At 34.2% G+C, this 1,153,433-nt stretch overlaps 29 protein-coding genes, 3 long non-coding RNA genes and 1 other non-coding gene across 40 annotated transcripts in view; 19 read left to right on the top strand and 14 right to left on the bottom strand.

Moving 5' to 3' along the window:
• Nucleotides 1-1,271, top strand: part of LOC145330231 (uncharacterized) — a 4,623-nt gene extending 3,352 nt beyond the window's left edge. Inside the window, exon 2 of the mRNA XM_080174841.1 lies at nucleotides 1-1,271. This exon is cut by the window's left edge and continues 758 nt beyond it. Within this exon, the coding sequence (XP_080030967.1) occupies nucleotides 1-608 (608 nt within the window). The 3' untranslated portion in view covers nucleotides 609-1,271.
• On the top strand, nucleotides 1,263-3,140 carry LOC145330232 (uncharacterized). Its single transcript, XM_080174842.1, has 2 exons — nucleotides 1,263-1,336; nucleotides 1,777-3,140. The coding sequence occupies exon 2, from the start codon at nucleotides 1,802-1,804 to the stop codon at nucleotides 3,077-3,079; it is 1,278 nt and encodes a 425-aa protein (XP_080030968.1). The 5' UTR covers nucleotides 1,263-1,336; nucleotides 1,777-1,801; the 3' UTR covers nucleotides 3,080-3,140.
• A 10,409-nt stretch (nucleotides 3,141-13,549) lies between these two features.
• Nucleotides 13,550-124,536, top strand: Invadolysin (leishmanolysin-like peptidase, invadolysin). The gene is made up of 22 exons (XM_080174840.1): nucleotides 13,550-13,789; nucleotides 79,331-79,449; nucleotides 79,776-79,806; nucleotides 84,831-84,913; nucleotides 85,312-85,369; nucleotides 86,179-86,246; nucleotides 86,716-86,781; nucleotides 88,809-88,916; nucleotides 92,123-92,177; nucleotides 92,572-92,717; nucleotides 103,777-103,890; nucleotides 105,384-105,444; nucleotides 106,490-106,584; nucleotides 112,214-112,385; nucleotides 115,048-115,149; nucleotides 115,571-115,660; nucleotides 116,989-117,058; nucleotides 118,256-118,350; nucleotides 119,509-119,580; nucleotides 120,965-121,012; nucleotides 122,126-122,229; nucleotides 123,516-124,536. The coding sequence occupies exons 1-22, from the start codon at nucleotides 13,673-13,675 to the stop codon at nucleotides 123,637-123,639; spliced, it is 1,998 nt and encodes a 665-aa protein (XP_080030966.1). The 5' UTR covers nucleotides 13,550-13,672; the 3' UTR covers nucleotides 123,640-124,536.
• A 5,261-nt stretch (nucleotides 124,537-129,797) lies between these two features.
• LOC145330229 (uncharacterized) lies at nucleotides 129,798-287,993 on the bottom strand. Its single transcript, XM_080174839.1, has 28 exons — nucleotides 287,860-287,993; nucleotides 257,309-257,388; nucleotides 231,834-231,926; nucleotides 222,356-222,530; nucleotides 208,435-208,492; nucleotides 200,715-200,824; nucleotides 199,594-199,661; nucleotides 198,265-198,380; nucleotides 197,555-197,627; nucleotides 196,997-197,053; nucleotides 188,274-188,377; nucleotides 186,092-186,178; nucleotides 185,246-185,306; nucleotides 177,802-178,058; nucleotides 177,550-177,606; nucleotides 176,731-176,890; nucleotides 170,121-170,175; nucleotides 165,465-165,537; nucleotides 151,163-151,287; nucleotides 150,496-150,563; nucleotides 148,503-148,597; nucleotides 147,660-147,741; nucleotides 145,503-145,646; nucleotides 141,137-141,196; nucleotides 137,648-137,748; nucleotides 133,095-133,155; nucleotides 131,550-131,618; nucleotides 129,798-130,745 (listed from the first exon to the last, which is right to left on the bottom strand). The coding sequence occupies exons 1-28, from the start codon at nucleotides 287,912-287,914 to the stop codon at nucleotides 130,671-130,673; spliced, it is 2,619 nt and encodes an 872-aa protein (XP_080030965.1). The 5' UTR covers nucleotides 287,915-287,993; the 3' UTR covers nucleotides 129,798-130,670.
• A 49,661-nt stretch (nucleotides 287,994-337,654) lies between these two features.
• Nucleotides 337,655-846,698, top strand: MED1 (Mediator complex subunit 1). Its single transcript, XM_080174835.1, has 28 exons — nucleotides 337,655-337,688; nucleotides 814,439-814,574; nucleotides 815,248-815,349; nucleotides 815,568-815,655; nucleotides 816,105-816,164; nucleotides 816,522-816,607; nucleotides 816,887-816,941; nucleotides 817,439-817,521; nucleotides 817,791-817,944; nucleotides 818,936-819,013; nucleotides 819,497-819,604; nucleotides 820,825-820,932; nucleotides 823,890-823,983; nucleotides 824,310-824,460; nucleotides 826,428-826,504; nucleotides 828,140-828,247; nucleotides 828,723-828,775; nucleotides 829,453-829,608; nucleotides 829,926-830,039; nucleotides 830,471-830,622; nucleotides 833,706-833,817; nucleotides 836,186-836,283; nucleotides 836,766-836,819; nucleotides 837,315-837,405; nucleotides 837,800-837,856; nucleotides 839,308-839,581; nucleotides 842,799-842,952; nucleotides 845,900-846,698. The coding sequence occupies exons 2-27, from the start codon at nucleotides 814,449-814,451 to the stop codon at nucleotides 842,929-842,931; spliced, it is 2,772 nt and encodes a 923-aa protein (XP_080030961.1). The 5' UTR covers nucleotides 337,655-337,688; nucleotides 814,439-814,448; the 3' UTR covers nucleotides 842,932-842,952; nucleotides 845,900-846,698.
• On the top strand, nucleotides 337,656-863,808 carry LOC145330225 (ankyrin repeat domain-containing protein 13C). The gene is made up of 19 exons (XM_080174836.1): nucleotides 337,656-337,689; nucleotides 846,692-846,824; nucleotides 847,165-847,203; nucleotides 847,791-847,875; nucleotides 848,214-848,318; nucleotides 849,641-849,726; nucleotides 849,853-849,912; nucleotides 850,099-850,207; nucleotides 850,688-850,816; nucleotides 851,318-851,442; nucleotides 851,951-852,049; nucleotides 852,783-852,865; nucleotides 853,276-853,335; nucleotides 853,754-853,807; nucleotides 855,303-855,379; nucleotides 855,823-855,930; nucleotides 856,342-856,463; nucleotides 859,969-860,061; nucleotides 860,381-863,808. The coding sequence occupies exons 2-18, from the start codon at nucleotides 846,754-846,756 to the stop codon at nucleotides 859,982-859,984; spliced, it is 1,428 nt and encodes a 475-aa protein (XP_080030962.1). The 5' UTR covers nucleotides 337,656-337,689; nucleotides 846,692-846,753; the 3' UTR covers nucleotides 859,985-860,061; nucleotides 860,381-863,808.
• TRNAT-UGU (transfer RNA threonine (anticodon UGU)) lies at nucleotides 377,528-377,599 on the bottom strand. Its single transcript has one exon. It is a non-coding gene; the product is annotated as a tRNA-Thr (tRNA).
• LOC145330218 (glycine receptor subunit alpha-3-like) lies at nucleotides 406,609-481,559 on the bottom strand. Of its 2 annotated transcripts, none has more exons than XM_080174828.1 (15): nucleotides 481,488-481,559; nucleotides 477,203-477,263; nucleotides 472,019-472,073; nucleotides 463,397-463,467; nucleotides 449,849-449,962; nucleotides 443,890-444,008; nucleotides 441,517-441,602; nucleotides 440,328-440,459; nucleotides 433,869-433,993; nucleotides 429,885-429,958; nucleotides 425,027-425,152; nucleotides 422,480-422,570; nucleotides 414,921-414,995; nucleotides 412,135-412,218; nucleotides 406,609-407,825 (listed from the first exon to the last, which is right to left on the bottom strand). In XM_080174828.1, the coding sequence occupies exons 1-15, from the start codon at nucleotides 481,556-481,558 to the stop codon at nucleotides 407,688-407,690; spliced, it is 1,422 nt and encodes a 473-aa protein (XP_080030954.1). In that variant the 5' UTR covers nucleotide 481,559; the 3' UTR covers nucleotides 406,609-407,687. The 2 variants fall into 2 exon arrangements, with proteins under 2 accessions (XP_080030954.1, XP_080030953.1); XM_080174827.1 differs by having other exon boundaries at nucleotides 406,836-407,825; nucleotides 412,135-412,221.
• On the top strand, nucleotides 523,368-539,371 carry LOC145330217 (uncharacterized). The gene is made up of 4 exons (XM_080174826.1): nucleotides 523,368-523,405; nucleotides 526,369-526,425; nucleotides 529,030-529,130; nucleotides 538,458-539,371. The coding sequence occupies exons 2-4, from the start codon at nucleotides 526,384-526,386 to the stop codon at nucleotides 539,227-539,229; spliced, it is 915 nt and encodes a 304-aa protein (XP_080030952.1). The 5' UTR covers nucleotides 523,368-523,405; nucleotides 526,369-526,383; the 3' UTR covers nucleotides 539,230-539,371.
• LOC145330216 (uncharacterized) lies at nucleotides 562,172-564,552 on the bottom strand. Its single transcript, XM_080174825.1, has 2 exons — nucleotides 564,366-564,552; nucleotides 562,172-562,855 (listed from the first exon to the last, which is right to left on the bottom strand). The coding sequence occupies exons 1-2, from the start codon at nucleotides 564,375-564,377 to the stop codon at nucleotides 562,364-562,366; spliced, it is 504 nt and encodes a 167-aa protein (XP_080030951.1). The 5' UTR covers nucleotides 564,378-564,552; the 3' UTR covers nucleotides 562,172-562,363.
• On the bottom strand, nucleotides 599,700-603,760 carry LOC145330849 (uncharacterized). Its single transcript, XM_080175512.1, has 3 exons — nucleotides 602,277-603,760; nucleotides 601,620-601,884; nucleotides 599,700-601,058 (listed from the first exon to the last, which is right to left on the bottom strand). Exons 1-3 carry the CDS (start codon nucleotides 603,758-603,760, stop codon nucleotides 599,700-599,702), a joined length of 3,108 nt encoding a protein of 1,035 aa, XP_080031638.1.
• Nucleotides 609,742-611,448, bottom strand: LOC145330848 (uncharacterized). The gene is made up of 2 exons (XM_080175511.1): nucleotides 610,461-611,448; nucleotides 609,742-610,364 (listed from the first exon to the last, which is right to left on the bottom strand). The coding sequence occupies exons 1-2, from the start codon at nucleotides 610,921-610,923 to the stop codon at nucleotides 609,742-609,744; spliced, it is 1,086 nt and encodes a 361-aa protein (XP_080031637.1). The 5' UTR covers nucleotides 610,924-611,448.
• Nucleotides 610,997-612,334, bottom strand: LOC145330847 (uncharacterized). The gene is made up of 4 exons (XM_080175510.1): nucleotides 611,842-612,334; nucleotides 611,576-611,715; nucleotides 611,287-611,459; nucleotides 610,997-611,012 (listed from the first exon to the last, which is right to left on the bottom strand). Exons 1-4 carry the CDS (start codon nucleotides 612,140-612,142, stop codon nucleotides 610,997-610,999), a joined length of 630 nt encoding a protein of 209 aa, XP_080031636.1. The 5' UTR covers nucleotides 612,143-612,334.
• On the bottom strand, nucleotides 688,953-722,219 carry LOC145330227 (intraflagellar transport protein 22 homolog). Its single transcript, XM_080174838.1, has 7 exons — nucleotides 722,179-722,219; nucleotides 719,037-719,091; nucleotides 717,390-717,487; nucleotides 716,513-716,638; nucleotides 701,053-701,162; nucleotides 693,001-693,061; nucleotides 688,953-689,350 (listed from the first exon to the last, which is right to left on the bottom strand). Exons 1-7 carry the CDS (start codon nucleotides 722,215-722,217, stop codon nucleotides 689,309-689,311), a joined length of 531 nt encoding a protein of 176 aa, XP_080030964.1. The 5' UTR covers nucleotides 722,218-722,219; the 3' UTR covers nucleotides 688,953-689,308.
• LOC145330846 (uncharacterized) lies at nucleotides 740,650-772,531 on the top strand. Its single transcript, XM_080175509.1, has 14 exons — nucleotides 740,650-740,703; nucleotides 744,297-744,346; nucleotides 745,259-745,286; nucleotides 747,239-747,296; nucleotides 756,084-756,156; nucleotides 759,560-759,828; nucleotides 760,119-760,316; nucleotides 760,803-760,874; nucleotides 761,190-761,958; nucleotides 762,146-763,709; nucleotides 763,982-765,447; nucleotides 765,934-766,017; nucleotides 771,201-771,278; nucleotides 772,066-772,531. Exons 1-14 carry the CDS (start codon nucleotides 740,650-740,652, stop codon nucleotides 772,118-772,120), a joined length of 4,818 nt encoding a protein of 1,605 aa, XP_080031635.1. The 3' UTR covers nucleotides 772,121-772,531.
• LOC145330215 (uncharacterized) lies at nucleotides 774,886-787,465 on the bottom strand. 2 transcript variants are annotated; one of them, XM_080174823.1, is made up of 5 exons: nucleotides 787,267-787,465; nucleotides 784,502-784,555; nucleotides 783,866-784,031; nucleotides 776,046-776,221; nucleotides 774,886-775,649 (listed from the first exon to the last, which is right to left on the bottom strand). In XM_080174823.1, the coding sequence occupies exons 1-5, from the start codon at nucleotides 787,296-787,298 to the stop codon at nucleotides 775,019-775,021; spliced, it is 1,059 nt and encodes a 352-aa protein (XP_080030949.1). In that variant the 5' UTR covers nucleotides 787,299-787,465; the 3' UTR covers nucleotides 774,886-775,018. The 2 variants fall into 2 exon arrangements, with proteins under 2 accessions (XP_080030949.1, XP_080030950.1); XM_080174824.1 differs by having other exon boundaries at nucleotides 787,303-787,462.
• Nucleotides 863,809-863,825: 17 nt separating the features above from the next.
• Lamtor2 (Late endosomal/lysosomal adaptor, MAPK and MTOR activator 2) lies at nucleotides 863,826-866,373 on the top strand. Its single transcript, XM_080175508.1, has 4 exons — nucleotides 863,826-863,864; nucleotides 864,609-864,749; nucleotides 865,838-865,956; nucleotides 866,325-866,373. Exons 1-4 carry the CDS (start codon nucleotides 863,826-863,828, stop codon nucleotides 866,371-866,373), a joined length of 348 nt encoding a protein of 115 aa, XP_080031634.1.
• Nucleotides 866,374-868,111: 1,738 nt separating this feature from the next.
• Nucleotides 868,112-868,582, bottom strand: LOC145330228 (uncharacterized). The gene is made up of 2 exons (XR_013883332.1): nucleotides 868,416-868,582; nucleotides 868,112-868,343 (listed from the first exon to the last, which is right to left on the bottom strand). It is a non-coding gene; the product is annotated as an uncharacterized LOC145330228 (long non-coding RNA).
• On the top strand, nucleotides 868,576-889,902 carry LOC145330226 (bridging integrator 3-like). Of its 2 annotated transcripts, XR_013883330.1 has the most exons (11): nucleotides 868,576-868,639; nucleotides 870,021-870,076; nucleotides 870,409-870,531; nucleotides 870,847-870,911; nucleotides 872,329-872,410; nucleotides 872,881-872,973; nucleotides 885,892-885,962; nucleotides 886,743-886,827; nucleotides 887,520-887,572; nucleotides 889,015-889,210; nucleotides 889,631-889,902. XR_013883330.1 is itself a non-coding variant. In XM_080174837.1 (10 exons), exons 1-10 carry the CDS (start codon nucleotides 868,582-868,584, stop codon nucleotides 889,085-889,087), a joined length of 759 nt encoding a protein of 252 aa, XP_080030963.1. In that variant the 5' UTR covers nucleotides 868,576-868,581; the 3' UTR covers nucleotides 889,088-889,898. The 2 variants fall into 2 exon arrangements, 1 of the variants encoding a protein (XP_080030963.1); XM_080174837.1 differs by having other exon boundaries at nucleotides 889,015-889,898.
• A 3,524-nt stretch (nucleotides 889,903-893,426) lies between these two features.
• On the top strand, nucleotides 893,427-972,307 carry LOC145330223 (uncharacterized). Its single transcript, XM_080174834.1, has 15 exons — nucleotides 893,427-893,855; nucleotides 913,581-913,685; nucleotides 914,321-914,423; nucleotides 916,889-917,018; nucleotides 917,816-917,883; nucleotides 928,635-928,728; nucleotides 929,202-929,352; nucleotides 937,331-937,369; nucleotides 937,546-937,594; nucleotides 956,182-956,255; nucleotides 956,734-956,793; nucleotides 957,567-957,648; nucleotides 957,967-958,055; nucleotides 963,561-963,611; nucleotides 971,646-972,307. The coding sequence occupies exons 1-15, from the start codon at nucleotides 893,851-893,853 to the stop codon at nucleotides 971,698-971,700; spliced, it is 1,155 nt and encodes a 384-aa protein (XP_080030960.1). The 5' UTR covers nucleotides 893,427-893,850; the 3' UTR covers nucleotides 971,701-972,307.
• A 3,024-nt stretch (nucleotides 972,308-975,331) lies between these two features.
• Nucleotides 975,332-988,090, top strand: LOC145330220 (uncharacterized). Of its 2 annotated transcripts, none has more exons than XM_080174830.1 (8): nucleotides 975,332-975,459; nucleotides 984,739-984,829; nucleotides 985,007-985,036; nucleotides 985,265-985,336; nucleotides 985,905-985,969; nucleotides 986,647-986,775; nucleotides 987,210-987,295; nucleotides 987,884-988,090. In XM_080174830.1, exons 1-8 carry the CDS (start codon nucleotides 975,421-975,423, stop codon nucleotides 987,966-987,968), a joined length of 597 nt encoding a protein of 198 aa, XP_080030956.1. In that variant the 5' UTR covers nucleotides 975,332-975,420; the 3' UTR covers nucleotides 987,969-988,090. The 2 variants fall into 2 exon arrangements, with proteins under 2 accessions (XP_080030956.1, XP_080030957.1); XM_080174831.1 differs by lacking the exon at nucleotides 984,739-984,829 and adding an exon at nucleotides 984,607-984,697 and having other exon boundaries at nucleotides 975,375-975,459.
• On the top strand, nucleotides 977,672-981,185 carry LOC145330222 (putative Rho GTPase-activating protein CG5521). The gene is made up of 4 exons (XM_080174833.1): nucleotides 977,672-977,786; nucleotides 978,419-978,526; nucleotides 979,071-979,188; nucleotides 980,809-981,185. The coding sequence occupies exons 1-4, from the start codon at nucleotides 977,710-977,712 to the stop codon at nucleotides 980,848-980,850; spliced, it is 345 nt and encodes a 114-aa protein (XP_080030959.1). The 5' UTR covers nucleotides 977,672-977,709; the 3' UTR covers nucleotides 980,851-981,185.
• LOC145330221 (uncharacterized) lies at nucleotides 981,568-984,074 on the top strand. The gene is made up of 4 exons (XM_080174832.1): nucleotides 981,568-982,093; nucleotides 982,471-982,581; nucleotides 983,143-983,257; nucleotides 983,834-984,074. The coding sequence occupies exons 1-3, from the start codon at nucleotides 981,879-981,881 to the stop codon at nucleotides 983,198-983,200; spliced, it is 384 nt and encodes a 127-aa protein (XP_080030958.1). The 5' UTR covers nucleotides 981,568-981,878; the 3' UTR covers nucleotides 983,201-983,257; nucleotides 983,834-984,074.
• Nucleotides 988,091-988,100: 10 nt separating the features above from the next.
• On the bottom strand, nucleotides 988,101-999,311 carry LOC145330219 (dipeptidase 1-like). The gene is made up of 9 exons (XM_080174829.1): nucleotides 999,245-999,311; nucleotides 991,924-992,058; nucleotides 991,308-991,418; nucleotides 990,480-990,593; nucleotides 989,915-989,978; nucleotides 989,575-989,719; nucleotides 988,934-989,062; nucleotides 988,383-988,853; nucleotides 988,101-988,262 (listed from the first exon to the last, which is right to left on the bottom strand). The coding sequence occupies exons 2-9, from the start codon at nucleotides 992,056-992,058 to the stop codon at nucleotides 988,169-988,171; spliced, it is 1,263 nt and encodes a 420-aa protein (XP_080030955.1). The 5' UTR covers nucleotides 999,245-999,311; the 3' UTR covers nucleotides 988,101-988,168.
• A 6,171-nt stretch (nucleotides 999,312-1,005,482) lies between these two features.
• Nucleotides 1,005,483-1,040,994, top strand: LOC145330214 (uncharacterized). The gene is made up of 19 exons (XM_080174822.1): nucleotides 1,005,483-1,005,939; nucleotides 1,007,028-1,007,113; nucleotides 1,019,682-1,019,728; nucleotides 1,022,447-1,022,528; nucleotides 1,025,914-1,025,964; nucleotides 1,027,039-1,027,099; nucleotides 1,027,542-1,027,583; nucleotides 1,028,401-1,028,480; nucleotides 1,029,019-1,029,060; nucleotides 1,029,938-1,029,979; nucleotides 1,030,341-1,030,408; nucleotides 1,031,244-1,031,279; nucleotides 1,031,599-1,031,665; nucleotides 1,032,783-1,032,838; nucleotides 1,033,149-1,033,195; nucleotides 1,034,023-1,034,095; nucleotides 1,034,509-1,034,551; nucleotides 1,039,288-1,039,380; nucleotides 1,040,079-1,040,994. The coding sequence occupies exons 1-19, from the start codon at nucleotides 1,005,903-1,005,905 to the stop codon at nucleotides 1,040,448-1,040,450; spliced, it is 1,425 nt and encodes a 474-aa protein (XP_080030948.1). The 5' UTR covers nucleotides 1,005,483-1,005,902; the 3' UTR covers nucleotides 1,040,451-1,040,994.
• LOC145330213 (uncharacterized) lies at nucleotides 1,009,284-1,011,897 on the bottom strand. 2 transcript variants are annotated; one of them, XR_013883326.1, is made up of 6 exons: nucleotides 1,011,615-1,011,897; nucleotides 1,011,319-1,011,375; nucleotides 1,010,841-1,010,881; nucleotides 1,010,372-1,010,507; nucleotides 1,009,908-1,009,991; nucleotides 1,009,284-1,009,514 (listed from the first exon to the last, which is right to left on the bottom strand). XR_013883326.1 is itself a non-coding variant. In XM_080174821.1 (5 exons), the coding sequence occupies exons 1-5, from the start codon at nucleotides 1,011,802-1,011,804 to the stop codon at nucleotides 1,009,969-1,009,971; spliced, it is 447 nt and encodes a 148-aa protein (XP_080030947.1). In that variant the 5' UTR covers nucleotides 1,011,805-1,011,897; the 3' UTR covers nucleotides 1,009,733-1,009,968. The 2 variants fall into 2 exon arrangements, 1 of the variants encoding a protein (XP_080030947.1); XM_080174821.1 differs by lacking the exon at nucleotides 1,009,284-1,009,514 and having other exon boundaries at nucleotides 1,009,733-1,009,991.
• Nucleotides 1,040,995-1,055,355: 14,361 nt separating the features above from the next.
• Nucleotides 1,055,356-1,057,261, top strand: LOC145330212 (uncharacterized). Its single transcript, XM_080174818.1, has 2 exons — nucleotides 1,055,356-1,055,435; nucleotides 1,055,781-1,057,261. The coding sequence occupies exons 1-2, from the start codon at nucleotides 1,055,373-1,055,375 to the stop codon at nucleotides 1,057,014-1,057,016; spliced, it is 1,299 nt and encodes a 432-aa protein (XP_080030944.1). The 5' UTR covers nucleotides 1,055,356-1,055,372; the 3' UTR covers nucleotides 1,057,017-1,057,261.
• Nucleotides 1,057,262-1,059,995: 2,734 nt separating this feature from the next.
• On the top strand, nucleotides 1,059,996-1,115,354 carry LOC145330211 (uncharacterized). Its single transcript, XM_080174817.1, has 29 exons — nucleotides 1,059,996-1,060,073; nucleotides 1,060,795-1,060,901; nucleotides 1,061,621-1,061,713; nucleotides 1,062,956-1,063,009; nucleotides 1,063,555-1,063,648; nucleotides 1,063,987-1,064,042; nucleotides 1,064,300-1,064,343; nucleotides 1,065,263-1,065,300; nucleotides 1,065,733-1,065,835; nucleotides 1,066,219-1,066,268; nucleotides 1,066,665-1,066,711; nucleotides 1,066,838-1,066,918; nucleotides 1,087,776-1,087,885; nucleotides 1,088,149-1,088,234; nucleotides 1,088,531-1,088,571; nucleotides 1,088,891-1,088,933; nucleotides 1,090,510-1,090,574; nucleotides 1,090,882-1,090,964; nucleotides 1,092,320-1,092,367; nucleotides 1,094,423-1,094,457; nucleotides 1,095,376-1,095,424; nucleotides 1,097,443-1,097,532; nucleotides 1,100,518-1,100,563; nucleotides 1,102,858-1,102,917; nucleotides 1,111,891-1,111,961; nucleotides 1,112,773-1,112,832; nucleotides 1,113,133-1,113,208; nucleotides 1,114,448-1,114,522; nucleotides 1,115,192-1,115,354. Exons 1-29 carry the CDS (start codon nucleotides 1,060,061-1,060,063, stop codon nucleotides 1,115,231-1,115,233), a joined length of 1,860 nt encoding a protein of 619 aa, XP_080030943.1. The 5' UTR covers nucleotides 1,059,996-1,060,060; the 3' UTR covers nucleotides 1,115,234-1,115,354.
• On the top strand, nucleotides 1,070,804-1,073,396 carry LOC145330361 (uncharacterized). Its single transcript, XM_080174997.1, has 4 exons — nucleotides 1,070,804-1,071,831; nucleotides 1,072,197-1,072,397; nucleotides 1,072,674-1,072,835; nucleotides 1,073,100-1,073,396. Exons 1-4 carry the CDS (start codon nucleotides 1,071,121-1,071,123, stop codon nucleotides 1,073,394-1,073,396), a joined length of 1,371 nt encoding a protein of 456 aa, XP_080031123.1. The 5' UTR covers nucleotides 1,070,804-1,071,120.
• A 2,435-nt stretch (nucleotides 1,115,355-1,117,789) lies between the features above and the next one.
• On the top strand, nucleotides 1,117,790-1,119,058 carry LOC145330131 (uncharacterized). Its single transcript, XR_013883268.1, has 3 exons — nucleotides 1,117,790-1,117,872; nucleotides 1,118,415-1,118,484; nucleotides 1,118,997-1,119,058. It is a non-coding gene; the product is annotated as an uncharacterized LOC145330131 (long non-coding RNA).
• Nucleotides 1,119,059-1,120,791: 1,733 nt separating this feature from the next.
• Nucleotides 1,120,792-1,131,721, top strand: LOC145330844 (uncharacterized). Its single transcript, XM_080175506.1, has 11 exons — nucleotides 1,120,792-1,120,873; nucleotides 1,124,997-1,125,097; nucleotides 1,125,523-1,125,646; nucleotides 1,126,174-1,126,222; nucleotides 1,127,054-1,127,136; nucleotides 1,127,946-1,128,014; nucleotides 1,128,491-1,128,529; nucleotides 1,129,466-1,129,562; nucleotides 1,129,679-1,129,753; nucleotides 1,130,099-1,130,264; nucleotides 1,131,699-1,131,721. Exons 1-11 carry the CDS (start codon nucleotides 1,120,851-1,120,853, stop codon nucleotides 1,131,719-1,131,721), a joined length of 849 nt encoding a protein of 282 aa, XP_080031632.1. The 5' UTR covers nucleotides 1,120,792-1,120,850.
• On the bottom strand, nucleotides 1,123,568-1,124,077 carry LOC145329275 (uncharacterized). The gene is made up of 2 exons (XR_013882837.1): nucleotides 1,123,949-1,124,077; nucleotides 1,123,568-1,123,619 (listed from the first exon to the last, which is right to left on the bottom strand). It is a non-coding gene; the product is annotated as an uncharacterized LOC145329275 (long non-coding RNA).
• A 3,342-nt stretch (nucleotides 1,131,722-1,135,063) lies between the features above and the next one.
• Nucleotides 1,135,064-1,152,880, bottom strand: LOC145330209 (uncharacterized). 3 transcript variants are annotated; one of them, XM_080174814.1, is made up of 11 exons: nucleotides 1,152,765-1,152,880; nucleotides 1,151,553-1,151,632; nucleotides 1,150,716-1,150,784; nucleotides 1,149,529-1,149,573; nucleotides 1,149,144-1,149,194; nucleotides 1,148,748-1,148,826; nucleotides 1,148,006-1,148,083; nucleotides 1,146,508-1,146,584; nucleotides 1,145,959-1,146,058; nucleotides 1,136,578-1,136,667; nucleotides 1,135,064-1,135,682 (listed from the first exon to the last, which is right to left on the bottom strand). In XM_080174814.1, the coding sequence occupies exons 1-11, from the start codon at nucleotides 1,152,817-1,152,819 to the stop codon at nucleotides 1,135,531-1,135,533; spliced, it is 876 nt and encodes a 291-aa protein (XP_080030940.1). In that variant the 5' UTR covers nucleotides 1,152,820-1,152,880; the 3' UTR covers nucleotides 1,135,064-1,135,530. The 3 variants fall into 3 exon arrangements, with proteins under 3 accessions (XP_080030940.1, XP_080030942.1, XP_080030941.1); XM_080174816.1 differs by lacking the exon at nucleotides 1,149,144-1,149,194; XM_080174815.1 differs by lacking the exon at nucleotides 1,149,529-1,149,573.
• Nucleotides 1,152,881-1,153,433: the final 553 nt, after the last annotated feature.

Genomic DNA, 1,153,433 nt, shown 5'->3' with positions numbered 1-1,153,433 from the left:
ATGCTAGATCAACCCTGTCACATCATAAAAAATCAGTTGGACATCTCAAGAAGTTAGAATCTACTGAAAATACATTATCACCTTCTGCTTCTACCAGTTTTGGTGATTGCGGCGAAGCTGATTTAAAACTGGAAATAAAAGAAGAAACAACACTTAATGAGGATCCTCTCTTTATCAACAAGGAGGCTGAGAATGTTGAAGAAACTATGATTGCCGATAAGAAGATTCATGCAAAAGAGATGTCAAATTTTTCACAGCAAAGTCATTTTAATGACCATAAGATGATCCATACAGAAGAAAGGCCGAACTCTTGTAAATTATGCCAGAAATCTTTTTATGATAAATCAAACCTGTCAAAGCATTATAAATCAGCAGGACATCTCCATAAGTTAAAAACTACTAAAATTATAAATCCACCTTCTGCTTCTACCAGTTTTGTTGATTTTGTTGAAGCTGATATAAAACTTGAGATAAAAGAGGAAAAAGTTCTTGATGAGGATCCTATATCTATAAAGTTGGAGGCTAAGAGTGTGGAAGTAATTATAAAAGAGGAAGAAGGAATTAAGAGTGAAGAATTTGTTGAAGTAGATAGAAATAAAAAAGTTTGATAAATGAGTTAACCTAAATTGCAAACTTTTTGTAAACGACATTTAACAAGTGCTTTATTAAATATATATGTTTGTATTTAAGATTTGAAAATATGTAAATAATATTACTTCTCCAAGATCAATTTGAAAGAATAAATCGTAATTGTTTGAAAAAAATGTTTTTTTTGTACATATACATTTTAAAAATGTGAAAATAGGTAGTATTGTACATATTTTGTTTGCTTGATGAATATCTATTTATAATTAAGCACTAAAATGGTTGTCATGTTGTTTTTGTGGGAATAATACAGGCATCTATGTTGCAGATATAAAAAAATATGAATCGTGATATTTAAAAAACTACTTGGTAGAAAATTGAAATTCATTTTTTAATCAAAAACATAAACCTGTGTTGTTCTAACCCTACAGGGCTACCTTGTACATATCCATTTTATCGTAATCTAAGTTTAATTGATTTAAAATTGTAAAAATGAATTTTATTTCAATGTAGATACTGTTATATATTTTTTTCTGTCCTTCTCTTGAAAACCAAAATGTGTATACCCTCTTTAATTTTTGTTAGGTAATCAATATATTTTTCTCATTTTCTCACATTTTTTTTGTTTTCAAAATTGAAATAGTGTTATCTGTAAAATTATTATTATATTTATTTTCAGACTGAAAAGAAAATGAATTGAGAATCAAAATAATAAAACTGTATTCAATAGGTAGAAACATAAAAAATATAGGTATTGTTTTTTTTTTAACAAATGAAAGTAAGTTAGTGTCTGTCTGGCCACATAAAGAGACTCTGCTTACCACTGAAATGATTCAGAAAAATATATCTTAAAGTCTAGGAATATTGTTTTTGTACTTTTGGTTTGAGTGTTGTACAAAACTATAGTCGGAAAATGCTCTTGGAACGATTCTATTTCCTTTTGTTAGAATAAGGAACATTTCTTCAAAGCGTCACACAAACAATCTCCCTCCACCCCCCTAAATCATAAAAATAAGAAATATTCGCTGGTTAAAAATCCCCTCCCCAGGGTAACTGCCATTTATAAAAATCCAGCAAATTTACAGTATATATATATTTACCCCCACCTACCCACTTTATTTACAGCTAGTAGTAAAAAAATAATTATTTTATTTTCTCCTCAGTAATTTTGTTATATACTTTTTATTGCAGGTGCCAGAACAATTCACAATCTATCATGTTGTCGTGTGATGTTTGCCAAAAGAAATTCTCCCTTAAAACTGAATTAACAAAGCATATGAGAGTTCATACAGGAGAAAAGCCATTTAAATGTGGTACATGTGAAAAATCTTTCTGTTTAAGTGGTGATTTGACAAGACATAATAGGATCCATACAGGAGAGAAGCCATACTCTTGTGATAGATGTGAAAAAACTTTTTCACGAAAAGATGATTTAGCACGTCATAAAAGGATTCACACAATTGAGAAGCCATTTAAATGTGATATATGTGAAAAGGTATTTTCAGACAAGAGTAATTTGACAGTACATAAAAGAATACATACAGTTAAAAAGCCATACTCTTGTGATACATGTGAAAAAGCTTTCCGTACAAATCAACAGCTAGTAGCTCATAAGAGGATTCACAAGTTATACTCTTGTGATACATGTGATAAGGCTTTCTCACAGCAAATTGCTTTAACTGTCCATAAGAGGACTCATACATTAGAGAAACCATACTCTTGTGATTCATGTGAAAAGGCTTTCTTACTCCAAGGTCATTTGACAAGACATGTGAGAATTCATACTGGTGAGAAGCCATACTCCTGTGCTACATGTAAAAAGGCATTTTCACGAAAGGAAACATTAAATCGTCATAATATGATCCATTTAGGTGAAAAGACTTTCTCAATGCAAAGTCATTTATCCGACCATAAAAGGATCCATACAGGTGAGAAGCCATTCAAAAGTGATTTATGTGAAAAAGCCTTCCGTTTGAATGGTGACTTAACTGTACATAAAAGGATCCATATAAAAGAGCCAACAGAAGATAAAGATAAAGCAGATAATAAGCCATACTCATGTGATTTATGTGAAAAGTCATTCCATCAGCTTAACCATTTGACTGCACACAAAATGTTTCACATAGGAGAGAAACAATTTCAGTGTAAATTGTGCCAAAAATCATTTTGCTTTAATTCTGACTTATTATTGCACAACAGAACAGCTTCACATCTTGATATGTTACATGCATCTATGAATACAGTAAAACCTTCTACCTCTACAAGTTTTGTTGATTGTGTTGAATCTGATGTAAAACTAGAGATAAAAGAAGAAACTCTTGATGAAGATCCTCTATCTATCAACATGCAGGCTGAGAATGTTGAAGAAACTATGGCGTATAAACAGGAAATAGAAGAAGAAATTATTTATGAAGATTCTCTTTCTTGTGAACAGAATTCTGATGAGGATATAGTCAACAATATTGATATTGTTGAACACAAGATTAAAATGTAATAAACTAAATGCTAATATGTAAAAGTTTATTCATAGTAGATTTAATGTTACTCACAAATATTATAAAATAATGATATCAAATACATATTTGACTCACTATGTATAAAATTTGTATTTTTTTTACATTTCATTACCTATCCAATGTATATTATTTTCTTTAAGTAATTTTTGTATTTGTTTTGCTCTGGTACAGTTTCTGTAAAATCTAACTTTGTATAATATGTATTATTTTAATTCTTCACCTATTGCATGAGGAACATTGTATTGTTCTTTTATTAAGTTATTAAGATAAATTAGTTAAAATTTATTTGTTGAAAATTTCTTAAATTTCTATTATTGCAATAATGGTGTTAGACTTGTATGCCCTAATCAATCCTTCCTATTATCATTCTTTCCTCTCCAATATGATTTTATCTATTGCTTATTATCTTTTTTTCTATTTTTTTGTCTTTTGGCCTGTATGAAAACAATGTGTGAATACACATTACTGCATACTTCCTACTTTTTAGGAAACAGCCATTTTGGAAAAAACAAAAAAATATAACTTAACCATATCAATAAAATTTGACTGTATATAATACTCATTTAATTCATTTATTATTGTTTTTTTTCTAGTATTTACACCCAAGAATAATAAATCTAATCTATTATATCTTACATTATTCTTATTTTGATTCAGAAAAAAAAAGAATGAAATGCTAAAACCCGTTTTTGTGGAAACCTATACCTAAAAAATAAGGTGAATATGAATTATTTGTATACATATTTATTTCATGTATTTGTAAACATATTTTTTTGACAATTATTTGTCCCTAAAAATGCTTCCTAATTAAATTTTGCCCACTAGTAGCTGAGTATCCATGCATATTTCCCTATGGTAGTTGAATATCCACACTTTTCCCCTATTGTAGTTGAATATCCACGGTAGTTTCCTATTGGTATTTTCAAAAGCAAATCTTCTCTACATCGCTTGTCCATTATGGATATGAAATTAAAGTATGTTGTTAGAATTGTCATCTTAATTTCAAAATTTCTATGAGAATTTTGTCACAATATTGTTATTAGTTGAATATCCACATATTTTCCCAAAAGTAGTTGAACATCCAAAAATGACCCCAATAGTAGCTGAATATATACACGTGGATACTCAGCTACTATTGAGCCCAAAATTTAAACTTAACATATTATTTATCTAAATTTTACAGATATCATCATGCCAAGTTTGAAATCAATAGAACTTATATACCTTACTTAGATAATTAACTATAAGACGTTTGGACAGACCCTAATTATAGAAAAGTTTAGCTTTTAAAATGTTTGATAGAATCCTAATATAAAAGAGGTAGGATGTCTCTCTACAGAAAAAAAATTCACTAAACATGAAATAGATTCTGTTCTAAAAGAAATCTTAAAGTCTGGGTAGTATTTTTAGTATCGTAGCTACTCTGTAATTCGAAGTTAACTGTCCATCTGTCTTTTAGCTCTGAGAAAGGTAAACATTAACTCACTTAATTAACTATTATTTTCAGGTAAAGTTTGACTATGAAATTTTTCAATTGATTTAAATTCTTTTTCATTGCAACTAACATAAAAATCAGTAAATCATGTAAATCTCTGATAGATTTACATGAATTTAAAAATATTATTTAAGAAAATTTGGCTCATATTTATTTTTTTTATGTTATTTTCAATTAATAATAGATATTTTTAACCCTTTATTGTCTTATCTAATTGTGTTTTAGGTGAAATTGATATGGATACTCTACATACAAAAGAAAAACCATTCAAATGTGAATTATGTCACATGACATTTTCACAGACTGATAGTTTTAACCGACACAAGACAATTCATGGTTTAAGACCATTCAAATGTGATATATGTAAAAAATCTTTCCGTACAAATGGCGAGTTATTAGTTCATAAGAGGATCCATACAGGAGAAAGGTTCCATACAGGTGGAGAAAAGAGATACTCTTGTAATACATGTGAGATGGCTTTCTGTTCTAATCATAATTTAACTCGCCATAAGAGGATCCACACTGGTGAGAAGCCATACTCTTGTAATACATGTGAACAGTGAGATAGCTTTCTTTTCTAATCATAATTTAACTCGCCATAAGAGGACCCACACTGGTGAGAAATCATACTCTTGTGAATTATGCAAGAAATCTTTTAACGTTAGTTCAAACCTCTCACAACATAAAAATCGGCTGGACATCTGAAGAAGTTACAAACTACTAAAAAAATAGTTCCACCTTCTGCTTCTACCATTTTTGTTGATTGTGGCGAAGCTAATATTAAACTTGAAATGAAAGAAGAAGAAACTCTTGATGAAGATCCTCTCTCTATATGATTGTATGACCTTCATGGTTTGATGTTAATTACAAAAACTTTTAACTACAGATATCATTATGTAAACTGTTTTTTTTGTGTGTGTTTTTTACTTTTCATTATTCAGTTAATATTCTAATTTAATTATATGAGTTCTTGTATTTAGTTTTGTTCTAAGTGGACTATGCAGGAAACAGAGCAAGTAATTTTATAAATTGGTGTTTTTTAGTTCCACGAATATAAAAAATCATCATAAAATCACAAGTAAATGCTTTTAAAGGTAACACTTTACAAAAAGAACATATGACATAGAACACAAAAGTTTGTCTAAGTTTTTGTTGATGTATACTTTTTGTCAACTCTTTAACACATTTACATAAAAAAAAATTCACAAGATTGCGGTAAAACAATTTCTTTTTCATTTAAACTATGTTGAATAAAAATCTAATTTTGAGTTTTACTATTTTGATTTCTCACACAATAATAATTATTAATTATCAGATCAAGCTTTACAATGAAATGTTTGTATTGATTTAAATTCTTTTCCGCCTCTTCATTGCAACTAATATAATAAACAGGTAATTAGAATTTTTTCAAAATAATAAAAAATTTCAAAAAATTATCATTTTTTAAAAGTGAAGCTTTTCTATAATTATGGTCAGTCAGTACGTCCGACATCTTAAACTTGTCCCCTCGATTTCAAACTATGCATGGTGATTTATGTATTAGTAAGGTACAATTTAAAAAGCGTAGCAACTCTATAATCGTTACCAAAATTTCCGTACATACGTATAAAACATGTGGATTTTTAACAGCAAATTTTAATATGATATGATTATCTGATTTTTTTATTACTGATTCATAGGACAACAAAGAACAATGTTATAAGCGAAAGATCTCTATAATCAAATTAAAAAAGTTTAAGTATGCCCTTAATTATTATCCTGTATTAAAGCAGTTTTTCAACAAATTTATTTGTATTGAATTCTAATTATTCAGTTCTGAAACTCTACAAGTGTTAATGTTCGCTTGTCCTTCCGTTTCAGAGCTTTGCATTTATGGATGTTGTCATCCTTGTTTTATCTAAATCTTATAGGGCTTTATACTAATTTTAGAATTTAACTCTTAATCACTGATTTGTGTTATTTTAACAAGAATAATTAATTTGAAGATATTTTTCTGTATCTAATTGTATACTGTTTTAGGTGCAACTGATAAATATGGACACCCTATTTACTAAAGAAAAACAATTAAAATGTGAATTATGTTATATGACATTCTCACAGATCGATACTTTTTACAGACACAATACAGTTCATGGTTTAAAACCATTCAAATGTGATACATGTGAAAAGACATTTACAGAAAGGAGTGCCTTGAAAAAACACACAAGAATGCATATAGGAGAAAAACCATACTCTTGTGATTTCTGTGAAAAGACTTTCTCACAACGCAGTTCCTTAATTCATCACAAGACAATCTATACAGGAGAGAAGCCATTCAAGTGTGATTTATGTGAAAAAGCTTTCCAACATCAAAATTCATTAATTGTCCATAAGAGGTTTCATACAGAAGATAAGCCATATTCTTGTGATAAATATGAAAAGGCATTCGCACAAGAAAGTTATTTGACAAGACGCAAGAGGATCCTTACAGGAGAGAAGCTATACTCTTGAGTGTTATGCCAGAAATCTGTTTACTCTATTTCTAATTGTCAAAACATAATAAAAGAGTTAATAATTTTTAAGTTTTTTTTAGTTAATCAAGGCATGCACAAATTGTCCTATCGAATTTTAACTTTGCTTTTTGATTTCCGTAAAACAAAATTAATTAAAAGATTTTTTACAAGAAGTTAATAAATGATTTGTTAATTAAGATCTACAGCCAGAACTTAATTTTAGGCCAAAGCATTTCCCCTAGTTTAACTATTCTTTTGTATGACGTGTTGAATTGAACCAGTCACCTAACAGCAAGTAGACATGTATTGACAAACATACAAACAAGGAATATAGGAAAGGGACAATGGATCTAAAATTCATTTCCTTGTCTGTCATGGACTTTGGGTACTGGAACTAATGCAACTTTTCTAATTTTGGAACGCAATTAATGCCGCTGAATTTGTTTCTATGGTAGCAGACCAAATTCAACAAAATTTAAACAGAATTATTTAAATTGGTTCTGATTACTATTTTTTATTTACAAAAACATCTAATTTAACGGATGGAAACTCTAATGTGATACTTATGTAAAAAATAATCTATGAAACCTTTATATTTCAAAATCCAACTCTTGTTTCTGGAGACGATTTATTAGATAGAAATAAGGGTAATTAAGATCCAAGGGCAATTTTTCTAGTGATTAATTACAGAATGTATGTTTCATTGTGATATATGGTAACCTAATATTAAAATAAATAATTTGATTCTTAGATTTGATTTTTTAGTTTTTAGAACCTTTCATCAAGAACTCTAAAATTGAATTGATTGACCAATGTCCCATCCCTGAATCTCTGCATACAATACAAACTAACCTTCTGCAGTGAGAGTTGGCTGTGAGCTCTATGGAAACGTTTGGCTAGACAAAGTAAATTACGAATACACTTATAGAGTTGCTACGCTACCAATTAACAACAAAAGGTATTTGCAGAAATATGTCTTTATTTTTGAAAAGCACAGACAATACTAAAGAATTATTACAATAACAGATAAACTACAGGTTATGAGTAGCTCCACTCCCCATGCTCCCCTTAACCCACCCCATCTCTGGATAAGGAGGGATTAACACCTTGCAGTTTATATTTAAGCAAGGAATCTTATTAAAAGCGAAGCTTTTCTATTATTAGGGTCGGTACGTTCGTCCGTCCGTAACGGATAGCTTTTTTCGTTAAGTTAGGCATGTCAGAATTGTCCTATCGATTTCAAATTTTGCATGGTTATTCCTTTAGTAGTTAGGTACGATTTAGAAAGCGTAGCAACTCTATATTCATTACCAAAATGTGCGTACGTCCATTTTAAACATGTTGATTTTTTACTTTTTTAACAACAAATTTTTATGTGATCTAATCATCGGATTGATCTGATTTTTGGTATATTGATTCCTGGGACCACAAAGTATAATGTAATAAACGAAGCAACTCTATAATCAAGTCCTAAAAATGTAATTATGTCCATAAACATTATCCTGTATCAAGCAGTTTTTAACAAATTTACTTACAATTTTGCTTTGACTCTTATACATTTATATTAGGATTATTCAGTTATGACACTCTACAAGTGTTAAGGTCCGTTTGTCCTACCATTTCAGTGCTTCGCTTTTATGGATGTTGTCATCCTTGTTACACAAATAATTAATTTCATAACTTTTACAACATATTTAATTAACAAGAATAAATCATTTACAAAGCAGCACGACTAGCCTAAATACTGCCGGTCCAGTATACTTATTTATAGACTAGTATTAAAAAAGAGAGGGGTAGGTTTCTGGTAGAATCCGTAAAGGTGTGTGTTTTAAGGCTTAAAAATAGTAGGTAGTAGAACGATAATATTCACTAAATATGTGTATTTCTTATTGAAAAGAACTATAGACAAATTTAAAAAAAAAAAAGTTAACATAAATTTTTATCGTTCTACTACTGTTTTTAACTTATAACACATAACCTTTATGGATTTTACCAGAAACCTACCCCTCTCTTTATCAGTTATTTATTTTAGTATTTTAAACATTACAAATAACTTTTTTTAAATTACAAAAAAATACATCACAATAAACATTAAATAGGAGTATTTGTCTGACAAATGTTCTAATGACCTTTAATTTGATCTACGATTCTTATTCCCAGTATTTATTTAATAGCCACAAAAGGTCAAATTTCAATCATTTACAACTAGAAAGATTGAATTTTTGAACGTTGGCGAACACAGGGTTTTGAAAGGAAATTCATTACGTTTTTTTTTGGGGGGGGGGGGGTGGGGCTTTAGGATGATGTAAAAACAGGTATAAAGGGGTGTTTTTTAAAAATTAGTGTTGCAGTACATCCCATTAGATGTCCACCCACTTACATAAGTTCAACAAGGATGACACCATCAATACAATCGAAGGTCTGAAACAGTAGGACAAACGGACATTAACACTTGTTTATTGCCAGAGCTGAAAAATCAGAATATAAATGAATAAGAGTCAAAGTAAAATTGCGAGTAAATTTGTTGAAAAACTTCTTGATACAGGATAATGTTTATGGACATACTTACATTTTTAGGACTTGATTTAGAGTTAAATGATTATAAGAATGTACTTTGTTGACCTAGGAATCAGTAAACCAAAAATCAGAACAATCGGATAATTGGATCACATACAAATTAGTTGTTCAAAATGTAAAAAATCAACATGTTAAAAATGGACGTACGGACATTTTGGTAATGATTATAGAGTTGCTACGCTTGCTAAATCGTACCTAACTACTACAGGAACCACCATGCAAAGTTTGAAATCGATAGGAAAATTCTAACATGCCTAAATTAATGAAAAAAAGCTATCCATCTCAGACGTACGACGGACCGACCCTAATTATAGAAAAGCTTCCTTCAACTGATAATTTGAGACACATAGCTTAATATCTCCTTAACTTTGTTAGGGGAGTAGATACATGGGGCCATAAAAGGTTTGTGTTGAATTTACCTGCTATCTAAGCGAAGGGTGGACTGGCTAATATTTTTGTGAATATTACTCACTTTATTTGTCCGTCCGTTCGTAATTTGAGTTTGCTATGTCTGTCTGTAAGTTTGTCTTTAATGACAAAACATGAGAGATTGCTTGACATGAAAGTTGTGATGATTGGTTTACTAGTAACCAATCTTGATTTTAATTGTCTAAACTGGTGTTAATTTACAACTGAATTTGGCAAATATTTTGTCGAGATTACCTACTCCATTTAAAAGCCATTTTCTCTATGACTAACTTTGTTTCTCCGTCTGTCCGTTTGTTACTTGATACAGATACTGTCATGTTGGCAACATTGTGTCCAAGAAGATTTAAATGTTCCCCAACTACAGTTTTATTCAATTTTTCATTTTGAGATCTGACACAATCTGAATGTTGTTTGAATCTTTCTTTAAGCTATTTTCCCGTTTCTCCTGCATACTGTGTATTTGCATTTTGACAATTTGAACACGAATTTCGGGCTCTAAATAACTAAATCCCCTATTTGCGTGACCTGCCCCAATGTGCAATGGTAGAAAATAGAATTTCAAACAAAAATTAAAATTTTACACATAGAATTTAAAAATCACGCAACCTTTTCAATTTCAACTTTGCAACCTATTCTATCAGTTCAAGAGAGGGGTTACGGTTTCAAAGGCTCCCACATTAATAAATATTAGGGGGGGGGGGGGGGGATAAAATAAAGTAATACCAAGGGAAATTTCTCTTGGGAGGGTAAACTACCATTCACAAAAAAACTTCTCTAACGTGTTTTAATATCAAGAAATTATTTTTTAATTTTATATTTCATTAATTTATCCTGTAGGCCTGTTGGTCCGCAATGCATTTCTATAAATATTTAAAAACATAATAATGGATTTAGTATTACGTGGATTTTACACCAGATTATCATGTTCTCTTAGTAAAATGTAGATGGCTAAAATAACGATCTCCCCCTTCTAACCCCATAAATAAACGAACTGTCCAATAAGTGATGTCCAAAGTAGCAATCTAAATTGATGATAAATGTTACCTTGTCATAATATCTACGTATATTCTACATTTATCTATAATAAAAAGTAGAATGATGTCTGTCCGTCCTTCTCTTAAGATATCGGTAACCACTGAACCGATCGGATTCTACTCTTCCGGGAATATACCTACTGGTCCTGTGGTGGTTTTAGGCTATTTTCTTGGGGGGTTGGACACCCCCAACCCCCCAAAAAAACAAATAAAATCCTTCTAAATTTTTTTTCTTTCGAAAAGTTCGAAAATAGTGGGTGCACCTTAAATTTTTTTTTTTTTTTAATTTTTATTTAATTACCTCATGGGGCAAAGCCTCTAGAGGCTCGGGGCGAAGCCGCTAGTGAAGCTTTAACGTAGAACATATTCTAAACAGAGAATTGTAAAGGCTTAGCTTTGTAATTAATCAGGGACTTAAATGTTTAAGACTATGGTCGCTAAATTGATGTACATTACCAATGATCCTACACAAAATAACCCCTTCTGCAGATTACTATTAGTAGTTGAAACTTGTGAACACTTAACTTAAAGAACAAAACATTTAAAATTCAAGTCCCCAATGTTGTTAATCCATCAAATAATAAAGATTACTATAAAACATTGGGGACTAGTATAATGTCCCTTTCTCCCTGGTAAAAAATAAAGAAACTGTTTACATGCAGATTTAATAAAAACATTTCTCATATTCATTCGAATCCGGTGGATAGGAACCGGTTCTCATCCATAAGAAAAAAATATGTCTAGAACCGAATTATATCCAGCTTTCTACGAATATAAAAATGTACAATCATAAGATTAAAACCAGTTTTTTTTAGCCTGTGGCTTTGGCACCTTGGGGCTGAAAAAACTAGTTTTAATCTTATATTTGTACATTCTATATACGCGAAAAGCCGTTTATAATACGATGCGAGAAATAACAATTCCTTAGTCCAAAGCAGCAATTAGAGAGAAATAATCAAAAATAGTCAATTAACATTAAAAATCCCAAGATTTCAACTAAATTAGCCTAAAACCATCCTGAAAATGATTTGAAAAATAAGAAGTCAGTCGGTTCAGTGGTTAGCTGATTAGAGTAAAACACTAGAGGGAGAAAGGGTTAAATAACTGTATATCCCCATCGCAACCGCCTTGTGCAACCTTTCTATTGGATTATTGAAAATCAACCAATAGTGTCGCTTATATTAACACAGTCAAGTAGCAGAAAATAATTTAGAAGAAGACGAAAGAGGTCTTTGAAAAAAGAAGGGAGGTAGTTGTCTGTATATACATCTATACTATAGATCTGTTGTTAGCTGGACCTAGTTTAAACAAGGATGACAACATCCGTAAAAGCAAAGCTCTGAAAGGGTAGGAAAAATGAACATTAACTCTTTTAGAGTGTCAGAACTCATTAATCAGTATATAAAAGTATAGAAGTCGAAAAAATTGTAGGTAAATTTGTTAAAATCTGCTGAAATGCAGGATAATGTTTAAGGACATACTTACATTTTTAGGACTATAGAGATGCTTCGCTTAAAACATTGTACTTTGTTGTCCTATGAATCAGTATTCCAAAAAATCAGATCAGTCGGACAATAACATCACATACAAATTTGTTTTTTTTTTAAGTTAAAATTCGACATGTTTAAATTGGACGTACGGACATTCTGGTATTGATTATAGAGTTGCTATGCTTTCTAAATTGTACTACCAAAGTAATCACCATGCAAAGTTTGAAATCTATATGACAACTCTAACATGCCTAAATTAACAAAAAGAGCTATTTGTTCTGGACGGACGGACCTACCCTAATTATAGAAAAGCTTCGCTTTTGATTATTTCCATCTTGAAGAAGACATTTGAAATGAACATCAACTAACCATTAGAATTGATTTAGCTTTTAAACTCTATTTTTAAATGAATATTTATGATTTAATTTTCAATAAAATAATTATTTCAACCATGGATCAAGATGTTGTCAAAAGTATAAGTGGCTCAGGTCAAAATTCGCTCGTTGTAAAAACAGACGACGAGCGTATGCGGAAAGAACGCTAAAAACCAAGTGGTTCTCAACGGGGTGGTTCCAACATTTTAGTTTTGTAGATTTTTTTTTACCTTTTATTTTTCTCTTAATTTGTGAAAAATTAGTAAATCTACATCCTTTCTTTTCATAAAAATATATCTACAAAATACAATTTTTCTTAAGACCCCAGAAATCCATGAAAGGGAAAGGAGAAAGGAGGTGAATTATCGGATACCATGGAAAGGGGGAAAGGCTTGGGTGGGAGATAGGGGAAGGGGTAATATAGAACAAACAGACAGACACTGGGGGAAACTCTGTCAGCTAAAGTGGCAGAGAAATAGAGAGAGAGGATCTAGAGAGAAAAAAAAGAGAGACAAAATAATAAAATGTATGCATTATCCAGCTGATTTAGTTTTAGTTCCTAGCTTTAACTCAATGGAAGAGCATATATATGTGTACAGGAATTATAATGCTTAAATGTGATAAATAAGAAATAAGTTACTAAGTAAATCCGCGGCCGTCTGCAACCTGCAGCCGCGAAAATGCGGGGATACAGACAGCTGCCGTTTCTGTGTCTTGTTGGGGCATTAATTATAAACAATTCTAAACAACATTCTCATAGCAGACAGTGTAACCATATACATCCTAAAGATGATCAGGTAATTATTAAAAAAATGATATAATAATTAAATAATTATATTAATTAAATTAATAATTGAAAAGTAATCATGGCTAAAAATACAAACTAATTCAACACAAAAATGTTAAAACACTAAAATCAATCCATCAAAGATTTTTAAAAAAAACTAAACTATTTAAAATTTCCAATAACCCAGGAAGGGAAATTACATTGGACTGTAGTTACACTGGTACCCAAAGTTTTATAAGCATGTTTTCTCATTCGTAGGCTTAAAAAATTGGGACTTTTATTTAATATTATTAGTTCATACTAGCATTTGTAAAAACCTTTCAACCAACTATAGAAGGGGTAATTTTGTCTATCATCCTTTTCATAGACGGCTAAGGGGGGGGGGTAATGGGGCGATTACCCCCCCCCCCCTATGATCCTTTTGGATGTACTTCAGTTTAATGTCCATTGTTATATATCTGCTAAATAGGTAGCGTAAGTTACAAGGAAGCTATTTAAATGTTTTTGGGGTGGTTTTAGGCTATAATCCTAACCTCTCACGCTCTTTTACTGAAGCTAGGGTCGAAGCAACTAGTTTATAAATTTAATAAAGTGAAACCCCTCCATCCACACCATTTACTGGATGAACGAACTGACCAATAAGTGATGCACATATTAGCAACCTAAATTGACGAAAATTACCCCTCTCATAATATCCACGTTTTTCTTTACATTACAACATACATATTTATGGGACAATGAGAGAGAGAATGAGCTGTTTGTTACACTAGTCCCCAAAGTTTTATATTAATGTTTTCTTATTTGTTGACTTTGGGGACTTTCGTTAATTTTGATTGGTTGATTCATTAAGTTGAGTGTTCAAACGATCTAACAATTTTTTTTATTTTTGTGTATCATCATTGGGGATGTACATCAATATATCGGCCATTGTCTTATCCCTTTAGATCCCTGCAATTGATCTCATCTCCTAATTTTATTGACACACTAAATAACATTATAAATAAAAGAAAAACAATAAAAATTCCTAAATTGAAAAGAAAGGAAGTTAAAGAATAGTTCCTAGCTGTGAAACAATGGATATATGATACACATGGATATTATGACAGGGAAAAAATTGTCATCAGTTTAGGTTGCTAACATGGACATTGTTATTGGACAGTTCGTTTATCCAGTAATAAGGGAGGGGATTGTGCAAAGGGATTATTTTAGCCCGTTGTGAGTTTCACTTTATTAGAGAATAGAAATATCTGGTGTAACATCCAAGTAATAATATATCCATTGCTATGAGAGATTCTGACAGGGATAAAGGTATAGGGCAATAGACGACAAATTAATTTCACCCCTGATACACGGCTTGATGAAAGTAATGGAGAATTTTAAATAAGATATTTTGATTTGCATCAGGCGGAAAAATTATATTTGAAGAGTTGCTCAAAAGAGATCTTTATCTTACCCAAAAAAATTTTGCCAATAAAGAAACTGTTCTAAAATAAACCATTAAATAAATGATTATTATCAGCTAAAAAAAAAGAGGCAGAATAAGTTTTCAACCGTTGCCTTATTCCTGCTAAGTAAGTACTGGGAGGGAGGGGGCATTGGGCTGTTTATTACTCTAGTTTTATAATAACGTTTTCTTATTCGTTGGCTTAACAACTTTGGAAACTTTTATCGAATTTTTAATAGTGGGTTCATAAAGATAAGTGTCCAAACGTGATGATCATTAATTTTAATCAACAAAAAGGGTAATTTTGTGTATCGTCAATTTATCGGCCATTGCCTTATCCCTGCTAAGTTGGTTGGTATGTGAAGATTCTATTGTTTATCAACAAAGCTTTTATCTCAATCAGGAAGAGTGGGGACAATGTAGGTTTAATTAATTTTTCAACAATCCTTTCACCCCCTTAAGCTACAACAGACAGGATTCCAAAAAACAAGACTTTGGTCAGAATATTAATAATCATCTATTATCATATCCCTGAATTTCAAATTACTTCAAAATACAAATAGGATAGAAAATTCAATTTCAAATTTTTTCAACTTTTCTCAAAATGTTTCTCCTTATGTAAAGATTTAAGTAGAGGCCTCTATAGAGGGGGGGTTATACCCCACTTTCAAGAAAAAGTGAAGTTAATTTTTTTTCTAGGGGCGATTTTCTTGGGAGGATGGTGGTACCATTCCCCAAAGTAGTTATAAATCTTTCTAGGACCACTGTAAAGGAAAATCATATCGGTTCAGCGGTTTGTGAGATCCTTAGTACACACAGACAGACATCCTGTTTTTTCATAAGTATTTGTAAATTTTATTTACCTCAACATAAACCAATTTTATTCACGATATTTTTAAAAGCGAAGCTTTTCTATAATTAGGGTCGGTCCGTCCGTACGTCCGTCCGTCCGTACGTCCGAGATAGATAGCTTTTATTCGTTAATTTAGGCATGTTAGAATTGTCCTATCGATTTCAAACTTTGCATGATGATTCCTGTAGTAGTTAGGTACGATTTAGAAAGCGTAGCAACTCTATAATCATTACCAGAATGTCCGTACGTCCATTTTAAACATGTTGATTTTTCTAATTTTTTAACATCAAATTTTTATGTGATCTAATTATCCGTTTGATCTGATTTTTGGTTTACTGATTCTCGGGACAACAAAGAACAATATTTTAAGCGAAGCAACTCTATAATCAAATCCTAAAAATGTAATTTACTTACAATTTTGCTTCGACTCTTATACTTTTATATTCTGATAATTCAGTTTAGACACTCTACAAGTGTTAATGTCCGTTTGTCCTACTGTTTCAGTGCTTCGCTTTTATGGATGTTGTCATCCTTGTTTAGTGAACATTTGACAGACGGGCGTATCGTCACTAATAAGTAGCTGGATTAATAGATGGATAATTTTATATTGGAAAGCAAAGTGAATAAGATAATTTGTCTATAACTCAGGTAGGGAGGGGACATTGGAATGTAAACTAAACTGGTACCCAAAGTTATAAACCTCTCGTACTCCACCTAAAATTTGATAGGATAATGTTCTAAACTAGTAGTGTTCAAACTTTTCAACCAACTATTTAACCTCCATTGTCTTATCCCTTAAAATTCCGTCGTTATAACTTGTGAATTGTATAATTTTAGGAATGACAACAATAGGGGAGTGCTCCCAGGGATCTAAAGGGATAAGACAATGGCCGATAAATTTATGTACATTCTCAATGATCGTGCACAAATTTACCCCTTCGGTAGATGGCAAATATTCGTTTGGACATTTAACTTAATGAACCAACCAATCAGAATTCAATAAAAGTCCCCAAAGTTAATGTTCAGCCAACATATGAGAAATGTTATCATAAAAAAAATTTGGGACAAATGTAACAAACAGCCCAAAGTTCCCTTCCCTCCCTGGAGTACTACTCTACTTTCTACACAATTTTTATAAGCAAGGTTCTAAAGATCTTAAATTACAATAATAACAATAATCTAAAGTTGCTTAATTTTTTTGTACATAGCATGAAAAAATATTTCTGAATAAATTTATAGTATTTAAGTATAAAAGTTTATTAAATAAACATTTTAGATTTAAAAAAATGGATACTTTTAGGTACTTAATTCAAGTATTTACACCTAAATATTTTAAAGATATGTATAATAAACATAATTTCTGTAGTTAATGCTTAGTTAATTTTGATTTACTATTTTTGACATTCATAAGGGGTGTATCAGCCTTTCTTTTTTGCCAGGGGGTGGGTACCCCGAACTCCCCCCCCCCCATACTGCACGATTCTGAAATTTTTAAGTTGAAGTGAAATTCTAGAGCTGAGAGTGCGATTCTGACTAGCCAATAATAAGTAAATGCTATGAAAACATGTCTCTTTTTAAAACGCCATGCTCTTCTACATTTAAGGTGTGTCCTTCCGTCCGTTATCTATAATACAAAGTAGAATGATGTCTGTCCGTCCGTCTGTCTGTCTGTCCATCTGTCTTTCTCTTAAGATCTCGGTAACCGATTGACATTAAACAACCTACATAAATAGTCATGGATCTAAAGGGATAAGACAATGGCCAATACATCCTTAATTATATACACAAAATAAGCCCCTTCTCTATATTACAATTAGTAGTTGAAACTTTTGGACACTAAACTGGATGAACCAACGATTCAATTGTCAATAAAAGTCCCCAAAGTTGTTGAGTCAACGAATAAGAAAACGTTATTATAAAACTTTAGGTACTAATGTAGAAACAGCCCAATGTTCGCTCTCTCCCTGCCTTTGTTTAGCTTTGCTATTATTGATGTTGGCATCCTTGGTAAATAAGTCAATAGTTCTGTGTAGTGTTTTCTTTAATTTATAAAACTTTAGGTAGGTAAGCTAGAATAGAGATATATATATATTCATTAAAACACCTGTGGGGAGCCTAGACCTAGGGATAGCCTAACAATTACATGGGCTATCCATATTAATTTTTAGTTTTTTTTCTTCATTTAAAAATCTATTTTTCGGTGGTGATATTTTAGGGATGATTTCTCTGTGGAGGTTGGTGGTACCCTCCCCCAAAATAGTTATAAACCTTTTCAGGACCTACAATAAGAATCTATATATAAAGGAGAACTATATCGGTTTAGCTGTGAGTGAGTGAGTTTAGTGGTAAAAACAGACATTCTGTTACTCTTCTATAAGAAATTATATAGGTTTGTGAAATTTTGTCCCTATAGGTGAAGGAGAGGTAACCTTTTACAAAAAAAATTGACATTTCTTTGTTTGCCCGAGTAAAAATTTCCCATGCTCTGCTCAACTTTATTTTGGTGTGCATCCATTTACGCGCATTTTTTTGGCAATGTCAAAACAGCCATTTCACGTTTGTTTCACCATCATTATTAAACATTCTTATTATCTTATTTGTTTGCTATTTTGTTTTTGTTAATAGAGATCTAAAGTGATAAGACAATGGCCGATAAATCCTTGATAATGATACATAAAATTGCTTTTTCTGTAGATTACAATTAGTGGTTGAAACGTTTGGACACTCAACTTATTAAACTAACCAATCTAGATTCAATAAAAGTTCCCAAAGTTGCCAGGCCAACGAATAAGAAAATATTGTTATAAAACTTTGGTGACTAGTGTAATATACAGCCAAATTTTTCGAATGTGGTACTATAAATATGCTGAAGTGAATGTGCAGGGCCATTTAAGGGATTTTAAGGGGCAGAAAGTCATTTATTATAGATTTTATTAAAAACAGAACTAAAACATTCTCAAAATGTTAGAATTTTGTTTATTTCTTAAACAATTTGAAAAATATTATTTTCTTATTGCGAAACAATTTGAAATATTTGATTAATATTTTGAAACTTTGTTGTTATCAAGTTAATGAGTTGTTGATAAAATACGAGGATTTAAGGGATAGGTCAGTAGCAGAATAGTTATTTATGGCAACTTATTATAGACAGCTTTTGTTAGCCCCGAGGGATCAAAGACCTGGGGTAACAAAACTGGTATTATTAGTGTTTAAACGTGTCAACCCCCAAATTGTAATAAAAGGAGTAATTTTTTTGTATCATCATTGGAGATATACATCAAAATATCGGCCATTGTCTTATCCCTTTAGAACCCTGAATTCCTGTACTAAGAATGAAGTTTGTTTATTATTTTAAGCTGTGAAATTTAGTTTTATAAGTTGTGATGTTTTTCAGGGAAAAGGGGGGTTGGGGTATTACAAATTACAACTCCTTTTTCCACCAAGATCTTTGTATCCAGCTTATACCAACAACGAAATTGAATCGAGAAAAAAAATCACGAAACCTATATTTGATTTTCATCTGTCGTTGTGGGGGGGACACCTAGTAGAATTGACAACCTTTACATCTACCCTCTAAATATTATTTAAGATTTATTTTGCTTGTTGGTTATACCTTTTCCTGCCTTGTATGTTTGTAAACATTATAAATACAAGAATATCCTATTTCCCTACCCACACTAAACAATTAGGCAAATAAAAACAAATCCCCTCTCTTAATAAATGAATATCTCATTTTACCTAATTTTCAGTTATCTAAAGGGATAAGACAATGACCGATAAATTGATGTGTATCTCCAATGATGATGCACAAAAATACATCTTCTGTAGATTGCATTTAGTGGTTGAAACGTTTCGACACTCAACTAAATTAACCAACCAACCAAATTTAATTATAAGTCTACCAAGTTGTTAAGTCAAACTTTGGGGACTAGTGTGATGAACAGACCATTGTTCCCTTCTTTCCTGATTAATTTGAGTTCAAGTTCACACGGCGTTATACTAGAGACATTAAAAGTGATAACACTTGCATTGTATGAGTAGGGGAGAATTCCTTGGACCAAAATCAGGTGCAACCCTCCCAGTAAGGACTTCCTGAGAAAATTCATGCAATCAAAGAGAAATGTTTTCTCCACAGTTTTCTTCTTTTTAAAAGCATTGCATTCTTGCCTGTAATAAGTAAATGGATTTATTAGTTCTTGGACCTTACGCCAGATTATCTTGTACTCTATTAAAGTGAAACTTTTAGCGGGCTAAAATGACGATTCTCTCCCCACCACCACCCTTTACCACATCCCATCCCCGCCTACTGAATGATCTGACCAATAAATGACAGGGGAAATAGCAACCTAATTTGGTGAGAGTTTTTCCACTGGCATAATCTCCACGTATATTCTACATCCATTAATAAATGCATCAACAAACTTAATTCTAGAAGGAAGAAGGTAGTAACTTTACAATTTATTTATGAGAAGGATTATTTAGCTGCCCTACTACTTGAAAAGTTGACAATTTGTTGATAACATAGTTAGGTTAGTATAGAGCAAAGACATTTTAAAAAGTTATGCGATATGCTAAACGTACATACGTATGCATCAAATTTTAGAAAGCAATCGCTGTCATCAAGGATTGATACAGGGATCTAAAGGGATATGACAATTGCCGATAAATTCATGTACATCCCCAACGATGATATATAAGATTACTCCTTCTGTTGAATTACATTTAGTGATTGAAAGCCGACTCAGTAAACCAACCAATCAAAATTAAATGAAAGCCCCTAAAGTTATTAAGGCAACGAATAAGAAAACGTTATCATAAAACTTTGGGGACTAGTGGAATAAACTGCCCATTGTCTCATCCCTCTCATGAAGGAAATATACGAATCTAAAATTGCACGCACTGTTGTTTATGGAGAGATAAAACATCTTGCGACAAATTGAATTTTTAGTAGCGCAGCTACTCTATAACTAGGATTTGTCAGGCAATATATCTGTACAGTGTAAGGCTAGTCGTGTTTATGCATTTTTGTATATCAGAGAAAAGTATAAACTATATTTATGAGAAAGTTGGTACGTCCTTTTTAACATGATGCCTTCTATGATTCTATCTATATTGGCAATTAGCAACTACGCCCTTAGAAGCCTCTAGGAACACTTGAGATAAAGGGGGGGGGGACAATATCACTCCCTAGTTTTAAGAGAAAGAAAAAAAAGAAAAAAAATGTGATAGGGATTATTTTTTTAATAGCGATTTCTCTTGGAATGGTGGTACCGTTCCTAAAAATAGTTTTTAAACTTTTGAAGCTACATTTTAAAGGAGAACCGAATCGGTTCATACAGACAGAAAAACATCCAGTTACTTGTATTTAAGGATAAATAGTGAAGGATGATTCTTTTGGCTTTAACAAAATTCTAAGGTTTCCTAGGACAATAAGGCCAAGAATTGCTACTTTATGACCAAATTAAAAATGTATTATTTATCTTTTTAAGTATTTTGAATATGAATAATTTTAAATTAAAAGAAGATCCTTATGTAGAATATTATGTTTTCTTTTTATCTATGTTTTGCTTTTATGGATATTGGTGTTTTTGTACCCGACAGTTTATGAGACTGCAAACAAATTTTAATCTTCTCTCTCTCTCTCTCTTTCTCTCTCTCTCTCTTTCTCTCTTTCTTTCTCTATCTCTTTTATTTTATGCTCGCGTTAGCTTTGTACTTTTAGATTCGTTGCATCTCTATTCTATTTACCCTGAAAACTTAAAACCCCTCTACCCAGTGTTGCGGATCCGGAAGTCGCCATATTTTTACTGGAGCCGGAGCCGTAATTTTCGTTAAAAAAACGGCTCCGGCTCCGGACTAGATAAATAAAGAGATTTTTAATAAATTATAATTTGGTAACTCTGTTTTGTCATGTGCAAATGCCCCTTTTAGGTTTTTCAAGTCCATTTTTATTAAAAATTGAACTTTTAAAACCTTCAAAAGTAAAAAATAGACGTGGGAAAAAAATATGTCGAGTTTTTTCGTGATTTTAGGTCGGAGCCGGAGCCGCACCACAATCAAACGGCTCCGCAACGCTGCCTCTACCCCTTATTTTTAATTTTTAAAGGAAAAAATACATTTAAGCACCTGTTAGGGGCCCTAACCCTAAGTACCGGAAACTACTCCGCTTTTAAGGGTCGCTTTTAACGTTTGCCCTAACCTAACCCAAACTAAGCACCCAAAATACATTTTTATACTTTGTCTTTATATTTTTACTAAGATAAAGGAAGGAGATGACAATTGCATACAATTCAATAGTATTACTCGTTGACACAATCTTGTAATGCATGTTTTCATCCTTGTTTTCTGAGATTTCAAGAAAGAAAAGTTCAAATTTATTTCACAGTAAATCATTTTTAAAATGAATAGAAGAAAGTTATAAATAGATTTGAGACAAATTTAAAAGTATTTGCTTAATATCTATAATACAAAGTAGCTTGATGTCTGTCCGTCTGTCTGTCCGTCCGTCCCATAAGATCTCGGTAACCACTGAACCGATCGGATTCTACTCTTCAGGGTATCTACCTATTGGTCCTGTGGTGGTTTTAAGCTATTTTCTTGGGGGGTTGGACACCCTCAACCCCCCCAAAAACAAAAAAAATTCCCCCCCCCTTTTTTTTTAAGAAATATCCTTGGTACTTTGTAGAAGATTCCTTTGTGGAATATTTCCTTTGTGGAAGATTTCCTTGGTCCTTCTTATTATTTTTTTTTTACAAATTTCACCTTACACTTTTTTTACCATCTCTTGGGGCAAAGCCCCTAGAGGCTAGGAGCGAAGCCGCTAGTAGAAAGATATAGTGTTTTTATATTTGTATCTGTTTTTTCAAACTATCAAAAAGTAATGCTAGGTTAGGTTGAATTAGATTATATGGGCAAAGCAACCAGCACATTAATAAATATATCATATTTTGTTTGAGTGTTTTTTTTTCTTCTTTAAATATTAAATTTAGATAAAAGCAGATTTATTAGAATTCTTGAGTTTTTGCATTTTTCAACAATTGATAATGAAATTACAAGGTCAATGATTACTTATCAAATAAAAGCCTATCAAATTTTAAAAAAAGATTTTTTTAAATTGTAGGCATATAAGATATTTCATATAACAATGCCCATTGTGAAATCTTATTATACAAATTTGAAGACAAAAATTTAAGGTAATTACCAATTAGAGCTTTTAATTTTAAGTTAAATCCTATTATATAAAGTAGTAAGGTTTTTTATCTGAATATTAATATTTTGATAACTACAAAACTCTGATTGATTTCTCCTTTCAATGGAAGCTTCATGTAGGACCTGGAATGGCTTTATGCTATTTTAATTTTAGATTTAAGCCTTAGGAGGATAGCTTTAGGATATATTTTGCCCCCACCCCCCTTCTTTAAATGCATAGCCTTAAGATTTTCTTTAAGAAATTTTTTTTTCTAGTGTCGCTTTGAAAACCGTTAATTCCTGCTGTATTAGAACCAGTGATCAGCTATACTGAAAAATCGCGTATAGGATTCTGTTACAGAAAACTTTTTATTAAAATTAAAATGAGAAATAATAAAGTTTTGTTAGTCTGGGCCTTCGGGCCCTCAGGTCTAACAAAACTGGTTTTAATCATATAATTTTTCCTTTTATTATCCGCGGAAAGCTGTATGTTTTTATCGATGCTATTAAATTGCAGAATAACTGTACCAATTCTGTATTTCCTAATTTGGATAAAGAAAGTGAGCTTCTTATTTGGCCTACATTACAGGGAGGGAGGATACATTGGGCTGTTTATTACACTAGTCCCCAAAGTTTTGTATTAAGGTTTTCTTAATCGTTGACTAAAAAACTATGGGAACTTTTTCTACTGTAAGTGTCCAAACATTTCAACCACGACTTGTATTCTACGGAAGGGGTAATTTTGTATATTATCATTGGGGATGTACATTAATTTATCGGCCATTGTCTTATCCTTTTAGATTTCTGCCTACATTATCCAGTTCACAGGACAGCAGGGAGAGATGTATCCAGGGATTAAAGGGATAAGACAATGGCCGATAAATTGTTGTACATTCACAATGATGATACACAAAATTACTCCTTTTGTAGATTACAATTAGTGGTTTAAACGTCAGAATACTCAACTTAATGAATCAACCAATCAAAATTTACTAAGGTCCCCAAAGTTGTTAAACAAACGAATGAGAAAACGTTATTATAAAGCTTTGGGGAATAGTGTTAATAACAGTCCATTGTCCCCTCAGCTCCTTCTATCAAATGAATTGATAATATTTTTTGTCTGTAGCTTAAGATTTTAATAACTTTTGAACCGATTGAGTTTTCTATTTCGGGAAATACATAGGTCCTGGGACGGTTTAAAGCTATTTTTTTTTTTAATTTGGGTCTTGTGACGGTTAAAGTAATATGATGCTCATTATTTTTTCAGAAAACTTATCTGAATTCCCTGCAAAAGTATTTCCTATTTAATTTCAAAGAAAGTGAGGCATTGTTCCTTTAACTGCATGATGGTACCCATCAACCCCCCACCCCCACCAAACAAGTTTTTTAAATAGTATATGTATTTGCAGGGATCTAAGGGATAAGACAATGCTCGAGAAATTGATGTACATCCTCAATGATGATACACGAAATTACCCCTTTTGTAGATTATAATTTGTTGTTGTAACGGTTGAACCCTCAAGTTAATGAACCAACCAATCAAAATTAAATAAAAGTCCCCGAAGTTGTTTGAGCCAAATAGGAAAACCTTATTATAAAACTTTAATGACTAGTGTCATAAACATAAATTTGATAGAAAAAATGATGCAAGGGAGAGAGTAGACAATGGGCTGTTTATTACACTAGTCTCCAAAGTTTTAAATAAGATTTCTAACTCGTTGGCATAACAACTTTGGGTACTGAACTTTGAATGGTTAGTTTATTAAGTTTGGTGTTTAAACGTTTTATACAACTTGATTTTAATCTACAGATGGGGTATGTTTGTGTATCATCATTGTGGATGTACATCAATTTATCGGCCATTGTTTTGTCCATTGAGATCCTTGGGGGGGGGGGGGTCACTTGGAGCTTAAAGGGTACAACATCCACAATGAGCACGGGGTAGGTTAATTGCCTCTATTCACATTTCATTATCCTTCCCATTCATATATTTATGCACAGAAGCCACCAATGCAGTGCTAATTATCAGGGATCTAAAGGGATCAGACAATGGCCAATAAATTGATGTACATGCCCAATGATGATACACAAAATTACCCCTTCTGTAAGTTAAAATTAATGGTTGAAACATTTGAATAATAAACTTAATGAGACAACCAATCAAAATTCACTAAATTCCCCAAAGTTATTAAGCCAACGAATAAGAAAACGTCATTATAAACTTTGGGGACTAGTGTAATAAACAGCCCATTGTCCTCTCTCTCTCTCTCTCTCTGGCAAATTATATAGTGTCTTTCATGCGAAAGTGCAGACACACTGCAAACTAACTAAGCCAAAAAGGCCTGCAAATATGTGTGCAAAAAATGTCTGATCAAAAGGCGTGTGCCCGTGCTATTTGAGTTTGCAAAAAAAACATAACAAATATTTTACCTACTGAACAATTAAAACACACCTTATAATTTAATCCTGATTTATATAACAAATACCCTGAGCCCTAATTTTAATTGAAAATAAGATAATGAATATTTATAATACAATTAAGTAGACAATTTTACGCGGATACGAATATGAAATAATTTTTGGTTGGCTCAATATTAAGATCTAAGAATTTCATATACATTTTGGCAGATAATTTCTATAAAACCGTACCGGTTATTTTGATTTTTAAAAATCATAATTGCGCCCCCCCCCCCCCCCCCCAATAAAAAAGCTTTAGACATACAGACGGACTGACAGATATCGTTCTACTTTGTAGTATAAATACCCCCATGGGATTAGTTTACTGCAGTGTGGTTAGATCCCAACAGGGGTTAATAAAAGAATGAGATTATTGACATTGTTCAATTCTTGTAATTTTATGGACCTCCAAGGTAGGGGGGTGGAGGGGACATCCCCCCCCCCCCTCAAAATTAAAAAATAATACATTAGATTATCCCCCTCAAATCTTTGATACCCATCATTTTACCCCCTTGAAAATAAAAAAACTTGGACGTCCTGTGTACTTTATTTGCAAAAGTATTTTTATATTTCTTTTTGATTGGTCTACATTATATCAAGGCTAAGCTTATAGAAGAAGTTTGAATTATTCTAAAACTCAGCTAGTTTTGTCATATACCTATGTATAATTGTGGTAAGCCGAACGTTTCAGCTCACAGGGTTGCGAGTTCGAGTCCAACGAGCCTTAGCCTTGAATTATTCTACCAAAACAAACTAGCAGGATTTAGTCATACAGAAATCATATATTTAACTGAATAATATTTACAATGAATGTTTACTATATATATACAACAGATTATAACAATGGTTAGGTTTGAAGGGGGTGTGGGACACAAGGGCTTAGCCCACGGCGGTAGACAGGCTGCGGGGGCAGCTGTGGTAAAAGGGGAGGCAGCGCCTCCCGGTTGTATAATTGCGTGAGGGGCGCGTGATAGCTGCGTGTTTGTGCCCCTCCCCATATTTAGGCAGGCCAGTTTGACCGCTGGATAGCGGGGTCACCGTCGGTCATGAGATAAATGGTGATATAATGGGATTAGTGCAGAGGGCTTGTTATGATAAGTCACAGCGTAGCAATTCTGTAAACTGCCCGTCCGTCTGGTTGTCGTATTACCACAACCTCCCCTTCAAGGGTTGCGGGGCTCTCGAGCCACCAGGCCTTGAACCTGGGGATACAACAACCTATGTCTGCGCAGGACAGGCTCTTCCTGGGGCACAGCTCGGTGGAGGACAGCTCTGGCTATACAGGCTCCGCGGGACACTCGCTGCTCTGTCTGGCTGTGGTTGGATATCAGCATTGTCAACTCCCGGTTGGCTTCCAGCCGTGGGTTAGCGACGGCCAAGCCCCGTCGTTGGAAATTTTGCCTCGTCTGCAGAACTAACTCTGTCTCGGCGGGTAACTGGACACGGAGGCCTAGGCTAACTCTGGAGGCTCCCAAGGGGGGAATAACGATGGAGGAAGGCGCATAAAATTCCATGGGGGCGCCTGCTTGGTCCAGGTTACTGGGCCTCCTAGCTCCTACTCTGATGGGGATGGCTGTCATCAACAGGGGGCACATTGCTTCAGCTTCGTCCTCTGGGGCCGCCTCTTCCATCGCAGTGGCCGCCTCTCCTCCTACAGGCTCACTGCTGGCCGGCAGGTTCTCCATGTCAGTATCAGGGTTCCAGATGGCATCTCTGGGTGGCTCTGGAGCTGGCGGCGGCGGCGGTGGTTCGTTGGGTTGATGCTGCAGGTTCTCTTCTACCGGGTCACGATCCTGGCCGCTAGGCTGTGGGGCGGCTGCGGCTGGCTGGTACACTGGGAACTGTCCTGGGTCACTAGCTGGCGGCGCCGCAGCTCCGGCAGGCAGCTCAGTGGCATCCTCGTCGCCGTCCAGGTCGCCTTGAATGTCTGTTGGAATCTGATGGGCAGTTACATCTCCAGTGTATTTGCGCAGTCGGCCTACATGCGCGGTGACTTCCAAGATCCTGGCTGTTGGAGAGGCAGGTTTGATGACATAATGGACGTCTGTAGCTTGCCGCACTATCTTCCAGGGGCCAGTCCATCTCTTGGTAATCTTGGCTGTCTTCCCTGGCACCAGGCGGGGGGCCAGGTACCAGACCAAGTCTCCAACCTCGTACTTGGCCGTGCCTTCGTAGGCGGCTGCGCTCCTCCGGATGGTTCCCTCCTCTCGCTGCTGGATGGCGTCATACACGGCATGGTAGCGTTGCAGGAGAGCTTGGACGTTGGCTGGAACCGAGGCATACTCTGTGTCTGGCAGCCGGAGCACCATGTCCACCGGAAGTTTGGCCTCTCTCCCAAAGTAGGCCAGGAACGGGGTCACGCCCGTGGATCTGCAGGCCTTGGTGTTATAGGCGAAGGCAATGGCAGGCAAGTGTGGCTCCCAGTTGTTGTCGTCTCTGTCTAGGAACAGACGCATGCCTGTGTTGAGCGTCCGATGGAACCTCTCCACTCGGTTGGACTGCGGGTTGTAGGGCGGTGGATGTGTCAGGCCAATCTCAAGCCTGGAGGCCAGCTCCTTGAATACCTGGCCGGTAAACTCCATCCCGTTGTCAGAGTGGATCTTCAGGGGGCATCCGAACGTGCCAGGTGGCGGTGCAGCAGGGCTTCAGCCACCGTGAGGGTGCGCTTGTTGGGGATGGCGTAGAGGCTGACAAACCGGCTGAACCCATCCTGACAGGTGAGGATATAGCGGTTTCCAGCTGGGGTCTCTGGCAGCGGCCCCACCAGGTCAATAAACAGGACTTGCTGTGGATACCCCTGGCGGGAGGGCACATGTATTCCTAACTTCAACCTCTCCTTGGTAACCTTCTGGACACACTCAGGGCAAGTCTGAACCATCAGGCGGACGTCACGGGACAGGTTGGGCCACCAGAAATGCATGGCGACGCGGGCAATAGTAGCGTCCATTCCAAAGTACCTGGCCATGGGGGTCCCATGGGCTATAAAGAACGCGTCCTGCTGGAGGGCCGAAGGCAGCAGGTATCTTGTTCTTTCTCCTGTCAGGGTCTGGTCAGTGGTGGTGAGGCAGCCATGCTCGTCAAGTCCCAGGGCTGCGAAGCGGCTGGCGTACTGCTGCTCGTCTCGTTCCTTGCTGCGCAGCTCAGCCTTAGTTGGGGCTTTGCCATCGGCCACCCACTGGCGGACACGGAGCAGGAGAGGGTCCTGTGTCTGTGCTTCTAACACTCTAGCCGGGTCCAGTCGTGCGGCAGGGGGCCGGCCAGCTGCGGACTCTCCTAGCTGGCAGAGGGTGTGGATGTACTCAGCTTGCTCTGCTAATTCTTCGGCGGTAGCTGTCGGCATGTTGTCGTCCTCCCGGCGGCTGAGGGCGTCGGCGTTGGTGTTCTGGGTGCCAGGACGGTGGCAGACAGTGAAATCTAGGGCCGCTAGCTCCTCCTGCCAGCGAGCCACCATCCCTGTGGATGTGTTCAGCGACTTCATCTGTAGCAAGGCTGAGGAATCAGTGTTGATCTGGAAGCTGCGGTAGGACAAGATGCCGTGAAATTTCCGAATTCCATACATAATGGCGGCCATCTCTCCCTTCCAGGACGGGTAGCGAGTCTCGGGGTCGGTTGTCTTGCGCCCCACGGCGGCAATCAGCCTCTCCTTGCCGTCCTGGCATTGACTCAGGATGGCAGAGATGGCGCGGCTGCTGAAGTCTGTGGTGAGCTGGAACACCGCCGGCAAGTCAAACCTGGGCGGCGCTCGGATGGGGGCTTGGCGGAACTTGTCCTTGAGCTGTAGCAGCTGGGCTTCCATCTTAGGCGTCCAGGCCAGGGTCTTGGCCGTTTTCTGCCGATTCATCTCGTAGGTGAGGTCGGCATACTCTGGGATGAACAGGCGGTAGTATCCAAAGAACCCCAGGAGCGCCAGCAAATCCTTGGGGGCCGGCCAGTCCAGGATACGGTCAATATAATCCTCTTGCATGGCTATCCCCTCACGGCTGAGGGTGTGGCCCAGATAATCCACCTTGGCTCGAAACAGCTTGGTCTTGGCTGGCTTGAGGCGGATTCCTCCCCTGCGGTGGGCTTCCAAGACTTCCCGGAGCCTAGCCAGGTGGGCCCAGGTATCCTGGTGAAAGGTCAGGACGTCGTCAAGATATGACTGGAGGTTGGCCGTCCCTAATGGGTTTAGGACCCCTGCAATAAATCTGGAGTAGACAGACGGTGCCGTAGCAAGGCCAAAGGGCATCCTTTTCCATTGGTACAAGCCCCTGGGGGTGGTGAAGGCGGTGCAGGGCCGGCTGTCCTCGGACACACGGATGGTGTAGTACGCGGCCACCGCGTCTAAGGCACTATAGACGCGGTGTCCTCCCGCTCGTTCTACCAACTGCTGGATCCTGGGCAAAGGGTAGCTATCCAGTTCCAGGCACTTGTTGAGGGCTCTGTAGTCGACGGCCCAGCGGGTGCTCCCGTCCTTCTTCTTGATGGGCACCAGGGGGCTACTCCAGGCGGAGTCTGAAGGCTCTATGACTCCCTCTTGTAGCCAGGTGTCCAGTTGCTTCTCCAGCTCAGCCTCCTGCCGCGGGTTCAGATCCCTAAATCTCTGGCGGATCGGCTGGGTCCCTGGTTTGAGGCGCAGCTGCAGCAATACTACGTCAGTGCAGCCGGGAGTTGGAGAAGACGTCCCTGTACTCTGATAACATGGTCCAGACCTCCTTCTTGAGCAGGGGGTCCTTGCGCAGGAACTTGTTCTCCTCCATCTCAAGGGCCTCCCACAGCTCCTGCATATCTGGGGGCTCAACAGGCTCTTGGAACGAGTGGATATGAGGGGGAGGCTTATCAGAAACCTCTAAAATGTCAGGCTTGACCAGCTCCCCAGCCACGGGGAGGCCAGCGTCCAGCAGGAGGGGCGTCTCCCCTTCATTTACCACCAGCACTCGAAACACGCTGGCGGAGCCAGGCCTGTGGGCATACAGGCCTTCTGGGATGACAAGATCCTCCCCAAACCTCTGTTCTGGGGCAGCTAGTTGGATGGCATCCTTAGTACGGTGCCCCACTAATTCAACAGGGACAGCCATGACGCCACGGCCAGGCAAGACCACCCTCTTGGCCGTGCGGAGTTGGGGTGGTTGGCCATCAGTTGGAGTGACAGCGCTTAGCCTATACGTGGCTGGCGCGGGGTCAGCTTCGGCTCCGGGACCCACCGGCCGCGACTTGACGGGCTCGGCCTCGGGAGGGGCTAGCGTGTCGGAGCCAGGTGTGGCTCCGAGGGCGTCCGGCCACGATTTGACGGGCTCGGCGCTGGGAGAGGCCGGGGCGCTGGGACCAGCCTGGGCTCCGTGGGCGTCCGGCCGCGACTTGACGGGCTCGGCGCTAGGAGAGGCTGAGGCAGTGGAGCCATGCGTGGCTCCGGAGGCAGCCGGCCACGACTTGACGGGCACGGCGCCGGGAGAGGCTGATTCCTGGGAGTTGAGTGTGGCTCCGGGTGCATCAGACCGCGACTTGACGGGTCTGGACTCGGACTCGGCTGGCTGAATGGCTGGGGGTCCCAGGTAGAGGGGGCCAGGTGGACACGGCTGGCCGTTGATGAAGGTGTCGGCGGAGAAGATCGGTTCTGGAGGGCTGGCAATCTCAGGAAACGTCGTTGGCAGGTTCTCCCGCGGCACCTTGGGCACTGGGGGCAACCCCATGGCTAGCAGGTTGGTCCCCCTATGGGCGTTTAGTGCAGTATCCACCCAGTGCGTGCCTTTCTCGACCACACGCGGCTGCTCTGGCAGTGGGCCTGGCAGAGGCCCCTTGTAACTCAACTCTCTCTCGGCTGTCTCCCGGTCGATGGGGACGCCACGGAGTGGGATGAACTCCCCACGCACCCACAAGCAGGGGGGTTGCATGTCGAAACAAAGCCTAGTTCCGAACTCCTTGAGAAAATACCCTCCTAGGTTCAGAGGGTGTGAGAGATTCCGTACCACAGTCACGTGGTACAGATGGAGTATAAGGGTGTGTGAAACTGCCATATATAATTCTTTCAATTTTCCTATTACCTGGAGGGGCTGGCCTTCCTCGTTAGCAGTCAGGATTTGGGTGTTGTCTGGAATCAACATGCGTTGCACGCCCATTGCGTGCATGAGGTGTTCAGAAATTACAGCAGATCCTGGTACACGGTTGCCAGAATCGACCATGGCATCAACCTGTACGTGCTGGGCAGGGTCAGGAGTGGGAAACCTCACCCTGATATGGCAGGGGAAGTGGAGGTCCTGCCCTTGAGACAAGGGGGCCTCCCGTTCGGCTGGGGTTGGCAGAAACTTCGGTGGTGGCCGAACCGCAGCTATGGTAGTATCGCTTACCATGGTGGCTTAGACTGTAGCTTCGAATCACTAGAGCTTATCAATTATCACTGGGTCAACAATTTTATATTTCTTTTTATCACTTGGTTGACATTTATACACACTTATGTGTTGTTATCACTAGGAGCTCTAGGTGTGATTCTGGAAGCACTGGCAGCAGGGAATGTCCGTCCTGCAAGGTTCAGAGGGGTGACGGCGGCAGGGAATGTCCTGTCCTGCAGCGCTGCTGGTTCGAATCCCGAAAGATGGCGGCAGGGAATGGCCCGTCCTACAGCGCCTCGGGTTTGAATCCTGGAAGGCAGCGGCAGGGAATGTCCCGTCCTGCCGTGCCTGTGGCTTAAATTCTGCTATCTGTCGCAGTGGTAGGCCTTACTTGTGTGCTGAAGCTTCGCAGCCACACATTGCCTTCTCAGGGAGACCAGCACCTAGCTGTCTGTCTCGTAGGTTTGGCCTGGGTGTCCTGGGGCTTGTCCCAGCTACACTTGCCAATTTAGACTCAGTTCTGTAGCCGTTTGAGCTAAATTATCCGATTACCGTGGCTGCGCACCTAGCGCTACTCCTACACGGTACGGAAAAAGCGTCGTAACTGGCGCTTTTAGCAGGCTAAATCTGCTTGCCGTAGGCCAAAGGCCCACACATTGCGTTCAAAATGATGGAAATTCGACCTAAAAAGGCCGTCTCACGGGTCAGTTGGCTTCTCAGTTGGCGGCTGATTGTCCCCTTACTTGCCAAAGGGTCCAATCAGAGGAAGAATAGGCTAATTTCTGTAAGGCTCGATTGAAACACGCTGACACCAAGATGTGGTAAGCCGAACGTTTCAGCTCACAGGGTTGCGAGTTCGAGTCCAACGAGCCTTAGCCTTGAATTATTCTACCAAAACAAACTAGCAGGATTTAGTCATACAGAAATCATATATTTAACTGAATAATATTTACAATGAATGTTTACTATATATATACAACAGATTATAACAATGGTTAGGTTTGAAGGGGGTGTGGGACACAAGGGCTTAGCCCACGGCGGTAGACAGGCTGCGGGGGCAGCTGTGGTAAAAGGGGAGGCAGCGCCTCCCGGTTGTATAATTGCGTGAGGGGCGCGTGATAGCTGCGTGTTTGTGCCCCTCCCCATATTTAGGCAGGCCAGTTTGACCGCTGGATAGCGGGGTCACCGTCGGTCATGAGATAAATGGTGATATAATGGGATTAGTGCAGAGGGCTTGTTATGATAAGTCACAGCGTAGCAATTCTGTAAACTGCCCGTCCGTCTGGTTGTCGTATTACCACATAATAACATATTTCAAAAAATACAATTTTTAAGAAATAAAAAATATACTCTAAAAAGTTCTTTATATAAATGTTCTGCTTATAAAGTTTGACACCCTACAAGAGCTATTGTTCGTTTGTCCTTCCTTCTGAATTTAGAGCTTCGCTTTCATGGATGTTGTCATCCTTGTTTTTATTAGAACTTCTATGGTTACAAATGACGAAGCTAGATAAAAGTGCTAGGATGACCTGTTAATAGGTGTGCAAAAGTGCTACCAGTCTTAAGTATTAGATATAAAGGTTTGTTTCTAAATAAAAATAAAATTTGTCCGTTGAAAACTCTCCCCCGCTCCATTTTTGAGAAAAGTTTTGAATAAAAGGGGGGGGGGGAGGTTAATAATTTACTTGTAAGGTTAGGTTAGGTTATATTGGCTCTGAAGATAGAGGCATAGTAAAAAAAAACTATCATCCTCGTATTTTCAATTATTTTAGGGCCTTATTAGTTAAATTACCTTTTTTTCTCAATTTACTAGCCACCAATGACAGAATTTACGGGGTGCTTCAAGCACCCCCCTGGCAAAACCCTGTGCACACCACTGCTTTGAAATATTAAATATAAAGGTTCCAGGACAAACGCAGGAGTGTTAAAATATTAATTTTATTAAGTATTTCTATACAGATTAGGTTAGGTTAAGATATGAATGAACAAATAAGCCCCCCGCAGTGGTTAGACATTTAAAAAACCTACAAGATGGGCTAAAAAAGGTTAGGTTAGGTTAAGTTTCCACCCCGACGTTTGTCCTCTCCGTCGTTTGGGACTCCCACGTTTGTCGTAGGACCATTAAAAATTTTCCTCTATGACTAGTAACTTGTTTGTGTTCACTAATGCTTAGAAACCATGACACTTTGCTCAATGAATTTCTAGTTTAGCACACGAGTCACACACATACACACACACTCTCACACACACACATACATACACCCAAGTAATCTAATTTCACGGTTGACATTATCAGATTTTACAAGTTTGTCCCTTTTTAATCTTGATGTGAATGTCAAAGGGTGCTAAAACCATATCAAGGCATTGAAACTTGTCTTTTAATCAGGAAGAGAGGTGACATTGAACTGTTACAAAGCGTTTAATGAAAAAAAAACCTCCCCCCCAAAAAAACAGAGATCTATGGGAATGATACAATGGACTATAGATTGATGTGCACCCGAAATGATTAATTATAAAATCATCCCTGCTTTAGATTTAAATTAACAGTTTTAAACTTTTGACACTTCCAATCTAAAGCAACTAATCACTGTTTAAATAGAAGGTAGAAGTACCCAAAATTTTTTGTTTAGGAAAAATTTGCAAGGATGGGTTTTAGTTTAATATGCGATTCAATATTCCATTCCTCCCTAATTCTTTACTCTATAACTAAACCTAACCTAATTCTTCTAATTTATAGACTTTTATTATTTAAAGGGATGGAATGGGCAATTATTAGGTATAAGGTATAACCAACAAGCGAAATAAATCTAAAATAACATTTGGAGGGCAGATGTAGAGGTCGTCAATTCTACGTTGTGTTGACCCTCAACGTCAGCTGAAATTACGTGTAGTCCCTTTCTAAAAAAAACAGGGTACAATTGTAGTAATACAAAAAAGTAAAGTACAATGTGTTGTCGCCAATTTGAACGTTGACTCTACTTTCATCCCAATCATTCTAATTTTCTGTAAAACAAAAGAATTGGTGAAAATAAAAAAATCTAGTTAAAGGGTATCAAACAAGGATGACAACACCCTTAAAAACAGCAATCTAAAGGGATAAGACAGTGGCCGATAAATTGATGTATATCCCAAATAATGAAACACAAAATTACAAGATTAGATTACAATTAGAAGTTAAAACGTTTAGACACTTAACTAAATGAACCAACCAATCAAAATTCAAATAAATTAAAGTAACTTAATATATAGGGTGTACTGTAGAATAGAAATGCTACGATTATAATTTCTTATTCCTAATTGCACTAGAAATCACTATTTGAAACATCATGTTAGCATTAAAATTACATCATATAATACTACTAGAGTTGGCTCGATATAATTATCTCCCTATTGGCTAGTTTTCTATATGCATATCTATTTCTCAATAAATCTATTTTCCTCACCCGGCATTACTATCTAAAAGAAAGTAAATATTTAATAATTTAAATGATTTTTAAAAGATTTTTTTAAATTATATCTTTTTTTTTACATTACCATCACCAAAGGGTTAATGATGATGATTACAATTTTAGTTTAATATTTGAACACACAAAATGTCGCCACAATCGAATTCTTTTAAAACATAGTTTTCTTAAATTTATCATATTATAAATTTAAATTTTCTTTTTTATGATTAGAAATTAAATACATCAATATAAGGTAAATAGCTACATGAAATGAAAAAAATGAATTTAATTTAATAAAGTAAAATAATGGGTCTTATCGTTCTGGGCAATGAGAGTTTATTATGGATTATTGGAGCACTATGAGTTTTAATCATATATTCTTTGGAAAACTTGAGCTCGTTTATAGACATTTATTTCCTATATAGATCTGACATGGATCTTGAAGCAATTAAGCAGGCCGTTTTGTACATGTTTAAAATTGGAAGATTTCATTAAATAAAAGTAATCGCAAATATACTTAGTAAATAACTCCAAAAAGACATGTTTTATATTGAAACGCAAGAGTACATTTAGATTATTATTAAATAGTTATATTGTTTTAAATTTATACCTCTTTATTTCCTACTAGCGGCTTCGGGGGGGGGGGGTTAGTCCTACCCACTATTTTAATTTCAGTTTTAAAAAGATTTTTTGGGGGGGTGGTTATTTTTCATTTTTTAGGGGGGGGGGGTGGGACCCCCCCCAAAAAAAATAGTTATAAACCTTCCCGGGACCTTACCCTGTTAAGGAGAACCCGATCGGTTCAGCGGTTAGCGAGATCCTTCGGTACAGACACACAGACAAACATCCTGTTACTTTAGTATAAGGATTGAAAATTTATAGGACGATTTTAACGTGCTTTGATTTCCAATAATAGCTATGGATGGACTCTCAGATGTTCCCTAAATGTAGATTGGTTTCACTTTAAAAAGATTAAGTAATATCTTCAATTTTTTTTATAGCCTGTTTCAAAACAGAAGTTTTACCGTTTAATTGGGTTGATATAGTATTAGTTAAAAAAATTACATGGATGCTGTTCTGTTTGTCTGTCACTCTGTCAGTATGTTTATATGTCCTTAAAAATCTTTTTAAAATTGCTCTTTGCCAGGGATCTAAAGGGATAAGACAATGGCCGATAAATTGATGTCCATCCCCAATGATGTTTCATACATAATATTCCCTTCTGTAGATTAAGATTAAGAAACTTGACTTAATGAACCAACCAATCAAAATTCAATAATAGTCCCCAAAATTGTTAACCAAACGAATAAGAAATCTTTATTATAATACTTTGGGGACTAGTGTTATAAACAGCCCATATTCCCCTCCCTCCCTGCTCTTTGCGAATATTAGCTGTACTCTATTGAAGAAATTTGTTGTTGTTTTATGGTTGGCTTGTCATTTTGTAAGGGTCTGTAAAAATTTAGCAATGGAAATAAAATATACGTGGATATATTGGCAGGGGAAAATTTGTTGTCAATTTTGGTTGCTAATATGTTACATCTCATTTATTGGTCAGTTTGTTCGGAGGGGATGGGGTAAAGGCTGTATATTGGGAATATCACTATTTTACCCAGCTACGAGCATTATTTTACTAGATAATATGAAAATGTGGTGCAACATCCAAGTAATAATACATCGATTAAACTAGCAAGGCCAAAAAAGGAGATGAGATCAGTGAGGATTAAATTTAAAGTACAAATTCATTCTCCATCAAAGGCCCCCCCCCCCCCTCCCCACCTCATAATTTTGAAATAATTTAAAATAAGATCATTAAGATAAATTAAGATCATGGAAAGAAAACGAAGAAGCGGGTTGCCTCGTATTTTCACAGTAGCTTTTCTCCTATTTCTAGCTCATGCTGGGATTATTTCCTATCCTTGCGGGGCAATCTTTAACATTTACCTAACCTAATATAATCTATCAAAAGCTACTATTAATATACGCTACTTCGTTTTCTTTCCATGACCAGAATAAATTTTTTTTTTTATTTTACAGAAATTTTCATTTTGCAATCAACTATATTTTTTTTTACTTTTTCAGGTATGTCAATTTTAAGAAAGGGATTCAAAGGATCTACTGCAGTTCACGGTAAAATATTGCTGGTAAGCAATATTTCCAAAAATCTATGAATTTTAAAGGCTGCTAGCTGCCAAACGGATCATACCCGCAAACCATTTTAAGCGGCATAAGAAGGCCTACTAATAATCTGGAATAGCCATAAATCAATGATGCATAATTATCTCGCAGTGCAGAAAAATGCGCGAAAAAGACCTATTTTACGCGTTTTTTCTTCAGTGAAGCTTTCCCTGTGCATCATTGGATCTTGGATATTCCAGATTATTTGTAGGCCTTCTTATGCCGCTTTAAATGGTGTGCGGGTATGATCTGTACGTTCAGCCGTTTGGCAGCTAGCAGCCTTTAAAATTAATAGATTTTTGGCAATATTCGTTACCAACAATATTTTACCGTGAACTGCAGTAGATCCGAAATTTTTTTTTTAGGTGTGGACATTTTAGGGCCATTTCTCTATTAGGAGGGTACTGGTATATTACCCAAAATAGTTACAAACCTTCCAGGACCTATGTAAAGCTATATTGTAAAGGAGAACCATATCGATTTCGCTATTTATGAATGATGTCATCCATGTTAAAGTAAATTTTCCAGTGTCCTATCATTGAAAATTTATATTTCAATGTCATCTTGGCAATCAAGATAAACAAACAAACTTTTTTATTATGAATTAGAAAAAAAAATATTTTTTTTAATATAAAAAATATACAACAATTGTTACTGTATAAATTTCAATTGCATTTAGTATTTTTTAATACTTTTTAAATTGCATTTAATAAGGAAGAACAATCGAAAAAGCTTTTTTTATCAAACACACACACATCACACACTCACACACATACACACACACTCACACACACATATACACACACACACACAAATAGTCACAATCAAACAGATAAACACTAAATATAATGGTCATACACAGACTTTATTAATTTGTACAAAACTTATTAGTAGCGTAGCTACTACATAATTCGAAATGGCCGTCAGTTCTTTAAAAATGGAATAGAGAAAACGTGATATTATCGGCTACTATTTTTTTTATATTTTAAAACACCAACGGTCCAACATAAACTCTAAAAGTTTATTGGCTGAAAGTACTCTATTAAAGAGTTAGTTTTGACAATTTTAATTTAAATGGTACCTATGGTTAAAAAGATGATTGTTTAAACTGGCTTCAAAGCAAACATTCCTTATATTAAAGTAATAGGATGTCTGTCTATGTGTATCAAAAGATACCTCTGAACCAATGTATCTCCTCATATGTCCTGGGATGGATTATGACTATTTTGGGAGAGTGTACCCTAACCATCCTAAGAGAAAGAAATGAAATCAAAATTGAATATGGGGAAGGGGGGGGGTCCTCTATGGACGTAGTAGCTAGTAATACAAATAGCAATTTTATTAAAATATATTTTATTTCTTAATTTTTCGTTAAATTTAAAGCTAAGGTACCCCCCCCCGCCCCCCCCCTTGTACTTGAATGTCTTGAAAACTATATAAATACATTTGTCCAATTGGAAAATAGAAAAAAATTGTAAAAGTTACATTAATTTCAGCGCACAATTTAAACATGATTAACATTCTAGTAAATTGTTTGTGTGATAATAATACATTATAATTTTTCCAACATCAGTTGTTGGTGATGAGAATTCTTGATGATAGACAGGGGTACAGGGACAGAACAATATAACTTTTTCTTATTTTCTTAACAACTTTGGGGACTTTTATTAAATTCTGATTGGTTTATTAAGTTGAGTGTCTAAACTTTTCACCAAATAATTGTTATCTACAGAAGGGGTAATTTTGTGTATCTTCAATGGGGATGTACATCAATTTATCTGCCATTGTCTTATCCCTTTACATTCATTTTCAGCACCATTATCCCCTCCCTCAATGATGATATTATTGTAACAACCAAGGACAGAAACAGATATTCTGATTTTTCAATCTATACTATTTACAAGTGGATAAGCACCTAGAGGCCTTTAGTGGGACTTACAAAGTTTGTTTTTTATTTCAAACTAGCGTCTGCGCACCTAGCATCTAGGAGCTCTATACTTAAAGGGATATGAAAAAGCAGAAAAATAGCAAAAAACCATACCAAACTTAATCTTAAAAAATAAAATAGCCTAAAACCATCTCAAGATATATAAGAAGCCTCACAGTAAAGGAGAACCATATCGGTTCAGCGGTTAGAGAAACCCTTCGCTACAGACAAAAAAAAAGCTTACTACTTTATATAATAGGATATATAACTTGAGAAATAATTTCTATGTTGCGTTCAAGTCTTTTCGCAAATTTTTTTAAAAACGTTATAAACCTTCCCAGGACCTATAAGAAGCTACCCTGTTAAGGAGAACCCGATCGGTTGAGCGGTTAGCGAGATCCTTAGGTCCAAACATACAAACACAAAGACAAATAGACATCCTGTTACTTTATTATAAGGATTTAATCAAATGTTTGTACTACATTAAAGAGATTAAAGTCAGCCTTTCATTAACGTACTACAATTAATTAAAATCTCCAACTAGAAAAACCTTTCCATTTTTAAATTACTTGATCATTAAAAATCTGTAAAAGTATGTTTTACCAATCATAATATTATTTTCCAGAGATCTATAGATAAGACAATGGCAGATAAATTGATGTACATCCCCAATGATAATACACTATATTTCTCATCTGTAGATCACAATTAGTGGCTGAAACGTTTGAACATTTAACTTGATAAACCAACCAATCAAAATTCAATTAAAGACCCCAAAATTGTTAAAAAGAAAACGGTATTATAATACTTTGGAAACTATTGTAATAAACAGCCCAATGTCCCCTCCCTCCCTTGTCACACACGGATAGCTTTTTTTTCGTTAATTTAGGCATGTTAGAGTTGTCCTATCGATTTCAAACTTTGCATGGTGATTCCTTTAGTAGTTAGGTACGATTTAGAAAGCGTAACAACGCTATAATCATTACAAGAATATCCGTACGTCCATTTTCAACATGTTGATTTTTTTTACTTTTTTAACAATAAATTCTTATGTGATCTAATCATCTGATTGATCTGACTTTTTATATGTTGATTCCTGGGACAACAAAGTATAATGTTATAAGCGAAGCAACTCTATAATCAAGTCCTAAAAATGTAAGTATGTCCATAAAGATTATCCTGTATCAAGCTGTTTTTCAACAAATTTACTCACAATTTTGCTTCAACTCTTATACATTTATATTCTGATTATTCAGTTCTGATACTATATAAGTGTTAATGTCCGTTTGTCCTACCGTTTCAGTGCTTCGCTTCTATGGATGTTGTCATCCTTGTTTCATTTACAGACAACACATATTAACACGAATGAAATGGAATAAAATATCAGGATATATGTCCATGAAACTCTGATTATAGTATTAGATATTAGTAGTACAGCTTAGCAGGGAGGGAGGGGACATTAGGCTGTTTATTACACTAGTCCACAACGTTTTATAATAACGCTTTCTTATTCGTTGGCTCAACAACTTTGGAGAGTTTTGGAATTAAATTTTGATTGGTTTGTCCATAAAGTTTAGTGTCCAAACGTTTCAACCACTAATTGTAATCTACAGAAGTTGTAATTTGGTGTATCATCATTGGGAATGTACATCAATTTATCTACCATTGTCTTATCCCTTTACATTCATTTTAAGCACCATTATCCCCTCCCTCCATGATGATATTATTTGAACAACCAAGGACAGAAACAGATATTTATTCGGCCATTGTCTTATCCCTTTAGATCCCTGGATTATAGTATTAGATATTAGTAGTAGTACAACAGCTTAGCCTCATTTCAAGGACATTTATATCAAATCTTTTACAAACGCACACAACAAGCGCGCGCGCGCCTTTTGTGTGCGTTTAATATGTGCAATTAAAAGAGATGTAGGCTGGTGTATAATCTTTTATGAGCTACTTAAATTTTAATCTAATGCACAATGAAAGAAAAGTTCTATTTTATTGGTCAAAACTATGTCTTTTATAAAAGTAATAGAATCTAAGGCTGTCTGTACTGAAGGATCTCGCTAACCGCTATGGTTCTCCTTTACAGTTTAGCGTCTTAAAGATCCGGGGAAAGTTAATAGCTATTTTGGGGGACGTTACAACCACCCTTCAAGATAAATTGGGAAAAAATATATTTTTACGGGGGGGGGGGGGGTCGAATTCCACCCACCTCCACCACCTTACGAGCTCCTAGATGCCTCTAGGGGCGTAGCCGCTGGTATTACTATATGATAAAAAAAATTTTTGAGGGGAACATTTTTTTGTGTGGGTATATTCCTTTTAAGAATGGCTAAAATCTTCCCTAGACTAACAAGATTGATTTTTCGTCCATTGTCCTGTCAGTAACTCCCTGGCCTTTCCTTTATAATGTCTTATTTTTAAAAAGGGAAGCTTTTCTATAATTAGGGTCTGTGCGTCCGTTCGTACGTAACGGATAGCTCTTTTCGTTAATTTAGTCATGTTATAGTTGTCCTATCGATTTCAAATTTTGCATGGTGAATCCTTTAGTAGTTAGGTACGAGTTAGAAAGCAAAACAACTCTATAATCGTTACCAGAAAGTCCGTAGGTCCATGTCGATTTTTTTACTTTTTTTAACAACAAATTTTCATGTGATTGAATCATCCGATTGATCTGATTTTTGGTATTTTAATTCCTGGGACAACAAAGTATAATGTTATAAGCGAAGCAACTCTATAATCAAGTCCTAAAAATGTATGTATGTTCATAAATATTATCCTGTATCCAGCAGTTTTTCAACAAATTTACTTACAATTTTGCTTTGACTCTTATACATTTATATTTTGATTATTCAGTTCTGACACTATACAAATGTTGTTTTACCGTTTCAGTGCTTCGCTTTTATGGATGTTGTCATCCTTTTTTCAATAGTGTTTTATGAATTATTTTTACAGTTTTTTTCAGTTCTACTCAAACACATAAGTATACATTTGAATGAAAGATTCCATTTTTGTTGTAAGACTTTGTACATAATCTTCCATGTTAAAGATTAAACCTGCAAATATCAGTAGAATTGCATCCCTTCCTATTCCATATATGGACTAGAGTATATCAGGGATATAAAGAGATAAGACAATGGCTGATAAACAACCTCAATGTTGATAATGCAAATTACCCCTTTTGTAGATAACAGTTAGTTGATGAAACGTTCGGACACTCAACATAATGAACCAACGAATCAAAATGAATAGAAGTCCCCAAAGTTTTTTTTATGTCAACGAATAAGAAAATGGGTTACTATAACCTTGGGAACTAGTGTAATAAACAGAACATTGTCCCCTCCCTCCCTGCTTGTAGAGTATATGCATTTATATCCGTTTGGACAATTACGAAATTACAGATACAATAGAGTGGCTAATGCACAATTATATTAACGGTTGTTGTTGGAATTAAGACTCTAAATATCTTTAGAATTTTATCTATACTCCAATTTTAGATCTTTATTTATTATCAGTTGGGGCAATTACATTTCTAGTATATAAAAGATAGGACATAGTACTGTAAGTCATATTAGTCCCCAAGTTTTTTTTTAGTTTTTTTTAGTGAGAAAGGGGGTGTAATATCCCCCCGCCTTAATTTTTTTTTAGTTTTAAAAAATAGAGAAGACATTTTTTTTTTGGGGGGGGGGGGGGTGGTTGGTGTTAACCTCCTACAAAATAGCTAAAAATCTATCCAGGACCTCAGCGGTTAACGAGATCCTTCACTACCTACAAAAAAAACACCTTACTACTTTATATTATAGGATTTACAAATCAGTCATTGCCCTCACTATAAATGCATATTTCAAAGATTTGGTCACAAAAATTATACATATATCCTCAATATTCCTACAATTTTAACCCATAATGAAAAAATATCTTTCTTCGAACAAATCTAGCGCCTTTTCTTAGGAGGGAGGCGAATATACAAATATTAAACTCAAAGTTTTTAACCTTACGAATGAGAATTAAAAGATAAATATTCTTTTTTGTACAACAAAACAAGGATGACAACATCCATAAAAGCGAAGCTCTGAAACGGTAGGACAAACGGACATTAACACTTGTATAATGTCAGAACTGAATAATCAGAATGCGAATGTATAAGAGTCAAAGCAAAATTGTAAGTAAATTTGTTGAAAAACTGCTTGATACAGGATAATGTTTATGGACATACTTACATTTTTAGGACTTGATTATAGAGTTGCTTCGCTTATAATATTGTACTTTGTTGTCCCAGGAATCAGTATACCAAAAATCAGACAAATCGGATAATTATGTCACATACAAATTTGTTGTTAAAAATGTAAAAAAAATCAACATGTTTAAAATGGACGTACGGACATTCTGGTAATGATTATAGAGTTGCTACACTTTCCAACTCGTACCTAACTATTATAGGAATCACCATGCAAAATTTGAAATCGAAAGGACAATTCTAACATGCCTAAATTAACGGAAAAAAGCTATTTAAAAAAGTAAAAAAATCAACATGTTTAAAATGGACCTACGGACATTTTGGTAATGATTATAGAGTTGCTACGCTTTCTAAATCGTACCTAACTACTAAAGGAATCACCATGCAAAATTTGAAATCGATAGGACAATTCTAACATGTCTAAATTAACGAAAAAAGCTATCCGTTACGGACGGACGGACGGACCGACCCTAATTATAGAAAAGCTTCGCTTTTAAAAATTTGTAATTTAAAGTCTAAATTTTTCATCACATATTTCCTATTTTAATGCTTTGTTATTTCTCAGAATTTTTAGCTTTTGAATGCAGAAAATATAAAGAAATAATTATTACCTATTCTAATTTGTAATGAAATTTTGTTAAAAAAACATTTCATGATTCAAACAAATTAAAATTGTTGAATTACTGAACCCTCTAAATTTATGTATTCGTATTCGTTGGTCTATAGCAAAGAATTTGAATAAATGATTAAATTAAGTAAAGAAATTATCATAATTCAGTTATTCATGGTAGGTTTTTAAAATTATGTCTTAAAAAATTTTTTTTTAGAACAAAACTTCCCCAAATCAATTTACTAAATATTGATTAGAAATAGCCTAAAGTCTTATCATCATATACATCACTATCTTAAATTATTAATCGTGTCTGAACTAAGTATCAAAATAGCTAGAGTAAAAGATTGTGGCTTATTGTTACAGGAATCTATGTATAAAAACGATTGGACAATTCTAACATCTTGAATTTACGGGCTTGCTTTTAAAAGAATAAAATTTTAAAAACTGTCGTGGTTTAATTTTTCAGTGGGTTGGGTTTTTGGGCTTGTAGAAACTTTTCTCACAAAGAAATGAATCCATAACTGTCAAGAACCAGAGAGAAAGAGAGGGGACAATGGGCTGTTTATTACACTAGTCCCCAAAGTTTTATATTAATGTTTTTTATTCGTTGGTTTAACAACTTTGTGGACTTAATGAATTTCGATAGGTTGGTTTTTCAAGTTGAGTGTTTAAATGTTTCAACCACAAATTTTAATCTATAGAAGGGGTTAATTTTGTATGACATCATTGGGGATTTACATCAATTTATCGGTTAGTGAATCACTCATAACCCTCTCCAGATGCTATTTATATACATACATTCCAAATGATGATACACAAAATTACCCCTTCTTTAAGTTACGTTTAAACACTTAACTAAATAAACCAAACAATTAAGATTCAATAAAAGTCCCCAAAGTTGTTAAGCCAACGAATATGATAACATTATAATAAAACTTTGGGGACTAGTGTAATAAATAGACCAATGTCCCCTTCCTCTGGGTGCAAACCTTTGCAAAATGAATTTGTAGAAAAACAAATATTTGTTTAGATTGATAACTCCTAGCAAACCATGATTTGTTGAAAAATGTGCAAAACTTGCTAGGAAAACACTTAGTGGAAGGTTTGTGTAAGAAAAAGACAAATAAACCCAAATATTTGCTTTAAACAGTTAGGAGGTTGAAATCATTTTTATGAAAGCAGAAATATAATCAACAGATCTGTAATATAGATGTATATACAGACAACTCCCTTCCTTTTTAAAAGACCTCTGTCGTCTGCTTCTAAATTATTTTCTGCTGCACCATTGGTTGATTTTCAATGTCCCAATAGAAAGGTTGCACAAGGTGGTTGCGATGGGGAGATACAGTTATTTAACCCTTATTTACCCCTCACTTGGTAATGATATCATCATGGCTGATTTTTGTAATGCAACATTCCACTTTTTTTTTTTTTGGGGGGGGGGTCATGACTTCAACCCTGGTTTGAAGCGTTATTTTAAATTGTTGCCCGATTTAATCATTTTCAAAATTATTTGCATACTACTTTTGCATACTGTCTTCTCTTTAAAAATCGCCTAAACTTGCTCCAAAGCAATAGGAGACTTCAAAAAGTACTAGAATCCAAACTAAATGTCCATCATTATCAATTCTACAGATTATTACTTTGCTTTTTTATCAGGAAATTCACATTATTGCCATTGTTTTAAAATGCCTAAATAAACCCTAGAAAATTAATGTAGCCCCCCACACAGAGAAAACTATTTTTCTATGTGTATTACAAACTATAACCAATACAGGGATCCAAAGGGATAAGACAATGACCGATATATTGATGTAATCCACCAATGATGATACACTAAATTACCCCTTCTTAAACGTTTGGACACTCATTTTAATGAACCAACCAATCAAAATTCGTTAATAGTCCCCAAAGTTGTCAAGACAACGAAAAAGAAAAAGTTATTATAAAACTTTGGGGACAAGTGTAATAAACAGCCCAATGTCCCCCCACTCCCTGTAACCAATATAAGCAGCCAGTCAGTCCCTATATGGGTAAAATGAGCCTTAATTAATAATCAGTCCTGCAGGGGGGGGGGGGGAGAGGGATTGGTAGGGAGTTTTTGAATTAGGACATGAAAATATCGAGGAAACAAGGATGACAACATCCATAAAAGCGAAGCACTGAAACGGTAGGACAAACGGACATTAATACTTGTATAGTGTCTGAACTGAATAATCAGAATATAAAAGTATAAGATTCGAAGCAAAATTGTAAGTAAATTTGTTAAAAAACTGCTTGATACAGGATAATGTTTATGGACATACTTACATCTTTAGGGCTTGATTATAGAGTTGCTTTGCTTAAAATATTGTTCTTTGTTGTCCCAGGAATCAATATACCAAATATCAGATCAAACGGATAATTAGATCATATAAAAATTTGTTGTTAAAAAAGTAGAAAAATCAACATGTTTAAAATGGACGTACGGACATTCTGGTAATGATTATAGAGTTGCTACGCTTTCTAAATTGTACCTAACTGTTACAGGAATTACCATGCAAAATTTGAAATCAATAGGACAATTCTAACATGCTTAAATTAACGAATAAAAGCTATTTAAAAAAGTAAAAAAATCAACATGTTTAAAATGGACGTACGGACATTTGGGTAATGATTATAGAGTTGCTACGCTTTCTAAATCGTACCTAACTACTACAGAAATCACCATGCAAAGTTTGAAATCGATAGGACAATTCTAACATGCTTAAATTAACGAATAAAAGCTAACTATCTCGGACGGACGGACGGACGGACGGACGTACGGACGGACGGACGGACCGACCCTAATTATAGAAAAGCTTCGCTTTTAAAAAGGAAATATGAAGGATTTAATACTTAAAAGTGAAAAAGATCTAAAAATAAAAAATTGTATAATAAAAAATGTTTAAGTAATATCTGTCAAAATATATAAATATCAAAATTTAAACTTCGATGTTACACCAGATTATTATACTCTCTAACTCGCAGCGGGCTAAAATAAGAATGCCCTTTAACCCATCCCGTCCTTAATACTTGATGAACGAACTGACCAATAAATAATTTCCATATTAGCAACCTAAATTGGCGACACTATTTCCCCTGTCATAATATCCATGTATAATACACATAGATTGTACAAATCACTATATTATGAAAATAACAGCATAAATTAAAAAAATGGAGCACTTTTTTTGCAACCTTTTAAATATGAACCATGAAAACATATTGTAAAATGATTGAAAAGAGGGCGAAAAAGAAAAGTTTGTGATGTATTGTCTTTAATAGGATTCAATTTTTAAAAGCGAAGCTTTTTTATAATGAGGGTTGGTCCGTCCGTACGTAATGTATAGCACTTATCGGTAATCTTGGCATAATAAAGTTAAAATTGATTCATCTGATTTTTGGAATAATCATTCCTAGGACAACAAGGTACAATTTTATTAGTTAAGCATCTGTATATGTCCTTAAACAGTGTCATGTATTTTGAGGGCCAGGGGTATAATATTACTTTAAACTAAAACTAGTGGCTACGCCACTAGAGGATGCTGTGAGTATTGGTGCAGAAAATATTACGTAAAAAAAAAAATTAGCCAATGAGAGGCCGTTATTGACTAATGGTAAAATTTATAGTGGCCTCTCATTGGCTAATTTTTTTTGTTACGTCATATTTTTTGCACCAATACTCACAGCATCCCACTAGAGGACACGTAAAATTGTTTCTTTTCAATCTATCTTAAAATATGTTATTTACCAAAAATATTTTTTTCGCTGCTAGATTGTGTTATGTATGTTTTAAGCTAATTGCAAAAATATCCGCAGAGCGGCTTTTTTTTTATCATTTTTAAAATTTTGTCGATTTCTCTAGAGAGGGTGGTGGTACCCCAAATAGTTATAAACCTTCCCGGGACCTATGAAAAGCTACCCTGTTAAGGAGAACCCGATCGGTTCAGCAGTTAGCAAGATCCTTCGTGACAAACAAACAAGCAAACAAACAGACAGACAGACATCGTTCTTCTTTGTATTATAGATTGCACGGTATAAATGTTTTAAATGCTTAAAATCTGTATCTTTCTATGTAAGTCATATTTCTTACATGTCATTAGGTGATTAGTTACTAATTTATTCTTTGACTTAATATAAAACTTGTTTTACATTTGATTTTTAAAAATGCTCATAAGTAAATTTTTTTACAGGTAAGTTTTAAACTGGACACCTTACTCTATATAGAAGCTTTAACCAAGAGGTTGAAAATTGTAATCTTATTCATCAGGGAGGGAGGGGACACTGGTCTGTTTATTGCACTAGTCCCCAAAGTTTTATAATTAAGTTTTCTTATTCGTTGACTTAACAATTTTGGAGACTTGAATAATGATTGTTTGGTTCCTAAGTTTAGTGTCGAAACGTTTCAACCACTAATTGTAATCTACAGAGGGGGTAGTTTGGTGTGTCATCATTAGGTATACACATCAATTTATCAGCCATTGTCTTAACCCTGCCTTATTCATCCAGCTGTTATAAAATTTTAATTACCATACACTAGGAGGTCTACTTGAAGAGGTAAGAAAGGCAGAAAAATAGCCTAAAGCCATCCCTAGATTTAAATCTAAAAATTTAATAGCATTGAACCATCTCGGAACCTATGTAAAGCTTTGTTTAAATGAAGAAGTCAATCGGTTCAGTTGTCACTGAAGCTACAGACAAAAATAGTTATTTCTCGTATAATATTATAAACAGCTTTCCGCGGATATAGACTGTACAATTTTTTAGCCCCGAGGTGTCGAAGGCACTGGCTAAAAAAACTGGTTTTCATCTTATGATTGTACATTTTTATATTCGTAGAAAGCTGGATATAATACGAAGCAAGACATAGCTTTTTCATATGGGTGAGAACCGGTTCCTATCCACCGGATTCGAATGAATACGAGAGAAAACTTTATCCTTATAATAAAGTAACAGGATCTATGTGTACCAAGGGATCTTGCTAACCATTGAACCGATATGGTTCTCCTTTACATGGTAGCTTCTCATAGGTCCTGGTAACTATTTTGGAGGAGGGTACCAACACCATCCCAAGAGAAACAACCCCTAGAAAATGATGACCCCTGTAAAACATTTTTTTTAAAACTTATTCTTTGAAAAAACTTTAAAGGGACTGTGAACGTAAATTTTTCTCATCTTAATATCAAATCTTAACATCATCTCATTCAAAATATCTCACAGATTGAGCAAAACGCGCTTTTGTTTGCTTAAAAAACGGCTTTTTCCGACGATTTTTATAAGGTACAGGGAAAGGAAGAAATTTTCCGTATTATATAAAATGTGCATTAAATTGCTTTTTTCTCCCATTATAGCTAAAATTAAACTTTTTCACATAGTTCTAGATTTTTCCTAACGGTTAAGCTGACTTTTAACATAATCCTTGCTTTAAAACAATGTATAGTTACTTAGAAATTGATAAAATAAGCAATATTTTTTATTGAAAACCAAATACAATAACAAAGCCAGAAACAGGTTTTTTATTATTATACAATTAACGTTAGATGGCCCATCTCTCGCCCACCTTTAATTACAAATTTGTAAAAAATAAAGACGCAATATTTCTTTATGAACAGTCTGATAAAAGTGTAAACTAATTCTCCAAAGTGGGTTATTTATTGTCCAACACAATAAAAAAGGATATTACGTTATAAAAAAAACTAATTGGCAATTTTATAGCATAAAATAAATCCTTAACAGTAAGTAAATTGTTTCAACTATATATGACACGTTAAATATCCCTACAAACATTATAAGAAATAAAAATGTTCAGATTTTCCCTGTTTTTTCCTTTTTCCATCCCAAAATACCATAAATTCAAGGCATTATTCCTGGATATTTTTGTTAATAGGACGTTTTTGGTTGATCAGTGTAGTGAAATGTGTTTAGAAAATGTTAAGATTTGATAATCAGATGAGAAATTTTTACGTTCACACTCCCTTTAATTGAATAAGGGGGGGGGGGGTCGACTTTCCCCCTAACTAAAGGGACCCTAGATGCCTCTAGGGGCGTTAGGTTACAATAGTTTTGTTTCTATGGTGCATGTTATATTTAATTATCCACGAGTTCTATCTTTAATCCTTTCAATAGTCTCGACTCTATACTTTTTATCAGTTAGGTACGTAAATGATTTTCTGTGTTTTGGTAAAGATTTTTTATTTTAATTTATATTAGACTAGCGGCTACGCCCCTAAAGGCCTCTAGCGGCACTTTAATTTTTTCTTTTCATTTCGTGTTTATGTTGCGCTCAAGTCTCTTGAATATTTAAAAAAATAGATTTTTTGTGATATCTCTTGGGAGGATGGTGGTACTCTCTCCCAAAATAGTTATAAACCTTCCCGGGACCTATGAGAAGCTACCATGTTAAAGAGAACCCGATCGGTTTAGCGGTTAGCGAGATCATTCGGTACAAAAAAAAAACAGACAGACATACAAACACACATCCTGTTACTTTATTATAAGGATATTCAATTCACTTTGTAAAAGAACGAAGTGAACAGAAAAAAAGCCTAAAACCATCCTAAGGCTTGAATCTAAAAATAAAAAGCCTAAACCTATCCTAGGATCTATGTCAAGCTTCCCTAAGAAGGAGAACTCAATCAGTTCAGCAGTTATTGAAATCTTAATCTTCTGACGAAAAACTTATTATGTATTAATTAGTAGGATTTCCTTTTGACACTTATGTAACATAAATCTTAGCTATTTATCATCTGAATTTTAAATTTTTATGAAAACTACCATTTAGTACACTTTTTAGTTGTTCTATGGGTTTTTATAAATTGAAATGTTAATAGTACATTTTGACAGCTAATACAGTATGAACCATTAATTTATCTGACTTTGTATTGTTTCATTTCTAAAACAGTATGAACCATTAATGTACCTGACTGTGTATTGTTTCATTTCTAAAACAGTATGAGTCATTGATGTACCTGACTGTGTATTGTTTCATTTCTAAAACAGAACGAGCCATTGATGTATCTGACTGTGTATTGTTTCATTTCTAAAACAGTATGAGCTATTGATGTATCTGACTGTGCATTTTTTCATTTTTTAAACAGTATGAGCCATTGGTGCATCTGACTGTGTATTGTTTCATTTCTAAAACAGTATGAACCATTAATGTATCTGACTGTGTATTGTTTCATTTCTAAAACAGTATGAGCTATTGATGTATCTGACTGTGTATTTTTTCATTTTTTAAACAATATGAGCCATTGATGTATCTGACTGTGTATTGTTTCATTTCTAAAACAGTATGAGCAATTAATGTACCTGACTGTGTATTGTTTCATTTCTAAAACAGTATGAACCATTAATGTACCTGACTGTGTATTTTTCATTTCAAAAACAGTATGAGCCATTTATGTATTTTACTGTGTATTGTTTCGTTTCTAAAACAGTGTAAACTATTGATGAACCTTACTGTGTATTGTTTCATTTATTGGCAATACACTCACCATGCTTTTATTACATTTCTTAGACATTCACGGTGCAAGGATCTGTTAAACGGCTGCGAAGTGTTAGGTTCATTGTTTTAGCTGCAGCCGACTTTCTCAGGATTTATGAAAAGAGCATTGTAAAAAAGTACGATTTCGGTTCAGTGGTTAGCAAGATCCTTCGGTACAGACAGACACAGATCCTCTTACTTTTATATAAGGATTTACATCTAACAAAGGGGGAGGTTGGTTATGCTAAAATTGCGTAAAGGTTTGAGTTTTAAAACATTAGTAGAACGATAAAATATATGTTAACTTAAAAAAAAATTTCTATAGTTCTTTTCAATAAGAAATATACATATTTAGTGAATATTATCGTTCTACTACTGTTTTTCAGCTTTAAAAGGTGTAAGACCTTTACGGATTTTTAGCACAACCTACCTCCACATTTATCCTTTAGTGTCTATTTCTTAAACCCTGAAAGGACTAGAATTGTCCTTGAATCTGTCTGGCTGTATGTTTGCATACATGTTTCTGTCTACATGTATACTAAACAAGGATGACAACATCCATAAGTAGCGAAGCTCAAAAATTATGAATGGATATCGGGAAAAAAATTTACTATATAGGAGAGTCATACAATAAACATTAAACTTGATAAAATAGGGAAATAACGGAACCTTTTAAATCAAGAAAAATTAAAAATGTAGAAATCCAGCACCACAATTAATAAACAAATCCTAATAAAACTTAGTGAACATATGCAGAATGTAAAATCATTTAATCCCTGAAAATTTTAGCCCTCTATCTTGAAAAGGAATCGAGAAAATCACAAAAACTTAAAAATCTAGGGATCAATCTAGCACCCGAAATAACAGACAGATGGACAAAACAATGTATAGATTAGATGGGCATATGTCATAGGAATCTTCCATAAAAATTTTAGGTGTCTATCTTGAATAGGGGCCGAGAAAATCACGTTTCCCCCAATTCATTAATTACGAACAGACGGACGGGCGGACATTCGGAATTATAGAGTAGCTTCGCTACTAAAAAATATAACCAGTCCAAATATGTATAATGTATATGCGTCTATAACCTGAATTACCCCTTTACACATATGTAAATACCAGTCTTTTTTTTAAGCGAAGCTTTTCTTATGTGTCCGTCCGTATGTCCGTCTAATTACTATAGTTGTCTCTTTTTGATTACACAGCTTTTGTCTGGACGTTCTAACTGTGTATAGTAATTTTCTCTTCTCCAAGGAGGGAGGGGACATTGGACTGTAAATCAAACTTGTCTCCAACGTTCTCTCATTTGTTAGCTTATACATTTTGAGGGCAAGCAGAGTCTGTCTAAGCTTTTCAACCATTAATTTTAATCCAATGAAGGGCTATTTTTGTTTAACATAATTTGGTGAGTTTATCATTGGCCTATTTCTTAAATATACATGTTTCTTAATATCTGATTTGTTAAGCTCCGCCTTTATGAATGTTGTCATCCTTGTTATCCGCATGCAATGCCAGGTTTTTGTCCTATAGTCGACAGGGAGGGAGGGGACATTAGGCTGTTTATTACACTAGTCCTCAAAGTTGGATTAAAACGTTTTCTTATTCGTTGGCTTAATAAACTTGGGGACTTTAGATAAAGTTTGATTGGTTGATTGTAACGAAAAATTGATATCTACAGAAGGGGTAATTTTGTATATAATTGGGAATGTAAATCAATTTATCGGCTATTGTCTTATCCCTTTAGATCCCTGTATAGTAGAAACCAGACAACACCATAGTTTATAATACAAAATGCTAGTGGCTTCGCCCTAAGCCTCTTGGGCTATCCTTTTAGGATTTTTTTTTATAAAAGAAATAGCTTAAAACCTTCAAGGGCCAGTATAAAGCTTTTTTGGTAAAGCACAACCCAAAAGAAAAATCTATTTATGTACTTGATATATAGATTTAGGGATCTTAAGGGACAAGAGAATGTCATATAAATTAATGTTTACTCCCTTGATTGAATTAAGGTTCATATTAAATACAACGAAAAAAAGAACCTGATTTATAAAACTTTGGGGACCAGTTTATATCAGAGTCAAATCCTGCTACTCTCTTTTATGATGTCTAATAAACGTACAGACATTACCTAGGTATATAGAAGCTTCGCTTCTAAAATCCAATAATTTCTTCCTTAAACCTTTAGTTTTTTAAACCAATAGGCTTTGTGTGTGTGTGTGAGTGTATGTGTGTGCGCGTGTGTTTGTGTGTGTGTGAGTGTATGTGTGTGTGTGTGTGTGTGTGTGTGTGTATGTGTGGGTGTATGTGTGTGTGTTTGTGTATGTGTGTGTGTGTGTATCCCCAATTTACATATTAAAGTTGCAAAAATGAGGGTCTAATGCCTATATAAGGAGAAAATTTTGATATATTTATGCAGTTTCAAGGTTCAATAGTTGGGGATATGAAACAGGATTTGCATTTTTGTAGGACGAGTGTTAATATTATTTTAAAACATTTTATTTAAAATATCAGGGATAAGGGATGGGAAACGTAAGAAAATATTATTCCAGGCCTATTTTCCAACTAGGCCTAAAAAACTAGTTTCGGGATGACGCAGTAGTTAGATTTGAAAACTATGAACAATGATGAAATAGCTATTATAGAATAGAATTCAGGTAGTTGATTTCACCTATCATAAAATATAATAAAAACTTTTCAAAGAACCAATATGTTTGTGGCTTTAAGTAGAATCCCGTTATTACTTCGCCAACCCCCCCCCCTCATTTAAAAAAAAGTTTTTTTTGAGATGGTTAAATCTGATTTATTTTCAAACATTTTAAGGGGGGATCTACTTCACCCCAAAATTTGTATATAGAAATAAACACCGCTTTAGCTCCCCAGCTTTAATAAATAAATTAAGTAGAATTGAATAAGTACATGGGTAACATTCTATCAACTAATTGTTCCATAGCAAACATATAAATTAAGAATTTTAAAAAAAAATTTATTTTACGTTAAACTGTTTTTAACCTATTTTTGAATGGGGGGTCAAAAATATACTAGGACACCTATAGAATCAGACTGCAGAGCCCAAATTTGAATTAAGTCCCCAGTAAACTTTTTTTGGGGGATTTAAAAATTAATTTTTAGTGATGCTGTAATCATTTTGACCGAAGCAAAAGCTTTTTGTTTACTTTGGGTAATATTGTGGCTTACAGAACATTTTTATAAAATTCACTTTATATTGATACAATAAAAAAACATTACTCTGTTCATTGGAAATAATTTTTTTTCCAAAAACAATTAATTTCATTGAAAAATCTAACATTTACAATAAAACAAATAATTCTGAAATCTAACCAATAAGAAGCCTTGTTTTATATAATTCTTTACAATTCAAAAAAAGAGTGTTTTCACAAAGTGACTTATTTCCAATGTAGTTAAATATTTTTTATTTAAATAAAATGAAAAGAATGAAAACCGTACACATAAAAGATACATACTTTTTAAAATTATTTTAAAAGATAAGTTTGAATAATCTTATTTAATAACACATTTGTATATGTGACAAAAATAAATTTGTTGTATTGCATAAACATTTGTTGTCATTTAACCCTTTACAGCCATTTTTTATGTTTTTAAAATAAGTGAGAGAACACAAACATGTTAATGTTAATTCGTTGATATATTATAAAGAATTAACTTTTTAGTGAATTTTTATAGTAAAATCATAAGGCCTAATTTTACTCTATACCAGAATACAATATTTATGAAGCAAAACACTCTAAAAGCTACGAATTTTACCCAAATAAAAAAAATACCTTTTGCTAGGATCAAAATGATCACGGCAACAGTAAAAATTAATATTTAAATCCCCCCAAAAAAGTTTATTGGGGACTTAATTCAAATTTAGGCTCTGCAGTCTGATTCTACTGGTGTTATAGCATATTTTTTATATACGTTTTAAAAATAGGTTAAAAACAGTTTAAATATTAACAGAAAAGTTCAATTAAGTGTGCAATAATTTTTACCAAAATTAGTTAAATTTTTTTTTTAACAAAACACAGTACACTTTTATTTACATATTGAACTAGTTTTGTATTTGTGATCATTTAGATGGGTTATCAATTCCACATGAAATGTAACTTTTAAATTGTCTAAAGACATGAGTTTTTCACATTGTTCTAAAGTATAAAATGTTGAATCCTACTCAGTCTTCAAAAAACGATCTCTCAATTTATGTTTTGCTTTATGAACATTTATTAATGTGTAGATTTAATAATAAGTTGATGTGATTGAACGTCATATATATTGTTGTCATTCTAATAGCAGAAAGTTTCCATCGTTGTTTTTCTAATAGCAGAAATTTATGTTTGGTTGAACTAATTTAGCCAATAATGAACTGGGGGACGCGTTTGTTATTAATTAATTGAGGTAGTCATTTAATCCCGGAGGTAGTCTTTTTTAGAAGATTTTAAATGTTTTTTGGAAGATTTTTGAATTTTTATTAATTATTAAAAGAAACTTGATATCAGGGATATAAATGATCATAGCAGGGAAATAAATGAAAATTAAAAACCAAAATTAAACCACATTTTAGCATAAAAAATGAGTTTTTTGTTTAAATGAGAATGATATTCCTGTCCAGTTTTTTGTTTAGGAATGAATATTTTACCCGAGGGAATAAATGATGGACCGATAGGTCATCATTTATTCAAAAACTGGACAGGAATACCCCACCCAGGTTGCTGACATAGACATCATTATTGATCAATTGGTTTATTTAGTAGGTTTGGAGGGGATGGGGTGAATGGGGCGATTGTTAGTTTAACTAGTTTCACTTTAATATAGTACATGATAATCCTGTAATAATAAATCCATTCAAGAAAATAGTTTTATAATATGTATAACTAGCCGCTGTGCTCCTGGCATCTAGCAGCTACGCATTGGAAGGGGTAAGGAAAGTAGAAAAATATAATAAAACAATCCTAAGAATAAGAATTGAATAGCCTAAAACCATCCAGAAACCTATAAGAAGCTTCCATAAAATGGAGAACTCAATAAGTTTGGTAGTTAGCGGGATCCTTAGCTACAAATAGAAAACAAAGCTTACTACTTTATATATTAGGATGATAGTCTTATCAATTTTTATTCGGCCTATAATAACCAACTGCAGTTCATTTACCTATCTGGTGAATATAACAATAGTTGGATCTACTGCAGTTCACGGTAAAATATTGCTGGTAACGATTATTGCCAAAAATCTATGAATTTTAAAGGCTGCTAGTTGCCAAACGGCTGAACGTAAAGATCATGCCCGCACATTGTTTTAATCAGCATAAGAAGGCCTACAAATAATCTGGGATTAGCCATAAATCAATAATGCATAATCATCTCGCAGTTAAGAGAAATGCGCGAAAAAGGCCTATTTTACGCGTTTTTCTTCACTAAAGCTTTCCCTGTGCATCATTGGATCTTGGCTATTCCAGATTATTTGTAGGCCTTCGTATACCGCTTAAAATGGTGTGCGGGAATGATCTGTACGTTCAGCCGTTTTACAGCTAGCAGCCTTTAAAATTCATAAATTGTTGGCAATATTCGTTACCAGCAATATTTTACCGTGAACTGCAGTAGATCCCAATAGTTAGATAGTTGTTTTAGATGCACAAACTTGCAGGGAGGGAGGGGACACTCACCTGTTTATTACACCAGTCCCCAAAGTCTTATAATGATGTTTTCTTATTCGTTGGCTAACATCTTTAGGGACTTTGGTAAATTTTAGGTATTTTACAGGTATTATTGGTAAACTTTGATTGGTTCGTACATTAAGTTGGGTGTTCAAATGATTCAACCACTAATTGTAACTGTACAAAAGGGGTTGTTTTGTGTATCATCATTGGGGATGTACATCAATAAATCGGCCATTGTCCTATCCCTTTAGATTCCTGACAAACTTGGCTATTAGGCACAATTTGAAAATAGTTCCTTATCTTTTAAAAAAGAAGCTTTTGTATATTTTGTCCTTACGACCGTCCTTCCAGGACATGTTTGAATTTTCAGAAAAATAATTCAAGTATTTTTTAAAGTTCGTCAGCTCTATAATCATTGATTTTTAGACATTTTGACACAAAATTTTGACATTATTCTATTAACTTAATATGATGCTGATTACTAAAACGACAAGACACAACGTTATTAGATTTTTTATAATCACGAAGCAAGTACTTAATACAAGCACTTTTTTCTATTAACTGAGCTGGATCTTTAAATCATTTTAGTGGTAAGCCAGATCGGGGTGAGCTAACTTTCCACCAATGAGAGCACAGCATTTTATGAAATGCCGCGCTGTAATTAGCTGAAATTCGGCTCACCCCGATCTGGCTCACCACTAAAATAATTTAAAGATCCAGCTCTGATGTGTTGAACTATACTTTTATGGATGTTATCATCCGTGTTTAATATCATAAAATTGCATAGAAATGATGGTAAACCTCAATTTTTATGGTAAAACAAGGATGACAACATCCATAAAAGCGAAGCATTGAAACGGTAGGACAAACGGACATTAACACTTGTATAGTGTCTAAACTGAATAATCAGAATATAAAAGTATACGAGTCGAAGCAAAATTGTAAGTAAATTTGTTGAAAAACTGCTTGATACAGGATAATGTTTATGGACATACTTACATTTTTAGGACTTGATTATAGAGTTGCTTCGCTTATAATGTTGTTCTTTGTTGACCCAGGAATCAATATACCAAAAATCAGATCAAAAGGATAATTACATCACATAAAAATTTGTTGTTAAAAAAGTAGAAAAATCAACATGTTTAAAATGGACATACGGACATTCTGGTAATGATTATAGAGTTGCTACGCTTTCTAAATCGTACCTAACTACTACAGGAATCATCGTGCAAAGTTTGAAATCGATAGGACAATTCTAACATGCATAAATAAATGAATAAAAGCTATCTATCTCGGACGGACGGACGTACGGACCGACCCTAATTATAGAAAAGCTTCACTTTCAAAAATCCTTTTAATCCCTTTAAATGTTAAATTAACCCATAATTCGTTTTAATGGTATTAATTGTTGCTGTTGCAAAGATACTCTACAACCAAGAATTAATAAATTGTTTTCCCGAAAATATATTTTGTCACTACTGATCAAAGCCATAAATATTTTATTAAGTTGGTAAAAGTATTGGATCATTACTTGGATCTTACACTAGATTATCATGAAATGATGTAATCTAATAATTTAAACTTGTAACTGGCTAAAATAACGATACTCCCAATTTCTACTTTACCCCATCCTCACCCCTTCTTACTGGATGAACAAACTGACCAGTAAACGACAGGAGAAATAGAACTCTAAATTGACGACAATTTTTTACCTGTCATAAATTCCATGTATATTCTTTATCCATTATACTAAATCTAAAATTACTTAATCTGCAGATTTTTTTTAGATTTGTCATTTTACTATGGCTGCGCTTATATGGACTTTATTGACCTTGCTTTAAATGTATTTTGGATGCATCAAAAAATAAATTTTCAATTTAACTGATTTATCATTTGATTTATAATACCATAATATTTGTTTTAAATTGGTTGCTATCCCATCGATATATCATTTCCTGGATGTTGCACCAAATTAACATAATATCTAATTAAGTGATACTCGCAGCTGGCAAAAATAACGATAACCTTATCCACCCGCTTTACCCCATCCCCTCCTGGAATAAAGAACTGGCCATCAAATGAGATCCATGTTAGCAACCTAAATTGACGACAAAGTTTCCCTTGTCAATATATCCACGTAGATTTTATATCCATTTTCTATCCACACATGGTAAAATTTATGAGCGTTGTTTCCAAAACAAAATTGTAAACTATCTAACAATGACTTTTGAAAATAGAAATACAGGGGAACCAATATAAATTGGCAATATAGTTTACAACAAGGATGACAACATCCATAAGTAGCGAAGCTAAAAAATTATGGATAGCTATCCGTAAAAAATGAACGTTAGAGCAGATTTATAATTAAAGTAATCAATCACTGAAAATTTCAGCTGTCTATCTTGAATAGGAGTTGAGAAAATCATAAAAATTATAAAATGTAGGAATCGATCTAGAACCCCAATTAATTGACGAATCTTAATGAAACTTAACATATTTAATCCCTGCAAATTTCAGCTTGCTATCTTTTATATAAGCCGAGAAAATCACGTTTCCCCCTTCTGTCTGACAGACGGACGGACATTTCGAATTATAGAGTAGCTTCGCTACTAAAAAAGAAATTTTTACATCTACTAAATTGTACTCTATAAAGCTGTAAGGTTGATTTGTTTCAAGGATGTCCAAGCTTTCTATTTTGAGGTGGGTAAAATGAAGGATTGAAACCCTTTACCCTCACCCTAGGACGTCTATGATTTCTTTGTACATTAAGATATAAATAACCACTGTCAGAGCAATTAATTTCAAGAAAGCTTCACATAGGTCTCAGGATGATTTTAGGCTATAGTCCTAATATAGTCTAAGGTTTTTTTTTTCTATACTCTACACAACCTTTTTGCAATGCAAACTAGGGACTCAGTCGCTAGTTATTTGAAGTTAATAAAGACTATACAAATTTCTATTTCTTTGTTGATTCAAAAAATTGACAATTCAATGAAAACACCCTGTATATATTAAAATTGTGTAGAATTGAATTTAAATTCAAGGTTTAACTTTTAATCAATTTATCTTGTTTGTTGAAAAAGGGAATCCGAAATGATAAAAACATATTGTACCATTAGTATTTATGTCCATATATAAAGCGCAGAAATGACGAAAAAATGAAGAAAATAATATTTTTGCAAGTATTGACAACAAATCTATGAATTTAACAATTAGAATCACGTTGAAATCTATTAGTTTGAAACCCAACCACCTAACTTTTTTCGACGAACCCCAATCTGTCCTACTTTTAAAAAGACGATTCCAGTGACGTCATATACGTTTAGGGAAGGGGGGAAGAAAATCTCTTCCCTTTTCTCCCATCTCTTTTGAAGAGATTTTCTTCCCCCCTTCCCTTTTTCTTTCACGAAACGTATATGACGTCACTGGAATCGTCTTTCTCAAAGTAGGACAGATTGGGGTTCGTCACTTTTTTCCTATGCTTAACCTATTTTAAAAGCCCAAACCCTGCGGGACAACCCTTGACTTAAGATAAAAAAAACAAACATAAACCCACCCCCTTTTTTTAAATATAAGGTGGTGGGATAATTTGTGCTCAACAAGGCTCTTAGAGAAAAAACTCTAACAAGGATGACAATATTCATAAAAGCGAAGCACTGAAACGGTAGGACAAACGGACATTGACACTTGTATAGTGACTGAACTGAATAATCAGAATATAAATGTATAAGAATCAAAGCAATAGTGTAAGTAAATTTGTTGAAAAACTTTTTGCTTCGCTTATAATATTGTACTTTATTGTCCCAGGAATCAATATACCAAAAATCAGATCAATCGGATAATTATATCACATAAAATTTTGTTAACAAAGGAAAAAAATCAACATGTTCAAAATGGACGTAAGGACATTCTGGTAATGATTATAGAGTTGCTACTCTTTCTAAATCGTACCTAACTACTACAGGAATCACCATGCAAAGTTTAAAATCGACGGAAGGACGGACGGAAGACAAGCTTCGCTTTTAAAAAGGAAAATGATAAAATCTGAAAAGTAAACAATGATATGGTAGATATTAGACTGTTGAAAGCTAGCTCAGTTGGGGCAACAAAACCAACTTTGTGTTAGTAATAAGAAAGAAAAATGTAAATCTATTAAATCATACTTGTTATTGAAGCTTTGTTATAAAAAGATTTCATGGGAATATTTTCATAGAGGGATGTTTACTAAACTATTACCCAAAGTTTTATAATAATGTTTTCTATTTCATTGGGGATTTTAATAAATCTTTATTGGTTGGTCCCTAAAGTTGAGTGTTCAATCGTTTCAACCACTTATTGTAATCTATAGAAGGGGTAATTTTGTGTATCATCATTAGGGATTTCATCAATTTATCGGCCATTGTCTCTTTAAATTCCTGGAATATTTTAGCTGAAGAAAAACTAATTTGCCTATTACTTTCCCATAATAAACAGTCTATGATGCTATTTTAAATTTCCTCAAGAAGTTAGATTATGTTTCTACTACAATAAAGTAGGTTTAGTGGTCGCGTTTCTGAAGAAGGGCGTTTCTTATTTTACCCCCCCCCCCCCCATTGATTTGATAGTATATAATTAAAATATTTATGCTCTTAATGAATTTTTAATAGATTCTTGACCAAAATTCTTAAAAGTAGAGTTGGGCCGGCTACTTTTTTGGCCGGATACCGGATATCCGGCGGATTTCTATTGCTGGATATCCGTTTCCGGACGAATATCTTGCCAACGTTCGATATCTGGCAAATTACGGGATATCCGGTCGGATAACCGGATACCCGGAATTAAAAATCAGCCGGATATCCGGTATATTCGGATAGTTTCAATATCCGGTATCCGGCCGGATAGTGAAAATGGCCGGATATCGTTTCTATAAAAATTTCGATAAATTAAAATAAAAACAAGGGGGGGGGGGGTTAGTTTATCCTTTGTATATGTAAGTATTTCTTTACATCAGGTTAGGTAAGGTTAGTTTATATTTGGTTACTGGTAGACCCGCAGGGTTAGGGCACGCAGTTTTAAGACCCTTGCAGGGGTTAGGCCTAGGAAAAAAAGCCCCCCTCCTTTGTTTCAAATTTTGTCATAAATAAGTGTGTGTGTGTGTGGTGGGGGGGGGGGGGTGTTAAGGATATTAAGAAATATCTAAAGTTATTTCTTTATGAGAGTAAAAATTTTTCAATCTTTTTATGATAAGATGCAAATTATAATATTTTTCTGGGATAAAAATGGATTTATTTTGGATGTAAAATTTGCATTAAACAAGGTCAACTTTGACCATAAATATTGTTAAATATTTAACATTTGCAATTTTTGCCAAAAAAGCATTGATTTTGATAACTTTTCTTATGTTTTAAGTAGTTTATGAATTTATAGTTTACTTTCTTTTAAAAAGTGAATTTGAAGTCATTTTTTAGGTTTTTTTTCTTGGCCTTCCAGGTGATGGGCAAAGCAACTAGCAACTTATTATAAAGGTGCAACAATGACTACTATTCAATGCCATAGGATGGTCGACATAAACCTGACATGATACTTAAAGGTCTGATGTACCAATGATGATACACAAAATTAATCCTACTGTAGATTAAAAATATTGGTAGAAACGTTTGTACAGTAACACTCAACTTAAGAAACCAACCAATCAAAATTCAACAAGTCCGGAAAGTTGTTCAGCAAACCAATATGAAAATGTTATTATACGACTTTGGGGACTAGTGTAATAAACAGCCCATTGTCCCAGCTCTCTCTGACATATCTATAATACAAAGTAGAATGATGTCTGTCCGTCCGTCCGTCCGTCTATCTGTCCGTCTGTCCGTCTGTCTGTCTGCGTCTGTCCGTCTGTCTGTCTGTCTGTCTGATCGTCTGTCCGTCCCTTAAGATTTCGGTAACCACTGAACCAAATGGATTCTACTCTTCAGGGAATATACGTACTGGTCCTGTGGTGGTTTTAGGCTATTTTCTTGGGGGTGGGACACCCCCAACCCCTTAAAAATGAAAAAAATTCCCCACTTTTTTTTAGCGAAGCCGCTAGTAAGTTATGAAGTAGCTGCACTCCCCTCTGCATCCCTAATGCCCTAATATTCTAAACCTTTTTTTTTTCTTGACCGACATCATTTTTATCAAGGCCGTTCCTGTCAGGGATCTAAAGGGATAAGACATTAGCTGATTAATTGAAGTACATCCCCAATAATGATACTCAAAATTATCCCCTTTGTGGATTACATTTAGTGGTTGAAACGTTTGGATGCTTGTCTTAATAAACAAACCAATCAAAATAAGTACCCGAAGTTATTAATTCAAGAAAACGTTATAATAAAACTTTGGGGACTGGTGTAATTAAAAGTCCAATGTCCCCTCCCTCCTTGAGATCCTGTGCTCTCACAGAACCAGGGAGGAAAAGGATATTGGGATGTTTATTACACTAGTCCCCAAAGTTCTATTATAACGTTTTTTATCGTTGGTTCAACAACTTTGGGGACTTTTATTAAACCCTGATTGGTTGGTTCAAGTTGAGTGTCCAAATGTTTCAACCTCTAATTGTAATCTAGATAAAGGGTAATTTTGTGTATCATCATTAGGGATATACATAAATTTATCGGCCATTGTCTTATCCCTTAAGATCCCTGCACACAACAACATTTATTCACACATTTTTTTCAGGGACACGGGGGAAGAAAGGGTCGTAGATTAAATTTTTTCCATTGATATAAAATATTGACCTACCAATATAAACTCTTTAATGTTAAAGGTTTAGGAATGAGCAAGGATTTTAATGGATAAGAGAATGAACGATGAATTTAAAATGGACCCTCAACGATTAGGAACAAAATTGTTGGTTGAAAAGTTCGTACACTAATAGTATAATAAAAGTTTCCAAAGAACATATAAGATAACAGGGTTTTAAAACTTTGGCTGCCAGTCCAATATCCCCTTCCTGAAGCTGGTAAAATTGTTTCCCAAAATTGACGTCAATATTAGAAGGTAATATGACGTCAATGAGGATACTTCGGCCAAAAGTTTTTAATAATACTCCTCCCTGGCCCCCTGGTTAGTTCGTCACGCATCAGACATGGTTTCTTTATTATTCCCGGGGGGGGGGGGGGTCATGAGGGAATTTTCTTTACCTCTAGACAATATCAGGGTTGGAAGGATAGATAAATTGGAAGAAAATAAATGATTTTTATAAAAAGAAATACATCAATTGATTTTTATATTTTATATGCCAAAGAATTATTATCAAATAAGTTGAAAATTGATTATTTGAACCAGAGAGCGAGGGGACAATAGACTTTTTATTACACTGGCCCCCAAAGTTTTGAAATAACGTTTTCTTATTCATTAGCTTAATATGTAACTTTCGGGACTTTTACTGAATTTTGATTGGTTGGTTTATTAAGTTGAATGTTCAAACGTTTCAACCACTAATTTTAATCTACGAAAGGGGTAACTTTAAATCTAATTACAAGTCATTAAAAAAATAATTAACACATTTAAAATTTGGAGAATATTAATTTTCCGTCCATTGACATATCCCTAATTCCAATGATACTCTGGACGAAATTCCTAGAATAATTTTGTTGTATGTATGTCAATTAGAGTGTTACAATAATCATACATTTTTAAATATCAAGCTTTATGTAGACATTTTGTACAATAGTTCTATAAATCCTAATAATAAAAACTAATTTGATTAGATTTTAATTAGGTATAGCATGAAAAAAAAAAGTTTAAACTGTTATGATGAAAGTAAAAAATCTTGTTTGTTTTTGCCTATCATTTTGGCTCAGAGGTACTTTTTTTGTATTTAGTTTATTTATTATATTATATTATAATAACATTTTGTGGTCATATTTTTCTGACTGATATTTAAGATAATTTTGAATCCCTCTAATGTAAATACATTTGAGATGATTTATTAATCTATTGTAATAAACAAACAATGTTAGCGAAGCAATTTCAAAGGTCGATTTTTTTGTAGCTAAGATGCTCTTAAAGCATTATTTGTTGGTACGTCTGCTTTTAATAATTCATTTATTTAGAAAAGGTTTTGGTTGCTCAATAACTTTCAGCGATCTAATGCTTCAAAATATATTATCTGTTTAGAGAGGAAGGGAACATTGGGCTGTTTTTAACACTAGTTCCCAAAGTTTTCCAATTACTTTTTCTTATTCGCTAGTTTAACAACCTTGGGGACTTTTATTGATTTTTTATCGGTTGTTTCAAAAAGTTGAGTTTACAAACGTTGCAACCACTAATTGTAATCTGCAGAAGGATAATTGTATGCATCATTATTGGGGATGCACATCAATTTTGAAGGCCATTGTCTTATCCCTTTAGATCCCTGACTTCTTTAATGTACCCCCACTTTGAAACAAGTTGTAATAAAATTTGTTTTATTTCTTGTTATATTTATTTAAAATATTTTTTTTCAGGTAAGTTGAATTTTGACAAAACTTCACTGGAAATTACAACCCGTCGTGTCGAGCCTTTCCAGTGATCATAAGAAACATGCACGAATGTGAAATAGTTATCTATTGCATCGTATTATATTATTAAAGCTTTCCCTGGATATAAAAAAGTACAATTAAAGGATAAAAACCAGTTTTTTAGCCCCGAGATGCCGAAGGCATGGTCTAAACAACTGGTTTTAATCTTTTGATTGTATATTTTATATTCGTATAAAACTGGATGTAATTCGATACTATAAAGGCTGAGAACCGGTTCTAATCCACCGGATGTTAACCGGTTTCGAGGCTATACTGGAATAATAATTTAGATTTATTTAACTTTGTGGTTCCACTAATTAGATTTCAATTAATCTTTATGGAACTATTATCTTAATGCTGCATATATTTTCAATCTGTACTTTTTAAGCAGTATCTCATAAATTGTCAATTTTCCATGTTCCCCCAACCACTATATACTCCTTTCTTCTATTTTTAAATGGAAAACTCGTTTTTCTGATATTTCTTTTTGGAGTAGGTTAGGTTAGATAATGTACATATAAGCCCTACAGGTTTATATATCATCACATTATAACAATTAGAATATTATTGGGAGGGGGGAGGGTTTATATACGATTCACTGAATAATTAAAGGGATTATTCCATAAATTCTGTATGGGTAAAAATAAATAGGTTTTCTCTCTGAACAAAATAGTTCCTAGAAATGTTATTCCATTTTCAGCATTTAGTCTTATAAGCAAAAGTCACATAATAGATAAATAAGTGTCCTGTTAAACCAATGATGATGCACAAAATTACCCTGTCTGTAGATTGAAATTAGTGGTTGCAACGCTTGAACACTCAACCTAATGAAGCCCCAAAGTTGTTAAGCCAACGAATAAGAAAACGTTATTATAAAACTTTGGGGACTAGCGTAATAAACTGCCCATTGTCCCCTCTTTCTATGATAAGAGAAAAAAATTGAGAATCAAACTTATCTAAAAAACCTAAGGCATTTGATTTATGACTTGTGCTATTGTATGCAAGAGTTAAAGAGATTAAAGATTAATTTATTTTCATCAAAAGGTCGTGTTTGTATGTATGTATGTTTGGTTGTATGTACATTAATATACTGGGTGTACCAAAAAAAGAGCTAAAAATTAAAGATGAGTTCCTTTGCACTCGCCTCTTGAAGAGATTTTCCCATATTTATTTTTGTTTTTTGATAGATAAATTTGAGAAAATTTTTCTTTTGTGTTCTTGGGGGTGGGGGTAGAATACCCTAACAAATAGCCAAATCCTTAGGTACTTATTTAACTTTTCTGAAATTTGTGGAACAGTCTTCCAGCCTTTTTAGAGATCTTTTAGGAAATACACAATCAACATATAATCCTTGAAAACAAGTCCTGGGTTTATTTGGTACATTCTGTACAATTACATATTAATATACCTATTTATGCATATAATATATATATATTAATTTAGAAAAAAAAAATTTCTAAGGATCACAAAAAAGTTAGACTTTAAAAGTTCTGATCTAAATTAAAAAAAAAAAAGGATGAAATCACCCATCGCCCATGATCCTATACAGGAACGTCCAAGCTTTTTATTTTGAATCGGTAAAATGTGGAGTTTCAATGTTCAAGGGGGGAAGGGGGATAAACACCAACCATTGGACGTCTATGATCCTATAAGTTAGGACACGTTCTTTTGGAACCCAGTAATAGTGTCGGACTGATTATGACGTAAAAAAAATTAGCCAATGAGAGGCCATTATTGACCAATGCAATGGTAAAATTTATAGTGGCCTCTCATTGGCTAATTATTTTTTTTACGTCATAATCAGTCCGACACTTTTACTGGGTTCGTTCCTTTGAAATAATACTCAGAGACGTATAGCAAGTGTATCACAATAACATGTAAGCAATAAGCTTTTTCCCTCAAAATGCTTTTTCGACTATAGAAACTTACCCTTCCTCTTATTTTGAAATAGATTGAAAATAAGGAAGGATGAAGTTTTTGTGTTCTGGTTTAACTTTAGGTTGGGTAATATAGGATACAGGATTGCCCCAGAGGGTTTGGGCACACCGCATGGTTTATGCATCATAAAGAAAAGAAAAAACTATCCCCACCCACTATTTCAAGGCCTATGAGGCTTCAAATTATGGTTTCTTTCAAAAAAATTATTAATGATTTAGAATTAGATGTAATTTAGGGGAAAAAGCAGAGTATTTAAATTTATGCACAATTAAAGATATTCAATGAACTTCATGAAAAAGTGTATATAAGTATTCACTTCTTTTAACACTAGCGGCTATGCCCCTAGAAGCCTCTATTGGCACTTTAAATGTTTTTTTTTTTAAATAATACGATGTGATTTCTCTTGGGAGGGTGGTGGTATTCTCCCCCAAAATAGTTAGAGACCTTCCCGGGACCTATGAGAAGCTACCCTGTTAAGGAGAACCCGACCAGTTCAGCGGTTACCGAGATACTTCGGTACAAACAAACATACACACATCCAGTTTTTTTTATATAAAGATACACATAATTTACTCTTACGAAATTTACATGACACAAGTGTTCATGATTAAACTGTATTTAGAATTTAAATTACTGATTGTCCCCTCTTATCCCAATGTGAATTATGTTGATAAAATTTAATTAATAAATACCCTTGACGGGTTGCATTGTCTAACAACAATGGTAAAATCCTTTAAATTACCAGTCAATCACTCCTATGGACATATTTGCAGAATTTATGTTTTTGTCATTCTTTTAGGTTACGTAAAATTCGGACAATTAAAGCTCCGTGGAATAAGTTTAAGTGCAAAATTCTTTGGAAGAAAGTGCTGTAAATTGATTTAAAGAAAGCCAGCAAGCAATACACCGCTTTAACTGCCACAAGTAGACCCAATACACCAACTTTGAAGCCTTTAGCTTCAATAACAACAAACGTATAGGCATTTCAAAATCATTTTAAGCACAAAATTAGAATGCCAGTAACTGATTACATTTGTACAATTAAAGCACCCAATTTTATTGTAAAAATCTCTCAAAAAAATTCGGTTTCTTTTAACCAAGTTCAAAATTGAGGTTGAGGAAAGACAATAGTAGAGCTTCGCCGTTATACCCAGAAAAGGCAGGAATTTAAGACAGGGATAAGACAATGAATGATAATTGTTAAATTGATGACAATTTTCCCCCTGTCATAATATCCACGTATATCCTACATCCATTGAGGGGAAGGGTGTTTCGGATGTATTTGTACACTTATAAAATATAGGATTCTACCATTCTAACAATAAATGTCATCTAATCAAAATAATAATTATTGTTTCTTATCAAATGTAAAGGGATAGTTATTCTTACATTTTCAGGGAGATTTTTAACCCCCTTAAAACAATTTACTACCAAGCAGGATCAGTGTTTAATCATTTATGCTAAATAGCATATCGCTTCTTTTGAAAAAATCCTTTTAAGAAAAATGATTTAGAGTTGTTATATAGTGAAGTTTCTAGGGCCATTTAAGATGGGGTGGGCAAGTCGACCCCACCCCATTCATTTTCAATTTTAGGATTTTAGGAGGGGGAGTAATCTTAGGAGTGTGGAGATACCCTCCCCCAAAATAGCTATAATCTATTCCCGGACCTATAAGAAGCCTTACTGTGAAGGAGAACCATATCGGTTGAGTGGTTCGCGAGATTTTAGCGGTTTTGTTTGTACACCCGCCAACGACAACAAACAGCCATACATACAACAACAATTTAGTTGTGGGAATAACACAACAACCTCATTGGTTTTATTAGAGTGTGGTTGATAGAAGGATTTTATTTAAATTATTTAGGAGATTTTTATAGAAACAAGGATGTCTACATCCTTAAAAGCAAAGCTCTAAATCTGACGGCAGGATAAAAGAACATTAGAACATTGTCAGAACTTGATAAGCAGAATATTAACTTAAGCATATGTATAAAAACTAAATTGTTTACAAATTTATTGCAGAATTGCATAAATACAGAATACTGTTTGGGGACATACTTACATTTTTAGGACTTGATTATTGAGATGCTTCGCTAAAATCATTGTACCTTGTTTGTCATAGAAATCTTTGTTTCGAAAGTACCAAACTGTTACAGGAATCATCTTACAAAGTTTGAAATTGATAGAATTGTTATAACCTGCCTAAATTAGCGATAAGATCTATCCGTTACAGATGGTAACGGATTTAATTGATAATTTTAAAAGTACGTGGATTTGAAGTGCCTGTATGTCCTTTAAGATCTTCTTAATGCCTAGGCCGACTGGTTTACAATTTTCTTGGAAGCTTAGTATTTGTCTTGATTAGGTTATACAACACCCCCCCCCCCTCCACCACCTTTGGTAGCAGAGCCCCTAGTATCTAGGGACTAAACTAGTATTTATATATGCTTGTTTGGAAAGCTATATATATGACTTAAGCCAATTCTTCTTTAGATACAAAGTCCTTAGAAGCTAGTTATAAAATAAGATAAATTATTTAGTTTTGCTTGACTAGCCCCACTGTTAAATATTCAGGGAGTGAGGAGACATTGGGCTGTTTATTACACTAGTCCCAAAAGTTTTATAATAACGTTTTCTTATTTGTTGGCCTAACAATTTTGGAAAATTTTATTAAATTTTGATTGGTTGATTCATTAAGTTGAGTGTTCGAACGTTTCAACCGCTAATTTTAATCTACAGAAAGGGTAAATTTGTGTATCATTATTGGGGATGTTTATCAATTTATCAGTCATTGTCTTATCCCTTTAAATCCCTGTTAATATGATAAATGTAAACACTAAACAGTGAATGGCTGTCTTATCATCAAGGACTAGATTTATCAAACATGCAAACACTTAAACATTTTAATATTTCACAGCTCAAAGAAGAAATCCCTATGGATCTAATAGGATAAGACAATGGCCGATAAATTGTTGCATAACCCCAAATATGATACACAAAATTACCACATTTGTAGGTTAAGATAATTGGTTGAAACGTGTGGACACTGAACTTAATGAATCAACCAATAAAAATTTAAAAGTCCCCAAAGTTGTTAAGCCAACGAATTATAAAACCCTGGAGACTAGTATAATAAACATTCCAATCTCCCCTACCTCAATGTGGGAAATCCCAAGCATACAATGTTAGAATAACACTATCGATTTCAAACTTATGAATCCTGTAACAATTAGAAAGTATCTAGAAAGATTATCAACTCTTTAATTTAATAATATGTTTTTCAGTTAAGCTTTACATATATCACGGGGTTGTTTAAGCATTAGATTAAACACTAGAGGAGAAATGGGTAAAATAAGTGTATGTCCCCATCCAAGGACCTTGTGCCGACTCTAAATTGGTTCTTTGAAAATCAACCAAAGGTGTCACTTATATTAACACAGCCAAGTAGCAGAAATTAATTTAGAAGCTGACGAAAGGGGTCTTTGAAAAAGAAATGGAGGTAGTTGTCTGTATATTCATACATCTATACTATAGATCTGTTTCTTCCATATTAGATTTGGAAAAATGTTAAAATTTTCCCATAATCATAAAGAAATGATAATTTTAATCATGCATATGTGTTTAATGGATATGACATACGTGGATATTATGACATGGGAAATTTTGTCGTCAATTTAGGTTGCTAATATAGTACTCATCTATTAGTTAGTTTGTTCCTCTAGTAGTAGAGGAGGGGAGCGGGTATCGTTATATTAGCCAGCTGAAAGTACCAATAATCTTGTGCAATATCCAAGTATTTATTTATCTATTATGTGTATTTATTTCAAATTTGTAGCCTTGATTATTTAAAACCTTGAAAAGTTTTTAATAGCGAAGCTACATCTATCATTAGGAATGATCTAAATGTCTCAACGTAAGAAACAATGTCTAATTTTAATGAAACAAATTACTAGGTCCAATTAAGTTATAGGTTATGGCTTCGGAACCGATTAATATCCGCTGAATTAGAACCGGTTCTCTGCTATACTGAAAAGTCATGCATAACATCGTATTAAAGAAAATTTTCTACGAATATTAAAATAAAAATCATAGAATTTATGCCAGTTTTTTTTAGCGCTGACCTTCTAGTTTTATTTTTTTCTCATTTTAATATCCGCGGAAAGCTGTCTATATTACGTTGCGATAAATAACTATTATTGCAATATTTAGAGTTAGATACTCTATAATAACATCACCTATTGCTTAATAAAATAATCTAATCAAAAATAATTTAGTCTTGGTTAAGAATAGAGGAATGGGACGGACATACAATAGTTATAGAGTTGCTACGCTTCTTAAACATATTTATATTGTTAGTGTCATATTATATCAAGACATAATAAGACAAGTATTCAAGGAGTTAGTTGTAGGGTCAAATAGTTTGGTCATGATTAAGAACAGAGAAATTAGAGTTGCTACGCGTCTTAAACGTATTAATATTATCAGTGTCAAATTATATCAAGTTATAATATGACATAATAAAGTAATCAAGGAGTTAATTGCAGGGTCAAATAGTTTGGTCTTCAAACATTTTAGTACATTCGGCTTAAAATTGAAGAATTTAGTTCGTATTATGATATTAAATGAATGAATCATATGTTACAAAATAAAAACTAAAATCTAAATCTAAATGTGCTATAAATTTCTTTCTAAATTGGACGGATATTTATGTCTGATTGACTTTCTATGATAATAAATCTATTGTAGATGCTAAAGAACGTCATATGTATGCAGGGAGGGAGGGGACATTGGGATGTTTATCCCTAGTCCCCAAAGTATTATTATATTGTTTTCTTCTTTACAACCTTGGGGACTTTTATTGAATTTTGATTGGTTGGTTCATTTAGTTGAGTGTTCGAACGTTTCAACCACTAATTTTTATCTACAGAAAGTGTAAATTTGTGTATCATCATTAGGGATATACATAAATTTATCAGCCATTGTCTTATCCCTTTAGATCCCTGTTAATATTATGAATGTGAACAGTGAATTGGGGACTTTTATTGAATTTTTATTGGTTGTTTCATTAAGTCGAGTGTCTAAACGTTTCAACAACTCATTTTATACTACAGATGGGTAATTTTGTAATAGCATTATGTATGTACATCAACTTATCGGGCATTCTCTTATCCCTTTAGATCCTTGATATGTACTGTACATGATTTATATGTCTATGGTTATAATGGATATAAGATATACGTGGATATATTGACAGGGGAAAATTTGTCGTCAATATGGCCTAATTTATTGGTCAGTTTGTTCATCCAGAAGGAGGGGATGGGGTAAAGATGGGGGGGGGGTATCGTTATTAAAGTATGACTTTATCAGATTACATAAAAATCTGGTGCAACATCTAATTATTATTATATCCAATATGGTTATCAATAATGTATTCAAAATTGTCATTACGCTGGCTACTACAAAATTTAATGCTTTGACCTTCCGCTCGACAACACACACACACACACACACACACACATATACACATACACACACACTTACACACACACATACACACACACACTCACACAAACACACACAGACACACACACACATACACACACACATACACACACACAGACACACACACTCACACAGACACACACACATAGAAAATTGACACATATGTCATCTTAGTGTAGAAATATTGATGGTCAAATTTTTATTGACGGCTTAGCTACTCGCAACATTATTTTCTTTAACCCTACTACGCCCCCCTAGCCTCCAGGGGCTATAAAAAAGTGTAAACCTATCCCAATACTTAAATCTGAAAATATGATTGTCTAAAGCCATCACAAGACCTGTGTGAAGCTTATCTAAATTAGAGAACCCAATCGGTTGGTTTAGTAGTTATTGAGATCTTAAGCTGCAGACAAAAAAAACCTTACTACTTTGTATAATAGAATTAAAGGATTTGACAATGCAGATAAATTAATCTTGGCGTTATCCTCTTAGAAATTTTTTTTTCAATTTTGAAAATTTGAGTACCCCCCCCCCCCCCTAGGGAGCCGAGCGCTACGGCCAGAGTTCATAGTTCGCTGTCGGGGGGGGGGGGGGGGGGGGACTCAAATTTTCAAAATTGAAAAAAAAATTCCAAAGAGGATAATACCTTAATCTTCCATTAAATAATAATAAACGAAATTCCTTCTTTAGTAAACTAAAATTATTTGTCTATTTACATTTTTTCCTCCATATAAGTTTCTAAAGGCATCTCTATAAAGTTACTTTTTAGGTAATTTTTATTGTAACTGGAGAAAATGCAGGGAGAAAGGGGACATTGGGCTGTTTTTTGCACTAGTCCCCAAAGTTTTATAACAACGTATTCTTATTCGTTTGCTTATCAACTTCAGGGACTTTTATTGAATTTTGATTGATTAGCTTAATAAGTGTCCGAACGTTACTAACACTAATTGTAAGTTTAATTTTGGGGGTGTATGTGTATCATTAATCGGCCATTGTCTTATCCCTTTAGATCCCTGCAGAAAATAGCAGATATCTCTTCTATAAAAATAAGCTTCCAAAGGCATATAAGAACCAGAGGAAAGATATATTGTTCCTACATTGTCATACCCCTGTACGTTTTTTTTCTACATTTTTTCTCCCTGTCACTTTATAATTGTTTTTGATATTGAAGGATTTTTAATGCCAGAAGATACAATATGTAGGTGTAATGGATTCATTATTACTTGGAGGTTAAACCACATTTTTATGTTCTCTAACAAAGTGAAAATTGCAGCGGGATAAAATAACAAAATCCCTCATCACCCCTCCTCCTATTAAATGAATGAACTGACCAATACATGAATTCCATAATAGCAAACTCAATTTACTAAATTTTTCCCCTGTCATAATATCCACGTATATTCTACATCCATTGTAGGTGTATAATCAGGGATTGGGGGATAGGGCATTGATTAATAATATTTTTTCCCCTAAAGTATGTTTTATGAAGTCTTCCTTTTGTAGTCTGTAGTTTTGGGGGACAAGTAGGGTTTTTAATTTAATATACTGCCATTCCCTTCTCCCTTACTAAGTAGTAATAATACTAGTCTAAGAAATTTAAAACAATTTTTTTTAATTTTCCCCCTTCCCCCTCTATTATATATATTTTAAGATTTGATTAAACACACACACACAATCTAAGGTCGTGGCTATCTTTTTTAATATTTGTGAAAAATTGTCTGTAATACGATTCTATACACTTTTTCAGTATGACTAAGAACCGGCTGTAATCGGTTTCTAAGCCAAACTGGAATAACGTTTATGTTAATATTAACAAAACAAAATTTTTAAGTGGAGGGGTCCAAATAAAGTCCCCGATGAAAATAGTTAATTTACTATAATTCAGATAAATGTAACATATGGGAAATTATTGCCCCCAGCCTAATCTGTTGTGCGTGTGTGTGTGTGTGTGTTTGTGTATGTGTGTGTGTGTGTGTGTGTGTGTGTGTGTGTGTGTTTGTGTTTGTGTGTGTGTGTGTATGTGTGTGTGTGTGTTTGTATGTGTGTGTGTCTTTGTGTGATTTAGCAGAGCTTCTACTCTATAAATTTGGCATGGCCCTAGTTTTGTTTAAATGGATATTGAATTTACATGAATATTATGACAGGTGAAAAATTGTCGTAAATTTAGGTTGCTAGCATGGATATTATTTATTGGTCAGTTTGTTCATCCAGTAGGAAGGGAGGGGATGGGGTGTATCATTATTTTAGCCAGCTACGAGTTTCACTTTATAAGAGTACATGATAATATTTTGCATTTTTTTCTACCACATTACATGGATGTATAAATGTCAGTGTTGAATGTATATATGACAGTCACTTTAGGTATGACTTTATTTTTTGGAAGTGGTTTTTACAAAAAGCTGGATGTATTAATGCTGGCTTTCAAAATGGCAGCTACCCCTTCTTCCCCCTTAAATCTTTAGTTATCAAGTTTAAGGAATATTCATGTTTTTAATATTTGCATTTTTCATATGTCACAGGTTGCTGTTTTTTTTTAATAAACTAGAATAAAGCTGATATAGCTGCACTTATAGTACACATGAACCAAATTGTCCTTGTTTTTACGTGTTTCTATGTGTGTTTTATAGTTTGATCAAGACCAGGGAGGGAGAGGACAATGGGCTGTTTATTACACTAGTCCCCAAATTTTTATGATAACGTTTTCTTATTTGTTGGCTTAACAACTTTGGGGACTTTTAATTTTGATTGGTTGGTTCATGGTGAGAGTCCAATGGTTTCAACCACTAATTGCATTACACAGAAGGGGTAATTTTGTGTATCATCCAAGGGGAGATGTATTAATTTATCGGCCATTGTCTTATCCCTTTAGATTCCTGGATTAAGACACAATATGTTGTGGTGTTGGTCATATCTACACCAGTTTTTTTATCCTTAGTTTTTTTCTGTTTTTCATGGTTACTAAGGATATGTGTGTGTGTGTGTGTGTGTGTGTGTATGTGTTGCTTAGATTTCTTTCCTTGCTCATTTTTTCTCCATGGAGCAAAGCTTCTCAAAATTTTAATGCAATGCAATGTTAAACTTTTTATTGTCTCTTCTTTTCTCTCTATCTGTCTGTATATTTCAATTATTAGACAGTAATTTTAATGGTCCTCAAAGTTCTTTCATTCGATGGCTTTACATATTTTGGGTACTTTGGGTAATTTTTTTGTTTCATCATTAGGAATTGCATCAATTAATCGTACATATTGTCTTATTTTCTTAATAATTTTAATAGTTTGTGTCTATAGATTTTCTGTTGTTTGTCTGTCTGTCTAACTGCTGAACCAATAAAATGATTCTGCTTTACAATGAAGCATTTTATAGGTCCAGGTAGGTTTATAACTCTTTTATTTTTTAGGGGCGGATATCACTATTAGGTGCTTCACCCTCTAAAGCGATTTCGTCCCTCCAAAAAAAAAAAAAAATCCTCTCAAAATCAAATTTTTAAGTGGAGGGACACCCCCCTCCCTTTTCCCCAACCTTCTTGGCTCAAGTGCCCCTAAAAGATTGCTATAGACAAAAATACTACCCCTTTTATAATAACAATAATGTAAAAATTATTTAGGAAGCAAACTTTATTTAAATAGTAGCTTTATCTACTTTAGTTGTATAATATTCAGAATGGGTGAGAAAAAATCGAGCATTGTGAATTTTAGTAAAAGTTAATCCTTGCTTAAAAATAAACCAACTAACCCAATATTTTGAAAACATTTTTGTTAGTTTAAAATATAGCTCTGCAACCCTGATTAATATGCAGTGGTTAAAATCGTAACCGCATCCATTCGCTCTTGCCCCCCCCCCCCCATTTTTTTTGTCTATGACCTTTGAGTGTCATTGCCATAAATGGTTTAAAGACCATGCATTTTTTACAGAGTGGCGTGATACAAAAATACCTGTATTTTTTACCTCAAAAAATTAAGATAATTGAAATGAAATAAAGTTGGTAATAGTTATTTACCGCATCTTAATATAGGTAGACATATTTCTTTCATTTTATGATTTTTTAAATGTTCGTGGAAAATCGCTTGAAAAATGCCTTTACATGATTTTTCATTAATTTTATAATATTATTAGATAATAGCTTTTATTTTAGGAACTATTTTATTTGTATGTATTTATAGAAATCATTAATAAGTTGGCTAAGAAATGATAAATCTATCAAAATATTTAATTTCTGTATGGCGATTTTTAGGGGGTGGGGTTAGGTTTAAGTAGATTTTGTATCCCCACCCTGCCTATTTTTTAAATGTATTTCTCGTGACTTTGTCTAGCTTATGTTTGGATTACTGAAATCACCAATTTCAAGGAATCTAAAGAGATAAGACAATGGCAGATATATTGATGTACATCCCGAATGATGACACATAAAATTAACCCTTCTGTAGATTAAAATTAGTGGCCGAAACGTTTGAACAATCAACTTTATAAACCAACTACTCAAAATATAATAAAAGTCCCCAAAGTTTTTATTTCAACGAATAAGAAAACGTTATTGTTTCTTATTCATCGGAAAAACAACTTTTGGAACTTTTAATAGGTTTATTAAGTTGAGTGTGTCCACGTTTCAATCTACAGAATGGGGAATTTTGTGCATTAGGAATTGCGATTTAGATCTTTATATGTATATTGGCCATTGTCTTATCCCTTTAGATCCCTGTCTTTAAAACCCCTGTAAAATAGTGATTTTTCATCGTATTATAAACAGCTTAAAAATATAAGATTCAAACCAGTTTTGTTAGTCCCGAGAGGCCGAAGACAAGTGCTAACATGAGCGGTTATAATCTTATGAGTTCTATTTTAGTTTAATTTTTTAATTGTCTGTAATACGATGCTATACAAGATTTTCCTTATAGCTAAGAACTGGTTCTATTCATTCGGATATTAACAGGTTTTGAAGCCATTCTGGAAATAAAATTACATTTTTATTGCATTCGACTGCATCAATTTATCGGCCATTGTCTTATCCCTTTAGATTCCTGCCTAATTACAGAGTAGCTGTGATCTCTATAACTAATGTTGTTTACAGACAATCTGTTGATCTGTAATGCATTAGCTAATGAGATTCTATTTACAAAGATTGATGGACTGTACCTTTTAAAGTTAAAAAAAAAGTTGAAAGGAGAAATTCAATTGTGTAGATAATGCTTACCACTTTTAGTTTTAACAAGGATAACAACACCCATAAAAGTGAAAAGGTTGGATAAACGTATATTAACACTTTTAGAGTGTCAATCAGAACTGAATAAGCAGAATATAAATTTGTATATGTCTGAACAAAATTGTAAGTTAATTTGTTGCAAAACTGTTTAATTACAGGATATTGTTTAAGGACATACTTACACTTTTAGAAGTTTGAAATCGATAGGACAACTCTAACATGCATAAATAAAAAAATAATCTCTTCGTTTCGGACGGACGTAAAGGGCGGACAAACCCTGATTATAGAAAAGCTTCGCTTTTAAAAACAATTCTTTTGAGAGGTTTCGGTGATTGAAATCAACGTGATTGAAATAAAATTTATTTGTTCTTTTTTCTTTTTACTGCTGCCTTTGCACTCTAAGGCGATTGAAGAATGGCAATTCATTGCATTGCATTGTTTTATAGACAACATTTTACAACATTGTCAATAACTATTGTGGATGTACTGTACATCAATTTATCGGCCATTGTCTTATCCTTTTAGATTTCTGATTCTATATCCATTTTGTAAATTTTTTTTTCAGGTATTACCATCCGTGTTTCTGGAGGATGATTTGGAGCAACATAATATCCATAGGAGGGATCTACAACAAGAAAATCAGAATCTCAGAATCATATTTTTTTATGACAATAGTGTATATAGGTAATATATTTTTTTCAGTATGGCTTAAAAGCCGATTCATATCCGCTGGATTAGATCCGGTTCTTAGCCATACTAAAATATCATGAGTAGCATCGTATTACAGACAATTTTCCAAGAATATTAAAATAAAAATCACAAAATTTAAGGCATTTTTTAATCAGAGCCTTCGGTCCCTCGGGGCTAACAAATCTGTTTTAAATTTTATAATTTTCACTTTAATATCTACGGAAAGCTGTCTAAAAGTAAAATACAATGCGCGAATAACTATTATATTATTTTGATGCTTTCAAATAAAAACATAATTTAATCAAATTTTTCTATTTCAGATTAAATAAAGAACAGTACAACCTAATTCATGTAAGTATTTTAAGTATCCCTTTAATCCTAGATAGCTCCGTTAATCGATATATTATTGCTTGGATGTTGCACCAAATATTCATATACTCTGATAAATTGATACTCGCAGCTGGCTAAAATAGTGATACTCTCATACTTCCCCTTTACCCTATACCCTCCCCACTTACTGGACGAACGAACTGACTCATAAATGAGGTCCATGTTAGCAGCCAAAATTTCCCTGTCAATATATCCACATATATATTATATCCATTGCTCGTTGAGTGGAGATTTTTCATTGTCGTTAGTAATTACACGAACACAGTCAGGGAGGGAGGGGACATTGGACTGTAAATTATAATGGTTCCCAAATGAGTAATCTTTATAAAACAAGATATTTCTTTCGTTTTAAAAACTAGCAGTGTTTAAAGATATCCACTAATTAATCTGCACAATGGGTAATTTTGTTTACAGTAATGGTGAGTTTATAGACAATTGTCTTATCCCTTAAGATCCCTGCACACAGGATAATATAAACAACTCAACTTGAAAAAATAGGGGTAAGCATTAGCGCAGCTACTCTTTGATTGAAGTATGTTAATGTCCTATCAAATATAGTGGATCAAGTCAAGCTGAATGTGCCAATGGCAACAAGTAAAACAGAGCGTGCCAATATTCTCCCTAGTCAAGTAGAGTATGCCAATATTCCCCCAAGTCAAGTAGCGTGTGCCAATATTTCATCAAGTAAAGCATAGTATGCCAATAATTTATCAAAAGTATAAAAGTTACGAAAATTAGCCTAAAACCATTAAAATTTCAAAATAAAAGATCTCACTAATCGATGGACTGTTATGATTCTTCTTTCAATGAAGCTTCTTATTGGTCCTTTAAAATACCATGATTTTGTTACATAGTTTTTCTTTTTAAAACTTAAATGTAAAGGAGATTTTTAGCTCTCTCCTTCCCTCAAATGCCCCTAGAGACATCGAGAGTGGGGCGGGGGTGAAGCCGCTAGTATATATATATAAATTATTTCAAAATTCTAAGAAAAGCATATCTTGATAAGTAAAGCAGAGTATGCCAATATTCCCCCTAGTAAAGCAGAGTATGCCAATATTCCCCCTAGTCAAGTAGAGTATGCCAATATTCCCCCAAGTCAAGTACCGTGTGCCAAAACAGGCTATTGGCATACTCAGCTTGACTCGATCCAATATAGTTTCTATATTGGCTATATCTGCATGTACAATTCTTGAACACAGAGAGGAGACAATGGACTGTTTATTACACTAGTCCCCAACGTTTTACAATAACTTTTTCTTATTTGTTGGCTTAACAACTTTGTGTACTTTTATTGAATTAAATTAAATGGTTCATTAAGTTGAGATGCCAAACGTTACAGCCATAAATTGTAATCTACAGAAGAGTTAACTTTGTGAATCATCATTGGGATGTACACAAATTTATCTGCCATTGTCTTATCCATTTAGATCCATGCCTCTCTATGCACATTATTGTCCCCGTTATAAGTGTGGGTGGGTTCTGATTTATGTGTGTGTGTGTGGTTTTACTTTGATTTTATGTGTGGGTATGTGTGTGTGTGTGTATGTGGGGTATGTATGTGTGTGTGTGTGAGTGTGTGTGTGGTTTTACTTTAGAAATTATTAAGCTTTTCCTTTTTGAAAGAATAATTAAAATTCACCTTAATTTAAAATTTCAGCGGTTAGCGAGATCCTTCGGTACAGACACACAGACAAACATCCTGTTACTTTAATATAAGGATTATACTATGTTGTCCTAGTAATCAGCATTATAAAAAGTACATCAATTGGATAATTATAACACATAAAAATTTCTTGTTAAAAAAAGTTTAAATCAACATGTTTAAAAAGCGTGTATGAACATTCTTATATAGTTGCTACGCTTTCTACATCGTACCATACCATAGAGGAATCATTATGGAAAGTTTGAAATCGATAGGATAATTCTAACATGTCTAAATTAATATAAAGACCTAACCGTACCGGGCGTTCGGACGGACGTACACTAAATATAGAAAAGCTTCACTTTTAAAATAATATTGTACAAATTGTAAATGACCTTATGAATTGTATGTAAAAATGCAAGCTGTAATCATAACAAAACTAAGAAACCTTGATAAAAAACATAAACACGCGTACATTTTAATATTTAGAATTTAAGCCAAGCAAGATTAGGCCAGGGATCTAAAGGGATAAGACAATGGCCGATAAGTTTATGCACTTCCCCATTAATGATACATAAAATTATCCCCTCTGTAGATTACAATTACGGGTTGAAACGTTTGGACATTTAACTTAATATATCAAACAATCAAAATTGAATAAAGTTCCCAAAGTTGTTAATCCAACGAATAAGAAAACGTTATTATAAAACTTTGGGGACAAGTATAATAAACAGTCAAATTTCCCCTTAAAATAACCTAAAACCTTTTCTAGAGCAAAGTGAAAATTTCTTGAAAGCTTAATAGGAACGATCAAACCTATAAAGACGAGTTTAAACTTTAATGATTTTTAATGTCGTGTGAGGGGGAAAAGGATGTAGATGAAAAAAACTAACAATACTACAAACATTATAAGATTAAAATTTGGGAAATTAAGTGCCTATCCTTTGGGACTAAGCGCGTCTGTATAAAATATTATTGTTGGCTTTAAAATGGACCCCCAGACATAGGCTTATGACGAAAAGTTTAATTTTTAAAAAAAATTTCCTTGTTTTTTAAAAGCTATTTGGTTCTAGAATGACAAACAAGGATGACACCATCCATAAGTAGCGAACATAATAACATAATAAATCGAATGTACGGTTTTCTGATTCGTTGGCCAAACAATATTGGGGACTTTTATTGAATTTGAGTGGTTGTTTCACTAAGTTGAGTGCCAAATGTTTCAACCACTAATTGTAATCTCGAGAATTTTTTGTAATATCTTTGTGTAGGTAGATCAATTTATCGGCCATTGTCTTATCCCTTTAGATCCCTGAAATGAACCCTATCTTAGCTAGTTCGATAATAGGCTTGTTAGGTCCCTATTTATTCTTCCTTCCTCTCTATACCAAAGTATGTTACCAAAAATAATCAAGTCTAAATAAAAAAGCTTAAAACCTCCTAAATATTTTTTCTAAATATAAAAAATCTAATAACGCACACTTTTATATAGATTAGACAATAGACTATAAAAGTTGGAAAGATTTTTAATCAATATAATAGATTTGAAATCTGCATAAAATTTTAAGGATTTTTTATAAAATTAGTTTTTTATACAATTCTTTATTTAAAGGCGCAAATACAAATTAAGTTAAATAATTTTGAGATCTGTGATTGGTGGATTGAAAACTATCTGCGCTCTGATTGGAGAAGCTTAAGTGACGTACATCATTCAACCAATTAGAGCGTAGGTAGTTTCCAATCCAGCTATCCTATATATTGGTCAAAATTTATTAACTTAAATCGTATTTGCGCCTTTAAATAAAGAATTATATAAAAAACGAATTTTATAAAAAAAATCCTTAAAATTTTATGCAGATTTCAAATCTATTATATTAATTAAAAATCTTTAAAACTTTTATAGTCTATTAGACAAACAACCTATCTTAATTATATTATAGAAATTTTCGTACTTTTAAAACATTGCAAATTTTATATACGCGACTTTTTGGCAAGTTCTTTGGTATGAAATGAACATCCCCCATAGCATCACAGGCTATAATATGTGGGTTCATTTTAACTAAATGCATTCAGCTTTAGATAAAACGTATTCCAGTATAGCTTAGATCCAATGGATTAGAACCAGTTCTCAGTCATACTGAAAAATCTTGTAAAGCATTGTTTTAAAGATAATTTTCCACGAATATTAAAATAAAAATCATAAAGTTTTGTTAGCCTTTGATTCCTTGTGGCTAAAAAACTGATTTTATTTTTGTTATTTTAATATTCGTGGTAAGCTGTCTATTATAGACAGCTTACCACGAATATTAAAATCATAAAATTATAACCAGTTGTGTTATCCCCGAAGGGCCGAAGGCCCGAGCTAACAAAAATATTGAAAAAATGTTTTTGAGGATGTACTTTACTTTTTACGGATGTTGTCATCCTTATTTTAATACTTGTAGAAAAAATAAATTTGCTTTACTAAACCCAAACCTTTAAAGGCCTTACTTCCTACTAAAAATAGCACAAATACGCGTATTGTGTGTACAAAAATACACACATACACACACACACCCTCACACACACATACACACACACACACACACACACAAACACACACACAAACTGGCTTAACATACAAAAACACATAAAAGAAGTTTCAGAAAAAAATTTGAACATATATCTTACATACCAAATACAATTTTACTGGTTCGAATCAGGGATTTAAAGGGATAAGACAATGACCGATGAATTGATGCATATCCCCAATGATGATACATAAAATTATACCTGTTGTAGATTAAAATTAGTGGTTAAAACGTTTGGACATCCAACTTAAGGAACCAATTATTTAAAATTCAATTAAAGTCCCCAAAGTTGTTAATGCAACGAATAGGAAAACGTTATTATAAAACTTTGGGGACTAGTATAATAAATAGCCCAATATACACCATCCCTCCCTGGTTTTGAATATAAATAAACAAATATACGTACAAAACCAAAGTATTAATTTCTAAAAGAATAACAAACAATATAAAGCTTCATTGCAAATCAAAGAGGGAGAAAGAGGAAATGTAAGATATTTAATATTCCTGAAAGAAAGACATACATAAGGACGGACAAAATAGGTTATTTGCAGAATAGCTTCGTTACCCAGGGAGGGAGATTGGGATGTTTATTACACTAGTCTCCAAAGTTTTATACTAACGCTTTCTTATTCGTTGGCTTAACAATTTTGAGAACTATAGTAAATTGTAATCTACAGAAGGGGTAATTTTGTATATTATCATTGGGGATGTACAGCAATTTATCGGCCATCGTCTTATCCCTTTAGATCCCTGCTAACAATTTCTTTTTTTAGCAAACAGTATTACCTACAGCCCTGGAGTATTGGGGTCAAGCCCTGCGGGTCAAACGCTCCCAGAATGTCATCAGATTAAATAGGTAAATTTGGAAATTCCTTTGTTTGTTTCTAAAAATAGTTCTTAAATAAAAAGCCAGGGAGGGAGGGGACATTGGCCTGTTTATTACACTAGTCCCCAAAGTTTTATAATAACGATTTCTTATTTGTTGACTCGACAACTTTGTGGACTTATTAAATTTTGATTAGTTGGCTCATTAAGTTGAGTATTCAAACGTTTCAACAACAGAAGGGGTAATTTTTTGTATTATCATTGGGGAAGTACATCAATTTATACTTTAAAAATTTAGTGGCGTGCCCAGCAATTTCCAAGGGGGTTGTAAAACTATTAGGGAGGTGATGACACCCGTCTACACCCCCCTACCGAACGCGACTGTATAAAAAAAAATCTTATAAAATAATTTTATTTTTTCTATTTAAGGAAATGTAAAGATAATCAAGTTTTTTACAAGCCACAGTCTAAACATCCTTTTTGTAAGGTAAAATTATAATATTAACTTAAAGATAAAGCTATTTTAGGTTAAAGGAGAATAGTAATTCATAATACAGTAATGAATTACTGACAACCTTATATAAAAGTAACAGGATGATTGTGAGTCTATTTCTCTTTATGTCTGTTTATACCAAAGGATCTCGCTAACCGCTGAATCAAAATGATATTAAAAACATGACATTATTCTTTTAGATTCTATTATGAAAAATTGTATAACCCGGGGACCGGAGGGAGGGGACATTGGGCTATTTATTATACTAGTCTCCAAAGTTTTACAATAACGTTTTCTATTCGTTGGCTTACAACTTTGGGGTCCAAACGTTCACTAATTGTAATCTATAGAAGGGGTAATTTTATGTATCATCATTGGAGATGAACATCAATTTATTGGCTATTGTCTTATCCCTTTAGCTCACTAGTATAACCCAGGCAGAAACGATGTGTTAATTTTGATAATTTTGATTGTTTGATTCATTAAGTTCAGTGTTCAAACGTTTCAACCATTAATTATAATCTTTAGAAGTGATAGTTTTGTGTATCATCATTGGAGATGTACATCAATTTATCGGCCATTGTCTTATCCTTTTAGATCCATGTAATATTTAGGTATTCTGTGAGGCAGCCACTATGTGTTAATTTTGATAATTTTAATTGATTGATTCATTAAGTTGAGTGTTCAAACGTTTCAACCATTAATTGTAATCTTTAGAAGTGATAGTTTTGTTTATCATTATTGGAGATGTACATCAATTAATCGGCCAGAGTCTTATCCCCTTAGATCCCTGCAATATTTAGGTATCCTGTGAGGCAGCCACTATGTGTGGGGAGGTTAGGGTGCCGGAGGAACATCTGGAGCCCTGCAGGTACAGTTTTGTTGCAATATTAAAGTAAACCACTAGAGGGAGAAAGTGTTAATAATCTCCCCAACCTTGTGCAACCTTTATATTGGGTCATTGAAAATCAATCAATGGTGTCGTTTATATTAACACAGCCAATTAGCAGAAAATAGTTTATATGGAGAGGAAAAGGTCTTTGAAAAAGGAAGGGAGGTAGTTGTATGTGTATACATATCTATACTATATATGTGTTTTTGTAATCAAAGCTACTCTATAACTAAGGGTATGCGCATACGTCCGTTTATAACACTAGCTAGAAAGAAACCTCTAGGGGCACTTGGGGGAAGAGGTAAAGGTAAGAATGTAGCTCCAGATTTGGATTTTCTCTGACAAAGTGAATCTCGGAGCTGGCCAAAATATTGATACCCCATAAAATTTTCTGCCAATATATCCACGTATTTCATATATCCATTATTGTACATATATTTTTGTGTAGGATATGCAACGCGTACGGACAGAATTGTGGAGTTGTGGGGGAAAAAACTTCCGGCCCAGGGGTCAGGTAAGCAATACAGGGAGGGGACATTGGGCTAGTCCCCAAAGTTTTATAATAACGTTTTCTTATTCGTTGGCTCAACAACTTTGGAATTTTACTGAATTTTCATTGGTTGGTTCGTTAAGCTGTCCAAACGTTTCAACCACTTTTTATTTTACAGAAGGGGTTATTTTGTGTATCATCATCGGGGATGTATATCAATTTATTGGCCATTGTCTTATCCCTTTAGATCCCTATAAACAATTACAAGTCGAGGCGTGTACAGCGTTTTAACATTGGGGTTTAAATCTTAAAATAGTGGAAAAACTGAATGAAAACCTTTCCCATTTCAAATTAGTGGAGGGGGGGGGGGGCACCACTACCTAACACCCCCCTTCCACAATCAAATGGCATCTTTTGTAAAAAGGATTAAGTTTTTATGTATGTCTATTAAGATATTGCTAACCACCGAACTGATTGAGTTCTCGAGTTAAGTGGGAGATTTAATTACGTTTATGGATTGACGGACTGACTTACAGATATAACAAATTTATAGAGTAGCTTTGTTACTAATAAGTAACTTTGCCTAAAAATGCAAAATGTGTTATTAAAACCTTCTTTTCCGCTATAAAATTATACTTCATGTGGTTTTAATTTTTAAACAATCATTAAACAAAATTATCATTCTTAATAGCGCAGCTACTATTAAACTAAGCTAATTCCTTACGTTTGATCGAGTTATTAATGTAAATTGACTGTAATTGTGGATTCTAAAAATACGGTACTTTGAATCTATGTGCCTAGCGAGAACTAAGACTGAAGTTTAATATTGATCAGATGATATTTTCATTCTTAAAAGCCCTGACATACAGACGTATAAACAACAATTTGAGAAAGCCTTTGCTTTAAAATCAGATGGAAGGACAAACGGAAATATTAATACTTTTAGAGTAAAAACTTATTAAGCAGAATATTAATTTCCAAGTTTAAACAAAATTGTAAGTAAATTTGTTGTCAAATTGTTTAAATACAGGATACTGTATAAGGACATACTTACTTGGATACGAGGATGCTTTGCTTATGTTATTGTACTTTGTTGTCCAATGAAATATTATTTCAAAAAGTTTAAAATCAACATAGACGGACGGAAGTGCGGAATGACGGACAGGCCGACTCTTCTGATAGTAAAGCTTCGCTTAAAAAAAAATAATTTTAAAACATTTATTTGCTGCATTTTTATATTATTTATAACAATAATTTTTTTAAATTTTAAAATAAATATTTTGAATTTTTTATTTGTTTATAAAATTAATGATATTGTTGATATGATTAATGCAAAAACTATAAATAAATCATCAAATATATTCATTTACAATAATCGATTTATAATAACTTGGATGTTGCACCAGATTTTCATGTACTCTGATAAAATGATGCTCACAGCTGGATAAAATAACCCCACATCCACTTCTTTTACCCCATCCCCATCTCCCACTGGTTCAAATTTCATTAGAGGGGGGGCTTGATCATTTTAAAAACCGGTCATTTTTTGTAACGTATACTGTAAAGGCCTGCCGCGCCTCCCTGTCTATAATACAAAGTAGAACGATGTTTGTCTGTCTGTTTGATTGTCTGTTAGTTTGTCTTTTTGTTTGTTTGTTTGTAGCGAAGGATCTCGCTAATCGCTGAACTGATCGGGTTCTCCTTTACAGTGTAGCTTCTCATAGGTCCCGGGAAGGTTTATAACTATTTTCTAGAGGCTATGGGCGAAGCCACTAGTATAAGATTAAAACACTAGAGAGGGAAAGGGTTAAATAACTTTATCACCCCATCACACTGTCCTTGTGCCCACTTTCAATTAGGTCATTGAAAATCAACCAAATGGTGTGGTGTGTTTAAACACAGCCAAGTAGCAGGAAATAATTTGGTAGCAGACGAATAAGATCATTGAAAAAGTTCTACAGATCTGTTCTTTCCTTATCTGGTTCATAAAAAAAATTTTTTTTCAAATTTTGGACAGTTTAGCTGCATATTTATATTTTATATTTTTTCAGGGATGCCGACTTTTTGTTCTACATTTCTGCCATGGAGACCCAGCGATGCCAGAAAGGCATGACAGTCGCGTATGCTGCGCATTGTCAACAGGAGTCTGTACTAGATAGGTAGGCCTAGATAGATAGGGAGGCCTAGGTAGAAAGATAGATATATAGGAAGGCATAGATAGATAGATAGGTAGGCTTAGATAGATAGATAGGTAGGCCTAGATAAATTGATAGGTATGCCTTTATTGACAGATAGGTAAACCTCGATAGATTTATATGTAGGCCAAAATTGATAGATAGGTAGGCCTAGAAATATTGATAGGTAGGCTCTTTTGTATTCTTTTGTGCTATTGTCATCATCACACTTCTATATTCATACTTTCTTAAAGTGTGGCTTCAATTAAACACATGATAATAAAAACATTTAAAAACCATAAAAGATAGATATATAATATATATTTAAATTGAAAAAAAGGTCAATATTTAAGTAACAGCTAACCGCTGAACATATTTGGTTCTCAATTATAGGAAAGCTTCTTAGGGGTCAATCAAGGCGACAACTACCCTCTCAAGAAAATTTTTTTTCAAATATTCTTGCTATTTTTGTGCCACACCCTAATCCTTAAATATTATCAAAGTGCTGAAAGGTCAAATCTTTCAACAACCAAAATTTCTCTTTCACATAAAAGAAAAGGATTTTTTGGTTTAATCCCTCGAACTAACAGGTGAAACACAATCCCCCCCCCCCACCATTTTTTGTTTCTATTTTATATTTGAAGCTCTAACCCTGCATGTTCCTTCCCTGCGGTTCACAATTAAACCCTTACTCAACCTAACCAGTTACATTTGGTGATCCACTTTTCGGGTGTTGTAAAAGTCAGGGCTTTGCAGCCGCCTGTAAGCCTCATCAAAAGCGTCATATTATAACTTTAAAATTCAGCTGGATGTCTAAACCTGATCCTAAACAGACAATCAATCTTTTTTTTGTACATAATCGGGTTTAAATTAGGTGTTAGCAAGGCTGAGGCGCAGCTGCCGAGCCCTGGCAAAATGGAGGGATTTTTTTGCTGAGACATTAAGATTTACAACATAATAGATAATTTTAATCAATTCTTATCATTAATAGCTCTAAATATTTGCTGAATATACAAATATTAATTTAGATAGTTAATCTAAAGAACTATTGTATTGGTCCTGGGCAGGTTTCAGGCTATTTTGGAATTGGAGTGAAATAACTCCTCACCATAAAAGCCTTAAACTTTTCCAGAACTAGCCGTTTACGAGATCATAAAAGAATTAACTTCATAGTACACACAAACACACACAATACACACACACACACACACACACACTCACACACACAATCTATTACTTATTTATTATGCATATAGGTTCCCAGCCGAAGTTTATAACCGCGTTAACCACAAACACAGTTTTTTTTTCAAGCTGCATTATTCTAAAGGGATAAGACAATGATCGATAAATTGATGAAATCCCCAATGATGATATAAAAAATTGTCCTTTCTGTAGATTATACTTACCTAGTGGTTGAAACTTTCGGAGACTCAACTTTATAAACCAACCAATCAAAATTCAAAGTTGCTGGACCAACGAATTAGAAAAGTTTAATATGAAACTTTGGGGACTAGTGTAATAAACAGCCCTTTGCCTCCTCCCTCCCTGGCAATAACCACTACAGACAGACACACAGACAAACCAAAAACAGATCGTTTACGCCGCCGAGAATATGCGGTGACGCAATTTTTTGCGTACAGATTCCTGACGCAAAAATACAGTTAATAGGATTCGCATGACGCACTTCGCTAATTTCCTAATTAGAATTAAAAGCCAGAAATTAAGGAATACATATTCCAGTAATACATATTCCGCTGGATTAGAACCGGTTCTCAGTCATGCTAAAAGACCATGTATAGCATTGTATTACAGGCAATTTTCCATGAATATTAAAATAAGAATTATAAGTTCGGCCCCTCAGAGATAACAAAACTTGTAATATCCTTTTATTCTGTGTAAATTTACTGTTTATGGTGAGGCTACATGTCGACATTTTTTTTTTTATAAATTTAGCATTCCCCTTGATTCCTGTAATAAATTAAGTAATGAATCCAAAGAAACTAACAATCCGTTAGAAAACTTTGGTAATGGCGCGGGTGCAATGGATGTAGATTATACGTGGATATTATGTCTGGGGAAAATTATCGTCAATTTAGTTTGCTAACATGAAACTCATTTATTGATCATTTCGTTCATCCAGTAGGGGAGGAGGGGATGGGGTAAATGTAGTGGAAGGGGGGGGAGGGGTCGTTATTTTAGCACGCTGAGTGTTTCACTTTATTACAGAACATGAAAATATGGTGTATGATCCATTAATGGCGTTGTAGTGTCAATTTTTATCATTCTGTGCACAGGGATTACGACAAATATTCAATAATATAGTCAAATTTTAAGTAACAGGATGTGTTTGTATATGTGTTGCGAATGATCTCGCTAACCGCTGAACCGATATGGTTCATCTACGCATTAAAATTCTTCTAGGTCCAGGAAAGGTTTATAAGTATTTTAGAAAAAATTAACCTCATTGGAGATGTTTTCTTTTAAAACTAAAATTGAAAAGGGGTCGACCTTCCTTCCCCCCATTCCCTCAGGTGTTTGATGGTGAGATACCTTTCCCCAAAATATTATAAACCTTCCATGGACCTATTAGAAGCTTTACTCTAAAGGAAAACCATATAGGTCCAGCGGTTAGGGAGATCTTAAGCTACCTATAAACAGTCATCTTGCTTCTTTTGAAGACGAAGAAAGTTTCTCAATGACGTCATAAAAATGAGGGATGAGGAGAGGAGGAGTGGAAAAGAAAACCCCTAAAAAAGAGTTAGATGATCCCTCGTTTTTATGACGTAACATGCTGATTATTATTGTAATCGATTTAAATTGTGTAATATCTGCACTGTCACTGTTTCTGTATAGTGCCGGGTAATTGTATTACTTAATTTTAATAACGTAGCCAAAAATTGATACATCAACAAAAAAATTATTGCATTATCCAATAAAAATGTACTTTTTTACAATCTTAGATTTAAGGATGTGTGTGTGTTTTTCTGTCAGTACCGAAGGATCTCGCTAACCGCTGAAACGATATGGTCCTCCTTTACAAATATTATATTCAAATGTTCTAAAGAATTTGGGTTAGATCCATTCATTGAGACCCCCATTACTTTAAAACAAAAAAAAATACTATTTTTGTAAGTTTCATTAGCATAGAACGGTTCTATCAAATAGATTAACTATTGTATATTATGTTTCAGGCCAATCGCAGGACATGCAAACCTTTGTCCAAGTTCAATATCTTTAAAACCTCAGGTAAAAATTTTTATAAATAAATTCAATAAAGAGTAGTATGTCTGTCTGTCTGTCTGTTTCTTATTTAAGATCTCTTAAACGACTAAGTTGATATTTTTTTTATATAATTAGATTTAGAGATAAACAAATGTTCATTTATAAAGTAGACATTGGGCTGTTTAGTACTCTAAAAGTTTTATAATAACGTGTTCTTATTCGTTAGCTTATCAACTTTAGAGGCTTTCATTGAATTTTGATTTGATTGTTCATTAAGTTGAGTGTCTAAACGTTTCATCCACTAATTTTAGGGGTTTACATTAATTTAACGGCCATTGTCTTATCCCCCTAGATGCCTAGTAGTACAGACACTATATTGTTATAGAGAAGCTCCGATACTAAAACTATAAAATTTCAGGAGCTAGAGATCCTATTATCCACTGTTAAACACGAGATGCTGCACGCCCTTGGCTTTTCTGTGAGTCTGTTTGCTTTCTACAGAGATGCCATGGGGGAGCCTCTCACCCCCCGAGGTGAAAATGGAAAACCCAAGCTCAATGAAGAGTAAGTGAATTTTAGGGTTTCGGGACAAACGCAAGAGTGACAAACGTCGGAGTGAACAAACCCAGGAGGGTACCACTAGCAAAAATATAGCCACTGTGTTTTTGACAAAAAGTGGGGATGTTTTTGTTAATTTCGTTTTTAGTTGTATTTTTGGCAATATTTTTTTATCCACTGACAAAATTACCCCCTTTCTACTGTTTTACTGTCATTTTTACACCCATGAAGTGTCTAAAAGATTAAGTTAATTAAGTATTTCTAGGTTAGGTTAAGATATGAATATATATGCATTTAAAAAACCTATAAGATGGTTTGAAATAGGTTAGGTTAGGAGGGAGGAGACATTGGGATGTTTATTATACTGGTGTCCAAAGTTTTATAGTAACGTTTTCTTATTTATTCGCTTAACAACTTTGGGGACTCTCAATAATTTTGATTGGTTGTTAAATAAAGTTGAGTGTCCAAACGTAACAACCACTAATTGTAATACTCAGTGCAGAAGGGGTAATTTTGCTTAGCATCATTTGGGATGTACATTAATGTATCGGTCATTGTCTTATTCTTTTAGATCCCTGGATAAACTTCTTAGAGATCTTAACATACAAACAAACAAAAATATTACTATATTATGGAACTAGCGGCTATGCCCCTAGAAGCCTCTAGGGGAACCTAAGGTTGGAGGGGGAAAAGTCGACATAATCCCATTTTAAATTTGAGTTTTAAAGAGTAAAAAAAAATTTTTTGGGTGTAAGGGGGGTGAAGACACCCTCCCCAAAAATAGTTTAAAACCTTCCCATGACCTATAAGAAGCTTCACTGTAAAGGAGAACAATATCAGTACAGCGGTTAGCGAGATCCTTCGGGACAGACAAAAACGTTACCTACTTTATATAATAGGATAGAAATGGTGTCATTTATTTCAACTATACTTTAAGAAAGATAGCTTTCTTATATTCAACAAATTATAACTTCTTGAAAATTATGAAATTCCTATTCTAGACAAAACTAGAATAACCTTATTTACTAAGTATATTTGCGATAACTTTTATTGTATTTTTAACATTTACAAAACAGTCTGCTTTATTGCTTCAAGATCCATGTCAGATCTATATAGGAAATAAATGTCTATAAATGAGCTCAAGTCTTCCAAGGAATAAATGTTTAAAACTCATAGTGCTCCAATAATCCTCATTAAACTCTCATTGACCAAAGCGATAAGAACTTTATTCTATTTGTTTATGGAATGAATAAAGTTTTTCAATCCATGTTGATATTTGAATTACATTGAAGTATTTAATCTTGATTTAATAAACAAAAAATATACGTTCATAATATAGAAAATCTAAGAAAACTCTGTTTTAAAAGAATTCGATTGTGGCGACACTTTCATAGTGCTCAAATATTAAAACTAAAATTTTAATCATTTTAACCCTTTGATGATGGTAATGTAAATAAAAAATAAATTGAATAAATCTTTTTAAAATCATTTAAAATATTAAATATTAACTTCTTTCTTTTAGATGGTAATGGCGAGGGAGGAAAATTGAAATAGATAAATAGATATGTACTTATAGAAAACTAGCCAATAGTGAGATAGTTATATCGAGCCAACTCTAGTAAAATAATATGCAATAGGTATAAGGGTGTATATTAACATCCGCACATGAACTCTAATAAATTTATCAGAACTGCACATTATTTAAACAGTACAAATTATCTTATTTTATCTTTTTTACTAGTAACAAGGATGACAACAACCATAAGAGCAAAGCGCTAAAACCAGACTTTAGGAGAAACAAACATTAACACTTGCAGATGATTAAGTTTTAAGTTTTAAACAAAATTGTATGTTTTGATGCAATTTTGCTTTTAAAACAAGGATGACAACATCCATAAAAGTAAAGCTCAGAAACGGCATGACAAACTTGTATAGTGTCAGAACTGAATAATCAGAATATAAATGTATTAGAGTCGAAGCCAAATTGTAAGTAAATTTGTTGAAAAACTGCTTGATACAGAATAATGTTTATGGACATACTTACATTTTTAGGACTTGATTATAGAGTTGCTTTGCTTATACAATTGTACTTTTTTGTCGAATCAGTATACCAAAAATCCGATCAATCGGATAATTAGATCACATACAAATTTGTTGTTGATAAAGTAAAAAAATCAATATGTTTAAAATAAACATACGTACATTATGGTAATGCCTATATAGTTGCTACGCTTTCTAGATCGTACCTAACTACTACAGGAATCACCATGTAAAGTTAAAATCGATAGGGCAATTCTAACATGCCCAAATTAACAAAAAGAGCTAACTGTTACGGAAAAAGTTATGTGCAGTATGTGTAATTGATTAAACAATAATAGTTAAAACAGTGCGAAGTTAAGAAATTTGATTTATGAATTACACAAGAAGTTGGTGAAACCAGGGAAAGTGGATTCATATTCAATAATTTTCAGAGAGGGAGGGAGTGGACATTGGACTGTAAATCATACGGGTACCCAAAGTTTTATAACCACTTTATCTAATATTTTTGGGTATTTTATTGGATTTTGATTGTTTGATTCTAAATAAGAATGATTTTAATCTATTGAAAGGGTAATTTTGTTTATCTATCATTGGGGATGTATATAAATTTATTGTCGATTGTCCATCTACCAAAAGGTTTTATACCTTCCCTTGAACTATGAGAAGCTTTACTGTAAAGGAGAACCATATCGGTTCAGCGGTTATAAGATTAAAATTACTGAATATTTGTCTGCAACACTTTAAAATTCTAATTTTCTAAGACCACAAAAATTCGCATAACTAAACCATAAGACGATTAGATAATATAGAGAGAAAATAACCAAGTAACATATTTTTTTGCAACTTAAAATTCCAAAAAATTTTAAAATATTTGCGAAGGAATAATAATATACTTTTTTAAAAGTCAATATAACAGAATTTACAGTGTCCAAATTTTTTCACCAATAAGGGGGGGGGGGGCGTAATGACATTTATTCGTAATCCGTGAGCAAAATGGTCTAAAAATTTAGCTAGACCCTTCAAACTTGATATATAAGTCTAGTCCTATAGGTATTACATCTAAATGGCAAAAAAATCCAAAAAAATTTATTTTAAGGTTAGGTTAGGTAAGAAAAACCCTGCGGAAATGGGGTTTTTAGGCTTTTTTTGGTCTATTTTGATGTGGAAACTTACCTTAAATTGTTTTTTCTTAGGGTTTTAACTTAAATACACTGTATCTATTCATATGGACATTATTTAAGATGATTCAGCAAGTCGGGGACCGACCCCAGGGGGCTAGGTGGGTGGCCCGCAGGGGTTAAGTGCCTTTTTCCTAATAGATATGTTGTGATACATATAATTATAGGTTTTTTAGGTCAAGGAACTCAAATTTAGAGCTAAAACAAGCATTAGACTAATCTGAAGCTAGCCCCAGCGGGCTAGGTTGGTGGCCCGCAGGGGTTAAGTGCCTTTTTTTTAAATATATATCTTGTTATATATCAAAATATAGGTTTTCTGGGTTAAGAAACTCAAATTCTGAGTGAAAATTAGCATTAGACTAGTTTGAAGCTAACCCCATCGGGCTAGGTTGGTTTTCTGCAGGGCTTAAGAGCATTTACCTAACCGAACCTAGAAACTTACTTATATTTTTACATGTTTTTTCTTGAATATACTTTGTCTATTAATGAGGACTTTATTAAAGATAATCCAGCAAGTCGGGAACCGACCCCAGCGGGCTAGGGTGGTGGCCCGCAGGGGTTAAGTGCATTTTTTCCAATATATATCTTGTTATATATCAAAATATAGGTTTTTTAGGTCAAGAAACTCAAATTCTGAGCTAAAATTAGCATTAGACTAACCTGAAGCTAACCCCCCCGGGCTATGTTGGTTTTCTGCAGGGCTTAAGAGCATTTACCTAACCTAACCTAGAAACTTACTTATATTATTATAGGTTTTTTTCTTGAATAAACTGTGTCTATTAATGAGGACTTTATTTAAAATGATCCAGCAAGTCGGGGACTGACTAATCCAAAGCTAGCCCCAGCGGGCTAGGTTGGTGGCCTGCAGGGGTTAAGTGCATTATTTTCCAAAATACATCTTGTGATATATCAAAATAAAGGTTTTTAAGGTCAAGAACTCAAATTCAGAGCTAAAATAAGCATTAGAATAATCTGAAGCTAACCCCAGCGGGCTGGTTGGGTTGCCCACAGGGCTTAAGTGCATTTTACCTAACCTAACCTAGAAACTTACATTTAATATTTTTTTTTTAGGTTTTTTTTCTCAAATAATGTCCATTCATGAGGACCTTATTTCAGATGATCCAGCAAGTCGAAGACCGACCCCAGCGGGCTAGGTGGGTGGCCTGCAAGGGTTAAGTGCATTTTCCCAATATATATGTTGTGATACATCCAATTATAGGTTTTTTTAGGTCAAAGAACTCAAATTCAGAGCTGAAATAAGCATTAGACTAATCTGAAGCTAACCCCAGCGGGCTAGGTGGGTTGCCCCACAGGGCTTAAGTGCATTTTACCTAACCTAACCTAGAAACTTACATTTAATATTTTTTTTTAGGTTTTGTTTCTCAAATAAACTGTCCATTCATGAGGATGTTATTTCAGATGATCCAGCAAGTCGAAGACCGACCCCAGCGGGCTAGAGGGTTGGCCCACAGGGGTTAAATGCATTTTTTAGAAAAAGTATGTGTTATCATACATCAAATTATAGGTTTTTTAGGTCAAGAAACTCAAATTTACAGCTAATAAAAGTATCAGACTAATCTGAAGCTAGCCCCAGCGGGCTAGGTGGGTTGCCTGCAAGTCTTAAGTGCATTTTACCTAACCTAACCTGGAACCTTACTTGTTTTTAGGTTTTTTTTCTGGAATAACCTGTGTCTATTTATGAGAATATTATTTAAGATGATCAAGCAAGTCGGGGACCGACCCCAGCAGGCTAGGTGAGTGGCCCGCAGGGGTTAAGTGCATTTTTAAAAAGTATGTGCTTTCATTCATAAAATTATAGGTTTTTTAGGTCCAGAAATTCAAATTTAGAGCTAATAATAAGGGTTAAGTGCATTTTCCCAATATATATGTTGTGATACATCCAATTATAGGTTTTTTTAGGTCAAAGAACTCAAATTCAGAGCTGAAATAAGCATTAGACTAATCTGAAGCTAGCCCCTGCGGGCTAGGTAGGTTGCCTGCAAGGCTTAAATGCATTTTACCAAACCTAACCTAGAATCTTACTTTTTTGAAGGTTTTTTAATTGAATAAACTGTTCATGAGAACATAATTTAAGATGATCCAGCAAGTCGGAGACTGACCCAGGCGGGCTAGGATTTACTGAGATACACAGTGTTTAGTCAAAAAGCCATCATTTAAAAGATTCTTCATACAGGAGGCTGACCCAAGGAGGTCCTCAACTTGCTGGATCATCTAAAATAATGTCCTCATTCATAGACACAGTTCATTCAAGGAAAAACCCAAAAAATAAGTAAGTTTCTAGGTTAGGTTAGGTAAAATGCACTTAAGCCCTGCAGAAGACCTACCTAGCCCGCGGGGGTAAGTCTTATGCTAATTTTAGCTCTAAATTTGAGTTTCTTGACCTTAAAAACCTATATTTTGATATATAACAAGATGTATAATGGAAAATAATGCATTTAACCCCTGCGGGCCACCGACCTAGCCCGCTGGGGCTAGCTTCAGATTAGTCTTATGCTAATTCTAGCTCTGAATTTGAGTTAACTGACCTAAAAACTTAAAATTAGATGTATCACTACATATATATTGGGAAAAATGCACTTAACCCCTGCGGGCCACCAACCTAGCCCGCTGGGGTCGGTTCCCGACTTGCTGGATTATCTTTAATAAAGTCCTCATTAATAAACAAAGTTTATTCAAGAAAAAACATGTAAAAATATAAGTAAGTTTCTAGGTTAGGTTAGGTAAATGCTCTTAAGCCCTGCAGAAAACCAACATAGCCCGGGGGGGTTAGCTTCAGGTTAGTCTAATGATAATTTTCGCTCAGAATTTGAGTTTCTTGACCTAAAAAACCTATATTTTGATATATAACAAGATATATATTGGAAAAAATGCACTTAACCCCTGCGGGCCACCATCCTAGCCCGCTGGGGCTATCTTCAGATTAGTCTAATGCTTGTTTTAGCTCTGAATTTGAGTTCCTTGACCTAAAGAACCTATAATTAGGTGTATCACAACATATGTATTGGTTAAAATGCACTTAACCCCTGCGGGCCACCCACCTAGCCCCCTGGGGTCGGTCCCCGACTTGCTGAATCATCTTAAATAATGTCCATATGAATAGATACAGTGTATTTAAGTTAAAACCCTAAGAAAAAACAATTTAAGGTAAGTTTCCACATCAAAATAGACCAAAAAAAGCCTAAAAACCCCATTTCCGCAGGGTTTTTTTTTATCTAACCTAACCTTAAAATAAAAATTTTTGGATTTTTTTGCAATTTAGATGTAATACCTATAGAACTAGGCTTATATACCAAGTTTGAAGGGTCTAGCTAAATATTTAGACCATTTTGCTCACGGATTACAAATAAATGTCATTGCGCCCCCCCCCCCCTTATAAAATAGGTCATTTGTTTCAATTACATGAAGATGGACATTTACAATGTACAACAATTTATCGCCCGTTGTCTTATTCCTCATGATACTTTTACCCTAGTCATTCGGTAAACGTACAGACAATATCCTAGTCATATAGTAGCTTCGCTCCTAAAAAAGAAACGTTATAAAATAACAAAGGGAGATATCACAGGTATCTAAAGGGATAAGACAATGGCCGATGAATCGATGTACACCCCAATAATAATACCCCTTCTTTAGATTATACTTAGCGGTTGAAATGTTTGGTCAATCAACTTAATGATTCAACCAATCGAAATTCAATAAAAGTCCCTAAAGTTGTTAAGCCAAGGAATAAGAAATCGTTATCTAAAAACTTTAGGAACTAGTGTAATAAACAGCCATTGTCCACTCCCTCCCTGTAAAGATCTCCTTGTAAACCTTTTATTATTCAAAATTTTCGCAATTTATTTGCCGTTTTTTCAGTGAACAGAGACAGAGAACATTATTCAGCGGTTTTAATCATTTAAATTATATACATGTACATATTATATAATTTTTCAAATTTTGTATATTAAATCATATTTCCTCCTACTTCTTTATTATGGTTATAATTCATAGAGGGAGGGGACAATGGGCTGTTTATTACACTAATTCCTAAAATTTTACAATAACGTTTTCTTATTCGTTGATTTAACAACTTTGGGGACTCTTATTGATTGGTTGATCCATTAAAGTGAGTGTTCAAACGTTTCAACTTTCATTTTAATCTATAGAAGGGGTAATTTTGTGGATCATCTTTGCGGAGTTACAACAATTTATCGGCCATTGTCTTATCCCTTTAGATCCCTGACTCACAGGTCATACTATTGTTTATTGTCTTAAGAACACAGGGGGTAGCAAAAAAGATGTCATGATACGATTTTTAGTAGCAAAGCTACTTTATATTTCAAACTAGCGGTTCGCCCCTAGCCTCTAGGGGCTTTGCCCCAAGAGGTACTTAATAAAAAAAAATTAAATATCTGGTGAGAAGAAGAAATTGGGGGAGATTTTTTCATTTTTAGGGGGGTTTGGGGTGTCCCACCCCAAAGAAAATAGCTTAAAACCACCACAGGACCAATAGGTATATACCCTGAAGAGTAGAATCCGATCGATTCAGTGGTTATCGAGATCTTAAGGGACAGACGGACAGACAAACAGACAGACAGACATCATTCTACTTAACTTTGTATTATAGATTAAATGTCCGTCTGTCCATATATAAGAAACGTGGATTTTTTGTGTAGATTCCATTTATCAATGAGCATACAGAATAGAATTCACCTTGTTCTGTCGCTCATACTACCATACCAATTTTATGTTGAAAAGGTTTCGTGAATTTTAGCCTTTCCATGAATAATTTTATTTTATTATTACCACTGAAAACTCAATTTTTTTTGTTTATTCATCCATATTTTTGTGTTTCGCTTCTTATTTTTGTTGTCATCCTTGTTTTTTACTTTGTTTGTTTGATTTTTTAGGTTATTGTAAAACCAAAGTATAAAATTAAAGGAGGTGTAAGAAAATAACAAATCCCTTTAATGATTTTACATTTTATATCTGTGTAAATAAATTGGAAATAGTTTGGTTATATTTAAATATAAATTTCGGCTGGGGCAGCGTTACAAGGCAGCTGCCAACCGCAGCAGTCGGCGGTCGGTGGAAAAACGGTAATGGATGTTTATCAAATTTTAATATGTCATGTAAAAATGTTTTAAAAAGTTCCTTGGTTATAATATACATGAAAAAAAAAGGAGGAGGAGGGGCGTCTAACGCCCCCTCCTCCTCCGACCGTTTTAGGGTTAAGGCTTACGATAAAATATACCCCTCTCATTTCCTCTATTATATTTCACCATTTCAGTTTAATCAAAGGGAGGCGGGTTTCAAAGTATTCTTGTGCTCTTCGCACCCCCTGTCAAAATCCTGTGGACGCCACTGTAAAACATGTCTATTTGTGTATGAATAGCGGGATCTAAAGAGATAAAACAATTGTCGATAAATGGATGTATATCCCCAATGATGTTGATGACACACAACATTACCCCTTCTGTAGATTACAAAAACGGTTCAACACCAACCTAAATGAGCCAACCAATAAAATTCAAGTTGTTCAGCCAACGATTATGAAAACTTTATCATAAAACTTTGGGGACTAGTGTAATAAACAGCCCATTGTCCCCTCACTCCCTGGTATGAATAAATAAACAGACAGTAATTGTTTTTTTTTGTTTTCTTATCCTATTTATCCATTTAGCCGCCAGCTAAGAATATATTATTATCTACAAAACTCATGTATCAACATTATCAGTAGTGAAGCTGCACTATAATTCAATTTGTCCGTACGTCCGTCAGTCAGTCTGTCAATCCGGAATGCAATTAGAAAAAATGGGACTTTTTTGTAATACACTTTGTCCGTCAATCATGCTATAGAATATGAACATTGAAAATAGAAAAATACATGAGATAAGTTTCGTGATTTTTTTTCTTCAATATATTTATTATTGATTTTAATGAATGCTCTTTAACTCTCCACGTATTCTAATCCATGATTTTTATATGCATCGCTACTATGAGAAGCTACAAAACGAAAAAAGGATATTGCTAAATAGAATTCGAGAAATTTGCTCTAAAACAACAGAAAGATACTAAACCTTATAGAGTATCTTTGCTAAAAAAAGAATTAAATTTCAAAACAGAGAGTTTGATAATGCTGAAAAAAAGATATAATTTTGACAAATAGGCGAAGGATGGTTATTTATTTTTATTATCCTATCCATAAGTCTTTGAATAAAAAGTACAAAATTGTACAATGAATTGATGTAAAAGAAACAATGAATCCAATTTTACCAAAAATATACATTATTAGCTGTTAAGCTTCTCTGAGACAATAAATTTTACCAATAAGAGGCCAGTATGCACTGTAATTGACCAAGGGTAAAATTTATACTGGCCTCTCATTGGTTATTTTTATCGTATGACGACATTTTACGCTGTCTCCTGAAATTATATTGCTACCCTACCACAAAATAGTTATAAAACTTCCCAGGACCTATGAGAAGCTACACTATAAAGGAGAACTGTATCGGTTCAGCGATTAGCGCGAGATCCTTCGGTACAGACAGACACACAATGATCCTATTACTTTTATATAAGGATACATTGCTGATCATTGCTATCATAACTGTTTGGCAACTTCGAAACCGATTATTATCCGCTGGATTAGAAAATCTTATAACGTATGCCAGACAATTTTCCACAAATATTAAAACAAAAATCATAAGATAAATACCAGTTTTGGCCCCCTTGGGGTGAAATAAACTTCTTTAAATGTTATGATTTTTTATTTTAATATTCCAATAACACGATGCGATAGAAAGCTATCCATAACACGATGCGATTTATAACTATTTTTTATTCGTACTTACTGTTCTTTCTTCAAAAATAATGTTATCTTTTAATTGCTGCGCTACTTTAGACATTGTTGACCTTGTAAATGTTTAAATCCTAAATTAAGTATTTCCTGTATTTGAAACAATACAGACTGACAGACAGACAGACAGACAGACAGACAGACGGACAGACAGACGGACAGACAGACAGAAAAATGTTTTATTGATTTCAATTGTCTATTTCTATTTGCCCTGAAACTAAATGTTTAACATTGAACTCAAATTATTCACAGAAAAAAAAGGTTAAACATGAACTAGGATATAAAGTATGCATGCTAGAATTGTCCTAATTGGTTTCAAACTTGTCATGGTGATTCCTACAACAATTAGGTACAATAATCATCAAAAGAAAATAAATAAACCTTCGTTAAACATGATAAATATTTTAGCTTTTATATTACACTTTATTTTAATGTGTAATTACTTGATTTTTTAGAAGTGATTCATAGGACAAGTAGGCATAATGTTACAAGCAAATAATCACTATAGTGTATGTCAATGAAAATAATTAAGTAATTTTGGGATATGTGTATTGAATTTTTAATACTTTATTTAAATTAAAAAGTATATCATAATTTTGTAACTATGTTAGCTCGTATACTTTGTACTTTATTAAATACTAGCGGCTTCGCCCCTAGCCTCTAGAGGCTTTGCCCCAAGAGGTGATAAAAAAAATTGGCGAAATACGTAAAATCTTCTACAAAAAAAATAAAAATAATGGGGAGGGGATTTTTTGTTTTATGGGGGGTTGGGGGTGTCCCACCAAGAAAATAGCCTAAAACCACCACAGGACCAGTAGGTGTATTCCCTGAAGAGTAGAATCCGATCGGTTCAGTGGTTACCGATATCTTAAGGGAAGGACGTACGGACGGACAGACAGACAGACAGACAGACGGACAAACAGACAGACATCGTTCTACTTTGTATTATAGATTGATGTTACAATTTTTCAATGATTTATTTTAGGTTACAAACTCGGCAGTGGAGCGACATAACAATCCGGAAAGAAGTTCGGACCAAGTTTGTTCGGGGAGGTATTGTCAATAAAACTGTGGATGTGGTTGTCACCCCCAGGGTTAGGTAAGTCCCAAAATTATACTGGTCCCCAAAGTTTGTCAGGTGGGGGGGGGGGGGGGGGGGTTGTCAATAAAACTGTGGATGTAGTTGTCACCCCCAGGGTTAGGTAAGTCCCCAAATTGTACTGGTCCCCAAATTTTTGCAGTTGGGGGGGGGGGTTGTCAATAAAACTGTGGATGTGGTTGTTACCCCCAGGGTTAGGTAAGTCCCAAAGTTATACTGGTCCCCAAAGTTTGTCAGAGGGTGGGGTGGGGGGGCCCGTTCGGGGGGGGGGGGCTGTCAATAAAACCGTGGGTTGCCACCCCCAGGGTTAGGTAAGTCAAAGCCAGATGCTTTTCTTTATGTTTGGACGGAGGGGACATTGGACTGTAAATTATACTGGTCTCCAAAGCAAGGACGTCCAAGCTTTTTTTTAAAAAAGGGTTAGAATGAGGGGTTTCAGATGTTTAAGTGGGGATCATCTATTGTATTTTTCAAATTTCTATGGGGTGATATAATGAGGAGTTTTAAGGTTTATGGGGGTTAAACAGTAAACACCCCTTTAGGTAAAAGCCAGATATTGAAGCTCTTTACAGTGCCTATAAAAAAATTACTTCATACAATACATATGATCAATAATAGGCCATTACAAAGACTAAATTACCAATGGCAGGACACTATACATTTTAATTGACCAATGGTAGGCCAGTATGACGTCTTTTTATAGGCATTTTAAAAAGATTTCTAGATATTATGTAAGGTGACATTGGACTGTAAATAGTAATGGTCCCCAAAATTCTCTTGTTCATTGACTTCGAGTACTTGGCAATTTATTGTCCATCGCCCATGTGTTTATATCATTAACTTATACGGATCTACTGCAGTTCACGGTAAAATATTGCTGGTAACGAATATTGCCGAAAATCTATGAATTTTAAAGGCTGCTAGCTGCCATCGGCTGAACGTACAGATCATGCCCGCACACTGTTTTAAGCAGCATAAGAAGGCCTACAAATAATTTGGAATAGCCATAAATCAATAATGCATAATTATCTCGCAGTGCAGAGAAATGCGCGAAAAAGGCCTATTTTAAGAGTTTTTTCTTCAGTGAAGCTTTCCCTGTGCATCATTGGATCGTGGCTATTCCAGATTGTTTGTAGGCCTTCTTATACCGCTTAAAATAGTATGCGGGTATGATCTGCACGTTCAGCCGTTTGGCAGCTAGCAGCCTTTAAAATTCATAGATTGTTGGCAATATTCGTTACCAGCAATATTTTACCGTGATCTACAATAGATCCACTTATACTAGCGGATAGGCACCTAGCATCTAGGGGATGTTTATTCAAAGTGACTTTTATTGAGTCATTGGCTCATTAAGTTGGGTGACCTAACGTTTCAACCACTTTCAATTGCAATCTAGAGAAAGCGTAATTTCATATATCATCATAGAGTTTGTGAGTCAATGTATCGGCCATGTCTTATCCCTTTAGATCCCTGAATTATATAATAATTTATAGGGAAGAGGTGCGGAGACATTTTGGTTGTGATGAAATGTCGGGTGCTGAGCTAGAAGACCAGGTAACAGTTTTTTTCCACAATAAAAATTCATGTATGCCATCGTAATATAGATATTTTTCCACAAATATTTTTATAAAAAATCATAAAATTAATACTAGTTTTATTAGTATTACGAGCTATTAGTCCCTAGGACCTGACAAAACTGGTTTTATCTGTTAATTTTTTATTTGAATATCCGCGAAAAGATGTCTATAAAACAATGTGTAAAATAACTATTCTCAAAAACCTGGACGGATAATAAAAGTGGACACGGTTAAATATTGTTAAACAAGGATGACAACATCCATAAAAGCGAAGCACTGAAACGGTAGGACAAACGGAGATGAATACTTATATAGTGTAAGAACTGAATAATCAGAATATAAATGTATAAGAGTCTAAGCAAAATTGTAAGTAAATTTGTTGAAAAACTGCTTGATACAGGATAATGTTTATGGACATACTTACATATTTAGGACTTGATTATAGAGTTGCTTCGCTTATAACATTATACTTTGTTGTCCCAGGAATCAATATACCAAAAATCAGATCAATCGGATGATTAGATCACATAAAAATTTGTTGTTAAAAAAGTAAAAAAAATCAACATGTTTAAAATGGACGTACGAAAAATTATAGAGTTGCTACGCTTTCTAAATCGTACCTAACTACTAAAGGAATCACCATGCAAAATTTGAAATCGATAAAACAATTCTAACATGCCTAAAATAACGAAAATAGCTATCCGTTACGGACGGACCGACCCTAATTATAGAAAAGCTTCGCTTTTAAAAATTACTATCTATGGTATTTAATCAAACAAGGATGACAACATCCATAAGTAGAGAAGTATCGTTGGAATGGGGACAAGAAGATTTAAAGAGTATTTGATGATTTTTTAAAATCAAGAATTGAAATAATAACGCAACATTTCTCTTGTATTTTTATCTTTTGAATAATGATTTGTAGCATGACTGACAGACCGACGGACAAAGTAAATTACATAATTGATGCTTTTTGTTATAGAGCATTTTAGTATTTTTTTCTTCAAATAGAAATATTGTAGGGTGAAGAAGGAACTGCCCTAACCCACTGGGAGAAACGACTGTTTGAGAATGAAGCTATGACAGGAACCCACACACAGAACCCTATTTATAGCAGGTATGACAGGAACCCACACACAGAACCCTATTTATAGCAGGTATGACAGGAACACACACACAGAACCCTATTTATAGCAGCTATGACAGGAACACACACACAGAACCCTATTTATAGCAGCTATGACAGGAACACACACACAGAACCTTATTTATAGCAGGTATGACAGGAACCCACACACAGAACCCTATTTATAGCAGCTATGACAGGAACTCCCACACAGAACCCTATTTATAGCAGGTATGACAGGAACACACACACAGAACCCTATTTATAGCAGGTATGACAGGAACCCACACACAGAACCCTATTTATAGCAGGTATGACAGGAACACACACACAGAACCCTATTTATAGCAGCTATGACAGGAACTCCCACACAGAACCCTATTTATAGCAGGTATGACAGGAACACACACACAGAACCCTATTTATAGCAGGTATGACAGGAACACACACACAGAACCCTATTTATAGCAGGTATGACAGGAACACACACACAGAACCCTATTTATAGCAGCTATGACAGGAACTCCCACACAGAACCCTATTTATAGCAGGTATGACAGGAACCCACACACAGAACCCTATTTATAGCAGGTATGACAGGAACACACACACAGAACCCTATTTATAGCAGGTATGACAGGAACCCACACACAGAACCCTATTTATAGCAGGTATGACAGGAACACACACACAGAACCCTATTTATAGCAGGTATGACAGGAACCCACACACAGAACCCTATTTATAGCAGGTATGACAGGAACCCACACACAGAACCCTATTTATAGCAGGTATGACAGGAACACACACACAGAACACTATTTATAGCAGGTATGACAGGAACTCACACACAGAACCCTATTTATAGCAGGTATGACAGGAACACACACACAGAACCCTATTTATAGCAGGTATGACAGGAACCCACACACAGAACCCTATTTATAGCAGGTATGACAGGAACACACACACAGAACCCTATTTATAGCAGGTATGACAGGAACCCACACACAGAACCCTATTTATAGCAGGTATGACAGGAACCCACACACAGAACCCTATTTATAGCAGGTATGACAGGAACACACACACAGAACCCTATTTATAGCAGGTATGACAGGAACACACACACAGAACCCTATTTATAGCAGGTATGACAGGAACCCACACACAGAACCCTATTTATAGCAGCTATGACAGGAACTCCCACACAGAACCCTATTTATAGCAGCTATGACAGGAACACACACACACAGAACCCTATTTATAGCAGGTATGACAGGAACCCACACACAGAACCCTATTTATAGCAGCTATGACAGGAACACACACACAGAACCCTATTTATAGCAGCTATGACAGGAACACACACACAGAACCCTATTTATAGCAGGTATGACAGGAACACACACACAGAACCCTATTTATAGCAGGTATGACAGGAACACACACACAGAACCCTATTTATAGCAGCTATGACAGGAACACACACACAGAACCCTATTTATAGCAGGTATGACAGGAACACACACACAGAACCCTATTTATAGCAGGTATGACAGGAACACACACACAGAACCCTATTTATAGCAGCTATGACAGGAACACACACACAGAACCCTATTTATAGCAGGTATGACAGGAACACACACACAGAACCCTATTTATAGCAGGTATGACAGGAACACACACACAGAACCCTATTTATAGCAGCTATGACAGGAACTCCCACACAGAACCCTATTTATAGCAGGTATGACAGGAACACACACACAGAACCCTATTTATAGCAGGTAAGACAGGAACACACACACAGAACCCTATTTATAGCAGCTATGACAGGAACACACACACAGAACCCTATTTATAGCAGCTATGACAGGAACTCACACACAGAACCCTATTTATAGCAGGTATGACAGGAACACACACACAGAACCCTATTTATAGCAGGTATGACAGGAACACACACACAGAACCCTATTTATAGCAGCTATGACAGGAACACACACACAGAACCCTATTTATAGCAGGTATGACAGGAACACACACACAGAACCCTATTTATAGCAGCTATGACAGGAACACACACACAGAACCCTATTTATAGCAGGTATGACAGGAACCCACACACAGAACCCTATTTATAGCAGGTATGACAGGAACCCACACACAGAACCTTATTTATAGCAGCTATGACAGGAACACACACACAGAACCCTATTTATAGCAGCTATGACAGGAACACACACACAGAACCCTATTTATAGCAGGTATGACAGGAACACACACACAGAACCCTATTTATAGCAGGTATGACAGGAACACACACACAGAACCCTATTTATAGCAGCTATGACAGGAACTCCCACACAGAACCCTATTTATAGCAGCTATGACAGGAACACACACACAGAACCCTATTTATAGCAGGTATGACAGGAACACACACACAGAACCCTATTTATAGCAGGTATGACAGGAACACACACACAGAACCCTATTTATAGCAGGTATGACAGGAACACACACACAGAACCCTATTTATAGCAGGTATGACAGGAACACACACACAGAACCCTATTTATAGCAGGTATGACAGGAACACACACACAGAACCCTATTTATAGCAGCTATGACAGGAACTCCCACACAGAACCCTATTTATAGCAGGTATGACAGGAACACACACACAGAACCCTATTTATAGCAGGTAAGACAGGAACACACACACAGAACCCTATTTATAGCAGCTATGACAGGAACACACACACAGAACCCTATTTATAGCAGCTATGACAGGAACTCACACACAGAACCCTATTTATAGCAGGTATGACAGGAACACACACACAGAACCCTATTTATAGCAGGTATGACAGGAACACACACACAGAACCCTATTTATAGCAGCTATGACAGGAACACACACACAGAACCCTATTTATAGCAGGTATGACAGGAACACACACACAGAACCCTATTTATAGCAGCTATGACAGGAACACACACACAGAACCCTATTTATAGCAGGTATGACAGGAACCCACACACAGAACCCTATTTATAGCAGGTATGACAGGAACCCACACACAGAACCTTATTTATAGCAGCTATGACAGGAACACACACACAGAACCCTATTTATAGCAGCTATGACAGGAACACACACACAGAACCCTATTTATAGCAGGTATGACAGGAACACACACACAGAACCCTATTTATAGCAGGTATGACAGGAACACACACACAGAACCCTATTTATAGCAGCTATGACAGGAACTCCCACACAGAACCCTATTTATAGCAGGTATGACAGGAACACACACACAGAACCCTATTTATAGCAGGTAAGACAGGAACACACACACAGAACCCTATTTATAGCAGCTATGACAGGAACACACACACAGAACCCTATTTATAGCAGCTATGACAGGAACTCACACACAGAACCCTATTTATAGCAGGTATGACAGGAACACACACACAGAACCCTATTTATAGCAGGTATGACAGGAACACACACACAGAACCCTATTTATAGCAGCTATGACAGGAACACACACACAGAACCCTATTTATAGCAGGTATGACAGGAACACACACACAGAACCCTATTTATAGCAGCTATGACAGGAACACACACACAGAACCCTATTTATAGCAGGTATGACAGGAACCCACACACAGAACCCTATTTATAGCAGGTATGACAGGAACCCACACACAGAACCTTATTTATAGCAGCTATGACAGGAACACACACACAGAACCCTATTTATAGCAGCTATGACAGGAACACACACACAGAACCCTATTTATAGCAGGTATGACAGGAACCCACACACAGAACCCTATTTATAGCAGCTATGACAGGAACCCACACACAGAACCCTATTTATAGCAGGTATGACAGGAACCCACACACAGAACCCTATTTATAGCAGGTATGACAGGAACTCACACACAGAACCCTATTTATAGCAGGTATGACAGGAACACACACACAGAACCCTATTTATAGCAGGTATGACAGGAACCCACACACAGAACCCTATTTATAGCAGGTATGACAGGAACACACACACAGAACCCTATTTATAGCAGGTATGACAGGAACACACACACAGAACCTTATTTATAGCAGGTATGACAGGAACACACACACAGAACCCTATTTATAGCAGGTATGACAGGAACCCACACACAGAACCCTATTTATAGCAGGTATGACAGGAACCCACACACAGAACCTTATTTATAGCAGGTATGACAGGAACCCACACACAGAACCCTATTTATAGCAGGTATGACAGGAACACACACACAGAACCCTATTTATAGCAGGTATGACAGGAACCCACACACAGAACCCTATTTATAGCAGGTATGACAGGAACACACACACAGAACCCTATTTATAGCAGGTATGACAGGAACACACACACAGAACCTTATTTATAGCAGGTATGACAGGAACACACACACAGAACCCTATTTATAGCAGGTATGCTGAGTACAAAACTAGTTTCTAACCCTGCGGGACTACTTTGGATCAAACTTATCCTATTGTATATAGTAGTAAGCTTTTCTGTCTGTGGCGAAGGATCTCGCTATTCGCTAAACTGATATTGTTCTTCTATGAAGTGAAGCTTCTTATTTGTCCTTAGATGGTTTTAGGATATTTCAATGTTATAAATAAGTCTGGGTATGGTTTTAGGCTATTTTTTACTCTTATTCCTTCCAACATAGATCCCCTAGTTGCCAAGAGCGTAGCTGCTAGTCCAACTATAAACAAGGAAAATCCATAAAAAAAATTCTACGGCTAGCATTAGGGCTAAAATTTCACAAGCCTAAAGTAAATTAAAAATTTACTAAACTTTATGGCATTTGGCCTTACATTTTCCAGTATGGCTTTGCAAACCGGTTAATATCAGCTACAATATAAATCCGGTTCTGAGCTATACTGAAAATAATGCATTGTATCCTATTTAAGACAATTTTCCACGAAGAATGAAATTAAAATCGTAGTAATCAATACCAGTGTAGCTGACCTAAGTCTTCGGCACCTTGGTTTCAACAAAATTTAAATTAATAATGATTTTTTTATTTTTCTAACCTCGGATAACTGTCTATAATACGATCCGACTCTATTATCTAGCCGCAACGTTTTTAATCTTTTTTTTTAAAGCATGATTCAAATAATCCAATAACAAAAAAGCTATAAAAAAAACTACGTCATACTGGCCTACCATTGGTCAAATAAAATGTAAACTAGCCTGCAATTGGTAATATAGCCTGTGTATTGGCCTATTATTGGTAATTTGTATTGTATGATGCGGTTTTTAAAGGTACTATAAAGAACAGATCTTTAGTATAGATGTAGGTACAGATAACTACCTCCCTTCCTTTTTCAATGAACTTTTTCATCTGCTTCTAAATTATTTTCTACTACTTGACTGTGTTAACATAAGCGACACCATTGGTTGATTTTCATTGACCCAATAGAAAGGATGCACAAAGCTGATGCGATGGGGAGATACAGTTATTTAACCCTTTCTCCCTCTAGAGTTTTACTCTAAACTAAAAAAGCTTCAATAAGAAATGATTTCAGGATAACTATGGCACTGATGGAGGACACTGGTTGGTACCTACCCAACTACGACATGGCAGAGCCATTGAAGTGGGGGGCGGGCCTGGGCTGCGACTTTGCCCTCAAAAGCTGCAAGGAGTGGATGGATGATAGAACTAGGAAGCGTATGAGTATACATCCATATTGTAATAAGGTAGGAAGGGTTCTTAACACTCATTTGGCTACAGACAACGTACCCACCTCAAATAAAAATTGAGAGGGTTGGTTGGGGGGAGGGAGAGGGTGTTAGAGATTAATGGGGCTGTATATTATGTTATATTATCGTCTTGGGGGTGTCAACACCCTCCTAAACCAATATATTACAAAAGATTTCTAACCCCCACTATTTAATAGCTGTGCACGCCACTTTTCTCAATGTTTTTCAATTAAATTCGTTGTCAAGACTTTTACTGGATTGGTTTGTACAAACTAGCAGTGTCTAAAGGTTTTCTACAATGATTTGAAGATCAATTTTGTTTTTGATGACTTGGCGGGGGCGTTAATTTATCGTCCATTGTCTTATACCCTTTAGAATCATGCTTGATAGAGTCAACAACGAATTTGGTTGATCTGTTTGTTGCCAAATTACTATAAAATAAATAAAAAGCAAATGTTAATAATATCTTTATAGAACTTGTCCACGAAATAATATTATGCTATTTTTTTGTAGTTGGGTAAAACACTTTTTCCAATATGGCTTTGAAACTAATTACTACCCATTTGTTTAAAACCAGTCTAAGCCCCACTGGAAAATCATGTATCGTATCCCTACGAATAAGAATAATATAAAAATGATACTATAAATACCAGTTTTGTTAGCCCGGGACTTCGGCCCCTCGGTGACAACAAAACTGAAAATAATCTTGCAATTTTACTATCCGCTAAAAGCTGTCTATAATACTATGCGAGAAATAACTTTTATAAAACTCCTTGACAAATTTATATAAACATCTTCTTTTATGTTAAATAAAATGGAAAAAATTTTCTTCAAATTACTTCAAATAGCAAGATATTCAGGGATCTAAGGGATAAGACAATGGCCATTAAATTAATGTACATCCCCAATGATGATATACAAAACTAACCTTTCTATAGATTTCAATTAGTTGTTAAAACGTTTGGACACTCAACTGACAATACAAAACAATAAAAATCAATAAAAGTCCCCAAAGTAGTTATGACAACGATAAGAAAACGTTATTATAAAACTTTGGGGACTAGTGCAATAAATAGCCCATTATCCCCTTACTCCTTGGGTAAGAATCAAATTTTGTTCAAATAACTTCAAATAACAAAATACTTGTATAGTTGAAGACCCATAGATTTGATCTTCTTTGATTATAGAAACCTGACAAAGATGATTCAAAAATAATAATAGTCCAAAATTTAAATTCTAAAAAATTAGAAATATGCCCTCAAAAAATATCTTGAAGTTATCGATTTAAGTTTTAATTAATGCTTAGAATATAGATTGGGCATACATATTTGCATTATAAATCATTAACGGCTACGCTCCTAGAGGCCTCTAGGGGAATGTAAAATATTTTCTTTTAAATCTATGTTAAGATCAGTTGTAAAAATTTTTTTTATGCCGCTAGATGGGGTTAGTTTTTTTTTTTGCAATTTCTCTTAGGAGTGTTGTGGTATCTTCCCCCAAAAGAACTATAAACCTTCCACGGACTTATTTTAAGGATAACCTATTGATAGGTACTTGTATTCCGACATGACCCAATTCTTTGGGACATTAATGAATACATGAATACCTTATTTACTTGAAAAAGAAGAGGAAATTGTATTTTCTACTACTTCAAACATAAAGTTATTTATACTTTAAAAGTATTGTATTTACTCTATAACTTTAAACAATATGCTTAGTTCATGAAACATTTAAATAAAGATATGCATAATTTTTTTGGTAATATATTTTATAGAAATAGAGTTACTCTTTGTAATGTTATCAACCATTAAGGGAGTGTGGCTCTTTGTAATATTATTAATTATGTTTAGGTAAAGAGAGATCCTTTAGAGACAGAGTCAACTTAAGATAGAAGTAGTGTGGCTCTTTTAATATTATTATCAATGTTTAAGTAAAGAGAGATCCTCTAGAGACAGAGTGTACTGAAGATAGAAGTAGTGTGACTCTTTGTAATATTATTAATTATATTTAGGTAAAGAGAGATCCTCTAGAGACAGAGTGTACTGAAGATAGAAGTAGTGTGACTCTTTGTAATATTATTAATTATGTCAATAGGTAAAGAGAGATCCTTTAGAGACAGAGTCAACTTAAGATGAAGTAGTGTGGCTCTTTTAATATTATTAATTATGTTTAGGTAAAGAAAGATCCTTTAGAGACAGAGTGTACTGAAGATAGAAGTAGTGTGGCTCTTTGTAATATTATTAACTATGTTTAGGTAAAGAGAGATCCTCTAGAGACTTAGTGTACTGAAAATAGAAGTTGTGTGGCTCTTTGTAATATTATTAATTATGTTTAGGTAAAGAGAGATCCTTTAGAGACAGAGTCAACTTAAGATAGAAGTAGTGTGGCTCTTTGTAATATTATTAATTATGTTTAAGTAAAGAGAGATCCTCGAGAGACAGAGTGTACTGAAGATAGAAGTAGTGTGACTCTTTGTAATATTATAAATTATGATTAGGTAGAGAGAGATACTCTAGAGACAGAGTTTACTGAAGATAGAAGTAGTGTGACTCTTTGTAATATTATTAATTATGTTTAGATAAAGAGATATCCTCTAGGGCCAGGGTGTACTGAAGATAGAAGTAGTGTGGCTCTTTGTAATATTATTAATTATATTTAGGTAAAGAGAGATCCTTTAGAGACAGAGTGTACTGAAGACAGAAGTAGTGTGGCTCTTTGTAATCTTGTCAACCATGGAAATATTTTACCTCCCCACCTACAGGCATAGCTGTCAGAAAGCAAAAATTAAAATAAAATTTCAAAAAATTAAAAATAAATAAAGTCACATACAAAATTGATAGATAAGTTTTCGTAATCAGTACATTTTACCATTAGAGTAAAATACCAGAGGGGGGATGGGTTAAATAAATGTATTTCCCTATCCAAATGACCTTGTGCCGACTCTCAATTGGGTCTTTGAAAATCAACCAATGATGTCGGTAAATTTAACACAGCCAAGTTGCAGAAAACAATTTGCTAGCAGACGAAAAAGGTCATAGATCTATTATTTTACCAGCAATATTTAAAAGAAATAGAATTTTATCCTGCCTTATCCCCCTTTATGGTAAATACTTATTCTTAAGACAGATAGACACCCTGTTACTTTCCATTAAAGATAGCTTTCGGACAACTTATCACTTCAGAATTTTGACACCATCCCACACATAAATTCGAGTGAGGTTGGATTTTACGGAGGTTCTGTAGCTTTGGCGGATTACTGTCCCTATATTCAGGTAAAATCAGAATAATACGTTAACAAAGATGACAACATCCATAGATTGAGGGATAGAAAAACAAATTTCGGTATATAATATCCAGCTGTGTTTATATTGGAAAGAAACCGAAAAGTTTGCGTTTTCTCCGATTTTTTACAGACAGACAACAAGGTTGGGGGTTTAGGGGCTTTAAGAACCCTCCTCAAACTTTGAAAACCCTCATTTTATTACCCTCCCTAACCTTTTACCCCCCCCCCCCCTCAAAAAAATCGTGGACGTTCCTATGACGAAGAAAAAAAAAATTAAATTGGCTAATGTAGCATGGTTGGGGTCTTTACAGTAATGGATAAAGAATACGTGGATATTGTGATAAAATGAAGTACAACGCCCCTTAAGACTATAGTTCATAGACTTGTAGAGTAGCTTCGCCATTAGAATGATTAATAAATCACTCTGTAAGTGCTGGAATATTATTATTATTTATTTAGTACAATTAAACAATTGAGTTATAAGAATAGATAAGAGTAGTAAAGACTAACCTATCTTTCTGGTCAGAGCTCCTATGTCCGATTGATATTGCTAACAATATCAATGACAAAACAGAACTGATTAAAGATAGGGCATCTAGCTATATGTATAGATGTAGACATTCATTCTTAAATAACTTTCTAGCTTTCTAAGCATGAACCGTCTACATGTCAAACATACCTATGATGCAACAACAAATAATCAACAACATTTAATAAAGATTAAAGGTGTGCATAGACTATCACAAAAATGTTTTTTTTTTCAGCTGTATAATTTAATGATACTACAAGCCTTACCCCGCCTCCACAATATACACGTATTCTAAATCCATTTATGATTAGATTATAATTGTATTTAACTTTTTAAGGTATTTAATAGACTATAAAAGTTTTAAAGATTTTTAATCAATATAATAGATTTGAAATCTGCATAAAATTTTAAGGATTTTTTATAAAATTCGTTTTTTATATAATTCTTTATTTAAAGGCGCAAATACGATTTAAGTTAATAAATTTTGACCAATAGGATAGCTGGATTGGAAACTACCTACGCTCTAATTGGTTGAATGATGTACGTCACTTAAACTTCTCCAATCAGAGTGCAGATAGTTTTCAATCCACCAATCACAGATCTCAAAATTATTTAACTTAATTTGTATTTGCGCCTTTAAATAAAGAATTATATAAAAAACTAATTTTATAAAAAATCCTTAAAATTTTATGCAGATTTCAAATCTATTATATTGATTAAAAATCTTTAAAACTTTTATAGTCTAGTATTTAACTTGACTTTAGTCATAAAAGATTTTTTTGTTTAAGGAATTTACTTGGCGAAGCAACAATGTTGTTATTAGAGGCAGTCATTGTATGTATTCTGAAAATCAACCAAGTAAGTCACTTTGTTTTTCACTTTTTAAGTCACTTTTTCAAAAACAATAATAATAATGCCGCGTGTATTTTAATACTTGTAAAATTGGAGTAAAACACTGTAAATAAATAACTGTATCTAACCATCGCAACAACCTTCTGCAACATTTCTATTGGGTCATTGAAAATCAACCAATGGTGTCGCTTATATTAACACAGCCAAGTAGCAGAAAATATTTTAGAAGCAGACGAAGAAGGTCTTTGAAAAAGAAAGGGAGGTAGTTGTCTGTATATACATCTATACTATAGATCTGTTTTGTAAACAACTAAAAATCGAAATAAGTACATTGTTACATGTTTTATAATATACTTTTAATCCTTCTAGCTTTGTTTTTCTAATATATCTTACGAGTAAAATTACGCTACATTATTTCTTTTGAAAACCCATTCCATAGCTGTTTTTTTTAGCCATAAAAGGTCGTCTGTATTTAAATCAATCAATTAAAATTTCGAGAACGTAGTTTCAAAAACCAATCTCAGTGTTAAGCTGCATTCTCAGCCACTTACTTCCACAACTTAAAATGCAGTCATTATTGCACTAAGTAACAGGATGTATGTTTATCTATGTGTACCAAATGATATCACTGACTGCTGGTCGACTGATATGATTCTCCCATACAGTGAAGTTTCTCATCTTGAAAATGTTTAGTATTTAGCAAAAATCACCCTTCCCCCCCCCCCCCCATCCAATTCTTTTTACATTTTTTTCAAATGAAGAAAAGGAAATTTAAAGAATCTCTTAATTACATAATTACATACCTTACCTTATATAAAACAAGCCTAAATAAAGGTTAAAAAACATGCAACTTTTTAATTATATATATTCTAGCGGCTTCGCTCCTAGCCTCTAGGGGCTTTGCCCCAAGAGATTTAATCAAATCAATTTTTCGTATTTTAGATTTAAAAGAAAAATTGAAAAAACAAATTTTTTGTGGGGGTGATATTTTTCATTTTTTTGGGATGTTGGGGGTGTCCCACCCCACAAGAAAATAGTTATAAACCTTCCCGGGACCTATGAGAAGCTACCCTGTAAAGGAGAACCCGATCGGTTCAGTGGTTAGCGAGATCCTTCGCTACAAACATACAGACAAACAAATAGACAAACAAACATCGTTCTACTTTGTATCATAGATAAAATTTTACTATGTCTGTTATTTAGATGAAGATAGAAACTTTGCACTGGAAGAGTATGGACGTGGCTCCAAATGTTTTGAACATGGTGAAAGTATGTGGGAGGAACGGTCATGTGGTCAGGTAAGTTAACTTAACCCTTAACGGTCGGAGGTTTTTTTTTTCTATCTCATTTTCTGTGTTTGAAAGATAAAGAGCCCAAACTGCGTGACTTTTTAAGTATGGGTATGACACATATCTGAGAGTTCGAATTTTTGAATATCTCCATCCTGGCGGGCACAGGATGCCAGCAAACCTGGCAGGGTCATCCAGGTAAAGAGCAAAAATATTTTTTTTTTGACTAAAACAAAGCATTTTATCATACCAAAATACTAAAATATCCTCTAGTAGTACATTCTTATATAAAATACAGGTGTTCAAGTCACTTTCAGGTTCCAGGTATGATCCTGCAGTTCCTGATCCTCCAGGTCTCCAGAAATCTTTAAAAGGCTCATGTGGCCGCAATTTTTGACTTAGAGACTTCAAATTTTAAACTTAAGCTTTTCTTACATATCTACATAACGTATTAAAATTTCATGAAGATCCGCCGCCGTTTTCCCGCTGACCGCCGACTGCGGCGGCTGGCAGCTACCAAGTACAGCTGCAGCCGCTGAAATTTATATTTTGATATTTCTAATGTAAAATTTACATTAAGATGAACATTTTCTGGAAAAAAGTTGTTCTTCTAGCTTCAAAAATAAGAGAATTACAGCCGTTTGAAATTTTTAAGTAAAAAAATACCTAAAAACAAAGGTTGTTAAATAAAAGGGTGAAGGAAGCGATAATTGACTTAGACTTATTAAAGGTCGGAAATTCATTATCAAACAGGGGACTTGCACAAAAAATTTAGCCCTCTAGCTATAATAGGAACTGAGATAATAGGGGGGGGGGCGTTGAACACCCCCCCCCCCTTCCCGACCGATTAAGGTGCGGCAAGGGGCCCGACTGTAAAGGGTTAAATGAGATAAAAACTTAGAAGCTCTTTAAAGTGCCTATAAAATTAAGGGGATAAATTTAAAAGCTATTGGCCGAAAAATCTCTAATCCCGTCCCATTAGAATAATGGACTATTCTAATAAACGTCATTCAGGATACATTGGTCAAAAGTTTTGAAATTTAACCCCCTTTTTTATAGGCACTATAATGACCTTCTAAAACTATATACATTACAAAATTTGACCAGGAGTAGCTAACACTTAAAGAAAAAAAAAATTATTAATTAGACTATAATTTTAATTTTTAGGTTCGTCAATGGCAACATTGGGGGTCAGGTTGTTACATGTATCATTGTGCAGAGGGAAGGTTACATATCCAGGTATAGATATTATTATTTATATTATTGGAGGTGTGGCTACTACATGTATCATTGTGCAGAGGAGAGGTTACATATCCAGGTATAGATATTATTATTTATATTATTGGGGGTGTGGCTACTACATGTATCATTGTGCAGAGGTTACATATCCAGGTATAGATATTATTATTTATATTATTGGGGGTGTGGCTACTACATGTATCATTGTGCAGAGGGAAGGTTACATATCCAGGTATAGATATTATTATTTATATTATTGGGGGTGTGGCTACTACATGTATCATTGTGCAGAGGGGAGGTTACATATCCAGGTATAGATATTATTATTTATATTATTGGGGGTGTGGCTACTACATGTATCATTGTGCAGAGGTTACATATCCAGGTATAGATATTATTATTTATATTATTGGGGGTGTGGCTACTACATGTATCATTGTGCAGAGGGAAGGTTACATATCCAGGTATAGATATTATTATTTATATTATTGGGGGTGTGGCTACTACATGTATCATTGTGCAGTGGGGAGGTTACATATCCAGGTATAGATATTATTATTTATATTATTGGGGGTGTGGCTACTACATGTATCATTGTGCAGAGGTTACATATCCAGGTATAGATATTATTATTTATATTATTGGGGGTGTGGTTACTACATGTATCATTGTGCAGAGGTTACATATCCAGGTATAGATATTATTATTTATATTATTGGGGGTGTGGCTACTACATGTATCATTGTGCAGAGGTTACATATCCAGGTATAGATATTATTATTTATATTATTGGGGGTGTGGCTACTACATGTATCATTGTGCAGAGGGGAGGGTACACATCCAGGTACAGTTATTATTATTTATATTATTGGGGGTGTGGCTACTACATGTATCATTGTGCAGAGGGGAGGTTACATATCCAGGTATAGATATTATTATTTATATTTATTATTGGGGGTGTGGCTACTTCATGTATCATTGTGCAGAGGAAAGGTTACATAGCCAGGTATAGATATTATTATTTATATTATTGGGGGTGTGGCTACTACATGTATCATTGTGCAGAGGGAAGGTTACATAGCCAGGTATAGATATTATTATTCAAAGTATAGTCAAGTATAGTCTTAAGACAATGTATTTAGAATATACGTGGATATTATGACATTGGGAAAATTATCTTCAATAATTTCAACATGAAACTCGTTCATTTGTAGTAAGGGGGTAAAAGGGGAACTTCCCTGAAAATTGTGGAACGATCTGTCCGTTTGTTAGATCTTTTGGGACAGACACATCACAATAATAACATATGTTATAACATTTAATGTAAATTTACGAATACCCACGAAAAATATTTGAATGAAAATAATATTTGTTTCATTTTCAGATTTTAAACCACACCTTCACCTGCTTCTATAGTCTACAAGAAATTAAGGTATTTAAAATTATTATTTTAAGAGTTTTTTCCATAAAGAGAATTTCGTAAAAAAAAACTTTACGTTGGTACCAATATAATTTACAGTCAAATGTCCAATGTCCTCTGCCTTCAATCTAATGAATACAAAAAAATCCAGAGATCTAAATAAATAGATGTACATCCCCATTGATGATACACAAAATTTAACCATTCTGCATGTAGATTACAATTTGTAGTTGAAGCGTTTGGCCACTCAACTTAATAAACCAACCAAATAGAATTCATAAAAGTCCTATAGTTTTTAAGCCAACGAATTAGAAAACGTTATAATAAAACTAACCATTCAAGAATGAAAGTTTATATAGTTTTTATGCTAACGAATGAGAAAATGTCCTCTACTTTCATGCTAATAAATACAAAAAAATCCAGAGATCTAAAGGGTTAGGACTAGGGTTGGGCCGGATATCCGGTGTGGCCGGATATCCGGCCATTTTCAATATCCGGCCGGATACCGGATATTGAAACTATCCGGCCGGATATCCGGCTCTATAATTTTTTATACTTTACACCAAAAATCTCTGCTTTTTAAAATTTTAAATGGCTATAATTTTCTTATTATTGAAGCTAGGAGAACACTTTTTCTGAATAAGTTCAACTTTATGTAAATTTATATAAGATTTCTGAAGAAATTTTTTTTTACTACTTTAATGTCTGGTAATTTGGCCGGTTATCCGGCCGGATATCCGGTAATTTGGCCGGATAACCGGATATTTGTCGGATATCCGGCGTTGGCCGGATATCCGGCCGGTTACCGGATATCCGGCTTTTGAAATCAGCCGGATATCCGGTATCCGGACAAAAAAGTATCCGGCCCAACCCTAGTCACTAACTTAGGACAATGGCTGATAAATTGATGTACATCCCCATTGATGATACGCAAAATTACTCATACCTGTAGGTTACAATTAGTGGTTGAAATGTTGGGACACTCAACATAAATAAAAAATCCTAAAGTTGTTAAGCCAACGAAATAGAAAACGTTATAATAAAACTTTGGGGACTGGTGTAATAAAAAACCCGTTGTTCTTCCCCCCCCCCCTCCCTGAAATAAATCACCTATTTTTTGTTTAGATAAACCTGATCTGGGACTCTTGGCTGCATACTGGCAGCATACTTTGTCCCCCTTGCCAGCAAATTTGTCAGCCACAGTTTGAACAGTATGGAGAAACTTGCAGGTTAGGACTTTTTTTTTACAACAGGCTAGGTTTTTCCACAGGGAATAGGATAATGATAGGAAAATGTGTCCTTAAATTTAGCAATCAAAATAAAGTTGATCATAGAAAGAAAGCGAAGTAGCGGATTTCGTCGTATTTTCACAGTAGCTTTTCCTTTCTTTCTAGCCCCTGCGGGGCAATCAGTAACATTTACCCAACCTAACCTATCAAAAGCTAGTGTGAAACTACGACGAAACCCCAAAATGCCCAAACAAAGAAAGCGCAAGGTCGACTTTCCAAGTTGTTTTTAAATGTTAGGGACTAAGAGTAAGCCACATGTAGATTTTATAAAATCGAAAGTTCGAGGTATGTTATAAGAACAAAAGACTTTTAAAATTCCATTAAACCTGGTTATTTGTTATTTTAATAAAGGGATAACAGTCTAGCTAATAAATATGAAGTATTATTGTATCTTTGACTTAAGAAAAGCGTTTGATATTATTTTTCCCCATCGCTTTATCTATATTAAAATTGTATTAGGACATTTTAAAAATTCCCCTTTCGCTTTTATATTTTGTGAAAATCTGCTGTTGGTAGCTTAAAAATAAATTAGATTTATTTAACGTTAATTGTCTTATTACATCCTATTCTATCTAATCATCCTAAGACTTAATTTTATAAATAACAAGGATGACAACATCCATAAAATCAAAGTACTGAAACGGTAGGACAAACGGACATTAACACTTGTATACTTTCAGAACTGAATAATCAGAATATAAATGTATAAGAATCGAAGCAAAATTGTAAGAAAATTTGTTGAAAAACTGCTTGATACAGGATAATGTTTATGGACATACTTACATTTTTAGGACTTGATTATAGAGTTGCTTCGCTTATAACATTATACTTTGTTGTCCCAGGAATCGATATACTAAAAATCAGATCGATCGGATGACTAGATCACATAAAAATTTATTGTTAAAAAAGCAAAAAAAATCGAGATGTTTAAAATGGACGTACGGACATTCTGGTAATTATTATAGAGTTGCTACGCTTTCTAACAACTAAAGGAATCACCATGCAAAGTTTGATATCGATAGGACAATTTTAACATGCCTAAATTAACGAAAAAAGCTATCCGTTACGGACGTACGGACGGACCGACCCTAATTATAGAAAAGCTTCGCTTTTAAAAAGTCTAAAACCATCCTGAGATCTATTAATAAATCGGTTCAGTAGTTATAGAATACTTAATCTACAGACAAAAAAACATACTACTTTAAATGATAAATCTTTTATTTCAGGCCTGACAGTACTGTACCAGCCGACCATATATACCCCGAGGATAAGTTGACATGCGGGGCTACAAGTATCAACATAACATACTCATTACTCCTAACTATTCTTGCCATCTTTGCGATACATTAGCAAATATACTAGTTTTATTTATATCACTAATGGGATAGTTTCATGAGGTATATTGTATATTGTTTTTATTTTAACCTAAATTCTCGTTCTTTATAGGAGAATGCCGCTATCTGCGCTTTGTTGAGTTCCCAATTTAAATCAAAATAACAACAATGAATTAAAATATTACTTGCAAGATTTAAAAGTAAAACAAAGCTTATAGGATTAAAAAGTAGATTATATTTTATTTTAGTTGGCAACTTAATGAAAGGCGCATTTAGCGGCATTCAACTATTTTATTAAGGTTTTGATTGATTGATTTAAAAGCAGACGATGTTTTTGTCTTAAAACCTCATTTCAGTAAAATCATCGTAATGATCACAATCATGAGATAATAGCCTCTCCAGAATGGCTTGAAACCCGATTAATATCCACTGGATAATAACCGGCTATGAGCCATACTGAAAACTCATTTATTGCATTAAATTACAGACAATTTTCCAGGAATATCAAAATATAAATCATAGGATTAATACCAATTTTGTTGGCCCGGGCCTTCGGGGATAACAAAACTTGTTATAATCTTAAAAATTTTCATTTTAATATCCGCAGAAGGCTGCTTATAATATGCAATATGTAACTATTAAACATTTAAAATACTCTTCATGGAACTATCCTTTCACTGAGTCATTCCATCAAACATTCTGCATATTTTACTAAACTTTAAGTTTATATAAAAAAAATAACAGCATTATGCATTCATTTTAACAAGTTTATTTTCCGTTAAGTGTTTAGATATTAGACTCGGTAGCCGAATTGATTTACATATTAAACAGAGGCGGATTCTTAAAAAAAAATAGGCTCACTTAATTAGGCAAAATTGTTTTTTTTTTAAATCCTCCAAAATCACATAAAAATCTTTTATGATTTTAATTAATTTTTGTAGATTTTGAAGGATTTTTTGCCTCACTTAGTTAAATACTTTTTTTTAAAAATCCACCTCAGTTCCGAATGTTAATTTAAGAGAAAAATGTTCAAAAGCGATTATTTTAGGCAAACACCGGCTGCTGAGCCTTGTAAAAATAAAATAAATCCGTCCCCTTGTAATAGAAAAATAAAATACAAAGTAAAGAATGTTTTAAAGAAGCTTTTTTTGGTTCCTATAAAAAATGACGTCATACTGGCCTTCCATTGGTCAATTAAAATGTATACTTGCTTGCAATTGGTAAATTAGATTGTGCATTATCCTATCATTGGCCATTTGTATTGTATGACTTTTTTATAGGCACTACAAAGAGCTTCGTTTTTTAATTTTCCAAATCTGCTCAAAAGATTTAAAAAATATTCCACAGAAAAAAAACATTCCACGGTTTTGAAAAAATGTTTTTTTTAGCATGCATTTAAAGATACATACAGTTGAAAAACCACGCTTGATCATTAAAAAGCTTAAAGACATTATTAACATTTTTATATATGAGCTTAACTTTACAAAAAAGTTATTTTTTTTCAGAAATAGTTTTGATATTTTAAAAGAAAACTAAGCAATAAAAATCTCTAACATCACATATCTAGCAGAAAGGGGGGGGGGGTCAGAAGTGTTAAGGTCTCGTAAATCAAGGTACAAAGGTCTACTTTATAGCTCTCTTAAGAGATAATCGCTCATCCCTCCCTTTATCAACATGCTATCTAAGTCCAATAGATTGAAAATTAGTCGCTATAATTATAACTTAACAATTGTAAATAAATGCTAAAAATATATAAAAATTCATACTGAAAGATGTGTATTAAAAAAGTTTTATATATTTTAAATTTTGTCGAACCCTTATGTATGTTATTAAAAAGTATAGTTTATGTATTTTTAAAACTCATTAATGTTGTGAAAATTATTATATTTTTTCTTAATTTAGAAAAAAAATTTAATCGAAATAGAACATTTTTTCCAGTGTTGCTTAGATAACGATTATGTATAGCATTGTATAACAGACAATTTTCCACGATTATCTAAATAAAAACATTATTGATACCAGTTTTGTTATTAAGGGTCAAACTTTTATTTTTATTTCAATATCCGCGGAAAGCTGTCTATAATACTATGCGATAAATAACTATTATAGTTTAATTAAAACACCTTTACCAATATAGTTTTGATTTTATAATCTAGTCAACTTTAATTACCATTATATTTTTAATGACAACTAGAGAAAAAATTATTTAAAAAACAAATTTTATTGTTTTTATCAATTAATAAAAATCTTTAAGAACCCACAAAGAGGGGCTAGGACAATGATCAACAATATTTTTATAATCCTACCAAATATAAAAAAAAACTTCCTTAAATTAATCGAAGGTAGTTTTTAAATGTTGATATTACAATAAAATACCCAAAAGTATAAAATTAACACCCATTGTCCTATCCCTTCTAAATTCCAGGTTTAAGCAAAAAAGTATTTTTAGCAGTATGGCAGTAACTAATTATCCTAATTATTATTTGCTTGCTTTAAACCATAAATGGCAATTTAACTAAACTTCAAGCAGAGGTGAATTCTTAAAAAAAACTTTTTGTCTCATTGCCTCACTAAAATAAATGAGGCACGCTAAAAAATTTTGTGAAAAATTCTCAAAAATCGCATAAAAAATCTACAAAAATTAAATGAAATAATAAAACGGTTATTGATATAAGATTTTGTTTATTTTTTGTAGATTTTTAATGCGTTTTTGGAGGATTTTTCACAAACATATTTAGCGAGCCTCACAAATTTTAGTGAGGCAGTGATTTAAAAAGTTTTTTTTTAAGAAACCACCTCAGGTTATACTATGTTTTTATTATATATTCGAAACTTTCCAAAATTGATCCTGCTTTTATTATTCTAATTTAACGTGAATATGTACCAATTTTATTCTAATTGTGATATTTATTAAACCAATGTAACCATTTTTTTGTGTTTGTAAAAACCAATTGAAATCTCAAATTTAAAAAAAATCAATGAAAATCGACCATCGATTTTTATATTTTTTGTTAGCTGAAATCACAAAAAAAGGCTATACCTAATATTTTTAGAAATACCTAACCTTTTTGTGTTTTTATTCTCATTTTTTCTATATATGTATTGTAACATGATGTATTATACTATATTGTATTTTTTAGTCTCAATTATGTATTCCCTCTGTTTTAGTGAAGAAAAAAAAAACATAAAATAAAGTGCCATTCCAAGAATGATCTGGTTTATTTTTTCATCATTTGATTATTTGGATCTACTGCAGTTCACGGTAAAATATTGCTGGTAAGCAATATTGCCAAAAATCTATGAATTTTAAAGGCTGCTAGCTGCCAAACGGCTGAACGTTTAGATCCTACACACTGTTTTAAGCGGCATAAGAAGAGGCCTACAAATAATCTGGAATAGCCATAAATCAATAATGCATAATTATCTCGCAGTGCAGAGAAATGCGCGAAAAAGACCTATTTTACGCGTTTTTTCTTCAGTGAAGCTTTCCCTGTGCATAATTGGATCTTGGCCATTTCAGATTATTTGTAGGCCTTCTTATCCCGCTTAAAATGGTGTGCGGGTATGATCTGTACATTCAGCCGTTTGTAAGCTAGCAGCCTTTTAAATTCATAGATTTTTGGAAATATTGCTTACCAGCAATATTTTACCGTGAACTGCAGTAGATCCGATTATTTATAGAGCAGCTGCGCTATTACCTAGGTTCTAAAGGGCTAAGACAATTGCCGATAAATTGATGTACATCTCCAATGTTACTAAAACCCCCAAAATTACCCCCCTTTAGAAGATTATAATTAGTGGTTGAAACCGTTAGACTCAACTTAATGAATCAACCAATCAAAATTTAATAAGTCCCAAAGTTTTTAATCTAACGAATAATAAAACATTATTATAAAACTTTGGGGACTAGTGCAATAAACAGCTAAGTTTTTTATATGTTCAATCATATTACAATTATTTGGCCATAACTCTTTCAAAAAAAAGTCATATGTCTTTGAAAACTGAGAATGGTGAAAATGAATTTTTTCGTTAGGCAGTTTTTGGTTTGAGATATCCGAGAAAACTTTTGAGACATGAAAACTGCATTGGATAGCTTTCCAGAAAATCACTAGCGGTTCTTTCCCCACATAAGCGGATAAAGCAGCGGTGTGGAGCCGTTTGATTTTGTTGCAGCTAAGGCTCTGCGGAACAGCTTCTAAAAATAACAGCTCCAACTCCTACATAAAATTAACTAAAACAATATTTTTTCTATTTTTGACTTTTGAAGGTTTTATAAGTTCAATTTTTGAGAAAAGTTTTATCAAGGTATAAAAATCTTTTTTTTCTCCATATATTTATTTGCTACCCTCGTTGCCGCTCTGAAAATAACAGATCCTGCAAAATATGGCGGCTCCACAACGCTGGGATAAAGGAAGTAAAAAGGTTGAACGTTTTCTTTCAAGCCTCCGTATATCAGCCCTGGATGGTAAGAAAAATCCGAAGGTGCCGTTATTGCCAAGGCTAACTTCCATTTGAAGTTGCTGGAGGCTTTAAAATGCTCGTAAATTTGATCTATCCCAATTTTAGCCATTTCTTGACTTGTTATTTTTTTATGCAGAGCAGGTTTCATGAAAGTAAGAGTGCCACAAGTATTAGTGCAGCTGGAGGCTGTCGGCCAAACCGTTTTACCTCTATCAACCGCCAAAGGTGTCAAAAATTGGCAAAAATAAAACATTACCATATTTTCAAGATATGAGTGAGCTTTAAAATTTATGAATTATTGTGAGATTTTCCTGGAAATACATAAAATATGACGACATTCACAGAAACCCTTCATAATACAAGAAAAAGAATAAAATAGCAGAGAGAGAGAGAGAGAGAGAGAGAGAGAGAGGGGAAAATAGACTGCTTATTACACTAGTCCTCAAGTTTTATGATGAAGTTTTCTTATTTTTTGTCTTAACAATTTACTGACTTTTACTGAATTTTGATTGGTTGGTTTATTAATCTTTATGAATCATGTAAAAAGTTTTTCTATAATAGATATCCATATATTAGGAAGCTCTTTTAGTGCCTATATAAAAATGACGTCATACAATACAAATGACCAATGACAGGCCAATACACAGACTATATTACCAATTGCAGTCCAGTATACATTTAAATTGATCATTTTGATAGGCACTATTATAACCTTATTTTATATCAGCAGTATGCGAGATTTTTCGGTACATACACAAATTCACGAATCCATTTTCCAGTATGGCTTTGAAACCAATAAATATCCTGAGGATTAAAACCGGTTCTTAGCTATACTGAAAATTCATGTTTAGCATCGTTTTAAAGACAAATTTCCACGAATATTAAAACGAAAATAATAAAAAGTAATACATTTGGCCCCTTGGGGGTTACAAAACTGGTTTTAATCTTGTAATTGTTCATTTAAATATCCGCGGAAAACTGTCTATAATACGTTGAAATAACTATTAAAAACAAAACTTGAAATAAAGAAAATAAACAGAATATGTAAAGCTTTATTATCAAATGTTATATAATATAAAATACAATATCTCATAAATTGAAATAAAACACTTTTTACACATAGTAAAAAATATATTTTGATTATATACATGATTTCAATATTTCATAAAAAAACTCACATTTTTGGCCTTTGTAAACAATAATTATTTACAGACTGCAATTATATTCTTAAAAATATTTAAGAACTCTTTTTAGTAGGTTAATAAATGAGTATATAATAATCAACTTTCAAAGTTAGCTATCATTTCAAAATATTTTGATTTTAAAATTTTCTTATATTATTTATAAAATTGCATAGTTTAATACTTATATGTAAGAAAATAATGGTAAAGTATGTTTGCATTTTACACATTTTAAAATTTAATAATTTGAGAATTTATATTTTGGAAGGAAGGGAACAATGTGTATTACACAAGTCCCCAAAGTTTTCTTATTCGTTGGCTTTGCAACTTTTGGGACTTTTATTGTATTTTGATTGGTTGATTGTCCAAACGTTTCAAACAATAATTGTAATCTACAGAAGGGGTAATTTTGTGTATCATCATTGGGTATATACATAAATTTATTTGCCATTGTCTTATCCCTTTAGATCCCTGAAAATATCATCTCAATGGAAATTCGACACAATAAAAAAGGGATTTGAATAATAAATTATATTTTTAGTTTGAAAATCGTAAAAAGATATCAACAATAAATGCATAGTGATATATCATTTTCTTTCGATAAATACTAACGGTTACGCCCCTAGAGGCCTCTAGGGGCACTTGAGGAGGGGAGAGTCGAATTTGATAACCCAATTTATTATTTTAGATTTTTTGAAGTAAAAGTAAAAAAAAATTGGGGGGAGGGGAAATTTTTTTCTAGGGGCAATTTCTCTTGGGAGGGTGGTGGTACCCTCCCTTAAAATAGTTATAAACCTTCCCGGGACCTATGAGAAGCTATCCTGTTAAGCGGTTAGCGAGATCATTCGGTAATAACGAACAGACAGACAGACATACAAACAAACATCCTGTTACTTTATTATAAGGATGATAAGAGGAATCACATAATATTAGGTATACATATCTTCTTAGATTGATTATAATACTTTTATAGTTGGAAATACTTACTTGGAGTTACATGTTTTTTTCAGTATTGCCGTTGAAACCAATTAATATCCGCTGGATAAGAACCTGTTCTCAACCTTACTGAAAAATCATGTTTAGCATCGTATTACAGACAAATTTTAATATCCGCGGAAAGCTGTCTATAATACGATGCGATAAATAACTATTAACTATAACTTTTAGTTATTGTTACTATATATTACACATGATCTATATTATAAAGAATAAGTAGCACAGCTACTTCATAATTGGATAAACTTTTAATCATTTGGCTCAATAGTATTTGAATATCCACGAATTTCCCAATGGTAGTTGAGTATCCACACACTTTTCCCTATGGTAGTTGAATATCCACAATGTTTTTCTATTGTTTTTTTTTCAAATCTTCTCTATATCTCTTTTCAATGGATATTAACTATTTTTATCTGATAGTATCTATTTCGGCGCTAGCCCCATCTGGGGGCTGTCGGCTGAATTTGGCTCGGATTGACCCAACCTAAATAAAATTAAAGTGATTAAAAGTTTTTTTTACAAATTTTCTTAGCGGGACAAAGCCATGTGACGTAAAAATAATAAGTGAGTAACCATCTCTTTTTTTGGTTTTTTTTACCACTTCTCCTCTCATCTACCTCATTTTTATGACGTCACATGGCTAAATTTTGAGATGGATAATCACTCATTTTTGTGACGTCACATGTCTTTTTTTGAGAGACTTTCTCCATGTACTAAATGTATGTAAGTAAAATCACGAAATCTTTTGACATAAAATATGTACATGTCTTTCTTTTGTAGTATGACTGATAGACCGACGGACCAAGTGTGTTCGGGATGCTCATTCATAAGGAGAATATACACAAAAAATTAAGCCGTCTATATTGAACAGCAGCCGAGAAGTTCACGTTTTTCCCTGTCGTTTTTTTTCAGCCATTCAGATTCTTCGAATTATAGAGTAGCTTCGCTTCTAAAAAAAAACATTATTAAGGTAATCATAAGTATTTAGATGCCTATATAGTGCCTTAGCAAAATGGGGATAGATGGCACTGATTTTGGCCTACCTATTCTTCTATTGACGTCAGGAAATGCTCTGTACTCCATCTCTTTTATAGGGGGTTTCTTTTCCCCTTCTCTTTTCCTCAACTATGACGTCAATAGAATAAGTAGGTCAAAAGCTGTGACTTCTATCCCTATTTTTCTAGGGCACCGAACACAGCTACGATTTGTAAACTTCAAATTATAGAGTAGTTCCGCTACTAAAAAAAATATTATTAAGGTAATCTTCATGATTTAAAACAAAACTTACCCTGCCGGGCCTGAAAACATCACCCTCGTTGATTGTACCCAGCCTAAAGGAATGGGATCGAACAACTCCCTGAAAAAAAGTATTTTTAATTATAGGCAGAAAGGGGGGTGTCGAGAGGTGTCAACACCCCCTAAAATAAGTAAAACTTTACAGCTCCAGAATCTCCCTTTTCCATGAAGAATGAAGTCCGATGATATACATGATTTTAAAGTAGCGGGACAAAGTATCTCAAAAATCAGCCATGTGACGTCATATAAATTATAAAGATGAATGGAGAAGTGGAAAAGAAAAAAAACGCCTAAAAGAGATGGATAATTATTCAATTTTATGACGTCGCAACATTTTAAATCTTGTTAAATAAGTTACAAATACAATTTAATAACAATTACAGGGGGGGAGGGGGGAGCTCTTTCAATGAAAACAAATTTTTTTTTCAGTTTGATTAGAAGCAAGGTTTATGCTGTTGTGGGGTTACCATTATAGAGTAAAAACAAGGGCTGCTGTTCAGCCAATTATTTCCAATTGAAGTTGCTGAAAATTTAATATTTTGTTGGAGTAAAGTTGGAGTAAAACTTGAAACTTGTCCTTAGGGTTACTGAAAAGGGAAGTGGGTACGAAGGGGGAAAAAAAGTATATATTAACACAGCCTAGTAGCAGAAAATAATTTAGAAGCAGACAAAAAGGGTCATTGAAAAAGGAACGGAGAAAGTTGTCTGTATATACAACATTTATACTATAGATCTGTGGGGTTACCTATTGAACAGACGAATTTACCATATATGTAGGAAAGTTTCTATATGGATTTTGGACAAAAATATGCCATTTATCCCGGTCATACGCCGTCATGCGTCATGTTGGAAGGGTGACGCAAATGTCAGATCTTAGATTTCGAGATTTGAGAAAAATTTATCTTTATATTATAGCGAATTAAATAATCTTGCAAGCATCGCTTTTATCTTCGAACATGACGCATGAAGGCGTATGACCGGGAGAAATGGCATTATTTTGTCCACTATCTCTATTTGAAAAGAAAGATAAATTGAAGTTCAATAATGCAATACAATTTCAAATTCTATTTTGCACAATTTTAAATGTTTTTACATTCCGTAATAGAAAAGTAAATTTTAGCAATTTATAAAGGACAAAAGAATTAAATATAAAAAATCTAAGTATTTTTACTCTTAAAATGCACTTTATAGTGCCTATTAAAAAAGGAAAAATTTAAAAGCTTTGAACGAGAAATCCCGAAGATTTTTTTTATCTCTTTATGGACGTTTTTATCCCTGTTAATCTAAAAATACATTTTTTGAAAACTTTTTTGAAACCAATTTGAGCATAAGAAAAATGCGCTAAAACCTATTTTAGCTGTTGACACCTAAGTTTTGAATTTTTGATTTAACTGTACTTTTAAAATAAAAACTGAAATTTTTTTGGTTGTTCTATCAATGGTCTTAAAAAGCAAAAAAAAGATAAGCCATTAATCATTAAATTCTGGGTAAATCGCTTTCAAAAAAGTTAATAAAAAAACACACTGTAAAGGCTGACCTGAATACTTTTTATATCTTCGTCTTCATCACTTTCTGATTCACTCGTGATCACCCAGGGCCTGCAGAAAATTATAGATGAAATGTTTGGGAAGTTTATCTTTTACTAGGGGCCATTTCTCTTTGAATATGATCGTTGTTTACAAGACTTTTATAAATGAGCATTTCTAATAACTATTTTTTTATTTTTTTTTTTTATTTATCTATAGGTACTAAATACACTTTATAGTGATAATTTCTAAAAAAAACAAGGAATACAACATTCTTGGGTATAAAAGCACATAAATCAATTCTTAGCTTTATAGGTCAGACAAACGGAGGAACTGTTTTATAGGTGTTTCTTTCTCCCTTCCCTTTCTCTTTCCCTCTACTATGACGTCAATAGAATAGGTAGGTCAAAAGCAGTGGCATCTATTTCCATTTTCCTTGGGCACTAAACACGACTTAAAATTCAGATGTCTGACCGACAATTTTTCCATCAAAGAAATATTATCTCCTCTAGAGCATTACCGACAGACCGACGGCAAAAAAAGTTAATGCCTTGTTAAAAAGAACCCAATCAAATACAATGTTGTACTATAAAAAGTCTCCCTATATGCTTGTTAGTAAGAGGAATCTTTAAAGAAATTTCAGCCGTACATTTGTATTGACAGCCGTAAAAATAACGTTTTCTCCATAACCGTAATAACGATCATTCAGATAAATAAAGTAAGTTAGTTAAAGAGTAGCTTTGTTAATATAAATAATACGTAATTAAACATAAAAAGAACAATTTTTTTATCATAGCTGTAGTTCTATGTACGTTATGTATAATTCTGTAAAAAACAAGGATGACAACATCCATAAAAGCGAAGCACTTTTTTAGGACTTGATGAAAGTAAAGCTTCGCTTAAAAAGGTGTACTATATTGTCCTAGGAAGAAGTATTCCAAAAATCAGAGCTGGATCTTTAAATCATTTTAGTTGTGAGTCAGATCGGGGTGAGCCAACTTTCCACCAATGAGAGCACAGCATTTTATGAAATGCCACGCTGTGATTGGCTGAAATTCGGCTCATCCCGATCTGGCTCACCACTAAAATGATTTAAAGATCCAGCTCAGATGAATAGGATAATTATATGACAAACAATCAGCATGTCTAAAATGGACTTTCTGGTATCGATAATAGATTTGCTATGCTTTCTAAATTCTACCTAACTGTTATAGGAATCCAGCATGTCTAAATTAATGAAAAGAGCTAACCGTTATGGACGTACGGACCCTAATTATAGAAAAGCGTCTCTTTTAAAAATTGCATTGAACAATTTCATGGAAGGGGAAACAAACTTTCAAGAGTTAAATACACGAATTCATAACTGTGTTTTAGGAGTGATGAAACTTTCAAGAGTTAGATACACGAATACATAACTGTGTTTTAGGAGTGGTAATGTGCTAGCATCTTTCAAGAGTTTGATACACGTATTCATACTGTGTTTTGGGAGTGATAATGTGCTAGCATCGTTCAAGAGTTAGATACGCGTATTTATAACTGTGTTTTAGGAGTGATAAAACTTTTCAGAGTTAGATACACGAATTCATATTGTGTTTTGTGAGTGGTAATGTGCTAGCATGTTTCAAGAGTTTGATACACGAATTCATAACTTTGTTTTAGGAGTGGTAATGTGCTAGCATGTTTCAAGAGTTTGATACACGAATTCATAACTGTGTTTTGGGAGTGGTAATGTGCTAGCATCCTTCAAGAGTTAGATACACGAATTCATAACTGTGTTTTAGGAGTGATAATGTGCTAGCATCTTTCAATAGTTTGATACACGAAATAATACTGTGTTTTGGGAGTGAGTGGTAATGTGCTAGCATCTTTCTAAAGTTAGATACACGAATTCATAACTGTGTTTTAGGAGTGATACTAAACTATCTAGAGTTAGATACACGAATTCATAACTGTGTTTTGGTAGTGGTAATGTGCTATCATCTTTCAAGAGTTAGATACACGAATTATTAACTGTGTTTTATGAGTGATAAAACTTTTCTGAGTTAGATACTCGAATTCATACTGTGTTTTGGGAGTGGTAATGTGCTAGCATGTTTCAAGAGTTAGATACACGAATTCATACTGTGTTTTTGGGAGTGCTAATTTATTTTTGAAAAAATAAATTGAAATATAAATGTCAACCCATATAAGATATAATGCACTGGGAGGATTTTATCTAATCTTTCACATTTAATATTTTTTTAAACGAAGCTTTCTAAAATTATGGTCTTTGTGCCCGTCCGTTCTTAACGGTTAGCTCTTTCCCAAAATTTAGGCATATTAGAATTGTCCTATTGAATCAAAACTTTGGATATTGATTTCTGTATCAATTAAGTACGATTTAGAAAGTAAAGAAACTTTACATTCATTATCATAGTACAACAAGGTACAATATTTTAAGCAAAGCAACAAGTTTATATACAATTTTGGAAAATTAATATTTTGCTTATTTGATTTCAGCACTTCTAAGGATATTGTCATCCTAGTTTCCTAAGGAAGCATAAAAAACTTTCCAAATATTAGCACACTTAATACTCAGTAATCTATTCATGTATCTGGTTGTTCAAACTTTTCAGAAAATTTTTCATTTCCAGGAAAAGAAATTAAATGAACAGTACAATTTTGATCAAATTTCTATTCAAAAAAAATATTGGCAATTTGTTGTAAATAATTAAAAATAACATTTTTCAATAAAGATTTAAAATTAAGCTACTCTGCATGTTGTATATATGTCAGTCTGTCCTTCATGACTACAACAAAATATTGGTTTTATTGTTTGCCTCATCTTTAGCCTTCCCTTTTCTGGATTATCTCGCCTCCCCCTTTCCTTATTAGACCCTTCCCTATTACTATCCTTGTCTATGTTTATCCTTCCCTTCCCCCCTATCCTACTATTATCGTCAAGGGTGGGGGATTACGGATTTTGAAGTAAAAAATGTGACACCCCAAATGTGTGTAAATAGTTGTTGAAAGTTATGCATAAGGATAAAACACAGAGAGTTTTAAAAGCGAAGCTTTTCCATAATTAGGGTCGGTCCGTCCGTACGTCCGAGACGGATTGCTTTTTCACTAATTTAAACATGTTAGAATTGTCCTATCGATTTCAAACTTTTCATGGTAATTATTGTAGTAGTTAGGTACGATTTAGAAAGCGTAGCAACTCTATAATCATTACCAGAATGTCCGTACGTCCATTTTAAACATGTTAATTTTTAACGTTTTTTAACAAGAAATGTTATGTGATATAATTATCCGATTGTTCTGATTTTTAGTATACAAATTCCTAGGACAACAAAGTACAATATGAAAAGCAAAGCAACTCTATAATCAAGTCCTAAAACGTAAGTATGTCCATAAACATTATCCTGTATCAAGAAGTTTTTCAACAAATTTACTCACAATTTTGTTTTGACTCTTATTCATTTATATTCTGAATATTCAGTTCTGACACTATACAAGTGTTAATAATCGGTTTGTATTACAGTTTCAGAGCTTTTATGGATGTTTTCATCCTTGTTAATCTATTCTTTTTCTCTTCTTTTATCTTGAATTTAAACATTATATGAGGTTTTCTTCAAATAAAATTTTTATTTTAATAATTGTTTCTTTTCTTTTTTTTCAATGAAATAGAATTAATTTGTTTTAGTTTTCTTTTCTATCTTTTATAAATGCATTTGCTCTCAGGAAGGGAGGGGAAATTGGGCTGTTAATAATAGTCCCCAAAGTTTTATAATAGAGTTTTTTTTTTATTTGTTGACTTAAAAACTTTGGGGACTTTTATTGAAATTTAATTGGTTAGATCATCAAGTTAAGTGTACAAACATTTCAGCCAATAATTGAGGTAATTTTGTGTATCATCACTGGGGATGTACATTAATTTAACGGTCATTGTCTTATCCCTTTAGATCCCTGGTAGATTGTACTTTTGGTAAAAAATGTACTTTCCTCCATCCTCCCCCCTCCCCCCGAATACCAGTACAAAACTTCCCAACAGCAGTAAAATGTTCCCTGAAAGGAACTTCTACTATATCAGGCCTGTTGGGGTAATGTCCAGGGATCTGAAGGGATAAGACAAGGGCCGAACATCCCCAATGATGATACATATAATTACACCTTCTGTTGAAAGACTGCCCAATACCAAAAATTTGAAGCCTCCAAATTGAAAGATTTTTAACTTCTTAAAATGTCTAAAACTTTTTTGGTACTGAAGCTAGATTTGTGTCTATTTGTGACAGTCTTCCAGCAGTTAAAGCGCTGTATTTCCTGCAGGCTTTATTTTAATATTTCTGCAGCTGTGTTCAGTGCCCTAGGAAAATGGGGATAGATGTCCCCGCTTTTTAGCCTACCTATTTTATTGACGTCATAGTAGAGAGAAGAAGAATGGGAAGGAGGAAAAAAAACCTTGGAAAAGAGATGGTGTATAGGATATTTCCTGACGTCAATAGAATAGTTAGGCCAAAAGCCGAGCCATTCTTCCCCAATTTGATTGGGAACTATAGACAGCTACAAGATTTATTGACAATACCTGGCTGTAAATATTCCACCCCTGTTTCTTGTTGTGGCATAAGATCCCTCTCTGAGGAAGGTGAGTCCACGTGACCTCAACTCATGGCCCAGTATTGCAGCCTAGACAACATCTCATATTAATGGATATAGAATATACATGGATGTATTGACATGGATATAGGATATACGTGGATATATTGACAAGGATATAGGATATACGTGGATGTATTGACATGGATAAAGGATATACGTGGATATATTGTCATGGATATAGGATATACGTGGGTATATTGACATGAGACAATTTTCGCCAATGAAGCTTGCTAATTTATTGGTCAGTTTGTTCACCAAGTAGGAGGGGAGTGAATGGGGAACAGGGGGTGGATGGTTGGTAACGTTATTTTAGCCAGCTGCGAGCATCACTTTATAAGAGCACATGCAAATCTGGTGCAATATCCAAGTTATAATATATCGATTCTCATATACAAGGAACCAGGATTCTGGCAAACAATTTAAGTCCTTCAACCACTTCTAATATATACCCACTTCCCTTTCATTTCATATCAAAAGTAGTTTTCTTACATTTTCAGGCTTTGATTTTAGAAATGCTTTGCTTCTAAGATTGTACCTTGTTGTCTTAGAAATCATTATTCTAGAAATCAAGTAAATAGGATAAATATATATTACAAAAAGTTGTCAAAAAACGGACTTTTAGGAAACGATTATGGATTTTCTATGCTTCCTAAATCGTACCTAACTGTTAAAGGGATCATCATGCAAAGTTTGAAATCGATATAACCATTATAACATGTTTGAATAAACTAAAATTGCTAAACGTTACGGACGGTTGGACGTACATACCTACCATGATTAGAGAAAAGCATCTATTTCAAAAATATTTTTTACAAAGTGATAGAAGTCAACGAGAGAGGGGACAATGGAATGTATATTACACTAGTCCCTAGGTCCAATAATATCGTTTTCTTACTGGTTTGCTTAAATAATTTTTAGAATTCTACTAAATGGTTGGTTGGTTTATTAAGATAAGTGTCCAAACGTTTCAACCACTAATTTTAATCTACAGAATTGGTAATTTTGTGTATCATCATTGGGGATGTACATCAACTTATTGGCCATTGTCTTATCCATTCAGATCTCTGGATAAAGTACGGATGGACATGCGCTACTTACCAGGGATCTAAAGGGATAAGACAATATCCAATATATTGATATACAATATACTTCCCCTATGATGAAACACAAAATTACCCCTTCTGTACATTAAAATTAGTGGTTGAAACGTTTGGACACTCAGCATAATGAATCAATCAAACAAAATTCACTAAAGTCTGCAAAGTTGTAATTATAAAATTTTGGGGACTAGTGTAATAAACAGCCTATGGTCCCCCCTCTCTCTCTCTCTCTGCAATAATTGGAATGCAGTTATCAAATTGAGCGATCTAATGTTGAAAGAGAAGAAATCTTAAAACTTAATTTATTACAACAAAAGTAAGATTATTGTACTTAGGGATTCGGACATATGTTCCAGGGATCTAAAGGGATAAGACAATGGTCCATAAATTGATGTACATCCTCAATGGCGATTCACAAAATTATCCCTTTAATTACAATAATCGGTTGAAACATTAGGACACTCAACTTAAGAACCAAGCAATCAAAATTCAATATGAAGCCCCCAAAGTTGTTAAGGCAATGCATAAGAAATCGATATCATAAAACTTTGGGGACTAATGTAATAAACAGTCCATTGTCCCCTATCTCTCTCTCTCTCTCTCTCTCTCTCTCTCTCTCTGACAAGTAACACTCTAAAAAAATGAAATAATTCAAATTGCCTAAAATTTGATAATCAGTCCCCATCCTACTTGTACTTATACTTCCTCACTTTTATTTAATCAAGTAATATCAACCTTTTTTTATTATCAGAGAAGCTTTCTATACTTCCAGGGAGGGAGGGGACATTGGGCTGTTTATTGCACTAGTTGTCAACTAACTTTGGGGACTTTTATTGAATTTTGGTTGGTTGTCTCATTGAGTTGAGTGTCCATACGTTTCAACCACTAGTTGTACTAAATCTACAGAAGAGGTAATTTTGTGTATCATAATTAGGGAAGTACATAAATTTATCGTTAATTGTCCCTGCTTATTTTTGATCTTTCATATATACTTTCTTTTAATCAAGTAATATCAACCTTTTTTTATCATCAGCAAAGCTACTCTATAATTCGCTTTGTTCGAATTATAGAAATGTCTGCTATTTCATCTGGGAGGGAGGGGACATTGGGATGTTTATTGCACTAGTCCCCAAAGTTTTTTAATAGCAATTTTTTTATTTGTTGACAACTTTGGGGACTTTCATTGAATTTTGATTGGTTGGTTTGAGTGTCCAAACGTTTCGATCTATAATTGTAATCTAAAGAAAGGTTAATTTTTTGTATCGTCATTGGGGATGTACATCAATTAACCGGCCATTGTCTTATTCCTTTAGATCCCTTGTCTGTCTGCCTATACTCTTAAGACCTTTTATATACATGATGTGTAAAGGTTTTGTGATTTTCTATCATGTATCTTCTGAAGATACGTAAAGTGTCATGTGTGACATCTTAAAAAATACGTCTAGATCCATCTCTTTTATATGGGGGTTCTTTTCATCCCCACTTTTCCAATCCTTCTTTTTTAGACGTATTTTTATGACGTCACACATGGCACTATCCGTATCTTATCCTCTTTTTCCTTTTTTATGACCAATGGAAATCTTATTTATAACTCCGTTTGTTCATACATGATTTGTTGTGCTTTACTATTTGTGGATTATGTCATCCTTGTTTCATTATGATCTAAATAACTACAAAAAAACAAACAAAGGATTTGGTCTTTAAGATGAAGGAGGTCCTTTGGACAATGTTCGAGGTATGTCATTAACAACTGTTAAAAGCTGCTAGCGATCAATCTGCTAAAAGTACGACAACAAATGGTGTCAAAAATGATCCATGTGACTTCATAAAAATGAGGGATATGAGAGGAGAAGTGAGAAAGAAAACTTCTCCAAAAATATTGGATAATTCATCATTTTTATTATGTCACATTGATCATTTTTGACATAATTTTGGCTTTGTCAAATCACATCCAACAAACCCGGATCGCTATTAACGACAAAAAAGGTCAATCAGGAACGTCCAGAAAGGGGAAGTATTTAGGATTTACGCAGTGACGTTCAAGCTTTTAATACTAGCTGTCTTAAGAATGATCCAATGATGCAAAAGGAAAGCTTGACTAAAGAAAACACGATTAAAGTAAGTCTTTTTCGCGCACTTTTATGGGCGCTGCAAGATAACTGTGCGTTACTGGGTAATGGCTATAGTTGTAGGCTTTCTCATGTTGGTTTACTGTTGCACCAACATAATATATGGGTTCAGCCGTTTGGCCGCTAGCAGCCTTTAGCATTGTTTTATTAAAGTTGTACTGAACTATATTTAATTAAAATAATCACCTGTACATTAGCTATGTCAGTGTCTTTGGCATCGGGAATATCTTCTTCAACTTTACAGGCCTAAAAATAATGTATAATGTAATTATGTAAAAGTAACTTGATGTCTTTGTGTTTGTCTATGTGTGTGTGTGTGTGTGTGTGTGTGTGTGTGTGTGTATTAGCATTGTGCCGGATACTTTTTTGCCGGATATCTAAAAGTCATAATTAAAAATAAGGGCGGGTTCTTCTGAAAGGGTGTTGTTATCCTATACACACTAGGGTTGGGCCGGATATCCGGCTATTTTCAATATCCTACCGGATATCGGATATTGAAATTATCTTTTGACCGGATATCGGGCAAACGCCGGATATCCGACAAATTAATGGATATCCGGCATTACAAATGATCCGGATATCCGGATCATTTCAATGTCCGGTATCCGGCCGGATATCTGGCCAAACCGGATATCCGGCCCAACCCTAGTGTGTATAGGATACCAACACCCTTTCAGAAGAATCCGCCCATGGTTTTAATTATTACTTTTAGAAATTTTGGTTCATTAGGTTGAGTGTCCAAACGCTTCAACCCTTTATTGTAATCTACAGAGGGGGTAATTTTGTTTATTAACATTAGGGATTTAGATTAATTTATGAGCTATTTTCTTATCCCTTTAGACCACTGGTTAATTTTATTCTTCAATTCTCGCAGTTTTCTTTATTGAATACTAGAGTTGGGCTCGATATAATTAACTCGCTATTGGCTATGTTTATTTAATGTTTTATTTACTTTCCTTTGGTTATCTGAATTCTGACTATTAACCCTATTCTTCCATTATCTTCTCCCTGACGATTTCTTTCTTTAAACTATTTTAGGATCTTAATATTTTTTATTTCAAATTATGGTCCTGAAAGGGTTAAAATGTGTAGTTAACTGTTAAATTTTAGTTCAATATCTGACCACGTTACTTACGTATCGCTAGTATCAAATTATTTTAATACTAAGTTTTCTTTTATTTACTATATTATAAATTTAAATTTTCTGTTTTATGGATAGAAATTTAATACTTCAATATAATTCAAATAGCAACATGAAATAAAAATAATGAATTTATTCTTCATACAGTAAAATAATGGGTCTTATCGTTCTGGTCAATGAGAGGTTATTACGGATTTTTGGAGCACTATGAGTTTTAAACAATTATCGCTTGGAAAACTTGAGCTCATGTATAGACATTTATTTCCTATATAGATCTGTCATGGATCTTGATGCAATAAAGTAGGCTGTTTTGTAAATGTTAAAAATTGGAAAATTTCATTAAACAAAAGTTCCCGCAAATATAAGTATTAAATAAAACTTTTAGTACAACTAATGAGTTACACAAATAATATAAAAAAAACCTTTAAAAGATTTTAGAATTGATCGCAGGATCTTTGTAATTAGGATCTGTCCGTCTGTTGTTTGATGCTAATTGTTGTTTTTTAAGTAGAAGTATTTTTCATATTTCTTCAAATAATTGCGCTTTCAGGAATACATTTTCTTAATATGCTTCATTACAATTTTTAATCTTGTTTTAGCTTCGCTCTTTTTTGGAAAAAATGATAATCAAACAGTTTTTTAATAAGGAATGCACTTTCTTAATTATTTTTCTTTATGAAAAGTATATCTTTGATACGGTGTATTAAATTCTTAAGCTTTAGAAGAAAAAAAAACTTCACAACAGGATATAATATATCGTTGAAAAGGTGTACAGTTTATAAAAATTAAAATATTGAATGTGCTTATTAGAAGCGAAGCTTTTCTATAATTAGGGTCAGTCCGTCCTTAACAGATAGCTCTTTTCATTCATTTTGACATGTTAGAATTGCCCTATCAATTTCAAAATTTACACGATGATTCCTGTAACAATTGGGTAAGATTTAATAAGCGAAGCAACTTTATGATTGTTTCCAGAATGTCCGTACGTCCAGTTGAATCTCGTTTTTTTTTATATAAGTTGACACCTTTTTTATGTGATATACTTATCCTTTATATCTAAATTATATATTTATATCAAAATACTGATTCCTATAACAACAAAGTACAGTAGTAAGCGAAGCGTCTCTAGAACCAATTCCTAAATATTTAAGTATGTCCTTTAAACAATATCCTGTATTTAAAAGTTTTGCAAAAATTAACGCACAATTTGTTTAAACTTTTACATTTTATTCTGCTCATTCAGTTCTGATACTATACAAGTGTTAATGCCCTTTTGTCCTACCGTTTCAGTGCCTCGCTTTTATGGATGTTGTCATCCTTGATAATTTTTCATGTTATGCAAAGAAAATAAAAAAAAGAGTTGGTTCATCTGTCCGTCTTTAGCCATCCTTATAATAAAGTAACAGGATGTCTGTTTGTCTGTTTTGTGTGTATGTTTGTACCGAAGGATCTCGCTAACCATGGAACCGATCGGGTTCTCCTTTACAGGGTCCCAGGAAGGTTTATAACTATTTTCTTGGGGGGTGGGTCACCTTCAACCCCCCTAAAAAATAAAAAATAACCCCCCCCCAAAAAAAAAAAAAATTCTCCCCCCAAAGAAATTTTTTTTTTACATTCTTATTTTAAATCTAATTAAATTCGCTTCTAATTAATCCTTGTTAATCCTCTACTAGCGGCTACGCCCCTAGAGCCTCTAGAGCAGGGAGGGAGTTGAATCCCAAAACCCCTTTTTAAAATTCAGATTAAAAAAAGTTTAAAATTTTTTTTTTGGGGGGGGGGGGGGCAAACAGACAAATAGACAAACAAACATCCTGTTACTTTATTAGAAGGATAATCACGTAGCTGCGCTGTTGATTGACTAATCCTTTTTTTCATATGAACTTATTCTCTATATTTCTTTTTTTGTTTGAAGGTAAGTTGAATAAATGTAAATACACAGGATTAACCCAGGAAGAAGGGAGGGGACATTGGGCTATTTATTACACTAGTCCCCAAAGTTTTATGATAACGCTTTCTTTATTGTTAACCCAACTAATTGTAATCTACAAAACGGGTAAAATTGTGTGTCATCATTAGGGATGTATTACATAAATTTATCGGCCATTGTCTTATCCCTTTATATCCTTTGGATTAAATAAACTTTTTTTTCTCCAGGGATTTGCAAGACATTGCAAAAAAATACGAAAAAATTTATATTTTTTGAAAAAAAATTGAGCTAATCTTTTTTGAGCTAAAGTGGCAATCTCTCCGCCAGACTTACGGAAACACCAGGGATCTAAAGGGATAAGACAATGACCAATAAATTAATGTACTTCACCAATGATGATACTGATCTTAATGAACCAACCAATCAAGATTCAATAAAAGTCCCAATCGTTGTTGATCCAACGAATAAGAAAACGTTATTATAAAACTTTGGTGACTTGTGTAATAAACAGCTCAGTTTCCCTTCCAACTCTAATTTTTAAGAAGAAGGCTTCTTAAAAATCTTATTTATAGATTCAATATCTTATATATACTTGACTTTTTTATGGTTTTAAGTTTTTGTTGCAAGTTTGAAGTTTGTTTATTTCTGCTTTGGATGAAATATTTTGTTTGTCTTAATCATTTGCATTTTCATATTGATGAAAGTTGACTTGTTAAACATGTTAACATTCATTTTTTAAAAAAAAGCAACGGATAGCTTTTTTCGTCAATTTAGGCATGTTAGAATTGTCCTATTGATTTTAAACTTTGCACGGTGATTCCTGTAGTAGATAAGTACGATTTAGAAAGCGTAGCAACTCTTTAATTATTACCAGAATGTCCGTACGTCCATTTTAAACATGTTGATTTTTTTTACTTTTTAAACAACTAATTTTTATGTGATCTAATAATCCGATTGATCTGATTTTTGGTATACTGATTCCTGGGACAACAACGTACAATTTTATAAGCGAAGCAACTCTATAATCAAGTCCTAAAGTTGTAAGTATGTCCATAAACATTATTCTGTATCAAGCAGTTTTTCAACAATTTTATTTACAATTTTGCTTCGAATCTTACATTCAGTTCTGACTTATACAAGTGTTAATGTCCGTTTGTCCTACCGTTTCAGTGCTTCGATTTTATGGATGTTGTCATCCTTGTTTCCAGTATTATGCCCGAGGCTAACGTATGGATTATTTAAACCCCCCACCCCCCCCCCCACCCCATTCTACACATTTAAGTAATGAGTCAGAATAACCCCCTAAGTTGGAGGTACTATTAAAATAATTTTCCAGGGGGGAAAGATCACTAACCTCTCCTCTACCCCTAAATCTCAAAAACTACTAAAAAAATATCAGGGGTATAGTTTCCCATAATTTATTTACTTTTTTTGTAGAAAAAAAAAACATTAAAGAAATAATAAATTTAGATTAACATACTAACCTTACTGCTAGTTTTGGCCGGTTGTTCTGCTCTTGTTGAATCTGTAGTCGTGGGTTCGAGTCCCATTGCAGTCTCCTCCGGGAAAGAAATGGGAGGGAGGCTAGAGTAGGAACTCTCCCCTTCCTCGGCACGTTTTTCCTCCAACTTGAAAAAGAACAAATTATTGACTAAGCCTAAAAGATCGGGACTGGGGGGGGGGGGGTTGCGAACAACACCCATCACTTATATTCTTTTTTTTGGTAAAGGAGAAAAGGCTACAAATGAATGACTTTTTAAGTGTGGATATAAGAAAACAAAGGTTTTTTTTTCATATCACCATCCTGGCAGGAACAGGTTGACAGCAAACCTTATTTATATGACTTTTTTTGGGGACGCTAACAAAATATTAAACATACATTATATACATTTTGCGCCATTTATTTTGAGGGTATGTTATAATATTCAAGAGCATTATCGTTAGATAGAGGAATTTTAGAATTCTTTGAACTCCGTCATATGCTCTACTACTTCATAACTCTCAAAATTTTATAAAGAAATATAACTTCTTTGTAATTGATGAAATTATTTTATAAAATAGTTTAATTGGACATATTACTTGCACAAGTAAATTTCAGGGAGGAACATTATTATTACACTAGTCCACAAAGTTCTATAATAACGTTTCCTTATTTGTTGACTTACCAACTTTGGCGACTTTTATTGAATTTTAATTGGTTGGTTCATCAAGTTGAGTGTCATAACGTTTTGACTATAAATTGTAATCTACACAAGGGAATTGGGGATATACATCAATTTATCGGCCATTGCCTTATCCCTTCAGATCCCATATTTTACATATTTGTCTTTGTTGTGTTTGAATGAGACTGATTGTATTGAGTCAAATGCTCTGCATAAGTCAAGGTGCAGTTAATTAAATCAAATATAGATTTAATTGATTTAATCAATTGTAAAGTGCTTGTGTAATTAAACTTCTACTGATTTTTGTACTATTGAAACAGTTATCTTCATCTAAGTAGCGCAGTAATAACAAAAAAATAGTAAGTAATCACAGTAAAAAAAAACAAGGATGACAACATCCATAAGTAGCGAAGCACAAAAAATTATGGTTAAGAATACGGGCAAGGAGATTTAAAGAAAGTGTCATGTGTGACGTCATAAAAATACACCTCAAAAGGAAAGATGATAGGTGATATGGGAAAAGAAACCCCTAAAAATAGATGGATAATAGACGTATTTTTATGACGTCATATATTACACTTCACTGACCCCAAATTTTGGGGTCAGATGGACCATCTAGATGTATTATGTCTATTGCTACTCTATAGTTAAGGGCAAAGTTACTCTATAGTTAAGAGGAAAGTTACTCTATAGTTAAGAGCAAAGTTACTCTATAGTTGAGAGCAAAGCTACTCTATAGTTAAGGGCAAAGTTACTCTATAGTTAAGAGCAAAGTTACCCTATAGTTGAGAGCAAAGTTACTCTAAAGTTAAGAGCAAAGTTACTCTATAGTTAAGAGCAAAGCTAATCTATAGTTAAGAGCAAAGTTACTCTATAGTTAAGAGCAAAGTTACTCTATAGTTGAGAGCAAAGTTACTCTAAAGTTAAGAGCAAAGTTACTCTAAAGTTAAGAGCAAAGTTACTTCATAGTTAAGAGCAAAGTTACTCTATAGTTAAGAGCAAAGTTACTCCATAGTTAAGAGCAAAGTTACTCTATAGTTAAGAGCAAAGCTACCGTATAGTTGAGAGCAAAGTTACTTTAAAGTTAAGAGCAAAGTTACTCTATAGTTAAGAGCAAAGCTAATCTATAGTTAAGAGCAAAGTTACTCTATAGTTAAGAGCAAAGTTACTCTATAGTTGAGAGCAAAGTTACTCTAAAGTTAAGAGCAAAGTTACTCTATAGTTAAGAGCAAAGTTACTCTATAGTTAAGAGCAAAGTTACTTTATAGATAAGAGCAAAGTTACTCTATAGTTAAGAGCAAAGTTACTCTATAGTTAAGAGCAAAGTTACTCTATAGTTAAGAGCAAAGTTACTCTATAGTTAAGAGCAAAGTTACTCTATAGTTAAGAGCAAAGTTACTCTATAGTTAAGAGCAAAGTTACTCTATTATTAAGAGCAAAGCTACTCTATAGTTGAGAGAAAAGCTACTCTATAGTTACCTCTTGATAGAAGTGTTTCCATGTGCGCTGAATTCTACGGGCTGCCAACTTTTGGCGGAAGTTATCAACCTTTCTTGTCGTCCTAAAATAAAAAAGTTATATATTTAGAATACTAGCGAATGAGCCCCCAAGAAGCCTCTAGGGGCACTTAAGTTGGAAGGGAAAAAGTCGATCCCCCATGTTCAAATTAAGTTTAAAAAGAAAATGGAATAAAAAAATTGGGATTGGGGGGGTGGGGGCATTTTTTATTGGTAGGGTGGAGAAACCCTCTTTTAAAACATACAAAGCTTCAATGTAAAGGAGAACCTTATCGACTCAGTGGTTAGTGAGATCCTTCGCCACAGGCACAAAAAAGCTTACTACTTTAAAAAATAGACGTTTCTAGTACGTTCAAGCTGAGGTGGGTAAAATGAGGGGTTTCAAAGGTTTGAGGGGGGTAAATAAATTGTAAAACTTTTGTCCAAATGACGTCATATTAGAATAATCCATTACTCTATGAGGTAATTCGGGATACTTTGGCCAAAAGTTTTTTTAATTTATCCTTTTTTATCTATAATACAAAATAGCTTGATGTCCGTCCGCCTGCCTGTCCGTCCGTCTGCCTGTCCGTCCGTCTGAAGCTTAAGATCTCGGTAACCACTGAACCGATTGGATTCTACTCTTTAAAGAATATACCTACTGGTACCTGCTATTTCATTGGGGGGTACTTAAAATTATATTTTAAACACAGATAAAAATTGTCGCCCCCCCCCCCCCCCAACGACAGCTTAAAACCAAGTTTAGGTTTCGTGATTCTTACCGAATTGATTTAGTTGTTGATAAAAGCAGGCTTTAAAGACTAACCTTGGGGTGTCGGGTTCTATTAAAGTTTCCTTTTGTAGATTTAATTCTGCTTGTTTATACTTTTCACAAGCCCTCTCCACTGTTTCACTTACAATCTAAATAAAGTTTACAATTGATAGGACAATTCTAACAAGTCTAATTTAACTCTGCTTGTTTATACTTTTCACATGCTCTCTCCACTGTTTCACTTACAATATAAATAAAGTTTGAAATTGATAGGACAATTCTAACAAGCCTAATTTAACTTTGCCTGTTTATACTGTTCACAGGCTCTCTCCACTGTTTCACTTACAATCTAAATAAAGTTTACAATTGATAGGACAATTCTAACAAGTCTAATTTACTGCTTGTTTATACTTTCACATGCCCTCTCCACTGTTTCACTTATAATCTAAACAAAGTTTGAAATTGATAGGACAATTCTAACAAGTCTAATTTAACTCTGCCTGTTTATACTTTTCACATGCTCTTTCCACAGTTTCACTTACAATCTAAATAAAGTTTGAAATTGATAGGACAATTCTAACAAGTCTAATTTGACTCTGCTTGTTTATACTTTTCACAGGCCCTCTCCACTGTTTCACTCACAATCTAAATAAAGTTTAAAATCGATAGGACAATTCTAACAAGCCTAATTTAACTCTGCCTGTTTATACTTTTCACATGACCTCTCCACTGTTTCACTTACAATCTAAATAAAGTTTGAAATTGATAGGACAATTCTATCAAGTCTAATTTAACTCTGCCTGTTTATACATGTAGTTTTAACAATACTGGCAAAACATCCAACAGCGCGAAGCTCTAGAACGGTGTAACAAACGAATATTTACTCTTGTAAAGTGTCAGAACTGAATACGCAGAATAAATGTATGAGTCTAACCAAAATCGTAAGTAAATTTTTGCAAAGCTACCATACTATAGGATATTTTTTAAGAAGATAATTACATTTTTAGAGATGTTTCGCTTATAACATTATGTCTTTATGTAATAGGAATCATTATTCCAAAAATCAGACGAATAGGATAATAATAACACATAAAAAAATTGTTGTTGAAAAGGTTGAAATAAAATGAAATGGACGATTGGATTTTCTTGTAACGATTATAGAGTTGCTACGCTTCCTAAATCGTACCTAATTGTTATAAGAATCATCATAAATGACAAAAAAATAAGCATAGAATAGCCTAACTTCTAAAAACTAACTAATTTAAATACTAAATAGTTAAGCTATTGATGTAATTTAATGTTACAGGTCAATTATACTTAATCAAATTAAAACAGATGAAAGTAATTGAAATCAATTTTAAAAGTTAAAAGTAAACATCAATCAAAAAATACTTCAAATAAAAATAAATTTGACTTCCAATGTTTTGTAATTATATTTTAATTCTGTATTTCAATTATTATTATTTAAGGAAAATCAAAATTCATAATAAAAACATACTATAACCCTTACACTAGTGTATATAGAATATACATATGTACGTGGAAATAATGACTGGGAATTTAGGTTGTTAACATGAAACTCATGTTTTGGTCAGTTTGCTCATCCAGTAGGAAGGTAGGGGATGGGGTAAAGGGGTTGGAGGTTTTTTTGTTAATTTAGCAAGCTATGAGTTTAATTTTATTAGAGAACATTAAAATCTGGTGTCACAAACAAGTAAAAACATATCCATTCCCTTCTATAATACAAAGTAGAATGATGTCTTTCCGTCCGTCCGTCTGTCCACTGAACCGAATGGATTCTACTCTTCAGGAAATATACTTACTGGTCCTGTGGTGGTTTTAGGCTATTTTCTTAGGGGGTAGTACACCTACAACCCCCCCCCCCCAAAAAAAAAAAGATAGTTATTTTAAAATAAATGGCAGCACTAGAATTATTAATTTTTTTTTAAATTACCTCTTGAGGCAAAGCCCCCAGAGGCTAGGGGCGAAGCAGCTAGTACACTTATAAAGTTACCCCTTCCCCGACATCAAAAAAATATTTCTTTACCTTAAATTGTGCTTCAAAACTGAGCTTGGCTAAATCCTCGGGGGGTGGAGGCGCAGGAAACTCTTCTTCTAAAAACAAAAAACGAATAATTTTTAAAATTAAAATTAATGCAATTTTGAACTGAAAAAAAAGACCAACGTCCTTTCGATTAAAAACATACAAACCTAGAAATTAGAATTGATTAAGATTGGTTAAATGCAGGGGCTGCTATTCAGCCAATTTATTCCAATTGAAAATTTATTATTTTTGTTTCTTAACGTAACTGAAGGGGAGTGGGCAAGCTGGGGGAGAAAAAAAAAGAAAGGGGTTGAAGGGAAATTTTCTTTTATAATTGTTTGTCAGAATCACAATCCCTTTTCCCTTGTTTAAATGATTCTAGAACTGTAAGAACAATTGTTACAGTCCATAACTATTAACAAACTTACTTTGACGGACGGACATAAAAACAGACGGACAGCGAATGTCCATAATGTCTACGGAAAGTCTACGAATAAAAAATATACAATTATAAGGTTAAACCCAGTTTTGTTAGCTTCAAGATGCCGAAGGCTAAATTATAATATTTTGATTGTACCTTTTTTTCCGATGACTTTCAGGATGGCTTAGAACCGGTTCTAATCCAGCGAATATTAATCGGTTTCGAAGCCATACTGAAAAAAAAACTAACCTGCATCTTCAGTTTCTGAAATATGAAGTTCAATTCCATCCTGTTGGTCTTTGCTGGCATCCAGATAAAGTTCTGGAGCCGGGAGGGCGGGGGGCTCGGAGCATACCTCCATCTTTTCATACGACCTTAAAAACAAAATTCTAAAACTAATCATACTTTCATTAGAGTAAAAGACTAGAGGGAGAAAGGGTTAAATACCAAATAACTATCTCCCCGTCGCAACCGCCTTGTGCAACCTTTCTATTGGGTCATTGAAAATCAACCAATAGTGTCGCTTCTAATAACAGAGCCAAGTAGCAGAAACTAATTTAGAAGCAGAAGAAGAAGGTCGTCGAAAAAGAAAGGGAGGTAGTTGTCTGTATATACATATATACCATAGATTGGTTACCCAAACAAAAATTATAAATTTGATTGTACTTTCAGAAGATGTACATAACCTAAAACTGTTGTTAAAAGCTTTTCTATAATTATAATATGTGCGACCATGTTAGATTTAACTCTATAATCTTTACCAGAATGTCCGTACGTCTATTTAAGACAAATTGTTTGTTACTTTTTTGAAAACCCTTTTTTTTGTATGATTTTAGTGTCCTATTTACCGGATTTGTTGATTCCTATAATAATAAGGTACAATATTTTCAGAAAACAATTTCTATATTCAAGTCATAAAATTATAAGTATGTCCTTAAACAGAATCTTGTATTTAAGCAGTTTTGCAATAAGTTTACTTTGTTTTTAACTTAAAATTAATAATTTGCTGATTAAATTTTAATACTAATGTGGTAGGCGGCATCATACAAGCCTTTTCCAGAGTATGCGATGCTCCGTGTTTACCAAATAACACCCCGACGCTAATCCCAGCTTATCACAATTCTGCCCAGCCCCTTTCTGGCCATTGTCTACACATCAGAGACGGCGGTCAACTTGGACACCGCTGATAATGGGAGGGGCGCTGCCCCTCTCCCCTTCATGCCCCCAGCAACCTACCCTTTTCCGGGAGACGTCTACCTTACCCCCTACGGGAGCCTACCACTCTACTGCTCACCTGGATGGGGCTTCTCCCCATCTCCCCCACACCCTTTTTCTACCTAACACATTTATAATCTATTTTGTATATAAACTAGTAACTTTGTTGTATATGCATTCAGTTCAAATATATCTTTTAAACAGTAACTACTTGTAGTACTTTATTGATAGAATCCTTAAGGCTAGGGGCTCTTTTGAATCGAACTCGCGTTGTAGGGTTGAAACGCTTCACCCCTACCACACTAACTCCTGTTCATTTGTTAAATTCAGAGCTTCTTGGTTTTATGCATGTTGTTATCCTTGTTTTTTTTAGCAAGTCTGGAAATAATGAAATAATCTTTATATTTATTAAAGACTAAAATTATTCTTATAAAATTTTTCTCATATTTATTCAAATCCGGTGGATAGGAACCGGTTCTCATCCATACGAAAAAACTATGTCTAGCATCGTATTATATCCAGCTTTCTACGAATATAAAAATGTACAATCATAAGAATAAAACCAGTTTTTTTGGCCGATGCCTTCGGCACCTCGGGGCTAAAAAAAACTGGTTTTAATCTTATGATTGTACATTCTATATCCGCGGAAAGCTGTTTATAATACGATGCGAGAAATAACTATTCCAGACTTTAATGTTTAGTCTTTCTTTTAAAAGCTTATATAAAATACAGGAATAGGGGATAAATATGTGCTTTCGAGTTTTTTTTTTTGTCTGAAGCTTTATATCTCAATAACTACTATTTTCTATTTTAGGTAAGCTTCACATGGTTCCTGTCATGGTTTTAAGGCTATTTTATCTTCAGAATTAAATCTTGGGATGGTTTCAAGCTATTTTTGTAACTCTTTCTGCCTCTTCGAATACAGAGACCCTAGATGCTAATTTTGAAAAAATCCTAAATTTTATTTTAAATCAATTAATATAGAAATTTTGAATTTATCCTTATTTCAATTTGTTGAAAAAATACTTTATATTCTGGATGCGGCTAGGCCTCTTGAGGCATCCAGTAACTCATGAAGTTGGGGGGAAGTCACCCACATTCCACTTTATATTAAAGTTTTAAAAAGAAAAAGTTTCAGCACCCTTGTATGAAAAAAATGCTATAATCCCGGGACCTTTGAGAATCTACACTGTAAAGGAGAACCATATCAGTTCAGCGGTTAGCAAGATTCTTCGGGACAGACACATAGAGATCCTATTACTTCATTATAAGAGGTAATTAAAAAAAATGGAGGTGCCCTCACACCATTACAGGACCAGTAGGTATATTGTCTGAAGAGTAGAATCCGATCAGCTCAGTGGTTACCGAGATCTTAAGGGACAGACGGACGGACGGACAGACAAGCAGAGATCCTGTTACTTTATAATAAGGATTGCTCTATCCTTGTATTCCTAATTTACTTTCTGTCTGGCACAATCCGTTAGCAAACAAAAATTATTTTAAAAACATAAATTTTTTATTTTGTTTTGACTTTATCTTCATAACAATGATAATCATTTTCATGCGTAGCGCAGCAATAACATAATAACAATTTAATAGAATCCTTATTAGTGTTCTTTTGTCATTAGAATGAAACAATAGAAGGGGAATGGGTTGAATAATTGAATGTCCCCAACCCGTGGACCCTGTGCTGACTTCCAATTGTGTATTTGAATATTAGGGTTGGGCCGGATAGTTTTTTGGCCGGATACCGGATACCGGATATCCGGCTGATTTATAATGCCGGATATCAGGTTCCGGCCGGATATCTGGCCAACGTTTGATATCCGGCAATTTACCGGATATCCGGCCGGATATCCGGCGTAAAAAATTAGCCGGATATCATGTAACCGAATAGTTTTCATATCCAATATCCGGCCGGATATTGAAAATGACCGGATATCCGGCCCAACCCTATTTAATATTAACACAGCCAAGGCGCTACAAAAGAGCAGAAATCATAAAATCAATATAAGTTATTTTTAGCCCGTGACTTCATCATTTTTAATGTTGATATCCGAGCAAAACTGTCTATAATACGATGCGATAAATAACTATTATTGCTTATCTTTTTTATATTTTTATCAGAATAATGTTTATGGACATACTTACATTTTTAGGACTTGATTATAGAGTTGCTTCGCTTATAATATTGTACTTTGTTGTCCTAGGAATCAGTATACCAAAAATCAGATCAATCGGATAATGAGATCACATAAAAATTTGTTGTTAAAAAAGTAAAAAAAATCAACAGGTTTAAATGGACGTACGGACATTCTGGTAACGATTATAGAGTTGCTAAGCTTTCTAAATCGTACCTAACTGTTATAGGAATCATCATTCAAAGTTTTAAATCGATAAGACAATTCTAACCTGCTTAAATAAAACGAAATTAGCTAACAGTTCCAGACGGACGTAAGGACCGACCCTAATTGTAGAAAAGCTTCGCTTTTTAAAAAGAGTAAAGTAAATACGTACTTGTAGCACAGAGTCAAGAATGGAATTCACAAGATTAGCAGAGTAAACAAAATTAAATATTTAAACAGGACGCGGCTGCCGCCGCCACTGTAAAAAAGGCAGGGATCTAAAGGGATAAGACAATGGCCGATAAATTGATGAACTTCCCCAATGATAATATACAAAATTATCACTTTTGTAGGTTATAATTGATGGTTGAAACTTTTGAACAATCAACTTAATAGACCAACTATTCAAAATTCCATAAAAGTCTCCAAACTTAAAAATTAAAAACTATGTTGTAATTGTTAAAAATATGAAAGATGGAGGCCTGAATTAAAACAGTTGCTTTTTAGTTTTCTTTTATTTTGCTATGACATTAACAAAAAAAAAATCAATATTGTTTTGGACATTAGCGTAAAAAAAAATTGAGGGGGAATTGGCTAAATAACTGTATGTCCCCACCGGCCGTGGACCCTACAACAACTTTTTCATGGGTCTTTGAATATCAGCCAATAGTGTCGTAAATACTAACGCAGCAAGTCGCTACACAATAATAGTTTTTTTAATCGTATGGATGAGAACCTGTTCCTATCCTCCGGATTCGAATGAATACGAGAAAACAGTTTGCTAGCAGACGAAAAAGGTCCCTAGGGCGGGGGCAGAATTTACAGCTCCTGTAATCAATTCTGACAAATGTACATCCAAATTAATTCCAAATTCTTTGGTTAATTCTAACTAAAATAAATAATAATGAACAAAATACGGCAAATTAATATGGCTGCGACTGCCGAGACCTGGGTTTAAAACATTGGATTTAAAAAAATAGTTTCTGAGAATTCTTGTGCTGCAAAACTTTGAACAAGACCAGGGGCTGGTTAAAACATTCAAAATTTTTGTAATCATGAAATGTTTTATGTGAAATTAATCAAACCTGAAACGTTAAAATGTTAGAGGGATAAGACAATGATGTAAATTGATGTAAATCCCCAACAATGTTACACAAAATTCACTCTTCTGTAATTGGTGAAACGTTTGGACACTCAACTTAATGAATCAACCTGTCAAAATTCATTAAAAGTCCCAAAAGTTATTAAGCCAACGAATAAGAAAGCGTTATAATTAAACTTTGGGAACAAGTGTAATAAACAGCTCTTTGTCCCCTCCCTCTCTGTTAAAAATGTCAACTAAATGCTTTTTATGGTATTAGTGTATTTGTCCCTAGCCTCTAGGGGTTAGCCCCAAGATCGGGTGGGGTCCAACCCTAACATTAATAATGATTTCTTATTCGTGCGCTTAAATTTTTTTTTGGGGATTTTTAAATGGTTTTTGATTGATTGGCTCATTAAGTTGAGTGTCTAAACGTTCCAACCACTAATTCTTATCTAATTTTGTGTATCAGCATAAGGGATGTACATCAATTTGTTGGCTATTGTCGTATCCCTTTAGATCCCTGCCCTCTGCATGAAGAACATAGCCCGTAGACACACAAAACTTTTATACTTTATTAACAATGTTAACTTTTTCAGGGATCTAAAGGGATAAGACAATGGCCGATTGATTGATGATACTCATAATCACCCTTTCTGTAGATTACAATTAATGGTGGAAGCGTTTGGACATTCAATCTAATGAACCAACCAATCCAAATTCTCTAAAGTGTCCCCAAAGTGGTTAATCAAACGAATAAGAAAACGTTATTATAAAACTTTGGGGACTAGTGTAATAAAGAGCCCATTGTCCCCTTTCTCCTCTGTAACTTTAAACAGTAAGTTTTATACTGTCTTAAACTTTATACGCATTTTTATAATTTAATTACAATTCTTTTTAGTAGCGAAGCTACTCTATAATTCATTTCGCCTGTAAGTCAGTCCGTCCTCAACTCTATGGGGGGAATACTATTTTCTCGGAATGTAATGAAGATAGACGGCTGAAATTTTTGGTGAAGATTCCCTGTATTAATGAGCATCAACTTACTTTGTCTGTCAGTCTGTCGTTATGCATAATACACATTGAAAATATCTTTTATAAATTTTTCAGAAAGGTTTCGTGATTCTTTATAGAATTACTAGCGGCTTCGCCCCTAGCCTCTAGGGGCTTTGCCCCAGGAGGTGATAAATTTTTTTTTTGCGAAATATGTAAAAGGACCAAGGAAATCTTATACAAAAAAAAAAATAGGGGGGGGATTTTTTGTTTTTTTGGGGGTTGGGGATGTCCCACCCCCCTAGAAAATAGCCTAAAACCACCACAGGACCAGTAGGTATATTCCCAGAAGAGTAGAATTTGATCGGTTCAGTGGTTACCGAGATCTTAAGGGACGGACGGACAGACAGACAGACGGACGGACGGACAGACAGACAGACAGAAATCATTCTACTTTGTATTATTGATTGCACATTTATCAACTAAACATCTTCTCTAAAATTAATTGTGATTGTTTTTCCTTACATGAATTTCTAGTGCAATGTTTTCATGCTTGTTCCCTATATCTAGCAATCCTGATACTAAAGTAACAGGATGTTTGTCTTTCTGTTTGTCTGTACCGAAGGATCTCGCTAACCGCTGAACCGATCGGGTTCTTCTTTACAGGGTATATTATCATAGGTCCCGGGAAGGTTTTTAACTATTTTGGGGGAGGGTACCACCACCCTGCCAAGATAAATCACAAAAAATCGAATTTTTTTTACGTTTCTTGATTTTAGAAAGAGAGTTCAACGCAAACATAAACGTCAAACGCACTATAGACATATTAAAAAAAAAACAAAAAAAAACAAAAAAAAACATTTAAAGTGCCACTAGAGGCCTCTAGGGACGTAGCCGCTAGTTTATACATAAGTTAAAATTAAATATAATAAGATTAATTTTGTATCTAAGAAGCATAAAAATAATAAAGTTACTTAACAAACGAAAAATGGCTTTTGGTTTTTATACTAATAAATTTATAATTGTAAATGTATAATCGAGACAACTAACTACCCAAAATAACAGAGACCCTTTTTGTCTGCTAGCAAATTGATTTTTGTTCTTGTGTAGGGATTTGGCTGCGTTTATATTTCTGACTCTACTAGCTTTTTCAAAGACCCACTACTAAATTTGGACAGGGTCGTTGCCCTGAGGGTAGAGTTACATATAGCTTATATAGAAGGGGTAATTTTGTGTGTCATCATTAGGGATCATAAGTTTATTGGCCATTGTCTCATCCCATTAGATTCTTGATATTTTAAATTTTCCAAAAACTCAGATTTACGTTGCCCACGAATTTGTGTGGTATAAAATAATAGTTATTTATCGCATCGTATCAAAAACAGGTTTCCGCGGATATAAAATGTAAAATTATGAGATTAAACCCAGTTTTGCTAGCTCCGAGATGCCGAAGGTACGGCCTAACAAATCTGGTTTTAATATTATGATTGCACTTTTTTATAAGCGTAGAAAACTGGATATAATACGATACTCTACATGATTTTTCAGTATGGCTGAGAACCGGTTCTAATCCAGCGGATATTAATCGGTTTCGAAACCATACTAGGAAAAAATGATAAAAAATGATGCAATTTGAAGAAAATGTCATGGGAAGAAGATATATTACCTCTTAATAAAACAACAAGGACAAACTTTTTGTAAGAACTCGCGACCGTGGCTCAACACGTAGCGCATCCACTCATTGTTAGGGGGGTTATTGGTTCGAATCTCGGCTTAACACTGTGTTATAACTAAAGACGTCAAAAATGGATCCAACTGTTGCTATGTGGGGATTTTAAGAAGCGCAGCAATAACAGACAAAAAATTCTATAATAAACTATCTTCTTATACTATACTTTAATGACAAAATTGAAGAAATAGTTATAATCTGTACTGGCCTGTAAGGTTGTTGGTGTATACTTGTGTGTGTGTGTGTGTGTGTGTGTGTGTGTGTGTGTGTGTGTGTGTGTGTGTGTGTGTGTGTGTGTGTGTATGTGTGTGTGTGTATGTGTGTGTGTATGTGTGTGTGTGTGTGTGTGTGTCCGTGTGTGTGTGTGTGTGTTAATGTATTTAAACCAGGATGAGGGAAGACAATTGGCTGTTTATTACACTAGTCCACAAAGTTTTTTAATAACGTTGTCTTTAACAACTTTGGGGACTTTTATTGGGTTTTGATTGGTTGATTCATAAAGTAGCGTGTCAAAACGTTTGAACCACTAACCACAATCTAAAGAAGGGATAATCAATCTTATTGTATCATCATTGGGGGGGAAGTACATAAATTTATCGGTGATTGTCTTATCCCTTTAGATCCCTGATTTTAAATAAAGGTAATTAAACAAGTGACGGTATGGGACATACGGTCAGACAAACAGACACAATATAGATAGGGTAGCTGCGCTGCTAAACAGAAAATGAGAATATTGTGGGTGTGACATATTTTAAAACAAGAATAAAGTCCATAAAAAATATAAATAAAAATTAATTTTTCTATTAATTTTACTGCTACAAATTTATACAACATGCTAAATTAATATACTTACCAAAATTTGGTCGAAAATTTTGGGCACTGGTAATTTGAATATCCCCTGCCTTCCTGGTATTATTAGAGTTTAAATAAAACTCTCCCTCTAAATCTTTTCTTGTAATTGAATCTAAGGCCTATAGAATAAATTTTGCGAGAAAAAAATATGAAAATAGGTATAAACTACATTTGTAAATACAACAATTTAATTTTAAATGAAATTAATTATTGTCCTAGATATGTTATTTAGTTTAGTAGAGGTATTCGGTTAATAACGTCCAAGCTTTTTTAAGGAGGGGGGGGGATTAAAAGGTTTGTAGAGGTTAATTTTTAAAAATTCAGGGGGTAAAATGAGGGGTTTAAAAAATTGATGAAAGAAAACAATAGTGATGTAAAGGGATAAGACAATAGCAGATAAATTGATGTACATCCCCAATGATGATGTACAAAATTACCCATTCTGTAGATTACAATTAAAGGTTGAAACGTTTAAAACTAAACTTAATGAACCAACTAATCAAAATTCAAATAAAGCCCCTGAAGTTGTTAAGCCAACGAATAAGAAAATGTTATTATAAAAATTGGGGACTGGTGTAATACCCCAATGTCTCCTCCCTCTAATTCTACTGTAAAAGTATAAAAATGTGTAAAATTTTAATTTGAATCTGTTTTATTCAGGTATGTATGTTTTTAGCATTAGATTAAAATCCTAAAATTCTTAGCCTAATTTTTTTATACATTTAAGAAAAATAAAATTTTAACATAAAAATGGCCATAAAACTTATACAAAATGAGGTATGTAAATCCTTATACTAAAGTAACAGGATGTTTGTCTGTCTGTGTATCTGTGTGTCTGTACCAAAGGATCTCTCTAACTCGCTAACCGATCGGGTTCTTCTTAACAGGGTAGATTCTCATAGGTCCTGGGAAAGTTTATAACTATTTTGGGGGAGGGAACCACTACCCTCCCAAGAGAAATCACAATAAAATCGAAGTGGCGCTGCGTAGAGACATTAATTTAACAGCTAATTGACCATAGACAAATTATTTCTCATATTAGATATTTAAAATAAAAAAAAAATTAAATGCGAAGCCGCTAGTGTAAATATTAGGTTAAAACAATAGAGAGGAGGGGTTAAATAAATGTATGTCCCCACCCCGTGGACTCTATGTCGGCTTTTGATTGGGTCTTTGAATATTAGCCAATAGCATCGGAAATATTAACACAGCTGAATTGAGTGCAGCAAGCAATCAATTTGATAGCAGACGAAAAAGGGCCTTACCACTGGATCCAGGTAGTTGTCTGGATATTTATTTTTCTTAGAGTAATTTAACCAATGAAACTAATTTTACACTTGTACTCAAATTATTCATTTCTTTAATATGTCAAAAAAATGTAAATTTGAAAAGGAGTAGAATTATACATCTTATTATTCAAAAAATGATTCAAGTTAAATGTAGAGAAAAAAGTGCAAAATTGAGCAGCGCACAGAGAAAAAAAAACAGGGAAAAAATGCATTAAACTATATTTTATACAACAAGGTACATAATGTAAAAAGGCAGCAGAGCTTTTTTTTTTGAAAAAAAAACGTTGGAAAATGGTTATTAGTTGGTTTATTTGCTCAAATAAATTACCAATATTTTAAATCCTATCTAAATATATAAAGTAGAAAGCTTAATTTTTGTCTGAAGCTTAAGATTTCAATAACTTTTGAATTGATTGAGTTCACTATTTTAGGCATAGGTCCCGGAAAGGTTTCAGGCTATTCATTTGAGTCTTGATGGCTCTTCGCTATATTTCTTCCTCCCCCCTACCCCTTAGAATACAGAGCCCTTAGATGCTAGGGGCGCAATCGCTACTAATCTATAATACAAAGTAGCTTGATGTCTGTCTGTCCGTCCGTCCGTCTACTGGGGCAACTGCCATTTTTTTTCCCGAAAATTTTGAAATTGATACTGGGGCAGCTCCAATTTTTTATATTTTTTATTTTATTTACCTCTTGGGGCAAAGCCCCTAGAGGCTAGGGGCGAAGCCGCTAGTATGTATAAAGAAGTAAGGCTTATTTAGCCAATATTACGTTAAGTTATTGCATTACAATTCAGTTCTTCAGTTTTGAAAGCTTCATACAGCTCCCATGAAGGTTTTTGGCTAATTTTAGGGAGAACAACATGTTAAGAATAGAACTAAAGAAAAATGAAAAACACATGGGGTGTTTATAAAGTAGCTTGGCTAATAAAAATAAGGAAATATGTTTGTTGAAGATGTTAAAAGTCCCTCCACAGATTATGACGTCATACGTTAGAATAACCAATGAGTGGTCAGCAAAATTTTACCATTGGACAATTGCAGTGTGGAATACTGGCCTCTCATTGGCTATTCTATCGTATGACGTCATAATCTGTGGAGGGACTTTAACCATCTTCATGTTTGTTTATCTTTACAACAGGGAAAAAGTACCATTACTTGGGTTCACAAAGATTATACAATAGATATATTAGAATAGATGTATAATAAGAGAGTTGCCACGTTCTCTCATATGACCTCTCAGGATTTAAATTTCATAATTTTTCATTTTTATATCCGTGAAAAGCTGTCTATAAAACGATGTGATAGTTAACTATTAACTAATTTTTATGTACAGTTCTAACCTGGGCTTAGCATTTGGAGCCGCGTAGCTGCCGGGCCTTGATTTTAACTATAAAATGCATCAAATTCAGCTCTAATTTTTACACTAGTCCCCAAAGTTTATATTGATATTTTCTTATTCGTTGGCTCTAAAACTTTGGGGACTTGAATTTTGATTGGTTGGTTTATTTTAAGTTGAGTGTCGTGTCTAAACGTTTCAACCACTAATTGTTATCTACAGAAGGGTTAATCTTGTGTATCATCATTGAGGATGGGCATTAATTAATTGTCTTATCCCTTTAGATCCCTGATGTTATCATAGTCCTCTATTCTGAATCTGTTTAAAGTGCACATATTTCAAATGTATTGTGTTCAATTTATATTTTATTGTAGCCTCAGTTTTTTCTTGTTTTTCGGATACCTCATTTGTTTTTAAATTCAAGGGCAGTAAAAATTTAATTTATTTTAAAAAGTAAAAATTGACATATTAATAATATAATTATAATATATTAGTTACTGTGATATATTATAAAATGCTCTAGATATTAAAGAGGATTATACCCATAAAGGCCAAAATCTTATTTGATATTTTCTTTTCTGATAGCACTAAGTGTCAGAAATGTCTTTAAGACTGTAAAGTAGACATTAAGATATATAAGTTGGAAATTTGAAATCTTCATCAAATTTTAAAGATTTTTTTTATAAAATTCGTTTTTTGTATAATTCTTTATCTAAAAGCGGAAATACAATTTAAGTTAATTAATTTTGACCAATAGGATAGGCGGATTGAATTATACAAAAATTTGTTTTTATAAAAAATCCTTTAATTTTAATGCAGATTTTAAATCTCCCTCTAACATTAAAATTCTTTCCAACTTATATATCTTAGTAGACATATTTTTTCATTTCCTAACAACGCATTTCCTTAAGTTTCAAGGCATTTTCTTCGACTATTTCTTCCCCCAAGAAGTCTTTTGCATCATTAGTTTGTCTCTCTCTATATATACTAGCGGCTACGCCCCTATATTTTTTCTAGGGGTGGTAGCGAAACCCTATTCCAAAATAGCTACAACTTTCCCAGGACCTACATAGTAAAGGATAACCATATTGGTTCGGCGGTTAGCGGAATTCTTTGGTTGAAACAGTCAGACAGATAGACATCCAGTTACTTTTATATAAGTATAAATTTATATGCCCATGTGCAGCAAATTTGTAAAATGTATAATACTGGACCCACTGAACTTATTATGTTTAATTACAAAAACCTGATCACATATTAACAAAGATCACAACATTCCAGCGGTAGAACAAACAAACATTTTCAAACCTATTTATAGAAAGGTTTTTTTTTATAAAAAAGGGCCTAACATATAACATATAAAACATATCTGGTAATATCAGTAACTTGAATTAGAAAAGGGTTTCATTTAATGTACTTCTGATTGTTTTTGTACTCTAATATACCAAAATCCATGGCTCTCTTAGTGTAAAGTATGAACAGGAAAGGAAGAAAAATGAAGCTGAAATTTTCAATGCATAAATAATGTTATTCCAGTTTAAACAACAGCTTCAAATTTTCAAATATGTATACATGCATCATTTTATAATATCAAAAAAATCTATTCAACTGTTGTTTACAGTTAAATATAAGTAGTAAATTTATGACTATTTTAGTCAGAAGCAGCTTATAGTGCCTATAAAAATAACATCATACCGGCCTACCATTGGTCAATTAAAATATATACTGGCCTGACATGGTTATTTTAGCCTGTGCATTGGCTGTCTATAATAACTATTCTATCTTTAACATGATAGAAATGAAGTTTTTGTCCAACAGAAAATTTCAATGCAATGATGAAGTTTTAACAAAGTTTTGTGTTCTTCACGTTTTAGTTTTGCCACGGAGGGAGGGATTGAAGAATGAAGGTTAGATTACCCCCCCCCCCCCCCATCCGATATTAACAAGCTTCAAGGCAGGATCTCCAATATGTGTTAGTTATCATACTATAGACAGCTTTCCGCGTAAAAAAAATGAAAACTATTAGATTAAATCCAGTTTTGGTAACCCCGGGGAAAATTGTCTAAAATAAGATGCTACATATGGTATTTCAGTATGACAGAGAACCGGTTCTAATCCAGAGGATATTAATCGGTTTGGAAGCCATACAGGAAAGATTGTAAATTATAGATCTATAGTATAGATGTATATACAGACAACTAACTCCCTTCCTTTTTCAAAGACCTCTTTCGTCTGCATCTAAATTATTTTCTTCTTCTTGGCTGTGTTATTATAAGCGACACCATTGGTTGATTTTCAATGACCCAATAGAAAGGTTGCACAATACGGTTGCAATGGGGATATACAGTTATTTAACCCTTACTCCCTCTAGTGTTTTACTCTAATGTTCTTTTCCTTTTTTAAAAAAAAGTTTGTTTGTAAGGTAATGTTATACGTGACAATTTTCTTTGTCCAGAAATGGAATGCCATAATCGTAAAATTTAACCCTATTTAACATTAAAGTTGTTATCTTATAACATTATCTTTAGATTTAATGTTATTGTTAATGTTAGATACAGTTTTGACCTCGTTAGGGCGGGATTTAAGTGATCATCTAGAGAATCCAGAGCACCATTCGCTCATAATGGGATGCGATACTCTAATACCCAAGGATACTTGCATGACTTTTGTCTAGAAGTCTTTACTAAGCAATGCAATGAACACCGTAAAAGTGTCTGAATATGACGTCAGAAAAAATTAACAATTAACCAATGAGAGGCCGCTATATATTTTACCATTGTGAATACTGGCTACTCATTGGTTAATTGTTAATTTTTTCTGACGTCATAGTCAGACACTTTTACGGTGTTCAATGCAATAATTTGCTTGTAAAATGAATATTTACTTTGCCCACAAGTTTACTAATCTAATTAACCAAACCATTAATAACTCTTGTAGAGTGTCAGAACTTAATAAGCAGAAATTTGTTGCAAAGTTGCTGAAATAAAGGATTCCTTGAAAGGACATACTTTCATTTTTAGGATTTGATAAAAGAGATGCTTAACTTACAATTTTTTATTTACTTATCCTAGGAACAATTATTCCAAAAAATCAGATGAATAAAATAATTTTATCATACAAAAAGTTTTTGTCAAAAAAGTTAAAATCAGCCTTTTTTATTTTTATTATAGAGTTGCTAAGTTTGAAATCGATAGGACATTTCTTACATGTGTAAATTGACGAAAAGATCTCTCATTTAAGGACAGACGTTCAGACCTTAATTATATAAAAGCTTTGCTTTTAAAAAGATATTGACTAGAAATGTAACGTCTTAATATCTAAGAAGGTATTAAATGCTTTGCCAAATACAGGATTACATTAAATATACGGCACATTGAGACTAATTTTCAATTTTTTATTGTCTAAATAAATTTATAATAATAATATGTTAACTAATTATAATCAAAGAATCGCATTAATATAAGTGATTTATAGCATCGTATTATAGACAGCTTTCCGTGGATAATAAAATGAAAATTTAGAAGCTTATAACCTTTTTTGTTAGCGCCGAGGTGCTGAAGGCTCAAGCTAACAAAACTAGTATTGTTTTCATGATTTTTATTTAAATTTAAATGGAAAATTGTCTGATTTTTTTCAGAATAGCTTAGAACAAGGTCTAATTCAGCGGATATTAATCGGTTTGGAAGTTATACTGTAAATAGCATTATACCTGTCCTCGTCCGAGTTTGAATTGCTCATCATCCGCTCATCTGAATCTCGTTCCATTGAGCTGCGGGCTGAAACTAGGAGAATAGTTAATTATTGCATCGTGTTATAGACAGCTTTCCGCGGATATAAAATTGCTCATTCGCTCATCAGAATCGCGTTCCACTGAGCTGCGGGATGAACCTAGGAGAAACAAGGATGACAACATCCATAAAAGCGAAGCACTGAAACGGTAGTACAAACGGACATGAACACTTGTATAGTGTCTAAACTGAATAATCAGAATATATAAGTATAAGAGTCGAAGCAAAATTGTAAGTAAATTTGTTGAAAAACTTCTTGATACAGGATAATGTTTATTGAGTTTATGGACATACTTACATTTTTAGGATTTGATTATAAAGTTGCTACGCTTAAAATATTGTTCTTTGTTGTCCCAAGAATCAATATACCAAAAATCAGATCAAACGGATAATTAGATCACATAAAAATTTGCTGTTGAAAAATTAGAAAAATCATTATGTTTAAAATGGACGTACGGACATTCTGGTAATGATTATAGAGTTGCTACGCTTTCTAAATCGTACCTAACTACTACAGGAATCACCATGCAAAGTTTGAAATCGATAGGACAATTCTAACATGCCTAAAATAACGAATAAAAGCTATCTATCTCGGACGGACGGACGTACGGACGGACGGACCGACCCTAATTATAGAAAAGCTACGCTTTTAAAAATCATAATATTAGTTTTGTTACCCAGGACCTTCGTAGATTTAAATCTAGTTTTTTTTTACAAATATAAAAATGTACAATCATAATATAAATACCAGTTTTTCTAGACCGTGCCTTGGGCATCCCGGGAATAACAAAACTGATTTTAATTATTTAATTTTTATATCCGCTGAAATAGAGTACGATTCGATAAATAACTATTCATATAATAATGAAAATGGATTTGGTAAAACGTGAAAATAAAACAAGTTTTATATAAGCGAAAGTGATATAATACCAAAGATGTCCAAGGTGGGGGGGGGGTAAAGTGGGAATTACCCCCCCCCCCCTAAACGAATTTGGGAGTGCCGTAGGCTTCGCGCGCATTTTTAATACTAAATGTTTAATAAAATTTAAATTACCCCCACCAAAAATTAAATTTTTTCTCCGGGGGTAAATTTTTTTGGGAGGGGGGGGGGTAATTTACACCCCCCCAAGCAAATTTTAACCCCGGGGTAAAAATTTTGGGGGTGGGGGGGGGGCAAAAAAAAATTGCGGCGCGATTCGCGTGTCATTTTACCCCAACCAAAAACAGAATTACCCCTTCCCCCCCAAAAAAAATACTAGGACGCCCCTGTATAATACCCCTTGAATTTAGAAACAATCCATGTTTAAATTAAACAAAATATACACAGGGATAAGACAATAAATAAAAAAATAATCTTCTACTCAATTCTTAACTGTGAATTTTTTTACACTCTACAAAGTGTCCTTAGGACGTCAATAGATCCATCACTTTTTAAGGTGTTTCCTTTCCCACTTCTCCTTTCATCTCTCCCATTTATGACGTCACACGGCTCATTTTTGGACACTTAATTTTCATTTTTTTCCTTAGATTAGTTTACATATATTGTTTAAAGAATTATCCCCTCCCTTTCCCTGAAACATAATTATTCTCATTTAGCTGTAGTATTTACTTAATCACACAGCTTTAAATCAGAGAGAAAGAGGACAATGTGCTGTTTATTACACTAGTCCCCAAAAGTTTTATAACGTTTCCTGATTTGTTGTCTTAACAACTTAAGGGTAAATTTTGATTTGTTGTTTTATTAAAATGAGTGTTCAAACGTTTCAACAACTTATTTTAATCACTAGAAGAGGTAAATTTTGTTGGATTATCATTGGGGATGTACATAAATTTATCGGCAATTGTCTTATCCCTTTAGATCCCTGGCTTTCAATTATGTACGGGACAGGTACGCTATTTCAGAGATATTATTCACTCTCAATTACAAGGATGACAACATCCATAAAAGCAAAGCACTAAAAATGTAGGACAAACGGACATTAACACTTGTATAGTGTCAGAACTGAATAATCAGAACCAAAAAGTATAAGAGTCGAAGCTAAATAAGAGTCGATACCAAATAATGTTTATGGACATACTTACATTTTTAGCTATCCGTTTCGGACGGACCGACCCTAATTATAGAAAAGCTTCGCTTTTAAAAATTGCAGGGTAAAATGAGGGGTTTCAAAGTATGAGGGGGGTAAACACCCTTATACCCCCCTTGGACGTCTATGGTCAATTACGTAATGCGGTGCTTATGCATGAATGCGAGCAGAAGGAGGGTGTAGGTGGGTTGCACCCCCTGGCAAAAAACTTTTTCACCCCTTCCCCCATCTCTTCACCCTTCTAAATAAGGGTCTACATCCCTCTGATACAGCCAAGGGGCAGAACAGAGGAAAAAAGTGAAACCCCCCTATTTAAAAAAAAAATTGCGCAATTCTTCTTTAACTTTGTTGATTATGTAGGGGTTGGGTACCAAGGGGGTGTATCTGCTCCTCTTGTTACAACCCCCTAACGTTAACACCCCCCTCGATTTTGTTTAAGGGGTTGTCAACAATCAAAAGGGGATGTCAAAATTTTCGCATGTGCTTTGCCCAACCTCCAAAACAAAACCTTGTGAACGCTACTGCAAAAATTCAATTAAGATTATTTTTAGTTGAAAATATGCAAACTACAAATGTCAATTTTATGATATGATTCAAAATTAATAATAAAAATTTTCAAATATTTAATCCTTTCCTTAAATACGTGAACAATTATAAATTTTGAAGCTTACATAACTATTTTTAGTTAAATCTAAAAGCAATCGTAAAAAGACAAATTTTAAATAGATTTTTTTCAAAATTTTTAAATCTACCTACATCTCGTTTCCGTTTTTGTTAAATAATCATTATTTTCACTTCTTGTTTTAGAATAGTTAAGGTGCTTTCATTCACCAAATTAATTTCATTTCAAATTGCTGAAAATTTAAATATTTTTGTTGCATAAAACATGTTTTGGGGTAATTTTCACTTTGAATTATTTGTCGTAATCCTAGTCCCTTGTCCCTGGAATAAATCAAACTAAATTTAATTTAAATATATCATTTTATTAATGTAAAAAGAATAAATTTTGTTAAAATACAATGTACTTTTTAAATCTAAAGTAGTTTTGAATTATGAAAATATGAAATAATGTAATTCAAAAACTACTTCAGATTTAAAAAAATAAAAAGTACATTTTTTTTTCAAAACAGTGTACTTTTAAAATCTGAAGTAGTTTTTAAATTACATTATGATATACTAGCGGCTTCGTTCCTAGCCTCTAGTATTTCTGGTGCTGCCATTTATTGTGAAGTAACTGCCTAAAAATATTTTTTTTTGAGGGGAATTTTCATTTTTTGAGTGGTTTGGGGTGTCCCACCCTCTAAGCAAATAGCTTAAAACCACCACAGGACCAATACCAGTTATATACCCTAAAGAGTAGAATCCGATCAGTTCAGTGGTTACCGAGATCTTAAGGGACGGACGGACATACATCATTCTACTTTGTATTATAGATTTGATTACCAAGTTTATTCAACATAAATATGGATAAATTTAAATTCTCATAAATCTTATGTATTTTATTTATAGCTTTTTTAAAGAGGTGGGTCAAATAAACATGAATGCATTTTAGATAATTAAAAAAAATATATGAATATCCAGGGTTTTTAAGGGTAAACAAACCATTCAAAACCGATAAAAGTAACCAAAGATTTTAAGCCAATGTATAAAAAAACATTGTTTGAAACTTTGGGTACCAGTGTAATTTACGGTCCAATGTCCCCTCCAACCCAGATGTCCATATTTCGGGATCTAAAGGGATAAGCCAATAGTCGATAATAGACAAAATTACCACTTCTGTAAATTACAATAAGTGGTTGAAATGTTTAGACACTCAACTTAATGATCCAACCAATCAAAATTCAATTAAAAGTCCCCAAAGTTGATAAGCCAACAAATAAGAAAATGTTAAAGTGTAATTGACAGCCCAATGTGCCCTCCAACCCTGCAGAATATCTGTCCATATTGCAGATTATATTTCTGTAATGAAATTACATAACACCACTTCAAAGAGAACTTTCTTTGAAATGCAACACTTCAAATCTACTCTCACTTATTTACTCATGTTTATTTATTCATCGCTTCGTACTATAGATAGATTTTCGCGGATAATAAAATAAAAATATAAGATTAAAACCATTTTTATTTTAATAGTCCTAGAAAATTGTCTGTGATACATTGCAATATATGATTTTTTTAGTATGTCTGAGAACCAGTTCTAATCCACCGGATATTAAACGGTTTAAAGGACATACTGGAATAGTTATTTCTCGCATCGTATTATAAACGGCTTTCCGCGGTTATATAATGTACAATTATAAGATTAAAACTAGTTTTTTAGCCCCGAGGTGCCGAAGGCATCGTCTTAAAAAACTGGTTTTAATCTTTTGATTGTACATTTTTATATTCGTAGAAAGCTGGATATAATACGATGCTAGACATAGTTTTTTCGTATGGATTAGAACCGGTTCCTATCCACCGGATTCGAATGAGCACGAGAAACATTTTTACCTGTATTTGAATTGGAGTTTGCTTGTGAGGAACACTTTTGGCTGCTAGGACTCATCTGAAAAAATATATTGAAAATTATCCTGGCTTCAAACTAATGTTGGGCCGGATACTTTTTTGACCGGATACCGGATATCCGGCTGATTTCTAATGCCGGATATCCGGTTCCGGCCGGATATCTGGCCAACGTTCGATATCTGGCCGGATAACCGGATATCCGGCGTCAAAAATCAGCCGGATATCATGTAACTGGATAGTTTTAATATCCGGTAACCGGCCGGATATTGAAAATGAAAATAATATAGTGTTATAAATACACGTATTTCATATAAATAATTTACCAATTACAACCACTTTATATCCTTTCTTCCTCCTTCTCCCTTGGGAGTTTTTAAAGAGCTCTCAGGGATCTAAAGGGATAAGACAATGGCCGATTAATTGATATACATTCCAATGATGATGACATGTCTTTCCGTAGATTATAATTAGTGGTTTAAATGTTTGTACACTCAACTTAATGAAACAACAAATTAAATTTTATAAAACTTGTTGAGCCATAAGACAATGTTATTATAAAACTTTGGGGACTAGCCCAAAACCCCTTAAAGAGCTCTTCTCTAAAAAAATGGAATTGAGATTAATTTACACAAATGTACAATTTAGCACTAGAAAGATTAGCATTAACATTATTGGATGTTTTTTGAACAACATGAAATAATTCGAAGATTTTTTTTCTTTTTTTGTTCAAAGATTTTTTTGTAAAATATTTGAGGCTAAAGACTTGGAGAGATGGATATGAACCTCTACCCCTCTACACCCTCTTTGACATGGGTTTCTAGGCCCCCATGAAACAGCTTCTACCACTGCTAAAGGGGGTGTCAAAAAACACTGTGAACGTCACTGTTAAAGAACATTTAAAGCCATTAAAATTGAAACATATATTAAACATTTTTAAAAAATAATATATTTGTAAATTGTGTGTGTGTTGTTTGTAGTTAATATCTTAGTGATAATGGAAAACACATTTAAAAGAAAAGAACGCGTAGAAAGAAACTATTGTTTCCAAATAATTACATCAACTAATACCAGGGATCTAGGGAATGACAAAGGCCAAATTACTGCAAAATTGTGTAAAAAGTCATCCATGTGACGTCATAAAAATGAGGGACTATCCATCTCTTTCCCACTACTCCTCTTCATTTCTATGACGTTACATGGATAATTTTTGACACAATTTTGACACAATTTGAGCTTTGTCTGGGATACACCACGGGATCTTACTCTAATAACCAACCCTTTGATTACACGACAGTTGTCTTAAAAGTCCTAACTGTGCATTGTAATGAGTTGCGCCTGTTTTGGGCCCCGACGACGAGAGGATGCACTAAATGTTGAGGTCGAAGGCAGGGACCTAGGGATAGTATCAGCAAGTTAAAACTAACGTTTTAAACTTAAATTTTAGATTAAATTTTACTTTTAAAAATTTTGAGGTTGTTTTGGCAAAATTTCTATTACCCCAAAAAATTTGTTTATTAGGCCAATGGATATATTATAACTTGGATATTACACCAGATTTTCATGTTTTCTTATAACGTAATACTTGCAGCGGGCTAACATACCAATTCACGCCCTTTACCCTATCTCTTTACCCTCCTACTGGATGAACAAACTGACCAATAATCGAATTCTATGAGAGCGAGCTAAATTGACGACACTTTTACCCTGTCTTAATATCCATGTATATTCTACATCCATTACTATGCCTCTCAAACTAGACCTGAGGTGGATTCTTAAAAATAATTAGGGTCGCTTAGTGAGGCAAACTTATTTTTAAAATCCTCCAAAATCACATAAAAATCTACAAAAATTAAACAAAATCTTAAATTAATAACCCTTCTATGATTTCATTTAATTTTTGTAGATTTTTTATGCGCGATTTTGGAGGATTTTTCACAAAAAAATTTAGCGAGCCTCACTAATTTATGTGAGCCAAAAATTTGTTTAAGAATTCCCCTCTATTTAGTTGAAATAATTGGCCATTATGATATCCACGTATTCCTGATTAATAGAGAAATCAATTACATTTATTACTGTTAAGAGTTCCTAATAGTCTTTTATTTTCTTGCAAAGGGCATTGCAGTTAAATTTTATATCCTTTTTTAAAGCAACATTTATTTTACAGAATAGGCAGGTTTTCTTTGCATCTAACTTTTTCATATGTTTGGCATTGCAATTTACAATAACATGGCTTCAAAAACCGAGTAATATCCGCTTGATTAGAACCGGTTCTGATCCATATTAAAAAATCATGTGTATCATCATATTACAGGCAATTTTCCTCGAAAACTAAATTAAAATAAAATATAAAATTTTGTTAGCTTGGGCCTATTGCCCCCCCAGGGCTAACAAATCTAGTTTTAATCTTCTATTTTTTTCATTAAAGTATCTGCAAAAAGTTGTCTATAATACGATGCAAAAAAAAAACTATTATTCCTTCACTTTTCCTTATTTATATGACATTTTAACCATTGTTAAAAATACATTAAATGGTTGTTCTTTAAGAATTGTATAGAGTTTGATGATTTTTTAAATGTAAAAACTAGGGCTAAAATCATTAGGTCTAATTGTTTAAAACTTCGATTGCTTTTCCAAAGTCAGTATTAAATAATTTTTCCACAACTATAGAGATTATCTAGAGACACACTATTTAAATCAGCCAATAGGAGTACAGTGGAGGAACAACGCAGTCATACTATTGTTATAAAGTAAACAGTAAGATATATAAGTTGGAAAGAATTTTAATGTTAGAGGGAGATTTGAAATCTGCATCAAATTTTAAGGATTTTTATAAAATTAGTTTTTTTTTGTATAATTTTTTATCTAAAAGCGGAAATACAATTTAAGTTAATTAGTTTTGACCAATAGAAGAGGTGGATTGGAAACTACCTGCGTTTTAATTTGTTGAATGATGTACGACATGTATCAGAGCGCAGATAGTTTTAAATCCACCAATCACAGATATCAAAATTAATTAACTTAAATTGTATTTCCGCTTTTAGATAAAGAATTATACAAAAAACGAATTTTATAAAAAATCCTTAAAATTTGATGCAGATTTCAAATCTCCCTCTAACATTAAAATTCCTTCCAACTTACATATTCTAGTATACAGTGTTTAGTTAAAAGGAATGGACGAATTTTGGGGTCAGATGGACCATCTAGATGTACTATGTACATATATTTCCACATTATTCTAGTATTATTAACTGGTAAGTCTTAACTTCCAAAAGGTTTCGAATATAAATATCATCGTGTTCTTTAAACTCTACTGTGATATACGATAAATGGAATATAATATTCTATTCAGTGGCAAATGTCAAAACTTTCTAGAATGGATTTGTAAATTGAATTATTAATTCAAGGGGTTGTGATATTTTACTTGATACCGCCCTTGGTTGTATTTGAGGGGGGGGGGTGCATTAGGGTGGTGTAGACACCTGTCAGGGGGTTGAAGAGTTGGACCCCCCACTAAGGGTATGTATCTAGCCTCTTAACTTTGTCAGGGGGGTGGGGGTGCATTTGGGTGGTGTAGAGTGGTGCAGGGGTTTGGATCCCCAACTAAGGGTATGTATCCAGCCTCTTAACTTTGTCAGGGGGTGGATACACCCCCCTTTTGCACGCCTCTGATTCTATTCATGAAAATAAACAAGGATGATAACATACTTAAGTAACAAATCACAAAACTTTCTATTGATATATCAAAATCTCTTACCGAAATCATCAGACTTTTGAAGCAGTTGAAAAAACAACTATTTGCGCGTTATCGATGGATAGACTGACATTTAGAATTAACAGAATATTACTTTGTAAGTCTAATTAAAATCTAACATAAATTTGTTGCAAAATCGTGTAAATACTGTAAAAGGACATACTTTAATTTTTAGGATTTGATGATAAAGATGCTTCGTTTATAATAGGTGACTTTTTGATAACGAGTTGTTTTGCTTTCCAAATTGTATCTATTTGTTATAGGAATCATCATGCAAAGTTTAAAATGAATAGGACAATTCTAACATGTCTAAATTAACGACCGTACGTATAGACGGACGTACCGTCCCTAATTTTAGAATTATAAAAAGCTTCGCTTTTAAAATGTAATGTGTTTTTGTTTCCTACTGAGAATTTCAACGCAAAACTTTTTAAGACAGCCATAAATCATGAGTTTTCTTATTTTTAAAAGAAAAACATTTCAAACAACAAGTTTTAAAATTGATAAATTTTTGCTCTTTTCCTTTTTTGTTGAAGCTGTTTATAGTCCTATAAAAAAATTACGTCAAACAATACTTACTACAAATGACAAGTTAATGATAGGTTGCTAACATGGAACTAATTTATTGGTCAGATCGTTCATACAATAGGCGGGGAGGTGGATGGGGTGAATTGGGTGGTTGGAGGGTATCGTTATTTTAGCCTAATGTGAGTTTTACTTTATTAGAGAACATGAAAATTTGGTATAAGATTCAAGTAATAGTATATTCATTATATTATGCATATCAAATGCTGTTTTTAAGTCTAGCTGTCGTAATTTGAAAATAAATAACAAACAGCTTATTGCCTATAAATAAATGACGTCATACAAAACAAATTACCAATGATAGGCCAGTGTACATCTTACCAGAGCTGGATCTTTAAATCATTTCAATGGTGCGCCAAATCGGGGTGAGCCAACTTTCCACCAATGAGAGCACAGCATTTTACGAAATGCCGCGCTGTGATTGGCTGAAATTATGCGCACCCCGATTTGGCGCACCATTGAAATGATTTAAAGATCCAGCTCAGTGGTCAATAACAATGTATACTGGCCTATCATTGGTCAAATGTATTATATGACGTCATTTTTTATAGGCACCATAAGCTGCTCGTGCTCATAAAAAATAAAAAGTTTTAGTCTGCTTTTTTATTTTATTTAATTGTTGTAACTTTTTATTAATAAAATTAATTCAAAACATTTTTATCTTTCCATTAAAAAGTATCAAAATTATTTAGACAAAGAGCGAAAAATACACAAAAAAAATTTTGCAATTGTTTTGAGCCCGCATTTAAAATAAAATAACGAAGACAAGGACAATTAAATCCAAAAGTAGCAAGGTTATCTGGAGAAATGGGTTGATGATGATAAACAAAATTATCCCTTTCTGTTGTTAAAATTAGTTGTGAAATCTTTTGGACAATCAACTTAATATAAAAACTAAACAAAATTCAGTAGAAGTCCCCCAAAGTTGTTAAGCCAACTAATAAGAAAACATTATTATTAAACTTTGGGGACTAGTGGAATAAAAAGCCTAATGTCCCCTCCCTCACTGGGTTGGAAGAAGAAGGAAACACTTTCAAGGGAGACGGGACGGAAAATCAAACTGGTCCTCGAATTTTCATGAACATGATATACAATTCGTTGGCCGGAAAACTTTATAGAAAATTTTAAATTAATGATTCTAAAATACAAAAGTGATAATTTTGTTATTAGTTATCGTTAGTGTAATAAAAATTGTGTCTTTACGATAGAATAATCAACATGGGTTGGGCAGTAGCTGTGCTTCTTCATTTAATTGCAAGATTGTTATTCAGGGAGGGAGGTGACATTTGGCTGTTTATTACACTAGTCCTCAAAGTTTTATAATATCGTTTTCTTATTCGTTAGATTAACAACTTTGGGGACTTTTACTGATTTTTGATTTGGCAGTTGAGTGCCTAAATATTTCAACCACTAATTTTGATCTATAGAAAGGGTCATATTGTGTATCATCATTAGGGATGTACATCAACTTATCGGCCATTGTCTTATACTTTTAGATCCCTGGTTGTTATTAATTTAATTAATAAAAGGTGAACATTCAAACTATGAGATTTCTTTTTGTGTTTCCAAGCACTGACAATTAAATTAAACATTTGAAAATTTAAGAAATTGTAATATAAACTTTATTCTACAAAAAAGGATTATGGATAACTTGTAATATATAATCATAGCATCGTATTATACAGCTTTCCAAGGATATGAAAATGAAAAATAATAAGATCAAAACCATGTTTGTTGGCCCCGAGGGGCTAAAGGTCCAGGCAAACAAATCTAGTATAGATTTTGTGATTTTTATTACTTTAATATTCGTGGGAAATACTATGCTATAAATAATTTTCCAGTATGGCTTAGAACCGTTTCTAATCCAGCGGATTTTAATCGGTTTCAAAGCTATACTAGTATTAGATTCCTTTAACAATTAGGTAATATGAAAACAAGGATGAAAACATCCAAAGTAGAAAAGCACCAAAAAAAATCATATAATGGACAAACAGACAAAGTGAGTTATAGAGCAGTTGTTTAGTTCTCAAACTAAAGAAAAAGGAGAAAGAATATAGAAAAAACATCCAAGAATATCACAAAACCCTAAAAAAATAACGTTTACATTACAATGTATAGATTTTTATGTTATATGAATCTTCATTAAAAATATCAGCTTTCTATCTTTAATATCATCCGAGAAAATCACTAACTGACGGACTGATGGACGTACGGATTAAGTGATTATAGAGAAGCTTCGCTACTAAAAACTACTTTTACCTTGGCTAATTTACTTTTGCTTGGGGTCGGAATCTTGCTAGGACTAGAACTTGCTTTGTATGTTGGTAACTTGGAGACTAGATTATCTGTGGACTGTTTGTAGCTGGGTGGGTCACCAGTTTCTGCTGCACGTGGAGAACACTCACCACTGCGGGGAGAACTAAAAACAATAATATGATTTTAATCATTTATGTTGATAATTCAAGGATTATGTTAAAGTTGTTAGCAGATCAGGGTAAAACACTAGAGGGAGAAAGGGTTAAATAACCGTATCTCCCCATCGCAACCGCCTTGTGCAACCCTTCTATTGGGTTATTGAAAATCAACCAATGGTGTCGCTTATATTAGCACAGCCAAGTAGCAGAAAATAATTTAGAAGCAGACGAAAAAGGTCTTTGAAAAAGTAAGGGAGGTAGTTGTATGTATATAAATCCATCCTATAGATCTGTTGTTAGCTTTGAAAAACCGATTATGAAAGATCATAATAATAATAAAAGCAGTTCTGTTTAAATTAAACTAGCGGCTACGCCCCCTAGAAGCCTCTAGGGGCACTTAAGGTTGGAGGGTGAAAAGTCGACATCTTCCCATTTTTAATTTGAGCTTCAAAAGAATAAAAAAATATTTTTTTGGGGGGGAGAGGGGTGAAGACATCCTCCCTAAAATAGTTTAAAACCTTTCCAGGACCTATAAGAAGCTTCACTATATAGGAGAACAATATCAGTTTAGCGGTTAGCGAGATCCTTCGGGACAGACAGATAGACAGACAAACATCCTTCTACTTTCTATTATAGATAGTTAAAAAGTTTGGTGAAAATTTACCTCGCAGAATTTGATTCAGATTTTCTTCTATTACCAGATTTTATAACAGTTGCTTGCCTGAAACAAATAAGCATATTTTTAAAATATAAGAATAGGAATAGATATTTATCGCATCGTATTATAGACAGCTTTCCGCGGATATTATATTGAAAAAATTATACGATTTAAAACAGTTAGATTAGAGGAGACAAAGGCCCAGGCTAACCAAACTGGTATTAATCTTATAATTTTTTAATATTTTGATATAAATACCTTGTCACTGGTTTAACAATTTTAGCTCCCCCAGTAGCCCCCACTCCCCCTTGCCTTGGCGAAGACAAACTTTTGCTCGGGCTTGACTTTGCTTTTGCAGGGGAGCCAATACCGCTGCTGCCGAAACTGCCGCGTCTCGTCTGGCTTCCTGTGTTGCTGCCAGGTGATTTGGTGCCGTTCTTGAGGGGTGAATTGGTTGGCGAGTTGGAAGCAGTTTTTGGCGGAGAACTGTTAGGACTACTCATACTCCGAGAATACTGAAAATACATGAAATAAAAAATTTTAAAAGGGCAATCGAAAGACAAAGCTTATTTAGTATTTATTTTAGAATCTTTCTTTCTTTTGTCATTTGTAGATGCTTTACGGAGCAGAGTATTCTGGTAAGCCGAGCGTTCTCGGCCCACAGGGTAACGAGTTCGGATTCAACGAGCCCTAGCCTTTAATTATTCTACCAAACAAACAAGCAGGATTCAATCATACAGAAATTATATATTTAAACTGAATAATATTTACAGGCAATGTTTACTATATATATACAACAGATTATAACAATGGTTAGGTTTTGAAGGGGGTGTGGGACGCTAGGGCTTAGCTCCCGGTGGTAGACAGGCTGTGGGGGTAGCGGTGGTAAAAGGGGAGGCAGCGCCTCCCGGTTATATAAGCGCGTGAGGGACGCGTGATAGTTGCATGTTTGAGTCCCCTCCCCACATTTAGGCAGGTCAGTTTGACCGCTGGGTGCGGGGTCAACAGCGGTCATGAGATAGATGGTGATATAATAAGATTAGTGCAGGGGGTTTGTTATCATAAGTCACAGCGAAGCAACTCTGTAAACGGCCTGTCCGTCTGGGTGTCGTATTACCACAACCTCCCCTTCAAGGGTTGCGTGGCTCCTGAGCCACCAGGCCTTGAACCTGGGGATACGACAGCCTATGCCGACGCAGGACAGGCTCTCCTTGGGGCACAGTTCGATGGAGGACAGCTCGGGCTACACAGGCTCCCCGGGACACTCGTTGCTCGGTCTGACTGTGGTTGGATATCAGCATTGTCAGCTCCTGGTTGGCCTCTAGGCGTGGGTTGGCGACGGCCAAGCCCCGCCGCTGGAAATTTTGCCTCGTCTGCAGGATTAGCTCGGCCTCAGCTGGTAACTGGACACGGAGGCCTAGGCTGACTCTGGTGGTTCCTAAGGGGGGAATGACGATGGCAGAGGGCGCATAGAACTCCATGGGGGCGCCTGCTTGGTTCAGGTTGCTTGGTCTCCTAGCTCCTACCCGGATGGGGATGGCTGTCATCAGCAGGTGGCACATGGCTTCAGCTTCGTCTTCTGGGGCGGCCTCTTCCATCGCAGTGGCTGGTTCTTCTCCTACAGGCTCGCTGCTGGCTGGCAGGTTCTCCATGTCCGCGTCAGGATTCCAGATGGCATCTCTGGGTGGCTCTGGAGCAGGCGGCGGCGGCGGTGGTTCGTTGGGCGGCTCCTGCAGGTTCTCTTCTACTGGGTCACGATCCTGGCCGCTAGGCTGTGGGGCGGCTGCGGCTGGCTGGTGTACTGGGAACTGTCCTGGGTCGCTAGCTGCGGGCGCCGCCGCTCCAACTGGCAGCTCGGTGGCATCCTCGTCGCCGTCCATATCAACTTGGATGTCTGCTGGGATCTGGTGGGCAGTCACATCTCCAGTGTATTTGCGCAGTCGGCCTACATGCGCGGTAACTTCTGAGATCCTGGCTACTGGGGAGGCAGGTTTGATGACATAATGTACCTCTGTAGCTTGCCTCACTACTTTCCAGGGGCCAGTCCATCTCTTGGTAATCTTGGCTGCCTTCCCTGGCACCAGGCGGGGGGCCAGGTACCAGACCAAGTCTCCAACCTCATACTTGGCCGTGCCTTCGTAAGCTGCCGCGCTCCTCCGGATGGCTCCCTCCTCCTTCTGCTGGATGGCATCATACACTGCATAGTAGCGCTGCAGGATAGCTTGGACGTTGGCTGGAACTGACGCATATTCGGTCTCTGGCAGCCGTAGTACCATGTCCACTGGAAGTTTGGCCTCTCTCCCAAAGAAGGCCAGGAACGGGGTCACGCCAGTGGATCTGCAGGCCTTGGTGTTGTAGGCGAAGGCGATGGCAGGCAGATGGGGCTCCCAGTTGTTATCGTCTCTGTCTAGGAACAGGCGCATGCCTGTGTTGAGCGTCCTATGAAACCTCTCCACTCGGTTGGACTGAGGTTGTAGGGTGGTGGATGTGTCAGGCCAATCTCAAGCCTGGAGGCCAGTTCCTGGAATACCTGGCCGGTAAATTCCATTCCATTGTCGGAATGGATCTTCAGGGGGCATCCGAACGTGGCCAGGTGACGGTGCAGCAGGGCCTCAGCCACTGTGAGAGTGCGCTTGTTGGGGATGGCGTAGAGGCTGACAAACCGGCTGAACCCATCTTGGCAGGTGAGGATATAGCGGTTCCCAGCTGGGGTCTCTGGCAGTGGCCCCACCAGGTCGATAAATAGGACTTGCTGTGGATACCCCTGGCGGGAGGGCACGTGGATCCCTTGCTTCAGTCTCTCCTTGGTAACCTTCTGGACACACTCAGGGCAAGTCTGAACCATCAGACGGATGTCACGGGCCAGGTTGGGCCACCAGAAGTGCATGGCAACGCGGGCGATAGTCGCGTCCATCCCAAAATGCCCAGCCATGGGGGTCCCATGGGCTAGAAAGAACGCGTCCTGCTGGAGGGCCGAAGGCAGCAGGTATCTTGTCCTCTCCCCTGTCAGGGTCTGGTCAGTGGTGGTGAGGCAGCCATGCTCGTCAAGCCCCAAGGCTGGGAAGCGGCTGGCGTACTGCTGCTCGTCTCGTTCCTTGCCACGCAGCTCAGCCTTAGTTGGGGCTTTGCCATCAGCCACCCATTGGCGGACACGGAGCAGGAGGGGGTCCTGTGTCTGGGCCTCCAATACTCTAGCTGGATCCAGTCGGGCGGCAGGGGGCCGGCTAGCTGCGGGCTCCCCTAGCTGGCAAAGGTTGTGGATATACTCAGCCTGCTCTGCTAATTCTTCGGCGCTAGCCGTTGGCATGTTGGCGTCTTCCCGGCGGCTGAGGGCGTCGGCGTTGGTATTCTGGGTGCCAGGCCGGTGGCAGACGGTAAAATCTAAGGCTGCTAGCTCCTCCTGCCAGCGGGCCACCATCCCTGTGGATGTGCTCAGTGATTTCATTTGTAGCAAGGCTGAGGAATCAGTGTTGATCTGGAAACTGCGGTAGGACAAGATGCCGTGGAATTTTCGGATCCCATACATAATGGCGGCCATCTCTCCCTTCCAGGACGGGTAGCGCGTCTCAGGGTTGGTTGTCTTGCGCCCCACGGCGGCAATCAGCCTCTCCTTGCCATCCTGGCATTGACTCAGTATGGCAGAGATGGCGCGGCTGCTGAAGTCTGTGGTGAGCTGGAATACCGCTGGCAAATCAAACCTGGGCGGCGCTCGGATGGGGGCCTTGCGGAACTTGTCCTTGAGTTGCAGCAGCTGGGCTTCCATCTCAGGCGTCCAGGTTAGGGTCTTGGCCGTCTTCTGCCGATTCATCTCGTAGGTGAGGTCTGCATACTCTGGGATGAACAGGCGGTAGTATCCAAAGAACCCCAGCAGCGCCAGCAAGTCCTTGGGGGTGATGGGGGCCGGCCAGTCCAGGATACGGTCAATATAGTCCTCTTGCATGGCTATCCCCTCACGGCTGAGGGTGTGGCCCAGATAATCCACCTTGGACCGAAACAGCTTGGTCTTGGCTGGCTTGAGGCGGATTCCTCCCCTGCGGTGGGCCTCCAAGACCTCTCGGAGCCTGGCCAGGTGGGCCCAGGTATCCTGGTGGAAGGTCAGGACGTCGTCAAGGTATGACTGGAGGTTGGCTGTGCCTAGTGGGTTTAGGACCCCTGCAATAAACCTGGAATAGACAGACGGTGCCGTAGCCAGGCCAAAGGGCATCCTTTTCCATTGATACAAGCCTCTGGGGGTGGTGAAGGCGGTGCAGGGCCGGCTGTCCTCGGACACACGGATGGTGTAGTATGCGGCCACCGCGTCTAAGGCACTGTAGACACGGTGCCCTCCAGCTCGTTCTACCAACTGCTGGATCCTAGGCAGGGGGTAGCTGTCCAGTTCCAGGCACTTGTTGAGGGCTCTGTAGTCGACGGCCCAGCGGGTGCTCCCGTCCTTCTTCTTGATGGGCACCAGGGGGCTGCTCCAGGCGGAGTCTGACGGCTCTATAACTCCCTCCTGTAGCCAGGTGTCCAGTTGTTTCTCCAGTTCAGCCTCTTGCCGCGGGTTCAGATCCCTAAATCTCTGGCGGATCGGCTGGGTCCCTGGCTTGAGGCGCAGCTGCAGCTCGACCACATCTGTGCAGCCGGGGGTAGAATTGGAGAAGACATCTCTGTATTCTGACAACATAGTCCAGACCTCCTTCTTGAGCAAGGGGTCTTTGCGCAGGAACTCGTTGTCTTCCATCTCCAGGGCCTCCCACAACTCTTGCATGTCTGGGGGCTCAGCAGGCTCTTGGAACGAGTGGAGACTCGGAGGAGGCTTATCAGAAACCTCTAAAATGTCAGGCTTGACCAGCTCCCCTGCCACTGGGAGGCCAGCGTCCAGCAGAAGGGGCGTCTCCCCTTCATTCACCACCAGCACTCAAATACAGTGGCGGATCCAGGCCTGTGGGCATACAGGCCTTCTGGGATGACAAGATCCTCCCCAAACCTCTGCTCTGGGGCAGCTAGTTGGATGGCATCCTTGGTGCGGTGGCCAACTAGCTCGACAGGGACCGCCATGACACCGCGGCCAGGCAAGACCACCCTCTTGGCCGTGCGCAGTTGGGGTGGCTGGCCGTCAGTTGGAGTGACAGCGCTTAGCCTGTATGTGGCTGGTGTGGGGCCAGCTTCGGCTCCGGGACCCACCGGCCGCGACTTGACGGGCTCGGCCTCGGGAGGGGCTGACGTGTCGGAGCCAGGTGTGGCTCCGGGGGCGTCCGGCCACGATTTGACGGGCTCGGCGCTGGGAGAGGCCAAAGTGCTGGGTCCAGCCTTGGCTCCGTGGGCGTCCGGCCGCGACTTGACGGGCACGGCGCCAGGAGAGGCTGAGGCCTGGGAGTTGATTGTGGCTCCGGGTACATCAGACCGCGACTTGACGGGTCTGGACTCGGGCTTGGCTGGTGGACTGGCTGGAGGTCCCAGGTAGAGGGGGCCAGGTGGACACGGCTGGCCGTTGATAAAGGTGTCGGCGGAGAAGATTGGTTCTGGAGGGCTGGCAATCTCAGGGAACGTTGTTGGCAGGCTCTCCCTCGGCACCTTGGGCACTGGGGGCAACCCCATGGCTAGCAGGTTGGCCCCCTTGTGTGCGTTGAGTTCGGCGTCCACCCAGTGTGTGCCTTTCTCAACCACACGCGGCTGCTCTGGCAGGGGGCCTGGCAGAGGCCCCTCATAACTTAGCTCTCTCTCGGCTGTCTCCCGGTCAATGGGGACGCCACGGAGTGGGATAAACTCCCCACGCGCCCACAAGCAAGGTGGTTGCATGTCGAAACAGAGCCTAGTTCCGAACTCCTTGAGAAAATACCCTCCTAGGTTCAGAGGGTGTGAGAGGTTCCGGACCACAGTTACGTGGTAAAGATGGAGGATAAGAGTGTGTGAGACTGCCATATATAATTCTTTCAATTTTCCTATTACCTGGAGGGGCTGGCCTTCCTCGTTAGCAGTCAGGATTTGGGTGTTGTCCGGAATCAACATGCGTTGCACGCCCATTGCGTGCATGAGGTGTTCAGAAATTACAGCAGACCCTGGTACGCGGTTGCCAGAATCGATCATGGCATCAACCTGTACATGCTGGGCAGGGTCAGGAGTAGGAAACCTCACCCTGATATGGCAGGGGAAGTGGAGGTCCTGCCCTTGAGACAAGGGGGCCTCCCGTTCGGCTGGGGTTGGCAGAAACTTCGGTGGTGGCCGAACCGCAGCTATGGTGGTATCGCTTACCATGGTGGCTTAGACTGTAGCTTCGAATCACTAGAGCTTATTAATTATCACTAGGTCAACAATTTTATATTTATTTTTATCACTTGGTTGACATTTATACACACTGATGTGTTGTTATCACTAGGAGCTCTAGGTGTGATTCTGGAAGCACTGGCAGCAGGGAATGTCCGTCCTGCAAGGTTCAGAGGGGTGACGGCGGTAGGGAATGACCCGTCCTACAGCGCCGCTGGTTCGAATCCCGAAAATGGCGGCAGGGAATGGCCCGTCCTACAGCGCCTCGGGTTCGAATCCTGGAAGGCAGCGGCAGGGAATGTCCCGTCCTGCCGTGCCTGTGGCTCAAAATCTGCTATCCGTCGCAGTGGTAGGGCTTACTTGTGTGCTGAAGCTTCGCAGCTACACATTGCCTTCTCAAGGAGACCAGCACCCAGCTGTCTGTCCCGTAGGTTTGGCCTGGGTGTCCTGGGGCTTGTCCCAGCTACACTTGCCAATTTAGACTCAGTTCTGTAACCGTCTGAGCTAAATTATCCGATTACCGTGGCTGCGCACCTAGCGCTACTCCTACACGGCACGGAAAAAGCGTCTTAACTGGCGCTTTTAGCAGGCTAAATCTGCTTGCCGTAGGCCAGAGGCCCACATATTGCGTTCAAAATGATGGAAATTCGACCTAAAAAGGCCGTCTCGCGGGTCAGTTGGCTTCTCAGTTGGCGGCTGATTGTCCCCTTACTTGCCAAAGGGTCCAATCAGAGGTAGAATAGGCTAGTTCTGTAAGGCTCGATTGAAACACGCTGACACCAAGTTCTGGTAAGCCGAGCCTTCTCGGCCCACAGGGTAACGAGTTCGGATTCAACGAGCCCTAGCCTTTAATTATTCTACCAAACAAACAAGCAGGATTCAATCATACAGAAATTATATATTTAAACTGAATAATATTTACAGGCAATGTTTACTATATATATACAACAGATTATAACAATGGTTAGGTTTTGAAGGGGGTGTGGGACGCTAGGGCTTAGCTCCCGGTGGTAGACAGGCTGTGGGGGTAGCGGTGGTAAAAGGGGAGGCAGCGCCTCCCGGTTATATAAGCGCGTGAGGGACGCGTGATAGTTGCATGTTTGAGTCCCCTCCCCACATTTAGGCAGGTCAGTTTGACCGCTGGGTGCGGGGTCAACAGCGGTCATGAGATAGATGGTGATATAATAAGATTAGTGCAGGGGGTTTGTTATCATAAGTCACAGCGAAGCAACTCTGTAAACGGCCTGTCCGTCTGGGTGTCGTATTACCACAGTATGTCTTCATTTTGCATTTTTATACTTATGATTCATCTTTTTTCTGATGGTCCAAAGAATTGAATTCTTTTCAATTCTAATCCTCCCTGTTCTATGGTCGAAGTTAAATACATTTTAAAGAAAAAGAAAAGTAAATCATTGAACAGTAAAAATGAAGTATTCATACTCCTGCAAAAATGTCTAACCTTTCCTTTGGTACTTGCATCAGTACCTCGCTGGTGTCTTGAAATTGACTGAGAATTTGACCTTAACAATGATTTAATGTATCAATTTTATTTACAAAATTTTATTTTTCAGCCTTTAAGTGTTTTTGCGCAAATCAGTATAAAAGGCAAGGCTGTAAAGCGGGGTAGAGTAAAGAGGTAACCCCCAACCCCCTCAAAAAATATTATTGGATTACACAGTCATTTAACCAACTCTACAATTAAAAATAATTCCCCCCCACCCCCAATAGAGATTTTTACCTTCTTTCATCCCTGAAATATAATAAAGCTTAGACGTCATTTAAACCAATATGTGCCTCTAAAATAAACAAGAAAAGGCAACGTTTATTGAGTGACGGACGGTCAGACACGTACAGCAAACCGTAATCATAGAGTAGTTGCATTCAGAGAGGGAGGGGACATTGGGCTGTTTATTACACTAGTCCCCAAAATTTTATATTAAAGTTTTCTTATTCGTTGGATTAACAACTTTTGTGACTTTTAAATTGGATTGGTCACTACATTGAGTGTCCAAGTGTTTCAATCACTAATTGTAATCTACATAAGGGGTATTTTTGTGTATCAGCATTAGGGATGTACATCAATTTATCGGTCATTGTCTTATCCCTTTAGATCCCTGTGAATGAATACTAGTGTTGGGCCGGATATCCGGCCATTTTCCATATCCGGACGGATACCGAAAATTGAAACTATCCGGATACCGGATATATGGCTGATTTCTAATCCGGTAATTTGCCGGATATTCGGAGTTTGTCAAATGTACCGGTATCCGGCCAAAAAAGTATCCGGCCCAACCCGAATGAATACCTTGAAAGTGAGGGAGGTGAGTTGTTTCTTGTGGAGGCCGGAGATACTGTTGAACCAGACCGACGGGGACGACAAAATGTTCGTCGGCTAAAAAAAACATTAATTAGAATCCAATTAAGAAAATGTATAACTTTTCCTAGTTTGCTTTCGGAATCGATTAATATCCGATGGATTTGAACCTGTTTACACCAATACTAAAAATCTTGCAATGCATCATATTACAGAGAATTTTCCACAAATATTATCATAATAAGGATGACAACATCCATAAAAGCGAAGCACTGAAACGGTAGGACAAACGGACATTAACACTTGTATAGTGTTAGAACTTAATTATCATAATATAAATTTATAAGAGTCAAAGCAAAATTATAAGTGAATTTGTTGTAAAACTGCCTGATACAGGATAATTTTTATTGACATACTTACATTTTTAGGGCTTGATTATAGAGTTGCTTCGCTTATTACATTATACTTTGTTGTCCCAGGAATTAATATACCAAAAATCAGATCAATCCGATGATTTGATCACATAAAAATTTGTTGTTAAAAAAGTAAAAAAATCAACATGTTTAAAATGGACGTACGGGCATTTTGGTAATGATTATAGAGTTGCTACGCTTTCTAAATCGTACCTAACTACTAAAGGAATCACCATGCAAAATTTGAAATCGATAGGACAATTCTAACATGCCTAAATTAACGGAAAAAGCTATCCGTTACGGACGTACGGACGTACGGACGGACGGACGGACCGACCGACCCTAATTATAGAAAAGCTTCGCTTTTAAAAATCATCTAAAACGACCAAGCTAATATTGCTTGATTTACTTCTACAAGAGATGCGATTGATAATGAAGATTTTTTTCTTTGAAATATATTTCGTTATGAAGCAGCAGTAGTTACTAATTTATAAATGTTATGGTTGAGATAGATTTATAACTGTTAAAAGTGTCATAAGATTAATACCAGTTAAATATTCGCAGAAAGCTGTCTTTAATATGAAGCAATACATAACTATTATATGTCCCTAGCATCTACTCGAGAGGGAAGTGACAGAAAAATAGATTAAATCAAACCCTAGACTTAAATTTAAAATAAAGTAGCCTTAAACCATTCCTGAACCTATGTGGCACCCTTAAAAGAACTTATTTAGTTCACTGGTTGGCGAGATCTTAACGAACAAAAAAAACCTTACTACTTTAATAATAGGATTATTGATAACTATCAAAATAAAAGTTGAACTTTTATAAGGAGTGCCCAAAAATCTTTATACCCAGGGAGGGAGGGGACACTGGGCTGTATATTAAAATAGTACCCAATGTTTTATAAAAATGTTTTCTTATTGGTTGGCTTTATAACTTTCATTGAACTTTGATTAGTTGGTTAATTAAGTTGAGTGCCCAAACGTTCATCTACTAATTGTAATCTACAGAAAGGGTAATTTTGTGTATATAATTGGGGATTTAAATCAATTTAACGGCCATTGTCTTATCCCAAAGGTATGCAAACACCTATTCTAATTCGTTGGCTTAGAAAATTTGGGTAATTTTACGGAACATTGTTTGGTTAGTTCAAAACTAGTAGTGCACTAACGTTTCAACCAATGATTTTAAGAAGTGGTAGCTATTTTATTATCATTGGGTAATTATTTCTATTAATCCGTCTATTGTCTTATCCCTTTAGATCCCTGGTGCCCAAAATTTTAAAATCTCTTTTTTATACATTACCTCATCAATTTTCGGTACTTAAAACCAATAATATTCAACTACAGAAGGGGTATCCTTGTTTCATAATCATTGGGGAGGTATGTCAATTTATCCGTCCATTGTCTTATCCCTTGAGATCCCTGGTTTATTACACTGAGATGGCTTTTTTGAAAGATAAATGCCGCGTTTTTTAATTTTTTAGACATTGATTGATTGAACGATGACGATAGGATTTCAACAGAGTATACAACTTAAGAATTCAAAATTTTAAAATTATTATTTTAGCCATTTGTATAATGTCTAATATGCATTAATTAATATGCAGCAAAAATGGATTAAAGATAATTTGAAGGCCGTACAACAAAAGCGAAATAATTAAATAAATAGTTGTACACTCTGTTTAAATTTCGCGAATTCAAAAAACGCGACATTCATCTTTCAAAAACCCATCTCTGGTACCCAAAGTTTTCTACCTGACGTCGCCAAGATTTGCTCTTTGTAGCTGGGGGCTGGTCTGTATACTCATGTCTCGTCGACATCTTGGGTCCACTTGCTGAGTCTCCAGTTCATCTTGTAACTGAAAATGAAAATTATAAAAGTAGCTTAAAACCTGTCTAAAAGTAGTCCGGCCGACAAGGGTGTTTCATACATAATTATGCTCAATATTGATGGGAATGTTGACAAGAAGTTTCAGCCGTCTATCTTTAAATAGGAGCTTAGAAAATAATGTTTCCTTCCAAACGTTTCAGACAGACCGACATACGGACTGACAATTTTAGAGTAGCTTCGCTATTAAAAAATTAATTGCCTTCTGATCATTTGTAAGGAATTGACTTATATTTCCGACGCCGTTAGCTGTTTTCAAAGACCCAATACAAAATCGGGATAGGGTCCCTACCCAGTTGGCAGAGTTACATATAGCTGATGCCCCCTCTATTTTTTTACTTTAATTAACTAAATATCATAGAATCATAATAGAAAAAGTATACGACAATTAATAAAAGGTTTATGATGAATAAGTCCTGAATAGATTTGCAGGTCTGATATGTAATCAAAAGGGAGTACATTATATTTTGTAATTAAAATATATATATAACAGTAATAAGAATTCACACAGCCATAGAATATGCTCTAAAAGTATTCCATTGCATAGCCCAGTTTTTTTTTATTATTTCGGCTTAAGATGTACTTTTGTTACAAAACATTGCATTGTTACTCAGGGAAGAAGTGAAGAATGCTAATTATAAATCATTATATTGTTACTTGGTTGTTGCACCAGATTTTCATGTATTTTGAGAAAGTGATGCTCGCAACTGGCTAAAATAACGTTACCCAACATCTAACCCTTTACCCATTCTCCACCCCTCCTACTGGAGAACGAAGTGACCAATAAATGAGAATCATATTAGCAAACAAATTTTTCCCCTATCAATATATCCTATATCCATTATTTAAAATAATTTACGACACTTTTTCTTAAAAACCTGGCATTAAAAAAATATGACCTTTACATTTACTGGGGATAAGGGTGGTGGTTGTATTTTTTCTTTAATTGTCATATCTCTGGTTCCCTTATTAATGCTGATAATGTATCATGTAAACTATTTACATAACTACCACACCTGCCTTCAACTGAAAGTGGACAAAATAAAGTTTTTTTTAAAATCAAATCATTTGTTACAGCTGTTATTTATACAAGTTTATCTAAAACTAATGATATTGCCCTTAGAATTAGGAACAGATTCAAAAATATATTTACGATACATTTATTGCTTTGAATTTTATTTTTAAAATACTATATACTATACATTGCAATTGTTTCACAACCTATAGGCAAAAATGTACTAGTTTTGTAAATCATGAAAACCTAATTTTTGTAAAAGCATTGTGTGAACCATAGACATGTCAGTATTTAGACTATAATCTTAGTCTGATGAATATTATTAGAAAACCTAATTTTTGTTGAAGCATAGTGTGAACCATACACATGTCAATATTTTGACTAAAATCTCAGTCTTATTATTATTGTTAGAAAACCTAATTTTTGTTGAAGCATAGTGTGTAAGCTAGAAAGGTCAGTGTTCAGCCCATACTCTCAGTCTGATGATTATTCTGGGAAAACCTAATTTTTGTTAAAGCATAGTGTGTAAGCTAGAAATGTCAGTATTTAGCCCCTAGCTACCAATAACAATTGATTTGTTGAATTGTGGAAAACTTAATTTTTGTTGAAGCGCAGTGTGTAACAATGAAAGGTCAGTATTCAGCCCATATTCTCAGTCTGATGAATATTCTTGGAAAACCTAATTTTGGTTGAAGCATAGTGTGAACCATAAAAAGGTCAGTATTCAGCCCATATTCTCAGTCTGATGATTATTCTTGGAAAACCTAATTTTTGTTGAAGCATAGTGTGAACCATAGACATGTCAGTATTTAGACTATAATCTCAGTCTGATGAATATTCTTGGAAAACCTAATTTTGGTTGAAGCGCAGTGTGTAACAATGAAAGGTAAGTATTTAGCCCATACTCTCAGTCTGATGAATATTCTTGGAAAACCTAATTTTGGTTGAAGCATAGTGTGTAACATAGAAAGGTAAGTATTTAGCCCATACTCTCAGTCTGATTATTATTCTAAGAAAACCTAATTTTTGTTGAAGCATAGTGTGTAGCATAGAAAGGTCAGTATTTAGCCCCTAGCTACCAATAACAATTAATTTGTTAAATCCTGGAAAACCTAATTTTTGTTGAAGCATAGTGTGAACCATAGAAAGGTCAGTATTTAGCCCATACTCTTAGTCTGATGATTATTCCCTAGAAAACCTAATTTTTGTTAAAGCATAGTGTGAACCATACACAACACATGTCAGTATTTTGACTAAAATCTCAGTCTTATAATTATTGTTAGAAAACCTAATTTTTGTTGAAGCATAGTGTGTAAGATAGACAGGTCAGTATTTAGCCCTTAGCTAACAATACTACCAGTATGATGATTATTCTTGGAAAACCTAATTTTTGTTGAAGCATAGTGTGTAAGCTAGAAAGGATAGTATTTAGCCCCTAGCTACTAATACTATCTGTCTGATGAATCTTCTTGGAAAACCTAATTTTGGTTGAAGCATAGTGTGAACCATAGACATGTCAGTATTTAGACTATAATCTCAGTCTGAAGATTATTATTAGAAAGCCTAATTTTTGTTGAAGCATAGTGTGTAAAAAAGAATGGTCAGTATTTAGCCCCTAGCTACCAATAACAATTAATTTGTTAAATCCTGGAAAACCTAACTTTTGTTGAAGCGCAGTGTGTTACAATGAAAGGTCAGTATTTAGCCCATACTTTTAGTCTGATGAATATTCTTGGAAAACCTAATTTTGGTTGAAGCATAGTGTGTAACATAGAAAGGTGAGTATTTAGCCCATACTTTTAGTCTGATGATTATTCTTAACCTAATTTTGTTGAAGCATTGTGTGAACCATAGACATGTCAGTATTTAGACTATAATCTCAGTCTTATAATTATTGTTAGAAAACCTAATTTTTGTTGAAGCATAGTGTGAACCATACACATGTCAGTATTTTGACTAAAATCTCAGTCTTATAATTATTGTTAGAAAACCTAATTTTTGTTGAAGCATGGTGTGAACCATAGAGAGGTCAGTATTTAGCCCTTAGCTAACAATACTATCAGTCTGAAAGTGCATAATGTTTATCTAAACACTTATAGGAATCAAGGAGGGAGGGGATAAGACAATGGCCGATAAATTGATGTACATCCTCAATACCGATACGCAAAATTACCCCTTCTGTAGATCACAATTAGTGTTTGAAACGTTTGGACAGTTAACTTACTGAACAACCTATCAAAATTTAATTTAGGTCCCAAAAAGTTGTTAAGCCAAAGAATAAGAAAAAGTTACTATAAAACTTAAGGGACTAGTGTAATAAACAGCCCAATGTCCCCTCCCTCTCTGAGGAACAATACACTTATCTAGAGTAGATTACCAGCCAAACTTTATTGTCTTTTTTTAATGTATTTCTTTACCTCTAATCACCTGCACCTTAAACTTTAGTTTTAAGGGGTGATTTATATCAATAAATTCAAATGCATAAATATATGTCAAATCTCGTCAATTTAGGTTGCTAATATAGAGCTCATTTATTGGCCAGTTCGTGCATCCAGTAGGAGGGGAGGGGAATATATTACAGGGAATGGAAGGTCGTTGTTCATTATTTTAGCCCGCACCGTGTTTCACTTTATTAAAGAACATAAAAATCTGATGTAAGATCCAAGTAATAATATATCCATTAGTGCATAAGAAATTTTCATACTTTATAATTCTACTAGCGGCTTCGCCCCTAGCCTCTAGGGGCGTCGCCCTATTTAGTTATGGGAAGTCAACCCTCCTTAATAGAAATATTAAAAAAAAAATATTCTTTGTTTAATTACTCTGTGGTTAAAGTAAACCCAGGTTGTGCGCTTTATGCACAAAAATTTTAATTTGTACAAATTAAACCCAGGTTGTTTGCCGTATACACAAAAATTTCAATTCGTAAAAATTAAACCTAGTTTGTTCGCATACACAATAATTAAAATTTAAAAAAAGAATTTAAATTTTTTTTTTTTTGGGGGGGGGGGATTGATGGGGGCTTCGCCCCATGTTGCAGTGGGGTTCCCTCACCCCAATTACTGGTTTTTGTTTACAAAAATTTTAAAAAATTTAATTTTTGGAAGTGGGGATTTTTTTTTTATTTTTGGGGGGGTTGGGGTGTCCCACCCCCCAAGAAAATAGCTTAAAACCACCAGAGGACCAGTAGGTATATTCCTAGAAGGGTAGAGCCCAATTTGATCAGCAGTAACTGAGATTTTTAAAAAAATGTAAAAAAAAAATTATAAAGAAGGTGTATCAACTTTTTTTTTTATAGCTAGCCGGTTCTTTTAGTAAGTAGTAGATGTAAAGTTTTTCATAGAATTCAGATATGCAATCGGTTTTTTTGTAGACCTCTTATTTTTTAAGTAATTTAAGTTTTTTAAAAAAATAATTAAGTTGGTTTTAAGGTACTAAAACACAACAAAATAAAAGAAGAAAATGGCCAGTAAGAACAAAAATAGTAAGATCTTTAATTTGACAACTTACTTTTAAAATTCTGTTGAGTAATTATTGAAAAATCTATTTTTTTAACCTCGGTTTAATAAAAACTTTAGACCTAAATATTTTCTCAAACAGACATAAAAAACATGGGTTCATATATACCTTTAGAATCAGAAAAATATTACGAATCCATTGTAAGCAAAATTGAAAAAAAGTAAAAAAATAAAAAATTAAACAAATGGCCAATTGTATTTTTTGTTCAGGCAACACTATCGTCTTCCCTTTTTTACCCCCTCTTTACCCCCTTCCCATTTTTATACTCAATTCAAGAATTAAGACGTTGCCTGTACAATATAATATGATATTTTCATATAATTCCTTTTATTGTAGTTTATATACTATATTGTAAACTTTTTTTTCAATTTTGCTTACAATGAATTCATAATATTTTTCTGATTCTAAAGGTATATATGAACCCATATTTTTTTACCTGTGAAATAATAAAATTAAATTCAAAGTTTTTATTCTCATGGGTTTAAAAAAATCGATTTTTTCAATAATTACCTGACAGAATTGAAAAAGAAAGGTGTCAAATTAAAGATCTTATTATTTTTGTTCATAATGGCCATTTTCTTTCTTTTTTTTGTTGCATTTTAGTACCTTAAAATCGACTTAATTTTTTTTTTTAAACTTAAATTACTTAAAAAATAAGAGGTCTACAAAAAAAAACCGATTGCATATCTGAATTCTATGAAAAATTTTACATCTACTACTTACTAAAAGAACCGGCTAGCTATAAAAAAAAGTTGATACACCTTCTTTCCTAAAAATTTGTGTTGCTCTATCTACTGTTATTAAGTCTATTTTCTACAATGTGTAAATATATCTATTACATAAATAAAGCATTTCTTGCAACCTACAATTAGTTTCAAAGACGTGCACAATGATTTTGGTTGAGGGAGGTGTAACTAACGTAAAAGATTATTTTAATTTGAAATTAAAAACACCATAACTGTAAGTTTTATAGTGTTCATTTCATAATAAAGTTTTCTAGTGGTTTTCCTAGTAAAGCCCAGAAACTCCTCCTTATTTTCCTAGGCTAGGTTAGTTATATAAGGTAAATTTATAGTTTAAAGGCCCCACTCCATATTAAAAACCCTATTCCCCCTATGGAATTTTTTTTTTTTTTAAATATAGGGGTTCATGGACGTCCAATCTTTTAATTTTGAGGGGGGTTTTCTATGTCCCTTTTAAACATTTAACATCCCACCTACTAATTTTTTTATCGTACAACATAAATTTAATTTAATTCAGTATTTTATAAATTTTTTCATTCATTTTTGTAATCTAATGCAACATTATTGTTATTTTTTAATATTTTTTTGGATCTACTGCAGTTCATGGTAAAATATTGCTGGTAACGAATGCTTCCTGTTTCCTGGCAATGTTAGAAAATTCCTGGATCTAGCATAACAAGAAATATTTCTGGAGCTACCAATGTTTAACTTTCCTGGTTGCCAGCAATTTATGCATATTCCTGGCCACTGCCATGTTTGAAATATTCCTGTTAAAAAGCAATATTTCCCTTTTTAATTCCCATTTCCCTTTTATTACACTTACCCCACAATTAGAGGTTGATAAGATTTACACAACTCAAAAGTTGCTATTTTGGCATGTTTTTCTGATGTGGTGGGGGGTGGGAGGGTAATGGTGTTTCTCTGTATTAATTCATTCAAATTTTGGCGCGAAAGTATTAAACTTTCCCGTAAAGTTTATACAGCCTCAAAAGAGGAGGGGATGGCGTTAATTGAATTTAAAAACTCGCGCTACAAAATTCTGACACGAATTTAATCATATGTGTGTAAAGGTTTATTGATTTTAATTTGAAATTCTAAAAAAGGGAGGGAATGAAATAATTTGAAATAAAAATTTCCCGCCATAATCTAGTTACTTACATGGTTTCATGGTCTGTATGTCACAGTTACGCCACTCTTTTTGTTGATTTAGGCTAGAATTGTTGGCATTATCCTCATAGATTTTTTTTTCAATTTTGATCCCCCCTTCCTGGACGCGGCACTTTTTTATAATTAGGTTAGTTTAGGTTATAGAGGCTAGTATTAAGTTTTGGCATTCTATAGGCGTTCAAGTTCGTTGGTTTTACTGTTTAATTTCAAAGCCTCACTTAGAAAATAATTAATTTATTAATAAGAAGAAAATTACGAATTTATCTCCCCCACTTTTCAATATATTATAAAAATAAAAAGGCGCGCCCAAATTTTGGAGCGAAATTGGATATAAAGATAGAAACAGTTAAATTTATAGGTAAAGATCCAACTCTCCTATATCATTCCCCCACCTTTTTTAATAAAATAATTGAAGCAACTGTCCCTTATTAATCATTGCTGTTTACCCCCTAAGAAAATGTGATAAAGGGTATGGGGTAAAAACTCCTTTAAGCCAGTAATCTTCTCTCATTGCTGGTAACCTGGAAAATTTGCAGATTGCCAACTAACAGGAACCTAGGATTTAGGGGAATATGCGTGCTGCTGGATCCAGGAATCTTGTAATATTGCCAGGAACCAGGAAGCATTCGTTACCAGCAATATTTTACCATGAACTGCAGTAGATCCATTTTTTTTAATGTAAGTCCTCAAGTCGATGTTTTTTGTTACCAAAAATATCTTTTTCACTTATCTCTTAAGTGTGTAAAAAGTAAGATCCTTTTCTGAGTACCTTTACAGGAATCTAAAAGGATATGACAATGGTCGATTAATTAATGCACATCCACAATGATGACACAAAAAATAACCCTTTGTGGACACTTAACCTTATAAACCAACCAATCAAAAAGTTCACAAATGTTTTATGTTGACCATTAAGAACACGTTATTATAAAAATTTGGGGACTAGTGTAATAAACAGCTCATTGTCCCCTCCCTCCATGGTAAAAAGTAAGATCCTTTTTTGAGTACCAAATTTAAGAGCTTTAAATACAACAGGGGTAAACGGAATATTGCTCAGGAGAAAAATATTTCCCAAATATAATTATAAAATGTATTATAAGTCGCTATTTCACAAAGAAAATTATATTATATAATCTCAGAGAGAAATTGGGCTGTCTATTAACCTAGTCCCCAAAGTTTTTTAATAGGGTTTTCTTATTGGCTTAACAACTTTGGGGACTTTTACTAAAATTTGATTGTTTGGTTTATTAAGCTGGGTGTCTAAACGTTTTAACCACTAATTGTAATTTACAAGAGGTAATTTAGTGTATCAATTGGGGATTTGCATAAATTTATCGGCCATTGTCTTATCCCTTTAGATCCCTGCTAAAATTAAATATTTTAGAATGAAAGAAACTTTTTTTGCAGATATCCTTTTATATCCCTGAAAGTTTTAGTTGTTGAAAATATCTAACATTTCTATTTTTTAAATGTAATGTGCATTTCAAACGTTATAGTACGTTTTTTAAAAGTTTTTACATAAATAAAGAAATTTTTTATACAGTTTTACAAGTTTTAATGGACACACTAGTGACTATTTTATACCCATTAGACTTTGAGAGGAAAAAGCTTTTTAAAACCATCATAATTTTGATAATATGATTATCAATATATCGCATATTATTATTGACAGTTTTCCGCCGATATTTTTATAAAAATTAAAAGATTAAAACAAGTTTTGTAAGATTTCAGGGGCCAAAGGTCCGGCTTAACAAAACTGTTATTAATTTTAATTAAGATTTTTTGTTCAATATTCGTGGAAAATTGTCTGTAATACGATGATAAAAATTTTCATCCCACCCATAACATTTTAGGGAGAAAATGAATTGTTTCTTTTTTGTGGAGATAACATTTTTGCGAAATAATAGTTATTTATCCCAAAAATTATACACTGCTTTTCCACGGATATTTAAATTAAAAGATAAAAACTACTTTGTAAATCAACCTTTTACAATTAAAAAACAAACAGCCGGAAAACTAAACCTTTTTTTTAAAATTCAGTGCAGTCAAACAGGTTTAAATTTAAGGATTAGTCGTGTCTGAAGCGCAGCTGCCGAGCCCTACTATTTGCGCGGCTGCGGCGCAGATGCCGAGCCCTGCTAATTACCTGGCTGCAGTGTTGACGTAGTTCTCCGATTAAATCACTCATCTTTTCAATCTCTTCCTAAAATTATAAATTTCCAAAATATTAAAACATTCGTGAAATTTTTTCCAGTATGGCTTCAGAACCAATTAATATCCGCTGGATTAGAACTAGTTCTCAGCCATACTGAAAAATTCTATATGGCATGGTATAAGAGACAATTTTCCACGACTAAGAAAATTAAGATCTCAAGATTAATACCAGTCATGTTATTCCGGTCTTTGGCCACTTTAAGCTAACAAAACTGGCATCAATCCTCTATTTTTTTCATTTAACTATCCGCGCGGAAAGTTTTCTTTAATACGATTAATACCTCTTTAACTAAGGGCAGCCAAGTAAATCATACAGTAATTATTTCTTTATGGGGTAATTTCTCTATAGATGGTGGTGGTACCCTCCCCAAAACACTTATACACCGTCCCAGGATATATAGAACGAGAAATAGGTTCAGCATTTAGCGAGATCCTTCAGTACAGACAGGCATATAGATATCCTGTTACTTTTATATAAGGATTATTTTACCTTTAGAGTGTCTTGTTCTTTTCTTTTCTCCTCGACCATTTCTTTGTAATTATTTCGTTCCTCTTTTAGTCTCCTGTATGTATAATGGATATTAGATATACGTGGATATATTGACATGAGAAAATTTGTCGTCACTTTGGGTTGCTAATATGGACCTCATTTATCGGTCAGTTCGTCCAACAGTAGAAGGGAAGGAGATAGGGTAAAGGGGGTACATTGGGACTATCGTTTTTTTAGCCAGCCGAGAGTATCACATTCTTAAAGTGCATGAAAATCTGGTGCAACATCCAAATTAAAATATATCTATTCTTGTAATACATATTTTATTTATTTTATGTAAATCTTATATATTTGTTAATTGTTTTTTTATAATCGAAATGTTATCACTTGCATATAACACCATATTTTCATGTATCTAATAAAGTGTTGCTCGCAGCTGGCTGACTAACGATACCCCCTTCTAAGATTTTCAGTCATATATGAAAATAAATTTGCCATTTTTTAAAAGGGCATAAACTTATACAAAGATGTATATTCATGTTTTTGAGATTTACTTTTATCGTAATTATTATTATTTGAAAATTCTTAATTTTACAAAAATATTATTTTTATAAATGTAATAGTTAAAATCAGGAATGAGGTATAACCAACAAGTGAAATTAATCTAATATAACTTTGGGAAGCAAAAAAAATAACTGAAATCACAATACCTGGCGAGACTTTTGTATTTATCCTTCTCTGCTTTGTCGACAGTTTTGTCCTTGTCTTTGCCAGCTTCAGCCTTCTGAAGTTGACCCTCCAATTCGCTGATTTTCTCCTCCATGGCCTGAAATTAGCAACAGTTATTTTAATAAGCTTCAAGTCTCTAAAACTGATTTATAATGAGGGATCTTAAGGGATAAGACTGTGTATGAAAAATTAATATAATACACCCCCAATTTTGATTTTTAAAAATTTAGTATAAAATTGTTGGTTGAAAAGTTTAAACACAAGGTTCTGCTTTTACAAGCGGATGCACAACTAGCATCTAGAGACTCTGTATATAAAGGAAGGGGGGAAATAAAAAGCTTAAGGGCTTGGATAAGAAATCAAATAAAAGCAATCCTGTGACTAATACTAGTAACTACTAACTAATTTATGATGAGAGTTCGAGTTTTAGTCTCCATGTTGCAACTCGAATTTCTCAATTGAATAAATTCACGCAACTTCCCCTGGTTGTGTAAGAAGGGGATTATTGAGTAAGTTTGGATACTTAATAGTCACGTACATTACATCTGTACATCCCTTATCCCAAGCTCCTCTGCAGAGAGCGTCATTCATTACGGTGACTTAATTTGGGACACCTGCCATACTCGGCGAGGGTGAGGTAATAATGAGTAGCTCTCACGAGATAGCGGGTCAAGTCATAATGTGCTTGAACGTGGAGCTTGATAGCCCTAGTGGCTATACAAAGGTGTCTTTGCCTACTCCATGACGACTTAGGTCCAAACCCTAAGAGACTATGGCTAATCAATCAACCAACTAATTTATATAATGCTCATATATTCGCAACTAGACTCTAGAGATTTACTTCAGTAGGAAGGAAGCCTAAAAATAGCATAAAACATATATAATCTATGAATTAATGTAAAGCTTTTCTGAAAATGATAACACATTTGGACTAGCTAATTACGATTTCTTATAATTCAAAGAAAAAAATATTATAGACTTGCGGCTACGCCCCTGAAGCATTTAAGGGGAGAGGAGATGGGACAATTAACCCCTCAAATTTGAATTTGAAGTAAATACCTTTCCTGGACCATTAAGAGCTTCTCAGTAGAGGAGGACCACATCGGTTCACTGGTTTGTGATAACATTAACTATATACACAAAGACAGACAGATAGACATCATATTACTTTTATATTATTTTAAGACTTTTGAATCTAAATGAATCCAGATTTCATTAAATTTCCATTAACACAGTATTCCAATAACACTATCTGCATATAAGACCCAACTCAACCTATCCTAACCCCAATTACAGCCAACAAAACTTACCTTGAGCTGGTTATGGTAAGAATGTACGATATCGTCCATATTCTGATCCTCCATAGTCTCGTCTCCATCTGCAATAGGCGCAATATCAATCAAATATACAAAGTAGAACGATGTCTGTCTGTTTGTTTGTATGTTTGTTTGTCTGTCTGTTTTTTTTTTGTAGCGAAAGATCTCGCTAACCGCTGAACCGATCGGGTTCTCCTTTACAGGGTAGCTTCTCATGGGTCCCGGGAAGGTTTATGACTATTTTCTTGGGGGGTGGGACACCCCCAACCCCCAAAAAAAATGAAAAATACCCCCCCCCAAAAAAAAAAAAAAAATTTTTTTAATACTCAAATTAAAATAGGGTCGAAGCCGCTAGTATCAATAAAAGGCAGGGAGGAAGGGGACATTGGGCTGTTTATTAAACTAGTCCCCAGAGTTTTATAATAACGAGTTCTTATTAGTTTGCTTATCAACTTTGGGGTTTTTTAATATACAGATAACTTTTAAATAAGCCAATCAATAAGGATCATGTCCAATACCTCCTCTCTTTTTGGCAGTCGTGGTAGAACGTGAATGTTTTACTTGATTTTTATATGCGAATTATCTATAATACAAAGTAGAATGATGTCTGTCCGTCCGTCTGTCTGTCTGTCCGTCCCTTAGGATCTCGGTAACCACTAAACCGATCGGATTCTACTCTTCAGGAAATATACCTACTGGTCCTGTGGTTGTTTTAGGCTATTTTCTTGGGGGGTGGGACACCCCCAACCCCCCAAAAAACAAAGATATCCCCTCCCATTTTTTTTGCTGAAGATTTCCTTGGTCCTTTTTTTTCTGAAGATTTTCTTGGTCCTTTTACGAATTTCGCCAAAAAAATTTTTTTATCACCTCTTGGGGCAAAGCACCTAGAGGCTAGGGGCGAAGCAGCTAGTTCATTTTATAAAATGTCATTTTTAAACGCGATCGTTCTGATGTACGTTTAGATATATTCTTACAGAGAATTTTCCATGTATACTTAAATAAAAAAAACCTAATATTAATACCTCTGGGCTAACAAAACTAGTTCTAAATCTAATAATTTAAATATCCGCGGTAAGCTGTCTATAATACGATGCTATAACTAACTATTCTCTTACCCTTATTTCTGTTGGCAATGAGGTTGTCATTCTCCTGACGGAGTGCCACGTTCTCCGTACTCAACATTTTAATTGTCTCCGTCATACTTCGCAGTTTTGATACCAGCTCCCTGCAAAAAAAAATATAAATTTATATAGAATTAGTGGTTGAGACGTTTGAACACTCAACTTAATAAAAAAAAAGTAAATTCCCCAAAGTTGTTAAGTCAACGAATAAGAAAAAGTTATTTTTAAGCTTTGGGGACTAAAACAGCCCAATGTCCCCTCATACTCCGCAGTTTAGATACCAGCTCCCTGAAAAAATATGTACTAGTTTGCAGGGATATAAAAGGATAAGACAATGGCCTATAAATTGATGTACATCCCCAATAATTATCCTTCTGCATACTACACTTAGTTTGAAAAAATCCCCAAAGTTGTTTATTCAAAGAAGAAACGTTATTATAAAACTGTGGGGACTGTGAGGTTATGCCTCTAGAGGCCTTTACATTCAATTTTGATTTTAAAAAGAAAAGTAAACTTTTGTATTTTTCTTTAGGTAGGTCACCCCCCAAAAAAACAAATATTAATATAACTTTCCTACGCATATTTAAGACTTCCCTGTAAAGTAAAAGTTTTTCGGTTAGCAAGATTCTTTGCTACAGACAGGTCTGTTACTGTTATATATGGAATACTAGCGGCTACGCCTTTAGAGGCCTCTAGTGGCACTTTAAATGTTTTTTTTTTTATATTTAAAATATGTCTATGTTGCGTTTGACGTTTATGTTTGCGTTGAACTCTCTTTCTAAAATCGAGAACGTAAAAAAAATTCTATTTTTTGTGATTTCTCTTGGGAGGGTGGTGGTACCCTCCCCCAAAATAGTTATAAACCTTCCCGGGACCTATGAGAAGCTACCCTGTTAAGGAGAACCCGATCGGTTCAGCGGTTAGCGAGATCCTTCGGTACAAACACACAGACACACAAACACACATCCTGTTACTTTAGTATAAGGATATAACACAACTTTCTTTGGGTTAAGCGCTCCCACAGACAAATTGGGTTGTACGGTAAATATTTTTTCCTTAGAATTATAGATTAACTTACTGACGGACAGACAGACAAACCGTAATGAAGTATCCTAGAGTAGCTTTGCTTCTAGAAAAATCCCAAGAAAAAAAAATACTGGAAAGTGTCGTTTATGACGTCATAAATATACATCAAAATACATCTGTTTTTTAGTGGTTTCCTTTCCCACGTCTCCTCTCATCCCTCCTTTTTAGACGTATTTTATGACGTCACACATGACACTTTCCATATGATTAATGAAATCCTTTGAGATGTAGTGACATATTTACAAAAACCACAATTAAATAAAAAAAATATAATAGATTTTTCATTAAAGATTATTAATATCCTTATACTAAAGTAACATGATGTCTGTTTGTCTGTGTGTTTGTACCGAAGGATCTCGCTAACCGCTGAACCAATCGGGTTCTCCTTAACAGGATAGCTTCTCATATGTCCCGAGAAGGTTTATAACTATTTTTTGGGAGGGTACCACCACCCTCCCAGGAGAAATCGCCCCTAGAAGAAAGAAAAAATCCCCCCCCTCCAAATTTTTTTTCACTTTTTCTTTCAATAATAATAAATTGGGTTATACAATTTTGTCTCCTCTCCTCAAGTGCTCCTAGAGGCCTCTAGTGGCATAGCAGCTAGTGGACGATAACGTACAGTAATATAGGGATCTAAAGGGATAAGACAATTACCAATAAATTGATTTGATCCCTAATGGTTACACACAAAATTACCCCTTCTGTAGATTACAATTGGTGGTTAAAACGTTTGGACACTCAACTCAATTAACCAATCAATCAAAATTCAAAACAATTCTTCAAAGTTGTTAATTAACTTTGGAAAATTGCCTTTGAAAATTTATAAATAAAATTTTGGGGACATTAGGCCACAAAGAGGAACTTGTTATCTATAATATCAATGTTTATTGTCAAAGTTTTAAAAAAATGGATATGTAATTACTTGGATCTTACACTAGATTTTTATATTCTTTAAAAAGTGAACCTTAAAGCGGGCTAAAATAACACCACCACCTCTCCTCTCCTATTAATAAATGAACGACGTGACCAATAAATGACAGGGTAAATAGCAATCTAAATTGAGGACAATTTTCCCCCTGTCATAATATCCACGTATATATTACATCCACTAAAAAAAATGTGCGAAACCACATGAAGTTTCTTCTAGGATGCATGCCAACTTTTCCAGAGCGCAGCACTTTGGTCAAGCATTTGGTCATTTCCATACATTCTTATATAAAAGTAACAGAATATCTGTGTGTGTCTGTGACCTACTATCTCACAAACCACTGGACCAACATGGTTCACATTTCCAGTGAAATAAAAATTAGAAATACATTTAGATGGATTGGTTGTATGTCTAATTAGTGTCATGATTAAACTTAATACAATATTAGGAGCCGAGAAAATCATGTTTCCACCAAGTTTTTCAGACATACTGACGTATATTTCGAATTTTAGAGTAGCTTCAATATTAAACTTATTGAAGAAATGAAAACTGTTTGACTTTTTCCCCAAAAGACATAAAAAGATGATGTTTTACTAAAAATCATTATCAAATAAGCAGCTATGAAAATATTATTCCTTGTAAACTATTGAACGAGTGCCATGTGACACTATTTAATATGACATACAAATTCTCAGGCATCTAAAGGGATAAGACAATGGCAGATATATTAAAATGTACATCCCCAATGCTGATACACAAAATTATCCTTTCTCTAATTTACAATTAGTGGTTGCAACGTTTGGACAGTCAACTAAATGATTCAACAAATCAAAATTCTATAAAAGTCCCCAAGGTTGTTGTCAACTAAGAAGAACGTCTTTTCAGACTTTGGGGACTAGTGTAATAAACAGCCCAATGTCCTCTTCCTCTCTGCAAATTCCCCAACCCCACCACCTTAATTTCAACCCTTTGTTTTCAAAGCGCAGCTACTATTTGTTTAGGCTTTGTCCCCACTGACAATCCTATTTTGATAAAATTAGACAAAATGTTTTCCCATAATGACTTTTAAAAAAATGTAGGCGTTAAATTACGGAAAAAAATCCAGATTTTCATGGCTTAGATTAAGATTTTTATCTTATTAATGATTATATATATCTATCTTTACATAAAAGTAACAGGATCAGTGTCTGTCTGTTTGCACCAAAGGATCTTTGTAACCGCTGATCCTGTATGGTTCTCCTTTACGGTGTAGCTTCGCATAGATCCTGGGAAGTTTTATAACTATTTTATGGATATTTATCTGATATGCGCTACCCTACTTATGAAAAGAATCATACTAGCTTACTAACTTTTCCCAGCTTTTTTTTTACAAAGTTTTGGAATGCATCTACAATTCTACATTAATATGGGACATTTTACACAGGGATCTAAAGGGATAAGACAATGGCCGATAAATTGATGTACATCTCCAATGATTATAAACAAATTATGAAATGTAGATTACAGTTAATAGTTGAATCAACTAAAAAAATCAATAAAAGTTTAGCACCTCGGGGCTAAAAAAACTGGTTTTAATCTTTTAATTGTAAATTCTATATCCGCGGAAAGCTGTTTATAATACGATGCGAGAAATAACTATAGGTCAATGAAAGAAAAAGGGATTTTCGTCTGAATTAAAAATTGCTAAATTTAGTAATTTAACCCCAATCGAAAGATTGGGGGCGAAGCCGCTAGTCATTTATAAGAAAGATACTGCTGTTAAATGCAAATTTATATACATTATTACTTGGATGTTGCACCAGATTTGCATGCACTCTGATAAAGTGATGCTCGCAGCTGGCTAAAATAATGATACCCCCCATTAATCATCTCTAAACCCAACCCCTCCTACTGGATGAACGAATTGATCCATAAATGAGGTCCATATTAGCAAGCTAAATTTACAACAATTTTTCCCAAGTCAATATATCCACGTATATTATATATCCAATCAAATACATTGGGCATTATGAATCAATACGTCAAACGATCAATTTCACGTCAATATTTTGCATTGGACTTATCAAATAAAAATGCAATTGAAATTATAAGGTAATCTGTTAGATGTCACATAAAATGTAAAAAAAAAATTCTAAGGTATTTTTAAAAGTGAAACTACACTGTAATTTTAGCAAGAAGGAACGTGCGTCGGAAGAATTGCCCCTTCTGTAGATTAAAATTAGTAGTTAAAACATGTTAACACAATCAACCAAAATTTAGTAAAAGTCCCCAAAGTTGTTGAGCCAGCGAATAAGAAGACGTTATAATAAAACTTTGGGGACTATTTTAATAAACAGACAATTGTCCCCTCTCTCTCTGCTGTATTACACTTTATTTTTGATTTTTTTTGCTTGAGATGCAGAAATTTTTGTAAGGAAAAAAAAGAGACCATCACCTAAAACTGTTGGAAAGTCTATTGGGCGTAAAATTGTATTTCACAATGAAATAATAAATCTAAATCCGTTTCTTTCAATGAAGCTAGAAAAACTTCTTCCAATTTATTGAAAATTTTATTAGTATTTCAATTTTGATATTTGTGTTTTTTAGCAGCAAATCTGCTCTATACCAGTTAGTGTATGTCTGTATGACGCGTATATTCGGGGTATTATCCGATGCAATATGTATAAATAACAAGGATGACAACATCCATAAAAGCAAAGCTCTGAAACAGTAGGACAAACGAACACAAACATTTGTAGAGTGTCATAACTGAATCAGTTAATAATCAGAATATAAATGTAAAAAATTCGAAATAAAATAGTAAGTAAATTTCTTGAAAAACTGCGTATATGCAGGTTAATGTTTAAGGACATACTTTCATTTTATGACTTGATTATAGAGATGATTTGCTCATATTATTGTACATTGTTGGCCTAGAAATCGGTATTCCATAAATGAGATAATTATAATGTATATAATGCATAAAATTTGTCGTTAAAAAGTTAAAAATCAATATGTTTAAAAATGGACGTACGAACATTTTGGTAACGATTACAGAGCTGCTACGCTTTCTAAATCGTACCTAACTACTGCAGGAATCACTTTGCAAAGTTTGAAGTCGATTAGGTCAATTCTAACATGCCCAAATTAACGTACAGACGGACCGACCCTGATTATAGAAAAGCTTCGCTTTAAAAAAAAAGAAAATAATGTCGGAAACCCTGTCAGAGCTCAATGTGATTAAATCAGCAAATAGTGTCGGAAATATAAACACAGCCGAGTCCCTACAAAAGAACAGAAAGCAATTTTCTAGCAGACAAAAGGAACGCCACCTCTTAGGCTGGTTAGATGTCTGGATTATACATCTATTTACATTTATTAATTAAGTTATTTTTTAAAAATTATTGGTAGCTGTGCTGCCAAAAACTTATTTCAAATAAGCTTTGAAACAGATTAATATTCGTTGGATTATAACCGTTTCTCAGGTATTCTGACAAAATCATGTATAGCAAAAAATCATAAAATTATTAATGGTTTTAATCTTTTACTTTTTCATTTCAATATCCGCGGAAAGCTAACTTTAATACTATGTGATAAATAACTATTATTCCTCATTGTAAAAACTTCCCATTTGACTTGAGACAAATGAAATCATTTCCAAGAAATTGTCGCATACATTTTTGTCATTTAACCTCCTTCGTACCTTTACAGCTAACAAGGATGACAACATTCATAAAAACAAAGCTCTTTAATCAGAAGGAAGGACAAACGAACAACGACTTTCAGGTAACAGTTATAGAGTTGCTAAGCTTCTTAAATCGTACCTAGCTATAGGAACCATCATGCAACGTTCGAAATTGATAACAATATTCTATCATGTCTAAATGAACTAAAAGAGCAAACCGTTACGGACGTACGGACTGAACCTAATTATAGAAAAGCTTCGCTTTTAAAAATCAAAGCTTTTCTACAATTCCATGTCGTGTCTGTCCCTACAGTTTAACGGTAAAATTGTCCTATTGATCTTAAACCTTGCAAGAAAATTTCTATTACAATTGCAATAAGCAATTGTGTCAGAATTTGTAGGACTTATATTTTTTAAAGCTTTTTTAAACATTTTTTTTTGTATTTTGTCCTCGATTTTTAAAAAACTTGTTTATTAAATTTTATAAAACTTTATATTCACTTAATTTTATAAAAATCAAATTTTCTAAAAGCTACGCTTTTTTGTATTATCTTTCTCTCTTTATCTAATTTACTTTGATCTTATTAAATGTGTAAATCAATTTTGTTCTTATTACAGGATTTACTTTTAAGTGTTTAATCAGAACGGATTCGCCCCTTGCCTTCCATAAACTTTGTGCTGGCGGGAAATATATCAAATATTTGGTTATTCTTGGTTTGTTTTGTCTAGGGAATACGTTATAATTAGTGTCAGCTGAATTCGAGTTTCCGATTGTGTACTCATCCTATTTACTACCAGCTAAAATAGCTTCAAACCTCCAAAAAATCTAAATTTCAAAAATTAAAATTTTGAATGTATAAAGTATAAATCGTTTATACATTACTAGCGGCTACGCCCCTAGAGGCCTCTAGGGGCACTTGAAAAGGAGAGAGTCGAATTTAATAACCCAATTTCTTATTTTAGATTTGAAAAGAAAAAGTAAAAAAAAAAATTTTGGGGGACAAAAAAAATTTTAATTTTAGTTTAAAAAATTTAAATTTTTTGGGGGGGGATTTTTCATTTTTTTGGGGGGTTGGGGGTGTCCCACCCCCCGAGAAAATAGTTACAAACCTTCCCGGTACCTATGAGAAGCTACCCTGTTAAGGAGAACCCGATCGGTTCAGCGGTTAACGAGATCCTTCGGTACAGACACTCTCCCCTCTTTTTATCTAAATTTAATTTGAATAAGGGGGAGGGAGATTTTGTCGTCGCTAGGAAAACTACCAAACTCTTAGTTTTCTAAAGTATTACAAAAAAGGTAATATAATCAACTAGTATGTAAATAATTAATTCGGGGTTTTATTTCGATATAAAGTTATTTAGAGAACCCAGAGCATCATACGCTTGTAATTTAATGTTATATTCAAACGCCCACTATAGTATATTAGGTTAAGTAACATTCCATAGGCAACTAACCCTTTGATTTCACGACCTTTGTCTGCAAGATCTAACTGTGCATGGTAATGAGTTGAGTAATTATTGAAAAAATCTATTTTGTTGAACCCTGGAGAATCAAATATTAGGAGCTCGTCACGAATGGGTGAGTTAAATAAAAAACCCAAAAGTTAGGACACGTTCTTTAAAAGAATATATAGCTGCTTACAGGGGCGTCCAAGCTTTTTTTTAGGGGGGGGGGGGGTAAAACGGCAAATTTCCCCAAAAAAAATTTTACCCCAAGGGTAAATCTGTTGGCATGGGTAAACATTTTTTTTCCACACCCAATATTGACCCCCGGGTTCAAATTTTTGGGAGGGGTAATTTAAATTTTCTTAAATATTTACTATTAAAAATACGCGCGAAGCGCGCAAAATTTTTTTTTGTTAGGTATTTTTTTTTGATAATTGTAAATTGTAAATACCCCCTCCTAAATGGTTGGGGGTAAATTTTAAATGGGGGGGGGCGGTAGGGTAGAATGAAAAAAAAATCGTTTGGGGGGGGGGGGTAATCCCCACTCCCCCCTTGGACGTCTTTGGCTGCTTACTAAAACTGTACAATACCTGTTTAAACTTGGCTTTGATGCCAGTCCGTTCATACTGCCAGATCTACTTCCCATTCCTGAAAAAAAGATTATATATTAATGCACAACCCCAATGATGATACACAAAATTACCCCTTATGTAGATTACAATTAGTGGTTGAAAGGTTTGGACATTTAACTTTACAACCCCCAATTATTAGCCCCCAATGTTGTTAATCAAACGAATATTGAATTGTTTTTATAAAACTTTGGGCACTAGTGTAATACACAGCTCAATGTCCCCTCCCTTCCTTCTGCTCACTATTCCTTAAAAAGATTATATTATAAGAAAGTGTAGAGGACAGACCTATAATAAAGAATAACTGCGCTCCTACTAATATTTATTCTCTTGTAAACAACGTAGCTGAACAAAGTGTTTCAAAAGTCAGCCATGTGACGTCATACAAATAAGAGTGATGAAATGAGAAGTGGAAAGAAGAAGAACTCCTTTAAATCCTGATGGAATACTCTAAAGTTGTTAAGCGAATAAGAAAACGTTATTATAAAACTTTGGGCACTAGTTCAATGCCCCCCCCCCCCGATGTCCAAACTTTTCAACCACTAATTGTAATTACAGAAGGGTTATTTATGTATTTCAATCATTGGGAATGTATATAAATTAATCGACCATTGTCTTACCACTTTAGATCTCTTTATAGCTATACCAAATTAGGTCAAAATTATTCTTGTTTTCTACAATCTTTGAGGAATTATGTTTTGCCATGAAACGCTTTAGATCTAATAAGATTTAGACACCTATAAACAAAAGAAATCCAAAGGGTTTTGCCATTAACCCCCCCCCCCCCCTCCCTTAAAAACTTAACATCTTATAATTAATTTATGTATCAAATTAAATATTCAAAAAAATAATCATAGGTCGATAATTAGATAATTATAACATAAATATGAAATGATAGTTGTTTATTACAATAGTCCCCAAAGTTTTATGATAACGCTTTCTTATTCATTGGCTTAATAACATTAGGGACTTTTATTGAATTTTGATTAGTTGGCCATAAAGTTGAGTGTTCAAACGTTTTAAACCACTTATTGTAATCTATAGAAGGTGTAATTTTGAGTATCATCATTGGGAATATACAATTCAATTTATCAGCCATCGTCTTATCCCTTTAGATCCCTGCTAGAAAGCCGGGGGGGGGGGGGGGAGGTACATATTTGGCCATTTTAACAAAAAAGGATATTATCTTAACTTCTTATTCTGTTCATAAAGTTTACTTGTAAAAAAAACAAAAATATTGGAGACGATTTTGATAAAATTAATCTACAACACTTTTCCTCAAAAAATTAATTGGCTACCAGAGACTGAATTTAGCACATGCAAATTGGAAAATATGATTTTATTGTCCATTATCCCATCCCTGAAAAATATACAAATATAAAAACTATTCACAAATGGATGTAGTTGCCAATAAATAAGTTAGGAGGGGTATTTTGAAATCACCTCGTTTTTCTTGGTTTTCAAATTTTGTTGAGCTATACCGGCAAACGGAAGTAAGCAAAACTACCTGCTCCAGGGGGAAATGAAAACCAGGGTAGTAGAGGGGGAATTCATACTGAGAATGATGCAATTAAGAAACTGGGAACCGGTTTTTTGGGGAATTTTTTGTAACCGGGCGATAAAAGCCAGTTCATCACTAATGGGTTAATCACATCGTATTAAGAACAGGTTTCCGCAGATATTAAAATGAAAAATTATTATAGTAAAATTAATTTTATAATTTTTATCTAATTATTCATGTAAATTTCTGTTATACATAGCTATTCATAATTTTTAAGTAGGGCTCAGATTTGTTTTTAATCTAGCGAATATTAATTGGTTTCGAATCCATACTGGAAATAAAAATTAACCTACTTCTAAAATTTGTATGTCAGCTTTTCAAATGTATGTAAACCTAAAAGTTTTAAGCGATTCCGTGTAAATTTAAAATTATTTTTTTATTTATTCATGTATTTTATTAAATGTGACAAATATTTAAAATTTGTCAGTACAACCAATGATCTAAAGGGAAAAGACAATAACTGATAAATTGATGCACATCCCCAATAATTATACGCAAGATTACCCCTCCCAGCCAGAAAGTCGAGTTACTATCGAGCTACAATCGCTTGCGATGTCGTAGAGTAATCTCGCGCGAGTTCTTACAATATCGCTAAATAATTGCCCTATTCACACTGACGATATCATACGATAAATGGTCGAAAAGGTCCTTACAGCTGCGCGATACACCCACGAAATCTTAAGCGATATCGTGCCAAAATCGTGAATAAAAAGTACATTTAAAAAATATTTAACATCATGTGGTTTTTTTGTAAATCTTTTATGTAAGTAAGAGGTTGCATAGAGAATCCATTTCATACTGTGCATGCAGAGAGAGAAAGAGAGAGTGAGAGACAGAGAGAGACATGGTTTAAAGAGAAACCACTCTCTGTGACCTTCTGCTTAATGTATACTCTCAAAAGTTTTCAATGAACTTTGATAAAGTATTTCTATATTTATCATGCTGAATGGCAATGATTTAAGGAATATTAAGACACACATTTAAAAATGTTGCCATTTAGAAAAAAAACTTTTTAAAAATACTTTTATTTGTAATATTAAACATAAACACATTATGACAATTTTAGTTATCAGTTTTAAATTTATTTTGTTGGACAACAGAAAAAATGCAATATTTTTTTAAAAATAATGTGAAATTCTAGCGACCAATTTATAAACTATATTTCTCACAGAATGATGTTAATTATATGTTGGTTGTGTGTCTGTTTGTAATTGTGTGTTGACACACATAAAATGCTATTGTTTACGATTTCTTAGGGAAATCGTGGTTGCCGCGATTTTTACTACAAAATCGAATTAATCCCTAGCGATTTTTTTCGATTTTTGCTATAAAATCTTAAATTTGATTTTGGCGATAAAATACTGCATATCGGATGCGAGTTTCCTTACGACGTTTCTAGCTGGGCCTTGTGTAGACTACAATTATTGGCTGAAACGTTTGGACACAAAACTTAATGAATCAACCTATCAAAATTTGATATGAGTACCCAAAGTTGTAACGCTAAGGAATAAGAAAACGTTGTTATAACACTTTGGGGACAAGTGTAATAAATAGCCTATTGTCCCCTACCTCCATGCTGTACATCGTATTTAGACAAAATTAGGATTGAAACAGTTTTTTTTAAAAAGGAGAAAAGTATATACTTATGTTTATATGTATGAACTAAACGAGGTTGAAGGTAGGGATAAGGAACAGGAAGATAAATTTATATTTTAAAAATCCAGGAAAGAAGGGGACTTTTAGTGAATTATGATTGGTTATTTCAAACGTTTCAACTAATAATTGTAATCTACAGATGCAGTAATTTTGTTTTTCATCATTGGAGATGTACATCAATTTATCGGCCATTGTCTTATCCCTTTAGATTCCTAGTCGGAGAAACTTTGAAAGGCAAACAAGATTATCCAAAATAATTTCACAAATATCCATCAAACTACTTTTCCTTTAAGAATTTAGATTTTTGTTGAATATGCAAAAAATTTAGATATTTTTTGTTTACTATTTCATTTATAGACTATAAAAGCCCCTAGAGGCCTCTAGGGGCGAAGCCGCTAGTCCTACATAACTCAATAAAATATTACTAGATATGGCGAGAAATAGATTTTCGTGTTTTTTTTAGTACTGTAAGTTTATTTTATTAAGGAAAACTGGTGCTTTCCCACAAAGTCCCTGTCGAGCTGGGGGGACCCATTATTTTCTTTAAAAAATTGAAAATAATGTTATGTTTTTTTTCTGTACCTAACCCCTGCGGGGCCTATAACTTCGTTGTACTAACCTTGCAGGGCTTCCCAGTACCAAGTATAACCTAACTTAATCCGTACTATAAAGAGTAATGAACAAAAAGACAACTTCCCCCCTCCCTCTACTTTTAAATAAGGGGGTAGCAGTGTTTGCGTTCAACAAGTCACTTTGAGGTAAATCCCCTGGAAAAGGCTTTCAAATCAATTACAATATTGAGAATGACAATAATAAACATGTTGATCTGTTGCAATATTTTCCAGAGATATTAAGGGTAAGACAATGGACGATAAATTGATGTAAATATATAATGATGATAATAGTTGTTTCTTGCATCGTATTATAAACGGCTTTCCGCGGATATAGAATGTACAATTATAAGATTAAAACCAGTTTTTTTTAGCCCCGAGGTGCCGAAGGCACTGGCTAAAAAACTGGTTTTAATCTTATGATTGTACATTTTATATTCGTAGAAAGCTGGATAAAATAGGATGCTAGGCATAGTTTTTTTCGTATGGATGAGAACCGGTTCCTATCCACCGGATTCGAATGAATACGAGAAACATAATTCCTATTCTGTAGAATACAATTATTGGTTTAAACGTTCGGATACTACTTGTTTGGAACAAACCAATTACAATTTAATAAAAGTACCCAAAGTTTTACAGCCAACAAATAAGAAAAGTTGTTAATTACGATGGGGACTATTGTAATTTACAGTCCAATGTCCCCTCCCTCCCTCCCTGACTATTTCAACACAATACTTGTTCTAGAAACTTTAGATCTACCACTCTGAAAAAAATATTATTTGCAGGCAAGTATATAAATTTTTAGTAGTGGAGCTACTCTATGACTTTATTCTCAACATTCGTCTGAATGGCAGCATAAGACTGTGGTTATTAAGGCTTATCTAACACTATCTAATATTTTCTTGCACTTTATGTTTTGTATGATCCTACCTTTAGAAACATATTCTTGTGTTAAGTATCTATTTATCCACCCAATTTACCCCATCCCTTCCCTTCCGAGTAGAAGAAAAAACTGACCAATAAATGGGGTCCATATTAGCAAGCCAAATTGACGATAAATTTTCCCCTGAGATGGGTTTTTGAAAGATGAATGCCGCGTTTTTTCGACATTTTTTAGACATTGATTGATTGAACAAAGACGATATATTTCAACAGAGTACACAACTTAAAAATTTAAAATTTTAAAATTATTATTTTAGCCATTTGTACAGTAGACTATAAAAGTTTTTTTAATTTTTAATCAATATAATAGATTTGAAATCTGCATAAAATTCTAAGGATTTTTATAAAATTAGTTTTTTATATAATTCTTTATTTAAAGGCGCAAATACAAATTAAATTAAATAATTTTGAGATCTGTGATTGGTGGATTGAAAACTATCTGCGCTCTGATTGGAGAAGCTTAAGTGACGTACATCATTCAACCAATTAGAGCGTAGGTAGTTTCCAATCCAGCTATCCTATTGGTCAAAATTTATTAACTTAAATCGTATTTGCGCCTTTAAATAAAGAATTATATAAAAAACGAATTTTATAAAAAATCCTTAAAATTTTATGCATATTTCAAATCTATTATATTGATTAAAAATCTTTCCAACTTTTATAGTCTATTGTACAGCTCTAAAAAGATGCATTAATTAATATGCAGCAAAATGGATTAAAGATAATTTGTTTTTCTTCTGTGAAGGCCGTACTAACAAAAGCGAAATAATTAAATAAATAGTTGTATACTCTGTTTAAATTTCGCGAATCGAAAAAATGCGGCATTTTTTTATGAGAACCCATCTCTGTCATAATATCCACGTATAGTTCATATCCATTATTACATTTCTTTGGTTGACGAAAGAATGATCACTGAATCCTTGTTTGGGCATTTACAAAATTGTGCATTATATAAATAATAGTGCAATGCAAATACATAAAAATAATACAGTTCGGTTTATACTTTATTTGCAGCATGATACATGTTATCTGTATATTAGAAGCTACGGCCCTAGAGACCTCTAGTGAAACTTAAGGTGAGGGGAGGGGGGGTCGAAACCCTTATTTTTTTAGTTTCAAAATTAAAGTACGATTTTTTTGTGGGGGTTAAATGTAAAGAGATCCTGTTACTTTTATATAGGTGTATTCTATGTATATTAATGTTTTTACAGCTAGTCACTTTTATATTAAAGTAACATGATCTTAGTCTGTATGACAGCCTGTATGTCTTGAACGATCTAGCTAACGGTGAACCAGTATGATTCTTCTTAACAGTTTAGCTCTTCATAGGTCCTGGGAAGGATTATAAATATTTTAGAGAAAGGTACAATAACCACCTCCCAAGAGAATGAGCGGATTTTGACTCCACCACACTTCAAGTGCCTCTAGAGGCCTCTAGGGGGCATAGCCGCTAGTATAGATACAGTATAAAGATGTTTCATGATTCATCGTCATTGTTTAAGAACCTAAAAGTGCAATATACTAGGAAAGAAAAAGAATGTTGTATTTGTCTTAATGAAGATCATTGGAAAATGTCCCAGCTATTACCAATGGAGCAAAACCCCCCCCCCCTTTTGTTTTTTTGTTTAGGTTAGGTTAAGTAAGGTGCATGTGGTGCATAAGGCCATTGTAAAGACAGAAAGCATTTTTTAAATTGTAAATTTGCAAAGGGGGATATCTGGGTCCTTTTGGGGATTTTACCAAACATTGCAAAATCATGCAGTTCTAAGCAAGAATACTTAATTTTAACCAGGTACAAAAGAAAGGTAAATAAATGTATAAGTATGGATAAATAATCCAGATAACTAGCTGGATCCAGTGTTGGGGACCTTTATCGTTTGCTGGCAAATTGCTTTCTGCTTTTTTCTAGCGACTTTGCTTAATATTTACAACGCTATTGGTTGATATTTTTTTTTGGAAAAAAGGTCCAACGACTATAAAATCTGAATGGGAATGCAGGCCTTAAGTTTTCAAGATTCAATTTCAAGTTTAAGGAAAGTGTTTAAACCCCTTTTGCACGCTAATAGATGTTATTCATATCTAAAAGCATTAAATTTATCAAATTTTTTAACCAAAAAAAAAGAGCGTCATGTAATTTAAAAATATTTTTAAAAATTTGTATTTGGGATTGATATATTTAACTATCCCATTCTGCTTTATTTATAGCCAAACACATGCACTAGTTAAAAAAAGTTTCATGGAATTGCGTGTCCAAACGTTTTAACAATAATCTACAGAAGGGGTAATTTTGTGTATCATCATTGTAAATATACATAAATTTATCGGCCTATGTATTATCCCTTTATATCCGTGAATAAATAAATACTAAACAAGTTCAGATATATAAAAAGTAGCGAATGATTATTCGTTAGAATTCTTCAATTAATCAAAACTAGCCTACAGCTCACGTTGTTCACTGGTCTGTAATGTTCTTGAGAATATTAAATATCCGTACTGGAAAGGTAGAAGGCTGATGCAAATATTAAGGTATAAAATCCGATGTAGAGGGCCCGATCTTTCAGGGTTAAGACAGAAGGCTTATTTTATGTTGGCTGACCAATGCATGTATACTCTAAGAATAATATTGTCCGTCGGTCTATCGGTAATGCTCTTAAATAATTTTCCCAGCTTTTATCGAAGATATTTTTTGTGTAAAGATTCAAATACCACTAAGTATCATTACTCAGTATGTCTGTCTTTTGTGCACCCTTTTTGCTTTCATTTGCTTTGCCTTTTTTTTAATTCAAGAGCTTCTATAGTTATGGATTTTGTCATCCTTATTTATCTGTTAAATGTTAGTAGCGAAGTCAATAAATTTAAAAAGTTTTACTTTCTGTCTTTAGTGCTCTGAAATAAATAAATTACTATAGGAGAAATGTTTATTTTCCCTTCTGCTATTTAATATAGAAGGTTTAATTTTTTGGAAAGCAATGCACTTCTGTCCAACTATAGCTAAAATATTTGTTTTGGATTACATTTTTTATCAAGATTATAATGGAACATTTGCAAATTTCATTTTCCGCTGTTATTTAGTAGCGAATCTCATTTATAATTCAAAATGTCTGTCCGTTCGTCTGTTGGCTAGGATTAGGGGAAAATGAGATTTTCTCATTTACTAATCAATGTCCATCCGAATATCCCTAACAGATAGTTCTGATTGTTAATTTAGGCATATTAGAATTGTCCTATTGAATTCAAACTCGACAATAAATTTTTTGAACCTGTTATGTCCTTCAATGAAGTCAAAGTCAAAATCTTTATTTTTTTCCATTGCTTTACATAGCTGCTCTATCACGTTAGTATGTTCAAATAAAATATCTTGTATTTAATTAAGCTATTTAATGATATATTTACTCAAATTTTATTTTTCTCGCTCTCTATCCCCCCATTCTCTCTGACTCTCTCTCTCTCTCTCTCTCTCTCTCACTCTCTATCCCCTAATTCTCTCTCGTTCTCTCTCTCTCTCTCTCTCTTTTTCTCTCTCTCTCTCTTACTCTCTCTCTCTCTCTCTCTCTCTCTCTCTCTCTCTCTCTCTCTCTCTCTCTCTCTCTCTCTCTCTCTCTCTCTCTCTCTCTCTCTCTCTCTCTCTCTCTCTCTCTCTCTCACTCTCTCTATCCCCTAATTCTCTCTCGGTGTCTCTCTTTTTTCTCTTTCTCTCTCTCTCTCTCTTTTTTTCTCTCTTTATCCCCCGTTCTCTCTCTCTCTCCCCTGATTCTCTCTCGTTCTCTCTCTCTCTCTCTTTTTTTTTTCTCTATCCCCTCGTTCTCCCTCTCTCTCTATCGACCCGTTCTCTCTCTTTCTTTTAAAAATATTAAGTTGCACATAAAGATTACGACTTTAATGTCTTATTTTATAATATCTGTTTAACTGATTTATTCAGTAATTTTTTGTTTTATCTATATTTAATGTAACAATACACGATAACGTTTTGCTTCATTTTTTTTAACATTTTTAAAAAAGAATATACACCTTATATTTTTCATTTCAAATTTTCGTCCTGAAAGGGTTAAAATGTTTAATATCAGACCACATTACGGGAGTGTCGCACGAATCAATTTATATTAAAACTAAGTTTTCTTAGATTTACTATATTATAAAATTAAATTTTCTGTGTTATGAATAGAAATCAAATACTTAAATGTTATTCAAATAGCAACATGAATTAAAAAAATTAATTTATGATGCTAAAAGTAGAATAATGGGTCTTATTGTTCTGGTCAATGAGAATTTAATAGGGATTATTGGAGCACTATGAGTTTTTAACATTCTTTAGTTGGAGAATTCGAGCTTGATTATAGACGTTTATTTCCTATATAGATCTGTCATGGATCTTGATGCAATACAGCAGGCCGTTTTGTACATGTTAAAAATTAGAAGATTTCATTAAATAAAAGTAATCGCAAATATACTTAGTAAATGATTTTTAGAAATAAAATTAGCCAATTAATCTTAAAGGATAAGACAATCGATAAACTGACCAATAAATAAGATCCATGTTAGCAACCTAAATTTTTACCCTGTCATAATATCCACGTATATTCTACATCCATTGCTTTCTTAAAGTTTAGTTGTTGTCCATTTTCCATTAAACTAAACTTGGCAAATAATATTTGCAAATATACTTGCAGACAAAAAAAACCTGAAAACCAATTTTTAAATAATTTCCTTGAGGGAAAATTATAAAACCAAATTTGCTGAAAGGCCCAAAAATTCTGAGTATTTAAATATCAGATTTGAATTCTGAGAATCTAAAACTATGTACAAAATTTGCATTCTATTATGAGTGAAATTTTATTTAAGGTATATCCGTATAAATAAGTAACAGGATGTATGTCTGTCTTCTGTTTCTGTGTGTGTAGCAAAAGATCTTGCTAAGCGCTGAACCGATGTAGTTCTTCTTTTTAGTGAAGCTTCTCTTAAATCCAGGAAAGGTTCATAACTTTTTTTTTGGAGGAGAGTACCTCTCAAGTGAAAAAATCATCCAACCCCCCAAAAATTTAGTTTTTACATATTCTTTTAAAATACTAACATGAAAGTGGAGCTTGGGATAGCCCACCATCCCTTAAGTGCCCCTAGTGTCCAATTTGACGCAAAAATATATCTATAGATGTATAACAAAACAATAACACAGTAATAGTGTCTGACTGATTATGACGTAGCAAAAAAAATTAGCCAATGAGAGGCCACTATAAATTTTACCATTGGTCAATAACGGCCTCTCATTGGCTATTTTTTTTTGTTACGTCATTATCAGTCAGACACTATTACTGTGTTCACAAAATAACTACCTGGATCCCCCTGTTGAGGACCTTTCTCGTGGGCTAGCAAATTGATTTCTGCTTTTTCTTAGCGACTGTGTTGATATTCCCGACGCTATTAGTTGGTTTTCAAAGACCCACTTGTAAGTCGGCACAGTGTCCTCGGGAAGGGGAAATACAATTATTAAACCCTTTCTCCTTCTATTCAAATGACACAAATAATACATGATCCATTATTAAAATCGCAAAATATCTGTACAAATGATAGTTTGAATGATATTAATGTAAATAAAAATATACAATTAATGGTCAATGATAGGCCAGTATACATTTTACCATTAGTCAGTTAAAAAGTATATTGGCCTATCATTGGTCATTTGTAATGTATGATGTCATTTTTTACTAGGCATTATAAGCAGCTTTGTACAAATTAGGAAAGTTTTAATAAGATTCTTGCAAATATCAATCCGGGCAAATCTTACGGGTGCTCTATCATTACCACGAAAACTAGTTTTTTTTAATAATTAAAATATAGATAAGGTAATAATTTGATATTATCCTATTGAATAAAGTAGTAAGCTTTTTTTGTCTGTAGCGATACGGTCCTCCTTTACAATTAGGTTTTTTTTCAGTTGGTGATATGGTTTTAGGCTATTTTATTTGTAAAAATATATCTGGGTATGGTTTTAGGTTTTTTTTACCCTTCCATATACCTTCGAATATATAGCTCAAAGATGCAATATTTTTTACTTCTAATAATTTATTTGCTATTGTTTTTCTGCAAATTTAATTACTTTGATATTTGCAGAAGCATTCATTTGCAGTAAATGATAGTTTAGCGGACATGATGGCCCAATATCTTGGAGGGCAGATTGCCAATTCCATAAAATAACAATTTAGACGGGATTAACAACATTCAACACTTTCATTCACCCAGGGACATTAGGATAGGTTTAATTTGATAACAATAATAATACTTTAAAATCATGTATACCAACAGATCTAATTAAACTCTGTTTTTACTCATTCAGGAAATCTTCATAAAGGTCCCAGGCGGTTTTTTTATCTAGTTTTGAGAAATGTTGGTTAAACTTCCAAATGGTCTAATAAAAAATTTTATTTTTGTTGTTAATCATTTAAATCCAAAATATTCGACATAAACTATAAATGTATTTTAATTGTATATAATTAACAAACATAGGAGATGAATAAAATAAGATGTTAGGAGCAAATTTGCTATCAATGTATAATACAAAGTAGAATGATATCTGTCTTCTTTTAATTTTATTTTTAATTAAGAAAGCTTGAGATAAAGAAAAAGGAAAGAAAAGTCCCTAGATGTCGTGAGCGAAACTGCTGGTATAAGATAAAGCATTGATGTCGGTAGAAAAATCATATTCCTTAATTCCTGTTTCTAGCTATTATCTAAAGTGTAATCACTGCCAAATTAATCAAATAAAAGTATCTTTTTAAAAAAAATGAAAGCCATTTTAATTTCCCTTTTTGTTTAATTTTTTTTTGTATTTGCATTGTAAACAAGGATGACTTCATCCATTAGAGATACTTCGTTACGGACGGACGAATGGATATTCACTAAATGTAGAGAGGCTTCATTTCAAAAAATCATAATAGTTATTCATCGCATCGTGTTAAAGACTACTTTCCGCGGATATTAAAATTTAAATTGTTAGATAAAAATTAGTCTTGCTAGCTACGAGGGGCCTAAGGCCCGGACTAACAAAACTCGTATTAGATTTATGATATTTATTTAAATAATTTTGGAAAACTGTCTGTTATACACTAATTGATATAGAATATATTCATATATTATGACAGGGGGAAAATTGTCGTTAATTTAGGTTGCTAATATGGAACTCATTTATTGATCAGTTTGTTTATCCAGTAGGAGAGGAGGGGATGAAGGTAAAAAAGTTATTTTTAGCCCGCTTTGAGTTTCACTTTATCAGAGAACATGAAAATCTGGTGTAACATCCAAGTAATAATATATACATCCATTATTACAATACATGCAAACAATACTATTTTTTTCTATGAAATGCTTTTCTACTTCGTTTCAATTTTATCTACTTTCTTACAATTACAGAGTTTTCTCATTCGATTAAATATATGTTACACAATTTGGGGTAAACACGTCTAAGAAATTAAATCTTTAATCTAAATTGTTAAGTAAGTGTTAAGTACAAATTGAAAAGTATAACTTGGAATCAAGAAGTAAGATGCTTTGCAATTTAAATAAAATTTTCACTTTTTCTAATTATTAAGACAATTATAAGGAATAGCTGTTTATCGCATTGTATTATAGACAGCTTTCCGCGGATATTAAAGTAAAAAAAAAATTAAAACCAGTTTTGTAAGCCCTAGTGGCCGAAAAATGTAAAAAGAAAATCACGTTACCCCCAAAACGTTTCAGACGAACATACATACAGACGGACATTTCAAAGTATAGAGTAGCTTCGCTTCTAAAAATACAGCTCAACACCCCTGCACAAAGTGTCAAAGTGCAAAAAAAACACTAGAGTCAAATTTTAAAGGAAATGAACATCGTCACCGTAATTACCAAAGAGTCAGAGAGAGGGAGGGAACATTGGGCTGTTTATTACACTAGTCCCCCAAAGTTTTAAATTAACGTTTTCTTATTCGTTGACTTAACAACTTTGGGGTTGTTTAATTAAGTTAAGTGTCCAAACGTTTCAATGACTTATTGTATCCTACAAAAGGGGTAATTTTGTGTATCATCATTGGGGACACACATCAATTTCTCGGCCATTGACCTATCCCTGACTCGCAAAGACATGTCAATTATCGAGTGTAAAGATAATGGAAGTAGAATATAAGCGGATATTATGACAGGGAAAAAATTGTCTTCAATTTATGATGCTATTTCCCCTGTCATTTATTAGTAAGTTCATTCATCCAGTAAGAGGGGAGGATATATGGTAAAAGGAGTAGAGGTGGGGGATCATAATTTTTGCCCGCTACAAGTATCACTTCATTAGGGTGCATGATAATCTGGTGTAAGATCCAAGTAATAATAAATCCATTGTAAAGGGTTTAGAGCTCAAAAGTCGGGGCAGGCACGCAACAAAATTTGCAGTGTGTAATAAAAATCAACAGTAAATCAAAACAAGTAAATTATGTGTCCATTTGAAGCGCAGCAATAACAAACTAAATTGATTTTATAAAAACAGTAGGCCAAGCTTTTTGAACGAATAATGGATCATCATTTTATTTATGTATTCTATTTTTTAACGTAGTAAAGTTTTTTTTGTTTATAGCTTAAGATTTCGAAAACTACTGGATCTGATTGAATTCTTTTTACTCTAGAATCTTCACATGGAATGTTTAAGGCTATATTTCTGGTTTTCCTATCCCTTTTAATACAGCGATCTTAAATGCTAGGGGCGCAGATAATAGTTAATCATAAAGCAGATCTATTTAAAAAGTAGTGACATATGTACATAAGTTTTAGAGAAGCCTCGCTACTAAAAATCAACAGTTAATCAAAAATAAGCTTTCAGCTTTCTGCGGATATTAAAATAAAAAATGTAAAATTCAAACCAGTTTTGCAAGCCCCGATGGAGCAAAGGCCATGGCTATAAAAACTGGTATTGTTTTTATGATTTTTATTTTAATATCTTTGGAAAATTTTATGTAATACGATGCTAGACACGATTTTTCAGTAAGGCTAAGGAGAGAGAGAGAAAATGAGAGTTAAAGAGAGAGAGAGAGAAAGATTGAGAGGGAGAGAGAGAGAGAGGCACCTCTTATGGGAAACCGCCAAGAAGAAACCTAACCTGAATTAATACCAGTAAGACTACCAGTTCTTGAGATGCTGTCTCGGCTGATCAAATTATCTCGGCTGCAGCTGTCCCTGATCAAATTATCTCGGCTGCTGTCTCGCAGCACATTTTCCCTGCTGGTTGCTGTTGAGGCGCGGGTATAGTTGTTAGTGCTGTTGCCACATCCCTCCTGCAAAATAATAGAATGAGCACATAATCCAAAGAGATCTAAAGGGATAAGACTATAGCCGATTAATTGATGTAAATACATTCCTAATGATGATAATCAAATTTACCATTGATGTATATTACAATTATTGGTTGACATATTAGACACTCAACTTAATGAACCAACCAACAAAAATCAAATAAAAGTCCCCAAAGTTTAAAAGCCAACGAATAAGAAAAAGTTATAATAAAACCCCTCCTGCAAAATAAATGGATATAGTCTATAGAATATACGTGGCTATTATGACATGGGAAAAATTGTCGTCAATTTAAATACTAATATTGACATCAATTATAGGTCAATTCGTTCATCCAGTACAAGGGGAAAGGATAGCTTAAAGGTGGTTGATGAGGGGAACTATTATTTTAGCCAGCTTAAAGGTAACTTTATTATAGTACATGATAATCTGGTGTAAGATCCAAGTAATAATAAATCCATTGCAAACTATAACTTTATATGTCAGCTGAATTTGAGTTTCCGATTGTGTACATAGCACCCTCATCCTATCTCAATATTTACTACTAGCAAAAAAAGCTTCAAACTTCCCCCCCAAAAAAATCTAAATTTGAAAAATTAAATTTTTAAATGTATAAATAATCGTTCATACATTATATCGCTTTTCCCTTTGACCGGAGTAGCTGAAAATAGCTTTTGCAATTGTTATCTGTTATACAACTTTAGAAATTAGGGAAGAAATGGGCAACTAATTTTCAGTTGATCACTGTAACATGGTTATATTCCTCTAGGTTCCAGTGTAATTTACAAATACAATCCAATGTCTCCTCCATCCCTCAAATTTTCAATTCGACAGACACAAACTAGAGAAGAGAATCTTTCTATAATTCTATAGATTTATAAAGGTTTTGTTGTGTTAAAAGTTTGATAATTTAGTTCATATAAGCGAACCAGGGAGGAAGAGGACAGTGGGCTAAATATTAAACTAGTCCCCAAAGTTTTATAATAACGTTTTTTTATTCGTTGGATCAACAACTTTGGAGACTTTTTTTTATAAAATTTTTATTATTAAGTCATGCCTTCAAATATTTCAACCACTAACTGTAAGGGGTAATTTTGTGTAGCATTATTAGGAATGTACATCAATTTATCAGCTATTGTCTTATCCCATTAGAACCCTGTAAGCGAACACATATGGAATAAAGTTTCTTAGAAGTAATATGCAACTATTTCAGAGGATAGGGTTCATTTAATATCAAAGCTTTTAAAATCAAGTTCTTAAGTTTCGAGAAGTAAAGCTAGTCATCAATTAGTTTACGTTGGTCATGAGACTAACAGTAAGTAGGGGATGCACAGAATTTATAAAAAGTATGGGATCCATCTTAAGTTTGAAATCAATAGAATAATTCTAACATGACTTAATTAACTGTTCAGCATGGTTTAAAACCGATTAATATCCGCTTGATTAGAACCGGTTCTCAGCCATACTAAAAAATCATGTATAGCATTGTGTTACAGACAATTATCCACGAATATTAAATATAAATCATAAAGAAGGCCCGGTTTTAATCTTTTATTTTTCATTTTTAAATCCTCGGAAGCTGTCTATAATACAATGCGATAAATAACTATTCTACTTAACTTAACCTAAAAAGGATACTTTGAAGATACTAAACCAGTATCCTGTTAAAAATCTTGGAAACATAAAGACTTTTTCTGGAAAGTCAAGTTTGTAAAAATAGATGTATTATACACTCGATGGTCTGTCAGACTAAAAAATCCGTCAAACTTAAAAGAACTAATAGGTGTATTATACACTAGATGGTCTGTATTACGTCAAACTTAAGGGGAATTTCTAGAAGACGAAATTTTGTGTTTAAATTTAGTCACAATTTTATAGTACGAACGACGAAATTTTGAGCGATATCATTTTACAAAAGCAAGCTTTATCCTTTTCAACTATTTAAAGCTGACCTATTTTGTAACTGGACAAAGTGTCTCAAAAATCAGACATCATAGAAATGAGGAAGAAGAGAGAAGAAGTGAGAAAAACCCCCTAAAATAGAGATAGATAATCCCTCATTTTTATGACATCAAATGGCTTATTTTTGAGACACTTTGTTCCGTTAACTTATTCTTTATTGTTGTAATTGAAAAAAGGGGTATTCTTATCCAGTTTTTTGTTTAAGAATGAATATTTTTTGCCCATGGGAATAAATGATGGATTAATATTCATTCCTAAACAAAAAACGGGATAGGAATATCATTCTCATTTAAACAAAAACTCATTTTTATGCTAAAATGTGGTTTAATTTTGGTTTTTAATTTTCATTTATTTCTCCGAAGTAGTCATTTTTTCCCCGAGGTAATTATGCTTTCTTTTAGTAATTAATAAAAATTGTAAAATCTTCCAAAAAAATTAAAATCTTCAAAAAATAATTCAAAAACCTTTTAAAAATATTTTCTAAAATTTTTATATAAATATGACTGTATAGACATGGGAACTTTAGTCGTGCGAGGCTTGTGGTGCAGAACTGAGATTCTGTTCACTGGTTGCCATGCTCGGGGATAAAAATGAAACCAGGGAAAAAATGATACCTCAGGGAAAATAATGACTACCTCGAGGAAATAAATGACTACCTCAAGGAGAAAAAAAGAATATTTACATCTACTATTTAAGGGGTCGTTTATGTGAGAATGCTCATTTATAACAAAATATGTACATTTTCTAGCCAATAATATTACCGGATTGTTTGTATTATGTGTTCTTATTGTCCAAATTTACAGATTAGGTATCTAGTTATTCTATATTTATTGTTTACTCAAATTCGAGCAACTTTATGTAATTTTCGCCTGAAAATGAAAAAGAGGGTAAGGTCCATGCATAGACGTCCACGGAGGGGGGGGGGGTAAAGGGGTGATTACCCCCCCCCCCAATGAATTTAGGGGTGCCGTAGGCACCCCAAAAATTTTTGATTTTCAATTTTACCCCCCCCCCAAATAAAAAAATGCCTCTATGAAATAAAGATTACCCCCCCCCCCTTAAATAAAAAAGCTTGGACGCCCCTTGGTCCATGGAAGATTAAATAATTATCCCTCCTATTGCAACCTAAAAAACTATTTTGTTGAAATATAATAGTTTGTTTGATAAAATAATTTTGAGCAATTTATGTTGGACATCTATTCTATACTAGTTATTTATAGCTTACAAAACTGGTATTAATACAATGATATTTAATTTATTATTATAGGAAAATAGTTTATAATACGATGCTATAAATTATTTAGGTTTAGCTGAGAACTGGTTCTAATCCTGTGGATATTAAACGGTTTCTAAGCCACACTGGAAAATCTTTTAAGTCCTTTTGATAGCTTTAGAGTATCTGTACATATAAAAATACATTATTAATTATTGTTTTAAGATATTTTCCTGGGAGGTAAAATCAAAATATGAAAATCTTAGCAATTAATAAATGGAAAAGAGGTGTAAAAAATATTTCTAACAATAAATGATAAATGTTTTCCACTTTTTAGTATGTATGAAAAACAATTTGTTATGGTTACATAAACAATCGATGTATTATTACTTGGATGTTGCACCAGATTTTCATCTTTTATAAAGTGATACTCGCAGCTGGCTAAATAACGATACCTCCCATCCACTCATCCACTCATTTACCCTACTGGTTGAACGAACTGGCCAATAGATTAGGTCCATATTAGCAAGCTAAATTGACGACAAATTTTCCCTGTCAATATATCCACGTATATCATATATCCATTACTACAACAGACAAGACGAATGTAGTATATACTTGGATGTGCTTGTGTATTATGACAAATTGATTTATAGTTCATCTGGGTATTGAAATGCCCAGTTAGGACTTTTTTGGGAAAAGCCCAAACCTGCAGGGCCTATACCTGCGGTGCCCGAACCCTGCCGGGCTACCCTGTACATAATATAACCTAACCTAACCTAGCCAAAACTAACACCCGCATTCAATTCTAATTTATGCAGACTTAAGGGGGGGGGGGTTCGGTGCTCGAATAGGCACTTTGAGCGAAATCGCCTTTTATCAAATTCATGGAAGCAAACCAGGTAGGGAGGGGACATAGGGCTGTTTATTACACTAGTCCCCAAAGTTTTAAAATAACGTTTTCTTAATCATTAGCTCAACAACTTTTGGGACTTTGATTTTTAAATTTTGATTGGTTGATTCGTTAAGTCGAGTGTCCGAACGATTTAACCAATAATTGTTATCTTTAGAATGGGTGATTTGTGTATCATCATTGGGGAAGTACATCAAGTTATTGGCCATTGTCTTATCCCTTAAGATCCCCTGAATGAAAGGTGTTGTATATTTAACATAAAAGCTGATCCATCTTCTTGTAGCCAACATAACACCATCAAAACACAGGGTTCACAAGGGATAAGACAATGAAGTTGAACATCCCATTCCCCAACGATGATATACAATATTAACCCTTCTGTAGATTACAATAAGAGTTTGAAACGGTTGGACATTCATTCAATCAAAATTTAATACAGGCCCCAAAGTTGTTAAGCCAACAAATAAAAAAAAAGTTTTTTTTTTATAAAACTTTGGGGACTAGTGAAATAAACAGCCCAATGTCCCCTCCCTCCCGACCCTGACAGACACAAAATATCCACAAAAAGAATGGTATCGTTCATAAAAGCAAAGCTCAACAAATCAGAGGATAGAAAAAGAATGACAACATCCATAAGTAGCGAAGCACAAAAAAATCATGGAATGGACAAACGGACAAAGTGAGTTAGAGAAATGTTCAGAGGTGGATTCTTAAAAAAAATTGCCCCACTAATCGCTTAGTGGGGCAAAATTGTTTTAGTGAAAAATCCTCCAAAATCACATTTTTTTAAAGACTCCACTCTGTTCTCATAACAAAGAAAAATAAGAGAGCATATAAAAAAAATCAAAAAAACCACGAAACCTTACAAAAATAACGCTAATGTCATTAAAGCATAATTGACACAACATTGTAGATTAAATGCGCATTTTTCAGAGAATCTACACGAAAAAAATCAGCCTTAATAGCAGCTGAGAACATTACATTCCTCACATAGTGTTACGGACTGACTGACGGACGGACATAGTGAATTTTAATATGAATAAGGGGATGTGGTAAAGGGGGTGGAAAATGGAAATGGTTATTTTAGCCCTTTGCCTGTTTCACTTTATTAGAGAACATGACAATCGGATGTAAGATCCAAGTAATAATATATCTGTTTATGCAACGCGATATAAAACATGAAAGGCAAGATAGGGCTGTTTATTACACCAGTGCCCAAAGTTTTATAATAACGTTTTCTTAATCGTAAGCTCCACAACTTTGGGGACTTTTAATGAATTTGATTAGTCAATTCGGTAAGTCGAGTGTCCAAATGTTTTAATCACTAATTGAAATCTTTAGAATGGGAATTTTGTGTATCATCATTATGGAAGTACATAAAGTTATTGGCCATTGTCTTATCCCTTTTGATGAAAAGAATCTATTCTGTTATAAAACCTATAGAAAATGGAAAAAGGTTAAGAGTAAATTATTGTGTAACACTTTAGGACAGGAATATACATTCCCATATAAACAACCCCTTAAATAGTGGATGTAAATATTCATTTATTTCCCTGGTATCTCATTTATATCCCTGGTATGATTTTAGAAGATTTTAAATTTTTTTTGGAAGATTTTAGAATTTTTATCAATTACTAAAGGAAAGAAAATAATCTCCTTTTTTCATATTTATAATATTTTTTTGAAAAGAACACTTATTTTCAATATATATAATTTAGCATAAAAATGAGTTTTTGTTTAAATGAGAATGATATTCCTGTCCAGTTTTTTGTTTAGGAATGAATATTTCTTACCCTCGTGAATAAATGATGACCTATCGGTCCATCATTTATTCCCTCGGGTAAGAAATATTCATTCCTAAACAAAAAACTGGACAGGAATACCCCATTTTAAATATCTTAATATTCTTTTGTTGAATTGAATTTTTTTTTTTTGGGGGGGGGGAATCAGAACTTTTGGCTGCAGCACCAGTTTGTTGGTAAATGACTGCCAGGCTTAACCCTTGTAACCTATACTTAACCTTACCTAAACTATTAAAAAGAATAAATAAAAAATAAGTAAATAAGTTTGTGGTCTGACCAATTAGTGAGGGAGGGGACATTGGGCTGTTTATTACACTAGCCTTACAACTTTGGGGTCTACAATAAACTCTGATTAGTTATTTCATTAAGTTGAATGTTTATAAATGCTTCAACCCCTAATTGTAATCTACAAAAGGGACAATTTTATGTATCATCATTTGGGATTTACATAAATTTATTGAACATTGTCTTATCCCTTTAGTTCCCTGCCAAACATTACATAATTCATGTTCACTTTCTCGGGAATATTACTTTTGAAAATAAATCTGTCTTTTTCCAGTCAAAAAATGGTTTTTCATTCACTTTAAAAAGATAAGGGGGGGATTTTCTCAGAACCATTTATCATTGAAAACTTGATTCTGCAGCTTTTTAAAAGCGAAGCTTTTGTACTTTTAGGATGTGTGTGTATGTGTGTACATTTAGGATGTGTGTGTGTGTGTGTGTGTGTGTGTGTGTATATTTAGGATGTGTGTGTGTGTGTACATTTAGGATGTGTGTACATTTAGGATGTGTGTGTACATTTAGGATGTGTGTGTGTGTGTGTACATTTAGGATGTGTGTTTGTGTGTACATTTAGGATGTGTGTGTGTGTGTGTGTGTGCATTTAGGATGTGTGTGTGTGTGTGTACATTTAGGATGTGTGTGTGTACATTAAGGATTTGTGTGTGTGTGTACATTAAGAATGTGTGTGTGTGTAAATTTAGGATGTGTGTGTGTGTGTGTACAATTAGGATGTGTGTGTGTGTACATTTAGGATGTGTGTGTGTGTGTGTGTGTGTACATTTAGGATGTGTGTGTGTGTACATTTAGGATGTGTGTGTATGTGTGTACATTTAGGATGTGTGTGTACATTTAGGATGTGTGTGTGTATGTGTGTACATTTATGATGTGTGTTTGTGTGTTCATTTAGGATGTGTGTGTGTGTGTGTGTACATTTAGGATGTGTGTGTGTGTGTGTACATTTAAGATGTGTGTGTGTACATTAAGGATGTGTGTGTGTGTGTGTACATTAAGAATGTGTGTGTGTGTAAATTTAGGATGTGTGTGTGTGTACATTTAGGATGTGTGTGTGTGTATTTAGGATGTGTGTGTGTGTACATTTAGGATGTGTGTGTGTACATTTAGGATGTGTGTGTGTGTGTGTGAACATTAAGGATGTGTGTGTGTGTACATTTAGGATGTGTGTGTGTGTACATTTAGGATGTGTGTGTGTGTACATTTAGGATGTGTGTGTGTGTACATTGAGGATGTGTGTGTGTGTACATTTAGGATGTGTGTGTGTGTACATTTAGGATGTGTGTGTGTGTACATTTAGGATGTGTGTGTGTGTACATTTAGGATGTGTGTGTGTGTACATTTAGGATGTGTGTGTGTGTACATTTAAGATGTATGTGTGTACATTAAGGATGTGTGTGTGTGTGTGTACATTAAGAATGTGTGTGTGTGTAAATTTAGGATGTGTGTGTGTGTACATTTAGGATGTGTGTGTGTGTATTTAGGATGTGTGTGTGTGTACATTTAGGATGTGTGTGTGTACATTTAGGATGTGTGTGTGTGTGTGTGTGTACATTAAGGATGTGTGTGTGTGTACATTTAGGATGTGTGTGTGTGTACATTTAGGATGTGTGTGTGTGTACATTTAGGATGTGTGTGTGTGTACATTTAGGATGTGTGTGTGTGTACATTTAGGATGTGTGTGTGTGTACATTTAGGATGTGTGTGTGTGTGTACATTTAGGATGTGTGTGTGTGTGTACATTTAGGATGTGTGTGTGTGTACATTTAGGATGTGTGTGTGTGTACATTTAGGATGTGTGTGTGTGTGTACATTTAGGATGTGTGTGTGTGTATATTTAGGATGTGTGTGTGTGTACATTTAGGATGTGTGTGTGTGTGTGTACAATTAGGATGTGTGTGTGTGTACATTTAGGATGTGTGTGTGTGTACATTTAGGATGTGTGTGTGTGTGTACATTTAGGAAGTGTGTGTGTGTACATTTAGGATGTGTGTGTGTGTACATTTAGGATGTGTGTGTGTGTACATTTAGGATGTGTGTGTGTGTGTACATTTAGGATGTGTGTGTGTGTACATTTAGAATGTGTATGTGTGTACATTTAGGATGTGTGTGTGTGTGTACAATTAGGATGTGTGTGTGTGTACATTTAGGATGTGTGTGTGTGTGTACATTTAGGATGTGTGTGTGTGTGTACATTTAGGATGTGTGTGTGTGTATATTAAGGATGTGTGTGTGTGTGTGCGTACGTAGCGTTTAGCATTAATTTGAAATCTAGGCATCATGGAAAGATACTTATAATTACGATGTACTATAAACAACCAACCCTTTGATAGCACGACCTTTGTCTGGAAGTCCTAACAATGCATGGTAATGAGTTGCAGCTGTTTAAGGACCAAGGTTTCCCTCTAGTCTAACTATTGATGTCGCCCTTCTGACATATCAGCAGTAAGTACAGTAGAGAAATGTTTTCATTTATATTTTCAATTTAGGAATATATAACTTTTCAATTATTTTATGTTTAGAATGGTAATTTCTATACCGATAAGACATGATATCATAGATATTGGAAACACTATAAAACTAATTTTTAATGGGTTTAATATTAAGTTACTCGTTAAATACAAAGTTATTTTTTTTTTATTTTTTTTATCCTTGTTTTTATTTCATAATTTAGTTCATACGTATATATGCTAAGGGGTGAGATTCAAATTGTTTCATAAGTAAAATATTTTAGATATTAGTTTGGTACCATTTATTTATAATAATTATCAGAATGCCCTTTACGTCCATTTCAAACATGTTGATTCTTAAAAAAATGTATGTGATAAAATTATCCAATCGATATTGTTTTTGGAATACTGATTCCTAGGACATCAAAGTACAATGTTATAAGCGAAGCCTCTCTATAAGCAAGTCCTAAAAATATAAGTATGTCCTTAAACATTATTCGTATTTCAGAAATTTTTCAACAAATTTACTTACAATTTTACAATATTCAGATTTTTTGGTTCCGACAGTATACAAGTGTTGGTGTAAGTTTGTCCTACCGTCTTAGAGATTCGCCTTTATGGATGATGTCATCCTTGTTTTATCTATTCCTTACCTCATCACTGCTAGTTCTATTAACCTCCCTAGATCTTGCCAGTTCTTGTCGCGTTCTGTTCAAAGCTTTCTTTAACTCACTGATCTCTCTCACCTGAAAAATGAGAAGTTTAATATTTTAAATCTAGGAAAATAGACTAAAACCATCCCTAGGCATTTATAAAGCTTCCCTGAAAAGTGCAACCTATTTGAACCAGCAATTTCCGAGATATTGATCATCGGACAAAAATAGTCTTACTACTTTTTATTATAAGGTGATTACCAACAAAGTGCGTATCGAGCACCATCCCTCCAAACACTGAAACCCCCTAATTAAAAATTTTTAAAAATGCAACAAAAAGTAACTAAAATTGCATACAATTATATAACTAAAGTATTTAAACTTGAAATTGAAATAATTTTCTCGTATTCATTAGAATCCGGTGGATAGGAACCGGTTCTCATCCATACGAAAAAACTATGTCTAGCATCGTATTATATCCAGCTTTCTACGAATATAAAAATATACAATCATAGAATTAAAACTAGTTTCTTAGCCCGTGCCTTTGGCACCTCGGGGCTAAAAAAAACTGGTTATAATCTTATAATTGTACATTCTATATCCGCGGAAAGCTGTTTATAATACGATGCGAGAAATATCTATTAAATCTTCTGAAATTATGATCCTAATTTGTTTACTTTCAACCAGGGAGGGAGGGGACATCGGACTGTAAACTACACTGGTGTCCAAAGTTTTATAAAGCCATTCTCTCATTCATTGGTTAAAAAACTTTGGGGATTTTTCTCAAATATTTGTCAGTACAAACTAGATTGCAGGTATCATTTTCGTGAGAGTTTCTTCGTAGAGAACATAAATTTGGAAAAATCGTAGAGAAAGTTCGTATTCATAATCCCAAAAAAGTGGGGTTATTTCAAGGGCGTCCAAGTTTTTTCATTTTGGGGGGTTAAAATTCCAAATTTTGTGGGGGGGCCTATGGCAACCCGAATTTATTTTTTTTTTTGGGGGGGGGGGGTAATCTTTACATTATATAGGCAAGGACGTCCAAGCTTTTTATCTTTTAGGGGGGTAAACATTTAAACTTCAAAATTTTGGTTTTTATTTATTCTCCTTATAATATCGTATTGGTATAACCTTTTTTATTATACCTCATACAATAATACTTCTTTTTGAGGTTAACAAACTTTAAAATTTTTTGGAGTTTAAAAGTTAAAGTTGGTCTTCTCCTGAATTTTAAAAAAGGTGGGGTCTGTTCCCTTTATCCCCCCTATGTAAACGCCCGTTTGGAGAGAAAGGAAGTAGTAGACAACAGGTGCAGATCATGGCGTTCATACATTTACCGTTAAATTAAAAAGAAAAATAATAATAAATTATTAATTAGCAATGTTTTTTCTACATATTTTCATTTATTATTCAAATAAATCTTGTGAAAATTATAATTATAATTTTTTGGACAAAACCAGTCTCCTCTAAACTGAGAGTCCAGTTATTTTTTCTTAGCTGTAATGTATAAACACCTAATGTCACACTATGTCGTTATGATATTAAGTCCTTCACACATTTCTGCAAATTAACAATATAGCAAATGTTTATGTATCCTAATATTGAAAACATAATATAAAAAGAAATGTATCTATTATATTCACATATTGAACAATTGACAATATGTAATGAATATTTTCTGCTAAAGTTTATTGCATTTCATCTTCTTTTGTTGTCTTCTTTTATATTTAATGGAGTCTAGTTTTCATAAACTAAATTATTTTTTGAGTTTTTGTATAGCACATTTATTTTGTTATAAGAATGAAACACCATAATAATAAATATGAGTGACCCTATCAACCCTTAAAATAGATTAGTAGATGTCAGTCTTATTGAATCAGATAATAATAATATAACATTAATTTAATTTGCTAAAATATATAAACACTAATATATAGATACAGGAAGGATGTAGAAACATAAGTTTATTACCCTATTTTCAAGAAGATTTAATCAAGGATACCAATGTAAAAGTTAACAAAATATATAATTTTTTACAAAAACACACACACACACACACACACACTTACATAATATTGTCTTAGGTTAGGCAAATTTAGAGTTATAGGAGTTTCACAGAGATAGTCCGTCCCCAAATTAGAATTAATGGTAAATGATGGGATATGTAGGTATGAGTTAAAGCACACAAACTTTTGGGTTTTTTTTATCTTTTCATTTAATCCAATTAAGTTGCACTTTAAAAAAGGTGTTGTATTAAATATTGTACCTGATAGTATTAATCCTTAAAAAATTTTATTATATGCAGCTGTTTGTAATTCTACCATACTCACAGAGTTCAGGGATAAGTAAATGTAAAAAAATATTTCTTAAAAATTAATTTCAAGCTTTTAACATAGAAATTTGTATAGTAAAGAAAATGTTGATTATGTTATTATTTGTTGTGATTATGTTAACATTTGTTGGCATATACTTGTTTAATGTACTCTGAGATACTTTTATCTATTTTAAGACTTTTGAAAATATATATATATAGATCTAACTTTAAAAAAACTTAAAATTACCTTTAAATAATATAGTTTAATTATTTATTTGGTTTTATAATTTTTTAAAGACAACATATACATTTAAAACAGGATGTATACAATTATAACAGTTACAAAAAAAAATACAATATTAATGTCAAAGTATGACATACAAATAGCGCCTGAAAAAAAAACAGAAACAAATATCAATTATAACCAGAAATAACATGATGATAATATTAAGGAATTACAAATATTATAACAAGAAAAAGAAAAATTTACAACCATAAAAAAACGAAAATTGTAATCTCTGTCGGAATTGTATTTAAGGACTTAACTTCCATAAAGTGAAATAACACATTAAAGAATGAAATATTAGTAAAGAAGGTGTCCTTCCTTTAAAATAATGTCGGATACAAAGAAGGTGTCTTAACTTCTTTGGAAATAAATAAACAATTCCAATATTAGATTAAAAAATATTGTGCAGAATAAATCATATCTTCTTTAGCCGTGTGTTGAATAATTGCTTTGTGGTCTATCTTCAGGAATAATCTTCTAGAGCTTGCGAATTTTAGTAGGGCGACACTACAAGGTTTTCCAAATATATAAAAATTGTATACCAAGAATAGCAATATAGGAAAACCATGTAATGTCCCCCCAAAATTATTTTAATCACAATGATAACAAACAATTACTAAACATAAAAAATTAACGTAAAAGAAGATCACAATTAAACATAGAATTGCCAAAAATAAGCCATATTTTTTGGAGGCCAGAACGACCTTATATTTAAATTTCATTTTGAAGTTGAAAAAAGTATGAAAAATTTTAATGCCCATAACAGACAACGACTTCATCTTATTTATTTTCATTTCCGTCGATTATAATAGAACGAAGACAATAGTAAAATATAGAGATACCTTTCAAAATAAGTTAATCCTAATATATTGTTAATATCAAACGTATTAGGTATTTACTTATCTTTTAAACATTCTACTATCTTAGCGAGAATATAGTCATTTACGGCCGGATAGTAATACTCATAGTAATCATTAAAAGTGGACTGTACATGAAAGAGCGGCACTTACACCAAGACTATTAAAGAGTTATTATTTAATTGTTTACTTAAGATAACAACTACGACGTGAAATTTAATTAATGCCTAAAACTTTTTTCCGCTGGATTAGAAACAGTTGCCATAAATGGTGAAAAAATCATACATCATATAGTATTACAGACAACTTTCCATGAATTATAGTTTAAAATCACAGAATCAACACCACATCAAACTAAACTATAAATAATCACATAATTCCTCACCATACCATCTACGGAAATAATACTATGCGATAATCAACCTTCATAGCATTTAAATGACAACGTTTGTCTATAATGAATATTAATAAAACTTAGTTAACTGCTTCTGGTAAGGTATAACACAAAGTCAACGTACTTGCTTCGACAGTATATATTCCAAAAAAAAACACAAATCCAACACATACTAACTTTAACTCTTCACACTTTCATAGCAAGAAAAGGTCGAGAAACATTTAATGATCATGTTCTGTAATAAAACAAGAAATAACACTTTTAGGTAACTAATTTCAATTCATGAACAGTCTTATTAATGAAAAGTCTAGTTAAATTGGTTATACGTGTGTATATTTATACCAAAAATATTGTTGTATATATCAACGTAAACTGTTTTTATTAAACTAGCGGCTGCGTACCTAATAACTAGTTATATTCGAAAGGATATGAAAGGGGAGAAAAATAGCTTAAAACATCCCAGGACCTATAAGAAGCTTCAATCTAAATTAGAACCATAGCGGTTCAGCGGTTAGTAAAATCCTTTGCTACAAACAAAAAAAAACTATTATTTTATATAATAGGATAGAAGATGTAGTACTACAAAAAAATAATATCTTTACGCCTCTACCAGAATCTTGGGATTTAAGGAATAAATCAAAATAAGACATGATACATAAGAAGCACGAAAATATTCTTTTTCTTCAGCTAAAATAGCAAACCACGTGGATATCAAAAGCTCAGTAAAATGCCGCAAATTTAGTAACCAATACCGTAGAAATGCAAATGAAAACTTTCATCAAATTCAAATTCATCTAATTAAAAAAACAAGATTGACTACATTTGTCAGATTTGTAGCACCACCCACGTGGAAAACACATTTTCAATTTACACAAAACTAAAGAAAACAGCTAAATCACTAGCACACTTTTTTAACGACTGCAATAAAAAATAGACATTCATTTTATATTTCAAATAAAAAAATAGGTTATCGAAGTTTACGTGGTAATAGATTTATTCTTTAATTAAAATTTAAATTTACTGTAGTAATTAATTTCAATATTTTTGATCAATTTGCGTATCATATTATTTGAACTATCATGAATAGATCACGACGAAAAAACTTTCGTACGAAATTTCTATACGTTCGAAAATCCCAGTGATCACCACAAACTAGTATTGTCCTTAGCTGGATCTTTAAATCGTTTAGTGGTGCGCTGAATCAGGGCGATCTAGTTCGGCGCACCTAGATATTATTAGATTTTAATCTTTAAATCAAAATGGAATGGGCGAATCAGCTCGCTCAGTGGCGCAGTACTGGCGCAGCAATGGCACATTGTTGAGTGCCATTGTCGCGCCAAACCAGGGTGAACTGGATCGCCCCGGTTTAGCGAGCCACTAAACGATTTAAAGATCCAGCTCTAATAATTTTATCTAAAAATGGGGTAATACCATGATCATGGTGTACATAGATTTATCCGCCATTATCTTATCCCCTCAGATCACTGCTTTCAATCCATCTTCAAATATGGAGGGTTCTATCAGATGCGTAAGTGAATAATTTCACAATGTTAATACACAAAATAACCCATAATTTAGGTTACAAATAGTGGTTGAATCGTTTGTACACTAAACATGATGACCAACTAATCAAAATTCAAAAACAGCCCCCAAAGTTGTTGTACCAACAAATAAACAAAACATTATTATAAAACTTTGGGGACTAGTGTAATAAACAACCCAATGTCCAAAAGGAGGGAGGAGACATTGCACTGTAAATCATACTGCCCCTTAAAGTTTATAAACCACAATCTTTCATTTGTTCGCTTAAAATCTTTGGGAACATTACTTAAATTGGGTTGCACAAACCATAAATGTCCAAACATATCCACCAATGATTTGAATTTAAAGAGGGGGTTAGAAAGAAATCTTATTTTGAAGGCGTAAAACAATTCATTTTCTTTTGGCTTATCCCTTAAGAGTCCTATGTTCTAGTTTTTATTATGCTTAAAAGAAATTTTAGATTCATGTTATATAATTATTAACAAACAAAAATAATATACAAATTATTTATTGAGTAAAAAAATTTGTTTAGAATAATTATTATAAATTATAAAGCAATTTAACATTTTTTTTTAGATTTTACTTTCCATAGTTGATTAATTTGGGGGGAAAAATAGGGTGAGGTTATTTTAATGTCTTATCCCTATATTCCATCATATTTTTATTAGATTCAAAAATGATGTACTTTTGAATAACCTTCAATAATCAAACCCTTTCCTCTAATGAGTTCTCCCTCCAATAATTTTCTCCCATCCCCCATTTTCCATTTATTTAAACCTTCCCTATTCTCTTAATATAGCAGCTACTCTTTAGTTTACTATTTCATCCATCTTTTTACATAGTTTATTGACTGGTTGATTTGGTAACTGTTTATTTGTGTTTTGAATAAGAGATCATGAATTACAAATATTTTATTATTCTATTGAATGCTAGTTATAAACTAGGCTTTATTTTTTAAAAATGTAGTGGGCATTTTATGAAAAAGGCGTTTTTTTTGAGATAGGCGTTTTTTGAGATGGGCGTTTTTTTGAAATAGGCGTTTTCTGAGATAGGCGTATTTTTAAGATAACCCCTATGGCTTTTATCCATCTATTAATTTTGCCAAATATAGCTGCTTTTTATAGTGCCTATGAAAAATAACGTCATACTGGCCTACCATTGGTCAATTAAAATGTATACTGGCCTGCCATTGGCATACATCATAAGTCATTTGCATCGAATGACGTCATTTTTATAGGAACTATAAACAGCTATCAAATATACGTTTCTGCGGAAGCGATAGAGCACCATATATTTATTCTAATTCATGTGGTTTGGTTCAAAAGAAGATATATCAAAATATGGTTTTAAAACTTGTGTAAAACAAATTTAAGTTTAAAAGCTGAAGATTTTAAATAGTGCAGCCACTCTTAAACTAATTTGTTAATCCGTTAAAAAAAAAGATTCCAATATGGCTTAGAAAACGATTAATATCCACTGGATTAGAACCGTTCTGATCCGTATATAAAATGCATGTATCGTATTGTATAATAGAATTAGACAGTTAATACCATTACTATTATTTTTTCTTTTAACGATTTGAATACACCATAAAATTAAGTTATAATTTTTGTGTTTTTTCAATGATTAGATTTTTATCATCTATTGAAACAGCAAAATCGAGAATAGTTATTTATTGCATCGTATTATAGACAGCTTTTCGTGTATAGTAAATTAAAAGACTACCAAGGTGGTATCAATATTATGACTTGTATCATATTATTCGTAGAACATTGTCTGTAATGCAATGCTATACATGATTTTTCAATAGCTTAGAACCAATTCTATAATCAATAAGTATTATTACTGCGCTACTATTGCAAGTAAAGAAATATCGTCCTTGTTTTTTTTGTTGTTAAACTATTTGTTTTAAAAGTGAGAAAGGTGAGTTTTGGCCCCTTGTACTTAACCCCAATCGATATATTATTACGTGGGATGTTGCGTCAGATTTTAACGTACTCTGATAAAGTGATGCTCGCAGCTGGCTAAACTAACGATAACCCCGATCCATCCTTTTTACCCCATCCCCTCCCCTTCTACTTGATGAACTAACTGACCAATATAAATAAGGTCTATATTAGCAAGCTAAATTGTCGACAAATTTTCCCCTGTCAATATTTCCACGAATATCTTATATCCATTTTAACCCCATACTTATGATAAATGCTTACATTTAATACCTATATTTGTGACAACTTTTGTTTTATAAATTCTTCCAATTTTTAACAACTACAAAAACCCCGCCCCTCTCGGAGAGCCTCGAACCCGCATCATACGGATAAGGTAACCGACATTCTATAAATGAGCTATGACGGAGACCAATTATCAGTGGTGAAAAAAGACAAGATAGACAAAAACATAACTCTTATAGTATAATTTAAAATTTTACTCTCTTTCATGTCTGTCATTGTAGCTCAGGGGTAGAGATGAGGTTCCAGTTCAGGTCAGATGGTTCAAATCTACCCTTAACACTAATTATCATTTTCACTCTCTGAGATAATAATTAATATTTAGTAAAAGTAAAAAAATATTTTTAAACATTTACCTTATACCAACAGTCACTTAAAATATCAAAAAGCTATTACATGCCAAAGTATATAAGATTAAAAAAATATTGTTTCAGTGGTGAGTCTTGAACCACCCACCTTGAAACTTTACATCTCAAACCTGACGCCTTAACCAAAAGAGCTAATTCAGCATGAGACAATTATTATTATTTTGTAGCCTTAGTTTACATGCCAAAGTAAAAAAGATTGAAAAAAATAATGTTTCAGTGGTGAGTCTTGAACCACCCACCTTGAAACTTGACATCTCAAACCTGACGTCTTAACCAAAAGAGCTAAATCAGCATAAGACAATTACTATAGTTTTACAGCCTTAGTAAACATTCCAAAGTAAATAAGATTGAAAGAAAAATAATGTTTCAGCTGTGAGTCTGGAACCATCCACCTTGAAACTTGACATCTCAAACCTGACGCCTTTACCAAAAGAGCTAAATCAGCATGAGACAATTACTATAGTTTTACAGCCTTAGTAAACATTCCAAAGTATATAAGATTGAAAGAAAAATAATGTTTCAGTGGTGAGTCTGGAACCATCCACCTTGAAACTTGACATCTCAAACCTGACGTCTTAACCAAAAGAGCTAAATCAGCATGAGACAATTACTATAGTTTTACAGCCTTAGTAAACATTCCAAAGAATATAAGATTGAAAGAAAAATAATGTTTCAGTGGTGAGTCTGGAACCATCCACCTTGAAACTTGACATCTCAAACCTGACGCCTTTACTAAAAGAGCTGAATTATCATGAGATAATTACTATTGTTTTACAGCCTTAGTTTACATGCAAAAGTAAATAAGATTGAAAAAAATAATGTTTCAGTGGTGAGTCTTGAACCACCCACCTTGAAACTTGACATCTTCAATCTGACACCTTAATCAAAAGAGCTAAATCAGTATGAGACAATTTTTATAGTTTTACAGTCTTAATTTACATGCCAAAGTAAATAAGATTGAAAAAAATAATGTTTCAGTGGTGAGTCTTGAACCACCCACCTTGAAACTTGACATCTTCAATCTGACACCTTGATCAAAAGAGCTGATTCAGCAAGAGACAATCACTATTGTTTTACAGCCTTAGTTTATGTACCAAAATAAATAAGATTTAAAAAAAATAATGTTTCAGTGGTGAGTCTTGAACCACCCACCTTGAAACTTGACATCTCAAACCTGACGTCTTAACCAAAAGAGCTAAATCCCATGAGACAATTACTAATGTTTTACAGCCTTATTTTACATGCCAAAGTATATAAAATTGAAAGAAAAATAATGTTTCAGAGGCGAGTCTTGAACCACCCACCTTGAAACTTGACATCTCAAACCTGACGCCTTAACCAAATGAGCCACATCAGCATTGAATAAAGATTGCAATTTTACAGTCTTACTTTACATGCTAAAGTATATAAAATTGAAAAATATTGTTTCAGAAAATATTGTTGACAGAGAGAGAGAGAGAGAGAAAGAGACAGAGAGGGGGAGAGAAAGAGAGACAGAGAAAAGTACATAGATTTCATGACAAAGGAAAGATAAAAAAAAATAACGCATCATTCTTTTTATAAAAACCCACCCCTGTGTATGTTACAACATGTTGTGATGAACACAACATGTTTTCAAAAACATATTCAATGTCGTCTTTTTCAAAAAAATCTAATGAGAGTGATTTGTGAAATAAAATGTATGAATTAAAATGTCAGTTTGTAAAGGTTATTAGATTAATTTTGAATTGGTTATTAAACTATGCCAATACAAGGTGGGTTTTTAGTAAAAGAATGCCACGAAAGGATTTTATAGAAATATAGAGTGTATTTTATATTGTAAATCCAAAAAAAGTAAATAAATCATTGAATAAACCTAGCCAATAGCGAGATAGTTATATCGAGCCAACTCTAGTATGTACATATATGTGAGTAGTAGAACCCGTTTTCAGCCATACTGAAAAATAATATATGGCATCGTATTACAGACAAATTTCTACTAATATAAAGATAGCAAAAATAATGAAATTAGTACCAAATTTGTTAGCTTGGGCCTTCATTTTAATTTTCTTCGGAAAGATGTATATAATACGATGCGATAAATAACTATTTCAAATCTAATGTTCAAAATCATAATTAGAAAATTAGAAAAAAATACATATTTTTTTTGTTAATATTTTTATCCTTTAATTTCTGATTATTTATCATAAGGTAATTTAGATAAATCTACAACATATCTACCAGGGAGGGAGGGGACATTGGGCTGTTAATTACTAGTTCCCAAAGTTTTGTAATAAAGTTTTCTTATTCGTTGGCAAAACAACTTTGGGGACTTTTAATGAATTTTATTTTTTGGTTCATTAAGCTGGGTGTCCAAATGTTTCAACCACTAATTGTAATTTAAGGAAAGGGTAATTTTGTGTATGAACATCATTTTATCGGCCATTGTCTTCTACCTTTAGATCCCATTTAGGTTGCTCCAGTCCTTATTTGTTGGTCAGTATTTTCCCCCAGAAGGAGGGGAGGGGATTGGGTAAAACGGATATCTTTATATATTAGCCAGCCTGAAGGACCATTTTATTAGAGTAGGTGAAAAATATGGAGCAACATCCAAGTAATTATATATCAATTTATTGCGTCAGATGGTATCTAAAAAAAATGGGGTGAAATTTTTTTTGTTTTCTATAGCATTACTTAAATCCCTGAATGTTAAGCAAGAAAACTATTTAAATGACCTCTCAATGATAAGCAATATTAACTTGAACAAGGAAGACAACATCCATAAAAGCGAAGCACTGAAACGGTAGAAAAACCTGACATTAACACTTGTATAGTGTCAGTAATATGGATAATCAGAATATAATGAAAATGTATAAGAGTCGAAGCAAAATTGTAAGTAAGTTTGTTGAACTGCTTGATACAGGATAATGTTTATGGACATACTTACATTTTTAGGACTTGATTATAGAGTTGCTTCGCTTATCATATTCTACTTTGTTGTGCAAGGAATCAATATACCAAAAATCAGATTAATCGTTTAATAAGAACACATAAAAGTTTGTTGTTAAAAAGGTTAAAAAATCAACATGTTTAAAATGGACGTACGGACATTCTAGTAATGATTATAGAGTTGCTACACTATCTAAATCGTACGTAACTACTACAGGAATCACCATGCAAAGTCCGGACGTACGGAAGGACGGACCGAACCTAATTATAGAAAAGCTTCGCTTTAAAAATCAATAATTCTGGACAATATGAATTATTAAATCAATAGATTCAAAAATAAATGTAATTCTTAAACTAAAACATAATAAATATGAAATATAAAATAAAGTGCGTTTTTCCTTCTAACTTTATGAACTTTACAATAAAACTTTTAAATTCGAAGCTTTTCTATATTATTAGAGTCTTCACATTCGAACGTTGGGTTACAGTACAGAAAATTATAAGTTACGTAAGTATTGGTTTGTTAAATAACATGCATATTAGGGGGTTTAAAAATCCATCAACTTTTTAATTACTGAAATTATCTTAAAAAATTTAGCGAGGAAGGAGACATTGAACTGTAAATTACACTGGTACCCAAAGTTTTTTTTAAAATGCCCTTTTGTTCGGTTCAAATTTGTAGTATCCAAACTTGTCAGCTAATAAGATGAAGTTAAATTGTTTGTCATCATTGGGAATTGACATTAAATTATACATTTTAATTTGGTTTAGTCTGTAAGGTTTTAATATGCAATTTCATTAAAAGCTGCCATAAAATGGAGAACTCAATCAGCTCAGTAGCTACAGACAGAAAACCTTACTACTTTATATTATAGGTTATTCCAATATTTTAAGGTTATGTGAAACCCTCTACTGGCCATGCGCATTCTAATGCGGCAAAATAGGTTCATTTACTAAAACATTTCAGTTAGGTCTATCAAAAAATTTTCCTTTCCTAAACAGACAATCAATAGTTACTTTTTTCTACCTTTTTAGCCCTTTTGTAATCTTTATTTGTAGACATACCATATTTATTTAACAAGGGTGACAACATCCATAATAGCAATGCTCTAAAATCAGAAGGAAGAACAGACGAATAATATCTTTAATAGAGTGTCAGAACTTAAAAAGCAGAACAAACAGTAAGTTTCAAAATTGCATAAATACAGTATACAGTAAAAACACATACTTTCATGTTTAGGATTTGATTATAGAGATGCTTCGCTTATAACATTGTACTTTGTTGTCCTAAGAGTCATTATTCCAAATGTCAGATGAATAGGAAAATCATATCATACAAAAATTGACGTACGAACTTTTGGTAACAATTTTAGAGTTGCTATGCTTTCTAAATGGTGCCTAATTTTTACTAAAAAATCAATCATACAAATTTTGAAATCAATGGGACAATTCTAACATTCTTGTATTACCAGGAAAAGAAATATATTCTCCCTCCCAACTCTTTTGATATTATATCAATATCAATATAAACAAATTATTTCTATGTATTTATTGGGTATTAAACATTTTCCTTATAATAAGGTAACAGGATGTCTATCTGTCTGTCTGTTTGTACCGAAGGATCTCGCTAACCGCTGAACCGATATTGTTCTATTTTACAATTTAGTATCTCAGAGGTCCTGGAAAGGTTTATAAAAAAAATAAAAATCACTGATTTCCGGATATTTTTGGTAAACAGCTAAAACCCCCCGAAAAAACATAGCGGCGAAAATTTTTTTTACATAGATTTTAACATAAATTGGAACGAAAACATTTTATGTGCCTTCTAGAGGCCTCTAGGGGCGTAGCCGCTGGGATTAATTACATAGTAAAAAACCAGGCAGCTAATTCTACATAAACACTTTATTCTTCTCTAAAAATCTTACATTAAAAGTTAGACAACTTCAATTAATTGTTCATTGTTGTATTCCTATATACATAAACTAGCGGCTACGCCCCTAGAGGCCTCTAGTGGCACTTAAATGATTTTGTTTGTTAAAGTCTCTAAGATAATTCTTTACGTATGATACCTCTTTATGTTACGTTTAAGTCTCCAGTATATTAAAAATTTTTCGATTTTTTTGTCATTTCTCTTGGGAGGGTGGTGGTACCCTCCCCGAAAATAGTTATAAACCTTCCCGGAACCCATGAGAATCTACCCTTTTAAGGAGAACCCGATCGGTTCAGCGGTTAGCGAGATCCTTCGGTACAGACACACAGACAAACAAACATCCTGTTACTTTAGTATAAGGATATAATTGTTTTCTTAATTAATATGCCCGGCTTAGATTTAGACCTTGATTTGTCCTAACTAGGAAAAGGGAGAAAGATACATGAAATAGAAACTTGATGAATTTTCGGGTATAGTCCCTAAGAGGGCGTTTGGTCGTATTTTCACAGTAGTTTTTTATAGGTTATTGTAGACTAGGTTAGGTTAAGTTAGGTGATTGCCCCCCATGATTAAATTATTGGCCCCGCAGAGTTAGAGCCCCCGTTGGTGCTAGAAATAGGAGAAAAGCTACAGTGAAAATACGACGAAACGCCCCTTAAGAGGCTATATCACGAAATGGACTATACCCGAATTTTTCACACGGAAATAGTTATTTATCGCATAGTATTATAGACAGCTTTCCGGGGAAAATAAAATAAAAATTTATTAAGATTAACAATAATTTTTTAAGCCCCCAGGAGCCCAAGCCCCGTCTAACAAAACGGGTAATATTTTCTGATTTTTATTCTAATATTGTCTGTAATACGATGCAATTCATGATTTTTAAGTATTCGACTGTAGACCGGTTCTAATACAGCGGATAAGTAATACTGGAAAAGACTTTTCTTTTTTTTTGTTTGTTTTTCATAATATTTGTTCATTAAGTCGTCGTGACTAAAATGATGAGATACTATGACGTGTAATTAACTCTGACAATATATAGGTCTTGAGTGTAGTTTCTGGGATATTATACATCATACTATCACAATTAGGTGTTAGATAACATAAGTTTGTGATTATGATGTTCTATTAGTGTGTTTAAATGATATCAGGAACTGCTGTTTTACTAATATATTTGTTTCATGGGATATAAATAACTTAATTTTCTTTTAATAATCTTTTAGATCACTGCGCTAGTAGCTTCGACCCTTTACTTTAGGGTACTTAAACACCCCCCCCCCTTTCTTTGAAATCTCTGAAGTAGTTTATAATTCACTAGCGGATACGCCCATAGAGGCCTCTAGTGGCACTTTAAACTTTTTTTTAAATTTATAATTTGAGAAATAATTTTTCTATGTTGCGTTCAAGTCTCCACGCAAAAGCAAGAATATTTTTAACCTTTTTTATATTTAGTGATTTCTCTTGTGAGGGTGATGGTACCCTCCCACAAAAGAGTTATAAACCTTCCCAGAACCTATGAGAAGCTACCATGCAAAGGAGAACCCGATCGGTTCAGCGGTTAGAGAGATCCTTCGGTACAAACAGACAGACAGACAAATAAACAGACAAATAGACAGATAGACATCCTGTTACTTTATTCTGCGTACTAAGTTTTTACAATCTACAAGTATTTAATGTTCGTTTGTTTTACTGTAGGATTTCAGAGCTTCGCTTTTAAGGATGTTGTCATTCTTGTTTACCAAAGAAATCTCATAACGTAAACGATGGAACACTGGCCTTGAACTCTTTATGGGTATAATCATTACAATCAAACTTTTAATATTTCTATCTAATTAAAATAAGGATGACAACATCCATAAAAGCGAAGCTCTAAAATGGTAGGACAAACGAAAATTAACATTTATAGAATATAGATAAGCTTTGCTTATAACATTATACTATGTTGTCCTAGGAATCAGTATTCAAGAAATAAGATGAATAGTATAGTTATATCACATGAGAAATTTTTGTCAACCACTGCTTGTAAACAAATTTTGCTGCTTATAATAAAGGATTGAAATATATGAGACTATATTTGTAGAAATAAAGTCACCGTCTACTTGAAATTCTGTTCTCTAGTTGTTTAGATTATTGGATTATTGGGTCTGTTTAACAGATCTTCTATGGGCGTAGGGACATTCTGGTAACGATTATAGAGTTGCCACGCATCACCAATTGTACCTACTGTTATAGGAATCATCATAAAAAGTATTGGTTTTCTTACAGACAACCCAAAATAAAAGAGTACAGTGTAGCTTCGCTACAAAACTTTATCCTTTTCTGTATATAACTGTCAGGGATCTAAAGGGATAAGACAATGGCCGTTAGATTGATGTACATCCCCTCTTTGTATATTACAATTAGGGGTTCAAACGTTTGTACACACAACTAAATGAACCAGCCAATCGAAATTCAATAATGTTTAGCTAACGAATAAGAAAACGTTATTGTAAAACTTTGGGGACTAGTGAAATAAACAGCCCATTGTCCCCTCCCTCCCTGGCTATATTTATATAATTTGTAGAGAAGGAAATAAAAGAAAATTTAACATTTCCTCTTACTCAACAATGGATATACAATATACGTGGATATTATGACAGGGGAAATATTGTCGTCAACTCAGGTTGTTAACATGGAACTCGTTTATTGGTCAGTCCATTCATCCAGCAGGTGGGGAGGGGATTGGGTAAAGGGTTAGATGTTTGGTATCTTTATAATAGCCAGCAGCCAGTTTTACTTTTTTAGAGAACATGAAAATCTGGTGTAACATCCAAGTAATAATAAATCCATTTAATGAACTATTTATTAACATGTTACATTTAGTTTATTAAAAGCAAAGCTTTTTGAAGATTAATGTGTCAGTGCGCCAAAAAAAATTTCTGTATATCCTATAATCCTTAAAATAAAGTAACAGGATGTCTGTTTGTACAGGAGGATCTCGCTAACCGCTGAACCGATCGTGTTCTCCTTAACAGGGTAATTTCTCATAGGTCCTAGGAAGGTTTATAATTATTTTAAGGGAGGGTACCACTACCCTCCCAAGAGAAAACATCCATAGAACAAAATTACCCCCCCCCCCATACCAAAAATAAAAAAAAATTTAAAAACTAAAGTAAGAATTGCGATCTCCTCCACAATTTGTTCTTACTTTTTAAAAATCTAAATTAAAAAAAAGTTTTGCGATTCAACTACCCCTCCTTAAGTGCCTCTAGATGTCTCTAGGGGCGTTGCCGCTAGTATTTTATCCTATTATATAAAGTAGTAAGCTTTTTTTGTCTGTAACAAAGGATCTCGCTAACCGCTGAACCGATATGGTTCTCCTTTACAGTGAAGCTTCTTATTGGTCCTTGGGTGGTTTTAGGCTATTTTATTTTTTTATAAGTAAGCCTGGGTATGGTTTTAGGCTATTTTTATGCCCTTCCATATCCCTTTGAATATAGAGCCCCTAAATGCCAGGGGCGCAGCCGCTAGTCCCTTATAATAAAGTAACAGGATGTTTGTGTGTTTGTATGTTTGTACCGAAGGATCTCGCTAACTGCTGAACCGATAGGGTTCTCCTTTACAGGGTAGCTTCTCATAGGTCCCGGGAAGGTTTATAACTATTTTCTTGGGGGGTGGGACACCCCCAACCCCCCCGAAAAATAAAAAATCCCCCCCCCCCAATTTTTTTTTTTTTTTAATTTGTTTAACTAAAAATTAAATGAGGGAGGGGGCACCCCCCCCCCCAAAAAAAAAAAAAATTTCTTTTAAAATCTAAAATAAGAAATTGAATTATTAAATTCGACTCTCTCCTCCTCAAGTGCCCCTAGAGGCCTCTAGGGGCGTAGCTGCTAGTATTATATAAAGTAGTAAGGTTATTTTGTCTGTAGCTTAAGATTTCGATAACTGCGGAACCGACTGAGCTCCCTATATTATAAAAGCTTTACATAGATCTTAAGATGGTTTAAGGCTTTTATATCTTGAAAATAATTCTTGTGGATTGTTTTATGCTATAAATTAATTAACATTTTTACATTTATAGCTCGATATATTAATTACATATTTAGTGATATATTTACAGTAACCACCATGATTACGAAATACCAATAAATTTCAAAAAAATATGTTGTGCTAAGCTTTTATGAATGTTGTCATCCTTATTTAGTATGATTTAGTTCTGTAATCATCTAGGAGACACTACATCCTATACAGATAATACTTATTATAAAGTAACAGGATGTTTGTTTGTTTGTGTTTCTATCTGTCTGTTTGTACCAAAGGATCTCGCTAACCACTATACTGATATGGTTCTCCATTACAAGTTAGCTTCTTAAAGGTCCATGTATAAGGTTTATAACTATTTTGGATGAGTTTGCTGCCACCCTCCCTGCCCACCTCTCAAATCTCAAAATCATATAAGTTATTTTTCTCGTCTGTAATTTCTTAAAAAAGATTATCTATTGATGTGAAAATAGCTAACTTTATAGCCCATAATCATTTTGATATCCCCCCATGTGCCCAAAGTTGTATAAACATAACCTTGGGTACTTTTATTGAATTTTCATTAAAAATAACACCAACCAAACATATCAACTAACAATTTCAATCTACATAGGGGATAATTTTGTTTGTTATGATTGGAAAAAATCGTTTTTGTTTGTACTTCTTGTCAAGTGTCTCCTACACAGGAAAATAAACATCAAATTACATGAATCTCTTACTATTATGTAACAGGGATCTAAAGGGATAAGACAATAGCCGATAAATTAATGTACATCCCCAATGATGATACAGAAAGTTACACCTTCTGTAGATTACAATTAGTGGTTTAAACTTTTGAACTCTCAACTTATAGAACCAACTAATTATAATTCAATAAAAGTCCCCAAAGTTGTTAATCCAACAAAGAAAAATTAGAGATATTATAAAACTTTGGGGACTAGTGTAATAAACAGCCCAGTGTCCCCTCCCTCCCTGATTATGTAAACTTAAACTACAAAATTAAGCTTATTATGAAACATGTAAAATTTGGAAATTCATAATTTTATCCAAGAAAGAAATAGCATTGAACTGTAATCAAATTGATTAACATTGTTTTTAAAGAATACGTTCTATTATTCATAGGGTTATATAATCAGAGGCGTGCACAACAATACACTAAGGGGAGGGGGGGGGGGAATTAAACCATCTTGGAGTAAAATAAGGGGAAGGCAGACCTTCCCAATTTCAATTTTAAAGGAGGGTTGACACCCATCCCACATCCCTCTACCGCATGCCACTGAATTAATGTCAAAACTTATAATTTTTATATTTAGAAAAGGGTAATTTTGTTAATAATATTTATGTCTAAGGTGGCATTCCTTAAATTCTACAAAAGGTTTTTTAAAAAAAAAAAGTTAATCAGTCCAGATTAGACAGACTAACAAAAGATAGACAGATAAAAAGACAGTTATGCAAAATATAAATGTTTTTTAAAATTAAATTTAAATTTTCTTTTGAACTTTTAACGTACAAACAAGTAAGATTCCGTGCAAAAGTGGCACGTTTAGGAATACATGTATAGTAACAATTAGTTATCTATCGCATCGTATTATAGACAGCTTCCCGCGGGCATTAAAATGGAAATGTTGAAGATTAAAACTCGCCGTGAGGGGGTTATCAATTCTATTTAATATGTGTGGAAAATTTATTGTAATACGATGCTGTACATGATTTTTCAGTATAGCTGAAAACCAGTTCTAATCCAGCGGATATTAATCGGTTTCGAAGCCATACTGGAGAAGATATTACAGCTATCGTGGCCAAAAGAGCAGCTTGACTCATATGAAATCTAAAGTGATATTGTTATGCTCTTTTATGATCGTTTAGCATTTTTGTTAAATTAAAATTCAAAGAAAAAGTAAATAATTAATTCTTTCTGAGTGTTAAAATGTTTTGAGTGTTAGCTTTTAAATAGTTATCCTTTGTTAAGTATGTAAGACTTTTTTTAAAATGCAAAGCTTTTCTATAATTAGTCGGTCCGTCCGTCCATACGTCCGGAACGGTTAGCTCTTTTCGTTGACTTAGACATGTTAGAATTGTCCTAATGATTGATATTTAACGATTTTAACAATTTTTTGTTTAGACTTATATAATGATATTCTGTTTTTTTTTCAGTCCTGACACTCTACAAGGGCTGATGTTCGTTAGTACTATTTACTGTTTTAGGGCTTCACTTTTATGGACGTTGCACACTTCTTTAAAATGTTTTATTGTACATCCATATAACAAAACCTTTTAAATAAAAACAAGGATGACAACATCCATACGTAGCGAAGCTTAAAATTATGAATGAATATCGGGGAAAATTTTACTATAGAGCAGTGTCATACAATAATCATTAAAATAGGGTAAAATAGGGTAATAACGAAACCTTTAAAATCCCGAAAAATTAAAAATCTAAGGAATCGATCTAGCACCGCAATTAATGGACAAATCTTAATGAAACTTGATGGAAATATCAAAATATGGGTATATTCACTCCTTGATAATTTAAGCCATCAATCCTGAATAGGAATTGAGAAAATCTTGAAAACCTAAAAATCTAAGAATCGATCTAGCACCCCAACCAACAAGGGTATCATAATAAAACTTGATGGAAATATGTAGAGTTTAAACTTATTCAATCCCTGAAAATTTCAGCAATTCATCTTGAACAAGAATTGAGAAAATTACAAAAACGTAAAAATCCAGGAATCAATCCAGCACCCCAATTAATAGACAGAAGGACAAAACAATGTATAGATTAGATGCGCATATGTTACAGTAATCTTCACTAAAAATTTCAGCTGTCTATCTCTAATAGGAGCCGAGAAAATCACGTTAACCCCATAGCTTTACTGACTGACTGAAGTACGGACTTCGCTACTAAAATGCAGTGATATAAATGGGTAAGACAATCGAAGATAAATTGATATACATCTCCTTTGATGATGAACATAATTTCCCTTTCAATAAATTAAAATTGTTGACGAGAAAGTTTAAAAACTACTAGTCTAAGACTAACTAAATAAAATTAAATAAAACTACCCAAAGTTTTTAAGCCAACGAATAAGATAAATTGATTTAAAAACTTTGGATACCAGTGTATTATATGGTGTTTTTTGTAATAAAGCTTACAATGTTTTATAAAATTTTGTTCCTAATTTCCAATTAAACCAAATCAATTAGATATGTACTTTTAAAGATATGAAGTAATCTTTGCCATTTTATTACAAATTTTATTTATTTATATCTGTTGAACAAAGGGCCTGGCATTGTAAAAGGACCTAAATATCCTTGTGCGTTATGTCTTTAAGCAAGAAAATGTGTTTTTGTATGTTTGTTTGTGTGTGTTTATAGTATCATGAACATGGACAGCTATTATCATATAATATAGAGTAGTAAGGTTTTTTTTTGTCTGAAGAGAAGGATCTAGCTAACCGCTGAACCAATATTAATTCTTAATTATTTTTAAGAGGGTAATGGGCAAAATATTTTGTTTTACTTCAAAAAAAACTTTAATTTCAATAAGGAGGGGTTGACTTTCAATCTTAAGTGCTACTAGAGGCTAAGGACGCATCCGGTTTAGGCGTTTAAACGGATTTCCCGAGGGCTGTAAGACTTTAAGGGTTGACAACCCTTGCATAAGAACGACCACCCTTCTAACAAATGAAATAGTTCGAAGCTAGTAAACAATAATGGATATAGGATATATTGATACTTTGTGGTAAATTTAGCTTGCTAACATAAAACTCATTTATTGGTTAGTTCGTTCATTCAGTAGGAGGGGAGGGTAAAGGTCGTAAAAGGGGAATATCGGTATTTTAAACAGCTGCGAACATCACTTTATCAGAGTACATGAAAATCTAGTGCAACATCCAAGTAGTAATGAGAGAGAGAGAGAGAAGGGGGGAAATGGGCTGTTTATTACACTAGTCTCCAAAGTATTATAATACTATTTTCTTATTCGTTGGCCTAACAACTTTAGGGACTTTAGTGAATTTTGATTAGTTGTTACATAAAGTTGCGTGTTTAACTGTTTCAACCACTAATTTTGATCACTAGAAGGCGTGGCGTATCATCATTGGGGATGTACATCAATTTATATAGATTTAAGTAATTTTAGATTAATATCACACGAACTTCACATGATTTAAAAAGATTAAAATGACTTAAAACATGTCTCCCCCACCGTAAAATTGTACATGTATGTGTAACAACTAAAAGAATAGATAAAATTATGGTTAGGGGCGAAATTGCGATATATGTAATATCCCCCGCCCGCTTGGCCCTACAAAAAAAAAACAAGGATAAATAACATTAAAAGTTGCGCAACAATGAATATTTTGCTAGCCACATTATCAACAAAGAGCTTTGATAGATAAATAACGTTATACAATACAAATGACCAATGAAAGGCCAATTCACAGACTAAATTACCAATGGCAGGCCAGTATATATTTTAATTGATCAATGGTAGGCCAGTATGACGTCATCTTTTATAGATACATATTAAAAAGCTTTCTTTGAGTGTACTAGACCCCGTTGAGAATTTTTAAATACGTTTGGCAGTCATTGCCAGTAAACCACTTAATTTGACATTTTTATGTTTGTATTAATTTAAAATTCTGATTTATTACGTCAGACAATAAAAAAGAAAAATATAGGTATTTTATTTTTCATGTTTGACTATTGACAGACGTACAATTATAATCTATATAGAAAGTAGCTTCGCTACTAAAAAATGATTTTACGACGCGCGTTCATTTCAAATGTTTCTGCACTCGAAATTTTTTGAAAATTTTATTCTGGATTTTTTAATATAATATATAAGAATATTTATAACCATTGTAGTTGAGCAATACCAAAAATTCTCTAATTATGTAAGAACAGTTTAGTGTAATACAGTAAAATTTAAAAGCGATATAGTGTTAAACAGTTAGGGAGTTGAATCCAGTTTTATAGAAGCAGAAATATAATCTATGATTATGGTTTTGACCCTCTAAAACTGTAATCTACCTTTCCACTTTCCCCTCTCTTGGTGAAGATATCTTCAACGCCGATACGATTTTTGAAATGTAAGATTCTACTTTCCCTTCTCTTGGTGAAGATATCTTCAACGCCGATACGATTTTTGAAATGTAAGATTCCACTTTCCCCTCTCTTGGTGAAGATATCTTCAACGCCGATACGATATTTGAAATTTAAGATTCCACGTTTGCCTCTCTTGGTGAAGATATCTTCAACAAGAGAGACAAAAGTGGAATCTTATATTTCAAAAATCGTATCGGCGTTGAAGATATCTTCACCAAGAGAGGGGAAAGTGGAAGGGTAGATTACAGTTTTAGAGGGTCCAAACCATAATCATAGATTATATTTCTGCTTCTATAAAAATGGATTCAACTCCCTAACTGTTAAAGATGCCTAATATAAGTATTGGAACAATTTTTTGTCAGTGATTATCTAAAAAGCCTAATTTAAAAAAAAATATTAAATGGTGTTTCCAGAGGTCATACTGGCCTACCATTGGTCAATTAAAATTTACACTGGCCAGACATTTTTAATTTAGTCTGTGTATTGTCCTATCATTGTTCATTTGTAATGTATGACGTGATTTTTTTATAGGCACTATTAAGAGCTTTGCGTTTTCACCCATATTGACACGATTTATCTATGATTTCAAAATCCTGGAATCAAAAACAAAAATTCTCGTGTGGGAAATTTTTGAAGTTTGTTATATAATTCTAGAAACCAGGGGAGATGGCGGTTTCCAGCATTTTTAAATTATCTATATTTACAGTACAGTCAGTAGAATAGATAGGGTAAGAATTCAATTGTGATTATATTATATTTAACGTCTCGGAACCAGTCTTAATTGGTTTTCATAGATTACTGTGCAAGGTTAAGGTCCTACTTTTCCCATTGTGGACATTTTCTCAGGGATCTAAAGGGATAAGACAATGGCCGACAAATTTATGTACATCCCCATTGATGATACACAAAATTACCCCTTCTGAAGATTATAACTAGGGGTTGAAACTTATGGACACACGACTAAAAGAACCAATCAATTAAAAATTAATTAAAGTCCCCAAAGTTATTCAACTAACGAATAAGAAACTTTACTATAAAACGTTGGGGACTAGTGTAATAAACAGCTAAATGTCCCCTTCCTCCCTGACAAATTCTACTTCCCTTTATTTCTCTGCACGCACCCCCACCGCTTTTCGTCTATAATTTGTGAAAAACAATGACTAATAAGAAAGGATATAGAAAATACGTGGATATTATGACAGAGGGGAAAAATTGTCGTCAATTTAGGTTGCTAACATGGAACTCATCTATTGGCCAGTTCGTTACTCCAGTAGGAGGGGAGGGAATGGAGTAATCTTTATTTTAGCTAGCTGCGAGTTTCATTTTATTAGAGAGCATGAAAATCTGGTGTAATATCCAAGTAATAATATATCCATTCTAATAAGAGTTTTGCATATAGGTGTCTGTTCTTACAAATTTTATTTTATACATTATGTAAATTTTTGAAACTATCCTATTTTATAAAGTACTATTTTTTTTGTTGTCTAAAGTTTAAGATTTTAATAACTACTAAACCAATTAGGTTCTACATTTTAGAGAGGCTTCACATTGGTCTTAGGGTGGTTTTAGGCTATTTTCACCCCTTTCTCTACCCCTAGAATGCAAAGACCCTAGATGCTAAGGGCGAAGCTGCTAGTTTTCGCTTTAATAAAAATACTTTATCTTGTTATAAACATTATATAAAAAGTGTAATTAAATAATCATTAAGCATATAACATAATACTCAATTTATAAACACAATATGTTGTCTTTAATTTCAGGGAGGGAGGGGACATTGGGCTGTTTGTTAAACTAGTCCCCAAAGGTCTTATTATAACGTTTTCTTGTTAGTTGGATTAAAAACTTTGGGGACTTTCATTGAATTTTAATTGGTTCGATCATTTAGTTAAGTGTCCAAACGTCCAAACGTGGTAAATTTGTGCATAATCATTGAGAACGAACAACAATTTATCGGCTATTGTCTTATCCCTTTAGATCCCTTTTATATTAGCGTATTCTTATTCGTTAGCTCAATAAATTTGGAGACTTTTCATTGGTATTAATGTGTAAACGTTTCAACCTTTAATAGTAATCTATGTGGTAAATTTGTGTATCATCATTGGGGATGTACATTGTACATTAATTTATCGGCCATTGTCATATGCCTTTAGATTCCAGCTTTAAATTGCGAATTATAATTAAATCTAGGTGCGTGCACAGAAATTGGCAAGATGGGGTCGAAAAAGTCCCCAGTAGTTTTATAATAGCGTATTCTTATTCGTTAGCACAAAAAACTTTTGGGACTTTTAATTAGTTGGTCCATTAAGTTAATATGTAAACGTTTTAACCACTTAAACTGTTTTTAACCTATTTTTAAAACGTATATAAAAAATATACTATGACACCAGTAGAATGATACTGGAGAGCCTAAATTTGAATTAAGTCCCCAATAAACTTTTTTTGGGGGATTTAAATATTAATTTTTACTGTTGCCGTGATCATTTTGACTGAAGCAAAAGGTCTTTTTTTTATTTGGGTAAAATTCGTAGCTTTTAGAGTGTTTTGCTTCATAAATATTGTATTCTGGTATAGAGTAAAATTAGGCCTTATGATTTTACTATAAAAATTCACTAAAAAGTTAATTCTTTATAATATATCAACGAATTAACATTAACATGTTTGTGTTCTCTCACTTATTTTAAAAACATAAAAAATGGTTGTAAAGGGTTAAATGACAACAAATGTTTATGCAATACAACAAATTTGTTTTTGTCACATATACAAATGTGTTATAAAATAAGATTATTCAAACTTATCTTTTAAAATAATTTTAAAAAGTATGTATCTTTTATGTGTATGGTTTTCATTATTTTCATTTTTATTAAATAAAAAATATTTAACTACATTGGAAATATGTCCCTTTGTGAAAACACTCTTTTTTTGAATTGTAAAGAATTATATAAAACAAGACTTTTTATTGGTTAGATTTCAGAATTATTTGTTTTATTGTAAATGTTAGATTTTTCAATGAAATTAATTGTTTTGGAAAAAAAAATTATTTCCAATGAACAGAGTAATGTTTTTTTTATTGTATCAATATAAAGTGAATTATATAAAAATGTTCTGTAAGCCACAATATTACCCGAAGTAAAAAAGAGCTTTTGCTTCGGTCAAAATGATTACAGCAACACTAAAAATTAATTTTTAAATCCCCCAAAAAAAGTTTATTGGGGACTTAATTCAAATTTGAGCTCTGCAGTCTGATTCTATAGGTGTCCTAGTATATTTTTGACACCCCATTCAAAAATAGGTTAAAAACAGTTTAAAGTAATCTACAGAAGTGGTAAGAAAGCAGAAAATAACCTAAAATGAAACCAAAATTTGTATAATATATGTATATATTATATGTAGAACTCATTCAGTTCGGTTCAGCGGACAGCAAGATCGTAGCGAAAAAAAAAAAAAATAATAAGATCTCATTAATTTCAACAAAGACAAGCCACTGAATAATTACTACCTGTTCTTCTCTCTCAACCCTTGGTCTGGGGAGTCCTGACCTTAATCCACGTTCTGATCTCTCCACCTGGCGACCCATTCCTGAAAAAATTCAAATATGAAAGTTGTTTTTAGGGATCTAAAGGGATAAAACAATAGCTAGTAAATCTATGTTCATCCCAAATGATGATAAACAAAAATTACCTTTTCTGAAGAAAACAATTAGTGGTTGAAACATTGATTGGTTGATTGGACACTTCATGAACCAACCAATCAAAATTTGAAATAGTCCCCAAAGTTGTTAAGCCAATGAATAAGAATAAGTTATTATAACACTTTCCCTACCTGATATACTATTATTGTACTAATTCCTGAAATAATTCATTGATTCAATACTACTATAGTACTAATTGCTAAATAGATTATTCAGGGAGGGATGGGACATTGTGCTATTTATTACACTAGTCACCAAAGTATTTTCATTACGTTTTCTTATTCGTTGGGGACTTTTTTAAAATTTTGATTGTTTGGTTCATCAAATTCATCCACGAATTATAATCTACAGAATGGGTATCTTGTGTATCTTCAATGGGAATGTACATCAATTTATCGGCCATTGTCTTATCCCTTTAGATCCCTGGTTGTTTTTATAAAGTACAAAAAAAACAAGGAAGAATAAATATTAAGTTTGTACACTATTAATAACAAACCAGGGAACCAGAAATAGGCAAATGTAAGAAAATTTAGTTGACCAAAGTGTTTGTTGTCTGACAGGGGCGTCCAACCTTTTTTTTTGGGGGGGGGGGTAAAATTTTTAAAATAAAAATTTTGGGGGTGCCATAGGCTCATTTTTTTTTTTTTTTTGGGGGGGGGGTAATCTTTATTTCATAGAGGCATTTTTTTTTTATTTGGGGGGGGGTAAAAATTGAAAATCCAAAATTCATTTTGAGGGGTAATCACCCCTTTACCCCCCCCCCCCATCTTTGGACGTCTATGTTAAGGGCTTAGACAAAGAACTTTATCTGTCATAACTGTTGTAGCGCGGGACAAAGTGTCTGAAAAATAAGCCATGTGACGTCTTAAAAATGAGAGGAGAAATAGGAAAGAAACCCCCCCCCCCCAAAAAAAAGATGGATAATCCCTCATTTTTATGACGTCACATGGCTGATTTTTGAGACACTTTGTCCCGCTACTAACTGTTTATTTGAATGATTTGCGCCTTTAAATGGACTAAGGCTTCCTAAAAGCTTTCTTTTATACACCTTACAAAGCAGCAGTAGAAACCGTTTTTAGGCATATTTGAGCCCATATTCAAACATCCTACTTATGAACGGACACGTTTACGCTTTTTTGCTACAGTCGTGAGTTATATATTCCAAATTAGTTATTTATCGCATCGTATTACAGACAGCTTTCCGCGGATATTAAAAAGGAAAAATTATAATATAAAAACCAGGTTTGTGTTCCCCGTGGGGCCGAAAACTGGTAAAAAATCGTGGAAAATTGTCTGCAATACGATGCAATACATGCTTTTTCAGTATGGCTGCGTACCGGTCCCAATCCAACGAATATTAATCGGTTTCGAAGCCATACTGGAAAATAAATACCTTGTATGGGTAATTTTTCCTTATTAAGCCTTGATTTAGATATAAGATAATTATTTAGGGTTGACGTTTATTAAACAAATTATATCATCTTTTATGCAATTTATTCTTCATATAAACAAGAATGACAACATACATTAGTATAGCAAAGCGCAAATATAAATTAGTTATTTAGCCCATCGTATTATAGACAGCTTTCCACGGATATTAAAATGAAAAATTATTATTACAATTTTGAATTTAATTTTAATAGTAGAAAATGTTCTGCAATACGATGCTATACATTATTTTTTCAGTATGGCTGATAACCGGTTCCAATCTAGAAGGAATTTATCTTTTTCGAAGCCCTATTGGAAAAGAAGTTATAGTTTGATTTTGAAATCTCCTTAAAAATTACAAACCCTTTCTTTAATGGAAGGATGCCTGCAACTGCTGAACAGATATGATTTTGCGTTACAATGTAGCTTCTCATAGGTCCTGGGAAAGGGGCGTAACCGCTAGTATATACATACACTAGCGGCTGTGTTTTTAGCATCTAGGGGCTCTATATTCGAAGGGCAGAAAAATAGCCTAAAACCATACCCAGACTTATTTAAAAATAATGAAATAGCCTAAAACCATCTCAGAGCCTATAAGAGGCTTCACTGTAATGAAGAACCATATCGGTTCAGCGGTTAGCGAGATCCTTCGCTACAGACAAAAAAGCTTATTTCTTAATATCATAGGATACAAATCTAAGCAACTATTGGACGCCATTGTCCTTAATTAACAAGTTCTTGCAATAATTGGATTGGGGACTTGGGTGCTAAAACTATCAGTATCCAAACTTTTTGATTTTGTTTGAAAACAGTAAAAGTGTCGAACTATGACGTCAGAAAAAATTAACAATTAACCAATAAGAAGCCAGTATTCACTGTTGTAAAATATATAGCGGCCTCTCATTGGTTAATTGTTATTTTTTTTTCTGACGTCATAGTTCGACACTTTTACTGTATTCATTTTGTTTCTCATAATTTGGTTGGTGAATAAATTTCTTGTCTTATCCATGAAAATCCCTGTATATGTTGTGTAATTTAAAAGTAGGTAAATGATAAAATATGCTTAAAAGTAAATAATAGTTATTTTTCGCATCGTATTATAGACAGCTTTCCGCGGATATTAAAATGAAAAAATTTAAGATTAAAACTAGTTTTGATAGGCCCGATGGTCCAAAGGCCCGGGCTAACAAAACTGGTATTAATTTTATGATTTTAATTTTAATATTCGTGGAAAATTACCTGTAATACGATGTTATACATGATTTTTCAATATAACTGAGAACCGGTTCTAGTCATGCGGATATTAATCGGTTTCGAAGCCATACTGGAAAAGAATAAACATATAGTGTGTGACAATAATAAAAACTGTAATAGTCAGGCCCGCATTTTGGCTCCATTGCCTATTAAAACAAGGATGACAACATCCATAAAAGCGAAGCACTGAAACGGTAGGACAAACGGACAATAACACTTATATAGTGTCAGAACTGAATAATCAGAATATAAACGTATAAGAGTCGAAGCAAAATTGTGAGTAAATTTGTTGAAAAACTTCTTTATACAGGATATTGTTTAAGGACATACTTAACCTTTGGCATCTCAGGGCTAAAAAAACTGGTTTTAATTATATAATTGTACATTCTATGTCCGCGGAAAGCCGTTTATAATACGATGCGAGAATTAACTATTAACTAATCAAAATTAATAGTAGTACGTTTTTTTCTTCAGTTTAGATGTTAACCAATTAACCGATTGAATTCTAGGGGAATTCACATGAGCCTTGGGAAGATTAAAGATTCAAGAATGTTCTTTTATTTTTTGATTTAAATCTTGGGATGGTTTTAGACTTCTTTTCTGCCCTTGTATACTCATACACATTAATGCAGAGCCTTAAATGCTAGCTAGGGGCGCATCCAGTTTTAACTATTTGTTTTAGATTAGGCAAAAAAATTGTACTTCATAATAAATATTAAAGAAACACAGAAAAAAATGGTAATACAAAAGTTTTTAAATTTAAACTTGAGACGCAACTCAGGAATGTACAATGTATTGACAAAGAGGGCGGGGACATTAAGCTGGTCCCCAAATTCTATAATTATGTTTTGTTATTTGCTGGCTCAACAACTTTGGGTACTTTTGTGGAATTTGATTGGTTTTGTCATTAAGTTGAGTGTCTCAACGTTTCAACCACATATTGTAAACTACAGGAGGAGTAATTTTGTGTATCATCATTGGAGTTGTACATCAATTTATCGGTCATTGTCTTATCCCTTTAGATACCTTTAGATCCCTGATGTATTCCTGTCATTAGTCCCAAAACTTCCATTAAAAGTCGCTGTTATAAAAGTGTAGAATAATATTTAATGTGCAGCGAGAGATATTTAGGATTAGGGTTAATCCAAACATCAATATCTCATGGTTGCGGGCCTGCAGGGATATACGGATATCCAGGGAGGGAGGGGACATGTGGATGTTTGTTACACTAGTCCCCAAAGTTGTATAACAACGTTTTCTTTATCGATGGCTTTACAGCTTTAGGGACTTTCATTGAACTGTGATTTAGTTGAGTGTCCACATGGTTCAACCACTAATTGTAATCTACAATCAGGGTAATTTTATTAGGTATTTACATCAATTTATCAGCCATTGTCTTATCCATATAGATTACTGGGGATATGGCAATGGTGGATAGATTATTTTCTACACTATAAATATATGGATTTATTATTACTTGGATCTTACACCAGATTATAATGTATAGTACTCAAGTAAAAACTTGTAGCTGGCTAAAATACTGGATGAACGAACTTACGATAATTTTCCTCTGACACAATATCCACATATATTGTATATCCAATCCATTACACTACTAAAACCATCTGGGGACCTATGTGAAGCTTCTATTATCCATAGAATAAAGAACTCAATCGGAAGTTATCTAAATTTTAAGATACAGGCTAAAAAACCTTACTACTTTTGTATAATTGGATTCAGTTCTTCTTTTACCATTTTCCTATATAAAAATATGTAAAGCTTGAAATTAATATGGATGGCAATATTATTTTATCTTCAACTCACCTATCCCTATCATTATGATGGCAGAGTTATTTATTATCATACATAGAAAAAGTCAGGATGAAAAATAGCATAAATATGCAGGGATGAGACAATTGGGAAATATGATAAACGAAATAGCCACTTCTATAGATTAAAAAAGAATTTTTTGTACTGCTTGTATTTAAATATTAGTATCAAAATTTAATAAAAATTCACAGATTTTTAAGCCAACAAATGAGAGAATGTGTTTATAAAACTTAAGCAGTGGTGAATACTTAAAAAAGATTAGGCTCACTGCTCGCCAAGTTATTTTTGTAAAAACAAGGATGACAACATCCATAAAAGCGAAGCACTGAAACGGTAGGACAAACAGACATTAAAACTTGTATAGTGTCAGAACTGAATAATCATAATATAAACGTATAAGAATCAAAGCAAAATTGTAAGTAAATTTGTTGAAAAACTGCTTGATTCAGGATAATGTTTATGGACATACTTACATTTTTAGGACTTGATTATAGAGTTGCTTCGCTTATTACATTATACTTTGTTGTCCCAGGAATCAATATACCAAAAATCAAATCAATCGGATGATTAGATCACATAAAAATTTGTTGTTAAAAAAGTAAAAAAATCAACTTCTTTAAAATGGACGTACGGACATTTTGGTGATGATTATAGAGTTGCTACGCTTTTTAAATCGTACCTAACTATTAAGAGAATCACCATGCAAAATTTGAAATCGATAGGACAATTCTAACATGCCTAAATTAACGAAAAAAGCTATCCGTTACGGACGTACGGACGGACGGACGGACGTACGGACGGACCGACCCTAATTATAGAAAAGCTTCGCTTTTAAAAACCTCCAATATCACATTAAAATCTACAAAAATTAAACAAAATCTTATGTTAATAACCCTTTTATGATTTTATTTAATTTTTGTAGATTTTTTATGCGATTTTAGAGGATTTTTCACAAAAATAATTTTGCGAGTAGCGAGCCTAATTTTTTTAAAGAATCCACATCAGTTTAATTTACAGTTTAATGTCCCCTCCCTCCCTGGGTGATATGTAAATATAGGTTAATAAAAAGCATTTCTTTGTTAAACACTGGCAAAACTTTTTCTAGTAAGACGATTAATATCCGCTGGATAAGAAACGTTTTTCAGCCATACTGAAAAATCTTCCACAATTTTCCACGAACATTCGTCACCTCAGATGCAATTATTATCTAAAGGGATAAGACAATGGCCGATAAATTGATGTACATCCCTAATGGTTATACACAAAAATTAACTCCCTCTGTTGATTACAATTAGTGTTTGAAACTTGGACCCAAATCAATCAAAATTCAATAAAAGTCCCCCAAAACTGTTGAGACAATGAATATGAAAGACTTTGGGTACTAGTGTAATAAACAGCCCAATACCCCCTCTTTCCCTGTAAAATACCTATGATTGTTTCTATATGATAATTTTTCTCTGTTATGTGATGTTTATAAAGAATTATGTATCTCTATAGTCTTAAATTTTCTTTTCCTAGGTTATTTACTTCGTAGAATAATCATTATTATACTGTACTGTAAGTTTGGTGCGATTTAGAAAGCGTAGCAACACTATAATCGTTACCAGAAAGTCTGTAAGTCCGTAGCGGGCCAAAGTGTCTCAAAAATCAGCCATGTGACGTCATAAAAATGAGTGATTATCCATCTCTTTTTAGGGGCTTTCTTTCCCACTTACCATCTCATCTCCCTCATTTTTATGACGTCACATGGCTGATTTTTGAGACACTTTGTCCCGCTACGTAAGTCCATTTAAAACAAGCTGATTTTGTAAGTATGTTCTTAAACAGTATCCTGTGTTTAAGTTATTCTTTATCACTTTTTTATATAATTTTTTTTTTAAATTGATATTCTACTTTTATGGACACTCTACAAGTCATTAAATGTTCGTTTGTCATATTGCCCCCCCCCCCCTTAAACATATAATTAAAATTTGACGGATACAGACTGCTTTTTCGTATAACTATAACTAGTAAGAAGCTTCTAAGAAAAGCACAACAGAAAACTTTGTGAACCAGAGTAATAAACAACTCAATGTCCCCTCTTTTAAAAACAAAAAAAAACGATGGAATTAATTATAAAACGTAAAGGTTTGGAATATAAACAAAAACAAATTATTTATTAAAATTTTCTATTAATACTTAATTCTATTTTTCTTTGCAATTTAAACAAAAAATTCTGCCAAAACAAAGAGTTGACTTTTTTTGCAGAGTTAAATATTCAAAATAAATTGCAATTTTTATGAAATGTTATAAATGTTGGTTAAGAACCTGGAAATATTTATAAAAACAAGGATGACAACATCCATGAGTAGCGAAGCACAAATTAATCATGGTATAGACAAACGGGCAAAGTGAGTTAAAAAATAAGGTTTGTCATTTAAAGTACGTCCTACTGACAGACGAACATAACAATGCATAAATTAGATGCGCATATGTCATAGGAATCTTTCTTTAATAGCAGCTGGGAAAACCATATGTTTCCCATAGCGTTATGGACTGACTGACGGACGGACAGACAAAGTGAGTTAAATATTTGGATTCCTTTAGAATTTAATCCATATCTATGTATTAAAGGACCAATATAAGTAAACTTATTGCTAACTCAATGAATTTATAACAAATATTCACTGATAGGTACTTAAATTCAGTTATTTAACTCATAAGAATCATATAATGCTAAAAGTAATAAGTACCTTTTTGAATAAAAAGAGATTTTTGATAACTGTAAGTCGACACTCTACATTTCTCTACATACACACAGACAGAAAGATATCCTGTTACTGTTATACAAAAATACTCATACAAAAGAAACAGTCTGTAGCTTACTATCTCGATAACCTCTGAACCTATTTGGCTCTCCTTTAAAGTGAAGCTTCTCATAGCTTCAAGAATTTAAAACTATTTTGGAGGAGGTTACCACCACCCTTACAAAAAAATGAAACTTGAAAAACACCTCCCTCCTAATTTTTCTACACTTTTTCTTCTTACAACTAAAATTAAAAATGTAGACTCTTTCTTTATTCAATTGTCCCTAGAGGCCTCTACCAATTTTTCTGATTAAATATCTATACATTATACAAATATTGAGCTAAACTATTTTTCCAAACAAGTTTTCAATTAAGAATTTTGTATAGAATTCCATTTTCTGCATGGCTAGGTTTCTATCAGTTTTATATAAGGATATCAAATGATATTTCTATTGGTATTGCTAATCTATAAATGAGAAATGTCCAAACGTCTGTCTGTCAAAAAAGATAGCTACAAAGTATACTTTTTATCAAATTTATGGCTACACCCATGGAGGAAGTGGACAATAGGCTGTTTATTACACTAGTCACCATAATTTTATAATAATGTTTTCTTACTTATTGGGGACTTAAGGGCCTATTATAGAATTTGTATTGGTTTTTTCATTAAGTTGAGTGTTCATGAGTGTTCAAAAAATTCAACCACTAATTGAAATCGGCAAAAGGGATTTTTTTGTGTATTATCATTGGGGATGTACATCAATTAAACGCCCGTTGTCTTATCCCTTTAGATCTAAGAGAATTAACCCAGTCTTCTGATTTAGGTTGTTAACATAGGCATAACTTAATGGTCAGTTCGTTCATCCAGTTAAAAGGGAGATATTTTGGTAAAGGTGCTAGATGGGGGAAATCGTTATTTTAGCCAGATGCAAGTTTTGCTTTATAAGAGTACATGATAATCTGGTGTAAGATCCAAGAAATAATAAATCCATTGAAAAGACAGTGTGGAAAGTACATACACAACACAACATACTTATTTATCGCAACAGCTTTCCGGGGATATAAAAATAAAAAAAAATAAAGATTAAGAATAGTTTGGTTAGCCCAGAATGACCAAAAACCAACACTGATATTAATTTAAAAAAATTTATTTTAATATTCGTAGAAAATTGTCTGTATGCTAGGCATACATGATATTTAATTAATATCTGATTAAATTCATTTGAATTTAACAAACCCAGACTGACAGATGTATGAATGCAATACCTCTAGTATAAGAGTAGCTCCGCTGCAAACAAAACAGATCGTTTTTATACTCCTAAGGGAAAAAATGAATGCATGATATAGCATTTTGTTTATTTTCAATTTTGTTAGGAAACCCGTACCATAGTGACATCAGCGATGATTTTTTATGTCACGTGGTTTAATTCAACGTTTTCGTATGTCAAGAGAAATGGTCTGAAGGAGAAATAAGGTAGCTCCCCAAAAAATGTTTAACCTTTATTCCTATAACTTAGAAATACTATTGTATTATTTAGAATCAAATATAGTAAGTGCAAAGTTAAAGAAAATTAACCCCTTTTCTGTTGTCTATATTGTTTTTATAACTATTTACAAGGATGACAACATCCATAAAAGCGAAGCTTATCAAATCAATGATCCTTACATACTGAAATACAGGATGCTAATATGTACAATCGTAATATTATTACTTGGAAGTTGCACAAGATTTTCATTTACTCCCCTCCTATTGGAAAAAACGAACTGACCAATAAATGATGTCCATATTAGCAACATAAATTTTCTCTTGTCAATATGTCCAAGTATTTCATATCCATATAATGGACATACTAACATTTTAAGACTTAATTAAAGAGATGCTTCACTTATCACATTATGCCTAATAATCCTAGGAATCCTTATACCAAAAGTCAATGAAATGATGGGATGACTATATCATATAAGATACTAGCGGCTTCGCCCCTAGCCTGTAGGGGCTTTGCCCCAAGAGATTTTATCAAACTAATTTTTCGTGTTTTTTTTGGGGGGGGAGTATTTTTTATTTTTTTGGGGGGTTAGGGGTGTCCCACCGCCCAAGAAAATAGTTATAAACCTTCCTGGGACCTATGAGAAGCTACCCTCTTAAGGAGAACCCGTTCAATTCAGCGGTTAGCGAGATCCTTCGCTACAAACAAACAGACAGACAAACAAACAAACATCGTTATACTTTGTATTATAGATTGCTTTTGATAAACCTTAAAAACAATATTATTTAAAACAAACAAACGGACATTCTGGAAATTGTGACGGGAATAATCATTAATTTTAAAAGTAATATGACTATTCTAACATGATTAAATAAAAGATCAAGCTATCCGTTATGGACGGACTGACTCTAATTATAAGAGAGCGTTACTTCTAATAATGGTTTAATAACGATAGGATTGCTGATAAATAAGAATAATAATTATAGTTAACTCAGAGAGGGAGGGGACATTGGGTTGTTTATCACGTTAGTCCCCAAAGTTTTATAATTATTCTTTAGATTAACAACTTTGGGGAGTTTTTTTGAATTCTGGTTAGTTTGCTATTTAAGTTGAGTGTACAAAATTCAACCACTAATTGTAGTCTACAAAAGGGTTATTTTTTAATAGTTATTGGAGATGTACATCAACTTATTGGTTATTGTCTAATCCCTTTAGATCCCTTGTGGAAATGTTTACACTGATGACTGAAAATATAAGATAACGAGAAAATCAATGGCTATAAGTAGCAGAGCAATATAATTTTGTCTTATTCTTGAACGAAAATAACAGGATGTCTTTCTGTCTGTGGGTTTAGCGAAAGATTACTGCTTAACCGATATGGTTCGCCTTTAAACTAAAGCTTCTTATGGGCCCAAGGAAGGTTTAAAACTATTTGAAGGAAAGGTACATACACCCTCCTTATAAAAATCGTACATAGAAAAAAAAATACAAAAATTATTATTTCACTTTTAATTTAAAACTAAAATGGAGGGTCAACTTTATTAATTTTTTTTTAAAAGTACCTCAGCTTTTTTTTCTGTTTAAAAATAAGATTTAGAAGCTTATGTGTGTGCTTATATTTTTGTGAATGCGAATTATAGGAAAGATATTGGTATTGTTTTTGAATGAAGTATTCTATAATGACAGAAAAGTTGACGGAAAAAAAATACTTTTGGCATCATTTAAGAACAGAATATAAAGTAAAAAAAAAAGTTTTTTTTATATTTTAGTTTTATTTTATATTGATTTTTTACCCTGAGAGGTTGAAATCTAAACTATTTTCTAAAACGAATTCGTTGAATGGATATTAAAGCTTAAGATTGCGATTGTATATCAATTTCAGATCTATTGCTATTTATTGATAATGTTTTTTAAAACCAGGGATCTAAAGGGATAAGAAAATGGACGATAAATTGATGTAAATCTCTAATACTGATACACAAAACTACCCTTTCTGTAGATTATAATTAGTGGTTGAAACATTTGGACTCTATGTTCAATGTCCCAAAAGTTCTTAAGTCAACGAATAAGAAAACAATACTATAAAACTTTGGGGACTTGTGTAATGACCAGCCCAATGTCCCCTCCCTCCCTGGGTGATTAAAACTCAGTTATGTCCTTAAAAATTTGAATGGCTATTAACACTAGTCTCCAAAGTTTTGTAATCACGTTTTCTTATTCGTTGGCTCAACAACTTTCAGGACTTTTATTGTTGGTTCATTTAGTTCAGCGTCTAGCGTTTCAACCACTAATAATAAACTAGAATAAGGGTAATTTTATGAATCATCATTGGGGATGAATCCCATTTTATCGGCCAGTGTCTTATCCCTTTAGATCCCTGCTGATGTATCCTTATTGTTTACACAAAGACAATGTAACCAAACACATATGTTGCTCCTATACACAGATTAAGAGGTCGATAAGTTGAGGGGAAAAAACGTCGTTGTATAGACAGCTTTCCGCGGATATTAAAATAAAGAAACTAAATATTAGAACCAGTTTTTTAGTCCCGAATTGGCATTAATATTATGATTTTCATTTCAGTATTCGTGGAAAATTGTCTGTAATACGATGCTTTACATGATTATTCAGTATGGCTGAAAACCACTTCTTTTCCAAAGGTTTCGATGACAAATATTTGATTAAAAGGTTGTTTTAAATCCATAAATAAAGAAATAGTCTACTGGTATTGCATTATGGCAAATTAGGACAGACATACATATGGACTAACCCTAGTTTAGATTAAAATTTTATTAAAATACCTAAAATTAGAATTTTAAATTTTTACAAATTTATCCATCCCCAAATTTCTGAAACTTTTCTCATGTTTGACTATGAAGGTTGAAAACAAGAAAAAACAGGGAAAAACTCTAAAGGGATAAGACAATGGTCTAAAATTTGATGTAGATCCCCAATGATGAGACACAAAATTACCCCTTCTGTAAATTACAATTTGTGGTTGAAACGTTTGCACACTCAATTCGATGAACCAACCAATTAAAATTCAATAAAAGTTCCAAATAAAATGGGTTGATAAAAAGCAAGCCTTCCCAATTTTAATTTCATATAAATAGGAGGGTTGACAACCCCGTACGATTATGTAACCAACCTTTTTATTGCAACAACCTTCTCTTGAAGTCCTTATTTACAATACATGGTCATGAGTCGCGTTTATTTTGAAATTAAACCAATGACACCATCTGACATAGCAGCAGAAGGTGCAATTTTTAACGAGCGACTTTACACTACAATTACCTGTTATTAAGGGAGTTGAAAGGGTTGTAGATAAATTCAACTTTTCCTCCCTGATATAAAACAGTAAGGTGCCAATTTCCCAACAAAATCAAGAAAAAAAACTTAATTTTTGTACTTTAACAATGAAATGCACACTGGTCTGAAAACGCAGTTTTGGGTCAACAATTGCAATGGATATAGAAGACGTGGATATATTGACATTGGAAAAATGTCATCAATTTGGGTTGTTAATATAGACCTCATTTATTGGTTAGTTCGTTTATCCAGTAGGCGAAGAGGGAATGGGGTAAAGGGGGTAGATAGGGCGATTGTTATTTTAGCCCGCTTCGTGTTTCACTTTTTTGGAAAATATGAGTAAATCTGGTGTAAGATTCATGTTAATATTTCAATTAATCTGATGGTATAATGGGTAAACATTATGAAGACACACCTAACGTATAATTAAAAATTTAATTAAGAGTAAAAGCGAGGATTTATTACAAGTAACTATCTGTCTGTCTATATGTTTGTCTGTCTGTATATCTGTATGTCTGTCTGTTTGTCTGTTTGTCTGGTTGTCTGGTTGTCTGTTTGTCTGTTTGTCTGTCTGTCTGTCTGTCTGTCTGTCTGTTTGTCTGTCTGTCTGTCTGTCTGTCTGTCTTTCTGTCTGTCTGTCTGTCTGTCAGTATGTCAGTATGCCAGTCAATCTGTATGTCTGTCTGTTCTTCTGCAGTATCTTCCTATATTTCAACCGTATTCTTTCTTTAATGAGCACGTAACACAACTAATGGATGTTGCCATCCTTGTTATAACATTTACATTCACTCACAGGAATCAAAAGGAATAAGACAATGGCCAATAAATTGATGTACATCCCCAATAATGATACACAAAATTCCCCTTTGGCAGATTACAGTAAGTGGTTGAAACATTTGGACATTCAACTTTATGAACCAAATTTAATAATATTCACTAAAGTTGTTGAACCAACGAATAAGAAAATGTTATAATAAAACTTTGGGGACTAGTGTAATAAACAGCCCAATGTCCCCCCCCCCCTCCTGGTTGTTAACAAAGATGCAAATGGTTGAACATCTTTATTGTGTACGAACAGATGTTTCGCGCTAAATTTAATGATGAAGACTTTAAAAATTATGGTTGCACAGATATTTCAATAATTTGTACACCATTTTAGAATTTTAAAATTTCACAAATTCTTATCTTCTAAAATACAAAGTAGCTTGATCTCTGTCCGTTTGAAGCTTAAGATCTCAGTAACCGCTAAACCGATTGGGCTCTACTCTTCAGGGAATATACCTACTGGTCCTGTGATGGTTTTAAGCTATTTTCCTGGGGATGGGTCACCCCCAACCCTCCAAAAACTAAAAAAAAACACCACTCCTAAAATTTTTTATTTTTATTTTTGTAAACAAAAACCAGTAATTGGGGTGGGGGAACCCCACTGCAACATGGGGCGAAGCCCCCATTAATTAATTAATTAATTAAAGGGTTTTAGACCATTCTTTATCTTCTCTATTTTTAGTCCTTCATGTAAATGACCCCTAGATGCTAGTGGCACAGCCGCTAGTAATAATACAAGGTACACATAACGTAGCAAGCTTTGGTGGTGACGGGTTCGAATCCAAGCTGAAAAGAAACATAGTTTCTATCCTGCCACTATGTCAGGCATTTGACATTAGATTAATATTAAGCAGAATGCCTTGGCCAAAAACTAAGTTCATTATTTCGATAAGAAATTTCTAACAATTTATGAGAACCAAAAAATGATTTTGGTTTTATAATTTTCATGACAAAATATGGTAAATCCTTTACAAAGGGGCAATACATATAGACAAATGTAGACTGATATTATATAAAATTACATGAAAGATGAGATAGAGAGGACATTGGGCTGTTTATTATACCAGTCCCCAAAGTTTTATATTAACGAATTCTTATTTCTTGGTTTAACAACACTAGGGACTTTTGTTGAATTTTGATTGGTTGGTTCATTAAATTGAGTGTCCAAATGTTTTAACCTCTAAATTGTAGTCTACACAAGAGGTATTTTTGTGTATATCATTCATCGACCTTATTCCTGGCAGAGTTAACATCATTATTTTTTAGTAAAGTGTTATCGTAGCAACTAAAAATCTGAGTCTAAATATAGACAACACCTAATAACTATAAATCCATCAAAACATCCATAAGAAAAAAGAAGATCACAGAAAAACTTTTTAACAATGATGACACCAAAGCAACACAGATATTCAGTGGTCTTATAAAGAGGGAGAGGAAAAAAGGTAAAGAAACTGTTTTCCAGTATAGCTTCGAAACCGAATAATATCCGCTGGATTAGAAGCGGTTCTCAGCCAAACTGAAAATCATGCATACCATGTTTTTATACTTGAGTATGGCCTCGAAACCGATTAATATACGATGGTTTTGAAGTTGTTCTAACCCACAATGAAAAATCATGTATAGTATCGAACAGACAATTTTCCACAAATATTAAAATAAAAAGCATGTATTTATTGATAGCCCGTCGGGATTAACAAGACTGGTTTTAATCTTATGATTTTGCATTTTAATATCCGCGGAAAGCTGCCTATGTTACGATATGACATTATTGAGACAGAATGTCTTTATAACCCGCCCTAAAATGGTGCGAAATTTATATCTGAGGAATGGATGTGTAGAATATACATGGATATTATGACATGGAAAAAATTGTGGTCAATTTAGGTTGCTAATATGTTTATTTGTTAGTGTGAATGGGAGGGGTTGGGGTAAAGAAGGTGGAAGGTTGATCGTTATTTTAGCCAGCTGCGGGCATCACTTTATTAGAGTACATGACAATCTGGTGCAACATCCAAGTAATAATATATCCATTATAGGAGGTAAAAGTTAATAGCTTAACAATATCAGAGTACACCCTATTTTATGTTTTCATATTAACCACCAGGGATAAGACAATGGCCGTATAATTGATGTACCTCCCCAATGATGATTGACAAAATTACCTCTTCTATAGATTATAATTAGTGGTTGAAACGTTTGAACACTCAACTTAATGAACTAACAAATCAAAATTCAATATATGTCCCCAAAGTTGTTTAAAAAATGCTATTATCAAGCTTTGGTGACTAGTGTAATAAACAGCCCAATGTCCCCCCCCCCCTCTTTGCTTTCTCCCAGTCTTTACAAGCAACCAAAGGCAGAATTTTAACAATAATATGGATACAAAATATTTTTGTTTATTTTTTGGCATTAACCAAGGGAGGGAGGGGACAATGAGCTGTTTAATATACTAGTCTCCAAAGTTTTATTATATTGTTTTCTTATTCCTTTGCTAATAATTTTGATTGGTTCATTAGTTAAGTTCAGTGTTCAAACGTTTAAACCACTAAAATTGTAATTGTGAATAAGGATTATTTTGTGTATCATCATTAGGAATATACTTCAATTAATCGGCCATTGTCTTATCCCTTTAGATCCCCCCACTGAACTTCAATAAATAATCTTTAAATTAAAGTCTTTTGTTTTATTTTCGCATAAAAAGTTTGCAATTTGGATTTTTGAATTTCTTTTTGGAGTAATCATATTAAATTACTTTTGCAATGTATAATAAATAGAAAACAAGCATAAGCCTATTCATAGTTAGTTCAAATATAAGTTTAAAAATCATATTTAAAATATTATTTTAGAAACATAGTCATAACTTTCAACTGCTTCGATACTAAATAAGTAAAAAAACAGTGTTTAAATTATGTTTAAATACAAGTTGGGCAGTTAAAATATATAATCTCGCTATTTAAAATAATCTAAGCTTCCTATTTTTTACTTAATCAATAAGTAATTATAAATCAATTAATTAATTAACTTTAAGAAATTGCGGACTTTAATTAAATATTGATTATAAACCAACAGTGTCCTTACTTTTCAACCAATAATTTTAATCTACAGAGGAGATTATTTTATTTATCATTAATGGTATGCAATGTACTTAAATGTAATATAATTTATCGTCCATTGTCCATTGATTATTACTTAAAGAAGAGCTAAAAAATCAACTTATAAATTGATTTCGATAGTTGCTCTATCCATAAAAGCGAAGCACTGAAACGGTAGGACAAACGGACACTAACACTTGTATAGTGTCAGAACTGAATAATCATAATATAAATTTATAAGAATTAAAGCAAAATTGGAAGTAAATTTGTTGAAAAACTGCTTGATTCAGGATATTGTTTATGGACATATTTACATTTTTAGGACTTGATTATAGAGTTGCTTCGCTTATTACATTATACTTTGTTGTCCCAGGAATCAATATACCAAAAATCAGATCAAACGGATATTTAGATCACATAAAAATTTGTTGTTAAAAAAGTAAAAAATCAACATGTTTAAAATGGACGTACGGACATTTGGTGATGATTATAGAGTTGCTATGCTTTCTAAATCGTACCTAACTACTAAAGGAATCACCATGCAAAATTTAAAATCGATAGGACAATTCTATCATGCCTAAATTAACGAAAAAAGCTATCCGTTACGGACGGACGGACCGACCCTAATTAAAGAAAAGCGTCGCTTTTAAAAACTGTAGAATAAAGCGTCAAAAAACAACATACTGATATTATTTTCTAAGTTACGGACTCTCATTTGAAGCAAAGAGAGAGAAGACATTGGTTAAATTATTTCACTTGTCCCAAAAGTTTTATAATAAAGTTTTCGTATTCGCAAGCAAAACAACTTTGGGGACTTATATTAAAACGTCTCTAAACGTTTCAACTTATAGTTGAAGTCTACAGTAGGTGTAATTTTGTGTATTAGCATTAGAGATGTATATCAATTAATCGGGCATTGTCTTATACCTTTAGATCCCTGCATTTGAAAAAAGGTAAACTGTTTTCACCCTCCATACTAAAAATAAGGATGATAACATCAATAAAAACGAAGCTCTAAAATTGGAAGGAAGGACAAACGAACAATAACTCTTGTATAGTGTCAGAACATTAACATTCAACAAAATTGTATATAAATTTGTAGCAAAATTAAGTAAATACAGGATACAGTTAAATACTTTCAATTTAAGGATTTGGTTATAGGATGCCTTACTTATACCATTGTATACGGACGAACGGACCTATCCTAATTATAGAAAAGCGTTACTTTTAAAAATTAAGGTAATGTAATCCAAATTGTAATGCATACATAAACAATTCATGAATGGCACTTCTTTTTTTAGATTTTCTATGGGATGCAGGGATGATACATTGAAAGAAAAATAATATTCAATTTGACAAAAAAAACTACTTTTCCAGCTAAATGAAATACTTTTTTTATAACTAGCGGCTACGCTCCTAGAGGCCTCTAGGGGCACTTGAGGAGGAGAGAGTCGAATTTAATAATTAAATTTCTTATTTTAGATTTTTAAAAGAAAAAGTAAAAAAAATTTTTTTTTTTGGGGGGGGGGCCCCACCTCATTTTTAATTTTAGTTAAAAAAATATTTTTTTTGGGGGGGGGTTTCATTTTTTGGGGGTTGGGGGTGTCCCACCCCCCAAGAAAATAGTTATAAACCTTCCCGGGACCTATGAGAAGCTACCCTGTTAGAGAACCCGATCGGTTCAGCGGTTAGCGAGATCCTTTGGTACAGACACACAGACAAACATCCTGTTACTTTAGTATAAGGATATACTTTCGATTTATTTTCTTTGGTAAATTAATCTCCATGTGTTTTAACACTGAATTTATAAGATAAAACTGCCAACAATATTATATTGTTTAACATGTAATATTTATTAATCGCATCGTATTATGGACAGTTTTTCGTGAATAATACAATGAGAAATTAAAATATTAAAACCAGTTTTGTGAGGTCCGGGCTAACAAAATCGTATTTTTTTACATTTTTAGTTTGTTATTCGTGGAAAATTGTTTGTTATTCGATGCTATACATGAATTTTCAGTAGGGCAGAGAACCGGTTCTAATATACAAACGGTTTCAAAGCCATACTGTAACTTATATATTAAAATGTACCAACTATTTAGCTGTATCCAAAATTTTCAACCAATAATTGTAAACTACAATTTGAATATAAGTATATCTAAGGTGGTTGAGTGGGGAGGGGGGGGCAAATTTTATCTACCATAGTCCTTTCCCTGTATCCCTGAATATCTTAACTTTTTTATTATGGAATACAAACAAAATTATGGAGCGAAGCCCAAAATGTATGATTAAAATCCAAAATAGTCAGTCCGTCTATAGCATCCCTTTTTTAATTTGCATTATTGATGAATATACAAATATTTTAATAGTTTATACAATTTGTAAAAGTAAAAAATAAAGTTATAATACAATTACTATAAATTAATATACATCACCAATTATGATAAGCATAATTATCTGTTGAAAAGTTAAGACACTACTGCAGTGGATATTAAAAAACTTTTGGGCTCACTGCCCCACTAAAATTAGTGAGACTGGCTAAATTTTTTTGTTAAATATACTCCAAAATCGCATTAAAAATCTACAACAAATTTTTTTTTAAATCTTATATTAATAACCCTGTTTATATGATTGTATTTAATTTTTTATGCGATTTTTGAGGATTTTTCACAAAATTTTTTGGCGAGCATCAATAATTTTTTAAGAATCCAACTTTGATTTGTAATGCCCAATTAAGATTTAATAATAGATATTTCTCGCATCGTATTATTAACGGCTTTCCGCGGATATAGAATGATTGTACATTTTTATATTCGTAGAAAGCTGGATATAATACGATGCTAGACATAGTTTTTTCGTATGGATGAGAACCGGTTCCTATCCACCTGATTTGAATGAATACGAGAAAAGGTTTTAAGCCAACGTATGAGAGAATATGTTCACAAAACTTTGGATACCAGTATTTACATTCTAACTCCAATGTACCCTCCCTCCCTAAGTTCTACAAATATCATAGCTCTTTTATTATCAATTCAATGCGTGTCAGCCGCCTGTAAGCCTCATAGAAAACAACCTTTAACAATTTTAAAAATCAGTTGTAAGTCTAAACCTTAACTAACAAGGATGACAACATCCATAAAAGCGAATCACTGAAACGATAGGACAAACGGACATTAACACTTATATATTGTCAGAACTAAATAAACAGAATATAAATATATAAGAGTCGAAGCAAAATTCTAAGTAAATTTGGTTAAAAAAATGCTTTATACAGGATAATGTTTATGGACATACCTACATTTTTAGGACTTGATTATAGAGTTGCTTCGCTTATAACATTATACTTTGTTCTCCCAGGAATTAATATACCAAAAATCAGATCAATCGGATGATTTGATCACATAGAAATTTGTTGTTAAAAAAGTTAAAAAATCAACATGTTTAAAACGGACGTACGGACATTTTGGTAATGATTATAGAGTTGCTACGCTTTCTAAATCGTACCTAACTATTAAAGGAATCACCATGCAAAATTTGAAATCGATAGGACAATCCTAACATGCCTAAATTAACGAAAAAAGCTATCCGTTACGGACGTACGGACGGACCGACCCTAATTATAGAAAAGCTTCGCTTTTAAAAATGGCAGTGTGTTAGAAAAAAAATTCCAAGCATAAAAAATAAGTTTAATTTTGAGTTTTTTTTTTAACAGCAAGGCCTTTATTTTTTTAAATATAGCTGACTAATAGGTACAATTTATTGTGTATTAAGTAAGAGCATTCTTTAAGTCTGCATAATACAATTATAATTAAATCCTTTTTATGTTTAGGAGTATAAAATATAATAATCAATGAGTAGCTTCGCTTAAGAATATTACTCTTTTGTTCAACCTATCTGGAAAATAAAAGATGTTAATGGTAAAACTCAAGAGTGAGAAAGACACAGAGAGAGAGAGAGAGAGAACTAAGAAAAATGGATTTACCCCAATTTAAATGATCAGGTATTGGTGTGGTAATACGACAACCAGACGGACAGGCAGTTTACAGAATTGCTACGCTGTGACTTATCATAACAAACCCTCTGCACTAATCTTATTATATCACCATTTATCTCATGACCGATGTTGACCCCGCTATCCAGCGGTCAAACTGGCCTGCCTAAATGTGGGGAGGGGCTCAAACACGCAGCTATCACGCGCCCCTCACGCGATTATACAACCGGGAGGCGCTGCCTCCCCTTTTACCACAGCTGCCCCCACAGCCTGTCTACCGCCGGGAGCTAAGCCCTTGCGTCCCACACCCCCTTCAAACCTAACCATTGTTATAATCTGTTGTATATATATAGTAAACATTCATTGTAAATATTATTCAGTTAAATATATAATTTCTGTATGACTAAATCCTGCTAGTTTGTTTTGGTAGAATAATTCAAGGCTAAGGCTCGTTGGACTCGAACTCGCAACCCTGTGAGCTGAAACGTTTGGCTTACCACATCTTGGTGTCAGCGTGTTTCAATCGAGCCTTACAGAAATTAGCCTATTCTACCTTTGATTGGACCCTTTGGCAAGTAAGGGGACAATCAGCCGCCAACTGAGAAGCCAACTGACCCATGAGACGGCCTTTTTAGGTCGAATTTCCATCATTTTGAACGCAATATGTGGGCCTTTGGCCTACGGCAAGCAGATTTAGCCTGCTAAAAGCGCCAGTTAAGACGCTTTTTCCGTACTGTGTAGGAGTAGCGCTAGGTGCGCAGCCACGGTAATCGGATAATTTAGCTCAAACGGCTACAGAACTGAGTCTAAATTGGCAAGTGTAGCTGGGACAAGCCCCAGGACACCCAGGCCAAACCTACGAGACAGACAGCTAGGTGCTGGTCTCCCTGAGAAGGCAATGTGTGGCTGCGAAGCTTCAGCACACAAGTAAGGCCTACCACTGCGACGGATAGCAGAATTTGAGCCACAGGCACGGCAGGACGGGACATTCCCTGCCGCTGCCTTCCAGGATTCGAACCCGAGGCGCTGTAGGACGGGCCATTCCCTGCCGCCATCTTTCGGGATTCGAACCAGCGGCGCTGCAGGACGGAACATTCCCTGCCGCCGTCACCCCTCTGAACCTTGCAGGACGGACATTCCCTGCTGCCAGTGCTTCCAGAATCACACCTAGAGCTCCTAGTGATAACAACACATAAGTGTGTATAAATGTCAACCAAGTGATAAAAAGAAATATAAAATTGTTGACCCAGTGATAATTGATAAGCTCTAGTGATTCGAAGCTACAGTCTAAGCCACCATGGTAAGCGATACCACCATAGCTGCGGTTCGGCCACCACCGAAGTTTCTGCCAACCCCAGCTGAACGGGAGGCCCCCTTGTCTCAAGGGCAGGACCTCCACTTCCCCTGCCATATCAGGGTGAGGTTTCCCACTCCTGACCCTGCCCAGCACGTACAGGTTGACGCCATGGTCGATTCTGGCAACCGTGTACCAGGGTCTGCTGTAATTTCTGAACACCTCATGCACGCAATGGGCGTGCAACGCATGTTGATTCCAGACAACACCCAAATCCTGACTGCTAACGAGGAAGGCCAGCCCCTCCAGGTAATAGGAAAATTGAAAGAATTATATATGGCAGTCTCACACACCCTTATACTCCATCTGTACCACGTGACTGTGGTACGGAATCTCTCACACCCTCTGAACCTAGGAGGGTATTTTCTCAAGGAGTTCGGAACTAGGCTCTGTTTCGACATGCAACCCCCCTGCTTGTGGGTGCGTGGGGAGTTCATCCCACTCCGTGGCGTCCCCATCGACCGGGAGACAGCCGAGAGAGAGTTGAGTTACGAGGGGCCTCTGCCAGGCCCACTGCCAGAGCAGCCGCGTGTGGTCGAGAAAGGCATGCACTGGGTGGACACTGCACTCAACGCCCATAGGGGGACCAACCTGCTAGCCATGGGGTTGCCCCCAGTGCCCAAGGTGCCGCTGGAGAACCTGCCAACGACGTTTCCTGAGATTGCCAGCCCTCCAGAACCGATCTTCTCCGCCGACACCTTCATCAACGGCCAGCCGTGTCCACCTGGCCCCCTCTACCTGGGGCCCCCAGTCATTCAGCCAGCCGAGTCCGAGTCCAGACCCGTCAAGTCGCGGTCTGATGCACCCGGAGCCACACTCAACTCCCAGGAATCAGCCTCTCCTGGCGCCGTGCCCGTCAAGTCGTGGCCGGCCGCCCCCGGAGCCACGCATGGCTCCGCTGCCTCAGCCTCTCCTAGCGCCGAGCCCGTCAAGTCGCGGCCGGACGCCCACGGAACCCAGGCTGGTCCCAGGGCCCCAGCCTCTCCCAGCGCCGAGCCCGTCAAATCGTGGCCGGACGCCCTCGGAGCCACACCTGGCTCCGACACGCTAGCCCCTCCCGAGGCCGAGCCCGTCAAGTCGCGGCCGGTGGGTCCCGGAGCCGAAGCTGACCCCGCGCCAGCCACGTATAGGCTGAGCGCTGTCACTCCCACTGATGGCCAACCACCCCAACTCCGCACGGCCAAGCGGGTGGTCTTGCCTGGCCGCGGCATCATGGCTGTCCCTGTTGAATTAGTGGGGCACCGTACTAAGGATGCCATCCAACTAGCTGCCCCAGAACAGAGGTTTGGGGAGGATCTTGTCATCCCAGAAGGCCTGTATGCCCACAGGCCTGGCTCCGGCAGCGTGTTCCGAGTGCTGGTGGTCAATGAAGGGGAGACGCCCCTCCTGCTGGACGCTGGCCTCCCCGTGGCTGGGGAGCTGGTCAAGCCTGACATTTTAGAGGTTTCTGATAAGCCTCCCCCTCGTATCCACTCGTTTCAAGAGCCTGTTGAGCCCCCAGACATGCAGGAGCTGTGGGAGGCCCTTGAGATGGAGGAGAACGAGTTCCTGCGAAAGGACCCCCTGCTCAAGAAGGAGGTCTGGACCATGTTATCAGAGTACAGGGACGTCTTCTCCAACTCTACCCCCGGCTGCACTGACGTAGTAGAGCTGCGCCTCAAGCCAGGGACCCAGCCGATCCGCCAGAGATTTAGGGATCTGAACCCGCGGCAGGAGGCTGAGCTGGAGAAGCAACTGGACACCTGGCTACAAGAGGGAGTCATAGAGCCTTCAGACTCCGCCTGGAGTAGCCCCCTGGTGCCCATCAAGAAGAAGGACGGGAGCACCCGCTGGGCCGTCGACTACAGAGCCCTCAACAAGTGCCTGGAACTGGACAGCTACCCCTTGCCCAGGATCCAGCAGCTGGTAGAACGAGCGAGCGGACACCGCATCTATAGTGCCTTAGACGCGGTGGCAGCGTACTACACCATCCGTGTGTCCGAGGACAGCCGGCCCTGCACCGCCTTCACCACCCCCAGAGGCTTGTACCAATGGAAAAGGATGCCCTTTGGCCTTGCTACAGCACCGTCTGTCTACTCCAGATTTATTGCAGGGGTCCTAAACCCATTAGGTACGGCCAACCTCCAGTCATATCTTGACGACGTCCTGACCTTTCACCAGGATACCTGGGCCCACCTGGCGAGGCTCTGGGAAGTCTTGGAAGCCCACCGCAGGGGAGGAATCCGCCTCAAGCCAGCCAAGACCAAGCTGTTTCGAGCCAAGGTGGATTATCTGGGCCACACCCTCAGCCGTGAGGGGATAGCCATGCAAGAGGATTATGTTGACCGTATCCTGGACTGGCCGGCCCCCAGCACCCCCAAGGAATTGCTGGCGCTCCTGGGGTTCTTTGGATACTACCACGTGTTCATCCCAGAGTATGCCGACCTCACCTACGAGATGAATCGGCAGAAAACGGCCAAGACCCTGGCCTGGACGCCTGAGATGGAAGCCCAGCTGCTACAGCTCAAGGACAAGTTCCGCCAAGCCCCCATCCGAGCGCCGCCTAGGTTTGACTTGCCAGCGGTGTTCCAGCTCACCACAGATTTCAGCAGCCCCGCCATCTCTGCCATCTTGAGTCAATGCCAGGACGGCAAGGAGAGGCTGATTGCCGCCGTGGGGCGCAAGACAACCGACCCCGAGACTCGCTACCCGTCCTGGAAGGGAGAGATGGCCGCCATTATGTATTGAATTCGGAAATTTCACGGCATCTTGTCCTACCGCAGCTTCCAGATCAACACTGATTCCTCAGCCTTGCTACAGATGAAGTCGCTGAACACATCCACAGGGATGGTGGCTCGCTGGCAGGAGGAGCTAGCGGCCCTAGATTTCACTGTCTGCCACCGTCCTGGCACCCAGAACACCAACGCCGACGCCCTCAGCCGCCGGGAGGACGACAACATGCCGACAGCTACCGCTGAAGAATTAGCAGAGCAAGCTGAGTACATCCACACCCTCTGCCAGCTAGGGGAGTCCGCAGCTGGCCGGCCCCCTGCCGCACGACTGGACCCGGCTAGAGTGTTAGAAGCCCAGACACAGGACCCCCTCCTGCTCCGTGTCCGCCAGTGGGTGGCTGATGGCAGAGCCCCAACTAAGGCTGAGCTGCGCGGCAAGGAACGAGACAAGCAGCAGTACGCCAGCCGCTTCACAGCCCTGGGACTTGACGAGCATGGCTGCCTCACCACCACTGACCAGACCCTGACAGGGGAAAGAACAAGATACCTGCTGCCTTCGGCCCTCCAGCAGGACGCGTTCTTTTTAGCCCATGGGACCCCCATGGCCGGGCACTTTGGAATGGACGCTACTATTGCCCGCGTCGCCATGCATTTCTGGTGGCCCAACCTGTCCCGTGACGTCCGCCTGATGGTTCAGACTTGTCCTGAGTGTGTCCAGAAGGTTATCAAGGAAAGGTTGAAGCTAGGAATACATGTGCCCTCCCGCCAGGGGTATCCACAGCAAGTCCTGTTTATTGACCTGGTGGGGCCGCTGCCAGAGACCCCAGCTGGAAACCGCTATATCCTCACCTGTCAAGATGGGTTCAGCCGGTTTGTCAGCCTCTACGCCATCCCCAACAAGCGCACCCTCACGGTGGCTGAAGCCCTGCTGCACCGCCACCTGGCCACGTTCGGATGCCCCCTGAAGATCCACTTCGACAACGGGATGGAGTTCACCGGCCAGGTATTCAAGGAGCTGGCCTCCAAGCTTGAGATTGGCCTGACACATCCACCGCCCTACAACCCGCAGTCCAACCGAGTGGAGAGGTTCCATCGGACGCTCAACACAGGCATGCGTCTGTTCCTAGACAGAGACGACAACAACTTGGAGCCACACTTGCCTGCCATTGCCTTCGCCTACAACACCAAGGCCTGCAGATCCACCGGCGTGACCCCGTTCCTGGCCTACTTTGGGAGAGAGGCCAAACTTCCGGTGGACATGGTGCTCCGGCTGCCAGACACAGAGTATGCCTCGGTTCCAGCCAACGTCCAAGCTCTCCTGCAACGCTACCATGCAGTGTACGACGCCATCCAGCAGCGAGAGGAGGGAGCCATCCGGAGGAGCGCGGCAGCCTACGAAGGCACGGCCAAGTACGAGGTTGGAGACTTGGTCTGGTACCTGGCCCCCCGCCTGGTGCCAGGGAAGGCAGCCAAGATTACCAAGAGATGGACTGGCCCCTGGAAGGTAGTGCGGCAAGCTACAGACGTCCATTATGTCATCAAACCTGCCTCTGGCGACCTGGACGGCGACGAGGATGCCACCGAGCTGCCGGTCGGAGCTGCGGCGCCGCCAGCTAGTGACCCAGGACAGTTCCCAGTGTACCAGCCAGCCGCAGCCGCCCCACAGCCTAGCGGCCAGGATCGTGACCCGATAGAAGAGAACCTGCAGCATCAACCCAACGAACCACCGCCGCCGCCGCCAGCTCCAGAGCCACCCAGAGATGCCATCTGGAACCCTGATACTGACATGGAGAACCTGCTGGCCAGCAGCGAGCCTGCAGGAGGAGAAGCGGCCACTGCGATGGAAGAGGCGGCCCCAGAGGACGAAGCTGAAGCAATGTGCCCCCTGCTGATGACAGCCATCCCCATCCGAGTAGGAGCTAGGAGGCCCAGCAACCTGGACCAAGCAGGCGCCCCCATGGAATTTTATGCGCCTTCCTCCATCGTTATTCCCCCCTTGGGAGCCTCCAGAGTTAGCCTAGGCCTCCGTGTCCAGTTACCCGCCGAGACAGAGTTAGTTCTGCAGACGAGGCAAAACTTCCAACGACGGGGCTTGGCCGTCGCTAACCCACGGCTGGAAGCCAACCGGGAGTTGACAATGCTGATATCCAACCACAGCCAGACAGAGCAGCGAGTGTCCCGCGGAGCCTGTATAGCCAGAGCTGTCCTCCACCGAGCTGTGCCCCAGGAAGAGCCTGTCCTGCGCAGACATAGGACTCGAACTCCCAATCTGTGAGCTGAAACGTTCGGCTTACCACATTGGTACGAAATTACAATAACAAAAATTAGAAATTGATTGTTTTGCCTTTTTGGTAGCAAAACTCAGTTGTTTTTAGAAATAAAGGAAAATTTATAGAACATTAAAAAATTAAATTAGTATATTTGTAAAAAAAACTAGATTCAAGAAAAATTTACCCAAATGTGAGGCGAAGGCCCTAGAGGCTAGAGGGAAAATGAAAAGTTTAAGAAAAATGTAGCATTATTATGATTTCAGATGCTACAAAGTCAAGAATTAGCAAAAAAAATATTTTGATCTTCAATCAATAAAAAAATGCATTTTAGGTGAAACATTGTAACAGTATACTTTATTTTCTTGGTTAAAGCTACGAGAGGGAGAGTACAATAGAAGATAAATAATTCTTCATAAAATTCCTGAAAAGTGTCAAAATTTTTAGATTGCTGAGGGGAGGGGATGGTTATCGGTGCAGGGGTTAGCGCTAACCCTCACAAAAGACACACACACATCCTGTTACTTCTATAATAAGAATCATGTGAGGCTGGTTAAAATGATGAAATCTACACAAATTATACATAATCTTTTTGAACTAAAACCAGTGATGTCTGCAGTGAGGGATAGGACAATGGCCGTTAAATTGATGTAGATCCCCAATGTCAATAAATTAAATTACTCCTTCTGTAGATTACAATTAGTGGTTAAAACGTTTAGACACTCAACTTTAAAAAAACATCAAACGTCCCCAAAGTTGTTAAAGTTGGGGACTAGTGTAATGGAATGCATGTCCCCCTCCTTGGGTATTATACACCTCTCAAATTACATTTTCTTCTTTTTCGAGATGTAAATCGGTGGATATCATAGAAATCTACTTTTTTATGATAAAATTGAAATCAAGTCTGATTGCAAAAGGTAAAAATAATCTTGCCATGGATCTTAAGGGAAAAGACAATTTACGATAATTTGATTACACCCCAAATTAAGTAATATATCCCTTCTGTAGATTAAAATTTTTGGTTAGAAAGCTTTGATACTACTATAGTTTGTTTCAATCAAATACAATCACAGTCCCCAAAGTTAATATGAGAACTTTGGATGCCAGCACGTCCGCCTGGAGGTCAGTCATATAAAAAATCATACAGAAATCATTTTTGACAGTACCGGTAAAAATTTATATTTTTATTGTAAAATACTTCATTTTTCTCTTTTGATTACTATTAATTATAACTGTTCTTGTAATTTTAGTACAGTATAATTTTTGAAATAAAAAAGTAAAGTTCTTGTTTTTCTATCCATAAAAATCGTAATGGAACTTTTTGTTTACCTTACATATATTTATACTCAAAGGTTTAGTTTATAGTGAGGGCAATAACAGAGTTTTGTTTACCTCACATATATTTATACTCAAAGGTTTAGTTTATAGTGAGGGCAATGACAGGGTTATGTTTAACTCACAAATATTTATACTTAAAGGTTTAGTTCATAGTAGGGGCAATAACAGAGTTTTGCTTATTTTACATATGTCTATACTCAAAGGTTTAGTTTATAGTGATGGCAATGACAGAGTTTTGCTTATTTAACATATGTTTATACTCAAAGGTTTAATTTTTATAGTGAGGGCAATAACAGAGTTTTGTTTACCTCACATATATTTATAATCAAAGGTTTAGTTTATAGTGAGGGCAATAACAGAGTTTTGTTTATTCCACATATATTTTACTCAAAGATTAGTTTATAGTGAGGGCAATAACAGGGTTTTGTTTACCACACATATATATTCATACTGAAAGGTTTGGTTTATAGTGAGAGCAATAACATATTTTAGTTTACCCCACTTATGTTTATACTCAAATGTTTAGTTCATAGTGAGGGCAATAACAGAGTTTTGGTTACCCCATATATATTTACACTAAAAGGTTTAGTTTATAGTGAGGGCAATAACATAATCTTGTTTACTTCACATATATATATACTCAACGGTTTAGTTTATAGCGAGGGCAATAACAGAGTTTTGTACACCTCAGATACATTTATACTCAACGGTTTACTTTATAGCGAGGGCAATTACATAATTTTGGTTACCACATATTTATTTATAATCAAAGGTTTAGTTTATAGTAAGGGCAAAGGCAGACTTTTGCTTATTTTACATATGTCTATACTCAAAGTTTTAGTTTATAGTGAGGGCAATTATAGAGTTTTGTTTACTCCACATAAATTTATACTCAAAGGTTTAGTTCATAGTGAGGGTAATGACAGAGTTTTGCTTATATTACATATGTTTATACTCAAAGTTTTAGTTTATAGTGAGGGCAATTATAGAGTTTTGTTTACTCCACATAAATTTATACTCAAAGGTTTGTTTATAGTGAGGGCAATAGCAAAGTTTTGCTTATCTCAGTTATATATTATTTATACTCAAAGGTTTAGTTTATAGTGAGGGCAATGACAAAGTTTTGTTTACCTCAGATATATTTATACTCAAAGGTTTATTTTATAGTGAGGGCAATAACAGCATCTTGTTCACTCAACATATATTTATACTTAAAGATTTAGTTCATAGTGAGGGCAATAGCAGCGTTTTGTTTTTCTCATTTATATATTATCTATACTCAAAGGTTTAGTTTATAGTGAGGGCAATATTAGAGTTTTGTTTACCTCAGATATATTTATACTCAAAGGTCTAGTTCATAGTGAGGGCAATATCAGAGTTATGGTTTTCGCTCACATCATAATATATAAATATACATAGTTATTTTGTTGCCCCAACTCTTTCAGGCAAGGAAAATAAATTTAGTTTCATGTTTCAGTGAGCTTTTTTCTCAATTAAGCCATTTTGGGTTTGAAATAAATTATCTTTAGGTGTTCAATAGTTTTTAAAAGCGAAGCTTTTCTATAATTAGGGTCAGTCTGTCCGTACGTCCATCCGAGATAGATTTTAATCGTTAATTAAGGCATGTTAAAATTTTCCAATCAATTTCAATCTTTGCATGATGATTCCTCTAGTAGTTAGGTACGATTTAGAAAGCGTAGCAACTCTATAATCATTACGTCCATTTGAAACATGTTGATTTTTCTAATTTTTTAACAACAAATTTTTATGTGATCTAAATATCCATTTGGTCTGATTTTTGGTATATTGCTTTCTGGAACAATATTATAAGCAAAGCAACTCTATAATCAAGAATGTAAGTATGTCCATAAACATTATTCTATATCAAGCAGTTTTTCAACAAATTTACTTATACTTTTGATTTGACTATTATACTTTTATATTCTGATTATTCAGTTCAGACACTATAAAAGTGTTAATGTCCGTTTGTCCTACCATTTCAGTGATTCGCTTTTATGGATGTTGTCATCCTTGTTATTATATAATTAATGCAAATGAGATGTCAACATGTCTGTTTTTCTTCATTACATTAAGCTAGATTTTTGTAAATTAGAAAAAATTGCTAATTTGATTGATTGATTGATAGGGACAGTGTTTCAAAATGGATTCATACCCTCTTGCCCTTGTCCAAAATCAAGAGGGAAGAAGAAGGGTTGTTTTGAGAGTTTATTTTTAATTAAGGTCAGGTTAGGTAAGGTTAAAGTGGATGCAGGGTAGCAAGGATATGTCACCGTAGGTATAGGACCCACAGAGTTTTGCGGAAACAAAAAAATATATATTCTCTTATATTTGATTTTTTTCTCGAATATAAAAATGTACACTTATAAGATAAAAACCAGAGGTGGGTTCTTTAAAAAAATTTGCCCCACTAATCGCTTAGTGGAGCAAAATCACATTACAAAACTGCAAATATTAAACAAAATCATAGAAGGGTTATGAACAAAAGATGTTATTTAATTTTTGTAGATTTTTTATGTGATTTTTTGTGATAAACAGTTTTTTTTTAAGAATCCACCTCAGTAGAAAACTGAGGTGGTATAATACAATGCTATACATAATTTTTCAGTATAGCCACCTGGTTCCAATCCACTGGATATTAAGCGATATTGAAGCAACATATTTACCTAACGAATTGATAGTAGTACCAGAGTTGCCAACTAACAGAGCAACACTTGACATTATTTATCAACTGACATTGTTTTTATTTTTCTCACAGTTGTCACCTCTGTTTTACATTTTTTTGTGGATCTACCAATCTGAAATAAAAATTATTAAAAGGTTAATAAGATATTTCTCATATTCATTCGAATCCGGCGGATAGGAACCGGTTCTCAACCATACCAAAAACTATGTCTAGCATCGTATTATATCCAGCTTTCTACGAGTATAAAAATTTACAATCATAAGATTAAAACCAGCTTTTTTAGCCCGTGTCTTCGGCACCTCGGAATAAAAAAAACTGGTTTCAATCTTATAATTGTACATTCTATATCCACGGAAAGCTGTTTATAATACGATGCGAGAAATAACTATTATATCATGGATAAAAGATAAGCCGATAATGTACATTCCAATGATAAAAAAAAACAAATTTACTCCTTTTATAGTTTACAATTAGTAGCTGAAACGTTTAGACACTCAACCGAAGACGAACAAAGTCTCTCAATGACGTCATAAAAATGAGGGATGAGGAGAGGAGGAGTGGGAAGGAAAACCACTAAAAAAGAGATGGTTAATCCCTCGTTTTTATTTCGTAACATGCTGATTTTTTTGAGATACTTTCTTCGTCTTCCACTCAACCTAATGAACCAACCAATCAAAATTCAATAAAAGTCCCCAAAGTTAAGTTTAAGTTTAAACAAACGAATAAGAAAACGTTGTTATATAACTTTGGGGACTCTAGGGGCAACCCAAACTGATTTGAATGTTCTTTTTTTCAAGGAAAGCTGTCTATAATACGATGCTATAAATAACTATTAATGTATACAGGAATTACCAATATCTTTAGTTGTAGAGCATCTTTGCTTCTGATGATAGGAACAAGTTATTTCCATGTTCCACGATAAATATGTAAAATGTAAGTATATAAGATAAAATGCGTAAATATATACTGCATAAATGGGATCAACGAATATGTATATTTCGTTAAAATTATTATTTAAATTTTTTGTAACTAATTCGACCACTAAGTTTATAATTGGGAAGAATAAACAGAATATAAAATCGAAACAAAATTGTTTATTTGTTGCAAAACTGCTTAAATACAGTATATGTACAGTTTAAGGATTACATTTTTAGGACTTGATTATAGAGATGCTTCGCTTAGAACATTGCACCTTGCTGTAATAGATATCAGTACTTTAAAAATCAGATAAATAGTCTAATTATATTATATAAAAAATTGTTGTCAAAAGGTTAAAAAATCAACATGTTTTAAATGGACGTACGGACATTCTGGTAACAATTACATATACGCTTCCTGAATTATACCTAACTATTACAGGAATCATCATGCAAAGTTTGAAATGTATAGGACATTTCTAACATATCTAAACTAACGAAAAGAGTTCCGGAAGGACTAACCCAATTTTTAGAAAATTTCGCTTTTAATAATCTTCTGGGTGTCCTATCACTAAAGCCATAAGAGTTCAGCAGTTAGTGAGATCTTTCAGTACAGACAAATCAAATATATTTTCCCTATTATTTGAGAGTCATTACTTATTCCTTAAACCTAAATCGCCTAAAATGCGAGGCATAGTTGTTATACAGTTTTCGTGTCCTAATAAGCCATCTTAATAGTTCCATGTTGAAAATTTAAGGATTTGTACTTTCTGTACTCACAAAAAGTGCTTATTGAATGATAATAGAATACGTGAATTTATTGATAATTTAAGTTGCTAATATAGATCTCATTTGTTGGTCAGTTTGTTCCTCCAGTAGTTGGTAAGGGGATGGGATATTGTTATTTTAGCCAGCTAGAGGAAACACTTTATAAGAGTACATCTAACATTCAAGTAATTATACAGTGTGTTTTTTTTTATGAGAACTTTTTTGAAAGCAATTTTACCCCACTTATAGTTATCAGAATTTAATGATTAATGGCTTATTTTCTTCGTTTTTTAAGGGAAATTAAGAAACAACAAAAAAAATTACAGTTTTTGTTGAAAAAGTACAGTAAAGTTGAAAATTAAAAACTTAGGTGTCAACATATAAAAATGGTTTTAGCGCATTTTTCTTAAAAAAATGGATTTTCTGTAGTCGACTTTGGGGGGCCAGTACTCCCTCCCTGGTTGAGATATGACCTTCAAACTTTGATATGTTCTAGTACATGTCCCTAATAGTATCTGTATACATTTAGCTCTATATCTCAACTTTGAAGTGTTGAGCAGCCATTCTTGCAAAAGGTTGATTATTTGAGCATAAGAAAAATGCGCTAAAACTATTTTTATATGTTGACACCTAAGTTTTTAATTTTCAACTTTACTGTACTTTTTCAACAAAAACTAATTTTTTTGTTGTTTCATAATTTCCCTTAAAAAACGAAGAAAATAAGCCAATGATCATTAAATTCTGATAACTATAAGTGGGGTAAAATTGCTTTCAAAAAAGTTCTCATAAAAAAAACACACTGTATATCGATTTTTGCGTCATTTTTAACCGGGGTCGATAAAACAGGGATTAATTATTTGATATTTTTATAATGAGTATTTTACCCTTTTTATAATTGAGTGTTAGCGATATTACAAAAAATACAAATCCCTATCATTTTCACATAAAATGATAAATTAATGCAATCCCCAATGATGATACACAAAACTTCCCTTTCTGTTGATTACAATCAGTGGTTGTAAAATATGGACACTCAACTTAATGAAGCAACTGATCAAATCGAAAAAAGGCCCCAAAATTGTTCAGCTTACGAATAAGAAAACGTTGGGAACTAGTGTAATTCCCTGATTTTCAAAATTTGTTTTGTAAAGTGTTGCTTTAGTACAAAAAAATACAAATCCCTAAAATTTTTACATTCCTACAGCCATCTGAATATTTATAATGGTAAACTCGTGACCTAGGGGTTATCAGGATAAAAGATAGGTAATTCTAAACAAAAAAAATTCTAGGCTCTAACTTTTCAACCATTCAAATTGTTATATTTATCGCAATAATTGTTCTTTTAAATTAAAATGTTAAATGCACACAAGATTTAATTTATTTAATGTGTCGATAATCACTTTTAGTATTACTTTTAGATGATTAAAAAAAGGTGATATAGCTATTGTCGAATTCATACTAATAGCCGCTAGATTTAATCGATTGAGTGATACATTTTAGGGAAGCTTCTTAGGATATTTTTGGAAGGGTTTTGGCTATTTTTCTTCTTATCCCCCCCTCTTGGGATACCCTAGAAAATAGGGGCGAAGCTTAAAGTCAACACTTAAAGAGTCAAAATATAACGCTAGTCTAATAAACACATAATAACATGTCAAGATAATAACAAAAGCTTAATATAAAAATAACATGTTTTAATCACTTTTTTTGTAATGCAAATCCCTTCAATTTTAGATATAAAATGCGTTCTAAAGATTTGTCTAAAATGTCAAGTTTAAATGCTCTATAAAATCAAAGAAACGCCATGGAATAATCAACAGCATCTAATTTCTACAGCGAAGCTTTTCTATTAGGGTCGATGATTAATATGCAAAATTTTATAAGTAAAGCATCAAGTCAAGATATAAGTCTGTCATGAAAATTCATCCTGAGCTGGATCTTTAAATCATTTAATGCGCTGAATCGGGGCGATCCAGTTCGGCGCACCTAGATATTATTAGATTTCAATCTTTAAATCAAAATGTAATGGGCGAATCAGCGCGCCCAGTGGCGCGGTACTGGCGCGGCAATGGCACTCAACAAGTGACATTGCCGCGCCAAACCGGGGTGAACTGGATCGCCCCGATTCAGCGCACCACAGTGCTGAAAATAGCTGAAAATATTTTATTGTGCTTCTCTTTTTGGATGTCGCCATCCTTGTAAAAAAGAGAACTAGGGAACATTCTTATAATAAAGTAACAAGATGTCTATTTGTCTGTGTGTTTGTACCGAAGGATCTCGCTAACCGCTGAACTGATCGGGTTCTCCATAACAGGTTAGCTTCTCATAGGGAAGGTTTATAACTATTTTGGAGGAGGGTACCACCACCCTTCCAAAAGAAATAAAAAAAATACGTGGAGAGACTTGAACGCAACATAGATAGGTAACGTATTATTTTTTTAAACCAAACATTTAAGTGCCACTAGAGGCCTCTAGAGGCGCGCGTACCCGTTATTTATTAAAGCATTACTTACCATTATTTCATATACCTTTCTTTAAACAACTATTGCAGAAACTCAACCATTTTATTGCATGATATTTGTCTAGAAGTCCTATTTGTGCATTATAGATAATGGATAGCGCCTATTTTAAGGAAAGTCATAAGCAAAGTATATATAGTCGTTTTAAGTCAACCAACATATCAACCCCCCTTCCCCACCCCTCAAAAATCCAAATATTGAAAAAGATTTTATTTTTTATTAAAATAAGAAAATTCTGCTTTCTAGAATGTTTTTTTTTATATGTTGCAGCTCTTGACTGTAAAGGTTAATATTTCATACATTTTTAATGAATTTTAATTTTGCTGATATTTAAATGTAGCATGATTAATTGCAAACAGGCTGGCTGGCAGCTCAGTAATTTCCAGCAGTGCAGCTACTCTATAACTAAACTTTAGTCGTACGTCCATTCTTAACCTTAACCGATTGGCCTTTCTACCTTAAACGAACGCTCCTAACTTTATGTTTGTTGGCTTATTTTAAAGAGAAAAAAATTAAATGTACTTTATTTATTTACTAGCGACTACGCCCTCTAGAAGCCTCTAGGGGCACTTAAGGTAGGAGATGGAAAAGTCGACTCCATCCCATTTTATATTTGATTTTCAAAAGAGTAAAAAAATATTTTTTTGGGGTGAAGGGAGGTCAAGACACCCTCCCAAAAATTAGTTTAAAACCTTCCCAGGACCTATAAGAAGCTTCACTGTACAGGAGAACAATATCGGTTCAGCGGTTAGCGAGACCCTTCGGGACAGACAAAAATCGCTTACTAATTTATATAATAGGATTAAATAATGTATTTTTTGGACGAAGAACAATCTGTACCACATCAGCACCACTTTTGATTCATGTGACGTAATATAAATGAGGGATTTTCCATCTCTTTTTTATGGGTTTTCTTTCCCACTTCTCCTCGATCTCATCTCCCTCATTTTATGACGTAACAGAAATCAAAAGTGGTGTAAAGGTGGTATACATTTTAGGCTTCGTTTATTGATACAATTTTTCTCAAATATTATAATTTCAAATTAATTCTTATTATACTGTATTTTACTTATGTCGTCAAAAAAGTAATTTGTTTGTTAATGTTGTGTTGCTAATGGATAATATTGAACTTGTTGTTTCTTTCTTTAATGCAAAATATTCAAATCCAAATTTTGGTATTATTACACAATTCTTTAAAGACTTTAATTTAAAACAAAGTTTTCTAGTATGGCTTCGAAACCGATTAGTATCTGCTGAATTAGAACCGGTTGTTAGCCATAAGGAAAAATCATGTATAGCATCGTTTAACAGACAATTATCCACAGATTAAAATCATATAATTAATACCAGTTTTGTTAGACTGGGACTTCAGACCCTCAGGGCTAACAAAACTGATTTTAATCTTATAATTTTTAAAAGCGAAGCTTTTCTATAATTAGGGTCGGTCCGTACGTCCGTCCGTACGTCCGTCCGTCCGTCCGAGATAGATAGCTTTTATTCGTTAATTTAGGCATGTTGGAATTGTCCTATCGATTTCAAACTTTGCATGGTGATTCCTGTAGTAGTTAGGTACGATTTAGAAAGCGTAGCAACTCTATAATCATTACCAGAATGTCCGTACGTCCATTTTAAACATGTTGATTTTTCTAATTTTTTAACAACAAATTTTTATGTGATCAAATCATCCGTTTGATCTGATTTTTGGTATATTGATTCCTGGGACAACAAACAACAATTTTATAAGCGAAGCAACTGTAAAATCAAGTCCTAATAATGTATGTAGGTCCATAAACATTATCCTGTATAAAGCAGTTTTGCAAAAAAATTTACTTACACTTTTGCTTCGACTCTTATACTTTTATATTCAGACACTATACAAGTGTTAATGTCCGTTTGTCCTTCCGTTTCAGTGCTTCGCTTTTATGGATGTTGTCATCCTTGTTAATTTTAATATCAACGGAAAGCTGTCTATGATACGATGCGATATACAACTATTATATACTTGTTTTTTTAATTGTCTTTTTAATTATCTTTCTCGCAATTATATATAATTTTTCTTAATTTACCAGATTACTTCATATGTTCTCATATATTATTTCGCAGCCGGCTGTAAAAAACACTTTCAAAGCCGAAAAAAGATAAAAATATATGTTGACAGCTCTAGACCCCTTTTTACTAAAAATAAACTCCCAAAACCCTTTTTTCTTTCAAAATTAACCCCAACCTAAAAAAACTCAGAATATATGTAATTTGGCTTCAAGTTATTTATCAATTTAATACTTGAGATAAATATTTTAATACGGAAAAAAATCACTAAACTTTCCAAATCGAAAATCAACTTAGATAGATAGATAGATAGATAGATAGATAGATAGATAGATAGATAGATAGATAGATAGATAGATAGATAGATAGATAGATAGATAGATAGATAGATAGATAGATAGATAGATAGATAGATAGATAGATAGATAGATAGATAGATAGATAGATAGATAGATAGATAGATAGATAGATAGATAGATAGATAGATAGATAGATAGATAGATAGATATATAGATAGATAGATAGATAGATAGATAGATAGATAGATAGATAGATAGATAGATAGATAGATAGATAGATAGATAGATAGATAGATAGATAGATAGATAGATAGATAGATAGATAGATAGATAGATAGATAGATAGATAGATAGATAGATAGATAGATAGATAGATAGATAGATAGATAGATAGATAGATAGATAGATAGATAGATAGATAGATAGATAGATAGATAGATAGATAGATAGATAGATAGATAGATAGATAGATAGATAGATAGATAGATAGATAGATAGATAGATAGATAGATAGATAGATAGATAGATAGATAGATAGATAGATAGATAGATAGATAGATAGATAGATAGATAGATAGATAGATAGATAGATAGATAGATAGATAGATAGATAGATAGATAGATAGATAGATAGATAGATAGATAGATAGATAGATAGATAGATAGATAGATAGATAGATAGATAGATAGATAGATAGATAGATAGATAGATAGATAGATAGATAGATAGATAGATAGATAGATAGATAGATAGATAGATAGATAGATAGATAGATAGATAGATAGATAGATAGATAGATAGATAGATAGATAGATAGATAGATAGGTAGATAGAAAGATAGATAGATAGATAGGTAGATAGATAGATAGATAGATAGATAGATAGATAGATAGATATAGATTTAGATAACACAAAGTTTGCTAGATTAATGCAATTGAATAACGTATATAGATTTAGTTTGTATGGCTACTATTTAAATAAAACCCAACACAGTAGAGTTGGTGTGCTAAATTTCCTAAAATGGGTTTTTGAATATTTTTACTGATGAGTAGATATTTCAGGGATGGAAAGGACATTGGAATGTAAACTTTGCTGGTACTTAAAGCTTTCAAACTACTTTATCTTATTTGTAAAAAACTAAAAAACTTTGGGCACTTTTATTGAATTTTTATTTGTTGGTTTCAAACTTTTCAACAAATGATGTAGAGATGGGGTAATTTAATTTACCGTTATTGAGCATGATGTTTATCAATTCATCCTCCAATATCTCATCCCTTAAGGTCCAAGAAATGTTAAAAACTTATTTATAACCCTCCGTCCCCTTTCAACTTTTAAGTACTGTGTGTGCGAATTGGGCGTTTGTCCATATGTATGTATGGAGACCGCTCTTCTATGAGTACTACTAAAACCTAATTTTAATGCAATACACATAGACATTCTCATCGTCGGTTCGCTTAATTAGAATGCTTAACCCTCTATTCCCACAAGTATAATACGAATTTGGTTGAGCTGGTGGAAGCTCAACAAAAGACCCACGCGAAGTATTATGTTGCTTTAACCTAAGAATAAATGGTTGGTTTTGATATTCGATTAGAATCATATAAGTATATTAAGTATTAAGGAAGGAAAATGTTTTTATAAAGTGTATTTATATCACAAGTGCATAAGTTAAGTATGGAAATATTTACAGGATAAGTGTTAAAATTATAAGTAGAGTAGGACAGAAATGTGCCCTAAGTCCCAAGCAGTGAATTGTGCTAAGTGTTAGAGTTCTAACATAAGGCCTGAGCTCAATTCATGCTAAGTACTAAGGGGCCTAAATTTAAACTACAATGCATGCCAAACAACTAAGTCATTACCTTTTTAAAGCCAGAAAGAGAAGTTGATGGTAGGAGAGTTAGTAAATAACTGAATAAATTCAAGAGGTACATGCTATAACATTAGCTCTGGACCAGGATTTTAGTGTTTGTCTGTGCAATTAAATATCTGTGTGTTAATATGTGACGTAAATCAGGCATAGTTGTAGGCATACATATATGTACTGGTTGTTTATATGATTACATTAACTATAAACATAATATCTTTAATAAACATATACTATTAGCAAATCACATACAGATTACCATGAATAGGCTTTCGTTACCCATATATGGTGTCATATAGGTAGAAGCAGGCCTATGAATGCATAAATTGATACAAATAATGCCTTGGGCCTAGCTAAAGTAATTGTGTCTTGCCCCTGAGTGCTACTAGTTAATTGCAGGGCACGTGTCAATCAAAGGTTCATAATATGATCTATATAGTGTTGATTTTATATCAAGCATAGATAGATAGTTGTGGATGCGAAGCATTTCTGTAAAAGTCTCATATGTACGTTCAAAGAATTTGAAAATTGAGGATCGCATCTCCAATGGGGGTAAGTTGTTAAAAAAGAAAAAAGAGAAAAAGAAAAAATTTAGTAGTCCCAGTATATAGGCATATATAATAAACTATAAATGTATTCCAAGCTAAGTTAAATACGCTTTCCATTAAGAAAGTATGATTTGCGTATCTTCATAGCTGGGTATACAAGATGATAAACCTCCCAAATAGAATACATTCTTTTCTTGAGGGGTTTAGTTTTATCTAACTTTGTCACATCAATAAATGTTTTTGTGTTGGTAGTTCTGGATAGTTCAGCTTCTTCTGATGATGAACTAGGTGGTGAAGTGCTCTCGTTCGAAGTGTAGGTTGAGGTTGGGGGTGAGGTAGATATGTAGCCAAGGGCGTCCACTTGTGCTACCTCGTTTCCATTCTCGTCCAAGGTGATTGAGTGATTTTCCAGGTCATAGTAGAGTTGGTTGAGGTCATCGGTAGAGAGGGACAGTGTGCTGCTGGAGCTGGTGTTACTATCGGTCTCCACTCTACTATCTTCTCTGGTAGTCAGGGCTGTATTTAACAAGAAATTCCTGATGGTGATGGACAGGTTCTCTGAGAATCCATCGTACTCAGGTGTGGTGATGATGTTGTTGTTCTCGTCTATTGTGTCAAGGTGTTGACAGGAACACAACCGCAATCCGTCCAAGGTAGGGTGGTGGTAGGGCTCCAATACTCCATGATCATCTAGGTTATCTCCAGGCTGGTCCATGGTAGATCCTAAAAAGAGTTAGTGCGCGTGCTCCAACCGGTTCCTTGGGGTATCCTGGCTATGGTAATCTAAACAAAAGAAGTTTTAATAATCTTTTATTAATCCTTTTATCCCTGGGATATTCTAGAAATTCTTTCGTTACAGATAGACCTATAATGGATTGGTTAGTTATCTCTATTTCTGTTAAATATAACTGTTTCCTGAATATAAACAATATTATATATAAAAATGTATAAGTACAATTAGTATTTACATATCGTATTATTTTCTTCGGTTACATTACTCGTATATATGTAAAAATATAAGATTTTACTAACAAAAGTTGGTAACCCTTTGTTTGTATATTTTGTATATGTACATATGGTTTATACCATTGTTGGTATTAGCTGTATTTATGTTATTTTTAACATGAATAAATTTTAATCATTTTAAAGACTAATATCTTACATTACGTCGCTATCAAGTGTACCTTTTAAACTTAATATCTATAAAATATATCGTTCGACGTCCGTAATTAAATTTTACGTAACAATAAGTTGTCAACCCTTTGTTTATGTTTGGGCTGTCAAAAGTGATAGGGGTTGGCTTTGAGCGAGGTTATAAAAAGCTGGCGGCCCAGTAATTATGCTCATTTATATAATAATTGTCCTTGCGAGCGGAGCTTGCGTTCGAGTGTTTAATTTTACCGCTAAATTCCAAGAGAATTTATATAAAAGTGATAAAATATAGTAACCCGTTTGTTTTATATGAATGTTTTTATGTTATAGATTGTTGATGTGCCCATTATTGCATTCGTTAGCCATTATTTAAGACCTAAGAATCTTATTTTTCTTCGTCGATAAGACCTTTATCACTGTATTTTAAACGAAAGTGGGTTTGAAGCAGTATGGGTACATCTTCAATATATGACAATTTTGTTCTATATAATATTTGTAGTTTTGATAGGACATATCTGAGTCAGCAAGTAAATTGACGTACCTTGTTTTGTTTACGTTTTCCGTCTGCAAAAGTTAAATTCGTTCATCGTAAACAAAACTTATAATGACACAGATATATTCCATCATTCTACTCGTTTTAACTTTTGATTATAGGGTTCCCTTTGTATAATCAAACTTATTTGAGTCCTGATTCAAATCTTCTAAAACAATTTTACTATAGGTTTAAAAATAAGATTTTCTTTTTACGTAATTCAATTATAATGACGTTAATTGATAGATTATTTACGTTAGGAATAACTCAACCATATTATATAAAAAATGGTCGCTTACAAAAATTATATTTAGCTAGCTTTATCTAAAGTGTTTTAAAACATCATTGAAGATATTCAGATTTAGCTAGTACATAAGTTTTAACTGCTTGATACATCATAATGAATATGTTTTTGATAGCTCAGCGATAGCTATTTTTAAGCGTTGAATCATGTAAAACTAATTACATATTCTTTAACTTAATTGAGTCTAATAAAACAAAGTTTTAATGTTTAAATAGCTTAACGATAGCTATTTTTAAGCGTTGAATCATGTAAGATTAATTACATATTCTTTAACTTAATTGAATCTAATAAAATAAAGTTTTTAATGTTTGAATAGCTTAACGATAGCTATTTTCAAGCATTGAATCATGTAAAATTAATTACATATTCTTTAATTTAAAGAATTTTACTTTTAGATGATAAATCAAAGTTTTAATGGTTAGGAGGTTCAACCATAGTTGCTTAAAATACAAAAGAATTATTCGTGTGTACAGTCTTTTTCATAAAATTAACTTTGCTATATTGCCTTTCAGAATCACTAGTCCTCTTATTTTAAATTTACATTCGCTCATAATGTATGTGCCTGACAGCCTGGACGCGCATCAGAATATTAAGGAAAGATTCGAGGAATCAATGAGGGCGGCTGCGGCCACTCTCGCCAATTCCTCGTTTCTTGAAAATTCCTTAGACGACTCGAGTTCAGTGTACAGCGACCAGTCTGGGATGCCAAGCCTTGCTGATGTCGATGACTATGGGGGCACAAGTACTGTAGAGTCCGAAAGGGCTCAAGGGGAGATGTTCGGCAACGAGCATCTCTCACTGATGCTTAGTAGAACGATACAAATCATCTGGTCTCTCCTCAATTCGGTGATGCAGAACTCCTGCGGTGACATTGGTGACGATGTTGCCGGAGGTGATTCTGGGTCTGCCGAGTTGGGGAGAGACCAGAAGACGAGTCTGGACACCTTCAACATGGATGGCTTAATTAACATGTTGTTGGGGTTTGGCTTGTTTTCATGTGCTCTTATAGTGGTCTTCTTCGGCGCTGTAGGGCTTGAGACTCTCACACGTGTTGACAACACCTCAGACAGGTCGCTGGCTCGCTGGATAAGAGATGTATGTACGCGCCTCCGAAACATAGGCGTCAGGACCATTGAGCTTCTCCACTGCAGTAACAGGACTAACAGGACTAGAGCTGGGGCTATGTCGCCAACTGCGGAGCCGTCGGGCACCATGTATGAAGCCGCGTCCTCTGAGATTGATGATATTCTGTCGGATACACAGGTGAGTTTTCTTCTGTTGTATATTTCTTTTTTTGTTTTGTATAATTTTTTTTTTTTTTTTTCTAGCCACCCGGTTTGTATAATTAAGCATCATGTTGGTGTATGGTTGTTCTGTCCTATTCTCACTTCCTCAACGTTGACTTTCGGCTCTTCCATATATATCGCTCACCGTTTGTCATCGTTTTATGTCGCCAGAGAAATCTGCTCGGTTACCGCAATTAAGTTGAGATACCAGTTAACATTTACTAAAATCTTAAGTAGCAACCTAATATTATTTCCCTCTGGGAAAGTTAAGAGTTTGCTCGTGCCGTACGTTTCTCATTGGGGTTTAAATGTTAGATCAAGACTTTAATGTTTTCCTTTTGTTTTAGGCTCCCTCTGCTAGTCCATCGACTCCAGCAGAAGTGAGGTCCAGAATTGGCCTGTTTGCCGTACACTGTTTGTCTGCCCCTGAGGATCGGATTACTGGAAGAAGTGTGCCTGTGGGCTTGGAAACCTCGACGGGAAGTCCTGGCTTCCGTCCGTTGATTGTGGATCAAACAGAGCGTTTACATGTAAGTGTCCATGCTTTAGTTTTCTATTAATTTTCAGAAAGAGGCTGTATATTTGTACACGTATCTAGAGGTATTTGCAACTAAAATTCTTTTATTGGTAGAATATTAATCTTAAAATGTATGGTTGCATAAGCATTTTTGAAACGATCTAAGATTTTAATTCTAGTATAAAGTGGGTTGACTTGCTACCTAATCATATAGCTTTACAGGATTTTAGGCATTCTCATTTCCTGATTTTCCTAGACTCATTGTTGGTATTGCGATTAAACTAATAAGATCTATTATATTTTAGGCGACCAACTCCATCCCCCTGGCACAATTTTACACCAATATGGGGAGGTGTAATCGAGTCAGCTCTGAGAGGACAGCTGAGGTATCCAGCGACAGCTCTTCCTTGAGCTCTATTATGTGCTTAAGTCGCATTGAATCTCCTTCTGCAGCTGATTTGTCTGTGGTAAGTTTGATAAGCTCTTATAATATTTCTTCGTTGCAAAAATTACGTAACTTAGACTAGGCTATTTAGCTCAGCTAGCTATGCTTTTAGACAATAACTTTACTTTAACTATGGTGTAATTTCTTCCTAATAGTTAATAGCAATATTTTAGATAAAGTATTAGTAAAATTGACTCATAATCAGATATGGATTAACGTTGATAAATTTTCTTGTGAACATTTTATTAATATGGTTGTCTAATAACGTCCCTTTTCTTAATTTTAGGATGCGGCCAGTTTAGTTCCACTGGTTGACGATATCGAGGACCCCGATCTTCCGCCGATTCGATTTAATGCGGTGACTGATGAAATCGAGTATCCCACTCCACTGCGGGTCCTCAGTTTAGAACGTTTGCGCCGCTCCATGCGTACTCCAACGCCTGCTATCTTGGAAGAGATAACATCAGCGGAGAGTAGCTTCAACTCAGCTACGCATTCCTCAGATAACAACAGGACAGAAGATTCCGGCGTCGAGGGAGTCCCTCGACGTCGGGGTCCCATGTTCCCTAACGCACGCCGTGAAGTGGCGCTGTTAGCTTGGTTGAAACTATGACATACAAATTTTAAGACAATGACCAGTTTTAGACAACATGTGACTAAATTTACAGATTTTCTATTCTTATGTAACTAGTCAAAATAGTAATCACTATGAATTAAAGACTTTTGTTATTAGACATTATGACTCTTTATACTGTACAAAACCAAACATTAATTTACACTTCTGCCATTATATTATGTACATATATGTTTAGTCTGTAAGGATATTTAGTATGTAAGGAAATGATTATAAGGTTGTATTTTCTTTATGCCCATAATTTTTAAAACTTCATTCAATTCTTAATTACTGTCTTCGTAAATGAACTAATCCTTTTTCTTTCTCAATAGTATATTAACAACTGTAATTGCAGCCTTATATCGCAGTATATTCATTCTTGTTAGCTTGTAAGGGTCATGTATATATAGATATTTAATCGAACTCGCAACTCAGTACCTTTTCTCTAAATTTCATTTATATCCATCCCTGTGCATTAATCGTGAATTTTAATTGTGCTGTGATATAGAGAGGACTTGTAAATAGCATATATATATTTTTTTTTTTGTAAAACAATATCTAAGTAGACCGAAAGACTGACGTTTAGACAAAATCATTTACATACGCTTATTCAAGTATTTTTAAGAAAACTCATGTAAAGGCTGTTTGTAACTCAAGTAATTAAAGTAATATCATTGATTGGATGGTCTCATTAAGGAAGTTTTATTTAATTAGTAAGGCTTAGAATAAAAGGTTTTCCCCTTTTTAAATTTCAATACAATAGTCATAAAGTTTAAAGTCTCAAGGTAAAATGTTCTTATGTCCCTTTGGATTTAAAACTAAGTCTTAATTCCAACAAGTAGAGCTAAAAAAATTTTTTTTTTTTTTGTGCTCACGTTGGCTTGTTGTTAGGCTATGCACTTTTTATATGAACAAATTCAACATTTAGCGTTTGATTAATCGTATTAGCAATCTCGAAGTTTTATTATGTGTCAATGTACAGCTTATGTCCAAATTATATTAACTAAGATGTTAAATTGTCAGAAAACTTCTTACTATCATAATGTTTTCCCAATACTGTAAAAATAAAAATTTATGTTCTGTTTTCAAAATTGATTTAAATTTTAGTTTTCACCAAAGAAAAATATTTGTCAAAATTTTTATACCATTCTAAAGATTATTTACTTTTGTTTAAATAAATATAGCAATTTTAAGTAGCGTATACACTGTTATTTACTGATTTAGTATTTATTGTGTACAACTCCCGTTTACGTAGCTACTCTATAAGTATTATTGTCTGTTCCTTAATTTAGTTAGACACATAATTAAAGTTTATTTTTGCAAGGTGCTTAATTTAGCTTACATTCACTTGGTTTATGATAACTTGTATAAATAACAACATTTCTTGTTATGTTCTTTTTGATATCTCTACTATGATTTATGCGATTAATTTCCTATCGTTTTCAATAATTACATAGAGATATATGAGAATATAAATATTTTACATCAATACACATATGTACAAGAGGTTTTATCATATGCAAAACTTTTATATCGTTAGGATACGTCCGTACGTCTTTGTTTAGAACTCAGATTATAAGAATCAGTTGTAATCTAGTTTACTCTTCGTGGATAGTGGGGAGAGTACAATGACCAGAAATAAGAAGGACTGTGTCTCTCAGATTCTCTATTTGGCGTGCTACTGCCCGTAATTCGTCTGTTATAGTCTGTCGGTTTCTATACTCTTGCTGTCTATACCGTATAACCAAACGGTTGTATGCGTCTCTATAAGTGTTTCTAAGTATACGACAGTGCAAGTATCGTACAATACGACTAGGTTGGCTGATTCCACAACTAATTTTAAACGCTAACATTTCTTTAATCATCGTAAGCAAGTTATAACAATATTCTACTAGGTTTGCGAAGGTCTCATGTAGAACCCGTTGTGATCTAGGCATAGGCTTTCGGAATCTAGTTTGCATTTTATAACTTTTGTAAACTATTCTGTTAAGACTTACGTGTTATGTGATAACTGTAGTACTTCACAAGGTTGGTGATTTCCTCACTTGTGGATATGTTATAGTAAACTGACTCAATTTCAGGGTAAAATTTAAGTTATCGTTATTGTTTACTACTACTAAAATTCTGAGTGGGCGTTTCCTGTCCGAAGTTATAATTAAAGTTTTTGACATATTTTTTTTGTATGTAGAGTGGTTATAGTTTCTAATAACTAATCAACTCATCATAATTCAAGGCGTATATATATAGGTTGCCTATTAGTACTGCTATGTTTGTACACTTTGTACAATTTGTATTAAATGTTTTAAATAGTTTTTGTGTATATTTTAGGGTGCGTATTTAACATTTGTAATATTCGCATTTATGTACAATCTGTATCAATTGTTTGACTCTGTTTGCCTATACAGATTCAAAACTCTCTATATGCAAAAATTTGTTTTATGTAAGTGTTTTTGAAGGGATCGACTCTTTAGTCGACGTATATTGCATATAGTTGGTCTCCCCGTTGAAGAGAAAAGATGTATATTTTACCACTGAATATATAACCTTGAGTGGGAAAATTTACATGAATATGATAACTTAGTTATCAGATTAAAATAACATATTATCATATTGTTCACAAGTTTACAGGGTAAATGGAAATGTAAATTATGGTTGTGAACTTGTGCCATTCCGAAATCTGACATGTCTATCATTTATTTTCCTAAGTCGTCGACCTCCGGTAATAAATACGGAATCGAGTGTCATGTCCTCGTCGTCACTTGAGTCCTCTATGTCCGAATCAGAATCTAATGGTTTCTTATTTTGTGACGCTTCTTTTCGTGTTTCTAAGGGTGAGTGTGCGCGTATTCCTGGTTGTGGATCTTTTGAATTAACCGGAAATATAAGCGGAAGTGTGTCATTTTTAACTAATGTGGCTATCTCTTGATTTGTGAGTTTATTATAAGGCTTTGTGATAATATCCCTTATTTCCTCTGGGAGAGTGTCAAAATGTTCGTCAATTGGTTTGAACTTTTTGATTTCGTTGAAAGAGTATTTAAATATTTCAGTCTTCTTGTCAGAAATTCTTTCAAGCGTGCAACTGTTAGGGCTTACATCTAAAACTCTATAGGGTGAAATATGATAGATAGGTCTAAGATTGGGGTTAACACCAGGTGTAATAGTGTTATTTCTAACCAAGACAAGATCTCCTATATCAAATTGTTTGTGTATGCGGGTTTTGTTAATATACTTTAGTCTTGCCTCCCTTCCCTTTTCAATAGCTTTTGCTGAAATGTCCAAGTTTTCTTGTATACCGTCTGAGAGGTCTTGCACATAAGCTTCTGTGCGTGCTATTTCAGGGTGATATTCATCCGGTTTTATTGCTCCAAAGAACAATTTAGACAGGGAGCTACGTGTCCCGAATAATAATTCCATGGGTGAGAATCCAGTTTTTGGTATTTTAGTGCAATTATATTGTCGGACTATTAACGGTAGTAGATATACCCATGAGGTTTTTGAGTCTTGCGCCAAGATTTTAATGATTGGCCATTTTATTACTTTGTTGCTAGCTTCCACCAATCCTTTAGAGGGTGAAAAGTACGCAGTAGAATACAAAACTCGGATGCCAATAGAAGCAAAGAATATTAAATTTTGCTTATCTAAGAATGATTTTGCATTGTCGCACAATATTTGTCTGGGGGAGAAATTAGGATAGAAATAAAACATGAATTTGTTTATAAATTCACGGGATGTGAGTGATTTCATGGGATATGCAAGAATCATTCCTGTTAGTTGGCAGACTATAGTGAGGATATGGTTATAACTACGATATGGTGGCAAGGATTGTATATAGTCAATACTTACACATTCAAAAGGTCTTGAAATTGTACTATAAGTTCCTACTTGTTCTAGTTTTGTAGATGAATTTTGAAGTTGACAATTTAAACAAGATCTAGTGTAATTTCTAACATATTTCTTAAGGTTAGGGTGGAAGAAATTTTGCATATTCAAAAGCATTTTAATTTCTCCACTATGTACTAACAAAAGATGAGTATAGCATACTAATACTGGTAATAGTTTGGTTGGGAGATAAACCTTTAAATCTCCTTTTACTTTTGTGAACAAAATCGTGTCCTTAAGTTCGTAGTTCTGTCTTTTATAAGTGTAGGTATTTGATTTAGAGGTTAGACAACGTGTGTAAATATCAGAGTATTCCTCTTTTTGGTTTGCAATTATATTTTCTATACTAATCTTTTCTTTTAGGATTTCCAAAGGTCTTAGTACTTTGCCTATAACTCTATGTTCTGCGGCAAGTGAATTTATGGTGATTTTGGGTTTTTGTTGCTTTGGCTGTGGGGGTTGTTCATCATAACCCAAATAGTCGGGGTTATCCATAATGAACTGTGTCCATTCCTCAATAGTCCAAACTTTATATTGGGGTAAGTTATCTTCAAACCCAGATTTAACAAACTTAGGTAGGGCTACCTTTTTAATGCTTGGTAAAGTAGCCTTATATGCCCTTGTTAAGAAATCTGCCAAATTGTCTTCTCCTCTTAAGAAAGACATTGTTAGCTTCGGTATTAGAGTCAACAGAGTGGTATTCCATCTCTTCAATTTATTAACGGCTGTTAATGCTTTAGGATTAAAGAGATAATAAGCACACTTTGCGTCTGTTAACAAAGTACATTCACAGCTTGGACCTATTAGAGTTCTAAACGAGTTTGCTGCATAAATAATTCCTAGGATTTCAATGTCTATGATATGTAATCTTGACTCAGCAACGGTAATTTTCTTTGAGGTGTATGCGATAATTTCGAACATAGACGCTAAAGATTTTAAATTAAAGCTATTGGTTGATGAAACCATTGCGGGTCTTACTATGTGTTGCTCTTTGTGTCCATATAGTAAAAATACAAAAGGGGGTTTTGTTTTGTCTGAACAGTGTTGAGTGACAGGTTTGACACCCTCTATATTTGTGATAACTATCACAGGACGGTACATAGCTACACTAAGAGCTTCAAATATGAGTTGTTGCGGATCTAGATATACATATCCATGCTCTAGTTTGCGAATAAATTCTAAAAATTTATCCCTATCATTATTAAATACAAATTGAATATACTTTTGTCTCAACATCGTAGAACGTATAATTTTTGATGCTCTTTGCAGGATAGTGGTCAAAGGTGTTTGAACTTTATTTAGTTCTAGAAGCAATTGTAAAGATATCCCGAGACTATTGTGTACAGTGTCTTCAGGATAGCCCAAAGTTTTACTAGCCAAATATTCAAACTCAGGTGGTCCATCTTCGGACATACGCTTCGCATAATCCTTAATGCTTTCACCTTCATTCTGCAAAGGTAGGGGTAAAATTGGTAACCTATTATCATAAATAACATGGTGTACAGGGTCATCGAAATTTAGCCCAGGGGGTAGGGTTTTAGCCTGTAATTCTGGTGTCACTATTTGCGCTAAGACTGCCGAATATGAGCCAGTTGAGGTGCCGGCTGCGTCTGATAAGATAATCTTAGGTGCAGATAAGTTAACTAATTTGCTAAAAATTGGTCCTGAAGCTAAAGCTTTCTTAATGTCTTCGAATGCTTGTCTTTGTTCTGGAGTTGGGACAAAAGTTTTACCTATTCTAGTAGAAGTAAGTGAAGTTAGAATATGTGTAGGAGCCATAATATCAAATCTTAAATGTTTATGCATACTTTGTAGTACTCCCATAAAAGATCTCATTATAGTAATATCAGTAGGCATGGGAATATTTAGAAGTTTTTGTACTCGCCGTTGATCTACACAGCAATAATTATGTGAAATGAAGAACCCAAAGAAATTTACCCTACTTTTAAAAAGTTGTGATTTCTTTAAACTAATCTTTCCTTTATGCGTGTGTATTCTCCCCATAACTTTCTTCAAAATCTTAAAATGTATATTCAATGATTCTGATCTAGTTTTAGCTAGTTCAGTTGAGACAATGAAATCATCGTAAATGTGTTGGACTTCTGGGATAGGTGAGTATACCATCTTGGCTAAATCACCTTCCATTACAACATTACCACTATCATCATAAACCAATTCCCAGTGTAATATCTTTTCCATAAAGCGTGATAGACTTTCAGGTGAAGTCTTAATGCCGGTTGGTAAGGATGCATGTCTAAAAGCTCCTAAGGGGGTTGCAAACAATGTTAGGTCTCTGCAAGAAGGTTCTAGCGTTATACTATGAAAGGCGTTAGCCATGTCACTACTACTGTGCACAAATTTGTCCCTTAGAGACTGAATCAAATTTTCTGCTGTGGGTAGCAGTGCAGGTTCAGATTGCAGACATGGATTCAATTGTTGAAAATTTACAATTAAACGAGGACAGCTCCCCTGATCCGACTTTGGAATCAGATATGCTGGGCTTGCATAGTTGTTATAGGAATCCCCATCCAAATTAGCTCTTTCAATGGTGCCGTTCTTTAACAAAAACTCTAAGATAGATTGCATTTGCATTTTCTCTACGGGTGATAAATAATATAATTTCTTATGCTGGGGTAAAGTTTGACCAGGTTTTAGTCTAATTGTATAATTGCCTAGATATTTACTCATGTTACCTCTGTCAGTAGAATGTGTAGATATGATATCAGGGTAAGATTTTAGGAATATGTCTTCTATATAATGTCTTACCTCTGGTGGATAGTCTGACAGCACCACAAGATCCTCTGGTTTAACAAACTGATCCTTAGGCACACTGTAGCCAGTAGGTTCTGTTACATAGTCCATGAGGTTATCAGATTCAGCTATATGTTTTAAGCCAAGTTCAATAACGTCATCACTATTCTCAAAGAGTTTATTCTTTTCAGGATCTGGTGTAGTTAGAATTTCATCAATATTAGAACGGTAGTCAGATAAGGCTACTCCTGGTACTGGAGTGTCATTGTTTATAGCTGTAGGATTCGGTATATATCCATCAGCTAAAGGAAAAGATCGTTCTACCAGATTGATGGCGCTGTATTTTGGTAGCTATAAGAGTTGAACTGAATGGTTTCTGGTGTCTAGTGAGATCTGATTGATGGCTGGAGCCGTATCTTTTTCTGCGTGTCGCTCCAGGGCTTGTACAATCTCATCTAGCTCAGTTGTCACAGATACATTGTGTAGGAATGATTGCGTAAAATCAAAGTCTGTGGTGATCTCCTTGACTACAAATTGGTTGCTTGGTTCCAAGTATCCGGTGATAACAGTGTTAGTGATTGCATGTTCAGTGACATTTGTTATCATTGCTCTTCCACTAAGTTGTCCTCGGTTGTTGACAGTCAGTTGCGTTTGTCCAGGTTGAATTTTAATTCCTCCATTTCTATCATTTGCAATGTGGTCATCGCTGAGAATGACTTTTGTTCCAGGAGCTAAGTTGAAGAAATGGTTGATGTTCATTTCTATAGTCTGAGTTTCATTAGGGTCAATTTTGTCTATTGTCCCTGTGCAGAGTTGTAACTCATAATCAGAACAGAACAGGCTATCTAGTACTCTCCCAGGATGGAACATAGAGTATAGATATGGTGCCGGCGGGTGGTTATCCGCAACGAAAGTCAACCCTAATTGGAGATCTCTAATGCCGTTCATTCCAATGATCATAGGTGTGACATTCTTGTGTTCCTCAGGTACAATCATAAATGGTACTGGTCTATAGATGCCTGAGAATTGTGTGAGACGAATCATGAGAGTTATCTCTCCAGCTACTGGGATTTTGTGTCCAGAATAGCTGACAAGAACCATGTCACTCTTTTCCAGATGGTTCTTAACCTCATTTTGTTGTACTCCAAATAACATACCAAAATAGCTGGTTGACATGATATTTCTGTCTGCTGCTGAGTCAAACAAAGCTGTCATGTATACATCGTAGTTTCCATTTGACATACAGCCAGAACAGTTCAGGTACATTTTCCTATTTTCATCCATGATAGCTGCAGAACTATCGACCGCTAAAATCTTGGGGTCGTTTGGATCCATTCGAACGGTGATAGCGTTAACTCTACCTGTTCTGCCACGCTCCTTGGATTGTCCATTGGCTTTGGCCTCAACCCATTCTTCATATGCCTGTCTAAACACACCACCAGGTCTTACTTTACCACTATGGTACAGTTCCATCATTGCTGGTCGTCCAGGGCATAGGTGTTGCGCGTGGTATAGGTCTTTGCCATACTTCTTGTGACAGCTTGGGCAGTATCCGGATGTTAGTGCTGTTTGATATTGTCGTCCTTGGTCATCACACAGTAGTCTGCATCCATCGGATATTTTGTGGGAGTTTTGACCACATGCACCGCAGTAGCGCTTATTGGATGTACCATAGGAGATATGATAATCTTGTTTGGTGTTCTTTTGTGGTTGCCTATCTCTATTATCCCTGTTTTCTCTGTTGTAGGTTTTAGGATAGGCTGGTTTAGCAGTTACTTCTCTAACTGTTGGCCTTTTATAATAGCTTGACGTAGCTGCAACTTTAGCAGGTTGTTTGTCTCTGTTCATTCTTGTATCCCTGTCATGTGAATAGTTGGTGTTGTTCGTCTTTTTATGAAGCGATAAGTCTCCATTGTAACTGGCTGATACACCATTCTGCTGTAGGTCCAGATCTAGGTCTTCAGTTCTAGGATACATGGAAGCGGTCAACTCATGATATGTAGGGGATCTTCCAAGATCATGTGTGAGATTGTGATAGTTTTCGGATGCTATATTGCGGCTATTTGTTGGTAAGCTACGTTTAAGTGCCTCCACTGCAGTTATGTTGAATACATTCTGTCTTTCCTTCTTGTCTGTATAATGAACAGCGGCTCTGCTGGCAAGATTCTGAATTGTACTGACAAGCTTAGGGAATGACATGGCTTTTGTTCCCTTAAAGGCTATCAGCTTAGCTTGAGCTTCCTGTGGGCTGATGAGTATATCATACTGTAGCAGTAAGCTATTGTAGACACTTTCAATGGATAGTCCAAGATTGAAACTCTGCTGGATAGTAGTATATGCTTCGCCAGTTGTGGTTCTAAGCATAAAGGTTTCAAATTCTGATCTTGAGAGGTTACATAACTCCTGAGCAGTGTTCATCTCTGATAGGTAATCAGTAATGTAGGGTGGTTTACCATCTCCTTTGAAGCAATGCTTGAGAGGGAAGGTTCCATTGGCTAACTTAAGCTTTTGATCGTTGCTTAGGGTGCTCTTACTTGCATAGCTGCTTGGTGGTTTAATTCCAGTTTGGTTGGTGAAGTTACTGAAGTGTCGTTGAGTGCGTTTGTCATTCTCCACTTGTACAATACGCTGGGCTTCTAACTCAACTTCACGTCTTTGTTCCTCTTTGTATTCCCTCATACTCTGTGTGTAGTTGGTACAGAAGTTCCTCATCATTTCTGAGTCCACACGTAGGTTGGGGTTACAAAGTCTTATTGTATCCAGGAATTGTGGGAACAGGAAATTTCCCAGAGGATCTGCTAGTGTTGCTCTAACATATCGGTCTCTGATCAGTGCGTCTGGTGAGTCCTCTCGCATGGGTATGGATCTTACAGATTCCCTGTCTGGTTCTGGCGTCTGGGTTCTCTCACCATTCTGTTCTGGTTCCTCCTGGTTGGGCATTGGTTCCTCTCTTCGTGTATCATCTCCTGCAGAAGCTGCATCAGCTGACGGAGTTCTTCTTCCAGGCGTCGTCGAGCGTCCTCGACGTGGAGTATTCGCCTTTTCAGCGTTGTCATCTTTCTTACTTTTATTAAATAATGGCATTACAGCTAGCTTAAAGCTTTTAAACTTTCTATGAGTTCTTTAAAGAAGCTTATGAGATGTTGTACTATTTTAGGATTTAAATAGCAGAGGTACAAGAAGAAAACGACTAATGCGCTTAACGTTAAAACAATCAGGAATTGTTTACAATAACAAATTTTTCTTTTAAAATTGTTAAATATAGATGAGTATGTATTGTCTACTTCACCTACAGTTGTTTCTACGTCGTGAATGCTTGCGTGTGAGCTTGGAATCTTATTCTGGAGTGTGCGCTAATGCACTCTTATCCTTAATTAAGCTCAACTGTAGAAACACTTTTACTTAGATTTATTCTATATTTGCTTACAAAGCTAATGTGGGTTAGTTAGCTATACAAATTAGCTATAAGGTTAGATAGAATGTTAAAGTTTGCAGCGAAGTTAATTTGGGTATGCTAATATACTATCACAAATTAACTGTTATTTGCTTAGGCGTCGACTTTTCCTAGCAAATGTTATTGTTGAGAAAAACAGCAATTTATAATCCTTGTTGAATTCTTACTTCACTCTAAGGATATGTAGCTTACAATCTGCTTATTCCTGTAAGGCTTTATGAATATAACTTACTAAGGTTCACTCCCAAAGGATCGTCTATATTCTAATAGTATTGCAACTGTTTTGCCTGAATATCAAAGATCTCGCACCGAATACTTATAGTTGTATTAGGGTATGCCTACCAATCCTACTAAGTATTATTCGCGAATTATTACGGGGCTTCACTTGTGATTTCAATCCTTATAATTATATTATTGAGACTCAATTTAGATTATCCTATATATATGAATATAATCAGTCTGTTTTCAAGGTTATTATAGACCGGATGTGCTCTACTTAATTAGTGAGAACACAATATTCTATGTGTCTTACTGAAGTGTGATATCCTACGCAAGGTGATCAATCTATACGCTGGAAGTTGTCAATCAAACTCTTTAAAGTAGACTACAAGGTTGGTGTTATTGCTTGGTCAAATATTATTGAAAATCAAATTAGCTGAATTAGTGCACTTTTTTTTCTAAAAAGGTAACAATTTTAGATTATAAAGACTATGAACTATATGTACACACTTTATTTTACTTGGTTATAGATTTTATACTAATAATCCTAAGTAAAATTAAATTTTCTCAATGGTATAAAAGAAAATATTCTTTCTTTGTTTTAATCCGGATGTTTTATAAAGACAGTAGAGTACTTCCAATATTACTTGCTACTTCTTTTAGAGACGTCCCAAGACTCCCAAGATAGGCTGCTGCAACCTTTTGCTGCGTTTGGTTACTAGAACTTTGTCTCTTATAAGTGTGCTTTTAAATTACATATAGGGCTTAGGTTGTTGACTATACTTTTAAATCACTAATATTCACTATCACTAATGATTGATGGTTTATAACTCTACTCAAGTTGTCTGTTGAATTCTGGCGGCACATGAAATAGAAATTTTAGCATTAGCAAAGCAAGTAAAAATTTAGTTTTCATGTCCTACTTATTGTTGAGTGAACTGTTTATTGTATCTATGTATGTGTTTGTAAGGAACATACAAACAAAAGATTTTCTAAGTTAAGATTGAATTAAAAACTTTCTAAGTCAAAATAAAATAGAATCACTCTAAGTCCAAAGTTGGAAAATTTTGACTAAGTCCAAAAAGTTTCTAATGAAAATATTCTAAGTACAAAATCAATAAATTTTGGCCCAGGAAAAAAATCAAAAATTATCTTAAGTACAAAAAGTTAGCAAATTTTGACTAAGTCAAAAAGATTTTTTTTTGAAATTATACCAAGTACAAAACTAGTGAATTTTGACTAAGTCCAAAAATCTTTCAATGAAATTATGCTAAGTACAAAAATAGTGAAATTTTCTTGAGACAAAAGAAATAGAATTACTCTAAGTCCAGACGTGGAATATTTTGTCCGAGATGAAATTTCCTAACAGTTCATTCACAAAGCTACTTTAGAGATTGCCTATAAGTCAAAAGAAATAGAATCACTCTAAGTCCACTATTGGAATATTTTGACTAAATGCAAATCTCGCTAAGTTAAGGATTTTAAAATTATAAAGTATTAGAGTGTTAGAATTATCCTTCACCAAAAGAAGTAGAATCTCTCTAAGTCCATAATCGGAATATTTTGGCTAAGACAAAAATACTCTAAGACAAAATTTTCTTTTAAGTGTGGAAAATGAAATTTGTTAATCTAGTTGGAAAAAATCGTAATTATTACAAGTCCGAACTTTGGTAAATTTCCAACCAAGTTCCCAATTTCATAAAAATTGCTATAAGTCCAGAAATTCGAGATTCTCTCTGTAACAAAAGAAATAGAAACGGTGCTAAGTCCAAAAGTGGAATATTTTGCTCAGAGTCTCAGGAAGTCTCTGATTGCATACAGCAATTTGTCTACACTTATATCATTCCAACCGATCGATGTTGAGAATATCTTTGAGACTTTGAAATATTTTGTTTAACTCAAAATTTTAGAGGCAATAGTTTTATTTTGATACATCCGCGTATAAATCAGAATTGCATTAAGAAGTATAAGTCCTAGGCATGTATAAGTAAGTGCAAATCTCAGAAAATCGGTTCTAACGGCACCAAAGTATTAGTACAGTTTAACTTGTGTATAAATGCTACAAGTTTGTAATAATCTTTTGGCCCTTTACTACGACTCAAGAGTACTAACTGCTTTCGGCATATTGTTTCAGAAACATGGCTCCAAAGACAATATGTATCCCAACTAACAGCGTTTCCCGTGTTCTATAGGATTTGCTCCTAAGTTTTCATTTAATAAGGCAGTTCAAAATGGTCCTTTACAAATAGTATTTTGATAGCTTATAAATGAAAAGTTACTCCATGCTTGATTCTTAATAAGTTCTGGTTTAAGTATCAAAGATTCAAGTATTTCAACACTTAGAGAATTTTCGAATAAGTAAAAATCATACTAAGTCCGAAGATTTATATATATACTCCGCCACCTAGCACAACTCCTAAATTTCAAAATTCTGACTAAGTCCAGAAATCAAAATTTTGCACATAGCTCAATCATAGATTATTCCAACCCAAGCGTTTTACTAAAGAGAGGCGGACATGGAGGTGCCGGTGTGCTGGTATTCTCTAGGGCCTCTAGAGTGTCAACCAGTGCGAGTGTCCTTATAGGGCGGCGACCAATGGCCACAAATATGCTAGCATTCTCTAGGGCCTCTAGAGTGTCGGCTAGTGCAACTGCTCGTACACGAGGCTCTCAATTGCATTTGTGTCGTGCCTTTCAGTCCCTATCTCTTCAAACGCCTCATAGTCCTAACCTTGCTCTCAAATAGTATCACAGGTTTTGGTAAATCCGATTTTGCCATAGCTACAATTATTCGATTTTGGTAAAAATACCTGCCTTAGGCGGTTTGGGTACGGTAAGGAAAAAAAGAAGAAAAAAAAATTTATGAAGTAAAATTTTTCTAAGATACAACCGGTAAGTTGCACCATTGTGTGTGCGAATTGGGCGTTTGTCCATATGTATGTATGGAGACCGCTCTTCTATGAGTACTACTAAAACCTAATTTTAATGCAATACACATAGACATTCTCATCGTCGGTTCGCTTAATTAGAATGCTTAACCCTCTATTCCCACAAGTATAATACGAATTTGGTTGAGCTGGTGGAAGCTCAACAAAAGACCCACGCGAAGTATTATGTTGCTTTAACCTAAGAATAAATGGTTGGTTTTGATATTCGATTAGAATCATATAAGTATATTAAGTATTAAGGAAGGAAAATGTTTTTATAAAGTGTATTTATATCACAAGTGCATAAGTTAAGTATGGAAATATTTACAGGATAAGTGTTAAAATTATAAGTAGAGTAGGACAGAAATGTGCCCTAAGTCCCAAGCAGTGAATTGTGCTAAGTGTTAGAGTTCTAACATAAGGCCTGAGCTCAATTCATGCTAAGTACTAAGGGGCCTAAATTTAAACTACAATGCATGCCAAACAACTAAGTCATTACCTTTTTAAAGCCAGAAAGAGAAGTTGATGGTAGGAGAGTTAGTAAATAACTGAATAAATTCAAGAGGTACATGCTATAACATTAGCTCTGGACCAGGATTTTAGTGTTTGTCTGTGCAATTAAATATCTGTGTGTTAATATGTGACGTAAATCAGGCATAGTTGTAGGCATACATATATGTACTGGTTGTTTATATGATTACATTAACTATAAACATAATATCTTTAATAAACATATACTATTAGCAAATCACATACAGATTACCATGAATAGGCTTTCGTTACCCATATATGGTGTCATATAGGTAGAAGCAGGCCTATGAATGCATAAATTGATACAAATAATGCCTTGGGCCTAGCTAAAGTAATTGTGTCTTGCCCCTGAGTGCTACTAGTTAATTGCAGGGCACGTGTCAATCAAAGGTTCATAATATGATCTATATAGTGTTGATTTTATATCAAGCATAGATAGATAGTTGTGGATGCGAAGCATTTCTGTAAAAGTCTCATATGTACGTTCAAAGAATTTGAAAATTGAGGATCGCATCTCCAGTACTCCCTTTTTAAAAGCGAAGCTTTTCTATAGTTAGGGTTTTTCCATCCATACGTCCGACCGTTTATTTAGGCATGTTAGAATTGTCCTATCGATTTCAAACTATCATGGTGATTACTGTAGTAGTTCGGTACGATTTAGAAAGCGTAGCAATTCTATAATTGTTACCAGAATGTCCGTACGTTCATTTTAAACATGTTGATTTTTAACTTTTTTAAGAACAAATTTTTATCAGATAATATTATCCGATTTATCTGATTTTTTGGAATATTGATTACTAGGACAACAAAAAACAATGTTATAAGCGAAGCAACTCTAAAAACGTAAGTATGTCCTTAAACATTATCCTATTTTTAAGCAGTTTTCAACAAATTTACTTACAATTTTGATTCGACACTTATGTTCGTTTGCCTTACTGTTTCAGAGCTTCGCTTTTATGGATATTGTCATCCTTGTTACAATTGATTTTTAACAAAAAAGCGAAGCCTTACTATAATAAGGGTCAGTCCGTCCGTCGTCCGAACTCCGTCTGTAACGGATAGCTTTTTTTTTTGCTAATTTAGGCATTGTCTTATCGATTTATAAAGCATAGCTTCTCTATAATCGTTACCAGAATATCTGATTTTTAACTTTTTGAACAATTAATTGAACAAAGTAATTTTATGTGTCCGACATGTATGTATGTCCTTAAACATTATCCTGTATTTCAGCAGTATTTTAACAAATTTACTTACAATTTTGATTTGTCTTTTATACATCTATGATCTGATTATTCAGTTTGACACTCTACAAATTTCAATGTTCGTTTGTCCAACCGTTTCAGAGCTTCACTTTTATGGATATTGTCATCCTTGTTTTTACAGAAAAAGAACTTTCAATTTTAGCCAAGTAGGTGGGAGATATCTGACACCTTTTTTCCAACAAATGTTCCCTTGTTAGATTAAGTTATTAATTATATTATTTTTACCACATATTTTCATTTTTCTGGAAAATTTTTAAATCTGAAATGGCTAGATTTAAAAAAAAAGTGTTAAAAGATAAACATACAGATAGATAGAAAGATGGATAGACTTTTGTGATGGGAGGGGGGAATGTCTTGACCTCATAAACCTCTGAATAAGTTTCTGTGACCTATATAAAGTCACTCTGAAAAATAAAGGAATATTATTCATAAAAAGATATATTGGGTTGGAGGTAGGAAGGGAGTGGATTGGGTCATGGGGGTGGAAAGGGGGTAAATGTTATTCTAGCTCGCTGCAAGTTTTATTTTATTAGAGAACATGAAAATCTGATGTAAAAACCAAGTAATAATATGTCCATAGTAAGGTCGGCACTGGGCAGTTTCAATTTCAAATGTTTCAAAATTTTAAAGCAGTATGTTAATATGAAGTATATACAAAAAAAATGCTTTTTTTATTGAACTTAAAAGAATCATATACGGTCATTACTGCATGCACAAGAATTAGTTTTATTAGTAGTTTTACTTAACCTAATACCAAATCATATGGGTCCTAACCATTATCAAAAATAAATTTCTTGAGATGAAATGACAATACGTTAAATTAAATTTTAGCAAGCCCATATATATCTTTAAATAACTTTATCTTCTATCGATTGCGTCCCCAGCACCTATATGCTCTGCATTGAAAAGGGTACAAAAATGGCCAAAAACTATCCAAATACTTAAAATAAAGTTCTGGGACCAATGTGAAGCTTCCCTGAAATAAAGAACTCACTCGGTTCAGTAGTTACCATAATTTTGAGCTACACAACCAAAAACCTGCTACTAATAGGATGTAAACATTACTTTTTAAAAGCAAAGCTTTTCTATAATTAGGGTCGGTCCGTCCGTACGTCCGTAACAGAGAGTTGGCTCTTTTCGTTAATTTAAACAGGTTAGAATTGTCCTATCGATTCAAAACTTTGCATGATGATTCCTGTAGTAGTTAGGTACAATTTAGAAAGCGTAGCAACTCTATAATCAATACCAGAATGTCCGTACTTCCATTTGAAACATGTCGATTTTTAACTTTTTTGACAACAAATTTTTGTATGTTAAAATTATCCGATTCTTCTGATTTTTTAAAAACTGATTCCTATTACAACAAGGTACAATGATATATAAGCAAAGCATCTCTATAAACAAGTCCCAAAAATGTAAGTATGTCCTTAAACAGTATTATCTATTAATGCAGTTTTGCAACAAATTTACTAACAATATTGTTTGTACTGATGCATTATTATTCTGCTAATTCAGTTCTGACAATCTACAAGTGTGAATGTTCGTTTGTCCTTCCATTTCAGAGCTTTGCTTTTATGGATGTTGTCATCCTTGTTTTATTCAATAATATTAAAATTATTATTTGTTCCTCTCTTTAATAATTTAATTGGGGAAAAACAAAATGAAATTAATGATTTATCATAGCTATTATTAGTATTCTATTATTTTTATTAGATGAAAATGTTGTTTATATATAATTTATTTCGAGTTAAACATGAAACAAACTATGAATTTATGTATTTTTAAATTTTTATAATAGATAAATTACGAATTAAGGAATATAAACCATGTACATTTAAAGTATGAGATATTAATTTTTTGTTTTCATAGAAACTCAAGAAAATCATTTAGGAAATCGGAATTTAGACCCATCACAGCTAGTTTAAGCCAGGTACAGGTTTACCTGAGCATACCAAAGAAACTAACTAGCAGGGGTGTTCTAGGAAGGTTTTGTGAGTTTATAACCACTCTTACTTAAATCGTAGCTGTAGCTACCCTACTATGATTTTTTTCAAAATACATTTTTTTTGGCTGCTGGGTTTCAATTTTTCTTTCTACAAGAATTATGAAATGAATTGTTTGTTTCAGCAAGCTAGTTAACACAGTTTAAAGAGCAAATCTAACTGTTAACTGGATATTTCAATCATATAATCCAATCCATCAATGAAAAACAATAAAAAAATCATATTCTTTTACTAATTATAAAATTTTAAAGTAGATACTTTCAAAGTTATATAATCTATATTTTGGCTAATAAACCGACTGCGGCGGCTGGCATCTGCCAAGTACAGTTGCAGCCGCTGAAATTTATATTTTGATATTTCTAATATAAAATTTACATAAAGATAAACATTTTCTGCAAAAATATTTTTCTTCTAGCTTCGAAAATAAGAAAATTACAGCCGTTTTAAATTTTTAAGTAAAAAAGGACCTAAAAACAAAAATTCATTAACAGGGGACTTCTGCTGAAAAATTTTAGCCCTCTAGCTCTAATAGGAACTGAGATAATAGGGAACTGAGAACGCCCCCCTCCCCCACGACCGATTAAGGTGGGGCAAGGGGCCCGACTGTTAAGGGTTAATAAACAAAATATAACATTTTAAGCATAAACACAATTGTGTTTAAATTCATTGTAAGATTGTCTAAATACACGATATACTTATATTATTAGGACTTGATGCTTTGCTTCTAAAATAATTACTTATTTGTTACAGATTTAAATCATCATGCCAAGCTTTAAATAGACAGAAAAATCCCAATTATAAATTAATGATAAGAGCCATCCGTTATTGACATTCATATGTTTGGACGAATGGACGAACAGTCCCTAATTATAGAAAAGATTTACTTTTAACCATTCTAAAACTTTTTTTTAACGGTATACAGGAGGGGGGGGGGGAGTTAATAAACAGAATATAACATTTAATATATATGCTCTTTACCAGAAAGGAGGCAAAAAAAATTGCATTTATCCTAACCTATAATATAGGATAAGATAGGGGTATTAAGAGATATAAGTTTTCCGGAATTTTAATGTAGGGAGTAGATTTGAAATCTGCATCAAATTTTAAGGATTTTTTATAAAATTCGTTTTTTGTAAAATTCTTTATCTAAAAGCGAAAATACATTTTAAGTTAATTAATTTTGACCAATAGGATAGGTGGATTTTAAACTACCTGCGCTCTAATTGGTTGAATGATGTACGACATCCAATCAGAGCGCAGATTTTTTAAATCCACCAATCACAGATGCCAAAATTAATTAACTTAATTTGTATTTCCGCTTTTAGATAAAGAATTATACAAAAAACGAATTTTATAAAAAATCCTTAAAATTTGATGCAGGTTTCAAATCTACTCCCTACATTACAATTCCAGAAAACTTATATCTCTTAAGGGGTATAAGTTTATGGTACAAGGATAGTATTGCTTAGTACACCTCTTTCAGTACATGTCAGTACTTGTAGAGGTTTTACTATATATTTTAATTAGGGTTGGGCGGGATAGTTTTTTGGCCGGATACCGGATATCCGGCCGATTTCAAATGCCGGATATCCGGTATCCGGCCGACGCCGGATAACCGGCCAAATTACTGGTGTCTTATTATATAAAACTGGCGGTTACGCCCTTAGTGGCCTCTAGGGGCGCTTGAGGGCGGAGGGGAGTTGAATTTTGGGGGGGCTGACTTATTTTTATATTTAGTTGAAAAATTAAATAAAAATATTTTTTTTTTGGGGGGGGGTATTTTTTTTTAGGGGCAATTTCTCTTGGGAGAGTGGTGGTACCCTCACCCAAAATAGTTATAAACCTTCCCAGGGCCTATGAGAAGTTACCCTGTAAAGGAGAACCCGATCGGTTCAGCGGTTAGCGAGATCCTTCAGTACAGACAGACAGACAAACTTATAGACATCCTATTACTTTATTATAAGGATTCAGGTTAAAACTTAAGATTTATGTAACTATTAAATGATCTTTCTTCTAAGCAATTAATCTAATAAACTATTACTACCCTCAATCTGTAATATTAACCCCTGTTGGAGGATGGGCGGGGAGGTGTCATTGAACGCATGCCCCCCCCCTGTGCATTTTCTCTGTATAAAAGGTAGAGGGCTATAACTAAATAACTTTCGAAATATGGATATGACACATAACTGAGAGTTGGATTTTTTTGAATACCTCCTTTCTGGCGGGCACAGGATGCCAGCAAACCTGGCAAGGTCATTCAGGTAAAAAGTAAAAACATTTTTTTTTACTTAAACAAAGCATTTCATGTTATCAAATACTTAAATATTCTAAAGTCGTACATCCTCATAAGAAATATAGGTGTTGAAGTTGATTTCAGGTTCCAGGTATAGTCCTGCAAGTCCTGAAACTACAGGTCTCCAGAAATCTTTAAACGGTTCCTGTGACAGCAATTTTTGACTTAGACACTACAAATTTTAAATTTAGGCTTTTTATATGTCTTCATGACATGTTACAATTTCATAAAATCCGTTGCTGTTTACCTGCCGACCACCAGTTTGAGGCTGGCAGCTGCCAAGAACTGCTGCCCGCGTTAAAATTTATGTTTTGAGATTTCTAATATAAAATTTACATAAAGATAAACATATTCAAAAAAAATTGTTCTTATAGCTTCAATAGCAAGAAAATTACAGCCATTTATAAGAAAAAAAGCAGAAATATTTGTTGTAAAATATAAAATATTATATTGCCGGATATCCGGCCGGATAGTTTCAATATCCGGTATCCGGCCGGATATTGAAAATGGGTTTATATGAAAACAAATGATATTTTATCATTGGCAGCAAATACTACCTTTAATTTTTTTATTCAACAAGGATGACAACATTCATAAAAGCGAAAATCTGATTCGAAAGAGTGAGTCAAACGAACATTAACACATGTCAGAACACGTGTCAGAACTAATTAATCAGAATATAAAAGTACAAAAGTCCAGAAAAAAATTAAGTAAATTTGTTAAAAACTGTTTAAATACAGAGAAATGTTTAATGGCTTACTTACATTTTTAGGACTTAATTATAGATATGCATCGCTTATAACATTGTACGTTGTTGTCCTAGGAATCAGTATTACAAAAATCAGATCAATTGGATAATAATATCACATACAAACTTGTTGTTAAAAAAGTTAAAAATCAACATGTTAAAAATGGACGTACGGACATTCTGGTATTGATTATAGAGTTGATGTGCTTTCTACATTTTACCTAACTACTACAGGAATTACCATGCAAAGTGTGAAATCTTTAGATGCAGCTGTTTAACAGCTGAAAACATCTAAAATTACAAAATATCTAGTTATGGAAACTGAATAGAAATTACCCTAATAAATAGCCATTATATTGCTGTACAGTTTCTATAACATAATATTCTATAATAATTTAAACATCAATGTCCCATTACAGGTTTTCAAATATATAAATCATTATATATAATTGTTTTTTTTCTATGCATATTTAAGTTTTTGACCATGGAAAGAAAACAAAGTCATTCCTTAATTAGGACAGAAGTAACCTTCCTATAATGGACATAAGTAGCCTTCCTAGAGTGAGAATTTGTTAGATTAAGGGCATAACTTGCCTACCTTAACAAAGATATTTTAAGATGGAGGACATAAGTAGCCTCCCTACTATTCACAAAACCTAGCTTTTCTGTCCTTTACTTTGCAAAATCTAACAAATTTATCTTTTCTGTCTTTCACATTGCAAAATCTTGCAAACATTAGTTTTTCTGTCCTTCACATAGCAAAATCTCACAAATCATAGCTTGTTGGTTCATCACATAGCAAAATCTCACTAAACATAGCTTTTCTGTCCTTTACATAGCAAATTCTTCCAAAACTTAGCTTTTCTGTCCTTCACAAAGCAAAATCTTATAAAATATAGCTTTTTAGTCCTTCACATAGCAAATTCTTGCATATTCAAGTTTTTGGATCATGGAAAGAAAATAAAGTCATTCCTTAATTAGGACAGAAGTAACCTTCCTATGAAGGACATAAGTAACCTTCCTAGAGTGAGAATTTGTCAGATGAAGGGCATAACTTGCCTACCTTAACAAAGATATTTTAAGATGGAGGACATTCAACTCACAAAACCTAGCTTTTCTGTCCTTTACTTTGCAAAATCTAACAAAATATAGCTTTTCTGTCTTTCACATTGCAAAATCTTACAAACATTAGCTTTTCTGTCCTTCACATAGCAAAATCTCACAAATCATAGCTTTTTGGTCCTTCACATAGCAAAATCTCACAAAACATAGCTTTTCTGTCCTTCAAATAGCAAATTCCTCCAAAACCTAGCTATTCTGTCCGTAATATGGATCTTGGACAAAGTAGCTTCAGACAAAGTAGCTTCAGACAAAGTAGCTTCGGACAAAGTAGCTTCGGACAAAATAGATTCAGGAAAAAGTAGCTTCAGGACAAAGTAGCCTCCTAAGGAAAGTAGCCTCCACTGTTAATTAAGGTCATGTAAAAACAATATTAAAAATTGTAAAAATCTATAAACCACTTTTTGCAAAATCCTCGAAATTCTAAACCACCTATGTATTATCAGTTAATGATATTTTTCTTAAACAAATGTTCTGAGGCTAACATAGGTTAGGTTAGGTTAGGATATAGGCTAGGGAGCCGAGCGCCCACGGCTAGGCAGGCCAGGGGGCCGAGCACTGCGGCCATATTGGAGACTATTTTTCTTAGGAAGCTACTTTTCTTAAGTAAATGTCCTGAAGCTACTTTGTCCTGAAGCTACTTTGTCTGAAGCTACTTTGTCTGAAGCTACTTTGTCCAAGATACCATAATATAGCAAATTCTTGCAAAAGATAGCTTTTCTGTCCTTAAAACCTTGCAAAACATGGCTTTTTAGTCCTTCACATAGCAAATTCTTGCAAAACTAAGCTTTTCTGTCCTTAATATTGCATATTTCTTGCAAAACTTAGCTTTTCTGTCCTTTTTATAGCAAAAACTCACAAAACATTGCTTTTTGGTCCTTCACATAGCAAATTCTTGCAAAACAAAGCTTTTCTGTCCTTCACATAGCAAAATATCACAAAATGTAGCTTTTCTGTGTTTCACATAGCAAATTCTTGCAAAACTTAGCTTTTCTGTCCTTAATACAGCAAAATCTTGCAAAACTCAGCTTTTTTGTCCTTAAAATAGCAAAATCTCACAAAACATAGCTTTTTGGTCCTTCACATAGCAAATTCTTACAAAACATAGCTTTTTGGTCCTTCACATAGCAAATTATTACAAAACATAGCTTTTCTTTCATTCACAAAAGCTTTGCTTTGCAAGAATTTGCTATGTGAAAGGCCAAAAAGCTATGTTTTGTGAGGTTTTGCTATGTGAAGGACAGAAAAGCTAAGTTTTGCAAGAATTTGCTATATTAAGGAAAGAAAAGCTAAGTTACGCAAGAATTTCCTATATTAGGTTTTGCAATAATTTGCTATATTAAGGATAGAAAAGCTAAGTTTTGTAAGATTTTGCTAGATTAAGGACAGAAAAGCTATTTTTTGTGAGATTTTATTATATTAAGGACAGAATAGCTTTGGTTTGCAAGAATTTGCTATGTGAAGGACAACAAAGCTATGTTTTGAAAAAATTTGCTATGTGAATGACCAAAAAGCTATGTTTTGTGAGATTTTGCTATTTTAAGGACAGAAAAGCTATGTTTTGCACGAATTTGCAAGGAATAAATGCTTTAACTGCTTAAAGACTGCCACAAGTAGACCCAATATTCCAAATTCTAAGCCTTCAGCTTCAATAACAAAAAAGTTCTAGGCATTTCAAAATTACATTTGCTTAACCCTTACAGCTCGGGCCCCAATTCCCACCTTAATAGATTTGGGGGGGGCTCCAAGAGCCCCCCCCCTCTATCTCGGCTCCTGTTACAGATAAAGACGTAAAATTTTTTTCTGGTGGTTCATGTGTATTTTTAGAGAAAATTACTTTTTCTAGTCATAGCAGCCAGGCCGCTCCTTAGCCGCTTTTTTGCGGCCAGCCGCTAAATTTTAAAACAGCTGTAGAGCGGCCAATTTTGCAGCTAGGATGACCAAATTTTAGGACGAACTTTTATTTTTCATAACAAAAAAATTACTTTTTCTGATCATCGCCAAAAAACGGCAAAAAACGGAAACCGCCATTTTCGGCGGTTACGGCGGTAAAACGGCGGTTGGCGGCGCCGATTAATATTTTTATCTGTTTGATGTTGCTCAAGGATTTACCAAAAAAATTTATAGGACTCTAGCTGTAATAGAAGCCATGATATTCATGATATATGTCTGTAGTAAAAGCCGGACAAAAATCGGTCATAAAGTCGGTCAGGGAGCGGTCAAACGGTCATAACACATTTTTTCTCAGAAGGTCATTGATATCTAAGTATTCACCAAAAAAATTTTAGGTTTCTCCTTATACACAAAAGTCATAATGTAGAAATTAAGATTTTTTTAGAATTTTTTTTTTAATTTTGGTGCTACCCAACCGACTTTGACCGGACACCACGACCGACACAGACCAGATATCCTAATAAAATCAACTCTTGCCGACGTATAATTACTAAACTTAAAAAGTCATGAAGTCACAGCACTCCATCTTACCTACAAAAAAAATGAGATTGAAAAAACTAGAGGGGGGGGCTCTTGGAGCCCCCCCCCCCCCCCCCGATCTGTAAGGGTTAAATAGAAATTACAGTATTAAAATATATTGCCTAGACACAAAATTATAACCTTATCTTTATCAGCAACTTAGAATGCCAGTAACTGATTTTTTTTACAATAAAAACATAGCGGAAACAAATAAAACTAAATACAAGCTCACCTGTGATTGGTTGTTGAGCTGATTCAGCCTTCTGATTGGCTGGAAATACTACAGTACTTACGGTACAATGTAAATTAAACTTGATTTATTTTAATGATTTTTACTATAAATATGGGTATTTTTATTGTAAAAATATAATTCGTTACTGGCAACCTAAATTTATGATGAAAATATGCTTATAATTTTGTTTCTTGGCTACGTAGTTTAATTTTATTAATAAATTACTGGCATTCTAAGTTGCTGATAAAGATAAGGCTATAATTTTGTGTCTAGGCAATATATTTTAATACTGTAATTTCTATTTAAGCAAATGTCATTTTTAAATACCTAAAACTTTTTGTTATTAAAGCTGAAGGCTTTGGGGTATTGGATCTTCTTGTGGCAGTCTTTCAGCAGTTAGATCGGTATATTTCTTGCAGGGTTCCTTTAAGTTAGATTTTGTTAGATGAAGGACAAAAGTAGTCTTTCTTAGACCAATTTCCAGTGACTTCTGTCCTATTAGGAATGACTTTGTTTTCTTTTCATGATTCAAGTTTTTTTAAAAAATCATTTCTTTTGAATGACCTTGTTTTTTTTGCTTTATCTCGCTAAATTACACAAATTTGAGACAAGCTTATTATTTTCTAATAAAGTTGCTCTAGACACTTGTGATTTTTTGGATTTTAATATCAAGAACATGTCCCAAGTGCCAGGAGAAAATATTGAAGAAATTTTTAGAAAAAAGTTTTTTATGATTTGATGAGGAATCGCGAATAAAATATTCGGCAGTTCGACTGCGTTTTTTTCCTCATATATCCGTGTAATCCTTATACTAAAGTAACAGGATGTTTGTCTGTCTGTGTGTCTGTCTGTGTGTCTGTACCGAAGGATCTCGCTAACCGCTGACCCGATCGGGTTCTCCTTAACAGGGTAGATTCTCATATGTCCTGGGAAGGTTTTTAACTATTTTGGGGAGGGTACTACCACCCTCCCAAACCCAAAAGAAATGACAAAAAAAATGAAAATTTTCTTAAAATCTGGGAGACTTCAACGTAACATTAAGAGGACGGACGGACGTACGGACGGACCGACCCTAATTATAGAAAAGCTTCGCTTTTAACAATTTTACTTTGTTGGTAACTATTCTTAAATTAGATTAGAGTAACATTGTGACTGTGCGTATGAGTTTGTCTTTCTGCCTGTGTGTACCAAGAATCTCGCTAACCATTGGACCATTAGTTCTCTTTCACATTGTTGCTTTTATAGGTCTTTTCTGAATGGAACCACAACCCTCCAAAGAGAATGGGGGGGGGGGGGGGTAAAGGAGTGTTTACGCTCAAAATTATCCATAATTTCAAAACTTCTATTTTTATAGTTTGTTTAATTGTAGCATATCTAGGCTATAACTCACTTGAAGTTAGATCTTAATCTTTTAAAAATATATTTAGTCTTAGATAATTAGATAATAAACAAAGGTATGTGGAAATAGTTGTATCTGCAGCAAAAGTTTTTAGTAGCTGCGCTTCTTTAATAAGAAACTAAATCTCTAGATGTAGGGAAGACTGTACTGAGTATGTATGGCCACTATTTGAATAAAGCTGAAATAAAGTAGAGTTGCTGCGCTACTTTTCCTCAAAAAAAAGTATCCTATTTTTGGATGATAAGAAAAATGTTTAAGTTAACCCATTAGTGCCGAACCGGGCATCAAAACCCGGTTCCGAAAAATGGAAAAAAAACCGGTTTCCGGCTTCATAATTGCATCATTCTCAGAATGAATCCCCCCTCTACTGCCCTGACTTTCATTTCCCCCTGGAGCAGGCAGTTTAGCTTACTTCCGTTTGCTGGTATAGCTATCCAAAATTTGAAAATCATGAAAATTCAAAATACCTCTCTAACTTTTTTGTTTTTATAGTAAAGTCGCTGATTTTTTTTGTGAAATCTAATGTTTATTGACAAGTACATCTATTTGTGAATTCGTTTTATTCAAATTATAATTTTTTATATGATTTTTTTATCGTTTTTTTACGCCCTATTATGACCCGGTTCGGCTTGGCCATAAATACCCGAAAATTTTAAAACCCGGCTCGGTTTCGGTTTTTATTACCCGGTTTTAACTTTTCAACCAATAAAAATAACAGTTTACGTCATTAGTAAGGGTTTGAGCCACCCTAATAACCCTAGTAATCTCTATAGGTGTCACCCAATAGTTTTATGCTCGTTTTCTGATATGTAACACCCAAATTTTATATGTTCTTTTTTTGTAGTGTGTGTCTTTTAAAACTTCAAGCAACGGGTTTTTTTACCCGAAAACGGCGGCACCTATAGCCGAAACACTAAATTTGAAATAAATCGCTTCGTATTATACTTGTAGCTCTTTAGATTACATGAGGTTGTGTAGTTTTCAATTACGGATCGTATCAAAGTTCTAAAAAGTGTTCATCTCACTTTTGGCGTTCAAAAATTACATTTTTCGATTTTTGGTCAAAATAACCGGGTTTATACAGGTCAACCGGGTTTTAAAACTGGGGGAAAGCACCAAAAACGGGTGTTAATGCCTGGTTGGTATTTATGGCCAAGCCGAACCGGGTTTTTTTGCAACTTTCCTGTGCACGCCACTAGAGCAAAACAAAAAAATACGAATTCCGTTTTGACCATTATAAAGCTTCCCTGAAACTTACAGCTCGATCGGCCCATAAAAGTGGCGCTCGGCACTAATGGGTTAAGCTCAAATAGAAATAAAAATTTAACAAATATAGAACAATTTTAGCTGGAAAATAAAGATAAATAAATGATTTTAAAATTAGATGTTTTATAAATACAAATTATACAGTAATACAACTTTATATTATAATAATTAAATGTGATTTTTTTGTATGTATACTATAACATGCAATGGTTTAATGCTTTTTTTAAACACAATCTCTCAAAAGTACAGGTTCTATTGATTCTATTGGTTCTATGACCCATTAGATAAGTTTTTTTGTTTGAAGCAAAATATCTTGGAAATGGGATATCAAACTTTATAATCCATTTTTCTAACGTAACACAAATTTTATAGCTAAAACATACAGATACTATATTACTTTTTACTTTATTTTTAGAATATAGTTTTTGGAAATGTCCTTTGGCCCCATGTATTGATATTTCAGGGATGATGTGGACGATAGGCTACATTTTCACTGGTACCCAAAGCTTTCTAACTACGTTATTTGTTTATTGATTCAAAACTTTGGGTATTTTTATTGATTTTTTATATGATTGTATCAAACTTTTTAACAATTTATTTTAATGTGCAGAAGGGGTAATTTAGTTTATCATTATTGGATATGTTGTTTGTCAATGTTGAGTATTATTTTATTCTCCCTATCCCTTTTTTCACACGTTTCATTTTTTGTTTTAGTTTCAAATAATTCAGTAAAAAAGGAAAAAAATACAAGAGAAAGATTTTGGTATTTTTATGAAGAAAGGTATAAATTATATTTTATTTCATAAATCTTTAATTTAGACCAGAACAGGTTTAAGACTATTTTACCCAGAAATATAGATACATACTTCTTCTTTTCAAATGTTAATTTTTAAAAATTTAACTAATTGTAATAAAAATGTTGTTACTAAGTATTGGATATTTATTCCTGGTCACTTTACTGTTAACTTCATCCATGAATATATTTTAGCCCCACGGGGAGTGTGTGAAATGTTTGTATGACCTTTTATCCCACGTAAATTAATTAAAGCATAATACTCATTTTTTTGTATTTATTTAAATTTTGATTTTTATTTATTTTGAAAAGTTTTTCATATATGAAAAATAGTTAAAGATATGTTTTTAGAAGTGATAGGGAAACATTTACTTTAGTATAATACATTTACTTTCTTAAGCATATAATTGTTGAATTAAAAATACATTTGTATCATTGCCATGCATAGTTAAGCCTTTCAGACAAAGGTCTAATGGAGTAGGAAGGCAGTAATCAAAACCACCCAATGACATCATTAAGATTCCTTGAAAATAATATTTGATAGAAATATTTATAGATATTTCTATCATTATAAGAAACACTTTTGTGTAAGAATATTTTTTATTGGGTAACAGGAAACATTGGACGATTAAACTTGACACTTGTTGTGTGTATTTAAAACTTTAAAACAGTGTGGTTGACAAAACAGCACAAACGTACACAACTTTTTGCTTCACTCCTATTATTTCACATACCCACTTTAGCAATTATTTCTTTATGTGTTAGCACTTAGCCTTTCCATGTTCTGTCTATAACACAAGAAACCAAAATATTTTTTTTTTTTTAATGTACCCTTTTTATTACTTTACAACAGCAAGAAGTTTTGTAGTTATGAAGGGACACTTGACACAAAATATTTGAGTTTAACACAACAATTTGTTTAATATCTTACTTTCAATTTCTTATTAACTTATTAAACTTATATTGGTTCAGCAGTTATCAAGATCTTATGCTACACACTAACAGACATATGTTACTTTCTTAAAAAGATTTAGCATTTTACAATTATCCCGGGGGCTGTGAGAGATAGAAAAATAGAAATATAGATACATAGAAAGACAGATAGATAGTCCGTTTGATGGATAAATAGATAGTTAGTAAGCTAGCTAGATAGATAGATAGATAGATAGTCCGTTAGATAGATAGATAGATAGTCTGTTAGATAAATAGATAGATAGTCCGTTAGATAGATAGATAGATAGTCCGTTAGATAGATAGATAGTTCGTTAGATAGATAGATAGTCCGTTAGATAGATAGATAGTTCGTTAGATAGATAGATAGTCCGTTAGGTAGATAGATAGTCCGTTAGATAGATAGATAGATATATAGATAGTCCGTTAGATAGATAGATATATAGATAGAAAATTTTGGTGAAATCAGTCCATAAACAAGGAATTTGAGTTTAGTGGTTCAGAGAGTCATTCTAGGTAAACTACGACATCAGATTTGTAATCTCCAATTAATATCCAGGTGAAAGGAAAAAAATTGGTTGAAATTGGTAAATTAACAAGAAAGTTGGATTTAATGGTTTAAATAGTCATTTAAGGTAAAGTACGATATAAAATTTTGAATCTCCAATGAAATTGAATATCCAGGTGAAAGAAAAAAAATTGGTTGAAATTGGTCAATAAACAAGAAAGTTAGGTTTAATGGTTCAAAGATTCATTTTAGGTAAACTCCAACTAAACTAGAAGCGATCATGACAAGTTTAGTGATTTTTTAACTTAATAATTTAAAAAATTTATTTTTATTGATTTTCCCTTATTTAAAAAAAATTTCATTTTCTCGAAATCCGAGAATGGTAATTAATCAAAGGAATTTATTGAAAAAATATATGTGAAAAAATCACTAAAATTTCAAAAAATCTTGAAGCCGGCTGCAATTTTATATATGGAGTTTTACTATATAAATACTAAGAAATTTTACTTAATAGCATATATTCTCTCTTTTTCGAAGCCACTTTTTTTCACAGCCGGCTTCAAAGTAATATATGTTTTAATGTACAATATAAGTTAAGGCATTTTTCGGATCTACTGCAGTTCATGGTAAAATATTGCTGGTAACGAATATTGCCAAAAATCTATGAATTTTAAAGGCTGCTAGCTGCCAAACGGCTGAACGTACAGATCATGCCCGCACACTGTTTTAAGCAGCATAAGAAGGCCTACAAATAATCTGGAATAGCCATAAATCAATAAAGCATAATTATCTCCCTGTGCATCATTAGATCTTGGATATTCCAGATTATTTGTAGGCCTTCTTAAACCGCTTACAATGGTGTGCGGGTATGATCTGTACGTTCAGCCGTTTGGCATCTAGCAGCCTTTAAAAATTTTGGCAATTTTCGTTACCAGCAATATTTTACCGTAAACTGCAGTAAATTTCATTTTTCTATTATGCTAAAGAAGTGTTTGATCTAAGGGAAACTTTATTATAAATACGGGGGAATAAAAAAACACCTAATCGAGGTTACTCCATTAAAGTCGAGCATAGAACCCCCCCCCCCCCTCCCCCATTGACAATTTAGAAATAAATTGAGATAGGGGGAGGGATTATTTTTTTCCGTGTGCGATATTCACCCTAAAAATATTTAAAAATTAGAATCTTAAATGCAATTATATAAAAAAACATTTTGAAGAAACTTTCGAGTTATGCAAAAAATCATTCAAAGGTTAGAAAATCTTATCCTTCTAATCTTTTAAACCAAGGCTCGGCAGCTCAAGCAGCTTTAATGATAAACAAATTATTTTTAAAGTAGCACAGTTGATTTTTATTTCACTGTTTACACCGGTGTCCTGGATAGGAAACAGGTTTTTTTTGACATACGTCTCACAAGACCTATGTAGTCATGACCGGGAGACAATGACGGTTCAGTACATGACTTTCGTTAAATCACAGCTGATCATTTTTGTGGTTTTTTTGAAAATTACTTTTATACCCAAATTTTCATAGTTTTTCCTTCAAAAATCACAATTTTCTCACATTTGCAGCTTAGTTAACTTAAATTTACACAAGAAAAGTATAATAAATACAGCTGAACTAAGGACTGTGTTATCATTAATAACAAAATCTTTAAGAATCTTGAATAATCTAAGATTTGTAGTCTAGAAATGAAATAAGAGTTATTTGAAGTAAATATTTGAATTGATGTCTAAACAACTCTTGTAATTAACTTTTAAAAAAATATTTCATGTCCCTATTGCATGCCTCATGACATATTATATTTTTAAAACAAGTTTCCTTGAAATATTAACAAGTTATCCTGCTCAATATTGGTTCCTGGCTGATTTGATGTCTCAACATCAAAACAATATCTGCTTGGAGTATAACATATATATCCACAACCACAGTTGCCATGTTTAAAGTCCTATATTACCATATATACCAGGCTGCAATTGAATATACAACCAGTCCTTGGTTCAAAAAAGCTTAGTAGCAGGTTAATATTTTTAACAAGTGGGGTTATCACTTGTAAGTGTTTGACATGAACTTGGAATCCGTGGAAAGACCAGTCTATAGCTGGTCTTGATTGAGTCTCTGCCTTTTGTACACACTGCTTGTCTTTACTACTGATTAAATGTCATAGTGAGAACCATGGAAGGTTTTACATAGGTGAACCTACAGAATGATTATAGATACATATTGGATTCTAAGCTGGATGAATAATTTGCAAGATAGTGTATTCAAGATAGTGTAAGAGCAGCTAACTGACAGGAAAGCACTTGGCTCATAGCTTGAAGAAAATAATAGTAGCTTATTACTAGAGTGAATGTGAATGCTGGTTACATGATCATAACTGGATTTTATTCAAGTGTGATTTCCAATTGCGACTTTAAAATCCAATTTGAAAACAAACACAGGCAAGTTTTTTGTCCTAAGCAGATCAATACTTCCCTTCCTAAAAGCTACCAGTAGTAAAGGGACCTAGGAAGGTGTTGAACAGGAAGACCAAAATGTAGGATTAGCAAAGCAAAAATAAAGGGCAGTTTGTCTATCAAGTGGTGTTAAATTTGGAATCATAGACCCACCTGACTTTCAATCAGCAGAGTAGGCGGAAACCATGGTGTATTTCTGAGTAATAGAGAATGAGAGGATATGAGCTCCTAGCTAGATGCATGGCAGTCTTGGCTTTCATTCATGGAAAGATCTCTCATGACAGTAGTTGGTTCATAGGAAACCAAAGGAAGTAAAAAGTAAGAATACTTGAAAGTTTATTCTGAATCTTGAGGTTATCCCTTTACATGGCAAAAGTCAAGCCACAAGTTCAATAGCAAACAAGTGCCATAAAGAAAGAGTCAAAAGTGTGTGAAATTGTTCATTAACAAACAAGGTCAGAATTCTAAACTGACTTCCATCAAGATTTATAGGCTGGGTGAAACATGTCAGCCGGCTAGAATAGAGGTCTGGCTATACCAGGGTGGAGAGAGGTACCCTGTTTAGTGGAAAGTATTATGAGGCATACTTGTTAAAGTTGAAGGACAGGGACGGTAACTTTAACATCTTTAAACAAGAAGTTTAACATGTGGATTGATAGGAGATAATGTTTTAGTGAAAGAAATTTGAGGGCAATAACTTTATGTTGTGGAGTCAAAGGCAAAGTCAGATAGATTTAATCATGTTAAAGCAGTTCTGACGTGCAAAATTATTGTTGAACATTAATTCAAAATAATTAACTCTTACTCAATTTCTAGACTACAAATCTTATTCCATTTATTCTGAAAGATCTTGTTATAGATGATAGCACAATCTTCAGTACAGCTGTTACTTATTATACTTTTCTTGCGTAAATTTAGGCTAACTAAGCAGCAAATGTGAGAAAATTGAGATTTTTTTTGGAAAAACTATGAAATTTTGGATAAAAAAGTAATTTTCAAAAAAACCCACAAAAATGATCAGCTGTGATTTAACGAAAGTCATGTACTGAACTGTCATTGTCTCCCGGTCATGACTACATAGGTCTTGTGAGACGTATGTCAAAAGAAACCTGTTTTCTATCCAGGACACCGGTGTTTATCTGTCCGTGTGGTGGAAAATGGATTTTTAAATCTAAGTTTGTCTGTATAAGTAAGGGGTAACCTAGTTTTTTAATCAGTTGCTAGACTGTAGAACATATAGTAATATTATTTTAAAATGTAAAATCTATTTCATATTACTTTCGAGCAAATTTAGAGCGATCTCAGAGATTTACAAGACAAATGAAAGCTTCGTTTATATAAAATGGGGAATAGTTATTTCTCGCATCGTATTATAAACAGCTTTCCGCGGATATAGAATGTACAAGTATAAGATTAAAACCAGTTTTTTTATCCCCGAGGTGCCGAAGGCACGGGCTTAAAAACTGGTTTAAATCTTATGATTGTACATTTTTATATTTGTAGAAAGCTGGATATAATACGATGCTAGACATAGTTTTTTCATATGGATGAGAACCGGTTCCTATCCACCCGATTCGAATGAATACGAGAAAAATCCTTCCCAATATATCAATTTTAGGATTTTGTATAAATTTAGTATAATATCAATAAAGTTTGATGAAAAATGCAAAAAAAAGAAAAAATAGGTATGGAGAAATTGAGGGAACAGTTAGGTACACGAATGAATTATTGTTAATTAGGGGAGTAAGTGTACTAATATTTAGATTTAAATCTTAAAGAAAAAATACATAAACATATTTAAATAGACTTCTTTTAAACTACAAATCTCTATCAGCAAATGTTAATGATATTAATTCCTGCCACTGAAAAAAAACGAATACTACATATATTAATAGTAAAGGTGCGAATTAATTTAAATCATTGAATTGTTTGGTTGTTCTATAAAAGTTTATTGTTTAAATATTTTTTTTGTTTGTTTGTGCTAGTACAGTAATATATCGTCAACGGTTAAGACAAAAATTTAAAAGTAAGATTTGTCAATGGATATTTTTCAGTTTATTTATGGTTAGGTTTAGGTCAAACCCGTATGAATTATCTCTACCCCCCAACAAAACACAACATTATTTAGATACAGTACCTATCCTAATACACTAACGTTGGTTCGCGTATCTTACTGGTGAACATTGAACAATACACTCAACATTCCACAAATTTTGATTAAAACTCACAAGGATGAAAACTTCCATAACATAAACAAGGACGATAATATCCAATACTTGCGGGTTTCTTTGACAAAATTAAGATTCTCAATAAAGACTTTTTAATTTCTTTTGACTTTTGGCAATATAACATGCAAAACATTTTTTTTATAACATACACAGATCTTTAAAAACTGTTTATTTTATTAGTGAAAAATTTATGCTGTAGTAATAATGAACGGTTGTGATGGTTTGATAATACACAAAATTACCCCTTCTTTAATTTACAACTAGTGGTTTAAACGTTTAGGCACTCAACTTAATGAACTAACGAATCAAAATTAAATTACAAGTTATTGAGGAAATGAATAAAAAAATGTAATAATAAAACTTTGGGGACAAGTGTAATAAACAGCCCAATGTCCCCGTTCTCTCTGTTTATGCTGTTGTAATAGTCAGCGGTTGTGATATTGTGAAATACTCATGTATCCTATTATATAAAGTAGTAAGCGTTTTTTGTCTGTCCCGAAGGATCTCGCTAACAGCTGAACCGATATTGTTCTCCTGTACAGTGAAGCTTCTTATAGGTCCTGGGAAGGTTTTAAACTATTTTTGGAGAGGGTGTCTTCACCCCCCTCCCCCAAAAAAATATTTTTAAATTCCTTTGAAACTTAAATTTAAAATTGGATGAGGTCGACTTTTCCCCCTCCTACAAGTGCCCCTATAGGCTTCTAGGGGGCGTAGCCGCTAGTGTATACATAACATACTTGAAGGGTGGTATTGTGAACAATATAATAACCCAGGGACTGAAGGGAAATTGGGCTGTTTATTACACTAGTCCCCAAAGTTTTATAATGACATTTTCTTGTTAGTTAGCTTAACAATGTTGGGATTTTTTGTATTTCAACCACTAATTGTAATCTACAAAAGGAAATTTTGTTTATCATCATTGGGGATGTACTTCAATTTATCGGCCATTGGTTTATCCCTTTAGATGCCTGAAAACAACCCTTGCTCCTTATGGCACTGTAAATTTTTTTTAATTAAAAAATACATTCAGCATGTATAGATATGCAATACACGTACGTATTCCTAGTAGCCTAGCTTCACTATAACTAGTTTATGTCAGTAGTAACTTAACCGTCATAGAGAGAGGTGAAACGAGATTGTAGCTCCGTGAGGGCGCGATGCCGAATTTTTTCCGGCTAGCATGGCATTATTAGCTCAATAGATAATTCACATGAGCTAAATAAAGTGCTACCCTTGTTCTAAATTGAATGCAGATATTGTCATCAGATCATCAGATTTTAGAAGTAACCTCTCATATCATGAGAAGGCAGTGAAAAAATTCGTGCTTTACTTTAGAATATAAGAAAAGTATACATATGTGTATGTTTTTTTTATTGTCTACACCTGTTCCAGTTTTACCCAGCAACCCTCCTCCCCCTCCCCCCTACTCTCGACCAAGTCACTATGCCCACACTCATCCACCAACCATCCACTATCCATCTACCCCCAAAATTCTCCAACCCTCAACAACCCAATGTAAATTGACCGCTGTGCGAAATATGACCTGACCTTTAGCTTTCAGACAATTAATTTCATCAGCTGAACAAGATCTGGGGCAAAGGGGAAGAAAATGGAAATACTCTTCCCCTTACATTTACTACTCCAATGGTGTTTTCCAAGCCTACCCCTTTGGCTAATTATAATATGAAGAAAGGGGGAGGGGATAATTTATTTTATCCTTTGAGCCATGGTGTCACTGGCTACTCTTGCTTCTTTCTACTCTGAACTGGGCGTTGTAATAAAGCAGCAGATATTTGTTGACACTGTATAAAATGTAAATTTTCCCAGCCATAGCAAGTATTTGGACATCTGTGGATTTGTCTGCAAAGTTATTCTGAGAAAGTACTTCATACTACAGAAAAAGAATTCTGATTTGTGTGCTGAAGCTACATTATTATAATTTAAGCATATTTTCCCATAGAGTAGTACTATGGATGCCTATAGAGTAGTACTATAGATGCCTATGGAGTAGTACCATGGATGATGTCTGGTCAATGGAGCAGTACCATAGCTGGATGAAACAATTTTACAACAACCTGATGCTTCCTGTGGAGTAGTACCAAGAAGGAAGACAATATTATGTTGTTTATGGAGTAGTACCATAAATTCTTCTTATTAGATGAATCATAAATAGGTTAAACATGATAATAATAACATTAATTTTATCAAAATGTAGCTATTAGAACAAAAACATTATTTTATTTTGTATTGTGCATGTACAATTTTAGATATTTATGTATGGTATTTTCCTCAAGATGAAATATATCATTTAAAACACAACTAGTTTATGTCTGTATGTCCGTTCATTTCCACAATAAAGTAAGTTAGGTATTACTACTGTATATTCCTTTTTAATTATTGGTTTTAAATATTGAAAAGAAAAATTGAACAAAATTAAATTACTAGCTATTAGAAATAAAACCTCGTCAAAATCTACTAAGCTAATATTGCTTGATTCACTTCTACAAGAGACAAAATAAATTGATAATGATTGCTAAAATTAAAATATATGTCTTAGAATGGTATTTTTTAAATAGATTTACAAACATACTAACTTTAAAATATAAATTAAATGTCATAATCAGTGATTGATTGACAAAACTTGACTGAAGCTGAAATTTTTAATAATACTTTGTTGTATTTAAAATACTAGCGGTTGCACACTTAGCATATAGGGCAAATAAATAACATAAAACCATCTGAAGATTTTGATGACAAAAACAACATATCAATGACCTTTATAAAGCTTCTCTATAATGTAAGACTCAATCAGTTCATTAATTACCGGAATCTTAAGCTACAGACAAAAAAATCTTACTACTTTAAATAATAGGATATATATTGTTAACTAGTTATTGCTGCGAAACTTAAGGACATAGTCGTTCTTGTTGCATTAAAGTTAAATTTTAAGTACCCATTTTTAAAGCAGTTTTTACTGGATTCAATTATTGATTTTTTGTTAAAAAGTTCACTTTATTTCATTATTTACAATATCACATTACAAATTTGTTTTTAAAAAAGTGTGTATGTAAAAATGAGCGTATTTTCACTGCGTCAGACCGCGCGTATGAACGCTCGCATGTATGTATACGCGAGTTAAGCACTAAGCCACGACTGATCGTAAATTTTGTATGAATTTCTCCACCCCACCCCCCTCCATCCCCCTCTTAGTCCCATCTTTTTTCAGCCACCCCCTGTCGTCCTTTTAAAAACATGATTTACACACTATGTAGTATCTAAAACCACCCTCCCCTACCCCCATCTTTATCTATTTAACCCCTGCAAATCGGGGGTGGGGGGAACCAAGGGTTGGCTTATAAGGGTATTAAAATGTATGTATATGTGTATGTAAGTTTTAGCCCCCCCCATGACACATACAAGATATCTATATTATCAAACATATAACAAGCTACATGCATATCATTTAAAGCGCAGCTTCTCTATAAATTGTCATTACGTCACAATCTAAACGAAACTTAATAGGGAATTAAATAAACTCTCAACCAAAAAGTGGTTCAATGTTTTGTAAATTTTACATTTTATATTCTGCAAAAATATCATATTTTTAAGTGGTATAACCTATTAACATAATCAACCTTGTAAAATGTAAATGTTATATTTATATATTTTATGTTTTATAAGATGTTAGAGCTAAGAAAATTTACGTAAAACTTAGTTAAGTTGTCTTTGCAGTAGAAGAAAAAATACGTTAGTCTGTCAATAGGCAATTCAGTTGTAAAAGGAAATAAGTTTAGGCTACAAATATAATAAAAAAAAAAAAAAAAAAAATATGCATTTATATTATTTAGGTAATTATATTTAAAAAATCTATATAAATTGTATAAATAAAAGTATGTTTTAATTCGTTTAAAATTCATTTTTTTATTTAGATACTTTTGTAGGCACATTTGCCCTACTTATAATTCCTTGTTGTTAACCACACTTATTCGGCTAAATATTGTATTATCAAAAGTTGACGGAATTGAAAGCACACCATGAAGGGATGAATGGATATATTATTATTTGGATCTTACAACAGATTTTCATATTATCTAATAAAGTGAAACTTGCAGCAGGCTAAAATAACAATCCTTCTTTTTCCCCATCCTCTCCCCTCCTACTGTATGAACGAACTGACCAATAAACGATTATTTCCATGTCATAATATCCACGTATATTGTACATCCATTGAGGGAGGATACTTTCTGTAGTTATGGACAAGCAAAATAAGCGCAAGGGTGTTATATTTGACTTCAAGAGAAACTCGTTTTTCATTTTTTAATATGGTTTACTTAATAGATATTTAACCTAGCTATTCTATACTGGGATTAGGGGGGGGGGGGCGCATTGGGCTGTTTATTACACTAGTCTTCAAAGTTTTACAATAACATTTTCTTATGCGTCGTCGGCTTAACAACTTGGTGGACTTATATCTAATTAGTGTTCAAATGTTTCATCCACTAAATGTTATCTACAAAAGGGGTACTTTTGTGTATCTTAAGGATCTGTAATATTAATTAATTATCACAAAAATTTAAATAGAAAGTTTCCCTTCAAATAGACAGTACCATAAATTACAAAATTTACAATTGTCTTTTGAATCATCTACAAACAAAATACACACATATATTATTTTTGTTGGATTAGCAGGTAATGTTCTTAAATCACCCCCTTTACTGACTTCAAATCAAATAACAAGGGCAAGTAAGTATCAAAAGCGAAGCAATAACATACTAAAAATAAAATATGGTAATAGTTATTTATTAAACCGTATTATAGACAGCTTTCCGCGAATATTAAAATGAAAAATTAAAAGATGAAAACAAGTTTTGTTAGTCTCGTGGGGCCGAAGGTCTGGACTAACAAAACTGATATTAATTTTTAGATTTTTATTTTAATATTCGTGGAAAATTATCTGTAATACGATGCTATATACATGATTTTTAGTATGGCTGAGAATTTAGTTCTTAGTCCCCGTAAGCTAATCGGTTTTAAATCCATACTAGAATTGTGTATTGTCTTTGGTAATGCAGGTTTTACTAGGAATCTAAAGGGATAAGACAATGGCTGATAAATAGATGTACAATTAGTGGTTGAAACGTTTTGACAATCAACTAAATGAAATGTCCCTTCCCTCCTTTTACTATTTTTACTATATTTATAAGGTAGCTGTGCTATTGACACTTATCAAGCATTTGTCAAACTTGCATTGTGTTTTAAAAAAAATATTTCGTGCTTATTAACGTAATTGTCCTTGTTTCACAAATTGTAATCTACAGAAGGGGTAATTTTGTATATCATTGGTGATGTACATCAACTTATCGGTCATTGTCTTATCGCTTTATAAGTTGTGTGTCCAAACGTTTCACATAAATTGTAATCTACAGAAGGGGTAATTTTGTGTATTATCATTGGGGATGTACATCAATTTATCGGCCATTGTCTTATCCTTTTAGATCCCTGGATACAAGTACACTAAAAGGTTTTGCAACTTATTGCCTTTGGAGTTTATTTTAAAAAACACGCCACTAATTTCAAACTTCCTGTATTTTTTTAAAGAGACAGAGACTGAAATTCGGGAGGGAGGTGTCCACACCACCTCGATCGACTCTCCCCCCCCCCCTTAGGGATCTAAAGATTTATGACAATGGACAATAAAATGATGTCCATCCCAAAGGGTAATAAACAAAATTACCCCTTCAAGAGATTTCTTTAAAAGTTTGGACACTTCGAGTTTGGAACCAACCAATCAAAATTCAACAATGGAACCCAACTAATAAGATAACGCAGTTTAAAAACTTTGGGTACCAAAGTAATTTATTGTCAATTGTCCCCTCCCTTCGTGTATTTTAACATTAATTAAGGTGAAAATAAATTAAAGCTTTCCCAAAAACTCACATCCATTATATACATATTTAAAAATTTTAATATACGTTCCTATTCCTTAAAAAAACCTTTTTATATTTTTTTCCCAATTGATATTCAGTAATTACGCAATCCTATTCAATCATAAATGAATCAACAAACAGAAATGAATTGATAAAGAATAAAGGGATCTGAAGGAATAAGACAATGGCCAATAAATTGATATAAATCCTCAAAGTTGATAAAAAAAATTACTTCTGTTGTAGATTAAAATTAGTGGTTGAAACGTTTGGACAATCAACCTAATAAAGCAACCAATTACATTAACTAAAGTCTCCAAAGTTGTTAAGCCAACGAATAAGAAAACGTTATCATAAAACTTTGTGTCCTCTCCCTCTGCAAAGAATATCTTTGCTAATTATAGTTTTATAAATTATATTTAAAATTAGAATTCAACTGTAGAATTAAGTCAGATAAATTCGCAGTTTTTCTAATAATTTAATATTTATTTATCGCATCCTATTAAAGACAGCGGATATAAAATAAAAATTGTCTTAATAACGATGCTATACATGATTTTTCTATGCATGTTACTACAGATTAGCTCCGCTACAATGAATGATATTAATTAGTTTTTGGGGTAGATTATTCTTGTTTAAAACTTTATTTTTATGTTTATTTTTAGTTGGTGGGTAAAAGTTTTAATCTTGAGCTAGGAGCAGGGGCGTCCAAGCTTTTTTTTTTGGGGGGGGTAAAAAATTTTAGGGGGGGGGGTAATTCGTGTTTGGGGGGGGTAAAATGGCGCGCGAAGCGCGCCGAAATTTTTTTTTACCCCCCCCAAAATTCTTACCCCGGGGGTAAAATTTGATTGGGGGGGGTAATTACCCCCCCTAAAGTCTGTTGGGGGGGGTAAATACTCCCCCCAAATCTGTTGGGGGGGGGTAATTACCCCCCCCAAACTAATTTACCCCGGGGGTAAAATTTTTGGGGGGGGTAATTAAATTATGTAAAAAAAGCACCTACCTAATCTATTAATTTAATAAGTACTATCTTATAACATAAAGTAGTAAGTAAGGTTTATTTGACTATAGCTTCAGATTTCATTACTTTTAATACTGAGTTCTCCTTTTTAGGAAAGCTTCACATAGATCCCATGATGGTTCCACACTATTATAGGTCAATCCTTTGAGTGGTTTTAGGCTATTTTTCTCCTCCCTTTTTACCCATTAGAAAACACGAGTTCTTAGATGCTAAGGGCGCCACTACTATTCAAATATATAGTAGTATCTCATTCTTTAGAACATAAAAATACAATAATTAACTCACTAACCAATGAACCAATATGATTATACTTTAAAGTGAAGCGTCTTATAGGTCCTGGTAAGTTTTATAACTAGTTTTGAGACACCCTGACATCCTCCCAAAAGAAATCGCCTATAGAAATTCTTTTTCATTATTTAATGAAATATTTAATTTAGTTAGGTATCTATTTTATGGAATCTTCAGTGCTTTACAATTACATCATAGATCCCCGGGATGGTTTTAGCCCTTATAAAGGCCCAAGCAAATAAAACATGATCAAACTATTAAATTTTTTGTTATCATGGTTAAGAACTGTTTTAACTGGTTGGACAGTAAAATTTTTTTTTTAAGAACATTCAATTTGGGTGGGGTAAATACCCCCCCCAAAATCGTTGGGGGTGCCTACGGCACCCCCAAGGTAGGGGTAATTTTTTTTTGGGGGGGGTATTGTTCACAAAATTTTGGGGGTGCCTACGGCACCCCCAAAATCGTTTGGGGGTGCCAAATGGCCCATTACCCCCCCCCTTGGACGCCTATGGCTAGGAGTGGTCGCCTTGATAAGGGTTTTACAAAATCATCAAAACTTTTCCAGTATGGCTTTAAAACCGACTAATATCCGCTGGATTATAACCGGTTCTAAGTAATACTAGAAATCATTTATGGTATTGTAGACAATTTTCCAAGAATAACAAAATAAAAATCATAATATTAATACCAGTTTTGTAAGCCTAGGCCTTCGGCCCCTCTTGACTAACAAAACGTGAATTAAACTTATCCGCGGAAAGCTGTTTATTATGCGTTACAAAAAATATTTTTTACTACTTTTTACGCAGCTTATCTATAGGTCATTTGATTTTCTGCCCAGGGTTCTAAAGGGATATGACGATGGCCAATAAATTGATATACATTTCCAATGATTACATAAAATTACCCATTCTGTAGATTACAATTAGTGGTTGAAACGTTTGGACACCCAACTAAGAAAATCAACCAATTGAGATTCAATAAAAGTCAACAAGGTTTTTAAGTCAACGAATAAGAAAACGTTATTATAATACTTTGGGGACTATTTTAATAGTCAGCCAAATGGATAGTGGACAAAATAATGCAACGTCTCGCGGTCGTAGCGGTCATGCGTCATATAGAAGGGTTACGCAAATTTCAGATCTCAGTTTTCACCGTTTGATTTACTATTTTTCTTCATAAGATAAAAGCGATGCTTGCAAGATTATTTATTTCGCTATAATATAAAGATAATTTTTATTCAAATCGCGAAATCTGGGATCTGAAATTTGCGTCACCCTTCTAAACTGAAAGTGGGGAAGAGAATAAGGGATGGGGTAGAACCGGTTATCATAATGTTTTATTTTCTCGACTTTAAACTAAACTCTATCAGCCAAATGTCCACGATCTCATGGGTTTTACAGAAAAACCATGCACTACTCGTATTCTATACCAAACCGGCTCTTGTGAAAGAGAAATATATCCTAGAAATATCACTCCCCCTTTTAAAAAAAATTAATTATTCTTTAAAGTAAAACACAAAAATATGAAAGAAAATATAATTTCGTTTTCCCTTTCATACGATTTCCATTTGACCCTGTATGTGATAAAACTGTACATATATTAAGCTTTAATAGATATGTTCTTGAGTCGTTCATTTATAGTAGAATTGCTGTAGAAACTTACAAGGACTACAGATTTTACAAAAGTACCTTGTCGAGCCCTTGTTTTCAATTTTATTGAAAATAACCCTCTTGGTTTTGAATATTAGTTTGTTTGATTATTACTTTAGATAGGTCAGGTTAGGTAATATTGAGTTCTGTGAAGCCCAACAGGATTAGAGCATAACCCAAGGGTTAGTGCAACAAACAACCCCCTCCCCCTTATTTTTTTTTTTTTTTCAAAATTATTGTAGGTACATAAAAGGTAAGGAAAGAAAATGGGCGAAAAGGAGCTGGTAAAATTAATTGGGAAATATTCATATTCAATCAAATTATCGTTACAGACCGAACAGATCTATAGTATAGATGTATATACAGACAACTACCTCCCTTCCTTTATCAAAGACCTCTTTCGTCTGGTTCTAAATTACTTTATGCTACTTGGCTGTGTTAAGCGACACCATTAGTTAATTTTCAATGACCCAATAGAAAGGTTGCACAATGCAGTTGCGATGGGGAGATACAATTATTTAACTCTAATACAGACAATCAATCAATCAATGCGTTGTTACACTACCTTACTAGACCTTAGGAACGGCTTAATGTCCAGAGAGGGAGGGGACATTGGGCTGTTTATTATACTAGTCTCCAAAATCTTATAATACCCCTTTTCTATTTGTTGCCTTAACAACTTGGGGACATTTTTTGAATTTTGATTGGTTGGTTCATTCATTTAATTGTCCAAATTGTTTCAACCACTTATTGTAATCTACAGAAGAGGTAATTCATTGGGGATGAACATGAATTTATCTACCATTGTCTTATCCCTCTGTCTCCCTGGCTAATGTCTGTGAATGGTATACCCTGCGGGCTTGAGGCTTGTAATAATACAATGTGAAATATTTCGAAACTATATTATAACATTTTTTCCGTCTTTTACGCGATTTTTGGGAAAATGGGAAAAGTATAAAGATTATCTACAATCCAAAGTAGAACGTTGTCTGTCTGTCTGTCTGTATGTTTGTTTTTACCGAAGGATCTCGCTAACCGCTGAACCGATCAGGATCTCCTTAACAGGGTAGCTTCTCATAGGTCATGGGAAAGTTTATAACTTTTTATGAGGAAGGGTACCACCACCCTTCCAAGAGAAATCGCCCCTAGAAAAATATCCCGCCCCCCCCCTCAAAAAAAAGGTTTTTTGTCTGTAGCTTAAGATTTCTATAACTACTGAATTGATTGAGTAATAAGTTTGATGAAAGCTTCTTATAGGTTCTTCGATGGTTTTAGACAATATAATTTTTATATCAAAGTTTGGTTTTAGGCTATTTTCCTTACTCTTTCCAATACAGAGCTCCTAGATGGTAGAAGCGCAGCCGCCAGTACTTGATTATTTTACAAGCAAAGCTTTTTTATAACTAAAGGGTATTCGTAAATCTTCATGTCTCATATACTGTTCTATTTAATAGCAATACAGTTAATTCTACTTTTTTTCAATCAAAAATATTCTTCCTATAGAATTAGGGACGTCCAAGCTATTTATTTCGATGGGGATAAAACGAGGGATTTCAAGGGTTTGAGGGGGATTAAACACCCCTTTATCCCCACAGTTAAACTTTATCTCAGACCATTTTAAATTTTCTTTTATTTCTGGTACGTGGCTCAATTTGCCCCAGGATATAGTCAGTTTTACAAGCGTAGCAACTCTATACATTATGAACTTATTGTTTCTATATACTCAGGGATCAAAAGAGATAAGACAATGGCCGATAAATAATGTAAATCCCCTTCTGTACAATTAGTGGTTGAAACGTTTGGCCACTCAAACAATCAAAATTCAAAGAAAGTCCCTAAAGTTGGCAAGCTAACAAACAAGAATACGTTATTATAAAACGTTGGGGACTAGAGTAGTACAAAGCCAAATGTACCCTACCTCCCAGGTATAAGCTTATGATGCGTAACTTAAAATTTCTTTCACACCCTTTTTAAAAAATAACAGGATTTTTTTCTCTATTTATGTCTGTCTCTCTATACCTTAATATTGCTAACAGCTGAACTGATATGGTTCTTCTTTGCAATGTAGTTTCTCATATATCCTGAGAAGATTCATAACTAGAAGTAGTAAGAGTTTTTATCTAAAGATTAAGATTTCAATAACTACTGAACTGAATAAGTTCCTTCGTTTGGACTTTGGAGATGCTCCAGATAGTTATTGGTTTTAAGCTAGTTTATTGTAAGATTTAAGCCTTGGGATGGTTAGGCTATAATTATATTACTTGCCCCTTTAAATTCAGAACCCTTAGATGTTAGAGGCGTATGAAAAACCGCCTAAAAATGTGCTTAAACCCCTGCGGGAACTTGTCCTAAAAAGTTTATTTTAAGCCTTGCTCATTCTATCCTAACCTGAAATAGGATCCAAGATCCTAGTAATAGTGTCTAACTTTTTATCTTTGTGACGTAACAAAAATCGAAGGATGAGAGGGGAGGTGGGAAAGGAAACCCCTAAAAAAGAGATGGATTTTTGTTACGTCACAAAGATTAAAAGTTAGACACTATTACTAGGTTCGGATCCAATTTTCAAAAAAATACAAAATATCTATGTTTATTGACCCTTTTAAATTATACTAGTAGCTGCTCTCCTAGCCTCTAGAGGATCTTCATTCATATGGAAAAAAGCCTAAAAAATTCATAAATCCCAGAACTTAAATGAAGCTTTCCTAAAAAGGAGATTTGAATCTGTTCAGTGATATTAAATCTTAAGTAATAAACTAAAAAAAAATAACTTTACAAAGTGTCTTAAAATCAGCCATGTGACGTCATAAGATTGAGGAAGATGAGAGGAGAAGTGGGAAAGAAACCCCCTAAGAAAGAGAAGGATAATCATTTTTATGACTTAATATAGTTGAGAAACTTTGTAAATTTACAAAAAATCCTTATTACTTTATAGTATTTTCAGTTGTTGCGCTACGTAGGGACATAAATATCCTTGTTACAAATTTGACGATTGTCACTTGGTTAATCGCACGGATCTAAAGGGATAAGACAATGGCCGATAACAATTGATGTACATCCCCAATGAAGATATACAAAATTACCCATTTTGTTGTTACAATTAGTGGTTGAAATGTTTGGCCACTAAACTTAATAAATCAAAATTAAATTAGAGTCAACAAAGTTGTTAAGCCAACGAATAATAAAACATTATTATAAAACTTTGAGAACCAGTGTAATAAACAACCCAATGTCCCCTCCCTCCCTGTGGATAATCGCAAGGAACAGGGCACCAAGGTTTTCTTTTATATAAAATTTATGATTTATCGTCATTTTTAAAAGCGAAGCTTTTCTATAATTAGGGTCGGTCCGTACGTCCGTCACACACGGATAGCTTTTTTCGGTAATTTAGGCATGGTAGAATTGTCCTATCGATTTCAAACTTTGCATGGTGATTCCTTTAGTAGTTAGGTACGATTTAGAAAGCGTAACAACTCTATAATCATTACAAGAATGTCCGTACGTCCATTTTAAATATGTTGATTTTTTTTACTTTTTTAACAACAAATTTTTATATGATCTAATCATCCGATTGATCTGATTTTTGGTATGTTGATTCCTGGGACAACAAAGTATAATGTTATAAGCCAAGCAACTCTATAATTAAATCCTAAAAATTTAAGTATGTCCATAAACATTATCCTGTATCAAGCAGTTTTTCAACAAATAAACTTACAATTTTGCTTCGACTCTTATACATTTATATTCTGATACTATATAAGTGTTAATGTCCGTTTGTCTTACCGTTTCAGTGCTTCGCTTTTATACATGTTGTCATCCTTGTTGTGTTTGAACTTAATTTAGTGAATCGCATATTTTTTCCTAGTTAATGGGTTAAACTTCATTTATATAGCATATATTTGAAATAAATTCGATTTTCTACCACGTAGTTTTTAAAATATCAAGGCTTGAAAATTGTCTTTTTGTGATATATGCAATTTAAAAAGACAATTTTCAAGTCTAGATATTTTAAAAACTACGTGGTAGAAAATTGATATTCTTTCAAATATATGCCATATGAATGTAGTTTAACCATTTAACCAGGATAAAATATGCGGTAAACTAAATTAAGTTCAAATGCATTTCGTGAAACTACCCCTTTAGTTATTGTAATAACAAGCTTAAATCATTTTTATCGCTAAATATCATCCTATATACAAAGTAGCAAGTTTTTTTTTGTCTGTAGTTTAAGATTTCGATAACTACTGAACCGATTAAGTTTTTTACTTCTATGGCTTTAGGCTATCTTATTAATAGATCTTGGTCTTCATGTGGTTTTAGGCTATTTTTTAAAAACTTTCACAAACCTCCGACTATAGAGATCATAGATGATGGAAATAAATCAACAAATAGACTAATTTTACGAGGATCTTTTAAGGGAAGCATTGTTCTGGTTTTAGTCCAAGGATGTATATTAAAACTTTCCATAAAATGTGAATAAATTTGGTTCTTTAGACATACTAATATTTTAAATTTTATCAAACTATTACAGGAATCCTTATGTTTGAAATCGATAGAACAATTCTAACATGTCTAAATTAACGCTCAGAGCTATCCGTTACAGACTGACCTACCCCAATTATGTATATAAATCGTTGCATTAAGTAACTGAATTAGGATGACAACATCCATAAAAGCGAAGCTCGGAAATGGAGATACAAACGAACATTAACACTTGTAGAGTGTCAGAACTAAATAAGCAGAATATTAATGCATAAGTCTTAAGAAAATTGTGAGTAAATTTGTTGAAAAAAATGCATAAATACAGAATAATGCTTAAGGAAAAACTTTTATTTTTAGTACTTGATTATAGTCGCTGATAATATTGTATCTTGTTGTAATAGGACTCAGTTTTCCAAAAATCAGATGAATCAATTAATTTTAACATATAAAATGTATTTATCTAAAAGTAAAAAAATCTGCATGTTTTAAATGGACGTACGGACATTCTGGTTTATATTATAAAGTTGCTGCGCTTTCTAAGTCGTACCTAACTCTTATAGGAATCAGCTTGCAAAGTTTAAAATCGATAGGACAATTCTAACCTGTTTAAATTTACGAAAAGAGCTAACCGTTACAGACGGACGGACGTACGGAAGTATAGAAAAGCTTCGCCTTTAAAAATATTGTAGTAAATTTACCGTTGTATATGTTGTATGTTCTAAAAGCAATGCTTTCCTATACTAAGAGACATTACGGCACTTTATTAGATGAAGCTAAAAATTATAAAGAAGGTGTCTTAACTTTTTTTTATTATTTAGAATAGCTAATCGGTGTTTTTAGTAAGTAATAGGTGTAAAATGGTCCATAGAATTTAAATATGCAATCGTTTTTTTTTGTAGACCTCTTATTTTTGAAGTAATGTAAGTTTTAAAAAAAGTTAGGTCAATTTTAAGGTACTAAAACGCAACAAAAAAAGAAGAAAATTGCCATAATGAACAAAGATAGTAAGATCTTTAATTTGACACCTTACTTTTTGCATTCTGTTGAGTAATTATTGAAGAAATATATTTTGTTAAACCCCGGTGAATCAAATCATGATATGTACAATGGATGTAGAATATACGTGGATACTATGACAGGGGAAAAATTATCGTAAATTTAGCTTGCTAACATGGAATTTGTTTATTGGTCAGTTCGTTCATCCAATACGAGGGGAGGGGTTAAAGGGGGGTGGAAGGGGGGAATCGTTATTTTAGCCCAATAATAAGTTTCACTTAATAATAATTTATCCATATTGTAACCCGTAAGCCGTTATAACGTAAACAGATCTATAGTATAGATGTATATACAGACAACTACCTCCCTTCCTTTTGCAAAGACCTTTTTCGTATGCTTCTAAATTATTTTCTGTTACTTGGCTTTGTTAAGATAAGCGACACCATTGGTTGATTTATAATGACCCAATAGAAAGGTTGCACAAGGCGGTTGGGATGGCGAGATGCAGTTATTTAATTCTTTCTCCCTCTAGTGTTTTACTCTAATATAACGTCAGTATGTCCTTTAAAATCCTGTACTTCTCCTTTAATAAGCTGCGCTTTGGATGGATGTTGTCAATGGTCATTCTTGTTAAAATATTCATGAATATTTGTTTAATGTTTGACAAAGTTTTTGAATTAATTAGCTAATCAATAATTTCAAATACGCGGACTGTCTAACGCATAGGATCTCGGAAACGGCTAATTACTTTTTTATACAGATTATAAAAAAAAACAGACCTTATTAACAACGAATAACTAAACAAAAATCTAAACACTTTTCAACATAATAATCTTATGTCCTTAATATTTTTATAAATATCTTATTTGTTATTTATGGTATCGTATTATAGACAGCTTTTTGCGGATATTAAAATAAAACATTAAAATTAAAACCTTCGGCCCCGTCGGGGTAACAAAACTGGCATTTATTTTAAAATTTGTGGAAAATTGCCAATATGATGCTATACATGATTTTTTAGTATGACTAAGAGCCGGTTTTAATCCAGCGGATATTAATCGGTTTCGGAGCCATAACTTAACCAATTTTATAATAAAACATTGAACTAATTACGTTGTCATCTCACTAAAACAACATTAAATGATAAAATAATCACTAATTACACTAAAAATCACTATATAATTATGAAATTTTGCTTAAATTTGCTATACAGAGAGGTAGTAACTATATGACTATATGAATTAAAACCAAATACCTCTCGACTCCGACGACGGCTAATATAAGGAAATATCGATTTTTAGAAAGCTCGCACACGAACTACAAAATATTTCATTCTCGTATTTCTTACTATTATATACCCGGGGATCTAAAGGGATAGGACAATGGCCGATAAACTGACGTACTTCCCCAATGATGATACGCAAAATTACACCTACTGTATATTACAATTAGTGGTTGAAACATTTAGACACTCGTATTTCTTACTATTATATACCCGGGGATCTAAAGGGATAAGACAATGGCCGATAAATTGACGTACTTCCCCAATGATGATACGCACAATTACACCTACTGTATATTACAATTAGTGGTTGAAACATTTGGACACTCAACTTAATGAACCAACCAATCAAAATTTAATAAAAGTCCTCATTTGTGGAGCAAACGTTATTATAAAACTTTGGGGACTAGTACAATAAACAGCCCAATGTCCACTCCCTCCCTCCTGCTATATACTATAAACAACATACAGACGAGCATACGAGGGACATTTAAGAGGGAATTTATTTTAAGGAGCGTAGCTGCTCTATAACTAGGGTTCGTACGTACGTCCATATTTTAATAATATACTCCATTATTCTCTTGTTTCTTTACTGATTTTGATATCTACACATATCAATTAAAATTAAATAATATAACAAAAAAAACAGAAATATTGATAATACCTACAAAAATTAATACACTTTAAAATATTAATAATATTCGAATAAATTTCATATTTCAACTTCAAAAATCTTCCTATAATAAATGAAAATGCATATTTTTCTATAGTTATAAACAATTTAATTGTACAAAATTCTTATTTAACTATTTTAATGTTTTAAAACCATGTATTACATAGAGTAAAAAAAAATAAAATCAATAAAAAGTTAGACATGAAGTCCGAAAACTTGAACATAACTATCCTTGTTAATATAATCATATGGTTGTAGCAATGGATATAGAATAGGTGGATATATTGACAGGGGAAATTTGTCGACAATTTAGGTTGCTAATATGGGCCTTATTAAATGGTCAGTTCGTTCATACAGTAGAAGAGAGGGAAAATAAAGGTTATCATTATTTTAGCCAACTGCAAGTATAACTTTATTAAAGAACATGAAAATCTGATGCAACATCCAAGTAATAATATATCGATTATTATATCTATAATTTTATTTGTATTACATAATTATATTTATTTGCAGTAAGGGAAAGAGCAACTGCGATAGAATTAATCTTCATCCTACATTAAAACCAAAACCGTAATTTTACACATACATAGAAAGATTAATTTATCGAAGTATTTAGAGATTTTGTACTAGTCTGTTTATTATGCTGGTACCCAAAAGCCAAAAGCTTGGGTACTCATATTTTGTTTGTATAGTGTTGTATAAATCAATACAAATTTTGGGTCCCTATCGTGGCAACGCCCCATAAGGGAGGATTTGTCGTATTTTTAAATGGCTTTTAATAAGTTAGATTAGGTTAGGTTAGGTTAGAGCCCCCCGCAGGAGCTAGAAATAGGAGAAAAGCTAATGTGAAAATACAAAGAATCGCCTCTTAAGGGGCTTTGCCTCTAAAGGGGCTATACCCCAAATTTTAATATACATATATTTATATATCTCCAGTGTCTTATCCCTAGAATCCCCTGGGTTTACATAAAAGAAAGGGACATTTTTGACACATTTATTTATCTATAATACAAAGTAGCTTGATGTCTGTCCGTCCGTCCGTCTGAAGCTTAAGATCTAGGTAACCACTGAACCGATCGGATTCTACTCTTGAGGGTATATAACTATTGGTCCTGTGGTGGTTTTAAGCTATTTTCGGGGGGGGGGGGGTGGAACACCCCTAACCCCACCAAAAACAAAAAAAATCCTCCCCTTATTTTTTATTTTGCTCTGATACAGGCTGCCAAAAATATTTTTTATTCCAGCATTTATTTTGAATGAAAGAATAGCAACATTCTCTCACTAAAAACAATAAATATTAATTTTTTTATCACCTCTTGGGGCAAAGCCCCTAGATGCTAGGGGCGAAGCCGCTAGTCTATAATACAAAGTAAAATGATGTCTGTCCGTCTGAAGCTTAACCCTTAACGGTCGGGGGGGGGGGGGCGTTGAACGCCCCCCCATCCGGTTTTTTCTATCTCATTTTCTGTGTGTGAAAGATAAAGATCCCAAACTGCTTGACTTTTTAAGTATGGGTATGACACACAACTGAGAGTTGGAATTTTTTGAATATCTCCATCCTGGCGGGCACAGGATGCCAGCAAACCTGGCAGGGTCATCCAGGTAAAGAGCAAAAATATTTTTTTGACTAAAACAAAGCATTTTATCATACCAAAAAAACTAAAAAATCCTCTAGTAGTACATCCTTATATGAAATACAGGTGTTCAAGTCACTTTCAGGTTCCAGGTATGATCCTGCAGGTCCTGATCCTCCAGGTCTCCAGAAATCTTTAAAAGGCTCCTGTTGCCGCAATTTTTGACTTAGAGACTTCAAATTTTAAACTTAAGCTTTTCTTACATGTCTAAATAACGTATTAAAATTTCATGAAAATCCGCCGCCGTTTTCCCGCCGACCGCCGACTGCGGCGGCTGGCAGCTGCCAAGTACAGCTGCGGCCGCTGAAATTTATATTTTGATATTTCTAATGTAAAATTTACATAAAAATAAACATTTTCTAGGAAAATTTTTTTTTTCTAGCTTCAAAATTAAGAAAATTACAGCCGTTTGAAATTTTTAAATAAAAAAAGACCTAAAAACAAAGGTTGTTAAATAAAAGGGTGAAGGAAGCGAAAATTGACTTAGACTTATAAAAGGTCGGAAATTCATTATCAAACAGGGGACTTGCACAAAAAATTTAGCCCTCTAGCTCTAATAGGAACTGAGATAATTAGGGGGGGCGTTGAACGCCCCCCCCCCCCGACCGATTAAGGTGCGGCAAGGGGCCCGACTGTAAAGGGTTAAGATCTCGGTAACCACTAAACCGATTGGATTCTACTCTTCAGGGTATATACCTACTGGTCCTGTGGTGGTTTTAAGCTATTTTCTTGGGGGAGTGGGACACCCCCAACCCCCCCAAAAACAAAACCCCCACCCCCATTTTTTTCTTTTTTGTTGTTGAAGATTTCCTTTGTCCTTTTATGAATTTCGCCTTCATTTTTTTTATCATCTCTCAAGGCAAAGCCCCTAGAGGCTAGGGGCAAAGCCGCTAGTTAGATTTTATAACAGTAACAGGATTTGTGTCTGTCTGTCTGTGTGGTTGTGCACTGAAGGATCATGCTAACAGATGAACTAATATGGTTCTCCTTTACAGTGTAGCTTCGCATATGTCTTGGGGAGGCTTATAGTTATTTTTGACAAGAGTACCACCTATCTACCAAGTAAAATTTTTTTCCTCTAAAACTAAAAGTGGTAGCAAAGCAATTCAAATTCAATAAAATTTAAATCCTTATTTAAATAGTACATTTAGTACCTAAATTAATTGAATAAATATATATTTTATTATATTAAGTAGTAAGTTTTTTTTTGTCTGAAGATTAATGTTTTGATAATTACATAACTGATTTTGTTCTCTCTTTTAAGTAAGCTTCACATAGGGTCCAGGATAGTTTTAGGCTATTATATTTTTAAATTTAAGCCCTAGGTTTTAAAATTTAAGCTCTAGGTTGGTTTTAGAATACTTTTAGTTTTTGACCCCTTCTTACACTTTTAAAGAGAGATTCCCTAGATGCTAGGGGTGCAGCCGCTAGTAAATTGGGCGTTTTAAACCATACAATAAAATTTATTTCAGCAGCTATACTAAGACAAATAGACAGACAGACAACGTATAAGAAAATAATGATTAAATCTAAGTTGTTTTTCTCAGGGAACTAAAGGATAAGACAATGGTCGATAAATTGATGTATATCCCTAATGATGATACACAAAATTACCCCTTCTGTATAATATGATTACTGGTTGAAACATTTGAACACTCAACTTTAAAATCCAACCAATAAAAATCAAGTAAAGTCCCAAAAGTTGTTGGGCCAACGAATAATAAAACTTTGGGGACTAGTGTAATAAACAGCCCAATGTCTCCTCCCTCCCTGTATATTTATATTATTTATTTGTGAAGATAAAAAAAAGTATTCCCAAGTTCCAACTACAAGTGAAATTAACATATAAATAGGACTGTCCTACCTTTATATGACCTCCCATCGTTTCCGCTGATATAAAAATTTTTGTTGTTTGTTGAAATTATTTATTCGTTTTACATAAAAAAATCATACAGAATATAATAAGTAAAATACGAAATAAAAAAAAGTGATGAATTAGATATGTGTTAGTAGGTTATGGGTTAGCAGTTATAGATATAAAATATTAAAAGACAATGGACGATAAATTTATGTTCATCCCCAAAATTCTACTTTTGTCTACCGGTTAAAGTGTTAGTGGTTGAAACGTTTGAACACTCAACTTAATAAATCAACCAATGAAAAACAATGCTGGGTAAATTCCTCCTACAACTCTTTTTTTCACTTTTGAAAATTTGAGTACCCCCCCCCCCCCCCCGACAACAAAATAATATTTTCCATAAAATATTATGATGTGTGACAGGAAAGAGAGGAGGGGAGGGAAGCCGCTGTGGCAACCAGTTAGCTAACACTCAGGTTAGTACTACAAGCCTCACGCGACTAATAGTTACACTGTCTTTACAGTCTATTTATATAAAAAAAATCTGCAAAGCTTTCAAAATACTCGTGTGTGATTGGTCAAAAATGAAACACTCTGATTGGTTGGAAGTGGAACTCTTTGATTTGGACTTTCTTCAATTCTGTTGGGAGATGGAGCGCGAGAGAAGGAGGAGCCGCAAGCAAGAGAAGGGGGCGCGAGAGAGTTAAAAGCACATATAAATATTCGTACATGTAGCAAAATTAGGTCAGTTTACTACGAAATTAGAATCAGGACAAGACGCCATGGGGATTGGGTTGGGGGGGAGCGCGAGAGAGTACAAAGCCAGAGAGCCAGAGAGCAATTTAAATATTAAATTTTCACATTTAAAAACTTAGTGTCTTATAACATTTGCGCCGAAATGTTTACCAAGATTAGCGCCGGGAATCCCAACCATGATGCAAACAGTATTAAATTTAAATGAATATCTCAATTGTTTACCAACACTTCCGCCGTCAAGTTTACCAAGAAGAGCGCCGGCAAGCCCAACCATGATGCCATCCTGTTTAGGACAAAAACATTATCAAGTTTGAGATCTTATGTAATCTTTTTAAACTTAGTACTATAACCTAACCTAACCTAACCTAAAATAGTTTTTTGAAATTTATAAAATTAGAGTACCCTTGACAACTAACATCTGTGGCCGCAGCGCTCGGCTCCCTAGCCTATAACCTAACCTAACCTAACCTAAAATAGTTTTTTGAAATTTATAAAATTAGAGTACCCTTGACAACTAACATCTGTGGCCGCAGCGCTAGGCTCCCTAGCCTATAGCCTAACCTAACCTAACCTAAAATAGTTTTTTGAAATTTATAAAATTAGATTACCCTCACCAACGAACATCTGTGGCCGCAGCGCTCGGCTCCCTAGACTATAAGCTAACCTAACCTAAAATATTTTTTGGAAATTTTGAAAATTAGATTACCCCTCTCATCAAAAGTGCGCAAAAATTTAAACATTTCCCCCCCCCCCCCCTTATTTTAGAATAATATTTTAGAATAATAATCTCATTGATGGTTATTGGGGCTCTAAACAGAGCCATTAGTAATTGTTAAAACAATATCATTAAATTATAAAAAAGGCGCATCGTGGGTACTGGTTCCCACTCATAGCTGCCATCTTCATTTTCTTGGCAAGCCTCTTTCTTTCTTTGTATCTTCTTTTCTGCCCTCTCATATCTCCCTTGCCCTTAGCTCCTCCTCCAACACCCTTGTCTCCATGTTGACCACCCTGAACGCCATTACTTCCGCTACATGTCGCCATTTTGCCCACTGACAAAATACTAATGAATAATATGCTATCAACCTAAATATTTATACTGTTTCAATTTTCTGCCTCCCCCTTTACACGCAAACCCCCCTACCTATGCCTAGATGAATATGCTCTATCTAAATGCGATTTGATTGAGGCAAAGGAGGAAAAACTTAAATTGACTTGCGGAACTTTTCCTCCGTCGTTCTATCCAGACCGTTGTCGGGGGGGGGGGGGGGGGGTGGGGGTACTCAAATTTACAAAATTGAAAAAAAAATTCTAAGAGGATAATGCCCAATGCTGTAAAATCTTTTAAAAATCCATGTTTTATTGGCAGCACTGACAGTGGCGACAGCTACGGCTACGACTACAGCCACAGCTACACATTTAAAGATCCAGATCAGGATTTCTATTTTGATGGGGGTAAAATCTGCATTTTTGAAGATCTGAGGGTGTTAATTAATCTAATGTATTTTTTTTCAATTTTGAGGGAGGTAAATGTGGGCTTTTAAAGTTTGTGGGGGATAATCGCCCCTTTTACCCCAACCCTTGGACGTCTATGGAACCCAATTTCTTTGTCAAATATTAAGATTAGATTTTTATCTTTTTGCATATATTTATTGTTTTTGGCATATTCTTTAATTCATGGTTATTATGCTTTTTACGGAAGTAATAGAACACACCGTTTGCAATAGATTTATTACCAAGGATTGTCAATCACATACAATTATCTGTCCAACTAAACATTACTTCAAGCAGATTTTTGAATTTTGAATTATTATTCTCATAAGTATATGAGTCATTCAATACGACGAATCAAAATAATTTCTTCAAGCTAATCTTTATCCAAAGAAATTAAGAGTTACCTTATTATATACTAGCGGCTACGCCCCTAGAGGCCTCTAGGGGTACTTGAGGAGGAGAGAGTCAAATTTAATAATTCAATTTCTTATATTAGATTTTAAAAGAAAAAGTTTAAAAAAATTTAGGGGGGGGGGGTGTTTTTTTTGTGGGGGGTGCGTGCCCCCCCCTGATTTTTAATTTTAGTTAAAAAAAATGTTTATTTTTTTTTTGGGGGGGGGATTTTCATTTTTGGGGGGGTTGGGGTTGTCCCACCCTCCAAGAAAATAGTTAAAACCTTCCCGGGACTTATGAAAAGCTACCCTGTTAAGGAGAACCCGATCGGTTCAGCGGTTTGCGAGATCCTTCGGTACAAACATACAAACACACAGACAAACACACAAACATCCTGTTACTTTATTATAAGGATATATAAATAAAATAAAATAAATACTGCCCTTGCGTACCAAAATGTGTACACGATTTAATCGATAAAGTGGTCAGATTGTTCCTTCACTGTGTTAATGTTCCTATTTCTGGATTTGGGATCTAGACTTTACATATTCATTCCTTTTATTTATTAAGTATATTTGCGATTACTTTTATTTAATGAAATCTTCCAATTTTTAACATTTACAAAACGGCCTGCTTTATTGCATCAAGATCAATGACAGATCTATATAGGAAATAAACGTCTATAAATGAGCTAGAGTCTTTCAATGGTAAAGTGTTTAAAACTCATAGTGCTCCAATAATCCTCATTAAACTCTCATTGACCAAAGCGATAAGACCTTTATTCTATTTGTTTATGGAATGAATTAAGTTTTTCACTTCATGTAGATATTTGAATTACATTGAAGTATTTAATCCTTTTTTCATAAATAAAAAATATACGTTCATAATAGAGTAAATATAAGAAAACTGTATTTTAAAAGAATTCGATTGTGGCGACACTTTCTTTGTGTTAAAATATTAAAACTAAAATTTTAATCATATTAACCCTTTGGTGATGGTAATGTGAAAAAAATATAATTGTAAAAATCTTTTTAAAATCATTTAAATTAATAAATATTTACTTTTTTCTTTTAGATAGTAATAGCGCGGAGGAAAATTGATTTATTGAGAAATAGATAAATAGATATGTACTTATGGAAAACTAGCCAATAGCGATAAAGTTATATTGAGCCAACTCTAGTATATCATACACTCAACTTAATAAAGTAAGTTCTTTGTTGTTAGGTTGTTAATTAAGCTAACAAATAAAAAAACGTTCTTATAAATATGAAACTTTGGGGACTAGTGTAATAAACAGCTCAACGTACCCTTACCCCCTGCATACACTACAAAAGAGAGTGAGAGAAACATGTTTGATAAATTTTAACCATGTTATGTTTGTGTCAAATTGATCTGTAGAATAAAGATAAACAAGGATGACAACATCCATAAAAGCGAAGCACTGAAACGGTAGGACAAACGGACGTTAACACTTGTATAGTTTCAGAACTGAAATATCCTTATATAAATGTATGAGAGTCAATGCAAAATTGTGAGTAAATTTGTTGAAAAACTGCTTGATACAGGATAATGTTTATGGACATACTTAAATTTTTAGGACTTGATTATAGAGTTGCTTCGTTTATTACATTATACTTTGTTGTCCCAGGAATCAATATACCAAAGATCAGATCAATCGGATAATTAGATCACATAAAAATTTGATGTTAAAAAAGTAAAAAAAATCATCATGTTTAAAATGGACGTACGGACATTTTGGTAATGATTATAGAGTTGCTACGCTTTCTAAATCGTACCTAACTGCTAAATTTGAAATCGATAGGACAATTCTAACATGCCTAAATTAACGAAAAAAGCTATCCGTTACGGACGGACGGACTAAGAGCCCCCCCCCCTCTAGTTTTTTCAATCTCATTTTTTTTGTGGGTAAGATGGAGAGCTGAAACTTAGTTTAGTAATTATACGTCGCCAAGAGTTGATTTCATTAAAATATCTGGTCTGTGTCGGTCGTGGTGTCCGGTCAAAGTCGGTTGGGTAGCAAAAAAAATTAGAAAAAATTCTAAATAAATCTTAATTTCTACATTATGACTTTTGTGTATAAGGTAGTAACCTAAAATTTTTTTGGTGAATACTTAGATATCAATGACCTTCTGAGAAAAGTGGAGTTATGACCGTTTGACCGCTCCCTGACCGACTTTATGACCGATTTTTGTCCGGCTTTTACTACAGACATATATCATGAATATCGTGGCGATGATCAGAAAAAGTAATTTTTTTGTTATGAAAAATAAAAATTCGTCCTAAAATTTGGTCATCCTAGCTGCAAAATTGGCCGCTCTACAGCTATTTTAAAATTTAGCGGCTGGCCGCTAAAAAGCGGCTAAGGAGCGGTCTGATCGCTATGACTAGAAAAAGTAATTTTCTCTAAAAATACACACGAACCACCAGAAAAAAATTTTACGTCTTTATCTAATTAGGGTCGGTCCGTTCGTACGTCCGTCCGTTTGTCCGGAACGGATAGCTTTAGGCAATGTTTTAGGCTTTGCATTGTGATTCCTGTAGTAGTTAGGTACGATTTAGAAAGTATGTCCATAAACATTATCCTGTATCTAGCAGTTTTTCAACAAATTTACTTACAATTTTGCTTCGACTCGACTCTTATATACTATATTCTGATTATCCAGTTCGGATACTATACAAGTGTTAATGTCCGTTTGTCCTACCGTTACAGTGCTTCGCTTTTATAGATGTTGTCATCTTTGTTTCATTTTAATAATATGAATAATCTGTAATATTTGATAATAGATCCCAAAATCTTATTATCCTTTTTATTAGCAAGTAGCCTTGACACTTTTATAACAAGGGAGACAACATCCATAAAAGCCAAGCTTTAAAATCAGAAGAAAGGCAAAACGAAAAATACTCTTGTACTGTGTCATAACTTGAATTTGCATGTCTAAACTAAATTTTCTATAAATTTGTTGCAAAATTCCTTAAATAAAGGATACTGTATAAGAACATATTTTAATTTTTAGGATATAATAATAGAAAGGCTTCGCTTATAATATGATGCAAAAGTTGTAAAAAAAATCTAAATCAGCATGTTATAGATGGACGTACGAACTTTCTATTTACGATTACAGAATTGCTACGCTTCCTAAATAACACATAACTGTTACAAAAATAATCAAGCAAAGTTTGAAATTGATAGGTCAATTCTAACACATCTAAATTAACGAAAAATGCAGATATTTTTCGTGATATAATTAAAGAGATGTCACGCATCTAAAAGTCCGTATTAACCTTTTACTCTCATCCCATGAAATTATTATTTTAATATAGGACAGGGAGGGTTATTCAGCGATTTTAATCAATTGAAATCATGTAAATTAGATGTCAGCTGGAAAGGAAGACTATGTATAAATTATTATTCTCCAATCTTTTCCTCTAATAGTTTGAATTTAAAAATGGATATAGAATATACGTGGATTTTCATGACATGGGAAAAAGTGTCGTTGCTAACACTTATTGGTCAGTTCGTTCATCCAGTAGTAGGAATGAAGGGGATAGGGTAAAGCGGATGGATTACTTTAGCCAGCTACAAGTTTCACTTTGTTAAAGAACATGATAATTCGGTGTAAGATCCAAGTAATAATAAATCCATCTTTATAGACGTTATTAGATTTATAATAAATTAAGAGTAAGAGGGCATTTTAAAAAGTGAAGCTTTTTATAATTAGGGTCGGTCCTTCTGTCAGTCCGTCCGTCCGTCCGTAATGGTTAGCTCTTTTTGTTAATTTAGGCATGTTAGAATTGTCCTATCGATTTCAAACTTTGCATGATGATTCCTGTGGTAGTTAGGTATGATTTAGAAAGCGAAACAACTCTTTAATCGTTACCAGAATGTCCGTACGTCCATTTTAAACATGTTGATCTTTTACTTTTTTTACAGCAAAATTTTGTATGATATTGTGGTAAGACGGCAGTATACGGACAAGCCTTTCATAGAGTTGCTATGCAGCGGCTTATCAAATTACAACCCAGCGCTAATCCTATTATCACCATTTCACCCTGCCCCTCCGGGGCCTTGCCAAGACCTCACAAGCAGCGGTCAGATTGGACATCTCTGATAGTGGGAGGGGCGCGGCCCCTCTACAACCCCAAGCCCCAGTCAACTGTCTTACCGGGAGATGTCTGCCTTCCCCCTTACTGAAGCTTACTCCACAAATATCTACCGCAACAGGGCTCCACCCTCATCTCCCCACACCCCCTTCTACCTAACCTATGTTATCATCTAATTTTGTATATATAGTAATAATCCTATTGTAAATGTATTCAGTTTAAAATATATCTTTGTAGTAGTAACTACTGCTAGTTCTTTATTGATAGAATCTTTAAGGCTAGGGGCTCGTTTGACTCGAACTCGCGACTGTAAGTTGAAACGCTTCAACTTACCACAATATAATTATCCGATTGATCTGATTTTTGAAAAAAAAGTTACATGATTTTAGTTGATTGAAATTATTGAATATTTGTCCCCGGTGGTTCCTCATTTTAATATCCACCAAAATTACTCTTTTACCATAACTTTTCAGACGAAAGGTATAATCCCTTATTTTGTAAATATGACTCCCCCCACCCCAATATCATCTCTTTATTTCCTATTTTTTTGGGGTGCTAACAAATATATCTACTTCACAAGAAGGTATGGGACATTGTTTATTACATTAGTCCCCAATATAATAACGTTTTATTTAAGATTTGTGAACTTATTTTTTTATGAGTTGTGCCTGTTTACTGGTCATGACACCGCATGCACCTAATCTTAACACTAATTGTTTCGGTACAACGGCATTTGGCTGGCCGTTTACCAGATCTTTATGTACAAACGTACGAAACCTGCTACTTCCCACAAGAATCAAAACCAGCATAATTACTAATACAATTTATTGTATGAAAACGGTCATGCTGAAATAGAAAATAACAAAATTAATAATCAAATATTAAAATGTTAAATACATTATAAAATAAATCTTGTAAAAGAAAATAAATCTTTTTCTTATTTGGAACAATCGTCTATTCCTTATAAAAGGTTGCGTGACTTTGAAATTATATTTCAAAATGTATAAAGAAGGCTAGGGTTATTTTTTGCTTAAAATTAATCAAAATTGAATGCGAGTTTGAAATTCATAAATAAAATCATCATAGACTACTATTAAAATATTCTGGTACAAAAATAAATTAATTACTTGGTCTAATTTTAGTTAAAATGAAAAGATTAATTTGCCGTCTTAAAAAAAATCACTCCACTCTATTATAAATGCTTAAAGAAAGAATTCTTACCGAGTTCATTGATCTTGTCAAGCCAGGAAGCACTCAAAGGTATTTTTCAGTACGGATAACACCACAATTTTGACTATACATGGTTTTTTTATCCCACAGATATTCCGCACATTTTGAAAGAAAGATTAAAGATGGCCACGCTAGCTTTGTTTTGGTTTAAGCGCAAGCGTTGTTTTGATTGCCGCGTTCAATTATGAACTTTATTTAAACTTGGGCGCTTTCCAAACTGCCATTAATGATACACAGGTCTCCTTAACAAAACCTTAGATTAAAAAAAATCTCAAAAGAAACGGACAACAGGGCCTTCAAATAGGGTACAGTGGTGGTCAGAATCCGTTGGAGATTAAATCATAGCTGCTCCTTCTTGCTAGATATTGCAATTTGAAGTTTAGTGGTAAAAATTACAAGAATTCCAAGGATATATTCATAAGTAAACACCTTAATTCATCAAATAAAAAGGGTGAGTTTAACATTTGAGGAGTTTATATGTCTCTGCATATGTAAGCTACACAGTCCCTCCCCATTTAAAAAATTTTAATACTTTAAAGAAATTATTTAATGAAAAAGGTACATTGTCAAGTTTACAACTTTAAGCTAGAGGCTGTTACCCTGTAAGCAGTAGAGAATACCCCAGTTCAAGTTTACATATAGCTAAAATTAATTTTTAAAATACTCTCCCCCCCCCCCTCCTTCAACCCCCCCTTGCTACCAATAAATTTTATAGGGAAGGGGTTGGGCAAAGTATACTTATTTCTCGCATCATATTGTAAACAGCTTTTGGCAGATATAGAATGTACAATTATAAGATTGAAACCATTTGTTTAGCCCCTAAGTGCCGAAGGCACAGGCTAAAGAAACTAGTTTTAATCTTATGATTGTACATTTTTATATTCGTAGAAAGCTGGATATAATACTAGACATAGTTTTTTTGATGAGAATCGGTTTCTATCCACTGGATTTGAATGAATACAAGAAATAGTATTATGTTTTACTCAAAACAATTTGAAGTATTGTGAGAAAAAATTATATGTAAGATTCTTAGGCCCAAAGCTTCTGGAAATATTGTTGACTAACCCCCCCCCCCCCCCCTCCTAATGAAATCTAATTGGAAGGGGGTTAAGATCCAGAAGAGTTATTTAGCTTTAGTACTTTAACTTTAGTAGGCATCAAAATCTCTTACAAATATTGCTGCAACCAACCCCTCCCCCCTTCTTAGACCACAAATTATTAGGAGGGGGGCAGTGGATGTGGAAAAAAAACCTTGTGTTACTTTGAAATCACTGAATTATATTAAGCAAACTTTGGATTTAAGCTTTTTTAGGATATTAGTTACTTTTACAAATATTGCTGAATTCCCCCCCCCCCCTCTATCTGTTGGAAATAGTGGCAAGTGGCATAGGTAAATAATATTTCATATTATTCAGAAACCTGTGGAGATATTCAGGGTTAATATTTTATCTCATGTAGGCCCATATTTACTTTTATAAATATCTAGTATTACAACTACAACCCCTCAATCTAGTACAATTATTTTGCTGTATAATCTCCTCTAATCTATTGGACTAATAAAAGAAATATTGTCAACCCATTGCTCCATCCCCAAACATTGAATAGGTAATTCATATTAAGGCTAAGCAATTTGGAAATCTAAAAGCTTTATTCCAAAGTTTGCTCCTTATTCCTATAGTGGTTCCTGAGTAAAACACAGGTGGTGAGGTTGTATGGAGGGTAGCTTGAGAGGGAGGGGGAGGGCAAGCAATATCTTAATACTTTTTTATGGGGGTGGAGGAAATTGAGCAGCAAGCAATATAATTTTTCTGGATGGGGTTGGTTGAGGTTGGGGAAAGGTCAGCAATATTTGTTCAAGTATGAAGTAATTATGGACCTACTAAAGTTTAAATCTAAAAGCCCTCTATATCTTGAGTAATCTCAAAGTAAATCACAAGGGTATTGCTATACTCCCTTCTATTACCTAATTTGAGGGAGGAGGGGGGGGGGGAGATTGTAAAGAAATAGGGAGGGAAAGGGGGCTTGGAGGGAGGTTTCAGCAAAATTTATAAAAGTTACTTTTGACCTACCAAAGCATATCTAAAAGGTTTGCTTTGCTGCTATTGTTCTAGTGGTTTCTTAGTAGCACACCATAGTAGTACCCTTTCAACTGCAATGCCCCCCCCTTCCCTCTTTCTCTCTTCACAAAATGTTATGTTTTTGATTTATGAGGGGAGGGGAATAGGTCAGCAATATATGTAAAAGTGCTTTGAGCCCAAAACAATACAAATCCAAAAGCTTATATATCTTTAATAGTTTCTTAAAACACATTGGAATGATCTTCTACCACCACCCCCCCCCCTTATTATGTCAGGACAAGGGGAAGAGAAGAAGGTCAACAAAATTTCTACAAAATTTTGCCTAAAAACCTTATAGAAAAATTTTTCCTACTATACTTCCATTATTTTTTTAGAAACACATAATAGTATTACTATGCTCCCTCCACCCTAAAGTTTGTAGGTTGTGAGAGTATTGGGGGGAGGGGGGCAGAATTACTAAAAGTAACTTGGGCCATATGTAAACTTGAACTGATGTTTTTTCTACTGGTTCCAGGCCCAGGGTAACAGCCTTTAGGATTATGTTGTAAATTGTGCAAACCTCTTATAGTACCTTATTTATTACACATTGAAGTTAAAAACATCACTTATAGTAGTAAAAATTGTTCTAAATGTGGATATAGTGTTTAGTTTACATATGAAGGGATATATAAACTCCTCAAATGTTAAACTCACCCTTTTTATTTGATGAATTAAGGTGTTCACTTATGCATATATCCTTGGAATTCTTGTAATTTTAGGCATTTTTACCACAAAACTTCAAATTGCAATATCTGGCAAGAAGGAGCAGCTAAGATTTAATCTCCAACGGATTCTGACCACCACTGTACCCTATTTGAAGGCCCTGTTGTCCGTTTCTTTGGAGATTTTTTAAATCTAAGGTTTTGCTAAGGAGACCTGTGGATAAGGAAAAACAAAAAGGATAAAGGTTCGAGTTCACAAACGCATCACACTATTATACTTCCAATACACTAATAGACAAGGTATCTGTTTCTATTTTTTCAAAAGACTTAAAATATGTTCGATTGTGTTATTAATGAGAGTAACTATGTACAGTCATTATGGTCCTATAGGACTTTCTATAGACTAATTAAAGAGCAGTCACTAAGAAATCACATGGTACGTAAAGGAGGGGTTATTTACATTCCTTCAATCGCAGTATTTTAGGTTTTGTCGACGGGGGTAAAACTTATTTGATAATCACTTTATGTGCAAATAATTTCCTTTTTATATAAAAATGATTTTCACAAATTTCTGCTCATCGGGGTAATGATGTGCCACTTTTTGGGAGGGGGGATTTTTTTATCCCTTAGAACCAAGGGGATGCGGAATGATCGTTTTAGCCGTTTACGAGATGTTAGCTAGCATACAGACAGACAAACATCCTGTTACTTTATTAGTATACTAGCGGCTGCGCCCCTAGCATATAGGGGAACTTTATTTGAAAAGATATGAAAGGCAGAAAAATAGCCTAAAACCAAACCCAGACTTATTTGTAAAAATAAAATAGGCTGAAACCATCTCAGGATCTATAAGAAGCTACCCTGCAAAGGAAAACCCGATTGGTTCAGCGGTTAGCGAGATTCTTCGGTACTGACAAACAGACACACAGACACTAACAAACAAACAGACATCCAGTTACTTTATTAGTATATAGGATAAGTTATGTTTATGATATAAATTTGATTTGAAGGGAAATTATGCTTTTCACTAACTATTTTAAACTTTTTAAAAGGTTTCAACATTATTTGAAAATGTTAGATGCTGAAAGGAAAGTTGATATAGTGAAATGTTCAGAGAGAGACAGAGGACACTGGGCTGTTTATTACGCTGGTCCCCAAAGTTTCAGAATAGCGTTTTCTTATTTGTTGGCTTAACAACTTTTGGGTTTTGATTGGTTTATCAACAAGATGTTCTTACGTTTAAACCACTTATTTAATTCAACAGAAGGGGTAACTTTGTGTATCATATTTGGGGATATACATCAATTTTTTGGCCATTGTCTTATCTCTATTGTTCCCTGAAAGTTCCTACAGAAAAATATTGAGGGAAAGTTCACTCAATGCAAAATAAAACAAGGACGGCAACATCAAAGAAAGCGAAGCTCTAAAATAATTCTGAAGGAATAATAAACGAACAATAACTATTGTAGAGTGTCAGAACTTAAAAATTAATTAATTAATTTATTAATTAATTAGTGCCAAATTGCGTAAATATCAAATACAGTAAAAAAGACATACTTTATTTTTAAGGATTTCATTATACAGATGCCTCGTTTATAATATTATACCTTTTTGTCCTAAGAATCTGTCAGATAAATAGGATAATTATATCACATAAAAAGATGTTGCCAAAAAAATTTAAATTCAGCTTTTCTTAAAAGACTGACTTTCTGGAACGATTAAAGAGTTGTAAATGGTACTTAACTAAAGTTTTAAATCAGTAGGACCATTCTATCAAATTAACAAAAAGAGCTACCCGTTACGAACGGACATACCCTAATTGTATAACAGCTTCGCTTTAAACGAGGACAATTTTGCCTATAAGAAGCGCAGCACCAGCAGTATATAATAAAAGAAACTGAATGACAGCAAATAGAGAAAATATATTCAGTAGATGAAATGGTAATAATTTATTATCATAGATATACAAATTTACTTGAATATTTAGGTTTTAAAAACCATTCATTTTCGTTTCATTTGATTCAGAAATGAAGCTCCAAATATCCCCTTTGACTATAATAAGCTTATTTAGAGTTATTTTGTCAAAATTATCAGGGTTCGGAAGCCGCGCTATCAGCCGCGCGGCTGCGGCTGCGGCTGAATCCTAATTTGCGGCTGCGGCTGACGTGGCTGAGGCTTATAGTTATGGAAGTGGCTGAGGCTGAGAGTGGCTGAGGCTTAGTGCGGCTGAGAGTGGCTGCGGCTGAATGCGGCTGAGGCTTAATAAGAATTGGGGTGGCTGAGGCTTACAGTGGCTGAATTGGAATTTTGTGGCTGAGGCTTCGAGCGGCTGAGGCTTACAGTGGCTGAGGGTGGCTGAGGCTTACAGTGGCTGAAGGATTTGTGGCTGAGGCTGCGGCTTACTGAAAGCCGCGCGGCTCATAGCGGCTGGGGCTTACAGTGGCTGATTGGAAAATTAAGCCGCGCGGCTAAGTGAGGCTGAGGCTGAGAGTGGCTGATAACATAATTAAGCCTCGCGGCTGATTCTGAGGCTGCGGCTTACTGAAAGCCGTGCGGCTGAGGCTGTGGCTGAATTAAATTCAGCCGCGCAGCTGAATGCGGCTGCGGCTGAATACAATATTAAGCCTTGCGGCTGATCTTATGGCTGATTATAAAATTGCAGCTGAGGCTTCGGCTAAATTAAATTTTTTAAATGCATTCTAGGACATTTTTTGGAGAGTTGAGGGTGGTTAGGGGTTGTGAGAATAGGAGTGGAGGGAAGAGGGGGGAGGACAGCAGGATTTTTTCAAATGTTTGATTCAGAATTAGTACCCAAATTTTATACTGGTACCCAAAGTTTTATACTGGTACCCAAATTTTAATCTGGTACCCAAAGTTTTATTCTAGTACCCAAAGTTTTATACTGGTACCCAAAATTATATACTAGTACTCAAATTTTATTCTGGTACCCAAAGTTTTATTCTAGTAACCAAAGTTTTATACTGGTACTCAAAGTTTTATACTGGTACCCAAAGTTTCAGTCTGGTACCCAAAGTTTTATAATGGTACCCAAAGTTTTAGACTAGTACTCAAATTTTATTCTGGTACCCAAAGTTTTATACTGGTACCAAATGTTTTATACTAGAACCCAAAGTTTTATACTGGTACCCAAATTTTACTGATAACCAAAGTTTTATACTGGTACACAAAGTTTTATACTGGTACCCAAAGTTTTATACTGGTACCCAAAATTTTATACTGGTACCCAAAGTTTTATTCTGGTACCCAAAGTTTTATACTGGTACCCAAAGTTTTATACTGGTACCCAAAATTTTATACTGTTACCCAAAGTTTTATTCTGGTACCCAAAGTTTTATACTGGTACCCAAAGTTTTATACTGGTACCCAAAATTATATACTAGTACTCAAATTTTATTCTGGTATCCAAAGTTTTATTCTAGTACCCAAAGTTTTATACTAGTACTCAAAGTTTTATACTGGTACCCAAAGTTTTAGTCTGGTACCCAAAGTTTTTATACAGGTACCCAAAGTTTTAGACTAGTACTCAAATTTTATTCTGGTACCCAAAGTTTTATTCTGATACCAAAAGTTTTATACTAGAACCCAAAGTTTTATACTGGTACCCAAAGTTTTATACTGGTACCCAAAGTTTTATACTGGTACTAAAAATTTATACTGGTACCCAAAGTTTTTTATTGGTACCCAAAGTTTTATACTAGAACCCAAAGTTTAATACTGGTACCCAAAGTTTTATACTGGTACCCAAAGTTTTAAACTGGTACCCAAAGTTTTATACTGGTACTAAAAATTTATACTGGTACCCAAAGTTTTTTACTGGTACCCAAAGTTTTATACAGGTACCCAAATTTTATACTGGTACCCAAAGTTTTATACTGGTACCCAAAGTCTTATACAGGTACCCAAATTTTTATACTGGTACCCAAATTTTATACTGGTACCCAAAGTTTTATACTGGTACCCAAAGTTTTATACTGGTACCCAAAGTTTTATACTGGTACCCAAAATTTTATTTTAATACCTAAAATTTTGTTCTGGTACCCAAAGTTTTATACTGGTACCCAAAATTTTATACTAATAGCCAAAAATTTATTCTGGTACCCAAAGTTTTATACTGGTACCCAAAGTTTCATACTGGTACCCAAAGTTTTATACTAATAGACAAAAATTTATTTTGATACCCAAAGTTTTATACTGGTACCCAAAGTTTTCAACATCTTTAGTTATGATGCAGTACAAAGCCTATCAACTCCCAGACGACGAGCCGATGCGCTACATGTTGAGCCACGGTCGAGGGTTTCTATGACATTAACTCAAGGTCCAACAACCCTGGATAACTAAGGGGAATTATATCTTTCCTTTGCGCCTGTTTATGAGCCGAGGAACTTTTCATGTTGCACACCTAGCACCTAGGAACCATTTAATGTCTTCAGTTATAACGCAGTGTCTGGGCGAGATTCGAACCTATTACATCCCTGATAACAAGCAGATGCGCTACTTGTTGAACCTTGGGGAACCAATTCTTTCCTTTTCTGTATTAGTTTAAGTGACATCTATCCAACAACCAACTTTTTTTTTATTGAACTACCTGCCTGAAAGTTTTATGGTAATGAGTTACGCCTGTTTATGAGCCAAGGAAATCCTCCTACTCCAACTTTACATGTTGCACACCTGCCATAGCAGCAGTAGGAATCATTTAATGTCTTCAGTTATAACGCAGTGTCTGGCCGAGATTCGAACCTATTACCTCCCTGATGACAAGCAGATGCGCTTCTTGTTGAACCTTGGATAATTAAGGGGAACCAATTTTTTCCAATTTAAGTGACATCTATCCAGCAACCAACTACCTGCCAGAAAGTCCTATGGTAATGAGTTACGCCTGTTTACGAGCCAAGGAAATCCTCATACTCTAACTTAACATGTTGCATACCTGGCATAGCTGCAGTAGGAACAATTTAACGTCTTCAGTTTTCACGCAGTGTCTGGCCAAGATTCGAACCTATTACCTCCATGATGACAATCAGATGCGCTACATGTTGAGCCATGGTACGCAGGTTACATTTGTCTTAAAAATAATCGTCTTTAAAATGCTTATCATATGTACACTTGCAATAAATGTATTTTTCATAAAAACTTACCTCTTATGAAAAATGTTTTTTTTACAAAAGTGCTTTTTATTACAATTATTCATACAATAGGTACTGGAAAAAGAAGAACTGAATTAAAATAATTTTGGGGGGGTAGGGTGATTTTTATTGGGTGGGGAGGGCCGGGGCGAGTAAATCCCATTTTTAATTTTGGGGTGGAGTTTAATTTTTTTCTAAGGCAATTTTTTTCTGGTAGTGTGATGGTACCCTCCCCCAAAATAGTTGTAAACCTTCCCAGTACCTATAAGAAACTACCCTAAATAGGAGCACCATATCGGTTTAGTAGTTAGCGAGATCCTGTAGTACAAACAGATAGACAGACAAACAAACAGACAGACAAACAAACAGACAGACAAACAAACAGACATCATAATACTTAATGATCTAAAAATAAGACAAATTTTCAATTTGAAATATTGGAGCTCTGATAGCTTTTTGGTATGGTAACAGCTTTGAACCATCTATCATCCGAGTTCGAATCCCAGAAGAAAAAAAAATTTGGGGGGATGAAGGGTGACTTTTATTAATTTTTTATGGGAAAATAGGGGGGAGTTTGGTTGAGCACCCACCAGTTTTAATTTTAGTTTTTTAAAAAATTCAAAAACTTGGAAAAGGCAATTTAAAAAGTTTTCATTAGTTCAGTAGTTATCGAATTCTTAATCTACAGACAAAATAACTCTCCATACTTTATACAAGGTTTTAGAAATAATCATATGTAATTCTTGGTGGAATTGAACACAAAACCTTTCTTACACATGATGGTGCACTAACCCCTAGAAAATAGGTGTAAAGCAATTTTATATTAAAATTTAGTTAATAATATTACAAATAAAGTAAGTTTACCTAGAACAAATCTCCTCTAATCTTTTTTTACACATTATATCCACCCTCCTTTTATAATTTTTTTTTAACTTGAGAGGAAAATAACCAAATATAAATGAGAGGAAACAAAAATTATTGTCCATTGTCCATAGCAGAATAAAAACTTTAATCACATTCAATTCTTGGTGGAATTGAACCAAGAACCTTTCCAACACACGACTGCCACACTAACCCCTAGACCAAAGGTGACAGAAATTTTGAAGAAAAATTTAGGTCTAAATATCACAATTATAATAAATTATTGGGTGCTAAATTTCATAGGTATAACTCTTATGTACATACTTTTAAAACCTGTTTTAATATTTAATGAGTTAATGGTTAAAGGATACTAGTGGCTGCGCCCCTAAAACCTCTAGGAATACTTAAGGGAAGCAAAAATAATTTATTTTGAGGGTCATCTTTTTTTGGGAGGGAAAAGATACATTTCCCAAAAAAAATTATAAACCTTCCCTGGATCAATAAGAAGCTTCATATTACCACTTTATATAATAGAATATGTGGATATATTAAAAAAAGAAAATTTGTTAATAAAATTATGGACCTCATTTATTGGCCAGTTCATTTATATATCCCATAAGAGGGGAGAGATGGATTAAAGGGGGTGTATGAAGGTTATTGTTATTTTAGCCAGCTGAGATTATTTCTTTATCAGAGTACATGAAAATATGGACAACATCAATGTAATAATATATCGATTCATGTATTGCTTATAAATTCAGAAATTGTATAACATAAGATAAAGAAACATTTTTTTTTTATAATAATTGTGTGGTAATACGGCAGCAGACGGACGGGTATTTTACAGAGTTGCTACGCAGTGGCTTATCAAGTCAAGCCTTCTGCACTAATCCTATTATATCACCATTCACCTCATGACCGCAGATGACCCCGTCGGCAGCAGTCAGATTGGACTGGCTAAATAGGGGAGGGGCACGGACACTTAGCAACCCCGCGCCCCTCAGGCAACTATTCAACCGGGAGATGGTGCCTTCCCTTTTACTACAGCTTACCCCACAGATGTCTACCGCCGCGGGCTACGCCCTTGTCTCCCACACCCCCTTCAAACCTAACTTATTGTTATAATCTATTTTGTATATATATAGTAACCACCCATTGTAAATGTATTCAGTTTAAATATAATTTCTGTATGAGTAAATCCTGCTAGTTTGTTTTGGTAGAATACTTCAAGGCTAGGGGCTCGTTGGATTCGAACTCGCAACTGGTGAGCTGAAACGCTTCGGCTTACCACAATTGCAGTTTCAAAAATAAAATCAATTTTAGTAAGCATCTTTGTAAAATAAACAAAATCGGATGATATATGATAATCATTTAACTATTTCAATCTATCAAGTACATAAAGATTATGTAGATTTTTTTGCATATTATAAAGGACAATTTATTGCATTTTACAGACCTTTTTTTAACCAACTTTAAAAAGTAAAATACATCGCTGTTTAAATTTTTTTTGTTAGAAAACATATTAGGATAATTTGTGTTCAAAATAAACACACACACACACCCTCCCCCCTCCCCAAATCTTAAATACATTTAAAATTGAAGAAATATCTAAGTAGGAGAAGCTTAATTATATAGAACAAGTATTGCGTACCTAAACGGAAAAATAATAGAGAAGCTACTCACAAGGACTCTGGCAGGAAATTGACAACTTATTCATACGTACTGTACTAAATCAATCTTTACGTGGACTAATTTAACCAAATTAGGGTTTTTTTAGGTTTTTTATAATTCATACAACCCCCTTAAGTTATTCATTACAATAGAATACAATTTTAAAATTTATTTACTGTGTAAATATGCATAAATATGACGTTTTTACTGACAATTAGGTTGATTTTTACTCAAAGCATTTTTCTTGTAGACAATAAAATGATTATAACTTTCGTTCTATTTAAGATAAATTGATGAAATAAAAAGTATTTTCAATTTTATTATGCTGAGAAGTCACTTATTGGTTTTAAGAAATAATAAACCCCTTTGAGTTGGGGAGGGGGGGGGGGCGTTGAGTATCGAAATAATGAAACTAATGTAAATTTCTTTTTATGGTGGGTTTTAATGATTCATATAGCAGCCAAACTGTTTTTAGGCAATACCCCTTTTTCTGTCTGTCCCTCTGTCTGTCTGTTTTTTTGTTTGTCTGTCACTCCACTTGTCAGTCTATCTGTCTAACTGCCTCTTTTTCGGATTTCAATGAATCATCTAGCATAGCCTAATTCTAATTTGTTAATGCCTCAAAAACTGTCTGTCTGTCCGTCTGTCTGTCTATCCCTCCATCTGTCTGATCATTCACAGGTTCTCTATTGGATTTTATTTAATGAATTGTCTATTATGGTCAAACTGTAATTTGATCATTCTTCTTGCCTGTCTGTCTGTCTCGTCTATCTGCTGAGTTTCTACCATTGGTCTAACAGACTGATTTACTTAATTAACCCCTTACGGTCGGGCCCCTTACCGCACCTTAATCAGTCGGGGGGGGGGGGGCGTCCCCCCCCCCCCTATTATCTCAGTTCCTATTAGAGCTAGTAAGCTAAAAATTTAAGGTTAACCCCCCCCCCTCCGGTTTTTTCTATCTCATTTTCTGTGTGTAAAAGATAAAGAGCCCAAACTGCGTGGCTTTTTAAGTATGGATATGACACATATTTGAGAGTTAGAATTTTTTGAATATCTCCATCTTGGCGAGCACAGAATGACAGCAAACCTGGCAGGGTCATCCAGGTAAAGAGCAAAAATATTTTTTGACTAAACCAATGCATTTTATCTTACCAAAATACTAAAATATCCTATAGTAGTACATCCTCATATAAAATGTGTTCAAGTCAATTTCAGGTTCCAGATATGAACCTGCAGATCCTGATCCTCCAGGTCTCCAGAAATCTTTAAAAGGCTCCTCTGGCCGCAATTTTTGACTTAGAGACATAAAAGGGGGACATAACTGAAGCTTTTTTGATGCTGGGGGGGGGGGGGGGGTTTCTCTGGAACCACTTGATGAACCGCTCAAATTTTTTGGACTTAAGCTTTTAGGGGTATGAACATATTATTGTTTCAAAGTCAACCCCCCTACCCCCACCCCAAGCCCCCCGGGGCTCAAAACCCACCTAAAAATGAACCTAACCTTAATTTTCTCAGAAACCATTTGACCAATAGGGATGATTTTTTAAACTTAAGCTTTTATGCTTATAAACTAACTTCTAGTTTAAAAGTCACCCCCCTGCAACCAACCCCTAGCCCTCCGGGGCTTTAAAAAATCCTATAAATGAACCTAACCTTATTTTTCTCAGACACCATTTGACCAATAGGGATGATTTCTTAAACTTAAGCTTTTATGATTATAAACTAACTCCTAGATTATAAGTCACCCCCTTGAAAATAAAGGTTAGGTTCATTTTTATGGGTTTTTTTTGATCCCCGGAGGACTAGGGGTTAGCAGCAGGGGGGTGACTTCTATACCAAAAGCTAGTTTATAACGATAAAGGCTTAAGTTTAAGAATTCATCTCTATTGGTCAAATGGTTTCTGAGAAAATTAAGGTTAGGTTCAATTTTAGGGTTTTTTTGAGCCCCGGAGGGCTAGGAGTAGGCGGCAGGGGGGTGACTTCTAAACTAGAAGTTAGTTTATAACCATAAAAGCTTAAGTTTAAGAAATCATCCCTATTGGTCAAATGGTTTCTGAGAAAATTAAGGTTATGTTCATTTTTAGGGGGGTTTTGAGCCCCAGGGTGCTAGGGGATGGGGGTAGGGGGTTGACTTTGAAACCATAAGATGTTCATACCCCTAAAAGCTTAAGTCCAAAAAAATTGCATGGTTCATCAAGTGGTTCCGGAGAACCCCCCCCCCCCCCCCAGCATCAAAAAAGCTTCAGTTACGTCCCCCTTTTAAACGTAAGCTTTTCTTATATGTCAACATAACATATCTAAATTTCATAGAGATCCGCAGCCGTTTTCCCTGCTGACCGCCTGCTGCGGCCGCTGAAATTTATATTTGATATTTCTAATATAAAATTTACTTAAAGATAAACATTTTCTGTAAAAAAAATTGTTCTTCTAGCTTCAAAAATAAGAAAATTACAGCCGTTTAAAATTTTTAAGTAAAAAAGGTTGGTAAATAAAAAGGTGAACTAAGCAAAAATTGACTTTGACTTATAAAAGGTCGGAAATTTATTATCAAACAGGGGACTTGCACAAAAAAGATTTAGCTCTCTAGGTCTAATAGGAACTGAGATAATAGGGGGGGAGCGTTGAACGCCCACCCCATCACCAACCGATTAAGGTGCGGCAAGGGGCCCGACTGTTAAGGGTTAATAATACATATTTAATAATTCATATTAAAATGGATAATACTGTAAAAATGGTTGAATGCTTGTTTCAATAGAAAATTAGATTTAACTAATAATAATGTTGAATCTTGAACCTGGAGATAAACAAATAACCTTGTGTTGCAATAAAAAATAAAAAAAATTATCCAATTTACTTATGAAAAAAAGTGTAATACTGTATCTATAATCTTTTTGTACATAAATGATAATAATATCAGGTTATATTCCATTAATTTATAACCACCTAAATTTTTTGACTTTTACAACTTTTAACAGCTCCCTTTAACCAAAATCAAGGATAGTTTATTTAAGTATGTCACCAAAACTTCATTACATAAGTAATACATTTTTACAAACTTTAAAAAGAGGATTGGGAAATATCTCCCTCCCCAACATTAACTTTAATCACTATTGTAAACAATATTAAAAGTTATAAATATATATCAATCAAGATCTTTAGAGGTATTAACTGTGGTTTAATTACATATGTATGAGAGCTCCTTCTTGTGTCAATCACTTTTATTTACTGATTAAAATTTGTACAGTACAGTTGTACAGAATATTGCAAGATTTTTTTTAGTTAAGTCTGGAAATTAATGATTAATTTATCTAAAAATAGATAGCATAGAATTATCTTAATCAGTGGCTTAATTTTATACACCCGCCTTAAACACCTCCCCCCCCCCCCCCCACTCTTTATTTTAAGGGGTGTAAATTTATTTCCTTTACACCCCCTTGGAATTTATAGAGGGGTGTATCTGAGGGTGTAGGCTCTTGTCAAGAGGGTGGACATGGGTGGACACCTAGGGAGATGTATCCATCCACCTTAATTTTACAAGGGTGGTGTAAACAACCCCTACACCAACCTTTTGCACGCCTTTGATCTTAACTATACTTTTAGTGTACATAAAGTTGTAAATTCAGTAACTATTCTACAAAAATTACCTTCCTAAATTGATATATGATTTTCAGGGTAATCTCCGGTGGACTAAACATTAAAATTTTATGGAAAAAAAGATATCTTTGGAACATGCATGACTTGAAATTATCCCCCCTTTGTACTCAATACGCATTTTTTATTCTAAGTGCGTCAATTTTGCGTTTAAAGATACCCTTAGTTTAAGCATTAATTTCTCCAAAAAATGATGAAAAAAGATAAATTTTTTTTTGATAAAATGATAAAAGTATATGTAAAATGAAATAACCAGCAAAAAAAATTACAAAATTACGTTAAATAGAACGAAAATTAGAGCGTTTTGTATGCCTTATAAAATGCGTATTTCTCATGAAAATTGTAATGATTTAGTGTGTTGAGTAAAATATTTACAAACTTCCCGCTTTTATAAGAAGCTAGAGTCCTTGTGTACTATATAACTTGAGTATCACAAAAATTGATTGCCCCCTGTGAGGTTTGAACTCACGGTCCCTAGTTTACAAGACGAGTGCTCTACCATTGAGCTAAATAGGCCACTTGTACAAGAAACAAGGATGACAACATCCATAAGTAGCGAAGCACAAACAATTAAATAAGAATTTAGATATTAGTTGTCAAAAGCATGTATATTAGGAAAAACTCACGAAACCTTTTCAACATTTGTTTTTAATTTGACTAACAGACTAACGGTCAAAGTAAATTACATACTGGATGCTCAAAATAACGGGAAATTTAATTTTGATATTTTTAACTACAAAATTTTTTTAAAAAACGGACCATAAACACCAAAGATATGAGGAAAAATGTGAAAAATATAAAAATAGCCAAAAACCTGCAAAAAGGCAGTCTGACCGCCATTGATGTTTTCTTGAAACAACAGGAAATTTAATTTTGATTTCTATAACTGAAAAACTTTGGAAATCGGGCCGTAAATACCAAAGTTATGGAGAAAAATGTGAAAAATACAAAAATAGTCTAAAACCTGCTTAAAGGCAGTCTGACCGTCATAATTGTTTTCTTGAAACGACAGGAAATTTTATTTTGATACTATAACTGAAAAATTTTTGGAAATCGGACCATAAACACAAAAGATATGGAGAAAAATGTGAAAAATAAAAAAATAGCCTAAAACCTGCTAACTAAACTGCTATTGATGTTTTATAGTTAATTGTGCTCTTTAATAATGGGAATGTTGACAAAAAATTTCAGCCTTTTATCTTTTATAGGAGCCGAGAAAATCATGTTTCCCCCAAACTAAGACGGACATACGAACATACGGACAGACGGACAGACGGACATTTCAAATTATAGAGTAGCCTCGCTACTAAAAAAATTTAAGATAATACAAATTCATAGTGAATATTAAGTAAATTCTGAAAAATTTGTATCTTTTAAAAACAATAAAATTAGGCAAACGTCAGTAGGGCAGTTACCCTATAAATAGTATTCAATAATATTCATAAGTATCAACGTTCAAAAACGTATTGCTCCTGGTGAAATTCCAAATTATAACCCAGGCATAACAGTGTAGAAGAACCGTGCGCTAACTGATTGCGCCACTGGAGCTCTTACATTACAGGTTCAAACTTTTTGTAGTTGTTCGAGATGGTAGTTTCTATGTTGTAATTTAAAAAAAAACTTAAGATAAAATTTTTATAAAAGAATATAAAAAAATTTAAAAGTATAACATTTAAAAAAAATACATTTAAAAAAATTATTTTTGGGCGATGGAAATGTCTGACCCCCACCCCAAAATTAGCTCAAAACCATCCAATGACGTTATATATATTTTCTGAGAAGGACAACATTGTCAGTTCAGTGGTTGCTGAGATCTTAAGCTTCAGACAGACAAAATTAAATGAAAATTAAGCCCCGCGGCTGAATTGACGGCTGAGGCTTGTACTAATTTAGCACCTGCGGCTGCGGCAGGGGCTTACAATATCTCAGCCGCGCGGCTGTGTCAAAGCTGCGGCTGAATTTAAAAAATTAAGCTGCGGCTGAGGCTGCGGCTTACAAATATCAAGCCGCGCGGCTGCGGCTGCGGCATAATCATAACTTTGCAGCTGCGGCTGAGGCTTTCTTGAAGCCGCGCGGCTGAGTGTGGCTGCGGCTTCAAATCATTAACAGCCGCGCGGCTGAGTGTGGCTGAGGCTTCCCCAACTATAAGCCGCGCGGCTGATTGCGGCTGAGGCTTAGAGGGGCGTTGGCTGAATGAGGCTTAGTGCGGCTGAGGCTTAATGTGGCTGAATTGGAGTTTTGTGGCTGAGGCTTACAGTGGCTGAGGCTCACAGTGGCTGAATGCGGCTGAGGCTTACAGTGGCTTATGTTTTCTTTAAGCCGCGCGACTGCGACTAAGGCTGAGGCTTATTGGGTGGCTGAGGAAGCAGCGCGGCTGATTTTGAGGCTTCTCGTAAGCCGCGCGGCTGATGGTGGCTGAGGCTGAGGCTGCGGCTGCAGCTTCCGAACCCTGAAAATTATTTACTGCATAATTTGTCTTTCTTTATAAAAAATTTTATTATATAAAATTCCCCAGGCCAATGAAGGTAAATTCCTGTTAAGGTTAAGTGGGTTAATTCTTTCACAAAAAAATTGTATGGTACTCTCTGTAAAGATACATATTTAAAATTCGCATTTTATCTGTTTTTCAGAAAATATTTTAAATAAACTTTATTAAACAGTGCATTTTTCATCCTTGTTTTTGGCTCATCTTCTTGCAACCAATCATAATCTCTGATCCTCTCTCGCCCTTTCAAAATCCTTGTAAAGCGGGTTCTAAAGATGTAGAATTTTAATAATATAACAGTATAATTTTTGTCCAAACTATACTATGACAGCAATTTTAATAGAAGAGGAACAGTGTTTCTTTTAAACAAGGGTTAAACAACCGTTTAGACAATGATCCTGCAAGTTTGGGTTTTTTTTGTCTATTTTTTTATAGGGGTTTTCAGTTTTCAGTTGGGCTTTTGCTCTATGACTAGGATATACAGGGATCTAAAGGGATAAGACAATGGCCAATAAACTAATGTACATCCCCAATGATAATACATAAAACTACCTTTTCTGTAGATTACAATTTGTTGTCAAAATGCTTGAACACTAAACTTAATGAAACAACCAAACAAAAATCACTATGAGTCTCCAAAGTGGTAAAGACAAGGAATAAGAAAACGTTATTATAAACGTTAGGGACTAGTGTAATAAACAGCCCATTGTACCCTCCCTCCCGGGAAGTTCTGCGGTGGCCGAACCTTTTGATAATGATTCTTCTTGATAATCTCTGTAAGGATTATGTGTATGAAAGAATATTGGTTTAAAAGTTTGGACACTCAACTTAATGAATCAATCAAATTTCACTAAAAGTTCCCAAAGTTGATAAGCAACGAATTATAAAACTTAGGGGACTAGTGTGATAAACAGCCCGTTGTCCCCTCCGTCCCGTGGAGTTCTGCGGTGGCCGAACCTTTTGATAATGATTCTTCTTGATAATCTGTGTAGGGATTATGTGTATGAAAAGGGATATTTGAAAATGTTCAAACTTAAAGCTGCTGTAATCAGGGAGTAAGGGAGGGGACAATGGATCGAATATTCAATTTTTAAGGAGTCTCAGACTTTGGGGACTGGCTTAAAGGGAACGTGCACAAATACAGCGGATTCTTACTGATTTTGGGGACTTGCGCATCAATGCCCCGCTAACTAGCTGAGCTAGTTTTGAATATGCAGACAGAAAAGTTTGTTATTTATCGCTGGTTTTAACAAATATTTTTTCCCAAGAAAATGTCTTTTCATGTATAGAAACTCTACTGTGATATTTATGTATTAAATAATCTAAGAACCGCTTGAGTTTAGGGGTCAGTTATAAATATATCAGAAGGGTTGAGGTAGTTCTAAACAAGATTTTTCCAGTGATTAATTACAGAATGTTTACTACATTGTGATGTGTTGATAATTTAGTTTTCAAGAAAATGATTTTTTTCTTAGAACTAATTTTGTTCTAAATTAGGTTACCATGATCCCTTTACAATTTTGGTAAAATTTTCTTGATAAATCTGGTTTTCATTGCTTTTTAGCGAACCCTCTTAAATTGAATTAATTGCCCATTGTCCCCTCCCTTACTCCCTGGCTGTAATACAGGATTAGGTTATAGATGCAGGAAGGGAGGGGACATTGGGCTGTTATGACACTATAGTCCCCAAAGTTTTCTGATAAATTGGGTCAATTTTGATCGGTTGCTTCATTTAGTTAAGTATCCAAACGTTTCAACCATTAATTGTAATCTATAGAAGGAGTAGTTCTGTGTATCATCGTTGGGGATGCACATCAATTTAGTGGCTATTGTCTTATCCCTTTAGATCCCTGGGATTGGGGTAAGAATGGGGGGGATAAAGGGGGGTAATAAATCTAACAATTTTATATATGAGTTTGTTATTTTATAAATCAGGAATGTCCGTATGTCTGTCTTTCAATTCTAGTTCAGTTTAACTTAGTGAACAACACATACACACAATTGTGAGATACCATTTCAAGTCAGAGAGAGAAGGAGCAATGGGCTGTTTATTACACTAGTCCCTAAAGTCCTATAATAACGTTTTCTGAACAACTTTAGAATCTTTTAGTGAATTTTGATTGTTTAGTTCATAAAGTTAAGTGTTCAAATTTAATCCACAGAGGGTAATTATGTGTATCATCATTGTTGATGTACTGTACATTGAACATCAATTTATCGGCCATTATGCCTTTTAATCCCTGAATTCAATGGATATAATGTTGACTTTAATATATTGAATAATTAGCTCTGTCTTCTATAAATTAGCAATATTCTCTAAATTATAAATAAATGGATATAGAATATGAATATACTAGCGGCTGCGCCCCTAGCATCTAGGGGAATTAAATACAAAAAGGGATATAGAAGGGCAGAAAATAGCCTAAAAACCATCACAGGACTTATAAGAAGCTTCACTGTAAAGGAGAACCATATCGGTTCAGCAATTAGTGATATCCTTCGTTACAGACAAAAAATGCTTTATACTTTATATAATAGGATATTGACAAGAAAAATTTGTGGTCAGTTTAGGTTGCCAATATGAGCCTCACTTATTGATCAGTCTGTTCATAAGTAAAAGGAAAGGGGATAGGGTAAATGGGGTAAACAGGGAGTATTATTATTTTAGCCAGCTTTGAGTATCACTATGTTAGAGTACATGAAAATCTGATGCAAAATCCAAGTAATTATATTTCAAAAAGTTTTTGATTCATATTTGACTCTTTGGAAAAATATAGTTTTTTTTTATCCCCACTAAAATTAATTTTCTAACTACGCCTTGAACATAACTCATAATACATGATATATTTATTTAGGTAGGTATATACTATATATTATATCATACATTCACATTTATAGTATTTACAAGGATGACAACATTCATAAAAGTGTAGGAAAAACGAACATTAACTCTTGAAGAGTGTTAGAAGGACATTCTTTATTTTAAGGATTTGATTATAACATACAAAATTTGTTGTCAAAAAAGTTTAAATTTTGAATGTTTAAATTGGACGTAAGGACTTTCTGGTAACGATTATAGAGTGGCTACGCTTCCTAAATCGTACATAACTGTTATAAAATCACCATGCAAAGTTTGAAATCGATAAAGGAATTCTAACATATCTAAATTAACAAATTGAGCTAATTATAAATAAGCTTTGCCTTTTAAAATATCAGAGTTTAAAATAAATGTAACATCTATATAGCACTTCATTTTAGAATTTAAAGTTTTTTTTTACAAATTCTGTTAGATTAATTTTAGAATTGTTTTAGAATTAATAATTTTCTTAATACTTTTACACATTTATACAAAGAATCAAGATATGTAGAGGTGGCTAAACTTTTTCAAGGAAAAGACGACATTTGTTATTTTCTTAATCTCTACTATGAACACAAACTAAAGTTTAAATCAGATTAAGGAAAATATTTCAGTTTCACAATAAAAGTCAAAACTTTTAACAGAAATATGTTATGGTTCTGTGATTTTCTATTAATTTTATTAAAGACTAGAGGACCCTAAGGTCACTAAAGGTGGGGGGGGGTCAAAGTAAAAATTAATTGTTGGTGGGAATTTTATTAGGGGCGATTTCTTTTGGGAGTGTGAAGCTACCCTTCCCCAAAATAGTTATAAACCATCCCTGGACCAAAAGAAGCTTCACTGCAAAGTAGAACCATATAGGTTAACTGGTTAGTCAGATGCTAAAACCAAAAAACTTTATATGATAGGTTATCTATAATAATATACCCCAAACGCTCTCAAAAACAAAAAAATCCTGCCCCATTTTTTTAGGAAGTTAATTATTTAAAAGAAGTGGTTGTAGATCCAGAGGTAACTAATTTAAAAATTTGTTTTTAATTATCTCTTGGTGCAAAGCCTCCAGAGGCTAGGGGCGAAGCCGCTAGTATAATATAAAGGAAAAGCAACAAATAATGTTAAATACTTAATTATCGACTGGGGGCAAGAATAATATAAGTTGTTTAATGCAATAGTACTTGTATACAAGTCTGGAATATTCAATAGACAAAAAACAAAGGGACAAGCTATAATCATATTTTTGTAATTTACCTGGAGTCTAACTAAACCTCTATTTTTTGGAGGGGTAAAATATCTTTTTTTTGGGGGGTGGGGAGGAACTTGGTACAAACCAACTACATATTTGTTTTGCGGTAAACCCTCCCCGAACCTTTTACCTATGGTACCACAGAAATTTAAAAATTTATGTCGACTTTATGGCATATAATAAAAGTTATAATGACTGACATAAATTCTACAAATAGAAATAGAAGAGTAGAAGAATATTCTGAACCCTTTTTTCGTCAAATCTAAGAGAGAACATTCCTAGCAGACAAAAGTATTGTTTACTTTCGACTCAAGCTGATGTGGATTCTTAAAAAATGATAGACTCGCTATTCGATAGTGAGGCAAAATTATTTTTGTGAAAAATCATCCAAAAGCACATTAAAAATCTACAAAAATTAAACAAAATCATATGTTAATAACCCTCTTAAGATTTTATTTCATTTTTGTAAATTTTTTTATTCGATTTTGGAGGATTTTTCACAAAAATAATTTTGCCTCACCAGCGAGTTGCCAGCCTAACTTTTTTTTTAAGAATCCAACTTTGTTTCAAGCTTTCAAATTGTAAACGAAATTTTTGGGCAATTAATTCTGATTCCGCAAAGCTTTCTACTAAGAAAATATACTGTTAACAGCTGACTTTTATGTATGTATGAAATGAAAAAAAACATGCCTTCGTAGGAAAATGTGTACATAATTTCAACCAATGAGATCCAATGTAAATTCCGATGCGATTCTCCTATTGGCTCAATCAGACATTCCCTCTCTTTCTTAGTACCTTTATTATTCTACATAATCTAATAAAATTATGACTTATACACATAGTAAAAATAACACAGTTTTTGGATGGTTAAATCAAATAAATCCTTCCATATGTTTTAACTCTAATGGTTTAGTAGCTGCCTTACCCATATGATATATTAGTTGTTCACAGGGATGTAAAGGGATAAGACAATGGCCAATACATCTCCAATGTTGATATACAAAATTACCTTATCTGTAGATTATATACTATGAATTATTGGTAGAAACGATGGAAACTCAACTTAAGAAACCAAACAAATAAAATTCAACCAATGTTCCCAAATTAACTAAGCCAACGATTAAGAAAACGTTATTATAAAACTTTTTGGTACTAGTGAAATAAACACCGTAATGGTCCCTGCCACCCTGGGCGGTTCATATGGGTCTAGGTATACATTTTTCAGGTATAACCCCCGCCCAATTTTGATAAAATCCGCAGCCTTTTTTTTACCACATCAGATGTTTAGGTTTTAGATATCATCAACCCACGGCATTAGCGTAAATAATAGCATGCCTGCTTGCTGTCGGGGAGGTGTCGTGTTCGAGTTTATTCCACACTGCGTCATACTAGAGACGTTAAAACGGTACCTACTGCTGTTATGTCTTGTACATAACACTATTAGTGAAAGTTTGGGTAATGCCTCGGCCCATAAACAGGTGCAAGGTCGTGAAATTAAAGAGTTGGTTATCTGCATTAACATCTTATATTGGGCGTTAGAGTATGACATCCCATTACAACCCTTTAAAATTTGCCTCATTGCATGTTAATTGCATTTCAAAAGTGGTACTGCTACGCACTTATAGACATTATTGTCCTTGTTTAAAATTTTACCTAGACATTACTTTTTTCACTTCAGACTTTGTATCTAATAATATTTACTTTATTAAAAACTTTTAATTCTTTAATCTATTTCTTTATGTAAGAACTTTTCTTTTCAACAGCGAAAATCATCATACAGTTTTGAAACAATTAGACGATTCTAACATGGCTGTATTAAAAATAAATATATCAAACGAGCTGTCTAAAAGGGGATATTTAGAAAATCTTTGCCTTTTACATTTGGTATGGAATAATAGTTATTTCTCGCATCGTATTATAAACAGCTTTCCGCGGATATAGAATGTACAATTATAAGATTAAAACCAGTTTTTTAGCCCCGAGGTGCCAAAGGCTAAAAAACTGGTTTTAATCTTATGATTGTACTTTTTTATATTCGTAGAAAGCTGGATATAATACGATGCTAGACATAGTTTTTTCGTATGGATGAGAACCGGTTCCTATCCACCGGATTCGAATGAATACGAGAAAACAATTTATAATTTATTATTACATCGCCCAACCTCTCTAAAAAAAAAAAAAATGTCTAACATACTGATTACTATTAGAGAAAATAATAGCAAGGACAGAAACATATATGTATATATGCAGTTTTCTAAAAGCCATTTTTTTGTATTATTGATATTAACTCACAAAAGTATTTAGATTTTCAGTTTATTTTGCATTACAATTAGGATATGCTAAATATGCTGTTTAATATATAAGTTTAAATATAATGTTTCGTTTATAATATCTAAGGTAGAAAGGCCTCCCTTTTCCTTTTTTAATCCCCTTCATCTATTACACTAGTCCCCAAAATTTTATATTAACGTTTTCCTATCTGTTGGCTCAACAACTTTGGGGACTTTTATTGATCTTTAGTTGGTTGATTAATTTAGTTGAGTGTCCAACTGTTTCATTCACTAATTGTAATCTACAGAAGGGGTAATTTTGTGTATCATCATTGGGAATATACATCAATCTATAGGCCATTGTCTTATCCCTTTAGGTCTGTGTAGAAACCTGTACATTGAGTGTAGAAAGGATAATAAATAACCAACGAAAACAGGGATCTAAAGGGATAAGCCAATGGCCGATAAATTAAAGAACATTCCCAATGATGATACACAAAATTACTCCTTTTGTAGATTACAAATAGTGGTTGAAACGTTTTAGACACTCAATTTAATAAACCAATCAATAAAAATCCATTAAAAGTCCCCAAAGTTGTTAAGCAAATGCACAAGAAGAGGTTATTATAAAACTTTGGGGACTAAAGTGTAATAAAACGGCCTATTATTCTTATGGTAAAAGGATAGAACAATGGGCAAAAAATCTGGCTGCAAAAGCCACTAACAGTCGCCAAACAATTGCTTTGCTAATGTCAAGAAATCATAATTTCATTTAGAATAAATCAATACTTTCTAAGTTTGTATTATAGACAGCTGTCCGCGGATAGTAACATTGAATGAAATGTATCAGAACTGGTTCTAATCCAGCGGATATCAGCTAGTTTCGAAGCCGCACTTGAAGAAATATTTATTATTATGATAATATCTGCCCCCTAGGGTCTACAAGCTTGAAGTAGGAAAGTTTTTTAGTAAGGAAAGAAAACGAAGTAGCAGATTTTGTCGTATTTTCACAATAGCATTTGATTATTTTATTAGTTTTTTTTAGGTTAGGTAAGGCAAAAGTTAAAAACTGCCATGAAGGGTTAGGGGCTAGAAATATGAGAAAAGCTGCTGTGAAAACACGACAAAACCCATAAAACCTACTTCGTTTTCTTTCCATAATCAAAAAGTTTTAATGTAAAGCTATATGATTTTCAACCAAATATTAGGCTTTTCTTGAGATTGTTAATCATATTTATTATACTAGCAGCTTCGCCCCTTACATCTAAGGGATCTCTATACGAAGAAGAAAAAGAGCTCAAAACCACCACAATACCTAAAAATAGCCTAAAACCAGCAGTCTTTTATGAATAATGTAGAAATTCTGTATGTTTGTATGTTTTTCTGTCTGATTGTACCAGTGATCTTAAGGGATAAGACAATTAACGATAAATTGATATGCAATAAAAATCCCAAATTTAGCAGTGTAATTTACAATTCAATGTCCCCTCCATTAGAAAAATATACTATTCCCTAAATCCAATATAGAAAAGTAAAATGAAAAATATATATACAATAATAATAAAGTATACTATTACTTATAACTATTGCAATTTTTATATTTGTTACTTTTTCACGGTTAGACAAAACTAAAGGCCAAATCTCTTAGGTTAAAATCTCTTTTAACCCTTACAGATCGGGGGAGGGTCATTTTGACCCCCCCCCCCTCTAGTTTTTTCAATGTCATTTTTTTGTAGGTAAGATAGAGAGTTGTGACTTCATGACTTTTTAATTTTAGTAATTATACGTCGGCAAGAGTTGATCTTAAAAGGATATCTGGTCTGTGTCGGTCGTGGCGTCCGGTCAAAGTCGGTTAGGTGGCACCAAACTTAGAAAAAATTCTAAATAAATCTTAATTTCTTCCTTATGACTTTTGTGTCTAAGATAGAGACATAATTTTTTTTTGTGAATACTGGGATATCAATGCACACCTGAGAATAGTGGTGTTATGACATTTTGACCGTTTAACCGCTTCCTGGCCGATTTTATGACCGATTTTATGTCCTACTCTTAATATGGACTTATATCATATCGTGGCTTCTCTTACAGCTAGAGACCTAAAAAATTTTGTGGTACATCCTTGAGCAATAATAAACTTCCGTGAGTAGAAAGGTCATGATCATTTGACCACTCCTTGACCGATTTTTGACCGATTTTTTTATTTCCTACCTGTAATTTTGCCGTTTATAAGCTGCCAGCCGCCGAATATCAAAACAGATATAGACCAACCAAATTTTTTATGTAGTCTTTTATTGTGATCAGAAACAGAAAAAATATTAATTGGCGCCGCCAACCGCTGTTTTACCGCCGTTACCGCCGAAAATGGCGGTTTCCGTTATTTGCCGTTTTTCGGCGATGGTCAGAACAGGTAATTTTTTTGTTATAAAAAAATAAAAGTTCCGCCTAAAATTTGGTGATTCTAGCTTTAAAATTGGCCGCTCTACAGCTGTTTTAATATTTAGCGGCTGGCTGCTAAAAAGCTGCTAAGGAGCGGTCTGACCGCTATGACTAGAAAAAGTAATTTTCTCTAATTATGCACATGAACCACCAGAAAAAAATGTTATGTCTCTAACTGTAACAGGAGCCGAGATATTAAGGTGGGAATTGTGGCCCGATCTGTGAGGGTTAAAGTTATAAACCAATATAAAGAGAAAGGACATTGGGCTGTTTATTACACTAGTCCCTAAAGTTTTATAATACTGTTTTCCTATTCGTTGGCTTAACTACTTTGGGGACTTGGTTTGTTTAATAATTGAGTGTTCAAACTTTTTAACAATTTTGTGTATCATCATTGGAAATGTGCACCAATTTATCGACCATTGTCTTATCCCTTTAGATCCCTATGTCTATTGTCTATGTCTAGCGTAACTTGTTTCTTTGAAGTAATTTTATTGGCTTTAAAAAAGTTTTTTCAAGCGTGATAATGACCTAAAAGCAAATATAAATTTCTGAGACTTCAAAAAAGCAAATGATCTTGAGAGATAAGACAATGAATCATAAAAATAATTAATTTCTTTAATATATTTAATTAAAATTACCCCTTCTGCAGATTATAATTAATGGTAGATAAGTTTGAAAACTGCTTATTTGTACCAACCAATCTCCTAAGTTTTTAAGCCAATAATTGAGAGAATGTTTTTTTTAAAAATCTTTTTATAGTCCAGAGTTCCCTACCTCCCTGAGAATAGTAGACTATTTTTATAGTCCAGATTTCCTTACCTCCCTGAGAATAGTAGACTATTTTTATAGTCCAGAGTTCCCTACCTCCCTGAGAATAGTAGACTATTTTTATAGTCCAGAGTTCCCTACCTCCCTGAGAATAGTAGACTATTTTTAAAAGCGAAGCTTTTCTATAATTAGGGTAGGTCCGTCCGTCCGTACGTAACGGATAGCTATTTTCGTTAATGTAGGCATGTTAGAATTGTCCTATCGATTTCAACCTTTGCATGGTGATTCCTTTAGAAGTTAGGTACGATTAGGAAAGCTTAGCAACTCTATAATCATTACCAGAATGTCCGTACGTTTATTTTAAATATGTTGATTTTTTTACTTTTTTAACAACAAATTTTTATTTGATCTAATCATCCGATTGATCTGATTTTTGGTATATTGATTCCTGGGACAACAAAGTATAATGTTATAAGCGAAGTCCTAAAAATGTAAGTATGTACATAAAAATTATCCTATATCAAGCAGTTTTTCAAAAAAAATACTTATAATTTTGCTTCGTCTCTTATACATTTATATTCTGACTATTCAGTTCTGACACAGTACAAGTGTAAATGTCCGTTTTTCCTACCGTTTCAGTGCTTCGCTTTTATGGATGTTGTCATCCTTGTTTAAGATACAGACATGATGTGTCAGAAAATTAATCTTATCCGATATCTATGTACATATAATAGTTAAATTGATATATTATTACTTAGATGTCGCACTCTGATAAAGTTATGCTTGCAGTTGGCTAAAATAACGATACCTCACTTTACCCCATCCCCTCCCCCTCCTAATGGATATCAAATTCACCAATAAATGAGGTCTACACTAGCAAGCTAAATTGTCAATATATCCATACATATCTTTTATCTATTACTAGTTTCGAATAACATCAGAGATGGGTTTTTGAAAGATGAATGATTTTTGATTCACGAAATTTAAACAGAGTATACAATTATTTATTAATTATTTCGCTTTTGTTGGTACGGCCTTCGTAGAAGAAAAACAAATTATCTTCAATCCATTTTTGCTGCATATTAATTAATGCATCCTTTTAGAGCTGTATTAGACATTATACAAATGGCTAAAATAATAATCTTAAAATTTTGAATTCTTAAGTTGTATACAAAGTTGAAATTCTATCGTATTCGTTCAATCAATCAATGTCGAAAAAACGCGGCATTTATCTTTCAAAAACCCATCTCTGAGCTCAAAAGCATCAATACTTACTGGCAATAAATATAAGTAAAACCAGGTTTCTATATGGATAAGATACTGGCCGACATATATCTCAGGGACCTAAAGGGATAAGCCGATAGATTAATGTACAACCCCAATGACGATACACAATATTACCACTTCTGTAAATTACAATCAGGGGTTGAAACTTTTGGACACTCAACTTAATAAACCAACCAATTAAAAGTCCCAACGATAGTTATGCAAACAAATAAGAAAAAGGCTTTTGGGGCTAGTGTAATAAACATCCCAATGTCCCCATCCTACCTGTTTTTTTACATTGAGATACTATATCTTTTTAAAAGCGAAGCTTTTCTATAATTAGGGTCGGTCTGTCCGTAACGGCTAGCTTTTTTTCTCTCGCTAATTCAGGCATGTTAGAATTGTCCTATCGATTTCAAACTTTGCATGGTGATTCCTTTAGAAGTTAGGTACGATTTAGAAAGCGTAGCAACTCTAAAATCATTACCAGAATGTCCGTACGTCCATTTTAAACATGTCGTTTTTTTTTTACTTTTTAAACAATAAATTTTTATTTGATCTAATCATCCGATTGATCTGATTTTTAGTATATCGATTCCTGGGACAACAAAGTATTATGTTATAAGCAAAGCAACTCTATAATCAAGTCTTAAAAATATAAGTATGTCCATAAACATTATCCTGTATCAAGGAGTTTTTCAAGAAATTTACTTACAATTTTGCTTCGATTCTTCTACATTTGTATTCTGATTATTCAGTTCTGAAAGTATACAAGTGTTAATGTCCGTTTGTCCTACCGTTTCAGTGCTTCGCTTTTATGGATGTTGTCATCCTGGTTTATCCATAGAAGTTGCCTTCATAAAACAAGAATGGCAACGTAACGTGGCAACAAGCTTAATATCAGAGACGAAACATTACAGACATCACCAATTGCACGTTTGAAATCTACAGGACTATTCTCCTTGTCTAAATTAATAACAAGAGCTCACCAGTACAGATATACTGACAGACCGGCCCTGATTGTAAAAAGCTTTTGCTGTTAAAAAAAATGTTTTATTGATATTCTTATTGCGTGCACTTTTTTTTGATTAATATAATTATTCTTTTTTTATTTTTCCTTGTTTTCATTGAAAAAGTAATCCTTATGATTATTTTATTTCCTACTGAATGTTTTAACTAGCGGCTACGCCCCCAGAGGCCTCTAGGGGCTCTTGAGGAGGGTGGTTTACAACTTTTTTTTTTGGGGGGGGGAGTACTTTTTTTCTGTGGGCGATTTTGGGAGGATGGTGGAACCCTCTTCAAAAATAGTTAAAAAATGTTCCAGGAGAACGCGAATGGTTCAGCGGTGAACGAGATCCTTCGGTACAGACAGACACACAGACAAATAAACAAACATCCTTTTACTTTATTATAAGGATTACTATTTTTTGCCATGAATATATCATAAAGAACAGACCAACAGACCAAGTAAGATATATATTAGAATCAGGGAGGAAGGGAGGGGACATTGGGCTGTTTATTACACTAGTCACCAAAGTTTTATGATTGCGTTTTCTTATTTATTGGATAACAACTTTGGGGGCTTTTAATGAATTTTGATTGGTTGATTCATTTAGTCCAAATATTTCAACCACTAATTGTAATCAGCAGAAGGGGTAATTTTGTATATCAATTTATGTTGCTAATATAGTCCCCAGATATTAGTGAATACGTTTCTCTATGGTCAGGGTAAGGGATTGGGTAAAGTCATATAGGAAGGATAGGGTAAAAAGTTATATCAACCAGCTGCGAGAAATATTCTCAGCTATCCTTTACGGACAGACAGAACCTAATTATAGAAAAGTTTCGCTTTTAAAAAAGATTAAGAAAATATAAGACTATCCAACATAAAAATGCTTTGAAAAGTCCTATTCTTAAAGGAATCTAAACTATACAGAAATTTATCTTTTATACTTTCCGAGATATTTATACTTTTTTATTAAATGACTCATTTATATTGGATGTAATGCTTTAATGGATATAAAAACCGTGAATATTGTGACGGAGTAATTTTGTCGTCAATTTAGGTTGCTAATGTAGTCCCCATATATTGGTCAATACGTTCCTCCATGGTCAGGGCAAGGGATGGGGTAAAGTCATAAAGGAAGGATGGGGTATAAAGTTATATCAACCAGCTGCGAGAAATATTTTATCAGGGTATGTGAAAATCTCTTACAATATCCACGTGTTCTTTATCCATTAATTCTTATTTTGAATCATTCAAGGACAAAGGGGCCATAAAACTGTAAATTACACTGGTACCCAAAAATTTCATAATCACAAAGTTCCAAACTGTGGTGTTCAAACATTTCACAAAAGGGGGTAATTTCCTTTCCTCAATTTTAGGATGTATACCATTTGTTTTATCCCCGAAGATCCCTGAAATCATACCAAGATCATTATTTTTGTAATAAATTATATTTGAAAAGGAATTCCTTCTAAAGTGACGTCACTTTTACATTTTTATCATTTACATATTTTCTTTTATATGTTTTTAGACAAACAAGAACAATTTTGTTTTTAAATAGCGCAGTAATTATAAAAAAAATAATCATTGAAAGTTAAACTCTCGTTGAAACAATATTCATAAGTAGTAAAGCTCAAAAAAATCATAGATGCTGATACGGTCAAGGAGATTTAAAGAGCGTTTGTTAAAATCAAGAATATAAAAATCACACAAACCTTTCTCACATATTTCCATGTTTTTTAATATTTAAATTTTGTAGCATGTCTGACAGACTGATGGACAAATTACATTCTGGTTGCTTATTGGTTTATGGAATCTTCTACAAAAACTTCAGCTTTTTATCTTAAATAGCAGATAAGAAAATAACATATCTCCATAAGCGTTGCGAAATAACTAACTAACGGACGTACACATTATAGCAAAAACATGCTTCATACGAACAAATTAAAGAAAAGCTTTGCTTTATACCAAGGATGACAACATCCATAAAGCAAGGCTCTGAAACGCCATGACACACAAACATTACTTCTTGTAGAGTGTCAAAACCTAATAAACAAAATATAAATATACAAGTTTTGACTAAATTATACGTAAATTTGTTGCAAAACTTCTTAAATGCAGAACACTGTTGAAGGACATACTGACATTTGAGGACTTGATTATTTAGATGCTTCGCTCATAATATTGTACCTTATTGTAATAGGAATCTGTACTCCAAAAATCAGATAACATAAAAAACTGTTGTTAAAGAAGTTAAAAAGCAACTTGTTTAAAATGGATGCACGGATATTCTGGTAATGCTTGTAGAGTTGCTACGCTTTCAAACTACTATAGGAATCATCATGAAAAGTTTGACATCGATAAGACAATTCTAACATGCCTAAATAAACGAAAAAAGCTATCCGTTACGTACGGACATACGGACCGACCTTAATCATAGAAAAGTTTTGCTTTATAAAAAGTATCAAGAATACCCTATGAAATATAATCTTTTTTGCCCTTGAAACGTTTAATATGTTTAAAATTAATATTTATGAATAGTTGTACTCTTTAGAAGCTGTTCAGATCAGGGATCTAAAGGGATAAGACAATGGCCAATAAATTGATACACAAAATTACCCCTTCTATAGATTAAATTTATTGGTTGAAACGTTTGAACACTCAACTTCCCAAAAGTTGTTAGGTCAACGAATAAGAAAACGTTATTATAAAACTTTGGGGACTAGTGTAATAAAAAGCCCATTGTCCTCTCTCTCTGTGTGTTTAGTTATGTATTTTTTATCGCAGATATTGGCTTCGCCTCTATCTACAGCATGACCCTCGAAAAAGTATTTTTAAGCATCTGCAGCCCTTATTTCTCAATGAATTATTATAAAATGCATATGTCCTTGTTCTCTATAGTATTCCACGTAAGTAGATAAAAAAAATTTTTTTTTACCTCCATTAACACCGGAGATTTTTAGTGCTAAAGTTTTGAAAAAGTGACTGAGGAAAAAGTAACTTTTAACATGATACGACTTTTATAGCAAAATTAAGCTAGAAATCCTTTTATTTTTGTTACTAGCAGAAACTTTATACAAAATTGAAATAAAAAATTTAGTTTTTGAGTAAAAAGCATTTTTTTACACATATTTTTTGAGTCTTTTTAGTTTAATGATATTTTGAAAAACTTACTTATTAGGCAAAATTGTTTAAGATTAAAAAACCAAATAAATCTCTATGAATATAGCAGGAAAATTGTTTTTGTTTCACAATCCTAACTTTAATAACAAAAAAGTTATAAAGAAAATAAAAATAAAACATAATGATTTTTTAGTCTAAAAAGCTTAATTTACCCCTTATTAAATAATTGAGATGTCAGAAAAGTAGGCGGAGCAACTGTCATAATTAATCCTTTTCTATAAATAAGGGTTAATAAATAACCTAAAATTTGCAAATAATCAATTTATTCAGTAGTATTTTTTGCCATTAAAAATTTATATTTTTTGGTGGAATAAAAAAGAAATATTTAGTTAACTTGTTTTTCTTTGTGTCTCATTATTCAATTGCCAGAAAAACATAATATAACCATCCAAAAAATAAGAGAAACAAAAAAAAATTCTTTTTCTCAGTCACTTTTTCAAAACTTTAGCTCTAAAAATCTCCGGTGTTAATGGAGGTAAAAAAAAAAATTTTATATTTGCTTACGTGGAATACTATGGAGAACAAGGACATATGCATTTTTTAATAATTCATTGAGAAATAAGGGCTGCAGATGCTTAAAAATACTTTTTCGAGGGTCATGCTGTACTACTTGCAATAAATTATAAAATATTGCATCGTATTACAGATTGTTAGCCCGAGGGCCGGCCGAAGGCCCGTCCTGACAAAACTGGTATTAATTTTATGATTTTATTTTAATATTCGTGGAATATTGTCTGTCAATCGATGATAAACGAGCACCGCTTCTATTCTACCGGATATCAATTATTTTCACGCCACACTGGAAATTTTCAAAAGCAAAGCTTTTCTATAATTAGGGTCGGTCCGTCCGGCCGTACGTCCGTCGGTAACGAAGTGTCCTATCGATTTCAAATTTTGCATGGTGATTCCTTTAGTAGTTAGGTACAATTTAGAAAGCATAGCAACTCTATAATCATTACCAAAATGTCCGTAGGTCAATTTTAAACATGTTTATTTTTTTATTTTTTTAACAACAAATTTTTATGTTAATAATCATCCGATTGGTCTGATTTTTTTATATTGATTCCTGGGACAATAAGGTATAATGCTATAAGCGAAGCAACTCTATAATCAATCCCTAAAATGTAAGTATGCCCATAAACATTGTCCTGTATACAGCAGCTTTTCAACAAATTTACTTACAATTTTGCTTCGACTCTTATATATTTATATTCTGATTATTCAGATTATATGTTAAGTGTTAATGTACGTTTGTCCTACCGTTTCAGTGCTTCGTTTTTATGGATGTTGTCATCCTTGTTTATAAATATTTAGAAATTATTAAAACAAGCATATTCAAATGAATATTCTAATAATTAAAAACGGATGAATCGCAGAATCTAAATGATTTTCGGCTATTTATTAATATCTAGCGGCAAACAATGACTGTGTCTACCAATTCCTGCTCTAGCATTGACCCTTTTTTTTCTTCATATCCCGTGAAAAATGATAATTTTGACCTTCATAGAAAAAAATTATTCTTAAACTGCATAATAAATGTTTTTTCATCTCTAGTAAGGATTTTGCATTGATTTTAATAGGATAGATCTAATTTTTAGAATTATAATAAAAACAAGGATGACAACATCCATATAAGCGAAGCACTGAAACGGTAGGACAAACGGACATTAACACTTGTATAGTGTCAGAACTGAATAATCATAATATAAATGTATAAGGGTCAAAGCAAAATTGTAAGTAAATTTGTTGAAAAACTGCTTGATTCAGGATAATGTTTATGGGCATACTTACATTTTAGGACTTGATTATAGAGTTGCTTTGCTTATTACATTGTACTTTGTTGTCCCAGGAATCAATATACCAAAAATCAGATCAATCGGATGATTAGATCACATAAAAATTTGTTGTTAAAAAAGTAAAAAATCAACATGTTTAAAATGGATGTACGGACATTTTAGTGATAATTATAAAGTTGCTACGCTTTCTAAATCGTACCTAACTATTAAAGGAATCACCATGCAAAATTTGAAATCGAAAGGACAATTCTAACATGCCTAAGTTAACAAAAAAGCTATCCGTTACGGACGGACGTACGGACGGACGTACGAACGGACCGACCCTAATTATAGAAAAGCTTCGCTTTTAAAAAGCGAATGGGGGATGGTAGCAACGTAGTAACTAACAATAAGAAAGTCCGTACGTCCGTTTAAAACTTGCTAATTGTTAGCTTTTTTATCCTATTCATATGATGCAGTATTTCTTTAAACAGAATTATTCATTTTGCAAAAAGTTTGTTAACAATTTTTTACTACGAATTGCCATCTGAAATTAGATATATAGCCTCTTAGAGGCTAAGGGCGAAGCCATTGGTACTGGTATAGTAAGTAGATTTTTTTCCATGTCTGCATTTAAAATTGCACTAAATTAATAGAGTTCTCTATATTAGGGAAGTTTATCATAGGGCCCGAGACGGTTTTAGGCTATTTCATTTTTAATTTAAGTCTTTGGGTGGTGTAAGCATATTTTGATCATGGAAAGTAGTAGTTTTCGTCGTTTCTTTTTCACATTAGTTTTTCTCCTAATTCTAGCTCCTGCGAGAGGCTTTAACCCTGCGGTTACCTAACCTAACAATCGTTTTCTTTTATGGTCCGAATATTTTTTGACATTTTTCGACAATCTAGAATCTAGGGTCGCAGCTGCTAGTATGTATGCCCAGGCATCTAAGGGATCTAAAGGGATTAGAAAATGGGCGATGAATTTATGTACATTCCCCATGGAGGTACACTAAATTATCCTTTTTGTAGATAATAATTAGTGGTTGAAACGTTTTGACACTCAAATGAATAAACCAACCAATGCAAATACAATAAAATCCCCCAAAGTTGTAAAGCCAACAAATAGGAAAACGTTAATATAAAACTTTGGGGACTATTGTGATAAACATATCAATGTACTATCCCTTCTTAATGTATGCCACTCTATCGTATACAGTACTCAATTGATATCCTTCTTTACTATTTAATATTTATGATAATATTTTTACATGATATTCAATATTTTTGTACTTTTTCTCATTGCACGGTTTTTGATAAATTAAATCTTTCATAGCATTCTTGGACTTTGTTACAGAGAGAGGGGACAATGGGCTGTTTATTACACTTGTACTCAAAGTTTTATGATAGCTTTTTCTTATTCGTTAGCTTAACAAATTTTGGGACTTTATCTTTCTAGCCATTATAATACTTATACTAAAGTAATAGGATGTTTGTCTGTTTGTTTGTCTGTGTGTCTGTAGCGACATAGGTCCCGTGAAGGTTTATAACTATTTTCTTGGGGGGTTGGACACCCCAACTCCCCCCCCCAAAAAAAAAAATGATGTGGGGGGGAAAAAATTTTCCACCCCCCAAAATATTTTTTTACTTTTTCTTTTAAAATCTAAAATAAGAAATTGGGTTATCAAATTTGACTCCCCCCTCCTCAAGTGCCCCTAGTGGCCTCTAGGGGCGTAGCCGCTAGTTATAATAAAACAAAATTCAAATAAGCTGACAAAGATGCCAACATAAAGATTAAACTTTAAATCGGACAGTCTGACAAACGAACATAAAGACATAAAATAGGGATCTAAAGTGATAAGACAAAGAACGCTAAATTAATGTACAACCCTATTGATGATACACAAAAGTACCCCTTTTGTAGATTAAAATTGGTGGTTGAATTGTTTGAACACTTATCTTAATGACTAGACTAATCAAAATTCACTACAGTCCCAAAAGTTGTCAACCAAAAAAATAATTGATTGTTATTTATACGTAAGAAGATAATTTTATGAATGAAGCTTAATAACTCCAGGTAAATTTTTGTTTACAATTATATTTACATAACGTTATTTTTAAGATTAATATTACAGCACAAAAAAGGCTAATTTATGCTGTAAATTTTCTGTCACACTAAAGTATAGATATATTATAAGAAACAGCTGGGGGTCTATTGGGAATTAATGCAATTTATTACAATAATCAACACCTTAGTAAGAAACCAGGAAGGGAAGGGATATCAGGCTATTACACTAGTCCCCAAAGTTTTAAATTAGCGTTTTCTTGTTCGTTGGCTTAACAACTTTGAGGACTTTTATTGAATTTTGAATAGTTGGTTTATTAGCCACTAATTTTAATTTACACAAGATGTAATTTTGTGTATCATCATCAGATATATACATCAATTTATCAGCCATTGTCTTATCCTTTTAGATCTCTAATAAGAAACAGTCTAAAATAAACACAACTGCAACGCACTGAAAAAGTAAAACAAAAAGTAGCGCAACAATAAAAAGAATATTAACAATTAGAATTTTAAAGGTTTAGTAAGATGAGACTATTATGTTGATTAAAATTATTTATGGAAAAGTTTGGTCTCTATTAATATTTAAAACTAGAGTTGGCTCAATATAACTATATCGCTATTGGCTAGTTTTCTATAAGTACATATCTATTTATCTATTTCTCAATAAATCAATTTTCCTCCCCCGCCATTACTATCTAAAAGAAAGACGTAAATATTTATTAATTTAAATGATTTTAAAAAGATTTTTTCAATTATATTTTTTTTCACATTACCATCACCAAAGGGTTAATATGATTAAAATTTTAGTTTTAATATTTTAACACAAAGGATGTGTTGCCACAATCAAATTCTTTTAAAATACAGTTTTCTTAATTTACTCTATTATGAACGTATATTTTTTATTTATGAAATAAGGATTAAATACTTCAATGTAATTCAAATATCTACATGAAGTGAAAAACTTAATTCATTCCATAAACAAATAGGATAAAGGTCTTATTGCTTTGGTCAATGAGAGTTTAATGATGATTATTGGAGCACTATGAGTTTTAAACACTTTACCATTGGAAGACTCGAGCTCATTTATAGACGTTTATTTCCTATATAGATCTGTCATGGATCTTGATGCAATAAAGCAGGCTGTTTTGTAAATGTTAAAAATTGGAAGATTTCATTAAATAAAAGTAATCGCAAATATACTTTGTAAATAAACCCCTCATGTCTTTTAGGCTGATAAAAATTTTCAGAATTAATTAATTGCTAAATTTTTAAAAACGAAGCTTTCTTATGACTATGGTCTGTACGTCTGTTTATCATGTATATTAAAATTGTCATATTGATTTCAAACTTTGGATGATGATTCCTGTAATAATTAGGTATATTTTAGAAAACGCAGAAACTCTATTATCATTACCAGAAAGTCCGTACGTCCATTGAAAACATGCTGATTCTTGACAACATGTTTTGTATGACATAGTTATCCTATTTATCTGATTTTTGTGACAAAAATTCCTAGGACAACAAGAAACAAAGCATCTCTATAAACAAGTCATAAATGTAAGCATTTTCTTAAACAGAACTATTTATACTTTTAAATTAATATTATGATAATGATTCTCCAGTTTTTTAAGTGTTTATGTTCGTTTGTTCTACCTTTTGATTTTAGATCATCGCTTTTATGGATGTTGTCATCCTTGTTTAATCATGATTAATTCTTACTTTAAAAAATTTAAACTTAAATTTTGTTGTACGTGTATCCAATGGATTTATGAATTAGAAGGTACAAGTGAAGCTGGCTAAAATAATGATCCCTCCCCCCTTTACTCCATCCCCTCCCTTGTATTTAAGGAAAGTATTTTCTCGATTAATATCCGGTGGATTAGAACCGGTTCTCATCCATACGAAAAAACTGTCTAGCATCGTATTATAACGAGTTTTTTTTCGGCATCTCGGGACTAAAAGAACTTTTATTCTGATAATTGTATGTTTTATATCCACGGAAAGCTGTTTATAATACGATGCGAGAAATAGCTATTATTGATATTTTTAAGAGTGTTGCACTTGTCCTTATGTAAAATTGTATTACTGTTAATTAAATATACCACAAGAAATATTGGGAATAGTCCCTTTCGTGGCAACGCTCCTTAAGGGGCGATTCTTCGTATTTTCACAGGAGTTTTTTACCTATCTCTAGCCCCTGCGGGGGCTCTAAATCTGCAGGGCCAATTACCTAACCCTGCGGGACAATCACCTAACCCAAAATACGTTAACAGAACATAAAATAACCTATTAAAAGCCATTTTAAAAATACGACGAATCGCCCCTTAATGGGCGTTGCCACGAAAGGGATTATTCCCGAAATATTATTAAATATGTGTACATACATTTATGTCTAGCCGAGAAATAATGAATATAGTATATACTTAGATATACTGACAGTGTAAAATTTAGCTTGCTATTATGGACCCTATTTATTGATCAGTTTGTTCATGTACTTGGAAGGGATGGGGTAATAATTATAAGGTTTGCTTGGGGGTATTGATATTTTGAGAGATTGATGATAAATTGATATTTTCCCCCAAATATGAATTAACAAGGATGACAATATCCATAAAAGCGAAGCACTGAAACGGTAGGACAAACGGACATGAACACTGCTTTATACAGGATAACGTTTATGGACATACGCTTTCTAAATCGTATCTAACTACTACTAATCACCATGCCAAATTTGAAATCGATAGGACAATTCTAACATGCCTAAATTAACGAAAAAAGCTATCCGTTACGGACGGACGGACCGACCCTAATTATAGAAAAGCTTCGCTTTTAAAAACGAATAAGAAAAAGTGTTTTAAAAACTTTGAAGATCAGTATAATTTACATTTTAATGTCCCCTTCTTCCTGCCAAAACTTTTGTTTTTTTTCCGACCAAACTTTTGATGAAAATAACATCATGTTCATTGATTTTATTTAGCTACGGCCATTTTGTGTCTTATGTCATTTAGAGGAAAGCCAGAATGTTAATAGTTGGTAAACATTGTATCAGCCTTTTACTTATCCGCGACTGTGGCTTAACACGTAGCGCACTCGCTTGTCGTCGGGTAGGGGATAGGTTCAAATCCTGGCTTAACACGGCGTCATAACCAAAGACGTTTAAAATGGTTCCTACTGCTGCTATGTCAGGTGTGCGACATAATATTAAGAGTAGGCGCAACTCACTACTCCATGCACAGTTAGGCCTTCTCAGACAGAGGTCGTGCATCAAAGGGTTGGTTGTCTGATGGGCGAATGGACGCTTTACACAACAATCATAAGCGAAGTATGTTTCAAGGTGCATAAAGAAGTCTATAAACCGAAGCGCCACCAAGCCCACTAGAGTCATACTCAGCCTTTTACCTAACCCTATTAAAAAGGTTTGACCTTAGAATGGATAATAACCACAGAGATGGGTTTTTGAAAGATGAATGCCGCGTTTCTTGATTGATTGATTGACTAGACAGAGTATACAACTATTTATTTAATTATTTCGCTTTTGTTGGTACGGCCTTCATAGAAGAAAAACAAATTATCTTCAATCCATTTTTGCTGCATATTAATATGCAGCAAAAATGGATTGATAGACCTGACGTTAAAGTGTCATTGATAACAGACTCGCCTATAATAATGTAGTTGTGGATAGCAGAATAGTTATTTATCGCATTATATTATTAACAAATTGTCGCGGACATTAAAATAAAAAAGATATAAGATTAAAACTGACATTAATTTTATTATTTTTCATTTTGATATTTGAAGAAATTAACTGTGATTTGAATTTTTAGTAAGACTGAGAACTGGTTCTAATCCAGTGGCTATTAATCGGTTTCAAAGCCCTACTGAAAATATTGTTCATTTAAGTGCAGAAATATTCATGAAAAGCGCATTGTTATTTACAATAATGAAAGTTTGAAATTAATTTTCATGTTTTTTATTAGTCCCCAGGGCCTACTTCAGGATAAGTGTACTAGGGATCCAAAGGGATAAGACAATGGCCGATAAATTGATATACATCCCCAATGATACTACATAAAATTAATCCTCCTATAGAATATAATTAGTGGTTGCAACGTTGAACACTTAACTTAATGAACCAACCAATCAAATTCAGTAAAAGTCCCCTAAGTTGTAAGGTGAACAAATAAGAAAAGTTATTATTTAACTTTGGGGACTAGTGTAATAAACAGCCCAATGTCCCCTCCCTCCCTGGATAAGTGTATACTTGATAAATATATTTATGAAGAAAAATTCCTCTATAAGCTAATCTACTTAAAAAAATGTTTTTCTCGTTTTAGAGATAGTCTGTACGTCCTTATGTATCTTTGTTCTATTTCATTGGCGATTTGGAGTAGAATTATACAGGATAAAATAAAAGTAATGTACTAAGTACTTATACAAGCACTTTCAATAAGGAAGAAAATTAAATCTTTAAAGAAAATTACGTTTTTACAAATTGAAAAAAAAACACTTTTTTAATGTGTACCTATTGACTTTTTTTCATAATCTATTGAGCTTTGCTTTAATTTTGCTGAAATGGATGTTGTCATTCTTATTTTTTATATAAAATGGAGTGTGGTTAAGAAAATACCTCAAAAACTATTTATTGGTTATTTTAAATACTTTTTTAATATACTTGCTTTTTGCTGCAGCTATTTTTTTTATACAGCAAAGAAATAGAAATAGAAGAGTAGAAGAATATTCTGAACCCTTTTTTCGTCAAATCTAAGAGGGAACATTCCTAGCAGACAAAAGTATTGTTTACTTTCGACTCAAGCTGATGTGGATTCTTAAAAAATTATAGACTCGCTATTCGATAGTGAGGCAAAATTATTTTTGTGAAAAATCATCCAAAAGCACATTAAAAATCTACAAAAATTAAACAAAATCATATGTTAATAACCCTCTTAAGATTTTATTTCATTTTTGTAAATTTTTTTATTCGATTTTGGAGGATTTTTCACAAAAATAATTTTGCCTCACCAGCGAGTTGCCAGCCTAACTTTTTTTTTAAGAATCCAACTTTGTTTCAAGCTTTCAAATTGTAAACGAAATTTTTGGGCAATTAATTCTGATTCCGCAAAGCTTTCTACTAAGAAAATATACTGTTAACAGTTGACTTTTATGTATGTATGAAATGAAAAAAAACATGCCTTCGTAGGAAAATGTGTACATAATTTCAACCAATGAGATCCAATGTAAATTCCGATGCGATTCTCCTATTGGCTCAATCAGACATTCCCTCTCTTTCTTAGTACCTTTATTAGCAAAGATTAACTTTAAACGTTAATATATAATTCATTGGATGTATATTGTATATTGTATAATCCTTATACTAAAGTAACAGGATGTCTGTGTGTTTGTGTGTCTGTACCGAAGGATCTCGCTAACCGCTGAACCGATCGGGTTCTCCTTAACAGGGTAGCTTCTCGTAGGTCCTAGGAAGGTTTATAACTATTCTGGGGGAGGGTACCACCACCCTCCCAAGAGAAATCACAATAAAATCGAAAAAAAATGAAATAGTGTCGCTAGCGTATAGTCGCCTTGCGTAGAAACATGAATTTAACAGCTGATAACATAGACACATTATTTCTCAAATTAGATGTTTAAAATAAAAAAAAAACATTTAAATGTCACTAGAGGTCTCTAGGGGCGTATCCGCTAGTAAGTAGATATTGTGACAGGGAAAATTTGTCGTCAATTTGGGTTGCTAACAATAGGTTCCTCCGTTAGTAGTTGTTTTGGGACAAGGCATTCCCCCCACTCTAACTATTTATGTCGCCCATCTGACATAGTAGCAGTAGGAACCACTTTAAACGTCTTTAGTTATGACGCAGTGTGGAACCGAGATTTGAACCTATCACCTTCCCGACGACGAGCGGATGCGCTACGTGTTAAGCCACGGTCGCGGGTTTATCGATTAGGATAGTATTGCTTCTAATAAAACACGAAAAACATCAAAAATGAGGTAAAATTTATTTATAAAATTTCTTTCGTTAATTTACATTTCTTAATTAAAACAATTTAATTTACATTACAATTACAGAATTAGATATTATTAAAATACTGACGGGGTTATACTTATATATTTTTTTTGAAAAAAACGTTATCTAATATTTATTCTGACAAAAGTTGAAATACAATTTAATTACTTTGATTGTATTGTCAGGGAGGGAGGGGACATTAGACTGTTTATTACACTAGTCCCATTAAGTGTTATAATAACGTTTTCTATTCGTTAGCTTTACAACGTTGGGGACTTTTATTTATTTTGATTTCATTTAGACAGTATATAAGACCAAAAAAATATTTACTTAGAACTGTAATGAAAGTCAGGAATCGATAGAGATAATACAATGTACATCCCCAATGATTTTACACAAAACTAACCCTTTTGAGATTACAATTAGTGGTAGAAAATTTGGCCCTAAGCCAACAAATAAGAAAACGTTATTATAAAACTTTGGGGACTAGTGTAATAAACAGTCCAATGTCCCCTCTCTCCCTGAAATAAAGTATTCATCAACAGAATTAAATAATTCCAGTGTCAAAACATATTAATCAAACAAGGATGACAACATCCATAAGTAGCGAAGCTCAAAATTTATTGATAGACAAAAAATCAGGAAAAAATAATCTTTTGAGTATGCTAAAAAGATATAAATGAAATAAATCACGAAACCTTTTAAAAATATTTTTTGAAGAATTAAGCTAAGAAGAAAAAATGTAAAATCTAGAAATCGATCTTGCACCCCAACCAATAGCAAGTCTTAATTAAACTTGGGGAAAATATGTATAATGTTGAATTAATTAATCCCTAAAAATTACAGCTGTTTATCTTGAATAGGAGTCGAAAAAATCATGAAAAAATTTAAAAACTAGGAATCGATCTAGCACCCCAACCAATTATCATGTCCTAAAAAAACCTAATAGAAATGTGTAGAATGTTGACTTAATTAATCCCTAAAAATTCCAGCCATTTATCTTGAACAGGAGTTGAGATAATCATAAAACTTGAAAAACTAGGAATCGATCTAGCACCCCAATCAATATACAAATCTTAATGAAACTTAAGTAAAAATATGTAGGATGCATATTTACTTAATCCCTGAAAATTTCAGTCGTCTGTCTTGAAAAGAAGTCGAGAAAATTACAAAAATAAAAAAAATCTAGGAATCGATCTAGCACCCCAATTAACAAACAGATGGACAAAACAATGTATAGATTAGAAGCGCATATGTCATGGGAATCTGCACTAAAAATTTCAGCTGTCTATCTTTAATAGGAGCCGAGAAAATCACGTTTCCCCCACTTTGTCTCAGACGGACGGACAGACGGACAGACGGACGGACGGACAGACGGACAGACGGACAGACGGACGGACAGACGGACGGACATTTCGAATTATAGAGTAGCTTCGCTACTAAAAATTACAGATCACAAAATCACTTTACAACTTGTAAAGTGATTTTAATTACAACATTAAAAGGTTAAATAAAATAAAATTCACTAAACATTTTATTTATTTTGAATAAAGGTAGAAAAATATTTTTTTCCTTTAACCCAAAGGGGGGATTTTATTTTCTTAATAAACTTTTTTTCCAGAATGGCTTTGAAACAGATTAATATCCGCTGGATTAGAACCGGTTCTTTTTCATACTAAAAAATCATGTATAGCATCGTATTACAGACAATTTTCTACGAATATCAAAATTAAGGTTCATTAGTCCTCGCCTCAGCTCTGTCCCCTATAGGTAACAAAACTGACTTTAATTTTATTAATAATATCCGCGGAAAGCTGAATAACTGAATAACTATTCTGAGCTTTTTTGTTGTTTACAAACAAAATGAACCCTTTTACATTTAATCACATTGTTGAGGTCAGCTTGGTATTTTATGCCAATTGAAAGTAGCGCAGCAACTCTATCATTAAGTGATGGTTACTACGTCATCGCTTCCTTTAAAAAGACTAGTGGCTGCGTCTCTTGCATCTATAGCTCTGTGTTCGAAGAGGAGATGCATAAAAATAGGGTAAAAATAAGTAGCCCCTAACCATCTCGTATATGCATTTGCATATAACTGTCTTTTTTCTCTTAAGGGTAGAAATTAGCTTTTGGAATGCTTAATTATGATTTTTTTATAACTTAAAACTAAAATTCCTTTTTACATTAAGTCTTTTTCAAGTTGTACTCTAATATATTGTTTTACTATAAAGGCAGAACAGATAAAACAAAAAAGTAAAATTTTTACTATAGTTAATAATTTTACTTGAAAATAAAACACGGTTACAATATTTATGTACTTTATATATATGTATGAATATGGAATGAAATATGTACATTTATGATTTTGTTACTTGTTTTATTATACATTATTTTCAAAAAAAGGTAATATGACTCATTTTTAATGATAATGATAAAGTAAAAAAAGTACCTTATTTAAAAGGAATAAAGTATAAAAAATGTTTCTTGCTTTAAAAAAGGCGCATGGCTTTAGAAAATGCGCAAAAAATAAAATAGCACTTTTACACACATGTTATTAAAGTAAATCAAAATAAAAAAAAAGTTAAATATCGCATCGCATCATAGACAGCTTTTCGCGGATAAAAAATGTACAATTATCACATTAAATCCAGTTTTGTTAACTCTAAGGGGAACAAACCCCAGAGAAACAAAACTGGTATTAATCTTATGTTTTTTTTTATTTTGATATTCGTAGAAAACTGGATATAATACAATGCTATACATAACTTTTCAGAATGGCTGAGAAACTGTTCTTATCCACCGGATATTAATCTTTTTCGAAGCCATACTGGATAAGAAAATGTGAAAAAAATTTAATTAAATAAAATGAAGCGTAATACATTTGGTAACTATTTTAATTTAATGCATAGTGTTAATATTTATTTTAGATGAAATGCATGGAATAGGGAAAGGACAATGGCACATAATTTAATCCACATATCTTTTTTCTCTAATATTTTCAGGGAGGGAGGGGACATTGGGCTGTTTATTTCAATAGTCCCCAATTTTTTTTATAAAAAGGCTTATCAATTAATTGAAATTTAAAGAAGGGGGTAATTATGTGCATCATCATTGGGGATGTACATTAGTTTATTGCCTTATCCCTGTAGATCTCTGTACATATTTTAGAATATAAGATTAATTTATCCCCCATTGTTATTTCCCTGGCGGAGAAATGTACGTGGGGCTTAATGGGCTTCGTCCTTCTCATACAACATGACGGTTAGGTAGAGGGTCCAGTACACGCCATTGAACAGCAGGAACAGCAGGGGGAATAGCACGAAGGCCCCGCGGTCCAGGGTGTTCTTAAATTTTGTCAATTTCTCCTGAAACAAGGATGACATCATCAATAAAAGCTCTAAAATAAGAAGTCCAAACAAGACAAAAACCAAATTGCTGCAAAATTGTGTCAAAAATGATCCATGTGACGTCGTAAAAATGAGGAAGATGAGAGGAGAAGTGGGAAAGAAAACCCCTAAAAGAGAGATTATTAATCCCTTATTTTATGACGTCACAGGGATGATTTTAACACAATTTTGCATCAATTTGTTCTTTGTTGAACTTTATTGCAAAGTTGTGTAAATATAGGAATCTGTTTAAGGGCGTACGGACTCCATGGTTTTAATAATACCGTTCCTAGGCTTTATAAATCGTACTTTACTGTTATAGGAATCATTGTGCATAGTTTGAAATCTAATTCTAACGTGCTAAAATAGGGGAAAAGAGCCATCCGTTCCGGACGTACGGAAGTATGGACCAAAACTAATTATAGATAATCTTCGCTTTTAGAAATATGTTTATTTAAACCTAAATAGTTGAATAAATGACAAAAGGATGACAACATCCCATACAAGCAAGGCTCTGAAAACTTAAGGTAGAGTGTCAAAGCTTAATAAGCAGAATTTTAAGATAAAGATTTACACCAAATTTTATATAAACTCTTTGCAAAATTAATTTCTTAATAAAATCATAAAAGCTAGAGGCAGAGACCAGGGACTAAAGGGATAAGACAATGACCGATAATTGATGTTAATCCCCAATGATGATAAACAAAATTTCCTTTTCTGAAGATTGCAATTAGTGGTTTAAACGTTTGGACACTCAACTTATTTAAACAACCAATCAAAATTCAATAAAAAGTCCCCAAAGTTTTTAAGCAAATGTCACGCCCAATGTTCTTTCCCTCCCTGGTAAAATAGCGTTTTCTTCTGACATAAGTAAACCCCTAAAAGCTAGGGACAAAGACGCTATTACAAAAGTACGCATTATTAAAACTCTATTCATCCTTAATTAAATTACATTGCATTTATATTCTACCAATTCTAAAAATGAAATTGTATAAGTTGTAAAAATGTCACTCGCTATGCCATCAAAAATTAGATAATCTAGATAAATACTCTCTAAATTAGCCAATGGGATAACAGTGGAGGTACATTCTTGACATGTTATTGGTTTAAATTGTGTACGAAGCTTTACAAAGTATCTAAAGAAACAGCCTTGTGACGTCATAATTATCTATCTCTTTTAGGGGTTTACTTTCCCATTTCTCCTCGCATCCCTTATTTTTATGACGTCACACGGCTGACTTTTTAGACACGTTGTAAAGCTTAATTTTTTTTACAGTTTTTAGTAAGAGAAAGGTCAGTTATTTTTTTCATTTCATTTGTATAATGAGTTAGCTATAAATAGTCGCATTACTTAGGATAAAGTATATTACAAAACATGTATGTTAGCTATGAACAGTTGAATTTTTTTTAGGATAGAGCTAGCTTTCGGGAAATTATATCCTTGACAAATTTTGAATAAATCGTGTATAAGAAACACAAATAAAGGTATTTGTTTGTTAGATTTTTAATAAAAGTTTGACGGATTTTTGAGGTCAGATGGGCAATCATGATATATTATGTCTAGTGTCATCAATTAGAATTGAAAAATTGTCAAAACCAAATCTAGATTTTCATTTTTAATACTCTTTTAACCAATTACAACAAAAAATGAAAAATTATTATTCGCTTTGAAAATTTGCGCTTTCAAACAGGAAGTAATATCATAAAGTATATTAAAAGTGAAGATTTTCTATTATTAGGGTCCGTTCGTCCGTAATGGTTAGGTAACAGTTAGCTCTTTTCATTAGTTTAGACATGTTAGAATTGTCCTATCAAGGTGATTACTATAACAGTTAGGTATGATTTAGAATGTGTAGCAACTCTATAGTCGTTACCAGAATGTTCGTACGTTCATTTAAATCATGTTGATTTTTAACTTTTTTGGCAACAATATTTTATGTGATATAATTGTTCAATACATCTTTTTTTTCGGAATAGTGATTACAACAAATTCCAATATTTATAAGAGAATCATCTCTGTAATAAAGTCCTAAAAATGTAAGTATATCCTTTAACAATATTCTGTATTTATCATTTACGTACAAATTTGTCAAAACATATAACATTTATGTTTTGTTTAAACAGTTTTTAAATTCTACAAGAGTAAATGTATTACCATTTCAGACCTTCGCTTTTATGGATGTTGTCATCCTTGTTTTAAAAAATTGAAATTGTTAGATATGCATTTGTTTTTTTTCTTTGGGTCAGGATAGGTTACAGTCCTTGGTAGCCCTGTAGGGTTAGGACACCAAAGTCATATGCCCCACAGGGTTATGGTCTAACGGCTGAGTTAAACAGAGAAAAAATATAAACCCCATCTTATTTTCCTTTTATTTAAAAAATAAGGACAATAAATTCCATTAATGTCCTAGAAATCAGTATTCCAAAAATCAGATCAATCGAAAGGACAATTCCAACGTGCCTAAATTAACGAAAAAAGCTAACCGTTCCGGACGGACGGACAGATCATAATAATATAATTCTTCGTGTTTAAAAGTATAAGGGGCAGGGCATAGACGTCCAAGGGGGGGGGGGGGTTAAAGTGGGGATTACCCCCCCCCCCCCATTTTTTTTTTCATTTTACCCCCCTCCCTCCCTATTTTAAATTTACCCCCCCAAAAAACGAATTACCCCTCTTAAACAAATTTTACCCCCCCCAAAAAAAAAGCTTGGACGCCCCTGGGGCAGGGTAAATTTTACTTTCATTGGCCCATCCTTATGGAATATGTGAATAAATCAAATAAATTGGAAAACAATTTTCAACTTTGATCTGAAAATTGCCCGGGTAATTGAATAATTTAAATACAGTGTGTTCAAAATTTTAGAATCTTGATAACAAATTTGACAAAGCCCAAATTTTGTCAAAATTGTGTCAAAAATTATACATGTGACGTCATAAAAATGAGGGATTATCCATATCCTTTTTGGGGGTTTTCTTTCCCACTTCTCCTCTCATCTCCCTTATTTTTATTGCGTCACATTTATCATTTCAGACACAATTTGGGCTTTGTCACAAAAATAAATTTTTCTCTTTTTTTGCTACTAAGCATTAAAAAGCAATTGTCGAATTTGAAAACTTTTCTTGTTGTTACCTAAATAATATGTGACGCAGAGAGAAAAGGTACAATGGGCTTTTTAATACACTAGTCCTCAAAGCTATCTTTTAACGTTTTCTTATTCGTTGGCTCAACATTTTTGGGGACTTTGAATGTGTCCGAACATTTAAACCACTAATTTTAATCTAAATTAGTGGTAATACTTTATTGAGGAAGGTCATATATTTACCGGCTATTGTCTCATTCCTTTTAGATCCCTTGGTGTGACGAGTCTTTATATATGCTAAACATATTGAAAAGAGGAATTCATTATGCATGTGATATCAAACACTTTCCCAAAGTCAAAATGACTTAAACTACACCGTCATTTGAAAATGTAAGATAATGACGAATTTTATCTTTAAATGATTCCTGTAATTTAACGGTAGAAACACAATTTTAACGTTATAGTTTATTGGAGCACGAATTCAGAATTAACTTATTTAATTACACTTTTAGTATCGAAGCTACTCTGTATTTAACTTTGTCCAGCCGTCCATTAGTATATTCGTACGTCTGTCCGTCAGTCTGTAACTCAATGAAAAAATGTAAATCTAGATGGCTATATTGATATTGGTTCATCAGTCTATCTCTTATTTTATACCACTGAATGCCTGACCTATAACTAACTTTGTCCATCCATAATGTTTTGTGCTTCTCTTCTTATGAATGTTGCAAATTGTCATCTTTGGTATATTAAAGAATAAATATATAATCCAGACAACCACCTGGCCTAAGTGGTGGGGACCTTTTTCGTCTGCTAACAAATTGCTTTTTGTTTCTTCTGAATTTATATCTTCGACACTATTGATTTATATTCAAAGACCCAATTGAAAGTTGGCACCCATGGGTAGAGTTATATATAACTCGTGCCCCCTCTATTATTTAACTTTGATATTTAACGAACATCTGTAGCAAGTTACCGTAGCCCTTCGGGCCTAAAGGCAGGAGTTTTATATAGTACCAAAAATTTTCTCAAACTGGCCTACCATTGGTCATAAAAGATATAAACTTGCCTGCCATTAGATATTTAGTCTGTGTATTGGCCTATCATTGATCATTTGTATTGTATAACGTTATTTATAATATGTAAAGCGCTTTCTAGAGGCCCTTTTCTTGACGAACCCTGTGCAAAGAAATAAAAATGTAAATACCTCATCTGAATGTGAAATTTTCCTCAGCTTCAAAGAATTTGTTCTTCTCCATTTTCTTTTTCTCTCTGGACGTTTTCTCTCCACCTGCTCAAATTCATTTTTTATTATTATTATATTTTTTATAATATTTCTTGGCTCCTATAAAAGATAAAAGGCTGAAACTTTTTGTCAACATTCTCATCAATATGGAGCATAATTAAGTTTAAAACATCCATAACGGTCGTACTACTTTTAGACAGGTTTTTAGCTACTTTCATAATTTTTTTAATTTGTTACCTAACCTAACTATAGAGATGCTTCGATTAAAAAAAACATTCCTGAGACTTCAATTTTTAGGTTTAGCGATTAGTCAGACAAATATGTTCCATTTACAAAAATAAGAGTTTTTAAATTTCTTTTTCATTTCAAAGCCAAAAAGTACTACTATACTATGTTTTATTTCTTCATTGCCCTATCACTGTATTATATCTGAATCTTTCTCATATCACTAATCACACTATCTCTCTTCAGGGGAGGGAGGGGACATTGGGCTGTGTATTACACCAGTCCCCAAAGTTTTCTATTAATTTTTCGTATTCGTTGACTTACAACTTTGGGGACATTAAATTTTAATTCATTAAGTTGAAGTGTCAAAACGTTTCACCTACTTATTGCAATCTAATGCAGGGGTTATTTTGTATATCATCATTGGGAATGTACATCAATTTATCGGCCATTGTCTTATCTCTTTAGATCCCTGCATACTGACAATAGCGTATTGTTTTTACCACACAAATATGACATATCAAATAATAAGAAGGTGCTTTCCTAAGAATTCATCAGTGGACCTAAAAAAAGCCTCCGTAAAATTTTAGTCATATCCTTAATTTTAATGATATGGTATTATATTTTGTATTATAAGAAAAGTAGTCATGATTGACATATTCACGACATGGTAGTTTTAATGACATTATTAATATCTAATATTTGGAATTAAATGAAAATAAAAGTAGGCTGCCACATTATCGACTAAATACTTATGTTGATATGATAATAGCATAAAATTTTTGTCAAGGAATTACCTCCTCCCCCCCCCCCCCTTCGTTTTTTATATAAATTAGCAGCTAGAGGCCTCTAGTGGTGATACCCTTTCCCAAAATAGTCTTGTAAACTTCCCAGGACCTATGATAAGCTACCATATCGGTTCAGCAGTTAGCAAGATCCTTCTGTACAGACAAACACACAGACAGACAAACACATCCTGTTACTGTTATAGAAGGGGGTTTGATAATGACCTAATCGAAACAAATATGGAATTATACCAATAAGAATTATTTCTGTACAGTATTATTTCCTTTTTTTTTGATTGGATTTTCTCATTGACCAAGGATATGCAATATAAATTAAAGTTTCATTGATTAGCGGCCTCGTCCCTAGCAGACTCTAGTTATACTTTAGTTAGATGGGTGGGAGGGGGGGGGGGGGTGGTGAATGTCTATCCATAACATTATATTTAAGATTTAAATGAAAAAATAAAATAAAAACTTCAGGGGTTAATTTTTCTTGAAGAGAGGGTGGAGGTATCTTTTAAAAAACCTTTCCGAAAGCTTTGCGGTAAATGAGATCCTCAAAGATCATACTTTTTTGAGATTTTTTGCTTCACACTTTTATAACGATATATCGACGATAAATTATTGGCGTTGCAATATAATTAACATCGGATAAATATATTTATTAAAGTGCCATTGTCATGTTTTTAGAAACTCATACAACATTTAAAAGGAACTCTTTGACTAGATGAAACGTTGGTGGCTAAACGTTGCTTTTCGAAAGACCTATCTCTCTCTCTCAAGATAAACGTTTATGTACAGTTGCATGTTATCATTGTTAGAAAAGATAGTTTTTATACAAGGTTTCGTTTAGGAAACGTCCAACGAGGTAATATTCTAAGGAATCCAATTAATATCCGCTAGATTTGAACCGGTTCTCAGCCATACTGAAAATTCATTTATAGCAGTTTTGTTTGCCCCGAGAGGCTGAATGCCCAGTCTTTTTTATTCTGAAAATTTTTCATTCTAATATCCGCAAAAAACTGTAATATTCTGGGAAATTCGATTAATATCCGCTAGATTAGAACCGGTTCCCAGCCATACTGAAAAATCATGTATAGCATTGTATTACAAACATTTTCCACAAATATAGAAATGAAAATCAGAGAATTAAAACCAGTTTTGTTAGCTCTTATAATTTTTCATTCTTATATCCGCGGAAAGCTGTCTATTATACGATGCGATAAGTAACTATTAAGACTCACCAGACAATCAGTAAGAGGTTCGTGCATGAGACAATGTTCTGCTTCAAGTGCCTTTAGGGGCGTAGCTGCTAATATGATAGAAAACTTATTAAGACTCACCAGACAATCAGTAAGAGGTTCGTGCATGAGACAATGCTCTGCTTCAGATGCCTCTAGGGGCATAGCTGCTAACATGATAGAAACTTATTAAGACTCACCAGACAATCAGTAAGAGGTTCATGCATGAGACAATGTTCAGCTTCAGATGCCTCTAGGGGCATATCTGCTAACATGATAGAAAACTTATTAAGACTCACCACACAATCAGTAAGAGGTTCATGCATGAGACAATGTTCAGCTTTAGGTGCCTCTAGGGGCGTAGCTGCTAACATTATAGAAACTTATTAAGACTCACCAGACAATCAGTAAGAGGTTCATGCATTAGACAATGTTCAGCTTCAGATGCCTCTAGGGGCATAGCTGCTAACATGATAGAAAACTTATTAAGACTCACCAGACAATCAGTCAGAGGTTCGTGCATGAGACAATGTTCAGCTTCAGGGGCTGGATACAGCTTCACTGGAGAATTCTAAAAATAATGGATTTATTATTCCTTGGATCCTACACCAGATTTTCATGTTCTTTATTTAAGTGAACTATGTAGCAGGCTAAAATAACGATCTCCTCAATCCCCTCCCCTCCTACTGGATAATCGGCACGTCCAATAAATACGAGGGAAAACTGCAGCATAAATTGACGACAATTTTTCCCTGTCATAATATCCACTTACATATATTCTACATCCATTCTGAAAATAAATGATTTTTAAAAGCGAAGCTCGTCTACACTTTGTTAGGTTTTTCGTCCGTCGGTTATGGGTTGTCCTCTCTTTTTCAAACTTAACATAATGATTTATGTAACATTGCACCACAAAGTCAGTATATTCATTTTAAACATGATGACTGTCATATGATATCATTGTCAAAAATAATATATTGATTCCTTTTCTAGTTAGATGCATCAACAACAACTCTATAATCTTATAAGAAAGTAAGTACATCCATTGAAAACATGCTGATTTTTAACTTTATAAACAACAATATTTCATATGATTATCCTATTTATTTGATTTTTGCAACAATGATTCCTAGGACAATAAGTTACACTATTTTAAACAAATCATCTCTATATAATCAAGACCTAAAATTGTAAGAATGTCCTTAAAAATCCTTGCAAAAATTATACCTTTACAATTTTATATTTAAAGATTAGTTATTAAGTTTCGACACTCAAAAAATATTTATGTTCGTTTGTCCTACTTTTAAATTTAACGCTTCACTGTAATGGATGTTGTCATCCTTGTTTTTATATAAATGAATTCTCTACATTCACACCTATTTCAATAAACTTAAAATAAAGTGGCTAGATAATTTATTTTCTTTCTTTCTTGCACTCAGGAATATATTCTTCAAAGATAAGGTTTTATCCAGAAAATTGATCAATTAAAAACTATAATTCAATTTGCAAAAGAACAAGGATGACAACATCCATAAAAGCGAAACACTGAAACGGACATTAACACTTGAATAGTGTCTGAACTGAATAATCATATTAATATAAATGTATAAGAGTCAAAGCAAAATTGTAAGTAAATTTGTTGAAAAACTGCATGATACAGGATAATGTATATGGACATACTTACATTTTTAGGACTTGATTATAGAGTTTCTTCGCTTATTACATTATACTTTGTTGTCTCAGGAATCAATATACCAAAAATCAGATCAATCGGATGATTACATCACATAAAAATGTGTTATTAAAAAAGTAAAAAAATCAACATGTTTAAAATGGACGTACGGACATTTTGGTGATGATTATAGAGTTGCTATGCTTTCTAAATCGTACCTAACTACTAAAGGAATCACCATGCAAAATTTGAAATTGATAGGACAATTTTAACATGCCTAAATTAACGAATAAAAGCTATCTGTCTCAGACGGACGTACGGACCGACCCTAATTATAGAAAAGCTTCGCTTTTAATAAAATGTGACGATATCCTGTAACCATACCGTTCACCTAATTCCTTTCCCTCTAATTGGATGAGTGAATTGACCAATAAATGAGTTCCATGTTAGCAAACTTAATTGATAAAAAAAAACATTTCTTCCTTCAAAATATCCACTATGTTTATTTTATCCATTCCTTCAAATGCATGGCCTAACGAATATGAAGCACATGACATAACATTTTAGTCGTTCGTATTAATTGAACAAATCCTATATTTAAGTATAAATAAACAAACTTTTAACTTATTTCAAACTATGGCTTAGTGTGGAAAGTAAAGTAACACAAGGAGGGGACATTGGGCTGTTTTTATTACACTAGTCCCAAATTTTGTATACCTAAAAAAGTTGGCTCAACAACTTTAGAGACTTTTAGTTAATTTTGATTGGTTGGTTTATCAAGTTGAGTGTTCATACGTTATAACAGCTAATCTTAATCTACAGAAGTGTGTATCATTATTGAGGATATACATCAATTATCGGCCATTGTCTTATCCCTTTAGATCCCGGGGAGAGTAAAGTAACATCATAATCATGAATGAGAGAGAGAGTCTGATTAATTGTAATCAAAAGGGGTAATTTTGTTTATAATCATTAGAGATGTACATCAATTTATCGGCCATTGTCTTATCCCTTTAGATCCCTGGGAGAGTAAAGTAACATCATAATCATGAATGAGAGAGAGAGTCTGATTAATTGTAATCAGAAGGGGTAATTTTGTTTATAATCATTAGAGATGTACATCAATTTATCGGCCATTGTCTTATCCCTTTAGATCCCTGGGAGAGTAAAGTAACATCATAATCATGAATGAGAGAGAGAATCTGATTAATTGTAATCAGAAGGGGTAATTTTGTTTATAATCATTAGAGATATACATCAATTTATCGGCCATTGTCTTATCCCTTTAGATCCCTGGGAGAGTAAAGTAACATCATAATCATGAATGAGAGAGAGAGTCTGATTAATTGTAATCAGAAGGGGTAATTTTGTTTATAATCATTAGAGATATACATCAATTTATCGGCCATTGTCTTATCCCTTTAGATCCCTGGGAGAGTAAAGTAACATCATAATCATGAATGAGAGAGAGAGAGTCTGATTAATTGATAAAGGAAAAGTCAACCAAGGACAGAGTCAGAGATCAGAAAGAATAGTTATTTTTCTTATAAAATCCTATTATATAAAGTAGCAAGTTTTGAAGCTTAAAATTTTGATATATACTGAAATAATTGAGTTCAGCATTTAAGGAAAGTTTCACACAGGTCCTGGTGGTTTTAGGCTATTTAAGTTTTAGATTTAAGTCGTAGGATTGTTTAAGGATATTTTTCTGCCTTTCTTTAAAATTCAAATACAGAACCGCTAGATGCAAGGGGCGCAATCGCTAGTAAGGATAATAATGTAACAACCAATAGAATTGATGTATCAACTACCTGGCTCCTGTTTCTAAAGACCTTTGTTTTGTCTGCTAGCAAATTGCTTTCTGTCCTTTTGGAGCAACTTGTCCGTGTTAATATTTATAATGCTATATTTAGAGTCCCCACTGGGTCCTTGGGGTGGGGATATAGTTGTTATTATTGTTATCACACGCCTGACCTAGAAGATTTAGGTACTAATGCCGCTAGTAAATGTACATAGATCCAAAGAGATAGGTCAATAGCCAATAAATTAATCTACATCCCCAAAGATTATACAGAAAATTATCCCTTCTTTAGATTAATATTAGTAGTTGAAACGTTTGAACACTCAATTTAAAAAAAAACCAACAAATCAAAAATTAATTAAAGTCCCCAAAGTTGTTGAGGGGACCAGTGTAATAAAAAGTTCACTTTCCCCTCTCTCTCAAGTAAACGTAATTGGTTGATATGATTTTTTTTTGACAAATACTGTGCCTTTTTTTAAGATAGGCGTTTTTTGAGATGGGCAGTTTTTTTCAGTGTAGCCGTGAAAAGAACGGAAGTTTATTTACTCTAACTGTAACATGTTATTAATTATGGAAATAAAATGCAAATACTCTTAGGGTTGGGTATTTCATTTAGAAAAACCATTTTCTTCTAATAAAAAGTAATAATTTTTACTAACTAAATAACTAAAATAATACTTTTTCCAGTATGGCTTCGAAGCCGATTGATATCCGCTGAATTGGAACCAGTTCTCAGCCATACCAAAATCACGTGTAGCTTTGTATTATAGACAATTTTCAAAAAAAGGTTTCAATCTTTATTTCAATATCCAATAAAAGCTGCATATAATACGATGCAATAAATTATACAACTTTCACACTGCGCAAAATTGGAAACAGATTAGATTTTCAACAGACGAAAAATGACCTCCTTTACATCATCAGGACTTCTATTAGATTTTTTTCATTTTTTGAGGGAAAAAACAAGTGCACAAAATAATTTAATGTCATATTTTATTCAATTTTCAACTATTTAAAACTATTAAAATCGTTGAATAAATGTTCCTGTCCTTAATGAAGTTTTTGCTTTTAAGATAATTAATGTAAGTTTTATCAAGTGATAAAGTTTTTTTGGCAAAATTAATTTCATGAAAAGCCTAAGAAATATTTGTATCTACAGAAGATTCATACTATTATATAAAGTAGAAAGGTTGTTTTGTCTGTTGCTCAGGATCTCAACAACTTCTGGTTTTAGGCTACTTTCCTTACTCCTTCAAATGCAGAGCTTCTAGATGCTAAAAGCGAATCCACAAGTTCTAGTTACATACGCATGAGTCCCAAAAGTCTGAGTGGACAAACGCAGGAGTTTTAAAATATCAATTTAATTAAGTATTCCTAAACAGGTTAGGTTAGGTTAAGATATGAATATAAAAATAAGCCACCAGCAGGGTTAGGCATTTTAAAAACATATAAGATGGTCTAAAATAGGTTAGGTTAGGTTAAGTGTCCACTCCGACGTTTGTCCACTCCGACGTTTGAGACTCCTGCGTTTGTCGTAGGACCCTTTTAAGAACGATAGTGGCTGTGCCCTAGTCTTTGTGATTTCGCCAAAATTCAACTTAAATAAACAAGAATGACAACATCCATAAAAGCGAAGCACTGAAACGGTAGGACAAACGGACATTGTATAGTGTCAGAACTGAATAATCAGAATATAAATATATAAATGTATAAGAGTCGAAGCAAAATTATAAGTAAATTTGTTGAAAAACTGCTAGATACAGGATAATGTTTATGGACATACTTACATTTTTATGACTTGATTATAGAGATGCTTTGCTTATAATATTGTACTTTGTTGTCCCAGGAATCAGTATACCAAAGATCCGATCAATAGGATAATTAGATCACATAACAATTTGTTGTTAAACAAGTAGAAAAATCAACATGTTTAAAATAGATGTACGGACATTCTAGTAACGATTTTAGAGTTGCTACGCTTTCTAAATCGTACCTAACTATGACAGGAATCACCATGCAAAGTTTGAAATCGATAGGACAATTCTAACATGCCTAAATTAACGCAGAAAGCTATCTGTTACAGACGGACGTACGGACGGACAGACCGACCCTAATTAAACGGTTTCTTATTCGTTGAATTTCGGGACTTTTAATAAATTTTGAATAGTTGGTTTATTAAGTTGAGTGTCCAAACGTTTCAACCACTAATTGTAATTTACTAAAGCGGTTGTTTTGTGTATTAGCATAGGGGATGTACAGTACATCAATTTATCGGCCATTGTTTTACCCCTATAGATCCGTAAGAAAGTTTATAAGCAATTAATTTGCACGGATGAAACTTTAATACTTAATAACTAATTTATTATGCTTCAATTCAGAGCTGGATCTTTAAATCATTTCAATGGTGCGCGAAATCGGGGTGCGCCAACTTTCCACTAATAAGAGCACAGCATTTTATGAAATGCCGCGCTGTGATTGGCTGAAATTCGGCTCACTCCGATCTGGCTCACTAATAAAATGATTTAAAGATCCAGCTCAATTCATTTTCAGGTGCAAGGGAGATATACAAGTAGGAAGTCAAGAAACTTAAGTCCTTGAAATTACTGACTTTGAAACCAAACTTCAAGATCTTAAATGGAGGTATTTGTTGATTGGAGGGGGGGGGGGGGTTGGAGGATGTTGGCGAAGTTTTAATCTGTGTAATGGAAAAGGTACGACTTTTTTTATTAAGAGCAGGAATCAAAAATGTGTTCTTAAGGAAAGCCTTACATCAGTCCTTAATAATTTTTTTACTTTTTTAGATCCTAATTATTCCCGCTTTATTAGAATTTTGCAAACGTCTTGGGGGTGTCTCACTACTGTTCTAAGAAATATAAGATTGTAGAAATTTGTTCATTTCCTAACATCCTTGAATCCAGAGTTGTTCAATTCCCATATATTAATTTGGTGATATTATGAATATTTATAAGAAAAAAAATAAAATAATTTATGCAATATATTTTTGATTACAGTACAATCATGTGAGAAATATTGGACAATAAATGCCCTCTAAGTTTTATAAAAAAAAACATTTATCATTTGTTGTCTTTAATGCTTTATATAAAATCCTAGTACAAACTGTGTCCAAACTTTTCCATTTTAATTTCCAGAAGATATAACTATGAGTATTATAATTTAAGGGGAACATCAATTTATTTCTCATTATCCAATCTCTTAAAATCCCTGAACGACGTACATACCTTCTTACTGTGTGGATGATAGCTACATGTAGTATAGCTAGCTGCGCTACTCCCATTAGAAAATAATAACCCTGTAGGACGTACTTACCTTCTTACTGTGAGCATGATAGCTAATTGTGGTATAGCTAGCTGCGCTACTCCCATTTGAAAATAAGATTCCTGGAGGACGTACATAACTTCTTACTGTGTGGATGATAGCTAATTGTGGTATAGCTAGCTGCGCTACTCCCATTTGAAAATAAGATTCCTGAAGGACGTACATACCTTCTTACTGTGTGGATGATAGCTAATTATTGTATAGCTAGCTGCGCTACTCCCATTAGAAAATAAGATTCCTGAAGGACGTACATACCTTCTTACTGTGTGGATGATAGCTAATTGTGGTATAGCTAGCTGCGCTACTCCCATTAGAAAATAAGATCCCCCTAGGACGTACTTACCTTCTTACTGTGTGGATGATAGCTAATTGTAGTACAGCTAGCTGCGCTACTCCCATTAGAAAATAAGATCCCCCTAGGACGTACTTACCTTCTTACTGTGTGGATGATAGCTAATTGTAGTACAGCTAGCTGCGCTACTCCCATTAGAAAATAATATCTCTGTAGGACGTACTTACCTTCTTACTGTGTGGATGATAGCTAATTGTGGTATAGCTAGCTGCGCTACTCCCATTAGAAAATAATATCTCTGTAGGACGTACTTACCTTCTTACTGTGTGGATGATAGCTAATTGTGGTATAGCTAGCTGCGCTACTCCCTTTAGAAAATAAGATTCCTGGAGGACGTACATACCTTTTTACTGTGTGGATGATAGCTAATTGTGGTATAGCTAGCTGCGCTACTCCCATTACTGGAGGACGTACTTACCTTCTTACTATGTGGATGATAGCTAATTGTGGTATAGCTAGCTGCGCTACTCCCATTAGAAAATAATAACCCTGGAGGACGTACATACCTTCTTACTGTGTGAATGATAGCTAATTGTAGTATAGCTAGCTGCGCTACTCCCATAACTGGAGGACGTACTTACCTTCTTACTGTGTGGATGATAGCTACATGTAGTATAGCTAGCTGCGCTACTCCCATAACTGGAGGACGTACATACCTTCTTACTGTGAGGATGATAGCTACATATAGTATTGCTAGCTGCGCTACTCCCATAACTGTAGGACGTACATACCTTCTTACTGTGTGGATGATAGCTAATTGTAGTATAGCTAGCTGCGCTACTCCCATTAGAAAATAAGATTTCTGGAGGACGTACTTACCTTCTTACTGTGTGGATGATAGCTAATTGTGGTATAGCTTGCTGCGATAATTTCATTACTGGACGACGTACTTACCTTCTTACTGTGTGGATGATAGCTAATTGTTGTATAGCTAGCTGCGCTACTCCCATTTGAATATGATTTCTCTCCATATTTTTCTCTCTTTCTAAAAAGAAATATTTTGTTATTTTAATTGAAGATTGAATTTTATGTTTATTTTCATTTTATTGTTCATGGAAAATTGTCTGTAATACTTACTGTTACGGTAAGCCATACTGCAAAATATCTTTAACCCTATTCTGGGGGGGGGGAGCGTTTACCCCCTTCCCTCTCCCTAAAGTTACAAGAAAAGAGATAAAAGGGAGGGAGTAATGGGGGATTCATTGCCTCTCCCCCCCCAAAAAAAATTGTAATTATTTGGACGACCCATAGGTTAAATCTTCTGCCGAATAATATATAGCTTTTTTGAAAATCAAAAAGCTTTTAGATAGCCATTTTAGAGATTCAAAGATACAGAAAAATGCTTTATTGTTTGATACATTTAAATACAAATAATAGCAAATTTAAAAACTGTATTTATTTACCGGCGGCGGCGTAAGAGTTTCAAATAAATAGTTTTTCCCGTTCCAAATTAATTTAATTTAAAGTTTATAAATACATATGAAACAATGGAATTTCAAAGGACAATCCAGCAATTTTAAATCATTTTAATTTATTTTGATGTATTAATTTGTATTTAATGTAAAAATAGGGAGGGGAGGGGGGGGGCATATGTTATCTTATTTGTTGGCTCGAAAACTTTTGTATTTTAGGACATTTATAATGTTAGGTCTTTTGTAACATTAGACCTTTGTGTGGGATTAGGTCTTTTATAGATCTTTTGCAATTTAGGTCTTCTGTAAATTAGATCTTTTGTAGCACTTCCCTTTCATTGACTGTTGATTGGTGGTTCCAAACTCTTTATTTATCATCAATTGTCTTATTCCTTAAGATTCCTCAGTAAATGTAATAAAAGCTGCGAATATTATTTCCTTGTAATTATTATGGGGTTGGTGTTATAGGTTGCTTGCAGGTATTTAGGATAGGTTAATTGGTTTGAATTGTGGTAGTTTGGTAGGGCGATAAAGTACTATTCTTAAGAAGGGGCTTGTTTTTTTATTGAAGGACTTCTAAGTGATTTCAAATATTTTTTTTTATTTGCGGCTTTCTTGTCACACTTCGTATACTAGAGTAATATAATCTTGTGGAGGGTCTGATAGGTTAGGTAAGACATTTATAAAGCTTTTCTATTCGGACCAGCAATTTCAGACATCTTGAGCTTCAGACAAAAAAAAACCCTACTACTTTTTATTAATTAAACTCACAGAAAGGCCTTTTAAATTCCAGACTGTGTGTGTGTGTGTGTTAGTGTGTATATGTGTGTGTGTGTTTATAAGTTGAAAACTTATTGTACTGTATGTATTATCTGTGTATTTCAACATAAATAATTTTATTTCTTTACAACTTATAAATCAGGAACTGAACGAAAGTTGGAGTCTAAAAAAACTATTCTGATTAGATTTTTTCTACCTATTAAAAGAATGAGTAAAAGAGAGAGTAAAAGAATGTAAAGAAAATAGCCTAAAACCTCCTTAATTAGGACATTTATAAAGCTTCCATGAAAATTAAATCCCATAATACTTTATATGTTAGCATAATAACCATTCTTAATTTGTCGAAACGGTACAGGGTTAGTTTTTCTTTCATTGCAATGTCCCTTCCTCTGCCTTTATCCAGGGAGGTAGGGGACATTGGGCTGTTTATTACACTAGTCCCCAAAGTTTTATAATTAAGCTTTCTTATTGGTTGGCTCAATAACTTTGGGGACTTTTATTAAATTTGACAAAAAAATCCACACCCATTTTTTTATTTTTTTATTTTTTTGTAGGAGATATCCTTATTTTAGATATTCTTATGTTATTTTTTACGAATTTCACCTTAACTTTTTTTATCATCTCGTGGGGCAAAGCCTCTAGAGGCTAGGGGCGAAGCCGCTAGTTAATTTTATAATTTGTATATGAAGTATGCTTTATTGTTAAAAGCATTATGCTAATAAGAAAAAATTTACTAGGGAACAATGTCCCAAATAAGAATTAAATTGGATTAGATTGTTTATAGGCATGTTTTATAGCTTGTTATAGAATTAAGTATGCACGTATGCTCCTAGAGGCCTATAAGGACACTTGAATGGGGGGGGGGGGGGGGGGTAGAAATTTTGTCTTAAAAATAACAAAAATAAAATTAAGTTTATTTTTGTTGGTGGAACATACAAGTAATAAAATATTAATTAGATCTAGGTTACCTTTCCTATAGGAGTATATGTCAGTATAAGTATGATGGCATTCCCGAAGCTGGCTAAAATAACCCACCAACTCTACCCAATCCCTTCGCCAGGGAGGAGTGGTCATTGGGCTGTTTATTACACTAGTCCCCAAAGTTTTAAAATAACGTTGAGTTGAGTGTCCAAACATTTCAACCACTAATTGTAATCTACAAAATGGGCAATTTCGTGTAACATCAATGGGGATGTACATCAATTTATCGACCATTGTCTTATTCCTTTAGATCCCTGGTCTATATTACCTTTTATACAGCACTATATGTCTGAGTATGATGGCATACTCCAGGAGGGACAGAAAGACGAGCAGCATACAGGCCAACAGCCATACTTCTAGAGCAGTCACCGTGTTCGATACTGGGATTCGGGTCCTGAAATAAAAGGTAATTTTATTTCAAGTATGGCTTTGAAGCCGATTAATATCCGCTGGATTACAACTGGTTATCAGTCATAATACAGGCAATTTTACACGAATATTAAAAGAAAAATCATAAAATTAATACTAGTTTTCTTATCCCAGGCTTTCAGCTCCTCGGGGCTATCAAAACTGGTTTAAATTTTATAATTTTTCATTTTAATATACACGGAATGCTGTCTATAATACGATGCGATATACATCTTTTATGAACATTGTGTTTAAGTTGCGAAGCAATGACATTATTTTATATAACTAATTATCCAGGAGTACAAAAAGTATGTAAGAAAAAAAAAACAATTTCAATGCCAGAATGACAAACAGACATATATGTCTAATTACAGAATAGAGGAACATTCTTAACTTGTCTAGAATTTCAACAAATTTATTCCCAATTCCAATGTTATTCCAGACTTTACACTTATATAAAGATTTTAAGAGATATTCTTTGAAATTGCCAGTTAAGCACCCCTTCCCCCTTCCTTCTTTTTTTCAATTTTCTTCTCTGAAGTGGAGCCTGAACTCTGTGGGTTAAAACCTTCCTAGGCCTTTTACTTAACCTAACATAACTTTAAGATACATCATGAAGACTATTTTCTGCTCAAAAATTTTAAAAATGGCGAGAGGGTATTTGATGATTTATTGGCAATTGAAGGGTTAAAAAAAATGTTCTCCTTAAATTGGATGTTTTTTTCACCTTTGCTGAAGTGTATTCAGGGAGGGAGGGGACATTGGGCTGTTTATTACACTAGTCCCCAAAGTTTTATAATAACTTTTCTTATTAGTTGGCTTAAAAACTTTGGTGACTTTAGTGAAATTTGATTGTTTGGTTCATTAAGTTAAGTGTCCAAATGTTTCAACCAATAATAGTAACCTTGTAAAAAGGAGTAATTTTGTGCATCAACATGAATGGATGATCAATTTATCGGCCATTGCCTTATCCCTTTAGATCCCTGTAGTGTATTTAATTAAAGACTGGAAAAAAAATTCAAAGTTGTGGGAGTTTTTCCATTGTTGTAAACATTAAAAAAAACTAACAAATCATCTTTTTAATGAATCACATCTTTTAATAACCCAAAGCATTTCTACTAACAAACAAATTTTTTAACATCTTTATTATCAAACGGAGATATAAACCATTAACCTTCCCGATAAAATATTCGCGTGTATAAGTAGTTATTTTTGTAGAGGGGGGGGGGGGGGAGATTTGACTTTGAGCTGTTTATTATACCAATCGCTTAAGTTTTATAATAACGTTTTCTTATTCGTTTGGTGAACAACTTTTATTGAATTTTGATTGGTTGGTTTATTAAGTTGAGCGTCCTAACGTTTTAACAACTAATTGTAATAAATTTTGTGTATTATAATTGGGGATGTACAATTATTTATCGGCCATTGTCTTATCCTTTTAGATCCCTAAGTTTATGGGATAAATAATCCTATTTCCCTTCCCAAAGAAATTTTTTTGTAGTTTTCCATTTGTTCCAAAGTTTAAATTCTTTAACCCAAGTCTATCTTGTTGATTGAATTTCAAAATAGTTTTTTAATTAGAATTTAATTATATGACGTAACTCATTTTAATGAATATTGTTGTTTGTTAATTTTTCTTTTCTTTTACTATGGTTTAAATAAGGTCACGTGGCTTATAATTTGCACGAGAAGCAGCTAATAGTGTCTTCAAAAAACTAGAAGAATGTTACAACGATTGGCCGAACTATCCCGATTGACGTCATATTATATTAGTAGGGAATATGGCGTCGTATACTATTAATATTTCAACTGTATAACTAAAACCAGCATCATTTTTACCATTTTTAGGACGAGAGTTGGTTTAGTGTTCCTTGTTTTTATAATCGCTGAAATTCTGCAAATGTACTTACATAATGTGATTTCAAAAGCATAAAATTGTAAGCTTTGCAAATTGAATGTTGTACGTATTTTATTTAATATATTTCATTGTAGAAGTTGATTTATACTTTAATCAAGACTTAAGTATAATCAAATAACCAAAACTTGACCTAAAGTTAAGCTTTTATATGTCAACATAATGACTCTAATTTCCGCAAAAAAAATCTAGCGCTTATATATATCTATGCAGTGAGGTAACGAGCGACAACCCTTTTCTGATCTGGTAGTTTGGAAATTTTAGATTTGATGGCAATTATGTAGCTAAAATGTTCTCTAAATAATTAAGCAACTGCAAAAAAACCCTTTTTTTCCAAATTTTATCTTTAAAAAACAAACCTAATTATTATTAATTGATAACAATCATTTTTTCATTCAGTATTCAAAAATTTTTAAATACAGTGTAATCTTATTTCTCAAATGCTTTGTTGAAGTCAAAGTAACAATAATTATATTTACTTTAAATACCATCCATTCCAGTTAATGTACACCAAATTATATTGATACCCATACTTTTACAAACACTTTATCTCATTCGTTGGCTTTGGGGACTTTAATTAAATGTTGGTTGGATGGTTAAAACTAGCAATGTCCAAACTTTTCAACAATTGCATTGGGATTAAGGGGTAATTTTTTTTATCTTCAATGTGGATGGACATCAATTTATTGCATTTTATTGATTGAAATTTATATACACAAATTAACTATCTTACCCTGCAAATAATAAAATATTTATTGGCTCAATGTGTATCATTAAACTTTATTAGCAAGACTCTTATTTCAAGATCTAACATAAACGCAATAAAAACCATATTAATCCTTATATAAAAGTAACAGAATCTGTGTCTATCTATCTGTGTGTACCGAAGTATCTCTCTAACTGTTGAACCGATATGGTTCTTCTTTACAGCGAAGCTTCTGGAAATTTTCAAAATTATATCAGGGAGTGTACCGTCCCCCTCACAAGAGAAATCGCTTATTTAAAAAATGACCCCACCCAAAAAAAAAAAAAAAAATAAACTAAAATTGCGAGAGTGTTCAATCCCCCGTCCCCCTCCTACCTCAAATTCCCATTGAGGCCTCTAGGGGCGTAATGCTACTGTATTAATATACTAACCTACACCAAAGATATTAAATTATTTTGAGCGGGGCTATAACTTGTTCTTAACAACCTAAATTTGAACTTGTTACACATAGTTACAAGTTTGGTTTGTAGTTAAGTATGTATAAGATGGACAAATAATCCTTATAATAAAGTTACAGGATGTCTGTTTGTCTGTCTGTTTGTGTGTACCGAAGGATTTTACCGAAGGATTTTGATAGCTTCTTATTGGTGCTGGGAAGTTTGATAATTATTTTAAGGGAGGGTAACTTTTTCTTTTTCAAACTAAAATTGTAGGGGGTGTCGACTTCCCCTTTTCCCATCTCAAATGTTCCTAAATACCTCTAGAGGCGTAGTCGATAAGGTGTTAATCTACACAAAATATATTAAATGTTTAAGAACGGATCTAATAATTGTTCTTAACAACCTAAATTTGAACTTGGTTACACATAGTTACAAGTTTGGTTTGTAGTTAAGTATGTGTAAGAAGGACAAATAATCCTTATAATAAAGTAATAGGATGACTGTTTGTCTGTCTGTTTGTGTGTACTAGAGGATCTTGATAACTGCTGAACCGTTATGGTTCTCCTTTACATCTTCTTATTGATGCTGGGAAGTTTGATAATTATTTTAAGGGAGGGTAACTTTTTCTTTTTAAAACTAAAATTGTAGAGGGTGTCGACTTCCACCTTTTCCCATCTAAAATGCCCCTAAATGTCTCTAGAGGTGTAGTCGATAGGGTGTTAATATACTAAATATATCAAATGTTTAAGAACGGGTCTAATAATTGTTCTTAACAACCTAAATTTGAACTTGTTACACAGAGTTATAAGTTTGGTTTGTAGTTAAGAATGTGTAAGAAGGACGAACTATTCATGGATAAAGAAAGAGGTATAATTTAGAAAATATTCAAAATCTTTCGTTTGAAATTATTTGTAGTTCATGAGTAAAAGTTTTTGAAATTTTTTCCAGTTTGGCTTCGAAACCGAATAATATCCGCTAGATTAGAACCGGTTGTCAGCCATGATGAAAAATCATGTATAACATCTTATTATAAACAGCTTTCCACGAATAACAAAATAAAAAAAAAACATAAAGATAATACCAGTTGTGTTAGCCCGGGCCTTCAACCAAACTGGTTTTCTTATATTTTTTTAATGTCCGAGGAAAGCTGTCTATAATACGATGCTATGAATATCTATTAACAACAATAAAAAAATCTAGTGGTATTATTTTTTTGTGTTTTTTTTTCATTTCCATCTAAAATTTTCCGCAAAGAATTTTTACTTATTCCCCTATCCATGCTAAACTGTGTGTAGATAATTGTCGGACAAACTTATTCTCAATTTTCCTGGTACAACTTGCTAATACTTGGGTATTGACAATAGAAGAAAAAAAACTGTCTGATATTGTTCCTAATTTGTTCCCAGGGAAGGAGGAGACATTACACATATAACTTTTTGCATCATCATTGTGAATGTACATCAATGTATCGGCTATTTTCTTATTCCTTAAGATTCCTGATTTGTTTCCTAATGAATAACAATGTGTTCTATAAAGATTTGGTTTAGTTATCCTCTATGTAATATATTATAAGTTTTTATTGTGTAAATATATATTTGTTTACAAAATTAATTCCTCTGATAAAAGCTTTGCTGCTAAAATGAATATTAAAACTTACGTTGTTGAGTTGAACATATTGATAAGAACTAGACACAGGGTGACCAACAAAACAATTCTGGCAGGGACTATATCCTGAAATATATTATTACTAGACACAGGGTGACCAACAAGACAATTCTGGCAGGGACTATATCCTGAAATATATTATTACTAGACACAGGGTGACCAATAAAACAATTCTGGCAGGGACTATATCCTGAAATATATTATTACTAGACACAGGGTGACCAACAAGACAATTCTGGCAGGGACTATATCCTGAAATATATTATTACTAGACAAGGGGTGACCAACAAAACAATTCTGGCAGGAACTATATCCTGAAATATATTATTATTAGACACAGGGTGACCAACAAAATAACTATGACAGGGACTATATCCTAAAATATATTATTACTAGACACAGGGTGACCAACAAGAAAATTCTGGCAGGGACTATATCCTGAAATATATTATTACTAGACACAGGGTGACCAACAAAATAACTATGACAGGGACTATATCCTAAAATATATTATTACTAGACACAGGGTGACCAACAAGAAAATTCTGGCAGGGACTATATCCTGAAATATATTATTACTAGATACAGGGTGACCAATAAAACAAAGGATACCCAAAAGAGCATAATAAACATGGTAGATGAAAGGTAGACAGACATACAGACAGACATATTTGATTCCTGTACTTACTGGAGGTATGAAGAAAGATACCCAAGAGATCATAACAAACATGGCGGATGGAAGGTAGACAGCCAGACAGACAGACAGACAGACGGATAGACATATAGACAGATAGACAGATAGACAGATAGACAGATAGACAGATAGACAGATAGACAGATAGACAGATAGACAGATAGACAGATAGACAGATAGACAGATAGACAGATAGACAGATAGACAGATAGACAGATAGACAGATAGACAAATAGACAGATAGACAAATAGACAGATAGACAGATAGACATCCTTGATTGCTATACTTACTAGAGGAATAAAGAAAGATACAGACAGACAGACAAATAGACAGACAGACAGACATCCTTAATTCCCTATACTTACTGGAGAAATGAAGAAAGATACCTGCGAGATCATAACAAACATGGCGGATAGAAGGTCGACAGACAGACAGACAGATAGACAGACAGATAGACAGACAGATAGAGAGACAGATAGACAGATAGATAGACAGACAGATAGACAGACAGATAAACAGACAGATAGACAGACAGACAGACAGACAGATAGACAGATAGACAGATAGACAGATAGACAGATAGACAGATAGACAGATAGACAGATAGACAGATAGACAGATAGACAGATAGACAGATAGACAGATAGACAGATAGACAGATAGACAGATAGACAGATAGACAGATAGACAGATAGACAGATAGACAGATAGACAGATAGACATCCTTAATTCTTGATACTTACTGGAGGAATGAAGAAATATACCCAAGAGATCATAACAAACATGGCGGATGGAAGGTGGACAGACAGACAGACAGACAGACGGACAGACAGACAATAGACTTCCTTAACCCTTAACAGTCGGGCCCCTTGCCGCACCTTAATCGGTCGGGGGGGGGGGGCGTTCAACGCCCCCCCTCATTATCTCAATTCCCAATAGAGCTAGAGGGCTAAATTTTTTTGTGCAAGTCCCTTGTTTGATAGTGAATTTCCGTCCTTTTATAAGTCTAAGTTATTTTTTGCTTCCTTCAACCTTTTATTTTACAACCTTTGTTTTTAGGTCTTCTTTTACTAAAAAATTTCAAACGGCTGTAATTTTCTTATTTTTGAAGCTAGAAGATAAATTTTTTTCCAGAAAATGTTTATCTTTATGTAAATTTTACATTAGAATTATCAAAATATAAATTTCAGCGGCCGAAGCTGTACTTGACAGCTGCCAGCCGCCGCAGTCGGCGGTCGGCGGGAAAACGGCGGCGAATTTTTATGAAATTTTAATACGTTATGTAGACATATAAGAAAAGCTTAAGTTTAAAATTTGAAGTCTTTAAGTCAAAAATTGCGGCCACAGGAGCCTTTTAAAGATTTCTGGAGACCTGGAGGATCTGGACCTGCAGGATCATACCTGGAACCTGAAAGTGACTTGAACTCCTGTATTTCATATAAGGATGTACTACTAGAGGATATTTTAGTATTTTGGTATGATAAAATGCTTTGTTTTAGTCAAAAAAATATTTTTGCTCTTTACCTGGATGACCCTGCCATGTTTGCTGGCATCCTGTGCCCGCCAGGATGGAGATATTCGAAAAATTCCAACTCTCAGTTATGTGTTTTACCCATACTTAAAAAGTCACGCAGTTTGGGCTCTTTATCTTTCACACACAGAAAATGAGATAGAAAAAACCGGATGGGGGGGGCGGATATAAGGTAGACAGACAGACAGACAGACAGACAGACAAACAGACGGACAGACAGACAGACAGACAGACAGACAGACAGACAGACAAATAGACAGACAGACATCCTTAATTCCCTTACTAGAGGATAGACAGATAGACAGATAGACAGACAGACATCCTTGATTGCTATACTTACTGGAGGAATGAAGAAGGATACCCACGAGATCATAACAAACATGGCGGGTGGAAGGTAGAAAGACAGACAGACAGAAAGACGGACAGACGTGATTGCCATACTTACTGGAGGAATGAAGAAGGATACCCAAGAGATCATAACAAATATGGCGGATGGATAGTAGACAGACAGACAGACAAACAAACAGACAGACATACAGAGAGTCAGACAGACTGATAGACAGACAAACATACTTGATTGCTATACTTACTGGAGGTATGAAGAAGGACACCCAAGAGATCATAACAAACATGGCGGATAGAAGTTAGACAGACAGGCAGACAGACGGACAGACAGACGGACAGACAGACAGACAGACATACAGACATACATACAGACAGACATACAGACAGACATACAGAGAGTCAGACAGAATGATAGACAGACAGACATCCTTGATTGCTATACTTACTGGAGGTATGAAGAAGGATACCCAGAAGATCATAACAAACATGGCGGGTGGAAAGTAGACAAACATACAGACACACAGACAGACAGACAGACAGACATACTTGATTGGTATACTTACTGGAGGTATGAAGAAGGATACCCAGGAGATCATAACAAACATGGCGGATGGATGGTAGACAGACAGACAGACAGACAGACAGACAGACATATAGACAGACGGACAGACAGACAGACAGACATCCTTGATTGCAATACTTACTGGCGGTATGAAGAAAGATACCCAAGAGATCATGAAAAACATGGCGGATGGAAAATAGACAGACAGAAGGACAGACAGACAGACATACTTGATTGGTATACTTACTGGAGGTATGAAGAAGGATACCCAGGAGATCATAACAAACATGGCGGATGGAAGGTAGACAGACAGACAGACAGACAGACAGACAAACAAACAGACAGACATACAGAGAGTCAGACAGAATGATAGACAGACAGACATACTTGATTGGTATACTTACTGGAGGTATGAAGAAGGATACCCAGGAGATCATAACAAACATGGCGGATTGAAGGTAGACAGACAGACAGACAGACAGACAAACAAACAGACAGACAGACAGACAGACAGACGGACAGACAAACAGACAGACAGACAGACAGACATACTTGATTGGTATACTTACTGGAGGAATGAAGAAGGATACCCACGAGATCATAACAAACATGGCGGATGGAAGGTAGACAGACACACAGACAGACAGACAGACAGACAGACAAACAGACATCCTTGATTGGTATACTTACTGGAGGAATGAAGAAGGATACCCACGAAATCATAACAAACATGGCGGGTGGAAGGTGGACAGTCAGACGGACAGAAAGACAGACAGACAGATAGACAAATAGACAGACAGAAAGACAGACAGACAGACAGACATACTTGATTGCTATACTTACTGGAGGTATGAAGAAGGATACCCAAGAGATCATAACAAACATGGCGGATGGTAGGTATACAGACAGGATGAAAGGTCCCAAAGATCTGGACAGGTTGATTTCAAATCCGTATACTGAGTAGTTACCTGAATGAAAAAAAATTATTAAAATTTTTTTAGCCCCTAGGTGCCGTAGGCACGGGCTAAAAAAACTGGTTTTAATCTTGTGATTATACATTTTCATATTCATAGAAAGCCGTTTATAATAAGATGCTAGACATAGTTTTTTCGTATGGATGAGAACCGGTTCCTATCCGCCGGATTAGAATGAATACGAGAAAAGTTTCGTTATATTTTTTCTCCAATAAATTTTGTCTGATATTAACAAATGCTCCTTTTTATCCATATCCCAACTTAAATTTTTGGTGCTTCGCTTATAAAGGCTGTTTTCATCCTTGTTTTACTTTAACCCTTACAGATCGGGCCCCAATTCCCACCTTAATAGATCGGGGGGGGGGGCTCAAAGAGCCCCCCCCTCTATCTTGGCTCCTGGTACAGATAAAGACGTAAATTTTTTTTCTGGTGGTTCATGTGTATTTTTAGAGAAAATTACTTTTTCTATTCATAGCAGTCAGACTGCTCCTTAGCCGCTTTTTAGCGGCCAGCCGCTAAATTTTAAAACAGCTGTAGAGCGGCCAATTTTGCAGCTAGGATGACCAAATTTTAGGACGAACTTTTATTTTTCATAACAAAAAAAATACTTTTTCTGGTCATCGCCAAAAAACGGCAAATAACGGAAACCGCCATTTTCGGCGGTTACGGCGGTAAAACGGCGGTTGGCGGCGCAAATTAATATTTCTATCTGTTTATTATTGCTCAAGGATTTACCAAAAAAAATTATAGGTCTCTAGCTGTAATAGAAGCCACGATATTCATGATATATTTATGTAGTAAAAGCTGGACAAAAATCGGTCATAAAGTCGGTCAGGGAGCGGTCAAACGGTCATAACACCACTTTTCTCAGAAGGTCATTGATATCTAAGTATTCACCAAAAATTTTTAGGTTTCTACCTTATACACAAAAGTCAGAATGTAGAAATTAAGATTTATTTAGAATTTTTTCAAATTTTTTTTGCTACCCAACCGACTTTGACCGGACACCACGACCGACACAGACCAGATATTTTAATAAAATCAACTCTTGCCGACGTATAATCACTAAACTTAAAAAGTCATGAAGTTACAGCTCTTCATCTTACCTACAAAAAAAATGAGATTGAAAAAACTAGAGGGGGGGGGCTCTTTGAGCCCCCCCCCCCGATCTGTAAGGGTTAATTACAGAGTAACTTCACTATAATAAAAACAACAATCTTTTTTCTTCTAATCTACATTATAAATTTGTTTTCTTTGTTATATGTTCCATATCTGGTACTCATTCTCAAGTGCAGAGGTAATGGAATTCTATTATAATGGTAAAGTGCACGATTTATATACATTTTGATTTACTGATTTGTACATCAAACAAAGAAATATTGAATATAAATAGCGCAGCAATTACAATCTTCATAATAAAACTATTTGAAGTTTAAATTGGGTTGGCATCGGCTAATTTATTAAAGTTAGTTTTAATTCAGGGAAGAAGGGGACATTTGGCTGTTTATTACACTACTCCCCAATATTTTACAAAATATTTTCTAATTAGTTGGCTTAACAATTTTGGAGACTTTTGCTGAATTTTGATTGGTAGGTTCAGTAAGTGGAGCGTCCAAACGTTTCAATCACTAATTGTAATCTACAGAAAGGGTAATTTTATATATCATCATTGTGGATGCACGTCAATTTAGAGGCTATTGTCTTATCCCTTTAGATCCCAGGTTTCAATTTCCTCCCCGAAGAGATAAAACCAACTAAGTGCAAACTAAGCCCTTAGCTCCTGCGAAGAGATATCCAAAATCAACTCAACTTAACCTAACCTAACCTATCAGATGGCTATTTTTGTGAAACGGGTGCAATTTAAAAATTCTGAGGGTCAAAATGAAAGGTTTGCGGTGGTTGAAAACCCCTTTAACCTACCTACAAACCCATTAGACGTCTATGGCCTGTAGAGTATACAAAACTAAACTGTATGTGAGACTATCAAAAAAAAGGGGGGGGGGGGAGAGGGGTAAAGTGTTTTGCTGCGTTTGTTATTGAGTCTCTGACACTTAAACTTATGTTCATCCATTATCTGTAATTTATAATATATATTCAGGGATCTAAAGGGATAAGACTATTGCCAGAATATTGACACACAACTTTATGAACCAACTAATTAAAATTTTAAAAATTTCCCCGAAGTTGTTGAGCCAACGAGTAAAAACACGTTACTATAAACTTTGGGGGCTAGTGTAATAAACAGCCCAATGTCCCCTTTCTCCCTGATCTACATTGAACGATGAAGATATCTATAATATATATGCTGTTGAGAACATTTGATTATTATAAATTGTACTTTTTTGGTATTACTCTTTTTTAAATCTACTACTGTTAAATATGCAAAAACGCTAAACTCTTTTGCATGCATGCATGCTAATTGTATTGTAAATTAAAACAAGGATGACAACATCCATAGAAGCGTAGCTCAACAGCTATGGATGAACATCGGGAAAAAAATTAACCATAAACAATAAACGATCTAGCACCACAATTAATAAACACACCTTAATTAAACTTTGTGAAAATATGTAGAATGTAAATTTATATCATCCCTAAAAATTTCAGTCATCTATCTTGAATAAGAGTCGAGAAAATCACGAAAACTTGAAAATCTAGGAATCGATCTAGAACCCTAACAAATAAGCATTTCTCAATAAAATTTGATGAAAATATGTAGCATATGAACTTATTCAATCCCTAAATCTGTAATACAAAGTAGAACGATGTCTGTCTGTCCGTCTGTCCGTCTGTCTGTCCGTCTGAAGCTTAAGATCTCGGTAACCACTGAACCAAATGGGCTCTACTCTTCAGGGAATATACCTAATGGTCCTGTGGTGGTTTTAAGATATTTTCTTGAGGGGTGGGACACCCCTAACCCCCCCAAAAACAAAAAAATCCCCCCTTAGGGGAGACTTCAACGTCAAATAAGGTGGTATCGTACATAAAAAATTAAATTTAACAAACAAAAACATTTAAAGTGCCACTAGAGGCCTCTAGGGGCGTAGCCGCTAGTTGAATTATAAAGTAGCTTCGCTATGAACAATGAAGATATCAAAAATATCTGTTATCATGAGCATTTCATTAATATAAGTTGTACTTTTTGGTATTATTCTTGTATTCTAAAGTATTAGGATATCTTTCTATCTATCTGTGTGTGTGTGTCTGTACATAAAGACCTCGCCAACCGCTAAACCGATATTGCTCTCCATAACAGCAAATTTTTTTAAATTTTTTTTTTTTTTGGGGGGGGGAGTACAATAAAGATGCTAAAATCAAGTGCTCAAATATTATCATATAACATATAAGTATAATTATTTTATATATTGAATATCATATTATTTAGATTTAACAATACTGTTATGGGTTAGTACACCATCGTTAGAATTAGCTGAAAGTAGAACTTTAAGATTAACCAGTTTTACATAAAAACGTTTGACATTTTAATTTTTCATTTTAATATCTTAGTCATTTTTAATCAATGTTTTTCAGGAATGATCATAGAACATTAACATTTTATTTAATACTATCGGCTATGCCCCTAGAGGCCTCTAGTGGCACATGAAGGGTTGTGGGTTGATTTATCCCTCATTTTATATTTTAGTTATACCCTCCCCCAAAACAGTTATAATCCTTACCAGGACCTATGAGAAGCTACATTGTAAAGAAGAACCATATCGATTAAGCGTTCAGCGAGATCCTTAGGTACAAACAAACTAACAGTCATCCTGCTACTTTTATATAAGAATAAAATATAAATCATCTCTATTTTCCTGAGAAAAAAACAATCATATAATCAATTATAAATATTGGATGTTAAAGAAGTAACTTTCCTAATTTGTATATAAAATGTACTTTAGAAACCCAAAATATTTTCATGACTTCGATTTATATCTGCTGGATTAGAACCGATTATCAAGTATGCTAAAAAAGCATGTATTATTCCTATTTTCTAAGAACAATAAAATCATAATATTAATAAAATTTTAATATCCGCGAAAAGTTGGCTAAAATACGATGCGCGAAATAACTATTATGAGATCAAAATTTTTGGTACATTTAAAGTAAAAGGGTAAGTATGCTATTTTGAAGCTTATAATAAGCTACTTTGTAGAATTTAGATTTTTTCGTCAAGTTAGGTTGCTGATATAGTCCTCAGATATTAGTCAATGCCTCCACGGTTCATCTATAGACAGGAGGAAGGATGGTATAAAGTCATAATGGGGCAGATTGGGATGGGAGGGGGGGGGGATATCGTAGTGAAATATTAGCCATCTGGGAGAAACATTCTATAAGAGTTTGCGATAATTTTCACAATATCCGCGTAATTTATATCCATAAATATAGCATACATTTTTTATTTTCTTTTAACACATTTAAAAAAAAATTTATACTGTTCATATTAGTAAAATCTGATTGTACCCACGAAACCTTGCATTGTTAGAAATATCTATAACAAATAACCCAAAACATTTATCAGTGAGGCTATTAACTTGGTTAGAGTGTACTTAAGTAACTAATATTAGGGATCTAAAGGGATAAGACAAACGCTGATAAATTGATGTACATCCCCAAAGATTATGTATAAAACTTGTAGATAACAATTAGTGGTTAAAATGTGCAAACACTCAACATAATGAACCAGCAAGTCAAAATTGAATACATGTCCCCAAAGTTGTTAAGCCAACGAATAAGAAAACTTTAGGGCATAGTGTAATATACAGCACATTGTCCCCTCACTCCCTGAACTAATATACTATTGATTTCTCTTGCTTTTTATAAATATAAACCCAAAGTTTTTATTAAAAAGGATGACAACATCCATAAAGAAAAAAAAAAAAAAACATTATCAATTAGTGATTCATATTGTTAACAGTATGTTTTATTATATATAACATTAATCCATGTAGGAACGGGACATTGGACTGTTTATTTCTAGTCTCCATCCAAAGTTTTATAATAAAATTTATCAACAGATCTATAGTATAGATGTATATATACAGACAACTACCTCCCTTCCTTTTTCAAAGACATCTTCTAAATTATTTTCTGCTACTTGTCTGTGTTTATACAAGCGACACTATTGGTTGATTTTCATTACTCTATAGAAAGGTTGCACAAGGATGTTGCGATGGGGGAGATACAGTTATTTAACCCTTAGTCCCTCTAGTGTTTTACTCTAGTGTCTTATCCCTTTAGACCCCTGCATTAAACCCGCTTCATATAACTACAGACAACTGAAGGCTCTCACTGTTTATATGAAAACAATTATTCATGTGTTGCGCTTGTTATTGACTTTTTTTTACAATAAACATTTTTTTCTGAATGTTTGGTTTTTACCTTTTTTGTATTTTTGATGTTCAAAAGTTTTCATAGTGCAAATAATTAAAAATTTGTGATAATATTTAAATTAAAATCAGTAAAATTTCAGTATGAATAATACAATTAGTACCTATATTATATAGGCAGAATTAAATAATTAGAATAATTTTTTAGTCTATAGACAGTTGGGGGGGGGGGGGGGGGGGGGTTAGGACAAAAGACTCCAAATTATACTGGTCTCCAAAGTTTTATAGACATGTTTTTGATTATACGTAGTTTTAAAAACTTTGGGGGGCATTATGAGATCTCAATTACTTTATACACAACAGCAGAGTTTGATCCCTTGTTAATATGTAATTGAAATACCATTAAAGTAACAGAATGTGCACGTTGGGGACCATGTGCCAACTTTCAATTGGTTCATTAAACATCAGCCAATAGTTTTGGGAATATTAACACAGCCAAGTTGGTAAAAAAGAGCATAAATCAGTTTACTAGCAGACGAAAAAGATCCCCAGCACTGGAACCAGGAAGTGTCTGGGTTATATATCTATACTTATACATTTATTGTAATAAACTTTTTTTTCTATAACATGAAAATAAACACAGGGATATAAAGAGATAAGACAATTGCTAATAAATTGATATACATCCCAAACGATGATACAAAAAATAACCTTTACTGTAGATTACAATTAGTTGTTGAAATGTTTGAACACCCAACTCAATGAACCAACCAATCAAAATACAATAAAAGTCCCCAAGGTTGTTAAACAAACGAATAAATGTTAATTTAAACTTTGGCGACTAGTGTATTAAACAGCTCAATGTCCCCTACCTCCCTGAAATAAACATGATTGTGTTGATACTGTATTGTAAGTCTCATTCACATGCAAACTGACGTACAGACAACCTATATATATATATATATTATATACAGAGTAGCTGCGCTCCTATAGGTCCTTACTTGATGCGCCGACAAAGACGGTCTTGCTCTTCGGTAGTTTGTCAATTTTGACATTGAATGACAGGGTCCGCTGGTTCTCCTTCATGTACTCGAACTTGCCATCCAGCACCATCCGCGTTATGTCGTACCCAACTAAAATATAATCATATTTCATTTTAATATTCACGGAAAGCTGCCTTTAATACGATGCGATAAATGACTATTTCAGTATTTCTTCGAAGCTGATTAATGCCTGCTTAATTAGAACCGGTTCTAAGTCATACTTAAAAATCATTTAAAGCATCGTATTACAGATAATTTTCCATGAAAAATAAAAAAAATATAAAATTAATAATCTTATTATTTTACATTTTCAGCTAAAGTGTAGCATTGATTGCTGTTTAAGAAAGGGTATCCAAAAAGACCGTCCAAATAAGAATCATACTTACAGCATTTATGAATTTCATAGAAAAATTGAATAAAAAAAAGACTGTCTAATTCAAATATAATACTTACAGCTTGTGAGAAGAAAATAAAAAAATAACAAAAAAAAGACTGTCCAATTAAAGTAAAATACTTACAGCTTGTAAGAGAAAAGTAGCATTTATGACTGTCCATAGGAAATTTTGCCAAAAAAAAGACTGTTCAATTAAAATAAAATACTTACAGCTTGTGAGAAGAAAGTAGCATTTATGACTGCAAAAAAGGAAATTTTGCCAAAAAAAAGACTGTCCAATTGAAATAATAAACTTACAGCTTGTAAGAAGAAAGTAGCATTTATGACTGCCCAAATGAAGTTTTGATAAAAAGACTGTCCAATTAAAACATAATACTTACAGCTTGTGAGAAGAAAGTAGCATTTATGACTGTCCAAAGTCGATTTTGCCAAAAAAGACTGTACACACGAAATTTTGATAAAAAAGACTGTCTAATTTCAAAAAAGTACTTACAGCTTGTGAGAAGAAAATAGCATTTATGACTGCCAAAAAGAAATTTTTCCAAAAAAAGACTGTCCGATTAAAATAATATACTTACAGCTTGTGAGAAGAAAGTAGCATTTATGACTGTCCAAAGAAAATCTTGCCAAAAAAGACTGTCCAAATAAAATATAATACTTTTAGCTGGTGAGTAGAAAGTAGTATTTATAAATGTCCAAAGGAAATCTTGACAAAGAGGACTGTCCAATATTAAATTTCAATAAAATACTTACAGCTTGTGAGAAGAAAGTAGCATTTATGACTGTCCAAAGGAAACTTTCCAAACTGCATTGCTCTGCACACTATTGTTATATCAGATCTAAAATGATAAAAGATATTTAATGAAGGACAGAAATTTCTGAAACATAAACTTAATTGCCTTAGTGTAGAAACAATGAAAAGACATAGAATTATACAAGTTATAGCTCCTCAACAGGTAGGCTAAAAAATTTCCAGGTTTTTGAAATTACCATGAAAGCGGTTCGCACAGCCAAAAAATCTTAAGTCTTTGCTTACTAGAAAAAGTAAAAATTAAATTTTTGTTGAGAAAATCAGCAAACAAATTTGCCTCCATATTTGTCTATAAAACTCTTTATTTTAAAACAGATATTGCTCAGTCCCTAGTTATCCCAGATAATTGTTAGACATATCCACAGAAAGCTTATCTCTTCTAGTTTTCAAAATGATAACTTCGCTTTAAATAAAATAAATATAAAAAAAGCAGGAAGCGTAACTAAATTATAATCAGTACTGCCATAGTAAATAACAATAAATAACCCTTAACGTGATAGACAATAGTTATTTTTCGCAACGTTTTAAATTCCGCGGATATTAAAATGAAAAATTATAAGAATGATATATATGATTATAATATTCATGAAAAATTGTCTGTAATACGATGCTATACGATTTTTCAGTTTGGCTGTAAACCGGTTCTAATCTTGCAGATATTAATCAGTTTTGAAGCCATGCTGGAAAATAGTACCTAGATATTTTACTGCATTGTGCATTTCAGATCCAAGTTTTTCCATTTTGCTTCAGGCCAATTAGGTTTGTTAGCAGGGAGAAAGGGGACATTGGGCTGTTTATTACACTAGTCCCCAAAGTTTATAATACCGTTTTCTTATTCGCTGACTTTGGATACTTATTGTTTCATCTAATTGAGTGTCCATACGGTTCAACCACTAATTTTGGGAATCATCATGGGTTGGATGTACATCAATTTATCAGCCATTGTGTTATCCCTTTTGATCCCTGTTTGTTAAAAACTTTTATAGCAAAGCAACTCTAAATGCCTTCTGTTTTGGTTTTCAATAATCCTATATTATAAAGTAATAAGCTTTTTGTCTGTAGCGAAGGATCTCGCTAACCGCTGAACCGATATTGTTCTCCTTTAAAGTGATACTTCATATAGGTCATAAGGTGGATTTAGGCTGTTTTATTTTTATAAAAAAAAGATTTTGGGCTATTTTTATGCACTTTCATATTCCTTCTAATATCCCTAGATACTAGGGACGCAGCCGCTAGTGATTAGTATAATACAGGAATATGGTATAATCAACAAGCAACATAAATCTAAAATAATATTTAGGGCGGCAAATGGAGAGGTCGTCAATTTTACAATGTATTGCCAACAACGAAAGCTGAAAAGCATGTATAGGTTTCGTGATTTTTTCCCGAATTATTTTCGTTATTGGTATAAGCTGGGTATATTATCCACAAAAGTATGTATAATGTAATATAATGTTATATCTGCAACAAAACTGGTTTTAATCTTTTAATGTTTCATTTTAATATCCGCGGAAAGCTGTCTATAATACTGTTTTATCATAAAACGTATGAAGGTAAATAATATTATAATTAAGATATTTAAGGCACAGGAAAACTAACTAAGAAAGTAAAAAATTTAAGTCATCTTTTAATTAAATTAATTTTAGTTAAGGTACAGGAAAAAAAAGTTTTTTTTTTTAACTGAAAATCATCTTAAAATTGATATAAGTACGTAACATATGAAGTTAAATTGAAAAAGACAAAAAGTTAATTAAGATAATGCTTAATTAGTTAGATTTTTTCATTTTTTTACATTTTTATTATTCATTCACTTACATATAAACAAGGATGAACACATCCATACGAAACAAAATCACAAAACTTTCTCACACATTTTATATATTTTTCAATATTTATATTTTGTGTAATGACTAATAATGACTTTGCTATTTAAAGGGGAACTTTAACCCTCCAATTCGTAATTAATTTTGAAGAAAACTAGTCATTTGGGTCTCTCAAAACCATTAAGTGACCCTAAAACTTACCCTAAAATAAGAATCAACTATACATTTTCATCAAAATAAGATTGCAGTCTACTTTCAATTAATGGAGATATTGATCCGAAACCGATTAATATCTACTGGATTAAAACCGGTTCTCAGCCATACTGAAAACTCATTTATAGCATCATATTACAGGCTTTTTTCTACAAATATTTAAATAAAAAAGCCTGGCCTTCATCCTTTTGGAGCTAAGAATACCAGATTTAATCTCTCATTTTAAATCAGCGGAAAACTGTCTGTAATACGATGCGATAAATAACTATTATTCCTCACCTGATTTTATAGTAAACTCGTTTGTCCTTAAAGATCTCTAGAGCCGCGACCTCTGTTAGAATTTCTGGCTTGGAGAAGCTGACAAGATCGTGGATTATCACGTCGGGGATCCACATTACCTAAACACAGGAAGTTTAAGGGAAAGTCTAAAATGGCATGTGTGACGTCATAAAAATACGTTGAAAAAGGAAGGATGAGAGGAGAAGTGGAATAGAAACCCCCAAAAAAGAGATGGATTTTTATGACGTCACATGTGCCATTTTAAGAAGGAAGGGGCCATTGGGCTGTTTATTACACTAGTCCCCAAAGTTTTTTTATAACGTTTTCTTATTCGTTGGCTTAATAACTGTGCGAATTCTGATTGTTTGGTGCATAAAGTTAAGTGTCCAAACGTTTCAACCACTAAATATAATCTACAGAAGGGGTAATTTTGTGTATCACATTGTGGATGAACATTCCTGGGGATTTTAAGGGATAAGACAATTGACTGCCTCAGTGACTATAAACAAAATTACCCCTTCAGTAGATTAAAATTGTTGGTTTAAACTTTTGTTTGGAACCAAGTAAAAGTGTCTGACTCTGATAATGACGTAAAAAAATAGCTAAAAGAGAGACCACTATAAATTTTACCATTGGTCAATTACAGTGTAAACTGGCCTCTCATTGGCTAATTTTTTTTACGTCATAAACTAGGTTCGTTTGTTTGGACACTTCTTCTTTGAACCATCTAATCAAGATTAATTAAAAGTACCCTACGTTTTTAAGACTGATTGGAGGAAGCTTGATAATAAAACTTTGGAAACCAAAGTAATTTCATACCTATGTCCCCTCCCTCCCTTAAAAATAAAAACAAGAGTAAGATTAGGTCCAACTAAAACTATTTAGTGCTTTTCCTAAAAGTGCTTATCCAGCACTTAAACCCAAATTCAAATTTTTGAATATATCAAGGCGAGGTGCTCAAACCATGAGGGACTATCTAGTACGACACAATACAATCTTTCCCGATTTTGTATTAATTTTGCAGAACATGATTCCAGTTACGTCATATTTTTCTTTCCCGAAAAAGGGAAGGGGGGAAGAAAATCTCTTCAAAAGAGATGGGGAAAACCCTCTTTTCTCCCATCTTTTTTCTTCTCCCCTTCCCTTTTTCGGGAAAGAAAAATATGACGTAACTGGAATCATGTTCCGCAAAATTAATACAAAATCGGGAAAGATTGTATTGTGTCATCTAGTACCAAATATAACATAACTTAACCTACAGTATTAAAAATACTCTATAAGTGTTTTTTTCAGTCTTTCATTTTATCTATTTTTAACTTCAGGAAATTTTAAAGGAATAAGACAATGGTCAATAAATTGATTTATATCCCCAATGATGATACTCAAAATTACCCCTTCTGTAGATTACAATATGTGTTTGAAACGTTTTGACACTCAACAAAATGAACCAACCAATCAAAATTCATTAAAAGTCCCCAAAGTTGTTAAGCTAAACAATAAGAAAACAATATTACGAACGTTTGGGGACTAGTGTGATAAATAGCCCATTGTCCCCTCCCTCCCAGCAGAATATAATAAATCATTGCAACAAGTTGGCTTTATTCCGAGCAGACGTAGTGGCATTACTCAGTTCGAATATTTTTTTATGACCTAAATAGCAGCTTGAGTTGAAATCATGAATATAAGGATATATAAATTGTAAAAAAATTAGGTATATTTATAAGATTTAGCTGTAATTAAACGTAAATTTGACTCGCCTTGTAAAATTTGAATAAAGATTTCTATAACAAAAATTAACGCTCGATCATTTAATACCTTGGGATTTAAATAGGGTCAAGCGGGGCATTAACCGGTAAGGGGCATTACCGGTAATTTTTTACCCACCTTCAGAAAATGACATTTTTCTCCATGTTCTAGTCGACTGAATTGTGAGATGAATTTTAAGGGTACTTTTTGGGTCTCAAAGTCGGACGAAAAATTTTTTTCTTCAAAATTTTTTTCACCTAGGTGTATAAAGATCGACCTACACAAAAATTGGTAAGACCTAGAACTGATCCGTAAAAACCTTTTGAACTAAGAATTGCCCGCTCTTTCCAAATCCGTTGAGAGCTTAAATGTAGAGTTAATATTTTTTTCAAAAATGACCAAAGTTCGCGCGGGGTATTTTTTGGTAACGTCAAAAAAAAAATTCAAATTCGATTTTTAAGATCAATTTTCAGGTTTTCTTTTGTAAAATCTAAAATTCAATATGGGCTTTTTAAGAATTAGGCCAAAAAGTGAATAGAACAGGTTTTTTTATATAAAAAAATTTAAATTTTATTTTTTAAGAAAATTTTTGTGAGAAAAAAATCGAAATTTCTCGTCTTTTAAAAAAAATGATTTTTGACATAGAAGGAATAGTCCTATCTTTATGAAAATTTTTGTGGATAATCCCTATAACCTATACTAATTATGATTATTTATGTTTGACTGGCCGTTTGGCCGTTTTTCATCGATTTTTTTTAGGTTGAAAAGACGTTACCCACAATGCCCCACCGTGGGGCATTTATCGGTAATTTCTTTGAGTCCAATTATGACAAACTTCTAAAAGTCCTAGGATAACGTCCTATTAGGACCTGATAGTCCTTTCCGTAAGCTTTCTAATGGTCTTGGTCCCATTTAAAAATATTAACATTTACCCCATTTTTTTTCAAAAAACCAAAAAAATTACCGGTAATGCCCCGCCTCACCCTATCCATTTATGCTAAATTTTGTTTGCTTAAATAACATTCTATTGCAACAAAAAGGTGATGTTAGCAAATAATTTCTTGAATAAAATCATAAAACGTTTTTTTTATTTAATTTTCATTTTTTCACTGTTGTGTTTTTATTTGACATTAAAAATAAAAGTCATAAAAAATCTTCCAAATCAAAGAAAAAAAATCTTTGAATTATTGGTCAATTTAAGTTCAAAGATTTTTTTATTGTAAAAAGTTAATTTTTTAAAAATATTTTAGAAAAAAAATCTTTTAACAAAAAAAAATTATCATAATCCAAGATGGCGTCAATACATGTAAAATAATATTTTCAAAACAAAAAATTAAAACTTGAATATCTTTTTTCACAGATTGAATTTCAAAAATCGGTCTGACAGTTTTTCCAAAGTCAGTATGATCTATCGAATGAAAAAGGTTTGAAACTGATAGAACATTTCTTTATACTAAAACATATTTTTTCTCCTGTTTTTTCCCACACTTCCAAAAAATGAAATTTAATGAAAATTAAATGGTTCTCACATTAAAAAAATTTTCTCACAGGTCCAAAAAATGAATTTAAATAAAAATCATATGTACCATTTAAATCAAAATAAATGGTTACCACATTCTAAAAATTTTCCCACGCTTGACATTCTTGAAAAATGCTAAATAAATGTACATTTAAACAAATCAAAGATCGCGTTTTTTGCAATGGAATGATAATTTAAAAGATACTTTACAACTTTATAACGTTATTTACTTTAAATAAAAAAAGGGTTTGGTGCCACTTTGAGGCTAACTGATAAATAAGGGGACATTTTTTCACCTATTTACTTAAAATGTGTGTTTCTGTTAAGTCAAATGCACTCATCAAGTCACACTGTTCTTAATTTTGACCAAATGTATGTATATGAAATGGTTATAATTAAGAACAGACTTGAATAAACGGTAACACACAACTTTATGGGAAATACGCGAAAAAATGTCCCTCTTAATCTAGGAAGAATTTACTATTCATTGTCCTAACCCTTTACCCCTGATTAAGTAGTTTAAACTCTCCCTATTCAACTTGAGATAATTAATCATTCACTTTTAAATTTAAACATGGTTCCCGAGGTCTTTAATAACAGACCTGTTACACATATTAACAGAGAGAGAAAGAGGGGACAATAGGCTGTGTATTACACTAGTCCTCAAAGTTTTACAAAAAAGTTTTCTTATTCGTTGGCTTAACAACTTTGGGGACTTTTACTGAATTTTGATTGGTTGGTTTATTAAGTTGAGTGTTCAAACGTTTCAATTTAAATCTACAGAAGGGGCAATTTTGTGTGTCATCATTAGGTATGAATAGAAATTTATCGGCCATTTTCTTATCCCTTTAGATACCTGCATATTAAAGACATTAATAATAGCAACTACAACTGCTATGTTAAGCTATGTTAAAAAGCCTATAAAAAGATATATTTTAAAATACTTTAGGCCAAAGTATCCCAAATGAAGTCATTTTAAAATAGTCCATTACTCTAATATGACGTCTGTTGGGATTTTCGGCCAGAAGTTTTTTGAATTTATTCTCTTTTTTATAGGCACTAAAAAGAGCTCCTATCGAGATATACATCAATTCTCATTAACATGTAAAATGTATGTAAAATTTAATTACATAATATCTACCATTATACAATGGAATAAAATAACTAAAGAAACCGCAGAGAATATATAAATTATCTATATATTTCTAGCATATATATTATAACTAGTCTCTCTCAAGAAATATTCCAATTTAAAGTTTAAGTATTTAATCTCATTATATTGTAAAGTTTTTAATCCTAATGAGTGTTTATCATCTCATTATGTCGAGAAAGTATTATAATTAATGACATAGAAAGGGGATGACTGTATATTAGGCTGTAAGTTACAATAGTCCCCAATGTAATACGGGTTATTATTCCCTGGCTTTATAACTATGGAGACTTTTATTGAATTTTTATTAGTTTAGTGTCAAAATGTTTCAACCACTAAATGTAATCTACACAAGGGTTAATGGTACTCATCATTGGGGATGCACATCAATTTATCGGCCATTGTCTTACCAAATGCGACCTGACCAATAAATGCCACTGGAAATAGGAACCTAAATTGACAATAAATGGTCCCTGTCATATAATATCAACGTATATTCTACATCCATTCGTTAATCCTAACAGTAACAGGATGTTTGTCTTTTTGTCTGTGTGTCTCTACCTAAGGATCTCGCTAACCGCTGAACCGATCGGGTTCTCCTTAACAGGGTAGCTTCTCATAGGTACCGGGAAGGTTTATAATTATTTTGGGGAAGGGTACCACCACCCTCCCAATAGAAATCAAAATAAAATCGAAAAAAAATTGAAATATTTCCGCCGCATAGTGTCGCTAGCGTAGTGGCGCTGCGTAGAGACATGAATTGAACAGCTGATAACACAGACAAATTAGATATTTAAAATAAAAAAAAACATTTAAGGGCCACTAGAGGCCTTTAGGGTCGTAGCCGCTAGTCATAAATATTATATCAAACGTGATTATAAAGTCAAACTGCAGTTAAACTGTTAAAAATATACATACCAATAACGCAGTGATCTAAAGGGTTAAGATAATGGCCGATAAATTGATGTACATTGTACATACCAAATTATACTACACAAAGATAACCCATCTGTGATTAACATTAGTACATGAATTGGTTGGACACTTAACTTAATGAATCAATCAATCAAAATTTAATAAAAGTCTCCAAAGTTGTTAAGCCAACGAATAAGAAATAGTTATTATAAAACTTTGGGGACTAGTATATTAAAAACTAGCGGCTTCGCCCCTAGCCTCTAGGGGCTGTGCCCCAAGAGGTTTGATCAAACTAATTTTTCGTGTTTTAGATTTTAAAGAAAATTTAAAAAAAAAATTTTTGGGAGGGAAGTTTTTTTTTGAGGCTGGGGGTTAGTCGACCCCACTATTTTGATTTTATTTTTAAAAAGAAAATTTTTTGGGTTTTTTTTTTTCTTCTAAAATAGTTATAAACCTTCCCGGGACCTATGAGAAGCTACCCTGTTAAGGAGAACCCGATCGGTTCAGCGGTTAGCGAGATCCTTCGGTACAAACACACAGCTACACAAACACACAGACACAGACATTCTGTCACTTTAGTATAAGGATGGCTGATGTTTGAGACACTTTGTCTAGCTACAATCTTTTACCTGGATGTTCTCCGGGCTGATATTGATTTCCCTTTTGCTCCAGTCACAAGAATAATTAATGAACATTCTGTGCTCCGGCCATCTCAACTTGTAGCTCAAACGGATGGTTAAAATCTAAACATAATTTTTTAATAACAAGGATGACAACATCCATAAAAGCGAAGCATTGAAACGGTAGGAGAAACGGACATTAACGCTTGTATAGTGCAAAACTGAAAAATCATAATATAAATGAATAAGAGTCAAAGCAAAATTGTGAGTAAATTTGTTGAAAAAATTCTTGATACGGGATAATGTTTATGGACATATATACATTTTTAGGACTTGATAGTGTTGCTTCGCTTATTACATTATACTTTGTTGTCCCAGGAATCAATATACCAAAAATCAGATAAATCTGATGATTAGATCACATAAAAATTTGTTGTTATAAAGTAAAAAAATCAACATGTTTAAATGGACGTACGGACATTCTAGTAATGATTATAGAGTTGCTACGCTTTCTAAATCGTACCTAACTACTACAAGAATCAACATGCAAAGTTTGGAATTGATAGGACCATTCTAACCTGTTAAAATTAACAAAAAAAGCTAACTGTGACGGACGGACGGACCGACCCTAATTATAGAAAAGCTTTGCTTTAAAAAAAACCTGAGAAATGTACTATACTATCATATTTCTCATTTTTCAAAGAAGCTTTTAGTTTGTTGTATTGACAATAGATGGAATTTTTTTTCATTTTTAAAGCGAAGTAATTCTTCTTCGACCCAGAGATAAGACAATGCAATGGTAGAAAAACTGATGCAAATCCCCAATGATGATACACAAAATACCCCTTTGAAGATAAGTGGTTGATACGTTGTACACTCAACTTACTGAACCAACAAACCAAAATTTTATAAAAGTCCTTGAAGTTGTTAAGCCAACGAACAAGAAAGTTATTATAAAACTTTGGAAACTATTGTAATAAACAGCCCAATGACCCCTCTCTCTTTGTGTTTGACCTGTCTATACGATGATCTATAATGCTCTAAAAACTTTATTTTTTATTTGATATTTCTCTTGATAGCTTTGTGTCGCAATTTTTTGGGGGAAGGATATTTTTTCTAGGGAGCATTTCTCTTGGAGGTTGGTGGTGGTATCCTCCCTCAAATTTGTTATTAAACCTTCCAAGGACCTACAAGAAGCTTCACTTCAAAGGGAGAACCATATCATCGAGATCCTACGCTACTCATCCATACAGACCGACATATGCTTTATATTTTTAAGCTAACCCTAACTCTCAAGTAAATAAAAGAAAGAAAAAAATGAAACCTGGAATGAACAATTCTCTTTAACTTAAATTGTCCATCTTTCTCAAACTATGATTCGAATCGGAAACTGTTTTGAAGATTTTTCTGTGCATCATTTCTACAACTTAACTCTCGTTGATTTTCCATCAATTTGACTGTTCGTAAAATGTTTGGTCATTTAAAAAATATGATTTGCATTGTTATGAAAGTTGCCATTCTTGTTTCATTTTCAATTTCATTCAGAAAATAACTCATAATTTTTCCAGCACTTTCAAGCGAACACTTACTGTTGGAAATGATATTTTTCCAGTATGGCTTCGAAACCGATTCTTATTCGCTGGATTAGAACCTGTTCTCATCCATTCTGAAAACCCATGCAACATATTACAGGCATTTTTCCATGCATAATAAATTGAAAATCATGAGACTAATATTAGTTTGGAGAGCCCTGGCCTTCGGCCACTCGGGACTAACAAAACTGGCATTAATCTTATTATTTTCAATTTAAAATCCACGGAAAGCTGTCTATAATACGATAAATAAATATTATAAAATGGGTTCACAAATAAATACTAATATACTAAATTGTATAACTATAATAAAAGAATTTTTTATATGTATACTTTTTTTGTTGATAAAGAATAGGAAAAAAGGAATTATATTTATCCATTTTTTGGCATTTAAATTTTCAATGCCTTCAAAAATTTTACTACTACAATAGTAATTTATCGTATCGTATAAAATACAGCTTTAAAATGAAGTTTTGGTAAGTACGAGGAGTTAAGACCGGGCTAATTCAAAAATTTTTATATTGTAATATTTGTGAAAAGTTGTCTGTGCCATATTTAATTTTTCAGTGTGCCTTAGAACCGTTTCTAATCCAGTAGATATTAATCGGTTTCGAAGCCATACCGAAGAGTATTGTTTCGCTCCTTGCGGTCAATTCACCTTCTTCCTTTGGATATTGGCTGCGCCTCTAGATTTACTGCAGGAGGAGGGAGAGGTTAAATCAACAATCTATACCTCGGATAGTCTTGAAGACGCGTACACCATGAACCAAACCTTGCTTAATGCTTTGCGTGAGTATATGGTCATAACTTCTTCATACAACCAACGCTTTGATTGCACGACCTTTGTTTTAAAAGTTATAACTGGTAATGAGTTCCGCCTGTTTAGGGCCAAGGCATTTCCCCGTACTCTAACTATTTTAGCGCGTACCTGACATACCAGAGCGGTAGGAAATATTTTTTAATGTATTAGTTTTGAGAATTTAGGCCGTCTTTTCTTCTTAAAGGACGGTTAAAAAAGGAATAATACGAAAGGATAGCCTTTCCAAAATATGTTGATACTGAAATACATATAAAATTTCTGTTCATTATTTAATACTAGCATCTAGGCCATCAGAAGCTACCCTGTAAAGGAGAACCCAATCGGTTCAGCGGTTAGCGAGATCCTTCGGTACAGACACACAGATACACAGACAAACAAACAGACAAACATCCTGTTACTTTAATATAAAAATTATTCTTCCTATCCTTTCACCCATATTATACTAATCTAGATCCCTTTGTTCTCAGTATAACCTATTTTATTTCCATTATTTTCAAAAATGGAAGCTTTTCTGTAATTTTGTCTGTAGGTTATTAAATCGTTTTTTTATATTTAACATTAATGGTTGCGGCCGTAGCAACTAGGGGCTTTGTGTGCATAGGAAAAACGATGGAAAGAAAAATAGCATAAAACCTTTACAAAAATAAAATCTAAATAAAGCTCAACCATCCTAAGACCTCTGTAAAGCTTCAGTGGTTATTGAAATCTTCAGCTTCAAAAAAATCTTACTGCTTTGTGTAATAGGATTAAATAATCTAATAGTTGCAACATGTTACATCAATTTGAATAAAGACGACAACAGTTATCAAACAAATATTGAGTTATATAAAGTTATTAAATATGCAATAATATCTAAAAGGGTACTAAAACATTTCGTGTTAAATTATCCCAAAGTTTTATAGAGTTTCCCCACGGATAACATAGTGCCTAATCGTTTAAGAATTCATTATTCCATAAATATAATAATTGGGGTAATTATATCATAAAAAGCATAAGTGTTTTTTACTATTAATTCAAGATGCCGAATATTTTTATCCTTGTTTTTATACTGATTTATAAAACATCAGTAGTTTAAAATTATATAACTACTAGAGGATAAGCCACTAGAGCCCTCTAGTGGCCCTTGGAGGAGGGGTGGGGGGGAGTAATTGATCAACTTTATTTCAAATTTTCGTTTGTAAAAAATCTTTTAAAAAATTGAGGGGGGAGATTTTTTTCTCTATGGGTTAATTCTCCTGGTGTGGTTGTGCTACCCGCCCCCAAAATAGTTATATACTTTCCTAGAATCTATGAGAAGCTAGCTAAAGGAGAACCATATAATTTCAACGATTAGAGACATAATTCGGTAAACCCACACAGACATTTACTTTATTATAACTATTAGTAAGATTTAATCATCATCCACTTTTCTACCCCTGTATTATGCCTTAATCTGAAGGGATAAGACAATGGCCGATAAACTGATATGCTATACAAAATAACCTCTTTTGTAGATTGCAATTAGTGGTTAAAATGTTTGGACACACAACTAAATGAACCAGACAATCAAAATTTAATAAAATTTTCCAAAAGCCAAAAAATAAGAAAACTTTGGGGACTATTGTAATAAACAGCCCAATGTCCTCTCCCTCCCTGCTTAATTGAATATAGAACATTGATAATTAAATATATACTTCATAGTTATATGGCCACTCGATATCATATCAGGGAGGAGGGGACATTGGGCTGTTTGTAACACTAGTCCCCAAAGTTTTATGACAACGTTTTCTTATGTGTTGGATTAACAACTTTGTTCATTAGTTTGAGTGTCCAAACGTTTCAACCACTTATTGTAAACTACAAAAGGGGGAATTTTGTGCATCATTATTGGGGATGTATATCAATCTATCGGCCATTGTCTTATCCCTTTAGATCCCTGATATCATATACAAAGGTATGGAGAAAATTGTTTATAAATAACCGATATAAACAATAAATGTATGTAATATTCTGGCTTTGATGGTCACTTTGAACCTTTTCTTTTTGCAAATACACACATATTAGATTTTTATAGTAACTAGGATGACAACATCCATAAAAGCAAAGCTTTGAAATGGTAGGACATTAACACTTGTAGAGTGTCAGTACTGAATTTAAACATCTTGCAAAGTTTTAAATAGCTAGGATAGTTGTAACATGTCTAAATTAATTTTAAAAGCTAACCGTTCCGGAAGTATGGAACAACCCTTATAAAAGAAAAGCTTCACTTTTAAAAAGGTATCTAAAAGTATTTAGAATAACCCAAAACATTTAATTATTAGTTTTCAAAAATCCTTAGTCAATTATGAAAAGAGTATTCGCACATGGCTTCTAGGCACTTGAACACAAAAAGGCAAAGAGGGCCATTTTTGAACTGTAAATCATAATTGTCACCATAGTTTTACAGATTTCAAAATTAAGATTTGATTGGGTGATACAACTATAGCAGTATCGAAACTTTTCTGTTATTAATCTTAATCTATTTACGCTATAAGTTTGTTTAAAATAATTTAAAGCAGTGTTGCGGAGCCGGAGCCGGGAGCCGTGGAGCCGCCATATTTTGCTGGAGCCGGAGCCGTATTTTCGTTAAAAAACGGCTCCGGCTCCATTTTTATCAAAAATTGAACTTTTAAAACCTTCAAAAGTCAAAAATAAACGGTGGGGAAAAAATATGTCGAGTTTTTCTTGATTTTAGGTCGGAGCCGGAGCCAGAGCCGGAGCCGCACCAAAATCAAACGGCTCCACAACGCTGAATTAACGTGTAGATGATCTTTTATTGTCCTGTCATTCTCTATTCTTTCCAGGAGGTTGCACTACCATGACTGAAGTTGACAAAAAAAACTACAAAATGATAACATAAACAATGATTTCCTGAAAAGTGGAAACTGACTTTACCAGGATCTTTAGGTACAAAAAATAGACACACAAACAAACATTCAGATACTTTGGTTTATAGAACGACAAAATTGTTTCAAAACCCTTTTTTTATCTATTTTATATCGATGAAGCAAATCTGAAGCAAATTTTTCAGGAATTTAAAGGGATAATAACAGTGGCGTACACAGTAAGATATGTAAGTTGGAAGGCATTTTAATGTTAGAGGGAGATTTAAAATCTGCATAAAATTTTAAGGATTTTTAAAAAAAAATTTTTTTTGTATAATTCTTTATCTAAAAGCGGAAATACAATTTAAGTTAAATAATTTTAACCAATAGGATAGGTGGATTGGAAACTACCTGCGCTCTAATTGGTTGAATCAGAGCGCAGATAGTTTTCCATCCACCAAACACAGATGTCAAAATTAATTAACTTAAATTGTATTTCCGCGTTTAGATAAAGAATTATACAAAAAAAACAAATTTTATAAAAAATCCTTAAAATTTGATGCAGATTTTAAATCTCCCTCTAACATTTAAATTCTTTCCAACTTATATATCTTAGTACACAGGGTTTCCCAGGGAAGTGCGTGAATTGCACTCGAAATTTTATGTATTAAATTCTGTTCTCGTAATTGCAGGGATCTATAGGAATAAGGCAATGGTGTTACCCCCCAGTTACAATTAACAAAATGACACCTTCTTTAGATTGAAAATTTTTTACTCTGAAGAATTAGTCACCTCAATTAAGATTTAAATAAACGTCCCCAAAGAGTGTATTCAAAATCAGAGAGGGAAAGGACATTGGGCTGATTATTACACTAGTCCCTAAGTTTTATAATAACGTTTTCTTATTCCTTGGCTTTCCAACTTTGGGGACTTACTATGGTCGGTTATCAAGATAAGTGTACAAATGTTCCAACCACTAATTGTAATCTATAGAAGGGGTAAATTTTTGTATCATCATTTGGGATGTACATCAATTTATCGGCCATTGTCTTATCTTTTTAGATCCCAGATTAAAAAGGGGTAGAACATTAATAAATCCCCAATATCCTATCACTATATCCCTGTGTTACATATAGAAATGATATTTGAGATTAAAGGGTATCCACTAGCCAGATCATAGCTAAATTCTTTCAAATATTTATACTAAAATAATGGTTTAACCACCAGGGTTCTAAAGAGATAAGACAATGGCCGATAAATTAATGTTCATCCTTAATGATTATACACAAAGTTACCCCTTATGTAGATTGAAATTAGTGGATGAAACGTTTAAACACTCGACTTAATGAAACAACCAGTCAAATTCTTTAAAGTCACCAGAGTTATTAAGCCAACGAATAAGAAAACATTAATATAAAACTTTTGGAACTAGTGTAATAAAAAGCCCATTGTCCCCTCTCTCTCTGATAATAATGGTTCAACCACACACACACACAAACACGCACACACACACACAAACGCGCACACATACAAATGCTGAAAAAGATGTTGTAGACAAAGCACAACTTTCAGAAAAAGATTGTAGAATCAAAGGGTTGATTCTCAATAGATTTGTATTTGGAAATTCACAAAAAAAAATTTCACAAAAAGAACCCTGTTAAGCAATGATTACCTCTCCCCCTATTTTGAAGTAAATTAAAAAAAAAGTTGGGGGGGGGGGGGGGTTATTTGTTTATTATTTTGGGTCAGGTGAGATAATATTGTTTTGGGATATTGGAATGATTAAATTATAAATTAATTGTAGCTTCTAGGGTTAAACTATGGGATATATTGACATGGCTATTCGTGGATATAGAATTTAGATATAAATATGTAAAATAATTAAAGTTTGGTACCTATACTTATTTTAGCTTATATCATACTAGCGGCTACGCCCCTAGAGGCCTCTAGTGGAACTTTAAATGTCTATTTAAAAAAAAATAACACAATACCTTGCAATGTTACGTAGGAGTCTCGTTTCGAGAAATTTTTTTTGATTTATTGTCATTTCTCTTGGGAGGGTGGTGGTACCCTCCCACACAATATTTATAAACCTTCCCGGGACCTATGAGAAGCTACCCTGTTAAGGAGAACCTGATCGGTTCAGCGGTTAGCGAGATCCTTCGGTACAAACACACAGACATCCTGTTACTTTAGTATAAGGACTTTATATATCCTTATACTGAAGTAACAGGATGTTTGCTATCTGTGTGTCTGTCTGTGTGTACCGAAGGATCTCGCTAACCGCTGAACCGATTGGGTTCTCCTTAACAGGGTAGGTTCTCATATGTCCTGGGAAGGTTTTTAACTATTTTGGGGGAGGGTACTACCACCCTCCCAAAAGAAATGACAAAAAAATTGTAAATTTTCTTAAAATCTTATAGACTTCAACTTAACATTAAGAGGCATCCGTAACATATAGAATTATCGTAGACTTTAACAAACAAAAACATTTAAAGTGCCACTAGAGGCCTCTAGGGGCGTAGCCGCTAGTATCATATAATGAAATATTTTCAATATATTATTTATGCACTTCGATATTGGCGATTCATATCTAGACCAACATGAAACAAAATAACAAATAAAGAAAAAAAATTTTCAGTATGGCTTCCAAACCGATTAAAATCCGCTGGATTAGAACCGATGCTTAGCTATACATAAAATAAATACCAGTTTGTTACTGTTTTGATACTATTTTTAAAATCATCTGTATACAAAACTAGCGGCTTCACCCCTAGCCTCTAGGGGCTTTTTTTCCCCCAAGAGGTTTGATCAACCTAATTCTTCGAATTTTAGATTTAAAAAAAGTAAAACAATATTTTTACAGACAGACGGACAGACAGACATAGTTCTACCTTGTATTACATAATAGTGGCTGCGTCTCTAGCATCTAGGGGCTCTATAATAAAAGGGATATAGAAAGGCAAAAAATATCCTAAAACCACCATAGGACCTTTATCAAGCTTCACTGTAAAGGAGAACCATATCCGTTCATTGGTTACCGAGATCCTTCGCTGCAGACAAAAAAACAAAATTTTTCGTTGTACTACATTTTTTTTGGGGGGGGGGAGGGGGGAGTGGTTTGAGACATAAAATTTGTGTCTCTTACGTACCTTTATGACAAATGTACCTTTATGACAAACGTACCTTTATGACAAATGTTTTTATGACAATGGTATTCATGACAAAAATTACTGAGCCTCCATAAAGACTTATTCTTGTGATGATCCAATAATCATTTTTTTATCCTTTCATATTGTCCAAAGAATTTAAGGAATGGTAACACTGTTTAGAAAAATAATGAACTGAGATCTTTCGATACAGACAAAAAACCTTACTATTTTATATTATGGCATTTATTTATTTCCATTTTGAATTAATCAATAAACAACATACGGGATTTAAGTCTTGCGGGTTCCTAACTATTGCAAAGGTTTATCCATAACCTAACCATACCAACAAAGCCTTACAAACAAAGTCTAACCTAACCCTGCTCATTGTTTTGTTTAAGAATAACTCTTTTCCAGAATGACTTTGAAACCAAAATCTACTTGAATAGAAACGAATCCCAGCTATACTAAAAATCATGTAAAAACGTCGTTTTACAGACAGTTTTCCACGAATGTTGATAAAAATCATATAATTAATACCAGTTAATTAGCCCAGACGTTTTAATCTTATAATTTTTCTAATATCCGCGGACATCTGTTTATAATACGACGTGATAAATAAAATTGCATTTATCATGGTCGGTTAGTACATCAGCTTATCTGTTATGCTCTTAAAATTTGATTTGTTTAAGTGTTTTCCAGTATGGCTTTAAAACCGATTAATATCCACTGGATTTGAACTAGTTCTCAGCCATACTGAAATATCATGCATGGCATTGTATTACAGGGAATTTTCCACGAACATTGAAATAAAAATCATAAAATTACCACCACTTTTGTTAGCCCGGGCATTAATCTCCTCGGGGCTAACAAAACTTGTTTTTAATCTTATAATTTTCCATTTTAATATCCGAGGCAAGCTGTCTATAATGCGATGTGATAAATAACTATTTTAGTTTTATTTACTGTTAACTTTATTCTTTGGCATTTTCCTTGTAAATGTGAACAATAAGTGGATAATCTTACATTTTTCTGGCTAGATGGAAACATCGGCGCTTTCACTCAAAGTCATTTGTGGATCACTAATACCCCCCCCCCCCTTAAATATTTAAATATGAGGGGGGGGGGGGGGCTCGTATATTTGCTTACAGGGAGTGAGGGGACGTTGGGCTGTTTATGACACTAGTCCTAGAAGTTTTCTTATTTGTTTGATCAACAAATTTTGGAACTATTACTGAATTTTGTTCTAAGGTGTTCAAAGGTTTAAACCACTAATTGTAATCTACGGTAATTTTGTGTATCATCATTGAGGGTGTATATCAATGACGTTAGGTTGACTTATATTGTGTACTTGGTAGCCCCGTAGGCACCTTAAGTACAGGTCCCGCAGGGTTAGATCCTCCCACATGAGTTAATCTTAAGAAAGAATCAATACCCAATTATTTTCAATTAATTTCAAAATAATTTGGTGGGGGGTGGGGGGGGATTCAGTGCTTAACAGGCAAAAATTATTTGAAAGCTCCAAATCGTCTTCTTTTATATATATAGACATTAAACATACAACCATGCAGTTTAAAGCAGTGATTTAAAGGGACAAAACAATGGCCGATCCGATAAATTGATGTACAATGTACATTCCCAATGATGATACACAAAGTTACCACTTATGTAGATTAGAATTAGTGGTTGAAACGTTTGAATACTAAACTTTATGAACCAACCAATAAAAACTAAATATAAGGTCCCAAAGTCTAAAAGTATACTTTTTCTATAATCTAATATCTATCCGAAATAGAAGTTGAGAAAATACCATAATACTTAGACAGACCAAGGACAAGTGTACGATTGACTTGATGAAAGATGTGCAAAAAAAATGCGGACATTTTTAAAATTGAAATTGCGCGGCTTGTGTTAATAGTAGAAAAATGTTACGCATACTGTTAGAACCGCTATGAAATGTATTTTTTTTTGGAAATATAAGAACGGTTCCTGTGCTACAAATAATCTAGGAGCCAGATAGTAAAATGTCCCAAAATTTACTCGCAAGTCAAGTTTTAAGTCATTTGGGACATTTTAACACGTAGCTCCTAAACTATGCGTAGCACAGAAATCGTTTTTATTTCCCAAAAATAGACTTCTTAGAGGTTCTTAACCATATGTGTAGTATTTTTCTACTATTAACACAAGCCGCGCAATTTCAATTTTAAAAATGTCCGCATTTTTTTTGCACACCCTTTATTTAATATTAAGGAGAATCTTCACAACATAAATCAGCCGTATATCGCTTCAAACAACATAAGAGTAAAACAATTAAGGGGAAAGGGGTTAAATAACTGTATGTCCCCACCCCGTGCACCATGTGCCGACTTTCAATATATCCGCCAATAGCGTCGGGAATATTAACACAGCCAAGTCACTAAAAAAGAGCAAAAAATTTGATAGCAGACGAAAAAGGTTTCCCAACACTGGATCCAAGAAGTTATCTGAGATGGATCTTTAAATCATTTTAGTGGTGAGCCAGATCGGGGTGAGCCAACTTTCCATCAATGAGAGCACAGCATTTTATTAAATGCTGCGCTGTGATTGGCTGAAATTCGGCTCACCCCGATCTGGCTCACCACTATAATGATTTAAAGATCCAGCTCTGAATTATATATCTATACTTATACATTTATTTAAACAACCGAGCAAATCATAAACAATGCCAAATAATAATAAATAATAAAATAAACAGGACTATTATGTAAGGAAACTACAACCAAGTAAAATATAAACATTACCAATAAATCACTAAATCACCTTCCAAACTTTGCTAAACTACCAGACGGACGTACGGACAGACTTTAGTTATTGCATTTATGATCAACAAAAAATATCAACGCGCATAAGTTTCTAAAAACTAATTTAACAGATGAAATAAATTCGCTAAATAGAATTTAAATTAAAACCCAATTAAAGTTTTATGTGAGCATTCTTTTGTTTTAACTTTTTATTGTTTTTAAAAGCGAAGCTTTTCTATAATTAGGATAGGTCCGTCCGTCCGAGATAGTTAGCTTTTATTCATTAATTTAGGCATGTTAGAAATGTCCTATCGATTTCAAACTTTTCATGGTGATTCCTGTAGTAGTTAGGTACGATTTAGAAAGCGTAGGAACTCTATAATCGTTACCAGAATGTCCGTACGTCCATTTTAAACATGTTGATTTTTTTACTTTTTTAATAACAATTTTTTGTGTGATAAAATCATCCGATCGATCTGATTTTTTTATTACTGATTTCTATTACAATAAGGTACAATATTATGAGCAAAGCATCTCTATAATCAAGTATTAAAATGTCAGTATGTCTAAAACAGAATTCTGTATTTAAGAAGTTTTGCAACTAATTTACGTATAATTTTGTCAAACCTTATATTTTCATATTTTGTATATTCAGTTCTGACACTCAACAAAAGTTAATGTTCGTTTGTCATCCTTATTTTTACCATAGGTCCTATATAACTTGAAAATATCTGTTAGTCCATTTAAACATGGCAATATAATTACTTGTTTAAAATAAAGTTTGATTCAAATGCAATAGAAAATTTCGTATAAACAAGGATGACAACATTCATAAAAGCGAAGCACTTAAACGGTAGGACAAACAGACATTAACACTTGTAGTGTCAGAACTGAATAATCAAAAAATAAATGTATAAGAGTCGAAGCAAAACTGAAAGTAAATTTGTTTAAAAACTGCTTGATACAGGATTATGTTTATGGACATACTTACATTTTTAAGACTCGATTGTAGAGTTGCTTCGCGTAAAAAATTGTACTTTGTTATCCCAGGAATTAGTTTAACCAAAATCAGACCAATCGGATAATTAGATTACATAAAAATTTGTTGTTAAAAAAGTAAAAAACAACATGTTTAAAATGAACTTACCGACTCTGATTAAGAGTTGCTACGCTTTCTAAATCGTACCTAACTAAATCCTAACTACTACAGGAATCACCATGCAAAGTTTGAAATCGATAGGACAATTCTAACGTGCCTAAATTAACGAAAAAAGCCAATCGTATCGGACTGACAGGCGTACGTTTCGACCCTAATTATAAAAAAGCTTCGTTTTAAATTTTTTTGTTGATATATTATTTGTACATAGTCTTAATATCATTAGAACATTAGTATGTCCATAATATTATTTTTAATTATTTAGTCGACATAAAGTTTCGAAAAATAGAATGTCGAAATTATGTCAACCACTATCACTTTATAATAAAGCCACGTAGACAAATGGATATAGGATATAGCCAGCTGCAAGCACCACTTTATCAAAGTACATGAAAATTTTGTGCAACATTCAAGTAATAATATATCGATTAATAAATGACATAATCCATTTTAATTAAACAAAAAATTATAACAATTTTTGTGATATTCTTTTAATCTGTTTAAATATGTTTGTAGCCAGTTGCGACTTTTCAATTTGTTGGCATATTATTTTACTTGTTTAGTTTTGCATACATTTTATAATTGGATGGTATTTGTATTCAGCAATGTTTTTAGAAGCGAAGCAACACAATTGTTTATTCTTCATTCTGCAAATTTTTAAATTCGCAATCTCTCTCTTTCTTTATGTACTCTGATGTACTCTAATAAAGTGATGCTCACAGCTGGCTAAAATAACGATACCCCCCATCTACCCCCTTTTCACTTTTCCGCTCCACTCCCACTGGATGAACGAACTGACCAATATTAGAAACCTAATTTGACCGCTAATATATCCACGCATTCTATATCCATTCTGTGGACAAATCTAGACACACTTGTTTTACTAATCTAGACAAATCTAGACTTATTTTTGGACAAATCTAGACTTAATTGTTGACAAATCTAGACTTACCTGTGTATAAATCTAGACTAAACTTTGGAAAAATCTAGATTTACATGTAGAAAAATCTAGACTAACCTATGGACAAATCTAGACTAACCTATGGACAAATCTAGACTAACCTATGGACAAATCTAGACTAACCTATGGACAAATCTAGAATAACCTATGGACAAATCTAGAATAACCTATGGACAAATCTAGACTTGTCTATTGACAAATCTAGACATAACCTAAGGACAAATCTAGACTTATCCATGAACAAATCTAAACTTACCGATTTATGATCATCAATTTCACTGATTTCAGAGACGGGTAGCTTGAAAAACACCTGTAAAGGCTGGTTGTCTGAAAAATAAAAAAAACATGAAATTTCTGGCCGTTTTATAGATTTTATCTTTAAAAACAAGATAAATAGAATAGCATATGCCAAATTCCCTCAAAATTCCTAAGGGGGGGGGGGGTAATTTGAACATTTTGCCCCCATAGGGGGTCGGATTTTGATTAAGTGCAATACTAACCTACGGACCAAAATTCATTACCATTCAAATTGCATTTTTAAAACATTATTATGTGTATATGTACATGTGCAGTAACCAGAGAGGTAGGGGATATTGGAATGGGCACGGGTTGGCTAAAAAAATCCAGGTTTTTAAAAATACCCATTTCAGCAGTTTGCACAGTCTTAAAAGTCACATGTCTTGGTATACTGGAAAAAAGTAAAAATCAAATTTTATAGTGGGCGCTTTTTGAGAAAATCCGCGAATTTTTATTTTTCATTTTCGCCTAAAATCCTCTAAAAATAAGGTAAAAAATGTTGGGGTAGGCTTTTTAAAATTATACTGGCGTCGCACTTTTTAATAAAGCTTGATTAATTGCCTAAAACTATCCAAACATATTAACCAATGATTTAATCTACAGTAGAAAAGTTGTCTTTTCATTATCGAAGAATTAGGGTAAAACGCTAGGGGGAGAAAAGTTTAAATAAATGTATCTCCCCATCGCAACCACCTTGTGCAATTTTTCTATTGGGTCATTGAAAATCAACTAATGATGTCGCTTATATTAACACAGCCAAGTAGCAGAAAATAATTTAGGAGCATACGAAAGAGGTCGTTGAAAAAGGAAGGGAGGTAGTTGTCTGTATATACATCTATACTATAGATCTGTATATGTTTATAAAGAATTGCGTTTCGAAATTGCCTTGTTATAATATTGTAATATTCAAAAACTAACAATTACGCCCCTAGAAGCCATTTTTTTGGTGGGTGATTTTTCTTGGGATGGTGGTGGTACCAACCCAAAAAATAATTATAAACCTTCCCAGGACCTATGAGAAGCTATCCTGTTAGGGAGAACCCGATCAGTTCAGCGGTTAGCAAACATACAAACACACAGACAAACATGCTATTACTTTATTATAAGGATTATAGTTGTGTGTGTTTATGAAGAATTTCGTTTCAAAATTGCCTTGTTATTATATTGTAATATTAAAAAAATAGCGGATACGGGAGATTTGTCTTGGGTTAGTGATAGTACCCTCCCCCAAAATAGCTATAAACCTTACCAGGACCTATGCCATTAGCTTATAAACACACAGACAGAAAGACATCCTGTTGCTTTTATATAAGTTAGTTTAATATTAGTTCTGTATTATAATTCATTATTTTATAATTTACATGGCTGCTTTTCTAAAAATAAATATGTAAATCCTATTATATAAAGTAGCAAGTTTTTTTTGTCTGTAGCGAAGGATCTCGCTAACCGCTGAACCGATATGGTTCTACTTTACAGTGAAGCTTCCCATAGGTCCTAGGCGGTTTTAGGCAATTTTTTTTATAAATAAGTCTGGGTATGGTTTTAGAATATTTTTATACCCTTCCATTTCTCTTCGAATACAGAGCCCCTAGTATTCTACAAAATGCCAACATATTAATTATGAAAAATGGCTAGAATATGAAATAAGACGCACAATTAAAACCTGTGAATATGAAGTCCTGATCCAAGATTTATTAATGTGTGCGTGAATGATGTATTAATGGATATGTTATTACTTGAATATTACACCAGATTTTTATGTTCTATTATAAAATAAAACTTGCAGCGAGCTAAAATAGTGATTATCCCCTTCCTTTACCCTTCACTCTTATTGTATAAACGAACGAACAAATATACGAGTTCCATGTTAGCAACCTAAATTGACGACCATTTTCCTTTTTTCATAATATCCACGTATATATTAATCCATTGGTGTAATGGAATATATATAATGGTAAAAAGTCGGATGTTTGATAGTTGGTAGAAGATTTCGTACTTTTTACTACTAACTGCTAATGATGTAATTTGTTTGTTTAAAGTTAAATTTTCTGACGTTTTACTAGTACACAGTTCTTATAGAACTTAAGAAATATCATAGATAGGCCCTAGATTGTGTTGACTTATTTAAAAAGCATACCAAGACGTTTCTATAGACACCTTAACATCAAATCTTAGGAAGGTAATGTCCGTCATTTTTTAGATAAACTTCTTTTTCTTTAAATGACCCAAATGTTCTAAATGTTAGTTCCCCTTTTTCGATTATTGTAATATTCCAAAAAACATCCATTACAGTGCTGCAATGCAGACGTTAACAGGTCAACATTATGAACATAATGGATACAGTATATGTGGATATATTCATATTAAATCTGGCGTCAATTTACATGGACCTTGTGTATTGGGCATTTCGTTCATTCAGTAGGTTAAGAGAGGATAGGGTAAATGGAGTTGATAGGGGTAACGGCATTTTATCTAGCTGTGAGACTCACATGATTAGAGTACTTAAAAATCTGGTGCAACATCCAAGTAATAATATATCGATTATGTTCATATAAAGATTTTTTAGTAACGCAGCTACTCAATAAATCAACCTGTACATCAGTATGTTATGTAAGTCTGCTTTGACAAACATCATGGACTTATCTATTAATTTTATAATACAGAACCTTCTCTATAACTTTTTCTTTACGTCGATCCATAACACTAACCGTCTATTTTAGAACCTAGTTTAAGCATTGAAGTAGAACTTGTTTTAATGTTACGCTTATCTTTTAAATTATACTGGTACCCAAAGTTGTATAACCAAATTTATTATTATTTGTTGGCTCAAAAACTTGGGGTACTTTCATTTGTTTAGTACTCTATAATTTGTACCGAAAGGGGTAATTTTGTATATTCCTTGAGGATGTACATCACTTTATCTTTTGTCCATTAGGATTCATGTTTGAATAGGCAGTCCAAGCAGTAAATATCAATCGTTGGCTTGACAACTTTGGTGAGTTTTAAAAAACTTTTATTTGTTGATTAAGTTGAGTGTCCAATCGTGTCAACCACTTATTGTAATCTAGAGAAGGGTTAACTTTGGGAATCATCATTGGGAATGTAAATTAATTTAACCATATAAAACACAATTTATATACGAAGTTAGACTTTTATTAATTTTTGAATAATACACAAATATAAAGATGTTTTGGTAATGGGCATTTGTTTAAAGAATAGCTTCACTGCGAGACTTCTGGCTTTTTTTGGACTAATTCTTTATTTACCTCTTTACTATTTCTTACATACTTATGTATAAGTATATATTCCTTTAATACTATACAATAGCATGGCTCAAAATAAATTATTTTTTCTCAGAAATCTATCCATTCTGTATATCAGACTTAATAGTTGAACTATTAAACCGTGATCTTAGTGAACCAACCAATCAAAATTAAATAAAAGTTGTTCAGCCAATAAGTAAGAAAATATTATCATAAAACTTTGGGTTAGTGTAATAAACAGCCTAATGTCCCCTCCCTCCATATTTTTTTTATACTTTGACTAGCAAGACTTTAATTAATTTGCATGTTATATATTTAAGATAGTCATGAAAATTTTCATAAAGTAATGTTTTACAAACAAATCCTTCAAATTTAATGTGGTACTTGATGTGTCAATTGAAACAATTTAAGGTAAATAGTATTTTTTTTGTTTATCTGTATTTTTAGCCAGGCCACTGGCTTATAGCCATCAATTATAAGTATGCACAGCATAATTACAAACATAGACATATATTCAACAATTTCAACCTAAAAAATTACTATTTTTTCTTAAAAATTCTAAAATGGAAAACATAATTAAACCCATTTATTAGTGCTAGGCAGCCACAACTTATCATCCAATAAAAACCCGTTTGCATAATTTGAAATTTTTTATAAAAATGGTGATGCCAAATGTGGATCAGGTTTAGACTTCAAGCTGAAAATCATCTCCGGCAATTGGGGCAGATAGTTATAAGGATTTATTCAAATTACTGAATCTATGTATATCCCAATCTGTGAGTATGCGTATAATAATAGTTAGGATATATAATACCACCAAGCAAACACAAATACATTACATAAGAAACAACACAAGAAAAATAGTTATTCATCAGATCGTATTATAGACAGCTTTCCGCGGATATTGAAATGAAAATTATAAGATTTAAAACTGGTATTAATATTTTTTTTTATTTTAATATTCGTAGAAAGTTGTCTGTAATACGATGCTATACATGATGTACTAGTATGGCTGACAACCGGTTCTAATCCAGCGGATACTCATTGGTTTCGGAGCTATACTAGAAAATCAATTATTAGCGCGCTAACAAATTATTAAAAATGATTTTTTTCCAATATGGCTTGGAAATCGATTAAATCCCGTGAATTAGAACCGGTTCTCAGCTATACTGAAAAACCATGTATTGCTGCGTATTACAGTCAGTTTTCCACAAATATCAAAATAAAAATTTAAATGTCCCCTCCATCGCTGGTAAATTGCGAAAACACAATTATGAGTTTATTTTCTTTTAAAGTTAAATAAAAGATGAAGTGAAAAGCAAGCTTAATTCAATTTCATTTGTTTAATTTATTCTTTCATGGCTCGGCAGCCATAATCAGGGACACTTGGTATTTTTACTGCTAAATTGTTGGCAAATGATAAGTGTTTTAGTCGGAGATCTTATAGGATAAGACAATGGACGATAAATTGATATAATAGATAATCTGTGTGGCTTGTTATTATAACCTAACCTAACCTGTAGGAAAAACAAATAAAAAATTCCCTCTCCCTAATTTTTAATTTATTTCAAAATGTGTGACAGGAGGGGGGGGGGGGGGTAGGCCCGAGGGGTACGATTCTCTACATTTTTTTCGAGTAAACCATAACTCATATAATTTAATTTTTACATTTCATTTCTTTACAACTTGAATAGAAATTTATATAAGTTTGCAATTTATATTTCCTAGTAATGTAATCTTTTATCGCGCAAAATTTTCTTCAAAGCTTAGCATCCCAAGAGAAAGGGGACAATGAGCGGTTTATTACACTAGTCCTCAAAGTTTTATAATAACGTTTTCTTATTAGTTGGCTTTACAATTTTAGGGACTTTTACTAAAATTTGATTGGTTGGTTTAGTAAGTTAAGTGTTCAAACGTTTAAACCAAAAATATTAATCTAGAGAAAGGGTAATTTTTGTGTCATCAATATCTATGTCTATCTGTATGCGTATATTTAATTTTATTTTTTTACTAGAAAATTACTAAAATTCTTAAAAATCCAATGTTTTTGCTGCTTTAAAAGAAACAGATTTTGAATTTACATTTATTAATCATTTCATGTACAATAATTTGCAAACTATAAAATACATTGAATATTACAATAAATTAGGATATTAAATAAAATATTTTTTTTTAATAGTAATTGTAATTATAGGTATTAAAGAGTTTATTAGAATATTAGAATATTTATATGTCGCTTTCATAATATGTACTCAGTGTATGAACAGCTTTATTTGAAGAATTATAATCCTTTTTCAAACCAGACATTTTTTGGGGTGCTTTCTTGCTTTATTTTTGAAAACAATTAAAAATAATAAGGGGATGGAGGAAGGGAGTTTGCATGTGCCTCTCCCATGAATAGGGCTCTAATCCAGTGAAGCCTATACCAGCAGTGCCATAACCCTGCGGGGTACCAATTAAGCCTTACCTAAAGAAGTAAAGAAACAAACGACTCTATTCCCCCCACACCTTTAATTTATTTGAAAATAAGGGGGTAGGAGTTTCTATTGCTCTACAAGGTAGTTTGAGTGAAAGCGCCGATTCTTCTATGAAACTTGCTATTTAGAGCCTTCCATAGCACCTTTGTTTGATGAATTTATGGAATTTATGAAATACAAGGATGACAACATCCATACGTAGCGAAGCACAAAAAATGTTTATAAGAATTTAAAGATTAGTTGTCAAAAACATGTATATTAGGAAAAAAAATCACAAAACCTTTTCTTTAACATTTGTTTTTAATTTCTTAATATTTATATTTCAGTACTATGACTAACAGACTGACGGTCAAAGTAAATTATAACTGGATGCTTAAAACAACAGGAAATTTAAATTGATATTTTTAACTATAAAAATTTAAAAAATCGGACCATAAACACCAAAGTTATGGTGAAGAATGTGAAAAATACAAAAATAGCCTACAACCTGTTTAAAGGCAGTCTGACCATCATAGATGTTTTCTTGAAACAATAAGAAATTTAATTTTGATACTATAACTAAGAAAATTTTGGAAATCGGACCATAAACACCAAAGATATGGAGAAAAATGTGAAAAATACAAAAAATAGCCTAAAACCTGCTAAAAAGGGGTCCTATCGCCATTGATGTTTTTTAGTTAATTGTGCTCCTTTTAATGGGAATGTTGTGAAAGAATTTCAGCCTTTTATCTTTTATAGGAGCCGAGAAAATCACGTTTCCCCCAAACTAAGACATACGGACAGACGGACATTTTAAATTATAGAGTAGCTTCGCTACTAATAAGTTGCTTGAGACAAATTGATCTATCTGACTAAAATGATATATTTATTTAGTTATTATACTTGATATTGATTACTAGTTTCATTCAAGGAGAGAGGGGACATTCGGCTGTTTATTATAATAGTCCCCAAAGTTTTATGATAAAGTTTTCTTTTTCAATTGCTTAATAACTTTGGGGACTCTTATTAATTCAAAACGTTTCAACCACTAATTGTGATATACAGAATGATTAATTTGTGTATTTATCTTGTCTTAATTGCAGGGAGTAAAGGAGGGGACAATGGATCGAATATTCAATTTTCAAGAGTCTCAGACTTTGGGTACTGGCTTAAAGGGAATGTGCAAGAATTCAGCAGGTTCTGACTGACTTTGGGTACTAGCGCATCAATGCCCTGCTAACTAGCTGAGTTAGTTTTGAATAAAGCAGACAGAAAAAATTGTTATTAATGGCTGGTTTTAACAAATATTTTTTTCCCAAGAAAATGTCATTTCATGTATAGAAACTCTACTGTCATATTTATGTATTTAACAATCTAAGAACCCCTTGAATTTAGGTGGCAGTTTAAAATATATGAGAAGGGTTGACAAAGTTCTAAACAAGATTTTTCTAGTGATTAATTACAGAATGTTTACTACATTGTGATGTATTGGTAATTTAATTCTCAAGTAAATGATTTTTTCTTAGAACTAATTTTCTTTTAAATTATATTACCATGATCCCTTTACAATTTTGGTCAAATTTTCTTGATAAATCTGGTTTTCATTGCTTTTCAGAGAAAACTCTTAAATTGAATTAATTGCCCATTGTCCCCTCCCTTACTCCCTGCTTAATTGTCTTATCCCTTTAGATTCCTAAATTTTATTATACTTTTCTCCTTTAAAAAATATGTTGTTATTACTGCGTTGCTTTTAGAACATAATTATCTTTGTTATCAAAGGGTTTCGTGTAATAATCAATTGTAAAAGTGGTTTTCAATATAACACTTGGCATATAATTGGATAAAATATGGTAATTTACTAAATTTTCATTTTTATTTATAATATTTTTACAAACATAGCTTTAGTACTAAACTTCAGAAATCTAAAGGGATAAGACAATGCCGATAAATTGATGTACATTCCCAATGGTGATACAACAAATTACCCCTTCTGTAGATACAAATATTAGTTGAAACGTTAGGACACTCAACTTAATGAACCAACAAATCAAGCTTCAATAAAAGTCCCCAAATGTGTTTAAAACGTTATTATAAAACTTTGGGGACTAGTGTAATAAACATCACATTGCACCCTCCCTCCCTGACTAAACAAGGGTGACAACTTCCAAATACAAAAAAATCATTGTTAGACAAACGGACAAAGAAAGTTATAAAGCAGATGTCAATCGTTCAAAATTTAAGGTGTAAATAGAACATATTAAGTACATATATAATACTAGTAATAGTACATCTAGGGGCTTTGCCCCAAGAGGTTGGATCAAACCGTTTTTTCGTTTTTTAGATTTAAAAGAAAAATTAAAAAATTAAAAAGAAAAATTTTATTTTGGGGGGGGGGGTATTTTGTTTTATTTTTTTGGGAGGTTGGGGGTGTCCCACCCCCCAAGAAAATAGTTATAAACCTTCCCGGGACCTATGAGAAACTACTCTGTAAAGGAGAACCCGATCGGTTCAGCGGTTAGCGAGATCCTTTGCTGCAAACATACAGGCAGACAAACAAACAGACAGACAACGTTCTACTTTGTATTATAGATATACATTTAATTTATGTCTATTGTAGCATATCCAGATTAAGTAAATTGCGGGATTTTCACAAACATTTTCAGCGATCTATCTTTAGTAAAAGGTTAAAAAATCAAGTTTTCCCAAAAATGATTCTGACAGACATTTAAGCAATATACATTGAATTTTTGTTCTGATTGCAAAATAGCCTGCCTTTTATGTACAGAGCGCGTGCAGTCGTTCTATGCTTTACCTTAATGGATGTTGTCAACCTTGTTTTAGAATTATTTTTAAAATTCCTACCATGTTTATTTTGTGGTGGAACATCTTTCCTGTAATCTGGGGGCAAACAGAATACCTGAACATTTTAATAGTTATGTATCGCATCGTATTATTAACAGCTTTCTGTGGATATTAAAATGTACAATTATATGTATGATTCAATCCAGTTTTGTTAGCCCTGAGGTGTCAAAGATAAGTAAACTTTTTTATATTTGTAGATAACTGGATATAAAAAGTTACGATACATGATTATTCATTGTGGCTTAGAACCGGTTCTAATTTAGCGGAAATAAATCAGTTTCTAAGCTATTCTGGAAAATAATAAAATATGTGGTCAAATTGTAACCTAGAATAAATTTATGAGATGACCATTAGAGTAAAACAATAATTGGGGAAGAGGTTAAACAAGTGTAAAAGTTTTTACAATTTGTGTCTTGTCGTATAATGATAAGGGTAATTAGTAATGCTTTAACCACAAGAGTTTAGTTTGGTTTTAAAAGATAACAAAGTTGAAGCGCCGGAAAGGGCCATGTGAATGGCGAAGAAAGTCTCTCAAAAAAAATTCTGACATTATAAAAATAAGGGACTATAGGAGAGGAGGTGTGGGAAAGAAAACCCCTCAAAAAGAAATGAATAATCCCTCATTTTTATGAAGTAACATGCTGATTTTTTAAGAGACTTTCTTCATCTTTGGTGTGACGTAATAAAAATACGTCTAAATCCATCTTTTTTTAAGGTTTCTTTCCCACTTCTCCTCTCATTCCTCTTTTTTAGACGTATTTTTATGACATAACACTGTCCGACGCTTCAGCAAAGTTTATATTTAGAATTTTTGCCTTTTATGCTAATTATTAAAAAACTTTTAATTCTTTTTAGCAATCATCTAAAACATTACTTTTATACCACATTATACTTGTTAATTTTTCACATTACAGTACAAAAAGAGATTATTTAATTACTTAATTGAAACAAAATACACATTTTTCATTTCCAACTAATTTGCTTTTTTATATTAAAATAAAAAATACTATTACTTGATATTCTTGATGTGTTTTAGTTAAAGCAAAGCTTTTCGTCAATAAAGTTTCGTCCATCCTTCCGTTTGGAACAATCTGATAACATCGGAGAGCAAATTTTCCCTAATTATAGAATGGATATGCTGCTTACAATGAAAAGTGAAAATGGATCATAGAATGTTTTTTGTTTGTTTGTAACTAAAGATCCCAATAATTACTGGACCGATTGAATTCTACACTTTAGAGATCCTGAACATATGTCCCAAGATTGTTTTAGGCTATTTTAGTTGAAAATATAAGAATAAAGGTTTTAGGCTATACTTGAGCCCCCTCTTTACTACTTCTAATACAGATCCCTTATGTGCTAGGGGCGTAATCGCTAGTAAAACATTAAGTTATTAAAGTTAAAGTTATATAATTATTTTGATAACACTAATGTCTGTTCTAACCATAGACGTCTAAGAGGGGGGGGTAAAGGAGTGATTACCCCCCCCCCCCCCCCCCAAATGAATTGCCGTAGGCACCCCAAAAATTTTAAATTTTCAATTTTTACCCACCCCCCCCCCCCAAAAAAAAGCCTCTATGAAATAAAGATTACCCCCCCCCCAAAAATGAGCTTGGGGGTGCCGTTTATTTTCAAAATTTTACCCCCCCCCCCCTCCAAATAAAAAAGCTTGGACGCCCCTGGTTCTAACTACAAAGAGATGATTAGTTATTTCTCGTATCGTATTATAAACGGCACCACGGGGCTAAAAAAACTAGTTTTAATCTTATAATTGTACATTTCTATATTCGTAGAAAACTGGATATAATACGATGCTAGACATAGTTTTTTCGTATTCATGAGAACCGGTTCCTATCCACCGGATTCAAATGAATACGAGAAAGTAAATTAAACTTTTTTCTTCAGAATGTTTAATATCATAATTCATATACAACGGGTGTTCCTAGGCTTCCGCGAGTTGAAAAAACTGGATTGGTAAAAATGGTCGTTTAGCAGCAGCTAAACATCTGTCGAATAAAATGATGTACATCCCCAATAAGGATACAAAATACTACCACTCATGCATATTACAATTAGTGGTTGAACCGTTTGAACTCCAATTAAATTCAATATAAGTCCCAAGGGTTGTTAAACCATCGAATAAAAACCGGTATTACAAATCTTTGGGGACAAGTGTGATAAAAACCCCAATGTCTCCTCCCTCCCTGGTATGAATCGGCCATGATTTTCAAATCTGTGCCACGAAAATTTTTACATTTTTAAAAAAAAAATATAGCTAAATGACCAGGCAGGGAAAAAAAACCTTGTGCTGTTTATTACGCTAGTCCCCAAAGTTTTTAATAAATTTGTCTTATTCGTTGGCTTAACAACTTTGAGGACTTTTATCTAGTTATGATTGTTTGGTTCATTGAGATGAGTGTTCAAATGTTTCAACCACAAATTATAATCTACAGAAGGGGTAAATATGTGAATCATCATTTGAATGTAATCAATTTATCGTCCAATGTCTTATCCCTTTAGATCCCCGATTAATGGCGATTGCAATGTTGATAACTAAAATTAAATATTTGCTATAAAACACGTTTTTCTGCGGGTGTTATGGGACACCTTACAAACGTCACGGAGTAATCTACAAATTGAACTCTTTAGATTAAATGTGTTACAAAAATCATGTCTTTTTTTTCTAAGGCTCCACTTTAGATATAATCCTTAAAATATAATTATGTAAGGGTTATCATATAACGATGAGTTAGTTTGTTATTTTGACTAATTTTTTTAGCTTTTTAGATGTTATAAACGTTTTATCTAGGCTGAAAAATATTTCTAAAAGATATTTAACGAAAATGCATTGAAATAAACCGACTGACAAACCAAAACAAACAAAGAAAAACTATGCTAAAAAAAGGGAAAAGAATAAATTTGACACATGATAAGTCAAAAATTGTGAATGCATTTAGCTAAATAAAAAGTATTTTTTCACTGGATAGCTTTTTAGCTAATTGTATTACTATCGTATTACCTTGTTAAACTTGGAAGTATTGGATTGAAAAAAACATTTATGTCGACTAATTAACAATTTACTAGAGGGAATGCATTGGCATTAAACAAGTGCAACTAATACCATGCACAGTTAGGACTTTTAGGAAAAGTTTGTACAATCAAAGAGTTGGATATCTATTGGATGTTTCTTAACCTAATTTTTGGGTGTTTGGACAGAAAGGGATAGATTAACTCCCCATAGTCATTCTTGAATGCCCAGAGGTGGATTCTTTAAAAAAAATTTGCCCCAATAATCGCTTAGTGGGGCAAAATTGTTTTCACGAAAAATCCACCAACATCACATTAAAAATCTACAAAAATTAAACAAAATCATAGAAGGGTTATGAACATAAGATTTTATTTAATTTTTGTAGATTTTTTTAGTGATTTTGAAGGATTTTTCACGAAAACAATTTTGCCCCACTAAGCGATTAGTGGAGCTAATTTTTTTTAAAGAATTCACCTCAGATGTCAAAGTGTCGCTTGTACGAGGGTATCGAAGAGGTTATGACAAGATTTAATTTTCAGGGTGGGAGGGGATATAAGGGTTGTTTATTACACTAGTCTCCATAGTGTTATAATAAATTTTTCCTATTCGTTGGCTTAACAACTTTAAAGACTTTTATTAAATTTGGATTGGTTGGTTGGGTGTCAAAAGGTTTCAACCACTAGGATAAATTGATGTATATCATTATTAGGGATATACATCAATTTATCGACCATTGACTTATCCCTTTAGATCCCTGTTTAATCGTATGTTGATATATATTTCGATATATTAATAGCACAAAAGTTTTACATAGTCCAGGAAAACTGCATTGGATAAAAATAGATAATCTTTCTTTGATTAAAAATATATATCAAATTAGATTGAGTATATTTTTCACTCTCATAAAATTTGCCATAATCATGAAACTTTAATTTCCAAGCCAGTTTATGATTAAGGATTTAAATAAGTTGTAGCACTTTAAAATAATAAAAGACTGTTAGGTCAGAATTCTTTTTTTGATGGAATCGTCTGATAATTCTAAAACTAGCCATAATTGTTTATTTGATATTACTAACAATTAATGTGATAAAAAAATGGACAATAATGTAATGTCAAACAGTTTTTTTGCATTATGAAAATCTAAAAGCTAATAATGAAGGTTATACTTTTAGATACTAGAACAAAGCTTCTTTAAGATTTATTAATAATTAGGTTTTGTTTAAAAGTACATGTTTTGGATGCGTAGCTACTCTAAAACATGAGTATGCTTGTACATTCCTTTATCTAGGGTCTAAATAATCTTAGACTTTCTATATATAACTTATCACGAGAAGCAATTTAAACTGAAATAAGAATAAATCTAACACAACAAAGCGCAACGACCAACATTGTTTATGGAAATACTCGTTGTTGTTAATTAATCCAAATATAAAGTTACACTTGATTGGTATAAATAAGCAATTATAGGTAATTCATTTTACATTCTTTTTGTTTTGCAAATTGCACGTTAATACTCAAATGGACAAAATGCACGTTGCTTATGCTTTTTTAGTAACAATGCTACTATACAATTTACTTTCTCTGTTCGTAAGCCCGTAATCTATAGGGGAAATGTGATTTTCTCGGCTGTTATTAAAGATAGATATCTGACATTTTCAGTAAAGATTTCTAAACTATATGTGCATCTAGTATATACATATTTTTGTCCATGTGTCTAATGGTCATGATTCAAAACCTCATTCTTTAAAGGATTTGTAATTTACTTTGAGTTTTGCATATTATCTCTCTTTCTTTACTTTGTAATAAACATTGAACATATGCTTTATAATTCACTAAGTGCGTTTGTCCATTCCATGCTTTTTGGTGCTTCGCTACCAAAGGGTGTTGTCATTTTTGATTCCCCCGTATTTCAAAGAATCTCATTGTATTTATGCATAGTCGCAAAACTAACAAATATTTTATTTTTTAATAGTTTTATTTCGCATCGAATCAAGGACAGTTTTCCGCGGATATTAAAACTAAAAATCATAAGATTACACCATTTTGTTAGGGACCCTTTTTTCATAGAAAGTTGCCTTTAATACGATGTTATATAACTTTTTTCATCTGGCTGAGAAACGGTTCTAATCCATCGGATAATTGGAAAAAAACTTTACCTGAGAAACTACGTGACCTCCGTTGGCCTGGCAGTTCTTATACCCAGCGTTCTCGTCATAACTAAAATAATTGTTATAGGAATCATCATGCAAAGTTTGAAATCGATACGACTATTCTAACCTCTTCAAATAAGCGAAAGTGCTGACTGTCCCGGCCAGACAGACGGACCGACCCTAATTTTAGAAAAGCTTCGCATTTAACAACATTTTAGGTGGCAGAGTTTTCAGGGAGGGTGGGGAAATTTGGCTGTTTATTAAACTAGTTCCCCAAGTTTTATAGTAACGTAGTCTTATTCGTTGGCTCAGCAAGTTTCGATTGGTTTGTTGAGTGTCCAAAAAGTTTCAATAACTAGTTGTAATCTACAGAAGGGGTAATTTTGTATATATTATCATCGGGGATGTAAGTTATTTTATTGGCCATTGTCTTATCCCTTTAGTTCCCTGTACAGCTCAGTTTACAAGTAAATTATATACCACAATGGGCTTCGCCCCCATAGGGTTCATGGGGGGGGGGGGGAGTGGTCGGAAGTCGAACCTCTACATTTAATTTTAATTTAATAAAGAAACTAGGGGCGTTATGAAATTTACTTTTGCATATATTACAAAATATGAATTTACTTGATAAAATTTGAATGACATTTTAAATTTATTGCATTCATACCAAGAGTAAAGATATTGAGAAATAAAACAAAAATATCTTAAACACTTTTTTCTGCATACCCCAAACTATCCTAATGGAGGGGGGGGGGGGGGGGGGTGAGGGTATGATTTATTGTCAATCGTTATTTCCAGGAAGGAAATTATTGATTCGTTGGATTAACAACTTTGGGGACATTTATTGAATATTGACTAGTTGGTTCACTAAGTTGAGATTCCATTCAACCACTAATTGTAAAATAGAAAAGGGATATTTCGTAAATCATCATTGAGAATGAACATCAATTTATCGGCCATTGTCTTATTCCTTTATATCCCTGGTAATTTCCCTATAAATCTACATTTATACAATTTTTATGATTATTAAATGTTACGCTAATGTCAAGCTGCATGAAATTCATTATTATCAATCATATCAATAAATATTGAATTTGGAACCTTATAAGTACAACTTTTTTGCTATGTTTTCAGTAAAACTGAACACTATTTAATTTTAAAAGCGAAGCTTTTCTATAATTAGGGTCGGTCCGTACACTGTCCTATCGTACGTCCGTACGTAACTGATAGCTTTTTTTCGTCAATTTAAGCAATTTAGATTTGTCCTCTCGATTTCAAACTTTGCATGATGATTCCTGTAGTTAGGTACGATTTAGAAGGCCTAGCAACTCTATAATTATTACCAAAATGCCATACGTCCATTTTAAACATGTTGATTTTTAACTTTTTTAACAACAATTTTTTATGTGACATAATCATCCGATTAAACTGATTTTTGGAGTACTGATTCCTATTACAATAAGGTACAATATTGATAGCGAAGCATATTTATAATCAAGTCCTAAAAATATTTTAAAGTTTTTAGATATGAGCCAAAAAGTAAAAATATCTTACTATTGAGGACATTTTTAATGCATTCGTTGTGTAATTAAAAAAACACATATTTAGGATGAATGGTATTCATACAAATAAATGTAGCTATACCCTTAATTACATACCAGCAGCTACGTTTCTAAGCGATGTTTAACCCCTGAAACTTTATAAACCCTTATGTTAACCCCCTCAAAATTAAAAAAAAAAAGTACATTAGATCACCCCTCTCAAACCTTTGAAACTCCCAATTTTATCCCCCTCAAAATAAAAAAAAACAACAACATTATTTTCCCTGTATTGAAAAAAGTACAGTTCGTCAAGAAAAAAATGTGCAACGTGTAATTCTAATATTTTCTGTACTTTATTAATATCAGGGTTTATAGAATTGTTATAAAAGCAAAAAAAAAATCTTCCAATAAATATTGTACATATATGAAAATGATTAACGTTGCTCTATTTTAATGAAATAACTCTTTTGTTGTGAAAGCATTGACTTTTGATGTTACTTTACTTAATTTTTGGAATAACCTTTAGCAATAATTATTAAAAGAATGTATTCATCAACCTTCTGATTTGAATATAATATGCAGGGCTCGGAAGCCGCATTTCAGCCGCCTGTAAGTCTTAGAGAAATCAACCTTTTACAATTTTAAAAATCAGCTGGAAGTCTAAACCAGACCCAAATATGTCAATCCCTCTTTTCAAATATTTGTCAGTATTCTCAATTTTAGGAAAGACACCAAAACTAACTAAACTATGTATTTCTATATTTCTGTTTAAAAAATGAAGAAAACAATTCGTTCAGAGATTGTCTTGACAGATTTTCGTCATACCCACACAATTATTAAGAAAACAAGGATAACAACATCTATACAAGCGAAGCTCTGATACGGTAGGACAAAGGAACATTAACACTTGTAGAGTGTCAGATTATAAATTTAAAGGTCTAAACAAAATTGTAAATAAATTTGATAAAAGTCTTATTTTGTGAATTTTTCATCAATATCTCATATGTTTTTTTTAAAATTCTAGTCTACTACATTAAAACTATACACGGTTTTGCAGTATTTTGTAAATTAACTCGTGGGAATAAATGTGTAAAAATTAATTAATGTGTTTGTATTTCTAACTTTAATAACCTATTTTCAGTAGCATCAGTTACTCTATAGCTAAGTTTCTACCGTTTGTCATTTTATATCTAAACCTGACCGTCAATTCTTTCCTAGGTGTGGAGGTGGAAGGGGCAGGGGCGTCCAAGCTTTTTTATTTGGGGGGGAGGGGGTATAATTTTGAAAATAAAATTTTTGAGGGGGGTAATCTATATTTTTTTTATTTAGGGGGGGGGGAATTGAAAATCCAAAATTTTGGGGTGGGGGAATAATCACCCCTTTACCCCCCCCCCCCCTCTTGGACGTCTATGGGAAGGGGGATATCTTATTCTAGGGGCGATATACCATATAGGTTCAGCCGTTAGCAAGATTCTTTAATTCTAAATATATTCAGTTTTACAACAACTTTTAAACGATTAGAATTAAGATAAAGCAAATTACACTTTCTTCTGGAGAAGCCAGTTATTTTTTTAGTGTAGTCTAACTATATGTCGTTGCTTTTTAGACATAATTTGTTTTGCAGTTTAATTTAATATTTTTATGCTATTTATGAATACTTTTTTTTTTATTTTCGTGCATTTAATTGATTAATTTTGAATTTTCAACAACATAAACAGTTCTCTTTTTCATTTGTATGTAGCAATTAACATTTTATTCACCTTTTTAGCAGGGAGGGAGGGGACATTGGGCTGTTTATTACACTAGTCCCCAAACAACATTTATGTCAACATTTTTTTTATTCGTTGACTTGACAACTTTTTGGAACTTTATTAAATTTTGATTGGTTGGATAATTTAGTTGGGTGTTTAAACGTTTAAACAACTGTATTTAATCTACAGAATAGGTGAATATTAGGGAGGTATATCAATTTTTGAGCCATTGTCTTAGCCCAAGAAATCCCTGCCTTTTTAGCCCATTAGAGGCATAGTTGTAATTATCAACTATTGTTAAAATAGAAAAAGTTAAAAAATACAATTTGAAATATCAAATCAAACTCAACTTTGATAGAAAAAAAGTTTTAACGTGTGTTTACAAACACAAATTTAATTTACATTTTTCTTTTTCAAGCATTTCAATTTTTCTTGAGAAAATTTAGAATTTCAATAGTGCCCCATCAACAATTTGAACTTTTTTATCACATTTTTTTTATGAAATACATATATTTGTTATAAGGAAAACGGAACATGGAAAGAAAACGAAGCTGTGGGTTTCACAGTAGCTTTTGAAAGGTTATTTTAGGTTAGGTTAGGTTACGTAAATGTTAATGATTGCCCCGCAAGGTTAGAAAATATGCCCTGCAGTGCTAGAGCCCCTCCCCACAGGGGCTAGAAAAAGGATAAAAGCTACTGTGAAAATACGACGAAACCCTTTTTTTCATAAAACTATTAAAGAAAACTGCAGAAAACTGAATTGTTATTTAAACAAGAACAATTATGCTCATAGATATTACTTTATAAACATTAAATAAACAGCATTTGTCAAAGAGTGCTGGCTACACACAAAAAACACAGAAAACCAAAAGTATAAAAAAATATACTTTCTTTTTTATGCATCCTATTATATAAAGTAGTAAGCGTTTTTTGTATGTCCCGAAGGATCTAGCCAACCGCTGAACCAATATTGTTCTCCTTTACCCTCCTAAAAATTACCTGGATATTCTGCTATCTGAAGAAGTAACCGTACAAAATAATCCAGTTACAAGTAATATTGTTATTAACATTCCTTCTGAAATTAAATACATTAAAATAAAGTAACAGGATGTTTGTGTGTGTGTTTGTAAGTTTATACCTAAGGATCTCACTTACCGCTAAACTGATCAGGTTCTCCTTAACAGTGTAGCTTCTCATAGGTCCTGGGAAGGTTAATAACCATTTTGGGGAAGGATACCACCACCCTTTCAAGATAAATCGACAAAAATAAAAAAACGCCGCCCTGCAGACATTTTTGTAATTAGCTACAACACCATCTATCGGCGAAAAAATATTTTTAGTAAATAGCGTATTTTAAAATAGAATGAAATGAAACAATTTTACGTGTCCCTAGAGGCCTCTAGGGGCGTGTCCGCTAGTACATTATAGAACATTTTTAATTATGGATATAGAATATACGAGAAAATTGTGACAAGGTAAAAATTCATGTTAATTTAGATTGCTAACATGCACCTAGTTTATTGGTTGGTTATTTCATCCAGTAGGAGGGGAGGGGATGTGGTAAAGTGGGTGTAAGGGAGGTATCGCCTGCTGCCTTTTTCACTTTATTAGAAAGCATAAAAATCTGGTGTAAGATCTATGAAATAATATATCCATTTTTCAACTAGCGTAGATTCAGGTTCTACTTTATAATTTTTTGTTGTTCTTTTTTTAATTGTTGCTACGTTTTTAGAAAAAATGATTCTTGTTTTAAAGATATTCATTTGAGATAATACGTCTAATTTCTCTTTAAAAAGAAAGATTTATGTTGAAAAGTTAAAAAGAAAATAGATTAAGACAATGAGAGAAAAACATGGAAAGTAATTACAGTTAGAGTAGGTGTTAGGTAACATACTTTTGTTCGAATTTAGACTACCCCCCCCCCCTCTCCCCATACATCCCTAGCCAAATATCTTTTTAATCCTTATACTAAAGTAACAGGATGTCTGTGTGTCTGTGTGTCTGTCTGTGTGTACCGAAGGATCTCGCTAACCGCTGAACCGATCGGGTTCTCCTTAACAGGGTAGCTTCTCATAAGTCCCGGGAAGGTTTTTAACTATTTTGGGGGAGGGTACCACCACCCTCCCAAGAGAAATGACAAAAAAATCGAAATTTTAAAACACGTTTAGGAGACTTCAACGTCAAATAAAGAGGTATCGTACAAAAAAATTAAAGTAGAGACTTTATCAAACAAAAACATTTAAAGTGCCACTAGAGGCCTCTAGGGGCGTAGCCGCTAGTTCTTATAATAAAGTAACAGGATGTTTGTGTGTTTGTCTGTGTGTTTGTATGTTTGTACCGAAGGATCTCGCTAACCGCTGAACCGATCGGGTTCTCCTTGACAGGGTAGATTCTCTTATGTCCCGGGAAGGTTTACAACTATTTTGGGGGAGGGTACCACCACACTCCCTAGAGAAATTAAATTGTTTTTTAAATTTCTCGATTATAGAAAGAGAGTTCAACGAAAAATAAACGTCAAACGGAAAATAGCCATATTTTAAATATAAAAAAAACATTTTAAGTGCCACTAGAGGCCTCTAGGGGGCGTAGCCGCTAGTCTTTAAATAAAAAAGTGATTTATTATATTGACAATGATTAAATTGTTTAAAAATGATGAAAAAAATATTTTAAATTTATCTAAACTTATTTTATTAAATATTATTAGATTACCTAATTATAAAAGTAAAAGAATAGTGGGGGGCATGAGCTGTTTGTAACTCTACCCACGATGTGGGGACCCTGTCCCGACTTTTAATTGGGTCTTTGAATATCAGCCAAAAGCGTTGGAAATATAAACAAAGTCAAGTCGCTACAAGAGCGAAGCAACCAATTTGCCAGCAGAAGAAAAAGGTCCCCACAATTTAGGCCAGGTTAAACAATAAACATCTATTCTTATACATTTATTACCTACATTTCATTAACCTAGGAACTTGAGTTAGAGGTGGGGGGTCCCTTGTAGTTTTTAGAGATATTAAAAACACTCTTATTACAAGAAAAGTTATCTTCTAATTAAGAAAAGTAAATGTTTTAATTAGATATTTAATTATCATTAATTCATCTATATTTAATTACCTGAACATATAAATGCACTCACACAGAATTGCGCCTATTCAATTCTTATATAAAAGTCTTAAGATATATCTGTAAGATCCAAGTACTAAGATATCCATTTCAACAAAAAAAACATGCATATCGACAATGACATTATACCATCAATTTTGACGTGTATTTGTAATATTGAAATTTTTTTTTTACAGTTTTACGTTGATAAAATAACAGCATCTCAGTATAACAGGTTATATTCTGTGAGGCTGTTGACTTTATTTTTAATCAATCATATGTGTCTATATATGAATACAGGGAGGCAGGGGACATTGGGCTGTATATTACACTAGTCCCCAAAGTTTTATAATAACGTTTCTTATTCGTTTAAAACCTTGGCGACTTTTATGGAATTTGATTAGTTGCTTAATTAAATTGAGTGTTCAAAAGTTTCAACCACTTATTGTTATCTTTGAAAGGAATTTTTTTGTGCATCATTATTGGGGATGTACAACAATTCATCGGCCATTTTCTTATCCCTTTAGATCCCTTCTATGAACATAAGGCTTACCTCCAAATTACTAACAGCAAAGATTTTCTAAAATAAGGGTTTAATCAAACCTTCAATAGATCAACGTTTTGGATTTCAATAATAGTTTTATTAATACTTGGATTTTACAAAAGATTATCATGTACTTTAATAAAGTGAAACTTGTTGCTGGTTAAAATAATGACCCCCTTCCATCCACCTCCCTACCCCCCCCCCCTCTTTTAAAATTATGAGAGGGTGGTGTTTCCCTACCCCAAAATAGTTATAAACCTTCCCAGAACCTATGAGAAGCTACAATGTAATTTTTTTGCAAGAAAAAATAATTTCTCGTATTCATTCGAATCCGGTGGATAGGAACCGGTTCTCATCCATACGAAAAAAAACTATGTCTAGCATCGTATTATATCCAGCTTTCTACGAATATAAAAAAGCTGTTTATAATACGATGCGAGAAATAACTATTCTTGGATTACAAAAAAAAAATAAACTTACAAAAGATATTTTATGTGCATTAGGTGTTTATATTTGTTGTTTTTATATGGAGCTTAAAATTTATCCATTTCCTTTTGGGGTTTAGTTTATGTGTCTTTAACAGTTGGAAACTAAAATAAATTCATGTTTTTCTATTTCTTTTTCGTTGCTCTATGCCTAATAAATTTCCCGTAAAATTAAAAACTTTATTATAAAACTTTGGGGACTAGTGAAATAAAGAGCCCAATGTCCCCTCCCTCCCTGTTTTTTCATCATAATCTTATGATTATAGCAATGCATCTCTGAGCTTTAGATGAGATTAGTTTGTGCGTGTGTGTGCGTGTGTGTGGTTGTGTTTGAGTATGTATGTGTTTGTGTGTGTATGTGTGTATGTATGTTGTGTATGTGTGTGTGTGTGTATTTGTGGTTTTAGTTGTGTGTGTCAGTTTTATATAAGTTTTGATGGGACGTCCAAGCTATTTAATTTGAGATGGGATTTAAAAGGTTTGAGGGGGGATAATCTAATGTGTTTTTTTATAAGGGGGAGGTATGTTGTGACAAAATTCGTAAAAGTGTGAGTTTTAAGGCTTAAAAACAGTAGTTTAACGATAAAATTTATGTTAACTTTAAAACAAAAATTGTCTGTAGTTATTTTCAATAAGGAAAACATATATTTAATAAATATTATCGTTCCACTACTGTTTTTAAGCCTTAAAACTCGCACTTTTATGGAATTTCAGCACAACCTACCTCCCCCTTATATGGGGGTAAAATGAGGGGTTTTAACTAACCTTGGACATATTCTATGACGATGGTAGCCGCTTTTTTTTTGTAGACTATTGACTGTGTATCCAATTGTGGCGTTAGTAGATAACTGATTGATAACAGGACCTTTGTGAAGGCATTCCCCTAGAATCCTAATATGCACTTTATTGTAATTGAAAATTCTTAATTATAAGATAACTTTTGATAGTAATATAATTCCGTAATCTAATTGGCTTTTTCAAGTTGTTAAAACAAATAACCTTTACAATTTTTCAGAGCTTTGCTACTTATGGATGCTATCATCCTTGTTTCTTTTATTTGTTACTTTCATATACACTAGCGGCTACGCCCCCTAGAAGCCTCTAGGGGCACTTAAGGTAAGAGGGGGAAACCTCGTCCCATTTTAAATTTGAGTTTCAAAAGAGTAAAAAAAAAATTTTTTGGGGTGTGGGAGGGGGTGGGTGGGGGGTGAAAAAACCCTCCCAAAAAATAGTTATAAACCTTCCCAGGACCTATGAGAAGCTACCCTAATAAGGAGAACCCGATCAGTTCAGCGGTTAGCGAGATCCTTTGTACAGACACACAGATACACAAACAGACACACATCCTGTTACTTTAGTATAAGAATATGTGCTTCATGAATTAGGTATGTTACACCATTATACTCAACATTTACTCAACGTTATCAGAGATCTAAAGGGATAAGACAATGGCTGATAATGTACATCCCCAGTGATGATACACAAAATTACCCATTTTTTGAGATTAAACATTTGGTTAAAACGTTTGAACACTCAACTCAATGATTCAAAATTCACGTTTGTCCCCAAAGTTGTTAAGGAAACCAATAAGAAAATATTATTATAAAACTTTGGGGACAAGTGTAATAAACAGCGCATTGTCCCTTGTATCTCAGCTCTGCAACGTTATTTAAGTACATGGGTTTGTGTCTGTTGTATGTGTTTGTAAAATAGTAATGAAAGTCTCATTTCTGGGGATAAAATGGATGTTTAATCCCACGAGACCAGCGTTTCATTCACATGGACATATTTTCAGCAATTTTTTAAAAATATTCTAAAGGGATAAGACAATGGCCGATAAATTGATGTACATTCATAGTGGTGATACACAAAATATCCCCCTCTGTAGATTACAATTAGTGATTGAAACGTTTCGAAACTAAACTTAATGAACCAACTAAACAAAATTTAGTAAAAGCCCCCAAAGTTGTTAAGCCAACGAATAAGAAAATGTTTTTTATAAGACTTTGGAGACTAGTGCAATAAACAGACCATTGTTCCCTCTCTCTTTAGATTATAATAGTATAATTCTAATGTAACATTATATGTGTAATTTAAAAAAGCGAAGCTTTTCTATAATTTGGGTCGGTCCGTCCGTACGTCCGTCACGGATAGCTTTTTTCGTTAATTTAGGCATGTTAGAATTGTCCTATCGATTTCAAACTTTGCATGGTGATTCCTGTAGAAGTTAGGTACGAGTTAGAAAGCGTAGCAACTCTATAATCATTACCAGAATGTCCGTATGTTCATTTTAAACATGTTGATTTTTTTTTACATTTTTAACAACAAATTTGTATGTGTCCTAATTATCCGATTGGTCTGATTTTTGGTATACTGATTCCTGGAACAACAAAGTACAATATTATAAACAAAGCAACTCTATAATCAAGTCCTAAAAATGTAAGTATGTCCATAAACATTATCCTGTATCAAGCAGTTTTTCAACAAATTTACTTACCATTTTGCTTTGACTCTTATACATTTACATTCTAATTATTCAGTTCTGACATTATACAAGTTTGTCCTACCGTTTCAGAGCTTCGCTTTTATGGATGTTGTCATCCTTATTATTGTAACATTATATTAAGAGCACCGACAATCAGAAAAAGTGATCATCAAAAGAGAGGGAGTGGACATTGGGCTGTTTATTACACTAGTCTCCAAATTTTTATATTAATGTTTCCTTATTCATTGGCTTAACAACTTGGAAACTTTTTCGAATTATGATTGGTTGGTTCATAAAGTTGTGTGTTTAAACGTTTCAACCACTAATTATAATCTACAGAAGGGTTAATTTTGTTATCATCATTAGGGATAAATATCAATTTATCGGCCAATGGCTTATCACTTTAGATCCAAGGTTTTCAATGCCTGCAAATGTGTAGTTATAAATGGAATCGAAAAAAATTACTTCTAAAATATTTTTCTTAAAATCTGAATAACAGAAAATTTTTATTTATACTTTCCTTTTAAGATGAATAAAATCTTACATAACTAACCAAGACATGTATGCAGTAAATATAAATATATTTAAGAGGATAGGAATCTAGACATTTGTATCCAATTAGGTTATTTTATTGCTTCTTCTTGATTATTTAATTATGATTTCATTTCTAAATTTTGAAATTTTTCGTTTTTCCTTGACAAAATACCTGGGGATCGAAACGGATAAGAAAATTACCGGAAAATTAATGTACATCCCCAACGATAATAAAGAAAATAAACCTTTCTGTAGATTAAGATTAGTGGTTGAAAGGTTTAAACACTTACCTTAATCAACCAACCAATCAAAAGTTGTTAAGCCAATGATTCAAAAAACAATTTTATAGGACTTTGAGGACTAGCGTAATAAACAGCCCATTTCCCCTTTCTCTCTCTTTCTGCAAAAATTCCAGAGTATTAAAGAAAAATTCACTCACCCAACCCTTAAATAATGTAAAAGTACACACAAATTTAAGGCTTAAAAATATGCAATTTTGTCAATTTTATCAATCTAAAATTTAAATTACATTTATTAAACAGAAAAAAATTCATTATTATATTTTGCATTTTTAAAAGCGAAGCTTTTCTATAATTCGGGTCGGTCCGTCTGTCCGTCCGTGACGGATGGCTTTTTACTTTAATTTAGGCATGTTAGAATTGTCCTATCGATTTTCACACTTTGCATGGTGATTCCTGCACTATTTAGAAAGCGTACCTAAATATCATTATTATTATTATTTGATTCTTTATTTGTCTTAACTATATACATAAAACATAAAAAGTTAACATATGAATTATAAGAGTTATTATAACAATATTAAATAAGGACTAATCCAAGATATTCTCTTATAAAAAGTGTAAGTTCATTGTAAAGCAGAAGTAAGCAATACAAAGAAAGAAATTTTGCCGTTAAACATAAAAAGTGTACATTTAAAAAAGGTCAATACTAATTCAACATAATATCTTCTCAAAATATGTCTAATTTATACAAAAAAAGTTCCAGAAAGAAAAATAATCGTCATCGAGAAGTAAAATATAATATTCATGATAAAAATATTAGGTCAATAGGTACTAATCCTTAATATAAAAATGTGTATAATGGATGCACAGCTGAACTTAAAATTGTTAAGGAGGGATAAATAAGTGTGGCCTGTTAAATGAATACTGCAGAATGCTTTAATGGGCAGATCACCAAAAGCTCCACCTCAAGATTATTGTCAAGGTTGTATACTGACCCTCTATTGGATGAGGTAATTTTTCTTGAAGGTCTAAACGTCACCATATGAAAAACAGGCTTAAATTCATATGGTTAAAGTTAAGAATCACAAGAAATAATTATCCTCGGGATCATTCTTTTTTTACTACACTTTATTTGTCAATACCCACCTGTAGATTTTGCAAGTGAGATGAAGTTGAGGTGAAATACTTAAGTGTGTCTAAAGATTTGGTGTGTTTGTTGTAAGTGTAGAGTATAGTATATATATATTACATACGAATTTAAATAAACAAACACTTTTTAAAAATGCCCTAAATATCCGTATGTCCATTTTAAACATACTGATTTTTACTTTATTGACATCAAATGTTTGTATGTTAGAATTATTCGATTTATCTGATTTTTGGAAAACTGATTTCTATTACAATAAGGTACAATATTAAAAGCGAAGCATCAATATAATTAAGTCTTAAAAATGTAAGTATGTCCTTAAATAATATTATGTATTTATGCAGTTTTTGACCAAATTTACAAACAATTTTGTTTCTACTTTTGTTCATTTACATTCTGATTTTTTAAAGTTATGACACTCTACAAGAGTTAATATTCATTTGTCCTACTTTTTTAGATCTTCGATTTTATGGATGTTGTCATTCTTGTTCTATTTACAAGTACCCATACCTCCAAAGTGAAAATAAAAATAATTTTTAATTACTTGTTTTTCTAACATTTTTCCTTCTTAAAAAAGCAAAAGAGAAAAATTTTGTGTAAATAATATTAATTTCTTGTCATTTATGACCTGAAAACAAAATATGAGAATTATGTTTTTCCATATGCATTACTAATGCAAGGTGTCCTAACTGGGAGTTGATATACACTATACAGGATTCTTTGTTTAAAAAAGGACCTTCTGTTAAATATTGCCTAATAATAAAGAAGTAAGAAGCAAAAAAATCTGGTTAACTCAGTTATAGTCGCAACTTCTATATGACAACATAAAACTGCATAAATCTTTTTAGCGCTCTAGCTCAAAAAGAAAGTTGTTTAAATGGGGGTCTGCAAAGGTGGGCGCCCCCCTCCCCCCCAAACTAACTTTGAGGGTTGATAATGACAATTAAGGAAAAATAAATTTTCTTATGTCTTTATCCATGAAGATGAATAAAGCCTAAATTATGGGTAAAATGCGGTAGATAATTGACCAATATCTCTAATGCAGCTTAGTTGTACAGGGAAAAAAGGGATAGGACAATTCATAGCTCAAAATTATTCTCTGTTTTGGGTATTTTAAGAGAAGTAAGGCGCTAAGCTTCTCTATAATTAGTATTCTATGATCAGTCTGTACACATTTCTTTCTCTCTATCTTGTAAGATTTTGTTATGAAAAATAATGTAACTTCTTTAACTTTTGACAGATTTAATTTTTGTAGTAAATGTCATTTGCAGTGATTAATTGGCATTAATTTCACTGTTTTATAAATTAACAAGGGTGATAACTACTATCAAAGCACAAAAAATACGGACAAGAAGATTTAAAAAGCATTTGTTGAAATCAAAAAAAAGATTTATTGGAGAAACAAGGATGACAACATATATGAAAATGAAGCTCTGAAATGGTAGGACAAACAAACATTAACACTTCTAGAGTGTCAGAACTGAATACATGACTGGCTAATGGACTGACTGACTGACTGACGGAAGAACAATGAAATTGAATATAGAGAATCTTTGCTTCTCAAACATAAGTGTATCTACGCTCATTATGTACCTAATTATTTCTGAACGCTTAAATCAAATTAATTGTGCGTTGTCATATCCTTCAATGCGTGAAATTTACCACAACACACATCCTTTTATCAGGGATCTAAAGGGATAAGACATGTACATCCTCATTGATAATATTCAAAATTACTCTTTCTGTAGATTACACTTAGTTGTTTAAACGTTTGGACACTTAAATACATAAACCAACCAAGGTAGTTAAACCAACAAAAACATATTTATGGGACTTTAGAGACTAGTGTAATAAACAGCCCAATGTCCCCTTCCTCCCTGCCTCAACACACATCCTATTGGGTCAACTGAATTTGAGTTGCCGATTGTGTACATAGTTTCCTCGGTGTTTCCTCATCCTATCATAATATTTACTACTAGCTAAAAAAAGCTTCAAACTTCCAAAAATAAAATCAAAATTTGAAGTTTGAAGCTTTTTGGCTAGTAGTAAATATTGAGTTAGGAAGAAGAAACACCGAGGAATCTGTGTACACAATCGGCTGCTCAAATTCAGCTGACCTCCTATTGTGCATTATTGGATATTTGGGAATGCTCTCAATGTTTGGGAAAAAATGGAAATTTAGAGAGATCAACAAAAGGTTTACGTCATATGTCATCCACACTAAGATATATAAGTTTTCCGGAATTTTAAAGTTAGGGGGAGATTTGAAATCTGCATCAAATTTTGAGGATTTTTTATAAAATTCGTTTTTTCTATAATTCTTTATCTAAAAGCGGAAATGCAATTTAAGTTAATTAATTTTGGCATCTGTGATTGGTGGATTTAAAAAATCTGCGCTCTGATTTGATGGCGTACAACATTCAACCAATTAGAGCGCAGGTAGTTTAAAATCCACTTATCCTATTGGTCAAAATTAATTAACTTAAAATGCATTTCCAATTAACCCACCTTTGTCTTATCCCTTTAGATCCCTGGATTTATGAAACTATTAGGGGATGAAAAAAAGGACTTTTTAACATATGATTTTTAAAAAAAGTTAAAGTTATAAAAAGGGTTATTTTTTGGTTTATTTACCATAATGTGCGTTAGTATTATATTATTTATATATTTAATGTTGAAAATTAAGAAAAATTTGACTTAACAAGCGCATTTGACTATAAGTATAAGTACTAAGGTTATTTTATAATTGTACCTTTAAATATAGATTAGATCTAAACTGATCAAGTTCTCAATTTTAAGAAAGCTTCACATATGTCTCAATTTTTTTAGGGTATATAATTTTGAAAATAAGTCTGGGTATGGGTTGAGGCCATTTTCCTTTCAGCTACTTCAATTGAATACAGAGTACCTAGGTTCTTGAGACACAACCGCTAGTTGTTTAAAAGCGAAGCTTTTCTATAATTAGGGTCGGTCCGTCCGTACGTCCGTCCGTCCGTCCGTCCGTCCGTAACGGATAGCTTTTTTTCGTTAATTCAGGCATGTTAGAATTGTCATATCGATTTCAAATTTTGCGTGGTGATTCCTTTAGTAGTTAGGTACGATTCAGAAAGCGTAGCAACTTTATAATCATTACCAAAATGTCCGTACGTCCATTTTAAACATGTTGATTTTTTTACATTTTTAACAACAAATTTTTATGTGATCTAATCATCCGATTGATCTGATTTTTGGTATATTGATTCCTGGGACAACAAAGTATAATGTTATAAGCGAAGCAACTCTATAATCAAGTCCTAAATATGTAAGTATGTCCATGAACATTATCCTGTATAAAGCAATTTTTCAACAAATTACATTTATATTCTGATTATTCAGTTCTGACACTATATAAGTGTTCATGTCCGTTTGTCCTACCGTTTCAGTGCTTCGCTTTTATGGATGTTGTCATCCTTGTTAAATAAGGCATTTAAAAATTGTAAAGGAGCTGTTTTTATAAATATAAACAAAATATTTTAACTATATCTCAAAGTACTATGAAAATAAAAACAAAAAAAGCTGCAGAATTTATACTTTGCAGAAAATGTTTATCTTTCACGAAGATTTTTTTTTATTTCTTTTTATCATTTTTAGTAGCGCAGCTACTCTATAACTAAATTAGATTAAGTTATCGATGCATATCACTGTTCTTTACAAATAAAAAACAATTCATAAAATTACAAATGTCATATGTTACCGGGAGGGAAAAACCATTGGAATGTAATATATGATGTTTTATTAACATGTTCCCACATTTGTTGGCTTAAAAACTTTGGGGACTTTCAAAATAAATCTTAATTGGTTTTCAACTTTTTTTCTAAATATAATTCTAATCTACAAAAAGGGTTCTGTTTAATAAATATAATTGGGGACGTCAATTTCTCGACCATTGAATTAACATACTAAGATTGTATTGTTTAACCCTTTTTTGCAGCACAATCTTTGGATATGATAAAAATTACATCATACTGGCCTATCATTAGTCAATTAATGTAAACTGGTCAGTCATTGGTAATTTAATCTGTCTATTGGCCTATCATTGGTCAATTGTATTGTTCTTTTTTAAAGGCATTATAAAGACCTTTTTTTTTGGATACACCTATCCTAGTTTGGTTGCATTTGTTGCTGTCAAGAAAAAGGAAAGGAAATTATCTTCATATCTCTGTCAGAAAAAGAAATATACATGTCACAGGAAGAAAAAGTTGTCCCACCTCTCCAATCAACCAGATAATTAGTAAGAAAGTGTCAAGAAAGTATTGGTTGGAAAACAAGAATGAGAACAATAACAGCCAACCCAGCAGCAGAAGAAAATAATTATATTCACTCATCTAAGAGATCTAACGGGATAAGACAATAGCAAATCAATTGATGTACTGTACATCCCCCATGATGATACACAAAACTACCCTTTCCATAAATTTCAGTTAATGGTTTGGACACTCAAGGTAATGAACCAACCAATCAAAATGTAATAAATATCCCCAAAGCATTATTATGAAACTTTGGGGATTAGTGTAATAAACAGCTCAATGTCCTCTCCCACCTTATTTACGTATAGCCTTTCGTACAGACCAGCAAAGTAAATTATAGATAGATGTTTAATTCAATGGTCTAAAAGTTAACAATCGAGTATATCTAATTATCAACCCACGACCGTGGCTCAACACGTAGCGCATCCGCTCGTGGTCGGGAAGGTGATAGGTTCGAATCTCGGTCCGTCATCGCGTCATAACTGAAGACGTTAAAAATGGTTCCTACTGCTGCTATGTCAGATGCGCGACATAAATAGTTAGAGTAGGGGGAATGCCTTGGCCCAAAACAGGCGCAACTAATTACCATGCACAGTTAGAACTTTTCAGACAAAGGTCGTGCAATCAAAGGGTTGGTTGTCTAATGGGTGTTGATACCCTAGGCGATTGAGCGCGTTACTCTGCTCTTTAAAACGCAGATTATTTTCAAAGTGACGTGGAGAGGACTTATACCCGAAGCTTCACCACGCCCCACGAGTCAATAGTCAATATCTAATTATCAAGATATTGGAATAGACGGACAGAAGACCACAAAGTAAGTTACATAGTAGATGATAATTGGTTTAACAGATTGACAATGTAAATTGTGAAATTAATTTCGAAAAATCCTAAAAGCAAAGAAGAGCTTCCCACATAGCGTTATATATGGACAGATTGAGTACAAAGCAACTTTTTGAGAGAAAACAAGAAATCAAAAAATGTTTGAGCACTTTAATAAGTCTTCTTACTCAGTCTATTATACTATTAGTATTAACAAGGGAAAGTTTACTATAATGAGGACAAGGTAGGCAGCATAACGTGCCTCTAGTGGCTCTACAATTAAAAAAGAAAATAGCTCAATACCATCTTATATGAGGCTTATTTTAAAAAAGCTCATTTCTGATTAAAACAAAAAAACTTACACCTTTATAATATAGACTAGCAGCTACGCTCCTAGAATTTTGGAGATTTTAAAGTAGCTTAAAACCATCCACGATTTCAAATACAAATTAGCCTGAATCTACCATAGGATCTATGAGGAGCTTGATTCAAAAATGTAAAAACCAATTGGTTCAGTTGTAATTGAGATCTTAAGCTTTACACAGAGCAGCATAATAACTCATTCAGTAGAATATAGATAACAGCTACAATTTCAGTCTCAATAAAAAATAATTCCATGTCATGTATTTTCTGATCCTTGTTTTAATTAAAAAAATTTTGACTTTAACAACGCATTTACCAACAATAGAAACCTTGTTCCTCTTTTGTTACATATTTTTTTTTAAAGTAAGGCGGAATTAACTTTTAGCAACTCTATCATTTTTAGAGGAAATGTGCAAAATAGTTTTGAGGATGTTAACAAGGAAAACAATGTGCAAAATTTAAAACTTATCCTTACAATAAAGTAAAAGGATCTCTGTGTGTACTTAAGGATCTCTCTAATTGCTGAACCAATACGGTTCTCCTTTACATTATAGCTTCTTATTGGCCCTGGGAGAGTTTATGACTATTCTTAAAACTAAAATAAAAAATGGGTGGTCGAATTCAACCCCCTTCACCTAAAGTACCGACAATTTAATATACATCTACGATTATGATCTACAAAACCACCCCTTTTGTAAAGAGGTGCTGCTATGTTTGTTGAAGGGGCAGAAAGGGTTAAAAGGTTGTTGGTAGATATTTTTTGTTGCATATCAGATGCAAACTCTAGTAAAGACTATAAAAGTTTTGTCATATAACAGAGGGGATTTTTAAGAAATTTTTTATTTGTTTTAAGTTAATATTTATAAGGGCCCTATGACAAAAGTAGGAGTCCCAAACGTCGGAGTGGAAACTTAACCTAACCTAACTTATTTTAGACCATCTTATAGGTTTTTTAAATGCCTAACCCCTGCGGGGGGCTTATTTGTTCATTCATATCTTAACCTAACCGAATCTGTATAAAAATACTGAATAAAATTAATATTTTAACACTCCTGCGTTTGTCCACTCCGACGTTTGAGACTCCTGCGTTTGTCCTGGAACCTTTCTAAGTATTAAAGTAAGGAGATATTCAGAAGTCTGTACAGTAGGATCTCAGAAAGTATTGCAATAGCCCAATGCAGTCTTTTAATTAATTGCCGGAGGGTCCATAAATCCCATATTCCCCAAAAAATATTTATTCCAGTCTCAACAACTTCCGTTAAAAAAATGTTTGGTTGTAATGCTCCCCCCCCCCCCCCAGTCCTAAAATTTAAAGGGATGGTGTTGATAGATTTATAGCTCCACCCTCTTAAGTTAAATCCCAAAAATTACTATTGATTTAAAGTTAAAATAGATAGTCGACTCCCCACTCCTTTAAAAACAATTAATAGAAAAGCCACTGTGGAAATACGACGAAACTTCCCTTAAGAGGTGATGTCATGAAACCGACAATACCCGTATTTTCTCCTTACAATATTAACCCAAAGTTGGTAAGCCTCACTAGAGTGCACTGCACATAGCTATATCAATATTTTCTCCTTGCAATATTAATCCAAAGTTGGTAAGCCTCACTAGAGTGCACTGCACATAGCTATATCAATATTTTCTCTTTGCAATATTAACCCAAAGTTGGTAAGCCTCACTAGAGTGTACTGCACATGGCTATATCATTATTTTCTCCTTGCAATATTAACCCAAAGTTGGTAAGCCTCACTAGAGTGCACTGCACATAGCTATATCAATATTTTCTCCTTGCAATATTAACCCAAAGTTGGTAAGCCTCACTAGAGTGTACTGCACATAGCTTTATCAATATGTTCTCCTTGCAATATTACCCCAAAGTTGGTAAGCCTCACTAGAGTGTACTGCACATAGCTATATCAATATTTTCTCCTTGCAATATTACCCCAAAGTTGGTAAGCCTCACTAGAGTGTACTGCACATGGCTATATCAATATTTTCTCCTTGCAATATTAACCCAAAGTTGGTAAGCCTCACTAGAGTGCACTGCACATAGCTATATCAATATTTTCTCCTTGCAATATTAACCCAAAGTTGGTAAGCCTCACTAGAGTACACTACACATAGCTATATCAATATTTTCTCCTTGCAATATTAGCCCAAAGTTGGTCAGCCTCACTATAGTGCACTGCACATAGCTATATCAATGATGTCAGAGATGTTATACTTAAATATAAAAATCTCAATACCTCTTAGATGTAGCGCAACTACTCTAAAACTGGGAAATTTCCAATCGACCTTTAAACTGTACTATTGTTTTTTGTAATAATATAATGTCATGAAAAAAGTAAATAAATGAGTATGATACAATTCCTAGCAAAGCAAAAAAATTGTGGAAGGACAAACGGACAAAGTGAGTCATATAACAGGTATTTATTAAAAAATAAATATGAGAAATCAAGATTTTTTTGAATAAAAATGAATTATATAGTGGATGCTCATTGGTATATGAAATATTTCCAAGAAATCTAGTTTGAATAGCAACCGATTTCCCGTTTTCCTTTAAAAATTTCTTATAGCCGGAGAGACGAACGGTCGCAAAGACTGACAGGACTGAAGACCAGACAGACATACATTTTAATTTGAAATAAAGAGTAGATTCGCTTCTAAAATCATAAAATACATAAAAATAGAAAAACAATCAACTAATAATTTTTTAATTTTGAAAGTAGCCTCAGTATTATAAAACTTTGGGTACTATAGTAAATCAATTCTTGAGCTGCTTTGCAAAAAAGATTATATTTGCAGAAAGTATTATGTTTGCTGCTAGAATTGTTCAATAGAAAGTGAAAACTGTGTAATTCACAGTTGAAAGATACAGGAAAATTAAAATATCTATTTGAAAAAGATGTTTTCTAAAAATAATCGTAGACAATTTTTGTTTTATCTTTCAGTTACTCTGAGTTTGGTCGCTGAATAAAATATCGCAACGTGGCTACATATAATTGATTTATTATCTGGTGTTTTTAGATATAAAATTCTAAAAAGATGAAAAATGCCTTGAAACACCTACCGCCACCCCAAAAATAAGATTGAATGTGGCTTTCAAGCTATTTTTTTTGTAATATATGAAAAATAAATTTTTTCTTCATATGACCTATCTCTGATATTTGAATATCAAGTGTGCAAACTGCAATGGATAGAAACTTTCAAAATTCCCTCCAACATTTAAATCACATAAAGATTACATTATAATTTCAGGGTAGTTTATCTTAAAAGTGTGATGTGATTCTTAGCTCAGAATAGATTTTTGGAACTATTAGTATTGGATTGAAGAATAGTCTGAAAATGTAAAACTCTGCATGGTATGTAATGTCAAATTTTCCTTTATTTTATCTTCTAAGTTTTTCCTTACATGCGAAGCTTTACTTTATATAAAACTCCATAAAAAAAATTTATAAACCTTCCCAGGACCTATGAGAAGCTAAATTGTAAATGAAAGCCAAATCGGTTCAGCGGAGATCCTTACAGACAGGCACTTAGAATTCCTGTTATGATTAACATAAAACCACCAAACCTTCAATATACAAAATTGTTTTTAAATGAAAAATAATCTTGTTATTTTTGCCAACTATATTATTACATTATCAGAGTACATGCAAATCTGGTGCAGCATACAAGTAATAATAAATCGATTATTACAGCTTTAAATAGCATTAGTTAATATAAAAAAGTTACTCTGTATATTATATGTTTTATGGTCCAGTATTTACCGAGATCTTTATGTACAAACAATCAATAGAAAATGAAAACATTGTTTCTTGTCGTCCTTGTATAAAATTACATCTTGTTAACAGTGTCCATTTTTATTGACCATTGACCAACAGGGATAAGAATTTCCAAGAAAAATTATTCAATAATTTTACCTACAAAAAATATTGCTTTTGATAAAAAAAAGGAAGTCATACTTTTACAGTATAAAGTGCAGAATCGTATTACAGACACCTTTCAAATTTGTCTATTTTATGATTCTATTTCAATATTTGTGGTAAATTGTCTGTAATACGATGTTATACATGATATTTCAGTTTGGCAGAGAACCAGTTATAATCCAGTTTGTTCAATCGCTTTCGAAGCCAAAATTTATTACAACTCTAGTATTTTACCTACAAAATGTTTTTGGTTGCTAAGCACATAAGCCCCTACATTATCTAAAAATTGTAAATAAATGTAGATGTTGTAGTTTTTCGTCCGCTTTTTTTTATTTTAAGTTATACTGGGTAAAGGTTTGCCCCACAGGATTAGGTCATCGCAGATATAGGCCCCTCATGGTTATGGTTCCACGAAGGAATTATAAATTAAGATTTAACTATTAGGGAAAGCCCCATTTATCCTGGTATTTTAGTCCTCCAACCCAGTGTGGCCAACCTATACTTAAAATTTCCAGGTGAAGTTTGTTTTGTCCGTTTTATTTCAGACAAATTAGACAATTTAATTAGTAGCCAATTTAATTGTTTAAGCTTAGATTGATTAGCTTTTAAATAACTGAACACAAAGCAATGGTCTTTGTCAGGGATAATACAATGTGCGATAAATATATTACATCCCAAATGAAGACACACAAAACTACACCTAAAGGTTTAAACACTCAACGTAATAAACAAACTAATTAAAATTCAACAAAGTTCCCTAAAGTTGTTAAACAAACGAATAAGAAAACGTTATTTAATAATTTTGGGGACTAGTGAAATAAACAGCTTAATGTCCCCTCCCTCCTGGATTGATTAGCTTCTAAATAACTAAACACGATGCACTGGCCATTGTAAATTTAAAATTTAAAACAAAAAAGAAAATATTACTGTATATAGACTTATTTTTTGTTATAAAATGTAAAGTAAAATATTAACAGCTTAAAATATGAAGAAACAAAATTTAGTTGCTTTTTAAAACAGTTTTACAGGCTGCTAGCTGCTAAATATAAAACTGCCTCAAACCAGAGAGAGAGGGGACAATGGGCTGTTTATTACATTAGTCCCTAAAGTCATATACTAACGTTTTCTTATTCGTTGGGGACTTATTAAATTTTAATTGTTTTTTTTTAATTTAAATTAGTGTTTAAACGTTTCAACCACTAATTTTAACCTACAAAAGGGGTGATTTTGTGTGTCATTGGGAATGTACATCAATTTATCAGCCATTGTCTTTTCCCTTTAGATCCCTGGCCTCAAATATAAGAAAGCCTAAATACACCAGGATATCGCAGTGAACATAAATCCGCGAAACAGTCATATATTTTTTGCATTTCTGACATGATCTAAATATTTTGTTGTAAAAATCAATAGACATTTTATATCTAGATAGTCCATCTGACCCCAAAATTCGTCAAACTACAAAAAGGATTCCTTATCAGACAAACACTTTTTTTGCACTTAATTCATATAAGACAAAATTTCTAGAAAACCTACTTTACCTGGGGAATTAATCCAATCATTTCTAACTTATTTTGTGCTTAAAACTATATTAGGAAATATTTTTTTACACGATATATTGCCCAAGAAAAGCATTAGCTTAAGACTATTTATGACAAAAAAATGCCCTTTCCTATTAAATTTTAACCAATTACAGGTCTGCAATTAGCTGATTAAGAGAGTATGTCTCTAAATCATCTCAAAAATTTGACGCACAAAAGTTTATTCGCAACTTCATCCTATATTGAATGTGGATTGGCTCAACAATTTTGTGCCAGCTTGTGCAAAAATTACATGTATCTAAAACAAGAAACAATAAGATCATAACACATCCGATTCTCAAAAATAAAAAGCAAGGATCTAATAGGATAAGACAATGGCCAATAAATTGATATACATCCCCAATGACCCCTTCTTTAGATTGCAATTAGTGGTTGAAACGTATAGACACTCAACTTAGCCCCTAGACTTTTATGTTCAACACCCCTCCCCCTCTAAATTTTAAATTTTAGGGAAGTGTGAAACATTATCCAATTCATATAAAAGTTAAGAAATCTAAGATTTTTAGAACATACTTATTTTAAAAGCAAAGCTTTCCTACAATTAGGGTCGGTCCGTCCGTCCGTGCACAGTTAGGCAACGGTTAGCTTTTTTCGTTAATTTAGACATTTTGATTTTAAACATTGCTTAACCCTTTACAGTCGGGCCCCTTGCCGCACCTTAATCGGTCGGGGGGGGGGGGGGCGTTCAACGCCCCCCCTTATTATCTCAGTTCCTATTAGAGCTAGAGGGCTAAATTTTTTTGTGCAAGTCCCCTGTTTGATAATGAATTTCCGACCTTTTATAAGTCTAAGTCAATTTTCGCTTCCTTCACCCTTTTATTTAACAACCTTTGTTTTTAGGTCTTTTTTTACTTAAAAATTTCAAACGGCTGTAATTTTCTTATTTTTGAAGCTAGAAGAAAATTTTTTTTCCAGAAAATGTTTATCTTTATGTAAATTTTACATTAGAAATATCAAAATATAAATTTCAGCGGTCGCAGCTGTACTTGGCAGCTGCCAGCCGCCGCAGTCGGCGGTCGGCGGGAAAACGGCGGCGGATCTTTATGAAATTTTAATACGTTATGTAGACATTTAAGAAAAGCTTAAGTTTAAAATTTGAAGTCTCTAAGTCAAAAATTGCGGCCACAGGAGCCTTTTAAAGATTTCTGGAGACCTGGAGGATCAGGACCTGCAGGATCATACCTGGAACCTGAAAGTTACTTGAACACCTGTATTTCATATAAGAATGTACTACTAGAGGAGTTTTTAGTATTTTGGTATGATAAAATGCTTTGTTTTAGTCAAAAAAATATTTTTGCTCTTTACCTGGATGACCCTGCCAGGTTTGCTGGCATCCTGTGCCCGCCAGGATGGAGATATTCAAAAAATTCCAACTCTCAGTTATGTGTCATACCCATACTTAAAAAGTCAAGCAGTTTGGGCTCTTTACCTTTCACACACAGAAAATGAGATAGAATAAACCGGATGGGGGGGCGTTCAACGCCCCCCCCCCCGACCGTTAAGGGTTAATGATTCCTTTAACAGGAATTATTTGGAAATCGTAGCAACTCTATAATCGTTAATACGTTATATTTTGCTTATTCAGTTCTGACACTCTTCAAGAGTTAATGTTCGTTTGTCTTACCGTTTCAGAGTTTCGCTTTTATGGATTTTGTTATCCTTTTTTTTATAAAAATTCTTGGAACACTCTTACTCCTAATAAAAATAAAATCATAGAAAACACTATTGTTTTGGAATTTTTGCGCTGAATACTAATTCATTTAGGTCTTTCAAAATTCTTTGCATTGGTATAATAAGCTCTTATTTTGTCTTAAATCAAATACCATTTTTTTTGTATACATAGGTTTAGGTTTGGTATCTTTATACGTAATGGATAGGTATAATCATTGACTTTAGATAGAATCTTCCCATCTTTTTTAAACTTTGCCTAATCGATTAAGTCTTAAAACCAAAGTACGTCCATTTTAAGTATCCTTTATCTATGCAATTCAACAAAATATTTATATCAAATTGTAAAGTCCTCGACCAAATCGGTTCAGCGGTTAGCGAGATCCATCAGTATAGACAGACACACAAACATCATGTTACATTACATAAGGATTAAGTTCTGTCACTCTAAATTTGTTTATGTTTGTTTGTACAATACAAATGACGAATGATAGGCCAACACACACTACACAAACTAGATTACTAATTACAGGGCAGTTATGAATTTTAATTTACCAATGGTAGGCCAGTATGTCATCATTTTTATAAGAACTATGAAGAGCTAAAAATTTGGTTGATTATAACCTTGAAATGATCATTTAAACTCATTTACACATTTCCATCCATTTGTAAACATTGAAAAGCGAAATTTAAACTTTAGTTATGACAAATTTACTTTAACCTAAATTAAATATTTGACAAAATCGAATATATTGCAATTGGTGCAACAAATCAAAGTTCAGTAAGGTATTCAATTTCTAGCTAAATTTCTAAATCCGCCGAAAAACAAGGACCATACAATCATCTTTATACAGGTTCAAACAACTTATCCCAAACAAAAAAAAGAAATTAGATAGCTTTTATAGTGCTTATAAAGAATAACTAGCCTACCTACTAGCCTACCATTCGTCAATTGAGATGTAAACTGGCCTGCCATTGGTAATTTAGTCTGTTTATTGGCCTATCATTGGTCATTTGTATTGTATGAGGTCATTTTTTATAGGTAATATAAACAGCTTTGAAATTAAATGATTTTTTTTTATAAAAAAGAGGGAATATGGAAGCTACACTTGCGTGTAAGGAATTTTACCTATTTGTTAACATTTAGCTAAGGCTAAAAAACTTAAAATAAACACTTGACTCTTGAAATTAGATGGGCTCGGCAGTCGTCCATTTATACGGCATATATATATATATGTTCCTGTGGCTTTCGACTGCAGAAAGGTTAAAAAATAATGCATATTTACAGTATCCACTGCATTAGAACAGCCATACTGAAAAATCATGTATAGTATTCCAGACAACTTTTTCAAGAATATTACTATAAAAATAATAAAATTAATACCATTTTTGTTTGCTTTGTTCTTATAATTTGTTCTTTTGCAATATCCGCGAAAAACTGTTTTTAATACGATGCGATAAATAACTATTAGGTGTGATTGAAAAAAAATAACCTGTTAATAAAAAAAATTCCCTTTAGAGCCTTTTCAATTAGTGTAAAATTTAATTAAAAATTGTTAACTGCGAAGTAATTTTGTAAAAAAAAAGCTACAATATATTTAACTTTTACAATTTAAAGTAATTTTTAACCTTCAGAAAAAAAACGTGAAAATGTTTATGAATCTTAAATATCATTTGATAGAATCACCTTTCCATTCTTTAAGAAAAATAAGGACTCACAAGTTAAATTTTTTTCATCTAAGGACAACGTCTAATAATGCTTTTTAGACACTTTGATCCTTGATTTTTGTCGCTTTTGTTACTAATATAAACACTTCAAAGTCAAACATTTACAAACATTTATATCGATCTTAATTTTAATTAGAATAGAAAAAAAATTTAAATTAATGTTTAATACACAAAAATATAGTTTTTAATACTAATAAGCAATATAATTGTATGAATATAATAAAGAAAATAACAATAAATTTTACTAAAATGTACATATACACGCTTGCACCCGCATCATTTCAAGCAAACTAAAAACCCTTCGCTGGGTTACAAAAATTCTCCTGAAAAAAAAAATTAAGCAAAGAGGCCAACCCACCCCCCAACCCCAATCTTTCTTTATCCATAATTACGTCAAATCACAATACCCCCCCCCCCCCCCCCCACCCTTAAACATTTATTGCTCTCTCTCTCTCAGACCTCGGCTCGCAATAAGAGGTTATTTCTAACGGAGACTTATAGGCCTTACAGAGATTGGTTTCCGAGAGCCGAAAGGCCTATCATCCTCGTAATTTTCTCATGTTTTTACCGGGGCCTAACGGAGGGCCCTCTATTTTACGCAAATCTCCTCCAATTTATGTATTTACTTTTGTAACAGTTGATTTGAAACGGAAATTAAGAATGATTTTTAAAATTGAAGCTTTTCCATAACTATATAGGGTCGGGCCATTCGCATATTAGAATTGTCCCATCAATTAAAAACTTGGCATGGCGATTCCAATACTAATTTGGCACGATTAAGAAAGCATAGCAACTCTATAATCGTTACCAAAATATCCGTATGTCCATTTAAAGCATGTTGATTGTTGATTTTTAACCTTTTGACAAATTTTGAAATTTGCAACTCTGCTATTATCCATTTACATAGACAACATTTCACGACCTCAACAAAGACTTAACAAAACAAGGATGACAACATCCATAAAAGTGAAGCAGTGAAACGGTAGGACAAACGGACATTAACACTTGTATAGTGTCAGAACTGAATAAACATAATATAAATGTATAAGAGTAAAAGCAAAATTGTAAGTAAATTTGTTGAAAAACTGCTTGATTCAGGATAATGTTTATGGACATATTTACATTTTTAGGACTTGATTATAGAGTTGCTTCGCTTATTACATTATACTTTGTTGTCCAAGGAATCAATATACCAAAAATCAGATCAATCGGATGACTAGATCACATAAAAATTAGTTGTTAAAAAAGTTAAAAAAAGGAACATGTTTAAAATGTACGTACGGACATTCTGGTAATGCTTATAGAGTTGCTACGCTTTCTAAATCGTACCTAACTACTAAAGGATCACCATGCAAAGTTTAAAATCGATAGGACAATTCTAACATGCCTAAATTAACGAAAATAGCTATCTCTCTGTGACGGACGGACGGACGTACGGACGGACCGACCCTAATTATAGAAAAGCTTCGCTTTTAAAAATATGTTAACAGGAATAAACTGTATTAAAATAAACTAGTGGCTTCACCCCCAGATTCTTATGATGTCGGGGGAGGTCAGAAAAATAGCTCAAAACCATCACGAGCTATTTTAGAGCTTTTCTGAAGTATACAACCAATCAGGTCCAGCTATTACTGAGAGCTTTAGCTTCAGACGAAAATCAACTTTCTACTTTCCATACAAGATATCCAAATTTTTTTCTGAAAAAAAATTAATGCTGATACTTTGCCTATTGGGCGTCCAAGCTTTTTTATTTGGGGAAGGTAACAAATTTTTTAGGGGGGGGGGGGGAAATGGCGCGCGAAGTTCGCCGCAAATTTTTTTACAACCCCCTCCCCCACAACAACTTAAAAAACACAATTTAACCCGGGGATAAAATTAGCTTGGGGGGGGGGTGTAATTATCCCCCTCTAAACATAATTACCCCCAAGGTAAATTTTTTTTTTTTTTGGGGGGGGGGGTTATCTATTAACGTAAAAAGTACCACAAATTCGTTTTGGGGGGAAGGGTAATCCCCCCCCCCTTCTTTGGACGTCCTTGGTTTGCCTATAAGGATCTTTGACATAAATGATTTAAATGTATATTCTAAAATCTACTGTGCTTAGATTTGAAACTATGAATAGGTGAGAGATATGAGTATGATAAGTACGGGGATAATGTTATGCATTTTGTCAGGAGCAGTCATTGCAAGAAATTACACACCTTTCCATGGAGCATGAGATTGAAAACAATGAAAATACCTGCGTTTGAAAATTTTGTTTTGTTACAAGAATTAAGGCGCACACTTTTCCTCAACAGTTTAGCGGATTTAAGACCAACACGCAACAAGCAGTCAATGGATCCTATAAATAGACATATTTGCAAAATCAAAACTGGTTTTAGCTAAATTGTATCTGCTCCTTCTTCCGGATTATAGAATTTTTAAGAATTTGACTAAAAATAAGTGATAATTTGACTTTAAAATAGCCTTTGATGTAAAATGTATATTACCTCTAACACATGAAAGCAGTAGTTGTTTTAAAAACTTTTTTTTGTAGATTAATTATAACTCATGAAATTGTCGACAACGGTACCTTCTGGTTTTAATTAATGCTTTTTTTCTTCAAATTACCTTGAAATCTTGAAAAAGCGATGCACTAAAACGGTAGGACAAAGGGACATTAACACTTATATAGTGTCAGAACTGAATAATCAGAATAAAAATGTATAAGAGTCGAAGCAAAATTGTAAGTAAATTTGTTGAAAACTGCTTGATTCAGGATAATGTTTATGGACATACTTACATTTTTATAACTTGATTATAGAGTTGCTTCGCTTATAACATTATACTTTGTTGTCCCAGGAATTAGCATACCAAAAATCAGATCAATCGGATGATTAGATAACATAAAAATTTGTTGTTAAAAAGTAAAAAATCAATATGTTTAAAATGGATGTACGGACATTCTTGTAATGATTATAGACTTGCTATGCTTTCTAAATCGTACCTAATTACTAAAGGAATCACCATGCAAAGTTTGAAATCGATATGACATCTCTAACATGCCTAAATTAACGAAAAAAGCTATCCGTTTGTGAAGGACATACCGACCCTAATTATAGAAAAGCTTCGCTTTTAAAAATACTGACAGAATTGATTTACAACATATTTACTGTCATTAAAAGCGAAGCTTTTCTATAATTAGGGTCGGTCCGTCCGTACGTCCGTCAGTAAAAGTTAGATTTGAAGGTGGAAATGTTAGCTTTTTTAGTGGAACGGTTAGCTTTTTTCCGTTAATTTAGAATTTTCCTATCGATTTCAAACTTTGCAAGGTTATTCCTTTAGTATTTAGGTACGACTTAGAAAGTGTAGCTACTCTAAAATCGTTACCAGAATTTCCGAACGCCCAATTGAAACTGTTGATTTTTAAAAATTTTAAAACAACATATTTTTATGTGATAAAATTATCCGTATCCTTTTTCCTTATGATTATTCGATTGAACTGAATTTTGGGATACTGATTCCTAAGTACAATGTCACGGATAGCTTTTTTCGTTAATTTAGACATGTTAGAATTGTCCTATCGCTTTCAAATTTTGCATGGTGATTCCTTTAATAGTTAGGTAGGATTTAGAAAGCGTAGCAACTCTATAATCATTACCAAAATGTCCGTACGTCCATTTTAAACTTGTTGATTTTTTTACTTTTTTAAATAGCTTTTTTCGTTAATTTAGGCATGTTAGAATTGTCCTATCGATTTCAAATTTTGCATGGTAGTTCCTGTAATAGTTAGGTACGATTTAGAAAGCGTAGCAACTCTATAATCATCACCAAAGTGTCCGTACGTCCATTTTAAACATGTTGATTTTTACATTTTTAACAACAAATTTGTATGTGACCTAATTATACGATTGGTCTGATTTTTGGTATACTGATTCCTGGGACAACAAAGTACAATATTATAAGCGAAGCAACTCTATAATCAAGTCCTAAAAATGTAAGTATGTCCATAATCATTATCCTGTATCAAGCAGTTTTTCAACAAATTTACTTACAATTTTGCTTTGACTCTTATACATTCGCATTCTGATTATTCAGTTCTGACATTATACAAGTGATAATGTCCGTTTGTCCAACCGTTTCAGAGCTTCGCTTTTATGGATGTTGTCATCCTTGTTATATTACTTTTTATATCACTAATAATGCATAAAATAACCACTGTTATACATCCTAAATATGCAGTATTGAATTGTCTATAAAAATATTGTTTTAAAGCCTCAACAAATATGACAAAATTATATTTATAAGCTTTTAACTACAAGATGATTTTTGATTAAAGGTTATTTTAAAGTCAAATAATCACATATTTTTATTAAAAATCTTTGAAATACTACAGACACGAAGAAGGAGCAGATACAATTTAGGTAAAACCAGTTTTGATTCAGCAAATGTATATTTATAGGATCCATTGACCGCTTGATGCGTGTTGGTTTTAAATCCGCTAAACTGTTGAGGAAAAGCGTGGGCGGAAAATCACTATTCAAAGAAAATTCGAAACATAGGGCATTCAGAGACATTTTATCTCCCAAACTTTGGATTCATTTTGAAAATTCCTGGTTTATTACAAAAATTGTAAGGTTAATAAGATGGTGATATCCTGCTTTTAAAAAAATATAAATCTTAATCTGTAACCTTCATAATACATTGATTATTTACTAACCGTATCGGAGATACATCTAACCTGACATCATTCTATTATATAAAGTAGTAAGCTTTTTTGTCTGTAGCCATTGAACCGATAAGGTTCTCCTTTACAGTACGGCTTTTTATAGGTCCTCAGATGGTTTTGGGCTATTATATTTGGTGCTTGCCAACATGTGAATGCTGGAATTTGTATACATAAGTTTAAGGATGATTTTAGGGTATTTTTCTGCCCTTCCATATCCCTTCGAATATAATAGAGCCCCTAGATGCTAGTAACGTAAAAATAAAACAAAAAGAAATTTAAAATATTGTGTAAGTTGGCTAAAATTGTATCACAAAGTTTGGGAGAGAATTGTATTTTTTACTTTTTCAGTTTTTTTTAAGGTGGGAAGGGTAGGGGATAACTATTACGTCCTATATCTCTATCGGTTACTTCAATGCTAAGATCAGGATTCAGAAACCTTCTTTTATTCTTTAGTTCAATAGGACAAAGGTTGCAACTCGATCAATCTTAACCCTTACAGATCGGGGGGGGGGGCTCCAAGAGCCCCCCCCTCTAGTTTTTTCAATCTCATTTTTTTGTAGGTAAGATGGAGTGCTGTGACTTCATGACTTTTTAAGTTTAGTAATTATACGTCGGCAAGAGTTGATTTTATTAGGATATCTGGTCTGTGTCGGTCGTGGTGTCCGGTCAAAGTTGGTTGGGTAGCACCAAAATTAGAAAAAAATTCTAAAAAAATCTTAATTTCTACATTATGACTATTGTGTATAAGGAGAAACCTAAATTTTTTTGGCGAATACTTAGATATCAATGACCTTCTGAGAAAAAATGTGTTATGACCGTTTGACCGCTTCCTGACCGACTTTATGACCGATTTTTGTCCGGCTTTTACTACAGACATATAATATCGTGGCTTCTATTACAGCTAGAGTCCTATAAATTTTTTTGGTAAATCCTTGAGCAACATCAAACAGATAAAAATATTAATCGGCGTCGCCAACCGCCGTTTTACCGCCGTAACCGCCGAAAATGGCGGTTTCCGTTTTTTGGCGATGATCAGAAAAAGTAATTTTTTTGTTATGAAAAATAAAAGTTCGTCCTATAATTTAGTCATCCTAGCTGCAAAATTGGCCGCTCTACAGCTGTTTTAAAATTTAGCGGCTGGCCGCTAAAAAGCGGCTAAGGAGCGGCCTGGCTGCTATGACTAGAAAAAGTAATTTTCTCTAAAAATACACATGAACCACCAGAAAAAAATTTTACGTCTTTATCTGTAACAGGAGCCGAGATAGAGGGGGGGGGCTCTTGGAGCCCCCCCCCCCCCCCCCCGATCTATTAAGGTGGGAATTGGGGCCCGAGCTGTAAGGGTTAATCAAAGCTTTTTCTGAATAATATATTTCCTTGTTGCTCTTTAATCTCTCATCACAGAGTCTTCTTTGCTCTCATCTTTCTACTTTTTAAAAGAGAAGCTTTTCTATGATTAGGGTCGACCCGCCCATCTGTAAAGTTAATTTCGAAATGTTATAATTGCAACAAGGTATTTTAACCTCTTTTTATGGCATACCTACCCTATTTATCTGTTTTTTGAATGAATGATTCCTAGGTCGATACAATACAATATTAATGAGATACAATTAAGCCATAAAAAATAAAAGTATTTCAATAAATACTGTCCTCCGATCCTTGATAATTTGCTATTTGGTAAACATTTAAAACTTTTTTTAGAAACCCTAGCAAGTTAACGAAATATTTAATCGTTTTCCTTTCAATCAAACTAGCGGCTAGGCTCCTAGCATTTAATAAAACTAGGCTAAAACTATCCTGGGACCTATAAGAAGCTTCCATAAAGTAGAGAACTCATTAGGTTCAATCAAAGTTTAAGGTATAGACAAAAAACTTACTACTTTATATAATAGGAAATGCAATAAACTAAACAACTCTGCTCCGCCCCATTCAAGATGAGAGCATTACAGGCCAATTAAACTGCAGACCGACACAAAGAATTGTGTAAAGTTGCATGAAGGGAGAGGACATTACACTGTTTATTACACTAGTCCCCAAAGTGTTATAATAACGTTATCGAATTTTGATTGGTTGGTTCATTTAGTGTCATATGTTTCAACCCGACATTGTAATCTACTGAAGGGGTAATTTTTGGTATCATCATTGGGGATGTACATCAATTTATCAGCCATTGTCTTATCCCTTTAGATCCCTGGTTGTCTGTGTAATCAGCCCAATAATTTGCCTAGCATGGTAAAAAGATCAGAGAAAGGGATACAATTTATCGGCTCGAATTAAAGACATTTTTCTGCAGATATTGAAAGGAAGACCAGCTTTGTTACCCCAAAGGGGCCAAAGGGCCAAGCTAACAAAACTTATGACCTTTATTTTAATATTTGTGGAAATTTGTCTGTAAGAAGGTTCTATACATGATTTTTTAGAATGGCCGAGAACCGGTTTTTTTCCAGCGGATATTAATCGGTTTCGATGCTATACTGGAAAATGTATTTATACAATCTCAGAATATTTGTGCCTGTTCAATACTTGGGTTAAGGTCAGCTGAACTTTAGTTTTCGATTGTGTAATGTATAAATCGTTTATACATTATGTCGCTTTTCCCTTTGACTGGAGTAGCTGAAATTAGGCTTTGCAATATTTGGGTTATCTGCTGTACAACTTCGAAAATTAGGGAAGAAATAGGCAATCAATTTTCAGTTGATCTGGGTTAATGTTTAATGATGCATAACCAATTGGGGATAAACCAACAATGTCGGTCACATACATACTTTACTTTGCTGTACCTTTGTACTGATTATCAGGGATCTTAAGGGATCTTAAGACAATGGCCGATAAATTGATGCACATACCTAATGATGATAATCAAAATAACCCCTGAGTGGTTGAAACAGTAAGACACTCAACTTATTGAACCATACAATCAAAATTAAATAAATGTCTCCAAAGTTTTTAATCTAACGAATAAGAAAACGATATTATAAAACTTTGGGGACCAGTGTAATAAATAACCCTGTTTCCACTCCCTCCGTAGCTTTTGAGTATCTTCGCTATCTATATTGATAACAATGAATAATTAGATGGGACGAAAAAATTGTTACAAAAGCATGATGTATACGTCGAGATAATGCCCAAGATTATTACAAAAATGCCTATATCAATTTTTTTTTAGATATTATAGGAAAATTAGGTAATGCCACTATTAAGAACTTCTCTAAAAGTTGAAGACAACTGTTTTTGAGATATTATTAAGCACACTCAAGCAATAGTATATTGGTAAATTTGTTTAATATTATCCCAAGAATTTATAAATAAAACCACTCCTTCTCGATCGAGTCAATTGATATATTATTACTTGGATGTTGCAACAGGTTTTCATGTACACAGATAAAGTGATGCTCGCAGCTGGCTTAAATAATGATACCCCCCGTAACCCCTTCTAATCAATCTCATCCCCTTCTACTGGATGAACGAGCTGACCATTAAATGAAGTCCATATTTGTTAAATTGAAGACAAATTATCCACATATATCCTATATCCATTATAAAGTCATACAATTGCCTGAAAATATCAATTGTAATCAATTTTAAAGCTATGTTTTAAAAGTTGAACAGTATTTCAGCATAAATTTTGTTTAAACTCATATATGTATTTTCATTCGTCCGTTTGTTCGTTTATATGAAGCTTTAGATCTACTATGCTGAAACAATTGGGCTCTGCTTTCAAGGGAAATGCACTATTGGTCAAGCGATAATATTTTTCTGGTCAAATATAAATATTTTTCCCCCAAAATAAAGAAATTTGGAAGACTAGTTACCAGCTGAAAAATTATTATAAGTGGCTGGGCCGAATATCATGGATCTAAAGGGATAAGACAAAGGTTGATTAATTGATGTACCTTCCCAATGATGATACACAAATTGACATTAATTCAAATGAACCAACCTAACAAAATACAATAACATTCACCAAAGTTGTTTAACCAACGATTAAGAAAACATTACTATAAAACTTTGGGGACTAGTGTGATAAATAGCCCAATGTCCCCTCCCTTCATGGGCGAATAAATAACAGAGTGACAAACATAAAGGGTTAAATTCCAAGACAACCGGACAGACGGATATTTCGATTAATAGAATAGATTGATCAATGATAGAAAAAACTCCAACCATAATGGTAGCAAAAGCGAAGCCATATTCAAATGAATACGCATTCAGACCAGAGATCTTAAGCGATAAGACAATGAATTATAAATTTATATTTACATCCCCAATTATAAAAAAAACAAAATTGCCCTTCTGTAGATTAAATTTATTGGTTTAAAAAAATTGAACTAAGGAATACAAATTCCATTAGATTACACATATTTTTGAGCCATCACACAAGAAAATGGGATTATAAAAGTTTGGGTACCAGTGCCCAAAGTCCCCTCCCTTCCTGATTCAGAGACATGACAATGGAGATTGTCAATACCCGGAAACAAGAAAACTTTTATAGACATAGCAATAATCATTCACTGCTTTCTGCTTACAATATATACAAATGTATAGAATAGAGATGGCATTATAATGACTTTACTAAAGTGTATATAATATTTTTCCATAAATATGCCAATTAAATTACAATATAGTCATTTAAAAAAAAATAGCGGGTATAGTCCCTTTCGTGTCAACGCTCTTCGATTCTTCGTATTTTTCACAGTAGATTTTCTTCTATTTCTAGCCCCTGTGGGGGGCTCTAACCCTGCGGGGCCAATTGCCTAACCTTGCGGGGCAATCACTTAACCCAATATAACCTAAAATAACCTATTAAAAGCCATTTAAAAATAATACTTATTGCCACGAAAGGGAATATAACAAAAAAAGCAATTTTAGAATTTTCAACTGTCTATCTTTAATTTTAGTAGAGTTAATTTCTATTTTCACATTTTATAAATGTATTTACACACTGACGGAAAAGAGAGTTATAGAGAAAATTACACTGGTACCCAAGGTTTTATAAACATGTCATAGGATTTGATGACTCAAAAACTTTGAGTACTTTTATTGAGTTTTGATTGGTTGGTTCAAAACGGTAGTATTGTTTTATCCCTTAAAAAAACCTTTATGCTTCAACGTAATAGTAAATATTATTTATGTAACTTTGCTACTAGTTAACATATTCTTTCTTGGTTATATTAATGCTTTTTTAATGAACATAAATATCAAATTGTATATGCCAATGGTTTTTTAGATGGGTTTGGTAATGTCTGGAAATATTTATAATATTATGTTATCTTTATGTAACAAGAACGATGGAGTTATAAGATTCACAAGAAAAGTGTAACTTCGGCTCGGGCAGCTGATTCTTTCTTCCAGTACATATTGGTTAGGTTAGGTTAGGTTAGGTTATTCTCTAAACAGCCCACAATGGCTAATGCTCCGATGAGACTTGATAGATGGTCTGTTTAATTATGGCTTATAAATCAAATATTTCAAACTTTTTTCAAAGCACAAGTCTTTAAAACGAACATACGTAATTAAGCTAACAATGACATTTTTACATTAATGTTTAAATTGCAAGTCTTTTCTGAAACAAAAAATACTTTTTTCACTTTTATTCTTCTATGATATCAATCTGTAATTAAATTAGGTTTGTTAAATTCAACTTTAGTCTACAATTTTCATATTAGAACATCCATACAAAATTTTCTGAAGCATTATTGAAATATTTTATTGCCTTAATTATAAGTATCATCTTCATTTAAAATTTAAAATTGCTTACAAGATTTTTAATACCATACCTTTAAAAGGCCTAAGTCATGACATTTAAAAATATATAGTCACAATTCACAAATCAAGTCATAAAGTTGAAAAATATAATTCAATTTTTAAAAGCGAAGCTTTTCTATAATTAGGGCCGGTCAGTCCGTCCGTCCGTCCGTAACGGATAGCTTTTTTCGTTAAGTTACGCATGTTAGAAATGTCCTATCGATTTCAAACTTTACATGGTGATTCCTGTTGTAGTTGGGTACGATTTAGAAAGCGTAGCAACTCTAGTATCGATACCAGAATGTCCGTACGTCCATTTTAAACATGTTGATTTTACTTTACTTTTTTAACAACAAGTTTTTATGTGATAAAATCATCCGATTGATTTGATTTTTGGATTACTGATTCCTATTACAATAAGATACAATATTTTGAGCGACGGCTCTCTATAATCAAGTCCTAAAAATGTCAGTATGTCCTTAAACAGAATCCTGTATTTAATAAGTTTTGAAACAAATTTACGTATAATTTTGTAAACTTATATATTCATATTTTGTATATTCAGTTCTGACACTCTACAAGAGTTAATGTTCGTCTGTCGTACTGTTTCAGTGCTTCGTTTTTATGGATGTTGTCATCCTTGTTAGAATTAAAATCTAAAGCAAAAACAATTGTTGATGTTTATGCTTTTCTGAGATGCTTCCAGAAGGTCATGGTGTGTTTTTTTTTGGCACATTGCATTAATCACGAAGCCATAGGTACATTCTCATGTAAAAGCAACATGTCTTTCTGTACCGAAGGATCTTGCTAACCTATCATCCAATATGGTTCTCCTTTACAATGTAGCTTCACATAGGAATGTCCTGGGAATGTTTATACTTTTTTTTTTTGGGGGGGGGGAGGTACCTCCCATTTTTTGTTTACTTTTTAAATATAAATTTTAAAACAGTAGGGGTCGACTTACCCCCTCCCACTTTGAGGGCCCATTTTTCTAAAATATTTGTTGAACATACATTCGGATAGCTACGTTTACAAAAGCTTCAAATTAAAATAAAACCTAACCTTTAATATTCTTTGTTTTGTGACTAATGCTTAAGAAAGTGTTAAGAATATTCAAGCAAAATAATTAAGAAATGAATGATTAATGAATAAAAAAAGGAAAGGGACATATAATTAACAATTTTAGTTCATTTAAATCATGTAATTATTGTACTAATAAATTTGTTATGTCAAGAACGGCATTTCTGCAAATCAATGATAATCAATATTTTAGAAAAGAAAAAGAAGAGTAAACTAAGAAAACAATAATAAAAAGTACAGTAAACTGCATAGATACTGTAGACTAAACATGGAAAAACAATTTGCTTAAAGTCCAGCAGAGTAAATAGAATCTCTTTTATTTGATTTGACCTGAGGTGCTGGGAAGGCCCGGGCAAACAAAACTGGTATTAAATTTATGCTTTTTATTTTAATATTCGCGGAAAATTGTCTTTAACACATGATTTTTCAGTATGGCTGGCAACTGGTTTAAATCGAGCGGATATTAATCGGTTCTGAAGCCATACTTGAAAATTAAATAAAACATGTCAATATCTGTCCCAGATATACAGCGAGACACTCCCCAAAATAATTGCTTCAAAGTTCATAACGCACAATTTTTCTTTGGTGAAGTGTTCCTTTCATTGCGCGCAACTTTGATACAGCAAAACTTGTATGATTTGTTAGTTTTATCCCAGAAAAGTTAAATTGAGGGTTTTTAAAAGTTAATATTCCTGTAACTATTTAAACTGTTTTTAAACTATTTTTAAAAGGTATATTAAAAATATACTTTGACATCTGTAGAATCATACTGCAAAGCCAAAAATGAGAACAATTGCGCACATCAATTTTTATTAGGATTTTAAAGTTTATTTTTTACTATGGATTAAATAATTTTTACTGAATCGTGATGTTTCATCCCTTTGTAGGTAAAATACTCAGCTTTTAGAGTGTCTTGCTTCGTAAATATTGTATGCTAGTATACAGTAAAGTTAGGTCTTTTGATTTTATCTATCAATACTAATTAAAAATTAATTCTTTACAATATATCAATGAATTAACATAAAAATGTTTCATGTTTATTATACATTAAAACACATAAAAATTGGCTGTAAAGGGTTAAATAAATTAAGATGACAACAAATATTTATGCAATACAACAAATTTATTTTTGTCACATATACAAATATGATATAAAATAAGATTATTCAAACATATTTTTAAAAATATTTTTAAAAAGTATGTATCTTTTATGAGTAGGGTTTTCATTCTTTTCATTTTTATTAAATAAAATTATTTAACTACGTTTGAAATAAGTCACTTTGTGAAAACACTCTTTCGGAAATTCTAATTTCTAATTGGTTTAAATTCAGCATTATGTTTTTTATTGTATTATGTCAGATTTTTCAATGAAATTAATTGTTTTAGAAAAAAAATTATTTCCATTGAACAGAGTAATGTTTTTTTTATTGTATCAGTATAAAGTTAATTATATAAAATTGTTCACTAAGTTACAATATTACACGAAGTAAAAAAAGACCCTTTGATCTGGTAAAAATGACCAGAGCAACAGTAAAAATTTATTTTTAAATCCCCCAAAAAAAGTTTATTGGGGACTTAATTCAAATTTGGGCTCTGCAGTCTGATTCTATAGGTGTCCTAGTATATTTTTGACCCCCCATTCAAAAATAGTTTAAAAACAGTTTAAATCTGGCAATATAGCTGTTTGGAGATAGATAAGAATATAATTTTTGCCCCTTGGGCTTAACAAAACTGGTTTTATTCTTATAATTTTTCAATTTAATATCCGAGAAAAGCTGTCTATTATACGATACTATAAATAAATTAACTTTTTTAGTTATAAACATTTAATGGTTATTCCCATGTCCATAAAGCACAAAAACCTTTAAAAAAATTGTCAACGTTGATTTATCAATTTTATCAACTAAGAGAAATTTTCGTTGGTTTGAAAGAATATTTGTTAAAGGTTGGCGCAAAGTTTTCAACAATTTTATCTTCCAAAAATTTATTATTCAGAGAATTAATCTTTAACCTTTCAAACAATTTTCTTTCTTTAATATAGGAATAGGAAAATGAAGAATAGTTTGTGTTGTTGTTCTTTCAACATAAGACTATATTTATACCTTTTGTTCTATATTTATCACAATCGGCTACGCCCTCAGAGGCCTCTAGGGGCTATTAAACTGGAAGGCAGTCGAATATAGCCTGTAGATTTTTAAAAAATTATTTTGTGGAGGGTCATTTATTTTTAAAGGCGATTTATCTTGGGAGTGTGGTGGTACCCTCCTCTAAAAAAAGTTATAAACTTTATCATGACCAATGAGAAGCTACCCTGTAAAGAAGAACCATATCGGTTAATTGGTTTAGATCCCTCAGTACAAACACACAGACACGAAGAGATCCTGTTACCTTATAATAAGGATGGGATGATTAATATTTTTTCTCGTATTCATTCGAATCCGGTGGATAGGAACCGGTTCTCATCCATACGAAAAAACTATGTCTAGCATCGTATTATAATCAGTTTTCTACGAATATAGAAATGTACAATCATACGATTAAAACTAGTTTTTTTAGCCGGTGCCTTCGGCACCACGGGGCTAAAAAAAACTAGTTTTAATCTTATAATTGTACATTCTATATCCGCGGAAAGCCGTTTATAATACGATACGAGAAATAACTATTCTCGTATTTATTCGAATCCGTTGGATATGAACCGGTTCTCATCCGTACGAAAAAACTATGTCTAGCATCGTATTATATCCAGCTTTCTACGAATATAAAAGTGTACAATCATAAGATTAAAACAAGTTTTTTTAGCCGGTGCCTTCGGCACCCCGGGGCTAAAAAAACTAGTTTTAATCTTATAATTGTACATTCTATATCCGCGGAAAGCTGTTTATAATACGATGCGAGAAATAACTATTCTTTTATCTTTCAGTTTCTACAGATAATAAGAAAAGGTTTCAAGATTCATAAATTATTTTTTGGTTTAAGTTATCCAAATTATGATTTTAATTTATTCATTTCAAGACAAACTTTTAAAAATATGGTTACTTTTTAACTTTAAAACTCAAGTATGAAAAATTTAGAGAGAAACAAACGTTTAAAAACAAAAACGACAATAAAAAAGGCTCATTGTTGTGATGTATATTCAAGGATATTTAAAAAAAAAACAGCAATCTATATTTGATAGTAGCAGAGAAAATATTGAGAATCTTATCAAGAACACCAAAGATATGTGAAAATCTATGAAAAGATAAAAGTAGCTTAAAACCTGCTTTAAAAAAGTTGGATTGACATGGATGTTAAATTCTGAAAATGAAAAATCAAAAGTCTAGCTTTAATAGCAGCTGAGTAAATTTAAATTTCTTCCAAGAGACAAAGTGGATTATAGAGTAGCTTTGCTATTAAAATTGTGAGTTAACTTCCTCAGGGATCTAAAGGGATAAGACAATATCCGTAAAATTAAAGTACATCTCCAATGATTATACACAAAATTACCCATTCTGTGGTTGAAACGTTAGGACATTACACTTAGTTAACTAAAAAATTAATAAAATTTAATAAAAGCTCCCAAATTATTAAGCCAACGAAAAAGAAAACGTTATTATGAAACTTTGGGGACTAGTGTAAAAAACAGCGCAATGTCCCCTCCCTCCCTGTAACATCCTGGACTATTTTCGCCTATTCATCCAGTAATAATATCGTATTAACCTCAACAAAATTCAGATACAGGATCATACATTCTGAGATTTTATATGATTTGAGTCTTTCAAAATTTGTATCAGTTTTTATTAGAAGCAAAGCTACTCAATTGTTCAAAATTTCCGGCCACCAGTCAGTCCGTAACGCTATGAGGGAAATGCTATTTTCTCAGCGTCTATTCGGGATAGACGGCTGATTTTCAATTTGTTAGGATTTCTTATACCTATACTTTATTCTTTTTAACAAATGCTCTTTAAATCTCCTTGTCCGTATTCACCCCCCCCCCCCGACCGTTAAGGGATAAAAAACAAGTAGTTATTAAGGTTCCTTTCCGATATATATAAAACAATTAAATAAATTATTTTTAATTAGCGATTGCGCCTTTAGCATCTAAATTCGAAGAGTTATGGACGGCAGAAAAATAGCCTAAAACCATGCCCAGACCTATTTATGAAAATGAAATAGATTCAACATATGAGAAGCAATATGTTAAAGGATAACCATATCGGTTCAGTGGTAAGCGAGATTGCCAGACAAACGTCCTGTTACTTTTATCCAAGAATTATCGCATATTTGCCCCTTTCTCTGTTAAAAGTGCAATGTTTTCATCTAAGAAACTATTGGCAGAGATAAAGCTTTCAAAAAAGTAATAAAAGTTATTTATCGCTGACTTTGAAAATAAGTTATTAATTATGTATAAGATTTTAACACTCTTTCTTTCTACAGCAACAAAACCTATCAAATAATAGGGTTTTAAAAATTCAACAATTTTTAAAATATCTACACTATTTATTGGGAATAAGATTTTATTTAACCCTTACAGATCGGGCCCCTATTCCCACCTTAATAGATCGGGACTTCTGTTACAGATAAAGACGTAAATTTTTTTCTGGTGGTTCATGTGTATTTTTAGAGAAAATTACTTTTTCTAGTCATAGCGGTCAGGCCGCTCCTTAGCCGCTTTTTAGCGGCCAGCCGCTAAATTTTAAAACAGCTGTAGAGCAGCCAATTTTGCAGCTAGGATGACCAAATTTTAGTACGAACTTTTATTTTTCATAACAAAAAAATTACTTTTTCTGATCATCGCCAAAAAACGGCAAATAACGGAAACCGCCATTTTCGGCGGTTACGGCGGTAAAACGGCGGTTGGCGGCGCCAATTAATATTTTTATCTGTATATTATTGCTCAAGGATTTACCAAAAAAATTATAAGTCTCTAGCTGTAATAGAAGCCACGATATTCATGATATATGTCTGTAGTAAAAGCCGGACAAAAATCGGTCATAAAGTCGGTCAGGGTGCGGTCAAACGGTCATAACACCATTTTTCTCATAAGGTCATTGATATATCAGTATTCACCAAAAAAATTTTAGGTTCCTACCTTATATACAAAGTCATAATGTAGAAATTAAGATTCATTTAGAATTTTTTTAAAATTTTGGTGCTACCCAACCGACTTTGACCGGACACCACGACCGACACAGTCCAGATATCCTAATAAAATCAACTCTTGCCGACGTATAATTACTAAACTTAAAAAGTCATGAAGTCACAACTCTCTATCTTACCTACAAAAAAATGACATTGAAAAAATAGAGGGGGGGGTCAATATGACCCCCCCCCCCCGATCTGTAAGGGTTAAAATGGTCATTTAAATACAGAAATTTTCATATAGCTCTTGGATTTTATAGCAAGATCTTTTATGAGTAATGTTTTTTACAATTTCTATTCACTTCGCCTCTATTATTTTTACAACCTTTGCCCCTAGAGGTTGAGGGGGGGGGGGGTGGCTGGTAACCCTCACTATTTCGTATCAAAAAGTTATTGAAATTTGTCATCAATTTAGGTTGCTAATATTAACCTCATTTATTGGTCAGTGCGTTCATCAAGTAGAAGGGGTGGAGAGGGTGGATGGTTGGTATCGTTTTTTTAGCCAGGTATTTGAGGAAAATTTAGAATACATGAAAATCTGGTACAACATCCAAGTTATAATAACAATTTTGGTGGCGCAGCCTGTATATAAATTGCATATAAAGTGTATAAAGTATATTTATAATTATTGAATACAAATAATAATTTTGTTTGTTTTCATTAGTTGATTGTTTATGTTTTGGTATTAACTAATTTTCATAATCATGAAATTACTGAATAATATTAACAGAAAAGGAGGGGAACAAAGGGATAAGACTATAGCAGATACATTGATGATACACAAAATTACCCCTTCTGTATATTAAAATTAGTTGTTAAAACGTTAAAACCACTGATTATAATCTAAAGGTGGAATAATTTTGTGTATCATCATTTGGGCTGTACATCAATTTATTAACCATTGTCTTATCCCTTTAGATGCCTGATAATAATAACAATTATAATTAATTATAATAATTAATTTTATGAATTAATTTCTAACATGCAGTAAATACAAATTTCATTTAATTATTTATACTATTAACAGAGTATAATAAACATGTTTTCCTATTCGTTGGCTTAAAAACTTTACATACGGTTTTAAACATTGAGTGCGATAAAATAATGTATATTGAAAGTTAAAAATTTAAAATATATCTGTAACAAAATAACGTACTATCGTAATTTCTTAAATATGTAAGGACCCTAAGTATAGAAAGCTTAGCAATAAAATAAACTATTAATTTATAAAATGTAATTCATAGATTTTTCTCTCTTAAAAATCACGAAACCTTTCTAACATGTATATAATATGAAAATTAGGGCTCGTCAGCCGCGTTCAAGCCTCTAATTAAAACCCATTTGAATGTTTTAAAAAAGAGGGATTGTCATGTTTTGGTCATAATTAGACTTCCAGCTGATTTTATAAATAGTAAAAGATTGATTTCCCTAGAGGCGAAATCCGAGCCCTGATGAAAACTAATTGAAAACCATTTATTGTAGATTATAATTGTTCACCTTTTGTTTATAAAAGTTTAATGTACGAGAGTGTATACCTTATTCCCTTAATTTTGACAAGCGGATGTAACCACCACCCTCCTTCTGTTTTAATCAAAGCGGTAGGACCTACGAACATAAATAATTGTAGAGCGTCATAATTTAAAAAGCAAAATTAATTTATAAATCATTATTTAATAACCAGATGATGATTATATCGTATAGAATAACAAAATGATTTAAATGGCCTTTCTGGTTACATTTATAGAGTTGCTACGCCTTCTAAATCATACCTAAATGATACAGGAATCATCATGCAAAGTATTGCAATTGATAGGATAATTCTAGCATGCCTAAATTAACGGCAAGAGCTAACCGTTATGGATGGACTCACAGCTATATATAAAAACTTCGCTTTTTAGTAGCGAAGCTACTCTATAATTCGAAATGTCCGTCCGTCCGTCCGTCTGTTCGTCTGTCCATTTGTCCGTCCGTCTGAGACAGAATAGGGGAAATGTGATTTTCTCGGCTCCTAAAAAAGATAGAGAGCGGAAATTTTCAGGGATTAAATTTGTTACCATTCTTCATATGTTTTCCAAGTTTCATTAAGATTTAAGATTTGGTTGAGGTCAGGGAGTAAGGGAGGGGACAATGGGCAATTAATTCAATATAAGAGTTATCAAAGAAAGGGCATGAAATCCAGTTTAATCCAATAAATTTGTAGGAAATTATAAAGGGATTGTTAATTGAATAATAGATTTCCATAGCGTCATGTAAAGTGAAATCACAACTTGTTTTTGATGAAATATATTGAGGTTTTTTGGTGTGATTTTTATATTAAAAGATTATTGGACCCGGCCAGCTGCTAGCAAGAATATGACTGCCCCTTTTTATTCTGTTTATTTCCCTTGCCCCCACCTCCCTTCTCCCCGTCAGCTACATTCCAAACTAACACAACGAGTGTTTATTTCCCTCCCCCCCACTTCCCTTATCCCTTCTCCCCGTCTGCAATATTCAAAACACACATAACGAGTAGCGGCATTCTATGCGCAAGTCCCCAAACTCAGTCAGAAACTGCTAAATTCTTGCACATTCCCTTTAAGCCAGTCCCCAAAGTCTGAGACTCCTAAAAATTGAATATTCGATCCATTGTCCCCTCCCTTACTCCCTGGGTTGAGGTGCTTTTTTGTGCCGTTACTTATGAATGATGTCATCCTTTTTAAAATTACAGCTGATTTTAAGCTTCATCCTGCAAATCATTCTGCAAACAAGGATGATAACATCCATGAAAGCGAAGCTCTGAAATGGAAGAACGAATATTAACACTTGTGGAGTATCAGAACAGTAGCAGAATATTCTTGCATTAAGTTTAAACAAAATTATAAGTAATTTTTTTAGCAAAACTACCTAAATACATGATACTGTATAAGGACATACTTACATTTTTAGGACTTATTTATAAAGATGCTTCGCTTATAACTTTATGCCTTGTTGTATTAGTATCAGTATACCAAAAATCAGATGAATCGGATAATCTTAACATAAAAAATTAGTTGTCAAAATAGTATAAAAATCAACATGTTTTAAACGGACTTTCTGTAAATAATTATAGAGTTGCTGCGCTTTCTAAATCATACTTAACTGTTATAGGAATCATCATGCAAAGTTTGAAATCGATAGGGCAATTCTAACCAGTTTAAATTAACGAAAATAGCTAACCATAACGGATGTTCGGACAGACGGACCGACCCTAATTATAGAAAAGCTTTACTTTTAATAAGGAAAGATAAGAAAAGTTATAAATATGTATAATTTCACTTTATCTTTCTCTATTTATCATCTGAACTTCATATTCACTAGACGAGGTAATTGTTTTTTATATCTTAATAACTATTACAAAATCGTTTTAAATATTATACTTTTCTATAATTAGGGTCGGTCCGTCCGTACGTATCGATCAGCTCTGTTAGACATTAATAGAATTGTCTAATCGATTTCAAACTTTGCATGATGATTTCTATAAAAGTTAGGTACGATTTAGGAAGTGTAGCAACTCTATTACCAGATAGTTCGTTCGTCTATCTAAATCTAAATTTTTAACTTTTTTGACAACAACTTGAAATTTTTCTTTTACTGTCTCCTGAACTAGCGGCTTCGCCCATAGCCTCTAGAGGCTTTGCCCCAAGAGGTTAGATCAACCTAATTTTTCGTATTTTAGATTTAAAAGAAACATTTTTAATTTTTCTTTGGGGGTGGGGGCAATGGGGGGCTGAGCGTTAGTCGACCCCACTATTTTAGTTTTAGTTTGAAAAATAATTTTATTTGGGGGGGGAGGGGTTAGGGGTGTCCCAACCCACAAAAAAATAGTTATAAACCTTCCCGGGACCTATGAGAAGCTACCCTGTAAAGGAGAACCGATCGGTTCAGCGGTTAGCGAGATCCTTTGGTACAAACATAAAAAAAACATCGTTCTACTTTGTAATTTAAACTAGCGGCTTCGCCCCTAGCCTCTAGGGGCTTTGCCCCAAGAGGTATAATTACATCTTCTATTACTTACCCAGCAGAACGGATCGCAAATTTTCGCACCTACCCAGCAGAAAAACATTTTCTCGTTTAAAAAACTAATTCTCAAAATTCGTAAAAAAAAATAATCTAATAGTCTAAATAGTCTGCGGCAGCCTGTATCAGAGCAGAATAAAAATTAAGGGGGGGATTTTTTGTTTTTTGGGGGTTAGGTGTGTCCCACCCCCCAAGAAAATAGCTTAAAACCACCACAGGACCAATAGGTATATACCCTCAAGAGTAGAATCCGATCGGTTCAGTGGTTACCGAGATCTTAAGTTTCAGATGGATGGACGGACGGACAGACAGACAGACAGACATCATACTACTTTGTATTATTTACTAGCGGCTGCGCCCCTAGCATCTAGGGGATCTATATTCGGAGGGCACAAAAATAGTCTAAAACCATCTCAGAGCCTATAAGAGGTTTCACTGTAATGAAGAACCATATCGGTTCAGCGGCTAGCGAGATTATTTGCTACAGACAAAAATGCTTATTACTTTATATTATAGGATAACGAAATATTAAAAAAAATATGTAAAACTTTGTTTAGTCTTACAAATTAAAGTTCTTTTACTGCCCGTTTGGCCTTCCTTTTTATTTTAAAGCCTTTTATGTCATCCTTGTTTTTAAAAGCGAAGCTTTTCTATAATTAGGGTCGGTCCGTCCTTCTGTACGTCCCTCCGTAACGGATAGCTTTGTTTTGTTAATTTAGGCATGTTAGAATTGTTCTATCGATTTAAAATTTTGCATGGTGATCCCTTTAATAGTTTGGTACGATTTAGAAAGCGTAGTAACTCTATAATCATCACCAAAATGTCCGTACGTCCGTTTTAAACATTTTGATTTTTTTACTTTTTTAACAACTAATTTTTATGTGATCTAATCATCCGATTGATCTGATTTTTTGTATATTGATTCTGGGACAACAAAGTATAATGTAATAAGCGAAGCAAATCTATAATCAAGTCCTAAAAATGTAAGTATGTTCATAAACATTATCCTGAATCAAGCAGTTTTTCAACAAATTTACTTACAGTTTTGCTTTGACTCTTATACTTTATCTTTATATTGTGATATTTCAGTTCTGACAATATAAAAGTGTTAATGTCCGTTTCAGTGCTTCGTTTTTATGGATGTTGTCATCCTTGTTATTATTAAACTTTTGGTAAATATCTATCTAAATTGAACTTTTATAACAAGTTGAATTAGGACATGTCTAAATTTACCGTAGGATCATTTTTTCGTACAAACGAACAAATCGACCCTAATTACAGAAAAGCTCAGCTTTAGGTAAAGTTTTCAGAGGACCTTAATGTTATATCACAATACAAAGTTTGAAATTTATAGGACAATTATAATATGTCTAAATTAACGATATGAGCTAACCATCATTGATGGATGGATCGTTCCTAATTACAGAAAAGCTTTTAAAACAAGGATGACAACATCCATAAAAGCGAAGCTCTGAAACGGTAGGACAAACGAACATTAACACTTGTAGATCAATCGGATTATTTTATCACATAATTTTTTTTTGTTAAAATAGTTAAAAAGTCAACATGTTTAAAATTGACATACGGACATTCTGGTTACGATTATAGAATTGCTATGCTTTCTAAATCGTACCTAACTACTACAAGAATTACCTTGCCAAGTTTGAAATCGATAGGATTACCGTAAAAAGCTATCTGTTCCGGACGTATGGACAAACGGTCTGTCGGACGGACCGACCCTAATTATAGAATAGTTATTTCTCGTATTTTATTATAAACGGCTTTCTGCGGATATAGAATGTACAATTATAAGATTAAAACTAGTTTTTTTAGCCCCGTGGTGCCGAGGGAACCGGCTTAAAAAACTAGTTTTAATCTTATGATTGTACATTTCTATTTTCGTAGAAAACTGGATATAATACAATGCTAGACATAGCTTTTTTCCTATGGATGAGAACCGGTTCCTATCCACTGAATTTGAATGAATACGAGAATAGTTATTTCTCGTATCGTATTATAAACGGCTTTCCGCGGATATAGAGTGTACAATTATAAGATTAAAACTAGTTTTTTTAGCCCCGAGGTGCCGGAGGCACCGGCTAAAAAAACTGGTTTTAATCTTAAGATTGTACATTTCTATATTCGTAGAAAACTGGATATAATACGATGCTAAACATAGTTTTTTTGTATGGATGAGAACCGGTTCCTATCCACCGGATTCGAATGAATACGAGAAAAGCTTTTAAAAATAGTTTTATGTGATTTTAAGGTATTGTTTGTTGCCATGGCTGATAATCTTCACCAAGGATTCCTTCTTCACCTAGAGGTGGGTTATTTTAACTTATATAGTAAAAGTTATTTATCGCGTCGGATTATAGACAACTTTCCGCGGATATTCAAATAAAAATTTTAACCTTGACAAAACTGGTATTAATTTTATATTTGTGGAAAATTGTCTAGAATATCATCCTTATACTAAAGTAACAGGATGTCTATGTGATTGTGTGTCTGTACCGAAGGATCTCGCTAACTGCTGAACCGATCGGGTTCTCCTTAACAGGGTAGTTTCTCATAGGTCCCGGAAAGGTTTATAACTATTTTCTTTGGGGGTGGGACACCCCCAACCCCCCCAAAATATGAAAAATCCCCCCCCGAAATTTTTTTTTTAATGTTTTTAACTAAAATAAAAATGAGGGGGGGGGCAGTTACCCCTCCCAATAAAAAAAAAATTCGCCCCCCCCCCAACAATTTTTTTACTTTTTCTTATAAAATCTAAAATAAGAAATTGGGTTAATAAATTCGACTTTCTCCTCTCAAGTGCCCCTGGATGCCTCTAGGGGCGTAGCCGCTAGTATGAGATATGATATTACAGTATGACAGAGAACCGGTTCAAATCCAGTGGATATTAGTTGGTTTCAAGGCCATACAGGAAAAAATTTACCAAGAACCATTTTTGTCCCAATATTTGGATGACTTGGCTTAATTGCAGCTAGGCTGGACCACAAATAAAATAATTACATTCATTTACGTTGAGTTAATTTAAAGGGCGAATATAGGTTCGATATGATATGAGCTTATATCAAAGGTGCCATTACATACTTTTAGAATATCTATGCCAAATTTAATAATTCAAAAAAATCCTTAAGTAGATTTTGCAATTTTCTGTTTCAATTGAACATATAATAAATGAGATTGCTGACAAAATCGATTATTTTAGTCCTTTACAAGACTTTTTTTGACTATTTTGCTTAAGTTTGATTGACTATTACATTGGCACACATCTTAAATGATAATCTAAATGTTTATTATTTTAGATTAAATACTATTTTATTTCATTTTTAAAAAGTGTAAAGATAATTTGCGTAGAAGTGAGTCAGGAATATTGACTAGGGTAAATAATACGTCTTAAAGTTTATTTTCTGTACAAAGATAATTGATTAAATCTAGATGATATAAACACCCTTAATTACGCATTTTCAACACAGCCACAAAAAAATAGGGATTTGAAATCATTCTTCCTCCAAGAAAATTTTATTGATTATTTTTTTTTTACTTTTTACATTATTTGATGTTTTTTTAACTTTTAAATATTTTACTTTATATATTTTGTATGAAGGTAAAAGGAGGGTATATTTACCCCTAATTAATTCCCAAAACCTTTTTCTCATTTATTTGTACTGCAAAATAACAACAGTATTTAGGCAAACTCTACACGCATCCTGTTGTGAATATGGGTATGTTAGGGAACCACTCCTCTGACGTCACAAATTAGCCCAAATGGCTAGGTTTTTAGCTATAACGGCCTTATCCAATGGAATATCTTTATTTGCTTGAGTTATTCATAATGTATATACTTGCACCTTTGATATAAGCTCATATCATATCCAACCTATATTCGCCCTTTAAGGCTTGAAGAGCCTCGCCGGAATAGGTATAGAGTCCCACAGGTAAAGAATTGTTTTACGGCAGTATCTGGAGCAGGGATAAGGGATAGGAAACCTGGCCATTAATTAGGTCCCGGCCTAGATTCTAAAGGGATATTGCAACTATTACAAATTCCTATCAATCTGGTGGACGCTCCCAAGTAGCTATTGCTCTAAACCAATAAGAATCGGCCTGTTTTGTATCAACCAATCACCAATTGGCGGAAATTTTAGAAGCAGACAATTCTAGAAAAAATAATGATTTGTCTGCTACGAAAAAATAAATATAAATGGTGTTAGATCACATTAGTTTAATTATTAAATCTGCTTAGAGTTAAACATTAAAAAAGGGCCATATAGAAAAAACAAAAATAACGGGATTATTTTTTTTGGAATGAAGGTAGCTATGAATTTTCATTTGATAGTTTATAAATTAGATGTTGTATTTTGAATTTTAAAAATTTAATACGGAATTGATACAACACCTTAACCCTAATATTTGTACAATACAACACAGTACAGATATATCATTACATTATAGTATCCAAAGAACTTGATAGAATGTTACCCAAGTGCATATTTATTTATTTATTTTGAATTTTAATTAGCAATGAAATTTTAAAATAAAATTTTTACTCATTATAAAAATGCAAATAATACAAACTAAAATTGGGAAACCCAACGATAGCTTTCTGACAGTTTAAATTACCAAAGTAAAAGATAAAAAAATTTGGGGAGAGAAAAAACTTCATTTTAACAAAAGCCATTAATATATAGATTTATAAAAAGTTATGTTTTTTACTTTAAACTAGCTACCTGAATTTGATTCTATACTTTATCTACACACACACACACACAGATTTTTCATTAGGGTTAAGGGCGAACCACTGCGCCATCCCAAAACTGGTTTATTAGGCCTAGGCTTGAAATAGGCCTGAAATAATATTTTCCTACGTTTCCCTTCCCTTATCCCTGATCTGGAGACTCAACAAAGTTTCTTTATACAGGATGCTGATGAGTTTAAGACTCTTCCTCTGGTGGCCTTCAGGAGGATTCTGTATTTCCTAACAGTTAAGGAAATAAAACTACTGAGAAGGGTCTCACCTTGGTAGGTTAATACCTTTTTTTTTCAAGTCATGCTTTCTGTTAGTCTTTTATTACTATTGTTGGTTTTCATAAAGGGGGGGGGGTTTAATGCAACCATCTCGTAATCAATGTATAAATGGCACTTAGAATTCAAATTTCGATCTGAAATTATGCATGAGTAATCCTTGGTAGGTCTATTTTCCCTAAATCGAACAAAAAGTTGGAAAAATAACGGCTAACAGCTGGTGGCTCAGCAGTTTAGCCATTTTTTGGGCTATTTTCAATGCAAATCATCACGAAACCTATTTCCACATAATACTATTTTCTGCTCCAAAATGTTTTCAAACAGTTCTAGCCGGTAGTTGCTGGTACTAGAAATCTGAAAATGTTGTTTTTGTATCATTTCACATGATTTAAAGCAAAAATATGTTTTAAAAAGTTGATTCCTATGTAATTTATGACAGATTTGCCCTAAAAATAGCCAAAAAAAGGCTAAACGGCTGAGCCGTTAGCCGTTACTTTTTCAACTTTTTTGTTCGATTTAGGGAAAATAGACATACCAAGGATTACTCATGCAGAATTTTAGATCAAATTCGGATATTTTTTTGGCCAGATACCAGATATCCGGCTAATTTCAAATGCCGGATATCCGGTATCCGGCATATATCCGGTTATCCGGCCAAATTACCGGATATTCGGCCGGATAACCGGCCAAATTATTACATATTAAAGTATCAATAAAGGATATAGTCCCTTTCGTGGCAACGCACCTTAAGAGGCGATTCGTTTTATTTTTTAAATTGCTTTTAATAAGTTATTTTAGGTTAGGTTAGGTTATATTTGGTAAGGTGATTTTCCCACAGGGTAAGGCAATTGGCCCTGCAAGATTAGAGTCCCCCGCGATGGGCTAGAAATAGGAGTTACGCTACTGTGAAAATACGAATAATTGCTCCTTAAAGGACGCCTGCAAGAAATAATACGCTTTAACTGCTGAAAGACTGCCACAAGAAGACCCAATACCCAAAATTTAAAGCCTTCAGCTTCAATAACAAAAAAGTTCTAGGCATTTCAAAATAGCATTTTATGTACAATGGAATTTTTGAAAGATTTTCAATGCTCATAAAAGAAAAAACAATATTAAATTACGTTGCGTAGACACAAAATTATAACCTTATCTTTGTCAGAAACTTAGATTGCCTGTAACTGATTACATTTTTACAATAAAAACACCACATTTATTAGTCAAAATCTATGAAAAAAATTCGATTTAAATTGCATTTTTAAACGAAAATCATAGCGGAAACAAAGGGGTAAACTAATACAAGCTTAGCTGTGATTGGTTGTTAAGCTGATTCAGCCTTCTGATTGGCTACAGTACATTCGGTACAACGCAAGTAAAACTTAATTTTTTTTAATGATTTTGACTATAAAAATGGGTATTTATATTGTAAAAATATAATTAGTTACTGGAAACCTAAATTTATGACAAAAATAAGCTTATAATTTTGTTTCTTGGCCACGTAGTTTAATTTTAAAGTTTTCAACATGAGCATTGCAATTCTTTCAAAATTTTCATTGTATATAAAATGACATTTTAAAATGCCTAGAACTTTTTTGTTATAGAAGCTAAAGGCTTCAAATTTGGGGTATTTGGTCTACTTGTGGCAGTCTTTCAGTAGTTAAAGCGTAGTATTTCTTGCAGGCTTCCTTTAAGGGGCGTTGCCATGAAAGGGACTATTCCCGCAAAAAAAATTTCTTCATTAACTGGTGTTTTATATTATACTAGCGTCTGCGTCCCTAGTATCTAGAGATATATATTAGAAGGGACATGAAAGTGCAGAAAAATAACTTAAAACCTTACAACGACTTTTTTATAAAAATTAAACAGCCTAAAACCACCCTGGGACTTATATGGTTCTCCTTTGAGTGAAGCTTCTTATAAGTTCAGCAGTTAGCAAGATCCTTTGCTACAGACAAAAAAAAAGCTTAGTAAATAAATCTAATTAACTATTACTACTCTCAATCTGTAATATCAATCTCTAACGGTTGGAGGATTGGCGGGGAGGTGGCGTTGAATACCTCCCCCCCCCCACAGTGGGATTTTTGGTCATTTTTTAAATTTCCTCAATTTTAAGTTAAATGTCCCAGGGGCTAGTATTACCATTCAAAAGTTGCCATGCAACAGATTTTTTTTATATACTACAAAATTAGGCAAAATACAGCCGTTTTGCTGAATTTGGTCAAAGGAATATTTTTAAAAAGTGAATTTTTTCATTAAAATCATCATACATTGCTTTTCCTACTTTTTCCTAGAGTAAATTGGTGTAAAAATCCGATTAAATGATATGTAACAATATTTCATTGATATATACAGATGTTTCTACTTTAAAATGCAAAGAAAAATAAGAAAAGTTGTCATAAATCTGTAATTTAAAATCCAAGAACACCTAATATTGCATCTTAAAATAACATGTATTTTTTACGTTTAAAGCTTTTTCTCACTTGGGGCTACGAGTTGCCAAATGTTATTTAGGCCCTGATTAAATTCAAGTATTCATAATTCAAGATTAGTTCATAACTCTTGGCAACTCATAGCCCCAAATGAGAAATCCAGCTTAGAAAATAGATACTGTGAAGTTGTATTAATATAAATTAAATACCATTATGAAGTCAAAATACGAAAAATTGATATAATTCAATAACACACATATTTAATCTTTAAAGGTTATCTTTCCATTTTTAATAGCGAAGCTATTCTGTAAATGATACGTCCGTCTGTCGGTACATCTGTCCGTTAGAAACAGTATTAGGGAAAACGTGAATTTCTTGGCTGCTATTTAAAGGACTTTATTACCATACTAAGAAGCATTCAGATTATAATTACTAAGTCCTTCAGTCTATCGGTAATGGTCTGACAACCAGTTGATTTATATTTGAACAAGGATGATAACATTCATAAAAGCAAAGCTCTGAAACTGGGTGACAGACGAACATTAACTCTTGTAGAGCGTGAATATGTAAAATATATATAAATAAGTTTTGTCAAAATTTTGCCTAAATTTGTTGCAAAAGTTCTTAAATATAAGATACTGTTTAAGGGTATACGGACATTGTTAGGAATTGATTATAGAGATGCTTCGCTTATAATATTGTACTTATAATATAAGTTAAAAATCAACATAAACGTATGGACATTCTGGTAATGATTATAGGGTTGATACGCTTTCCAAATCGTACAGAACTAATACAGGAATCAATAGAACAATTCTAACATGCCTAAGTTAACGAAAAAGCTAATGTTACGGACACAGGGACGTATGGACTGACCCTAATTATAGAAAAGCTTCGCTGTAATTTTAGATACAGCTTTTTTTTGGGGGGGGAGGGGTAGATATACCACACTTTTCTGGGATCTTGCCAGATCAAGTATCAACTGTGGGGAATACCAAAGGATGACTCCATGCAAAATTTGAGCCTGATCCGGCCAAAACCGGCCGTGATTTTTATAAAAAACCGTTTTTTTCCGGTTTTTAGGGGGTATCTGTAAATCGATTCAGCTGGAGCAAAACCGGTTGGAGGTACAAAAAATTTTACTTCACATGAAATTTAGCCAATGTAATTGCCTACAAAAATGTACTTCATCATCAACTTGATTGGACAACTCTTTCCCCTCCTAAATGTCCATTAAAATCTCGGAAACGGCAAAAATCGCCAAAAATCACGACTTCGGCGACGAATAACGGCTAAACGGTCAGCCGGAGGCGAATCAAACATAAGTAAAGAAATGTCTGCCTCAAAAAGTTGTTCAACATCAAAGAGATGCTTGAAGTCTCTAAAACGACTCCTTCCCCTCCTTTAAGGGGAAAAACTGAAAAAAACGTGATTTTCAAAAGTATGACCACTTCGTGGGTGTGGGGAGCACTGAACCCGTCACCCCAGGGTCACCAAATATAAAGTCTAGGCGGCCCACAATGCTGAATTTTAACCAAGTGAAAGTCTTGTGTCATTATCTCTTATGAGAAAAAAGTTATTAATTAATTAAAATTTCAAATTGTGATTTTTTGTTGGATTTCTTTGATGAAATGACAGGCCGGTCAATTTTTAGGCCATTTTTTGCGGTTTTTGGCCTGTCACGCCCAAACGGTTTGAGATAATCTCACAGGAACTTTTGCCCAACCTAAGTCTGGTTATTTGTGAGGTCTAAGAAAGAAAAAATCCCGGATTGGATGAAGCACGACGTTGCTGCGCGCCGTCAAAAATCGCTGGTTGGCTCATTTTGCCCCCTCAAACCCTCACCTTGTGCCATTTTTCTGTGTAAAGATTATTATTATAATCTTTACCGTAAGTCTGATTTTTTTCCCTAGACCTCACAAATAACCAGACTTAGGTTGGGCAAAAGGTCCCGTGAGATTATCTCAAACCGTTTGGGCGTGACAGGCCAAAAACCGCAAAAAATGGCCTAAAAATTGACTTTATATTTGGTGACCCTGGGGTGACGGGTTCAGTGCTCCCCACACCCACGAAGTGGTCATACTTTTGAAAATCACGTTTTTTCAGTTTTTCCCCTTAAAGGAGGGGAAGGAGTCGTTTTAGAGACTTCAAGCATCTCTTTGATGTTGAACAACTTTTTGAGGCAGACATTTCTTTACTTATGTTTAATTCGCCTCCGGCTGACCGTTTAGCCGTTATTCGCCGCCGAAGGCGTGATTTTTGGCGATTTTTGCCGTTTCCGAGATTTTAATGGACATTTAGGAGGGGAAAGAGTTGTCCAATCAAGTTGATGATGAAGTACATTTTTGTAGGCAATTACATTGGCTAAATTTCATGTGAAGTAAAATTTTTTGTACCTCCAACCGGTTTTGCTCCAGCTGAATCGATTTACAGATACCCCCTAAAAACCGGTTATAAAAATCACGGCCGGTTTTGGCCGGATCAGGCTCAAATTTTGCATGGAGTCATCCTTTGGTATTCCCCACAGTTGATACTTGATCTGGCAAGATCCCAGAAAAGTGTGGTATATCTAGGGAGGGGGTAAAGATTTACCTCATTGATGGTAATCTACACTATATAAAACTAACGTCTGTGCCCCTAGCATCTAGGTTATTCGAAGGGATATAGAAGGGCAGAAAAATAGCTTAAAACAATACTCAGGCTTATTTATAAAAACCATCCTATAAGAAGCTTCCCTCTAAAGAAGAACCATTTCGGTTCAGTGTTGAGTGAGATCCTTCACTGCACACAAAAAAAGCTTTATATTATAGGATATACTGAAAATATATATACAATGATTATTATGAATAGTTTTAGGAACAAAGCTGCTCAATTTTTATAAATGTGTGTATGTCTTCCTTTCTGTATTTCTGAAACATTTCAATTAAATTTGATTTATAAGCCACTATTTTTTTATGTCAGTCCTTTAACTTTGTTTAAAATACTTGATTTATATTGTTATTTCCTTTCAATGGCCTTGGTTTTCTAAATTTAATAGTAGTTCATGAATCCACATTCATTTACTGTAGGTATTACTTAAACTCTCCATCCAACTATTAAAATTTGAAAATAACAAGGATGAAAACATCCATTAAAGCGAAGCTCTGAAACGGTGGGACAAACGGATATTAACATTTATAAATTGTCATAAATAAATAATTAGAACACAAATGTATAAAAGTTTAACAGAATTGTAAGTAAAGAAGGTGTATCAACTATTTTTTTTATAGCTAGCCGGTTCTTTTAGTAAGTAGTAGATGTAAAATTTTTCATAGAATTCAGATATGCAATCGGTTTTTTTGTAGACCTCTTATTTTTTAAGTAATTTAAGTTTTAAAAAAAAAAAATTAAGTCGATTTTAAGGTACTAAAATGCAACAAAAAAAAGAAAGAAAATGGTCATTATGAACAAAAATAGTAAGATCTTTAATTTGACACCTTACTTTTTCAATTCTGTCAGGTAATTATTGAAAAAATCGATTTTTTTAAACCCACGAGAATAAAAACTTTGAACTTAATTTTATTATTTCACAAATAAAAAAATATGGGTTCATATATACCATTAGAATCAGAAAAATTTTACGAATCCATTGTAAGCAAAATTGAAAAAAAAAGTTTACAATATAGTATATAAACTACAATAAAAGGAATTATATGAAAATATCATATTATGTTGTACAGGCAACGTCTTAATTCTTCAATTGAGTATAAAAATGGGAAGGGGGTAAAGAGGGGGTAAAGAGGGGGTAAAAAAGGGAAAACAATAGTGTTGTCTGAACAAAAAAAATAATTGGCCATTTCTGTAATTTTTTAATTTTTTAATTTTTTTCAATTTTGCTTACAATGGATTCGTAATATTTTTCTGATTCTAATGGTATATATGAACCCATGTTTTTTATGTCTGTTTGAGAAAATATTTAGGTCTAAAGTTTTTATTATACCGAGGTTAAAAAAATAGATTTTTTCAATAATTACTCAACAGAATTTTAAAAGTAAGGTGTCAAATTAAAGATCTTACTATTTTTGTTCTTACTGACCATTTTCTTCTTTTATTTTGTTGCGTTTTAGTACCTTAAAACCGACTTAATTATTTTTTTAAAAAACTTAAATTACTTAAAAAATAAGAGGTCTACAAAAAAACCGATTGCATATTTGAATTCTATGAAAAATTTTACATCTACTACTTACTAAAAGAACCGGCTAGCTATAAAAAAAAAAGTTGATACAACTTCTTTGTTGAAAAACTGAATAATTACACGATAATTTTTAAGGACATTGTTAAAGGGCTCGGCAGCCTGTATACCTCAGGCAAACCTATTACAATTTTAAATGTCAACTAAAAGGTCGAACCTGACCCAAGTATGACAATCCCTCGTATCAAAGATCTTTTAAAGCATCAAAATGGGTTAAAATTTACAGCTTAGTCACAGCTGATGCGCAGCTGCCGAGCCCTGTATACTATTTATTGAAAGCATATAATATGTATATTAATCATATATGTACACCTTAAAAACTCTCCAAAAGTTTTAATTGAGGTCTAAGTCGATGTTAAAAAAATTTTCTTTTTAACAGAATAATATAAGAAATTTCGACTTTTTAACCATATGAGTAGATTAGTTCTAGGGACATTTTTCTTATTAAAATCACAATAATATGTATATAATATGTTATATTACATAAGCTATAACCTGTATATGAAAGGTTTTAACTTTATTTTTACATAGAATAAGCTTTTGTTGGCATTTGTGACTCATAAAGTTAAAAAATCCCCAAATCAGCCAAAAAACCCACTGTGCCCCCCTCTGATTTTTTTCTATCCCATTTTCTGTGAATAAAAGGTAGAGGGCTATAACTGAGTGGCCTTCGAAATATGGGTATGACACATAACTGAGAGTTGAAATTTTTTTAATACCTCCTTCCTGGCGGGCATATGATACTAGCAAATCTGGTAAGGTCATTTAGGTAAAAAGTAAAAATATTTTTTTACTTAAACAAAGCATTTCATGTTATTTAATATTAAAATATCCTATAGTCGTACATCCTCATATGTAATATAGGTGTTCAAGTCGATTTCAGGTTCCAGGTATAATCCTGTAAGTCCTGAACCTCCAGGTCTCCAGATATCTTTAAACAGTTCCTGTGACCGCAAATTTTTACTTGAAGATTTCAAATTTTAAACTTAGGCTTTTTTATATATCTTCATGACATATTACAATTTCATAAAATCTGTTGCCATTTACCTGCCAACCGTCGGTTTGCGGCTGGCAGCTGCCGAGTAATGCTACCACCGCCCAAATTTATGTTTTGAGATTTCTAATATAAAATTTACATAAACATATTCAGAAAAAATTGTTCTTCTAGCTTCAATAAAAAGAAAATTAAAGCCATTGAAGATTAAAAAAAACCAGAGATTTTTGTTGTAAAATATAAAAGATTATATTGCCGGATATCCGGCCGGATAGTTTCAATATCCGGTATCCGGCCGGATATCCGGCCACACCGGATATCCGGCCCAACCCTAATTTATACATTGATTACGAGATGGTTGCATTAACCCCCCCCCCTTCTGTAACACATTTACTTCTAAAATTACTCGGACTGTTCGTCTATTAATTTAATTTATAACAAGCTAATTTTGTCTATATAAATGTTATATATCTGGGCCATTTTTATCGTTAGACTTTCGATTTGTCAAACTTAAAAGTTTTGAATTTTAAATGTCTGACAACTAAAGGACAGTAATCAGTGGTGTGCGTAACTAAGAGGCAATTGTGGAAATCACCCCGCCCCCCCCCCCCCTCTAACCCAAAGGCTTTAAACGCCCCAACCTCCTAAATGCCAATAAGACGGATTTTCTATTGCTATGAAACAAATTTGAAACTGAAACTGCTGAAATAAGTATTGCTCTAGAAGATCCATTTATGGAGCTAGATAATGTTCAATACTTCATTTTAATACTCCCCCTCCCCAAAATGTAAAATATAAAAATTTAAGGTTGGACATCCTTAGAGAGGGGGGGGGGGATATATTTTCTTGAGTTCCCCTATTTTTAAAAGTGAAGCTTTTCTATAATTAGGGTCGGTCCGTACGTCCGTCCGTCCGTACGTACGTCCGTCACGGATAGCTTTTTTCGTTAATTTAGACATGTTAGAATTGTCCTATCGATTTCAAATTTTGCATGGTGCTTCCTTTAGTAGTTAGGTACGATTTAAAAAGCGTAGCAACTCTATAATCATTACCAAAATGTCCGTACGTCCATTTTAAACATGTTGATTTTTTTTACTTTTTTAAATAGCTTTTTTCGTTAATTTAGGCATGTTAGAATTGTCCTATCGATTTTAAATTTTGCATGGTGATTCCTGTAATAGTTAGGTACGAGTTAGAAAGCGTAGCAACTCTATAATCATTACCAGATTGTCCGTACGTTCATTTTAAACATGTTTAATTTTTTACATTTTTAACAACAAATTTGTATGTGACCTAATTATCCGATTGGTCTGATTTTTGGTATACTGATTCCTGGGACAACAAAGTACAATATTATAAGCGAAGCAACTCTATAATCAAGTCCTAAAAAAGTAAGTATGTCCATAATCATTATCCTATATCAAGCAGTTTTTCAACAAATTTACTTACAATTTTGCTTTGACTCTTATATATTCGCATTCTGATTATTCAGTTCTGACATTATACAAGTGTTAATGTCTGTTTGTCCTACCGTTTCAGAGCTTCGCTTTTATGGATGTTGTCATCCTTGTTCAAATATGTTTTATAGGTAACCCTCCCTCCATTCAGTAAATAATAGGGGATAGGGGAGGAATGTGGTCATGTTTTAGGAAAAACTAATCCTGTTAATTTAGGTTTTTTGAGAGAGTATCAAATGAATTTAAACAGCTTTTTGGAACCTACCAAATAGAAATAACAAGGCGGGACTTTGTTGAGATTCAAAGAACTCTTGAAGTTGCTATGAAGAGACCTTACGGACTTGATATTAAACTAAATCTTGACCTTTGGTTTTTACATTCAGCTGATGAATTGATTAAGTCATGTAATGAAACTCTTACTGAATTAAAGTTGAAAGAAATGAATGTTCTAAATGTGGCTGTTATCAACAGTATTCAGTTACCAAATCTTAAAGTACTTCATCTAAAAAGCATTTTAGCTGGAAATGTTGTTCTAGCATTGATTAAGTCATGCAAAGAAACTCTCACTGAATTAAAGATGGTAGACATTAATTTTCCTGTTATCAAGAGTATTCAGTTTCAAAATCTTAAAGTACTTCATCTAGAGAGAATTTTCAATAAGTGGGCTGTCCTAGCATTGATTGAGTCATGCCAAGAAACTCTCACAGAATTAAGGTTGGTGAATATTGATGTTGAAAATGTAGCTGTTATCAAGAGTATTCAGTTTCCAAATCTTAAAGTACTTCATCTAGAGAGAATTTTCAATAAGTGGGCTGTCCTAGCATTGATTAATTCATGCAAAGAAACTCTTACTGAATTAAAGGTGAAAGAAAGTAGAAATCTAAGTGAAGATGAAATAAACAATATCAAGACACCAAATCTTGAAATACTTGAATTTAAGAAATATTATTATTGTAACTATCAATATTATGATGATTATTCTGATTAAAAATTATCTTTTAGTAGAAATATAAGTAGTATAATTCTTTGATTTCTAGATTCTTAGCTAAACAACCTTTTAAATTGCAAAATGAATATATAGAGCTGTTTTGTAATAGAAATGTAAAAAAAACATGATAATTATTATTATTTGTTATGTGTGTCATAAACTATATAAATAAATAGAACAAAACAGTTATTTAGAATATTTTGCAGAATGTTAAAATAAATTTTTTGTTACTCTCTGAAACACCGTTCGTTGTTTGAGCTATTAAATAAATTCAAAATAGGTAAGAAGAAAAAAAAGATAGTTTAAAAAAACACAAAGTTTTGTAATAAATTGTATTTTTTTTAAAGCGAAGCTTTTCTATAATTAGGGTCGGTCTAGCCGTACGTCCGTCCGTAATGAATAGCTTTTTTCGTTTATTTAGGCATGTTAGAATTTTCCAATCAATTCCAAACTTTGCATGGTGATTCCTTTAGTAGTTAGGTACGATTTAGAAAGCGTAGCAACTTTATAATCATTACTAAAATGTCCGTACGTCCATTTTAAACATGTTGACTTTTTTTACTTTTTTAACAATGAATTTTTATGTGATCTAATTATCCGATTGATCTGATTTTTGGTATATTGATTCCTGGGACAACAAAGTATAATTTTATAAGCAAAGCAACTCTATAATCAAGTCCTAAAAATGTAAGTATGTCCATAAATATTTTCCTGTATCAAGCAGTTTTTTAACAAATTTAATTATAATTTTGCTTCGACTCTTTTATATCTATATTCTGATTATTCGGTTCTGACACTATACAAGTGTTAATGTCCGTTTTCCTACTGTTTCAGTGCTTCGCTTTTATGGATGTTGTCACAGCTTATACCAATAACGAAATTAATTCGGAAAAAAATCACGAAACCTATACGTGTTTTTCAGCTGTCGTTGGGGGGCAACACATCGTAAAATTGACGACCTCTCCATTTTCCCCCCAAATATTATTTTAGATTTATTTTGCTTGTTGGTTATACCTTATTCCTGATGTTGTCATCCTTGTTTTGACAGGGAAAAATGGATGAATCAATGGGAAATCAAACAGTCATTGTCCTATACTTCCAATTAACTTATTCGGCGATTTAAAATATTTCAATCATGTAATCATGTAGGAAAAGCAATCCATGATTAGACATATTGAATAGGTATTTAAGGCGTCGTATTATAGACAGCTTTCCGCGGTTATTAAAATTATAAACCGTTTTTGTTGCCCCTAAAGTGCCGAAGGCCCAGTCTAAAAAGCTGGTTAACTTTATGAATTTTATTTTAGTGAGATGCTATACATGATTTTTCAGTACGGCTGAGACTCGGTTCTAATTCAGCGGATATACACCGGTTTCGAAGCCATTCTAGAAATTGCTTTATAAATGTCAATGTTAGCAGACTAAATAGATGGCAATTTTTCAACTGTCATAATATCCACGCATATTCTATATCCATTTAACGAACAAAGATTTTGTACACCCTATACTTAGATAGATGAACCAAGAACGATTATAACCAATGCAATGTAGGCCACGATCTTTAACTAATTCAGTTGGTTTAAATAAAAAAAACTTCTCAATGCATTTAATATTTATGAATTTAGAATGATTTTTATAGTAGCTAAATATTGATCATACTGTCTATGTAATTACTAGAATAGTTTCCGCGGCTATTAAAATGAAATACAATAAGATAAAAACTAGTTTTGTTATGATTTTATTTTAATACTCGTGGAAAATTGTCTGTAATACGATGCTATACATGATTTTTTGGTATGGCTGAGAACCGATTCTAATCGGTTTCGCAAAGTTTTAAGGGGATGATAATATTAACATTAACTATCATCAAAATATTATAAAGCTTAATCCTACAAAATGCTTTGACTTGATGAGTAGTTTTGCAATAGCAACAAAAAAATAATTATGCACCAAAGCAAGATGTAAAATTTATTGAAAAAAATGATTTAAAGCGCAGATATCGTGCGAAAATTATTTGAAAAATTCACAAAAAGATTGCCAGATCATTTCCGCAAAATGCAAATTTTTACATATTCGCAATAAATTCACAATCTATAATACAAAGTAGAACGATGTCTGTCTGTCCGTCTGTCTGTCTGTCCCTTAAGATCTCGGTAACCACTGATTCTACTCTTCAGGGTATATACCTATTGGTCCTGTGCTGGTTTTAAGCTATTTTCTTGGGGGGTGGGACACCCCCAACCCCCCAAAAAACAAAAAATCCCCCCCCCATTTTTTTTTTTTTTTTTTTTTTTTGCTTAAGATTTCCTTGGTCCTTTAACGAATTTCGCCTTAATTTTTTTTATCACCCCTTGGGGCAAAGCCCCTAGAGGCTAGGGGCGAAACCGCTAGTCCTTATAATAAAGTAACAGGATCTTTGTGTGTCTGTCTGTGTATGTTTCTAAGGCTAACCACTGAACCGATATGGTTCTCCTTTACAATTTAGCTTCTTATAGGTCCTGTGAAGGTTTATAAATATTTTTGGGGAGGGTTCCTAAAACTACGATTGAAAGTGTTGGGGTCGACTTCAACCCCCCCCCCCCCTATCACTCAAAGGCCCCTAGAGGCCTTCAGGGGCGTAGTTGTTAGTAGCAAATAAAGGGTATAAGGGATGTTTGACGAAATAAAATTAGGATATTAGCTTTGCGCTTTGTTAATAATTTGCAACTCGGATACTTTTTGCGAACGTAATGGAACACCCCAAAGAAAAAGAAGTATTGAGAAAAGAAAACACTTTGAATGGTGTAAATGTGGGGGGACCACATTCATTTTTTCAACGCGTAGCTTTTTTATAATTAGGGTCGGTCCATCCGTCCGTACTTCCGTCCATACATCCGTAATCCAGCATGTTAGAATTGTCCTATAGATTTCAAACTTTGCATGATGATTCCTGTAGTGGTTAGGTACGATTTTGAAAGCGTAGCAACTCTATAATCGTTTTCAGAATGTCCGTACTTCCATTTTAAACATGTTGATTTTTAACTTTTTCAACAATAATTTTTCATATAATATAATCATCCGATCGATCTGATTTTTGGATTACTGATTCCTATTTCAATACGGTACAATATTATAAGGGAAGCATATCTATAATCATGTCCTAGATATGTAAATATACGTCCTTAAACAGTATTCTGTATTTAAGAAGTTTTGGAACAGATTTACGTATAATTTTGTCAAAACTTTTATACTTATATTAAATTCTGACACTTTACAAGAGTTAATAATCGTTTGCCATACCGTTTCAAAACTTTGCATTTATGGATGTTGTCATCCTTGATTTAATGCATAGCCTCTTCATAAGTTTATTTCCAGTAGAGATTCAAAACCAGTTTAATATCTGCGGAAAGCTGTCCATAACATGATGCGAAAATAACTATCTCTTTAAATCTTTTATTCTTTTATCAATTAATTTAACAAAATAAAATTATATTGGTATGGTTAAACGCTATTTAATATAAAGATAACAGTTTAAGGTAATAGCTGACTTAAAGCCCCGCCTTAATATTTAAAACTTTTCTTGGTTTTGCTTATTGAAAATGTGGAGTGGTTTCTTTAGTCTTACTTAATATGAATATCAATTTATGAAATTTATGTTTTGATAATTCTAATGTAAAATTTACCTAAATATAAACATTTCCTAGAAAAAAAATTTTCTTCTAGCTTCAAAAATAAGAAAATTACAGCCGTTTGAAATTTTTAAGTAAAAAAGACCTAAAAACAAAGGTTGTTAAATAAAAGGGTGAAGGAAGCGAAAATTGACTTAGACTTATAAAAGGTCGGAAATTCATTATTAAACAGGGTACGTGCACAAAAAAATTTAGCCCTCTAGCTTTAATAGGAACTGAGATAATAAGGGGGGGCGTTGAACGCCCCCCCCCCCCCCGACCGATTAAGGTGCAGCAAGGGGCCCGACTGTAAAGGGTTAAAGATATAGGGCTACCCTTTACAAAAACTCAGAGATCTAAAGGGATAAGACAATGGCCAATAAATTGATATATATCCCCAATGATGGTACACAAAAAATAGCCTTATGAAGATTGCAATAATTGGTTGAAACGCTTGGACACTTAACCTAATGAACCAACCAATTAATATATAATAAAAGTACCCAAACTTGTTAACCCAACGAATAAAACAATGTTATAAAACTTTGGGAACTACTGTAGTAAACAGCGCGATACTTAATATTAAATGAGTTGTTACTTTGTAAATGTTCGTTTGTCTGACTGATTTGTTAAGCTTCATTTTTATGGATGCTGACTCACTTGTCTTTTAAAATCTACTAATGTACAAAACGTGACCCTAGTTATCGAGAAGCTGCTAACTTAAAACCACAGCGATTAAAAAAAATGGTTAAAAACGTTTAAATTAAAACAAAACGGGAAAAAAGAAATAAATTTATGCACTTTTTAAATGGTAGCGTTTTAGGAGTGACATTTACTGTTCTGTTTATATTCTTTTAATTAGTTTTAATTTTAAATTAAGAAAGAAATAATTATACTTTTCAACTTACTATCCCATCATTTAAAGTAGTAGTAAGTTTTTGTTTGCCTATAGTTTAAAATTTCGATAAATTCTCAACCAATTGAGTTATTCATTTAGGTCCCGGAATAGTTTTAGGCTATTTTGTTATTATAAACATGTCTACTGTATAGTTTTAGGCTATTTTTCTGTCCTTTATGTCCCTTCGAATATAGAGCCCCTAGTTGCTAATGGCGCAGCAGTTAGTACTATATAAAAAACTAGCGGCTACGCCCTCTAGGCGCACTTAGGGAAGGAGGGAAGTTTCAAATTTGAGTTTCAAAAGACTAAAATATTTTTGGGGGGGAGGGGAGGGGGTGAAGACACCCTCCCCAAAAAATAGTTCCTAGGATTTATAAGAAGCTTCAGTGTAAAGGAGAACAATATCGGTTCAGCGGTAAGCGAGATCCTTCGGGACAGACAAAAACGCTTACTACTTTGTATAATAGGATAGTAAGTTTCTTGGATCAAGTCAAGCTGAGTATGCCAATAGCCTGTTTTGGCACACGCTACTTGACTTGGGGGAATATTGACATACTCTACTTGACTAGGGGAAAAATTGGCACACGCTGCTTTACTTGGCGTAATATTAGCATACTCTGCTTTACTTGTCTGTAGCGGCATTTGAGGGAAGGAGAGAGCTGAAAATCTCCCTTTACATTTAGGTTTTAAAAAGAATAACTATTGTAACAAAATCATGGTATTTTAAAGGACCAATAATAAGCTTCATTCAAGGAAGAACCATATCAGTCCATCGATTATCTTTATTTTGAAATTTTAATGGTTTTAGGCTAATTTTTGTAACTTTTCTACTACATGGAATAAAGAGCTCCTAGATGCTAGGGACGCACTGCTAGTTTATATATTTTACGTACATAAAGTAGTAAATTTGTAGGTTGCATTATTATAATATAAATCGGAAAATATGTTAAATTCATCTTTTTTTTATTTTTTTGTCATGCTGCTTTGTTTGATAAGCTGCATACTATGCTTTACTTGATGAAATATTGGCATACTATGTTTTACTTGGGGGAATATTGGCATACTCTACTTGACTAGGGGGAATATTGGCACGCTCTGTTTTACTTGTTGCCATTGGCACACTCAGCTTGACTTGATCCAGTTTCTTTTGTCTGTATTTTAACATTTCGATTACTACTGAACTAATTGAGTTTTCCATTTCATGGAGGCTTTAGATGGGCCCCGGGATGGTTTTGGACTATTTAAGTCTGGGATGATTTAGGCTAATTTTCTGCTTTTCCTACCCTTCCTAGATGCTAGGGTAGCAGTCGCTAGTTGTAAATTCTTTGTTTTTTAGTTCATAACAATACATAACTATACCTTCTGATTAGCGGCCAACATTTACCAAATATAAAGAATAAAGAAGGTTCGCTATTAAAAAGTCTTTATAAAAAGTCATGAATATTTTCTCATACTTTTCAACTTTGATTATACAGATGGTTCTGGCTTATGTGGCTACTTGTGGTAAAACTAATGGAGATAATTAATCATTACACAAAATTCCCCCGGGGGTCATTTTCCTTTTATCTTTTATTCAACCAGCAAGAACGATCATATCCAAAGAATAAATCTATAAATATAACTCAGAAAACTACATAGATCCAGTGTTAGGGGCCTTTTTTCGTTTTTCTCCAAATTTATCTCAACAAAAAATAGATATTTAGACTTGAAAACATACTATTATCTATGAAAAAAAAATTCTGTTCTATCTTGATAATAAATATAAAATATACGTGGATATATTGACAGGGAATAAATTGTCATCAATAAAGGTTGCTAATATGGACCTCATTTATTGGTCAGTTCATTTAACAAGCAGGAGGGTAGAGGATGGGGTGAAGTGGATGGATGTGGGGTATCGTTATTTTGACCAGCTGTGAGTGTCACTTTATCAGAGTTCATGAAAATCTGGTGTAGGATCCAAGTAATAATATATCCATTATGTGAATTTAGCTAAACGCTCAGCTGCTCCCACAAAACATAACAACAATAAAAAAGAAACAAAAATGATGATATGAAATGTGAAATTTGTGTAATTTTTCCCAGAAGTCTATACCGAGAATTAACAGATCTATAGTATAGATGTACTTTCAGACAACTACCTCCCTTCCTTTTCCAAAGACCTTTTTCGTCTGCTTCTAAATTATTTTCTGCTACTTGGCTTATATGCGACACCATTGGTTGATTTTCAATGACGCAATAGAAAGGTTGTACAAGGTTAATGCGATAGGGAGATACAGTTGTTTAGCCCTTTCTCTTTCTAGTGTTTTACTCTAATCGAGAAATCACTATGGCAATTTCTATTATTACATACTGCTTCAGAATTACATAAACATTCAATTGCAAGTCAAAGCTCAAAAGTTAAAAGCTTTTTGGTCCATAAAAAGTGCACTATTGTAGAACTGTAGGACTTTGAGAAAAAGGTACAAAGATTTAATTGCATGTAATTTTTAATTATGAATAACTTTATCAAAATAGCTAGCAACTTTTTGGATGACAAAAGAACAATAAAATACATTGAACCTTTTATAAAAGTCTATGTGCTCGTCTTTCTGACTGACTGACTGTACTTACCGAAGGATCATGCTAAAAGCTGAACTGATATGGTTTTCCTTTTCAATGTAGCCTCTCAGAGGTCCTAGAAAGATTTATAACTATTTGAGGAAGGGTACCACCATCCCTTTCAAGAGTAAAAATAACCCCCCCCCCTTCCTCCCCAACTACTAAAAATATTCTTTGCTACCTTTCAGTCAACGTAAAATAACGTACTTTCCTACCTTAACATTAGAATATATAGACTTCCAAAGAGTAGTGTAATTTTAAAGTTTTTATGGGACCAAACCTCGGTACAACATACAGACAAAGAGAAAGAAGTGTATACCCCTAGATGTAATATCATACACAATAATCCGTCCAACTTAATTCGAAATTTCCTAAAGACGAACGTATTTTTTTATTTTTTTTAGTTAAAAAATTGTTTTGTTTTTTTTGGGGGAAGGGGTATTTTTTTCTAGGGGCGATTTTTCTTGGGAGGTTGGTGGTACCCTCCCCCATATACTGTAAACCTTCCCGGGACTTATGAGAAGCTACCCTGTTCAGGAGAACCCCAAGGAAATCTTCTACAAAACATAAAGGACCAACGAAATCTTCAAAAAAAAAAAATGGGGGGAGGGGATTTTTTTGTTTTTTGGGGGTTGGGGGTGTCCCACCCCCCAAGAAAATAGCTTAAAACCACCACAGGACCAATACTACCAATACACTGAAGAGTAGAATCCGATTGGTTCAGTGGTTACCGAGATCTTAAGGGACAGACAGACAGACATCGTTCTACTTTGTATTATAGATATATATGAAATTTTAAAAAATGCCCTTTGGCACCAATATTATGATCCTTCACTGTGGGCTTGTTGTCGGGAAGGGGGTAGATACTTATTGCTGCTATGTCAGGTGCGCGATATAAATAGATAGAGTAGGGAAAATGCCTTAACCCAAAAGGATGTGTCCTAACTTATGTGAATTTAATAAAATCGCTAGTCCGTGTTTTTAGTAAGTAGTAGTTGTAAAATAATCCATAGAATTTCAATATGCAATCGGTTTTGTTGAGTAATTATTGAAAAAATCTATTTTGTTGAACCCCATTGAAAACTTTGTACTTTTGGAGCTCGTCACGAATGGTTCAAAAATTCACAAAAGTTAGGACACGTTCTTTAAAAAAACATAAAACTCAAATCTGCTTCGCTACCATCGGTTGTAATCATTCTTTTTAATATCGAATCTTTTCTATAATTAGGGTCGGTCCGTCCGTCTGTCCGTTCCTTAATTAAGTACGTTAAAATTGTCCTATCGATTTCAAATTTTGAATGATGATCCCTGTAATAGTAAGTTACAATTTAGAAAGTGTAGCAACTCTATAATCGTTACCAGAATGTCCGTACGTCTATTTTAAACATGCTGATTTTTTTACTTTTTTAACAACAAATTTTTTATGTGATTTAATTATCCGATTAGTCAGATTTTTTTGTATAATCTACAAGTGTTAATGTCTGTTTGTCATACCGTTTCAGAGCTTCGCTTTTATGGAAGTAATCATCCTTTTTCTTCTCTAAAGTAATGATTGTCATTATCGTTACACATCAAATTAAAACTCATTTAGTAAAATTCTCAGGCTTTCTAAGGGATCTAAAGGGATAAGACAATGGACAATAAATTAATGTACATCCCCAATGATGATACACAAGATTAACCCTTCTGTAGATTACAATTAGTAATTGAAAAGTTTAGACACTCAACTTAACTAAAACATTACAATCATGGATCTAAAGGGATAAGACAATGGTCGATAAATTGATGTACATCCCCAATGATGATACACAAAATTAATCCTTTTGTAGGTTACAATTAGTAATTCAAAAGTTTGGACACTCAACTTAACTTTAACATTACAATCATGGATCTAAAGGGATAAGATAATGGACGATAAAGTAATGTACATTTCCAATGATGATACGCAAAGTTACCCATTCTGTAGATAACAATTAGTAGTTAAAAAGTTTGGATACTCATCCTTATAAACAAACCAATCAAAAGTTGATATACCAGCGAATAATAAAACATCATTAAACTTTGGGGACTTGTGTAATAAATAGCCCAATGTCCACTCACTCTTGGCTTTGTAGTAGCACAGCAACCCTAAAAGTTATAAAATATGGGACAATGGGCTGTTTATTACACTTGTCCCCAAAGTGTTATAATAACGTTTGCTTATTCGTTGACTTAACAACTTAGTGAATTTTGATTAGATGGTTGATGAAGTTGAGTGTTTGAACGATATATCCACTAATATTAATCAACAGAAGGGGTCATTTTGTGTATCATCATTGGGGATGTACATCAATTTATTGGCCATTGTCTTATCCGATCTATGAGAAGCTATTCTTCATCTTTCTAGATAGTAATTATCATATTAACTTGAATATTAAAGATTTCTTAAAATTAAATGTTGTTCAGTTTTAATCTTCTTAACTTTTTGAAAATTAGATAATTAATTCATGTAAATTGGTGTATCTTGTAGTGGTATGGCTTAGAACCTCACTCGCTCTGTATTTTTGTAATGATGATAATAAAAATACTTTATTTAAATACTAGCGGCTACGCCACTTGAGGCCTCTAGTAGCACTTTAAATGTTTTTTTTAAATAATAAGATACCTTGCAATGTTGCGATGGAGTCTCTTGCTACGAAAATTTGCAATGTTACGTAGGATTTATTGCGATTTCTCTTGGGAGGGCGGTGGTACCCTCCCCCAAAATAGTTATAAACCATCCCGGGACCTATGAGAAACTACCCTGTTAAGGAGAACCCGATCGGTTCAGCGGTTAGCGAGTACAGACACACAAACACAGAGACAAACAAATAGACATCCTGTTACTTTATTATAAGGATTTCTGATTTTATGTCATTTTATCACTCCTTCATTAAAGCATTCTACCATATATTAAACTTTAAATTTAAACCCCTTTTTCAATGCTTCAAAATTCTAAAAAGAGGGATTGTCATATTTGGGTCAGGTTTAAACTTCCAACTGATTTTTAAATATTTTAATAGGTTGATTTTTCTGAGACTTACAGGGGGTTGATTTTATTTTTTCTGCTGTTAGCTGGCATTGCTACGCTGATAATATGAGTCTGTCTTTCTGTATGTCAGAATATACGTATATTAAGTTTGTATTGTATTATATCAAGTTTTCTATGAATATAAAATGTACAATCATAAAATTAAAACTATTTTTTGGCCCGTGCCTTCGGCATTTCGGGGCTATAAAAACTGGTTTTAATATTATGATTGTGCATTTTTAAATCCGCGAAAGGATGTTTACAATACGATGCTATAAATAACTATTATACCATAGCATCAGTGGCTTTTTGCCAAGTGACCTTCGAGTAACTGAAAAACGAGGGGGGGGGGGGGGGGGAGGGTGTCCAAAATATTTAAAGTCACTTAGATTCTAAAATTTTTTTAATATAAAAAGTATTTTGATATGTAGACATGAAAGCTAAACTCATTTTTTGGACAGGGAAAAATAAAACAAGCTGGTATTTTTATTAAGATACCATAAGCAGTTACTAGTATCAATGGGCCTCGATGAGACACCCCCAACCCCCCAAAAAACAAAAAAAATACCCCCCCTTTTTTTTAGAAGATTTCCTTGGTCCTTTTTTTACGAATTTCACCTTAACTTTTTTTTGATCACCTCTTGGGGCAAAGCCGCTAGAGGCTAGGGGCGATGCCGCTAGTACTTTTAAAAGCGAAGCTTTTCTATAATTAGGGTCGGTCCATTCGCACGTAACGGTTAGCTCTTAATTTAGACATGTTAGAATTAACATTTATAATTATATACCCTATCGATTTCAAACTTTTGTTGATGATTCAGCTATCTCTATAATCAAGTCCTTAAAATGTAAGTCTGTCCTTAAACAGAATTCTGTATCTATGCCATTTTTCAACAAGTTTGTATACAATTTTATTTATGCTTTTAAACAAATATTCTGCTTATTACGTTATGACACTCGTCAAGAGTTACTGTTCGTTTGACCTTCCTTCTGATTTTAGAGCTTCGCATGTATGGTTTTTATCATCCTTATTAATTAATGTTTTAAAAACATTGAGTTTTTAAAACTTAATTTAATCTGTCTGTGTTAGCAAATAGTTGCAATTTAAAGATTTGCAAACTTCGAGTGCAGCATATGGACACAATTTGCACATTATAAAAATGTTATGGTTGGTTGACAAAATATAACTGAACATACAATCATGGATCTAAAGGGATAAGACAATGGCTAATAAATTGATGTATAATGTATATATCCAATAATAATACACAAATTATTCATAATGTAGATTACAATTAGTGGTTGAAGTGATTAGACACTTAACTGAAGAAATCAACCAATCAAATTTCTATAAAAGTTCCCATGGTGTTTAAGCCAACGTTATAATAAGAATTTTGGGGACTAGTGTAATAAACAGCTAATGTCCCCTCCCTCCCTGACATAAATACTAATTAATGATTATATACAAATGTTTCAAAGAAAATTAGTCGAGTTACTTATTTACAGGGATAATTTTGTTCGTAATAAGTGAAGCAATATAAAGCTTATGGTAATGGTTGTAGAATATACGTGGATATTATGACAGGGGAAAAATTGTCGTAAATTTAGCTTGCTAACATGGAATTCGTTTATTGGTCAGTTGGTTCATCCACTATTGTGGGTTGGGAAGGGGTAAAGGGGGTGTAATTGAAGAATCTTAATTTTAGCCAGCTACAAGTTTCACTTTTTTAGAGAACATGATAATCTGGTGTAAGATCCAAGTAATACTATATCCATTCTGTGTTACACCATATTTTGAGATAAAATCAACCTTATTCGACGTTCACTCAAAGCCCAAAAATAATGGACTTAAAAGTGTATTAAACTGTATATAAGACATTTGCGAATATATTGATACCATTAATTTGCCTCTTAGATAGAAAAAAGTATGTTTTTTTAATATTTTTCTCTTGCTACAAATCAAATTTCAAATTTGAGTCACCAAAAATGCTAAACTAATTTTTGCTCTAGAAGAATCAATTTTTGGAGTTAGAAAGTGCTTAATACCTCATTTTAATCGCCTGGCATTGCTTTATAATATACAGGTAATGACTTGGTTTTTTATGGAACAGCTGACTAAAAAATCGAGGTTTTGTGATAAACCCACTTTTGTTGTTGCTCCATAAATGATATTTTTTTCCCCAATTTTTTTAGCTGTAAAGAAGCTTTATATATTCATATAACATCCACCTAAATTTGACTTTTGATATTTTATTTATAACATCACCAGAGGGAATTGAATTTTGGAAAAAAAATATCAATTTATATTTTACACTGCTATGCATTGTTCTTGTTCTTGTTCCTAAAAAAAATTTATATTATAAAAAAGAGAATTATTTAACGCTTCTATAGGTATGTTTATCATTTTTCTAGGCTAAATATAACTATAATTACACAATTTTAAAGTTAGACATCATAACATATTAACACAATTATTGAATCGGTCTGTATTATTAGGCTGGCAACCCTTAAAACAGCTGCAATTCATTATCCTATTATATATAGTAATTATTATATGTATAAACACACTTAATTTTTTAACTTTTTATTGATGGAATACATATGTTTCTCTATAAAAATAGATCATCAGTTCCAATTAAGATGTATAAAATAAGAGTTAAAAAAAATATATATATATGTCAATGCATTTTGAATCCTTTTAAAAGACTAAATAAGAAAGAAGTGTTAGAAAATTGTGCCCCCTGCGGGGTTTTTTACTGCTTATATCCTCTTAGGGTTGGGGGGAATTAGCATCTTTATATAAAAAGGGGGAGGTGTTTGAAGAGAATCTTTAAAGAGAAAAAAATAGGTCATATTTTATCATTTGCAGTTTTACAATTTAATACATATCATATAAAGCTTTTTTGTCTGTAGCTTAAGATTTCGGTAAAGTATAAGGCTATTTTACTAACTTCCTTACTCCTTTAATTGCAGAGCTCCTAGATGCTTGGAGTGCAGCTGCTAGTAAATAAACAAAGTAAAATGATTCCTGAATAATTGATTTACAATTTTAAAAAGCAAAACATTTTTACAATTAGGATGTGTATATCCACGCCATGGTTAGCTCTTTTTGTTAATTCAGGCGTGTTAGAATTAATCTTAAATGTTGGAAGATGATTTTTGTAGCAGTAAGGTACTTAGCAACTTTATAATCATTACTTTAGGTAAAGGGATGTCCCGGGGGGGGGGGGGAGGGGGTTAAGGGTTATTAATTAGTTTTGGGGCAACCCCATAATTTTTAATCTTCCCCTTCCCCCCCCCCCAAAAAAAAAAAAATATAAAAAGCTTTGACGTCCTTGCCTCTATTATATAAAGATTACCCCACAAAATGAACATGGGGATGCCCAAATTTAGATATTTCAATTCCCCCCCCCCTTCCCCCCCAAATCAAAAAACTTGGACGTCCTTGATTAAGTAAGCTCATTTAAATCATACTGAAATCAATTTGTGTACAACAATTATCCTATTTAGTTTTTTAGTAGTGAAGCTACTCTATAATTCAAAATATTTGTCCGTCCATTGTCTGTCCATTCATCTGTAAGTCTGTTCATTGGTATGTCTGTCTGTCTGAGACAGAAAGGGGAAAACGATATTTTCTCGGCTTCTATAAAAGATAGAAGGCTGAAATTTTCATGGATTGAATATTCTCTCTCTCTATCAATACTCCATATTTTCATCAAGTTTCATTAGGATTTGCCAAAAAAACTGGGGTGGGCTATATCGATTCCTACATTTCAAGTTTTCATGATTATCTCTACTCCTATTCAAGTTAGATAATTGAAATTCAGGGATTGAATACTTTGATATTTTGCATAATTTTATCAAGTTTTATTGAGATTTACTTATTGGGGTTCTACCTCAAACATAGGAGTCCCAAATGTTGGAGTGGACAAATGCAGGAGTCCCAAACATCGGAGTGGACAAACGTAAGAATGGGACAAACGTCAGAGTGGACAAACATCAAGGTGGACAAACGTTGGAGTGGAAAACATTGGAGTGGACATTGCTTAAATAAAACCTAGGAGTGTCTACTATTTTAATAATATTACAATTTTGAAATTTTTTATACCCTTGTCTACAAAATAATGACTATGGCTGCAGCGCTCAGCCCCCTAGCCTATATCCTAACCTAACCTAACTAAGAAAAGTAACAGGACGAAGGTAGGGGGGGCTGTGTTTGTATAAAAAAAATACAAAATTGAAAAAAAAGTTTGGGACTCCTGTGTTTGTCCCAAAAATCCTGCGTTTGTCCACTTCAACGTTTGTCCCACTCCTGCGTTTGTTCCACTCTGATGTTTGGGACTCAAGCATTTGTCCCTCCAATGTTTTTCCACTCCTACATTTGGCATGGAACCGATTATTGGTTGGGGTGCTAGTTTGATTCCTAGATTTGTAAGTTTTAAGGATTTTCTTTACTCCTATTAAAAAAAATTTAAAAGGCTGGTTTTTTACCCCCCATAATTTATTACAGGGGGTGATTACCCCCATCCCTAAAAAGAATTACCCTTTTACAAGCACCTCCCCCTGAATACTCCTGCACTCCCCTTGTAGTGACTAGGCCAACTTTATGGTCTCTGGTTTCAGGAAGCCCATCCAATTATGAGAAGTTCACATTATAAGAGCTCTCTTATAGCATCCTCTCTATTAGCATTACATGTGTAATGCATTATAGACAGACAGATAGATATTGTGAGGGATCCTACACTTTATAACACCTTGTTTTGGTAAAAATTGTTCCAATAGTTCTTGATATTGATATTTTATTTAAAAATTACAATAACTTGAATATAATGATGTTTAAAAAATGCTGAAATTATAGTTATATTTAGACTAGAAAAATGAATAACATACCTATAGAAGCATTAAATAATTCTCTTTTTAATTATAAAAATATTTTTTTAGAAACAAGAACGAGAACAATGCATAGCAGTGTAAAATATAAATTGATATTTTTTACAAAATTCCAAAACTATCCAGGGTCCTATAAGAAGCATCCATAAAACACAGAACTCAATAGGTACTGTAATGGTCGAAATCTTAAGCTGAAGACAAAAAAGATTACTACTTTATATAATAGGATAATGAAATGCAGCTGTTTTAAGAGTTGCCAGCTTAATAATACAGACCGATTCAATAATTGTGTTAATATGTTATGATGTCTAACTTTAAAATGGTGTAATTATAGTTATATTTAGCCTAGAAAAATGATAAACATACCTATAGAAGCGTTAAATAATTCTCTTTTTTATAATATAAATTTTTTTTAGGAACAAGAACAAGAACAATGCATAGCAGTGTAAAATATAAATTGATATTTTTTTTCCAAAATTCAATTCCCTCTGGTGATGTTATAAATAAAATATCAAAAGTTAAATTTAGGTGGATGTTATATGAATATATAAAGCTTCTTTACAGCCAAAAAAATTGGGGAAAAAAATATCATTTATGGAGCAACAACAAAAGTGGGTTTATCACAAAACCTCGATTTTTTAGTCAGCTGTTCCATATAAAACCAAGTCATTACCTGTATATTATAAAGCAATGCCAGGCGATTAAAATGAGGTATTAAGCACTTTCTAACTCCAAAAATTGATTCTTCTAGAGCAAAAATTAGTTTAGCATTTTTGGTAACTCAAATTTGAAATTTGATTTGTAGCAAGAGAAAAATATTAAAAAAACATACTTTTTTCTATCTAAGAGGCAAATTAATGGTATCAATATATTCGCAAATGTCTTATATACAGTTTAATACACTTTTAAGTCCATTATTTTTGGGCTTTGAGTGAACGTCGAATAAGGTTGATTTTATCTCTTTTCATGTTTTCCAACAAAGTGAAAATTGCAGTGGGCTAAAATAATGACGCCCCTCCCATACCCCTTACGTCTCCTTTACTTCGTTCCCTCGCCCTTCTACTGGATGAACAAACTGACCAATAAACAAGTTAGAAACAACAATTTTTTCCCCTATCATAATATCCACGTATATTCTACATCCATTTATGTAATATTGTTGTGTAAAACACAAGATGACAATTATCACGATAATATTTTGGTATTCACTTCAAACTACATTACATAATAAGGAAAAATATGTTTGAAGGTAGCGCAGCAATAACCAGCTTTGAAAATCAAAATAAAAAATGATATAAAAATAATAAAGTCAAACACTGTGGATATTGTCATCCATGTTTTTATAAGCGAACCTTTCTTATAATTAGGATAGGCCCGTTCGTCTGTACGTCTGCAACGGTTAACTGTTTTAATTTATTTAGATGTCCCATCGATTTTAAACTTAGCATGATGATTCCTATAACAATTAGGTACAATTTACGAAGCGTAGTAACTCATAATCGTTATCAGAAATTCCGTACGATTTACAACATGCTGATTTTTCACTTTTTGAAAAGAACATTTTGTATTATATAAGCGAAGGATCACTATGATCAAATCATAAAATAAAAGAATGTACCTTTACTACAATCTGTATTTAAATAACTTCGCAACAAATTTCTGTACAACTTTGTTTAGACATACAAATTAATGTTCTCCTTATTAAGTTCCAATACTCTACAGGAGTTGTTGTTCGTTTATTCTTACTTTTTATTTCAGAGCTCCGCTGTTGAAAAGATGTCATGCTTGTTTTTTTTTATAAAGTGTGCCCATTTCGTTAATGGATGACAAATCAAAAAAACATTAAAAGCAGTTAAAGACAATAAACATACACTTTAGCATTTCTTTCAGTCCCGTTAATCCTTAGTCGGGGACCTATAACAACACCTCCCACTTATTTATGCGACCTTCCCATCTCATTTTTAATGTTAGTAATATAATTGATTTTTTTTCGGGGGTAGGGGGAAAGTGAATAATTTTTTATAGAGGCGATTTCTCTTAGGAGGGTGGTGGTACCTTAAATAGTTTTAAACTTTCCCAGGGTCCATGAGAATTTAAGAAACTACCTTATAAAGGAGAACTGTACGTATCGGTTCAGCGGTCAGCGAGATCCTTCGTTACAAACAGACAGACAGATATCCTGCTACTTAATTAATTATACTTACAATAAAGTTCTTGGCTAGTTTAGGTTAAGTAGCCTCGGATAGCGTTTGAGGACGGGATACACCACGATTTCTAATTTTAGTATATCTCTGAACCAAACCTTGCTTATTGAATAGCATTCTTGCAACGTCGTACAACTTTGATTGCATGACCCTTTTCTGTAAATCCTGTGCATAGTATTAGGTTGTGCCAGTTTTAAGCGAAGGCATTTGCTCCACTTTATCTACCTGGAAAAGTAAAAGTTGGAACCATTTTTAACGTCTTAGGTTCTGACGGGGTGTCGGGCACAGAATTGGGTTAAGTAAGTCATAGTTTAGCCGAGCTAAATCAGTGACTTTAGGGTAATTTCCCAAATGATAGAAATAAATCTATAAGAATGGAAATATTTGCAAGGGTACACGTGGTCTAACCATCGATTATATGAAATCTACCACTGTTTCAATTAAGCTCTAAATCTTTTTAAATGGTTTTAATTGACACGTGAACACTTTTTGAAGTGTGTTAATACAATTAGATCTGTTTTTAAAAATGATAAAGGCTGTGTTAGCCTATAACAGTAAAGTTTTCTTTTGTCTGAAGCTTAAGATCTTGGAAATGGTTTGCCTGATCTGATTATGCTTTTTTTGGGGAAGTTTTTAAAATGTCTTGGGATGGTTCTGGGCTATTTATTATCCACAGTAACTCTATTTCTCTCTCCCCACTACGCTTGGGACAAAGCAGCTAAATAAAGCATTCGATATTAATAATCTGCTTATACCTTACGGAGAAAGCCTTAATTCAGGTTGTATAAATTTGAAGCTTAAAGATATTTAAAAAAAACATCTACAAGTTCTATAAGGAAAAGTAGTTTCACCCTATTTATGTCTTTGCAAAGACAAATCTTTTAAGTTAATTTGACATACATTTTTTAGGTATTCTAACTTTTGAAAGTTAGTCTCCTTTCCGGACATTACCTTATTTATTTTCTCAGCTCTTATTAGAGCTCGAGGGCTGAACACATTTTGATAAATAATTTCTAATTATAGGTCAGTCAAAGGGATATTTTATTTCTTTCCCCTTTCATTTCACAACTTTGATTTTAGGTCCTTTTTTATTCAAAACTTTAAATGGCTCTTATTTTCTTGTGAAGCTAGAAAACATTTTTTTCAGAAAAATATTAAAATCCTCATGAAATAAATTTTGGCGGCAGCAGTTGTCCTTGGCAGCTGCCAGCCGCCACAGCTGCCAAGTAACAGCATATGCCTAATCACTGCGGGTCTAACCTGTACATATTTTTTTTACATTTGTCAGTATAAAAATCTAACTTGTAATAGATTGTCTGACTCTGATCCCTTTATCCCTAATAGATGGCACAATATACATATAACATAGACACAATTCATAAGAAGGTTTATTTTACTGAAACTTTACAATAATGTACAAATTGGTATATTATTACTTGGATGTTGCAACAGTTCTTCATGTACTCTGATAAAGTAATGCTTTCAGTTGGCTAATTAGAAATACCCCGAATTCACACCCTTAACCCCATCCCCTCCCCTCGTACTAGACAAACAAACTGGCAAATATATGAGGTTCATATTAGCAAGCTAAATTGACAACAAATTTTCCTTTGTCAATATAACCACGTATATCCATTTACAGGGTGTGTTACATATCTAGGGACTTTTTCTAAATTGTAAACAAATGAACATAAAATCGTCAATTTTAAAGATTTTATTAAATTTTAAAAACTGGGGAGCAAATTAGGTATATGACTACTAGATTATTAAATAAAATCGCCGCCAGCATCAATCACCGCCTCTACCCGCCTCCTCAACCGCCAGCAGGCCAAGGTCAGAATGTAACTGTCCAAGCTGGCGAAGTTCTCCTTGATAGTGGCAATGAGGGAGGTCTTTATGGTATGGGTACGTCTATTGGTGTATGCTTCAAAGTAGCTCAAGGTTCAAAAGTCCATTGAATTAAGATCGGGCTGCTTGGAGGCCCCATTTCCTTAGGAATGTGAGTAACCGCAGGATCCAAATTCACCTAACTTTCAAGCTACCCTTTGACACGGAGGCTCTTATTTAGACCACAGTTGAGCTAGAGCGACGTTCTATACCTTTTTAAAAATGGCAGGAAGATTCATCTAGGGTTGGCAGCGCAATTCATAGTCTAAAATGAGTTTTAAGTTCCATATGGGTCTCTGACGTCGAGAAACGAGACATTTTCACGATTTTACACAATTTTTGACTGTTTAGACATCTCTAAATCTGCCACGTTTCACTTTGTCGGAGTACTAAAGCCAAGCCATTTTAGATAAAGAGCTGTAGTCTTTTTTAGTGTCTTACTTATGAATCTAACAGTATCCCCAGCAAGTTGCATAACTCTAACTCATCTACAGATGGGCTGAGGTCCGATTTAGTGGGCCCTAGTTGAGAATCCAGATTATACCACCAGCGCACTTCGAATCTGCGTTGTTAAACATAAGCGCGGCCAGCTCGGAGTACGAGCCCATCTTCGCCCAAAGATTTTTTTGTGCTAAAAGGTCATTACCTAAGCTTTTTATAGTGGGGTCAAACGTCCTGATTGGTCAAGTAGTTTTGACGTTATGGCCGTTTTAAAAAAGTCCCTAGATATGTGGCGCACCCTGACATACATAATGCTTTGGTATTTATCAGAGATATCAGGGATAAGACAATGAACAATAAATTGATAAAAATCCTCTACAATGATTAGAAAAGTTGATATAATGTATTGGTTAAAAAGTTTAGACATTTAATCTCAATATATAGGTTACAGAAATCAACCTACAAAAATTCAATCGATGAAGAACAATAAAAATTGTTTTTAATCTATTTTATATTTTGGTAAAGTTTGATTAGGGTAACTTTATGTGGTATAAACATGAATATTAATATGCACTTGAAACATATTCTCACTTGCATTCGAATGGATGTCAAACAAGGATGACAATATCAAAATGGAAAGGATGCGCAACAAATCAAACTAACGGAGTAACGATCGTTAAACTTGCATGACGATTCCTGTATCTCTTAGGTAGTATTATAATAACGCAAACTACAGTTTTTAAATGTTGCCATTTTTAAGATTTAAAAGAATGATATATGATTTTTTGTTTCGGCTTCTAAAATTATGTTTTATCTTTACTTTTTCGTTCTCTTTATGTTCTTATATATATTCAATCCAAACTAATTCTCACATGCATTCAAATGGATGGTAAACAAGGATGACAATATTAAAAAGAAAGAGAAAAGGAAGATTCCTGTAGCACCTAGGTAGAATTAGAGTTAGTTGTATAATAACTTCTTTAAGCTTTGCTTTTATGAAGATTGTTATCCTTGTTAAAAAGTATAATTTATGATATTTTGTTTAGGCTTCTAAAAATAAATATACGGTCACTTTACGTTTTTATATATATTCAATCCAATATAATAACTTCTTTAAGCTTCGCTTTTATGGATGTTGCCATTCCTGTTAAAAAGTATAATTTATGATATTTTGGTTAGGCTTCTAAAAATAAATATGTTTTTTTTTACTTTTGCGGTCACTTTACTTTTATCCAGGGATTTAAAGAAAATAATGGAAGAAAAATTAATATTCATTCTCTTTTCCCCTGAAAATAAACTAACTACTAAAGTCAGAGTTTCACGTAAATTGAAGACAAAATTAACCATTCATTGTCACATCCCTGAATTCCAAAAGTTTAACTAAAAATAAGAGGTTCTTTCTAGGGATCTTAAGGGATAAGACAATGGTCGATGATTTGATAAAAAGCCTAAATTATTATACACAAAATCAACCCAACATCCGCCACTTGATTACAATAAGTGGTTGTAACGTATGAACACTCAACTTTATCACCCAACCAATCGAAATATAATGAAGTTGTTCAGCCAACGAAAAAAACTTTTAGGACTAGTGCAATAAATAGCCCAATGTCCCCTCAATCCCTGCGTTCTTGCTTTTGTTTAAACAATAAATGATATTAAAAATCGTTGCTTGTTGAAATTATATATAGATCTAAAAAAACTAAAGTTACAGCCAATTGTTGTACGTACTTTGTCATACCTTAATTTAAAAGTAGCTGTGCTACTTTAATAACAATTTATATTCATGGATCTTAACGTTTTCCTTTAACGTGCCTTGTGGAGCAAAGACACTTCCCACCGCATTTTTTTGAAAACAAATGAAAATAAGGGTTTAGTAAGTTTTAGTTTCTTTGTTTATTACTTTAGGTTAGGTACTGGATAGCCTCGCAGGGTTAGGCACCCTTTATGATATAAGTCATAGAAAAGACTACCCTTTTGTCCCTTATTTTAAATTATATAAAAATAAAAAGGGAGGGGGGTTCTTTGCTCAACGGGCAATTTCAGGAAAAGCTTATATTTTTTCCAAAAAGTAATTCCAGGCGCGAACTTGAAATCATTGATGATTTATGTTCCACTGATACCAGAGGTCCATTTGATTGTAATTTAGATTAAAAATAGTTCTACAGCTTAATCAGCTTTGAAAAACCAGGGATCTAAAGGGATAAGACAATGATCGATAAATTGATGTACATCCCCAATGATGATAGACAAATTACTCCTTCTGTATAATAAGTTGTTGAAACGTTTGGACACAGAACTAAATTAAATAACCAATGGAAATTTAATAAAAATAGCCAAAGGTGTAAAGCCAAGGAATAAGAAAACTGAATTATAAACTTTGGGGACTAGTATAATAAACAGCCCAATGTTCCAATCTTTCCCTGTGTCTAACAAATCATGGCAAATATATCTACTTAATATTTGACCATAAATAATATTTTGATTGAATGAATGTTTTTAGGGTGACTTTTTAAGTTAAGTTAGGTGGGATATAAGTAGAAAATGGTCTAAAACGCCAAAAAAGGGATAAAAGTAATCTAATTTATGACTGTCAGTGTGGTGATTAAGATCTTTGATTTGAATAAGATATTTACAATCTTTAGCTAAGGTATGTAGTGGTCCTGGGCTGGTTTTAGGCTATTTTTTGTTCTAGTTCAAATTAAAATAACCTCTTAGATGAAACACTCTGGACATTCAATAATCTAGACTGGAAAACAAATTTCAAGACAAACATACATCCTACTACTTTGGTAGACAAACATCAAATTACTGCATAGAATAACTACGACATCCACACAGTAAACAATTTTCCAGTATGGCTTAGAAACTGATTATTATCCGCTGGATTACAACCTGTTCACCGACTTACTGAAAAATCATGTATAGCATCTATTAGTTGATTTTACACGAATATTGGAATAGTGTTATAAAATTGATAACAGTTTTGTTATCCCGGACCTTCTGTTTTAATCTCATGATTTTTCATAAGCCGCGGAAAACTGTGTGTAATACGATGCGATAACTATTCTAATACTTTTAGATGAAATTAAGTTAAAATGCAAATGAACAGGTTCTATAAGTAAGACACACAAGACTTAATTTTTGAAGATCATTGTTTTGAAGGTCCCAAAGACCATTCAAATGAAATTAAGAAATTTGAATTGGTGAAAAAAGTAAAGGTTATATGCTTTTTAAAGAAAATAATTTTGTTATTGCTATGCTTCTTTTGCATAAATGTTCTTGTCAAAAATATTTTAATTAGTTAATAATGAATAAAAAACACAGGTTTTCTTTTTGACTAGTTTATCCTTTATTTGTTGGCAGTAATATGTAATTATATTTCTGGTATCATCAGGTATCAGGATAGGTAAGACAAGACAATATATTGTGTGTATATAGTTTCAAACAAAACTCGCAAAACATTTTTCTTTATAAAAATAAATTAACAGGTCAACAGACTAGTTGGTTCTCGGGGTGCTTAGGCAGCGGCGTGAGCGGCCAGGTGCTCGGCACGGGCGGCGACAACATCAGCGGGCTCGACAGGGACGACGGCACCGTTGGGGTGGGCAACCAGACCGGCATAGGCAACACCGTGGGCGTACAGACCGTGAGCGGGAGCGGCGATTCCGTGGGCGGCAAAGTGCTCGGCACGGGCAGCGACGACGGCGGGCTCATCAGCGGGGACAACGGCACCGTTGGGGTGGGCAACGAGGGCAGCGGGAGCATAAGCATAGGGGTATCCATTGTAGGCGGCATAGGGGTATCCGGCGTAGCCAGCGGCATAGGGGTAGGCACCGGCATAGGCGGCATAAGGATATCCGGCATAAGCTCCATAAGGCAGCACAGCTCCGCCGGCGGCGAAGTGGGCGGCCTTGGCGGCGGCAACGGCGGGCTCGTCAGCGGGGACCACGGCTCCGTTGGGGTAGGTCACAAGCTGGGCGCTGGACACGGCGACGCAAGCGGCGAGAACCTAAAATTAAATTATTGTATTAACGGTTTAAAAACTTACTCGTAATTATTTTGATATTTGACAGCCAAACAACAAAAACAAGAAAAAAATAATTTAATTAAGATAATAGCAGTGCAATCAAAACAAAAGAAAACAAATTTAATTGTAAAAAATGTTTGTATCTCCAATTTTAGAATGACCTTTAAATGAATGTACCCCAAAAATACTACTATAACCCTCTTTATTAAATGCGCTTTTTAGAACAATAGAAATAATTGAATGGGGGTTGGAAAAGGTTTTCAGAGGGGGTATGATAGTCATTGATATGGTTGACTAAAAACTAGTAGCTCCAGGCTAATTAGTGCGTATATGAAGAAAAAAAATATTTGACCATTGTACCTTGGGGGGGTTTAAAATTGTTTGAAATAATAGTATTACAATAGGGTTTAGGCTCTGAAAAGATAAATTGACGCGAACAAAAGTTGCCCTTAAGCCAAAATGACGCACTTTGACCTTTTTAAAACGTGAATTTTGTTGTTGGCAACACGTTTTATCTCTCAAGTCCAATAGTTGGGTGGATAAAATAATTTTTCCAGTATGGCTTCGAAATCGATTAATATCCGCTGGATTAGAACCGGTTCTCAGCTATACGTGAAAATCATATATCGCATCGTATTATAGATGATTTTCTGTAAAAAGTAAAATGAAAAATCATAGGATTTATGCCAGCTACAAAACCGGAATTAATCCTATAAGATATCATTTTCCTATCCGCGGAAAGTTGTCTTTCTTACGATGCGATAAATAACTATTCTTGCCTTAAAAGATTGTTCCATCTGCTTTGCTTATGGGTTTTCCTCGATTTTTTAAGATATTGTAAAAATATGATTACAAATAGACAAAAAAAAACATTTTAATAATCTTTCCACGAATACTAAAATAAAATAAAAATATAAGAGTAGAACCATTTTTGTTAACCTAATAGTGACTGACTGATATTAATTTTTTAAATTTTAAATTAATATTCATGGAAAATTGTCTGTAATACAATGCTATACATATATGTTTTTTTCAGTATGGCTGAGAACCGATTTTAATCCAGCAGAAATAAATCGTTTTGAAAACAAAATTATAAATACTGTTCTTCGATTTAGAATATAAAAAATAAAAGAAAAAATTATATAAATCAAACTTCTGTAATTATTTAAAGCCTTTAAATTGATAATAAAAATGTTTAGTTTTGATGTTTAATTTGTAATCATTGAAGCGAAGATAAATAGTATAGCCTTGTCAATTAAAACTTTTGAAAAAATTGAAAAAGTAAAAAAAACAAAGTCGTATTGTATAACTATTATAAAAATGTTTTTTTTATAGGTCATTTGAGCATTTTAAACTAATTTAAATTTTAAATGACAGTTTTATTTTAACCCATTAAACAAAATTTGGAATGTTTTGAAAAGTATAGTTTATGAAAGTATTTAGCTCAAAATATAGTTTATGTAAAAAGTTTTTCAATGATATTAAGCCTTACCAAAAACTTCATGTTGAGATGATTTGTTTTGCGCTAGTGTTGAAACTATACTGACGCTAACCATCCGTGATTTTCCTTATATACCAACCAGTGCGTCCACACCAAGGGGGCGGGGACAATGGCGCCAAGGGGTGATCCACATAAAACCTACAAATCTTGACCTACACACAACTTTCCCCCTTCCCCCCTTTTTCTATTGCTAGTGAACGGAAAATTGTTTCAAGAAGGTGGTTTTTGACGCACAAAACGTGGTATCTTAAAACAGCATGGCATGCCGTTGAAAATGGTTTATACCCCCCCCCCCCCATATCCCGGTCAATTTTTATGAAATAATATATATTGGTTTTCCTTCCCTTTTTATAATATGTCTTATTCTGCCTTAGGCTGGTGCAAGAATTTCTTTTTACTTATAACAACATGTGCATTGTAATGTAGATAACTTTATCAGGGATAAGACAATTGCCAACGAATTGATGTACATCCCCAATGATGATACACAAAATTATACCTTCTGTAGATTACAATTATTGATTGAAGCAGTTGGACACTCAACAAAATAATCAAAATTCAATAAAAGTCCCCAAAGTTGTTAATAAGAAAATGTTTTTAAAAAAAACTTTGAGAAGATTAGTGCATTAAAAAGCCCAATGTCTCCTCCCTCCCTGACATAACTATAAGGAGAGACAGATAGTATAGAAAATATATGAAAAAAGGGGGGGGGGGGAAAGAAACTATACATTCTTTTCTTCGATTTAGAGGCAAGTTACTTTTTAGGTTTAAATCCGGCTTGGAAAATCTAGGCACAAAAGCGGATGAGAATGAAAATAATTCATTGTTTATTTTTTTATAAAAAAAACAAGAATGACAACAACCCTTAAAGTTAAATTTGAATAAAATAATACATATAGCTATATATGTATCACATAGTTAATAAACAAAATATGGTTTCATTTACATTTAGATAATTCATATCTATATAAATTCAGTAGAATCAGACTGAAATAGAAGATAGGTCTACCTAGTTTAAATATGAATAACTATCTAATTTTTTTACCTTTTAGAGACTAGCACAATACCCCTAGCCCACTATGTTCCACGGGTGACAAAAAATCGTTTTTTACATTTTGGAAAATACACTTTTAAACAATTGTTAAGTAATATACACAAGTTTTTGGAAATAAAGCCGAAAGAATTAGCTCTTTACTATGAAAAATAAGAATTTTATGTGTAATTATACCAGAGGTATGGAATTAAGTTCCTTTTCATCATTGTAAACAACTATTTTTAAGGTCAACTAAACTACATTTCAAATCATTGTGGACCCTTTATTTTTAAAGCTATTTTTAAGTATTATATATTTTTGGAATCAGTATGTAATAATTTATACGTTTAGCCTTTAAAAGAAGTCAAATCTCCATTTTTTGTTGTAATTGTAGGTGGTTTTCTTAGCATACCCGATTTCTGTAAAATAGACAATTTTCTTCTAATGAAAATTTTACGTTTGGTTCCAGATCTTTTAAGACCAAAAAAGTCCAAGCAAATCCTCTTACATGGTGATATTAGATGTATGTATAATATCAGAGAACTTTACCCTGTGTATGCGAAGCTATGCGAAGTTTGTTTTTTTTTAAGCTCTAAAGATACTGGGTCTATCAAAAAATAACAATTTTTAAGTTTTAAAAGTTATTTATTTTTCTATTTATTTCAAACACATATTCAATAAAACTAAAAGTAAAGAAAAGTTTTAAAAACAAATAAAAGATTATCCATTTATGTCTAAGGTCTTATCTGAACTATCATACCTTTTATTGGGGGGAGGGGGGGGGGGCTCGATTTATGTCAATCTTGGATCCCATTAAAGCTAAAAGTCTAAAAATTTGTAAGTGGTTTCCTTAATCAACAAAAAATATTCTGATTTTATATGTTTAACATTATCTACTCCCTTTACCCTTTTATTGAGCAACCTTTCACAAAAGGTTCTTTCATATTAACAAAGAACTTAGAAGAGTAGAACTTATGTTGATTAAGATAGAAAATGTTTCCTTTAAAATAAATGAAAATAAAAATTAGAGTCTTACATATCTATGATCTAAAGGGATAAGACAATGGCCGGTAAATTAATGTACATCCCCAATGGTAATAAACAAAATTGCCTCTTCTATAAATTACAATTAGTTGTTGAAATGTTTGGACACTCAACTAATAAACCAACCAATCAAATTCAAAAGTCCCAAAAGTTATTATGCCTACAAATAAGAAAAAACTATCATAAAACTTTGTGGACTAGTATAATAAACAGTCCATTGTTCCCTTCCTCCCTGCTTAAATATACACACAGAAAATGAGTAAGAAATTTACTCATCTGTATTTATTAGAAATCTCAAAATATAAATTTCAGCGACGGCAGTCGGCAGGAAAATAGCGGCAGATTTTAATGAAATTTTAGTTGGTCGTGTATAGTTCTTAGAATAGCTTAAGTTTAAAATTTGAGGTCTCTAAGTGAAAAATTGAGGTAAAAGGAGTTAATTAAAGATTTCTGGAGACCTGCAGGATCATACCTGGAACCGGAAATTGACTTGAACACCTGTATGTAGTAATATAGGATATTTTAGTATTTTGGTAAGATGAAATGTTAAGTTTAAGTCATAAAAAAAAAATATTTTGGCTCTCTACCTGTATGATCCTGCCAGGTATCCTGGCATCCTGTGCCCACCAGGGTGGAGATATTCAACTTTCAGTTATGTGTCGTACCCATTTTAAACAAGTCACTCAGTTATAGCTCTCTATCTTTCACACAAAGAAAATGAGATAGAAAATACTAAAAGGGGGGAGGGTCGCCCCCCCCCCCCCCCCCGACTATTAAAGGTTAACAAACATTGTTAGTTGGGTTGTGTAATATCTTTTGATATGATTCCCGTCAATGTTGCTTAGAAACAAAGGAAGTTCTGAAATGTGCTTATTAGACTAGCTTTACACCCCCCCCCCCTTGACGCCCCTTGTGTAAAATACTTATTATAAGTATTTTCACCATTATTTTAAAAGATATATGTATACTTATTAATTTTTAAATAAAATTTCATCCAAATTTTCAAATATACACTCTCTATGATTTTTTGTCATTTTTCGGGATACAGTGTAGCCTCTACGGGATCTGTATTCGAAGAGACAGAGATGGCCACAAAAACAGCCTAAAACCATTCCAATACTTAAATATGAAAATATAATTGACTGAAACTATCACTAGAGCTATGTGAGACTTTAAAAAGATGACTGAATCGGTTCAGTATTAGGATCTTACGCTTCAGACAAAAAAAACTTACTACTTTAAATAATAGGAAATATACAATATTTTTGTAATCAACCCAAAGAATCTCTATGTGTAAAAACTAAATAATTTTTTGAAAATTTAGATTTGTTAAAATTCGTATTTTAAATAGACATACAAATCTTTTCAATTATGCAAATTTTGTCATAAGCATAATTCAAACTATAACATCCATTGGGGCAAAGCTCAACAAACAAACATTATAAAAATGGAATGGCAGGGCTTTTAAATAATTTTTTCCTTCAAAAAACAATTTAAATATGTCGAAAAATGGCATAACAATAACATGTGAACAAATGATAGAGTGGCTACGCTATTACAATTTATCAATTTGATATCTATAATACAAAGTAGAATTATTTCTGTCCGTCTGTCCGTCCGTCCGTCTGAAGCTTAAGATCTAGGTAACCACTGAACCGATTGGATTCTACTCTTCAGGGTATATAACTACAGGTGGTTTTAGGCTATTTTCTTGGGGGGTGGGACACCACAACCCCCCTCAAAAACAAAAAAATCCCCCTCCCCCATTTGTTTTTTTTGCAGGAGATTTCCTTGGTCCTTTTTTTTTGCAGAAGATTTTCTTGGTTCTTTTTTTTTGTTGCTAAAGATTTCTATGGTCCTTTTACGAATTTCACCTTATTTTTTTTGATCACCTCTTGGGGCAAAACCCTTAGAGGCTAGGGGCGAAGCCGTTGGTTTTTATATAACAGGACATGTTTTTTTAAAGCAAATTGAGAATCGCAGCAACTCTATAATCTAAGAAAGCCGTACGTTTATTCAAAATATACTGAATTTAACTTTTAGGGTATGATATAATTATTCTATTTATCTGATTTTTGTAAAAGTGATTCCCAGGACAAGAGAGTACAATATTTTTAATATTATGAAATTCTAAAATTTACAATATTTCTAGATTTACAAATTAATGTTCTTCTTTACTTTTATGGATGTTGTCATCCTTGTTTTTTTTATTAAAAAAGTACTATTCAATTTCAATTTGATTTAGATTATCTTGCTTAGATACTCAGAAATAAATTCAATGTAAATGCGTATTTAAATTAATAAATATTAAATAAGTTTTCCCAGAGCTTTCAGCCGCTAAATATTTTGGAAAATAGGCTGTGGCTTCAGAATGAAGCTTTTTATTGGGCCTATAAAAATTATGCCATACTGACCTACCATTGGACAATTAAAATGTTTACTTGCCTGCCAATGGTAATATAGTCTGTGTATTTTCCTATCATTGGTTATTTGTATTATTATTTTTTATAGGCACTATAAAGATATTGAAACTTTACATTTGGCTTATGCTTGCTAACAATGTTGGCGTTAGGTAGCTACAGATGCGTACCTGTCCAAATTTTAAATAGTTACTTATATTGATGGTCCGGGCTGATATCTATCTTAATATTCTTCGACAATTTTCTCTGTGGTCTTAATCCAACGGATATTATTCGGTTTCTAAACCATACAAGTAACTATTTTAGTTTATAGAACAAAGACATATTTCAATAAGGAATAATTAAAGTAATTTGAAATAAGATATAATTATTGATTATTTATTAAGACTAACATAGTCTTAATATTCTTTTTTTGATGAACACAAATATCTAACTTATAGATTAGCTACAACTCAAAAATGACTTTTCTTAATTTAATATTAAAAAGATGGTTTGACCTTTTAAAACTAAAGGAGAAAATCTACATTTTTGGGAGATTAGAATCTCTTCAAGTAACCTCAACCCTTGATCATTTACTGCTTAATTAACTTCCAAATATTTTCTTTCAGCAATTTTATTTTTAGTAGCGAAGCTACTCAACTACTTACTTTGTAATTTGTTTGTCTGTCCTCCTATTTGATTTTAATTTTCCTTGAATGAAAGAAAAGTGGTTGAATTAATTCATTTTTCTTCTTTCAAAATGAATGTTAATGAGGATACAATGACTAGGGAAAAATTGTCGTCAATTTTGGTTGCTAACATTGATCTCGTTTATAAATTATTGGTCAGTTTGTTCATTCAGTAGAAGAGGAGGGGATGGGCTAAAGAAGGTGAACGAAAGAATTATTATTTTAGCCCGCTGCAAGTTTCACTTTATATAGAACATGAAAATTTGATGTAAGATCCAAGTAATAATATATCCATTTCCGTCATTTGTTGATTTTATTTTCAAAATCAGCATCTTATTGTGCTTTACACTAATTTATCCTGTAATTTTTAGTAGCGAAGCTACTCTATAATTCACGTTGTCTGTCCGTCCGTCCGTCAGTCCGTCAGTTCGTTAGTCCGGCCGTCCGTAACGCTATGGGAGAAATAGGATTTACTTAGCTCCTATAAAAGATAGAACGACATTCCCACCATTAAAGAGCACAATTAACTATAAAACATCAATGGCGGTCGGACGGCTTTTTAGCAGGTTTTAGGCTATTTTTTATTTTCCACATTTTTCCCCATATCTTTTGGTGTTTAAGGTCCGATTTTCAAAATTTTTTCAGTTAAAGATATCAAAATTTAATTTCCCATCGTTTGAAGAAAACAACAATGACGGTCAGTCCCATCCACGATTTTTTGTGCTTCACTACTTATGGATGTTGTCATCCTTGTTTGCAAATATGATTTTTAATTCCTTGCAACTATGGTAACGTAGTGACCTTGTTAAAATAATTTCTTAGTACTCTGTACACTATCAAGTCTGACAAATTTGGAGTACTTTAAAAAGGTCATCACGGCAGCTCTAATGTCGACCTAAAATTATTATATAACCGTTCTCTATCAAATGCAAGGAGGAGAGGAACAATGAGCAGTCAAATACATTGATGTTTTAAGTTATAAACCACATTATCTTATTCGTTGGCTTATTATTTTTGGTAAATATTAATTAGTTGGTTCAAAACCATATAAGTGTCCGAACTTTTCCACCAATAATGTAATAAACATAATGTGTAATTTTGCCTATCATAATTGGGACTGTTTATCAATTGATCAGCATTAAAATCTCTGATTAGATTACCCCGCAGGGTAGAAAAGGGCAACTAGTCTACACTACAATACATTTTTCTCCCAAAAAATGTAAGCAAGGATCTATAGGGTAAAGTCAATGGCCGATAAATCCATAACTTCAGCAATTACAATTAGTGGTTGAAATTTTGGACACTCAACAAAATGAAGCGACAAATCAAAATTCAATAAAAATCCCCAGAATTGCTGATCCAACCAATAAGAAAACGTTATTATAAATCTTTGGAGAATAGTGTAATGAGAAGCTTAATGATCCTTCCTCCTTGAAGAGTTAGAATGAAGTTTTATTCATCATCCACAGTTTTATCCCTGAATTCCTGTAAACAATTATCATTTAGACTTCAGATGTATTGATTAAGAGAACAAGTTTCTATACAAAACAAGGATGACAACATTTATAAAAGCGAAGCGCTGAAACGGTAGGACAAACGGAAATTAACACTTGTATAGTGTCAGAACTGAATAATCAGAATATAATGTAAAGAGTCGATGCAAAATTGTAAGTAAATTTGTTGAAAAACTGCTTGATACAGAATAATGTTTATGGACATACTTACATTTTTAGGACTTAATTATAAATTGCTTCGCTTATAATATTGTACTTTGTTGTCCAAGGAATCAATATAAAAAAATTAGATCAATCGGAAAAGTAAAAATATCAACATGTTTAAAATGGACGTATAGACATTTTGGTAATAATTATAGAGTTGTTATGCTTTCTAAATCGTACCTAACAACTGCAGGAATCACCATTCCCATATAAACAACCCCTTAACCCTTACAGATCGGGGGGGGGGGGCTCCAAGAGCCCCCCCCCCTCTAGTTTTTTCAATCTCATTTTTTTTGTAGGTAAGATGGAGAGCTGTAACTTCATGACTTTTTAAGTTTAGTAATTATACGTCGGCAAGAGTTGATTTATTAGGATATCTGGTCTGTGTCGGTCGTGGTGTCCGGTCAAAGTCGGTTGGGTAGCAAAAAAAAATTAGAAAAAATTCTAAATAAATCTTAATTTCTACATTATGACTTTTGTGTATAAGGTAGAAACCTAAAATTTTTTTGGTGAATACTTAGATATCAATGACCTTCTGAGAAAAGTGGTGTTATGACCGTTTGACCGCTCCTTGACCGACTTTATGACCGATTTTTGTCCGGCTTTTACTACAGACATATATCATGAATATCGTGGCTTCTATTACAGCTAGAGACCTATAATTTTTTTGGTAAACCCTTAAGCAATAATAAACAGATAAAAATATTAATATGTGCCGCCAACCGCCGTTTTACCGCCGTAACCGCCGAAAATGGCGGTTTCCGTTATTTGCCGTTTTTCGGCGATGATCAGAAAAAGTAATTTTTTTGTTATGAAAAATAAAAGTTCGTCCTAAAATTTGGTCATCCTAGCTACAAAATTGGCCGCTCTACAGCTGTTTTAAAATTTAGCGGCTGGCCGCTAAAAAGCGGTTAAGGAGCGGTCTGACTGCTATGACTAGAAAAAGTAATTTTCTCTAAAAATACGTCTTTATCGGTACCAGGAGCCGAGATAGAGGGGGGGGCTCTTGGAGCCCCCCCCCCCCGATCTATTAAGGTGGGAATTGGGGCCCGATCTGTAAGGGTTAAATAGTGGATGTAAATATTCATTTATTTCCCGGAGGTAACCATTTATTTCCCCGAGGTAGGTATTTTTTCCTACCATTTATTCCCTCGGGTAAGAAATATTCATTTCTAAACAAAAAACTGGACAGGAATACCCCATGCAAAATTTGAAAGCGATAGGACAATTCTAACATGCCTAAATTAACGAAAAAAGCTATCCGTTACGGACAGACGTACGAACGGACCGACCCTAATTATAGAAAAGCTTCGCTTTTATTTACAAATCAAGTAAAGACTAAAACCCGAATAGGTCAAAACCTTTTAAAATTATATCTTATTATACCTATCTTTATTTATGTTTTCTTTCACTATAATAGCGGATTAGTTCCTTGCATCTGAGATCTTTAAACTTTGGAAAATAGCCTAAAACCAGACCATTGCGACATAATAAAAGATTTATCATCATAAACTAGCGGCTATGATCCTAGACTTCGCAACACGGTGACGATTATAGAGTTGCTACGCTTTCTATATCGTACCTAACTACTACAGGATCACCATGCAAAGTTTAAAATCGATAGGGCAATTCTAACATGCATAAATTAACGAAAAAAAGCTATCCGTTCCGGACGGACGTATCGACGGACCGACCCTAATTATAGAAAAGTATTGCTAAAAATATCTAAATCGATATAGTATTGCTTGGATGTTGTATCAGATATTCATTTACTCGCAGCTGGCTAAAATAACGATACCCTCCATCCACCCATTTAGCCCATCCCCTTCCCCTACTACTGGATACACGTAATGACCTATACATGAGATCCATATAAGCAAGCTAAATTGATAACAAACTTTCCTTGTCTTCTATATATTTATTGACACGTATATCCTATATCCATTCGTTGCTATCAAACTTTATTCCGTAAGACCTACTGATAGCCCACAAACAGTCTTTCTAAGTTTCTAATCAATTTCTAGTTTTACTCTTTTTATTGTTGTACCACTACTTATCCTTATACTAAAGTAACAGAATGTATATTTGTCTGTTTGTGTGTTTGTACCGAAGGATCTCTCTAACCGCTGAACCGATCGCATTCTTCTTAACAGTATTTCTTTAGTGAAGCTTTCCCTGTGCATCATTGGATCTTGGATATTCCAGATTATTTGTAGGCCTTCTTATGCCGCTTAAAATAGTGCGCGGGTATGATCTGTACGTTCAGCCGTTTGGCAGCTAGCAGCCTTTAAAATTCATAAATTTTTTGCAATATTCGTTACCAGCAATATTTTACCGTGAACTGCAGTAGATCCAAAACTTTTGACTTTAAACACAGTCATAGAGTTATTTAGCTTATATTTATTTTTATAGTTAAAAACCTCACATAAATATTTTTATAAAACAAATTTATTGTCACTTGGATCTTTCACCAGATTATCATGTACTCTAATAAATGACACTTGTAGCGGGCTAAAATTGCAATCATTCCCATTCCCCCCTTTATCCCATCCCCTCCCCTTCGTATTGATATACGCCAATAAATGGTTTTTAATAATTTCCACGTATAATTTACATTTATATAACTGTATTAAGGAATAAGGGGGGTTATTTAATGGGTTCAAAGTAAATTAAAGGAAATTGCCTTAAAATTTTATGTTAATATCTTAATAGAGTAATCTGACTGACCGTAAAGATTTATCTATGATAAAATCTTTATATCAGTTCTAACACAAAATTAAAATTGATGATCCATCTGTTTTGATTCTTTGTCAAAATACAGATCACTGTTTCCATAAAAGCGGAGACTTGAAATAACTAAAAACACGCTATTTATCTTATTTTTTTTATTTAAAACAAATGTAATAGGATATATGAATAACTGAATCTGCCTCCCTAACCACTGAACCAATATGACCCTGCTTAACGGAGTAGCTCCAAATAGGTCCCAGTTGGGGTTTTCACTTATTTTAGAGAGCTTACCTCCAACCTTCCAAGATATATCACCCACAGAAAAAAATATCCAAAGTAAAAAAAATCCTATTTGATGGAAGGTCTTTCATGTACATCTAGTTCTAAAAAGTGTTAGAAGCCCATATAATATCGAACTGCAGCTTTTGAAAAAAAAATTGTAAAGTAGTAATGTTTTTTTTATATTATGCTTAATATCTCAATAACTAATGAACTGATTGGGATCTCTATTTTAGGTATGCTTCACATAGGACCCATCATAGTTTTAGGCTATTTAATTTTGAGATTTAAGTATTGGGACGGTTTTAAGCTTTTTTTTCTAGCCCCTTTCATCCCCTTGAATAAAACGCTCCTAGATGCCAGGGGAGTAGCCGCTGGTGCTTGTATTTACGACTTAAGGACAAACATTACCTATTGCATAAAAAAAAACTTTATTAATCTAGAACAGATATCTGAATCACGTAAATGGGCGGGTTTTAGAGTCGTTTTCATTAAGTTTTATAACAACTAAGCTAGCCAGCAGCTTATATAGTATCAAACTGTAACAAGAAGACTATACAAGTTATTTAACACAACGTATTATGTACAGCTTTCCACGGACATGGAATGAAAAAATTATAAGATTATTACTAATTTGTGATTTTTAATTCAATAATCGTTTGTAATTTTTTTGTAATACGATGCTATACATGATTTTTCAGTATGGCTGAGAAACCAGTTCAAATACAGCGGATATTAATCGGTTTCGAAGCCATACTGGAAAATCTTTAAAAATCTCATAAGCAAATAAGATTTTTTTTATTTGGATCCTAAAATAACCTTCCCCCTTTTAAGGGCCTATTTGTCTTTCTCCCTAAGATTTAAATTTTTTAAAAGCGCAGCTACTCTTATTAAGTCTTATCTTTGATATATGATATTTTAATGCGCTTTTCTGATTTTATTTGTAAATTACAGGGATGGAGGGACAACGTAAGAATTCACCCCCCCCCCCCAAATAAAGCAAAAAAAACAAATATCTAAAAAGGTACTTTAAACACAAATAGACAAACTATTATTCTATTTTATTCAGGGCAAAGCTTTAAAACTAAAATTATATTATAGTCATTTATCGCATCGTATTATGGACAGCTTTACGCGGTATTAAAATGAAAAATTATTACAACCAGCTTTGTTAGCCTGGCCCCTTGTATGATTGTTATTTTAATATTCGTGGAAAATTGTCTTCAATATACACGATTTTTCTGTATGACTTAGAACCGGTTCTAATCCAGCGGATATTAATCGGTTTCGAAGCCTACTTGCAATGTATCATCCTTGTTATTATGTATATAACGTGTTACTGCATACCTTCAGGCCTTTAAATGTCTAAAAACAGACATAGAGATAGATCTATCTATTTTTCACCAATTTTAATGATTGATTTATTTTTTTTTTACTACCAAAAATGTGAAACAATCATGGTGGCAACATTCTAAACCAAAAGTATATTTATTCATTTTTTTTCGAATTTTTAACTATTTTAATACGATTGAGTCGTCCTATGTAATTAAAACTTGTAAAGTGTATCTTTTACATTCCATTCATAATCGTTATATTAAAATAACAGGATGTTTATCATCCTATGTGTTTGTTTGATTGTACCAAAATGTCTTGCTAACCACTGACAAATAAGGTTCTCCTTCATAATATAGGTCCTAGGACGGTTTATAACTATTTTGGGGAGAGAATACAACCACCCTCCCAAGAGAAATCGATCCTAGAAAAAGGTTTTTAATTAAAATTTGACACTAGGGGTTGGTCAACTCAATCTTCCCCTCTCTAGTAGCCTCTAAATGCGTCCGCTAATATAACTTTAACGCATTTAAAAAACAAAAAGTAAAAGTGGGTTACTTTTCTATTATAAGTTTAATTTAGAAATATTTGAAGTTACGCTACCCTTTAAAATTGTCATCCTTTTATATTATTAATGATTAAAAATTGCAATACATAGATTTGAAATGAAAGATCATTCTTAATTTTTGCACTAATTATTTGACATGCCAAAAATATCTGGGATTGGTGAAATTGAAATAAGCTTAATTGTTGACTATGTACTTTATCATAATTTTAATTTATATGACTGTTTTAAAGCGATTTTTTTACAACTATGGACAGATCTAATTATTAACTTAGGTATGTCAAAATAGTCCTATTGATTAAACTGTTTTTTTTAAACAGATTAGAAAACGTAGCAATTCAATATTTAAAACAGAAAAACTATGAACCCAGTATTAGTGTCGGACTGATTATGACGTAACAAAAAAAATTAGCCAATAAGAGGTCACTATGAATTTTACCATTGGTCAATAATGTCCTCTCATTGGCTAATTTTTTTTTGTTACGTCATAATCAGTCCGACACTATTACTGGGTTCAAAAACTATACCCGCCAGGATTTAACACTTTTAATTTTGTAATAATTTCTCTCTCTTTCTCTTTCTCTCTCTCTCTCTCTCTCTCTCTCTCTCTCTCTCTTTCTCTCTCTCTCTTTCTCTCTCTCTCTCTCTCTCTCTCTCTCTCTCTCTCTCTCTCTCTCTCTCTCTTGCTCTCTTTCTCTCTCTCTCCGCACTTTCTCTCTCCCTCTGTTCTCCTGCATTCCCACTGTTCTGTTTACTCTTGGTCTATATATTTTTATATTTCTCAATCTATCTATTATTGAAAAAAACAGTAAATTATTATTACCTGAATTTCACCTATGCTCCTATCCCTGACAATATAAGTAGTAGTAAAAGAATCTTTCTGATATTTAATTATGTTTATGCCTATCTGTTACTTTAATCTGAATCTGATGTTAAGAGACATTTATTCTTGGATTTTAACAATCTAATGTTTGCTTAAAATTCCATCTTTTATTTTTAAAATATTATATTACAAGGATGACAACAACCATAAAGGCGATACTCTGAAACGGTAGAAGAAACGAACATAATAAACAGAATATAAATGTATAAGTCAAAACAAAATAATGATTAAATTTGTTACCAAACTGCTTAAATACAAGATACCGTTTATTTACATTTTTAGAACATGATTATAGAGATGCTTCGCTTATAACATTGTACTTTGTTGTCCTATGAGTTAGTATTCAAAAGATCAGATAAATAGTATAATCATACCTGGATACAGTGTTGGGAACCTTTTTCGTCTGCTAGGAAATTACTTTTGCTGTTTTATAGCAACTTGGTTGTGTTAATATTCCTGACACTATTGACTTATATTCGAAGACCAAATTGAAAGTCGACACAGGGTCCACGGGGTGGGGACATGCAGTTATTTAACGCCTTTCTCCTCTATTGTTTTACTCCAATCTTGTAACTTTATCATGTCTAAATAAAGTCACTGAAAATATACAGGGTTCTAAAGGGATAAGACAATGGCCGATAAATTGTAGTACATCCCAAATGATGATACACAAAATTACCCCTTCTGTAGATTACAATTAGTGAATGACACGATGAACCAACTAATCAAATTCAATAAAAGCCCCCAAAGTTGTTAAGCCAACCAATAAGAAAACAATATCACAAAACTTTGGGGACTAATGTAATAAACAGCCCCTTTCTTGAAAATATGTCCCTGTGAATGCATTAATCTGATGCAAAAATTGTTTTTTGCATCTGTCAAAGGAAAATAGTTATCAGAATTTGAGCAGATAAGAACAATTGGAAGGCAATATTTTTATTAGTAAAGCTTTTCTATAATTAGGTTCGGTCTGTACGTTAGTCAGTCTGTCCGTAACGGATAGCTCCTGATTTAGGGATGCTATATTTGTGTTATCGATTAAACAATTGCCATTGTGAATGTGATTCCTGTAGTAGGTAGGTACGACTTAGAAAGCATAACAACTGTATAATAATTACCAGGACGTCTATTTAAAACATGTTGAATGTTAACCCTTTTTACAAAAATTTTGATGTGATATAACTATCCTATTTATCTAATTTTTGGAACACTGATTCATATTACAACAAGGTCCAATGTTTCAAGCGAAGCATCTCTTTAATCAAGTCCTAGAAATGTAAGTATGTCCTTAACCCTTTACAGTCGGGCCCCTAGCCGCACCTTAATCGGTCGGGGGGGGGGGGGGGCGTTCAACACCCCCCTTATTATCTCAGTTCCTATTAGAGCTAGAGGGCTAATTTTTTTTGTGCAAGTCCCTTGTTTGATAATGAATTTCCGACCTTTTATAAGTCTAAGTCAATTTTCGCTTCCTTCACCCTTTTATTTGCCAACCTTTGTTTTTAGGTCTTTTTTTACTTATAAATTTCAAACGGCTGTAATTTTCTTATTTTTGAAGCTAGAAGAAAATTTTTTTTCCAAAAAATGTTAAACTTTATGTAAATTTTACATTTGAAATATCAAAATATAAATTTCAGCGGCCGCAGCTGTACTTGGCAGCTGCCAGCCGCCGCAGTCGGAGGTCGGCGGGAAAACGGCGGCGGATCTTCATGAAATTTTAATATGTTATGTAGACATGTCAGAAAAGCTTAAGTTTAAAATTTGAAGTCTCTAAGTCAAAAATTGCGGCCACAGGAGACTTTTAAAGATTTCTGGAGACCTGGAGGATCAGGACCTGGAGGATCATACCTGGAACCTGAAAGTGACTTGAACACCTGTATTTTATATAAGGATGTACTACTAGAGGATTTTTTAGTATTTTGGTATGATAAAATGCTTTGTTTTAGTCAAAAAAATATTTTTGCTCTTTACCTGGATGACCCTGCCAGGTTTGCTGGCATCCTGTGCCCGCCAGGATGGAGATATTCAAAAAATTCCAACTCTCAGTTATGTGTCATACCCATACTTAAAAAGTCAAGCAGTTTGGGCTCTTTATCTTTCACACACAGAAAATGAGATAGAAAAAACCGGATGGGGGGGCGTTCAACGCCCCCCCCCCCCGACCGTTAAGGGTTAAACAGTATCCTGTATTTCAGCAATTTTGAAATAAATCTACTTACTTACTTATACATTTAAATACTGCTTATTCAGTTCTGACACTGATACAAGTGGCTTTAAGTCAAAATGGTGGGGAAAAGTATTAAATTTTGTTAAACCTTCTAAGACTTGAATCTAAAATAAAAAAGCCTAAACTCATCTTAGGAATTATGTAATGTTACCCTAAAATGGAGGACTCAATCGGTTCAGTACATTACTTCTTACTTCTTTCTTACCTTTTCATAGTACTATTGGCTAGACCACTAGAACTCTAGGAGGAACTTCAATTATGGTAGATAGAGGAGCTGGAGGGGAGGGGGGTGTCGATCTTCTTTTTCAATTTCAGTTTTTAAAAAGAAAAGTAAAAAAATGCCTGGGGGGCAATCGCTCAATCGCCCAGGGTGACAGCAACCAGACAACCCACTCTTTGATTGCACGACCCTTGTCTGAGAAGTCCTAACTGTTCATGGTAATGATTTGCGCCTGTTTTGGGTCAGGGCATTCCTCCAACTATAACTATTTATGTCACGCATCTGACTTAGCAGCAGTAGGAACCTTTTTGACCAACATCTTTTTTTCACCTATCCAAAAATTCAACCCCCTAGCAAAAGCCTGTGCACCCAACCTATATGATAAGATTCAATTATATGTTTTAAAACAAGTATTTTTAAGACACATACACATATGTATAAAGTTTCCTACTTTGTTTGAATTAAAATCTAAATTACCAGTTTGCCCACTTCCAGGCCTTCATATCAGGGAGGGAGGGGATATTGGGCAGTTTATTACACTTGTCCCTGTGCCGACTTCCTATTGGATATCAGTCGATAGCGTTGGACATATTAACACAGCCATGTCGCCACAAAAAAGCAAAAAGCAATTTGCTAGCAGATAAAATAAGACTTCAACACTTAATCCAGACATTTGTCTGGGTTATACATCTATAAATATAGATTTAATGATAATCACAATAAAAAAGTATTCTTTCTTTCATAGTTTCATCATTAATTTCATTTAATTGATCTATCCCTAGTTCCCTTGTTTTTCTCAATGTAAACTGCATTCATATATATTTTAACTGATGTTTATATTCTCATGCTAAAGAATCTAATTGTAATATACAAATTTTAGCATGTCATTTTTTTATGGAATTAAAGTGTTTAAGAATAATAGTTGTAGAATATACGTGGATAGTATGACAGAGGGAAAAAATTGAAACTTATTTATTGGTCAGTTGGTTCATCCAGTAGGAGGATAGGAGACTAGGTAAATGGGGTTATTTTAGCCCGCTGCGAGTTTCACTTTATTACAGAACATGAAAATCTGGTGAAATAGTAATAATGAATCTATTGTTAGAATAAAAGAAATAATGATATAAAATCATACTTATTATTAAATTATTTATTTACTGAAGTTGGCTTGGGTATTTGAATGCACTTAAAACCACAGCATTTGATTATTTTGGTAATTATCTGGGAACACCTTTTCCAAATTTATGCTATTTCTTGTTGGTTCAATAAAACATCTGCGAATGTATCAGGGGTAAGGTAATGAACATACAGGGTCATTCAAGAGAAATGATTTTTTTAAAAACTTAATTATGCATAGAAAATAAAACAATTATGTAAAATCCATTATATATTTGGAAAACCTATTATGGGATATTTATGTTTTAAATACTTGAAAATGATTATTTCAACAAATTATGTCCTAAAAACTTGTTTTTCCAAAGGCTTTTTTTTCGAAGATTTATTGATTTAAAGGTTGTAAAAAATGTGCACCTTTTTTAAATTCAAATTGCGCAGCTTGTATTAATAGTAGAAAAATGTTATGCATATCGTTAGAATTGTCATAAGCTCTGTTTTTTTAAATATATAAAAACCATTCCTATGCTACGCATAGTATAGAAGCTACGAGGTAAAATGTTCCAATTTCTTAAAACTTTTCAACCTTTTTCTCAAATTTTTCAACGTAGCTCCTAAACTATAAATAGCACATAAACGGGTCTTATATTTTCAAAAATTAGAGCTTATGACGATTCCAACGATATGCGCAACATTATTCTACTATTAACACAAGCCAAGCAATTTGAATTTTAAAAATGTGTGTATTTTTTGCACACCCTTTAAATCCATAAATCTTCGAAAAAAAGGCCTTTGGAAAAACCGGTTTTTAAAACATAGTTTGTTGAAATAATCATTTTTAAATATTTGAAACATAAATGTCCCATAATAGGTTTTCCAAATATAAAAAGCATTTTACATAATTGTTTTATTTTCTATGCATAATTAAGTTTTTTTAAAAATCATTTCTCTTGAATGACCCTGTAGATTAAGTGGATAATATAGTCCTCAGATATTGGTCAATACTTTCTGCCATGTACAGGGGAGGTCATGGGGATCAGAAATAATATAGGGGAAGGGGGGGGGGGTTATCGTTATAGTAGCCAGCTGAGAGAAATATTTTATGGGGGAATGCGAGAATCTTCTCCCCTACCCCACCAAATAAGCTACCATAGGCAAATTTTTACACTTAAGAATTTGGAGAAAGATTGATTATTTTTCTATCCCATTATCCCTAGTCTACATGTGCAGAACTCAGGGATTTTAAGGGATAAGACAATGGCCGATAAATTGATGTACATTCCCAATGATGATACACTAAATTTTACCTTTTGTAAATTACAATTGGTGGTTGAAATTTTTGGACAAGCTAAATTTATTAAAAGTCTCCAAAGTTGTTGAGTCAAAGAATAAGAAAACGTTATTATAAAAACTTTGGGGACTATTGTAATAAACAGCCCATTGTCCCTGGTAACACTATAATCATTGTAAATCCTTTTAATTCAAATTACAGAATAGAATGAATATTAGGCATGGCACAATAACATTTTTTTTAAGTAGCCACCATAGCCCCCCCCCCACACCCTCCTATATGTTTTTTTCAAATTAGAAATTGGTCACTATTTCAATTTTACAAATTTTTCCTTTTTTTGGGAAAAAAATAAGATGGAGATTTAAGATTTAAACATCAGAGAAAAAAATAAAGAAATTTTAATCGATATATTATTACTTGGATGTTAAACAAGATTTTCATGGATTCTAATAAAGTGATGCTCGCAGCTGGCTAAGCTGATGATACTCCATCACAACTTTACCCCATCTCCTACCCTCCTACTGGATGAACAATAAATGAAGTTCATATTAGCAAGCTGAATTAACGTTAAGTTTTCCCTTATATCCATTGCATTGCAATTTTAAAAGCGAAGCTTTTCTATAATTAGGGTTGGTCCGTCAGTACGTCCGTAACGGATAGCTTTTTTCGTTTATTTAGGCATGTTAGAATTGTCCTATCGATTTCAAATTTTGCATGGTGATTACTTTAATAGTTAGGTACGATTTAGAAAGCGTATAAACTCTATAATCATCACCAAAATGTCCGTACGTTCATTTTAAACATGTTGATTTTTTTACTTTTTTAACAACAAAATTTTATGTGTTCTAATCATCCGATTGATCTGATTTTTGGTATATTGATTCCTGTGACAACAAAGTAGAATGTAGTAAGCGAAGCAACTCTATAATCAAGTCCTAAAAATGTAAGTATGACCATAAACATTATCCTGAATCAAGCAGTTTTTCAACAAATTTACTTACAATTTTACTTTGACTCTTATACATTTATATTATGATTATTCAGTTCTGACACTATACAAGTGTTTATGTCCGTTTTCCTACGGTTTCAGTGCTTCGCTTTTATGGATGTTGTCATCCTTGCTTTTATAAATCAATCTCTCTACCAAAAAAAATTGCTTTCATGGGGGAGTATACAGATATGATAATCAGAATATAGGATTCTACCCAAATATTGCACTCACAATTTAGAAACAGGTTGAATTATGGAGTTGCAACCTCCAGGGATCTAAAGGGATAAGACAAAGGCCGATAAGTTTATGTACATCCCCAATAATTTTCCCTTTTGTAGATAAGTGGTTGAAACGTTTAGACACTCAACCTTGATGAACCAACCATCAAATTCAAAATTACACAATCAATAAGAAAATGTTATTATAATACTTTGGGGTCTCGTGTAATAAACAGCCCAATGTCCCCTACCTCCCTGTGCAACCTCACTACTTTAAAGAAAGAATATTCATATGGTGCACAAAGCAATTCTATAACAGGGTGGAGGGAGCAGACTTTGGGCTGGTTATTACGCTAGTCCCCAAAGTTTTATGAATAATGTTTTCTTATTTGTTACCATAACAACTTTGGGGACTTTAAAAATTTTGATTGGTTGGTTCATGAAGTTGAGTGTTAATATATGAAGTACAATACTTTCTACTTTTTGCCCAGTTAAATTCGTTTTTATTTTAATTTAATCATGATTAATGTTGCAAACGTATTTTGAATATTGCACATATGATATGCTAAAATGGACAAAATGTAATAGGACTTAATTATTTTGCTTAACCTTTTAGTTATACGCTAAAACATAAAAATGATTGCTAAAATATTATGTTTCATATTTTTAATCAGATAACACTAACATCCAGCTTAATTGAACTGGAGTATTTGATAAACTTATAAAAGGGGGAGACGGATGTGCCACTTTTTGAAACCAAAAGTAAAACGTGCATGACCTCAGCCCATAAAAGAGTTATAACTTTAAAATTCGGCACAGCAGTTGATTTTATGGAGAGCAATATGGAACTATGTGAAGAAACGGCGGCGGAACCGCCGCTCCCGCCGATTTTTTTTTGCATTTTTTCGCCAAATTAGACAGTTCTCAATCATCTGAGATAAACTTTTTTTCTCATAAAAATTTCCCTTATATTTTTACGTGACACTTTCAAACATGTCAATATTAAAAAAAAGTGTAAAAGTGTAATATAAGCGAAATTTTTATGGGAAAAAAAATTTATCTTAGATGATTGAAAATTGTCTATTATGGCGAGAAAAGGCAAAAAAAATTCGGCGAAAAACGGTGGTATTCGGCGGGAGCGGCGGTTCCGCCGCCGTTTCTTCACAGTTCCATGTTGTTCACCACAAAAGCAACTACTGTGCAGAATTTTAGAGCTGTAACTCTTTTATGGGCTGAGATCATGCACGTTTTACTTTTGGTTTCAAAAAGTGCCGACTCCGCCTCCCCCCTTTATTCTTTCGTCCTAATAACATATCTAAACATTATAATAATGCACTAGCGGCTACGCTCCTAGAGGCCTCTAGGGACACGTAATTTTTTTTCTCAATCTATTTTAAAATCAGCTATTTACCAAAAATATTTTTTTCGCTGATAGATTGTGTAAGTTATGTCCGCAGGGCAGCGTTTTTTTTAATTTTTGAAGATTTCTCTAGGGAGGGTGGTTGTACCCTTCCCAAAAATCAGTTATAAACCTTCCCGGGACATATGAGAAGCTACCCTGTTAAGGAGAACCCGATCGGTTCAGCGGTTTGAAAGATCCTTCGGTATAAACATACAAACGCAGAGACATCCTCTTACTTTATTATAAGGATTTAAAATAGATTATACGTTGATATTATGGAAAAAATTGTCGTCAATTTTGAATTTAGGTTGCTAACATTGATCTCACTTATTGGTCAGTTCATTCATCCAATAGTAAGGGAGAGGATAGCTTAAATGGGGTTGATGAATGGGATCGATATTTTAGCCAGCTGCAAATTTCACTTCAATAGAATACATGATAATCTGGTGAAAGATCCATTTATTAATAAATTCATTATGACAATCTTTAGAGTTTTTACAAGTTCTCTAAAGTATAATATTTCTTTAATGATATTTCTGAAGGACTAACGGTCAGCAGGACAAACCGACTGATATATTTGTAGAATAGCACTGTTACTGAAAAAAGATGTTATAAACATCATGGATCTAAAGGGATAAATTGATGTGCATCCTAAATGATGATACACAAAATTACCCGTTCTGTAGATTACAATTAGTGGTCGAAACGTATGAACATTCAACCAATCAAAATTAACATAAGTTTTTAAAGTTATTAATCAAACAAATAAGAAAACGTTATTATAAAACTTTGAGGACTGGTGTATTAAAAAGTCTATTGTCCCTTATTTCTCTGTTTAAAAATAATGTTGTATTAATATAAATATAATTTGTCTTTGATAAGGGATGAAACACTGTAAAAAATAATAATCTAGATAAATTTATTATCGTATTATATCCAGCTTTCTACGAATATAAAAATGTACAATCATAAGATTAAAACCAGTTTTTTTAGCCAGTGCCTTTGGCAGCTCGGGGCTAAAAAAACTAGTTTTAATCTCATAATTGTACATTCTATATCCGCGGAAAACCGTTTACATTATATACGATGCGAGAAATAACTATTAAAATATTGAACTTTGTTAAAACAATGTCAATAAGTTCACAAGAAGCACAGACACTGGAAATCTATAATACAAAGTAGAACGATGTATGTCTGTCTGTTTGTTTGTAGCGAAGGATCTCGCTAACCGCTGAACCGATCGGGTTCTCCTTTACAGTGTAGCTTCTTAAGGTTCCCGGGAAGGTTTATACCTTTTTTCTTGGGGGGTGGGACACCCCTAATCCCCCAAAAAATGAAAAATACCCCCTAAATTTCTTTTTCTTTTTAAAACTAAAATTAAAATAGTGGGGTCGACTACCCCACCCCAAAAAAAAAAAAATTCCCCCCCAAATTTTTTTTTTGATTTTCTTTAAAATCTAAAACACGAAAAATTTTTTGGTCAAACCTTTTGGGGCAAAGCCCCTAGAGGCTAGGGGCGAAACCGCTAGTATAATATAAATCCTTACTTCTTTATATAATGGGATAGTTTTTCTTATGGAAATTTTGTGACATGTTTCTTATAGTGTTTTATATATGCATTAATTAATTGAATAAAAAGATTATCTTGTACTACATTTATTAGGATAATTAGTAGATCTTTTCATGAAAATACCCATTCTCGAATTTCATTCTTCTGCTAACCTAAAAAGTTACTTTAGGGGCCTAGAAATATATGTACAAAATTTCAGCTCTCTATCTCTACTGTCGACCTAGCGCCAGGCATGTAAAATATCAACAGATAACGGTAGCACGGCGGTTTTAACAATATCTCAGTAATGTGCAGGTTTTCAGCTCTTCTGCATATTTCAATTTAAACACATAAGGCCAAAGATACTATATCCAAAAAATCTTTTGTCAAAGTCTACTCTAGACCTAGCGCCAGTCAGTTTTCTAAATTCATGCATTTTATACCTGTGAAAAATGAAATCGCCAGCGCTAGGTGTAGAGTAGACTTTGACAAAAGATTTTTGGGATATCATATCTTAGGCCTTATGTGTTTAAGTTGAAATATGCAGAACACCTAAAATCACCTTCCAAGCCATTCTCTAAGCATTTTAATTTTTTTTTTGAAATAACGGGATTTCAAAACTGCCTTTTGAAAAGGCCTAAAAAATATCTTTTTTTGTCCCTTTTTTCACTGTATATAGTTACAACCTATTAAGATATTATTTTCAGTTAAAAAAAAATTGGTGCTTCCAGCACCAAAACCGGCAAAAACAGGCAGTTAAACTTCTAAACCCCTACTTAACCCCCTGACAGACCCCCCTCTATCTCGGCTCCTGTTACAGATAGAGACATAAAACTTTTTTCTGGTTGTTCATGTGTATTTTTAGAGAATTGCTTTTTCTAGTCATAGCGGTCAGACCGCTCCTTATCTGCTTTTTAGCGGCCAGTCCCTAAATATTAAAACAGCTGTAGAGCGGCCAATTTTAAAGCTAAGAAAACCAAATTTTATGACAAACTATTATTTTTTGTAATAAAAAAATACCTTTTCTGACCATCACTGAAAAACGACAAATAACGGAAACCGCCAATTTTGGCGGTAAAACGGCGGTTGGCGGCGCTAAATAATATTTTTATCTTTTTATAGTTACATAGTAATTAAGATATTATTCTCAGGTAAAAAAAAAATTGGCGCTTCCAGCACCCAAACCGGCAAAAACAGGCAGTTAAACTTCTGTATCCCTACATAACCCCATAACAGACCCCCTCTATCTCGGCTCCTGTTACAGATAGATAAGTAAATTTTTTTTCTGTTGGTTCATGTGTATTTTTAGAGAAAATTACTTTTTCTAGTCATAGCGGTCAGACTGCTCCTTATCAACTTTTTAGCAGCCAGCCGCTAAATATTAAAAAAGCTGTAGAGCGGCCAATTTTAAAGCTATGAAAACCAAATTTTATGACGAGCAATTATTTTTCATAACAAAAAAATGCTTTTTCTGACCATCGCCAAAAAACGACAAATAACGGAAACCGCCAATTTCGGCGGTAAAACGGCAGTTGGCTGCACTAGTTTTATCTGTTTATGATCACAATAAAGACTACATACCAAAATTGGCTGGTCTAAAGCTGTTTTAGAATTCCGCTACTGGAAGCTTAAAAACGGCAAAACTACAGGTAGGAAATAAAAAATCAGTTAAAAATCGGTCAAGGAGTGGCCAAACGGTCATGGCCTTACTATTCACGGAAGTTTATTATTACTCAAGAATTAATATATATTTATCAAAATATTTAATTGATTTGAAGCTTACATGGACTGCCGCTTCTGGCTGCGGTCAGCTGGAAACAACAGCTGATTTAAAAAAAAAATTTAATATGTCATGTAGGCATGTAAGATAAGCTTAATTTTACAATTTTAAGTCTATGAGTAAAAAAATAAATACACTGGAGCCATTCAAAGTTATTTGTAGACTAGGAGGATTATATCTTGCTGGATCATACCTGAACACCTAATTTTCATCTTATTTTTTACTAAGTTGATTAAATATTACAAAAGTAATTACAAGAGAGTTGTCCTTACTTCTGATCTTAGAGCTTTGTCTTTATGGATGTTGTCATCCTATTTTTTGTCTGTATTTAATCACTTATTAATGTTGTCATCATTGTCATATTATTTGATAAAAATATCAATGCTTTACAAATAAAATTTATAGAGAAGATCAACTTGATGTTTTTAATAATTAGATTTGTATATTTTGATTTTGTTGTTAACCCTTTGTAGACAAATTGATAATATTTCTAAATGTTATTTTTTTTAATTGTCTGCGTCTGGCATCTGACTAAAATAAAAATATATTACATTAGTTTAAACAGTTAACTGTCTTGACCCTTTCCAGACATTAATCAGCCAATTTTTGTATGTAGTCTTTTATTGTGATCATAAACAGATAAAAATATTAATTGGCACCGCTAACCGCCATTTTACCGCCAAAATTGGCGTTTTCTGTTATTTGTCGTTTTTTGGACATGGTCAGAAAAAGCATTTTTTTTGTTATGAAAAATAATTGCTCGTCATAAAATTTGGTTTTCTTAGCTTTAAAATTGGCCGCTCTACAGCTGTTTTAATATTTAGTGGCTGGACGCTAAAAAGCGGATAAGGAGCGGTCTGACCGCTATGACTAGAAAAAGTAATTTTCTCTAAAAATACACATGAACAACCAGAAAGAAGTTTTACGTCTCTATCTGTAACAGGAGCCGAGATAGAGGGGGGTCTGTTATGGGGTTAAGTAGGGATACAGAAGTTTAACTGCCTGTTTTTGCCGGTTTGGGTGCTGGAAGCGCCAATTTTTTTAAACTGAGAATAATATCTTAATAAGTTGTAACTATAAACAGATAAAAATATTATTTAGCGCCGCCAACCGCCGTTTTACCGCCAAAATTGGCGGTTTCCTTTATTTGTTGTTTTTTGGCGATGGTCAAAAAAGGTATTTTTTATTATAAAAAATAATAGTTTGTCATAAAATTTGGGTTTCTTAGCTTTAAAATTGGCCGTTAAGAAATAATAGTTTGTCATAAAATTTGGTTTTCTTAGCTTTAAAATTGGCCGTTTTACCGCCAAAATTGGCGGTTTCCGTTATTTGTTGTTTTTCGGCGATGGTCAGAAAAGGTATTTCTTTATTATAAATAATAATAGTTTGTCATAAAATTTGGTTTTCTTAGCTTTAAAATTGGCCGCTCTACAGCTGTTTTAATATTTAGCGGCTGGACGCTAAAAAGCAGATAAGGAGCGGTCTGACCGCTATGACTAGAAAAAGTAATTCTCTAAAAATACACATGTACAACCAGAAAAAAGTTTTATGTCTCTATCTGTAACAGGAGCCGAGATAGAGAGGGGGTCTTTCAGGGGGTTAAGTAGGGGTTTAGAAGTTTAACTGCCTGTTTTTGCCTGTTTTGGTGCTGGAAGCGCCAATTTTTTTTTAACTGAGAATAATATCTTAATAAGTTGTAACTTTATACAGTGAAAAAAGGGACAAAAAAAGATATTTTTTAGGCCTTTTCAAAAGGCAGTTTTGAAATCCCGTTATTTCAAAAAAAAAATTAAAATGCTTAGAGAATGGCTTGGAAGGTGAATTTAGGTGTTCTGCATATTTCAACTTAAACACATAAGGCCTAAGATATGATATCCCAAAAATCTTTTGTCAAAGTCTACTCTACACCTAGCGCTGGCGATTTCATTTTTCACAGGTATAAAATGCATGAATTTAGAAAACTGACTGGCGCTAGGTCTAGAGTAGACTTTGACAAAAGATTTTTTAGATAAAATATCTTTGGCCTTATGTGTTTAAATTGAAATATGCAGAAGAGCTGAAAACCTGCACATTACTGAGATATTGTTAAAACCGCCGTGCTACCGTTATCTGTTGATATTTTACATGCCTGGCGCTAGGTCGCCAGTAGAGATAGAGAGCTGAAATTTTGTACATATATTTCTAGGCCCCTAAAGTAACTTTTTAGGTTAGCAGAAGATTGAAATTCGAAAAAGGGTATTTTCATGAAAAGATCTAATAATTAGTCAACCTATTCTAAATAAATTAATCAAAAACAAAGATACATTTATAAATGAATATATGTTCAGATTTAATTGATCCAATAATGGATGTAGAATATACGTGGATATTATGACAGGATCTAAATTGTTGTCAAGTTGATTGCCATTTCCCCTTATTTATTGGTTAGTTCGTTACTTCAGTAAGTGAGGAGGGGATGGGGCAAAGTGCGGATATGGTTATATTAGCCCGCTATAAGTTTCCCCTTATCAGAGAAAATGAGAATCTGGTGTAAGATCCAAGTAAAAATAAATCCATTGATCAAATGCATAAACCATTTCGGCACCGTGTTGCAAAAAATATTTCCAGTATGGCTTCAAAACCGATCAATATCTGCTGGATTGGAACAGGTTCTCACTAACTAAAAAAATCATGTATTGCATCCCATAACTGACAATTTTCTACGAAAATAAAAATAAAAATTATAAAATTGATTTTCTAAATGTTTTTGCAAGATAAACTTATAAAGGCAGAAAAAAAAACATTCAAAAATATTTATTTATTAATAGGTATGCTGGCATCCTGTGTCCGACAGGATGGAGATATTAAAAAATTCCCACTCTTAGTTATGTGTCATACCCAACCCATATTTGAAAAGTCACTTTGTATTCACCCCCCCCCCCCCCCTCGAGAATAATGGGTTAAGGACTTTTAATAGCATTTAAATATAATAATATTTGAACAAAACATAGTTGTACTTAGTTTTGTTTATTAGAATATATATGTCAATTTGGCATAGGTTATCATGGAATGGATATTAAACCTCTACCATTTATGGAGAAAAAAGACAATAAATTTAACATTATTGTCCATAATTTGTTGCACAGCTTAGCATTAACAAGTTAGAAATATCATAGATAGAAAAAGTATCTTTTAGCAAGAATAAGGAATAAGTTAGGATTTTAAGTTAAGTTTAATCAAGTAAACCCTCAATGGTTTTGACAGAAGCGGAAGGTGGCCCTTTTTTATGAAACCAAAATATTACAATAGCAGTACAAAACAATATGAACTGTAGGTATCTAGTCAATTTTAAGGTTACAGGAATTATCCTGCAGGTCCTGATCCTTCAGGTTTACATTTTTTGGCATAAATAAAGCATTTTATGTTACTAAAATATTAAAATATCCTGTGGTAGTACATTCTATTAATTATATATTCATTTTGAGGTTCCAGGTATAATCTTGCAGGTCCTGATCCTCCAGGTCTCCTAAAATCTTAAAATTACCCCTGTGACCGCACATTTTGACTTATAGACTTCAAATTATGCCTATACAATATGGGTGTATGATATTTTGAAATATACCACGTTCATCCCGACTGGTAAGCTTGTAGCTGCCAATGATCGCAAACACCGAAACTTATGTTATTAAAATTTGATTTTAAAATTTAAAGAATAAGCTTTGTTAAATGATGAAATAGACCACAAAACTCCACGTGTTGACAAAACAGATACTTGTATGGTTACCATAGGTAAATATACCCTGCTGCGTTCTATTACAGACAGGGAGTCATTTTCTGCCATTTTAAAATACTTGAATCTTGTGATATATGTGTTTAATTAAACTTCTTAAATGTATAAATCACAGAAAAAGTTAAAATACATGGAAACATAAAACGTCCTAAAATTGCGGTGTAAAATGTCCATTCGCCCTATTGACAACCAACCCCCTGATTGCACAACCTTTGTCTAAGAAGGCCTAACTGTGCATGGTAATGAGTTACGCCTGTTTTGGGCCAAGGTATTTATATAGCGCACTTGACATATCAGAAAAAGGAACCCTTTTTAACGTCTTTAGTTATGACTTGGTGTTAAGTCAAGATTCGAACCTGTCACCTCCCAGACGTTTAACGTTTGCGACTCATGTTGAGCCATGGTCGCGTGTAAAAAAAAATCTTGGAATAGTCGTCCATTTCTATTCTGTGATTGTTTTAACAATTTCATAATTGCATCTTTTTAGTTTTAACCACAAATTTAAACAACAAGGATGATATTACACATAACAGCAAGGCAAAATCTGCTTTAAACCATACAGAACACTTACAACTTGACTGGTGCTTTCCAACGATGTGCGTTTCAAACCATGAACCCCTTCACCCTTTTTTTCTAATTGATTGAGAAAAAAGGGAATAGAGGCCACTTTTCTTCTCCTATAAATCATCCCTACTGAGAGCCCTATGCCTTTGATAGACCAACCCTGTGGGGATATCTATTACCCAATGTAACCTAACCTAAACTGACCTAAAGTATCAACAAACACTCTAAAATACCTAACAGCTTCTTCATTTAGAAAAGATCTTTGCAAAGCTTCTCTGGAAAGTGTAATATTGAAGTTTTTGTTCTAAAACTACAAAACTAGGTTCTATGCCTCTAGACTCCAAGGGCCCTGTATTCGAAGAATCATAGAAGAGAGGCTTTAAACATAGCTTAAAACCTTCACAATAATTTCATCTGGATAAAGAATGGCCACAGGTTCCATCAAAGGGAGAACTCAATCAGTTTAGCAGTTATTGAGATCTTAAGCTTGAGACAAAACGAGGAAATAATAGTAAACCAAAAACAAACATACGGATTGTGTTTATAGGGAAGCTATTCATACAAAAAGACAATGGAATGCATTTGTCAGGGTCACCTTTGAATGGGAGGTATTAGTGCTCACTTCAGGGAGGGAGGGGACATTGGGCTGTTTATTACACTAGTCCCCAAAGTTCTTATTTGTTGGTACGACAACTTTTGAGACTTACATGTAGTGATTCATTAAGATAAGTGTTCAAGCGTTATATTACTAATTATAATCTACAGAAGGGGCTATTCTGTGTATTTTCACTAGGGATATACATCATGATAAATTTATTGACAATTACCTTATCCCTTTAGATCCATGTGTTCATGTATTTATGTATCCATTTTCAAGTATTGACAGTTGTTTTATGCGTTAGTTATCATCATTGTTTTTATTTAAAATTATTTTTATCTTTCATTTTTTTCATATTTGCGGGAAGCTGTCTAATACTATACAACAAATAGTCATTAAAGATTCAATTATGCAATTTGTGCAAGGCAAGTTCATTTCAAATTGATTTATAGACCAATATTAGCAGAATAACAATAAATGTATAAGTATAGATGTATAATCCAGACAACTACCTGGCCCGATTGGTGGAAACCCTTTTTTCTGTATGTAGAATATAAAGGGATATTATGATAGAGGATAACTTGTCGTCAACTTAGGTTGCTAACATGGAACTAGTTTATTGGTCAGTTTGTCAATCAAGTAGGAGGAGAGGGGATGGGAAAGGGGATAGAAGAGTGAATTGTTAGCCCACTGCAAGTTTCACTTTATTACAGAACATGAAAATCTGGTATAAGATCCAAGTAATAATATATCCATTGAAGATAAAAACTTCTCACTTCAAATGATTAAAAGAGTAAACAATGCAATAATGCTTATCGAATAAAACACCAGACATCAAAGAGATAAAGATAAAAGCACTTTTTCATTCATTAATCATTGTATTTTGAAAGACTTTTAAAGATAATATTTTCATACTTTTTGCTTGTATAAGTAATTCAATAGATTTATGCATATAATTTTAATGTTTTAAAAAACCAAGTGTTTTTAAATTATCTTTTAATTTATATAGGCAAAAAGAGCTACGGGATTGCTCCACCTTTTTCATTATTTAGCTTAAACCCATTACTTGATCCAACATATTATCTTAAAGCACATCCTAATTGGTTCAGCGGTAAGCTAGGGCGTAAATATCTTACGGGACAAAACAACAGACAGATGGACAGACACTATGTCAACCGCTGAACCGATTCGGTTTTCCTTTACAGCGTAGCTTCTCATAATTGCAGGGCATGCTTATTTCTAGTTTAGGGGAGAGAACAATAACCCCTCAAAAAATTGCCCCCATAATATTACTTCACACCTTCTAAAAACTAAGTAATACTGTAGGGTTTGGCGGAATATTGCAAATGGCCCGATATCCGGCATTACAAATCATCTGGATATCCAGTATCCGTAAGGTTTTTGTATCCGGTATCAGGCCGGATATTGATAATAGCAAGATATACGGCTGGATATCCGGCCAAACCAGATATCCTGCCCAATCCTATAATAATAATTTGATGATCTATGAATGTGATCGACTGCAACAATTGCCTGGGAATAGATATAATTTGTTGGTTAAGTCCAGCTCCCATTTATTTACATGAAAGAGTCAATAAATAAATGCATAATCCTTACATAAAAGTAACAGGATCTGTGTGTGTCTGTGTGTATGTACAGAAGACAGGCTTTGTAAGCCTGTTATTGCTGCTCTACTTATTCATAAATATGTCCTTGTTTACAATAATCAATAGGATAGGTATTACATGTTAGGTAGACTATAAAAGTTTTAAAGATTTTTAATCAATATAATAGATTTGAAATCTGCATAAAATTTTAAGGATTTTTTTATAAAATTAGTTTTTTATATAATTCTTTATTTAAAGGCGCAAATACAAATTTAGTTAAACAATTTTGAGATCTGTGATTGGTGGATTGAAAACTATCTGCGCTCTGATTGGAGAAGCTTAAGTGACGTACATCATTCAACCAATTAGAGCGTAGGTAGTTTCCAATCCAGCTATCCTATTGGTCAAAATTTATTAACTTAAATCGTATTTGCGCCTTTAAATAAAGAATTATATAAAAAACGAATTTTATAAAAAATCCTTAAAATTTTATGCAGATTTCAAATCTATTACATTGATTAAAAATCTTTAAAACTTTTATAGTCTAATGTTAGGTACTCAAATTCAACTCCTAATTTATTTAATAAATAGAAAATACGGAGGAAGAGGGGTTCCAATGCCTAACCCTGCCCGGCATATACCTGCTAAGCCCCGTCCCTGCAGGGTTATCTAGTACCAAATATAACCCAACCTAATCTTATTTTTTACCATAAACAAACAAACGAAAAGCTGCCCTCCCCCCACCAACCTTCCAAATTTATTTCAAACTTAGGGATGGGGGAGAAGGGTTCTATGCTCCAATAGGTACTTTGGGGGAACCGCTGGTATTTTTACTTACATATTGAATATCATTTTATGTCCCTGTTCAAATAATTTTTAGGCAACCTTAAAATATGTCGTCAAATAGTTACATCATTTTTAACAGGAAATTTTTCTAGTTTTATCAGAGATCTAAAGGGATAAGATAATGGCCGATAATTTGATGTACATATCTAATGCAATGGTGACACACAAAAGTACACCACCTGTAGATTACAAATAATGGTTGAAAAGTTTAGACACTCAACTTTTCAACCAACCAATAAAAATTTTAGAAAAGTCCCTAAAGTTGTACAGCTAACGAATAAGAAAACGATATCACAAAACTTTGGGGACAAGTGTAATAAACAGCCCAATGTCTCCTTTCTTCCTTTACTTCATCAGTATGAATTAAAAAAATTAAAATCAAACATTACAAAAGAATCTAAATAAAGTCTTTCTCTTTCTTTGAGTTTGAATGCCTGTAATTTAAATCCTCGAAATCAATAAAAAAGCACATAACAGCAATGCACTTTTAATTGGGAAAAATTACGTATTCAATTGCCTTATATAACTTTTGTACATTTTGTTCAAAATAACCAATATGCAAAGTATTGGGCTTTACATCTGCGCAGGGGGGGAGGGGACATTGGGCTGTTTATTACACTAGTGCCAAAAGTTTTACAATAATATTTTATTATTCGTTGGCTTTCTTAATTTTGATTGTTTTTATTAGGCTAAGTGTCCAAACTTTTCAACCACTAATTGCAATATCCTATTCCTTAAGATCTCTGATATCTAAAAGTAAACGAATGTCACGTGTCTGTCTGTAGTAAGAGAACACGATAACCACTGAACCATCATGGTTCTTCTTCACAGTGAAGACAATTAAAAAAATTGATACTCTCTTTTAAAGTTCAATTTCTTATTTCTATATCCATGATAAATTGTCATTTGAAAGTTGAAATTTGATAGTGTTGATTTATAATTACATAAAATATAAAACAGCTAATTTTATAGAAATAATTTATTAAAAAAAACTAAACATAAACAAATTTATTTGGGCATTAAAATTTAAAATAAAAAAAAATAAGTTACAAATACAAATACATTTAAGATTTAAATTACTGTATAACACTAAAACAACCTAAATCCTATCATGAATAGATCACAATGATCTGTCTACCTGGCCCAAAATAAATTAAGCAAAATAACATAAAATAACAGAATCTGGGTATGTCTGTCTCTATGTGTAAATATTCCGATATGGTTCTTCTTTACATTATAGCATTTCATAAGTTCTGGAAAGGTTTATAGCTAGGAGGGGAGGGGGAACCACCACCTTCCCAAAAGAAATCACAACCCCCTCCCGCTCCAAAAAAATGTTAGTGTTAGTTGTGGGAGGCCTCTAGGTTCATGTTAAGGGTTCTTGTGTGATTCTGAAGGCCCAGATTATCCAAACTTTGGAAATGTTTGGAAAATAACACCTATAAGAGCATTACAGTGATCACCACTTTTATCAAAATAACACACAAGCAAATTTTATATTGATAGTCAGGGATGGATTTATTATTACTTGTATATTACACCAGATTTTTATGTACTCTAATAAAGTGAAACTTGTAGCTGACTAAAATAATGATCCTCTACATCCATTCACTTTCTGGTACAAGTCCTCTCCAAAACACCTTTGAATATATTCTGTATTTTTAACTGCAATGTAACGCGCTCATTCGCTTAGAGCAACCAACACTCATCAGACAACCTACCCTTTGATTGCAGAACCTTTGTCTGAGAAGTCCTAACTGTGCATGGTGATGAGTTGCACCTGTTTTGGGCCAAGGCATTCCCCCTACTCTAACTATTTATGTTGTGCATGTGAAATAGCAGCAGTAGGAACCATTTTTAATGTTTTAAGTTATGACGCAGTATCGGACCAAGATTCGAACCTATCACCTTCCAGACAACGAGCGTGTTTCGGTACTACAGCATTTGGCTGGCCGTTTACCAGATCTTTACGTACAAACGTACGAAACCTGCTACTTCCCACAAGAATCAAAACCAGCATAGTTACTAATACAATTTATTGTATGAAAACGGTCATGCTGAAATAAAAAATAACAAAATTAATAATCAAAATATTAAAATGTTAAATACATTATAAGAAATAAATCTTGTAAAAGAAAATAAGTCTTTTTTATTTGGAACAATCGTCTATTCCTTATAAAAGGTTGCGTGACTTCGAAATTATGTTTCAAAATGTATAAAAGAAGCTAGGGTTATTTTTTGCTTAAAATTAATCAAAACTAAATGCGAGTTTTAAATTCATAAATAAATCATCATAGACTACTATTAAAATATTCTGGTACAAAAATAAATTAATTACTTGGTCTAATTTTAATGAAAATGAGAAGATTAATTTGCCGTCTTTAAGAAAATCACTCCACTCTATTATAAATGCTTAAAGAAAGAATTCTTACCGAGGTCATTGATCTTGTCAAGCCGGGAAGCACTCAAAGGTATTTTTCAGTACGGATAACACCACATTTTTGACTATACATGGTTTTTTTATCACACAGATATTCCGCACATCTTGAAAGAAAGATTAAAGATGGCCACGCTAGCTTTGTTTTGGTTTGATGCGAAAGCGTTGTTTTGAATGCCGTGTTCAATTATGAACTTTATTTAAAAATAGGCGCTTTCTAAACTGCCAATAATGATAAGGAAAACAAAAGGGATAAAAGTTCGAGTTCACAAACGCATCACACTATTATACTTCCAATACACACCCGCCTGAAAGTGGGGAATCGAACATAACACCATTCAGATTTTCAACTTTATGTGCAGACAAATTCAAAACCACATAAATTACATGAGTTTTAAAATTTGGCCTTCTGGCCTCAAATTTGCTAGTAATAATATTCACGAATACTCGTACTAACACAAAATGACACAATTCCACAAAAATGTAGGAATAAAGGAATAGGATATAAAACATTCTTCATTGAAAGCTTACACATTCACAACTCACTCATGACACTTATTCTCATGGCCTCACAATTTTTAGAAATAAACAAAATAGTTATTTGAATTTGTTAGACCATGTAATGCAATACATAATAATAACTTAAAATAAGTACCCAAACTTTATATTAGGTACCTAATCATTAATAACGATAATAATAATGTTCTAATGTTAGAATAAACCTTAATGCTAAACATAATCTGCATTAATCATCAAATAATTCATTCAAATCTTTTTAATAAAAGAAAGAATAATTACTAAAAATTCTTTTCAAACAAAAAATTTTTTGCTAAAGAAAAGTGAAAATGCATATGTAAATCTTTCTTCGATCAAATCTTTATGTAAAAGATAGACAAGAAAATAATCCTTAAATCTAGATAAACAGAATAATCAAATAAAGTAAAATTATCCTTAATCTAAACATATCATCAAAATAAAATATCCTTAAATCTAAGAACATAAAAAAGGACTGTATTAATTCATCAATAAAACATCAAAATGAAATTAAAATTGCATTTTTGCATATGCGAATCTTAAATTAAGCTCTAAGTAAAAGAAAAGTCTCAAAAAGTGTTTATTTGGCAATTTCTCTTTGGCTGAATAGATAATAAGCTTTTTCTTGTACTTATTTATACAGTCTTTAAAATTAAGAGCAATTGGGGCCTCAGTTCAACCTGAACCTCGAAAGATTGCAGATCAAACCGACGCACTACAATTATATTAATGCCTCATGCTACGAGTCCTGTTTATGGTTATGTCTTGTTTCTTCTTGCGTAACCGTGAACAGGATTCCTGGCGCGGGGCTCAATTCACGAACATTTCTGAAATAAATAGAATGAAAAATGTTCTAAAGTTAAAATCATCAATAAAAATCAAAGAAACTGCAAAGAATCTTTAAATGTCAAACATCATTTAAGCTTTAGTTTTGGTGCTATCTAGGTTGTTCGTCCGAGGAAACAGAGCTGGAACACCCTGGATAGCATCCCTATTGGGCTTTATTCTTCGAAATAAATCAAACAAATCAAAGTACATCTGCTGTGTTCATGAAAATTACTGCTTTTTTGTTTTTAGGTAAATCTTCAGAACGAAAATAAATATAATAGTCTTAATATATAGTTAATATTAAATTATTTTGTAATGCATGTAATATAAAAAGATATTTTAAAATGATCAAATGTGTTTCATTTCTTATTCTTATCTATATAATTTCATGTTTGGTAAACAAGGAACGACAATAATGCTTCGCATCCAAAATTTAAAAAATACGTACCTAAGATTTTTTACGCGAAAAAATCCCAGGTCCCAATCAAATAAATCCGTAAAGAAAACTTGTGTATTCGAATAGAAAACTTTAGTTTTATGCGTTAGAAATAAAATCTTGAGCTCATTTATAAGTTTAAACGAAATTGTAAAGAAATTTGCGTCAAATTATAAATCTAAAAAAATATGCAATTGTTGAAAGTCGAAAAAAAATACGCGAAAAGAACGATACTAATAAAAATACTTAATCGTCTTGGGATTCATCTTGGGGTAGGTTTACTTTCAACAATCGTCTTGCAGAAATCTTGTTATCCGTGGCGTCAACATCATCGGACAATTTAAAACGGGCAACAACTGTACGGCCACCGCCACGTACGTCTTGAACTCTACCGAGGCGATACTTCTTAACCAAGTTGGTGCACTCGTCAACAAGAACAACATCTCCAACGCTTAGCGGAACTTGATTGCATCTCCACTTTACAGTGCGCAATAACTCAGGCAGCAGCTGCTGCTTGTAAACTTCATGGAACTGTCTAGTTAGCTCCTCCAGATGGCTCAAACGACGTGTGATTCTATCTCTGGAACCTGTTTCGAACGAGCAAATCCCGTCGTTAGCTCTACCACCCAACAGATCAGCAGGAGATATGATTCTCCATGTGTTAACATCATTTCCTTGTGTAGCATAACTCAAGGGTTTAGAGTTTAAAACTCTAGCAGTCTCGGCCGTCAGCAACAACAACTCATTGTGGTTAACAACAGCTCCACACAACTTCTTATTGAGGACACGCTTGGCGACCTGGCGCTCTATGCTTCCAACATACGAATGAGCGCCAGTCGGCACAAGGTGCCACTCAAAACTCACATCAGACTTCTTCATAACTTCATCAAGGATTCTCTTTGTGCCAAGGAAGTTCGTGCCGCGATCTGTAGTAACAACTCTGGGCATATTGTAGAATGCTTGAAGCTTTCTGAGGCCAATAATGACAGCCTCAGTACTGTAATCCAGCAGAACATCAATAAACACTGCTTGTGTAAAACGACAACAAGCAATTAACAACCATACCTTGTATTTGGCTGGATTATTCCTGGTGCAGACTCCAGGCCTTGTAACTTCCATTGGACCCGCGAGTTCAAGGTGAACATGGTAGAATGGAATCGAAGATTCTAACCTGTCGGGCAGGACGTCTGCCAAAGTTGGGGCTGAACGACGTGCATACTCTAGACAACAACTGGAACATGATTTAACAACCTGCATAGCCTCTTGGCGGCCACGTGATATCCAAGCATACCTGCGACTTTGTGCCAAAGTCTTTCTGTAACCGGCGTGGCCAAGTTCATCGTGGGCTTGCTGCAGGAACAGTCTGGCCAAATTATTGTGACGATCAATCAAAATAAGGCCAGGGGAATCCTTGAACAGCTTCTTCTTTCCCTCAGCTGCTGCCTCCAAGGCCTCGTCCCCACGGGACTTCATCTTGAGGACTCGGAATTTACGAACAGGATAATAACCGTCATTACCAACGATAGGCCAGTACACCTCTGTCTTGTGATAATAAGGTTGCAGACTATCAAATCTGCCTTCAGCCTCCATAATCATCTCTTTCTCCTGGTTGTATGATGCCAGGAATAAATCACACACAACATCTAGGTAGGTAATTGAAAAAGTGTGGCTGTCATAAAACTTAGAATCACCCATTGGCTCTTGTCCGGCCGGAACCAAAACTCCCGTCAGCTCTTGTCCGGCCGGAACCGAATTTCTTATCGGCTCTTGTCCAGCTGGAACCGAAACTCCCGTTGGCTCTTGTCCAGCTGGAACCGAAACTCTGATCGGCTCTTGTCCAGCCGGAACCGAAACTCCCGTCGGCTCTTGTCCGTCTGGAACCGAATCATTCATCGGCTCTTGTCCAGCTGGAACCGAAACTCCCGTTGGCTCTTGTCCAGCTGGAACCGAAACTCTGATCGGCTCTTGTCCAGCCGGAACCGAAACTCCCGTCGGCTCTTGTCCGGCTGGAACCGAATCATTCATCGGCTCTTGCCTGGCCGGAACTCGTTTCTTAACAAGCAACAATTTAAAACAGTTGGCAGCTCTGAGCACTGCCTGCATGGTTTTGCGGGCCTGCCTGTAGGTACGTCGTGCTAAAGTTCTCCAGAAATCAGTATCTACTACCTGGACAGCCATGCACTTCAATCTGACCATCCGCTGATTCATTTCATCCTCCGGGATGGGGTGATTTACTTCACCCGCCGTCTTTACAGGCCACTGGTCCTGCTCCAAGCGTAGCCATCCAGGTCCATCCTGGTACCTGGATCCTGGTGAAACATATTGAATGGTACAAGCACCTCTGGTGGCAAGATCTGCCACGTTCTGATCAGTAGGAAGCCAGCGCCAATCCTCTGGGCTGGTCAGCTGCTGGATCTCACTCACACGATGACTGTTAAATATGTTTAACATCACAGATTCACTCACAATTTGCGATATTGCGCAGGTGCTGTCACTAAAAAACATCTTGCCTGCCACGACAATAACTCTAGTCTTGGGATAGACTCAATCTTAATAGGAGCCACTTGACTTTTGCCACTGCATAAAATCACTTCGTAGCCTCTGGCCGTTGGCCAACCTAGGTAGACGATGGCTGCGTAGGCTGAACTTGAAGCATCAGAAAAACCAATGATGGTTGGGAGCCCTAATGGCTCATCAGGAACTAAAGAACGCTGAAATGGCACTTCTCCAAGCTTTGCCCTATCTGCCAAACTGTCAACAAAATCATCTCTCAGCTTTGCAGGTACATGCTCATCCCAGGCCACTCCACTAATACAAACCTACCGAAGAATAAGCTTAGACTTCAGGAGTAACGGACACATGAGGCCCAGGGGGTCGTACAATTGTTGTACGACCCGCCAAATCTCTCTCTTCGTTACACATTCTGGCATGGCTCTCCATAAATCTAACAGGTCAAGGTCCTCCAGCAATTTTCGGCCCTTTACCTTAGCGCCATGATTCACCCGAGCAGGTAGAGTAAGAACATCTTCTCTGGGGGCCCATTGAATGCCCAGTACCTTAACAGGATCAATATCATCTCCAGAATAAATAACTAATTTAAAGCTGAAGTTGCCAGGTTCAATCATCTCCTTCAACTCTTCGACCATTTTGACGGCTTCTGGCTTGCTATTGTGGCCGCCAGTATGGTTATCAATGTACGTGCACTGCTCCAGCTTGATAGCTGGAGCATCCTGGTGCAGCACAAACTTGGATCCGGTAGGTTGTTGCTCACTTCTCCACAGGTCCTGCTTTGCAACTACCTCTGCTCCCTTCACGTATTCAGATCCATAAACATCATGAACATCTTGGCGGCTGCGCCCTCCAAAAATCTGTGCTGTAAGTCTCAGGGCTGTGATGGCGAAATCGCCGGCCAATTTTTCCCCAAAGTTAATTTTTTTGGTCAAATAAACTTCGGGGTTGGCATGTTCATCCTCTGCAAACCACACTCTCTTCAGCTGCGAATCTTCATAAGTGGCCGCCAAAGAATTGTAAAATTTACACACATCACAAATACAGGCACACTTGTAACTTCTGAACCGAATGAGATTGTGAAACAATGTGTAGGTGGGTTGTGGGCCATCCATCATGATGTGATTTAAACTTGTTCCATTGCAGGTCAAGCTAGAATTTGCGCAGATTCTCAACGGGGTAGAAATGCTGTCCTTGAAGGCTGAATTAAAATAAACTGGACCTTCATAAGCTAGATCGTGTGGCGTTGCTTTGACGTATACACCACGGGACACCGCTTCTTTGAACACCTTGCAGAATACGTCATATTCGCCGTTTTTTATCATGCGCCGGCGATCACGTAGCGCAATATTATACGCCTGCCGCGAATTGTTCGGCAGCGTATTTGTTGGCAACCAGTATGGGTAAGCTGCCGTCCACTCCTTCTTCACAAGATCCAATGTTAAACCTTCTTTGATTAGATCCTGTTTTTGCTGGTCAACGGCTGACTTGCCTGAGGCAAGTGCCAGGCAGTGCCTGCAGCCTGTGCAACCATTGCACAGCCGCGGCGGCTGCACGCCTAACGACTCCGACGATAGGAAGTCCATCGCTGCAACTTCCAACTTAGTAACTTTACAAATAACAGGCTTACTAACAGGCTTTCCATCAGCAGAAACAACAAGGAAACCTGTGCCAAAAATGCGGCGGTATAATCTTGATTCGCTGATGAGTTTATCCGCCGCCGGAAACGTCGTGGGCGTGACATGCCCAAGGAGAATATCTAATGGACCGTTCACCAATGAAAAGTCCTCTGGCTTCATATCAAACAGAGCAGCTGCGGCGGCTGGGTCCATGCTGCACAGCCCGTCTGTGTCCAATTGTGTGAACAACAGCTGCCTCCATAACATGCTTGTTCTTGTTACGGTCAACCAGGCAGAGCTTAACTGTTGGACATGACTGAACTTTGCCATCAGCCATTGAAATAGTAGCTACACGTCCAGTAGAGGGCAACTGCAACTTCTTGGCAATAGACTGTGTAACCATGGTGAGGTTGGCACCTGTGTCCCACATCCCGGACACAGGCACCTTCCTCTTGTAGACATCCAGGGCGTCCAGCTTCTGGAGCATCAACATGTAATTATTCTCACCCAAAAACGGCGCTTAATAAACAGCTGAAACCTGGGCGACGGACTCGTGAAGCAACGAGTTATGTTTCTGTCCACAATTGTTGATCCTGCAACCTCCAAGCTTCTCAGCCCGCGGACATTCTGAGGCGCGGTGCCCCTTGTTAAGACACAAGATGCACCCGCCGATTTTCATCACAAACTCTTTCCATTCTGGAACAGACTTGGTTGTAAACTTTGAACATTTAAACAAAAAATGTTCACCATTGCAGCCATCTGAAGGACAAGACTGCTTCTTCTTGAACTTGCTAGGTGTACCAGGTTTACCTACGGCGGCCGCAGCTGCGGCAGGATTACCTTTCTTCTTGGACGGCGTGTCCAAGCCGTGACTGCTGCGCATCAATAAGGCGCCACGTTGTTGCTCTAATATATCCAGCAACTTAGGCACGTCGGGGACGTTCATGCTCCTGAGTGCAAGGTCGAGCTTATCTTAAAACTCTTTCGGCAGTTTCTTAGACAGCATCTCCAACAATAAAACCGTGAGCCATTGGTTTGTAGAAACTGTGTCTTTACCATCAGCCTTGGTTATCTGCTCGCGCTGGTTGATGGCACCTGAGAACTCGGCGAGAGCGCTGACAATCTGGCCGCTCTCGGACAATTTACCTTTCTTGTCCCAGTTGTTGTAAATACACAACATCTGTCTGGTTCTAGATTTGAACAGCTGGTCCAAATACGTCCATTGCGCTGCATGCGTGGCAATCTGTTGCAATTGCAGCCTCAACGGTTTATCCTTCATTACTCGTTCACAACTTAATACCATCTGAGGGTAGCTGGGCTCATATCCAGTAGTAAGCTTCTGGAAATTCTCCTTAAATTGCGCATAAGAAGATTCTTGCCCATCAAAGCTGGGAAGGAGTTTCTCGTCTATTCGTGGCATGTATCCATGAGGCGAGAACATCGGACTGGCAGCAAATGATTGAGCGCCAAATGACGGCAGCATAGGATCTGCCGAGGCACCCGAGACTGGCGTAACAGGCTCTTTCTTAGCCTTTGCCAGTGTCTCCATCAGTTTAGTCATATCACTGATAATTTTAGTTGGTAGAGGTATGTAATCACCTTTTATAACTTTCACTATCTGCATACAACGTTGTTGTAAACTGTTTTTGTGAGCTGCGAGATCATCACCAAGAACTAAAACCTCATTGCTTATCGCTCTTAGCTCATCTATGGCATTTAATGTAAGTTTTAACTCGCTATAGTTCTTTCGTGCCATGATAACGTCACTATAAAAATCCTTTAGGTTATTATCATCTTGGATTAACACATCCAGCTGTTGAAAACCGCTCATGGTACGTTCAAGATTTAAGTTCGCATCATGAACAAGGATGCATTCCTTGCCGAGATTAACATTGATGTCTGCGGTATCTGAGACTACCTGCATCACTCTGTCTAACTCTTCGGTTATCACCTCAACTGCCCTAGGCAATCTGTCCGACAATAATTCATACCTAGTCTTTTTAGGTGCCATTTTCACTTTTGTTAACACTGATTACAACTATAGTCACGTGTAGAATTTATTCACATTCAACACATACGGTAACTGTCACTGGCTTTGTCTGGCTGACTGGACTTCATACCGTTTTCATTGTTTCGGTACAACGGCATTTGGCTGGCCGTTTACCAGATCTTTACGTACAAACGTACAAAACCTGCTACTTCCCACAAGAATCAAAACCAGCATAGTTACTAATACAATTTATTGTATGAAAACAGTCATGCTGAAATAAAAAATATCAAAATTAATAATCAAAATATTAAAATGTTAAATACATTATAAGAAATAAATCTTGTAAAAGAAAATAAGTCTTTTTTATTTGGAACAATCGTCTATTCCTTATAAAAGGTTGCGTGACTTCGAAATTATGTTTCAAAATGTATAAAAGAAGCTAGGGGTATTTTTTGCTTAAAATTAATCAAAACTAAATGCGAGTTTTAAATTCATAAATAAATCATCATAGACTACTATTAAAATATTCTGGTACAAAAATAAATTAATTACTTGGTCTAATTTTAATGAAAATGAGAAGATTAATTTGCCGTCTTTAAGAAAATCACTCCACTCTATTATAAATGCTTTAAGAAAGAATTCTTACCGAGGTCATTGATCTTGTCAAGCCGGGAAGCACTCAAAGGTATTTTTCAGTACGGATAACACCACATTTTTAACTATACATGGTTTTTTTATCACACAGATATTCCGCACATCTTGAAAGAAAGATTAAAGATGGCCACGCTAGCTTTGTTTTGGTTTGATGCGCAAGCGTTGTTTTGAATGCCGTGTTCAATTATGAACTTTATTTAAAAATAGGCGCTTTCTAAACTGCCAATAATGATAAGGAAAACAAAAGGGATAAAAGTTCGAGTTCACAAACGCATCACACTATTATACTTCCAATACAGAGCGGATGCGCTAGGTGTTGTAGCACAGTACGGGTAAATTGGATTAAAAGTGGGAACACCTGAATTTGAAATTTGAAATTGCGAACGCTGCATTACTTAATACTTTTAATCCATTTAAAATCTCTACTCTAAAGTTCACCAACAAGTTGTTTGCAGGGGGACAGGACAATGGAATCTATTTACAATCTCTACTCTAAAGTTCATCAATAAGTTGTGGGCAGGGGGACAGGACAATGGAATCTATTTACAATCTCTACTCTAAAGTTCATCAACAAGTTGTGGGCAGGGAAAGGACAATTGAACGTCAAAAATGTTCCTGCCATTGTCTGTGCAAACTTTACCGTACATCTTTTTTATATAAAGTAGTTAGGTTTTTTGTCCAAATCTTAAAATTTTAATAACTACTGAATTGATTAAGTTCTTCTTTTTAGGGAAGCTTCATATAAATCCTAGGATGATTTTAGACTATTTTATTCTTTTGTTATAGACTTTGCTACCAAAATGTCTATGGTGTTAATTTTAAAGCTGTTGGTTATTTTTTTTATATATTTTTATGAATATTTTTACTTGATGCAGTAGTCAATTACCCTTATGTTCATTTGTCTGTTTGTCAGATTTATCAATGGATATAGAATATACGTAGATATTATGACAGGTAAAAAACCAGTACGAGGGAAGAAGATGGAGTAAAGTGGTTGGATGGGGAATATCGTTTTTTTTAGCCCGCTGCGAGTTTTACTTTATTAGAGATCATTAAAATCTTCGCTTTTCAAAATATAAATTTGGTAGGCTGAATTCGCGCTATATCTTATTGAAGTAATTTAAAGGTCCGACATTTTGTGATGTGAATTTCAAAACAGAAATTAAAGCATAAAGTCATATTATCCAATGATGTGTCTACTAGATATTTAAAATATTAAGTATTCCAAACCCTAAACGTATCGTATTTCGAGAAAATCTAGAAGGGAATTTAGAGATATGAAAATATTGAAATTGGGGAATATTAATTAACGTGTGCAAGAATTCTATTTCAAAAATAGGATATTTATTCCCCTCTCCGTTCGTTCAAAAATACCTCCCTATTTCTATTTTTCTAAATATTCAAATTTCTTAATATTTATTTACGAAGTACTTCGTAAATAAATAGAAGATTTTGAAAAATAATAAATTTTTACGTTTTATATTTCTATTTCGAAATAAATCACGCAATCTTAAATGAAGTATGTTCGTTAAACAATTCCGAAATAAAATTTACTAGATATATTAGACTTTTAGGTTCTTTCTATGAAATTAATGTGATGACATAATTTCCTTACTCCAAAAAGTCTACCTGTTAAGAATACGACATTTTAGACGTCTTACTTTTTTCATTGCTTTTTTTACAGGGTAAAATAAAAATTCTTCCTAATATTAAAAAAGTATAATTTTGCATTACGTAAAAAAAGTATATAACGATAATGAAATATATTAAAGTTAACTTATAATAGTTTGTAATTGTATTTGTAACAATATATTTATAGATTCCCTGTTATTTGATATCATCCGTTTCCGGTGTATGCTGTTCAATTTATATCAGGGATAAATATATACACAAAAATTCCTCCAACAAATTTTTATTATTTACCGTGGTCAAAACATATTAAAAAATCTTATTTTAAAAAATGTAAATATAACGAAATAAATTATATTGAAGTTTCTAATTACCCATGTACATTTCTACCTCGTGTCTCCATGAGGTGCACACACACATAGTTCTTCAGTCCTTATTTGAATTTCAGAGTGTATTGACACGTCATACTACGCGTTAGTTAGATACAAAGAAAAGTGAAAAATAATAAAAAATTTAATATACAATGTGAAAACTTCAAATGGAATTATATTAATACAATAAAATAAAGTGATAAATATTATTTGCAATTGAAAATATAGTTATAAAAAAAAGAAGAAAGAAACAAAGTCAAGTGTCAACACAAGATCTAATTCTGTACTGTCGTCCGAAAAGGATTATTGTAGTCTATTGTTTTGCGTGAATGTCATAAGAGTACATGCACGTCAAAATAATAGGCTATGTTTTCTATTTCGGAAGGCGGTACACATAATCATTTAGTAGAGTATATTAAGGTAAGGATTTTGTAATAATTTGTAAATATAAAGTGAAAAGTCTGTTCGTTATAACTTAATTAATCTTATTTTGCCTTTTGGTAATTTCAATTTTAAACGCACAGATTTTATACTGTGAATAATTCGGCAAGCTCCATACTTTGTTTTTAATTATGTTTTTTTTTTATTTTTTTATATCGTTCCAAAATTACAAAGTATCGGGTGTGTTTTATCGATAAGTCTTAGTCTTACCTAAAAATATTGAATCCCTGTGTTCGAAAAGAATTTCCGTGCATTTTTTTACGTCGTTCAGAACGGCTCGGCTCCACATTAGTTAAAAGTGAGTTTTTACAGTAATAATATGATTTAACGGTCTATTTCCTTAAATTAAACTTAAAAACCATATGTTACCAAATATACACACATCCGCAGCCGTATTTCTAGATTCGGCTCCGCGTTTTTTTGCGTTGAAACTCGTTTTTAAATGTACGCTCATATTAAACCTGATTATCAAGCTGTTTTTAAACAAATTTACTTACAATTTTGCTTTGACTCTTATATATTCGCATTCTGATAATTCAGTTCTGACATTAATGTCCGTATTTTTTTTACATTTTAACAACAAATTTTTATGTGACCTAATTATCCGATTGGTCTGATTTTTGGTTTACTGATGTTTGAATGTACAATAATATAAGCGAAGCGGCAAGTACGCATTTTTATTTTTTTCCATCACCCTTTAATTGAAATTCAAATTTATTTTTGGATATTTAGTATTTACTTTCATTTGATGTCCAACTTATTTACTCTAGAACCTCGAGCAAGAAACCATCCACGCATAAAGACACAAGACAAGTATGATTTGAGTAATGTTTTTGGCTTCGCTACTTATTGATTATTCATCCTTGTTAAATTAAATAACAATACTGCAAAAAAAATAAATATATCAATAAACAGTTTTTTGGGTTTTATTACAACATTTATTTTATAATGGTAATGATACAGATATTTAAAAAACACAAAATTATTTCATTAAATTATTTGTTTTACTTTTACTTCTACTTTATTTCTTTCCAACATAATTAATATGATAAACATATTTACAAAAATTATTTCATTCACTTTTCCAGTTCCTTGGTTGCTGTCTTCTTGGTAACTTTTACCTGTCTATCCCAAAATGCTTGGGACTTCTTGGGGACTAGCTTGTTCATCTTCAAGAACATGATGGCGTGGATGGTGTCTTTCTCTAGGTTATAGCGCCTCGATGAGTAAACTAATTTGAGGTGTGAGAAAATTCTCTCACACCTCGCATTAGAAACAGGTAAGTTGTTGAAGTTGGTCATCAAACTGACAAGTCCAGGGGGATAACATATCTGCTCTGCAACATGTTCATACCTGGCAGTAAGCATCCTGTGGCTTGCGGTCATTGCTCCTTGTTTGTACAGTTTCTGGCGTTCTTCAACATCAAAATCCTTGGACTTAGATTTTTTGACTTTCGCAATTTCCTCCTTTATCTTAGCGACTTCACGTTGGTAACCGTATGTCAAGGCATGCAACTTGGATTCGTCTATATTATTCCAGTCCTTCAGCCCAGCTTTCAGGTGTTTCTTCATGACGTCCAGGGGATCCTTCTGTTTGTCACGTTGTTCTTTCTTTTTCTTCTTGGCTGCTGCTTGAGCCTGAATTTGTTTGAACTCTTGTTGTTTGTTCCAAAACATCTTTTGGATGGGTGTCATCATGCCTGTAATACATAAATATAATTAATAAAAATGATAATTGAATTATTTAACTAATGTTATTATTATTATCTATTTTAATTAATATTGTATATCTTTACCTGTGGGAGGTGCAGTTGCTGGAGAATCGTACTCGTCAGCTTCGGAATCCTCATTGTCGGCATCCGCATTAGCACTACGCAGGTCGGCCTCTTCATCTGCCTTTTCTTCAGGACTTAGGTTGGCTCTCAGTGAGATTCGGTGTAGCCGTTCACCCAACAACCTACAATTTTTGGGTGCTTGTTGTAAGATTGTTTTTGCTTCATCCTGTGTCACCGTAAAGCTTTGTGTGCCACTCGCAATCATTTCCAAATGACTGCGTGACAGGGGGTGTAGGTAGAGACAGACTTGCCAGCCTGCATTATTACGGACAATCTTGTTAACTCTCTGGTGAAGGAACTTGAATACACGTCTAGCGAATAAGTTGCCAGGCATACTTGTCCGTAGGGTAAAGAACACCGTATCCAGCATGGTGAACATCTGGACGATTGTGGCCTCATGGGCTTGGGCGGGAATTGTCAGCATGGTATCCACACACTCCAACACTTGCAGGACTTCTCTGAGGGCAAGAACCTGGTCAGGTGTTGGCCACAGATTGTCAAACTTCTTGTTGACTAAAATAAAAATTAAAAATTAATTCTATTGATATATACAGTTCTAATTTTTAATTAAGGGAACGAGAGAAGAAATAATTTATTTAGTTTAAATTTTAATAAACTTCTATTTGTTACCTTTCTCTTTTGTTTAATTAAGGGACAGAGAGAAATTTAAGTTGGTAATTTTGTTAGTTTTAAATTGTTGTTTAAATTATAATTAACTTTTTTGGGTTTACCTTTCTGATCCTGCACGGATTTTTTCACCTTCTGAAGTAGTTGTTTGTTGTCAAACATCTCTAAGAACCGCTTTATCATGTTCATTCTGGAGCTCCATCTCGTCTCCACGTATCTGGTAAGCATACGATGTCCACTCTCTACCAAAATGCGACGCAGCTTCTTGTTATTCATAATTTTACTGACCAGCTTTGCCAGGTTAATTATGGTTCTGTTGTACCTCTTCCCTTTCTAAAAATATAATATTTGTTAATTTTCACGTTTTTGTATAATTTATTATTTAACTTTTTAAGTTACTGTATAAGTTATTTAGTTGGTTCTATTAATCATTTAATTAATTTACTTACAACTTTGGCAGCTGCCTTCAACGCCAACTCCACTTGGTGGTTGAGGCAAACGCCTCCCACTATTAGTCCACATTTTTGCTCATCACATATCATTGTTTTCTGGATGTTCTCTTCCATTAGTTTCCCGAAATTTGTGATTGCTGAAAAGAAATAATTTAATAAATTAATATAATTTAGTTAAATGCATTTCGTGAAACTACCCCTGTAAATCATTAAATTTAATTCATTGAATTTTTTGGGAATGAATTTAATTTAACTTTACTTACCCTCTCTTTGTTGTGGATCTTTGATGGCGATGGACCTGTAGAAAATCGCACTTGATATGCCGCCATCGCCTTGTCTTGTTCCTGCCAGGGTTTCTTCACCTCCATCCTGACCCTCACCTTCGGCTTCTACAACACCATCCTCAACCTCATCTAAATCTTCTGCTTGTGCAACTCCTTTGTCAACCTCATCTATAACCATATCCAACGGGATTTCATCTTCACTATCAGCCTCAGGTGTGTCTTCCTTATCACTATCATCATCATCATCACTGACTTCCTCATCTTCATCCTCATGGTTCATGTAACTTGTATACTCTGTGGGGGTTTTCCCGTGCTCTTCATTGAGTATCTTGACGGACTAAAGAATGAAAAATAAATTAATGATTTACTTTCTAATGGTATTGTTTTAGAATATTAATTCTCGTATTCATTCAAATATTCATCTAAAAAAACTGGTTTTATCTTACAATTGTACATTTTACATCCGCGGAAAGCCATTTAAAATACGATGAGAGAAAAAACTATTAAATAGTTATGATTTTATAATTATAATTTATAATTTTTCATTACCTTTACACAGTTGGCAGCCGAGTCGGATGTGGAGCTGAGAAGTTGATAATGCTCAAGCCCAAACCTTTTCAACAGTTGTTCGAAATATTCGTAGATGCTGCGGCCGGTAGCATCGGGTTTAGGCATCTAAACATAAGTAATTAATCAAATTATCATTTAGGTATTTGTGGTCATTCTAAATTTCTAAGAATTAATTTTAAACTTATACCTGTTCACAGGCGAGCAACAATTCTTTGGGACCTTCTGCATCGGTATAGTTTGCAGTTACTGAAAAATTAGTAATTCTTTTATATTATTCATAATAGTTTACTTTACTTTATTTAATTCAGGTTATGTAGCTGCTGCAGTTGTAATTGCATTAATAAATAATAATAGTTTATTTATTTTATTTAGGTTACCTGCAATGAAGTCGGTGTGGTGAACATTGCCGAAGTCGAAGGAAAGGTGCAAACCTGCGGAAACAAAGATAATATTGATTATAATTATTTGTTATTTAAAATAATTAAATATTAACATTTTTTCCGCAGGTGTGCACCTTTCCTTCGATTTCGGCAATGTACACACCTGCGGAAGTAAAGATAATTTAAATTAAGTATTTGTTATTTCTTTCAGATTTTGAAATTATTTAGTAATGTTTTAGTTTACAAATTATAATACTTAATAGTTAATAGTTATTAATACCTTTATTTTCTAAAATCTTCTTGAAGGATTCCATGTAATACTTGTGCTGCCCCTGCAGCCAGTTATGAAGCTGTTTGCTGGTGGGTGCATCCTGCTTGTTGCCTTTCTCAAGTAAACCGACCTGCTTGGCGATGAGATGGTCAAAGGCATTGCCATCCTTATCCTTAAAGCGAATTTTTTAAAGTTAGTATGTTTTTCAACACTATTCTAACTGACATGAAGATATATTTCGATTTTAGCAATCATTTTCAATTCATTTTGTTTAAAAAAATATAGGTATGAGACATTAGATAACAGCAAATATGATCAAAAATATTAAACATACATTTACCTTAAAGCGAAGGAAACTTTCATTATTAACCAGTTTTCCTGTGATGTGGCGCAGCGCTTCTAAGGCAGTGGTGTATATTTTGACTTCATGGATAACTTCAGCATCTGCCTGGGCCTGTTGAAACTTCCTCTGAAAGCTGGCCAGGTTCACTCCCTTCCTATACTCTCGGTAAACATCTCTGTGGTCATTGATCCAGTGATGGCGAAACCTCCTAAACAGGTAAGCAATTAATATTATTTTTTTTTAGCAAAGCTACTCTATAATTCACCTTGTCCGTCAGTATATATTTTTAATCAATGTTTATGAATACTTAATACCAGTGTTCTGGAGCCGGAGCCGGGAGCCGGGAGCAGCAACATTTTTGGTGGAGCCGGATCCGGATCCGGAGCCGTATTTTTTGTTAAAAACGGCTCCGGCTCCGGACTAGGTAAAAATGATTTTTTTAAGTAATATTATAATTTGGCAACGGTCTATTTCCATATAATAAACTGAAAAACTATTGTTACTTAACAAATAGACACACATCCTTCTACTTTTATATAGCTTTAATCAAATAAAAGCAAAATATTTTATATTATTTATCTTATTTTATCAAATTCAATAATGAAAAAAAATTGATATATTAATTTTAAGGTAGGAGCCGGAGCCGGAGCTGGAGCCGGAGCCGGGAGCCGTATTTCCAAATACGGCTCCCCGGAGCCGGAGCCGCGTCAAAATTATACGGCTCCGGCACGTTGCGTTAATACATCATGTTATTTTATGTCAACTTAATATTATTACCTAAGAAGGTTAGTTTCTTGCAGTATAAAATCTCTCCTTGCTTTTGGATCTGTGGGGCATTCTTTCACGTGGTATGTGTCATCCCAGGTATTGAAGTGACAGTATTTGCACCCCCGCCCCCACGGGGTCTTATGCTTACCCTTTCCAGGGTAGTTGGGGATCATGTAAGCATGATCTTCAAGCACTTTAACCAAGTAGACATAAACCTGAAGTAATTTTAATTTTATTAAACATTTTATTTAATAATCTCACACCTGTAACTCTTTTTTTAGTTGTTCCTTTGTTGACTTTTAGTTTTGGTTTCAAAAAGTGTCACTTTTGCCCCCCCCCCCCCCCTCTACATTTTATTATTATTTTTAGTATTTATGTTTGTACCTTATCACCATTACTATATGTTATCCTCTTCCCATCAAGGCGGTCATAGAGCGAGTGTGTGTCACCTTGTACTGTATCCACGCAGTCTAGGTAATCAATAGAACAGTTAATTTAATATATAGGTAAAGTAAAACAAACTAGTATTCTAGAAATTTATGTATTTACGGTTGAGATTGTATGGTTATTAATTATAAATATAATATAATGTATTTTATTTAAGTACAGACAAATAGACATCCTGTCAATTAAATTTTTAATGTTACTACCTATGTTATTGATATTAATTATACTAATTTAAGCTTACCTTTGATGAACATATGTTCCGAACTGTCACTGTTCATCTTGGGTTTATTCTTGGATCCTGCTTTTGGCTTTTCTCCAGCTGGGGATGACTTTGCTGAAGAAGTTGTGTCTCCAGCTGGTGTTGTAGGTGTGGCTGCGGCTTTAGGTGTGGCTGTTGTACTTGTATGGAGACGGCGGCGGCGTTACGTTGAGTGGGCGCATTGGTGATGTATCTGGTGTTGTTTGTGAAGCTGGTTCTGAGCTTGCTGGTTTTGACCTTAAAATAATTAATTAATTAATTAATATTATTTTTCCCTTACCCTCTGGACAAAATAAAAAAATTATTTGGCTACTTGTTTTTTTTACCTCGATTGGGGAGAAGGTTTGGGGGATGAAGTTGTTTTTTCAGGTTCTGGGCTTGCAGGTTTTGACCTTAAAAAAATAGCCTATTATTTTAATTATTAATTAATATTATTTTTCCCTTACCCTCTGGACAAAATATAAAAATTATTTGGCTACTTGTTTTTTTTACCTCGATTGGGGAGAAGGTTTGGGGGGTGAAGTTGTTTTTTCAGGTTCTGGGCTTGCAGGTTTTGACCTTAAAATATTAGCCTATTATTTTAATTATTAATTAATATTATTTTTCCCTTACCCTCTGGACAAAATAAAAAAAAAAATTATTTGGCTACTTGTTTTTTTTACCTCGATTGGGGAGAAGACTCTTTTCTTCTTTTCTTCACCCTTGGAGGTGAACACAACTTTGTTATTATGCGCTTCCGTTGTGGATCAGCTATTTTTGACGCCACTGGAGTGCAACTGAAAATTAAATAAATAAATAAATAAAGCATTTCAGTGTTTGTGTTTTGTTACAATTTTCTCTGGTTCTTTTTAGAACCCACCAAATTTACCAAATTTGGGATTATATTCTAAAAAAAAATGGCCTCTCTTGGTGTGTAGAGCACCGAGAGTTGCTGAATATGGAAGGAATTTGCCCCCGGAGGATGGATTACTCAATGCGACCCAACCTAACCTGACCAAAAGTAAGTAAGGATATTTTTTTAACATTTACCTACCCTAAGATAAAAAGTTACTGTAAAAATACAAAGGAACCCACTACTTTTCATAATCCCCTTTATTATAATTTTATTAGGGGTATAAATATAAAATGAAAATATTATTATTACCTAATGGTATTAGGGTATAAATATAAAATGAAAATATTATTATTACCTAATGGTATCAATGGGGGTTATTTTTTTTGTGGGGGTCCCCAACCCCTCCTTTTCCTCCAACATTTCCGACATTGGAGTGCAACTGAAAATTAAATAAATAAATAACATTTACCTACCCTAAGATAAAAAGTTACTGTAAAAATACAAAGGAACCCACTACTTTTCATAATCCCATTTATTATAATTTTATTAGGGGTATGCATTTGAGCTTAATAGTAAATAAAAAGTAAAAATACGACGAAACCCACTAATTTTATAAGGGGTAGTTTCACGAAATGCATTTGAGCTTAATAAATAAAAAGTTACTGTAAAAATCCCATTTCTATAATTTTTTTTAGCATGGGTAGATGCACTTCGTGAAACTACCCCTTTTAGTTTTTTTATAACATTATTAAATATAAAATGAAAATATTATTATTACCTAATGTTATCAATGGGGGTTATTTTTTTTGTGGGGGTCCCCAAACCCTCCTTTTCCTCCAACATATCTTCAACCTCATCCAAAACATCGGATATGCTTGCATCGTCGATCTTACGTTCACGGAAACTACGCGTAACTGAAGAGTCAGGCATAGCTTGGACAACCTCACTGTCAATATTAATAACATCCGAAACATCGGACATGTTGTCATCATCGTCAATCTGACGGTCACCTATAACTTTATTAGAGTCAGGCTCAGCCATTCTCTAACAATGTTGTAACTGAACTAAAACTAAAATAAAAAGATTAATATTAATTATGACTTTATGACTTTAAGCCTAAGGTGGTGAAAATGGCCAGGTTACCGCTTACATTGGATGATTGGGGGAAGAAAAGGGTTAACAACTTAACAGTAACTCCACCCATAATTTTATTTTTTGGAATAGTAAGGGATAAAATAAACACACATAAAAGAAAGTGTGGGGGGGGGGGTAATCCGTATCCAATTACTACAAGGGAAATCATGAGATGTGTTGGAAAATATTTATATGACATGTAAGACTAAGAATTCTCCTAATTTCCCCTTGAGGAGGGGGGAGGATTTGATGCTTAATCTGCAGAAGGGGTAATTTAACACTTAATTTACCCTCCGTAAAAGATTAAAGATTATTTGAAACCTGCCCCACCCCCCTTTTTCAACACTTCTTATTTGAATATAATTATATGTAATCTTTTTTTCTCCACCCATCATAACGTAATGGTTAGGAGGAGGGGGGGGGGGGGGGAAACAACAAGATTTAATTTGGATTTAATACGATGAAATTTTAGTAAATAAATTAGCCGTTAGAGGCTGAATATTTCAAATTGTTTTTCAATTTATACTTAAGTTTCATCATTCATTGGTAAGAAAAGTTAAAAATTATATTTCAAGTTTTAGAAACCTATTTTTAAGAAAAGTTACATTTGAGATGAATAGAATTAAAAAAGTATTCGGTAATGTAGACAAACAAAATTGCTTCAAAGTTACATATTGGAAGTTACATAACAAGGATTTTCAGCATTATTGTCAGCTTGCTGTTTGTCACTTTATGAAGGCTTTTTGGCCAATTATAGAATAGATTGATGATAATGATATGATGAATATCTGTATCATTTCATATCTTTTAAAAACAAAGTTTTATACCAACGTTTTCTTTTTGGTTTGCTCAACAATTTTGGGGACTTGGGGAATTTTGGGACTTGGTTGCTTCATTAAGTTGAGTGTAAAAACGTTTCAACTATTAATTGTTATTTACAAAAGGGGTAATTTTGTGCATCATCATTGGGAGTGTACATCAATTTATCGGCCATTATAATATAAGGTTATAATTTATAAAGGTGTCATATATATAAACCTTTCTTAAAAGTTAAAAAAACTCTCTCCCGTCACCCAGCATTAGTGGAAAATTTTTATAAAGGAAAATTTAAATAAATAAAGGGATTATTCTTTGTATTTTTTTTTTTTGGGGGGGGGGGGGGTTATAATAAAGGTGTCATATATATATTATGGAAAATTTTTATAAAGGAAAATTTAAATAAATAAAGGGATTATTCTTTGTATTTTTTTTTGGGGGGGGGGGGGTTATATTCAAAATCTTCAACCCTTTCTTTTCATATAGCAACCCTTCTTAAATAGGGGAGGGGGGGGAGACTAGTGTAAAATAAACAGCCCATTGCCCTTCCCTTTTTTTTTTGGGGGGGGGGACTATAAAGGTGTTACTTACATGTAAAACCCTTCCCCCACCCATATATGTTTGATTATATTGACCTCTAGGCTCTAAATGCGGATGCCACTTATTTTAAAGGGTATGTAAAGATAAAATTTTTTCATGCTATTAGACTATTATTATTAACAAATTAAAAATCTTAACATTTTCTAAATAATAAATATCGAAGATTGATTTTACGGCATTAGGTTGGTTTATAAAGATAATTTACATTTTACATTTTACAAATTTGTAATTTAAAGTTAAATTGTAGGTTGGCGACGAACGAGAGATGGGCCAGCCAACTTCAAGTTACTTGGATACTAAGGGGAGAAGAAACGGCGGCGCAACCGCCGAAAACTGCCGAGAAAAGGCAAAATAAATTTCAGCGGCTTATCTGAAGGTAATGATGAAATTACATTTTTGCATACAACCCCTTTATTTTAATGGCTTTCTCTACCTTTTCAACGCCTTTCTCTTTCTTTTAAATGCGTAATTATTTTTTATATACGCATAAAATAAACTTATAAAGTTAATTATTTTTTAATATTTGATTTTGCAGTGTTTTTATACTTATATTGTGAACGTTTTGAAATTGAATTATATCTGCATTTGCATTATGAAAAATACTAATTATTATTATTTATTACCTTAATAATTTATTTCAGTATAAATATCCGAATATGAAATCTAGACCCAGCACGAAACGAAGGAGCCTTCGAATACTTGAACGACTTGACCCAGGTATAATATATATTGAATTCTATTTATTTTTAGTTATTCCAAGTGTAATATAATGAATAAATAATCCTTATACTAAAGGATCTCGCTAACCGATGAACCGATCGGGTTCTCCTTTTTACCTTTTAATTTACCTTTTTAAAAGCGAAGCTTTTCTATAATTATGGTCGGTCCGTCCGATTTAAGTTAAGTTTAAACTTTAAAGTTAAACTGTCCGTTTGTATAAACTATAGGACTAAGTTAATAAATTTATTTAGTGTATAAGATTTAATTCATTAAGGTGTGGCTGTTGTAATACTTTAACACTCCTGCGTTTGTCCACTCCGACGTTTGGGACTCCTGCGTTTGTCCACTCCGACGTTTGGGACTCCTGCGTTTGTCCACTCCGACGTTTGGGACTTTGAAATAATAAATAAGATTTAATTTATTAAGGTGTGGCTGTTCCTCCTGTTGCTGTTGATGATGGCCATGGACGAGATGATCGGGTTGTTCAACCAAGAGGACAAGGTATTATATATAATCATATTTTTATTATTACCTATTCCAAGTCTTATATATCTTGTACATATTAACCTAACCTAACCTGTACAGAAATACTTAAAATTAATATTTTAATTTAACACTCCTGCGTTTGTCCACTCCGACGTTTGGGACTCCTGCGTTTGTCCAGTCCCCTTACTTTGAAATAATAAATAAGATTTAATTCATTAAGGTGTGGCTGCCGCTGTTCCTGTTGAACCCCAGCCTGATGGGCATCGTCGAGGCCATGGACGCCGTAATGTTCCAAGAGGACAAGGTATTATATATAATTGGGACTCCTGCGTTTGTCCAGTAACCTTACTTTGAAATAATAAATTCACCTTTTGGAATGAATTTAATCTGATTGCGTTGAGATATTTTATGATTTTGAAAAATTAACCATTTAAATTAATAGTAAATATCATACAGAATTGCTTACATGATTATTATAAAACAAGGATGAAAACATGCATAAAACAGAAGCTCCAAAAAAATGCGTCAAAAAATCTAAGCTGGATCTTTAATTAAAATGTATTTTTTTTGGCTCTTTAATTAAAATGTATTTTTTTTGGCTTTTATGGAACTAATTGTAATCTACAGAAGGGAAAATCACTGGGGATGTACATCGATCTATCGACCACCCTCCTGAGAGATTTTAATTTTAATTTTGATTTAATTTATTAAGGTCATGCTCAACAGGTTGTCCAGCAGATGGGGAACAACAACAATGTTGGTGTTGCTCCGGCTCCCCATCAAGCACCACAGCCCCCGCCCCCCCCTCAACAACAGCCCCCCCCTCAACAGCCGGACCCCCCTCAACAGCCCCCCCCCCAACAGCCAGACCCCATTCCAAACCCCCCCCAACAGCCCCCCCCACAGCAAGAACCTCGTCGTGACCGTGTCGTACCTATTTTCAATTTGACAATAGGTGCGCACGCCACAGTCAATATTAACAATAATCAATTTGAATTCTATTTAAATTAATATTTATAATTTTGTAATATTATTTCATAATAGAATTCAAATTGATTATTGTTAATTTTGTAATATATATTATTATTGATTTTATTGTTAATTAATTTTCGTAAATTTGCAGATTTTTTAAAGGGGTAGTTTCACGAAATGCATTTAAACTTGATTTAGTGAACCGCATATTTTATCCTGGTTAAATGGTTAAACTACATTTATATGGCATATATTTGAAAAAATTTCAATTTTCTACCACATAGTTTTTAAAATGTCAAGACTTGAAAATCGTCTTTTTAAATTGCATATATCACAAAAAAGACAATTTTCAGGTCTTGATATTTTAAAAACTACGTGGTAGAAAATTGAATTCATTTCAAATATATGCCATATAAATGTAGTTTACCCATTTAACCAGGATAAAATATGCGGTTCACTAAATTAAGTTCAAATGCATTTCGTGAAACTACCCCTTTTCTTTAGTTTTAATTTTTTCATTTTCATTTAATTTTTTTTTCAATTTCATTGTTTCATTTTCATTTTGTATTTCATTCATTTCATATTCATATTCGTGATATTGTAAAAATAAATGTGATAAGAAACTCGAAATAATACACTTTTTTATTCATTCTTATGGTCGGTCCGTCCGATTTAGAAAGCGTAGCAACTCTATAATCATTACCAGAATGTCCGTACGTCCATTTTAAACATGTTGATTTTTCGTCCGAGATAGTTAGCTTTTATTCGTTAACGATGCAAGAAATAGCTATTGATAATTTTAAATACGTGGAACGCTTACCTAACCTACCTAAGTATATCAAATAACTATATCAAACGTCTCTCTTCCTTGGATACAAACGGCTGCGCCCCTAGCATTTAGAGGCGATTTAGTCTTTAATTTAATTTCATAAGATTAAAACCAGTTTTTTTAGCCCTGACGTGCCGTTTAACGATGCAAGAAATACTATAGCTATTGATAATTTTAAATTTAAGTCTTCAAAGTTAAAATAAGTACACAAATAATCACGGCAGAAACATAAGTATTTCGTAAACATATATTAATTAACGACCTAACTAAACTTTAACTATATCAAATAACTATATCAAACGTCTCTCTAGCCTAAAACCATCTAAGGACCTATACGAAGCTGTACTGTAAAGGAGAACCATATAGGTTCAGTGGTTAGCGAGATCCTTAGCTACAGACAAACAGAGCTTACTTCTTTATATTATAGGATAGATTCATACAATTATTAACCAAGTCTCATCGCATTCGCAAGTCTTAGTAACAGACATTAAGAAATTCAAATTATAGAGCAGCATCGCAATTACAAATTAAATTAAATAAAAATAAGAAAATTATTTTTCATAGTTTTATTATTATAGCATATATATGTCAAGTTATTTATGTGGAATCTAAATATTCACAGGAATACGATCTCAACTCAACGCAACATCAATCGATAATGATCACAGACTCAGAGTCATCACTCGCGCCACCTTCGTGTTCCAGAACTTCCAGGATGGCGTCAATATCGTCATCATCGGAAGATGGATTTACATCGCCGGAGATATCGGGATATTCGTCTTCATCTGATGATAGATCTACTGTGCCATCTAAATTAATGGCACGGTCATAGACATCTAACGACTGGATAACGTCGTCACGGTAACCGTTGCATTTGGCTTCAAGTTGCTGCAGAACAAGTTCATTTTCTTCGCGTGTCCGCTGAGAAGATGGAAGGGCTTGGTGAAGGAATTGGTATATACCAATTCCTTCACTAAATAGCCTTAGCGCCTCTTACGAACACTCTGAAACCCCGACCTGAAAAGCAGGTTACATATATCTTTAAAATATCTGTGTAGGACCTGATAATGGGCGAACCATCCAGGCATCAGGTCGGGGTATAAAGCCGGTTCTGGATCTGTGCAGGTAAGAGTACGGGGGAAGTAAGGAACCAAGTCATCCATCATCACGTTGCGCCTGCGGTCAACTCTGACTCTCTGTCCTTGTTCCGCCATAACGATAGCAAAAGTAAAACAATGCAACAAAATAAATACTAGAGAATGTAGAATGTAGATGATATGAATTTGTAGTACTGTAGTAAATGTTCAAATGTTGTCACTTCAAAGGTCCGTAAGCAAATGAAATTTCAAGGAAATCATTACCCCCTACAAATTTAGATTTTTACCACCATTTTTACTATTTTTCTTTGTTGTTGGTTTCCAAGAAATTATTAAGATTTATAATATTCTAGATATCTTCAAATATGAAGTGTTGGGAATGGGATGTGTGAAATATTTTTAACAAGGATGACAATATCCATTAAAGCAAAACATTAACATAAATGCATAAGTATAATCAAAATTATAAGTAAGTATTCTGTCTATAAATTATATAAATACTAACATACTGACGTCTATAACCAACACAAATTATAGAAAAGCTTCGCTAATTCCTAGTATTTTGAATTTTCCATATGTTTTGTTTTGTTATTTCTTGGGGGGGGGGGGAACATTAACATAAATGCATAAGTATAATTATAAGTAAGTATTCTGTCTATAAATTATATAAAATAGTAATACTAACTGACGTCTATAACCAATACAAATTATAGAAAAGCTTCGCTAATTCCTATTTTCCATATGTTTTGAATTGTTATTTCTTGGGGGGGGGGGGGGAGGGGAGGGGTCAATATTTGTATCGTAACGGTCAACCTTCAAACTAGGGGGGGCGAGGTAGGGGTAGACAACATTTCTTAAATAGGGGAGGGGTGAGACTACACTAGTATAATAAATTATAATCTTACCCACTCCCCAAGTTAAAAATTAATCGTGACCCCCCCCCCCCCCCTCATATATATAAACATAGTGAAAATGAAATTATAAGAATCCTTGTTACTCTATAATTAAGGTATGTCCATACGTCCCTCCGTCCGAGTCTTTTTACGGAAATACACTATATTGTTATATATAGAAAAAGATTGTTATAAATGTTTTATCACGTATTTTACAATTTTTTTTGTCCATTTTCACCGCTCATTATGAATATGGGCGGAGTGGTAATGCGCGCTCCCCCCCCCAAAAAAAAGGGGGAAAAACATAAATATTAGGAGGGGATAGGACAGTGGACAATAATAATAATCTATATTCTATCTTTATATATTTAGAGGTGTAATTTGTAAAAATCTCAAAATTTTTAACATTTTCTCCATGTAACCCCCTAAAATTGGGGTTGGTGTTGTATGTAATAAATATTAGGAGGTAATAGGATATCTGTTTAGCTCCCCCCCCCAAAAAAAAAAAAGGGGGAAAAACATAAATATTAGGAGGGGATAGGACAGTTGACAATAATAATAATCAAAATGACATTTTTCTCCATGTTCTAATCGACTGACAGAAAAAAAACAACAAATCCAATTTGTTCCTACAAAAAAGTATGAAATGAAATTTTTGTGAGATGAATTTTTAGGGTACTTATTGGGTCTTATTGTATTATTTGAAAAATATACAAAGGCAAAGTGATAATATACGCCAAATAATAAAGAAAATTTCCAAGTGAAAACAATATGGAAATATTATGATAATACATAGTATTTGTTTCCTCATCCGATATTAAATATTAACTAACATAAAATAACTTATCAAATTATACTGTAAAAAAGTATTGGGTGCTAGGTTTACCGCTTGACCCTACATAATATAATCAATCTTTCTCTATGCTGAACTGATAAGAAATAAACAATTTTATTTTTAAGTTTAGGCAAATTTAGGATTATGTAATTGTAAATTCAATTGTTTAAGTTTTAACGTTTTTCTATTAGCTTAATGCTTCAAAAGACAACCATACATTGTTCCAAATGGTCTATTTATTATTCATAATTTTAGAGCTTCGCTACTTATGTATGTTTTATTAGGTAGACATGTAAGAATTCTCCTAATTTCCCCTTTGAGGAGGGGGGGAGGATTTGATGCTTAATCTTTCATGTCCCACGGTCCACGGATAAAAAACAAATATATAATATCGTAACCAACCTGGTAATGGTATGGTAATAATTGGGATGGGGGGGGGGGGGAGAAACAAGATTAAATTTGGATTTAATACGATGAAATTATAGTAAATAAATTAGCCGTTAGAGGGTAAATATTTCAAATTGTTCTTAAATTTATACTTTCATCATTCATTGGTAAGAAAAGTTAAAAATTATATTTCAAGTTTTAGAAACCTATTTTTAAGAAAAGTTACATTTGAGACGAATTGATTTCACAAAGTATTCGGTAATGTAGAAAACAAACAAAATTGCTTCAAAGTTACATATTGAAAGTTGGAATATAGGAATCTTCAGTGATACTATATTCTCTTTATAACACTTTATGAAGGCTTTTTGGCCAATTATATTATAGATTGATGATAATATCTGATAATATCATTTCATATGTTTTAAGTTTTAAAAACATTCTTTCGCAAGGAAGGGAAATTGAAATTTTTTTAAAAAGGGTCAACTAAATAACATGACACGGATATGAAGCAAAATTGTAAGTGAATTAGTTGGAAGACTCTAATTGCAATAAAACCTACTCTTTTTGAATAAAACAAATATACAAAGTTTTTACTTTTTAATTCGTTCGTTCTTTAAGACAGATAGCTATTTCTTTCATAGTTAAACGGCTCCTCGGGGCTAAAAAAACTGGTTTTAATAATCAAACGATTGTACATTTCTGTTCTGTCTATATATCATAGTTATCATTGAAAACCAAAGAATAAAATAATAGGATGTCTGTTAATCTCCACGGATAAAAAACAAATGAAAAAAATTATATTTGATTTGCAATAAAAACTACTCTTTTTCTGTTCTGTCTACTCTATATATGTCATAGTTATCATTGAAAACCAAAAAATAAAATAATAGGATGTCTGTTAATCTCTCTCTACCAAGGATCTCAAATTGAAATCTGAATCTATTTATATTCATTTCTTTTTTTCATGGCTTGGGGGAGGGGGGAGGCGAGGGGTTATTAATTTATTTAAGTAAGAGAAACAACGAAATTTCATGTCCCACAGTCCACGGATAAAAAAATATATTTGATTTGCAATAAAAACTACTCTTTCTATGTAAAACAAATATACAAAGTTTTTACTTTTTAATTCGTTCGTTCTTTAAGACAGATAGCTATTTCTTTCATAGTTAAACGGCTCCTCGGGGCTAAAAAATCTGGTTTTAATAATTAAGTTAAAATTAAAACTATAGCAACTATTTTTTGAAGCGAAGCTATTTCTGATTTATTTACATAAAAACTGATTTATTTAAATAAAGCGGAAAGCTGTCTATAATACGATGCGATAAATCTCTATTTTTGAAGCGAAGCTATTTCATAATTAAGTTTAATAGGATGTCTGTTAATCTCTCTCTACCAAAGGATCTCAAATTGAAATCTGAATCTATTTATATTCATTTCTATCCACCAATAAGAAAATTCTATAATACGATGCGATAAATAGCTATTTTTTGAAGCGAAGCTATTTCATAATTAAGTTTTTTAAAAATCATTTCTCTTTTTTACCAGAATCGATATAAATGCGATATAATTAATATATCCGAAGTTCCTAATCCAAACACAAGTATTATTAACTGATTTTTTTGACATGCAACTCTATAATTAAATAAATCATTACCAGAATCGTTTTGAAAGTGTCTAATAAAATTGAATCTAAAGACTATCCACCAAAAATGAATATAAAAAGCTATTTTGAGTTTCTATCACATTTATTTTTTACAATATCACGCAAAAGTTATTTTTATAATATTTACAATTTAATTTCAATATAATTATTTAAGTTTCTATTTACAATACAATTACAAATAGTTATATATATAGTTAATGTTAATTAAGTTATTAATAATTACAATATAGTTACTTAATATAGTTACAGTATATACATATTAATTAAATTGCTGTACAATATAAATGGTATTATTTTGCTGCTGAGGCATGGGGATATGCTGTCCATTTATTACAATAAAATAATTGTTGTTGTTGATCGTTATATTATTTTCAACAACATTCCCCACACCTCGCGGTCCTGGAGGTCCTGGAGGGCCTGGAGGTCCGCCCGCTGGTCCTTGTGGTCCTTGTGGTCCAGGTTGGCCTTCTGGTCCAGGTGCTCCGGGTTGCCCCCTTGCCCCACGAAGGCCTCTTTGACCCCTAGGTCCCATTGGACCAACTGGACCTCCAGGGGGTCCTTGCGGACCAACATCACCCCTCGGTCCCCGTGGTCCTGGAACTGCTGCCGCTGGCGGTGGAGGAACTGGTCCCGCTGGCGGTGGAGGAACTGGTCCCGCTGGCGGTGGAGGAACTGGTCCCGCTGGAGGATCTGGAACTGCTGCCGCTGGAGGAACTGGAACTGCTGGCTGACCACCATGATGTACTATGTGGTCGCCCAGGATATGCAGGTTCCCCGCTATATTTGCGGCAGCGTTTGCTCTTGCTTGACGATTAGCCGCCGCAAGAGCTTGCCTCCTGGTTACAGGCATGTTGATGAATATAAATATGTTGATGAATATAAATATGAATATAAATTTATAAAATGAAGAATGAATAAAATTACTGGCGTAGAGTAGACTGTTGAATGAATTTGATGCTGACTGGAATAAATATAATCTCCGCCCCCTTTTCAGGTTAGTTGAGTTACGTTGTGTGAGTTGGTTTCTAAGTTACGAGAGTTACGATGGTTTTAATGTGGTTTTAAGATTTGAATTTTTATGATATAAAATATAAATTTATTAAGTATAACTATATATATAATCGTTTTACGTTAATACGTTAATACAGTTAATTTTGTAAGTATAACTATTACTATATACGGTTTTTCTTTACTTCAGTTGAAAGAAATCGTTTTTACTTTCCGGTCATACACTTAAAGCCGGGATTAAATAAGTGAAGTCTTTACTATATTTGATAACTCTTACTCTTAGTAGAAATTATAATTCAAATTGTACATACATCCTATATCCGTAAAATTGTGTTTAATACTATTTTAATATAATCTTGAAAAAATAATATTTGAAATAGAAATCATTTAAATTTATGAGAAAGAAAAATCTGTAAGAAATATAAATGCAGGTGTTAACTTAAAACCTTATAAAAAGAGGGGAGAATTTCATTAGATTGGTTTAGCCTGGTGGTAATGGTTAGTTAGAAGGAGGGGTGGGGGAGGGAGATAAACAACAAGATTTAATTTCTCACGGAAATACATTTTGATTTTTGTCTGTCTATCTTTTATGTTGCTTCAGAAAATAGATATTTATCGCATCGTATTATAGACATATTATAGACATTTTCGTTTTTATTTATGTAAATAAATCAGAAATAGCTTCGCTTCAAAAGTTAGTTTCTATAGTTTTACTTTTAACATATTATAGACATTTTCGTTTTTATTTATGTAAATAAATCAGAAATAGCTTCGCTTCAAAAAATAGGTTCTATAGTACTTTTACTTTTAACATATTATAGACATTTTCCGTGGATTTTAATTTTTAAAATATATCTTTAGTTTTTTTTTCACAAAGCCGTAATTTGTCGATATAAGTCGATTTAATTTTTTTTATTAAAAAAAATAGATATCATTCTAGAAATCTACATACAAAGAAATAAAAACTTGACTTAAGAACTCGTTTTTATGGTAAATAAAAATATCGTCTGTACTTTCCTAGGAGTTTTATGAAGGCTTTTTGACCAATTATACAAAGATATGATGATAGTAACCAAATTTAGATAATCACTTTAATAATTTTAGTTCTTTCTTTTTGTCTGTCTATCTTTTATTAAATACAAATCGTAAAATTCGGAATAACTATATACGGTTTTTTTGGACTTCAGTTGAAAGAAATCGTTTTTAATTTCCGGTCATACGCTTATAATACGATGTGATAATTTGATAAATATCTATTTTTTGAATTAAATTTATCGCCTGGACAGACATACTTACAAAGCTATGTTCATATATATTTAAGATTTTAGATTAGTTTGTTTCCCTTCAGTATTTTATTTTTTTTGGAGCGAAGCTATTTCATAATTAAGTTTTTTTAAATTTTTATAGACATTTTTCCGTGCATTTTAAATTTGTTTCAATTTTCCCATAATTACTAAAATAAAAGAATAATGTCAGTTGTCTATAATATGATAGGATAAATATCTATTCCAATATGGCTTCTAAATTACATATACGGCACAATGCGATAAATATCTATTTCAAACCGTTGGGTCAGTAATTATATAGAAATAAAAACTTGACTTAAAAGTACTCGTTTTTATGGTAAATAAAATTAACATATCTTCGCCTAATCGCTGTACAATATTTTTTTTTGGGGGGGGGGGGGGCGGGGAGGAAAAATTTATGTCACCTGATTAAGGAAGGGAAACTGGAAGGGTCAACTTAACTGAACTCACATGAGAAATATGAGATCTTCATACAGAACAATAATTTTCTATAATTAGGGTCAGTTTGTCCGTCGACTATTTGTCGACTATTCTGAACTATTTAAGTGTTATTATCCGTTTGTTATACAGTTTCAGAAATCGTTTTAATCTTACAGAACAATAGCTTTTTTATAATTAGGGCTGGTCAATCCGTAAGAAAGCGGATAGCTTTTTTCATTTCTGGTAATGTAGGCATTTGCTTCCTGTATCCGTTTGTCATAAAGTTTCAGTACTAGTTTTTATGGATGTTTTAATCCTTGTTAATATTCCCCAATATACAAGGTATATTGATAAAAGGGTCAACTTAGTCACGTGAACAAGGACAATATACATTTTAACCCCCCCCCCCCTTTCATATTCATATTTGACTTGCAACTTTGGATGGAAATATAAATAGGATTTAACTTTCACTTGACCTATACTCCCCCCCCCCCCTCGTTTAGCAAAAGTTGACCGATGACATATCATATCATATATTAGGGGAGGGATCTTTTACAACGAGACTTAAATAAATATAAGAAGAGTAAGTATTTAGAAAAAAATAACCTATATAATAGTAATACTAATAGGATACTAGTTCAGATATTTCTTAATCTTAAGCTACTGACCAAAAAAACAAATTTTAAATGTTGAATGTGCGTGTGTGCGTCTGTTTTGATCTAGCTGACCTTTACAGGGTAGCTTCTTATAGTTTAATTCGTATATTTATCTTTCTTTTTTGCTTTTAAAAATTTATGTATTTATTAATGTTAAGCTTCAGACAAAAGCCAACAAAAAAAAACTTTTGCTAGAAATATGCGAAGGTTCCGTGATCATATGAACAGGCTATTTTATTTGAGAAATCCACTATTTTTTAAAAAACTCAAATTGCCCAATAAAATCAAACGGTCTAGCTAAGTTTTTGAAAGGGATAATTAGTGATTTACAACGATATCCTGGCCGTATGAAAATGTATAGCTATTTCAATATTTATCAAATACCTATTTAACCCCTTTCTTTCACACGTTTAACCCCCCGTATGAAAATGAGGGAATTTAGCAATATTTGGCACCAATTTTAATATTTTGAAGCCGTAAATTAGTTTTTGAAACTAACGATATGACTGAAATTATTATCGATTCAGCGTTTTTTTTTTGGGGGGGGGGGGAACATTTATGACCGCATAAAGCTAAGGGTCAACTCATGATACAGGAAATATGAGACCTTAGAGAACAAGGACAAAACGTTACAATTTACAAAACTAACTCCAATCCAAATAAAATAAAAATATTTATTTTCATTTTATTTAAGTCAACATAGTTTATTTATTTATTTAGATTATTTATTTCATTAAAGTCAAAAAAGTTATGATTATTGTTTTGTTAGTATGTTAGGTTAAATAATAAATTAGTACATATTACTTGAGTTAGAATGATTAATACATTATTTAATGGTTATTGGTGGTTTATTTTTTAACTTTTCTTTCACTTTATGATATTAGCAAGTTTGATATATGGTTGAGTTGAAATGTAGAAGACAGTAAGCAGGGTGGAGGGTTGGAGAATGTAGGGTGTTGGAACTTTGGAAGGTGGATTATTATAGAGTAGATACGCTGAAAGCCTGAAACAAAAAATCTTAAGTCTTAACAGCTATGTGAGGGAGAGGGGGGGGGGGTGGTAATTTATCTATCCTTTACAACCCTCTCACATACTCACACGACAATACAAATACACATAATAAATACTAGGATATGACAATGAAAGAAAAATCGAGATTTTTGGAATAAAGAAAGGGGAGAATAAATTATTTAAAAGTCTTATCTATTATACAAATTTTATATCTAAGTTTTCATATTTATTGAATTGTTTACAAGTAAAACTGATATGGTTCTGATATCGCAAAAACCAATCAACCAATATTATTTTTTTATAATTCATTCTAAAAAAATAAAAAAAACTCATCAATATTTAATTTTTAAAGTTTTCATATTTATTGAATTGTTTAAAAGTAAAACTGATATGGTTCTGAGTTCTGATATCGCAAAAACCAATCAACCAATATTATTTTTTTTATAATTCATTCTATAAAAATAAAAAACTCATCAATATTTAATTTTTAAAAAAAAATTGTATAAAAAGTAAAAAAAAACACTGAGAAAATATTAGGTGTAGAGGTTTCGTGTTCTTTCTAGACAGCCATATTGGCTATTTTTCCAAATTTTGACGGAACGAAAAAATTTATTGGAAAATATCAGTAAATATTAACTTTCAGGATCGTAAAAATTTAGAAAAGATTTTAATATTTATGTTTCATGTCCAAATTCAACCCTTTCCCTAATTATTATAAACGACTTTGGACAGTTGGAAAATAGGGGGAATATTTGAGAAATATTGACCCGTGAGTTTCAAATTTCCATCGTCAAAGATATATTGGATTGATTTCAAGTAGACATATGTCTGATATTATCTTTAACAAAAGTGTAATAAAATTTAAATAGAGCTTGACTAAAAATCTGCTTTATAATCAGGGATATAGGCAGGTATCTTAAGGGATAAGACAATTGCAGATAAATTGAGGTACATCCCCAATAATGATACATAAAATTCTCTAGATTAGAATTGTAAAAGTGAATTAAACTTTTGACCACTCAAATTAATGAACAAACATATAAAAACTAATTTAAATTAAAATTAAAAAGTTGTTAAGCCACCGAATATGACAACATTAATATAAAACTTTGGGAATTAGTGTAATAAACAGCCCAATGTCCCCTCCCTCCCTGGCTTTATCATCAGGGATATTGGAATAGGACATTGGACAATGAACTTTTGCGTGAAATAATTATAGATTTTTTTTAAAGACAGATATGTAAAAAAACATTTCCAGTATGGCTTCGACACCGATTAATATCTGCTTGTTTAGGTTCTGAGTCACGCTGAAAAATCGTGTATAAGATTTAGTGCAGACAATTTTCCACGAATATTAAAATAAAAATCATAAGATTTGTTTGCCAGGACTTCAGCCTTTAGGGGCTAAGAAAACTACTTTTATTCTTATATTTTATCATTTTATTATCCGCGGAAAGCTGTGTATAATACGAAGCAATAAATAACTAGTATTGCCTTGGTCCTCTAATTTTCTGAAAAATTATCATGTTTCTAGTTATAAAGGTCAACGTTAGTCCTTTTTTTAAAACCAGACACTTAAAAGCAAACTCTGTTTTTTTGTTAGTAGTTAAACTATTAGGTTAGTTTTTTATCATATCAATTAAGTAGCGAAGCTACTTTAAAAGTGTTTGGTTTGTATGCTATTTTATGTTGTCTCAATGGATGTAGAATATATGTGGATATTATGACAGCGGAATGGGGGTTGTTTTTTTAGCCCACTAAAAGTTCCGATCAGACAACACCAAAACATGCCTAAATTAACCTGATTATAGAAAAGCTGTGAAGCAAAAAGTATCCATTTAAATTAAACTTTGCACAATATGTACGCTATAAATCAAGAAAATGGGCCAAACAAGAACAATTATGTCCATGAGTAGCACAGCAACTGCAAGCAATTAAAAGATTGTAGAGTTTGAATCCCCAGGTAAATAAAAAATAAGACTTAATAGTTATTGTTGAATCAAGACTTTACAGAATACACAGATATTTGTATTTAGTTGTTTCTTGACAACAATTGCTATAGGATAATTTAACAGGGGAATATTTGTCGTCAAATTTGCTAAGAAGTATTGGTCACAGTTATTGGTCAGTTCGTTTATACAGTAGGAGGAAAGATGATGGGATAAAGAGGATGGATGGGCAATTTTTAGCCAGCTGTGAGCATTACTTTTTTAGAGTACTTGAAAATTTAGCGCAAATAAATACATAGTAGCTGCGCAATACAAGTATTTCGCGGCATATTCTTTTAATGTCAATTTCAAATTGCAGTTTAATAACGCCCTTCTTTTCTTCATTTTTATTATATTTGATAAAAATAAGATTGTGTAAGAAGGAATAAAATGAATGCAAATTCATTAATTTCATCCAAAATTTGTAATAAATTTGTGTTAATTATAGTTTACTTTATTGGGCATTATTGTTTTTATTTATAATAAAATTGTAAATTTAGAGTATAACTACTTAAATTCTGGTAACAATTATAGAGTTGCGAAGATTTCTTAATCGTACTTAACTACTAAAGGAGTTACCTTGTTAGGTTTGAAATTGATAGGATAACTCTAACGTGATAAAAATAATAATAACGTATATCCTTTACGAATGGACGGACGGACCTATCCTAATTATAGAAAAGCTTTGCTTCAATTGATACGATACTTATGGATAGGGTTGGGCCGGATATCCGGCCACACCGGATATCCGGAAACCGGATATTGAAACTATCCGGCCGGATATCCGGCCACATCGGATATCCGGATACCGGATATTGAAACTATCCGGCCGTATATCCGGCCACACCGGATATCCGGCCCAACCCTACTTATGGATATAATCATTCTTGCCTTTTCTTAATTGGATGAATTTTAATTTTTCTGTCTGAAAACTAATATTTTAAAAAGTTGGTATTGCACTTTTTATACTTTTTTAGAATTTGAACTTTTAAAATGGATGTAGAACATACATGGAGATTATGACAGGGAAAAATTTGTCTTCAATTTAGGTTGCTATTTCCTATGTCATTTATGGGTCAGTTCGTTAATTCAGGAGGAGGAGGGGGATGGGGTAAAGAGAGGAGATGTACTACATGTTTTACTTTATTAGAGAACATAAAACTCTGGTGTAAGATCCAAGTAATAATACATCCATTCTTACAAAATTAGATCAATTTTATCCAAAATGTGTAGACACAATTTGTGTAATTATTCTGGGAGGGAGGGGACATTGGGGTGAATAATACACTAGTCCCCAATGTTTTCTTGCACAATAACTTTGGGGACTTTTAATGAATTTTGATGGGCGGGTTCATTAAGATAAGTGTCCAAACGTTTCAACCACCAATTGTAATTTACAAAATAAATAATTTTGTGTATTATTATTGGGATGTACTTCAATTTATCATCCATTGTCTTATCCCTTTATATCCCTGTTATCAACAGCCGGCGACTTAGCCTGGTAAATTATCCTAACGTCACAAATGTTTCATGATTGGCTCAAATTTGCAGGACAAACAAGGAATAGAAATAGAGTAGTAGCGCAGCTTTAATCAATAATATTTTTTCTCGTATTCATTCGAATCCGGTGGATAGGAACTGGTTCTCATCCATACGAAATTAGTTATTTCTCGCATCGTATCATAAACGGCTTTCCGCGGATATAGAAAGTACAATTATGAGATTAAAACTAGTTTTTTTAGCCCCAAGGTGCCGAAGGCACGGGCTAAAAAAACTGGTTTTAATTTTATGATTGTATATTTCTATATTCGTAGAAAGCTGGATATAATACGATGCTAGACATAGTTTTTTCGTTTGGATGAGAACCGGTTCCTACCCACCGGATTCGAATGAATACGAGAAAAACTATGTCTAGCATCGTATTATATCCAGCTTTCTACGAATATAAAAATGTACAATTATAAGATTAAAACCAGTTTTTTTAGCCCCGAGGTGCCGAAGGAAAGCTGTTTATAATACGATGCGAGAAATAACTATTAACAATCTTTCCATATTATAAAGCAGTAAGGTTTTTTTTGTCAGTACATTAAGATTTTGATAACCAATGAACAGATTTAGTCATCCATTCTAGGAAAGATTTACAAAGGTTTTAGGATGGTTTAAGCTATTTTATTTTATGATTTAAGTCTTGTGATAGTTTAAATCTATTATTTTGCTTCCCCTTTTCCTTCCAATACAGAGCACCTAGATGCTAGGGGAAGGCAAAATATGGCAATATCCGATTAGCAAAACGTTTTATCTATATATATACTAAAGTAACAGGATCTGTGTGTCTTTATCTACCGATGAACCGATATAGTTCTCCTTTGTAATGTAGCATCTCATAGTTGTAAAGTAGCTATCGCTACCAAAAATGCTACACTGATTTGAGATAATAAGTAGATAAACTTGTGTTAGCATGGGCACACAGATCTCAAATGAAAAAGTAAAGTAATCAAGGATATGATAAATTCACTGCAGTGGAAAATTCTTTTCTTTATGTAAAACTAGCGGCTTTGCCCCCAAGAGGTAATTAAAAAATAATTGGAGATGCAACCACTTATTTCGAACATATTAAAAAAACATATTTTGGTGCTGCCAACCATAATTTATGGGTTCCCCCATAATACTTTCTTTTCAATCTTTTAATTATTAAAATAGCTTAAAATCACCACAGGACCAATAGGTATATACCCTAAAGAGTAGAATCGGATCGGTTCAGTGGTTACCGAGATCTCAAGGGACGGACAGACAGACAGACAAATATTAAAAACATAAGTTAAATTGAATAAATTTGTAGAAATATGAAGGCAAAAAGTGTTGTAAATTATATAATATGATCAAAGAGTTGGTTGACAAATGGATGTAACTCGGTTAGATATATACGTACAACATAGCATTTTTTAAACAATATCTTTGATTAAAAACTCTTATGTCCTTAAGTTATAATTCATTTTTGACATGATTAAATAAAAATAGCAGAACAAATGAGATTAAAATAAGATTAAATTTCTGGAACAAAATTTAACACAATTATTTTTAGATTTAATATTTTTTTTATATTATTTTTCTATCTTTAATAAAAAGGTTGAAAGCGACGTAAATTTTATCATGTCAGACTTTTTATTCTTTATTATACTACTAGCGGCTTCGCCCCTAGCCTCTAGGGGATTTGCCCTAACAGGTAAAATTACATCTTTTATTACCTGGAGATCCCCCACTCCACCACTATTTAAAATATTTTTCTTTACAAATGGCGGGGGGATTCTTGTTTTTTGGGGTTTAGGGTGTCCCACCCCCAAAGAAAATAGCCTAAAACCACCTCAGGACCAGTAGGTATATTCCCTAAAGAGTAAAATCCGATCGGTTCAGTGGTTACCGAGATCTTAAGGTTCAGACGGATAGACAGACGGACCGACAGACGGACAGGCAGACGGACAGTCAGCCGGACGGACAGACATCATTCTACTTTGTATTATAGATTATTATAGTATAGCGGACTCTACTCTTTGATATTTCTTTTTCAGTGGCTATATCTTTTGGGAGGGTGGTGGTACCCTCCCCAAAATAGCTATAAACCTTCACAGAATCTAAACTGTAAAGGAGAACCATATTGGTTTAGCAGTTATCGAGATCCTTCGGTACAGACAGACATATTGATATCCTGTCACTTTAATATAAGGATATATTCTATTTCATTGTAAAAGCGAAGCTTTTCTATAATTATGGTCGGTCCGTCCGTCCGTAACGGTTGGCTCTTTTCGTTAATTTAGGCATGTTAGAATTGTCCTAATGATTTCAAATTTTGTATGGTGATTCCTGTAGTAGTTAGGTACGATTTAGAAAGCGTAGCAACTCTATAATCATTACCAGAATGTCCGTACGTCCATTTTAAACATGTTGATTTTTTACTTTTTTAACAACAAATTTTTATGTGATCTAATAATCCAATTGATCTGATTTTTGGTATACTGATTTCTGGGACAACAAAGTACAATATTATTAGTGAGGCAACTCTATAACAAAGTCCTAAGAATGTAAGTATGTCCATCCATAAACATTATTCTGAATTAAACATTTCTTCAACAAATTTACTTACAATTTTGCTTTGACTCTTATACATTTATATTCTTATTATTCAGTTCTGACACTATACAAGTGATAATGTCCGTTTGTCCTACCGTTTCAGTGCTTTGCTTTTATGGATGTTGTCAGCCTTGTTTCTAGAATGTATAATAATGGGATTACTATTGATGTTTGGCTTACATCCATTCACAAAGAGCCAACCACCGAACGTGGATAAATATTCTAAAAAATGTGTTCACTGCTTGTTTGTAAGGTACTTAATGGAACTTCTAGAGAAAAGAAGTATAAATAAAAGTGTCTTTGACTGTGACACACCCCTAGAGGCCTCTAGTGACTTTTGATTTTTAATTTGAAAATAAAAATAGTTTAAGTAATAATAAAATTTTGGCCTGCACGGGGAACATATTTTATTCTTGGAGCGATTTCTTGTAAGAGGGTGGTATTACCCTCCCTTAAAATAGTTATAAACCTTTCTAGGACATTTGAGAATCTACACTAAAATTGACAACCATATTGGTTCAGCGGTTAGCAAGATTCTTTAGTACACACAGACAGACACTAATTCTGTTAGTTTTATAAAAAAATTTTATATAATTTATCCATATCTTAGCTACAATGAATGTGTAGTAGTAATGTCAACAGGAAAACTTTTATGTTCTTTTTGTATAATCTATGTTTTCAGGAAGCCTGCAAGAAAATACATGATTTAACTGATGAAAGACTGTTAGAGTTTAAGTTTTCGCATTCAAATTACAAAATCATAGCTCGAACCTAAATTTTTAGAGAGGCAAAATAGGAATCGTAGATTTATTTCTATTACTACATAACACTGATATCAACCTCCTAATTGTGTAAATCAAAATTGCACTTAATTTATCTATTAATTGAAAACAAAACACTTTATAACTATTCATAAAGAAACCTTTTGTCTGGTCAAAATGAAATAAACCCATTTGTGCGATAAAAATCAGGTTTTGAACAGTGGCGCATTTTAACATACAGGGTATGTCCGTCTGTACATCGGAATTTTGATTTTATGGTATTTTTTTTCTCTTGGGAGAGTAGTGGTACCCTCCCCCAAAATAGTTATAAACCTTCCCAAGACCTATTTGAAGCTACATCGTAAAGGAGAATCAAATCGGTTCTGCGGTTGGCAGGATCCTTCGGTTCACACAAGCACACAGAGATTCTGTTACTTTTATATGAGGATAAACGGGTTATCCAATTAAAACATGTAATTAAAGAAATATATTTTCTCGTATTCATTCGAACCGGTTCTCATCCATACGAAAAAACTATGTCTGGCATCGAATTATATCCAGCTTTCTACGAATATAAAAGTTTACAATCATAAGATTAAAACCAGTTTTTTTAGCCGGTGCCTCGGGGCTAAAAAAATTGGTTTTAATCTTATAATTGTACATTCTATATCCGCGGAAACCCGTATATAATACGATGCGAGAAATAACTATTATATCTCATTTGATTTTTCTAGGGACGATTAACTATGTAGCAGTGGACAGGGGCGTCCAAGCTTTTTATTTTGGGGGGGTAAAAAATTTTTAGGGGGGGGGTAATTCGTGTTTGGGGGGGGTAAAATGGCGCGCGAAGCGCGCCGCAAATTTTTTTTACCCCCCCCCAAAATTTTTACCCCGGGGGTAAAATTTTTGGGGGGGGGGTAATTACCCCCCCTGAAATCTGTTGGCAGGGGTAAATTTAGTTTACCCCCCCCAAAATTTACCCCCGGAATAAAATTTTTGGAGGGGGTAATTTAAATTTTATTAAATATATAGTATTAAAAATGCGCGCGAAGCGCGCAAAAATTTTTTTTATTAGAGATTTTTTATTTTGGGGGGGGTATTTACCCCCCCAAAATTGTTTGGGGGGGGTAAATACCCCCTCCTAAATGGTTGGGGGTGCCTACGGCACCCCCAGGGTAGGGGTAAATTTTGAATGGGGGGGGGGGGGTAAAATGAAAAAAATTTTAGGGGTGCCTACGGCACCCCCAAAATCGTTTGGGGGGGGGGAAATCGCCCCATTACCCCTCCCCTTGGACGCCTATGACCATGGACATATTGATTATAAAACTATGCGTCATTTAGAAAGTAACTCTATCTTAAGTTTTAGGCAATTTTGTTTTATCAAACAAATATTCGCTTAAATATCAAGTTAATATTCGCTTGTATGGAAATTGTCATCCTTGTTCCTTTATTTTTATATCCTTGGCATTTTACTCGTATTAGCCCGGTTTTATGATCATAAAAATATTGTGCTTACTAATTTGTACTTCACTTTACTCATATTAGCCCAGTTTTATGATCATAATACTATTGTGTTTACTAATTTATACTTCATTTTACTCGTATTAGCCTGGTTTTATGATCATAATAATATTGTGTTTACTAATTTATACTTCATTTTACTCATATTAGCCTGGTTTTATGATAAAACAAATGGTGTGCTTACTAATTTAGTCTAATTCATTAGAGCTAGGCTGCCGAGTGTCAGCCGCCTGTAAGCCTTAGAGAAATCAACCTTTTACTCTTTTAAAAATCAGCTAGATATCTAAACCAAAACCAAATTTTTAAAATAATTTTAAAGCATCAAAATGGTCCTTAATTTTAGGCTTAGTTGATGGAATATGCGGCTGCCGGATTACTCCAAATGCCATTTATCATATGCATATATATATGTGTAGCACAAAATATTCAAAATTGTGTGAAGCCTTTGACCCCTCGTCAAAACTGGTTTTAATCTTAAAATACTTTTATCTTAATATTTGCAGAAATATGTCTATAATATCAAAAATAACTATTATTTACAATTTTAATGTACAATTTATGTGTAGTACAAAATAATGAAAAGTGTGTGAAGTAACAGGTTAAATTTACCAGACACAAAATCAGACCCTTGTGTGCAAATTTTCTGCATCAGTCAACTAACAAGGATAACAACATCAGAGAGAAAGAGAGAGGGGACAATGGGCTGTTTACTGAACTAGTCCCCAAAGTTGTTTTAAAACAACTTTGGGGACTTTAGTGAATTTTGATTAGTTGCCTCATTACGCTGAGTGTGTTATGTGAAAGTGTCATGTGTTACTTCATGAAAATACGTGGGGGCTGGAAAGGAACCCCCCCCCCCCCCCCCAATAAAAGAGACATGGACATAATTTTATAACGTCACAGTGACATAATTGTAGAAAAGCTTTGCCCCAGAAACTTTTACTATCTGGTTTTGGACGTAAATACCAAAGCTTATTGGGCACGCTGCGGTTGCAGGTTAATTCTTTTCTAGATTGTTATTAACATTTTTATTACTTTTAAACACTTCTTTTGGTTAAATAATTGAATGAATCAAACTTTTAAATTAAGACTCGGTTTCGCCCCTAGAGGCCTCTAAATGTCTGGTGGGTGGTAAAGGTACTCTCCCCCAAAATAAATATAAGCCTCCATTTGACCTATAAGAAGCTTCACTGTAAAGGAGAACCATATTGGTCAGCTGTTAGTGAGATCATTTGTTACACTCAGACACACACACACACACACAAATAGAGACATCCTGTTTCTTGAAAAATACGGACGGAAGGACCGACCCTTTTTATAGAAAATTTCTTTCCATGACAATATACAAATTTGACTCAATACAAAGCATTTTAGCAATGAATACAGGATATAAGTAGGGAAAATTTGTCATCAAAATAGTTTGCTTATATTGGCATCACTTATTTGTCAGTTTATCCAGTAGAAGTGTTCGGGATGGGGTAAAGGGGTAGGATCGTTATTTTAGCCATCTGCGAGAATTAATTTATCAGAGTACATGAAAATCCAGAAACGATATATCGATTATTTTAACAAAAAAGTAAATATACCTTTTTCTCGTATTCATTCGAATCCGGTGGGTAGGAACCGGTTCTCATCCATACGAAAAAACTATGTCTAGCATCGTATTATATCCAGCTTTCTACGAATATAAAAATGTACAATCATAAGATTAGAACCAGTTTTTTTAGTCCGTGCCTTCGGCACCTCGGATATAAAAAAAAAACTGTTTTTAATCTTATAATTGTACATTATACATCCGCGGAAAGCTGTTTATAATACGATGCGAGATATAACTATTAAAAGTAAATCTTAAAGCACCTATGATAAAAGACAAAAATGTATCCTGAGAATTTATTGGTAATAATTAATGTATAGCAATTAAAAATTGGCAATTAAGTGGCAACTATTTTCGCACAGATTGTGTAATAATTAATGAAGGTGCCAAATATCTCTAAATATCTAATTAATGAGAAATTCCGCGGTTTTTCTTTAACTTTCCAATTTTAAAAGATTTTTTTTCGGCATCTGCTAAATGTTTTTTTATAGAAAAAAACAAAATAGAATTGAAATAGATTTTTAATATTGAAAAAAAATGTTAATGGTCAAATTTAATTCATTTGGACGTAAAATCTTTTTTCTGTTGGTACTTTAAGATCTCGCTAACAACAAAAAAAACTTCATAAAAGTCTTGAAAAGGTTTTTAGATATTTTAATTTTATATTAAAATAATATTGTAATACCTTTAAGCTATTTTTTACGATGGGGATGGGGATGGGGAAGGGGAGGGGTGAGTTATCTCTCTAAAATAGTTATAAACCTTTCCAGGATCTACGAGAAGCTACTTTGTAAAGGAGAACCATTTTGGTGCAGCGGTTAGCGAGATCATTCGGTACAGACAGACACACAGAGATCCTGTTAATTTTATATAAGGATATTTTATTTAGGTTGGTAACAAAAGTTTCCCAAGAATAGGATAAAATATTTGTCTTATCTATCAGAAATTGATCTTGATGATTTTTTTGGTCATTATAAAAATTAGTGTGTTTTCAATTCTGCATATTATTAATTTGCATAATGTTTCATAATCGCATATAATAATAAGATGTTTTTAATTTATGATGTGAGTAAAGAGAAGAATAAGGGTAAGTTTGTCAGGGATGGTGGGGACATTAGGCTGTTTATTACACTAGTCCCAAAAGTTTATAATAACCTTTTCTTATTTGTTGGCAACTTTGAACTTTAATTAGTTGAAATCTTCAGAAAGGATAATTTTGTGTATCATCACAGGGGAAGGGAAGGAACGCCATTAAAATTTCTTAGGGTCATTAGGAATTCCCGAATTACTGACCCCAAAACAAATCTGAAATGGCTATCTTTGTTTTAAAACAAGGAAAGTATTATTCGTTATAAGCTGTAATACCTCTGCTTAAGCAGGGCACTAATATAACTACCATTTCAGACAACCAACCCCTTAATTGTAAAACTTTTGTCTGCAAGTCCTAACTGTACAGGTAATGAGTTAGTCTGTTTTGGAGCAAGGTATTTGACTAATATTACAATATATGGCGCCTAACTAACACAACAATAGTGGGTAAAACGCGGTTTGAGCTGAGATTCTATCTATCTAACCAACAACAGCGGATACGGTACGTATTTTTATTATCTTTGCTAAGAAAAACATGTTAATCTTTCTATGATATAATGGCAATATGTCAAGTATTTTCTTGTATATTGCAAACAGACTGATAATCCTAAATTCTATAACTTGTAGAGTAGCTTTGCTACGATATCTATTAATGATTTCTAATGGGGTTAATTGAGTAAATCTTACTAATTATTTTGTTTTTGTTTTGGCTTGGTTTTTTTAGTTGGTTAAATTCAGGGATAAGACAAAGACTGATAAATTGATGAACATACCCAATTTTGATATATAATCTCCTCCTTTGTATATTACAATTAGTGGTTGAATCAATAAAAAAAAGTCTCCAACGTTATTAAGCCAACAAAAAAGAAAACGTTACCTTTAAACTTTGTGACTAGTTCAAAAAATAAATGTCCTATCCTTCTCTGGATTGAAATAAATAAAGTTAGCTTATTCCTATCCTATGGATGGTTTTAGGCTATTTTTCTGCTTTGCCTTCTTTAGATGCTAGAAACATGAAAAAGAATAAAGATTAAGGAAAAATGTAATAGGATAGAAAAGGCAAAAAAAGTAACAGTATGTATTTTTGAATAAAATAGAAATAAAGTGTTCATCAAAAAGCTTCTAAAATACCAAAAAAACAAAATGATTGACTTTAAGTTTAGCTACAAAAAGAGAATATAATCCAATTTAGTTTTTCCTAAAACAGTCCAAAATAAAATTTAGAAATAAAATATTCATTGAAATTGTGTAATTTGACAGGGATCTTAAGGGATAAGACAATGGATGATAGATAAATGAATAAAAAACTCCGATTTTGATTATGCAGTAGGTTAAAATTATTGGTCAAAAGGTTTGGACACTTTTAGTACAGAACCATTTAATTGAAAATTATAAGTACTCAAAGTTATTGAGCCAACAAATAAGATATTGTGGCTCTTAAACTTTGGGTACCAGTGTAATAAAAAGTCCAATGTCCGGCCTCCCTGGTAGTTGAAAGTTAGTGGGTGGTTTAGTAGTTTAGTTAGTAGGTAAATACATTCAACAATAGACGTAAAAGAATAGATAGTGTGTGATCATTGGGGATGTACATTAATGTATCGGCCATTGTCTTATCCCTTTAGATCCCTGGTAGTTTGAAGTTAGTTGGTGTAGTAGTAGTTTAGTTAGTAGGTAAATACAGTCAACAATAGATGTAAATGACTAGATAAACATTGCTATAAAATTTATACTTTTAGCCTAATGACAATACCCTTATTTTTGGTAATTATAAGAATTCCTAATAATTCAGAGAGAAAGGAGACATTGGGCTGTTTATTACACTAGTCCCCAAAGTTTATGATACCGTAAAGTATAAGTTTGTGGACTTTTATTGGGTTATGATTGGTTGGTTCACTACGTTTTGTGTCCAAATGCTTCAACCGCTAATTATTATCTACAAAAGAAGTGATTTTGTATGTGATCATTAGGGATGTACATTAATTTATCGGACATTGTCTTATCCCTTTAGATCCCTGGTTATTTGAAGCTGGTGGGTGTAGTAAGTTTAGTTAGTAGGTAAATACATTCAACAATAGACGTAAAAGAATAGATAGTGTGTTATCATTGGGGATGTACATTAATGTATCGGATATTGTCTTATCCCTTTAGATCCCTGGTTATTTGAAGCTGGTGGGTGTAGTAGTTTAGTAATAGGTAAATACATTTAATAATAGACGTAAAGCACTAGATAAACATTGCTATAATATTGCTAATTGTAACCAAACGGAAAACTTACTCTTTGATTGCAAAACCATTGAATAAAAGTCCTAACTGTGCATTTTGTTTTATTGCATCTGTTCAAAGACAAATACATTCTCCCCACTCTTAATTAAAACTGTGTTGATCATTCTATGTTGTAATATAAAGTAGTAAGTTATTTGTCTGAAGCTAATGATCTCGGAAACTGGTAGTCCGAATCAAACGTATTTCAGGGAAGCTTTATTAATGTCTTTGGCTGGTTTTAGGCTATTCGCCCCTACTGTAGATTACTATTAATGGTTGAAACGGTTGGGTACTGAACTTAATAAACCAACTAATGAAAACATAGGCGTCTAAGGGGGGGGGGGTAATGGGGCGATTACCCCCCCCCCCCCAAACGATTTTGGGGGTGCCGTAGGGGTGCATTTTTAATACTATATATTTAATAAAATTTAAATTACCCCCCCCAAAAATTTTACCCCGGGGGTAAATTTTGGGGGGGGTAAACTAAATTTATCCCTGCCAACAGATTTCAGGGGGGGTAATTACCCCCCCCCAAGCAAATTTTACCCCCGGGGTAAAAATTTTGGGGGGGTAAAAATAATTTGCGGCGCGCTTTGCGCACCATTTTACCCCCCCCCCCCCAAACACGAATTACCCCCCCCCCTAAAAAAATTTTACCCCCCCCAAAATAAAAAGCTTGGACGCCCCTGAATGAAAATTCAATAACGGTCCCCAAACAAGATAACGGTATTAAAAAACTTTGGGGACTAGTGTAAAAGAATACCTGGGTACATAGCCATTGATGTCAATATTACGAGTCTTTTTAAAGGGCCTCTAAACATTAATACTCTATTATTTAACGTTGTCTATTTGACAATATTAGAACTCCTCCATACAATTTAATTGAATTATATATCCATTATGCACTTACCAATTTAGCTTTTTACGCAACACAAAAGTAGAACAAAGTACTTTTTCCCTTATTTACTTAATATTTTCTGCAATTTTTATAGGACCCCTAAAAACAATCGAGATCAAACAAACCCAGAAATTTTGCAAAGTAGGAATTTAAAATTTGTTTGAAAATTATTTAATTATGATTCCTAGGACAACAAGGTACTATATTACGAGCTAGGCATCTCTATAATAAAATTCTAAAAATGAAGGTCCAATTACCGTAACCTGTATTTACATATTTATGTACAATTTTGTTTAGACTTACAAATTAATGTTCTGCTTTTAAAGATCTGAAAAAATTAATGTTCGTTTGTCATAATAATTGTAGAGCTTCGCTTTTATGGATGTTGTCATCCTTGTTTTATTAATCAGAATGCAAAAAACAGTTTGTAATAAGACTATAAAACATGATATTCAAAAATATCTTTGTTTACTGATTGACTTGTTAATTAAGAAGCAAACTAAAACAGGTGTGGTCAAACTTGATGGATATATCACCATACTGGATGTAGAATATTATTATCCCAAGGGAAACAAAATCATATATTTATCGTGCTTATATGGACCTCATTAAACCTTTTAAATAATAATAGTGATGAATGGTGGGAATTCAGTGTGGGAATGGATTGGGGAAATCGTTATTTTAGCCCCCTATAAGTTTAATTCAAACTTTTTTTTTTAAAATAACTAGTAAATTGATTATGGTATTGGTAACAACATATCAAAATTTGGTTCATTGTTTACAAATAAATGCCTCAAATTTAAACCTTTTTTCAAATTTTAAAGGGTGATTGCCATATTTTAGAAGGGTTTAAACTTCCAACTGATTTTCAAAATTGTAAATGATTGATTTCCTGGGGCTTGCAGGCGGCTGCCGAAGTCTAATAAAATGATAATGTTAAATATTTGGATAAAACCTGGATGGCAATTTACAAATTTACTTAAAAGACATTCTTTTTCAGAGGTCAAAATTAAATTAATAATGTCTACTTTTGATGTTTATTTAAAAATGAAATAAAAAGTGACCCAGGCTGACAAAATTTGCCTTAGGCTTATTTGATAATTTCAAGTTAATACCACAGATTTAGAACTAGTGTCAAGGACAGAAAAATATAGTATCAAGAAAAAATATGACAGTTTCCCATGATGAACATATTATTACATGCATGTTGCACCAGATTTTCATAAAGTGATGCTCGCAGCTGTCTAAAACAAATCCTTTACCCCATTCCTTCTCCTCCTACTGGAAAAACGAACTGACCAATAAATAGGACCTAATAAAATATATGGATGTATGTCCCTCTCTCCCTGGTAGCCTAGATGTCCAAATATACAGTGAGTATAATTCAAATAAAATATATGGATGTATGTCCCTCTCTCCCTGGTAGCCTAGATGTCCAAATATACAGTGAGTATAATTTAAATAGAATATATGGATGTATGTCCCTCTCTCCCTGGTAGCCTAGATGTCCAAATATACAGTGTGTATAATTTAAATAAAATATATGGATGTATGTCCCTCTCTCCCTGGTAGCCTAGAGGTCCAAATATACAGTGTGTATAATTCAAATAAAATATATGGATGTATATCCCTCTCTCCCTGGTAGCCTAGAGGTCCAAATATACAGTGAGTATAATTCAACTAAAGTATATGGATGTATATCCCTCTCTCCCTGGTAGCCTAGAGGTCCAAATATACAGTGAGTATAATTCAAATAAAATATATGGATGTATGTCCCTCTCTCCCTGGTAGCCTAGAGGTCCAAATATACAGTGAGTATAATTCAACTAAAGTATATGGATGTATATCCCTCTCTCCCTGGTAGCCTAGAGGTCCAAATATACAGTGAGTATAATTCAAATAAAATATATGGATGTATGTCCCTCTCTCCCTGGTAGCCTAGATGTCGAAATATACAGTGTGTATAATTCAAATAAAATATATGGATGTATGTCCCTCTCTCCCTGGTAGCCTAGATGTCCAAATATACAGTGAGTATAATTCAAATAAAATATATAGATGTATGTCCCTTGTCCCTGGTAGCCTAGAGGTTCAAATATACAGTGAGTATGCAATTCAAATAAAATGCGACCAAATTACAATATGCACTTGTCCAAAAAGCGCGTTTATACACGTGCACGCTCACATATACACATCACACAAACGCGCCTAGATAATACACATACACATGCAGACACTTTGAATTAGGGGAGAGAGGACATTGCGCTGTTTATTACGCTAGTCCCTAAAGTTTTTTGGTTAAGTTTTCTTTTTCGTTGGCTTAGCAACTTTGAGGACTATTACCAAATTTTGATGGGTTAGTTCATTGATTTTCAACCATTAATTGTAATTTACAGAATGAGTAATTTTGTGTAACATCAATGGGGACTTGTATCAATTTATCGGCTATTGACTTATCTCTTTAGATCCCTGACTTGGAGGTGCATAATAGTTATTTCTCGCATCGTATAATAAACAGCTTTCCGCGGATATAGAATGTAAAATTATAAGAATAAAATCAGTTTTTTTGTCCCAGGATTTGAATGAATACGAGAAAAAAAATTACTTACATTTTAAAATTTGTTTGGAATGAGATTATGTTTGGAGTTATTTAACTATTATCCACAACTATTATGTGTCCGTCCTTTAGAATATTCGTGATGGTTAGCTAACTCTGTGAAATATGATTCAGATTGATTTAGATTTTCTTTTGAAGAAATAATCGATTTCTGTAACATTTTACGTGTATTGCTTTAGATCCAACTTTTAAATCTGATTTTGGCAAAATTTAAGGCAGTTTAATGAAAAACGAATCATAATATGTACATTAAGGCTAAGCCGTAAATAAGATCTTACTGGATCAAAACAATGACAAATCAAAAAACAAACAAACAATTCCTTAAGTATTTATAAATCCAAATGCCCAACAAAACTGATATTAATTTTATGATTATTATTTAACATTAGTGGGAAATTCTTGTAATACGACGCAATACATGATTTTTCAGCAAGGCTGAGAACTGGTTCTAATCCATTGGATATTAGTCGGTTTTGAAGCCATACTGGAAAAGAGTTTATAAAATATATCTAACTCTATCTTTTTACAACCATAAAAATTACATTATGATAGTTATCTACACAAAATAAATGAAACAAAAAATTATTATTTGTGTTTACTTCATGTGGATTAATGAGTGAAAATAGCTTTACTTAAATTGAGATGGCTGCTACGCCCCTAGAGGCCTCTAGTGGGTCTTGAGTTGGTAGGGTGTTGGTGCCCTCCCATAATATAGTTAAAAACCTTTCCAGAACCTAAGAGAAGCTACCATGTAAAGAAGGACCAGCATTAGTTAGCGATATACTTCGGTACATACACAAACAGACACAGATCCTGTTACTTTTTTTAAATAGGATATATCTCCCTGAATATAAAATGATTTAAAACAGCAATCGTTTTTATGACAACTGATAACAAGGGGGCAGAGACATATCTTTTATAAATATGAAACTATTGTAGTTTTATATTAATTTAAAAAAACAAGTATGACATTGACAACATCCATAAAAGCGAAGCTCTAAAATCAGAAGAAGGAAATACGAACAATAACTCAGAACTTAATGAGCAGAAGATTAATAAGTCTAACATTAGTGTACTTTAATTTGTTGCAAAATTGCGTATTATAGGACACATTTAAATTTCTAGAATTCTATTATAGAGATGCCTCGCTATTATGTACCTACATTTTATGTTTCACTTTCATAATATCTTTTAAAACACTTTGGAATGTTGTTAACAGCTTGACTTGGAACATGGACAGGTATTAAGCTGAGTTTTAATTAATTGAGTTTTGATTGGAGAACTCATTAAGTTGAGTATCCAAATTTTCAATTATTAATTTTAATTAATTGCCCCGAGCCTCTTGGGGCAATGCCCCAAGAGGTGATCAAAAAAAGATTTAGGCGAAATTCGTAATAGGACCAAGGAAATCTTCAAGGAAATCCGATCGTTGCAGTGGTTACCGAGATCTTAAGGGACGGACAGACATCAAGCTACTTTGTATTATAGATTATATTTGTGATTTTAATTTTTCTCCATCCTATCATCTGTTTACATAAGATTTTCTTGGACCTCCTGGAAGCGCAGCTACTCTATACCAGGGGTATATTTTGCATGGTCATGAGTTACACCTGTTTTTGGCCAAAGCATTCCTCCTACTCTATCAATGTCACGCACTTAAAATATCAACATTATGAAGATCTGTTAATGTTCTAATTTATGACGCGGTCTTTGGCTGAGATTAGAACCTATAATTTACCCGACAACGAGCAAATGCGCTACGTGTTACGCCACTGTCGCGGGTTTTACTAAGGGACATAGCATTACAAGGGATCTAAATGAATGCGACAATGACCGATAAATTGATGTACATCCCCAATGATGAGATTAAAATTAGTGATTAAAACGTTTGAACACTAAACTTAATAAACCAACCAATCAAAATTCAGTAAAAGTCCCCAAAATTATTAAGCCAACGAATGGACTAGTGTAATAATTGACCATTGTCCCCTCTCTCTTACGCACAAATATTGTATGATTAAAAGTTCTTAATATATATCCCCATATTTTTTTTGGCTAGACTAATAAAGATATTTTAGTCTGATGGATTTTTTTCTTGTGCCGAATCGAGATTAGATTATGTTAGCATACTTTAAATGCCAAGTCAAAGGCTAGCATTATAGCCAGGGCTCGGCAGCCGTGCGTCAGCCGCCTATTAATCCTTTATAGTTTAAAAACTAGCTTGAAGTCTATACTTGACCCAAATATACACAATCTCTTTTTTTTTAATTAAAAAAATCTGAACGGGTTTAAGTTTTTGGCTGCCGAGCCCTGCTTATAACGAGTATTTAATCCCTTTAAATACTGCTGAAGCACAGAAAGCTTTCCTGCAAAGGAAAGATGAACTAGTCCTTAAGTGTTAATAATAATGTTTATTTCAGACTTGTTTACTTTTAAAAGCGAAGCTTTTCTATATAAGTAATTCATATTTCTCTATAATCAAGTCCTAAAATATAAGTATGTCCTTACACACTGTATATTGTATTTGATAGATGTGGTCATTCTGTGTTATCTTTGTTTTTAAAATCGACATGTTTAAAATGGAGGTACGGGCCTTCTGGTATTGATTAGAGAGTCGCTATGCTTTCTAAATTGTACCTAACTGTTAATGGAATCATCGTGGAAAGTTTGAAATCGATAGGAAAAGAGCTATCCGTTCCGGACGAACGGACGTACGAACGGACCGACCCTAACTGTAGTAAAGCTGCGCTTTTAAAACATAAAATACACATGGCATTTTGAGTTTTATTAAATCATCCCTTTATCCATAAACATGTTCTAAATTTCAAATACTAAAAATAATGGTCTGATGGTGTGGGATGATATTAGATACTTTTAACCATCATTAATTATAATTCTTGAGCCATATTTATAAATTTACAGGTAGGGAGGGGACATTGGGCTGTTCAATACAATAGTCCCCAAAGTTTAATAATAACGTTTTCTTATTCGTTGGCATAACAACATTGGGGTCTTTTATTGGATTTTGATTGGTTGGTTCATTGAATTGAGTGCCAAACGTTTCAACCACTGAATGTTATTTTTAAAAGGGGTAATTTTGTGTGTTATCATTGGGTATGTACATCAATTTATCGGTCATTGTTTTATCCCTTTAGATCCCTGAAAATTTCAGTCTCAAATTGGAGCTGATTTCTTCACATTAACAAATTTAATAATAACAAAATTATCTGTATTTTTATTCTTAGACCAGTGCCTTCGTCTCAAGCCTTTAGAGCTAGCCGTTTCACTTAAACGTAAGGGGGGGGGGGGCCCGGGGGGGTATGGTAATTATGAGATATTTGATCTTTGGTGCCTTTTTTCAAAGTGCCTAGAGCGACATATAAACTACTCTCCTATTCTTTTTTTTTGAAGTAAATTGACAATACGGGGGAGGGGGGAGGGTTCTGGATGGTTTTTTTTTTATGCCTAACTCTTGTGATTAATATAAATGTATCCTATACCCAATATAACCTAACCTAACCAAGCCTAAGGTATCCATTTACATTAGGTTAAAAGTATCCGCACCATTTATATTATTTAAAAATATAAGAGAAGGGGAGGGAGTTCTCTGCTCCACTAGGCACTCTAGAGGAAACCAGCAGCCATTTTGGTAAAAACTTAAATCCTTTCCCATTCACAAGTGGATAACATATTGTAAATTTGCTGAAACACAAATTTTGTAGAAAAGTATACACACCTACTCCAAATAAGGCTGACCTTTTAATCAAATTATATTTGTATAATAATCTGGTTTTATGGTATTTTATTAAGATGAAATCAAGACATTCTTCAAATTATAATTATTTTTATAAACCCTTTTGTTAGTTTTCAGCTTGTTAATATTAAAAGCGAAGTAACAGTTCCAGGAGTCATAATTCCAAAAATCATATAAATAGGATAATAATATATCCTTATAATAAAGTAACAGGATGTCTGTGTGTCTTTTTGTCTGTACCGAAGGATCTCGTTTACTGCTGAACCGATCGTAAGCTGACAACGTATGCCGAGTGCTTTTTTATGTATTTTTTAACACATAATTTATATCTTTTATTTGCCGTTATTTCTCAAATGTACAAAAACATAAATAATGATTAAAAAATTAATAAAACGCCCAAAGCCTTTTTTAGATGACCCAACCATTAGGTTATTCATTAATATTATTTTTCTTTGTGATCAAATTTATCGAAAGCAAAGCTGTTCTTTCATTAGGGTTTGTTAGTTGCTAAGTATGTATAAAGAATGTATGAACGTGGATATATTGACACGGGAAAATTTGTTCTCTTTTCATCTTGATAATATGGACCTTATTTATTATTCAGTTGGTTCATCTAGAAGGAGGGAAGAGATTGGGATAAAAGGGGTGGTTTGAGGACATCGTTATTTTGTCAGCTACGAGCATAACTTTATCCGAGTACATGAAAATCTGGTGCAAAGTAGCTTATGTTTAAAAATCTAACTCTCCCCCTTCTCTCAAGTGCCACTTAAGCATAACGGATAATCCTAAATTGTAAGATATTTTGTTAGAGGCTTAAGACCTTAATAATTACTGAACTGATTGGTACCTTTATTTTAGACAAGCTTCCGTATTCTTTTTAGGCTTATTCATTTTCAGATGGGTCTAGGGATGGCTTTAAGCTATTTTTATAGCCTCTTAGATCCTAGGGACGCAACCGTTGTTAAGAACAAAAAAAGAGCTAATTCAAGAGAATCTGCACTCTAATGAATTTTATGATTCTCATTTTGTGCACGATCAAAAGTCTAAACGCGAAACCCATTATCTTCTTTCTAAATGAATTAGTTTTCAGTGGTCAACTGTGAGGTCAGCTGAATCTTAGTTTCCGATTTTGTATCGCCCTCATCCTATCTCAATATTTACTACTTAAAAAGGCTTCAAACTTCCAAAAATAATCAAAATTTTAATTTAAGTTTGAAGCTTTGTTAGCTAGTAGTACATATTGAGATAGGACGAGGGTGCTATGTAACACAATCGGAAAATCAAATTCAGTTGACCCAACTGTGAAGTTTTCAATAATCCCGCAAAAATACCTGTTTTAAACAGCGAAGCTTTTTTAAAATCTAGTGTCGGTCATCAATCTGTCCGTCCATAACGGATAGTTTTGATCGATAATTTAAGTAAATTGTTAAGATTACCCTATCTTTTTCAAACTTGGTATGATGGTATCTTTAACAATGATAATTCCGAAAGCTCAACAACTCTATATGCATTGCATAACTAGAAGCTGCTCGATAACTTTTTAATGCACCATAATTGTTTTTGATAAATTTTTAAAATCAATTTATATTTGTTGCTTGAAATCGAATCATATTTCACACTGTCATATTAAGGGATTTCTAGACAATTTTTATTTCCTAAAATATTAATGACTAGCGGCTTCGCCCCTAGCCTCTAGGGGCTTTGCCCCAAGAAGTTTGATCAACCTAATTTTTGTATTTCAGATTTAAAAAAGAAAAAGTAAAAAAAAAATGCTTTTTTTTGGGGGGGGGGTATTTTTCATTTTTTGGGGGGGTTGGGGGTGTCCCACCCCCCGAGAAAATAGCTTAAAACCATCACAGGACCAGTAGGTATATTCCCTGAAGAGTAGAGCCCAATCGGTTCAGTGGTTACCAAGATCTTAAGCTTCAGACGGACAGACAGACGGACAGACAGACAGACAGACATCGTTCTACTTTGTATTATAGATATGATTAGCACACCCTATTTAACAGGATGTGATTTCTGCAGTTCTTTACTTCATCAAAATTTACAGAAGAACAAAAAGTTTATGTTTCATATTACCTCTCATTTCAATACTTAGTTAATCGTTAGTGGACCAAATTAAACCAATAATTTCACTCGGTCTTACGCCGTGGTGCGTCATGGTGGAAGGGTGACGCAAATATCAGATCTCAGTTTTTGCTTTTTGGTCCATTATTTTTCTCTATTAGATAAAGCGATGCTTGCAAGATAATTTAATTCGCTATAATATGAAGATATTTTTTTTCTCAAATCGCGAAAACTGGTATCTGAAACATGCGTAAACTTTCCAACGTGACCGCTAAGACCCCGAGAAATGGCATTATTTACGGTAGAAGGGGGGGGGGCGGGTACATCAAACGCCCCCTCCCCAACCCATCCGGTTTTATCTATCTCACTTTTGTGTGTGAAATATAGAGGGCTATAACTAAGTGACTTTTTTTAATATGGGTATATATGACAAATAACTGATAATTTACATTTTTATTTTTTAGCCTAGAAAAAAAGTCTGAACCAAACTTAGATACGACCTAAAACCTTCCATGGACCTATAAGAAACTTTCATAAAATAGAATCCAATCGATTCAGTAGTTATTAAAAAGGCTTCAGACAAAAAAACCTTACTACTTTATAAATAAGGATGTTATTATCCTTATAATAAAGTTTGTGTGTCTGTGTTTTTGTGTGTTTGTATGTTTGTACCGAAGGATCTCGCTAACCGCTGAACCGATCGGGTTTTCCTTAACAGGGTAGCTTCTCATAGGTCCCGGGAAGGTTTATAACTATTTTCTTGGGGGGTGGGACACCCCCAACCCCCCCAAAAAATGAAAAATCCTCCCCCCCCCAAAAAAAAAAAATTTTTTTTTAATTTTTTTAACTAAAATGAAAAATGAGGGGGGGGCATCCCCCCCCAAAAAAAAATTTTATCGCCCCCCCCCCCCCAAAATTTACTTTAATTGAATTATTAAATTCAACTCTCTCCTCAAGTGCCCCTAGAGGCCTCTAGGGGCGTAGCCGCTAGTCCTTATACTAAAGTAACAGAAAGTATGTGTGTTTGTACCGAAGGATCTCGCTAACCGCTGAACCGATCGGGTTCTCCTTAACAGGGTAGCTTCTCATAGGTCCCAGGAAGGTTTATAACTATTTTGGGGGAGGGTACCACCACCCTCTTAGGAGAAATCGCCCCTAGAAAAAAATTACCCCTCCCAAAAAAGAGACTTGAACGAAACATAAACCAATTATTTGTTTATTCAAACATTCAAAGTGCCACTAGAGGCCTCTAGGGGCGTACCCGCTTGTTCTATAATATTGTCCTCAGGAATCTCCCCCAAGATTTATAGTCAGAACACAATTCAAATCTTGACACTTTTGGTCAAGTATCAGGCATAATGGATAATGCAGAATGGAAGGAGATGATGTGCTGTTTATTACACTAGTCAACAATGATTTTTAATAACGTTTTCTTATTTGTTAGCTTAACAAATTTGCGGATTTTTAATGAATTGTGATTAATTGGTTCATTAAGTTAAGTGTCTAAAAGTTTTAACCCCTAATTTTATTCTACAGAAAGAGTAATTTTGGGTATCAATATCAATTTGCCGACAATGGTCTTATCCCTATTTCGAGGGGTGTAAAATAAGGTGTTTTAAGGGTTTGAGGGGGGTAATGTTATGAATTTTTTTAAATTTCATGGGGAGTAAATTAAAGGATTTCAAAGTTTGAGGGGGATAAATACCCCTTTACCCCAAATCATGGATGTCTATGTCATGGAGATTTTGTCTTAGCAAAACATTATGTATAGGTAGTTATTGGTTTCAAGTTGTTATGTACAGTGTTGGCTTTAGATAAATCAACCATGGGTCTAACAAAACTGGTTTTAATCTTATAATTTTTCATTTAAATTTGTCTATAATACGATGCGATAAATTACACTAGTCCCCAAAGCTTTAAATTACGGTTTCTCCTTAGTTGGCTCAACAACATTCCAAGCTTTTATTGAATTAAAATTGGTTGGTTCAATATTAAGTTAGGTGTTTAAACTTTTCAACCACTGATTGAAATCTACAGAAGAAGTATTTATATATTCCTGTATCCCTGATCTGCCAGTTAATCATTAATCTTTTAATAGATATTAGACAAGAATAATTACAAACATTTAAGCGGATAAAAACAAGAGGACAAAAAATACAAAGATGTAAGAGGAGGTAAGAAAAAGAGAAGAAAAAAAAGTGAGAGATAAAAAAAGATAGGCCATTAAAGAAGACGGATTGAGGAGGGGCGTTTTCCCTCAAAGTCTCTGTTTGAACATAAATAACCCTCCTCTTTTTTCTGTAAAAATTTAAATTAAAGGGATTTATATCATTTTAGGTCAAGTTAGGTTAGGTTATATTGGGTATTTGGTAGCCAGGAATAATTTGGCAAAATAATCAAATCTCCCTCCCCCTTAATTAAATTAATTTAAAAATAAAACTCAGTGCCCGACAGGCACTTTGGGGGAAAGCACCTAGAGAATATAACAAGATACTTTGTTATCAAAAGCAAGAAATGAATAAAAAATTGCTTATAGAGAAGCTATCCATCTAAAAATACATTTGACTTTAATCCGTATTTACAGAAAGATATTGTTACATAGATAAATACATCCTTTAGATTTAAAATAAAACAAGGATGACAACATCCATAAAAGCAAAGCCAGGAGGAAAGACTAACGAACAGTAACCCTTGTAGAGTGTCGGATCTGAATAAGCAGAATATAATGTATAAGTTCGAACAAAATGGTAAGTATTTTTTTTTTTGCAAAACTGCTTAAATATAGAATACTGTTTAAGCATAAGCAGTTGAATTAACTAAATGGCATTATTTCTTTATCAGGACTTGATTGAAAAGATGCTTCACTTATAAAATTGTACCATGTTGTAATAGGAATGAGTATTCCAAAAAAAGATTAATAACATAATTATACCACAAAAAATATGATGTTAAAAAGTTTAAAGTCAACATGTTTAAAATAGACGTAAGGGCATTATGGTAACGCATTCAAAATCGTATCTAATTGTCATAAGAATCACCATGCAAAGTTACAAATAAATAGGTCAAGTCTAACATGCCTTAATTTAGCAGAAGGGCGTACGGACTGACCAACCCTAATAATAGAAAAGCCTTTAAAAACCGTGGCAACAAATTTATTTTCTGAAACAAAGCTACTTCATAACTTATTTTGGCTGTCTACTCAGAATAAGATATTTATGATTTATTTTTCGATGCATCAGTTTTTTTTGTGGTTGAAGATTCTATGACCAATGTGCATCTTCTTTATAATCTATAATACAAAGTAGAACGATGTCTGTTTGTTTCTAGCGAAGGATCTCTAATTACTGAACCGATCGGGTTCTCCTATACAAGGTAGCTTCTCATAGGTCCCGGGAAGATTTATAACTATTTTCTTGGGGGTGGGACACCCCCAACCTCCACAAACAATGAAAAATATCCCCCCCCCCCCAAATAAAATTCTTTTTAAAACTAAAATTAAAATAGTGGGGTCGACTAACCCCCCCCCCAAATTTTTTTTTATTTTTCTTTTAAATCTAAAATACGAAAAATTGGTTTGATTAAACCCCTTGGGGCAAAGCCGCTAGCTTATAATTTGAAATATTGAAGGGATCTCCTCTTAAACTAAATTTGTATATTTATTGAATGTTTTTATTCTTTTGGTAAATTTTTATTTTTCAGTGACTTTGCCACTCTAGATTATTCTGAAAACTTACTTTTCCTAAATGTGGCCGTAAAATTCAGTAACTTAGTTTGTGATCATCAAAAAAGAAAATAAGCAATCGACAACGCCCTTAAAAGTGGATATAGTATATATGGATATATTGACAGGGGAAAACTTTTCGTCAATTTAGGTTGCTACTATGGTAATCATTCGTTGGTAATTTATTCTATCCAGTAAGTGGGGAAGGGATGGGGTAAGGTATGGTTTAGCCAGCTACGAGCATCACTTTATTAGAGTACATAAAAATCTGGTGCAATATCCAAATAATAATATATCGATTCCCTTAGATTGTCTTTTTCAACACCATAAAGTAATTCTGAGGAGTTTGTCTGCTCTTAATTTTTTTCAGACTAGCGGTTTCGCCCCTAGCCTCTAGGGGCTTTGCCTCAAGAGGTTTAATCAAACCAATTTTTCGTATTTTAGATTTTAAAGAAAAAATTTTAAAAAATTTTTTGGGGAGGGGGGAATTTTTTTTTTTTTGGGGGGGGGGGGGAAGTCGACCCCTCTATCTTAATTTTAGTTTTAAAAAGAAAATTTTTTTTTTTTGGGTGGGGGGGGGGGTATTTTTCATTTTTTGGGGGGTGGGTTGTCCCACCCCCCAAGAAAATAGTTATAAAACTTCCGGGACCTATGAGAAGCTACCCTGTAAAGGAGAACCTGATCAATTCAGCGGTTAGCGAGATCCTTCGCTACAAACAAACACACAGACATCGTTCTACTTTGTATTATAGATATGATATTCAATAGGTCAAATCTCATAACAACTTTTAGGCTAGCAAAAAGTATGTTCCAAAATGAGAATAATATATAAAAATAAAATAGGAACTGTATGAAAATAGTACATACATTTAGAAAAGCAAAATGGGAATGCAAAGATACAAAAATCCTCTAATTATTTCAACGGATATTACAAATTCTCCAACATGTATTATTTTACTAACTCTGTTTTATGATATATTATATTCCCACGAATCTTTGCTTCTTATTATTCTTGTTCTTACAAAAATGGTAGTGAACATTTTTATGGGAAACAATTATTTCTTTCACGTTGACATTTTGAATGATTAAGAAATTAAGAAACAATTTTCATCGAATTCTAAATGTCATTTTAGTTAAATTTTTTAAGTAGTCATTATTTTTAAAATTTAAAATAAAATACAAATTAATTTTGATTTAAAACAAATATAATTTATAGTTATAACTTGTGGCTATTCCCTTTCCCCTTCTGTAGATTAAAATTAGAAGTTGAAACTTTTAAACATCCAACTAAATGAACTAACCAACGAAAGTCCCCAAAGTTATTAAGCCAGCAAATATTAAAACGCCCCCAATAAAACTTTGAGGACTAGTGTAATAAACAGCCCCCAATGTCCCCTCCCTCCCTGGGTTTGAGTGGGATGAGTAAATGGTTAAGTTGAATTAAGAAGAATAAATTAACAAAGATTAAATACATGGACATAAATATACTTAACAAGAATGATAACATCATAAAAGGAAAATAAGGGGAGATGTTTATTACTTTATGTCTGGTTATATTAGGTAATGGTAGACCCGCGGGGGTAGGTTACCGCAAGTAAAGGCCCTTAGAGTTTTTGTCACCCGAGGGGTTAAGCATAGAAAAAAACTACACCCTTTTTTCAATTTAATTTAAATTATAACAATAGAATGGGGTGCGACATCAGTTCTCGGCAGTTTTTTTTTGTGAGAAAGCACCAAAATACGTAAGCACAACAAAAATGACACATTTTACAGAAATTAAATAAAATATATATTTTGTAAAACAATAAAACAAGGATGACTATTAACTAAGTTTAAATATATTTTTGAACAGTTTGAACACGGATCTAAACAGACACCAGTTAAATTATAAATCCATCGGCTTGTAAAGTGACTTCTTTGAAAACATTTTTTAGTCCAGCATAAAGAAATGCGGGTGTTGAAGAAGCCAGGAAGGATGGGGACAATGGGTTGTTTATTGCACTTGTCCCCAAAGTTTAATAATAATGCTTTCTTATTAGTCGGCTTTACAACTTTTGGGGACTTGGAATGAATTTTGATTGGTTGGTTTATTAAGTTGAGTGTCCAAACGTTTCAACCATTAATTGTAATTTACAGAATTAATTTTGTCATTAGAGATGTACATCAATTTATCGGCCATTGTCTTATCCCTCAGAAGAAGTATATATACCAATACTTGCCCGTGGTTACAAATATTTTGTGGTTTATATTTCATTGTTTTAAAAAAAGTAGAAATAAGTGTCACAATCTATATAATTTTTTATGATCTAAAGGGATAAGACACTGACCAATAAATTGATTTACATCCAATGATCACCCACAAAATTATCCTTTTTTAAAGTAACAATTAGTTGTTGAAACGTTTGGATGCTCTACTTAATGAACCAATCAATTAAAATTATTCCCTCCCTGATGTATTTAAGGCATACAATACAACGGTTTAAGCTGCTGCAGTCGAGTAATAATCCTACCAACCCCCAAAAAATCCTAAATAATCAAGAAGAAAGGGGATTTTGGGTTGTTTATTACACTAGTTCTCAAAGTCTTATTTTAACATTTTCTTTTACGTTGACTTAATAACCGTGGGGACTTAAATTGAATTTTGATTTTTTTGTTCATTTTGTTGAGTGTCCTAACGTGTAACTTTCAAATTTAAAATCTGCAGAAGATGTAATTTTATGTATTATCATTGAGGATGTGCATTATTTATTGGCTATTGTCTTATCCCTTTAGATCCCTGCAAATCCTACTATTACACTTGTCAATTTTTTTTGAAGTTTGGTCACGTTTTTATACAAAGTTGAGATTAGTTTTGATTTCAAGTAGTCTACACTTTCTTCAGTTCTTCCATATGTTTACTAGCGGATATACCCCTAGAGGCCTCTATAATTTTGTTATAGCGTTATTGGGAATTTATATTACGGATCATCAGTCGTGAGTAAGGGAATTTTAACATTTTTAAAAATCGGCTAAAAGGTTAAACTTAAAAAAATATTTCAAAGCATCCATACGAGTTAAAAATTGAGGCTTAGTCGCGGCTAGCGCACGGTTGCCGAGCCCTGCTCTATGTATTTAATCTTTGTTACTTTTGTCAATGTACGTTTGTCTGTCTATTTTTTTTCAGCTTTACTATTCTGGATGTTGTTATCCTTGTTAATGGAAAGTCTGGCTTAACTTAGCCAATTGGAAATTTTTACCAATCTAACTTTAGACTCTTAACAAAATTCAATAATCCGTTAAGTTGAGAACTCTTCCATATTTTTAAATCAAATATGTCATAAGGAAAAGGAGAAGATAGAACAAATAAAATCTACAAACCTTTCTTCCCATAAAAAAAATAACGGGATATAAAAGTAAAAATTTAAAAATAATGTTTTGTTCAGACTTCTAATAATTATTTATCGCATAAACAGCTTTTCCCGGATATTAAAATAAAAAAAAGATTTAAACCAGTTTTGTTAAGACCCGGGGTACCGAAGGCTCGATCAATCAAAACTGCTACTAATTTTTAAAAAAATTTCTTAGTATTTGTAGAAAATTTTATGTAATACGATGTTATAAACGTTTTTTAAGTATGACAGAGAACCCTTTCTCCATTCTGCCATTCTGGAATACTATTTTCGTGCTCCTACTCTAGTTGCTAGTGTTTGTTCGGTAACTATCAAAATGCCCATGTCTAACCTCTACGGGAAGCCCTAACACTTCGTGGACTATACCTCCAGTGTCCTAGCCGTGCAGGACTACCAAGTACCCAACATAACCTAACCCTAATCTAAAGTAATAAACACCAGGGATCTAAAGGGATAAGACAATGACCGATAAATTGATGTTCATACCCAATTATGATACATAATAGTACCCCTTCTGTAGATTAAAAATAAGGAGTGAAACGTTTGAAAAATTTCAACTTTTTGTATTAACCAATCAAATTTGATTAAAGTCCCCAAAGTTGTTACGGTAACTAATAAGAAACGTTATTATAGGACTTTGGAGACAAGTCTAATAAACATCCCATTGCCCCCTTCCTCCCTGAATAAACAACCCCTATATTTTTTTAAATTTTGTTTTGTGCTCTTTATATACGAATCGTTTGGGAAACCGCTATTTGTTTAATTTTTTTTTTCATTCAGCTACGCTTTCATGGACGTTGTCATCTTATGATTTGATAATAAAAACATCTTGTCTTTTATAGAGACATATAAAGAATGGCCCACCGTAAATTACAACAAAATGACTTTTGTTTCTAGCTTTATGACATTACGGATCAATAACTTAATGTTCAGCATTAATGGATATATAATTAGTTGGATGTTGCACCAGTTCTTTATGTACTCTAATAAAGTTATACTCGCAGATGGCTAAAATAATGATACTCCCCATCCACCACCTCTACCCCATTGCCTAACCCATGTTAGGTTGTAATCGATATGACAATTTAACATGTGAAAATTAACGAAAAGAGTTAGCCGTACAGACGGATGTACGAGACTTAACCTATAGAAAACCTTTGCATTGAAAAATTGTACATGATCAATATTTTGTCTGTCATTTTACAATGGGTATACAGAATCGAATAAAACATTTATCTAAAACATCAAAATGAAAAAATACACACTTCTTGGCGAAGGGACTCAAGCAACTTAAAATTTACCAAATATTAAAAACCACATTTTAAAGGTTACATTATTTTAGTTTTAATTCTCATTGATAGAGAGTCTACTCTATAATTACTGATTGTGGTTTGTATGTACAGTTGTGCGATTGTCGGTCCATATAACATAATATAGAATAACATAAACATTTGCTAAAATGGATAACTCATTACTTGAATATTACACCAAATTATCATATACTCTAATAGAGTGAAATTTTTAAGTGGCTAAAATTACGACCCCGCTCCGCCTATCCATTAGTTTTTACCCAATCCCCACCTATGGGATAATCAAACTGATCAATAAATGATGTCCAGGTTGACAACGTAAACAATTTTTTCCCTGTCATAATATCCAAGTACATTATATATTATTTTTACTTCACATTCTAGGCAGGAAGTATAAAATTAACAGTATCTACACAGTATAGACACAATCTATTGTATCTAAGTACTCTAAAATATTTTTTTTTCAGGATTTTTGCCATATTACATTTTCCCATCTGAGATACCTATCTTAGCTGCGCTACATGTAAACAAACTCGTCCAAGTACTCACCATAATGGATTGAACACGTTTGTTGACAAAAAGTGCATTCCAACTATAATGCAGTATTTTGCAATATTTAGTTTTTATTTCTCTCTGGGACACACAATGACTTTACTAATTTGCTTTCCAGTATCGCTTCAAAAACGATTAATATCCGTTTGATTAGAACTGAAAAATTATGTATAGCATCGTATTACAGACAATTTTCACTTATAATAGAATAAAAACCATAAGATTAATACCAGTTTTGTTAAACCGGGACTTCAGCCGCTTAGGACATTAAAAATAGTTTCCTCTCTGAGCAAAGTCCCTAGAGCTAGAGGCGAAGCAATTATTGAAATACAAAATTTATAAAAGACATATATTCCTGTACACTCTTGTTAAATCTTATAGAGATATTTGTAAATTTTACGTGTTGCAACCAATTAATTTTTTTTCTCTTTTGTCGTAAAGTACCGAATCTCTATAAAAGTTCACAAACGCTGATTGCAACTGAAAGTCTGTGCTACAAAATAAGTAAACATTTAAATAAATTCTCTCAAAGATTTCGTAATCAAATAATATTTTTCTAGTATCGCGTCTAAACCGATTAATATCCGCTGGATAAGAAACGGTTATAAGCTGTACTAAAAATCATGTATAGCATTGTATAAGAGACATTATTCCACGATTATTTATATGAAATTCATAAATTAAGACCCGTTTTTTTTAGCTCGGGCGTTCGCCCCCACGAGACTAACAAAACAGGTTTTAATCTTATATTTTATTATTTTAATGTCCGCGTAAAACTGTCCATGATACGACGATAGAAAGTGTTTTTGTTGCTCACAAACATATATGTATTAAAGTTATGATTGTAAAAATTAAAGAATTTATAAGAACACAGTAAAAGTGTCGAACTGATTATGACGTAAAAAAAATTAGCCAATGAGAGGTCATTATTGACCAATGGTAAAATTTATAGTGGCCTCTCATTAGCTAATTTGTTTTACGTCATAATCAGTCCGACACCTTTACTGTGTTTAATTTGTAGCACCCCCTGAAGTAATTTTTGTTTAGAAATTTCAAAAGAGTAGTCTTACAAAGATGAAATACTATACAAGTTGCAAACTATGCATGGTAATAAGTTTCATCTGTTTAAGATATAATGATTTTACCCTACACTTGATAATGATATTTATAGCACTATCAAGCAGCAGTAGGCAGAATATTTTTATCCCCTCTTCAACATTAAGCTAAAACGTAACAAATTATGATTATACTGAAGATTAAATTTTTACCTTTTCACAAAAGACATAGGTCAACCTCTGGAAATTATAGGTTGTTTTTTATTATCCTAATCATGCAGGTTATGAAAATGTTCTTAACAAAAAGCTCTGAAGAGTCTAAAAAGGTATTTGAGATGATGATTTCAGCTGGTTGACAAAAAAAATCAATCAAAACTGTAGGTATGACCTTATCAGTGAAGGATATGAATATCATGATACAACTTTAGGTAGATTATTTAAAAAATAGCTAACAAAGTAAAAAGAAAATATAGTTTTATTGTACCACCACTCCCCCCCCCCCCCTAATCAACAAATGTTTGCAGCAAATTTGGAGTCTTAAAAGTTTGTGTCTTTTTATTTGTAAATGTCACTTCTCAGTTTTAAACAACATAAATGCATAAAGGAATTATTGTCATAGTAAAAATTATGTTTAATATTCAAATGTTATGTGTAGCCTTCTTTGCTCAGAGAGTGAGGTAACAATGGACTTTTTATGTTTACTAGTCCCCAAAGTTTTTTGATAACGTTGGCTTTAAAACTGTTGGGACTTTTTCTGAATTTTGATTTGTTGGTTTATTTAGTTGAGTGTTTAAAAGTTTAAACCACTAATTATTATCTACAGAAGGGGTGATTTTGTGTGTCATCATCGCCCATTGTCTTATCCCTTTAAATCCCTGTTCTTTGCTATTCCTTTCATTTTGTTTTTAAACAAAAAAAAGGGAACAGTATTTTAGATGGGTATATATTCTAGGATTAAATTTTCTTTGGAGTGTTGGTCTTCTTCCCCCCCCCCCCCATATAAATCTATATTCTTATAAAAAAAAGATCTACATTTTCCATGTAGTAATTCTTCAATTTATTGTTTTGTCATACCTACTTTTTTAATATTCCTATATTTTTTTATTCTTATCGCAGTTTAAATCCAACAAAAAAGTACGTATTATCTGATGATGACAAGCCTTTTTTTGTTTTAGTTCATTAAGTTATTATGATCTCCTAAAATAACAAACAAGCCCTAGTGTCAGATGTTTTTAAATAACATAATTATCTTTTGGTAATCCAAGGCTTTCTAATCTTCCCATATATGTTGATATAGTTTAAGTTGACATAAAGTTTATATAAACAAGGATGGCAACATCCATAAAAGCAAAGCTCAATAAATCAGATAGACAAACGAACTTTGATGTAAAGATACGATGCATTCAATGTAAAAACAAATTCAGTGTAGATATATTCCATATACTTACTTGAATACTTTTATTGAGATGCCTCTACAAGAGTTAATGTTCGTTTGTCCTTCTGTTTCAGAGATAGACTCGCATTATGGATGTTGTCATCCTTGTTTGTTATTAATTCAAAGCAATTTTGAACTATAAATAAAAAACAACGCAACATGCTCATAAAACCATGAACAGGTTTATTTAATCTGAAAAAGAAAATGTTTATTTTTTTGTCTAATGAAGCCTAATATCGCAAAAAGCATTGATTGAAGTGACATGCACCAGTTAAACCCAAAACTTTTAATTGAACAACATTTGTCCTTACTGTTTTTAGCGAATCTTTGATCTTAAACTGCAAAAATTCCTCCAATTAAAAAAGACGTATTATTGTATTGAAAAGAGGCTTGTAAAAGGGGTTGTATAACCCCCTTTATAACCCTTGAAAAGTTTTACACCTCCCATATTACAGCTAAGGAGGTGTTAAGTTAACTTTAAAAAGCCACACCCCCGTTAAAAAAAGTGACCGGTAAACAACAAAGGGGGTGTATCCAACCCCCTAACACTAAAATATACCAATCTTGTAGTCTGTAATATACTCCCCTATAACAACCTCTAACACCCCCTTTCAACTTTTGTTTAAAAGGTCACCCTTTTAAAGGTGTATCAAAAATCGTAAGTGGGTTTCATCACGCATCCCCATTGGCAAAAACCTCTGTACGCTACTGACATTGAAATCTATTTGAATGTATGAATATATATCCATGTTGTTGTAACGATGTTGGTTGCATTATGAATGTATGAATATATGTCCATGTTGTAGTAATGATGTTGGTTGTATTATGAATGTGTGAATATATGTCCATGTTGTGGTAACAATGTTGGTTGCATTATGAATGTATGAATATATGTCCATGTTGTGGTAACAATGTTGGTTGCATTATGAATGTATGAATATATGTCCATGTTGTGGTAACAATGTTGGTTGCATTATGAATGTATGAATATATGTCCATGTTGTGGTAACAATGTTGGTTGCATTATGAATGTATGAATATATGTCCATGTTGTGGTAACAATGTTGGTTGCATTATGAATGTATTAATATATATCCATGTTGTTGTAACGATGTTGGTTGCATTATGAATGTATGAATATATGTCCATGTTGTTGTAACGATGTTGGTTGCATTATGAATGTATGAATATATATCCATGTTGTTGTAACGATGTTGGTTGCATTATGAATGTATGAATATATGTCCATGTTGTGGTAACAATGTTGGTTGCATTATGAATGTATGAATATATGTCTATGTTGTGGTAACAATGTTGGTTGCATTATGAATGTATGAATATATGTCCATGTTGTGGTAACAATGTTGGTTGCATTATGAATGTATGAATATATGTCCATGTTGTGGTAACAATGTTGGTTGCATTATGAATGTATGAATATATATCCATGTTGTTGTAACGATGTTGGTTGCATTATGAATGTATGAATATATGTCCATGTTGTTGTAACAATGTTGGTTGCATTATGAATGTATGAATATATGTCCATGTTGTGGTAACAATGTTGGTTGCATTATGAATGTATGAATATATGTCCATGTTGTGGTAACAATGTTGGTTGCATTATGAATGTATGAATATATATCCATGTTGTTGTAACGATGTTGGTTGCATTATGAATGTATGAATATATGTCCATGTTGTTGTAACAATGTTGGTTGCATTATGAATGTATGAATATATATCCATGTTGTTGTAACGATGTTGGTTGCATTATGAATGTATGAATATATGTCCATGTTGTGGTAACAATGTTGGTTGCATTATGAATGTATGAATATATGTCCATGTTGTTGTAACGATGTTTGTTGCATTATGAATGTATGAATGTATGTCCCTGTTGCTGTAATGATGCTGGTTGCATTATGAATGTATGAATATGTGTCCATTGTCGTTGTTGTAGTAACAATGTTAGTTGCATTATAAATGTGTGAATATATGTCCATGTTGTTGTAACGATGTTGGTTGCAATATGAATGTATGAATATATGTTTATGTTGTTGTAACAATGTTGGTTGCATTATGAATGTATGAATATATGTCCATGTTGTTGTAATAATGTTGGTTGCATTATGAATGTATGAATATATGTTTATGTTGTTGTAACCATGTTGGTTGCATTATGAATGTATGAATATATGTCCATGTTGTTGTAATAATGTTGGTTGCATTATGAATGTATGAATATATGTTTATGTTGTTGTAACCATGTTGGTTGCATTATGAATGTATGAATATATGTCCATGTTGTTGTAATAATGTTGGTTGCATTATGAATGTATGAATATGTGTCCATTGTCCATGTTGTAGTAACAATGTTGGTTGCATTATGATTGTATGAATATATGTCCATGTTGTTGTAACGATGTTGGTTGCATTATGAATGGCCTTTATCCACAACATCTATGCATGAAATTTTTGGTCCACAGGATACAGGGATAAGTAAATCGGAGATAAATTAATCATCCCCCTATGACATCCCTGTTATAAACAATACAAACTGATCTTTTAAGAAGATTCTTTAACATGAATTAGACATTTTAGGCATTCTATCCTTGTATAAAGACCTGTTTTAGAGCCAAGACAGATCCTCATTCCTACTTTTTCAATGTATCTTATGTGCTAAAGGTAGGTGACACCAGATAATTGGGATTTTAACGTCTCAACCATGCAGTTGCGTGCACATAGATTACAATTAGGGGTTGTAAAAAGAGGAAGGACACCTTCACAATTTCAAGAGGGGGGGGGGGGTAGTTGACAACCCTATAATCCCCTTCATCCGCATACAACTTGTCTCAATTATGATGTAGTTAACTCAATTTAAAGAGTTGTAGCTTTTGTTTATTATTATTTTTATATATTTAATTTAACTATCCCTTTATACCCGAATGGGCCCAATTCCATAAATTCAGATCTAATCTTTTTTTTCCTCCCCCCAAAAATTACTGTTCCCCCTTTTGGGAACTCATCACCCAATATGTTTTTTAGCGCAGCTGCTCTATAACTTAGGTATGTATAACTTTCAGAAAATTAGTAGGTTATTGTTTCTATGGACAATGAAGAAGGATATAAAAAGTTTATATAATTTAAACAATAGTTTTTCTTCTGTAGATTAAACATATTTGACACAGATACTTTGAACCGCCATATCGAGATTAATTGTCTCCAAAGTTGATACGCCAACAAATGAGAATTTGTTTATAAAACTTTGGGGTCCGGTATAATTTACAGACCAATGTCCCCCTATCTTCTTGAGGATAATAAAGATTTACAGTATGGCCTCGATACGAATAAACATCCGCTGGATTAGAACTGTTTTTTTGCCATTCTGAAAAATCATGTATAGCATCATATTACAGACAATTTTACACATGTAATAAAATAAAGATAATAAAATTAAAACACCAGTTTTGTTTATCTGAGACTGCAGGACTTTTGTGGCTAACAAAATTGGTTTTAATCTTATAAATTTTATTTTAATATCTGCGTAAAGCTGTTTTTAAATAACTATTCTGCATTTTAAATTTCTACACTGGTTATTGACTAAAATATGCTTGTTTTCTTTTTTCAATACCCCCCACCAAATAACCAATAACAAATAAGTTAGATCACACCTTAAATTTTTTCTCAATATGCATATTTAGATCACAAAACAATGTTATTGTTTACATTTTTCCAGTATGGCTTCGAAACCGATTTATATTTCCCTAGTATAAGAACCGGTTCTAAGCCACACTGATAAATCATGTATCGTAATGTATTATATCCATTTTTCTACGAATATAAAAATGTACATTCATGATATTAACATCAGCTTTGTTAGCCGTTGCCTTCGGCATTTCGAGGTTAGAAAACTAGTGTAGAAGTATAATTGTAAAATTTTATATCCGTGGAAAATTGTTTATAATACGATGCGATAAATAACTATTCTCTTCATGGATATTTGGATCACCAACAATGGTATTGTTTACATTTTTCTTAAATTCATAAGATACATCATAATATATGTTTTACATTTCTCATTTACTTCAATGGATGTAGATAATACGTGGAGATTATGACAGGAGAAAAGTTGTCATCAATTAAGGTCAGTTCTTTTATCTATTAGGCGGGGAATGGATGGGATAAAGGAATGGAAGGGAGGAATAATTAATTTATCCAGCTACGAGTTTCACTTTATTAGAGAACATGAAAATCTGGTATAACATTTAATTGAAATATGTAGATTTGTTCGTATTAAACTTGTGTATATTCTCTGTTTACTGGGTGCTAGTATTACCAAAAACAATAATATGTACTATTACTTGGATGTTACACCAGATTTTTATATTTTCTAATAAAGTGAAAATCGCATCGGGCTTAAAATAACAATACCCATATACCCTCAACTCTTACTGGATGTACGAATTGATAAATAGAAAGTTCCATTTTAGCAACCAAAATTTTATTTAATTTTTCCCCAGTCATAATATCCTTGTATATTCTATATCCATTATAATAGTATCATTTTCCCCACCCTTCTCCAATCCCAATACTCTTTGACCTTTTTCATGTTATAAAATAGGGGCGAATCCAGGAATCTAAAGGGATTAGAAAATGGCCGATAAACTGATGTTCATTCCCAATGAAGATGAACAAATTTAGTAGATTATGATAAGAGGTTGAAACGTTTGGATATTCTACTTTTATTAACCAAATTTACGATGCCAACGAATAAGAAAACGTTATTTCAAAACTTTGGGGACTAGTTATTTGCTTAACAATAAATAATGTTTATTTTTCCTATTTCTCTCTCTACTGAAGGGAATAAGATATGGTTTATGCAGAAATATAAATGAATAGCCTAAAGTATAATAATTTCAATGAATTATTTATTGAATTAGAATTTAACAACAAGAAAAAACTTGTTATTGGTAATTTTTACAGATCTCCTAGCACTGGTGTAAACAATCTCACACCTAATATGCAAATTGAGCTTTTTTTGGAACATTTTCAAGGTATTTTAGATTCTATTAATGAGAGAAAATGTAAAGCTATTCTCTGTGGAGATTTTAATCTAGATTTATTATCTTACAATGTACATAATTATACAGCTGATTTCGTCAGCATGCTCTTCAGCGCTGGCTTCCTGCAGCTGATCTCTAATCCTACTAGAGTGTCAGCCCATAATAATACAGCTACACTTATTGACCACATATGGACAAATGATATTAAGGATCAAATGGTTGCTGGAATAATAACCACTTATTTGAGTGATCACTTTTCAACTTTTCATTTTATTAGCACTAATAAACACAAGCCAAGCCCAAAAGTAATTTCCACCAGAGTCTTTTCTGACAATAATATTGAAAGCTTTAAAGATGACTTAAGTAATTTGTCTTTTAATGAAGTCTTTGAAAAAAATAACCCTACAGAAAGCTATGCTATTTTCCAAAACTTATTTCAATCTTCTTTTGAGAAAAACTTTCCTGTTAAAGAAATCAGATTTAATAAAAATTACCACTTCATTCAAAAATGGATGACCAACGGTATATTAAGGTCTAGGAATAAGAAATTTGAATTACAATCTATATTAGCAAAAGTTCCAACAACTGAGAATAAGGAATTGTATACTAAATATAAAAATATTTATAACAAAGTTTTAAAAACTGCAAAAAAGTTATATTACAGTAATCTTCTTGTCTCCAACCAAAACAATCTTAAAAAGAGTTGGCAAATTATTAAAGATGCAGCTGGTTTGAACTCAAAAAGAAAATTTACAACTGATAAAATTATTGTTGAAGGTAATGACATTCTTGGTGAAAAGAACATAGGACAGGCATTTAATAGGCATTTCTCTAGTATTGCTCTTAATATTCGACAGACTATACCACCTACTGACAGACCACCTGATTCTTATCTTGAAGAATCTGGCAATCTTTTTAATATTCCCCCAATCACACCTGCAAATATAACCGAAATTGTTAATAACTTTGAGATAAAAAAATCTTGTGACAACCTTGGAATCTCATCATTCTTATTAAAAAAAGTTGTCCATTATATTTTAGATCCTTTATGCCATATTTTCAATAAATCAATTGAACTTGGTTCGGTACCTGACCAATTTAAAATTGCAAAAGTAACTGCTGTCTTCAAAAAGGGCGGAGACCCTTTTAATCTTAATGATTACAGGCCAATTTCTCTACTTCTTATATTCAAAAATTCTAGAAAAGTTTATTGCTATTAACTTGCAAGCATATCTTTCTGAAAATAATCTTATTGATGAACTACGATTTGGATTCCAGCCAAATAACTCAACATTTCATCCCATGATTCACCTACTTAATCACGTTAGTAAAGCTATGAATAACAAAGAGTATACAATTGGAATCTTTTGTGACATTCGTAAAGCCTTTGACTGTGTTCCCAAAAATACTCTTCTGATGAAGTTACGTAAATTTGGCATCCATGGCAATATGCTCAATTGGTTTGAATCATATTTAACAGGTAGAAATCAATTTGTTAAATTTGGCCTTTTTGATTCTGATCCATTAGAGATAGATAGTGGAGTGCCCCAAGGTAGCATATTAGGTCCTATTTTGTTTCTTATATTTTTTAATGACTTGCCTAAAACAACACTTTTAAAAGTCCTTCTCTTCTGTGATGACACCACTATATTAGCATCTGGTAAAAACCTGAATGAGCTTGTTGAATTTGTTAATGCAGAACTCAAAAATATTTCCCAGTGGTTTAGGGCTAATCAAATGTCATTACATCCCAACAAAACAAAATTCACTATATTTTATCCTACCCCCTCTCTTATTCCTTGGAATGAAATCAATCTCTATTTTGATGATAATGAACCAAATACCCTTTACCCTAACCCTTTACTTAGACATAGAATTGACTTTGTCAACCATGAAAGTGATATTCCAGCTATAAAATTTTTAGGTATTTTTCTGGACCCAGCCTTGAATTTCAAAGTTCATATAAATAAGTTGAACAAAAAACTCTCTAAATCATTATTTTGTCTACGAAAATGCCAAAGTCTACTTACTGAAAAAGCCCTCAAGGCTCTGTATTTCTCTATTTTTCATTGTCATTTGGTTTATGGAATCCTTATTTATTCGTGTGCATCACATTCAAATCTTACTGGTATCATAACAAAACAAAAAATGGCTGTAAGATGTATTAAGCAAGCAACTTATTATAGTCATTCTCGACCTTTATTTAAAGAGCTCAATATTTTACCCTTTGAATCTTTATCACTTTATTTTAAATTAAAATTTATTTATGAGTACATAAATAACTTGATGCCCAGGTCTTTTAATAATATGTGGCCAAGAAGGGGGGAATTAAATGGTAACTATAATTTGAGGAACAATAATAATCTCACTGTTCCTTTTTCCAGAATCAACTTAGTAGAGAGGCTTCCTCTTTGTTCTCTACCTAATACATGGAATAGTTTTAATGACCGTGACAATATAAAAAATGCCTTAAACCTAAATCAATTTAAGAAGCAGCTTAAAAAATGTATTCTCTCAAGAATAGATATAACATGTAATAGACTACTTTGTCGTTCTTGCCACCTAAGAATGTAAAACCTCTATGTTGTCTGTTTTACAAGCCTTAGATTAATCAATTCTCCATTCTTTACTTAATTATAAGTATTTTAATCATTAATATGAACTCACACACACTCACACAATCATCCTACCATTTCCGTCTGCAAATCCTTTCTCTATTCCTATCCCTGTAATATACCCTTATAAAATGTTTACTTTCTCGTTTTAATAAAAAGATTCACACTACCTTTTAGCTTATTTTTCTATGATATTTGCAAAGGCTATCTAATATCACCTCGAGAGAGATTATTTAGTCCTTTGACACGTATATTAACTTTTTGTCTTATGTGGATATTATTAACCTTGTTATTATACTGTAATTAATTAATCATGATCAATTTTACTGCTTGTTTGTGATTATTTATAATCTTTACTATAATACATATGAGATTCGATATTGGGAGCCAGAAAAAAATAGGAGCCGACTCGCGAATTTTGTATGTCATGTATATATGTATGCCTATTTTACTATGTGTCATAAAATAAATATTTCATTTCATTTCATTTCATTTCAAGATAATTTTATTTTTCAACTTTGACTTGAAAGACTTAAAATTGTGTAATGCTTTTATCAATTTCTAGGTTACTTTTCTCTGTTTTTTTATATTTTATTTAAATGCATGATACATTTTGTTTCTGATTTTTATTGTAAAATAATTGGGTATCTTCTTTGTTATGTCAGAAATATGGTTAAAATTCAATATACAGAAGGGTACCGCAGAATATGATCTGATTGTTATTTTAAGAAACCTACGTCTTTGCGCTTGATATAATTTTTAAAAATGTTTTAAGGTATGGATACTCTGGCAGACTTTTTGTTAGATTTTGGATTTATTATTAAATTAAAAGAAAAGAGGGGACGCGAGTTATATTTATCTCGACCCAGTGCTGACTTTTAATTGGGTCTTTGAATATCAGCCAATGACGTCGGGAATATTATCACAGCCAAGTCGCTACAAAAGAGCAGAAAGAAATTTGCTAGATAGCGAAAATTGTCCCCACCTTTTGGACCAGGTAGTTTTCTGTATATACTTATACATTTATAGATATTAATATGCTTTTAAAGTCCCTTTTTATAATTTCACCATGATCAAATTTCAAGTACCATTATTTGGAAAGACAAAAAAGCTGAATAATATTTCAATCAATTGAAAACCAAAATTGAAATATGAACATATTTTATAGCAAAGTTATTTTATAATTCACGTTGTCTGTATGTCAGTCCGTTTGTCCATCAGTCTGTCAGTCCATAATGCTGTAGGGAAAATGTGAATTTTCTCAGCTGCTTTTGGCAATGGACAGCTGACATTTTCAGTGAAGATTCATATGACATATGCGAATCTCGTATGTGCGTAGTTTTGTCAGTTTGTCCTTAAATTTACACTTTAAAAGACAAAATCAAAGCTTCAAAGGTTTCGTGATTTTTTATATGCTATCTCTTCATTTTCTTTGTTATGACAACTAAACATCTGCTTTATAGCTCACTTTGTCCGTTTGTCCATTCCATGATTAAGTTTTTGGTGCTTTGCTACTTCAAAATAAGACTAATTTGTTCAGAAGTTAATCCCATTACATAAAAAGGAAGCTTTTTTTTTTTGTCTGTAGCGAAGTTATCTCGCCAACCACTGAACCGATATGGTTCCCCTTTAAAGTAAAGATTTTTATAGGTCAAGGGAAAGCTTTCAACTATTTTGGAAATGGTATCTTCACCTCAAAATAAAAAATGACATTATCCCCCCAAAAATATATTTTTTTACTTTGTCTTTTTAAAAACCCAAATTGAAATTAAGGGGAGGGTGACGTTTCCCTCTCCCAATTTAAGTTACCCTAGAGGCCTTTAGAGGAGTAGCCGCTACTTTTGTTAAAACATGATAAAACCAGTTTTACTCCATTACAAATAGAACAATAGCCAACAATTCCAAGAAAAGAAAAAAAAACATCAATTATCCTATCCCCACGACCACCTGTTTTAACAAATGAAAATATATTGCCAGAACTATAAGAATTTCCCACTCTACAAATTCCCATGGAGGGAGGGGACATTGGGCTGTTTATCACACCAGTCTCCAATGTTTTAATATACCGTTTTCTTATTCGTTGGCTTAATAACTTTGTAAACTTTTATTGAATTTAAATGATTGGTTTATTAGCTTTAGTGTCCATCCACTAATTGTAATCTATAGCAGGGGTAGTTTTGTGTATCGTGATTGTCTTACTCTTATCCCTTTAGATACCTGAGAATTTCTCACTCTAGAAATGTCAGAGATTTGGAATAGGTGTATTTTAAAACAACAACGATTACGTCCTATCAGGAAAAAGGAACCAGGATTATAACAAACATTCATAAGTCAGGGATCTAAAGGGATAAGACAGTGGCTGATAAATTGATGTACATTCCCAATGATGAGAAACAATAGTACCCTTATCCGGATTACAATTAATGAACCAACCAAATAAACTTTAAAAGTTGTTGAGCCAACGAATAAGATTCCATTGTTATTAAACTTTGGAGACTAGTGTAACATTTTATTTATTTCTCCAATTTACAAACACAATTTGGGCCAGTAAAAATCACTGACATGCTTTTTTGGCTGTTTCTTTAAAGTGCCCAGTAGAGCACAAAAACCCACCCCTTCTTTTAGTTTAAATAAAATAAAAATAATTTATTGGATTAGTCTTTGTGGTAGTGTTTAACTTTAGGGGAGGTTAAGAAGGTTAGATTTGGGTGCAAAAAAAAGCACCCCTCTTTTTTTTTGATTTATTTTAAAATAAAGAAATAATATCATAGCAAATCTTTTTGGGAATTTCTATATTTTAGAATATGCAATGTGACGTCATATAAATGAGTGATTATCTATCTCTTTTTTAGTGGTTTTCTTTTCCACTTCTCCTCTCATCTCCCTTATTTTTATGACGTCACATTGCTGATTTTGAGTCACTTTGTACAGCTACATTTTAGACTTCCAGGTTATTTTTTAAATTCAAAAGATTTTCATTTGACTTTTTCTATACGTTTTAAAACAATAAGTTTTAACTTTCTATGACAAAATATAAATATTTAAGACATACCTTTCAATTTATCCCAACCCATTTCAATCTTCTTACATAATCTATTGTGACAAAAATATAATACTTGAAATATATATGCTATTGCTCAAAAGTGTTAGGAAAACTCTTTTTTCCAAAAAGCGTAACATATATACCCTTCCTCCCCCCCTCTTTACAAATCGAAACAGATAGCTCTTTTGGTTAATTCAGACATGTAAGAATTGCCCTATCGGTTTTGAACTTTGCATTATGATTCCTTTAACAGTTAAATTACATTTAGAAGGCGTAGTAACTCTATAACCGTTACACTAAAGTCCGTACGTCTATTTTAAGCATGCTGATTATATATTTATTGAAAACAACTTGTTGTATTTAATTATTATATTCATCTGATTTTTTGAAAAATTAATCTTAGGACAACAAGGTACAATATTATAAGCGAAGCATTTTTATATTCAAATACTAAAAATTAAAGTATGTGCTTCTGAAACAAATTTGGGGTATAGTCCCTTTCGTGGCAACGCCCCTTAAGTAGCATTATAACAGTAGCTTTTCTCCTATTTCTAGCCCCTGCAAGGGGCTCTAACCCTGCGGGGACTATTGCCTAACCCAAACCCAATATATCAAAACCTAACCTAAAATAACCTGTCAAACGCCATTTTGAAGATCCGACGAATCGTCCCTTAAGGGGCGCTGCCACGAAAGGGACTATACCCCAAATTTATTTACAGATTTTTTTTAGAATTATAAATAAATGGGGAGTGGGGGGGGGAAGGGGTATTGGCATTGTACTTGAGATATTTGAAATGTATTGCCATATCGTCTGTACACAAAAAAAATTGCACAACACTGGATATAGGATATACGTGGATATATAGACAAGGGAAATTTTGCTGTCTGTTTAGCTTTCTCATTTATTGGTCAGTTCGTTCATTTAGTAGGAGGAGGGGTGAAGAGGTAAAGGGGGTGGAAGGAGGGAAATTTATTTTAGCCAGTTGCGTGTATTACTTTATTAGAGTACTTGAAATTCTGGTGCAACATCCAAGTAATAATATATCGATTTGCACATCAGGTGGGGATTTGTAGGTATTAGATTAAGTAACAAGAACAATTTCCCTACAGTAGCATAGCTACAATAAGTAACAAAAATAACGGTAGACTGTAATAATAGAGTTATTAAAAAAATAAATGAAACAGTCATAAAGTAGAAGTAGATGACTTCTTGGAGGCTTGGTCACGCTTTGGTTGTAAGTCCTACTTTGCGTTTTGAATTGCAGTACAACGCGCTCATTCGCCAAGGGTAACACCCATTAGACAACTAACTCTTTAATTGCACGATCCTCGTTTAGAAGTCCTAACAGTCGCGGGTTAAAGAAAATAATATAATCTGAAATCACATTCCGTAAATTAATTTTAATGAAAGCTAGTCAAATAATAGTAAAACCTTTCATTTTGTATATGTACTAATGTTTTTTTTATAAAGCTGCGATCTTGGTAAACTATAATATTAAAATTATTATATTAGTTGGTGCCAACTTTCTTGAATATAAATTAAACTTAGGTATCATTTTTTATCTTAGATTCATATCAATGATTTATGGTTCTTAATAAAACAAAGACATATTAAATGAACAGTAAACTGTAACACAGTAAACAAAAGAAAAAACTAAAAATATTATTGTAATCAATATTCTGTTTGTTATGATACTCTACAAGAGTTTTTTTTCGTTTGTCCTTCCTTTTTATTTTAGAGCTTCGCTTTTATGGATGTTGCCAATATCATCCTTGTTAATATTACATCCTAAGAGTGAACTCGAGCTATATAAATCTACCCATGGGGCGGGGAACCTACCCTTATTTTGTATTTAGTCCATAATCAGCATGAATCAGCGTCGATAATATAAACACAGCCGAGTCCCTACAATACAGCAAAAAGCAATTTGGCAGCAGACGAAAAGGGTCTCAGACATCTATACTTATAAACTTATTTTAAAAATTTCCTTATTGTTGTCTGTATGTCTGTATTAAACCTCCACCCTTTTTCAACGCCATGTGTTCGCCATTGGTTAAAATAAGTTTTTTTTTATGACGGACAAACCCCTAATAAGACGAAACTGAACTTGTATAATAAAAGAATAAGAAGTAAAAACATTTGGACCTTGAGTAGCAATATATAAATGGATATATAAAACTGCATTCTGCTGGCTGATTGTCAGAAATAAAAGAGTATACAATTAAGCAAAAACAAACCTTTTCGACTTTATTTTTGCAAAAATGCTACTATAGAATTGTGCTAAATCATAGCATGCATACTATAACTAAATAACTCCCCCCTCCTCCGGCTTTTAAATGGAAAAAAATTATATTTTTTATTCGGTTGATCTCATGAAAATATGGTGTAACATCCAAGTAATAATATATCAATTGATCCAAACCATCTTACCCCTCCCATTGTCACTGGTAATAGGTATGAGAAATGAGCAAGTAACTTAAAGTAATATGAGGCACATAAATCTCTATTAATACCAGGGAGGGAGGGGACTTTGGGCTGTTCATTACACTAGTCCCAAAAGATTTATAATAACGTTTTCTTATTAGTTGGCTTAGCAACATTGGGGAAGTTTATAGAATTTTGGTTGATTCAGTTAGCTGAGTATCCAAACGTTTCTAGAGGTAATTTTGTGTATCGTCATTGCAGATGTACATCAATATATCAGCCATTGTCTTATCCCTTTAGATGCCTGAATCCAATGGCAGTAGAAAACAAGAATTACAACATCCATATAAGCAGCGAAGCTTATAAACAATGATAGGCTTATGGAAAAGCATATTTAAATAGCATGTGCTAATTCGATAAAATTAAGTATATTAATACTTTGAAGATTATAATCACGAACCTTTCTCACGTATTTCTATAATTTTAATATTCATATTTGTAGCATGTTTGGAGACAGACCGACGGACAATGAAAATTGCATACTGGATTCTTATTGGTTTAAGTTGTCTTCACAAAAAAAATCAGCCATCAATCTTGAATAGTAGCTAAGAAAATTAAATTTCCCCACAGCGTTACGGACTGACTGGCTGACTGAAGAAATGACTGTCGGATAGACGTACGTACAGAAGAGATTAATTTTAGAGTAGCTTCTACTACTAAAAAGTATTTAATTACATAGGGTTCTGAAAGCTAGGCCAATTTGTAATCTAAAACTAGCGGATTGGTTACAATAGGGGGGGGGCCCGGGGGGTGTCAGGGTGAAAGGGTGAAGTCCCCCACCCCCCCAAACAAAATTTATAAAAATAATTTTCATATGTCTCACCCAAAATTTAAGTTTTTGCCCCTGCTTTCATCAGGCCAAGAAGACTTCAGCTGGCAACCTCAACATTTAAAATATAGTAATCTTTTATAACAAAAGATTTATTTTGGTTATTCAATATATTGTTAACTTTGGTGCAATGTACATTAGACTATAAAAGTTTTAAAGATTTTTAATCAATATAATAGATTTGAAATCTGCATAAAATTTTAAGGATTTTTTATAAAATTAGTTTTTTATATAATTCTTTATTTAAAGGCGCAAATACAAATTAAGTTAAATAATTTTGAGATCTGTGATTGGTGGATTGAAAACTATCTGCGCTCTGATTGGAGAAGATTAAGTGACGTACATCATTCAACCAATTAGAGCGTAGGTAGTTTCCAATCCAGCTATCCTATCGGTCAAAATTTATTAACTTAAATCGTATTTGCGCCTTTAAATAAAGAATTATATAAAAAACGAATTTTATAAAAAAAATCCTTAAAATTTCATGCAGATTTCAAATCTATTATATTGATTAAAAATCTTTAAAACTTTTATAGTCTAATGTACATTGCACTCATATAATATCTAGACATAATCAATAGTACAAGTCTCAACCACATTATAAAATAACATATTAGCATTGCAACTATATAATTTTTAGAGGATGTTCTTGTTCTTGTTCGTACGTCCATCCAGGCGCCAGGTTAGGCTACACTCTAAAGAAGAGCCTAATTGGTCCAGTGGGTAGCTATATCTTTCTTTCAGTATTGATAATATCCTGCCTTTTATGTATTATTATTTGTCTAAAACCACTATAAAACTTTAGTTAGGATTTGTCTGTCTTTCATTTTGTCGGTCCGTAGATCTGTCTGTAAGGATTAATTGTCTGCAAGTCTGTATTTTTTCCCATCTGTCTATCTCATTAATGTTATATTGGGCTATGTTTATACAAATAACCTAGAGTTTTTAATCAAATTAAGTATTAATTAATTATTAATTATACTGTAGTGTTTACCTTTATTTTAATCTCATTAAAATTATTAGTTTAATCTAATAAGAAAAACAAAAATTAATTGGATTAATCAAAATACATGAATATAGACGAATTTCATGTCTATAACAAAAGTGTTATTTTAGTAGCACAGCTACTCTAAACAATGGCAATGATGCCATTTAAAAGAACGTTCAAGGGAGGGTGGTTAAAGGGGGGGTGTAAAGGGGTGTTTATTTATTTTTTAGACAGTTTATACACGGGGTAAAATTTTTTGGTGCAGGTTTTTAAAAAGTTTGATATTTAAACATCCTTCTGAATTTGGATGCCCTACCCCCCCCCAAAAAAAAAAAAAAAGTTTACATGTTAATTCTATGTGTCATTTGAAAAAAAGGCCTGTTGAAGTGCTCTTAGAAGCTGCAAGTAATTAGTAAAGTAAACCAATTAAAATTTGATGCAAAATAGTTTTTTTAACTGACATTAAGAAATAGCCAAAGGCAGTCATGTCATCAGAATAATTGGATGCATAAAAGAAGTTTTTAAGTTTTGTATTATTTCCTTCGATTATTTTTTTTAGTTACCAAGTCTGTTTAGAACTAAAACAAATCATTAACTTAAGACCGAACTATAGGGTAAAACGTCTGCTAGAAGGTGTTGGGTTCGAATCTCGGTAAAAAAACATGTCAATAAAGCACAACATTAATATAAGAGTAGGGGGATGCATTGGCCTAAAATAGGCGCAACTTATTACCCTGTAAAGTTAGGACTTTCAGTCAAATGGCATGCAATGAAAAGGTTGATTGTCTGTATTTCATGGGATGTTATTTCCTTGAGACCTACTAAAAAGATATGGCTCTGTTATAAACCATGATCTGAATTTTTCAATTTCTCTTTTTTTTTAATTTTAAATGTACTTTTCAGAGAAACTTTAGCAAGGTGTTAGTTTCACAGTTTAGGATGGGAGACCAGGTACGTGCACGCCGTCCATCCTGCACCGTGCATCAATGACCCTAGGAGCTACACCAGAAGAGTCCTACTGTGCTGGAAAGGTCCCAGGGTAGATGCCAGACTGAATTCTGGTCACTTCCCCCAGTCCAGGAGTTTGGGTGGGGCTAACAATCCTTCCCTAGAAAAAACCTGCTCATGTTCAACCCGCACAGTTTCACAGAAAAATCAAGTTTATATTTTAAAGTTCACAAAACAAACTGTATAAAAACCCCACAACATTATAGTTCACCAAGAATTTAAAGGGAAGAAAAATAAGTCAGTAAAGATTTCTATCTTAGTTCATTATTTTATTATTTAGGCAGCAAAGTTGCATAAAATAGTCCATTTATACCCTTTTAAAAGAATTAGTAGTCAACGAACAAGATAAATAAGATTTAGGATAAGAAAAACTTGATTTTTACATGTTTTTCATACAACTAAAATAAATATTAACAAGGATGATAACATTCATAAAAAAATTGATTAAAAAAGAAAAACAATTATCTATGCATTCAAACAGAGATTAGTTATTGTAAAGCAGCTATGTATGCTGTGTCTGTCTGTATGTATTTAACGAAGGATTACGATAACCGCTGAACCAATATGATTCTCCTCCAATTCAACGAATTTCAACAAAGATTTATTTTTCTATATTAAAAAAATGAATTTTAGCATTATACACAGCTACAATCCTTAACCTTAAAGCTTAAAAAGAAATATAATATAGTAATATAATATAATATGTTTATAGAAAAGCCCTGCTTATTCTACTAAAAGTAATATTTTGCAATTGTTTTGAATTGCATTTTATTACCCTTGTTATATTTTTTTACCATAGAATTACTAAACAATAATTGATAAGGTGCTAAAAACCAATTTATTTGTTTAGCCCCGTACACTGTAAAAAATCTGCATGAAAACAACAGGGACCCAAAGGGATAAGACATTAACCGATAAATTAATGATACACAAATTACCCTTTCTGTAAGTTAATATTATTGGTTGAAACGTGTGGACAGTCAATATAATAAATAAACCAATCAAATATCAATAATAGTAAATTGTAAACGAGAACCATTTGGTTCAGCGGTTAGCGAGATCCTTATACACAGACAAAGATCCTTCTTTTTTATCTTATGTTTAAATTAAATAATAATTAGCCAAATTTTTTTTTAAGATAAGTTTTTAAACTTAAAAAAAAATAACTTTTTACAGTGCGTTTAGTGCATAACCAAGTGTATTTTAACAATTCCTAAAGTCAAATGGTCAAACAATAATAACATAACATTTAAATGCTTGCTAAGTAGGTAAAATATACTGTTATAGTATGCAATATAAAACTGTTGGAACCAGCGCTCACGTTGTGACCTTTGTATTTGTCCCCTCAGGTCAACTCTGATATTTACAAGATTTTTCTCTAGCAGGGATGTACAGGGAAAAGACAATGGCCAATTCATGAATTCATGTACATATCCAATGATGATTACTCTTTTGTAGATTACAATTAGTGGTTGAAACTGAAGGACACTCAACTTAATGAACCAATTAATCAAAACTCAATAAAAGTCCCCAAAGTTGTTAAGTTAACGAATAAGAAAATGTTGATGAAAACTTTGAGGACTAGTGGAATAAACAGCTTAATGTCCCCTTCCTCCCTGTTTCTTACGTGTCCAGTTCAACTTTTCATAGCGTAACTACTCCGCATTGCGGTATATCTTTCTGGCTGTAACTTTTAAACTAGAAAACTTTAGATATAATAAGAATTTTTTTGAAAATTAAAATGTGTCAAAAATAAGAAGAAAGCAACATATTCTGCAGTTAATGTATATACTTAGGGATACGCTCCTAGGGGCCTCTATAGAGCAGTGTCGACCTTACTCAACTTTTTAGTTTTAAAGAAAAACATAAACATTTTATAAGAGGGTGTTTTTTTCTAAGGGAGATATCTCTTTGTAGGGTGATTGTACCTTTTGTTATAAACATTTCTAGTGACCTATGAAAAGTTAGGAGAATCATATCAGTTTAGTAGTTAATAGGGAGATCCTTCGGAAAATAAAGACAGACATCCTGTTACTTTTATATAAGGATTAAACGACTAAACTGATGTTATTGCCTGATTCCGTTTTACAAGAGACAAAATAAATTGAAAATAATTCCTAAAGTCGAAATATATCTTCATTTTCCAGAAATATTTTATTAAAGATAGGTTGAAAAACATGAAAACTGTAATAAAATATAACATTAATAATATACTAGCGGTTACGCCCATAGCATCTAGAGGCTCTAAATTCGAAGGAATATGGAAGAACAAAAAAGATTCGAAACCCTTATTCAGGGACCTATAAGAAGCTTCACTGTAAAGGGTATACCATATCGGTTCTGCTGTTATCGAGATGCTTCGCTACAGACAAAAAAGCTTACTACTTTAAATAATAGGATTGCTGTGCTACTACTGGAAGTTTTTATTTTGGTTTTACGTTACACTACCCTAAAATTATCTTGTTTAAATTATATTTTTATGTTAATATATATTTTACTCGGTTGTTTAAAAAACTCTCTTATGGCATAGCTTAAACTTCCTACATTTTTTGTATTTGTGGGGTCAAGCGTTGTTTTTAAAAGTGGCTTTTCTTTAATTAGAGTCAGTCCGTCCGTCCATACATCCGAACGTCAGCTCTTTACGTTAATTTAGATATGTTAGAATTGTACTATAATTTCATTATCCAATATTAGCATTTTGGAATAAAGTAATAAGTGAAGCATCTATATAATCAAGTCCTAAATGTCCTGTATTGAATCAATTTTACTTACAATTTTGTTCAGACTTATACATTTATATCTACTTATTCAGTTCTGACACTCTACAAGTGTTAATGTTCCTTTGTCCTAACATTTCAAAGCTTTGTTTTTATGGATGTTGTCATCCTTGTTTTCTGATACCTAAAGGTTAAGTAAATCAAATCGGATTATTAATTAATTTTCTTGAAGTCCTTACTGTGAATTAAATAAATTTTACCTATTCAAAGACGTAAAATATTGACCTCACTCAAAGCTCAGTTCGTCCATTCAGTTGGTTGGGAGGGGATGGGGTGGTGTATAATTTTTCTAGCCAGCTGCGAGTATTACTTTATTAGAGTACATGAAAATCTCCATTCAACATTCAAGTTATATTACCAAAGTAGAACGATGTCTGTCTGTCTTTTTGTCTGTCTGTTTGTCTGTTTGTAGCGAAAGATCTCGCTAACCGCTGAACCGATCGGGTTCTCCTTTACAGGGTAGCTTCTCAGGTCCCAGAAAGGTTTATAACTATTTTCTTGGGGGGTGGGACACCCTAACCGCCCCAAAAATGAAAAATACCCCCCCCCAAAAAAAAAAAAAAAAAAAATTCCCTCCCACCAAAGAAATTTTTTTAAAAAATTTATTTTAAATGTAAAATACGAAAAATTGTTTTGATCAAACCTGTTATGTCAAAGACCCTAGAGGCTAGGGGCGAAGCCGCTAGTCCTGGTAATAAAGTAAAAGGACCTCTGTCTATGTGTGTGTACCGAAGGATCTCGCTAACCACAGAACCAATATGGTTCTCCTTGCAGGGTAGGTTCTGGGAAAGTTATATCTATTTATGGGGAGGGTACATACAATATACTACACCATGCAAGAGCCAGCTTCATGATTCTTTATATAAGTAAGTTTGGCTATTTCTAAAACTTTTAATAAACAAGAACCTACCCTAATCTTTTTGTAATAAAGTAACTACTAAATCGGTATGGTTCTCCTTTTCAGGGTAGCTTTTCATAGGTCCAGAGAAGGTTTATAACTATTTTGGACGAGGGTACTACCCCCCTCCCCAGAGAAATAGTCCCTAGAAAATCCACCCCCTCAAAAAAATTCTTTTAAAATCTTAATTGGGTTATCGAATTTAACTCCTCCTTCCTCAAGTGCCCCTAGAGGTCTCTAGGGGCGTAGCCGCTAGTTTATAATAAAGTAATAAGGTTTTTTTCTCAAGCTGAAGTTCTCAGACATTACTGGTTCGTTTTGATTGTACTTTTCAGATAAGTCTTTGGCTGGTTTTAGGCTATTTTCCAAACCTCTTTAACCCTTTCCTATAAGCATCTAGTATACTTATAGAGCAGCTGTAGTTCTAAAAGGTGCATTTGTTAACAGGAGAGCAAAGTTTATGTTAAAATTTGTGTTATTATATCTCCAAATGTGTTGACAGCCACAGATCAAAACTAAAAAGGTGTGCAGACGAAACAGCAAAATAATTCAAATAAAGCTGTTTATAGGACCAATAAAAAATGACGTCATATTGGCCTACTATTGGTCATTAAAAATGTATAATGGCCTGCCATTGGCTATGTAGTCTGTGCAGGGTCTGCTATTCAGCCAGTTAATTCCAATTAAAATTGCCGCAAAATTTAATATTTTGTTGGGGTAAACTTGTTTTTTTTGTGTAACTGAAGGGGAGTTGGTAAGAAGGAGAGAAAAAAGGAAGAGGAAATTTTCCTTTAGATTTGTATGTCAGAATCACATTCCCTTTTCCCTGAGTCTGTGTAGTGGCCTCTCATTGATCATTTGTATTGCATGACGTCATTTTTTATAGGCACTATAAAAAGCATCAATTTTAGAAGCGCGACTATTTATTGTTTGTCTATCCTCTAGGGGCTTTGCCCTAACAGATAATTTAAAAAAAAATAAGTACTTCTGGTGCTGCAACCACACATTTGAAATTAATTTCCTAAAAAAAATTAGAGTGGTATTGTTTTGGGAGGGGGGGTTTGTTTGCGGTGTCCCACGCCTCAAGAAAATAGCTTAAAATACCATAGGACCAGTTGGTATATTAATGATATTGAAAGCATTGAACTATTTGATTTATCTGATAATATATATTTTAAATTGGTCCTTTTTCGCTGACAAAACTGGACATACTTTCTGACAGCTCTATATTTATTTTTCTAGGTTCTTATAATGCAGTTTATGTTAACAATAACCAGAGATAGAGGGAACAAAGGTCCGTTTATTACACTAGTTTCCAAACTTTTACAATAATGTTTTCTAATTTCTTATTCTTTGACAAATCAACTTCATGGACTTGAATTTTAATTGATTGATTCATCAAGTTGGGTGTTCAAACGTTTCAGCCACTTATTTTAATCTACAGAAAGGGTAATTTTGTGCATCATCATTTGGGATATACATCAATTTATGGGCCATTGTCTCATTCCTTTAGATCCCTGGTATTATGAAGTTTAACAATAACACAAAAGTGTTAATCAAAATATGAGAGTTAGGGCATCAGGAGAATCATAAATTTTCTTATAAAATACTATTTAGGGAGGGAGAGTACATTAGGTCCCCAACAACGTTTTATTTTCCATGGGCTTAAAACTTTGGGAACTTTAGTGTTCATTGGTTGATTCATTACGTTGAGTGTCCAAACGTTTCAACCACTAATTGGTAATCTATAGAAGGGTTTATTCTGTGTATCAAAATTGGGCATGTACATCAATTTATCGGTCATTGTCTTGTCCCTTTAGATCCTTGTATTATCATAATGACTTTGTGTTAACTTTAAGTTTACTAGCAGCTGCGGCCCTAGCATCTAGGTAATCTGTGTTCAAAGGGTTATGAAGGGGCAGAAAAATAGTCTAGAACAATTGCAAGACTTTAATCTAAAAATACAAAGCCTAATACCAAACTGGGACATATATAAAGCTTCCTTATTAGGGAGAACTCAATCAGTTCTGTAATTATATAAATCTTAACCTTCAGACAAAAACTCTACAACTTTTTATCATAGGATACATTTTTCAAAATTTCTAGATTAAAAGTTTTGGGTTTAAAAGGCTTTGACTTGATTTGTGACTCCAATAAATTATCATTTATCATTTGTATAGTTTCATTACTAAATAGATTTCTGTTTAGCCAGGGGCGTTTAGATAAATGATTAGAATAGATAAAACAATACAATCTTAAGTGATATAGATGCACTTCGTTTCAATTTATTTTATGTTAAGTTTGTAGACTAAATATGATTCGTAAAATGGTAAAATTTTAAATGGGAGGGGTGGAAAGGGGTTGTAATTCGCCACATTAGTTAAAAATAAAAATTTCTAACATGTTAACTTGTTAAGTGCTCCAACATTGGGCTGTTTATCTTACTGGTCCCCAAAGTTTTATAATAACGTTTTCTCATTTGCTGGCTCAACAACTTTAGGAACTTTAAATTTTGATTGGTTTGTTCATTAAAATGAGTGTTCAAACGTTTCAAGCACTAATTATAATCTACAGAAGGGGTAATTTTGTGTATCATCATTGAAGATGTATATAAATTTATCGGCCATTGTCTTATCCCTTAAATTAAATGTTTCAATTACATATGAAATGTTGTAGGTTGTAATTGGGATTTCATTTGATGCGGTGTTTTTTCCCCTTTACCCGTTTCTGTTTAGATGTCTTAGTTGGTTATTGTTGTACTGTGCCTATAACTTAGTTGGAAAGCTTATTATTGTGCCTAAAAAACATGACGGCATACTGCCCTATCATTGGTCAATTAAAATGTATATTAGCTTGCAATTGGTAATTTAGCCTGCATATAGGCCTTTCATTAGTCATTTGTATTGTATGACGTCATTTTTTTAAAGGCACTATCAAGAACTTCGTTTGTTTTTCAAAACAAAGAAATGAGAAACCAAATGAAAGGCACCTATAAAGTTTCTAAAGTGCAATTCATGCATTATTGCCAGATATCTGGTATACCCAACAATACTAGTAATTCAGAAATGGGGGTCAGAATGAATTCATTAATTCAGAATTTTTTGTTTATGAGAGGGGGTACATTCTACACAATTTCAATCATAAAAGAATATTAAACTATATTCAGCATAAAAAATATGCCATTATAATTGTAAATTTATTTGTGTCGATAATTTCGACCCTTAAACTCTGGTAATTATACATCACCCAGAGTTGAAATTATTGATTATCTTATCCTAGCAACTTACCTGGCAGGGTCATCCAGGTAAACAGCAAAAATGTGTTTTTTTTTGCACAACAAAGCATTTGATTTTACCAAAATATTGCAGGTCCTGATCCTTTAGGTCTCCAGTAAACTTTGAATGATCAATGTGCCGCAATTTTTATGCTTGTCATGTCAACATGACTTGTCAATAATTTGCGAAAATCCGCATTCGCTTACCCGCCGACAGCCAGCTGCCCTGAACAACCGCCGCAAATATTTATATTTTAATACACAAAAAAAAAGGATGACAACATCCATAAAGGGAAGCTTTGAACAGGTAGGACAAACGGACATTTACTTGTATAGAGTGTCAGATCTGAATAAGAAAAATAGAAATGTATTAGTTTTGACAACATTGTACAGATGAATAGGAAAATTATATCATACAAAAAGCTGTTGTCCAAAAATTTAAAAACAGCATGTTTTAAATGAACGTACATATTTTTGGTAACGATTATAGAGTTGCTACACTTTCCAAATCATTATTTAAAGTTTGAGATCGATTAGACAATTCTATCCGGATAACACGGATCAAAAGCTTAACTTTAAAAACCATTCTCTTAAAAAATGTTTTTAGTATAATTTTCTTCAACCACCCTAAATAAGTTGTTTACATGTAAATTTTAATTAATTCCAAGTTTGCCAAGTTTGGTATTATCGCTAATTTCTAATCAATATAATGCATCTATCTGATAAAAAGAATAGGAAAGAGAGGCCATTGGACTTTATATTCTAATGGTACCCAATGTTTTATAAACATGTCATCTCATTCGCTGCTTTAAACTTTGGGAACTGTTATCAAACTTTGATGGGTTGGTTCAAACTAGCTGAGTCAAAACTTTTCAACTAATTTTTTGATCTAAACAAAAGGGGTAATTATGTTTGTCATCATACATCATAAGGAATGCAGAACGATTTATTATCCATTAAGACCACTGGATAAAGTGAAACAAGAATAAGTATCGTAGCAATAACATTATTAATACAATTATATATTAAACTATAACAGTTAATTATTATACAGTGCATATTTTTTAATTTTTCTACCAAATTCTCAACCTGATATGAATTGCAATTAAAATCCAGAACATTTGATATGTTTACTAATGTTTTGGTTAAAATTTAAATAAAGCTTCTGATTAATTTTCAAATAAAACAGACGCAAATATATTAACGCTAAAACATATAGAAAGCAATTAAAGAGTAGCTCTAATTTAAAAAAAAAATTAATTAAAAGAAAAACTTTATTCATTTGAACAATATTGCAAATATCTTAGTATAATTAGTAAATATTAATCAAGTAGAATATTTAATTATAGCATTGTATTATGGACATCTTTCCACGTTTATTAAAATTAAAAATTATAAGATTAAAACCAGTTTTGTCAGACCCGAGGGCCGGGACAAACGGCACTGGCTAACAAAGCAGATCTTAATTTTTATTTTTATTCGTAGAAAATTGTCTGTAATACGATATTATACATGAATTTTTTAGTATGGCTGAGAACCGGTTCTAATCCAGCGGATAATAATCGGAAAATACTGGAAAATTGATTTATATTAGATTAATCATCTTGATACAGTTCTAAGGTCTTGACATTCCAGCAACAATATTTCCAATAAACGTCTGAAAAAAAGAATAATTTTAATATATTCTACTAGCGGCTACGCCCTTAGAGGCCTCTAGGGGCACTTAAGGAGGAAGACGTTGAATTTTATAACCCTATTGTTATTTTTAGATTTTAATAAATGGTAAAATAAGTTTCAGCAGTTAGCGAGATCCTTCAGCACAGACAAACAGACAGACATCCTGATACATTATTATAAGGATACATTTCTAAAAATAAAGATTAATTATAATCCTATTATATAAAGTAATAAGTTTTTTTTGTCTGTAGCGAAGGATCTCGATAACCGCTCAACCGATATGGTTCTCATTTACAATGAAGCTTATTATAGGTACAGGAAAGGTTTTTAACTATTCTGTGGGAGGGTATCTCCACCCTCCCAATAAAAAATGACCGCCCCTTTTTTCTTTTAAAAACTCAAATTATAAATCAAAAAGGGTTCGACTTTTCCCCTCCTACCTAGATTCTTCTAGGGGCGTAGCCGCTAGTATTTTAGAATTTTCTAAAAACAATAACGATTAATTCCAATATTAGCGTAATACTATGAACTAAATTCCAAGAAAAAAAAACAAGGACTATACTGTCCATAAAAAGCGAAGCAAATAAGCTTTTAAAGAAAATCATTTAAATTAGGAAGGTTTTTGTTTGTCAGTAGCTTAAGACTTTGGTAACTACTCAACAGATTAGGTTTTTCATTTCATGGAAGATTCTGGGATGGTGTTAGACTCACTTTGAAAACAGAGCCCTAGATGCTAGAGGTGCAGCCGCTATTTTTATTATTAACTAGAATAAGTAGTATTTTATTTGATTATTTATTACGTTAGGTCAGGTTATATTTTAAACTAAGTTAGTTTTATGAGAAAAAAATTACTTCTCCCTTATTTTCTATTATTTTTTTCACAAAAAAATAGGAGGGAGGAGGATGGGGTGTCAGTCCTCGAAAAGCACTCTAAGGGAGAGCATTGAAAAAACCTTTTTACTAGCGAAGCTTTCTATTTATAATTAGGGTCGGTCCGTCCGTAACGGATAGCTCTTTTTGTTAATTTAAGCATGTTAGAATTGTCATATTGGTTTCAAACTTTGCATGATGATTCCTGTAGGGGTTAGGTACGCTTTTGCTTTTTAACTCTTTTTAACAACAAATTTTTATGTGATAAAATTATCCGTTTGGTCTGATTTTTGGAATACTGATTCATGGACAGGAAAGTACATTATTATGAACGAAGCATCTCTTTATTCAAGTCTTTAAAATGTAAGTATGTCCTTAAACAGTATCCTGTATTTTAGCTATCTATTTACAATTTTGCTTCTTTAATACATTTATTTTTTTTGATTATTCAGTTCTGACATTCTACTCGATCAAGTGTTAATGTCCGTTTGTCCTACCGTTTCATAATTTCGCTTTTATGGATGTTGTCATCCTTGTTTCCCTAACAATTTATTCAGCATTTGCAAAAATAATTAGTATCAGTTGGAAACACATATATTCGCATTTATTGGTAATAGATTACTGTAAATTCACCAATAAAAACTATTTAGAGAATTACCAGATTTGGCTGCAAATTACAATGAATTTGGGAACGAATTAAAGTTATTCTATATTTAGGCTTTGTCCGTCTATACGTCAATGAAAAACAATCGTTTCGTAATAATGCAGTCTCTACGCAGTTTTTTATAGTACTTAATCAACACTTAACACATACACTCAAAAACAATAGCGTGCACATGATTTGCAAGAGGGGCGAATTTCTTGAGAGGGATGAAACGTTAAAGCAAGCTACAGGAATATAAATACTGCATTAGTTATTTCTCGCATCGTATTATAAACGGCTTTCCGCGGATATAGAACCTCGGGGCTAAAAAAAACTGGTTTTAATCTTATGATTGTACATTTTATATTCGTAGAAAGCTGGATATAATACAATGCTAGACATAGTTTTTTCGTATGGATGAGAACCGGTTTCTATCCACCAGATTCGAATGAATACGAGAAAATTGATAAAAATGTTCTTTGCTGCTTCCCAATTTTAAACTATAAAATACATTTTTGCGCTTCTCATATGGACTAAAAAGTTCATGTTTTTATTCTCGATATGTAAAAAGTAATTTAATATTGTGCAAATGTCCAGGGATCTAAAGGGATAGGACAATGGTCGATAAATTAATATACATCCCAAATGATGATACACAAAATTACCCCTTCTGTAGATTAAAATCAGTGATTTCAAATTAGTGGTTAAAACGTTTGGACAATGAACTTTAACAAACAATCAAAATTCATTAAAATTCCCCAACGTTGTTAAGCCAACGAATAAGAAAACTTTACTATAAGATTTTGTTGCTTAGGGTGATAAACAACTAAAAGTCCCCTCCCTCCCTGGCAATTTTGTACTTTTTAACTATTATTATATTTTAATTTTCCATTTCATATCTTGAAGTGACAATTAAATTAAAATTTAAGTTAATAATTATTTTCATTAAACTTTTTAATGAACTATTTTCCATTGAGAAATTAAACTTATAAATTAGTTAAATTATTAACCGAGCCTCTATAACCTCTTAAAGCCTCAAGAAAAATTATTTTGTGGTTATGATTATTGATTAAGCCTTGAGACTAGGCTAGGTTAAGTTAGACAATGAGTAGCTCTGCAGCTTAACTGCAGGTTGTTGGTTATACCTTAATCCTTATTCATAACATTTAGTTTTATATATCAATGTAAATAAGCTCTTGAGACAGAGGGGTAAATTGTCCTCTTTAAAATACAAATTAATTCAAACTTAAACCATTCTCATTAATATGACACATTACACTTTAATTACTGTTAATTATCATGAAGAATGCATAAAAGCTTATGCAAAAATAATTATCCATCTTGAAAATTTAAAAGAATGAACCTTTCAAAATTTTTAAAGCAAAGCTTTTCTATAATTAGGGTCTCACTCAGTTAACTTTTTTAGTTATTTTAGGCATGTTAGAATGTCCTATCGATTTTAAACTTATGATTATGTTTCTTGTGAAAATTAGGTTCGATTAAAAAAAAAACGTAGCATTTTTATCGTTACCAGAAAGTCCCTAATGTCCATATGTCCATTTAAAACATTTAATTCTTAATTTTTTTACAACAAGTTTGATATGATAATTATTCTATTCAGTTGACATTTAAATCAATGATTCCTGGGACAAAAAGATTTGATATTTTAAGGAAAACATCTCTTTAGTCAAATTCAAAAATAAGTACATCCTATTTACATAATTTTACTCCAAGTAATCATGTTCGTTTTTTCTACCGTTTGATTTTAGAGCTTTGCTTTTATGGATGTTGTTATCCTTGTTTTAAAGGCCCCGAGCAATTAATATCATCCAAAAGGATCTTAAAATTAAACGTAATTAATTTTTAGTTGCGAGGCTACACTATATACATATACTATATACTAAGTTGTTTGGCCAATAACTATTCAAGAACACAGTTAGGACCAGGGACGGGGGGGACATTGGGCTGTTTATTACACTAGCCCCCAAAGTCTTATAATAAGTCTAATAATTTTATTCGTAGGCTTAGCAGCCTTTAGAACTTTAATAGAACTTTGATTGGATGGTAGTTTTGTGCATCATCATTGGGGATGTACATCAATTTATCAAAAGCTTTACCTGGAAATCTGTCCGGAGCCTGTTTCCTTCCTGCTCCAAGTTTACCTCCAACTGCGGGATCCTACAAAAGATTTTATATCATACTGCTGCTGGCTCTCCATTAGAGTAAAACAATGGAGGGGTAAAGGGTTAAATAACTGTATGGCCCCTTCCCGAGGACCCTGTGCCGACTTTTAATTGGGTCTTTGAAAATCAACTAATAGCGTCGGGAAAACTAACACAGCCAAGTCACTACAAAAGAGCAGAGAGCAACTTGATAGCAGACGAAAAAAGTCCCTGACAGGGGTATCCAGGTAGATGTATGGTTATACATCTATACTATAGATTTGTTGGCTCTCAGGATCTAAATATAAGAAGCTTCACTAAAAGAAAAATTTAATTTTAGCAAACATTAATATAAATTAAGGAAATTCTACCCAATTACATTGATTAAGCCTCCCACCCTTATTTAGGATTAAAATTAAGTCAGATGCCTGATACATATTTTATGTATTTACCTAATTAATTAGAATTGATAAGTGTTAAAAAAACATGTTTAATCTTTTTTATATAACAACAATTAACTTATTATTTTAATACTTCATAAACTTAATAATAATAAATTAAAATTAAAACCTACTCAAGAAATAAGTCAATACTTGAGTTAATTAAACACAGGAAAAAGGGTTTAGAGATCCCTCGGATCTAACAAAACTGGTTTATTCTTATTTTTTTCCATTTTAATAACCGAGGAAAGCTGTCTTTAATAAAATGCGATCTAATCCTGCTATTGGAATACAAGATTTTGAATTCACTAAATAGAAAAAGCAGGATTCTTAAGGTATATGAGATTAAACCATAAATTTGGTTTACCACCCCAATTATGACAATCAAAATCACCCCTCCATGTTTTCAAGCCAACAAATAAATTATAAAATTTTGGGGTCTAGCATAGTTTTCAGTTCAAAATCCCCTGAGAACATGAGAAAAACTTTAGGCTTTTTTACCGCGGGGTAAAAACTTTGATTTTAATCTATAATACAAAGTAGAACGATTTCTGTCTGTCTGAATGTTTGTCTGTCTGTTTGTTTGTAGCGAAGGATCTCGCTAACCAGTGAACCGATCGTGTTTTCCTTTGCAGGGTAGCTTCTCATAGGTCCCGGGAAGGTTTATAACCATTTTATTTGGGGATGGGACACCCCTAACCCCCCCAAAAAATGATAAATACCCCCCCCCCCAAAAAAAAAAATTAATTTTTTTAAAATCTAAAACACGAAAAATTAGTTTGATCAAACCTCCTAGGGCAAAGCCCCTAGAGGCTAGAGGCGAAACCGCTAGTCTTTTAAATAGGACTCCCTCTATCGATATTTTGTTCTCAAATAATAAAGCTTGGACGGCTTGGGTTGGGAGTATGTTTGAGTATAATACAGGCGAAAAAATGGGATTCTACCAAAAATAGATATAGGGATAATAAGATGAAAATTTTGTATGGAATTTTCTTTCTATCATTCACTGAACATGGTACGTGGAATAAATATCAAAATTATAACTTATTGCTGCATTTTTCTAAGCGAAGCTTTTCAATCATTAGGGTTGGTCCGTGCGTCCGTACGTTCGTAAGAGAAGTTAGAATTGTCCCATCGATCTTTAAATTTCATGATGATTCCTATAACAGCTTACAAATTAATGTTCTGCTTAAGAAGTTCTGACAATCTCCATGTGTTGATGTTCGTTTGTTCTTCCTTCGGATGTTAGAGCTTCGCTTTAAGGGATGTTGTCCTACTTGTTTGGTTGCTCTAGTCTTTATTTTTTTTCTATTGTCATATACGTATATTGTCTGTTAAGAATGTACTTTTAATTGGTCATAATTGGTCCATGTCATTTGTCTGAAAGTCTTAACTTTAAAGATTATTTAAAAATTTTCGTTTAGTCCTAATACACAAGGATCTGAAGGGATAAGACAATGGCTGTTAATATGATTTACATCAATGATGATACACATTATTACCCCTTTTGAATTATGAGGGGGAAACGATTGGACACTCAACCTCATGAACCAACCAATCAAAATTCAATAAAAGTCACCAAATCGATTAAGCCAACAAATAGAAGAAATATATAAAAAAAATTGGGTCTAGTGTAACAGTCTAATGTCCACTCCCTCCCCACTGGTGTCCTGGATAGAAAACAGGTTTTTTTTGACATACGTCTCACAAGACCTATGTAGTCATGACCGGGAGACAATGACGGTTCTGTACATGACTTTCGTTAAATCACAGCTGATCATTTTTGTGGATTTTTTTAAAAATTACTTTTTTTTCTCCAAAATTTCATAGTTTTTCCCAAAAAAACATCTCAATTTTCTCACATTTGCTGCTTAGTTAGCCTAAATTTACGCAAGAAAAGTATAATAAGTAACAGCTGTACTGAAGATTGTGCTATCACTTATAACAAGATCTTTCAGAATCAATGGAATAAGATTTGTAGTCTAGAAATTGAGTAAGAGTTAATTATTTTGAATTAATGTTCAACAATAAATTTGCACGTCAGAACTGCTTCTAGCCTCCATAGGCTTTCACCTGGCTTTAACATGATTCAATCTATCTGACTTTGCCTTTGACTCCACAACATGAAATTATTGCCCTCAAATTTCTTTCACTAAAACATTATCTCCTATCAATCCACATGCTAAACTTCTTGTTTAAAGACGTTAAAGTTACCATCCCTGTCCTTCAACTTTAACAAGTATACCTCATAATACTTTCCACTAAACAGGGTACCTCTCTCCACCCTGGTATAGCCAGACCTCTATTCTAGCTGGCTGACATGTTTCACCCAGCCTATAAATCTTGATGGGAGTCAGTTTAGAATTCTGACCTTGTTTGTTAATCAACAATTTCACACACTTTTGACTCTTTCTTTAAGGCACTTGTTTGCTATTGAACTTGTGGCTTGACTTTTGCCATATAAAGGGATAGCCTCAAGATTCAGAATAAACTTTCAAGTATTCTTACTTTTTACTTCCTTTGGTTTCCTATGAACCAACTACTGTCATGAGAGATCTTTCCATGAATGAAAGCCAAGACTGCCATGCATCTAGCTACATGGTCTTTAAGACTCCCTTGCCTTAGTTACTTCAGCTAAGAGCTCATATCCTCTCATTCTCTATCACTCAGAAATTCACCATGGTTTCCGCCTACTCTGCTGATTAAAAGTCAGGTGGGTCTATGATTCCAAATTTAACACCACTTGATAGACAAACTGCCCTTTATTTTTGCTTTGCTAATCTTACATTTTGGTCTTCCTGTTCAACACCTTCCTAGGTCCCTTTACTACTGGTAGCTTTTAGGAAGGGTAGTATTGATCTGCTTAGGACAAAAAACTTGCCTGTGTTTATTTTCAAATTGGATTTTAAAGTCGCCATTGGAAATCACACTTAAATAAAATCCAAATCCAAAGTACACAAAGGTGTAGCAGAAGGTAAAAAAATTCCGCCCATTAGATTAGTGATAAGTGGGTGTTCCAGCAATACTGAAAATCTAAGTAGCTATTTAGATTTTAAAGCCAAACATATTCCCCCAATGCTTGATAGCCACATTTTAGATACCCCCGATTTACTACGTTTTCTTGATCAGCAAAATGAAAATATGGACCAATCAGAACAGGCTATATTGGTCAGTATTGATGTCAAGGCACTTTATCCTTCAATTCCCATCAATGAAGGGAAACAAGCTTTTAAAGAAGCTTTAAATGGTAAGAAATATGGCGATTGTAATGTATCTATTCCTTTTTTAATTATGTTACCATCTTTTGTTCTAAAATTCAACTCGTTCATATTTAATGGATTGTATTATTTGCAAGAGTGGGGGACAGCCATTGGAACAAAAGTGGCACCAACATATGCCAATATTTTCATGGGAAAACTTGAATCCCAATTACTCACAGATTGGAAAGGCCGTCCCCCCTCTTGGTGGAAACGCTTTATTGATGACATTCTTTGTTTGTTTGTAGGAACAGAGGATGAACTTCTTGATTTTTAAAAATATATAAGTACATTTCATAACACTATTAAATTTACATGTGAATATTGTTTAAAAGATAAAATTGTAAAAACAAAATGGAAAAATGGCCAATTTATTGTTGAAAATTTTCCTATTTCAAATATTAGGCCCAGATCTGTTGATTTTTTAGACTGTAATATTTTGATAAATGAAAATGATAAATTTGAAACTGACCTTTTTGTAAAGGGATCAGATCGTGTAACCTATTTAAAGCCTCAAAGTGCACATGCACCATTTGTTACAAAAAATATTCCTTACAGCTTAGCCTATAGATTAAAACGAATTTGTTCTTCAAATGATAACTTTGTAATTAGATTAAAAGAACTTGAATGTAATTTATTAATTCGTGGATATAACTCTAAAGTTATAAAACATGCTTTTGAGAAAGTAAAGATTATTTCTCGCACACAAGCCTTACAAAAAGTTGTTTATGTAAAAAGTAACAGTAGACCTGTGTTTTGTTTAACATATGACCCTCGTATTGATTCTGTATCTAATTCTATGAAAAAACATTTCTCTTTAGCAAGTAAAGATCCAGTTTTTAAAAAAACTTTTCCTCTGATGCCAATGATAGGTATAAAAGAGCAAGAAATTTAGGTGAACACCTAATTCGAGCCAAGTTATATCCTACTCAGAGATACAACTTAAGAGAAAGAAATGGATTCTTTAAATGTAGCATAAGAGATATTGGTTGTAACCTGTGTAATCGTAGTCAAAATATTTCTGAACATGTTGCCAGTTTTTCTCAAAAAAAGTACCCAATCAAGTCAAATATTAAATGTTCAGATAATTTTGTAATTTATTCTATTCGGTGTAAACAATATCCAATGCAATATGTTGGACAAACTTCTAATGCTGCCTCTGTTAGATTTAATGCTCATTCTTCAGATATTTTAAACAAAAAAATTTCAAAGCCAGTTGCCAAACATTTTAACAGTAGAAACCATTCATGGTCAGACATGGTTTTTACCCCTTTTGAAAAACTCCACAAAAAAGATAAAACTCTGTTGGATATCAGAGAAAAATATTGGATAAGAGAAAAGGAGACAGTTGAACATGGTTTAAATATAAATTCATGACAATTTTATGTACCTTTTTGCTAGTTGCAATAAAAATTTTTTTTTTTTTGTTTTGTTACATTTGCTCATCTTTTTTTAAAAAATTTTCTTGGTCAAACTTTTAATTAAAGACTGATCTGCAAAGCTGCACCTATACTGAAGTTTTTTCTAGAGCAAATGATTTAATAACTTGTTTAATTTGACCGTCCAACTTTCAAAAAATTTACAAAAAATCAATCAAAAATTTGCCAGTTTCAATTTGTGTTTTGTTAATAATGTACATGGACGAAAAAAAAGTAAGATTTTATTTCAAATTTAATTCTATTTTGTTATTTAAACTGCCCTACTTTGCATTTAATTAACCTTGTATAAACATATATCCTATTTATTCACTTTATTTGTTATCAATGTGTAACCATAGGGAATTTTAATTCTTTTTTTTATATGTAAAAATGCCTATAAAACATATATTAAGTAATAATTGACTTAAAATGCATATTTTGATAAATTTTAATTGCTATTTTTTTGTTTAGTTCCTAATGATGAGGGCAGTTTTGCCCTCGAAACGTTGAATAAATTTAAAAGTTTGATGCCTTGAGTTTTCATTCTGAGGATTTTACATGTTGGGTCTGTTAACCATTCGTCTTACTTAAATAAAATCCAGTTATGATCATGTAACCAGCATTCACATTCACTCTAGTAATAAGCTACTATTATTTTCTTCAAGCTATGAGCCAAGTGCTTTCCTGTCAGTTAGCTGCTCTTACACTATCTTGAATACACTATCTTGCAAATTATTCATCCAGCTTAGAATCTAATATGTATCTATAATCATTCTGTAGGTTCACCTATGTAAAACCTTCCATGGTTCTCACTGTGACATTTAATCAGTAGTAAAGACAAGCAGTGTGTACAAAAGGCAGAGACTCAATCAAGACCAGCTATAGACTGGTCTTTACACGGATTCCAAGTTCATGTCAAACACATAAAAGTGATAATCCCACTTGTTAAAAATATTAACCTTCTACTAAGCTCTTTTGAACCAAGGACTGGTTGTATATTCAATTGTAGCCTGGTATAATATAGGACTTTAAACATGGCAACTGTGGTTGTGGATATATATGTTATACTCCAAGCAGATATTGTTTTGATGTTAAGACATCAAATCAGCCAGGAACCAATATTGAGCAGGATAACTTGTTAATATTTCAAGGAAACTTGTTTTAAAAATATAATATGTCATGAGGCATGCAACAGGGACATGAAATATTTTTAAAAAGTTAATTACAAGAGTTGTTTAGACATCAATTCAAATATTTACTTCAAATAACTCTTATTTCATTTCTAGACTACAAATCTTAGATTATTCAAGATTCTTAAAGATTTTGTTATTAATGATAACACAGTCCTTAGTTCAGCTGTATTTATTATACTTTTCTTGTGTAAATTTAAGTTAACTAAGCTCCAAATGTGAGAAAATTGTGAATTTTGAAGGAAAAACTATAAAATTTGGGTATAAAAGTAATTTTCAAAAAAAGCCACAAAAATGATCAGCTGTGATTTAACGAAAGTCATGTACTGAACTGTCATTGTCTCCCGGTCATGACTACATAGGTCTTGTGAGACGTATGTCAAAAAAAAACCTGTTTCCTATCCAGGACACGGGTGTCCCTGGCTAATACATCTAAGATTTTTCATTTGACACCGACTATGAACATTATTATGCTTGTGAAGTAGAGTAATACTTGACAAAAATGCCTGTATGTGTAGTTCCTCGGGGGAAGGAGGGGTCGTTGGACTGTTTATTTCACTAGTCCCCAAAGTTTTTAATGTTTTCTTGGCTTATCAACTTTGAGGACTATCATTGAATTTGATTGGTTGGTTCTTTATGTGGAGTGTCTAAACCTTTCAACTACTTATTGCAATCTACGGAAGGGGTAATTTAGTGTATCACCAATGGGATTTACATTAATTCATTGACCATTATCTTATCCCTTTAAATCCCTGGTAGATCCTACAATTATTTCATTTATTGTATATGTTGGTATTTACCCTATTGTAGTCAATGCATTAGTGCCTAGTTTAGCGTCTCCATAATTCTTAGATTCCCTTATTAATATTTATTAGAAAAATGTAAAAAGTAAGGTTTTTTTAGGTGAATGTAAAAATCTCGGAAATTGTAGGTTAGAATGGTTTGTACTCAGAGATCTTCATAATCATTATGAGAAAGTTTTAGGCTACTTTTCTAGAATCTCAAGCCTCCCCTTGGGGCTAGGGACTAATCAACTAGTTATTTTAGCTCGCTACAAGGTTTACTTTATTAAGGGTATATTATTGATAATCTGGTGTAATATCCAATTAATAGATATCAAATCCATTATTATAATCCTTATACTAAAGTAACATGATGTCTGTCTGTTTTTGTGTTTATGTGTCTTTGTGTTTTTACCGAAGGATCTCGCTAACCGCTGAACCGATCGGGTTCTAATTAACAGAGTAGATTCTCATAGGTCCTGGGAAGGTTTATAACTATTTTGGGGGAGGGTACCATTTTTTTACGTTTCTCGATTATAAAAAGAGAGTTCAACTAATCATAAACGTCAAACGCAACATAAATATATTTTAAATATAAAAAAAAAACATTTAAAGTGCCACTAGAGGCCTTTAGGGGCGTATAATAAATTAAAAGGATCTCTGTGTGTACCGCAGGATCTCGCTAACCACTTAACCGATATGGTTCTCCTTTACAGGGTAGCTTCTCATAGGGCATAGTAAGGTTTACAGCTATTTTTGGTCAGGTTACCATCACCATCCTAATAGAAATCGCATAAAAATAAAAAAAAATATTTTAGCGTCCGAAAAAATATTTTTGGTAAACATTTGTTCTTAACATAGATTGAAAAAGAAACATCTTACGTGCCCCTAGAGGTCTCTAGGGGCGTAGCCGATATTACCTGGAGAAAGCATTTGATAGCTTGACGCCTCTTCTCTCCCTGCCAAACGCCAGAAAATGCGCAAACACGACACAATGAGAATCTGTCAGATGACTTTTCTTTACCAGTCCCTAAAACAAATTAGTAATGGTCAACTTATCAGGGATCTAAAGGGATAAGACAATTTCCAATAAATTTATGTACATCCCCAATGTTAATTATCCATCCTGTAGATTACAATTAGTGGTTGAAACATTTGGATTTTAAACTTAAAAATTCATTATAGCCCCCAAAGATGTTAAGCCAAATGTTAAGCCAGCAATTAAGAAAAAGGTATTATAAAACTTTAGGGACTAGTGTAATAAACAACCAAATGACCTCTCCCTCTCCCTGGAAGATTGTTGTCTACAAGTAAGGATACACAGGGTGGAGAGGTTATTGGGCTGTTTATTACACTAGTCCCCAAAGTTTTATAATAACCTTTATTTGTCCTATTCATGCGTCTAACATTTCAACCACTAATTGCAGTCTATGAAAGGGAAGTTTTTATGTATCATTTGGGATGTATCCCCTATCTCCCTGAATCTTGTACCTTATATAAAAAAGGTAGAATGTATGTGTGTGTGTGTGTATGTCTGTAATATAATATCTTGCAAACCACTGAAATTATAAGGTTTTCTTATTCAGGAAACCTTCACATTTAACATTTTGCAGAAAGGGACTCACACTCCTCTGTGGGTTTTAAAGCCTTATCTAAAGTAACAGGATGTCTCTCTGTCTGTGTGTGTGTACTAAAGGACCTTTCTAACCACTATACCGATATGGTTCTCCTTTACAGTGTAGCTTTTCATAGGTCCTGAGAATGTTAATTACTATTTTGGGAAGGATACTATCACCCTCCAAATATAAATCTCCACTGGAACAAAATGACAGATTCCAAATAAATCCTTTTTATTTTAATAACTAAATTTATAATTAAAAATGGGGAGGGTATAGAATTAACGCCCCTATGGAGTTATCTAGGGGCGTAACCGCCAGTAATAAATAAATACAGAATTTTACTGCACATTAACCCAATTAATAGGTTAATCAATCTTAATTTTACAAGACAATGCATTAAGAAAAGGATAATACAATTAATTAGCATAAAATATAGATCACCTTTTCTTTTAATCCAACACAAAAAAAATAAATCTTAAATATATTTTTCTTATTTATCGACAAATATAAAAACTTTTTATAATAAACAATTTTATAAATAAAAATAATTGTTAGAGACTTAATGGGATAAGACAATAGCCGATAAATTTATGTAAATTCCCAATGATGGTACACAAAATTACCCCTTCTGTAGATTACAATTAGTGGTTAAAACGTTTAAGCACTCAACTTAATTTCTCAAGCAATCAAAATTCAATAAAGTCCCAGAAGTTATTGAGCCAAAGAATAAGAAAACATTATTTTGAAACTTTGGGGACTAGTGTAATAAACGTCCCAATGTCCCCTCCCTCTCTGGAAGATTGTAGTGTACAAGTATGGATATAATATAAATCAAGGAGCGAGGGGACAATTGGCTGTTTATTACACTAGTCCCCAACGTTTTTATAATAACCTTTTCTTATTCTTATTCGTTGGCTTAACAAAATTGGAGACTATTATAATTTTTTATAGGTTGTTTCATTTAGTAGAGTGTCCAAACGTTTTAACCGCTATTATTAATCTACAGAAGGGGTCATTTTGTGTATCATCAACGGGGATGTCCATCAATATATCGGCCATTGTCTTATCCCTTTAGATCTGTGACAAGTACAGATGCATGCAGCATAAATACATATAAAATACATTCATGTTTAAGAAGGATATTATATTGTAATCAATTACTTGACAATCAGAGGCATAAAAAACTCTTGGCAACCCAACAAGTATAGTATGCCAGTCAGGGAGGGGACAGTGGGCTGTTTATTAAACTAGTCCTCAAAGTATCATAATAACTTTCTCTTTTTCGTTAGCTAAACAACTTTGGGGACTTTAATTTAATTTTATTTGATGATTCATTCAGTTGAGTGTCCAAACGTTTGAACCAGTAATTTTAATTTAAATCAGGAGTAATTTTGTGTATAATCATTGGAGATGTACATTAATTTATCAGCCAATGTCTTATCTCTTTAGATCCCTGATAAAATGCTTGAGTAAGGGCAATAAAAAATAACTTTTACAAAAGAAATTGTCGACTAACGGACAAAGCGAGTTGTGACTGCACCTTTGCAATCCAAACTGCGGGTGACAAAGCCCAATCTGTACCACTTTTGATTACTGTGACGTCATAAAAATGAGGGATTCTCCATTTCTATTTTAGGGAGTTTCTTTCCCACTTCTCCTCTCATCTCCCTCATTTTTATGACGTCACAGGAATCAAAAGTGGTACAGTTTCGTCACTGCGGGTTATTGAGAACACTATTTTAAAAATTGTTTTGAAGTATTTTCTCTCTTTAAAGTTTTATTTTATTATTTGTTTTCTTTAGAAGAATATAAATTCTAAATGAGATTTTAGAAAATACATTTGTTTTCAAACAAGGAAAAATTATGACCAATAGTAGCCAGGCTTTTTGAAAATAGAGTGAGATAACGACATACCAAATAGACATAGTCACATTTAGAGTAGATTGGCAACTAAAAAGAAAAGGAAAAATATTTCCAGTATGGCTTCCAAACCGATTAATATCCTCTAGATTAGAACCGGATCTTTGGACATACTGAAAGATTATGTATAGCATAGTATTACAGACAAATTCCCACAAATATGAATATAAAAATCATAAAATTATTACCAGTTTTGTTTTAATCTTATAATTTTTCATTCTGATATAATAATAATGTAATATATAAATTAGTTATTATATTGCACTTAATAATCTTTTTACATAACTGTATTGCAATTAACTGTTCCTTTTTATATAAAAGTTATTCCCTTTTTATTTGCCCTTCGCATTTTTTATGATCTTGATTTAAAAAATTCAATGTTCAAAGTAAAAAAACGTGTTTGCAAAAATGGCTCAAATTCTCGATAAAATATTTGCGCAACTTTTTGCCTCAGGACATGTGCAAAAAACGGGGAAATTGATTTGAAATTGGAGGGTTAATTTCGTGCAGGGGGATAACTGGTTAAAAAGGGAAAGGACTATTGGGTCATTAGATATCTGTTTTAACGCCTATGCCCCTAGCATCTCGAAGATAATTTATTATTTTTAAAAGCGAAGCTTTTCTATAATTATTAAAAGCGAAGTTTTTCTATAATTAGGGTCGGTCCGTCCGTCACAGTTGGCTCTTTTCGTTAATTCAAAAAGTTTAGAATTGTCCTATCGATTCCAAACTTTGTATGATGATTCCTGTAGTAGTTAGGTACAATTAAGAAAGCGTAGCAACTCTATTATCAATACCAGAATGTCCTTACGTCCATTTTAAACATGTTGATTTTTTTATTTTTTAACAACAAATTTTCATGTGATCTAATCATCCGATTGATCTGATTTTTGGTATATTAATTCCTGGGACAACAAAGTATATTGTAATAAGCGAAGCAACTCTATAATTAAGTCCTAAAAATGAATTCTCTGTTGAAACATTGAGTCGTTATTATGCCAACATAAGTAATCTATAATGCAAAGTAGTACGATGTCTGTCTGTCCGTCTGTCTGTCCCTTAAGATCTCGGTAACAACTGAACTAATCAGATCATACTCTTCAGAGAATATACCTACTGATCCTGTGGTAGTTTAAGCCTATTTTCTTGGGGGGTGGGACACCCCCAATCCCCCCAAAAATGAAAAAATCCCTCCATTTTTTTTTAATCATTTCAAATTAGTGGGGGCATCTCCAGATGTACTTTTTTTTTAATTATTTAAAATTAGTGGAGGCATCTCCAGAGGTACTTCTTTAATTACCTGTTGGGGCAAAGCCCCTAGAGGCTAGGGGCAAAGTCAGACCACTTTTTTGATGAAGTAAACAGTCGAAATAAACGTTTGAAAGTACTTATCGACAGTTTTGACAGGGATATTACTTTGTACAATATTTAATATCCATTTAAAAAAAGTAAAATATTTAAAAGGCAATAAGGAAATAAGGATAAAAATTAGAAAATAAATACTATTTACATTAAAAACAATTTTTTTGTCTTCCACTCGAGAGAGCGATTTTTCTTATTATGGTGGAGCTACCCTCTACAAAATTGGTTAAAGACCTCTCCTGAACCTATAAGAAGCTTCACAGCAGAGAGAAACTAAATCAACCCAACAGTTGGTCTGATCTTTCGCTACACGCACATACAAATAGACACACATATATACGTACATCATGTTACTTTTATATATAGATTAGTCTGACAGTCTAAACAATCATCCAAGCAATGAACTAACATTCAAGACTTCAATAGTAGATTTGTAGGGAAAACTATGATAACAGACTCCAAAAAAGTGAAGCTCAACAAAACTGACAGCCTTACAGACGAACATTAACACTTATATCCTATTACATAAAGTAGTAAGATTTTTTTGTCTGTAGCTTGAGATTTTGAACTACTGAACCAATTGAGTACTTAATTTTATGGAAGCTTCCTATGGTCCCTGGATGGTTTTAGGCTATTTAATTCTTATATATAAGTTGAATTATAGTCAATTATCCTACTTGCCTTACTCCTTTTATTACATAACTCCTAGATTCTAGGAACGCTGATGCTAGTATCAAAAAAAGAAAGATTTTATTTAGAATTTCGAACTAATTATATTCAATATGAATCCATTTAAAAATTACTTGATTACAGGATGCTTAAGTATAGAATCTGTTAGGACGGACGTACGGACATACCCTAATTTTGGAAAGGCTATGATATTAAAAAGTTGAGTATATTGGGTGGTTTGCACTAGTTGACCTTTAGCGTAGCGTCATCCCTGCAATTTTTAACATTACAACTACATTTTGTCTTCTTACATTTGACATGTATTACAAATGTTTAAAATTAATAAAACTTTTCAAAATAATTTTGATTTTAGAGGGAAAAGGTTAAATAAACAAATTCTGAAGGGATAAAACAATTTACAATAAATTGATGTACATCTCCTATTTTTTTTAACTAAATAACCCCTTCTATAGATTTAAATGATTAGTGAAAAAGTTTGGACACCATGGTAATTTGTGCAAACCAATCAACTTTTAATGAACGTCCTTAAATATTTTGGCCATATAATGTCAGAAAATGATCTTTGTATATTTTACAGGAGCAAAAATTATAACAACTGTACGGGGGGTGGATAGGAGGATTATCAGCAAACCTTTATAAGAGCAGTTTATGCAGTTACTATTATATTCAGTTTTAAAGATTTGATAATGTGCGAAAGCCAAAATCAAATATGAATAGTTCAATTTTGTAATTTTATATTTAAAATCTATATAAATTGGAAATCAGGGGTCTGATTTATATATATTTCTTTTAGTAAATATAGCCAACTAAACAACTAAGAAATGCATTCAGAGCATGAAAACTATGTAATTCAATTCTATTTCAAGTTTATCTTCCAGAAAATTGATAATATACAACTCAGCACTATTTTATTGCAAGAAATATGAAGTATGAATTATTTACAATAATTAAACTTTCTAAACTGTTACCCATAAAAATTATATTGTTTTAAGAGATGTTTTGTTTATTCTTAGCCAAATCCCCTGAACATTTACTTCCTATACACAATGCTGCTATCTACGGCTAGGTAATATCAGAGGAGCATTGTCTCCTTTTAATTTTATACAACCAGGGTGTTTGATAAAGTAATAACTGAAAGACAACCAATACTTTGATTGCATAACCTTTTTAACTAAACTGTTAAACTGTTAATGAGTTACACCTGTTCATGGACAAATGATATTTTTCTACTCTTACTATTAATGTCACATTGCTGATATAGCAGCAAAAGGTGACATTTCTAACATCTCTAGCATAATGTGGGTTGGTCCATTGCTTAAACCTGACAGCAAGCTGTCATATGAAGATGATTAGCAGGTTAAAATTCGGTTAATGAGATTGAGAAATGCTATCACCCAATTTATGGAGTTATAAATTACTTGTTCAAACTTTTATACAACTCTATTATTTCTTAATATTTGTAAATGGGAAAAATAGTAAACTGTCAGAAATAAATTGTGCTGCAATTGCAAATATTCCCAAAGCAATGTTAGTGATGACGTGCATGAACCATAAAGAAAATAACATAAGCTTGAAGATGTTTTAAAAATAAGCTTATTGTAATTATAAAAAACAAATTAGCAAAGTTCTTAAAGTCAATAATTTTTAGGTTATAGCTGAAAAATATTTTTTATATTTAAATTTTAAAACTTCCTATTTAAAATAAATTATTGTGAAATATGAAAATTCTACTGTTTTAGAACAAGGATATGTTGAGAGGGATGTAAAATATGTTGCAATACAATGATATATTATTCATATTATTTGCAACTTGAATTTCAAATATTTTTTCCAGAGTTTTTACATGAAAATACATTTTTTTAGAAAACATGAAATTTAGCAAATTCAATTGCTAAAAAAATGTATTTATAAGTCATATTTATTTAACCACTCCTTTAACCCTTAAATGTTCATTAAAGCCGTGAGAACAGCAAAAATTGTTAAAAATCACGCCAATGGCGGCAAATAACGGCAAAACGGTTTGCCGGAGGCAAATGATGCATAAGTCAAGAAAGATCTGCCTCAAAAAGTTAGAAAACATTGCAAAGATGAGTTTGGGCTCTAAAATGACTCCTTCCTCCTCTAACGAGGGAAAATTTGAAATTAACAAGAACAAAATTGTTCAAACCAGGCAATGTAATATGCTCAATTACTCAAAAACGGCCAGGAGGGCGCACATAGTGAGAACTGTTTTATACACAATACATGTTGCATATTGATATTATTATTGCCAAATCCTTGCCCTCCTGGCTGTTTTTGGATAAAATGAAAAAATCTGATTTTTTTGGGGTTAAAAATCTTTATACTTTAGGTGAAAATTTCTCACAAAATGTCAATTTACATCCCCAAAAATAATTTTTTTTAAATTTTTCTTTAATTAGACATTAGTACAGGTATCTGAAAAGTACCTCAATCAAAAATTACTTGCATAAGCTAAATATGAATGTATTTTTTGTTGCTTTGAAAAAAATGGGTAAAATAATCTGGAAAATCATGAAAACTGACAAGAAGTTTTTCACTACCTTTTTTAAAAATGGCATAAATCCGCCAAAAATTATATTTTTTCAAAAATTTCTTTTCTAGCTGTCTACATATAGTAATTATTAGGTCCTAGGATAGATAAAGTCGATTCTAATTTTTTGGATGTCCCGATTTTTGTCAAAAGATCCCACTGTGAGAAAGTTTAAAACAACATGTTGGTGTATTCATCTCTAACCTTAGCTTCGTGCCATGGGATATATTTAAGCCCAACAGTCTATTTTATACTCCATGATGTTATGTCGAATTTAGGATAATTATTGAATAAAAACAAAAAGTTCCATAAAAGTTACTATGAAAAAATATTTCTTTAGTTTTAAAGTTTTTAATTGTTGTGAAAAAATATTGTAAAAGAGCATATGTAACAGGGCCCTTTCTTGAAATACAATGATTTATAGAACCAGTCATCGTAAAGAAATAGGAAACTATGTAGAATTATATTTCGAGTATTTATTTTAAACCGGTGGATTAGAACCGGTTCTCATCTATCCGAAAAAACTATGTCTAGCATCGTATTATAATCAGTTTTCTACGAATATAAAAATGTACAATTGAAGGTTTTTTAGCCCATGCCTTTGGCATCTCGGAGCTAAAAAAACTGGTTTTAATCTTATAATTATACATTTTATATCCGCGGAAAGCTGTTTATAATACGATGCGAGAAATATTGTCTCACATTATATTCTGGTCCTTTACAAATTAAACTATTTCATTTAAGTTCTTCAAATATATTTAAGATATTTAAGATAAGGTCACTTTTTATAAGTTACAAATAAACGTAAATACTGCTGTTGTGATATTTCTATCTTGGGAGGGGGAGGTGTCACCCTCCCTCGCCCCCTAGTAGCCCAGAGGTGAATTCTTAAAAAAACTTTTGCCCCACTAAAATTTTAGTGGGGCAAAATTATCCCCTCTAAATTTTTAGTTTGCCTCACTGATTTTAGTGGGGCAAACTGATTTTAGTGAGGCAATCTTTTTTTAAAGAATTCACCTCTGGTTTCATTTAAATATCCCTTAATATTTAACCAGCTGTTACATACAGATAAACATTCGTATATAGTTCATTTATTGTTATGTTTGTAGATTTTTCGTCAAAAAAATGATGAAAGGTTTCGTGATTATGAAATAAATAATTTATCTTATAATATAAATAAGCCGGGAATACGGTATAACCAACAAACAAATGTGTTGACCCTAAACGACAGCTTAAAAAACGTATATGTTTCGTGATTTTTTAGTTTAGGTTAGAAAAGTGTGAAAGTTCAATATTTATAAAAGTATCCCAATGTTTTAAAATCAACTAATGCAAGAATTTTTAAATAAAACTTTGGAACCAATATAATTTTTAAAGTTCAATATTCCCTCCCATCCTGTAGATAATATTACAAAACTTATGTTTATGTAATTATTCTATTTTCATTTTGTATCTCATATTTATTTAGAATTGATGAGGAAAAACTTTTTATTTTCTTGTGCCAATAATTTTTAATAAAAGTCAGATGGGTGCATAGTTTTATTTATATGATTAAACTCAGGGATCTAAAGGGATAAGACAATGGACTATAAATTGATGTACATCCCCAATAAAGATACACAAAACTTTCCCTTCTGTATAATATAATTAGTGGTTAAAATGTTTATACACTCAAATTATTGAACCAACCAATCAAAAGAAAAGTCCCCAAAGGTGATAAGCGAACGAATAAGAAAACGTTAATTTAAAACTTGTGTGACTAGTGCAATAAACAGCCCAATGTCTCTTCCCTCCCTGAAATAAACTTATGTAATAACAAGTGCAATTATGCCCATAAGAAGGATAACATCTGGCTAAAACCATTTATTATAAAATATATACTTCTCTATAATTAACTTTATATGACTTCCTTCAAAATGAATAAAAGGCTAATAAAAAAGCGCAATGTAAATTGAACCCAAAAAAAAAAATATTTTTATTTTTATTAAATCTTTAAAGAAAACATATTGTTCAAGTAGTTTTTGAGATTACTTAGGCAAAGTATTTTGGGGGGGTCATCTCAGAAAACGCCCATCTCAGAAAACGCCTTTTTTCATAAAATGCCTAATACATTGAATATATGAATATGAATATAATAGTGAATTTAGGGGGGGGGGGGGTATAAAAAGTTGTAAAATGGTATTTTATAAAAAAAAAAGTATCTTCCCTTACATGATCACAATTGTATGACGAAGCCCAAATTATGTCAAAAACCATCCATGTGACGTCATAAAAATGAGGGATTATCCATTTTTTGGGAGGGTGTTTTCTTTCCCACTTCTCCTCTCATCTCCCTCATTTTTATGACGTCACACGGATATTTTTTTTACACAATTTGGGCTTTGTCCATTTGTATTTACACTTAATTAGGAGATAAAAACAAATAAAAGTTGCAAACTGTGTGATAAAATTAATTCAGGTATACAGGTATAGGTTAACAAAAGACGAACGCATTTTTTTTTTTTTGGGGGGGGGGGTATCGGTTAAATATATCGAAGAAGGTTTAATTTACAATGAGTGAAGGGGGTCAATTGGCATGAAAATTAGTAAAAAATCTATCTATAATACAAAGTAGCTTGATGTCTGTCCGTCTGTCTTTCCGTCCGTCCCTTAAGATCTCGGTATTAGGCTATTTTCTAGGGGGGTGGGACACCCCAAATCCCCCAAAAAAACAAAAAAAACTCCATATTTTTTTTTTGAAGATTTCCTTGGTCCTTTTTTGTTGAAGATTTCCTTGGTCTTTTTACGAATTTCGCCTTAATTTTTTTTGATCACCTCTTGGGCAAAGCCCCTAGAGGCTACGGGCGAAGCCGCTAGTTTAAAAAAATACTATTACGAGTCTAAAACAAAATGTTGGGGATAAGAAGGTTACCTCCACTAATTTTTTTTTGTGATAGGAGGTGGATTAGCCCATTTGAGTCTAAATGTCTCCAATTTGTATCTAAATCTAAGAGCTCTAAACCATTGCACTGATATTTTGTAAGTGTATTAGAATTGCCTTTTTGATTGCACGACCTATGTTTTTGCCTATTTCAGAAAAAGGCACTCCAACTACTAATGTCTCGCACCTGACATGGCAGCAGTAGAACCATTTTTACCGTCATATGTTGAGACACTGTGTTGAGGAGGCATTGGGCTGTTTTTTTACATTAGTTCCTATTAGCTTTATAATAATGTTTTCTTATTCGTTGACTTAATTTCTTTGGGGAGTTTCATTGAATTTTTCATTGGAAGTTGGATCTTTCAGTTAAGTGTCCAAACGTTTCAACAACTAATTGTATACTAAGAAAGAGGTAATTTTGTGTATCATTGTTTAAAACACGAAATTTACAGCAAACTGTGCAGTGTAGAATAAAAATATTTAAAAACAAGGATGACAACATCCATAAAAGCGAAGCACTGAAACGGTGGGACGAACGGACATTAACACTTGTATAGTGTCAGAATGTTTATGGACATACTTACATTTTTGTAAGGACTTGATTATAGAGTTGCTTTGCTTATTACATTATACTTTGTTGTCCCAGGAATCAATATACCAAAAATCAGATCAATCAGATGATTAGTTCACATAACAATTTGTTGTTAAAAAAAGTAAAAAAATCAACATGTTTTAAAAGGACGTACGGACATTTTGGTAATGATTATACAGTTGCTACGCTTTCTAAATCTTACCTAACTACTAAAGGAATCACCATGCAAAATTTGAAATCGATAGGACAATTCTAACATCCCTAAATTAATGCAAAAAAGCATCCGTTACGGACGGACGTACGGACGGACCTACCCTAATTATAGAAAAGCTTCGCTTTTAATAAAATAATGTCCTACGTTGTGATATCTCTTTATCCTATATTATAATGGCTAGACATGAAACTTAGTTTGCTAAATTAAATAAAAGGCAACAAAAACTTTCTGCAATGAAATAAAACAAAAAAATATTGCGTAAGGAAATAGAGGAGATTAAGGAAAATTGCTAAAATAAACTTTAAAAAGTTGCGCTAATTTCGATAGTTAGCTTTATTCGTTGATCTAACATTTTAGAGTTGTCCCTCCGATTTCAAACTTTGCATGCTGATTCCTACAATAATGATTAGGAAGCGTAGCAACTCTATAATCGTTTAATATTACAATTTTGTGTAGACTTATGCTTAACATTCTGCTTATTCAGTTATGACACTCTAAAAGTGTTAATGTTCGTTTGTCCTACCGTTTCAGAGCTTCGCTTTTATAGATGTTGTCATCCTTGTTTTAAAATATATTCTACATATGTATTATCATAAAAAACTTTTGTTAAAAACTTGGTAATACAAATGAAAACTTGTTTTAAAAATTATCATTATACATATATGCTTTTAAAGTTGAGATAAAAGCTAAACAAGTAAGATAGTCTTTTGAACGTAAAAAAATCAAAAAATTCATGAAAAGAAATAATATATCCCCTCCTAATCATAGGCGTCCAAGGGGGGGGGGTAATGGGGCGATTACCCCCCCCCCCCAAACGATTTTGGGGGTGCCGTAGGCACCCCCAATTTTTTTTTCATTTTACCCCCCCCCATTCAAAATTTACCCCTACCCTGGGGGTGCCGTAGGCACCCCCAACCATTTAGGAGGGGGTATTTACCCCCCCAAACAATTTTGGGGGGGTAAATACCCCCCCAAAAATAAAAAATCTGTAATAAAAAAAATTTTTGCGCGCTTCGCGCGCATTTTTAATACTATATCACACCCCTCCCTAACCGAACTTTAGATTAAAAAAATTTCCCAAACATTCGGACAATTGGGCGTTCAAATAGGACCTAGTGGTAGTTAGAATCAGTTGAGAACAAAATCCCAGCCGTTCCTTCTTGCCAGATATTGCCATTTTAAGAATTTAAGTAAAATTACACTAAATATCATATTACAAACTTAAATCCTCTTGAAATTTTTTAGTGTAATTTTAGTGGAACAGCCCCATAACAGAGTATCTTTGCTCCTGTGGCCAAACGGACTGCCTGGAGTTCCTAACAGAGAGTGCCTTCATGTATTAACACAAGTAGGGATTCGAACCCATTCCCAAAACTAACCAACATGGAATAGCTTTATATTACAGCATGAGGTCAGTATTTTCACCAGTGATTGATGGATGGCCAGCCAAGGCAAGGCCTATCACAACCAGAAACCGGACCATTCACCCCCATGCCCCAGTGGAGCACTTTGGAGGTCTGCACCACATGTTTTCTGGGGTATTGTTTGTTCACCCATGCCCAGGGATAGAGCAGGTCAAGACCCAATGGTGCCCTTAGACTCCCATTAACTCAGCCACTTGCAGGTGTGGCTGCCTAACCAGAAATTGCAACCTATAGAGGTAGATGCCATGATGGACTCTGGCAAACAAGTTCTAAGCTCAGGGTGATATCACACACCCAGGCCTGAGTCCTGGGCCATGAAATGCTTCCCTGCCAATTCCAGATTAGCACAGCTGCTACAAAAGGAGAGCTGCAGGTGGTGGGCTGCATACCTTGCTCAAGATGCAAATTAGTTTTACCCTGACCTTGACCCTCCAGGAGATCATGGTGGTGTGCATCATGAACCATGCCCTGAACCTGAGAGGATTCTTTCTGAGGGAGTTTGGGTTACTGTTAAACAGACCTGAGCTGATGGTACGGATCAGTTGGGAGAGTCCCCATGGTTGCCCCCACTCCCATTAAGTAAGTGACCCCAGCCCTGCCAAGCCTTGGGAAGGCCAAGGGCCCCTCCCACCACCAGCGACTGAAGGTAAGAAGAGCTCTATCTGTACAATCAACTGTTTAGCCAAGGCAGTCTCATGGGGCCACTGTCAGCCAAAGTTTTTGTCCTCATTGAATTCCCTGAGGTCAAGGAGATTGTGTAGCACCTGTTCATAGCTGACCGATGACCAGGATAAGGATAGCATGGAGTTTCTGGCCATTACCATCAAGGTAGGGGCCAAGGCCCCCTAGAAGGTGAAACTGGACACTGGCTATTCTTAGTTGAACACCTCCATGGTGTTCAAGGTGCCTTCAGGAGGTGCAAACTGGTTAGGGGTGGGGTTTCACATCAAACTGCCCCAAGGACAGGGATGGTGGTCAAGACCTGTCCTAAACTTCCAGCGCAGGGGCCTGACTGTGGGGAACCCCAGCTACAAGCCCAACAAGGATCTGACCCTGCTAAGCTGGATCTTTAAAATTGTTTAGTGTAGCTGTTGCCGCTGCCAGATGTACAGCTGCTCACCTAATAGTGATCTCTAAATCAAAATGACTATACATAGCTGTGGCTACATGTAGCCATGCACCATGGCTGGCCATGCTAAAAGTGGCTACAGTCATTTAACATTGCCATGTAGCCACAAAGACAGCCACTTAAATAATTGATTATAATTTTTTTATTTCGAAACTATCATAGATCTTGAAATTTAGATTTTTATAAATAATAATTAAATAAAATATATATTAAATGTTGAGACTAAAAAGATTTTTAGGATCCATATTTCTAGGATAGCCGGCATTGCACTGTCATAAAATCCATGTTTTATTGGGAGAACTGGCAGTGGCTGCAGCTGAAACTGTGGCTGTAGCAGTGGCAGTGGCATCGGCTGCACTATATTATTTAAAGATCCAGCTCTTATCACAAACAACAGCTAGAGGGTATCCAGAGAGGCATTCATAGCCCGAGCCCAATATACAAATTACTGTTGTCAAACTGTAATATACAGCTATTCCACATTGGATAGTTTTGGGAATGGGTTCGAATCCCCACTTGTGTTAACACAATATGGCAATTCCTGTAAGGAACTACAGGCAGTCAGATTGGCCAGAGGAGCAAATCTACTCTGTTTTGCAGCTGTTCTATTACAATTACACTAAAATATTGAAAGAAGAGTGAAGTTTGTATTAGGATATTTAGTGTAATTTTACTTAAAATCTTAAAATGGCAATATCTGGCAAGAAGGAACGGCTGGGATTTTGTTCTCAACTGATTCTAACTACCATTAGGTCCTATTTGAACACCCAATTGTCCGAATGTTTGGGAAATTTTTTTAATCTAAAGTTCGGTTAAGGAGGGGTGTGATATATATTTAATAAAATTTAAATTACCCCCCCCAAAAATTTTTCCTCGGGGGTAAATTTCGGGGGGGGTAAACTAAATTTACCCCTGCCAACAGATTTCAGGGGGGGGTAATTACCCCCCCAAGCAAATTTTACCCCCGGGGTAAAAATTTTGGGAGGGGTAAAAAAAATTTGCGGCGAGCTTCGCGCGCAATTTTACCCCCCCGCAAATTTTACCCCCGGGGTAAAAATTTTGGGGGGGGTAAAAAAAATTTGCGGCGAGCTTCGCGCGCCATTTTACCCCCCCCAAACACGAATTACCCCCCCCCTAAAAATTTTTTACCCCCCCCCAAAATAAAAAGCTTGGACGCCCCTGCTCCTAATCCATTTATATAAAGTAGTAAGGTTTTTTTGATTAAAGCTCAAGAATTTGAGAACTACAGAACTGTTTTAGTTCTCCCTTTTATGAAGTTCACATATGTTCCGGGATAGTTTTAGGCTATTATTTTGTCTCCTTCCTAGGCACTTTGAATACATTATCCCTAAATGCTAAGGGCGTAGCCGCTAGCATACATAAAAGGAAGAATTTCTCAGAAAATTCTTCAGACAATGAAAAATTAGTACCTAGGAAGGAAGAAAAATTTTAATAAATCTGTAGTGGGTTGTCCAATTTTTTACCCAATAAAATAAATTTTTTATTACATGGTTTGGCAACCGCGCGTCAGACGCGTATAAGACTTCGTATAGTGACATCGTCATATTATTACTTTAAAATTCAGCTGGATGTCTAGACCTGTTCCTAAAAAGACAATCCATCTTTTAGAGAATTTTTTTCTTCAAACAAGCAGTTTTAAATTTGTGAGAAAGACTAAACTACATAACTTTTGTGTCACTTTTGTGTCACTTTTGAGGAAGACGAGTCCCTTTTCTCCCATCTCTTTTGAAGAGATTTTCTTCCCCCCTTCCCTTTTTCTTTTCCCTTTGTATGACGTCACAGGAATCGTCTTCCTCAAAGTGACACAAAAGTTATGTAGTTTAGTCTTTCTCTAAATTTGTGGCTTATGCGCAGCTGAGTAGCAGCTACCGAGTCCTGTTTTTGACTATCCCATTTTTTATACAACGTCTTATTCCTTGATACCCCTGACTATATTACCTGATGAATAATGTCCAGCTGCTGGGCATGCTGTTGGCTCTCTGGATTAAATACAAAGATAACCCCGTGGGCGTCCTTCTGCACAGCTGGCCAACAATTCTCGTAGGCAGGGTTCCCGCTGGTGTCCTAAACACAATAAATGTATAAGTATAGATGTATCACCCCAACAAATACCTGGTTTTGTAGCTACTTGGCTGGATTAATATTTCCGAAACTATTGGCAATGACCTAATTGAAAAACCTCACTCCGTGAACCTGAACATATAGTAATTTAACCCCTGTCCCCTATAATCTTTTACATTGATTTCTAAACAAGTAAATGTATTAGCTTCTAGGGGATCTGCTTTTTATCTGGAAAGAGAAAGATAGAATGAAAAGACTAAACATCATCTCAAAACCTAAACGTACAAATAAAATAGCCTGGAAAGCTTGTTATTGCTTCATTACTTACAAACAATACTTTCTATTACGGTTTATGTGAAAATGCAGTGAATGGTTGAATTAAGGGAAAATCTCTTAAATTAAACTATCGTGATATTATTTTAGTTTTTAGATTAATATAAACATTGTAAAACACAGAATCCTACCTCGAAGGGTTGGATTAGTTTTTTCACTTATGCCTAACCCTGCGGGCCCTATATATACATCTAGTGCCATAACCCTACCCAGTCCCAATAAAAAGTATCCTAACCTAGTCTTAATAAAATTTAAAAACTAATTATCAATAAGGTACTTTGTATTAATGCCCCAATCTCAAAAATAGATACCCGTTTCAGTGAACTTCCATATGTGTCAAGGTATAGTTTTTTTCTGTACCTTTGTTCAGAAGCCCCTAGAGGCTAGGTCCTGGTCCTCTAGACTAAATATAATGACTTACCCAGAGTTCAATATCAACTCTGGAATTTCTATTATTGATGTTAACAGGTCCAGATTCAAACTCCAAAATTCTGACCCCAACTGTACTTCTGTATTTACCTGGAAATTAAGTAATCATTATGAAATAGTAATAGGACCTTTATGTGTGTGTCTGTCTTTATCACTGACTTTATATTGTTCTCTTTTACAGTGAGGCTTTATAAAGGTTCAGAGAAGGTTTTTAACAATTTTAAGGAATGTACCTCCATCCTCTCAATAAAAAATCAACCATGAAAAAAAAATTATTAATTGTTACTTATTTGTCAGTCCATAACGATTGGTAAGTTTTGTGATGAAAGTTTCCGTGTTTTTTTTCATCCAAGTAATCTGTTCTTGATTTCAATAAATTCTCTTTTTATCTCATAGTCCGTATTCCCATTTATGATATTTTTGTTCTTCACCATTTATGGGTATCCTTGTTATTTTCTTGTTTCTTTTTAATGTAAGGTGGAGGGTTATCCCCCCTCCCCCCCCCCCCCACCTTAGGTGCCCCCACTCATATAAAAATATAATGGTTCAGCAGTTAGCGAAATCCTTCGCGACAAGGATGATATTTTACTTTGATTAAGAATCACATTTCTATTTTTGACAGTATGCAAAGCATACAAAAAAATGATAAATCATCATAAGAAAAGTTATTTGAAATTCATACAAAAGTGTCGGGTATAATATATAGTGCTATATTTTCTGTTCAATGTTAAAATATAAAACAATTTTTCATCAACATAGAGGACCAAGCATAAGAGGAGAATAATTTAGAGAGAGAGGGGAAATTGGGCTGTTTATTCCACTAGTCCCCAAGGTTTTTAATAGTGTTTCTTTTTTTTTTAATTGACTTAGTAAATCTGGAGACTTTTGTTGAATTTTGATTGGTTGGTGACCAATTAAGTTGAGTGTCCAATCTTTGAGGATGTACATCAATTTATCGGCCATTGTCTTATCCTTTTATATTCTGAGAATAATTGGTTAAAGATTAGAACAAGAACGATTAGGTCCATATAGAGAGATAGAGATAGAGAGTGAGAGAAATAGAGAGAGAGTTAGAGGGAGAGGGAGAGAGTTAGAGGGAGAGAGTTAGAGAGAGAGAGAAAGAGAGAGATAGAAAAAGAGAGAGAGAGAGAGAGAGAAAGAGAGAGAGAGAGAGAGAGAGAGAGAGAGAGAGAGAGAGAGAGAGAGAGAGAGAGAGAGAGAGAGAGAGAGAGAAGAGAGATAAAATATAAATTATTAGAGAAAAAGAACTAAAAAGAGAGCTGTTTTACATACAGACAGATAATATACTTATAGAGCAACTAAAAATTATTTTTTAACATTGACGAATTTTAGTGTCAGATGGACCTTCTAGATATATTATGTCTAGCAATAATACAATATTAGCTATTTCTCTCATCGTATTATAAACAGCTTTCCGCGGATATGAAATTATAAGATTAAAACCAGTTTTAAGGCATCTTGGGGCTAATAAAAAAACTGGTTTTAATCTTTGATTTTTATATTCGTAAAAAACTGGATATTATACAATGCCAGACATAGTTTTTTTTCGTATGGATGAGAACCGGTTCTAATCCACCGGATATTAATCGGTGTCGAATGATTACGAGAAAATTGTTACCTTCTATATTATCCGTAGCGTCTGACAGAAAGTTAGCTATCATCGTTTTACCGGACTAAAATAATATTTAAAAAGTTAGTTTTAAACCGATATTACAGGACATCTCAGAATAAAAGTAGTTAAGCACCTCCAAATCCTTAATAATCCTTATAAGGGGAATGGGGGGCAAGGTTTGTGTATCATTTTCTACATTACCACATAACAACAAAATAGCAATTATTATTTCTTATTTAACTATCCTCGGGAAACTGTTTGTTTTTAAACGAGCTGCCTAATTTACTGTTTTATTAATCACTTGCAGCTGGGTAGAGGGGGGATGGGGGGTTGCTACCCTCCCCCAAAATATTTATTAACATTTCCAGGACCTATTAGAAGCTACATTTTAAATGAGAACCATATATAGAGATCCTTCGTCACAGACAAATAAAGTTTCCTATTTAATTTATAAAATAGGATTGAAATAATAAAAATATAAAAACTGATTTAGCTAGATATTGCTGCTCTTTTTCTGGAAATTAATGTTCTTGTTCTATTAAAATTTTCCGTGTTACTTTATTTTTATATGCGAAGATTTTCTATAATCAGGGTCTGTCCGTGCGTCCGTCCGTACAACATAACGGTTAGCTCTTTTCGTTGAATTGAGTATGTTACAATTGTCCTATCGACTTCAAACTTTGCATAATGATTCCTGTAACAGTTAGGTTCAATTTAGAAATCGTAGAGACTTTATAATAATTACTATACTGAAAGTCCGTACGACCATTTAAATCTAGTTGTAATTTTTTGATGTTATCTTTATCCTATTTAAGAATACCCGCGACCGTGGCTCAACACGTAGCGCATCCGCTCGTCGTCGGGAAGGTGATAGGTTCGAATCTCGGGCCGACTCCGCGTCATAACTAAAGACGTTAAAAATGGTTCCTACTGCTGCTATGTCAGATGCGCGACATAAATAGTTAGAGTAGGGGGAATGCCTTAACCCAAAACAGGCGCAACTCGTTACCATGCACAGTTGGGACTTCTCAGACAAAGGTCGTGCATCACAGAGAGTTGGTTGTCTGATGGATGTTACTTAGCCTAATATCCTTGGGTGTTTGGACAGAGAAGGGTGCGTTAGTCATCCTTAGTTCTCCTGGATTGCTGGACCAGGACCTGGACAGTACATCAAGTCGATAAGGTCCGGTACTGCAATCCCGCCCGTACGAGGTAATCTAGGTAAATCATATTTAAGAATATTGATTCCTAAAACAACAAGGTACAATATTATAAGCAAAGAATCTCAATAATCAAGTCCCCAAAATGTAAATATATTCTAAAATCGTATCCTGTGTCTAAGTAATTTTTATTGAATTTATATTCAATTTTGTTTCGACTTTTATATATTTATATTCTGACACTATACAACTGATTATGTTCGTTTGTCCCAGGGATAAGGGATAGGAAACCTGGCCATTAATTAGGTCCCGGCCTAGATTCTAAAGGGATATTGCAACTATTACAAATTACTATCAAACTGGCGGACGCTCCCAAGTAGCTATAGCTCTAAACCAATAAGAATCGGCCTGTTTTTAACAACCAATCACCAATTGGCGAAAATTTTAAAAGCAGACAATTCTAGAAAAAATAATGATTTTGTCTGCTACTAAAAAATAAATATAAATGGTGTTAGATCACATTAGCTTAATTATTAAATCTGCTTAGAGTTAAACATTAAAAAAGGGCCATATAGAAAAAACAAAAATAACGGGATTATTTTTTGGAAAGGAGGTAGCTACGAATTTTCATTTGGTAGTTTATAAATTAGATGTTGTATTTTGAATTTTGAAAATCTAATACGGAATTGATACAACACTTTAACCCTAATATATGTACAATACACAATACATCACAGTACAAATATATCACTACTTAATAGTATCCAAAGAATACTTGATAGAATGTTACCCAAGTGCATATTAATTTATTTATTTTGAATTTTAATTAGCAATGAAATTTTCAAATAAAATTTTTACTCATTGATAAAAATGCAAATAATACAAACTAAAATCTGTCTGAGGGAAACCCAACGATAGCTTTCTGACAGTTCAAAATACCAAAGTAAAAGAGAAACAAATTTTGGGAGAGAAAAAACTTCATTTTAACAAAAGCCATTAATATATAGGTTTATAAAAAGTTATGTTTTTTACTTTAAACTAGCTACCTGAATTTGATTCTATACTTTATCTACACACACACACACACAGCTTTTTTATTAGCGTTTTATACGAAGCACTGCGCCATCCCAAAACTGGTTTATTAGGCTAGAAATAGGCCTAGGCTTGAAATAGGCCTGAAATAATATTTTCCTACGTTTCCCATCCCTTATCCCTGGTTTGTCCTACTGTCTAGTTTTAGAGCTTCGCTTTAATGGATGTTGTCAAAGTGGTTAGTGCCAGAGAGGGAGGAGACAATGAGCTGTTTATTACAATAGTCCCCAAAGTTTTATAATAACGTTTTCTTATTCGTTGGCTTAAAAATCTTGGGGAGTTTTATTGAATTTTGATTTGTTGGTTTATAAAGTTGAGTATCCAAACATTACAACAACTAATTGTAATCTACAGAAGGGGTTATTTTGCGTATCACCATTTGGGATGTACATTAATTTGTCGGCCATTGTCCTATCCCTTTAGATTCATGGGTTACTGCACATTTTAGAATGAAACTTTTGGTGCAACAATTTGGAAAGAATTTCCTGTGAATCATTTAAATTTTCTACAAATTTTATAAATTTTAATAATAAAATACTTTACAAAAGGGAAGAATATTTTTTTTCTAGCTTTTCTGTCAGTTTAAAGTAATATATTTTTTTACAGTATGGCCTCGAAACCGATTAATATCCGCTGGATTAGAACTGGTTCACCGTCATACAGTAGAATTATCTTAATTAGGTTGATTGATGCGATAGATACCTAATTCATCATATATGAAAAATAAAAACCACAGGCCGGTCTAACAAAACTGGTATTAATTCAACGATTTTTATTTTAATATTCGTCGAAAATTGTCAAACAATGCTATACATGATTTTTATGTATGGCTGAGAACCAGTTCTAATCCAGCGTATATTAATCGATTTCGAAGCCTTACTGGAAATAAAATTTACCTGACTTGGTCCAACCAACACTATCTTTAATTTATACATTTTTATCTGAAAAAGTTATAAAATTTATCGCATCGTATTATAACCAGCTTTCCACGGATATAAAAATGTATAACTATAAGATTAAAACCAGTTTGTTAGCCCGTTCCTTCGGTTTTTATGTTCGTAGAAAATTGGATATTATTCGATGCTCTATAGAATTTTTCAGAGAACCGGTTCTAATCCACCGGATATTAAAGGGTGTTTAAAAAAAAACCAATCGCTTTACTCTTTTCAATATAAACCCTACAGTTTTGGTCAAAAACTGACAAAAAATGACCAAAATCATGTCCAAGCACTGACAATGTGATAAAACTATTGAATTTTGATTTCTACTCACCTCTCCTGAGCACTGCAGCTCGAATCCTAGCCCTTGTGGACAATTTTTCTCTACGTGAAGAGTGCATATTTTATTACAAATCAGACAGTTTTGTCTTTTTTTTAAAAAGAATAAACTGTCTAAAGTACATGAAATCTTGTAGATAGACCCCATAATGTTTAGAGTTTTTGATGGGGCTTATAAAGACCTTTCCATAGACGCCTTAATCAGATTTCTGACCCAATCCTAGCCAATTTGGCATCCAAAAGACAGACCCATCAAACATTGAGACATGACTGCTCTGTCTTTAAAAAAAAAGAACAAACAGTCTTAAGTACTTAAAATCTTGTAGATAGACCCCATAATATTGAGAATTTTTGATGGGGCATGTCAATATCTTTCTATAGAGACCTTAATCAGGTTTCTAACACAATCTTAGCCATTTTGACATAAAAAAGAAAGATCTGTCAAACATCAAGAACTGGAGAGACCCGTCATGTCTAAATGTTTGATGGGTCAGTCTTTTTTATGCCAAATTGGCTAGGATTGAGTTAGAAACCTGGTTAAGATGTCTATAGAAAGGAATTTACATGCTCCATAAAAAATTCTAAACATTTTGGGGTCTATCTACAAGATTTTAAGTACTTAAGACGATTTGTTGATTTTTAATCTCCATGCAAGGAAAAATTCTACACAAGGGCTAGGACTCGAGCTGTAGTGGTCAGGAGAGGTGAGTAGAAATCAAAATTCAATAGTGCTTTCTCATTGTCATTGCTTGGACATGATTTGTGTCATTTTTTGTTACTTTTTGACTAAAACTGTAGGGTTTATATTGAAAAGAGTGAAGCGATTGGTTTTTTTTTAAACACCCTTTATAATCGGTTACGAAGCGATACTGGAAAGATTGCCTATAGTTTTAAATGGTTAAGGGATACAAAATAGCCTAAAACCAATTTAGAAATAACTAACTGCAGCATCTCAGTAAAGCATAACCAATAATTTCCGAGATATTTTGCTTCAAACAAAACAAAAAGTCTATCTATGTTGATATAGAATCATTAATTTTGTTTTGATTTTGGTATGTTGTGGCTTTCCTTTTAAAGAAATTATATTTTACAGGATAGTCAGGAAGAAAGGGGACAATGGACTGTTTATTACACTAGTCCCCAAAGTTTTATAATAACGTTTCCCTATTTGCTGACTTAACAACTTTAAGCACTTTTATTAAAATTTTATTGGTTCATATAGTAGAGTGTCTAAACGTTTCAACCACTAAAGGAGGGGTAATTTTGGAGAAACACATAATTTTTTCGACCATTGTCTTATCTCTTTATATCCCTGGTGGTAATATTTAGTCAAACCAAACTACCTGCTTTTACTACATAATTTTAAAGTCCACGGTTATAACTTCTATTTTTCTGGCTTTCTTTTTCATATCTATAATACAAAGTAGCTTGATGTCTCTCCGTCTGGCTGTCTGTCTGTCCGTCTGAAGCTTAAGATCTTGATAACCACAGAACTGATTGGATTCTACTCTTCAGGGAATATACCTACTGGTCCTGTGGTGGTTTTAAGCTATTTTCTTGGAGGGTGGGACACCCCCAACCCCTCCAAAAAATGAAAATCCCCCCCCAAAAAAAAAAAAAAATTGTTTTCTTCAAAATAAATGGCAGCACCAGAAATTTTTTTAGGTTACCTCTTGGGGCAAAGCCGCTAGTCTTATTAAAAAGCGAAGCTTTTCTTTAATTATTGTCGGTCCAGCATTAGTCCGTCACGTTAGCTAATAATGTTAATTTAGACATGTTAGAATTGTCCTATCCATTTCAAACTTTGCATGTTGATTCCTATAACAGTTAGGTACAACTTAGCTTAGCAACTCTATAATCATTATCAAAATGTCCGTACGCCCATTAAATACATGTTGCTTTTTACCTTTTTTAAAATATAAATATTATGTACAAAATCATGAGTGATACATCTCTATAACTAAATCCTAAAATTAAAAGTATGTCCTTATGCAGTATCCCGATTGATGATATTAAAACGATTTCATAACAAAAACACCTAGATTAAAAGAATAACGTATGTACGAATTACAATTATTAATGCTTTGATTGTGTTTACGTTGTCCAATGGTTTCCGCGAAAGATAAATACAAAGACATTCTTAAACCTCTGTCCTACCATATTCCAATCATATAAAATGTAAAGTTTTTTTTTGTCTAAATCTAAAGATCTTAATAACTCCTGAGCCGTTTGGGTTCTCTATTTTAGATACGCTTCATAGGTCCTATGGTGGTAATAGCCAATCAGATTTTCAGATTTGATTTTTGGGCTGGTTTCACGCTATTTTTTTGCTCCAACGGATCTAAAGTGTAGATGTATATTGTATATACAAATAATTACCTCCCTTTTTCAAAGCCTTTTTCGTTTGCTAACATATTGTTTTCTGCTACTTGGGTGTGTTAATATAACCGACACAATTGGTTGATTTTCAATGACCCAATTAAGAGTCGGCACAGGGACACTGCGATGGGGAGATACAGTTATAAACCCTTCCCACTCTAGTGGTTTACTTTTATCTTGCTCCTTTAGACAAAAGGCATATCCGCTTGAATATTGACAAAGAACAAACGTGAAAGCGATTGCCTACCATTATTAGGTTTTATACCAGCGAGAGAGGGGTCAATGTGCTATTTATTACACCAGTCTCCAAAGTTTTATAACAACGTTTTCTTATTCGTTGGCTTACAAACTTTAGTGACTTTAATTAAATTTTGTTGGTTGGTTTAGTGTCCAAAAATTTCAACCACTAATTGTAATCTACAAAAGGAGTAATTTTATACATCATCATTGGGGATGCATAACAATTTATCGGCCATTGTCTTATCCCTTTAGATCCCTGGGTTTATCCCCCTACATTACAAATATTCACCTGATTTTTAATTGTTCTTTTCACTATGATCCAAAAATTTTGTTTTAGGACAAAATAAATTTTTGAAGTTTATCGCATTACATAATAAAAATTGGTCCGCTCAAAGCCTTAAGGGGCTCTGTATTTGTAGGGGACGGGATGGGTTGAAATAAAGCATAAAACCATACCTTAAATGTTTAAATAAAACAGCCTAATACCATCCAAGGACCTATATAAAGCTAAAAGCTAACGATTCTATCTTTTCTATCTAAAGAAATATTGAATGTTTGCTATTGGTAAAAAAAACTTCTGTTTAATTGGATACTTTGTGTAGACTTATAGTTTCAAGGGTAATTAACGAGTATTTAGCCTTTAAAAAAATTAAATGACTGACCTAATATAAAAATTTATCAACATATAGAATTGTTTTAAGTTTTAAATTTAGTGGGTCTTTTAAAATAAATTGGCTTTTTTAATATTTGGACATAATGATTTTGTTTATTTTATTTATTTTTTAAATCTTTACTTTTTGACCCTAATTGAACCATTGTGCATTATATTTTTTAGTAAAAACCTAAGCAACGATTATAACACTAAGTATGGTTATCGGCGGGGTATGGGATGGTTTAAGTCAAAAGGGTTTAGAAGGGTGGGGGGGGGGGGGGGGTTCATTGGAAAATTAAGTTGTTATCGTAATAGACATGAGGTATTTATTTAATGCATTGAGGGGAGGAGATAGCATTACTATAAAAGGGGAAGGAATTAAAGATGTTATTTAATAATGAGTAGGAGGATCAAAGTAGGAGGGGGGGGGGGGGGTTAACCTGTAGTAATGATGTTTTACAAAAAGGCCCTGATACGCTAGGGTTAAGTCTCTATTACATGGCTTAGTAACATTATACAGTTAGATCAGATTATACGTGTTTATTGGTGTATTTTAAGATAAAATAATATGAAATTTTGTTAAAATAAGAAATTAAAGTATCCAAAATGAAGGTATGTTTTATAATTTACAGTTGAGCAGCTTTTCTAAAATTAGGACGAATCTAATGCAAAAAATGCGGCATTAGCGTAATTGGTAATGTGTCGGCTTGCTATAGGGTTTGAGTCTGTTTCACACCGAGTCATATTAGAGACGTTAAAAGCGGTACCTACAACTGCTATGACAAGCACCTAGAGGTCATGATCAAATCTAATACTAAAAGCTAAAAGGCTTTAACTTTTTAGTGAAAAATTTTATTGATATTGCGACAATTTAACTTAAACTAAAAATAGACTATATACTAATTTTTTAAATGAAAATTGTTTTATGTTTATTTTATGTAAGGTTAGGTTAATTAGTAATTAGAAATAGTTATTTCTCACATCGTATTATAAACGAAGGCACGGTCTAAAAAAACTGGTTTTAATCTTATGATTGTACATTTCTATATTCGTAGAAAGCTGGATATAATACGATGCTAGACATAGTTTTTTCGTATGGATGAGAACCGGTTCCTATCCACCGGATTCGAATTAATACGAGAAAAAGTATTAAAGAGTTAAATCATCTAATGTCATTAACCTTTTACCGCGTTAGTATAAAATTTTCTAAAACAGATTTAGCTTTATCTCCCATTTATCTAACCTTGATATAATATATATCTTGTAGTCCGCGAGCGATGCTACTTTATATTTTGGTTTTCTCTGCTGCTATCTAATATATGTAGACGATTTTTTTGTGAAGAATCTCTATACCTATGAGCATCAAGTATATAATAACTTACCTAGTCCGTCAGTCTGTCAGCCATACTACAAAATTAAACATTAGATCATATAAAAATGTGTTTGATTTTTTTTCCAATCTCAAAAAACGCGCGGCTAGATCTAACTACACAGTAAGAACACACTTCTTTGTAGAAAATATATTTCGCTTTATTCAAGCCTTCTCAATTATAATTGTTTGAGAGTTTATGAGTTTTCCAATAAATTTAATCGTAATTAAAGGCACACATCCGCTCTTTTAATTACTTTGTTCCTTTTCCATCTATGATTCTTTGCGTTTCGCTACTTATGAATGTTGTCATCCTTGTTAAATATATAAACTATTAATATACAAGTGCAAGAATGTCCATTGACAGCGCAACACATTTTGAGGAGCGGAAAAAAGTAGTAACATATATTTTGGCAATATAGTACATGTAATAAATATTGTAATTCGTTTAGTTTTATAAATATTTATAAATATTAAAAACCGCCAAGAGACTAAATAGTTTTAGGAAGCTTTTTATTGTGCCTATAACATTGGTCAATTAAAATGTATACTGGCTAGTCATTGGTAATTTAGTCTTGTTTTGGCCTATCATTGGTCATTTGTATTTTATAACGTCATTTTTTTATTGGGACTATAAAGAGCTTTGGTCATTGGTCATTTGTATTTTAAGACCTAAATTTTTTTATAGGCACTATAAAGAACTTCAGAAGTTATACCTTACTTACAAATGGTGGCATACACAGCGATTCATCAGGGGGTGTACATCCTTATGGGGGGGGGGGGGTCCACAAACATCCCAAGAGAATTCGCCCCTAGAAAAAAATGACCTCGACAAATTTTTGAATTTTAAAATAAAAAAATGGGGCAGGTGAATCGAATTTAAACCCCAACCACCTCAAGTCCCCAAAAGGCCTCTAGGGACAAAGCAGCTAGTAATACAATTATAGAAAAGTTGTACTGTTAACTTTCACAAAATTTGTATTGTTTCAGTTTTATTATTATATTTATTTTGTTATTAACCTATTTATATTTTATTTTTAGTTTGACGTTCAATTGTTGGCAGTTATTCTTCTTTTGGTAAGTTTTCTTTCGTTAGTTTTTGTAAAGACAATTGTATTAATATAAACAGATCTATAGTATAGATGTATATACATTTAACATTTCGTCTGCTTGCAAATTGTTTTCTGCTACTTGGCTGTGTTAATATTCCTGACACAATTAGTTGTAATTAGTCTAATATAAAATATCCATAAGAGCTTTTATACTTGTACTTGTAAAACACTTCCCCTTGTTAAATTAAAAATCCAAAAACCATCCCCCCTATTTAATTCCTATTTTTTAAAAAAATAATAGGGGAGGGGGGGGGGGTATTAATTCAAGAAAAGTAGTACAAATTTAAATTCTAACAAATTATCACAAAAAATTCTAGAGGTCTATTGCAAATGGAAAATAATTTATTTAACGTGTTGACCGATATAAATAATATATTTCTGGTTTAAACCAAAATATCAGAATTTTGGTTCGAGAAGGGAATGGGTAAAGGGTTGGCGTTTGGTCTAACTGACATTGGGAAATTTGTTGTCAATTTAGCTTGCTTATATATATGGACCTTATTTATTGGTCAGTTTGATTATCCAGTAGAAGGTGAGGGGATGTGGTTAAGGGGGTGCAGGGGGGTATCGTTTTTTTAGCTAGGTGCGAGCAATACTTTATCAGAGGATATAAAAATCTGGTGCAACATCCGAATAATAATGTATCGATTGAGAAGGGACAATTAGCTGTAGATAATATTTATTTCTCGCATCGTATTATAAACAGCTTTCCGCAGATATAGAATGTACAATTATAAGATTAAAACCGTTTTTTTAGCCCCGAGGTGCAGAAGACACCGGCTAAAAAAACTGGTTTTAATCTTATGATTGTACATTTTTATATTTGTAGAAAGCTGGTTATAATTCGGTGCTAGACATAGTTTTTTCGTATGGATGAGAACCGGTTCCTATCCACCGGATTCGAATGAATACGAGAAATACTGTTTTTAGAGGATTCTCCCAAAAGCTTAACTCTAAGAAGAGCCATATCGTTCCAGAAGTTACCAAGAACATTCGAACACAAAGATAAGACACAAAGAAACTTTATATTATTAGATGAAAACTGACGGGGGAAAAGCTAGAAGAACAATAAATAGTAATGATGTTTAAGATAAATTAAATCACTTAAATTTGTGCTTAACATATTGAAAGTAAATAAGGTACAAAAATAATTGAATTAAAGCAACTCTATACCTGCTTTTAAAGCCGCTATTCTACCAATTAACTTTGTACACACGGAAGTGTTACTACTTAAGCGCATAAAATTAAAACAACATTGACAATTATTCAGGGATCTAAAGGGATAAGACAATGGCCAATAAATTATTGTACTAATAATAATACACAAAATTACCCTTTTTGCAGATTACAATTAGTAGTTGCAACATTTAGTCACTCAACAAATCAACCAATCAAAATAAAATGCAAGTCTCCAAAGTTGTTGAACTAACGAATAAGAAAACGTTATTAAAAACTTTGGGGACTAGTGTAATATTCAGAAAAATGTCCAAAGTTTTTTTTGTCTGAAGCTTAAGATCTCAATCATTTTCTAAACTGATTCGGTTCTCAATTTTAGGTAAGCTTCACATAGGTCCAGTGATGGTTTAAGCTATTTCATTTCATATTTAAGTTTAGGGATAATTTTAAGCAATTTTATCACCTTTGAATACAGAGCCCCTAGATGCTAGAGGGGCGCAGCCGCTAGTTCTGAATAGAAAGTGATACAATGCCTGTTTTTTTTCAGTATGTTTGAAACAAAAAGTTAAAGATTATTATTATGAAAAAGCTTTAAAGGTTTGTCGACCCAGGGGACCTTATGTATTTGCTATTGTGTCGGTTTATTTTTGCAAATATTAAACACCAACCGTATGCGAAAGTAATTACACATCCAATATTATAATTGAAAATTACAATATAGTACATCTGATGATAGGCTAATTCAGGGTCTGATATTGTACTGTGCATATTATGTACTTAGGTTCAGCATGGGTTCTAGTATAGCTTCAAAACCGATTAATATCTGCTGGGTAAGAATTGGTTCTCAGCCATACTAAAAAATCTAGTATAGCATCGTATTAAAGACAAATTTCCAATAATATCCAAATAAAATCATCAAATTATATCCAGTTTTGTTAGACCGGACTTATCAAATATTTTCTGAAGGATTTTTCACAAAAAAAATTAACCCAGTAATAGTGTCGGACCGATTATGACGTAAAAAAAATTAGCCAATGAGAGGCAATTATTGACCAATGGTAAAATTTACAGTGGCCTCTCATTGGCTAATTCTTTTTTTACGTCATAATCAGTCCGACACTTTTACTGGGTTCAAAAAAATTTCAAACCCAATATTAACCACTCGGCCACCTTTGAAAAGCCGTATTTTATTGATTATTTGCCCTTTAAATTGTTGGTACATTTTCGAACTACTTTGTATTTGTCACCCATATATCTTATATCCATATTGTTATTGAAGTATGATAATTGTATTTGTTAAAAGCGAAGCTTTTCTATAATTAGGGTCGGTCCGTCCGTCCGTAACAGATAGCTTTTTTCGTTAATTTAGACATGTTAGAATTGTCCTATCAATTTCAAACTTTGCATGGTGATTCCTTTAGTAGTTAGGTACGATTTAGAAAAGTAGCAATTCTATAATCATTACCAGAAAGTCCGTACGTCCATTTTAAACATGTCGATTTTTTTACTTTTTTAATAACAAACTTTAATGTGCTCTAATCTTCCGATTGATCTGATTTTTGGTATATAGATTCCTTTGACAACAAAGTATACTGTTATAAGCGAAGCAACTCTATAATCAAGTCCTAAAAATGTAAGTATGTCCATAAACATTATCCTGTATCCAGCAGTTTTTCAATAAATTTACTTACAATTTTGGTTTGACTGATACATCTATATTCTGTTTATTCAGTTCTGACACTTTACAAATGTTAATGTCCGTTTCAGAGATTCATAGATGTCATCCTTGTTATTTACACAAATAGTATAAACAATACTTATAATGCATTTAAAACATGAATAATTATGTGGTATCCGCCGAGGATAAATGGCAGACACCGGAGTTCAATTAGATTACGGCAGTGTGACAGACGTGGACACCTTACTATAGAGAAGCTACGCTTCTCTAGCTTTCACTAGATAATGATCAACATCTATTTTCAGTTGTCACTTTATTGAAGGGTTAAGAGATACTGCAGATATATACAACAAACAATAATTACATGGATAGGAATAAATAATCATAACATGAAAGCATAAATAATACATATACAATGGTCAGTTTGGGCAATAATGATTCCCCCATCCCTGGAAAGGGTGGGGGAGAATTAAGAATACAGTTAACCATAATAAACATGACAGATTCAAATCATTAATTCTAAGCGTAGGGAGGGGGTCACTAGACCCCTTCCCCAGGACTCGGGGGAGGGCCATTGACCCTCCACCGAACCCCAGATCAGGGGTGCCATAGACATGGCTCACGGTTGCCGAATACCACAACTCTCCCCTCGGAAGGCTGGGAGGTGGTTTCCCTATCAGACTTCCGACAGTGGTTGAGGCCTTCGGCCCGCTCCTTAGGGCTAAAATATATACAAACGATAATGATTCAATGGAATCCTAGTGGTGAGTATCTTCTTAGGGTTGATGGGCTCCCAATGTGGGATAGAAGGCAGAGGCTGACTTGGGTTGGATACGTTGGTCAGCGCCGGCAGGTATCAGGTTTGCTGGTGGCACAGTTGTTGCTGGAACGGTCAGCAGTGGGGCCTGCGGGTTGTTATTGGCAGCGGCTGGGGCACTGGCTGCCAGGTTGATGGTCTGAGCAGCGGCCTGTCCTCCTGAGGGGCCGCGGGGTCTGCCAGAGGGCGGTCCTGGCCTACCTGGGCGGTCATGCCCGCTGTCAGTTGATTTCATAGACACCATTTCCTCGGCTGCTTCCCTGCCGATGGGAATGGCATCCCAGTCCACTGAAAAGTCCCGGGACTTGGCATGGTTGAGCCTGGCTCTAGCCAGCGCTTTCCTATATAAAGCTGGATGGTACAGGAACACTTGTGATATCGCATTCAGGGCTGCCCGGACTCCTCCTTGTGCTGCTGCCAGAGAAATGATGGTTAGGTCCCCCAGCAGTTTGAGGATCAGCAACAGCAAGCACAGTATGGCGGCGCCATCTCCCCACTCGTGGATGGCTTGTCTAAATCCTGCCCAGACATCCAGGGCTGCCTCTCCTTCCTCCGCCAGTCGGTCAATGTTGTAGGACACTATCCCATGGTCTCCTGTGGCCGAACAGCTGCCTTGCTGAACGCAGGAGCCATAGGATAGGCCGGTCAGCATGGCACTCTTGTATGCTGGGAACGCCAGCAGTTGTTGCCAGTCGTTCAACTCAGCCTGCGAATACAAACCACCTGAACTGAAGTCATCTAAGGGTTCTGTCAACAACTGCTTAGGCGTATCCAGCGGGGGTGGCCTCTTCTTGGGAGCAGGGGTTAACTCTATCCAGCCTTCCTCCGCGTGCACAGTCAGGGGGTAGGTGGAGGAACAGGGAATCTTGGTGGCGTGCTCACTGTATACCCGTGTCACAGCGTCTACAAAACCTGTGGGCTCCACTGGCACTTTGTCCCAACACTCCTTGTGTTCGCGGACAACATACTTGTGCCTTTGGCAGGTCAGCTGCAGCAGGATGTCTCCCCTCAGTACCGAGAACGTGCTCCCCTGGACACGCACCGGGTGGGCCGGATCTAGTTGCTGGAGCTTCCAGCAGTTGGCCGCTACTTCTTCTGCTGCAGTGCTTCTCATGCGCGTTTCCAGGGTAAACCCAATATAACCTGCATGGATCTGTGCTTGAAGGGGAACGTCAACATCCCTGGCCGACACTCTGGGCAGCGCAGCCGCGGCTGGGTCAGCTGCCACGAACAACGCTGGATGGTTGGTGGCATGGGCCTCGAAGTCGCAGTTCACAATTGAGGTGGGATTGGTCATGTTGATGAAAAACTGGGCCTGATGGTCAACCAGATATGCATCCCTCACCAGGCTGGGCTGGAGGCTGCGGATCAGCCTCAAGGGGCAATCTCTTCCCAGGTGGTCCCACACGTAGGTTGCTTCCCCAGTGATACAGGACAGCTCAGAATGGGGACACTCGAGGGTCAGGTGGTCAGACTGGGACTCCACTCGTCCATCCTCCACCACATAGGTCTCCTCCTTGACCAGCAGCCGCCGCTCCTGGAGCACTAATTCATTGCGGTAGAGCTGGCCCTCAAAGTGGACGTCCTCCCCCTCGCAACCCACCCCCTCGGGGCTGTTGACGAGGGCGCCCACCATGTCGATGGTGAAGAACAGGGGGTGGTTCAGCTGGAACGTCAGTGGCTGGGTCTTGCCTGGCAACGTGTATACTCGGTTCCTGGCCAGGTCTCGGCACGCTTCTGGGTCTATCTTGGTTGGCCTCATGAGGGTGGGGACCGAGGTCACCTTGAGGTGACCCCATACCCCACACCTGAATGTCCACTGGGACACGGTGAGCTGACAGCTGAACCCAGTGGTTTCCCTCACCTTGACTTGCTGCAGGACGTGTATGTCATGGCCCAGGGGCACCTCCTGGTGTAGGGGCTCCGTGTCACACATCTTTTCTTTATTGTAAGACGTGACATGGGTGGGGTTGGCACAGTCCCACCCCACCAGGACGTAGCTGGTTGTAGGCCACACGGCTGCCAGCAGGAGGCCCCACAGGACCATCCACCAATGGGAGAGGCTTCCAGGTAACCATCTTCCTCGTACACGCGGCTGGGGATCTCCGGCTCTGGTCACGGCTGCTTCTTGGGGCTGGACACGGCTGGGCTGCTCCTGGCTAGATACAAATTTCCATTGAGCGTTATCTGTATGCGGCCGAGGCACCCCGATACCCTCCCCAATGACAGACTGGCAAGCGACTGGCACTTGCCTGGGTGTCGGCTCCCCTAGCCCTAAGTGCTCCCTTCCCTGGTCCAAGGCATGCCCAGTGGCATGGGGCTGAAGTGCATGTGGCACAGGCTCGCCCTTACTCAATGCCCTCCCCTGCCCTAGGAACTCAGGTGCATGTGGCACAGGCAAGTCCTTATTTTCCCAAATTTCAATCTCCCCAACCTCAGGTGCAGGGGGCACAGGCAAGGCTGGGTGTTTACAATGTTTTGGATACAACACATTTAACAAATTCAACTTATCCTGATGGTGAGCAGCTGGGTTCCCTTGGCTGGTAGAGGGCTCTGGATGGCATGTAGCTGGACTCTCCCTGCAGGCTGGTGGCGCTGGCTGGCATGTAGCTGGGCTCTCCCTGCAGACTGGTGGCGCTGGCTGGCTGGGGGTGACGGGTGTCACCCCTTCCTCTGGGACCACTGGATCGTTCCAGGACTCAGGTCTCTCGGTGGCGGCGACGGTTGTCGCCCCAGACATCAGGTTGGAGGCTGGCTCGTTCCAGGATCCAGGTATCTCGGTGGCGGCGACGGTTGTCGCCCCAGGCACCAGGTGGGAGGCGCTGGATAGCACCCCCCCATCATCCCAGGTGGCGACGCCGGGTGGCGTCCCATACATCGATGCAGAGGTGCTGGCTAGCACCTCCTGCCTCTCTCGTTCAGCGGCTGCCAGGGCCTCCCCATACACCGTCTCAGGGACGCTGGGCAGCGCCCCTCCACTCTTGCTGGGTAGGCTCAGTCGGGCAGGTTCCATCATGTTGAGGCTGAAAGGCTGGGGCCTCAGCACCTCTGGCTCGGCTATGTTGTTGGGCTGTACCAGCTCTGGCCCCAGATGGTTAAGACTGAAGCCTAGGCCAACCCGGTTGGGTTCAGCCGCGCCGCCCAGTACGTTGATCCTAGCTGGGACAGTCCCGAACTGCGGCATCCCATCGGCTCGGTCCGCAGCTCTGGGGGCGGCTGCTTGCGGTGGTGGTGCTGGGGGCGCGCTCCCTTCCATATGGGCCACTCTGCTGGGCTTCCCTGGAGGGGCACCCTTGTCGGCGGTGCGCCTGCGGCTGGCTACCTGGGCCCAGTCAGCTCTACAATCGGCCGCCGTGTGACCGTCATAGTGGCAACGCTCACACTTGGCAGAACGGTCACGGCGTGGCTGGGTGCGCCTCTCCTCTAGGCTAACTTCCACAGGCGTTGGACAGTCTCGAGCTCGGTGGCCTCTCCCCTGGCAGCGGTAGCAGCGGCCTGGAACCTTGTCATCTGGAGCGACCTTCCCCATCTGGTGGAGACCCGGAGCCAAGGAGCCAATCTCCATTGGCTCCGACTCGTCATATTGGGGCAACTGGATGCAGGCAGATCCAGTCAGCCCGTCGGTCGAGTCCACTAAGCACACACCTTCCTTCAGCTGCTTAGTAACCATGGTCACGGTGAACATGGCCTTGCGAGTGTACTCAGGTACACTCGCAATTTCATGGTTCATCATGAGGCGTTTTACATTGGCGTTACGAATTCCACGATTTAATTCGTCCACCAACAACTCAAGATCCTCATGGTTGTAGGCGTCCCTATACAAGGCGCACTTAGTTGATATGTACGCTTGTATAGGTTCTGTCGAGTGTTGCTTGTAATCCCTAAACGCTTGTTTAAGCGTTTGGGATTCAAAAGCAGGGCGAAATAGCAATTCACACTCGGTCTTGACCTGTTCGTAGGTCAAGGCTTGGCCTGCCTCGCCAAACAGATGGGACGCCATTTCCGCCGCTTGCCCTACCAATGACAGTAGTAGGGCGTTGCGGCGGTTGAGGGAATCATGAGGTGGCACGCGGTAAGCCGCCCATGACATCTCCAGTCGGCGGATATGTGCCGACCAGGATTGCTTGGGCGGCCCTCTAAACTCCGGCAGATTGCTCAGCATCAGCTTGCGGTACTCGGCTGGGGCCGGCTGAGGGTCATCCTGGAGCCATCCTGGGGCTTGGTCACCTCCTGGGACTTGATGCTGGTCCATTGGGTCAACGGTGAAACGGCGGGCACAAAGTTATACAGTACTACAATGAATGGGTTGTCACTTGAGGCTTCCTAGCCTAACAGCCAACACTGTTTGTATCACTAGGTTGGGAGTTTTAGTTGCAAAGATATAACTTAGCTGTACTTATCAATAGTTAGGTGTTGAGGTAGATAGATGTTGAGGGTCTGAACTGCTGTCAGGAACTGATTGGGTTTTCCCTTATCACACTAGAGCTAGGAGGAAAGAAACTTGCAATTCTTTATTTGCTAAAAATACCCCTGTTAAATGCTATGGAGTAGCTCCGCTCTGGTGTGAGAGTGTGTGTGTGTGTGTGCGTGGAATCTCCTGTCCTTGTAACGCGCGTTCGCGCCGTCAAATCCGCGCACACGGGGAAAACGCGCTCTCACCCCTCAGCTCGCTCTCTCATTGGTCCGCTTCGTCCGTTGGATTTATGATGTTTTCCGCACTCTGTTGCGCTACCCGTGAATGGCGCTCTGTATATCCGATCGCTAGCTCCACACTACAGACGGACTTAGTCTAGTGTGGGTAGGAAGGGGGAAGCGCGTGAGGGGACGGGGGTAACTCCGTCCGTTCCCCCTGTGAGGGAGGGGGGTAACTGTGTGCTGGTGTAATAGGGCCTTTTCTTCTTAATCTCAGGCTTATCTGTTATATCACCCTGATTGTATTTGCCTTCAATGGAGAAGGGGCCCCTCCCCTTCCCTTGGAATAAAGGGTGTATTGTTGTTGTGCTGTGGGCTTGAGATTGTTTTGATTATATTACATCTAGCTTCTATGTTTGTCCTTATCACAATTGCATAACAGATTTGTTGACCAACTCTGTTCTATTTTTAGCTGTTATCACAATACACAGTAATCCAAGCCTGTTCTATTCTTAGATTTATCACAACACAACAATTTGTTTGCCAAGCTTTGCTCATAAATCTATTGTTTGGCCATCACACTAGGGTGGTAATCCCTGCAAATGTGATATAATATCTGTTTTCTAGATGGGTGGCTGCGTTGTAGCTTCTCAGGATACTCGGGGTTGACGTAGTTTTTCTCTGTTCTGGTGCACTACACCCGTATGTTAGCTCGCAGCTTGCAGCTATGTGGCATGTTTCAGCCTATCGGCGGCAGGGAATGTCCCGTCCTGCTGGCGCCGCTGATCCAAATCCGGCTGATGGCGGCAGGGAATGTCCCGTCCTGCTAGCGCCACTGGTTCGGATCCTGCTATTTCTTGCAGTAAAGTTGGCCTATTTTCAGCCGTCTACACGTATTTGGCTTGTTTCAGCCGGTCCGCAGGCCTGTTTCAGCCCTTTTGGCGCTCAATTCTCCGTTAGATATCAGCGCTGCTCGCGGTTATTCGTCAGATTTCGCTGTTTCGCTTCCACAACTGCCGGATGCAGAGTTAAACTTTGCTGTCCAGGGTGGGTAATTCAGGTTGCTTGCGTCAGTTTTGCCAGATTCACTGCTGGGAGTACCTTAGCCTCAGATGCGCGTCTGCTCTACACTTGTGGTTCGCCGTAATCTCACAGCTGACACCAAAGTTGTGGTATCCGCCGAGGATAAATGGCAGACACCGGAGTTCAATTAGATTACGGCAGTGTGACAGACATGGACACCTTACTATAGAGAAGCTACGCTTCTCTAGCTTTCACTAGATAATGATCAACATCTATTTTCAGTTGTCACTTTATTGAAGGGTTAAGAGATACTGCAGATATATACAACAAACAATAATTACATGGATAGGAATAAATAATCATAACATGAAAGCATAAATAATACATATACAATGGTCAGTTTGGGCAATAATGATTCCCCCATCCCTGGAAAGGGTGGGGGAGAATTAAGAATACAGTTAACCATAATAAACATGACAGATTCAAATCATTAATTCTAAGCGTAGGGAGGGGGTCACTAGACCCCTTCCCCAGGACTCGGGGGAGGGCCATTGACCCTCCACCGAACCCCAGATCAGGGGTGCCATAGACATGGCTCACGGTTGCCGAATACCACAATTACATATTTGTGTGCTTATATATATACCTTCGTAGTACTTATCGAGCACCCCCCAAATTTTTTTTTAAATAAATGAAAATTGGGAAGTTTTTAGCGAAGTTGCTTCTCAATACATGGCAATCTAGTGGATTTATTATTACACTAGTGGCTACGCCCCCTAGAAGCCTCTAGGTGCACCTAAGGTAGCAGGGGGAAAAGTCGACCTCATCCCATTTTAAATTTGAGATTAAAAGAGTAAAAAAAAATATTTTTTGGGGTGATAGGGGTGAAGACACCCTCACCAAAAATAGTTTAAACCCTTCCCAGGACATATAAGAAGCTTCACTGTAAAGGAGAATAATATCGGTTCAGCGGTTAGCGAGATCCTTCGGGTCAGACAAAAAACGCTTACTACTTTATATAATAGGATGGTTCTTACCAGATTATCATGTACTTAAATAAAGTGAAACTTGTAGCTGGTTAAAACAGCGATCGCCCCAATCCAACCCATTTACCCCATCCCCTCCCCTCCTAGTGGATAAACGATCTGACCAATAAGTGACGTCCAGGTTAGAAACCTAAATTGACGACAATTTTTCTCCTGTCATAATATCCACGAATATTATATGTATATATGCATTGCTATCGGACGAATCTCAATTTGGTCTTTGAAAATTATTCAAAAGCGTCGGAAATGTTAACACAGTTAAGTCGCTACAAAGCAGAGCAGAAAGCAATTTGCTAACAGACGAAAAAAGTCCCCAACAGAGGGATCTAGGTAGTTTTTTGATTATACATCGATTCTACATTTATAGATTTATTAATTTTGCCTTGTTTATTTTAGTTGGTGAATAACTGTACGTGCCAGCTGTCTTCTTTCCTGTCTTATTTCAGGTACAAAATAGAAAACTGTTTAAAGCGAAGCTTTTCTACAATTAGGTTCGATCCGTACGTCACGGACATTTAGCTCTTTTCGTTAATTTAAACAGGTTAGAGTTGTCCTATTGATTCCAAACTTTGCATGGTGATTCCTGTAGTAGTTAGGTACGATTTAAAAAGCGTAGCAACTCTATAATCGTTACTAGAATGTCCGTACGTCTGTACTTGTCATCTGTCCTCTTTCCTGGTATTTCAGGTAAAAAAACATAAAACTTTTTATGGAAAAAATTGGCAACTTCCATCCAATCGAAAGTTGGACATTAATAACCCCCCCCCCCCCTTCCCCCCAAAAATGGTGAATTTCCTTGGATTAAAGCCAGGGTGGGAGGGAGGGGACGTTGGGTTGTTTATTTCACTAGGCCAAAAAGTTTTATAAAAATGTTTTCTTATTCGTTGGCTTTTTACAACTTTTATGGAATTTTGATTGTTGGTTCATTAAACTGAGTGTCTAAACGTTTCCACCGCTAACTGTAATCTACAGAAGGCGTAGTTTTGTGTATCACCACTGAGATTGTACGTCATTCAACAGCCATTGTCTTGTCCCTTTAGATTCTTGGATTAAAGCCTTTGTTGTTTTATTTAATTTGATTGGTAGATAATATGGGTCCACTAACACAAAAATTGATTCTACCCCTAAAAGTTTTGCAACACATGTAAAGTGTCAACTTTTTCTTGACCTATATTTAACAAGAAAATTGGTTAAAACTTTCTTGGTAGCAAAACCACTCTACAATTACATACAACTATATGTAGTTTTAAATTTTAGCTGATCCAGGTAAGTTTAGAATAATGACTGAGAAATTGTTGTACATCACCAATGATGATTTACAAAATACCCCTTCTATAAATTAGAATTACTGGTTTAGACATTTAGACACTCAACTTAATAAACCAACCAATCAAAATTAAACTAAAGTCCCCAGTTATTTAGCCCGTGCCTTCGGCATCTCGGGGCCCTAATAAAATGGTTTTAATATTATAATTGTGCATTTTATATCCACGGAAAGCTGTTTATAGTACGATGCGAGAAATAATTATTATTTTTATTGTTTTAGTTCTTCACCTGACACAAGCTCCCCGACTCAAACAAATGGATATTCAGGAATTTTTCATTAAAACATAAAAAATATTTATTCAGTGACAGATTACGCCCTGCTCTATGAAGCAGTACATGCAATAATACACCAGGCTACTACTTAGCATCTTGTGTACTCTGAATTCATAAGATATATCAAAACTAATAATATCAAAATATATAAAGGCAAAAATCTATTGAACAGTTTAAATGCATTTGTCGCTTTTTTTTATTTATTGGCTTAATAACTTAGAAAGCTTAATTTAATTCTGATTGGTTGAGTTGAGTGTCAATCACTAATTGTAATTTATAGAAAGGGTGATTTGTGTATCATCATTGGGGATATACATCAATTTATCGGCCATTATCTTATCTCTGTAGATCCCTGCAAATATACATAATGACAAAATATGAAATTGTAGGAGATGTAAACTACTATGACAGATTAGATAAGGTAAACCAAAAATTTTTTTTAAACACAAAGACAATTATTTTCATATTTAACGCAGCAATAATTTTTTAAACCTTATAATAAAGTAACAGGATGTTGGTTTTTCTGTCTGTACCATAGAATCTCGCTAACCGCTGAACTGATATATTTCTCCTTTACATGGTAGCTTATAATGGGTCCTGGGAAGGTTTATAGCTATTTGGAGAGAGGGTATCACCAACCTCCCAAGAGAAATTGCCTCTAAAAAGAAAATTACCCCCTGAATAAAAATGGTTTTTTTTATAAAAATTTAAAACAAATCTCCTCTAGAAGATTTTTTTACTAATTCTCTTTACAAATCTAAAATTTAAAATTTGGTAATCAAATTCAACTCTCCCCTCCTCAAGTGCGCCAAGAAGCTAGTGTGGTTTTTGTAAATATGAAAAAATGCTTGTTTTAAAATACTTTAAATTAAATGATGATATGATATGATATGATTTATTAGCAGTAAATTACATATTAATTTTACAAATAATTTAATACATTTTAAATTACATCAATTTTTATAGATATATGTATTTATTTACATTGACATAATTAGGGTAACTGTACTACAGGGCCTTTAAAGTCAATCTTGACTGTCCTTCGGCCCAATTTTCATTTAATGTTTTTTTATATATTTAGGTACAAGTTTCACAAATAATATAAATTAATACTAGCTATTTACAGGGTATGGCATTAAAGTAGCTAACTGGTTGCGATATTTAAATTATATTTAGGTTTTTCCACAGGGATAACACTTTCTCTCCCTGCATTGAAATGTTTTGTACTTTGATATACACTTATTTTTTACATAATTTTTAACAGCTTTGGATGAATTTAATGATCTTAGCTCACCTGCCCAACTATTCCAAATTTTCGGGATTTTTACTGAAGGGAAAGTTTCATAGATTTTATAATTTGGCTTCTCTACTCTAAGACATTTTGATCTAGTATTTTGCAATGGTGTTAGAAAATTAAGCATACATTTAGAAAGTTTGATACTTTAGACAATTGAATTTAAAATAAAAGTGACTATCCAAACAATTTGATAAACAATACCGAGATAATATAATAAAGTTTAAATCAGGAAGGAAGGGGACATTGGTCTGTTTATTACACTAGTCCCCAAAGTTTTATAATAAGGTTTTCTTATTTGTTGACTTATCAACTTTAAGAAATTAATTTTGATTGGTTGGTTCATTACGTTAAGTGTTCAAACATTCATATACTAATTGTATTCTACAAAGGGGTAATTTGGTGTAATATCATTGGTGAATAACCTGAGCTGGATCTTTAAATCATTTTAGTGGTGCGCCAGATCGGGGTGAGCCGAATCTCAGCCAATCACAGCGCGGCATTTCATAAAATTCTCATTGGTGGAAAGTTGGCTCACCCTGATCTAGCTCATCACTAAAATGATTTAAAGATCCAGCTCTGAATTTATCAGCTCTTATCCCTTTAATTTCTGAGATTAAGTTGTTTTACATTAAGATGAATTTAAACTTATTATTTTGGCTGAAATGATGAACATAATATTATCTTGATCATGAAAAGTTTTGAAATTATTTTGTCAGTTTAATGGATCTTACAACTTTAAAATGTTTGAGCTTTCCAGTAAAGTGTCTATTGAGCACTAGAAATTCACCTCCCCCCTCCTTTTTAAAAATTTATTTCTGGGGGCTATAACCCAAACCCAGTGGGACTATCCAGTATCCAATATAACCGAACCTAATTTTGTTTTGTAAAATAAGCCAGAAGGGGCTTAACTGCTCGACAAGACACTTTTAGGAATACTGCCACAAACAAATTTATTTCAAATACACTATATATATTATATACTAAAGTATATGTAGTATATACAGTATTTGTTTGTTTTCGGTCAGTCGGTTAAACAAATAAATTAATTTCAAACAAAAATCCTCTAAAAATGTTAAAAATGGTAATCCTTATCTCCCCCCCCCCCCCCCCCTCTTGTCACAATTGTAAGTATTATTAACCCAAGAGTGAAAATGTTACGTCCCTTTAACTTGGTGAGCAATTACACAAGGAGGGATGGGACACTGGCCTGTTTATCACCCTAGTCCCCAAAATTTTATAACCTTTTCGTTAGTTACAACTTTTGGGACTATTATTGAATTTTAATTTGTTGGTTTAACAAGTTGAGTGTCCAAACATCTTAACCACTAATTCTAATAATTTCAGATGTACTTCAATTTATCGGCCATTGTCTCATCCCTTTAGATCCCTGACTATTAACTGACCGGCAAGCCCACCCAAAAAAAAAATATTCCTCTCCGTAGATTTTTATTTTCTGAAAATTATTATACTTTTATGCTTCAATTTTTATAAGTTTAATTTTTTTTCTAAATAAATAATAAATCATTCTAAAAAATCAAATATATAAGATAAATAAAGAATGTATGTATAGAATAATAAAAGATGTATAAAGGATATTAAAAATGTATACATAATTTGACAGCAAATCCTAACTTTTTTCATCAATTGATAGAACAATGTTTTATTCAGCATTAATAAATAAATAAATACAGAAATATTATTACTAGCAAATCTTTTCTATAATTAGGATAGGTCCGTCCATTCGTAATGGTTAGACATCGTTAATTTAGACATGTTATAATTGTCCTATAGATCTCAAACTTTGCATGGAGATTTTTGGGTACACCGACAAACGTCCTACCGCGACAAACGTCCTACTACGACAAACGTCCTACGCGACAAACGTCCTAAGCGACAAACGTCCTACTGCGACATCTCTTAAGTAAAACGTCCTAAAAATTTAAAGGTCGAATTTTGTAATGCAAGGATGTATCGGGTTCGAAACCATACCATTTGATAGCCAACACAGACTTTGGGAAAACTGTCGGACAGATTTTTAAAATTTAGCCTATGGTTAAAGTTATTCAAAAAATAAATTTCAGTTAAAGATTATTTTCCTGTGTTAATTATCGCCATTTTGAATTTTATATTGATAAGTATTCTTACAATTAGAAGATTTTGTCCTTAAATTTGGAAGATTTTTTTTATTTCATAATTTTTGAAAATTTTTAGGACGTTTTACTTAAGAGATGTCGCAGTAGGACGTTTGTCGCGGTAGGACGTTTGTCGTTTAGGAGGTTTGTCGTTTAGGACGTTTGTCGCATTAGGACGTTTGTCGTATTAGGACGTTTGTCGGTGTACCAGATTTTTGTGGTAGTTATGTACGATTTAGAAAGCGTAGAAACTCTGTAATCGTTACTCCAAGTCCCAACGTCCATTTTAATCATGAAGAATCTTTATAATCAGGTCCTACAAATGTAAGTATGTATAATTTTTTTTTCAATACCCGCGGAAAGCTGTATATAATACGATGCTATAAATAACTCTTACATAACTAGGAAATAATAAACAATCGTATCAATCAATTTATTTATTCCCAAAGCTTAAAGTTATATAAGAAGTTTTTTTTGTATATTTAATTTATTTTTACTAGATATATATTTTTTCAGATAAGATTTTTTATCTTTAAGATCAGTATGTCTGGTTATTTAAGCTCACTTCTTATTTTTAATATTTAGGAGGGCAAACAGTTTGGTTATTCATCAAGTTATTCACCTTCATCATATAGGTAACAAAATTTATATATTTCCCATATAATAAGTAAGGAATCATTATATAATTACGATGTTGCACCAGATTTTCATGTACTCCAATAAAGTGATACCCCTATCTAGCTAGAAAACAGATCTATAGTATATATGTATATACAGAAAACTACCCCCCCCCCCCCTTTTCAATAACATTTTTCGTCTGCGAGCAAATTGTTTTCTGCTACTTGGCTGTGTTCCCAATTGATAGTCGGCACAAGGACATTGTTATAGGGAAATACAGCTATTTAACCTTTTCTCTCTCTAGTGTTTTACACTAATGGCTAGAATAACGTTTCTCCCAATCCATCCTCTTTAGTCCATCCCCTCTGTCCTACTGGTTAAACCAACTTACCAATAAATGAGTTACATATAAGCAACCTAAACAGAGGACAAATCTTCTCTTTCAAATCCATATATATCCTATATTCATTGTCAAATGTCAAGGAGGGTGGGGGGTAGCCATTTTGACAACAAGTAAATTTTTTTTTGTAAATTTTTGACAATTTTAAAACTAGGCATCTTTTCAAACTAGTAAACTTACACTTTTATGCTTAGTCCACAATAAAAAAAAAAATTAATGTCAGGTATTTAACAATTGAAAAGACTTTGTAGAGATAATCAAGTTAATTGAAAAGATAATGTAAGTAGTATTCTTTTAATTCCTGCGGTGCTCTAACCCTTCATGGCTACCCTGTACCCAAAATATAACATATGAAAAACTATCCCCCCACCCTTTTTTTAAAATTTATTTCAAATAAGGATATTAGTTTGTGCTCCAATATGCACTTTTAGGGAAACCACCAAAATATGTTTTAAAATAAAAAAGCTTTACATTTAATTGTGTAAACCCGTACTTTTAGTCCATTACCAGTGATTTATTTTGTTTTCAGTTCTGCAAATGGTTTCTCAAGTGGCAAGGTAAGATTTCTTTTTACTTCAAAACAACAGGATTGACAATTGTTTCCAATCGATAGTCTTAAATAGATTAGATTAGATTAGATTTATTATTCTTGGGTGTACATACATAGAAAAAAAATAATAAATGAATCAAATGAATATTACATACATTTATATATACAGTCAAATTTTATTGATATGGTTAATTTATAAAAAAAAAATTCTTCCCAAATGGCAGTTTCCGAAAAAACTAGGAAGTATGCAGTAATGTGTATTCACACATTGTTTTCATACAGGCCATACAGCCTTCAGGACGGGATACACTAAGAGATCTTATTTTAGTGTGTCTATGAACCCAACCTTGCTTAATGTTGTGCTTGGTTATATGTCCTTCAGACAACCAACCTTTTGATTGCAAGACCTTTATCTGAAAAGTCATGTGCATGTGCATGAGCTGCGCTTGTTTGGGGCCAAGTCATTGATCTCCTTATCCCTCCGGTTTTTTCTATCTTATTTTCTGTGTGTGAAATATATAGGGCTATAACTGAGTGACTTTTTAACAGAGAGTTGGAATATTTTACTATCTTCATCCTAGCAGGCACAGGATGCTAGCAAACCTGGCAGGGTCATGCAGGTAAAGAGCAAACATATTTTTTTACTTAAACAAAGCCTTTAAGTATATTTGAGAAATACGAATTCTGTTGTTTATATAATTCCATCTAATTTGTTTCTTGATACTGTGTATTTGTAAAGTGTTCCCATGTTTGTAAAAGCGAAGCTTTTTTATAATAAGGGTCGGTTCGTTCTTCCGACCGTACGTCCGTCCGTCCAAAACGGTTAGCCCTTTTCGTTAATTTAAGCAGGTAAGGATTGTCCTATCTATTTCAAACTTTGCAAGATGATTCCTAAAACAGGTAGGTACGTATTAGAAAGCGTTACCAGAAAGTCCGTACGTCCATTTAATACAACATTTTGACAAAAAGATTTTGAAATGAAGATTATTAGGACAAAAAGGTAAAGTATTATAAGCGAGGCATCTCTATAATCAAATCATAAAAATGAAAGTATGTTCTTTTACTGTATTCTATATTTACACAATTTTGCAACAAATTTATATACAAATTCGTTTAGTCTTAATTAATGTTCTGACACTCTACAAGATTTATTGTTTGTTTGTCCTTCCGTCTAGTTTTAGAGCGTTGCTTTTATGGAAGTTGTCATCATTGTTTTTAATTGTCTAACTTCCAAGTAAATACAAGTTAACAGACTTTAACAAAGTATTCTAGTTAGTATCAGGGATAAAAAGGGATAAGACAATGGCTAATAAATTGATGTACATCCCCAATGATGATACACAAAATTACCGTTTCTGCAGATAAAATCAGTGATCAAAACGTTTAAGCACTTGAACTGCATAAACCAACCAATCAAAATTCACGCCTCCAAAGTTGTCAAGCTAACGGATACGAATACGTTATTATGGAACTTTGGGGACTAGTGTAATAAACAGCTATTGTCCCCTCTCTCTGGGCTAGTAGCGTAGCTACTCTACAACCACAGTATGTCCGTACCCACGTCAGGATAAATTAGTAGAAAAAGAGCAATATTCTCTTGGTAAAAAACATCGAAACATTTTTTTCTCTGTGCGAAATTTAGATGCGAAGCTACTCTTAAACCTACTTTGTACATTGTACGATAAATTTATATATTTACCCGATGATGATACACATAATTACCCCTTCAGTAGATTATATTTAAGGATTGAAAGATTTCGACACCACTTGTTTTCAACCAACCAATGAAAATTCAATGAAATTACCCAAAGAATAAGATAACGTTGTTATAAAACTTTGGGTACCGATGTAATTTGATGTCCCCAAAGTGTATTTCAAATGTCATAAAGGAGCTTGTACATCTGTTCCCAAACTCCGTACGGGCAAACTGTCAAAGTGAATTATAAACGAACTGTTTAGGTATACAGCAGTGGCTCCACATCATCCTTCCCAACGTCTTCCAGCTACCTTAGTTCAGGTAGGAACCAGGGTTAAGACAATGGCCGATAAATTTTTGTACATCCTCAATGATGAGACATAAGTTTTCTCCTTCTGTAGATTACATTTAGTGGTTGAAACGTTTGAAAGCACACAAAATGAACCAACTAATCAAAGTTCAATTAAAGTCCCCAAAGTTTTTAGGCCAACGATTAAGAAAAGTTTATAGAATACTTTGGGGACTAGTGTAATAAACAGCTGTAATTGAGTGAGAAATTAATATTAGACAAATTAGTAGCGCTTTAAAGCTAACATTCTAAGAACAAATTGTTACAAAATAGATATCAAACAATGAAGACCAGCCCTTGAAAAACTTTTCATAACTTATAAAATTTGATGTAAAGTTTTTTTTCTGATACTTAGAATTTGTTTTTTGGCTTGTTCAACTTCTACTAATGGATATAGGATATACGTGGATAAATTGACAAGGGTAATTTGTCGTTAATTTTTGTCGCTAATTCGTACCTTGTTAATTGGTCAGTTTATTCATCCAGTATGAGGGTAGATGATGGAGTAAAACAGGTGGATTATTTTAGCCATCTGCGAGCATCACTTTATAAGAAAGGGGCGTCGTAGCTCAGTGGTAACGCACTGAGTTACGGTGATGAGAGTTCGAGTTCTAGTGTGGTAATACGACACCCATACGGACAGGCCCATTACAGAGTTGCTTCGCTGTGACTTATGATAACAAACCCCCAGCACTAATCCTATTATATCACTATCCATCTCATGACCGCTGTTAACCCCGCACCCGGCGGTCAAACTAGCCTGCCTAAATGTGGGGAGGGGACTTGAACATGCAACTATCACGAGTCCACCATGCGCTTATATAATCGGGAGGCACTGCCTCCCCTTTTACCACCGCTGCCCCCACAGCCTGTCTACCGTCGGGCGCTAAGCCCTAGCGCCCCACACCCCCTTCAAACCTAACCCTTGTTATATTTTTGTTGTATATATATAGTAAACATAACTTGTAAATATTATTCAGTTTAAATATATAATTCTGTATGATTGAATCCTGCTTGTTTGTTTGGTAGAATACTTAAAGGCTAGGGCCCGTTGAATCCGAACTCGTTACCCCGTGGGCCGAGTACGCTCGGCTTACCAGAACTTGGTGTCAGCGTGTTTCAATCGAGCCTTACAGAAACTAGCCTATTCTACCTCTGATTGGACCCTTTGGCAAGTAAGGGGACAATCAGCCGCCAACTGACCCGTGAGACGGCCTTTTTAGGTCGAATTTCCATCATTTTGAACGCAATACGTGGGCCTCTGGCCTACGGCAAGCAGATTTAGCCTGCTAAAAGCGCCAGTTAAGACGCTTTTTCCGTGTCGTGTAGGAGTAGCGCTAGGTGCGCAGCCACGGCAATCGGATAATTTAGCTCAGACGGCTACAAAACTGAGTCTAAATTGGCAAGTGTAGCTGGGACAAGCCCCAGGACACCCAGGCCAAACCTACGAGACAGACAGCTGTGTGCTGGTCTCCCTAAGAAGGCAATGTGTGGCTGCGAAGCTTCAGCACACAAGTAAGCCCTACCACTGCGACGGATAGCAGATTTTGAGCCACAGGCACGGCAGGACGGGACATTCCCTGCCGCTGCCTCCCAGGATTCGAACCCGAGGCGCTGCAGGACGGGCCATTCCCTGCCGCCATTTGTCGGGATTCGAACCAGCGGCGCTGTAGGACGGGTCATTCCCTACCGCCGTCACCCCTCTGAACCTTGCAGGACGGACATTCCCTGCTGCCAGTGCTTCCAGAATCGCACCTAGAGCTCCTAGTGATAACAACACATCATTGTGTATAAAATGTCAACCAAGTGATAAAAATAAATATAAAATTGTTGACCAAGTGATAATTAATAAGCTCTAGTGATTCGAAGCTACAGTCTAAGCCACCATGGTAAGCGATACCACCATAGCTGCGGTGCGGCCACCACCAAAGTTTCTGCCAACCCCAGCCGAACGAGAGGCCCCCTTGTCTCAAGGGCAGGACCTCCACTTCCCCTGCCATATCAGGGTGAGGTTTCCTACTCCTGACCCTGCCCAGCATGTACAGGTTGATGCCATGATTGACTCTGGCAACCGTGTACCAGGGTCTGCTGTAATTTCTGAGCACCTCATGCACGCGATGGGCGTGCAACGCATGTTGATTCCGGACAACACCCAGATCCTGACTGCTAATGAGGACGGCCAGCCCCTCCAGGTAATTGGAAAATTAAAAGAGTTATATATGGCAGTTTCACACACTCTTATACTCCATCTATACCACGTGTCTGTGGTCCGAAATCTCTCACACCCTCTGAACCTAGGAGGGTATTTTCTCAAGGAGTTCGGAACTAGGCTCTGTTTCGACATGCAACCACCTTGCTTGTGGGCGCGTGGGGAGTTTATCCCACTCCGTGGCGTCCCCATTGACCGGGAGACAGCCGAGAGAGAGCTAAGCTATGAGGGGCCTCTGCCAGGCCCCCTGCCTGAGCAGCCGCGTGTGGTTGAGAAAGGCACACACTGGGTGGACGCTGAGCTCAACGCACACAAGGGAGCTAACCTGCTAGCCATGGGGTTGCCCCCAGTGCCCAAGGTGCCAAGGGAGAGCCTGCCAACAACGTTTCCTGAGATTGCCAGCCCTCCAGAACCCATCTTCTCCTCCGACACTTTTATTAACGGCCAGCCGTGTCCACCTGGCCCCCTCTACCTGGGACCTCCAGCCAGTCCACCAGCCAAGCCCGAGTCCAGACCCGTCAAGTCGCGGTCTGATGTACCCGGAGCCACACTCAGCTCTCAGGCCCCAGCCTCTCCCGGCGCCGTGCCCGTCAAGTCGCGGCCGGACGCCCACGGAGCCAAAGCTGGACCCAGCACTTTGGCCTCTCCCAGCGCCGAGCCCGTCAAATCGTGGCCGGACGCCCCCGGAGCCACGCCTGGCTCCGACACATCAGCCTCTCCAGAAGCCGAGCCCGTCAAGTCGCGGCCGGTGGGTCCCGGAGCCAAGGCTGACCCCTCACCAGCCACGTATAGGCTAAGCGCTGTCACTCCAACTGACGGTCAACCACCCCAGCTCCGCACAGCCAAGCGGGTGGTCCTGCCTGGCCGCGGGGTTATGGCGGTCCCTGTTGAGCTAGTGGGCCATCGCACCAAGGATGCCATTCAACTAGCTGCCCCAGAACAGAGGTTTGGGGAGGACCTTGTCATTCCAGAGGGCCTGTATGCCCACAGGCCTGGCTCTGCCACTGTATTCAGAGTACTGGTGGTCAATGAGGGGGAGGTGCCCCTCTTGCTGGATGCTGGCCTCCCAGTGGCAGGGGAGCTGGTCAAACCTGACATTTTGGAGGTCTCTGATACGCCTCCCCCGCGTCTCCACTCGTTCCAAGAACCTGCTGAGCCTATAGGCATGCAAGAGTTGTGGGAGGCCCTGGAGATGGAAGACAATGAGTTCCTACGCAAGGACCCCTTGCTCAAGAAGGAGGTCTGGACTACGTTGTCAGAGTACAGGGACGTCTTCTCCAATTCTACCCCCGGCTGCACAGATGTGGTTGAATTGCAGCTGCGCCTCAAACCAGGGACCCAGCCGATCCGCCAGAGATTCAGGGATCTGAACCCGCGGCAAGAGGCTGAACTGGAGAAACAACTGGACACCTGGCTGCAGGAAGGAGTTATAGAGCCGTCGGACTCCGCCTGGAGCAGCCCCCTGGTGCCCATCAAGAAGAAGGACGGGAGCACCCGCTGGGCCGTCGACTACAGGGCCCTCAACAAATGTCTGGAGCTGGACAGCTACCCCCTGCCTAGGATCCAGCAATTGGTGGAACGAGCTGGCGGGCACCGTGTCTACAGTGCTCTAGACGCGGTGGCCGCCTACTACACCATCCGTGTGTCTGAGGATAGCCGGCCCTGCACCGCCTTCACCACCCCCAGGGGCTTGTATCAATGGAAAAGGATGCCCTTTGGCCTGGCTACGGCACCGTCTGTCTATTCCAGGTTTATTGCAGGGGTCCTAAACCCACTAGGCACAGCCAACCTCCAGTCATACCTTGACGACGTCCTGACCTTCCATCAGGATACCTGGGCCCACCTGGCCAGGCTCCGAGAGGTCTTGGAAGCCCACCGCAGGGGAGGGATCCGCCTCAAGCCAGCCAAGACCAAGTTGTTCCGGTCCAAGGTGGATTATCTGGGTCACACCCTCAGCCGTGAGGGGATAGCCATGCAAGAGGACTATATTGACCGCATCTTGGACTGGCCAGCCCCTAGCACCCCCAAGGATTTGCTGGCGTTGCTGGGCTTCTTTGGATACTACCGCCTGTTCATCCCAGAGTATGCAGACCTCACCTACGAGATGAATCGGCAGAAGACGGCCAAGGCCCTAACCTGGACGCCTGAGATGGAAGCCCAGCTGCTGCAACTCAAGGACAAGTTCCGCCAGGCCCCCATCCGAGCGCCGCCCAGGTTTGATTTACCAGCAGTGTTCCAGCTCACCACAGATTTCAGCAGCCGCGCCATCTCTGCCATACTGAGTCAATGCCAGGAGGGCAAGGAGAGGCTGATTGCCGCCGTGGGGCGCAAGACAACCGACCCTGAAACGCGCTACCCGTCCTGGAAGGGAGAGATGGCCGCCATTATCTATGGGATCCGAAAATTCCACGGCATCTTGTCCTACCGCAGCTTCCAAATCAACACTGATTCCTCTGCCCTGCTACAGATGAAATCACTGAACACATCCACAGGGATGGTGGCCCGCTGGCAGGAGGAGCTAGCGGCCTTGGATTTTACCGTCTGCCACAGGCCTGGCACTCAGAACACCAACGCCGACGCCCTCAGCCGCCGGGAAGATGCCAACATGCCAACGGCTAGCGCCGAAGAATTAGCAGAGCAGGCTGAGTATATCCACAACCTGGGCCAGCCAGGGGAGGCCGCAGCTAGCCGGCCTCCTGCCGCCCGACTGGATTCAGCTAGAGTATTGGAAGCCCAGACACAGGACCCCCTCCTGCTCCGTGTCCGCCAATGGGTGGCTGATGGCAAGGCCCCAACCAAGGCTGAGCTGCGTGGCAAGGAACGAGACGAGCAGCAGTACGCCAGCCGCTTCTCAGCCCTGGGGCTTGACGAGCATGGCTGCCTCACCACCACTGACCAGACTCTGACAGGGGAGAGGACAAGATACCTGCTGCCCTCGGCCCTCCAGAAGGACGCGTTCTTTCTAGCCCATGGGACCCCCATGGCTGGGCACTTTGGGATGGACGCAACTATCGCCCGCGTTGCCATGCACTTCTGGTGGCCCAACCTGGCCCGTGACGTCCGCCTGATGGTACAAACCTGCCCTGAGTGTGTCCAGAAAGTTACCAAGGAGAGGCTGAAGCAGGGGATCCACGTGCCCTCCCGCCAGGGGTATCCACAGCAAGTCCTATTCATCGACCTGGTGGGGCCACTGCCAGAGACCCCAGCTGGGAACCGCTACATCCTCACCTGCCAAGATGGATTTAGCCGGTTTGTCAGCCTCTACGCCATCCCCAACAAGCGCACCCTCACGGTGGCTGAAGCCCTGTTGCACCGCCACCTGGCCACGTTCGGATGCCCCCTGAAGATCCATTCCGATAATGGAATGGAATTTACCGGCCAGGTATTCCAGGAACTGGCCTCCCGGCTCGAGATTGGCCTGACACATCCACCACCCTACAACCCGCAGTCCAACCGAGTGGAGAGGTTTCATAGGACGCTCAACACAGGCATGCGCCTGTTCCTAGACAGAGACGATAACAACTGGGAGCCCCACCTGCCTGCCATCGCCTTTGCCTACAACACCAAGGCCTGCAGATCTACTGGTGTGACCCCGTTCCTGGCCTTCTTTGGGAGAGAGGCCAAACTGCCGGTAGACATGGTGCTACGGCTGCCAGAGACCGAATATGCTTCAGTTCCAGCCAACGTCCAAGCTCTGTTGCAGCGCTACTATGCAGTTTATGATGCCATCCAGCAGAAGGAGGAGGGAGCCATCAGGAGGAGCGCGGCAGCTTACGAAGGCACGGCCAAGTATGAGGTTGGAGACTTGGTCTGGTACCTGGCCCCTCGCCTGGTGCCAGGAAAGGCAGCCAAGATTACCAAGAGATGGACTGGCCCCTGGAAAGTAGTGAGGAAAGCTACAGAAGTCCATTATGTCATTAAACCTGCCTCTCCAGTAGCCAGAATCTCAGAAGTTACCGCGCATGTAGGCCGACTGCGCAAATACACTGGAGATGTGACTGCCCACCAGATCCCAGACGACATCCAAGTTGACGTGGACGGCGACGAGGATGCCACCGAGCTGCCAGTTGGAGCGGCGGCGCCCGCAGCTAGCAACCCAGGAGAGTTCCCAGTGCACCAGCCAGCCGCAGCCGCCCCACAGCCTAGCGGCCAAGATCGTGACCCAGTGGAGGAAAACCTGCAGGAGCAGCCCAACGAACCGCCGCCGCCGCCGCCCGCTCCAGAGCCACTCAGAGATGCCATCTGGAACCCTGACTCAGACATGGAGAACCTGCCAGCCAGCAGCGAGCCTGTAGGAGAAGAGCCAGCCACTGCGATGGAAGAAGCCGCCCCAGAAGAAGAAGAAGAAGAAGCCATGTGCCCCCTGCTGATGACAGCCATCCCCATCCGGGTCGGAGCTAGGAGGCCAAGCAACCTGAATCAAGCAGGCGCCCCCATGGAATTCTATGCGCCCTTTGCCATCACCATTCCACCCTTAGGAACCACCAGAGTCTGCCTAGGCCTCCGTGTCCAGCTACCAGCCGCGACAGAACTGATCCTGCAGACGAGGCAAAATTTCCAGCGGCGAGGCCTGGCCGTGGCCAACCCACGCCTAGAAGCCAACCAGGAGCTGACAATGCTGATCACCAACCACAGTCAGACCGAGCAACGAGTGTCCCGGGGAGCCTGTGTAGCCCGAGCTGTCCTCCATCGAGCTGTGCCCCAAGAACTGCCTGTCCGGCGCATGAGCCGGCTGTCGTATCCCCAGGTTCAAGGCCTGGTGGCTCAGGAGCCACGCAACCCTTGAAGGGGAGGTTGTGGTAATACGACACCCATACGGACAGGCCCATTACAGAGTTGCTTCGCTGTGACTTATGATAACAAACCCCCAGCACTAATCCTATTATATCACTATCCATCTCATGACCGCTGTTAACCCCGCACCCGGCGGTCAAACTAGCCTGCCTAAATGTGGGGAGGGGACTTGAACATGCAACTATCACGAGTCCATCATGCGCTTATATAATCGGGAGGCACTGCCTCCCCTTTTACCACCGCTGCCCCCACAGCCTGTCTACCGTCGGGCGCTAAGCCCTAGCGCCCCACACCCCCTTCAAACCTAACCCTTGTTATATTTTTGTTGTATATATATAGTAAACATAACTTGTAAATATTATTCAGTTTAAATATATAATTCTGTATGATTGAATCCTGCTTGTTTGTTTGGTAGAATACTTAAAGGCTAGGGCCCGTTGAATCCGAACTCGTTACCCCGTGGGCCGAGTACGCTCGGCTTACCAGACTAGTCCCTATGTGGCAACTCGAATTTCTCGGTTGAATACATTCACGCAACTTCCCCTGGTTGTGTAAGAAGGGGATAATTGAGTAAGTTTGGATACTTAATAGTCACGTACATAATATCAGTACTACCCTTATCCCAAGCTCCTCTGCGGAGAGCGTCATTCATTACGGTGACTTAATTTGGGACACCTGCCATACTCGGCGAGGGTGAGGTAATAATGAGTAGCTCTCATGAGATAGCGGGTCAAGTCATAATGTGCTTGAACGTGGAGCTTGATAGCCCTAGTGGCTATACAAAAGTGTCTCAGCCTACTCCATGACTACTTAGGTCCAAACCCTAAGAGACTATGGCTAATCAATCAATCAATCACTTTATCAGAGTACATGAAAATCTGGTGCAACATCAAAGCAATAACATATTGATAATTCTACTATTTTTTAACTATTACAAAATCAAACGAGGATGACAACATCCAAGAGTTGCAAAGCCCAAAAAATACATGGACTGACTAAAGTGAGTTTAAAGTAGATGTTTAGCTGTCTTAAGAAAGAAGAAGAAAATGAGAAATTATATGATTGTCAAGCAATAGAAAATCACGAAACCTTAACATAAATATAAATATTATGTTGCATCGAAGATGATTAAAGTTCCTCCACAGATAATGACGTCATTCGATAGAATAACCAAGTTGAGGCCAGCATAAATTTTACCATTGGTCAATTACAGTGTATACTGGCCTCTCATTGGCTATTTATCGTATGACGTCATAATCTGAGGGACCTTAATCATCTTCTGTAGCATCGATGGAAGAAGATGTATACGGTGTGTCCTAACCAACAAAATCGGAGGACTAACTTAAATAACAACTAAGAATATTACATTTCCCTAATAACTTTTGATTGACGGACTGTCAGACAGACAAAATGAATAAGTTATAAAGTAACTTCGCTACAAATAGGAACATAACATAGAAGTATCTTTTAACAAAATGGTTAAAATATTACTCGGTTTTTTCACCATATTTTCAAGTACTCTGATAAAGTGATGCTCGCAGCTGGCTAAAATAACGAAGACCCTATCAACGCTCTATACCCCATCATCTCCCCTTTGACTGGATGAACGAACTGACCAATAAATAAGTTCAGAAAGCTAAATTAACAACTAATTTTCTCCTGACAATATATTCACGTATATCTTATATTCATTAACATTTTTTGACTACTTACAAAACATTTTCTCTAAAACCAATGAATAAAACTTTTTTTTTAGGTGGTAGCGGATTTTCGTCAGGATATAAGAGCTATCCATCCTCCAAGTATCCTAGCTCTTCCTTCACCTCTTTGTAAGTATTCCTTAACATAATTTCAGGTGTTCTAAATATATTTCTTACATTAATGGATATAATATTACCTGGATCTTACACCAAATTTTCATGTTCTCTAATAAATTGAAACTCTCAGTGGGCTAAAATATCTATTACCACCTCCAACCCCATCCCCTACTCTCCTACTGTATGCACGAACAGACCAATTAATGAATTAGCAGGCTAAATTAATGAAATTTTTCCCTTGTCATAATATCCACGTATATTTTATATATATTTTAGTACCATCTCAGAGGTTTTCTATATTGCTTACAATTGAACAAATAGCCCTTTAAAAAGGTTTCGTGATTCTTTTTTTAAAATTGAATAATAGTTTTTATTATGATAAGTTTATTTCACTATACAGTATAGGTTCTAATTTGTTTTGGATTGAAACCGGCACTAATGCATACTCAAAAATCTCAAAAATGATAGACATTTATTTACAAAGCTATGCAAACTTATTAAAAAACGTTCAGATCAAACGATATCTATCTTTTACATTGATGAATTGGTGTTGAATATGCGTGGATATTATGACAGGGAAAAAATTTGCTATTTCCCCCGTCATTTATTGGTCAGTTCGTTCATCCAGTAGGAGGGGAGGGTAAAAGGGATTAAAAGGGTATGGGGGATTATTGTTTTAGCCCGCTACATGATAATCTGGTGTAAGATCCAAGTAATTATCTATTTTTCATCTTTTACAGGAAAACGCATTAGAATTTTAAAAAATTCAAATGATTAAATTTCTTAGACTATAAATTAATGACATATGTTTGTTGTTATCTTAACCCACGGGAAAATATTCTCTGGTGTATTGTGTAGAGTGCATTTAATTCCGTTACATTAGTTATTATAATATTATAATTATGATAAACAAATATTACAACATTTAAAAAGTTGAAGCTCTAAAATCATTTTTTAACATTTGTTTATTGAGATGCTTCGCTTATAATACTGTACATTGTTGTCCTAGGAATATTTATTGCAAAAATCAGATAAATAGGATAATTATGTATATCATACAAAAAATGTTTTCAAAAAAGTTAAAAATCAGCATACATGAAATGGACGATCATTGTAACATTATATTATTGCTATAATTTCGTCTTTTTCTTCCCTTCCCTATACCTTCGAATATAGAGCCCTTAGATGATGGGGTTACAACCGCTAGTTTGCATATAAATTAGTGCTTTGGACACCAAAAATTCCTGAATCCAATCATGCGAAGTAATGCAAGTTAATCTGGGCTGACGGGATCATACCTGGATTATGATTTGTGGATTATGGAAGGAAAACGAAGGAGTGGGTTTTGTCGTATTTTCGCAGTAACTTTTTTCATATTTCTGGCCCCTGCGGAGGGCTCTAACCCTGAGGGGGGGGGGGGGAGGTGGCGGGCAATCATTAGAATTTTCCTAACCAAACCTAAAATAACCTATCAAAAGCCACTGTGAAAATATGACGAAACCCGCTAAATCGTTTTCTTTCCATGATCCTGTTTTGTTAGTCTGTTTTTAAAGCTTTACTCATGGCATTTCTGAAAATGGTATGTACCATTTATTATGTCCTACTCAAGCATTTTTAAGCTACAAATTTTTGGGGGGTTAGGCTGATTATTCTAGCATTAACCCATCCCTGTATCCCTGTGTTAGAAGAGATTGTAAGATAACATTTGCATACAAATTCACATATTTACCAAATTTCATCCCTCTATCCCTGTGTTAGTAGAAGTTGTAAGATAATATTTGCATACAAATTCACAAATTTCATCCCTGTATCCCTGTGTTAAAAGAGGTTTTAAGATAATATTTGCATACAAATTCACATATTTATAATATTTCATCCCTCTATCCCTGTGTTAGTAGAAGTTGTAAGATAATATTTGCATACAAATTCACAAATTTCATCCCTGTATCCCTGTGTTAAAAGAGGTTTTAAGATAATATTTGCATACAAATTCACATATTTACCAAATTTTATCCCTATATCCCTGTGTTAGTAGAGGTTGTTAGATAACATTTGTATACAAATTCACATATTTACCAAATTTCATCCCTATATCCCTATGTTAAAAGAGGTTTTAAGATAACATTTGCATACAAATTCACATATTGACCAAATTTCATCACTCTATCCCTGTGTTAGAAGTGGTTGTAAGATAATATTTGCATACAAATTCACATATTTACCAAATTTCATCCCTCTTTCCCTGTGTTAGATGAGGTTGTAAGATAACATTTGCATACAAATTCACATATTTACCAAATTTCATCCCTATATCCCTATGTTAAAAGAGGTTTTAAGATAACATTGGCATACAAATTCACATATTTACCAAATTTCATCACTCTATCCCTGTGTTAGAAGTGGTTGTAAGATAATATTTGCATACAAATTCACATATTTACCAAATTTCATCCCTCTTTCCCTGTGTTAGATGAGGTTGTAAGATAACATTTGCATACAAATTCACATATTTATAATATTTCATCCCTCTATCCCTGTGTTAGTAGAGGTTGTAAGATAACATTTGCATACAAATTCACATATTTATAATATTTCATCCCTCTATCCCTGTGTTAGTAGAGGTTGTAAGATAACATTTGCATACAAATTCACATATTTATAATATTTCATCCCTCTATCCCTGTGTTAGTAGAGGTTGTAAGATAACATTTGCATACAAATTCACATATTTACCAAATTTCATCAAAATTAGGATCATTTATCAAAGTAGAATGTAGAAAATACCTGTTTTAAAAATATATTTCCTTTTTTTAAAAATATATCACCTTAAAATGAAAACACACAAACCTATGAAATATTATAATTTGTTTATGCTTTTTTGGTTAGGTTAGGTTAAGCAAGAGTAATAAAACCCTGCAGGGTATAGAAACACAGGATCAAACTTTTGAAGTTTTTTGTAAATAGATTTTGTGCCCTTTGGCCTCCTTGTTGTAATGTTTATGCCATTTATTAAAAAAAGAGATAAAAAAATTTTAAACTTGTTTTGAAAATTTGCAATTTATACTATTATGTAATGATCCTCTCATTTTCCATTAGATTAGATAGTAAAAACATGTCTTTATGAGGTGTATAAAAAAAATAAAGTGCTTTATATGATTAATGAATATAGATTGCAATTTTAAAAAATATAAATCTTTTATTGACGTCATTGTAGAGGGAAAGAGAAAACAAAGGGGGATAGAAACCTCCAAGAAAAGAGATGGGATATAGGGTATTTCCTGACGTCAATAGAATATGTAGGCCAGTTTAGTTTAAAATTTGTTCTTTCTATATTGTAAAAATGTAGATATTGAAAAAATAGAAAGACGTATTTTTAATAAGCTTCTCATGAGTTTACTAAATTCAACAATTTTAGGTCTGGCAGTAGTGGATACTCTCCAAGTTTAGGCTACTCTAGTGGGTCTAGCTATACTGGAAATTCACCTGGAAGCTCTAGCTATTCTGGAAGTTCACCTGGAGGCTCTAGCTATTCTGGAAGTTCACCTGGAAGCTCTAGCTATTCTGGAAGTTTGTCTGGAGGATCCAGCTATACTGGAAGCTCACCTGGAGGATCCAGCTATTCTGGAAGTTTGTCTAAAGGATTTAGCAGCCAAGCTCCAAGCTCTTCTAGCTCAAGTTTTTCAGGTAATGATGTCTTTTGTCAGTATTTATCCTAAGATCTCACAAACTCATAAACTAATTTAGTTCTGCTTATCAGAAAACTTTATATTGATCCTTGATTTTTTCTTTGGAATATTGTTTAATTATTTGTCTATTTTAATATAAAATCCTGTAATGCAATTATATTTTTAAGACACATCAGTAAAAGGAGATGATTATGAATATATTACATGATAAATAAACAAACTTAAAATTTAGTAATTAACAAATCTTTAATCTTGCAATATATATCATTTATATCCAATTTTATTTAGGTAGCTCAAGCTACTCGCCGAGTTCATTTGGAGGATCAGGTTATACTTCTGGCGGTTCCAGTTATTCTCCTAAATCACCCACCAGCTCAGGATTCTTTTCAAATGTGAAAAAGAAGTATACTCCAACAAATTTTGGTTCAACTGTTCAAAATGCTAAAGATACAATCTCAAACAGCAAGGTTTATCAATCAGTTAAAGGTTAGTGTTTGTTGTGTTCAGGGAAAAGGGAATATGGTTCTGACAAACAATTCTATGTGAATATTTCCCCTCAACTCCCTTCTTATCCACTTCCCTTTTAGTTACACAAAAACAAGTTTTACTCCAACAAAAATATTTAATTTTCGGCAATTTCATATGGAATTAATTGGCTAAATAGCAGCCCCTGGTTGTGTTAATATGAAAGCTAACCAAACTAGCATATTATTTGTTATTTTAATCAAATTGAGAAATATATATTTAACTAATAAATGTTAATCATATAATAGTAAATATATTCTCCAATTGAAAGTTGTGTTCTAAGAATTTTCTGATATCATATTTAATGATTCATTTACTATACCTGCCAATTATTATGTTGGCAGCCAAATGTTGTTTTTAAATGTGTTTTGATAATTCTTTATGGGTTTATTTAAAGCTGATTATAAAAGACTTTTCTTATTTGATAAAATTATATTTTTTATCAAGGTTCATTTGCTTCAAGCAGCCAGTCAACAGGAAGCTCAAGCAGTAAATATACACCAAGTTCATCTAATACAGGCATTATATATCATTCTTTTCAATTCTAATAATAGCACCTCTAGCCTAAAAAGATTCAAAAGGGAAAATAATCATGACAAATTTGTATTTTAGTTTTAGTCTTTTAAACATAATTGGAAAGTGGCAAATATTTTTTTTTAGGCCTTTTTATCAAAAGTTAAATTTTCCCAGTTCTTAAAATAGCTAAAAACCTGCAATAGGCATACATAGAGCTTCAAAGAACTTAAAGAATGTAATCCATTTTCTTTTAATTATACTCTGACACCAATAAAAGCATAAACTTTTCATTAAAATAAAGAATGGTCTAATCTGCAGGAACCTTTACAAATATTCCAGTAACCAGCTTTTCACATTACTCAAGCCCTGGCAGCCATACTAGCCAAACATCTTCCCAGGGTTTCCAGGTGGTGAGCAATGGAAAATTTGCAACACAATCAAAACCCTCATCATTAGACTCTTACAGAAAAGAACTACCCACAGAAAAACCAGAATTGTTTATCACAACTTCAACTGCCAGAGTTCCAAGGCCTTACAAGCAGGATATTTCAGGTAGAATACCGGATGTGGCAACTTCAATTGATCAAGAAGTTCCCCCATCTCGAGTTGCTGGTCAGTATTACAGAAAAGTTGAAGATGATGCTTCAGTAGAAAATATTGTCAGCATCCAGAAACCTTCTAGTATATTTAAGTACACCACAATATCATCAACATTCCCATCCACTACTACAACTACAACAGTTTCAACAACAGCTTCAACCACAACACAAGCACCTACAACTACTAAATCTTCCACTGAAAATACAAAACCACATTATGAGCCATCCCTGTTTGATTCACAGGATCTGGTTCTCTTACAATCGCATGGCAAAGAAGGACCTTCAACTGTTGCACCTGACACTACTGTAACAACAACAACTACCACTACAACTACCACTACAACTACCACTACAACTACCACTACATCTACCACTACAACTACCACTACAACTACTAGAACAACACCTGTTATCAGCACAACTGTTTCTACAGGAGAGGCATCTTCAACAGTTGAATATAAAGAAAGAGTTAGACCATCTTTGTTCAGGTAAACTTGTTCAATTAGATTGAGTAACATTGTAATATTTAAAGTATATGCTCTTAAGTTATTTCAAAATCAAATGGTAAATTATCCACGGAATTCAAAGGATCTCTTTTTTAATCTAACTTATTATTTAATTATTAATCATAAACTACTTATTATTGTAATTGGATTCTTTATTAAACTATTTTAGTTACCCTCCCATTGAAGAGATGCTGAAAGCTACAAGTCCTCCATCCTTGTTTGATCTTGTGACTCAAGGACAACTTAAAGTAACAGGTTCATCAACAACAACAACAACTACTCCTATTACTACTACTACTACTACTACTACTACTACTACTACTACTACTACTACTACTACTACTACTACTACTACTACTACTACTACTACTACTACTACTACTACTTCTACTACTACTACTACTACTTCTACTACTATTACTACTACTACTACTACTACTACAACAACAACTACCTCAACTACTACTTCTGCTGCTGAACAACCTAGAACAAATGAAGAAGATTCGTCCAATGATACTATCACTACAACAATTGAACCAACAACTACAAATAAAATTGTTAATGAATATGCTAGAACTAATGATGAGGAAAATTTAGATGAAGCTAGCGCTATTGTAGATGCAACGACTACCGAACATACTACTGAAATTGAAGAAATAACATTAGATGAATTAGCAAGGATTAGTGTTAAAAAAGATCTAAGTGCCAAAAATAAACCAAAACAACCAACAAAAGGTGAAATATTTGAGTCAACATTTACAATTGAAACAATATCTGTAGGGGATAAGCATCCTATATTTACAGATCTTACATTAACTTCCTCTCATGATACGGTTGGTTTTGCAAGAGAAGTACAGAATGAGAATGTTGGAACAACAATGGCTGCTGTAACAGAAATTACTTCTACAACATCTGAAAAAACAACAACAGAGACAGCACAGGAGGAAATAGATACTGTAACTGATAAACAAGAAGCAACGGAGGCTGAATTAATGACTACATATCCTGACTCATATTTACCTGATAATTTTGTTGTAGTTAATGAAGACAAAGCAACAACTAAAATGCCTAATATTGAAGTACAAGGAAGAGAGGGACCTACAGAAATTCCTGCAATACCTGTTGACGAGAATACTGAGCATAAAAATGAAGAGTTATTGCAGGTGTCAACTGTAATTCCTTCAACAGTAGTAGTTCCTCAAGCAAGAGAAGGTGTTACACAAGCAGCTACTAAAGTGCCTGAACTAGAGACTACAACTAAGGCTCACTTACAAGCAGACACCACAGTTGCACTAGAAACAATCACAAAGCAAGAAGAGCCTACTACTCCAGCTACAACAGTAGTAGTTCCTCTAGCAAGAGAAGGTGTCACACAAGCTGCTACTAAAGTGACTGAACTAGAGAGTACAACTAAGGCTCACTCACAAGCAGACATCATAGTTGCACTAGAAACAACCACAAAGCAAGAAGAACCTACTACTACAGCTACAACAGTAGTAGTTCCTCAAGCAAGAGAAGGTGTCACACAAGCTGCTACTAAAGTGACTGAACTAGAGAGTACAACTAAGGCTCACTCACAAGCAGACACCACAGTTGAACTGGAAACAACCACAAAGCATGAAGAACCTACTACTGCAGGTACAGATGTTGCTACTACTGATTTCCCAGTAGAATCAAGGAATGCTGTTTTGGTGCCTAGACCTTCCCCCAAACCTACCGTGAACCCAGCACAGGTAAATTACCCCATAAGATTGTTTTTTTTTTCATGATTTATTAATTATACTTAACCACAAGAATATTATTACTTTTTACTTTGATTTTAAGTTTGCAACAACTCTATACCTATGAATACTCTTTTTCTTTATCTATTGCACATATTTACTTTTTTGTCTTTTTGAGGATAGGGTAAAAATATTTTCTGTGTGATACTATAATTTGAAGCTGTAATTCTTGTGAACATAATTGCCCTTGTTCATTGCATTGCTATTAATTATCTATTTTTCAGTATCTTGGGATAGTTGAGGAGGAGGTAGACCTACCTGACCACAATGTTGCCAAGAAACACAGCAACAGATTCCCCAGTGGTAGGCCTGCACCAGCCAAACAAGCAAGAACTGAGGAGGAGGGACATAATGACTTTAAGGTTCCATCACTAGAGAGCAGAACTACTAATGATGACCATGAGGACTTTAGAATTCCTGCTGCTGGTCGTACTGTTGTAGATGAATCAGCAGATAATCATGATTTTAGAATACCATCAGTTGGACGCACTGTACCTGAAGAATTTGACAGTAAAGTAACAGATGAAAACAATAATGACTTGGAAGAACAAGAAGAGTTCAGAGTGCCCATGCTAAGCCGTACTGTTTCAGATGACCAAGTAGAGGTCAAAACAACCTCAATGGATGAAACAGTTGAAAACCAAGAAGACTTTAGAGTTACGTCACTAAGTCGCACTGTTCCTGTTCCTTCAGTTGAAAGCATGAATGAATCTACTTCCTTGAAACCAGAAACAATTGACTCTGAAAATGTAGCAGATGATATGTTAGAGGCAGAAGAAAAGGTAAATGGAGAGTTGTATGTACTTTCTAGAAATTTAGAATCTCTAGAAAAAGTTTCAACAACAACAACAGAAAACCTGGATGATCAAAAAACTACAACAGTCACAATAACCTCAAAGCCCGAAACAACAACAGAGAAGATAATATATTTTGTTGATGAAATTGAATCCACCAGAAGACTGATCCCTAAAATTGAAAGGATATCATATGATGAAATTAAAGAGACTTATACAACAACTACTACCACTACAACAACCACAACTACTACAACAACTACCACAACTACTACAGCAACTACCAAGTCAACTACCACAACTAGCACCAATATAGATACAGATTATAAAATTAAAGATGTTACTATAGAGGAAACAATTGAGATCATTGAAGATAGAGAAGACAATGAAGGATTGAAGTTACCTGAAAATTTTATAATTATTGAAAATGACAATCACGAAAATTCAAATGAAGAGCCAACATCTGAAAAAGTTGATGAAGACTCAGTGATGACCATGGGAATGAAATCTGAAATGTCAAGAACAGCAGTTGAAGCAAGTACTGCTCCTTCAACGTCAACTGAATTTTATATCTCAAGATCAACCACTGAAAATCTTGCCCCACTAATAGAATATCTTTCTAAAAATGTAGTTACCACCACTGAAGCCAATGAGGATCAAAATGATAAAGAAAAAGAAATTTCTGACAGATCTGCCTTTAATCGCAAGATCACCCAACCACCCAAAGGACCTGTCTTTGTACAGAAACCAGTCATCATCAAGGAGACTTTTCCATTTGCAACTGGTCAAGTTTTCAACTCCCAGGTGGGCAGAATTATTCCAGCAATCACCTTGGAGGAACATAAAGTGCTGAGTCCTGCCGGGTATTCATACAACGGATTCAATTATCAAGATAGGTAAGTTAAGTTTATTACAAAAAATATACATACAGAAGTAGTAGGATGTTATTTGGTCTTTGAACCAATCTCTCTCCTCTTACCCCCCCCCCCCCCGTCCATTCCTAAAAATGGTTCAGTTTGGAATGTCCATTTAAAAATTGTAAAACTACAAATGATAAATCTTATACATACATATACAACTTTAAGCAGAAAAAAAGAAAGTATAGGAGAAAAAATATAAATGTTCTTCAAGGGCTCGGCAGATGCGTGTCAGCCTCGTGTAAGCCTCAAGAAAATTGTCATATTACAACTTTGTTATTCAGCTGGATGTTTAAATTTAGTCCCACACAAACAATCTTTTCGGAATTTATTATTTTTTTACATACTAGAGGGTTTAAAGGTTATAAATAAAGGTGATTTACATACGACATTAATACAATCAATATGGTTAAAGTATATAGTAGCGTTGCAACAACAACAGATTATAACACATTTAAATTCCAGGTATGATGTCAAAGAAAAGCCCAAAACTACAACTTACAAAATCTCCAGACCAAATACTGTTTATTCATATCAAGAAGATACAAGGTATATAATTTATATTTTGAAAATAACCGCTCTACAAGTTTTGCCTGTCTGTTTTTAACTGAACCTAGTTCACCCAATTATTTGATTGGTTTGAACAAAAATAATGGATGTAGAAAATACGTGGTTATTATAACAGGGGAAAAATTGTTGTCAATTTTGCCTGCTAACACGGAACTCGTTTATTGGTCTGTTCTTAAATCCAGAAGTAGATAAGGGGATTGGATCAAGGGGGGATTGTTATTTTAGCTCTGTGAAAGTTTCAATTTCGTAGAAGACTTGAAAATCTAGTGTAAGATCTATATAATAATATATATTATCCATTACAATAATATATCCGATATTTTGTTTATTGTTTGAAGGATATTGAGATTTTGGACAGGGAATGCTGGAAGGAAGGAGGGGACATTGGGCTGCTTATTTCATAAGTACCCAAAGTTTTCGTATTCGTTCTCTCAACATCTTTGAGGACTTTATGATTTTAATTGGATGAATGTTCAAACAAAGGGGTAGTTTTGTGTAATTTCAATGTAGATCATTGTCTTATCCCTTTAGATCCACGAGGAATAAAACTTTTCTGTTTGCTAAGAAATTAAATTTTAGAAATGAAAGATGGTTGAAATAACAAACATGTTTTCAAACATCAAATTTTAATGGATGCTTTTACCATGGACACAGGAATAGGGCAATGTGATAGAAATATTAGCTCAAGCTTTTTTAGAATTAATTTTATGGCTGCGGCTGATGGGTTTTTCTGTAATACGAAGCAGCTTATAGTGCCTAATAAAAAATACAATACAAATGACCAATGATAGGCCAATATCATTGGTAATTTGTATTGTATGAAAATTCTTAGAATATCTCTGAAAAAATTGCTTTTCCCTTATTTCTGATATCATTATCTAAATGGTACTGAAGTAACATTTAAAATTTAATTTTCCTTAAGAGGAAGGTTTCCTATTATTGTTAGTCGTAGCTACTCTATCCTTTTTTGTTTGTAGCAAAGGTTCTCGCTAACCACTGAACCGATATGGGTCTCCTTTACAGTAAAGGTTTTAACTACTTTTGGGGAGGTATATTCATTATATAAAGTACTAAGTTTTTTGTCTGAAGCTTAAAATAAAACTACTAAAATAAGTGAGTTTTTTTTATAGAGAATCTTCAAATAGCTTACGAGATGATTTAAGGCTCTTTTAGATTTTAATCCATGGTATGGTTTTAGGCTATTTTTATGTCTCCTTTGAATACAAAGCCCCCTAGATGCATGGAGTAAACCTGCTAGTCTATATGCAAAGTAATACAATGTCTGTCTGAAGATTAAATTATCGGTAACCGCTGAACCGATCAGGTTCTCTTTTTAAGGGAATTTACCAAGTTGAAAAGAAAGAAAGACGATATTATTCATAATGTTTTTTTTGTGGTTTAAGTGACGGCTAACCCTGAGATTCCATATGGAGGCTATAAGAGAGGCCACTGGTAACCCATTCTAGCAGAGGGGTTAGCCTCTTTGTCGGAGTTATTGAAAAACCTCCGGGTGTTGATGATGATCTCCGTTGAAAGTGTGGGAGATTGTGTGCGTTGGTTCTTGGCTCCATGTGCTGCTGGTGTTGTTGCTGCTGCGGCTGCTGCTGGTGGTGTTGCTGCTGCTGCTGATGGAGGTGGATACACGGCGTAGACGTGCCCAACATAGTATCCTGGTATTGTTCACTGTGCGTCAAACCACTATCACCAACAGCAATACAATGCTCAAGTTGCTTTAAATGGCTCCATGTCAAATGCTCCGGATTAAAATCATCTAAAGAACGGCAAAAACTCAAAACCTGGACTGGACCATGCTGCATCAAATCCCCACCCAAACCCCCCCCTTCAATCACCCCCCCAAAATTTTCAAAATCAAAAATTTCAAAACCTTCACCCCCCCCCTCGAAACCCCCGCCCCCCACGTAACCCCCGCCCCCAGCGTAATCCCCCCCCCAAATCCCCCCCCCACCCCCCACTACCCCCAATCTCCTCCCCAACAGAGGATACAACCTGAAAATTCTGCAGTGGAATCTAAACGGAATACAATCAAGTTTAGCAGAACTTCTCCACCATATGGAGAAAAGTAAAACCCTCATAGCTGCAGTACAGGAAACAAAACTTACATCAAAATCTAAACAACCTTCAACACCCAACTACACATTTGTAAGACAAGATAGAGGTGTAAATAAAGGTGGAGGGCTTGGCTTCTTGGTTCACAAGGATGTAAGCTTTACACTTCTCAAAACACCTGCTACTCTTGAACAAGACCCTCACCTGGAGACATTAACCATCAGCATACCTGGCGAACAATCTCCTCTCAACATCAGAAATGTGTACCTTCCACCAGTGAGCAGCTGCACCACACCAAACTACGTGCCCCCCTTAAACGATCTTACCACCGGCCTCGGCGATAACTATTACGTTTTAGGGGATGTGAACGCACACCACACATTATGGCACTCTGGCGCCACCAACGATGCTAGGGGTGAAGCCCTGGCAGATGTCGTTTCAAATCAAGACTGTGCCATCATAAACCTAGACATGCCAACCAGAGTTGCTAATAATTCAGCCACTGCTCCAGATGTAAGTATTGCCTCAATAAACCTGTTACCAACAACAAACTGGAAAGTCGAGAACAAACTAAACTCTGACCACTTGCCCATCACCATCAGTATCTCTGCCACCCTGAAAAAGTTCAACTCCAAACCGCAGACATTCATCAATTTCTCAAAAGCGGATTGGCCTAAATTCCAATCTTTTACAGAAAAGGAATTTTCCAAGGCCAAAAAAGTTAAAAATGTTCACGAAGCTGAAAAATTTTTTCGGACCACCTTGCAAAAAGCTTCCAAAAGATACATCCCAGCTGGACGCATACCTACCACCTATAATGCTCTTCCTACTGAAGCAGCCAAACTCATCGACCAGCGTGATGAGGTTAAGAAGAATAACCCTGCAGATGCCAGACTCCCCGACCTGAACAAAAACATCAATAAACTTATTAATGAACACAAGAAGAAGAAATGGCAGGAGCATCTTGGCACATGTGATCCTGGTTCCAAGAAGCTCTGGAATACAATAAAGAGCCTCGGGAATCAGCCCCAACAACCAAACAATCAAGGCATTGAATTCAACAACAAAACATATAATCATGCCAGACACATTGCAGACCAGTTTAACAGGCAATATACTCCTGACCCACACAAGAAACCCCAACAGCCTCTGCGCAGGATTTTACGTAACATGAAGAAGAAGACCAAACATCAGAAAATTACCTTCACCCCTGCACAGACGCAAGCAGCAATCAAGAAAGCAAAAAGTTCCAAAGCACTGGGACCTGACAACATCTCACCCATTATGTTGAAGAATCTCGGACCCATCGCCATCAACTACCTTACCATGATCTTCAACAAGTGCATGGAACTCACCATCATACCTAGCATATGGAAAACAGCTAAGATCATTCCCCTCCTGAAACCTGGCAAACCCTCCAACCTTGGCCCTAGCTACAGACCTGTTTCTCTCCTCTCTCCTGCAATTAAGATCCTTGAAGCACTCCTACTCCCCTCCATCAACGATGCCGTCAAACTTGCCCCCCATCAACACAGCATCAACATCCACCTGCACAGCACTCCAAGCCATCATCAACCACGTGCACACAGGCCTAAACAGGAAGAAACCATCCCACAGAACCGTCTCTGTAGCCATAGACCTGTCCCGTGCCTTCGACACGGTCGACCACCAGATCCTCCTTGATGACATCCAACAACTGGATCTGAACTGCTACATAAAGAGGTTCCTTTGTGCCTACCTACGAGGACGACAAACCTACGTAGTCTTCAGAAACTCTGTATGTAAATACAGAAAGGTAAAACAGGGTGTAAAGCAAGGTGGAGTCCTGTCGCCTGTCCTGTTCAACCTGTACATGTCTTCCATGTCAGCTCCACCAGGTAACATTGTACTTGTTTCATATGCAGATGATAGTAACATTTTAAACTCGGGACCAAAGATCAAACCAGTAGTGTCAGAAATTAATTCCTATCTGAATACACTGGATACTTGGTTCAAGAGCAGGAACCTGTTTATCTCGCCCTCCAAATCCTCCGCCACCCTCTTTACCACCTTCTCCAATGAAGTCAGTGAAGAGCTAGGCGTCGAGATCTCTGGCGAGCAGGTCCCCACAGTAAAGAAGCCAAAGTTTCTAGGTATCACTTTTGATGGAATGTTATCCTTCAGAGAGCACACTAAAAATCTGAAAACCAACATCCAGTCCAGGAATAACATCCTCAAGGCGCTCACTGGAACCACCTGGGGAAAGGATAAAGAGACCATAGTGAATACCTACAAAGCCACTGGCCAATCTTTACTCAATTATTGCTGCCCCATCTGGACGCCCGCCCTCAGCGACACATCTCGGAAAGAACTACAAATAGCCCAAAATACAGCATTAAGATCCGCCACAGGTTGTCATATCATGACTGATCCAGACCATCTTCACACTGAAACAAAAGTCATGCAAGTGAGACCACATTGTGAGATGCTAAGCAGACAGTTCTTATTGGCCACACAAAAACAGGGCCACCCTAACAGGATTGACCTGAATGCGCCAGCGCCAGTACGCCAGATGAACGAGACCTTACAGTCTAAATTCGGAGCTGAAATTAAGGATTTATCATATCCTAATCTCTCTGAAAATGACTACAAGACTAACCTGAAGAAAATTCACACTAATACAGTGAAAAGAGTAATCAGGAACAACGAACCAAATAAGGTCCTTAGAACCCGCCCACCTGAAATCAACAAAACTGAAAAGGCCCTCCCACGAACTACTAGATCCACCCTTGCACAACTTAGATCAGGTTACAGTGTTTATCTTAACAGTTTCAAGGCCCGTATAGATAAAACTGGCACGGTCGTAGACAAATGCCCTAACTGCAACAGTTCACATACAACTGAACACCTGTTCAACTGCCCCAACAACCCTACTAGCCTCACAGTCCGAGACCTATGGAAAAACCCTCCGGCAGCCGCCAGATTCCTAAATCTGGCAGCAGATGATGATCATGGTTGAGAGTTGGGCTAAAAGAAGAAGAAGAAGAAGCCACTGGTAACTATACCAGTGGGGTGGTAGTTCGGTTTATTTGCTTAAAAAACCTTTTATTTTTAAGGATTGTACCGGAGCCAGTAAATATGCCAGATTTCCTCAAGTTTGTTGTGACAATGCGACCAATCAGCATGCAGAACAGGTACAGATATACATGAGGTTAGGTTAGGTTAGGTGAAGTAGAGCCCCGCAGAGCCAGTAAATATGCCAGATTTCCTCAAGTTTGTTGTTACAATGCGACCAATTAGCATGCAGAACAGGTAAAGATATATCATAGACTAGGTTAGGTTAAGCCCCGCAGATGTAGAAACCATTTAAGTGTAAAGCTCCATAAAAGGGTTATTAAATGTAAGGGTGTGTTCTGTTTAGATGAAAGCTTAGAAGAAAATTGAAAATTTTAATATATTTTTTCTCAATGCAATGGAATAATTTCAACTTTTTTCTAGTATTGTAACGTAACCGATTAGTATCCGGTGGATTATAATCGGTTCTCGGCCACACTGGAATCTATAATACAAAGTAGCTTGATGTCTGTCAGTCCTTCTGTCTGTTCCTTAAGATCTCGGTAACCACTGAACCGATTAGATTCTACTCTTCAGGGAATATACCTACTGGTCCTGTGGTGGTTTTAGACTATTTTTTAGGGGGGTTCAACACCCACAGCCCCCCAAAAAAACAAAAAATAACACCTAATTTTTAAAAATTATTTTTTTTGGAAAAGCGGCCTAGAGTCTAGGGGCGAAACTGCTAGTTTTATATATAGCATCGTATTACATCCATTTTTTACGTATATAATATAAAAATAAACAATCAAATAATTGTTTTTATCTTATAATTGTACATTTTTGTTTCCGCGGAAAGCTGTTTATAATACGATGCGATAAATAACTATTCTTAAATGAATAATTTCAATATTGTTTTATTTACAGAGCTGATACAGTACCAGATTGGAATACAGGATATGCATCTGTAGGCTATTGGTAAAAACTTCCTTAAACCATTAGAATTGAATATGTATATTTATTGTAAAATTAATTGATGAAACAAGGATTATATTACTCAATCAAAGGCAGAAATTTCAAAATAAAATCCTGTGTAAATTTTAACACTATTTAAAGTATTCATAGATAATAATTTAAACTGTGTATTATTTTTATTTTTCTAAATTTATGTAAAAATCTCATTTTTTTGCCAGTGCCATATGTAAAAAAATATGTATTTTTTCTATTTATATATTTTAATTCTTTCTTCCTATGCTTGCCAGTATAAGGCATTTATCTAAATATTAGGCATTATCAGTATTATTTTATTGTATTTATTTATATGTAAATTTTATACTTTTTGTAAGTTATCAAAAATATTTGTTTATTATGAAATAAATTTAATATGTAAAAAGATTTCATGTTATCAAGTAAAAATCAAAGTATGACGACCTCCAAAATCTTCCGAAATAAGCAAATAGTATTCTTTTTTTTCTAAAAACATAAACAGATAAAAGCGTCTGGTTCATTGTTCATTATTAAATGCTTTCAGTCAGAGGCTCCCAGAAGGGTAAGACCCTCTGGCAAAATTAAGGGGGGTAGATACACCCTCATTATAGGGTTTGTTAATGTTAATGTCGTGTGGGTGAGTTGCACCTAGACTACACAGTCAACTTGTCAACTCAAGGCCAGACTCTTGGTCCTTCACCTCATACCCGTGGTACAGTACATTACAGACAACCAACCCTTTGATTGCACGATCTTTGTCTGGAGATCCTAACTGTGCATGGTAGTGAGTTGCGCCTGTTTGGGGCCAAGGCATTCCCCCTACTCAAACTCTTTGATGTCCTGTGCCGAACAGAGCAGGTAGGTACCATTTTTAACGTCTTTGGTATGACGCGGATTCGAGTTTGCATCCTTCCCATCATTTCCCTTGACACTTTAATTAGGGCTTGTGGGTAATTTACACTTCAACCTTATGGATGGTGAGTTAGGGTTTCGTGATTTTTGTCACGATATTATTGCGACTTTTTAATGCAACCAAGGCACAGGACGTGGCGCTGTTTTGACAACGACACAATGAAGTCACATCAAATCCTAGGGACTTTTCAGTCAACCTAGTATTCAAGGATGACTCCCAGTAGATGAACTAACAAACGCCACTAACACACTAGCTAGCTACTACATTTTGCTAGTCCACAAGGACTTTTCAGTCAACCTATGACTGAGCAAAGTTTTTCGATCACTAGTGTACCATGCCAAGGACCACCCGTGCATACCTAATTTAGGGCTAAGGCTTCCCCCCTACTCTTACTCCAAATCTCTAACGCCTGAAAGAGCAGCAGTAGGTACTAATTTTTACATCTTTAGTATTGATGCGGTCTGGGGACTCGAACCCGACACCTCCCCAACAGATAAGCGGACGTTAAACCACTGAGCCATATCTGCGGGTTCATTATAGGGTTTACAATCCCCCTTAACTGTTGTAGTTTTGCGGTTGGGCTGAAAGCCATGTTGTTTAACTCTAAATGATTATATTAGACGGATTACAGATTATTATTATAGATTGGTGCAGGAGGGGCTAATCTAATTTATAATTTTTTTTTATCTATAATACAAAGTAGAATGATGTCTGTCCGTACGTCCGTCTGTCTGTCCCTTAAGTTCTCGGTAACTACTGAACCGATTGGATTCTACTCTTCAGGGATTCGGGAATATACCTACTGGTCCTCTGGTGGTTTTAGGCTATTTGCTTGGGGCGTGAGACACCCCCAACCCCCGCAAAAATCATAAAAAAAATCCCCCCCCACCCCAAATTTTTTACTTGTGGGAGGGGTGCATGTAAAAATTTAGGCAGGGACAATTTTTTTTAATTTACCTCTTGGGGCAAAGCTCCTAGAGGCTAGGGGCGAAGCACCTAGTTATATATATGTATATTTTACAAGGTAATAAAAGAAACTGTATGAAAATATCAAAATATATTCTAGAAATTATTAAATTTACATCTTTTATCTATGTTTTTAAGTTGTTGTACAATTTCTATAATAACGACAATTGTTATTCACGTTCCAAACAATTCTCCAGGTCTGTCGCCAGACTTGAAAATGGTAAGAAGTGAGGTGGAGGGGCCGGCGGCTGGGGCTGCCACAGCTGTTGGCTGGATATTGTCAAAGAGATTCTTTTTGGGAAAGATGACACCAAGATCTTGACCTGATACAGCTTCTAAAACAGCATCTATGTCAAGGTTAGCAAGGTCTTCTTCTGTAAAGTCATCAAGATTGATTTTGGCCAACAACTGTTCATTTAGGGCCTCCTGTTCTCTGGCATTTTGCTGTGCCTGCTGCTGCTCTTGCAGCTTCTTTGCCAGCAGTGCTTCTTGTTGTTGGAGGGCTAAAACTTGTTGTTGTTGTAAAGCTTGCTGTTCTTGCTGTTGTTTGAGCAAGGGATTGCCTCAAGAGCCAAGAATTGCTGGTTTAATCCAGGTACAATAGGAGCTTGTGTCTGCAGAATGGGAGCCAATATATTAGGGATAGTGGTTGCTACAACAGGTGTATGAACTTGAGTTTCAGTACTGTACTCAGTGGCTGTTACTACTTTAGTAGAACTTTCAATAATTGTGGTTGTTATGGCCTTGCCTCTCAGAGTGATGGGAAGGACAGTTGACTCTTCTTCAGTAATAGTAGTTACATAGGTACTTGTGAAATGAAAACCAACAGTCACGAATTAAATGATAGAGTAGCTTCGGGTACCTAATTCAAATATAAAATATATCTTTTTAAGTATTTATTTAAGCTAAGATTAAATAGCAGTTTTGATTAAATAGGTTATTATATTTAGGATTAAATACGAATACTTTATTAGCAAATATATATAGATTTAAATGATTCAAACTGTTGATCAATTATGCAGAAATGCTTCTGAAGTAATAGGATATCTGTTTGTCATTGTTGATTTTGTTAGCCTCCTGCAACTGCCTCAATCTATCCTGCTGTAACTCCTTTAGCCTGGCCTTGAATGGATTTGGTTTATTTAATTCAATAGGCCTGATAAAAACAGTTGGGGAGGTTGTAGACTCAACTAGCTCACTGCTGAATGTCTTGGATCCCCTCTGTAGAACAGATGATGGATTGATGCTCTCTGAAGCTGCTCCAAATGCAGATGTTGAAATGGGAATGCTAGAACCTCGGAGCTGAGAGGTTAGTGAAAACTGAGTGCTGGTTGCAAGAGTATCAAACACAGACTTCTCGCCCTCACTGGACTGAAGTACAGGAACAACAGTTGAAATCTCTTCAGAGCCATCAAGATCTTCAGTGATACTGGTAGTAGGGAAGGTAAACGCTGTCTGCTCAATAAAAGAGTTGGTGGGAGGTGTAGCATTGATTTCTTCGCCAGATAAACCTGGAAGAGCTGCTTCAATGACAGATGTGTAAGCAGCAGATCCTGCCAGAATATTAGTGAGGGTTTCTTCAATACTTGTAGTAATAGTTTCTGATCCATCAACGCTTGTTGTCCAGTAAGTGAAGGTAGTATAGAATTTACCACTCGCTTCAATTAGTGTTGGTTGGATGATTCCATCAGTAGCAATATTTGTAATAGTCTCCAAGTTACTCATAACTGTGGTTGTGGTACCTTTAAACAATGTTGTTAGGTAGGTGTAAGTTGTATACACTGTCCTGGGTGCAACAATAATGCTTTCAGCATCAAGTTCCTGTTCGGAAGATTCAGTGGTAGCTGTGGTAGATACTTCAGTGACCTCCTCAGTCAAGCCAGGAGTCTCGGTGGTGATAGAATCTGTATCCTCTTCTCCATCATTTTTGGTAGTCTCTGTTTGAACAGTTGTTACCTCAATAGCATCAATAGATTCTTCAGTTTGTCTTGTGTCAATCAGAGAGTTGGTAGCTGATGATGTAGGAAGAATTTCAGTGACTGGTGTCACAACACCAATGGGAATGGCTTCAGTATTGATTTGTGAGTAAATATCAGTGCTGGTCTGAACAGAGGCTGTACCATCAACTGTAATTGTTTTGAAATAGGTATAGGAGGTTGTGTAAAAATTTGTAATAGTCTCCAAGTTACTCATAACTGTGGTTGTGCTACTTCCAGCCTGAAAACAAACAAATAAAATCAAAATATGTTCAATAAATTCTTAGATATTTTAAACCTAAAGGCGTTTATATAAATAACAAGGACAACAACATCCATAAGTAGCGAAGCACAAAAGAATAGTGGATGGGAATACGTACAAGTCTGGTAAGCCGAGCGTTCTCGGCCCACGGGGTAACGAGTTCGGATTCAACGAGCCCTAGCCTTTAAGTATTCTACCAAACAAACAAGCAGGATTCAATCATACAGAAATTATATATTTAAACTGAATAATATTTACAAGTTATGTTTACTATATATATACAACAAAATATAACAATGGTTAGGTTTGAAGGGGGTGTGGGGCGCTAGGGCTTAGCGCCCGACGGTAGACAGGCTGTGGGGGCAACGGTGGTAAAAGGGGAGGCAGTGCCTCCCGATTATATAAGCGCATGAGGGACTCGTGATAGTTGCATGTTCAAGTCCCCTCCCCACATTTAGGCAGGCTAGTTTGACCGCTGGGTGCGGGGTTAACAGCGGTCATGAGATGGATAGTGATATAATAGGATTAGTGCGGGGGGTTTGTTATCATAAGTCACAGCGAAGCAACTCTGTAAACGGCCTGTCCGTATGGGTGTCGTATTACCACAACCTCCCCTTCAAGGGTTGCGTGGCTCCTGAGCCACCAGGCCTTGAACCTGGGGATACGACAGCCGGCTCATGCGCCGGACAGGCAGTTCTTGGGGCACAGCTCGATGGAGGACAGCTCGGGCTACACAGGCTCCCTGGGACACTCGTTGCTCGGTCTGACTGTGGTTGGTGATCAGCATTGTCAGCTCCTGGTTGGCTTCTAGGCGTGGGTTGGCAACGGCCAGGCCTCGCCGCTGGAAATTTTGCCTCGTCTGCAGGATCAGTTCTGTCGCGGCTGGTAGCTGGACACGGAGGCCTAGGCAGACTCTGATGGTTCCTAAGGGTGGAATGGTGATGGCAAAGGGCGCATAGAATTCCATGGGGGCGCCTGCTTGATTCAGGTTACTTGGCCTCCTAGCTCCTACCCGGATGGGGATGGCTGTCATCAGCAGGGGGCACATGGCTTCTTCTTCTTCTTCTGGGGCGGCCTCTTCCATCGCAGTGGCTGGCTCTTCTCCTACAGGCTCGCTGCTGGCTGGCAGGTTCTCCATGTCTGCGTCGGGGTTCCAGATGGCATCTCTGAGTGGCTCTGGAGCGGGCGGCAGCGGCGGTGGTTCGTTGGGCTGCTCCTGCAGGTTTTCCTCCACTGGGTCACGATCTTGGCCGCTAGGCTGTGGGGCGGCTGCGGCTGGCTGGTGCACTGGGAACTCTCCTGGGTTGCTAGCTGCGGGCGCCGCCGCTCCAACTGGCAGCTCGGTGGCATCCTCGTCGCCGTCCACGTCAACTTGGATGTCTTCTGGGATCTGGTGGGCAGTCACATCTCCAGTGTATTTGCGCAGTCGGCCTACATGCGCGGTAACTTCTGAGATCCTGGCTACTGGAGAGGCAGGTTTAATGACATAATGGACTTCTGTAGCTTTCCTCACTACTTTCCAGGGGCCAGTCCATCTCTTGGTAATCTTGGCTGCCTTCCCTGGCACCAGGCGGGGGGCCAGGTACCAGACCAAGTCTCCAACCTCATACTTGGCCGTGCCTTCGTAAGCTGCCGCGCTCCTCCTGATGGCTCCCTCCTCCTTCTGCTGGATGGCATCATAAACTGCATAGTAGCGCTGCAACAGAGCTTGGACGTTGGCTGGAACTGAAGCATATTCGGTCTCTGGCAGCCGTAGCACCATGTCCACCGGAAGTTTGGCCTCTCTCCCAAAGAAGGCCAGGAACGGGGTCACACCAGTGGATCTGCAGGCCTTGGTGTTGTAGGCAAAGGCGATGGCAGGCAGGTGTGGCTCCCAGTTGTTATCGTCTCTGTCTAGGAACAGGCGCATGCCTGTGTTGAGCGTCCTATGAAACCTCTCCACTCGGTTGGACTGCGGGTTGTAGGGTGGTGGATGTGTCAGGCCAATCTCGAGCCGGGAGGCCAGTTCCTGGAATACCTGGCCGGTAAATTCCATTCCATTGTCGGAATGGATCTTCAGGGGGCATCCGAACGTGGCCAGGTGGCGGTGCAACAGGGCTTCAGCCACCGTGAGGGTGCGCTTGTTGGGGATGGCGTAGAGGCTGACAAACCGGCTGAATCCATCTTGGCAGGTGAGGATGTAGCGGTTCCCAGCCAGGGTCTCTGGCAGTGGCCCCACCAGGTCGATGAATAGGACTTGCTGTGGATACCCCTGGCAGGAGGGCACGTGGATCCCCTGCTTCAGCCTCTCCTTGGTAACTTTCTGGACACACTCAGGGCAGGTTTGTACCATCAGGCGGACGTCACGGGCCAGGTTGGGCCACCAGAAGTGCATGGCAACGCGGGCGATAGTTGCGTCCATCCCAAAGTGCCCAGCCATGGGGGTCCCATGGGCTAGAAAGAACGCGTCCTGCTGGAGGGCCGAAGGCAGCAGGTATCTTGTCCTCTCTCCTGTCAGAGTCTGGTCAGTGGTGGTGAGGCAGCCGTGCTCGTCAAGCCCCAGGGCTGGGAAGCGGCTGGCGTACTGCTGCTCGTCTCGTTCCTTGCCACGCAGCTCAGCCTTGGTTGGGGCCTTGCCATCAGCCACCCATTGGCGGACACGGAGCAGGAGGGGGTCCTGTGTCTGGGCTTCCAATACTCTAGCTGAATCCAGTCGGGCGGCAGGAGGCCGGCTAGCTGCGGCCTCCCCTAGCTGGCCAAGGTTGTGGATATACTCAGCCTGCTCTGCTAATTCTTCGGCGCTAGCCGTTGGCATGTTGGCATCTTCCCGGCGGCTGAGGGCGTCGGCGTTGGTATTCTGGGTGCCAGGCCTGTGGCAGACGGTAAAGTCTAAGGCCGCTAGCTCCTCCTGCCAGCGGGCCACCATCCCTGTGGATGTGTTCAGTGATTTCATCTGTAGCAGGGCAGAGGAATCAGTGTTGATCTGGAAGCTGCGGTAGGACAAGATGCCGTGGAATTTTCGGATCCCATAGATAATGGCGGCCATCTCTCCCTTCCAGGACGGGTAGCGCGTCTCAGGGTCGGTTGTCTTGCGCCCCACTGCGGCAATCAGCCTCTCCTTGCCCTCCTGGCATTGACTCAGTATGGCAGAGATGGCGCGGCTGCTGAAATCTGTGGTGAGCTGGAACACTGCTGGTAAATCAAACCTGGGCGGCGCTCGGATGGGGGCCTGGCGGAACTTGTCCTTGAGTTGCAGCAGCTGGGCTTCCATCTCAGGCGTCCAGGTTAGGGCCTTGGCCGTCTTCTGCCGATTCATCTCGTAGGTGAGGTCTGCATACTCTGGGATGAACAGGCGGTAGTATCCAAAGAAGCCCAGCAACGCCAGCAAATCCTTGGGGGTGCTAGGGGCTGGCCAGTCCAAGATGCGGTCAATATAGTCCTCCTGCATGGCTATCCCCTCACGGCTGAGGGTGTGTCCCAGATAATCCACCTTGGATCGGAACAACTTGGTCTTGGCTGGCTTGAGGCGGATCCCTCCCCTACGGTGGGCTTCCAAGACCTCTCGGAGCCAGGCCAGGTGGGCCCAGGTATCCTGATGGAAGGTCAGGACGTCGTCAAGGTATGACTGGAGGTTGGCTGTGCCTAGGGGATTTAGGACCCCTGCAATAAACCTGGAATAGACAGACGGTGCCGTCGCCAGGCCAAAGGGCATCCTTTTCCATTGATACAGGCCCCTGGGGGTGGTGAAGGCGGTGCAGGGCCGGCTATCCTCAGACACACGGATGGTGTAGTATGCGGCCACCGCGTCTAAAGCACTGTAGACACGGTGCCCGCCCGCTCGTTCCACCAACTGCTGGATCCTAGGCAGGGGGTAGCTGTCCAGCTCCAGACACTTGTTGAGGGCTCTGTAGTCGACGGCCCAGCGGGTGCTCCCGTCCTTCTTCTTGATGGGCACCAGGGGGCTGCTCCAGGCGGAGTCCGACGGCTCTATAACTCCTTCCTGTAGCCAGGTGTCCAGTTGTTTCTCCAGTTCAGCCTCTTGCCGCGGGTTCAGATCCCTAAATCTCTGGCGGATCGGCTGGGTCCCTGGCTTGAGGCGCAGCTGCAACTCAACCACATCTGTGCAGCCGGGGGTAGAATTGGAGAAGACGTCCCTGTACTCTGACAACGTAGTCCAGACCTCCTTCTTGAGCAAGGGGTCCTTGCGTAGGAACTCATTGTCTTCCATCTCCAGGGCCTCCCACAACTCCTGCATGTCTATAGGCTCAGCAGGTTCTTGGAACGAGTGGAGACGTGGGGGAGGCATATCAGAGACCTCCAAAATGTCAGGTTTGACCAGCTCCCCTGCCACTGGGAGGCCAGCATCCAGCAAGAGGGGCACCTCCCCCTCATTGACCACCAGTACTCTAAACACAGTGGCAGAGCCAGGCCTGTGGGCATACAGGCCCTCTGGAATAACAAGGTCCTCCCCAAACCTCTGTTCTGGGGCAGCTAGTTGAATGGCATCCTTGGTGCGATGGCCTACTAGCTCAACAGGGACCGCCATAACCCCGCGGCCAGGCAGGACCACCCGCTTGGCTGTGCGGAGCTGGGGTGGTTGACCGTCAGTTGGAGTGACAGCGCTTAGCCTATACGTGGCTGGTGCGGGGTCAGCCTTGGCTCCGGGACCCACCGGCCGCGACTTGACGGGCTCGGCTTCTGGAGGGGCTGACGTGTCGGAGCCAAGCGTGGCTCCGGGGGCGTCCGGCCACGATTTGACGGGCTCGGCGCTGGGAGAGGCAAAAGTGCTGGGTCCAGCTTTGGCTCCGTGGGCGTCCGGCCGCGACTTGACGGGCACGGCGCCGGGAGAGGCTGGGGCCTGAGAGTTGAGTGTGGCTCCGGGTACATCAGACCGCGACTTGACGGGTCTGGACTCGGGCTTGGCTGGTGGACTGGCTGGAGGTCCCAGGTAGAGGGGGCCAGGTGGACACGGCTGGCCGTTGATAAAAATGTCGGCGGAGAAGATTGGTTCTGGAGGGCTGGCAATCTCAGGAAACGTTGTTGGCAGGCTCTCCCTTGGCACCTTGGGCACTGGGGGCAACCCCATGGCTAGCAGGTTAGCTCCCTTGTGTGCGTTGAGCTCAGCGTCCACCCAGTGTGTGCCTTTCTCAACCACACGCGGCTGCTCAGGCAGGGGGCCTGGCAGAGGCCCCTCATAGCTTAGCTCTCTCTCGGCTGTCTCCCGGTCAATGGGGACGCCACGGAGTGGGATAAACTCCCCACGCACCCACAAGCAAGGTGGTTGCATGTCGAAACAGAGCCTAGTTCCGAACTCCTTGAGAAAATACCCTCCTAGGTTCAGAGGGTGTGAGAGATTCCGGACCACAGTCACGTGGTATAGATGGAGTATAAGAGTGTGTGAAACTGCCATATATAACTCTTTTAATTTTCCGATTACCTGGAGGGGCTGGCCTTCCTCATTAGCAGTCAGGATCTGGGTGTTGTCCGGAATCAACATGCGTTGCACGCCCATCGCGTGCATGAGATGCTCAGAAATTACAGCAGACCCTGGTACACGGTTGCCAGAATCAATCATGGCATCAACCTGTACATGCTGGGCAGGGTCAGGAGTAGGAAACCTCACCCTGACATGGCAGGGGAAGTGGAGGTCCTGCCCTTGAGACAAGGGGGCCTCTCGTTCGGCTGGGGTTGGCAGAAACTTTGGTGGTGGCCGCACCGCAGCTATGGTGGTATCGCTTACCATGGTGGCTTAGACTGTAGCTTCGAATCACTAGAGCTTATTAATTATCACTTGGTCAACAATTTTATATTTATTTTTATCACTTGGTTGACATTTATACACACTGATGTGTTGTTATCACTAGGAGCTCTAGGTGTGATTCTGGAAGCACTGGCAGCAGGGAATGTCCGTCCTGCAAGGTTCAGAGGGGTGACGGCGGTAGGGAATGACCCGTCCTACAGCGCCGCTGGTTCGAATCCCGACAAATGGCGGCAGGGAATGGCCCGTCCTGCAGCGCCTCGGGTTCGAATCCTGGGAGGCAGCGGCAGGGAATGTCCCGTCCTGCCGTGCCTGTGGCTCAAAATCTGCTATCCGTCGCAGTGGTAGGGCTTACTTGTGTGCTGAAGCTTCGCAGCCACACATTGCCTTCTTAGGGAGACCAGCACACAGCTGTCTGTCTCGTAGGTTTGGCCTGGGTGTCCTGGGGCTTGTCCCAGCTACACTTGCCAATTTAGACTCAGTTCTGTAGCCGTCTGAGCTAAATTATCCGATTGCCGTGGCTGCGCACCTAGCGCTACTCCTACACGACACGGAAAAAGCGTCTTAACTGGCGCTTTTAGCAGGCTAAATCTGCTTGCTGTAGGCCAGAGGCCCACATATTGCGTTCAAAATGATGGAAATTCGACCTAAAAAGGCCGTCTCACGGGTCAGTTGGCGGCTGATTGTCCCCTTACTTGCCAAAGGGTCCAATCAGAGGTAGAATAGGCTAGTTTCTGTAAGGCTCGATTGAAACACGCTGACACCAAGTTCTGGTAAGCCGAGCGTTCTCGGCCCACGGGGTAACGAGTTCGGATTCAACGAGCCCTAGCCTTTAAGTATTCTACCAAACAAACAAGCAGGATTCAATCATACAGAAATTATATATTTAAACTGAATAATATTTACAAGTTATGTTTACTATATATATACAACAAAATATAACAATGGTTAGGTTTGAAGGGGGTGTGGGGCGCTAGGGCTTAGCGCCCGACGGTAGACAGGCTGTGGGGGCAACGGTGGTAAAAGGGGAGGCAGTGCCTCCCGATTATATAAGCGCATGAGGGACTCGTGATAGTTGCATGTTCAAGTCCCCTCCCCACATTTAGGCAGGCTAGTTTGACCGCTGGGTGCGGGGTTAACAGCGGTCATGAGATGGATAGTGATATAATAGGATTAGTGCGGGGGGTTTGTTATCATAAGTCACAGCGAAGCAACTCTGTAAACGGCCTGTCCGTATGGGTGTCGTATTACCACACAAGTAAATTAAGAGTATTTGTTAAAAATTTGGACAAAGACCAAACTGCATTACTTTTGTGTCACTTTTGATTCCTGTGACGTCATAAAATGAGGAAGATGAGAGGAGAAGTGGAAAAGAAAACCCCTAAAAAAGGGTTAGAGAATATGACGTCAAAAGTGATGCAAAAGTAATGCAGTTTGGTCTTCGTCAAAATTTGGAGAAAATTAACAAAAAACCTGATTTTATTTTGTATGATGACTAACATAACCAACAGTCAAAGTAAATTACATAACGGATGCTTAGAACAATGGGAAAATTTATCATTATACTGTCATCTCAAAAAAGTTTGAAAATCAGACCAAAAAAAACAAAGATAGTTGGAAATATGTAAAAAAAAAAACGACGGGAAATTTAATTTTGATATCATTAACTACAAAATTTTTAAAAATCAGACCATAGAAGTCAAAGATATGGGGAAATTTATAAAATATAAATATAGCCAAAAGCCTGCTAAAACGGACCGACCGACGAACGTACAGACAGAGCAACACACGGACGTAAGGCCGAACCAACCGACGGAAGTACAGACAGACCAACCTTTTAAATAGAAAAGCTTCGCTTTTAAAAATGGTATATCTTTAAAACTTACAGCACCATTTGCTCCTTTGACACCGTCATAACCATTGCCAAACCAACGCTTGTTAGGCTCTTGAGCACCATTTGCTCCTTTGACACCGTCATAACCATTGCCAAACCATAGCTTGATAGGCTCTTGAGGAAATCCTGTAACACAGTTTATCAACACAAGAATCAAACTAAAAAAAAAGGAGTTAATAATGCTGAATTTAAATAGGTAAACAATAAACATGATCTTTTTTCACGATGTCTACTTTTTTTAGCTTGTATTTATATTATTTTTATTTTGCTGCTTTCAATCAAACCTATTTCTTGACCACGGAATCCCCCCTACCCTAAAGAGTTTTATTTTTGAAAAAAAAAAATATTTTTAGCTCATGTAGAGCCTATACCTGTGAGTTTCTAGATGGAATATGATGAAGAAAGAGAGAGTTCTAACTTCTCAGATTTTTTCAGGTGTGGGTTATATCTCCCTTAAAAACAAAACTGCCCCCCCCCCCCCCCTCCCAGAAAAAAATGAACCAGATGGTTGCACCCCAAAAGTTTGCTTGATTCATACACTGAAAAATTTCTTAGATTAGGGGACAAAAATACATACTACAATTAGAGAGTAGCTGCTCTACAAAAAATGTAAAAATAAAAAACTTACAAGTAGAAAATTTTCATTTTTGTTTGATGATTTAGGATCCAAGAAAAGATTTTTCTGAAATACGTATACTGTTTGATTATTATTCGAAATAATGAAAGGAGTATGGACATATAAGTCTAAATCAGGGACAAGGGAAGGCTATTCTGGCAAACAATGTTTTAGCGCTGATTTCATAGATTTCCAGTTAAAACTGGATGATGAGATTATGCAACTTTTGGCAGAATTTGACAAGAAACTCAAGCATTATTTTATTAGTTTTGCTCACTTTACAACAAGCCATGCAAAAATGATAGTCAGAGATTAGTTCCATGTTCAGTTTTGAGATTAACAAGCTGAACAATTCTTTTTACATATTTTATATATTTTATCTAAATCATAGACTACTCGTAAATTATATGTTTAATAGTGAATAAAATTTATTGAAAATCCCAAAGAGTGGATAGCTGTAATATTTTGAAAATATTTAAGATTGTTTAGATATTTATCTCATCTAAAAATTTTACATAAAAAAGTTTTTACGACACCTATCAATAAAATTCTGAACTACATAACTATTCTTTTCCAAATCTTAAATTTTATAATATATGTTGTGGTTTATTTTGGTATTTCTTGACAACTTCTTGCCTCTAATTGTGAAACAAGTTGGAGGGAAGTGGCGAAATGGGTAATGTAAATTAGGAGCTTCCCTGAAATCATGATTTACTATGTACTGCAATACAAAAAACAACTAATCTTCTCCGAATATTAACATTTACAAACTTTTTACAGAATTTAAAATATGGGTAATTTCCCCCATAGTGCCTTGTAAAGCACAGAATCCCCCCTTTCCCGACCATTAATTCAAAACAAATTGTAAACGACCAAAGGGGAGGGAGTCCTTTTGGTATAGCATTAAGGAAACCAAAAGATATAATTCAAATAAGGAGGGGGATCAGTGCTTGATAGGCAACTTTGTTGTAAGGCACCAATATATGTTTTTTTTATGCTTATTCTAAATTAAGTTGATTGTCAAATAGAATTTAGTTCTTTATGTTTCAAGGTCATTTATTTTTAAAAGCGAAGCTTTTCTATAATTAGGGTCAGTCCATAAGTCCGTCCGTACGTCCATCTGTTACAGTTAGCATTTTTTGTTAATCTAAAAAGGTTAGTATTGTCCTTTCAATTTCAAACTTTACATGCTAATTCCTATAGCAGTTAGGTGCAAATTGGAAAGCACAGCAACTCTATAATCATTACTAGAAAGTCTGTACGTCCATTTATAACAAGCTATTACAACAAGGTATGGTGTTATAAGCGAAGCTTCTCTATAACTAGTCTTAAAAACGTTAGTATGTCCTTAAACAGTAACATGTATTTAATCAGTTTTGCAATAAATTTAATTACAATTTTGTATAATTATAGACATATGTTCAGTTTATTCAGTTCTGTCACTCTATAAGTGTTAATGTTCGATTTTCCTTCCAATTCAGAGCTTTGCTTTTATGGATGTTGTCATCCTTGTTTTAATAAGTAGTGAGCAAAGAATTTTAGTTTTGAGCTTTAAAGTAAGATGTTTTTTAGTTATTGAATCAATTTGAAACTTTTACTTTAACTTGCTCTAAAGGGTTAATTAGGAAGTGTTTGAAAATAAGCCAAAGTAAAAATTCGTCAAAATATTTTGTTTTTCGTCTTTAAACAGTTAAAATTTTATGGGTAAGAAAAATATTTAAAGATTTTATTTTTAGGAAGTATTTAAAAATGTTTTTTTAATCTCCCTACTGTGTTATTTTTTTTAATTGGTCTGCTAATAATATTAATAATCAGGGTTTGGCAGCCGCGCCTTAGCCTCACTTTTAAACCTGCTTGTGAGCAGAAAAAGAAATTTCAGAAAAAGGATTGTCTGCTAAAGAGCAGATTTATACATATTAATATTAATACTATAGTGATAAAATGACGATATCACTGAGGCTTATGCGCGGCTGCCGATCCCTGTTAATAATCTACACAATTTTGATGAGGTTTAGTGAATTTAGATTAGCGAATTTATACCCTTACATAATCTACTACAAGCCCTTTTTAATAATGGTTGAATCATCAATAATATTACACACTAATAAAGGTTTCGTGATTAGGTTGCATGATTTTAATAGACTTGTTGTTCAGACAGACCTTCCCTTGTCCCTGGTCTAAATGAAGTATAACAAATTATAAAAAGCAAACTTTTAAAAACAAAACATTGTTTAATTATTCTTTAGAATAAAGCGGGCACTGTTTGATCAGGATTTTCTTTAACCCTTAACAGTCGGGACCCTTGCCGCATCCTTATCGGTAGAGGGGGGGGGGGTCCTTCAACGCAAATCCCCTGTTTTATAATGAATTTCCGACTTTAAATGAGTCAAAGTCAATTTTCGCTTCCTTCACCCTTTTATTTAACAACCTTTGTCCTTTTTTGCCTAAAAATTTCAAACGGCTGTAATTTTCTTATTTTTGAAGCTAGAAGCAGGGGCGTCAAAGCTTTTTTATTTGGGGGGGGGGGTAAATTTTTTTTAAGGGGGGGTAATTTGTATTTGGGTGGGGGGGGGGGGTAAAATGCCGCAATTTCCCCCAAAAAAATTGCAGTCACAGGAAGCTTTAAAAGATTTCTGGAGACCTGGAGGATCATACCTGGAACCTGAAATTGACTTAAACACCTGTATTTCATATGAGCATGTACTACTAGAGAATATCTTAGTATTTTGGAAAGATAAAATGCTTTGTTTAAATCAAAAAATATTTTTGCTCTTTACCTGGATGACCCTGCCAGGTTTGCTGGCATCATGTACCTGCCAGGATGAAGATATTCAAAAAGTTCCAATTCTTAGTTATGTGTCATACCCATACTTACAAAGTCACGCAGTTTGGGCTCTATCTATATCTTTCACGCACAGAAAATGAGGTAGAAAAAACTGGAGGGGAGGGCGTCATCGCCCCCCCCCCCCTCCCTCCGACCGTTAAGGGTTAAAGAAGTAAGGGAAAGTGAACAAAAATATCTTGTATATAACTTGGTTGAAATCAAACTGATGAGGAGAAATCAGTTACCGTGTAGGGGAAAGTTGTAATGCCACATTTTTAAAACAACATTCCTAAATCTCAATCTTCTTTATTGAAATGAACATAAATACAAACCATCACCAAATTAAAAAGCATAAAAAGATCGTTGAAAGTTTTTAAAAAAACTTTTGCGTATTATTATTATTTATTTCAATTATTAATATTTATTTCAAAGCCCAATTGGAGAGCAAAAGATTTTAGATACTTCTTAGATATATCCAAATCTATGTTAACAAATTGTCAACCAGTTAAAACTAGAAATATGTGGGTCAGTAATGAAATAGATACAAATAGAGAAGCAAGGTTTATGCGCATGTGGAGATTATCCTATCTTCTCATGAACATAAAAGACTTTGCTTTTAAATTATGTAACAATCTTCTTCACTTTAAAGGGCGAATATAGGTTTGATATGATATGAGCTTATATCAAAGGTGCCATTACATACTTTTAGAATATCTATGCCAAATTTAAAAATTCAAAAAAATCCTTAAGTAGATTTTGCAATTTTCTGTTTCAATTGAACATATAATAAATGAGATTGCCGACAAAATCGTTTATTTTAGCCCTTTACAAGACTTTTTTTGACTATTTTGCTTAAGTTTGATTGACTATTACATTGGCACGCACCTTAAAAGATAATTTAAATGTTTATTATTTTAGATTATATACTAGTTTATTTAATTTTTTAAAAAGCATAAAAATAATTTGCGTAGAAAGGCGTCAGGAGTATTGACAGGGTAAATAATACGTCTTAAAGGGCGAATATAGGTTGAATATAATATGGGCTCAAAAAAACCGTGCAATTCCATAGATTATAAGTAACTTTAAGATATTGACATATCCAAATGTATAAGTCTGTTATAGCTTAAAACCTGAACATTCTCAGGATAAATTTATGTAATAAGTGTGGTTCCCTAAGAACTCCAAACACCCTAGCATCACACAAGGCTTCGGTTTAAGGTTGAATTAAAAAGCTTTCGTTAATGATAGTCGTCATAAAAGTGGAAACCAGTTATCAATCTATTTTTTTGTATTGTGGATTGTTTCTTCCTTGACAATATTCCCCAACAAAGTGTAAAGTATATGAATTTTATTTTTTTTAAAAAACCTTTACAGGAGAAATTTTATTTCATGTAAGTATGAAAATTATATGGTAATTGTCAAATTAATTTAAAGAGGACAAAAATAATAGGTGAATAGTGTTTTTTTTCTTATATTTTTTTCTGGAGAAAATCTGGCGATCGGTGCGTTTGTGTGTGTGTGTTGAAAAATGCGTACTAGGGTAATTATATCATCAAGAATTAATCATTGATCTTTATACAGAAAAAAAACTTTAAAACGTATTATTTACCCTAGTAATTACTCCGGAATCAAATTGACGCAAATTATTTTATGCTTTTTAAAAAATCAATAAAATAGTATATAATATAATAAAAATAAACACTTTAATTATCAATTAAGATGCATGCCAATGTAATAATCAATTAAACTTAAGAAAACTAGTCAAAAAAAGTCTTGTAAAGGGGTAAAATAAACGATTTTGTTGACTTTCTCATTTATCATATGTTGAAGTAAAAGCAAAAATTGCAAAATCTACTTAAGGATTTTTTTGATTTTTTAAATTTAACATAGATATTTTAAAAGTATGTAATTGCACCTTTCATATAAGCTCATATCATATTGAAACTATATTCGCCCTTTAAAGTTTATTTTCTGTACAGAGATCTTTGATTAATTCATGATGATATAAACAACCCTTCTGTACGCATTTTCAACACACACACACACGGCCACAAAAAAACAGGGATTTGAAATCATTCTTCCTCCAAGAAAATTTTATCGATTAATTTTTTTTACTTTTTACATTATTTGATGTTTTTTTTTAACTTTTAAATAATTTACTTTATGAAGGTAGAAGGAGGGTATATTTACCCCTGATTAATTGGTTTCCACGTTATTACGACTATCATTTAACGAAAGTTTTTTAATTCAACCTTGCCACGAAGCCTTGTGTGATGCTAGGGTGTTTGAGTTCTTAGGGAACCACACTAATTCCAAATTTTTTTTTCGAGATTGACGGGTTTTAAGCTATAAATAGACTTATACAATTGAATATGTCAATATTTTTAAGTTATTTATAATCTATGGAATTGCACCTTTGATATAAGCTCATATCATATCGAACCTATATTCGCCCTTTAATGCAAATATAGCAAAATTTAGTGACACTAGTCCAGCGTGTACACAATGTACAATAGCTTTAAATTTTCCCACCCCTAGAAGAGAAACTTCTTGTCATTTTTATCTTTATTGTTCATCAAATACAGAATTACTTTCAGAATATTTTAACACTTTTCTTTACCAATCTAATATAACATGGGTTGCCAATTTTATTTTCTTGGGTGCACCCCAGGGAGTAAGGAGGGGACAATGGGCAATTAATTCAATTTAAGAGGGTTCGCTGAAAAGCAATAAAAACCAGATTTTTCAAGAAAATTTTACCAAAATTGTTAAGGGATCATGGTAACCTAATTTAGAACAAAATTAGTTCTAAGAAAAAAATCATTTACTTGAAAATTAAATTATCAACACATCACAATGTAGTAAACATTCTGTAATTAATCACTAGAAAAATCTTGTTTAGAACTACCACAACCCTTCTTATATATTTATAACTGACCCCAAAATTCAAGCGGTTCTTAGATTATTTAATACATAAATATCACAGTAGAGTTTCTATACATGAAAAGACATTTTCTTGGGAAAAAATATTTGTTAAAATCAGCGATAAATAACAAACTTTTTTGTCTGCATATTCAAAACTAGCTCAGCTAGTTAGCGGGGCATTGATGCGCAAGTCCCCAAAATCAGTAAGAATCTGCTGTATTCGTGCACATTCCCTTTAAGCCAGTCCCCAAAGTCTGAGACTCCTTAAAAATTGAATATTCGATCCATTGTCCCCTCCCTTACTCCTTACTTATATTATGATTATTAAGTTCTGACACTGTACAAGTGTTAACGTCCGTTTGTCCTACCGTTTCAGTGCTTCGCTTTTATGGATGTTGTCAACCTTGTTTTATCTTGAAATAATGCATCTTCAGGTGCGAAGCAAATCTACAAGTCATCAGGATATGAAAATGGCCAATAAATTGATGTACATCTCCAATGAGGATACATAAATTTACCCCATCTTTAGATTTAATAAATGGTTGAAACGTTTGGACACTTAGCTTAATGAACCAACTAATCAAAATTCCAGAAAGTCCCAAAAGTGTTTAAGACAACTAATAACAAAACAATAAGCTACAATGTCAATAGCTCACTCCCATCACGTATAAAATTATTTGATTAATAAAAAAAGGCGATTTTATCAAGATGGAACCCTCCCAAACATCAGTAAAATAGCTTAAAAACTGCCATGACAAGTAGGTTTCCTTAAATTATAAAACTATCGATCCAGCAGTAAGCAAGGTCTTAATGGACAGATGGATATTGTTCTATAACATGAAAAATATACGGAAGGTTTGGGTAAATTATTCTTACGATAATGTCCTATTTTCTAAAGCCTATCCAAGACCAATACCAAGCTTTTCTGAAAATTGTGGAGTTATCAGCTCGTTCGTGGGCACTTTTTGAAAACAGATATACATAGTATGTATTACATACATGTCCATTAGGATATATAATAAGGAATATAAGTTGGTGACTTAAAAGTTCTAGGTTCAATAAAAGGAAACAATATATGATTTTAAGATTTGCTGTTAATATATTTTTTTTAGTTTTTGTTTTTGCACATAGAAAAGTGCTTATAAAAACTAAATTTTTTTTCTCGCAATTTCTTAAATCAAAGACGACATAAATGTCGTCTTTGATTATGATAACTAAACCAACCAATAAGAAAATTGTTTACAACCAATCAGAATGCGCAAATGTGAGAAACCCAACTGTAGCAGACATTAATATGTAAACAAAATTATTATAAGGAAATATGAATACTAGCGCAGATACTCTACAATCAGAGTCTGTCTGTACGTCTATCTGTTGTCTAAAAAGATAACAGTTACTCTACAACTAGGGAATGTTTGTGTGTCTGTCTGTCTATATATCCAAAATTAGAGCCAATTAGGGTCTATTTGTACACATTTATACGTGCGTCTATAATCTGTAATTGTAGCTTAGCAGTGCAGCAATACGTAAGTAGTAGCGCAGCTGCTCTACAATTAGGGTCTGTCTGTCTATCTGTATATCCAAAATTGCATTAAGAAAATTGACAGCTACTCTACAACTAAGAAATGTTAAGGGATAATACAATGGCCGATAAATTGAAGTATATCCCCAAGGATATTACACCAAATTACCCCTTCCATAGATTACAATTAGTGGTTGAAACATTTGGACACATAACTTAATGAACCAACCAATCAAAATACATTGAAGTCCCCAAAGATGGTAAGCCAACGAATAAGAAAACATTATTACAAAACTGTTGGGACTGATGTAATAAAGAGCCCAATGTCCCCTCCTTCCCTGGTGTGTATTTTATATCCAAAAGTTCAACTAATTATATAAGTAGCATAGCTTCCCTACAATTAGTGTATGTCTGCACGTCTATATATCTATAAATGCAGCCTAGGTATCATGGTTCCATAAATAGTAGCACATATACTCTACAATTAGGATATGTCTGTACATCCGTGTATCTGTAATTGCAGCCTTTCTGTTTAGTAATACAGTATTAGCAGCGTCTTGAGTGTCTTTCTTCATCTGCGCTGTTTATGGACAGTTCGTCTTGTTTTATATAAGCTTTAAGACAGGATTTTTTTTTGGGGGGGGGGTGGGGTGAAATGGATTGAATTATCATAAATAGTTCAATGTAATTGTCGACAGAATATTTTTTTTGCTAAGAGTAAAAAAAAAGTAAAAGGATCACTGTCTGTGTATCTGTGTACCAAATGATCTCGCTAACCAATAAACTGATATGGTTATCCTTTACAATATAGCTTTAAATAGGTCCTAAAAAGGTTTATAAGTATGTTTGGGGGAAGGTACCACAACCTTCCCAAGAGAAAACAACCCTAGAAAAAAATTACTCCCTTCCTCCCCTCAAAAAATAATTTTAAAACTTTTTCCTTCTTAAAACAACAATTGGGGGGAGGGGTCAACCCCCACCCCTATCCCCCAATCCAAGGGCTCTTAGAGGCCTCCGGGGGCGCAGCCACTAGTAAAGTATCCTGTAATATAAAAGTTTTTTTTGTCTGAAGCTAAAGATTAAGGAAATTGATGGTCTAAATTGGTTTTACTTCTCAGATAAACTTTATAAATATCTTTAGATGGTTTTAAGCTATTTTTCTGACTTCCTTCACTCGCCCATAATGGTTAGGGGCGAAGCAACTAGAAGAGTATACAGGGGGAGCCGTCAGTATTAAGGGGTTAAAGCAACTCTGATGCAAAATTCCATTGGTATATTGTACCACATTTTTGAGCTAGTTTCTTTGTATTTTAGGTTTAGTTAAAAAAAGTTTCTCAATCGCCCTCTACCCCCCCCTCCCCCCCCAATTTAAAAAAAAAACTTCTGGTTGGGTAGAACGGTAGGGGTTAGGGAGGTAGTAGCTTGAAAGAGTGTAAAAATTGGATTAGGATGAAATAGGAATTAGGACAGGAGGAAATATATTATTTTTGCATATATTTTTTTCGAAAATTTTCTTGTTTGAGCTTTAAAACAAAGATGATTTATATTCTTAAAATTTTTTGACACTCTTAGAAATTCAATTATTGTTATGATGAATTTAATTAAATTGTAAAATAGGACTTATCACTTGACTATTTACTGATAATGATATGTAAAAATGATTAAATCTAGTCTTAGTTAAATAAAGAAATATTGGGTATAGTCCTTTCCATGACATCGCTCCATATGGGGCGATGATTTTCTATAGCTCCTTCAAGGAGCTATAGCATAGCCTCTTATCATATGGAGCGATGTGATAGCCCCTTTTAAGGAGCGTTCATATCGCCTCTTATGATAAGAGGCTATGCTATAGCTCCTTCATGGCCTCTTAATAGCTCCTTTGAAGGGGCGTTAATATCGCCTCTTATGATAAGAGGCTATGCTATAGCCCCATGATGGCTCCTTCATAGCCTCTCCATCGCCCCTCCGTAGTCCCTTACCTTAATTTATATAACAACCCACTTGATGGCCCCTACATCGCTCCTCCATCGCCCCTTCTCCAAATTTATATTACATTGTACTTTGATGGCCCCTACATCGCTCCTACATCGCCCCTACATCGCTCCTACATCGCTCCTTCATCGCTCCTTCATCGCTCCTTCTCCAAATTTATATTAAATTGTACTGTGATGGCCCCTACATCGCTCCTACATCGCTCCTTCTCCAAATTTATATTAAATTGTACTGTGATGGCCCCTACATCGCTCCTACATCGCTCCTTCATCGCTCCTACATCGCCCCTTCATCGCTCCTTCTCCAAATTTATATTACATTGCAACTTGATGGCCCCTACATCGCTGCTACATCGCTCCTTCATCGCTCCTACATCGCCCCTCCATCGCTCCTACATCGCTCCTTCTCCAAATTTATATTAAATTGTACTGTGATGGCCCCTACATCGCTCCTACATCGCTCCTTCATCGCTCCTACATCGCCCCTTCATCGCTCCTTCTCCAAATTTATATTACATTGTACTTTGATGGCCCCTACATCGCCCCTCCATTGCCCCTCCATCGCTCCTACATCGCCCCTCCATTGCTCCTTCATCGCTCCTTCTCCAAATTTATATTACATTGTACTTTGATGGCTCCTACATCGCCCCTCCATCGCTCCTACATCGCTCCTTCTCCAAATTTATATTAAATTGTACTGTGATGGCCCCTACATCGCTCCTACATCGCTCCTTCATTGCTCCTACATCGCCCCTTCATCGCTCCTTCTCCAAATTTATATTACATTGCAACTTGATGGCCCCTACATCGCTCCTACATAGCTCCTCCATCGCTCCTCCATCGCTCCTTCATCGCTCCTACATCGCCCCTTCATCGCTCCTTCTCCAAATTTATATTACATTGCAACTTGATGGCCCCTACATCGCTCCTCCATCGCCCCTTAATAGCCCCTTACCTTAATTTATATAACAAAGCTCCTATATGGCCTCTCTATCGCCCCTTAATAGCCACTTAATTTAATTATATAACATTGCCCCTACATAGCCTCTCCATCGCCCCTTAATAGCCCCTTACCTAAATTTATATAACAAAGCTCCTATATAGCCTCTCCATCGCCCCTTAATAGCCCCTTACCTTAATTATGTAACATAGCCCCTACATAGCCTCTCAATCGCCCCTTAATAGCCTCTTACCTTAATTTATATAACATAGCCCCTATATAGCCTCTCCATCGCCCCTTAATAGCCCCTTACCCTAATCTATATAACATAGCCCCTACAAAGCCTCTCCATCGCCCCTTAATAGCCCCTTACCTTAATCTATATAACAAAGCTCCTACATAGCCTCTCCATCGCCCCATAATAGCCTCTTACCTTAATTATGTAACATAGCCCCTACATAGCCTCTCCATCGCCCCTAAATAGCCCCTTACCCTAATTTATATAACATAGCCCCTACATAGCCTCTCCATCGCCCCTTAATAGCTCCTTACCTTAATTTATATAACATAGCCCCTACATAGCCTCTCCATCGCCCCTTAATAGCCCCTTACCTTAATTTATATAACATAGCCCTACATAGCCTCTCCATCGCCCCTTAATAGCCCCTTACCTTAATTTATATAGCATAGCCCCTACATAGCCTCTCCATCGCCCCTTAATAGCCTCTTACCTTAATTTATATAATCCTTACCTTAATATATATAACATAGCCCCTACATAGCCTCTCCATCGCCCCTGAATAGCCCCTTACCCTAATTTATATAACATAGCCCCTACATAGCCTCTCCATCGCCCCTTACCTTAATTTATATAACATAGCCCCTACATCGCCCCTCCATCGCTCCTACATCGCCCCTTCATCGCTCCTTCTTCAAATTTATATTAAATTGTACTGTGATGGCCCCTACATCGCTCCTACATCGCTCCTTCATTGCTCCTACATCGCCCCTTCATCGCTCCTTCTCCAAATTTATATTACATTGCAACTTGATGGCCCCTACATCGCTCCTACATAGCTCCTCCATCGCTCCTCCATCGCTCCTTCATCGCTCCTACATCGCCCCTTCATCGCTCCTTCTCCAAATTTATATTACATTGCAACTTGATGGCCCCTACATCGCTCCTCCATCGCCCCTTAATAGCCCCTTACCTTAATTTATATAACAAAGCTCCTATATGGCCTCTCTATCGCCCCTTAATAGCCACTTAATTTAATTATATAACATTGCCCCTACATAGCCTCTCCATCGCCCCTTAATAGCCCCTTACCTAAATTTATATAACAAAGCTCCTATATAGCCTCTCCATCGCCCCTTAATAGCCCCTTACCTTAATTATGTAACATAGCCCCTACATAGCCTCTCAATCGCCCCTTAATAGCCTCTTACCTTAATTTATATAACATAGCCCCTATATAGCCTCTCCATCGCCCCTTAATAGCCCCTTACCCTAATCTATATAACATAGCCCCTACAAAGCCTCTCCATCGCCCCTTAATAGCCCCTTACCTTAATCTATATAACAAAGCTCCTACATAGCCTCTCCATCGCCCCATAATAGCCTCTTACCTTAATTATGTAACATAGCCCCTACATAGCCTCTCCATCGCCCCTAAATAGCCCCTTACCCTAATTTATATAACATAGCCCCTACATAGCCTCTCCATCGCCCCTTAATAGCTCCTTACCTTAATTTATATAACATAGCCCCTACATAGCCTCTCCATCGCCCCTTAATAGCCCCTTACCTTAATTTATATAACATAGCCCTACATAGCCTCTCCATCGCCCCTTAATAGCCCCTTACCTTAATTTATATAGCATAGCCCCTACATAGCCTCTCCATCGCCCCTTAATAGCCTCTTACCTTAATTTATATAATCCTTACCTTAATATATATAACATAGCCCCTACATAGCCTCTCCATCGCCCCTAAATAGCCCCTTACCCTAATTTATATAACATAGCCCCTACATAGCCTCTCCATCGCCCCTTAATAGCCCCTTACCTTAATTTATATAACATAGCCTCTACATAGCCTCTCCATCGCCCCTTAATAGCCCCTTACCTTAATTTATATAACATAGCCCTACATAGCCTCTCCATCGCCCCTTAATAGCCCCTTACCTTAATTTATATAGCATAGCCCCTACATAGCCTCTCCATCGCCCCTTAATAGCCCCTTACCTTAATTTATATAACATAGCCCTACATAGCCTCTCCATCGCCCCTTAATAGCCCCTTACCTTAATTTATATAGCATAGCCCCTACATAGCCTCTCCATCGCCCCTTAATAGCCTCTTACCTTAATTTATATAATCCTTACCTTAATATATATAACATAGCCCCTACATAGCCTCTCCATCGCCCCTGAATAGCCCCTTACCCTAATTTATATAACATAGCCCCTACATAGCCTCTCCATCGCCCCTTAATAGCTCCTTACCTTAATTTATATAACATAGCCCCTACATAGCCTCTCCATCGCCCCTTAATAGCCCCTTACCTTAATTTATATAACATAGCCTCTACATAGCCTCTCCATCGCCCCTTAATAGCCCCTTACCTTAATTATGTAACATAGCCCCTACATAGCCTCTCCATCGCCCCTTAATATCCCCTTACCTTAATTATATAACATAGCTCCTACATAGCCTCCCCATCGCCCCTTAATAGCCCCTTACCCGATTTTATATAACATAGCCCCTAAATAGCCTCTTCATCGCCCCTTAATAGCCCCTTACCTTAATTTATATAACATAGCCCCTACATAGCCTCTCCATCGCCCCTTAATAGTCCTTTACCTTAATTTATATAAAATAGCCCCTATATAGCCTCTCTATCGCCCCTTAATAGCCAATTTATATAACATAGCCGCTACATAGCCTCTCCATCGCCCCTTAATAGCTCCTTACCTTAATTTATATAACATAGCCTCTCCATCGCCCCTTAATAGCCCTCCATCGCCACTTAAAAGCCCCTTACCTTAATTTATATAACATAGCCTCTACATAGCCTCTACATAGCCTCTCCATCGCCCCTTAATAGCCCCTTATATCCTCCTTCAAAACAGTTATACACCTTCCCAGGATCTATTGGAAGCTACCCTATAAAGGAGAACCATATTGGTTCTGCAGTTAGCGATCTTCTTTGATACATACAGACAATGATCCTGTTACTTTTTATAAGGATTAAAAATAAAATGGCCTAAAGCCATCTCATTACCCATAGGAAGCTTCACTGTAAAGGAGAACCATGTCGGTTTAGTGGTTAGCAAGGTACAGACAGACATACATACAGACAAAGATCCTGTTACTTTATTATAAGGATTAAAATAAAATAGTTATTAACCTCCCCAGGACCTATGAGAAGCTACCCTATTAAGGAGAACGATCTCAGGACCTATAGGAATCTTCACTGTAAAGGAGAACCATATTGGTTCATCGGTTAGCAAGATCCTTCGGTACAGACAGACATTCATACATACAGACAAAGATTCTGTTAATTTATTTTAAGAAATACAGATAAAATTGTTATAAACCTTTCCAGGCCTAAAACCATCTCAGGACCTAATTTCTGCCGTTGACAACTCGAGTTAAGTTACTATATTATTTTTACAATGTTTAACTTATCTGTTATTATTGGCTGACGAAAAGTTTGGGCAAAAAAAAATTTATTCTTCAATGAAATATCTCTCCAGTATAATTTTGCCAAGTGCTAATTTATTAAGAATAAAGTTTGCCACAAATTTACCAAAAAATCTCATTGTCATTTCGCCAGGGAGGATTAGGATAGTTCCCAAAGTGTTATAAGTTGGCTTATCCAAGAGTGCTGTCTAGTCTCCAAAGTTTTATAATACCGTTTTCTTATTCGTTAGATTAACAACCTTGGGGACTTTTTATTGTTTTGTGATTGTTTAGTTCATTAAGTTGAGTGTCTAAATGTTTCAACCACTAATTCTAAACTAAAGAAGGGGTAATTTTGTGAATCATCAATGGGAATAATTAATATATAAACATACATATATATACAGTGTTTTTTTTTATGAGAGCATTTTTGAAAGCAATTTTACCCTACTTATAGTTATCAGAATTTAATGATTAATGGCTTATTCTCTTCGTTTTTTATAACCATTAACAGAAAAGCAAAAAAATATTTCAGTTTTTATTTAAAAAGTACAGTAAATTCAAAATTTCAAAACATGGGTGTCAACATCTAAAATAGTTATTTCTCGCATCGTATTATAAACGGCTTTCCGCGGATATAGAAAGTACAATTATGAGATTAAAACTAGTTTTTTTAGCCCCGAGGTGCAGAAGGCACCGGCTAAAAAAACTGGGTTTAATCTTATGATTGTACATATCTATATTCGTAGAAAGCTGGATATAATACGATGCTAGACATAGTTTTTTCGTATGGATGAGAACCGGTTTCTATCCACCGGATTCAAATGAATACGAGAAATGGTTTTAGCGCATTTTTCTTATGCTCAAATCTTCTACCCTTTCCAAGAATGGAGGGAGTACATTGGGGGGCCAGTATTCCCTCCCTGGTTGAGATATGGCCTTCAAATTTCAAAATGTTCTAGTACATGTCACAAGTAGTATCTATATAAATTTTTAGCTCAATATCTCAACTTTGAAGCGTTTTGCAGCCATTCTTGCAAAGGTAGATTATAAGAAAAATGCACTAAAACCATTTTTAGATGTTGACACCTAAGTTTTAAATTTTTTAATTTACTGTACTTTTTGAATAAAAACTGAAATATTTTTTGCTTTTCTATTAAAGGTTATAAAAAAGAAGAGAATAAGCCATTAATCATTAAATTCTAATAACTATAAGTAAGGTAAAATTGCTTTCAAAAAAGTTCTCATAAAAAAACACACTGTATATATGTATATATATCATTTTATCGACAATCGTCTTATCCCTGTAGATCTCTGATTATCAGAGCATTTTTGAAATATTTGCTGCTTATTTTTTGGCTGCCTTTGGCAAAATAATTTTTTTTCATAAAAAATGTATACAAAATTATCGTATTAATTTGGTAAATATATCATTGCACTTGAATTATTTTTAAGTCACTAACGGCTAATCCCATAGATGACCCTAGGAGTACTTTAATGAATAGATGTGGTGGAGAGGGGGGGGAGGGGGAAGGTTAAGAATTTAAGGGAAGTGATACCTTCCGGGGGCTGAAAGAGTTAGTCCCCTCCCCAAAATGAAAACTTTTCCTGCGAGTAAAATAAGCTTCAATGTAAAGGAGAAGCATATCGGTTCAGTTGATACTGATAAACATCCTGTTACTTTAATGTAAATATTAGTTTAAGGATAGTCTGTATAATCTCAGGGATAAAGGAAACATTAGGCAATTTTTACAATAGTCTCCAAAGTTTTATAATGAAGTTTTCTTATTCGTTGGCTCAAAACTTTGGGGACTTTTGTCATATTTTGGTTGTAGTGTTGCAATTTTGTGTATCGTTATTAGGGATGGATAAAAATTTATCGGCCATTGTCTTATTCCTTTAGATCCTTGGTATAATCAACTGAATAACAGTTCCAACAACAAAAATTAAGATATTGCTTCGCTTTTTATGGACAAATATCCTGTTATTTTATTATAAGGAAAAAAAATAAACTATCTTAAAATCATCTCAGTACTCAGCGGTTAGCAAGATCCTACGGTATAGACAGACAGACATACATCATATCGGTTTAGCAGCAAACGAGATCCTTTGCTACAGACAAAAAAAAACTTTGTATATCGACTAGCGGCTACGCCCCCAGCATCTATTGGCTCTGTATTCAAAGGGGAATGAATAAAAGCCTAAAGCCTTCCCAGGACTTAAAATAGAATAGCCTAAAACCATCCCTCGACTTAAAATAAAATAGCCTAAAGCCATTACAAGACAAATATTAAGCTTACCTGAAATAGAAAGCCCAATCTGTTTAGTAGTTATTGAGATCTTAAGTTTCAGAACAGAAAGCCTTACTAACGTGGACAAACACAGGATATTTCGGACAAATGTCGGAGTGGACATTATATAAGTAAAACGCAGAAGTGTCTATAATATCTTAAAAATTAGGTTTCAACAACATTTGTTTAGTTATTTCTACACAGGTTAGGTTAGGTTAAGATATAAATATACAAATAAGCCCCCTGCAGGGGTTAGGCATATAAAAAAACCTATTTGACAGTTGTAAACAATGTGAGAAAAAAATATGTTTTAGTTTAATGAAATGTTCTATCTGTTTCAAACCTTTGCCTTTCGATAGAACTTACCTACTTTGGAAAACTGTTAGACTGATTTTAAAATTTCAGTCTGTGAGAAAAGATATTCAAGATTTTTTTTTGTTTTGAAAGATTTTTATCTTATAAATAAAATAAAAGACACTCCTGCGTTTTACATAAGCAATGTCCACTCCGACGATTGTCCCATTCCTAGGTTTGTCCACTCCAACGTTTGTTTATGTTTTACTACTTTATATAATAGGATAATATGTATTCTTCTTTTATATTTCTCTTTTCTTATTCACTTGCAGCTGCGCTCTTTTTAATGTAAGGAGGCAGAAAAATAGCCTAAACCAATTAGGGGCTTAAATCTGAAAATGAAAAAGCAAAAAACCATCCCATGACCTATGTGAAGCTTCCCTTAAATGGAGAATTTAGTCAGTTTATGAAATTTTTAAGCTTCAGACCAAAAAAAATACTTTTTTTGTTAAAAGAGAGACTTTTCTACAATTAGGGCTAGTCCTTTCGTCATTGCTCTTCTCATTAAGTTAAGCATGTGGTTTTCTCTGCTATTGTTAAAGATAGACTGTTGAGATTTTTAGTGAATATTCCCATGACATATGTATATCCAGTCTATAAATTATTTTGTCTGTCTCTCAATTATGCTTCAAAAGACTTAGGTTTCGTGATAATCTTTGAGTAATAGCATATTCTCTTAAAGTCTGCTCTATAACTTACTTTGTCTGTTTGTCCATTATATGATCCTTATTCAATATTCTATTTAACTAAAAAATTTCATTCTCTTAGTTTATTTTTTTTCTTTATTTCATTATGTTATTATATTATTTATATTTATTTTATTAATTCATTATATTTTCATTATAATTTTCCTTTTTAAATGCGAAACTTTTCTATAGTAAGGATTGGTTTGTCCGTACGTCCAAACGGTTAGACGACATTTTCTTTAATTTAGACATGTTATAAATATCCTATCGATTTCAAACTTTGCAGAATGATTTCTATAACAGTTGGGTACAATACTATATTCATTACTAGAAAGTATGTACGTCCATTTTTTTGTATAATATCATTGTCCCATTCATCTGGGTTTTGGAGTAATGTTTCTTAGGACAACAAGGTTTAGTATTATAATCAAATACTAAAAATAAAATTATGCCCTTTTACTATATTCTATACTAGCAGATTCGCCCCTAGCCTCAGGGGCTTTGCCCCAAGAGGTGATAAAATTTTTTTTTGGCGAAATTCGTAATAGGACCAAGAAAATCTTCAGCAAAAAAAAAAAATGGGGGGGGATTTTTTTGTTTTTGGGGGGGTTGGGGGTATCCCACCCCCCAAGAAAATAGCCTAAAACCACCACAGGACCAGTAGGTATATTCCCTGAATAGTAGAATATAATCGGTCCAGTGGTTACCGAGATCTTAAGGGACTGACAGACGGACAGACAGACGGACAGACAGACGGACAGACAGACGGACAGACAGACGGACAGACAGACAGACGGATGGACAGACATCATTCTACTTTGTATTATAGATTTACGCTAATTTTAACAAAATTTATGTTTGACCTCCTGATTTTAGAGCTTTGCTTTTGTGAATGTTGTTATCCTTGTTATCTTGCTTTTTTTTCCTTTTTCATAACCTATTATATAAAGTAGTAATCTTTTTTTTGTCTGTAGAAAAGCTAACCGCTGAACCTATATGGTTCTCCTTTACAGTGAAGCTTCTTTTAAGTTCATAGAGGGTTTATAATTATTTCGAGGGAGGGTATCTCCACCCTCCCAGAAAATTCACCCCAAGAAAAATATTACTCCATCCCCTCAAAAAATCTTTTTAACTTTTTAAAAGCAAAGCTTTTCTATATTAAGGATCAGTCCGTACGTCCGTAACGGTTAGCTATTTTCGTTAATTTAGGCATGTGATTCCTGTAGTAGAAAGGTACGATTTAGAAAGTCTATAATCATTATCAGAATATCCATACGTCCATTTTAAGCATACTAATTATTAACTTACAACAAATTTTTATGTATCAAAATTATCCGATTAATCTGATTTCTGGGATACTGATTCCTAGGACAACAAAATAGAATGTTATAAGCGAATCATATCTATAATCAAGTCCAAAAAATGTGAGTACGTCCTTAAGCATTTTCCTGCATGTTAGCAATTTCTCAATAAATTTACTTACAATTTTGTTTCGAATTTTAAATTTATGTTCTGACTATTCAGTTCTGACACTCTACATTATTAATGTTCATTAAAGGACGCCTGCAAGAAATAACACGCTTTAACTGCTAAAAGACTGCCACAAGAAGACCCAATACCCCAAATTATAAGCCTTCAGCTTCAATAACAAAAAAGTTCTAGGCATTTCAAAATAGCATTTTATGTACAATGGAATTTTTGAAAGATTTCCAATGCTCATAAAAGAAAAAACAATATTAAATTACGTTGCCTAGACATAAAATTATAACCTTATCTTTGTCAGAAACTTAGATTGCCTGTAACTGATTACATTTTTACAATAAAAACACCACATTTCATAGTCAAAATCTATGAAAAAAAATCGATTTAAATTGCATTTTTAAACGAAAATCATAGCGGATACAAAGGGGTAAACTAATACAAGCTTAGCTGTGATTGGTTGTTAAGCTGATTCAGCCTTCTGATTGGCTACAGTACATTCGGTACAACGCAAGTAAAACTTATTTTTTTTTAATGATTTTGACTATAAAAATGGGTATTTTTATTGTAAAAATATAATTAGTTACTGGAAACCTAAATTTATGACAAAAATAAGCTTATAATTTTGTTTCTAGGCCACGTAGTTTAATTTTAAAGTTTTCAACATGAGCATTGCAATTCTTTCAAAATTTCCATTGTACATAAAATGTCATTTTAAAATGCCTAGAACTTTTTTGTTATAGAAGCTGAAGGCTTCAAATTTGGGGTATTTGGTCTACTTGTGGCAGTCTTTCAGCAGTTAAAGCGTGGTATTTCTTGCAGGCTTCCTTTAAACTTTTTTCTACCGTTTCAGAGCTTTGCTTTTATAAATGTTGTCATCCTTGTCATCCTTTTAAAACTTAAATTTAAAACTGTAGAGGGTCACATTCCTTCCTTACCTTAATGCCCTACCTTCTATAATGAAGGGGCAATACAATTACAGAGGCTGTACAGGAGCCATAAAGGGCCTATGTTATATAAATTAAGGTAAGGGGCGATGAAGAGGCTATGAAGGGGCTATGTTATATAAATTAAGGTAAGAGGCTATTAAGGGGCGATGGAGAGGCTATGTAGGGGCTATGTTATATAATTAAGGTAAGGGGCTATTAAGGGGCGATGGAGATGCTTTGTAGGGCCTATGTTATATAAATTAAGGTAAGAGGCTATTAAGGGGCGATGGAGAGGCTATGTAGGGGCTATGTTATATAAATTAGGGTAAGGGGCTATTTAGGGGCGATGGAGAGGCTATGTAGGGGCTATGTTATATATATTAAGGTAAGGATTATATAAATTAAGGTAAGAGGCTATTAAGGGGCGATGGAGAGGCTATGTAGGGGCTATGCTATATAAATTAAGGTAAGGGGCTATTAAGGGGCGATGGAGAGGCTATGTAGGGCTATGTTATATAAATTAAGGTAAGGGGCTATTAAGGGGCGATGGAGAGGCTATGTAGAGGCTATGTTATATAAATTAAGGTAAGGGGCTATTAAGGGGCGATGGAGAGGCTATGTAGGGGCTATGTTATATAAATTAGGGTAAGGGGCTATTTAGGGGCGATGGAGAGGCTATGTAGGGGCTATGTTATATATATTAAGGTAAGGATTATATAAATTAAGGTAAGAGGCTATTAAGGGGCGATGGAGAGGCTATGTAGGGGCTATGCTATATAAATTAAGGTAAGGGGCTATTAAGGGGCGATGGAGAGGCTATGTAGGGCTATGTTATATAAATTAAGGTAAGGGGCTATTAAGGGGCGATGGAGAGGCTATGTAGGGGCTATGTTATATAAATTAAGGTAAGGAGCTATTAAGGGGCGATGGAGAGGCTATGTAGGGGCTATGTTATATAAATTAGGGTAAGGGGCTATTTAGGGGCGATGGAGAGGCTATGTAGGGGCTATGTTACATAATTAAGGTAAGAGGCTATTATGGGGCGATGGAGAGGCTATGTAGGAGCTTTGTTATATAGATTAAGGTAAGGGGCTATTAAGGGGCGATGGAGAGGCTTTGTAGGGGCTATGTTATATAGATTAGGGTAAGGGGCTATTAAGGGGCGATGGAGAGGCTATATAGGGGCTATGTTATATAAATTAAGGTAAGAGGCTATTAAGGGGCGATTGAGAGGCTATGTAGGGGCTATGTTACATAATTAAGGTAAGGGGCTATTAAGGGGCGATGGAGAGGCTATATAGGAGCTTTGTTATATAAATTTAGGTAAGGGGCTATTAAGGGGCGATGGAGAGGCTATGTAGGGGCAATGTTATATAATTAAATTAAGTGGCTATTAAGGGGCGATAGAGAGGCCATATAGGAGCTTTGTTATATAAATTAAGGTAAGGGGCTATTAAGGGGCGATGGAGGAGCGATGTAGGGGCCATCAAGTTGCAATGTAATATAAATTTGGAGAAGGAGCGATGAAGGGGCGATGTAGGAGCGATGAAGGAGCGATGGAGGAGCGATGGAGGAGCTATGTAGGAGCGATGTAGGGGCCATCAAGTTGCAATGTAATATAAATTTGGAGAAGGAGCGATGAAGGGGCGATGTAGGAGCAATGAAGGAGCGATGTAGGAGCGATGTAGGGGCCATCACAGTACAATTTAATATAAATTTGAAGAAGGAGCGATGAAGGGGCGATGTAGGAGCGATGGAGGGGCGATGTAGGGGCTATGTTATATAAATTAAGGTAAGGGGCGATGGAGAGGCTATGTAGGGGCTATGTTATATAAATTAAGGTAAGGGGCGATGGAGAGGCTATGTAGGGGCTATGTTATATAAATTAAGGTAATGGGCTTTTAAGGGGCGATGGAGAGGCTATGTAGGAGCTATGTTATATAAATTAAGGTAAGGGACTATTAAGGGGCAATGGAGAGGCTATGTAGGAGCTTTGTTATATAAATAAAGGTAAGGGGCTATTAGGGGCGATGGAGAGGCTATGTAGGGGCTTTGTTATATAAATTAAGATAAGGGGCTATTAAGGGGCGATGGAGAGGCTATGTAGGGGCTATGTTATAAAAATTAAGGTAAGGAGCTATTAAGGGGCGATGGAGAGGCTATGTAGGGGCTTTTTTATATAAATTAAGGTAAGGGGCTATTAAGGGGCGATGGGGCGATGGAGGAGCGATGGAGGAGAGATGTAGGGGCCATCAAAGTACAATGTAATATAAATTTGTGGAAGGAGCGATGAAGGGGCGATGTAGGAGCGATGGAGGAGCGATGGAGGAGCGATGTAGCAGCGATGTAGGGGCCATCAAGTTGCAATGTTATATAAATTTGGAGAAGGAGCGATGAAGGGGCGATGGAGGAGCGATGTAGGAGCGATGTAGGGGCCATCAAGTTGCAATGTAATATAAATTTGGAGAAGGGGCGATGTAGGAGCGATGAAGGAGCGATGTAGGAGCGATGTAGGGGCCATCACAGTACAATGTAATATAAATTTGAAGAAGGAGCGATGAAGGGGCGATGTAGGAGCGATGGAGGGGCGATGTAGGGGCCATCAAAGTACAATGTAATATAAATTTGAAGAAGGAGCGATGAAGGGGTGATGTAGGAGCGATGGAGGGGCGATGTAGGGGCCATCAAAGTACAATGTAATATAAATTTGGAGAAGGAGCGATGGAGGAGCGATGAAGGGGCGATGTAGGAGCGATGTAGGGGCCATCAAGGGACTAAGATATATATAATAGTGAAGGGGCCATGAAGAGGCGATATTTAATTAAATAGCCCCTTGGGATAAGAGGACATATCATCTCCTCTTTAGAAGGGGCGATAAAGGAGCGATAAAGGATCATTTAATCGCCTCTTAGGGCAAGGGGCTATTAAATCGCTCCTTTCAAGGAGTCATAACATCGCCTCTTGTTATAAGGGGCTATTAAATCGCTCCTTTCAAGGAGCCATTACATCGCCCCATGTCATAAGAGGCGATCAATTAAAATCATCGCCCCATATGGAGCGATGTCATGGAAAGGACTATACCCGAAATATTATGTAAAAAAAACGAAAATTTGTTGATTTTTGGGTATTTTAAGGCATATTTGCGTATTTTTTAGAGTGATTTCCGCCAGCCCCGAATTTTTTTTTATGGTTAAAAAAGCTTTAGCAGGTGTTGTTAATACATATTAATCATGTTTCCACAACCTAGAACTTTAAAAAAATAATATATAAAAAATCTTATATCCCTTAATATATAAGTTGGAAGGAATTTTAATGTTAGAGGGAGATTTAAAATCTGCATCAAATTTTAAGGATTTTTTATAAATTTCGTTTTTTGTATAATTCTTTATCTAAAAGCGGAAATACAATTTAATTTGATAAATTTTGACCAATAGGATAGGTGGATTGGAAACTACCTGCGCTCTAATTGGTTGAATGGTGCAGTCACTAGTATTCTATATTATAAGAGGAAAAGGAAGATTGAGTTTCAACTAAAAAAAAAGATTTATAATTAGCCGCTTCTGTGTTCATCAGGGGCGTCCAAGCTTTTTTTTTTGGGGGGGGTAAAATGGCGCGCGAAGCGCGCCGAAATTTTTTTTTACCCCCCCCAAAATTTTTACCCCGGGGGTAAAATTTGATTGGGGGGGGTAATTACCCCCCCTAAAGTCTGTTGGGGGGGGGGTAAAAACTCCCCCCAAATCTGTTGGGGGGGGTAATTACCCCCCCCAAACTAATTTACCCCGGGGGTAAAATTTTTGGGGGGGGTAATTTAATTATGTAAAAAAAAGCACCTACCTAATCTATTAAAATAATAAGTACTATCCTATAACATAAAGTAGTAAGTAAGGTTTATTTGACTATAGCTTCAGATTTCATTACTTTTAATACTGAGTTCTCCTTTTTAGGAAAGCTTCACATAGATCCCATGATGGTTCCACACTATTATAGGTCAATCCTTTGAGTGATTTTAGGCTATTTTTCTCCTCCCTTTTTACCCTTTAGAAAACACGAGTTCTTAGATGCTAAGGGCGCCACTACTATGTATAATACAAAGTAGAACGATGTCTGTCTGTTTGTTTGTTTGTCTGTCTGTCTATTTGTTTGTTTGTAGCGAAGGATCTCGCTAACCACTGAACCGATCGGGTTCTCCTTAACAGGGTAGATTCTCATATGTCCCTGGAAGGTTTATAACTATTTTGGGGGAGGGTACCACCACCCTCCCTAGAGAAATTAAATTTTTTAAAAATTTCTCAATTTTAGAAATAGAGTTCAACGAAAAACAAACATCAAACGTAAATTTTTTTACTTTTTCTTTTAAAATCTAAAATAAGGAATTGAATTATTAAATTCGACTCTCTCCTCCTCAAGTGCCCCTAGAGGCATCTAGGGGCGTAGCCGCTAGTTCAAATATATAGTAGTATCTCATTCTTTAGAACATATAAATACAATAACTAACTCACTAACCAATGAACCAATATGATTATACTTTAAAGTGAAGCGTCTTATAGGTCCTGGTAAGTTTTATAACTAGTTTTGAGACACCCTGACATCCTCCCAAAAGAAATCGCCTATAGAAATTCTTTTTCATTATTTAATGAAATATTTAATTTAGTTAGGTATCTATTTTATGGAATCTTCAGTGCTTTACAATTACATCATAGATCCCCGGGATGGTATTTACTCCCCCCCCCAAAAAAAAATTTTCAGTAAAATTTTTTTTTTAAGAACATTCAATTTGAGGGGGGTAAATACCCCCCCAAAAAATTTTTTTTAAAGAACATTTATTTTGGGGGGGGGTAATTACCCCCCCCAAAATCGTTGGGGGTGCCTACGGCCCATTACCCCCCCCCCCCCCTTGGACGCCTATGGTGTTCATGTTAAAATTAGAGAAAAAAAACTTTTGATGGTAAACATACAATGCAGCAGGAAAAAAACAGCACAAGTATTTGGGATATTTACCATATTAATCTATAGTACAAAGTAGCTTGATGTCTGCCCGTCCGTCTGTCTGTCCGTTCGTCTCTTAAGATCTTGGTATACAACTGAACCGATCGGATTCCTCTCTTCAGGGTATATACCTATTGGTCCTGTTTTCTTGGGGCTGGGACACCCCAACTCCCCCAAAAATTATGAGCAGCACCAGAATTTTTTTTTTTTAAAGCCGCTAGTATTAAATAAAAGATTAATAACATTTAATCCTGCACCTCAAAAAAAGATTGGACGTCCTTGGTATTGCATAAATAGTAAACTATGACATTAAAAAATGATTTAACGATAATTAAGTAAATTTTTGAAAAAATCCTATCGATTTAACAACAAAAGGAAATTCTTTAAATCTTTTTCTACCCTCTAAAAGATTTATATTTTATCCTGATTATAAAAAATATTGGTAAGCAAAGTCGGGGTAAATAGCCCATGATTTTCTGACAATACCTGCTGTTTTGTATCCACACTAGTTGTGTGCGTGTTTACGGTTCGAAGACTGCGTTTCGCATATAGGTGGGTTCTATAAACAAAACTGTTATGGTATTGACAGCTGCAAATACGGTATCAACAACAAAAATCTGACGCTAGACGTTCAGAAGTCATCTCACGGTATACGCAATCGCTGTAACATATCGCTGTTATGACGTCATCTCACATTGCTGTTGATTTCACAGATGGATCAGGGAGATGAACAGCATCTCACAGTACAAGCTATCAAAAGCTGTCAAAATTCCTGCTTTTGCAGACAAAAATTATGTAAATAAAACAATAAATCATGCATTGAAAGCATGGTTTATGATGAAAAAAACGGGGCATTCCCAACAGATCTCTATGCAGGGGATGAAAAATTTTAAGTAAAAAAATTTGAATAATTATTATAAAAATAGATATTTTCAATATAAAATTTTTGATAGGTAATGGAAATTAAAATTTTTTTTTTAAATTTTGTAGAAAAAAATATACAATTGAAAAAAAATTAGGTAATCTATAAGTGAGTAAAAAAAAAATTTTTCCGGGGGGGGGAGGGGCATTTTCTTTCCCCCTCTCCCTTCACATTTTCTGTACTTTAAAAAAATAGGCTGAATTGACCAAAATTCAAAGACGACATTTGCTTAACATCCCATTTATTGTAGTTTTGCTGTTGATTTTGTTGTTGATGACAGCTGCAGTATTGCAGTTCTATCACTGTACCATATTACCGTATTATCTCTCACAGTAATGTTTATAGAACGCACCGACACACAAAAATGGCCGCCCGAGGTACCGCAATGTGAGATACCGTGATAGAACAGCAATGTGATAGAACTGTGATCACAGTTCCGACTATAGAACCCACCTTATGTCAGAAAAGAAGGAATAATTATTGGTGTTTTGAAAAAACCTTGATAAAAAGTGACAGGATGCATGTCTGTCTTTGTATCTGTGCCAAGATGCTCGGCTTGACTGATATGGTTCTCCTTTCTCAAGAGAAATCGCCCCTGGAAAAAAAATATTTTTACCTTTTCTTTTTAATTTAAAATGAAAATTGGATGCTCCTGCAGTGAACCTACAGGCCGCTAGGGACGTAGCCGCTAGTCATTGAAATAGAAAGATATCCGCACGACCTTTAATGTCTAAAAAATGACTGTAATTTTCAGAGAAGCTTCATGGTTGTCAAACTCCTAGGAAATTGTTGTGAGATATATCTTTTTTAAACAAGGAGGATCTCGTCCAATAGAAGCGACCGTTATTTAACACGTAGCGCATCTGCTCGTCGCCATGAAGGTAATGAGTTCTAATCACGGTTCAACACCACGTCATGACTGAAGTCGTTCTGCTGCTATGTCAGATGAGCATTATTAATGATTAGAGAAACGGGAATGCCTTGGCCCAAAACAGACACAAATCATTACCATGCACAGTTAGGACTTGCTGACAGAAAGGCTTTTATATATGGGTAATATTTGCTACTTTTATCGATCTTTATCGATTAATATCTTGACATGATGTTTTTTGTGGGACACCCCCAAGGGCCAACCCCCCCAAAAATAAAAAATCCCCCGCCACTTTTTAAATAATTATTTAAAATAGTGGTGGAGTGGGGGATCTCCAGGTAATAAAAGATGTAATTATACCTCTTGGGGCAACGCCCCTAGAGGCTAGGGGCGAAGCCGCTAGTATCTTAAAAAACAATTCATAGATGATAAATTTTATTTGTAATATAGGTATAGTTGCCTTTTTCCATGTAAAAGATAGAAAACTGCACATGCAAGTAGGCGCGTGCATAGACTTTGACTGGGTGTGGGCTAAGTTTAATAACGCCTAAGAGTTTTAAACTTACACTACAATACAATAACAAATGATAGGCCTGTTTATATTGTAATTGACTAAAGGTAAAATGTATACTGGCCTATCATTGGTCATTTGTATTGTATGACGTCATTTTTCATTAGGAACTATAAGCTGATTCAAAGCAGGGTGCGCAAAGCGTATATTTTATTATAATAATGGTTAATTCTAAAGGTTGCATTGGGTGGGGGAGGGGGGAGCTACATTTCATCATCCCCCATTATCTGTTTCCAAAGTGATGGCCTTCCCTGAATGCAAGTCAAGGTTATGAAATAAGGTTGAAAGAGAGAACCTTGAGTTATAGAATAAACAAGCTCAAAGGGTAGCCTGTTGAAATTTTAGGCCAACTGAAAGGGGTTAGTTCTATTATTTTTATCTATAATACAAAGTAGAATGTTGTCTGTCTGTCTGTCTGTCTGTCCGTCCGTCCCTTAAGATCTCGGTAACCACTGAACTGATCGGATTCTACTCTTCAGGGAAAATACCTACTGGTCCTGTGGTGGTTTTAGGCTATTTTCTTGGGGGGTGGGACACCCCCAAAAACAGATAAATCCCCACCCCCCCCATTTTTTTTATTTTGTTGAAGATTTCCTTGGTCCTGTTTTTTTGCTGAAGATTTCCTTGGTCCTTTTACGAATTTCGCCTTAATTTTTTTATAACCTCTTGGGGCAAAGCCCCTAGAGGTTAGGGGCGAAGCCGCTAGTCCAATTATATATAGTAGTAAGCTTTTTGTTGTCTGTAGCGAAGGATCTCACTAACTGCTGAACCTATTTTGTTCTTCTTTACAGTGAAGCTTCTTATAGGTCCTAAGAAGGTTTATATCAATTTTGAGGTAGGGTATTTCCAAACTTCCGAAATAAATGGCTCCTAGAACAAAAATTCTCTAGATGCTTCCAGGGGCGTAGCTGATAGTTTACGTCATTGTGATAAATTTGATTAGTCTCAAGTGTCATATTGTCTACTAGTAGCTACGCCTCTAGTATCAAGGCGATTATCATTCGAAGGGAGTGAAAGGGGACAAAGAACAATTTAATATTCCGAAATGAAATAACTTGAACCATCAAATGACTTCGAAGCCTTCCTTTTTCAGGGTGTTTCATTAGAAATGTTTTTTTAAATCTTCCCAGCCAGAAAGTAGCGTCACTATCGTGCTACTATAGCGCACGATATCGTGTAGCAATCGAGCACGAGTTCTTACGATATCGCTAAATAGTCGTCCAATGCACATCGACGATATGTTACGATAAATGGTCGAAAAGGTACTTAGAGCTGCGCGATACACCTACGAACTCGTAAGCGATATCGTAAGTATCGCGCGCGATGTCGTACCAAAATCGTAAATAAAAAGTACATTAAAAAATTTATTTAACATCGTGTAGTTTTAGGTAAGGAAATGGTTACGTAAAACAACAATATTCATAACATAAACTAATTGTACTTTCCATACAGAAAGAGAGAGAGAAAGAGAGGGTGTTTATCTCTGTGTTTCCTCTGAAATTATAAGGGTGATTTGAAATCTTTTTCCATTATAATTATAATTGTGAGGAACTTAAAATTTCTTACATAATTTATCTTATTTTAATTGCGATTTAGACATTTTTGTACACTTGCTGTGGTTTAAAATGAAAATGATTAAAAAAAAAAAAATTTTCAATAAAAGACCATTAACACATTTTGATATTATGTTATACCAGTTTTTAATTTATTTTGTTTGAAAACAGAAAGATTTTAATTGTCTATACAAAGTAATGTGAATACCTAGTGGCCAATTTATAAACTATATTTCTCACACAATGATTTTGAAATTGTTGGTTGTGTGTCTGTTTGTATGTGTGTGTTGACGAAACATAAAATGCGAGATACATACGATAGTCACGGTTTTTACTACAAATTCGAATTAATCTCTTTAAAATCGTAAATTCGATTTTTGCTATAATATAGTAAATATCTCCTTTCGATTTTCCTTACGACGTTTCTGGCTGGGTTAATTATACATAGAAAATAATAGTTATTTCTCCCATCGTATTATAATCGGCTTTCCGCAGATATAGAATGTACAATTATGAGATTAAAACTAGTTTTTTTAGCCCCGAGGTGCCGAAGGCACCGGCTAAAAAAAATGGTTTAATCTTATGTTTGTACATTTTTATATTCGAAAAAAATAATAAATGTCGTCTTGATTTATAAACCGGCCAAACCAAATATTCTCTGTTTACTTTTAACATTTCTGCTAGGATTGACACAAATAATTATATAATCAATAAAACTAAAAGTACAATTTTCGTGTTTTTCAACAAAACATATGATTAATATTATTATTATTTTAGTGTTAAACGTTATTAAACAATTTTAAATATGAGGCGAACAGTTATTTATAGGTTTCTCTTGCTAACAAACGGCCGGGGTTCGAAATTCGACAAAACCTTTCATGATAAACAAGAATCATTAAGTCCAAAAATGACATTAAAGATACCAGAAACTTTTCTATAGTTGGACCATTTAGCCCTCGTGAATTAAACCATTTCAAAGAGGTCTAAATTAAAAAAAAAGTCTGTTATATTTTGTTTTATATGAAGGTGTAAATCAAACTTAACTTAAATTAAATTTTAATATATAGGGGATGTAATTATTGTAATAGCCTAAAACCAACCCAAAACATCCATAAAGCTTACCTGAAAAGTTCATCAAATCAGTATTTTACGAGATCTTTAGCCTCAAATTAAAACCATAAAAAAAAACTTTAGGTAGTACTTTTTAAATATAGGACTAGCTGCTGCGCTCCTAATTTATTTAGGAGCTCTGTACGTATTCGGAAGGAGTAGGAAAATAGCCTAAAACCAAACCCAAATATTAGAATTTAATAGCATAAAACACTACAAGACGATTTTACAAAATATAAGACTCAATATATTCAGTAGTTATCGAAATCTTAAGCTACAAACATAAAAAAAACATTACTACTTTATAGGATAGTGAAAATGAGCAGTATGGAGGCGTTGATGGAGCGAATCCGCTCGCGGGTAGATTTATCCAAAACCCTGTTGGACACCGCCAAAATAGTCAGAATTGGACTCGCGGACAAAAGACATTCTTTGGACATAGAGGTGGGAATTTTGGGTGGCCTAAATCTTTTAGGGGAGAGTGGGGTTGAATTTCGATTTTATATTTTAATATTTACCGAATGGACATTAGAATGTAAGTTAAATAGGTACCTACCCAAGTTTTTAAACCAAGTTATTTTTTCTTTTACTTAAGAATTTCTTAAATTTTTATTGGTTTCTAAGCTATTAGTGTCCTAACTTTTCAATCAATAACTTCAATATACCAAAGGTGTAATTTTGTTTGTCTTCAGTAAGGGATGTATATACATTTTTCGATGATTGGTTTGTCCCTTAAGATCCCTGATTTTTATATCATGTCGAGTTTATATATACCCGAAAGTTTTCCGAGATTAACATATTTGCATAACCAAAAAAGAAACATCAGCAAATAATATTCTTAATTTTTTTACTACTTATATGTTCACATTTCTTGTCTTATTTTTTTTAAAGAAAACACTAGAAAATAATTTTCAGTCGTTCTATGCAGTAGATTATAATATGATTTTTATCCTCCTCAGTAAGATACATGTGTGCCTGTCCGAATGAATTTTTGCTTATCTTGGCCATTTTTCTTTGGGTGTATTTTAAACTTAGAAAATAAATTCTAGACGTTCTATGGCCTATGGGGTATGAAAACTTTTATAAAAACTAATCTTCTTTCTACCTAATGTTTTAGGATAAGGAAATCTATCGGAGTTGTTTGGACAAGTTGCAAGCATCTATAACTGTTCGTACAACATCTGGACTCATGGAGAAGCTAGAAACTATTGCTCGTCAGGTATTTACGATAGATACTATGCAATACCGAAATTTTGCCTTTGCCTTTTTATAATGTCAAATGGATGTCAGGCAAGAAAGGGCATATCCACGACATGCATTTACCTAAATATAGAATTTGTTATACCAGTAGGTACTTTTTTCTTTTAGTTTAAATTGTTTCTTAACTGAAAATGGCCAGGAAAATAATGCTACCAATCATTTTGTTTTCATTTTTAGATGAATCTTGAAAGTATCCAAAACTGTCAACCTCCTGTTAACCATCTCTTCATTCATTCTGAAGTTTTCTACATTGATGTCGTCATAGGTTATGTTCTAAATAAAATTATATTTTAAAAAGGATTCTTTACTAAAAAATATTGTAAAGAGTACCTAAAAGTTAATTAAATTTTTTAAAAGTTGTCTACAAGAAGCTCCCCTAATCTAATTGTTAAAAATATCTTTTTAAAAAATAAGATAAATATTACTGAGGTAAAATAAACCTACTTAGGTATATGTCTTGCTTTACAGATGTTTTGAAATAAAAAAGTAAAAGAAACCTTTGTTTGAATTAAAGTTTAAGCGGTTTCCTTACTCACAGTTAAGGATTTAAATGTTTCTTTAAATTTGGGACACCTGCCGTTCTTGGTACAAACTTTAGGTACCTAATATTGAGCAAATCTCCTGTTAAAAAGGGAATGTTAATATTTTGGAAATCCAAGGAGCTCTTTACACCGATACCTTATTATAATTAATTTTGAACATACTTTTTATTAGACAACAACGGTGTGGTGATGAGTGTCAGTATTCACCATCAATCCAATCATCCTGCTAAAGGTATGTCAGTTTCTTGTATTACTAGCGTAGCCATTAGGTTACGTCTTCCACCATTTTATAATTTTTCAAATACTGTCCTTGTGTGTGCAGGTTTATCTTAATGTTTAAACTATGATATATTTTTATTTATTAATTATTAGCGGCTACGCCCATACTTTCTATGGGCTGTTATATTCACCCAATTGTTATAAGTATAACGTTCGTTTTATAGGTTACTTCAACTATATAAAATTACATAATAATTATAAAAAATTGAAGGTTATTAGTTCTTTTTATAATCTACGTAAGTACCTATTCTCTATAAATAAACTTCATGAAACTATTCCTGTAATTTTAAACAAATATATTTTAATTAAGGAGGAGTATCATACGTGCAAAATTGTCCTGAAATTGTGGAATGTCTCAAGAACAAAGATTTTGATCTTTTTGTCAAACACCTAGAGGTAAATATTGTTGTATCAACTACTGATAGGTCTCTCATGTATAAGGATGAGATACGTACATAGGACAGCAGGGAATATTCTAATATGTTAACTGAGTTTTAGACCTTAAGGAATTCATATAATTTATGTGGTAATTATTAAAATATATTGAATAATACTTAGACAGGCAAGAAAAGCCATTAAGCGAAAAATAAATTGAAATTAAAATCATAATACTAATTCTTCTTATAAACTCCTATGATTTCTTTTTTAAAAATCTAGATATATTTTGATATTTAGGGACTTAATGCTGTTTACAATTGTGGCCTCACTGAAAAGTCAAGAGCATGGCAAGGTATACCTAGTCATTTTTACTATTACATACCTACCTAGTAAGCATAAAGTGTAACGCGTACATTATTAGTTAGGACGATATATTATTTATTAATATGGCTTAAGTTTCTTTTTTATTTACTTAATGTCTGGCTCCTTGCGTTAAACAGACGGACATCATTACGGTGCATTTTAATGACTTTCAGATAAAGGTCGATCAATTAAAAGAAAAGCGGAAACAACATAAATATTGAAAGAAAACTAGAGTGACGGTCAAACAGACAAACAGACATTTTAGATTAGCTTTGCTACTACATTGACGTGGAAGAGGTTAAAAAACTGTATGTCCCCACCTAGTGGATCGTATGTCGACTTTTAAATGGGTCTTTGAATAATTCAGCCTATAGCGTTGGAAATATTAAAACAGCCAAGTCGGTATTAAAGAGTAGAAAACAATTTGATAGCAGACGAAAATTTTTTATCTATACTTATTTATTGCTACTACACACACCTTTGTAGTGCTGTATAACTTGGAAGAGGATGTAGCCCGTCTTTACAAATCTCAACAGCAGTCTCATTCTTGGCCAAAAGACATCAACCAGGTATTTTTCAACTTTTCTATATTCTGATTCATTTTTCAGGCTGCTATTAAAGATTTTGCCCAGATTTCACTAAGAGGGGGAGTTTTAACACTTTTGAGTACAGGATTTGTCTTAGGAGTGAGAAATTAGGTTATTTGGTAAAAAAAAATTATGGATTTGGCCTCCAGGTTTGTTTTTAAGTTGACCTCTAACTCTCAAACTAGATTTTTTTCCTGCGCCAAAAATTGTCATCCCTTGTTTGTATGAATACCTATGATATATTTTTTTAGATAATCCACAAAACCCGATACGGCCTAGTAGAGGAACGAGCCGGTGGACTGCCCATGAAACTGAGAATATTTCTGGCTCCCTTCCAGCTGATTGACGAGAAGAATAAGAAACTATATACGCTTAACGAGTCTACTTTAATTACCAAAGATCTAGGTAAGTAATTAGTGTATACAAATAGGACTTTTGGTGCATTTATATCAAGATTGAATTCAAGTAAATTAAGTAACCCCTATCTCTTATTTTGAAATAGATTTAAATTAAGTAGGGGCGGTTTTTTCATATGCCAAAGGGGGCCTACACCTGCGGTTTTTCCATATCTATTATATATAACCTAACCTAACCTGTAATAAACAAATTAAAAATTACCTCCTCTCCTTATTATCAATCGATTTCAAAATAGGGTGAAAGGGGTTTTTCCTCAACAAGGCACGTTAAGTGAAATCTTGAAATATCCAATAAAGGTACTAAGAAAGAGAGGTAATGTCTGATTGAGCCAATAGGAGAATCGCATGGGTACATACATTTAATCTCATTGGTTGAAATTGTGTACATATTTTGTTACGAATGCATGTTTTTTTTTCATTTCATACATAGATAAAAGTCAGCTGTAAACCGTATATTTTCTTAGTAGAAAGCTTTGCGGAATCAGACTTAATTGCCCAAAAATTTCGTTTTAAATTTGAAAGCTTCAAACAGAGGTGGATTCTTTAAAAAAAAGTTAGGCTGGCTACTCGCTGGTGAGGCAAAATTATTTATGTGAAAAATCCTCAAAAATCGCATTAAAAAATTTACAAAAACTAAATAAAATCTTAAAAGGGTTATTAACATATGATTTTGTTTAATTTTGTAGATTTTTAATGTGCTTTTGGATAATTTTTCACAAAAATAATTTTGCCTCACTATCGAGTAGCGAGTCTATAAATTTTTAAAAGCTTGAGTCGAAAGTAAACAATACTTTTGTCTGCTAGAAATGTTCCTTCATAGATTTGACGAAAAAAGGGTTTAAAATATGCTTCTATTCTTATATTTCTATTAAATATCCATTTATTCTCAAAAAAAAACAACAGGGAACCAATTTGTTTATGCTTTTTAATAAAAATCATAACTGAAGTAACTCTGTCATAATGAATTTTATTTTCATTAGGTATGGCTCTAAGTGTCGGGATCGAGTCCTGTAACACTGAACACATTCTACCCCTTACACAAGCAATTTCTAATAAAGGTAACTCTAAACCTAAACCTGAACCAATAATCATTATCATAATGAAATCAAAGATGACAACATCCATACAAACGAAGTTTAACAAAAGAGAAAGTAGAAAAACAATATTGATTCATGTTCATGATATGCTTGGGAAGAGGATATTGATTACAGAGATGCTTTGCTTTTAACATCGCGTACCCTATGGCCCAAGGAATCACTCTTGAATAAAACAAGATAGTAGACATGTAAAATCATTATAAAGTTTTCTGTTTATAGAGTTTCTACTAACTCCTTCAAAATTTGTGATTTATTTTCACTCGAATTGTCTTTTGAAGTTTGAAATTAATAGGCCGATTCATTTATGACTAAATGATTATAGTTATCCATCATTGACAGATATAAAAGCAGCTTGAATATATCATAATATATTCTTAAGTTATTTGTTAAGTTTAAGGAAGAAATCTTTAACTAAAAATAATATTTATAAATATATACCTATAGGTGAAGAATTAAATCTTGGAACTCAAAACTGTGCCTCAATGCCAGCATATTTTATTCTGTCTGCTGGAAAACCTATTCCCCTGTCAACAGCTACCATCGATCATATTGGTAAGCAGAACTTTTACGCCTACCTTTACACCTTTTTTGTGAATAAAATTTTTATATAATTATACTTTAATTGTAGGGATAAAAATGTCTTTAAATAAGAATTCAAAAGTTAGCATTAGATTAAGTGCATTTGAAATTGAAAATAAAGAAAGAAAGATGATGAAACCTTTCAATATTTAGGATTAACATGACCTCAATATTGGTTTAAAAGTGTAAAAATTTTGGTACGAAAGGACTTTTTTATGTTCTAAGCAGTTGAATTTCTTAGGATAAAGCTTTGCACGGGAAAATTTTATTTTATAAAAATTTGGGCGCCCGTATTATGGTATAAAATGACTTGATTTAACCAAAATTCTTCGTCCGCTAGAAGTTCCTTGCTAAGATGAACAGATTAATGTGTCTAATTGACCATCTCAGTAATAAATCTATATTGAACAAGGATGACAACATCCATAAGTAGCGAAGCACAAAAATTATGTATAAGAATTTAAAGATTAGTTGTCAAAAACATGTATATTGGGGAAAAATCACGAAACCTTTGTTTTTAATTTTTTAATACTTATATATCAGTACTATGACTAATAGACTGACGGTCAAAGTAAATTACATACTGGATGATCAAAACAACGGAAAATTTAATTTTGATATTTTTAACTGACAAAATTTTGAAATCGGACCAGAAACACCAAAGATGTGAGGAAAAATGTGAAAAATATAAAAATAGTCAAAAACCTGACCGCCATTGATATTTTCTTGAAAAAACAGGAAATTTAATTTTGATATCTATACCTAACTGAAAAAGTTTTGGAAATCGGACCATAAACACCAAAGGTATGGATAAAAATGTAAAAAATACAAAAATAGCCTAAAACTTGCTTAAAGGCAGTATGACTATCATAGTTGTTTTCTGGAAATGACAGGAAATTTTATTTTGATATCTAAAATTGAAAAAAATTTGAAAATTGGACCATAAACACCAAAGATATTGAGAAAAATGGGAAAAATACAAAAATAGCCTAAAACCTGCGAAAAGCGGTCCGACCGCCATTGATGTTTTATAGTTAATTGGGCTCCTTAATAATGGGAATGTTGTCAAAATTTTTTAGTCTTTTATCTTTTATAGGAGCCGAGAAAATCACGTTTCCCCCAAACTAAGACAGGCGGACAGACGGACATTTCAAATTATAGAGTAGCATCACTACTAAAAATGAATATTATAGTGAGTAGAACTGGAGTTAATTTCGGCGAGGATTCAGAAGTGGCCTCAGTATTCAGTCTTATCAGCAGGCAAGAGAGTAAAGGATCATTAGACTCCAGAAATAATAGAGGTAATAACTATTAACCATTAATATATCATGGACATGCGAGAAATGAATAGATATAGGGGTAGGAGGTGTTTGACTACTTAAAGATAGAGGGGACAATGGGCTGTTTATTACACTAGTCCTTAAAGTTTTATAATAACGTTTTCTTATTCGTTGGCTTAATAATTTGGGGACCCTTAATGGATTTTGATTTTTTGGTTTATGAAGTTGAGTGTTCAAAACGTTTCATCCACATATCTACAGAAAGAATAATTTTGTGTATCATTATTGGGAATTTACATCAATTTATCGGCTTTTGTCTTAGCCCTTTAGATCTTTGACTCAAAGGTCATAGAAGGCTTAAAATTCATAGGTACAACTACATAGCTTCATATAAATATGTTTTATTGGTTTTATTATATGACAATTATTACACACAGGAAACTAACTTAAATTCACATTAAAAACACTCAGACTGATACATAAATAAATGTTTTAGTATAGATGTATAATCCAGTGGTTGAGATTTTTTTCGTCTGCTATCAAATTGCATTTTGTTCTTTTGTAGGGAATCGGCTGTATTTATATTTCCTAGAGGACTCGGGGACACTCGAGGGGGGAGCTGAATTTTATAACCCAATTTTTTTTATTTTAGATTTAAAAAGAAAAAGTACCTACCTAAACAATTTTTTTGTAGCGTTTTTTTTTCTTTCTCATGGCTATTTCTCTTTGGTGGGTGGTGGTACCCTCCCCAAAAATAGTTATAAACCTTCCCTATAAGACCTATAAGAAGCTACCCTGTAAACCATTTCCGTTAAGCGGTTAGCAGATCCTTCGGTAAAGACAAACACACAAACAGACAAACATTCTGTTACTTTATTATCTTTGATGGAAATTATAGACCTTGTTGTTTAAATAAGAAAAATAAAACTTACAAATACTTGTAAAAATTGTAAAGGATTGAGACATTGTTTGTTTTTGCAATAAACTTGTTTATCTTTGATTACAACAAAATATAGAATAACAATAAATAGTTTTATTAATATTTCGTTTGTAAATGTTCTATGTATTTACTAATGCAGCTTACTATAGAGCTAGTTTCTGTTTGTCCGTATATATGAAAGGGTTATTTAACAATAATGGGATTAAAGATGAAGGTCTAAATGTTTTGGTGTAGATTCTTCTAACTATATGGTATGTTTATTTGTGTACTGCTTAATTTCTGCTTTAATTCGCTTTTTTTTATTTTCAAATATGATCAATAATGATAGTCAGCCAACCATCTTTTTAATTAAAGGGCATGCCATGAAGGCCTATAAGTGACGTTGGCTGTCAAACTGCTTTTTGTTGAAATATAACATGCTGGCTTTTGTGAACATTATTGTTCTTGTCATTATATTTCAATTAAGGTTTGAGACTCGTAGTATATAAAAAATGCATTGATTTGTATAAAGTTATTTATTTACATACAAAATTTAAAAATATTTCAAATAAAATCTTTTTTTAGATGTCGCTTGTCTTTTATGAATATCAAATTATTTGAAATTTAAATGTCATGAAAAATATTTTGTTTTTATCACATTTTAGAAACTAGATTATTTGCAATTTTTTCACAGAAGCTGCTCAACTAGTGTTATATGACGCAGGGATCTTAAGGGATAAGACAATGGCCGATAAATTGATGTTTATGATACACAAAATTACACCTTCTGTAGATTAAAATTAGTGGTTGAAACGTTTGAATACTCAAGTTAATAAACCAATCAATCAAAATTCAGTAAAAGTCCTCAAAGTTGTTAATGTTAAGCCAACGAATAAGAAAACGTTTTTATAAAACTTTTTGGACTAGTGTAATTGACAGCCTACTCTAGTTATGATCGACAAAAACATTGCATTTTTATCATGACATCGATTTTTGTTAATGTCACGTTACTTCACACTGCTTGTTCATTTTAAATGCAAGTGTAGGAAGTATTCCAAAGTTGCCATATTATTATACACAAGCTAGCGGATACGCATCTAGCATATGGAGGATTTTTGTTCAAAGAGGTAGTGGGGTGCAGAAAAATAGTCTAAAACCTAAGATTTAAATCTGAAAATTAAATGGCCCAAAACCATCATCCTAGGACCTAGGTGAAGCCTTCTTACATTGGAGAACTCAATCGGTTCTTTATTTATCGACTAAAAAACTTTATATTATAGGATATATGTATCAGGGTCTCTCACTGTCTTCTCTGTATGAATGTATAACCGCTAAGATCTCTTATACGGCTTAACCGATCGTTCTACAACTTTTTTAGGCTACTTGGAGGGTAAGTTATAGCCTCTCAAAATAACCATCAGGAGTATTTTTGTGACTCATTTATTGTACATACTATTTAATAGTCTTTGCTGATTTATAAGGGGGGGGGGGGGTTTAATGCAACCATCTCGTAATCAATGTATAAATGGCACTTAGAATTCGAATTTTGATCTGAAATTTTGCATGAGTAATCCTTGGTAGGTCTATTTTCCCTAAATCGAACAAAAAGTTGGAAAAGTAGCGGCTAAAGGCTTGCGGCTCATCCGTTTAGCCATTTGTTGGGTATTTTCAAGCGAAATCCATCACGAAACCTCTCTCCACATAATGCTCCTTTCCGATCCAAAACGTTTTCAAACGGTTCTAGTCGGTAGTTGCTGGTACTAGAAATCTAAAAAATGTTTTTTTTGTATCATTTCACATGATTTAAAGCAAAAATATGTTTCAAAAAGTTGATTTCTACGTAATTTATGACAGATTTGCCCTAAAAATAGCCAAAAAATGGCTAAACGGCTGAGCCGTTAGCCATTACTTTTTCAACTTTTTTTTGATTTAGGGAAAATAGACCTACCAAGGATTACTCATGCAAAATTTCAGATCAAAATTCGAATTTTAAGTGCCATTTATACATTGATTACGAGATGGTTGCATTAACCCCCCCCCCCCCCCCTTTGTTTTGTAGGTCTGTTTGTGACATTACCTGACCAGCAGCACTGTTACTTCCTGGCGGATACGGAAGAAATTGATGCAAGATTAGTCAAAGCTATTCCTTTCAGGTTATTATCTTGTTATTTAATCAGCGCTTTCCCTTAAGTGGCTGGTTGAGCACTGATAGGCGAAGGGGGATTCTTACCCTACCAATTTAAATTGTAGCTATAAAAAGAAAACGTTTCGGCACCCTGTAAGAATTTTAAGAATATTTTTGGGTGATATCTTTTTGGAGGATGGTTGGTGGTCCCCTCCCCCAGAGTAGCTATAAAACTTCCCAGGACCTATCAGTTTAGCGGTCATTGAGATACTTTGGTACAGATAGACAGACACACACAGATCCTGTTACTTTTAAATAAACTAAAGACTACCTATTTAATTATCATATATTCAGGCATCCCAGCCAAGTTGGGGATATTGTTGACGCAGTAAGACGACAAGCAATATTCAACAGTTTAATTGCTTCTTGTGTGAGAGCCAACAGCTTGGAGGATGTGGATACCAGCACTATGTTTGAGATTACTTGTCTTGATCCTTTTTGTCAGGTTAATACATTTATTACTAGCATCAATGGTTGTATAATTACTTGGATCTTACACCAGATTTTCATCTTCTTTAATAAAAGGAGCTCTATAGCGGGCTAAAATAACGATCACCCCCATCCCCCTCTTTTACCCCACCCTCTTTCCTCCTACTGGATTAACGGCATGACCAATAAATGCGGGTGGAAATTGCAACCTAAATTGACGACATTTTTCTCCTATGATATTATTCCACGTATATTCTACATGAATTCTAGCACATGACTATCCATCTAAAACCCACCAACCTCACCCCAATTAACATTTGGAAAAAAAACTCGCAACTTCTTAAAATTGAATGGAACTAGACAACACACTGTGGCCACACACACACAAACTATCCACCTACATATAATCTATTTATCAGCTTGTCAGGTGCTTTCCCTTAGAGGTCCTGTTCAGAACTGAGCACCTAACCCCTTATTTTTAAAGTAAATTATGATTGAAATTAAAGTTGGGGGGGGGGGGGAGGCGGTTATGGTGTATCAAATAAAACCAAACCTAACCCCCCTTATTTTCAATTAATTTCAAAGAAAGGTTTCAGTGCTCAACAGAAATTTTGAGTGAGATGAACCCATGTATCAAAATAATAGTGTGTGTGACTAGGTACCTAGTATTTTTTTTTACTTTTTCTTTTTCTAAACAAAAATTGAAAGTCCCCCTCTGCCACATCAAGTGCCCCTAGAGGCCTCTAGAGGGGCGTAACCGCTAGTCTTAAATAAGTTAATGGGACTTTTTGTTGTATTATACTCTTTTTGTTGTATTATATTCCTTTTCTACCTTTTCCATATTAATGTACCAGAACTTGGTTTATTGTATGGCTTCTCATAATTCTTGTAAATTAGAAAATAAACATTTTTGTGTGTATGATATATATTGAAGCCGGAAGTATGTAGGTGTGAGCGGAAAGATCTCGCTAACTGCCATACTCGGTTAGGGTGGGTTATAATGAGGAGAGAGCTAATCATATTCATAACAGTAAAGTATAGCAAAGAAAAAGTAAACGACTTGTTTTATTTTTTGGTCAGTCTATTTGTAAATTGTCTAAATTTTCACACAAAACATTCAAACCAATATTATACTTCTTTCCATACAGGTTTATATACAAAACAGCATAATTTTATTTCTCTATGTTTCTATTTTATACTATATTTATCTTTTAAATTTGTAAAATACCTTGATTCTTTTAAGATAAAGCAAAAAGGGATATATTCTTGAACTCATGGCTCGGGAGCCGCTTTTTTTATTACAGCTTTATTAGATTTTTTTAAAAATTGGCTACGGCTGACTAGCCTTAAAACTCGTGGGTGCGGGTGAAAAAAATATCCGACATGGGCTTCATTTGATTATCTTTAAAGTTGCTGATGGTTGTCCTTGAATTTGCGGTTTTGTGTAAAAAAAAATTTTCAAAAGATTTTTTGTTACATTGCATTGTAAGACAAGCTATGGAAAGTAATTCTGTTATATTTCAGTTGGAAATGTCAAATGAATGATTCAATGTGTCATCTCACAAATAGTGGAATAATATATTAGAATAATATTATTGGAATATGTAGTGATTTTTTTTTGTTTAAAATCTGTTTTTGTGTGTATATAAAGATAACTAGTGACCATTAGAATCCAAACTTAAAAATTAAGTTAAAAAAAAAACTAGGTAAAAAAAATTATGTTTAAAATGGATCGACTGCATTGTTACAGAAATCGCCTTGCAAAGTACAATGTTCTCTAAAAAAAGTGAAACTCGCAGCCGGATAAAATAACGATACCCTTTACCCCATTCTCTCCACGCCTACTAGATGAACGAACTGACTAACAATTGAGTTCCATGTTAGCAACCTCAAGTTAAGAATATTTTTTCACCTGTTAAAATATCCACGTATATTCTATATCCATTAACACACATAGTCGTACAATCATCCTTTTTGTTTTAGAGTTTAACTATTGGATTTGAACACGAAGATGACTTGGCTACAGTTGAAATTAATCTCGTTGATGTTACACAACCAAGGTGGGTTCTGTTGTCAAAATTATTAAGGAACTGACATCCATAAAAGTGAAGCTCAAAAAATTTTTTTTAGAACAAATGACAATTATAGAGTTGCTTCGCTTATAAAAGCAGTACCTTGTTGATCATTGAATTATTATTTAAAAATTCAGATGAATAGGATAGGTAGGTAATATTTTCGTAAAAAAATTGTTGTCAAAAATTTTGTAAAGCATATTTTAATTGGACGTACGTTCTTTATGGCAACGGTAATAGAGTTGCTAAGTAAAGATCACTTTTCAAATAGCTGAACTTGTCAAACTTATAACAAAAGGAGGGAGTGGGCATTAGGCTGTTTATTACACTAGTTCTTATAGGTTTTTTATTTGTTGTCTTAACAACTTTGGGGACTTTCATTAAGTTTTTTTGTTATTAAGTTGAATGCACAAACGTTTCAACACTATTTGAAATGTACAGTAGAGTAAAATTTGTGTATTATCATTCGCGATGTACATAAATTGATTGGCCTTTATCTTATCCCTTGAGATCCCTGAATCTTTTATGTAATTAGATGTATAGTTTACCTGAAAAGCAAGGGTCTAGATGATAGTATGGAAAGATTATACAATATATATTAAGATGTACTGTGTACCTGAAGAATAAAGGTCTAGATGATAATATGGAAAGATTATACAATATATATTAAGATGTACAGTGTACCTGAAAAGCAAGGGTCTAGATGATAGTATGGAAAGATTATACAATATATATTAAGATGTACTGTGTATCTGAAGAGCAAAGGTCTAGATGATAGTATGGAAAGATTATACAATATATATTAAGATGTACTGTGTATCTGAAGAGCAAAGGTCTAGATGATAGTATGGAAAGATTATACAATATATATTAAGATGTACTGTGTACCTGAAGAATAAAGGTCTAGATGATAGTATGGAAAGATTATACAATATATATTAAGATGTACTGTGTACCTGAAGAATAAAGGTCTAGATGATAATATGGAAAGATTATACAATATATATTAAGATGTACAGTGTACCTGAAAAGCAAGGGTCTAGATGATAGTATGGAAAGATTATACAATATATATTAAGATGTACTGTGTATCTGAAGAGCAAAGGTCTAGATGATAGTATGGAAAGATTATACAATATATATTAAGATGTACTGTGTACCTGAAGAATAAAGGTCTAGATGATAATATGGAAAGATTATACAATATATATTAAGATGTACTGTGTACCTGAAGAATAAAGGTCTAGATGATAATATGGAAAGATTATACAATATATATTAAGATGTACTGTGTACCTGAAGAATAAAGGTCTAGATGATAATATGGAAAGATTATACAATATATATTAAGATGTACTGTGTACCTGAATAATAAAGGTCTAGATGATAATATGGAAAGATTATACAATATATATTAAGATGTACTGTGTACCTGAAGAATAAAGGTCTAGATGATAGTATGGAAAGATTATACAATATATATTAAGATGTACTGTGTACCTGAAGAATAAAGGTCTAGATGATAATATGGAAAGATTATACAATATATATTAAGATGTACTGTGTACCTGAAGAATAAAGGTCTAGATGATAATATGGAAAGATTATACAATATATATTAAGATGTACTGTGTACCTGAAGAGCAAAGGTCTAGATGATAGTATGGAAAGATTGCAGACAGGTGCAACAAGAATTCTAGGCAAATCTTTGTCTATCCCAATCACCATGAGGCAATTGTCATTTTGAATTTGACACAGGAAAAACTTTTGTTACCTTATTGAGTACTAGCGAATAAGCCCCTAGAGGCCCTTAATGAACTTGAGGAAAGAGGGTGAGGGGGGGAGTTGAACCTACACTATCAGTTTTTGAAAGAATTAGTAAAAAAAATTCGGGGTTGGGGGATGGAGATACCCTTGCCGAAAATATTTTATTATTTCCCTGGATCTACTAGATGGTTTCCTGTAAAGGAGAATCATATTAGCTCAGTGATAGTAAGATCTTTGGCTACACCCAGTCAAACAGACATCCTGGTCCTTTCATTAACATTTATGAAAGAGGTAGGATGTCTGTGTTTGCTTGTCTGTCTTATCGAAAGATCTCGGCAACCGTTGGACCAAATTGGTTCAGAAGTTTTACACAAAATCCACTATGATTAAAATAAGCTATTAGTTCCCCTGTAACCAAAATGACAATTGTCCTAATCAGATATATCCTGAAAAACAGCAAAGATCCAAGCCTATCCAAGCATGTTAAAACAGGTAATTCAACTTCATGCTCTAGATAATGAAATAGTATAGATGTATAATCGGACAACTATCTGGATCCAGCTGTAAAGGACCTTTTTCGTCTGCCAGCAAATTGCTTTCTGCTCTTTACGCTATTGGTTGATTTTTAAAGACACTATACAAAGTCGGCACAGGGTCCTTGAGAAGGGGACATACAGTTATTAAATCCATTCCCCCTTATTGTGTTTTACTCTAATCTCTAAATAACTAGCTGGTACTTTAAGTTAGAAATATACTTGGAAAAAAATTAGGCCTGACTTCACATCAAAAATGAGACTTGAGGGGAAAAAATACAAAAAAGTCAAAAAAAAGATAAGGTTAAAAGTACCTGTAATTTTAATATTTTAAAATCCTACATGATATGTCTTTATAAAAATTAGAATATTAAAATTAAAATTATTTCAAATTAGGTCATATTTTGTACTGGGGATCCCTACAGGCTAGGATTAGGGTACCACAGGTGTAAGCCCCTCAAGGTTTGGGCACAGGAAAAAACAACACATGATCCCCACCCCTTTTTCAATTTATTTCAAATATAAGAGGTGAAAGCGGGTTTCAGTGCTCCATACCCTTTAGGCACTTTGAGGGAAAGCACCCATTTTGATATGCTAATCAATCTATCTTAAATCTTGTACTTATAATATATTTAGAATATGATAGTGGAAATACAGGCAATGAAAGTAATTACACTGGAGGCAATCAAAATATGCATCACTCAACATCTGACAGTAACAAGACAGGATCTGAATCCTCCTCCAATAAATCAGATTCCTCCAGGTCCAGCTCTGGCAACTCTGGAAGCTCAGGTAAGAAAACTGTTGGGTTTGATAAAAAATTTCCTGTTTATTAACTTTAACTTTGCATGATATTTCAGTTTGAAAATCTATAATTTCTGCACTTATAAACGTAAAATTAATGTTTTCACCTACTACAACATTTACTCAGAATCTCTAGTCCTTATCATACTTGATTTTATGTTAACTCATCTATGAGTTTGGGCAGGTTATCTACTATTTTAATTGATGATTGATTTACTTAATATTCTTTCTTGCTATTCAAAGTTTTTCACAATCTTTAATTGATTTTCTTAAAAATTCTTTATTTTACTTTTTAAAATTTTTAGCTGGAAAAGTAAAGAAAGAGAAATCAGACTATGACAGCAGAGATTCTCACCACTCATTGTCTGTCTCCAGAACCAGCCAGGGCAAGATGAGGCCTCCTGTAATTCCTGATTCAGGTATACCCAGATAGATAGCTTTATAGTTAAGTTAGATAGATATATACATAGTCAAGATCATCTTACACTCATTGTCTGTCTCCAGAACCAGCCAGGGCAAGATGAGGCCTCCTGTAATTCCTGATTCAGGTATACCCAGATAGATAGCTTTATAGTTAGATAGATAGATACATAGTCAAGATCATCTTACATTCATTGTCTGTCTCTAGAACCAGCCTGGGCAAGATGACACCTCCTTTAATTCCAGATTCAGGTATACCTAGATAGATAGTCAAAATTCTCACCACTCTTTGTCTCTAGTATTGAATATATAGTAATACTGTATTTCAAACAAAGGTCATGCAATTAAAGGGTTGGATATCTATTAACTGTTACTTAACCTTAGATAAAAATAGTTTATTTTTGGTGAAAATTATTTCATTACATTTTAGTGAAGAAAATCAAGACAGAAAGTGGCCTTATTGTAAGAAAAACTGGTGGCGGCCAGGATGTTGTTCCTGGCATTTCCATCTCTAGAATATCCTCTCATGATATGAAGCCTAAACTATCTCCACAACAATCTAGCAAACCTGTTTCAAATAAGGTAATAGTGAATGTAACTATATATATTTAAATCTAAACCGTGTAATTTCATTATTTACCATTAATATTAGGGAAGGAAGGAACATTGGCTGGTACCCAAAGTTTTATAACCACGTTATCTTATTCCTTGGCTCAAAAACTACTTTAATTGAATTTTAATTGTCAATATTATCTCGGTATTAATATTTAGGAGGGTGGTATCCAACTATTTGTATCTAGATTCTATAACTACTATTATATTTAGGAGGATTGTATTCAACTATTTGTATCTACGAGAGTTGGCTCGATATAACTATCTCGCTATTGGCTAGTTTCCTATTATGATCTTATAGAACAATTTTGTCGTCACCCTATAGGTTAGAAAATATAGAAACAAAATTTTAAGATAAGATAATTTTCTTGGTAAATACTTGCCCAAATTGGTTTTACATTTCTTAGAATCTTTAAAATGTATTGGCATGATTTAATAACCAATTTAAAATTTAATTTACTAACCTTTATAAACTGAAATTTTAATTTATACACTTTATTTCACTCTCTCTTTAGATTTTAAAAAAAAAGACAACATCAAATATGGTTTTGAAAACATGTTGTGTTCATCACAACATGTTGTAACATAAACAGAGGTAGGTTCTTATAAAAAGAATGCTGTGTTAATGCAGAGAAGGAAAAGAATGATGAGGGCAAGGGGAAATATTTTATTTCAATCTTGTATACTTTGGCATTTAAACTGAGACTGTAAAATATATATATATATGTCTTATGATTATATGGCTCTTTTGGTTAAGACATTAGGTTTCAGATATCAAGTCTCAACTGGTGTGGTTCAAGACCCATCACTGAAACAATATTTTGACATTTAAAATAAGACTGTTAAACAAATACATATTTCTCATAATGAAATAGCTCTTTTGGTTAAGGCATCAGGTTTCAGATATCTAGGATGGTGGTTCAAGACCCACCATTGAAACAATATTTTTTTCAATCTTATATACATTGGCATTTAAAAGAAGACTGTAAAACATATATTAATGTTTCATGGTGAGGTAGCTCTTTTGCTTAAGGCGTCAGATTTCAGATGTCAAGAATGGTGGTTCAAGACACACCACTGAAACAATATTATTTTCAATATTATATACTTTTGCATTTAAAATAAGACTGTTGAACACAAACATATGTCTCATGCTAAATTAGCTATTTTGGTTAAGGCAACAGGTTTCAGATGTCAAGGATGGTGGTTCAAGACACACCACTGAAACAATATTTTTTTCAATATTATATACTTTGGCATTTAAAGTAATACTGTTGAACATACATATATGTCTCATACTAAATTTGCTCTTTTGGTTAAGGCAACAGGTTTCAGATGTCAAGGATGGTGGTTCAAGACACACCACTGAAACAATGTTATTTTCAATATTATATACTTTGGCATTTAAAGTAATACTGTTGAACATACATATATGTCTCATACTAAATTTGCTCTTTTGGTTAAGGCAACAGGTTTCAGATGTCAAGGATGGTGGTTCAAGACACACCACTGAAACAATATTTTTTTCAATATTATATACATTGGCATTTTAATTAAGACTGTTGAACACTCACATATGTCTCATGCTGAATTAGCTTTTTTGGTTAAGGCAACAGGTTTCAGATGTCAAGGATGGTGGTTCAAGACACACCACTGAAACAATATTTTTTCAATATTATATACTTTGGCATTTAAAATAAGACTATTGAACACTCACTTATGTCTCATGCTAAGTTAGCTCTTTTGGTTAAGGCAACAGGTTTCAGATGACAAGGATGGTGGTTCAAGACACACCACTGAAACAATATTTTTTTCAACATTATATATTTTGTCATTTACAGTAAGTCTAAAACAATAAATCTACAAAACACACACACCCCTGTAGAGATTTGGAGGTTTGGTGAGAAAATAATTTGTTTTACCACTGATATTTGGTTTAATGGATGCAAGATTGAGTCTCACCAAAAACAAATTAAAAAAATATTTTAATATTTTAAGTGACTGTATAATGTATAATGTAAATGATTAAAAATATTTTAAAATTTTGTATTACTTATTATCTCAGACAGTGAAAATTAAATTTTGTGTTTGGGTAGTTTTGAACTGAAAACTCTCTGAATGGAACCTCAACTCTACCCCTGAGCTATGATGATAGAAATGGAAGAACTTGAAATTTTAAAGTATACTATAAGAAATAAGTTTTTGTATACATCGTCTATTTTCACAACTAATAATTGGACTCCAATATAGCTCATTTATAGAATGTTGGTTTCCTTATCCGTATGTCGCGGGTTCGAAGCTCTCCGAGAGGGGCAGGGATTTTGTTGTTGTTAAAAATTGGGAGTTTCTGTGTAGTAAAAGTTGTCTCAAATATAGGTATTAAATAACTTCTACTATATTTAGGAGGATGGTATCCAACTATTTGTATCTATAACTCCTATTATATTTAGGAGGATGGTATCCAACTATTTGTATCTAACTCCTATTATATTTAGGAGGATGGTATCCAACTATTTGTATCTATAACTCCTATTATATTTAGGAGGATGGTATCCAACTATTTGTATCTATAACTCCTATCATATTTAGGAGGATGGTATCCAACTATTTGTATCTAACTCCTATTATATTTAGGAGGATGGTATCCAACTATTTGTATCTATAACTCCTATTATATTTAGGAGGATGGTATCCAACTATTTGTATCTATAACTCCTATTATATTTAGGAGGATGGTATCCAACTATTTGTATCTAACTCCTATTATATTTAGGAGGATGGTATCCAACTATTTGTATCTATAACTCCTATTATATTTAGGAGGATGGTATCCAACTATTTGAATCTATAACTCCTATTATATTTAGGAGGATGGTATCCAACTATTTGTATCTATAACTTCTATTATATTTAGGAGGATGGTATCCAACTATTTGTATCTATAACTCCTATTATATTTAGGAGGATGGTATCCAACTATTTGTATCTAACTCCTATTATATTTAGGAGGATGGTATCCAACTATTTGTATCTATAACTCCTATTATATTTAGGAGGATGGTATCCAACCATTTGTATCTATAACTCCTATTGCTGGTGGCGGTGATTCAGACCACAAGATTCAAAACAAATCAGATAATGCTGGAATTGAGATAATACCTTTAGGTAATATTTTTTCTAAGCTTGTTAAAATCATCCTGTAGATTTAAAACTTTGCATTTATTTCTTGGAACAATCAGGTACAAGTTCAAAAGTGCATCAACTAACTAATCATAAAATTTTGTTTTAATTGGTGATTCTTAGGGCTACAAGGTACAATGTTTTATAGACTTGATTTACATTAACTGTTATTTTAAGTACTGAAGTTCGTTTGTTCGACTGTCTTGATTTTTAAACTTTGCTTATATTGATGCAATATTTGCAATGAATAACACACAATGTCTCGCTCTGATTTGGTAGAAATAAGGCACATTTTTAAAAAACCCGACAAATATTTCCTATTTGTTTAGGTGGATCAGGTTCCAGTAATGACGGACAAAAATTTCGTATTTGTTTAGGTGGATTAGGTTCCAATGGTGACGGACAAATATTTCCTATTTGTTTAGGTGGATCAGATTCCAGTGGTGACGGACAAATATTTCCTATTTGTTTAGGTGGATCAGGCTCCAGTGGTGTCAAACAAATATTTCCTATTTGTTAAGTGTATCAGGTTCCAGTGGTGACGGACAAATATTACCTATTTGTTTAGGTGGATCAGGCTCCAGTGGTGTCAAACAAATATTTCCTATTTGTTAAGTGTATCAGGTTCCAGTGGTGACGGACAAATATTACCTATTTGTTTAGGTGGATCAGGCTCCAGTGGTGTCAAACAAATATTTCCTATTTGTTAAGTGTATCAGGTTCCAGTGGTGACGGACAAATATTACCTATTTGTTTAGGTGGATCAGGCTCCAGTGGTGTCAAACAAATATTTCCTATTTGTTAAGTGTATCAGGTTCCAGTGGTGACGGACAAATATTACCTATTTGTTTAGGTGGATCAAGTTCCAGTGATGATGAACAAATATTTCCTATTTGTTTAACCCTTACAGATCGGGCCCCTATTCCCACCTTAATAGATCCCCCTCTATCTCGGCTTCTGTTACAGATAAAGATGTAAAATTTTTTTCTGGTGGTTCCCTTGTATTTTTAGAGAAAATTACTTTTTCTAGTCATAGCGGTTAGGCCGCTCCTTAGCCGCTTTTTAGCGGCCAGCCGCTAAATTTAAAATTTTGCAGCTAGGATGACCAAATTTTAGGACGAACTTTTATTTTTCATAACAAAAAAATTACTTTTTCTGATCACCGCCAAAAAACGGCAAATAACGGAAACCACCATTTTCGGCGGTTACGGCGGTAAAACGGCGGTTGCCGGCGCCAATGAATATTTTTATCGGTTTATTATGGCTCAAGGATTTACCAAAAAAAATTATAGGTCTCTAGCTGTAATAGAAGCCACGATATTCATGATATATGTCTGTAGTAAAAGCCGGACAAAAATCGGTCATTAAGTCGGTCAGGGTGCGGTCAAACGGTCATAACACCACTTTTCTCATAAGGTCATTGATATCTCAGTATTCACCAAAAAAAATTTTAGGTTTCTACCTTATATACAAAGTCATAATGTAGAAATTAAGATTTATTTAGATTTTTTTTTAAATTTTGGTGCTACCCAACCGACTTTATCCGGACACCACGACCGACACTAAACTTAAAAAGTCATGAAGTCACAACTCTCTATCTTACCTACAAAAAAATGACATTGAAAAAATAGAGGGGGGGGGGGGTCAATATGACCCCCTCCCCCCGACCTGTAAGGGTTAAGTGGATCAGGTTCCAGTGGGGACGAACAAATATTTCCTATTTGTTTAGGTGGATCAGGTTCCGGTGGTGACGGAAAAATATTTTCTATTTGTTTAGGAGGATCAGGTTCCAGTGGTGACGGGAAAATATTTTCTATTTGTTTAAGTGGATCAGGTTCCAGTGGTGACGGACAAATATTTCCTATTTGTTTAGGTGGATCAGGTTCCAGTGGTGACGGACAAATATTTCCTATTTGTTTAAGTGGATCAGGTTCCAGTGGTGACGGACAAATATTTCCTATTTGTTTAGGTGGATCAGGTTCAAGTGGTGACAGACAAATATTTCTTATTTGTTTAGGAGGATCAGGTTTAAGTGGTGACAAACAAATAACTCCTATTTGTTTAGGTGGATCAGGTTCCAATGGTGACGGGAAAATATTTTCTATTTGTTTAGATAGTTAAGGTTCCAGTGGTGACAGACAAATAATTCCTATTTGTTTAGGTGGATCAGGTTCCAGTAGTGACGGACAAATATTTCCTATTTGTTTAGGTGGATCAGGTTCCAGTGGTGACGGACAAATATTTTCTATTTGTTTAGGTGAATCAGGTTCCGGTGGTGACGGACAAATAATTCCTATTTGTTTAGGTGGATCAGGTTCCAGTAGTGACGGACAAATATTTCCTATTTGTTTAGGTGGATCAGGTTCCAGTGGTGACGGACAAAGCAAAGGAAAGTCCAGGGACTATAAGCGCAGTCTTTCTGAAGACGACAAGAGACGCATGGAGAAAAAGGTAACACAATTTACAATATGGCTTCAAATCCGTTGGATTACAACCGGTTCTCAGCCATACTGAAAAATCATGTATAGCAACGTATTACAGACAATTTTCATAGAATTAATAATACTAGTTTTGTTAGCCTTGTCATTCTGGCCCTTCGGGGTTAACAATTTAGTTTTTATCTTTATATCCGAGGAAAGCTGTTTATAATACGATGCGATAAATAATATATTTTATTAGAAATTAAATCAATTTATCTTTTAAAGTGATTATAGCTAGATTTTCATTTATATTTTTCATGTAAACTGAAAACACAAAATAAGATTTTAAAATGATATTTTTACGGAATAAATAAATAAGTCAAATATACTTCACCTCAATTGTCTAATGGCATTATATTTGAAGGGTGGGGACAGAAGAAATATAGCCTAATCAATCCCTAAACAGAAGAAAATACCTTATGTCAATAAAAGTTTTAAAGTAATAAATTTTAGGAAAAGAGGCGAAGAGAAGAAATGAAGAGCGGAGAACACAGACAAGTTTTTAAGGTAATTCTAATCCTTATCTTAGCCAGCTGCGAACATCACATTGTCACAGTACATGAAAATCTGGTGCAACATCCAAGTAATAATATATCGATTGTTGCGTACCTAACGTTTGTGTAAACTTTTTTTTGGGTTGTAATTAAGTGGTTGTTAGAAAGAAGTGAAAATTCTATAGTAGTTGGTTTAAATACCTCTTTTAATCTGCTATTTAGATAGCCTAAACTTTATACCTTCAGATTGATATTTATGGATTTTAAGGTATAAGTAATGGAAGATTAATTGATGTACTCTTCCAATTACGACAAACAATGATATCCCTACTATTCTGTAGATTAAATTCAACGTGGGCACTAAAGCTGTTTATGACCAAATCAAGATTTAATAAAATTCTAGTGTTTTTAGCAATTGAATGTGAGATAGTATTTATAAAACTTTGATGTTCAGTATATGTTCGGTCTTGATGTCTCCTCTCACTCCCTCTAAATATTTGTATTGTAGGAGAAAAGTCATAAGAGCAGCAATGATAACAGATCCAAAGACCCCAAAGCCAAATTAGCCGGAGTTATTCAGAGGCTTGCTCATCAAACAGGTAGTATATTTGCATTGGGATCAAGTGCAGTTCACGGTAAAATGTTCCTGGTAACGAATATCTACAAAAATCTATGCACAATAAAGGCTGCTAACGGCCAAACGGTGGAATGTAAAAATTTTGCTCGCACAGAATTTTAACCGACAAAAAAAGGCCTACAAATAAACTAAAATAGTCATTGATAAAAAGGTTCACAGTTATCTCGCAGTGCACATAAATGCGCGAAAAAGACTTACGTTCAGCCGTTTGGCAGCTAGAAGCCTTTTTGGAGTTAACCGTTACCCGGAACATTTTACCGTGTTTTGTCACTGTATTGACACTGTACATTTAGCAAATTATAATTCATAGGTACACAATACACATTTTGTTTACCCAAATGATTTTTTTATTTTAGGAGATTCAGTAAATATAGAGATAAGACCTGCACAACCAGAAAAGGATAAATCTTCAGGTAAGCAACTTTTATTAAAGCCAAGGCATTCCTCTTTTCTTATATCCTTTATTTTGTCGCTCAGTTATATTTGTTTTTGTGATTTACATTTTCTGGTATTTTCCTCTTAGTATTATTTTTAGCGATTTCGAAAATTTGAGTACCCCCCCCCCCGACAACAAAATAATAATTTAAGTAAACTATTATTAGGTTGGACAGGAGGAAGGGAGGGAGGGTATATAAGGCGAGACACGAGCCTTGCCTTGCCTCCTTAGTCAACCATGCCAACCAGTTTAGGATCTCAGTCCCTCGCTACAAGGCAGTCCGTACTACGTAGTCGACTAACAAACAGCTTCAAGCTTTCAGTCTATTTATATACAGAATTCTTACTGTATTGTTTACCCCTTTCCCCTCCCATCTGACCAACAACCCCCTTATCCCCGCCCCCTTTATGTTCTCCCTCTCATCATGTGAGTGTCCGCGAATTTTTACTGTATTGTTTACCCCTTTCCTCTCCCATCTGACCAACAACCCCCTTTTCCCAGTCCCCTTTATGTTCTCCCTCTCGTCCGCGTATTTTTAGCAAGAACAATTTTGTTTGTGGGTTGCGTAGCAATATTTAAAAGAAATAGCCTAACCTAAAATAGTTTTTTGAAATTTAGAAAATTAAAGTACCCCCGACAACGAACATCTGTGGCCGCAGCGCTCGGCTCCCTAGCCTATAACCTAACCTAACCTAACCTAAAATAGTTTTTTGAAATTTAGAAAATTAAAGTACCCAAGACAACGAACATCCGTGGCCGCAGCGCTCGGCTCCCTAGCCTATAACCTAACCTAACCTAACCTAAAATAGTTTTTTGAAATTTAGAAAATTAAAGTACCCCAGACAACGAACATCCGTGGCCGCAGCGCTCGGCTCCCTAGCCTATAACCTAACCTAACCTAACCTAACCTAAAATAGTTTTTGAAATTTAGAAAATTAGAGTACCCCGACATCAAGTTGTGGACAAGGGAAAAAGGCAAGCTTCAATTTAATTCAATAACGTGTCCGTGCTGTGTGGGGAAGCCGAGCGAAGCTTCGCTCGGCTTCCCCACACAGCACGGACACGTTATTGAATTAAATTGAAGCTTGCCTTTTTCCCGTGTCCAAATCTTTTCCTCCTCCCGCAGACTATCCAGACTGTCGGGGGGGGGGGGGGGGGGGGGTACTCAAATTTTCAAATTGATAAAAAATTTTGTAACAGGATAACGCCCATTTTCTTATACTTGCAAGAAATTATGATATTATTACCAATGTGTTATATTACAAAAAATGCAAATGCTTTTTATTATTCTAAATTTTGTGTAGTTTTATTTGATTTTGTTTAGGTACCTAGGTAATATTATTATATCTTACTTTTGTTCAATATGGCTCTTATTATATACCTAGGCTAAAAAAAAACTTTTTTAACAACAACTAAACAATTTTGCAGGTCAGAAAATATCTTCTCATAAACAATCCTCTAGTAGCATAACCATTGACGCAAGCGGCTACAAAATCCCAAAATCCAGCCCGAAACCAGTGGACAAATTCTACCTGGACAAATTATCCTCTCTGCCAGGGGGTGTTGTCAAGAAAGTGGAGGGCAGCTCAAAGGACAAATTTACTCTGGACAAGTTGTCCTATCTCTCTGGGGGAGCGGTGAAGAAGACGGAGCATAGCTCGGGAAAGAAAGGGGAAAGTTCTGATGATAAGAAAAGTTACAGGTTCGAATTATTCTTCTTATGTGACTAGTTTTCTCATGTATAGAATAGAGAAATTTTTGGTATCATCCTCATCTCCTGATTGTCAGGGATTTATATATTTATATTTCCTGATAATGTCTCGCCTCATTAATCAGATAATTCATGTGACTGTCCTAAAGCCCTTTTAAGGTAGCTTCACAACTATCTACTCATTATGATCTTAAATAGATAATAAGTTTGTAGGATAAAGATGTGAAAAAAACTGTACCAATCCTGAGCTTTAAGATTCTGTCATTTTATATTATCTAAAGTACAAGACTTTCAGTAATTTGGAAAAATTTTAGGGGGGTATGCTCAGGAATGAAACAATTTATTTAGGCTTGCTTTGCTTCTCATGGGTGTGCCTCTGGACATCTAAAATAATAAGATTTATGTTGTACATATAGTACAGTTACACTGATATTAGATTCATAATTTACCTTTAGATGTAGGGATCTGTCGGAGTACTTTTCAATGATTGGTTAAATTTAAGAATGTATATTTCTCGTATTCATTCGAATGCGGTGGATAAGAACCGGTTCTCATCCATACGAAAAAACTATGTCACTATGGTCTATTTAAGGGGTTTAGTGGAAATTTGGTATAGCTTTAATCAAATTTAAATATTTACACTTCTACCAGTCCGAATTCATTAAAATAAAAAGTTATGAGTAATATATTACATTAGGCAACTTTTTAAAGTTTGTCATGTATAGGTGCGTGCACAGGAATGTGATTGGGGGTAACCAAAAAGGGGTGATTTTTAAAATATAATTTTTGTTACTACTCTGTTATTTTTAAAGATAATTGAACCAAATTTTTAACCTGATTCAATTACTACCCTAGATAAACGATTATTAATAGATAATAGGGATTTCCCGCCGAAACCGCCGTCTACCGCCTAATTTCGCCGTGTTATTTGCTACCTCATTTGGCTGTTTGGAGTCAATAAAAAAAAAGTGATATATTGAAATAAAAGTATTATAATACACCTTTTCTATCCACTTACAACTGCTTTTTAATATTTATAATTTATTTAAGAGAGGTTAGGTCGTTTTAAACTTAAAGAAAATGAAGATTGAGACTGGATAATCGAGCTTCCCATTAAAGATATTGATTAATTTTTTGTGTAAAGTATCTTATGTGTATTTTTCTACTTTTATAGTTTACCATTATAAGTATCTATTTAAATTTAGTACTGTCCCTCAAGGGCCTACAGGGGCCAACACCGCCACCCCCCCCCCTTTCTACTACCAAACCAGAAGTTAAAATTTTACTGTTTTTAAAGGTATTATACTGAGTTTAAAAGGAAAAAAGTATTCTCATAACTGACCAAAATATTTTTTTGTATCTATGCCCCCCCCCCTCCCCCCCTCCTATCTAACCAAAAATAAGATAACCATCATAAAATTGATATCAAACAAAATTTAATTCATTTTAGAACAGTAAAGAAAAACCGGTAGACCAAGTAATAGACTAAAACAGTATTTGCCAGCTAAATCATAACATATCTTACAAAAAAAAAAGACAGAAGAAACGAACACATTTAATCTTTGAAATCTTAATGTTCTTAGAGTTTTACAGACAGATGAGGGGACCAAGTGAACTAAAGAGTAGATGCTTGTTGGTGAGCTTAACAATCACCAAATAATCAGCTTTCTTACAAAATAAAACTGCTTAGTAGATCAAATTTTCTCTACAGATATCTTATGTCTGTAAGAGAATTAACAACAGTCCGACGGACCAAATAAATCTTACAGTAGATGGTTGTTTGTACAGATAATGTTCATAAAAAGATTTTCTTTCAACCGTCTTGAGTCGTAGCAAATAAATTCACAATGTTTACATATCGATTCATACAGACTGACGGACTTTGCGAATTTGAAAGTAGCTACGCTACTACAAAATTCATTTTTGCACTTTCCTTCTAAGGACTAGAGTTGCAAACACCTTCCCTAAACACTAAAATCAAAAAAGAAATGACCTATATGCAATAAATGTTTTGTTTTTTAAAATCTGCGGGCGGCGGCTTTTTCTGCGGGAACTGCGGGTAAGTCGCGGTTTTCATTTAAAATTATTGTTCCTCTAGTAATTACTGATTAATTTTAAAAAGTTTTACTCAATTATCTTTAATAGTAATGGAATAACAGAGAAATTAAGATTGCTGTTATGGTTTGTAATTCCCCCCCCCCCCCCTCAAATTTAGGTTTTACAGGCAATTTTCAGATTAAAAATTTCTAAAGTTGCGCTACCGACCCCACTCTGGAAACTTAACTTAAAGTTGTATTATATTCTCAAAATTTAGAATCATATATGGTTTGGTATGGGGTCGGTAGCGCAACTAGGAGTAAAATGAGGAAAACTAATTTTTTTTGCTAAATTTTTCAGTAAAAAAATGACGAAAATTTTTTCATAAATTTACTTTCAAAGCATAAAATTAACACTTTTAAGGTAAAATATATAATAAAAATGTTTTTATTTATTGATTTGGTATATATATTTGTAAAGAATATGAACGAAATTAGTTTTTAATAGATATTTATGCAAAAAAAAATTATTTTTCATATCTAGGTAGAAAATAAAAAGTAGATTTTTGACCTTCAAAAAATATTGATTTGACCCAACTTTGAAGTAAAAAAAAACTTAGTTCCAAACGTAATTTTTTCTTTTCCTTGTCCATTATGCATGGGCTGGGGTATGTAAATCAATAATATCAAGTTAAAATAAGAAAATTTGATCATGACTTTTTTGCCAAATTTCCACCCTTAGACCGTTGTGTATGTCTAGCATCGTATTATATCCGCGGAAAGCTGTTTATAATACTATGCGCGAAATAACTAATATTTATCTATTCAGATTGAATAGAGGGGTCAAGTTATAAAACAGTTGATACTAAAATGTATGGGCGTACAACAAGAAAGACATTTCCAGTATGGCTTCGAAACAGATAATATCCTCTGGATTAGAACCGCTTCTAAGCCATACTGAAAAATCATGTATCATATTAAAGACAATTTTTCATGAATATTAAAATAATAGTCATAAAAATAATACTGGTTTTAATCTTATACTTTTTAAAATATTTTAACATCCGCGGAAAGCTGTCTCTATTACAATGCGAAAAAAAAATTATTCTAGAACTAGATAAAATGTATAGTCAAAAGCGTGTCTTAAGATTGTTATTGATTTACATCTTTAGTGTGAACGCGGATGTGACAATAGAGTCTACAAACCACAAGGAGGTCATACTAAAGGTTGTTGGAGAGGGTGGGGATGGAATGATGAAAGGTCCTGGTGCCAGTGGTGGCCATGATACTATTTCTACCAAGTAGATGGAATATTCTAATTTTCAGGTATGATTTTAACACGCTTATTGTTTTCTTTATATATTTTTGGCCATTTACCATTAATTAAATATAATTTTATATTCCATGGACTTCTAAATGACAAAAACGATTATCATATTGATTAGAGGATGATTTTAGAAAGATTAAAATAACCATTAGCTGATAGCTTCTTTTAGTCTAAATTTTTAGGGACTCAAAGCAACAGAAAATCATTTCCAGTATGGCTTTCAAACCGATTAATATCCCCTAGATTAGTACCGGTTCTAGGCTATTTTGAAAAAATTATGTATTAAAGGCAATTTTTATATTACTACTTGTGGAAAACTGTACAATATGATGCAGTTAATAACTATTCCATGGGGTTTAATGTTATTATTTGCTTGTATATGCAGGGTGACCACTGCATACTATATATACTATTTATACTATATAGGATGAATTTGGATACTATATCATACTATATGACCAAAATTTACTATATATACTATTTATTATTACCTTTACTTCACCAAAATTTACTATATATACTATATAATATTACATTTATATACCAAAAAACGAATATTGTCAGTTTTGTGACAACGCCTCTTAAGGAGCTTTTTTTTGTCTTATTTTCACAGTCGGTCTTCTCCTATTTCTAGCCCCTGCGGGGGGCTCAAAAGATACTGTGATACAACAAAAATGCATAAAGCTCTAGGTACAGTAAAAAAGAGATGAAGAAAATCCATTAAATTATATTTTTGTTTGTGATTATGATTTAAATATCAGTTATTTTTCACAGAATTAACTTTGGGTGAGGGGGAAGTTTTACCACTTTTGCTTACTCCGTGATTATTAGGCTAGGTATCAATGCGAGACTATAGGTTATTTGGGATAAAAGTTTACTTCTGGGTAGTAGTTCACTTATATTTAATAATTTTTTGGATAAGTTTCCAGGTTCAGATGCTGCAGGCTAAAAGGTGGTTTCTGGACAGGTAAAAAAATTGTAAAATTTAGAGTTCAACTTATTAAACAGAATATGCATCTTTCAGGATGTTATTAACATATCTGAAGAAAAAAATTAAAATTGGCCTCCAAGTTCTGGTCCTGCAGGCCACCAGGTCTACTCTGGACTGGTAAAAATTCAAATTTTTTGTTTGAAGAATTAGAGGTCAACCTATATAACAGAATATGCATCTTTTTGGATGTTATTAACATATCAGAAAAAAATTGAAAATTAGCCTCCAGGGTCAAGCCCTGCAGGCCTCCAGGTCCACTCTGGACAGGTTAAAAAATCAAATTTCTTATTTTAAGAGTTAGAGGTCAACTTATAAAACAGAATATGTATTTTCTTTGATCTTATTAACATATCTGAAGATAATATATAAATCGGCCTCCAAGTTCAGGTCCTGCTGGCATTTAGGTCCACTCTGAACAGGTAAACAATCAATTTCTTAAATGAAGAGTTAGAGGTCTATTTATATAACAGAATATGCATTTACTTGGTTAATATTAACATATCGGGATCCAAGTTCAGGTTCATTCAGAACAGGTAAAAGACTCAAATTTTTTATTTGAATAGTTCAAGTTCAGGCCTCCAGGTTTTCTCTGGACAGAGTCTACATGGAAGCCTGCAGCACCTGGACCTGGAGGTCAATTGTCATTTTTTCTTTAAATATAAATAGATGTAAATAACATCTAAAAAGATGCTTATGGTGTTTTATAAACTAACCTCTATCTACATAAATAAGAAATTTTGATTTTTACCTGTCCAGAGTCCACCTGCAGGCCTGCAGCATCAATACCTGGAGGTCGGTTGTCATTTTTTTTTAAAGATGCTTATGTTGTTTAATAAACATCTAACTCCTTAAATTTAAAATTTGTTTTTTATTCGTTTACAGAGTTGACCTGGAGGCCTGCAGCTCCTAAACCTGAAGGCCAATTTTATTTTTTCCTTCAAATATATAAAGAACATCCAAATATAAGCTCATTTTGTTTAACAAATATACCATTAACTGTTCAATTGAGGGAAGTTTGATTTTTACCTGTGAACTTAGAGGTCGATTTTAATTTTTTTCTTAGTTATGTTATGTTAATTAAAAAAGATGCATATTCTTTTTTAATAAGTTGACCTCTAACTCTTCAAATACGAAATTTGAATTTTTTACCTGTCCAGAGTGGACATGGAGGCCTACAGGACCAGAACTTGGAGGCCGATTTAAATTTTTTCTTCAGATATGTTAATAGCATTCAAAAAGATGCATATTCTGTTTTATTAGTTGGCCTCTAACCCTTTAAATAAAAAAATATCTAACCTGTCCAGAATGGACCTGGAGGCCTGCAAGACCAGAACTTGGAGGCCTATTTAAATTTTTTCTTTTTTTATGTTAATAACATCCAAAAAGATGCATATTTTGTTTTATAAGGTGATCTCTAACTCTTCAAACAGAAATTATTTAAATTTTTTTACTTGTCCAGAAACCACCTTCCAGATAGCCTGCAGCATCTGAACCTGAGACCTATCCAAAAAAATGATTAAATATATGTGAAATACAAACCAAAAGTAAACCTTTATCCTAAATAACCTATACCTAGTCTTACATTAATACCTAGCCTTATAATCACAGAGTAAGCCCCTTATATGTGAAATTGCTTTGATAACAGCTATGCTTTGAGTTATTATTGATGATGTATATACTATGTATTACTTAATAATTCTAAGTCCGATACTATATCATACTATATGAGTTTTAAAAAATATACTATATATACTATATGGATTAAAAAAATATACTATAAAAATACTATATTTTTTTTTGTTTTGGAGTGGTCGCCCTGTATATGGTGCGCTATTTTTTAAATGTTTTACTTTTATAAGGAAAAACTAAATCATACTCTAAATATACTTTTGAGGCGAAGGGTATACAAGTTAACATTTGACAAATATTATTGTTAATTAGGTATTTTATTTCAGTATTGGTGTTTTGTCTGAGAATTGAGATATATCATCAACTTGTTAGATTTTTATGTGTAAGCAGTTATCATATCATTGTATGGCTGGTTTTAAAAACAGGCATTTAATATCATAAACTGATTAGGTATCAGTGTAACTTTGAATTTAGTAAAGCATTTGATATTCCTATTATAACCAAAAAAAATCATAAAATGCAGAAATTTGAATCTCATTTTATAACCTACATGAATAAGCAAATTAAAATTTATTAAAATCTTTGTAAAAAAGTAATTTTTCTAACCTTTCAAAACTTTGTGAAAATCTTAATACCTTTAAAACGGCGTGCCAATATATTTCATAAAAATACTTAGATTTTCCAGAAAAAATATAAAATTTTCATGTTTTACATGAGGGTATTTCGTTGTTCTATGTTTTGCTGTATATTAGTATTTAAAATTATGCTGTAAATAAAAGTATAAATCAGCAATTAAATAAACCGATTGTTGACTTTTTAATTGTAAAAATAGAGGCAAAACAAAATTATTTTAGGGTTTTCTTATTCCCAAATTTACTAAAACTAAGTTTTTTGCTACATTTTTTATGCACTATATATTTTCTTATTGTTCATATGGTTGTGATTTTCATTTTATGTTTACCCAATGTGTCTAGAAATATTTCTTTTATTTTCAAAAAAGAAAAATGATTTTGTATTTTTTTGTTAAAAATTCTATCAAAATTTTTTGTTTCATATTTCTTACACTTACATATATGTATTATGTACCAACCTACATATTAAATACTAAATGTTTCAGATTAAAATGAGATACACGGCTATAATATTTGTAAGAGATTAACCTGGGGTTTGCGGGCGGCGGATGAACAACATCCTGTCAAATATAATGGAGGATGCGGATAGTGTGTCCGCAGGCTCCAATCCTGGCAACAGGTAAGGATTAATAATTAGTAAACAAGTAGATAGTGATTCATCAATAATTTTTATACAGAAATTTTATCATATATATCACAATAATACAATATATCCTAAGTATTTCATATTAAGCATCGCATAATTATTTGTTGCATCTATTACAACAATAGGTACCTATAAATTAGAATTTAAATTTTTTTCATAATTATCGCTTAAAAAAATTAAAATGGAAAAATGCGGTAAATACTTTTTAAAATAAAATTACACTTTGTGGAATTATAAATCTAAAATTTTAAATCTTCAAAAAAAATCTTTGAGTCTCTTTAAGATAACATTTAATTTATATTTTTGCTTTAAGGGGTTCAGAATCGTCTATGGAGTCGGCAGCACATGATAGGTAAAACTTTAAAATATAACAAATAATAACACCTAACTAAACTGGTTTTGATCTTATATTTTTTCAAGGGGGGGTGGGAAGTTTTGACACATTTGCGTAAACAGTGTGTATAGGGTTTATCTTTGGACTGAGAGGATAGGTTATTAGGGATAAAATCATTCTTATATGATGAATTTTCCCAAGTTTTAAGATTTTTTGGATAGGCCTCCAAGTTCAGGAGCTGCAGGCCTCCAGATCCTCTCTGCACAGGTAAAAATTTTTAAAAATAAATTTTTTTTGAAGAGTTAGAAGTAAACCCATGAAACAAAATATGCATATTTTTGAATGTTATTCACATATTTTTTAAAAAAATGCATATTTTGTTTCATACGTTGACTTCTAACTCTTCAAAAAAAAATTTATTTTTTAATTTTTACCTGTACAGAGAGGACCTAAGAATGATAAGAATGATTTTATCCCTAATCCTTTCAGTCCAAAGATAAAACCTATACTCACTGTTTACGCAAATGTGTCAAAACTCCCCCCCCCCCCTTAAATATCCGTGGAAAGCTGTCTATAAAATGCGATAAATAACTGTTCTGTTTTAGTTATCCTATTCATGAGGCAGTATTTCGGAATGATATTGCTAATTTGTCAGCATTACTAAGGAGTTGTAAAGCTCCGGATTCACAGGTAACTTTCTTTTCCATAGGTACTCCTCTTTTATATCTTCAAATAATGTTATTTATTTATATTTTAAACATGATAGATATACTTTTTTATTTCCATTTTATTACATTAAATAAAAAAAATCGATCATGGAAAGAAACAAAGTTGCGAGTTTCGTCGTATTTTCGCTGTAGGTTTTCTCCTATATCTAGCCCCTGTAAGGGGGGGGGGGGGGCTCTAACCCTGCAGGGAAATCATTAACATTTAACTAACCTAACCTAAAATAACTTATCAAAAGCTACTGTGAAAATACGATGAGACCCGCCACTTCGTTTTCTTTCCATGATCCTAAATATTTGTAGTTGCATGTGGATGGAAAAGATTTTCATGGGAACACTGCTCTCCACCTGGCAGTCATGCTGGGTAGAGATAAATGTACACAGCTACTCCTTGCTCATGGGGCACAGGTCAGTCATGAGCGTTGTTGTTAATATCAGGGAGGCAGGGGACATTGGCCTGTTTATTACACTAGTCCACAAAGTTTTATTACAACGATTTCTTATTGGGGATTATTTTAAAATTTTGATTGGTTGATTCATAAAGTTGAGTGTCCAAATGTTTCAACTATTATTGTAATCTATAAAAGATGTGATTCTGTGTAGCTTCAATGGGGATATATCTCCACTTCTTATTTTAAAATAGATTAAAGAATAGGAGGTACAGTGAGTATTTTTTTTAGTAGCGAAGCTACTCTATAATTCACTTTGTCCGTCCGTCCGTCAGTCCGTCAGTCCGTAACGCTATGGGGGAAATGGGATTTACTCAGCTCCTATAAAAGATAGAATGCTGAAATTTTTTGACAACATTCCCATCAATAAGGAGCACAATTAAGTATAAAACATCGTTGGCGGTAGGACTGCTTTTTAGCAGGTTTTAGGCTATTTTTGTATTTTTTACATTTTTCTCAATATCTTCTGTGTTTATGGTGCGATTTTCAAAATTTTTTCAGTTATAGAAATCAAAATTAAATTTTCAGTCCTATAAAGAAACAACTATGACGGTCAGACTGCCTTAAAGCAGGTTTTAGGCTATTTTTGTATTTTTCACATTTTTCTCCATATCTTTGGTGTTTATGGTCCGAATTCCAAAATTTTTAGTTATAGATATCAAAATTAAATTTCCTGTCCTTTTAAGAAAACAACTATGTTGGTCAGACTGTCTTTCAGCAGGTTTTAGGCTATTTTTTATATTTTTCACATTTTTCTCCATATCTTTGGTGTTTATGGTACGATTTCCAAAATTTTTTCAGTTATACATATCAAAATTAAATTTCCTGTTGTTTAAAGAAAACAACCATGACGGTCAGGCTACCTTTTTGCAGGTTTTTGGCTATTTTTAAATTTTTCCATATCTTTGATGTATATAGTCCAATTTTACAAATTTTTTAAAGTTAAGGATTTAAAAATTAAATTTCAATTAATTATCAATAATAAATACACTTTAAATCTACTTGAATGTAATGCCATATATGATTTATTTTTGTGCTTCGCTACTTATGGATGTTGTCATCCTTGTCTTATACCTAAGCCTTTTGCTACCCAAACCCAGTTTAATCGCGTTACCGTATTTTTTTTGTGGGCCTATAGCAACCTCCTACTTACCAACTCAACTCCCTTATATAATTCGTAAGATAGAGTTAGCTATAGAAATACGCTTCATGTATTAAAAAAGGATACACGTTATAGGTAGGTAATATAGATACATAGAATATTTTTAAAAATCTTTTCAGGCTAAGTTAAAGAACAAAGCTGGTTGGTCCCCGCTTGCAGAAGCTATTAGTTATGGACATAGACCTACCATTTCAAGTATTTTAAGGTAGGTTCAAAAAACTTATGTAAAGATTAAATATAAGAATAGTTATTTATCGCAACGTATTATAAACAACTTTTCGGCGGATTGTAAAATGAAAATTATAAGCCTTCATGTTTATTTTTTATTTAGAAAATTGAAGCAGCAAGTACAAGACGAAGTAACCACCCGACGGCCTGATATGATACAGGGATGCTTAGTTTTCATTTCAATATATACATAATACAAATACAAGAATTAAAGATGTAGTTCCATTAACATTTATTGGAATCCCAGAACTTCTCAGAACTGGTTTTAATCCAGCGGATATTAATCGGTTTTGAATTCATGCTATAAATATATTTACAATTTATAAGAATGTAAGCATTATAATCAGGGCCTCAAAGACCTCGGTGATTTTTGTCTGGATTTAAAATGGGACTTTTCTTCCTGGGTTCCTTTGGTATCAAGAATTCTTCCATCAGATATCTGTAAAATTACGAAAAAGGTATTTTATATAATATTTTAGTTGTCATTAGCAAAAATCCTTTTACTTTGATTTTAAAAATGGAAACTTTTCTTCATGTAGGGTCGATAGGTCCGTGAGCAAGACATGTCTCTTATTGATAGTTTAGGCATCGATGTTGGAATCCTTAACTTTACTCTTAGCATGATTATTGGTTGAAAAGTTTAATCACTACTAGTTAAAAATAAGCGAATGAGGTGGTGGTAATATACCTACTCATAAAAATATTTTTTTCAATTTTTTAAACCTAACCTAACCTTAAATAGTTGTTCTGTCAGAATGAGGGGGGGGGGGATAAAAGGTCATAAAAAAATTCAAAATTGAAAAAATAATTTTAAATTAAAAAGAGGAGAACGCCAAAAATTCAACTAAAGGTAAAAGTTTTAAGTAAACAAATACCTACTTAAAATAACATTTTTATCTACTGATTTGATTTGATATATATGAATTTTTTACTTGTAGGGAGCTAAAGTACGCTTAGACACAACAATAGTAGACTTTAATGACATGCACTGGGTCAGGGGAGACCTGGCATTCATCTTCAACGGAGATGCTCCACAAGAAGCATCTCTAGCTGTTCTAGACAACCAGGTTAGTAAAGATGTCTTATTGTCCATAATGGTTCCCATTACTGCCATTTAAGTTATAGATAGTTGCCTACACTATGGGAAGTCCTGGGCATAAAATAGGCGCAACCCATTTCCACGAACTTTTAATACTTTGAGGTAAAGGTCGTGTAATCGAATGGTTAGTTGTCTGTTTATCCGATAATCAGAAATTGTTGTACACAATAGGTGTTTTTACCAGGAAAGAAGGGGATAATGGGCCATTTATTACACTATCCCTCAATTTTTTTAATAATGCTTTCTTATACGTTGGCTTAACAACTTTAGGTAGTTACTTTTAAGGAATTTTGATAGGTGGAATTCTTAAAGTTGAGTATCCAAAAGTTTCAACCAATAATTGTAATCTACAGAAAAGGGAATTGTTTTTCATCATTGGGGATATAAATCAATTTACGGGACTTTGGCTTATCCCTTTAGATCTCAAAGTTTTGAAGTCCTTTATTTATTCGATTGATATTGATTTCAGGCTGAATGTTACGCATATATAGTTCAACATGAGAATGAGCAAGAAATCGAGGATGAAATAGATTTGTGTATGTCCAGTGATATTGTGTCCGCCCAACTTTCTACCAAACCAATCAGCTTCACAAGGTAACTAACGCTTTGGTGAGCTCACTGAGCAGTGAGCACCCTCCCACCCCCATAAATTTTAATGTAAATTGAAAATAAGGGGGAGAGGAGTTTTTCATTTTTGGTTTATTACTTTATGTCATGTTAGGATAGGTTGTGATGGATACTGGGTATATCATTTCGTGATAAAAAGGAGATTTTCTCATCTTTTAGTCCCCTCCTCCAGGTTCTTTTTGTTCTACCTGAGCTGGATCTTTCAATCATTTCAATGGTGCGCTAAATCACACCGCGCAGAATCACAGCGGCGCATTTCGTAAAATGCGCCGCTGTGATTGGCTAAAATTCTGCGCGTTGTGATTTAGCGCACCATTGAAATGATTGAAATATCCAGCTCTGGTTTTCTCTTTCATAGGGTTTCCACGCCAAGGTTTGATTGGTTAAACCTTGTTCTTTTCTTAGAGTGTGCCCAAACCATCTCCATTTTCTCTGTTTTATTGTCAAACTTGCTTAATGAGTATATTTTTTCCAGGGAGAAAAGTGGTTGGTTTTGGAAGCAAGATAGGGCTGAAAAATTTGGCAACTACATAGCTGATGTGTATAGTGTTAATGGTATGGTACTTGAATCAAGGTAATTATGCATTTTAATCAAGTAAATGGATGTTTGTTATAAATTTTTAAACGTGAATCTTTTCTATATTTAGAACCGGTTCGTTCTGTCCGATCTACAAGTGTTAATGTTTTTTTGACCTACCGCTTCAGAGCTTTTATGGATATTGTCATCCTTGTTTCTCTTGGGTTCATTTCGTTTAAAAACGGAAAATCTCTTGAGGTCGGATGTAACTTTTTTGTATAAATAGACAGGATTCTACAGAAAATCAACTCTTTAATTACACGACCTTTTTTCTTTGGTGAATGTTTTTTTTCTTCTGTTTAATATCCAAGGCATCTCCACTTCTCATACTTCATACTCTAATTCAATGGCATCAGTAGAACTACTTTTGTTTTAAGAATTTATACATTAGATTTTATATTGGTTACTAAGATAAACCTCTGAAATGTTATATTTTGTATTTCATTTTTATACTTTTATACCTACCGAATGAATTTTCTTCACAAAAATTGAAGAAAAGGTAGATTAAGAAGAAGTACAAAGGGAAATGCATTTAACGAGTTTGGGTACTTGTATTCTATTAAATATATGCCCTGTAGATGTAGCTTTAACCTTTGAATAGAAAAAATGTGCAGTTCATTAAATTCAAGTTTAAATGCATTTCGTGCATCTACCCCATTAATATGATAATTAATACAATACAATTTTTGTAAATAAAGATGAATTAAAATATGTGATTTTCTTTATTTAGGAAAAGGCGAGAACATTTGTCAGAAGAAGATTTACAGAAGAACAAAGCCTTTATTGACAGCTTTTCCAAGGGAAACCCTGCAGGTCAAGATATTTTAGGTTAGGTTATACAAACAAGTCTGAAAGATTGGGTACTATGAAATATAAGAGACTTTTAAAAAGCTTCACTAAAAGGGAAAACTTTTCTGTTTAGCTGTAATCGAGATCCTTACTGACAGAAAGACAGATATACACACAAGCAGAAATGGTTTATGGCACTAGTCAACAAAGTTTTACAATAACCTTTTCTTATTCGTTGGCTTAACTTTTGGGGACTTTCGATGAATTTCGATTGGTTGGTTCATTACGTTTAATAAATTAATAGTCAAGCTTTTCAACCACATATTATTATCTATAGAAGTTGTAATTTTGTGTGTCATCATTGAGGATGTACATCAATTTGATCCCTGAACAGACATTCTGTTACATTTATATAAGGATTTTATATGGTTTAGGTTTAGAAGAAGAGCCGGAACCTGTGCGACGGGCCAGTCTTGCTCCTCCACCTCCATCAGGTGTTGCCTGGAGGGAGTATATTGAGTCTAAACCTGGGGAATACCCGCTACTAGGTAAGTCTTGCTCCACCACCTCCATATCAGGGTGGGCATACAAAAAACCCACCCAAAAAAACCACCCAGGGTTTTTTTTTAAACCAATAAAACCCCCATAAAAACCCTTAAAACCCTGGGTTATTAAGGGTTTTTGGGTTGGGTTGGACTTGGCTTTTAAAAAAAACCTGGGTTTTTCCCCACCCTGCTCCATATCAGGTGTTGCCTGGAGGGAGTATATTGAGTCTAAACCTGAGGAATACCCGCTCCTAGGTAAGTCTTGCTCCATCACCTCCATCAGGTGTTGCCTGGAAGGAGTATATTGAGTCTAAACCTGGGGAATACCCGCTACTAGGTAAGTCTTGCTCCACCACCTCCATATCAGGTGTTGCCTGGAGAGAGTATATTGAGTCTAAACCTGGGGAATACCCGCTCCTAGGTAAGTCTTGCTCCATCACCTCCATATCAGGTGTTGCCTGGAGAGAGTATATTGAGTCTAAACCTGGGGAATACCCGCTACTAGGTAAGTCTTGCTCCACCACCTCCATATCAGGTGTTGCCTGGAGAGAGTATATTGAGTCTAAACCTGGGGAATACCCGCTACTAGGTAAGTCTTGCTCCACCACCTCCATATCAGGTGTTGCCTGGAGAGAGTATATTGAGTCTAAACCTGGGGAATACCCGCTACTAGGTAAGTCTTGCTCCACCACCTCCATATCAGGTGTTGCCTGGAGAGAGTATATTGAGTCTAAACCTGGGGAATACCCGCTACTAGGTAAGTCTTGCTCCACCACCTCCATATCAGGTGTTGCCTGGAGAGAGTATATTGAGTCTAAACCTGGGGAATACCCGCTACTAGGTAAGTCTTGCTCCACCACCTCCATATCAGGTGTTGCCTGGAGAGAGTATATTGAGTCTAAACCTGGGGAATACCCGCTACTAGGTAAGTCTTGCTCCACCACCTCCATATCAGGTGTTGCCTGGAGAGAGTATATTGAGTCTAAACCTGGGGAATACCCGCTACTAGGTAAGTCTTGCTCCACCACCTCCATATCAGGTGTTGCCTGGAGAGAGTATATTGAGTCTAAACCTGGGGAATACCCGCTACTAGGTAAGTCTTGCTCCACCACCTCCATATCAGGTGTTGCCTGGAGAGAGTATATTGAGTCTAAACCTGGGGAATACCCGCTACTAGGTAAGTCTTGCTCCACCACCTCCATATCAGGTGTTGCCTGGAGAGAGTATATTGAGTCTAAACCTGGGGAATACCCGCTCCTAGGTGAGTCATGGCAATATTAATCAGCGAGGGAGGGGATATAGGGCTTTTCATTACACAAGTCCTCATAGTAATATAATAATGTTTTCTAACTAGTTGGCTTATCAACTTTCAACTACTATTTTTAATCTACAAACGGGGTAACTTAGTGCATCATCATTGGGGATGTACATCAATTCATCGGCTATTGTCTTATCCCTTTAAATTCCTGGCTCATTTTGATTCATTTCATATTTGCTAGTTATAACTGTATGCGGTTGTTATGTTTTATGAATATCTCTGTAAAATTCCCCAATCAAATGGTTTTATAAAGATGGTGGTTTCACGAAAAACATTTTTATTAAATTATAAATTAGTGATCAAAAACTTTTTCCTTACCTCTGATCATATCTGCAATATTACAGCACATTAACTGCAATTTTAAACAATTCTTAGTTTTTTTTAGTAACTCAAAAATTGGCTTTATAATCTTTTTCTCATTCTTTTTTTCATCTCCATATTCTAAACTACATTTTCTTTTTTCCACAAAAAAGTTAAGGATCACTAAAATGCTTTTCATAGACCTATCCTATTTTTGTTTTTAATGCTATCCTAAACTAACTAACCTTATCTACTGAATACTAACCTTAAACTTAATCATTACAATTCCTAATTCAAGGTCGACCCCAGATCTACAAAGTGAGTAGAAAAGCCTTCAAAGCCAAGGTTGCCATGTCACAAGATTTTCCAATGGAGGTAGGAACACAAAGCAAAGCTTCGACATTTCTAAAAACCAGTAATACATTTTTTTTCTTGAAAAGGCCTATTTAAAACATACCTTCATTTTAATACTTTTGAGTATTTAAATAACTCATTGAATGCAAGAGAATAATGAAAGGTTGTCAATTCAGCTTAAAGTTTTATATTTTTTTATATAAAGGTGCTTAATTTATAAATATGTCAATTATCTTCGTTATAAATCTTTTTTTGAAGTATGCATTTTTAAGTTTTAATAGTAATGTTGGCTCAACAACTTTTGGCACTTATATTCAATTTTAATTGGTTTGTTCACTAAGTTGAGTGTAATAACGTTTTAACCTTTATTTATAATCTACAGAAAGGACAATTATTATTGGGGATGTTCATCAATTTATCGGCTATTGTCTTATCCCTTTAGATTGTTTTTGTTTAATTATCAGGTTGAGATGTTATTAGCAGTGCTAGAAGTAGTGGCTCCACAATTTAAACATTTTAAAAAGTTGAGAGAATTTGTTGAAATGAAGCTTCCCCCTGGTTTCCCAGTCCAGGTATGATTTGAATTAGATTTATTTTTTTGGGAGTGTTTTAAGTATCTTATTAGTCATTTATTATATTTATCGTATCGTATTATAGACATCCTTCTTCTGCAGATATTAAAAGGAAAATTTTTAAGATTAAAAACAGTATTAACAAAATAGTTATCTCAAATAGAATTGTTTAAATGTAATTTTATACTTTTTAACCTACCGGAAAGGGAACTTTTTATGTTGGAGTTTTATAGAATTTGGTAATAAAGTAAAGTTCTATATAATTAATAAAATTCTCGTTTGTACACATTTACCTATGCAAAAATATTATAATAAAACATATTTATAGACCTAAAAAGGTTAATAATAGTTAAGATTTACCTTAAGATCGTAATTGAAATTCTTGTTAAATATTAATTTTTAATGATTAAGGTTGAAATTCCAGTGCTGCCAACAGTATCAGCTAAAGTTTCCTTCACAAATTTTGAAATGAAAGATGATATATCCAGCTCTTTGTTTAAAATACCAAAATCATTTGTCCATGATCCTAACAGGTATCTAACTATTAAAATTCATTAGTGATAAAGATTAGGAAGAATATGTGATTATTATGTTTTTAATTGGGTTTTGTTGGATATTTTATTGCAAGTTAATTAATAAGGTGCTTATTGATACAAAAAGGGTATCGTTTTCGCAAAATTCCGTAAAGTTGGGTGCAAGCTTCCAGTCAAATGCGTTTATTATGTCAAACTGATTTTAATTATAACCAAACACAACTGTACTAAAATATTTCCCCTATAAAAGATGTAATCCATGTAAGTACTTGCCGTAGCTTTAATAGAGGATAAAAACAACACTCTTGTGAAGTACTGTACAAAATCAATCATCAAAAAGCTCGGAAATATAAATTTAGTGCCATTCTCTATCTATTTATATGTACTGCACATATTCAGACTGGCCAGAGTGTACGTTTTGTACGTTACGCATCGAATCTGTGTACGTTCTGGACGTTATTTTGATATGCGTACGTAACGTATTTTGAAATTTGTATTTTTGTACGTTTTACGTTTTTTTTTAAATAATAAGAATCAAATATTAGTAGTAAAGTAATTTGTATGTTTTGTACGAAAATTTTAACAAAAACTATAGGTGTATTATAATAAATAAATTCAATATTATCTTAAATTTTCATAGAACAAAAATATGTAGGTAAATTATGCATATATGTTATTAAAACTTACAGTTTAAATTTATGGATTTGAAATATATGTCCTATAGATTTAGTTTAAACTATTGAACAGAAAGAGATATGCAGTTGACTAAATTCAAGTTAAAATGTATTTCATGCAACTACCCCTTTAATAGATTTTACGATAATTTTTTTCAAATTCTTTATATACTTGGGTAAATTTTCCGAGATATCATATGGTGCTCAGTTTAGGATTAAGAAGTCTTATTTTTTGGTATCTTCAGTTTTTAAAGAATAAGAATCAAATATAAGTATTAAAGTATTTGTATATTTATTTGTATTTGTACAAAAAGTATTACAAAAATAGTATATTATCTATAATACAAAGTAGAATGATGTCTGTCCGTCTGCTTGTCCGTCTGTATATCAGAAGCTTAATATCTCAGTAACCACTGAACCTATTGGGTTCTACTCTTCATGGAATATACCTAATAGTCCTGTGATGGTTTTTTTCTTTTTTTCTTTGGGGGAGGGACACTTAAAGCTTTTTACTTTCTACTAGGATTAGAGGCTTCGCCCCTAGCCTCTAGAGGCTTCGTCCCCTCTTTTATAGAATCGTTTGTTGGAAATTTGTCAAAAAAAAAATATAAATAAAGATTGTGATTATTTTTTTCATTTAGGTTTCGCCCCAGGGTGCGGTGGGGGTTCCCACACCCCGCTGATTTGCATTAGTTTATAAAAATAAATTGAGGGGTGGTTGATTTTTTTTGGAGGGTGGGTTTCCCACACTCTAAGAAAATAGCCTAAAACTACCACAGGACCAGTAGATATATTCCCTGATGATTAGAACCCAATCTGTTCAGTGGTTACCAAGATCTTAAGCTTTAGACAGACAGGCACTGATTTACTTTGTATCAAAGACTAGTATTTCCTGAGATCTTTAGCAATAGACAAAATAACCCTATATCCTATTATATATTTATCCTATAAATCCTTTTTTTCTGTAACGAAGAATCTCGCTAACTGCTGAACAGACATGATCATTGTGAGGTTGTAGGCTATTTTCTCTGTCCTTCCATATCCCTTCAAGAACCTGTATTCAAAATGGTAGAAAAATAGCCTAAAACCATCTCGGTAACTGTATGAAGTAGTTATGAAAATCTTAAGCATCAGACAAAAAACTTACTACTTTATTTAATAGAATATACTTAGTACGTAATAACAGGATGTATGTCTCTCTGTCAGTTTATTTGTACCGAAGGTTCTCGCTAACCGCTGAACCGATATGGTTCTCCTTTACAGGGTAGCTTCTCATAGGTCCTGGAAGAGGGTACAACCACCCTCCCAAGAGAAATTACTCTTAGAAAAAAATCACCACCCTTCCCCTATTTTCTCTTTCTTTTTAAAATTGAAATCAGAAATGGGGGTGGTCTACTCCCCCCTCCCTCACTTAAAAATTTATTAGCGAAGCTACTCTATAATCACTTTGTCAGTCCGTTATGCTATCGGAGAAACGTGATTTTCTCGGCTCCTGTTTTTGGATTGAATAAGTTCACATTCTACATATTTTCATTGAGATTTGCCTTTTGGTTGGGGTGCTAGAAGATCTATTCCTAGATTTTCTTTTTTTCATGGTTTTCTCGACTTCTATTCAAGATAGACGGCTGAAATTTTCAGGGAATAAATAAATTCACATTATACATATTTTCAAAAAGTTTCTTTAAGGTTTGTCTATTTGTTGCAGTGCTAGATCGATTCTTAGATGTATAGGTTTTTGTGATTTTCTCTACTCATATTCCTGATAGACGGTTGTAATTTTCAGGGATTGAATTAGTTTTCAATCTTAATACTTCCACTAAATTTCATTGAGATTTGCTTATTGGTTGGGGGGGCTGAATTTATTTCTAGATTTTCACGTTATTATATATTTTTAAAAGGTTTTGTGATTTATTTAAATAAGTTAAATGCTTATTTTTTACGACACTACTCTATAGTTTATATAGTTCCCAGATTTCCATTCATAACTTTTGAGCTTCGCTACTTAATTATGTTGTCATTCTTGTTTTTTACTTTTTATTTTTAAATTAAAAAAATGGGTTTTTAATTCAACTCCCCCCCCCCCCTTAATCAAGTTTCTCTAGAGGCCTCTAAGGGCGTAGTCGCTGGTCCTTATAATAGGATATACTTTGTACATAATAACAGGATGTCTGTTTGTTTGTACCAAAGAATCTCGCTAACCACGGAACCGATATGGTTCTCCTTAACAGGATAGCTTCTCATAGGTTTTTGGAAGTTTTATAACTATTTTGGGGAAGAGTGTCACCATCCACCCTCCCAAGAGAAATTGACTTTAGAAAAAAAACTACCTCCTCCCCCCAAAAATGAATTTTAATTGCTCACTGATTTTAAGTTAATTTTTTTCCAGATGTCTATAAATAGCTTTTGAGCTTCGCTACTTATGTATGTTGTCATCCATGTTTTTTTTTATTGAATTCAACTCTCCCCTCCTCAAGTGTCCCTAGAGGCCTTTAGGAGCGTAGACGCTAGTTCTTTTAAATAGAGTAAGAGGATATCTTGTGTCTGTCAGTTCGCTATGGTTCTCCTTTACAGGTAGCTGCTAGTAGACTTAAATGTATTGATAATAGGTAACTAGGAAATTATTTAACTTATTTTTATTAGGAATGTACGTTTTTGTACGTTTTTTTACTTTTTTTTATGTACGTAACGTATTTTTTTGTGTACGTTATGTACGTTTTTTATTTTCAAAATTGGCTGGCCAGTCTGCATATTGTTAAAGCGACAATATTAGTCTCTGGTTAGTGGTTAATATCTTAGTTATAAAAATCCCTATATAACTAACACTTGTTTAGGTTTCCTGACTTGTGACGATTTGAAGACATGAACCTGGTTCTAGTTGAGCCCAGACCAAGAGTGTGTACAAAAAATTCTAAAAGATATGTGAGGTAAAATCATTGCATAGATTTGTGTAGTTATATTCTTTTTTTTCAGTTAAGAAAAACAAAAATTAAAACAATTTGTCTTTTTATCTATTCCCCTTTCTACCATTCGCTGTCATTTTTTCCTGTTTCTACTAATTTCCTTGCTACTAGTTTTAATATGAAGGACGGGTGAGGTCTGAAAAATAGCCTAAATCCACTCCCAAGACATTTTAAATTTATTTAAAAGATACTCTGAAAAGTACAAACCCCTGTTTTATCCTGTATCATAATTGACATACCAGTACCTAACCATTTTGCGTCCTTATTTTTATTATTTATTTAGAATGTTTGAGTTTTATGAAGAAGAATGTGTGCCATGCGTAGATTTTCCAGCACAGTCAAATTTTGGTTCTTTGTATGGCTCTAGCGTTGCTGTACTCTTTGATTTCTAGCAGCCATATGAGACTGGGACTCTTTGTATCATTAATATTTGATTACATGTAAAAGCGAGACTCTTTGCACCATTCATTCTTATATTTATTAAATTTAAAATATATCATCTCACCACAATGATTCGCCAGTTATTTGATATACATCATCTTTGTATGGCTCTAGTGTTGCTATACCTTTTGATTTCTAGCAGCCATATAAGACTGGGACTCTTTGTATCATTCATATTTAATAACATGTAAAAGGGAGACTCTTTGCACCATTCATTCTTTTATATATTAAATTAGAAAATTTAAAATATATCATCCTACCAAAATGATTCGCCATTGATTTAATCCTATTATATAAAGTAGTAAGCGTTTTTGTCTGTCCCGAAGGATCTCGCTAACCGCTGAACCGATATTGTTCTACTTTACAGTGAAGCTTCTTATAGGTCCTGGGAAGGTTTTAAACTATTTTTCGAGAGTGTGTCTTAACCCCCCTCTCCCCCCAAAAATAATTTTATAACTCTTTGGAAACTCAAATTTAAAATAGGATGAGGTCGACTTTTCCTTCTCCTACCAGTGCAGTGCCCCTAGAGGCTTCTAGGGGGCGTATCCGCTAGTATATTATAAGGGAGAGACTCTTTGCACCATTTATTCTGAAATATATTAAATCGTAAATTTTATCATTCCACCATAATAATTCGCCATTCATTAATTTATATTTTAATTCAGAAAATTTAATATATATTGTATGACTCTAGTGAAGCTGTACTCTTTGATTTTTAGCAGCCATAGGAGACTGTGACACTTTGTTTAACTTCAAGACTTATAAGAGAGAGACTCTTTGACCATTTATTCTTTAATATTATATTAAATCAGAAAATTTATAATAATTCAATGGTTGTTATTTTTACTTTGGAGACTCTAAATATCAATTATCTTTAATTCATAGCCAGTAGCCATACAAGAATGTGACTCATTACACCAAATTTTCATTTATTGAATTATAATTTAAAAAAATATATAACTACCTAGTCAGATTGGTTCTTTTTACTTTTTGACAATAGTTGTATTTTTATTATTACCTAACTTTAAAGAGTTTGTTTTTTGCATCATTATTAATTGTATTTTAATTGGCAACAACAATCATTTTAGAGCTACATTAACAAATATTTTAATTGAAATTGGAGCTTTTTCACCTTTTGTAGTTAAATATTTGAGATTTGAGTCATTGTGATTGTGGGATGTACGTACAATATCTAAATTTAAAATTTACCAATAGTTATTTAATATTTATTCTTTGTATGGCAAGTAGCTCTCTGTGATTTGATATCATAGAAATTGTAAAATATGAATATACTTTTATGCTTGCATAATTGATAAAATTGTTGTTTAACACTCATAACCACCGACATATAACCAGTTTTAACATATAAAGATATAACCATAATCCATGTACATAAACATAAATAAAAAATTTTAAAAAGATATTTAGAATATTTTTTAGGTAAATTTGCTTACAGTATTTTATCTACTCAAAAGATGCAGAAATTTGTTTTAAGTTTTTATCTATTACCTATAAATATATACCTACCAAAAAAAGATAATTTTGAAAGTTTTACTTTTGTTTTTATTTTCATATACCTAATTTGTTAAAATTGTGTTTAAAGACAAAATTTTAAGATTTAAGTGACATAGGTAGAAATAGTTTTTTTAAAGAATAATTTCATAGGAATTTTAGATTTTTAAGGTGGGAGTAAAAATCTTCTCCAGGAAGACTTATGTTGATATTATAAATATTTTTTTTCTGTGATTTATTGTCATCTTTTTGCAGTTTGTTTAGTATGTCTTGTTTAGTTAAAAAAAATTAAATTGTTGTAAATATGTTCAGCTAGTCATCAGTGCCATTTTACTTCTTAAGGTCACAAATTTAGATAAAGTTTTGTCTACTTTGCATCACTATATAGCACATTCTTGATAATTTATTGTAATATTAAAGGACGCCCGCTTTAACTACTGAAAGACTGCCACAAGTAGACCCAATACCCCAAATTTGAAGCCTTCAGCTTCAATAACAAAAAAGTTCTAGGCATTTCAAAATAGCATTTTATGTACAATGAAATTTTTGAAAGATTTCCAATGCTCATAAAAGAAAAAACAATAGGTATTAAATTACGTCTCCTAGACATAAAATTATAACCTTATCTTTGTCAGAAACTTAAATTGCCGGTAACTGATTATATTTTTACAATAAAAACACCACATTTCATAGTCAAATCTATGAAAAAAATTCGATTTAAATTGCATTTTTAAACGAAAATCATAGGGGAAACAAAGGGGTAAACTGATACAATCTCAGCTGTGATTGGTTGTTAAGCTGATTCAGCCTTCTGATTGGCTACAGTAAACTCGTTACAACACAAGTTAAACTTAATTTTTTTTAATGATTTTGACTATAAAAATGGGTATTTTTATTGTAAAAATATAATTAGTTACATGAAACCTAAATTTATGACAAAAATAAGCTTATAATTTTGTTTCTAGGCTACGTAGTTTAATTTCAAAGTTTTCAAAATGAGCATTGCAATTCTTTCAAAATTTTCATTGTACATAAAATGTCATTTTGAAATGCCTAGAAATTTTTTGTTATAGAAGCTAAAAGCTTCAAATTTGGGGTATTTGGTCTACTTGTGGCAGTCTTTCAGCAGTTAAAGCGTGGTATTTCTTGCAGACTTCCTTTAAAGAAAAATAGTAAGCATCTACCTAAAAATCAAGTAAAGGCAATAAAGTTTAAAAACCGGTGTAAAAAAATTGTTATAGTTGTTAGAAAATATATATTTTAGTATAGATTAAATTTTTGTTTGACAATGCAGGATTTTAGCACTCTAATAACTGACAAATAATAAAAGATTAGAAGGGTCTTATTCAATATATACTTATGCAGGGTCTGCTATTCAGCCAATTAATTCCATTTGAAATTGCCGAAAATTATATTTTTTGTTGTGGTAAAGTTGGAGTAAAACTTGTTTTTTGGTGTAACTAAAAGGGAAGTGGGTAAGAAGGGAGAGAAAAAAGGGAAGGAGGTTTAGGGGAAATTTTTACTTAGATTTGTTTGTCAGAATTACATTCGATTTTCCCTGATACTTATCTAATACTTTATGGGGATTGTAATGTATAAAGTCACAAATTATTGACGACCCTGCAGCATCTAACGATTTTAACATACCTTACCTATTCATCAAAGGAATATTTTTAAAAAATGTATTATTCAGTTATTAAAAGTGCTGTAATCCCCGCCATATTAAAGCTAATGTAAATGCAACATTGCTTTTCAGAACTTGATTTTTGTAAATGATGCTGAAACCACGTGTTCTCACTGAAGTACTTGCTCAGGTCAGTACCCAAAGTTTTCTTATTTATTGGCTTAACAACTTTGGGGACTTTAATTAAACTTTGATTTGTTGGTTTATTAAGTTGAGTTTACAAACGTTTCACAACCACTAATTGTAATTTACAGAAGGGGTAATATTGTGTATTATCAATATCATTGGGGATGTAAATCAATTTATCTGCAATTGTCTTATCTCTACAGATCCCTGGTCTTAGACACCTACTGCTTCATTAATAGCGTAGCTATGCTGTCATTTATCAACTTTTAAATTGTTTCAAAGTTGTTTATTCAAGTAGTTAAATCCTTTTTGAAAGGGGTGAACGGGATGCTCCAGTTGATAAAAAGTGAACATTTGTCAAACTTATGCTTAAATTTCCATTTTAATGATGTAGAGAATAAACATGCTTTAAATTAGATGTAATGATTATCAACAGGTATCTGTCTGCATCTTATTTTACTTGTGATACCCCCTGCCGCCGACACCTTTTAACATTTAATCACTATATTAAGACTCATTTTTTTTCGCATAATTCCGTAAAGTTGGGTGCAAGCTTCCAGTCAAATGCGCTTATTAGATCGAACCGATCTTAATTACCTATGCGTTTGGTTATAACTAAGATCAGTTTGACCTAATAAACGCATTTATCTGGAATCTTGCATCCAACTTTACGGAATTACGCGAAAAAAATACCCTTTTTTCATGAAAAACCCTCAACAACAAAAAGATTTAATTACTCCCAATCTAGGTTACAACAGACGGAGTGGAGTCCTGTTTTCTATTCAAGAATAATGGAACCCTGATAGCCCACTATTGCCTGAACTGTAGCCCTACAGACCCCCGGGTGGGCGCTGCTATTGTCAGCAATATCTGGTCACTTTATTTCAAGGTAGTGTTTCAGTTTAAAAACATTTGGATTATGGCAAGAAAACGAAGAAGCGAGTTTTGTCGTATTTTTTTAGCTGTTTCCTATTTCTAGCCCCTGTGTGGCCAATTTCCTAACCCTGCGTGGCAATCCTAAACATTAACCTAACCTAAAATAATCTTTCAAAGGGTAGGTACTGTGAAAATATTACGAAATGTATTCAACGTTTTCTTTCCATGATCCAAAAATTCTTTAAACCATAGATGAAGGGATAGGATAGGACAATGGCCATTAAATAAATCTTATATCAATGCTTCTGGTAAACATTGGGGGGAAGAAATGACTTTAAATCAATAAAAACGTCATTGCACTATTATTTTTACAAATTAATAATATAATTTTGTTAATTACACGTCTAACATTTAATTTAATTTTAAAAACCTTTGTACCACGGGAATCTGTCAGGGAGTAAGGGAGGGGACAATGGATCGAATATTCAATTTTTAGGAGTCTCAGACTTTGGGGACTGGCTTAAAGGGAATGTGCAAGAATTTAGCAGTTTCTGACTGAGTTTGGGGACTTGCGCATAGAATGCCGCTACTCGTTATGTATGTTTTGAATATTGCAGACGGGGAGAAGGGATAAGGGAAGTGGGGGGAAGGGAAATAAACACTCGTTGTGTTAGTTTGGAATGTAGCAGACGGTGAGAAGGGAGAAGGGAGTGGGGGTAAGGGGCAAGGGAAATAAACAGAATAAAAGGGGTAGTCATATTCTTGCTAGCAGCTGGCCGGGTCCAATAATCTTTTAATATAAAAATCACACCAAAAAACCTCAATATATTTCATCAAAAACAAGTTGTGATTTCACTTTACATGACGCTATGGAAATCTATTATTCAATTAACAATCCCTTTATAATTTCCTACAAATTTATTGGATTAAACTGGATTTCATGCCCTTTCTTTGATAACTCTTATATTGAATTAATTGCCCATTGTCCCCTCCCTTACTCCCTGGGAATCTGTGGCAATTATGTGGCCTATTTTTAAGGCCTTTATAAAAAAAAACATTATTACAGTTTTTACCTTTTCCTTTAAATAAATTTGTTGTCAGAATGGTCGTGGTAGTCTGGATGAAGACCGGTTACAAATGTTAATCATGGAGTTTCATGGAGGAAAACTTGTTATGAAGCTTATCAATAATCTCATTCTCTGTATCTGCTCTACTTCCAGGTAGAAAGATAACAACTTAGATTGATAGATAGATGGTAGGATAGCAATTTGCATTGATAGATAGATATGTAGATGGAAATATAGCAACTTAGATGGACAGATAGATAGGTAGATGAAAAGATAGCAATTTACATGGATAGATAGATTGATTTATGTTATAGGTATACTTTTTTATGTTATTTACAAATGTTAATTACAAGTAAACTGGGTCTTGAAATTAACATCTTTATTTAAAATATTTTGTAATTTTACCTGATTTTTTCTTGATTTTATCTGTCCCCCAATTATTATTTTAGATTTATTGCGCTTTACCCTAATCCATAAATAGATAAAATACTAACATAAAAAATTGTGTTTTTATATTTTAGTGTGGAGAATGGTATGCTCATCAAGAAATGTGAAGCATTAGGAAATTAATTCATTATTTTCAATAAACCAAGGTTCACAGCATCCATAGAAGCATAAAAGATTAGTTACATATCATGAATGAGTAGTTTTGTTACAAATATTATATTTCGATTTAGTCAAATTTCACAAAATGCCTGACTTAAATGAACGTTCAGACAATATTATTAACACGTTAAGAGTAGCTTTGCTACACAAATTATGGAAAATAAACAAAAAACAACCATGCTAAGTTTAATAATGATCAGGCTATTCAATCAGGTCTCAAAATTTAAATAACTGGATGGACGCAGTGAATACTTAGACACCCTATTTTTTTAAAAGCTTTAAATAATACATACATAAGCAGTTACATAAGATATTGGTAACACAGCTACTTTATGATTTACTTCGTCTGTCTGTCTGTCCGTCAGTCCGTAAAGCTATGAGAAAAATGTTATTTTCTTCGGTTGCAATTTAAGAAGATGATAGTGTACTGATTGTTTTTGTCAAGATACCAATTATCAAAAAGTATCCTGTATAAAACTTACTTAGTTCCTCTGTCTTTCTGCCATGCTACATATTTTTATTTAGAAATGTAAAGAATTTGTGCCTTTCTAAATCATATATTTCCCTGTTTTATGTCATTTTTCCTATTTTTTGAAAAATATTTCTAATCATCTGCTCCAAAATTACTTTGTTTGTTTGTTGTTTCGGTGGTTTCTGAAATCTTAAGCTTCAGGGAAATAAACCTTAGTACTTTGTATAATAGGATGTTAAAATGAATAAAATATTTGATTAGTTGAATACCTGGAAGAACCTCTGAGTAAAGTTGAATCTCTGAAATGAAATTATTGCCATCAATACCCCCCATTCAATTCAAGTTACAGGAATATAAAATATATTAGCATTGCATTTTAATAAGAATTTTGATTTGATGATTTGAAGAAAGCCTACAACAAATACTTACTCGGTTTTAAAAAAATGAAATAAGGTCATCAGTAAGACTTTTTTTTACCTATATGATTAAGAGTTTATAACAAAAAGTTACAGGTATTTAGAAAAAAAGCTATAATTGCTAAAGGCCTGTTTGTAGAACATAAGTTTTAGAATCTCTTTGAATTTATAAGAATTAGATTAGATTACATATGATGTAATATTAAATATTAGGGCTTTATATTGATTGCTTTGTTAATGGTTGGATATCAAATATTAGGGTTTTATGAGTGAGGGAGGGGTCATTGGACGTTTATTAAACTCAACAACATTGGGGACTTTTTTAACTTTGATTGGTCGGTTCATATAGTTGAGTGTTCAAACGTTTCAACCTACAGAAGGGGCAAATTTGTGTATCATCATTGTTGATGTACATCAATTTATCGGTCATTGTCTTATCCCTTTAGATCCCGGGGTTTTATATTGATTGCTTTGTGAATAAAAACTGATTCGATATTCATGCAGTTGTTGTTGTAAATTATATTATACATAGATTATAGCTAGGAATATGGTACCAGACAAAAACTTTTTGCCTTTCTTGCTGGTCATTAATAACAAAACAAAATTTAAATGGGGAGTTTTTAAGTAAAGGATGTGTTATTTTTTACTGGCAATTTTTTTTTCAGGTGCTATATCCTTGTATGTTAATCATTGAAAATTTGATTAATATTGATTAAAATGGGTATTTTCACGAAATGCATTTGAACTTAATTTAGTGAACCGCATATTTTTTGCTAGTTAATGGGTTAAACTATAATAATATTTATATGGCATATATTTGAAAGAATTTAAATTTTCTACCGCGTTGTTTTGAAAATATCAAGATATATGCAATTTAAAAAGACGATTTTCAAGTATTGATATTTTCAAAACTACGTGGTAGAAAATTAAAATTCTTTTAAATAAATGCCATATAAATGTAGTTTAACCAATTAACCAGGAAAAATATGCGGTTCACTAAATTAAGTTCAAATGCATTTCGTGAAACTACCCCTTTAATGAAAAAACTTTTTCAGTATCGCTTCGAAACCGATTAATATCCTGTGAATTAGAACTGGTTCTCAGTCATACTGAAAAACTATGCGTAGCCTCATATAATATCCAGTCTTCTACGAATAGGAAATTATATCCGCGGAAAGCTGTTTATTATACGATGCGATAAATAAACTATTATCAGTAAAAAATATTTATTTTAACTATTTTGATTACATTTTATAAATACCTAATGATTTCAGATAATATAAAATGGCCTGGAATCCTCTACGGAAACCAGCTTTATGCCAGAAACCTGCCTTGTCACAGGAATCAATTTTATGCAAAATATAAATGAAATAGTTGTTGTACTTGAGCCTATAACGTCAAAATAATTTATGATGTTGTATAGTCAGCTGCGATTCATCCGATAATTTAACTTTTTCAATTCCGAATTAGATTCAATTCTGCAGAGACCGATTCATACGGAAAAATTGGCAAAACAAAACTGGAATTAATCCTCGATTTATTAGTTTTGTATACGTGGAAAAATATATATAATGGTTATTTATAATATTTATAATTATAAGTGAACGAAAAAATTTACTGAACAATTTTCTGTGGCTTTCATGTGGCTGACGCGCGGCTGTCAAACTCTGAGACTATAAATGTGTAGGTTCAGGCTCCTTGGCTACATATTAAATATCATAAATCAAACTCGAAGACCAAAATGAACATTACTCATTACTTTATAATGGCTCTGTTTTATAATTTGACCTCATGATTTCAACATTAAAGTAAGGCGATTAATTGTTACATTTTTAAAAGAGTTGCCTTTCAAAAGGGGGGGGGGGGGTTTAATGCAACCATCTCGTAATCAATGTATAAATGACACTTAGAATTGGAATTTTGATCTGAAATTTTGCATGAGTAATCCTTGGTAGGTCTTTTTTCCCTAAATCGAACAAAAAGTTGGAAAAGTAGCGGCTAACGGCTGGCGGCTCATCCGTATAGCCATTTTTTGGGTATTTTCAAGCGAAATCCATCACGAAACCTCTCTCCACATAATGCTCTTTTTCGATCCAAAACGTTTTCAAACGTGTCTAGCCGGTAGTTGCTGGTACTAGAAATCTAAAAAATGTTATTTTGTATCATTTCACATGATTTAAAGCAAAAATATGTTTCAAAAAGTTGATTTCTACGTAAATTATGACAGATTTGCCCTAAAAATAGCCAAAAAACGGCAAAACGGCTGAGCCGTTAGCCGTTACTTTTTCAACTTTTTTTTCGATTTAGGGAAAATAGACCTACCAAGGATTACTCATGCAAAATTTCAGATCAAAATTCGAATTTTAAGTGCCATTTATACATTGATTACGAGATGGTTGCATTAAAAACCCCCCCCTTAGTTATAAGCAAAGAATCTCTATGATCAAGACCTAAAAAATAAAATTTAAGTATGTCATTAAACCGTATTCTGTATTTCAGCAGTTTTGCAGCAAATATACTTACAATTTTGTTTAGACTTATACATACATTGATATTCTGGTCATTTAGTTCTGACACAACAAATGTTAATAATGTTTGTTTGTCCTACCGTTTCAGGGCATCGCTTTTATGGATGTTGTCACCCTTGTTTATTTAAAGTTGCATCTTATCAAGAAATTCTTTGTTAAAAATAACTATTTTGCATAAACATATCTTCATACAGGGCTTGGCATCTTATGATGACGACCGTTTGTTAGAACTAACTTACAATAAGCTGCAGGTATAGTCATTAACAAATTATGATTTAATTAGAATTAAATTAGATGGTTATAGCTAGTAGCTAGTAAGCAGCCCACATGGAGGGAGGGGACAAAGGTTTTATTTACACTAGTTCCCAAATTTGTATAATAACGTATTCTTGGATTAACAGTTTTGGAGACTTTTATTACAATTTGATTTGTTGGTTCTTTAAGTTGAGTGTCCAAACGTTTTAATCAATAATTGTAATCTACAGAAAGGGAAAAAAGATATCCATTTATTAAATTGTTTTTCTGTTTCAGCTTTTGGCTTATACAAGTTTTACCATTATGTCAACATAAATACTTTTTATAGGAAATGGAGGAGAATACGAAGAAAGTTTACAAAGAAGTGAAAACCACTGAGGAATGTTTGTTTGAATTATATAAAGCTGAGGATAAGTTGGCTTCAGACTTATGTAACTCTCAAATTTGTCAGGTAATTGTAATAGATTCATTTTGAAATTACTTAAAATTTGAATATTTTTGTAGCGTAATGTTGGCGTAAAACTTATTTTGTGCAGTAACTAAAAGGAAGTGAGTAAGAAGATGGGAAGGGAAAGAAGAAAGAAATTTGGGTAGAACTTGGGAAATTTTCACTCAGAATTTATATTTGTCCCTGGAAGCAGCTAACTCACTTTGTTAGTCTAACTATTTCTTTTTCTGATTCTACCCAGTACCCAGGAAGGTATGGGAGTTGGACATTATGTGTAAATTATAGAGTGGATTCGCTACAAATATTTTTTATTTTCAGGAGGATGAAGAGTTGAAGGCAATGTGTAACCAGTATGGGGATGCTGTTTATCAAATGGGTCATAGGTAGATATTAAATATAGATAGATATGTAGGTAACCAGTATGGGGTTGCTATTGTTTATCAAATGGGCATAGGTAGATATACTGGATATAGTTAGATAGATATGTAACCAATATAAGGATGCTATTTATCAAATGGGTCATAGGTAGATATATTCAATATAGATAGATAGATATGTAACCAATATGGCGATGCTATTGTTTATCAAATGGGTCATAGGTAGATATATTAAATATAGATAGATATGTAACCAATATAAGGATGCTATTTATCAAATGGGTCATAGGTAGATATATTCAATATAGATAGATAGATATGTAACCAATATGGCGATGCTATTTATCAAATGGGTCATAGGTAGATATATTCAATATAGATAGATAGATATGTAACCAATATGGCGATGCTATTTATCAAATGGGTCATAGGTAGATATATTCAATATAGATAGATAGATATGTAACCAATATGGCGATGCTATTGTTTATCAAATGGGTCATAGGTAGATATATTAAATATAGATAGATATGTTACCAATATAGGGATGCTGTTTATCAAATGGGTCTTAGGTAGATATATTCAATATAGATAGATAGATATGTAACCAATATGGCGATGCTATTTATCAAATGGGTCATAGGTAGATATATTCAATATAGATAGATAGATATGTAACCAATATGGCGATGCTATTGTTTATCAAATGGGTCATAGGTAGATATATTAAATATAGATAGATATGTTACCAATATAGGGATGCTGTTTATCAAATGGGTCTTAGGTAGATATACAGGGGTGTATATTCACAAAAATTGACTCTGCTAAAGGGGTTGGGGGGGGGGGGGGGGGAATAATGTAAAAATTAAGGGAAATGAAAACATTTTTTTTCCATTTTTCTACCCTCCTTGCAGGTTAAAAAAAACTAAAATAATGTGTGGGGGGATAATTTAAATGATGTAAAGAGTTCTGAAAATATTTCCACATTTTTTTCCTCTTGCTGGAAAACCAGGAGGTGAAAAAATCACAAAAAAAATTGGCGTTATCCTCTTTAATTTAAAGGGGGGGGGCGAAAGTGACACTTTTTGAAACCAAAACTAAGAGTCAACAAAGGAACTGAACTAAAAAAAGGGTTACAGGTCTGAGATTTTGCATGGCAGTTGCTTTATAGGGGTACAATATGGAACTGTGAAGAAACGGCGGCGCAACCGCCGAAAACCGCCGTTTCCCGCCGTAATTTTTGTTGCCTTTTCTCGGCGGTTTTCGGCGGTTGCGCCGCCGTTTCTTCACAGTTCCATATTGTACCCCTATAAAGCAACTGCCATGCAAAATGTCAGACCTGTAACACTTTTTTTAGTTGAGTTCCTTTGACTTTTAGTTTTGGTTTAAAAAAGTGTCACTTTCGCCCCCCCCCTTTTTATAGGACTGAAGATTTGGTGGATTTGAGCCAGAGGACAGTTGTTGAACCTTTGAAAAAATTATCTGGAGAATTTGCTCAAATACAGGTCAAATATTTTTTTAGGAATTTGGTAAATGGTCCTCGATGAGGGCATGGGTTCGAATCCCATTGCTGACCATCAACTTTTGACATTATTTTTCTGCAACTGCCACCCTGCAATTTAAGGAAGTGCCCCTCTTTTTGTCTGCGAGTCTGTCCGTCTGTCTCCTCTAATATCCTCTTAGAATTTTTTTTTCAATTTTGAAAATTTGAGTTTTGGAGTAGAAAAGAGTATTATGTTGAGAGAGGTTTCGTGACTAATTTGCAGTATAAATATCAAAAAAATGGCAAAATAGCTGAGCCGCCAGCCGTTAGCCGTTACTTTTCCAACTTTTTGTTCGATTTAGGGACCTACCAAGGATTACTCATGCAAAAGTTCAGATCGAAATTCGAATTCTAAGTGCCATTTGCTCACTGATTACGAGATGGTTGCATTAAACCCCCCCCCCCCCCCCCTTATTAAGGTTTATTTTTCAGAATGCTGTAAAACGTCGAGATTTGACTCTGGCAGAAACACAACGTGCCCAGTCAAAATTTGAAAAACAGGAAAAACTTGAGAAAACTGGACAGGTCGATCATTTTTTTACCTGCAAAAACTGGCTTGTTATATTTATACATTTATAGAAATTTTATTTCTATTCTTAAAATAAATAGAGATAGGGGACATTAGACTGTAATAGTTATTTATTGACATCGTATTATGGACAGTTATCCAAAGTTAATGAAATAAAAATTAAAAGACTTATTGTAACATTTTTAATCTCTTAAACACTTTGTATAACCAAAATACCAAAATACATTTTACTATATACAAAAGATAACTCAATATTATACCTTTATTTTCTTAACTTATTGCATGATGTTTAATACATGATAACTACATAATGACTGCTTTAAAGCAAAGCCTTGAATACCAATGTGCGCTTCACTATACGTGGAGCTGGTTGATATTTTTTTTTTTTTTTTTAGTTTAACTAAAAACTGGTTTTAATCTAACGTATTTTCGAAGCACCACTGGAAATGATTTTTTCCCTTAATTTTGGGTCATTGTCAGCTTTTCTTAAAATGATTTTATCCTACCAAAGAAGTAATTTTGTTTTTATAAGACCAATTGGCTTATTCCAGTGTCTTTGATAAAAGGGGGGGGGAAGTTTGTACAGTTATAGGAAATGAAATTCAGTACCAAATTTTGCCTTGGCCGTTTGGGCTTGTTTTTATAGTTATCAACCTAATTCTTTTTGTAAGCGCTCTTATATGATTGGATCTACCTGTAAAACTTTAAAAATTGAATTTTGGGACTTTCCCTTAAAGGGGCTAGTGGAGCAAAAGACCCCCAAACACTAAAATTTAAAGTTCTGAGTCTATTTTCTGAGATATTGAGACGATTTTTTTAATGAAAACACTTTTTAACAAAACCGAACTAAATAGCCAATACAAATTTCATTTTGGGACTTTCCTTCTAGGGGCTAGTGGAGCTAAAGGCCCCCCAAACACTAAAATTTTAAGTTCTGAGCCTATTTTTAGAGATATTGAGACGATTTTTTTTATGCAAACTTTTTTCACAAAACCGAACTAAGTCGCCATTACAAATTTCATTTTGGGACTTTCCCTTAAAGGGGCTAGTGGAGCAAAAGACCCCCCAAACACTAAAATTTTAAGTTCTGAGCCTATTTTCAGAGATATTGAGATGATTTTTTTTTATGAAAACTTTTTTCACAAAACCGAACTAAGTAGCCATTACAAATTTCATTTTGGGACTTTCCCTTAAAGGGGCTAGTGGAGCAAAAGACCCCCTAACACTAAAATTTTAAGTTCTGAGCCTATTTTCAGAAATATTGAGACGATTTTTTTTATTGAAAACACTTTTTAACAAAACCGAACTAAGTAGCCAATACAAATTTCATTTTGGGACTTTCCTTCTAGGGGCTAGTGGAGCAAAAGGCCCTCCAAACACTAAAATTTTAAGTTCTGAGCCTATTTTTAGAGATATTGAGATGATTTTTTAATGAAAATATTTTTAACAAAACCGAACTAAGTAGCCATTACAAATTTCATTTTGGGACTTTCCTTCTAGGGGCTAGTTGAGCAAAAGACCCCCAAACACTAAAATCTTAAGTTCTGAGCCTATTTTCAGAGATATTGAGATGATATTTTAATATGAAAACATTTTTAACCAAACCGAAATAAGTAGCCTTTAAAAATTTCATTTTGGGACTTTCCTTCTAGGGGCTAGTTGAGCAAAAGACCCCGAAACACTAAAATTTTAAGGTCTGAGCCTATTTTCAGAGATATTGAGACGATTTTTTTAATGAAAACATTTTTAACAAAACCGAACTAAGTAGCCAATACAAATTTCATTTTGGGACTTTCCTTCTATGGGCTAGTGGAGCAAAAGGCCCCCCAAACACTGAAATTTTAAGTTCTGAGCCTATTTTTAGAGATGTTAAGACGATTTTTTTTAATAAAAGCATTTTTAACAAAACCGAACTAAGTCGCCATTACAAATTTCATTTTGGGACTTTCCTTCTAAAGAATAGTGGAGCAAAAGACCCCAAAACACTAAAATTTTAAGTTCTGAGCCTATTTTTAGAGATATGAGATGATTTTTTTAATGAAAACATTTTTAACAAAACCGAATTAAGGAACCATTACAGATCTTATTTTGGGACTTTCCTTCTAGGGACTAGTGGAGCAAAAGGCCCCCCAAACACTGAAATTTTAAGTTCTGATTATTTATTTCAGTTTTGTGAAAAAAAATTTCATTAAAAAAATCAGCCATAATATCTTTAAAAATAAGCTCAGAACTAAAAATTTTAGTGTTTGGGGGTCTTTTGCTCCACTAGTCCCTAGAAGGAAAGTCCCAAAATGAAATTTGTAACGGCTACTTAGTTTGGTTTCTTTAAAAATATTTTTATTAAAAAAAATCGTCTCAATATCTCTAAAAATAGGCTCAGAACTTAAAATTTCAGTGTTTGGGGGGCCTTTTGCTCCACTAGTCCCTAGAAGGAAAGTCCCAAAATAAAATCTGTAATGGTTCCTTAATTCGGTTATGTTAAAAATGTTTTCATTAAAAAAATCATCTCATATCTCTAAAAATAGGCTCAGAACTTAAAATATCAGTGTTTTGGGGGCCTTTTGCTCCACTAGTCCCTAGAAGGAAAGTCCCAAAATGAAATCTGTAATGGTTCCTTAATTCGGTTTTGTTAAAAATGTTTTCATTAAAAAAATCATCTCATATCTCAAAAAATAGGCTCAGAACTTAAAATTTTAGTGTTTAGGGGTCTTTTGCTCAACTAGCCCCTAGAAGGAAAGTCCCAAAATGAAATTTGTAATGGCTACTTAGTTCGGTTTTTGTGTTGGAATGATTTTCTTGTATTCCCTGGCAAGTTCGAACCCATTAATTCCCTTTTCCTTATACCAGAGAATGAGTGTGTTACGCGGCATTCCTAACTATCTCCGCGCTTAGCTTGTAAACAAACAAAGGCGCGCACATTTTTTCCTTGTTGATTCCCATGTGAAGAGCTACGTGAATAAAAATAATGTATTGGATGGATATACATGCGCTCTAATCCGTGGAAGATCTCAAATAAGCCTTCCTGCTTAGTTTGACGTATAATGTGGTAAGAATTTATCTTTAATTCTTAATAATAAGTGTAGTATGGTATATTTTCACGAAGAAATTTAAAACATTAATTTTTCAACAAATAGACCATTTAACTGCTAACTTTTAACATACGAATATTTTCCTTAATTTTATTGATCATTTGAATCTAAAATTATCAATTTCTGATGCTATTTAATATGTTTCGTGCCAATTTAAAGTTTTTTAGAAATTTTATATTTTTAATTAAATTGAAATCACGCAACCTCGATATACAAAAATAATAAACCATTAATATTATGTTATTAATTTTTATATTTTTGTTTTAGATGCACCGTTTTCATGGTAATAAATACACATTTGTAAACATTCACATGTTGGTCATTCGGAGGGCTTGGAGATTAAGATTTCGTGTACGGCAAGGCATGCGTACCGAAACAATGAAAACGAGACAGAACAGATGCGGCTAAGAAAATATCTGTGAAGTTTTGTGAATGTGTTGGTTGTGATACCTTACCACACACTATTATAATCGTAATCAGTACAGTTAATTATTGTGACAATCATGGGTCCTAAAAAGAATAAAGGCGCTCAACTGGGACTACGGCTGCGCCCAGCCGTCGAGGCCCTAACCAGTGAACTAAATAAAGTGATGAAGTTGGTCAGTGAATCTTCAGAGCTTGATGTTAGACATTTCACTAAGGAGTCAATCCTTGTCCATGACAAGTTCGAGACATTCGATAGCATTATGGTCGGTTTTAGCAAGCTTGGAGTGAGAATCCAAGAGCTTGAGGAGTTTAGTGACATTTATTCTAATATAATTACTGTGCAAAAAGATTATAACGCTCTAAAAGATGCTCTAGATGCTATGGAGGAGCTCAGTGACATTCAAAGTGTTGTTGATTTAGTTGGTGATAATTTGCCTGACCATAAGGCTGAACTATATGATCGTTGCATAAAGATTGTGAAAGTTATCAAAGGGTCATACTTTCCCTTACCAGAACCAATTATAAACACTTTGTCTGCTTTGATGAAACGGCTGGCCGAGGTTAAGCTTGAACCTGTGAAGCCGCCTACAACGACGGCGGGTGCTTCGACAGCATCGCCATTTGTGTCGCCGTTTGGCATACCACAGTTCGGCACCGGTTCTATATTCACGCCAGGATATATGAATCGTGTCGACGAACGTCTTCTTCCAAGCTTTGACGGCTCAGAGTCAGCCTACGTAAGTTTCAAGGACAATTTTAAAAAGCTTACCGTAGGACAGGACCCGTCATATTTACAGTTATTGTTGAGCAGTGAAAAGGTCTGCAAAAATAAAGAGTTGAGACTTCAGTTAATTCAGATTCAATCACATGAATCTCAATGGGCTTACCTCGACGCACGTTTTAAGTCCAAAACACGTCAGATGCTCTGCCTTTTCAACCAATGGGAGAAGAAGCCTAAACCGTCGGACTCCAACCAGATTGTGACAGTCTTAGCAGAGTTTGGTGGTGCAGTTAGCCAGCTCGAGCAGCTGACTAAGGATGATGATGATGAGGAAGTCACCACAAGCCAGTGGTTGACCATTATTCTTTTGGAAATGTTATCCAAAAAGTTGCCACGTGATTTCCAGGACAAGCTCAACCTGGCGTTGGGCTCGATGGATACCCCAAATATTCCTAAGCTGTTGAAGATTATAGAGGAACAGCGTGGCGCCATTTTGATGAGGTGTTCATTCGATGTAGACACCCCCTCCAAGAAGAAAGGTAATCCTGCGGCCGCAGCTACAGCCGTTGGTAAACCTGGGTCTCCAGCTAAGACCAAGAAGAAACAGCCTTGCCCGTCGGAAGGTTGTAACTCTGATCACCTGTTGTTCAAGTGCTCCAAGTTTAGGGATATGTCTGTTCCTGAACGCAAAGTCTTCATCAAGAAGATAGGCGCCTGTTTGCTCTGCTTACAAAAAGGGCATCGGGTGGCCGATTGTCCCAGAGCCGATAAGCTTGGCAGCTGTACCATTGACAGTTGCAACCAGCCTCATAATTCATTATTACATGAATCGGTTGCTAGTGGACAAGTTGCGGCAGTGTATGAGTCACAATTGTTTAGCAAGAACAATTTTATGCTGATGTTGCAGCAGGTCCCGGCGTTGGCGGCTGACAAACGTCAAGTCACCGTCAATGCCATGTGGGACAGTGGAGCAAATTTGACGTTGATTTCTAGAAGTATTGCCAAGAAGTTAGAGTTGCCATCTACTGGTCGCACAGCTACTATTTCTCTGGCAGATGGAAAGAGCCAAGCGTGTCCTACAGTCAAGATTTGTTTGGTTGACCGCAACCGGAATTCACACATTCTGGAGGCGGCGGTAGTGCCCAGCATTGGTACTGAAGAAGGGTTGCGTTCTATTGACCCTACAGCCGCCGCCGACATTTTCAACATGAAGCCTGATAATTTTTCTATGGTCGACGGCAAGATTGATGTTTTAATCGGCCATTTAACACCAGCTATGTTCCCGTGTGCAGATAAAATGGTTGGTGATTCTAGACTGTACAGAAGCTTATTTGGTACAGGCTATTTAGTTGTGTCTGCAGATGGCAGGACTGTTGCTAATCCTGTCGCCTGTAAAGCTGTGAAGTTGGAGGTCAGCAAGATGGAGTTCCTGAGTACTGAGAGTTTGGGAATACAGCCGCCATCAATGTGCAGCGGTTGTAAGAACTGCCGTCATTGCGCCGCCATAGCCGCCGGGCAGTCCGCCTTGGACGTGCGTAAGCGGCAGCTGATTGAAGAAGGTCTGACATTAGATCTTGAGAACCATATTTGGACGGCCTCATATCCCTACAAGCAGCCGCCAAGTGTGTTATTTGACAATTCAGAGCAGGCCTATAAGATCTGCTTACGTGACCGGCAGAGAATGATTAAAAAAGGTGAATACAGCACCTTCTGCCAAGTGTTTCAAGAAGCTGTGTCTCGTGGAGTGTATCAGAAAGCTTCGCCAGAAGACCTAGCTTATACTAAGCCCGTGTATTATTCGAGCCTAGTCTGCGCATATAAAGAGTCTATTTCCACGCCGTTGAGGATATGCGCAAATTCCAGCCTCTGCTGCAAGGGGCTAAGCCTCAATAGTATTATGATGGACGGCCCAGTTCCATTATATACTCTGATGCACAATCTTATCCGGTTCAGAAGTTATAAGTGTGCATTCGTGGCTGATATTCAGAAGTTCTATAATTCATTATTAGCTACCTATGAAGATTCTCAGCTGAAACGTGTTTTTTTCGCTGATACAGTTGATGGAGAGCCAGAGGTCTACCTTACCAAAACCATCAACTTTGGTGAGGCTTTGGCTGGAGATATGGCCGTGACCGCCCTCAGACTCACTGGTCGTATTTTTGGTGGACGTTCCCAGCAGGATGTTCAAGACGTTTATGGATCTGAGAAGATTAGAGGTTGTGACGTTGTAGCCCAGCAGGATGTGTGGAGAGATGTTCAGCAACCACTCAGTTCTGAATTTGTTTTGTATCAAGATCCTCCATCGGTCAAATTGGAGACTTGTACTTACGTGGATGACTGTTTGAGCGGTCATAACAGTAAACCTGAAGCTGTCCAGCTGGTCCAAGAGCTGGAGGATATGATTGCACCTGGCAATTTCAAGTTTAAATCTGTTGTTTATTCTGGAGATGATGTTGACAGTGTAAAAGTTCTGGGCCTCGTTTGGGACCCTAAACAGGATAAGTTGTTCCTACCTGTCAGAGCCAACCACGGCGAGAAGATTAAGGGTAGAAAGTTACTAGAGGATCTGGACCTGGAGGATCTCTGGAGAAGTCTACCTGAGTTGATAACTAAACGTGAAGTTTGGAGAATTGTGCAACAACTTTATGACCCAATGGGTCTAGCAGCGCCATTGCTGCTTAAGTCCAAGCTTTGTCTGCGCTCAGTTTGCATACATGGATGTAACTGGGATGATGTTATACCTGGAGAGTTGAGGTCGGAGCTCGTGTCCAGCCTCCAGGACCGTTCGGCACTTGGAAATGTGTCGTTCAGACGTTCGATGGTTCCTGATAAGCCGTTGGGGCTTCCAATGCTTGTTGGTTTCTGCGATGCATCTAACCAGGCCTATGCAGCCATCACCTACCTGAGATGGCCAGTTCCTGGAGGATATGATGTAGTTTTGTGTTGCGCCAAGTCACGTGTCGCACCAGTGAAGATTGAGTCTATACCAAGGTTAGAAATGCTTAGTTGTCTAATTTTGGCCAGGCTTGTGGATACTGTAGCCAGAGCTCTACCTTTCAACATTTCTGGCAAAGTATTTTTTAGTGATAGCAGCTGTGCCCTAGCTCAGCTATCCAGTGACAGTGTTATGTTAAATGTTTTTAACAGTCATCGTGTTTCTGAGATACAACAGTTGACGAGCCCTGAAGATTGGAAATGGGTTCCAACCCAGCACAACATTGCCGATCTGGCAACGCGTGGTTTGTGTACAATTGAGGATGTACAACCTGGATCTACATACCAAGAAGGTCCAAGCTGGTTGCGCCTGGAACAGGACCAGTGGCCCGTTAAGACGGCGGGTGAGGTAAATGCATCCATTCCCGAGAGCGAGCTAAATCCCAAGATGGCGAAGCTCAAGGTAATGTTCACACAGGTAGTGGACAACGATTTCTGGAGGTCCCTGGCAAGAAGGACCTACAGGCAGGCAAGGAGGACTGTTGCCGCAGTTCTTAAGGCTGCCAACTGCTTTAAAACGCTGCTTGTCAAGAAACGTGGCGTTGCAACAATTGAGGATGGTGTTAGCAACAATGATAGTTCTAAGCATTATGAGAACTATACTTTCACAAATACATACATGGATTCTGTTTGTGACCTGTTTTTGACTTCCTTCAACCAAGAGAAGGAGATGACCATGGACGCCGAGGGGAAATTTGACTCCCTTCAACCGTATCATCACAAGGTCCAGGTTTGTTGGCCCATTGTGGGTCATGATGGATGTTATCCTCTTAGGACATTTACAATATTGAAAATGTCCGGGAGAGGAGATGAGGCTCTTGAGGCCGCTGCTGGAGGCCCCAGGAAGATTATGAAGGACAGCCCAGGTGTTGTCTTGCTCAGCCGCCACAACAGGCTGGCGCGGCTCATCCTTCAACAGTCCCACGATGAATTGGGGCATGGAGGCCATCGTAAGACGTTGGCGCAAAGCCGCAGGTATGCATGGATCACACATGGCCGCATGGAGGCTATGAAAGTGGTCAAGAGTTGTGCTGCATGTTCCATTGAATATGCCAAGCGTTCGAGTCCCGCAATTGCTAATATTCTGCCAGATCGTGTCGAGCCCTCTGTGCCCTTCAAGGAGGTGCATATGGACCTTGCGGGGCCGATCGAAGTTACGAAGCCTGGCGTTGGTACCAGGAGTTCCAAGACCAAGTACAAAGTTTGGTTGTTGATTGTGGCTTGTAGATTTACACAGGCTGTGTTTGTTGATGTGTTGACTGATTATTCAACTGAAGCCGTGCTGGTCGGCTTGAGAAAACTTCAGGCGTTTTACAATATGCCTAGAAGGGTTACCACAGACAGAGGCACCAATATGGCCGGTGCCAAGCGAATTATGGATGAACTTTTGAAGGATACCCGAATGCATTTTGAATGGCATCTGGTGCCCACCGCAGCACACTCGTTCGTGGGTACTGTGGAGAGGCAGGTTGGGCTGGTCAAGCGTGTGTTGAACAAGAAGTTGGCTGGTGCTACTGTAACCTTCAATGATTTATTGGTGTTGTGTGCTGAGACTGCAAGAGTCCTGAATTCTAAGCCATTGACCTATGCCACCCAAGGAGATGACGTCAATTGCTGGAGAATAATTTCACCTGCTGATCTGTTAGGCGGCAGGACCAACGATGCAATCTGCACCTTTGAAACAGGTTGTAAAGAGCCCATCACCAGGAGGCTGGAGAACTTGGAGGAGTTGACCCGTCAGTTCCATCAGGTGTACAAGGAGCAGCTCATGCCTGAGCTACTCAAGTCCGTCAAGTGGCGCAGCAACAAGGTGCTGCTCGAGCCGGGAGACGTGGTGCTGATCGACGATAGCACAAATTTGATGAAGAAGTTCAGATTGGGGCGTGTGGAAGAAGTGCGCCCAGGTGGGAGGTCCGTGGTTTGCAAGTTCAAATTATCAGATGACGCAGCCGCCACGAGTAACGAGACTTCCGCAAGACGTCTGCTCAAGATCAATCTACCCAAAGTTTAGTATAAGTATCGTTCTTGTTTAACTTTGAATTTTATTTTTACGGTAGATTTATCAGATATTTTTTTCGAAAGACAAAAAACGCAAATTTTGACGCAATTTCGTTTAAACTTTCAAATCGACGCAAGATTTTTTTTTTCATTTGAAATGCAAACTTAAGTTATTTATACGTTTACGCAAGTTTTTTCAATGATTTAAGTCTTTCCGGGACCAGGGATTTTTTTTCGCGGAAATTTTCCTAGGTACCTATGCAAATACGAACATTTTTATCCTTGTTTAATTGAAATTCGATATGATAAAAAGTAACACAATGAGATTTTTACATCATATAAATATTTCTTAAGATTATTATAATCACATAGATAATTTAATATTACATATATATTAAAATTATTTCTATTTACCTTTTAACCGATGTACCTAAAGAAAAATGCAGATTTTTTTCGCCTTGAATTAAGTAAATTCTTTGAGTTCGAAGATTTAAGCTTAATAAGACCGCTCTATAGTGTATCTTAGCTCTGTTACCTCGGCCAGACATACTACAGAACGGCAAAACTAAAGCATAAGATAATTTTATTTTGATTGCTTTGATTGATGATTCTAAAGTTTCTTGAATTATTCATGATTCTTTTAATTTTTGATTTGATTTTAACATCACTAATTATGTTTATTTTCAGTTGATGGAGCCCTGCGCCAGAAATCCTGTCGGAAATTATGCAGTATCAAAAAATTGTGATGGAAAGACATAACGTCCGTCAGGATAGCTGGAACATGGCATTATTAATATTTGAAAGATTGGTTAGTTTGTATCTTGAGGGGTACATTCTAACTGAGGCCCCAAATTGCCTTAATTTTGACTGTATGATTATGTACAAGTTGCTTTCTTCTTAAAACAGAGAGAAATTGCAAACTCAGCATTTAGAGAAGTTCTTTTCTTATAATTGAGCTTTTGTTTTATTTTGGTAATTTAATTTGCATATTTCAATTGCAATTTTATTTTACGCAATTTTAATTCACGAAGATTTAAAATTATGAAATTTTAATTTTCCGATGTTTGATGATTTTTACAGTCATATTTTGTTTAGATTTAAGTATCTATTTTATTAAACATGTTAGATTTAAGGATTTACCTATCTTATCTAAGAATGTCTAGATGTAAGCCCGAGTATTTTTCGCTGGAGAAAATGCTTAATTTTGAGAAGTTTTTTATGAGAATTCTATTTTTCTTTTCTAGCAAAAAGATTTAGTAGAAAAAATGTCATTATTTAATCTTTCTTTCTTTTGATTAAAAGTTTGAGTTGATTATTTAATTATTGATGCGATTTTTAATATAAAAATCATTTGCCTATTATTATGTAGGTACCTAATCAAAGTTTAGGTACTATTGATTATTAATTCATGTATTCGCAATTACATGGTCTGTAATTCTAACTTTAATTGAGATTATGAGGCCATGATTAATGAGATGTGTGAGTGGTAAATGTGCATTTCATGAATGTTGAATGCTTTTCCCATTCCTTATTCCTATCCTTATGTGGTAGTGGAGTCGGTTTGAGTTATTGTGGTGTTCGTAAGTTACCATAATTAATTTTAGGCCTGATGGCCATGCCATTTTAAACTCTTGTAATTTATGCATTATGAGATTGTGATTTTGTGGACACTGTCTGCACGCATGATGTTAAGATGAGTTATTGTGTTCGATTCCCAGTGACTAGACGGGTGTGTGTTGGAATGATTTTCTTGTATTCCCTGGCAAGTTCGAACCCATTAATTCCCTTTTCCTTATACCAGAGAATGAGTGTGTTACGCGGCATTCCTAACTATCTCCGCGCTTAGCTTGTAAACAAACAAAGGCGCGCACATTTTTTCCTTGTTGATTCCCATGTGAAGAGCTACGTGAATAAAAATAATGTATTGGATGGATATACATGCGCTCTAATCCGTGGAAGATCTCAAATAAGCCTTCCTGCTTAGTTTGACGTATAATGTGGTAAGAATTTATCTTTAATTCTTAATAATAAGTGTAGTATGGTATATTTTCACGAAGAAATTTAAAACATTAATTTTTCAACAAATAGACCATTTAACTGCTAACTTTTAACATACGAATATTTTCCTTAATTTTATTGATCATTTGAATCTAAAATTATCAATTTCTGATGCTATTTAATATGTTTCGTGCCAATTTAAAGTTTTTTAGAAATTTTATATTTTTAATTAAATTGAAATCACGCAACCTCGATATACAAAAATAATAAACCATTAATATTATGTTATTAATTTTTATATTTTTGTTTTAGATGCACCGTTTTCATGGTAATAAATACACATTTGTAAACATTCACATGTTGGTCATTCGGAGGGCTTGGAGATTAAGATTTCGTGTACGGCAAGGCATGCGTACCGAAACAGTTTTGTTAAAAATATTTTCATTAAAAAAATAATCTCAATATCTCTAAAAATAGGCTCAGAACTTAAAATTTTAGTGTTTGGGGGGTCTTTTGCTCCACTAGCCCCTTTAAGGGAAAGTCCCAAAATGAAATTTGTAATGGCTACTTAGTTTGGTTTTGTGAAAAATGTTTTCATAAAAAAATCATCTCAATATCTCTGAAAATAGGCTCAGAACTTAAAATTTTAGTGTTTGGGGGGCCTTTTGCTCCACTAGCCTCTAGAAGGAAAGTCCCAAAATGAAATTTGTATTGGCTACTTAGTTCGGTTTTGTTAAAAAGTGTTTTCATTAAAAAAATCGTCACAATATCTCTGAAAATAGGCTCAGAACTTAAAATTTTAGTGTTAGGGGGTCTTTTGCTCCACTAGCCCCTTTAAGGGAAAGTCCCAAAATTAAAGTTTTAAAGTTTTACAGGTAGATCCAATCATATAAGAGCGCTTACAAAAAGAATTAGGTTGATAACTATAAAAACAAGCCCAAACGGCCAGGGCAAAATTTGGTACTGAATTTCATTTCCTATAACTGTACAAACTTCCCCCCCCCTTACTACTTTAAAAATAATCTAAATTATTTCTATGTTTCTTTTTCACTTTATAATTTTAGCACTAATCTTTCCTTCAATTGTCTTTACTATTTACAAAAAAAATTAAAAGTTTTTTTTAAAAGCGAAGCTTTTCTATAATTAGGGTCGGTCCGTCCGTCCGTCCGTACGTCCGTCCGTCCGTCCGTACGTCCGTCCGAGATAGATAGCTTTTATTCGTTAATTTAGGCATGTTAGAATTGTCCTATCGATTTCAAACTTTGCATGATGATTCCTGTAGTAGTTGGGTACGATTTAGAAAGCGTAGCAACTCTATAATTATTACCAGAATGTCCGTACGTCCATTTTAAACATGTTGATTTTTTTTACTTTTTTAACAACAAATTTTCAAGTGTTTTATTTATCCTTTTGATCTGATTTTTTTTGTATATTAATTCCTGGGACAACAAAGAACAATATTATAAGCGAAGCAACTCTATAATCAAGTCCAAAAATGTAAGTATGTCCATAATCATTATCCTGTTTTTAAGCAGTTTTTCAACAATTTTAATCACAATTTTGCTTTGACTCTTATACATTCGCATTCTGATTATTCAGTTCTGACATTATACAAGTGTTAATGTCCGTTTGTCCTACCGTTTCAGTGCTTCGCTTTTATGGATGTTGTCATCCTTGTTTTGTTGTAGAATATAGTAAAGACTGAACAGCTGAGAAAAGGTTTCCAAGCTGCCAAAGATGATTTTGATAAACAAAACAGGTATAATGATTGATTGATTGATAAGCCATAGTCTCTTAGGGTTTGGACATAAGTAGTCATGGTATAATAGATATTATGATTGTCAATCTATAATACAAAGTAGAATGATGTCTGTCCGTCCGTCTGAAGCTTAAGATCTCAGTAACCACTGAACCGATTGGATTCTACTCTTCAGGGTATATATACCTATTGGTCCTGTGGTGGTTTTAAGCTATTTTCTTGGGGGGTGGAACACCCCCAACCCCCCAAAAATAAATTCCCCCCCCCCCGCTAGTTGATATATATAGCATTATTAACAAATATAGGTACTAGGTAGGTACAAGATAAAAATAAAATAGTATAGGTATGTACATTAAATAGGATTATTATTATTACTTAGTGCTGTACATAGTTCTTCAAATGTAAATTAGAGGTTCCAATTTCATTAGGATAGAAATTTATTTTTAAATTATTACAATTACAACTGATAAAATTTCCGAACTTTTTGGTAATAAGTTTTAGAGAAATGTAAAAACCCATTAAAACCCGTGAAAATAAGTAAATTTTTGCTCTACCTAATGCCTAAATGTTTCATTTTCTTGCAATGGTTTTTGGGGAATTGGAGTTAAGCAATTAGGTATGTCATTAAATAGGACATTTGACTTTCCAGGGTTGAGATATCTTCTTTAAAGAAACTAATTCCTGAAAAAAGGTTCTTCCTAGTAAAAACTGTCTTTTAGCTAAAAATTAAGTTAACTTAGGTTTTTATTTTAATTTTAAAACCTTCTATTAATGTTTAAGGTTGTTGGTAATGGAATTGCCAGAATTATATGAGAGAAGAGTGGACTACTTTCAACCAAGTTTACAGGCGCTTGTCTGTAGCCAGGTATGCTGGTCAAAGTTGAAACCATGGATCTAAAGGGATAAGACAATGGCCAATAAATTGATGTACATCCCCAATGAAGAAACAGAAAATTATCCCTTCTGTAACAGTAACAAGCCCTTTTCACTCCACAGGGGGGAGCATAGGCTGCTGACACTTTGTTAGTGTTACTGTAACAATGTGGCTTTTTATGGATATGGGAAGTTGTCAGCCCTAAGCCCTATGATTGCGGTGTAAAGTGTCCATTACCAATCAGACAACCAGCCCTTTGATTGCACGAACTTTGTCTGAGAAGTCCTAACTGTGCATGTTAGTGAGTTGCGCTTATTTTGGGCTAAGGCAATCCCCCTTCTCTAACTATTTAAGTCGCGCACCTGACATAGCAGCAGTAGGAACCATTTTTAACGTCTTTAGTTATGACGCGGTGTCGGACCGAGATTTGAACCTATCACCTTCCCGACGACGAGCGGATGCGCTACGTGTTGAGCCACGGTCGCGGGTTTTACCCCTTTTGTACTCATATATGTTAAATAATTTAAATATTTGCAGTTATTTACTGCTCACTTAATGTGGATTATTGGATACCTTTCCAGTACAGTGCATGCAGTTTAATTTTTTAAACTTTTAGATTCAAAATTATGAAAACAGTTAACTTCATAAAATTTCGTTCTTTATTGATCCCCTTTAATTATTAGGTTGATTACTTTGGGGAGTGTACAACCTTGTTTTCAAGATTTCCAGGCTCCAGGTATGTTTTCACAATGAATTTTAAATAAGTGGATATTGTGAAATATTCTTGCATACTCTTATAAAGAGGGGGGGCGAAAGTGACACTTTTTGAAACCAAAACTAAAAGTCAAAGGAACTCAACTAAAAAAAGAGTTACAGGTCTGAGATTTTGCATGGCAGTTGCTTTATAGGGATCCAATATGGAACTGTGAAGAAACGGCGGCGCAACCGCCGAAAACTGCCGAGAAAAGGCAAAAAAAAAATCGGCGGGAAACGGCGGTTTTCGGCGGTTGCGCCGCCGTTTCTTCAGAGTTCCATATTGTACTCCTATAAAGCAACTGCCATGCAAAATCTCAGACCTGTAACTCTTTTTTTAGTTGAGTTCCTTTGTTGACTTTTAGTTTTGGTTTCAAAAAGTGTCACTTTCGTCCCCCCTCTTTTTCTCCCAGCTAGCCAATATAACTATATCTCCTTCCCTCCCCCCCCCCCTTAATGACTTTACACATTCCCTCCAATGCAATGACTATTGAGGAACGTAATGACTAATAACTAAGGACTATATTATCAACGACAAAATTATCATGGTACAATATCCACGTATTCTGTATCCATTGTTTTCTCAAACAATTAGGATTCAATCATTCATATGTTCTTTACAATCCCAGCTCAATTCATTCATTAGTAGACACAGGGATCTTAAGGGATAAGACAATGGATTAAGATAAACATTCTGAATTATTTACTCCTAAATATCCCTTCTGTATTTGTATATTAAGTTGGAAACTGCACCAATCAAGCATTTTGTATAAAGTCTCTAAAGTTTTTAAGCTAACGAATGAGAAAATATAATCATAGAACTTTAGGTACAAGCAAGTATAGTATTTTTTAAAAGCGAAGCTTTTCTATAAATAGGGTCGTCCTTCCGTAACGGATAGCTTTTTTCGTTAATTTTAGCATGTTAGAATTGTCCTATCGATTTCAAATTTTGCATGGTGATTCCTTTGGTGGTTAGGTACGATTTAGAAAGCGTAGCAATTCTATAATCATTACCAGAATTTCCGTACGTCCATTTTAAACATGTTGATTTTTTAAAACTTTTTTAACAAAAAAATTTTATGTGATCAAATCATCTAAATGTTCTGATTTTTGGTATATTGATTCCTGGGACAACAAAGTATTATGTTATAAGCGAAGCAACTCTATAGTCAAGTCCTAAATATGTAAGTATGTCCTTAAAATTATCCTGTATAAAGTAGTTTTTCAACAAATTTACTTACAATTTTGCTTCGACTCTTTTATTCACTATATTCTGATTATTCAGTTCTGACACTATATAAGTGTTAATGTCCGTTTGTCCTACCGTTTCAGTGCTTCGCTTTTATGGATGTTGTCATCCTTTTTTCATTTAAAAAAGGCATAAGTTTTTTCATGAAAACTAATCTTGTTGTATTTTCATTTCAGAACTGGAGCCTATGAGTCAACCATGGACAAACAGATCAACCAGATTAAAGCTCTGTCAATTGTCAACTCTTAAATAAAAAAACTAGCAAGAAACGAAAATTTGTTAAAAGAAACTTATGAACATTGTAAAATTTCTAAACCAAATAATCTAGTATTAGATATTTTAATTTAATAATATTTAGTCATAAAAGCTTATGTACAAATCACTATAAAATTGAATTAAATGGCCTATTAGAAAATGTTTCACCTACTTAATATTTTACTCAAATTATTAATTATTTAAAATTTACCCCAACCATTTAGGAGGGGGTATTTACCCCCACAACCTAAACAATTTTAGAGGAGGAAATATCTCCCCAAAAATAAAAATCCCTAACAAAAAAAAATTTTGGCTCACTTCGCGCGCATTTTTACTACTAAATATTAATACATTATCAAATTACCCACCCCAAAAAAATTTCACCCCGGGGGTAAATTTTTTGGGGGGGTAAACAAAATTTACCCCTGCCAACAGATTTCACGGGGGGTAATTACCACCCCCAAGCAAATTTTACCCCCCCCCCTCCAAATAAAAAAGCTTGGACGTTCTGCCTTTTAGTTTGTATTGTGATTTTAGGATATTATGCATTTTTATTATTAAACACTTAATGTCATTTAAGCATCTATAATTTTTAATTTGAAAATAATTATAAAACTTTTAGAAAGAATCTCAAATTTAATTCTATTGTCTGTTAATGTTGTATTAGATTTTAGCTGTAAATTTATAAACATTTGTTTTGAACTTTTTATGTTATGTTTGTTACATTATAGAATTTATTTGTAGTTTTTTTTCTACTTTGACCATTGTGATTTTGTTTTAGTCAACCAAATAAATTTATAACAAACGAACATACTTTCAAAAAAATCTTAAGTAGCGCAGCAATATTATATACGTTTTATATCCTGTATGTTGCATAAATCACAACTACTTGGTGGGGACCTTTTTCGTCTGCTAGCAAGTTGCTTTCTGTTTTTTTTTGTAGCGGTTTTGGCTGTTTTAATATTTCCGTCGCTATTGTTAAGCCAACAAATAAGAAAACGTGCAATAAAACTTTGGGGCCTAGTGTAATATACCAGGAATAAGGTATAACCAACAAGCGAAAAAAATCTAAAATAATATTTGGGTGGCAAATGGAGATGTCGTCAATTAATTTCATTGTTGGTATAAGCTTCAAATGTCCCCTTCCCTCCCTTAAACTAATAGTAACAACAGATTATCAGAATATCAAAAGTAGGGATGGCAATCCGTCAAATTTTTGGACCGGATTCGGATTCTTGCAAGAATCCGTCCAAAAAATGGCGGATTCCGGATTCTAGCAATATTTTAAAAGGCTTTTTTAAATTAAAAAATTTAAGTGCTACATATGTCCTAAAATTTAATGTTCTTGGTGTTCTCTATAATTCACTTCAAAGAATCGAACCAGATTTTAAAAGATATTAGGTATATATAATGATGATAATCTTTGCCTTCAAAAAGGGGGAGTTGAAAGAAAAAACTCAAGACGCTAATTTTAGCCTACCAATTAAGAATCCGAATCCGCTATTAAAAAACGGATTCAGGATTCGGATTTAAAAATTGGGTGGATTTGGATACGGATTGCCAACTGATATTCAATTATGATACTTTCATATGAATGACTCCGAACCCGCATGTAGCCGCACTGGACAAGTATAGTGATGGTGGGGATGGGGTACACACCAGGGATCTAAAGGGATAAGACAATTTTCGATAAATTTATGTAAATCCCTAATAACTATATTTAAAATTACCCCCTTAGATTAAAATTAGTGGTTGAAATGTTTGAACACTCAATTTAACGAACCAACCAATCAAAGTTTAATAAAAGTTGTTTTGCCATAGAATAAGAAAACGTTATTATAAAACTTTGGGTACTAGAATAATAAACAGCTCAATGTTCCTCCCTCCCTGGGTACACATATGTATATCATGTAATACGGTGCTCTTTAAATTAATTTTGACTCTTGCACATTTTATAAAATTTTTAAAATATATCAGTAAAAAGGGGAATTTGAACATTTTCTTTTTTTTGTAAACTATCTACAAAAGGTTTACTTATTATAACTGAAAAATGTGTTTCTTTTTATACCAGTGTGGCGTACACAATTTTTTCTCTCCAGGGCGGGGGTGAAAAAGGGGAAAGTAGCCCTTCCCAAGTACAATTTACAAGGGGTGTCACTGTCAATCCCCCCTTATTTATTAAATCACTTTGATAGCTGAAAAAAGTTTCAATTAAGAATATAAAAAGAGTGCAATTACAAACATGAGGTTCTTTTTAAATCTCTAAATTACTTGTTTGAATAAATATACTTTCATCTACAAAAATAACTAAAACATAAATTTTACGAAACTTGAAGAAAATGAACTATAATTCTTGGGGGAATTTTAATAAACCAGAGCTTTAACAATGGATTTATCATTACTTTGACCTTATACCAGACTATCAAGTACTTTAATAAATTCAAACTTGTAGCTGGCCAAATTAACGATATTTACCTTATCCCATCCCCTCATACTGGATTAACGAACTGACCGCAAATAATGTCAATGTTAGTAACCTAAATTGACGTCAATTTTTTCCCTGCCATAATATCCACGTATATTCTATATTAAATCATTCACTTATTTCAAGAAATTAATATAGTCTTATGTATCAATTCTGTTTTAAATATTCTGAGGGGGATAAAGGGATGTAGATTTAATAAACCAAGAATTTTTTATTTCACTCTGAACTTATTATCTTGGTTTGATTATTGAGGGGCGTATTCAAGAATCGCCATAATATGTTTCTACTCACTACGAAGAGTAGAGTAGTCTACACTATGTGAGTAGAGGGTTTCACATTAGTTTGATTTTTAGATTTACATTCGGTCTTCAGGCGTTAACATTTAATATCACTATCTAGATTCATTACACAAACCTTTGCTTTTGAAGAGGAAGGGTCAAAACATAGCCTTAAACCACCCAAAAAGATACATAAAGATTTACCAAAGGACACAATTTTCTTAGTTTACTCATTTCGGGTATTTTTGGATATTTTTTTATTATAGAATATGTAACCATATTGCTAATGATAATTTGATTTTATTAATAGGGTTACCGTAATCCTATAAAATAAAGTAGTAAAGTCTATTTGGGTGAAGATTAAGCTATAAAAATTGGAAAGAATTTTAATGAATATAATAGATTTAAAATCTGCATAAAATTTTTAGGATTTTTTATAAAATTCGTTTTTTATATAATCCATTATTTAAAAGCGCAAATCCAATTTAAGTTAATAAATTTTGACCAATAGGATAGGTGGATTGGAAACTACCTGCGCTCTAATTGGTTGAATGATGTACGTCACTTAAGCTTCTCCCAATCAGGGCGCAGATAGTTTTCAATCCACTAATCACAGATGTAAAAATTATTTAACTTAATTTGTATTTGCGCTTATAGATAAAGAATTATACAAAAAACGAATTTTATAAAAATTTTATGCAGATTTCTAATCTATTATATTCATTAAAATTCTTTCCAATTTTTATAGCTTAGTGAAGATTAAGATCTCAATAACCTCTGAACCTATTGGGTTCTCTATTTAAGTTAAGCTTCACATATGTCCTGTGATGGTTTTTAGACTAATTATATCAATATATTGGGATTGTTTTAAGCTATTTTCTAGCCTCAATATGCCCCTTCGAATACACAGCCCCAAGATGCTAGGGGAGTAGTCGCTAGTATATTTAAACAACGTTATGCAAAATTTTACAAAGTTCACGTAATATGAAACACCCTAGTGTCTGCATAACAATAGATAGATAGATAGACAACATTTAACTCGGTGCTCATATTTTCCACCAAAAATTAAAAAAATGCAAAATGTTAAAAAAAAAATTCTAAACATGAAAACAAATAATCAAGAAAAGATATTAATCAATCATTTATAATTTTTTTTATATCTTTCATTATTTTATTTTGGAAGTTAGATAATATTTTAAAATTTGTTTTACTAAATCACTTAAATTTAGTAATATACTTAAAAGATTCTTTATAAGTTTTACTAGCGACTACGCCCCTTGCATCTAGGGGCTCTGTATTCGAAGGACAGAGAGAGGCTGTAAATGTAACCTAAATTATTCCCAAATCTGAAAATAAAATAGCCTAAAACTATCACAGGGCCTATGTGAAGCTTACCTAAAATAGAGAATCCAATTGGATGAGTAGTTATAGAGGTCTTAAGCTTTAGACAAAAAAACTTTTTTTTATAAATTATCGTTTTGAATGTATAATTCGCAAATTCTACCGAATATTTTTGGTAATATTGTATGAAACCTTCTGAACTCTAAAGATACTCACTATAAGCTTAGGCAGTACCATTTTGGCCATAGTAGGAGCCATACTTAATAACCAGACACTGCCCAATTGGGGAATTATTATAAAAGGGAGGTTTTGGTTCTATAATATCAGATGATTTCATTAAAACCAGTTTAAATACTTTAAACTTACTTATTTTGATATTGTGAAATTATTTTCAGTAAAAATAATAAGTGATTCTTTTAAAAATCTTCAGGAATTATGAAAAAAATGTGTTATTGTGAATAAATATGAAGTGAAATGATAAAAAATTGGCCCAGGTGTTACCTAGTTAAAATATATGCAAACTAAAAGACCCTAGAAGCAGACAAGGGAAAAAGCTCTCCTTTCCTTTTTAAGACAATGATTTAGAATTATTCTAAACAGAAAAGAAACGCGTGGGGGCTCAACTAGCCCATACCCTTTGTTTTTATTTCAAAATGAGGTAAGAGAAAGATTTAATAGAAATTTATTTAAATATAAAATTGCTTATTGCCTTATGAGAATTGTAATTTAAGTTTGATCATGCAAGAAGATTTTTATCTATAATTTATAATTTATTTTGGTAGGTGGGCAAATTTATGCAAAATATTTCTAATGAATTTTTCAGTTTCTCACATTTTAATCACATTTAAAGTAAATTTTATAACTCCAAAAAGGTTTTTCTTTTACGTAGATTATTTAAGTTTCATATTGTAGATTTAAATTTAACAATGGTGACAAAATCCATAAGAGCGAAGCTCTACATTCGTGCATAACATTGTGTGTAATAAAAATCATCATCAAAGTTTAAAATTGACAGAACAATTCTAACACCATTAGTCTATGTAGTATACTGATAGAAATTATAAAGTTAAATTTTATACAATTTTTGGTTAATCATTTCATTACTCATGAATAATTTAATAGGAATTTAGAAGAAGTTTGTGAAATTCTTTTTGCTACTAGATTTGATTTCCTAAAAGATTATATATGTTTATGTTTTTCTTTTTTAAATGAGTTAGGTTAGGTTAAGTAAATATATCAGGGTTAGGATTATACAGGAAGATTCACCGGTAAGGACTAGAAATAAGATATTAAAAGAGGGGGGTGGGGGGTGCCAATTGTATAGATTGGCTACTGGTGGTATAAGTGATTCTTCCAAAATACAATGCTGGGTATGATTCAAATTAGATGAAATTCTTCTTTAAATATCCAAAGGAAGCAAGCATTAAAGTATTAATTAATGACATAAAATTGGGCAAGCTTTTCATATAAACTGTTTTTTAATGTACATAATTCTCCACATACATCATAAAAACTTAATTTTTTTATTTCTAATCGCGCAGCTACTCTATAACTAGGGCCATTTTTTTCTTTTTATATATTTATATATGAACTTTCGTTCTGCTTTTTTGAAACATTTTGTTTAAGTAGTGAAGTTACTCTATAATTACTCTGTTTGTCCGTTCGTCAGTCCGTTAAGTTTAGAGGGAATTTGAATTTTTATGGTCCCTTCTTTTAACTGTTTTTTTGACCTACTTTTGTAACAGCAGCCAGTATAGAACTTACTTAGTCTGTCATTATCTCGCTCATGCTACATAAGACATAACATATGATCACTGAACGTCTGCTTTATAGATCACTTTGTCCGTATGTCTATTCATTTTCTTTTTGCTTTGCCAACTATGAATGCTGTCATCCTTGTTAAGTTATATGTACATATAATTTATTTGATTTTAATGAAATAAAATTGAGCTACGTCATTTAAAGGACGCCTGCAAGAAATAACACGCTTTAACTGCTGAAAGACTGCCACAAGAAGACCCAATACCCCAAATTATAAGCCTTCAGCTTCAATAACAAAAAAGTTCTAAGCATTTCAAAATAGCATTTTATGTACAATGGAATTTTTGAAAGATTTCCGATGCTCATAAAAGAAAAAACAATATTAAATTACGTTGCCTAGACATAAAATTATAACCTTATCTTTGTCAGAAACTTAGATTGCCTGTAACTGATTACATTTTCACAATAAAAACACCACATTTCATAGTCAAAATATATGAAAAAAAATCAATTTAAATTGCATTTTTAAACAAAAATCATAGCGGAAACAAAGGGGGAAACTAATGCAAGCTAAGCTGTGATTGGTTGTTAAGCTGATTCAGCCTTCTGATTGGCTACAGTACATTCGGTACAACGCAAGTAAAACTTATTTTTTTTAATGATTTTGACTATAAAAATGGGTATTTTTATTGTAAAAATATAATTAGTTACTGGAAACCTAAATTTATGACAAAAATAAGCTTATCATTTTGTTTCTAGGCCACGTAGTTTAATTTTAAAGTTTTCAACATGAGCATTGCAATTCTTTCAAAATTTCCATTGTACATAAAATGTCATTTTAAAATGCCTAAAACTTTTTTGTTATAGAAGCTGAAGGCTTCAAATTTGGGGTATTTGGTCTACTTGTGGCAGTCTTTCAGCAGATAAAGCGTGGTATTTCTTACATGCTTCCTTTAATTGGTTACTCTTGATGTAGAACTTTTTATCGCACGGAGGCGGGGGACATTGGGGTGTTTATTACACTAGTCCCAAAAGTTTTACAAAAACGTTTTCTTATTACTAGGCTTAATAACCTTGAGGGCTTTTATTGAATTTTGATTGGTTGGTTCATTATGTTCAAATTATTTAAGAACCTAGTAATAGTGTCTAACTTTTTATCTTTGTGACGTAACAAAATCCATCTCTTTTTTAGGGGTTTCCTTTCCCACCTCCCCTTTCATCCTTCGATTTTTGTTACGTCACAAAGATAAAAAGTTAGACACTATTGCTAGGTTCGTTTCCACTACTAAGTGTAATTTTGTTTATAATTTTTGGAGATGTACATCAATTTATTTGCCATTGTCTTATCCCTAAAAACCCCTGACTTTATATCCCAATTAGATGTTTTACACTTGTTAGAATTGCTTAATCCACAAATAGTTTCTGCAAAACCACATAAAAAAAAACAAGAAACTTTTAGAATTTTTAAAAAATATCTCAACGATAAGCCAGAGTGGCTTCACCCTTAGCATCTATAGACTCTTAATGCGAAGAACTAGGTTTAAGAATGGTTACTTAAACTATACTTGGATCTATTTGAAGCTTCCCTGAAATGCAATAACCTTGATTTACCTAACTTAATAGGTAAAAACCCTGTTTTTTGTTGTTGTTATGTTAATGATGCTGTTCTGCTAATTTTGGATAAGAGGGACAAACGTACTAGTGCGACAAAGCCTCTAGGGGACAAACATATATAATATTTTCATGAAAGTTTAGATATTTTCTATCATTCTCTTTCTTCATTCCATTTTTTAATATTTTCATATAATTCATTTTGTCATCCTTGTTTTCTGTCGTATTGGCCTTGTATTTGAAATAAAATAATATAACTTTCATAAAAAAAAACGACTTTCTCAAAAAATTTTTGTTGTATTCACTACTTCTTTATCTATGGTTTAATCTTAGTGTTGATAACAAAACCACGATTCTAGCCTCTGGTTATCTACAACCTTGTCACTTCTTTTAATAATAAGGATTGTATTTGCAGTTGAGACCAGGGATCTAAAGGGATAAGACAATGTCCGATAAATCCAAAATGATGAAACACAAAATTATCTCTTTTGTAGAATAAATTACTGGTTGAAACTTTTGGACGCTCAACTAAATAAAATAAACAATTAAAATTCAATACAAGTCCCCCAAATAAGAAAACGTTATAAAAAGACTTTAGGGACTAGTGTAATAAACAGCCCAATGTTCCCTCCTTCCCTGGGCTTACAATGGAAACAACAACTATAACTAGGGACGGAATCATATATTCAGATATTTTATTTGTTTCCAACATCAATTAATTTTTTTTTTTGGCTGAAATCAATTTTTTTAAAGGAAGCCTGCAAGGAAAACCACGCTTTAACTGCTGAAAGACTGCCACAAGTAAACCCAATACCCAAAATTTGAAGCCTTCAGCTTCTATAACAAAAATGTTCTAGGCATTTTAAAATGACATTTTATGTACAATAAAAATTTGGAAAGAATTTGAATGCTAATGTTAGAAATTTTGAAATTAAACTATGTGGCCTAGAAACAAAATGATAAGCTTATTTTTGTCATAAATTTAGATTGTCAGTAACTAATTATATATTTACAATAAAAATACCCATTTTTATAGTCAAAGTCATTAAAAAAAATCAAGTTTATCCTGCGTTGTATCGAGTGTACTGTAGCCAATCAGAAGGCTGAATCAGCTTAGCTACCAATCACAGCTGAGCTTGCAGAAGTTTCCCCCTTTGTTTCCGCTATGATTTTTGTTTGAAAATGCAATTTAAATTGATTTTTTTTCATAGATTTTGACTATGGAATGTGGTGTTTTTATTGTAAAAATGTAATCAGTTACCGGCAATCTAAATTTCTGACAAAGATAAGGTTATAATTTTGTGTCTAGGCGACGTAATTTAATATTGTTTTTTTCTTTATGAGCATCGGAAATCTTTCAAAATTTCCATTGTATATAAAATGCTTTTTTGAAATGCCTAGAACTTTTTTGTTATTGAAGCTGAAGGCTTTAAATTTAAGGTATTGGGACTACTTGTGGCAGTCTTTCAGCAGTTTAAGCGTGGTATTTCTTGCAGGCTTCCTTTAATCCACCTTCAATGGTTTGCACAAATGGATACCTAGAGATTACGTGGATATTGTGAGAGATTCTTGCATATCCCAGCTCTGGATAATATAACTTTAACCCCTCTTATAAATACTCCATCCTCTCTCCTGTCCAATTAGCTAATATCTGATGACTATTTCAGCAGCCTAATTTGATGACAAAAGTAACAATATCCACCTAATCTATATCCATTTCATTAAATTTTGATTGGTTGGTTCATCATAATTGTAAACTACAGATGGGGTAATTTTGTGTATCATCATTGGGAATGTACATTAATTTATCGGCCGTTGTCTTATCCCTTTAGATCCCTGTTGTAAGCCACACTAAAGAATTTTATCGCAATTTTTACGATTCACTTCAGCTGGACATGTCATATTATTTATAAATTCCAAGTCATCGAGCTGAAAAAATATATGAGCAAAAAAGACCCGTAGACAAGGATGACATCTTTCAAACAATGACGTCAAAACTTTTTTTTTTGGGGGGGGGGGTTAAAATAATTTATGGTTTAAATTAACATCTATGCTAACGTAAAAATAAGGGATTTTAAATTTTTTTAGAAGAATTTAAGAATATTGTTTGGGTTATACTATTTTGCAACCTGGGTGGTGGTAGGGGTAAAATGGGTCCTACCCCAAACGTAAGAGTCCCAAACGTCAGAGTGGACAAACGCAAGAGTCCCAAACGCAAGAGTCCCAAACGCAAGAGTCCCAAACGTCAGAGTGGGACAAACGTCAGAGTGGGACAAACGTCAGAGTGGACATTGCTTAAGTAAAACATCAGAGCCCCCTAGCCTGCCTAGCCGCGGGCGCTCGGCCCCCTAGCCTATAACCTAACCTAACCTAATCATAAAGAAAATGACTCTGGCTGCAGCACTCAGCACCCTGGCCTACCTAGCCGCAGCGCTTTAATGATTATAAAATCGAGACTCATACGTTTTACTTATAAAATGTCCACTCTGACGTTTGTCCCAAAAATCCTGCGTTTGTCCACTCTGACGTTTGTCCCACTCTGACGTTTGTCCCACTCTGACGTTTGGGACTCTTGCGTTTGTCCACTCTGATGTTTTTCCACTCTGACGTTTGGGACTCTTACGTTTGTCGTGGAACCGTAAAATGTATATTTTTATAAAATGGCTTGGGGGCTATAATAACTCCTTTTACCACCCCTAATTAGATTTCATTAGCTAAGCTACTATACACTTTTAATTTGTTTGTCTGTCTGTCTAATTAATTACGAGCTGGACAAAGTGTCTATAAAAAATCAGCCTTGTGACGTCATAAAAATGAGGGATTATCCATCTCTTTTTTAGGAGTTTTTTTTGACACTTCTCTTATCTCCCAAATTTTTATGACGTCACATGGCTGATTTTTGAGACACATTGTCCAGCTACGTTAGTTACTCACTGAAGGGATCATTATGTCACAGTGTTCGCCTCCACCTAAGTTGAACTCTTTAATTTCAAATTTCAATCATATTGACAGCAAAAGATTTTAGTGTTTGTCTCATATTTGTTCCATTTTTAGCATATTTGCAGGATGAGAGGGATTTTTGAGCTGGTTTTTTTTTACTAGTCTCCAAAGTTTTTAATAACCTTTTCTTTTTTGTTGGCCTCACAACTTTGGGAATTTTCATTGGATTTTTATTAGTTGGTTCATTGAGTTGAGTGTCCAATCGTTACAACTACTAATTTTAATGTACAGAAGGAGTGATTTTGTGTATCATCATTTGGGATGTACATCAATTTATTGGGCATTGTCTTATTCCTTTAGATTCCTGCATATTTACCTCGCTTTTACCAAAGGCTATTTCATTTTTCAGTTAAGTATTCTTTTACATTTTATGACAAGGCCCTAAAACAATAAATAACAATCAACATTTCTTTCTTGAGTTATTTTTTTACGAGTGTTGAAGCAATATATTTTAAATGAATCGCCATTGGTTCAAGGGTAAATAGTAAATATGCTAACTAAGAGTGGGGATACGAATATTTTTATAATACAAATATTTATAGTTTTACCACAAGCCTTGCTTTTATTTGACTGAAACAGTACTAGCAGGACAAAGTATCTAAAAAATCAACCATGTGACGTCATAAAAATGAGGGAGATGAGAGGAGAGGTTGGAAAGAAAACCCCTAAAAAAGAGATGGATAATCCTTCATTTTTATGACGTCACATGGCTGATTTTTGAGACACTTTGTCCCTCTACAAACAGTATACAGGGTGGGGCAAATAAGACCGGACAAACTTTAAACGGCCATAGCGCCAAAACTACTTGACCGATCAAGACGTTTGACCCCACTATAAAAAGCTTAGGTAATGACCTTTTAGCACAAAAAAAAATCTTTGGACGAAGATGGGCTCGTACTCCGAGCTGGCCGCGCTTATGTTCAACAAGGCAGATTCGAAATGCGCCGGTGGAATAATCTGGATTCTCGACTACGGCCCACTAAATCGGATCTCAGCCCATCTGTAGATAAGGTAGGGTTATGCAACTTGCTGGGGATACTGTTAGATACATAAGTAAGACACTAGAAAAGATTAGAGCTCTCTATCTAAAGTGGCTTGGCTGTAGTACTCCGGCAAAGTGAAACGTGTGGCAGATTTAAAGATGTCAAAAATTGTGTGAAATCGTGAAAATTTCTCGGTTCTCGACGTTAGAGACCCATATGGAACTTATAAACTCATTTTAGACTATGAATTGCGCTGACAACCCTAGCTGAATCTTCGTGCCATTTCCAAAAAGGTATAGAACGTCGTTCCAGCTCAACTGTGGTCCAAATAAGAGCCTTCGTGTCAAAGGGTAGCGTTAAAGTTGGGTGAATTTGGATCCTGTGGTTACTCATTCCTAAGGAAATGGGGCCTCCCAGCAGCCCGATCTTAATTCAATGGACTTTTAGGCCTAGGGCTACTTTGAAGCATGCACCAATAGACGTGCCTATACAACAAAGACCTCCCTCATTGCCACCATCAAGGAGAAATTCGCCAGCTTGGACAGGGACATGGTTACTAGGGCCTGCTGACGGTTCAGGGGGCGGGTGAAGGTGGTGATTGAGGCTGGCGGCGATTTTCTTGCATAATCTAATAGTCATATTGTGGTATGCTCGAAGGAAACCAAGATATTATAGTGATGCTACGCACCCAGCTAATCCTGTTATTCTACAATTGTAAAGCCACCTGCAAATATGTAAGATAACGGTATTGATTTAATCTCTCAGTTGTCCTGCAAGTGGAGGGAGGGGTGTGACCCCTCCCTCTCCCTTCTTAAGCACCAGAACCTCCCCCTTCAACCACCAAGTTATCAGCACCACCTCAGCCCTGAGGATAAAGGTTCTAAGCCTTCCTTCACCCGATAGATTCACCACCCACTGTTGTTGTCACAGTAATCATCAAACCTTCCCTTTTAGTACCCAGACCTACCACTCAACCCCTCTATTCTTATCTACCTATTGTGCTGTTCCATGGGCTATCCTGCCTCCCCCAGACAGGGATAGCCATCTACCTAACCATTGCAACTATCTATGTTTTACTTGTATGATTTACCTTTAACTATCTCTATTCCTAATCCATATGTATTTATATTATATTGTACATCTTTAGTAAACCTTAGACCCTGAATAAAGTAACATCTGAATAGACTCTGTTTGTTATTTAGTGATAGTTAGAGAAGCACAGCTTCTCTATAATATATGTGTCCACGTCTGTTCGCACTGCCGTAATCATTTGAACTTGGGTATCTGCCATTTAACCGAGGCGGATACCACAATATACCTATTTTGCTTGCCAGTTTTTAAAATTCAATAAAATCTTTAAAATTGACGATTTTATGTTAATTTGTTTAGAAGTTAGAATTTGTCCGGTATTATTTGCCCCACCCTGTATATGTAGAAGATTAAAAATATTTTTTTTAAAGACTTTTGTCTACTTTTTCAACCTATTTATCTTTAAAAATTGCAAATCTATTGCTATTTTTGTGAACCTACCATAAAATTTTATATTTTGTATCACTGTCAACTGACCAATGCAATATTGACCATACAAACAGGAAGGGAGGGGACATTAGGTAGTTTATTACACTTGTCCCCAAAGTTTTTTTATTCGTTGGCTTAAAAACTTTGCGGACTTTTATTAAATTTGAATTGTTGGTTCATTAAGTTGAGTGTCCCATATTTCTACCACTAATTGCAGTCTACCGAAGGGTATAATTTTGTATATCATCATTGGTGATGTACATCAATATATAGGCCATTGTCTTATCCCTTTAGATCCCTGCCATGCAACCTTTGGTAAAAAACCCAACCTTATCGATAATGTAAACATATAGGATTCTCAACTTGGGGGTTGAAAAATAACTTTCATGAAATGATAAAATTTTGACAGGGAGTATAAACAAATTGAAAAACTGATAATCATTCTGTCTTGTTATACCTATTCACTTGTGGCTGCGCTCCTATCATCTAGGAGCGCTGTATTCAAAAAGTCTTAAGGAAGTTTTTAACTATTTTTCTGACCACTTTCTCCCTATTAAAACCTAAGCACCCAGAAGCTAGGCGCGCAACCGCTAGTAATAAATATTTGATATTGACATCTGAAGAAAGCAAACATGCCCGAAACAATTTGTAATATGTATATGGCTAGATTTTTGTATGTGATCTAACCCATAATATTTATTAAACGCATCCTATTATAGACAGCTTTCTGCGGATATTAAAATGAACAATCAGGTTATTAAAGCCAGTTTTGTTAGCCAATAAGGGCGAAAGGACCGGGCTAACAAAACTTGTATTAAATCAATCTTATATTTTTTGTTTTAATATTCGTAAAATATTTTGTGATACAATGCTATACATGATTTTCCAGTATGGCTGAGAACTGGTTCTAATCCACCGATTATTAATCGGTTTCGAAGCCATACTTGAACAATTTCATATTAAATGTGTTAATTTCTAACTTTAAATCCTTGGTTGATAAACATCCTTTTAAATACACAACAAGAAAACAAGGATGAAAACATAGCAAAGTGACGCATAGTGTTATATTTACTAATACAGAATAGAACAAACGAACTGACAAAGTAAATTATGAAGAATTAAGGATTGTTTAAAAATTAAATTTTAAACACATATCTCATATACCAGCTGAGAAAATTACATATTCCTGATTGTGTTATGGACAAATAGACATACAACGAGATTTGTAGAGTAGGTGCTCATTAGTCAGAGAAATCTTCACAAAAATATATATTGAACGACGGCTTGTTATGGATGATAAACGGACAGACGGACATTATTCGAAATCCTTTTATTTTTAACAAATTTTGACTAAAAAAGTGCTTCAATGATAAGCTTTTCTTTGAAAAACTAGAAAAATATTATTACCAAAAAAGTATAAAAACAGGAAGAAAGGGCCACTACAAATAATATATCATAAACAGTATGGTAAACGATTAATATCCGCTGTTTTAGAACCGGGTCTAAGCTGCATGCTGAAAAATATATCATAAACAGTATGGTAAACGATTAATATCCGCTGTTTTAGAACCGGGTCTAAGCTGCATGCTGAAAAATCATGTATCGTATCGTCTTATATCCAGTTTATCACGAATATTAAAATGTAAAAATATAAGATTAAAACCAGTTTTGTTAGCCCCGAGATACCAAAGGCACGGGCTAACAAAATTGTTTTTAATCTTTTACATTTTAATATTCGTAGAAAACTTAATAGAATACGATACGATAGAAAAATGAATTAAATATGTAACAAAAATATGACAATATAATTTTATATAGGACATATTTAATTTTGATTAGGGACGGACGTACTAACATACCCAAATATTGATAGAGAAGCTACACACTTGTAAAAAGCTGATAGGAATCAGAATGCAGAAAAGATTTATCTTTGCATGAAAATTATTCAAATACACAAGTGTACATAGTTTAAATTGATGAAGGATTTTTATAATTGATGCCAGCTTCATCGCGGAAAAAAAAACTCTAGGTCAAAACTTTAAGAATAGTTATTTATCGCATCGTATTATAGACAGCTTTTTGCGGATATTGAAATAAAAAAAATATAAAATTAAAACAAGTTTTGCTAGACCTGAGGGGCCGAAGGACGTGGCTAACAAAAATAATATTAACTTTATGATTTTTGTTTTAATATTCCTGGAAAACTGTCTGTAATACGATGTTATACTAATTTTTCAGTTTGGTTGAGAACCAAATCTATTCCGGCGGATAATAATCGGTTTCGAAGCCATACTGGAAAAAAAACCTAATAGTCTCAATGCATTTTTTAGCCTGAGTAGGCTTTATACCAGCTTTAGGAGATGGTTCAAAATCATTCGGTGAAAAAATGATGATAGGATAATTCAGCATCTAATTATGTACAGAACATATTTTTTTTAAAAAGGAAGTTCTTATTATTTGAAATAAAAGGTTTTTGTACTAGATGATACTTTTTGAAAAATATTTAGTGCATTTCTAGAAACATTAAATTTGTTACTGTTTTTTTCCCTCTGGACTTTTTAATTTGCGCACATTTTCGGTCCACTGGGTTTCCTTCCATTTAAACTATTTTAGAAACGTAACATAATACTTTTGTTTTAGTTTTTTTCCTGAAAATAAAAAAGTTGAATTCTAATTATTGAGAATGTAAAATGTTTTCGTGGCAATGAAATTAAAGTTCAGGCCTTTGCAGGGGAAAAGGGAATTGTAAAACTCAATTATAAAAGTTTTTTGATCCGAGAGTGTGTCTCAGGGATCTGAAGGGATAAGAAAATAGCCAATAGATTTATGTACATCACCAATGATGCTGATCAAAATTATCCCTTCTGTAGTAAAAATTAATAGCTGAAACGTCAGAACACTCTACTAAATACACCAACCAATGAAAATTCATAAATAGTCCCCAAAAGTGTTGGGCCAACGATTAAGACAACGTTATTATAAAACTTTGGGGACTAGTGTAATAAATATTTCGATGTCCCCTCCCTCCCTGGCGTGTCTGGTATCATCTCACAAATTGGTCACTAAAATCTATGGATCCTGCTTAGCATTGGTCCGGGGCAGGGTTTAGGCTGTTCAACAGGATTCATGTCCATCTTTTCATGAGATTTTAAGAGTAAAGGCAAAATTACAGAAAGCAACCACTATAAACAAAATACAGCCCATTTAAGGGACATATGAAATACCATTGCAATGGAGTATTTGCATTTTTACCTAATTTTATTATATTTACATATAACTTTATTCCTGAAACTTGAGGGACTCGTAAATTGTAAAACTAAACGACTATGTACACGAATTTTATTATTGTGCCCATTTAGAAAAAGTCAAGCTATTTTGGACAATCATGATTAACAAGGACAGTAGGTAGCGCAGCTAAAAGTAATCTATAATAATATTATATTAGCAGCATATTGTTACAATGTATGAATTATGACCTATATGGTAAGTAATTTATTTCCAGTACAGCTTTCAAACTTGTTTTTATCTGCTGGATTAGTCATACTGAAAAATCATGTTTATCATCACATCAAAGACAACTTTTTACGAATATTAAAATAAAAATCATAAAATTTATACCAGTTTTATTAACCGGCACCTTCAGCTCCTCAGGGCTAACAACGCTGGTTTTAATCTTATAATATTTTAATTTAATATCCGCGCGGAAATCTGTTTATAATACGATGTGATAAATGACTATTTTTTTTTTAAATTAAAAAAAATATCAAGACTTAAAAATCATATTCAACTTAAGTGGCTGACCTGTTTTTACAAAACAGCATGATGACTATTTTGATGGTACCTAATTGATTGTTATTCATTGTAATACAAAACTATGATGGTATTCTTGTAACTTATGCTTGCAATCCAACTTTTTAAATGCACTTCGTGGAACTATCCCTTTACTAATTTTGAACTTTTGAGTAACAATTAAAAAACTGTCCTAAATCACTCAAATTTTTTCTATATACAAAAAAAAAGAGTTAAAACTTTTTTATTCATGTTCACAAAAGCTACATATGATAATAAAAATGAAGTGTAATTTAATGAAATTAACATTTATATGTGAGGACCTTGAGATTTTTCAAAAGGGTTTGGTGTAATGATTACTTAAGATATAGGATTATGTCCAACCATATGTAGATAAATTTTGCCATTTATAACTTTTATCAATACAAGAAATTCATAATTGGTTAACATTTTTATACAATTCGTGTTTCCATAGATCTGACGATCAAAAGTAATGCTAGATTATTGTGTTTTAAAAGCAGATTTCAACAATGGTGATGACTTTTGACAATCAGAAATAAATTAACTGCCAATTTAATTTGATAACATTATATATGATACCCAACCCTTTTTAGGAAATTTTACAGGATAAGGGGATAAGTTGAGAAGGAAGCATTTTTAATACAGCCCCATCCATAATTTGCGCCTGAAATTCGTCCAAAAAGGGACCGTGCACTAAACCCAAGCTTTTTTTGTGGGAGGGGGGCGGGGGCACCCCCTCCTGGACAACCTGTTTTTAAAATCTTGTGCACGCCCAGGTGAATCCTAACTAAATGAATCTTGAGTCGCAAGATATCATATAATTAAAGTAGTAAGAATTTTTTTGTTTGAAGCTTAAGATCTCGAAAGGGAAGCTTTATAAGTGCCTTTGAGTGGTTTTAGATTATTTTCTAAACATCTGCCGTTTTCCCCTAGAAGCTAGGAGTGTAGCCCGTCGTCTAAAATACAAAGTAGAATAATGTCTGTCTGTATAAAGCTTAAGATATCAGTAACCGTTGAACCGATTGGGGTCTAATCATCAGGAAATATACCTACTAGTATTACTTCATGCGGTTATGAAAGTTTAAAACTGTAAAACTTAATTGACCACCCTGTAGGAAAAACGTTTGTCTGAATTTAAATTCCTTTTTTCCGGTTTGTTTAATAGGACAAGTTTATACATACACATTAGGATATATAAGTTGGAAGGAATTTTAATGTTAGAGGGAGATTTGAAATCTGCATGAAATTTTAAGGATTTTTTTTTATAAAATTCGTTTTTCGTATAATTATTTATCTAAAAGCGGAAATACAATTTAAGTTCATAAATTTTGACCAATAGGATAGATGAATTGGAAACTAACTGCGCTCTAATTGGTTGAATGATGTGCGACACTTAAGCTTCTCCTATCAGAGCGGAGATAATTTTCAATCCACCAATCACAGATGTCAAAACTAATTAACTTAAATTGTATTTTTTTTATAAAAAAAATCCTTAAAATTTGATGCAGATTTCAAATCTCCCTCTAACATTAAAATTCTTTCCAACTTATATATCTTAATACACACATAAATACGGAGACGTGCAGAAGGAAGTGTATTTTACCCCTACACCCCCTTGACATGGATCAACCGTCTACACCCCCATAAAGCAGCCAAAGTAAAAAAAAGTCACTTCCCCCCTCTGACAATAAAATAACATCCCCTTGTTGTTTGTATTACCCCCCCCCCTCCTTCTACCCTCTTGAAATAGCTTTTAAAGGGGTGAACTCATCTGGCAAAACCCAGTGCACGCCACAACATGATTACATACATACACACACTATTATACAGCAGCACCCAAATGATAACAATCACTAGACAAATAGTCAAGGACAAAGGTATACGTATTTAGACCATTAGTATTTTTTGCAGGTTAAAAATTCTTAGTAAAAACAGCAGTATTACATTTAACCAACTCTTTGATTGTATTTTTTTGGTCTAAAAGTCTTATATTTGGCTATTATTGAGATTTAAACAGAATTTCGTCCATTTTTCTTGGGATGGTGGAGGTACCTTTCCAATAATTAGCTAAAGATATTTTCTGGATTTATAAGAAGCTTCACTTCAAAGGAGAACAATATCGGATCAGTGGTTTTCAAGATCAAAATCTACAGGCTCACACAGACTTTTACTGTTATTTTTAGAAAAAAAGGATATACAATGAATATTTAAAAGAAGCATTAATGTCCAATTTTTCTTTAGAAAATCCCATAAACAATAGAAATTAGAATTGACACTTTAAAACACTTTTAGGCTTATCTATGACAAGGACGATTTTATTTTTAAATAAAATGGAAATAGGGGGTTGGTCGATTTCAGCCCCCCACTCGAACTTAAGTTCCATAGTAACAGTAAATTGTTTGTCTGTCTATCTGTCTGTCTTTAACGAATGATCAAACTAACCGCTGAACTGATATAGGTCTCCTTTACAATGTAGTTTCTCTTAGGACCTGGGAAAGTTAATATTTTTTTTGGGAAGGGTACCACCACCTTTCTAAGAGATATTGTCCCTAGAAAAAAAATTACCCACCCCAATTCTTTTTTCTTTTCTTTTTAAAATTAGAATTGAAATGTTTGGGTGCTACTCCCCCCCCCCCCCTCCAGACGTCCATGTGCCTCTAGAGTGTAGGGGCGTATATGCTAGTATTAAATATGTAACATAAGGACACACCGCAATGATCTAATTATAGAGTAGCTGCACTGTCAGAAAGAGATAGTGTCCTTGTATAAGCTGCTACAGACTTAACTTTTTTGTTGCCACTTTGCATTATTTCCTGATAAGTGTCAATTAAAGGGTCCTTGAGTGATGAACTGAAATTAGTTTCCGAATGTGAACACATTTTCCTAGGTGTTTCCCAATCCTATCTCAATATTTGCTACTAGCTAAAAAACCTTCAAACTTCAAAAAAAAAATCAAAATTTGAATGTACTAACGATTTATACATTATACTTTCAAAGTTTTAATTTTTCAAATTTTGATTTTTTTTTTGGAAGTTTGAAGGTTTTTTAGCTAGTAGCAAATATTGAGATAGGATTGGGAAACACCTAGGAAAATGTGTTCACATTCGGAAACTAATTTCAGTTCACCCCTTGAGTGGACTTATTCACTAAACAACTTAAATTTTAATTATAAGCGGGCGTTACAATATATAAAGAACAAAAGTTTATGTTTGTCAGTTAAGATCTCGTCAACCATTTCAGCTATTGAGTTCTCCGTTTCAGGTAAGCTTCTGAGATAGTTTTAGGCTATTTTAGTTTATAAAAGTGCTTGAGGTTGTTTTAGGCCCTGTTTTAGTCCCAGCTCCCTCCCCGTTTGAATACAGTTTAAACATATAAAGTAGTTTGTATACTAAGATCTAAACACCTAAGTACTTGAACTATCAATTGTGTGGTTTTAAGCTATTTTATTTTTAAATTCAAGTCTGGGATGGTTAGATTATTTTAATGCTCTACCTTTATTATGTTGGTTTTAATCTAAAGAAGGGGTAATTTTGTTTATAATCATTGAGGATGTATAGTACATCAATTTATTATCCATTGTTCATTCTTTAAGATTCCTGTTAAGGTGCTTTTTTTGAGTACAGATGTAAGCAAATTTGAGATTATAAAATTAATTTATTTTAAGTATAGTATTTCTAAATTAGTTTCGACAAACATGCCACTTTGTAAGATTAGAATTTTAAAAAATCTTTCAAAAAGTTTTCACGGATTTTTCTAGAAAACGACCTACATCAAGTGCAATGCATACAAACTGGCTTTAAAAACATTTATAGAAGGGACACTTAGTTTTTTTTTCACAGAATAAAATAATAAATAATTAATGATTACATACAAATACTAGCGGTTACGCCCCTAGAGGCCTCTAGGGTCATTTGAGTAGGGGGGAGTTGAATTCGATAACCAAATTTTTTTTTTGGATTTAAAAGTGAGATCCTTCGTTACAAACTAACTAACGATTTAAATACGTTTTGGTGCATGGAAAATGTTTAACAGAGTGCCATAATAAGAACAGGTTTAATTAAAAGTCAAAGTTTTAAAACATATTGTGTTTCTGATGTTGCCGAGCCCTGCTCAAATGGTTAAATGTAATTTGTTTTAGACTGCTAATTATGAGTTTAGTAAAATGTTTTGAATATCATTTTCTCTGCTTAATATTTAATGCATATTTTTAAAATTCTCTTCAAAATGAAAATAATATAAAACAGCTTTTTTTGTATCACAGCTTCTCTATATTTGGTCACATAGAATCTTAAATTTCTCGACCAGAGTGGGGGTAAAAGACTGGAACACCCCCCCCCTCCCCGTAACCCCTCATTTTACCCCACTAAAATTTTAAAAAATATAGTAAATTATCCCCACCCCTTTTTAATTCTTTAATTTACTCCCCTCAAATTTAAAAGCTTGGATATTCTTGCAAAGAACATATGATTTTTTATTTTATCTTTGCGTATTGTGACCGCAAACATACTTGTTTAAATACCTTGAAAACTCGAAAGATTTATGTACATTCAATATTTTACCCGTTCTTTACCACCCGTCAAAATAAATTAAAATTTTTATCTGATCTAAATTTCTCATGTATTCTGCCTCTTTATACTAAAACAAGGATGACAACATCCATAAAAGCGAAGCTCTGAAACGATAGGACAAACGAACATTAACACTTGTGTTAGAACTGAATAACTAGAATATAAATGTATAAAAGTCGAACGAAACCAAATTGTAAGTAAATTGGCTGAAAAAACTGCTTAAATACAGGATATTGTTTAAGAACATACATACATTTTTAGGACTTGATTATAGAGATGCTTCGCTTACAACAATGTACTTTGTTGTCCTAGGAGTCAGTATTCCAAAAATCAGACCAATCGGATAATTTTATCACATAAAAATTTTATGTTAAAAAAGTTAAAAAGCAACATGTTTAAAATGGACGTACGGACATTCAGGTAACGATTATAGAGTTGCTTCGCTTTCTAACTCGTACCTAACTGTTATAGGAATCATCATGCAAAGTTCGAAATCGATAGGACATTTCTAACATGCCTAAATTAACGAAAAGAGCTATCCGTTACGTACGGACGTTTTTAAAAAATAGAGGTAACCTAGAGACCTACTGTATAAATAAGCCAATAGGAGAATACTAAAGGTACATTCATGATATCTCATTGGTTGAAACATTTTACAGATCTTGGTACGTAAGGGCATATTTTTTCTCATTTTGTTCTCATTTTAAGTCAGCTATTATTGTGGCACATCTTAGCATAAGCCTTTTTTGGGTAAATTATTTCTTGTAAAATTTTTTCCCCGCATATAATGTGAAGCATATGACAAAACATATGAGTTAGCCATGAATAGTTGAATTTCTTAGAATAAAGTTAGCTTTATAAAAGATTTATCGCAAATGTATCCTGTATATATATAACAAAAGTAAACAGAGGTTTTAGTCTGCAAAAAATCCCTTTTTAAGTTTGACGAAAAATGCCATACAAACTGGCCCCTCTCGCACGCCCATGAATTAGTAACTAACTACTCAGCGAGGAAATAAATTTACGTATTTTGGCATTTTAGTTTAGGGCCCTGGGCACACAAGTCAAGTTCCTTTTGTCAGAATGGGTGAGAATACAGAGTAGCAGAAATTCCATCATAAAATTAGCACTAACATCAACACATCATAGGCCAATGAGTTAAAGCTTTAACAAGGGGGGGGGGGGAAGTTCTGACACATTTGCGTAAACGGTGAGTATAGGCTTTATCTTTGGACTGAGAGGATAGGTTATTAGGGATAAAATCATTCTTATATGATGAATTTCCCCCAGATTTAAGATTTTTTGGATAGGCCTCCAGGTTCCGGAGCTCCAGGCCTCCAGGTGGTCTCTGTACAGGTAAAAATGAAAAAAAAAAAAAAATTTTAAAGTTAAAAATCAACTTATAAAACAAAATATGCATATTTTTTCTTCAAATATGTGAATAATATTAAAAAAGATGCATATTTTGTTTTATAAGTTGACCTGTAACTTAAAAAAAAAAAAAAATTTTTTCATTTTTACCTGTACAGAGACCACCTGGAGGCCTGGAGCTCCGGAACCTGGAGGCCTATCCAAAAAATCTTAAATCTGGGGGAAATTCATCATATAAGAATGATTTTATCCCTAATAACCTATCCTCTCAGTCCAAAGATAAAGCCTATACTCACCGTTTACGCAAATGTGTCAGAACTTCCCCCCCCCCCCCTTAATTAAGTTTTTGCTCTATCGTGTGAAAATGATTTCTACATGCTTTAATACTTTTTTTCCGCAGATAAGAAAATAAAATAGTGAAATTGGTATAAGCAACGAGAAAAGTATAAATTTCTTTTCCACGAAAACATTTCTATACGACCAAACAATCAGAATAAAAAAACCAGGTTTTTATACTGAAGAAAATCAAAATCTGCTCTGAAATAAGGAAAATTATGAGGATCTTAGAATTTTAATGGCCAGCATACTCAAAAAGTCTTACTCTATACTGGTCCGTCTTTTACTTTATAAGATAAAAAATAAGCTAATATTTAATATGAAAATTATTGTTACATTGATTGCACATATGTAGTAAGAAAATTACTACTACGAAAAAGCTCTAAAAAATCCGGATAGGAAATGAGTTAAAACTTGGAAAAGTAAAAAAATGGTCAAAAAATCTTTAAAATGTAAGAGCATTTTGAATTTTAAAAAGTTTTCTGGGCCTACAAATAATCTGGAATAGCCATAAATCAATAATGCATAATTATCTCGCAGTGCAGAGAAATGCGCGAAAAGGCCTATTTTACGTGAAGCCTTCCCTGTGCAACTTGGTTATTCCAGATTATTTGTAGGCCTTCTTATACCGCTTTAATTGGTGTGCGGGTATGATCTGTACGTTCAGCCGCTGGGCAGCTAGCAGCCTTTAAAATTCATAGATTTTTAGCAATATTCGTTACCAGCAATATTTTACCGTGAACTGCAGTAGATCCGTTTTTTCTATTTGTGACATTAGTTATTCAATTTTTAACCTCAATAACTTTTTTCTAACCAACTCTTTAAACAAAAACCGCATTTTGTGTATGAAAGCTTAATTGAAAATGAACCACGTATGTTGAATACTAATTTTAAACATTAGGTTTCTTTAGGCAAAATGATAGACATGAAAAATGTTAAAAATTAAAAATTAGGCGTTTAAGGTTTCATTATATTTTTGCATTTTCAAAAGCGAAGCTTTACTTGAGTCGGTCCGTTAATTTTAGCATGTTATAATTGTCCTAATGATTTTGAACTTGGTTTGATGATTCTTGTTATAGGTAGCCACTATTTTGAAAGCATAGCGACTGTATATTCATTACCAGAAAGTCCGTATCTTCATTGTAAACATGATGATATTTTGCTTTTTAAAACAGTATTTTTTTATGATATGATTGCTTTAATATGGATTTCTAGGACCATTATTTATAATTAGATAAGCGAAGCTTCTCTTCAATCAAGTCTTAAAATGTAGTTATGTCCACAATTTTTGTACAAACATTTAATCAATGTTGAATATTAATATTACGTCTTACTCTGTATTTCTTAATTTTCGTTTGCTTTACGGTCTTTAAAGCTTCGCTATTATGTTTTTATCCTTGTTTTTCATTTATAATTTTATTTTAGGAATATAACGTGCTGTGGACTGAAAAACTGGACTTTGGGAATATGTTCTGTCTACACACTAATCCATATTGCCCTTCTGGTTCTAAATGTTTTCATTCTTGAAGAGTAAGTAGCTTTTATTCCTTAATATTATTGGTTATCCCATTTTAGAGTAGTAAGCGTTTTTTGTCTGAACCGATATTGTTCTCCTTTACAGTGAAGCTTCTTATAGCTCCTGGGAAGGTTTTAAACTATTTTTGGAGAGGGTGTCTTTACCCCCCTTCCCCCTCAAATTTAACTCTTGAAACTCAGATTTAAAATGGGATGAGGTCAAATTTTCCCCTTCTTTCCAGTGCCCTAGATACTTCTAGGGGCTTAGCCGCTCGTTCCATTTTATAGTAGTAAGGATTTTTTTTGTCTGAAGCTTAAGATTTTTAATAACCACTGAACTGATTGGGAATTCTGTTTTAGATAAGCTTCACATAGGTTCCTTGATAGTTTTAATTATTTCATTTTCAGATTTAAGTCTTGGGATGGTTTTAAGCTATTCCATTTTCAGATTTAAGTCTTGGGATGGTTTTAAGCTATTTCATTTTCAGATTTAAGTCTTGGGATGGTTTTAAGATATTTTTCTAGCCCCTTTAAATACAGAGTCCCTAGCTTCTAGTATCTGAACAAAACGTTAGCCTAGAGGTACTGACGGATGGACGGATTTACCCTAATTATAGAAAAGCTTCGTTTTTAAATATATTTTATTTCAGTCCTGAAGAGCATGTGGATAATTTTATCCACTTGATTGATACAAATGATAACAGACTCTACAGATCAGAAATACATCTCAGAACTAGACAATATCTTATACAGGTTAGTTCAGGGAGGGAGGGGACATGGAATGTTAATAACACCAATCCCAAAAGTTTTATAATAACGTTTTCTTAATCGTTGGCTCAACAACTTTGGGGACTTTTACAGAATTTTGATTGTTTGATTTATTAAGTTGAGTGTCCAAATGTTTCAACCACTAACAGAAGTTGCAATTTTGTATCTCATCATTGGGGATGAACATCAATTTATAGGCCATTGGCTTATCCCTTAAGATCCCTGGGTTAGTTGGCGCTTTCACACATAGTATCTTGTTAATCACTGATAATCACCCCTCTCAAACTTTAAAAAGATAAACTGAAAATATTAGAGGTTGGTTTTCCGTTTGCGAAAAAATTCTGATGGGAATTAAATATAAATATCACAATTGTAACTTTTCAAAACTATGGGCAAGACAATTTTAGTTTGACAGAAAAGACATGAATTGTCAAAGGGTATCATATGGTAAACTATAACTTTTAATGCATAATGATAAGCAGTCATATTTTTGCGAATATTTTCTAAGTGCTTGCTAAAGGCTTGAATTATAAAATACTATTAAATATTCCTTGAATTTATAAGGCGTCGCTTTAATTTATTGAGATTGATTTATTTTTTTGTGTTTCATGTAGTGCATAAATGCAAAACTAACCAGGACAATTTTGTTTACGAGTAGCGAAATTAAAATGGATTTATGCGCAAAAAAAGAAATAATAAGCTAATATTTGCGAAGCTAAATAAACATTTCAACATTGATTGTAGAATTTCTGCTATCAACAGTTAGATATGATAATTTTAGCATTTGTTTTTTTGCCATTCTGATTTATTGAAAGGGAGGGGACTGCAAATTAAACCCAAACACAGTGTTAAGAACAGCCCTTATCATTCGTTGGTTCAAAACTTTGGTTAATTTTGATCATGATTGGTTAAATCAAACTAGCAGTTACCAAATTTTTCAACCAATAAGTGTAATATAGGAAAAGGGGTATTTTTGTTTTTCACAATTGGGTATGTAAACAATCATTGATTGTCTTATCCCTTAAGATCCCTGGTAAGTATGGGATGATTTATAGAAAAGCTTTACTCCAGAATAAACTGTATTATTCTGATAAGACATAAAAATACCGTACTCTGCTACATAAGGCTTACAACATAAACAGTACCACAACAACCCATCTCAGTGTTTTTTTATGCATTTTAATTGCACAGATTTAAATTAAAACATTGAATGAAAATATAAAAATTTCAAGTACAAACATGCCTCACGGTTTTTTTAACGCTTCTCTTAAAAGACGTTTGTTAAAATTTTGTATGTTGCCATAAATTTGTTTATGAAAAGACTACCTAACTTTTGTTTTTGTTTTAGCCTCTATTACCGTATCATAATCTTGAAGAGTTTCAAAATTTTGAACTTAATGTAGAAATTATTAAGTCTAAACTAACTGAAAAGAGAATGGTTATCGTAGATTCCTTAAAAGCTCTCCATGGATATCAAAATAAGAAAATAGAATATTAAAATTGGTTTCAATTTTATAATTTTTATTTAATATTCGTAGAAAACTGTCTGTAATTCAATGCAACACATGATTTTTCAGTGCGGCTGGATACTGGATATTGACTGGCTTCGAAGCCATACTGGAACACATTAATATCTAAAGTAACAAAGTACCATATAATTATAGATAAGTAAGTACTATATTTTTTTTCAAATGTTCCACTTTTGCAACCTGGATTTTTATGTTCTTGTTATCTTTATTTTTTAACTTGCATTTACGGTTTTTTTTCATACACCCACGTTGTAGGAAAATAAAAGATATTGAAAGTTTTTTAATATCTCTTAAATTTGAAATATGCAAATATACAAAGTACCCCTTCTGTAGATTAAAACTATGGGTTTAAAAGTCGGGATAGTGCTAGTTTGAACAAACCAATCAATGTTCATTTAAATACCCTAAATCTTAAGCCTACGAATAAGAGAGCGTGATTCTAGGACTTTGGGAACTTCAAAAAATTTCAAGTCCAACGTCCCCTTCCTCCCTTAAAAAATGCGAGGATGAATTATCCCCTTTAGCAATGGTAAATAACCAGAGGATTGAAGAACAATTGAGGAATCAAAAATGAAAAACATTTAAATATGATAAATTTATTTTCATTGTTAAATGTTTGTCTCTGTTCCATCCCACATTATCTTAGCTGATGATTTAAAAGGCGTTTTATATTTAAAATATTTTTTAATCAATTAATTTTTAATAGCAGGTTTTTAATTTATTGGAACAAAATATATTTTTTTTACCACTTTTTTTGTGATAGGGAGGCATATGTCTGAGGATTATGGCTAAGCTTGTAAGCCTCAAGATATTTTAGGGATAAACCAAAGGACGACACAATTCTCCTGTCATAATATCCACATATTTGATTTCCATTAATATAATATATATGAAGAAAAGAAAAGAAATGTTTATATTTAGAATTCTGGTGAATACCTGGCACTGCCCATAACTGTGAATGTCGTCCTCCTTGCCTCCAATATTCTGGCTTTCTTCGGGGCACTATGCACCAGTCCTCTTATTCTGGTACCATGGATACTGGCATACTTTGGTAGGTCATAGATACATAGATAGATAGTTATTCTTAGGGGCACTATGCAACAGTCCTCTCATTCTTATAACATGGGCACTGGCATACTTTGGTAGGTCATACATACATAGATAATAGTTATTCATCGTATCGTTTTATAAACAGCTTTCAGCGGATATCAAAATGTTCAATTATAAGATTAAAACCAGTTTTTTAGCCTTGAGATACCGAAGGCACGGACTAAAAAAACTGGTTTTAATATTTTGATTGTTTATTTTTGTATTTGTAGAAAACTGGATATAATACGATGCTATACATATTTTTTCAGTATTGCTGAGAACCAGTTCTAATCCACCGGATATTCATCGGTTTCGATGCGATATTGGAAATATAATTCTTAGAAAAATGTAAAAGGATGTCTGTGTGTATAGTGAAGGATCTTGCTAACCATTGAACTGATATGGTTCTCCCTTACAGTGAAGCTTCCTACAGGACCAAGGTCGCTCTTGTAACTATTTCTCGGGAGGATTCCCCCTACACCCTCGAGAAGTCAATGGCTTGGAAACCCATTAAAATCCGCTGGATTAAAACTGGTTCTCAGGCATACTGAAAAATCATGTACAGCATCGTGTTACAGACAATTTTCCATAAATATTAAATAAAATCATAAAATTAATAGCAGTTTTGTTGGGCCTTCTTCCCCCCAGGGCTAACAAAATTTGTTTTAATTTTATGTTTTTCATTTTTATATCCGCGGAAAGCAATCTATAATACGATGCGATAAATATCTATCATAATTTTAAATTGATTTATTTTAGTTTACATCCTGTTCTGTCTGGCGCTGATGGTCTACCTAATATTTCTACTAGAAGAAGTTTGGTTCAAGGTAAAATAATTTCCAGTATGGCTCCATACGCAGGTACTTTCCGCAGGATTCGAACCGTTTCTGAGACATACCGAAAAATCATGTATAGCAACGTAATGAAATAATTTCCAGTATGGCTCAGAAATGGATTGATATCCACTGGATTAGAACCGAAAAACCTTGTAATTTAAAGATTTCAAGACGTATATCGGTTAGCTAAATCTTCATAAAATATAGCTTTCTATTCTAAATAGCATCCGAGAAATTCACGTTTACTTCTTAACGCTAGTTACAGTTTTCCTCTGGTTAACGAATATTTGTAGTTATAGGGTAGCTTCGCTTCTTACAATTGTATAAAGCCTAACTACAGGTTAAGGTATTAGCATTTACATGTAATCAACATTCGATTTAAAATTGGGGTTTAAAGTCTTTTTACTTGTTTATAACACACTTGTTTAGATGGTTGGTTAGGACTAAAGTTTCTTTTGTGATTTTTATTGAAAATTTAGCTAGAACTCGTCTTTGGTATTAACACAAATATATTTATGCGATAGATGGCATTTAGTACACAGGGAGGGAGGGGACATTGGGCTGTTTATTACACTAGTCACAAAACGTTTTCTTATTCGTTAGCTTAACAGCTTAGGGACTTTTGTTGAATTTGATTGATTGGTTTATTAAGTTGAGTATCCACACATTCCTACCACTAATTTTGATCTATAGAAGGGGTATTTGAGTAGCACAATTGGGGACGTACATCAATTTATCGGCCAATCGTCTTATCCCTTTAGATTCTTGCATTTAGTAACTATATTTACCAACTAAAAATGAATATATGACTGCAATTTGATCTTAAAATATAGTTTGTTTTTATAAAAACGCATGAGACTTTTTGACAATTTACTTTCAATTTAGTTTTAAGAAGAAAAAGTAAAAACATGGTTTGGGTTCATATTTTTAGGGGACAATATCACTTTGCTACATACATACAAACAGACATTCTGTTACTTTCATAAAATGATTATATTTAAAAAAATAAACTGTATTTTAAAATATTATATGTTGCACTTTTATATATGAACTTTTACTGATATTATGATAAGGAACTAGGTAACCTTTTTAGTTTAAGGTTAATTAAAATATAATAAAAAAGAGCATATATTTTATATCATGGCATATTTAATCTTTTAGATAAAAATCTATATTTTAAAATATGGATCAATTTTAATCAATTTTTCCTAGATATTTTATAATTTTCAATTTACACAAATGTGTGGGCTAACAAAACTGGTTTTAATCTTATAATGTTTCATTGACATAACCGAGGAAAGCTTTCCATAATACAATGCTATATATAGGTTCGTTCTAGAACCCAGTAAAAGTGTCGAACTATTACGTCAGAAAAAAATAACAATTAACCAATGAGAGACCGCTATATATTTTACCATTGGTCAATTACAGTGAATACTGGCTTCTCATTGGTTAATTTTTATTTTTTTCTGACGTCATAGTTCGACACTTTTACGAGGTTCACTGTTCTACTTTCCCCGTTCCTTTTCCACTTTAAAATACATATAATTTTTTAATGAAATTATGGAGCAAAAATGAAAAGCAATTTTTTTTCTATTTTGTAATCGATTTTGTTTTAGATTTAACTATCTAAACTTAAATCCAAAAACTAATTTTTTGAGTTAATTGTTTTTGTGATTGATTGTAAAAGATGGTTTTAGTGTAAAATATTGGTCAAACTAGATTTTGATACAATTTAAACTTTATTACATCCACTGTGAGATAACCTAGGGTTGGGCCGGATACTTTTTTGGCCGGATACCGGATACCGGATATCCGGCTGATTTCAAATGCCGGATATCCGGTAACCGGCCGGATATCCGGCCAACGCCGGATATCCGGCAAATATCCGGTTATCCGGCCAAATTACCGGATATCCGGCCGGATAACCGGCCAAATTACCAGATATTAAAGTAGTAAAAAAAATTTCTTCAGAAATCTTACATAAATTTACATAAAGTTAAACTTATTCAGAAAAAAATGTTCTTCTAGCTTCAATAATAAGAAAATTATAGCCATTTAAGATTTTAAAAAGCAGAGATTTTTGTTGTAAAGTATAAAAAATTATAGAGCCGGATATCCGGCCGGATAGTTTCAACATCCGGTATCCGGCCGGATATTGAAAATGGCCGGATATCCGGCCGGATATCCGGTCACACCGGATATCCGGCCCAACCCTAGATAACACTAAGCCAATTCGTTCGTTGGCGGGAAGGTGATATGTTCAACACCGCGTCATAACTCAAGACGTTAAAAAATGTTCCTGCTTTTGCTATGTCAGGTGCGCAAAAAAACAAGGTCTAAAACAGTCACAACGCATAACCATGTATAGTTACAATAACAGTACAGGGGTGTTTTTATGGCAGCAAAAAGTTGGTTTAACCCCGCCCCCCTATAATTTTGCAAAGGGGTCGAGGTACCCATCCCCTTGAAATAAATAGTTGGATAGACCTACACTATTATGATTGATACTTATGTAGAATATAAAAGATTTTCTTATAAAAATTTTTATGTGTTAGATTTATACACTTTTGGACATAATTCTAATTTTTCACGTATTGTCTCAAAAAATGCAATTGAGACATTGGCAGTATAACTAGGAATACAAATAATTAATTTATTTTTGGCAGCACTCATACATACACACGCACCAAACACACACACACCTACACACACACACACATACACACACATACACACACACATACACACACACATACACACACACATACACACACACACACACACACACACAGATACCAGTAAAGACTACTAGCTATTAGCTATATGTCTCATTTTTAGCAGCAAAGCTTCTCTAAAAGTCATAGCTTCTATTTGTCTCTATTTTATTTCTTATTTTTTTCTCAAAATGTATGTATTAGCTAATAGTTTTTAAAAGATTTTTTTTGGAAATATTTCTTATTTTTTAAAACCTAGCTTCTTTAAAATTAATCTCTAATAGTAAAACGTAATTTATTGTAAGGGGAATGCCTTCGCCAAAAAAAAAACAGGAACAACTTATTTTTATGTCATATCATGTTTTAATCCTGGAGGACAATTATTAAAAGGCATGGCAACATCAATCCAATATCCTTGGTATAATCGTAATTCATTGGCCCTTTACTGCCCTTCTATTGTTTTTGTTGCCTTAAACCATTCGCGCATTTTTTGTTGCAGAGAAATTAGCTAGCTTTAATAAATTCATAAACTTGAGGAACTAGAGGGGTGCAGGGAGGGGTGTCGACCCTTGTCTTAACCTCTTTTCGAGGAAGCTTTGTGTTTATCAAGATCGAAATTAATTCCTTATTCAAATTTCAAATTAGGCGCAAATGTCGTCTTTGTTTGACTTTCCTTTTCTAAAGAGACGCAGCATGGAATTGTTTATGTTTTGATGCGTCCACGTTCTTTACTTTTGAATGATATGTGAGTGGGTGAAGATTTCGGAGAATAAAGTTTGGCCTATCATTGGTCTCATAGTGTGTGAACAACCCTAGTATACCAGGGGCTTTAAACCATTAGAACTTCAGGTAGAATTTGTTCATTTTATTTAAATTGAATGGCGTATAGGACGAATTTATTAAGTGTAAAAGGCTTTAGCCACCTAAACATGAAACTTTATTATGATTCAATTATTATGTTTTAGTAATTTTTTATGTGCCTTTATTTTTGCATTTAACAATGATTTATTAAACCAAATAATTTTCCTTTAAAGCCAAAGTACCCAAAGATTCTTAACCGTAGAAAAAAAGATTTTAAAAAGCAAATAAGATTACGTGGTTATAAAAACTGGAATTTTGTATTAATTGATTTTGTAATTTCAGGACTTTGAAATAGTTTGCCTCAATAAATCTATAATCAAACCTGCTGTTGAAACTTGATGGTTCCTGGTATTGGGGGTTTGTGTGTCCGTCAAACAAGATCTCTAGAACTTCCCGCTAATTCGGAAGTCACACTCAACCAAAGTGTCATGGTTGAGACAACCCTCCACTTTCAATTTAAGTTTTAAAATATCGTGCAAACAAATTAGTCTTAACCTTCTTTGGACCTATAGGAAGCATTACTGTAAATGAAAACCATATCGGTTCAGCGGTTGGCGAATTCCATGTCCATTTTTGCTACTAGTAAACCCTAAAAAGCTAGCTTTAAAAATGAACTTTAGCTGTGCCAAAAAAAAAGTTTAATCTGTTCATTAAGCTGTGAAATATATACAAGATGCAATTTTAAATTGCATACCCTAAATAGGAATGGATATAGGATATACGTGGATAAATAAACAGGAGATTTGTCGTCAGTTAAGCTTGCTATTAAGGACTTCATTTATTGGTCCATTCGTTTATCCAGTAGGAATGAACCGCAATGAAGAAAAGTGGGTGGATTTGTGTTATCGTTATTTTAGCCAGCTGCGAGTATTACTTTTCAGAGTACATTAAAATCTGGCGCAATATCCAAGTAATAAAATATCCATTTAAATAGGGTGGCTTCAAAATTGGCTTTGATCATGTTACCACAAGAATGACAATATCCATTGAAATGTAGGATGCTGCGCAAAATGGTTCAAAAAATGACGTCATACTATAAAGTTGTCCAATGAGAGGCCAGTACACATTGTAATTGACCAATGGTAAAATATATACTCGCCTCTCATTGGTTATTTTATCATATGACGTCAATTTTTTTGTACCATTTTGCGCAGCATCAAATGTAGCTAAAAATCTTAACAAATCCTTTACGTTTATATAAACTCAAAATATTTTCTTTATTTAAGATTAACAGATTATTGGATTTTTTTTATTTAGGGAAGAATCATTTATTGTTTTACTGCTTAGATTTTTAAAAAAAAAATTTATTTAAAACTTTTTCTCGTATTCATTCGAATCCGGTGGATAGGAACCGGTTCTCATCCATACGAAAAAACTATGTATATCATCGTATTATATCCAGCTTTCTACGAATATAAAAATGTACAATCATAAGATTAAAACCAGTTTTTTAGCACGTGCCTCCGGCACCTCGGGGCTAAAAAAACTAGTTTTAATCTCATAATTGTACATTCTATATCCGCGGAAAGCCGTTTATAATACGATGCGATAAATAACTATTAACACCCATAAAATTGACATCATTAGGAGCTCTAAATCCAAAACCTACGTTTTTTTGTATTTCATTAATTGGGTAACACTTTTTTGAAAATTTGAAATAATCTTACAAAAGAAAAAGGAAGCAAAGTTTTATAATAACATTTTCTTATTCGTTGGCTTAACAACTTTGTGTACTTTAGTAAATTTTGATTAGTTAGTTAATTAAGTTGAGTGTTCAAACTTTTATACCACTAATTTTGTTTATCATCATTGGACATGTACAATGTACATCAATTTATCGGACATTGTCTTATCCCTTTAGATCCCTGAGTAGAAAAGCTGTATTTTTAATTGTATGGAAGTTTCTGTTAAAAATTTCCCTTTTATCATTTTTGGTTACAGATTAAATTATTTGAAAAGGCAAATCAATATCTTATATCCAAAACTTTCAATGTGTCAATCTTTTTGGTTGCGAAGCTTCTCTATGGTGAAAATAGACATAAAACCATGATGATTCTAGGTAAAACCAAAATATTTCAGCGGGGGCTTTTTGAGAAAATTTATTTGAAAATGTCAAGTTCAATTTTCACCCCCTAGGAGTTGCCGCATAATCATGACAAGAAAAGCAAATATTATTTATTTTAAAGAAGGTGTATCAACTTTTTTGCTTTTTATTTAAGATAGCTAGCCGGTTCTTTCAGTAAGTAGTAGATGTAAAATTTTTCATAGAATTCAGATATGCAATCGGTTTTTTTGTAGACCTCTTATTTTTTAAGTAATTTAAGTTTTTAAAAAAAATAATTAAGTCGGTTTTAAGGTACTAAAACGCAACAATATAAAAGAAGAAAATGGCCAGTATGAACAAAAATAGTAAGATCTTTAATTTGACACCTTACTTTTAAAATTCTGTTGAGTAATTATTGAAAAAATCTATTTTTTTAACCTCAGTTTAATAAAAACTTTAGACCTAAATATTTTCTCAAACAGACATAAAAAACATAGGTTCATATATACCTTTAGAATCAGAAAAATATTACAAATTCATTCAAAGCGAAATTGAAAAAGTTTTAAAAAATTGTAATAAAAAATATAAAAAATAAAAAATTTATTTTAAGAATTGTAACTACTAAACTAGCCAATCACAAATCGCGAAAATTGACGAATCGCGAAGCTTAACCTATGAAGTTAACCAATAGAATTGCCAAAAAAAAAGGAGAACGTTCATATAATATATACAATAGATACTACAATAAATATAGTGATATTACAGAACATGTAAAGAATGAAAAATTATGAACAAATATGCATCAGTCTGTTTATAAACTTCAAAACAATGCATTTAAAAATACATTATTGTTTCTTGTGTTTAAAAAATATCTGCTACATTGCATTGTCTTTTGTTTAGGTTTTGTTCGGGTGAACTGAAATTAGTTTCCGAATGTGAAAACATTTTCCTAGGTGTTTCCCAATCCTATCTCAATATTTGCTACTAGCTAAAAAACCTTCAAACTTCCAAAAAAAAAAATCAAAATTTGAAAAATAAAAAATTTTAAATGTATAATGTATAAATCGTTAATACATTCAGATTTTGATTTTTTTTTGAAGTTTGAAGGTTTTTTAGCTAGTAGCAAATATTGAGGATTGGGATTGGGAAACACCTAGGAAAATGTGTTCACATTCGGAAACTAATTTCAGTTCATCTTTGTTCGGGTTTTATTCAAGCTAACCCTTTAACGCCGAAAATTATGATTCTTAAAATAAACTTATATTTTTTATTTTAGTTTTATAAAAGTTTTTCAATTTTGCTTAGAATGAATTGGTATTATTTTTCTCATTCTAAAAGTATATATGAACACATACTTTTTATGCCTGTGAGAGGATATTTTTAATTTCAAAGTTTTGATTAATCCGAGGTTAACAAAATAGATTTTTTCAATAATTACTTAACAGAATTTTAAAAGTAAGGTGTCAAATTAAAGATCTTACTATTTTTGTTCATACTGGCCATTTTCTTCTTTTATTTTGTTGCGTTTTAGTACCTTAAAACCGACTTAATTATTTTTTTAAAAACTTAAATTACTTAAAAAATAAGAGGTCTACAAAAAAACCGATTGCATATCTGAATTCTATGAAAAATTTTACATCTACTACTTACTGAAAGAACCGGCTAGCTATCTTAAATAAAAAGCAAAAAAGTTGATACGCCTTCTTTTGAACAACTTTGCTTTTATGAAGTCCTTCTTAAAACCTCTCTATGTATGATTTATTTTAGGCTGAATTTTTGTGACCTTTGCAAAGCAAGTGATAAAAATGGCCATTTATTAACTCCCTTCAGGAGTGGTTTTATGAAGAACTTTATAAAAGCAAAGGTGTTCAAAATTTAAAATAAATAATATTTGCTTTTCTTGTCTTGATTGTGCAGCAACTCCTAGGGGGTGAAAATTGAAATTTTCAAATCTAATTTTCTCAAAAAACCCTCGCTGAAATATTTTGGTTTTACCTGGAATCATCATGGTTTTATGTCTATTTTCACCATACATAGGTCTCAGGGCTCGGCACTTACTTTTGTCTTGATTCAATTCTAGCCCACAGTGTCCAAGATTTCCGTTGGTCGAATAGCACAGTCTTATTTGTTTGTTCTTTACATAAATACTAGCGGCTACGCCCCTAGTGGCCTTTAGGGGCACTTGAGGAGGGAGGAGTTTAATTCGAAAATCCAACTTTTTATTTTAGATTTAAAAAGAAAAAGTTAAATAAATTTTGAGGGCTGATTTTTTTGGGAAGCTGCGCTTACGACATCGGTTCAAACGATATCCTTTGGTGCAAACAAACAAACAAACAGACAGACATACATACTGTTACTTTATTATAAGGATACATGTAAACATACGTTTTATGTTAAACGATGTAGGTTTTTAACGATAGAAACTAATTGTAGAGTGTAAGATGAAATAATTTCAATAGATTCATATCCGTATTACAACTAATTGCTGTATTTTCTAGGACCTTTATGTTTTTTAAAATCTCATAAACTGCTTAATAGAAAAAAGAAATCTAAAAGATTTAACATTTTTTGTTTGTTTTATTATTGTCTAATTTTTTACTTGACCATGTTTTGAGGTTATTATCATCTTTGAAACCACATTGCTTACACAGTTGGATAATCCAAATATTTATCTTTTCTTAAAACAATATTATTATTACTTTTTATTGTACCAACCCCTTAAGAAAATAGCCTAAAACCACCAAAAGACCAATAGTTATATTACCTGAAGAGTGGAACCCAATCGGTTCAGCAGTTTCTGAGATCTTAACCTTCAGACATACAGACAAACATCGTTCTACTTTGTGTATAGATTATTGATTTCTCAAATTTCAATCCTTGTATAAAAGTAACAGGATCTATGTCTGTCCGACTGTCTGCGTGTACCAAAGGATCTCGGTAGCCGCTGAACCGATAAGGTATCCTTTACAGTGTAGCCTCTCATAGGTCCTGGGTAGGTTTATAACTGTTTTAAGGGGAGGATACCTCCTTCCTCCAAGGAGGAATTACCCCATCAAAAATAATCCTAATAAAAATATAAAGTGAGGGTTTCATGAGATGAGAAAAATTGCTTATTTATAAAAATATAATTCTTGAGTTGAATATTTATTCTTAAGAAAATAAATAAATGATGACTCTCCCAACTGTTAACAACATTTAAGTCATATTGCTTACATTTTCTCATAACATTTTAACAAAAGCAAGACAAACAAGAACAAATATTTTCTTAGCCATATCAGTAAAGCTTAATTGTGGATTCTTAATCCTTCTTACTAAAGTAGTAGAATTTATGTTTAAATGTAAATATATAAGATGTCGTATACGGCTTGACTGATCATTATCAATCTACATCTTTCAGAAAAGCTATGTATCGGGCCAAGGAAAGTTATTGGCTAATTCGCATTAGATAGATAATCTATTAGTGAAAAAATCCCCTCCTCCAAAAATTAAAATATTTGGGGTAAGCAATCAACTAAAGCAGCCTAATAAAAAAATGACGTCATCCAATACAAATGAACGATGATAGATACATTGTAATTAACCAATGGTAGATTATATACTGACCTTTCTATCATTGGTCATTTGTATTTTATGATAAATCTACAATTCTAAAATTTAAGATTATGCAATGTTATTTTACAAACTTATTGTAGTAAATTATAGAGTTGCTGTGCTACTTAAAAGCAGCATGAGAAAATTTCTTACACCTTCCTATAAATTAAAACTATTGTATAACAATATTTTCAAATTAGTTTTTTAGTTGCAGTGGCGGTTACTTTATAATAAGTCCAAGTTTTTGTTACAAAAAAAATTCATTTTTAAAATTACATAAAACAAGAATTACAACATCCACGAGTATAAAGTTTCTTTACTAATATTAGGGACAATAATAGACAGAAAAACGAAATATTTACATAATACACATATCCATAAATTTGTTTCTATCTCATATTGCAGCTGACGTATTCCTATATCAACTATACCTACTCGGATTAACGTACAGTCAGATATATAAAGTGAGTCATATAGTAGCTTTGCTAATAAAAAGATGAAGAAAGATCGCGTGACATAAAGGTTAAAAAAAGAAAAACATAGAATAGTTATTTATCGCATCGTACTATAGACAGCTTTCCGCGGTTATTAAAATAAAAAATATAAGATTAAAACCAGTATGTTAGCCTTATGGGGCCAAAGGCCGTGGCTTACAAAACTTATACTAATCTTAAGTTTTTTTTTACTTGAAAACTCGTGGAAAATTGTCTGTAATACGATGAATTTTTAGTATGGCTGAGAACCGGGTATGATCCAGCGGATCTGAATCGGATTCGAAGCCATACTGGTAAAAAAAAGTCAAATAGATTTGTACAATAAAGATAACAAAAAGTGTGAGAATAAGAATGAAAGATATGAAGACAAATTATCATTTAAAAAAAGTTCATTCCAATTGCATTCATGTTTTTAAGAGCGAAGCTTTTCTATAATTAGGGTCAGTCCGTCTGGAACGGTTTGCTTTTCTCGTTAATTTAAGCAATTTAAAATTGTCCTATCGATTTCAAATTTTTCATGATGATTCGTATGACAGTTATGTATGATTTTGGAAGCGTAGCAACTATATGATTGTTACCAGAAATTTCGTACGTCAATTTAAAACATGATGATTTTTTACTTTTTTTATGATATAATAATCATATTCATGTGATTTTTGAAATTCTGATTGTAGAGCTTCGCTTTTATGGAGGTTGTCATCCTTGTTTTTCTATTGTTTAATTGAGTCAAGTAAAAAGTTAACTTGGTAGAAAAAAGATATTTTGTTTAATACATTGCATTGACTGTATATTTTAATTATAGCTTTTTAAAAACCTCAGAACCTCTGAAAATCATTATAAAGTATTCAGTTTTTTTTTGCTGAAGCTTTAGATTTCCTCTCCGTGAAAAAAAATAAAAATAATAAAATTAGTTAAATATAATGATTTTTTTTTGTAAAATTTCTATAATACGATACTAAACATGATCAATCTAACCAAATCAGTTTCGAAGTCTTGGCTTACAGTAGCTAAAATTAATAATTTATTTTAATTTAGGTGATTCTGTTCTTGGTGGTGGCTCCGTTGATAGTTGTGGCAGCTAGTTTCTGGATTGTTGTGGTCAGACTTTTCATTCAATTCAGACAAAAAGGTAATAGTTATTTATCGCATCGTATTACAAACAGCTTTCCGCGGAAATAAAAATGTACAATCACAAGATTAAAACCAGATTTTAGCACTGAGTTGCCGAAGGTACGGGCTAAAAAATGGTTTTAATTATATGATTGTACATTTTTTTTATTCGTAGAAAACTGGATATAATACGATGCTATGCATAATTTTTCAGTATGGCTGAGAACCGGTTTTAATCCACCGGATATTAATCGGTTTCGAAGAAATACTGGGAAAATTATAAATTAAGTGTTAGGTAGATTTGATTTCTAAATCTAAATTATCAATTAAGGGAAACTGATTAGTTATAGGAATTCTTCAATAAAATTTCAGCCCGCTACCTTTTATAGTCGCCAAGAAATCTCTTTTCCTTTACATTTTAAAAATATTGTTAGACGTGCATTTGTAATTATCTACTAGCTTTAAAAACTAAAAAATCTGCATGAATTTTAGGAAAGATAGCCAAGAAGACCATGGGTGTGCCCGTCCCCGCCACAGTATACACCCCAGAGCCCCATAATTGGGACACTCCCCTCCCCATATGGGCGCTACAACCACCCACCTCTGCTTGGGATCCATCATACCTCCAGCAAATTGATCCCAGGTATTGTAGAATGATATAGTAATCTTTAGTACAATTTAGCAAGATGTCTATACGTCAGTCTGTAACTGCTGAACCGACTAGGTTCTACTCTTCAGGGAATATAGATGGAATATAGATAGTTTGCTAAATTTATGAGTGACTGAAATGAAATATAAAACCCAACTTATATATCATAATTAAGCTGAATTGACCTCGCAAATTATCAACATATCAATATTATCAGGGATCTTAAGTGTTAAGACAATGGCCCATAAATTGATGTACATCCACAATGATGATACACAAAAATTACCCCTCCTGTAGATTACAATTTGTGGTTGTAACGTTTGGACACTCAAGTTAATGAACCAACCAATCAAAATTCAGCCAAGTCCCAAAACTTGTTAAGCCAGTGAATAAGAAAACGTTAATGTAAAACTTTGGGGACTAGTGTAATAAACAGCCCATCGCTCCCTCTCTCTCTATCAAAATTAAGCTGAATTGACTTCGCAAATCATCAACATATCGATATTATGGTCACTTTAATAGATGATTAGGTAACGATCATTTACAATAATTTACCACACACAGTTATACCGAATAAGGATACGTATTATTAAAAGTGAAGCTTTTCTATAATTAGGGTCGTTCCGTCGTTCCATACTCATCGTTAATTTAGGCATGTTCGATTTCAAACTTGGCATTGTGATTACTGTAGTATTTAGGTACGATTTAGAAAGCGTATCAACTCTATAATTGTTACCAGAATGTCCTTACGTCCATTTAAAACATGCTGAGTTTATGTTCATAAACAGTATTCTGTATTTATGCAGTTTTGCAACAAATTTACTTACAATTTTGTTTTGACTTATACATTCTAGTCTGCTTATGTATGTTTGTCCTACCGTTACAGAGCTTCGCTTTTATGGATGTTGTCATCCTTCTTTACTCTATAAATTATGTTTCAAAAATCTGATTCTCTACAGAAATCATACAACTTAATATCTTTAAAGAAAAGTATTGGAATAAATCAGGGAGGAAGGGACATAACATTGAAAAATTCACTGGTACCCAAAATTTTATACACTAGGTTTCTTATTCGTTGGCGTAAAAACTTTGGGTACTTTTATTGTATAGTTACAAACTGCATGATAGTGTCCAAACATTTCAAACAATAATTTAACTTACAGAAGGGGTAATTTTGTTTATGATAATTGAAATACAATTTATGACTTTTTTTGAAATCATGAAAATTAATATTTACAAAATAAAATAGAAAAATTTTTTTTTTATTTTACTTTTTTTGTAATTCTTAATCTTTTAAATTCATGTGTAAAAAATGGATAATGTATACTTTGAAAAAAAGAAAAGAGTGATCGATGGAGATTTAAGAAAGATATAAAAACAGATACATTCAAACAAGGTTGATTGGGTTTTGTAACAGTGAAGCTTTTCTCAACAAATAAGAGAATTGAATGCCTTTGTGGAAATAAAAAAATCATAAACACATTCTTTTGAAGGGAAACATTTCTACATACCCAAGGTTAGGTTAGGTTTGGACAGCCCCGCAGGGTTAAAGCACCCCGTGCGGACATGAAATAAGCATTTTGTTTTCTGTAAATGACCGACTGACTGGCCTATCGACAAGTTAAGAGAATATTCGCAGCAATGAGGAGATAAAGAGTAGAGAATGAAAAATGGGAGAGAGAAATTCCATACTTTTGTAAGATATTACTTCGGTTCTATAGTGTTATAATCACAGTAGAGTTTTAGGCTTGATAATACAGAAATTCTTATGTTGCCATGGGATTTTCATGGCTATAGGCACCACCGCTTATTCATGATTCATCACACAGACTAAACTTAGCTGTCACATTTTATCTTCATTCAAATCTTGGGTAGATAGATAGGTAGATAGGAAGATAGATAGATAGATGGATAGATATATAGGTAGATAGGAAGATGGATATATAGATGGATGGATTGAGCTTTATAAAAAAAATAGAACATTATCTAAAATTTATATGTATAAATTTAAAAGTTTTCAAAATACAAAAGATTTCTAGATCTGAGGGGAATTCTTAAAAAACTTTTTAGGCTCACTGCCTCACTAAAATCAATGAGGATCGTAGTTCAGTGAGGCAAAATTATCCCCACCTAATTTTTAGCGAGCCTTACTAATTTTAGTAGGGCAGTGAGCTAAAAAGTTTTTTAAGAATCCACCTCTGGACTTAAAGATAGGCCATAATGTTAATTTAACATTTACTGAAAGTAAAATTCAATAGTGTAAATCAATTTATCATCCATTGTCTTATCCCTTAAAGGCCTTAGTGAAAAATAGAAAATTACCAAAAATGTATATATATATATATATATATAAATATAAAGATTTTGTAAATACGAAAGATTTCTAGATCTGGACTATAAGATAGGCCATAAAAACATGCATCACACTAATAGAGGTGATACGTTTATCCAATATTATAATGTTAATATCGTTAAGTCTAATATTAATATTTAAGAAAACTTTATAAGACTGCAAAATACAGAGATCTAAAGCGATAAGACAATGGCCTATAAATTGATATAAAACCCCAATGATGATACATAAAATCAACTTTATGAATCAACCAATCAAAATTTACTAAAGTAACCCAAAATTGGTAAGTCAACAAATAAGAAAGTGTTACTATAAAACTTTTTGTGGACTTGTGTAAAAAACAGCCCATTGTCCCCTCTGTGTGTGATAAATTAGCATTAATTAATAAACATCGTTCAAACCAAAAAAACATGGTATACGAATAACATAGAACAGCAAGGTATTTTAAGGGAAGAGACGATAGAGGATAAATTTATGTTTACCCACAATTTTCTAAACCAGGGCACCCTTAGGCTCCGTACTATCATTATATAAGATATTTCTGATCATTTTTAGATCTTATGAAAGCGTATAAAGTTCTTTAAAATTAAAATGTTTGACAATAGTAAGAATATGCCGTGAACTGTACTAGAAAAAATTTCTGTAGATTTTTTGTCGTTTTTATAACAGCATATTTTTGTGTATTTCTATGTAAATGTAAAAATGCTAGAAATGGTGTTAGGAAGAAAGTTTAAAGATTGGTTAAAAGGTGTTTTTACAATTCTGCTAATTTTGAAAATATTGAATCCCTTTTTCTACATGCATTATGATGTAAATTTGTTTTGTACATTTATCATTTTATTGCTTTTAGAAAATCCAATTTTTATGGATTTATATTTTTTTATACTGAAATGATTTTAACATTAGGGGCGTAAGTAAGGAAAAAATTTGTGGACGTTGTCACCCTTAGTAAAATTATATGCTCCAGTTTGTTTATGAATGATTTAGAACAATAATGTTTTTTTGTACATCAAAAGTGCTATATTATTTTTCACAGTTTTAATGGAGAGTTAGAATAGGTTTGGCATGAAGCGCACGATTTGTTCGCCTAGGGGCTTCAATATAATTATATTACCAGGGCTGTAGGAATTGCTTTTCACTACAAAAATACAATCGTTATAATAAAGTAGCAGGATGTTTGTGTGTGTGACTATCTATTACTAAGTATCTCGCTAACAGCTGAATCGATATGGTTCTCCTTTACAGTGTAGCCTTTCATAGGCCCTGGGACGGTTTATCGCTATTTGGGGGGAGAGTACCACCACCCTGCCAGGATAATTCACCCCTAAAAAAAATTATTCCTCCACTAAATTTTATGTGGAATGGGTCAACTCATACCCACCTTCAAGTGCCCCAAGAGGCCTCAAAGGCCGAAGGCGCTAGTAGTTACGTATATTTATAATTGTTATGCTTTATTTGCATATATAATGACCAATATACCAACCAACAGTACAAGAATTTGCTATAATTTTAAGCTATTTACCCTTTCCCTATATTTGCAAATCTAGTACACACCCCCTTATCATTCATCAAAAATTTCATCGTTGTACTACAATGGATATATTATTGCTTCGATCTTACACCAGATTTTCATGTTCTCTAATAAAGTGAAACTTGTAAGGGGCTAAAATAACGCTGGATAATTATTACTTGGATCTTAAACCAGATTTTTATATTCTCTATTAAGTGAAACTTGTAGCAGGATAAAATAACAAGATTCTTCTCTTCCCCTCCCCTCCCCTCCTATTGACTGAACAAACTGACCAACAAATGAATTCCATGCTAGCGAGCTAAATTGATGACAATTTCCCCTGTCCTAATATCTACGTATATTCTACATCCATCCAGTACTACAAATTGTAAATAAATATAGTTAGGGAATACTTGTGAATTTTGAAGCTTTTTATATTATGGCAAATTATAAAAAACCTTCTTACTAAATACATACATATATCAAATAAGTTGCTAATAGGTTAGAAAAGTCATTTATCGCATCGTATTATAGACAGCTAGCAGCGGAATATTCGTGGAAAATGGACTTTAATACGAACTATACATGTTTCTTTTTCTGTATGGTTGAGAACCGGTTCTAATCCAGTGGATATTAATCGGTTTCAAAGCCATACTGGAAAACTAATTATCTTTCCTTATAAACATATTTTCACACGTATAAATACTAAATAGATAATTGGAAATAGAGTCCAATCGGTTCAGTGGTTACTGAGATCTTAAGTTTCAGACAAACAGACGGGCAGACATCGTTCTACGATAAGTTAATGGATAGATTAATAGATAGAATAGTTTATAGTCATATTTAAAATAGATAAATAGCATGATAAAATATCAAAAAACATCTAGTTTAAAGGGTTATAAAGAAAAAAGTCACAAGGATCTAAAGAGATAGGCTGATAAATTGGTGTACTGTACATCCCCATGTGATGGTACACAAAATTATAATTGGTGGTTGGATACGTTTGGACACTCAACTTCATGAACCAACAAATAAAAATTCAATAAAAGTCCCCAAAGTTGTTAAAATAAATGAGAAAACGTTATTGTGAAATTTTGGGGGCCAAGTATAATAAACATCCCAATGTCCCCTACCTCCCTGTAAACGATAGCTAGATATCTAAAAAGATAGAAAGATTGAGATAGAAAGTATTGTTAGAGAATGAGTTTGACGCCCCATGATCTATTTATCATAAATCTCTCTCTTCTTTAGTTTCATCTTTAGGTGTTTCTTTAAAACTAATTAATTCTTTATATATAGCTAAATTTTTAATATCTCATAATCAAATTCTATAATATAAAGTAGTAAGCCTGTAGCAAAGAATTTCGCTAACCGTTGAACTGATATGGTTCTCCTTTACAGTGGATATTCTTAGAGGTCCTGAGATGATTTTATGCTATTTTATTTGTTCATAAATAAATCTGGGTATGGTTTAAGAATATTTTTCTGCATATCCATATCCCTTTAAGTATATAGCCCCTAGATGCTTAGAGTGCAGCCGGCCGTTAGTTAATATTAAAGCTATATAACCTTTAAAAAAAACATGTCCTAATATTTTTTTATTTTTTTTAGCGGCCAAAAATATCTATAAGTGACCGTCTAACCAAGGAGAAGGGTACATTGGGCTGCTTATTACACTAGTTCCCTAAGACGTTTTCGTATTCATTGACTTTGGGGACTAAAACTCTTTTGATGCTCTTATGCTTTTCTTGTTTTTAATTTATTGACATATCAACGTTTTTGTAATGAAAGGACGTCGACGCTAAAATATATTTGTCACATTGTACGAATACCTAGTTCACAGCCAGATGCTTCTATCATCTTTCTCGTATTCATTCGAATCCGGTGGACAGGAACCGGTTCTCATCAATACGAAAAAACTATGTCTTGCATCGTATCATATCCAGCTTTCTACCAATATAAAAATGTACAATCATAAGATTAATAATTGTACATTCTATATCCGCGGAAAGCCGTTTATAATACGATGAAAGAAATAACTATTCTTGCATTAGTCTACGATGATTTTTTACGATAGATAGATAAGACAGACAGAAAAATTATGTGGATACATTGAATTTTTTTCGTTATGATATTAAGACAAGGCCGATAAATTTTTGTAATTACATCCCCATTCATGATGTAACATTTGGAAACTCAACTTGATAAATCCACTAAATAATATTCAATAAAAGTTCGTAAAGCTGTTAAGCCAACGAATAAGAAAACGTTATTATAAAACTTTGGGGACTAGTGCAATAAACAGCCCAATGTAGACAGATAGATAAATAAGACTGGAAGATAGAGTTATATGTTTGGCTTTTTATTTACAGATAGTTAAAACTTTTGACTTAAAGAGTTATTAATAGATGAAAATTGGTATGAAAATTGATATTCGTAAGACAGAATACTAGAGCAACAAAACAGTTATTACTGATCTATGATATAATTTATCTATGAAGCTTTACAATCATTTTAATAATTATATCATGTTGTGATGTATTTAAAGTAGAAAAATTTAAATATTAGAGCAATTTCAAACATTGAAAATCATTTAAAATTTAGTTTCAACTATTTTCATATTTTTAATAAATACATCATCACAGTTCGCCTCTTAATCTAGGACGTCTGCATTCTGTAATTTGTATGACCCTCCGTCTAAGTAAGTTAGCAAAAACCTTTTGCTATAACAGGGTTATCAGAATGGTTCTTTCTTTTAAATCGTCTAGCCGAGCCTAATTAATTTAATATAGACGTTAGCATTCGGTCATTTGTATATCCATAGCGTCTTGTATTCATTTTAAAAAGGCATCAGTTTTCATGAGAACCATTCTTGTTTATATTCTTAACTAAATTGTTAATACGAAGTACGAAGTTAAGTAATAATTTCAAATTATTCATATGTCTATATATTACAACATATTACATATTATAGACTGAATTACAAAATAACAATATTTAATGAGAAAACCACTTTGGTTAGTTATGGTTTTATTTGGTAAAGATTATTTACATTATTTATTATAAAGATTTTAAATCAGGGCTCGGCAGCCGCGCATTAGTCGCGCATGAGCCTCATATTTAAAACTGCTTGTGTGCCAAAATAAATTCCGAAATTAAAAGATGGGTCGTCTGTTTAGGAACAGGTTCAGACATCCAGCAGAATTCTAAAGTTATAATATGACGATTTTACTGAACCTTGCGCGCGGCTGCCGAGCCCTGTTTTATAGGATTAAACTAAAAAGAACAAATGTGATCATATTAAACATGACAAAATAGTGCATATAAATATCCAGCAGATTTGAGATTTTTGATTTCCTCGATTCCTATTAATAATTTATATAGTTTTGGTAACTTTTGGATATTTCAGCGATGCCTTTTCATTTGACCGTTTAAATCACCCAAATATTTTAAAAATTTTATTATCAAATTTAAAATAAAATTTCTGTTCTTGATATTCAAGAAAAAATATTTGAAAGCGAAGCCTTTCTAAATGTATGGTCAGTCCGCTAAGATTTCACTCACCTCTGAATCGACTGTGCTCTTTATTTTAGGGATGATTTAGAGAACTTTGTTTTTATATTTTGAATGGTTATAGACTATTATTATCCTCCATTCCTTCCAATTCGAATACAGAACCCTTAGATGCTGGGGGGTGCATTCGTAACTTTACAGTACTTTTGGTATTATATCCTTGATATGACCAGAACCCGAGGCGTGCAGAAGGGGGTGTATCCACCCCCCTATTAAAATAAAATTATGGAGGGTGAAAACACTCCCCGTAAAGTCATGTGACATCATAAAATGAGTGATTTTCCATATCTTTTTATCAGGGGCTTTCTTTCCCACTTCTCCTCTCATCTCCTTCATTTTTATGACGTCACATGTCTGATTTTTGAGTGACTTTCTCCATTTACCACTCCCCTGTCAAAATTAAGGGGGGTTGAAACACTTCCCTATGGGCCTCCCTTCCTTGACATGGTCCACAAGCACCTGAACAAAATTTCAGAGTGCTTCGCGTTTCCTCCTAGTTTAAATTAAGGATTTTTATATATTTACTTATGTTGTAGGTATGTGGAAACTCCAGAAGAATCTCGTAGATCTGTCAGGTACAACCTTTATTCAGTATCGCTTCGAAACCGATTAATATCCACTGGATTAGAACCGGTTCTCAGCCTTACAAAAAATTATGAATATCATTACGAATAAAAATATTTACATCCACAAAATTTAAAATTTATTACGCCTTTTGAGTAGATTTATTTTATTATTAAAATATTTTTAGTCGTTCACGAAGAACCTCAAGATCACAATCAAAATCTGACGATTCTCAGGTTACTATTATTTTACTTTAAGTATCACAGCAAGTGCTACTCTATAAGTAGAATATGTCTGTCTGTTCGTTGTCCGACTGTCAGTCTGCCACTAAAAGACATGACAAGAACTTTTTAATGATTAACACAAAATCAAGTATTATTACTCTACTTTTTTTTCGGAGAAGAAATCAAACTTTCAATATTTGACCAAGATTATTTAAAAATATATATTATTTATCAGGGATCTAAAGGGATAAGACAATGGCGGATATATTGATGTACATCCCCAATGATGATACATAAAATTATCTCTTCTGTAGATTGCAATTTGTTGAAACGTTTAAACACTCCATTTAACTAACCACCCAAAGTCACCAAAGTTGTTGAGCCAACGAATAAGAAAACGTTATCATATGACATTGGGGACTAGTATCATACCTGATTATCTATCCTTCCAATCCCTGAAAAAAAATACATATGTATAACTGCACTCCTAGTAAATTTGTGCATTTGTAGTGTCATCAAATATTCATAGGGTAGAAGTGGGATATTAAAATCGGGTTAGCAAATTCATGAAGATGATTAAAGTCCTTTAACAGATTATGACGTCATAAGATAAGATAACCAATGAGAGGCCAGCATAAATTTTACCATTGGTCAATTACAGTGTATACTGGCCTCTCATTGGCTATTATATCGAATGACGTTATAACCTGTTGAGAGAGTTTAATCATCTTCCAAATTCATATATGAGAAAAATGACATATAAGAATGGATTTTAAAAATGTGTATATTGTGACAGGGGAATTTTTGTCGTCAATTTAGGTTGCTAATATTGTCCTCAGAAATTGGTCAATAATACGTTTCTCTATGGACAGGGTTGGGTTGGGATAAAGTCATAAGGAGGGCGTATATCGTTATATTAGCCAGATTATATGGGAGAAACATTTTTCAGGGAATGCGAAAATCTCTCACAATATCCACGAATTTTACTTGGTTGGTTCATTAAGTTGAGTGTCCTAACGTTTTATCCACTAATGCTAATCTACAGAAGGGGTAATTTTGTGTATCATCATTGAGGAAATGCATCAATTTATCGTTCATTGTATTATCCCTTTAGATCTCTGACAAATCTACTCCTCACTACCCTACAGTTATGTAAAAGTTAGTATAAGTAGGCGTTGTTTATACACACATGGTTAGAATTATGTAGGCCGTGGACTAATATTAAATGTTTTTAAAATCGAATTTTTTACAATTACGATCGGTCCGTCCGTTAGAACGTCTGGAATGGATAGCTTTTTTCGTTAATTTAGGAATGTTAGAATTGTCCTATGTTTTTTTTTGTAATTTACTATCCTTGGAAAACTGTCTTTTACGACGAGCAAGTATGCATAAAGCAAGCAGTAGTATACATGCAAAAAAACTGTCATTATATTATAATCGTTTCAACATCATTTTCTCACCCACCTTCCCACCAAACCAAGTCCTTTATTCCTAATTTTATGGCATCACATTAATTACAGCTTTCCGTTGGTATAAAAATGAAAAATATAAGATTAAACCCTGAGGGGCCGAAATTTTAACATTCTTAGAAAATTGTCTGTAATACGATGGTATACATAATTTTTCAATATGGCTGAGAACCGATTCTAATCCAGAGGATATTTATCGGTTTCAAAGCCATACTGGATATTATATTCTTATGTTATAACTGTATTATAATAAAAACGGAACTTTAATTAATAACATAATTTTATTAAAAGGCCTATTTTGGGAGTGGGGACAAAACACCTAATTTAAAAATGCCTAACTAAAAATGCCTAATTAAAAATACCTAATTTTAAGAATAGCTAATGTTAAAAACGCCTACTATAAAAACACCTAGTTTGAAAACACCTAATTTATAAATGCCTAAGTTAAAAATGCCTAACTAAAAATGCCTAATTAAAAATACCTAATTTTTAAAATGTCTAATATTAAAGGAAGCCTGCAAGAAATACCACGCTTTAACTGCTGAAAGACTGCCACATGTAGACCAAATACCCGAAATTTAAAGCCTTCAGCTTCTATAACAAAAAAGTTCTAGGCATTGTAAAATGACATTTTATGTACAATGGAAATTTTGAAAGAATTGCAATGCTCATGTTGAAAACTTTGAAATTAAACTACGTGGCCTAGAAACAAAATTATAAGCTTATTTTTGTCATAAATTTAGGTTTCCAGTAACTAATTATATTTTTACAATAAAAATACCCATTTTTATAGTCAAAATCATTAAAAAAAATTAAGTTTTACTTGCGTTGTACCGAATGTACTGTAGCCAATCAGAAGGCTGAATCAGCTTAACAACCAATCACAGCTAAGCTTGTATTAGTTTACCCCTTTGTTTCCGCTATGATTTTCGTTTAAAAATGCAATTTAAATCGAATTTTTTTCATAGATTTTGACTATGAAATGTGGTGTTTTTATTGTAAAAATGTAATCAGTTACAGGCAATCTAAGTTTCTGACAAAGATAAGGTTATAATTTTATGTCTAGGCAACGTAATTTAATATTGTTTTTTTCTTTTATGAGCATTGGAAATCTTTCAAAAATTCTATTGTACATAAAAAGCTATTTTAAAATGCCTAGAACTTTTTTGTTATTAAAGCTGAAGGCTTTAAATTTGGGGTATTGGGTCTTCTTGTGGCAGTCTTTTAGCAGTTAAAGCATGTTATTTCTTGCAGGCTTCCTTTAAAAATGCCTAATTTAAAAATAACTAATTTTAGAATATCTAAACGCCTAATTTAAAAATACCTAATTCTAAAATATAAATTTTTTTCTCTAAGATAACGAAAAGGGGCACTAAGCTTTTGTTTTAGTAGTGAAGCTACTCTATAATTCCAAATGTCTGCCCATGTCCATCTGTAAGAGACGAAGTACAGGAAACACAATTTCCTTGGCTCCTATTTAAGATAGAAGGCTGAAACTTCTTGTCAACATTCCCATTAATACGAAGTATAATCAACTATAAAACATCCATGGTAGTCAGACTCCTTTAATGCAGGTTTTTGGATATTTTTATATTTATCACATTTTCTCCAATTTCTTTTGTGTTTTTTGTCCAATTTAAAAATGTTTGTAGATAAAGGTATCATAATTAGATTTTCAAGTTAATTTTTTTTTTTCTTCACATATTTCCCATATGTTTGTTGATTATGGTCTGAATTTCAAAATGTTTCAGGATATTAGTATCAAAATAAATTTCCCATTGTTATTCATCCAGTATAAAATCTACTTTGATTTTAACCAATGCCATTCAAATATCCCTAACATGTACATTTTACCTATCCTTACAATGTAATTTCTCATAGGTCCTGGAAGGTTTATAATAATTTTGGTAGGTTACCACCACCACCCAAGAGAAATCATCCATAGGAAAAAATAACAAAACCCCTCAAAAAAATTTCTTAAATTTTTATTTCTAAAAATAAAAACTGGCATTGGTCGTCAACCCCCCCCCCCCCCCCAATAAAAAAATTACCTCCCAAACAACCTCAACTAGGGACATAGCTGCTAGTTTAATACATACTAGTGGCTACGCCCCTAGAGGGCTCTAGGGCACCTGAGGGGTGGTTGATTTTGAAAATTAGGTATTTTTAAAGTTAGACATTTTTAGTTAGTCATTTATAAAGTTAGGTGTTTTTAAAATTAGGCGTTTTGTCACATTAGGCATTTTTAAAATTAGGTATTTTTAAATTAGGTATTTTTAAATTAGATATTTATAAATTAGGTGTTTTGTCACAATAGACATTTATAAAATTAGGCATTTTTAAATTAGGTATTTTTAAATTAGGTGTTTTGTCCCCACTCCCTATTTTGCCAGGCCAAGAATGCCAACAAATAAAATTAAACTTTAATAGAACCTTATTGCCTAATTAAAAGCTGAGATATTTGATTGAAAGGGGGCCTTCAAAATAACCAAAAACTAAAACAAATTTTTATCTATTTCAAGTATGCAATAGCAATAACATTTCTGGATAAAAACCTTACAACTTGTACGGGGGGCCGCCACATTTTTAAGGTGGTATCCCCAACATCTTAAATAAGTACACCGTGGTCAGCTAAGTGTGAACCCGCACAAAATTAATATCAAATTCAATAAATTTTGAATCCTTCACTAGGTAGCTAATCATTTTTATTATTAAACCAATTGTAAAGTGCAGCAGGTACTTAGCAGTAGCCTGCTGTTCTATTGTATGTACTGCTACGTTTGTGCAGGGCGTAATTCGCACATTAATAAATCTAATCTAATCTAATAGACTAGTGGTATCTAAAGCCTAGATAAGGAGCCTGAAACTTCCCTAAAATGAATGACTCGATCGGTTCAATAGTTGGCGGGATCTTAATGGACAGAAAAATCTTTCCCTACTTTATATATCAGAATAAAAATTATACAACCAAATCTAGCTGTTTCAAATATCTTAAGATCAAAAGGACAAAAAAAACTTATATGCTTTGTATCACCAATGCTAAATATAAATGAATTTATAAAGGGTGTTCCCACCCTCTCTCATCTACAAAAGTTTTTAATTCAATAATCAAGATTAAAACTTTTTAAATTACATGAATAATATTGCTAAAACTTAATATGGTGATTTTTTAAGAAAAATTATTACCTAATTATAAGATACTAGCGGCTGTGTGCCCCTAGCATCTAGAACCTCTGTATTGAAGGGTAGGGAAAGAAGGAAAATGGCCTAAAACCATCCCAAAAATTAAATCTAAATATTATATACCTTAAAATAATCCTGGTACATATTTAAATCTTCCATGAAATAAAGAACCAAGTAGATGAAGTAGCGAATTTGCTCCTAGCATCCAGGGGATCTCTTTTGGAAGATTGGGGAAATGCTGGATAATAGCCTAAAACCATCCTGTAAAGCTTTTGATGTAGATTTGCTACTAGATTAGTATCTTATTCTAATTAGATTATATAAATGGTATTGGGAATAGTCCCTTTCGTAACATCGCCCCATAAGGGCTTTTTAAAGGTTATTTTAGGTTAGGTTAGGTTATATTGGGTTAGGTGATTGCCCCACAGGGTTAGGTAATTGGCCCCGCAGGATTATATCCCCCCGCAGGGGCTAGAAATAGGAGAAAAGCTACTGTTAAGAATCGCCCCATAAGGTGCGATGTTACGAAAGGGACTATACCCATGGTATAGTTTCTTGTGAATATTTGCTAGTTAAATTTTGCTGAGAAATACCAATTCTATTTTGAAAAGTACTGCTAATTAATTTTGCTTTATTGAATGTAATTAAACGGGCCTTTACTTATACATCATATCATGGAGGGATGGGACAATGGACTGTTTATTACGCTAGTACCCAAAGTCAATAAATTTTTATTTGTGAGCATAAAAACTTTTCTAACAAATTTTGATTGATTGGTTAAGAGTCCAGACGTTTGAACCAATGAAACATCATTGGGATCGCACATCAACTTATCGTTCATTGTCTTATGCCTTAAGATCCGTGACATCATATAAAATGTACATACATATATTCTACATTCACGCATTTGTGAATGTATATCCTTATAATAAAGTAACAGGATGTGTGTTTGTTTGTCTGTGTGTTTGTTTGTCTGTCTGTTTGTACCGAATGATCCTGCTAACCACTGAACCGATCGGGTTCTCCTTAACAGGGTAGCTTCTCATAGGCCTCGAGAAGGTTTATAACTATTTTGGGGGAGGGTACCACCACCCTCCCATGAAAAAAACCCCACCCCCCAAAAAAAAACTGAGGTGAGGGGCACCCCACCCCTCCCCCCCAAAAAAATTTCCTTTCCAAAACTTTTTTTGTACTTTTCTTTTAAAATTTGAAATAATAAATTGGGTTATCAAATTCCAATCTCCCCTCCTCAAGTGCCCCTAGAGGCCTCTAGGGGGCGTAGCCGCTAATTAATGATATTATAAGTAGTACACAATAACAAAATTGCAAAGCTTTTAAAACGTTTAAAATGTAATTGTTTTATGTATCTTTTAATAAAATTAACATGATATCTGTCTGTGCGTATATCTGATCGGAAGGATCTCGCCTACCGCTGAACCGATATGGTTCTCATTGACAATGTAGCATTTCTAGGTCCAGGGGAGGATTTTATCTATTTATCGCCCCCCCAAAAAATATCTTTATGGTTTAAATCAACTACATGGCAAAAAAAACAAAATATAAGATTCTTATGTGATATTATGAATGAAAGAAAAATGTTTATTTCAATACTTTTTTTTGCTATTGCTTAAATTTTTGAAGTGCTTCTTGTTCTCTTGACTTGAAATTTGAATGAAATTTGTCTGTCATTGTCAGGGATTCTGTGATAGGCCAATGGAGGTAGATTATTTCTTACTAGTTATTTAAGTTGTGTTGTGGTAGGGGTGAAGCAGTTCAACCCTACTGAGCGAGTTCGATTCAAACGAGCCCCTAGCCTTTAAGGATTCTATCAATAAGGAACTACAAAGTAGTTACTGTTTAAAGGATATATTTTGAACTGATTCATTACAATAGATATACAGGTTTATATAGCAAATAGAAGTATAATAATAGATTATGAGGGATAGCTGGTGAGGGGTTCCTTTGAGCTGGGGCTGTGTCCACAGGCGCAAAGGTAGGAGGGAAGGCTGCCTCCTTGGGGTAGGCAGGTGATGGCAGAGAAGGTCCGGCTGCGGAAAGGGGGAGGGGGTAATCCCCTTCCCATGCCCAGGTGGCCATTGTATTCCATAACAATGGGTTGGATGTGACCGCTTATCAAAATGACCGTCTTTTGATAGCGTGTCTAAAGTTGATGGGTGGAGTTTTAACATCTGCATTTGCCGGGAGTCCCAGAGCGTAGTATACTCTAGAAAAGGCTTGTCCGTATGATGCCGCCTACCACAGTGTCGCAGCGACTCCATCCGTCTCCATTTCTTATTTTTGCTTTTAACATTGAATCTTGATTCCAGTTTTCGTTCTACTTATCCATACTAATTGATATATTATTACTTGGATCTTACACCAGATTTTCATATTCTCTAATAAAGTGAAACTTACATCGAGCTAAAATAACGATTTCCTACTTATATCCCCTTCAACCCATCCACTCGTCCCCTACTGGATGAACGAACTGATCAACAAATGATTTACATGTTAGCAACCTAAATTAAATTAACGATAATTTTCCCATGTCATAATATCCACGTATATTCTATATCCATAACCAACCATACTTTTTCTTTAAATGTGATTTTGTTTTTTATTTATTTCATTGCACTATCCTTATATCCCTGGGTATTGTTTACTTATTTATTCAATCAAAAACAAATAACCACCACCATACAAAATAACAGAAGACAAAGTTGTACATTTCTAAATCCGCGGAAAGCTGTTTATTATACGATGGGATAAATAACTTCTCTAATCTATGTATAACCATATTCTTCACATTTATAGTATGTTCTCTTCAACAGTTTAAGGTTAAAAAAAGTTTTGTAAAATTATAAATAAAATATAGGAATCTCTTTAAAAAGGTGAAAATGTAATCCAATATTACCTTATTAGATAGACAAGAGAATAATCATATCATAGATTATATTTCTGCTTCTATGAAACTTGTTTCAACCTCCTAACTGTTAATAATGCTAAAAGTCAAAACACAAATATTTTATTTTCTCGTATTCATTCGAATCCGGTGGATAGAAACCGGTTCTCATCCATACGAAAAAACTATGTCTAGCATCGTATTATATCCAGCTTTCTACGAATATAGAAATGTACAATCATAAGATTAAAACTAGTTTTTTTAGCCGGTGACTTCGTCACCTCGGGGCAAAAAAAAACTAGTTTTAATCTCATAATTGTACATTCTATATCCGCGGAAAGCCGTTTATAATACGATGCGAGAAATAACTATTCACACACGCACACATACATGCGCTCATCTCACACTTAAAAAAAATGGATTCTTTTAACATTTTCTGTGTGTATGTAACATTCAGTGTTATAGGTAATAGGTCAGTCGATTAGTTTGTCAATGTTTTTGAAAAAAAATACATTGTGAATTATATCACCAAAACTGGTGTTTTCACACAAAGTGCCAGTTGAGCATTAATAACACCTAAAGTTTCTTGTGCCTACATATTGCGGTGCTACCAAGTCTCAGTACCCAAACAAACGAAAAACTAACCCCCACCCCCCTTATGTGAAAGCTATACAAAACATTACCCTGATATTTTAATTGAAGACTTTTTTTTGCCTTTCCATACATTCGTGAAAAAGTTTACTTTTGAATGGGTGTGCAGTGCAAATAATAAAATGAATAAGAAAAATAAGAATGACAACATCTATAAAAGCGAAGCTCTGAAGCGGTAGGAAAAAAAGAACATTAACACTTGTACAGTGTCAGAACTGAATAATCAAAATATGAATGTGTTAAGGTCGAAAAAATAGTGTAAGTAAATTTGTTGAAAAACTGCATAGATACAAGGTAATGTTTAAAATGAACGTACGGACATTCTTGTAACGATTATAGAGTTGCTACGATTTCTCAATTGTTTTAACTACTACAGGAATCACCCTGCAAAGTTTGAAATCAATAGGACAACTATAACCTGTTTAAATTAACGAAAAAAGCTAATCGTTACGGACGGACGGACGTACTAACCCTAATTATAGAAAAGCTTCGCTTTTAAAAATAAGGACATGTAGACATAAAGTAGGTTCTAGAGTCTTTCTTTAGAAGTTAAATACAGCAAAATTTCTAAACTTTTCTAAAATTGTACTGTATCGAACTGTTACTTGATATCTCTAGAACCTATATGAGGTTTGAACAGTTAGGTATTGTTTAAGTTTAAATAAATCTTCAACTATAAATATTGAATGACAGTCGTTTTTTTTTCTATATTTGTGAATTATCATATAAAAGATACCCCCCCACCCCCACTCCTTATATTTAATTTTATGAAAAAAACATAAGATAATTTTTCTCCCGGGCCCATAACTTCAAGGAGGGGGAGTTGTATCGTATTTCCATTTCCGAATAGCCTAAAACCTTTCTTAGACCAATAAAATAAAACGATCAGTCCGGCCGCTTATGAGATCTTGGTGGACCTACAAATTGACATCCTGTTACTTAGAAAGTTGACTTTTTATGGCTGCGCTTCTTATAGACACAATGAATCTTGTTCATAGGGTTTAGTTTAGAAATTTGTTTGCTAAAAGTTGCGAAATTTCTTATTTATTTTAGGTTTTATGATTAACTTTCATTTTTGTTTACACAAATTTTGAGACATTCTTACTTTAAGTTTAGCAGTGGATTTATTATTACTTGGATCTTACACCAGATTTTCATGTTCTCTATTAAAGTGAAACTAGTAGCAGGCTAAAACAACAATCTTCTCCATCAACTACCCTCTTACTGTATAAATGAACTGACCAAGAAATGACAGAGGAAATAGCGACCTAATTTGATGACAACTATTCCCCTGTCATAATATCCGTGTATATTGTGTCATACATCCATTAATTTAGCCAGGATGATTACTTTCAGTATTGGTATACTAGAGTTGGCTCGATATAATTATCTCCCTATTGGCTAGTTTTCTATATGCATATCTATTTCTCAATAAATCTATTTTCCTCACCCGGCATTACTATCTAAAAGAAAGTAAATATTTAATAATTTAAATGATTTTTAAAAGATTTTTTTAAATTATATTTTTTTCTTTACATTACCATCACCAAAGGGTTAATGATGATGATTACAATTTTAGTTTAATATTTGAACACACAAAATGTCGCCACAATCGAATTCTTTTAAAACATAGTTTTCTTAAATTTATCATATTATAAATTTAAATTTTCTTTTTTATGATTAGAAATTAAATACATCAATATAAGGTAAATAGCAACATGGAATGAAAAAAATGAATTTATTTTTAATAAAGTAAAATAATGGGTCTTATCGTTCTGGGCAATGAGAGTTTATTATGGATTATTGGAGCACTATGAGTTTTAATCATATATTCCTTGGAAAACTTGAGCTCGTTTATAGACATTTATTTCCTATATAGATCTGACATGGATCTTGAAGCAATTAAGCAGGCCGTTTTGTACATGTTAAAAATTGGAAGATTTCATTAAATAAAAGTAATCGCAAATATACTTAGTAAATAATTGATTATATCATAAATTTACGATTGACTTGAAATCTAATCTACCTCAAATTAATTTTGCATTTCCTTAGAATCAAAAAAATCTGCAAAATTTTAACCTTCTTAAGTTGTTATTTTTTATTATCTTCGGTAATATATATCAATGTGTAGTTCATTGTCTTATTACTTTAGATCCTTGTCTTTAATTCTAAATATCTTAAAAATAATCGTTTAAGTTAAAATAAAGTATATTAGTTAAGAGAAACCAGGAACCAAAAAGATAAGACAATGACCTATTTATTGATGTACAATTATTGTACAGCCCCAATGAGGATACACAAAATTACCCTTTCTGTAGATTACTATAATTTAGTAAAGTTGTTAAGCCAACTAATCAGAAAAAGTTAATAAAATTATTTGAGGACTAATAAACAGCCCATTGTTCCCTTGCTCCCTGGGGGAGAAACACTGCTTAAAAAGAAAAAGCTGGTAATAAATTTTGGCAATTTATCAAAAGATTTTCTCTACAAAATTGTTTATTGTTTAAAATAACATAAAAATAAGTAATTTTGTGGTCAATCTGTAAAAAGATATTTATAGAAGCAAAGCAATTCTATTGCAAGTCTTGACGTGTTTATGTTCTGCCTGTTAGTCAGTAATTTCCTTCATTCTTCTTTTTTCTCAAAAAAGGGGGTTAAGCCAGCTGTTACCAACAACTGAATTAACTCGAAAAATTATTTGGTAATTTCAGCTTATTTTTTCATGATTTTAGGGGGCACCGCTTTGTAATAAAGACGACCTTATTATTTGCCTCCCAAATATTATCCTGTATCTGGTTAAATTACAATCCTTTGCTTTGCTTGAAATTTTGAATGCAGCGGCAGAATGTAGCACTGAATTTTTGGATTACCTATATTTATCATACCTTGAAATATCTCTAAATCAAGGACTTCCAAGTGGGAGTCTGTTTTTGGGGTGTACACCCCCCCCCCCCCCCCCACCCTCCCTAACACGACGGCACATTTTTGGATGTAGGTATTATATTTAAAACTCTGAAACCCTTCCCTGAAAATTTCGCACCCTAGTTTAATGACTTTAGTTTTAAAAATCAGGTAGATTTTTGGCCTTTTGCACCTGTAATATGTCCCCCCCCCCAAAAAAAAAAAGTCATAGGGAGTAATCGCACCCCCAAAAATGTAATATACCTTCCATATCCAGATTTTTTTAACCTCCCCCCCCCCTACATTGTACGCCATTGCTTTAAAAACACAACCTCTGTAAATCACTTGATTAAATATGTATTATGCCTTTTCTCTTTAGTTTAAATTCATATTATTTTCAACAAAATTATCCTTGGTTTTTTTAGAAGAAAATAAAATATTTCTCTTCTAACCACATTAACCAGTGTATTTATCATTCTTCACAATCATTTTTCCATTCTTTTATTCAATTTTAATTGCGTCGTAAAAAATATGTTATACTTTTCTAAATTTTAACCTCGAAATATCAATGATGCTTAAAAATGAATGATTGTGCAAATCTAAGCTATATAGAATTAGTTTAGTATCTAAATAAGAAGATAGGAATGTGATAGGTTCAAATCTCGGCCAAACAACGCATCATAACTATAGACATTAAAAAAGATTCCTACTGCTGATATGTCAGGTGGGCCACTTAAATAGTTGGAGTAGGGGAATATCTTGGTCCGAAACAGTTGCAACTCATAAACATCCACAGTTAGGATTTACAAACAAAGGTCTTGCAATAAAAGAGTTGGTTGTCTGAAGGGCGTTTGACGATATAATCAATAATAATGCACCTTAATCAAGATTTGGTTTAAAAAAAACACCAAAAAATTTCTTAGTGTATGGCGTCATCAATAAGCTATCTAAATAAGATAATAATTGTTTTTCTATATGTAAGATACTAGCGGCTACGCCCCCCCCCCCCCCTTAGAAGCCTCTAGGGGCACTTAAGGTGGGAGGGGGAAAGTCGACGACCTCATCCCATTTTAAATTTGAGTTTTAAAAAAAAATATATTTTTTTGAGGGGAGGGGGTTGAAGACACCCTCCCCAAAAATAGTTTAAAACCTTCCCAGGACCTATAAGAAGCTTCACTGTAAAGGAGAACAATATCGGTTCAGCGGTTAGCGAGATCCTTCGGAACAGACAAAAAACGCTTACTACTTTATATAATAGGATATACTTGTTTAAGCACGTTCTAACAAGGATGATAACATCCATAAAAGCGAATGACCAAAAAGAATCATATTGATTTATAAGTATATACAATATTGAATACAAATTTGTTGCTTAAATACAGGATATTGCTAAAGGACATACTTTCTAGGACTTCATTCACTTAAAATATTGTTGTCTTAGGAATCATAACTCATAAAATAGGGTAGTTGTATCAAACAAAAATTGCTGTCATAAATGATAAAAATTTGCGGGTTTTAGATTTATGTATAGAGTTGGCACGATTTCTAAATCAGGAAATCAACGTGTTTGAAATTGATAGGACAATTTTAACATGTATAAATTTATGATTAGACCTACCATTATGTACAGACATAAAGACGTACTCACGGACCGACCCTAATTACAGAAAAGCTTCGCTTTTAAAACTTTAGAAAGTATGTATAATATATTGTATAATCACCTACTATACAAATTCATACAATTTTGCAAAATTTTAGATTTAGTTTTAACAATATCAAAGCTTTTTTATACAAGCAACACAAAGTTAGCTTTTTGGTTAGTTAATATTTACATCTTTAATTTACATTTAAGAGGTTATTGTGTTAGAATAAATCTTTAGTGTAGATAAATAACCAGACAACTACCTGAATCCCCCTGTAGATAGAGGGAGGGGGGTTAAAAATTAAAACTTCAAAATTTTGGGGTCCCCAATTAGACGTCCTTGCGGCACAGGGTCCTCGGGAATTGGACATCCAGTTATTTAACCCGTTCCCCCTCTATTGTTTTACTATAATATTACTAGTTATTTCAAGCTATTTTAGTTATTCTAAACTGGCATATTTTGTGGAAACACTTGACATTGTGTAGAATGGCCATAAATAAACTCTTTGAGTATAGTTATTGATGTTTTAATTTCCTAGCTGGCAAAATTAATAGCCCATTATAAATCATAAGAATTATAAAGTAACGATCAGAAACTTCTGTTTAATGTGTTTAAATATAGAAGATAAAAACAATGTTTTTTTGTCTTAAAAATTCAATTAAAATATCTCTTAAAATGCATATTTATATTATTTAGGGAGAGGACATTAGGCTGTTTATTACACTTGTCCCCAAAGTTTTATAAAAACGTTTTCTTTTTCGTTTGCTTAACAACGTTGGGGACTTTTATTAAATTTTGATTGGTTAGTTTATTGAGTTGAGTGTCCACACGTTCCAAACATCAATTGTAATCTACAGAAGGAGTAATTGTTTTGTGTCATCATTGTGAATGTACATCAATTTATCAGTCATTGTCTTATCTCTGTATTATTTGTATAGATTTCCAAATTTTTATTCATCCCTTTATATAGTTTCACATGTTAAATAAAATTTGAGTAAAATAGTACTCAAGTCAAAGTTTAAACTTAAATTGGTATTAATCCGTTGGTATGTAGGTTTATTAATACATTTCATATTTGTCACAATAAAATAGATCTAATAAAGTAACAGGATGTAAGTCTAGTTGTCTGTCTGATAATATCTTTTATGGAAGCATATTATAGTGCCAAATAAATATGACGTCATACAATACAAATGACCAATAATAGGCCAGCATCCTTTTTTACCATATTGGTCAATTGCAATGCATACTGGCCTATCATTGGTCATTTATATTGTATGGCGTCATTTTTTATGAGGCACCAATAGTTTTCAAATAAGTTTTTTCTCTCAACCTGTCTTGGGGCAAAGGCAAATTGAAATAAAGTGTGTTACTTTTTTATATGTTTCATCATTATTTTGCCACAACTCAGTCAAAAATGCTTACAAAACATAGCTTTTTCGACCTAAAGTACTTAAATAGTTCCTTTACAAGCCCCATCAATCAGTTATGAGATATCTCCATATTTCAATGAAAATTGACAAAAAAGGCAAATTTGGGTGTTACCTTTTTATATGCTCAGATACCATAAAATCAATAAAAAAATACTTATTTATACTTTTCTCTCATTTTTAAAGTTTGCTTCTGTTAAAGTAAATATTCTTGAAGGGATTTATGCATTGATTTATACAGAAACATAATATTGGGTGGAAATAAATTGTATCCAAAAGTATTCTTTTTGGAAAATAAGAAATTTATCCTCCATCGCCCTAGAGGACAGCTGCTGACCTCTAGTGTTCATGGTTTTGTCAAATACATGTTAAAGAAAAAATTTAGCCAAAAAAGTACATAAAAAAGTACTTTAATGTGTTAGAAAATTAAATTGTTTAACTTCAAATTTGGGGATGCTGACCTTAAAGATGCTCTTACTGGTGGTGATGGTGACCAGTAAGGCATTGAATTACATGAGCATTATGGCAACACAACTATTGATCTATGTTTTGATTTTTATATTCCTAGCAGCCTCCAATCAAGAGAAATCCCTAAATGATTTTTTTATTCTCAAATTCATAAGGTAAATACTGTGATTTTGAAAAGTTCTTGTTATATTTTTTCATTTGAGGCTGCTAGAAATTTAAAAATCAGAACATAGATCAATAGTTGTGTTGCCATAATGCTCATGTACTTCAATGCCTTCCGGGTCACCATCACCACCAGTAAGAGCATCTTTAAGGTCAGCATCCCCAAATTTGAAGTAAAACAATTTAATTTTCTAACACATTAAGATACTTTTTTATGGACTTTTTTGGCTATTTTTATTCTTTAACATGTACTTGACAAAACCATGAACACAAAAGGTCAACAGCTGTCCTCTAGGGCAATGGTGGTTGAATTTCTTTTTTTTCCAAAAAAAAATTCTTTTGAAGATCATTTATTTCCACCAAATATTATGTTTCTGTAAAATCAATGCATAAATCCCTTCAAGAATATTTACTTTAACAGAATCAAACTTTAAAAATGAGAGAAAAGTAAAAATAAGTATTTTTTTATTGATTTTATGGTATCTGAGCATTTAAAAAAGTAACACCCAAATTTGCCTTTTTTGTAAATTTTCCTTGAAATATGGAGATATCTCAAAACTGATTGATGGGGCTTGTAAAGGAAGTATTTGAGCATCTTAGGTCGAAAAAGGTCTATTTTGTAAGAATTTTTGACTGAGTTGTGGCCAAATATTGATGAAACATATAAAAAAGTAACACACTTTAGTATTCTTAATGTATAAGGGTTATTTTTTGCAAATAGCTCAATTATGGGCTTGATTTCTTGTAAAAATACAAAGATGATGCCTTGTAATGTAGTCAAACAAAGATTCATTTCAATAATTTAGGATAAAGGAATACAAATGTTATCTTAAATATAAATCAGAAGGACTATTTCTTTTTCGTTTTATGCATTTTTTTGAGTAAATAATTAAATATTTTAATAAAACAAACAAAAATTTAAACTGTTTGATTATAAATAAGATAAGAAATTTAACATAGAGAATGCTTCAGATAACTACTTTCTTTTTTTGCTGAATGGCTTCGCAAACCGATTAACATCCGGTGGATTAGAAATGGTTATCAGCCATGCTGAAAATCTTGTAAAGCATAGAATTACAGACAATTTTCCACGAATATTAATAAAAATCAGTTTTGTTAGTCCGAGCATTCGGCAACTCGGGGCTAACAAAACATTAAAAGTATTTAATTTCAATACCAAAGAAAAGTTGTCTATAATACTATGCGATGAGTAACTATTATTTTTTCTTTCCCAATTGTTAAACTCCCATTGCTCTTGTTTCTAGTTACTTATTCCTTCTCCCCTGTGCTTTAAACGGACTTTCTGGGATGGTCTTCTCAGAATTTTTCTAAACAATATCATTTTAAATGAAATTCCTAAAATTCAGTTTATATCTTTTGGCAAAATTGACCTATTAATTTAGAAAAAAAAATAACAAATAGAATAGGTATTTTTGTTTGTTGAAAAAAGCTTTATCAATATTTTAAAATTGAATTTCAATAAGTTAAAAGTTCTGCTATATTTAAGGGGGGGTTGGATACACTAGATTCCCCCCACGCACCATTTATAGTGGTCTACACTTCCCTGATACACCCCCAAAAAATAGCCAAGGGGGGCTGTCAAGTTAAGAAAGTCAGACCCCTATCAAAACTGAATATGTATGTCTGTCTTAATACATCACTTAAATGTAAGTATATTATATTATGTTTAGTATATTTGTATAATTGTTTGAAAATATTTCTCTAAACAAAAGACATGTCACAGCAATTTACATCAAAGCACCCAAAAGCTCACACAATTAGTGGTCAAATCAATTGGACACTCAACATAATGAAGCAACCAATCTAAATTTTTAAAAGTCCCCAAAGTTTATAAGCCAAGAAATCATTTTATGAAACTTTGGGGACTAGTGTAATAAACAACCTAATGTACCCTACCTCCCTGCTCTAAACTAGACAGTTGTTTTTATATTGGAATTATTGGCGAGCGGAATGGGGTGGAGGGGTAAAACATGATATTAGGATTGACTGCCCTCCCCCTTTTTTACCCTTTCAAGGATTCACACAGAAATTGCTGTGCACGCCACTGTTTGGAAGTAAACGTCTTTATTTTGAAAAGAAAGGTTTAAACCTGGTAGTCTATTACCTATATGGCTAGCATTTTTGCCTAAATATGGAAAGTTGAACTAAGTTTGTAAGATAGGAGTGCCAATATTTTCAGGAATTCATTGATAGGACTTTGGCAGATAAATAAATATTATGTTCATGACAGATAATTGTGCGCGGTCATAAACATTTTAAATGCTATTAAGGTTCAGGGCAAACGCAGGAGTCCCAAACGTCGGAGTGGACAAACGGAGGAGTGTTAAAATATTAACTTAATTAGGTATTTCTATACAGGTTAGGCATTTAAAAAACCTAAAAAATGGTTTAAAATAGGTTAGGTTAGGTTAAGTAACTACTTCTGCGTTTGTCCACTCCGACGTTTGGGACTCCTGCGTTTCTCGTAGGACCGCTATTAAGAATTCTTAAAATATGATGAATTTAACAGAGAGAGAGAGAGAGAGGGGGAAAATGGGTAGTTTGTTACAATAGTCCTCAAAGGTTTATAACAATGTTTTGTAATTCGTTGGCTCAATAATATTGGGACTTTAGTGTGAATTTTGATTGTTTTATTAAGTTTAGTGTTTATACGTTTTAACGACTAATTTTAATCTACTGAAGAGGTATTTTCGCCATTGTCTTATCTCTTTAGATTACTGTGAAATTAACGTCCATTTTCATATCCCTGCTTCCATGGTTAATGTTACTTATTTAATTTTACAAAAACAAAGTTTTCTTATACAAGGAGGGAGGGGACATTGGACTAGTTCCCAAAGTTTTATAACAATGTTTTCTTATTCGTTAGCTTAACAACTTTGGGGACTTTTATTGATTTTGATTGGTTGGGTTATTAAGTTAAGTGTCTAAACATTTCAACGACTAATTTCAATCTACTGAAGAGGTAATTTTGTGTATCATCATTGGGGATGTACATTTATATATATCGACATTGTCTTGTCCCTTTAAATCCCTACTTCTTATAGAAGCAAAATTAGCTAATTTATATTAAATTAAAATTTATGATTTTTATGTATAGTTTTGTAAATTTAAACAGGGATATAAAGGGATAAGATAATGAATGATAAATTTATGTCCATCCCTAATGATGATAAACAAAATTACTCCTCCTGTAGGTTAAAATTATTAGTTTAAAGGTTCAAACTCTTCTAGATCGTAACGAACCAATCATAGTACCCAAAGTTTTTATCCAACGAATAAGATTTAAAAACTTAGGGTAACTGGGTACCATTGTAAGTTATAGTTCAATTTCCCTACTTTCCATGAAAATTAACTTTTCGATCAATGATTATCGTATTGAATTTAAGCTTATTTTACAATAATATAGACATTTATATAGGAAGATAAAAAATTGTTGTATTCTTTTTATTTTATTTTTTTATTTCTTAAAAACCCATACGATACATGTGTTTTTAGAACCGATTTATCCAATGGAAACTAATATATGCTGTGTTAAAAATGTATTAAATCAACATATTTAAACTTGAAATGAATTAGAATTCAACAAGTAGTATAATAATTAGCTTCATACAAAATTTAATTCATTTTAAGGATTGCACCTTTACCAATTCCATTTATGTAAATTGAATACCCAAGAATTTCCTATTTAATAAACCCCCCAATGCCATCTTAAATACATTTCATATTCAAACATACAATAACGAAAAGACTGATTTCATTCTTTGTTTAGGCGCCTTCAGACAGCATGTCCTTGTCAGAGAAGTATGGCTCTGGTCTCTATGATAGGCCTGCTAGTAGTTCCAGGTATATTATCAATCTATCTATCTATCTATCTATCTTATCTGAGAAGTATAGCTCTGGTCTCTATGATAGACCTGCTAGTAGTTCCAGGTATATTATCAATCTATCTATCTATCTTAACAGAGAGTTATAGCTCTGGTCTCTATGATAGACCAGCTAGTAGTTCCAGGTATATTATCAATCTATCTATCTATCTTAACAGAGAGTTATAGCTCTGGTCTCTATGATAGACCAGCTAGTAGTTCCAGGTATATATTATCTATCTATCTATCTATCTTAACAGAGAATATAGCTCTGGGAGCCAGAAAGACAAACAGACAGCTATTCAATTAGACTTATAAGCAGACAGACAGACATACTTTCAGACAGACGGGACAGACAAAAAGATAAAAAAGAAAAACAAATAGATAGGACAAACAATTGACAAACAAACGGACAGCATATTAAAAAGACAGGACAGACATATATTTATTTGTTTAAGGTATGACCAACCCTCCAGTAGTTCAAGATCTAGTAGGAGACAAGTAGACTATAACTCAAGGTATTTTTTAGTTTTATCAGCGATGCATCTCTGTACTTGCATCTCTTATCAAATCTGGCTTAAATGCTCTTATTATGGTCTCATTCCCTTTAGACAATCAATTGTTTCAATGACCTTTGCCTGGAAGTCCTAACTGAAATGCGCCTGTTTTGAGCTATAGGATTCCTCCTACTCTTTCTTTTTATGTCGTGCACCTGACATAGCAGCAGTAGGAACCAGTCACGGATTTAATGTGCGTCAGTTATATTAACTTTATTTATTTTTTTTAAAGGTTAAATTGTGGATTAATTTTAAACTATAAGTTAGTAATTTATGTACATAACAATATATTATGTCACATAGCAAGCAATTTCATTTGAATAACAATTAGGATTAAATAAGATGTTATAAGTTAATATTCAATAGAAATTTTCAAAGGAATATGGGTGTTTAATATCTCCCTTTATGTATTGTTAAGGATTAAAATAAATTATGTATATTGTTAAGATTTAGAGGGGTAAACCATATATTTGAATAATAGAGATAATCTAGAGACACACTGACACTCTCTAAATCAGCTTCTAGGAAAAACTAGTGGAGGAACAATCTGTTAATACTACTATTGTAAAGTGTACAGATTTTAGTGAGAAAAGGCGGTTATTTTAACATTTTTTAAATAGTCGGCAAACTTTAGTTTTAGTTTGTCTGCTAGAATTTCCTTTTTACTTAAAAATTAGCTCTCGTTTCTGCAACTGTTCAATCTTCAATTTTGTCATAATTTCTTTTATTTTCAGAGAGGAGGATAATTACTCTGATGAGAGCGATCCTAGAACTATCAGAGAATTTTCTGAATTAGGCACTAGAGGAGAAATAGAGGTAAAAATATTTATATTTTATGTTTTAGAACATTTCTAGAACTAATGAAGAATATGTTGAGCTAAGTTTGGTAATTGAGAAGAGCTAGAGGTATATATCTTTCTAATTGAGAATTATTCTAGAATCTTATTAGAATCATTACAGAATTTCTCAACTTGGTACTAGGAGAGATATATATAATTGTTCTAGAATTTTTCTAGGAGTATTACTGAATTTTATCTCAATTTGATACTAGATGAGAAATATAGGGTTGAAGATATTAAAAAAAAACAGTCATTCATAAACAAGTGTAGCAATTCTATTGTTTGATTATTTCAGGTGATCTCCGAGGAAAGAACTGATGAATACACGACTGATACCGACAATGACCAGTCTAAAAGGGCAACCTATTCACGTCCAAAATCCAGGTATGGAAATATTTACCTAGTCAAAATGGGTTAACACGCGACCGTGGATCAACACGAAATGCATCCGCTCGTCGTCGGGGAAGTGATAGGTTCGAACTCAGCCCGACAACCGCGTCTTAACTAAAGACGTTAAAAATTTTTCCTACTGCTGCTATGTCAGGTGCGCGATATAAATAGTTAGATTAGAGAAAATGTCTTGGCCCATAAACAGGCGCAACTCATTACCATGCACATTTAGGACTTCTCAGACAAAAGTCGAGCAATTAAAGAGTTGGTTGTCTGTTTGGATATTAATTATAATATCCACCAGTTGGCGTTAGAGTATTGCATCCCATTACAAGCAGCTGATGCCATTGGGTTCTCTAAATGAGAACTTAAAATCAAAGAAGAATAGTCAAAACGGTTTTTACTGTTGGTTCTTTTCAAACAAAATACAACTACAGAGGTTATTTATGATTTTCAAGTTTAGTCTACAAACACAGAGGCGTTTATACAGACAGACAGACAGAAAGAATGGATTTTTGGAATATTTATGCTAAACAACATCAATTCGTGTCGAATTATAAAATATGCAAATTACAAGTTTTAGCAATTTCATCCGCAACATTTTTACTAAGCGCTTTATAGAGCCTATAAAAAAATTGACGTAATACAATACAAATGACCAATGATGGGCCAATACACACACTTAATTACAAATGGCAGGACAGTATACATTTTAATTGACCAATAGTAGGCCAAATGACGTCATTTTTTAAAGGCACTATAAAAGGCTTTCGCTTTTACAAATTAATCAGTCGAATTATCCTATTGAAATAAGGATTTTTGTTCTATGGCAATAAGTTTTCCAGTATGGCTTCGGGACTGATTAATATCCATAGGATTAGAACCGGTTCTCAGCCATCATGTATAGTATCATATTACAGACAATTTTCCACAAATATAAAATTAAAAATCATTTTCATTTTAATATCCGCTGAAAGCTGTCTATTATACGATAAGATAAATAACTATTCCATTAAAATTATTATTATAGTTACAATCATGGATGTAATTTTTTGTTTTTAGTAGCGAAGCTACTCTTTAATTCGATATGTCCGTCTGAGATACCATGTCCCTATACTATTAAGCATTCAGTATATGAATTACTTGTTGCGTTGATCTGGAAAACAGTAAAAGTGTCGAACTATGACGTCAGAAAAAATTAACAATTAACCAATAAGTAGCCAGTATTTACTGTGGTAAAATATATAGCGGCCTCTCATTGGTTAATTGTTAATTTTTTTTCTGACGTCATAGTTCGACACTTTTACTGTTTTCGTTGATCTGTCGTTTATGATGCAAAAGTTGATATTTATATAACTATGAAAAAGGTTTGGTGATTTTCTATTTTCTATTTTTGAATCAATGACTTTATTCTGCTTTAGATGTTGTCATCCTTGTTCTTTTACAAATACAATTATAACAAAATTATTTAAGTCAATCCAATTGCAGACCAATTACATGCAATGTAATTATTAGCAAGGAGAATTGAATGTAATATAATTATTAGCCAGCTAGGCCGGTTTACAGAAAATATTCAGAGATTGGACAATTAAATATCTTTACTTACAGTGGTCTAGTACTGGGCAAAATCCAACCTATATAGAACGCACATTATTGGGGCGATTTACCTTCTGAGATGGATGTTACATCCCCCCCTCCCCCCCTGGAATAGGTTTATACCTTCCTAGTACCTATATTGGTTCAACGGTTAGCGAGATTCTTCGGTGCATACAGACAGACACACAGAAAGACATCCTTTTCTTTAGGGATTGAAGATTTCCAAGATGTTTAAAAATAAAACTTTATATCCAAGAAGACGTAAGTGAAGCTTCCCTAAAAAGAATCAAAGGGTTAAGAGGTTAGCGAACTTTTAATGGTAAAAATATGAACTACTTTTTTCTCTCAACTTCGAAACTTGGAATCACTGATTTTGATTTAATTTTGACCTGTAAGAAACCGTTGTGTGGTCATAGGATCAGAAAGATATAGAAAGAGATAGAAAAATGCGAAACAGGGAGAGGTTATGTCAAAATGGTTCCACAAAACTGCATTTTTTTCTCTCCAAAAGTTTTTATGCGATTAATTGGAAAATAGTTCATTCGTCCATATATTTGCTTTTTTTAATAAAGGCCAAGGGTGTTTAAAAAAACAATCACTTCACCTTTTCAATATAAACCCTACAGTTTTTGTCAAAAACTGATAAATTAATAAGAAAAATAATAAGGAAACAATATTGAATTTTGAATTTATTCACCTTTCCAGAGTCAACAGCTCGAGACTTAGCCCTTCTGGAGAACTGATTTTTTCGGTCATTTTGTTATTTGTTATTTATTTAAATACTTTCTTCCAACTTACAATCTTACAAATTTCTCAATATGCTGCTTATGCTATAATAATAGTACATGCATTACGCTTAAAATCATTAAAAAAACTTTTGCTAAATTGTTAAAACCCCATTGAATATAAGTTTTGCATCTTAATGGTTTCATGTTAAAGAAACATCATTTTTAAACTCAACCCGCATTCGATGATTTCTTTTCATATATATGGATGTTAGCATTTATTTAAAAGTTTTGTATTGCTTAAAATATTAAAAAAATAGATAATTTGTGAAAAAGGAGATTTTCTTGTTTGTCTGTGAGATAGGCGTCTGGAATTTCTTGGAAAGGTATCCATATCAATATATGTATAAAGTGTAGCAATAAAAAAAAAATTTGTCCCTAGCCTCTTGGGGAGGACGGGAGAAGTCAGAAAATAGCCTTAAACCATTCCAAGACATTTGTAAAGCTTGTATTAAAGATATAAAGGCAATTTTCGATATCTTACCTAAGCTTTAGACAAAAAATATACTATTTTATGTTATAAGATAAACTTTAATAATCAACTTTCTAAGCAGTCTATTCTAATTATTAGCTTGTACTTATATTATTGTACATTGAACACGTATTATTGTATATTACAAGGGCGAGGCTTTGATAAACTCATGATTAATAGTTACAAATGGGTTAGACTAGGGCAATTTAAGTCAGGTGGGAGGAGACCTTGAGCTGTTCATTACTCTAGTCCCTAAAGTTTTATAATAACGTTTTCTTATTCATTAACAACTTTGGAGACTTTTACTAAATTTGTTGGTTTATTAAGTAGAGTATGTAAACATTTCAACCACTAGATAATTTAAATTTACAGAGGGGTACATCATTGGGAATATAAATCAACTTATCGGCCATATCCTTCAGATCCCTAAATTTTAGTAATATTAAAAGGATCTGAAGTACGTTCTAGTAAACCTTTCTTCAATTAAATAAAAATTCAAGAAACTTTGTTATCTTACGAGAAAGGAAAATTAAAGGAATTAAGGGAATTATTTTATGTTTGGTTAAGAATAATAAGATACATGTTTTTCAAGTATGGATGAGAACTTGTTTTAATTCAGCAGAAATTGATAGGATTGAGAACCAAACTGGAACAGTAATTTATCGCAGCGTATTATAAACAACTTTCCGCGGATTGAAAAAATGTATAAAAAAATTTAGTATGGTTGAGACCGGATTTAATCCACTGGATATGAATCGGTTTCGAAGCGATTGCATCAATCTACCCTATCATATTGTATAGATAGAAAGTAGAACCAATTTAAATGCATAACTAAAAACATATAAATCTTTATAATAAATATCAAGAACAATTATGATAAAAATCACCCCAGCTTTTATTTAGAGAATATTAGACTTTATCAGTTTTTTATAGAAGAATTTACACAAAATAATAGAAACAATTCAGAAATATGCAAACTTTATGCAAAAAATAGGATAAAAAATGGAAAATTTTCAGCTCATACCAACAACGAAATTAATTAGAATTGACGATCTTTCCATCTCCCCCCCCCCCCATATTATTTTAGATTTATTTCACTTGTTGGCTATATTTTTTTCTAAAAAGTTAATCAATGCATGGTAGTCGAAAATGTGAAAATTGAAGCAAAAAATTAGAAAAGGAATTGTAATTGGAAGTGAGTTACAAAAAAAGAAAAGAAAGAAGATGTGACATAACATTATAAAATGTAAAAAAAAACAAGGATGACAACATCCATAAAAGCGATGCTCTGAAATAAAAGGACAAACGAACATTAACACTTGTAGATTGTCAGAACTGAATTAGCAGAATATTAATGCATCAGTACAAACAATATTGTAAGTAAATTTGTGGACGTACAAACATTCTGGTATTGATTATAGAGTTGCTACGCTTTCTAAATTGTACCTAACTACTACAGGAATCATCATGCAAAGTTTGGAATCGATAGGACAATTCTAACCTGTTTAAATTAATGAAAAGAGCTAACTTTATGTGACGGACGTACGGACGGACGGACCGACCCTAATTATAGAAAAACTTTGCTTTTAAAAACATGAGACTGATTTTTATATTGTAGAGTAGGAAGGATATTTAATACATAAACCTTTTTTGAAGGTTAATAAAGATTAATGTAAGATATAAAGTTTTTAGTATGGTAAATAAAATGATATTAATACAACCATATCCATAAGTATCGCAGCCTAATAAAGTGATACTTGTAGCTGGCTAAAGTGACTACATCTCCCCCCCCCCTATCCACAACCTAATAAAGTGATACTTGTAGCTGGCTAAAGTGACTACATCTCCCCCCCCCCCTATCCACAACCTAATAAAGTGATACTTGTAGCTGGCTAAAGTGACAATATCTCCCCCCCCCCCTATCCACAACCTTAACCCATTCCCTCTCCTTCTACTGGATAAACGAACAGACCAATAAGTGAGGTCCATGTTAGCAACCAAAATTTTTTCCACATATATTCCATGTCCATTTTTGCGTTAAATACAACTATGCTCTACAGAAGGAGATTTGCATGTTATTACACCTATAAGTAATAGATCTATTACTCTAGATGGTCAATCAGACAATAGAATTACTCCTAGCAAAGCCTATTTTTTTAGAAATTTAACTATTTATAGCTGAATTACTTTATGGTATAAATGAAAAAGACTACTCTTTAGTGCCTACCTATATGTCTGATTTTTCTAACAAATAATGTGGTCGAATTGTTCCTACACTATTGGTCCAATAAAGGAATAGTTCATCTAGAATCTTTTTATTTATTTATAAGCTATTTCCTGTGATGACACTAATCAACAATCAAAGTATTTAGTTGAGCTATAACAATAAAATTTTAAGATGTAATATTTATCGCATCGTATTATCAGCAGCTTTCTGCGGATATGAAAAGGTACAATTATAAGACTAAAACTGGTTTTGATATTTTGATTGTTCATTTTTATTTTTGTAGAAAACTGGATATAATACGATACAAAACATGATTGTTCAGTGTGGCTGAGAACCAGTTCTTATACACCGGATATTAACCGGTTTCGAAGTGATACCAAAAAATAAATTCAAATATGTAAAAAAATCTTTATTTTTAGGGCAGAATCCGTAGTGAGCCTCTCTGATAAATATGCACCAGTCTCGGAAAAGTAAGTATTTTTGCCTCAATAATTAAAACCAATTTAACATTATCATTGTTAGTTTAAAAAAATATTTTAGGTATTTAATTCAGGGCCTTGCATACGCGCTAGAACCAAATTTAAATCATTATGGATGCTTTGAAATTTTTTTTTTTGAAAAGAGGGATAGCCATTTTTGAGTCAGGTTTAGATTTCCAGCTGATTTTTAAAATTATAAAAGGTTGATTTCTGAATATTTTAAAACATTCGATTCAGTCCTTTACGAGATCTTAATTGACAAAACAAGGATGACAACATCCATAAAACCGAAGCTCTAAAATGGTATGAAAAAATTTAGACAAAATTAGGCATAAATTTGTTGCAAAACTTCTTAAATACAGAATCCTGTTTAAGGACATACTGACATTTTTAGGACTTAATTATAGAGATGCTTCGCTTATAATATTGTACCTTATTGTAATAGGAATCATTAATCCAAAAATCAGATCAATAGGATGAGAATATCACATGAGAAATTGTTATCTAAAAAGTTAAAAATCAATAAATTTAAAATGGACGTAAGGACATTCAGGTAATGATTATAGAGTTTCTACGCCTTCTAAAACGTACCTAACTACCAAAGGAATCATCAAGCAAAGTTTGAAATCTATAGGGCAATTCTAACATGCCTAAATTAACGATAAAAGCCATCCGATACGGACGGACGTATAGACGGGCGTACGGAGAGACCGACCCTAATTATATAAAGCTTCGCTTTTAAAAATCTTTTCACTTTATATATAGGAAAATATATATATTAGGTTGTGTGTAAAAGTGCTATTTTTAAATGGAGCAGAATAATTACTTTATATTGTTTAATTGCTTTTTGGTAATGAATTTTTGAGATAAAATCAACCTTATTCAACATTCACTCAAAGCCCCAAAAATAATGGACTTAAAAGTGTATTAAACTGTATATAAGACATTTGCGAATATATTGATACCATTAATTTGCCTCTTAAATCAAAAAAAGTATGTTTTTTTAATATTTTTCTCTTGCTACAAATCAAATTTTAAATTTGAGTCACCAAAAATCCTAAACTAATTTTTGCTCTAGAAGAATCAATTTTTGGAGTTAGAAAGTGCTTAATACCTCATTTTAATCGCCTGGCATTGCTTTATAATATATAGGAAATAACTTGGTTGTTTATAGAACAGCTGACAAAAAAATCGAGGTTTTGTGATAAACCCACTTTAGTTGTTGCTCCATAAATGATATTTTTTTCCCAATTTTTTTTGGTGTAAAGAAGCTTTATATATTCATATAACATCCACCTAAATTTGACTTTTGGTATTTTATTTATAACATCACCAGAGGGAATTGAATTTTGGAAAAAAATATCAATTTATATTTTACACTGCTATGCATTGTTCTTGTTCTTGTTTCTAAAAAATATTTATATTATTAAAAAGAGAATTATTTAACGCTTCTATAGGTATGTTTATCATTTTTCTAGGCTAAATATAACTATAATTACACCATTTTAAAGTTAGACATCATAACATATTAACACAATTATTGAATCGGTCTGTATTATTAAGCTGGCAACCCTTAAAACAGCTGCATTTCATTATCCTATTATATAAAGTAGTAAGCTTTCTTGTCTTCAGCTTAAGATTTCGACAATTACAGTACCTATTGAGTTCTCTGTGTTATGGAAGCTTCTTATAGGTCCCTGGATAGTTTTGGAATTTTGAAAAAAATATCAATTTATATTTTACACTGCTATGCATTGTTCTCGTTCTTGTTTCTAAAAAATATTTTATAATTAAAAAGAGAATTATTTAATGCTTCTATAGGTATGTTTATCATTTTTCTAGTCTAAATATAACTATAATTTCAGTATTTTTTAAACATCATTATATTCAAGTTATTGTAATTTTAAATAAAATATCAATATCAAGAACTATTGGAACATTTTTTACCTTGCAAAACAAGGTGTTATAAAGTGTAAGATCCCTCACAATACCTATCTGTCTGTCTATAATGCATTACACATGTAATGCTAATAGAGAGGATGCTATAAGAGTGCTATTATAATGTGAACTTCTCATAATTGAATGGGCTTCCTAAAACCAGAGACAATGAAGTTGGCCTAGTCACTACAAGGGGGAGTGCAGGAATATCCAGGGGGAGGTGCTTGTAAAAGGGTAATTTTTTTAGGGATGGGGGTAATCACCCCCTATAATATATTATGGGGGGTATAAACCCAGCCTTTTAAATTTTTTTTTAAAAATCCTGAAAACTTAAAAATCTAGGAATCAAACTAGCACCCCAACCAATAATCGGTTCCATGCTAAATGTAGGAGTGGAAAAACATTGGAGGGACAAATGCATGAGTCCCAAACGTCAGAGTGGAACAAATGCAGGAGTGGGACAAACATCGGAGTGAACAAATGCAGGAGTCCCAAACATCAGAGTGGACAAACGTAGGAATGGGACAAACGTCAGAGTGGACAAACATTGAGGTGGACAAACGTCGGAGTAAAAAACCTAGGAGTGACTGCTATTTTAATAATATTACAATTTTGAAATTTTTTATACCTCTGTCTACAAAATAATGACTATGGCTGCAGCGCTCTGCTGGGTTTATACCCCCCATAATATATTATAGGGGGTGATTACCCCCATCCCTAAAAAAATTACCCTTTTGCAAGCACATCCCCCTGGATATTCCTGCACTCCCCCTTGTAGTGACTAGGCCAACTTGAATATTGAATATTCTCTCTCTCTATCAATACTCCATATTTTCATCAAGTTTCATTAGGATTTGCCAAAAAACTGGGGTGGGCTATATCGATTCCTACATTTCAAGTTTTCATGATTTTCTCTACTCCTATTCAAGATAGATGGTTGAAATTCAGGGATTGAATACTTTGATATTTTGCATAATTTTATGAAGTTTTATTGAGATTTACTTATTGGGGTTCTACCTCAAACATAAGAGTCCCAAATGTCGGAGTGGACAAATGCAGGAGTCCCAAACATCAGAGTGGACAAACGTAAGAATGGGACAAACGTCAGAGTGGACAAACATCAAGGTGGACAAACATCGGAGTGGAAAACATTGGAGTGGACATTGCTTAAATAAAAACTAGGAGTGTCTACTATTTTAATAATATTACACTTTTAAAATTTTTTATACCCCTGTCTACAAAATAATGACTATGGCTGCAGCGCTCAGCCCCCTAGCCTATATCCTAACCTAACCTAACTAAGAAAAGTAACGGGACGAAGGTAGGGGGGGCTGTGTTTGTATAAAAAAAATTCAAAATTGAAAAAAACGTTTGGGACTCCTGTGTTTGTCCACTCCGACGTTTTCCCAAAAATCCTGCGTTTGTCCACTCCAACTTTTGTCCCACTCCTGCGTTTGTTCCACTCTGACGTTTGGGACTCATGCATTTGTCCCTCCAATGTTTTTCCACTCCTACATTTGGCATGGAACCGATTATTGGTTGGGGTGCTAGTTTGATTCCTAGATTTGTAAGTTTTAAGGATTTTCTTTACTCCTATTTAAAAAAAATTTAAAAGGCTGGGTTTATACCCCCCTTAATATATTAAGGGGGGTGATTACCCCCATCTCTAAAAAAATTACCCTTTTACAAGCACCTCCCCCTGGATACTCCTGCACTCCCCCTTGTAGTGACTAGGCCAACTTTATGGTCTCTGGTTTCAGGAAGCCCATTCAATTATGAGAAGTTCACATTATAAGAGCACTTTTATAGCATCCTCTCTATTAGCATTACATGTGTAATGCATTATAGACAGACAGATAGATATTGTGAGGGATCCTACACTTTATAAAACCTTGTTTTGCATGGTAAAAATTGTTCCAATAGTTCTTGATATTGATATTTTATTTAAAAATTACAATAACTTGAATATAATGATGTTTAAAAAATGCTGAAATTATAGTTATATTTAGACTAGAAAAATGATTAACATACCTATAGAAGCATTAAATAATTCTCTTTTTAATTATAAAAATATTTTTTAGAAACAAGAACGAGAACAATGCAGTGTAAAATATAAATTGATATTTTTTTCAAAATTCCAAAACTATCCAGGGACCTATAAGAAGCTTCCATAAAACAGAGAACTCAATAGGTACTGTAATTGTCGAAATCTTAAGCTGAAGACAAGAAAGCTTACTACTTTATATAATAGGATAATGAAATGCAGCTGTTTTAAGGGTTGCCAGCTTATTAATACAGACCGATTCAATAATTGTGTTAATATGTTATGATGTCTAACTTTAAAATGGTGTAATTATAGTTATATTTAGCCTAGAAAAATGATAAACATACCTATAGAAGCGTTAAATAATTCTTTTTTTAATAATATAGATATTTTTTAGAAACAAGAACAAGAACAATGCATAGCAGTGTAAAATATAAATTGATATTTTTTTCCAAAATTCAATTCCCTCTGGTGATGTTATAAATAAAATACCAAAAGTCAAATTTAGGTGGATGTTATATGAATATATAAAGCTTCTTTACAGCCAAAAAAATTAGGAAAAAAAATATCATTTATGGAGCAACAACTAAAGTGGGTTTATCACAAAACCTCGATTTTTTAGTCAGCTGTTCTATAAACAACCAAGTTATTTCCTATATATTATAAAGCAATGCCAGGCGATTAAAATGAGGTATTAAGCACTTTCTAACTCCAAAAATTGATTCTTCTAGAGCAAAAATTAGTTTAGGATTTTTGGTGACTCAAATTTGAAATTTGATTTGTAGCAAGAGAAAAATATTAAAAAAACATACTTTTTTTGATTTAAGAGGCAAATTAATGGTATCAATATATTCGCAAATGTCTTATATACAGTTTAATACACTTTTAAGTCCATTATTTTTGGGGCTTTGAGTGAACGTCGAATAAGGTTGATTTTATCTCTTTTGTTTATTTAAAATTTCTAGAGTGTGTTGTGTATCCCATCCCCCAGCAAACCCCCACAAAATGCTTTAATTTTATACGTACCATTACTCCTTTGAGTGAACTATTTAGACTCTCTAATTTCCGTACAGATTTTTTAAGAGGTGTGATGCTTCGCGCACCCTTTCTAAAAATCCTGTGAACGCGCCAACAACTATCCTTATAATAAAGTAACAGGATGTTTGTGTGTCTGTGTGTCTGTGTGTTTGTGTGTTTGTGTGTTTGTACCGAAGGATCTCGCTAACCGCTGAACCGATCGGGTTCTCCTTAACAGGGTAGATTCTCATATGTCCCGGGAAGGTTTATAACTATTTTAGGGGAGGGTACCACCACCCTCCCTAGAGAAATTAAATTTTTTTTAAATTTCTCAATTTTAGAAAGAGAGTTCAACGAAAAACAAACATCAAACGTAATTTTTTTTTACTTTTTCTTTTAAAATCTAAAATAAGAAATTGAATTATTAAATTTGACTCTCTCCTCCTCAAGTGCCCCTAGAGGCCTCTAGGGGCGTAGCCGCTAGTCTTTTAATAAAGGATTTGAATCTCTTTTGGTAAATTATAAGTTCTTCATCTGATACCCCATTTTCTTTTTATAGGCATAAAAAGTTTCTCTAAATTTGAATTTAATTTTGTTGACCCTAAATCTTCTTTTATAGCTGAGATAGAGATTGTTATTCAAAAATATTAGATTATATATTGTAGTTAGCGCAGCTACGCTATTTATAGGGTATCTCTGTTTGTCTATATAGGAAATCATATGGTTCTAGGTACAAGGACGTCCAAGCTTTTTAAATGGTGTTGATAGGTTAACCTTTAAAAAATTTTGGACTGGGGTGGTGTAAAACCCAATATCTCAATGATTTTACAAACTTTTTGGGTTACCTTTGGCGCATCTTGGGGATTTAATTTTATTTCCACCCCTTTACCCCCCCTCTCCCCCCCCCCTCTTTGCACGTCCCTGTTAAAGATAAAAAAAAGATCAAAAGTAAAAGCATTATTCTAACATTAAAGTAATATATATAGAGCGATAAATAGTATATGTAACAATCACCCCTTTTCAAAGGCCTTCTACCAAATTTGGGTTGGGTCTTCGGTGTCAGCTGAATCTTTCAAAAATGTAAATACAACCGGCCGCTTGCAAAAGAACAAAAGGCAAATTGTAAACTAATGTTAATACAAGGACGCCCAAGCTTTTTACTTCTTTACGTTCAAGGGGAGTAATCAAACATATTTTTAAAAAACATGAGGGGTGTAAAATAAGAGATTCAAAGACTAAAGGGGTAAACACCCCTTAACCCTGTACTTAAACGTCTATGTATGACCTTTAATAATTTCTGCATTTTTTCTAGTTAATTTCGTTTTTGTATTGTTTAAATACTGTTCATTTGTTGAAAAATATTTTGAAAATTATCTCTTGATCTCATATAACTGACAATAACCCAATAGTTTAAAATAAGGACATAGATAATTTTCTAACACCTCATGGAAAGCTCAACCCTTTACGGAAAAATAATTGAAAACAGCGTAAATTTAGGCAAAAAATAAATTTTGGAACATCTGCAGTATATTAGTTCTATATCTGTCGCTAGGTGTCACTAAAAACTTGATAATTATGATTTGCAAGAAGGTATTCACATCATTAGTAAAAATGTCTTGTTAATCACAAATAACAAGGTTTAAAAATACAGTAGTGTAAATTGGAAAAGATGATTCTGAATATAATTTTATAGTCAGGAGCCTAGTTGTGAGAAATTGATAATGGCAGTTTTAAATACTTCACATATGTTTAGACAGAAATGGCATTTTTTCACTAAAATTGTCCCTTTCTTTTTCAAAAAGCAGAAGAAAGCATTAGACAGCTGAATTTAGAAAGCAAAGTTTAATGAAATTTTTCTCGTCTGCTGAGCTTTAGGTCTTTGCAATTGGAAATCATATAGTAATCTGTTTATACATCTATACTATAAATTCATTATTCTAACAAGATCTAACTGAATTATTTAAAATCCCGAATCTAAGTCCATTTCCTGTTTAATATTCCGTAAAAGGAAATATTTAATTTTGATTCTATCTTTGAAATACGACTACATCCAAATTTTCACGGTATAGCTTTCGTGAAATATGGAATTTTTATGATTTATCAGAAAAGGGATCTTCTAAATTGGGGAAAGTTTGTTTGTTTATAAAGAACGTGTTCTAACTTTTGTGAATTTTTAAAAATAGCTAATCGGTGCTTTTAGTAAGTAGTAGATTTAAAATTATCCAGGGAATTTATATATGCAAACGGTTTTTTGTAAACCTGTTATTTTTGAAGTAATTTAAGTTTTTTTTTCCTTTCCTTTTTATGGTACTAAAACGCAACAATTAAAAGAAGAAAATTGCCATTATAAACAAAAATAGTAAAATCTTTAATTTGACACCTTACTTTTAAAATTCTGTTGAGAAATTATTTTAAAAATCTATTTGTTGAAGCCCGGTGAATCAAAACTTTGAGATGTGAGAGATCATCACGAATGGGTTCAAACAAAATCACAAAAGTTAGGACACTTCTTTTACGCATCTCATTAGTATACAGTAGGGTTGGGCCGGATATCCGGTGTGGCCGGATATCCGGCCGGATACCGGATATTGAAACTATCCAGCCGGATATCCGGCCACACCGGATATCCGGATACCGGATATTGAAACTATCCGGCCGGATATCCGGCCACACCGGATATCCAAATACCGGATATTGAAACTATCCGACCGGATATCCGGCCACACCGGATATCCGGCCCAACCCTAGTATACAGTAATCAAATAAGTAACAGGATGTCTAAATGTGTGTGGGTCTGTCTGTAGCTAAAGATATCGCTAATCGCTGGACTGATATGGTTCTTTTTTAAGGTGAAACGTCTTACTGGTCCACGGAAGGATTTTATTTAATCTAGGGTGTGCGAGACGGTAGAGGGTGCGGCATATCGGGGCTAAAAAAACTGGTTTCATCTTATAATGTACATTTTTTTTATTTGCGGAAAGCTGTTTATGATACGATGCGATAAATAATTATTCTTGTATTTTCAGATACAGCAATTACGGAGAGCAGGAAGAAATACTTGTTAACTTTCACAAGCAATAGACAATTATAGAGTAGCTTTGCTCCTCATTTAGATATTTTTAAAGTAAAGATTTTCTACAAGTAAGGATGGTCCGTCCGTACATACGTTTGTAATAGATGGCTCTGATCAGCACGTTAGAATCGTCATAATGATTTAAACTTTGGCTAAGGATTCCTGGAACACGTAAAAGTTTGAAGTTGTGATTGTTCGGACAATAAGGTATAATTACATATTATACATTCTGCTTTTTTCGACAAATTTGATTTAAAAGACCTTGCTTTTATGGAGGGTGTCAAACTTGTTTACTGCCTATAAAAAAACTTTTTCTTATACTGTCTTTAAAAAACTATTTTTTATACTGCCTTTTTAAAAACAAATTCATAATATTTTTCTTTAAACTGTTAATATTTTATGAAGTACCATTTACATTTCTTTTTATATTTTTATGTGATACATGTACATTTTATTAGTAGCGAAGCTACTCTAAACTAGGTTCTATATGTACGTCCGTCTGGTTAGTTATTTGGCGTGTGATATTCAGTGATTTACTTACAACACCTGCCAAAAAAAGAAAATTTAGTCTTCACAATTATTTACCGAAACAGATTAATATCGAACCCAGTAAAAGTGTAGGACTGATTATGACGTAAAAAAAAAATTAGCCAATGAGAGGCCACTATAAATTTTACCATTGGTCAATAATGGCCTCTCATTGGCTAAATTTTTTTAACGTCATAATCAGTCCGACACTATTATTGGGTTTATTAATATCCGCTGGGTTAGAACCGGTTTTTAGCCATACTAAAAAAATAAGTATAACATCGTATTACAGGCAGAATTCATACCAGTTCTGTTAGAGCGGGCCTTCGGTCCCTCATGGATAACAAAATTGGTTTTTATCGAAGAATTTTTATTCTGATATCCGCGGAAAGTTGTCTATAATACGATGCGATAAAAAAACCTATTACAGTTCTATATAGCATGTTCAAAACTATTGTTATTGCTGCGCTTTTTATGTATATAATTTTTTGTGCTTTTATTAAATTTGTGCAGCTCAATTGTAAAAAAAAAGGAATCATTCATTATTTTTAGATTAGATTTTTTTGTTTTAAATTCAGACAAATCAAAAACAGTCTTCCATAAAAATTAACACTAGTTAGATAGATAAAATTATGGGCCAAATCTATAGAATAATATATAGGCTAGCCCTAATGTAATATTACATATTTCGTTACACTCATATTCATATTTCACCATCATCTAAAGGGATAAGATAATGGCCGCTAAATTAATGTACATCCCCATTGATGATAAACAAATAAACCCCTTATGTATATTACAATCAGTGGTTCAAACGTTTGGACAATCAAATTAATTAACCAATCAATCAAAATTCACTAAAAGTCCCCAAAGTTGTTGAACCAAAAACGTTATCATAAAACTTTGGGGACTAGTGTAATAAACAGACCCTCCCACCCTGATATAAATATGTAAATATGTAGAGCTTGGAAAAACCTAATTCATAGGCTAGCCTAAAAAATTTTATAGGATTTGGCCCAATAACTTTTAAATACTAAAAAAAGCTGCAATACATATTTTTTTTATAAATGATTTATATGGATATTTTATATTTGATATTTCAACTGAAGTAAAATTATTTTTCTCCTAAAGTTTACTTTGAAAATATCAATAATTCAACAAAAAATTATGGAAAAACAATACATTTTGTCGTGATAAGGATAATTTTGAATATTGGAAAAGCTTGAAGCAAAATAGTTTTTTATATGAGAAAAGTATCTCAATTACTAAATTTAATTAGGTAAGTAGCAAGACGTATAAAGTTTTATTTTTTTAAAATTTTCAATAGGAAAACTTAAAACTAAAGCAATATAAAAAGTGCCATTTTATCTCTTATGTGCCATTAAAACTACACTGTATAAAGTTTACAATACTATTTCAAAATTTTAGTAATAGAATGGAGTTTAGAGTTTTGATTATCGCAAATTTAATTCTAAATTTTTGATAATGTATTTTGATAATCTAATTTAAAAAGCTGCAAAGTAAAGCAAAAATGTCTTAATCTTAAATATCGTTTTTTCAAATATTAAATATATTGTATTAAATGTATGTATTATAAAACTAACAATAAATAAAGAATTTAAGGAATTATATTATTTTTTATTAAAATTTTGAATTAATACTTAATACTTAATCAGTTTGTGTTGAATGTATAAGGATTTAATATCTTTGGAATGACTGGACCATTCAAACAATAAAACAGAAAAGCATGGTATTGGTAATGAGCAGGATTTAAGCTATTTGTTTAGTGGGATAGGATATGTTATAAATGTATGTATAAGAATTTCAAATGTCTAAAAATTAATGGACAAAAAAATTATTTTTAAGCAAACCTTTGTGTAAAACAAAAAATGTACTTTTTTTATCTTTACAAGATAAAAATTGTTTATTTGTTTTCATTTTCGTTTTTGTATCTGTAGATTATAATTAGTGGTTGAAACGTTTAGGAACTTAACTTATTGAACCAACCAATTAAAATATTATTAATGTCCCTAAAGTTGTTAAGCCGACGAATAAGAAGACGTTATTATCAAATTTTGGGGACTTGTGTAATAAACAGCCCCTTTAACCCTTTCCTTTTGAGTTTAGCAACTAGTAATTAAATATTAAAAGATATTTGTCTTAGTTACAGATTTTTTTTTAGTAGCGAAGCTACTCTATAATTCACTTTGTCCGTCCGTCCGTCCGTAACGCTATGGGGGAAATGGGATTTACTCAGCTCCTATAAAAGATAGAATGCTGAAATATTTTGACAACATTCCCATCATTAAGGAGCACAATTGACTATAAAACATCATTGGCGTTCGGACCGATTTTAAGCAGGTTTTAGGCTATTTTTATATTTTTCACATTTTTCTCCATATCTTTAGTGTTTATGGTCCGATTTTCAAAATTTTTTCAGTTATAGATATCAAAATTAAATTTCCCGTCTTTTAAAGAAAACAATCATGACGGCCAGACTGCCTTTTTAGCAGGTTTTAGGCTGTTTTTTTTATATATTTAACATTTTTCTCCATATCTTCAGTGTTTATAGGTTGATTTTCAAAATTTTTCAGTTATAGATATCAACATTAAATTTCCCGTCTTTTAAACAAAGTAACCATGACGGCCAGACTGCCTTTTTGGCAGGTTTTAGGCTATTTTTATATATTTAACACTTTTTTCCATATCTTCAGTGTATATGGTCCGATTTTCCAAATTTTTTAAGTTAAGGATTTAAAAATTAAATTTTTTTGTCGTTTTAATAAAACAACCATGACGGCCAGACTGCCTTTTATCAGGTTTTTGGCTATTTTTATATGTTTTACATATTTTCCCATATCTTTGTTTATTTTGATGCAATTTTCAAACTTTTATGGGATATCAGTATCAAAATAATTTTTCCCATTGTTATGAGTATCTTTAATATAATTTACTTTGACCATCGTCATCATGCAAAATAAAACAAGGTTTCATGTTTATTTTATCCAATAAATATATTCTTGATTTTAGTAAAAACCTTTTAAATCTACCTGTACGTATTCCCATCGACGATTTTTTGTGCTTCGCTACTTATGGATGTTGTCATCCTAGTTTGTTTACTTATAGCTTAAAACTAATTCTTAACATAAAGTAAAAATTCTTATCTTTACAAAATGATAATTATAAAAACAGTATAGTGTATGTTTAGGAAGAGCCTAAACATGAAACTTATTTTACAGGTTTTATTTTAATTTCTAAATAATTCATATTTTATTATTGTTATTGTTAACTTACATAGATTTAATAGTTATCAAAGTATTCATAACTAATAAATGGAATTGAAAGTTTTAAATACTTCTTATAACAAAGGAAATAGTAGCTTTTGCAATATTCCGTAAACCTGTAAGCAAGCTTCCAGTCAAATGCGCTTTTAAGTCTAACTGTTCTTAATGTTGACCAAATGAATAGAATAATTAAACGCATATTTAAAAACAGTTTGACCTAATTTGCGCATTTGACTTTAATCTTACTCACAACTTTACTGAATTTTGAGAAAGCTACTATTCCTTTTATTCCCAGGTTCTACGAAATACCAGAAAAAAAAATCGTTTTACCAGAAAAGTGGTAAAGCTGGTCAACCTGGTAAAATATACCAGTTTCGTGGTAAATTTTACCAGCAAAAATTTTAGCCAAAAAATTAGTCAAATTTTACCATTTTTTTTGTAAAATTTGACGAAACAAAAAAACCCGTTTTTTGTGTTTTAAATTAAAAACAGCTCTTCATAATCAGTTGTAGTACTTTAAAATAATGACTTCTATACAATGAAGCCTAAATTTAAATTTTTTTTTTTAATTTTACCACTTTTGGAAGTTTTACCAAAAATGTGGTCAATTTTACAACTCTATTTTTCAGGTTAAGTCCGAATTTTCGGACTTAGACAAAAAAACGCAATTTGGTCAATTTTTACCAAAAAGTTAGTAAAATTTGACAAGGTATTTTTTTAGGCTAAGTCCAGATTTTTGGACTCTGACAAAAAAAATGAACTTGGTAAAATTTGACCAACTTTTTGGTAAAAATTGACAAGGTAAATTTTTAGGCTAAGTCCAGATTTTTGGACTTTGCCAAAAAAAAAACTTGGTAAAATTTGACCAACTTTTTGGTAAAAATTGACAAGGTAAATTTTTAGGCTAAGTCCAGATTTTTGGACTTTGCCAAAAAAAAAAACTTGGTAAAATTTGACCAACTTTTTGGTAAAAATTTTTACTTTTTATTGAATTTTTTCGCATAAAAGAAGCTAACTTTTTTTTAAAACCTTGAAAATTATTTCATCATTTCTTTTAAAACATCCTCCCGCATCGTCAAAAATATATCAAATTTAATATTTACTTATTTGAGCTAGCTTCATACGAATTAAAATTAAAAGAAAAAAAATCCAGGGTGTGTTTACGCAGATGTGCCGTGTGCATTTGAATTTATCGATTTTTCATCTTTAATATAAATATAAGCTTTCGTATATTCCCCTGAATGTTTCTAAAAGAAAGACAGAGATTTCGAATTATAGAGTAATTTCGCTACAAAACTTATATTTTTAAGTTTTGAAATTTATGGCACCTCTGTGTGCGCATGCGCACTATTGATAAGCTTATGATTATTTGAATATAGAGTGCCAAAAATAATTATTAGTTTTGATTCAATTTAATCAAATATTTTGAATCAAGAAGTAAATTACTACTCAATTTTCTCTAAATATTTAAATTTGTAGAATTTACAAGGAAGATTTTTTTTAAGCAAGATGTTTAAAAATGTGGCAAAATTGTGGAACAACAATGTTTCATGATTTCTATATTTATGTTGTCTTTGCCAACCGGAAATACCACCGAGATGGGTTTTTAAAAGATGAATGCCACATTTTTTCGGCGTTTTTTAGACATTGATTGATTGAACGTTGACGATAGAATTTCAAACAGAGTATATAACATAAAAATACTGAATTTTAAATTATTTTTTTAGCAATTTTTCTAATGTCTAACACAGCTCTAAAAAGATGCATTAATTAATATGCAGCAAAAATGGATTGAAGATAATCTTTTTTTTTCTATGAAGGCCGTACCATCAAAAGCGAAATAATTAAATAAATCATTGTATACTCTTTTAGATTTCGCGAATGTCGCGCTTGTTATTCATAGCGTAAAAAATGTCGAAAAAACGCGGCAATATCTTTTAAGAACCCGGCCGGAAATAGATTCATTATATGTTCATATATGGTTAACAACTATATATATATTTAAATATTTTTTTTTAATATTGAATGCACTATATTTTTTTATATTCTATCGAATATATATTTTATATGTCATTACAAAACTATATTACATTTAATATTAACATTAAAAAAAAAACATCAATTTAAACTTTCGTAACCCTGTATTGGCTTCAGAAGTACAGTTCTACAGAAACCACGGTACACGCTTGAGCTAGCATCACCAGCATGGCTCTGCCTAGGCTTATAATTAGAAAGGCCAGGGTATTATTAGTGGTTGAAAAGTTTGTACATTATTATTACAGGTATTGTGTCTTTAAAGGGACTGTGAACGTAAATTTTTCTCATCTTAATATCAAATCTTAACATTATCTTATTCATAATATCTCACAGATAGAGCAAAACGCGCTTTTGTTTGCTTAAAAAACGGCTTTTTCCGACGATTTTTATAAGGTACAGGGAAAGGAAGAAATTTTCCGTATTATATAAAATGTCCATTAAATTGATTTTTTGGTATTATCCTCTTAGAAATTTTTTTTCAATATTGAAAATTTGAGTACCCCCCCCCCCCCCCCGACAGCGAACTATGAACTCTGGCCGCAGCGCTCGGCTCCCTAGCCTGCCTAGCCGCAGCGCTCTGCCCCCTTGCCTGCCTAGCCGCAGCGCTCGGCCCACTTGCCTGCCTAGCCGCAGCGCTCGGCTCCCTAGCCTAAAACCTAACCTAACCTAAAATAGTTGTTCGTCGGTAGTCGGGGGGGGGGGGGGGGGGGGTACAAAATTGAAAAAAATTGAAAAAAAAATTTCTAAGAGGATAACGCCGATTTTTTCTCCCATTATAGCTAAAATTAAACTTTTTCACATGGTACAGAAAGACATCCTGTTAATTTTATTTAAGAAATAGATATTCCTAATCTAACAATAATTTTATTTTGGTCAGGTTTATGGTAATGAATGTAAAGATGGACGGGCGAACATGGGAGCAGTTACTCTTTATCTTGCTGCAGATAACTCAACTCACCCTCACAGAAACACCACCAAGACGCAGGCACATAGATAATTATTATAGAGAAGTTACGATTTTCTTTAAGTATTTAAGAACAAATTCACTAGCATTTTGCTTGTAAAGAAGAAGTAATGAAATTAGTTTGTTTAGTCAGCACACTAAATCTAAAATAAAGAAAAATTGATATTAATGTAGTTTTGACCTAAACAAAGAGTTTCCAGTATGGCTTTGAAACCGATAAATATCCCCTGGATTAAAAATGGTTCTGGGTCATACTGAAAAATTACGTATTACAGACAATTTTCTATGAACAATAGTCTAGAAATTATATTATCAATACCAGCTTTGTTAGGCCAGTCCTTTGGCCCCTCGGGGCTAACAAAATTGCTATTGATCTGAAAATTTCTCATTTTACCAGTCGCGGAAAGCTGTCTATAATACGACGCGATAAATAAAATCAGAGACAAAAATACCATTTTTAGATAAAAAGTATACTTTATACCTACCTACACACTTAAATAAAAATAGCCTATTTATATTTAATTTGTTCTTGGATCTTTAGTTAATAGTTATCTATGCTTATCAGGGAGGACACCCTTGGAGGAAGGTTGACCCAGGCCATCTTCCAGACCCTCATTGTCACATGGATCAAGGCTAATCTCTATGTTGTTGTGTCCTGTGAACTTTGGGATCAGTTTCTAGAGGTAATGTTAGCTATACTATAATTAAGATAACCTGCAGAAATAGATATTTTATTACTTGGATGTTACACTAGATTTTTATTTTCTCTAATAAAGTAAAACTCCCAGTGGGCTAAAATGACGATAACCCTAATTCGCCCCCTTTACTCCATTCCGTCCCGTCCTACTGGATAAACAAACTGACCATTGAATGAGTTTCATGTTAGCAACCTAAATTGACTTCAATTTTTCCACTGTCATCAATATCCACGTATATTCTATATCCATTCCATAATGTTTTATTTGTTCTACAGTACAGGAATCAGATCTATTTGCCAATCGTCCTAAAGACAACCAATGGTTGATTATACGTCAAGCTTTTAATTTTAAGAGGGATAAAATGAGGGATTTCAAAGGTTTGAGGTTGGTAATCTAATATATTTTTTTTTTAATTTTGAAGGGAAACAAATAAGGGGTTTTACGGGTTGAGTGGAGTTAACACCCTTTAAGCCCCACCCTTTAAAATCTGTATCAAGAATTAAAAATGAAGTTTGGGACGAATTTTTGCTTCATTAATTTAGATGAATTATTTTTCCACCAACTTTTCTACTTGTCAAAATAAGTTCGTTTGTTTTATGTTTTGAGTGGACTAACTTTATGGGAAGAATTAATCCGGGAGTGGTTTAAGACTATGGAAACCCTTACCAGAGTGTTAGCTAGACAGGTATATTATTTTTTTAATGTTTTTTCCATTAAAGTTTATAAAAATAATCTATATATTATTACTGGGATGTTGTACCACATTTTCATTTACTCTGATAAGGAGATGCTCACAGCTGGCTAAAATAAAGATACCCCCCTTCTTTAAACCCAATCCTTACCCTACTACTGGTTGAACAAACTGACCAATAAACGAATTTCATGTTAGCAAGCTAAAATAACGACAATTTTTTCCCCCTGTCGTAATATCCACGTATATTCTACATTCATTAGAGTAGGTGGTATTATCCTTTTAGAAATGTAGCGCTCGGCTCCCTAGCCTGCCTAGCCGCAGCGCTCGGCCCCCTTGCCTGCCTAGCCGCAGCGCTCGGCCCACTTGCCTGCCTAGCCGCAGCGCTCGGCTCCCTAGCCTAAAACCTAACCTAACCTAAAATAGTTGTTCGTCGGTAGTCGGGGGGGGGGGGGGGGGGGTACAAAATTGAAAAAAATTTAAAAAAATTGAAAAAAAAATTATAATTATAAAGATGTAATTTTGTTAATAATCATTAATGATGTGGATCAATTTATCGGGGATTGCCTTATCCCTTTAAATCCTTGAAGTTTTACCAACAAAATTCCGTTTGTCCCACTGTCTTATTTGAGAGCTTTACTCTCATAAACGTTATCATTGTTATTTTGTGGAAGGGAATTATGTTTTTTGTAAACGCGAAGCTTTTCTATAATTAGTGTTGGATGGCCGGTCTGTATGGACGAAACTCATAGCTATTATCATTAATTCAAGCATGTAGGAATTGTCCTATCTATTTCAAACTTGTTACCTACTGATTATTTTGGTCTAGCTAAAAAGTATAAGGTTTCTACTTTTGTCGTATTTTTTTAGTTTCATACCTATAGTTTTTGATTATAACAAATTCTTTTATTTAGATTGTAAAGAAACAAGACCTCAGATCAGCATTTGAAACATAGGGGGCAGTTGAAGAAGTAAGTTACAGAAAAGTTTCGCAGCTTATATTTATCTTTGTAGATCTGTATAATAATACAAACAATATTTTGGTTTCTTTACAACAAAATGGCTGGGTGTTGCCACCCCCTTAAAAGTCAAGGCTTGCCTTCACCTTTTCATTACTTGAATTTTTTGTTTGAAACTTTCACTACTGCTTTTAGTTAGGTTTAGGGAGATCAAGAAGGGTTTAGAATATTCCACAAGGGTAGGAGGTATTTTTAAGTTATAGGGAATTGTTTTGATTTATTTTTACCTTATTGTTATTAAACAAACTTCAGGTCTTGAAGTTATTTTTACTTCACTTTATTTTTTAAGGAAATGAACGGTACATTATATGCCGGTGAACGGCTGAGAGTGGAAATATCCCGGGTTGAGGCAGGGGACGTGGAGGCGGTGATAGAGGACGCGGAGGTGATAGGGGGCGCAGTTCTTACAGAGGTAGAGGCCGGGGTGGGGGCGGGGATAGGTATGAAAGACGCAGCCCCCCACATTACTCTAGGAAAGTTTTTGTTTTAAAAAGTAAAAGTTAGAAAATCTTTAGGTAGGCTTATTTATTAAATGTAACGTTTAAAAGCAATGCATTTTTTGTAATTTCGCCATGGACTGACGTACAGTTTTGTTATAAAGTTGCTGTGCTAATAAAACAGCAGTACCTAAGATAAAAAAATTTAAAATTAATCTTCCAAAATACTTACTAAAAATCATCGAATTTTTTTTTTCAAAATGAAAACATTTAAAAATAACAGAGGTGGCTCTAGAGGAAGGGGAGGTGATAAGGGTGGCTTTAGAGGCAGAGGCCGTGGAGGGGACAGGGGTGGTTTCAGAGGACGTGGTGGCAGAGGGGGTGGTAGATCCCCTCCACCAAGGTAAAATTTTAAATTTTAAGATTAGTTTAGATATTGCTAGCGGCTGCGGCCCTAGCATTTAGGGGCTCTGTATTAAAAAGGATAGATAGGGGACAGAAATATAGTCTAAAACCATTCCGTGTCATATGAGAAGCTTTCCTACCTATAAAGGAGAACTCAATCGGTTTAGTAGTTATCGAAATCTTAAGCTAAAGACAAAGAACCTTTTTACTTTAAACAATTTAGTATTTCCTCCCCCCCACCACAGAGAATATTCCCCGTCACCCAGGAGGGGACCTCCCGGTAGGGGCCCACCACCCAGGGATTACTCACCTGAACCAAGAGGTCGGCCACCCCCAAGGTAAAATCAAATTTATATCAGGGATGTAAAGGGATAAGTCAATGGCCGATAAACTGATGAACATCAACATCGATGATACATAAAATTAGTGGTTAAAAAACGTTTGAACACTCAACTTATTGAAACAATAAATCAAAATTTAATTAACTCCCCAAAGTAGTTACCTAAGCCAATGAATAAGAAAACGTTATAATAAAACTTTTGGGACTGATGAAATTAACAGTTCATTGTCTCCTCTCAATAATGACATAAAGTACCTAGTTTTTTTACCTAATTTGATTTTTAATAGGTATTTTTTAGAATTTTGATGATATATGTTATTTTTAATAGATAACGACATAACATTTACTTATTATAAACTAATCTGAATATTCAAGGTACATGTCACCACCCCCATCCAAAGGGCCACCAGGTGACTATTCTCCAGGACGCAGGGGACCTCCACCCTCCCCGGGTAGACGTGGACCAGGGACCAAGGCTATTCAGGAATGGGTTATTAAATGATTTAAGACGAAGTAAAATATTGTTTAAGTTTAAAAAAAGATTGTACTAAAATAATTTACGTTTCTGTAGACACAACGGGAAACATGGTTCTTATGGGATAGGACAAAAGACGAAGTATTGAAATTAAATCAAGATTTACCTAATAAAAATTAGGTACTCAAAGTTTTTGAGTTGACGAATAAGTAAACTTGTTTCTGAAACTTTGGATACCATTATGATATTTACACCATATTTTACCCTCCCTGCCTGGGGTTTAGGTCTAAATTTATCTAATATTAGTACTTGTTTGGGACAGGGATCTAAAGGGACAAGACAATGGCGGATAAATTGATGTACATCAGCAATGATGATACACAAAATTACCCCTTCTGTGGAGTATAATTAGTTGTTGAAAGCTTTAGACACTTAACTTGATTAATCAACCATTCAAAATTCAATAAAAGTCCCTAGAGTTGTTAAAGCAACGAAGAAGAAAATAAAGCTTTGGGGACTAGTGTAATAAACAGTCCACTTCCTTCCTTCATTTAATCCTCCATAACTTAGGACCCCGCGTTCCACGACTCCATACGCCACGTGAAGCATATAATCAGTAATGCCGAGTAGTATGGACACAGCATGTTCTTGTTAGCCAGGGATGTTGTTACTGCTTATGTTTTCCAGGTAAGCTTTCCCTTTATTTTTTCTCGTTCTGCGTTTTCAAAGATGTTTAGTTAGATAAGTTTGCTGATTTTTTTGCCACGTGTCAAGATGCCTGTAGGAAATGAATGAGGGGGGAGAGGGGGAGTCGAACCTACACACTTTTATTTTTGCTTTCAAAAGAAAAAATTTAGGTGTGAGAGTAAGGGGGGGGGGGAAGTTCTGACACATTTGCGTAAACAGCGAGTATAGGCTTTATCTTTGGGACGGACGGACGGACAGACATCATTCTACTTTGTATTATAGATTAGATATTTAGTAGGGAGGGATGGGACATTGGGCTGTAAATTACACTAGCCCCCAAAGTTTTCAAATAACATTTTCTTATTCTTTGGCCTAACAACCTTGGGTACTTTTATTGATTTTTTATTGGTTGGTTCATTAAGTTGAGTGTCCTAACATTTCAATCACTTATTGTAATCTACAGAAGGGGTAACGATGTGTATCATCATTAGAGATGAACATCAATTTATCAGCCATTGTCTTATCCCTTTATATCCCTGTAATTATCTAATTAACTAATGAGCAATTTTATTCCAGGTTGAATATCAGTGATACGAGGTCGAATGGGGCCGGTGCCCAGCAAATCCAGGAGGTTGCGCAACAGTTTTCGCGGCCAGAGCAGTAGAATCAAGAAAAATATGTTTAAGTGTTGTTTCAATCAATAAAGATAAAAATGAAAACAATTTTTTTTTATTTTTGCGATTTATACCTACAAGCGATGTTTTTCTATAATTAAGGTCGTTTTTTACCACTTTCTCGTGATTTTTACCACCCGTTTTTACCACAATTTTTGGTAAATTTTTACCATATTTACCCTATTTCTGGTAAAATTTTACCAATTTAGGGCAAAAATATTACCAGGTGTTGAACAGTTTTACCACTTTTTCGGTAAAATCTTACAGAAATTTGCGGTAAGATTTTACCAAAAAAGTGGTAAAAATTGGTCAAAATCTGGTATAAATTTGCGTCCTAAAATGGTAATATTTTACCGGAAATCTGGTAAAATTTTACCGATAATTGTGGTAAAAATCGCTGGTAAAAAGCGTTAGAGAGTACCACAAAAAGTGTTTTTACCACGGTTACGGTAAAATTTTACCACCTTTTAAATCGTATAGGCTGGTAAAATTTTACCATAAAAGTGGTAAAACCTAGGTGTTTTTATGGTATTAATTAGAACCTGGGTTTAAATATCTACCTACTAGATGTCAGTGGTTCTTGCCCTTGCTAGTGTAATATCTGGTTATTGTGGTTTAGGTCAATACAATGAAGAATATTATAACACATAATCTAGTTTAATATCTCTCCACTAGGTGTCAGGACTGCTGGCTCTTGCCAGTGTAATATCTGGTTGCTGTACAGAGATTAAGATAGATTCTTCTGGTTTTGGCCAGTATAAACAGGAACATTATAACACACAATCTAGTTTAATATCTCTCCACTAGGTGTCAGGGCTGCTGGCTCTTGCCAGTGTAATATCTGGTTGCTGTACAGAGATTAAGATTGACACAACTGGGTTTGGAGAAGACAAACAGGATTGTTATAACACTTATCATAAAGAATTTTTATGGCAATGTTGAATAAAAGTGGAAAGTAAGAAAAAAAAGATAGAGAAGATGATAAAAAAAGCAATTACATAAATGTATGCTTGTTTTACATATTAATGTAATTTACTTTAAAAATTACTTGTGTTATAATGTATCAAATCTCAGGGAGATAGACTTGGTGTTTATGATTTTACTGGTAATTTTTTTTACATTATAATAAAGTATCAGTATCTAGTTGTATCTATTTGTCTGATCGTTATTTTAGCCAGCCACAAGTTTCACTTTAATAAAATATAAATCTATGCGAAAAAGCCACTAGAGGGTAGGCGCTAAGCAGCTAGTATTACCTTAAATATTAACTACAGTTAAATAACAGGCAAAGAATTGCTTTTCTTATGTTTCATAAAAATTTATATATTTTAAGGAACTCTGAATGGAAGAAATTTCTACAAACAAGTGAATGGCAACAACTATCTTTTCTTTCTCCCTGATAATGGTAAGACTTGTGTTTTTTAATAGCAAACCTAATATTAACGTTTCAAACTTTTATCTAACGTATTGAAGTGTGTGATTAGGAGGAGATTAATTGTTAAATGAAACTGAAAGACACTCCTTTTAATTTCTTCGATCCTGTCAATTTTCTTTTAGTGACCTTAGGGTAAGTCCTTTCAAACTTCCTAGACTAGCCATGAAGTCAGGTTTTTAAGCCCTACCTAATCCTTTATGTCTATGTAAGATTGAAAAAATGCCAGCCCCTAGGCTAGCGAAGGAAATTATATAGGATTTGGTCTCTTTTTATAAAGAAACTATAATTTATAATTAAAGTCTTTGCTAGTTATTTGAAATTATGTCCATCTTCCTCTAGTAGCCAATTTCTCCTACTCATTCATTTCATCATCCTTGTGATGTACACTGGAATTCAGGTAGATTCACACGAACAATGTTGTCTTTCAAAATGTCGTCATACACACAATTGTATTAGTAAAAAAGTGGATAAGATGTTTTTGGAATGTAGAACACAAAATAGCAGAAAACCTGCAATGACTGTTTTGTATTGTTTGCAGGAGTATGGATGGTAGGACCTGATGCTGGAGTCAACTATGGAGGTATTCTCAACAGAGACACCCAGGTATTAATAAACTATATCCGTGACTGTGGCGTTCTTGTCAGAAAGGTAATACAGCGCTAGAGACACCCCGTCATAACTTAAGATGTGTGAAATGGTTTCTACTGCTTCTAGGTCAAGAATGTAACTTAATTATGTTAGAGAATTTGATACGCCTTGCCTCAAAACAGATGTAACTCATTACCAGCCGCATTTAAACTTTTAGACAAAGATTGTGTAATCAACGGGTTGGTTTTCTGAACAGCGTTTGACCAAATATCCATACACTACACATCATTAGGCAAGGTTTAATTCAGAAATCCACTAAAATAAGATCTTGTGATGCATTCAATCCTAAAAGGCTATAGATAAATTTATATTATGACAGAAATTAAGATTAGTTGGTATTTCAACTGGCTTACATGTAAAATATCTTAACCTTTTTCTTAAAGTTCTTTTAATTTCTACATGTTAAATATTGCACTATCATTATTATCCAGCATTATTGTAATGTGCATAGATATTAAGAGATTAGCCAATCATTTATGTACATCCCCAATTGTGATAGTAAATTTACCCCTCTTATTGATTAAAACTATTAGATGAAAGTTTTGTCACTGAAGGTTATGAAAGTCCAATCAAGATTGATTCTGGTCAATCTTAAGTTGCCTATAATATTGATTTTTGATCCCTGATTTCAGACTGAATGCCCGGAGAACATCAGTCGAGACTGGGAGTACTGGGATGATACCTGGGGAGAATGGGACGAGGACTGGAGCATGGAGGTCAAGTGCTCTGGATCTCCTGGACCTGATAACAGCTCTACCAAGGTCAGTACTTTTGGAGAAAGCGAAGGGGAATCATACCTGGGAAGAGCAGGATAATAAGAATAGCAAGACAGGTAAAGTATCCAGAATAGTCCGATTCTGATAATCTCAGCATATTGTACATGGAAGAACAGGTACAATACCTAAGAAGATAGGGACTGAAGCAGAGAGGTCAAGTATGCTATTCTTGGTAACAAATCTATTGAGGTAGAGGGGTAGAAATTGTCTAAAAAATCAGCCATGTGACGTCATAAAAATGAGGGAGATGAGAGGAGAAGAGGGAAAGAAACCCCCTAAAAAAGATTTTGATAATCACAAATTTTTTTGACGTCACATGTCTGATTTTTGAGATACTTTGTCCCCCTACCTATTGAGTTAGACAACAAGAAAACGAGAATTTGACACCAATCCTTTTATTTCTACTTATCTATGTCTAGGATCCTGATCCAATCGATCCTGAACCTTGCACCTTTGGTAATGTCTGTTACAGCTGTAACATCTGGGCTGAAGTCGATGGAGTCAGGTTGGTTAAATTTATTATTTGAGATAACCTAGTTTTTAATATGCTACCTAACAAGTATTATACAGTATTATTTAGTCGGTTTGGTTACTGTATCCTTTAAATAAAAAGGAAAAATCTCAATGACCTACACTTAAATGTTTTATATGACTCATCCCACACAGATAGTGGACAAAATAATGTCATGCATCAGGTTGGAAGGGTACGGCAAATTTCAGATCCTAGATTTTGCAATTTGTAAAAAAATTATCTTTACATTATAGCGAATTAAATAATCTTGCAAGCATCGCTTTTATCTTATAACAGAAAAATAGTAAATTAAATAGTGAAAACTTAGATCACCCTTCCAATATGACGCATGACTGCTACGGCTGCGAGACGTGACCTTACTTGGTACCCTCTCCCCACACAAACATAATAATTTAGTTGGGGTAGGGTCTAACTTTTAAAAAGGAATTACAAAATGTTATAACAACAGAAAATAAAAAATCTTTTTTCTTGAATTTAATACTTCCAAATTATATTTTTTATACAATTTAAACCTCAATCTTCCTTAAATCAATAGGTTATATCTAAAATATTTTTTCTTAGGTATTGTTGCTCTAATGATTGTAACAGTGGTGGAATTGAGACCTGGACTGAAAATGGACAAGTCAACTGCTACTGCTACCATTAAACTCCTCATTGTTTAAATCTTAATTAACCCTTTTTAAATAAGGATCACTATCCTCTAACTAGATTTTATAGAAAATCATGTTGAATTTAAAATTTGTAAATGAAACTATAACAAAATTGATTTAATAAAAAATTTATGCAAAAATGATTATTTATTTCATATTTTTATTAATTATTGAATTTAAAAATAAGAATAATTCTTCACCACTCAGTAGAACAATCAGTATCATTGCCAAGATCCTGTTTTGGGATCCAGGTATTGTCTGGCTTTCTCTCCATTATTGCCAGCTCATCCCTGAATTTAAATATATTGTTTGGTATATATTGATTGAATTTCATATTGTAAGAAAACTAAATCTTAAAGATATTTCTAAGATACAGATTTTTATTTAATAATCTTAGTTGTTTTAATTACCTGACAGCTTCAACATCCTTCAGAACACGAATTAGATTCCCACTTGCAAGTTTGCCCAGGTCTTCATCAGTCCACTCAACCTCAGACTGAATCAGAGCCTCAAAGACATCAGGATAGTGAGACACATCAGGTAGACCTACTGGTGGAATATCAATTCCATTGTAGTCACCTCCAATTCCAACATGATCAACACCAGCTACCACTCTAATATGGTTGATGTGAGCCACAACATCAGCCACTGTAGCATTCTGAGATCTGCAATCAGCAACAATGAAACAGGCATAGAAATTGACCATTACAATGCCTCCATTAGCTTTAACCCTCAGAAGAACGTCATCAGGTACATTGCGAGAATGGTCAGCAACACCGCGGGCACTAGAGTGGGAGAAGATGACTGGGGCCATTGCAACATCAAGTGCTTGATTCATCACAGCAGTTGATACATGGGAAAGGTCAACAAGCATACCCAATCTGAAACACTTTACAAGTAAAACCTATTCTTTAAAAAAAAAAATTTTGGAAAAATTTTGAATCTCTAATGAAAGGATTACCTGTTCATTTCTAAGACAATCTGTACACCAAACTCACTAAGTCCATTGACCCTGGGAGGGAACCAGCCATCTTCAGTCTGGGCAGCATCAGCCCAGGGTGTGTTGCATACATGGGTCAGGGTCATGTACCTGAAATATTGATATTATATTAAACTATGGAGCTAAGTTATCCATTTTATTGTCTACTCTTTGTTATATTTTATTAATGGCAACTGAATAAGAGACTGTAAAATTAAATATTATGTCTTTTAAATATAACTAGCGGCTACGCTCTTTTAAATGTTTTTATTTTATTTTTAATATCTAATTTGAAAAATAATTTTCTATGGTCAAATTCATGTTTCTACGCAGCGCTACTACGCTACGTAGAGACATTCATACGCTAGCGACACTATGCGGCAGGAATATTTCATTTTTTTTCTCGATTTTATTGTGATTTCTCTCGGGAGGGTGGTGGTACCCTCCCCCAAAATAGTTATAAACCTCCTCAGGACCTATGAAAATCTACCCTGTTAAGGAGAACCCGATCGGTTCAGCGGTTAGCGAGATCCTTCGGTACGGACACACAGATAAACAGACACACAACACACATCCTGTTACTTTAGTATAAGGATTAACTATTGGAAGCGAGATTTTTCTACCTTGCTCCCATAGCATAAAGAGTCCTAAGCAGGGGTAAGCTACTGCTGATTGCATGGCCACTCTCCACTCCAATCATACTGGCTACTCTACCACTGGCAATTGCTGTCTCTATGTCAGCTGCACTTTCTGCCCACATCAGATCATCTACAAGATTTAAAATCATTAATATTGCTTAAATATTGACACTTTGCCTAAAATCATAAATTTTGTAATAAAAAACAACAACCAGTTTTAAAAGTATAGCAATTTATACTTTTTTTTCATTTAAATTAATTGTTTTAATTGTTTAATAATATTTGAGAAACAATTTCTAACAGAAAGGTTTCGTGATTATTGTACCTGGATATTTTGCAACAATTTGATGGATAACGTCAATCTGTTCTAAGAACTTTTGAGTAGCATCCTATCAAATTTTGATTAATAATTATAAGATAATAATGTAATAAATAATGAAAATCATAGTTGGGAAATTAAATAATTAGGTCAGCTGTAAATAACATATTATTCTTGGGAAGCTGATAAGTTTTAGGGAAAGTAAGGGATGTAAATTAATTTTTTTTCCCTCCCTGCATATAAAGCTTGTGTGTAAAAAAATGTGACACTTTAAAAATGCAAATTGGGCAGCTGGTGTTAATATTAGCTCTTAAATTATATGTAGCATAAGAATGGTTCTTATGCTTCAAAAAACTACAGCTTATCAAGGTTCTCACTGTATTCATGACATTTTTCTGCTATTAACACAAGCCGTGCATTCTTAATTTTAAAAAGGTATGCTTTTTGTATACCTTTTGATATTATAGGACAAATATGATTAAAGAACAAAAGTAAATTTAAAATTTATAAAAACCCATGGCGAAGAATATAATATTATACCTAAAACCTTAAATTTGAAATACTAGCATACCTTAAATTGAGTGTTGCAACTTACATAAGCAGACCAGAACTGTCCCCCCATCATACCTTTTCTCATGCGGGGTATGTCAATATGATTCAGGGCATAAGAAGCCCATGGCTCCTCCTAGAAAAACATTAAAACCAATTGTAGAAATTCTTTTGTAAAAAATATATTTAAAAGGCAAACACAATACATTCAGCTTTATTTATAGATTTTTGGTAATTTCTATCAAATGCCTTCTGGATCATCCCCCCCCCCCCCCTAGTTTATAGATAATTTGAAAATAAGGGAGTGGGGTGGGGGTGTAATTTGTTTATCAATTTAGGTCAGGCTAAGGTTTTATTAAATTCTAGAACCTTCACTGCATGGTTAGGCATTATGTAGGGGTTAAAATTCTAACCCCCCTTCCTTAATTTTAATTCATTTAAAAAGTAACCAATGAAGTGTGTCAGTGCTCGATAGGCACTTTGTGGTAAAGCACCAAATATTTTGCTTAGCCACAAGCCTTGCAATTCTTTCAGCAAAGATTAGAAGCCACTGCCGACAAAATGATTACCTAACTAATACAGAGGTGGGTTCTCAAAAAATCTAGCATCGCTGAATCGGCAATGGTAGACAGATCACAGATTTTTTAATACAAATTTATCTATAAATCTAAAAAAAGGGTTCTAAAATCCTAGAAGGTTTATTAACATAATATTTTTTTTTATCATTTTTGTATATTTTTTTACATGGTTTTGGAGGATTTTTACAAAAACAATTTTGGTGATCTTGCTACCATAGCCGATTAAGCGATGCTATTTTTTTTAAAGAATCGACCTCAGAATATATACGCACCTTTGTAAGATCATGATCAAAGTTAAGCTTAGAAACATCGTTATCAAGAACATCTCTGACACCCATGGGGAAATCATTGTGTCCGTCGATAACAGGGTGCTCAGATAAAACCTAAACATTAAAAGTTTATGTCCGCAATTATCTTTAAAAGCGAGGCTTTTCTATAATTATTGTCAGTAGTTCCGGCTGTATTTATCTCTTGTCGTTCATTTAAGAATGTTTGGGTATAGTACCTTTTGTGACACCGCCTCTTAAAGGGTGTTTCTTCGAATTTTCACAGTAGCCTTTCTTCTATTTCTAGCACCTGCGGGGGGCACAACCTCTGCGGTGCGGGGCAATCATCTAACCTAATATAACCTAACCTAACCTAAAATAACCCATCAAAAGCTACTGTAAAAATACGATGAAACGCCCCTTAAGAGGCGTTGTCACGAAAGGGACTATTCCCGAATGTTTGAATTGCCCTATATATTTCATCTTAAATAAAAACAATAGCCCTTTCTAACCAATAATATGTACACATTTCGACCTATAACCTAGCCGGATTGTTCTGTTATCCGATTGGCTAATTTAGAGGGCGTGGCTCTAGATTATATCTATTCAGTATTTATAATACCTTCAGAGCTCTTTTACGAGCCATGTTGTTATTATTTCTATAACTTGGTCTGAAGTCTAGGATTGAGCTGCTAACAACAGCTGCTAGAGCAGCTAGACAAAGCAGCTTTGTAGCTGCTGAATGAAAGGCTTGCATCTAAAAAGAAAGAAATAGTTATTTATCGAATCTTATTATAGACAGCTTTCCGCGGATATCAAAATTAAAAATCTTATGAGAGACAAAACTGGTATCATTTTTTTATGATTTTTTATTTTAATTTTTGTTGGTAATACTGTGGTATTCGGCAACCGTGAGCCATGCATATGGCACCCCTGACCGGGGTTCGGTGGAGGGTCAATGGCCCTCCCCCGAGTCCTGGGGAAGGGGTCTGGCGACCCCCTCCCTATGCCTAGAATTAATGATTGAATCTGTCATGTTTTATTATGGTTAACTGTATTCTTAATTCCCCCCACCCTTTCCAGGGATGGGGGATCATTATTGCCCAAACTGACTATTGTATATGTATTATAATGCTTTTATGTTATGATTATTTATTCCTATCCATGCAGTTATTGTTTGTTGTATATAGCTTTAGTATCCTTTAAACCTTCAATAAAGTGACAACTGAAATAGATGTTGATTATTATCTAGTGAATGCTAGAGAAGCGTAGCTTCTCTATAGTAAGGTGTCCACGTCTGTCACACTGCCGTAATCTAATTGAACTCCGGTGTCTGCTATTTATCCTCGGCGGATACCACAACTTTTGGTGACAGCTGTGTGAGATTACGGCAAACCACAAGTGTAGAGCAGACGCGCATCTGAGGCTAAGGTACTCCCAGCAGTGAAACTGGCAAAACTGACACAAGCAACCTGAATTACCCACCCTGGACAGCAAAGTCTAACTCTGCACCCGGCAGTTGTGGAAGCGAGACAGCGAAACCTGACGAAGAACCGCGAGAAGCGCCGACATCTAACGGAGAATTGAGCGCTCAAAGGGCTGAAACAGGCCTGCGGACCGGCTGAAACAAGCCAAATAAGTGTAAACGGCTGAAAATAGGCCAACTTTACTGCAAGAGATAGCAGGATCCGAACCAGTGGCGCTAGCAGGACGGGACATTCCCTGCCACCATCAGCCGGATTTGGATCAGCGGCGCTAGCAGGACGGGACATTCCCTGCCGCCGATAGGCTGAAACACGCCACATAGCTGCGAGCTGCGAGCCAACATACGAGTGTAGTGCACCAAAACAGAGAAAACTACGTCAACTCCAAGTATCCTGAGAGGCTACAACGCAGCCGCCCATCTAGAAAAACAGATATTATATCACATTTGCAGGGATTACCACCCTGGTGTGATGGCTAAACAATAGATTTATGAGCAAAGATTGGCAAACAAATTGTTGTGTTGTGATAAAACTAAAAATAGAACAGGCTTGGATTTATTGTGTATTGTGATAACAACTAAAAATAGAACAGGGTTGGTAAACAAATCTGTTATGTAATTGTGATAAGGACACAAATAGAAGCTAAATGTAATATAACAAAGCCCCTGATACACAATCTAATCACCTCAAGCCTACAGCACAACAACAATACACCCCTTATTCCAGAGGAAAGGGAGGAGCCCACTCTCCACTGAAGGAAATACAATCAAGGTGATATAATAGATAAGCCTAGGATTAAGGAGAAAAGGCACCATTACCTCACCACACAGTTATTTCAAACCCACAGCACTCCCCCCTTCCTCACAGGGGGAACGGACGGATTTACCCCCGTCCCCTCACGCGCTTCCCCCCCTCCTACCCACACTAACCTAAGTCCGTCTATGGTGTGGAGCTAGTGACCGGGAACACAGAGCGCCATTTACGGACAGCGCAACGGAGTGCGGAAATATCATAAATTCAACGGACAAGCGGACCAATGAGAGAGCGAGTTGAGGGATAAGTGCGCGTTTTACCCGTGTGCGCGGATTTGACGGTGCGTAAGCGCGTTGCAAGGACGGGAGATTTCACACACACACACACACACCGGAGCGGAGCTACTCCATAGCATATAACAGGGATATTTTTAGAAAATAAAGAATTCTAAGCTCCCTCCCCCTAGCTATAGTGTGATAGAGGAAAACCAAATCAGTTCTTGACAGCAGTTCAGACCCTCAACATCTATCTACCCCTACCAGCCTACTCTACCACCTCAGAATCCAACTAGTGATAAACACAGCTAAGCTATATTTTTGTGACTAAACTACCAACCTAGTGATAAAAACAGTGTTGGCTGTTAGGCTAGAAAGCCTCTAGTGACAAACCATTTATTCTATCTACTTTATAACTTTGCGTCCCGCCGTTGAACCGTTGCCCCGATGGAACAGCCGCAAGCGCCAGGAGGTGACCAAGCCCCAGGATGGCTCCAGGATGACCCTCAGCCGGCTCCAGCCGAGTACCGCAAGCTGATGCTGAGTAACCTGCCAGAGTTTAGAGGACCGCCCAAGCAATCCTGGAGTTCACATATCCGCAGACTCGAGATGTCATGGGCGGCTTACCGCGTGCCACCCCATGACTCCCTCAACCTCCGCAACGCCCTTTTACTGTCACTGGTAGGGCAAGCGGCGGAAATGGCGTCCCATCTGTTTGGCGAGGCAGGCCAAGCCTTGACCTACGAACAGGTCAAGGCCGAGTGTGAAATGCTATTTCGTCCTGCTTTTGAATCCCAAACGCTTAAACAAGCGTTTAGGGATTACAAGCAACACTCGACAGAACCTATACAAGCGTACATATCAACTAAGTGTGCCTTGTATAGGGACGCCTACGGCCATGAGGATCTCGAGTTGTTGGTGGACGAATTAAATCGTGGAATTCGTAACGCCAATGTAAAACGCATCATGATGGGACATGAAATTACGAGTGTACCTGAGTACACTCGTAAGGCCATGTTTACCGTCACCATGATTACCAAGCAACTGAAGGAAGGTGTGTGCTTAGTGGACTCGACCGACGGGCTGACTGGATCTGCCTGCATCCAGTTGCCCCAATATGACGAGTCGGAGCCAATGGAGATTGCCGCCTTGGCTCCGGGTCTCCACCAGATGGGGAGGGTCGCTCCAGATGACAAGGTTCCAGGTCGCTGCTTCCGCTGCCAGGGGAGAGGCCACAGAGCTCGAGACTGCCCGACGCCGATGGAAGTTAGCCTAGAGGAGAGACGCACCCAGCCACGCCGTGACCGTTCTGCCAAGTGCGAGCGTTGCCACTACGACGGTCACACGGCGGCCGAGTGCAGAGCTGACTGGGCCCAGGTAGCCAGCCGCAGGCGCACCGCCGACAAGGGTGCCCCTCCAGGGAAGCCCAGCAGAGTGGCCCACATGGAAGGGAGCGCGCCCCCAGCACCACCGCAGCAAGCAGCCGCCCCCAGAGCCGCGGACCGAGCCGACGGGATGCCGCAGTTTGGGACCGTTCCAGCTAGGATCAACGTACTGGGCGGCGCGGCTGAACCCAACCGGGTTGGCCTGGGCTTCAGTCTCAACCACCTGGGGCCGGAGCTGGTGCAACCCTACAACATCGCCGAGCCAGAAGTCCTGAGGCCCCAGCCTTTTAGCCTCAACATGATGGAGCCTGCTCGGCCGAGCCTACCCAGCAAGAGTGGAGGGGCGCTACCCAGCGCCACTGAGACGATGTACGGGGAGGCCCTGGCGGCCGCTGAACGAGAGAGGCAGGAGGCGCTAGCCAGCGCATCAACATCGATGTATGGGGCGCCACCCGGCGCCGCCACCTGTGATGACTGGGGGGTGCTATCCAGCGCCTCCCACCTGGTGCCTGGGGCGACACCCGTCGCCGCCACCGAGATACCTGGATCCTGGAACAAGCCAGCCTCCAACCTGGTGCCTGGGGCGACAACCGTCGCCGCCACCGAGAGACCTGGATCCTGGAACGAGCCAGCAGTCCCAGAGGAAGGGGTGACACCCGTCACCCCCAGCCAGCCAGCGCCACCAGCCTGCAGGGAGAGCCCAACTACGTGCCATCCAGAGCCCCCTGCCAGCCGAAGGAATCCAACTACCCAGCAACCCCAGTCGAGCCAGGATAAGTTAAATTTGATAAATGTGTTGTATCCAAGCCATTGTAAAACCCCAGCCTTGCCTGTGCCCCCTGCACCAGAGGCTGGGGAGATTGAAATTTGGGAAAATAAGGACTTGCCTGTGCCACATGCACCTGAGTTCCTAGGGCAGGGGAGGGACGTGAGTAAGGGCGAGCCTGTGCCACACGCACTTCAGCCCCATGCCACTGGGCATGCCTTGGACCAGGGGAGCCGACACCCAGGCAAGTGCCAGTCGCCTGCCAGTCTGTCATTGGGGAGGGTATCGGGGTGCCCCGGCCACACAAAGATAACGCTCAATGGAAACTTGTATCTAGCCAGGAGCAGCCCAGCCGTGTCCAGCCTCAAGAAGCAGCCGTGACCCGAGCCGAAGATCCCCAGCCGCGTGTGCGAGGTAGATGGCTGCCTGGAAGCTTCTCTCACTGGTGGATGGTCCTGTGGGGCCTCCTGCTGGCAGCCGTGTGGCCTACAACCAGCTACGTCCTGGTGGGATGGGACTGCGCCAACCCCACCCACGTCACAGCCTACAATAAGGAGAAGATGTGTAACACGGAACCCTTACACCAGGAGGTGCCCCTGGGCCATGAAGTACACGTCCTGCAGCAAGTCAAGGTGAGGGAAACAACAGGATACAGTTGCCAGCTCACTGTGTCCCAGTGGACATTCAGGTGTGGGGTATGGGGTCACCTCAAGGTGACCTCGGTCCCCACCCTCATGAGGCCAACCAAGATAGATCCAGAAACGTGCCGAGACCTGGCCAGGAACCGTGTCTACACGCTGCCAGGCAAGACCCAGCTACTGACGTTCCAACTGAACCATCCCCTGTTCTTCACCCTCGACATGGTGGGCGCCCTCGTCAACAGCCCCGAGGGGGTGGGTTGTGAGGGGGAGGACGTCCACTTCGAGGGCCAGCTGTACCGCAATGAATTAGTGCTCCAGGAGCGACGGCTGCTGGTTAAGGAAGAGACCTACGTAGTAGAGGATGGACGGGTGGAGTCCCAATCTGACCACCTGACCTTGGAGTGTCCCCATTCAGAGCTGTCCTGCATCACTGGGGAAGCCACCTACGTGTGGGATCACCTGGGGAGAGATTGCCCCTTGAGGCTGATTCGCAGCCTCCAGCCCAGCCTAGTGATGGATGCGTTCCTGGTTGACCATCAGGCCCAGTTTTTCATCAACATGACCAACCCCACCTCAATAGTGAACTGCGACTTTGAGGCCCATGCCACCAACCACCCAGCATTGTTCGTGGCAGCTGACCCAGCCGCGGCAGCGCTACCCAGAGTATCGGCCAGGGATGTGGATGTTCCCCTGCAGGCCCAGATACATGCAGGTTATATTGGATTTACTCTGGAGACCCGCATGAAAAGCACAGCAGCAGAAGAAGTGGCGGCCAACTGCTGGAAGCTCCAGCAACTAGACCCGGCCCACCCGGTGCGCGTCCAGGGGAGCACGTTCTCGGTGCTGAGGGGAGATGTCCTGCTCCAGCTTACCTGCCAACGCAATAAATATGTTGTCCGTGAACACAAGGAGTGTTGGGACAAAGTGCCAGTAGAGCCCACAGGGTTTGTAGACGCCGTGACACGAGTGTACAGCGGCCACGCCACCAAGATTCCCTGCTCCTCCACCTACCCCCTGACTGTGCACGCGGAGGAAGGCTGGATAGAGTTAACCCCCGCTCCTAAGAAGAGGCCACCCCCGCTGGATACGCCTAGGCAACTGTTGACAGAACCCTTGGATGACTTCAGTTCAGGGGGTTTGTATTCGCAGGCCGAGTTGAACGACTGGCAGCAGCTGCTGGCGTTCCCAGCATATAAGAGCGCCATGCTGACCGGCCTGTCCTATGGGTCATGCGTTCAGCAAGGCAGCTGTTCGGCCACCGGCGACCATGGGATAGTGTCCTACAACATCGACCGACTGGCGGAGGAAGGAGAGGCCGCCCTGGATGTCTGGGCTGGGATCAGACAAGCTATTCACGAGTGGGGAGATGGCGCAGCCATATTGTGTCTGCTGTTGTTGATCCTCAAACTGCTGGGGGACCTAACCATCATTTCCCTGGCAGCAGCACAGGGAGGCGTCCGAGCGGCCTTGAATGCGGTGTCACAAGTGTTCCTGTACCATCCAACTTTGTATAGGAAGGCCCTGGCCAGAGCCAGGCTCACCCATGCCAAGTCCCGGGACTTTTCAGTAGACTGGGATGCCATACCCATCGGCCGGGAAGCAGCCGAGGAAATGGTGTCCATGCAATCAACCGATAGCGGGCATGACCGCCCAGGTAGGCCAGGACCGCCCTCTGGCCGACCCCGCGGCCCCACGGGAGGGCAGGCCGCTGCCCAGACGGTCAACTTGACAGCCAGTGCCCCAGCCGCGGCCAACAACAACCAGCATGCCCCACTGCTGACTGTCCCAGCAGCAACTGTGCCACCTGCCAACCTGACACCTGCCGGCGTTGAACAACGTGTCCAACCAAAGCCAGCCTCTGCATTCTACCCCACGTTGGGAGCCCACCAACCCTGAGAAACACTCACCACGAGGATTCCATTGAATCATTATCGCTTGTATATATATATTAGCCCTAAAGAAGCGGGCCGAAGGCCTCAACCACTGTCGGAAGTCTGGTAGGGAACCCTCTCCCAGCCTTCCGAGGGGAGAGTTGTGGTATTCGGCAACCGTGAGCCATGCATATGGCACCCCTGACCGGGGTTCGGTGGAGGGTCAATGGCCCTCCCCCGAGTCCTGGGGAAGGGGTCTGGCGACCCCCTCCCTATGCCTAGAATTAATGATTGAATCTGTCATGTTTTATTATGGTTAACTGTATTCTTAATTCCCCCCACCCTTTCCAGGGATGGGGGATCATTATTGCCCAAACTGACTATTGTATATGTATTATAATGCTTTTATGTTATGATTATTTATTCCTATCCATGTAGTTATTGTTTGTTGTATATAGCTTTAGTATCCTTTAAACCTTCAATAAAGTGACAACTGAAATAGATGTTGATTATTATCTAGTGAATGCTAGAGAAGCGTAGCTTCTCTATAGTAAGGTGTCCACGTCTGTCACACTGCCGTAATCTAATTGAACTCCGGTGTCTGCTATTTATCCTCGGCGGATACCACAATACGAAGCTATATGAGATTTTTCAGTATGGCTCAGAACCGGTTTTAATCCAGCGGCAGTTAATCAGTTTCAAAGCCAAACTGGAAAAATTTATATGTAAAACTTATAGTAACACAATGTTTTTTTTTTATATCATTACCTTATTGGAGCCTATACTAAAAAGTACTGAATAATAATATAAAAAGCGTATTTTTACTAATATGATAGTTTTTATCTAAAAAGTGTGGTTTTAACAGAATTATGTAATTTAAGCAAACAATTGCTTTGAAATACCACATTTTTTATCAAAATTTAATTAGGCTTTTTGCGCACTTTTCAAAGTAGAAAATAATTTTTAAAGAGAATTTGAATGTTTATGAAAACTTCGTATTAAACATTTTTTATTGTGCGATTTTTCTGAGAAGGGTAGATGTACTGTCCTCAAAAGTTATAAATCTTTTCTGGATTTATGAGAAGCTTCTCTGTAAATAAGAACCAAACTGCTCCAGAGGTTAGTGAGATCTAATGTACAAACAGGCATCATTTTACTTTTATACGGACGTAAATTGTCTAATTAAATATTAAAAGATCTTAGTTGTTTAGAATAATTCTTAGATCTTATCCCTTATATTTACTATAGAAATATAGAATGATTTATCAGAAATTGACTTCACCATTATAAAGACTTGTGTGGTGCATTTCTTTCCTAAAACTCTACATGTGGCCCCGCTACCCAGTATATTACCTAACCTAACCTGAATTAAAGTAATAAACGAAGACACCCACACCTTATTTTCATTTTATTTCATAGTAAGTGAGTATTTTATGAGTTCAACAAGATATGAAATTTGTCTTCAATTATCCTTTCCTTAAATCCTTAATTTTTTGAAACGAGGCTTTTCCCATAATTAGGGTGTCTACGTCCGTAAGTTCTTATCGGTTAGCTTTTTTCGTTAATTTAGACATATTAAAATTATCCTATCGATTTCAAACTTTGCATGAAGATTCTTAAACAGTTATGTACGTAGCAACTCTATAATTGTTACAAGAAAGTTCGTAGGTTATTTTAACTTTTATCTTTTTTTTATTTTTAACTTTTTTGCAACAAAATTTTGTATGACATAATTATCCTATTCATCTGATTCATCTGAAAGGCTGGTATATTTATAATAATATCCTAAAAATGAAAGTTTATAATTTTACTGTGTCCTACTTTTTGATTTCTGACACTCTACATGTAATAATGTTCGTTTGTCCGTCCTTCTTACTTCACAGCTTTCTTTGGATACTGTCATCCTTGTTTAATTATCTAAACATGAGTTATTACCCTAACTAAATTATCTAAATCTAACAAACATTTCCATATCATGTATTATGTGTATAATCAATGTAAGATGCGTGATTCTTCAATGAATTATTTTTAATGATTTTTCATGACATAGTTTTTAAACACTTCTAATATAATAAGGGAATTTGCGTCTGTATGTAACGGTTAGCTCTTTTCATTATTTTAGACATGAATGAATTGTCCTAACGAATTCAAACTTTTAACGATTATTTGGTACGAGCTTGAAAGCATAGCAACTCTATAATTGCTTCAATAAATTCTGGACGCCAACTGTTTTGACAACATTTTTTAGTTTTTTTTTGTATTTAGTTATTCAATTAATCTTATTTGTGGGGGGGGGGAGGAATCCCAGTAACGTATTACAAACGGACAGACATACATACTTAACTTCTGAAATAGCTATGTATTTGTAAACATAACGTAGTGTTTTCACATAACTATCAGATAAACAATTAAGGAATAGCTAATAAATATTTATACTTTATTGAGTTCTAGCAGCTTCGCCCCTAGCCTCTAGGGGCTTTGCCTCAAGAGGTAATTAAAAAGAATTGGAGCTGCCCCAGGATTAATTTTAAAAATTTTCGGAGAAAAAAATTGGAGCTGCCCCAGTATCAATATTAAACATTTTTTGGGGAAAAAATATTGAGCTGCCCCAGTATCAATTTCAAAATTTTCGGGGAAAAAATTGGATCTGCCCCAGTATCAAATTTAAAATTTAAAAAAATTAGGGAGGGGGATTTTTTGTTTTGGGGGGATTGTGGGTGTCCCACGCCCCAAGAAAATAGAATCCGATCGGTTTAGTGGTTACCGAGATTTTAAGGGACAGACGGACAGACAGACATCAAGCTACTTTGTATTATAGATAAGCAAATTTGTATCCAGGAACAAGCGAAATAAATCTAAAATAATATTTGGACGTACGAACTTTCTGGTAAAGCTTTCTAAATCGTACCTAACTGTTATAGGAATCATCATGCAAAGCAAGAAATAGATAAGACAGTTCAAAAATGTCTGAAATAAGAAAAAAAGTTAACAATTACATAAAAAGCTGTCCAGGACGGACGGACCGACCGACCCTAATTATAGAAAAGCTTCACTTTTAAAAAGTTTATAAAAGGTCATTATCTGTTATCCTATAAAGTAAATCATAAACATTATAAATTTTATATTGTTTAATTGAAAAATCTATTTCTTAGCTAATATTTTGCGGGGTGGAAATCACACCATGCTAACGGGAAAGCAACTACATGGGTCAGACTTTAAATTTTCGGAAAGCTTAAATTTATTTTTCAAATTTTCTTCTTTTTTATTTCCTACATTTATAATTACAATTATGTTCCTCCCCTCAGAGCTGTTAGATACTAGGGACGCAACCGTTTGTAATTATAAAAAGTGCTTCCTTTAACATGATATATGTGATTCTAGTAATCAATTATAATAAAGTGTTTAAACCTAAGTTTAAAATCGCGCTAAAAGCGTGATCAACTGTCCCCTGAAAATTTTCCTGTTGATTATACAATTTAAACAGGGATGTCTATATTCATAATTAGCACAGTGTGGCGAGAAATCGTTCTTTTCTGTTTGTGTAGTAAAATTATAGACACCAAACCACAAAAAAAAATTTTTGGGGAATTTCTCACTTCAAGAACGTCCAAGCTTTTTTTGGAGGGGGGGGGGGGGAGACACAAATTTCCGTAGCACGCTAGTTCATTTAAGTAATTGGAGGGAGAGAGGGAAAGGGTATAAAAAAGATTTAAATCCCCAAAAAAAACATTTTAAATTTCCTGAATCTGCCAGCAACCCTTGCTGTTTATTATTAAGATGATATTTTTATGACTTTAACAAAGCAAAAAAAGTAGATAAATTAAGAAAAAATAATTTTAAATTTAAGTGTCTAAGCAAGTTTTAGGTTCCATGTATAGTCCTTCAAGTCCCTAGAAAGCTTTGAAACCATCCTGTGTTTTAACTTTTGCTTTTAGTAACTTTTTTCAAAACTACACTGTTAAAATTTTAAAAAAATTTAGCATCAGATAATACTATATATTCATTTCATTACTGTATAGCATCATCCCATACGTTCTAGCAAAAAAAACCTTATTATGATATAAGGAAGATTCCAATACTATATTTAGTATTACTTAGTGTTCGATGGAGTAATATGTATTACTAAATAAAGAATGTGCATTTTATAGTATTATCTAATACTCTCTATGGAATAAAATTCAATACTCTAGAAGGAAGTTTTTAATATTCTGGTTCGTAATTTTTGTTACTCTGTAGGGTAAGAATTGATACTAAAAACGTAATATCTCTGTATAGTAATAGTTATTATGGTATATAGTACTACATGGTGTTATATATTCATTTTGTTATTACATCACACTTACGGGTCCAGGTCTAATACAACCCCAGCGTATCAATTGATACTAAATGAAAAAAAATATTTTTTACAGTGTATAGAAGATTGATAATTTGTACACTTGAAGGAAAACCTATTCTTTAGTGCCGAATAATAATTTACCTTATTTTTTCTGTATCTATTCTAATTCTTTTTCAACTTTACTATCCATGGCCTTGGGTAGATAAGACATTAAACAAGATGAATCCTTAAGTCTTAGGTTTGAGGAGAAATGTTGACTTAGAGAATAAATAGGTATAGAGCCAGAAGCATGTAGAAAATAAACGATCGAATAAACAATTTAAACTGTAGTTTGTTAGAATGCTATAATCCTCTCAAACTGTATGAAAAACACAATCCAACCCTACATCATGTCATGAAAAAAAATTGGGAAAGGAATATTTTTGTTTTTTGGGGATGGTTGAGGTTTCGTACTTCCCATCTACCCCCCCCCCCCTTCCTCCCCAACAAAGTATTCTAAAGCCTCTGAAGAGTAGAGCCCAATCGGTTGAGCGGTTACCGAGATATTAGGCTCCAGAATCTTTGAATATTGACCAAGAAAGTTTACAAATTTATGTGGGACACTCTTGTACATGTCGAAATATTCTCTCGCGAGCGTCATCACGTTTATATATTCAGATATTGGGTAAGGGTTACACAAATACACAGACAGTTATAGATAGATAGTCGCATCAGATAGAAAGATATCTAGTGATAGATAGATAGTCTGGATAGCGAGTCCAGTGTTGCAAGGCACAGATAGAAAATATTGTGGTGAAGTGATAACAGTGAATCAATGTATGTGTTTTGTAATTATAAAAAATAATCATATGAAATTTAACTTAAAATTATTTGAGTGATTTATTTTATTTATGTGTTAAAAATCTTTCAACTTTAGAGTTACCAGTGATTTAAGGGATACGACAATGGCCGATAAATTGATGTACATCTCCAATGATGATACACAAATTTACCCCTTCTATGGATTGAAATTAGTGAACACTCAACCTAATAAACTTGCCATTAACAATTCACTAGAAGTACCCAAAGTTGTTAAGTCAACGAATAAGAAAACGTTATCATAAAACTTTGGGGACTAGTGTAATAAACAGCCCATTGTCCCCTCTCTCACTTTTCTTTGCTTTCACTCAAACGTATTTCTTGACCATCTAAACCCACCCCCATCCCCTTATTATTAATTTCATTAAAAAAATCTTGCAGATCCCTTTCCCAAAAGGTTCTTATGTGGTCCTGTCGCTAAATAACAAATAAATAAATAAAAAATTTACAAAATAAGGAATAACTCATTCTTTATAAAGTGAGAGGTAGATTAGATTACCTTATTCTTATTTATTAATCAATATTATCCTGATTTAGACCCCAAAGATATCAGAGATATTAAGGTGCTTAAGACAGTGGTCGATAAATTGATGTACATCCCCAATGATGATACATAAAATTACTGCATCAATAGACTACAATTAATGGTTGAAACGTTTGGACACTCAACTTAATAATCCAACCAATCAGAATTCACTTAAAGTCCCTAAAGTTGTTAAGCTAACGAATAAGAAAACGCTATTATGAAACTTTTGGGACGAGTGTAATATAAACAGCCCATTGCACCCCCTCTCTCTCTCTGAAAATAATCCCTAGTGTCTGTTACTTATTTTGGACAATTATATCCTTGTTTATTTTGTATGCTTTGTCCTTTGATTTTCCATTATTGATCAAACAGTTGGTTTTGGTTTGGGTTAGTCACAGCAAAAACTATCTGTGTCCAAACTTTTTCACAAATAATATTGATCCATAAAGAAGGGGCAATTTTGTTTAACATCCTCGGTGTTGAAAGGGGGAGGGGGCCATTAATATCAGCTGCTTTCCCCAAAGTGCATAGCAAACACAGAACCCCCCTCCCCCCTTTATTCATAAAATATATTGAAAATAAGGAGAGGGGGTATTTCATTTATTTTTATTTCATTTCTGTATGGGACTTATCCCTGCTAATCCCTGATTGTTTAAAACATCAACACGCAAAAACTCCCTACCCCTCACTTTCTAAAAAAATACTTCAAATAGGTAAGAGGTTTCTGTTCACTCTAGGTATTTTAAGGGAGTTTGTCATTTATACACAGGTGTACATAAAGGGGGCGTATCCACCCTTCTTACAAAATCCCTGCACCACTCTACACCCCCCGAGACATGGGTCTACACCCTTTTAATGCAGCATTATTTTGGTAACAAGAAGCCAACGTCTTGAGGATAGGTACGCAATTTTGATAAGACATAATAATGAAAATACTTTTTGTATGAGGTAACTTTTCTTCTTACCTAGGGGTCAGTGTCGTGTCTATCCTAGACTCGTCAACATTATATTCATTCCAGTATCGCTTCGAAACCGATTATCATCCGATGGATTAGAACCGGTTCTCAGCCATACTGAAAAATTATGTATAGCATTGTATTATATCCAGTTTTCTACGAATTTAAAAAGTAAATTATAATTTTAAAACCAGTTCTTTACCAGCTAAAAATCTGGTATAATTGTACTTTGTTGAGCTTTTTATAATACGATGCAATAAATAACTATATTTTGATTGAAAAGCTTCTGCGTTATGTAAATTGATAATTTTCTATAAAGAAATGTAATTTATTTTTGTTATTCAGTGTTTGTCAACTTGCCGTCATCAATAAAAAAAAAGGAAATGGTTCCTGAACAAACCCATGATATTGTACCCACCAATTAAACCTAAACCTAAGCCTCTAACCCTTGCAGGCCCCGCGTATCTAATAAACTTTTTTGTTGATAAGGGTCACAATTCACATACCTAAAAGGATAAGGCAATGGCCAATAAATTGATGTACATCCCTAATAATGTTACACAAAATTACTTTTTCTATAATCACAATTAGTGGTTGAAATGTTGGACACTTAACCTAATAAACCAACCGTTAAAAATTTTTGCTCATTGTACACACGATGATTTAATGTCTTTCACGTAACCAATAAATCAAGTAATTATGATGCATTGATAAGAAATATTTTTATATATTTTTTGTTCAGAAATTAAGATGAAAGAAAAATATGAGATGACATCTCCTAAACTAGGTATTTATATGTTGACTGTATCTTATTGCATCCTAATCTTTAAGAGACAGTTTTCCACTGAAAGGAAAATTAAATATATATATATATATATAGGATTGATTACTGTTTTCTATAATAGTGTTAAAAGAATAGGGATTAACTCTAGACTGGTAAACAATAAGCATACACACACTCACGAGAGCAGGCCTAAAATTGCTTGACTATTTGTTGAATCCTATAATATAAAGTAGTAAGATTTTTTCGTCTAAAGCTTATGTTTTTAATAACTACTATACTGATTGAGTTCTCCTTTTAAAAAAAAGCTTCACATAGAACCGGTGATGGTTTTAAGCTATTTTATCTTAAGATTCAAGCCTTGAGGGGGTTTTTAGTCATTTCCCTCGTTTTACCTTTTAGAATTTAGAGCCTCTAAATGCTAAGGACACAACCGCTGGTAAACTTATATTTTCTTAACACACCATTTCTTAAATGAATGATTTTTCCTTATATACATATATTGCAGTGTATTTACTTTTTAACACGTAAATCGTTACAATATATAACTACTAGCGGCTACGCCCCTAGAGGCCTCTAGTGGCACTTTAAATGTTTTTGTTTGATAAAGTCTCTACTATAATTTTTTACGTACGATACCTCTTCATTTGACGTTGAAGTCTCCTAAACGTTTTTTAAAATTTCGATTTTTTTGTCATTTCTCTTGGGAGGGTGGTGGTACCCTCCCCCAAAATAGTTAAAAACCTTCCCGGGACTTATGAGAAGCTACCCTGTTAAGGAGAACCCGATCGGTTCAGCGGTTAGCGAGATCCTTCGGAACACACAGACAGACAGACACACAGACAGACAAACATCCTGTTACTTTAGTATAAGGATGTAATGCATGTTTTATTTTAAAAAACTATCGGCTGTTTTAATTAACAAAATATTATCATAAATCACTTCTTTATTTCATAATGTCATTTTCTTTTAATTGCACCTTTGCGTATTATGACCGTTTTATGTCATGTTTTTAAACTGTATTACACTTCATAGTTATTTTCTTGGCTTTTCACTTGCTGCGCTCCTTAGGGATATCATTATTCTTGTTTTAGTATGTTTTGGGAACCCGTTACTAGATCTGATAATAGAAGGATCAGAACTTGTTGAGAAATACAGCCTCCAACCTAATACTGCACAAGTAAGAAAAATATTCTCAGAAGCAGCTGGTTGGGTTCATTTGTTGAATAAGATATCATAAATGGCTAAACGTGGTCTCTCTGGTTTAATTATTTCTCCTGAAAAATTAATGGAAATATTTTTATTTAGAAGTCTGAATTAAATCAAAGTTAATATCTCGTAAAATTGCTTCAGCTATTTAATATGAGGTTTTATGATATTTTTGTGTTAAAATAACAAAAAAAACATGTTTAAAATAAAATATGCTTGAATATATTGTCATATATTTATGTTGTGATGTCATATATTTAAGTTTGCAGACCATATGTTAATTGTTACTCTTAATTGCTCTTTAATTGCTCTCAGAAAGAATGAAGAGAAAATATATTTAAGTCAGTTGATATTGAGAGTCCTAACACAGAACATTATCTGGTTTGGGTTCGAGTCTTTATTAAGACCAATACAGCTATTTACAGACATCCTACTACTTTAGATAGTTTGCACAGACAGATATTCTACCCCTTCAAAGTGCATAGTTAATTAATACATTGTATTAATTAAACAGACAGTCATCCTGTTGTTTGGTGTCCTGATATACAGACAGACATCCTGCTACTTCAGAACTATCCAGCTTTGAATAATCAGTAGTTTTGACTTATTAACATATTTAATCATTTCTAAATATAGTATCAATATATAATCTTATTTACTCAAAAACTGCATTTAATCCAATATAATAAATACTTAAAATCTGATTGCATTTTGAATTGAACATTAAAGTCTACTCTATCATTAGCTTACGCTGTTTGTCTATATCACATTTGGCGCAGTCTTATTGTGCTACGTGTTATTTAGACCTGCTGCTGAGTTAAGGGTGGGGGAAGTGGTGTTTAATTTGAAGTCACTCACTTTTTGAGATATTTTTTTATCTCGGATTTTTCACAGTTTTGTTTTAGTTTTTATATTTCTAACTTGATTTATATTTCAGGTTTCTGTGGAATTTCATTCTTTAACTCTTTTGATCTAAATTTCACGGCGGATCTAGTTCCAGTGCTCGGATATGGCTGATGGAGAAAAAGGAGAGCGGGGTAAAACTGAAGGCAAGCGTGGACGGCCGCCTAAACGTCCTCGGGAGAATGACAGTCAGGATGATGATGGAACTCCCGAACATTGGGAGGAGGAGGATGCTGCGGCTGAGGATGCTGGTGCAGGTGCCAATGCGAATGTGGAGTTGGCGTTGGGCGAGGTGGAGAATGACGTTGTGCCTGAAAGCATAAAAAAATATGTTAGGGCAATGTTGCAGGAGCATACGACTGTCAAAGATCAGGTGGATAAGTTAACGGCGGCGAATAAACGGCTGGAGAATAAGGTGAAAGAGTTTAAGAACTCTGATGAGCATAAGAAGTTAGGTTATGATGTTGATTTGGCTACTATTAAGAAAAAGGTGGCGCAATTGCCAGTGGATGGGGATATTAGCGGTTTTTTGTATGAAACAAGTATGGGGGCTAGTGTATCTGCAGTCAAGGCGACGGGGGATGATTCGTTTAATACATCTTTTATTAATCGTTTGAGTGTGGAGGCTAAATTGGATTCTACAAATTTTGAGGCTAAAAGAGGGAAAAGTGCTCCTGGACATTTGAAGTTTTCGCAGATTGAGTTTTTAGGTCCTGTTGGGAATGGAAATTGGATGAATGTTCGTGAGAGTTGTCTGACCGAATATGAAAATCAATTGTTGGATATATTTCCTTTAATTGAGGAAAGGGCTGAAGTGCTTAAGGCCTATAAAAAGGTGGCCGGCGGTAGTGTAAGCCAACAGACTGTAGAGGAGCAGTTTAAGGAGTTTTGTCTTGTAAGAGGAGTCAAGTGGGATAGTGATTTTGTGCGGGATGCTCCATTTTGGGATGGAAACATTGATTTTGAGGATTATTTCTTATCCTTATGGAGGGTTGCTAGGTTCGCAAAGTTGGAGGATCCTATGCTTTTCAAGGACATCCTGTACAATAGGATTTTTGAGTGCAAAGGGAAGAAGATGGGGAGGTTGATTACGCCGGAGGCTAATGCTTCCTTAAGTGCTTTAGGTTATTACCTGTTGATAAGAAGGTTGGTGATACCCTTTGCTGATACAGAGTCGGCTACCGAATTCTTTTACGCCCTGAAACAAAAGAGTGGTCAGAATGTGGATGCGTTTTTCAATGCTAAATTGCGTCTGTTTAGGCTTATGCATCCTGGTCAAATTTCTAGACAATCTTGGCGTGATTTCTATAATAATGTGGCTAAGAATTTGCTGTTTTCTGATTTAGCTAGAGATATGGCTAATTTCATTGAATCTATGCATTACCTGGAAGATTACAGTGCTTTCTTGACTTATTTGATTCGCAGAGGTCAGCATTATGTAAGCTGGGCTCGTTCTGGACACGTATCACCTGAAAATGTAACGTCCTGTTATTCTCAGGCTATGGAAGGGTTGAGGCTAGAGGATTCTAGGGAGGTGAAAGCTAGGCCTGTAATCAGTGAAGTGCATGTATCTGATATGGAGGGCAGGACTGAGATTGGCGATAATAATGCGTGGATTGAAGGGGATGATGATATTCCTTGGGATCAGGTTGAGAACGTGATTGGGGCTCTGAATTCGACGGCTAAAACTATGATTTGTTGGTATTGTGGGAAAAAAGGTCATGTAGTGGCTAGTTGCTGGCAGAAGAGAGATGGCAAGCCGCCAGCTCCTGATTCTCGCATAGGAAAGACCAAAGCTAAGTTTTTCTCAGCCGGTAGCGAAAAGAAAGAGGGTCCTGGAGTGCCTAATAATAGGGTAATACCTGAGCAGTTTCTGAAGAAGACAGTCAATCAGGTGGGGCCTGTTGTGGATAGGTGGGGCAATCAGGTGGGGCCTGTTGTGGATTCTGAAAAGAGCAGAGATGAGAAACAGTATGAGGCTATGATTGCTGACATAGCCAGAAACAATTTCCAGCAATATCCTATGTAATGGATATGATTGATTTGATGTATAAATCTCATTCTAGGATGAAATTTATAGATCGTTCTTTTATTCATATTCATTATATAGGCTATAGTACTGTAAATAGTTAATTTTGCTGTTTTGTATTTACATTATTGCTTTCAACTTTATAAAGCATTACTGTCTTGTTTATTCGTCAGTCAAGGTGTGATCGTGTTAATGAAAACATTATATATATATATTTATATATATATATATATATCTACTATATATTATTTTTTGATAAGTACCTATGCAAGGTTGAATACTTCGAGAGGTGCTTACCTGTATAAAAAAACTTGGAGTGTAGCTGTGTGATGCTGGTAGTTTGGGAGATGTACAGGATTTCATAAATTGAACAGTATGTTGGCGGCTGGTGACAGATGAGGGGCTGACTGCTGTGTAGTGGAATGATGTATATCTAAAATATATGGATATATTAATTATAATGACTAGTGTTTTCAAGAGATTGTGAAGTTTTTGAAGATAACGAAAATGCCTATTTGTGCGGATTTAGAATTTCTTGTGCCTGGGGCTGATATTCCGGTGAAGGAGTTAGGAATTATTGATACAGGAAATAATTTTAATTCTTTGATATCTAGAGAAATTCTTGATAAACATGGAGTTGAGTTTTGTCCTGCTAAATTATCAGCATATTCAGTAGATTTAAAGAAAGTTAATATTATTGGATATGTTGAGTTGAAATTTAGATTTGCTGGAACTCAAGCTGTGTTTACGGAGATATTTTATGTACCTGAGGTGACGAGTAGGTTGGTAAATCTTGGATCTGATTTCCTGAAAAAGAATAAAATTAATATTTGTTTGGATGAAGATAAGTTTGAATTTTGTGGGGAATCTGTTCCTATTAATTCCTGTTTACAGAAACAGGTGGTGGCAGAGATACAGAAAATTCCTATTTTGTCCGGACGAATGAATTCTGAAATTCCATCTAAACCTACCTTGCCAGGGATAAAGGAGGGGGGTGGGTTTGGAGAGTTATATTCAACGAAGTATAATGTGAAGTTGCTGGATAAAACTATTTTTTATCCTGGAGGATCTACCGCTGTGGTGCATGTGACCGGATTAAAGAATGATGGGCTTTGGTACGTGTCCCCTAATTCTTCTAAGATGACAAGTGGCAATGGGATTATGATTATTGAGGGGGTGTATCAGCCACGGAAAGATGGGTCCTGTGTGGTTAATGTGGTTAATGCGTCAATAAAACCTATTACCTTGCTGAGAAATGTGAAGATGGGGCATTGTTTCATCATGGATAATCAAGATGTTACCTGTAATAAAACAATTAATGAATTGGATAAGCCAGAAAAGTTGTCGGGGCAAAAAATGCATGAACGGGTACAGTTTATTATTCAAAAATTGAAGTTAGATGAAAACCAGATGATTAAGGAAAATCCAGAATTGAAACCCAGGATTATTAAAATTTGTTTGGAAAATTTTGATATCTTTTCAATGAATGATTCAGATATTGGTGATTGTAGATTAATGACATATAATATAGAATTGTTACCTGGAGCTAAACCTGTGAAGGCCAGAAATATTCCTTTGAATCCAGAGTACGATGCTAAATTGAAGGAACAGTTGACCAAATGGCTGGATGCTGGCATTATTGAGGAGGGTTTCTCGGATTGGTCCAGTCCTATCTTTGCTGTGAAAAAGAAGGCTGCACCTGGAGCAGAGGCTAAGTTGAGGTTTGTCATCGATTTCCGCAACCTCAACAACGTGACTAAGCGGGTGGCGTGGCCGCTGCCACTGATCTCGGATAATTTGACGAAGCTGGGTTTTGGCAAGGTGTTCAGTACTCTTGATTTGACAGCTGCCTACCATTCGATGACTATGGATGAAGACTCTAAACCGTTAACAGCTTTTAGTGCAGCAAACAGGATGTATTTGTTTAACAGGTTGCCATTTGGGTTGTGTAATGCACCCAGCCTGTTCTGTGCTCTGATGGATAAGGTGCTGTCTATCCTGCCAGGTATGTATGGATTCTGTATCAGCTACTTGGACGATCTGATCGTGTTTTCATCAAGTCCAGAGGAACATGTAGAGCATCTGCAGGCACTGTTTCAAGTTCTTCGGCAGGTCAACCTGAAATTAAATTTAGATAAGTGTGATTTATTGACTAGAGAATGCCATTATTTGGGACATATTATTAGTGCCGATGGATTGAAAATGAATCCTGCATATCTGGAACGGATTAAGGATTGGGGCAAGCCTAGAACAGGGAAGGAGTTGCAGAAATTTTTGGGATTTACTAATTATTACAGAGGATATTTTGCTGATTATGCCAAGAGGTCGTGCATGTTGGATAGTCACAGGAATGACACTATAATAAAGTGGACAGGAGAGTTGAACAGAGTATGGACTGAATTTATGGAAATGTTCAAGACTGAAATGTGTAAAGGCTATCCTCAATGGGATAATCCTAATCTTTTTATTGTGGATGTAGATTATAGTTCTCAGTATTTTGCAGGGATTATTTCGCAAGAACAGGATGGTGTGGAGAGAGTGTTTGGTGTCTGCAGTAAGAAGTGTAATGCTGCAGAACAAAATTATCCTTCCTATAAAGGAGAATTAGGTGCATTAGTATATGCATTAAAGAATTTTTTACACTTTTGTAGGTTTCGTGAGTTTTTGGTTCGGACAGACAGTATTTCACTAGTGCATTATAAACGTTGGGCTAAAGGATCAATAAACGGTGTCACCTATCGATGGATAACTTTCTTGCAAAGTTTTGACTTTACAGTTATCCATCGACAGGGGACTAAGCATGTGAACGTAGATTATTTGTCGAGAACTGAGTTAGATTGTAAGAATCATCGACTGAAGGATTGTCAGGAGTGTAGAGAGACAGATAATAAAATTTTGGATCCTTACCTGGATGATTCACCATTTCTGGATCAAATCTATTCTATTATGCAGGTACATTCTGCAGAGGATGAGGCGGATGTTGAGTTTGTCTGGCAAAGTAGTCTTCAGCAGGACGAGATCCTAAATGAAATAAGGTTATGGATATTGGAAAGGAGACAGTTGTCGTCTTATGAGAGGGCGGAGTTATCGGGCAGAAAAGAACTATTGTACAATCTTATTGGCCATATGTATGTGCTAGAGGGGGTTGTAATTTTCAGACAGCCTTTGGCCGAAGGGGGTTTCGTCGAGAGGCCTGTAGTGCCTCTTTCTTTATACAATGATATATTTGATTCAGCTCATGGTGGATATGGTTCTGGACATAGAGGTGTGCAGGAGACAATACGTAAAATAAATGAGAGATTTTTTATGCCTGGCGTGAACAAGTTTGTGGAATCGAGAATACGAAGTTGTATTACATGTTTGAAAAAGGCTGGAAGTAATCCTAAACATGTTTCACCTATAACTCATTCTGTTCAAAGTAGTGAAGTTTTTGCTAATATGTCCGTAGATCTGGTTGGACCTTGGACTCCATGTTATCATCAGGGACAGACGGTTAAATTTGTCTTAATCATGGTTTGTCTATTTTCTAGATATGTTTTTACATGTCCGTTGGTTGATGCTAAAACTGAAACAACTGTAAAGGCTATATTGGAAAATTTTGTACCTACCTATGGTTTATTTAGAGCTTTGAGATCGGATAGAGGTACAAATTTTACAAGCAATGTGTTTAAAGGCGTGATGAAAGGATTGGGGGTGGATACTGTCCTAATTCCCCCCAGGAATCCAAATTCGAATCCTGTAGAGAGGCAAAATCAAAGTTTGTATGCTGCTTTGAAAGTAGATGAAAATCATGGAACAAAGGACTGGGCTAAAAAATTACCTTTGGCTACGTTGGTGATTAACTGTTCCAAGAGTACTAGAACTGGATATTCTCCATTTTTTCTGGTTTTTGGTCGGCAGCCACGTATTTCTCTCGATTTTCTATCACCAGTCCCGTCTGTTGAATCTTCATCCTCGCGGTCGTATTTGGAATTTCTGAAAAATATGGAGGATGTAATTAAGAGAATTTCTACAAAATCCAAGTTATATTTAGAGGTTCAAAATAAACACAGAGTACAGAGGGAAGCATTAAGAGTTACAGATGTTTGTTATGCTTTCTTTAATATTGTAAAAACTGACGTGTCCAAGAAATTACAGTCTTTCTATGGAGGGCCTTTTATTGTAGTTAAGAAATTTTCGGATGCATTGTATGAGTTGGCACCTTTTGGGAATAATCCCATCAAGAAAAATCAGGTTGTAGCTAGGGATAAAATTCGAAAAATTCATGCTCGAACGGAAGTTCTAGGGGAGGAGGTTAATTTTAACGTTTTTCCTTTACCTGAAATTTGTCCGTCCGATGAGATATTTTTGGAGGTTGACAATATGCCTGTAGAGAAAGAAACTGTAGAGGAGAGAGAGAGTGAAGATGTTGTGTATTTGTCATCTGAAAATGATGGTTTTGAGTTGGCAGAGGAAAGACAGAGTGACGAGATTCAGGAGAAGGAGAGTGAGGTTGAGGTTGATAATGACAGAGTTTCAGAGAATGAGAATAGAGAAATTATACCTGTAGGTGAAGGAGTAGAGGTGGGAGTGACAGATGAATCTGTGGTGCCTGCTCCTGTAGCTGAGGGTAATTTTGACGAGGTTGAGCTTCCATCGGAACAATCATTTTTGACTACGGCGCCGCCACAATCTTCACCTGAAAAATTAGTTACAATTAAGAAAAGTGGATCACGGGTGGCGAAATATTTATGGGACACTGGGAGGAGGTTAAGATCTCAGGTAGGGGGTCCTGTGGTACATGTTCAGATAGGAACTCGAGGACGGAGAAAGTAGGGAAAGGAGAGCTGATAATAATTATTTTTGAGAAAAAAAAATATTATTAAAATACATATAAATATTTAAAAAAAAAAAATATATTATAATAAGAGTTCATGAATTGTTATTTGATTATTTTAATAACAAATATGTGCTGACAAAGCTAGTAGGTAGAAAGTTGCCCTGCAATGAAAGGCTAAATCAGTTGATATTTGCGGGTGAATTGGTGAACAGTTATCAGCTAATAATGTCTGGTCATAATAATAAATTTAAATCAGGTAAATATTTTTTAATTTGGGGATTGTGTTTGTTACCTTGTGGTGCTGATGTGATATCTGTGCAAGTAAAGGAGTGTGTTGGCGACGGTCCTGAGTTGAGGGCTTCAGAATGTACAGTATTTGGTCAGCATGAGTTTAATGGAACAGTCAGCGGTCATCTGTTAAAAAAAGTTGGAGTGAGATTTTTGCCCGCGGTACAATGTCACGTCGATAGAACGGTTCACACCTGGTATTGCGGCAAATATAGCCATCTACATTTAGGGGCACCAGCTGTTGTTAGTAGTGATGAGTTAATTTCTAGTGAAGATTGTAAAAGGATGGAGGAACAGAGGGTGTTAGACATAGATGGACGACGGTTGCCTGTAGCGTTTTATGACCGGTCACTGACTTATTTCATAAATGGTAGCATCCTGTATGATGATATGATGACGTATGGGATTGACCCTCAGTGCAGAGGAGATGGTATTTATTTAAATAATACCTTTGTGCCTAATACTTTTCAAGAAGTTCAGATTACAAGTTATTTGAAAAATATACAAATTTCAATGTTACCTGATAACAGCTGTTTTCTTGAGGACCAGTTCATTGGGGCACACTGTCTGGAGTCTGATCTGCGGCTTGGGCTTGATCGAGTGATAGTTCACAATAGATCACAGGAAGATAGACGTTATTTTAGTTATTTTCGGACTATTGAAATTGTAAATTTAACTTTGTTTACATTTTCTAATATGGCGGATGATGCTAATAATCAGGGTGGCCAAAGTTGGTTGGCGATTTCTCCACAGTTTTCGTTGGGATTAAAACTGGGGAAAAAAGTGGAGTTTTCTGACTTTCTGACTGATTTGCATTATTTTCATACCAACGTTCCTGATGTAGTTTTGTGGATTACAACTGCTAAAAAGAATTTCTTTCCTTGGATGCGAAAAAAAGAGGAGGATGGTGCTTTATTATTACAGTTAACTTCTTCCTATCATCAAGTGGAAAGGATTTTGCAGGCAGAACAGGGGTGTTGGGAGAATAATTTGTTTCATTCCAACATCAAGCAAGTCGGAAATTTGTTGGTACAACATCTGGGGGAGATGGAGCTTGTGTCTGTATGTAAAAAAAGATGGTTGAATGTGACTATAGGAGCAGATTTGCCGTGTTATCTTGGTCATTTTTCTCTGTTTATGGATGATAGAATTGTTGCTGTAGAACCATTCACAAGATTAGTTAAAAATGTTTCCTTGTTAATGGTTGTCGAGTGTAGGAAAAATCCAGTATTCGTGAGAGTTAAACCTGGATTATATCTAGGCAATAAGGGGGCAGGAATGCAGCTGGTTCAGACTAAACGGCTGGAGGATAGTTGGTTGAAGGTACCATTGAATTTTGAGCATCTGCTGGATAAGGGAGAGAAAGGACAGGTGTTGGAGTCTGTGGAAGAGGCTAAACTTTCGGAATTGGCTGCTAATTCAAATGCGTTTGTTGTAGAGGTGACAGAAGATTGGTTTGTACATTTGTATAATTCCTCAATTGATTGGTTGACTAATAGTTGGCAGCATTTTGTTATGGCGGTGATGGGTGCTGCTGGGGTGGTTATTGGATTGCTGTGTGTTGGTTGTCTAGGCAGACTGTGTAATTGCGTCAAATTTTCGCGTTATCGGGAAAACAGTAATTAAAATTTGGCATCCCTGATAAATATAATTTATGTAAAGTATTTCGTTTTGAATGTCGTCTTATATATGAAAAATGTTAAAATATTAAAATATTAAAATGTTAATATTTAATTATTGATTATTATCAGGAAATGGAGATGGAAACGAAAGGCGGTATCAGCGGCCGTCTGCCCCACCTCGGCGGGAGGAGCGTGAACCGTCTGTTGAAATGTTGGAAGCTGGCAGATCTAATCGGCGGCATGTTGTGTATAGAAGAGATGACAGGAGGCAGTATGATGTAGAATCCCCCAGGTATGAGCCTGGATATGATGATGAGGACGATGTTGGCAACGTGAGTCTTGAAGTTGAGCTTGATTCCAGGGATCGTCTGCCCAGTGATCAGAGTGGTTCGGAGATAGACAGTTGGACTGAGCCTACTACGGACAAGCCTGAAAAGGTGGCAGATACTGGTTCTGGTGATGGACGGCGCAGATTTGGTAAGTTTGTGCCAAATCAGGCTGCTGGGTCAGTCAGGTCTAAGGGAGCCAGCAAGGCTTATGATGATGCTGGGGAAGGTACTTCCAGAAGGGGAGCCAGCAATGCTTATAATGATGCTGGGGAAGGTACTTCCAGAAGGGGCGTGGTCAAGCGGCCTGCTGGGGCAGATTCTCTTGGGCCTAAACAAAAGAGGGAGTTACCAGATTTACGTGCTGAGGTTGAGAGAAATAAGGCTGAGCGCAAGAATGACAAACGTGGCTTGGCGCCGCTCAGTGATGAAGATATAGGTAAAATCAGTAATTCTGTTGCTGTGACTCTAAAGCCTATGATTGAGGAAAAAATAGGAGGCTGTAGGAGGGCCTGTAACTGCTGCAGCGAGTAACACTGTCATAGCGGCAACAGTGGGCGTTTCGGCTGAGGTTGGTGGAGGGGCGCTGAACACTCCTCCTCCAGTGGGTGAAGGAGAGGAAGGACTGGAGGCCGGGGTTAATTTCGATGTAGGTTCACCCAGTGAAGACATTGATCCTAGTTTATTGGATCAACCTGATGGATGGTGAAACCATGCTTAGCTGGATGGTTTCAGAAGGGGGTAAATGTCATATATTTATGTTGTGATGTCATATATTTAAGTTTGCAGACCATATGTTAATTGTTACTCTTAATTGCTCTTTAATTGCTCTCAGAAAGAATGAAGAGAAAATATATTTAAGTCAGTTGATATTGAGAGTCCTAACACAGAACATTATCTGGTTTGGGTTCGAGTCTTTATTAAGACCAATACAGCTATTTACAGACATCCTACTACTTTAGATAGTTTGCACAGACAGATATTCTACCCCTTCAAAGTGCATAGTTAATTAATACATTGTATTAATTAAACAGACAGTCATCCTGTTGTTTGGTGTCCTGATATACAGACAGACATCCTGCTACTTCAGAACTATCCAGCTTTGAATAATCAGTAGTTTTGACTTATTAACATATTTAATCATTTCTAAATATAGTATCAATATATAATCTTATTTACTCAAAAACTGCATTTAATCCAATATAATAAATACTTAAAATCTGATTGCATTTTGAATTGAACATTAAAGTCTACTCTATCATTAGCTTACGCTGTTTGTCTATATCACAATATGATTTTAAGAGTATCTTCATTGCTATAGGATTCGCAAGTATAGGTTTGAAATCGACATGACTATTCTAAAATGCCTTTTTTTTCAACAGAGCTAGCGGGTAAGGTCGAGCAGACGGGCACATAACTAGTTTGCTTTGCAGAAAAGCTTCATTTTCTTTAATTTTTAAAAACAATGCTTTTCTATAATTAGGGTCGGTACGTCCGTCCGTCCGAGACGGATAGTTTTTTCGTTAATTTAGGCATGTTAGAATTGTCCTATCGATTTCAAACTTTTATGGTGATTCCTGTGGTAATTAGGCACAATTTAGAAAGCGTAGCAACTCTGTAATCATTACCAGAATGTCCGTACGTCCATTTTAAACATATTGATTTTTTACTTTTTTAACAACAAATTTTTAAGTGATCTAATCATCCGATTGATCTGAATTTGGTATATTAATTCCTGGACAACAAAATACAATAATTTAAGCAATACAACCTTAAAAATGTCAGTATGTCCGTAAATATTATCCTGTATCAAGAAGTTTTTCAACAAATTTATTCACAATTTTGCTTTGACTCTTATTCATTTATATTCTGATTATTCAGTTCTAACACTATACAAGTGTTAATGTCCGTTTGTCCTACTGTTTCAGAGCTTCGCTTTTATGGATGTTGTCATCCTTGTTTCAACAGAGCTAACCGTTAAGGTCGAGCAGACGGGTATATAACTAGTTTGCTTTGCAGAAAAGCATCACTTTCTATTATTTTTAAAAGCGAAGCTTTTCTATAATTAGGGTCGGTACGTCCGTCTGTCCGAGAAGGATATTTTTTTCCGTTAATTTAGGCATGTTAGAATTGTCCTATTGAGTTCAAACTTTGCATGGTTTTTCCTGTGGTAGCTAGGTACGATTTAGAAAGCGTAGCAGCTCTATAATTATTACCAGAATGTCCCTACGTCCATTTTAAACATGTTGATTTTTTACATTTTTAACAACAAATTTTTAAGTGATCTATTTATCCGATTGATCTGAATTTGGTATATTAATTCCTGGACAACAAGATACAATAATTTAAGCAATACAACCTTAAAAATGTCAGTATGTCCGTAAATATTATCCTGTATCAAGCAGCTTTTTAACAAATTTACTTACAATTTTGCTTTGACTCTTATTCATTTATATTCTGATTATTCAGTTCTAACACTATACAAGTGTTAATGTCCATTTGTCCTACCGTTTCAGAGCTTCGCTTTTATGGATGTTGTCATCCTTGTTTAGGAAGTGGATACTATTGAAAATGGAATGTACAATGAAGCAATTGAAAGGTAACAGATTTATTATTTATATCTTTTAAAATTACAATTTATACTCTCTTTTAAGTAGCAAAGATACTCTATAGTTTTATTTGGTTGTCAGTCCGTCAGTCTGTCCGTAATGGAGGAAATGGGATTTTATTGTCTGCTTTTTAAAATGAAACTTTGAAATATTTGTTGAGGATTCCCTATACTATGCTTTAATAGACATGAAATGTGGTGCCACTGTTTCTTTTTGCTCTTGTGATAACTTGACATCCAATCTTGCTCTAATGCAGAGAGGGAGAGGACATTTAGCTGTTTATTACTATTGCCCCAAAAGTTTAGAAATAACTTTCTTTATTCATTGTCTTAACAACTTTGGGGGCTTTTATTAAATTTTGATTGGTTGTTTCATTAAGTTGAGTGTCCAAACGTTTCAACCTCTAATTGTAATCTACACAAAAGGTCATTTTGTGTAAGATCACTGGGTAGGTACATCAATTTATCGACCATTTTCTTATTCCTTTAGATTCCTGGTTCTAGGATCCATTAAAAAAACCTTCATAATCTGCAGACTTAATTAAAGTCTTCTAAATCCAATTGTGAATTACGTCATTATCTGTATTAGTAGGACATTTTTTTGTACCGAAAAGCTTCTCCATAATTCGAAATTACTGTCTGTCTGTAAGAAAAATATGATGTGGGAAAATTAAATTTCTTTGTTGCTGTTTATTGTGATAGACGACTGAATTTTTTTTCTGTGTAAATTATCTTTATTAATGAGTATTCAGAATATAATTTACCTGGTCCGTCGTTATGTTTTCTTTTATTTGTTCAATGTCCATCGTTAATTTTTTTGCTTCATATGGATATTGTTATCCTTGTTATTCAATAAACTTTATAAAAAAAACTTGTAAAATAAAACTTTCATACAAAGCATGATGAATAGTGTTCTAATTAATTTTATTACCTATACCGTAACAAAACTTTTTTTAAATGTTTTTTTTTGTGAAATTTTTTTTTCTTCACTTTAATTAATACTAGCGACTACGCCCCTAGGAGCCTCTATGGGAATTTAAGGCAGAAGGGGGAAAAGTCGACCTCATCTCATTTTAGATTAGAACCTTCCCAGGACCTATGAGAAGTTTCATTGTTCTCCTTTACAAAAAAGCTTCCTAGGAAGGTCCAAATTATTTTTGGGGAGGGTGTCATCACCCCCATCCCCCACCCAAAAAAAATTTATTTTTTTACTCTTTTGAAACTCAAATTTAGACACATTACAAACTTTCCCGATTTTGTATTACTTTTGAGGAACATGATTCCAGTTACGTCATATATTTCTTTCCCGAAAAAGGGAAGGGGGAAAGAAAAAAAGGGAAGGGGGGAAGAAAAAAGAGATGGGAGAAAAGGGGGTTTTCCCCATCTCTTTTGAAGAGATTTTCTTCCCCCCTTCCCTTTTTCGGGAAAGAAAAATATGACGTAACTGAAATCATGTTCCTCAAAAGTAATACAAAATAGGGAAAGTTTGTAATGTGTCTAAATTTGAGTTTCAAAAGAGTAAAAAAATAAATTTTTTTTGGGTGGGGGATGGGGGTGATGACACCCTCCCCAAAAATAATTTGGACCTTCCTAGGAAGCTTTTTTGTAAAGGAGAACAATATCGGTTCAGTGGTTAGAGAGATCCTTCAGGACAGACAAAAAACGGTTACTACTTGATATAATAGGATAAACTAGAAAAGAAAAAAATATAGGACAACTCTAAGACAAATATGAATCGTTCCTGAAAAGATAAACCAAAAAGAAGTGCACTTTTCATAAGTATATTACATACATGAATAATAATTCCAATGATGATTCACAAAAATAAACCTTATTTAGTTTTAAATTATTTGCTGAAAAGTTGGGATATTGTTAGTTTAATCCAATAAATAAAAAGGTGGGAGGCGGATGTGCCACTTTTTGAAACCAAAACTAAAAGTCAAAGGAACTCAACTAAAAAAAGAGTTACAGGTCTGAGATTTTGCATGGCAGTTGCTTTATAGGGTTACAATATGGAACAGTGAAGAAACGGCGGCGCATCCGCCGAAAACCGCCGAGAAATTGCAAAAAAAAATCGGCGGGAAACGGCGGTTTTCGGCGGTTGCGCCGCCGTTTCTTCACAGTTCCATATTGTACCTCTATAAAGCAACTGCCATGCAAAATCTCAGACCTGTAACTCTTTTTTTAGTTGAGTTCCTTTGACTTTTAGTTTTGGTTTCAAAAAGTGGCACATCCGCCTCCCACCTTTTTATTTATTGGATTAAACTAACAATATCCCAACTTTTCAGCAAATAATTTAAAACTAAGTTGAGTTCTTTTGTTGACTTTTAGTTTTGGTTTCAAAAAGTGGCACATCCGCCTCCCCCCTTTAATAAAAGTACCCAAAGTTTTAAGCCATCAAGAGAGCATGATTATAAAACTTTGGACACCATTTAAAATTTTTGGTCCAATGTTCTATTCCTTTCCAGGATTATACCTGTTATTTATTTTATGGATGAATGGATGTAGAATATACGTGGATATTATGACAGGGGAAAAATTGTCGTCAATTTAGGTTGCTATTTGCACTGTCATTTATTGTTTAATTCATTCATCCATTAGGAGGAAAGGGGATGGAGGGAGGGAATCGTTATTTTAGCCAGCTACAAGATTCACTTAATTTGAGAATATAATCTGGTGTAAGATCCAATTAAAATTACATCCATTTAGGGATGATTGTGGTTTATCCAGTGGAGGGTGTGCTCTTAATACAGCAAGAGCTTTTCAGTGGCTCAGCTCAATACCAAATCAGGTTTATTTTGCATTTTTGATTAAAAGTCACTTCTTCCACCAATTTAAAAAATGTTCAATGTTTTCTTGTAATTTCTATGGCATAGATACCCATGCTCTACACATTTACTTTCCGTCTGTCTGTCGGTCATGCTTAAAAGACAAAAAACCTTATCATTTCAGTTTAAAAAGGCGCCAGTTTTCATGAAATTTTCTTATTTGCTTCACATTATAAAAGTATACCCCTCTACTTATAGATGTCTAAAATTATCGAAATTTATTATTTTTCTTTCAAAAAATCTTGATCACATTAGATAAAGCATTTCAAAAATTGCATCTCTCTAACATAATGTTCTATGCTAATTGGCTATATTCGAAGAGGATTATCAAATACATATTTTTTTACAAGGAGGGAGAAGCCATTGGTTTGTTTATTACTCTAGTCCTCGAAGTTTTCTGGTCACGTTTTCTTATTGGTTGGCTCTTGGGTACTTAAACATATTTATTTGGGCATAAAAATTAAACATAGTCATAAAATAAAAAACAAAATATAAAACACAATTCAAATTACTATAACAATAAAACAACCTAAATCCTAATCAGTTCTGCCCGGGTAACCATGAATAGATCACTAAGGATCTGCCTACTTTGCCCAAAATATATTAAACAAAGGTATCCTGGATCCCTTTAAACTTATAGAACCTAGGTAGTATCGCCAAAATAAAAATAACATAAAAGAAAATTACAAAATTTACAGAGTTTACAGAGCTGGAGATTTAGATTATTTGATAAAATTAGCTATTGTAAGGCATTAATTAGTTTAGACTTGATAGATTTAGCAAAAAGGTTTCTATCTTCAATAGATTTAAGTTCATCACTTAGATTATTCCAAAGAATGCCAAAGTTAAAAATTGGATGTTTTTTAAGATATTCATATCTATGAGGCCTTATATGAATATCATTGCCATTTCTAAGATTGTAATTACCATTTAGGTGATTATTTCTAATCCAGGTGGGATAAAAAGAAGGAGAAAGAGTTTCATTTAAGTAGTCATACATAGTCATAAGAGATGAATATTCTATTTGTTGCATTATTGGAAGGATATTATGTTTCTTAAATAGAGGTGTAGTGCTTTCATTATATTTTACTTTTGAGACTAATCTTATAGCTTTCTTCTGCATTTTAATAATAGGATCAAGTGTAGTTTTAGTACACATAGACAAAATATTTGAACAATAATTGATATGAGATTGGAAATTAGCATTATATACCAGTTTTAATATTGGTGTAGGAAATAGATTACTTATTTGTCTAAGTGAATATAAATTTCTGGATAATTTTGAGTGTAAGGATTTAACATGTTCTACTAGAGTTAGATCTTGATCCAATAGAACTCCTAGTGCACGTACACTTTTTTCATCAGAATTAGGAACGTGCTTTATCATTTTAATTTTAGTTATGTTACATTCATCAGAGTCATTCATGTTAAGGTAAAGGGGAAAATATGGGCTTGCATTGTTAATAGACAATTGTTCCAAATTGTCATATTTGGATTTAAATAAAATAAATTTAGATTTATCTGGATGCAGTGCAAGCTTATTAGCACTATACCAGTCACAGATTTTACTAAGTTCTTTATTTACTAATACATTTAGTTCATTTAAATTGCTATGTGAAAACAGTGGTGTTGCATCATCAGCAAACAATACAGTTAGGGCTTTATCAGAGGCTCTATGTAAATCGTTAATGAATATTATAAACAGGATTACGCCTAAAATGCTACCTTGAAGAACGGAAATGTTAATGTTTTGTAATTCAGACCAAGATTCTCCAACTTTTACTTTCTGGTTTCTGCCACTCAGATAGCTTTTGAACCAGTTAAGAGCATTACCTCGTATACCAGCATTATCAAGCTTACTTAAAAGTATATCATGATTAACAGAATCAAAAGCTTTCATTGCATCAAGGAATACTCCGACAACATAGTCTCCATGATTAATAGATTCAGTAATATAATTAATTATTTTAAGAATTGCATGGTTAGTTGACCTATCTTTGAGAAAACCGAATTGATTCTCATCAAAGAAATCATTAGAGTACAAAAAATTTAGTAACCTCCTACAAATTAATTTTTCAAAAACTTTTGATACTTGATTTACTATAGCTATTCCTCTATGATAGTTAACATCAAGTGGAGAGCCAGAATTTTTATAAATTGCCACAACTTTTGAGGTCTTTAGATTTGCAGGAAAAATACCTTTTTCAATTGACAAATTAAAGATATGTGTTAAAGGTTTTAACAATTCTAACACTACAAATTGTAACAAAGGAAAAGGAATATCATTCACATCTTGTGATGTTTTTTTCCCCATGTTCATAATGACTTCAAGAATTTCTCCAGGAGCTAACAGGAGCTAAAAAAAGTGAGGGAATTGTTGGGTTAGGTAGGTATTGTCTAAAATCAATATCTTTATTAGGTATAAAAGCTGAAACTTTTTCCCCAATCTGAGAAAAATGATTATTAAAAGCATTAGCTATTTCAGTTTCATCATTAATGATTACACCATTTACATTTAATTTATCAGTCTTATTTGATTTATTGGTTTTATTACATGCCTCATTAATAGTTTTCCAAATTTTCTTGCTGTCCCCATTTGCATTTTCAATTGCCTCTCTATAGTAAATGGCTTTTGCTTTTTTTAATATAGAGTTGTATAAATTACGATAATAGATATACTTTAGTTTGTCATCATTTGACCTTTTAGCTTTGGCTGAAAGATTAAGTTTAGTTCTCCTAGATTTCATTAAACCTTTGGTCATAAATTTATTTATGCAATGTTTATTACGATTAATCTTTACTTTTTTCTTAGGAAAGCTAAGTTCAAAAATATTATAAAAATCATCCCAAAAAATATCATAGGCTTCGTTGGGACAGTTGCTTGCAATGACATTATTCCATGTTAAAGTACTTATGTAATTTTTAAAGACTTCTTTATTATGTACATCAAAATTTCTTTTGTAAACAAAGCTAGGGCCTTTTGTATTTTTTGCTTTGTTTTGTTTAATACTACAAAATGTTATAAAATGATCAGAGAGAGAATCAATAATAACGCCAGAGTTCAAATATTCAACCTTATCACTAGTATAAATTTGATCAATTAAAGTATGAGTTTCATTTGTAACTCTAGTACTTTTACCAATGATCTGAAAAAATCCAAATCCAAGCATAGTATTAAATAAATCTGATGAACTTTTATTATATTTTCTGGTGGTTGATTAACGTTTTAACCCATACTTTTATTTTACAGAAGGTCTTATCCCTTATGATCCCTATGTTTTTCAAAGCAAAAAAAATCAGCAACCTCGCTAAAATTTCAGATTTCAATATTGTATCATTTGTTTATAGGTGGCATTTATTGGCGGAATAGGCGAGGATGAAATAGCAAATAAATTAAAGGTAAAATCATTTCCAGTGTGGCAGTAAAAAAAGTTACTAGCTGACGAAAAAGGTCCCCAAACAATGGATCCTTTAGTTATCTGGATTATATATCTATTATTATTAGGGTTGGGCCGGATATCCGGCCTTTTTCAATATCCAGCCGGATACCGGATATTAAAACTATCCGGCATTAAAATCTTTTATGTTATAAAATAAAAAATCGCGGTTATAAACAGTCACAAGCATTTTATTATCTACTAGCGGCTTCGCCCCTAGCCTCTAGGGGCTTTGCCCCAAGAGGTTTAATCAAACCAATTTTTCATATTTTAGATTTAAAAGAAAAATAAATAAAAAATTTTGGGGGACAGAAATTTTTTTTTGGGGGGGGGGTGTAGTCGACCCCACGATTTTAATTTTAGTTTCAAAAAATAAAAAATAATTTTTTTGAGGGGGGTATTTTTAATTTTTTAGGGGGGTTCGGGGTGTCCCACCCCCCAAGAAAATAGTTATAAACCTTCCCGGGACCTATGAGAAGCTACCCTGTAAAGGAGCACCCGATCGGTTCAGCGGTTAGCGAGATCCTTCGCTACAAACAAACAGACAAACAGACAGACATCGTTCTACTTTGTATTATAGATATAATTCTTTGTACTATATAGCCAAACTAGCGGCTACGCCCCTAGAGGCCTCTAGTGGCACTTTAAATGTTTTTGTTTGTTAAAGTTAATTTTTTATGTACGATACCACCTTATTTGACGCTGAAGTCTCCCAGATTTAAAGAAAATTTTCAATTTTTTTGTCATTTCTTTTGGGAGGGTGGTAGTACCCTCCCCCAAAATAGTTAAAAACCTTCCCAGGACATATGAGAATCTACCCTGTTAAGGAGAACCCGATCGGTTTAGTGGTTAGCGAGATCCTTCGGTACACACAGACAGACACATAGACAGACAAACATCCTGTTACTTTAGTATAAGGATATATAATAGCTGGTTGGGCCAAATATGTATACGGCCCAACCCTAATACTTATACATCATTTTTAAAATAATTGCCATACTTTGTCTACTTTATATTTACACATCCTTGTTTTCAGGCATTAATGTTTGAATCTGGGGTGATACCAGCGATGGCTGTACACACAAATTTACCAACAGGTCAACAATTACTTGCAAATATACGCGTATATAAAAATAACAGGATGTTTGTGTTTTTATGTGTGTGTGTGTGTTTATCTGTTCCGAAGGATATCGCAAACCGCAAACCTGATATGGTTATTTTTACAATGTAGAATCATCAGCACCGTCCGGCCTCCAAAGAGAATGACCCCCCCCCCCCCCAATTACTTGGAATGTGTCTTTAGTGGCCTCTAATTAGTTATATATAATAAAATTATGATTTTGTTCTGCTAAACTTGATCGAATTAGAAAGGGTAAGAGAAATTTAACGGAAATAATTTGTGAAGAAAAAAGTTTGTCTCAAATAATTCAAAAATTTTCAGCGAGAAAAAGCAAAAAAAATCGTCGGTATGGTATGGACGCCGTTTTTCAAAAATCCACGCTTTACAGCAACTTTTGCTTTATTGTATGATTTGATTAGGTCACTGTATTGCTATGGTCCATGATAAAGAACGAACTTTAGGTAAAATTTTAATTTGAAATATGAATTGACTTGTATCAGTGGTTTCCCCCATGGAGGGAGGGGACATTTGTGGTGTTGACCAGTCCCAAAAGTTTTATAACAACGTTTTCTTATTAGCTGGCCTAACAACTTTGAGGATTTTTATTGAATCTTGATTGGTTGTTCATTAGGTTATGTGTGAAAGCTTTTCAATCACTAAATGTAATCCACTCCAGGGGTAATTTTGTGCATTATCATTGGGGATTTACATCAATTTATCGACAATTGTCTAATCACTTATATATAACTAGCATAGGCGTCCAAGCGATTACCCCCCCCCATTCAAAATTTACCCCTACTCTGGGGGTGCCGTAGGCACCCCCAACCATTTACCCCCCCCCCCCCAAAATAAAAAATCTAATAAAAAAAAAATTTTGCGCGCTTCACGCGCATCTTTAATACTAAAAGTTTAATAAAATTTAAATTACCCCCCCCAAAAATTTTACCCCGGGGGTAAATTTTGGGGGGGGTAAACTAAATTTACCCCTGCCAATAGATTTCAGGGGGGGTAATTACCCCCCCCCAAGCAAATTTTACCCCCGGGGTAAAAATTTTTGGGGGGGTAAAAAAATTTGCGGCGCTCTTCGCGCGCCATTTTACCCCCCCTAACACGAATTACCCCTCCCCTAAAAAAATTTTACCCCCCCCAAAATAAAAAGCTTGGACGCCCCTGATAACTAGTAACTTTTTCTGATCACCATTTTTTAAAAAGAGAACATTTATCACACGATAGATTTTTATTACCTTTTTGCCTTATTACAAAATGATCCTTATTTAGCGGCCAATCTTGGAGCAGCTAGCAAGTTCGATCCCGAGCATTTTTCAGATCATCATAAGAAACTCATCTCTAATTGTCAGGTGAACTAATTATTTTACTGGATTGTCAAATATTAAGCGAAGTTTCTCTAGTTTAGGATACATGCGTCCTACAGTAACGTGACATCGTTAGTTTAGGGCCGGCATGTTAGAACGAATTGACATATTGATTTGAAACTGGCATGATGATTCCTATCCTAACATTTCTATTTTTTTCATATTTTAAAACTATTGGATAGCAAAGCTTTTCTATGTTTAGGGTCGGTCGGTCCGTCCGTCCATTCGTAAAATTTGGGATAGATTTATTGGGAATTATTGTTTTTTTAATAATTTTGAACAGTAAAAGCATTGTTACTATATGTACATATATGTGTTTATGTTCTTGTGTATATTCGTATTCGTTACACCTCCCTTTTATTGATATTGTCATCCTTGCTTTTATTTTTCATCAATATAAGTTTAATGATTCTTGAGTTTTGGTAACATGCACAACCAAATTATTATTATATAGAAGACTTAAATAAAGAATTATGATGTATAGGATTTTTTTCTTCTAAATTTTACTTTTATTAATTTATAGGTTGTTTATATGGAAGGTTATTTTCTTGCTCATAGCTCAGAGGTTAGTAATAAATATTGATTAAACTATATAATTTAGTTTTTTAATCATCTTATAAAAGTAACAGGATATATGTCTATCTATGTGTAGCGAAGGATCTCGCTAACAGCTAAACTGATATGATCCTCCTTAACAGTGTAGCTTCTCATAGATCCTGAGAAGGTTTATAACTATATGGGGGGGCCATAGACGTCCAAGGGGGGGAGGTGGGGTAATAGGGCGATTACCCCCCTATTTAAAATTTACCCCTACCCTGGGGGGTATTTATACCCCCCCCCTCAAACAATTTTGGGAAGGTAAATACCCCCCCAAAATAAAAAATCTAATAAAAAAAATTTTTGCGCGCTTCGCGCGCATTTTTCACACTAAATATTTAATAAAATTTAAATTACCCCCCAAAGAATTTACCCCGTGGTTAAATATGGGGGGGGGGAAACTAAATTTACCCCTGCCATTAGATTTCAGGGGGGGTAATTACCCCCCCCCCCCAAGTAAATTTTACCCCAGGGGTAAAAATTTTGGGGGGGTAATAAAAAATTTCAGCGCGCTTCACGCGCCATTTTACCCCCCCCCCCCCCCAAAAAAAAAAAAAGAATTACCCCCCCCCCCCTCCTTAACATTTTTTAACCCCCCCCCCCCTAAAAAAAAGCTTGGACGTCTATGGGGGGGGGGGCGTAGCCGCTATTACTTTTATAAAAATTATATAATTTTGTCTAGCAAAAGAACTTTTGAGTAAAATATAAATAGTTTGCATTAACTTTCTTTTTCTTAAATATCGGAGTTTTTGAATATGGCCCTCTTATTTAAAAACACCATGTATAATATGTATATTTGAAAATATATTTGTAAATCAAATTTAAAACAAATGTCATATTATTAGGTTGGAAATCAAATAGCTGATTTGTCAAGAACAGAAAATAAGGTATTAACAGATTATTTACATTTTATAGTTTCATTTTCTTTATTTAATTTCCTACTTTTTTACGTCTTTGAAAAGGCTTTCAGTATGCCTGAGAACCGGTTTAATCCAGCGGAAAATAATATATCATACTTTTTTTTTATTCATGGTCCTTAGAACCTCTTAAAACAGGGTTCCCATTTTATGCAATTTAGCAATTATAATTTTTCTTAAGGTTATATTGACTTATTCGCCTGAAGTAAATGAAATGATGAAAATAAGAAGCTTTGAATGTTGCGTATCTTTTTAGCTGATACTTACAGTTTGTAGCTAGCATTCAATAGGGAATGTATTTTTTTAAACTGTGTAATTTTGTTATTTTTAGAAGCTGTTGTTAAACTTGAACGGAGAATATGTTTGCAGAGATCATAAATTTGTACAAGATGTTTCAAGGAAAGATTCTTATAATCAAAATCAAAGGGGTAGTTTCATGAAATGCATTTGAACTTAAATTAGTGAACCGCATACTTTTTCTTGGTTAATTGGTTAAAATATCAATAGTTGAAAATTGTCTTTTTAAATTGCATATATCAATAAAAGACGATTTTTAAGTCTTGATATTTTCAAAACTACGTGTTAGAAAATTGAAATTCTTTCAAATATATGCCATATAAATATAGTTAAACCCATTTACTAGCAAAAAATATGCGGTTCACTAAATTAAGTTCAAATGCATTTCGTGAAACTATCCCTTTAAATTTAATTTTAGCATTTCTAAATCAACTCTACAATTGTTTGTGTCCTAGTAGTACCCAAAATAACCTGACCCAAAGTATTGAACAACCAAACTAAAAACTACCCCCCACACCACCCTAAAACTAAAGAGGAAGGGTGCAGGGCTCAACCAGGCAGTTTAAGGGAATATCTTTTTAACTAGTAGTTCAACTCACTTTTTTTAAATCTCCTTGTACTAAAGTGATGTCTCATTTGGTCGCATAGAAGAAGTTAAGGTCAATTAGAAGACTTATAACAAGAAACTATTGAAATGTAATTCTCTTTTTGTTTTTCTATTTACTCCTACTCTTACTCTTTACTGTAGATTTAAATTCACTTTCTGTTTTTAAATCTCTTTTTATACATCTTTATTTATTAGCTTATTTTATGTTTTATCATTTCAAACATCTTTTTTTTTATGTAATCGTGCTTCTTGCGTGTAAATCTAACAAGAGCTAGCAAGATATTAAACCGCCTAAAATGTAATTTTGATTTAAGAATCGTAAATGTTCAGATTGCTTCCAAATGTTGATTTTCTTTTTGGAAACAGGTATGTGATAGTTGTTAAGATATACTTTCGGGGATCAAAGTTTCCATTACCCTGTATCCCTAATTTTAAAAAAAATATAGGGGAGGGGGTAATTCTTTTCTTATGACTAAACCCTGTTGGGAGCCCTAACCCTGCGGGGCTACCCAGTATCCACTATAACCTAACCTATCCTGGATTAAAGTAATAATCATACAAATGAAAAACTTTCCCATCTCTTAAAAATAAGGAGTTTCAGAGCTCCACAAGTCACTTTGAGGGAAATTACCCAACTATAGATATCAAAATTAATCATTTGTTCAAAAACTGTGTTTTATTTTAGGGAAGAATATAAAGTTTACCTAGAGACAGCTAAAAAATCAACAATTTGCAACAATTTAATAATCCAGGTAGTTAAACAGTGTAATTTTCCTATTATATGAAGTAGTCTAGAGCTTTTTTGTCTGTAGCTTAAGATTTCGATAACTACTGAACCGATAGGGCCCTCCTTTATATTAAAGCTTATTAAATGTTAAGGGAATGCTTTTAACTATTTTTGGGGAAGGTATCTTCAGTTTCACCCTATAAAAGATGCCCCCCCCCCCAAACAAAAAAAAATATTTTTTATTTTATTTTTAAAACTCAAATTGAAAACGTTGGAGGTCAACTTGTTCTCCACAAACCCTAAGAATTAAATCTAGAGTCTTAAGGGGCGTAGCCACTAGTTTTATATAAATAAATAGGTTTTTTTGTCTGAAGATTAAGATTTCGCTAACCACTGAACTAATAGTTCTCTATTTAATGGAAGCTTCTTATAGGCCCCCTTGATGGTTTCAGGCTATTTCATTATTATATCCAAGTTGATTTTAGCCAATTTTCCTACTTTCCTTACTCCTTTAGCTTTTAGTGCAGCCGCTAGTATTATAAAAAGTATTTTTTACCTGCAAGGAAAAACAAAATACATAATTCTTCTGTGATATAGAAATGTAATTTTTTCAATATGACTCATTTCCGCTGGATTTAAACCGGTTCTGATACATTGCCATTGGGACCATAGGCAAAGCAAAAATAAATCTTTTAATTTTTAGATTTACTTTCCTAGGAAATCTGTATGTAATATGTGCAGAGATAAATATATAATTTCTTTTTATAAAATGTTTTGTTAAAGTCAAGATAACATAAACGTTATAATTCTATTTTCTTCGTTTTTCAGAGGTAGTAAATAGTATTAGTGTAGAAGTAAATGTACAGAAGTACTATCTAGCTTTTTCTAAAATTTATAGCTTCAATAAAACTTACTCAATGAAAACGTAAATTTCTCTAATAATAAAATGATTCACTCAATGGCGTGACAGGGGATTGTGAAACAATTAGAAGATGAAAAAAAAGAAAGGTATTCTTTCCCAATTTCATTATGAGGGGTGTTGACACCCCTCTACACCTACCTAATGCACGCCACTTGATTCACTGAAGTATGATTGAATAAAAGTGATTATTAAAATTATGTAAGTTGTTATAATGTTTTAGGAACTTGAAAAATCTTTAAATTCCGAAGAATATCAAGACTGCTCTAATTTAAAAAGGTAAATTTTATCATTAATTTTCAGTAGCACGTTTATTCTTATTTTCTGACTGGTGGTCATTTAAAGATTGTTTTTAAAAATCTTCTAATTAGTATATTTCTTGAATATTAAGCTAATACTCAAATGAATTACTGCCAATTATTTAATTATTCTTAAAACAAAGCTTTTCTATTATTAGAATTGGTCCGTCCGAAAGATCGCACATCTATAGCTATTATCGTCAATTTAGACATGTTAGAATTCTCCTATTGATTTCATAATTGGCACATGATGATTCCGTAGGACTAATTAAAACTTGTTTTTTTTTTAGTATAACTGCCTCAGAAACCAAGCATTTAGTAGTTTTCATCACTGATGGTAAGATTACAAGTTAAGCATAAACAAGGACGTCTACGTTCAATAGTAGCGAAGGTAGAGATAATTGAAATTGATTTTGATTGAAGCAAAATATGCAGCCATGCACCAGTGTCTGGTTCGTCATACCCCGTTTATCTCATATTCACGGAGCAAAGTTTAGTTGATTCCACGTAATTTTTTTTCTCGTATTCATTCGAATCCGGTAAATAAGAACCGGTTCTAATCCATACGAAAAAAAAAAATATGTCTAGCATCGTATTATGTCCAGCTTTCTACGAATATAAAAATGTACAATCATAAGAATATAACCAGTTTTTTTAGCCCCGAGGTGCCGAATATATCCGCGGAAAGCTGACAATAATACAATGCGAGAAATAACTATTATCGTTACTTAGGACAGTAATATGATGTCGGTCTGTCTGTCTGTGTAGCAAAAGGTTTCACTAACCGCTAGACTGATGCAGTTTTTCTTTACAGTAAAGTTTCTTTCAGTTCCAATGAGGGCTCCAAAAAAGACGAAATTTCTACTTTTTTAACTAAAATTAAAAATGGTCTACAACCTCCCCACCCCCCCCCCCCTCCCCTTTTTTTCTAGAGATTTCACTAGAGGTATCTAGAGGCTAGTAATAAGGGATAATAATAAAAATCATTGGAGACGGACACAATAATAAAAAATAAGTATTTAACAATCATAATAAAAACAAATCATAAAAAAGTATATTATGAAAGTATAAAAATAAAAACCAAGAACAAAATATTATATAGGAAAAAAGTAAATTGTTAACCTCCCCCTAAAAAGCTCAACTCATTATTGTTTTATTTTGTAGGAAGCCAAAACATTGAGGTGCATTTGATTCCTGTATCCATCACCAAGAAGGTGGAAGTCCATTCGTCCTTGAGGTAAGTCATATTTTGTAAACATAAAATTAGACCCATTTCCAACCAACAAATTTATTTCATTCTATTAATACTCAGGGATCCAAAGGGATAATACAATGGCTGATAAATTGATGTACATCCCCGATAATGATACACAAAGACAAAATTTACCCTTTCTTTAGATATAAATTTGTGGTTGAACGTTAGACTCAACTTATTGAATCAACCAATCAAAATTTAAAGTTGTTAAGCCAACGAATATGAAAATGTTATAATAGGGACTTTAGTGTAATAAACAGCCAATTGTCCCCTATCTCTCTCGGATCAATACTGGAAAACTATATTGGACCTCAATTTATTTTTAGACATTGAGCTTGTCATTTTCGAGATCTTGTGAACATATACTTTAAATGATTTTTTTCTTCATTTTTTAGATTTAAAGTCCCAGTACCAAAGATACAATCTTCAAAAATTAAGGTAAACGATTTAGTTGGTACCCAAAATTTTATAAACACGTTTTCTATTTCGTTGGCTTAAAAACTTTGGGACTTATATTAAATATTGTCCAAATCTTTTCACTAATTTAACTTTAACTAATTTCTCTTTAATTTAAAGAAGCGGTAATTATATTTACCATAATTGGGGTGAATGCGTGTCTTTTCCCTAAAGATCTCTTAAACCAATTACTCAAATAAAAACATTACAAATTATCCCAGTAAACCAGTAATAGGCTTGAAATGAATATATTTTGTCAGATTATACCAACAACTAAATTAAAAAATAACGAAACCTATTATTTCATCATTTTAGATTTATTTCGCTAGTTGACAATGGCAATATCTTATAGTCACAATTGAGCTAGATTTATTATCAATGATGTAAATTTAAAATTTTACAATTGATTTTAGGACTGTCCAAAATAATTATATTTTAGGACACAATAGGAGCTGGAGATAGTTTTGTAGCTGGATGTATTAAGGCTCTACTTGAGAATAATAATTATATTTTAGGACACAATAGGATCTGGAGATAGTTTTGTAGCTGGATGTATTGAGGCTCTACTTGAGAATAATAATTATATTTTAGGACACAATAGGATCTGGAGATAGTTTTGTAGCTGGATGTATTAAGGCTCTACTTGAGAATAATAATTATATTTTAGGACACAATAGGAGCTGGAGATAGTTTTGTAGCTGGATGTATTGAGGCTCTACTTGAGAATAATAATTATATTTTAGGACACAATAGGAGCTGGAGATAGTTTTGTAGCTGGATGTATTAAGGCTCTACTTGAGAATAATAATTATATTTTAGGACACAATAGGATCTGGAGATAGTTTTGTAGCTGGATGTATTGAGGCTCTACTTGAGAATAATAATTATATTTTAGGACACAATAGGATCTGGAGATAGTTTTGTAGCTGGATGTATTGAGGCTCTACTTGAGATTAATAATTATATTTTAGGACACAATAGGAGCTGGAGATAGTTTTGTAGCTGGATGTATTGAGGCTCTACTTGAGAATAATAATTATATTTTAGGAGTAGGACACAATAGGAGCTGGAGATAGTTTTGTAGCTGGATGTATTGAGGCTCTACTTGAGATTAATAATTATATTTTAGGACACAATAGGAGCTGGAGATAGTTTTGTAGCTGGATGTATTGAGGCTCTACTTGAGAATAATAATTATATTTTAGGACACAATAGGATCTGGAGATAGTTTTGTAGCTGGATGTATTGAGGCTCTACTTGAGAATAATAATTATATTTTAGGACACAATAGGAGCTGGAGATAGTTTTGTAGCTGGATGTATTGAGGCTCTACTTGAGAATAATAATTATATTTTAGGACACAATAGGATCTGGAGATAGTTTTGTAGCTGGATGTATTAAGGCTCTACTTGAGAATAATAATTATATTTTAGGACACAATAGGAGCTGGAGATAGTTTTGTAGCTGGATGTATTGAGGCTCTACTTGAGAATAATAATTATATTTTAGGACACAATAGGAGCTGGAGATAGTTTTGTAGCTGGATGTATTAAGGCTCTACTTGAGAATAATAATTATATTTTAGGACACAATAGGATCTGGAGATAGTTTTGTAGCTGGATGTATTGAGGCTCTACTTGAGAATAATAATTATATTTTAGGACACAATAGGATCTGGAGATAGTTTTGTAGCTGGATGTATTGAGGCTCTACTTGAGAATAATAATTATATTTTAGGACACAATAGGATCTGGAGATAGTTTTGTAGCTGGATGTATTAAGGCTCTACTTGAGAATAATAATTATATTTTAGGACACAATAGGAGCTGGAGATAGTTTTGTAGCTGGATGTATTGAGGCTCTACTTGAGAATAATAATTATATTTTAGGACACAATAGGATCTGGAGATAGTTTTGTAGCTGGATGTATTAAGGCTCTACTTGAGAATAATAATTATATTTTAGGACACAATAGGAGCTGGAGATAGTTTTGTAGCTGGATGTATTGAGGCTCTACTTGAGAATAATAATTATATTTTAGGACACAATAGGAGCTGGAGATAGTTTTGTAGCTGGATGTATTAAGGCTCTACTTGAGAATAATAATTATATTTTAGGACACAATAGGATCTGGAGATAGTTTTGTAGCTGGATGTATTGAGGCTCTACTTGAGAATAATAATTATATTTTAGGACACAATAGGATCTGGAGATAGTTTTGTAGCTGGATGTATTGAGGCTCTACTTGAGAATAATAATTATATTTTAGGACACAATAGGATCTGGAGATAGTTTTGTAGCTGGATGTATTAAGGCTCTACTTGAGAATAATAATTATATTTTAGGACACAATAGGAGCTGGAGATAGTTTTGTAGCTGGATGTATTGAGGCTCTACTTGAGAATAATAATTATATTTTAGGACACAATAGGAGCTGGAGATAGTTTTGTAGCTGGATGTATTAAGGCTCTACTTGAGAATAATAATTATATTTTAGGACACAATAGGATCTGGAGATAGTTTTGTAGCTGGATGTATTGAGGCTCTACTTGAGAATAATAATTATATTTTAGGACACAATAGGATCTGGAGATAGTTTTGTAGCTGGATGTATTGAGGCTCTACTTGAGATTAATAATTATATTTTAGGACACAATAGGAGCTGGAGATAGTTTTGTAGCTGGATGTATTGAGGCTCTACTTGAGAATAATAATTATATTTTAGGAGTAGGACACAATAGGAGCTGGAGATAGTTTTGTAGCTGGATGTATTGAGGCTCTACTTGAGATTAATAATTATATTTTAGGACACAATAGGAGCTGGAGATAGTTTTGTAGCTGGATGTATTGAGGCTCTACTTGAGAATAATAATTATATTTTAGGACACAATAGGATCTGGAGATAGTTTTGTAGCTGGATGTATTGAGGCTCTACTTGAGAATAATAATTATATTTTAGGACACAATAGGAGCTGGAGATAGTTTTGTAGCTGGATGTATTGAGGCTCTACTTGAGAATAATAATTATATTTTAGGACACAATAGGATCTGGAGATAGTTTTGTAGCTGGATGTATTAAGGCTCTACTTGAGAATAATAATTATATTTTAGGACACAATAGGAGCTGGAGATAGTTTTGTAGCTGGATGTATTGAGGCTCTACTTGAGAATAATAATTATATTTTAGGACACAATAGGAGCTGGAGATAGTTTTGTAGCTGGATGTATTAAGGCTCTACTTGAGAATAATAATTATATTTTAGGACACAATAGGATCTGGAGATAGTTTTGTAGCTGGATGTATTGAGGCTCTACTTGAGAATAATAATTATATTTTAGGACACAATAGGATCTGGAGATAGTTTTGTAGCTGGATGTATTGAGGCTCTACTTGAGATTAATAATTATATTTTAGGACACAATAGGAGCTGGAGATAGTTTTGTAGCTGGATGTATTGAGGCTCTACTTGAGAATAATAATTATATTTTAGGAGTAGGACACAATAGGAGCTGGAGATAGTTTTGTAGCTGGATGTATTGAGGCTCTACTTGAGATTAATAATTATATTTTAGGACACAATAGGAGCTGGAGATAGTTTTGTAGCTGGATGTATTGAGGCTCTACTTGAGAATAATAATTATATTTTAGGACACAATAGGATCTGGAGATAGTTTTGTAGCTGGATGTATTGAGGCTCTACTTGAGAATAATAATTATATTTTAGGACACAATAGGAGCTGGAGATAGTTTTGTAGCTGGATGTATTAAGGCTCTACTTGAGAATAATAATTATATTTTAGGACACAATAGGAGCTGGAGATAGTTTTGTAGCTGGATGTATTAAGGCTCTACTTGAGAATAATAATTATATTTTAGGACACAATAGGAGCTGGAGATAGTTTTGTAGCTGGATGTATTAAGGCTCTACTTGAGAATAATAATTATATTTTAGGACACAATAGGAGCTGGAGATAGTTTTGTAGCTGGATGTATTAAGGCTCTACTTGAGAATAATAATTATATTTTAGGACACAATAGGAGCTGGAGATAGTTTTGTAGCTGGATGTATTGAGGCTCTACTTGAGAATAATAATTATATTTTAGGAGTAGGACACAATAGGATCTGGAGATAGTTTTGTAGCTGGATGTATTGAGGCTCTACTTGAGAATAATAATTATATTTTAGGACACAATAGGAGCTGGAGATAGTTTTGTAGCTGGATGTATTGAGGCTCTACTTGAGAATAATAATTATATTTTAGGACACAATAGGAGCTGGAGATAGTTTTGTAGCTGGATGTATTGAGGCTCTACTTGAGAATAATAATTATATTTTAGGACACAATAGGATCTGGAGATAGTTTTGTAGCTGGATGTATTAAGGCTCTACTTAAGAATAATAATTATATTTTAGGACACAATAGGAGCTGGAGATAGTTTTGTAGCTGGATGTATTAAGGCTCTACTTAAGAATAATAATTATATTTTAGGACACAATAGGAGCTGGAGATAGTTTTGTAGCTGGATGTATTGAGGCTCTACTTGAGAATATAATTATATTTTAGGACACAATAGGAGCTGGAGATAGTTTTGTAGCTGGATGTATTGAGGCTCTACTTGAGAATAATAAATATATTTTAGGACACAATAGGAGCTGGAGATAGTTTTGTAGCTGGGTGTATTGAGGCTCTACTTGAGAATAATAATTATATTTTAGGACACAATAGGAGCTGGAGATAGTTTTGTAGCTGGATGTATTGAGGCTCTACTTGAGAAAAATGCTTCCCTTATGGACATGGTTCAACTTGGAGTAAGTTTTTTTAAAATAAAGTAAAGCATCTCTTAAGTCACTTTGTAGTAAATGATTCAGAAGAAGAGATAACATTTGCCCTACGTTTATTATTAACCCTAGAAGAACATAGTTTCTTTCTTTCTCTTTTTGAACTTTTTAAGTTTTCTCCCTCATAGCATCATGCAACAAAGGATGTAGAATATACGTGGATATTATGACAGGGGAAAAATTGACATCAATTTAGGTTGCTAACATGGAACTCATTTATTGTTCAGTTCGTTCATCCAGTATGAGGGGAGGGGGAATGGTGAATGGGGTGGATTGGGGGTATCGTTATTTTAGCCCGCTGCGAGTTTCACTTTGTTTGAGAACATGAAAATCTGGTGTAAGATGCAAATAATACAGATCCATCCCTTGATTCATATCCCTTCTCTTTAATTTCTCATGACTGATTTTTGAAATACTGATTCCTAGAACAACATAGTACAACGTTATAAGCGAATATTCTCTATAAGAAAGTCCTAAAAATTTAAGTATATCCGTAAAAGTATCCTGTATTTAGCAGTTTTGCAACAAATTTACTTACAATTTTGTTTAAACTTACATATTTATGCTTATTAAGGAATCGGTTGTGACACTCTATAAGTGTTAATGTTCATTTGTCCTATCATTTCAGAGCTTTGCTTTAATGGATGTTGTCATTCTTGTTATTTTAGATATATGCAGCACAGACCATGATTCAACAAGTTGGAACCATCCTTCCAAATCATCCACCAAAATTTATTCAAGTTTCTATGAATGAAAAACCAGTTAAAGACATTCAAAATGGCGTATTATCTCCGATTCACAATAAAAATGGCGGCTTTTCGCCCAACAAAACTTGCCCAAATGAAGAACAAAATAAGACTATGAAAAAATCTGTAAAATCTACCTCAATGCCGCACCAAACCATGAAAAATGGCGCGCAATTGTCACCATCCAAGAAGGTAAAGCTGCCCCCAAAGGGCAACTGTTTTGAGGGCTGTGTTAATGGATATAAACCTTTTATAATCACCCCATGTGAAATGTGTATTATGTCTTCTTTATAAACAATTATATTATCATAAAAAAAAAACTTTAAAAGCAATTATAATAAAAATAATGAAAAAAAGACAAATTAGAGAATATTTTATGTGATTGCAACTACTCGAAAATTTTTGACGTTATTAACAAAGTGTATAGACCGACATAAGAACATACAGACATACACATTAAAAGATTAGCTTTGCTACAAATTAATTTAAAATTCTTAAAATTCCAGAACACCTTAAGAACAAATTTTAGTTAAATATTATAGGTATCATTGAAAGAAAACAAAGTAGGGGGTTTCGTCGCATTTTTACAGTGGCTTTTCTCCTTTTTCTAGCCCCTGCGGGGGTTTCTAATCCTGCGGGGCAATCATTAACATTTACCTAACCTATATAACCTATCATGTACTGTGAAAATACGACGAAACCCGCTACTTTGTTTCCATTCCATGATACATATAAAATATATACCAAAACTATTAAAATAAGACATATATGTATATTATATTGTATATTTATAGAGCTTTATTTATAGAAACTTAGTAATATATTATATATAAATATTTTATTGTTAGACATGAAAAAATAAATTAATATCAAAGTAATTGTAACTGATCTCTTTTTACCACTCCATGTGTATTCTATAGAGCTTTGTTTTACGCAATATTTCTTTAGGATCATGGAAAGAAAACGAAGTAGCGGGTAGCCGTAGCTTTTCACTTCTAGTCCCAGCGGCGTGCTTTAACCCTGCGGTGCAATCATGAATATAAAGGATATGGTGTTGTTTTCCGATTTGAGAGTAGACTTATTGTCATGCATATGTGGTATTCGGCAACCGTGAGCCATGCCTATGGCACCCCTGAACTGGGGTTCGGTGGAGGGTCAATGGCCCTCCCCCGAGTCCTGGGGAAGGGGTCTGACGACCCCCTCCCTATGCTTAAAATTAATGATTGAATCTGTCATGTTTATTATGGTTAACTGTATTCTTAATTCTCCCCCACCCTTTCCAGGGATGGGGGATCATTATTGCCCAAACTGACTATTGTATATGTGTTATAATGCTTTTATGTTATGATTATTTATTCCTATCCATGTATTTATTGTTTGTTGTATATAGCTTTAGTATCCTTTAAACCTTCAATAAAGTGACAACTGAAATAGATGTTGATTATTATCTAGTGAATGCTAGAGAAGCGTAGCTTCTCTATAGTAAGGTGTCCACGTCTGTCACACCGCCGTAATCTAATTGAACTCCGGTGTCTGCCATTTATCCTCGGCGGATACCACAACTTTTGGTGACAGCTGTGTGAGATTACGGCGAACCACAAGTGTAGAGCAGACGCGCATCTGAGGCTAAGGTACTCCCAGCAGTGAAACTGGCAAAACTGACGCAAGCAACCTGAATTACCCACCCTGGACAGCAAAGTTTAACTCTGCATCCGGCAGTTGTGGAAGCGAGACAGCGAAATTTGACGAAGAACCGCGAGCAGCGCCGATATCTAACGGAGAATTGAGCGCTCAAAGGGCTGAAACAGGCCTGCGGACCGGCTGAAACAAGCCAAATAAGTGTAAACGGCTGAAAATAGGCCAACTTTACTGCAAGAAATAGCAGGATCCGAACCAGTGGCGCTAGCAGGACGGGACATTCCCTGCCGCCATCAGCCGGATTTGGATCAGCGGCGCTAGCAGGACGGGACATTCCCTGCCGCCGATAGGCTGAAACACGCCACATAGCTGCAAGCTGCGAGCCAACATACGAGTGTAGTGCACCAGAACAGAGAAAAACTACGTCAACTCCAAGTATCCTGAGAGGCTACAACGCAGCCACCCATCTAGAAAAACAGATATTATGTCACATTGCAGGGATTACCACCCTGGTGTGATGGCTAAACAATAGATTTATGAGCAAAGCTTGGCAAACAAATTGTTGTGTTGTGATAAATCTAAAAATAGAACAGGCTTGGATTTATTGTGTATTGTGATAACAGCTAAAAATAGAACAGGGTTAGTAAACAAATCTGTTATGCAATTGTGATAAGGACAAAAATAGAAGCTAGATGTAATATAATAAAGACCCTGATATACAATCAAATCACCTCAAGCCTACAGCACAACAACAACACACCCCTTATTCCAGGGGAAAGGGAGGAGCCCCTCTCCATTGAAGGCAAATACAATCAGGGTGATATAATAGATAAGCCTAGGATTAAGAAGAAAAGGCACTATTACACCAGCACACAGTTACCCCCCTCCCTCACAGGGGGAACGGACGGAGTTACCCCCGTCCCCTCACGCGCTTCCCCCTTCCTACCCACACTAGACTAAGTCCGTCTGTAGTGTGGGGCTAGCGACCGGGAACACAGAGCGCCATTCACGGGTAGCGCAACAGAGTGCGGAAAATATCATAAATTCAACGGACAAAGCGGACCAATGAGAGAGCGAGTTGAGGGATAAGTGCGCGGTTTCCCCGTGTGCGCGGATTTGACGGTGCGTACGCGCGTTGCAAGGACAGGAGATTTCACGCACACACACACACACACACACACACCGGAGCGGAGCTACTCCATAGCATTTAACAGGGGTATTTTTAGCAAATAAAGAATTACAAGCTTCTCTCCTTCTAGCTCTAGTGTGATAAAGGAAAACCCAATCAGTTCCTGACAGCAGTTCAGACCCTCAACATCTATCTACCCCTACCAGCCTACCCTACAACCTCAGCACCTAACTAGTGATAAGTACAGCTAAGTTATACCTTTGCAACTAAACTACCAACCTAGTGATACAAACAGTGTTGGCTGTTAGGCTAGAAAGCCTCAAGTGACAAACCATTCATTTTAGTACGGTATAACTTTGTGCCCCGCCGTTGAACCGTTGACCCGATGGACCAGCCGCAAGCCCCAGGAGGTGATCAAGCCCCAGGATGGCTCCAGGATGACCCTCAGCCGGCCCCAGCCGAGTACCGCAAACTGATGCTGAGCAATCTGCCGGAGTATAGAGGGCCGCCCAAGCAATCCTGGTCGTCACATATCCGCAGACTCGAGATGTCATGGGCGGCTTACCGCGTGCCACCTCATGATTCCCTCAACCGCCGCAACGCCCTCCTACTGTCACTGGTAGGGCAAGCGGCGGAAATGGCGTCCCATCTGTTTGGCGAGGCAGGCCAAGCCTTGACCTACGAGCAGGTCAAGGCCAAGTGTGAAATGCTATTTCGTCCTGCTTTTGAATCCCAAACGCTTAAACAAGCGTTTAGGGATTACAAGCAACACTCGACAGAACCGATACAGGCATACATATCCACTAAATGTGCCCTGTATCGGGACGCCTACAGCCATGAGGATCTTGAGTTGTTGGTGGACGAATTAAATCGTGGAATTCGTAATGCCAATGTAAAACGCATCATGATGGGACATGAAATTACGAGTGTACCTGAGTACACTCGTAAGGCCATGTTTACCGTCACCATGATCACAAAGCAACTGAAAGAAGGTGTGTGCCTAGTGGACTCTACCGACGGGCTGACTGGATCCGCCAGCATCCAGTTGCCCCAGTATGATGATTCGGAGCCTTAGAAGTTAGCCTAGAGGAGAGACGCACCCAGCCACGCCGTGACCGTTCTGCCAAGTGCGAGCGTTGCCACTATGACGGTCACACGGCGGCCGATTGTAGAGCTGACTGGGCCCAGGTAGCCAGCCGCAGGCGCACCGCCGATAAGGGCGCCCCTCCAGGGAAGCCCAGCAGAGTGGCCCACATGGAAGGGAGCGCGCCCCCAGCACCACCGCAGCAAGCAGCCGTCCCCAAAGCTGCGGACCGAGCCGATGGGATGCCGCAGTTTGGGACTGTCCCAGCTAGGATCAACGTACTGGGCGGCGCGGCTGAACCCAACCGGGTTGGCCTAGGCTTCAGCCTCAACCACCTGGGGCCAGAGCTGATACAACCCAACAACATCGCCGAGCCAGAGATTCTGAGGCCCCAGCCTTTTAGCCTCAACATGATGGAACCTGCCCGACTGAGCCTACCCAGCAAGAGTGGAGGGGCGCTACCCAGCGTCCCTGAGACGGTGTACGGGGAGGCCCTGGCGGCCGCTGAACGAGAGAGGCAGGAGGCGCTAGCCAGCGCCTCAGCATCGATGTATGGGACGCCACCCGGCGTCGCCACCTGGGATGACGGGGGGGTGCTATCCAGCGCCTCCCACCTGGTGCCTGGGGCGACAACCGTCGCCGCCACCGAGATACCTGGATCCTGGAACGAGCCAGCCTCCAACCTGATGTCTGGGGCGACAACCGTCGCCGCCACCGAGAGACCTGAGTCCTGGAACGAGCCAGCAGTCCCAGAGGAAGGGGTGACACCCGTCACCCCCAGTCAGCCAGCGCCACCAGCCTGCAGGGAGAGCCCAGCTACATGCCATCCAGAGCCCCCTGCCAGCCGCAGGAACCCAGCTGCCCAACACCAGGATAAGTTGAATTTGTTAAATGTGTTGTATCCAAGCTATTGTAAAACCCCAGCCTTGCCTGTGCCCCCTGCACCAGAGGCTGGGGAGATTGAAATTTGGGAAAATAAGGACTTGCCTGTGCCACATGCACCTGAGTTCCTAGGGCAGGGGAGGGAAGTGAGTAAGGGCGAGACTGTGCCACATGCACTTCAGCCCCATGCCACTGGGCATGCCTTGGACAAGGGAAGGGAGCACTTGGGGCTAGGGGAGCCGACACCCAGGCAAGTGCCAGTCGCTTGCCAGTCTGTCATTGGGGAGGGTATCGGGGTGCCCCGGCCGCACAAAGATAACGCTCAATGGAAACTTGTATCTAGCCAGGAGCAGCCCAGCCGTGTCCAGCCACAAGAAGCAGCCGTGACCAGAGCTGAAGATCCCCAGCCGCGTGTGCGAGGTAGATGGTTGCCTGGAAGCCTCTCCCATTGGTGGATGGTCCTGTGGGGCCTCCTGCTGGCAGCCGTGTGGTATACAACCAGCTACGTCCTGGTGGGATGGGACTGTGCCAACCCCACCCACGTCACATCCTACAATAAAGAAAAGATGTGTAACACGGAGCCCCTACACCAGGAGGTGCCCCTGGGCCATGAAGTGCACGTCCTGCAGCAAGTCAAGGTGAGGGAAACAACCGGGTACAGTTGCCAGCTCACCGTGTCCCAGTGGACATTCAGGTGTGGGGTATGGGGTCACCTCAAGGTGACCTCGGTCCCCACCCTCATGAGGCCAACCAAGATAGACCCAGAAGCGTGCCGAGACCTGGCCAGGAACCGAGTCTACACGCTGCCAGGCAAGACCCAGCCACTGACGTTCCAGCTGAACCATCCCCTGTTCTTCACCATCGACATGGTGGGCGCCCTCGTCAACAGCCCCGAGGGGGTGGGTTGTGAAGGGGAGGACGTCCACTTCGAGGGCCAGCTGTACCGCAATGAATTAGTGCTCCAGGAGCGACGGCTGCTGGTCAAGGAAGAGACCTACGTGGTAGAGGATGGACGGGTGGAGTCCCAATCTGACCACCTGACCCTGGAGTGTCCCCATTCTGAGCTGTCCTGCATCACTGGGGAAGCAACCTACGTGTGGGACCACCTGGGGAGAGATTGCCCCTTGAGGCTGATCCGCAGCCTCCAGCCCAGCCTAGTGATGGATGCATACCTGGTTGACCATCAGGCCCAGTTTTTCATCAACATGACCAACCCCACCTCGATTGTGAACTGCGACTTCGAGGCCCATGCCACCAACCATCCAGCGTTGTTCGTGGCAGCTGACCCAGCCGCGGCTGCGCTGCCCAGAGTGTCGGCCAGGGATGTTGACGTCCCCCTACAAGCCCAAATACATGCAGGTTATATTGGGTTTACCCTGGAAACGCGCATGAAAAGCACAGCAGCAGAAGAAGTAGCGGCCAACTGCTGGAAGCTCCAGCAACTAGACCCGGCCCATCCGGTGCGTGTCCAGGGGAGCACGTTCTCGGTCCTGAGGGGAGACATCCTGCTGCAGCTGACCTGCCAACGCCATAAATACGTTGTCCGCGAACACAAGGAGTGTTGGGACAAAGTGCCAGTAGAACCCACAGGATTTGTAGACGCTGTGACACGAGTATATAGTGAACACGCCACCAAGATTCCCTGCTCCTCCACATACCCCCTGACTGTGCACGCGGAGGAAGGCTGGATAGAGTTAACCCCCGCTCCTAAGAAGAGGCCACCCCCGCTGGATACGCCTAAGCAATTGTTGACAGAGCCCTTAGATGACTTCAGTTCAGGGGGCTTGTATTCGCAGGCTGAGTTGAACGACTGGCAACAACTGCTGGCGTTCCCAGCATACAAGAGCGCCATGCTGACCAGCCTATCCTATGGCTCCTGCGTTCAGCAAGGCAGCTGTTCGGCCACAGGAGACCATGGGATAGTGTCCTACAACATTGACCGACTGGCGGAGGAAGGAGAGGCCGCCCTGGATGTCTGGGCTGGATTTAGACAAGCTATCCACGAGTGGGGAGATGGCGCAGCCATACTGTGCTTGCTGTTGTTGATCCTCAAACTGCTGGGGGACCTAACCATCATTTCTCTGGCAGCAGCACAAGGAGGCGTCCGAGCAGCCCTGAATGCGATGTCACAAGTGTTCCTGTACCATCCAACTTTGTATAGGAAAGCTCTGGCTAGAGCCAGGCTCACCCATGCCAAGTCCCGGGACTTTTCAGTAGACTGGGATGCCATTCCCATCGGCAGGGAAGCAGCCGAGGAGATGGTGTCTATGCAATCAGCTGATAGCGGGCATGACCGCCCAGGTAGGCCAGGACCGCCCTCTGGCAGACCCCGCGGCCCCTCAGGAGGACAGGCCGCTGCCCAGACGATCAACCTGGCAGCCAGCGCCCCAGCCGCTGCCAACAACAACCAGCAGGCCCCACTGCTGACCGTTCCAGCAACAACGGTGCCACCTGCCAACCTGACACCTGCCGGCGCCGAACAACGTGTCCAACCAAAGCCAGCCTCTGCCTTCTATCCCACGTTGGGAGCCCATCAACCCTGAGAAAACACTCACCACTAGGATTCCATTGAATCATTATCGTTTGTATATATCTTAGCCCTAAGGAGCGGACCGAAGGCCTCAACCACTGTCGGAAGTCTGGTAGGGAAACCCTCTCCCAGCCTTCCGAGGGGAGAGTTGTGGTATTCGGCAACCGTGAGCCATGCCTATGGCACCCCTGAACTGGGGTTTGGTGGAGGGTCAATGGCCCTCCCCCGAGTCCTGGGGAAGGGGTCTGACGACCCCCTCCCTATGCTTAAAATTAATGATTGAATCTGTCATGTTTATTATGGTTAACTGTATTCTTAATTCTCCCCCACCCTTTCCAGGGATGGGGGATCATTATTGCCCAAACTGACTATTGTATATGTGTTATAATGCTTTTATGTTATGATTATTTATTCCTATCCATGTATTTATTGTTTGTTGTATATAGCTTTAGTATCCTTTAAACCTTCAATAAAGTGACAACTGAAATAGATGTTGATTATTATCTAGTGAATGCTAGAGAAGCGTAGCTTCTCTATAGTAAGGTGTCCACGTCTGTCACACCGCCGTAATCTAATTGAACTCCGGTGTCTGCCATTTATCCTCGGCGGATACCACACATACATCACATTTACTTAGTTTATCACAAAACTTATTTCTCTTAACTTTATTACGGTTTACTGCTCCAGATATGATTCTGGTGCTGCGCTACATTTGGACAAAATTGCCCTTGTTAAAAACCAGGAGTCTTAAGGTAAAGACAATAGAGGATAAATTATATACATTCTCAATGATGGCAAACAAAATTTCCCCTTCCGTAGATTTAAGTTTGGACGCTAGAAGTTTGGAACCAACCAATCAAAATTCAATAAGAGTACACAAAAATGGTGTGCTATGCCAACAACAAAATCTGACATGGATCTCTAACCTTTAGTACCAGTGTAATTTGCAGACCAATGTCCCCTCCCTCCATACAAAAAAAAAATATTTTATAAAAAGGCTGCGCTACTAAATATCCTAATTTACAACTACTTGCTCTAAGCAGTAAGATTATGCTTTTTATAAATAGGGTCAGTCCGTATGTCCGCCCCCACGTCCGTCCGTACGGAACGGATAGCTTTTTTCGTTAATTTAGGCATGTTAGAATTGTCCCATCGATTTCAGACTTTGTATGGTGATTTATGTAGTAATTGGAAACGATTTAGAAATCGTATAAACTCTATAATCATTACCTGTTAGTCCGTCGTTCATTTTAAATATGTTGATTTTATTACTTATTCAACAACAAATTTTTATGTGATCTAATTATCCGATTGATCTGATTTTTGGTATACTGATTCCTGGGAAAACAAAGTACAATATCATAAGCGAAGCAACTCTATAATCAAAATGTAAGTATGTCCATAAACATATCCTGTATCAAGTTTTTCAACAAATTGATTTACAATTTTGCTTCGACTCTTATACATTTATATTTTGATTATTCAGTTCTGACACTATACAACGGTTAAAGTCCGTTTGTCCTACCGTTTCAGTGCTTCACTTTTATGCTTCACTTTTATCATCCTTGTTTCATATATAATTTATGAATCAAAGTTTATCAATGATAAAAAAATGCACTGTATACTTTAAGGTTGGGAGGTTGAATAAATTCTTCACATTAATATTTCATTATTCCTCTTTTAAAGAATGACAAAAAACAGAAGAAAACTTCTCCTCATTTAGATAAAAAGTATCGGTGGAGATGTATGAACACTATTACTTACTACATACCAATCATAAATATACCTAGACCCTTATACTTTTTAAGTCCACGAATGGCAGAACGTGTTTGTCGGTTTGTCCTAAGTCGAAGCAGCTTATGGTGCCTAATAAAAACTGGTGTCATACAATATAAATGACCAATGATTTGCCAGTATACATTATAATTGACCAATTTCAAAGTTCATACTAGCCTATAATTGGTCATTTGAATTTTTTGACGTCATTTTTATTAGCCCTGTAAGCTACTTCTCCTATGTCGCAATCCTGTTTTATTTTAAAGTGAATAATAATATAGTGATCCTCACAACTTAAGGATACAACCAACTTTCTTCTCGTTTTAAATGGCAAAAAAGAGTTCCCATGAACTAGCATATTAATTTTTAGTAAAATGCAAACTTTTTTCTTTATAAGGAAGCTGCTGTTCAATTTGTCCGTATGTTGTTATTGTTACTTTCCTAATTTCAGATTTTATTCTTTTTACTAATATTTTGTAAATTAGTTTTTAATATTGCATTATAAATTGAACTAAATATAACTTATTACTGATCTACCTTTGAGTATATTTCAATAAAAGTAAAATAAAAACATGTATAGTTAATATGTCCTTAATCTAGCTAATTTTACCCCAACTAAAATCTGGCAAATGATGAAAACACTATTTAAAGTTTATCACTTTTGGTTATGTGTGATTAGGATTTAGTTAGAATTGCATAGAAACAAAAGTGTGGATTTGAAGCAACAAATTTCATACAATTTCAAATTGTGCACATGTCCCTATTTCTGTTGTTTTTTTAAGCGAAACTTTTCTATAATTAGGGTCGGTCCGTACGTCCATTAGTACGTCCGTCCGTGACGGATAGCTTTTTTCGTTAATTTAGGCATGTTAGAATTGTCCTATCGATTTCAAACTTTGCATGGTGATTCCTCTAGTAGTTTAGAAAACGTAGCCACAGTGCCTTCGAAGGTGCTTTGACTTTAGTGTCAGAACCTAAATTGGGACATAGTGCATTTCATTACCCTAGGTTAGGTAACTTCATTTCACTTTTGAATAAAATCTAAAATGCAGCGGTTTTTGAGAAAATTAGATTTAAAAATTTCAAGTTCAATTTTCACCCACTAGGAGTTACTGCATAATCATGACAAGAAAAGCAAAGATTATTTATTTAAAATTTTGAACAACTTTGCTTTTATAAAGTCAGTCATAAAACCTCTCTATATATGATTTATTTAAGGCTGAATTTCCGTGACCTTAGCAAAGCAATTGATAAAAATGGCCATTAATTAACTCACTTCAGGAGTGGTTTTATGAAGAACTTTATCAAAGCAAAGTTGTTCAAAATTTTAAATAAATAATCTTTGCTTTTCTTGTCATGATTATGCGGTAACTCCTAGTGGGTGAAAATTGAACTTGAAATTTTCAAATTTAATTTTCTGAAAAACCGCTGCATTTTAGATTTTATTCAAAAGTGAAATGAAGTTACCTAACCTAGGGTAATGAAATGCACTATGTCCCAATTTAGGTTCTGACACAAAAGTCAAAGCACCTTCATTTGCACTGTGGTAGCAACTCTATAATCATTACCAGAATGTCCATACGTCCATTTTAAACATTATGATATTTTACTTTTTTAACAACAAATTTTTATCTAATTATCCGATTGATCTGATTTTTGGTATATTGATTCCTGGGACAACAAAGTATAATGTTATAAGCAAAGCAACTCTATAATCAAGTCCTAAAAATGTAATCAGTTTTTCAACAAATTTACTTACAATTTTGCTTTGATTCTTATTATTATTATTATTTATATTCTGATTATTCAGTTCTGACACTATACAAGAGTTATTGTCCGTTTGTCCTACCTTTTTAGTGCTTTGCTTTTATTACAACATGTATAAAACAAAAGCTCTAAAATTAGACAGCAGGACAAACAAACATTAACACTAATAGAGTGTCAAAACTTAATTACAAGTCCTACGTAAATAAAGAATACTGTTTCATGCATAGAATAGACTTTATCTTCTTTGGTTTAAGGTCATACTTAAGAATTTTAGCACTTGATTGGAGATGATTCACTTAAAATATTATAATTTGTTCAAAAATTAGATGGAAAGAATAATCTTTCATGATTTATTTTTGAAATAATACTAGTATACAAATATATTTGAATGCATACCGACAAAATCATGCAAACTGTAGAGGCGTATAGATAATTAAGGTACCCCTCTACATACCTTGTTAATTGTAGATCACTTCCCCCGTGATTTTGCAAAAAATTAAAAGAAGAGGTATTTAGGCCAGTTTAGGCAAGTTAGGTTTGAGCACCGCAGATGTAAGCCCCCATGCAGTGGATAGTCATAAAAAAAACTTAACCCCTAATTATTTTCAATCTATTTAAAAAATAATTGAGGGGGGTTTAAGCTCATCAGGCACTTTGAAGGAAAGGTACGACTGAGTTTTCTTTTAATCATAAAACAGAGATATCTAAAATAAAATATTAGTTTCATTATTGGAACACTATTCAAAACTGTTGTAATAATGTAACTATCGAAAAAGGGAAAGGGGGGAGATCGAAAGACATAAATTAATAATAGATGTAAAATATGTCTAGATAGACATTTCATGGAGTGTAGGTAGAAGGATCGTTTAAATTTTTACCATATCTTGTATTTCCGGATTTCTTATAAAGACATACATAAAATGACATACAAGCTTATTTACTAAGTATATTTGCGATTAATTTTATTTAATAGATTTTTCCAATTTTTAACATTTACAAAAGGGCCTGCTTTATTGCTTCAAGATCCATGTCAGATCTATATAGGAAATAAATGTCTATAAACGAGCTCAAGTTTTCCAAGGAATAAATGTTTAAAACTCATAGTGCTCCAATAATCCATAATAAACTATCATTGCCCAGAACAATAAAACCCAATATTTTACTTTATTAAGAATAAATTATTTTTTTTTTATTTCATCTTGCTATTTACATAATATTGAAGTATTTTATTACTATTCTTAAAAAAGAAAATTTAAATTCATAATATAGTAAATTTAAGAAAACTTAATATTAAAATGAGTTGATTCTAGCGCCCCTCCCTAATGTGTCCAAATTTTGAAACAAAAATTAAAAACATTTTAACCCTTTCCTGACGGTTATAAAAAAATATATATTGGAAAATAAATTCCATAATTTAAATTGCATTTTTAAAAGAATGAAAATGGCTTTATTATAAATACATATTTGAAGATTAAATTAAGAAATCAAAAGAAAATGGAAGAAAAAGCAAGTTTGAGAGAGTTTATTTTTTAAAAACAAGAAAACGCTAAGGCAGAATGTTAATACGTTCATAGTATCAAAAGCTTTTATTATAAAATAAATAACTAAAATCAGCTGGACAGAAATTCTAAAGTAAGTAGTTGAACTTGAAGTAATCTTTATGTGAAAGTTAATATATTTATCTATTTCTATTCTAAATGCATAAGAATATTTTAAACTAGCGGATGTGTACCTAGCATCCAGGGGCTCTCAATTAAAAGGGACAGAAACAGGCTAGAGAAAATAGCTCAAAATCATCTGAAAATAAAATAGCCTAATACCATCATGGGACCTATTTAAAGCTTACCTAAAATAGAAAACCCAATTGCTTCAGTAGTTATTGAGATCTTAACCTTCATAAAAAAAGTGGAAAAACATATTTTTGCAGACAGACTGACGGGCCAATTGAGATGCAGAGTAGATGCTCATCACCCTGTAAAATTTTACCAGGGAAAATTCATCTTTCTATCAATCAAATGACAATCTGAGCATTACCGATAGACTGACAGACCAGGTAAATTTTATAATGGATGCTTATTTGTAAAGGAGAACCATATCGATTCTGCGTTTATAGAGATCTTTTAGTACAGACAGACACACACACACACCGAGAACCTTTTACTTTATTTTAAGGACTATAGGCTAGACTTCTATTTTCAATAGAAGAAAAGGCACATTTCCCTACAGAAATTGATGTCATCTGGAGGGTTACAGACAGACTAACCGACTAAATGAGGTATAGAGTAGATATTCATCTATTAGGAAAACCTTCTCTAGAAAAAAATCAGTCGTGATTGTCTATCTAATTTAGAATTTGATAAATAAAATTTTTACATTTTAAATTAAATGCCTTGCAGGGTATTTCCGACAGGCTGATAGAATAAGTAAATCACATATTGGATGCTTAAAGGTATAGGTTATATTCTCAATATTATCTTTAATAGCAGATGGTGAATTATGTTTTACCCTCAGACGGACATTTCTAATTAAAGAGGGGCTTCGCGTAAAAAATATTATATTTAATAAAAAAGCAAGGTCAGCCAAAGTGAGGATTAGGGTGCTTTCCCATATCAAGTGCATATTGAGCATTGAAAATACATTTCCATATTTTAGAAATAAATTGTAAATTAGGAGGGATAGTTTTTTTTTGCATAAGCCTAACTCTTGCAGGGGGCCCTAACCCACCGAGGTTTACCCTTGATGTGCCCTTACTCTTGATAAGATATTAATTATAGAACATATAGAATTTCTTAGAAATTTTAAAGCTAAACAAGGATGACATCATTTATAAGTCCTTAGTAAAGCTAATAAACATGGAAATCTTTACAATAGAATTTATATAATATCTTTGATAGTAGATGCATATCAAAGCATTCCAACAGACGGACGGACAAAGTAAGTTCATCACTATGGGGATGTTTTCAATTCCAGCCATTGATCTTTTATAACTGAAGAGAAATTCACGTTTACTTCTTTACGGTTTATTTCAGACAGACAGACAGACATTTCAATTAAAGTACCAAGAAACATATGATAACATCCACAAACTTTGTGAAGTTCATAAAAATGTAATAAAATAGACGGACAATATGGTTAAAACATTAGATGTCAATAGAAATATATACAGTAAACTTAAAACATAAAATACCATAAAATCTAATTACTAAAACTTTAGCATAAGTTAATTAAATATATATGATGCTTTTTAGTCAGCGAAATCCTCTCAGACAAATTTGCTTTTCATTTTTAATTTTAAGTAAATCATAATTCTGATTGTGTACCAGACAGACATACAAAGTTCAAGTAAGATTTTCTGCTAAAATATTTTTTAGTAGAAAAGCTACTCTATAATTTATAATATAATAATTTTTCCTAATAACTCGGACCCTAAGGCGGCCTGAGGCCGCTTCGTCATATCTTAATAATTGCATTAGCCTTCTACCTTTCCAGTACGGATATTTAATATTCTCAAGAGCATTACAGACCAGCGAACAACGTGAGCTGTAGGCTAGTTTACTAATACTAATGGGAACAAAAATTTAGATTTTAACCATGTTAATCATGAAAACTTATAAAACTGGTAAATTTTAGAACAGTTATTTATCGCATCATATTATAAACAGTTTTCCGCGGATACAAAAAACGACAATTATTATATTAAAACTAGTTTTGTTAGCCCTAAGATCCCACTTAGAGGGCACTGGCTAACAACAATGGTTTTAATATCCTGATTGTACATTTTATATTTGTAGAAAACTGGATTTACTACAATACGATACATTATTTTTCAGTTTGGCAGATAACCGGTTCTAATCCACCGGATATTAATCATTTTTGAAGCCATACTTTAAAGGATTATTATATCCTCAATTTTGAGAGGGCCGGTTGGAGTATTGAACCTTTATGACTATTTTCTTAATAGAAACACTAGCCTCTAGGGGCTTTATCCAAAGGGGTGATTTAAAAAAATAAATAATAAAAAAAATTACGTACTACTGGTGCTGCCAGTAGTTTTATGTAAACTTACTTCCCTGTAAACAAAAAAAATGGGGGGTGATTTTTGGTTTTTTGGGAGGTTGGGGGTGTCCCACCCCCCAAGAAAATAGCTTAAAACCACCACAGGACTATTAGGTATATACCCTGAGGAGTAGAATCCGAACGGTTCAGTGGTACTGAGGAAAGGACAGACATCAAGCTACTTTGTATTATAGATTACACAACAGATTTTTATTTGGTCCATTTCCCTCTTTGTGCATCTACACTAATTATATCTATTAGTGTAACGTAACATAGGAGCCACACAGGGAAAGGGATAGGCGGAAATGCAGTGACTACACATGAAGATGGGCGGCACTCCTTGTCACATATAAAATGGGGACATTTTCAATTTATCTTCACTCAGTTTCAAGAGTCCTAACAAGTATGAAGTACTTGGTAAGTAAAAAGTTTTGGCAATTCAATTTTAAAAATATTAAATAAATATTTTGTTATTGATTTTTCTTGTACTTACTATCACTCATGATACCCCTCTTGAACTTATTTACCCATATTTCCTGTATAATTTCTCTATTGTTCCAGAAAATTAATGTTTTTTAAAGGTATTACCATATCAAGTAATAGCTATTTGTCTATAGCAAAACTTTTTAAAAAATAATAAGATAATAGCTCGTGCCAAATATTTTGATAATCTTCTTTTTATTTCTTCAATGCAAAAATTCAAAAATCATATTATTCAATATTGGTAATAGATATTTTTAAGAACCTACTTTATTTATTTAGGTGCTTCTTGTCCTCTTAGCTGCTGTAGCTTATGCTACCCCTGAGGCTGAAGCCAATGCCGATGCTGAAGCTGTAGCTAAGGCTTATTATGTAGCTCATGGATTCTATCCATCCTGGTACTATGGGGTTGGTCACTATGCTCCCGGATATTATGGACTCTGGGGCAGAAAGAAGAGGGAAGCTGAAGCTGCTCCTGTTGCAAATGCTGAGGCCGATGCTGATGCTGAAGCTGCTGCCAAAGCCTACTATGTAGCCTATGGCTACTATCCATCCTGGTACTATGGGGTTGGTCACTATGCTCCTGGATATTATGGACTCTGGGGTAGAAAGAAGAGGGAAGCTGAAGCTGCTCCTGTTGCAAATGCCAAGGCCAATGCTGATGCTGAAGCTGCCGCTGAGGCTTACTATGTAGCCTATGGCTACTATCCATCCTGGTACTATGGGGTTGGTCACTATGCTCCCGGATATTATGGACTCTGGGGCAGAAAGAAGAGGGAAGCTGAAGCTGCTCCTGTTGCAAATGCTGAGGCCGATGCTGATGCTGAAGCTGCTGCCAAAGCCTACTATGTAGCCTATGGCTACTATCCATCCTGGTACTATGGGGTTGGTCACTATGCTCCTGGATATTTTGGACTCTGGGGTAGAAAGAAGAGGGAAGCTGAAGCTGCTCCTGTTGCAAATGCCAAGGCTGATGCTGATGCTGAAGCTGCCGCTGAGGCTTACTATGTAGCCTATGGCTACTATCCATCCTGGTACTATGGGGTTGGTCACTATGCTCCTGGATATTATGGACTCTGGGGTAGAAAGAAGAGGGAAGCTGAAGCTGCTCCTGTTGCAAATGCTGAGGCCGATGCTGATGCTGAAGCTGCTGCCAAAGCCTACTATGTAGCCTATGGCTACTATCCATCCTGGTACTATGGGGTTGGTCACTATGCTCCTGGATATTTTGGACTCTGGGGTAGAAAGAAGAGGGAAGCTGAAGCTGCTCCTGTTGCAAATGCCAAGGCTGATGCTGATGCTGAAGCTGCCGCTGAGGCTTACTATGTAGCCTATGGTTACTATCCATCCTGGTACTATGGGGTTGGTCACTATGCTCCTGGATATTATGGACTCTGGGGCAGAAAGAAGAGAGAAGCAGAGTCTAATGCTGATGCCTACTATGCTCCCTACTATGGTGGTCATTACTTTGGTGGATACTACAGAGGATACTATCCCTATGTCTGGGGTAAAAAATGAAATGGAGATCTAAAGACTTGAATTTTAGTGTAATTACTCATTCAATCTTTGAAGTTGATAGCTCACAAGTTGATTATATAATCAGTATGTCAGCTCTCAACAATGACTAATGCTCTTCTTATGCCCTCTCAGCCTAATGATTATTTAATTCTTCTATTTTGGTGGTTGTGTCTTTGTTACTATGCTGCCAATTAGTTCTTAATGTATTACATTTTTTCTTCCAAATAAAAGTATTTCCAAATTAATATCTAGTTAAGTCTTTTATATTTATTTTGTACTATTTGTTGAATATTTACAGTTTACATTGTTTCAAAAACTTAAGTTATAGCAAAAAAAGTCAAATTTGCTTTAAATTATCAATTTTGTAATTTTTTTTTTTTTGAAGAATCCTATATTTTTTTGTGTAGTCTAGCTCTGTGCTTCTGTGTATTTAAAAGTATTTTGTCAGCTTAATCCATAAATGAAATTAATTTGAAAATACAAAAACTATTCGTATTTTCAGCTGTCATTAGGGGAGCAACACATAATTAAAATAACAACCTCTCCATCTGCCGCTCAAATATTATTTTAGATATTTTTCACTTGTTGGTTATACCTCATTCCTGGTATTTTGTATCTAAAACTGTTAGCACTTGCGATTAAAGATGTGTTATTATATGACTCCAAACTGTCCATTTGATTTTGACAATTGTTACTCTACCAAACAAGCTTCATAATATATTTTTGCATTGAAACTGCCTGAGTCTCTGAATTTGGATAAAATATTAATGGATATAGAATACGTGGAGACTGTGACAGGGGAGATTTAGTCAACTTAGATTGTTTAATTTTATATTGTCGTAAGATATTGGTCATGACGTTCCTCCATTGTCAGGGGAATGGATTGGTTAAAGTCATAACAGGGGTAATTGTTATATTAGCCACCTGTAAGAATAATTTTATCAGGGTATGCGAGATCCTTTCACAATATTGTATATCCATTAATATATAATACAAAGTAGAACGATGTCTGTCCGTCTGTCTGTCCGTCCGTCCGTCTGTCTGTCCGTCCGTCCGTCCGTCCGTCCGTCCCTTAAGATCTCGGTAACCACTGATCCGATAGGATTCTACTCTTCAGGGAATATACCTACTGGTCCTGTGGTGGTTTTAGGCTATTTTCTTGGGGGGGGGGGATGGGACACCCCCAAACCCCCCAAAAAAAACAAAAAATCCCCCCCCATTTTTTTTGTAGAAGATTTCCTTGGTCCTTTTACGTATTTCGCCAAAAAAAAAATTTAATCACCTCTTGGGGCAAAGTTCCTAGGGGCGAAGCCGCTAGTATTTTTATATTTTCTATTATAATACACAATCTCTATTTTTTTCACCATTAGACGCATTGATCTTTTATTATACAGGAAATCTTTCTATATGTTTTGAGTAATTTTATTTCTTTCAGAAAGATTTAAAAGTCACCACTTCCCAATCAAAGCCCTTACCCAATAAAATGTTGGGTTTACTTTCTAATTCTATCTATGAAAATGTGCTTTCTTCTATTCTATGAGTCATTTGTATATTTACATTTGACATATGTAACTCAGATAGATAGATAGATAGATAGATAGATAGATAGATAGATAGAGAGTGAGAGAAAGAGAGAGAGAGAGAGAGAGAGAGAGAGAGAGAGAGAGAGAGAGAGAGAGAGAGAGAGAGAGGAGAGAAAGAAAGAGAAAGAGAGAGAGAGAGAGAGAGAGGAGAGAAAGAGAGAGAAAGAGAAAGAAAGAGAAAGAGAAAGAGAGAGAGAGAGAGAGAGAGAGAGAGAGAGAGAAAAAAAAAGAGAGAGGGAGACAGAAGAGAGAGAAGGAGAGAGAGAATAGAGAGAGAGAGGAAGAATGAGAGAAAGATAAAGATACATAGAACAGAGAAAGAGAGAAATAAAGTAGAGAGAGAGGGAGAAAGAGAAAGAAAAAAGAGAGAGATTGAGAATTATTATAGAAAGATAGACAAAGGGGAATTTAAAGTATCATATGTAGTAAGTATTCAATTTTATATAATTTTTAGGTCAACAAAAATTAAACTACCCGAAAAATATATCAAGATCTGAAAATTAGCGGATCATATAAATTGTAAATAGTATTTACTACAGAAATAAAAATATTAACTTTTGCGAAAAGAAAAAAAAATGAAGTTATAATTAATTATAGATAGATTTGTTTTTAATGTAAAAGTAACTGGATGTGCATCTGCCTGCTGACCGCTAAACAAATATGAATATTATTTCTTATTTTTCCTAGAAAGGTTTTAATCTATTTTGGGGAAGATACCTCTACTATCCGATAAGAAAAAAGATATCCCCCCCCCCCCCCTTTAAACAATTATTTTGAAACTTAAATTTAGGGAATTGTACTCCCCTCCCCCCCGCCGCTTCCTTCTTTAATGTTCCCCTAGAGGACCCTAACGTCGTAGCCGCTAGTTTGAATAAAAGTCTAAACCTATAAATCTACGCTTCTTTGTACTCCTTTAGTCTTGTTTCATACTTAAAAATTGTGAGGAAAAGGAAAGCATAGTATTTCTCTATAAACTATTATGTTGTGTTTATGTTTATGAATGAGAAAGTCTTAACCTATGTATTTGCCTTGTAAATAACATATATTAGTCTATTTTCATTCGCTTATATACATAAGTGAGGTGATGCTTAGGTTTTTGCTTTATTTCTTACCTAATAAGGACAGTATGGGTTGTTCTGTGCATTATGGAAGCTTCATTTATGTTATGGGATGATATTTTGCTTTTTAAATTGGTAAATCTGCGTCTTAGAAGGATTTTGGGCTATTTTATGCCCATTCCCTCTTCTGGGAGCATGACAAATTAATAGTGTTAATAACGAAAAATTTTAAAATGATCATGTTGAATTTTTTTCGCACATTTTTATGCGAAGTAACTTTTGTTATTACAGAAAATGATAAACTAAATTATATCATCATTAATTATTATTCCATTTTCAGAATTTGAATTTAGATTTTAAGTATTTCTAGTTTATCTAATTTTATTAGTTTATCTAAAACAGAATGGAAGATACAGGTAAATTATATTTTTAACATAAAAAAGTTTAAAGATTATTTGTCTTATTGTGATTTAGTCCCCATAGGCTTAAAAACTTTGGGTACTTTTACAGAATTTTGATTGGTTGATTCTGATCCAGTAATTTCAATTTAATTATAGTCTACCGAAGTAATAATTTTGATTATCATCACTGGGTTGTTTTCTAATTTATAGTTCATTGTCTTATCACTTAAGATCCCTGACAATTTAGTACCATTCTTTAAAGTAACAGGAACTTTACCTGTACCAAATGTGAATGTTTTTAACTATTTTGGGGGAGGATACCATCACCCCCCCCCCCAAAAAAAAAAAAAAATAATGTCAATATTTCTAAGTACCGCTAGGCAGTGTCACTTTATGACTTAACTAGCGGCTTCGTCCCTAGCATCTATTGGCTCTATATCCAAAGAAATAAGGAAGGACAGAAAATAGCCTAAAACCATTTAAGCATCTTTAAGAAGCTTTACTGCAGATGAAGACCATATCGGTTCAGTGGTTAGCAAGATCCTTAGCTACAGAAAAAAATGCATACTTCGTTATGTAATAGAATGGACTTCCCCTCGCATAAGGATTAAGGATATCAAAACGTTTTCTTTTTACAACTACAATTTAAAGTGAGGGGGTCGACTGTCCCACAATCTCAAGGACCCCTAGAGGTCTCTTGAGGCGTAGCCACTATCTTAGAATGATTTGTAATTAGAAATGGACGAGGTACGTGAACTGATATCTTGTAAAGAGTATGCTGCAGCTATAAAGAAGGCTGAAGCATCTTTACCACATTTAAATAATCCCAAACAAATTGCTGAGGTAATTTTTTTGTCCCCGTATTTTGAAAATATTAAGAATAAGGTTAACTTTAGGTCAGGTTAGGTTAGGTTATATTTGGTATAAGGTATACCCGCCACGTTTGTACGGGGCAAGTAAAAGCCCCGCAGGGTTGGGCATAAAAAACTACTCCCCCCCCCCCCCCAACACCCTTATGTTAAATTTGATTTTAAAAATAAGGGATCGTGGGGGTTTCTGCACTCGTAACAATCTTTGAGGGAAGTAACTTTCATTTTAAAAAGCTCAGCTACTATATAGCAATGTATTGTCTGTAAATCTTTCAAATTGAACAACAGACTAATATTTTTCCCCTTTGTTTTTTTTTTTTCAGGGTTCGGAAGCCGCGCCTCAGCCGCGCATAAGCCTCAGTTTTAAACCTGCTTGTGAGCAGAAAAAAAAAATTTCAGAAAGAAGGATTGTCTGCTAAAGAGCAGTTTTATACATCCAGCTGAATTTTATAGTGATAAAATGAAGATTTCACTGAGGCTTACACGCGGCTTACGCGCGGCTTCCGAACCCTGGTTTTTTTAAGATACAAAATATTATTTAAAATGTTAAAAAATAATTTTAAAATCTCATTTGCTATATAATACTACGGATAGCATCCTAGGTGGATACGAAGCTACTCTTAATTTGACCAGCCGTTTCCAAGATCTTTGGAGGTAGAAAATTATCGTATTATACGTACAATTTAATTTTAGGTTCACCTGTTAATTGGAAAATGTTACAAGTATATGGATGATATGAAGTCAGCAATTTCCTCAGCAAACTCAGCCATTTTGGCTTATTCAAAGGTATAATATATACAGGGTGCGCCACATAAAACCGGACTTTTTCTAAATTGTAAACAAATTAACATAAAATCGTCAATTTAAAAGATTTTATTAAATTTTAAAAACTGGGAAGCAAACTAGGTATATGACTTTTAGATCATTGAATAAAATCGCCGCCATCATCAATCACCGCCTCTACCCGCCTCCTCAACCGCCAGCAGTGCTAGGTCAAAATGTACCTGTCCAAGCTGGCGAAGTTCTCCTTGATAGTGGCAATGAGGGAGGTCTTTGTGGTATGAGCACGTCTATTGGTGCATGCTTCAAAGTAGCTCCAGGCCCAAAAGTCCATTGAATAAGGATCGGGCAGCTGGGAGGCCACATTTCCTTAGGATTGTGAGTAACCGCAGGATCCAAATTCACCCAACGTTCACACTACCCTTTGACACGGAGGCCTTTATTTGGACCACAGTTGAGCTAGAACGACGTTCTATACCTTTTTGGAAATGGCATGAAGATTCAGCTAGGGTTGTCAGTGCAATCCATAGTCTAAAATGAGTTTTTAAGTTCCATATGGGTCTCTAACGTCGAGAACCGAGAAATTTTCACGATTTTACACGATTTTTGACGTTTTTGACATCTCTAAATCTGCCACGTTTCACTTTGCTGAAGTATTACAGCTAAGCCATTTTAGATAGAGAGCTCTAGTCTTTTCTAGTGTCTTACTTATGTATCTAACAGCATCCCCAGCAAGTTACATAACTCTATCTCATCTACAGATGGGCTGAGGTCTGATTTAGTGGGCCCTAGTCGAGAATCCAGATTATATCACCAGCGCATTTCGAATCTGCCTTGTTGAACATAAGCGCGGCCAGCTTGGAGTACGAGCCCATCTTCGTCCAAAGATTTTTTTGTGCTAAAAGTTCATTACCTAAGCTTTTTATAGTGGGGTCAAACGTCCTGATTGGTCAAGTAGTTTTGACGCTATGACCTTTTAAAAAAAGTCCGGTTTTATGTGTCGCACCCTGTATCTACCGAGCGGCTACGCCCCTAGAGGCCTTAAAGAAAAAAAAATATGGGTGGGGGAGAATTTTTTCAGGCACGAATTATCTTGGTGGAACCCTATTCCAAATTGTTACAAATCTTCTCAGTATCTATGAGATGCTACACTGTAAAGGAGGACCAAATTGGATCAGGCAGAAAGACTTCGTTTTCTTTCCATTATCTAAATAATCTTTTAATCAAAAAAGTTAAAATGTTTTTCAGTGGCACGAGCCTTACCTGTTCCGCTCCATATGTTTCCAGGCCTTTCATACTAAGGTAACTAAATTATTGTTTTCATTATCATCAGGGATCTAAAGGGATAAGATAATGGATAATAAATTGTTATACATCCCCAATGGTGATAAATATATGTATTCATTCTAAAGAACCTTGGTTGTAAAATTATTGGACACTAAAAGTTTGGAAAAAACATTAAAAATACAATAAAAGTACCCAAGGTTTTTAAGCCAGCCGTAGTTTGGTACTACTTTGGGTACTAGCTAGTGGCATGTGCTATGATTCACCAGGAGAGTGAAAAATGAAAGGCAAAATATGGAATTCAATTAACCCATATCCAATTACTTTCTATCTCCTATAAACTATACATGATTAAAATCTATTAAAATCGTCCAATTTTTCTGCTTTTAGGAAGCAGCTTATAATGCCTATTTAAAAATGACGTCACACAATACAAATGTCCATTGACAAGCCAGTATACATTGTAATTGACCAATGGTAAAATGTATAATGGCCTATCATTGGTCATTTGTATTATATGGCGTCATTTTTTATTAGTCAGTATAAGTTGCTTCTGCTTTTAGTTATTGGAAACAGATGGTGACCAGGAGGAAGTTATCAACAAAGACAGAGAAATGGCCGATATTATAGTGGATCCTAATTGTGACATAAGTCAAGGTTAGAACAATTCAAGAAGCGCTAGAAAGTGTCAGGGGTGACGTCATAAAAATACGTCTTAAAAGGAGGGATGAGAGGAGAAGTGAGAAAAGAAATCCTAAAAAAGAGATTATTAATAGACGTTTTTTTTATGTCCCACATGTCACTTTCACAATTCAATTATAATTATCACATAATGATAGTTTCTTTAGATTTGCCAAAGGCTTTTGATACTATGCATTACATATTTTATATTCATAACAACGCCGATAAAACCGGTTTAATCTTCAATTTTTCATCTTAATATCCGCGGAAACTGTCTATAATACGATGTGATAAATAACTTTTAATGATTTTAGTTGAAGAACAAGTAGAAGATGCACAATCAAAGTTTCGCAGTTTATTTAGGAAACAGGTAAGTTTCACTTATTAGTAGCGAAGCTACTCTACTATTAGAAGAGGAATAAGGAAAACTTTATTTGTCTCATCTCCTATTCAAGATTGACGACTGAGACATGTTATCAATATTACCAACATTGTGGAACATATTTAAGTGTATAACATTAAAAGCGGCGGTCTACGTTTAAGATGCTTTTGTAAGCTTTTACAAGAGATTTCAACATATTTTTAGTTTTTTTAAAACCAAGACCTATATAGAATTCCAATATTCAGGAAAGAAACGTTATAAAAGTCAATAATCTTCAAGAAGCCATAAGGTTATTTATTTTTTTAAATAGTCAGAATTTTTTTTTAATATAAATTTCGTTTTTTAGTAGCGAAGCTACTCTATATTTCACTTTGTCTGTCCGTAATGCTTTGGAGGAAATGTGATTTTCTCTTCCGTTATTTGAAACGGCGGCTTTTTTGTGATGATTTCCTACACAAATGAGAATCCTTAATGTAATTTACTTCGTCCGTCGGTCTGTAAGTCATGCTGCAAAATACAAATATTGAAAAATATACAAATGCGTGAAAAGGTTTTGTCATGAAAAGTTTTCGTTTCTTAATTTTAGCAAGTACATTTTACGACACAACCCGATCTGTCCCGATTTTGTACCACTTTGAAAAGTGCGATTCCAGTTACGTCATATACGTTTCGGGAAAGAAAAAGGGAAGGGGGGAAGAAAATCTCTTCAAAGAGATGGGAGAAAAGGGAAGAGATTTTCTTCTCCCCTTCCCTTTTTATATGACGTCACAGGAATCGCACTTTTCAAAAGTGATACAAAATCGGGACAGATTGGGTTGTGTCACATTTTACATCTCCTTGTCCGTATCCTATCCATGATTTTTGCGATTCGCTACCTATGGATGTTGTCATCCGTGTTTTGTATAGGGTTGGGCCGGATACTTTTTTGGCCGGATACCGGATACCGGATATCCGGCTGATTTATAATGCCGGATATCCGGTTCCGGCCGGATATATGGCAAACGTTCGATATCCGGCAAATTACCGGATATCCGGCCGGATAACCGGTTATCCGGCGTCAAAAATCAGCCGGATATCCTGTAACCGGATAGTTTCAATATCCGGTATCCGGCCGGATAACCGGCAAAACCGGATATCCGGCCCAACCCTAGTTTTGTATTAATACAATTATCTGTATTTGTTTTAAAATCATATTGATTTATTTTTAGAGTATCTAAAGAGGGAAACACAATCTTTTTAGAAAAAGGTAAAATAAACTTATGAATAGTTCAATCCTATCATATAAAGTAGTAAGTTTTTTTGTCTGTATCGAACGATCTCGCCAACCGCTGAACCGATGTGGTTCTTCCTTACAGTGAAGCCTCTTGTAGGTCCAGGAAAGGTCTTAATTTATTTTGGGAAAGGTTATCTTCATCATGTCATTAAAAAAATTACCCCCCCCCCCCCTCCAAAAAAAATACATTTATCACTTTTTTTGTTTTAAAACTCTTAATGAAATAAGGGGTAGGGTCGACTTTTACACCACCCATCTAAGTGCCTCTAGTTATAATTATAAAGCAGACAGGTTTTTTTTTGAAGATTAAGATTAAGTGAGATTGGCAATGAATAAACCCTTCTCATTAGCTATAATTCTTCATTTAATGTGTAAATTGACCAGTAAACCGCCAAACAATTTTAGGTGCCTATGTAGTGAGCAGTGATGAAAAAGATTGTTTATTTCTGCATGGAAAAAGTATATCTTTGATTGGGGCCAGCTCAAGACATTGTAAACTTATTTACAGGTAAACCCCCGAGGGATCTAAAGGGATAAGATAATGGCCGACAGATTGATGTACGTCCTGAATGGTAATCCACAAAATTACCCCTACTGTAGATTGCAATTAGTGGATGAAACGTTTATACACTAAACTTAATAAACCAACCAATAAAATTTAAAAGTCCCCAAAGTTGTTTAGCCAACGAATAAGACATTTTTGTTACTAGTGTAATAAAAGATTTTCTCCTGGCTGATTTAATTTTCTTTTACAGTTAAGCTGTGATTTATTTCAATGTGTTTTTTTTTTTGGGGGGGGGGGGGGAATTCTACCCTCCCAAGAAAAGTGGCACCTGAGTCATTTCTCTCCCCCCCCCCCTAAATTAAAAATGTAATATAAAATATTTTTAGGAGAGAATCAGATGAAATAACAGCTTTACTCAATTCAGAATCTAAATTAGGCAAACATATGTATATCTAGTCAGGGATCTAAAGGGATAAGAAATTGGCCGATTGATTTACGTACAGCCCCAATGTTGTTACACAAAATTACACTATTGTAAGTTACAATCAGTGGTTACAACGTTTTCACACACAACTTAATGAACCAACCAATCAAAAATCAAAAAAAGTCTCCAAAGTTGTTAAGCCAACAAAAAAAAATCGTTGTACTAAAATAACAATAAACTGTTTATTAAGTTCTGACACTCTACAAGTGTTAATATGTGTTTTTTTATAACGCCTGATTTTAGAGCTTCGCTTTTATGAATGTTGTTATCTTTGTTGTATTAAAATTCAAATTTTAAAATAAATTTAAAATAAAAGATATGAAATACTTACATATTTTGCTTTTACAGAAACTTTTCTACTTGCTGTAAATTCAACTGAACCAAGCATTTTTAAGGTAATATTATAATATCAAATCCCCTTGATTTTATCTATAAAATCTTCTACAAATAAATATCAAGATTTACAGACCAAAAGATCATCAAAATTTAATAACTTTTTAAATATTTTGTTAATATTTTAGAGGATAACATTTAAGAATGAGAACCCTGCGTGTGTGCCCACTAAATTTCTTGGAATTGCCGGAGGGACTATACAACTAGAGGTTAGCAATCCATATATTATTGCTTTGATGTTGCATCTGGCAACCCTTTACCAAATACCCCTTCCTTTCTACTGGATGAACGAACTGACCAATAAATGAGGTCCATATTAGCAAGCAATTCTATATAAAATAGTTCAGGATTTAATTATATCAACTTTTATCTAAATTCTAGTTAGGCATCTTGAGGGACAAGACAATGGACGATAAATTAATGTATATTCTCAATTACGATTAACAAAATTATCCGCTCTATAGATTTAGACCATTGATGGAAAAGTTTGGAAACTGCTGCACTGTACATTTTATTAAAAGCCCCCAAAGTTTAGTACGCTAACTAATGATAAAAATATTTTTTATAAAACTTAGATTATAATTCACACTCAAGTCTTCCTAGATAAAATAGAATATATATCTAGGATTGTATTCTGGAAGGATCAGATGGTCCCATCTATACAAATTGTATTTACCCTAATATTACTAGAATATACATCTAGGATTTTGTTCTGGAAGGATCGGATTGTCCTGATGTTAATCCCATCTACACAAATTGTATTTACCCTAATATTACTAGAATATATATCTAGGATTGTATTCCTGAAGGATCAGATTGTCCTGATGTTAATCCCATCTATATAAACTGTATTTACACTAATATAACTAGAATATGTGTGTGTGCGAATGGGGCGTTTGTCCATATTTAGGTATGGAGACCGCTCTTCTATGAGTACTACTAAAACCTAATTTTAATGCAATACACATAGACATTCTCATCGTCGGTTCGCTTGTTTAGAATGCTTAACCCTCTATTCCCACAAGTATAATACGAATTTGGTTGAGCTGGTGGAAGCTCAACAAAAGACCCACGCGAAGTATTATGTTGCTTTAACCTAAGAATAAATGGTTGGTTTTGATATTCGATCAGAATCATATAAGTATATTAAGTATTAAGGAAGGAAAACGTTTTTATAAAGTGTATTTATATCACAAGTGCATAAGTTAAGTATGGAAATATTTACAGGATAAGTGTTAAAATTATAAGTAGAGTAGGACAGAAATGTGCCCTAAGTCCCAAGCAGTGAATTGTGCTAAGTGTTAGAGTTCTAACATAAGGCCTGAGCTCAATTCATGCTAAGTACTAAGGGGCCTAAATTTAAACTACAATGCATGCCAAACAACTAAGTCATTACCTTTTAAAGCCAGAAAGAGAAGTTGATGGTAGGAGAGTTAGTAAATAACTGAATAAATTCAAGAGGTACATGCTATAACATTAGCTCTGGACCAGGATTTTAGTGTTTGTCTGTGCAATTAAATATCTGTGTGTTAATATGTGACGTAAATCAGGCATGGTTGTAGGCATACATATATGTACTGGTTGTTTATATGATTACATTAACTATAAACATAGTATCTTTAATAAACATATACTATTAGCAAATCACATACAGATTACCATGAATAGGCTTTCGTTACCCATATATGGTGTCATATAGGTAGAGACAGGCCTATGAATGCATAAATTGATACAAATAATGCCTTGGGCCTAGCTAAAGTAATTGTGTCTTGCCCCTGAGTGCTACTAGTTAATTGCAGGGCACGTGTCAATCAAAGGTTCATAATATGATCTATATAGTGTTGATTTTATATCAAGCATAGATAGATAGTTGTGGATGCGAAGCATTTCTGTAAAAGTCTCATATGTACGTTCAAAGAATTTGAAAATTGAGGATCGCATCTCCAATGGGGGTAAGTTGTTAAAAAAGAAAAAAGAGAAAAAGAAAAAGTTTAGTAGTCCCAGTATATAGGCATATATAATAAACTATAAATGTATTCCAAGCTAAGTTAAATACGCTTTCCATTAAGAAAGTATGATTTGCGTATTTTCATAGCTGGGTATACAAGATGATAAACCTCCCAAATAGAATACATTCTTTTCTTGAGGGGTTTAGTTTTATCTAACATTGTCACATCAATAAATGTTTTTGCGTTGGTTGTTCTGGATAGTTCAGCTTCTTCTGATGATGAACTAGGTGGTGAAGTGCTCTCGTTCGAAGTGTAGGTTGAGGTTGGGGGTGAGGTAGATATGTAGCCAAGGGCGTCCACTTGTGCTACCTCGTTTCCATTCTCGTCCAAGGTGATTGAGTGATTTTCCAGGTCATAGTAGAGTTGGTTGAGGTCATTGGTAGAGAGGGACAGTGTGCTGCTGGAGCTAGTGTCACTATCGGTCTCCACTCTACTATCTTCTCTGGTAGTCAGGGCTGTATTTAACAAGAAATTCCTGATGGTGATGGACAGGTTCTCTGAGAATCCATCGTACTCTGGTGTGGTGATGATGTTGTTGTTCTCGTCTATTGTGTCAAGGTGTTGACAGGAACACAACCGCAATCCGTCCAAGGTAGGGTGGTGGTAGGGCTCCAATACTCCATGATCATCTAGGTTATCTCCAGGCTGGTCCATGGTAGATCCTAAAAAGAGTTAGTGCGCGTGCTCCAACCGGTTCCTTGGGGTATCCTGGCTATGGTAATCTAAACAAAAGAAGTTTTAATAATCTTTTATTAATCCTTTTATCCCTGGGATATTCTAGAAATTCTTTCGTTACAGATAGACCTATAATGGATTGGTTAGTTATCTCTATTTCTGTTAAATATAACTGTTTCCTGAATATAAACAATATTTTATATAAAAATGTATAAGTACAATTAGTACTTACATATCGTATTATTTTCTTTGGTTACATTACTCGTATGTATGTAAAAATATAAGATTTTACTAACAATAGTTGGTAACCCTTTGTTTGTATATTTTGTATATGTACATATGGTTTATACCATTGTTGGTATTAGCTGTATTTATGTTATTTTTAACATGAATAAATTTTAATCATTTTAAAGACTAATATCTTACATTACGTCGCTATCAAGTGTACCTTTTTGACTTAATATCTATAAAATATATCGTTCGACGTCCGTAATTAAATTTTACGTAACAATAAGTTGTCAACCCTTTGTTTATGTTTGGGCGGTCAAAAGTGATAGGGGTTGGATTTGAGCGAGGTTATAAAAAGCTGGCGGCCCAGTAATTATGCTCATTTATATAATAATTGTCTTTGCGAGCGGAGCTTGCGTTCGAGTGTTTAATTTTACCGCTAAATTCCAAGAGAATTTATATAAAAGTGATAAAATATAGTAACCCGTTTGTTTTATATGAATGTTTTTATGTTATAGATTGTTGATATGCCCATTATTGCATTCGTTAGCCGCTATTTAAGACTCAAGAATCTTATTTTCTTCGTCGATAAGGCCTTTATCACTGTGTTTTTAAACGAAAGTGGGTTAGAAGCAATATGGGTACGTCTTCAATATATGACAATTTTGTTTTATATAATATTTGTAGTTTTGATAGGACATATCTGAGTCATCAGGTAAATTGATGTACCTTGTTTTGTTTACGTTTTCCGTCTGCTGCAAAAGTTAAATTCGTTCATCATAAACAAAACTTATATTGACACAGATATGTTCCATCATTCTATTCGTTTTAACTTTTGATTACAGCGTTCCCCTTTTTATAATCAAAACTTATTGAGTCCTGATTCAAATCTTCTAAAACAATTTTACTATAGGTTTTAAAATAAGATTTTCTTTTTACTTAATTCAATTATAATGACGTTAATTGATAGGTTATTTATGTTACGAGTAACTCAACCATATTATAAAAAAAAATGGTCGCTTACAAAAATTATATTTAGCTAGCTTTATCGAAAGTGTTTTTTTTTTTTTTTTTTTTTTAAAACATCAGTGAAGATACTCAGATTTAGCTAGTATATAAGTTTTTAATTGCTTAATACATCATAATGAATATGTTTTTGATAGCTCAGCGATAGCTATTTTTAAGCATTGAATCATGTAAAATTAATTACGTATTCTTTAACTTAATTGAAACTAATAAAACAAAGTTTTAATGTTTGAATAGCTTAACGATAGCTATTTTCAAGCGTTGAATCATGTAAAATTAATTACATATTCTTTAACTTAAAGAATTTTACTTTTAGATGATAAATCAAAGTTTAATGGTTAGGAGGTTCAACCATAGTTGCTTAAAATACAAAAAAAAAACATTCGTGTGTACAGTCTTTTTCATAAAATCAACTTTACTATATTGCCTTTCAGAATCACTAGTCCTCTATTTTAAATTTACATTCGCTCATAATGTATGTGCCTGACAGCCTGGACGCGCATCAGAATATTAAGGAAAGATTCGAGGAATCAATGAGGGCGGCTGCGGCCACTCTTGCCAATTCCTCGTTTCTTGAAAACTCCTTAGACGACTCGAGTTCAGTGTACAGCGACCAGTCTGGGATGCCAAGCCTTGCTGATGTCGATGACTATGGGGGCACAAGTACTGTAGAGTCCGAAAGGGATCAAGGGGAGATGTTCGGCAACGAGCATCTCTCACTGATGCTTAGTAGAACGATACAAATCATCTGGTCTCTCCTCAATTCGGTGATGCAGAACTCCTGCGGTGACATTGGTGACGATGTTGCCGGAGGTGATTCTGGGTCTGCCGAGTTGGGGAGAGACCAGAAGACGAGTCTGGACACATTCAACATGGATGGCTTAATTAACATGTTGTTGGGTTTAGGCTTGTTTTCATGTGCTCTCATAGTGGTCTTCTTCGGTGCTGTAGGGCTTGAGACTCTAACACGTATTGACAACACCTCAGACAGGTCGCTGGCTCGCTGGATTAGAGATGTATGTACGCGCCTCCGAAACATAGGCGTCAGGACCATTGAGCTTCTTCACTGCAGTAACAGGACCAACAGGACTAGATCTGGGGCTATGTCGCCAACTGCGGAGCCGTCGGACACCATGTATGAAGCCGCGTCCTCTGAGATTGATGATATTCTGTCGGATACACAGGTGAGTTTTCTTCTGTTGTATATTTCTCTTTTTTTTGTTTTGTATAATTTTTTTTCTAGCCACCCGTTTTGTCTAATAAAGCATCATGTTGTTGCAGGGTTGTTCTGTCCTATTCTCACTTCCTCAACGTTGACTTTCGGCTCTTCCATATATATCGCTCACCGTTTGTCGTCGTTTTATGTCGCCAGAGAAATCCGCTCGGTTACCGCAATTAAGTTGAGATACCAGTTAACATTTACTAAAATCTTAAGTAGCAACCTAATATTATTTTCCTCTGGGAAGGTTAAGAGTTTGCTCGTGCCGTACGTTTCTCATTGGGGGTTTAAATGTTAGATCAAGACTTTAATGTTTTCCTTTTGTTTTAGGCTCCCTCTGCTAGTCCATCGACTCCAGCAGAAGTAAGGTCCAGAATTGGCCTGTTTGCCGTACACTGTTTGTCTGCCACTGAGGATCGGGTTACTGGAAGAAATGTGCCTGCGGGCTTGGAAACCTCGACGGGAAGTCCTGGCTTCCGTCCGTTGATCGTTGATCAAACAGAGCGTTTACATGTAAGTATCCATGCTTTAGTTTTCTATTAATTTTTTGAAAGAGGCTGTATATTTGTACACGTATCTAGAGGTATTTGCAACTAAAATTCTTTTATTGGTAGAATATTAATCTTAAAATGTATGGTTGCATAAGCATTTTTTTGAACCGATCTAAGATTTTAATTCTAGTATAAAGTGGGTTGAATTGCTACCTAATCATATAGCTTTACAGGATTTTAGGCATTCTCATTTCCTGATTTTCCTAGACTCGTTGTTGGCGTTGGGATTAAACTAATAAGATCTATTATATTTTAGGCGACCAACTCCATCCCCCTGGCACAGTTTTACACCAATATGGGGAGGTGTAATCGAGTCAGTTCTGAGAGAACAGCTGAGGTATCCAGCGACAGCTCTTCCTTGAGCTCTATTATGTGCTTAAGTCGCATTGAATCTCCATCTGCAGCTGATTTGTCTGTGGTAAGTTTGATAAGCTCTTATAATATTTCTTCGTTGCAAAAATTACGTAACTTAGAATAGGCTGTTTAGCTCAGATAGCTATGCTATTAGACAATAACTTTACTTTAACTATGGTGTAATTCCTTCCTAATAGTTAATATCAAGATTCTAGATAAAGTATTAGTAAAAATTGACTCACAAACATATATGGATTAGCGTTGATAAATTTTCTTGTGAACATTTATTAACATGATTGTCTAATAATGTCCCTTTTCTTAATTTTAGGATGCGGCCAGTTTAGTCCCACTGGTTGACGATATCGAGGACCCCGATCTCCCGCCCATTAGATTTAATGCGGTGACTGATGAGATCGAGTACCCCACTCCACTGCGGGTCCTCAGTTTAGAACGTCTGCGCCGCTCCATGCGTACTCCAACGCCTGCTATCTTGGAAGAGATAACATCAGCGGAGAGTAGCTTCAATTCAGCTACGCATTCCTCAGATAATAACAGGACAGAGGATTCCGGCGTCGAGGGAGTCCCTCGACGTCGGGGTCCCATGTTCCCTAAACGTACGCCGTGAAGTGGCGCTGTTAGCTTGGTTGAAAATATGACATACAAATTTTAAGACAATGACCAGTTTTAGACAACATGTGACTAAATTTACAGATTTTCTATTCTTATGTAACTAGTCAAAATAGTAACCACTATGAAGTAAAGACTTTTGTTATTAGACATTATGACTTTTTTATACTGTACAAAGCCAAACATTAATTTACACTTCTGCCATTATATTATGTATATATATGTTTAGTCTGTAAGGATATTTAGTATGTAAGGAAATGATTATAAGGTTGTATTTTCTTTATGCCCATAATTTAAAACTTCATTCAATTCTTAATTACTTTCTTCGTAAGCGAACTAATCCTTTTTCTTTCTCAATAGTATATTAACAACTGTAATTACAGCCTTATGTCGCAGTTTATTCATTCTTGTTAGCTTGTAAGGGTCCTGTATATATAGATATTTAATCGAACTCGCAACTCAGTACCTTTTCTCTAAATTCCATTTATATCCATCCCTGTGCATTAATCGTGAATTTTAATTGTGCTGTGATATAGAGAGGACTTGTAAATAGCATATATATTTTTTTTTGTAACCAATATCTAAGTAGACCGAAAGACTGACGTTAGACAAAATTATTTACATACGCTTATTCAAGTATTTTTAAGAAAACTCATGTAAAGACTGTTTGTAACTCAAGTAATTAAAGTAATATCATTGATTGGATGATCTCATTAAGGAAGTTTTATTTAATTAGTAAGGTTTAGAATAAATAGCGTTTCCCTTTTAAATTTCAATACAATAGTCACAAAGTTTAAAGTCTCAAGGTAAAATGTTCTTATGTCCCTTTAGATTTAAAACTAAGTCTTAGTTCCAACAAGTAGAGTTAAATGTTAGGCTCCCGTTAGCTTGTTATTAGGCTATGTGCTTTTTATATGTATAAATTCAACATTTAGCAATCTCGAAGTTTTATTATGTGCCATTATACAGCTTATGTCCAAATTATATTAACTAAGATGTTAAATTGTCAGAAAACTTCTTACTATCATAATGTTTTTCAAATACTGTAAAAATAAAAGTTTATGTTCTGTTTTCAAAATTGATTTAATTTTAAGTTTTCACCAAAGAAAAATATTTGTCAAAATTTTTATACCTTTCTAAAGATTATTTACTTTTGTTTAAATAAATATAGCAATTTTAAGTAGCGTATACACTGTTATTTACTGATTTAGTATTTGTTGTGTACCACTCCCGTTTACGTAGCTACTCTATAAGTATTATTGTCTGTTCCTTAATTTAGTTAGATACATAATTAAAATTTATTTTTGCAAGGTGCTTAGTTTAGCTTACATTCACTTGGTTTATGACAACTTGTATAAATAACAAGATTTCTTGTTATGTTCTTTTTGATATCTCTACTATGATTTATGCGATTAATTTTCTATCGTTTTTAATAATTACATAGAGATATATGAGAATATAAGTATTTTACATCAATACACATATGTACAAGAGGTTTTATCATATGCAAAACTTTTATATCGTTAGGATACGTCCGTACGTCTTTGTTTAGAAAACAGATTATAAGAATCAGTTGTAATCTAGTTTACTCTTCGTGGATAGTGGGGAGAGTACAATGTCCAGAAATAAGAAGGACTGTGTCTCTCAGATTCTCTATTTGGCGTGCTACTGCCCGTAATTCGTCTGTTATAGTCTGTCGGTTTCTATACTCTTGCTGTCTATACCGTATAACCAAACGGTTGTATGCGTCTCTATAAGTGTTTCTAAGTATACGACAATGCAAGTATCGTACAATACGACTAGGTTGGCTGATTCCACAACTAATTTTAAACGCTAACATTTCTTTGATCATCGTAAGCAAGTTATAACAATATTCTACTAGGTTCGCGAAGGTTTCATGTAGAATTCGTTGTGATCTAGGCATAGGCTTTCGGAATCTAGTTTGCATTTTATAACTTTTGTAAGATATTCTGTTAAGACTTACGTGTTATGTGATAACTGTAGTACTTCACAAGGTTGGTGATTTCCTCACTTGTGGATATGTTATAGTAAACTGACTCAATTTCAGGGTAAAATTTAAGTTATCGTTATTGTTTACTACTACTAAAATTCTGAGTGGGCGTTTCCTGTCCGAAGTTATAATTAAAGTTTTTGACATATTTTTTTTGTATGTAGAGTGGTTATAGTTTCTAATAACTAATCAACTCATCATAATTCAAGGCGTATATATATAGGTTGCCTATTAGTACTGCTATGTTTGTACACTTTGTACAATTTGTATTAAATGTTTTAAATAGTTTTTGTGTATATTTTAGGGTGCGTATTTAACATTTGTAACATTTGTATTTTTGTACAATCTGTATCAATCGTTTGACTCTGTTTGCCTATACAGAATCAAAACTTCCTATATGCAATTTTTTTTATGTAAGTGTTTTTGAAGGGATCGACTCCTTAGTCGACGTATATTGCATATAGTTGGTCTCCCCTGCTGAAGAGAAAAGATGTATATTTTACCACTGGATATATAACCTTGAGTGGGAAAATTTACATGAATATGATAACTTAGTTATCAGATTAGAATAACATATTATCATATTGTTCACAAGTTTACAGGGTAAATGGAAATGTAAATTATGGTTGTGAACTTGTGCCATTCCGAAATCTGACATGTCTATCATTTATTTTCCTAAGTCGTCGACCTCCGGTAATAAATACGGAATCGAGTGTCATGTCCTCGTCGGCACTTGAGTCCTCTATGTCCGAATCAGAATCTAATGGTTTCTTATTTTGTGACGCTTCTTTTCGTGTTTCTAAGGGTGAGTGTGCGCGTATTCCTGGTTGTGGATCTTTTGAATTAACCGGAAATATAAGCGGAAGTGTGTCATTTTTAACTAATGTGGCTATCTCTTGATTTGTGAGTTTATTATAAGGCTTTGTGATAATATCCCTTATTTCCTCTGGGAGGGTGTCAAAATGTTCGTCAATTGGCTTGAACTTTTTGATTTCGTTGAAAGAGTATTTAAATATTTCAGTCTTCTTGTCAGAAATTCTTTCAAGCGTGCAACTGTTAGGGCTTACATCTAAAACTCTATAGGGTGAAATATGATAGATAGGTCTAAGATTGGGGTTAACACCAGGTGTAATAGTGTTATTTCTAACCAAGACAAGATCTCCTATATCAAATTGTTTGTGTATGCGGGTTTTGTTAATATACTTTAGTCTTGCCTCCCTTCCCTTTTCAATAGCTTTTGCTGAAATGTCCAAGTTTTCTTGTATACCGTCTGAGAGGTCTTGCACATAAGCTTCTGTGCGTGCTATTTCAGGGTGATATTCATCCAGTTTTATTGCTCCAAAGAACAATTTAGACAGGGAGCTACGTGTCCCGAATAATAATTCCATGGGTGAAAATCCAGTTTTTGGTATTTTAGTGCAATTATATTGTCGGACTATTAACGGTAGTAGATATAACCATGAGGTCGTTGAGTCTTGCGCTAAAATTTTAATGATTGGCCATTTTATTACTTTGTTGCTAGCTTCCACCAATCCTTTAGAGGGTGAAAAGTACGCAGTAGAATACAAAACTCGGATGCCAATAGAAGCAAAGAATATCAAATTTTGCTTTTCTAAAAATGATTTTGCATTGTCACACAATATTTGTCTGGGGGAGAAATTAGGATAGAAATAAAACATGAATTTGTCTATAAATTCACGGGATGTGAGTGATTTCATGGGATATGCAAGAATCATTCCTGTTAGTTGGCAGACTATAGTGAGGATATGATTATAACTACGATAAGGGGGTAAGGATTGTATGTAGTCAATACTTACACATTCAAAAGGTCTTGAAATTGTACTATAAGTTCCTACTTGTTCTAGTTTTGTAGATGAATTTTGAAGTTGACAATTTAAACAAGATCTAGTGTAATTTCTAACATATTTCTTAAGATTAGGGTGGAAGAAATTTTGCATATTCAAAAGCATTTTAATTTCTCCACTATGTACTAACAAAAGATGAGTATAGCATACTAATACTGGTAGTAGTTTGGTTGGGAGATAAACTTTTAAATCTCCTTTTATTTTTGTAAACAGAATCGTGTCTTTAAGTTCGTAGTTCTGTCTTTTATAAGTGTAGGTATTTGATTTAGAGGTTAGACAACGTGTGTAAATATCAGAGTATTCCTCTTTTTGGTTTGCAATTATATTTTCTATGCTAATCCTTTCTTTTAGGATTTCCAAAGGTCTTAGTACTTTGCCTATAACTCTATGTTCTGCGGCAAGTGAATTTATGGTGATTTTGGGTTTTTGTTGCTTTGGCTGTGGGGGTTGTTCATCATAACCCAAATAGTCGGGGTTATCCATAATGAACTGCGTCCATTCTTCAATAGTCCAAACTTTATATTGGGGTAAGTTATCTTCAAACCCAGATTTAACAAATTTAGGTAGGGCTACCTTTTTAATGCTTGGTAGAGTAGCCTTATATGCCCTTGTTAAGAAATCTGCCAAATTGTCTTCTCCTCTTAAGAAGGACATTGTTAGCTTCGGTATTAGAGTTAACAGAGTGGTATTCCACCTTTTCAACTTATTAACGGCTGTTAATGCTTTAGGATTGAAGAGATAGTAAGCACACTTTGCGTCTGTTAACAAAGTACATTCACAGCTTGGACCTATTAGAGTTCTAAACGAGTTTGCTGCATAAATAATTCCTAGGATTTCAATGTCTATGATATGTAATCTTGACTCAGCAACGGTAATTTTCTTTGAGGTATATGCGATAATTTCAAACATTGAGGCTAAAGATTTTAAATTAAAGCTATTGGTTGATGAGACCATTGCGGGTCTTACTATGTGTTGCTCTTTGTGTCCATATAGTAAAAATACAAAAGGGGGTTTTGTTTTGTCTGAACAGTGTTGAGTGACAGGTTTGGCACCCTCTATATTTGTGATAACTATCACAGGACGGTACATAGCTACACTAAGAGCTTCAAATATGAGTTGTTGCGGATCTAGATATACATATCCATGCTCTAGTTTGCGAATAAATTCTAAGAATTTATCCCTATCATTATTAAATACAAATTGAATATACTTTTGTCTCAACATCGTAGAACGTATAATTTTTGATGCTCTTTGCAGGATAGTGATCAAAGGTGTTTGAACTTTATTTAGTTCTAGAAGCAATTGTAAAGATATCCCGAGACTATTGTGTACAGTGTCTTCAGGATAGCCCAAAGTTTTACTAGCCAAATATTCAAACTCAGGTGGTCCATCTTCAGACATACGCTTCGCATAATCCTTAATGTTTTCACCTTCATTCTGCAAAGGTAGGGGTAAAATTGGTAACCTATTATCATAAATAACATGGTGTACAGGGTCATCGAAGTTTAGCCCAGGGGGTAGGGTTTTAGCCTGTAATTCTGGTGTCACTATTTGCGCTAAGACTGCCGAATATGAGCCAGTTGAAGTGCCGGCTGCGTCTGATAAGATAATCTTAGGTGCCGATAAGTTAACTAGTTTGCTAAAAATTGGTCCTGAGGCTAAAGCTTTCTTAATGTCTTCGAATGCTTGTCTTTGTTCTGGAGTTGGGACAAAAGTTTTACCTATTCTAGTAGAGGTAAGTGAAGTTAGAATATGTGTAGGAGCCATAATATCAAATCTTAAATGTTTATGCATACTTTGTAGTACTCCCATAAAAGATCTCATTATAGTAATATCAGTAGGCATGGGAATATTTAGAAGTTTTTGTACTCGCCTTTGATCTACACAGCAATAATTATGTGAAATGAAAAACCCAAAGAAATTTACCCTACTTTTAAAAAGTTGTGATTTCTTTAAACTAATCTTTCCTTTATGCGTGTGTATTCTCCCCATAACTTTCTTCAAAATCTTAAAATGTATATTCAATGATTCTGATCTAGTTGTAGCTAGTTCAGTTGAGACAATGAAATCATCGTAAATGTGTTGGACTTCTGGGATAGGTGAGTATACCATTTTGGCTAAATCACCGTCCATTACAACATTACCATTATCATCATAAACCAATTCCCAGTGTAATATCTTTTCCATAAAGCGTGATAGACTTTCAGGTGAAGTCTTAATGCCGGTTGGTAAGGATGCATGTCTAAAAGCTCCTAATGGGGTTGCAAACAATGTTAGGTCTCTGCAAGAAGGTTCTAGCGTTATACTATGAAAGGCGTTAGCCATGTCACTACTACTATGCACAAATTTATCCCTTAGTGACTGAATCAAATTTTCTGCTGTGGGTAGCAGTGCAGGTTCAGATTGCAGACAAGGATTCAATTGTTGAAAATTTACAATTAAACGAGGACAGCTCCCCTGATCCGACTTTGGAATCAGATATGCTGGGCTTGCATAGTTGTTATAGGAATCCCCATCCAAATTAGCTCTTTCAATGGTGCCGTTCTTTAACAAAAACTCTAAGATAGATTGCATTTGCATTTTCTCTACGGGTGATAAATAATATAATTTCTTATGCTGGGGTAAAGTTTGACCAGGTTTTAGTCTAATTGTATAATTGCCTAGATATTTACTCATGTTACCTCTATCAGTGGAATGTGTAGATATGATATCAGGGTAAGATTTTAGGAATATGTCTTCTATATAATGTCTTACCTCTGGTGGATAGTCTGACAGCACCACAAGATCCTCTGGTTTAACAAACTGATCCTTAGGCACACTGTAGCCAGTAGGTTCTGTTACGTAGTCCATGAGGTTATCAGATTCAGCTATATGTTTTAAGCCAAGTTCAATAACGTCATCACTATTTTCAAAAAGTTTATTCTTTTCAGGATCTGGTGTAGTTAGAATTTCATCAATATTAGATCGGTAATCAGATAAGGCTACTCCTGGTACTGGAGTGTCATTGTTTATAGCTGTAGGATTCGGTATATATCCATCAGCTAAAGGGAAAGATCGTTCTACCAGATTGATGGCGCTGTATTTTGGTAGCTATAAGAGTTGGACTGAATTGTTTCTGGTGTCTAGTGAGATCTGATTGATGGCTGGAGCCGTAGCTTTCTCTGCGTGTTGTTCCAGGGCCTGTACAATCTCATCTAGCTCAGTTGTCACAGATACATTGTGTAGGAATGATTGTGTGAAATCAAAGTCTGTGGTGATTTCCTTGACTACAAATTGGTTGCTGGGTTCCAAGTATCCGGTGATAACAGTGTTAGTGATTGCATGTTCAGTGACATTTGTTATCATTGCTCTTCCACTAAGTTGTCCTCGGTTGTTGACAGTCAGTTGCGTTTGTCCAGGCTGAATTTTGATTCCTCCATTTCTATCATTAGCAATGTGGTCATCGCTGAGAATGACTTTTGTTCCAGGAGCTAAGTTGAAGAAATGGTTGATGTTCATTTCTATAGTCTGAGTTTCATTAGGCTCAATTTTGTCTATTGTCCCTGTGCAGAGTTGTAACTCGTAATCAGAACAGAACAGGCTATCTAGTACTCTCCCAGGATGGAACATAGAGTATAGATATGGTGCTGGCGGGTGATTATCCGCAACGAAAGTCAACCCTAATTGGAGATCTCTAATGCCGTTCATTCCAATGATCATAGGTGTGACATTCTTGTGTTCCTCAGGTACAATCATAAATGGTACTGGTCTATAGATGCCTGAGAATTGTGTGAGGCGAATCATGAGAGTTATTTCTCCAGCTACTGGGATTTTGTGTCCAGAATAGCTGACAAGAACCATGTCACTCTTTTCCAGATGGTTCTTAACTTCATTTTGTTGTACTCCAAATAACATACCAAAATAGCTGGTTGACATGATATTTCTGTCTGCTGCTGAGTCAAACAAAGCTGTCATGTATACATCGTAGTTGCCATTTGACATACAGCCGGAACAGTTCAGGTACATTTTCCTATTTTCATCCATGATAGCTGCAGAACTATCTACCGCTAAAATCTTGGGGTCGTTTGGATCCATTCGAACGGTGATAGCGTTAACCCTACCTGTTCTGCCACGCTCCTTGGATTGTCCATTGGCTTTGGCCTCAACCCATTCTTCATATGCCTGTCTAAACACACCACCAGGTCTTACTTTACCACTATGGTACAGTTCCATCATTGCTGGTCGTCCAGGGCATAGGTGTTGCGCGTGGTATAGGTCTTTGCCGTACTTCTTGTGACAGCTTGGGCAGTATCCGGATGTTAGTGCTGTTTGATATTGTCGTCCTTGGTCATCGCACAGTAGTCTGCATCCATCTGATATTTTGTGGGAATTTTGACCACATGCACCGCAGTAGCGCTTATTGGATGTACCATAGGAGATATGATAATCTTGTTTGGTGTTCTTTTGTGGTTGTCTATCTCTATTATCCCTGTTTTCTCTGTTGTAGGTTTTAGGATAGGCTGGTTTAGCAGTAACTTCTCTAACTGTTGGCCTTTTATAATAGCTTGACGTAGCGGCAACTTTAGCAGGCTGTTTGTCTCTGTTCATTCTTGTATCCCTGTCATGTGAGTAGTTGGTGTTGTTTGTCTTTTTATGAAGCGATAAGTCTCCATTGTAACTGGCTGATACACCATTCTGCTGTAGGTCCAGATCTAGGTCTTCAGTTCTAGGATACATGGAAGCGGTCAACTCATGATATGTAGGGGATCTTCCAAGATCATGTGTGAGATTGTGATGGTTTTCAGATGCTATATTGCGGCTATTTGTTGGTAAGCTACGTTTGAGTGCCTCCACTGCAGTTATGTTGAATACATTCTGTCTTTCCTTCTTGTCTGTATAATGAACAGCGGCTCTGCTGGCAAGATTCTGAATTGTACTGACAAGCTTAGGGAATGACATGGCTTTGGTTCCCTTAAAGGCTATCAGCTTAGCTTGAGCTTCCTGTGGGCTGATGAGTATATCATACTGTAGCAGTAAGCTATTGTAGACACTCTCAATAGATAGTCCAAGATTGAAACTCTGCTGGATAGTAGTATATGCTTTGCCAGTTGTGGTTCTAAGCATAAAGGTTTCAAATTCTGATCTTGAGAGGTTACATAACTCCTGAGCAGTGTTCATCTCTGATAGGTAATCAGTAATGTAGGGTGGTTTGCCGTCTCCTTTGAAGCAATGCTTGAGAGGGAAGGTTCCATTGGCTAACTTAAGCTTTTGATCGTTGCTTAGGGTGCTCTTACTTGCATAGCTGCTTGGTGGTTTAATTCCAGTTTGGTTGGTGAAGTTACTGAAGTGTCGTTGAGTGCGTTTGTCATTCTCCTCTTGTACAATACGCTGGGCCTCTAACTCAACTTCACGTCTTTGTTCCTCTTTGTATTCCCTCATACTCTGTGTGTAGTTGGTACAGAAGTTCCTCATCATTTCTGAGTCCACACGTAGGTTGGGGTTACAAAGTCTTATTGTATCCAGGAATTGTGGGAACAGGAAATTTCCCAGAGGATCTGATAGTGTTGCTCTAACATATCGATCTCTGATCAGTGCATCTGGTGAGTCCTCTCGCATGGGTATGGATCTTACAGATTCCCTGTCTGGTTCTGGCGTCTTGGTTCTCTCACCATTCTGTTCTGGTTCCTCCTGGTTGGGCATTGGTTCCTCTCTTCGTGTATCATCTCCTGCAGAAGCTGCATCAGCTGACGGAGTTCTTCTTCCAGGCGTCGTCGAGCGTCCTCGACGTGGAGTGTTCGCCTTTTCAGCGTTGTCATCTTTCTTACTTTTATTAAATAATGGCATTACAGCTAGCTTAAGGCTTTTAAACTTTCTATGAGTTCTTTAAAGAAGCTTATGAGATGTTGTACTATTTTAGGATTTAAATAGCAGAGGTACAAGAAGAAAACCGACTAATGCGCTTAACGTTAAAACAATCAGGAATTGTTTACAATAGCAAATCTTTCTTTTAAAATTGTTAAATATAGATGAGTATGTATTGTCTACTTCACCTACAGTTGTTTCTACGTCGTGAATGCTTGCGTGTGAGCTTGGAATCTTATTCTGGAGTGTGCGCTAATGCACTCTTATCCTTAATTAAGCTCAACTGTAGAAACACTTTTACTTAGATTTATTCTATATTTGCTTACAAAGCTAATGTGGGTTGGCTAGCTATACAAATTAGCTATAAAGTTAGATAGAATGTTAAAGTTTGCAGCGAAGTTAATTTGGGTATGCTAATATACTATCACAAATTAACTGTTATTTGCTTAGGCGTCGACTTTTCCTAGCAAATGTTATTGTTGAGAAAAACAGCAATTTATAATCCTTGTTGAATTCTTACTTCACTCTAAGGATATGTAGCTTACAATCTGCTTATTCCTGTAAGGCTTTATGAATATAACTTACTAAGGTTCACTCCCAAAGGATCGTCTATATTCTAATAGTATTGCAACTGTTTGCCTGAATATCAAAGATCTCGCACCCAATACTTATAGTTGTATTAGGGTATGCCTACCAATCCTACTAAGTATTATTCGCGAATTATTATGGGGCTTCACTTGTGATTTCAATCCTTATAACTATATTATTGAGACTCAATTTAGATTGTCCTATATATATGAATATAATCAGTTTGTTTTCAAGGTTATTATAGACCGGATGTGCTCCACTTAATTAGTGAGAACACAATATTCTATGTGTCTTACTGAAGTGTGATATCCTACGCAAGGTGATCAATCTATACGCTGGAAGTTGTCAATCAAACTCTTTAAAGTAGACTACAAGGTTGGTGTTATTGCTTGGTCAAATATTATTGAAAATCAAATTAGCTGAATTAGTGCACCTTTTTTTTTCTAAAAAGTAACAATTTTAGATTATAAAGATTATGAACTATATGTACACACTTTATCTTACTTGGTTATAGACTTTATGCTAATAATCCTAAGTAAAATTAAATTTTCTCAATGGTGTAAAAAGAAAATATTCTTTCTTTGTTTTAATCCGGATGTTTATAAAGACAGTAGAGTACTTCCAATATTACTTGCTACTTCTTTTAGAGACGTCCCAAGACTCCCAAGATAGGCTGCTGCAACCTTTTGCTGCGTTTGGTTACTAGAACTTTGTCTCTTATAAGTGTGCTTTTAAATTACATATAGGGCTTAGGTTGTTGACTATACTTTTAAATCACTAATATTCACTATCACTAATGATTGATGGTTTATAACTCTTCTCAAGTTGTCTGTTGAATTCTGGCGGCACATGAAATAGAAATTTTAGCATTAGCAAAGCAAGTAAAAATTTAGTTTTCATGTCCTACTTATTGTTGAGTGAATTGTTTATTGTATTTAAGTATATGTTTGTAAAGAACATACAAAAAATTTCTAAGTTAAGATTGAATTAAAAACTTTCTAAGTCAAAATAAAATAGAATCACTCTAAGTCCAAAGTTGGAAAATTTTGACTAAGTCCAAAAAGTTTCTAATGAAATTATTCTAAGTACAAAATCAATAAATTTTGGCTTGGGAAAAAAAAATCTAAAAATATCTTAAGTACAAAAATTAGCAAATTTTGACTAAGTCAAAAAAAAATTTTTTTTCTTATTGAAATTATACTAAGTACAAAGTTAGTGAATTTTGACTAAGTCCATAACCTTTCAATGAAATTATGCTAAGTACAAAATTAGTGAATTTTTTCTTGAGACAAAAGAAATAGAATTACTCTAAGTCCAGACGTGGAATATTTTGTCCGAGATGAAATTTCCTAACAGTTCATTCACAAAGCTACTTTAGAGATTGCCTATAAGTCAAAAGAAATAGAATCACTCTAAGTCCACTATTGGAATATTTTGACTAAATGCAAATCTCGCTAAGTTAAGGATTTTAAAATTATAAAGTATTAGAGTGTTAGAATTATCCTTCACCAAAAGAAGTAGAATCTCTCTAAGTCCATAATTGGAATATTTTGGCTAAGACAAAAATACTCTAAGACAAAATTTTCTTTTAAGTGTGGAAAATGAAATTTGTTAATCTAGTTGGAAGAATCGTAATTATTACAAGTCCGAATTTTGGTAAATTTCCAACCAAGTTCCCAATTTCATAAAAATTACTATAAGTCCAGAAATTCGAGATTCTCTCTGTAACAAAAGAAATAGAAACGGTGCTAAGTCCAAAAGTGGAATATTTTGCTCAGAGTCTCAGAAAGTCTCTGGAGTTATTTCTCTGATTGCATACAGCAATTTGTCTACACTTATATCATTCCAACCGATCGATGTTGAGAATATCTCTGAGACTTTGAAATATTTTGTTTAACTCAAAATTTTTAGAGGCTATAGTTATTTTGATACATCCGCGTATAAATCAGAATTGCATTAAGAATATAAGTCCTAGGCATGTATAAGTAAGTGCAAATCTCAGAAAATCGGTTCTAACGGCACCAAAGTATTAGTACAATTTAACTTGAGTATAAATGCTACAAGTTTGTAATAATCTTTTGGCCCTTTACTACGACTCAAGAGTACTAACTGCTTTCGGCATATTGTTTCAGAAACATGGCTCCAAAGACAATATGTATCCCAACTAACAGCGTTTCCCGTGTTCTATAGGATTTGCTCCTAAGTTTTCATTTAATAAGGCAGTTCAAAATGGTCCTTTACAAATAGTATTTTGATAGCTTATAAATGAAAAGTTACTCCATGCTTGATTCTTAATAAGTTCTGGTTTAAGTATCAAAGATTCAAGTATTTCAACACTTAGAGAATTTTCGAATAAGTAAAAATCATACTAAGTCCGAAGATTTATATATATACTCCGCCACCTAGCACAACTCCTAAGTTTCAAAATTCTGACTAAGTCCAAAAATCAAAATTTTGCACATAGCTCAATCATAGATTATTCCAACCCAAGTGTTTTACTAAAGAGAGGCGGACATGGAGGTGCCGGTGTGCTGGTATTCTCTAGGGCCTCTAGAGTGTCAACCAGTGCGAGTGTCCTTATAGGGCGGCGACCAATGGCCACAAATATGCTAGCATTCTCTAGGGCCTCTAGAGTGTCAGCTAGTGCAACTGCTCGTACACGAGGCTCTCAATTGCATTTGTGTCGTGCCTTTCAGTCCCTATCTCTTCAAACGCCTCATAGTCCTAACCTTGCTCTCAAATAGTATCACAGGTTTTGGTAAATCCGATTTTGCCATAGCTACAATTATTCGATTTTGGTAAAAATACCTGCCTTAGGCGGTTCGGGTACGGTAAGGAAAAAAAAGAAAAAAAATTAATGAAGTAAAATTTTTCTAAGATACAACCGGTAAGTTGCACCATTGTGTGTGCGAATGGGGCGTTTGTCCATATTTAGGTATGGAGACCGCTCTTCTATGAGTACTACTAAAACCTAATTTTAATGCAATACACATAGACATTCTCATCGTCGGTTCGCTTGTTTAGAATGCTTAACCCTCTATTCCCACAAGTATAATACGAATTTGGTTGAGCTGGTGGAAGCTCAACAAAAGACCCACGCGAAGTATTATGTTGCTTTAACCTAAGAATAAATGGTTGGTTTTGATATTCGATCAGAATCATATAAGTATATTAAGTATTAAGGAAGGAAAACGTTTTTATAAAGTGTATTTATATCACAAGTGCATAAGTTAAGTATGGAAATATTTACAGGATAAGTGTTAAAATTATAAGTAGAGTAGGACAGAAATGTGCCCTAAGTCCCAAGCAGTGAATTGTGCTAAGTGTTAGAGTTCTAACATAAGGCCTGAGCTCAATTCATGCTAAGTACTAAGGGGCCTAAATTTAAACTACAATGCATGCCAAACAACTAAGTCATTACCTTTTAAAGCCAGAAAGAGAAGTTGATGGTAGGAGAGTTAGTAAATAACTGAATAAATTCAAGAGGTACATGCTATAACATTAGCTCTGGACCAGGATTTTAGTGTTTGTCTGTGCAATTAAATATCTGTGTGTTAATATGTGACGTAAATCAGGCATGGTTGTAGGCATACATATATGTACTGGTTGTTTATATGATTACATTAACTATAAACATAGTATCTTTAATAAACATATACTATTAGCAAATCACATACAGATTACCATGAATAGGCTTTCGTTACCCATATATGGTGTCATATAGGTAGAGACAGGCCTATGAATGCATAAATTGATACAAATAATGCCTTGGGCCTAGCTAAAGTAATTGTGTCTTGCCCCTGAGTGCTACTAGTTAATTGCAGGGCACGTGTCAATCAAAGGTTCATAATATGATCTATATAGTGTTGATTTTATATCAAGCATAGATAGATAGTTGTGGATGCGAAGCATTTCTGTAAAAGTCTCATATGTACGTTCAAAGAATTTGAAAATTGAGGATCGCATCTCCATATGTATCTAGGATTGTATTCTGGAAGGATCAGATTGTCCTGATGTTAATCCCATATTTACAAAATACATTTATATTAATATAACTAGAATATATATCTAGGATTGTATTCTGGAAGGATCAGATTGTCCAGATGTTGATCCTGTGTATACCAACTCCCAGATTTGTGGATCTTTTTCCAGCAGCTATCCACCACCTTATCTTATTCTAAGGTAGCTTTTTTACTTTCAAAGAAAAAAGTAAGAGGAATTTAAAAAAAAAAGATTTTTAACTGATATTTAAAAATAAAAATAATATTTTTTATTCCATTAATAAAGTAGTAATTTCTTATCTGTAGCTTAAGATTTCAATAACTAAAGGACCGATAGGGGCGCAGCCGCTAGTATCTAACAGTAAGAATATTGTGTGCTTTTATATTAATTATTGTTTTGTGATGTGTCGGAAGAATCCCAATACCTAAATCTTCTTTTTCTAGATTTTGTGTGGTAGATAGATGTGAGGGGGCCAATGGTATCACAGCCCATAACTCTTGTCTTAATATCAAGAATTCATTATTTATAGGTAGTATTATTATCTTTTATGATAGAATAAGGGCATATCACCTGTGGGTTGCCCTAAGCCTGAAGGGTTACCTAGGACTCAAAATTAGCTAACATAACCTCCTTTAAGGTAACAAATAAACAAAACTACGACAGTTAGAATACTTACACCATGAAAATACAATATAATTACTGTTTTTTACTCAAAATTAAGAATACTTAAATCCAATTATTAATGTAAACGATTATACTGTTATTTCAACAAAAAAGTTTAGCTTGTTATTAATCATTTTTAACAAGCAAATTTACTTTGTTTAGGTGGTGGTTTGTCAAGTATTTCTGCACAAAAATCTTCCAAGGTATAATTGCATATTAGGATGTCAATATGACTTGAGAAGGCTTACAACTATTTGAAAAAAGGTACCTCCACCCTCCCAAGAAAAATAGACACTGAAAAAAAGACTACTAGGGGCGGAATTGCATTTAGAAGTTAGTATCCTTGATAAATAAAATATTGTTTAAGGAGAGGGGGGACAAATAAAAACAACGTCATTATTACTAAGTATTGCGTCTTAAACTGAATTTTTTTTCGAAGTATATTGTGTATCGACATCATCTGTTTAGTACATTAATATGTTGGCCATTGTATTATCCCTTTATCCTGACTTATTGTTTAAGGTTACAATAGAAAACTGTGAAATTAGTCAGCTGGATGGATCAGGTGAAATAAAAGTTTTTTTTCACCTATAGTTCTTTTTTAACTATATATCTATCGTAGCTGTGTTTAGTGCCCTAGGAAAATGGGGATAGATGTCACCGCTTTTTGCTTACCTATTCTATTGACGTCATAGTAGAGGGAAAGAAACCTCTTAGAAAAGAGATGGGGTATCGGGTATTTCTGAGGTCAATAGAATAGGTAGGTCAATAGAATAGGTAGGCCAAAAGCAGTGACATCTATCCCCATTTTGCTAGTGCATTATAGACAGATAATATAACTATTCCTGGTTCTTATTTTTATATACCTAGATATCTGTCTATACATATTATCTATCTAGGTGTATCATTACAAGGGGAGAGTAGTGATATTGATACCTAGATATCTGTCTATCTATCCTGATATCTGTCTATACATATTATCTATCTAGGTGTATCATTACAAGGGGAGAGTAGTGATATTACTATACTTGATACCTAGATATCTGTCTATCTATCCTGATATCTATCTATACATATTATCTATCTAGGTGTATCATTACAAGGGGAGAGTAGTGATATTGATACCTAGATATCTGTCTATCTATCCTGATATCTGTCTATACATATTATCTATCTAGGTGTATCATTACAAGGGGAGAGTAGTGATATTACTATACTTGATACCTAGATATCTGTCTATCTATCCTGATATCTATCTATACATATTATCTATCTAGGTGTATCATTACAAGGGGAGAGTAGTGATATTGATACCTAGATATCTGTCTATCTATCCTGATATCTGTCTATACATATTATCTATCTAGGTGTATCATTACAAGGGGAGAGTAGTGATATTACTATACTTGATACCTAGATATCTGTCTATCTATCCTGATATCTGTCTATACATATTATCTATCTAGGTGTATCATTACAAGGAGAGAGTAGTGATATTACTATACTTGATACCTAGATATCTGTCTATCTATCCTGATATCTATCTATACATATTATCTATCTAGGTGTATCATTACAAGGGGAGAGTAGTGATATTGATACCTAGATATCTGTCTATCTATCCTGATATCTGTCTATACATATTATCTATCTAGGTGTATCATTACAAGGAGAGAGTAGTGATATTGATACCTAGATATCTGTCTATCTATCCTGATATCTATCTATACATATTATCTATCTAGGTGTATCATTACAAGGAGAGAGTAGTGATATTACTATACTTGATACCTAGATATCTGTCTATCTATCCTGATATCTATCTATACATATTATCTATCTAGGTGTATCATTACAAGGAGAGAGTAGTGATATTACTATACTTGATACCTAGATATCTGTCTATCTATCCTGATATCTATCTATACATATTATCTATCTAGGTGTATCATTACAAGGAGAGAGTAGTGATATTACTATACTTGATACCTAGATATCTGTCTATCTATCCTGATATCTATCTATACATATTATCTATCTAGGTGTATCATTACAAGGAGAGAGTAGTGATATTACTATACTTGGTACCTAGATATCTGTCTATCTATCCTGATATCTATCTATACATATTATCTATCTAGGTGTATCATTACAAGGAGAGAGTAGTGATATTACTATACTTGGTTCTTATTTCCATGGTTTACAGGTATTAATGCGCAGGGAGGGAGGGGACATAGGATTTTCTTTGTTGCACTACCCTTAAGTTTTATGATAACTTTTTCTTCTTCGTTGGCTCAACAACTTTGGGGACTTTCATAGAATTTGTTCATAAATTTTAGTGTCTAAACGTTTCAACCACTTATTGTAATCTACAGTAGGGGTAAATTTGTGTATCATCATTAGGAGTGAACTTAAATTTATCGACTATTGTTTTATCTCTTTAGATCCTTTGTATAATAGTACAAAATTAAAATATTCTTATAAAACATACTCTACAATTACAATGTTTGTAGGTATCCAGTGACCTTCCAGAATTACACCCAGCCTGTACTATCACAAGTTCAGTAGCAAGAATATTAAATAATTATTTTTACAGGTATCCATAAATACGAGGGAGGGAGTGTACATTGGGCTCTTTATTAAACAGTTCCCCAACGTTTCAACCACTAATTGTAATCTACAAAAGGAAATATTTTGAGTATCATCATTGAGGATGTACACATCAATTTATCGGCCATTTTCTTAACCCTTTAAGATCCCTGATAAATACAGAGACAAGGGACCAGGATTCTGACAAACAAATCTAAGTGAAAATTTCGGGAATAGTCCCTTTCGTAACATCGTCCCATAAGGGGCGATTCGTCGTATTTTTAAAATGGCTTTTTATAGGTCATTTTATGTTAGGTTAGGTTATATTGGGTTAGGTGATTGCCCCACAGGGTTAGGTAATTTGCCCCGCAGGGTTAGAGCCCCCCACAGGGGCTAGAAATAGGAGAAAAGCTACTGTGAAAAATACGAAGAATCGCCCCATAAGTTGCGATGTTACGAAAGGGACTATACCCCAAATTTCTCCACAACCTACTTCATTCTTATCCCCCTTTCTTACAAGGGTGATTAATTTTTTTCGCATAATTTCCGTAAAGTTGGATGTAACCTTATTAAGTCAAACTGTTCATAAAAATAAAATTAGAGCATTTGACTAAAAGGTTACACACAGCTACAGCTTTATGGAAAATACGCGGGGAAAAAATTACCCCCTTTAAGTTTCAGGGTCCTAGGCTTTTAAAATATTTTTAAAATAAGTAATCAAAATTGTAAAGTTACTAAAAACAATTTAGTTAATTTACATAAATTATGAAAGGTTATAATTCAAAGTCAGTTTTGTCGATTTATTTTTATGCAACAATTCTGTAAATTATAGAAAAGATTATGTTTTTTTACATAAAATGAAAGCAGTTATTGGTTATTTATCGCATCGTAATATAGATAGCTTTCCGCGGATATTAAAATAAAAAATTACAAGCTTAAAACCGTTTGCCCCTCGGGGTTAACAAAACTGTTATCCTTTTAAGTTTTTTTTAATATTCTTGGAAAATTGTCTGCAATACGATGATATACATGATTTTTCAGCATAGCTGCGAACCGGTGGATACTAATCGGTTTGAAAGCCACGCTGGAAAAAAAGTTTCCATTGCCCCTATTTGAAGATTAAATATTTAGGATCATTTCTTGCTATCATCATAAATTATTTATTATTAGAGATTTTGGATCATGGAAAGAAAACGGAGTAGCAGGTTGCGTCGTATTTTCACAATTTTGATTATTTTAGGTTAGGTTAGGTAAATGTTAAGATTGCCCCGCAGGGGCTAGAAATAGGAGAAAGGCTTAGGACGAAACCTGCTACTTCGTTTTCTTTCCACGATCCAATGTTTGATCCAAATATATTTTCAGTGTGGCGGGAGGTCTGGCTTTATATTCTTCAGACGTAACATGTGACAGGTATAATAATCAAATCTTGGAAGTAACGCATAGATCTTAAGGGATAAGATAATGGTCAATAAATTGATGTACACAAAATTACCTCTTATTTAGATTGGTTGTTGGGACGTTTGATTATACAAATAAATGAACCAACCAATCAAAATTTTAAAAAAAAGTCCCCAAAGTTGTTAAGCCCACAAATAAGAAAACGTTATTATAAAACTTTGCAACTAGTACAATGAACAGCCCAATGTCCCCTCCCTCCCTGAAGTTACGACACACAGTGGAATAGATATTTAAAATTTAAAATGATTTAAAAGTGATATTTCTGGGTTTTTTTCAAGGGAATTTTTTTAAAAGCTGTAAATTATTGAATAATTTTTTATTATGATAATGATTTTTATAATGATTTGTTGTACAAAAACGAAACCAATTTTGTTTAAAACAAATGTTTTTTTAAAGGTCTGGTTGAAATTAAACTCGTATCTAAATATCTTTATTTAACAGGAGGGAGGAGACATTGAACTGTAAATTACATTGGTCTTATAAATATAGATTTTGGTACTTAATTTTAAATGCACCCAAACTTATCAAAAAATATATTTAAATAATTCCATTTATCAGCGTTGGGGTTATTCTCAATTTATCGATAATTGTTGTCCTTAGGTCTCTGTTAACTTTTTTTTGTCCCATTCGACCCCAAATTGATTTAAAAATAAAAATAATCTGCTTTTTGGATACAGCTGAAATCTTTTTCATGATTTTTTGCACGTTGCATTTTTTGTGCATAATTATACTGAAGATAATATTAAACAAGGATGACAACATTCATAAAAAAGAGGCAATGAAATCAAAAGGTAAAACAAACGAACATAAACAATTGAATTGTGTCAAAACTTAATAAGCATAATATTATCTAAGTAAATTAGAAATTGTATATGAACTTATTGCAAAAATTATGAATACAGAATTATGTTTAAGGATGTATTTACATTTTAATGACTTGATTATAGAGATGTTTTGCTTAAAATATTGTACCTGGTTACCTTAGGAATCATTTTTCCAAAAATAAAATAAATAGGATAATTATATTATACAATTTTTTTGGTAAAAAGTGGAAAATAAGCATGTTTTGAATGGACGAACAGACTTTCTGGTAAAGATTATAGACTAGCTATATGCCTTCTAAGTCGTACCTTATTGTTAAAAGAACCATCCCTAAAAGTTTGAAATCGAAAGGGCAATTCTAACATTCCTAAACTGACGAAAAAGCTAATTGTTACATACGGACGGACGTACAGAACCTTATTAAATAGAGAAGCTTCACTTTTAGAAATGATTATCAATAATGACTTGAAAAAAATACGAAGATTTTTGTTTCTTCAAATTCTTTTCAAGTTCGTTATCCGAGATTTAGTTTAGATTTAGTTAATATTAACTTTTTTATAAGGAAGTTTTCCTTTATTAAGGTCAGTCCATCCGTATCGTATAGGTCTTTTCGTTAATGTACACATGTTAGAATTGTCCTCTCGATTTCAAACTTTGCTTAATGATTTCTGTAATAGTTAGGTACGATTTAGGAAGCGTAGCAACTCAATCTTTGTTACCAGAAAGTCCGTACCTTCATTTAAAACATACTGATATTTTTCATTTTTTACAGCAACTTTTTGTTTGATATAATTATCCTATTTATATAGTTTTGGAATGATGATTCATAGGCCAACAACTGCCAATATTATAAGCAAAACATCTCTGTAATTAAAGGAAAGTATGTCCTTATACAGTATCCTGTACTTTCGCAATTTGCAACAAATTGTTCAATTTTGTTTAGACAAAATAATATTATCTAATTAAGATCTGACATTGTACAAGAGCTATTGTTCGTATGTCCTTTTTTCTTATTTCCTAACTTCGAGTTCATGGTTGTTGTCATCCCTGTTTTTATATACGTTTGTACAGATTTAAGTTTAAAAGTATTGATATATAAATTTTAAAATATTGTTGTACACAATTTTAGAAATTTCCTATATCATATAAAATATTTTAAAATTAAATGATATATTTTTGTTTTAGAAACAGTTTTTCAATTTGCTCCAATCGATTGTTAGGTAAGAAAGGTTGGATCATGGAAAGAAAACGACTTATTTTCACAGTAGCTTTTCTTTTGTTGTTATGGGGCTCTAACCCTACGGAACAACCATTAACATTTACCTAACCTAACTCAGAATAACTTATTAAAAGCTACTGTGAAAATGCTACGAAACCTGCTACTTCGTTTTCTTTACATGATCTGAATAGTAAGTTTTATTTTTCTGATTTGATTGTTATATTATGGCAAGTTGTTATTATAAAATAGGTGGCTGAGCTTGTAGCATTGTGAAATAAAAAAGAAACTAAATCTAATTATTTGTTTATCTCATGATTTGGAAGAAATATTTCCGAGAAAAATAAATGAGAACCAAAAAAACAGCCGGCCAATTTCTATATTGCCACCCTAGGCCTCACTCAGCCGCGACTACGTCCCTCCCCTTAGCTGTAAGTAAGCTGCAATCGTAAAAAAACTGCATGGCTTAAGGAAAGCTGATCAATCTTTCAAAGCGCTGGAAAGTGTCATGGGTGACGTCATAAAAAAAAGTCTAATAAAGAGGAACGAGAGGAGAAGTGGGAAAGGAAATCCCGAAAAATTAGATGGAATTATACGTATTTTCATGACGTCACACATGACACTTTCCAACGCTTAACCAAACTCAGCTAAATCCAACCTAAGCAAGAGCCACTCAATGCAACACTAAGCTGCAGCCGAAATCCTACAACCCTAAGCCTAGAAAGCTTATTGCTAGAAAATATATCCTTTTACATAAAGTAGTAAGGTTTTTTTGTCTGATTCTTGAGATTTCGGTATCAACAGAACTGATTAAGTTTTCCTTTATTGGGAAGTTTTTTGCGGCTATTTTCTGCCCCCTTCTTACCCCCTTAAAGAAAGAGTATCTAGATGATAGAAAACATTGAAAATTATTTTTTTTCAGGAAAAGATGAAACAAATAACAAAACATTAATTCCTGCAATCATTAATAGGTAAAATATTCAAATATTAAAGATAAATAGGGAATAGTCCCTTTCGTAATATCGCCCCATAAGGGGCGATTCGTCGTATTTTTAAAATTGCTTTTTATAGGTTATTTTAAAGTAGGTTAGGTTATATTGGGTTAGGTAATTGGCCCCGCAGAGTTAGAACCCCCCCGCACGGGCTAGAAATAGGAGAAAAATACGAAGAATCGCCCCATAAGGTGCGATGTTATGAAAGGGACTATACCCGATAAATAAACTGCGAACCAATAAATAGGCAAATCTAAATTTTTTAGAATAGCAGCTTTATTATTCATTTAGGATGATTTTACTGTAAATATGAAATGTAGATGCATCTTTGGTTACATGTTTCCACCGTTAATTTTTTATTAATCAGCACCAATGATGCACAAGATCTCAAAAACAGCATTTTGGGGAAAAACTGGTGAACCAAAAAGATATGCAAATCTAAAACAAATCAACGGAAAAGTGATTTTTTTCTCACTTTTCTTCTATTTTAAAGTATGATTCTGATAAATTAGTGATTTTTAAAGGGATTTATGCATTAGTTATTATGAAATATAGTATAAGGTAGAAATTAATAATTTTTCTAAATAAGAAATATTAGAAAAAAAGAAATTCGACCCCTATCACTTTAGAGGACAGTTGCTGACCTCCAGTCTTATAGATGAAGCTAAATACATGTTAAAGATAAAAATTATCCTCAAAAGTATACAAAAATGTTTTGTGATGTTTTTGATTTTAAAATCTTGATTTTGAGGATGATGGCCTTTTAGATGGGTAGTAATGGTGAGCCAAATGTTATCAAAGTGCATGCCCGGCCCATGATGACAATTTACATATTGAACTATGGTCCAATTTTTGTATTCATAGCAGCCTCCAGCCAAGCAGTATTAAAAAAGAAATAAATTGCAATTTTAATTACTCCAATTCATAAGGTAATTACTGTAGTTTTTAGAAGATGTTTATATTTCTTGTTGTTAGGCTCCATTGGAGATTGCTATGAATACAAAAATTGGACCATAGTTCAATATATAAGTTGTCATCATACGCATGCACTTTGATAACATTTGGCTCAACATTTTCACCAGTACGAGCATCTTTAAGGCCATTATCCTCTAAATCAAGATTTTAAAAAAGATTTTTTTAACACATCAAGATACATTTTTGTATGCTTTTGAGAGTAATTTTTATCTTTAACATGAATTTAGCTTCATCCATAAGACTGAGGGTCAGCAACTGTCATCTAAAGTGATAGGGGTCGAATTTCTTTTTGATTTGTTTTGGATTTGCATATCTTTTTGGTTCACCAGTATTTCCCTCAAATGCTGTTTTTGAGATCTTGTGCTTCATTGGTGCTGATAAATATAAAAATTAACGGTGGAAACTTGTAACCAAAAGAAAGATCTACATTTCATATTTACAGTTAAATTATCCAAAATGAATAACAAGGCTGCTATTCTGAAAATTCAGATTTGCTTATTTTTTTGGTTCGCAGTTTATTACTATATTCTAGAGTATGTATGTATGTCCAACAAGATCTCGTTAACGGTGGGCGAATATGTTAACATTTATCTGATAATATAGCCAGAGAGAGAGGTGACAGTGGGCTGTCCATTACACTTATCCCAAATTTGTCAGTTTTAGATATCTTAAGGAACAAAGACAAAGAGACAGGCATTCAGCTTATATTATGTAAAACTATCGGCTATGCCCCTAGAGACTGGTATTGTTTTTTTTTGGGGGGGGGGGCGGGGTTTGAGGCGACCACCTCCTATTTTGAACTTTTGTTTTTTTTAATTTTGGAGAGGGTAATTTTTTTTCTAGTGCCGAAAGTAATAAATATCAAATGAAAATAGTAATAACCCTTTCCATTACCTATTAGAAGCTACACTGTAAAGCAGAACCATATTGGTTCAGTAGATAGCGAGATAGTTTGGAACAGATAGACACACACAGATCCTATTACTTTTATATAAGGATTATAATAGGAATTTTTTATTCAGTGGTAAAGGCAAAGTACAGATAACAGAAAACCTGATAAAACAGTCAGATATTGGAATTCAGATATGTAATGGGGCTAACTCGGCCGTCAGGTGCGTGATACTAGTGATTTTGGATCATGGAAAGAATATGAAGAAGCGGGTTTTGTCATATTTTCACAGTACCTTTTGATAGGTTATTTTGGGTAAGGTTAGGTAAATGTCAATGATTGCCCCCGCAGGGTTAGGCAATTGACCACTCAATGTTATTAGATCCCCCTGAAGTGGCTAGAAACAGAAGAAAGCTACTGTGAAAATACGATAAACCCTCTACTTTGTTCTCTTTCTATAATCCGTGTATTTAAATTTAGTAGCTTATCCTCCTTATAATTATATCTTGTCTGTATGTCCGTCCTTTTTATAAAGATGTTTAACAATTTCCTTTGTATTGCTCTAGGATTTAATTCTATTTTTAAAAATAAAAAAAATTGGAAGAGGAATTTTTTTCTAGGAAGCGATTTATCTTCAGAGGGTGGCAGTACCCTCTCCCAAAATAGTTAAAAACTTTCCATTGACCTATTTGAAGCTTCAATGTAATGAACAACCAAATCGATTCAGTGGTTATGAATAAGAATATGTATTACGCAACTATAACATACATACATATGGTGCATTATTTGCCAAATGTACCACTTTTCTGCACTATCTCTCCGATTTTGTTAATACTCTATATTTTGGTCCGTTGGGTGATTCAAGGATGCTGGATGGCCAAAAAAAAGTTTCAGAGTCCCTGGATGTCTGGATATCTAGCTATCTATGAAGGTAGGTAACAAAAATTTAAAAAACACCAATTTTTTCACAATTTTAAAAATTAATTTTTTCATCAATCTTACATCCAACCTATACATTTTATACACCAAAATGATCATTTATTCATGTAAAAAGCGCACATAATGATATTTTGGCCAAAACTCTAATTTTACAGGGTGTCTAACAAAAAGTGTATTTTGGATATCTAGCGTAATACCCAAAACACCTGTCCGAAAAAAATCATTTTTTTTGGCTTTAATCCTGTGTTTTATTTGTGGGCATATGTGGTATATAACGGTTCGGAGGACCCGGGACTATAAGGTTGTCAAATTTCATTTTGGGACACCCTGTAAATGTGATTTTTGTGTCTGTAGAGCTAAAACTTGATCCAAATTGGCTATTTTTTTTCAAATTACTCTAATATGTGTTTTAGTATGTTTGGCCATAGTGTTTTCTGACCAGATCCATATTTTCCTATTTTTGGACACCCTGTATTTTCAAAAAAAGAGAAAAAAAATTTTGTTTTTTTTTAAATTTTTTTCTATTTTTAAGTTACTTAAAACTGTCATATAGATACAGATTTTGACTAATAACAATAATATTTACCTATTTTACAAATTTTTACACTTTTGGGACACCCTGTGCATGTTTTTAAAAAATGATGGTGTTTGCCCATTTTTGGGAGGAAGGAGTCGTTTTAGGGCCATAGACTATTTCTTTAGTTTTGTAGAACTTTTCAAGATACATCATTTGTTATTTATGCAAAAAGCACAAAAACCGAACCGTTTTGCCGTTCTTCACTGCCAAAGGCGGAATTTTTTACGTTTTTTGCCGTTCCCGAGGTTCTAATGGGCATTTGAGGTAGGAAGACGTTGATTTTTCAAGATAACTGTGAAATACTTTTATTTAGGCATTTTAATTTACTAAATTTCATGTGAAGTAAAATTTTTTGTGCAGCTAACCGTTTTTCGTCGAGATGGATTTCAATTGTTAAAACAAGAAAATGAAGTGAATATAATATAAATAATTGCTATAACATAAGTAATAAAAGAAACATAAACCATGTGCATTTGAAATTCCTTTTGACAAAAATCGGTTGGATATACAAAAATTTTTACTTCACATGAAATTTAGTAAATTAAAATGCCGAAATAAAAGTATTTCACAGTTATCTTGAAAAATCAACGTTTTCCTACCTCAAATGCACCTTAGAACCTCGGGAACGGCAAAAAACGTAAAAAATTCCGGCTTGGGAGGTGAATAATGGCAAAACGGTTCAGTTTTTGTGCTTTTTGCATAAATAACAAATGATGTATCTTGAAAAGATCTACAAAAATGAAGAAATAGTTTATGGCCCTAAAACGACTTCTTCCTCCCAAAAATGGGCAAAAACCATCATTTTTTAAAAACATGCACAGGGTGTCCCAAAAGTGTAAAAATTTGTAAAATAGGTAAATATTATTGTTATTAGTCAAAATCTGTATCTATATGACAGTTTTAAGTAACTTAAAAATTGAAAAAAAATTAAAAAAAAAAAAAAAAAATTTTTTCTCTTTTTTTGAAAATACAGGGTGTCCAAAAAATAGGAAAATATTGATCTGGTCAGAAAACACTATGGCCAAACATACTAAAACACATATTAGAGTAATTTGAAAAAAAATAGCCAATTTGGACCAAGTTTTAGCTCTACAGACACAAAAATCACATTTACAGGGTGTCCCAAAATGAAATTTGACAACCTTATAGTCCCGGGTCCTCCGAACCGTTATATACCACATATGCCCACAGATAAAACACAGGATTAAAGCCAAAAAAAATGATTTTTTTCGGACAGGTATTTTGGGTATTACGCTAGATATCCAAAATACACTTTTTGTTAGACACCCTGTAAAATTAGAGTTTTGGCCAAAATATCATTATGTGCGCTTTTTACATGAATAAACGATCATTTTGGTATATAAAATGTATAGGTTGGATGTAAGATTGATGAAAAAATTAATTTTTAAAATTGTGAAAAAATGGGTGTTTTTTAAATTTTTGTTACCTACCTTCATAGATAGCCAGATATCTAGACATCCAGGGACTCTGAAACTTTTTTTTGGCCATCCAGCATCCTTGAATCACCCAACGGACCAAAATATAGAGTATTAACAAAATCGGAGAGGTAGTGCAGAAAAGTGGTACATTTGGCAAATAATGCACCATATATGAAAAGCTAAGATTTTTCATTTTATTTAGTTATTGCTAAGAAAATTAATTTATTATAACAATTTATATTTTTTTGTTTAGAAATAATGTTTTTGATGCGTGCTACTTCTCAGCTGCTCTTGTTCAGGTATGCTCGAGTGTAGCTGGACAAAGTGTCGGAAAAAATAGGGGTTTCCCTTCCCATTTCTCCTCTCACCTCCGTCATTTTTATGACTCACATGGCTGATTTTTTGGACACTTTGTCCAGCTACGCTCAAATCATTATCATAATGGTTATATGTATTTTAATCGCGGTATCCAATTTAAATAGAAATAGAAGAATAGAAGCATATTCTGAACCCTTTTTTCGTCAAATCTAAGAAGGAACAATTCTAGCAGATAAAAGTATTGTTTACTTTCGACTCAAGCTGATGTGGATTCTTAAAAAATTATAGACTCGCTACTCGATAGTGAGGCAAAATTATTTTGTGAAAAATCATCCAAAAGCACATTAAAAATCTATAAAAATTAAACAAAATTATATGTTAATAACCCTTTTAAGATTTTATTTAATTTTTGTAATTTTTTTTATTCGATTTTGGAGGATTTTTCATAAAAATAATTTTGCCTCACCAGCGAGTAGCCAGTCTAACTTTTTTTAAAGAATCCACCTCGTTCCGAAGCTTTCAAATTTAAACGAAATATTTGGGCAATTAATTCTGATTCCGCAAAGCTTTCTACTAAGAAAATATACTGTTTACAGCTGACTTTTATCTATGTATGAAATGAAAAAAAAAACATGCATTCGTAACAATTTGTGTACAAAATTTCAACCAATGAAATTAAATGTATGTACCGATGCGATTCTCTTATTGGCTCAATCAGACATTCCCTCTCTTTCTTAGTACCTTTATTCCAATTTATTTTTTATGCAGTGCCACTTAAGTTTAGGGGGAGGGGGGGGGGAATTCACCTCCATTTCAATTTAACCTTATGAGAGAAAAAGTAATTTTTTTCTGGTGTGTATAATTTTTTCCCTGTCAAAAAAGAAAAATATCAGTTTAGCGGTTAACGAGATCCTTTGCCTCAGACCCAAAAATCTTACTACTTTATATAATAGGATTATTTTTATGCCACTGATGAAATAGAGATGGGTTTTTAATAAATGCCGCGTTTTTTCGACCATTTTTTAGACATTGATTGATTGAACGAAGACTATGGGAGAGTATACAACATAAGAATTCAAAAGAAGGTGTATCAACTTTTTTTTTTATAGCTAGCCGGTTCTTTTAGTAAGTAGTAGATGTAAAAATTTTTATAGAATTCAGATATGCAATCGGTTTTTTTGTAGACCTCTTATTTTTTAAGTAATTTAAGTTTTTTTAAAAAATAATTAAGTCGGTTTTAAGGTACTAAAACACAACAAAATAAAAGAAGAAAATGGCCAGTAAGAACAAAAATAGTAAGATCTTTAATTTGACACCTTACTTTTAAAATTCTGTTGAGTAATTATTGAAAAAAATTTTGTAACCTCGGTTTAATAAAAACTTTAGACCTAAATATTTTCTCAAACAGACATAAAAAACATGGGTTCATATATACCTTTAGAATCAGAAAAATATTACAGAATTGAAAAAGTAAGGTGTCAAATTAAAGATCTTACTATTTTTGTTCATAATGGCCATTTTCTTTCTTTTTTTTTTGTTGCATTTTAGTACCTTAAAATCGACTTAATTTTTTTTTTTAAACTTAAATTACTTAAAAAATAAGAGGTCTACAAAAAAAAAATGATTGCATATCTGAATTCTATGAAAAATTTTACATCTACTACTTACTAAAAGAACCGGCTAGCTATAAAAAAAAAGTTGATACACCTTCTTTTAAAATTAATATTTTAGCCATTTGTATAATGTCTATTACAACTTAAATCCATTTTCGCTGCATATTTATTAATGCATCTTTTTAGATCTGTATTAGACATTATACAAATGGCCAAAATAATAATTTTAAAATTTTGAATCCATAAGTTGTATACTCTATTTTAAACCTTATTTCATCTTGAAGATCAATGCCCCGTACGATTTTAACAGAGTATACAAATTAAGAAATCAAAACTTTAAAGTTATCATTTTAGCCATTTGTATAATATCTAATAATATAAATATGCAGCGAAAATGGATTTAAGTTGTATTAGACATTATACAAATGGCTATAATAATTTCAAAATTTTGAATTCTTATGTTGTATACTCTCCCATCGTCTTCGTTCAATCAATCAATGTCTAAAAAATTGTCGAAAAAACGCGGCATTTATTAAAAACCCATCTCAGAGCGATTTTGCTAATATAAAAAAGATTTATGTGCGAATGACGCATATACGGACGGCAACCGGACCCAAATGTGAATAGCTTCGCGTAAAAAAAATTTAATCAGTTATTTTTAGGATGGAGCTAAGCCTATTCTTGGGAATAATGTTTTTAATGGAGGATTTGTAGCTAATCAGGTACTAATCATATGCTCATCTTCTTAGACGTCCAGAAAGGGGGTTAGACTGGCCCAAAAAAACATGAATTTTTAAATCTTTACTATATCAATTTGCGGTTACCTTGAAGTTGTTACCGGCTTAAATGTAGACCTTTTAGTGAAAATTAGACCTCTCTACAATGAAAATTGATCTCGAAATTTCAATCTTAAGCTATTTATCAAAAACTTCATATTTTCATGATTTTAACAAGAAATAATTAAAGAACTGCCAACCTAAAATAATGTAACAAGAGTTCAAATATGAAGCAATTATAAAAAGTAGGCAGAACCGCCATTCCTGTCGAATAATTCCGAAAAAATGTCTAAAAACATTTTTTTATTTAAATTGATAATTTGTGTAAGAAATTGAACTAAAACAGTAGCTATTAGTCTTATGAGAAGAGAAATGATGAAAAACTCTAAAAAAATATACATTTTAAAGACATAAAATAGGAAAAAGTGTTTTTAATAAATTTCATGGCTCAACAGACATTGTCGCCAATAAAGAGACAATTTACTAAAATAAAAAATTAAATGAAGGTAAAAAAATATGTAATATACTTATTCTCATATTCAACTTTTAAAATAAGCATACTAATAAAAAAAATTAATATTGCAAAAAATAATTTGATTGTTTTTTGTTAAACCAGGAATAAAGAGTAAGGCTTTTCTTTAATTATTTTTCTTCAATGATTTTGCAGTATGTGTGGTATCCGCCGAGGATAAATGGCAGACACCGGAGTTCAATTAGATTACGGCAGTGTGACAGACGTGGACACCTTACTATAGAGAAGCTACGCTTCTCTAGCATTCACCAAATAATAATCAACATCTATTTCAGTTGTCACTTTAGTGCAGGTCTAAAGGGTACTAAAGCTATATACAACAAACAATAACTACACAGATAGGAATAAATAATCATAACATAAAAGCATTATGATACATATACAATAGTCAGTTTGGGCAATAATGATCCCCCATCCCTGGAAAGGGTGGGGGGGAATTAACAATACAGTTAACCATAATAAACTTGGCAGATTCAATCATTAATTTTAGGCATAGGGAGGGGGTCGTCAGACCCCTTCCCCAGGACTCGGGGGAGGGCCATTGACCCTCCACCGAACCCCGGTCAGGGGTGCCATAGGCATGGCTCACGGTTGCCGAATACCACAACTCTCCCCTCGGAAGGCTGGGAGAGGGTTTCCCTACCAGACTTCCGACAGTGGTTGAGGCCTTCCGTCCGCTCCTTAGGGCTAAGATATATACAAACGATAATGATTCAATGGAATCCTAGTGGTGAGTGTTTCTCAGGGTTGATGGGCTCCCAACGTGGGATAGAAGGCAGAGGCTGGCTTTGGTTGGACACGTTGTTCAGCGCCGGCAGGTGTCAGGTTGGCGGGTGGCACAGTTGTTGCTGGGACAGTCAGCAGTGGGGCATGCTGGTTGTTGTTGGCAGCGGCTGGGGCACTGGCTGCCAAGTTGACCGTCTGGGCGGCAGCCTGACCTCCCGAGGGGCCGCGGGGTCTTCCAGAGGGCGGTCCTGGCCTGCCTGGGCGGTCATGCCCGCTATCGGCTGATTGCATGGACACCATTTCCTCGGCTGCTTCCCGGCCGATGGGAATGGCATCCCAGTCTACTGAAAAGTCCCGGGACTTGGCATGGGTGAGCCGGGCTCTGGCCAAGGCCTTCCTGTACAAAGTTGGATGGTACAGGAACACTTGTGACATCGCATTCAGGGCTGCCCGTACACCTCCTTGTGCTGCTGCCAGAGAAATGATGGTCAGATCCCCCAGCAGTTTGAGGATTAACAACAGCAAGCACAGTATGGCTGCGCCATCTCCCCACTCGTGAATAGCTTGTCTAAACCCAGCCCAGACATCCAGGGCGGCCTCTCCTTCCTCCGCCAGTCGGTCGATGTTGTAGGGCACTATCCCATGGTCACCTGTGGCCGAACAGCTACCTTGCTGAACGCATGAGCCATAGGACAGGCCGGTCAGCATGGCGCTTTTATATGCTGGGAACGCCAGCAGTTGCTGCCAGTCGTTCAACTCAGCCTGCGAATACAAACCCCCTGAACTGAAGTCATCCAAGGGTTCTGTCAGCAGCTGCTTAGGCGTATCCAGCGGGGGCGGCCTCTTCTTAGGAGCGGGGGTTAACTCTATCCAGCCTTCCTCCGCGTGCACAGTCAGGGGGTATGTGGAGGAGCAGGGAATCTTGGTGGCGTGGCCGCTATACACTCGTGTCACGGCGTCTACAAACCCTGTGGGCTCTACTGGCACTTTGTCCCAACACTCCTTGTGTTCATGGACAACATATTTGTTGCGTTGGCAGGTCAGCTGGAGCAGGACATCTCCCCTCAGCACCGAGAACGTGCTCCCCTGGACACGCACCGGGTGGGCCGGGTCTAGTTGCTGGAGCTTCCAGCAGTTGGCCGCTACTTCTTCTGCTGCTGTGCTTTTCATGCGTGTCTCCAGAGTAAATCCAATATAACCTGCATGTATCTGGGCCTGCAGGGGGACATCAACATCCCTGGCCGATACTCTGGGTAGCGCTGCCGCGGCTGGGTCAGCTGCCACGAACAATGCTGGGTGGTTGGTGGCATGGGCCTCAAAGTCGCAGTTCACTATTGAGGTGGGGTTGGTCATGTTGATGAAAAACTGGGCCTGATGGTCAACCAGGAACGCATCCATCACTAGGCTGGGCTGGAGGCTGCGGATCAGCCTCAAGGGGCAATCTCTCCCCAGGTGGTCCCACACGTAGGTTGCTTCCCCAGTGATGCAAGACAGCTCTGAATGGGGACACTCCAAGGTCAGGTGGTCAGATTGGGACTCCACCCGTCCATCCTCTACTACGTAGGTCTCTTCCTTAACCAGCAGCCGTCGCTCCTGGAGCACTAATTCATTGCGGTACAGCTGGCCCTCGAAGTGGACGTCCTCCCCTTCACAACCCACCCCCTCGGGGCTGTTGACGAGGGCGCCCACCATATCGAGGGTGAAGAACAGGGGATGGTTCAGCTGGAACGTCAGTGGCTGGGTCTTGCCTGGCAGCGTGTAGACTCGGTTCCTGGCCAGGTCTCGGCACGTTTCTGGATCTATCTTGGTTGGCCTCATGAGGGTGGGGACCGAGGTCACTTTGAGGTGACCCCATACCCCACACCTGAATGTCCACTGGGACACAGTGAGCTGGCAACTGTATCCTGTTGTTTCCCTCACCTTGACTTGCTGCAGGACGTGTACTTCATGGCCCAGGGGCACCTCCTGGTGTAGAGGTTCCGTGTTGCACATCTTTTCTTTATTGTAGGCTGTGACGTGGGTGGGGTTGGCGCAGTCCCATCCCACCAGGACGTAGCTGGTTGTAGGCCACACGGCTGCCAGCAGGAGGCCCCACAGGACCATCCACCAGTGGGAGAAGCTTCCAGGCAGCCATCTACCTCGCACACGCGGCTGGGGATCTTCGGCTCGGGTCACGGCTGCTTCTTGGGGCTGGACACGGCTGGGCTGCTCCTGGCTAGATACAAGTTTCCATTGAGCGTTATCTTTGTGTGGCCGGGGCACCCCGATACCCTCCCCAATGACAGACTGGCAAGCGACTGGCACTTGCCTGGGTGTCGGCTCCCCTAGCCCCAAGTGGTCCCTTCCCTTGTCCAAGGCATGCCCAGTGGCATGGGGCTGAAGTGCGCGTGGCACAGACTCGCCCTTACTCACGTCCCTCCCCTGCCCTAGGAACTCAGGTGCATGTGGCACAGGCAAGTCCTTATTTTCCCAAATTTCAATCTCCCCAGCCTCTGGTGCAGGGGGCACAGGCAAGGCTGGGGTTTTACAATGGCTTGGATACAACACATTTATCAAATTTAACTTATCCTGGCTCGACTGGGGGTGCTGGGCAGCTGGGTTCCTTCGGCTGGCAGGGGGCTCTGGATGGCATGTAGTTGGGCTCTCCCTGCAGGCTGGTGGCGCTGGCTGGCTGGGGGTGACGGGGGTCACCCCTTCCTCTGGGACTGCTGGCTCGTTCCAGGATCCAGGTCTCTCGGTGGCGGCGACGGTTGTCGCCCCAGGCACCAGGTTGGAGGCTGGCTCGTTCCAGGATCCAGGTATCTCGGTGGCGGCAACGGTTGTCGCCCCAGGCACCAGGTGGGAGGCGCTGGATAGCACCCCCCAGTCATCACAGGTGGCGGCGCCGGATGGCGCCCCATACATCGATGTTGATGCGCTGGCTAGCGCCTCCTGCCTCTCTCGTTCAGCGGCCGCCAGGGCCTCCCCGTACACCGTCTCAGTGACGCTGGGTAGCGCCCCTCCACTCTTGCTGGGTAGGCTCGGCCGAGCAGGCTCCATCATGTTGAGGCTAAAAGGCTGGGGCCTCAGGACTTCTGGCTCGGTGATGTTGTAGGGTTGCACCAACTCCGGCCCCAGGTGGTTTAGACTGAAGCCCAGGCCAACCCGGTTGGGTTCAGCCGCGCCGCCCAGTACGTTGATCCTAGCTGGAACGGTCCCAAACTGCGGCATCCCGTCGGCTCGGTCCACTGCTTTGGGGGCGGCTGCTTGCTGCGGTGGTGCTGGGGGCGCGCTCCCTTCCATATGGGCCACTCGGCTGGGCTTCCCTGGAGGGGCACCCTTATCGGCGGTGCGCCTGCGGCTGGCTACCTGGGCCCAGTCAGCTCTGCACTCGGCCGCCGTGTGACCGTCATAGTGGCAACGCTCGCACTTGGCAGAACGGTCACGGCGTGGCTGGGTGCGTCTCTCCTCTAGGCTAACTTCCATAGGCGTCGGGCAGTCTCGAGCTCGGTGACCTCTCCCCTGGCAGCGGAAGCAGCGACCTGGAACCTTGTCATCTGGAGCGACCTTCCCCATCTGGTGGAGACCCGGAGCCAAGGCGCCAATCTCCATTGGCTCCGACTCGTCATATTGGGGCAACTGGATGCTGGCCGATCCAGTAAGCTCGTCGGTAGAGTCCACTAGGCACACACCCTCCTTCAGCTGCTTGGTAATCATGGTGACGGTAAACATGGCTCTACGAGTGTACTCAGGTACACTCGTGATCTCATGACTCATCATTTCACGTTTCACATTAGCGTTACGAATGCCACGATTTAATTCGTCCACCAACAACTCGAGATCCTCATGGCTGTAGGCGTCCCTATACAAGGCACACTTGGTTGATATGTATGCTTGTATAGGTTCTGTCGAGTGTTGCTTGTAATCCCTAAACGCTTGTTTAAGCGTTTGGGATTCAAAAGCAGGACGAAATAACATTTCACACTCGGCCTTGACCTGTTCGTAGGTCAAGGCTTGGCCTGCCTCGCCAAACAGATGGGAGGCCATTTCCGCCGCTTGCCCTACTAGTGACAGTAAGAGGGCATTGCGGCGGTTGAGGGAGTCATGGGGTGGCACGCGGTAAGCCGCCCATGACATCTTGAGTCTGCGGATATGTGAACTCCAGGATTGCTTGGGCGGTCCTCTATACTCTGGCAGGTTACTCAGCATCAGCTTGCGGTACTCGGCTGGAGCCGGCTGAGGGTCATCCTGGAGCCATCCTGGGGCTTGATCGCCTCCTGGCGCTTGCGGCTGTTCCATCGGGTCAACGGTTCAACGGCGGGACACAAAGTTATAAAGCAATAGGATAATGATTTGTCACTTGAGGCTTTCTAGCCTAACAGCCAACACTGTTTTTATCACTAGGTTGGTAGTTTAGTTACAAAGATATAACTTAGCTGTACTTATCACTAGTTGGATGCTGAGGTTGTAGAGTAGGCTGGTAGGGGTAGATAGGTGTTGAGGGTCTGAACTGCTGTCAGGAACTGATTTGGTTTTCCTTTATCACACTATAGATAGGAGGAGGGAGCTTGTAATTCTTTATTTTCTAAAAATACCCCTGTTAGATGCTATGGAGTAGCTCCGCTCCGGTGTGTGTGTGTGTGCGTGAAATCTCCTGTCCTTGCAACGCGCTTACGCACCGTCAAATCCGCGCACACAGGTAAAACGCGCACTTATCCCTCAACTCGCTCTCTCGTTGGTCCGCTTTGTCCGTTGAATTTTATGATATTTCCGCACTCCGTTGCGCTACCCGTGAATGGCGCTCTGTGTTCCCGGTCACTAGCTCCACACCGTGGACGGACTTAGTCTAGTGTGGGTAGGAGGGGGGAAGCGCGTGAGGGGACGGGGGTAAATCCGTCCGTTCCCCCTGTAAGGAAGGGGGGAGTGCTGTGGGTTTGAGGTAACTGTGTGATGAGGTAATGGTGCCTTTTCTCCTTAATCCTAGGCTTATCTATTATATCACCTTGATTGTATTTCCTTCAGTGGAGAGTGGGCTCCTCCCTTTCCTCTGAAATAAGGGGTGTATTGTTGTTGTGCTGTAGGCTTGAGGTGATTAGATTGTGTATCAGGGCCTTTGTTATATTACATCTAGCTTCTATTTTTTGTCCTTATCACAATTACATAATAGATTTGTTTACCAACCCTGTTCTATTTTTAGTTGTTATCACAATACACAATAAATCCAAGCCTGTTCTATTTTTAGTTTTATCACAACACAACAAATTGTTTGCCAATCTTTGCTCATAAATCTATTGTTTAGCCATCACACCAGGGTGGTAATCCCTGCAATGTGATATAATATCTGTTTTTCTAGATGGGTGGCTGCGCTGTAGCCTCTCAGGATACTTGGAGTTGACGTAGTTTTCTCTGTTTTGGTGCACTACACTCGTATGTTGGCTCGCAGCTCGCAGCTATGTGGCATGTTTCAGCCTATCGGCGGCAGGGAATGTCCCGTCCTGCTAGCGCCGCTGATCCAAATCCGGCTGATGGCGGCAGGGAATGTCCCGTCCTGCTAGCGCCACTGGTTCGGATCCTGCTATCTCTTGCAGTAAAATTGGCCTATTTTCAGCCGTTTACACTTATTTGGCTTGTTTCAGCCGGTCCGCAGGCCTGTTTCAGCCCTTTGAGCGCTCAATTCTCCGTTAGATGTCGGCGCTTCTCGCGGTTCTTCGTCAAGTTTCGCTGTTTCACTTCCACAACTGCCGGATGCAGAGTTAGACCTTGCTGTCCAGGGTGGGTAATTCAGGTTGCTTGTGTCAGTTTTGCCAGTTTCACTGCTGGGAGTACCTTAGCCTCAGCTGCGCGTCTGCTCTACACTTGTGGTTTGCCGTAATCTCACACAGCTGTCACCAAAAGTTGTGGTATCCGCCGAGGATAAATGGCAGACACCGGAGTTCAATTAGATTACGGCAGTGTGACAGACGTGGACACCTTACTATAGAGAAGCTACGCTTCTCTAGCATTCACCAAATAATAATCAACATCTATTTCAGTTGTCACTTTATTGCAGGTCTAAAGGGTACTAAAGCTATATACAACAAACAATAACTACACAGATAGGAATAAATAATCATAACATAAAAGCATTATAATACATATACAATAGTCAGTTTGGGCAATAATGATCCCCCATCCCTGGAAAGGGTGGGGGGGAATTAACAATACAGTTAACCATAATAAACTTGGCAGATTCAATCATTAATTTTAGGCATAGGGAGGGGGTCGTCAGACCCCTTCCCCAGGACTCGGGGGAGGGCCATTGACCCTCCACCGAACCCCGGTCAGGGGTGCCATAGGCATGGCTCACGGTTGCCGAATACCACATATGAATTAGCTTTCCCAAATTATTGTAATTGTACAAAAATAAATTTTTATACTTTCTTTCTTCATATGTTTATTCCTGGTGATTTTAATATTTTATTTCAATGTTTGTAAACAAACAGACAGAAAATTTGATGTTTTGCTTTATATCTGGTGTAAGGCATTCTTAATTTGGAGAAGTAAAGGTGAAAATAAATATGCATTTGACGAGATAGCGATAGATTTTTTCTTAAAATCAATTATAGGGCTAAAATTTACAAACAATACATATTCATAACCTATTTTTACATTCCGCACATTGAAAAGCGATTTAGACCTTCATTTGGGCCACACTAATGGGGGTAAAGGGGGAGTTTGACCCACCTCAAACTTTGGAACCCCATATCATAGCCCCCCCCCCCTCCTACCTTAAACCCCAAAAACCTCTCATTTTATCCCCCTCAAAATAAAAGGCTTGAACGTCCCAGCTCATCTTATCAATTCCAAATCAAGTAATTAAGTATTAGTAATCATTATTTGCTTAATAAACTATTCAACTAATTTATTAAGAATTTATTATTTCTCTTGTTATTTTGTACTCTTCTATTTATAACAATAATATACAATAGCAAAGCCACTTTAAATTTGAAATGTCCGTCTGTATGTCTGTCTGCATGACGTTTTGTGAAAAACGTGACTTTCTCGGCTCCTGTAAAATATAGAAGGCTGAAACTTCTTGTCAACATTCCCATCAATATGGAGCATAATTAAGCATAAAACAGCCCTTATAAAAACATATAATCTGCTCTATAACTCTCATTGTCCGTTTGTCTATTTCATAATAGAATTTGTTCTTCGCTACTTCTGGATGCTGTCATCCTTGTTTATTTCCAAAGATTTATGTTGTCTGTCATAATACTATGAGGAAAATGTGATTTTCTCTGCTCTTCTTCAAGATAGACCGCTGGATTTTTGTGAAAATTCTCTTCACCTATGATCATCCAGTATGTAATTTACCTCTGAGGTGGATTCTTTAAAAAAATTTGCCCCACTAACCGCTTAGTGGATTTTTCACGAAAACAATTTTGCCCCACTAAGCAAAACTGAGTGGGGCAAATTTTTTTAAAGAATCCACCTCAGGACTGTCGATCTGTTATTCATGCTACCAAATATAAAAAAAAGATATGGAAATAATGAGAAAGTTTTGAGGATTTTTTCAAACAAATTAGACAGTTTTCCTATTCATGTTTTTTGTGCTGCATACAAATGGATGTTGTCATCCTTGTTGTCTGACTTGATATTACAAGCGCAACCATTCCATACTCATTCTAATACTTATGTAGGCATACAGAGGAGCGGGGGTGCTCTATTTGACGGATAGTGGAGGGATGCTTGGCAAAAATCAATTTCAGGAAAACAACTGATCAAATTTATTATTTTTATTTTTGTTAGTTTGACTTTAGCATTGCATTAGATACAACTTAAGTTAAATCAAATCTTTTCTCGTATTCATTCGAATCCGGTGGATAGAATTCGGTTCTCATCAATACGAAAAAAACTATGTCTAGCATTGTATTATATCCAGCTTTCTACGAATATAAAAGTGTACGATCATAAGATTAAAACCAGTTTTTTAGCCAATGCCTACGGCACCTCGGGGCTAAAAAAACTGGTTTTAATCTTATAATTGTAAATTCTATATCCGCGGAAAGCTGTTTATAATACGATGCGAGAAATAACTATTAAAGTATCTTTTCAAGAATTAAGATTTGTTTTTCTTAATTTATTTTAGCTGTTTTTGATGTGATTGTGTGTTTGTGTGTTGCACATTAAACTTAAAAACACTTTTCAGTGAAGTATAGTATAGGCAGGTTTAAGTAATTTTGCGGGGTAGATACTTCACACCCCTTATGACATATGACCTTAAGAAAAAAAATTACCCTCCCCCCCCCCAAAAAAAAACTCTTGTAAAAATTTTTGGGCAAAATTCCTTGAACTTACCGCTAAACAACATAATAACAAGACGAAGACAAAACTCCATAACTTTTGTGTCACTTTTGATTCCTGTGACGTCATATAATGAGGAAGATGAGAGGAGAAGTGGGAAAGAAAACCCCTAAAAAGAGATGGAGAATATGACGTCAAAAGTGGTGCAAAAGTTATGCAGTTTGGTCTTCGTCAATAACAAAATAAAATATAGAAATCAGTTTGTTTTGAAATCAGGATTATATGGTGGCGCCTTTGATAGTTTTTACAAACTGTAAACCTTTGCTGAAAAATAATAGGTAACGTATGCTTAGAATAGTTATTTCTCACATCGTATTATAAACAGCTTTCCGCGGATATAGAATGTACAATTATCTTATGATTGTACATTTTTATATCCGCGGAAAGCTGTTTATAATACGTTGTGGGAAATATCTATGGCACAAATTAATCGTGTAATAGTTATTTATCGCATCGTCTTATAAACAACTCTCTACGGATATTAACATAAAAGATTATAAAACTGCAATTAATTTGATTTTAATTCGAGAGATTTCTTTTATACATGATCTTTTAGCTTATTTGAATTTTATTTTTAGCTACCTGAATATAAAGCTGAATGAGGAGAAACAAGCAGGTTTGGAAATTCAAGTTATCAATCAATTTCCTAGCCAGGTAAACTTAAAACAATAAAACAGAAGTTTAATCGTGTTTAGCGAAAAAGGTATTACCAACACGCGAAATGAACTTAAACAAGGATGACAACATCCATAAAAGCGAGGCTCTGAAACGATATGACAGACGAACATTAACTTTTGTTGAGTGTCAGAACTGAATATACAAAATATGAAAATACAAGGTTTGACAAAATTATCCGTAAATTTGTTGCAAAACTTCTTAAATACAGAATTCTGTTTAAGGACATACTAACATTTTTAATACCTGATTATAGAGATGCTTCGCTCATAATATTGTACCTTATAGTAATAGGAATCAGTAATCAAAAAATCAGATCAATCGGATGATTTTATCACATAAAAAATTGTTATTAAAAAAGTAAAAAAATCAACATGTTTAAAATGGACGTACGGACATTCTGGTAATGATTATAGAGTTGCTACGCTTTTTAAATCGTACCTAACTACTACAGGAATCACCATGCAAAGTTTGAAATCGATAGGACAATTCTAACATGCCTAAATTAACGAATAAAAGCTAACTATCTCGGACGGACGGACCGACCCTAATTATAGAAAAGCTTCGCTTTTAAAAAAATATCTTGGTGCAGATGAAAGGTCGTCAATTCTACGATGTGTTGCCAGCTGTAAACATGTATAGGTTTCGTGATTTTTTTCCGAATTAATTTCGTTGTTTGTATAAGCTGGAAGCAACTTCATAAATAGATGGACGCTTTTTATCAATTTATAAATTTTATGAAATAAAATGTTTTTATGCCAGTTGTAAAGTAATTATTTTTTTGTTGTAAAAAATGCAGAAACTTTACTTTTAATAGTTCTATAAATAGCAGCACCCTGCTTTTATATTACCTCGTTAGATGGGGATTCTTCTTCGATTTTTGAGATCATCTTGAAAAGCCAAGGCATCATCCACATGTAATGGGATGCGAAAAGTTAACACCCAAAGATATTAGGTTAAATAACATCCAACATACAACCAACCCTTTGATTGCACGACCTTTGTCTGAGAATTCCTAAAATGTGCATGGTAATGAGTTGCGCCTGTTTATGGATCAATGCATCCCACCAACTCTCATTATTAGTGCCACGTGCCAGGCATAGCAGCATTAGATAACTTTTTTAACGTCTCTTGTATGACGCGGTGTGGACGCCGTTTTTATATACTTCGCCATTGAAAAAAAGTTTTATGTTCTTATTTTGAACATTTATATTCTAGGTTGAAGAGGACAGTTTATTTTATCTTGTAGACAGCTCACGTCAGGAAGAGGCCTTGTCTCCTGTCATTCTAAAGGTAGTACAAGAACGGAGATATGGGAAGTGTCATATGTGACGTCATAAAAATACGTTCAAAAAGTAAAGATGTAAGGAGAAGTGAGAAGTGGGAAAGGAAAACCCTAAAATAGAGATGGATTTAGACTTTTTTATGACGTGACACATGACACTTACGGTATCTCCCACAGGAACGATTACATGCACGAGTAGGGCAGTAATAATAATAGCTAATAGTAGCTTCTTTTTTTATTCAAGTTTATATAATTTTGTGTTATCGACAACTACCTGCCCCAAGTGGTAGAGAACATTTCGTCTGTTGCGAATTAGTACTTGTTCTTTTGTATGACTTGGGTGTGTAAATTTTTCGACATTATTAGTTTGCTGATTTCAAAGACCCAATATAAAATTGGGACAAAGTCCTTGCCTGTGGGCAGAGTTGCATATATCTCATGCCCCTTCTATTCTTGTACTTTAATTTATCGACAATTTATGGTTGGGTACACGGGCAAAGTAACTTATAGCGCAGATGTTTATTGGTTATAAAATTTTTTGTTTTTAAAAATTGCCGAGAAATTTCACCATATCGTTTCTAACTAATTGACAGACGTACTTTTCAAGCTCCTTTACTAATAAGGGCTGAATAGATCAAAAAAAAAAGCGCCAATCTATATTTTTTTTTACTTTTTAGGGCAGCCAAAAATCAGCTGAAGTTACCAAGACTGAAAAATAAAAAAGCTTTCTGGTTCTGAAAAAAATAATTTTATAATCATACATTTATCATAATTGATAATAACACAATATTTTGTAATTTTTATTACTAATTCTAGTGAAATAGATTTTGATGAAAATTTCTATAATTCTTTTTTCAATTCCCTCTCTATCTTTGAACACAGAGCCCCTAGATACAAGAGGCGTAGCCGCTTGTAGTCAAATAAAACTATTAAATTTTAAATCGACAAAAGCCTTGATTTAAAAATTACAGGTTTATTTTTAAACTTAATCTTAAATACATGATAATTTTGAAATTTTAAAGAGTACATTGAAAAAATTTCTAATGAAAAGTTTTCTACATTTCTATTTGTAGAATACAAGGATAAAAAGGATAATACACAAGACTAACAAGCATAAAAAGTAAAGATTTTCTATAATCAGGGTAGGTCCGTTCGTTACGGTTAGCTTTTTTCCTTATGTTAGACATGTTAGAATTGTTGTAGCGATTTCATACTTTGCATGATGGCTCCTAAAACAGTTAGGTCTTTAAGTCAAAATGCCAACGTATTATTGGATATATTTTATTATTTTAGCGGCAAAAAACAAATTTTGATATCTAAAGGTTTGTCTTCCAAATTACCTAGAGAAAGAGGGGATAATGGGCTGTTTTCTTGCACTAGTCCCCAAAGTTTTATGATAACGCTTTCATATTCGTTGGTTTAATTACTTTGGAGACTTCAGTGAATTTTGATTGGTTTGTTTATTAACGTTTTAACCACTAATTTCTACCTTCAGAAAGAGTAATATTGTGTATCATTATTGGGGATGTACATTAATTAATTGGCAAATGTCTTAAACCACCAGTGCTAACCCTCTTGTACTTAAGATTATATTTTACTTTAAAAACGTTATGAGATTTTGATGGAAAAGAATCATTCTTGTTATTTTAAGGGTGTGGGTTAGGATATATAAGTTGGAAGGAATTTTAATGTTAGGGGGAGATTTGAAATCTGCATCAAATTTTAAGGATTTATTATAAAATTAGTTTTTTGTATAATTCTTTATTTAAAAGCGGGATACAATTTAAGTTATTTAATTTTTACCAATAGAATAGGTGGATTAGAAACTACCTGCGCTCTAATCAGAGCGCAGATAGTTTTCAATCCACCAATTACAGATGTCAAAATTAATTAACTTAAATTGTATTTCCGCTTTTAAATAAAGAATTATACAAAAAACGAATTTTATTAAAAAAAATCCTTAAAATTTTATGCAGATTTCAAATCTCCCCCTAACATTAAAAATCCTTCCAACTTATATATCCTAGTGTAGGTATCCCCTCTCCCCCCCCCCCCCAGTTGAAACATGATACACCCCCCCCCCCACCCAAAAAAATAATTACATTATTTTATAATAGGATAAAAAAATTTCGAGCTTCACGCACTTTTTACGCATACTAGCGGTTACGCCCTCTAGAGGCCTCTAGGGGCGCCGCACTTTAGGAGGGGGGAGTTAAATTCGATAACCCAATGTTTTAATTTAGATTAAAACCTATAAGAAGCTACTCTGTAAAGAAGAACCATATCGGTTTCAGCGGTTAGTGATATCCTTAGGTACAAACAGACAGACAAACAGGACAGACATCCTGTTACTTTATTATAAGGATAATCGTCCTTATCTATACCCTGATAAGCCTTGAATACGTTTTAAAATCTTCAATTTATTGATTTAATCTTTTTCTAATAGAAAGATTTACAACAGTTTTATCATATCTTTCTGTAAGAAAGGATTAATAACTTTGTATATATATTTTTCGGATCATGGAAAGAAAACGAAGTTACGGGTTTCGTCGTATTTTCACTGTAGCTTTTATCCTATTTCTAGCCTCAGCGGGGGGGCTCTAGGCCTGCGGGGCAATCGTGAACATTTACTTAACCTAACCTTACTTAGAAAACCTTTTAAAAGCTACTTTGAAAATACGATGAAACCCGCAACTTCGTTTTCTTTCCATGACCCACCAACGGGTTGAAAAGTTTAAAATAAAAAAATTCTGTTAAATTTTTCCTAAAATTATGTATAATTATACAGGATCCTAAAAAAAATTTACATTTTAAGACTTAATCATAGAGATGCTTCGCTTATAAAATTATACCTAATGGTCCTAGGAATCCATACCCCTAAAAAGCATGGGATAATTATGGAGGGATCTAAAGGAATAAGACAATAGCTGATTAATTGATGTACATCCCTTATGATGAAATGCAAAATTCCCCCTTTTGTAGTTAGTGGTTGCAACGTTCTGACATTCAACTAAATGAACCATCTAATTAGAGTCTAGACAACTTTATATTATAGGACCAGTTGATTTGCCCCTCGTCTTTTTGTTGGGAGTGGGGGGGGTGTGGAGGTTTCCACACCCTAAGAAAGTAAACTCACCTCGGGACCAGTAAATATATTTTCTGAAAAGTAAAGACCAATTGGTTCAGCGGTTACGGAGATCTTAAGTTGTAGAAGCAGACATTGTTCTATTTTATTTTATAGGACATAAGAATTCTAATTTCATGGGTTTTTTTATAGAAAAGTATAAAATGGATGTAAATTCTGAAAACCTGATACTTTATTTAGATTACTTTTACTTCTGTGTTTCATATTGTATAGGTAGTACATTCTTTTATTCGTTGACTTAAAATAGTATTAGTACATTCATTAAATCTTGATTCGGTAGTACAAACTAGCAGTGTCCAATAAAGGGTAGTTTTGTTTATCATAATTTGGGAGGGTCACTAATTTATCATCTATTGTCTTATCCCTGAAGTTAAAAATGGAAAATATATTTAAAATTGTGACGCAATTTTTAAAAATACATATCAAATGTTTTTTTAGAGTTAAAATTACAATCATCTAATTAATAAAGGGGGTCATCTTTAGCGAGTGTTTTCCGTAAAAGTGTGAGTTCAATGACTTTAAAACAGGAGTATAACTCTAACATTAGACATGGCAATTGCTTTTATATGGTACAATATGGAGGAACTGTAAAGAAACGGCGACAAAACCGCTGCTGCCGGAGAATAACAAAATATTCCCACCGCTGTTTTTTCACAAATCCATGTTATACCCCATTAAAGTAACTGCCATGCCAACTCCTGTTTTGAAGCCTTGAAGCAAAAAATGCACCCCCTTTATACATTCTTTGTCTTTAGTTCCTGCGCTGATAATAATTAATATCTCTGTAACATCATCATTAATGTATAATCTTTACATTAGGGAAAGGTAAAAATTATTTCAACATTAACCTCATAATACCCAGCGAGTACAGAACCCCCCTTATTGAAATTGAAACCATGGGGGGTGGATAATCTTTTATTTTATATTGTTTTAACTTAGGTTAGGTTATACTGGGTACAATGTAGCCATGTAGGACAGGTTTAGGGGATCGCAGGGTTGGGGTGTCTCGCATAGGGTTAAACATAAAGAATATATACTAACTTAATTTATTTTTTTCTGGTAAAATTAATAAAATATATTGTCTGTCTGTGTGTTTGAAGGGTAGTATCTTGCTAACTACTAGGATGATAACGTTCTCCTTTACTTAGAAGCTTTTTAAAGGTCCATAGAAGGTTTATAACTATTTTGGATGAGTGTACCACCTTCCCAAAAGAAATAGCCCCTAGAAAAAATAAACCCCCTCAATTTTTTAATAACTTTTTCCATTTACAATAAAAAAGGCCTCTAAGGGCGTAGCCGCTGGATACAAACAAAATCCTAATGAAATATTCTGACAGGTTGTGGACTCCGCCCAACATGGCTCTAGCAATTTGTTTCTTTTGTAATATTTTTGTTCAGGTATAAAAATTTATTTTTAAGGCAAAGCTTTCGTGTAGCTGGACAACGTGTAGCTCAAAAATCAACCATGTAGCGTCTTAAAAATGAGAGAGATGGGGGGAGAAGTGCGAAAGAAATCCCTAAAAAAAGAGATGGATAATCCCTAATTTTTATGACGTCGTAAGGCTGTTTTTTTCCTTCTTATGTCCGTCCGTAACGGGCAATTTTAATAAAGGTTGTAGAGGATACGTGGATATTATGACAGGGGGAAAATTGTCATCAATTCATGTTGCTATTTCCCCTGTCATTTATTGGTCGGGCCATTCATCCATTAGGAATGGAGGGGATGGAATAAAGGGGGGAGGATAGGGAAGATCGTTATTTTAGCCTACTTCAAGGTTCACTTTATTGGAAAACATGAAAATCTGATGTAAGATCCAAGTAATAATAATCCAATTCTATGTTTAGCTTATATATTTTAATTTAGAGGCAAAAGTAACTTAAGTAAATATCATTTATTTGTTATGTTACACAAAACGTTAAGCAAAAATTATATGTTATTGTAATAACTACGTAATTATGTGAAAAATTTATCTTTACAGATTTAATTGTCTACATCTTATAGCCTAGGGTTAATTTTGCATTGATGGTTTCACAGGGGCTCAAATCCCCCTTTCTCTGAAAGCCCCCAATCCATTAACCATGTATGGCCATATTAGAGCAATTTTTTTATATATATCATGCATAATATTCATTACTACAAAGTACATATCGTCTTTTATGTGTTATTTAAGAAAAATTAGTCATAGTTAAAGGCCCAAATTTAAATACCTCACCACCTTGCCCTTTTTATTATGCAAAATCACACCTCCCCCCCCTCATATTTCTTACCTCCACTGTAGAAAAAAATCATCTTTTGTTTTTAATAAACAGTTAGGTACATAATCTTTACTCATTCAAGCATCAAATGTTTTTATTTATAAACCAACTGAAGATTGTTTTAACATGAGGCACGGTCTATTGGACTTATCAAATAAAAATAAAAATAACATGTTTAATTAAACTGTGTTGATCTTTCTATGTGAACTATCTGTATAGTAATATTTTTTCTCGTATTCATTCGAATCCGGTGGATAGGAACCGGTTCTCATCCATACGAAAAAACTATGTCTAGCATCGTATTATATCCAGCTTTCTACGAATATAGAAATGTACAATCATAAGATTAAAACTAGTTTTAATCTCATAATTGTACATTCTATATCCGCGGAAAGCCGTTTATAATACGATGCGAGAAATAACTATTCTCGTATTCATTCGAATCCGGTGGATAAGAACCGGTTCTCATCCATACGTAAAAACTATGTCTAGCATCATATTATATCCAGCTTTCTACGAATATAAAAATGTACAATCAAAAGATTAAAACTAGTTTTAATCTCATAATTGTACATTCTATATCCGCGGAAAGCCGTTTATAATACGATGCGAGAAATAACTATTCTCGTATTCATTCGAATCCGGTGGATAAGAACCGGTTCTCATCCATACGTAAAAACTATGTCTAGCATCATATTATATCCAGCTTTCTACGAATATAAAAATGTACAATCAAAAGATTAAAACCAGTTTTTTTAGCCGGTGCCTTCGGCACCACGGGGCTAAAAAAACTAGTTTTAATCTTATAATTGTACATTCTATATCCGCGGATAGCCGTTTATAATACGATGAAAGAAATAACTATTCTTTACATTTATTTTTAGGCTTTGGCTTTGCACGCACTTGGTATTGTGCTTAGAAGAGATAGAGATATCATGCTTTGTATGGAGTTCTTTGGGTCAGTCATTTTTAAAAGCGAAGCTTTTCTATAATAAGGGTCGGTCCGTACGTCCGTCCGTACGTCCGTCCGTCCGTCCGAGATAGATAGCTTTTATTCGTTAATTTAGGCATGTTAGAATTGTCCTATCGATTTCAAACTTTGCATGATGATTTCTGTAGTAGTTAGGTACGATTTAGAAAGCGTAGCAACTCTATAATCATTACCAGAATGTCCGTACGTCCATTTTAAACATGTTGATTTTTCTAATTTTTTAACAGCAAATTTTTATGTGATCTAATTATCCGTTTGATCTGATTTTTGGTATATTGATTCCTGGGACAACAAAGAACAATATTTTAAGCGAAGCAACTCTATAATCAAATCCTAAAAATGTAAGTATGTCCATAAACTCAATAAACATTATCCTGTATCAAGAAGTTTTTCAACAAATTTACTTACAATTTTGCTTCGACTCTTATACTTTTATATTCTGATAAATCAGTTTAGACACTATACAAGTGTTAATGTCCGTTTGTCCTACCGTTTCAGTGCTTCGCTTTTATGGATGTTGTCATCCTTGTTTAGTATAGCGCTTCAAGATGTAAAGGTCGCCAATTCTACGATGTGTTGACCTTCAACGACAGCTTAAAAGTAGTATAGGTTTCGTGATTTTTCCCCGAATTAATTACGTTGTTGGTATAATCTGGTTTTATGTAATATTATAATGAGAGATATTGTTCGTTAATATTTTTTCTAAAGATTAAAATTTTCTTCAGAAATTATAAGTCTAGAGTCGTAAAAATTTATTTTGCTGTGTTAAAACTTTCGATAATCCTAAGACAATGTTTTAATCTGTACTAGTAGCGATTCTCTAGAAATTCTTATTGGTCTGTAAAAAGAAGGATCAGGTTTATAAAAAAAAAATATGGAAAGGTTTACTTTTATCCTTGAAAAATGGACCTTAGCATGACCTTATTACATCAGGAAATGGTTCTGAGGTGCAAAAGTGTGCTTTTCCCCTTTAATAATGATTTTTCATGTATAACACAATAACATTTTGCTTTCTTAACCCCTTTATGTAGTTATGTAGTTGTTTTTAGGTCCCTTTTTTACTCAATAACTTTAAACAGCCATAAAATTCATCTAAAAGGAGAATGTTTAATGTATAATATTTTTTGAAAAGAAGGCGTCTTAACTTTTTTGCTTTTTATTTAGAATAGCTAGCCGGTGCTTTTAGTACGTAGTAGATGTAAAATTTTCTATAGAATTCAGATATGCAATCGGTTTTTTTTGTAGACCTCTTATTTTTGAAGTAATTTAACCCATTAGTGACGAACCGGCTTATAACGCCCGGTTCCAGAAAATGCTGAAAAAACCGGTTCTCAGTTTCAGGATTGCATCATTCTCAGTATGAATCCCCCCTCTACTACCCTGGTTTTCATTTCCCCCTGGAGCAGGCAGTTTTGCTTACTTCCGTTTGCCGGTATAGCTCAACAAAATTTGAAAACCAAGAAAAAGGAGGTGATTTTAAAATACCCCTCCTAGCTTTTTTGTTTATGAAGTAAAGTTAGTGATTTTTTTCGTGAAATTTAAAGTTTATTAGCAACTACATTCATTTGTGAATTCGTTTTATTTAAATTATTATTTTTTATATGATTTTTTTATCGTTTTTTTACGTTCTATATTGGCCCGGCTCGGCCCAAGTAAAGATACCCGCCATTTTTATGCCCGGCTCGGCGCGAGTAAAGATACCCGTCCACATATAATATCAAAATTTTAAAACTTCTAGGAAACGGGCTTTTTTAACTGAAAAGGGTGGCACCTATAGCCAAAACACTAAATGTGATATAAATCGTTTTGTATCTTACTTGTAGCTCTATCAATACCATGAGGTTATGTAGTTTTCAATTGCGGATCGCATCGTAGTATTAGCTACTCTACAACTCACTTTGGACGTTCAAAAATTACATTTTTAATTTTTTGGGCCAAATAACCGGGTATTTAGGACAAAACCGGGCTTGAATGCCGGGGGAAAGCACCAAAAAACGCCAAAAACGGTTACCTATGCCAAACGGTTTCTTTACTCGCGCCGAACCGGGTTTTATTGCAACTTTCCTGTGCACGCCACTAGAGAAAAACAAAAAAATTGGAATTCCGTTTTTACAATAACAAAGCTTCCCTGAAATTTTCAGCTCGATCGGTCCATAAAAGTGGCGCTCGGCACTAATGGGTTAAGTTTTTTTAAAAATAATTAAGTCGGTTTTAAGGTACTAAAACGGAACAAAAAAAGAGAAAAAAATAGCCATAATGAACAAAAATAGTAAGATCTTTAATTTGACACCTTACTTTTTTAATTCTGTTAAGTAATTGTTAAAAAATCAATTTTTTTTAACCTCGGTGAACAAAAACTTTAAACCTAAATATTTTCTCTCACAGGCATAAAAAATATGTGTTTATATATGACTTTAGAATGAGAAAAATATTACGAATCCATTCTAAGCAAAATTGAAAAAGTTTTATAAAAAATATAAGTTTATTTTAAGAATCATAATTTTCGGCTTTAAAGGGTTGACTTGAACAAAACCTGAACAAAACCTAAACAAATGTACATACACTGTATGTCTCGGTACATGGGCCAACGTGGCCGTGTACGAGATCTTAATGTGCACGAGCACAATCAACCTCACTACTTCCCGCATGAACAAACACTAGTGCAGTTACAAATGGTGTATTTATTGACAATACCACCATGAAACGGTGGGCACTGACACAAAAATAACAAAATTAATACAGATATATTAAAATGTTATCAAAACTAATAACAATATTATTGTCTAAAAACGAACAAGGTTTCGTGATTTGCAATAAATTTTTAAAAAGCAAATAAAGAAATCTTCAAAAATCAAATCAAAAACATAATAAGAATTGATAATTTTTAGATAGAATCATTTTAAATAACTATAAAAATGTTCTGTTGCAAAAATTAATCAATTACTTGGTCTATTTTAATGAAAATAAGAAAATTAATTTGCTTCCTTTGAAAATATCATTCCATTCTTAATTTTAAAGCTTAAAGAAGAAATAAATATTTACCAAATCGTTGAACATGACAAGCAGGGAAGCATTCGAGGTATATCAGCACGGACAACAACACATTTTCTTTCAAAACATGAGTTTTCATACACACAAGCTCCGCACTTCTTGGGATAACAAAGCAAAAAGATAGTTTTGTTTACATTACGCGCGCATCTTTTGTTTGGGATGCCGCGCGCTCTTATGAAATGAGCGTCACCTTCTTGGCCCTATGGGATAAGGAAAAGAAAGGATATGGGTTCGAATCCACACCGGGAAACATACTACTTAAATACCAATACACTGTAACAGATATTTTTTAAACACAAGAAACAATAATGCATTTTTAACTGCATTGTTTTGAAGTTTATAAACAGATTGAAGCATATTTGTTCATAATTTTTCATTCTTTACATGTTATGTAAGTATCACTATTTTTATTATAGTATATATTGTATGAACATTATCCTTTTTTTTTGTCAATTCTATTGGTTAAGTTTTGAGTTTAAGCTTCTTGATTTGTCAATTTTTGAGATTTTTGATTGGCTAGTCTAATAGTTACAATTAAGTGTTGCCTGTAAAAATATAATATTTTAGGCCATTTTTATTTTTTAAAGTTTTTACTTTTTTTCAATTTTGCTTAGAATGGATTTGTATTATTTTTCTGATTCTAAAGGTATATATGAACCCATATTTTTTATGTCTGTGTGAGAAAATATTTAAGTTTAAAGTTTTTATTAAACGGAGGTTAAAAAAATAGATTATTTTAATAATTACTCAACAGAACTTAAACATTAAGGTGTCAAATTAAAGATCTTACTATTTTTGTTCATACTGGCAATTTTCTTCTTTTATTTTGTTGCGTTTTAGTACCTTAAAACCGACTTAATTATTTTTTTTAAAAACTTAAATTAATTCAAAAATAAGAGGTCTACAAAAAAAACGATTGCATATCTGAATTCTATGGAAAATTTTACATCTACTACGTACCAAAAGCACCGGCTAGCTATTCTAAATAAAAAGCAAAAAAGTTAAGACGCCATCTTTTCTACGTTGTTAATTTGTTAAGGTTGGAGAATATGTACATCTCTCACTTGTGGATTTGTTTCTTTTCAACTGTGGCAGCCAGGGTGTTCCTGGCAGGATATCCCAGAAGTCTTATAGCCTCAGGTAGTACAGGTAGCCAGGTTGTCAGGGTCTTCCTGGCAGGATATCACAGATATCTTATAGCCTCAGGTAGTACAGGTAGCTAGGCTGCCAGGATCTTTCTGGCAGGATATCCTTTTCGGGGAAAGGATGGAAAAGATGCCAATAAGGGGGATTTAAGGTGAGTAGGGGCGGGGGGAGGAGGAATTGAGTTTTAAAAAACAAGCGAAAAGAAACATACAGATAGACTGACAAATATATGAACAGATAAAGTGAGGGAGGCTAACCTATATTACAATATACAATGTTCCAATAGAAATATATTCTATAATAGAACAATACACGGCACTAGCGCTAAAAAGAGACTATCCACACAAAAAAAAAACAGCTCAAAAGTAGGAAAATATATTTTATTCATGCTCTAAAGTAAAAATCAATAACCTATTTAGGCACTGGGCTGCTGAACGTTGTTTTGTTAACCTTCATGTTATGCACCTGTTTTCTAGCTGATGTTCAGTGGTTTGGTATTACTCCTTTTCCTAATGGACATTTTCTTTCTGTTCTGTGTGAAGGGTAATTTTGTTGTAGTTAAGCTACGCTATAAGTCATATATTTATGTTTGTCGGTCAGAACGTCACAACAATTAGAAAGTCATTAATTAATAAGTTTGATTCAATACAAATTTTGAAATCAAATAAAAAAGATTCCATGTTATTTCTAAACTACTTTATTAACATAACTAACGGCTACGCCCTTAGAGGTATCTAGGGGCACTTTAGAGAAGGAGAAGGGAATTCAACCCTCCACTTTACATTACAGTTTTAATAAGAAAGCGAAAACTTTTTTATGAGGGGGGGGGTTCTTTTCAGGGGTGATTTCTCTTGAGATAGTGGAGAAAAACTCTCTAAAAATAGTCATAAACCTTTCCAGGACTTTTAAGAAGCTCCACTGTAAAGGAGAAACATATCAGTCCTACGATATCATATGGTACACACAGACATACACTACAAACATCGTATTACTTTTATGAAAGGATTATCACTTTAAAGACTTTGGATCCTAAGTATCTTTGTTTAATGCTCGATAGTTTTTATTTTTAGATCTGAAGAAAAAGTGTTAGAATATGATCATTCAAAAATGTTTTTCAAGGTAATACTTTTAGGTACACGCATTCCTGCAATAGTTATAAAATATATGTATTATAGACACCTTTCCAAAGATATTAAAATGGAAAATTATAAGATTAAAACCAGTTTTGTTAGCCCCAAGGAGCCGAAGACGTGGGATTGACAAACCTGGTATAGGGTTTTATGATTTTAATATTCATGGAAAATTGTCTGTAATACGATGCTATACCTGATTTTTCAGTATAGCTGAGAACTGGTTCTAGTCCGTCCAGTGTATATTAATCGATTTCTAGGTTTACTGGGAAAAAAATTATGTCAAATGTTATGTTATTAAACTAATTTATATGTCAATATTATGTCAGCCCTGAAAACTTCTTATTAAAGCAATATAGTCGACAAATAATTTCAATTGTGATAGAATGTAGCCTGCCAGCCATTAAGTGAGATGTTCCCGATTTCAGGGTTCAGGGGGGGGGGGAGGATTCAAGTCAACCCTCCGCAAGCATTTATCACTATTGATTTAGAGACAATATTGTGCTTTTACACAATAAGCCCATTGAGCGCTGAAAACTCCCTTCTTATTTTATTATATTTTATGTAGGTTTTCTATTCCTAACCACTGTAGGCAACCTTCACCATGCGGGGCTACCCAGTACCCAATATAACCTAAGCTTACCTATCCTACAGTAATTAATAAACAAACTAAAAACTACCCCCCCCACTCTTTATTTTCTATAAATTTTTTTAAAAATAAGAAGTATTCAGTGCTCAACAGGCATTTTGTGGGAATACGCCGACACTTCAACAGGCTTTTGTTGCTTCTGTACTTGTGTAAAAATTGTCCTTGTTATAGGCCAGAGTAAAGTATGTAATAATGATAACTTTGATGGTGGCTTTTGTTCTCGTCAAAGGACGCAGGCTTCATAAAATAGAAAGGTAAATCTCTATAACCTCTGAATAAAACATAATCTATAATACAAAGTAGAACGATGTCTGTCTGTCTGTGTGTTTGTACCGAAGGATCTCGCTAACCGCTGAACCGATCGGGTTCTCCTTACCAGAGTAGCTTCTCATAGGTCCCAGGAAAGGTTTTTAACTATTTTGGGGTATGGTACCACCACCCTCCCAAGAGAAATCACAATAAAATTGAAATATTCCCGCCGCATAGTGTCGCTAGCGTAGTGGTGCTGCGTAGAGACATGAATTCAACAGCTGATCGCAACATGGACAAATTATTTCTCAAATTAGATATTTAAAATAAAAAAAAACATTTAAATGCCACTAGAGGCCTCTAGGGGCGTAGCCGCTAGTCAGGAATAATGTAGAACCAACAAGCGAAATAAATTTAAAATGATATTTTGTGGGCAGATGTAAAGGTCGTCAATTCAATGTGTTGACCCCCAAACAACAGCTGAAAATCAAATATAGGTTTCGTGATTTTTTTCAGTATTAATTTTATTGTTGGTATAAGCTGACATAAAATAGGTTCTGAGTTGTTTTTTTGTGCTATTTTTGTGCTTTATTTAAACACAAAGCCACTAGTCACTAATAATGATGAAAGTCATCCATTTATGTTGTAGTTCGTGTCGGTCTGTACCGACATTTTCTTCACATTTTATATGAGGAATCAAAGGACTGCAGCTCAGATTATTTTAGTCTTCTTTGTCCTGAATTTATTCTACGTTTGACTTATTCCTTATAAAGCTTCGCTATTCACATAAATTATTATTCTAATTATTTTTTAGAAAGTTTTTACAGAAATCAAGTTTAAAGTTATACTCAGGAAGAAAAAGATTTAACCTTCTAACTACAAGGTGAAATATAAATATTTTAGAATAAACTAGCGGCTACGCCCATTTTGAGGACTCTAGAGGCATTTGAGTGAAGGAGATGGGGAAGTCATTTCTAGTGAAGGGTCTAAGTACAATCTCTTCCAAAATAGTTATAAACCTTCCAATAATCTATAGAAATGTTCATTAGATATATCTATTTTATGACACACATAACAAATAATAATAATAACAGCATTATAATACAAGTATTAAATATTAATTTACAACCAATAAAATTGAATATGAATAAAAATTAAGGACAGATCAATCAGATAATAATAATGTACAGTGTCAAAGGACAAAACAATCTCGTGAGAGGTAATCATTGTAAAGGATAATCATATCCGTAGAGTGGTTAGTGAGATCTTACGCTACAGACGAACACACAGACATCCTGTTACTTTTATGTAAGGATTAAAGACATATTGTAATGAATAATTTTTTTAAAATTATTCTAGGCAAACAATAGGAGCATACTTCTCCATCGCTGTTCTAAGGTAATTAAGTCAGGGATTAAAAGGGATAAGACAATGGCCGATAAATTGATGTACTTTGGGACTAGTGTCAAACACAACTTTTTAAAATACAATATATTAACCACGAAAAAAAGTGTATACTAACAAAGATAAATTCCTATTAAAAAGAAGGATTCTGTTACAGAATTAAACAATGATTGATGATTTTATATTTTAACCGCCAGTTTTGTCTATTTTTATTTAATTTGGAAAACGTTTCTGGCTATTATAGTTTTTTACATGCGGGTGTTTTTCCTATGGGACACTAGCTATAAGGGCCTTATCTTACCTAACTCAAACATAGCATCAGACAAGTAGACAACATTCATAAAAGCTAAGTGCTAAAATTAGAAGGAAGGACAAACGAACAATAACTATTGTAGAGTGTCAGAACTTAATCAGCAGAACAGTAATTTGAAAGTCTAAACAAAATTACAAGTAAATTGTTGCAAAATTGCGTAAATAAAGGATATTGTAAAAGGATATACTATGAACTTTAGGATTTGATTATAGAGATGCCGCGACTGTAATATTATACTTTTTTGGCTTAGGAATCACTATTTCAAAATACAGATAAAAGGATAAATATATCATACAAAAATTCCTGTGAAAAAAGTTTTGATAATTCTGTACCACTTTCTGTAAAAGTTAAATTGATGCTGTGAGTATTGGTGCAAAAAATGGGGACAAATTTTAAATTGATTTGACGGGGCTGATTATTTACGTCACAAGTGAGGGGAAAGAAAAGGGAAGGAGGAAAGAAACCCCCTAGAAAAGAGATGGGGGTATGACGTCACACGCCAAAACATTTTGAAATTTGTCCCCATTTTTTGCACCAATACTCACAGCATCTCTTTTTGTCTAACATTTAATCTACAGCTTGGCTACTAAAAAATTAACATAATTTCAATTCTTTAGATTTATTTTGGAGGGTATTATGCTTTATTTGTATAATAACAGAGATTTTGCTGCTAAATGGGGTCAGCACATCATCATGGTGTATTTCATTTTAAAGGTAAAAACTTTCTATTTTTCATGTTTTTCAAAACATTTCAGATGGACAGACAGACATTTAAAATTATAGAGTAGCTTAGCTACTAAAAAGAACTTATAACTAATTTTAATGTTTAGGAGTTATTATTCAGTTTCAACATAATAAAGATGTTCCTTGACTGCTGGTATCATTTCCCAGATTTATTTGATCAGGTTCTTGTAATATTATTTTCGGCATGGCTTTGAATCCGATTAATAACCGATGGATAAGAACCAGTTCTCAGCCATAGTGAAAAATCATATATAACACTCTATAAAAAAATTAATAGCAGTTTGGTTTTCATGTACTTGCATCTTGCTTACTTAAAAACCTTATAAATGTATTCTCTGCTTTTTTTCGGGGAGGGGGGGGATAGGTAAACCATCCATAAAGAAAGAGAACATGAAATAAAAAAAACTTAATTTAAAAAATTATACAGTATTTTAATCTATCCGTTACGGACGGACAGCCCTAAAAAGGCTTAGAGCTCTTTAAAATAATTTAATATGTAATTTTAGAGAAATATAACACCCGGAAAGGGCTTGATCATTCTGATTCTTAAATTTTGTAAATTATTCCCGCACGCCCGGAGTCTGCACTACCCATTGGAGAAACCTACACCGGACATCAGACTTAATCTAGGAATCACCAATTTTAGAATTTTATCAAAAGATGAATCTAAAAGTTTGTCCGTAGGCGCATGTACAGGATTAGTCCAAAAAGTTTTATAATAACGTTTTCTCATTCGTTGGTTTCACAATTTTGGAGACTTTTATTAAATTTTGGCTTGTTGGGGGATTAAATTAAGTATACAAACGTTTCAACCACTAATTGTAATCTGTAGAAGTGGTAATTTTGTGTATTATAATTGGGGATGTACATCAGTTTTTCGACCATTGTCTTATCCCTTTAGATCACTGGGATCTATATTTCATCAGAAATATTCTACATTAAACATACTAGAGTTGGCTCGATATAATTATCTCCCTATTGGCTAGTTTTCTATATGCATATCTATTTCTCAATAAATCTATTTTCCTCACCCGACATTACTATCTAAAAGAAAGTGAATATTTAATAATCTAAATGATTTTAAAAAGATTTTTTAAATTATATTTTTTTCTTTACATTACCATCACCAAAGGGTTAATGATGATGATTATAATTTTAGTTTAATATTTGAACACGCAAAGTGTCGCCACAATCGAATTCTTTTAAAACAGAGTTTTCTTAAATTTATTATATTATAAATTTAAATTTTCTTTTTTATGATTAGAAATTAAATACATCGATATAAGGTAAATAGCAACATGAAATTAAAAAAAGGAATTTATTTTTAATAAAGTAAAATAATGGGTCTTATCGTTCTGGGCAATGAGAGTTTATTATGGATTATTGGAGCACTATGAGTTTTAAACAAATATTCTTTGGAAAACTTGAGCTCGTTTATAGACATTTATTTCCTATATAGATCTGCCATGGATTTTGAAGCAATTAAGTAGGCCGTTTTGTATATGATAAAAATTGGAAGATTTCATTAAATAAAAGTTATCGCAAATATACTTAGTAAATGAGGGAATTGAAATATTATGGGTGGGAGTGGAGGGAGGGAACTAAGTTTCTTATTCTTCTCAGCCCACTACCCCATCCTTCAGGTCCTCATTTTAACAACCTATCCCCCGCAATCTTGGACGTACTTGAGACTCCTTTATCCAACCATCCAACAAACTACAGACCAAAATATAAACCTTATCTAGTAGCTTGCTTGAAGTAAAATTGGTGACGAATCAGGAGAATTGCTTGGCACTAGCAACCTGCCACCCCACCCCCAGCTTCATCGTCTCAACCACGTTCCTGTGTACACTTCTCAACATGAAAGGCATGGTTACTAAAAATAGTAATCCATTCGGAATATAAACAAGTAGGAAAAAGTCCATATAGCTCAATAATTCTAAAATAACAAGGATGACAACATCCATAAAAGCGAAGCTCTGAAACGGTATGACAGATGAACATTGACAAAATTTGAATATATAAGATTTGACAAAATTATACGTAAATTTGTTACAAAACTTCTTAATTACAGAATTCTGCTAAATGACATATTGACATTTTTAGGACTTGATTATAGAGATGCTTAATATGGTACCTTATTATAATAAGAATCTTTAATCCAAAAATCAGATCAATCGGATGATTTTATCACAAAAAAAGTTGTTGTTAAAAAAGTAAAAAAAATCAACATGTTTAAAATGGACTTACGGACATTCTGGTAATTATTATATAGTTGCTACGCTTTCTAAATTGTACCTGACTACTACAGGAATCATTATGCAAAGATAGGACAATTCTAACATGCCTAAATTAACGAAAGTAGCTATCCGTTAATCCGGGAGGGATATTACAATTTTTCGTAACCTATGATACAGGAGCTCCCAGCAGACAGCCTCTGGCCAACCATCTACATCTTTTGTCACATAGAAAAGGTACATGTTCGGAAAAAAATCACGAAACCTATACGTGATTTTCAACTGTCGTTGGGGGTAACACATAGTAAAATTGACGACCTTTTTATCTTCCCCCCAAATATTATTTTAGATTTATTTGGCTTGTTGGCTATGCCTTATTCCTGGAAAAGATATAAGGGAAATATATTTGATATATAACTGGATTAGTGTCTTTAGAAAACAGGGATCTAAAGGGTTAAGACAATGGCCTATAAATTGAAAAAAATGAACTATAAAGCAGTGTCATACAAAATAAACATTAAGCTAAAATAAATCACGAAACCTTTTATAATTTATAAAGTGAAAACCTAGGAATCGATCTAGCACCTAAACCAATAAGAAAGTCTTAATGAAACATGCTAGAAGTATGCAGAATTTGAATTTATTAAATTCCTAAAAATTTTAGCCTTCTATCCTGAATAGGAATCGAGAAAATTATGAAAACTTAAAAACATAGGAATTGATCTAGCACCCTTATTAATTGACATATTTTAATGAAACACGGTGAACATATACGGAAAGGGAACCTATCTAATCCTTGAAAATTTCAGCCGGTTATCTTAAAAAGAAGCCGAGAAAATCACGTTTCCCCTTAAACGTTTTGGACGGACATATGGACGGACGGACTTTTCAAATTATAGAGTAGCTTCGCTACTAAAAATGTTGTAATAAGAATACTCGTATTGCAGGTTGGGGGGAATCCGACGGGGCCCTCCATTAGTAAGTCAAGTTAGAGCAACCTCATCGGAAGGAATATTTATAAAAGATAAACAAATTATTTTAAAAAGCAAAAAAATAGCGAATATTAAAAAATTAGGATTTGTGTAATTTTTTATGTCACATTTAATGGCAAAGGTATCGCATGATTCATTGACATTAGTTTTGATAGGTTATTTTAGGTAGGGTAGGGCCGGATACTTATTGGGTCGGATACTTATTTGGACGGATACCGGATATTGAAGTAGCCAAAAAAAATCTGCCTAGCGTTTACCCGCCGACCATCTGCTGCAGCACCTGGCAGTTGCCAAGTACAGATGCCACCGACAAAAATTATGTTTTGAGATTTCTAATACAAAATTTGTTATATAAATCAACATTTTCTAAAAAATGTTCTTAAAGCTTCAAAAAAAAGAAAATTAAAGCCAATTAAATTTTTAAAAGTAGGGTTTTTTGTTATAGAATATAAAAGATTATACAGCCGGATATCCGGCCGGATAGTTTCAATATCCGTTATCCGGCCGAATATTGAAAAAGGCTTGATATCCGGACCAGTACTAATTTTAGGTTAGGTTAGGTTAAAGGTGATTGCCTCCCAGGTTTAGGCAATTGGTCCCGCAGCGGCTAAAAATAGACATAAAAATAGAAATAGCGGCTGAGAAATTACTACGAAACGCCCCTTAAGAGGCGTTGCCACGAAAGGGACTATACCCAAAAATTGCTTATCCTTTGTAAATATATTGTTTTGTTTAATCAGAAAGCTGTACCAGTATCGACACCACATATTCAAAAATACAAGGATAATGTACTTCAATCTTCAAATTTGAAACATATACAACATATATGTTTTGCATTTCTACATAATGGTGCATGTAAACCTAATTATATAAAGGTTTGTTGTCTGTTGTTTAAGATTTCTAAAACTGATAAACCGATTGAATTATCTTTTTAAGGAAAACTTCAAATGGTTTTAGGCTATATTTCTGCTCTTTCTCTTCTAATACAGAGTCCCTTGATTCTAGGGGTGCAGCTGCTAGTGTAATTAAAAATTCGAAAGCCAGGATTTTTGTGTCAGTGTTTGTACATATGTCTGTACCGTACTGTACCGATGGGATCATCATAACAAGGACGCCTCGTATAGGGCGTAAGATCTTAATTTTTTCTACGGGGGGGAGGCTACGTCAACTATAAAACCCTTATAAAAAAAATAGTGGTTGGAGCCAAGTATCCGTGTGATCATTAATATCTCAGAAACAACCTGATTAATGAGTGTACAATTTAAAGGGTAGATTGTTTTTGAACTGAGTTAGTTTCAGGCTATTTTATCGATAGATAGGTATATAACCCAGTCATATCTTATAACATTAAGCTTATGAAAAAGTAGAACGAAACAAAGCTTGCAATGTATCTTTGTTGATATAGAATAAATGTACTCGATTTATATTGTAATATTTATTCACGTTCGCATATTGTGTTTTATAAAGTTTTTTTTTCCAGTATGGCATCCAAAACGATTCATGTCTGTTGGATTAGACCCGGTTCTCGGCCATACTGAAAAATTATGTATATCAAGTTTTCTATGGTTTTAATAATGTACGTACAATAGACTATAACAGTTTTAAAGATTTTTAATCAATATAATAGATTTGAAATCTGCATAAAATTTTAAGGATTTTTTATAAAATTAGTTTTTTATATAATTCTTTATTTAAAGGCGCAAATACAAATTAAGTTAAATAATTTTGAGATCTGTGATTGGTGGATTGAAAACTATCTGCGCTCTGATTGGAGAAGCTTAAGTGACGTACATCATTCAACCAATTAGAGCGTAGGTAGTTTCCAATCCAGCTATCCTATTGGTCAAAATTTATTAACTTAAATCGTATTTGCGCCTTTAAATAAAGAATTATATAAAAAACGAATTTTATAAAAAATCCTTAAAATTTTATGCAGATTTCAAATCTATTATATTGATTAAAAACCTTTAAAACTTTTATAGTCTAACGTACAATCATGATTGATCAAAACCCGTTTTTTAGCCTGTGCCGGCCTTCGGCATCTCGGGGCTGAAAAACTGGTTTTCATATCATTATTTTACATTTTTATAACCGCAGAAAGCTGTTAATAATACGATGCCTATTACTATTTAATGTGATTTTTCTGTTGAATATATGTTTATGTTAGTGGATTTTTAAGATGGGTTTCCCCTTAATTTTATCATTTTATATTTTATACAATGTAACTTCTTTAGAACTCATATTTTTGCTTGTTATGAACTTATTTTCATTTAACAGTTATGACATAGTATTTAATAAATATAATAAATGTGATTTGTAAATATGATTTGTAATTTTTTAAATATACTCTAAAAAGTTGTAATAATTACAAAAATGCTCTAATATTTCAAATTTTAATCTTGTTAATGAAATGTCAACAGGGATTTGAGGGATAAGACAATGAACGATAAATTGATATACATCCCCAATGAAGAAAAACAAAATTACTGTATATAAGAATCATTGTTTGAAAAGTTTAATTAATATTAGTATGTGCCAACCAATCAATAAGAGCTTAGAAATAAGATAACATGGTTGTAAAAGTTTGGGTACCAGTGTAATTCATAGTCCAATGTCCCCTTCCTGCCTAAGAATTTAACTTTGTCAATAATCACATAAAAATACAATCGGTATGCCTACAAAGACTAACCAAATATAAATATAAATATTTTAATTACTGCCACAATATCTAAGACGACAATTTGGTGTTTCTCCCAGATAGTAGACATTATAGGAGAAGCAGTTGGTAACTTTGGCGGCTCTGGACCATTTACAGGTGTCACCTCCGCTGTTGAAACAGATTTTAATGTCCACAGTTTCTCCTGAACAGTAAAATTTGAGTGTGACTGCTTCATATACTATTATACAATCCTATTAAATAAAGTAGTAAGCTTAATTTTTGTCTGTATCAAAGGAACTTATTAACCGCTGAAGCGATATTGTTCTCCTTTATAGTGAAGCTTCTTATAGGTCCTGAGTTGGTTTTAGACTATTTTATTTAAATAAATAAGTCAGAGTATGGTTTTAGGCTATTTTTCTATCCTTCCATCTCCCTTATAAATATAGAGAGCCCCTAGATGTTAGTGGCGCAGCCTCTAGTATATGTATATACTGGCGGTTACACCCTTATGGCAATTTTACATAATGGAAATCAATAGAGGGCATTTTTTTCAAGAGGCAATTTCTCTTGGGAGGTTGGTAGTACCCTCTCCCAAAATAAACATAAACATCCCTTGCGATTTCTGTTCCCAAGACCTGTAAAGATGAATCATATGGGTTCAGCGTTTAGCAAGATGCTCTGGTAAAGACAGACATTCTGTTGCTCAACAAATTAGACAGTCAAACGAACAGTCCAGGGTTCATATTCCCATACTCAGATGAATAGAATAATTATATCATTAAATATTATTGTCGCAAAGGGAGGGAGGGAACTTTGCAGTATAAATAATACTTTTTCCCTCAAAGTTTGGAAGTCGAGCCTACCACTTAGTTTCAATTTTAAATGATGAAAGAAAAGAAAAATCTAAGGACGATTTCTCTTGGGAGGATTATCTTACCCTCCCCCAAAGTAATTATAAACCTTCAAAGGACCTTTACTGGAGAATCATATCGGTCCAGCGGTAAAACATACACACAGACATTTTATACATGGATTAATTTATTTTAGTGGCAAAAAAACATGAACCTAGCTGGGCTTAGTCTCATTTTTATCTATACCTGGGTTTTCTGGCAGTTTAGAGTTTGACCATCCGGCTGCACTTGTACCACAATAGGATCTACCTACAGGCCGTCTGGCTAGGTCTGATCCTGCAACAGATAATCATTAATTGTTTTCAAAAGTTATAATTTTGTATTACAATAAATAACAAACAATAAGACATCACTCACTAAATTAGTCGTCATGTTGTTTTTGTGAAAAATAAGCCAGCTATATGAATTGCATATATCACAAAAATACGAATTTCAAGTCTGGATATTTCTTAAACTACATGGTAGAAAATTGAAATTCTTTCAAATACAGTGTGTTTTTTTATGAGAACTTTTTTGAAAGCAATTTTATCCCACTTATAGTTTTCAGAATTTAATGATTAATGGCTTATTTTCTTCGTTTTTTAATGCAATTAATAGAACAACAAAAAAATATTTCATTTTTATTTAAAAGTAAAGTAAAATCTTAAATTCAAAACTTAGGTGTCAACATCTAAAAAGGGTTTTAGCGCATTTTCTTATTCCTAAATCTTCTACCTTTTGCAAGAAAAAAATTGGATTTTCTGTAGTCGACTTTGGGAGGCCAGTACTCCCTCCCTGGTTAAGATATGACCTTCAAACTTTAATTTGTTCTAGTAAATGTCCTTAATAGTATCTGTATACATTTTTAGCTCTATATCTCAACTTTGAAGAGTTTATCAGCCATTCTTACAAAAGGTTGAATATTTGAGCATAAGAAAAATGCGCTAAAACCATTTTTAGATGCTGATACCTAAGTTTTGAATTTTAGAATTTACTGTACTTTTTAAATAAAAACTGAAATATTTTTTGTTGTTCTATTAATTGCATTAAAAAACGAAGAAAATAAGCCATTACTTATTGAATTCTGATAACTTTAAGTGGGGTAAAATTGCTTTCAAAAAAGTTCTCATAAAAAAAAACACACTGTTTATGCCCTACAAATGTAGTTTAAACAATTAAACAGGAAAAATATGCAGTTCACTAAATTCAAGTTTAAATGCATTTCGTGCAACTACCTCTTTTCCTAAATACAATATAATTTAAGCAATACAAAATCTTTTATTAGTGAAGCACAAAAAATATATAAATAGGCAGAGAAAGTTATTAAATCATAGTTAGGAAAAGAAATATTCACAAAAGACAAGAATGTCTGTCTGTCTTTTTGTACCTTAGTTGAACCTGTACAATCCAGGTATAAATATGTCATACCTTTAGGAGGGTGGAACCTGTAAAATCTAGGTATAAATATGTCATACCTTTAGGAGGTTGGAACCTGTACAATCTAGGTATAAATATGTCATACCTTTAGGAGGTTGGAACCTGTACAATCTAGGTATAAATATGTCATACCTGCAGGAGGTTGGAACCTGTACAATATAAGTATAAAAATATTATACCTGCAGGAGGTTGGAACCTGTACAATATAAGTATAAAAATATTATACCTGCAGGAGGTTGGAACCTGTACAATCTAGGTATAAATATGTCATACCTGCAGGAGGTTGGAACCTGTACAATCTAGGTATAAATATGTCATATGTTGTAGAACCAAAATTAAGGGGACAGCTTAATTTTGATTCAGAGTAAGACTCTGGAATAGCTACAGGACTAAAATGAAATAGCATCAAGAACAAAAATGCGCATGATAACATCTAAGTAAAGAACTAATGAGAGATTTAAAATAATACATATATTTACATAAAATGAACATGAAACATCAAATTGAGCATAAAATATATAATATGATAGATGGAAATTCTTCAGTTAACACAGCTAAATTCGAACAGTGTTGAACTAAAATAATTAAGTTTATATATGGATGAAAATAACATAAAATAAACTTAAAATTAATAAAATTATCAAATAATTATCCTTACTTTTTAAGCTGGCTAATCCAGGGATAAAACAAGAACTGTACTTGGCACTTTTCACCAGTGTTAACTTGTTATCACTAAAATATACTGGTTAGACATAAAACATTGAATATGGGAATAAAACTTTAATACTTAATCTATGGAAATTAGCAAAGAACTGCAATCATAGATAAAAAAAACTCAATAAAACATGACTAAATACTATGCACAGAACTGCAATAGGTCATGGATATATATTGATAAAATAATAAAATGTTCCCATAAACAATAAATAAGAATAAATAAAATGATAAAATATTAAACTAAAATGCTTAAAAATAGATGTTGAGTGATTGAAATTATCTAATACACTAAAGAAATATGCCCTGACCTATGCTTATATAGCCAGTAACTTCTTTGTTTACATTTAAGAACAGGTTTTTGTTGTACACATGTACAACGAATTTTAATCAAATAATCAAATAAAAGAGACTTATTATACCAAAAAATAATGAAAGAATTAATAAAAAATGTTAAATAAGCTAAAATTAGATATAAAAAACAATAAAAATTAAATAAAGAAATAAAATAAAACTTACCATACTCTTTGCATCTTCATGATTTTTAGACTCTTTGCAATAATTAATTAATATTGGGCAAAATCAAATGGAATATAAAATACGACAATTTTATGTTTTGCAATAGCTAATTTTTCTACAACACTCGGCCAGGAAAAGTTGCAAAACATGAAATATAAATGAAAACAAAATTTAATTTAATTAGCTAAAATAAAAAAAAACTTCTTGCTGATAATATAAGTACTAATTTAAAAACTATATTAAAAGATTTAAATTAATTTAACTCATATGACTAAATAGATCTGTTATTTAAATTATTTTCTTTAAACAAGTTGAGATTAACAAATATACTTAGCACAGAAATGCCATACTTCAAGTTATAATAATAATCTACTCTACAATATACTATAAGTGTCAGCCAAGAACAGCTTGAGCAATTCAAGTTAAGAACAACTTTTCATGTCAGAATACATATGCTCCATTTAATCATAAAGAACTATGATTAAGTTACACTTATGATACATAATCATAAAGTAAATATAAAGGACCATCCTAACCTTGTTAATCTCAATCAATTTTGAGTAATCAAATAAACATTAATAACAGTATCATGCTAATGTCAATTCATTAGATTTATAATCATTTGGTCTTAGACACTAAGCAAAAATTAAGAAAATAACAGTAAATCTCAGAAACTTTGACAAGTTTCCAAACAAGTGGTATAGATAATAAAATTAAATAAATCATGAGATCCTGAATGATATGTTTTATCATGATTTCTGATCTTGTTGTGCATACATCTATAATTAAACTGCTAACATCTAGATTAGAATTAGTACCAACAAAATTCAAAATCATATAAGAATATTCTATCAATGCTATAGGTATTTGCCATATAAAGACATATATATGTGATTTAAAACCTGGCTTAGAATCATAGGTTTTAATCAATGAGATTGTTATCTTAGACTTGTAGTAATAAATAATAATTTTGCAGACTTGATTAGTTAGCTACTACAACTATGAACCTTAAATAAAAATTAAGGTGGTGGTTTATCAGTAGGCTGTGGTATATCCAAAAATATAATCATTTGATTGAATATCAAGCTCAAAGTGTTTGATATACAAATTACCTGAAACTTCTTTGATGCATAAATGACATGTAAAAACAACGATGAATCATCAATAATGTCATTAGTGTTATCACTATCATGACAATTACTCTCATCAATAACTACATTTTCAAATGTAGAAAAAATAAGATTAGTATATGCATTCATATCCATACAAGCAACAGCCTTACCATCCTGAATTTCACCTTCAGGTTGACTTACAGCAGCCTGTTTGGTGCTTAGATCAGGAATGACAATACTGGATAGATTATCAACACAGTTAGCATTTTCCTTAGAAATCAATAAAATATCAGAAAAAGTATTCTTTTCATCTACAGAAGACACATCACAGTCTGTAGGAATAGAATAATTGGTAGCATAACCTTCAGATGTCTCAATAGTACTATTCTCTATACTATTGTTTTCTGAGACAAGAGAATCTACAGTACAATCAATAATATCAATAACAGCGTTTTTACTAAGAAAGGAATGTTGTCCAAGAATTTTGGAATGAGATTCAAGATTGCTTGCTCGTATCTCTGAATCAAATTCTTGTATATATCTAGATTGTCTGTATATCTTTGTAAACTCAAAATACTCATCTTTCAAAACCTGAATATCTGTATACAGACATTCAAATTCATCATCTAATTCTGTCTCTAGGGCAATGTATTTAAGGGCATTAACAAATCTTGTAAGCTTTGAACAATGCAGTAGAGTATTTATATATTTTCCCACAATTGATTCCCTAAACTTGAATTTCATAAAGACTAAGTCAGGATTTAAGAATCTTGTGGAATTATTTACCATATTAATCAATGTTTTAAGTCTACGAAGCAATTGAGATTTGTCTGTAAAATATAATTTAACTAGATCTTTTTCTTTCTGATTCAGACAATCATTCTCATGCAAATAAAAACACCAGTCTGGTGATGAAACATTAGTAGACATTTTGAATACTAATATAATATAATAATACTAAAATATAATGCTTAGATATATAATCTGAAGTCTCAATAAATATATAAATATATGAAAATAAAATCTCAAGATATGTCTTTACAAAGAAGCAACCATGCTAATGGGTTCAAGATGCAAAAATGTAGTCTAGCTTTATCCATTATCAAAAAATCAACAGTACAATTCTAACACAATTCCTTGGCAATAGCCAAGCTTAAAAATTCAATGGCATTAGCACATCTTAAAAATTCAATGTTGTAGAACCAAAATTAAGGGGACAGCTTAATTTTGATTCAGAGTAAGACTCTGGAATAGCTACAGGACTAAAATGAAATAGCATCAAGAACAAAAATGCGCATGATAACATCTAAGTAAAGAACTAATGAGAGATTTAAAATAATACATATATTTACATAAAATGAACATGAAACATCAAATTGAGCATAAAATATATAATATGATAGATGGAAATTCTTCAGTTAACACAGCTAAATTTGAACAGTGTTGAACTAAAATAATTAAGTTTATATATGGATGAAAATAACATAAAATAAACTTAAAATTAATAAAATTATCAAATAATTATCCTTACTTTTTAAGCTGGCTAATCCAGGGATAAAACAAGAACTGTACTTGGCACTTTTCACCAGTGTTAACTTGTTATCACTAAAATATACTGGTTAGACATAAAACATTGAATATGGGAATAAAACTTTAATACTTAATCTATGGAAATTAGCAAAGAACTGCAATCATAGATAAAAAAAACTCAATAAAACATGACTAAATACTATGCACAGAACTGCAATAGGTCATGGATATATATTGATAAAATAATAAAATGTTCCCATAAACAATAAATAAGAATAAATAAAATGATAAAATATTAAACTAAAATGCTTAAAAATAGATGTTGAGTGATTGAAATTATCTAATACACTAAAGAAATATGCCCTGACCTATGCTTATATAGCCAGTAACTTCTTTGTTTACATTTAAGAACAGGTTTTTGTTGTACACATGTACAACGAATTTTAATCAAATAATCAAATAAAAGAGACTTATTATACCAAAAAATAATGAAAGAATTAATAAAAAATGTTAAATAAGCTAAAATTAGATATAAAAAACAATAAAAATTAAATAAAGAAATAAAATAAAACTTACCATACTCTTTGCATCTTCATGATTTTTAGACTCTTTGCAATAATTAATTAATATTGGGCAAAATCAAATGGAATATAAAATACGACAATTTTATGTTTTGCAATAGCTAATTTTTCTACAGGAGGTTGGAACCTGTACAATCTAGGTATAAATATGTCATACCTTTAGGAGGTTGGAACCTGTACAATCTAGGTATAAATATGTCATACCTTTAGGAGGTTGGAACCTGTACAATCTAGGTATAAATATGTCATACCTTTAGGAGGTTGGAACCTGTACAATCTAGGTATAAATATGTCATACCTTTAGGAGGTTGGAACCTGTACAATCTAGGTATAAATATGTCATACCTGCAGGAGGTTGGAACCTGTACAATCTAGGTATAAATATGTCATACCTTTAGGAGGTTGGAACCTGTACAATCTAGGTATAAATATGTCATACCTGCAGGAGGTTGGAACCTGTACAATCTAGGTATAAATATGTCATACCTTTAGGAGGTTGGAACCTGTACAATCTAGGTATAAATATGTCATACCTGCAGGAGGTTGGAACCTGTACAATCTAGGTATAAATATGTCATACCTTTAGGAGGTTGGAACCTGTACAATCTAGGTATAAATATGTCATACCTTTAGGAGGTTGGAACCTGTACAATCTAGGTATAAATATGTCATACCTTTAGGAGGTTGGAACCTGTACAATCTAGGTATAAATATGTCATACCTTTAGGAGGTTGGAACCTGTACAATCTAGGTATAAATATGTCATACCTTTAGGAGGTTGGAACCTGTACAATCTAGGTATAAATATGTCATACCTTTAGGAGGTTGGAACCTGTACAATCTAGGTATAAATATGTCATACCTTTAGGAGGTTGGAACCTGTACAATCTAGGTATAAATATGTCATACCTGCAGGAGGTTGGAACCTGTACAATATAAGTATAAAAATATTATACCTTTAGGAGGTTGGAACCTGTACAATCTAGGTATAAATATTATACCTGCAGGAGGTTCGAATCTGTACAATCTAGGTATAAATATTATACCTGCAGGAGGTTGGAACCTGTACAATCTAGGTATAAATATTATACCTGCAGGAGGTTGGAACCTGTACAATCTAGGTATAAATATGTCATACCTTTAGGAGGTTGGAACCTGTACAATCTAGGTATAAATATGTCATACCTTTAGGAGGTTGGAACCTGTACAATCTAGGTATAAATATGTCATACCTTTAGGAGGTTGGAACCTGTACAATCTAGGTATAAATATGTCATACCTTTAGGAGGTTGGAACCTGTACAATCTAGGTATAAATATGTCATACCTTTAGGAGGTTGGAACCTGTACAATCTAGGTATAAATATGTCATACCTGCAGGAGGTTGGAACCTGTACAATCTAGGTATAAATATGTCATACCTTTAGGAGGTTGGAACCTGTACAATCTAGGTATAAATATGTCATACCTGCAGGAGGTTGGAACCTGTACAATCTAGGTATAAATATGTCATACCTTTAGGAGGTTGAAACCTGTACAATCTAGGTATAAATATGTCATACCTTTAGGAGGTTGGAACCTGTACAATCTAGGTATAAATATGTCATACCTTTAGGAGGTTGGAACCTGTACAATCTAGGTATAAATATGTCATACCTTTAGGAGGTTGGAACCTGTACAATCTAGGTATAAATATGTCATACCTTTAGGAGGTTGGAACCTGTACAATCTAGGTATAAATATGTCATACCTTTAGGAGGTTGGAACCTGTACAATCTAGGTATAAATATGTCATACCTTTAGGAGGTTGGAACCTGTACAATCTAGGTATAAATATGTCATACCTTTAGGAGGTTGGAACCTGTACAATCTAGGTATAAATATGTCATACCTGCAGGAGGTTGGAACCTGTACAATATAAGTATAAAAATATTATACCTTTAGGAGGTTGGAACCTGTACAATCTAGGTATAAATATTATACCTGCAGGAGGTTCGAATCTGTACAATCTAGGTATAAATATTATACCTGCAGGAGGTTGGAACCTGTACAATCTAGGTATAAATATTATACCTGCAGGAGGTTGGAACCTGTACAATCTAGGTATAAATATGTCATACCTTTAGGAGGTTGGAACCTGTACAATCTAGGTATAAATATGTCATACCTTTAGGAGGTTGGAACCTGTACAATCTAGGTATAAATATGTCATACCTTTAGGAGGTTGGAACCTGTACAATCTAGGTATAAATATGTCATACCTTTAGGAGGTTGGAACCTGTACAATCTAGGTATAAATATGTCATACCTGCAGGAGGTTGGAACCTGTACAATCTAGGTATAAATATGTCATACCTTTAGGAGGTTGGAACCTGTACAATCTAGGTATAAATATGTCATACCTGCAGGAGGTTGGAACCTGTACAATATAAGTATAAAAATATTATACCTTTAGGAGGTTGGAACCTGTACAATCTAGGTATAAATATTATACCTGCAGGAGGTTCGAATCTGTACAATCTAGGTATAAATATTATACCTGCAGGAGGTTGGAACCTGTACAATCTAGGTATAAATATTATACCTGCAGGAGGTTGGAACCTGTACAATCTAGGTATAAATATGTCATACCTTTAGGAGGTTGGAACCTGTACAATCTAGGTATAAATATGTCATACCTGCAGGAGGTTGGAACCTGTACAATCTAGGTATAAATATGTCATACCTTTAGGAGGTTGGAACCTGTACAATCTAGGTATAAATATGTCATACCTGCAGGAGGTTGGAACCTGTACAATATAAGTATAAAAATATTATACCTTTAGGAGGTTGGAACCTGTACAATCTAGGTATAAATATTATACCTGCAGGAGGTTCGAATCTGTACAATCTAGGTATAAATATTATACCTGCAGGAGGTTGGAACCTGTACAATCTAGGTATAAATATTATACCTGCAGGAGGTTGGAACCTGTACAATCTAGGTATAAATATGTCATACCTTTAGGAGGTTGGAACCTGTACAATCTAGGTATAAATATGTCATACCTTTAGGAGGTTGGAACCTGTACAATCTAGGTATAAATATGTCATACCTTTAGGAGGTTCGAATCTGTACAATCTAGGTATAAATATTATACCTGCAGGAGGTTGGAACCTGTACAATCTAGGTATAAATATTATACCTGCAGGAGGTTGGAACCTGTACAATCTAGGTATAAATATTATACCTGCAGGAGGTTGGAACCTGTACAATCTAGGTATAAATATGTCATACCTGCAGGAGGTTGGAACCTGTACAATCTAGGTATAAATATGTCATACCTTTAGGAGGTTGGAACCTGTACAATCTAGGTATAAATATGTCATACCTTTAGGAGGTTGGAACCTGTACAATCTAGGTATAAATATGTCATACCTTTAGGAGGTTGGAACCTGTACAATCTAGGTATAAATATGTCATACCTGCAGGAGGTTGGAACCTGTACAATCTAGGTATAAATATGTCATACCTTTAGGAGGTTGGAACCTGTACAATCTAGGTATAAATATTATACCTGCAGGAGGTTCGAATCTGTACAATCTAGGTATAAATATTATACCTGCAGGAGGTTGGAACCTGTACAATCTAGGTATAAATATGTCATACCTGCAGGAGGTTGGAACCTGTACAATCCAAGTATAAAAATATTATACCTGCAGGAGGTTGGAACCTGTACCATCCAGGTCCTGACCATGACGGACTTACAGACCCATAGGAGACCCAGGGAGGAGACATGTCGCAAAATCCATCGTCCTTATAAGTTGGAAATATAAATTTTGAGCAGTCAACGACAGCCGTGAGTAACTTTTTTAGCAAATATGGTGCTTTCCCTAAAAGTGCCTAGTTAGAACAGGACCCCGGCCCCCCCTTTTAAAAATAAATCTAAAAATTAAGGGGAAGGATTATTTATTACAGTAAAATAATAGAGGGGGAAGTGGTTAAAAAATTGTATATCCCCACCCCTAGGGTACCCGATACCTACTTTTAATTGGGTCTTTGAAAATCAACCAATAGCGTTAGGAATATTGTACAGCCAAGTCCTTTACGAATTTAAAAAGCATCTGTAAGTCTAAACCTGACCCAAATATGGCAAGCCATCTTTTCAAGAACAATTTTAAAGCATCCAGGCAGGTTTAAGTTTGATGCTTAAAGCGCCAGACATCGCATTTGCCGAGCCCTGGTAAGAAGTTATTCATTTTTACCTGAGTTGTTAAGGAAGCAGAATAGTATACTGATCTTGTGTGTTCATTTAGAATCTTGTAATCCTTACACTCAGGCTCTAATTAACAAGGATGACTTTGAGACAGTTGGACAGAAGAGCATTAACATATTTTGCATGTGGAAAAGGGTTCAGGAGGTGAATTCTTTTTAAAAATTAGGGTTACTTAGTGAGGCAAAAATCCTCCAAAATCACATAAAAATCTACAAAAATTAAACAAAATCTTATAATAATATAAATAACCCTTTTATGATTTTATCTAAATTGTATTTTTTTGCGATTTTGGAGGATTTTTCACAAAAATAATTTTGCCTCACTAAGTGAACTCAATATTATTTTAAGAATCCACCTCAGTTGTCAGTTGTATATGATCTATCGCATAATAATACCAGAATTGAAGGAGCCTTGGCTCTTTAAAGAAGATTTACAAAGTGTCTTAAAAAATCAGCCATGTGACGAGATAAAAATTAGGGATCATCCATCTCTTTTTAGGGGTTTTCTTTCCCACTTCTCCTCTCATCCCTCATTTTTATGACGTCACATGACTGCTTTTTTGAGACACTTTGTAAAGCTTCTTTTTAAAAGGCAAAACTCCTTACCATGGACAGTTAGGACTTCCTGACAAAGGTCGTGGAATAAAGGGGTTGGTTGTCTGTTTGCAGAAGCCTCGCCCAATATATTTATTTCCCTAGATAGGATAGTCCGTCTAACTATCAAAGAAATTTGTTTCCAATAAAATTTTACAAACTATTTTATCTTAAGAAATTAAATTATTTAAAGTTGACATATCATATATGAATAAGATGAAGAAAAAAAACTGTTCTTTCTAACTAAAATATGTACACGTTCTAACCAAAATGATATGGAAAGATTGTTTCTTCACTATGTTCTTATTGTTAAAATTTACTGATTGGGGATCTTGATCTAATACATTAATTCTCACATCTAGAGGTATATCAGAAGGATCTTTATCCTATTATATAAAAAAAGTAGTAAGCTTTTATGTCTGTAGCAAAAGATCTCGCTAACCGTTGAACTGCTATGGTTCTCCTTTACAGTGAAACCTCTTAAGGCCCTAAGATGGTTTTAGGCAATTTTATTTTTATAAATAAATCTGGGTATGTATGGTTTTATGCTATTTTTCTGCGTTTCCTTATCCCTTCGAATATAGAGCCCCTAGATGCTAGGGGAGCAGCCGCTAGTTTTATCATAAAATATCAGGCGTTATCCTCTTTTTTTCCAAATTTGAAAATTTTTTTACTCCCCCCCCCCCCTTGTTTTACATTTTTTAGGTTAGGTTATATGGCTAAGGGGCCGAGTGCCCGCGGCTAGTCAGGCTAGGGAGCAGAGACCAGTGGGCCCAGCGCTGCTGCCATTGTTATCACTTTGCAGATGGGGGGGGGGGGGGGAATTCATAAGAGGACGATACCAAATATCACAGCCAATAACTATCAAATTTGACAGCTTTGAAGATGACTTACTTGACAATGGAGATACAGTTGATGCACCACTGGAAGCAGTTGTCAGTGAATACAAACTTGGTTCTGTTGTAGTTGATGCTAGATTAAAATAAAAATCAGGATATTCTTATCTATAAAACAAAGTAGAACAATGTCCGTCTGTCTGTATGTCTTTCTGTTTGTTTGTTTGTAACGATGGACCTCGCTAACCGCTTAACTGACCGGGTTCTCCTTAACAGGGTAGGTTCTCATAGGTCCAAGGAAGGTTTATAACTATTTTGAGGGAGGGTACCATCACCCTTCCCAAAAAATAGACAAAAATTAATAGAAATAAAAAAACGCCTCCCTGCGGACATTTTTGCAATTAGCTAAAAACATAACAAACACCATCTATCGACGAGAAAAATATTTTTGGTAAATAGCTGATTTTAAACTAGATTGAAAAACAAACAATTTTACTTGTCCCTAGAGGCCTCTAGGGGCATAGCCGCTAGTTTTCTAAATAGTAAATTAAATGTAACAATGATATCAACATCCATAAAAGCGAGGACAAACGAATATTAAAAATTGTAGAGTGTTAGAACTTAATATGCAGAATAGTATAGATTATAAATAAATATAAACAAAAAAAGTGTAATATGTTGCAAAATTGCTTAAATTAAGGATACTGTTTAACTTTGAAATTATTGTACCGTGTTGTCTTTTGAATCATAAAAGGCTGACCAAAATTTAGAACTTTAAGCATAGCGTTATAACAATTTACCTTCTTCTAAAGCTGTAAGTCTTTCATCATAATTTTCTTTCATATCTTCAATCTTTGCTTCTAGTCTTGTCAACTTTGCCTAAAGTTAATTCTATTTTGGATATTTCTGTCTTAATCTTCTCAATCAATCAATAAACAAGTTGTTAAATTTAAATTTTGAATTTTTTTAAAATTTACGATAAGATCTAAAATGTAGTAAGTAAATAAATAAGACTTTCAAAAATGACGAGTAAACTTATTCAATTATTAAAGGAATTGAGAAGGACAAACATTTATCAAACAAAGGTTTAATTGAAATCGATAAGACAATTCTAACGTTGGACAGACGGGCCAACTCTAATTATATAAAAAGCTTTGCTTTTAAAAATATGAAAATAAAAAGAATATTTGTTTAACCTGACACGTATTTTGATCTCTTTGCAATTTCTTTATTTTTTCATTTAAATCCTATTGTAAAACAAGAATGATTAGATGCTTGGGCGCAGCCGCTTGTTAATCATATAACAAGCATGACAATATTCTATAAGCGAAGCTCTAAAACAATTGTACATTAACACTTAGTTAGTGTCAGTAGAGTATTAAATTGATAAGCAGAATATAAATTTATAGGTATAACAATATTGTATGTAAATTTGCTTAAATACAGTATACATTTTAAAGACATTACATTTTCAGGACTTGTTTGAATTCGATAGAACAAATATAACATGTCAAAATTAACGATATGAGCTACGAACGTAAATTTATGGTTGTGAAATTTGAGTGTCATGACATATCATACCTTTAAGCTGATTTCATCAGTTTGACTGTTTGTCTGTTCTTCTGTCTAAAACAAATATAAAGTTGCGTCAACCCTGTCCCTAGCCTCTAGGGGTTGGGGATGAAAGGGGTGGTGTCGCATCCTCCCATCCAAAACCTTTCCTGGTCCAAGGGAAAACTTTTATAGATGTGGCTAGCCGTTTACGAGATTTTAGCGGACATACATGATTCATACAGACGTCCTGTTACTCTAGTAGTATTACGATAACAGATATAAAATATAGATGTATATACAGATAACTACCTCTCTTCCTTTTCCAATGACCTTATTCGTCTGCTACCAATAGTTTTTGCTACCTGGCTGTGTTAATACGCACCACACCATTGGTTGATTTCCAATACCCAATTGAATTTCGGCACAGGGTGCTCAGGAAGGGGACATACAGTTATTTAACCTTTTCCCCCTCTTTGTTTTACTCTACTATTGGAACCTAATATCGCTAGTGTGTCAGTAGCGACCACTTTTATTTAAAGCAATGTATCCATATATAAAAGTAGCAGTATGTCTATCTGAGTGTCTGTTTGTAGCTCAAGATCTAGCCAAGCCTAAACTGATTTGGTTCTCCTTTACAGTAAAGATTCCTATAGATCCAAGGAAGGTCTATAACTTTTAAAAATAACTCCTAGAAAAGAATACCCAACTACAATCCTAACTAATTTTTCTACTTTTTCTTTTTAAAACTAAATTTGAAAGTGGAAGATCAATGTACCGCCTCCTCTTCCCTTAAGCATCCCTCGATTGCTTTTGGGGCGTAGCCGCCAATAATTTTTAAAAACAAATTTAATTATGTCGAAAGATCCGCGACAAAATATTCCAGCAAAGACCGTTTTTTTATTGATGTCATATAGATAACATAAATCTTTTGTGTAAAAATAATAAGGGATCTTAAGGGATAAGACAATGGCCGATAAATTAATGTACATCCCCAATGATGATACACAAAATTACCCCTTCTCTAGATTAAAATTAGTGGTTGAAACTTTGAAACACTCAACTTAATGAATCAACCAATCAAAATTCACTTAAGTCCTCAAAATTGTAAGCCAACATATAAGAAAACATAATAAAACTTTGGGGACTTGTGTAATAAACAGCCCATTGTCCCCTCTCTCTCTCTAAGAAATAATGCTTAGTAGAAATTACTAAACCTTTAGGAAATCGTTTATTGATTCCTCTGTTTTATCACTGTTGTCCTCCTCCAATACAGTTTCTTCAATCTAAAATACAGTAATTAGGTAACGCCAACAAGCGAAATAAATCTAAAATAATATTTAATATTTGGGGGGCAGACGGAAAGGCCGTCAATTTTAGTATGTGTTGCCCCCCAACGATGAAAATCACGTATAGGTTCCGTGATTTTTTTTAGAATTAGTGTCGTTGTTGGTATAAGCTGTCTAAAATATTTTGATTTATAACACGCAGAGCGTGTTCTATAAAACATACTCTCCCTCACTATGACGACTTTAACTATATATACATATAATGCATGTTTTACATATATTGGCTGTAAAAAAATCTATTATTTGCCACAAATAAGTCCCCATCCCCAACCAATTGTTGAAAATAAATTGAAAATGTGGGGGAAAGAAAGTTTTTTTCTGTTTTGATTATTAATTTAGATCAGGTTACGTTAGGGCACCGCAGGTAAACACTCTGCAGGGGTTTGAAAAATAAAAAAATCCTCTCCCCCCCCCCCCCCCCCCCACCCATTTTAATTTCAAAGATAGGGTGGACAAGCACTTTGTGGTAAGCAACTATTCTTTTTTGACAAATTAAGGATGCTTTTTATAGTGCCTGTAAAAAAATATGTCATACTTGCCTACCCTTGCCCAATTAAAATGTATACTGGCCTGACATTGGTAATTTAGTCTGTGTATTGGCCTATTAATGTTCCTTTGACGTCATTTTTTCTAGGCACTATAAAAAGCTTCTAAATTGAGCCAGACTTCTTAAATTAAATCTATGTTGTATTTCATGATTCAAACCTGATAATCTTCGTCAGTTGCACCAAAGAGCCAACTGTCGAATCCATCCATCTGATCATCCATCACGCTTGAATCATTGCCTATAATGGATTTAATATATAAGTGGATATTACGACAAGGAAAAATTATCGTCAATTTTAGTTGCTAACATGGAACGCAGTAGGATGGGAGGAAGGGAGGAATCGTTATTTTAGCCCGTTACGAGTTTCACATTAATAATCAACATGAAAATTTGGTGTAAGATCCAACTAATAATATATATATTTTGCCTGGCAATTTAGCAGTAGAAATTTTGATTTAATCCTTTTATAGCCTCTGATCTTTTTCTTTATAAGTACTAGCGGCTTGGTGCCTAGCCTCAAGGGAAAATTAACTTGGACCTTTTCATATGATTTGAAAATGACACACAGAAAACTGTCCCGAATTTGTATTAATTTTGAGGAACAAGACTCCAGTTCATCATATTTTTCTTTCCCGAAAAAAGGAAGGGGGAAAGAAAAAAAAGGGAAGGGAGGAAGAAAAAAGAGATGGGAGAAAAGGGGGTTTTCCCCATCTCTTTTGAAGAGATTTTCTTCCCCCCTTCCCTTTTTCGGGAAAGAAAAATATGACGTCACTGAAGTCTTGTTCCTCAAAATTAATAAAAATTCGGGACAGTTTTCTGTGTGTCTTTGAAAATACATAAATTTTTTATAGGGTTTATGTGATTTACTATGCTGTTTAAGATAGAATTCAGATTTTTTGTGGAGATTTCTTTTTATAATCAACTTGGAGCTGTCATGTATGTTTTTTTATGTGGGGTGGGGGGCTCAGCATCAGAAATAAATAATATTTATACACTAGCTCCGTCTACAGAAGAAAAAATCTGGTTCCGTATGTCACTGTAAGCATGTGGAGCAGTCGTTACTTTATAGCGGCTACGCTTTAGCTCTAGGTCGAGATGTTGCAGGTTAGCGAAAAAATAGTTATAAACAGCTTTCCGCGGTTGGTATACAGAAAAATTAAATTTAAAGATTAATACCAGTTTTAGCCTAGGACTTCGGCCCCTTGAGGCTAACAAAACTGGTATAAATAATATGATTTTTATTTTTATTTTATAATACGTAGCAAACTATCTGTAATACAATACTATACATTATTTTTCAGCATGACTCAGAATTGGTTCTAACCAAGAATATGTTAATTGGTTTTGAAGCCTTACTGGAAATAATTTACCTGTAACTTTAAAAACAACATTTAAGCAAAGTATAGTTAAATAGATCAGACGCATTTTTTTCTTTTATTGAATTGCTAATACCCCAGAAGTGACTTTGAAACTGGGTATGATTTTCATAATAAATGATAATCCTACAAAAACATGTGTAAAGTTGATCTCAACTTATATCAATGGATTTATTATTAATTGGATCTTACACCAGATTATCATGTACTCTAATAAAGTGAAACTTGTAGCTGACAAAAATAATGATCCCTCTATTCACCCCTTCCCTCATACTAGATGAACGAACAGACCAATGACTGATATCTATGTTAGCAACCTTAATTGACGACAATTTTTCCCCTGACATAATATCCACTTATAAATATTCTATATACAATACATTCTTCTGTTAAATTGAAATTATTTGTGACGATATCAAAATTATTTATAACTCGAAGGGACTCTCAACTTTATGTTTTTTTTTATTGTATAGAGATGTTTCGCGTATAACATTGTAGCGTGTTGTCCTAGGAATCAATATTCCAAAAATCCAAAAAAAAATTGCTGTCAAAAAAGTTCAAAATGAACATGTTTTATATTGACGCACGGACTTTCTGGTAACGATAGAAGAGTAGCTATGCTTTCTAAATCGTACCTAAATGTTATAGGAATCCTTATGTAAA

The sequence above is a fragment of the Acartia tonsa genome, chromosome 10 (genome assembly GCF_053477335.1).
Source record: "Acartia tonsa isolate MP-2025a chromosome 10, ASM5347733v1, whole genome shotgun sequence".
NCBI lineage: Eukaryota > Metazoa > Arthropoda > Copepoda > Calanoida > Acartiidae > Acartia > Acartia tonsa.
Note: the sequence above shows the minus strand (reverse complement) of the source record. Positions and strands in the feature narration are given on the sequence as shown.

What these genes read in the sequence shown, in the direction of transcription:
- LOC145330232 (XM_080174842.1), top strand. Translation starts at nt 1,802, where the DNA reads ATGTTGTCGTGTGATGTTTGCCAAAAGAAATTCTCCCTTAAAACTGAA.
- Invadolysin (XM_080174840.1), top strand. Translation starts at nt 13,673, where the DNA reads ATGCGGGGATACAGACAGCTGCCGTTTCTGTGTCTTGTTGGGGCATTA. An exon ending in AACAGTACAACCTAATTCAT is followed by an intron (nt 79,807 to 84,830) that starts GTAAGTATTTTA and finishes TTCTTTTTTTAG; the next exon opens with CAAACAGTATTACCTACAGC. An exon ending in CAGAACCCTATTTATAGCAG is followed by an intron (nt 106,585 to 112,213) that starts GTATGACAGGAA and finishes AAATGATTTCAG; the next exon opens with GATAACTATGGCACTGATGG.
- LOC145330229 (XM_080174839.1), bottom strand. Translation starts at nt 287,914, where the DNA reads ATGTCAAGTGTTGCTCTGTTAGTTGGCAACTCTGGTACTACTATCAAT. An exon ending in AAACTCCAATTCAAATACAG is followed by an intron (nt 165,538 to 170,120) that starts GTAAAAATGTTT and finishes CTATTCTCCTAG; the next exon opens with TTTCAGCCCGCAGCTCAATG. An exon ending in TCAAACTCGGACGAGGACAG is followed by an intron (nt 151,288 to 165,464) that starts GTATAATGCTAT and finishes TTTGTTTTTAAG; the next exon opens with GTCGTATGAAAAGATGGAGG.
- LOC145330218 (XM_080174827.1), bottom strand. Translation starts at nt 481,558, where the DNA reads ATGTTAATAACAATATTACTTGTAACTGGATTATTTTGTACGGTTACT. An exon ending in CGTCTTTGTCGGCGCATCAA is followed by an intron (nt 433,994 to 440,327) that starts GTAAGGACCTAT and finishes TTTTTCATTCAG; the next exon opens with GTAACTACTCAGTATACGGA. An exon ending in AACCTCTGACTGATTGTCTG is followed by an intron (nt 412,222 to 414,920) that starts GTGAGTCTTAAT and finishes AATGAATTTGAG; the next exon opens with CAGGTGGAGAGAAAACGTCC.
- LOC145330217 (XM_080174826.1), top strand. Translation starts at nt 526,384, where the DNA reads ATGGCTGATAATCTTCACCAAGGATTCCTTCTTCACCTAGAG. An exon ending in GATTCCTTCTTCACCTAGAG is followed by an intron (nt 526,426 to 529,029) that starts GTGGGTTATTTT and finishes TTCTTTATACAG; the next exon opens with GATGCTGATGAGTTTAAGAC. An exon ending in CTGAGAAGGGTCTCACCTTG is followed by an intron (nt 529,131 to 538,457) that starts GTAGGTTAATAC and finishes CTGTTAATTTAG; the next exon opens with GTTTTTTGAGAGAGTATCAA.
- LOC145330849 (XM_080175512.1), bottom strand. Translation starts at nt 603,760, where the DNA reads ATGAAGCCAGAGGACTTTTCATTGGTGAACGGTCCATTAGATATTCTC. An exon ending in AAGTCTAAGCTTATTCTTCG is followed by an intron (nt 601,885 to 602,276) that starts GTAGGTTTGTAT and finishes CATATTTAACAG; the next exon opens with TCATCGTGTGAGTGAGATCC. An exon ending in TGAAGTGCATGGCTGTCCAG is followed by an intron (nt 601,059 to 601,619) that starts GTAGTAGATACT and finishes TCATACAACCAG; the next exon opens with GAGAAAGAGATGATTATGGA.
- LOC145330848 (XM_080175511.1), bottom strand. Translation starts at nt 610,923, where the DNA reads ATGCTGACAATTCCCGCCCAAGCCCATGAGGCCACAATCGTCCAGATG. An exon ending in AGCAACTGCACCTCCCACAG is followed by an intron (nt 610,365 to 610,460) that starts GTAAAGATATAC and finishes TATGTATTACAG; the next exon opens with GCATGATGACACCCATCCAA.
- LOC145330847 (XM_080175510.1), bottom strand. Translation starts at nt 612,142, where the DNA reads ATGAACCATGAGGATGAAGATGAGGAAGTCAGTGATGATGATGATGAT. An exon ending in AGATCCACAACAAAGAGAGG is followed by an intron (nt 611,716 to 611,841) that starts GTAAGTAAAGTT and finishes ATTTCTTTTCAG; the next exon opens with CAATCACAAATTTCGGGAAA. An exon ending in TGAAGGCAGCTGCCAAAGTT is followed by an intron (nt 611,460 to 611,575) that starts GTAAGTAAATTA and finishes TTATATTTTTAG; the next exon opens with AAAGGGAAGAGGTACAACAG.
- LOC145330227 (XM_080174838.1), bottom strand. Translation starts at nt 722,217, where the DNA reads ATGTATAAATTAAAGATAGTGTTGGTTGGACCAAGTCAG. An exon ending in AGCTGGACATTATTCATCAG is followed by an intron (nt 701,163 to 716,512) that starts GTAATATAGTCA and finishes AATTTGTTTTAG; the next exon opens with GGACTGGTAAAGAAAAGTCA. An exon ending in CTATCAAATGCTTTCTCCAG is followed by an intron (nt 693,062 to 701,052) that starts GTAATATCGGCT and finishes AATCTTTTGTAG; the next exon opens with GATCCCGCAGTTGGAGGTAA.
- LOC145330846 (XM_080175509.1), top strand. Translation starts at nt 740,650, where the DNA reads ATGACAAAATATGAAATTGTAGGAGATGTAAACTACTATGACAGATTA. An exon ending in TATTCACCTTCATCATATAG is followed by an intron (nt 744,347 to 745,258) that starts GTAACAAAATTT and finishes TTTTGTTTTCAG; the next exon opens with TTCTGCAAATGGTTTCTCAA. An exon ending in GTTAGACCATCTTTGTTCAG is followed by an intron (nt 761,959 to 762,145) that starts GTAAACTTGTTC and finishes AAACTATTTTAG; the next exon opens with TTACCCTCCCATTGAAGAGA.
- LOC145330215 (XM_080174823.1), bottom strand. Translation starts at nt 787,298, where the DNA reads ATGATGCCAGCAAACCTGGCAGGGTCATCCAG. An exon ending in AAAATGAAAATTTTCTACTT is followed by an intron (nt 784,032 to 784,501) that starts GTAAGTTTTTTA and finishes CTTTTTTTTTAG; the next exon opens with TTTGATTCTTGTGTTGATAA. An exon ending in CCCATTGGTGTTGTGACACC is followed by an intron (nt 775,650 to 776,045) that starts AGTCACTGAAAT and finishes GAGTGGTAAATT; the next exon opens with CTATACTACCTTCACTTACT.
- MED1 (XM_080174835.1), top strand. Translation starts at nt 814,449, where the DNA reads ATGAGCAGTATGGAGGCGTTGATGGAGCGAATCCGCTCGCGGGTAGAT. An exon ending in TAGAAACTATTGCTCGTCAG is followed by an intron (nt 815,350 to 815,567) that starts GTATTTACGATA and finishes TTTCATTTTTAG; the next exon opens with ATGAATCTTGAAAGTATCCA. An exon ending in AACACAGACAAGTTTTTAAG is followed by an intron (nt 836,820 to 837,314) that starts GTAATTCTAATC and finishes TTTGTATTGTAG; the next exon opens with GAGAAAAGTCATAAGAGCAG.
- LOC145330225 (XM_080174836.1), top strand. Translation starts at nt 846,754, where the DNA reads ATGAACAACATCCTGTCAAATATAATGGAGGATGCGGATAGTGTGTCC. An exon ending in GGTATGGTACTTGAATCAAG is followed by an intron (nt 852,050 to 852,782) that starts GTAATTATGCAT and finishes TTCTTTATTTAG; the next exon opens with GAAAAGGCGAGAACATTTGT. An exon ending in TGGGGAATACCCGCTCCTAG is followed by an intron (nt 853,808 to 855,302) that starts GTAAGTCTTGCT and finishes TCCTAATTCAAG; the next exon opens with GTCGACCCCAGATCTACAAA.
- Lamtor2 (XM_080175508.1), top strand. Translation starts at nt 863,826, where the DNA reads ATGCTGAAACCACGTGTTCTCACTGAAGTACTTGCTCAG. An exon ending in TCTGGTCACTTTATTTCAAG is followed by an intron (nt 864,750 to 865,837) that starts GTAGTGTTTCAG and finishes ATTTGTTGTCAG; the next exon opens with AATGGTCGTGGTAGTCTGGA. An exon ending in TGTATCTGCTCTACTTCCAG is followed by an intron (nt 865,957 to 866,324) that starts GTAGAAAGATAA and finishes TTTATATTTTAG; the next exon opens with TGTGGAGAATGGTATGCTCA.
- LOC145330226 (XM_080174837.1), top strand. Translation starts at nt 868,582, where the DNA reads ATGGCCTGGAATCCTCTACGGAAACCAGCTTTATGCCAGAAACCTGCC. An exon ending in TAACTTACAATAAGCTGCAG is followed by an intron (nt 870,077 to 870,408) that starts GTATAGTCATTA and finishes TACTTTTTATAG; the next exon opens with GAAATGGAGGAGAATACGAA. An exon ending in GATTTTGATAAACAAAACAG is followed by an intron (nt 885,963 to 886,742) that starts GTATAATGATTG and finishes TTAATGTTTAAG; the next exon opens with GTTGTTGGTAATGGAATTGC.
- LOC145330223 (XM_080174834.1), top strand. An exon ending in GAATCTCGTAGATCTGTCAG is followed by an intron (nt 937,370 to 937,545) that starts GTACAACCTTTA and finishes AAATATTTTTAG; the next exon opens with TCGTTCACGAAGAACCTCAA. An exon ending in CAAAATCTGACGATTCTCAG is followed by an intron (nt 937,595 to 956,181) that starts GTTACTATTATT and finishes TTCTTTGTTTAG; the next exon opens with GCGCCTTCAGACAGCATGTC.
- LOC145330220 (XM_080174830.1), top strand. Translation starts at nt 975,421, where the DNA reads ATGTTTAGGAAGAGCCTAAACATGAAACTTATTTTACAG. An exon ending in ACATGAAACTTATTTTACAG is followed by an intron (nt 975,460 to 984,738) that starts GTTTTATTTTAA and finishes TCTCTCCACTAG; the next exon opens with GTGTCAGGGCTGCTGGCTCT. An exon ending in TTTCTTTCTCCCTGATAATG is followed by an intron (nt 985,337 to 985,904) that starts GTAAGACTTGTG and finishes TATTGTTTGCAG; the next exon opens with GAGTATGGATGGTAGGACCT.
- LOC145330222 (XM_080174833.1), top strand. Translation starts at nt 977,710, where the DNA reads ATGGCTCTGCCTAGGCTTATAATTAGAAAGGCCAGGGTATTATTAGTG. An exon ending in GAAACACCACCAAGACGCAG is followed by an intron (nt 978,527 to 979,070) that starts GCACATAGATAA and finishes TATGCTTATCAG; the next exon opens with GGAGGACACCCTTGGAGGAA. An exon ending in TTTGGGATCAGTTTCTAGAG is followed by an intron (nt 979,189 to 980,808) that starts GTAATGTTAGCT and finishes TCTTTTATTTAG; the next exon opens with ATTGTAAAGAAACAAGACCT.
- LOC145330221 (XM_080174832.1), top strand. Translation starts at nt 981,879, where the DNA reads ATGAGAAGCTTTCCTACCTATAAAGGAGAACTCAATCGGTTTAGTAGT. An exon ending in AGAGGTCGGCCACCCCCAAG is followed by an intron (nt 982,094 to 982,470) that starts GTAAAATCAAAT and finishes TGAATATTCAAG; the next exon opens with GTACATGTCACCACCCCCAT. An exon ending in GGGACCAAGGCTATTCAGGA is followed by an intron (nt 982,582 to 983,142) that starts ATGGGTTATTAA and finishes CATAACTTAGGA; the next exon opens with CCCCGCGTTCCACGACTCCA.
- LOC145330219 (XM_080174829.1), bottom strand. Translation starts at nt 992,058, where the DNA reads ATGCAAGCCTTTCATTCAGCAGCTACAAAGCTGCTTTGTCTAGCTGCT. An exon ending in GTTGCAACACTCAATTTAAG is followed by an intron (nt 989,979 to 990,479) that starts GTATGCTAGTAT and finishes AAAATTTGATAG; the next exon opens with GATGCTACTCAAAAGTTCTT. An exon ending in ATTGTCTTAGAAATGAACAG is followed by an intron (nt 988,854 to 988,933) that starts GTAATCCTTTCA and finishes AAAGTGTTTCAG; the next exon opens with ATTGGGTATGCTTGTTGACC.
- LOC145330214 (XM_080174822.1), top strand. Translation starts at nt 1,005,903, where the DNA reads ATGAAAGAAAAATATGAGATGACATCTCCTAAACTAG. An exon ending in AAATAGCAAATAAATTAAAG is followed by an intron (nt 1,025,965 to 1,027,038) that starts GTAAAATCATTT and finishes CCTTGTTTTCAG; the next exon opens with GCATTAATGTTTGAATCTGG. An exon ending in TGTCAAGAACAGAAAATAAG is followed by an intron (nt 1,029,980 to 1,030,340) that starts GTATTAACAGAT and finishes TGTTATTTTTAG; the next exon opens with AAGCTGTTGTTAAACTTGAA.
- LOC145330213 (XM_080174821.1), bottom strand. Translation starts at nt 1,011,804, where the DNA reads ATGACAAACCTCAACTTAGCCTCTGCTCCAGGTGCAGCCTTCTTTTTC. An exon ending in TCTTCACATTTCTCAGCAAG is followed by an intron (nt 1,010,882 to 1,011,318) that starts GTAATAGGTTTT and finishes ATTCTTTTTCAG; the next exon opens with GAAATCAGATCCAAGATTTA. An exon ending in CAACCTACTCGTCACCTCAG is followed by an intron (nt 1,010,508 to 1,010,840) that starts GTACATAAAATA and finishes CATATATTTTAG; the next exon opens with ATATACATCATTCCACTACA.
- LOC145330212 (XM_080174818.1), top strand. Translation starts at nt 1,055,373, where the DNA reads ATGGGGACATTTTCAATTTATCTTCACTCAGTTTCAAGAGTCCTAACA. An exon ending in TAACAAGTATGAAGTACTTG is followed by an intron (nt 1,055,436 to 1,055,780) that starts GTAAGTAAAAAG and finishes TTATTTATTTAG; the next exon opens with GTGCTTCTTGTCCTCTTAGC.
- LOC145330211 (XM_080174817.1), top strand. An exon ending in TAATTGTGACATAAGTCAAG is followed by an intron (nt 1,063,649 to 1,063,986) that starts GTTAGAACAATT and finishes TAATGATTTTAG; the next exon opens with TTGAAGAACAAGTAGAAGAT. An exon ending in GGCAAAAATCAATTTCAGGA is followed by an intron (nt 1,111,962 to 1,112,772) that starts AAACAACTGATC and finishes TTGAAATCAGGA; the next exon opens with TTATATGGTGGCGCCTTTGA.
- LOC145330361 (XM_080174997.1), top strand. Translation starts at nt 1,071,121, where the DNA reads ATGTATGTGCCTGACAGCCTGGACGCGCATCAGAATATTAAGGAAAGA. An exon ending in ATATTCTGTCGGATACACAG is followed by an intron (nt 1,071,832 to 1,072,196) that starts GTGAGTTTTCTT and finishes CTTTTGTTTTAG; the next exon opens with GCTCCCTCTGCTAGTCCATC. An exon ending in ATGTAAGTATCCATGCTTTA is followed by an intron (nt 1,072,398 to 1,072,673) that starts GTTTTCTATTAA and finishes ATTATATTTTAG; the next exon opens with GCGACCAACTCCATCCCCCT.
- LOC145330844 (XM_080175506.1), top strand. Translation starts at nt 1,120,851, where the DNA reads ATGCTTTGTATGGAGTTCTTTGG. An exon ending in CAGAAGTCTTATAGCCTCAG is followed by an intron (nt 1,125,098 to 1,125,522) that starts GTAGTACAGGTA and finishes TAACCTATTTAG; the next exon opens with GCACTGGGCTGCTGAACGTT. An exon ending in CTTTCTGTTCTGTGTGAAGG is followed by an intron (nt 1,125,647 to 1,126,173) that starts GTAATTTTGTTG and finishes TTTTATTTTTAG; the next exon opens with ATCTGAAGAAAAAGTGTTAG.
- LOC145330209 (XM_080174814.1), bottom strand. Translation starts at nt 1,152,819, where the DNA reads ATGCGTCTGATCTATTTAACTATACTTTGCTTAAATGTTGTTTTTAAA. An exon ending in CAACTGACGAAGATTATCAG is followed by an intron (nt 1,150,785 to 1,151,552) that starts GTTTGAATCATG and finishes ACTGTATTTTAG; the next exon opens with ATTGAAGAAACTGTATTGGA. An exon ending in GAGATCAAAATACGTGTCAG is followed by an intron (nt 1,148,827 to 1,149,143) that starts GTTAAACAAATA and finishes AATTAACTTTAG; the next exon opens with GCAAAGTTGACAAGACTAGA.